Source organism: Cotesia typhae, unplaced genomic scaffold (assembly GCF_013202065.1).
Source record: "Cotesia typhae breed Kobodo isofemale line unplaced genomic scaffold, CoteBio_Ctyphae contig_83, whole genome shotgun sequence".
NCBI lineage: Eukaryota > Metazoa > Arthropoda > Insecta > Hymenoptera > Braconidae > Cotesia > Cotesia typhae.
Window position 1 is genome coordinate 1,154,439 of NW_027423769.1, and position 906,161 is coordinate 2,060,599.

Consider the following 906,161-nt stretch of genomic DNA (forward strand, 5'->3'; position numbering starts at 1 on the left):
TCCCCGGAGTCCGACTCTCCGAGGGCCCAGCCTGAGCGCCATCCATTACTGCTGCACCACTCCGCACAACAAGGCGGTTAGTGAGTGCAGCAGGCCAAATTCATTTGCCTAAGTAGACGCAGGGATCCCAAAATGATAGCCTTTTGCATCCGCACTGCTAGAGACACGGCTGCTGAACTGCAAGCCGGTATCTTCGCAAGTGAAGACACAAAAGACTGTTTTATCCCTCCAAGGACGCCGACAACCAAAACGACGAGCTTGACACGGTAACCTGGGTACAGTTTGCCAATTTCAAATAGGAGATCCTGATATATCTGATGTTTGTGCTCTTTTTTGGCCGAGATATTGTATTATTATTATTATTATTATTAAATCTGTCTAATTTTTCTGAATACTAATAATAATAATATTAATAACTAGCATTAATTTTTTTTTGTTAAATTAGACTGTACTTTTTTAACTACTGACGATTTTAAAGATATAAGCTCATCCTGGTGTTATACTCATCAAGAGCTTTCATTTGAATACCCACATGAATTTTTTATATATTTTTCATATATACATATATATAAATATATAAAATATATGAAAAATTGATGTGGATACTCAAATGAAAGGTCTCGATGAGAGTAACATCAAAATGAGCTTATGTCTTTAAAAATGTCAATAGTTGACAAAATACAAGGTCATTTTTTAATTATTGATATTTTTAAAGATATAAGCTCATTCTGGCATTATACTCATTGAGATCTTTCATTTGAGTACCCACATCAGTTTTTCATATATTTTATATATTTATATATATTACATATATGTATATATGAAAAATATATAAAAATGCATGTGGGTACTTAAATGAAAGCTCTTGATGAGTATAACACCAGGATGAGCTTATATCGTTAAAAATGTCAATAGTTCACAAGATATAGATTATTATTAAATTAATTTTAAGAATGAAAAGTTAAGTAAATATGATTAAAAATAATGAAAATAAAATGACATTGTAATATCTAAATGTCGAAAATATATAATGTAATAGATTTAAATGCACAGAACGATTAACACATAGTATGGAATAGACATAATGCTTATAACCGTGAAATTATACGCCACATGCATTGCACGACATGGTAACGGCAGTAGACTGGAGAAACTCAACAAGATAGAACAGTTCCAGGTTTCAGCCGCTGCAGTTTCCGCATATACGTCCAATATATAGATATTTACACAATGATAATACGCATTATCTCCAGTGGTGCAGTGTACCCGTGTACTCATACGCGGTTGCTGCGATTAACGACAGTCGGTTTCACGCACCCTTTCCCCTTCCCCTTCTCCTTTCCCTTAACATTCAACATCAATTGCTTTGGATGTTCAATTGTCCAAAATGATTTCTTATTATTATTAAAATTAATTAATTAAAAAAAAAAAAATTACATCACTCGACATTTAGGAATAAGCTATCTCTTTTTGATGTTATTGACATTCTTGGAGCCAAAGAAACGCGTATTAGGCCGAATAAAAAATTTAAGAAGAAGAAGAAGTCGAGATGGGGAATGAAAGTGGTAATACATATGTATGAGGTTACACTCGGATATTCAGTGTAGTAACATTTAGATCAGACTAGCTTCTAGCTGAGACAACCAGGTACCGAAACTTGCCGAAATTTCCCATTTTCCGTTTTCCGTTTTGCTTATTGACCAGAGCACTCTTAATCCTGGAGGCCAACATCAAAAGCCATAGACACGAGACGAGAGACACGAGACACGAGACTTCAGACATGAGACATCGGACATGATCAAAGCCGAGCTGAGGAGTAAGAATGAAGAAACCGGATCACGTAGGATCAGTTTGCCGAGGGCAGAACAGGACACACTCCAAGGGAAAGGCATCAAGAATCTATCTATCTCTTTAAGAATTTTCGTTGAAAACCGAAACGCTACCCTTGCTTTTATTCCTCTGACCGGGGTACTCTCTGAATACTGATAGACAGGCTGACCCATGTCCTTTGTCAAATCAGTAGTTACCTTTCTTTATCGACAGAACTGCACTCGTTTGCCGTTTCTAGGATTTGATAGATCAAAGGACTTTCACGTGCCAAGAATTTTTCATAAGAATTCATGGTAATTATTTTGAATTTGTAAGGGCCATTATAGAAATTGCTATAAATCCTATTAACACAAAAAAAGTGTTAAATATTTAACACTTTTATGTGTAATTTTACCATTTATTGTGTTAAATTAACAGAAAAAAGTATTAAATATTTAACATAAAAATTTTTAACACAATATTTTTTGACGCAAAATTTTTTACTGTGTATATAAAATTATATAAATATTTTTTTTTACTAATATGATTAAGCAATTAATGGGCAGTGACTAAAGCACTAAGGTTTCTCATAAAACCATAATTTTGTAAGCATTATGAGGCATGGAAAATGTAAAATAAAAAGGTAAATGAGACAAGAGTAAATCTAATAAGCCGACACGAAAGTAAGTATCCGAGTGAATTCGCTTGCCAAGAAATAATGACTCGGTATATTCTATTACTCGGATGTTGTAGCTGATCGATAAAGAATCCGATAATCCCGGCAAATCCTCGGGCATAGCAAGGATTTCCTTTATTCTTTTCAATCAATTTTTATTTCGCTTCATGCGTCAACATTTTTTTTAATTTATCCCTGACTGTTTCATTTTACAGGAATTAAAACAAACTGAATAAAAATGAACAAAATTTTAATGAGAATAATTATTCGACAAATTTAAATTTAAATTCGTATTATTTTTCCGCATCCCGACTAAGCATTTGCGATATTTAAAATATTTTCCAACTCTATATAGACAACTTGGAGTTCCAGTTGAGCTTTTCCTGGTATTCACGTCCACAGAGAAAAGCAGAGAGGCAGACCTCCAACTGCAGACTACGGCAAAGTCAAGGTATTTCGTATAAAACCTCGACGCTATTATTAACGGTTGGACTGGATGTAAAATGGTCAGAAAAGTTTTTTGAGTCTCTGGTGAGATCCACTACAGCTAGCTAGCTTATACTGCCCGAGCTTATGTACACACGGTGGATTGGAGCTACAACTGTTACACAAACTTTTCAGCAAAATCCCGAGTAGAGTAAAGTACACGCGGCATGTAAACTATAAAGGCGTGTTTTATAAATACGGAACGGCTAAATTTTTTATATGGCTTTCTCCAATCATGTGTGGTAATATAGAGAAATAATGAAAATAGACCCATAGTGTGTAAACATTTTTTTTAGAAAATTTTATAAGCTACAATTTTTGATTGTTATGAGTTTTCAAAAAAATCAATAGTTTAGGAGTTACGGCTATTTTTTATACTGATTAAATAATTAATTTTCATTTTTAACTATCTAATTTTCTTTTCAATATTCAACCCAGAATTTTTAATTTTAATATTTTTAAAAATATCCTTTTGGGTTATTTTCCTGAATACTTTGACTTTTGGCCACTTTTTAGGCCAAAATTCATGAATTAAAATTTTAACTTAGTATAACATAAAAAATACGAAAAATTTGAGAAACAAGTGCATTATAATTATTCACCCAGCCAATAAAAACTCCCTAAAAAGTTTACCTAATACTATAACCCCGTAATCAAGGGAATTTGTTGCGCAGCATAAAGCAGTGTAAACTCAGAGCCTCGTCAAGATAATTAAATGATTGTTAGCCGTCGGCCGAGACGTTGATTGGCTCCATTTGACTCGGAATTCTTCCCCGAATCCAGGGAATTATTCATTAAAAATATTTTCACGATTAACTCGCTTGTTCTGTAAAAAAAAAAAAAACGGGGGAAATATGAGCCGTGTAATCAGCCTTTCGATCAAGTTTTCAGCAAAATTAAAAAGTTTAAGCTCAACACACTAATTACGGCAGAAAGCCCGAGTAATGACATTATCAACCCGAGTGCTCATTAATTTAAATGGATGCTCTGAAAATAGTAAATAATTTGAGCTTTTAATTTTTTATTTTTTTCTCCAGATAATTAAATATTGAGGTTAAGTAGCAAGCGCCGAATAATGGTAGTGAGCAAGTAAAAATTAGTTGTTTATACGGGAGTCTATTACCGAGTGTCAGATCGGAAAAGGGGGCTAGAAGGATATAAGGGAGGGAGGGTAAAGTGTCTGACTAGATAGACATGCGCAAAGGGTCTTTAACCCTCATTTCTCAAGCCATGGGTCACCACCAGACTGTGGTTAACTGGAAAATTCCTTTGAGACTTGCATATCAAAGGCCGATGAAATTAAAACAGCATGCACTGCACCATTGGTGGAGCATCCACCAATAAAACATTGAGTGTGTTTCAGGTGTCTCGCGTATGCCACTTTTTTAATTATTTGTAATTTTAGTGTTTTATTTACAAGATTTTTAATAAATAACAATATTCAAATTTTTTATATTTACATATAAATTGAAAATCTAATGAAATTTGCATTATATAACTATGAATATTTTTATAATATTTTGTTTTATTCTATTTCTAGTTATTACATTATTTCTTTTCATTGAAAGCCAATTCCAAGAAAATTAAAATAAGTTCGGCCATATTATGTGATCAGATTTTTAAATTCTCACTGTCTAACAAGATCGGGTCAAATCTGAATAAGATCTTAGATCTGATCTGATGTGGTCAGATTTTTATAATCTGATTAGATCTGACGGTAAATAATCAGATATTTATATTATATCTGATCTTATGTGATCATATTTTATATCTGATTGATCATATCTGTTCAAGTTTTAAAATTATCATCATCTCTTCAGATCTCAACATATTTTTTCAAATTATGAAAAAAAAAAAATGTTTTTTTTAATTTTCCTTGACCAATAACTTTAAAATCGCCAAGATTAATATCCAGAAATGCAAACAACGATGAAATATAAAAAATAAGTCAAAAGGTTTTCTACTCAATCTGTAAGGGAAATTAACAATGTTCTCCTTGGGCTCTTATCTTGAGGATCACTCGTGACTAAAGTAGCCTTCTGGAGTTTTGGAGCGAGAAAGAATGTCTTATTTTAACGGTTAGATTCATCGTGTTAGTCTCACTTAACTTTACTCGACTCAACTCTACTTACTCGAAAGCTCTCGAGGTTTTAATCATTTTATAAAATCGAATTCTAAAGAGAACCTTCTTTGCGCGTTTGTTATCAAATTACCGGCGTGCCTTTGATCTTATTATTATTTTTTTTTTTTTTTTTATTAATATTAAGCGTCGATCAAACTATTATTAATTTTGTTAAGACAAACAAGAGTTTGTAAAAATATATATGCGTTGGTTTAAATGATTGAAGAACTAGATGGTCGAGGGTGAAGAAAGTTTACCGTACAATTGTGAAAAAGAAGCATTCGCTTTTGGTCTTTCCTATCGAAATTAAATCTGACGTCAAGATTTCCCCTTAGCTTTGAGAAAATATAAGAGGAAGAGAGGGTGAGATAACTTCTCTTTCTTATCCACTAAAAAATACTCTATTATATTTACACATTGATACACGGATAATAATTTAATAAAATCCATCGGATCCTATCTTAATAATTTATTTATTGTCATAAATCTGTCAAAGCAGAATTTATGCGATTAATTACTGATAGCGGACTAATTTAATAGTTGTCTGAGGTTATAAATTACAGTTTGGAGTTTTTACTGGAGATATGGCCACTGATATGTGGGACTCCGGCTAATTATCTAGAGGCAACCCTCGCTGAGGGTTATTCACGATTTTTGGGGTTCGATATCTGTCTAGACGGCTCAAAATAGTTACTAATCAATAATCAAGAGTATTGACGGGCGCAATTGATGAATAATGTTCACAAAGTAGAAAAAATTGCCTTTGATTAAAAAAAAAAAACGATATCATATCGAAAATTTCACTTTTTAAAAAAATTTTTTTATAAAAATTAATTTAATTTAGATCTACAAAATTCTTAAAAAAAAAAAAAAAAAAAAAAAAAAACTGGGATTCGAACCCTGACCTTTTATGTGTTAATCTAACCTTGTTTCCTCTGCGCCACTGTAAAAAATTGAGATAGCTCCTTTTTGAAAAATTTTTTTTTATAAAATTTCTAAAAAATCCCCTCTTTTTACATGTAAGAAAATAAATTTAAAATTCAATCGCCAAGTCTATTAAAAATTCAAATTCTTTAAAAATTTGTGGAGCCAAAAGCTTGCAATTAAAATAAGAGTCTTAAATCCTTCTTTTTAATCAATTAGCTTCTCTTATCAGTGTATCAATACCTAAAATAATTGTAAATAAAAAAATGCCTCGAAAAGCTAGGGGACATTTGTCAATCATTATTATAGCGGGATAAAGCTGGCCAATAGCCGACCAAGTATTGGCATATTAAAGTAAACCCATCAATAACCAAAGCCAATATTAACTTAAAATATGATTTGATAGCCGCCAGAAAATATAATCGATATTTAAATTCAAATGAAATATTATCTCCCCGATGGTGGCTTCCGTCCGCAATATTGAATTAAACACTAAAATAAATAAACTGATGCCAGGAGCTCCGGACATTTTAATATTTTTTTTCCATATAAAATTTGAATCATAAGTTTAATTGCTCGCTTGAGTATGTGTTGTTTGTGTTTATTGATTAATTTTGTTTTTTACAATTCAATTAACGGTGATCGATATATATATATATATATATATATATATATATATATATATATATATATATATATATATATATATATATATTTCGGTAGCAAGTAAATTTTATTTATGATTATGAAAATAAATTAGCGAGTGTGTGGGAACAATGAATTCAAATGTCATTGGATTCAAATGTAGTTTTGAAAGCTAATCAAAATTATCGTATTTATCGCGTGTCACACGGGTTGCATATTCCAGTTCCTGGAACATAACACGTCAGTTGGATTATTGAACTGACAATGGCAACATCTATATGTTGCTGTGCACGGGGCCAATTCACTTCAGGCGTATTTATGTATACGCAACGTTACTGTTTAATAGACTACTACCACTGGAACTGAAAATTATGGATGTCACGTAAGTTTGTGACATCATATCGAAACTTGCTTTTCTCTCAGTATTGACTGACACAATATCATACAAGACTCAACATCGTAATTATTGTCACTTTCGTAACTACATCAAGAGAATTTGACTTAATCAATTCATCAGAATTCAACACTCAATGTCACTTACAGAACTTTGGATACTTTGTCATGTCTTCCAACTGTTTTTGGGCTAATTTTTAAGTACAAAATTACCGAATTTGATAGATTGATTATTTTTGGGTTAAATATTACAATATTTACAATATGATAAAATTATAGATTACATTTTTTGGTAGAAAATTTAATGCTCTATCAAAAAAATTCTCATTAGTTTTTCCGTACCTTCAATATTTTAGTCAAAATTGAGGTTAAAGGTCAAAAGTCAATTATTGTCCAAATTTCAAAGATTATTTAAATATTTTAAATCTGGTAGAATTTAAATAAAATGATAACGATTCTTTTTTAAAAATTAAAAAGTTCAATATTGGAGATATAAAAAAATTTAATTTCCATACAGAATGTCCTTTTCAATTTCTCGAATCTTCAATCGTTTAGTCAAAATTTTAGATTAAAATTTAAAATTCAAAATAAGCAGAAGAAAAACGCAAAAGGCTTTATTTAAAAATATTAAAATTCAAAATATTAATTCTGGGTTAATTATTAAAAATATAAAAATATAATAAAGAACCTTTCTTGTAGGAAGATTAATGCTCCTTAAAAATTTTTTTTTCTCCAAAATTATAATTTAAATTATAATTTCCTTCAGTAAAATCAAATTAATTTCGACTGTAAAAAATCCTCCAGTTCTTGTACATCAAAACAAATCCCTAAAAAAAAAAAAAAATCTATAAATTTGATGCACTCAGACGACGTAATTAAAGCTCGCATTACAAAGCGACTAAAACAAAATAAATATGAATGTAGGCGTGTAATAATAATGCTTGACAGAAGCTAGGAGTAAAGGATAATAGACTTTGAGTTAGTGGGACGCTGGACTGGCAGTAAAGTTGACTACTTGCATCTGTGTGATGGACGGATCGAGAAAGCCTTTTTCCACTGACTCCTCCTGTATATATAGAAATATACATTTTATATTATCACTCCTATCTGAGCATACTTATGTATATCTATGTAGAGGGGTGTAGTTAAAGCAGTAGCTAGAATGTATGGATGTATGATTATACTTTACAACTTTCCGACAATTCAGGAGCTCGTACGTGACCTTTTAACGCATCGTCAACCATATTTCTCTTTTCGCTATAAAATCAACTTGCCTAGTCGACTAGTTAGTTTTACTTGCTCGTAAAACATATACATATATATATATATATATATATATATATATATATATATATATATATATATATATATACATTAAACATATAAAATTAAATGCATAATAACAAATGCCTGGAAATTTTATTTTAATCACTGGATGTGACGGCAAGACCAACTGAAAGTTAAATTCATTCATTTTAAGCTTTGATATTTTTTTTAGTTTTTATTAAAGAGAAGAAAAAAATTTCTAAACAAAATATGTTGACTTTAAATTAATCGTAAGGTTAAACAATCCTCGGAAAAGTTAAGTTAACTTATTGAAATAATATTCATAGATGTAATTAATCTTACGCATTTGGTCCCAACAATTAGGCGGCGAGTCATGCATTATCCCCTCCTTCAGCCGTTTTAATTAACGCGCAACAGTTTCTGGTCTTACACAAGCGGCGGCTCTCCCTTATTTTCGTACGAAACAAATTACGGAGAACAAGGAAAGGGACCCGAGTTTTCGCAACACCATCAGCTTCCACAATATTCCATTGTCACTCGGTCTTTTACTTTACCTTTATTTTACCCTCAAAAGCAGTAATTGCTTCGACCTTTTATTTATTTCAATTCAATTTACCCCCGTTTTATAGATTTTAATTATATCAGCTGCTAAGGTTTAATTATTATGCTATTATTTATTTATTATTAAAATTTTTAAACTTGGTCGGTGATGTGATTATTATAAAAGATTTTTTTTATACACAGTAAAAAATTTTATACTTTTTTGTATTGATTTAACATAATAAATGTTAAATTTATACATAAAAGTGTTAAATATTTAATACAAAAATTTTTGACCCAATGAAATTGACGCAAAAAATTTTTTACTGTGTAAAAACAAAAAAAAAAAAAAACATCAAAATACGTCAAAAAATTTTTCTGTTCGTCGTGTATGAAACTTTGAAAACACTGTCACTTGTAAAAAAATTAATTAATCGAGTTAAATTTTTTTTTTTTTAATTTTTTGTAAAGAATTTTTTTTTTTATAATTTTTTGTAATTTTTTGGAAGAATTGTAAGTCATAGAATGCGAATGACTGTTTTATATATTTTTTTCTATCACATTCTTTATTTTAATAATATTTCATAATTAAATGAGCATTATGAGCACTTTTGGATTTTCCAAACTTTTTTAAACATTTAAATTTAAAATTCTGGGTTAAATATTAAAAATTATAATAAAAAATGTTGTTTATCCCAAAAATGATGGATATTAAAAAGATGAAAAATATAAAAAAAATTTTAAATAACATTTTGAAGCTAATAAAAATTTTTCATTATTTTAGATACATACTCTCGAGTTAAAGTTTCTCGCCTTTATTGTCTCGAGTGTTGCGTACATATAAGTCAAGCTAACTGGGCGCAAACTATTTTCTTGAGTGGTAAAAACGAAACTTTTTTATTCATACATTGAAACAAAAGTTATAAGCCAGGCGCTGTAAAAAAGTTCTGATGATAGAGACTGGGAAACTTTGAATAAAGTTTCAAATGAAATTGTACGTATGTCATGAAGATAAAATGTAATTAAAAAATATAATGAGACCGTGTACATTTACATTTGTGTATCTGCATCCATTGTTTCAATTTATAACTTTTTTTCTTGGGTTAAACTTTTTATCCAACTTCCACTTCCACTTCCACCCATTACTTACATTTATTTTATTCCGCTAATTTTATTATAATTTATTTATCATATTTATAAACTTTTTTAAACTAACTTTTTTTTTTTTTTATTTAACATAATATTACTTTTGTTATTTATTATAATTATCAAATAAAATAAAACAAAATAAAATAAATTATTTTTCTTACATTTTGTCGATGCAATCTCCGTAGTTTTCTTCTTATTCTTTTTTCTGTAGCTCTTATCTCCTGGCAATGTTCATGCAACAAATGTTTTTTTCACGCACGACTTAACGAAACTCGAGAATTATTTGTTAAAAAAAAAATAAATAACTTTTATTTATTTTAAAATAAATTAATTTAATTTAATTCACCGTTAAAGGGTCAAATTTTATTGATTTTATTTTAAAGCAATATTCTGGACGATATAACCGAGTTACAAAAAAATTTATCAACTTTTTTTTATAGATCATTAAATTCCCTACAAAAAAGCTTTCTTATCACTTTTCCATATTTTGAAAATTTAACTCAAAACTTTAAATTTAAATATTTAAAAAAAAATCCTGTTGCATTTTTTTTCGACTTTTCAACTTTTGACCTTAAATTTTGACTAAAATATTAAAAATTCCGGTTAAATGCTGACCTTTTCTTGTAGAAAATTTAATTTCCTATAAAAAAAAAGTCCTGATAAAATTCTCTGATCCTTTAGCCAATTTTTAAATTCAAATGATTTAAAAATCAGCCGAATTATTTAAAAAAAAAATCGCCAAAAAAAAATTCTTCCTTTGGTTTTTTCTCTGTAACTTTTTTGTTTATCAAGATACTGCCTCAAGACCATGTATACACTTAAAGTGTATAAAAATCTGCACCGATTGCCGTCGAGAAGATCAAAATCGAAGGCCGCGTTCGGAAGATATCGTCGTTTGAAGATTATTAAAAAAAAGGTATTTTAAAATTTTTTAATTGAAAAATTTGAACTAAAAAATAATTTAGTAGATAATTTAAAGTATATGTATTTACGTTTGAAAAATGACTCTTTAATTTAGACAATAATTCACTAAAAAATGTAATTTATAAATCCGATAATTTTATGATCCGCGAAATTACGACGTCACATTGCGGATTTTATAATTCGATTATTTGCACGCCATTAAATGTGCCCTTAACTTTTTCAGGCTCATCCTTCAGTTGATCATCGCGTAAAAATGTTGAAATAAATCCTTGGGGTAAAAAATATTTTTTATAAAAAATAATAAATATAAAATATTAAAAAGTTTGATCTGAAATAAATAAATAAAATAAGTAAAGCAGCACATGTCAAATAAAGTTTATCGATCTCTCACTCAAACGTTATTTGTTGTTGTCATTTTAAAAAGTATACTTGGTTGAAAGTCTGGTTAACTGAAAAACCGTCAAATCAAAGTGAAATCCATCCTCGTAAGTGTAAAGCGAGAGAATAAAACTTTTAGTTTTAGTTATAATAAAAAAGCGCTAGATCTGAGAGAAGAAATAAATGAAAAAAAAAAAAATAAAAAAAAAAAAAATAAAACCGTGGCGGTCGATTCAATATTTCACTAAGAAAATCCATGAAAACAGATCGTCAAAAGTTTCCATCTTCACTCTTGGCGGCTGGTTACAGTCAACATTTCCCGTTTCTTTTATCCCTCCTCACTCATTTCTTCATTTTAAATTTTATTTTTCACATTTTACTCCACTCGGCTCCTTTTTGTCAGTCATTTTATTTACTTTCAGCGAACACACTTTGCTTTGAGCTTCTACTCTTCATACCCGAGCATAAAACCCTAGCCGACAATGTAATAATAATGTATAATAAGTACAAATAAAAATATTTTTTTAAACTTCTTTAAAGCTGCTTTTTATTTAATTATCATCAAACACTGATGGAAAAATTTTTTAATATTTTATATATTAAATTTATTAAATTTATAAAATATTTAAATTATGATTTTTATTAAGTTTTTTTAAGAAAAAAATTTAATTCTGAGTTAAATATTGAAGATATAGGAGAGGGTGGGGCAAGACGGCCCACCTCAAAAATTGACCAAAAATTTATTTTAAAAATATTTTTTTGATCATATTTTGGAGGTGGGCCATTTTGCCCCCCCCCCCCCAAAATTTTTTTTGGAACTTTCGAAAAATTCCGGTGAATTGAGTCAAAGTTGGACGAATATAAATCCACTTGATAGTAGAAAGCCAAAAAAAATAAAAACTGGCTTAGGTGGGCCGTCTTGCCCCACCCTCCCCTAAATAAATAAATAAAATAAATAAATATATAAAAATAAAAAAAAAATTAATCCTAATGTATCAAATTTCAGGACCTTTATCAAAAACTCAAGATCTCAAGCTGTCAGTGGGATGAAAATCCATCCGTGTCCCCGTGAACACCTCGGTGGTGTCGGGCCTAAAGTGTCAATATAAATACTTTTTTTTTTTTACCCGGTAGAACACAGTATAGACAAGGGAGGGCTGTACAATTTCTAAAATGTCTGGTACACACGCGAATTGTTAACGCTCGAACGCCCCTGATTGTATTAGAGCTCAGTGATGTGAGTGATCCTATCACGAATACACACCCACACCCATACCCTCCATAATCTATACACATCACAATACAATTGCCCGAAATTTTGTGGTGGTATATATATTTAGCGAACTAGTTTATGTCTGGACACCGAGAATGGAGCTCTGGACTTGCAACACCAACAATAGCACGCGTGTCATTTCATCTCTCTGTCTTTTGAGCCCATGCCCGTTGAAACCCCGCCGTTCTTGTTCCCGCTCGCGGACGGGGTAACCCAAATCTGTTTTCCACATCGCTGCTTTTATGAAAAGATATCTACCACTCATATCATATTAAGTGACGTGTTTGACGGACCAAATCGCAGAGATACGGATTTTAAATCTACGTCTATAGATATACCGATACACGGCGAATTTAAATTATCTGGGTATTAATAGACGCCGTGTTTGGCTCTGTTAAATTGTGTCATTGCCGCGGATTTTCGGTTTTGCTTGTGAGTTACGATGAATTTAGGGCTCGAGAGGTCATTCAAGCAATCCAAAATTATTTTATTAATTAATTTGAGAATTTAAAATTTTTTTTGGGTAAAAAAAAGATTCAAAATAGCGGAAAAAAAAATTTAGGAAATTTTTTTTAATTATTATTTAAATAAAAAATTTGAGATTTTATAAAACATTATTAACTAGTCGCTTTAAAAATGGCAATAACTCGGGAAATATTGATTTTTGGGAAAATTTAGAAGAATAAAAAATTGTAGCTTAGAAAATTTCCTACAAAAAATGTTACTATTCTATGGAGCTATCTTTAATATTTTAGGAGATATAATAATTACAACAGTACTCGCACAAATAAAAATAAAAATTCATCCACCATAAAAATGTCGATTAAATAGAATATTATTATTATTATTATCATCTGATTAAGCTGAAGAGGATATAAAATGCCGAACAATGATCTTACTTAGGCTTTATTTAATTCGTTCTTTCATATCTGTCTATCGGCAATTGGCTTTTATATTTACGCGATCCTCGAAAAGGAAAGATAAAAAATTGGCGCACAAGTGGGTGGAGGTCTGATTGAAAAGTAATAAACGGATCTATCTATCTATCAGCCCCTTCCCCTTCCCCTTCCCCTGTTTGATATTCTCGAGTTTTTCGACTTGTTATAGATTTGTTAGGAGCACACACACATACACAAAGATGTCGAGTTTGAGTAATAAAAATAGAAATAAGAATAAGATGAAGACTATCAATACAGTTACATTTAAGTCGACGTCATTGGTACTCTTCTATGCGGAAAATTGAACCGTCGTCTGATTTCCCAGCGCGCTATACACTATAAGCTATAAGCGGCAGCTCCCAAACCCAATAGAAATAACTTTAACTTTTCATAATATCAAAAAGTCTCCAGAGTAAACGGCAAGCGCTTGATTTCTATTGTATTCACGATTAAATTTACCTTATTTCAATTATTCGATCACTACCAATTGCATTTACCGATTTTACTTTTATATATATATTATATACTCGTCTTTTATCGCTTTAAATATTTATAACTATCTCTACCATCGATTTTAATTTTAATTTTAAAACTTTACAAGAAATTAAGAGAATAATTTTAGTTTTTTTTTTTTTTTTATTGGGTAAAATGGGTCATAAATGAATGTCGGGGAGGGTGGGGCAAAAAAAAAATTATATCTTCCAAAATATTGATTTAAAAAAAATTTTTATGAACTAAATTTATTCAAAATTTAATTTTCTACAATTTTCTTTCCAAAGTTTTTCTCAAAAATCAAAATTTCCCAAACTAACTCCACTTTTTCTAAACTACCATCCTTCAAAAATATACCATAAATTTTTGTGACAAATTTTGAAAGCAAAAAATTAAAAATTTACAATATTTTCAAGAATTTTATTTATTTGTTAACTTTTTTACGAGGAGCGTTTGAAAAATAGTTTACGGGGACAGATAAAAAAAAAAAAAGAAAGAAAGAAAGGTCGGTTCATAAATGAAGTTCCTGAGGGATCACGCGGTGGGACACGAGTAAATGTGTCAGCCCCCGTCGAGGAAGGAGGTCTAGTCTGGGCTGGTTGTAGTCGGTGGTCCTCGTCCTTTCGGGACACTTGCGGTGGTAGAACTTGCCCCATAAAACTGCCGCTCCCGGTAAGACAGAGTTTGCTCCAGTGGATACAGATAGCGGTAGGGAGCCAGTCTGTCTTCTACAATATGGAATATATATATATATATATATATATATATATATATATATATATATATATATATAATATATATATATATATATATATATATATATATATATATATATATATATATATATATATATATATATATATATATATTATGTATAAAAGAAGGACTAGACAAGGTTTCAGCCGAAGAAATGTCGACAACGCACTGGCATTTTGCACCCAAAGGGACAAACAGCGCGTTTCAAATTGCACGGAACTTCAAATATGAGTCGTATTTCAAATTTCACTGACTTCTTCCAGGTTATTTCGTCGATTTTTTTGTTATTTATTTCTAGGACGTATAAGTAGAGGTTACAAAGGGATAAGGAACAACTCTGGAGTTGTTAAATTGTAAAAAAAATCGAATATATTTTCAAATTAAAATGGAGAAATTTGATCAGTCTGAAGTTGAGTCAAGTTTTTTTTTTTTTTTTTTTTTTAAGAAATAAATAAATAAAATAAATATAGACAATAATAATAACTCTTGAGTGCAGAATTAATACTAAAAAATCAACTCTATTATCATCATTGTTTAATCCGTTATGATTTATCTCCTCCAAACAAGTCAACACTTGAATCTAAGGTTGAGATGACAGATAATCTTGTCCAACATATTATTATTATTATTATTATTATTATTATTATTATTATTATTATTATTATTATTATTATTATTATTATTATTATTATTATTATTATTATTATTATTATTATTATCCACTAAACTTTCTGGAAAATATCCAAAGTTCTTTAAGCATTCATCTCATTAAACGATTCATTCTTTCCACAATTTTTATCCTTCATTAAATCGTCCTCTTAAGTCTTTTACTCTTCCTCGTTCATTCTATTTACTTTATTTATTAAAAAAATCTTAATTATTTAGTGAGCCATTACTCTCACACCATTATAAAATTCAAATGACTTACAACTCATCACTGTCGATAATTGCAAAAGCAAATATTTGTCTTACTGATAAAAAGATTTTTTTCATAATTCAATAATATAAAATACTGATAATAAATCTTAATTACCGTTATTGACTATTGTTAATTGGTTTTCTAGGGACTCTGAAGTGAGTTTTCGAGGACAAATAATCCCGAGAGATAACATACGTCGGTATAAATAGTTCCCGGATCCAATTAGTGGCGTCAGTATAGTTTATAAAATAACTCGTTTCTTCTCAACTTCTCTTTTCTCATTTTAGTTTTTCTGTTTAAAGAAATAACAGTACAAAAGTATTACGCGGTAATAGTAAAAATGAAACTATGTATTTTTGGAGCTGTATGTCTTGCGCTGGTCGTCCTTGCCGCTTCTAATGATGTACATGTTGGTCAACGAAAACCAGGAGATGTTATTGTTGCTTCAAGACGACTTTTCAGAGTGAGTTTTTTTTTGGTTTTTTTTTGTTTTTTAAATACTAGCCGAGCCCCTTTGAATATTTCCCTAAATATCCTCATCCAATCACCGGTGGTAATTATTTTATTATATTATCGAAATAACAATGATATTAAGTACTACTCTTTAACACAATAATATATATTTAATTAATAAATATTTTCACATTATAATATCACCATTCTATTTGTTTTATCACTAATTCTGTTAAATATTATCTCAATTAAATAAATTAATGCATCAACTGAGTGGACAAGAGTTTCTGAACTCGTGTGTCAGCACACACACTCTGCTCGTTGCCTCAACCTCCTTACACCTAAAATTCCCATTTAATCTAACCAATTTAAAATCTGCGATGTCAGTTACCACAGACTGTCAATAGACGCCACTTCTATTCACTTTTAACACAATTAAATCTCATGTCAACAGATGGCGCTGCTAGTTATTTCTTATTAATTTTTTTTGAACAAACAGAATTTTTTTCACATTTTTCTTCAATAGAAATTAACACAAGCTTTAACATTGCTTCTATAATTCTTCAAACTTTGTAATAATTTTTTTTTATTTCATTAAAACTTGCCAACTTGTCGGCGCAATATTAACATAAATTTTTTTTGAAGAAGCAATTAAATAATATAAAAAAAAAACTTTTTGATATATAAAATAAATAAATTGTTTAAAAAAATGATTAGAATAATTACTAACCCATAAATCGCAATTATCGAGTTAAATCCCTAAAAGCCGGCGAACAGCCACGATTATCCTTCGAATGCTTTCAGCTGGGAGTCCCAGGGAAGCCAATGGTAGCACAGTCAGGATTCAACGCCGATGGTACAATCACCGCCATAAATGCTGTCAATGCGCCTGGATCCAATGCAAATGTAACGATCGTCAAAGGCGGACCCGGAGAGGACCGAGTTGTGGTGGCGGCAATTAGCGAGCCTGGAGCAGGTCTCGACGTTCAGCTGGACATTTACGCTCTCCTGGCCACACCATCTCCGCCACCGGCCTAAATTACCCTTCGGCCGCTGCGCTGTGGTCTTAGACCCACTTTAAGTCATTGGTCACCATGGTTACCATTTCTTCGGAATTTTATGTCGATCATAATCAATAAATACCACATTTAATTCCAACTCTGATACTGAAATCTTCATTTTATCCTCGACCTTATGCTCTAAGTTGGAAAAAATTCTTGAGAAAATACGCTTGTAAATTTTCATGAGAATTTCTGCAACAACATTGGCTACAAATTGCGGAAAAATATGTTTACACCCGCTTAAATTACCCGAGCACTTACGGTGCCTTTTAGCTAGAGATTACTTTTCACTTCTTATGTGCAAGCAGAAATGATCGTCCTTTACTTTTAATCCCAAGCTTGTCTGCGTAAAATCGGCTGAAATATTTTAAATTAATTCTCTCCTTTTTTTTTTATTATTTTTTTAATGCAACTAATAGCTGAAATTTAATTTTTTTTCTCCCTTTTTTCTCCAGGAATTTTATTAAGAAGCTTGAAAAAAAAAAAAAAATTTCCGGGTCAGGACTCGAACCCGCGACCAAAAATTTGAAAAATGTAATCAGCTATTTACAATCAGTAAAAATAAAATTATTATTGAATTATTTATATTTTAAAGAAAATTTCTTTGATCTGTTGATGAAAAATACTGAATTATCCAAAAGCGACGGTATTGTCTTATATCTATACAATATGAGACGCATGACAATGAAAGAGCTGGAATTCCAGTGTAGGGTGTAAATACGCATTGCATTCCTTCGGCGTTGGGCGTGAAAACTAAACGTGTTTGGGATATGAATGAGATGCGATGAACCGGAAACTCTGGAGCAGTTTTCAATATAATGTCATAAAAGCCATCTTCGACATCCCGAGAGCTGGTTGTCAAGCTCATGAGAGCTTTGCCGGCGGCCTTCAGGAAAAATAACGCTCTGAGATCAAAGACTATCGCCAGAATATTTTTAATATTAACCTCTTCGCTCTTTTCTTTTGTACAAACTACCACATATATTGCTGTCCATATTAGATTCTTCAAGTGAAGGATTTTTATTTAATTTTACTGAAAATTTCAGGTTTATTATTCTTATTAAATTAATTAAGAAAGAACGACTGTCTCATTTAAAAAAAAATTTTTTTAAATTATTTCAGATTTTCGGCAATAAATTAAATTAAATTTCAACTTTAACTAAATTAAAAATTTCTATTTAAATTATTGTCTTGCAGGCACTTGAGGTAGAAAATATTGTTGTGCAGACGTGGAGCAAACGTCAATACTGAATTCGGATATATATTTTTGAAAACAGACGTTTTAGCTTTGCCATTTTTTCAGCAGATCCAAAGATCAGATGTCGACGTCGTTTAATGCCAGATCGGTTGCATTCTATGGAGGCTGGATAGAAGGCACGTTACGTCTCCGCATGCCAGATATTGACTATTCCGTTTAAACTGTTCGTTCGCATTGAGAACTGGCTGAAAAAGGTTGAATCTCTTTCTTCTCGCCATTTCCTTTGTCGCTTTGTCTAAATGACAATGCGATCCTGCTTAAGTTGTTCAACTTGCTGATAGATAGACGCGCTTTTTTATCAATGCATAATATTTTTTTTTAAATAAAAATTTGAATTTTTTGTCGTAATAAAATTTTTCTAAAATTTGGCCAATTTTAATTTTTTAAAAATCATAATAATTTTGCCAAAAATAAAATTAAAAAAAAAAAAACATTTTTCCTTTTTATTTAATTAAGGGCTTTAATTTTGACCAATTTTTAATTTTAAAATTTTCTGACAAAATTTAAACATTATTTAAATAAAAGAAAAAAATTTTTTTAATTTTTAAATTATCTAAAAGCCGGATTAAAAATTTTTTCTACTTAACTGATCGTTAATAAAATAAAAAAAGATCCGATATAAATTCTTAATACACTTTATCCTCATTAAATAATCCTTTCCAATTAAATATTACAACTCTGGGCTTCTCATTAACAGAAACAGAAAAATTAAAGTCGATAGCAATAATTAAAATCGTTTGGATGAATAAGCGACTGCGACAAGAGAAAATCCCCGTCCGTCTGTAAAAATATTAAATAAACGTATTTTTAGTTTTTTTTTTTTTTTTGCGCTTTTTAATAACGCGCTGCACTGTACACTATATATATATATATATATATATATATATATATATATATATATATATATATATATATATATATATATATATATATATATATATATATATATGTAGCTGTATATAGAGTAGTCGAGACATTAAATACACATGTTTTACCATACCGGCAGTCTATAGCCGCGTTATTATTTTGTTTTACTAATGAAGATTTTTGAGCCGGAAAATTGTCACGTACAGGAGGAAGAAAAAGGAAAATTCATTTCCGCAGTCACGTGAAACGTTAATGTACTCCTCCTGTCTATTTATTCTTTTTTATCACTTTTTATGAATACAACAAACATCAAATTGCCAGTTATACCTTCCCAGCTATTTGTATTCATATTTTTATATATTTTGAAATTTTATACGCAGCAAGTTTGTTTGTGTAATGCAGAACAAATATACCTATTTGAATTAAATTTGCTGTAACAGTTGAATTGTTTTATTTTAATTAATTTTTCCGAAGCCAAAAAAACAAATATTTTCATTATTATAAAATAATAAAAAAATTTATTTATTTAAAAATTAAAGTTTGGTTTTTATTTTTATTCAAAAATCTTCAGATTTTTTTTAAAAATTTTTTTTACAATAATTTATTTGTGAGAAGAATTCTTAATATTTAATAAAAATTTTTTAAATTAATTTTCATTATTAAAAAAATGATTTATTTATTTATTAGAAAAAATTATTAGTGTAAAAATAATAAAATAATACACTTAAGAAAAATGGAGCGTAAAAATTGTACTTTTATTTGTTCGCGCACTCTTCAAGACCAAGAAGTGAAAGAAAATATTGATGCACCAATTTGCCGTCTTTTATTGCTCCCAAGTATCATCAAGAGATGAAGAATAAAGTTAATAATTTATTTTTTTTTTTTTCAAGGTAATTTTTTCTGAGTCCATTTAATTTAATTAAATGATTCAAATTATTTGACATTATTAATTTTCGCCAAAATTGGGTTCGCCATTTTGTCGGTAAAAGTCCTTCTTTTTGAAATACAATTTTTAAACAGTCAAAAAAATTTTTAACATTTTTTTTTTGGAAATTTTCTTAAATTAAAAATAAAATTGTTAAATTAAAAATTTTATTAAAATTTCTTATTTAAATAATTAATATTTAAAGTATAAATTATAAATTTAAACTTGTAATATATTTTCCTGAATACAAAATTATTAACATATTTTGTTGTATTCAAATGAATGAGTAATTTGTTTTGTGTATGTAGGGTAATTCATACGTAAATGTAAGCTTAAACTAATTATTATTAACTGTCTAGATAATATGTATATACAAATACAAATGTGAGTTTTGGAAAGCTATTTAGTAGTCAGCCGAGTAATAATCCCTATTGTTAGTCGAAATAATGGCCCTTTTAATTGCTACTTTCATTATTTACCGCAATATAATACCGTGAGCTAATAAATCAACAAAATAAATTTTTCAAGGATAAATTTTTGTAAACTTTGAAGTGTAATAGAAGCGGACTGCTCAATTTGGTTGTCGTGGAGATATTAATTACTTGGACTGAAGCAGTGTTGAACTCGGTAATGATCAGAGCCACTCAACGCGTTTCTCGACACTTCTGATCTCGGAAGATAATATCCGCATTAACTTAACTTATGTCATGCAAGCTAAAGTTTCCGTCATCGGAGTTTTACCTCAGGCGAGACTCAACCTGGTGACATGTAACTTAATTTAATTGCTCCCTCTGAGAGAATGGATAATTTATTTCAATATTGCGCCGACAAGTTGGCAAGTTTTAATGAAATAAAAAAAAATTATTACAAAGTTTGAAGAATTATAGAAGCAATGTTAAAGCTTGTGTTAATTTCTATTGAAGAAAAATGTGAAAAAAATTCTGTTTGTTCAAAAAAAATTAATAAGAAATAACTAGCAGCGCCATCTGTTGACATGAGATTTAATTGTGTTAAAAGTGAATAGAAGTGGCGTCTATTGACAGTCTGTGGTAACTGACATCGCAGATTTTAAATTGGTTAGATTAAATGGGAATTTTAGGTGTAAGGAGGTTGAGGCAACGAGCAGAGTGTGTGTGCTGACACACGAGTTCAGAAACTCTTGTCCACTCAGTTGATGCATTAATTTATTTAATTGAGATAATATTTAACAGAATTAGTGATAAAACAAATAGAATGGTGATATTATAATGTGAAAATATTTATTAATTAAATATATATTATTGTGTTAAAGAGTAGTACTTAATATCATTGTTATTTCGATAATATAATAAAATAATTACCACCGATGATTGGATGAGGATATTTAGGGAAATATTCAAAGGGGCTCGGCTAGTATTTAAAAAACAAAAAAAAAACAAAAAAAAACTCACTCTGAAAAGTCGTCTTGAAGCAACAATAACATCTCCTGGTTTTCGTTGACCAACATGTACATCATTAGAAGCGGCAAGGACGACCAGCGCAAGACATACAGCTCCAAAAATACATAGTTTCATTTTTACTATTACCGCGTAATACTTTTGTACTGTTATTTCTTTAAACAGAAAAACTAAAATGAGAAAAGAGAAGTTGAGAAGAAACGAGTTATTTTATAAACTATACTGACGCCACTAATTGGATCCGGGAACTATTTATACCGACGTATGTTATCTCTCGGGATTATTTGTCCTCGAAAACTCACTTCAGAGTCCCTAGAAAACCAATTAACAATAGTCCATAACGGCAATTAAGATTTGTTAATCCCATCAGCAAATTTTAGAGTTGGAGGAAGTTGAGGCAACGAGCAAAGAGTGTGTATCCCCATACGAGCACAGAAAATTTTATCTACTACACAAAAAACTATTTATTCATATAAATTGGCCTAAATAAATGTTATTATGGATAAATTTGATGAATAAAAAAAAATTGATAGATTTTTTTTTTAGCTTTTGCTATAAAAATAAGTTTAATAGCTATTTTTTGGACTATGGCTTCATCGGTAAGAAATTCCGAAGTTACTTACACAAATGTACGAAACTTTGGGATGGTTGGGGAAGACCTGAGGTGGGAGTGGGTGGGAGAGACTGCGAGAGGGGATGAAAATGTGTCGAGTGTATGGAAAAGAACTTCCTTATGTGGAGGTTTCCCGGGAGCGCTTTACTTTGCATATTCTAGAATGGGAAAACTTGGAGATACTTGCCCGAAGTTTTGTGTGACAGATAAAATTTTTTAAGCTGGATAGTTTTGTCGATACGGAAAAAAAGCGGACATAAATATTGTATACGTATTTATTTTTTATTATTATTTTTTTTTTTTTTTGATAACTTTTTGATAAATTAACACGGCAAATATTATTTTTCCCACCTTGTGTATCCTTTGAGCGATCTCGTGTTAACACCAAGCGTTAAGTGTGCAAGAATCGATCTTAACCTTGAATTTATGCCCGACAATGCGGTAATACAAGCCTTGCGTTTATTCATGTGCAGGCTGTTAGGAAGTGGGAGGGGAGAAAAAAAGAAGATTGTTAATACAAGAGAAGCACGGCTAGGCGTTTGTCGGCAGAAACAACCCGGGCGGAAACCCGTTGGAGGTTCCCTGTGATCAAGTGTAATCTCAGCGACTGCTTATTTACACCCCGAGGTACCAGGCGCTTCGCCACACACCACACCGCACACCTTTGCCAGCCCTCGGTTGAGTCTTACATAATTTCGAAAATTATTAAATTTTTTTTTCATTATTTAGAGGAAAATTCTAGTTATTTTCAAAAATTTTGAATTTTTGGAAATTTGAAAATTTTTTAGAGCTTTGATTATTTTTTTTGGGTCAAAATTTGGTCAGAAGTCATAAAAAATACATTGTGATTTTTGGAAAAATTGGATATTTATAAAACTGGGCTTATTTTAGAAACTTTTGATTATAAAGGAAATTTTTTGGGACAAAAGTCGTGGGGAATTTGATTTTGAACAATTTTGGTATCATTGTAAATTTTTTAAAAATCAATATTTTAGAAGATATAGTTATTTTTTGTCTAAATTATAATCTTAAATTTTTGGAAACTGTATATTCTTGAAAAAATGGCTGTAATTTTGAAAATTTTGATTTTGGAAGAAAATGTTTTAAATAAAAGTTGTAGAAAATTAAATTTTGAACAATTTTGGTATTCAAAAAATTTTCCTAAACTCAATATTTTAGAAAATGTACTTATTTTTTGTCAAAATCGCGATTTTAGATTTTTGGAAATTAAATATTTGAAAAAATGGTCGTAATTTTGAAAATAAAAATTTTAGAAAAAAAATTTTTCTACAAAAATTGTAGAGGATAGTCTTGTGACTAACTCAGCCTTCATTAAAAGTCTCCAACCCTTCTAGTCTCTTTATATTGCTAGTAAAAGTGCTTACTCCAAATCCTGAGGAAAAAACTGCAAAAAAAGGAGTTTATCGATCGATAATTCAGATCGTCGGACTGTAGCAACAACACGGCAAACTCGATCTCTTTCAGCGTCGAATGCGATGCATGATATCAGTCTTATGGAGAGTATAAAATGGAAAGTGGGTTTATATCGTGCAATACCCGGAATCAGGAATCAGGAATCCTCTCCAGAGCGCTGTCTCTATCCGGAGCCGTTTCGTTATCCGAATCTCTCGAATTTCCTATCAGCGATTCGTTTTTGATGCGCTGTCCACTTACCCCGATACGTGTACGTGTACAGAGTGAGTATAGTAACAAGTAACAAGTAAAGAGCCGAGAGCAAAGAGTATAAAGCAAACACGAGTGGCTTACGTGAGCACCGTTTTCATCTGCAACAGCTCCAAGGAGTTTACCTGCCTCCTGCTCTCCCCGTCGCAAAATACCATTTTGTGTATCGTGCAACTCTGCTGATCCAGGGATCCGAAGATGTGATACTTGTTCTCGCTTATCAAACCAGCCCTGAGGTCTGTTGTTCCTCCCAAACTGATACTTAACCTCCGTTCGCCTTTTAGAGCTATTCCCAATTTTAATATTCATTTATTTTGTCTAGACAAACTATTCACTTGATTTTTTAATAGTTTTAATTATTAATTAAGTGTTTGATTAATTTATCTAGTGATTAAATTGCTTGATAGAGCTTAATTAAATTTTTTTAATGGAAAATTTTCAAATTTTTAAGAAAATTTTAGAGATTAAGAGACTGTATTTATTAATTAATTATTTGAAGGTTAAATATTCAAAATATGAGAAAATTTTAAGAAACCTTTTTTGTAGAGCATTAAATTTTCTGTAAAAAAGGTTTCTTTTGATTTTCTTGTATCTCTAATAGTTTAAGCATAATTAAAATTTAATTGAGTAAAAAAAATAAATCCATATAATTGTAATAATTGTCAGTAAAAAAAAAAATAATTTAGTATTATAAATAAAAAAATGTTTCCCTTAGATAACTCGGAAGAGAATAAAAGTATACGAAAAAGATATAACAGAACGTAAGATTCGAAGCAAAGGCAAACGTTAGCAGCGGATTGAGGTGATTATGGTTTTCTTGCGGTTTTCTTTTGATATCCCTAGAGCCCGGAGAAGCAGGCCATCGGAAAGGAATCACCATGGGGTACTCAGACTCTGGAGTCTTTTCTTTGGCTATCTTCCTTCAGTTAAACTTTTATTATTATTTTTATTTTCACTGCTGTTATTATTATAAGTATTATTATTTTTGACTCAAACTTTATATTTTTTTATTTTTTATTTTTATTTTTACTTTTATTATTTGATGTTGGTTGTGTTCTTTTTGATGGCAAGATCGTTAACTCCAAGTGGGTAATCATACCCACCGGTTTCACGCCACAGTCGACCGGAGATCGGAGAACGGAAAGACTAAGATCGGACGGCTCGAATCCCAAAGCAAGCTTTATACTGGGTGAAAAGATTACGTAGCACGGTGGTGTGCAACACTAATTTATTTTTATAGATTCTCAAATGAGATTTCTTTCTGGCTACCACCAAAATTCCGACGGCCTCAACAAGCTACACCTTCTTTTTTACTTCAATAATAAAATAAATAAATATTTATAATATATTTTTTTTACTCCAGCAAACCAAAAAAAAAAAAAAAAAAAAATTAAAATACAACTCTAAAGCTAGTTTACATTTGACACCAAAAATTAACATATTGTTACATTATTCCTCAATTTTTTAACAAAAAAAATTATGATCTGATTATATATGATCAAATTTGATCATAATTGGAATATATATGACCATAGTTGATCAGATGTGATCAGATATGTGATCACAATTGGTCAGATATGATCATATCTGATCAAATCATATTTAGTTAGATTTATATCATAAATATGATCATATGTGATCTGATCATAAATGTGATCGTATATGATCTGATCATATGTAAATATACATGATCACGTATGACCATTTGTAATCATATGGGTCATATATGATCAGATATGACCATATGTGATCACATAAAATGGAAAAAAAAATTTTTTTTTTTTGAGTATGTAAATTTTAAATTAAAAATAAATGAAAATTGTAAGGCCACCCGGTATGTTAAAGTATCCAGCTCAGAACGATCGTGCATATGTATGTAAAATGGGTAGACACATATAATTATACCTCGGAGTTCTGCACCTCGAAGTGGCTGTCTTGTTAGCGGATCTCAAGAGTAGGTGCCCAAACACCTGCTTGATTGTTAATAATTTAACAACTCGTATCCGACATCGCGATTTCGAACCCTTCAATTTGTTTTTACCGTCCCCGGGTGAACAACACGAGCTAAGTAATATTTAATATTTTATAATTTCAGACGAATTTCACTCGAGAGTGCACAATAAACAATAACAACAACAACAACAACAATAAGAGATAGGAATTAATTTAATGGAAACTTTGAAAATGAATACAAGAATTTTCTAGGAAGATTCTCTTCGAATAGACAATTAGATGTCAGAAGTACATTAATTAATATGACGTGTGTGCTTGAGTTCATATTCTTAGACGAGGAGAAATTTAATATAATGGCGAACCTGAGCACAATATTCTCTTTATATCGACAGTCGGAATAGAAGTGCGCTAATTTCTCGGCTAAATCGGAATCAAAGGTAAATTTCTTAATGAATTTCTTAGTTGTATCGCAATTCCGTCCCTTCATGCCATCATTATCATGCATCTTATTGTCTCTTTTGTCTATCCAGCTATTAATTAATTCATTAACCCCTTTCACTCCCGTCCTCCACCTCAGTCGTCTTTTCTCAAGACGACAATTAACGGCGACGAGTGATTACGGGTTGAGCTTCAACATTCTGTAATTTCGCGACTAATTAATACGTCTGCTGTAATAAGAGTTAGACTATTCATCTTTTGTCGGTCTCGGTCTTTCAAGATCGATCGATTGTCATTCTCAATCTCTGAGATATTTTTATCAATCTAAAATTTTTATTATAATTGTTATTATCATTAATTAAAAATAAAAATTTTGAATTAAATGCTAAATTTTTAACTAGTCACCATAAAAATGGCTATAACTCATAAAATTTGCTATAAAAAACGTTTTTGTCATATGGGGCTATCTTCAATATTTTAGGAGATATAGGCTTTTAATAAAGCCTCTTTATTTAGTCGCGATAAAATATTTTATCTAAGACAAAAAAATTATTATTTTTATTTCTCCACGTGATAAAAAATAGCAAATTGATTCCCAATAATCCAATACTTGACCGATAAAGCGGTGGTCATTTTGCGTAACCGTAATTAATAATAAACATCGAGGCGCAAAATGTTCAACGCGAGCGTGTTGATATTAACTGAACGCCAATTAAGATTGAGTTTGCTGTGAAATATATATATATATATATATATATATATATATATATATATATATATATATATATATATATTGGTAAATTAGTAGTTCCCTTTAACTGACTTGGATCCTCAGTTATCGGTGGTATTGATACTCCAAAGTGCCCACAATCTGACAAGTTACCAGGTGATCGATGGCGGTAACCATTAGCGGTGATTCTTCTTCAATCCGTTATCACACTAGTCCATTTTCCAATTATACCCCGTTAAATGTTTATTTTCTTTTCAGTTTTACAATTAAAAATCAATTTTTTAATTTTAAGTTTAATGCTTTTTCAAAAAGATCCTTGTCAATTTTTTTATCTTCAATTAAAAAATATAATAGAAATAAATAATAAGAATATAATAATATAAATAATAAAAAAAAAAAAAAAAAAAAGAAACCTTTTGATATTTAAAAAAAAATAAAACTCAAAATTTTGTGTTAAATATTGAAGACAAAAAAATAAAAAAAAAAAATTTTTTTTTTTTTAAGAAATTGTCTTATCTATAAAAAAATTTCTTATCAATTTTCATATCTTAAATATTTTATTCAAAAATGAAATCACAAGTAACAGAAGATTAAAGATTAACTGTTGATTGGTAAACTTAGAATTTTCATAAAAGCATTTCTGTGAAATGAAATAAAACGTAAGATCTGGCAAAGCACTTTCAGAATATTGATAAATGATTTTTATTATCTTGGAGACGAAAATAAAATGAGAATTTGAATGTAAGGCGCGGGTGGGATTCGTTTGAATCAGCTAAAGTTGACGTGGAAAATGAATGCAAGGATCGAAAGCCCGCTTATGGGTTATGGAGTGAAAAAAATATTGAGACCGAGGGAAGGAAAATGAAAGAGCAAAAGGGAGCTTCACGGTTACGCGGGCTTGCGCAATAAGAGGGACTGAGGGAGTGGGTGGTGGGAGGAAGGGCAATGCAATTTTACGCTCTGTCGGAAATACCATGGGTTGTCTGTGTGATGAAAACACCTATTTTTATTTTATTTCGCTCTTTGCATTTGCTCTTCCCCCCACCGTCATCTCTCTTAATGCAAACACGTCATAAACAAGTTCACTGCGTACTTGACAACTACTAAATTTTTAAATAACCCATCAGCTTCATCACTTCCTCAGGAAATTTCTTATTTTTCTCCTCGGACTTTTTATTAACAATTCTGTTTTTGAAAAAACGTCTATTGCTTTCTTCGAAACGAGAGAATTGTTTTATTTTTAATGGAGAGGGTATATAAGTCAATTAGCTGGAGCGTACGAAAATAATAAAACAAGGAATAAATTTAGGATGAGTGTGTAGAGAAATTCAATGAATAAATGAACAATTTTCCTTTTTTTTTTTTTTTAAATAATCCTAAATTTATTTGATAAAAATTTAATATCAGATAATAGCTAGTATAATCCAGATTATAATGAGTATAATCTGGATTATAATGAGTATAATCCAGATATCACTCTGTATAATTTTGTCCCAAAAATTTTTTTCTAAACTCAAAAGTTTAATTTAAAAAAAAATTTTTTCCAAATAAAAAATTAAAAAATCGTAAAACGACTATCTTCTATTTTTCGTACCGTAAAAAAAAAAAAATTACACCAGCGATCATAAAAATAATTTATGTACTGGAAGTTGTACGTCCTGTTAACTTGAGTGTCACCCAATTTCCCACATGATCGGTAACGCGACAAAAAATTAATAATCCATCTTATCACAACTTTTCAGATCCAAGCCGCAGAGTGTGACTTATACAAATTTGAACAAGCCTCAAATTAGACTTCAAAATACGAAATAAACATAAATAAAATAAAAAATTGAGTTTCTGTTGAGCCTCAGTCCGAGGTAGAACCTTAAAATTATTTTTTGGAGTTAAATATTGAACAAGATAGCAGCTGAAGGGTTCGCCAGTTAATTAACGAAAAAGAAAACTTTGAAGTTTCAAATATCTAAATGTTATTTATCGCTGAATGTTCGGACTCTCTTTCATCAGCGCCAGGAAGGTAAATCGCTCCAAGGACGCTCTACAGCTCCAGCATCATCACTATATATAAATATACATAGCTGACATACGCGTTGGCTATTATATTATAATAGCTTTTTTAAATTTACGATTGACGTTTTATTATTATTGTGTGTTGTTATATGTTTTACCTCGCTGGCTCTAGGTCTAGGTCCTTCAAGGTGCTAACTTATCGATTTGGATTGTTAATAAATTATTAACTTCCTACGAACACGGCCCTTATTATTATTATTATTATTATTATTATTATTATTATTATTATTATTATTATTTATTTGTTGATTAAAAAAAATTTTTTTGACAAATTAGTAAAATATAAATTTTAGAAATTTTTCCGGGTCTCTAATTTCATTAGACAGAATACAAAATTGAAGTAATAAAAAATTTTAGTAAAAAAATAATTTAAATTCGCCATTAATGGTAAAGTTTAAAATAAAAATTGAAGAAAAAAGTATCCATTAAAAATAAGTTTGAATGAGGAGAAAACTTTTCTTATTTATTATTTACATGTAAAACCCACATGATATATATATGTGTGTATAAATTTTTTTACCGATGAAAAAGTGAAACTTGATGCGGTAAAGCACAGTTGAGTATAAATCAAAAAAGTGTCTCAATTTAAAGTTTTGACAAGACACAAGAGAGGATTGTAAAATGATTGTCTCTATCTTTGGAGGATCGACGAGGACTCCGGTGCCCTGAGGTGGTAGTTTTTGTTATCTCACCACATCCACAGCTGACGTATAACTATTTCGAGTGGTGGTTATCCTACAGGCTTCATAGCAGCCAAATGAATTTTTCTTCGTGATTTTATATATATCGACACGGCTCTTGTTATTTGTAACTTTTTCTGTCATTATATTTATTATTATTATTAAATTTTTATTCATCAGTAATAAATTTTTCTCGACTTTCCACGTCTTACTTTTTTATCGTGTAGATGCACAAATCACGCTCGATTGACTTTGAATTATCTCAGATATATATTATATTTTAGATTTATAATAATTTATTTAACATTTCTTGTTACGTCTATTCAAATGTAAATAATTAAATTCCTATAATAGAAAATATAACCAGATAAATTGAAAAATTATTATTATCATTTTAGAAATCTATTCAGGTTATAAATCGTAACAATTAATCAAATAATAAATTTTTTTTTAGGTTGGGTAAATATTTTTCTTCAACTGGAGCCTGAATCGTTTTAAAAAAAAAATATAAATTTAATGTTCTGTCTTAAAATAACACGCCCACTATAATTTATCTACTTAACTTAAAATAATAATAATAATAATAAAATTTAGAAATTTTTTTGGCCATTATTATTATTATTATTATTATTACTACTAGCAATCTTATAGTCACCATGTGACTTTCCTGACTTGTGAAATATAAATAAATAAAATTTTGCTTTATTAAATAATGACTCGTTAAATTGCACTGTACTTTCTTAAATATTGACTTTTTCAAAAATACAAGCTCATCCTGATGTTACACTTATCAAGAGCTTTTATTTGAGTAGCCACATGAATTTTTTTATATATTTTTCATATTTACATATATATAATATATATAAATATATAAAATATATGAAAAATTGATGTGGGTACTTAAATGAAAGGTCTCAATGAGTGTAATGTCGGGATGAGCTTATATCTTTAAAAATGTTAATAATTCACGAGATATAAGGTCATTTAACCATAAAAATCCATTTTATCATAAAAATACACTGGACGCAAAATTTTGCTTATTCTTTTAATAATATAGATTATTTTTCAAGCTAATGGATTGGCTCACAATTCATTTATTTTTTTTTAACGTGAAAAAACATGTCAGTATGGTTGATAATGGAATGATCTTCCCCTCTTTGTCTATCCAAGGTGTTTAAATGGAGAAAAAGCACTTAGCAGGGAATGTATCTCGTCTTTTTTGACATTTGACACTGCTCAAACTGACTGCCGTGAAGGGTTATTGGGGATGGTTATTTAGCCAGCTCCGGCGGCTGGCTGGCAAACAGAAAAAATGATAAATAAAATAAAAAAAAAAAAAGACAAAACTGGATGGCATGATATGATGCGATGGCTGTACCGGAGGCTATTGTCGAGGGTGCTGGAAGCTGTATACTAATGTCTGCTTCCTATCCAGAGTACACGTCGAAACAATCCGATATGTATTGTTATGGATATCATCCTATGATATTACTATACATTATTCATGTTGTCTGTGTTTCCAAATTATTAAGTATTTTACCTCTTTGCTCTTATTAGTGCTTCCATATTTATTCAATTTTTTCGTAGCTTCTATAATAAAAATCCAAATATTTTATTTTTCCTGATTTTTCGGAAATTTAAATTTTATTTTCTTTTTAATTAATTTAATTTAATTTAATTTATTAAACACTCCGTTTTGTTATCATTGACGATAATTATAACTTGCGTACGTGTATTTTCCAAGGCAAGGAAATATTTCCCGCATTGAGACACTGTACTAGCAATTATATGACACTTAATACATAAAACACGAAAGTTATTGTCATACATTGTTATCTAATTGGCGCGAAGTTAATTAGTTGATAAACAAACTGGTTTTTAAAAATATTCGATATGAAATTTTTATGAAAATACTGTCTTAGTTTATAGTAAAATGTTTTTAATAAGAGTGACGGACAATATTGCCCCCCAAGTAAATATCTATTAATTATTTATACTAAAATTATTCTTGATATTCATACAGTAGAATTTAAATTTTAAATTTCCCGCTCGAAAAAATTGAAAATTGTTCAAAAATTAAGAAGTTTTTAGTTAGGATCCAATTTTTGAAGTTTTTTTAATATAACTTCGAAAGTTATAATTTGATTGACTCAAAACCTTATATAGGCTTGTTCAGCATTAAAAACTGCGTCGATTGCCACCAAGAAATTTGAAATCGAACGACGCGTTTAAAAGTTATCGCTTTTTGAAACCATCCTTTATTGCATTTTCCGGATCAATTTTTAATTTTTTTGGCTCTAGTTTAAAAATTCCTTATTAGGGTAAAAATAATATAATATACCAATTTTTGTCCAGGTTCGTTGCCAAACTCCAAATGCCGCCTCCATATTTCCTTCTACTGTCGATAACACTGCTATTCACCTTATCGAGAGTAGAAAGCGTCTGCAACTCGGCCTGCTGTACAGAAATCCCGCAGAACTACAAGGGCGTGTTCAAAACAAGCAACCCATTTTTGTCATCTCTCCCGGATTCGCGTCGATTGAACACCCTGGCGCTGATCGGGACCCACGATTCGGCAGCCTACAATACGATAAACGCTGCAGAGGCCCAAGTTCTGACCATTTCCGAGCAGCTGGGCGCCGGGATTCGAGTCTTCGACATGCGGGTCAGGCCTCTCTTGAACAAGTTCACGATGCACCACGGGCCGATCTACTTGAGGAGGTCCTTCGACTCCATAGTGACCAACGTGACCAAGTTTTTCCAAAGGAACCCCAAGGAATTGATAATAATGTTCATGAAAGTTGAATATTTCGAGCTCTTATCGGATTTGAGCGAGTGCCAAATTCTGGAGAACTACAACACGCTATCCGGGGGACTTTTCGTCAACAAGTGGAAGTACAACGACACCCTGGGTCAGCACCGCGGGAAGATTTTGCTGGTCAAGGCCGACAATGGGTTTGATAATTGCACGAACAGATTGCCCTGCAAGGTCCAGAACAATTGGGACATTTCGGCGATTGGGACCAAGTATACTGCTATTGACAAGTGGCATGACATCAAGTCGCTCCAGGATGACCAGTTCGACCCCAATCAGCATCACAAGTGCTATATTAATTACTTGTCCGGGTTCTCGGACATCGTTCAAGGCCCCAAGGCCGTCGCTACTGGCGGGTATTTCTGGTGGGGAGAACTCGATCGAACTACTGGGACCAATAGGAAGATGTACGAGTATTTTAGGAATCCGGGGAACACTTTGGTTATCAATTTGACGGACTTTCCCGGGCAGGGATTGATCAGCAAGATGACTGATAGCAATAAGGAGGTGTAGTTTGCATAATAAAAAATTTTGTGTCATTGCGTCAAAAAACTTAGTGTTAAAAATTTTTGTGTTAATTATTTAACACTTTAATGTGTAAATTTAACATTTATTGTGTTAAATCAACCCAAAAAAGTGTAAAATATTTAACATAACAATTTTTAACACAAAATTTTTTACTGCGTGCAGAGTTTTGGGTTTAGGGAAAAATGTTTGAGATAAAAGTTGTAGAAAATTAAATTTTAAATGACTATTGAAAATGAAAATTTTCATAAGATTGATATTTTGGGAGATATTGATGGTTTTTGGAAAAGGTGCAGTGTGATATTTTTAGAAAAATTAAAAATTTTCTTCTCAATTAACAATAAATAATTTTTTATAATTTTTTCCCTCAGAAATTTTGAAAAATTACCACTTAAATATCCTTTCACTGAAATTTAAAAATTAAAAAAGTTAGTAAAAAATATCCTTGAGACCAGAAATTACTTTCTGTCGAGGAAACATAAGTGAGTACGAGAAATATATAAAGAAGAAATAAAAAAAATAACCCAAAGAAGAAGAAGAAGAAGAAGAAGAAGAAGAAGAAGGTGTACCCCCGCAGTGTTGAAAAACAAACGAGGTTGGTTAATGAGACTTGCCTGGTCTGGAACCGTAGATGTAGACGTTGTGTCCGGAGATAAATGTGTAATTTACGGCTCGAGTGTGTAAGAGTAGTTTAGAATACAAATTTAGAGATGAAGAATGATGGAGGAGAAATGGGATGAAAACGTATGTAGCGTGACGCTGGTTCGTTCCAGTGTATACAAACTGCTTTGCATAGGAATTCATTTTATGTGGTTTACACTCACCTTTAATATTCTGTGTAAGAGTACACTCTGGGCTCTGTACTAAAGATTCTATGGGCTGACGATAACGAGGAAAGGCTCGCGTGGGTGTCAACACACACTTGCTTTAAGGTTATCGACTACTTTTTACCCCTCTACTGGTCAGAGAATTTCACAATCATAAGCCCAGAAAAAGTTTAATTCTTAAACCTGACGTGACAACGCTCCATATAAAAAAAAACCGCAATAATTACAGAGCAAAATTATGATATTTTAGTATGTAATTAAAAAAAGACCCTTACAATGATTTCCTCTTGAAATAATTACAGAACCTCAATCAAACAGTAGCCGCGGTAATCCTCAGCTCCCCTCAGCGTAAATATTCCTCGCACAATACTCAACTCATTAATTAATTCTCATTCGACATTATTCCCAGCCACGACATTTAATAACAAAAACCCATATACTACACACTCACACATCAACTGGCAAACATAAGCGATACATTTTTCATCGACATACATATTCATGGCGTCATTATCGGTCATGATCCATGAGACTGTTAAACGGTTCCGTCGGGCGGTGATTACCGCTGCAGCCATGGTTCTGCTCTCGGATTATATATATGTAGCTAAAACCCCCCTTGCAGGTATATTATCATGTTAGCTTCTTCCAGCACCATTAACCATCTTACCCCGGTTGGCTGAGCGGCTTCTCACAACTTTTTATTGCTCCTTAATTTTTTTTTTTTTTTTTTTTTTTTTTTTTTTAGCCCTCGTAAATTAATACCTAACCCACCTGACGCAGAAACACACACACACACACACACACACTCACATGAACAGTGTGTATGTAAATTATGTATGGATCCTCATTACACACATGTCGATATAATGTAACGCGAGTCAATGACAAATTGCCTCGCACTCGCTAATGTCGGCGAATTTTGCCCCCGGCTGATAATCTTCGATAAGTTTGACTTGTTTTTTATTTTTTATTTTTTTTTAAGCACTGCCTACAGGCAATCAATTTTTACATTAGGCATGTATGTACAGGGAGAAAAAATAAATAATGGGAATAATAATAATAATAATAATAATAATGATGATGATGCTTTTTTTATTTAATAAATGTTTTAGGAGCTTGAATAAAAAATAACTATTTTTGTAGGAATTAAATAGTGAGTTCTACTTAAAAGACTGTATCTCATAAAATATTGAAAATAGCCCCATAAGATAGTAATGTATTTTGTAGGAAATTTTATAAGCTACAATTTTTTTATTCTTATGATTTTCCCTAAAAATCAATATTTTAGGAGTTATAGTCATTTTTTAAATAACTTAACAAAAATTTATAGTGACTAAATAATAATTTTTGTATTTTAAGTACAGAAACACGTTTTAATTTATTATATCTCCTAAAATATCGAAGATAGACCCATAAGATAAAAACATTTTTGTAGGAAATTTTCTAAGCTACAATTTTAGATTCTTATAATTTTTCCTAAAAATCATTATTTTAGGAGTTATCACCATTTTTGCACTATTAAAAAATCCAATTTATTTTTCTCCTAAAAAATTTAATCCAAAAATGATTAAAATAAAAAAAAAAGACTTACATGATCCACTAAATTCATGATTATGTTAACACAATTATAATAAAGCCTAGCAGAGTTAAGAAATAATTAAATCATAATCCTTTTGACGGATTAAGGAGTAATAAATTTAAAAATATTCTTTTAACATTAATACTGCATTAAATAGCAGACATCTGCACCGGTAATAAACTACCAAAAAAACTCTTACAAAAAATTCACAAAACATAAATTATGAATTGCAGCAAATCCTCTTGAACAAGGAGATAATCTCTCATAAATAGAGAAAGAAAATAGCGATGCGTTTTTCGACTTATTCACATGAATTTACATTTGCAGAATAAGAGCGATCATTTCTTTATTTATTCGCGGGTGAACAAAGCAACTGAAATTTGATGTTCCAGCGATTTGAATAGACCCAACGGTCTGTAAATTTCTATGCCGAGCTTGTATGCCCGTATTGCCTCGCAAGATTTTATTTCAGATGACACCGGTGACATTTGTAGACGCCCGTGGTTCAGGCTTTGTCTACTTGTGATTCCATCGTCTTTGGATTAACGTCAGCCTGCTTCGAATACAAGACAGAAGACAGAATAAATTTATATTGTATATATATTTGTTTCGTATTATGGACAATAAACATAATAATAATGGTAATAAAGAGGTAACATACCTTCTATTATACTCAAAAGGTTATGTAACTATATACATATAACTATATATTATATTATTTAACCCGAACAAAGCATCACTCGAAATTTTTTAGATAAAATCACCCTACATCTTTTAAATCACGGGTTCAATGAGTCGGAACTAGTTCTTTAAATTTTTTAAAAAAAATTTTATTGTTAATTTTAGTACAAAAATTACAATAAAATTTTTTATTTAACAAAAATTCATTGAGAAAATTATTTAGGAATTAAAGCCAAAGTCAATGAGTCGGAACTCATTTCATACACAAATAGAATGATTTCTTAGTATTTAAAAAAAAATTCTTAGTATTTAAAAAATCTTTAAATTTTAATTACTCATAATTGTTTTTTAATTATTAATTAATTTGTAAATTATTAATTATTCAGACCTGACGGCCGATACGAAATGGACTATGTTCAGCCAGACATTGACCTATTAAATTTTAATATAGCAACATGTTAGCAGGTCGTAAAAAATTTCTAGATTGATGAAAATAAATAAAAAAATATCGTTTGAATATTGATATTAATATCGTGATCAAACGGAGACACAGAAGACATAAAAGAGAAACGGAATGGTTATTTGGGTTGTTTCGTTTGGGATCCAATATAAGGTGATTTTCACAGGCAATAAATAACTTGAGCGTGACAGTATGTAGACAGAAAATGCGAGGAATGCGAGCTCCAGAGGGCCAAATGAAAAGAAAGTGATCTTTGCGCTCTAAGAAGTACTTTGGTATCGACAGCGGCCTCCACCCCCACCTTACATACTGTATACTACAGACTACATACTACATACTACATACTATATACGAGTGTAGTATATTTTCCAATAATTGCGAGCGTGGACATGGACAGACGCCAGCCATTTTCGCAGTCGGAAAGGAGCCTCAGTTAACGTCTCAGACGAGATTTAGCCTTTTTATTTATTGTCAATGAAAATATTTTTAAAAAATAAATATTAAAGCTTTTTTTAATTACTCACCAATAAATATTTATAAATAAAATATTTAAAGCGTCATTCGCTTTTATTGTCTTGTTAATTTATTTTTTTTTTTCCCCGGATCTTTTTTGTCGAGAGTTGATAATGACGAGAGAAAATGGTTATCTTTGAAAGAGCAGAGCGACCCCTTTGATCCATTGTTCTGAGGTTGGCCCTCGGGCACTTCGGAAAAACCGCTGGCACACTCTCATCTCTTCGAAACAGAAAAAAGGAAAAAATAAAAAACGAGAAAACGAGAAAGAGGAAAAAGATAGACATGGACAAGGAGACAATGGGACGATGGAACGAAAGAGCAAAGAAAAATTTAATCCTTGTCTACCGGCGATCTCAGTTTGTATTTCTGGTGCTACCGTGGCTGTTTCACGAGTGAGAGGAGACCAAAAATTGAAAACCAGACGGAAAGTAGATTCTAGATTCTAGATTCTAGATTGTGGATTCTACTTACAAGTATTCCTCTGGGTGTATGTATTATTTATTGTCAAGTAGGTCATACTTTATATTGCAGTCACTTTTATAGTGGCCCTTTGTATCTGTCTGCTGTCTTTGCAACTCTAATATCGCTAAAGGATATTAAGTTCTATGATTTTTTGTTTAGTCAATGTTAATAAATTTTATTTTTATTAAAGTATTTATATTTTTATTTTAATGAGATTCTTAATTGAAAACGTTTACTAAATTTTTCGGACATCGTTGAATTGATTTTTAGAGTTGTTGTAATTTTTAAAAACTCAAAAATTGTTGCCAAGTATCCGGTATCGACGGAAAATTCAATTTTCGGGATTATATTGTTTTGTTGGTAAGAACAATAAGGATACTGCGGGGTAATTAGAGCTCTGTAGATTATTTACGGTACGACTAGAGGTATAATAGTCAATATTATAGACAGCGGTGGTTCGTTAGTTATTAGCTGCGGTTCTAATGGACAGATCAAGTAATTAAATATTCTAAAGCGGAGGTTTCAGTTTCTGATTTCTCGGGAGATGGACGTCCGGCTTCAATCTATTAAAAATTATCATTATTATTAAAAGATTATTTTTTTCTTTAGTATTTTTTTAAAAAATCAACTATTATTTCACTCTAATTTTTGTGACAGTAAATTAATTTTATTTTAATTTATGTCATCAATTTTTCTAATGTAATTAAAATAACAAATAATATAATATAAAATTATATTAAGATAATAAAATATAAATGTGGCTTTATATGGCTTTATATGGCTTTATATGACTTTATATGGTTTTATATGACCTAATATGATCACATATGGCTTAATGTGACCTGATATAATTAAATATGATTTTTTGTGTGACCTGATAGTTTATATATGGCTTCATATGTTCTGATATGATCAGATATGGCACAATGTGGTCTTACATTGAATTTTCATGGTCATATATGATTTCATATGGCTCAATATGGTTTGATATGATCACATATAACTGTATATGGCCTGGTATGATCATATATGGATTAATATGGTCATATAAAACATATTTATAATAAAAAAATTTTTTAATCTGTATACAAGCTCGAATAAATGTTTTATTAATAAATTTCACCCTATTACCATTCGTTTATAATGAATCATATGTTAAAAAAAATTTCTCGGTAATTAAAAATACTTTTCAGTATAAGTTGTTAGAGAATTCAACTCGGAACTACATACTGAATTATTTTTTATTCACCTCGTATAATTAAATTTATTTGCAGATGAATGTAAATAAATGGATGGAAAAAATAGCGCATGCATGGGTATATGGATATATGTGTATATATAATAAGAAATAGTAAAAATAGAAAAGTAAAGTATATCATACTTAGCGAGTAACATTATATTCAGCATTTCTTTCATATTCTCTTTAGCTACCGTCAGTTCATTAAGCCGTTGTTGGAAAAAATTCTCATTTACACTTAATGTTTTACATATGACTCCATCCCACGTATGACTACTCCCAGCATTCAGCATAATGGCTACAGATGTATACGTGTATAATATACTGTATATTTATTTACCTCGCTCTCTTTCTCTGCAGTGACTGTGCTTTAACAAAGCTAAAAAACATTTTTATATTTTTGTCAGTGTTTCATTTTTTTTTTTTTTTTTTTATGAATCTGCCGTCTATTCCATTTGACACGAGCTTTTGGCCCTGCTACTCATACGCGTACGAGTACTCAGACAGCCAGGACTAAAACAGTAACGTCCTAAGCCAAAGTAAAATACTGAAGCTTAAACTTGTGCTTTGACGCTTTGATATTATATATACTTTTATTTTAAAAATTAAAAATCCATTCGTTTTATTATTATTACAATTTTTCTTTGATTTAATTACGGAATTATTGCTTAGTTACTTTTAAAATGGCTATAACTCATGAAATATTGATTTTTTTTTTAAATTATAAGATACCAAAATTGTAGCTTAGAAAATTTCCTACAAAAAATGTTACTATACTGTGGGTCTATCTTTAATATTTTAGGAGCAAAAAAAAATTTTATTAATTTATCGGAAACACTTAAAAGTTTATATTTAATTTATTGAAAATAATTTACAAAATAAAATTTATGGTTAGCGTTGATTCAAGTAATATTTTTCCCTCGATGAAGCACACTTTACGTCTTCAATGAAATAGCATTACTCGAGAAAAAGTAAAATACACTGAGATAAAATAAGCGAACTGAAGAAATAAAAAAAATATATATATCTATATATATATATATATATATATATATATATATATATATATATAAAATAACTATTTTCTGCTGGAAAACTATTTCACTGACTTAAATTACTAAATCTTGAATTTAAGCTTTAGCTCCAAATTTCTTTTCTGTAAAAAATCTTCTATCTTATGATTTTTATTAAAATTTTTTATTTAAAATTAATTAATATAAATTTTTTTAAATAAAATTTTCTGCTTAAAAAATTCCTAAAGAATGAGATTTTTTTGGTATTTAATTTTCTTGAAGGACGTAAGTAGTGTACAAAGACTGAATATCACCCCGTAGAGATAGAATAGAGAGTTCGAGCCCGGGGAGTAATAGCAACAGTAATAGTACCATGAAAAAGAGATAAAAAGATGATAATAAAAAAGGTGGCTTATTAGCTCGCGGCAACTTTCGCTCCCATCGTTCCCATCTTGTCTTCTTCCGTCTACTAATACTACTACTACTGCTGCTGCTGCTGCTGGTAGATCAAGAAGTGTGTTAGCTTCCTAGCATTATTATACAGCAACCTCCCGTGGGCACTTGGAAGTTTGAGAAACGCGGTCTCGATATCGCGGGCGCTGCTTATAGAACGCAGCCGCAGCCTAGGAACCCCAGACGGCAATCAACCCCCGGGGTATGTTTGATCAGTTAGTCATTGCTCTATAACTTCCTTCACTCATTCGATCGTTACCAATTTCCTTCTGCACTACCTTCACGCTTATTCAAATATCGCTCTATTTTTTGCTCCGTTTGTAGGCCAGAAAATTTCAGTTATTCCGACGGGTTTTATTATAAAAAAGTTGAAAAAAATATTATTTTTATTTTAAAAAAATATTTTAGGAGTTTTTTTTTATAAGAATTAATAGTGAGCAATTATATCTCCTAAAATATTGAAGATAGTGCCATAGTATAGTAACGTTTTTTGTAGGAAATTTTATGAGCTACAATTTTGGATTCTTATAATTTTTCCCAAAAATTAATATTTTAAGAGTTATAGCCACTTTTAGAGTAACTAAATTATAATTTAGTATTTTTAATCCAAAAATATTTTTTTCAAATAACAAAAATAATTCTCAAAGTGCCACAAAATCCATCACAAAGTCCCAGGAATGGATAAGAGCCCATCTATCAGGAGCATAAGAGTAATCCCGTGTCTATTCAATCACTGAAAATGCACTTCTTGTGCCGGTGATCTCCTCCGGGAAGATCCAGGTAAGGTAACGGCATAAGCAAGCTCCTCGGAACCAACGGGTGTCGTTTGTATCAATTTCCTCCGGTTATTCGCCCTAATTCAATATCCAGGAGCCACGATAGAAAAATCAGCCCCTGAATAATTAAATCCACTTTAGTGTAAATTGATGATGGATGCACGTAACACGCGGATGAAAGTGGGACTGAAAGGAAACTTTTGGATGAAACTTTAAAGCAAAATAAAACTCAGGGAGTAGGGAAAAATCCGAATCGTCGAACAAAACTAAACTTTTAACCGAGTTTTTATTTTATTTTGATTTTTTGGTTCCATTGAAAACGTAACTGGAGTCGGGTCTGTAACGATGAGTAACTTTTGAATTTAGAGCGTCGCGATGAAAACGTTTTTAGTAGCAAAAGCCCTGTCTATATCTGTCTACAAATTCCCTCGAGCACTCGAATAGGTCATGTATGAAATATTCAGGTAATCCCGTAACGACTCCAAAATAGATTTAAACGTGTTACTCGGCATCCTCAATTGACGTCTACATCCCCGGTAGTTTTCACAAAATATTTTTTGTTTAATAAGATTCAATGAATTTTTCATTCAATTTAAAGGAAATAATTTAATAATAAATTAATTAAAAAAAAAAAAAATACCGTTTATTAGTAACAGTAATAATTTTTTAAAGTTTGGAGCACTAAAATTTAGGGACAAGTCCTTAAAATTGAAATTCAATGCATCTTATTAATAATAAACACAATATAATTATTATTCGACATATTTTTATCAATCTAATATTATTTGTATAAATTAAGAAATTTTTAGATTTTTAAAAACTAATTGTAATTATTATTTGATCAATCTAATGTTATTATTGTGAATTTAAAGGACTTAGATTGTTAAATTACGGAAAATATTTTATTTAAAATTTAATCATTTAAAATTACGGTAATTTATTATAATCGCAGGACGGTAAGACGCCAATTTACCATTTATTATTAACAGCAATAATTTTTTAAAGTTTCGAAAACTAAAATTTTATGTAGCTTACTAAACACCATATAATTATTATTCGACATTTTTTTTATCAATATAATATTATTATTATAAATTTAGAAGGTTTTAAATTTTTAAAAAATTATATTCTAGTTTAATATCATTAAATGTCTTCATTTATTTGTTTTTTTCGGTTTTCAAAAACAGGCGGATTGTTTTAATAATTATACCTTATAAATATATCCATGTATAAATTAATGTTTCGTACAAACATATACGTATATATATACATAGAAGCGTGTATAAACGGAAAAGCAAGAGCAGAGAATCCGTGAGAGATTGCGGGTAAAGTACGTAACGACGATTAATCCCACGGAGCCGACAATTAATCGTGCAATCTCGCAGGTTGCTGTGTGTGCTGAGAAGGCGGAGGATCAATCCATCCTCTGGAGCGTACCGGCATACACAACACACCCAACAGATGCGAGCAAAGAACCCCGTGCCGTAACACAAGAGGGGTGGCTAACTTTATATGTATACATATATATCTTCCGTATATCATCCCCCAACCCCGGCAAATATGTACGGGAAACCTTCTGAGGGCTCAACTTTATATTTTATCCATCATCTCAGCTCAGCCTTATTATATTATATATACACTGTCTCACATTTCCGGGCTAATTGCATTTTAAATTCCCCTTTTTATTTTAACCTCATTATTATTTACCCGTAATTAGAGTCTTCATTACCGACATCACGCTACTTTTATGGCCATCGCTATTTTTTACAGCAACTGCTAATTAAGCTATCAAATTTTTTATTCAATATTTATTAGTGTTAAAGTTATTTTAAAAAAAATTAACAAAAAAAAAAATACTGAGTCCAGGATTTGAACCCCATTCTTTTTGCGTACAAGTTTAGTGGTCTTTGTGCTTAGCCACGCGAAAAAATCGAGGTAACTCCTATTTAAAAAATTTTCTTTTCCAAATTTTCTATAAAATCCCCTCTTTTTACTGGTAAGAAAATAAATCTAAAATTCAATTTGAAAGCCCCTTTAAAATGCGAGTAAAATTGTAGAGTCAGTAAAAAAAGAAAGTTTCCTCGGGGATTATCCGGCATTTATTAACATGAATAAGCTACGGATTTTGGGCGAGTATTTTCCCGGCAGTCAATAGGACTCGGAGTAATTCAAATCACGTGTCTCTGTTTTTAGTTTAACCGGTAAGCCCTCGGGAAAGAAATGAGTCCTTGTGGGCATTGGAAATAGAAACGTGTTCAGTGGTTTTAAAACGAGCATTCTCACCACACGTGCTCCTTCTATTTCTCTATCTCGGGGTGAATAGAACCGGTAGGATATTAAGTTACGTTAAATAGAATGAAATACCGATTCAGTCGGAGCACACACACACACACACACACACACACACACACACACACACACACACACACACACACACACACACACACACACACACACACACACACACACACACACACACACACACACACACACACACACACACACACACACACACACACACACACACACACACATACACACACACACACACACATGTGGATGGTTCTTTATGCTTTTAAGTTTCCAAATTGTGGAATATTACGAAGTAGAAGCAAGAGGCCAACAAAGGAACAGAGTGGTTACTCGGGCTGAAATTCTTAAGTGAGGCCCACAAATCTCCGGTCAATGACAGTTATGTACGGTCCAGCTATCAGGCGACTTACACCAAGTTGTCCGGTGACCGATCGAGGGAAAAAACAGATGCTGACAATAAAAAAAATGAATACAAACACTCACTCACGCACACAATATGGAAACTGCTGGAGGACGAGGACGAACGTTGTATCTGGTTTCTTGGGAGCTGGATGTGGAAAATTTATCGATCGGGGGTCATCCATCATGGCTCACTCTATTAAACCACCATGGCCTCCTATTATATCTGTGTACTACACACATCGAGGCACACTAGGCTGACCCCTTTTCCGCTAGCACTTTGCTTCTTCCTTTTTCCTCCCCCCCCCTCCACTCCCACGGCAGCCGATGGTATTCTCTTCCTGCGTGGTCTTTATTTCTGGACATGTATTATCAGTGTCGGGTATCAAAAGGACGTTTGATTTTTTTCGGAAAAACGAACGAATCGTTTTTGTAGGAAATATTCGGTTTTGGTGGTAGAGATGATAAAAAAGAAGAGATGACCAATTTGAGATCTAGGGAAAAAAATTATTATTTTTTACAAATAATTATTATCATTAAAAAAAATTTTTTTTTTTAAATTAAATTCTAAATCTTCAACTTCTCACTATAAAAATAGTCGTAACTCCTAAAATATTGATTTTTGAGAAAATTTATAAGAATCCAAAATTGTAGCTCAAAAAATTTCCTAAAAAAAAATATTACTATACTATGGGGCTATCTTTAATATTTTAGGAGATATAGTCTAGTCATTTAAAAAATTCCAATAACTATTAAAATATTTACTTAAGAGGAAAATTTTATTAATTTAAAAAAAAACACAACCCCTGGGGATCTCGGAAAAAGAAAAAAAGTTGCTAGAGGCAGTGCTAGAGATGAGCGAGCCTAGTAAGTATGCGGCAGAGAAATAATAATTTATCATAGAGTTTGAGTTTGATTATACCAGACAAATAACATCAAAGTCTGTAGCAGTAATCAAGCAAACACGCGGTTCAGTTATCAGCAGAGCCGTCCCTAGATGTCCAACGTAATTATGTCGTGAGTCTGTAATGTGCTCCGTGTGTATGCGGGTCGAGCTGGCTCCCGAGGGGTATGAGCTGCCACAACCTACTACACAATACGCTATATATTTATACATACATGTATACTGTGTGCACAGGCTCTGAATTTCACCGTTCTCTCTATACTCTCTTTACTCACGACTCCACTTGTCATCCTTCGCCCTTCCCCGAGCCCTCCTTCAGGTCCTATTCCTCTCGCCCGTCCGTTCTATTCTCTATCTTCAATATTCTATATCTCGAGCATCGTACGTCAGCCATCAGCGCACAGTCAGTCAGCACACACCAGATATCACAACGACAAAATGTTACGGGTATTGTGACCAAAGACAATTCGCCTATATTATTCATGTGTCTCTATCTATACACTGTACACTCCATAAACTCTCTGGTATATGCTCTATTCTCTTCAGTACTTCAATTCACTGACAAATCACTCAAATTTATCTAATGCTTGATTTTATTCGAGTATCGACATTTTTTAACATTCGGGATATTTATTTATATTTCTTTTTTATTTTGATAGTTTGTATAAAAAAATTTATTTGCATAGAAAATAATATAAAAAAAAACTGACGTCAAGATTCGAACCCCGTCCTTTTCGTATGAAAGTTTAGCGAACTTTGCGCTTAGCCAAGCCAAAAAATCGACGTAGCTCCTATTTAAAAATTTTCTTTTTAGAAAATTTCTCTAAAATCTCCTCTTTTTACTAGTGAGAAAATAAATTATAAATTAAATTGTTAAGATCTCTAAAAATTAATTTGAAACAAACTCTTAGGCTAACCAAATTAATTCCTTCCTTCAAATTCAAATTTTGTGGGAACAAAAGCCCGTAATTAAGATCTCAGATCATTAAAACGCAACAATAACAACGCATAATTGAAATTACAGCAGAGTAGCGGAGGCAAACTCTCCAATTATCCGTAGGATATTTTGATGTTTGAATTTAGCACGGAAACTTTGATAATTATAATATCCTTGAACTACTTGAAGGTAGAATGAAGGCATACATATGTGCACCGAATCCCAATATGTCTCTCTGCAGATGTATATATGTGCAATAATACATAACATAAGAGCTGGTGGTGCTGAGCATGTGGCATAACGTGTGGAGCGATTAGAAACGTGCGTTCAACACGGTTAAGCTATATTGCATAGTATAGAAGTGGTAAATCGGATTACCGGTCGTACATCATGTTCGAAACACGTTCTGGTATATTCTGTTTCACCGAAGCCACATGGCGTACAAGCCATATGTTTATATATATACATCTATGATGCTTATTTTCGACAACCATGCTGGCCAATGCACTCGCAAGTGCATGTGGAGCTTTTCGAAGCTTGCCTTAAATGCAGTCTCTCTTCTCGTTAACTCCGTGTGGTCCTAGCTCGTACAATTTCGACCAGACAATCGATGTGATTCCTCGAATTCCCAATGCGAAACGTGGAGTGGTTTAAATTGGGCCAATCCGACTGATGAATCTTTTGCGCATCAAATCAGAGTTTCCAGTAATCAAATAAATAAGTTTTTAAAATTTTTAAATAAACTTTTAAACAGAATAAATGCGTGAGCTATAAATTGGTAAGCTACTGTAATAATGGTGATAATAATGGAGCAACAAGCAGCAACCATGAATTTGTATTAAATTGGCGGGAAACTTTTTCCACTGGGCAAATAATAATAACTTGAAATATCAATTTAATAGCACTTTATATCCAGGGTAGCATACGCCCGCTTTTATATTATAGCAATATATTTTTTTACTCTTTTATTATTTCCTCCCCCGACGGTACTTTTCTATATATATATATATATATATATATATATATATATATATATATATATATATATATATATATATGTATGTGTATGTATATACGTTTATTTACATTAGATGGAGCAGAATGGACAGCTCTGAAAGGCCAATGGTTTTCCACTTTATTGCTTTCCCATTGTTCAAGTATTATTCAAAATTGTTATACTTTCGCGATATTGAATTCTCAATAACTTTTTTATTTACTCTATTAAGGAGTTTATTTGAGAATTTTATCCTTACTTATTAGGACCTAAGGTTAATTTTTACTTAATCGCTGGTACAACGTTAAGTTGACGAAAAAAAAAATAAGTTGTTGAGCTAAATCGAAAGATTTTTCGTATGAAAAAATTTTTTTTTTAGATTCTATTGAATTTTCCAGAGGCTTTGCGTTAAAATTTTTAATTGATTTTCTTACCGATGAAAAGAGTGTATTTTATAGAATTTTTCAAAAAAAAATTTTTTTAAAAAGAGCTACCGCAATTTTTTACAGTAGCGCGGAGCAAAAGTATTAAACTCTCACTCAGAAGGTCGGGGTTCGAATCCTGTCTGAATTTTTTTTTTTTTTTTTTAGTTTAAAGCTCTAACTACCATAAATAAATTTTGTCACACCCCAACAAAAACAAAACTCCTCCAAAATTCTTATCCAGTATAACACTAACCCCGATAAAAAAAAACTCTGTTATTTTCGAGCGGATAAGCATCTGCCGCGAATATTTAGCATATAGGTGTCGATAAAACAATGCTCGTTAGCCCGACGGTGACGAGCTTTGAATATTACCAGAAAGCACGAACGAACAAACAATTTGTCATTTGAGTCCAACTGGCGTTCAAAGCGTTTTTCCTCGGCATTCTCACCTCTCTCTGTTTTCCTCTCATTGGCTCTTTACTTCTGTTTCACTGGCATTTATTTTCTTTCTCTTCCTGGTGGCTCAAGAGTAGCTGATTTTTTGTGTGTCTGCATTCTGCATATTGCTCGACGAAACGGCTGCGGCATATTGCACAACACTGACGAGTATTTATTGCTCTTGTAGTCTCTGGTTGGAGAAAAAAGCACCAGCCAAATAAGAAATTTCACCCTATTAATTGATAATTTAATAATATTAATTAACCAATTAGGAATTTCCAACACAGTATGTAATATGTGGAAGAAAAAAAAAATGCTCTCATACTCAACTCATGGCAGCTATGGGGACGTCGAGTGCATCGCTAATAATCCCGTTGAGGTGGTCGCTATTGCATGCTACTACTCCAGCTATATATATATATATATATATATATATATATATATATATATATATATATATATATATATATATATATATGTACATATATGGGTTGTACCTAAACTGGGTTGTTGGTACAATAGGAGCATTGTGTAAGTGCAGACTGCAGCCTCATCAATTACGCGTTCAATTAGCTCAACTTGAGGTTTGAGAGCCAACAACCATACTCTTGATACACTCTGATACACATTACCTACCCCATTGTCTCATTCACTTTTTCGGCCATTCAGCTACCTGGACGAATAATGCAGTAAATGGATATTTAAACGGCTTCAGTCGACAATTGTAGGCTCTAAGTACACGGAAATTTAAAAGAAAAAAACATACGAGTCCATAAATTTATTATAATTGAATCCTCAAAAAGCTTCACCATTTAATTTTTTATTTATTTGTTCACAGGTAAGAAGAGGAGATTTTATATAAATTTTCTAAGAAAAAATTTTTTAAAAAAGAATTACCTCAAATTTTTGCAGTGGCGCGGAGTTAAAGGATTAATCTTTCACCCAGAAAGTCAGGGTTCGAATCCTGATGTCAGTTTTTTTTTTTTTTTTTTTTTTTTTAAGTTTACATCAACACAATGATCTTCATATAATTTTCGGTCTCCCTGAAAAAACTCTCTAACTTCCTTATTTACAAAAACCATCAGTATGCATTAACAAGTCTTAGAATGTTAATGTCAGGTCGGGTATAAGTCAGTGTTAGTAAAATTGTCATGCTGAAAAGTTTTATATTATTGGAAACTCTGTTAGGTTGGTATCGCCGCTTCTGGTGATACTGGTTGGTGGTTTCTCGGTAAACTTTCGCTGAGTTATCCGGCGGATAACTCCCAGGCCAATATAAAGAGCAACGAGTTTTGAATATCTTGAAAATTCACTATTAACTTACGATACTTTTTTGCATAACATTTATTACCCAGTGGTGTACTTTTTCTGATTATAAGTTTTTTTTTTCTTAATTAAAAATTTTACGTAAATAAAAATGAAATTAGCGTGCGTAATTTTTAAAGAGTGCAAAGTGCCCAAAAATAAGAACAAAAATTTATTAAAGGACAGTAAAAAAAAATGAGAAAAGTTGAATTAGTAGCTCGGTTGGAAGGAATCCAACTAAAATTTTTATAGAGATAGCATTATCGTGATTATATTAGAAAGGCTGGCATGGCTATACTGAATTGCTGTCTCGTACACTACCTACAAGAGTTATGAAAAGAATTTTAACAATGTAGATTATATAAATCGATATGATACTATGACGTGGAATATCATTTTGGTTGTCAGTTTTATACTTAACTGACAGCCCTAGGTATATAAACTCAAAAATAATAAAAAACAACTTTATAAAAACCTCTTTTTTATTATTTTTTTTATAACCGCTGGATAAACAAATCGATAATTTAATTATTTATTTACTCTTTTTTCCTTCGGTCTTTTACTCGCGAATGTCACATCAAATAAATTTTAAATCAACATTATTTTGTTTTTTAACTCAGTTATTATGACGTTTTTATGCCACGCTGTCGTAAGCACTCCTAATTTATGAGCTATAATTAAAAAACTTTGAAATTTTTGAACTTTCTCAAAAATTGAGTTTTTTGTTTCTTTAGAATTTTTTTAGAGGTACGACGACGCCGACTTCTTTTAAGTCAAGTCTTGGCGTTTCCAAAACACCTATCAAACTTCAATTTATGACAATTAGAACCTTTGCAATAGTCTTTTGAAATTTAAGCGCATTCATGATGACCACAATTTTTGGATATTTTTTTGTACTCAACTTAAAAATTCGCAGTTGCCGACATCTTTTTCAGGAGACTCTACCGTTTCCAAAACACCTATCAAACTTTAATTTACGACAATTAGAACCTATGTAATAAACTTTTGAAACATTGCATTAATTATAACAATGATTTGTGAATTTTTTGGGAACTCTTTAAAGTATAAAAACTTTCCTGCCACTCGATTAAAAGGTATCAAAACTGTTTTTGAACCATCTCCAATCCATACAATTTTTGAAAGCCACACGAGTAACCGACGACACACAATAACTTGATTACCAAAAAATCAATATCGCATTCCCTAGACATTATAACGTGTGGGTAAATGGTATGTATTTATTAAATGTATGTCAAAAGCAAACATTTGAGAGCACATTAAATAGTTTGTATGCACATTGTACGAATGTCAATTCAATACCACTGCAGTGCAGTGCGCAGACGGAGTGAATCGAGTACCAGGAATGTGTGTACAAACGGGAATGTTAACTTTTCAAAGTACAGGGTTAGTTCGAGGAACACCACTGGGGTCGAAGTCACTTCTCATACTCCTTGTTAATTCAATAATTAGGTCCGAGAGCTCAGCTGAAACTTCTCACTTATAAACATTGATTATTATTTTGGAAAATCAAAAATTGATAATTTATCATTCATCGAAAGAAGTATTTTGCATAATAGTGATTGTTATTGCGATTGGTAGAGGGTATTGTCGGTTTAATACGGCTACAATACTGTAATCCAAAACCTATTATATAACTTTACGAATATGAACTTCCGGTTTATTAGATTGTTTGAATGAAATTGTTGTGAATTCAATGGGTGTTGTGTCTGTGTGTAAGTTTCGGTTTGGTAACAATGTTTGTTTTGTTATAGCTAAAATCTAAATCATAACTCGATATTTTGAGTTTGAGTTTGAGTATGATTGCAAACTCTCATAAAACTATCATTATTAATTCAATTATTGTCTAGGGTGATATATACTTCAATTTTGAACACAAGATAACTGCTGTTGTATATTTTTTATTGACCAAAAATGGAAAAAACTTTTCGACTGTATTTTAATTTTTTTTCAAATAACTTTTTAAATAAATTTAGAAATTTATTGAAATTTTATAATGATAAAAAATGATAATGTTTCCACAAAAAGATCCCTTAATTTGAGAACACTAATCCCTTATATTAGCCACATAACCTTCTTACCCGTTTGTTTTAATTTCCCATTCCGTGTTGGTGTGTATCCAGTTAATTTATTCACTCCAACCAACGGAGTATTAGCAAAAAGATTAAAAGAGAATTTTAAAACTAGAGTACACTGGTCGAGCTCGAAAACAAACAAACAAACAAACAGGAACAAAACATCCCCAAAACAAAGAGTCGAAAGTCGCGGATATTTATGCGAACCGTTTTATCTGTTTGAGGTCGAGGTTCAGACGAGGGTTACTTGCTTATACTGAATACTTCCATCGAATAGACATGCATATACACATGTAAATATTCTGTTAAATCGAATGTAGACCCAGAGCCCTTCACTATCTTGCTCTTTTTTCAATTTTTACTCCCTTCCTACAATTGGAATTTCACTTGCTTACGATTTAAGCTGAACCCTCGCTTGCAATTAATCCCCTTTGCTCGATTAAACGGCCATTCTTTGTTTAATTAAAATTTGTTCCATCGGGCATCAAAGAAAAATAAGTGCGTAGGGTAAAACGGTAAATTATTTCTGGTCAAATATACTCAAAATTAATCACATATGACCAGATTTGACCATATATGACTATATGTGATCATATGTAACCAGATCTGACCATGTGAGATCAATTGTGACCACATATGATTAGATCTTACCATAAATAATTATTTATGTGACTACATGAGACCAGATCTGATCATATATGACCACATGTGATCAGACCTGACCGTATGTGATCACATATGACCAGATCTGATCATTGAAAAAATAACTGATTAAAAAAAAAATTTTTTACACCAAAAAAAAAAATAAATACAAAAAACTTACTTTATATATCAATTTTCATAGATTGCAGATTGTAACTTGGACATAGTTGATAGTTTTCGGACGGATGTAGCCGGGTAAAATTTTCATTGAAAAAGAAAAAATAAAAATAAAAAAGGGTAGTTTAACACCTGTACGGGTTTGTCCTCTCTTATTCCCGGATTGTTTTATTTGCTCGGGCTTTTACAACTCGGCTGTTTAACTTTAAAGTACTGCTGCCAAACTCGGTCTCTCGACCAGACTTCACTACGGGCTACAGTAAACTTTACCTCTTTTATTTCCTCCGTCACGTAACAATTATTTTTAAAAAAACTTATATTACTCTATTTCGTTTCATACCCTGTCATACACATTTAAATAAATTTTCATAAAGTATTAACTTTCCAGATTATTTAAAGTAACTGAGTTAAAAAAAAAAATAAAAATGTCCACATATTCTGCCACCAGGTTATACATTTATTATTAACCTGTAATATGTAATACAATATTTATAAATTATCCGAAGTATATCTGAGTAGCTTGAATAAAAAAAAAAGAAAAAATAGAACGAATCGTTTAAATTTATATAAAAAAAGAAAAATCAGAATGTAAGTAATTCATGTAACAATAACCAAAATCCATCAGTATAATATTGGCTCGATGATGTTCAATACTCCAGCAGATAAATAAAACGATCGGATACGAATAATTAACGAGACTAAAACAACAAAATCAACAGCCATAACTTAAAAAAATATATATTGAATCGGTTTAATTGAATAGAATGTTGCATGTAGCTCAAAATGGTGGCCACGGGATCGGATTCCCTTAGGAAAGCTCGGGTGATTGCCGAGTTCCGGCATGTGTATCGTGTCCCACTGCCTACGTCTCTGTCAGACAAACCCGTATTTTACATGTGCACACACACACACACACACACACACATACACACACACACACACACACAATTTCACATGTCGAAAATTGAATACACGTGTGCAGGTATTCATTAGCTGACAACAACTGATGGGCCTTTACTCACATACATAACAGTTACCCGGACAATGCCGTGTATGACATACTGGTTTTCGAAACAGTGATTCCAATTCCGGTTTTATATTTCCTCTGGTCCATATTGTTTAATAATCTACCCCACGGGACAAATCAATGATATTATTTTAGTTATTAAGTTAGCTAAATATTTGCCAATTAGTCCAGCGATCGTGTTCCATCGTTTAGTTTAATCAACAAATTTTTGAGGGCAAAAAAATTATATGACCATCTATGACCATTTTTTACTATATGTGATCAATTATCTGATCATTTGTGATCAACCTAACCATTTATGACCACAAATATCCAGTTATCTGAATATTTGTGATCAAATTTGACCATATATGATCATACGTGACCAGATATGACCATCTGTGATCATATATGATCAAATGTAACCACAACTGATCTCAGATGATCATTTATCTGACCATATATGACCAAATATGATCATATGTGACCAGATATGACCAATGACTTGACTAGATATATTTATACCCACTTTAATACTAAAGGATTTTCTCAATCCTAAAAAAATTATGAATCTATAATAAAAATTAAAAATTTCCTCTGTAATAAACCTTTCAATCATAAAGTAATAACTTGAAGCATAAAAAGCATATTGAAAATAAAAGCTCTGTTTGTATTACCATTATAAATACAAAACTATCTGAAATTTATGAATGTATACACAATAACGTAAGTAGCGAGAGTCTGGAGTCCTGGTCTAGCCTGTCGATACACTTTGTATTACTGCCCTTATCAGTGTGGTAGTAACACCCGTAACACACAGTAGTTTAAATTATACTATAGACTCCTCGTCCTGTATGTTACAGTATTTGTGTCCTATTCTCGCCAGTTACCAGTTACCAGTTACCAGTTTCTGCTTCTGTATTATATATACTTGTTATTGTAGCCGTACTCTACTTCGCTAGCAGAATCACCACCACCACCACCACCACCACCACCAGTAGTAGTTACAGCAGAATACCGATAGAGATGGAGAAGGAGATGGCAGTAGAAGTAGAAGTGGCAGTCCCTAAGGGAAGGGGAACCGGTACCAGTGATGTTGCGTCGTAGTCGCTCAGAGTAAAAATCCGTTGCGATCTCCCGTCAGTTGTGCGGAAGACTCCGGTCGTGACGGTCCACTTCGTGTTGCTCCGCCTCTACGAATTTAAACCCGCGACTTTATTTGTTTTATCCCAATTGGTGTAAGTGTGATTTTAAATTGTGCCAGGATTTTAAGTTTTGAGTAGCAGTGTTAGGCACCGCGATGATTCTTCCGCCTGCAAAAGTGTCAGTTAACCCTCAAAGATGATCCAGTGATATCAAAGTGAGTGAAAAGCAGTGAAAAAACCATAAATGCCGGCCAAGTTACTTCCAGGGCGTGTTTTAGCGACATAATTAAACTTTGAGCCTCGATTCAAGTTCTAAGATAGAAAAATTACCCCTAGTACGAACCTCGGACATCTGGATGAGGATTCTCAACAACCTGGACTGAATCAACCCGCTGGAGGTAAAAAGCCGGGAGATGTTAACTTCAGCGTCTCTTTTTAGGGCTCGGAGGTCGTCAGAATTTCTGCGGTCCGAATCAAAGCACCCGATAAAAAATGACCTGTGCTTGAAAGGCCGCATCTGGTAGGAAAGTCGAAACTCTGCCGGAAACCGAGCTAATTCCGGTCAGAAATGAGCTACCGCTGGCTGGCTCTTGACCACTTATTGGTTGCCTGGATTTGGATCTCATCGCTGTCATTGTCCTCGAGAAGCAGCGTCCTGGCGGTGACCAGCTCGCCGAGTTCCTTGAAGTACGATTTGCCAGCGCAGTGCACGATTCAGCAGGAGACCTGGTTGAGCTGCGTCCACACTCACTGGGGCAGCTCCCACTTGAACATTTCGAGGGTGCTAGGGGAGTACGTAACTGCCCTGACGATAATATGCGAGGAGCAAGCATCAATCAGGTCCAAGGACAATCCAGGAGCTGAGGTTGTTCTTCTTGAAGCGGCCAAGCTGGTGGAGGAGTACTCGCACCTATGGAGGTTGAAGGACTTGAAGGTGCTGGGCTGCCAGGTGAGGAGCTGGTCAGGGAAGGTCTTGGCAAGGTTCCATGACTTGCGGAACCTGACGGTCAGAGGAGCGAGCCAGGAATGCAAGAACCAGGATGTTTTTGAATTAGAAAAAGACGCCTTTGAGATCACCCGGCTGATCGAGAAGATGGACTTGTCTGGGAACAACATCTGGCAGCTTCCTGAGGGGGTCTTTTGCCCTTTGACGAGCTTGGTGACGCTGAACGTGTCTTGGAACATGTTGAAGGATGTGGCGGAGTTGGGTTTCAGTGATTACCGTGTCGGTGTTTCTAAGCGGGACGTTGATTCCGCTCCGGTGGTGACGCAAATGACATGTTCGTTGGACATCCAGAGCTTGGATGTGTCGAACAATCAGATCTCAGTCCTCCCGTCTCACGGGTTCTCCTCTCTGCAGAGGCTTAGGACGCTCAATGTGTCTGGAAATGTAATCAGAGTGGTTGATGACGCGGCTTTGAAGGGGCTGAGATCCCTTGAAGTATGCGATCTGTCTAGCAATCGGATTGTCGCCCTCCCGGCTGGAATGTTCGAAGACGCGACTAACACTCTGAAGGAGCTGAGACTCCAGAATAACTCGATTAGTGCATTGGCGCCGGGATTGCTGATCAACATGAGCCAGCTTGTCACTCTTGATTTGTCGAGGAACATGCTTACTAGCTCTTGGCTAGATGGTAATACCTTTGCCGGTCTGGTGAGGTTGGTGCTCTTGGACTTGTCGAGGAACAAGATCAACAAGATCGACCCAGAGCTGTTCAAAGACCTCTACACCCTTCAGATTCTCAACCTCCAGTTCAATGAAATAGAAATCATTCCGGCTGATATGTTTTCTCCGATGAGGAATCTGCACACGCTTGAGCTCTCTCATAACAGACTGACGTACCTGGACGCTTACTCGCTCAACGGACTGTACGTTTTGTCGTTGCTGTCATTGGATTCTAATGCTCTGGAAGGCATCCACCCTGACGCGCTTCGTAACTGCTCCAACATGCAGGATCTCAACCTGTCTGGCAATAACTTTGAGTACATTCCAATTGCGCTGAAGGATATGCGGCTGTTAAGAACTCTTGACCTGGGTGAGAACCAAATCAAAACACTCGACAAGCCCGGTTTCCGTGGAATGACCAGTTTGTACGGGCTCAGAATGATCGGGAATGAAATAGTTAATGTGACTCGTGGTGCTTTCGCAGAACTTCCTAAATTGCAGATTTTAAATCTCGCGAGAAACAAGATAGAGTACATTGAATACGGAGCGTTTGCAAGCAACGAGACCTTGCAGGCGATCAGACTAGACGCTAACTACCTCCAGGACATGACAGGTGTCTTTGCCAACACTCCTGGGCTACTCTGGTTGAACATGTCCGACAACCAGATCAACCACTTCGACTACGCGCTGCTTCCCGAGAAGCTCCAGTGGATGGACCTGCACAAGAACAAGATCCAGGACCTGGGTGTCGCTCCCAGCAACTTGCACCTCCAAACCCTAGACGTCTCCTTCAACGAGTTGACTCGCATCGATCCCAAATCCGTCCCAGATTCCATAGAGCTTCTGTTCGTCAACGATAACAAAATCCACACCGTCGAGCCCAAAACTTTCTACGACAAGGTAAATCTGACTCGCGTGGACCTCTACGCGAACCAGATCGTCAAGATGGACCTCTCTGCCCTGCAACTGAGCCAAATTCCAGAAACCCGCGCTCTTCCCGAGTTCTACATCGGAGGGAACCCATTTATCTGTGACTGCACGATCGAGTGGCTTCAAAGGATAAACTCGCTGTCACTCCGACAGCACCCACGTGTCATGGACCTTGAGCTGGTCTACTGCCGGCTTCCATATAATCGGCACCGTTCCTTTGTGTCGCTGCTGGAAGCCAAACCATCTCAGTTCCTGTGTACCTACAAAGCCCATTGTTTCGCCCTGTGCCACTGCTGTGACTTTGACGCCTGTGACTGCGAGATGACCTGTCCGAGTAACTGCACGTGCTACCACGACCAGTCCTGGTCAGCTAATGTCGTAGATTGCTCTAATTCCGACTACAGAACCTTGCCAGGGCGGCTGCCCATGGACGCGACCGAGGTCTACCTAGACGGGAACAACTTCAGCGAGCTTACCTCCCATTCCTTCATCGGCCGCAAGAACCTAGAGGTACTCTACGTCAACGACAGCAATATCATCACCATTCACAATCACACCTTCAGCGGGCTGAAGCGGCTGGTGGTCCTGCACCTGGAGAGCAACAGGATTGGCCGGCTGAACGGGCCGGAGCTGATCCCGCTGGAGAACCTGAAGGAGCTGTACCTCCAGAACAACCTGCTGACTTACATCGACAATGGAACCTTCAATGCTTTGACCCACTTGGAGGTTCTCAGGCTGGACAACAACAAGCTTAAGACCTTCGCGCTCTGGCAGCTGTCCTTGAACCCCTACTTGGTGGACATCAGCATTTCCAGCAACCCTTGGAGCTGCGAGTGCGGGTTCCTGGACCAGGTCCGCGACTGGATGACCAAGAACCAGGTCAAAATCTCGGACTGGAAGCGGGTCACTTGCGAATTGGGGATGCCCATCAACCTGGTGGTCAACGGGACGGTGGTTAACTGTGCTGCGCTGACTGGAACTACTTCCGCGATCGAAACCAGGCAGCTGGAGGCCTACCTGCCGCTCCTGCTGACCACTGCAGTGCTGTTCTTCGCGATGGTGGCTCTTATCTGCGGAGCGTTCAGGCACAGGAGGACGCTCAGGGCCTGGGCAGCCAGCAGGTGCGGACTCAGAGCCTGCTACAAGACCGCGGTCTTTGAGGACCGGGAGAAACCCTTCGACGCCTACATCTCCTATTCGGCGGTTGACGAAAATTTCGTGTCGAGGGTCCTGGTTCCGGGTCTGGAGTCCTCCTACAGGCTCTGTTTGCACTACAGGGACCTCGGCGCTGGAGCCAATGTTGCGGACGCTGTTGCGGAGGCTGCGGACTCGTCCAGAAGGACGATTCTAATTTTGTCCAGGAATTTCCTGCATGGAGAGTGGTCCAGGTTCGAGTTCAAGGCCGCGCTCAGGGACGCCCTCAGGGGCAAGGGCAGATCGGTTATATTGTTACTTGTTGGAGGCGTCTGCCCCAGGGACCTCGACGCTGATTTGAGGAAGAGGATTTCCTCGCACACGGTTCTCGTTTGGGGCGACAAGTTGTTCTGGCAGAAATTAAAGTTCGCCATGCCTGATGTCTCTCCGATTCCTGTCCTCGAGAGACCTCTGCCTTTGCCACCTCCTCCTCCACCGCCTTCGCAACATTTGTGGGCATAGGAACATAATTCTGGTGAGTTTTTTAAATACAAATAAGGAAAATTTTTATCTATGTTGTAACTTGGAAAAAATACCTATATCTTATAAAAAATCGCTCGTAAAAAAAATTTTAGACATCCAAATTGTTCAAAATTTAATTGTCTACAATTTTTGTTCCAAAAACTTTTCTCTAAAATCGAAAGTTTAAAAATTATGACCATTTTAGATGTCATATAATTTTTCCAAAAAATCATCAACATAGACAGAAAAAAAAATGAATTAAAAATTAAAAATAGATATTGAAATATTTATTCAAACGTAATTATTCACTTTAATATCACTGATTCATTTGCTCTAATAAAATTATCATTCTACAGAATTTAAATCCTCTATTACATAAATCATAAAAAATGAAGCTAGTTCGTAGAACTCAGCAATTATTTTCTATTTTTTCCATCCGCGACTTTATTTATTTTCGTCCCCGCTTGGGAAATGAATGTAAGAATTAATCAGTGAACTTTAACAGCGTTAATATAAATTACACTTACTCATAATTTTAATAATTCACCACTGAATAAGAAAAAAATGAATTAATTAAATGTAAAAGCGCGTAAATTAAAATTAAATAGTACCGTGATAATTAACGATCGCGATACACGTGTTTATAGGACAAAAAAGTTGGAATTAATTTTATCAGCGATGGAAAATGTAGTTTACGGTATCACCGAGGATGAACATAATGAAACTGTGCTAGTATCACGAACTATAGATATATAGATAGATAGATATATGTATAGAGAACAGGAAACTCTATAAATACGCGGATTATCCAATGAGCCATGCGCCATGAGCTATGACAAATTATCTGTCATTGGATTTATCAGTTTTAAAAAGTTTCAGTCCCAGTTCCAGTCACAGTAGCAATAATAATGACAAATAATAAAAATAACAGGGTGTAATAATAATAAAACTCCAGAGAACCGAATGAACGTTATTCATAGCGTAATTTTACTGCCGATTCTTCCTGCGATAAGTCCTTTATTTTTATGAGTTTATAAATATGTCCGAGAGCTGGCACTAAAATTATTTTTCCTTCAGCTATGTTATTATTATTATTATCATTAATATTATTATTAAAAATAGATAATTTTGCTTGAAAAGATTATTTTTAAATAATTTTTTAAATCTTTGAATTTTTAGAAGAAAATTTTGAGAATTGGGGGCATAGAAAAGAAGTTGATAAAATTTTTTTATTTTAATGAAAAAATTACCAATTACTCTTTGAAGTATGTAGATTCTTAGAATGTAGGCGAAGAATTAAAAAAATTAAGATTTTTGTTAGAAAAAATTATTTAAAAGTAGATTTTTTAAATCTTCGAAATTTTCTAGTGAAAAATTTTTAAAACTGGGGGTGTAGGAAAGAAGTTGATAAAATTTTTTTAATTCAATGAAAAAATTACCATTTACTCTTCAAAGTATCTAGTTTCAAAGAATCTAAACAAAGAATTAATCTGATGAATATTAACACCAAAATAAATAACAAAAAAAACCATAAATGCCCCAATAAATAATTCTAAACAACCCCGAGTCGCAAAAATAAAGAATTCAAACAATGGGAACAATAACAATCCATATGTAAATAGCTAAGTAAGGTAAAAATGTTAAAAAATGTATGAACAAAATAAAAACTCGAAAAAAAAAAGCTTGGGTTCTCTTGAACTGGGGCAAAAAGGTGAAATTCGACACACAATGAGTCTCTTCGGGGCCATTGTCCGTTGTAAATGTATTTTTTAGGTAATCCCCGAAAGAGAGAGCAGTAAAGAGAAAAAAGGGCGAAACTTGTGAAGAAGAGAGCCTGAAGAGGGCCAGGTACAATACAATACACCGGGTATAGTTTGCTATAGCTCCTACATACAGTATCCTCTATTCGTATTCGGGCTTATACTCCGGAGCGGGCGTATCGATGCAGCTTATCGGTGGCTCAGCCGTTAATGGAAGTGAAAGCGCACCTAAGGGCTGATCTTTCCTCACATATACAATAGCAAAAAAAAAAAATAACAATAATAGTAACAAAAGTGAAAATTTTTTAAATTTGCTCTTAAATAATTTTTTCTAGCCAAATTATTAATTTTTTTTATTCTTCGCTTGGATTTTAAGAAACTACATACTTTGAAGAGTAAGTGGTAATTTTTTCATTAAAATCAAAAAATTTTATCAATTACTTTTCTACGCCCCCAGTTGTAAAATTCTCTCGGCACAATTTTTACTTTTACTAAAAATAAATAAATAAATAAATAAATGAAATAAAAATCCTGAATCAACAAAATAAATAATAAATAAACGTAAATCCATAAATAAACTGTCAATTTTTCAGCTCAGGTGTTTTAGCATAATAAAAAAAATAATTGGATTAAAAAATGAATAAAAATCAATGAATTGACATTTGACATGTCCATTGAACTTCGGTAGAGCTTTTGTAGATGTAAAAGTCAACTAAAGGGCTTTGGGAGCGCGCTGGGGAGGGCGAGTCGATGAAAGTGGAAGAAACTAAATAAAATAAAAAAAAAAAAAAAAGATTTGCACACAAAGCCCCACGGAACATAAATACAAAATAAAAAAAAAAAAAAAAAAACGTACGGAATAAAAATAAAATCAGCGACTATTATCACATTTTTATTATTTTTTAGTTAAATAATTCGGAAAAATCGATCCTCGCTGCGGAGCTATGGATACAAGATCTTCTTTCGGGGGGAAGAATAAAGCCGTGGAACGTTAACGGAACACTGATTGCCCATAGAGGAATAGGAAGATAAAAGAGGCAAAAAAATATCTAAAATCAATGAGTGAATGTGACGAAGGTTAGACCGAGTGCTTTCATCTTGCCGTCTTTTGTCTTTTGTCTTTTACTTTTGTTCGCGAGTTTGCTTCTTCTTCTTTTATTTTAGATTTCCTTTTTTTTTTTTTTTTTTTTTTTTTTTTTTTTTTATTCTGTCGTTAGCTATTTTTGTTCTTTATTCTTTTATCGAGCTATCATTCGTTCAACGGTACCCTATTTAATTCTCGTCACGTTTTCTCTTGTGTGCTGATTGATAGATTGATTGCATTTCCAAATTCTCCGGATGCCGCTGCACCTACGTTTGATCATCTCAATTTTTTTTTTTTATATTCGGGTAAATCTATCGCTAATTATCCAATCAACGATCCGATTTATTGTTCAAACATTTAATAATTTCATGAGATACTTAAAATAAAAGAATTGATCGATTAAAAAGTCATTTATAATTAAAAAAAAAAAAAAACTGCTTTATAAAAACATAATTTATAAAAAAATGTATCCTTTTATATTATATTTAATAGAGAAAAGAGAAAAGATAAAACAGTAAGTTAACTGCGGACATCGAACGTTAAAACACAAATATATGGTATTAATTATGTCAAGATAATAAACTAAAAACGCCAGAGAGCATAATAACATTAAAATGATAATTAATTAGTAAAAAGAATAAAAAAAATGAACCGGAGAACCCGGCAGGACAAACTCCGCTAATTGGAAAGAAACTCATTAATCTAATTAATAGCAATTTAACGAATTAACTGTCCGCTTTAATATTTTCAGGGTTTTCCGATCAATACAAGACGTACAATGTTACATCAGCAATTGAAAATTATTCAGTAGAAATATTTTTTTTCAATTTTTTTGTAGAAAAAAAATCGAATTCTAGGTTTGTGATCACTGATCACTGATCACTGATCACTGATCAGATCTAATCAAGTATGATCAGATGTGACCAAGTAGATCTTGTTAGATCTTTAAATTATTTTTTTTACAAAAATATGATCATATATAATCAGATTTTACTTATATGATCACTGATCATTGATCAGATCTGACCAAATGTGACCAGATCTGAGCCAATATATTTCTTCAGATCTGATCATGTATAATAAGATCTGATCTGTGATCACTGGTCACTAATCAGATCTAACCATTTGTGATCAGCTGTGACCATGGAGATCTGGTCATATATGACCAGATCTGATCAGAATTTTTTTTCTCAGTTAAATTAAAATTTTTTAACAAAAATATGAGTAAAGATTTATGAGTCGTATTCTCACATATTATTTCTGAAATAAAAAAAAAATATTTCTAACGAAAAACATAACTTAGATTTAAAGCTGACAGATTTCCACGCCCGTGAATGTGAATAATCTCTAAAAAACCAGCTGCGACAACTCAAAGCCCTAGAGTTTCCTCACATCGCTTTCAGATAAATCTAAACTCTGAAATAACCGACACCTCTCCCTCTAAAAAAATATTTTAAAAACTCATTTATAGCAATCACATAACTCTTATTTCTTTTTTTTTTTTTTTTTTTTAATCTAAAGTGACATTCTAATGTCTACATTGGAGCCTTTTATTTGGCAGATAATTTGCGACAAAAGATGCGAAGTAAAATAAATTAAAGTACAAAGTGGTAATATAAGTAAAGTACTCGCTGGTTTTTTATTGAAAAACAACTCTAACATAATATAACAGCCGGACCATTATTCCAGCATCACAGGCCATTGTACTGAGGCGTGAGGCTGCAGATTGAGCATCTGCTGTTGTATGTTATATTATACATTATATATACTGAGTATGAGGCCTCTACTTATACTTAACTCTCTTTCTTTCTCTTTCTTCTTCTTCTTCTCATCTTCCTCCACAATATATAACTTTAACATGTGAGAAGTTCTTGCACTCACAGTTGGATAAAAAAAAAAGACCTGAGCAGGATCACAAGAGCCTTTACATCCTCAGAATTTATAATTTCAAAGTTAAATCCAATTATTTAGTAATTCATTGTGTTAATTATTTTAATAACAGGGGAACATTTTAAGACTCACGATTTATAAATTATGTATAAGTTTTTTTCTTGAGACATTATTTAAATGCCTTTGGGTTAAAAAATATATTATATAATAATTGGATGAAATATTTTGATAATAATAGTTTAAACAAAGATTAGAAATAGATATGGATGCACTTAATAGGAGGAGAATGATAGGAGTAGAAGGAGTTTAAATGAAAGCGTATTGATACAAACCGATGGGAGTGAGGGGGGAGGGGGTATTTTCTGGAGAACAGCGAGTAGATAATCCGATTTGTTCTTCAATTATCGAATCAGTCGAACTGTGGTATTTAATCGATTGCCTGAATCAATCTGCCGGCTGGAGGTAGAGACGGATGAATGTATGTGTATACCCAACACTACTCAGTTTAATATCGATTCTGAAGAGTAATTTTAGTGAGTCCTCCTCCTTCTCCTCTCGGTGCGCCGTATCTCTTCCATAGTTGTAACACGTGAATTAATTGAAACTTTGCTTTAACTTTCACAAACCGTAACGACTTTATTGAAGCTAAATTAACCGCACAACTATGTTTTCCTAATGAATGAATCAACTTCTATGAATCCCTTTCGGACAAATAATAACCACCGTTAATGCATTAGTATGATATTTTCTCCATTCAGTCGCTTTGAAAGAGAAAATTAAAAAAATTTTATTTTCTGTAAAAATGATCAGATCTGATCAGTGATCAGATCACATGTGATCAGATTTTATAAAAAATAATTTGATCTCATCAGATACAAACAATAGATAAATCTAACCATATCTGATGACACCTGATCACATTTGGTCAGATATGATCAGTGATCACTGATCATAAACGCTTAATTTAATTTTATCCGGTGATATTTTATCAGATAAGGACAAAGTATAAATCTAACCAGATTTGGTCACATCTGATCAGTGATCAGCAACTAAATATGACCAGATCTGATCAGATAGAGTCAGATCTAATCTTTTCTTCCTGAGAAACGGAAAAGAGGATGGTATTTTAATTAAAAACTTAATTAAAAATCTCATGAACCAATAAACAACTTCAATAAAGAGTAAAATTGAAATTCCCTTTTGTCTTAGCACAAAGTCCGCTCTTCAATATACAATACTCAATGTACTGAGACTTAACTACTCTGTAACGCATCAGTAATTTTCTCAATACAACATCAAGTCTCTGGTATTTCATTACCGACAAACTATTTTTATTTTATTTAACTTTTCTCCGTCCAGCTTTTTTTCAATTCCCGTTAATACTACCAGGCATTTTGTCGAGGTACATTCTTACTTACGGTCACTTTGTATTGGCAAAAGTCTTCACTATTTCTCAGTCAATAAAACAGCGTAATCGCGATCTGTATTCCCCGGGGAAGAAAAAATAAATGTATATATACAATACTAAAAGACGGACAAAGACGGAAATAAATGTAATGAAATAAAATAGATTAATCCGTTAGTGTTATACTCTATTCTTTATTATTATTCTTACTTTTTTTTTTTTGGTCTTTTGTTTCAGATGGGAATCCTAGCCGGAGGTATTATCGAACTTTATCCACGTATGGAGTCCCTGGATATCACCAAAAGAATAGTAAGTTTTATTTTAAGGTTTTTACAACTCTATTCTAAGCTAAGTTTTATATTAGTTTTATCGAAGCTTTCGGTGAATTCAATTCATATATATATATATATATATATATATATATATATATATATATATATATATATATATATATATATATATATATATATATATATATAGAGTGAAAAAGAGAAAGAGAAGAAAGAGCTCAAGACTATAACTTCCTAAATCCAATTCTTATCAACTTTTTTACCTCCATTTTACTCTGATAAAAGTTTTATCAAATCCGGTAATTAGTTTACCAATAGAATGCTCTTTGATAAGATTTTTTGTCCTCGAAGTAACCAAATAATTAAGAGATTACCTCGGGTATTTCCTTTTTCGAGAGTTTTGGTTGACAAAACTCGGCTAAAGTTGTGATTAATTTACTATTTTATAAATAAATATGAAAAATAACGACACTGTGCATTTGAAAAAAAATTTTACTCAATTGTTTGAGTCTTACGGTCTTAAAAATGAAGCATTATTTATTATCCGTGGAAAAAATTGAATGATATGGCATTATATGGCTATTTATGGCATGATCTGGTCATACATGATCATATATGGCATGATTTGTCCATATATCACATGACCTGATCTGATCATAAAATGTGATCTGGTCATATAAGGAATGACCTGATCATATATGGCCTAATCTGGTCATATATGGCTTAATCTGGTCATATATGGCCTAAAATGAGAAATTTTAATTTCAGACCATGTTTGGTGATATTTTCATGAGAATAATTATTAAATATTATTTGTGGAAAAATTTTTTAATAATTAAAAATTAATTTGGATGATTAATAATTTCTTAAATTAATTTATTTTTCAGAACCCCGGACTATCGAGACAATTCTATCAACTTATGATCAAGAAGAAATAATCACAATTGCGCTGGAGTATAATTAAAAATAAATATAATTTTTTTAAGACTAAATAAAATTACTTAAAAATTCGATCGAAAAAAGAAGACTCGTGATAGCTTTCGTAGGATAATAAAACTAAAACTAAAACTAAATAAATGGACATTATTAGTGCAAAAGTAACTAAGAAGTAAAAAAATAAAAAAAAAGGTAAAAGAAATAAAAGTACTTGTATATCTTATATCGCAACGAATTACGCATTTTTCTCTCGCTAATTGGTCGATCGTTGAATTTACATATTGATCACGTTTATTAAAGAAATTTATATTCAAAAAATAAAAAAAAAAAAAATAAATAAATAAATAAATCATTAAAATAAAATATGTAAGATGAAATTGTTCTTCGCTAATTATCTTTTATTGTTTTGGGCGACTGCTTTGTTAGCTCAAACGACAATTTATAAATGTAAATAATAATAAATATAAACAAATTTTGTATATTTGTAATATAGATAGGGATATGTATCATACAACAATAAAATTATTTATATATATTTTAATCATGAATAAAGAAAATGTCTTTTATTTATAAGATTACATTTTTTATTTATTTATTTACTTACCATCTATCCAAAAATTAAATAATATAGTATTATTATTTTAAGGAAATAATATTTTAGCAATTATTTAATTTATTAAATCTCTTTAAATATTTAAGATAACCCCATAGTATAGTAACATTTTTTTTAGGAAATTTTCTAAGCTACAACTTTGGATTCTTATAATTTTTCCCAAAAATCAATATTTTAGGAGTTATAGCCATTTTTGTGATAAGTGTTTAATAATTTTCTTTTTAATAAAAAAAATTATCTTTTTAAATAATAATAAAAAATAAATGTATTATTTTTTTAATAAAAAAAAAAAAATGATATTTAAATACTTGTCAATATATATTTTTGTCATCTCTGTTTAATGGTTGGCTTTTTATCGGATATTATGAAAAAAGGAAAACAAAAATAAAAAAACATGAAGAAAAGTATGAGCGCGCAGGTTCTCAATATCCTGGCTCGGAGCGGCAAATAAAGGACAACAATGGCTGGTACGTGAAACTTTATATGAAAATGTAAAGGAACAAAAATGAAACTGGTTTGTGTGCAATCTTGAATTGGACGTTGAGTAGCATGAGACCACGAAAGGATATGGGATATGGGATATAGAATATAGGATATAGGATATGGGATATGGGATAGTAACAGAGTAACAGAGTAACGCAGTTGCCCATCAGACCGGAGCATCTCTAGATAGATCCCAGGTGGGAAACACACCTTACATCTTCGTTGGTGTTCTGCTGATTCACTCTCCACCCTCATTGTTCCCGTCGTTTGCATCCACCGAGCTCTAGCTATAACTATAACTATAACTATAACTATAACTATAAGTACAAGGATCAGGATCAGGATAAGTATTACGAGTCCGGCTAGACCAAATGGAATAGAAGCCGCTTTTTATTTTTTTTTTATTAGACTTTAGTTTATTTTATTCCATTCGACGGACGAGCGAACAACAATGACAAGGTTAGACCAGCCAGCAGCTCAAAGAAGCCCTCGACAATAAAATAAACTTCACGACAGGTCAACAATGTCTCACAATACAATTTTTGTCGGTCAATAATCACCGTTATTTGATCGAAATTATTTTTAAGTGATTGAAAAAATTTTATTATTATTTAAAAGGAAAATTTTTTATTTAGTGACTAGTCACTCGAAAAATGGCTGTAACTCCTAAAATATTGATTTTTGGAAAAAATTATAAGAATTCAAAATTGTAGCTTAAAAAATTTCCTATCAAAAACGTTTTTATACTACCGGGCTATCTTCAATATTTTAGGAGATACAGTGTATTAAACAGTGTTAATTATTTTAATCACTACAAAAATGACTATAAATTTTAAAATACAGATTTTATTATTATTATTATTATTTAATAATAATAAAAAATCTATCCTGTCTCTCTTAAGTGGATTAAAAGAAGTAAAAGCCAAGAAGAAAAAAATAAAATTCAAATTTTATCCTCAAATCCAAAGACAGCACTCCAATTTTCAAGCAGCGACTTGGTACCAAATGGGAAAAATTTTATTAAAAATATCTAGGTGATTTCTACTGTCTTAAAATTCCACTCTCTGCTTTGCATGTGCATATATTTACTAAAAAAGCAACTGTCTAAACTGACAGATTATTTTTTAACTCTGTATCGTATAAAATGTATATAAGCCTTATTCCAATTTCACGGCAATCATTTTTTATTCTCAAGGGCTTAACGTTTTATCCGAAGAAAGATATCCGGTAGTATATTTTTTTTCGTTTATTGTTTCTAATCCTCAGCTGGTTTTCAAATTTATGATGAAATAGAATTTTCGGCGTTTATGTTTTGTTACTTTTTATGACGTGTATAATTTTATACGTCGGGGTAAAGTTGGTGCTCCCTTGGCACCCTAACCTTCTTCTGTTCGTAGTTCTTGAAAACGGGGACAAGAGTAACAGGGAGTCAAGAATAAGAGCCACCAGATTCAAAATTTATAACTCAGCTCGGGTTTATGCTTTCGTCCCAAGATCCCCGAAGTACACCTATCTCATCTTGTTTGCTTCCAACATTAAATCAAATGTCGCTCACTTTTTATTTTTACCCTCACTTCACCCTCTTTATTTTAAATGCTATTTATATTTATATTTACATTAGTTTTTATATTTTTTTGACAAATCTTTCCTTTCAATCTTTTAAGAACTCAATTTCATTTTAATAAAATTCTATATTTTTAATATAAAAAATGTAAAAATTTGTTTAAATCTAATTTTTAGATCTGATCATATGATCAGATCTTATAATCACATATGATCAGATCTTATGATAAAATATCACTAGATCTTATGACCGAAGATCATTAGATCTTATGACCATGTATAATTATCAAATTTTATGATCATATATATCAGATCTGATGATCAAATATTATGATCACATTTAGTCAGATCTTAAGATGGCATATTACCGGATATAATCATATATCTACACATGATTAGAAACCCTGACAAGATATGGTCACATTTGGTCAGATCTTCTGATCACACATGACTAAATTTTTTTTTTCAATCAATTTTTTTTTTTTTTTACTCAAAAAACTACACTGAAATTTAACTTTACTTACTCAAATCTAGCAAAAAATGATTGAATTAAAATTAGGCCACTATTTAGTACCCCATTGTCTCAAAGCGGACAATTACAGGAACAATAACCTCTTTTAAAAGCTCTGAAAAGCGAGATAATAATGTAATCTCACATCAATGTCAATTAAATGAAGACTAAGAGAGACCCAGCGACCCAACAAATGACAATTCACTATTAATTGAACAAAGTGAATCGTCTTACTCTAATCTAAATTCTCGAAACCTCCCATCCACCTGTTGCGGGCCAGCATCGATACAAACTTTGAATAAATTTCTCCCCGAGGCCTAAAAGTAATAATTGATTTTTAAAATTGTCACCAGTATCGTTATTATCACATTAGTGTTATAATCTTGACACTCGAGTTGAGGAAAGTGTGAAAGTTGTTAACCTGCTGGCATCTTTAGCCTCATTTTAGACTTCCTCTTACGTTAAATTTAACGGCGCTTTGTCGAGGACAATGAGAGCTTACATTTAGTCCCCTATTGTCGCGTCGATCCCTTCCTTCCTCTTGCTCCCTTATTTTCTCTTCTCCCTTAACTTTCCCTCTTCCGAGCTTTTACTCATCTCTCAATTCACCCCTTGTTTTTTCATCAACGCTATTAATATTCCTCCTTATAAATCATAAACTCTCCCCGTTAGATATTTAATATTTAGCAGTCGGTAATTAATAATACACCTAAATAATTTAATTTTAATTTATTTTTAACAAGAAATATTAAAATTAATAATAATAATTTTTTCTCAATAAATATTTTAAGAATTATAACTATTTTTAAATAAACTTCTTAAGTCACTATAACTCCTAAAATATTGAAGATAGACCCATCAAATAGTAACGTTTTTTGTCGGAAATTTTCTAAGCTACAACTTCTACAACTTATAATTTTTCCTAAAAATCAATATTTTAGGAGTTATAGCCATTTTTAGAGTAACTAGATAATAATTTAGTATTTTTAATTCAAAATTTTTTTTTTTAAATAAAAATATTAATAATTATATTGATGGGATATCAATGGAAAGCTCGATAGTCAGTTGAGCAGCTGACTATTTATACAAGATCGGTAAAAAAAAATAATTACGGTAATTAATAAACAAACGGCAGCTTTGTCGAGGGTTGAGGGTTGAGAGTTGAACGATGTGCGATGATGATGATGATGATGATGATGATTATTAACACTCGATTGAGCGTGAAAGTTTGAGGGTGAAATCGCGGTGAAACCGATCGGTTGGCTAGTTCAACCTTCAACGAACAGATTAAACACGATTATTTACAACTGTGTAACCCGGTTACGGCTAATTCGACTTCTGTCGGCTGAAGTTATTTACCTGAATTTTATTCCAAGATTAGGGAAGAATTTGCTCGGTAATATAGTACAGAAATGTAGAATGTAAAATTTTAAAAACGATTTAAAATTGAAAAATATTAAAAAGAACAGCGTGGTAAAAATTTAACAAGGCCACACGGTTGGTTTGCGATCTGACGAAAAATCATTCATGTGTGAAAAAAAAAAAAAAAAAAAATTCAATCGATGATTTGCTGGTGTGACTGAACAGCTACTCGGTTGAGGAAATTCAAGTTAATTTAAAAATTGGCGCTCATGAAAATATGGATAAAATCCGGCACAATTTTTTTTTTTATTGAGCTTTAAGATTGAGTTTAATGATTGCTATTTGATTTTATGATCTTGCTTAAGAAATATTTATTAAATAATGATTAAATAATAATATTAAATATTATTATTCATTATTTATTGTTCTTGTTTGTGTTACTATTACTAACATGTTTTATCTTTCTTTTAAAATGTCACGTAACAAAACAAATAAATCTGAAAAAATAAAAAACGGCCTGATGAATTACATAATATAAAATGATTAAAAGAATTTATTAAAAGGTGTTCCTTTATATATTTAACGATAGCGTACGATAATGAATTTAACAATCTGAAAACGGTAACTCGTTAGCGAAAATTAATTATCACTGGCACGGACATCTGGTTATCTTGCTATTGCACGCACATTGTGTGCACAAACGTGCATTACATCGTAAAGTAAGCCGTGCCCTGGTCGACCTATCACTACTACAACTACAAACTAAAACTACAACAACTGGTACTGCAATTGCATACAAGAAGAAGGGAGAAGCGACGAAGAAGGAAGAAGGGAGCAGAGGGTAGTTGGAGGATCGTGGATGCTAGATGGGTATAACACAACCATCAAGTCGTTTGTTACGTTGTCATGAGCGTGGAACTATACGTGATACCTCTACTCGATACTGCTGACAATCTGCGGCGTTTCGTTGTTCCGTCCTCTCACTAATTACCACTCGATAATTGTCTGATCATGGTTGAATATTTTATTTCTACGTTAACATCTGACCGCTGATTTAATACAAGCTGAAAACAAAAATAAATAAATAAATAAATAATGGAGGAGCATAAAAAATGGGCAGACGCGTCGATAATATTTAAGTACTTGGTTGACAATACATCACTGGGGTTAAGGGAGGGGGGGGGGGCATGTTGAACGTTCTCAACGACGCCGAGACGTCGTTTGTGGCGGACTGGTGGCTCCAATAAAGTTCCTGCTGACGCCGGTTCCCAGATAAACCGATTTATCGGCGAGATTCTCGAGGAGCTACCAGCATATCAGAGTGTACATATAAATATAAATATGTTGGGATGATACAATGGAAAAGTCACAAATTTCTACTGTCATGTTGGTTCTTTTTTTTTTTTTTTTTTTTTAAAGCAATACGCTTGAATTTCATTAATTTTAATGAAATTGAACTTTTAATGTTTTTGTGTGATTAAAATAAATTAAAAAAATTTTTTGACATAAAAATTGGCCATATATGTGCCATATATTGCCATATGATGCCATATATTGCCATATTGAGGCTATACCAGGTCATGTAAAATCTTTAGTAATAATTTATGAAAAATTTTAAACAATTAACTAAAAACAAAGGAGTAAATTAAGAAAAGCGGCCATAGAAATAAATGTGAAGCCAGAAAAAAATTACTTTAGAGCAAAAAAGAAGAAAAATAATTCCTCATTGTTCTGTCGTGTAATTAAAAAAGAAACACAATAAGTATAAAGGCAGCAGAACTGAAGTGAAGTTCGATCATAATTTAACGGGCAAGTCAAAGACCGATAGAGACGTGATACTTAAGACGTGAGCGATAAAAGGACCGTAAAAAATTAACAAAGGTATTTTAAGTAATAATTTATCGAGCTTGGAACCCCAAGCTCCAATAGAACAATTCAGAATCTGAGTAAAGACTCAAGACTACCGACTGGAATTGCGAGACGAGAGGCTAAGACAATAACTCCCTGGAGCTAGTGGATAAAATCTCAACTCTCAAGTATAATCGGCGGGTACACGGGTCTGAAAAATTTAAAGAGAGCAATGAGCAGTGACCTTTTTACTATTATGACAATTTTGGCGACGAAGACGAAGATAATATCGGAGTTTAAGGGGATGAATAAGATGCTGGTTTTCCTCCTCTTGAGAAGGAGGACTCTTATCTTGGTGAGTGAAGCATTATATCTAGTCGAGGGAAAATATAACAATTGGATTCGGTAAAAGCCCAGTTGGATAGAGAATCGACTGGGACGAGCAATTGTCTTAGCCTCGGTTGCTTTCTGAGAGCATTATTTACCTATTGACGTTTTCTGGCTTTTTGCTGTCTTCTTTGGTCCTTCTTACGATATTTTTATTGTTATGTACATTTTATAAGAGGGTTTTTACTGCGGAAAAATTGCGTAAGAGCATAGTTCGCATTTTTTATATTAAAAAAAAAATAATACATCTCAGAAATAAATAAATAAATAAAATTAACATAATAAAAAGTGCATAAATATAAAATAAAAATATGCAAAATTTAAAGCATGAGCTAAAACGTGACGTCGCAAATCAAATGATAATTTTTCTTGATTCCATAAAAAATAAACAGCACACACGATCTCGTACTTTATATTCTTGTTTTCCATATCCATATTATCCTAAAGCAACAACGTATATACTTTAAAATACAGTACATTAAATATACTCCCGCTTTTGCAGCAAGAAAAAAAAAAAAAGCGTATTTTATGATAAATATACATGAATATATGCTTCGATATCATAATACAATATATAATAGCTTTTCTATATAAATTATAACTATAAATATTTCGAATGAAAGCATAACGCATTACAAAAACATTTAAAGTTCAGGTTGGATAAATCTGGTGAGTGTTTTTGCGTTGAGATTTAATGAAAACTTGTTGCGATAAAAACAAATAAAATGTGGATACATAAATAAAGTTTTACGGGGAAATTTACTGAGAAGACTAAACTAGTGTAAAGTTAGAACCGTTAATTAATTAGCGCAATTTGAAGGATTTTGTACAACTTTAAACCGAGTGAATTAAACTTGCAATTAAGTAAACTACTATTAAATTTGTTGCTTCGTGATAAGCTCTGATACTCCTTATAATCTTTGTTCAGCATTGAAAATTATGTTTTTTCATTAATTTTCAATATATGATCATATATGGTCATATGTGACTTATATGGTTCATATGTGTCCATCCATACATATCACATAAAACCTCAGATCTTTGACACATGACTCCAACTACTTAAAATCCATTATCTAGGCTAAAATAATGACTATTCTAGCAAAAGCAATCTTCATAAAATCATAAAGAACACATTCTTATAACTGACATGCTCTCGGCTTGAGTATTTCATCTTTTGCCCCCTGGAGTTCAAGGTTCTCAGGTCTCAGCATATTATCATACCATTTGGTATGTTACATAGCGATCTTCCCATCCCTGAGGGCGTGCCGAGAAATCTCATCCACGTTTGTCCATTCCATTCCATTCAATTCCTCTTTTTTTTTCTTATTTTTATTCTATCTAAAACCAACAGCCAACAGGCAAAAGCTATCTTCTACTCTCTATACCCTTTTCCTAAAATAATTCTTCACTACCCGGAAAATAATCCGCAAAAAGCCCATAAAGATCTCGGGCCGTTACCCGTAAATAAATTTCATTTATTTACCACCACCTGAAACGGTGAATTAATAATGAATAATGAGATTAATTATTAAACTGAAATTCAAGATGACTTGTGTGTGAGGATCTATGTGAGTGAAGTTGAATAAATGTCTGGCCATAATTTAAGTAGCCGGAGTAATACGCGGTGATAAAGGTTTCGGGTGGTGAGTGATGATACCTCCAATCTCTATTACTCCTCCTAGGTTTACCTTCTATTCAGTAAAGAGAGACCAAAACTGACTAGAAATTCGAGTCTGAGGTTAGAGTCGGATAATATAATAGGAGTAGACGAAGAGAACTATTTCAAGAATATAAAGGACCAGGATACTGTTATGTACTGTTGTTATATACCTGGAGGACACAGAGCAGAGCCCACCATTGAGACCCGGTGTCCCTTATTCTCCACCCTTGTGTCGCTTTAATCCTCCATTTGGTTTCGATACATGCGTCATGAATTATTCAACCGCCAGGAACGATTGACGCATATTCACTCGCTTGCGATTCTAAATGTTTCACTCGATCCGCGCATATATACACACAGACATATGTATATCCATCGAGACTATCCACCCACATTAACAGTCAGTGCATCAATTTATATTACACAAATCGTAGTATCAACTAATGTTTTACTCTCATCAAATTACCAAAGGGATTATTCATTTCCTTTGGAGCCATAAGATCTCTGTGAAACTATCTCTTCGTATTCAAATTCATGAGGTTATAAATTTAAATTCAAATTTTTTATAAAAAAATTTTATTGTATAGTCATATATAATCAGATAATGCCATATATTGCCATAATATGATACCATATATGATCAGATCATGCTATTTATCATCCGGTCAAGCCATAAATGAGCAGATCATCTGCGATAATAATTAAATAAAACTAGATCATGCCGTCAAATGATCATATATGATCAGATCAGGCTATATGTGACCAGATCATGCCATATATAAGAATATTTTCTCAAGTTACATTTATTTATTATAAAATTGTATAAAATATCGTAAGCTTTTAGTAAATTTACGGTTAAAATTATAATGCAATTTGTTTATTGAATTACATTAATAAAAATAAAAATTGTAAAGAAAATACGAACGTTTATTCTGTTTATTTTAGTGAGTTTGGTGAGTACACACGTACTCTTATTTCTCACAGGATCGTATTGTTCGTGGTCTGCTGAAAGTTTATCTCGACCTCATAATGTCGGGTAAAATGTCCTGCAAAAAAAGAATTAAATAAAGTAAAGGGAGAATGAGTGCCCTCGAGCGGAAGAAGTGAGACGCCGAGGACACTTTCTACTCTCTAAAGCACCACACCGCGTCAACTTTTTGATCATCAATGTTCCAATAAAAGTGTATATAGCTAAAGCTCTTTGAAAAATTTTTTTTTTACTGCACACTACTGCACACTCGCGATATCTTATGTCTTTAATGGATTTTTTCCTCTATTTTTTTTTTTTTTTTTTTTTTTTTTCATTGAGGTGAAAAAAGTTTTAATAAAAATTCTCGTATACTTTCTAGTGGAGATTAGATAAAATAATAACAATCGTTATTGATATTTATAGACTTTTATGTGAAAAAGTAATAACAATAATGATAATCTAAGATTAGAAAAATAATATTTATTTTTTAATGGAATTAAACTTATGGAATTTTGTCAATATTATGTCACTATTATGCACCGAAAATTTTTTTCTATAATTAAATAAATTATAAAAAAAAAAAAATTTACGTATAAAATATTTTCCGAACTTTTAAATTCATAAAATTTCATCGTTTTTAAATCTAATGGAAAAATATGAATTCCAAATATATCTGTTAATGATCAAAGGCATTTACATCAATATCAGTTTAAATTCACACATTTTTCCGCTTTAAACATTTCAATTTATTGTAAAATACCGTTGATTATAATGGACACACGATGGAATTTGAAAGTAATAATAATAAAATCCCAAAAAAATCCCGAGCATTCGGAGCATCTGCGTTTGGCTCCACGCAGTCAATTATCCTGAGCTTCTCCATCGCTATTCTGTATAATTAATGCAAAATTTCGTGGGAAATATTGTTTTTAAGCCTAGAAAGTGACAATGCTTTTTACTTCTACGTGTGAGTTTTCAATAAAAATTCAAATTTAACATTTCCATTGTTTGTTATAGTTTTTTTTTCTTCCATTGAATTTATTTATTTATTTTTTTACAAATTTAATTAGTTGAAATTATAAAAAAAATCTGTAGAATTTTTTATCATTGTAAAAATTAAAAATAAAAGGCTATATTAACAATATATGATGACATGTGATCATACATGTATCATATACAGTCACATAATGTCATATAAAGCCATATTAAGCCATATAATGTCATAGAAACAATATAAAGTCACATACAGCCACATACATAGCCATATAAAATTTTATCAACCAATGTAAAGTCATATAAAGCCATATTAAATCATATATATAGCCACATAAAGTCATATACAGCTACTTAATATCATATGTAGCCACATAAAATCATAAAATGCAATATTATATCACTTTAAATAATTAAATTGTTTTTAACGATCAAACGCACCACTCTAGAGTAAAATTTGTATTTTTTTTTATGATCCTTGACCTAAAATACGTAACAAAGTGACAACAAAATCCAGAAAAACAAAAATACGAGCTTCCCTCGTCAGCGAAGAGAATATCGCAAGTGTGCTTTGTCACAACATTACACTTGGTATACGGATGACCTAGATACCCTCATGCAGACATAAATCCAGCTACCCTAATTCCATATTCTATATCTACATATAAAGAGGAGTAAAATCGCCAGCAACCGACGATTATACTCTTACATCATGCACACAAGTCTCCAACAGAGATAACTACGTGAGTTTGTCGACTTTCGTGAGTAGTTCAGTGGTAAAGTGCCGAGGATAGTGGGTGTCTACATTTTGGCATAACCGTTCACATTCTTGGTGCCAGAGCCACCAGAACTCATCCGATATTCCCAAGTGCCAACTTGATTATAATATCAACTCTCAGCATCTCTCACGTCACATAACCATCTTGCCTCCTTTCCTCGCTCCTTCCCTCTGTTGACGACGATACAGTCGACGAGTTCTCGAGAAACGAACATTCGTCCTCACTCCTGACACCCCGTTCACTGAATAATAAACTCAAACTCAACCTACCTCACTGGTAATAGTGTTACGGGATCTGTTAATCCGCACTCGATCCGGCTCAGGAGACTTTTCTCATTTCCGGCACAAGTTAACGAGCGAGAGCTTCGAGCTTTTGCTTCTAAATGTTATCAATAATATTCATCTATATTATATTGTCCTTTCATTTCTCAGATACAAAATCGAGGAATTAATATGACATTATGCGACAATGGACTAAAGTCTTAAGATTCTTTGTGTGCTATTGAGACAAAGGATTGATTTTGATTTGAAAAGTTTGGAATTTTTTTCAGTTTTTTTTTTTTTTTTTTAATTTCAGCAAAAATTTTTTAGAAAAATTGTATAATTTAAAACGGGCTTAGTTTTGGAATATGTTGGTTTTAGAAAAAAAATTTTGGAACAAAATTTGAAGAAAAAAAAATTTTTTTACTCTCAATATTTTAGAAAATGTATCAATTTATGTTCCAGTAAAAATCCAAATATAATTTCGATATAAAAAATTGTAAAAATAATTATAATTGCACTATTTATTTCTATGTTTTAATTAAATAACCATGATTTCCAAAAAAGTCTTCGACACCCTCTTGATTATATCATCAGTCTACATAGCTAATAAAATTCTGCAAAGTGTTTAATTTTTTCTCCCGAAAAAATGTTAAAAACTAATACTAATAAAACCCCCGATATTTCAAAGGATATCAATTTTTCCCGGCATCAAGAGAGAAGCCCATTAATCACATTATTTATGATCTATTATATACTTGTCACATGTAATACATATAAATTTATTATCCGAAAGGTTATAAGTATAAGCAAATAAAGTAGACACGAGTGATATATTTTATTATATAAATAGCCCAGTGTGGCGGGGAGATAGAGTAGCTTACAGCTATACAAGTTTATGGAAACGAGATCTTAATTTATCATCTGTCATTTCCTAGGGAGGAAACCGACCTAGACACAGATACTCGCTCGCTGAGTACAAATACAACCAAAGTTGCTTATATTACTTATACTACTCACTAGACACGATTATCCTCCATCTACTAAGGGATTATCCGGCATCGTTATGACTTGGACACCCCTCGATTCTCGATCCTCGATCCATCAATAACCTGCTTCTATTCCCATTCTTCCCATCCTTCCAAAATTACCATCCAATCATTGACTCCATAAATCACTCTAATTAAATAGTCAAAAAGGCAAAAAAGCCCTCAGACTTTAACTTTTTATATACTTATACCAAAGATTAATTATATTTACTAAATTGAGAAAAAACGAAGCAAAATATAATGAAAAATGGGATTTATATATAAATCTTGTAAAAAAAAAATTTTATTGAACTATAAATTAATAAAATTTTGCTTTATTAAATAATAATTTTTGTTAACTTGCACTGTACTTTCTTAAATATTGACTTTTTCAAAAATCCAAGCTCATCCTGATGTTACACTCATCAAGAGCTTTCATTTGAGTACCCACATCAGTTTTTCATATATTTATATATATTATATATATGTATATATGAAAAATATATCAAAAATGCATGTGGGTACTCAAATGAAAGCTCTTGATGAGCGTAACATCGGGATGAGCTTAAATCTTCAATCGATTGATTTTTATTAATTGATATTTTGAAATTAAAGCAAAAATTCAGGTTCTTATAATAATAATATACAAATATAAATTTTTATAAAAGTCATATTCATTTAGACACCCATAAATGGACCCAATCAAATGAAAGCTCTAGAAACATAAGCATTCAACGACCTAAAATTCTACTCCTCACATTCCACTACTTACTATAATGAAATTACCATAAAAAACAATCGAAATGCCCGTAAAATATTTAATAAAGTTAAAATATTTAAAAGTTTGCATTACAGAAAAATATTATACTGTAAAGTAATCCGAAATACTTTGAAGCCCGTATTTGGTATAAAACTCATACACTAAAAGTTTACTTTTCGACAAAACTTTCTTGACTGCATATCCCACATTTTTTATACATAAATATACTTAAGTTGAGCTGTGCTTGTATCCACACTCCTTTTCTGTGGTAAGCCGTCTAGTAATAAAAAAAATAAGAAAAATAAGAAGAAGAAGAAGAAAAAGAAGATTCCGGGTAAACTTTCCCCCGATCAACAAACTGGTAAGAGACGAGGGGGTAATTGAGTGTATCGTGATCTCCCGTCTAGTCACTCATGTTCTTAACCAGCTGCCAGATCAAAATGTGTTCTATACAGACGGATTAATCAGACCTGAGCTGACTCATCCATAGGGTGAGACACCTTTATCTCCCATCAGAAATGATTGTGATATTTTATTCCGACGGCTTTGTCATTTCGATAATCATTTTATAATTCCTACATTGTTATCCGATTATCTTCGATAAATCGTTTATCAAAATAATAATAATAATAATAATTTAAAATAATAATAATAATAATAAAAATTTATATTTACCCTTCACTACGAATTGTATTTGCACAAAACTTTAACAAACACAAATCTGTATTGTAGATTATTAGCCCTTGGATAATCTGCCCTAAATCCTGCCCAAGCACCAAATGATGACAATTATACTAATAATAACGCTAATTATTATTATTATCCATTTGTTTGCGTTACTATTAACGTTTATTTGAATTTGACCGTAGGTAATTCCCGAAAATTTGAATTTATTTCAGCGCAAATGTGACAATATGTTGAAACGCCGTTATGCCCATTTCCATTTTCACCCGCGGCAGCTTAATTAGGTGGCCATAAAAGCTCGCCAATATGGATTACCAGACTGGAGAAATAAGTTTCGAAATGCGTAATGCTATCATAATCAAAAAATACCATGATTTACAGATCAAATGTGATGTTAATGGAAAATTCGGTTAAATGTACGTAGATTAATTTTACACAAAATATTCGATACAAATGTTTTTAATACTATAATTATATTGTGATTTTTATTTTTTTTTTTATAGATTATAGATTATTTATGGCCCACAATCTTAAATAATTCGGTTTTGTTAATCCCACGTTTTAATTTAACAATCGGGACTTCCACTCGTTTTAGCAATTTTTAATTAATACAATATTTAATTCAAAATTTTTCTTTTAAAACAATAATAATAACAATTAAAATATAAAACTTTTTCATCCCGTTAAACCATTTTATCTATATTACTTTTTAATCTCTCGTCACAAGTATAATTCTCCATAATTATACTTTACAAACTTTATAAAACTTGTCTAAGAGAATATATATACACTTTTCGTGAATGAATTTATTAATAAAAGTGCGCGTATTTTTTTTTTTTTTTTTTTTCTTCACCTCGACCATTTTATTTTTTACCTCTATATATATTTTTTACAACTTATAAATTACTTTATAAATTAAATGGACTTTAAATAAAAGTACTATAAGCTCATACTTCTCGATCTAATTATCAAAGAGTCAATAATAACGCGCTTACCAAAACATAACCTTTTGTCCGCCATTTTTCCAATCAATCCTGGAAGCGACGCTAGCCAGGGTGCGCATGCGCGGTAAAAAATCAAATTTTCCATCAAAGTTAAGGCAATTTGGTCCTTGAGAGCAAGAATATGCCCTTTTGATTGCAGAAATCCTCTTAAAGTTTTCGAAATTTTATTAAGCTGACAAAGATGCAAACAAGGAGCCGGTAGTATATTGTCTGATTGTTTGTAGTCCATTAAAATAATAACCGGTTTCGACATAAATGCACCCGAAACTCGTCTTAATAATAACATAAACAGAAAGAAGAACAATAATAAATAGAGAAAACAAGCTTGGGCTTAATAAACTAAGAGTAAAGGAGTAAAGCTCTTGAGCGGTAGTTTGAGTGTTGGCATACATGACATACTCGATGAGTTTATGTTTGACGTTGCGTAGTACCTGTGTGTACGTGTTCTGTCAGTTATAAAGAGATATTCTGATGCAAATATTAGTGTTGTAGCTGGCTGGCTCTCTTGCTATTCCAACAAGTTAAGAACATTTCTGTCAGATTTGCTACGAATTTACGTTGAGTGTGTTTGTTTAACGTTACACCCCACTCTCGAGGACTCAGTACCAGTACACTATCGAGTGCTCATGAAACGTTAAGCTTACACTGAATTTGTTACTACCTGTATAAACAACTTAAATATACACTACACACTCTAACTTGCTATTCTCAAAGAGATACGATATGTTGCTTACATTAAATTAATATCCAGGTTTCTTTATTAATTATTTATAGTCCCAATTTTTGTGGAAATTATTTATGGTATAGTCAATCAATAAGTTCTTTAAAGAACATCAAAAAATTATTTTTATCATCAGATATGTCCATATAAAGTTTGATAAGGTCATATATGGCATGATCTTGCCATACATAGTCATTATATGGCATTATCTGATCACAAATTTTTATTATATGGCATAATATGGTCATACATGATTTTTATATGGCATGATATGGTCACATATCAAAAGCTGTTGCTTAAGAATTTTCGTACAAAGCTCCTGAAGCTTTTAAAAAGTTTTTCAAAAGCTCCAGGACTCTGATTTTCGTAAATAAGTGAACTCCCTCATGAAATAATGGAAATAAGTATTTATTAAACAACGAGCCGTCTCATTTGTCTTTCAATGAACTCTGGAACTTTTTCCTCGGCAATATATCATACCAGAGGGAGATGTAAGGTATTGACTTTTCCACTTCCTTTTTTTTTTTTTAACATAAAACTTTTAAAAATTGCTAAAAAAATAATAAATAAATGAATAAATAAATATTGATAAACTTGAGAGATTTATTGCTTGTGAATTCCGGATAGAAGATAACTCAATAAATTATTAAGTTTACCGGAAAGTAATTAACAGTCATACGTCATTATGAATAACTGGAATTTACAGATAAATAGTTAAGTAGCTTGATTCGGTTGATTGATTAAAATTCCTAGCATAACCCTAAAATCAATTACACTCCTACAATGCAGTTAATTAGAACAATCAGAGCAGAGAATTCTTGGATTTTCCGTCGACTTGAAAATTTCATATTACTCGAGGTTTAATTCAAATTAAAAAAATAATATTAATAAAAAAATTTTTTCCACAATTTAAACAAAAAATTTCCAACAGTTTGAAATTTTCTCAGTAAGAGGTCATTTTTTTTTTCGCTTCAATCGTATTTTCGAGCCATTCAATTTCCAGGGTTTTGACCTGGAGCCTTCCAAGCCTATGAATACGCTTCCACATTGGGTTAGTAGCTCTATATAAAAATATAAAATAACCACGATCCCTCTCTTTCAGCCCCGATATCTTATTATGTGAAATTCCAGTGGTATATTTGGTCCCTTTGTCATCTTATGATACCGATAAATAAATGTCTCTGGCCAGCATTTTTCAGGACTAGACCTTTTTAGCATTGACACACAAAACCGAAAAAAACCCGGTCAATTGAAAGCTCATTTCTAGCGCCCGATCCACCCACTAACCCACTCGTTTTCAAATATGCAAATTAAAGCACTTGTACACTGACGGAAGATTGAAATAATGATAAAAAATACTGAAGGTAAGGCGGGAAGAATAACAGAAGCATGAAGGGGCAAATAAAAAAAAAAAAAAATAGTGAATATTTTGCTACGTCAGAAAAATTTTTGCTTGGCTCAACGAGCTTCGCAAAAACAAACTCGACCTTCGTCTTACACTCGAGATGAGGATACTCCAGCTCACTTTAGATTTACATTGTCATGAATTTTAAATCAGGGTACGCCAATTGTCATAATAAAATTGGATTTACCGAAGGTGTAACGAATCATAATAATATTCACGTAAAAACATGTAGAGAATTTTATGTCATTATAAATTATAATTTATATCAATTTTTTTCATTAAAATTTTAACAATTTTTTTCTATATTACTGAGAGAATAAGCAAAAATTTTTTGTTGCATTCAAAAATGTTTTATTTCTAGATACATAGTCAAGAAATGACCTTATATCTCGTGAACTATTGACATTTTTAATGATATAAGCTCATCCTGACATTACACTCATCAAGACCTTTTATTTGAGTACCCATATCAATTTTTCATATATTTATATATATATTATATATATATATATATATATATATATATATATATATATATATATATATATCAAAAATGCATGTGGGTACTTAAATGAAAGCTCTTGATGAGTGTAACATCGGGATGAGCTTATATCTTTAAAAATGTCAATAATTAAAAAAGTACAGTGCAATTTAACAAAAGTTATTATTTAATAATTTTATAATTAATTAAATTTGAGTGTTTATGATTTTGAAATATTGGATTTGAATATTGAAATGATGGATGATAGATAATAAATAACTGGATGATTAGTTGGAGCGAAGACGCAATCGATGGCTAGGGAAGCCGAGAAATGGATTTAAAAGGCCTTTGTTGGATAAATTTCTTCATAAAAAAGGCTTTTCTTTATACTTATACATCCTGATAGCATAAAAGAAACAAGAAAAGAGGAAATTAATTTTGTATTATGCTCCCAACGTGCCTTCGGGCGGTTTCAGCGCACAAGATTCCAAAGCGACCCTTCTCTGGCACCGTCTCAAATATAGTAAAGCACTTGCGAAAAGGGAAGAAAAAAATTAAGTAGCAACAAAAAAACCCAAAATGAGAGCAGAAACTCGGGAAGAACTCTGAAGAAAGCGAAAGGGGGGTGAAAGGAAAAAGAAAATTAAAGCCAGACATTAAATGTTTGATAGACTCGAAATTAATTAACGAGTTATTGTTTTCAAGGTGATTAATATTTTTTAAGGGTTTGCTTTTTAATTATTAAATAACATCAATCTTTTTTTTTTATAAACAAAATTGAAATTAATTAGTTTAATTATTTTTTAAATACAAAAGTTTGGAAGTAAAAGTATTAAATTATAATCACGTCACTGAAAAAATGGCTGTAGCTTCTGATATTTTGATTTTTGGGAAAAATCACAAGAATCCAAAATTGTAGCTTAGAAAATTTCCTACAAAAAACGTTACTATTTTATGGGTCTATCTTCAATATTTTAGAAGATATAGTAACTTGAGTAGTGCTCATTAAAAAGTTATTATAAAATATATTAATTCTTAAAATATTTATTTAAGATAAAATTATTATTATTTTTTTTTTTTATATTTTGTGGGTAGAAACTAAAAAACATGAAAATACTCGGCATAACAGTTTATACGAATGCGAATATGCGTGAGCGTGAGTGCATGCCTAGTTGAAAAAACATTCCAAGATGTATTATGCATATAAAAAAATTGCTAAGTCTGTCGGAGAAGCTCGTAGGAGTTGGAACAGTTATGAAATATTCCTACCCTCCGGCAAAGGATTAATAATCCACGGTATCCTGTGTTCAAGTAATGAGGGCTCTAAGAATATGAATAGAAATTTTAATGAATTTTAAGGTTTTATAAAATGCATATATACATATATATATCTAAAAGTTCATCCATCTTTAGAATTTTTAAGTTTTTAAAGTTTTTACCATGCCAGTGTAAAACATAATAACCTACTTCACCCGTAAGTGTACACGCTAAGTATTATCCATTCATATTCGCATTTTTATGCACCGTTAGACATAATCACCACATCGCTAAAAATGTCTTTTTACAGTTTGTTAATTTAAAAAAAAAATTACATTTACAAAAATAAAATAAAATTACATAATATGAGTTAGCTTTATTATATATTATAACTAAAAAAAAAATAAATAAAATTTTGCTTTATTAAATAAAATTTTGTTAAATTGCACTGTACTTGCCTAATTATTGACATTTTTAAAGATATAAGCTCATCCTGATGTTACACTCATCAAGAGCTTTCATTTGAGTACCCACATGCATTTTCAGATATTTTTCATATATATATATATATATATAATATATATAAATATATTAAAAATTGATGTGGGTACTCAAATGAAAGGCCTCGATGAGTGTATCATCGGGATGAGCTTATATCTTTAAAAATGTCAATATTTCACAAAATACAAGGTCATTTCTTAATTATGTTTCTAGAGATTGAGTAAATTTAAAAATTTTGAAACGTTGTGGGTGGTATGAGAACTAAAAATACCGCCCTTAATTTTTTTAATCACCGGAAAAATATCATGTAATTCAGATTAAAAGCCAACTTCGGAGGAAATAGTGGAAGGGGCAGGTCTCTGAAAATATTTTTTTATCTTAGCAGCAGCGATTATTATTCTTAGGGTTAATTCTTAATATTAAGTATGGTAAATGTTTAACCTAAACTCTGTTGGAAGCAGATGGAGCGAAAAAATAACCCCAGTCAATCTTCTCTCGAGTGGTTATTTATCCGGCTAGGCCCCTAATTTGGATAACCAAGTAGACAGCTCCTCATTATGTAACTGCTGCTGTTGACACTGAGTTAATACGCCGGTGATTAATTGTTCTTGTATTATAGATTATAATTAATAATACTTTTAAATTAAATTAAATATTTATCAATATTATTAAATATTAATATACTATAAAATACATTTTATTCAATGATTGTTTACAAATTAAATAAAAAATATATATGAAAGTATGAATTTAAAAAAAATGAATGTAATTTTGAAAATTTTGCTTCTAGAAAAAAATTTTAGAGCAAAATTTGTAAAAAATTAAATTAAAAAAAATTTTCCTCCCAATAAAAAATATTTTCAAAAATATACTAATTTTTTCTTCAAATTACAGCACAAATAAAAATTCCAAACAAATAATTTAATAATTACAATTTTCTCCGTAAAAAAAGTAATTGAATTTTCCTCGATTTGGAATTTGTTTTTGTTTAATTTATTCAAAAAGTCCAGAAGCAAAAAAAGACGATTCGGTATTGTCCTTTGGGTAAATAAAAACAATAAAGTCTCGTATAATATTGTTTTGCATTTAAACGTGACAGCTTAAACATGCAGCATGGTATTTCAGTAACAAAGCATGCAACCCGTGTGTCGCAATCGCATATACAACATATAGAGCATATAGTCTGCATATATAGAGCAAGAACCGCCAAATGAAAGTGAATAGAAGGGGGGGGGGGCAGTGCAGAAGCCGGGACAAAATAGGACCGGGTGTGTGTTGCACTGCAGTGCAATCTGCAGCTGATATATACATATATGAAGATATATCTAAAGCACAATGATGGCAGTCTGCGTCCCAGCACTACACTAGTCGCCGTGTGTATATTCTTGTTCGCCGTGTGAATTTTTCGAGAATCCAATAGCGATAGAATAAGATTACCTTATATGTGGTACACCGATTCACCTTCTCTCTCTTTGCTTGTATAGATCTCTGGCACACGGCCATGTTCTCCATGTGGTATGGCAGCGGACTGCCACTCCAGCCCGCCGCTGTTGCCGCTGAGTTTCAGTCGCGATTCGAATGCATTGCGCTGCACAACGCAACTACAAATAAATATGTTCCTTTGTGGGCATTAAGGGCTTACAAATTATTCCGTGCCTTTTTTTGCAAATAATGGAGGGGGAAATTCTTTCAGTGGGGCGGAAAATTTTTGATAATTATTTCAAAAGAAAATTTTTTATGGAAATTAAGAATTATTAATTAATTTTTGTAAGAAGGGCTGTAACTCTTGAAATAATTAATTTGGGGAAAAATTATGGATCAAAAATTGTAGCTTAAAAAATTTTATATAAAAAATATTTTTTTACTGTAAAATATTTAAAATTTTTTTCTAAATTAATAATAATTAATTATTAAACTCACAAAAGCTGCACTCAAAGTAAACTTTTTGCTGATATTTAAAATTAAAGCATTGGACCTTTAATTAGATTATTAAATTGGATCTTTGATAAGATTATTATCATTACTTTCTTAATCGTTTTATTTATATTATAAAAATTAAAAAAAAAAAAAACTGATATTATGCGCTTCATATAGGTCGTTTAATAACGACGAACGACGATATACTGAGAATAATTCGAAAAGAAACTAAAAAAAAAATAAATAAATAAAATCTCTGGGTAAAGTTTACTTTTTAAATATAAATACAAACTTGTATTTATTAATTCATTTATATTAATATCATTTAGCTGCTCTAACACAAACAATATTATATTATATTATATATAGCAGCGAACAATGGCTGTGTAAATATTTTGAATTTTCTTATTTACCTAAATGATATTTTTTTTATCTATAAAAATTTTTTTAACTAAGAATTGTGTCAATAATTATTAAAATTTTACAGTTTATTTTGAAAAAAACCCGTGATTATTTGGATACGCATCAGACATCACACCTGGGAAATTCTGATAGTAACAAATAATCGATAATGACGTTAATTAGACAGGCATGTTGGTCCCAGCAGATCGACATGCGAGTAATTATGCTCTTGGATCATTGGATGCGCCTTAGTATATTAAATACTGCACCGAAGATAATCACGGGTTCTACCAAGAGCTCCCATTGTTTTCCAGGGATTTGACACTGTCGCTAATTAAAATGATGTCTTACCACCCTTATCTGGCAGCCAGACTCATTATTGTAGCTGGTATTCATTAAAGAGAGATACAATATTATCCTGAAAAAAGTAAAAAAATTCCAAGAGGAAGAAACGCTCGACTGTGTATTTGTATTTGTATTTGTGTCACTCTCTCGATGTCTCTGCTTTTGTGTTTACGTTTGCCAGAGTACACATGTGCCACACGAGTATTCATTTCATTTACTACGTTATTTTCCGGCTCTCCGTTTTTCTTTCCGCCTTTTTGCTGTATCGGTTGGAAAGACAGAAATTAAAGGAAGTTCATTAGTTCGAACAAAGAAAAAAAAAATAAATAATGAAGAATAATATTGTGAGACAAATGAATCTTTTAATTAAATTTTCTTACGAATTATTATTAATTGAAATTTATTTAAATAATTTTTCATTATTTATTTTTTAATTATTATCATAAAATTTTCTCGAAATATGAAACACTAAAAATAATCTATTTTAAATGATAAATCGAATAAAACAATTATAACCTCTTTTGTCTGTGATTGGTGCCCGGGTACAGTACAGCATTAAATTATTTGCAGAATGCTAAAAGGAGTCGAGCTAAAGCGACCGAACGGCGCACTGTTATTTATTATTTAATAAAACAGTTATGGAGATACAATAACAACGATAAATAATTAATAGACAGTAGCTGCACTAGCGCACACCGCTCCCGAATGACAAAGAAATATCTTTAAATTATTAAACGTAAAACCCGAGATAGCGCAACCAAAAATAATCCAACCACTATCGATTAATCGTGTCCCGGTTGATCAATTACTATATTAAAATTTATATTTATACTAACTCAATTATAATTAATATTTGTATTTGCCTTTAATTTATGATCCTGGGATGACTCTTGTGAAATCGAATGTTTTTCGAGCGATAAAAAATTTTCGGGAGCAACGATCTACTGAACTTTTATAAAAGTGGCAAAGCTACCTCGTAGATTCAAAGAATCTGGGATGTATTTTTCCCAGGATGAATTGAAATCAAGCCAATGAGTCGGAGGGAAAATAATTCACCGAATAATGTCTAAGAATACGCTGATTCGTTCTTTTTACGTACGATTTAGCTGATAAAGACTATTTATTTTTTCACAAAATTTAAATCTAATTTTTTTCACTTAGTCTATTAATTTATTTCAATTGCGATTTAATTTTCAGTTCATTTCCTCACCATTAAAAAGAGGGTATTTTTTTTTAATTTTCTAAAAAAAAATTTTTCAAAAAGGAGTTACCTCATTTTTTTGGCGTGGCGCAGAGGTAAGACATTAGTCTGGCACGCGGGAGATCAGGGTTCGAATCCAGTATCAAATTTTTTTTTTTTTTTGTTTTTTTAGAATTTCATATGTCTAAATGTACTAATTTTATTTTTATGCTCACATACTATAAATCAACACACACTTGATCTTCCATTGAACTTTTGTATGTAGACCTTTAGTATTTTTTTCAGTTGAGCATTTCTAAAAAAAATCTTGTCATTTATAAATTTATATCATAGAATCTCCGTGGAAAGAAAATTTCTAAGCTTTTTATGCAGTAGTCTCTTAGACAATTAAAAAAAGGGAGGACTTATAAAATACTGTAAGGATCTGAGACGACTAAAGGACGAGTTTTTCCAGTTGAATAAATTCGAAAGAAGCGGGACCGGTGTGGTACTTATGTTTCTCTTCCCCTGTATATTATACATTATATATATGGATGTGGATTATACAGACAAGGAAGGACAAGAACTAGAAGGAAAAAAAGAAGGGGTGTGGGCTCTTGAAAAGAATGATCCTTAGCTTTCCTCGGGGGATGTCCTTTTGACGGGCGTACCGTTGTCGACGCGACCCTTCACTAAGACTCTGTCTCTGTCTTTGTCGGCATTGCATTAATCTTCTTCTTTATCCTCAAATCGTTTTTTATTATTTTTTTTCGTAGCTTCATTTTCCTCCGACTTTTCTGGGCGCTTATATCTTACTATCTACTGTCTATCGGAGCAAGTAAGCGGCGTCTTATTGAAAACTCGCGTCTCCTTCATCTTCCGCGTGTTGCGACTTTTTGTCAGCAGTACGGGGGAGCGCAGCCAGGGGGCTCAAGCGTCACACGCTGGCTCTGGCCTCCTTCCGAGTCGACAGCGTTATCAATCACTAAATGTCGCACGTACCTGGTACCTTTACGCATCGGTTGACTCTACAACCTACACTCTGCACTGCTGGCCATCTATGGTAATAAACTGCGACGTCATACACAAACTATTCACGGTTCAATTAATTTCCGAGGTGTTTATTTTTATAGACTATTTTTAATTTACGATTGTTTTCAAAACTTTTTTTTTTTTTCTATAAACAAGCTCAGGTAATTACTCGGGTTATTATTATTCTATACTTTTTTTGTATTAAAATATATCTTCATAAATATTTAAATAAAAAAAAAAATATATAAATTTATATTTAAAAAAATTGCACAATTTTTCCATGCAAAATAAAATTTTTTTTTTTTTTTAATTATTTATCAAAAAATTTATTAAATAATAATTGCAGTATCATAAAAAATATCCCAAGAATTATTCATCTTTATAATTAAAAAAAAAAAATTAATTTTCTTTTATTTCTGTAGTAAATCATGTTCATATTTATTAATATATATTAACTAACAAAAAAGAAGCCTACAAAAAAAAAGAAACTCTTATAAAACCTTTTTTTAGACTTTCTGAGTGCAAAAAAAAAAATAGAACATTTTTAAAAGCGAATATGGGTGGGAGTAGTCGCGCAAGCGCAGTACCTAGCTACTAGAGTAGTGGGGACGAGTCTGAGCGCATTCAGTTTTCAGCTGGCGAGGCGGAAGGACCGCAAATAAATTTTTTTCTCCGTAATTTCGGCAATTTATCACCTAAAATTATCATTTTTTTTGCTCAGTAATTTTTTTATTTAATTCTCTATTATATTTTCTCTATTTAAATTTTTTTATCGATCAATTTATTAGTATAAAAATTAATAAAATAAAAAAATTGTTTTCCTGCAAAATGTTTCAAAAAAAAAAAAAAAAAGAATTTCCTGTTAATTTAATTTAAATTAATATTTATAATTAATTATTAACAATAAATTACTTTATATCTATATATAGCTTGCATAAATACAAATTGATAATAACATAACTGGGTGATATCATTAATATAGGTTGCATAATATCCATCAAATAATTTTAATTAAAATAATATTGAGCATCAAAATTTATCCACGGATTATTTTGCACTTTGTCAACAGATTGATAACTATTAATAATAATTAATATTTATTAATTTATATAAATCAATTGAGAGTATAATACAAATAATGAAATAGATTTAGGATTACTGAGCCTCGCCAGAGGCGTAAATTAATCTCTGTAAATAATAATTACACGGTAAAATCTAATATCGGTAAAATTTTTTTAAATTAAAAAATCAATTGAAATATTAGGTAAATTTTTATTAACCGGGAGGTTTACGGGAAATGGTTCGGATTGAATGTAGAAAATCTAGGACACAGTTGATAAAAAAAAAAAAAGTAACTCTTTAGTTGTAAATATTTATAAAAAAGTTCCATTCATTTGAAGCGAACAAATGGAGTCTGCAAATGCGAGTGTAAAAAATATTTCATTTCGCGTGGATTGTAAAATTTTTTCGAGATTGAATTTTTAGTTTGTGAAGATTTTTTTAAAAAAAAAAAAAAAAAAAAAAAAAGTAAATTAAAAAAATAAAGGGAGGTAAAGAGCATGAATGCAATGAAATTCACCTCTCAGTACTCTGTACTCCACGGGTTATGATGGTACCTTTGACATCAGTGAAGGCTCTCTTGTAAACCACCTTTTGCAGGTTGCTTTCATCGTTTTCTCTCACTTCATATTTTATATTTACCGAGTGTACAGCAAAGTACAAACTCTGCGTGATAGTAATAGTAAAGTAATAAGTTCATTCGCCCACTACGCAACTACGGCTATATTTTTTTATTTTTAAGTAATTATTTTTTTTTCTTCGAGCTTTTTTTTCAAGTAAATAGAAAAAATCTTAAATATGGTTTTTTTTTATCTTGAAATTATTTTTTACTAAAATTTGCTTCATTAAATTTATAATTAAACTCGTTTTTATTATTATTTTAAAAGATAATTTTTTAATTAAATTGCAAATCGTTATTTTGTCACTAAAAATGGCTGTAACTCCTGAAATATTGATTTTATCGAAAAATTATAAGAATCTAAAATTGTAGCTTAGGAAATTTCCTACAAAAAACGTTACTATCTTATAGGGCTATCTTCAATATTTTAGGAGATATATTAAATTAAATAGTGCTGAATATATAGTCACTTTAAAAATTATTATAACTCCTAAAATATTTATTGAACAGAAAATGATTATTTCGACTGATTGTAATAAAATTTTTCATACATGATGCATCCGTCATATAAATTCTAAAGAACCACAAAGTATATAAAATTCTTAAAATATTCATCGGTACAGTACAATCTAGAGGTATTTGCAACAGCAGCAAAGCAAAAGCTCTATTCACTATATTTGTATCCATCGGAGTACCCTATATATATTATATATTCTACAACGCGGGATTCAAACTCCAGCGCTGAATACCTAAGAAAAATGTCAAAGAAAAACACTCTCAGGAGGTTCATTATTCACCACGTATTTATTCAGATTCCGTGGTTTAAATTTTACTTACTATTAATTTCATCCAGTATTACAGCTGAGGAATACCAACTGAGCTTTTTCTATCATAGAAAGAGTTTCTTCATTTATTATTATTATTATTATTATTATTTTTTTTTTTTTTTTTTTTCGGTATCACATAATGTGGAAGCCTCGTAATTGAGTGTTGAGCAAAACATTGAATAAAGTTAGCCGAAGTTGGCGGGAAGCTAAGTCGATATCTGTTACTAAAGCTATTAACTTTAATCCGACGTCAGAGCTGAGCTCATACCGAGTAATAAACGAGATTAATCCTCTGTACTTGTACTCGAGGTCCCGTACCTCAAAACTGTCACATATATGAGCGCAAATTATACGTGTGTGTAGAAGTGCTTCAGTTACTTGTATGTAACTCGAGATTAATACTCGCGGTCTTCACTTTTTACTGTGCACAATAAAACAGAGCTTTGAAATTTTTTTGTCAATTTTAGAAAAAAAAAAAAAAATTTATTTTAAATTATATTTTTTTTTTAGCGAGTAAATAATGATTTTTTATTTTTCGCTAAACAAGTTGTTATATCTTCTGAAATATTGAAGATAGCCCTATAGTATAAAAACGTTTTTTGTAGGAAATTTGCTAAGCTACAATTTTTGTCTCTTATAATTTTTCCAAAAAATCAATATTTCAGCAGTTATAGCCATTTTTTAATTGACTATTTAAAAAATTTCAATTTAATCCAAAAATTTATTTTTTAAATAACAATAATTTTCTTTTGGAAGTGGATATAATTTATCCGGAGGATTCTGTAACGATTTTTCCTTCGAATAACCTTATCACAACCCATTGATCCTCGGCTGCCCCTCAACTACCTACCCCAAAACTTCTAAAATAATAACGCCGCAGGAAAAACAAACCTCGGAGGCTCAAAATAATTAATTTCTTGTTTCTATTGCTTTTTGCAAGAGTTTCTAATTGCCCGATGAGAATTATCGCTGCAGCGGACATATTTCTCGTAAAACAAATGGAGAATCCGGGGATGCATTTTGCGTTAAAGTTAAACGGGAGCCTTAAAAACAGAAGCTGTTTATAGTTACCGTCAAAGTTTGTAATTCTCATAATGCGACCCAGGAATTCAACTGATGCTTCTTCATCCCGGTACTTATCTTGCTCGGTAAGATCTAACATGTCTTACGTAATTCCCTCTAGGTGCTTTAAGTGTAGGTATAGAAGATTGAACGCGTGCAAGAGCTTAGTTAAGAGAAATGCCAAGATGCGGTCGGAGCCAAGTTAAACCTTAGTCCTACATTCAGCCGGAAGTTAGCGGGAGGGAATCCCACCAAAGCTAGTAGATGCTGGATGCAACTTAGCATAATTTCTGACCAGCGTTTATGCGAACTGTGCCCGATAACTCGAGGTTTAAGCGCAAATTCCAAACTACGCTTTCATTTCTCATAAGCCGGGGCTTGCTTACTTCTATCCTTCCTGGCGTAATTCGCATGACCGTCTTGGCTTACATTTATGACATGTACTCTGTAGCTTACATTTTCTTGCTAGACACACTATACTTACATATTCCGGCTTTTCATTGTCATTATTTTCATTAAAATTTTCTCTGAAATTGGATTTTAAGCAAATTGACGTTACACCTCCCCGCAAATTTCCGGGCATTGGTAAGAATGATGATAACTCTTAAGCTTTTGATTTTAGAGAAAAAGTTTTGAGATAAAAATTGTGGCAAATTGAATTTTCAACAATTTTGGTATCGTTAAAAATTTTCATAAAATCAATATTTCCGAAGATATTCTTACTAATTCACATTGAGCTTAAAACAATTTTCTTTTCTGCACAGTAAAAAATTTTCGGTGTGGCTTAAATTGCCATAACTTTTTCAAAAATTGACTTATCGGGACGTTCTTTTCTTTAAAATTTTTTTTATTAAATATTCTTTTTGGAAAAAAATAGAAAAAAATTATTCGAATCTATCTTCATCGTTAATTTTTAGATTTTTCGAAAAAACTCCGAATTTCTCGATGATAAACATTTTTAATTTCTTTTTTTTTTCTACTTTTCTATTTTTTTTACCCACAAACTTTAACACTCTTGAAACTGCCATCAACCCTCAACGATCCCAACTAGACTCGCAACTTTCCGAGTCTCAATATTAGTAAGCCAGCTGTCAAACACTGGGTAAATTTGTCACCGGGGAGGGAAACCGCGGCTCCGAAGTTGGTCAGAAAGTAGTCCTGCCCTAGCAAAAGTAACTCCCTCAGGTATTTCCCGACTCAGTTTTTCCACTCGAGTCTCTGTTTTCTCTTTACTTTGTTCTCGGGTTCGCCGTCCGGTGAAATATTAAAATAAACTGTGAAACTATGCTTCGGGAAAGCGTGTTAAGGGTCGAGTGCGCCTTAGTGGCTCACTGTAAATGTCCTGAGTGAAATAGGACGGAGTTGTGCTCGAGCACAAAGCATACGCCTGTACTTACTTTTACAGAGTCAGAAAGTCACTGTGCCATGCATTGCCGCGCCATGTAAAACACAGCAAAAAATATATTACTCGCCGGGTTATGACAGATGGTAAAAAATTCACTAAAAAAAATTATTAAGTCTGAGCTACCACTCGTTATATTTACAATGGAATTTTAAATAAACTCGCTGGATTCATGTCCGTAAATAATTCTAAAATAAATAAAAAAAAAATATATATATATATATATATATATTTATTCCATTTTTTACATCGTCGAACGCGGGTCAATTTCCGCATGAGTTAAACTTTCGCGCGACCTGCCTCCCGGAAAATTGACACTAATTTTAAATTCAACTTTTTTGCTAGAAAAAAATGTGACATGTGACATGTTATTTTTCTAAAGTAATTTTCGCGGAAAAATTTTTCATTTTATTGTAATAAAAAAAATTTATTAAAATTTTTCCGAGTTATTAAGAAATTTCTATGTTTTAATGAGTTAGTATCCGGGTTTTGCATTTCGGTGGAAGAAAAACTCAGAAGAGCTTTTAATTAATTGTTTGACATGCGCAATTGAAGCGGGTTCTTGAAATTTTTATTTCAAGTCCTTCTGATGCGTCGAGAATCCTTCGGTTGACGCTCAAGTTCCGGTACCATCGAATTTAACTCAATTAAGGCGTCATTTGGCTGCTGTGTCTGTAATTGCGATATTTTACGCTAGAAAGAATGGAAATTTTTCATGGAAAAAATTTTTAAATTTACATGTAAAAATATGTAAATTTAGAATGATATTTTTAAATGTAACATTGCAAGAAATGTAAATTTCATGTAGAATATTTTTTAATTTTACATTGAAGAATGTTGTAAACTTTACAAGGAAAAATTTTATAAATTCTTACCAAAATAATCGGTAAATTTTCCGCACCGGCGATTTTACCCGTAAAATTACTACACCCGTAACTTAACCGATAATCTTACCGAAACATAATTTAGCTCACAACACAAACGAAAGCTTTATAAACATAAATCACCTATCTCCTTGGCAACACTCCCGGAAATTACAGTTTCAAAATGACAACTTTTGCGAATAGCTCGAGGCAAGGTTGAGGGACTTTCCCCTCACAGCTCACCCGAGCGGTTTATTCCGTAGTTTCCTTTGTCCGGACTTTGTACTTTCAGTTGTCGTTTGTAGTAGTGCCGGTAGCTGTAAAGTCCGTGGCCCGAAACCGAACTATCAACACCACAACCAACCGCGGAGCCCGTTCTGTCGTACATCATTTCTCGTTAAGCTGGATGACGCTCAACTGCTCTTGGACACATTCCTGGAGAACTCTCTGCAAATCAAACACTCAAATAGGACACGGAGCCCAAACAAGGATGACACCACGCACAGCGGTCGCAGTTTAGACAAACTTCAACAATCCGCAATCTGAATCCGGACTCGGAGTTTCCATTACTTTCTCTGATAACAATTTAACATCCGTGATCACATTCTGGGTGAACAATTGTCTACCTTTGCCTTTCCTCACTCCCATTAAACTTGTAATTGCCCTTCGTTTAACAACATTGATCTAACGCAACACTATCAACATGATTAAATCTAAACACTCGAACCAGAAAGTTATTTTATTTCAAAACTACCTATAAAAGAAAAATATATTAGTGATAATAATCTTATTGATAAAATAAAAAACTCGTTAATTAATCTATAAAAAAAAAAAAAAAATTTAGATTAATAATAATAATCCACCCTTACAAAATACTCTATTAATTTTTCCCTTTGTGAGCATAAACAAACACTAATTAACATACTTTTTATATTTTTCTAGTTCTTTTCAATTTCACTGAAAGTCGAGCAGAAGGAAAAATTGGCGCTTAAGATCTACCAGACCTTCAAAGGAAACTGGAAGACCAAAGGCACCAGGACAAAGGAGATGCAAAGTAAAGGGACAGATGACACGTACTCAGCCTTGGAACTTTTTACCAAGTAATGAGATACATCCCCAAAAGCTCGGAGCTAAAACATTCTCAAATAAAAAAACAAACGTAATATGTCGTGTGATGATCCTTCACGAGGATCGTGATTCTGGCCTGAGGTCAGATAAAGGCAGATGAAGGGGTTTCATTAGCCGAGAAGGGTCGAAACTTTTTCGAGTTTATGGCTGGAAGCCCTACTGACTAATAAAGGACTTTACGAATGTTGGTGGCGAGGAAGAGCATTGACTGGAGAGATTCTAGACTAGAAATAAAGTAGTCGATGTCAAAGTTGCCATTTTGGGGATTCAGAGCTCGAATGTGGTCCTTAAGCTGGGAGTATCGCAGGGTGGCGATGTTAGCGCAATCTGCAGCCTGTGGGGCGACCGCAAATTGCGCGGCAAGGGGAAACTCTAGACTGGAACTGAACTGGGCGCCGTTTTCTCTTTCAGGTACATGTTAACTCCCAGAATGCTGGAAGAGGTTGCGGTCGAGACAGTGGCTTTTTGTATATATTGTGTTTCTCGGGTACTAAGCTGGAAACAGAAGCACCGCAATATCGAGATACGTGACCTTTTATTTTAAATAACTCCGTGAGATTCCCTTTTTAAATAACTTTCTTTTTGTAGAAATTATTAAAGAATTTGTAGAAAAATTTTTTTATGTAATAAAAATAAGCATATCAGGCCATATGAGGGTATATTTGGCTTGATAAGTTCATATATGACCAGTATGGTCTGATATGGCAATGTCAGATCATATATGTGCATATACGGCCATATAATGGCTTTTTATGAGTTGATATACCCATATATGATTTAATATAATAAAAAAAAAATTTTAATAGCAGCTTTTTTTAACAGAAACCAAAAATAAGAACAATTTCCAAAGCAAAACAATCAAAGAATATTGTATTGACATAAGGACAAACCAGTTGGATAATTGCACTCACACGGTCTTCGATTTTATCAGGCGTATCCGTTGCTAGGGTAACTACAGTCAACAAGGGTTTATTGACTCGCTCACGTTCCTTCAATTTAACTCTTGATATACCAATATATACAAGGCTCTCTAGCGTGTACAGGGTTCAGTACAGCGATAGCATCCCAACCTCACAAGCTTTCGTAGCCCGATCCTCCGAAGGATGAGCGTGTTGCCAAGATCAAGAACAGGCTCCAGTCAAGTGGAAGCCTATCAAAGGAAACGAACCGATGTCCTTGGTACCGCGACTGTTCCGCTTGGGTACAAGTTGCGTCAACAGACCGCTGGGGTGAAGTATCCACAATCTACCGTACAACGCCAGTCAGGGATCACCGATATATTAGCACCAATCCCACCTGATCCCTCGAGGTTTCATGCAAATGAGGCTCCAAATTTTCTGCTGCTTGGAGAGTCCTCCACTGCCGCTAAGATCGACATCAAGACAAAAAGTAAGTTCTTTTTTAATTTATTTGACCTTTGCTGATTATTTTCGTTAAAAAATATTTAAATATAGCTTTATCAGACAATTTTTTAACGGGTTCCTCTAACGGGATAGTTTATTGACAAAGGCATTACATACCACATGCATGATAAGCCTCGAATTACCTGCATGATACAATGTAACCATTCAATAACTCTTCAAAGTTAATCAAGAGCTTCACCCTTATATTAGACTCCAGTATTTAGGATTTAACCCAATTTCTAACCTATTATTCTGTAATAAGGTCTATCGAACGTAAGCGACATCAATACCCGCCGGGAAAGGCTCCGCAGTGTGATTTCGTCCGAGGAAGCCTCATTGGCCAAAGAGATCCTTAATCTGCCTCAAGCTAGCTGCACCAAAACTCGAGCTGAGGAAGCGGCGAGAAAAGACGAACATCTCCGGTTGCGAGAAGAGGAGGACCGACGCCATCTAGTGGCGGCCAAGAGGAAACAGCAGATCTTCGAAAGCAGCCATAATGTCAGGGACAGACTTTCCAGGGAATTCGCTCGCAAGGTAAAGCTTGATAATCTATCACAGATAAGGGATAAAAATTCAAGGGTTAAGGAGGAGAAGGAGTTGGACGATTTGTGGTATAATATAGTGGCCAGGGAGGGGGAAGCTCATAGGAGGATCGAAGAGGAGGAAAGAGCCAAGAAGAGGGATAAGCAAAAAGAAACTGGGATCGTTTTGTCTAAGCAGATGGCGGAGAAGACAATTTCTGAGGAGGAATTGAAGAGGAGAAGGGAAGAAGAGAGGGAGGAGTTGGAGCAGATGTGGGAAAAAGTGAGGGAAGAAGAGTTGAGGACTTTGGAGGGGGAAAGAGTAAAGAGGGAGAAGTTTAAGAAGGGTCTGGAGGAGCAATTAGCAAAAGTTAGGGAGGATTTGAAGGAGAAGGTCAAGCAGGAGCTTGCAATGGTGCAGAAGTTGAAGCTTTCGAGTGAAGTTCAGGCTCGGGAGGAGAAAAGGAGGATCCAGGAGGCCAAAGCGAGACTTCAGAGGGAAATTGAAGGGTTTATCAAGGGTCTGGAGGAGCTCAAGGCCGAGCAGAAAAAGAGGGAGGAAGAGGTTGATGAGATCATTGAGAAATCCGCGCGGGATATTGAGGCCAGGAGGGATTTAGCAAGGAAAAGGTATAGAGAGAGGCAAGAAAGGTTGAGGGAGGAAATTGTCAGGGCTAGGGATGATCAGCTCAAGGTTAAGAGGGAGTTGGAGGATCGGGAGAGAATGAAGGTTGAGGAAGAAAGGGAGCTTTGCAGGAAAGATTGGATGATGGCGAAGGCTGAAAGCTTGGAAGAGGGTCTAAAGAAGAGGGAAAATGCTAGGCGGTATCGGGAGGAACTCCAGGCTCAGTTGGACCAGCGGGAGGTGGAGAAGCTAAAAGAAGTCAGGGCGGAGGATCAGCTGAAGCAGAAGGTACAGAAGGAATGCGAGGAGAAAGAGAAGTTTGAAAAGGAGATTGAGCAACAGGATTATGTTTTGGTTAGAGCTTTTAGGACGAAGATAAAGGAAGATGGGGATGAGAGGAAATTTTTCTAGTTTGAAAGGGAATGTATGTTAATTTTTTATTTAAAATGTGTGTCAATTTTTTATTTAAAACTGGTAAAATTAGCGTCATAAAGCCAAGTGGATTCAAGAATAAGATTAAGCGCTGGTAGTTGATGAAGATCGATATCTACGGAGCTAAAATCCTGGAAGCATTGTTCTAAAGCTCCTCTATTGTCCATCCACGCATTGTGTTGCCTTATCCTGTCCTTTATCTCGCCGCTGTAGTGCACTCACACGTGGTCAGCACACGTGTTCCGCCCAGGTCTCTTAATCCTCTGGGATGCTAATTCCTAGAGAAGTTGAAGCTAATTACGCGACTGCAAATCTGTTTATTTTGCAAGTCTGTCAGCTTGCTAGGGTCTTTAGCTTTCGGTAATTCGACAATAACGTTCCAAGAGCTGTTAATTGACGATTAAGCAAGGTAGAACGATAAATCCTAACAGTTGTCGATAAATAATGAGCAATAGTGGCTACTGACGTTGGTTATTGACTGAGAAGCTGGTATTGGCTCGAGTTATGGATTACCAGAAGCTGGCAGGGCAATAATAGCCTTGTCTCTGTCTTTGACCTCTTCCATTGCTGGCAACCAGGCACTGTACGTGCCCATCTATTTTGGTGAAGATAGCTCCACACTGTCTAGTGTGGAGCTTAGTAATGATGATGATGATGATGGACTGGTTAATTGCTGGCTGTTAATATTTCAATTTCTATACGGGAAATAATTTTACTTAAAAATTACTGAATAAAATTTGAAAAAATGAATTTTTATTGAACAAAGTAAAGAAATTCTTGTTCTTGTTGGGCCATTCCTCAAAGAAGAACTCGTGAACAGACAACCATCCTCGGCGGGAGGGAGGCAACCAGGAGGACAGAAGAAGGCAACCAGAGACGAGAAGAAATATCGGACGAAAGTGAGAAGGATTTATAACGTTGGACGGGAAGCCAAGCAAGATATATGTACTTGCGATTTCTGTTCCGCTGCACAAGTTGTACATCACCGCAAAGGCTGCTTTACTTCGGTTGGCTTCACATATAACTCTGCTGGCCACCGTTATATACAGCACACCGCTGTACTCTGCACACAGAACATAGTCGCATTAGTTAATAGTAATAGTAAGCTTCAAAGAATCTCTGCTCGCCAACGGCCATACATGTAATCTCGTAGGATTCCTTTTTTCTACGCGGAAAATTAAAAAGTTTAAGAATTGGATGAAAAACATATTGCGCTGATATTTAAAATATAGCTTAATAATTAAAAGCTTGGAGATGTTGTAAATTTTTTTGGAAGAAAATTTTTAATTTTTAATTTTTAAAAATTGTCATATAAAAATTGACCATATATTGCCATATTAAAAAAAAATTTTCCAATTTTTTCTTTAAATAACTTTCTAGTACAACATTGAGCACTTATTCCTTAAAAAATTCTCATTACTTCTAAAAAATGAATCCAACAATACTAATCAAGCACTTGAAAAAATGAAATAACGAGCAATACCCGCCGTTAAATAATAAAAAATCCAATTGAGTTGATTGAAAAGTTGTAAAGGAAGGTTATGGGTTATGGTTCCACGTGACCCGTCTTGACATTTATCTTGACTTTTCCATCTCCCATCTAGAGCTCAAAGTATACATTACACTATTTTCTCTTATTACTGGCGTTATTTCAGCCACCCTTATTTCATCTCACCCTGGTATCTCTCCGGGCTCTCTGTATATGTATATATATATCTAAGTAAAAGGAGTACCGGAGCGATAAGAAATCGAAGGCTCCTGCCGAGTCACTGCTATCGTTACCGCACCATTACGGAAGACATTGAGCTTTTTTACAGCTCCTCTGTCCTCTACTGGAGGCAAGAAAAACCATCGGCAGTACACGACCAGACAGAATGTAGAATGTTGAGTCTAGTGTATACGTTACATAGAAAAAAAAAAAAAAAAAAAAAAAATGTTGGTGGAGTTCCAGAATGAAATCTCAATCATAGAATCTATTGTGTGAGCACAGCGTCTATCATACGCATCCATTCTTATCAGCAAAGACCTACTTACATTCCCGATATTTATATTTATATCCTTTTTTTCATTATTTGCTTTTATTATTTAAACTTTTATGTCGGGACCAAACTGGAATGTAATAACTCTTTGATACAAGGCTATTCAAATGTTCCCGCATTTTTTGTTATTTATGATAAGAGGATCAAAAATTTATCACTGGAGCATCTGACCTACTTTTCATTTTTATTTATATTTTATCCTATTTGTTGGCTTCCTTTTGCCTCCGGCCAGTGTAATTGCTGGAGCGGATGAGAAACTTCTCAGTATCGATATGATATAAGACAGAATTCGAAGTTGGGCGTGTGTTCAAAGAATTTTACGCTAGAGATGAATTCTTGAGGAAGAATGAGGAATTTTTTAGCGGAACTCCTTTTTGCTGTGACGGTTGCTCGGAAAAGCGGAATGGTAGGAAAATAACGATATCTTCCAAAATATTAATCGTAGGAAAATTTGTAAGTAAAATTCTTCAAAATTAATTTTTTTATAATTTTTATTGAAAAAATTTTTTTTCCAAAATTTCAATCATTTTTAAAATTTTCCAATTTTCCAAAAATGTCATGATAAAATTTTAATTCTTACCAAATCTTTTCAAAATTAATTTTTCTGCAATTTTTGTTTTAAAAAGTTTCTTTTAAATCCAAAAATTTGAGAATTAAACCCACCTTTAGTATTACATAATTTTTCCAAAAATACCAAAAATGACCTCTTTCTCGTCAAATTTTGAAATCAAATTTACAATTTTTTCTCCACTCTCTTATTTCTTTTCTTAAGAACAAAATCTTTACAATTATAATCCAAGATTACCATTAAAATTTCGCTCAAATTATTATTAATCAACTCAAACTCTTCCTAATTCAAAACTACCATCGCAAGTACCTTGGCTTAAATTTTTCTCAAAAATTTTCTCTCGCAGCACCGAAGTTTCTAATCCGATAACATAAATAAGTCAGACATTTAATATAATGCGTAACGTTAAAGTTACATGTTTAACCAAAGTCTGAGTAGGTGGCAAGACATACGGGATTTATAATGAAGAAACTTTAAAATTAATCGCTCCGAAAGTTAACGTCTCATCAGTTTATAAGCTCGAGCATCAATTCAGACTTTATTACGCTTCGTCAGCCGCCTCTTTCCCTCCTTCCGCTTTCTTCTTAACCACCCTCAAACTACACAAACACAAACATAAATTAAAACCGACTTATTGCGGTCGTAATTATTTCTCATAAAATAAATAAATAAATAATTAATATTTTTAACAGGACAGACATTAATAAAATGAAAATAAAAGAAACTGACTCAAATATTATTCCGCGGTAGTATTTAAATTTATTCCGCTGGAACCGTGCCACGGTAATTGCGGGAATATACGAGCTTGTAAATAAAGAAAATAAAAAAAAAAAAAACAATTGGAAGGTGGGGGTTGAAAAAAAGTAAATCTAAGTGGAGAAAGCGGTAGGAAGAATTGCCAAGGGTAATGCTCCTTGTTTTATTTTTAGGATCGACTTATTCTCTTGTTTGGTGTTTTTCTCACAGTTGGATGTTAGATGATGATTTATTCATCCATTGACGTAATAGTGGATCCAGACTCTAAAATAGTAAGTGCGAAAATTTAAACCCAGAGTTCTGTTGCGATCTTTGAATTCACAATGATCAACTCGTTAATGTTATCTTCTCGACTGGAAAAAAAGAGCCAGAGATAACTTCGATGCACAATTACATATTTATAGGCTTCTAGATAAATTATTTAGACGGTAGTTATTAGGCATCAATTAGACATATTATTATCATCGGAAATAATTTATTGTAAAAAAACAAAAAAAATTGGAAATTTGGAGAAAAAAGTCTTATATAGCAACAGGAGAGAGTGCGAGTACTGTGTAAGACAATTTTGATAACTCTAATAAATTAATTTAATGACTGCAGGCTTCCGGTCGATAAACTCTACTACTTAAAACTTCCTGCTTCAATATATGAGAATTTTTTAGAGAGTATAATAGAGTTTTGTGTAAAAAGTTGAATATGAAAATTGTTTTGCTGATTTTTAGGAGCGGAAAAATTAATAGTGATTTTATTTATAGACAAATGTATCAATATCAGGTGATATATGACCATAGAGGTCAATATATCTCACTAAATCAGATAAAGATGGCCATATCAAACGATATAATTCCAGATATGTATCTAGAATATCATAGGTATATACTTGACCATATCATGCCATATATGGTCATATAAAATCATATAAAAAAATTTTCATCAGATATTTAAAAATATGATAAAAATATCGAAATTTAATAAAAAATTTTAAGTGAAAAATACATTAAAAATATCAAAAATTAATATAAAAAATCTATTTTTAGATCCACCTTATTAAAAATTTCTATCTACATTTTCCTCAAAACAGTACTTCAATATACTTCTTCAAAACTAACATCAATTTATCGCAGTAAGTGGTTATTGATTAAGTCAATAACTATCCATTAAAAGATTATGAATAAAGCAATTAGTTAATTACATAACGGCGTATTGATTCGCTATCCACTGTTCCAGCTTCAATAATTAAATATTTAAATGCTGAGATTATTTTTAATTGGGCAATTACGTTAATTAATAGACCTGGATTTAAAAAAAAGTTTTTATTATTGTTAACCGACATTTTAGTGATTATTGACCATATAAATACATTCATCCACTAAATTAGTTTACATCACTAATATTATTTATTGAATAAACATATTTATCAAACAAATAAACAAATTAAAACCTCAAACAACAAAATAGCCTTCACTAAAAAGAAACAAACAAATAAATAAACATCGTGGATATTTAGTGATACGATAAGACACCCGATAACTCATGACACTATATAAAGATTAATAAAACGGAGTGATTCACTAGTTGGAGCATGTTCAAGCACAATAAGCAGTTACATCGAGTGTAGAAAGGAAGGAGTAGCATTACGTGACTTAACCATCCATTCTCATTCCGGTTCAGTCATTGCTGCCGCTAGAGTAACAGTCGCGTAACTATTTCTTCAATGATAACACAATAAATTAAAAAAAAAAATAAAGTCAACAATGAAAGTGAAGATATTCTCGGTGTTTTTATTTTTGATATTGATCAATGATGTTTTATCAAGGAACATTCTTCCGGAAAGTGAAAACATGCGCGAAAAGCGCGACTTGTTTACGATGTTCTGCGCGAACGACCCCGCGGAGAGGAATATCGACCAGGGTATAAACTTTCACTTGTTTACAACAGACTGGAACTCTTCGGAGCTGATCCTGATGAATGACACCCAGAATAATTTGAAGGACACCAAATTTAATCCAAAAATCCCGACAAAAATAATCGTCCATGGTTACAACGCGGACATGAATTTGTTCGCGTTGGTGGACATGAGGCACAACTACCTGAACAAAAGCCAAATTTTGGCCAATCAGGACCAGAAGTTCAACTATAATGTCATAGCAGTTGATTGGGAAAGACTTGCAGCAGGTTGCTACCCTGTCGTGGTAGAACACGCAAAGAAAGTTGGAGACAGATTAGCAGAACTGATCCACGAATTGATCCTAGCTGGAGGTGAAGATATCCACGCGATTGGATTCAGCTTAGGGGCCCATGTTCCAGCATTTGCAGCGAACTCGCTGAGAACCTGGAACTACAAGCTGCCCAGGATAACTGGCCTGGACCCGGCGATGCCGCTGTTCATGACTGTGGGGCTGGACGGCAAACTGGACGCTGGAGATGCTAAATTTGTGGATGTTTATCACACAGACGCGATGATCCAAGGAAAAGTGGAGCCCTGCGGACATGTAGATTTTTACATGAACGGAGGGATGAACCAGCCGGGCTGCAATCAAGCCAAGAGTTATCACAATTGCAACCATCTGAGAGCGGCGGAGTACTTTGCGGAGAGTATTACTTCCAAGGTCGGGTTCTGGGGATGGAAGTGCTCAAGTTTTGCGAGTTATTTCTTTGGGTACTGCACGCCTGTCTTTCCGTTGACGAAGGCGGGGGAGGATATCGATCAGGGGGTGAGAGGGTTGTTTGTTGTGAGGACTAATGCCGAGAGTCCGTATGCTAAGTTTGATATTATGTGAAGTTTGAGATTAGGGGTGTAATAGTTCTAATAAATAAAAATTTCTATGTGTGTTGAAATTATTTTTAATTGTTTAAGGAGTCACTTTTTTTTAGGAAAGTGATAATTTTCTGGAAAAAGTTGGAATCAGCGTTGGTTGAAAGGTGGTTAAAATTTCTTAAAAATGATATTTACGTAAAAGCTGTTAGCCGTAAGGTAGATACGAGCATAAAAGATCCGATAAGGCATAAAAAGGAATAAGCTTTCATGAAAGCCAACCAAACGCACATCTTTCTGTCTAATACTATTTATACGGACTTTATGCCTTAATCCGTCAAAAATATTTTTATCTTGGATCTCATATCTGGGATGTATAGTATAAGTCTTTATTTTTATAAATATTTCCCCGGATTATCGCTTTAAACTTTCCGGCTTTATCCAGCTCAAGTGAATCGACTGTCGTACGACCTCTTTCGTGTTATTAAGAAAGAAATTTCTGAGTATGATATAAATCATAAAAGAACAAGGTAACATCAAAAGCCACCGCGGTACTCTACCTCGGAAGAAGCCCATTTTCGGGACTAAACATACCACGCTCTTTCTTATCATTCCGACTTTCAACGCCCACCTAGTCTCGTTATTCCTCTATCTTTGTGTATTTATACTTATAAACCCCACTTTTAGTATAAATATGAAGATATCGCAAGCTTCTTTTGTCTTAAATTAAACTCTTTGTTTTAGCTATTTTATTTTATTTTATTTTGTGCAACAGATAAACAAGCGTCAATTTTTTTTTTTTAATTTCGCTCCTTTAGAGCAAAATTGAATCATATTAATTTAAATTAAGTAAATTTGCAGAGAAAAATTTATTAAAAAATTACCGTATTTTTTATTTTTATAATTTTAATTTAGTTTTAAAATTAAAATTCTAGATTTAATTTTAAAAATATGGAGAAATTTTTTATGTAAGAAATTCAATTTTAGTTATTCGATTTATTGATTGATTATTTAAATGATAGTGATATATTGTACCTAACAGTCATCATGCACTTTTTAATACAAAATTTTTGATTTTACGAGTCCGTAAAATTTTAAAAATAATTGTACTATTGTAACAATTAAAAAGTAAATTATTTTCCTACTTTCCCGATTATAATACACTACACTAATTTTATTATTAATTTATAATTAAAATTGCAATTAATTTATAATTAAAATTAAAATAAAATTCCTTTTTGTGCAGTTAAAAGGGCATTTGATTTTCTAATAAAATTCCCTGTTGTAAAAAGCTTGAGACGCGAAAGAGTGGGGGGTGGGGGTGGGGTAATATGACCTACATTGTAAAGTTTTTATTAAACGGGAGTTTAATTACAGGTTCAGCTGTCTACATTACTAACAAGCAGTCTACAGCGCCTGTTTAATTATAATAAAATAAATAAAATAAAATCAAATGAAAGGAAACATAGCAATAAGTGGAACATGATGGAGATCACTGTTATTACGCTTCCAACATCTGGGTCCATAAATATATAAATATACCATCCTTGTGTCAACAAAGTGAACAAAGTGACACACTCACACATTTGCAAGTATTATTGTAACTAAAACAGTATTCGCACATTCATAGCGGTGTACATATAAGTGTAATTCCAGTCATTAAATTCACGAGGAGCACCATCAGTGTACCATACAGTATGAACGGCAAAGCAGCCTCGTGCGTAATCATTGGAAGCACACACGCCAACTGTGTCAGGTGGAATAATATTCAAGCTTCGTTTGACTTTATAATTTTCAGTTTAACTTGTGACAGTTGTTGGTTTTACATTTTACATTTGTACTACTGTATATATTTTTTAAATATCAAATTAACTAGATTTTTTTAATTAACATTATTGTTTTTTATTTTTTATTTTTTATTTTTTTTTTTTTTTAGACTCGGGCTTATAGAGTTACCTTTTTGCGCTCCAGTAACCAGTGTTTGATAATTATTCGTGGTATTAATTAACTTCTATTTAATTAACGATTATGTTTCTTTGGAGCGAATATTAATATTGTTAGGATTTATCAACATTAATTAACGTTTTAGTTGCTGTTTATTCTGAAGAATTTTGATTAATAACAGTTGTTATCATTCTAGTGACCCTATTGTTGGCCACTGCTGGTGGGTTTTATACTTTGCCCGAGAAATAAAATGAAATAATTAGTTGAACGAAAAATTTTTAATTTGTTTATTAAATCATTGTAAAAATGACTATAACTCATAAAATATTAATTTTATTGAAAAATTATAAGAGACTAAAATTGTAGCTGAAGAAATTTCCTGTAAAAATTATTTTTATACTATAGGGGTATCTTCAATATTTTAGGAGATATATAGTAATTTAAGTAAGGCGCAAATAGTGTTAATAATTTTTACAAAGTAATTATTCTTAAAATTATTTTTGTGATGACAAAATAACCAAAAAAAAAAGAAAATCAATAATTTGAATCAAGAGAAAAATTATTAAACCAAGAAAATAATTTTGAAGAGTTTCAGTGTCTTGGATCAAGACAAAAAATTCTTGAATCAAGTAAAATTTACTTAAATTTTCTTAGTTTAAGAATTTTTATACTCAAACCAAAAAAATTAAATTCTCGGAAATTATTCACTTGATTCAAATTAATTTTTTTTCTGTGTAGTGCTCATTAATCTATCCACTGTAAAAATGACCTAAAATAATAATGAAAATTTTGTCAATCAAAAATAAATAGCAAGTAATAAAAAAATAAAAAGTATTCGGAAAAGAATAAGTAATAACAGCTCCCAATATCTGGAATTTATGCTGGGGTTTGTTCAGCTCTTCTATTTAACTTTATTACACTTTATTTAATTCGGACGCTAGTCACGTAGCCCATTAATAAACCCGCAACGCGGAGCCATTTATAAGGCAACTTCATAAAGTCGCGAGTCGGTCTTATCACAAAAATATTTTACGTTTCCATAGCCATCTCACTATTTTTTTTTATTATTTCTAGTACCATTTCTGCTACAACTTACTTAACCGTCTTCTTGTACCCAAAGTGCCCAGCAATCTCTCTCTCACTTTTCTCTTATTTTTCTTCCGGTACGTCCATTGGCCCAGTTACAATTTCATATTTATTTGCAAGACGTGCAAGGCTTCGATAACTTTTCCAATTGCGCTTGTTTCCACGATACTTATCTGCCCTTATTTATCATCCAAAAATATTATTGAAACCTCGTATCTGTTTTATTTCATTTATTTAACTAATTTTTATCAAACAAAAAATTCTGAAGAAAATTTCATTTATACCTCTCCCTCTCCCCTTTCCCTTTCCCTTTCCCTTCCCTTTATATATCTGTAGAATGTGATGAGTTGTCATGGAAACGGAAACCCCAAAAGGGACAGGGCATCAAATATCCTGTCAAAAGGTAACTGAGGTATGCGCCGGTGCTGCTGTAGGTGTCTTTGACAAATGGTATGTATATCACAACACGTGTTTGCTTTATGGTGAATTGTCGCTTCTCATATATTCCAATTTAATAAATTAAATCGTTAATTTACATTTATTGAGCAAATATTAACTCAAATTTAACATCAAAGAACAAATGTTTAATTAATTCAATCAAAAAAAAAAAATAAATTTAATCGTAAATTATTTAATTACAGAGTTAGATAGATTTATTATATTAATATATTGTGGTTCGGATGACACTTCATAGATGGCGCGTCCCTCTCACAAGTGCTCGGACTCTTTCCAATTATAAAATAACTAAATGCCTTTCTATATTTACGAAAAAATTAATTTAGGATTTTTTTTTAATAAAATTTTGAATAAAAAATAAAATTACATTCTATAAAAATAAATAACAATTATAATTACGACGAGTTAAGTCCGTAAAGATAAAAATGTCAATAAAATATTTTAAAAACGAAAAAAAAAAAAATACATTTGCGGTGAAAAAAATTTTTAAAAATTTTTTTTACTCCAACAAAAGTTAAATAAATTTTTTCAATTATTTTTAAAGAAAAATTTTTTCTGTATGTATATATAAATATATATATATATATATATATATATATATATATATATATATATATATATATATATATATATATATATATATATATAGCCTCCTTAATTTAATATTACCGCGGATATTATATTTCCAGTTAAATTTTTCGGTTCATTAAAAATTATTATTATTATTTTATCAATTTGTAATATTATAAGTTTTAAAACATCATTTATTACTTTGAATGATATTAAAAAATATTGAAAATATATTATATAAATTAAACTAATTATAATAATGAAATATTTTATATTTTCCTTGATACAAGAGTCAAAATATTAATTTAATTACAATGTAAATTGAAACATTTTTTTCAATCCGTTGAAATGATATTTTTTTATTGTATTATAAAATTAATAGCTTGATATTTAATTGGGAATACAGATTTTTAATTGTGAACAAAATATATTATTGTTATAAAAATATCAAAGGTAAAAAATTTTTACTCATAATTTTAATTTTTGACAACAGTAATAATAACTATTAAACTTAACGTCAAAAAAGAAATAGGATTATAAACTAGGAACAAAACGTCCATCGGAATAACGTTGTCGTTGAATATAAATGCGGTATCGTTGAGCGTAAAATTATCCCATTAATCAAGTGAAAGGTAATTAAAGCCTCGGCAGGGTAAGATAAGGGAGAAATGTGCAATTCGCATAATTGACATACCGTTTGGCTAATTGCCCGGTGAATAACTTTCCCGGTTGGTCACCCTCTAGCCGATTCACTCTTTATCTCCCTTTTTCTTCCGTAGTCTTATTCTTGATCTGTCTCGGCTTAAACTTTAAGCAAGTTTCATTCCCTATCGGTCGCATATTTAATTCTAATCATCCTTTTTGCGGGTTAATTATAATTGAACAATTTTAAGCATCAAATTGACAAAAAATTTTCCATAAAATTCTATAAAAAAATTTTTTTTATTTTTTCTATTTTCTTAATTTAAAAAAAAAAAAAAAATAATAATAATAATAATAATAATAATAATGATAACTTCAGCTATAAAATAACCTTTTTATTGACTTTATAGTAAATTTTTAGTAGAAGCTGATAATGACGAATAAACTACTAGAGAAAGTAAAGTATTGATAAAACATTATATTACTTTTTAACATCTTATTGAGTTTTCTTAGAGTTACTTTTTATACGCGAGCATATTTTTCTCTAAGTACAAGTATAAGTATAAGTAGATTTTATTATCTCGTTAGTTTCTTTGTCGATAAGAGTCTTTGATATTCTTAAGTCGCAACTTTCTCAGTATATTGTAATCTCGAAATAATGAAGAAAAATTTTTATCTCTAGATATTGTCCTAGTTTCTTTTCTCTTTTTTTTTTTTTTTTTTTTTTTTTTTTTATTTTTACATTTTAAAAGCTTCAAAGTAATTCTTGGTTTTATTATACAACTATTTTAAGCAGTAAAGATAAAAATGTATTACAGACTTAAAAGGGACATTATAAACTACATATAATTTTATAATACAGAAAGTAAATATTTCTTTTTAAATATTGAAGATATAAAGTTAAAAAAAAAAAAAAACTTTGGTCTTGTTATTCTATTTTGTTATCAAATTTTTAACGATTTAAACTACTGATAATATCGCTTATAAATAGAGACACTTAAGATTGAAAAACAACATTAATCGCCGCTAATCCGGTCAAGGTTGGTTGATTTGTTCGGGAGATATCGTTAACAAAAATAGTGTTTTTTTTTTTTTTTTTTTTTTTTTCCCCAAAAATTTAAGGTCTATTTTTCAAAAATAAAAATTCATATTTTTGCATAAATTTACGTATTTAATTTAACTGAGCTTTTGAATTTGAGTCCTTATAATTTTTATAATATTTATTATTTTTAATAAGACATAATTAAGAATGAAAAAAAAATTAATTAAGCTGCTCCATCGCTTGTTTTTTTTTATATTCTCGAGTTCTCCTTTTCTCATTAAATTGGGATCAATCTCAGGCTTCAAATACGGGGAGAGATTAATAGTAAATGTTTTAATGCCAATAAATCCTCCAGATTCGCCATTGCCGCGGTGATAGAGCACGAGTCCATCCAGAGCAACCCTAGGCAAGGGTCCAGACCTTTCTCTGTCAAAGTAGGGAATGGTGGACTGCCCGACGTCATCCCGCTCACTGGAGTGAGTTAGCGTAATCTCGGAATGATCCGGACTGTCAGGAACGTTGCCGTAGCTTCTAACCGGATCCTGTTTGTTCTTAACATCTAGCACAGTTCTTTCTCCACGATAAGATTGTTCAGATATTAAATCGTCATCAGTCCAAATTGAAAAAAAATTAGTGTTTCTCCTATCCGCTTCTCCCATATTAAGATAGTTCCTTTCTGGAATCAATTCTCCAGTTGTGTAATTGAACTTCGTCAGGCGGATTGCAAGAGCTATTCCATTTGGGTCCCTAGAGCTGATCTTCAACTTAGCTCCAGTCACAACATACCCGTCATGAGAAGTTTTTACATCATCGAGGTGTATTTTGCGTCGTCCATAGTCTATGAAAATGTAATCTTCTCCCTCTATCATTTCTTTTTTTTCACCGTCCTCCCATCTCACGAAGCCTCCTCGCCATGATGACGTTTCTGTAGTATAATCAAATTGTTCTAATCTGACCCATTTTTGAGAGCCCTCTTCTATGCGCCCTTCTTTGATCAACTTTCCTTGCTCGATTTGAAGGTGAATCAACTTGTCTTGCTTCTCAAAGGCTATTCCAGTGAGAACCCTAACAATTAAAAAACAACTTAGTCGTTAAATTCACATGTAAAACTTTTTAAATAATTTAATTGCTACAAAATTTCAAAAAAATTTTTAATATCTGTCAACTTCAGTGTTATTAATTTTCTATACATACCTTGAAATGTTTTTCATAATAACTTGAAGAAAAAATTATAAATTATTTGAAATTATGTAAATAATAAATCAATAGATATTTTATTAATATTTTAGAATTAATTATTAAGCAGTGGTCATCATCTAGACACTGTAACAATGACCATATCTTTTTAAATATTAATTAAAAATTTATTATTGTTTTTTGTATTATTATAAATGATGGGACTACGTCAAAAGTCAGTTTGGATGATAAAAAAAAAGTACAAGGCCATTAATTATCATCGAGGTAATGCGATCAAAAAGTTACCCAAGATTCGTATTTCCTAAATCTTTTTATAACGAGAAAAGATCGTGGAGAAAAGCGATCCCTTGACTGAGGCACGCAACGGCATATCGGAAAACAAAGAGAGACCGTAAAATGATGAGTTTTTGCGGGTCTGAGATTGTGCAGCGAGAAAAAGACACCGGAGGAGAATTTCAGTATTTGAGAACCCGTGAGTACACAGCGTGATAATTCTTAGTAGCCTACGGCCCCAGGAGAATCCATCTTGCTTTCAAGTTTCCCAGAAACTAATATTTATTAATGCCCGGTAATTAGCGCAGAATCCCTCTGAGTGGAGACTGTTGCAGGAAGTTAGCTGCTCTTACAGCTTTGCCCCTATTTATTACTTCAACAGTTCTTCTTGCTGTTATATGTGTATTGTATCTCTTCCTCGGCTTCTGCTTCTGCTTCTGGTTCTTTAACTCCGGCTTTGCCTCCCTCAGGTACTTACACTTCTTCCAGAAGTAAATATTAAAAGCATTAACACAATATATGCTTTCATTTCCTTTTATTAATTCTTATTATAAGATAATACTTCAACAGTTTAGTTATTTTCAAAGTTTTATATCCCGGAAACTATTGTTTGGACGTACAGCAGTGTCCGAAAGAAATTTTAGCTCAAGATCTAAACTTTATAAAAAAATTTTCATGATTTTTTTACCTCAATTTGTTCAAAAGTTATCAACTTTTAAAAATTAATAATGAATTTCCAAAAATTCATAAATTAAGATAGTCTTTTTTCAAAATTTTCTAGCTCGGAAACCATCAACTTGACATACATCATTACAAATATGAAATTGTAGCTTATAATCTAAGCTTTCTAATAAAATTTGAACTAAATTTTTATCTAAATTCGTTCAAAAGTTATGAATTTTTAAAGATCAACAAGTTTTAAAAATTTTAAACAAAAATTAAAATTTCCATTTTTTAAATTTTTTATCTCAATTATTATTATTATAATTTTATGACTATAAATTACAATGTATAATAATAATCATAAATTTAAAGCACGTACTTGTATTTGTCCTTTCTATTCCCTCAACAACCCCCGAATTTACTGGCGAGCGTAAGTTAGATTTTTTTTTGGAATTTATTTATTGCCCCGTCGGTATAATGCGCCCCATTGATACTTAGTTTTTATTTCCCTTCACTGCTGTACTATACTTCTATATTTTAACTTTTATTTCCATGGTAGCGATGGAGGGTTGAGGACTATAAGGTTGAGGGCGATTGTCATTGTGAATGCATTAGACCTAGACAGATAAATACAATGACGGAAAGATGTGCAGTAAGCCGCAGAAATATCAGAGTATCGAGGATCTTTAGAGTTTGTTACACTCTTTATAACTTAATCATTTTATTATTATTGCCATGAGAGGCAGGGGAGGGAAACAGTAGTCGGTATTGAATGGTATGTTTTTGGCTGAAGCTAAGCAATAAAGAGTCTTCGTCTGGTGGAACTTATTCACACGGCAAAGAAAGTAACTTGGCGTCCCTTCCTGTCTAGCCGTTTTAGTTTTATTCCCCAAGAGGAGAGAAATTCACCCGACGTTAAATCAACCATTACACATTTGATTACTGAGCATCAGTTATTACTTAAATTCATTGAGAATTTTTGTTTTTTTATCGGATTGTATAAATAATAATAATTATAAGAGAAATTTTACTTTAAACACGTGGTTTCAGACTTTTTAAGATTTTTTTGAAATTTTGACCAAAATTTCAAAAATAATAAAATTTATTAAGACTTTTTTTGTCAAAAATAAAATTTCCTACCAAAAAGGTCATTTGTGATTTTTTCGTATTCTCGATACACAGAAAAAACAAGATGACACTGGATATCATCCCAGATTATACTCAGTGATATCTAGATTATACTCACTATAATCTGGATTATACTCACTAAAATCTGGATTATACCAGCCCAGAATTTAATATTGAAAATTAAAATACTTAATTTCGGATTTTTTAAGATTTTTTAAAATTCTGACCAAAATATTAAAAATATGATAAAATTACCAATTACCTTTTTTTATCGAGCATGAAATTTCCTTAAAAAAAAAAACCGTCTCCTATGATTCTTACGTATTTTCAAATTTTCTATTAACCAAAATTTAAATTTTCAATGACAATAACAATGAATCAAAATTTATTCTAATCGAACAATGACCCATTAAATAATCAAACAATTTTGACCGTAATTAATATCAATATTAATAATTAAAATAATTATAAAATATTCAATAATGCAATACACCATGAATAATTAATTAGCTTAAATGAAATGAAAAAAAAAAAAAAATCCAATTAAATACACATTTATATTCATTCGTTAATATAATACACTTGAATTTTAAATGATACATATTCATTCATAACAATAATAATAATAATAATAATAACAATAATAATAATAATAATAATAATAATAATAATAATAATAATAATAATAATAAGGGAAACGCAGACCATAACATCAGGTCTGTAGGCGAACGACGTAGCCCGTGCAGTGGGCCAACTACCCACTGCATGGAAATAACTGAGTTACCACAAGATACCAACTCAGAAGTGCTCCCCACAACCGGTCCTGTTCGGATGAGGACCATTCATCAGGTGGGAGGAGCACGCCGGACCCGATGAATGATGACGACCCTGGCGCCTTAAGGACTTACTTTAAGTGGACGGAGGAACTGAGAGTCGATCTCTTGGTGTGCTACCAACGTAGCGAGCCGGGGGTGAGCGGCTATATGGCCCGGATGCACACTCTTTGGAGTGATATGCATCCGGAGCTAGCGCATTTTACGCCCAAACACCTGCGTAATTATGCCGCTCATCTTCGGCGAAATAGAAGATCGCTTGTGCCGGACAGAAGGCAGTCTAATAGACTTTCCTTTCCGGCGCAACTACACCAGGAGCGACGCCGTTCCTCCTTGGACAACAACAATCCCTTTGTAGGACGGCAAGTAAGTATATCTAAAAAGATAACTTACTCCCAACAACAGCTTGACGCGGTAAACGAAGATCTCCGTGCAAACATCCTGGAGGATTCCACCCTGCTCACTGTGAGCCAGGTTGTGTATGGTGCAGCAGTTTCGGCTTTTCCGAGAGAGAGACAATGTCTCTCGATCGAGGCAAGGTTGAAACAGCGCATCTCACAACTTGGCTTGAAAATTGACATGTCCCGGAATCAGGTCTCCCGAATTCAGTGTGTGATTGAGTACGACACAACTCAAACACCATACACGCCCCGAATTCGGCGCATTGCTGCTGAACTTCGGTGGCGTCATCACACACTGAACAAGAGTACTCTTCATGTCATCAAGGAAGTGTCTCTTAATAAATTGCGGGCTCTAGTGGCTGCTAAAAAGTCATTAGAGAAAAGGCTGAAGCGGTTGGTCGACAACTCGTTGTTTCGATCCAGCCCTTCACGGTTTCTGACACCAAAGACCGATGTTACCGGGAATTATCCAACACCTGAGCGGGTGGAAGCTTTTTGGACTGAGTTGTATGGAGATCAACCAAACGTGAGCGCCAACACTCCAGCTCTGCACGACTTCAAAGTATTCTGTCGGGAACACCGTCGACAGAATGCTGATGAAGAGAGCCCTGCAGTCAGTGTGGATGAAGTTCGTTCAGCTCTAAATGGCAGCAAAAATTGGGCTGCCCCGGGACCAGACGGCATTAATGTCTTTTGGTGGAAGAAGTTTACTTCTACCCACCTCCATCTGGCCCGCATATTTACATCATACATTAGAGCTGACGATCCGATTCCGGACTGGCTTGTAGAAGGGCGAACCGTACTGATACCTAAAAAGGTGACTTGTCTGACCCTAAGAATTTCAGGCCTATCACCTGCTTGAATGCGGTTTATAAAATTTTTACAAAAATTTTAAATAACCGTATCTTGCAGCAGATAGAGCCTGTATGGCAACAGATATATGAACAACGTGGCAGTAAAGAGGCCTGTCAGGTTGCAAGGAGAACCTGATAGTGGATCGATGCGTCATACAAGATGCGATCTACTATCAACGCAACCTGTCAATGGCTTGGATTGACTATCGCAAGGCATTTGACTCAACTCCACATGAGTTGATTTTATATCTACTCAAATGCCTGGGAGTCAATCCCGAAATAGTGGAATGCATTCGGCGTACAATGCAGCTCTGGCGAACGCGATTTCACATTGGAAGTGGAAACGCATTGCACGTAACCGGAGTTGTAGAGTACAAACGAGGGGTCTTCCAAGGCGATTCCTTGAGCCCTCTGCTGTTTTGCATTTCACTGCTGCCTATATCTGTTGCTCTCCGTAAAACTCATGGGTACTCTGTGGGGCCTCCGGGTGATCGAAACTATCCGATTACCCATCTGCTTTACATGGATGATCTGAAGCTGTATAGCGCTGATAAAGATCATCTACAAGCGGCCCTCAACATCGTAGCAGAGTACACACGAGATGTCGGAATGTCTTTTGGGTTGGACAAGTGTGCGGTCGTACATCTGGCGAGGGGTAAGTGCTCTGATACTGGTGATGATGTCGAATTAGTGGATGGGAGCGTCTTAAGCCAATTAGAGGCCGGGGAGTTGTATAGATATCTAGGAATGGAAGAGCACCGCATGCATGCGGTCTCTGAAGTCCGAACAACTCTCCGGAGCGAGTATGTTAGGAGACTCCGGAAAATTTGGTCCTCCGAACTTTCCGGCAAAAACAAAGTCTCAGCTACTAACATGCTCGCTGTCCCAGTCTTACTATACTCTTTCGGTGTCCTGAAATGGACCCGAAAGGATTTACGAGATCTCGACATCAAAACCCGTAAGATCATTAATATGAATCGGAGCATGCACCCCAATTCATCAGTCGCCAGATTATACCTCTCCCGGTCCATCGGTGGGAGAGGTTTGCAGAGTTTGGAGCGGCTTCACGACCGTTTGGTCCTGGGTTTAACTCACGAAGTTGTCAATTTCACTGCAGACGAGGATGACTTTCTTATGCAAATTGTACATAAACATGAAAATGCGCATAAGGGGTCATTCTTGTATAAGGCAGCAATATATGCGGCAAGAACCCTTGGTCTTGGAGAAATAAACGCTCTTATGGAACTCCGAAAGGAGGAATTTAAGAGCGTCATCAGGAACGCCGAGGAAAAACTACTCCTTGGCGAACTGATGGACAAGTCCATGCACAGCGTGTTCTTTAAACACGTGCGTGATCATGGCTTGTCCATCCAGCTGACGTTTTCCTTCTTAAAGTCAGCGGGCCTGATGTCCGAGACTGAAGGGTTCATATTTGCCTGCCAAGATGGTGTCATTAACACTCTTGAGTACCGTAGCAAGGTGCTCCAGGTGCAGCTTCCGGACACGTCCTGTAGGAGGTGTAGACAACATCCGGAGACGCTTATGCACCTTTTGTCGGCATGTCCAGTGCTGGCGAGAGGTGCATATATCCAGCGTCACAATGCTGCCCTGAGAGTACTGTACTACTATCTTCGTCATTGCTACGGTATTGACGTGACACCAGTGCTGCCTTATTTGCCAGGAGATATTCCCCAGGTTGTTGAGAATGACAGTTGCAAAATTTATTGGAACATGCCATTTGCAACAACCCGGCGGATAGATCACAACAAACCTGATATTGTGCTCTTCGACAAGGCCACTCATGACATTTATGTCATTGAGTTCTCGGCCCCGGCTGAATACAACATCTCAGCCAAAGAAGAGCACAAAAGACAAATATATCAGGATCTCCTGTTTGAAATTGGTAAACTTTACCCAGGTTACCGTGTCAAGCTTGTCGTCCTGATTGTTGGCGTCCTAGGAGGGATGAAGCAGTCTTTTGTATCCTCACTTGCCAAAGTTCCAGCTTGCTCATCAAAAGCTGAGTTCTTGGCAGTTAGGATGCAGAAGGCTGTTTTACTTGGTTCTCTCCGTCTCTTAAGGGAAATGACTTTGGCCTGCTGTGATCACTAACCGCCTTGTTGTGCGGAGTGGTCCAGCAGTAACGGACGGAACTCAGGCTGGGCCCTCGGAGAATCGGACTCCGGGGATAACCCCCCTGAGCATTTAATAACAAAATAATAATAATAATAATAATAATAATAATAATAATAATAATAATAATAATAACTGTGATCCACATTATGAAAAAGTTATCAGAGTAATTAAATTACGAACCATTAATTGAATCATTATTATTCATAAATATATTATTACATATTTTAATATCTTAATGAATATCTATTAATTAAATTTATCACATGTTTTATTTCATTTATAATTAATGATAATAATTAATTATACAAGAGCCCTTGTGCTTTCGGTAATTAAAAATAGACAAAAAATTGTAATTAGCTTCATTATTAATTACTTAGTTAAATTAGAAGGAGAATATAAATTTAGGCAGCGATGAGAATAATGACTTGGAGCGAAGTCTGGCGAGCAAAGGAAAGATCGAGGATCTGCGACGAAGAACGAGGATAAAGTTACCGACCAACCCGACTATGGGTAACGATCTATACGTCTCTGTAAACTGTAAGCCGATATTGCGAACAAAGAGAATAAATTGTTATTGCTTCAAGAAAATAAAAAATTGAAGAAAAAGTAGTTCAATAATAATGTTCAGTATTATTTTTTATATTAATATTATTATTATTATTATTATTTGCTCTAACTTACCTTACTCATGCTGGATTCATTTACCGAGTGATCGAGATTTATCATACTGGAAATCGATACCAGGTTCCGAGTGTTGATACAAGAGTTCTCACGATCGATATTTTATTATCTTATTATTTATAATTTCAGAATTTTTTGTTAGAAAATTCAAGAACAATTTCTGTAGGGTTTTTTTTTAATTTTAGTTGAATTAAAAAAAAAAAAAGAAAATTTTGTAATAAATTTTTGATTAAGAAATTTATTAATTGAATAAAAAAAAATTATAATTATCTATCTTAATAAAAATATATTTTTTGTTTTAATTATTTACATAATTATGACGGAAAAAAAATTTTTTTTGATATTTAAAATTATTTTTTTTTTATCAGAAAAAATTTCTAAGAAAAATAAAAATAATTAATTGTACACGGTAAGAACAAGATTACACTGGGTATCATCCTAGATTATACTGGGAAAAAAAAAATCCAGATAGTAATGAGTATAATCTAGATTATAATGAGTATAATCCAGATATCACTGAGTATAATCTGGGATGATATCCAGTGTCATCTCGTTCTTTTTGTGGTTAAGTAATAAATAATTAAATAATTATATAAAATTGTACAAAAAAGAATTATTTTATTGAAAAAAAATAAATGATTAAGATACTGAAATTTTTTAAAAATCCATACCATTTCTCATATAAATTTTAATTTACTCCTTAAAGCTCTTTTGTGACTTAAAAAAAAAAAAAAAAAAAAAAAAAAATTATTAATTACACCCGTTGGAAAAAATAGGCAGCCAACGGATGTTTGTTTAATAACATATTAAAATCTTTTCTTCTATCATATTACATATTCCCTGTTTAATTCCAATAGATCTAGAAAATTTAATTAAACATAATATAAAAGTTTTAATAAGCTCCATTTCGAGTTCCAAAGGCCGTCTGCAATGGGTTAAAAAAAAAAAAAATAAATAAAAACAATATAAATTCATAATTAAATATACGGAGTATAATTAAACGTTGTATATTTTAAATTTTATGCGGTCATAGAGCGATGAATAGAAAGCAAATAGAATAAAACTGCCCGGGGCTGACAAGGACCGACACATATACATAAATATATATAACATAATATGGCAATGCATGTAGTGTAGTACATACGCGTATTGTATCGCGCATAAATGTAGTCATGCATGCATGCATATCCTCAATGTGTTTGTAATTAAAAATTTTTTTTTCTCCACATTGTTCTCTGGGAAACAAAAATTATTAAACTGCACTTTTGTCTCTATTTAATTTTTTATTTTATTTTATTTATCGAGAGCTTTTATTTATTATTGATATCCGCTCGGATTTATTTTACAACCTGAATGGGTATTAATTACGCGGGTAATGTTTTATTAATTAAAACCATATTTTGATGTGTTCAACACGTTTTTCTGATTCCCCGGGGCTTACTTCCCCTTCCGAATGTAATGTTTTCGAAATATGAATATAATAATTTTTTTCTTTTTTTAAAAATAGGTGTTGAAGGTATAATTGGTTAATTTCTTTAAATAACCAGCTTCTGAAAATTTTAAGTCTTGAATCGGCAGTAAATTATCAGGAGATTGGCAAAAAAGCGAGCGATTTGAAGTTTCTGAGCCTCTTGGCTCTAAATTACTCGACTAACGACTCTAACGAGACATTAGACGGCACGGACACGTACCAACCGCGAAATACAGGGGAAAGCCAGCCTGAAGTGAGGGTGAAGGTGAGAAAGAGGGCGGACGACTGAATAAAATAACATCGGCCGGAATTAAAGCCGTAAAATTAATATTGTGCTACATTTTTTACTTTTTTATTTCAAAAGAAAAATTTTATATTAATAATTAATTTTTCTTGCAATTTATAGTCAACATTTCAATTTAGTAACAATAAATAATGATATCAATATCAATGTCATATCAAGTTAATGCTCGACTTGCCACAGACAAAAATTAGTGGTGTGAAGGATGCGATTAGGCGGCCTGATTTTCCAATAATGTAACCAGTGGCTCGAAATAATGCCGAATTATTTTTCGGTAAACTTTTTTAACCGTGAAAAATATTTCTCATTGTCCCTTTTTCCATTGTGTTTCATAACAATACCGCTATCGGGCATTCTGCTACCTACCAATCGGCGAATTACGTAACCTGGTATAGATCGGGATACCGGTAATCAATAATCCGCGTTTTGTACATTGAATTTGAAATTTTGAATATTCGGTATTGTTCTGGATAGGCTAGACGGGTTCACATTGGTTTAAATAAAACTTTGGGGAGGCCAGAGTATGAAAATTCTGAGTTTGTTCGATGAAGTAAAATGTAAAGATAAAGGCAGATTTTTGTTAGCGGAAAAATTATTTTTTTTTTTTTTTTTAGCGAAACAATTAAACTTTTTAATTCTTCGCCTGGATTTTAATAAACTACTCGACTTTGAAGAGTAATCAATAATTTTTTTATTTGAATTAAATTATTTTATATTAATTTCTTTTCTACGCCTCCATTTCTTCAAAAAATTTCTTCTTACACTATCAAAGATTAAAGAAATAAATTTTCAAATAATTTTTTTCATCTCAACTATCAATTTTTCCAATTCTTCGCCTAGATTCTAAGAATCTCCATACTTTGAAGAGTAATTGGTAATTTTTTTATTCCAATCAGATATTATTAACCCCTCCTTTTCTACGCCCTCATTCTAAAATTTTTCTAAAAACTCAAACAATCAAATCAACTTTGCTGAATAATCTCCAATGATACCAAAGCTCAAATCCAAAATCAATGGTAACTTCATTCCATTAGCTTGTTTCAATCCTAAACAAAATTAATCACTCTTATAATTCCGGTTACAATTTCCCACTATACCTGCCTCCAAGCTCTAAATAATGGAACCTCCACAGTACCAGTACACAAAATAATTAAACCTCCAAAACAATATCGAAACTATTAAATTTTCACACTCTACCCGGCATCACGCGTCACGTGGTCACAGGCCCGTAACCATAAATATACGTTAAATACGTTATTAGCCTGGAGCAGAGAGCGCGCGCATGCGCAAACTGTCTGCACTTAACTTAACCGAGATTTCATTAATTTTTTGAGCAAACAGATGCACGTGACCGGGAATATGCTCGTATGATCCATAATAAACACCCTTTCGCAAGTTTCCAAGTTCTCTCCGTGAATTCTGGTAAAATTTTTTTCTTTTTTCCACTTTGGAACAATCTAGAAAAACATTTGTTAGTTACAGTCCGTGAAATAGCAGATTGAAATCAATCAAGGCAAAATTTTCCGGTAGATAAACAAACATCCAGTTCAAAAGTGGCTTTTATTCCGTACTTTTAAGGGCGGCACTTTTTATTGATTCAATCAAACAGCGATTCACGGTTGGAAGCAAGCACACATAGCACATACCTACCCAGTAAATGAAATTAATTGTTTATGTTATTTTTTTTTTGTTTATTTATTTATTTATTTATTTGGAAGCAAACAAATTCAGCGCAAATAATTAAATCTAGTTTACCTTTAGTTTGTTGTCTTGATATATTTGTTGCTGTTATTTATCAATCATGTTACATTCAACCTGTTAAATCTACATGAAGCAAAGTTTGTTTCGAATTCTATAGAGCTTGCAACAAATTTAAAATAAAAGCGAACTTTGATGGGAAATGATGAAAAAGTTTTAATATAAATTAGGGAATGAAATGGAACAAAAGTTAACCTAAGAGCTTTCATGAAGATCTAATTGTTATGAAGCTGTGGTTGATGCACTTGGTGGTGTGTTCGCTGAAGATGTTGGCGTGTTCGGCGGTGCATAAGGGCTTCCGCAGAGCTGGTCCGCGATTCTTCCTCCCTCGCGCAATCCGCTCAGAAATGCGCCGTGGACTGTTGCTGGGTAGTTTCTGATTGTGTGCTCGCCTAAAAATTTTTTTTAAATGGTTTTAGGCATTTTTTGCAGTAGGAAAGAAGGAAGTTTTACAAACTTTTGTTATTTTTGGTTTATACTAACTTAGGAGGATAAAATAAACAATTTTGAAAAATATTTTTAATGTTCTTAATTTTTATTTAGGATAATCTTTGAAGCTCTATAACTTGGAACCTATAGGTTTTAGAGCTAAAACTTATAGAAACTTTTTTGTAGAGAATTTAACGCTCTACAAAAAGTTTCAGATAAATTTTTTTGGAAAAAAATTATTAATACCATAAAAATTGAGTTGAAACTCCAAAAAATAAATTCCTCTATTATTTAATTGGAAAAATACTTAATTAAAAAAATTGGAGTAATAATTTTAAAATGAGGATTAATTAATTATCAAATTGGAATAATTATTTAAAAATTGGTTCAATTAATAAAAAATCAGACTAATTAACCAATTTAATTAAAAAAAATAGGAAAAAAAAGCCAATTTTTGACTCTAACTCACTAATATCATACCATATCAAGCCCGGCACATTTTCCTAACTCTAAATAGTGACTTTTTGTCACGAGTACGTATTCTTCGGTAGTATAGTGGTCAGTATCCCCGCCTGTCACGCGGGAGACCGGGGTTCGATTCCCCGCCGGAGAGATTTATTTTTTAATTTTTTCTTTTTCAATATTTTTAAAATTCAAAATTTCGATAAAAAGTTATTCGGAAAAAAAAATTTTTTTTTTTCGAAGAAATTTAGTCGGGTAATTGAAGGAATTACTGCTGATTTCTTATGTTTTAATTACAGATAAACTGTATATGAGCTTATTAAATAAAAAAAAAAATGATTGATAGTAATTAAAACCTCAAAGAAAATATTTGCATAGTAGTTTTATAATTACAGTAATTATTTAATTTGTTATTAATTAATTAAAATTATAGAAATAAAAAATATATAAAGTTATATACCAGCAAAAAAGACCCGTGGAAGAGGTTGTGGCGCCCCAGAAGGTTGACTCTGTGGCGGAGGTGGCGCTACAGGCGCAGCAAGAAGATCATAGTCGCTTCCTGAACTGCCAACTGCGACGAAACTGTAAGATCCGCGAGCCCATGGGTCCGCGCGCCATCTTGTCACCACGCTTTCTCGTGGTTGAGGCACTACTTGGTTACCAAATATACCCTGTAGACATAATGATAAGAATTATGATAATAATAATTTATTTTAATATATGACTCTATAGACCGGTGTTTTTATTTAATAAAGAGTGCACGGTAAGAACAAGATTACACTGGATATCATCCTAGATTATACTGAGTATAAAATCCAGATGTTACTCTGTATAATCTGGATTATAATGAGTATAATTCAGATATAACTGAGTATAATCTGGGATGACATCCAGTGTCATCTTATTTTTTTCGTGTGATTGCTTGATTTTTTTTTGAAATTTTAACCAAACTATTGAAACTATGACAAAATTTATAAAAACCTTTTTTGTAAAGCATTAAATTTTCTACAAAAAAGATCTTTTATGACTTTTACGTATTTTTGATTCTTCACCCAGAATAATAATTTAAAAGAAATGAAACAATAATAACAACAACAATGTTAAAGTAAAAGTAACAAACAAGAACAAGCAACTGTTCAGTCATCCATTAGAGAAGTTTAACCGCATCGCAAACCAAATTCTCGTGCTCTGCAGACATTTCGCTGCTGTTAGACCCGGAATGGGAACCGAATAAGAAGCCAAGTAAATATAAACTAAGGGACTGGATCGTTTGTGCAGAGAACGTAAACATGTGCACGAAAAGGCAGAGCAGAAATAGAATATATTAGAGGCATATCTAATGTATGTGCGAGCGTTAGATACTCGGTCGGGTGAGCAGGCATCCAAGTGTGCTGGTATATTGGTTACATTAGCGTACACACTTACCTTCAGCACAGCAATGCAGCGACCGACAATAACGTCGTCGCTGACATTTTCCATAACGCAGGCGGCCTCGCCTGCTACCAGAGCCAGGAGAACGGGTGCCTTGTACAAGTTCCAGAACAGAAATAGCTCGCCGCGGGAGGCCGTTGTGCTCCCAACGTGCCCGAACAGATTCGCCGTTGGGTCCCAAAAAATTCGCTCGAAACATAACACCACCTAAGATTGGACAATTGAGAAATCATCAGTTTTGATAGTTCTTCACTTTTAGAATTTTTTTTTTTTTCTAATATAACAAAACTGAGGATAATTTTGGAACACAGTAATGCGAAGCACTGTGTATTAACTTTTGGAAATTTCAGCAGTAAAAAATTTATTTTAGCAGTAACAAGAATTTAAAATTTAAAAAAGATACAAATGATCTAACTTTTAATGGTTCTTTTAGAAATAACTTTTGAACGCGATAATTTATAAAATTTCTAAAAAATGCATTTGAAAGCTCATTAAATAAGCTTTTATTTCAATATCTATTTGTTTATTTTCTAAATTAACCTGTTTAACAGAACAGTGCATTAAACTCCGAAAATTTTTATTAACTCCAAAAAAACTTCAACTTCTCATTTTATCGAGCTTACCTTGTTTAAATTTCCAAATCCAAGTCTCTGAATAGCCTGGGTCTTCCAGTCAGGCAATGGCGGATCAAAAGTGACCGCAGAGGGAGGAGTAGAAGCCTTCAGGACCCCCAAGGGCAAGGTCACCAAAACTGCGTCGGCTTTGTGGACAGTGACGTTTGTGTGCGGACTTCGAGATGGCGCTGCCCAAACCTCGACGCCATTTTCATTGTACCTGACAATTCGTACGGCGGTGTTGAGACGGATATCAAGGCCCTCGGAAAGCGCAACCGGGACGCAGGAGTACCCGTTCCTCACTGCAATAAAAATAAAAATAAAAACGATAAATAATAAATAAATAAATTCCAATAACAATAATTATTTTTTGGAGCAAAGCGTCCAATAAAATTTTATAGGGCAGTAAAAAAAGTCGTAATAAAAAATGTTCCTTATGGTATCAATAGTTTTTTGTCGCTATAAAAAAGTTCAAGCGCCTCGTTCCTTTTTTGTTCATTTTTGCTGATAAAAGACGAAGAAGCTTATAAAGTTTAAGTTTCGCGGGAGTAAATGATGGTGAGCATTGAGATAATGCTCAGATGATGCACGTGAGACAACGGGGATTGGGGAGGTGTTACGACGGACATTCAAATTCCATAACCGTGAACGTACCATAAGAGGTATGTTCTAATAATGACGCTTATGTATCACTGCTCGTGGATTAATTACGGCGAGGCTTGTGCGTGGCTACCATCAAGGCACCAGTCATCTACTTTGGCTCACCAGCTCGTATACGTAGTCCATTTCGTTAATTAAAATTTATGCCGGCAATCTGTTAGCCCGGCGAAACCCTCGTAATTTAAATTTGCATTTTCGTTCATCGATCCCTTTATTACGGGGGCCAAGTACCAAGAATATTATCTTAAGATATCAATTTTATGGGGCCCTTGACTATCTCTAACTCGGTTTTTTTAGAAGTGATAAGGAAATAGTTTTTTGGATAATTTAGAAACAATTTATTTTAAGAATATTAAAAATAATAATTATTAATATTTTTAAAAATTAAAATGGAATGTGTAGTATGCTTCAAAAATTTTGGATGATACCAAAATTGTTCAAAATTAAATTTATTTTACATTTGTCCCAAAAATTTTTTTCCAAAATCAATAACTTTTCTAAAAATAATTATTCTACTTAACACATCATATTTCAAGTCAAAAGTTCATTTCAAAGCATACTTCTCCAACAGAAAATAGATTTATTGGATTAATTTATCAATTTTATCATTTCAAGTACTAATGACTTAAATAAATGAAACAGTATCCTATTTTCGTAAGTTTGTAACGTGAAATTTAGCGATACACCTTTTCAATTATTCAATTTGAATTTTATAATGTTTTGTCAGTTGACATATTTTTGTCGCCAAAAATACCGAGTTTAATTCGAATTAACTTTAGATAGATTTCAATAATTGAGTTAGATATTAACTATTTTCAGTAAAACAATTGGTTTATTCTGTTGCACTAATAAAATTACTTGTTTTTGATGGACTAATATTTCGTAAAAGTATTCAAGTCACTCTTAATTTTTTATGAAAAAAAAATCTATTGTTTCCGTTCATAATAGATTAAGATTAAAGGAAAAAAAAAAAAAAAAAAAAACGCGTAACGTATCTTCAGCACTATTTCAATCGGGAATCGATAAAAATAAGCCTTGGGGGTGTGAAAATTCCGGAGAAGGGGACCGGTATCACTTTTAAATGGCTTTCGCTTTCTATTACGTGTTAACCGAACCAGACCCGGAGACTTGTAGTTCAGTGATGATTATTTATAGACCGTGGAGTTCACTCGGCGCTGTCGATTATTTAAAAAGGTAGGTAAATAGATAGATAGATAGATAGATAGATAGATAGATAGATACACAGATATATAGATATATAGCAACGTTTATAGAGCTCGACGTGTGCTATAAGACATGAGAGCTAGTAAAAAAGAGTCAAGTATCGCGTGCGAATGCACGACTCTTGATCCAGGAACATGCTAGAGAAAGTGCAGATGCTTGCTGAGTATCACGATCAAATTTTTATGCATGCTCTCGACTTACTTTCTTTTTATTTTAAAATGAAGTTTGCGGTGAAAAGAGCAATAGTTGATCACATTTCCGAAAAGCAAATTCCCTTGTAGGTTACTGCAGGCATAAACATAAACAGAATCCTTAGAATTGTGGGTGACTTTGGTAGGGTGTCGTCTGTTTGATCTTACCTCTCGCCATACTATATTTTTACGGTGAGTCGAACAATTTGTATGCCACGGTGCTTTTCAATTTACATTTAAATTGGTTGCTTATGGCTATAGCTACAAGGCTCTGCAGCTCGACGGGAGTCGGGCTCGAACCTACGTCCTCTTGTTATATCGTGGAACAGTCAAATACTGAGCTCATCCGCACTCGCTACTAAAGATAATATGAAGGAGAAAGAGAGAAAGAGAGAGTTATCTTGCTGGCTGGATATAATGATAACACGAGGATAAAGATAAAATAATAATCAAACATGGATGAATCCCAGAGAACATGCAAAAAAAAAGCTACCAAAAGTTACAAAAAATTCGGTTTAATTTACAGGTTTACTACTGTTCAGATGTTCGTGGAAAAATTATATTTTTTAGGAGAATTTTATTGGGTTAAAACTGGCAATATGCTAATATATAATTTTTAGGGAGAAAAATGTAAATTTAGCATGTAAAAAAATGTAAATATACTGTTAGGAAATATTTAAATTTTAGGGTGGAAAATATTGTAAATTTGGCAGGGGAAAAATTTTTAATTTACATTAAAAAATTTTTACATATAATTTTTTTTATAGTTCGTCGACCTCTCACCAAAAATTTATGTCCACGGCCTATCCCTTTTATTCCTTGGTTCGATCAGTAACAGCGCTTTGGAGCGAGAATCGGGAATCAGAGCACGGGCCTTTTAAAAATTCCCGCATATGTGGATGTGGCTGAAGCAAAAAGGGTGGAATGGAGGAAACAGGGCGGAGGCTTAAACTGAATACTCTCTTGTCCTCAGGCTTTTTAATTCTCTTGTCCCGCCGGATTCGAAACCACCACCGACACTTTGTTCGTAAATTATTCCAGCAAATTGGATTTACCGCGGTACAATCCGCGAATTTTATATGGAATTGCTACATCAAAACTCCCTAGTACATGCTTTTATTTTATTAATTTAGGGGCTTTCGTTATTTCTGTTTTTCATTTGCTAATGTTTCACTTTTCATGAGTATTTTCAATCATAGGACTTGTTCCCCATAAAAAAAGAAAAAAAAAAAACTCCTCAATTTTTTCAAGAGAAATATTAAATTTTTAATCAGCTAAAAGCCAAAATTACTGCTTAGAGCAAAATCAATTTGAACTTGTACGTCAGTTAAATTTTATCAGGAGTTAGAGTGCTGACAGGCTAGAAGCGAAACGGGTGAATGGGCAGTCGTTATAGGAAAAGATTCCCACGTGGAAAGTCAATGACTGCTGTTAACTCCGTACATAAGGGCTCGACGTACATTTCCCAATTACCGGTCTGCAGACTTGCCGTTAAATTGCCGAGGCTATTGATAAAAAATCCTTCAACTGTTATTACGGACAACAATGCGTAGATAAAATGTTATTGGTGATTATTTATATTTTTTTGAGTCAATTTTTAAAACCGAAAAATTTTTAACTGTAATTTAATTAAAGGCAACTAACTAAACTCGAAAAAATAGCAACAAAGAGCTCGACTTGACAACAAACCCGGAGTAATTACATCGGAATTATTGGACGGACATTCACGGGGTTCCTCGGATACTCAGGATCGCCAGTTTAAATAAAACTTGTGGGCAGAATAATGGACAAATGTGTGCTGTGTTTTGTTTAAAAGTTTTAAGTTAAATATTTAACGTAACACACCCAAACTCCGAGCTGGGTACCTCTCATTAAACCTCTTTCTCCACGCCCATTATTCGATAACTCCTACGCACACTCTTTACCATAATCTTTACCGTAATTTTGTAAAAATTCAATTTACAACGACCTACGTGGATAAACCCTCTGGGAATCACTTATGTTATATAATTTACTTCCTTTTTATTTTCACAATTTTTATACCCGTAATTCCCGCTTATTTGTCGATTTGTTGATAAACTCTTTACTATTATTACATAAATAAATATGAAACTGATTATTTGAGCAAGATACCCGCTGAGATATCGTGCACGCTACGACAGTTTTTCCTATATTTGCATGGAGAAAATTTCTTGGTACGAGAATTTATTTTTTTTATAAAAAAAAATGGAGAAAATATTTTTTATAAATTTCATCTGTATTTTTTTGGAAACTCATTATTAATATTCTATGGCTCATAACTTTTGAACCAAGTGAGATAAACAATTGATCCAAATTTTATGTGAAAGCTTGAATCTTAAGCTACAATTTCACTTATGTATTGACCTATGCAAGGTTGATAGTTTCTAAGATATAAAATGTCAAACTACTAGACATTATTATTAATTAATCTGAAAATCCATTAACATTGATATTGTATTTGAATTCTAATCAGTAAATCCGAAAATTTAATTAAAACTAACATCTCTAACATTGTAATTTGTTAACAAAAACAAGATTCTATTTACAGAAGTTTATACAACAGAACAATGAAAACGACATCGTCTTTCAGAGTCCGCTTTACCAGTACAGCATTTCCAGCGTGGTTCGTTTCCTTTCTAAGGTAATCGTTCCAGGAGAAAAAGCCAAAGAAGGAGACAAGGGAGAAGAATGGGAGCGAAGAGGAAGACGCTCCTCGAAATGAATAAAACCAGGCGGGGTGGAAAGGGACAGTTGAATTGGGAATTTTCTTTCTTGCTTAGGGTCTCTATTGAAAGAAGCAGTGACGAGGAAATTCAATTTGCTAAGAGACACTGCGTCGGGCAAAGTTTGCCCGCCGACGGTGGTACAGCAACATGTCGAAGCTGCCTCCGTGAAATGTTATCATCCTTCCTCTTGCTCTTCTTATCGTGTATTCCCGACTGTGCTACTCTTCTTCAGCCCAACACAACTTCTGCTAGATATAATAGTACTACTTTTTCCATTCCTCCACGTTTTTCTCATTCACTCACGTCCAGTTCAGCACCCAACTCACGAACGACCCCATTCCTCAACTTTCCCTTGCAGTCGCTTCCTACTTCCCTTTCCATTCCTTCGTGATCATCCTTCGCTCCAAGTTACACCGATATTATATTGTCGATATCACTTTTTAGATTGAATAATTAGAGATAATGGAGCTACTTTTATCAATACTCATTCAATTTTTCTATAAGAGCTTGGAGGAAGTTTAGATCCGTGCAATAGTTCTATCGAATTTTATCGAATTTTTATTCAACATTTAAAAGAGTCAATTTTTGACATTATATATCTTAGAAACTATTGACCTTACATATGTCAATATATAAGTGAAATTGTAGGTTAAGAGTCAAGCTTTCAAATGAATTTTTAAACAAATTTTTATCTCAATTGGTTCAAAAGTTACATAATTTCAAAGAGTCCCAATAAATTTCCAAAAATTCGAAAAGTCAAATTGGAGAAAAGAATTTAATCATATAATTGAAAAATTGTCACCGTCGGATAATTTAAAACTTTCTCGTACTTCAAATAGCTCTTTAAAATGAATAAAAGCCCCCAAACTTTATAAACACAATATCGCTAAATGAAAAAAATTTGAATAACAAAATGATCCGCGTGAATAATAAAATTCGCGACATGCAACTTATTCAAATTTTTCCTGCGTAATTTCAGTAATTCTCGCTCCTAATTACAACAATTACACTTGTAATAAAATATGCAAACCAAAGAGAGCCGAAGTGAGTGAAAGTGTGAAGTAATAATGTAAGATACCTGACGCAAGACTAGCTCGCGGTTTGTGCCCGTTTCATCAGCTGAACAGTATCAGTACCGCAAAAAAAAAAAAAAAATGGGCAATTATTCAATAGCTAAACACTCAACTCTAGTCTGCGAATGATTTATATCCTCTATTTTTAATAAAATCCACTCATAAATATTTATGTGAATAAATAAATATATCTGGTCTGTATAATTTCAATAAATATTTTTCCAATTTGTCTACAAGCAATCAACCGATTTCTCACATCCATTTTATACTGTCACCAACAATCATAAAATAAATATCAACTTGGCCCCCAGGGTATACAGATAATTCAACACTGAATTGAGTTTAGACCAGCTATAACTAACTCCATTCCTTAGGCTCGAATTTTTATTTTAAAATAATTTTTTTTTTTTTATTTTATGCACTAAAAATTGTTTAAAATATTTATTATTACTTAAAAAAAAAATTCGTCGCTACAAGAATGGTTATTACTCCTGAAATATTGATTTTTGAGAAAAATCATAAGAGATCAAAATTGTAGCTCATAAAATTTCCTTTAAATAATGTTTTTATATTATATAGCTATCTTCAATATTTAAGAAGATATAGTAATTTTTTAAATGCTGATTTTAATTAAAAATATTTAAAGCTTATTAAATATTTTTATCAGTTTAAAAATTAAAAATTAAAATTTATTTTTTTTGTCGGTTGTTCAAAAATAAAAATAAAATTATTATTACTCGACATGTAATTTCCTGTTGACATTAAATTGACTATCAGAGAGGAGAATTTTGTCAATGACAGGACAATTGACTTTTGTGAGTTTTTTATTTAATTTCCAGAGGTTGGAACATGTCAAATAACAACAAAACAAAACGAGAAAAAAAAACTAAAGCAAATAAGAAGAATTTAATGGCGCTATTGAAGTGTGAAAAGAATATTAAAAGAAAAAGGATGATTTTTCTGGAGCCGGGCCGGGAATTAAATGATAAATGAATAAGTGAAATGAAACGTTAATGAGCAATAAATAGGATGATAATTTAATAGATTGAAGTGATAAAATACGGAGAGTGGCGTTGCTTAGCGGCGAGTGAAGTCGTAAACGGAAATAATTGAATAAACACCTTGAGTAATGTGTGCATCTGAGTATGATACACACGTGGGTACTGACTACAGACGTTACTTTGGTATTTGATTGGTACCGAGTATAACTTATATATATATATATAGATATGTAGGTACATGTCAGTGTAATAAAGCAAAAGCCCGGGATTAAAACAACCAACAAAATAACAACTAGCGGGCCCATAAAAAGAAGAATGTTAGTTGCCTTCTCGCCGATGGCATACAACGTACATTCATTTCCTTTTATATATGTTATATGTTATATGTTATGTGTATCCTTGTGATGTGTTGCCTCCAAACTACCAGGAGTACCATTGCTTTTTGGGATCAAATCCTCGGGGAATATTTTTTTTAACAATTTGTTAAAGAAAATATATATTTTATTCCACCCATTCATTTTTTATTTTTACCGAGTTGTTGGCCTATCATGATTTTTCTTAAAAATTAATATTTCAGAAGTTATGAATTTTTTTTTAGTAATAATAATTATTATTATTTCATTTTTGAGCATGTGAGCTCTTTTAAAGTTACTCATTTTTCTAAAGTTACAATATCTCCTAAAATATTAAAGATATCCCTATAGAACAAATACATTTTTGTTAGGAAATTTTGTAAGCTACAATTTTTGATTCTTATAATTTTTCCAAAAATCAATATTTCAGGAGTTACAGCCATTTTTGTAGACAATGCTTGGGAATTTAATTGAAAATTTTTCTTTTCAAATAACAATAATAATCTAAAATGTCGTCCCAAGTTTAAAGTACTGGCATATACATATAGCATTTGAGGTACTCAGAGAATATTAGAAACGTCAGCCGAAAATTCCCACCATTTAATTCCTCCTGATTCGCAGATGTATCTGAGCAGACGCACTTTGTTCTCTCGAATTTCCACGCACATGTTCCATGGGAGCGTGACATATGGGGGAGTTGAATTTTAGGAATGTTAAATTGCGTACCAAACAGTCTACAGTCTATAGTCATACATCTCTAACTAACTGGTAGCTGGCAACTGGGAAATGTACGAACAGAAGGATAATACAAGGGTGGTATTGGCAGCCAGCTTCCATGTTTCAATTTTATTCAAACTGAGAGAACGTCAAAGACAAAGGGATGCCTTTTTCGTTTAGTTTTCATCAGGTATATTCAATATAAGTTTACTCTACTGGTATTAATATTGTTGTAAAAAATATTAGAAGCCTAAATATGAGCTGCAATTATTATTTATTTATTTATTTATCATATATTTGCAGAAAATCGCCGAGAAACGCCCGTTGGCGGGTAAGTCAATAATTTCAGTATGTAATGAGGCAAACTGTTGTTCGCGGGCGGACAATAACGTCCATAATTCACTGTCGCTTCTTTACTTTACTTTGTCTCTTTCCGTAAGAGCCAGCACACTCTTGTGCGTCTGTTTTTTCGTACTTTGGCTCCTGTTTCTTTTTTTTTTATTTTTTTTTTCTCCAGAAAAACGGGTTCCCGAATTACTCCTTGATACTGCGCTGTGATAAAGGAAATTTATTTTCTGGAGGCCAAAAAAATTTATAATTATCAAGAGTTTTTTTGGTAAGGAATCTCGGGAAGTGGTATAAATATTTTCTTTTTTTTTTTTTTTTTTATGGAACTATTTGTTTTTTTAATTCTTCGCCTGGATTTTAAGAAACTACATACTTTGAAGTATACATGGTAATTATTTTAATTAAAAAAAAAATTTAATCAATTTATTTCCTACGTCTCCATTTTTTAAAAATTTGCCGCTAAAATTATAAAAAATTGATTTTTAATTAATTTTTTCTGACGAAACTATTTAATAATTTTATTCTTCGCCTGGATTCTAAGAATCTACATACTTTGAAGAATAATTGGTGAAAATTTCATTAAAATTCAATTATATTAACTAGTTTTTTTCTACGTCCCCATTTCTTAAGAATTTTTAATGAAAAATATCACAGATTAAAAAAATTACTAATTAAAGTAATTTTTGTTAAAATCACATAAAATAATAATGTGAACAGTATTTTTAAAATTAAAACTCGTGAATAGACGGTACAAGGTATGAAGTATATGTTAAAAATTAACATTAACGTAATAAGTGGGATAAAAAAAGGAGCGGAGTAAAGAATGAGTCATGAGCGAAGAATGAAAATGGGGAGTAAAAATCGCTGACAAGAATGGCAAATAGTAATGAAGGAATGGACCTCCCAGTAGGAGAGGTTCAACCAGCCAGGGGAGAGAATCAGAAAGCTGATTCCCTCGAAATAACAACTAACAACATATGTACAGTAGGTTTTAACAAGTTTAACACTGGAGACGGGCCTCATGATAATATTTTATCGTATGCAAACTTTTAAAAATAACAAACAGGAGTTCGAGGTGAGCAAAAAGCAAAAAGTTTTGCCAAGAGGATAAACTTTAAGGCAAACAGTATTTTCGATTCTTCATTATTGTATTTGGGCGGTAACAAAAGTTAAGGACACCCTGGACTTGAATTTACTGCTGGACTGGAGACTGGAGAAATTCAAACAGGCGATCGCCAAACACCAGAAACATTACTGCCAATTTTGGCGATAAAAATTTGACTAATTGGTGGAGGTTTTTCGGGCTCTGAAAGCCCAACCGCTGGGCGAGACCACTAAATCGCTCACAACCGTCTAACCTCCGAGCTGACGTCAGTAAATGCCATCACACACTATCGCTATATATGAAGCTCCCGGGATTTTTCAATAAAAATAAATTTTGTATTTTAAGTTATTTTTTTTTTTAATTCTTTTGTCCCGGATTAAAATTACTGTATCTTTGCGTCAAATTATCGGATCGAGTTGCCGTTTAATTTTTTTCGAAGCTTTAAGAATGCAGTTTGAGGCGTGGTTAATCAATTTCGTGAGATAAATTTTTTTTAATGTCTTTTTAGTGCCCCTAAAAAATGCGGAATTTTGAAAACTCGTAACTAGAACCGAATTAATGTTTGATTTGATATTTTATATCTTCAAAACTATCAGTTGGACTTACATCATTATATAAATGAATTTGTAGGTAAAAATTCAAGCTTTCAGATAAAATTTGGTCCAAATTTTTATCTTAATTGGTTCAAAAGTTATGAAACTTTAAAGATTAATAATAAATTTCCAAAAATTCATAATCACAAACTACGATAATTATTTCTCAAAATTTGATGTTTCAAAAAACTATTTCTACTTTTCTCTCATTTTAAATTTCAAATTCAATATTATCAATTAAACTTATCATAAGAATTTTTTTACACATTTTTTGATCGTTCTAAAAAAAATTTAATCCCCTCAAAGGTATAAATTTTCAAAATTCCACAACTCAGCTCCCAATCCTCGTATTTTCCCGACCAAAAATGCATTTTCAAGCTTAAAGAATCTACTTTACGGTTCAATTATTAAATTATTAAGAAAAAATTTTTCCGACCGCTTTTTATCTCGTCTTTCTTAAATATAAGAGCTCTTATTTACCTCCTCATTGAGCAAAGCCGGCCCTAATTACCCTGAATTGAAGTACATCGGTGGATAGAAGCCTTTTTTCCGGGCGGATGATCTCACTAGAGGCTGTCGAGGCCTAATGACGGATAAAGAGCACCACTTACTACCCTCAATCGGAATCTTGGTCCTCACCTCGGTCTATAAATCTCGAGACGGCTTTTTACTCCGCGAATTGTGAATTTATCGAGGATCTTAGCATAAGTCGGCAATCATCTCACCCCCTAAATTGTTATGTCACAGCTCATAAGTCCGATGTTTGAATTAATCAGCGTAATTAAAGGCGATTGACAACTCGGGCACGCGTGATTTATCTTTTGGTGGTTGAGAAAATAAATAAAAAAAAAAAAAAATATATTTATTTATTTTTGCAATAAATAAAAAATAAAAAGGATGATCCTCGTGGCAAACGAGCCATCATCCTGTCCCGTAAATCATTATCACTCGAAACGGTGAAATAGTATTTAATTTTTTGGACGTTCGATTCGTTTTATTGGTCCTGCGCAGCATGGGTCCCTGGATATGAGCACCGGCGTCAAGATTAATATCTCAGAGCTCGACCGCGCGGGTGTACTCAAGTCTCTCAAGCCTGGTATGCTCTCTGCTCTCCTTCCATGTTGTGTCTTATGTGGATGCGAGATAAGGAGGCAAGAGGAGAAAGAGATAACAGAGAGTACACGTCGAGACGAGGGTAACCTCTTAAGGTTCTTCGACCGTGAGGTGTGAAAAATGAGAATCGCTATATATATGTGGATTTATATATAGACATATGTATATATGGATATATCTATGCATGTGTGGGAGTGAGAGACTCGTTTTGTCTTACTCTCCTTCAAAACGGGTAAATATAGAATTTTTTTATGTTTGAATAAAATATAAGTGAACTTTGAGATTGAGAATTTTTTAAGTTAAATACAATTGAGATTTTTTTTTTAATTAAATTTTTTTTTTTTTTTTTTTTTTTTTTTTAATAATAATAATCATAGCCGTAAAAATTCTGATATGGCTAGGTATTATCAAATTCACAGTATAGGAACTACTTAAGAAGCTATATCTTCGAAAATACTGGAGATAGCCCTATAGTATAAAAATGTTTTTTGTAGGAAATTTTCTAAGCTACAAATTTGGATTCTTATAATTTTTTCCAAAAATCAATATTTCAGGAGTTATGACCATTTTTATGACTAGACAATGATTTTTTATTTTTCACTATTTTTGCACTAATTAATTTATTTAAAAAAAAAAAAAAAAAAAAAAAGTAAGTAAATTAAAAAAATTTAATGATTGTACGTGGTTATGTAAATTGAACAATTTGTAAATTTAATAGTGTTGTACTGACAAGTCAAGAAGGATATTTGTTGGGATTTATTCAGCTGTCAAATTGATTAATAAAAATAATTATCGCTTATAAATAAAACCACACTTAATGACAATAATAATTATTAGTTTTAAGTTAATATTATAATTATAATTATAATGAAAGTCCAGAATATAATAAAAATTATATTTTTGCTGACACTTCGACATGTTATTTATCCAAAACTTGTTTTTTTACTCGGACAAATTTATCTTTAAATAATTATTTTTTTTTTTTTCGGCAAATTTATAAAAAATTTTCAATTTTATATTGAAAATAAAAATAAATTTTTAAATAATAAAAATAAAAATTGATCCTAGACACACGAATAATTAACTATAAGATAATCGAATAGACTTAAGACTCAAAACGCGATTATCGATTATCTTGTAATCCTTCCAAATGGATTAATGACAAATTAAATATATCCCGATATCTCAATTAAATATACATTTATACATAATAAAATAATTTATCGAAAAAGACTTATGGCCGATCAAACTCGGTCCTTTTTTTTTATTAGTGTTTATTTTTTATTCTTTTTCTCCTGTCCGTCTTCTTCGAGTCTTTCATTCGGGAGTTTTATAAATTCCCTCTTTGTCTCACACAAAACAACTTGAACGTTAAGTTAAACTCGGTTGATCGATCAGAAAAGAAAGATAGCCGAGACGAGTAAACACGACTCGAAAGAAGACAGCCAACGACAAATTGACTAATCGGGTCAAGTCGCCGGAAAGGACGAGGGTTGAGGCCCATCTTCTTCAGAAGCCCAACCGCTCGCTAATATATAACACACATCCACATATTTTAATAAATTATCATTATTAGAACAAAGACCAAGAACTAAAGACTCTATTTTTGGAAATTTCTTTATTCTTTGTCGATTAAGACTCACCGTATCGATTGATTGGTGACCATCCAAGTGAAACAGAGGGTGTAAGTATAACCCAGGGTAAAAGAAGAACTTTCTACTCGCTTTATAAAAGTAAAATATTAAAAAAATAAGTATATATTATGCAAAGTGCCGCGTGTTGTTGTTATGTTTGAAAAGATTATTCGGAAGCAGGACATGTGTAGGGTTGTACTTTTGAATAGACAACGCGACATGTTGTGTGCGTTACAGTGTCGAGGGGGAGGAGGAGGAGGAGGACAAAGGTACGAAAATTTAAACAGTGTAGGTTTTAAACGCTTAACCTTATTCGAGCGGTAATCCTGTTACGAATGAATATTCATGAGACTAAGTAACTCTCATCACCGGGTAACGGGACAAGGGCTAATGTACTATAATGTGTCGACCTGTTTTTGTTTTTAGATGTCTTTTTAATTATTTTCATTTCAAGCTTGCGTTTCAGTTATAATTGATCATTCTGATCTGATGTGATCATGTCAAATCATATAAAGTGATATATAGTTAAATCAGATCATATAGGGCCTTATAAAAATTTTTTTTCCAACAGTGCAAATAAAATGTAATTTCTAAAACCGTCTAATAGACTTATAAAATAGCGTTAATTCGAGTGAGTTTGTTTTTGTCCCTCTAGAATTTTTTTTCACAACAAAAAAATATTTCCCCGAAAATAAAGACATCTTTAGCAATAAATCTCCTAATCGGCATAAAAAAGGTTGGTATGCCTCGGGAGCGAAAAATATAAGAGCATCTGGTATCTGGTAGAGAAGTAGAACCAGCGGTGGATTAATTTGAGGAACCCGTGTACGAAATTGTCACCGGAAAAAATAATTGGTCAGAACGGTCACTAGCCAATCATCAGCTGTCCGGGTGAAAATGTTCGGCATCTGAGGTACATCGGTGGTTTTGCCGTCGGCCTTTGGTGATGCACAGGTAGATGAATTGCGATGAGAACTGTCTTGCCTCGACATTCCATTAATGCCATCTCATTTTGCTAATTGCACGGTATGCCTGGGGGAGTATGAGCTTGTTGTTCGACAACCGAACTCCACCGTCCCATGCCACACCATACTATTCTATAGCATGGTTTCAGTATAAGTGAAAGAGTAGACTATTATATACTACATGCTATATACCTTACTACTACTTATGGTACTCTGAGAACGAGTCGGAATCGGAACATGAGTCTGTTACTCTACCGAACTTTCCACTTAATTAGCTACCGTACACCATCACCGTCTCTGCTATTATATAAAAGTATTTTATTATTATTATAATTATTTATTTTTTTTTTTTAATTAAAATTCTGGATAAAAAATTAAAAATATGCAAAAATTAAAAATAAAAATTTTTAATTTAGTATTATTATTATTTTTATCCATAAAAAAAAAGAAAAAGAATATTTTGGTTTTTTATCCACTGCTCATTCATTCGACAAGGCTCGCAGCTCGCAATTCCGATCAGCGGCACTCACAAAGAATTTTTAATTCTTCAACGACATCAAGTTATTTTTATTTTTGTTTTTTTATACGCTAAAAATGACAACAAATGCCAACTGCAGTCACGAAGAGCTTGTAGGACATTGTAAATTATTTTTTTCACCGCTTTCCAGAGAAAGTTCTACAATTAGTGATTGTTAGCTATATGTATATATTTTTTAATATCTCTATCGGATTGATTACTATTGTAAGTCGTAATTTGTTATTTGTTGGCTGTGAGTGTACTGCAGTAATTGATTTAAGCCCATTTCATTGCGCAAGAATGAGATTTGAATGAACAAATGGGGAATAAATGGAGATTAATTCCTGATGCACCTGCTACGATTTTATCCTCAGATGGGTAGGAAAGGTACGTGAGCCCAGGAGCCAGATGATGCGGAAAAATTTGGGATAGCGGCTAATGGATGAAATTAGATCGCTGGAGGTAAATTGCAAAGATCTGATCTTTGGGGTTTTTTGTTTTTCAAGGTGGAAATTTAATATAGGGACTACGAGGTGGTAGGAGTAAGAATGGATGAATAGAAAAAATATACTTGAGAGAGAGAGAAATTTTTTTTTGGGCGTAAAGTTATTGTTGGAAATTTTTAATTAAATGGAGGCGTAGGAAAGAAGTTGATTAAATTGTTCGATTCTAATGAAATTTTCACTGAATATTCTTTGAAGTATGTAGTTTCTTAGAATCCAGGCGAAGAAATAAAAAAATTAATTTTTTTGCTGGAAAAAATTATTTTAAAATTGATTTTTTGAATTTTTGATAGTTTCAAGAGAAAATTTGGGAGAAATGGAGGCGTAGGAAAGAATTTGATAAAATAGTGCGACTTTAATGAAAAAATTACCAAGTATACTTCAAAGTATGTAGTTTCTTAAAATCAATCAACAAAGTGACAAATCTAAAAATAAAAATCACAATTTATAGAAAACCTACGGAGACTTTTTATAAGAATGAATAAAAATAAAATTCCGAGTTCAAAGGCATCAGGAAGATATAAAATAATAAAAAAGTAAAGATTTATGTCGAGTATCTGGCATTTGAAATAAATCAAAACATCGTTATAAAAGCAACAGAATTTTCATCAATTATTAATAAGCCATCTGTGCAATATTGTCGTGATATTCTTCGGTTTCTCGGGGGATAAAAAAATCTTGTTAATTCCACGATCGAGATGTCATGTCACGGTGCGTATTTTTCAGTCCTTGAATAATGAGAATAAAAATGAGAATACATATATATGTGTATGAGAGAATATAAAAAGGGAAAAAAAAAATAATTTTCTATCTACACGAAGCAGCGCTGGCTCGTTGTGGGATTGCGTGTACGACAAGTAGCCGAGGTAAAGGAATAATAAGCAAAAGGAAGAAAATAATCACTGGGTAGGTTATATTGAGCACACCATCAAAAGACCATTCGCACTGCTTTTAAAATTTATACACCAGGGCTTGTAACAATATGGTGTGCAGTGTGTACTTTTCCTGAGTACGTATATTATAAACACCGAGGTGCATCAGGCCACACACGTACTTTTAGTTAATAAAACTAAATAATATCCCGGGATTTTTATCCAAGAAGACAGATGGCGACTCGGGCAGTTTTTGCTTCTGCGTCTGGAAGATTTTCTCGGATCAATTTTGTTACTGGATTTGTTTTTTTTTTTTTAATTTAAAATTAATTTTTTTATTTAATTCGGAAAAAATTGGGTTTAAAAAAATATAGAAATTTTAAGGAATTAAAATTTTTTAAAAAAGTTAAATTTTCTACGAAAAAGTTTTGTAGAATTTTTTAATTGAGGCATCGATTTAAAAAAAATAAATTTTAAGAATAAAATAAAAATATTATTAAAAAATTTAGGCAATAAAAAAAAAAGACGAATCTAAAATGTTATTTTTTAACGGAATTACAATTGGAATGTAAATATACGGAGTTTAAAGATGAAAAAATCTAAAGGGACCATAAATCTCTGGCTAACGAACCTTAAAAACGTGGAGAAGTATTCGGTAGCAGAGACAAATGATATTTAATAGTTAGGAAGCCTTGTATTCGGTGATTCGCGATAGTCAGGCTAACCGTCTCTAAGATTCTTTAGTTATTTTATTTAATATATTAAATACTTGTTGGTGTGGGGCCAAACTACTCAGCTAGCGTATGTACCATGCCCAGTACAGTGATAGGGAACGTATTTGCCTGCTATGCTCGATGCCTATCACTCAGACATTTAATTAATAACAACACCCAACGCAGCTGACATCCTCGCGGTATGAGTAATGACTTACGGTTTAACATCTGATTACCGATCGCTCCAAGTTCTGTGTAAATACAATACATATATGCTCGCCACATACCTCCGGTTATGTTTATGTTTAATTCATTTTCTAATCATCGCGAATCGATGTTATTTCAATTATTTATGACTCATTTTTCAGGAGCTATAAATATTTAAACATTCCTCGGATTAAAATTTTTATTGTTGGCAAGATGGAACCCAAATTAAATCTTCTATACAGAAAGAAAAATTTTAGACTGGAGAAAAAAATTCTATTCTTGATAGAAGTAATTTTTTTTTTAATTCAAATTATGATAAATACTCGATACAATAAATTTTTATATTTGATTGACATGTTAGTCAATAAAAATATTAATAAAAATTTACTATTGAGATATTTAATTTTTTGGAACAGAGAAAAATTTTCTCAAGATAAAAAAATTTACTTCTATCAAGAATTTAATTTTTTTGGAGTAAGAGGCTGAATTTTTTCAAAACAAAAAGATTTTATTGACTTAAATAAATTTTCTTGGATCAAGATACTTATTTCTTAAAGCAAGAGAATTAATTTTGTTGGAATAAGTGAAATTTCTTGTTAAAAAAAAATTTTTTTTTTCGTTTAAAAAAATAATCAAGAAGAAAAATATTTTCTTGGCTCAATTAAAAAATTTTTTTTTGTGTATATCTCCGTAAATAATGCTTCTATTTAAAAACTTTGGTGTAGAAAATTTAATTTTCTAGAGTTTTTGATTCTTTATCATTTTTCCTAACCCATTATTCATCAAGTTACAGCCTTAAGAATAAAAAAAACAACGTCAGAGTTAATTATCTGAAGAATTTTCCTCCCCACAAAAAACCGTGAATTTTTCTCACACCTAGTGACAAAAACATGTCCCGTTACCCGTTATATAAAAGTTAATTGATAATAAAATTTATAAACAAATGGTAGAAAAGAATGTCACCGTACGTGTTCCCGGTTAATTCTTGTTATTTTCAGGTTTTGTAAAAACTGACTCACTCACTCACTCACTGGTTTATCGCTTTACTTGATCTGTCTGGGTTTAATCTGCAACAGAAACAGAAACAGAAGCACACCCACCTCCACCATTTAACAGAGACGTGAGCACGTCCCTTAACTCCATACTCGCGGAACGTAAACGGTACTCTGTTCTGTTCTGTTCTCTGTTCTCTGTTCTCTGCACTCTGTACACATCTCAAATACCGTTTTCTCCAGCAGACTTCTAATCGTTTACTCTGGAACGTTTACCCCAGATATTTCCCACGGTTGATGATCTCTAAACGTCCGACATCCCCGCCGAGACTATTATTTACCGATGACCGTTCTATTCCAGTTAGAGGAAAAAATGTCCAAGAAAAACTCTTATTCTTAGCTTATAATTCCAGTAAATAGATAAATTTATCCGAGTTAAATGAAATATTTATTTACCGATGATGATAATAGTAATGATGATGATATGTGGGTGGAATAGAACTTTAAGTAGCAGTAACGTGACTTATATAACATGAACCGAACGCAGAATAATAATGCGTTCTGAATATCATACATATGTATTTCCACTTGTATCCGATTAATCACCGTAATATGTGTGTAATCGCATCGGACACTCTATTACGATTATTCATGCACCCAGATTCATGCCGCTAATCTAAAATTAATCAACCGCTTAATCATTATAGCCACTGGTATGCTCTATTTATCCGTTTGCTATTTTTAGTAGCCTTATGCATGGAAATGAGTAGATTTGAATTCGGAGAAATTATTTCTTGATTCAAGAACAAGATTGAATTTCTTGAATTAATTCAAATATCTCGAAGCAAAAATAAAATTTTTCAAGATAATAATTTTTTTTTTGTGTATGCACACCATGGTGTGCTTGGTCTACAAAGTAAGTTAATAAGAAAGAAATGTTATTTAATATTTACAGCAAGAAATAATTATTTCCATTCATAATAAAGATATGGAGTGCTTAAACATATGCACACCATGGTGTGCTTGTGTGTACGAAAAATATGCAGAGAAAAAAAATTTTTTAAAGCTTATTTCATAACAATAATTAAAATAATTGCTAACGAGCAATTTAAACCAAAAATCGTTGGGAGTAAAAAAAAAGTATAGCGGGGAAAAAAATTAATGAAAATTTTTTTTAGCAATATTTCAAATTTTATAAGCAGTAAACATTGTAAAGAAGATGAGTCGGAGTGAATGAGGGTTAAAAAAATAGTTTATGTTTATTTTGTTTCTTAAAAATAAAAGTAAGAAGAAAGGAGATAAAGAGAAAGCGAGAGGAAAAAAGTTTTGATTAAGCCGACGACTTGACCCGACATCTAATTTGCATCGACGGTAAATCACGCCCGAGAGTGTAGAGTATTTTTGTTATTATTATTTTTATATTCTTAGTCTTGTTCTCTTTTTATTATTTTAAATATTTTGTTTTATTTGTCTCTCTCGAGTCCATTCCTCGGCTCGGGTGGGTACAAGAGCTGAATAAAGTAACGCCACGCGAGTCATTCAGTCGCGGGTACAACCTCGGAAAACAACTCTCAGACTTTTATTTGAGACAAAGAGGAGCTTGGGTTAAAAATATTATGGATGAAGGTTTAACAAGTACGCCAACAGATACATACGTTGTCTATGAAATATTATAACTGTTGACAACGCAAATAACATAAGCCTTCAGCGATGTATCCTCCAGGATTCGCCGGAGAACCGGTGAGGACAAAGAGACTGGAAATCTTCTCAGTCAACCGGACCAATTTTCATCAGCCCCGGGCTTTGTTTTGTTTCGGAATTTTGCTTTAGAGATTGAAGATTAAATTTGTTATTTTTATTTTATCAACAAAAAATTGAACAATTTTTTCATTATTTATTACTATTATTAAAATATTTACCTTTATCCTATTTAATATTAAATTTTTTGAATTAGTTTAGAATTTCACCGATAGATGGCGTCTAGATAAAAAAATTCTCTCGCTAGTATAAATAACATTTATGAAAATAAGTATTAAAATTCTTTTCAATATTAATAAAGCTTTGCCGACAATCGACTAGTCTAGTTCAGGACGCCGCCGGCATAGCGCTCCAGTCTACTTCTGCCCCCTCCCCTCCGGCCGTCAAAGCATTTCAAATATCACAGAAATCTTCGGTTTTTTTTTTTCAAACTAGCTGACTTTTGCCAGACTGAACATTTGTAGGACATCTTATAATATATAATACGAGTTTGTGAGTATTTTCCGTGTAGCCTAGAGGCACGGAGGCTAGATATAAGGAGGACGATCGTAATGTATTACAAGCGTCCGAAAATTGGAGGACAGATCTTTCACCACTAGAATGCGCAAGTGTCTCTAATGTCAGGTTTTTAAATAAATGACGCGGAATGCAATGTACAATCACATTTATCAAAAGAAAACATTAAAATTTCATTTTTAGTTGCGAATTGGGATAATAATAATAGTAATAGTAATAGTAATAATAATAATAATAATAATAATAATAATAATAATAATAATAATAATAATAATAATAATAATAATAAAGTATTCAAATAGTTTAGGTAATTTTATTCTTAATTAATAAGCGTATATATGTTGAAAGTAGAATATTACTGAAGAGTTTAATAAGTTAAGCTAGTTTAGAAATTTTACGATGTTTCTTGGCCATCATCTTTCGTTCGTTAAGAGTTCGGTTGATAAGATTAGCTAAAAATTACCTCTCATAATTACAAAATTATTCAATATTTTAGCCGTAAGCTCCTTTTTGTGTTCATCACATCCTAGGATGGGGAGGCATTTAGCTTTTGCTATTTTCTCTAGCACTTGGTGCATAGTATTTATTTTAACAGTTTTAGTACCAACTACGGTTAAAACTATTTGTTCCAATTTTTAATTAGTCTGAATAAATTTTCACTGGGAAAAATTAATCCACCATTGCTCATTAATTATATGACCCGATCACGTTCAGAGGAATTCGCAGAGCGTAATGTTTCAATACATTCACAGCAAGAAGTCATTCGCTGAAATTTTCTCGCAACATATCCAGCAATATAAGCAACTATACCATCACTGGTGGAAACAACATCATAATCATGATGGTAATGCTGGTCATCACGAAAACTATTACTTCCTTCCCAATCATTTTCACTTTGTAAAAAGTTTTCATTTGAATCAATATTAATTTTATTTTGATTATGATGATTAATGTTGTTTTCAGTAGAAGAATCGTCAACCTCAGTTAAATTTTCGAACGGATAATGATTATCGTGATACAAATCATCATCGTCCTCTATATCATCCTCACTATCTTCGTCTAATAAACTTTCGAATGGTTTTCTAATAAATGACGGTATAGTATCATCATTATCGTCATCACTATCTTCGTCTAACAAGCTTTCAAAGGGTTTTTAGCCACAGAGGTATTTGGATGAGAAAATGTATTATTATTATCATCACTAGACGAATAATTATTACTAGAAATACCATTTTCAACAATAGCGTCAATTTCATTCAGCCAATTTTTTTAATGCATTAGCTGTAGCCAGAGAATCTTTGGACTGCATTAAAGATTGTAGTAATTCACCAGCTGTGACATTGGACCCTTTCGGCGGCGTGACTAATGAATATGAACACAATAATCGAAAAACTTGCCCGAAAAGGATTGTATCCGGATGATCGTTGCAACGACAAACACTCCGCATTATACCGAAGAACTTCTATAAATTAAATAAGATTCAAATATTAAAAAAAAAAAAAGAATATTTACTATAACAATTTTTAATTATTCATTTGATAAAAATCCAACGATTAATACATACTTCTAATTGATCTTGATTAAGCCGCGATGTCATCAAGTACTCAAAATTACATTCTTTTTGCAAAAATTCACTTAGCTCTAAAGTAGCCTGTAACGTAATTTTTAATCCAGTAAGAGTACTAGGAGTAATTGCGAAAAAAATTTATCATCAACTTCATTTTCATTTTTGATTTTTGTTTTTGCCTTTCTTCTTCTTTTTATAAAGTTCTCTTTCTTCATTAGCTTTGGCTTCCCAAATCTTCAGATAATCAATAAAATCACTTATTACCTAGCAAAAATAAATAGCATTACTTATTTATCCTCTATCTTATGGTAGTAGAAATTACTCTAGAAAAATGCATGTTTCAGAAAATAGGATACATAGTCCAAGAGAATATCAGCTATGATAAAGATTAGGAACTTCCGCAACTAATAAACTCAAATTCATTGAATTTGACTATCATTTGAAGTTTCGTTTAATAAGTTTCATATTGAAAATGTAAGTAAACTTGCGAGACTGGATTATGTGCAAACATTAGTAGGAATAATGTCATGATAAGATTGGAGTGTCTTAAATTATTTTTATAGTTATATACTTACATATATATACTTTATAAATATTTTCCAATATTGGTTATAATATGTGATCATGTACACATGGTATAATGATGGTTTTATGTTGACAATGGTTCTCCGTTTAGAACTATAATTTTCGCTTTATTATTGCGAAAAAATTGTATGAAGCTATCAAAAGACCTAATGTATATATTAAAAATTACCTTTTTCGGGGACAATTATCATTTAAACGTAAAGCATTCAAAGGAGTACGTGAACTCATGGCTTCAATTAAATCATTTACTCTTTTAATAAAAACCACTGTTGGATCGCAATCACTGAGCTCAGGAGTAGCGTTCTTATAAGTCGCCATTGCAACTTGTATATTTTTCGAAAAAAGCTAAAAACAAAAAGTTTTAATTTTTCTCATTAAAATTAGATAAGCAGTTGTTATGATTGAAAATTTATAAAAATTAATTTTTTATCAAAATAAGAATAAATACATCTTATTATTTATTTTAACTGAATCAGCTATTTATAATATGAATTGTTAGAAATTAAAGATAAATATTAGGCCAGTTACCTCGATGTTAATGATAATCTTAAATTCATTTTAACTTACTCTCGCAGCTTTATAATTATAATTACCTGATAAGCCAACGGGACATTCATCTTTTGATATCCTTCTGGATTTAAATGCTGGGGAGTTAGTTGATAAGCTATTTTTAGATTGGCTTTCAGATAAATTTCATGCAATAATAAAGCTTCCTAATGACTTTTTCTTACAAAACCATCTGGAGTCTAAAAAATAAATAACATTTTCATAAATAATTAAATACAATCATTGAAAAATTTGATAGTTGTAAAATTAAATAGGTCACTTATGAATATATTCATTCCAATGCTAACTAAATTGAAAATTCAATCGTGAATAACAGTACACTGGTGTTAAAAATCATATTATAAGAGAAGCTTACCCAAAAAAACAATCGTTTCATAATTTTGTTCCTGAAACATTTTATTAAGTGTGGAAAATCCGAAATAAACCAAAGTCTGCGGTCAAAATTGCATGGATGATCACAGCTACATTGTCCATCTTTGACACCGAAAAGTGTCCATGCTCCTCTGTTCCATTGAGCTGCATCAGAAGTAACGACATCAACATAAAACCCAGCATTCTCCAGTAATACGATGCATTCAATGAGTAATTTGTGAAGAATGGCACTCGTGACAGAATTTCTGCTCAGGAAGCTACCAACTACTTGCACCCAGTTACCCTGAAAAGGTTGGTACATGAAGACTAAGGCATGATCAGCCCGACTGTTGATTAAATTTTCCGGAGTATGTGCCCCCAAGTCTACAAGCAAAACCATCAAGCTGCATAGTTCTCCGATTTAGCTTCACGGCTTCACTTAAAGCTACTTCATCTATTAAAAGGGTACCTAGGAGAAAAAATAAAAAATTGTTAGAATGAAATAAATGTGAATCAGATGTAGTCTAACAATAATAGCCAGCTACTGTTAAAAGTTAATGAAGCTTTTAAAGAGTTATTTAAAAATATCAAATACGAATTACTTTTTCAGCTAAAAACTTATGCGCTCGGATTTGTTAATATAATCATACTCGATAGCTAAGTAGAGTTGTTAGATATAGTTAAAATGGTTGCGTTTTTAAGATTTGCATTTTTAAGATTTGCAGTTAGTAGTAAAGTGTGACAGGAATGGTGCATGGATACCCCGTTTTTCATGTGGTTCCATACGTGAACTTTTAATACGAAGAGTGTCGAATATGGCTTTAGGGAAACCAAAAGCGCTATCCAACTTCTGGATATATTTGTTAAGGGTGTCTTTGCAGGGAAGAGGGAGGATTTGACGTTCTCTGAGTCGTTCATATACCGCAGCATTTTTATACCAAGTAGCAAACATTCATAAACCCACTCAACCGTATATCTTCGTTGTTTGGCATTTTTAGCTTTTACTGCATTAAAACAAGCACGAATTGCTAGTTGTTGCACGGGAGGCAAAATAGAAATTTCCGCTCTTAGAGCTTCATCTTTAATTGCCATACAATTAAGTCGTTGCGTTTCTATAATTTTGATGAGTGATTCATTCTGTAAAGGGTTAAATAGTTAAATAGGCATTTACAGGTGATTTAATTTAAGTTCTCAGATTGTAGTTGATTAAATTTGTATTCACAAACTAAACCGTATTGACGAAATGATAATGTAATGTAACGAGCATTGTATCAAACTTTTAAGTTTATTGAAAAAAAAATAAAAGAATATTGATCTTAAACACTCACAACCTGTAAATAATCAAGTATACATGAAGAAACGATAAATAAGTAAATACCTACTTTACGTTTGAGGCGCTGAATTTGTTTAGTTTTCAGGCTCTCCTGGTACTTCAAGTCAGTGTACGAACTTTTAATGTCGGGTTTGACTTTGTACGATCGATTTTGCAATTTCCGTCTCAATTGCCGACAAGCAAAGCATCGAAAAAGATTCATTTGTTTCTTATATTGTTCGTCAGGCAATGACACACCAGAACACGCCGATGAACATCTATTATTAATGAGAAATGATACTAGTAAAGTTCATTTAACAAGTAATAAAAAACCTTAGAATTATCATTTTTAGGCAATTGTAGAGTATACTAATGTGCTCCGTACTTAAGATACACAATAATTATTAAGTTTGGTAATCGATTTTTTAAACATGGAAAATCGATAGCAAATTTTTTAAATTTATTAATAACAAAAAATTAATGTCCGTAGCCAAAAAATGGAAAAGTAATCCAGTCCCTTCACATAACTCACAGTTTTCCAATTCCTTCAAAAACTCCCAAAAATCAGATATTTGGGAAAAATTGGTATTGAATTCTACCGACTCTTGCGTTTTCAAGTTAAGTAACTAATCAAAAGTATAATGTTAACATTACCACAAAAAAAAAAACTGACGTTCGAACATTAGATTCTTATGAATTTTCAAAATTCTTGAAAGCTATTCTATCAAAATCTTCAAAAATACGCGAAAAAATCGAGAAAATAACTTTGAGAACTGATATATTTCTGTGTAATGTTCGCTTCGAAGAAATTTGAACATTCGTTAGCAACCAACGTTCGGAACTTTATGTTTATACTGTGAAAAAATAAATTACAAGATCTAAAAATTCTTACTGATATATTGAAGTCTTCACTTATTTTTATACGAAATTTTAAATTCATGGATACTTTATCTAAATGACATAAAACTATATTTTTGGATTAACTAAATCTGTTGTCCAACTCCAATTTTGTGGCAAAGCATTGAATTTCAACACGTTGATAATTGTTAATAAAGAACATTTCTCAAGACGTAATTCAGGAGTAGATAACTCACGTGGCTTGAAATGATTAAATAAACAAAAATTAATGATTATTTTTTTGTAATAATAGTTCTAAATTTATAGGAGACGATATAAGAGACATGTCTAAAGACTTAACTTTTTTAACATATTCATAATTCAGATTGTTTGACTTATTGAAATATCTTATAACATGATTCTTTAATTATTTCATTTACTTTTGTTTTAAAGAATTGAATAGAGAAAAGAACGTGAATATGAAAAAAAAATAATTAATAATTTCTTTTCGAAAGACTATTTGTTTTATAACAATATTTTTCAAATTTAACTCTCATACACTGCTATAATAAATTCGAGTAAACTTGATAATTTTTATAGTGAATGTTTCTTATTATTTATAATAGTATATTACACACCTACGGAAGAAAAGTAAGAAATGTCTCAGATCACATGTAATTGTCGGCCGAGGCGAAGCCGAGGTTGACAAATATGTGATCTGAGGCTTTTTTATTTACTTCCCGTAGAGTGTATACTATTTTTTTGCTCCACGAAGGCAGGGAGCTTCACTTTCTCAATATCTCAAGTACTTAAATAAATATTCTAACAAACAAGAGTAATTAGGCCTCCTAATTGTTTGTGCTTTTATCTTAAGTTGCAGAGTAATAATTCGAAATTTTAATTTTTCTTACCTGCATTTCGTTCTCACAATTATCATTTTCTTCAAAATTTTCAAATACGTCAATGCGTTTTGGTGACTCACAATTAATTATGTTTATGAGATCATTACTAATTATTGGTTCTTGGTTTTGTGGTGAGTTAGTTTTATGGTCATTTGTAATTAATAAATGGCATTGCATATACTGAGCTTCGTTATTTTCATTGTTGCAAGCTTTGTTTACACGGTTCGGATTCAACGTCGGAATAGCATCAGGCTTTAGCGAGTATCTTTTTCGAGGTAATTCTTCATAAATTCCAGTAGTCAATAATATTTTATCAGTTTTTAATATCTTGATCATTAAAATGTAATTCACAGACATAATCTTTTTTTGGGGTGAGATCTTGCTTTAATCCACAGTACCACAATTTTAACAAGTCTGGACACTTGAATAAACAAACAAAAAATTGACATGAAGTTATATTTGGAAATAATTTTGATAAGTTACTTTGAGTAAAACGTTAGCTCCAAAAAAATGGTAACGATGCAATTTTTTTAAAACTAATTCTAAGAAGAAAAAAATTACGTTATACCTTTTTACAATTTCTTTTTAATTTGATCAAAAATGATACTAAAATCTACTGATATAAAAATTTTTGGGACTCTTGTAACATAAATTATTTAAAAAAAATATTTTGAAAAAAGAGCACTTATAATTTCCTTTAATTTCTATAGGTAAAATTTTTTTTATAATCATTTAATTAATATAAATTTAATTAGTATAAAAATTATTTCTTACAAAAATACTAAGTTAGGTTATATTACCTGTGGCACAATAAATAAAGACGTGTTTCGACTATTTAATTTTAATTTTTTATTACGATCTTTTATCCGGCCACTCAAACACCCATCAACTATACATTTATTTACCATTTTAAACTATTATCACTTTGATTATTAATTAAAAAACTAATTAACTAACTGAATGTCAATTTGGTGTTATTAATAAACAATAACAAACGGACGCCATGATCCGGACATTAGCGAACGTAGTGACGCCCTAGCGGCTTCTTTTTGAAAATGATCTATCCTCAGTTTTCCGGACGCACTAACTGTACATTTACCTATGTCGATCGTCCTCCTTATATCTAGCCTCCGTGCCTAGAGGCTTGCGTTGTTACTGAAGTCAGCAAGACCGCGGTTGGGAGTGAGCGACAGAGATAAAGCCCAGATGAGAAGACTATGGAGGCTGAGGGGTGTATTAGCCGTTGTAACAGACCGCGGTACCACATATATGTATATATAAGTGTACTTGCGGACTAAGACCATTCACTTTGTCGAGTCGGAGTATTATACAGAAGATAGAGGATGCTCATATCTACGCGACGTAAATCTTTATACTCTCATATAACGAGGTGTCGTAAAACATGATCCCATTATGAGAATTATTTTTATTTTTTTTTTTTTTTGTATTTTAATATAATATTCTTGAATCCACTCCAGACTGAGTTATATTACAAATAAGTACGGGATACATCATTTAAATTATTTTTTTATTATTTCATTATTTTTTAGGGCTGATAAAAATTTTTTTTTGCTCCTTATTGAATATAATGAAGGTCCGGGGGGGTTGATCGCCTATTTGGGTTTTATCGCAATTTTAGGGACAATTTGATGGAATTTAGTATTTTTTCCAAAAGCAGGAAATTTCTCGAGGGAATACTAAGTGTGGCTTTAAGTAGAGTCCAAATATGGACCGAGTCCGCATTACTTGATCCCTGTAGTGAGGATTCGACCGAACGAGTACTAACTATCTGGCATTATCCTCTTCCGATGTAATACCTACTCTCGGGCTTCTCTATCTCTTTTATACACAACACGGGAAATAAATAAATTTTACCCCGATCCTTTGCAGTCGCTGCTTCTAGTTGTTACACCTATTAATTTCTGTCTTATTCTTTTAACCCTTTTGTACGGTGCGTAAGTTCCTTTCCCTTTCTCCTTCCCCTTCCTTGAGGTTTGTTTTGCTAACTTTTAATGCCTATATAAGTAGGATATAAATTTAACTTTCAATGTTGATATGGTCTTATTTATGCCACCTGTTTTTTTTTTTTTTTTTTTTTTATCTTTAATAATATTTTTCTCTTAGAAAAATTTAAAAGTTATGGTCATTTTTAAAGTAACTAAACAATAGGCACTATTTAAGGCTCCGTACTACCTAAAATATTGAAGATAGCCCCATAGTATAAAAACATTATTTGTAGGAAATTTTCTAAGCAATAATTTTAGATTCTTATAATTTTTTCCAAAAATCAATATTTCAGGAGTTATGACCATAATAGTGACTAGATAAAGATTTGGTATTAAATAAAAAAAAATTTTTCTTTTTAAATAATGCTAAAAATAATTTAAAAAACTTGAAGAATTATTAATAACCAAACAAATATACATTGCAATTATTCAAGATTAAAATAATCCACATAATTATTTATACCCTTACAACCAATAAATACTAGCGGATATGTAAACTAATTCATCCGTGGATTTATCGGAATTGGAAATAATATTCCGTTAGTCGTATTATACCGTGTATTAATAAAATAAAACTCCAGCGCACAGAATCGGAGAGTCTAAATAGATAAAACATTCTTATTATCTCTGTAGAGTAGAGCATTAGTAGTTGTAGCAGAAACTCACAGTTAGTAGGCTTGTAAATAAATAAATTATTGCGTAATAGATAATATTGTAAACACCTGTACGTGATTCATAGGTAATAGCTATTACGTACGTATGTACAGTATATTATATATGGAGATCAACATTATTGTTTACCATGACTATGACTATGACTAAAGTATGATTATGATTGTCGAGCGTATTATACACGTACCAACTACCACCATTACTACCGTGGGTGAATTCACTCGTGCAGATTAATGTTATGGATGGTTATGTGTAGCACCTGAAAAACGTCCACGCGTTCCCATGCGCCTCTGCTGTGTTTATTATTCTTATATTCTACAAGCATGTTTATTTTTCCCATATCATATTTGTACTTGCACTCATACCATTATCAGACACTGTAGTGCTGCTTTTTTTGTTTTTATTTTTATTTTTTCAACTGCCTTATTTTTCGCTCCAGGTACTGCTCAACTTTATAACTTTATAACTTTACATTATACCCTTGTTTTTCTTTCCTTTCCTTTTACTTTTAATATGTTTGTTTAATTCCATTTTCAAATCATACATTATAATTGTTATAAAGTCTCTTAAAAATATATAAAAATTGTGAGAGAAAGAAATATTTCTTAACAGTTTGTTGAACTAACAAAAATAATTTTTTTCATTTTATTTTTTAGTAGAAAAAAATTAATATTTAATTTTTTTTAATAAAAAAAAATTTTTTTTTTTTTTGAATAATTAATATTAAAAAAAATCATTTAAGTTTATTAAAAATAAGCAATTAATGACAATATTAATAATATTAATGCCCAAAATTTAATTATATCTCATAAATGTTTTCTTTACAAGCGAGAGAATTTTTAATTCCGTCGCCACCTATCGGCAAAATTCCAAAACAAATTAAAAAAATTTCTTTAGAGTTATTTAATATAATACAAAGCTGAAAAAAAAAAAGCGGTTATTGATTTATCGTATTATAAAAAACACATTCCTTGGGAGCAAAGCTCGGTACTGACTCCTTAACCTTAAGGCTCCTCTGGCAAAGCAACATCTCGATGATCTGTACTGCACAAGACTTTTTATCTCTTATTCTCGTAGCCTAAGGCCACGTAAATTCTCCGGAAAGGGCCACGAAATTTAACGTATAACGGTCGTCATACTACACTACGGTTTTATACCTCTGGTATTATTATTATTTTTGATTTATTTAGCGTTTTACGGTCCCGTATCTCAATCCCAGTTCGTTAGTCCACAATAAACCGGCAAAAACTCGATAGTCGAAACTCTAACGGACCTCCGAGCCCAACTAATATTTTATTCCAGTAAATAGCGCTAATATAATAATATAAGTGACAAACTAATCAATTGAGATAACTGCTGGAGATTAAGTGGCCGTAATAGTTATGTAATTTGATGTCTCTGTCTTAAATTTTCATTAGTCATCAAATTTTACCAACACTGGGTATTTTTTTTTTTTTTTTTTTTTTTATGTTTACTCCACTTCTATTCTGTTGAGGTCTTTTTATCCTCAAGAGAAGTTCCAGTCGTACCAAAAATAGATATCGACGACTGAGAGCTTGTTAAACGGACTCGCCGAGTCCACGGAGGTATAAACATTTCACGGAGATGTTTTATATGTAATATATAGTGCAAGAAATATATATATGATAATCATTTCTGGTGGAATTAATGTTTATGTATTGAGAACTCTATTAGAATAAAATATTCATTGTTTTTTTTGTAAGTAAGTTATTATAAGAACTTTTTTTTTTTTTTTAAATTATGGGTGGAGAAAAATTTTTTAGAAATGGGGGCGTAGGAAAGAAGTTGATAAAATTTTTTAATTTTAATGAAAAAATTACCAAATATACATCAAAGTATGTAGTTTCTTAAAATCCAGACGAAGAATTAAAAAAATAAATAGTTTAATTAAAAAAAAATAATCAAAAATTGATTTTTTTAATCTTTAGTATTTTTCTATAAAATTTTAAAGAATTGAAGGCGTAAGAAAGACGCTGAAAAAATTATTGAATTTAAATAAAAAAAATGACCAATTACTCTTTAAAGTATGCAGATACCAAGAATGCAAACAAAGAATAAAAAAAGTGAATAATTTCGGGAGAAAAAAAATAACAACAATAAATCTGAGCATTATGGAAATAGGGAATTATTTTTGGCACTACAGAGGTTTGGAGAAGGCGGGAGAATAAAGGCTCAACAGCGACCTTTTCGCCGGTTGGAACATAAATCAAATGATCATCAATATGCAAGGCACCGTGCCAGTCGTGTACCGTGTACTGGATATTGTATGTACATGTAAAAGAAATGGACGTTGTCGACATACCGAGACCGCGACCCTGACATTGACCGTGCGCTGGATGACCACTGGAGAACCAAGATGGAGAGCATCGAAGATATCTACACATATATATAGTGTCCAGTAGAGCGTACTGCGCCTTCACTTATGTTATATTGCTCCCGTGAAGTGCAAGGGCATGTATCGGTGTGGGCATAGTAGACATCGGGGCCTTAAGTGCCGAGGAATAAAATGAGAGTGGTTGTTAACGAGAAAATCCAACGAGACTTACTTTAAATAAAAATAACGCGTGTCATTTATGGAGTAGACAAACTGGGTCTTTACCATAATATTTAATGCCTCTAAAGATGTTTTTTTAATGTGCGGCAAGAGATGACAGTAATTGTGGGACATTTCTTAGTTCCTGATCTATTTACAATAATTTTAAAAAAATTAAATATTAAAAACAAAAATTTTTATACCAAAAAACAAATTTCTAAAATAATCATTGACATTATAACAAGCGTGAAAACACCCGTAAAAATCGATTTAAATAATTAAAATACCTCGAGACATATCCGACATATCAACAGCTTGAAATCTTATATCTCTTGATAATAATATTAATATTAATATTAATAATAATACAATCTAACGCGATAAAGATAAAAATCAGTAGCTTCAAAAGACTTAAAAAAAAAAAAAAAAACAATTAAAATCCTTCGAGACATCACAAGTCGAATTATTCGGGTTTAATCGGATTAAATTATTACACCAGGCATAATATTATTCTCAAAGTAAAGACTTAACTGCATGAGTAGGTGCTGTATCTCAATCTCAGTCTCAAGTCGCCAGTCTCAGATCTCAAGTCTCAAGTTGGCGAAAATTATCATTCTTATTCTTATCCCCCCCCCCTTTTTTTTTTCTCTCGCCGTTAATATAAACTCTCACTGTATTTAAATGAAGGTGTCTTTTGTCTTTTGACTTTTCTCCACTTGCAATAAGTACTTTTATACATTACTTTTGCTCTAAAAAATTTATAAAAAAAAAATCCAATGGTATTATCACCCAGAAAGGACTGCGCTTGGTTGTCATCGGCTTTGGGATCTAAACTTTTCCCAGGTTAAGACGTCATACGGAAAATTTTAATAAAAATGAAAAATCATTATTTAGTTACTCTTAAAACTGCTATAACTCCTAAAATATTAATTTTATCGAAAAATTATAAGAGACCAAAATTGTAGCTTATGAAATTTCCTACAAAAAACATTTGTATACCATGGGGCTATTTTTAATATTTTAGAAGATATAGCACTTAGCGCTCATTATTTAGTTCATATAAAATATAGCTAAGAATTCCTAAAATATTTATTATTATAAATTTAATAAAAAATAAAAAAATATAGAAGCTTGTTTACAAATTAGCATAAATAATTACCGGGAGTGGTAAAAAGAGCAAGTTGTTAATAACAATTATTATTAATTAACCCGACATAACGACAATTAAAAAAATGATAACTGTCGAGCGATTAAAAATAAATAAAAGTTGGGTGGTTGGTCTGTTGGTTTAAAAGTTTAAAGGATAGTCGATGATGAACGTGGACGTGGAAAATAGTTGGCGTTCATTCCGGGCGTTCCCGGTTCCCGGCGTAGTGGTCTGGGATGCCACCGTGACTGCACCAGTCAGCTCTTTACTTCTTTACTTATCGTGTACCCTCTTCTCTTTTCTTTCTTCTTTAGTTCTTTATATATATATATATATATATATATATATATATATATATATATATATATATATATATATATATATATATATAATGATACTACTGAAGAATAAGAAGAAGAAAAAGAGGAAGAAGAAAACGATTAAAAAACATTATCTACTGGAAGTAAAGACACGTCCGGGGTATATATTCTTCTACTTATATATATTTTCAGCACGGGCAAACTAATTGCTTGAAGAGTAAATAAGCTGCCTGTAGGTAATAACGAGACGAGGTCGGTAATAAGCCCACTTTCGTTGATTATAATTTTTATTTTTTTACTCCGTAACTTTTAACTATTTTTAAACCGTTTTTTTTTTTTTTTTTTTTTTTTTGTCAAAGAGTAAAGACCAGTAGATGAGAGATGCCGGCCTTGAGATAACTTTTGAATTTTCTCATGTATATAAATATTTATATCTCGCTTTATTATCAACTTTTAATTCATACTTTATACTGATTATAGTCGAAATAACATTTTTCATTTTAATTGAAAAAATATTTTATATTTAATATCCTCTTATCGTTATAATTACTTTTATAAATAATAAATTGATACATTTATTATACTCGATTTTTAATATTTATTAGAAGAAATTTTTTATTTTATAAATTTAGAGTTTCTATTCACTGATAGAAGGATTTGTTTATATTTATTAAGCTTTATTAACTGTTAATAAATTATTTTTTAAGATTATAGGATTTAATAGATTGTTTTATTGAATGTTAAAAAATATTTATTAAAATTAATAAAAATTTATTAAAGAAATAAATAAATCAAATAAATTAAATTATTAATAATTAATAAATCCTTCTATCAATCTTTAAGCTTGGAGACTTTAAAATTGCTGCGAATTTTGAATTTATAGATAAAAAGTTGAAAATATGGGAAAAATAGCTCAATAATTAACCGAAAAAATAAATAATACTTAAAAAATTTCTCAAGTTTAAATTCAAAAGCATTGCAATAAATTTCAAGACAAAACTATTGATTAAAAATAATTATTTAAAGGTTGAAAAAAATAAAAATAAAATATTAAATATGATTAGAGTTTAAATGGTTCGTTACGGCTGATACTTGAGAATTGATAGGAATCTGAGCAAAGCAAAAAGAATAAATTTTTCAACGACAGAACTAATATAAGAGAGGATACATATGATATAGCAATATACAATATAAGAGTGAATGATACAATAAAATAATAAATACATATTGAGACGGCAACTAGTAGCTGGGAAGTTGCTATTAAAAGGAGAGTAGTGTTTTATTTAAAATATGTTGTGTGCTCGAGAAATAGGCGGTCGATGTGGATGCTCACTACGTGTATATATATCATATGAAATCGTCTATATACTCCTTACTTTTCTTGCAGTTAAGTACACGTACACCCGGCGCATTATATCGAATCGCGATGAGAAATGAGAGAATCCGTTAAGATAAAATCGCGAGAGTGAGAGTGACCGAAGTATGTGCTGTGTGCAGTTCATATATTGCGTTGCACGCACGCATAACACACGCATCTGATACTATAAGAGTCCGTTTATCGAGTTAGTTTTTTGTGTCAGCCAGTTATTAGATTATGATTAAATGGTTGAGAAACTGTTCGGTTTCTGCACTGGTGCAGTTCGAACTCTAACAGAGGAAGAATCTTTTTTTTGGTTTTGGTTTTAGCAATCACTAACTTTAAATAAGGCGAGTTTAAGCCGAGGGTTAAGGATGGTTGCAATAAAATTAATGCTACTATTCGCTGCTTGAAAAGTTTTTAGAATGGGGACGTAGGAAAGAAGTTGATAAAATTATTTTATTTTAATGAAAAAATTACCAATTACTCTTCAAAGTATGTAGTTTCTTAAAATACTGGCGAAGAATTAAAAAAGTTGGTAGTTTTGTTGGAAAAAATTATTTAAAAATCAATTTTTTGTAACTATGACGATTTTGAGGGAAAATTATAAAAAAATAGGGGTGTAGGAAAAATATTGATAAAATTTTTTTATTTTAATTAAAAAATTACCAATTATTCTTCAAAGTATGTAGTTTCCTAAAATCTAAGCGAAGAAATAAAAAAATTAATAATTTCACTCCAAAAAAATAAAAAAAAAAATGACTCTAGATTCTTCAGATTTTCTTTCAACAAACTATTGACTTTTTAATCAAAATAAATAAACGAAGTAAGTATTTTATAATTCAACTGGACTGATAATCTTTATATATTAAAGCAATTAAATCCCACCAATCTAAAATATATAAAGTTACTGACCAGGAGATTATACTGAACTGATTGAGATTATTTATCCGGCTCCGGACTCCAGTCCGGAGATTCAATTAATTCGTTCATCAGTCAGCTAAAATATTTAATGCCGCGTAAACGGGATATTTGTCTCTCTCGTCAGCGTCTCCCGCGAATTATCCGTTAATCCCGCCACACATCTCAGGATTAATAACAACTACAATAACAATAATAAAATTCAGATTTATTTTTGCTCCTTACAAAACTACAGAGAGATAAACGGTCTCGGGTTCTGACAAGTTGATTCTCGATGTCACGATTCGGCTGCCTGTTGTACACTTTAATCTTTTATTGCTCCGTTAGTCTACATACCAGTGGACATATCATTTTTTTTTTTTTTATATTTTCATTTTATTAAATTGAAAAATTAGAAAATGTCAAAAATAAATGTAGAATTCTTGAATTTTTTACGTTATCTCGTAAATGGCTAGATTTATAAAAAAGGTCTAAATATGACTAATGGCTAATCCTCCCACCCTGTGAACAATTGTCAGACCCATAAGTAAGTCCAGCCATTTACAAAATAACGTCAAAAAATAAGACATCTAAATTTTCAAGGGTTAAAATTTTCAGGGAATTTTTTTCTGACAAAAATTGGAGTGAAAAGAAGCACCTTAATAAATGATATTAAACTAAAAAGTTTTAACTGAACGTTCGGCTTGAAACAAGGTCCTTAATTGCTGAAAACTACCTTTTTCTCGGGCTTGTTGGTTTCGCGTTAAAATGTAAACTCCGGGGTCTGGATTTCGGAAGAACAAGAGATGAGGAGTAGTCTTGGGTAGAAAATGCCGATCCCCGTATGCCACCGGGACAACTCTTGCTCTTACTACATCTTGAGAATAAAACAGCAAAGGAATAAAAATAATAAGAAGGAGAAAGAAAAGGCATAGGCATAAGTTGGTTCTCTTCCACCAGGTGAATAATGGATTCGGAACTTGTTTTATAAACTCATTACCGTGGCGACTGGAATGGTAGTTGGTTGCAAGATCTAAAATGTGTATCTCCTTCCCTCCGTTTTGGGACGACTGGACATTGGGCCTGACGTTTAAACAGACAGAGCCACAGCCACAAATTCAGTCCCCGGTACCTGGCCCCGGCAACCGTTCACGTGTATCTGGAGAAGATCCAAAACCAGAGATTCCCTTCCCGATGATTGTATCTCTCGTGGCCTCTTCACTGGACACTGTATGCTGTAAGCTGTTTACCGTCTTCTGCCGAAAAGTTCATTTGGAATGCAGCTGAATTTATTGCTCAGAGGATGTCTTAAATATCATTACACACACTTATCAGTTATCGGGGATATCGAATCGCCAGGGATTTAAGATATTAAAAAACTATCCAAGGATTCACAGGTTCCATCGCTGAGCCCGTAATTATTTATTCTCACGCGTTAATGATTGAAATTTCTGGTAAAATCAACTGATAGTGCGCAAGTTTTGGAATTTTGGGAAATTTTCTTAATTAGAAGAAGGCTGTTTTGTACTTGAGAAGTTGCTCGGGCAAATATGACCTTGTGATTATTCTCAAAATTTTTTAATTAGGAAATTTTTATTTTTTTTTAAGATTGGAGACTGAATTTTTGGTTTTAGGAAAATATTTTTGGGACAAAATTTGTTAAAAATTTAATTTTGATAAAAATGAAAATTTTTAGAAGATCAATAATATATAGATTTTTTTGGAAATAATGTGACATTAAAAAAAACGGCTCCAGTTTTGGAAATTTAAATTTTAAAGAAGAATATTTAAATAAAAATTGTAGAAAATTAAATTTGGAACAATTTTGATGTGACAATAAATTTTTATAAGCTCAATATTTATGAGTTATAGTTATTTTTGTGGATCCATAACTTATAAAGTTTCTAATGAGTTAATTATCATATAATCGATAATTGAAGAGTTACCTCCAATAATTACAACGACGATTGTAAATTAACGGGTTGTAATTTGTAATGTATGCAACTGAAAGTGACCCAGATCGGTCTGAAGAATCAAATTGGCGGACGAAATATCTGATGTAACGCCAGCGTAGCAGTCACGGAGGACTGTCAAAGACACTCGTTGTAGAGTTGTGTAGTTATATAATTATATAGTTATATAGTTATATAGTTATATAGTTAGCATAACATGACCTGGTGCGATGTCATAATCGGGCAAACAATGGGACATGCATCAGGCGGCACGACGGAGGACGCAGGACAAAGGGATGCATCAACCTGAAGGCAATGGCTGTTCACGTGACCGGACGGGACCCAAGTGACGGGAATTTAAAGGCCTTTTTTATTTTTTTTTTTTTTTAATAACATTCAACATAAACGTCTTTGGTACACGTTTTGTTTCAGTTTGTATTAATATTCTGAGAGTGCGACGCTTCGAAATTAACTCAACGTTTCCTGTGGCAGGATAGTTTCATTTTCTGCAAATATATTTTACAGCAGTGGTTCAAATTATTCAATTTTGAGGACAAAAAATGCGATTTTGGAGTAAAGCTTTTTTGCTATTAAAATTTTTTTTTAGCTTCATCTTACAACCCCAATAACTTGGAAACTATAGATTCTAGAGCAAAAGCTTATGAAGACTTTTTTGTAGAGAATTTAACGCTCTACAAAAAGTTTCTGGTGAACTTTTTTGAAAAAAAAATTTTTTATATCAAAAAATTGAGTTGAAATTCCAAAAAATTGATTCCTCTATTATTTAATTGGAAAATTAATTAATAAAAAAAATTGGAGTAATTATTTTTAAATGAGGATTAATTAATTATCAAATTGGAGTAATTAATTAAGAAATTGGTTCAATTAATAAAAAATCAGATTAATTAACCAATTTAATCAAAAAAATAGAAAAAAAAGCCGATTTTTGACTCTAACTCACTAATAATATGCCATATCAAGCCCGGCATATTTTCCTAACTCTAAATAGTGACTTTTTGTCATGAGTACGTATTCTCCGGTAGTATAGTGGTCAGTATCCCCGCCTGTCACGCGGGAGACCGGGGTTCGATTCCCCGGCCATTCCCGTGAGAGGGCACCAAGGTGACAACACGTATCCAGTAATCGCTCCGTGTTTTTACTTAATTTAAAGTGGCTATCCCCTAGCAAAATAAATATATCTGTGCTCAACAACGAGTGAAAATTGTGCTCGTTAACTCCAAAGAAAATTTTTAACAGTGCATAACAAACTCTATCCCAAAAGCTGAAAAATTCTCTCAGCTGCGGATACACAACGCATTTCGGGTGCAACCAACATGGCTGACCCCCCTCGGGGTGCCGACAGTGCACGCAATTTCATGATAGACTCTGGCAAGCATCAAACTGCCAGCAGAAGACAAACCATGAACTCCGAACAACTTGAAAAGTCATACAGGGCTTTAATGAAAGAATATAGCCCAAAATTTGTCAATGACGAGAAAAAAAAGGTACAAAAACCAAACACCAAGAGAAAAAATCGCAGTGGTAGTGAAAGTGAGCGCTCGACTACTAGCGACATCGCGGGAGAATTACCTGAAGATAAATGGATAACACCTAAGCGCCCAGCAAAATCTCGCTCAAACATACCAAACGCCGGTAACACAGAAACCGAAAATCAATTCAAAATGCTAAACACTGATAACGACGGATCACAGATGGAGACAGCAGACGTAAACAATACTAACCATAACCCCATTGTATCAAAAAACGGCAAAACTCCAAAACCACCGCCTATCTACGTAAACAATACTAACATCAAGGAACTGGTCACAATAATGACAAATAATATTGATGAGAAATGCTACAGACTAAAACAGATAGTGGAAACAAGTACTGTAACAGTATATGCAGACAATATGAATTCTTTCAACATAATAAAACAAACCCTGTTAACAGCCACAAAATCCTTTTACTCATATACTCCAAAATGGTTAAAACCTAAATCCATCGTCTTGAAAGGCATTCACGGCGGATATGATGAAACCGATGTTAAAAACAGCCTCGAGAAGCTACAATTAAATATAAAAATTCTCAAAGTCTCCAGGATCTCGTTTGTTGTTAACATCAATAATATCCGCACCACAAGATCACATTTTTTGGTCCAGATATCACATGACAGCCAACCCTCCGAGCTGTTCAACGTAAAAGGACTACTTCACCAAGCACCGAAATGGGAATTCCTCAGGAAAACGAATAAAATTTTTCAATGCAAAAATTGTCAACGATTGCATCACGCGAGTAGTAACTGCTCCCTCCCATTTCGATGTGTCAAATGTAGCGAGACACACACACCAGGAGAATGCAAAATAACCAAAGAGGACGACAAAAGTCTTCTAAAATGTGCAAACTGTGGCAGAAACGGGCACCCAGCCAATTACCAAGGATGCCCATATTATAAACATGCTATGGACATCATCAAGATAAGCAACACAAATAATAAAAGGTTAGTAATCAAGAAAATGAACTCAATCGCTGCAAAAATAAACCCCAATATTACATTCGCAGAAATTACCACTCAGAAAAACCAGCATCTGAGTCAAACAAGCCATTGGCCTCCGCTACATAATAGACCAGCTCCTCAAAACAACTATCATCACCCGCGAGCACAGCAACAGCACCTGAGTCAACAGCCCGACTAGAGCCAAACTCAAAAACATAGCCATGACAGACAAGTACCAACAACTCCAACTCACACAACGCCAGCCTGGGTTAATGAACTAAAACAAGAATTCATAAACCTATCTAATAGACTCACCCTGATTGAAAGTAAGATCGAAGGGAATGTAACAAGAATTAACTAATTATTTGAAATGATTGGAGACGAAATTATGTACGAATAATGGCAGACGCACAAAATAACCAACACAGAATAAATGAAAACTGCATCGATCTATTTAAAATCGCTGCAATTAACGTCAACTCCATAATCTCCTATCAACGCAGAGCGGACTTACAACACTTAATCGAGGACAACGACCTGGATATCACTCTAATCTCAGAAACAAAGCTGATACAAACACAAAATTCAGATGGACGGCTATAAGATCATTAGAACAGATAGAAACGTAAATGCCAAAGGTGGAGGCACCGCAATAGTTATAAAAGATAACATAAAATTTACACCAATTTCCACCCCAAGCTCAGCCAAAAATAAATTAATTGAATATACATTAGCTAAAATACAAATCAGTAACAACAAACAATTAATCATTGGCAGCCTTTATGCCACAAATAAATTTGATTCCAAAGCAGATTTCCTAGGGGAATTAAATGAGCTCTTTACCAAACTAAAGTTACACCAAAATAATGTATATTATGTACTAGCGGGGGACCTAAATGTACGAAGCACAGATTTCGGAGACCGGATGACAAACCCGAGAGGAAGATACTTCAACAAATGGGACGAAGATCACACCGTGCAATTCAAATCCAGAATTTACCCGCCTTTCGAACCAACTTTCCTGCCTGCACAAACTTACTTAGATATATGTATTGCTGACATTAGACTAGAATTTGTCAACCTCATCGACGACAAACTTACAACCATCAGTCATGATAGCGATCACAAAGCTATATTAATGGAAGTTAAACTACAAGAAAGTATCCAGCTGGAATTTGAGGAACCAAGGAATCCCACACCACTCTACAAAAAAACCAAATGGAGCAAATTTGGCAAAAGCCTCAACAGAACCTATCTCTCTGCAGTGCCTGACGACAGAAATTTATCCAAAGAGGAGATCGACTCCTTTCTGGAAACAATTAACGACGCCATAAAGTTATCCATAGGAAACACGGTTCCGAAAGCTTCGACAAGAATCAGATCCCAATACTATCTGACCAACAAAATCAAAAAACTCCAAAAATGGAAATCAAACACACTTACAACCCTGCACAGACTCCAGAGAACCAACAATGTCGCCCAAATAACGGCTGCAAAATTGCTACTAAAAAATATCAAAAGTGAGATTCAAAAAGAAATCACCAACAACATAGAAAGACACTGGGAAAAAACCCTCAACAAAGTAAATCATCGAGATCCGCAAAAATTCTTTCCAATTATTAACAAGGTATTTAGGCCGAAAGAAAGGACGGAAATCCCTAACTTACACTTGAGCGAGACTCAAAGAAACCTCACACTAAGATGCGGCATCAATACAATTAACACAGTAAACGGCGAAATCATCATCGAAGACAAACAAGAGAAAGTGAATATTTTCGGAGCCTACTACGAATCCATAAACACACCAAGACACTTAAACCGCAACACGAGACTCAGGGAAATAATTGACGCAAAAACAACCCAGTTCAAAACAGAATACAATGCATCCTACGCAGCGGAAACAACAATTATCAACTTTGATCCAGACAACAGAGCCTACGGACCACCGTCAGAAGTTGAGGGAGTAAAATACTTTACCTGCATTAATGAAATCACTAAAATCATGAAAAAATTGCCCAATAAAACATCTAGCGGGGTCGATGGAGTACCGGCAATCGTTCTCAAACACCTGACAGAACAAATAATTAGGGACTACACAATTATTTTTAATAATTGTTTAAACCTTAATTATTTCCCAAATGCGTGGAAAATCTCAAAAATCTTCCCGATTCTGAAAAAAGGAAAGCCCTCCAACCATCCATCAAGCTACAGGCCCATAAGTTTAGCACCAAACATTAGCAAAGTCTTTGAATCAATCATTAATAACTCAATAGTTAATTTTTGCAACGAAAATTCAATAATTCCTCAAAATCAGTTTGGCTTCAAATACCAGCACTCAACAACTCACGCAATAAATAAATTACTTTCTGACGTCAATATACACCTACACAACAAACTAATAGTCGGGGCTACACTTATAGATCTGGAAAAGGCATTCGACTCGGTCTGGCTCGAAGGCCTCATCTATATCCTTATTAAAAAGAATTTCCCTATCTCTCTTATAAAAACAATATGGAGCCTGCTCAAGGACAGAAAATTCACCACCTGGGACGGCAAGAACTTGTCAAGTATCACGTTCAAGATATTAGAAGGACTACAGCAAGGACTGGTCAACTCCCCAATCCTCTTTAATATCTTTACCAGCGATATAATTAACTCTTTCTACCTGAACCAAAACAACGGCACCTACTCCATCGCTTATGCTGATGACGCGATAATATACGTGGTTGGAGAACACGCAGACGAAGTTAAAGACAAACTAGAAGACCTTATCAACAAGATAAATAGAACTTTCGCCACATGGAATCTGAGGATGAATCCATCCAAGTGCGAAACCATCGTCTTCCGTGTTCCCGCCAGAACAGTGACCAAGGCCAAGAGGGTTAAAATCGAGAACTTCTCGATTACCACGTTCAACCCGGACACAAAAGCGCCAGTCACTATCCCAACAAAGGATAGTGTCAAGTACCTGGGCATTGAAATCGACTACCTGGCCCGATGTTCCAAACACATCACCCAGCAGGTCACAAAAGCCAAAAACTCGAGCAGAGCCCTGTACAGGCTCTTCCACAGCAGATACTTAAGCGCGCGAGCTAAAGTCATCTGCTACCTCCTGTTGATTAGACCTATCCTAACATACGGTGCTCCAGTTCTCTGGAACCTGGGTGCAGCTCAAATGGAAAAGTTGAGAAAACTGGAAAGAGCCTGCCTAAGGGTCGCTCTAAAAAGATATAAGTCCACCGAGTCCCAGTACACTCGAAATGTCAACAACTTGGACTTATACAACGAAGCGAAGATACCTAGGATTGATAACTTCTGGTTAAAACTCACCAGGGACTACTTCGCTAAGCTGAAGCTCATTGACAATGATATAATCAAACAGCTCAGTGTACTGAACTCGACCGAGGTCAAAGAAAACTCCCTGACTGGGTACCTACAACCACAAGCCTTCACAGTCATGGATGGAATAGGTGTGATCCAAGACCACTTCAATATGCCTGTTTTGTATCACAAAAGCAGGCATATGAGTGACAAAAGGATTCTTTGGACAGAGAATCAAAATAACGCCGGACTGAAATATTCGAGAGCAATTCCAGACGCCGATAAAAATAACTTTTATCGACTGGACAAAAAGTTTTGGTGGCTAGACCCGAACTCTCTCCAAATGAAGAGGCTCAAAAACAGACAACGTGACGTCAACAACCAGTGAGTCAAGGGGGCTCCCAACCTGGGTGTCTCGCATTTGTAAATAATGTACAGCCTGTAAATAATTTCTTAATTTTTTTTAACATTTAGTTAGTTTGTAAGTTTCTTCTTTTTCTTTTTCTTTTTTTTTAATACCAGATTGAGGATATGGTTTTTTTTTTTTCTCAAATTTTTCCATAAAGCAGCAAACAAAAAAATTCTTTTTTTTTTTTTGAAAGTGTGGAACCTCAGCTTCAGCTACTCCAAAACAAAAAGAGATCCAGATCTTAAAAATAAAACAAAACAAAAATGATGTAAAAAGTGCGCGTACCGCAACCTGCGGTCTTTTTCTTTATTTTTATATAACAATAATGTATGGCCTTTTTTTTTTTATGTTGTTTGGCCAATTACGAGCATGTACTTTTTTTTTTTTTTTTTTTTTATTTTTAATAAACAAACATTTAAACAAAAAAAAAAAAAAAAAAAGGTTCGATTCCCCGCCGGAGAGATTTATTTTTTATTTTTTTCTTTTTCAATATTTTTAAAATTCAAAATTTCGATAAAAAGTTATTCGGAAAAAAAAATTTTTTTTTTCCGAAGAAATTTAGTCGGGTAATTGAAGGAATTACTGCTGATTTCTTATGTTTTAAATACAGATAAACTGTATATGAGCTTATTAAATTAAAAAAAAAAATGATTGATAGTAATTAAAACCTCAAAGAAAATAACTGCGATGTAGTTTTATATGTACAACGATTATTCAATTTGATATTCATTAATAAAAATTAACTGGCTGTGCAGCCAGTTAACTTTAATTAATTTTTGAGCCAATGTCCTAGATTTATATAAAAAAAAATGATTGCTAGTGATTTTAAACCTTAATTGATATATTTTTCGGAAAATATCCGGCTCAATCCTTAAATTGATTTTCCAAAAAAATGATAACTGATGAAACTTGCCAAGGATTAATTGGAAAGTGATCCTGTTATAGAGCCGTATAATAATTTAGTGTCACTCTACACCAAATTTAATTAGCCCCGATGTGTATGAGATCCTGTGTAAGTATAAATTGGTTTTGATTTTAACGTATGAGTAACTTAAACAGAAAATTTATATTAACTCCTTGACAAAACAAGATATCGAGTGTCTTAAAAAGGTCTTAAAAATAAATTTGAACGTTATTTTGGTTGTGGAGAAAAGAAGCGCGACATAAGTACAAGGATGTAGACCAAGGATCACAAAAGGATCACAAGGAATTAATCGCTTGGGTCTGGATAAGTGGAAACTGCTCTGTCCTCTCGAGGCTGTTATAGTGTAAGAAAATAAATAAATAAGAACAAGGGGAGGAACGAACATATTCTTCGGTGTGGCGCGTGTTGACGGGGTTGCCACTCCCGTACATGATGATGTCGCGGTATTCAGCTCGTCACATCTGCTCAAACTCTCTGCTAAGGATATGTGTATGAATATATTTATATATATATATATATATATATATATATATATATATATATATATATATATATATATATATATATGTGTGTTTAATACGGGTAGTGTCATGTGTGCGGAGGATATATGTGTCTCGGTTTGGCTCGAACATCAGCCATTCCACACATCACACATGTGCAGCAGTCTTCAGTGGTACATACTTGCAGATGCATCTATAGACTGGAGATATAAGGCATACGAGGCGCCTAAATCACGTCCCAGAACACACCGCAGAACGTGTTCAACTTTAAGACCCAAACGTGTCGTATGTTAATTACTTAGGTTTTCACCACGGCTTGAATTAATCATTAAATAAAACTTGATAAATCAAAACGAAATATCTATAACTTGGACAAAAATAAAATATATCTTCTTAAATATTGGATTTATTGAAAAATTTTATCAGACAAAAATTGTTCTAAATATATTTTTATACAAATTTTATCTCGAGCAATTTTTTTTTTCAAAACTACATCCATTTTATTAAAATTTTATGTTTTTAAAAAAATAAAATTTTCAAAAATTCCAACTACGTAGAGCCTCTCAAATTCCTCCTGAAGTACAAAACAAAATTTCGCGTCCTCCTTTGACCAAAAATAAAAAAAAAAAAAATACGGCAAGAAACTTTGACCAGGACCTCTGAATAACTGCGAAGAAAACCCCTTAAATTAAAGTCGATCCGGCGAGCGTAGAGTTTCTTGAACCTTCTGATGGAGCAAAAAAGCTGACGGTGCGCATCTTGATCTCGAAGCTGCGTTTATCCACACAATCAAAGCCACAAACACAAGTCTCTTTGGTCATTTCATCCGTAGATGCTTTTATCAGCCCGGACAAAAAGCAGAACAACGTTAATGGGAATTAATCGGTTAGAGTTAATAACTGGCTTGTAAATTCCTTTCCTGAAATATAGATTTCCATTGAGTCCTTACAAGTCTAGCTGGTCGTAGAGATCTGGGATCCACCTGGATGACCAGCCAATTCCAATTGCAGATCCAGATGCGAATTCCCCCGAGCCGCAAGTTTGCTGCCAATTTTGTTCTTGAATCTTCAGTTCAGTCTCTTGCACAATCTACAATTCCGGCTTCAGGCCGAGAGATGACGTCGATAGCGAGCCAGCCGGTTCCGCAACGAATTGGTAACAGAAACTGGATTACCAGAATGGGTTAAAAAAGAGCAAGTGGAAACGTGACCATTAGCGAAGAAGAGACAAAAACGCTGGGTGGTTGCCAGGTAACTCACCTCTTCAGTTTCTTGCTCCTTCAACTGTCTTGTCATCAACTGGATGTCTGTCTGTCTGTATTGCTCGCCGAATATTTTCAATTATTGAATTATCGGAGACTTATCTGGTTAGTTTTGATGATCAATGATTGATAATTGATGATTGGTGATCTATCATCATAATTTTGAAGAATTTTTCATCAAAAGATGAAATGTTGGTAAGTGATGATCAATAATCCTATTTCTAAAGAATTGTTCATCAAGAGATCAAAGTGTAAGTTGTTGGTTGTTGGTATATAGTAGAAGATAGCTTGTTTCTTAGAGCCGCTGGAGTAAAAAGCTACGGAGGATCTGCTTCTGTTTGATCTAGCACTCCGCGGATATTAATTTAAATGCTTCGCGAGCGTTCCCACACTAAAAGTTAATCACTCCTTAAATCAACGTCGTTGGGAGAGCTAAAAAACGTTTTATTAACGCCGCGAGTAATTATTTATCAGTTACTTTGTTGTTCTAGCTTGGAAGTCTAGGATGAAGGGGTTGAAGAAACGCGATGGCTAGTAGTCGTGGGACTTTTTGGTTTTTCTAAAGAGTTCAAAATTCTACATAGATCTTATTAAAGCAGATCATAGTTGTACTTGGAAAAGATGCAAACTATCAGACTTTTGATGGTTATTTTTGAACACGATGACTTACATTATAATAATTTATGCCATGTAAAAAAAAATATTTCAATTCATCCGGCATGACTTTTGAAATTCATGAATTAATTATCCAAAAAAGTGACCATGAAATCATTTAAAAAGATTTAAATCAAAAAAAGAATGAATAAATTTAGTTCCAAGTTATCTCAGACAATATCCGTGATAAATAATTATCATTGTAATATATTTTTCCACGGAAAAAGCACAGTGTGATCTCAGAAGTTGAAACGATCTTAAAAATAAAGTGTAGTAGTTTGAAAAGGTTTCCTCGGAATCGTTGAATTTGGTTACTTATCTCCAAAGTTCTTAAAGTGATAGCGATATCTGGAATAGGATCAAAAGTGATATAAAATAAAATTCTGGCGAGAGTGATACGAGGTATCCAGCACCCTGTGCAATGGTTCTGCTGGAATAAGAGATATGGATATAAAAGAGAATTGAGTCTGAAATGAATATTGGAAAGCATTCAGCGATGCATCTAGTCGTGTCATTATCGTGTAGAAGATGGAATAGCAGGTACGCCGTCAAGTGTACTAAACTGAGTCTGAGTGAGTTAGAATATGTGTGCTCAAGTATGAGTGTGAGATCTCGCGTGATAGCACCGCCAGTAGGTAAAAAACAGAAAAACAACTGGAAGCATTTGGATATATCTCTCCGAGCGATCAGAATATAAAGTAAAAAACAATGAGAGTGAGGAAAGTTACTTTTTAAACGTATGTATGAAATAAACATACCGATACGATAAATAAACTTCTCGTGCACTGTCACCGGGGTTGTTTGCTCGCGGCCCACATTCCGGGAAATTAGGATCCTGGAAACCCTCAATCTAAAGGTTACCAAATACACACGTGCTTCTGATTATCAAGTATGGCTTCTTGATTTGAACAGAAAAATTTTGAGACTGAGAAATTTTTTTTTGGTTTAAGTTTAAGAAATCTTTTGGAGCTAATTAATTTTGCAGAATGATAAGTCATTTTTAAACTCTAAAGAGCAATAGTGGATAATTATAAAAAAAAAAGTTTGATCTAGAAATTTTTAATTGTTCCAAATCTAAAAATTAAAAAAAAAATCGTAAAAGATTGTAAAAATTCAAAAGTAAAGTAAGGCTTTAATTAGCGGGTCATAAAGAACAATTACACGAGCCCTAAATCTACGTGGGGATTTTTTTATCATGAGAAACTTTAATTCTCACGAAAGACTGGACACATAATCCTGAAAGTTGGACGCCGCGATGAGACAGATGGGCTCAGTGAGGAGGGGGAGGAGGATGAAGTTGGGAAAAAGGAAAAATTCAGCACACGTGCAGTAGCATGTACGCATTTGGTGTGTGTGACAGACCGCTTTATTGCCCGACTGTAAGCTCAGGATTGCAGTTTGCTGCACGGTGCAGGTACAACCGAGTGGAGCTCGCGAGCTTGTATCAAGCTGACCCTTGTCCGACCCTGTCCCACCGCGGCTACGCAAAAATGATAAATGCAATCTATGAACCGATCTATGCTCCGCAAACCACCGGCGTTACTTTACAGCCTACACTTTATTTCAGAGAACTACATCATTATCATTATTTTATAATAATAATAATAACAATTGTAAATAAATAATAAAAATGATGGTAAATTTTTTAATTGAATACGTTATCTTTAAAAATGTGTATAACTCCTGAAATATTGATTTTTGAGAAAAATCATAAGAGACCAAAATTGTAGCTTACAAAATTTGCTACAAAAAACGTTACTATTTTATAGGGCTATCTTCAATATTTAAAAAGATATATTAAAATATACAAACTTTCTTTACGCCAAAAAAAAAAAATATTCGAAAGTTCAAAATATCATTAGAAATTTACAACAATAATTATAGTTAAATGTTAGGTAAATAAAATAAACTAAAAAACGAAAGAATTTTCTGGCGAATGAATCATAGATTGGATCTGGTAACAAGTATAGTGTTGGCTATAAAAAACGAGCGGGCACGGCACGCGAACCCTCCGAGCGAACACACGTGGCCGTACTGGATATCTCTGAGGGCTCTCTCTCTCTCTCTCCAGTACGAGTTCGAGTACGGGTACAACTTACAGCGACCTGATATCCTCTTATACGATACTATCCTTACACATGCACAATATATACAATATAACTTGGATATAATGCTGGTAAGTCCTCTCACTTGCGCTCATTACCGATCCAAGAAGACGGAGGGCTTAAACTGCCTGGCTAAGACTCTCCGGTTTAGTTACTCGGTATTTTATGGAGAACATAGCCAGAAAAATTAATTTATTTGAATCTTGAATTAAGGAATTCTAAAATCATATTTTAAACCAAGAAAAATTTTTTAATTTGAAAGTTTTAATTTTTTTTGTTCAAAATATTTAAATTTTTAAAAATGATTTTTTTTTTTTTTTTTCCCCCCCCATTTTTAAGACTAAATATTTTTGATTCAAGGACGAATTTAAAAAAGAAAGAAAAAATAACAAACTGATAAAATAGTCGCCGGTAAAAGAGTAACTCTGCAATTCTTCGAGTCCGTATCTGGAGGACGCTGGAGGGAGGATGGAAGATGGAGGATGATGTTGGTCCATGCGAGTGTCGGGTCGTAGACCACAGAGTCAGCGCCGAGCAGCGGGCAGCAGGCAACCAACCGGTCAAGCAACTTTTTAACGAGCTGCGGTTTAGTGTGCATGAGAGAAGTTTTAACCGAGCAGAGATGAGGACGAGGATGAGAGCGGCCCCGAGATGAAGACGAACAACAAGGAGAACAAGAACAAGAGGAAGAGTTGGATTCAGGAAAACCGAGTACCAGCATCAGAGCTCTACCTCTGATGCTTAAACCCAGCCGAGCTCACCTTCACCTTGCTTTAGCTTCTTTGCTCCTTAACAATCCACGCAACCTGGATCATACATATATATCTATATATATCGAATCATAAAAATTGAGTGGAACAATTTTTGAATTTATTTTAATTTAAGAATTTTTTTAAACAATTAATTTAGTTATTTTTTGTTTTAGAGAAAAATTAAATTATTTTTTTTAAGGATACAAGTTATGAAAAATTGCCATTTTTGAAGGATAAATTTTGATTTTTTGTGAAATATATGAATTATAGTATGAAAATTAAATTAGCCGGTGTCTGAAAATTTTTAGAAATTTTTTATTGCAAAAAATTTGAAAAATTCCAAGTGCAAGTTTTTAAAAATATTTTTTTTTTATTTAACTTTCTATTGATTAATAGTTTAATTAATTAATAGTTTCTATTTGGTAACTAATTTCTCTTGATTTAAAAAATTAAAAAATTCCCAAATGTCTGCTAATGATAGTTTATACAACTGACATTTTAAAAAATTGTAAAAGAAAATAAACTAGCTCGATAAAATTATGTTTAAAAAAATTTTATTCATAATTTTTCAGTTTCTAAAAATGAAATTCTTTAATAAAAAATTATATTATTTAATTTATTATACTTTTCATTTTAATTAAATGACTTCTGACAATTTTTTACTAATAATTTAATTGTAATAAAAATCTAAAAAATTGTAAATTGTCGACCGATTTCAATATCGTTAAAAAAAATAAATAAAACAATTGATTTATGAATGCCTAATTGTATTAATTATCATTTAATGGGTCATTTTAATTAAATGAATGAATACGATATAAGATAAATAAAATAATGATAATAAAAGAGCGACTGCAGTAAAATCTCAATAAAATGTCTTAGGTTGTCCTTTTCGCTCTTGACAGCAACTTGCGGAAGAGTTGAGATACAACTACGAAACTTTATTGAGTTTTTATTCTCCATTTTCTCCATTATTACTGTTACTTGAGTAGTACCCTCACATATTGCGACGAATCTCGCGCACGCGCAATTAATTTGTCAAAATGGCTGCCCCCGTGGTAACCACATGGCGTATTTCATCATCCGAGTCATGTCCATGTGTTAACCTGTATTGAGTGTCTGAGTCACATTCCACGCGATAGTCGGTCTAATTGTTTTATTTATTTAATTAATTAGTGTTTGTATTGTGTATATAGTTTGATATTTAATATTTTAGTGTTTTTTAAACTTGTAAGTAAAGTTTAAGTTTTTATGATGAAATCTTACGAGATTTATTTTAAATTTAATTGGATGAAATTATTTATTGATTATTGATATATTTACTGAAATTAGCGGTCAGCTGTCAATTTTAAAAATTTTTTTAACAAATTAATTACAATAAAAAAATGCTTCTAAAAATTTTCACTTGTAATTTTTATTAATTTTTACATGTGAAACTTTTTAATTTAATTTTTTTTTAATAATTTAATTGCTATAAATATCTAAAAAAAAATTTTTTTATCTATTAACTTCAGTATTGTAAATTTTTACGTTTAAAAATTAAAAAAATTTTTAATAAATCACAATTTAAAACTCCATTTTTAAAAATTATATATAGAAATTTTTTGACAGATTGTTCTTTAATTATTACTCGGAAACAAATTAAAATAATAATTTATTTAAATAAAATTTTCAAATGTCAACTGATTTAAAATATTAAGTTTTTACTTTCACAAATATTTAATTAAAAAAAAAAAAAAAAAATATAACTTTAAATTCATGACACTGAAATTAGCAGACGTCTAATAATTTTTGATTTTTTTTTATTAATTAAATTACAACTAAAAAGATATTTTCAACAAATTACACTTATATTTTTTCAAGTTTTTTATATGTGAAATTTTTTTTTAAATTGAATTTTCAATAAAAAATTTCTAAAAATTTTGAAATGTCGGCTAACTTAATTTTTATTTAAATTCAATGTATTTTTTTTATTTTCAAAAAAATATTTTTTTAATTCTATTAAAATTTTATTCATAAAAAAAAAAAAATTATCGATATTTTCTTTTTAAAAAATTTTCATTGATCATTTCAGCAAAAAAATGTCGCCAAAATGTCCAAACTGCGGATGTACAGAGCTGGACACAGATCCATCGCGTGGAGACACAGTGTGCACCGGATGCGGGCTGGTAACAGAAGATCAGATGCTGGTGAACGAAGTGGAGTTCACCCAAACGGCCTCGGGTCAATCAGAAGCGGTGGGTCAGTTCCTGGGGTCAGACATGAGAGCTCCAAGAGTTGGCCAACTGCACGGGCAATCATCGCGAGAGCTGACCGTGTACAGAGCGCGAAAGGACATCGCGCATCTGTGCAAACAGCTGAGCATGTCGGATCATCAAGTGGAGCTAGCTACGAATTTCTACAAGCAAGTCCTACACCGGAACCTGACCCGGGGTCGGAAGCAGATCTTGACCTACGCAGGTTGCATTTACTTGACCTGCAGGATCGAGAAAACTCCGCATCTGCTGATCGACATCAGCGACATCACCCAGATCGACGTCTACGAGTTGGGCAGGACGTACCTGCAGTTCGTGAAGGCGCTGTACCTGGAGAACTCCGTAGACGGGGCGATCAGCATCGACTCCGACGACGGCGGCAATGAATGCATCAAGGCGGTGGATCCTTGCTTGTATGTGATGCGATTTGCCGAGAAACTCGAGTTCGGGACCGAGAAGATGAAGGTCGCGAAGACTGCGCTCAGGCTCGTCGCCAGGATGAAGAAGGACAATATTCACACCGGGAGAAGACCTTCAGGAATCTGCGGAGCTGCTCTGCTGATTGCGGCTCGCATGCACGATTTTAGTAGGACTGTTGGGGATATTATTAAAGTCGTCAAGATTCATGAGTCGACCTTGAGGAAGAGATTGCTGGAGTTTGGAGATACTTCGGCTAGTGCCTTGACTCTGGATGACTTTGAGTCCATTGATTTCGCGGAGGAAGAAGACCCTCCGGTGTTCAAAGCTCCCAGGAAGGCGGAAGAGTCCTTGAGGGAGGCTGATTTCATGGAAATCGGGGGAGAGTTCACGGATCTTCAGAAAGAAATTGATAAGTAAGTTCCAGGGTTTTGGTTATGTTTGATTTATATGTCCTTTTGGCTTTAGATCACATTATTTTCTAAGTCCTGAAGCTAAAAGGATGTACAAAAAAAAATTAACTTGAATCAAGAAAATAATTTTGAAAAATTTCGTCGAGTTAAAAAAAATTGGAATTAAGAAATTTTTCTTGATTTAAGTTCATTTTAATCGATTCAAGATAAGAAAAATCCTGAAAATTATTTTCTTGGTTCAAGAATTTTTCTCTTGATTCGAATTAATTTTTTTTTTTTTCAGTTTTAAACTTAAAATATGTTTGCAAAATTATTGGAAATAGTCAAAAAAATTTTCTACGCCCTTTTATCAATGTAAAAAAATTAAAATTCCATCAAATTTTTCGCTTTAAAAATATAAAATTTTTAAAAATATTATTCAATAAAAATTAATATTTTTTTTTACAAAATTAAAATTTTTATCACTAAAAAATTTCCTGACTACTAAAAAAAAAATTGAATCTGTTGAAAAAAACTTCAAATCTAACCATCAAAAAAATTTTTCCTTAGATACTTAACCGAACAACAGCAACGATCAAAAAAGCGCCCCTTGGGCATCATGCTGGGGGTCGATTACGAAGAAGACGCAGAAGTGGACCGCTTTATCGAAAGTACAACCCGTGAAATAGCGGAAAATTTCATGGAAGAACGAGGATTGGGCCCCGACATATCGGCGATGGGTCTCCCGAACAACTTCTACGAGCGCCGAGTGGTCAAAGAAGGAAGCAGGTTCGAAAAGTACAACAACGAGTCGGGAGAAATCGACCTGGAGGGGCTGGACGACGAAGAACTGGACGAGTACATCCTAAAGGACGCTGACGTGGTGAAGAAGACTGAACTGTGGACTGTTTGCAACGCCGAGTACCTGGAGCTCCAGAGGAAGAAAGAGGAGCAAAGGCTGAAGGACCAAGAAGAAGGAAAGCCGCCACCAAAGAAACGGAAGGCCCCCAGGAAGAAGGAGCCCGCTAATTCCGCGGGGGAGGCTCTGGAGAACCTTATCAAGGAGAAGAAATTGTCGAAGAAACTCAATTATGCCGTCATCGAGCAATTGAAGGGAGAGACTAGCATCAGCTATGGGGACAAGAAATCTATCGGGAATAATTATGGATCCACTGGATTTGCTGCAGCAGAAGAAGAAGAAGAGAATTATCAAGAAGAAGATTATCCAGAGGAAGAAGAAACTGAAGTTGAGCCTAGTCAAACGAATGGTGATCACGATCAAGAAGACCAAGTTCAAGAAAAAGAAGCCGAGGAGGAGAATGATTATAATTATGAAGGTGATGGCGATGATTATGATGACTATGATGATGAAGATGAAGATACGCCAGATTGGAAGAAAATGCTGAAGAAAATTGAAGGCGATGATGGCGATGATGCAGGTTATGATGATGAAGACTATGAAGAGTATTGATCCTAAGCTTAAGCTAGTTAGAATTGATTTTTAAGAAGGCTTGTTAATGTTTGTTGAGTTTTTGTTAATTTGGAGTCCATGTCGCAAATTAAGTTAATATTTATTTTCCTTGCTAAGCAGTGATTAATTTTTAGTTTGAAAATCGAGCTGTTGACGAACTATGTACTCTGGAGTATTTTTTTATTATGATAGTTTGTAAATGTTCTTGTTTGAAGGCGAATGCATTTGTTGTTATTTAGCTTGTTAAAAGTGAGCGAATAAAATGTTGATGAATAAAATATTTTTTGAATTTTTTATTGTGGCTAATTTTTATAGAATTAAAATTTTAAAAAAGCCTTTGAAAGTAAAGAAAACCAAATATTCAAAATTCTAAATCAAATATTAAATGATTATTATTAATATTATTAACTTGAATAATTAAAAAAAAAAAAAAAAAATAGGTGTTGAAAGGCGATAAATGAAAATAAAAATGTGGAGGGAATGAGACGGTTGCTGAAACGATTAAATGATACGGTGGGATTACAATTAGGAACGGCGAGAAGCGAGGAAATGTGTGTCGGTGATGATGGACGTTAATAACCGGCAGGATAACTTTTATCGACACCAGTACAAGTACGTAAGTCCTGGCTATGTTCCCTCGGTCCTCTGTCTCTACTTCTGCAGAGAGAGCTTGGCCCTGCAAGTCTCCAAGTCTGTTAATTCACATCCGCGGTCATCAATAAAAATTGTCAATCCTCTTAATCTGGGAATAAATCTTCCTCCAAGTATTCTTTAATATTAATAATTATAATTAATATTTTCCGCGACTAATTAAAAGAAAAAATTAAAAAATTCAAATTTGGTCAGAAATATTTGCTCGTGTCAAACAGCAATTGGTTATCATGCCTGGAACTATAACATACGAGGCAAAGTGATGCGTGTGAGACATACATGAGCTTGATAATTTGTTGGTAGAAAATTAGTTTGCGTGCATCCGGTTGGCTATTGCAAATCTTCCTTTTTATAATCTCTCTAAACTCCATAGCAGGTTATTTTTAGTTTTGTTTTTATCTCTTACTCTTTACATCGCGAGGAGTTCCGCGACTGAAGTACAAAGAAGAGCGGATAAAGATGAGCTTATATTAGCCGGGAAGTTGGATGCTAAATCACAATAGCTGTAATTCAGAAGTTCATTTTAATTTTCCGCGGCAGCCTCTACTCAGTCGCGCTTTTTTTTTTTTTTTTTTTTTTTTTAAATATAATTCGCGGGCGGGATTATTAGCGGTAATTGAGTGTTGTAAATTTATTTCCTCTTTAGGAACTGGAAAATTCAAGTTGTTTTATCTACCGGTCTGGTAATTATTGTTTGAATTTTTTTTGACATGATCTAGATTTTTTTTAGACGCCAAAGAAGTTGCAGAATCGTTTAAATTAATGCAGTAAAATTGAAAGTAATAATTATCTGATAGTTTAAAATTTTTTTTTTTTTTAATTATCAAAATTACGAGATCAGTTATCAAAGAATTCAAAAAATCATTATTTCAAAATCAAAAAAAAATTATAAATTAAATGTCAAAAATATAAAAAAATTACTAACACGTAATTAGTGTAATTGATTAATCTAGTATATTAATCTGTGATTAATCTGTGATTAATCTAGTATAATCTAGATTTTTTAGCTACTAAAAAATTTTAATTCTCTATAAAAAAAAAAAATTTCAACCAATGTTTCACTTCATAGCAGGATCTCAAATTTTCGATCATAAAAGTCATAATTTGGATAATAAATCAACAGAGAAGTCTCCAATAAATTAATGATCAACATGAAATGAACCAGTGAATAATTAAAAGGAAAAAAAAAAAGTAACTGGGACCGAAAAGCGACTTATAATTTATCTTATTAATTTGAAAGGCAATCAGATTGAGAAGTGTCGAGTTTGTCCCCCAGATGATGCGTTTTGAGATCTCATCGCTCAGGGTCTCGACTTATTCCCGGGCGTATCTTTTCCCTTTATTTTTTTTTTTTTTTTTATCACGATTTTATTTTTTGATCCTTTATTCTCAGGCGTCTTTTTGTTGGACGTTTTATCCGAAGCCTGAAGCTTGTTTTGTCTCGTCACCGTACAAGTAGACTGTATAAGTAGATGTTACAGTGACAAGATCTCTGATAAAAATCTCTAGATTCCTAATAGTTTATTTTTGTTCCATTTCACTTTTATTGTTTTTATTTATTTGTCACTTACACTTGGAAACAAACTTCAGGACGGAGAAGGTAGAGAGAATTTAAAAACCCGGTTTATCGTTCATCCAGGTGAAGGTCGGCCTTTTTACACTCGTTTTTTTTAATTTTTATTTTTTATTGTCTTTGAAATGTCGAGCGACTCTTTGTTGCTTTCAGATAAGTTATTTCTTGTAAATGTCAATATAGGTGTGAAGTTATCTATTTATTTTTAAAGAGGGTGTGGAGCCGCCATTTTAATTACTGTCAGTTTTTATATTATTTTTAGAAAATTTTATAAAAATTTATCGGCTGCGCAAATTATTATTAAATAATTTTTAATCTCAATAATTCTTCACTAAAAATTATTAATTTCCTACCGATTTTTGAATGATTGTTAAAATAATTGTAGATAAAAAATGGAGGAAGTTTCAAACAATATTTCTCTTGATGTGGAAAAATATTTGATATGTGATAGATAACTTTGATTTGATATGAAATGAGAATCCATCTTGTGAAACAAAACTATATATTCGCGTTTGGCGTTCTCTTGTTACGTATGCATTGAAATATTTTATTCGAACTATTTTTCCAGCGAGTCTTATCACCGATCAGATTAAACGATTCATTTCCCATTCAACACATCCGATAAGAACTCTACAGCTTTTATATTTTTATAACTTTTCCGATGACCTGATTGATGAGTCCAATATTCCGGTGATGAAAGTCGTAATCTATTTTTATTAATCCACTATTCGGATCGTACTGTCCACAGAGTTCGGAGAATCCGAGAATCTAGGTTATGCTGGAAGTATTAACCCGAAAAAAGTTGCACAAAAATTTCTTAAATAATTAAAATTTAAATGACAAAAAAAATTTAATTTTTCTGGTATGCAAAATTATGATATGAATTTGTATTTATATTGGCGAGTTAGTTGCGTGTATTATATTTTATATGTTATATGTTATATGTTATACGAGGCTTGCAGATGGACTAAAGTCCAAAAGTGAGGCCGTAAAAGAGCGAACGGCCGTCGTAAAACCCACAGAGTTATACGCTCTCAGCTCTGACTCATTTAATTTGTTTAAACGAACTTCATGAAAGCTTCTTGCCATCTCGGCAAAGTGATTTATTGACTGTTTTAATTTTTTCAAAGTGTTATAAACGGCTCCCGCTTTAGTTTTATTCCCTCACCGGGCCTCATTTTTATTTAATTAAACAATAACCTTTTTTTATGTCAACACATTCCTCATTATTTTTTTCATTTCTTCCCGCTCAATTCTGCTGGTACTTAAAATTTTTTCCCCCCGTAACTTTTGAGAATTTATTTTTAGTTAAACTGGTACCTTGTTATCCGAAAATCAGATTTTTTTTTAATTAAATCGTTGACTTTTTTATTCTTCGCCGAAATTTTAAGAAACTACATACTTTGAAGAGTAATGGGTAATTTTTTCATTAAAATCAAAAAATTTTATCAACTTCTTTTCTACGTCTCCAAAAAATTTTCTAAAAATCAAAATTTTTTTCCTTCATAAACTTTGACTCTAAATAACTTTATAACGGTTCAAATTTCGGAAAAATTGTAAGATACCTTTTTTGTAGAGAATTAAATTTCCTACAAAATTACACCTGAGTACTTTAATTATTCCTCTCTATTGACAAGCTATCCAAAAACAAAACAACATAACTCCAATTATCTTCAACAAAATTTGGCTTTTTAGTGAAAAATTCTAGTTTAACTTGAAAAAAAAAAAAATTACTATCGCGAAATTTTTCTCAGATTTTCAATCAAGTAGTTCGCCTCGATGAATATCATGATCGTTGCAGGTATCAGAGGGTAGAAAAGTGGGCAAACGAGTGGAAGAAGCCATGTGAAGCCTTCACACAGAATACAACCGCGAATTGGAAGTAATTTTAACATACATGTGTGTATATATTATATGTGTGTGCCTACGATACAAGTTTGAAGATAGGAGAGAGAACTAAGCGCGAGGCCAAGAGAAAGGGGGTAGGAGTATAATGAAAGGGTAACGGAGTACCGATAAATTCACCGGACCGCGGGATTTGTAAATTATACCCTTTCAATACTGATCCCTGTAAATAAATGAGCTTCGCCCCCACGCATGCCAGCGCACAGACACACAACACTCCGCAGTTTCTGTTTGTAGATGTGCGACACCGATTGCACTGATACCAACCGAGCTGAGCAGAAATGGTTGAGTAAAATGAAATAAAATAAAAAAATTGGGTGCCGAGGGAGAAAATTGTTGGAATTAAATGGATTAGGTTCAATGTGATATTTGGTTGGGCCATTGATTGCACTCTAATTGCTTTCGCTAACGATAATTGAATAAATACTTTGTACAAATAAAAAAATATTGGTTTATGGTACTGAGTAATCAGGAGTTGTTTTTTTTTTACTTTTGCTTTCTCGGGCGAGTGAATTTATTTGATAAAACTTATTGTTGATCAATTTTATTGGTTGAAGTTTTTTGATTACGGGGGATGTGTAATTTAGAGGACGAGAAAATTATTTCTTACCGTAAAACTCGAAATTGAAGAAGAATAATCAATTTGCTTACCTGCAACAAAAAAAAAAAAAAAAATTATTAATTAATTATGACTTTTTCATATTTTTAATATTTAATTTACAATTTTAGATTTTAATTTTAATACTAATTTGGTATTTTATAGAATTTAAGAAGATAAAAATCGGAGCCGAAGTTTACCCAACAAATATTTAGGTGCATACATCAAATGTATAATAATGAAGTCGACCGTAAAGTTTAGTTAGCTGGCGTAATGCATATGAATAAGCGGAGGCAGCTCGGGGCATGCAAACGTTTGTTGCCCGGCAGACGGGTGGGTAGTGGGTAGTCGCCTGAGACAAGACTGAGTCGTCTTCCTCTACTCTGTTATGTGTTATGTTCGGGGTACGGATGAGGTGGCAATACCTTTGTTAGTACAGGGTTAATAGCAACCAAGACCTCGGGCTCGCTGACGGTCTCGTTAACGATTACGATAACTCTCCATCTCCATCTCCATCTCGCTCCACTTTAGCTTATTTCGCAACCTCCTTCTCTTGGATTATTTTATCTTCTCACAACATTGCATCGTTTACATTACACGAGAAAAAATATTTTTATAAGATATGAAAGTATCTTTTTTTTAAATTATGAAAATAAGATTTTATAAAAGTTTTCATATAGTATATTCATAATATTAAATTAAGCTTCACATATGACCATATAATGTCACATATGACCATATAGTATCACATATGATCATATTATTATTATTATTATTATTATTATTATTATTATTATTATTATTATTATTATTATTATTATTATTATTATTGACTGCATTAAAAATTAAGTTTAATAATAATAATAATAATAATAATAATAATAATAATAATAATAATAATATTGTATTTTGAGATCATATATGGCCATATAAAGTCACATATGATCATATGTGATGTCAGATATGGTTGCATATATTAGGATGCGACTTCTGAATTAAAGTAGTGAATTGCGCTTCATATATTCCCACATATGGTATAAATGTTAAACAAGAAAAGAAGCGTATTTTCCGTATAATTATCTTTATGGGAAAAAATAATTAAAAATTTTTCATTTAAAAAATATCAGGATAAAATTAAAGGGTAGAGTAAGGAGGCAAAAGGAAAAGGAAAAGAAAAAGGAGTCTACTTAGCTACTCCGGCAATTATTAGTCTTGAGTCTTGTCTCGGTTTCTGGTCTGGTCGCTGGTTGCTAGTTGGTTGTTGCTTGTAGATGTAATACATCCATCCATCAAGTGACGAGAGCCTCTGTGATGGAATATCACGCGAGTGTCCACAAAGTTTAATGAACCACATCTACATCTACATCTACATCTACACCGTCCTCGCTATCAAGGATTATGTGCGTTATATTTTATCTTAAATGGTTGATATTTAATATTTAATATTTAACATTTAGCAGCTAGCGCGGATGTGCTGAATATGAATATAATAAGGACTACCAGCTATCTATACAACCATATAACTAGAGAGGAAGGGCATATTTATCGCTGACTTTTAATTTTATACTCAATTTTCACTCAATGCGGTTTATGCCTGCCCCTTTAGATCCTCAATCTCAATCTCAATTTCAATCTTATCTCATCTGCGGTAGATCAGACAAATGACGTTTTACAAATTATCTTGTTATGTTTAAAACCCACCGCTTCTCTCCACTGTCATTATCATTATCATTATCATTAAAGATTTTTGTTTTTTCGCTATTAGTGATTTTAATTAATTTATAAAGTTTGATAATTATCGAGTTTTATTTTGATATAAAAAACCAAATCTTCGCTAATAAATCAGGAGATTTTTTTTTTTTAATATATGTTTTTAGTTAATGATATTTTATCAATTGAAAAAATTAAATTTTTTATGGAAAAAAAAAAAATTTTTTTTTCAAAGATTTGATTTTTAAATTAAAAAAAATGTGATTTTTTGAATAATCGGGATTTTTTTGAAATTCTGACTAAAGTATTAAAGATATAATAAAATTAACAAAAACCTTTTTTACAGAAGATTGAATTTCCTACAAAAAATTTTTGTCTCTTATAATTTTTTCGTATTTTTTATATTTAACTCAGAATTTAAAAATTAAAAAGTTATTATTGTAAATTTTTTTACAACTTTACGTAAATAAATAAAACGTAATAATTGAGAGTAAAAACCGATTTAAAGTTAAAGAATTTTTTTATTTAAATCCATAAAAAAATGTTAACCCAAGCCCAGCGAAGCAGACGATTGACAGCTAGTAAACAATAAATAAAATAAATATTTAAACCGCAATATTTTACAATTTAGTTCCTCCTTGTTACCGGTAATTGTAGACACTGCTCGGTACTGAGTAACTGTCGCAGTTAAAATATCATAACTGATGCAATAAACTCCGGGGCACGGATAATTGAGTATCCCAACTTTGTAATGGAGACTTTATTCCATTAAAACCTTTAGTCTACAACCCTCTCCTCTCCTCTCCTCTTTTCTCTAGCATTTCGGCGTTTCGTTAAACTGATTGGCTCGCATTACTCCGACATGTCCGACATCCCGGTAATAATTAAATACAGATTTATTTAAAAATCCTTTTACCGTTTTAAACAATCTATAAAAGTTATCTTTTATAATAACAACAGTCTAACTTAATTATTTTTAATTAAAACTTTATCCTTTGTGCTCACTGTTCCCATCCCTATTCACTCGATAAATCTCCTTCTCTCGTTAAATTATATTTTCATTTGTACAACATGAAAAGCTTATTTTCGGTACTAACAGTCCAAGGCTTTGCTTTATTGCTAATTATTTATTATTACTGTTTTAATAAACGCGGGATTCAATCATTCCAATCCAGGGAGAAATTTAATTAACGAATTTAAATCACGTGGAATGGATTAGATAATAATTACGGGTTAAATATTGCAAGTTGAAAAAAATTGTGAGACTTTTTTTGATGGAAATTTAATTTTTTTAATTTTGATATTTTTATCAAAATTTCCAAAAATTTGTAATAAATCAGGAAACCATGTGTTTATAATAAAAAATTTGAATTCGGAGTTAAAAATTGAAAATTAAAAAAAAAATCATAAGATTTTTTTTTTGTGGGAAATTTAATTTTTAATATTTAATATTTTGGTCAAAATTTAAAAAAAATTTTAAACTCACTAAATCACGCATTATAAATTTAAATTTTGAGTTAAATATTAAAAATTTTTTCCAAGAAATTTAATTTTCTAAAAAAAAAATATTCCGAATAAACTACAAAAAAAATAAAAATAAAATACTTAAATACAAAATTAACAAACATGTCATCACATTATCGTAAAAGAAAGGTTAAAAACTGCAAATGAAGATGAATTAAACAAGAAAACGGCAACAGGTGAGCGTGAGAGAAACATAAAAGCTTCACTTTCATTCGAGTTATAATATAATATTATACTAGACACTTATTCTTATTACTATTACTATTCCTATTACCTGTATAATAATATATTATATGAAATGCAATATGTAATATGTGATATGTGATATTGCTGGATAGAGTTGATTCGAGGATGAGACACCGAAGCTCTGCTCGAACATTTATTATACCGAATACAAGCAAAGTTGGGTAAAGTTAAGTGTTAGAATTAACTGAGCAGAATATGGAGGAATTTAAGCGTACGAGTATGAGTAATAAACTATGCTTGGTAGTCGTAGTCATAGTCGTAGTAGTCATAGTAATAAAACTAGAGGCGCGATAGAACTCAAGAAAGAGAGAGCTAAATATTCTTGTATCTTATACTGGAGTGATGAAGTGAAAGACCAAATAAAAGACCCGATCACGACATTAAATGTTAAGGAAAAAATGGGAGACCTATCGTGACTGCGTTACCGCGGATTCGTGATTCCGTCTAAAACAATAAGCGATATAACTCAAGACCCGATTCCTGAATCTTTACGGGCGAAAGCACATTCTTTGGCTTTGGCTCTTATTATGTCTGTGTATGGAAAATTTATATTATATATTATGTATTATATTTCATGTGTGGGTTCAGGGGAAGAGAAGGGGGACAGGGGAGAAGGGGCTTGTATGTATTTATAGTGCATCATAACAGTGAGAGCGAGATATGGAAATCGGTCTCATTCTTCATCTGGCTAAAACTTTGTATATGTATTATACATATAATGGTGTTGCTAAATCTCGGGCTAGACGAGACTCTCACGTTTTCAAATAGCATCACCGTGTTTTAGTTCATATCGTGACTTTTATTTTTCAGGTTTTTTTTTTTCCGGTGCTTGAAATGTTATGAAATTTGGTTTAATTAGGTTGAGAAATTTTTGGAAGGAAAAGTTTGAACAATAATTTTAGAATAAAAAATTTTGGGAGGTAAAATTTATATGGGATTATATAATAAATATGACAAAATAAAAACGTTTTTTATAAATCGTTAAAAATAAAAAATTAATAATTATTCAAAAAATTAAAAAAAAAAACATGTAGTAAAATGGAGACCAGCAATCCACGATTAATCAAGTTAATTAACTGGCAATAAATAAAAATCTGAGTAAAATAAAATTGAAAAAAAAAAAAATAAGAAATGTAAACGTTTAAAAAGACAGTTATAAATAATGTAAATGGTAACTAATAAATAACAATAAAAAATGTAAAATAAAATAATTCCTTTCTCTTGCCTGGATGTGAAGCCAAGTGTAGTAGCATCAGTGATAACAAGAGTGCCTGAGAATAGTTTAGAAAAGGATCGCCTGGAATGAGATCCGACACGGTGGCTTAGATTTTATTTTAAATAACTAAACTAAACGCCCGGTCACTGATCCGCCGGCTATTTGTCTACGTGTAAACTCCTCACATGTGTATCGTATTAACCCACATTCCCTCACGCCCCGCCGGTTAATATAATATAGAATATAGAAACTGGAGCCGGTAAATAAAATAAAAACACATTTAGGAGCGAACAGTTAGAGTTTGAGTTTTAGTTAAAAGTTAAGAGTGACGAGGCACGCTTTTAGCCGGTAACCATCTTTGATTGATAACTCTCTCTGGTTAACTTAACTGGAATATCCTATAGCTTGCGTAATCCGGAATTCACTCAGTCATTGCCCGATAGATTGGTCTCAGTCTCTGGAAATAAAATGGAAATGGAGATCGGCTGATTATTGCCTCTTAACGTACTTCGATCAATCTTATTTCTGTTAAGTTCCTTCTGCTTCTTGTATTTATTATATTTTTTCTTCTTTGCCTTATTTATTTTTAAAAAATAACTAAAATTAAATTTTGGTCAAAAAAATTTTTTTCTTAATTTAAAAATTTTTTTGATCAATTAATTTTATTAATTTAAATTGAATTAATCGAATATTGTTACAATTATTAATTATTTTGTCGAGTTTTAGATTTTTGAAATAAAAATAAGTTTAACTATGGAAAGTTTAGTGTAATAAAAAAGATTATAAATTATCACATGTATCAACTCACATTAGAGTTTTTATTTGATTGATTGAAGATACTTTTTATTCAAATAAGATCAAGATAGCGCGATAACTATCTTAAAACCATTTACCTTTTTAATAGATTCTGGTTTAATTCAGATAGTTTTTAATAAAATAAATAAATTTGTTTTATTCGGATGGGTAGTGTACAGTTAACTGATGAATTATTGTAAACATTGTCGTATGACAATTACATGAAGAGATAATAATAATAATAATTACAAATAAAAACAGTATCTGAATTTATTTAATAAAAAATTATTACTACTGTTTTTTTTTTTTTTTTTTTTTTTTTGGAAATGGTTCTAATTTCTAAACTTTTGATTTTAGAGAAAAATGTTTGAAACAAACGTGATAGAAAAATTAATTTTGAACAATTTTGATCTCATGGATAATTTTCATAAGATCAATATTTAAGAAGATACAATTGATTCCGTACAAATTGTAATAAATGTCGCTTCGATTTAATAAATCAATAATTTATTTTATATTTTGAGGCTTTACTCATTCCAATCAAACTAATTGCAATCCCACTGCCTCAAAAATCAAACAATCCCCCCTTCCCAAGATAATCAATCTAAAATCTCCTTCTAAAAAAAACATTATTAATAAAAAAAAAAAAAGCTATTACTAGAAATTACACGGACAAACTGAAAATTTGTGAGCCACGCAAAGCCCCCGGGCATCACGCAACCATTTCCCCGTGAAATACCACTGAGGAGTGCTGGCGTCCTCCTCGGAGGATAATAATAACAAGAACAACAGCAGAAGTATTAAAACTCTTCCTCGTCGACAGCAGAAGAGCCAGGAGGAAAAGGACAGCCCGCAAAACACAAAACACCAGCCCGGATGGATCCAGCCGGTGGAATGCACCACCAGTATTGCCAACCAGGCTCATTTCATCCTTTAGGCGCCCTTTCCCCTTTCCTCTTGCCCATATTATCTCCGTCCTCTTCCTCCTTGTGTCACTGGCCAGCAAAACAGCAGGCAGCTTCTTTCTTTATCTTTATCTTTCTCGTTCTTCTCCGCTTTTTAAGTAACTTTGTTTTTATTGCGAGCAGTTACGGGCTGTCAACGGCAGCATCACCGGTTCCAGTTCAAGTTCCAGTTCCAGTTCCAGAAGCTAGATTCTCCATTACATTACATTAGTATAGCAGAGTACTTATGCCGGTGTCTGTCGCTATCGCGTGTTGCCATTATACAGTACATCAACTGGCTTCACCAGGCTGATATGAGGTTGATCCATAATTATGAGTGACTGTCGACTGTCGTGCAGTTGGATTTAATACGCGTACCTGCTGGTGTTTATTTAAGTATCCGCGAGCCTGCATTGCACGTTTACACTTTTACGCTTTGCTTATTGTATTTTATTATATATTATATTATATTATGGGGCTTGTCAACCGTGGAAGATATTCCGTATGAGATGTGAGTGTTCTAGACACACCGATCATTTGCCGTGACGGTTCGTAAGAAAACGATGGATCACGTGTTAAATTGCACGCTCTGGTGGCTTGGTATTTACAACGGATTGGGGAAGTAATTAATTTATTGGCTTTTTTTGGAGCTGATTTGGTAATAATTTTTTTGGAAGTCAGTCAATTATTTTTTTTTTTTTTTTTTTTTGAGGAATATATTTTATGAATTCTTCGCCTGGATTCTAAAAAGGTACAGACTCTAAAATATATCCAGTGAAAAAGTCCTCTTTAAAAAAATTTGCTGAAAATGAAAAAAAAAAAAAAAAACTATTTTTAAATCATTTTTTTTAACGAAATTATTAAACTTTTTAATTCTTCGCCTGGATTTTAAGAATCTACATACTTTGAAGAGTAGTTAGTAATTTTTTCATCAAAATCAAATAATTCTATCAACTTCTTTCCTACGCCCCCATTCTTAAAAATTTCTCTTCTAAAATTTTCTTAAAAATTTAATCAATAAGATAAGTCACCAAAATCCAAATTCTCGAATCAATATTTAATAAATCAATTTATCAATCAGAGTTAAAATTACCGAAAGAAGTTGATATCAACAATCAGCATAGCATCAACCTTCTCCTATATAATTCTATTCCTGATAAATGGTGCTCTAGAAGAGAATGACGTCTCAGACGATCATGATCCGAATTCTTTCAGTGGAATAAGACCCCAGCTGGCAATGACGGATTCTATAATGACGTCACCGAGGTATCGAATAAGTCTCGTGGAAATGGCTGAGACTTGACAATATAACGGGATTACCAGTGGCTTTTCTTCACGATGTAACTCAACTCACTTCGGCGTATCTGAGCACAGCTATTGAGAGTTGAGAATAGAACTACCAAAGAGACTATCATATCATATAGATAGAAACTGTAGAGGAGTTGTTTCTTCTCTCCTGCTATTCTTTATCCGCTTTTTGCTCTCTCTCCTCCAGAATCTCAGCCTCCATCTTTGTCTTTGTCCCGTGTTGATCCTCCTCATTTTGCGCTCTCTCAACGGTTACTGTCGCGGTTATACGTGAGCGCGAACAAAAGATTGATAAAGGGACACCTTGCCCGACTGTCACGTACTGTGCCCATTCATTCCAAAGCAAAGCGACGCTCGTTATTCACCCAAAAGCTCAAACTTTTATCTTCAAAAGCTCTGCCACAAATTAACTAGATTTGAATCACTCAGACCTATTGTTACTAATTTAATTGTATGCGAAATTAAATTGAGTTAATTCAAAAAAAAAAATTATCTTTAATTAAGAAAGCTGGCTGATTTTTTTTTTTTGGTTAAAAATTTTTTTTCATCATTAAACATAGTATCAATTTCAAATTATTACAATTACTTCATAAAGTAACTATATTTTCTAAAATATTGCTCGTAAAAAAATTTTTATGTGACCAAAATTGTTCAAAATTTATTTTCTTAAGACTTTTATCCAAAATTTGAAAATATATTTTTATATTTTCAAATAAAAAAATTCAGGAATTTTTTTTTCTGTATTTAGGACATAAAAAATTTTTTAAAAATTTCTCTACACAGGACTTGTAAAAAAATCAGGAAAAAATACAGCAAAGTTGCATTCTCGGTAAAAGTAATAATGTTGTTGATGAATTAGCAATAATTAGTAACACATAGGGTGTGAAAACGATTGCCGGTGCATTATGTGCCGGATCTCGGGGCTCCGTTAAGTGGTCTCCCATGGCGAGCCTACCCCCTGTCAAGAGCTCGGGACCTCATATATATACACTCGATCCTCGATCCTCGGTCGTGTACCGGTCCATGCCTGTAGGGGTTTAGTTTCGTTTCGTTAACCGCTTTCGAAATAGCGGTCTCTTATTTTTCACTCTCAAAAACTCAGCCACGCTAATTATACCTCCGTACATCTATATTGATTACCTCTTGCCTCTTTCTCTCTCTCACGGCTTTTTCATCGAAAATAAACTTGTGAATAAATTAGCCCGTTATAATCTTTTAAATAATTTAAACAGCGAGAGAGTTTGCTTTGGTTCTTTCTATTGTGGGTTATTTCAGCAAATGAGGTCCCGAGAGGTTCTACGGCTAGACATATCATTTAAAATGTCATACGCTCGTTTACCGTAATCGAGACAACAAAAGGAGTATACATGCTTTATTGTCCTTAGCAAAGATACGAGGCTTTAACAGTTTACTGATGTTGACTCTGTTATTCTACAAGTGATTTATTAACTCCGGGTTGTGGTTAATTATTAATATTAATTCCCTGTTATTAACTAAAGACTTCACTTCGATCACTAAAGGGAGAATAGACCAAGCTTAGAGAGGATTCCTGTACTTACAATGGAGAGTGGTGATCATTATGATGGAGATGGTAATGAGCATTTTTCAGAGAGTCACTTGACTTAATTATTTCACAAGTTTTTAATATCCACTTCAACTCTATCAAGTATGCTGATCATTAACTTTTGACGTTAAAAGCAAGTTTATAACGACTATATCTTTTGAATTATTGGTCCTACGAAAATTTTTAATGATACAAAAATTGCTCCCAATGCAATTATCTACAAATTTTGTTTGAAACATTTTTCTCAAAAATCAAAATTTTACAAGCTACAACCATTTTTTTAAATTCTAGTGTTTTAAAAAATGACACAGTATGATTTCTTAAAAAATAGATATATTTTCCAAAATATTGAATTTAAAAAATTTTTTAGACATCAAAATTGTTCAAAATTAAATTCTTTACAACTCAATATTTTCTAAAATCAAAATTAAAAAAACTAATCCCACTTTCACTAACATAAAATATTTTTTCAACCAATTTCTCGATTTTCCAAAATCCTCTAATCATAATCATAAAAAAAATTCCATAATTCCTTCTCTCTAGCCCTTGAGGACTGGCGACCGGTGGGACTACATAGAACGGCAAAGTGTACCGGTCTTGTTTTTATAGCCCCTATAAGCAATACCTGAGTATAAGTACAGCTAGCAGTGGAATGGAGTCTCCGTTCAGGGGCCAGGTGAACAAGGACAGCGGAGCTCGAACTCAGAGCAAGAGGCCGCTCGCTATCCCTCACCAATACATACCAAGCAGTAACGAGGAGAGAGGGACTACTCCTCCGAGCTGGCGGACCGGGCGGAGGAAAGGGGAACTTGTTTGATGATGCTCGCGGGCCCGAGTCACTTGCCGGGCATCTACCCAGCCAGTTCTCGAAGTACCGTGGGTCTGACTGGATCCGCGCTCGCCGGTCCGATACACCCGTGGAATACCTTATAATCCCACGAACTGTGTCACGTCCATCAGCTAAACTCGACGGACTATCAATATTGTTGTTTTAAAAAGCTTCCGCTGACCGGATTACAATCCGGAAGGTGTCTCTCCCATTTGGATTACCACCGCCGAACCTGGTGTTCTTTGTTGTGCTTAACCGGATAATCTCCAGGTGGATTGGCTCGGATTGGATATACAGTGATATGTGATGTGAGCATAAAAATGATAGAGACCCAGGTGCTGATTGTTTGATGACCAGTTAGTTCGTTAAAGTGTTTTAGAGTTAAGTTACAAGTGAAGTTCCAAGTGACTGCAAGAGGTCCAGAGTTGGTGAATGGTGATAACTAATCCGAGGATGATTCTCCACTCGGACTAACGTTGCTCCCAGATGGGTCTTGTGGCAGCCTTGGATGCCTAACGCCAGTCAGTGAAGAATCAGCGCAGCAAGATGCAGGGGAACCCTGCCTTCCTGGCGATCCTTCTGGGCACGATATTCGGATCACTGGGAGCCTCACTCAGCAAGGCGTTGAGGTACAAGGCCCCCGATGAGTGCAAATGGGTCGCAACCGGAGATGCCGAGGACGACGTGTCCCTGGTCTGCAGACTGAGGACCATCAACAGCGAGCTGGAGAACACTAACTTCAGCGTCATCCAGCCCCAACACACGATCAGACTGAGGCTAGAGTGTAGCGACGCGCTTTTCTACCAGAGTTCGCTGAGCGCGGGCAGCTTTCGGCCCTTGGTGGAGCTCAGAGAACTGGTGATCGAGTACTGCAAGATCGGTAACCTGTCCGACGACGCCTTCCGAGGGCTGAAGGAGCTCAGGAATCTCACCGTCAGGACCCACAATACTGACTGGTCCGCCATGGCGCTGGATGTCTCGCAGCGGGCCTTCACGGAGGAACTCTCCAAGTTGGAGAGGCTTGATTTGGGGGAGAACAACATGTGGAGTCTGCCTGAGGGCAGCCTGTGCTCGCTGAGCAGCCTGGAGGTCCTGAATCTGACCAGGAACCGCTTGAGGGAAGTCGCGAGCTTCCACTTCAACAATGTCGCTGGGAGGTGTGCTGGGAATCTTCGAGAGCTGGATTTGAGCAACAATAGCATTGAAAATTTGCCAACTGCTGCGTTTTCGGGGTTGACCAGATTGCAGACTTTGAATCTGCGAAGCAATGCGATTGGATTTATGGCAGATCGTGCATTTGAAGGTCTGACAAGTTTGACGGTTTTGAAGCTGTCGGATAACAGGCTGACCAGCTTGCCACCTGAATTGTTTAATGAAGCCAAGAATCTTAAAGAAGTTTACTTGAGGAATAATTCATTGAATGTCCTGCCACCTGGGCTGTTCAATGATCTGACCCAGCTGCTGGTGCTAGATCTTTCCAAGAACGAGCTGACTACTGAGTGGGTGAACGCGGCGACGTTCAGTGGACTGGTTCGGCTGGTGGTCCTTGATCTGTCGTCGAACCGCGTGTCAAGACTTGAGCCGACAGTGTTCCGGGATTTGTACAGTTTGCAGATTCTGAGGCTGCAAGAAAATCTGATAGAGACCTTGCAGGAGAACACCTTTTCAGCGCTGTACAATTTGCACACGTTGGTGCTCAGCGACAACCAGTTGACGGTAATTGATGCGACAACGCTCAGTGGGTTGTATGTGCTAAGTTTGCTGTCATTGGACAACAACCGTTTGACGGTTCTCCATCCCAGTTCGTTGAGAAACGCATCGTCACTCCAGGATTTGCATCTTAACGGTAATCGGCTGACATCTGTGCCGGATGCGCTGAAAGCGACGCCTCTGTTACGCACTCTTGATCTTGGCGAAAATCTAATCTCAGAGATACCAATCGGTACTTTCGACCACGTATCACAGCTCTACGGGCTGAGGCTCACGGAAAACCACATTGGGAACTTGACCAAAGGTATATTTGACAAAATAAAGGAGCTTAAGATCCTGAACTTGTCGAGGAACAGGATTCAGTACATAGAACCTGGGACTTTTGATAACAACACAAATCTTCAAGCGATCAGGCTGGACGGGAACCAACTGATCGCTATCGCCGGATTGTTCACTAACTTACCTAATCTAGTGTGGTTGAATGTCAGTGACAATAGACTTAAGTGGTTCGATTACGCGATGATACCGACTGGATTACAATGGCTTGATGTGCATTCCAATGACATTACTGAATTGGGAAATTACTTTGAAATAGAGACCCAGTTGCAGCTGAGCACTTTCGATGCCAGCCAGAACAAACTCACCGAAATAACGGGAAACGCGATACCCATGAGTGTTAAAGTGCTTTTCCTAAATGACAATTTGATAACCAAAGTTCAGAGTTACGCGTTTTTTAAAAAGCCTAATTTGACTCACGTTGATCTAAAAGGCAATCGTATCCAAAACTTGGAGACTTACGCGTTGAGAATCAGTGCTGTGCCTGCGGACAAACCGCTCCCGGAGTTTTATATCGGTGATAATCATTATCTGTGTGACTGCACAATGGAGTGGCTCCAGCGTGTTAACCGACAGAACCAATCGCGAATCTACCCAAACGTTATGGACCTTGAGAGTATTTACTGCAAATTACTGTACGACCGTGAGCGTGTTTATGTACCACTTGTTGAAGCTTCGCACTCCCAATTCCTCTGCAAGTATGACTCCCATTGTTTCGCCCTCTGTCATTGCTGTGATTTCGACGCGTGTGATTGTGAAATGACGTGTCCCCAAAACTGTACTTGCTACCACGACCAGTCCTGGTCAGCAAATGTCGTAGACTGTTCATCTGGCGGACACGCAAATCGTCTGCCTGAGCAGATTCCCATGGACGCAACGCGGCTCTACTTAGACGGCAATGATCTTAAAATAATATCCAGCCATGCGTTCATCGGCCGCAAGAAACTCAAAGTTCTTTATCTCAATTCGTCTAACATTGAGTTGGTGCAAAACAGGTCCTTCAACGGACTTCGTGATTTGGAGGACTTGCACCTGCAGAACAACAAGATCAAAGAACTCCGCGGGTACGAATTCGAGGGTTTAGATAATCTTCAATTTCTGTATCTGTTCGGGAACGAAATCTTCACAATCGCCAACAGGACCTTCTCGCACTTGAAGTCTTTGAAGGTTCTCGAGCTCCAGGACAATCGGCTGACCACTTTAGCGGTCTGGGGCCTGCTTGGATCCATAACAGTGAGCTTATCGAAGAACCCCTGGTCCTGCGAGTGCGACTATCTGGAGGTTTATCGCGAGTGGATTCTCGCCGGAAAGAACAGAGTGCCCGATTCTGATCAGCTCAGGTGCGTGTTTAATGTCACCGAGTTCGAGGTCTACGGCGACCAAGTGTTCAAAGACAACGAGTTCGGTTTTGCTGTTGTTGGCCAGCCGAACTCCACCAATTCCCTCAGTGCAAGTGCAAGTGCAAGTGCAAATGCTGGTGGTGCTCCAAGAGGCGGCGAAAGCCAACAGTGCACGGGAATGATGAACATTGAAAACGGGATCCAGAGTAATCTGACCAAGACAATTATTGAGCGGCAAGCCTTGGAGGACTACTTGCCGCTGCTGATCTCCACATTGGCGGCGTTCCTGATCGTCATGCTGCTCTGCATGCTGGTATTCATTTTCCGCCAGGAGTTCCGCGTCTGGTTCCACTCCAGGTTCGGGGTCAGGATCTTCTACCGGAACACTGAATTTGACCGCGATGATCGTGATAAACTTTTTGACGCGTTTGTGTCCTACAGTTCCAAGGACGAGGCATTTGTCGTCGAGGAACTGGCTCCTGTTCTGGAGATGGGAAATCCGTCCTACAAACTCTGCCTGCATTATCGGGATTTTCCAGTGGGGAGCTTCATTGCGGACACCATCGTTCAGGCTGTCGAGTCCTCCAGAAGAACGATAATTGTTCTATCGGAGAACTTCATCAAGTCTGAGTGGTGCAGATTTGACTTCAAGTCGGCTCATCATCAAGTTCTGAGGGATCGCAGGCGGAGGCTCATCTTGGTTCTTGTTGGAGACGTTCCTCAGCGCGATCTCGATCCGGATATTAGGTTATACTTGAAGACTAACACGTATCTTCAGTGGGGAGATAAGTTGTTCTGGGAAAAACTGAGATTCGCGCTTCCTGATGTCCCGAATAATCAGAGGACGAGTAATCAGAGAAGACAGCCCCCGCCCGTTCGCAGGCAGCACAATAATCAAACCAGTGGACCTAGGACTGCTGCAGTTCATATTTAATTGTTTGTTTTAGTGGAACGGATCTATTAATGTGTGAGTGTGTTTTTCTGGGGGGGGGGGTCCAAAGCGTCGGTCCACTGTGCAAATTATAGGTTATTTTATTTAAAATAGTGTAAATAGTGTGGGGACTTGGAATTGGTGAATTGTAAATAGTTAAACTATTTTTGGAATGCGTGGAAATGGTATGTGCCAATATTTGTAAAGTCAGTGAATGTAAATAAATTTTGTATTTTAATCAATCTTTCTTATATGATAGTTTTTTTATTATTTTATTATTATTATTGATATTATTATTATTTCTATTATTATTATTGATGTTGATTGATTGTGGGCATAATTACTTAGAGATTTACGATTGAGTCGTAGCTCATGATCAAAATATGGTGAAATATTGATTAATAAATTTAATTTAAAGTCACTGTGAATATTATTGATTTTAATTTTAATTAATTATTACTGGTGGAATTTTTTTAAATACACTGATAGAATTTGTTGGGAAATATTTTTAGGAATTCAAATTTTTATCAAAAAATTTTTTTTTTTTTTTTTTTTTTTTTTTTTAATCGAAAATTAACAAATATTTAAAAAGTAATTAAAAAAGTTTTGATTTTAGAAACTTTTAAAACAAAAATTGTAGAGAATTTTAAACAATTTTTGTTTTATTGTGAATTTTTGTAAAACCAATTTTAATAAATTAATTATAAATTTAAGAAATTGTGATTAAAAAATATCTTCCAGCTATTAAAAAAAAATATTAATTAATTATTAAAAAATTTTATTAAATAAATAATGATAATAAATGTCAGTAAATATTTTATTAATTAATGAAGCTAAAAAAAAATATTTAAAAATCCTTCTATCAGTGTATTAAAATATATAAGTACTTATTGAAAATATTTGTGAATACGTAGCTATTACAGCCGAATAATAAATGATTATTAATAAATCATTATTAAATATTTTAAATGACGGGTGCCGATTGGTATCTGTAGTGATATTTTATAACACATTTAACCGTTAATAATATTTTTTAAAATTACAAATATAAATATAAATTACGAGCTTGAAAAACTGTAAAGTAGGGTATATATTTTTTTATTTATTCGCTTGGAAATAAATTTAGGGAGATTTCGTTGGGAAAAAAAAAAAAAAATTGTGATATTTATTGACGTATTGGGGGGCTGTTATTTTGGATAAATTATTATTATTATATGCAATTGATACAATGTAATTAACGAGATCTCCGGGGCCGAAGTTCGTGCTGAGAAAGTCTGTAAAAATATTTAAAGCGCGGATTCGAAATGTGTGTATGCAAAATGTAATTAACTATGTAATAGAAATTGAATTTTTTTTTTTTTAATATATATAAATATAAATATATATATAAATATAAATAAATAAATAAATATATATATATATATATATATATATATATATATATATATATATATATATATATAAAGATAGATAGATATGAATTTATATAAAATGTGTATAAAATATTAATTAATAATAATCAAGCGACAATTGTTTTTTTTTCTGCAAATTTGTGTTGAAAGAAATATAAATTATGACTGAAAAATAAAGTTTTTTTTCTGTTTAAATGTTTAAAAAAATTTTTTTTTCAATTATTTAATACCTTTAATTATTTATAATTTAATTTAAAAATTTTTAAATTAATTTTATTTAAAATTAATATGAAAAAAAGAAGACGGAGGAAAAATTGAAGATTAATCAAGTAAGTAAAATAATTAAATTAATAATTGAGAAAATAAAATTTATAAAAATTGTCATTGATTAAATTGAATTTTAATCAAGAATTTGATACGGTAATTTTAAAAAGTTATTTGGGTAATTAAAGACAGAGAGTGAGTTTATTTGTCCATTTTCGCTGGGACGTTAAATCCAAGTGCGACTGTTTAACTTACTGCTTATTACTCCGAGGGAAGTGATTTTAGTTTATTTCGACTACAAATATCACTTTATTGCTTACTAAACTTTACGTGGAACTTTAACTAACTCTTTCGTAAATCAAATACAGTAATTAGGCTTTTGAGATTCCAAAAGTTTGATTATTTTTTATCTAAACTGTTCATTTCAGGAGTAGAAAAAATTTTTTTTTAATTTTAATTTATAATGCTGGATTTTTTGGTTTTAGAGAAAAATGTTTTAGACAAAAGTTTTAGAAAATTCAATTTTGAACAATTTTGGTTTCATTGAAGATTTTTTTAAAATTAATATTTTAGAAGATAGTCATTTTTTTGCTGTAAGTTACTGTTTGATTAAATATTTATGATTATTTAAATTTTTTTCCAAAATTAATTAAATTAATCCAAAAAAAATTTTCATTACTTTTTAATACACCCACTAAGCATCACTCTATGCTCAAATCATCAAAACTCCTTCCAAGACTTATATAATTGCTCTAAAAAATCTATAATAGAACAAATCAGAGAAACTTTCTCCAACAGATTCGCCATCACGATTATTGAATAACAACAACAATAACAATAATGACAACAAAAGTCATCATTGGCAATCGACAAGTTACCTAACAAATCGAATAGCTCTATTGACCGCAACATACACAAGTACAAGAAAAGAACAAGTGAACAAAAGTATAAATGTGTAAGTATTTTCAACATCGCCGTCGCCGTATTGGCTGTGATTCCCGTCGTGAGCAAGCTATAGTTATAGATGGCGAGGATAGAGGGCGAGCGCTCTCACAATAGCCCGCTTACTCGAGTGTCTACATTAACAGCGTTATTGACACAATAAAAGAATTAACAATATGATAAAAATAAAAATAACAAATGCCTCCACTTCTTCATGTTCACTCGTCTATTGTACAATTAAATTCATTTATATTTATATTTATATTATTAGACTGAATGGGTGCTTGTGTGTGTGTGTGTGTGTGTGTGTGTGTGTGTGTGTGTGTGTGTGTGTGTGTGTGTGTGTGTGTGTGTGTGTGAAGTAAATGGTAGCAGACTCCATTGTCGGCGATAACATTAAACTTTCGAATCTCAATCTACTTCTATATTAAGCCTACGATCTAAAAGTGAAGGAGCTTTCTTTCTTATTCTGTAGATTTTCTTGCTCCAATTTTGGGAAAGAAATTTTTGAGAAAGAAAATTACCGTAAATAAATTAGAGTAATTGTGGAACAGTCTTCAATTTATGATATAATTACAATTATTTACTAAATATTTGTAAGTAATAATAATTTTGTTTTTAATTATTTAATTCTGGGTTAAATTTTGAAAGTACGGAAAAATTGTAAGAAACCTTTCAAAAGAAATTTTATTCTCTATAAAAAAAGTTTTTATCAATTTTATTCTTATTTTATTTTTAGGATTTTGGTCAAAATTTGAAAAAAAAATCAAATTTTGATTCTCAAAAGTTTAGAAAATTTTTATTATTTAATTTAATAAAAAAAAAACCTTTTTCTAAGAAAATTTGATATTCTAATAATTATATTGGTATATTAAGAAATTATTGATAATTTAAGAAACTTTCTTTCCGTGTATTTAGCTAATTGCAATTTTAATTACAAAAGTGAAAACTGCCAAGTATTTAAAAGTTTGATTTTTTATTTTTTTATAAGACCGTAGATGTAGATGTCACTAGATTATCCAAGACTTGAACGGGATTTTGGATAAAGGATTTCTCCGTGATGTCTCTCTTGTTTTTAACGGTTGATCGATCCCTAATTCCCATCGAGCCTTTGGGGGATAAGTAAGTGGGATTACCGTCAACCAGGAAAGGTTCTCAAAAGATTAACTCTTCGCAAACGAGCTTGCAAGCTCCACGGGCTTAACGGGTGCACAAAAAATTACTAAAAACTCTGGATAAAAATACACTGATTCATTTTTTTGATTTTCGAAGTACTTTGCTGGTTTTAAGGGACTTCTACAAAAGTTTTTTTGAGAAAAATTCCAATCTTACAGTCAAAATTTTTGATATTTAGTTCAAAATTTTTCAACACGATTACTTAACCAGAGTGCAAAAATTAAAAAATAATATTAGCTTGTTCGAATAAAACAATAATTTTTGTAACGCAATTTGTAAATAAGATTTAATTGTTTAGCGAAATAAATAAAATCTAAAAGAAAGAAAGAAAGAAAGAAAGTAGGTGATTATTTACAATTAACGGTGGCGTTTTCACTGTTTATTTAAAACTAAAAAAGTGTAATAAAGAGAATTGTTTCTTTTTGTTTTTGGTGGACGGAGAATAACAAAATAATAATATAACAGGAGATAAAAAAATAGCAAACAAACGGATGTTAAGTTATGAGTAATGGATTCACGCGTTCTCCATGGGCGGTTATATATCTTTTACCGTTATATAAAAGTGGAAGATCCCGAATGCTTACCGGGCATCTCTTTCGCCAATGGATTTTTTCCTTTTTCCTACTCGCCGAGTCTCCACTTCGCATTTGCACTCTTTTTATACCTCACATTTTTCTTACATCTTTTTATCTTCCAGGCTATAAACATTTTTATAACTTATAACATATATATTAACGCTTACATATGTATAAATATCTAAATAAATTGGTATTGTGTTTCCAAATAAAAGTTACACCGTTAGCTTAATAACTTGATGAAAATCCTTTGGATTATTTCTAATAACGATAATTTTTAATTGTCCGATTTATTTCATTGCTTTTTAATACTCCAAAAGTCTGTTTAAATTTTTAAGATAAAATTTTGCTTGTTCTATTTACGAGAGTTTGAAAATTTTTTTAATATATTTTATTTTGTCGTCTTGGAAAAAATTAATAAAGTTAAAATTTGCAGGCTAACTGAAATTTAAATTCAAATTCTGCTTCAAGGATACGAGATAAGATAAAATTGATAAGGATTTTTTTGTGAGTCTTTTTTATAATTGATAAAAATATTTTAGGCAAAATTGAAAAAAAAAAAAAAAAAAATTATAAGAAATCAGAAAATTAAAATAATAAATTAAATATTGAAGATAAAAATAAAATCGAAAGTATTTTTAATAATTATACCAATTACAAACTTTCAAGTGATACGAAGGTTACCTTTTGGAAGTCACAATTAATAATAGTTATAAAACTATTATCAGCCTTTGTTAAGATAGCTGACTAATGACGTAACATTTAAAATATAATAAACAGAGCAGAACCTCTCTACTGGCAATAGCAGCAATCTGTGATCTATGACGTTAAATATTACTCCCTCATTTTATTTATTTATATTTTATTAGCAATGAGTGGTAACATTGAGCAGTAATGTGTAATGTCCACACCTATTTTAAAAATTAAAAACCACCTTATAGAATTTTTTTGCAATAGCTATTGCTATATTATAGTTATAGTTATATTGCCGCTGTCAAGCGCTGATTTAACGTCTCTTTGTATGTATCATGATCATGCATTAGGCGATCGCGACACTAACGAACTAGACATACTCGTTCGCACTCGATCGTTATCGGTTCTTAGATCGCGATAACAGCCACCTCACAATATAAAATATAAATATTATGAGACAATAATAAAATTATAGAAAAAATATTTTATTCGATTGCGAAATTAGCTGAAGATAATGTCAATTGCGTTATATTTTTTGAATTATAGATATGTGTATAGAAAAATTAAATTTATGGCAGTTTTAAATATCAGCTTAGTTTCTTTTCTTTGAGAAAAAAAAAAAAAAAAAAAAAAATTGGAGTGATGCAGATTTTTAAGACATTTGGCTATTAATTGGCGGATATTAAATATAAAGGTTACTGGGAGATATGTTTATTTATAAAAGCAGGGTATGAGTGGTAACAAATAGCTGTTCTAATGCTTAAATCATGACTGCTGCAAGAATTAATGTGGTATATATTTACGATTGAATGTTTCATTATCGGCACAAAATATCTAATGTAAATGTTATCGATTGACCGGGACAAACAAACGATGCGAGACCAATAAATTAAATTGTATACTATTTCATTATGGCTACATACTTGTAACAATTGTTTTATGCATTTATACTCCAAGAATTCATTTCGTACATTTAATACATTTTATACATTTGTTTGTTTACACTTTTATATACATGCTCCCAGAATACACCTTCTGGTTTATTTATTTACGCGGAAAATTTGTTTCGAAAGGTTGGGCTCGTATTTAGAAGGGTAATAGACCGAAAAATTAATTTTTTTGTGTGAAAAATTAAGCTAGAATTAATTGAGTGAAAATTCAGACTTGACAAACTTTGACTTGACGAATTAAAAAAAATTTTTTATAATTTTTCCAAATTTTCCATCTAAAATTTTCAAGTTTCTTTTTAATTTCTAGCTAAAATATTTGAAATGTGATAAAATTGATAAGTCTTTCTTGTAGAGAATTAAATTATCCAGAAAAAAGGTTTTTTGTGATTTTTTGAAATTTTTTATATTAACCCCATAAATTTTAATTGAAAATTAAACCACATGGTTTCTGTGTTGATTACTCATCGAGTTCCTTAATCTCGCTTCCGTCAAGTATTAAAAATGAAATATCCGGCACTTTAGGAAGAAAAAGGTGACATCAGGTAGTATTTGTGAGCTTTTAGTTGTCATCAATGACATACAAGAGTCAGACATTTGCAGAACACGTGGGCGTCGTTCGTGTAGGCTGTTTCATCTCTTGTATATCTTGGCTCTTTATAATCCTCCTGGTCCTGTCCGCTCTCAACAATAGAATAGCGAGATTTGTGGTCTCCACTCACCGTCTCTAAGTTCTGTACTGGGCCCATAACCTGCATCTTACTCATCGCTAATTTTTCCTCATTTTACATTTTAAATTTTAGCGCTGAAAAATTTCTCGGCGCGGTAAAATTATAAAAAATAAGAGAAAAAAAAATGGCCGGTGGAATTAAAGCTACGAATTTATATATAAATCGAGGTCTCACGTGTTGCATTATCTCAAGGCTCCACACAAGACAGTAACTGCAGCTACACGATTAAACTCAACTCACGGTTACGGTGGGAAAGTCCTTGCGTGCGCACTGACTATTTTCACCTAATTCAACAGCTGCAATCCAATTGCATTGTTTCATAAATTAAGAATGAACAGCAATAATAATAATAATGATAATAATAATGTGGAAGGGGGAAAATAAAAATTGTGGTGCTCATTGCTCAGGTGGTTTTGTTATGGAGATCCGTAGATCTCAACGGCTTGTTACGTCATTATCTTCCTTGCGATCATTAACACATGTTGTATGTTATATGTTATATATTATTGATTATTAACAAACTCACGATTCAGGAAATATTTAATATATTAATTATCATGCGTCACGAGATACTAATTGCATAGGAAACAATCCTTTGATAGTTAATTATAATTATCTGATAATTATAATTCTCAAAATCTTGTTAGTGATCTTTAAAGTTTCGTAATTTTTGAACGAATTGAGATAAAAATTCGATCCAAATTTTATTGGAAAGCTTAGATCCTAAGCTACAATTTTATTTTTATAATAGTTGAGGTCCGATTGATAGTTTCCAAGTTATAAAATTTTGAAAAATGACTGAGATAATTTTCAATTTTTGGAAACTTATTTTTAATATGGAAGAACTTTCATAACTTTTGAACCAATTGAGATAGAAAATCGATTCAAATTTTTTTAGAAAGAGGGAAATCTAATCTACAATTTCACTTATATAACAACCTATATCCGATTGATAGTTTCCAAGATATCTATCAAAAACTAGCTCACCCCCTATATAAAGAAAATCAGGGTAATAAACGACCCCAATTCAATAATTCAGATGATTTCCAATAACACAACTGACTAAAAAGGTAGATTAAGCTAACACATCCCAACCACACGGCAACATGCATAATGATATCTAACCAATTTTCATCTTATCCGATTTTTTTTGTCGGTTAACCAGACAATCTGACATTCAGTAGCATTAAAAATAGCCAGAAGCGAGTTTCTCAAATACCGACTGCGCCGACCGCAAAAGACCTACATTCATCGACGCACACAAACATATAAATACAAACATGAGTATGAATATAAATATATAACTTATGGTGAAAATTTTCTTTGTCCCAGTTCAATAAAGTTTATATCGATCATTACCGTATATCTCGATAAGTAATCACTGGATATAAATATATAAGCGTGTACATGCATGTAGGCGCCGATATTTCTTGATTGTAATTGCATCATCGATTATTATATCCAGGATCCAAGGTTTGATGCATGGTTCTGATGCTTGCTTTTGTACACTCGTCATACCGGCTACCAGCTCGACCCTGTACACTTAACTCAACTCTTTGTACTTGTACTTGGCTCTTGAGGACACTCGGCATCTGTATTGTAACTCAATACACACTGATGTAGCGTGTAGGATGGAACATATGGAGGTACAAATGTTTCCTTTTAAAATTGAAATTTTGAGCTAAATATCGGAGGTACGAAAAATTTATAAGAAACTTTTTTTGAGGAAGATTGAATTTTTTGTAGAAAAGTTTTTTTTTTTTTTTTTTTTTTTTCAATTTTTTCGAATTTTTGAAATTTTAGTCAAAATTTAAAAAATTGAAAAAAAAAAAGTTTTCACTTTAAAAATTAAATTTATGAGTTAAATATCATGCTACGGAAAAATCATAAGGACTTTTCTTGTAGGAAATTGAATTTTCTATAAAAAAAGTTCTTATTAACTTTCTGATATCTTGAGCCTTTGAGCCCTAAATTAAAAGTTTGGTAAATATCTCAACTTTTTTTGATGAAATTTTTTCAGAATGATTATTAAAAAAAAAGGAAACAACTCTTTGTACTTGTACTTGAGTCTTGAGGACACCAGGCAGCTGTATTGTAACTCAATACACACAGATGTAGCATGTAACATGTGCTAAATACATAGATATAGAGACGTAGCCTCGAGTCTCGAGTCTCTGGTCTCCAGTTGCCGTTTAACATCCTTTGGTTCTTTGGACATCCCACCAAAGGCTGCTCAAGGCTTATGCACGCACACATATATCCTCTGGAGACTATAGCCATAAGTCGAGTGTATAATCTTCCGGGTATTTCGACGGTCACCGTGTAGTTTATCTCGTTAAATTATACCAGAGCTATGATTTCGTTTCTTCATGAGCAAATTATTGCCGTGTGTTAGTTAAGTTAAGACACTAGCCGATACTCTACAAATAACTTATTATTTTTTCGTCCAGTGTGTATGAGCATGTGCTAGATTCGCCAACAGTAAACCAACACAGTTAACATAGAAACGGGTATTGAGATGTTGACCTGATATCCAGCCGATTTACGATATCACGACTTAAAACCCTATCCGCCAATTTGTGATAATAGCTCGACGTTTATGGACGGAAGAGTTTAAGATTTACTAGAAAGCTCCAGTTGTGAAGAAAAAAATTCTCCTGAGTTACGACTCAAGGTTGAGGTTGGGCGACAAAATGGCCGCCAGTCAAAATTAAATTTAAAAAAAAAGGGAGAAAATTTGATCGTAGTTTGTGATTTTGAATTTTTCGAAACTCATTATTAATCTTTAAAATTGAATAACTTTTGAACCAATTGAGATAAAAAATTGATCTAAATTTTTTTAGAAAGATCAAATCTCAAGCTACAATTTCATTTTTGTAATGGCTGAGCTCCAATCGATATTTTCCAAGATACAGAATTTTGAAAAATGACTAGTTTAAAAGTTGTGAATTTTTGGAAACTAATTATTGATCTTTAAAAGATCATAACTTTTGAACCAATTGAGATAGAAAATTGGTCCAAAATTTATTGAAAAGCTTAGATATCAAGCTACAATTTCATTTGTGTAATGATCTACATCCAACCAATAGTTCTTAAGATATAAAATTTCAAAATTCATATCTTCCGAAATTTGCAGAGTTATAAATTTCAAGAAGCTAGAAATAGAAATATTTTAGGCTCGAGGTGGGTTCGGATCTTGTTGGCGTTTTTAATTACAAGTCTGTTCGTTTGGTATGGATGAAGGAAGCGGGTTTTCTCCAGGTTAAATGGAAATGAGGACTGTTTACTTGGATATGCACGGAGTCATAAGGCTCGGTTTATTGCACTTTGTAATACCAAGGAATATATGTGGAAGAACTTCTCCGAATGTTGGTACAAAGCAGCAGCTGTTCCATATAGTTTAATGGCAGATGTTCCTGTGCGTCCGCGGGCTAATCGTACCTCTATATATATATAAATTCTACTAGTTTTTTATTTTCATTAAACTTTTGAGTCTTTTGCTTCCAAATTGGAGCAATTTAATCAATTTTTTTCAATGTCTAGTCTGCGAATCTGAAGGATTATAATTACTGCTTGTAGTTTTACTTTTAAAAGATTGAATGAAAAAAAAATTGACGTGTAAATGCAGAAATGAAAGACGGAGATTTCATTGGCAGTCGAAGGTGTTTTTATTTCCCTGAAAAGTTTGGTGAGAAAAAATAATCATTTTTTTTGCCAGAATTGCCGATAAAAAAATTGGGAAAGAAATATAAAAGTAGTTTCGCAGCAGACCGCCGTTAAAGAGTTACAATAAAGTAAACTCGATGGCCCTAAAAAGTTTCTGATTGAATCGAAGAAAATTCAGTAGTCTTTGATCGCTAAGTCATTCTACTTTTTTTTTTTTTTTATTTTTTCCCCACTTGGAAAATTTATTTATGGCACTCTACGGCTATTTGAATCCCTTCAATTGAGATATTATTTATAGCCTGTAACTTTAACAGAAAAACACTTTGCTCTTGTTATTATGAGCTATCAAATTTTTCGAGGGTTGTAAATTTTTGAAATAATCATTTGAGAACTCGTTAATAATAATAATTCTTTAAAAATTCATAACTTTTGAACGGATTGAGATAAAAATTTGATTCAAATTTTATTGGAAAGCTTAGACCTTAAGCTACAATTCTATTTATATGATGATATAGGTCCAATGAATAGTTTTTGAGATATCGAACTTAGAAGAATGACAATCGTAGTTCTGTCATGAAATGAATTAATTAATTTTGATAAAAGATGTTAAATAAAGAAAGCCTACATGAGCAGTGTAAATATAATATTAAAAGGAATATTATTGGGAGTTGGAGTAAAGAGTTAGTAGTATCTCCCGATCGGCAGCACGAATTTTCACCGTACCGGCGGTATACAGTATATGGTGTATAGTAGGCGGCTGGATAGAGGCATTGTTCCAAAATATACTGCTCGAGGTAGGTGGCGACGTATCGTAAACGCCCGTGGTCCCGGGGTGGCTGAAGAGAGATGAGGGAGTAGAAAGAGGAATAATGGTCAGCTCCTCTTTTTTTCTCAACTTTATCTTTTTGCTCGCGTTTTCTCTCGGGCCAAGTACGAGCGGGAGAGAATCCCATAAAGGTATCGAGAGCTAAGCGCACGAAGTCGAGTGTTCTCGGACACGACCTCTATGAATTCATCAATATATCAAGCATATGGAGTCGACGTTCTCGAGAGCTACCACTGCTCATATTTTTTTATCTTTTTTTCAATATGCGGAAATGTTTAATTCATACTCTTTTTTTTTTTTTTTATATATATTGTTTGGTTTGATGAACTTTTCTAGGATAGGTTTTGAGTTCAAAAAAATTAATAATTTTTTTTTTTTTTTTTCAGTTTTTGGGTTTAGTATTGAAAATTTTAAAAATATAAGAGACTTTTTTGCAGGAAATTTGATTTACTATAAAAAAAAGTCCTTGTCAATTTTTTAATATTTTTGATATTTTCAAAATTTTGAAAATTGAAAAAAAAATTTTTAGACAATCAAAAATCTACGTATTTAATTCTAAAATTGAAATTCTGAGTTAAATATTAAAAATTTAAAAAAAAAAAAAAAAAAAAAAAAAAACAAGATATCTTTTTTGTAGGAAATTAAATTTCCAATAAAAAAGGTTTTTGAAAATTTTCTCGTATCTTCAACCCTCTAGCCATAAATTCAAAATTTGCTCCAATATTTTTTGAACATAAAATATTAATTTTTTAATAAAATTATTTTTCTAATTATTTAATAAAAAAAAAAAAAAAGGATTAAAAGTTGAAATTACCTTGCTCGTTGTATCAACATTGCGGGAATAATCAGACATGTGGAATAGCCGGGAAATAACAGGTAATATATGTGCAATAAAACGGGCAATCAAGATGAGTAGTGAGCTGTTTACAATAGATCAATTTTCTGGAATAATTAAGCCCACCGATCCATGTCAAAGCATACAAACATAAATATAAATATAAATATAAATATCAATCATAGCAGTTCAGCGATTCCGGCTCGTAACGATCCGCGTGTCTATGATTGGTACACATAAACTCAAATTTCCTGAGAAACCCGAGTATGCATCGGTTCAGCCCCGTTAAAATAAAAATAAGAAGTATTAGCAAATAAAGTAACAAGAAGATAAAGAAGAAAGAGGAGAAGAATAAGGACGCTGGAGTCGCACGGGCAAGATAATAATAGACTTGCCAAGGAGAATCATTACCAACCGCTGGTCAGTTAAAAAAAGGCATGTACTTTACCCCGGAGCAGTTTATTTTTCTTAGGCATCTCTTCGGTAATGTCAAAAATTATTGCCGAGCCAATTGAGCTCGAAAGATCATTTTTTTACTCCGAGTTGAGGGTGGTCTCGAGGAATTCAAATTGATTTCATTTTTTTAACATTTTTTGAATATTTCCAACTTTGGAGATTCGTAACTTTTTAACGGAGCTACATACGGATTTCGTTGAAATTTTGTTTTAAAGGTTGGATCTTAAGCTAAAATTTCACTTTTGTGATGGTTGAGGTCCAATCAATAGTTTCCAAGATACACAACTTTGAAAACTTTCTAAACTAGTTTAGAAGTTATGAATTTTTGGAAACTAATTAATAATCTTCAAAGTTCTATAACTTTTGAACCAATTGAGATAGAAATTTGATCCAAATTTATTTAAAAAGATTGAAATCTACTCTAAAAATTTACTTTTGTAATGATCGAGATCCAATTAATATTTCCTGAGCTACAGCATCTATAAAAGTAGTTAAAGATCGTGAATATTTGGAACCTGATTATTCTCAAAGTTCGATAAAAAAAAAAAAAAAAAAAAAAATAAAGGAATGAATATTTGAATCCACCAAAGTTGTTATTTATGTACTGTAGCCATCCTATGAATCTAAAGTTTACTTGTCCCGTATAAGCACGTAGAGTGTTGGTAGTGTGAAGTACAATCGTATGTGTGTATGGCAGCGGCACATGTTTCTTGGCAACCGCTGCCAAGATTAAAAACAATTGTTTTGAATGGAATGCTGTTACGGTTCGCGTAGTCATCTCACACCCTTGGATGCATTTGGTCACGACAAAACGTGAACTTTTGTGCTCCCGTTTGTATAAATGTGTGTCGTCCTTTTCACGGCCTCATTCCAACACTCGATTCAGATGCTACCCAGTGTCTGGAGCTTTGCGAATACCGATCACTGTTCCAAGTATTCTGGTGATCTTTTTGTTCCCCGATTTAAAGTCAACTGAACTTGAACCAGGGCTTGGATACACGTGTTATAAGCCGTACATCTGTATGTCTTTATGTTTATATGCAGTATGTATGAACGCAAGCTTGAATTATCTTTTTTAAGGTGGTAGCATTGTCTCGCGAGGAAACGCATGCATATTTTGCACGTGCCAAGTCCGGGGGCGTGAGCAGTCTGATGCAAACACATAAAAGTAAGAGCACAAACTTTACCATACTTCTTCTCCTTTTTCTTTTTTTACTTTTTAAAAACTCACTCTACTTTAATGCAACACCGTGTTATGGTGTGATCGCTGCGGGGTTGCCGAAGATATGGACCTTTGTATTTAAGTTTCAACTCCAATACTATTCTATCCTGCTTTGCATAACCAACATACACTTTGACTCGAAACTAACGTGCTAAATCAACATTAACATTTAACACTTTTTCACGGCTTGTTAATCCAAAGATAAAAAATCGTTTTAATTCCATTTCTGGCTAGAGGGTCAGGGAAAAGTTGATGAAGACCTTTTTTTGTAGAGCATTAAATTTTCTATTAAAAAGGTTTCTTATCATTTTCTCAGATTTTTTATATTTAGCCTAGAATTTTAAATATCTGGATGATTAATAAATTAATTTTGTCAAAATTCTTTACAAAAAATTTTTTTGAAATTTTGATCAAAATATTGAAGATGTAATAAAATTAATAAAAACCTTTTTTGTAGAAAATTAAATTTCCAAAAAAAGGGATCCTAGAGTTTTGATATTTAACCCAAAATTTTGATTTAAAGGCATGACGTGTATTTTATAATTATTTTCACAATAAAAATTGTGATTAAAATTTTTAAATAATTATTTTTGCTTTGAAAAGCTTTGAATATTCTTAAACTGACGATCCACATAGTTGGACAAGGATGTTATCTTATCGTGGAAGGGTCTTACGGCGTCTAAGTCTTACATTAAAAGGATCGAGAGTTGAGAAGAGCGGAACAAGCCCGACGATTGGATCGCGGTGTTTGTTTCTCTTTTATACACAATACAATGCAAGAAAACATAACACTCAAACTGAGGTTGGTGTACGACCGGATAATACACGGTGCAGTATTCTGCTCGGCTGATGATGTCTGCAGTATATTATGTACTCGGCGATGTATGAGTGTGCTTGAGCCCATCGGCGTCTATGGCCGTTATTCGCAGGTGATACCCCGGGCTGATACTTTTTAGGGGGAATAATTTAACACGATGGTAACCTTACGAAAGGTGAGCGAGCCAGAGGATAAAATTAACGAAATTGTGAGCCAAGATTGCCAGTAATATTCCGAGAGCCAATTTAAATACGGAGAGTGAATATTTGCTTACTGCAAACTTCAATTGTTTTCTGGCTTTTTGATATAATAAAACCCTGAGTTATTTTTTTTTAAATTATAAAGCTGGGAAAAAATTATATTCCTCACCACATTCAATGTTGAATAAACAATTCGCTTACCTGCAACAGAAAAAATAAAAATTAATTAATAAAATTGGTCAAATAAATATTTGAATTTTTTTTTTCTACCTAAAAATTATAAAATAACAATAATTTAAAAAATTTTCTTGGAAATTTTTTAATTAAAGGCTAAATTTTTACCTAATTACTATAAAAACAGTCAAAACTCCTAAAATATCAATTTTATCGAAAAATCATAAGAGACCAAAATTGTAGCTTAGAAAATTTCCTACAAAAAATGTTACTATTCTATGAGACTATCTTTAATATTTTAGGAGATATAATGACTTATTATTTAGTCACTATAAAAATGGCCATAATTCTTAAAATGTTTATTTAAAAGGAAAATTTTAATATTATTATTATCATAAAAAATTTTGATAGTCAATAATACCCGCATTCTGTAGTCCAAGAACTTTTGACCGAAGTAAAATCGTAGAAATCGGCAATAAAATTCATCCGACAAAAAATTTAGAAGTAGGGTCTAAGTTTAAAAGATTGTCCAATAATTTATGTAGCATCTAATGAATTTAAATAGACGCCCAGCTTACATTATTTTTGGAGATCGGTGTGATCATTGGGGTCATTGACGACTGGATTCTTGACGACAGAATCGATAATTAAGTATCGTATTTATTCTGTTTGTTTTATCTATTGCTGGCCACTGTCAATACTTTATCCTATCCCTATCAAATTTCGCGTCGAAAAAATCTACTTTTTAGGATTTTTATTCTCTGTATCTTTAAAATTAATCATAAGTTAGTTAGCTAGTCCATTAGTATTGCGTCTAATTTAATTTGAAATTAATGTAATACAATAAATAGACATTACAAACATGAAGCTATTACCTGGGCAATGAAACGTTTATTTCATTAGGCAAAAATGACGTTGCACGCTCATCAATCTTAAATAATGTTGATGGAAGGTGAATACGCGGTAAAATAATTATTGTTATTATTGCTCTGCAATTTACAATTGAAAAATTTTAACGTATAGGATTTAATACAATTTTTTTTCTATTTGTTTCACAGGATTACAATGAATACCTTCTTTTGAATTCTCCTTGGCTAAATTTTTTTACCTGAACATTGCTAAATCCATTGTCGATTGTTTTTCTTCAGCCATGTGACACTCACATAGGATGTTTAAAAAATTTCGCAAGTCGACATTAAAAAAAAATAAAATAACAGTTACTAGAAAATTTATACCAACATAGATTGTTTTTTATTTTCATGTTTAGCATTATTTAAACGGGATAATTGTTTCATAAAAATAAAAAAAGTTTAAGTACTCATTAAAAAATTTCTTAACTCTTGACCTTTTTAAAGAAATAAGCTCATCCTGATGTTACACTCATCAAGAGCTTTCATTTGAGTACTCGCATGAATTTTTCATATATTTTCCATATATATACATATATAACATATATATAAATATATGAAATATATAAAAAATTGATGTGGGCATTCAAATGAAAGGTCTTGATGAGTGTAAAATCGGGATGAGCTTACATCTTTAAAAATGTCAATAGTTCACCAGATACAAGGTCATTTCTTAATTCTTAATTTAATATAAATTATTATTATTTTAAAATTTTTTAAAAAATTTTACACTCAAATTTTTAACAATAATTACAAAGAATTTTAAGAAAATGTCATTATTATTATTATTTTAATGTTTACATAATACTTCTTACGAAAGTATAAATAAAAGTGGTTTAATTAAAATACTTAATGTAACTTTTTATTCGATAACTTTCTCGCGTTCTTTATTAAATTTTTAAATTAAGTAATTAACTTATTTTTATTCATTCTTAACAACTTTTTAAGCATGTTATTGGATAAATAAATCTTAATCAGAAGATTGATAAAAAAAAAAAATAAAATAAAATAAAATAAACTTGAAACTTAATTTTTTTTTATTTTAATATAAATATTTAACCTTCAAGTAAATTTGAAAAAAAGAAAAGATAAATATTTACTCTCTTTGTAGTTCAAACAACAATTTAAAGTAGTGAAATTAATAAATGTTATTATTATTATTATTAAAAAAAGTGTTTGAGAATTAAAATTAAAATTTACAATCCTCTTATCTGCATTACAAGAGCAAACATTTAAAATAATAACCATATTGCATTTATATCAAATTACCGTGTTTACCAGTTAATCTGTAAGCTTGCCTTTGTTACCGTTCTTCCATTTTATATTTTTTGTCTCTGATTAAATAATACTGACTGCGAAGAGGAGGAGTGCTGGCATTAGTGTTACCCGCTGTTCGTCCGTCAATAACTGGGGGCTCGTTAGCCTGGTGCATTTCGAGGGGTAAGAATATTTAATTCCAATATTGTCCGAAAGGAATAAAATAGTAATATTTACCATCGTAGTAAATTTTTTTTTTTAATAAAATTATTTCTTGAGCTATGGGTCGGTTTTGGAGAAAGATGTTTGAGACCAAAGTTGTAGAGAAATTAGTTTTGAATAATTTTAGTATCATTAAAAATTTTCGTAAAATCAATATTTTAGAAGATATATTAATTTTTTGTAGAAATAGTGGACTCACTAATTGAACCATAAATGTATTGAAAAAAATTGGATTAAAAAATAAAACAGGTGCAATAATATAATAAATGTAGATAATTTTTGTTTTACAGGTTATTCCATTGTTGTAGATATTAGAGCTGTCGATACAAAAAAAAAAGCTAGGGATTAATAAATAATTTTCGGGGTAAAATTGAGTTCAATAGCTCACACAAAGCCGAATTGTTCGGAGTACAATAATTGAATGGGGCTTGTTAAACTCGGGTATTAAAGTGTGGGGCAAAAAAGAGGCTCAATAAATGGGCTGTACAGTGCCAGAGCCAGCAGTAGTGCCAAACCCGGCCAGTAAGTTCTTATTCATCCGAGTATGAGAACGATAAAAAGATGAAATGTGGCGGAGGATAAATGTTAAAAAACTGCTTTATGTATATATTTATGTTTATGTGTCTATATTTCTATGTATGAGAGTAAATAAGTAAAAATAAGAGATCTTCTCCAGTCTCTCTTCTCCAGGACGAGATTGCTAATGTCGAGGGCACTGGTTTTAGTCCCGAGCGGTATTATATTATATGTTATATGTGTTATAAGCCAGTACAAACTCAACAAACTGTACACGAACTCTGCTACGCGGGGACTTTGCGAATGGATACAATTTACTTCTTTTTACATCGTTACTGATTGGTCGGATCCCGCGATCGTCAGGCTCTCATACATGTCAGCCATTCAGCGTTTTTGTTCGATTTTTTTTTTTAAAGAAACATTTTTTCTGAGGAAAATTTTTTTAAGTGGGGGCGTAGGAAAAAAGTTATTAAGGTTGTTTAATTTCAATGAAAAAATTACCAATTACTCGTTAAACTATGTAGACTCTTAGAATCTAGGCGAAGAATTAAAAAAATTAATTATTTCGATAGAAAAAATTATTTTTTTAATTTTTGACCTTTTTGTAAGAAAATTTTTAAGAAATGGAGGCGTAGAAAAGAAATTACTCTTCAAAGTATGAAGTTTCTTAAAATCCAGACAAAGAATAAAAAATTAAAAAATTTCTTTGGAAAAAAATTCTTTATGAATAAAGAAAACTATCATTAAATAAAAAACAACTTAATCTTTTTAAAAAAACACGGGATTAAATTACAAAAAAAGATCTAATTTAATTTCCAGTGATATATCCTAAAAAAAGAATGTAAATAAAACAGAAGCCGCGAAAAAAGGACCATAGATAGCGTCAAGCCGGGAAATATAACCGCGTGGTTGTTCTCGAGCCGAAGTTTAGCCGTATTTTGTACTCGAGTGGATACTCTGTACTGAGTGTGTTGTGTTCAGCAATGTAAATGTGTGCTGTAGATGTATAGTACTGATGTACTGATGGTTCTGGTGGATCGAAGGTAGAAGGGGTGAGAAGGAGATGGAGTTTGATAGGAAAGAAATCGCGCTCGCACGCCGTCGTTAGCTTGTTAACTCGCACGCAATACCTCCTTGCTCAAATACCGGATACACTGTCTTCTGCGTTTCCCTCTTATGCGCTCATACTCTACCATCTACTCCAGTATAAAGTATTAAGCATAAACTCCGAGACTCAACAATATATACAGATATATCAATATATAAATATATATATTGTAAGTTTGCCGAGCACGAGAATCAAAGCAAATGCAATAATCTTAAAAAACTCCTCGCAAATATTGAAAGGACCTTTTATTTTATTTAGCACACAATTATGTATGACAGTAACTGAAAAAATATTTAATTATTCGGTAACTTGCTTTTTCAATTATATACACACGTAAATCTTTTGCAATTACTGGGTGCTTATTACATATTTCTGATGTGTGCTGAGAAGTATTCATACAAGTGCCATTGAACAGTCGCCAGTTGTATGAATGGAAAATTAATCTTATTACGCAACTGGGTAAAAAATTTATAACCACGTAATGGATACTTTAATGGTTTATTAATATTTAATAACGATGCTAGTTAGCTGTTTTATGAAATAACCATTTATATTTTCTTTCTATAGAAGTTTGATTGGTTAGAATAAAAATCGTTAACATTGCAGGCATGCTTTATGCATTTTTTTTGCGTGTTTTCACAATTGGAGAATTATACGTCGCACTGATCTTTTAAATATCTAGTTCAGTGTAAAATTTATACGGTTATTATTATTATAAATGATAATTTTTTCATTAAATTAAATTCTCTTCTATATTCTAATTTAGAAAAAAATTTTCTCATAAAATTTTTTAAAATAACTTTAAAAAAATTTTTTGAAATGAAACTATTGATTTTTTTAATTCTTCGCCTGGATTTTAAGACACTAGATACTTCAAAGTATTTTTAGTGAAAATTTGATTAAAATCAAATTGTTTTATCAATCTCTTTCCTTCGCCCTCAATCCTAAAAATTTTAGAAATTTACATTTTTTTATAATTCAAAGTAAAAATATAGATTATATAATAATTATTGATTAAAAAAAAAAAAAAAAAAAAGATTTTATTTAGAAAAATAATTTGACCTATCATCCATCGATTAATTAACTAAAAAAGAAAGCTGAAATTAACAATCCAACCCTATTTAAATCCCTACACCGGTTACCCGGGACCGACTCGAAGCTCCACTATTCAATTTTGCACCGAGAAATTGCAATTTATTATTTTTTAACCTCGGGATCGGAGATTAATCTTTTAATTTTCTTTATGAAAAACCAATGTTTGTATTTGATTTTAATTATGCAGTAAAAATAATTAAAAATTTTTAATTACAGGTGAAATTAATTAACCATTACTGTTGTTGCTGGTGTAATGTATAAAGGTCGGAGGGAATATGGGCAAATGGATTATGGATGAAGTGCGTGGCGAGATCCAATTTGGGGTACGATATGAACTATAATACTGGAAGTTATTATTATTATCATCATTATTTTTAAAAATTAAAATTTTGGGTAAAAATCAAAAATACGTAAAAATCATAAGAGACCTTTTTTGTAGAAAATCTAATTGTCTATCAAAAAAGTACTTGCAAATTTTTTTATATCCAATATTTTGGTCAAAATTTAAAAAAATTTCGATAAGTAGAGAAATCATGCATTAAAAATTCTAAATTAAATATTAAATTGTTATTATTGTTATTTGCATACAAATATACAATATATGAATAAGATGTATATGATGTAGCTGGTTCAGAATGATTGCGTGTGTATAAGTATGAGTATATTTAGCGGGCGAGGCTCAGCAGATATGTGTACAAGTGCAAGTACAAGTACAAGAGGGTCCACTGTTATTGGTACCAAGTGAGGAAGAAGGCATAATGCAAGAATTGCCGGTCGCCCCTGGTGCCTGGATCTCTCATACTCATACGATATGTATCGCTTATGAGTAATTGTTGAGTGCCGAGTGTTCGTAATATGAATGGGTTTCCGTTCACTTGCAAATGTAGTCATACATCACTGCGTTAATTACGACAATAAAATGTTTATTATACCAATGTCAACAAATTTTAGTACCCATACGCTTCGTTTTAACAACATATTTGCTCATGTAAGGGAATAATCACTCCGATATCCAAGATTATTTCTAGTTTAATGCCAGTCGGGTCTCTTACTTCCGTCAAGCTTTTGTTGCGTAACATCTCAAGGCTTTACAACTCGACCAATTTACCAAAACTAATTTAATCTTCAAGATCTTTAGATAAATTAAAAAAAAAAAAAAAATGACTCTAGGATTCGAACCCTAGACCTCCTGCGTGGTAGACTCACATTGATTCCTTCTCGCTACTGTAAAAAATTGAGGTAGCTCATTTTTGAGAAATTTTTTTCCAGAAAATTAAAGAAAAATCCCCTCATTTTACTGGTCAGAAAATAAATAAAAATTTCAATCGTAAAGCCCTTCAAAAATTCAATTGAAATAAATTTTTTAAGCCCAAAAAAATTATCTTTTCTTTTAGATTAAAATTTTATAGAAAAAAATACTCTGGAATAAATTATAAAAATTCTTTGAACGACTAAGATGAATTCCGAATTTTTGGCAGGAAGAAAAACTTACGAAATCGCGACTAGTTGACAATAAAAGAAGGTATTTATTTAAATGAAATAAAGCTCAATAAAAAGTAAATAACGACTGAAGAATAAAATACATAAATATGTTTAAAAAAAATAGGAATAAGAATTGAAACTAAATGAAGATTACTGTAGAGGGTACAGGGTACAGTCGGTTTGATTTAGCATTTTTATAGCGTGTACATAACACCGTGATGATGTTTACATTTTACGACACATCTCTCATGTTATCCTTACTTCTCGGTATCTAGAAGTGGGAAAAGACATTTCAACGCTCATGTAAGCCGTCTTAGTAGCTAAATGTGTGCCTCCGAAGCTGAATGGATGAGTGTGGGAGTGAATGCCATCACACATCGCTAGAGCAAGTATATATATGTTCTATTCTCTGATTTTCCTCCGAAGGATATAATAGCAAATGCACAATACTACTGTAACTATTGTATTTAACATTATAAGATGCAATGCAATGTTTATCTCCTCTCTAAAACAGTTACACCAGTACTTTAAATACAAAAGATATCCGTCAGTGACATGTTTGTTGCGTTTGAGAATGGGCCATTGTCCGAGTGCCCTTTAATAATCCCACCCGTTTGGCCTTCATCCAATCTAGGTTCTGTGTTCTATGCTCAGTATTCTGTGTGATGCAAACACTTTTATATTATATTATATTTTACTGTATTATGTTACATTACGTTACATTACATTGCATTACATACATTCAATGCATTTCTATTATATGGACGTAAATATAATATACGTCTTGCCCATTATTATAAACGTGCGAATGAAAATTATGCGTTATTTGCACGAGTAATTGTATAAGAAAATTTAAAACCTTGAGAAAGAGCCTTCGTTCTCTTTTTTTTTTTTTTTTATTTTAAATTTGGGTTAGTGAATTCATTTAGTTTGAATTGAAAATTGCGGAGAGATAAAAGTGTAATTTTTTTTCGAATTTTTTAATAAGAAGGAGATTATTTTTTTTTAGAAAGAACATTTGATATTTAAAATTGATTTAATTTTAGAGAAAAATAGTTGAAGAAAATTTAATTGTTAAACAATTTTGATACCAATTAAATAATTATAACGATAATAATTTTATTTAAAAAAATAACAAAATATAATGTCAGCCAAGCAACTTGGCGACATTTCGCAGGAGCATGATCACATGAGCGAATAAAAATATAATTGTGTAATGCGTATTACCATTTACCGATAATTTGCATATTTAAATCCCTTTGGATTAATAATAAGCTCTGACTAAGTAAGCCTATTGTCTTACGTGTGAGAGGACGTATGAGGTTATTTATGAGGACTACTGGCCTTATGTTATTTTGCCAAACTATCCATTAAATATATAGACACAGATAGAGTAAGAGGCCAGAAGTTTTGCTCAACGAAACAGAAAAGATACTCGCGAACGAGTTTATCGTGCACGAAACTCACGATACCTAGGAAGTTATTGTATCCATGTTTTATTTGTGCGAGTGTTATGTATATATATATATATATATATATATATATATATATATATATATATATATATATATATATATATATATATACCGGTTGCGGATTGAGGATAGAAGATGAGGATAAGGATGGAGGTAAGGCCTCCACTCGATATTACCAATAATTGTCGGCTGGAAAAGGTTATCTCATGAAAAGCCGCGCATGGCAAACTCAACGCTCTGCCATGACCGATAACTTATGAACCCTCGGTACTTGAATACTTTAGTTTTATGTGTATGTGTATCCGCTGGCTGACTGGCTAGCTGGCTGGGTTTAAGCTCTTATTCGTCTTATTCTGTCGAGGATACGAAGATCGAGTGCACCATCGATGAATGTAACCGGCACAATCATCTAGTTAAATGCTATATACATTCTCCAATGATTCTTCATGGCAATTATGGGATCTAATGTTTGTTTTTACCTTTTTTTAAAACCATATTTAATTTCTTTATTTATGGAGGAATTTATTCAAAGTGTCCTTAGAAGGTAATATCGAATTTATTTCAACTGAAAATTATTTTTAATCGTGAGAAATTTGAAAAAAATTTTTCACACCTTCTCACTTTAAAAAAATTACAGTCTAAGTGATTAATTTTCAAGTTAAGACTTAAATTAACTTAATCCTCGAAAAAACATCAATTAAATATAATTATAAGAATAATTATTCTACTACGAATTTTTGTATCAAAAGAAAAGAATTAGTAAATAATTAAATCGGATATTTATCACCAAAATCATTGAATTTCAGTAAATAAAATTAAGCGAGCATGATCATCACCAATCATAAATAATAACCGAGTCTAATCTCGATAAAAAGTCATTTAAAAACTTGTTTTCAGATTATAAATGTCGCTTTTAATAATTCCTTGGTAAATTATACAAATGTATTGATAATTAATAAACACCGGCGATAACTCTCGTTATTTATTAAACTATTTATATTATTTATTAATACTATTTTGTAATGACGAGTCAATAAACAATCTATAATTATTTTATTAATTATAGTTAATTTTTTGGAGAATTTTTAATTTGAAATTTTTGGGAAAGTTAATCTATAAAAATCGCTGTAACTTTGAAAATTTTTATTTTGGAGTAAAATTGTCGAGGCAAAAGTTGTCGAAAATTGAATTTAAAATTTTTTGAGTCATTGAAATTTTTTTTACGAGCAATATTTTAGAAAATATCCTTATTTTTTTATGAAAAAGACATAGAAGATAATTTTAATTATTTATTAGAGACGACTATCCGTTAAATTAATTAATAATATTTTGTTATTACGTCAATAAAAAATCTTAATAAATAAATCATACTTGTTTCATTTAATATTCATACTTCACTCATTGGCGAGGTTATTAACCGACACATTATATTAATTAAAACAAACAGACAAACCGGCAGCGATCTAAATGTCAAGTGCAATGTTGCCTGACGAATATAGTCAACAGTAAGACGTCTACTGGAATTAAATTCTCAGTAAAGTTCGGGCTTAACAATCATAATAATAATAACAATAATAACAATTGATATTGATAGTGGTATTGAGCAATTTGCTGTTACTTACAAAGTGTTAAGTACAAATTGTTCTATGGTGATACATTGTAAAAGTATTCTGGAGGATAATCACCGTGACCATTCCAGGACTTGAATTGGTACGACTACTTGAAGGAAGGAATGACCAGTGACAACTGTCAGGAGATTGAGTCAGCTCTTAAGTTGCCGTAACTAGTTGACCAGTTAAGTTACTTACGTCAATTTTTCTCCCATTTTATATTTTAGTTTGTTTCATTTATTTTATTTTATTTTTTTTTTTTTTTCGTCCGATTTAATTCTCCAAGCGTATTAAATTAAATCTACATTTATCAATATTATTATGCTCGTTATAATAGGATTAAGCGGAATTATGAGCTAAAAGGCATGCATAAAGTGAGTGAACCAAAAAGCTAGTTTGACCGAATGGCTTTTTGAAAGTTTAAACAGGAATTATTGTTATTATTATTTGAGTTAATTAATTACTCAGGAATATCATTCTAGTAGAGCAGATGCTTTAGACGTTAATTAATAATTTTCCTATCTTATTTAGGATGTTAAAAATAATCACGTATTTTTGTGAAATCTTCATAAAACTAAAAAATGTCCAACAAGCTTCTTAAAAGAGTCAAAAAAAATTTTTTTTATTTTAGAATTAATTATCATAATCATAACTCTCCGGTAGTGAGAAGATTCCGCGATCATGCGCCACCTGGCGGATAAATTTGGCACTAATTTTTAATCAAACCAATTATTGCTAATGATTTTTTGTTTATGGAATAAAAATTCACTAAACCCAAAATTCCTTGAGATTAAATGCCTGTTTTTAAAGATTGGGAGCAACGAAAACTCATATCAACGCCTGATATCTGGTATCTAGCCTATCTAGTCTCTATTATCTGGTATGCGGTATCCGGTGTAAAGTGTGTAACTAGTAATCTCATTATCGCATTGCGGAGTTTATTATGCAAGGTGTCGCTTCGACGAGCCAGTCATTTGAATTACACCATGGGAGTTTTATTAACACCTGGCTGGTTAGCACATGGCCAATGAGACTAATACGATGCAAAACATAGTCCGCAAGATGTTTTTTATTGTCTTATTTCTTTTATTTATTTTTCGATGCATTGTGTTTGTCGAATTGGCGTGCGTTAAATAAATAAATAAATGTTATTACTAGGGCAGGAAATCCCAGGTATTGGAGTATCTCTTTTAGGATCGCATTTATGCAATATAAATTGTTGAAACACCTGAATAACGGGATCAGGTTGCTCGCACGATTGTTCGGTTTTACTGTTTCAATAATCCTGAATTCTATTCCTCGGACTAAACTGTTTGTTCTATTCGTTAATTTGAATTTCTCTGGTCTAATGATTTAAGAAATGGCCACGTGTTCTTTAGCTTTCAAGAAATTGTTTCAGTTTTTTTTTTAACAAGGATTATTGTTCTACTAAAAATGAGTTTAATTTTAAAACTATTGATTTTAGATGAAAATGTTTGGGATAAAAGTTGTAGAAAGTAAAATGTAGAATAATTTAAGTATCAGTAAAAATTTTTGAAAATTCGATATTTCCAAAGATATAGTCATTTTTCGCTTAAATCAAAATACATATAACATTTTGATTTAATAATCTTACTTAATTTGCTCTCCTCTGAACTCTCTTATTTTTTGCCAAAAAAAAAAAAAAGTATCGAGTTCCCGAAGACTCTCATTAATTTTTTATTTCCTGTTTCTTAAAAATCATTTAATCACCAATCTCAAGTATTTTTTTCCCTTGAGTAAAATAATGATAGGTAATATATAGAAGGAAATTAAAAAAACCAATAGTAACGATAATGATAATGAAATAATGAAATAATGAAATAATAGTGGGTAAAAGCCGACTTGGGCTGATGATGATGATAATAAATGATTGGAAAAAATTGGCAAATACTCGAACGATGACAGTGAAGCTTAATGGTTAATATTGAGGAACGAGGACACCGAGTAGTCGGATGATAAACGATTGTAAAGGGATAAAAAGAAGCGAAGCCTCGTAGAACCGGGATGAGAAAGAAGGAAAATAACGGTACACCGAATGTTATTCGAGCGATTACGCGTGTACACTCTCTTTACTCTACACAGTTTATACACATTTAACATTTCATCTTTCTCTGCTTATACTTGATACAACTTAAATACTTTTGTAGTATTATGTGCCTACAAATATCTATATAAACCATATAAATATGTATATTTGTGTACGTACGCCTTCACTCTTTATATGACCAGGAAATAGCGATGAATGTACACATAATATAAAATCGAGTCAGTCAAGTGGCGTATTTAACTTAAACTCGATGGCTGTAATTGGCTAAATTGTCAGTCTGTAGTCAGTACGATGATGACGACTGAAAAGTTGAGATTATTTGTTCTGTAACAACCTTATATATTTATATTTATATATAAGAGAAAACGTTGACTAAAATAAACACGTATGGAATTATTTTATTCCCTATTGCTGCATCGGTAATTGTCGGGCGGGGATTTTTATTTGTTTTATGTATACATATTTTTAAAGCACACACACATGTCGCATAACCAGGGATTGTAAACAACGAGTTCCTTCCTCACTACAATTACTTTCGACGTTGAACACTCATTTCCTGGCATTATCTTTTATTTCAAACGGCCCGTCTCTCGGCTAATTATATCGAAATTGCCTAAGCTCGAAAATTTTTATTGTGTGGATACAAATCATCCGACGTTTAATTTTATTGCTTTTAATTATGTTATGAATGTTTATTTTTTTGCTAGTCATTTAAATTGTGGCTTTTAAATTGAGGAATTTCTATGGGAACGTTGGAAAGAAGCTGATGGGGTAAGGCGATTTGGAGGAAATTTTTTCCAAGGGTGCTTTGAAGTATGTAGTTTATGAGAATCCAGGCAAAGAATTTAAAAAATTAATATTTACACTGGAGAAAAATTATCGAAAAATTTTTGATATTTTTTTGAAGGAAATTTTTAAGAACTGGGGACGCAAAAAAAAAAAAATATAGAAAAAATTGGTTAATTCTAATGAAAAATTTAACAAGTATTCTTTAGAGTGTGTAGTTTGTTAGTATCCAGGCGAAGAATTGAAAAAATTAAAAATTGCACTAGAAAAAATGCACTAAAAAAGCTCCAAAAATGTAAATTCAAGAAAATTCTAAAGTTGAGCGGAAAGGTACATTTTTGATGTAAGCAGTCTTGAAACGGAAAAAGCTTGCTTGGGTGGACTGCTACTCGGGTTATAAGGATATACTTGAGTCACCGTCTTTTAAACCTGTTTCCGTCTCGGGGCCGCGAGACGAACGGCAAGAAATTCTTTACTTACGTGCGGCGTTGCGATGATGTATTCGGTGCCACTCGCGTCTCATGGAATCCTACCAACGTCTCTGATCGCGCGCCGATAAACTCTTATTCACTTATATTATAACTCGGTTATATTTATATTTCATGTGTATATATATGTATATATTTATATATATGTAATTTTATATTTTTTTCTATAACACTCACCTCTGTTCGCTGGAGCTTTAATCGCTCCGGGTCAGAGACCGAATTATCAAAAGGACGCTTTAATTAGTCTGCGTTGGTTGGTTTGTTGGAAATTAATTGTCTGCGTTTGTCAAAGCTTGTTTTCGCTTCTGCAATCCTTTGTGTCGGTGAATACTTTTTTTTTTTTTTTTTTTTTTTTTTTAGGACAAAAATTAATTCTGACAGAAATATTTTACAAATAATTGGTCAATTAGAAATTGAAAATTTCAGGAATATTTTTTAAATTTACATTGAAAAAAATGTCAAGTCAACATTAGGGAAATTAAAACTGTTAATTTTTTCTCTCAATCTACAATAATGAAAAAATTTAATTTAATTCAAGAAAAAAATTCTAGAATCAAAAAAAAATTATTTTTAAAAATTTAATATCTCAGAATTTCTCTGTTAGACTTTAATCATTAAAAAAAAAGCAAAGCTGTAGTTTAATTTTCAAATTTTTAAATAAAATTCAGATAAAATTTATATTTAAATTTTCTAAAAAGTTATGAAGCTCCAAAGCTTAATAATTTAATCTTAAAAATACCTTGGGAGTTATTGACATGCAAAATAGCATTTATATTGCAAATAGTAGGCAGAAAAAAGCATAATTTAAACATTAAAAGGCTTTCATGTATTGAAAAATTGATAACCTGGATGAAGAATAAATAGCAGGTTATTTTTCGTAAGCCCTTGGGTTTAACCTTTGTAAGAACGGAAAAAGATCTTAGGGTTTGTGTATTATATGTAAGTACATTGTGGCGGTATGCAATTTTCGAGCCACGTACCGGTAAATAAAGTTTATATTCGGAAAAATATCTTTGGGGTGAGACGGTAGAGCGCGGGGGCTATCTGAGGAATTATCTAAGGAAATGCCAATAAATAATAATAATAAAAAGTAGTGCTCCCTTGTGTGTGCCACTCTATCATTTCGGAATACATAAAGTTTGAGAATAAAATTTATTTAACGGGCAGAATAAACTCCAGCGACATTTCTATCTTGGAACTGGCAACGGCGAAGAAAAAAGAAGGAACATACCTATAGAATACCCTCCTGTACTACTAGTACGCTGGCTGTATACTAGAATAACTTTCCTCTCCTTTACTTCGCAAACGTTTCATTGCTTCCACACTCTAACGCCCACTTCCGGTAGTCGAGCGAAAAAATGTGTGTTAAAGTACCAAGTGAGAGCCGAGCTATAATGTATATAATGTATTATAGGAACGTTACTTCCGAGCATAAGGAGTTAACGCTTTTATAAAACGACTAAGTGCTTTTCCGCCTTTTTTTCCCCCTCGCCTAGTTTATTTTTTTTTTTGTTTTCCCAGTCTTGTTTCAATTAATTAATTAATTGGGAGACGGACGAAATTATGTGGGACTTGTAAACGATAAATAAATAAAATTTTGTTTTATTAAATAATGACTTTTGTTAAATTGCACTGTACTTTCTTAAATCTTGACGTTTTTAAAGATATAAGCTCATCTCGATGTTATAATCATCAAGAGCTTTCATTTGAATACCCACATGCATTTTTGATATATTTTTCATATATACATATATATAATATATATAAATATATGAAAAATTGATGTGGGTACTCAAATGAAAGCTCTTGATGAGTGTAATGTCGGGGTGAGCTCATTTTTTTTTTTTAATGTATATACCATCTGAAATAATTATTATCAATCTCCAAAACTGACTTTTTAAAGACCAGGCCCTAGAATTCTTAAAAAAATCTTAGAATTTCCCACAAGAAACTAACGAGCGTGGAATAAAAGAAGTTCTCGAAGAATCTCCAGCAAAAAGTAGGAAAGACAAAGGGCTATGATCCTTACAAAAGAAGTAAATAAAGTAAATAAAGAAGATATAACGACACGCGAGGTTTTGCAGCTAGGTATCCGGTGAAGATAGTTAGCCGTCCCCCACGAAGGGGCCCCATAAGTAGAGGACCCCCGTGATCTCTGGTGGAATCTCTCAGCGAAAGGGAAAGCCACCTTTGGAGGCTTTGGTGGTCGTTCCTCGGTTGGTGCTTCGGATTGCGAGATGAGATCCTCCCAAGGCGGGTGAGAAAGAGACGGAGCCCGGTTGAACACACTGCACGAGAGTACAACTTGCGCTACTAGATATAAGAGTACACCAAACAGTTCTCCAGTCTACAGCCAGGAGATTATCTCGATATCGAATACCACGAATTGCACTCTGCTCTCGCGCCCGGCGCAATATAACCACTGCCGCTCCATTAAATGCCCAAGTACGCGGCACTACTACCGTGTTAAGTCTTTACTTCCATTGCATTGCCTGCATTGCATTGTCTTTGCTTCCTTCCTTCCTTCCATATTCCAGACCAGACACCAGCCACACACGCTCTAGCTAGTACATGCCGGGCTAGACCGCTGCATCCCCAAGCTCCCGGAATAGACGCTCTGATCTACGGGTACTGCAAAAAGGACTCGGGATTAAGGACCTAAGCTTTATGCAACATTACCTCCCAATTCTGCTGGATCAACCTCGAGGGAATTCCGAGAGCATGTCTTCTACTGAGCTCCCGTTTGGGGTTCTAGGTGCTAGTCTTGGGTTATTTCATGCTGGTTCTTTAACCGAGGCTCTAAAGGATAACAATTTCTGATGTATATCAAGGAGAGAATAGTTATGAAGAAATTTTAAAAGTTTGGAAATTTTTTAATTTAAATTAGGTGTGTATTAAAACTTCCATAAATTCCAGGAAAATTTTTAATGATACCAAAATTGTTAAAAATTCATTTTTTTGAAACTTTTTTTCAGAAATTTTTCTCTAAAATTAAAATTAAAAAAATTACAACTATTTTTTATAAATTTTATACGTCTGAAAATGTCAGATTATAATTTTTACAAAAAATGGCTGTATCTTTTAAAATATTGCTCGTAAAAAAATTTCAGTGAAACAAAAATTCTTAAAAATTCAATTTTCTACAACTTTTATTCCAACAATTTTCTTCTAAAATTAATAGTTTCAAAATTAAACCCATTTTCAATAGAAATAAAATCTTTAAAAAAAAAAACTGAAACAATTTCTTAAAAGAGAATGTTACAAGACAATATTAAATTAATCTTCGACTTATCGAAATAATTATTCAAACCTCTATAATACGGCCCTAAAAAAATTCTTATTGTATCAAAATTACTCTTCTAAACCAAGATCCCGTTCGGCAATAATCGTTATCAAGGCTCACCGTAATTACATCATAATATAAAATCATAAAAGTTGCAGATCTATAAAAAAAAAACTCCACTCTACAATTTAAAGAAATAAACAAATCAAACAAACATTAAAGACCGTATTAATTCTATAAAATTACTCAGAAAGTGACCGATGATTAGGAAGATTCTGGGTTAATGCTCGATGCAAAAAATTAATAACAAGCCGTCAACATTAGCATTAAAGATTGAAGAGACTGTTAACCAATAATAAAAGTAAACTAATGTAAAATCTAAAAAGGGGCAGTAATAATTGATAGTAGTTAGTATTGAGGATTGACAGAGTGGAGTTGGATATTATCGACATAGGATGTCGACTGACGTAGACCTAGACGTGGATAATAACTTCCTGAAGGAGTAAATACCAAAGGAATTATTATAATTAGATGGCAAGTGTACTTATGATAGCATCGAGTAAATAATTATGATAATAACGAGGATAATGACCGGGGATAAAATATATTCATTCATTGGTGCTCGATGTTCTCCTATATCACGGATACCGTAATCCCTCGGAGTATGGAAAACATTCTGTACTGAAGGCACTGGGACTTAAGCTGCTCGGTGTGCGGTCCGCAGACAATAAGGAAGAGAGCCTGATCGGAATGTCTCGATTGACTTTGTATTTTCAGTCTATTACAGCTTCACTTTGCAATACTATCTTATTCTTCTTACTTCTTCTGAGACTTTACTTCGGCGCGGATGTCTATGACTCCAGGCCAAGTCCGACAGACTCTGCTTTCTGCAAAAACTGCCTTTATACTTGACTGCGTAGGGAAAATCGATTCTGCTCAGGGTCTACTGAAGTTTTTATGCGCTTCATTCTTTTTTCCTTCCTTTCTTCTTTATGTTATTTTTGGTCGCTTTGGAAAATTTTAATGTGAGCTGTAAGCTTTTTTAATACAACTCAGCGGAAAAAAATATCTACTTTGAAGAATCAAGAAGAAATAGAAATGTTTTCGAAACTTTTCTTTAGGGGCAAATTAGGCCATGATAAATCGTCGAAAATTTAAATTTCTGTTTCCGGACCTTTAAGTGGCCATAATTCCAAAAATAATGCCTTGAAATGAAATTTTAACCTTTTTAAATTGTTCCTCGGTAAATTTTCTACAAGATACATTGGAGTTTCATACGGAAAAAAAATTTTTTTTAGAAGATAATTGGATTTTAAAAAAATTTCAAAAATCGGAAATTTAAATTTCTGTTTCCGGACCTTTAAGTGGCCATAACTCCTAAAATAATGCCTTGAAATGTAATTTTAACCACTCTAAATTGTTCCTCGGGAAATTTCCTACAAGATACGTTGGAGTTTTATACGGAAAAAAAATTTTTTTTTTTTTTTTGAAGAAATTAAAGTTATCTGGCCTGAAACATAAAAGTGGCCATAACTCCTAAAATAATGATTTTAGGGGAAAATTAGGCCATTCTAGAAGAAGTTAATTTCATTTTTAAACTTTTGATTCTAGAGAAAAATTTCTTTAAACATAAAATCGCAATAATTTTTGATAAAATTGATTAAAAAATCAACAAAACAATTTCCCACTGCTATTTTCTCAATGTCTATACATGTATCGTACACATGTTATATGTTATAAATTTATCTGAGAGATATATCGGTGGGAAAAGGACTAGAGTGAACCAATATACACGTTTAAATGATTCACGTACCCATCCGAAGGTACACCTCACCCGTCTTATTGTATTATAATTGGGAGATCCAACCTAACGTTAACACACAACAGAAGACAATACACATACATATGTATATATGTATGTTACAGGTGATTTGCATGGTATCGAGTAAACCGTGACTCAAGGCAACGCCAGTGATAAAAAATCCACCAGCATTTGATATTTATTAAATATTTAATCTCACGGTTGCTCTAACAGCAACTGTATGTGCAATCGATTAGAATCCAGTGGATATGGATGTGGATGCTAATCGAGGCTCCACTCGGGTGTATAAGTGAGTATACCAGACACATATGTTGTACACCGAACACCGAGTATCGCCCGGTAACGATCGACGATTAACAAGACATTCCCGATTAGATATTAATTATAAATTCCTATAAATGTCACCGTCGTATAACATGTCACTTGTTACACCAGTCTCTCATTATTTAACCTACTGTTTACTGTTTACTACCCGATATTCTATCAGGTTGTGGGCCCGATTCGCTAATTATTTTTCCTTGTTAAATATAAATATAAATATAAATGATTAAAGTTATAGTGTTGTAACTGTATCAACATAAGCAGATTTATTTATAATAATAATAATAATAATAAACATGGTCTACTTTCCTCCATTTATTTGAATTTGAATATATAAAATGTATAAAATAATGCCCGTCGGCCCTAATTGGATCAGCTGCACGATCGACGATGATCATGAAATATCTTAGGTATAATAGCGAACAATAGCAGTCGATCCTGATGAGCCGAGACTACGTTGCGGGTAAAGTTAAGCCGAGCGGAATTGAGAATTGCGAATTGAGGATTGAGAATTGAGAATTGAGAATTGAGAATAGAATGACTGCCCTCAATGCATTAATATAAGTACTGCATCTCAAGATGCTTTCTGCATCAGCACCTACACTACCTAACTATTGTAATCGCTTCTAACTCTATTTCTTCTTCAATACAAAGAGATAAACAGGAATTTCTAAATTGATTCTGACCTACAAAATATACCAATTGATTGACTTTTGATCTCCCGAGATCTAAAATTTAAGAAGAATTACTTTAGACCAGCCAATTTAGTGGTATTGTTAAACGACGATACCTTTTGAACACGTAGGTCGATTTTTATTTGTTTGCCGGCAATCGACGCGATTTTTCAAGCTCAAAATGTGTATACAAGGTTTTGAGTCGATAGCTTCAAGGATTTAAAAGTTATCTCAAAAAAACTTAAAAACAATTTTGTTTATCAATTTTGAAAGGAGCAATTCATTAGAGAATAAAAAAAAAAACGGTAATCATGCAACCAATTAAAAAGTGAATTCAATTAAGAACTGTACCGGCGTATTTATGGCTGATATTAACATGACGAAATGGTAACTGGATATAATACAAATACAAAAGGGGGCTGAACGCCTACACTGGAGAAAACGAGGCAAAAATAGCTGCCGGTATTTATATTAGCATTACTGTAACGATTGGGAGTGACTATTTTTCAGTGTTTGCTCAATTAAAATGACAAGATAGAGCTGACAGGGGCTTTCAGAAGCCGTTTGTGATCAACCGAGTGTCTAATATAAATGTACCAGCACAATGAGTGAAAGGAGCACACGGCGAAGGTATGAGGTAGAAGGTGTTTGCTTCACTTTGGTACGTGTCTCTTGAAAATCTAAAATGTATACAACCATCCAGCATCAGTCTAGCACACCAACTTATCTTTGACTGTATGCCGTGTACAGACATCTGGGAGCATCATCGACAAGGTGTCACCACCACCTTGAAAGGAGCACACAGACGGATACAAGTACTTGCATACTGATTGGATTCAAATGAGACTTAACAATTTACTAGCTTCATTAATTCCGGCGCTGTCTATTCACATGCTAAAGTGCCCGTAAACTTTGTCAAATGAGTTTTAACTCATTTCATTGACGTGCAAACAAATTTCGTGATGAAATTTGAGAACATGCTTTCACTAATTATTCATTTATTTTTTACGGCCGACCCGCTCTTTGCCGGCCCTGGTCCTAGTTTTTTGTAAACGCCATGCTAAATTTATAATTTATATCCTGGTGATTTGAGATTTCTTTTAAGGATTAAAATACTTGAGGTTTTGTCCGGTGATGCTCGTGGTTTATTGAGAAACCGAGGAAGAAAATCGTTGGGCTCTTGATGGAGAAATTTTAAATGACAATTTCAAGTGTAAAAACTTGCTAATTTTCTTATTTTTCAGGCTCTTATTCATTTTTTATGCATTTAAAATTTAATTAGTAAAGTTTTATATTAAAATTGTTAAAAAATTTTAAAAAAAGCAAACAGTTGGCAGTTTTTCTCCCGACAATTCAACCGATTAGAGGGCATAGTCATAATCAATAGACGAGTCATAAGTTATAGACGAACAGAAACCATAACAAGCTTTTGAGATAGTAGAGGTTACGGCGGAGCTGGAGAACACTCATCTGTACGTACAGGAGCCGTCTCAGGTGGCACTTGTTCGCTGATGACGGTTTATAAATATATACGAAGAAAATAAAAAAGCGGATCAAAGAAACGGCATAATGATGATCCAGTTTGGCGATGCGTGTAGAGTCTGTCTGCTGATGCTTTTCCAATTATGGAAACACCGTGAAAGCCGATAAAGCCTCTAGTGATACTGCAGTACCATTTATATTTATTTTATCGGCTTTGTCTGTGTCTATATCTGTATCTGGCTCTAGTTTCTTCTCCACCGTACGTATATAAATATATAATACCATTCCTCCATCTTTCCGACTGTTACTCTTACTCTTATTTCCAGGAGCGTGTATCGGGAATTCTATTGGGCTGTAGCTTTACGTAAACATATGTGTTATCGACGGAGATGTGGATCCTGGCTCAGTTTACTCCAGCATTCACCATCCAGCTTACTCTAGTTGGATGAGAGCTGCTACAGAATCTTTGATATCCTCTGCTCCACCACCACTGATACTCGACGACACTTGCAGCTTCCAGTTCTATCCCGGAAAAGAGTCAAGTGGATTCTGGATTCTCAGTTGAGATTTTTCATTCTGGATAAATGCCTCAAATCCAAGTGAGACCCGGGAGGATACGCTTGTTGATTTCAAGCATACCCGATGGCTCTACGTATTTCCGAGGACTTTATTTCCTCCTGGCCTTCTTACATAATTTTGGATTTTTGATATTTTTTTTTAATCAGGTCGATAAGTTAGATACAAAAAAAAAATTTTTTAAAGACTTTTTTTAAGTCTTTGCACTTGTAGATATTTTATAAAAGCAAACAATTAAATTTTTGATAATTTTTTTTAGAAATAATTAATTTAATTTTAGTAAAATAAATTTGCAAGCTCGTTAAATATGCTAAAATTTTTTTAACTACTTGTTTTTCCAGAATAAAAATTATTTAGTTTTCTATCCATTTATTAAAATTTATCTCAATGAATTTACAAGTTCTTACTACCTCTCAAAAAAGCTACTTACATTTTTACCGAATAGTTTTCTTTTATTTTCTTTTTTTTTTGTAAAAATATATTTCCAGCAAGTTGCGTCATACCTTAAAAAAAACCTGATTATTTCGAATCCTCAACATTTGGAGTGAATCTTGTTCCTCTCTAAAAAACTTAACCTAAAAATAGAAATAAGATCCCTTTGAAATTGGCAAGGACGGGCTTGATGCGAAGCTCAGCTAAAAAAGAGTAAAAAATTCGCTGACTCGGACGGAGCCCCAATTAATGCCCGGTAATTAACGACATTCTTCAAAATTCCTAGCTAATGGGTTATTATTCTAGCGTATAATTTAAGCGTGGCGTCTTACAGGCTCGTTACTCGGTTACTCGAGTTGGCCCGCAGACGTAAAAGCTGCTTACACTTTCTTATTCTTGTCAGTGTGAGTATACAAGCGTACACATGTACAGAATCCGTAGACTGTAGAAGGAGCCTTGGAACCTCACTCTGCCTATAAGACAGCATCTGCCATTAAAACTACCACACAATCCGCTGATGCAGCGCAGTACAAACTAATCCAAACAGTTTTGCTCTTACCCGGGAAAGTTCAACCCGCCAATTAACCCCGCGAATCGTCCATTCCCCGATGAGAACACGACGTCCGACGTTACGTCGAGAAAGATTCTAAAACTCGAAGATATTCTCCGCTCATCCGTACTCGCATTACATTCTCCCTCATTTAAAACTTTATCCTTCTTTCTTCCTTATTCTTTTTCTTAAGAAGCTCTTCTAATATTTTTCCAACTCGAAAGTGGGCCACCGCAACATTTTAATCAAGAATTTAATGTATGGACAGTTGCGAAATGAAAAAAGACCGGGAGGAAGGAGAAACGGGAGCAGCTTTTTTCAGAGCAACCAAAAAGTTCCTAAGTTATTAAAACTAATGTTGTTGTGAAATTTTATCAGATGAAAAAGTAGGTCATTTTTGGGCTGGAAAAACAAATAGACTCCGAAATTGAACCTTCATTAATTAGTTTTCCGATGCTTTTTATAGAAATATGATAATTGATTGCATTCAAAAGTTATGAGAAAAAAAATCATCAAAAGTTTTATCGTTTGCATTTATAAAGAATCTTTCATAAACGTTCGATAGATTTTTGGAATTATACTCAATGTTAAAAATACGCGTATTAATTTTTTCTTTTTAACACAAGAGCAAACGAAAAAGAGAACGTTGAACTGATAAAAAATTAACATGTTTTAAAAGTAGAATTTTTGAACCAAACAAAAAAAATCTCAAATTAAATAAAATTAACTTGAACCAAGAACAATTTGTTAGTTAAAGAATTTTTCCAAGACTCAAGAACTTTTCTCTTAATTTTTTTTTTTATTGGTAAACAAAAAAAAAGAGTGAGTTCTTATCCTTAATCCCCTCCAAGTGGTGCATTCGCATCCTTAATCTCCAGCAAAATATATTTTTTAGTTAATTTGTGTTCGGAGGTTCCGATGCGGTGAAACGAGCAGAGAGTTTGGGAGGTCGTTCATTCTCCATACTTCCTCATCGATTGGGCGTGACGAGCAAACTTCACGGCCGTCGTCCTGTGGGTACTGCCAACTCTACTCTTCTGTCCTACACTCAATCCTTGGCTATTTTTTATTCACTCCCATCCTCTTTCCTCTTTTCTCTTTACTTTTCCCTCCCTGAGCCCCCCCCCTTTCGCCTGAACTCCCATTTAAATCTGAGCTGAGGGGAACAGACCAGCAAATGTTCCGTGAGATTATCAGTTGCATTTCACTCGACGATCTTCCTGTATACCATTCTCAAAGTTATCCTTCCTCTTCCACGTCTTGTTACTCTCCCTCTGAACTCTCTACGCTGTACTCTGCATTCTCTTGCTTCCATATTCCGCAAAACTTTTCCCCAGTTCCACTAAATGCTAAATTTTAAATATTAAACTCTTGCTTCTACATTTCCCCGGTCTATTTGTTTTCATTACTGTTTGTTAAATCTACCTCACTCTTTTTTTGGTATTTTTTAACTCTGCACTCCGCACTAGCGTTTAGGGGTTCAATATTTATTTTTAAAACAACAGATTTTATTTATTGTCAAGCATTTAACTGATTTTTTACCGGTAAATCATTTATTGCTTTTCAATTTATTGAAATAGGACGAAATAATTTTTTTCCGGATTGAAATTGAAAATAAAAATTATTAATATACTTTTTAAACAAGAAAAAAAAATTAAAAAAAAATTATTTAGTTTGAATTAATCCAAAAAAATTAGAGCCAAATTTTTTTTAACACTGGGCCAATAACCTGCTAAAAAATTTTAATTTCTTCACAAAATAATCTAATTATTTGGATCAATATCTCTAAACTAGTTTTTCATCCGTGTAAAAAATTTAATTACATTAAAATTATTCTCCCGACTTTCACCGTATTCATTATTATATAATATCCTTAAAAAAAAAAAAAAAAAAAAAAAAAAAATGAAACCCGAAACTGTAGCTGAAAATTTAAATAAAATCTCATCGGATAAATCCCTAAATTAATTTGTTGCCGAGAAATGATCCCCTTTAATCCGAACTTGATATACATTTTAATTAAAAAGATTCCATTTGATCATACGCATTAATTAATTATAGAGCATAAAATATTGATGCCCGGGTATAATTTGAGCATTGAGAATAAAACAGAAATAATTGACGATAGATATCTATATCTACATACATATATATCTATCCATCCGTTTTTATATTGTATTTTTTATCGTAGCTCGTTGTTCGATTTTATCTTTTTGGGGCATATTTTGCGAAAGGTGTTAGATTAAAAAGGTCGGGTGGTTCACATGGATATATGGGATTTGGTTGGTTCGAAACACCTGGCGTATATTCGAGTGCTATTGGGAATCTACAAGCCGCGGCGAGAAATGTGTTCCAATTACAGGATATCTAATGGGCACATGGTTACTGTGCCAGAAATATCCACTGAGTGAGTGAATGAGTAAAAAAACATTTTAAAATACATGTGTGTCATGTGTGGGTGAGGGTCCTCGGGGTCACTTCGGTGAGATACAACGTCAATAAAAAGCATCTCTGATCTAAAAACAAGCTGACGTTCGTTAAAACAGTCGATATTCTAATTCTGATAAATTTATTTTCGTTTTATTTCGAAGGATAAATGATTCAATTTTTTTTATTTTTTTTTTTTTAATAATTAAACAGTAAATACTAGAACAGTAAAACGCCAGTAAATTCCGAGTTTAGTCAAGTGGTTTCCGCTAAAAAATCCAATTTTCCCGGCCACCTATCAACCGGCAATAACTCCAGGCGTTACTGGGAAAAATAACAACCTCTGTCTATGAATTAAAAATATATATATATATATATATATATATATATATATATATATATATATATATATATATATATATATATATATTTGGGATTTTAAATGGAAGAAGATTTCTCGGTGATTTTAAAAAAATTTTTTAGTTTTTAAAATAAAATTCTATATTAAAAAAAAAAGCTCTAAGAATTTTGGAAAAATTTTAATTTAATAAAAAAAAGATCTAAAAATTGTCCAAGTTTTTAAATTTCCTTTTCAAGACTAAATATAATACTTAGAACTCAATTTAAAATTAACTGAATCAAAGTCCTGATAATCTAAAAAAGTGTAAAACGAAACACAACCCCCTAGCAGCCCCGATGGGCCCTTCAGCTTGTCCCTTTTACTCAAACCGTTTAGCCATGTTACTTTAAATTTAAAAAATAAAACAGGCGCAGTATGCTAGCAACTCGCGTACAGTTGTTTTTTAAATGCGTCGAGAGGATTGCGTCAAGGTTAAATCCAACAAACGCGAAGAAGTCGGCTCCTTTGTAGCAATGTCCAAGCTTCTGCATACATTCTCGCCCGATAAATATACCCTTTGGCAGTATAATCCAACCAACTCCATCCGAAGCAATCGGTGCGCTTGCGCTCCTCAATGTTCTTGTATTATATACACACTATATCCTCGACTATATCCACATAACACATTTTATAAAATAAAAATAACAGAATAATAAATAAAACAACTCGGGATTCCTTGAGGACCGGTAGCTTCTGAGAATAACTCGCCTTGGGTTCCTTTCCTTTCCTCTCTGCCCTTTCCCATCCCTCCCCCTCTCTTCCTTTTCTTTCCACCTCATTTTACTTTGTACTTTCAATTATTTTTATTGGTACTGTTACTTTACATATCCCGGGATATTTTTTCGCCCTCAAGAAATGTAACACCTCCCCACATTGAAGAAATACGACCCGAATTTCGCGATCAATGATTTCCATTATTTTTTCTTGAGTTTGAAATTTTGAACTTAAAAATTTGAGAATTACTTCAGAATATTAATAACTTGCTATTTTAAAAAATTATTAATTCTAGAAACAAGAAGATGGACATGAATTAATGAAAGTAATAATTTAATTACGACCAAGGATTGAACAAAAAACTAACTTATTATTACTGACGGACAAAGGCATAAAATTGCAGGGATTTTTGACACAAATAAAGTAATTAACTGAAAGGCAGAATGTATAATATAATAAAGCAATTAAATAAATAAAAGTCGATGAATAGGGATTTGCTTTATAGAATTTAAATAAACGGCGGACAATGGGATCCGAGAATAAAACGAATTATTTAGTCCTTTATGCCGAGTTTAAGCCTTTTATTTATAATATACGGATGAACCAGGTAATAACGACGATAATGATAATATTAATAATAAGAACAACAACGATAGCGATAATGATAATGATAATAGTGATGATGATGATGATGATGATGATGATGATGATGATGATAATAATAGGAATAGCATATAGAATACGAAAACAATAATGTTGCAAAAAGACGTGTCATGGGTTGAGTCGGGGATCGCTCGCGTGCATACTACCGATCTTGTCCGGTAAGCAAACATTGTCTGCATATTTTCTGGGAAGCCCACGGGGGTTGAAAGGACAAGTAATGCCTCCTTATAACCGAGTGCCGTATACCGTCTATTTAAAGTATGTATAAGGAGAAAATCGGAAAAATGTTGTACTTATTAAATATTATGTGGAAAATTTTTCTTACCGCACTATGTAATATGTAATTCTGGAATTTTATAAATTTGCTTACCTGAAACAGAAAGAATTTTCATTTATTATAAATTACAATATAAAAAAAGTTATGAAATTTAATTACATATTTAAAAAAAAAAAAGAAAGTATGACGAGATTTTGGAACAAATTTAATTTTTTTAATTTTGAACCTAAAAAAAAATTTATCAAAATTTTTTTTTCATGTCTTTGGCTAAATTATCTTAAAGTTGAGACTTTAAGCTTTAGAATCATGTACTAATTTTACTAATTGTTTAAAAATTCAACATACTTTTCAACATCCCCAATAAAAAATACCAGAAATTGCAAAAAAAATCCAATTTTTTACTTCTAAATTCAAAAAAAAATTATTCAAAATTTTTTTTTCATATCTTGGGTAGAATTACCTTAAAGTAGAGACTCTTAGCTTCAAAATCATGTATAATATGTAGGTATTTCTTAAAAATTTCACATACTTTTCAACGTCCCCAAGAAAAAAAACTACAAAATTTACAATTTTTTTTATCGACAATTTTAAAAATATTTTTTTTTTTTTTTTTTTTGAATAAATATAAAGACGAAAATTGTTTAAAAAAGGTAAAAATTGAACGGGTAACTAATGTAAAACATGGTACAGTTATCGAAAGAGGTATCAGCAATAAAAATATGGAATAAAGGTCGTAAATATTATTAACCAGGTAAGGGAACGGCAAAGCAGAAGCAAAAGGAAAAAGTGAGGCTGAAGAAAAGATAAATAAAATAAAGTTGGCTGAGATAATATAAAAATATAAAAGTAAGGGTTTAAAAAGAGTGAATTCCATTGTCCATAAGATTTTCCACGACGATCGGAGTTGGTTTAAGGATGAGAGGACTGTTGGAGTGAGTCTATACTCGTTGGATCGTTGGCTCGTTGCGTGGTGATATCGGCCTTGACGATCGCTAAGTATTCGTCCATAACCGGGTCTCGGAGTCAAAACGTGGGATCAGATAACGAGCTGGATCCAGTGTTTAATGTCGAGGGACGAGTCCAGGGTGCTCTGCTCGGCTTAAACCACCGACCGGTGAATATTCCAGGGATTCAGGAAGTTTTAGTTAAGGTAAACCTGGAATCAGTACAGAGGCTGAGACCAGATACCAGAGGCCTTAAATGCTCGAGTACGAGTACCAGTGGAGCCTCAGCAAACGAGTACGAGTAACTGAGCAGACAAGCTCACAAGAGTTGAGGGTAAACAGAAAAATGAACAGGAAAGTAAACAGCGTAAGAGTGAACGGTAATGTAAACACAAGTTTAACTTATGCAAATAAAGTTATTCAAGTGTATCATTAATCAATTGAGGTACGACATATGGACGCCTTTTTTATGGACCCCGAATCAACTCACTCGAGGGTTGCAACCTTTTTTTAATTTTTACTGTTGAAATGTAACTGTAATTTTTTTTTTTTGCATAAAATCAAAAACTTCTAAATTAAAACCACTTTATTGGTTGTCAAATCTTTTCAAAAATAAACTAGTTAACTATTAAAATATAAAATACTACTTATCACCCAAAAAAATTCTTTTTTGACGGTATTATTTACAATTCTATCAAAAAAAAGTCTAGTTCCTTAAATATCAACCATAACTATTTCCTTTTGATATAAAAATACCAATCTAATTACTCTATAATATTTCCTTCCAATAATTCCCGATCCGATTTAATTTCCTCGATAAAAACCCTCCCAATCATAGAAAACAAAAAACAGCGGATGTCGACAAAAACCTCGACTAGATCCAGCGAATTTCCACAAACCTCAACTAATTTGAATAAAATAACCACGGAAATATAATATACCTACTCTTGTTACAAAAAACAAATTCACGCATGAGAACACAAATTCATCGTTTCTCGTTTATTTATAAAAAATGAATTCACCTTTTATTTACTATCGCTAGAATAATAACAACAACAATGATAATGATAATCCACAAGAAGTGGAATAGAATCAGACAGTAGGAAACCGCAAGTAAGTTCGATAACCCTTCTGCTGGAGATATAAAATAAAATCCTTTTATTTCCCCTCATTCGAGTCATCGAACACGTGACCTCAGAACGTCACTGCACCGCAACTAATCTGTCGATAAACGTAAAAGTTTACGATTTTTATTTATTATTTAGTCCCTCTTTACTCTGTTGTATTGAGCATTAAAAGCCAGTACCTCCACTTGTATTACTCATAATACATACACATAACACCTTTAAGATCATTTCAGCTGGTGCCCCTCTTTTACACCGACCAATAAACTATTCCCGACTATTGTTTTATAAATCATAAAATTTAATAGCTTCTGCCGAGTATCATGTACCGCACGCCACACATGAGCATCAGCGTCCCCCCACTCTTCTGCCTATGACGTAGCGCTTATACTATTGCTCACAGCACTACCGGGTCTCTGGTCTCTGGTTACTTTTACTTTTATTGTTATTTTATATTTTATATGTTTTATTACAGCTCATTTGCTACGGGGTTACGGAGCCCGAGTACTGAAAGTAAAGAGGATTAGATATGTGAAGGTGCCGTTTAAATTTTTTATTTTTTACTACCAAGTACCATTTGATATTTGATGGACAATTAATTCTGATGGAATCTGGAATCTCAAGAATTGCTTTTATTTATTTATTTATTTTTATGTACTGAGATAATAATTTGGAAAAATAAATATTGGAAAGGTTCGGAAGAAAATATCGTATCGAGCAATTTATGACGCGTGGAAATGTTTGCTCAATTATATTTATGTTTATGTTTATGTTTATATAGGGTAATTGGATCGTGATGCTAGGGAAATACTTTATTCATTTTTTGAATTTTAATTTAATTCCCCCCGAGTAAATTTCATTTCGATTGGTAATGGTTTCGAGTAATTGAATTCGGATTTTTTATTTTATTGAGTGTTGAGCTGGTTATGATATTGTAAATAGGGAGGAGAATATTCAGTGCAGAAAATCGGAGAAATGTTTTTGTTTGATGGTTATATGATGGGTGTTAAAATATAGTTTGAAGTTGGGGGCGTTGAAAAGAAGTTGATACAATTTTTTGATTTAAATGAAAAAATTATCAACTACTCTTTGAAGAAAAAATTCTTTAAAAATCAGTTTTTTAAGATTTATATATCAAATATTGAGTTTATTTTCAGATCTACTTTTTAAATCAATAAAAAAAAAAAAATAATAATCAGTATTTAAAATAGATAATTTCCATTAAAAACTCGGAAAATAATAATTATAAATAATTTATCTGCAAGTTCAGTAAACTCACTCCAAGTATCGAGTTATCTTATTAATCTAATTAACTTTCTTCATAGCGATAATTTACAATAAATATTAAAATAATCCGAAGTGAGCAGTGAAAAGGAGAAACCTGGTTAGTTTTGCACGCCATTAGCATACCCGCAGCTATTTCCGACAAATAACAAACCAACGAACAGTCCTCCTGCTATCTCACGTGCATTTTAACGTCAAATATTCATCCGAAAATAAAAAATAAACCCTGTATCCATCGACACGTATTATTAACTCATTACCAGCCATCGCAAACTTACAAAGTTGAGAACTTGGTACCAGGGTTATTATTACCCGATAATTGACTCATAATTGGTTTAGTAGTTAGCGTCAGCGGCGAGGAAAAAATTCCTACAATACATACATCATATCACCAGTATTTACTGAACTAAAACATCCATAATAATAAGTATCTCCGAGGATAACTGTTTAAAAAATTTAAATATATTTAATTTAGCGAGTCAAGGGTTGTTGTTGGTATATGTGATAAATAATATATAATAGTGAATAAGTCAAAACGATGTTAAGCCAGAGGTAGACACGCCTAGATCACTTCCAGTTGAACGGTCTAGCGCTTCGGTAACGACTGAACTAATGCCTGGATAAGACAGGTTTTATCTAATCTTGTGAGAGAACCGCATACCGATTAAATTTACCTTTAAATGTATATAGGTATACCTGCACATATATATTTTTAAAATTCTGATTTAAAAAATTTCATAACTTCTGGAAAAAATAAATATATCTTCTAAAATATTGATCCTATAAAATTTTTTAATCATACCGAAATTATTTAAAATTCAATTTTCTAAAACTTTTGTTTCGATCTATTTTCTCCAAAATTAAAATTTTCAAAGCTACAGCAATTTTTTAAAATTACCTTTCTAAAGATTTAAAATTACAAGCTCTCCAAAAGATAAACTATAATTAATAAAATATTTATAGACTGCTTATTGACTAGTCAATAAAATAAATAGAATAAATTTTCGACAATTTTTGTCTCCAACATTTTTTTTTTCTAAAATTAAAAATTTTTAAATTAAATATAATTTTTAGAAAAATGATAAGCAACTGCTTGTTTACATAAAAAATTAAAAATAATAATGAGTCCTATTTTTCACTGTATCATTAACGATTTTATCAAAAACGAATCTAGTTACCATAAGTCTAATTATTGCTATTTCCTTTAGAGTACTTATATGTTTTAATAAATAAAAGGAAGTTATAATCTTAATACTCGACAAAATACTACCGAGGTAACATATAATAATTAAAAAAAGAAATAACAAAAATTTTTATACATACAGTCACATGTTAAACTTATTCTTTTAATTTAATCCAGTCCGCTTATGCAGTAGACTGCAGAGGTACATTAGAACCCGGGCACACACACACACACACACATAATACAAGTACGACTGGTATGCCATCGACTCAGTTGAACCTCAATTTCCATTGCTAATTTAATTGCGCCTAGTTCACAATTAGTTTCACCTCAACGTACATAATTTCAGTGGAGTTCACGTCTCACCTCTACCTCACTTTACTTTGCTCAACTTTTCTTATCTAATTTTATAAGGGAACTTACGAGGAAAGAATAAAATGGAAATTTTTTAACCAGATTCAAATTATTAATTTAACTGCTCGTTATTTATGTATTCATTGATTAGTATCTCCGATTATATTCAAATTACCGAGCCTTGTTGATTAATTGCTCTTAATTGTGTAATATTTTAATTATTATTATTATTATTTCAGTGTCTTCTCAGGAAGCGCTAATGGAAAAATTTTAATCGGATTTTGTTGTTCGTATGATGTCTTGTTTGCTGAGGTAATTGTCAGAGTAATTATTTAAATTTATGGAGAAAAATGCTTTTAATTTATTAAGTTATTATATTAAATATATTTTAATTTTTCTATAATTAGTTTGGGAATTTTTTATTTTTTAATGGAAAAAAACCGAGTTTTTTTACTTTTAAGCCCAAAAAAAAATTATTCAAAATTTTTTTTTCATGTCTTCGGCTAAATTATCTTAAAGTTTAGATTCTAAGCTTCAAAACCATGTATTAATTTTATAAATTACTTATTAATTCAACATACTTTTCAACGTCCCCAGTAAAAACCTCCAAAATTCATAAAATTAAATTCTCCAAACCCCACAAAAATTACACCAATCGTCCTTGTCCTAAAAAAACTCTATCCAATTTCCATAAAAGTAATCTGTTTCATCCAATAGTTCCCAATAATTCATATAACTTGATATTTTAACAGCAAGAGCTAGATAAAAATACAATACTAGATAAAAGAGAAGTATCTATAGAGTTGGAATGAATAATAAAGCCCAAAATATAAAATATAAAATATAAAAGTGACTCTTCACACCAAGTTATCTTTACCTTTATCTTTATGTTTCTCTACGACTGTTTCCATTTCAGTGCCCGCAGACTAGGTCACCAAATAAATAAGAGACAATAAATAAAACAAAAAGAGAAAAAACAAATTAAAAAGAATGACTCGGGGTTTCATTTGTAACAAACGAATCTAGAGTGTAAAAAAATAACTCAACTGGTTATTTATTACCGTATTATTGTATTATTTATTATTGATTAATGATATCTGAGTGTCAATTTGTACTTAACCGTGACAAAGCGAGTAGGTCGATATCCGCGACAAGCCAATTTATGAGTAGGGCCAAGTGAGAGAGAAAAATAATCCTCAATATTAAATAATTAAATAAATAAATGAATAGTAATAATAAATAAAATGAAAGGAGGGAAAATAAAATAAAAAAGAAAAAAAAATGAAATGGTGAGCTAACCCGAGAAATAATATTTCAACGATCGGTTGTGTGAGTATTACCTATGTGTAATATTTCTTCGGCAGAAGAAGGATAAGAAGGAGAGAAAATGATGTATACAATAATAAGAAATAAAGAATAAAAATAAAAATGTTTGGAGTGAAAAAGGATAAAGACAAGGGCGTCATAACGCTAAGATTGGTGGTATCGACTTGGCTGTTGCCGATTCAGGCTGCGATTGCTCACTACTCACTGCTCCCTACATAACACATCAGTAAGACACTACAACAAAGGACCGATGAGCTTTTGGGATGAGGTCGAGGAACGGCTAAATGTGTGGAGCGAGTACATAATGTCGCCGGCAATGTATCGCGTGTCAATACTTTTTCCTTTCGTTCTGTATGTAAATCCGAAAGCGAACCCCGTAGGGGCGCGAGTTGAGCCGGCGTGGAATCAATCAATGGCAGACGGCAGCTGATTAAAAATTGCGCAACACCATGAATTATTAATGCGACAATAAACGTGCAAATTCCGGCGAGGTGGTACCACCCTCTTGTTGTTTTCTCAACAAGACAACAATTATTTTTTTAGTTTTAGAACAAATATTGTTGTTAAATACTTGATACTTTTGGTATAAATTGTCAATTACTTTAATAAATTTTTTTTTCGCTTAAGAAATTATTTAAAATCATTAATTGAAACATTAAAAATTTTTTAAACTATTTTTTTTTTTTTTTTTATTCAATAATTGAGAAAATTAGTTGATAAATTTAAAAAAAATTAAAAATTTAAACCTTGAGAAATGTCGTACACTTTTTTAATACCCACTAAAGTAAAATGACTAGAAAAAAACTAGTACTATTATTCACCTGATGACACACTTTTATTTTCTTTCCAGAAATCTACGTAAAAAAATCCCAAATTATTTCCCTCTAAGAACTCTATTACATTTTTTCTTTTAATATATAATGACATTATATTATGATTATTTATTACGAGCCATTAAAATTAAAAGTCGGCAGTTAAACTCCAAAAATTGTTTAATTGAAAGATAAATCTAATAGAGACGTGGAATGTTTTTTTTAATTTTTTACGTTTATGTGCTTCTATTATAGTATTATATTAGAATATAATTCTAACGTTAAGTCCCCGAATGACGTCAACAGACAACTATTCGACTGTAAAAGATTTATTGGTGCAATAAATGGTTTATTAACTCGGAAATAAGTTAAATAGTTTTGAAAACTCATACGAACATTATGTCGTGTTACAAACATCAAAAGGGCGTAAAGAATTTATTTTTCTTCAATAAAATTTAAATTTTAAAATGGATTTATGTGTAAATATTTGAAAAAAAAAAAAAATTTTTTTTCTTTTGATTATAAAGAAAAAAATTTTTGAAGCCAAAAAAAACGAATAAAAAAAATTTTTTTTAATTTTTTAAAAGCCATAAAATTTGAGCTATGTGTTTTTATCATAAATAACGCGGTTTATTAAACAAATAATTTAATTTAATTAAATGAATACTTGGCAAAAATTCCTAGCAATATATAAGTTTCACAGGTTTGAGGTGTTGAAAATTTAATATAATAGAGGATCCAATTTTCTCCGGTCGCTAGTCGTGCAGACAGAAGGGTTAGTTACCCTTTTCCCTCCTTGCAAGGATACACATACGCAAATTCATGTAGAATGCAGAAGCTAAAGGCAAAGGCAAAGGCAAAGGCAAAAGTAGAGGTGCAGGTATATAATGTCACTGCGTCGTGCAACTTTGACCACAGCGCTAGAATACTGGAGGGTTCAAGACCCGTAATTAGCCTGGTCCGAGCATGCAAATTAACTCGGCGAGACTGTGTGTTATACCACCCGTGACCCGCGACTATTCTCTTTTAATTTCTCATTCCGGCTGCTCACATTACTCCACTTACTTCGTTATTTTTATTTTATTTTACACGTCATTATTCACCTTCTCGAGGCACCGAGGAAAGGAAATAGTCACCGGGAACATTTTCTATAGAATTGTGAATGAGATTGGGCGAAATAGAATTCATTTATTATCTTTATGGTATTAATTAATTTTTTTTTTCTGGAAATTTGTTGATTAAAAGATGATTATGAGTTTCGGAATTATTTTCAATTTTTAATTTAAACTCTCATAAAAAAATCATTGTTCCCATTTAATATAGTAATTATTATCCTTCTACATCAGAAATATCCCCATCCTTTTCTCCCAGTAAAAAAAAAAAAAAAAAATTGTTTTAATTTAATAAATAAATTTTTTAATTATAAAAATTAAAAATTTTCCAAAAATCTTAAAATAGTTGATTTTAATTTAATTTTTCAAAATGAAGATTTTTGTTGAAAATTTTTGAATTTTTTTCCAAAAAAAAAAAAATTCATAAAAATTGACTTTTCTCAATTTCTAGAATTTTTTTCCTTACAAATAAATCCTGTTTATCGATAATGGAGGAAAAAATAGTGACTGGCCTATCAAAGCGATTTGTCTTATCAGCCGGCCGATAATTCCCGCGAAAACGGCGATACCGGTAGCTTCCGAATCGGATATCACGTGGAAGGCTGACTTGGACTCGTTTAAGCAGCCAACGCAATTTCGTTTTATCTGGGTGTTGGTATTATCTCGCTCTCTCGCTTTCAAGCTCCGATAGATTTACCCTCTGTGTCCGTATATCGGACGGATATTATTTCTTGTTTCTCTGTTCTCAGTTTCTTTGGATCGATTCTTCGGGTATCTGCCCGTTTCTCCTCCCGTCTAATTAATTAACTTTTACGACTGGCAAGTGGTTGATGGAGATTGGGACCGTGCCGTTCGCGAATCTATATCTAACCAGCACATAAAGAACCATCCTCACAACCGGTCACTGTCTTTTATTTAAACTTACATACATATATATTTGTAAATGGGTTTTTTGTTACCGGGGCACTAAAAAATATAAATAAAATAAAGCAACCACCAGTTTATTTACTGTCCGACCAGTCCCAATTGTCTCTTGCCAGTATCTTTAATTCAGCTACCTTTCAACATCATTGCGCCTCGCTCTGCTCTGCTCCTTCTTCCCTTCTCCACCCGACAAATGTCTCGGCTCATCCCAACTACAAATATACAGCCAATAAAATGTTTCATGTCAAAACAATAATTACCTTTTTAAAGGAACCAAAATAAAAAATTTACTTATTAAATTAAAACAATTATTAGGTTGTTTTTTTTTTTTTTTTGGACGAGGAGAAAAAGATGGGGATATTTTCGATGTAGAAGGATAATAATTACTATATTTGATGGGAACAAGGATTTTTTTATGAGAGTTTAAATAAAAAATTGAAAATAATTATAAACTTATTAAATGAATATGTAGATAATTTAATTGCTACAAAAAAAGACTATATCTTCTGAAATATTGAGTTTACAAAAATTTTCAAAGATACCAAAGTTGTTCAAAATTTGTTTTCCAACACTTTTTGTTTCAAAAATTTTTCTCTAAAATCAAAAATTTTGAAACTAGAGCCATTTTTCGAAATTCTAAAAAAACACTACTTAAAAATGATTAATTTTGAACCTTGTAAAGAAAATTCTTTCTTAAAAAAAAAAAAAAAAAAAAAAAAAAACTCCCAGTCAATTTTAAGTCAACGAATTCGGGGAGTAAATATATATACTACAGTTTAAAAAAAATGAATTCCTTAGCCGGTTATTTATGCGCTATAACTTTTTTATTAACAAATATATTGTTCTAACAGCAGCATCGCATCAGCGTGAATAAAATAGCATGTCCTTAAACCGGGGTTTCATTTTTCCTCAATAAAATAGACATAACTAAAATCCCATATCCCGTACCCTTAACTCGGATGTCCATTATCGTTGGTTTGCTTGCACAAAGTCACACATATCAGCTTTACTCGGCACAGCATAGCGCTGGATGGGAGTTTAGCACAGGAATAGTATATAACCGGTCTGAATTTTACGACAGTTGCCGTTTCGATCGGACGTATAACACGGGAATGTAGTTACAACCTTACAGTAACATACGTATGTGCGGGCAAACGATTCGAAGATAAAGACTAGTGCGTAGGTGTCAGGACATCCACCATCCACCATCCAACATCCAGCATTTAACATATAACATTTAACATTGTATAGAACTCTACCTTGTACCTTGTACTTCAACTATAACCCGAAGTTATAGTAGAACGAGGAAATAATAATAGTAGTAATTCTCTTTTTTTGTTAATTTAACAAGTTACTTCATCGTTGACTCGAAAAATTGAGTTTTAAATCATTTTTTTCTGGCGAAACTATTTAATTTTTCAATTCTTCGCCTAGATTATAAGAATCTACATACTTTGAAGAGTAATTGGTAATTTTTTCATTTGAATTAAAAAATTTTATCAATTTCTTTTCAACGCCCCCATTTAAATAAAAATGTCAAAAATTGGAAAAACTGATTTTTAAATCATTTTTTCTGGCAAAATGATTGAATTTTTTAATTCTTCGTCTAGATTCTAAGAATCTGCATACCTTAAAGATTAATTGCTAATTTTTTTATTAAAATCAAAAAATTATATCAACTTTTTTTTTACGCCCTTAAAAATATTCCCCCAAAACAATTAAAATAATAAACTCCCGCATTATAAACCATAAACTCCTTCAAAATTTCAATTCCACTGAAACTCTCCGTAGCGTGAGCCGACTCATTAATTCCAAGTTAAAAAAATGAATGTTATTAGTATTTATTTATCCTTGAAGTAACTTGTTCCATCATCGCATATGGAACATTTAATCATCTAGGATATTCTCTGGCCTTTGTGCTTGTCGTTGTGTGTGTGTACTTATGGTTAGGAAAGATGGCAAATGAGTAAGATAGAAAGTATAATGTAGAGAGAAGATGTCGGTTATTATCCTGTCGTGATTCAAAAGAATTCACGCATACTCTTAGCAGCAAAGGTTTTGTATTTATATTATTATATTATAGCTTAAGAGTTTAAAACCTGAGACTGAGAATAATACAAGTTGCATGAGGACCTTGAATGCTCATCAGAGTTATGCACCGAGTACGAGCTGTACCGCTTATGTGTGTCCATACCTCCCGAGGGGAACAAAAGACCGCGTGCGAACACACCTCCCCCTAAGCTGAGGAGCTGTCTCCCCTTATTTTTCATTTATATCCCAGACCTCACTCTAAACTAAGTCTTCACTCTTTGCTTATGCTTAGTACTTGTACTTAGTACCAGTACATTTACAGTCTAGAGTCTAGAGTCTCGAGTCTAGTCGCGGATGATAATATACTTAGTAATATTTAAGTCTCAAGCTCGGGTACACGGATCAAGAATAAAAGTGGGAATAATAATAGTCAAGAGGAAGATAACAGGCCTTGGCGCCAGTACACTCTAAACTCCTCCCATACAGTACTATCCAGCAAAAGCTTAACACACTTCCTTTATCTTCTTAATGACATTTACGTCGCTAATTATCGCCTGGTAATGCTACACCGACTTTAAATACCCCGAGGATTAATGGGGAGGAGGAAAACGAAATCTGAGTATCTTAATACAACACTCGGGATTATTTTTCACTTATTGAGGGTTTAGGAGGTTGCTTTTATTAATTTAGACGAGACTATTCTGGAAAATTTATTCTTTTGTGGAAAGAAAGTTATTGCCGAGATTACGGGGCTTAGATCGGCTCAACTTGTCTTGAGTCGATAAAATTTTAAAGCCGATTATTTAAATTTAATTATTAATGTTTATGGAGGGTAGTTTCTTATTGTTTTTTTATTTTTTTTAACAGAGGCTTTGGATAATTATTTTTAAGTTTCATTCTTTAACAGATTATGGGCCCAGAATTTAATAAAATTGTGAATTATATTTTTATTAATTACCATAAAATTATTGTTTTTTAAATTTAAATGTAAGGTTTCTTGATTTTTTCGAAATTCTGGCTAAAATATTAAAAATTTAATTTTTTACCCAAAAATTGAAAATTTAATTATTAATAAGCAATTAAGAAAAAAAAATTTTTTTTTTTTATAAAAACTTGAAATATTTTAACCCAATAGTGAAAGTTTACAGAAAATATTCTTCTTTGATAAAGTACTTATCTTTCTAATCCAGAAAATAAATTTTAATTCTTAATCAGGTTATGGGCCCAGACTAAAAAAAATAAAAAATTAACCAAACTCGATAAAATAGTGTTTTCCTTGTAAATAAAAATATTAATCATCCTGCCAGAGTGAATTACATCCCCAATTACCAATTACAGAGCAATAAAAATGTGTCAACATTATTTTATATCCATAAAACTGTTTACTCTTACTCTTATTAAATTAACGGATGATGAATAAGAATATATTTCATTTATGACATCTCGGAGTATATAGTAGGCTCAGTTAATTGAAACGATCATTCAATCCAAGGTAACTCTGCTATCTCGTTTACACCAACATACTCACACACTACGTACATAAACGCATGTAATATTATCTTATATTAATATAATCGTAATGCATAAGTAATATCTCAATCGGCGCATGAGTTTTCATTAAAGCGTTAAGAATATACATACATCTATAAGTATCTTAACCGGGCATTAGCCGACAATAAACTTGCATATTATATTAATATAAGAATAATAAATAAAATAAAATAATTTAAGCCCGGCAATTGGCGCGTGGCCGTAATCTAAATATCATCAACGACCTAACTAATAAAACGAATCGAAAGTAACACCAATTATTATTATTACTGTTTTTTATCCAAGTCATTACTTCATTATCAATCCACTGGGTACATTAATATAAATATTATCAAAGGCGTTAGTTGTGAATAAAAATGAATTTGATTGAACGATAGAGAGGATGGAATTTATCTTTCCTGCATCCGTATCCGTGTTTTATTGTGTGGATGTGGATGCGGACGCTTGGTAGAAAAGATGGGATGTGAGATGTGTTATTTTACATTCGCAACGCATCGTTTGTAAACAAGTGCGTATTAATGCTTGCGTAAAACCTCGAAAGGAGTTGAGTGAGTCGAGTACTGTAATTGTTTTGGCTGATGCCAATCTTCTGGATAACGAGACAGACTGACGGGATCAAAAACAACCGATTTTTATTATTATATTATTAACATGTTATCTTGGGTATTAAATTTTTAATTTGGTTTTTTGTTTTAGATACAAGGGTTTGCTAATATTTAATTAGTTTTAATTTTTGATAAATTATTTTTTTTTTAATGTTAATAAATTATTCATTGCTAATAAATATTTATTTTCAATTAATAATACCAATATTGTTAAAAATTAATTTCTCTCCAATTTTTTATCAAATATTTTTGTCTTAGACCAAAATTTAGAGAACTATAGCAGTTTTTTAGTTATCCAAAATTCGAAAAAAAAAAAAAAAAAAAAAAAAAAATTTATTGCGTGAATAAATATTTTTTAACTGTCAAAAAAATTTAGTTGAGGACGCCGTCGTCCGCGGCGCTACTAGTAACTTCCCTGCTTTTCCTTCTCAGTACAATCAAGTCTATTAAAAACCAAACGAAAGAAGTGCTCTAATTAATAAAAAAAAAAAAACCGAAACATTTAAAAATTAATCAATCAATCAGCAAAATCTAATTAGCTTGATTGATTGAGCGGCCGAAAACCCGCGAATTAAACTCATTAAAACATAATTACTAAAAAAAAATCCTGACCGAGTCCAGAGTGTCTTATCAATTATTATAATTATGATCATTGTCCGAGACAATAACAGCGATTTGTCTGAAACAAAACAATAAATCGAGTGGACGGACTATTTTGTCATCTCTATCAGCAGAGCCGGGAACTTTCCCACCGTGAATTTTAAATAAAACCTTAGAGAATAAGAATCCCTGTACACTCGACTCCTTATGCCCGGAATGCAATCATCCAAGCTCTACAGCTCGTTGAGAGATACGAAAGTCCGGTTTGGTTGGTTGAGGTCGAGGAAGTCGAGGGAACTTCTGCCTTGATTCCTCCTCGCTCTTTCTCCTTGTTTCTCATTCTTGGTGAAGCCTCCTCCCGATCACTCGGTCTCGTTTCCTCCTCTCGTGAGGACGTAAGCTGTCCTCTCGCTCCTTCACTTTGTCTTTTGCCTTTCCACCTTCTCTTTTATTTACAAATTTTTTATTTAACTCCAGCAGTCATCGCACACCGAGCAGTCAAGAGGATTACCGCGGTATGAAGGGAGCTTCGTTTTCCAGATAGTTTATACACAATATACAATATACAATACATACAATATATACAATATACCTCCTATCCGCTTCCTTTCAAGCAATTTCGCGGTTAGACCCTAACCGTGCAACTGGTGACTTAAGTGATCGCGACAACGAGACAAGGAGACTCTAGACCGTGGACGGCTGCTTGTGATTACGCTCTACAGTAGAGAGTACACAGTACTAGTCCATCCTTGCATTACATCTTCTCTTACATCCTCCTCTTTCTTTCCTACCGGCCCGATGTCGCAGGTGCATTTTCATTCTCCGGCTTTCTGGTTGTACGATTGGATAAACTATTCAGAAGATGTTAAAGAGCTTTATAAGAATGATAATACTATCTACTGAGTCCAAGTTGTAATCAGTCCTGCTGGCTTATATCTAATTCGCGGTTTTTGTAACGACCCCCCGGATTATAGAAAATTTTTACAAAAATTGGTTTTTGGTCGATTGATGGAATTAAGTTCCAGAGAATTTTTTTTAAATTGAAAATTATTTGAAAAAGAATTTCTTACCACAGTAAGATGAAAATTGATGAAGATAGTAACTTACCAGTAACAGAAAAAATAAAAAATATTTTAAGAATTATGATCATTTTTCTAATAATTAGATAATGAAGATTACTTAAGCCTGTATCTTCTAAAATATTGAAGATAGCTCTATAGTATACAAACGTTTTTTGTAGGAAATTTTCTAAGCTACAACTTTGGATTCTTATAATTTTTTCATAAAACTAATATTTCAGGAGTTATGACCGTTTTTAGAGAGACTAGATAATCATTTGGTCTTTGATGACTCAAAAATTTTCTATCTAAATTAATTTACTCCCAAAAACAAAGATTATTACTATTATTTTTTTTTTGAACTCTGATGTAACTATCCAATATACAATTTACATCCAAAAAATATCAGCTTCAAAATTTCGAATCCTTAGAAGCGGTTTAATTTAAAATTTGAGTACAAGTATGAAATGATGTGAATCGTGCCAGAGGCGGTGCCTGTTCTGCTCCTGCAACGTCTCAAGCTCTTTGTTGGCTCAAGAAAATGCTAAATAAAGGAGGCACATGTTGGTATATACATATATACATGAAAGTGAAGGGTAAGGATAAAGAGTACGAGGGAATAGGATAAAATAATAATAAAAAAGGGCGATCGACGGCATGGTACCGCGGATAGGAGCCAAGACTCGATTATTCCGCGGTGTATACCAGGGGTAGGGGGCGAGGTCCACCTAACCGACGATGGGAGTCTACAAAGTCTTCGATACCTCGTAAATTACCTCCTGTCTTCACCCCCCGGCTCTCTATCTCACATCCTTCGCTATCGCTACACTAGCATGCACTGCTATGGGTCCTTAGTATCAGTTTTACTTCCTCTGCTCATCCTTTTCTTTTCTACTTCCTGTTTTATGTGTATTAATAATAATCGATAGAATATTTTAAATTTTTTCGCAGCAATTTGCTCAAAATTAATTAATTAATTAATAAATTAAATTAAATTAATCGTGATTAAAATTTATAAATTTGATTGGAAAAATTATGATTAATTAAACAATAATTGGTCTTTTACTTGAATTTTTTTTTTGACCAATGCTCGACCCAAAAACTTTCTTTAAATTTAAAACTAGTCGGTCGAGAGTCCTGGGCCAATTAATTCCTCTTGTTTTAATATTTAACTCTCGAAATTTATTATCCCGGAGGATAAATCAGACACCCTATTATTATCGGTACTTAAAGTAAAAATAAATGATAATAAATATTTATCTGGCGCCTAGTTAAAATTAACCCGAACAAACAAGCCTTTAAACGTCATAGAAATTTTAATTGACATCTAAACTTTTTATTAACAGACCAACAAAATTTTATTAGTTTACAAAGAAACCAACTATTAACTTTTACTGCTGACAAGATTGTAATCGTCTGTTTTATTATTGGTTTAAAACGTCAACTACGAAGAATTCATTCGACTAAAACCGTTCTAATCTCGACCAAAGAAATTTATTTTCTGGAACGAAATTTCTTGGACTTATTTATAGTTTTAGTGCTCTAATGCAGAAATTAACTTGATTCAAGAGATCAAATCTTAACAAACTAATTTCGAAGGTTTTAGTATCTTGGATCAAGTGAAAAAATTCTCGAATTAGAAAATCGTTCTTGGGTTAAGTATATTTCATTTGGTTTAAAGATTTTTCTACTTTATTTGAGACTAAATTTTACTTTAAAAAAAAAAAAAAAAAAAAAAAAAAAAACCGACTTTTGTTGCCTATTTTTCCTCCTATTAAATCAAATTCTTTCTTAACTTAGTTTAAAAAATTTCGGACATTTTTAGTAGCTCTGAAAAATCTTCTATTAAATATAAAAAGTTAAAAAAAAAAAAAAAAACTAAAAACAAAGAGCGCAAATAAACATGTAATTATATGTATGTTGAAAGTCGATCTTCGGTAGAATAAAAGCTGTAGCCTGTAGACGTTAAAACAAAGACAGGAGAGGAGAAGAGGTGACGGATAAAAGTATAAAAATTGAACGTCAGTTAAATGAACGCCGACGTAAAGCCTACCGCTCGATTTTACACACACTGAAGAAGAAACAAGAAAAATAAAAATAAGAAGAAGAAGAAAAAGAAGAAGAAGAGCTGTCTGTATGGAAATGCGATTATCAAATGGTAAATTAGAAGGACGTCGAGATGAACGGGACCGCGATAAAAAATAAAAAAGAGTATAAGGAGATTCGAGAGGGATAAAAATAAAGTTTAAAAAAGAAACGCTTTAAAAATCCCCTTAGAAATTCTTATTCTGGTTTATTTAACTTTCAACAAACTGATCATGAGTTTAACAATTTCTTACTCCGCCCGTACTCTGGACTATATGTACTCTGCAGGGAGGAATAAACGGTACTACCATAGTCTGAAGTCTGTAGTGAGAAAAAGTCCGTATCGAATCAGGAAAACATTCCCATACGCGCGATTAAAAGCGTACTTAATAATTTAAGTGGCCATCAACGAGATAAGATACAACAGCGTATATACCACCACCAGAATCGGTAACGTATCGTCCATTTTGCGAGTATCACGAATTCTACTTGCCAGATCGTGTACCCGATCAACCAAAGTGACGGCACTACACAGCCGCAAGGATCCTGTAATTCAAAGTGCTAAACAGTGTTGCCACTTTTGATTAACAAACTTTACTCTATTCTCTTTGCCCCTTTTTTTTTTTTTATTTATTGTTATTAGTCTCTGTTAATCATCGGGGAATCACTTGTTGCTATTACTCGAACTATATAATGCCAAGACTGAAACTAAACAGTTAGTTTGTTTCACCGAAAACAATCGATAAAGTTATTATGGCTGTTTGTTTCATGGTCAATATTTGTCAATTTGGAACTTTGATCCTTGTGATTGGAAATTTTTATTTTATGCTGCTGTTAAAGTTGAGAAACTGTATGAGTTGCGGTAACTTGTTGTGAACTTTTTGAACTGGAATTTATTGCCTTTAATTTGGAAAGTTATTATTGATCTTTGGAGTTTTGTTACTTTTAAAGTAGTTGAGATAAAAATTTGATTCAAATTTTGTTTGAAAGCTGAGATATTAAGCTACAATTTTGCTTTTATCATGATGAAAATCTAATGGATAGTTTTCGAGATACAAAATTTAAAAGAATAAGTATTCTAGTTTTCAATTATAGATTGTTTTCTAAAAACTTAAACAAGAATTAGCTTAAAACAAACAGGAATTAGTTATTATAGTTCCTATATATCACATCACTACGACCGCAATTTGAAAGTTATTAAAATACCATGGGGATAATTACAATTAAACGGAGTATGAAAAGCTAACTCGATCAAATATTTGAAATTCTAGTGACAAATTCCAGCGATGCAATCTCTTACGAATTCCTCTCTCCATATGAATATACATGGCTTGAATAGAATATAGAGCTCGGAGGCTGCTAGACGGCAGACTCACACATACTGAGCCGGGTCTATAATGAATAAAGATCAAATTAGAGTTGAGTAATAGAGAAATGAGAGCTCGATGTTCACTGATACGAATTGTAATGAAGCATTTGTAAGCTTCGAATCTACAACATAGAACATAACACACGGTATAACTAGATATATAAATATATAGATGGTACCCAAATCCGAAAACTGGCTCGATCAGTGTGCTCTCAAAATAGCGGAGCGTGGTTCAGTTGATTTCCAATACGAATGCGGGTTATTCGGGAATGATGACATACGCCGTAGATTGAGAGAAAATCGTGTGAGAAGTGATTGTGAATAACACGCCGCTAAACCGTACCAACTACAAATGATCAAAGAGAGGAAGCGAGAGACCGAAAACGAAGAGCGAGATAATCGATACGAACCAACGAACGAACGAACGAACGAACGAACAGAAGAGGCCTCATTGTTGGGCTTAATTTACCGTTAAATTGTTTACATCTCATTAATTCCGAGTTACCTGACGGCAGGTCTTGTTCACTGGTGCACGTCAGTCATGAGATTCAACCGTCAGTTCGATTTTGAATTCATCATATTATCGCAACGGTATCACGAGAAGAACCTTTTCTTTAATTTTTTTTTTTTTTTTTTAAATAAAAATAATAATAAATAATTTTTTAAAAGCAAAATCAACTTTGTTAAATTGCACTGTATCCTCGTAGCTATTGACATTTTTAAAAATATAAGCTCATCCCGATGTTTCACTCATCAAGAGCTTTCATTCGAGTACCCACATGTATTTTTGATATATACATATATATAATATATATAAATATATAAAAAATTGATGTAGGTACTCAAATGAAAGCTCTTGATGAGTGTAACATCGGGATGAGCTTATATCTTTAAAAATGTCGATAATTCACAAGATATCTGTTAAATTGCACTGTACTTTCTGAAATTTTGACATTTTTTAAATTATTATTATTTTAAATAAATTTTAAATAGCAGTAAAAAATTATTTTTTATTGAGGTGACCTCTAAAAATATAATTAAATTCACTAAAACTATTTATAGATAATTAATGGATATATTTTTTCAAAGAATTCATAGTTCCGTTACACATACTGACCCATTTCGCGGGTCTCAAAAAATAATGAACGATAGCTTAAAACTATATGAAGTGAATTATTTAAATCAATAGGGTTATAGACTGGCGCAGAGTAGAGAGGACAACCGAATAATGATGAATGATCAGTTGCAGACATCACACCACGTTAATTCACTGAATCGTCAATATATATATATATATTAGTCTACAATCTACATTCTGCGGTAAACCGACTGCGTATAGATCTAGTCTCTCAACTGGAATTATTAAGTGGAATCAAAGTTCACACGTTCAATATTGATTACAAATGATGTATAGCGATATCGATGTCGGCTCACTCAAAATGAGGCAACAAATCATTGCTATCCTTTCCGCTCACAAAACTCGCCCGTTACTAATGCGCTGATTTTGTAAAACCGTTTCTAAACACAAACTATTACAAATTATCTATGTATATTATCATCATTATCATTATTATACAATAATAACAATAATAATTTTCTCTTCAATCAATTTTTTAAGAGTTGTGGTAATTTTTTTAGTGACTAAATATTGAACACTATTTAAGTCACTGTATCTCCTAAAATATTGAAGATAGCTCTGTAGTATAAAAACGTTTTTTGTAGGAAATTTTCTAAGCTACAATTTAGGTCTCTTATGATTTTTTTTTAAAATGAGTATTTTAGGAGTTATAGCCATTTTTATAGTAACTAAACAATGTCTTGGCATTTAATTATTAAGTTTTCTCTTTAAATAATAAAAAAAAGTTAAACAAAATGCAAAATAACAATCAGTTGAGCAAACAATGCTATTAAATTTCCGTCACTTAACCCCTGGGACATTTAATAACTCCGAATGAGCTCAACAGCGATGATACATATAATAGACAGAACGAAATAAATACTCTTTTAAATTGTCGAGTTTATTGGATCAATGTACGGAGATTGTACAAAGCAAAGAGTAAGTCGGAGCAACTAAAAATAAAAATGACGGTTGTTAATACAAAGTAAAAAGTAAACTAGGAATATTGAATACTCGTGTTATCGTCCGTAGCTCTTATTATTTTTGTTTCATTACTTCTCATTCCGTCGTATAATCCCACGTGCATATCTATGCAACACAATACATTTATATGTATTTATATAGCATAGCATCGACGGGATGGCTATGGAAGGATAGATATAGAAGCTAACGTAGCTAATGCAGCTTTGAACGCCACCAAACCGGATAGAATGCGAGCATCTTTGACCGTAAATGTATCCATGCATGACTGCCGACTAAACTCGACTTCCTCGGTTGGCTCTTCCATTCCTATACCTTTGGATTTACCTATACCTATGCCTATACCGCAGTATATGTACAACTACAACTATCCAGTCTAATTGGTTCATTATCTAAACGCCGTTTGTCGAGTACTATTGTAAACCAAACCACTTTGCCGGGATTTGTCCTTAAATGGTTTACCTATAACTGCGAGAACTTGACAATACTACACACGACAGCGTTTAACTGAGTATCACCCAGAAACTTTCAGCAAAATCCCGAAGTTTCATCCTGATGGTTATTCTAAACAAAAGTTTCCTCAATTCTGAACAATACTCCATTATCAAACTCACGTTTCAACATTTTTAATTCAAAAATTTTTTTTGTGAAAATTAATTGTTTTTAAAAATATAAAGTTGGGATAATAAATATATTTTCAACTTCAGAGTGAGTTGCGCAATAAAAAAAAATTTTTGGATACAAAAAATGTATTATTTTTATGTAAAAATAAAATTTTTATCTAGTTACTCTAAAAATGGCTGTAACTCCTAAAATATTTGATTTATTGAAAAATTATAAGAGACCAAAATTGTAGCTTAGAAAATTTCCTACAAATAATGTTACTATACTATGGGGTTATCTTCAATATTTTAGGAGATATAGTCATTTAAAGAAGTGTGAATTTTCTTTTTCATTAGTTTTTAAAAAAAAATTTTTCATAATCATTTGGATTAATTTTATCTGATCCTTTGAGCAATAAAATAAAAAAAAAAAAATATGAAATGTATTTTAGGGATAAAGCAATAATTTAGTGTCTATTCCTCGGCGTGGTAATATAAGCGTCTCTTCTATTTTCAGTTATTCTTCTTTTGGTATGTAAGTGGTACATGTACTTAAAGAATACGAAGGATGTTTAAGTGAGTGTCAAGACTCACGAGTAGAAGATAACACCAAGAAGAAGTACCTCAATGGTATAAACGTGTCGGTTATAAATCAGTTACATTGTGGGGGCTTTAGAGTCTTTTGCAAAATGGAAAGGATGTACGAATGACCTTCTTAGCTAGGCCTGTCAGGAGGATTGAGTTTCATACTCTATCCTCTATCCTTTTAAATAAATCCCCATAATGCAAATCGGGGGTTTTATTACGCAATCTTCTCTATCAAAAATTTCAACTGTTTCCGCGAGATCCAAAATTTTTACTAAAAATTATTTTCTTATCATTTTTTCAAAATTTCCCGTGAAGAAAATTATTTCCCGAATTCTATGTCAAAAATTGATTTGAAATATTTTTTTGGGCTACTTTAACTCAATGACCCAAAATCGTGAGTTTAATCCGGTGAATTATATTTCTGGGTCGTGAATTGTTTATTTATTTATTGGCAGTCGGCGATTTAAATGTAAATTAAATATTGAAATGTTTAAAAAAAAATAAAATGAATATTATTTTATCGTATTTAAAATTAAGGATGGCATTGATTCGCGTTGAAGAAGCAGGAGGCGAGCTCGAAATTTTTTTTTACGATCTTGACCTCTGTCTTACCGCCGTAATATATTTTTCAAAGAGAATGCTTTTCTTTTTTCTTTTTTTTTTTGCAAACCGAACGGCCGAGGCATAAAATTAGTATTCGAAGGATTACAAATGCCCATATAAATATATAAATAAACATACATACATATTATCATACACACAGATGGATTTAAATTTATATTTAAAACATACAAACGGAATGTATAAAAATAAAAATGGGATGTTTGAGAATTCTTCGAGCCGTCTCATTTTGCAATCTGATTCACAAATTTTTCTCCAGCTCCATCTATTTTCATATCATATATTTTTTGCTCATTTCTTCAGCTTCTGCTGGTGCTGGTGCTGTCTTTTATTCCCTCTTACTCTGTACAAATGCTACTCAGAAAAACTCTCGGGCACTTTGAGCTGGCAGTAATATACAAGACTTGATTTTCCGGCCGGTAAATTCTTACCCAACATTTCGACCCGACTCGAGAAGAGAATCTGCAGAGGACAAACTGCTGAGTATAAACAATAGCATTTATTAGTCTTTCCATCGGACAAACATACTATATACAAATATAAAATCCTTGCAATCCATTTGCATACCGTTCTTTTCCTTACAAACGACTCTGCAAACTGCACAAGACGGCTCAGACAAAACTATTATTTTTTTTATTCCACTTTGAAGAAAATCTCTTTGCATTTTTCTTAATTTTTGGAGGGATGAAAAAATAATTTTATCTACCAAGAGATCAACTATTTAAATTTCCATTCTCTCTAAAAAAAAAAAACCACCCAACAATTCTTCTCTTATTTTTCCACTCATAACTCGTTATCGAGGTCTTTTCCAATCACTTGTACTGAATTAACCAAGTTTCATGTTACCCGTTCTCTTAACAACCGACAATTTGTATCGAATCCTTCCTTTAAATTCTCATAACCATAACATTGTTTACTTTAAGGTTATTTCCTTTCTAAATGCTCTGATTCGATAGCGCTCCGGTTACTTTATTATTTTGTCGCTCTTGTCTTCTCATTTTTATTATAATTAGATCCTGTTTATGAAAATCCTCAATCCCATATCAGCATTTGCTATTTATTCACAATAAATTAATCCGCTCAAGAAATTTTATTAATTTACTAAAAAAATTTTATGTAAAAAAAATAAAAAACTTGAAGTTTTATTGAAATAACTTCCAAACTATTGGAGCAATCTACATAAAACCTTATTTACACTTTTTGAGCTTAAAAAACTGCGTCGATTGCCGCCTATAAAATCAAAATCGAAGAACGCGTTTAAAAGATATAACTGGTTAAAAATACTCAAAAAGAGGCTGTTTTTTTTATTTTTAAATAATTCTAAAATTTTTGATTAAAAAAATTAATTGATAAATTTTGAGCTTGAAAATAGCGGAAATTTCAGAGGTCAGATTTTTTATCACCGAAAGACGTGAAAAAAGTGTTTGTAAAAAATGAGCTGACGTGACGGTCATGAGTACTGACGTCATATCAGGATTTAGCAGCAATGTACATATCTACATATATATACAAACATATGAATATGAATATGAAATATGAGATATGACACGTTGTCCTTTATACTTATAAGGCCATAATGTACGCCCAAGTGTCAGTCAAATGAGTAACGAACCCAGAACCCAGTCCCGGGTCCTCTATCTCCCGGCCGGGGAAACATCTCCTAACGAATTGACCATGCATCATACAATTTAGCAGAGGTGCAGCGTCATCCCAACGGAATATTTAGTCGATAATTTTCATAGTCACAGCCTAGAAGGACTGAGGATATAAATTCGCTTTATGAGGCGTGCAGAATTATTTATACTCAGATTCGTGTAATGTAATCTTTAATTCGCGAAAATTCTACTCCAAGTCGGATAACTTTTAATTCACAATATAGAAATAGATTGTACGACGGGGATGAAATTCGATGAGAATTAATCTGGTTTAATGACTTTTAAATGAATGAATGGGTGGTACTTTGAATGTGTAGTACAACTAAGAGTACTTTCTAACCGGTCCAATAGTAAAACTTTGTTTTCTCAACTTAATTTCAAAGGCTCTGTAATTTCACGGTTGGGTTGTCCTCTAGGACCTGAGCCTGGTACCCAGTTGCTAGTGGTGCTTTTCTTACGCTTGCTATTCTAAGGTAAGATTCAACTTGCACGTATCCTTTCCGGGCAGCTTCTCCAACAAGTTTACTTTTATTTTAATGTAAGTAGCTAAAACTTTTAACCAAAATGATAAAGATTATTTTTTACATTTAAATTTTCTGTAATGGCAATTAGTGCATCAAAAAAAAAATTGACAATAATTTTAAAACTTCGCCAGAGAATGTCAAAATTAATAGCCAATCAAATTCAGAATGAAAATTGACCATCACAAAATTTGATCAGTCTCTTCCTACTTTTTTTACGGACTCAGTAGTATATTTTCACCCAAAATAGAACAGAAGGGGTTGAAAGGGACATGATAAGTGGCCAGTGGAGGGAAAAAAAGCTGAATGGAAGCGGGTATCCGGGATCTAATTTGTAGGGCCTAATTTTGGTAACCAAAAGGAGAATAAAATGTCGAGAGGACACGGACGATAAGTGATGTTACGAGAACTGGATCTGGGTCCATCAACGGAACGCTAGTATACACACTCGAATGAGGTGGGACATGTACAGTTCGAAAAAGGAGCACAAAAAGCACCCAAAGAACACGAGCAAGATCAAGAGCAAGAAGAAGAAAAAGGAAATGCAGATGCAGAAAGAGAAAAGAGAATCGAGGCGGCTTCACACCGATCACCGGCTGACGTGACACGGCCAGCACATTCCTTCATGGGAGAATGCTAATCGTGGTCCAGTGGATGCTGGCTCGCTCCTCACTCTTGCTCTTGCAGGCGTACAATCTCTTCTCGTCTTTCTATTTCCTCTGGAGTTCGAGTTTAAGTCCAGGCTTATTCAAGTCCAGGTCTCTCTATCCTGATCGGTAAGGGCTTGCAATTCTCACACACGCTCCACGTCCTCGTTCATCCCCAGCTTTAGTTCTGCCAGTCGTTTTGGATTGTCTTTGCCTTTGCCGAGGTTTCAGATCCTCCAGAGTGAGAGTAAGAATAAGAAATAAGACGAAGAAGAAAAGTAAGGAGAAGTAAAGACTCGAGACCTCCTTCGTTTGAATGCATTTGCCAGTTTTGTCACACAAATAAGTCAGACAAAGAGGATCATTCTAATGAGATTGATTACTGTCTTTTCTGATTCTCGTTCAATATATCAGCGGCTGATTAATTTTATTTGAATTTCTTGCTGGTTTAAGAATACGGCGCAGGTTATGAGCCCAGACTCGGAACTTTTAATGAAATTTCGAAGGTAAAATATACAGTGTGTAGTGTTGTGGGCTTCAATTAATTTGGAAATAAATAACAAAGCTAACGAATTTATTCGCCGACAGTGCTGTTGTAGGCAGGACTCTTTTGGAGGTCTGCTCACGTTTCACCGTGAGTGAATGTATTGACAGATGTTCTTATCAGCGGACAAATTGACTAATCTCTTGAGAGGCATCCCTAAGTGTTTTAGTAGACTTTTTTGTTTTATTAGATAATTTCATGGAAATTTAACGATTACAATTCGATGAGGAAAATTTTACTTTTTTAATAGAAAAAATTATAAAAATTTTCAAATGTTGGCTAACTTAATTTTCATTAATTTATCCTAAAATATCTTCTGAATGGTATTAGTTAAAAAATTTCTTTAAAGTTCACCTGAAAGCTTATTAAATAAGCTTCAATTTTCACACCTCTGTTTTTGTCTAGCTTAATTATTAATAGCTTAAAAAAATCTAAATTAATTAATTAATTAATCAGCTATTTAATTGAAAAATATAATATATAACCCGATAGGATAAAAATACCTCCCCATCTCGGTCTACATCCGATAATACTTAATTTCTTAATACCCAGATATAGAATACGTCAGTTATGCCACGGATTACGGGGAATTACTCCGTTGAAATATTTAAGAGACGTTTTATAAGTGACAAATTTATAATATTATATTATATATCACGAAGCAGCAATAGGAGGAAAAGTTTACCTTTTTAAACTGGATATTATATTATATTTGTGACGGTAAGGCGGATAAAGAAGTCACTGGATTAATACTCGGGGTTAATTTATTAAAAGTTCATTTATCGCATCGCTGTCAAATATTATTTCGGTAAATTAATTCAATGATCGGATTTATAAATAAAATAAAATTATATTAAAATTAATAGACAGAAATTGAAATGTATTTTATCGAGATTTGGCGAAATGTCAAGACAGATAAATAAAACAAAATAAATGTGTTATTTATTTTGTTTCGACGTCCTATTATTTAAAAAGTTGACTGACAGAGCTATTTCGAAATTCAAGGATTCCTCGGAAAAGTTATAATCCTACTTGGGACGACGGCTAAAGGATTTGCCAAGTACGATGTCGTAAATTGGTTGGGAAGCTGCCGGGAAAATTTTTCGAAGAATCTTCACCGTCAAAAGGATCCAAGCTCTAACGATAAACTGTATAAACTCCTTTGGGCTTAGCTTCTGTAACTTTAAAAGTGTTAAACTCGAAAATTTTATTTAAAATTTACTTTTTTTTTTTTTTGGCTTGTAAATTTATAAATTATTGGTTGCTATAATATAAGTAGGATGCAGTTTATTTATTACTAAAATAATATTTCGAGTGAGATTATCCGATAAGGATCCCAACTGTCTAATTAAACGGACAAATAAATGCGCTCCTCCCACGCGTGAGACTCGGTAAATAAAAATAAATGGTTAAAAACAAGTAAATAAGACAAAAGTAAATTATTTGAGAGGTGAAAGTTTTAAGTAAAGAGAGGATCATTATTCCCGCCAACTTTTAAGATTTTATCGTTATTTTAAAATCAGACAACTTCCTAAAAATGCATCACCGTTTATACTCAATAAAGAAGATATAATTAAAGTTTATAAAAAAAATTTGAAATGTATTATTAACTTCAATTTTTTAAATTAAACTTGGATGTGAAAAATAACTTTTTTTGAGTTTTAATTAAATTTTTTTTTTTTTAGAATTTTTATTTTGCGAAAGTATTGAAGATAAAAGTTGAAGAAAGATTTTTCTGTAGAGAATTTAATTTTCTACAAAAAATTTTTAAGAAGTTTTATTGATATTTTGATAATTAAATCCATAATTTAAATATGAAACAATTTTGATTAAAATTCAGACTCAGATGTTAAGTATGGGTTAAATATGATTAATAATAATAGTGAAAATTATAATGTAAGGCGTAAGAGAGACTATAGTGTGTAACGAGAAGATTATTAACTGAGAAAAGAAAAAGCCCGTATAAAAGACGATTATTAGTAAGAACAAGATATTAGCTAATAAGCTCCTCGTCTTGAACCATTTCTTGTCTCAGTTGATCCCTTCCATCATAAGCCGAGTAGTTGATAAAAAGGACTCGGGCTAAAATGAGCCAAGAAAATGAGGATGGAAACGAATGGCAAGTAAAGAAGACGTACAAGGTGACAGAGATAAAAAGTCGGAGAGAAAAAGGGAGCAAGCGAGCGAGAATAAGAATAAGAAGCATCGTAGATGAATTCCACCAGGGGAATGAAAGTTACGACGATAATGAGATTGCCTTTCCTCAACGGCCGTTAATGAGTTGACGAACTTTTTTAATAAAAACTGCTTCGAGTGCGCAGGAAATATCGCGCAGTCAGGGGAAAAGTTTCAAACCCGAACCCGTCAAATAACAGAAAAAGTGAGAAAAGAAAGAGAGAAATTATTCTGTGATATAAATATATATTTTCTATAAATTGCGCGAGACATTTTATAACTTTTAAGTGGACATGAGTTTTTAAATAATAAAAATAAAATAATGAGTCGCGGAGATTTATTCAATAACGAGACATGTACACTCGATTCCGACGATAATCGATCTTTTAGAGAATCGTGATTTCATTTTCTCGCTAAAGACATTCTTTTGTCTTTCGTCTTAGCAAACTCACAGTTATATTTAGCATTAAATTTTAATTATACGCTATTTGATACATTTTTAATTTTTTTTACGGAAAAAAAATTTTTTTTTTAAATAATAATGAGAGTTTTGTAAAAAATTAATATTTAGGTAAAGGACATTTTTACCCTCGTAAAAAAAAAATAATGGTAAAGAAACTGTAAATAAATTTGAGCTATTGAATGTTAAATTCAAGACACGTCTACTTTTCAATTCGTCTTACTGAACTGTCGATACAGTCTGACAGGATGGTTGCTCCCTTGTCGCCTGTACAGTCAATTAATTTTTCTTTCTCTTGTATTATTACAAGTATGAGTTTGAGTATGAGTAAAGCTTCAGACAGATGAAATGAAAGTAAAGCAAATGGTTTATAGAAAAAATAAAGATAAATAACTGGATAAAAAGTTGATATGAGACCGAGGCTGAGGCTGGAGCTGGTATGAAATGGAATGGGAAGATTGATATCTGTGATTCGTCATTGTTATGTTTGTTGACTAGCTCAGATGGAATATTGATATCACCGGTATTGATTTTATCATTGTTCTATACTACTTCGGCAGCCATAGATTATTCATGTCACTGATATTTCAATAATTTTATTTTATAGGTCTGAAAGTCGGTGAGACACTCAGGCAACCGGCAACCACTTCACAGGGAATAGAGAAGTAAGTTTCTGGTTATTTCATCAGAACTTTTGGTACCAATCGTATTACGCGGTATATATAATAGTATGATAGTGAAATGTAATCAAAAAATACGATTTTGTTGTTTTGAATTTCGACTTGGTATTTTATCACTGATTGGTTTGATTGAAGGTTATAAATTATTGTAGTGAGAATTTTTTCTAAGGTTAAAATTCTCAGCTCATTAATTAATAGCATTGAAATTATCTCCAACATATATTACATGTAACAGCGATATTTCATTTTTTACGTTATTACAATATAAGATCGTAATAATTACCATAAAAATTAAATCTTATTGTACGTAATATAATGTACAATAACATTAAAAATAAACGGGATCATTATTACTAACATAAGTATAATGTGAAATATTACAATTTATTTTTTCATAGAATTGAAAATTTTGTTTAAAAATTCAACTACCTGATAATTGGATCCACTTGACCTATTTGATACTAACGATATCGCCGCCCTCTCCGAGTGCAGAGTCTAAAATTAACTCTTTTTTCCTCAGAAAAGTAAAGAACGAATTCATTCGAGAAAAATAACTCTAGAGCGGAATTTTTAAAATATATTGCCAATTAAAGTTCATGTAGTAAGCAGCGAAGTGGTGCATAAATAACCAAAAGTATTCCAAGCTATTACTCATGTGATATAAAAGTAGCAATTATTGACACTATAAGGAAAGAAGTTATAAGTTTTTTTTTACTAAATTAAAATTTAATATTGTTGAATTTTAATTTTCACATGAAAATTGTTTGAATTTATTATTTAAATCGTAGGTGATTAAATAAATCATAAAACAAGATAGAGCGCCAATAATTGGCGCTTTTACTTTATCGTAAAATAAATAAAAATTTTAATTCGTAATAAATATAAATAAATATATAAATAAAAATAAAAACAAATGTGTTAAAGCTCTCGGCTCGAATTCGCGTCTCATAAAGATAAAAATAAAAATAAAACTAATAAAAGTTTAGCAACTATTAGATACGTAACGCCTGACTGATGAGACAGCTCATATCCAGGAGCCGCTGGAATATGGATTAAATTCATGGGGAATTAAACGACGCGTGAGTTCCACTTATGGTGAGTTAGTGTCGAGTTGTCAATTTATCGCGTCCTCTTTCGCGGGTTTAGCTCTCATCTTTATCGTCACATCTTGTGTAGCTCCAAACTACACATGTATATATATTTATATATGTGTGAGTAGATTCTAGTGTCTATACGCTATATACTAGAGCGTGCTACTAAATCTGGCGTTCACATCGAATGTTCTATATCCGATATAATCTACAGCTGAGTGAACGCCGTCCAGTGTCCAAAACTGTCGATTAAAGTTCGATGTTCTTCTTTTCACACCAATTCCTATATCTGCTCGCTGTTCGCTGTATAATGCCGCGGGCTCGATAAATCGATTTGCTGCGCGCGACTGATTTATATCGAAATTGTAAGCCGTTGAGCTCTACACCCGATACCAGTAAAGGATTTTTTTTAATTTTATTTTCATCAGATATCAACCGACATAAAAATAATTTATAACTATAAAATGTTTTCGATAGAACACACATTGGGAAAAACATTCCGCTAGGCGGAGAAAATTTTTTAATAAAATATTTAATTGCCAGCAATTTTACTGCTGGATGGGAAGGGAATAGTAATATTCACCACTCTGTACATGGTAATGAAAAAAAAATGAAAAAAATTAATTGATGATGAGTTTAAAAAAGAGTTTTTATGGCAATAGTCTGGTGAAAATTTTTTATTTCATTTAGTTGGGGTTGATTTAATAATGAAGATAATTATTTTTTCAATTTTTTTTTTTTACGAAGATGTAATTGATTTGAGAAAAAATTAATTTGCTTATAAAAATTGAAAAGTATAGTGCAATTTAACAAAAGTCACTATCTATTTTTTTATGTAGACATTATTATAGAAATAATTAAAAAAAAATTAGAATTTAATTATTCGAGTATGTAAAATAATTAAAAAATGAATAAATAAATAATGAGGAATCATTAATAAGAATAAAGTAAGTAAATTAAATTTTAGACAGAACATTTTAATATGAATACTGAGATGCGCAAGTGAAGATTAACGAAATTCTCTTGTGATATGTACAAGAGAAATAGATAATACATATAAATCATCATGGTAATGTTAAGACTTAACTGCAAGGAGAATTAGATAGAGAGAGAGAATTGCTACCCCCTACTCTGAGCTGCCTACGTTTATAGCACGAGTGCATAAACTTGTCAAAGTTACACGGTTGAGAGCCGCGATGCGAGTTACACATGTGCACCAATGACATATGCAAATTGGACTTATATCTTACAGCAGGCGCTTATCAAATAAACATTCCTTGGATCGTAAGCGTTGAGAGAACGTTAGTCACGAATGATTGCGCCCATATGAAAGTTTATACATATAAATGTACCTACTACATACACATCTTATGAGTAACCAACAAAGTGTATGTGTGTTGTACGCGTGCATGCACTTTAACTTGTAACTTGGTGGCAGCTCGTTGGCTTTATCTTCATCTTAAACGATTCTTTGTCTTTTACAATTCACTCTTTAACCCACTCAAGGATTACTGTTGAATTTCAAATAAATAAATAATAATAGCAATTTATAAAATTTTTATCATTTAAAAAGAAAAAATTTAGATTCAATAACAATTTATTATTTTGTCACTCAAAAATGACTGTCACTCCTGAAATATTGATTTTATCAAAAAATTATAAGAGATCGAATTTGTAGCTCAGTAAATTTTCTACAAAAAATGTTTTTGTACTATGGTGCTATTTTCAATATTTTAGGAAATATTGAAACTTTAAGAATACTCATGTAGTCAAAAATAAAAAATTTTCATCCACTGACTAAAAATAATTTTTGAGTTTATAAAAATGATCATAACTCTTAAAATATTGATATTTGGAAAAAATTATAAGAATTCAAAATTGTAGCTTAGGGAATTTCCTACAAAAAACGTTTGTATACTATTAAGCTTTCTTTAATATTTTAGGAGATATAGTAGCTTGATTCTCTAGTCACTATAAAAATGACCATAATTTAAAAAGTATTTATTTACGAGAAAAATATTATTATTATCTTTAAATTATAGAGCGTTATTTTTCCCGGTGACCTACCAAACAAGATACGAATAAATCTTCTGATTTATTAAATCCCGATTTATAGATTATACACTCGAATAACAAACACTGTATTATATCCAAGAAATGAAACGAGAATTCCAAAATTATACTTGTCCATATAAATATAATTTTTCCATCTTTTTTATCGATGCAATAATAATAACTTAGTATATTATTATTATTAATAGTTATTGGATGAAAAATATTTGCATCCATGGCTGTCAACTTTTATTGTTACCTCAATTCTTTATTGTTAATAACACTTTTTAAAAATAATAAACGAAATAAATTAACGGTAATAAATTCTAAAAGCAACTTTTGCTACGAGACTTTGATCTTTTTGTTATTAATAATAACCGGAAAGTTTTCATTGATTATATTTTCAGTTGGAAAGTTCTCTCCAGCGTATTTGTATCACAGTTTTAAAGTAAAACATTGTTCCAGTCCCCGAAGTTTATTTTTGATTAAATCCCGCCTTGTTTTTCGAGAGCTAACTTTCCCGTTTATTAATTTATGTAATCATGTGTACTCGGGCAAGTAATACCCGTTAGCGTGCATTAATATTATATGTCAAATTACTTCAAACATTACCGCTCTAAATTGTTTTTGCATTCTCTGCAAGGTTTTGTGGCCAAACAGTTAATTAATTTATTATTTTTATTTTCAATTTATAATTTTCAAAGTTAAATAAAAATAGTAATAATAATGGCTGCAGGTTGCTAGTTTTTATTATCGCCCTAGCACATGAGAATCATTCAGACGATTTATAGTTTCGAGTCAAAGCAAAATTAATGCAAAGGATTGCAATAATTTTTTGGGAATGTACACTGAGTTGCAAACCTGGCCAATTATCCGACACACGGTGGGCGAGTCTCCTGTTCCGATCAACTCGCGAAATCGTGTTGCACGTCAGGTGACTTGATATATCGCCTGGCTCTCTCTCTCTCTCTCTCTCTCTTTCTTTCTTCATACTTTCGTTCTCTCTGATCCTCATGCTGGTAAGTGGTATTTACCGAAAGTTATACGCCATTTTATTCCCTAGAACCGAAATCTGAAACCGCAAGTTTAAAACCGACGTACGAGCACGAATCTGAATATGAATATGAATGCCAATTGCACAGTAGCAAATGGACATCAAAAATGATCATCGACCCCGGTATGTCATGTCTGTTAATAACAACAATAATGGTCATAAATAAAAAAAATATAAAAAAACATCTGCTTGATACTTTTTAGTTAGCGGTAACGGTCAACAATTCCACCTCGTAAACATGAGACCGTATAATTTTGAGGAGTCGCTGTTATGTTGTTGTAACTCGCCGGACGACCAAAAGTCTCAACTTGTTGGTGAATGCCTTCTTCTTCTTCTTCATTTTTGGCTTCTTCTATTTCTCCATCTTTAGTTTCTTCTTCTTCTTCTTCTTAATCTGCAGTCTCTTTCTCAGTTACAGTGGCGTGCGCATTGCCGAGTGCAAGAGAGTTTAAACCCAAATGTGGAGAAATAAAATGATGCATATAGATATAGGATCCTACGGATAAAGGAGCGCAAGAACGGGAGAAAAGTACTCGGGAGAGAGAAGAAATAGTTTAAGTTTAAAAGGAGAGATACGGTTAAGCGCTACCTTGCTAATTATCAACGCCGATAAGTCACGAAAACTCCAAAATAAATTAAATGATTAAAATCTCGGCTCATTAAGAATTTCATTCAAATGTTGAGCTTTTATCTTTATTATTTTTAAATTTTATCTCTGAGTTTTGTTGACCTTTTGGTTGAGAGGTAACATTGTTAATATTAGAATAATATATTGATAGAAAAATTCAATGAAAATTTATTAATAATTGAATCTTATTGGATATAAAAAAATTTTCTATGACTTTAGATAAATTTAATAAAATTAATATATGTTTAAGTTGAGTCAAAAATCATAAACAAGTTGCGAAAAGTCATTTAGAGAGCAGAAAAAAAAATTTTATTTCGAAGACGGAAATTTGAACAGCTAGTTTGTCGATTTTTTGTTTTTTTCGAAATCTCATTTCGGTTTTTTTAGTGAATCGGTTTTAGTTGTTGGGCTTGTCGGTGATGAGGGATTTTATAGAGCCGGTTCCCAGGCTCTAAAAACGTCGCGCGAAATCAGTGACGTCGTGAATATAACCCACACCCAAGTGAGGATGAGAAGGTCTTAACATTGCGGTGAGTATGCCTTGTACGATGATAAAAAATAGAGAAGAAAGAAATAAAGAGAAATGATGTTATGTTTATAAGGAAAAAAAAAAAAAAAAAAAAAAAAACGAATTAAAAGAGGTATATTTGTGAATACACGCAACATATTTTGTCGTTTACATCGACATCGATGATTCTGGCTTCGAAAGAACAGAACGACAATAAAAATAAATGTACGGCTGTGGATGGGGTGACTTTACAAGCGACAACTAAAACGTGCTCGCTGGATAATCTTATTATTGAAAACCTTAAGATGTGTATGTATATGGGTCCAGCCCAGTAATAATAATAAAAATAATAATAATATATGCTCTTTAGTCCATTTTTAAGATACACCAACTCCTTTGTACCCGATGTAAATGTTACAAATTACCGAGGCCTAAGGACGAGTGTATGGAAAAATTTACCGCTAACAAATGTACAATGTTGCTGGGAATTAGCATTTAGTGTGTGGATACATGTTCCGGTAATAAAGATTGAATTGGTGGAAAATTAATGGAAAAATAATACTTCTTTCGTGAAAAACGGTATTAAAATTGTTTACTAAAGCTTTAAAAAATTTTAGAGAGAGAGAGAGAGAGAGAGAGAGAGAGAGAGAGAGAGAGAGAGAGAGAGAGAGAGAGAGAGAGAGAGAGAGAGAGAGAGAGAGAGAGAGAGAGAGAGAACTTACTAGTGACGCCACGAACGACGGCGTCCTCAATTAATTCACCATTACCCGCTTAATTCAAGGAAATGACTTTTATTCAAACTAGTATTGATATTTATAGTTCCTTAGCGATAAAATAGTACAATGTAGCTGAGAAATTTGCATTTAATATCTACCTAGCCGTTAAGAAGCAAAATTTATGAGTAAGCAATCGGAACATTCTCTATTGATCTCTATTAATAATGGTTTTCGAAAGAACTTTATGTGCAAGATAGTGAGTGATGGAACTTAAGAGGGGAGAGAAGAAACGAGCAGTGCCTCTTATGGCGACATCCTCAACTAATCTTTAGCGAAAATTCCAGGCGAAATAACGTTTAATCAAAGAGATATCGAAATAAACGGCTTGTTATTTAGTAACGATAAAAATATAAATAATTTAGGATGATTAAGCGAAAGTATCTCTCCCGGGAGTATTGATCATGTAAGAAATATCGGTGGTAAATTTTTATCTGGCAAATGAAATGGAATAAAAAGAGAATTTTATCGAATAGTCATTTGCCACTTTAATTACGCGGAAGCTTGCGCGGCGCTTAATGAAATTTGTTGCGCGTGGACGTAGGAACGCGCAAGGGCGAGAATAAATTACGCTGGCACGCCAAGTGGGATAACCTGTATTTATACATAAACGCCGGACGAAGACAAACGTCCGATAGGTTACGTGCGGTAGTGAATTTATGTACTAGCTGGACAATAACAGAGACAAGAATTACGGTGCTTACTTTATGGAGGCTGAGTCATTATTATATTCCTCTCTAGATATACGTTTAGCATGGGAATACGATATATAACTAAATATATTTATGTTTATATTTATATTTACGTGTATGTAGGTGCCACATGCATCGAGATGTCTGTATGGTTATGTGCTACGTCTAGTGCCAACTAATCATCGTTACTCACCCGAAACAAAGAAAAAGTTCAAAACTTAATTAATCACGTTATTCTCATGAGCGTCATCAATTATTGATCGCTACCTAAACTTTCTCTTCAACTTCATTATCATCTGTACATAATTGATCAAAGGAAGCTCCCATTTGGTATAATCATTTTTTTCTCCTACATTTTTGAATTCTGATTTCTATGCTATGAATTATCAAGTCTACATTGTTCGGGGAATATTTTAATAAATATGCTAATTGAGATGAATATTTACTGAGTAAGATAAATTGATCATAAGTATATCAAGTATGTTGCAATACTCTTGAGTTTTGTGTGGGGTAAAATTTGAAATTTTTCGAAAATACGCTAATTGTTTTGAATAAACTACCGCAGTGAAAATTAATTTACAAACACACATTCTATATAAAATTAGGCTAATTCCAAAATATAATGCATAAGATTACTATTTCCTTTTCCTCATGTAACAAATCCACAGAGAAATAAAATAAAAAGATAAAAATGACCAAAGTTTTAATTAAATTCGGCAGTACAGCAGTCTGTAAAATGAGCCCGTTGTCTTACTGCCGAAGGTTTAAAATAAAACCCAAAGTTATAGATGAGACACGAATCGGGTTGCTCACAACACCGGCGTTTAATTATTCTCGTTTAAGTTCCCGGGCGAATAAAAGTCCTGCCAGTGAGATTAATTCAAACTTTTATCGACTGCAAAACACATCCCATTTCGAGGAAATTTAAAACCGTCATATCTCACATAACGTTATTTCGAGGGCTTTGAGCTTCCATTGAACCACCAGGATAGAGTCGGATGTCTGTCTCTTGTAAAGTAAAATCGCAAAAAGTAAGTAACAGTTGCGTTATTTGGTACCCGACGTTGATTCAGTCAACAGGGATGGATCTTGGATCGCGTACAGTACCCATTACATAGGATAGCATGGCATATAGCTCGGTGGTATCACATGTAGGATTTTTAGCTGGAGGCGCTCTTCTTCATCTTTCTGCGAGCGCGGTGTTGTAAGAGGATAAGGATGCGTACACCAAACGTATATCAAATCAAACATATCACGACTGGTTCGTTGGCCCCGCCTTCGGCAGCCCAAATGTGCTCTGTCATCAGCGTCGAGCCATGGGGGCCAACATCATCAGTATCTTGCATTATCCAACTCTTAGTATATGCTGAAGATATACACATACATGCTGGCATCGTTTCACTTCGCACGGCATTCTCCACACCAAATTTAAAATTTTTGCACAACTACCATACCGACGTACCGCTAAATCCTTATTCCTCATTCCTTATTCTATTGGTAACAATTCGGATTCGGATTCGGATTCAGGTGGGTAGTACTTCCAAGCTCGGCATTGCGCCACGTCCTTTACTTATACTCCGGTTTCCTCAATATGTAGCGCTTTCAATTCTCTACAAATCCTTGTCGGATAAATACATTCTGAATCTAAATTTACAATTCCACTAAAATTCTATTTTATCTCGACCTACTTACTACGAATAAACATACATTTAATCTTTTATCAGAAAATATATATATTCATTTTTAAAATGAAAAAGAAAATCATTTTTACATTAAAATTTAAATCCCCGACTATTCAGGTTCAGATAAGTCGGTAGTAATCGAATAATTATTAGAAAAGTATAAATATATTTACTGGAAATAAATACATTAATTGAAAAATAATTAATCAAATATGAAGAATTATTTTTGAACCTCGAATAAATTTTTTTTTTGGAAAAAATTCTATATTTATTTAGTAAAAAACTCTTCACAGTACTTTTATCGTAAGCTGAAGAAGCGTAGAAGAAATAGAGAACTTACTAGTCGCGCTAAAGTCGATGGCGTCCTCAACTAACTTTCAAATCGATTATTAAATAAAAAATTCATTCAATATGAATAAATATATCTGTTAAATTATTTAATGTTAAAAATTCATTAATAAAACTTGATAAATGTTAACAAATTTTCTATCATTGCACATTTATTAGACCAATTATTCTCTCCGTACAATAAATAATCACTGAAATCTACATTAAATTTATTTTTTAACTAAAAAAAGTACTTTTTTATGCTCGAGCGATAATTTTTCAGTTTGAAGATTAAAATACTTTGTAAAAACAAAATAATGAAAAAATAATTAAACGTAAATAATGATACGTCAGGAACACCGGAGGTGAACACGCCTTTTATTAATGTACATATAATAGTATGTATATTCGAAAACATTAGCTCGTAAAATAATATAATGCATCGTTATATAAACTCCGGCGAAGTAATAATGAGTATGGGGAAAAAATAAAAGTTTTTAAACTCTAAAATAAATAAATAAAATAGTTAAGATTTAATGAATAATTAGTGCAATTAAACGCGGCACGGATATTTGCGTAAATTAACTAAATAATTGCTGGGGGTGCACAGACGCTGTTGACAGAATTCGGAGTTACGTGATTTAAAGGGAATTAAATTGAAAATAGTTGATAAATAAATAATTAAAGTTTTAATAAAAATGGGGGGGGGGGTAAAATAATAAATATGAATTGCGAATAAATAAATACGGAACTGACGGAAAAAAATCAATATGATTATAATTATTATTTTTCTGCTAAATACCTAATGGTCTATCTACTTTTAAAAATTCCACACTTATCTTATATTAAACAAAGTAAAAATAGTGTCTGAAGTTTACAGACTTATTGAAAGGATTTTTACACCCACGTTACAGTACAGCCTAGCCGGTGGTTAACGAATAATAAATAACGGATTTTTCATTCACTGGTCGCTGATATGAAATCTGAATAATTCAATCGCCGGTCAATTCTCGTACGCATTGACCATTTTGGCATACCACTGCCAAAAATGGTTAACGAGCAAGCAAACCAGCCTCTCTGCATAGCAGCTATCGCTTTAAAGTGTTCTCGGCTGATCTAATCATTTTACATGCTACATACTTCGTATATACACAACCTACTTATGGGTATTGTATGAAATTATTTTATTATGTTCGAATCCTTCCTCATTTATTTATTTATTTATTTATTTATTAATTTCTCCGGTTGTTATTTAGCCTAATCATCTTTAATATGACAGATATTTACCGTGATTGATCAGATAAACATCTGGTCACAATAATACTCATTTAGTCGACCGCAACATTCTTTAAAAAATTATTATTGTTGATCAAAAGATCTTTTGAGAAAAAAACTTTGACAACTAAATAGTAGTAAAATCATTGACCATTTTTTTTTTTTTTATTTTTTTGAAATAACTTTTTCATTCTTAAAGCTATCGACGCAAAACCTTGTATACACTTTTTGGGCTTGGAAGATTAAAAATTAATAAATTTGTAAATTTTGGAGCATTTTGAGCTTGAAAATAGAGGAAGTTTCAGGAGGCTTGCAGGGTCAACCGTTTTCAGATATTTTGTGAAAAAAAAAAAAATTCAATAAATTTCAATGACAATTTTCCGTAAAACGAAAAATAAAATATTCCAACAGCATATAAATTATACCTGCATGACAATAAATACCTCAAATAAATTTATATTATCCGTGAAAAAAATGGATAAAAAAAAGCTAGCGTAACATATATTTAGATTTTTTTTTGAACTACAAAAAAATGAACTCGTTATCTGCGTAATGTTAACACGGTAATAAAAAAAAAGTCATGATCTCGTTAATGTCGGATTTTTTTCATACGATACTTTGGGGCACGTCTGGTACTGAATGATATACGTCGACAAGTATTATTTGCTACCAGCCATGCCATACCGATTCTTAACTCCCGCGGTCTCTTCTGGGCGCAATGCATCTTACCGCGAGCATCAAGAGCAAAGAGATCCGATGCAATCAGCGGAGAGGAGAGGAGAGAAAAGTTTGAGGGGCAGAGAAGTGCAGTAGCAGTAGGAGGAGAGGGAGGAGAGTACGGATGATTCACGCGATTTCGAGTTGACTGTTTTTGCGAGCACACCTGCACTGACAGTCTGTAAAATCTTTCACGCGATCGCGATCCCATGCCGCGTCACTCCACGTCGACTCCTTGCCACGGATGATTGAAGGCACCAACCTAATTCAATTTCCACCTGCTTTTTGTCTCATTTACGCTGTCCAATGAGACAGGTGTATGCTGACCTACTTATCAGGACCTTAACCTTTTTTTAGAAACATTTTTTAATTGAAAGTTAATCGCGCTTTAAATTGCATCACATCACATCACGTCAGATCAAATCATACTCTGCTGATTTCAGCGGGAAGCTTTCTCACGGTCAAGTTCTTTCGCGGATCTAATTTCTTGAGCTTAACTAATCGTTGAAAATTAGAAGCAGGATTTTATTCATACAAGCAGGAATGAAAATACCGACAATTAGAATTTTACACTGAAAAAAAAAATTAATTTGATTTAAGAGAAAAATTTTTTTGAAAAACTTTTTCTTGATTAACGTTAATTTTATTTGATTTAAAAATTTTTCAAGACAATTAAGCTCTTAAAAATAATTTTTTGGGTTGAAAAAAAAATTTTTTTTTTTTATTCAAGTTAATTTTTTTATCAATGTAATACATTAAAAAATTATATTTACAGCAAAATTTTTTGTAATAATAAAGTGAAGTTAAAATAAAATTTCAACGTCTCAACGATGGCTTAAAGAAGAATAAAACTGTCTGACCAGAACGATACTCAGCGGATTTGAAAAAAAATCAAACCAATTAGTTAAATACACGGTAGTCGTAACCTCATTGGCTATTCGAGTCATCCCCGGCGATATCTCAGTGCAGAGCCAGCGAAAACTATTTCAGGTTGTTTAAAAGAGATTTCTTAGGAGAAACCGGGATAGAAGCTGAGCAGAGAAACGCAAGTAGAGTAGAAGCGATGCAAAAAGAGCCGAGCCAGTTTACTTGGGTTAGCTAGAAGAGTTCTTTGGGTGAATATACTGAGTAGTCCCTTACAACCGCGTCTATCGTGTACGGTCATCTGAAATTCAAGTAACGCACACCTTGGTTCTCAGGGGGTCTTTGCTATCGGCTACTTTGCAAGCTAGCAAGCACGCACGTGCGAGTCGACTCCCTGAACCGCGGTCTCTCTCGGTCCTCCAGACATCTTGCCGAGCTCCGATATCTTTTATACTTTATACTTCCTTTCCTTTTCCTTTTCCTCGTACTTATTCGCTTTATTTTTACAATTTTTTTTTTTTTTTTTTTTTTTTCCGAGTCGGTATTGGGCTCCGTGATGTACCAATGCTCCGCAGTTAAGCCATACGAGAGCGAGATGAGATATTCATGGTGTCCTTAAATTTACGAACTCGTTGTAATAAAATTGCGTTGAGACTCGGTATGAGTATGAGCATTCAGATATAAGCACGCACGTACCTCAAAATATTTTTTAGTTTTTTTAATTCCACTTTAAATTTTGATTTATAAAATTTATATTTTAAATTTAAATATATATCTGCAAATTTATTATTTTTTTTAAAAATAAAATAAAAACAATTGGAATTTTTTAAAATCAAGTTCGATTTTCTTATCACAATTAAATCGCGAAAAGTTGTTCTTTTGAAAGCGTTTTACGCGAAAAAAAATAAAAAAAAAAAAAAAAGTAACTCTCGCGTTATCTTATAAATTTGTATTTTGTTTATTATTATTATTGTTATTATTTAAGAAAGATTCCGTTATTTAAAACCGGATGAATCTGAAACGAAATTCAGGAACGTCGATTATTATCCCGTCATATCCTCGTGCAGAGTTTGAGTCTGAGTTTGGTGAAGCTCTGGGTACAGTATCCTCTTCGCGTTTCTTAGGAATCTCTCACGGTTGGCTCAGCACGTTCGTATGTACGGTTTGGTACATACTCAACCCTCTTTTCTCTGTTCTCTTTCATCTTCTTTTTAAAAATTCTCCTTTTTTTTATCCCATATACTTCTCGCTCATTCACTACACACAGTTTTCTCGAACGATTCCTATCGCACATTACCTTCCCCTTCATAAATAAAAAATAACAACTAAAAAATTACAAAGCCGTAGCAGAGAATATCAAGCAAAATAAATTTAAAATATAATAAAATTATTATATCTGGGGAGAATAAAAAATGAACAACAAATTTTGAATTTAAATAATAACAATAATTATCATTATTATTTAAAGAAAAAATTTTTTGATTAAATAAACAAAATATTACATAGTCACTATAAAAGTGATCATAACTTTCGAAATATTGATTTTTGAAAAAAATCATAAGAATTCAAAATTGTAGCCAAAAAAATTTCCTACAAACAATGTCATTATACTATAAGGCTATCTTCGATATTTTAGGAGATGCAGTGCTCATTATCTAGTGACTATAAAAATTATCATGACTCTTTAAATATTTATTTAAGAGAAAAATATTATTATACAGCCAATAAAAAATAAACAAGCAAACAACTTTAAATTTAAAGTATGAAATATTAAATAACAATAATAAATAATCAGATTCAGCAATTTGTAGGCATTGTAACAAGTTTATTGATATAACTAGTGATAATAATTTTAAAAAAACCGAAAAAAAAAGGCCTAAAAAAGCCCAAAAAAAAAAATACAAACTGGAGATGACAGTACAACACCCAAAAGAACATCGAGGAATAAAGATTGGAGAGTTGCGAAAAAATTGTGGGTTGTTTTATATTCGCGGCTTGTTTATCGCACGAGCGTGAATTGTGTATATTTATTTGGCAGTCAGTACGTGGTGCGCTTCCGAAACAACCGCCATTACTTACATTGCACCACGCGGAGAAGAGAACTCTCGTTCTCTCTTTATGCTTTTGCTTTTATTTTTCATTTTTATTCCTACTTTTATTTTTTTCTCAAACTCTCTTATTCTCTTATTTACTTTTGCACTCTTATTGCCCTCTTGTCCCTTACACTCCATAACACAGCTCTAACTCGGCCATTTGCAAATTCCCACAGATCCAACATCCAACAAATTAAATAAAAAATACGTGACATCCCCCGGTATGTTATTAGAATATTACTTTTCTCATTTCTTTTCTCTTCAACTACACAAGTATTTGCATTGTACATAATGCTAATGTAAAAAAACTCGTTACTCTTTCTTCTTCCTCCTAAACGATACTAAATTCCTTTTTATTCCTCCGTAAAATTCAACATAAATCTCTTTTAAAAAAAAATTGACCCTACGGGCCTGAGACTTTCGCTATTTCAAGCTTGAAACTCTAAAATTTACCAATTGATTGACTTTTGATCTCCCGAGCTCAAAAATTTTAGAATTACTTCAAACCGGCCAATTTAGTAATATCTTTAAACGGCGATATCTTTTGAACGCGTGGGTCGATTTTGATTTGTTTGCCGGAAATCGACGCAGTTTTTCAAGCTCAACAAGTGTATACACAGTTTTGAGTCGATAGCTTCAATAATTTGAAAGTTATCTCAAAAAAACTTAAAAAAAAAATTTTTTTTATTGATTTTTATTTGTTTGAATAAAAAGATTGATTTCTAATTCTAATCAGATCTAAATCTCGATAAACCCTTTCAACGAGCGTGTCAAGCGTCTCAATCGGTTGATTCGCTCTGAAGATATCGTACGACAAAATTGAACTTAGACACGCGCACACATCCACACGATCGGACGTCCAGTCGGGAATAGTCAAAATAGATTCCTAGGAGCTCAAAACCCAGCGATCTAATGGAAACTCGAATTCTTAAAGTCCGGTGAAATCAATAGCTTGCTATTATTAACATAATCAAGTTCATTATTATTCCAACAAAAGTTTACAAATAAATTTTGGTCATTCCACAAACTAGTAACATTTGAAGTATGCAATTACAAACTTTTTCGAGTCGATTTAATTTTACAAACCCAAAAGAAGTTTCTTCGAAGATCAACGTAACCTACTTCGAAACTCAATAAAACTATCCAAAAGTGCTGTATTAAAATAGGAAGTTAATTTTAAAATAAATTAACCGTGAATAAAATTGACTTTTATAAATGAAATAATCCGATGGATACTCTTAACTCAACCGAGGATTTAAAAGCTTGATGACCTCTCTAGCTGTTATCAGCAATCACCCGAAATACCTTTTTCCAATCAAGTGACAACGTCGAGTTCGAGCCCGACAGCCGGAATTATGACAGATTGACCGTTTTTTATGGCAACATAAATATAAATATAAATCTTTCTCTGGGTGTATGCAGAAGGCTTGATAACATAAAATATAACCGAGAGCTTTTTATGCAGCAGCAGGTCTAGTCCTAAAACGCAAAAAGCGAGGGGCAGGACAGTTTGACAAGTTAAGTTCTGAAGGCTGTACACGTACGCACGTGCTTGTCATCCTGGATATACAGAAAGCCAACTCAGGAATAGAAGACGACAAGCAATATATAGCTCTCTAGCTGCATATATATGTATAGATATAACGAGACCGAAATCCTCGGCGAGCACATTCGATTGAGTCACGTAAAGTCCGACCACAATTTGGCTAGCATGCAGCTACACGCAACATAACGTTGCAAGAGTGACGTGAATGAACCTTCCTACGTGAAAATTTTCATCAATAATTCTATTTTCAGTGTCTCAACTCTTCAGTGAGACAATTCCCCGATGATTTACATGCACACACCCTAACACGAGAGAACAGAACCAGGGTAATAAAATGTTAAAGGATAAAAAAGCTCTGTTGTGTGTATATGTACCGAGTATTGACAGATGTAAGTTGAATTTATTTATGGATTTTATAAAATTCACGATGCATCTCATAAATCTCGATGAAATTTAGCGCATTGGAAGAGGGATTTATTCCGATTCAATAAAAAATTTTAATATTTCAGGGCTTGATAAATCCAGCTTGTTTATTGTTGATAGAAATGTTAGAAATATTTAATAAGCTTTATTAACTGGTGATTAATTTTTTTTTTTTAATTTTATCATTGATATGTATTTAATTTTGAGTAACTCATACAATTAAGAGGATAAGTAAATTCGGCGTATTAAAATTGTTTTTTAGTTTAATTTAATATTATTAACATTAGTGACTTTTTTAATTTAAATTCTAAAAATTGTAAATTTTTTTTAAATGCATTAATTAATTTTTTACCAATAATATTATTTTAAAAATTCAATTCAAAAGTACTCCAACTAAACATATGATTAAAAGATTGAAAAATCAAGTTCACGTTTCCTTATTCATAAATTCCTAATTCTCGACAGTCATATTGTGACAGCAGGTTGTTATTATTATAAATAAATAGTTTTATTTTGCATTTAAAATCAAGCTTTATTCCGCAGTAAAATAATAAGTGTCTACCTCCCTGGAAAAGTCAGTCGATTTGGATCTGACAATAAATTTAAAAATTTAACTATTAAAACAGTACTTGTACGCCTTAACATATTCTCAGGTCTTTACTGCAATAGTAACTCTGTACAATATAGTACACTAAATAATTGTACAATAATCGTGATTGTAATAGAGCCACCAGGAAGGATTACTTGCCGTAACTCCTCCACATCTTGACTTGAAGTACAAACCAATACAACCTCCTTATTACATATATATGTATATAGTTACCAAGTAAAGCACTTCTCATCAGGGATTACAGAACCAGTTATCGCTTACTTGGGAGCTCCTATCCAGAGAGTAGAGTTACGAATCAATTAATTTCGCGCTGTTCTCACCGTAATGAGCCACTCTGGCATTATTTGCATCATAAAATTGTTAAATTAATGTACCTAGCATAACTAATACTCCACTTCATACTTACAAATGGTGCTACTTTTTTGGCACAATTAACTTAACACCGAAACTCATTACATTTTTTTATAATATTATTATAAATATTATGGACTATATTTTATATAGAATATTATATACTGTCTAACGGAGTTTTAATAAATTTTCATCCCAATTGATTCACTCTGATTGCGGATGATGATTAAACACGCAACAATACTGATAAAGATTTTGTTAACTGGTCATAAAGTAATTTATAAAAAAAAAAATTATTGGCAAATAATTATTAACAGATAATAAATACTAGCAACCTTGCAATAAAATAGATTTTGTAAACTTGCAATAATAAATTAAACGAAAAAATTCTATTTTTATTACAATAAAAATTGTTTTCTGCTCGAGAATAAATTTTCATCCTCTTAAATATGTAAATTATAAATAAAAAGATTTAGAGTGGTAAAAATTGCATTTGAAGCTATTATTTTAGGAGTTATGGCCACATAAAGGTCCGGGAACAGAAATTTAAATTTTCGATTTTTGAAATTTTTCTAAAGTCCACATATCTCCTAAAAAAAAATTTTTTTCCGTATAAAACACAAATGTATCTTGTAGAAAATTTCCCGAGAAACAATTTAGAGTGGTTAAAATTGGATTTAAAGCTATTATTTTAGGAGTTATGGCCACTTAAATGTCCGGAAACAGAAATTTAAATTTTCGATTTTTGAAATTTATCTAAAGTCCACATATCTCCTAAAAAAAAATTTTTTTCCGTATAAAACACCAATGTATCTTGTAGAAAATTTCCCGAGAAACAATTTAGAGTGGTTAAAATTGAATTTAAAGCTATTATTTTAGGAGTTATAGCCACTTAAAGGTCCGGAAAAAGAAATTTAAATTTTCGATTTTTGAAATTTACCTAAAGTCCACATGTCCCCTAAAAAAAATTTTTTTTCCGTATAAAACACAAATGTATCTTATAGAAAATTTCCCGAGAAACAATTTAGAGTGGTTAAAATTGGATTTAAAGCTATTATTTTAGGAGTTATGGCCACATAAACATCCAGATACACAAATTTCAATTTTCGACGATTTGTCATGGCCTAATTTGCCCCTAAAGTCATTATTTTTGGAGTTATGGCCACTTTTATGTTTCGGGCCAGATAACTTTAATTTACTCGGACGATCGGGACTAATTATTCCAAAGAAGGGGAATAAAATAAATAGGCAATGAGTGGCGCTAAAAAATGAATTTATTTGCCCTGCGCGGAGTGTAGAGTTCCTCGTACTGTCTCGTCGTAGGTTATTAGCGATTCAAAAAAGAGCGGGGTTAAATTTCTTCGATCCGGTGGACGTTTAATAGACAGCGGTTTATAATAATTGTTTGGTCATCGGGACATAAAATCGGTAAAAAAGTAGGAGATTAAATTTAAATGCATCGGGAATGTTGAGGGATAATGAGAGTGTAATATATATAAATATATAAGTGAAGTAAACTTACTTATACAGGAATAGCTTGTTATGTGTAAGATAGGGGGGACAAGAAAAATTCATTGGAACGTGTCGATCGTCTTACTCGCTGGCACGTACCTTTTTCAGCAAGTTTGCTCTTTGGTTTTCTTGTTCTCGAAGGAGGATCAGAATTTGGAATTGAGAATCTTAGTAATATAGCCAAGTAAAAAATCGAGAATGAATATCGATTTTAATCCGAAAAACATCCGAGTAAGGAGTTTTAGAGTGTAATAAATTTTTAATTAGCTGAGACTAGTTTTGTTTGATAAATTATTAACGAATACTTTTTAAGTTTATAAATATAAATTATTTTTTTTTTTAATTAAATATTTTAATGTTTCTGACATTACCTTTTAAAGAGCAATTTTTTAGCAAATAAATTATTATTACGAGAATTCATCAAAAAATGCTTTTTGTAAAAATTAAAAAAAAATGTTGATTCAATTTTTATTGAATATTAAAATTTATTTATTGTATCAAACTATTAAAAAAATTTATGTTAATTTTAAAATTTTTAAATGAATTATTATTTTTTTTTTTTTTAATAATGTAAATAAATTTTTTTTTTTGAGTGAATTTCATTCCAAAAGGATTGAATGAATTAAAAATCACCCACTCTGAAAATTTTTTACAGCATAAGAAGTCAAGGGAACAAAATAAACCCTCGTAGGAATTTTATGGGATTTTAGCAAGTTTTAAGTTTTAAGCGAAAAGATAATAAAATCCTAAAGGAAATACATAAGGCATGAGAGTAGGTGCATGAGAAAAGACTGGAGTTGCCGTTCGAGATCGTTGGACTCAATAATACATTGATGAGAAACAAGTATTGTAAGAAAAGAGCCGTATAGATGTGCCGGAGAGAACACATCAACGATCATCATTCGAGTACCAGATACAGAGTAGTAAACATTATTTTTATTTTTATTTTCATTTTGTTTTTCTTGGTCTACCCCTGATGCCCTCTTCAGCTCAGCCTTATCCATTCTCAGCCGCGGCTCCTCCATTCTACACTCAAGTTAACTCAACTCGACTCAACTCTTTGAGATCCTGGCGGTCTTACTCTCTCGCTCTCTTGAAAGAATCTATCTCTCCATCTGACTGTCTTTGTTTATTTTTCATCTCTCTGGTCTCCTGTACCGTCACAAAAACTCACTATCCACAAATTGAAAGTACCGACTACTCTCAGAGGCATCTTTAGCCTCTTCCCCGGACCCTACCTATACCTGTACGCTGCAATCCAAGCACAGAGAACCTACAATAAAAACCGTAGAACCCGCAGATCTCAGAGAACCAGATGTATATATATATATATATATATATATATATATATATATATATATATATATATATATATATATATATATATTTATTTGTAATATAAAGAGAGAGAATTTAAGAAAAGTGTATTCCGCCGAGTTACTACTTACAACTTGCGTTCTCACGTTAATTCAGAAGCTAAACACTACAGATTCAGCTTTGGAAAATCTAATAGACTTGTTTTGATAAATTAATTCGCTTTTATTTAAATTTATTTATTTATTACCGGTAAGATTTTTTAATATTGAAATCTTAGTGGTTTGGATTGATTTAGGAGCTTTAAAGTTCACAATTTTTTTTTTTTTTATTAAGTCTAGTCAGACCTAGACTCTTGATTTTGTGTCAGAAAAAACGATTAATAAGAAAAAAAATTAGCACAGACATAAAGTGACCTAAAATTTCGATAAAAAAATTCATTTACATTAAAAAAAACCAAAAAATAAAAATGAAATGGAAATAAAATAATATTGTATTATACGGTAACTCGGTTTTTCAAAACAGAATTATTAACGGTGACTGAGAGATGAATCAAGTTGTGATAAGATTGAATTATAAATCAATATAAGATTGATAGATAATAAAAGTTGTGTTTTATTTAGATTTTTTGCTGGATCTCCAGAAGTTAGGTATAGAGTCGTACATTATTCAACGGTACTTTAATTAAATTCAGCTCTAAATTTCAAACAATAATATGAAAGAATAATACCCAAAGAATAAGAAAAGAAGCAACACAACTAATATATATCTATATATTTCTTGATGCGAAGTTTAATTGAAAAGTCTTGAAAAGTTTTTATTTGATTGGTCTTTGGATGGACTTGGAGCAGAATGGAATGTGAAACACGCGGTCCAAGATCACGATAAGGATCACTCGGTGGTCGCAAAGACACACAACATTTATATATAAAATAATATACACGTATGACTATATATGTGTGTGTTGTGGGTTTTATTCGTCATTTTTAGCCCATATGCACAGCACAACAAATACAGATAAAATAAAGGCGAGTTGCGTTTAAAATTCGTACAACATTCCATATCGGCGGCCATAGTACGTACACGGATAAAACCATACCATACCAGTTATCTTTTGCTCTTGCTCTTATACTGCCAACGTTTAAGTTTAAGTGTACTCTGTATCTTACCCGGTAGAAGTATTATATACACTACGTACACAAAAACTTAAATATTTCAAACTTAAATACCATGTCGCATTCTCTGACATCCTTTCTATCTGACTACGATTTGGCCAACAACCGCGACCTGTTTATCATTACCAACTGAATTTCAGAGCTTTTTTGGCAGCTGTCGCTACTATTCTATTCTATTCTTTTATTCACTATTACTTGTACTGGCTATTGTCCGCGGGGTGCCTTTCAATTGCGATAGACGTTGTGAAAACTGCTAAAAAACGCGAGAGGATTTAATGGGTGAAAAGAAAATCTATTTCTTAAAAATTTTAATTTTATCATTTACTGCCTTGTAAATAATATTTTTATTCAAATTATTAATAAACTCTTCCATAAGTGTAATTTTTATTTAAATAAATTTTCTACTTCCTAAAAAATGAAAATACTGAAGATCGTTATCAGAATAAAACAAAAGTCCCAGCGAGGGGTTAATGTGTCAGTGTGTAAAAAACCAAAAACCCAGGAGATAAATGTATGTAAATACTCCCGAGTGACATATATACAGTACCAAACGAGAAACTTGTAATAGTTTGATTACGTAAATAATGTATTTGGTTAGAGAGATATACAAATTACTAGTAGGTCGTAAAACGGATTCCTATTTAACTTTGATTTCTATTCATAAAATATAATTTATCTTATCTTGATGATACACCGACCCACGCACTCTCGTCTACCTCGTCTAGGTTTTGTCTCTTTACTCGTCATGTCTACCTTATATCACACGTATTTATACACACGTATAAGTAATAATATATAAACAACATTTTAACAGAACATGATAGAGTTGAGCATCGAATTTTAAAATTTAGTTACTTAACGACGGCATTAAAATAAAAAATTCCAATAGACTGTCTGATTAATCTAACCGAATTATGTTCCGTGAAAATTTATGCGGATTAATGATTACCACTTTTATTTTATACGCCGATTATTTTTCATCCAAGTAAATATATTTATCTTTTTTACTTTTTGCATATTTTATCATTTTACATTTTTTAGTTTCTCTTTTCTGGCACTATTTACTTTTTTATCACCACTGGATTATCTTTCTGGCACGTCGATCCTTTTTTTATGCTCTAATTTATTTTTTTTTACTCTCTATCTAGTTTGGCAAATTTTATGATTTTTAATCTCGAAAAATTTATTATGATTAGAATTTTTTTATTCCCAAACAACACACGTGAAAAAAATTACAGTTAATAAAAATAAAATTGAGTAATAAAATAAAATAAAATAATTTTATTAATTATATAGTAAAATAATAAAAAATTTCAAATTGTCTAAAAAAAAATGTAAAAATAGCAAAAAAAAATCTCCAACAAAACATAAACATATTGTCGCGTTAGAAAAAAAATCCCAGAAAGATAAATTTTGGATTGACTCTTTAAAAGCTACCGGTTTGATTAAAAAAGTACTAAAGCGTACGAGGTATCCCATATATTACAAAATATACCCAATAATTAAACTAAAAGAATTTTATTTTCTTTTAATGAGCAATTTTAGTTAATTAAAAATAACTTTAAAAAGTATCTCGGAGGATTTCTTGTCTAAAATAAATTAAAAATATTTTAAAATAAAATAATTACGTAAACTTGGCTTGTGTCGCCTAATACCAAGGTCCGTAGCCCACTAATATAAGTTTGTAGTAAAATAGAACCTCGACTCGCAAGTACCACCTAAGTCAACGCTAATAAAGATCAGTATCACATACCGATCACATACTCCGGGAATGTCATCGGCTGTTTAAAGTTAATGCCGCTCGGCATTAAAATTCTAAACTTTACCTCACCGATATTTCACAAACTGTTTCATTAAATAAACATTACTACACGAGTATCCATTAACAGACTCTGTACTTCCTATAAATAAATTATATAAATTATAATAAGATTATAATAAAATCTGTAAATCTGCTTTGCTAACATTTTATGTTATTCTAAGTACTTTTAAAGCTTCTCATTAAATTATTATTTCATTTTACATATTTAAATTTTAATATTTAAAGACATTTATTTTATAACACTCATTAAATAATTCATTATTCAGTGTTAAGTACTCATACTTTGTTTCGATTATTCAGTAAATCATTTTTTTTTTTTTATCAATTTTTACGATTTTAAATCCATTAAATTAAACATTTCATTTTGTGAATAAATTAATATATAAAGTGACCAAATCGGCTTTGCTTGACTATTTAATAGATCTCTAAGTACTCTACAAGCCAATTATTGAATTATTTAACAAAAATATTCACATGTATACGTTCAATTTACAGTTTTCCTTAATAAAAAAATTTTTTAATTAATAAAATAATTGCATCAATATTTTTTTTTTATTTCTACAAGATTTTTTTATGAATTCTCTCTGTAATGATTTATATGTTAAGAAATCCTAAAAATTAATATTTTCAAACTTAAGATAAATTTTTTTAAGTATTGTTTGATAATTTTTCAAATAAAAATCGATTCACCGTGTATTTACCTGAATAATAATAACACCCAAGAAAATAAATCCGCGATTGGATCTAAAGTAATAATCGCGAGTATTTCAATAATTAATCCACCGATCTGAGAAGGTGGATACCGAAGATAAAGGCGTACAGATCCTGAGCACTAGTATTAGTATAAGTATTGTAACAGCTCTGCAAGGGGAGGGGGGAGGGGCAGGCGTATTCCCTTTCTTGATTCTCGAACGGATAGAGTATATCTACACGGGATCTCCCCTATCGGTTTTTAATAAGCTTGATAAAGTCAACTTGGGCGCGGAAATTGTGGGAGAGAGAACCTCGGAGACATATTGCCTTTGGACGGTTGTACCGGTGCCGGTCGTCCTTAGGTTAACTGTACTGGTAGCTAACCAGCCAGTTCAAGAAGGAAACAGGAGGAAAATGAGGGAGAACAGGGTACGACAAAGAGGTTACATTAACTATCAGCTCTATCTATAGACGAGAGGGGGATGGAACGCGGGAATAATTCACGCGTTATCTACACCATCTTCCACCAGTGCAGTATCTTCTCCGGAACAGGAGAGAGTAACTACTATACATACCACGACCACGCGTATAGTACACAAGACTGTACAATTCTCTTTCCTTCATTCCACAGCACCCACCACTACTGTCTTAAGCTCGGCTGTTCAATATTTGTTGTTAGTTGTATTGCCCTGACGGTTCTCTATCTCTCGGTGTGCTAAGCTAGTTCATACTTACTAGCTGAACACCGATTACAACCCAGCAGTTACTACTACTGTATGCCGGGTCGCTGGCCTTCCTTTTATAATACGCTCCTCGATTAGCGGAACGCTTCCAATTTAATGACAACATTCTATTGGAAATTTATTTTCCCTCGACGACATTTATAAATAATAGTTATTGTTTGGCTCCAGGACCTACTTACCGGTTAGATGACTGCCTGTAAACTCGAAGTCGTCGTCCTGATCCCAGTGCTTTAAGCTCAGGTTCGAAAGCGATGTTGCGTTTGCAAACTCCAAGTTCGCGAAGTGCCAATCCAGAATTTGCCGATCCTTTGATGATAAATACACGTCACTAATTTGGAAAATAAATTTATTCAATTAATAGAAAAAGAAGAAAAATATTAAATAAAATAATTAAATAATAATAATAATTATTATTACCTAGGAGGCGAAGCCTCGAGCTCTTGTAATTTAGCTTCTATTTCCTTCTGCTGCTCAGCAAGTTGATCCCATTCCTTTTTAAAATTTAATGAATAAAAAATAATTAGCGCCTGCTGGTTAATTTTTCAGTACATTAGTAAATTGATAATTTACCTTGCAAGCGTAATGCAGGTCGCGCATTTTAGAGCGGAGCACAAACTCGTGGGTAATGTCATGCACTTGAGGCTTGCGCTCAGACATTTCTTTATGGTGTTTGTTCAGCTCAGCGAGTCTTTCTTTGATGGAAATCATCTGTAAATGTAAGTTTGAAGTGTTTGTGATTAATTTAATAGGCACTATTGTTGAGAATTGATTTTTAATTAACCAAATGGTTAATCGAGGTAATGAAAAAGGTACCCGTTGTTGATTAGCGAGGAGTCTGCCTTGCAGAGACAAAACCGAACGTAAATGAGATACTTGACGTTGTTTAACTCCTTGCTCTTGTAATCTAATTACCCACTCTAGAGCCTGTCCTAATGACACCGGCTTTGTATTACCAGGTTGTCCTGTAGTACTCGCACCGCCGATATAATTAAAGTCTAATTGGTGTGAGAGATATGATGTCGCTTCTAACAAACGGTTGAATTCTCTCTCTACCATTTCGTCTTTATCTTTTGGTACCTGTAATTATAATTAATATTTCATTATAATTTATTTTACTAATTACTTATTTCATTAATTATTAATTACATTTTAATAATAATAATAATAATAATAATAATAATATTAATAATTTTTATCAATATTTTATGAGTTAGTCATTTTTTTAGTGACTAGATAAAGAGAGCTACTTAAGTCTCTGTACCTCCTAAAATATTGAAGATAGCCCCATAGTATAAACACGTTTTTTCTAGGAAATTTAATAAGCTACAATTTTGGTTTCTTATCATTTTTTTATAAGATCAATATTTCTAGAGTTATAGCCATTTTTTAAGTGATTGTATGATAATTTACTATTAAATTAAAAAAATTTTTTTTAATTTATAACAATTACCGTTTGACCGTCACTCTCATATAAAGGACACTTTTGCCTTATTTTGTGCAATTCCATACTAAATTGCTTGCTGAGAGTGGTCATAGGATTACCACCCAGTCCGGTAACAACCATGGCTCCAAGATCAGCAATGTAAGACCCTTTACGGAATGTAGCTATCCTTCCTCCGACACGATCCTGTAAAATTTATAACGTTTATAAATATTTCAGAAATTTAAACAAATAAAAAAAATTATTAATTAATTCAAAGGCGAAAAAAAATTTTACCCTAGCCTCCAGGACAATAACTTCAATTCCAAACTGTTGCATCTGCTGCGCAGCAGCCAGTCCAGCGATTCCCGCACCAATGATCACGACCTTTCCAATCTTTTTCTCAGGAATCGGCTTCAACCTCTTAAAAACTCCAAAATTAATAAAACCATGTCTCTCCAGGAACGCATGGATGCGACGAGTCAGCACTGGATCACTGTTGTAAGGCGCTTCTATTGCTGGAAGAGCATTTTCGATCACCAACTGCTGCTTAGGATTCTCCAGCCATAGTTGAAGCTGAAAAAAATTTTCTCGTCAAAATTGAATTCATTAAATTTAATAAAATCAATTATTTTTATTTACCAAGCGATTTCTAATGTGCAAAAAGACTTTCTGAGTCTGCGGAGGTCCTGCAGAGACATCCGGAAAGCAAACAGCTTCTGTTGATGTCAGCTTGTCAAATGGTAGCCTGCTTTGAAATGCCGCGCCTTCCAATCCATTTAAAAGCTCTTTGACTATTTTTGTAAAACAAAAAATATTTATGAAAAATATATCAAAAATACATATGGGTACTCAACGTAAAAAATAAAATTTTACCATGAGGATCTTCGTGGTCACTGTCCTGTTCTTCCTCATCCTTGACGTCGACTTTCGGAGCAGGTTGAACCGGAGCAGCAGCTGGAGCTGGAACCGGCTCAGCAACTTTTGGAGCCTCGTTGAAGCTCTTCTTCTCCGGTGTCCCCATTCCCGTCTTGGATTTATCAGAAGTGTCTGATGCATTTTCGTCTTCAACTTGGTTGTATTTTTCCTCCATCTCTCTGTATTCAACCTAATAAACAAATCACATTGATGTAAACAACTCAGTATTTTTAGTAATTTACCAGTTTTTAATCACTGACAATACTCACTTTCGCTCGCTTGCGTCGGCTCATTGTCACTACAAGTGATTAGTCACTTAATTAACCGGATAATTATTTTATTTAAGGCTTTTTACGATTTGGAGCCAAGTTTGTCACTTAAAACTGATTTGTGTTTGTTTTGATCCGTCGATGCTGACCGGTCTGAGCGAGCTTGAGTCTGGAACTACGCACGTGTAAGATGGCCGACCCACTCACTCGTTTGCTGCGCAACTCTCGAAACTTCCTTCGGTGTTTTGGCGGGTGCTGCTACTGCGCATGCGCTGAATCCAATTTTCCTTCAAATTCCAGAAATACAAAAAATATATTTTTTTTTTTTTTATTTTTTATCAATAATTAATTCAAAAAAATAAAATTCATGTAATTAATTGCCGTTTTATAAAAAAAAAATAAAAATTCTAAGTTCATTTAATTAAATATTTGTTCAATTTTTTTTTTAAATAATTTTTTTTCAACTCAGTATTTTATATATTTATCAATTTTTAGCCCCTGACAATACTTACTTTCTTATTGTTCCGCTAATTTATTATTATTGTTAAGAAATTGTTGCTAAATTCATCGGCTAATTATTTTATTTAAGAATTTTAATAATTTAGAGCCTAATTGAAGATATATAACTGGCTTGTGACTTGAATTTGGGCTGATCCGTCGACGCCAACCGCTCCGAGCAAGCTTGTGCCTGTAACTACGCAGTTACAAGATGGCCGAACCACTTCCTTCATGACTACGCAACTTTCCGAGCTCCTGGCGTTTTGGCGGGAATTGTTACTGCGCATGCGCCAAATTCAAATTTTTTTTTATGACAAAGTTTTTTATTAAAGAAATGAATTTCTTCCGAAAAATTTCTTATTTAATTTCTTTAAATTTATAAATATTAAATAAGCATAAAAATAATTAAATTTCTGTCAATTTTAATTAAAATAAATCAAAATAAAATGTTCTAATTTAGTTTCATTGGCTCTAATGCTTAAATTGCAAGTCATCAATTGTTATAAAAATGTTGAAGCTTTTAAAAAGTTGTTATTAATTAATTTTACCATCAGAATTTAATTAAATATCATGAAAATAAAATTAAAATTAATTAATAAATTTAATAGTACTTACTTTCTGTCATTCCGACAAAATTTGCTGGAATAAATTACACGACAATTAATTTCCGAGTAGCATTTCACCTCAGCGCCATCTTGAGGCATAGTTTCAAACGAGATCACAATGAGTAGTCAGTTCAGCGAGCAGCAGAGAGCGCGAACGGGCGCCGCGAACGCCATGTTGGATTTAAAGTGCACCAACACACGGAAGTGAAGTGTTTTATATGTAAGTGTGAGTTAGAACTGGCAGCTAATATCGTAATGACTAGCGCATTTCCTCGTACTCGTAAAACATATACTGAGCGCGTAACTAAGCGCGAGTGTGTTAGTACTAGTACTCTCACAAGTGTTGTGTCAACGCAAAAAAAGTAAAATAAAAAAAAGAGTCATATCTCATCGCGTTGGTGGTTAGCTCTCAGTGTCACTGGGGCTAGTTACTATCTATTAAAATCAAATATTATTGTAAAAACATCGCCGAGTGTACAAAGTGCGTGTTTTATTTAAATAACTGTGCCTCTATTTAAATAAATACTTAAATTATTATTATATTAAAGTTTCTAAAAGTTTACTAGGATTTAATTTAATAGACAAGCCATGGGTAACGTCCACACTTGCGGTCCAAACGAAGCTCTCGTCGTCTCAGGTAATTTATTTATATATTTTGTATTTTTTTTTTTTTATAAATTATCTATCCTGTTATTTAATGTTTTTTTTTTTATTCTAGGTATTTATTTGCTATCAAGAGAATTTTTTCCATCCGGAGATTTTTATCAACAAATATAACCGGTTTATTTATTTACTCCAAAATTTTTCGCTAATTAATTTAGCCTTGGTTCTGCTCAAAGGTGTTTTTTAGTGAAAAATATCCTAGTTGACAGAAGTATTATTTTTTAATCTAATAATGGAGGTAATGTATTATTCAGAGTGTTTGACAAGGGCCATCAGGTGACATAAATATTAGTACTACACTATAGATCGTCTATACAAATGCCGGGATAGTAAATTCCGAGTGTATGATTCATACTTATCAATTGGTAGTTTTTATTGCTACGCATACTATTGACGTAGCTATATTTACTTAATTACTTGACTTTATTTTTTTTTTGTTCTATTCCACTTACCCAAGGATGGAAATAGAATTACGTAGTCCATCCTGTTTGTTTAATATTTAAATATACTTCATAGATTTTATCTAACTCGTTTTATCTTTATCAGAATGATATAAACAACTTTATTAATAATAATACGTCGCTTTAAATTTACTCTAAAAAATTGGAGGTAAATTTTTACTCTCATCTCTTTTATTGTAGCGGAGTAAATGTGAAATTTTATTTAAAAAATTCTCAACATTATTAACTCATCAATTTATATATATATATATATATATATATATATATATATATATATATATATATATATATATATATATTTATTTATTTATTTATTTACATAATTTCAACATATCAATACAAAAAATAAATAAAAAATAATTCATTATTTATTACAAAGATAATCTATATCTTATCGAAGCTTTAAAATATTAAATTTAATTTATTGAGCAAAAAAAAATGGATCCATTAATTCCACATTTGTTTGATCATATCAGCTGCCTTTTCTCCAATCATAAAAATCCCAGCGTTGACATGTCCAACGGGCATAGTAGGCATAATCGAAGCGTCGACAACCCTCAAGCCTTTAACCCCATAAACTCTCAACTGAGAATCGACAACAGCAGTTGGATCTCCAGGAGGGCCCATTTTGACAGTACCGACTTCGTGATTCATCATCGAAGGCAGATGCCTGATAGCGCAGCGGAAATAATCGTCACTCGCAAAATCAAACTCTCTGCAGCCGGGAATTTTAATGGCGTGTAAGCGACTGTTGTACTTCTGAAATTCATCAGTAGCTGCAATTTTAATCGCATGCTTCACGCCCTCGAGAATAATCTCAATATCCGCGGGGTGGGTGAAGAAATTCGGCTGAATGATCGGATCATCAAAAGGATTCTTAGAGCGAAGTGTAATTCTTCCGACACTGCGTGGCTGCTGCATGATGGGCCAGATGGACCAAGCGTCGCGGTTCTCAATAGGTTTGAACACCGCGTTGTACAACTCATCAGTGATGCCGTGGCCTTTTCTGACCGCGACTCCATTATCGGAGTGAATCGAGCCAGAGACAAACAGCAGCTCCAAATCCGGCCGCGAGTCCTGAGCGTACTTTGTGCGGATAAAAGCTATCGCCTCAGCTCCTCCGGGAATCGAGAGCGGACCACTCCGGTCAATCATGTACTGCAAAGCGTTCTGCGGCTTGATGATTGTCTTCTCTAGCAGAGTGACACTGGCATTCACCAAGAAAGTCAGTCCCAAGAAACCCACGTGCTCCAGCAAGTTGTATCCGACCATGGCGTCTTTTATCACGGGGATTCCCAACTCTTCCAAGTGATCTCTGGGACCTATTCCTGAGATCATCAGCAGCTTCGCTGAGTCGATAGTCCCTGCTGAGGATATCACTTCCTTGGTGGCGCGAATTTGTCTAGTCTTGCCGTCTTTTATGTACTCCACTCCGTAAGCTCGTCTGTCGGAGTCTATTAGGATTTTTGTTACACGTGCGAGAGTTACGATCTCTAAATTTGGTCTGCGAACTTTCAAGTAAGCCCGGGAAGCACTACAACGCGCTCCGCGATCCATGTTTACTTGGAGATACGAAAATCCTATTTGTTCCGGGCCGTTGTAGTCTATTATTTCCCAGCCTAATTTTTTTCCGGCTTTTAAAAACTCTGTTGACAGCGGCATGTGGTAGGGAATGTGTTCTACACATAAATAACCATCTTTGCCGTGATAAGATGCGTTGTATGGTTCTGAAATAAAAATTTATTGTTAAAAATTATTTTTTTATAAAAATGTAAAATTTTTTTTTAATTCATAAATTTTAAATAGCATTAAAAAAATTCTTCCAAATTATAAACATAAAATTAAAAAATTGATACAAAAACGGAGAAGTTCCACATCTCAACAATTACCAAATTTTTACTAAATTTAATTTAAAAAAAAGTGTATTGGTATGTTTAAAAAATAAAAAAGTATTACCTGGAACCTTAAATCGCTCGCTTTTGATAAAATAAGGCAGTACATCATCATAGGACCATCCATTATTACCAGCAGCCTTCCAAGTGTCGTAATCAACTCTATTACCTCTTGTATGAATCATGTAATTCAGTGTACTGGTGCCACCGAGGGATTTACCCCTCGGCCAAGTACAACGACGATCCTTCATACCCAAGCAAGCATTCTTCTGTGGCTCAACTCGATATCTCCAATTATAATCCGTCTGCTGAAAATTGCTCACGAGTATAGGAATTTGATTGAGAATCCCCTCCGGTTTTCCGGCTTCCAGCAGCAGAACCTTCCACTTGCGGTTCTCTGAAAGCCGATTTGCCAGAGTAGATCCTCCTGAACCCGCGCCTATTATTATAAAATCGTACTGCTCGACAGTCGGCAAAGATGTTGTAATAATGTCGAAGCTTTTCTGCAATCCGTAGCTCATCATCAGCTCGAGCAAGCTTTTACTGTTCGCGGATTTAATTACTGCGAGCAGTAAAATTGTGAGTGTCTTTATAACTTTAATATTCATTTTTGTAATTTTTTATCTTATTGATTTTAGTAATTTACGGCCCAGACTTAATTGGACCAATTAATTTTTAATGAAGCGCTTTTTTCCCCTTTGACGTCAGGGTATCTCTAAAAATAAATCCTCAAATGAATGGTAATAAAAAGGAATTTTTCTATAGACATGACCCAGCAATCATACACGTGTTGTCATGATCTGATAATATTCTTTTTCCTCCGTTGCGTGTCGATGCTGATTACGGTTTCTACGGAAGAATTGAAAGAATAATAAATAAAAGATAAAAAATATAGTAATTCTATTTCAGTGAAAATCGATTATTTTATCAGAAAAATATTTATATAAATGTTTTTAAAGTCATGCTTGAAAATAACAAGTGTAATTATTTTTAATGATGATTAAAATTTAGGATATATAAATTAAATAAATTAAATTTTTTTTTTAATTTAATCGAATAATTTTTTATCAGAATTTTTTTAACATTATCAAGAAAAAATTCTGTTTTTTATCTTCGAGTTTAATTTTATTGATTTAATCCGCGAATTTCTTTTTTATTTAAAAACTAATAATTATTTTTTTTCATTTAAAAAAAAAAAATAAAATTCGAAATTACGCTTAAAAGTAAAATATTTTATTAAGACTAATAAAATTTTATGATCCAATAACTTCTTTTACGACAAATGTCCCAATTGCTGACAAGGATGTCCCAATTACTGTACCCACTAAAATTCCGACAAATTGTTAAATAAATTCAAACTAAACCCTTCAAATCACAAGTAAAAATCCAAAAATAATATTTTTCTCAAATCAAGTAATTTTTTTCCTAAATTTTATTATATCTTTATTAAATTAAATCCTACAAGATAAATTATCTAACATACTTTCACTTTCGACTTTTAGTTTTTGTACTCACCGATTATGTAAATAATTAAGTAATGTATTTTGAATTGTTCGGGCTTGTTATATTAATAGTAAATAAAACTATAAAAATAAAAATCTAAATTTGAGTTTGCTCGGTACGGAGGCTGCGTTTAGACTATTGCAGATAGAAACTAAGAGACAACTATCAAAAGTGTGACACAGAGATCGGTATTGGGCCACTTTCAGATTCACCAAAGCGGGAGAAAGAAATGTGTACACTTTCTCATACCGCTCGCGTATACGTAACATTGCTTGAATATTCAAGCTGTTATCCAAACAAGCCATCCCTACCTTCTTATTATACGGATTTAATTATTATTAACATATAACATAATAATATAACCGATCTGCTGAGAAAATAGTAATAACTATTATTACATACCACAATTACACTATTCATTTTATTTATTAATTACATAAAGCAGTATTATATTACGCAGTGCGGTTTATTGCTTTTTTCATTCATTCAGGAAAGCTTCTCAATTAAACGCTGTAAATATTTGTTGGTAATTTTCTCGAGAGTTAAATAACTTGTTAATTATTGTTATTACACTTTATTTTACTTATTTATTAATAATAATTATTTTTTTTTACAGGTAAGATCCAGATCTTGGAGTTTTTTGTCGAAGATTAAAATGTCTAGTCAGTAAATATTGTCACAAACTTACTTTATAATACTTATTAATTTAAAATATTAATATTTATTAGAGAAATTATGGTAATTTTTATTTTAATTATTTTATCAGATTTTTCATAAACTCTTATATTATTAAATGCTAGATTTTTATTAATCAATAGTCTTAATCAATTCCTGATTTTTTATATAAAATATTGCAAGATTAAAAATTAAACGATAATTATGCCCAAATTTTTTTTTCGCGAATATTTTATCAATCTTATTATAAAATCAAATAATTTCCATAATAAAATAAAATACTTTTTTTTTATTTAATTAAAAAAAAAAAAAAAAAAAAAATCAAACATCTTGCAGTTAATTTTGAACAAAGTTTCTAATAAAAAGCGCATTAAATTAAAAAAAAAATAGACAATTTCACCGACTTTGGCATAATCACAACTAAAACTTATAATCTATAACGAAATGTAATTTTTAAAAATTTATATTTACAACTTCCTCGTCGTAAATGTAATCCATCACCATTTTATGGCACTTTCTTACAGTATACTTTATATATTTTTATTGATCTACAAATCAAATACTTATAAATTTCTTTTTACATTAAAAAAAACTTTTAAAAACTAACTTACAATAATAATTTACACTTTTGATTTGTCGTTTGAGGAGCTCGGACTCGACAAAAGTCTTTTCAATCCCCATAAGTTCCTCAACAAAACTTATAAAAAAAAATTAATCACCTACAAAACTAGCAATTACACTAAAAGTAGGATTTAATCACAGACAAACCCACAATAATACACAATACTGAAATAACGAGACATTTGATCATTTTAGAATTTTAAAAACAACAACAAAATTTGTGCAATTTTCTAAGAAATAATTTATCTATAAAATAAAATTCAAAAATCAAGTATCTCCAAATTTCAGTGTCTAAAAAACACAAAATCATCTTTGGGTAGCAAGCCAGTCATTCTTAATCATATCAGATCCTTTTTCCGCAATCATAATAACCGGCGCGTTAGTATTCCCACTGCTGATAGTCGGCATAATCGAGGCATCAATAACTCTCAAGTTATCAATCCCATGAACCCTCAACCTAGGATCGACAACAGCCCCGGGATCATCAGTCGGGCCCATCTTGGCCGTCCCAACCGGATGATAAATAGTCATAGTAATATGCCTGATATGACACTCCCAGTACTGATCGCTTGCAAACTTGAACTGCCTGCACCCAGGAATCTTGATCCTGTGAATTCTGGATCCAAACTGCTTAAAAATCTTGGCCTCGCTGATCCTAACCGCGAGTTTCGCGCCCTCTACCAACCTTAACATGTCCTCAGGCTCCGCGAAGTAATTAGAATTAATCAGTGGACTAGCAAAAGAATTGCTGTTCCTCAACCTGACAGTCCCTCTGGATTTAGGCCTTAAAAGCAGCGGCATTAGCGTCCAGGCGTCCTTATTAGTAATTGGCCTGAAAACCGTGTCGTAAACCTCATCAGTGAGACTCAGGACTTTCCTGACTTGAACTCCTGCGTCGGAGCTCAGCGAAGCGGGCGCCATGTGCAGCTGAATATCAGGATACAGCCCCGTTTCATTGGCATACTTAGTATTGATAAAAGCGTAGCCTTCAACGCCCCCCAAAGTAGTCATAGGACCTCTCCCGTTGATCACATAATTAGTAGTGATTTGCGCGGGTTGAAACCGGTCCTGGACGATAGACACCGGCTTGTCCACCAGGAAAGTAAGTCCCGCCATTCCTACATGATCCTGAAGATTATCTCCAACTGGCAAATCCTTCAAGACCGGAATTCCCATTTCTTGCAAATGGTACCTATGTCCCACGCCAGAAAGCATCAACAATTGTGGAGAATTAATCGCTCCGGCTGATAAAATGACCTCTTTTCTAGCTCTGATAACTTGCTTCTTGCCATCGCGATAGAATTCTACCCCCACAGCCCGCGAACTCAAAGGATCTATCAGTATTCTAGTGACGTGGGTGTTCATCGCGACGTGCAAATTCTTTCTTAATCTAACCGGTCGAAGGAAGGCCTTTGAGGTTGAGCATCTGCTGCCGCGTCTTATCGTCCCTTGAGCAATCATGAATCCTGTTTGATACTCTCCATTAATGTCCCGATTTTCATAGCCGAGTTCTGTCCCAGCCTGGACGAAAGCGACGACCAGTGGTGTTCTCCAAGGAGACTCTTGAACCGTCAAGTAACCGCCTGTTCCGTGATAAGGACTATTTCTCAAATAAGGATTGCGATTGTCTTCAGACTTCTTGAAGTAGTAGAGCGCTTGCTCGTAGCCCCATCCAGGGTTTCCCAAAGCCTCCCAGTGGTCGTAGTCGAACCTATTCCCTCTGACGTAGAGCATGTAGTTCAAGGTTGAAGATCCGCCCATTACTTTGCCCCTCGGCCAGTTGCATCGTCCGTTTTTCATGGCCATGCAAGAAGTCCCGCTGGGTTCGGTTTTGTACTTCCAGTCCAGCTTACTTAGTTGGAGATACGCTGCTAGGGACGGGACGTCTGTGATTTCGTTCTCGTCGGGTCCGGCTTCTAGCAGGAGGACCTTCCAATCTGGGATTTCAGTCAGCCGACTTGCTACCACAGCTCCTGCAGATCCTCCGCCGATTATTATAAAGTCGTATTGAGGATCCAGAGGATGCCGGTCGATGATTCGGTTCTCTGGGTCCAGTTGGTCGTACCGGTAGTAGGAAAGGCCGATTATCACCAAAGGGACCAACCAGAAACCGGTTCCCATCAAGCCCAGAGCGCTTTTTAGGGTTGAGGCTATTATTAGGGCGCTTAAAACCATTTTAGAGTGATTTTTGGCGGAGCTTTTTCATCACAGACCAGGTGTGGGTTGAAGACGGACGCATTTTATGTCACGATCTGAAAAATTACATGGAAATTTATTGAAAAAAATTTTTTTTAGTGTTATTTGTTGTTTTTGTTGTTGTTAGGTAACAGGTCGTTTAATCTTAATGTTGTTATATTAATACGGAAGGAAGAGATCGAGCTAAGGAGATCAAAATGGATGTTTGTTATTAAAACAGGATGTGCTCCCTGTTCGTTCAGAAAAAGTAGACGGTGATCTCATAACGGGGAAAAGGAGAAAGTGTTTCGGTGTGTCGCACACCTATCCTCTATAAACTAAATTCCCCTACCATTTTTTGTACGAAAGTCACGGTTACGTTATGATTTCTCAATCGATCATACTTAATCTTAACAAGTAATGTCATTAGTACTACTTCCGATTAATTATTTATTTTTAAATATCATCGATACCGATCAATTAAACTGTTTGTTGAGTAACTCGCGTTACAACTCAATAATTACTGTATTATGTATTTAATTTCCCTTTAGATTTCAAATTTATTATTTTTGTTTTTGTTTTTATTCTGATTGATTTAATGATTAAATATTAATGAACTTTAATAATAGTTATTAAATGATTTTTAAACGTCAGATGTTTGAATAAATTTTTATCAATAGTTAATAAATCATTTATTAAATAAGATTTATTAACTGTTAATTAAAGTTTTTTAATAGTTTGAAAATTGTTTATTTTAAATTAATTTGACCAAAATTGTTTAAAATTAATTTATGTACAACATTTTTTACAATTCTATAATATTTCCAAAAATATCACATTAAAAATTTAAAAAAAAAATAATGACAATTATTCTATATTATAATTACATAATGAATAAAAATAGAAGTTGTCTAGACATAGCGGAAAAACGAAAATCGATTGTACTAGAACTATAATAACTTTCTTATAAAAAAGTTATAAAAAGTAAATAAACACAAATATATTTCCTCAAACATTCAACCATATAAGCCGATAAGTCGTAGTAGTATTAGCTTTAATGGAAACTCCATAAGATCGTGCGGAAAAAAAAAAAAAAAAAAACAACTCGGATCCTTACAACACGCAAGCCCAACTAATGCGGAAGTCATCCTTAACATTTCCTATGTTGGCTCATTAGATCGTTTGCTTTCATCCGTTTAGCCAGCACAATTTTCCATCCATTCTTATTACCATAATTGCAATTAATAATTTTCTATTCACGTTAACGATAATCACCAATTCTAATACCAATAACAATTAATAATAAACGTATTGTTAATTACCTCTTACATTTCCAACAGTCCATTTATAAATATTCGTTCATTGTCACGTCAGCTAACAACTTAGCACCTGCATGAAAAAAGTATCCCATTAATAATTAATCAAGTAAAGTTTCTAAAATTACGCAATTGGTAGTTCAATATATTAATTTTTCTTTTAAACATTTAAATTTAAATAACTTACACAAAAAATTTCTGTTTTTAAATAACCCAAAGAAAATCATCAACGTCGGTAAATAAAAGCTATCACAATTCACAAAAAATTTTAAATGCCACCAATGACTAGTCAAAATTATGTATTGATTAAAATCACAATTGATTGAAAAGTAATAATTAAAAAGCACCACTAAAAAAAATCACTAGCTCTTGCTGAATGTCGCTGGCACATATGAGAGAAGGTGAAAAAGTTGTCTAGTAATCCTCGTAGCGTCTAAAGGGTATATGCCTTTGATTGTGGTTCTCAAAAGCAACAATAATAACCCCTACCTGGGCAACATTTGGCCGTTGCGTGGTGGAGCTGATTGCGTCCTTCTCCAAAGGCTCTTTACTCTTAACTTTGTCAGTGAAAGTGGTCTCTTTCTGCAGCACATAACACATAACAACTACCAACTAGCCAATACCGTACTGATTCGAGCATGATGATGATGATGATGATGATGATGATGATGATGGCGTTTGCTACCACTCTCTTTCTATCCTTGTACCTTGCCAATCCCGATTATGTGGTAATACTTGCCTTCCACTCCATACCACTGACTTCAACCTTGTGCTCATAGTCAGTAGTTAACAGTTGATAGTTAAAAACTTATCACGATCACAGGCGCTATCAGTTCTGTGGATCTGCTTTTAGCCTGAAGAACGATTAAAATATCGGAATTGATAAAGATGAATTATTATCTCGGTCTAAAGCATGCCTTGCATATTATATCGCATTAGACGATAGATTAATTGAAGAAAGCTGGCTTATTTCCCACGATACCCTTCTCCGTGGATTCGTTCATTCGTTTATATCAATATTATCTCGGATTATTAAGTTGTAACGCGCCCATACGACGTTTACTTCCTCATTACCCAAGAAAACAATTTAGATCCTCGGAAGGAAGGAACATTGGCGAAGCTTATAACTTAAAATACATGCACAGTGAATTAACTTTCACTGAGAAATCATGAAAATTAGGTGTAGTGGATCGGTTTATAAATATCATAAATTGGATTTACATTTTTAGTACGAAATAAAGTCTATTGCTAGTCCTACTTTCTAATGTTTTGGGATTAGAGTTTACAGTTTTTTACGAGGATTAAACGAAGGTGTTTTAGGAAAAATTTTTGAGGTCAAAAATAAGACAAATTGATTTTATAGTTCAAAAATTACCACAGTCTTGAATTTTTTGGAAAATAAGCACAAGACTTTTACATTACTGTTGAACACGATCGTTTATTAAATTTTTGAAAAGTGCATCTGAAAGATTATTAAGTAAGCTTCAATTACTATAGCGTCGTTTGTTCTAAGTCAGAAAATTACTATTTTTTTTTTTTTTTTGTATCTATTTAATGCAAATTTTCGGTAACTTTCATTGAAATTAAATTATTAGACTTTTGATGAATCTTTTTAAAATAATTAAAAAACGGAATGACTTATTAAATTTCTGTAAATTTTACCTGAAAGCTTATTAAATAAGCTTTAATTTTCACATCTATTTATTTTTTTTAACTATAAATTTTTTTTTTCCACCTACTTTATAAAATTTTAAATAATTTTTGTATAAATATATTTCATGAGTTGATTCTTTTTTAAATAACTTTTAAAGGGGCTAATTTATTTAATTTCGGTAAAATGCATCTGAAAGCTCATTAAACAAGCTTCAATTTTCGAACGTACTTGATTTTTTAGAGAAAAAAAGAGCTAAGTGACAAAAATTAGCAGATTTTAAAAAATAAAAAAATCTACCTCATTTCTTTAAATTGTCTCTTACTCAATTAATTTTTAATTATTTTCTTCAAAAGTAATTAACTTACAGTTGAATAGATACCATAAACAACATTTTTAGTACGAAATAAAATCTATTACCATTACTTTCTAATATTAAAGATTTAACTATTGATCAGTTTGGATATTCTTAATTAAAATCTAAAATTGAACTTTCTAAACGCTTTCGTGGCTTCAAAAATCACTTTGATTCACTTACAATGATTAATTATACTTTAATTCGTATAATTAATTGTAATTTCGTACAAACAAACACAATGTGAGGAGAAAAAAATGAAAACATCTGATTATAGTGTTAAAACATTTATATATTTATAAATAACTTGACTTTCTTCAAGAATTACACATATATCTCTATTTCCCAGAGAACATATTTATCATTTTTTATGATTTATGACATAAATCAATACTTATATTACACACATACTCTTACGCAACTGTACACCGCATACCGATTATTTGGTAACGACAATTAACAGCTATATATTATACATAGGTTATGCAACCAAATAAATATTATAGTTAATGATAATATCTTACAGTGAAAATATCATGCCCGTGCAAAAAAAAATTTTAATCTCCTTCAAAGTATCAATTTCATTTTTAAATTTATATTTTTAAGTTAATGTAACTTTATATAAGCATTTCATAAAAAAAAAAAACCATTTCAATTTTTTAATAAAAATTTTTTTTTGCATAATTGAACTTCTTAAAAAAATTTTTTCTCCTTAAAAATTACAAAATATAAATTTAAGAATCAAATTTATCTTAAAAAAAATTTTTTTGCACAATTATCAAAAATTCCAAACAGAAAAAAAATTAATTTGACCTAAAAAATTTTTTTACAAGTCTAAAAAATTTTCTAAGTATTTTTTTGCGTCAAAAAAATAATTTCTCTTGCTATTAATCATCTTCCACGCGACCGATAATTCTTCCCAACTCTCCAGTCTTCTTTGATCATATCGCTGACCTTTTCTCCGATCATAATAATAGGAGCATTAGGATTTCCACTGACAATCGTGGGCATAATAGAGGCATCCGCGACTCTGAGCCCTCTTACTCCATAAACCCTCAATCTAGAATCAACAACAGCAGTAGGGTCACTTTTAGGTCCCATTTTGCAGGTGCCCACTGGATGATAAATCGTAAAAGTGAAGTGTCTTATCGCGCACTCCCAGTACTCATAGGTGTCAAACTCAAAATGCTGACACCCGGGCATCGGAATAGTGAGAGGCCGGGATCCAAACCTCTGGAAAGCCGTAGTGTTGGAGACTTCCATAGCGATCCTAATAGCGTCAACCAGAACATCAATATCTTCTTTGTGTGCAAAATAATTGGGATTGATATCAGGATGGACGAATGGGTTCCTGCTCTTGAGTCGGATCCAGCCAGTGCTTTTGGGCCTGAGCAGCAAGGGAAGAATCGTCCAGGCTTCGGCTTTTTCCAGCGGCTTGTACATGACATTGTATACGCGATCTCTCAAGTTGCAGGCTTTCCTGATGTAATCTCCGTCGTCAGAGCTGGTAGAACTTGGCCCGAAGTGAAATTGAACGTCTGGCCAGTCGATGGACCGATCAGCGAACTTGGAATTGACGAAAGCAACGGCCTCGATCCCTGGATTGCTCATTGGTCCGCGTTCATTCAAAATGTACTCCATCGCGACGGAAAAAGACTGAAAGCGTGACTTTTTGAAAGTTATCGGCTCGTCGATCAAAAATGTCAGTCCGCCTATGCCAACGTGGTCCTGCAAATTATCTCCAACTCGGAGATCAGACAGAATGGGAACTCCCAGATCATCCAGGTGCTCTTTCGGTCCTATTCCTGACAGCATCAACAGCTGAGGAGAACCTATAGCGCCTGCCGAAAGAATAACTTCGCGACGTACATGCGCGAATTGCTTCCTGCCGTCTCGCAGAAATTCGACACCAGTGGCTCGCTTGTCTTTGTTGAACAATAGCTTGAGAACCTGAGCGTGCATCGCAATGTGCAAATTCTTGCGGTTCTTGACTGGTCGCAAGAACGCTTTCGCGGTTGAACATCTGCTTCCGCGCCTTATTGTTGCTTGGGTTAGCATGAATCCTGTTTGGTTCGCGCCGTTTATGTCTCGGAAAGTGTAACCCATTTCCTGGCCCGCTTGGATGAATGCTATTGACAATGGGGTTCTCCAAGCTGGTTCTTGGACTGTCAGCAGACCGCCTGTGCCGTGATAAGGTGTTTTTGCTAGATATGGATTACGATTGTCTTCTGATTTTATGAAGTAAGGAAGAACGTCGTCGTAGCTCCAACCTTTGTTTCCTTGGGCTTCCCAGCTGTCATAGTCGTGTCTAAAATAATTTTATTATTGTTTAAAAAAAAAAAAGAAAATTATTTAAGGAAATAACAAATTATTATCTAGTCAGTCTAAAAATGGCTATAACTCCGAAAATACTAATTTTATTGAAAAATTAATATTTTTCACCAATATTCGACACCAAAATTGTAGCTTAAAGAATTTCCTACAAAAAACGTTTTTATACTATGGGGCTATCTTTAATATTTTAGGAGATACAGTGACTTTATTAACTTGCCATGAAAAGTTTATCATTTCTGATGAATTATTCTTAAAAATAAATTCTATAAAAAAAGATTTACCGATTTCCACGAACATAAACCATTGCATTGAGGACACTGCTTCCTCCTAGAACTTTTCCGCGTGGCCAATTGCATTTATCGCCAATCATCGCTAGACAATACGCGGAGGTATTTGACACGGAGGTCTGGTACTTCCAGTCGAGTTCAGAAAGTTGAGTGTAGACAGCCAATGCAGGTACATCAGAAACTTCATTTTCATCTCCGCCAGCCTCCAGAAGAAGCACCGTCCAATTTGCAACCTCCGACAACCTCGAGGCAATCACAGCTCCAGCGCTTCCGCCTCCAACGACGATGAAATCATAGACTAGAAATAGCTAAATTATTCGGTAAATCAATAAATCGGCTTTAACATCCACTTGTGAGTTACAAATTACCTCTTTAGCATCCGTGGGGTGTGATTCTGGATCCGTGCTGTTGTATTGATAGTACGTCAATCCCAAAGCTATCAACGGAATCAATACAGTGCTCGTACCCACTATACCAACCAGTCCCATTGATGTGTTTTTTTTATATCACTTTGGGTAGTCATCGAACGAATAGAGTTTACGAAAATTCAATCACAAAAATCGCTAAAACAATCAGATAATTTTTTATTTATTTTTTTTTTTTTCATTTTGCTATTTTTAGACTGTCTTGTCGGATCTTAATAGAAATATTTTTTTTTGTCAAATTTGAAAATAAGTCAAATTTTTTTGACAGTTTAAAAAATAAAAAAATTCAAAATTTTTCGGAAAATTTACTCGTTCTTTTTTAAATCACCTTTGAACGCAATAACCTATCGAATTTCTGTAAAATTTATCTAAAAGATCATTAAATAATCTTTAATTTCCATATCGATTATTTTTTATTAACCAAAAATTTCCTATTTTTATAAAATTTTTAACAACTTTCAAAGAAATGCCAACTATCAAACTTTTACCGTTTCTTTTCTAAATAACTCTTAAACTCGATGACATCAAATTTTTTCAAGAATCATCTAACAGTGCATTAAATAACGTTCAATTATCATGTCTATTTTCTTCATAACCGAACAATTACCTAATTCTTTCACCTATTAGATAACATTCTAAAGAAATTTAATAAAAAAAAAAACAAACTTTTCACCGTTCATTTTTAAATAACGCAATGATAAAATTTATCCGAAAGTATATTAAATACGCTTTAATTTTTCTACGAATAATAACGCATTTTTTCACCAATTAAATGAAATTTTTCCCAGATTTCTAAGAAAATCCAACAATCAGAAATTTTGTATTAATTTCACTGATTCTATAACTTTTAAATTCTTCCTACCAAATAATCTTTCACTTTGATTGTTTACTCAAAAAACCACCGAATAACAGTTATTATTTGCAAAAACAAATGACAATATTTACCAACAAACAAACACACTTTAATTAAACAATTATCCTTGCCCGCGATGCGCTAGCACTGTCAATTGTGAAATCCATTCAAAACATTCAACGGTAAACAGTGAAAGTAGGTCAATTTACTTTTTTTTACTCGCTTCTATATATAATTTGCTTTATTTATTTATTTACCAAAGTCCTTTCATTTGAGCAATTAATCCCGTTAATGTAATCTAAAGTCGCACTTGAAGCCTTTGCGCTCCAAAAAAAAAAAAAAAAAAAAAAAATTAAAAAGGAAAAAAAACCAAATGAAAAAATTCACTCACCTGTCAGTTGTTTGCGCGGCTTTTTCCCAAATTTTTATGCTGTCACTCCCGGGTTTTCTCGGCGACAAAAAAACAACTTATTGATCAGCTGATTATTGATCAATATCGACCGCGTAAACTAGTAAAAAATAGTGTTAAAATAAGCGAACATAACATTAAACATGACTGTTGAGATTAACTTTGGTAAAAGTCGACTTTAACTCAATACCAAGACTCTGAGTGAATGTTCTCAGAGAAAACAACTTCCCTCTCTACTTTTACGCTTAAAACTTAGACCTTTCATTGCCAACGTGACAAGACGCACTGCTTTATAAGCTTATATATTTTAATTATAAATTATAAAAGTTTTTAATCGTAAATATTATCACGTTCATTTTCATTTTATTTTCTTCCTTATTTACGAGACTTAATCGCGTTTAAACATAATTCGCTTAATTAATCTTATTATTATTATCTCCTCGGATTAATTAAATTTAATTAAATTAAATTAAAAATTTTTAATACAAAATAATAAGAAAGTAATTAGAAAAAATTTTATTGGAATACAAGTGGAATTTTTGGGAACTTTCTCAATCATTTTTATTATTTAAGTTATTATTATTAATGGAGGTGTACGTGACGGTTAGGAGGTCTCACCTGCGATCGAGATGTTTGTCAACACTTACGCTAGTACAAATATTTATGTATGTTATATCGAGCCCCGGCAATTGGTAATCATATATAACATAATCGTGTAATTTCCTTGACCTTGATACCATAACTCGTTCACTGCTTTTCTTTTTTATCTTATTTGTCTTACTTGTTATGTTTGTACTTAATGCCGTGTTTTTAAATTTTGTAACGATTTCCTTTGTATACTTAAATTAAATTTAATTACTTTCTAACGAATAATTCCGTGTTTGTGTACATTAATATTATAATTTAAATTTTGTAACCCGAACATTCCGAGTACAAAAAAAAAATATTAATTATAATGATATTTTTTTCTGAAATTAATATTTTAGAAGTCGGTCATTTTCTGTGACTGAATAATTCGCTGTATCTCCTAAAATATTGAAGATAGCCCCATAGTATAGTAACATTTTTTGTAGGAAATTTCTTAAGCTAGAATTTTAGTCTCTTATGATTTTTTTCTAAAATCAATATTTCAAAAGTTATGGCTACTTTTACAATAACTAGATAATGATTTTTCATTCTCGACTATATCAGCACTTGTTTAAATTATTATATCTCCTAAAATATTGAAGATAGCTCCATAGAATACAAACGTTTTTTATAGGAAATTTCTTAAGCTACAATTTTGATCTCTTATGATTTTTCAAAAAAATCAATATTTAAAGAGTAGTAGCCGTTTTTAGTGTGACAAGATAATAATTTGGTATTCAATTAAAAAATTTTATTTTTAAATAATAATAATTATTATTTTATCTAATTTTTTTTTTTTTTTTTTTTTTTGTGTAGCAATAATAAAAATGGACAAGTGACTTTGATTTGAAATTTTGATTTATTTTGCGCAATGAATACATTTGTCACTCGAATACAACTCAGTAGTTTGAAAACATTTCTCTCGTCTACGTGACACACATTAAAATTTAAATTTAAAAAGAAAGCAAGTACGTAAGTCATCAACCGGACCGGATGACATTTACTTCCGAAAGAAACATCCTCTAGAAAGTGAATTGTTGTGATAGTTAATTTGCATAAATCAATACGATTCTCTATTACAAAACTTTTTATGTTTTAAAAAGTTACGTCCAATAAATTCGTCTTACTAAATTTCATATTCAATAATTAATAAAAATAATAAAAATTTTACAACCGAAAAAATAAAATACATCTTTCGGCTTTTGCACTATTCAAAATTAAATACGAGATCGTAAATTCCAATAGTTAAATTTTATTGATACAATAAAATGTTTAAAAATAATTACGACTTCTTTAAATAGGTAAAAACGTTTATTTACAATCAATTTTATTAAAAAAATATGTACAATTGTCATTAACTGCACGATAAAATTCACCCTTGAAACCAGAGAGCGTTCCTATTGAGAAAATTTTTCTGATTCGTGCTCGTAATAGTGTATGCAACACGGGCGAATTAGTTCCAGTAGATGAAATTTTTTTATTTATATATTTTTTGTACAGTATGCACTTTGTATTGAGCAATTGCGCTCCGCTCACTTAAACCAGTTACTTTTTACACTAATAGAAGAATTTATTAATTGTTAATAAATTCAATTATTTAGAAATAAATGATTAATTATGAGCAATTATTTTTTTTATAAGTCTTTATAAAAAATTTCTTAGAAAAATATTAAATTATTCATAAATATTCACAATTTAATTTTAGAAAAAAATGTTTCAAGCAAAAGTTGTAGAGAAGGAAATTTTAAAAAATTTTGATAAAAATGAAAATTTTCGTAAATTCAATATTTTCCATCAATTTCAATGTTATCTTTAACGACCGATTTATTATCTTATTCCATAAATAATTAACAAGCTATAAATAAATATTTATCAAATGATCTTCTACAAAAAAAAGACATTTATCAACAGCTGATAACTCTTATCAAACATCAACAAATCCTTCTATTAGTATATCTTTCAACTCACATATTAAAATTCAATTTAACCTATCTACAATCTATATACACATACTAAACCTCTGAATTGAACATATAAATTAATTTTTTTTTCCCAAAATTCCCAAACATTTAAATTACTTTCAATAAATACTTTAAAAAATTCTCCCGCCTTTTGTTTTCCACTCCGCACATTAGTTTCATTCGTAAAACTGCCATCATCTCATCCAAACTTGTTCAAAAATTATGCTAAATACCTCATGGCACTTGAAATAAATAATTTCCCTAAAACTTCCGCAAATTATCCCACAAAACTAGTATTATCCCTCTTCCACCTCTTCAGCCACTGCTGTTTGATCATATCCGCGCCTTTTTCCGCAATCATTATCACCGGAGCGTTGATATTCCCATTAGTGATGGTCGGCATAATTGACGCGTCGATAACTCGAAGTCCTTCTACGCCATAAACCCTCAATTGGGGATCTACAACCGCCATTGGGTCGCTCGGAGGGCCCATTTTGGCCGTGCAACTCATGTGATAAATAGTCATGGTGTATTGCCTGATATAACAGTTCCAGTACTCGTCAGTGTACAAAGGAATATGTTTGCAATTGGGCAAAGGTTTGTCATGGAGCCTGGCGCCAAATCGCTTCATGGAAACAGTATCTCCCAGCGCAATGGCTGCCTTGACACCTTCGCGCAAGACATCGACGTCTTCTTGCCTTGTCAGGTAGTTGTGATAAAACAACGGATACTCCAAAGGATTTTTGGACCTGAGCCTGATTTCGCCCCTGGATTTCGGCCGGAGCATCATCGGAAATACTCCGAAGACGTCTTTGTTGGTGACTTCGCCAAAGACTTCGTTGTAGAAAGCGTCTGATAACCCGTGGGCATTTTTAACTTGGGTTCCTCCGTCGGACATCACAGAGGCGGATGTCAGCATGAATTCAATATCTGGCCAGTCATCGGTTTGGTTCGCGTATTTCGTAGAAATGAAAGCTACAGCCTCCAACCCGACACTCGAAGTCAATGGACCGTCTTCGGTGATTGCGTAACGCAAGGCCGAGTTCAAATTAACCAGCCGGCCCATGACGATGCTGATTGGATAGTCTATTAGAAAAGCAATCCCACCCACTGCAATGTGATCTTGCAAATTCTGGCCGACTCCAGGTGAGTGGACCAGAGGATTGATGCCGACTTCCTGCAAATGTTCCGAGTCTCCGATCCCAGACAACATCAGCAATTGCGGCGTATTTATCGCGCCGGCTGACAATATAACTTCCTTCGTGGCGTAGATTACCTCTAACTTGTTGTTCCGGATTAGCTCCACTCCGTAAGCCCGTTTTGTTGCGGGATCTATGAGGACCTTGGTTACGTGGGTCCACAAGGACAAGTGGAAATTTGGACGCAGTCTTATAGGCCTTACGAAGGCCTTTGCAGTGCTGCAGCGCGTCCCTCGGCGCATTGTGAATTGCCAAAGCGCAAAACCTGTTTGTTGGGCGCCATTTACGTCCACGATGTCGTAGCCCATTTCTTCGCCGGCTTGCAGGAATGCCATTCCCAAGGGAGTGTTGTAGGGAGATTCTTGGACCGTTAGGTAACCTCCTAAAAATTAAGATTAATAATTATATTAACTAAATATGACCTGACAAAGAAATTGGACTTCAAAAAAATTTTTTTTTCTGATATTTTTAATTTTAAAACAAATCATGATTTTTTAGAATAAAAATATAACCCGGTGAATAAATTCAATAAACAAAACACGTATGTTCTTGCGATCATGCAAACAAAACTTTTCCCTTGCGAAATTCCTAACTTTTACCGTGTGTATACACAGTACATGTACAAACACAGTACAGGTATTAAATTGCTATGAATAAATAATATAATCATGAATCGCGAATCGTGAATAATGACTTCGACATGTAACCACATACCCGTACTATGGTGTCTTTTGTCCCGAGCCAAGTAGGGGTTTCGCTGATCCTCGGACTTTTTAAAGTACGGCAAAACGTCCTCGTAGCCCCATCCAGTGTTCCCGAAGCTCTCCCATTGGTCAAAGTCACGCCTGTTTCCGCGAATGTACAGCATCGTATTCAGAACACTCGAGCCTCCCAAGACCTGGATTAAAAAATCGGCAAAGTCAACAAAAATTGGGTAATTTTAGTGGAAAATAATATAAACCAGCTGTAACATAACATTTAATTGAATTGGTCATGTAGAAAGTGAGATAGCCAGTCTTGAGTTGCAACTATTTCATCATTGCACTTTAATTAAGCCCATTCGTAACCATCAATGAACTTTAATCTTCATTTTTTTGCGTCATTTATTTTTATACTAGAAATTTTATTTTGTTTTTTATTTAATTTTTAGACAATCGGAAATTTTAAAATTCAAAGTCCAAAATAATAAAACTTAAATTGGTAAGCGATAAAAATTCGCAATAAAAGTGAGAAATAAACTTGATGAACCGGTTTAAGACGGATCTTGTAATGGGCTACCAAATTGAAGTTTTCACTCTCTATCTTTGCATCAATCCACGTGGTTTACCAAAATTAAATAAAATAACATTAAATTGCATTTGCAGTATCTTTTTACATCTGATGAATATTCATTTAAACAATTTGTGATTTTATAGCCGATTAATTCTATTAGTCACCGCAGAATTAAAACCTCTATTTGTGCAAAATTTACGACCAAACTGAAATTAGAAAGCCTTGTGAAAAAAATTCAATAAAAATTACCTTTCCCCTGGTCCAGCAGCACCTTTGATCCACCATGGCCTGGCAAGCAGACCACTGGGGCTGGGTCCTGTACTTCCAGTCGACTTTGCTCTTGTGCAAATAGAGGGAGAGGATGGGAACATCAGTGATCTCTGTCTCGTGTCCGCCAGCTTCAATAAGCAGGACATTCCACTTAGGATTCTCAGTCAGCCTGTTCGCTATGACACTCCCCGCGCTCCCCCCGCCAACCACTATGAAGTCATACTTGGCTCTCAGGTTTTTCGTCACCTGGGGATGGTTCTCCGGGTCCATTAAGTCGTAATTGAAGTACGCCAAAGCGGCTATCAGCACCGGCAAAACACTAAGTTTACCGACCAAAAGTAGCCCAGCTGCCTTTATCGCTCCCACGACACTTGCTGCAATTACAGCCATTATGAGCCTACCCACTAATTTTTTTACAGATTAATTTTCTCAGAATACACTTGCCGGGCACTTGACGGGCGCTTTGATTTCATCATATATCGCCGGGACCCATAGGTTGTCGGCCTATAAGCATACCAAATATTTTAGTATGTTGCAATCCGTGACGTAAATTACTTGTCATTCTTAGTCACTAAGTTCCTAAATGTTTTCTGTTTCCGGTTAGGGGAACTAGATTTAGTTTTGAATTTTTTACAGGAGGTTACATTTTACAGAAATTTAATGAGCTATTACATTATTTTACATTTTTCTTCATGACGGAAATTTTTGTAGAAATATAATTTTCAATTTATATATTTATATTTATTAATAGTGCAGCTTGTACTCTCAATTTTTAATATAACTTATTGAAACTCAGCTAAAATGTTTTTTAGATAATTCTAGAGGGTAAAATAAAAAATAGACCAAATCGGTAGAGTAATTTAGAAATTTTAGCAATTTAAAAAATTTGATCATTTTTTTTTAAATAATTTTTGAACATAATGACTTATCGTATTTTCAATTTTCACATTTATTAATTTTTTAAGAAAAAAAATTGCTTATTTTTTTGACTATTTAATAAAAATTGATATAGATTTTATAGAAATGCAAAATATCATTCTAATTTTTTTTTTTTAAATTAACAAACCTGATTTTTTATAAAATGCATTTAAAAGCTCATCAAGTAATCTTCAATATATATATATATATATATATTTTTTGCCCGAAAATTGCCTATTTTATGTTTCTATAATTTCAGATTAATTCCAAAAATTAAACCATTTTTGATTGCTTATAAAATTCTTTCTCTTTCATCTTTCCAAATGATACTTGTAATTTACCATATTCGCAAATCGGTAATTCTGTAACTAGACCATGACTGTTATTAAAAATTTACATAATCCGACGCAACGCCGATTAATTTCAATTACAATTAATTTCACTGCGTTAGTTTAAACTTCAAGGTATCAATTTACTACCTAACATTAAAAAAAAATTTTTTTTTTAATTTTTGACACTATTTTCACGAAATAAAAAATTCTACAACAAATCAGTTAGCCATAAAAATGATTAACAATTGAAAATTAATAATTAAATAAAAAAAAGAATCGGTTACCTTTAGAAAAAATATTAAACTATTGGTAGAAGCACGTGGTGTTGAGATCGAGCGACTCACGACAGAGTAGAGAAAGCGAAAGACTGGATGTCTGAGAATTACGTTGGACGTATAAACCTTACGTGCTACATGCACCTCCTACCACCTGATAGCTTTTATTAACAGATATCCTAATGTAAGATACCGGCGCTATTTAGTGACTAGTGTGCAATGTTCTACGATTGGGATAGATCTGATTGGGCCAATCCCAGTCCCAGTATACAATCAAGAGCCTTTTTTTTATTAATTTATTCAAAAAGAGCTTGGTGCAGGGGCAGAAAAGAATTTTTTATCACACTTTTTCATCTCGACAATAACTAGATGTCAATCTATCGATTGAAATCGTTCAACGTATTATGTACAATAGGTGCAATCCCATTGGTGAAAGTTATATTATCGGACCTATAACCTTCGATCGTAATCCAGTCGTTAGATAACCACAAAAACAGAATAAATTTGATGAATCTAAAAAATTTTTATTTTCCAATTGATGATTTGGGAAAAAAATTCAACTTTTAAAAGACGTAAAAAGATAACAAATAATTTTATTAGTCAATAAAAAAAGTTTGTGAAAAACAACAAGGTGATTAAAGAGTAAAAAAATGTCGAAAGGTCAGACTTTAATGACTATTGATGAGAACAGAAAGTCATTTGGTTAGCCAATGAGACTTAATCATGTCGCCGGCTTTTTCAGCTATCATTATAACAGGTGCATTAGTGTTCCCCCGGACAATCTTAGGCATGATAGAAGCGTCTACAACACGCAAAGAAGCCACTCCGTAGACCCGTAATTGCGGGTCAACAACTGCTGATCTGTCACTCTTCAGCCCCATTTTGCACGTACCGACAGGATGAAAAATAGTTCCCGTGTACTGCATGATCACGCAAGCCCAGTACTGGCGCGTCCCAAAGGGTAAATTTTTGCAACCCGGCAGAGGTTCTTCTCTTAGTCGCCAGCCATTTTCAATGAAAGACTGCGTGTTGAACAGCTCCAATGACGTTTCTATCCCATCAATCAGTGCGTCTAAATCGGGATAGGCGGTGAAGAAATTCGGATAAATTTCCGGGTCTCCCCAAATGGGCTCGGTGAAGTTCAACCTGAGGAACCCACGGCTCCTCGGTGACAGCAAAATTGGCTTGGCGATCATGCCGTTGTAGTAAGAAATGGGAAAGGCAGCTGTTTCTCTAAATTGGATTGGATCTTTGTAGAACTCGTCGACGTTTATCGGTTCAAAGCTGTACTGAATGTCAGGTTTGGTGAAGGATTTTTCGAAGCGCGTTTGAATGAAGTTGTTTATGATTATCGGGCCCATTGTGGACAACCGGCCGCTTTTGGAGTGCTGGTAATACTCGGTGTCTTTTTTCATCTTGTCATAGTCTGCTGAAACACTTGTTTTGTTGCTCAATTCAAATGCAACGCCGTCGAAAGTCACGTGATCTTGGAGATTGTAACCCACGTAGGAGTGATAGATAACCGGGATTCCGAAGTATTTTAAATCTTGCTCTGGTCCGATTCCGGAGAGCATCAGAATTTTGGGAGAATTCAACGACCCGGCTGATAGAATCACTTCTTTGGAAGCAAACGCCATTTTGGTGAACCCAGTTCTGGTTGACAGATACTCAACACCAATTGCGACTCTTGTTTTTGGATCTATTACTACTCTAATCACGTGAGCTTGAGTTTCGATGACCAAATTTTTCCGTTTTCGTCTAATCGGACGGATGAAAGCCGCGTTTGTGCTCATTCGCATTCCATTGTCGCTCGTAGTCTGGAGTTCCATCAGTCCCAATTGCTTTTCAGCATTCGAATCGACTTCAGGATAACCCAGTTCTTTCCAAGCGTTGTACAGAATGTGGGAATTTATGTCCTGGTAAGAAAATTTCTCGACGTTTAGATATCCACCTGTTCCATGGTACTTTGGATTCTTTTTGACAATCTAGAGTAAAAAGAATAATAATTTTTAGTTTGAAATAAAAATCTTTTGGTTGGAATTTTTTTTTTTTTTTTTTTTTTTTTTTAAACAATGCTTACCTCCGGATCGTCATTATTTTCAGACTTTAAGAAATATGGTAATACGTTGTCGTAATCCCATCCGTAATTTCCGAGACTAGCCCAGTCGTCATAGTCACCACGATTTCCTCGTACGTAGAGCATGTAATTTATGGAGCTTGATCCGCCCATTACCTTGAAAATAAAATTTTTTATTTTTACACTTGAAAATTATTTTTTGTGAATATTTAAAAATATAAATTACCTTGCCACGTGCCCAAGCACAAACTTGACCTGTTCTTGACCGACAAGAAAATTTATCCGGTTGTGTTTGATACTGCCAATCAATATTAGTAGAAGCTAATATCGGCGCGAATGCTGGGACATCAGTAACTTCCGGTTCTTCAATTCCCGCTTCCAACAGTAAGATCTAAAAGTTTTAAATTTAACTTAAAAAACAGTGACACTGACATTGTTTTCTAAACTCATAAAAATAATTACAGTAAAAATATTATTTGTTGCAATTATTACTTTCGCACAAGTTTTTACTGTACTAAAAAAAATTAATTGAAATTCTATTTTATTAAATTAAAAAAAAAATTTTCATACTTTCCAGTTATAAATCTCAGACAGTCTATTTGCGAGAACGCAGCCCGCGGATCCAGCTCCGACAATAATAAAGTCATACTTTTTAGAAGATCCATTTATTTTCGGGTACTTTATTTTAGATATTTTAGCGCGTTTTTTAACGCAGATATATTCACGATTGAAGCCATTTTTTTCCCAGCTTTGAAAATTATTTGAACACAAACGGAAATCAATTTTTTCGGCACATCCTTCACAAATTCTTCTATTTAAATTAGAAGATTCAAATTGATTGTCTGAAAATCCGTATTTTGGAGTTACTACGTCCACTAAACTTTCAAAATTGTCCACACTAAACTTTTGCGAGTATCCAAAACTGGAATTAAAAATAAAATCGTCTCGAGACTGCCCAAAAAAATTGGCTATCAATGCAAGAAACATCATTGCTGGTGGCTGACATGTCGACAGTTTTGAATCCACTGCACAAAGCTCGGACAAATTTTTAGGTATCCACGACATTGTTATCGAATTTTGAAAACTGTAATAGTCACTGAAAACGAAAGCACTTAGGAATACACTTTTGACGCTCGACTAATCTAACAACTTGTCTACAGCCCTAGAAAAACTAAAGCGAAATATTATTTACTATTGTTTTTATACCGATCCAATTATCGTTACGGTGTGGTCTGCCGAGCGTACCTTTCGATTTACATAAGAATTATGAGCTAAAAAATTTATAACTTTTCTTTTATTTGTGTTTTGTGCTAACAATCGTACCCTTCCACGGAAGTATAATAATATTGTTATTAAATAGCGGTGCGTGACGTAAAAAAATACATGTGTATCGACACTTGATAGTAAAATCTCTCCAATAAAATTTTCTTTTATAAATGATACAGCTGGAATTACCTACAAGGCATAATTTGTTAAATTTACGGCAATAATCAATTTTGTATAATTTAGATGTCGTTTGTATCGAGTCGTATCTTATCTTATCGTTGAAAAAATCAGTTAATGATCAAACAAGTACCGAATAAAATTAACTTATATGCTAATTTTAGCGAGTACAAACTTTTAAAGTTAGTGGTATAAAAATCAAACATTTGACATCTGTCAGATACAATTGTAAAAACCAGAATTTAAAATATTTATTAATTTCATCCATAATTACTGCAATTCTAATTAAAAAAGCAAGAAATATTTTGAGAGATTTTATTGAACATAATTGTGAGAGTAAAAGTATCAAACTAAGAGACTGAATTAAAATTGATCTCAATTAAAAGTATCAATAATGATTGAGCCATAAATTTTTGATAATATCAGCTCCTTTCTCAGCGATCATTAACGTAGGTGCATCAGTATTGGCAGCAGGAACATTTGGCATAATCGAAGCGTCAATTACACGAAGTCTGTCAATTCCCAAAACTTTCAAGTTTGAATCTACGACAGATTTTGGATCGTTAGAAGGTCCCATCCGAGTCGTTCCAACTGAATGAAAGTAGGAATGTGCAGTGTGTCGAAGATTGCATTCCCAATATTCAGGACTGTCAAATTGAAAGTCACACCCAGGTATTACAGCCTCGCGTAATTTTACTCCAAGATCCTTAAAAGTCTTAGTTTTCAAAAGACTCTTGATAAAGTCCAAGGATTTTAACAAAGTTACTTTATCTCGATTGTCAGCGACAAAGATTAATTTTATGTACTTTTAAGCTGCTTGTATTAAAAAATGTGAATAAATTATTCTATTGAACAAACTTTTCGAAAGTCATCAAACTTCAGTATCTTACGAACGAATTATCCAATATGGACATAATTTGTGATATTTGATGCAATTTCGTCAGCAAAAAAAATTACTGAGTATCTTAAGACTTCAAAGAATCACGATTTGCTAAAAACTTGATTTTCAAAAGGGGATAAAATCAATTTTATTAACGGAAATTCGAAAAAAAAAAAAAAAAAAAAAAAAACAAACTTTACGTTATTAAAATAACTCTTTATTAATTTATCATACATTTACAATCTTTATTACCCTTGAACTACTTGCCCAATCCAATTAGCTTTGATCAAATCCGCCCCTCTTTCCGCAATCATATAAACCGCAGCATTGATATTCCCACTAGTAACATATGGCATAATTGACGCATCAATAACCCTCAAATTATTAACCCCCAGAACCCTCAATTTAGAATCAACGACAGATTTCGGATTCTCAGGTGTTCCCATCCTCACTGTTCCTACCGGATGATAGAACGGATGAGCGACATGCCTAAGATGGCATTCCCAGTAATCAGGAGTGTCAAATTCAAACTCCTTGCACCCAGGAATCGTACTGTTGACCAACTTCACCCCTAGATTCTTGAAAGCGGCAGTATTGGTCAAGTTTTTAACAAACTCTACATTTCTAAGCAACGTATCTTTGTCTCGATCATCCCCTAGATAATTCGGAAAAATTCTAACCCTGTCCTCTGGTGACTTGCTGCGGAGCTTTATTTCCCCAATACTTTTCGGGTTTAACACAATCGGACTTATCAAAATAACATCCTTAGATTTCACTACATCAATAAAATAGCTTCTAAGCTCATCAGTAAAATCGTAACTTTTCAGCAGTGTGTTGAACTTGTCAGTAGATCCTTTTGGGAATAAACTAGTGACCAATTGTATGTCCGGATAAATCACCTCAGGATTCTCCAGATTAACAAACCCGTGGACATCCGACCTCTCAATGGTAGCAAGTGTTCCGTCATTGTGAGCTAAATATTCATAAGCGTCATCCAGCGACTTGGCGAAAGTCTTATCAACCCGAGTCTTGTTAGTGAATTCCAGATAGATTCCCCACATCAAATGATCTTGAAGGTTCTTTCCAACTGGTAGATCCGCTAAGTACTCAATTCTAAATTCTTGGAGCTTGCTTTTGGGTCCGATTCCGGACAACATCAGCAATTGAGGAGACGCAACAGTCCCAGCAGAAGCAATGACTTCCTTCGAAGCCTTCAATTCGAGTGTTTTGTTGTTTCTAAGTGTAACACGGACTCCAGTTGCTCGGTACTCGTTGATCAAAACCTGATCAGCTCTTGTAGAAGTCATCACAAAGAGATTATTCCTGTCTTTCACCGGAGAAAGCCATCGAAGCCTTCGCTCCACTGACTCTTCGTCCGCTATCTATGGTTCCATAAACTCTGCCAAATCCTATGAACCGTTCAGTGTTGAACATGTCCAAAATCGGGATGTCTCTTTCCCTGGCTGCTTGAATCAACATCACTGGTATAGCTGACTCCGAGTAGTTATAGGATCTAATCCTCACTGGTCCATCACTTTCAAAGTACCTAGTTCCGTAGGCTTCAATTATTTCCCGAGGATAGCTTGTCAACTTTCTGAAGTACGGAAGGACATCTTCGTAGCTCCAGCCATCATTTCCTTCAGTTGCCCACGAATCGTAGTCTCCTTTGTTCCCGTAGATCTGTATCATCGAATTGATAACAGAACTTCCGCCTAGAGCAAAACCTCGAGGCCAAAGACACCGTTTGTTGACCATACCTAGACAACTAATATTGTTTGATTCTGTTGAGTAGGAATAGTCTTCTTTGGACCTTTGGAGATCCAAATAGTAAGCCGGAACGTAACTTTTTGCTGAAGGATAAGTTACGGCTTCTATGAGTAACACTTTCCAGTCAGGTTCTTCGGACAATCGGGCAGCTAGAGCTGATCCAGCTGATCCTGCTCCAATTATGATGAAATCAAACTCAGAATTTTCGTTTATTTCTGAGGATCGGTCCGGAGGATATGTGTCTATTCTTCCGAGACTGCATTCCGCGATCAAAAGTGTCTGGAGTAGTTGAGAAAATATTACTCGGGTTTAAAAATCGTTAATGCAAAAAATTAAGTACTTACAGTGTAGTTTAATCAGGGATTCTTTAATCCTTTCATTGATATTATTATTAATTAATGCCAATGATAAAAGTTTACAAACAATAAAAAAATTTCAAGGCAATCTCTTTATACTTGGAATAACAATTAACCTTTTGTCTCGACGGAATATCTGTCGTCAATGAACCCAATGACAAAATACTGAGGTTAATAACGAGGGCAATTCTTACGTAAGAATTATTAATTCATCAATGTTATCAAAATTAAAATTATATTTACATAAACCAAATATTTACTCTTAAAAACATTTATTTCACCGATCAAAATTATCTTAAAACATATCAATTCAGTTTACAATCGATTGGTGATAAAGCTTTAATTTAGATTCTGTTGAGCCAATAGTTCTTGATAAAATCAGCTCCCTTTTCCGCGATCATTATCGTAGGAGCATTGGTGTTTCCGCTGGTGACATCCGGCATGATCGAAGCATCTATTACTCGAAGACTCTCAACCCCTAGAACCTTCAATGTCGAATCAACCACAGACTTAGGAGTTATAGAAGATCCCATTCTCGCGGTCCCGACAGGATGATAGAGAGTGCTGGACATATGTCTAAGACTGCACTCCCAGTACTGTGAGCTATCAAAGACAAAATTTTCACATCCAGGAATAACAACCTGCCTCAATTTAGCACCCAACTTCTTGAAAGGTTCGGTGTCGACAAAGTCTTTTACAAAGTCAACAGCTTTGAGCATCAATCTTGCATCATCTTCATCAGTAAGGTAGTTGGAATAAATCGTAACTTGATCACTGGGTGACTTGCTGCGTAATTTAACCTGTCCAACACTTTTTGGCTTCAACAAAGTAGGACACATGAGGATAGTGCTGGTATTCTTTGATAAAGTGGTTAGATAATCGCTCAACTCTTGGTTCAAGCCCATGGCTTTCACCAAGTTGGCCATCAACAAAGAGTTGCTTTGCGGAATCAAAAAGTTATGGAACTGGATGTCCGGATAAGGTGAAGTAAAATTATCAAGATTAACAAAACCAAGAAGATCTATCCCGCCAATTCCAGCAAGCCCGCCTTTGCTGAACGCTAGATAGTTAAAGACATCATTTTGAAAATAAGCATTGTCCAGAGAACCATTTAAAAACTCCAATTGGATTCCCAGCCAAACAAGATGGTCCTGAAGATTTTTTCCAACTGGAAGATCTGCTTTGCATTTGATACCCAAAGCCTCCAGATCATCTTTAGGCCCGATTCCAGACAGCATGAGCAATTGCGGCGAAGCAATAGATCCAGCAGAAAGCACAACTTCTTTTCTGGTCCTCAAATCGACTGTTCTTCCGTCCTTTAACGTGACCTTAACTCCCGATGCGTGATTTCCTTCCATCAAAATTTGGTCCACCCTCGCAGAAGTCATCACGAATAAATTCTTCCTATCTTTAGCCGGCGAAAGAAAAGCTTTTGCTGCATTGTTACGACGTCCATCACTCAAAGTTCCATGCGCTCTGCCAAAGCCTATAAAATGATCTCCGTTGAGAACTTCTAAGGTCGGTATTCCCTTTTCTTTAGCCGCTTGTAAAAAAATATCCTGAATATTCGACTCGGTGTAATTGTAAGAACGTACACTCAGCGGGCCGTCACTTCCGTAATACCGGTCTCCATATTTCAAGATCACTTCATGCGGATAATTGACCGATTTCTTGAAATAGGGAAGGACGTCTTCGTAACCCCAACCTTGGTTGCCTTCCGCTGCCCACGAATCAAAGTCGTTATTATTTCCATAAATGTATAACATAGCATTTATTGTCGAACTCCCACCGAGAACTTTCCCTTTCGCCCACTTGCAACGCTTGTCAATCATTCCCAGGCAGAAATCGCTCTGTGGTTCGACGAGGTAATCATAGTCCTCTTCAGTTTTCTGCAGCCCCAAAAATACGCCTGGAATATCACTAGTCGCTGAAGGATACGTCCCAGCTTCTATAAGTAACACCTTCCAACTGGCTTCTTCGGACAATCTTGATGCCAAAACTGATCCAGCTGATCCGCCACCAACAATTATAAAATCAAATGGTTCTTCAAGAGTTTCCAAAATTTCGGCTGTTCGATCTCGAGGATAGTCCTCGATTCTTCCAAGCCCACACTGAGCTGCTAAAAGTGTCTGAATGAATTGAGTGAGTATTACTGGTGATGATCCACTGATTGGCGATGGGCAACTTTGAACCACACATGAATCCATTTTTTCTGAAAGAAATATTGGTTATTATAGAAATTTAGATAAATTCTTACAATTGAATCTTACACTTACCGAATTGGTCCGTCCCCAATCGCTCTCTGCAGTATTTTGCACTCGATTTTCAATTATCGACTTACTCCACCAAGAAAAACAGGATAACAACAACAAAGAGGTCAATGATTGACTCCGAACAAGAGATACCATAATCAGTTATTGAATAGCGTATCGTCACGCTTTTTGATTCAAAAAATAATTCAAGTGCAAGTTGGTTTAACATTAATGCTTGATATAAGTGACCTGATCATAAAAATCTATTTCTTATAAATAAATATTATTGTTCCGTCACATTTTCTATTAAATTATTCAGTAATATTATTTTAAAAGCGCTTGAAACTAGACTATTTATATTATGATAAAAAATTATTAAGCCAAAGATTTCTGATAAATTATAATATTGATTAGATTAATCCAAATGTCATTGACACTGTGAACATTTATTGTATTAAATTTTTATACAATTTTATTCTACGGATAAGTACTGTCTAACTAACACATATATCTCTCTACTCATAAATTACAAATTATAACAAATCACAATTCATCTTTAAAACCCCACTGGTGCTTGATCAAATCGGCTCCCTTTTCCGCGATCATCAAAGTAGCTGCATGTGGGTTACCACTAGTAATAACCGGCATGATGGACGCATCTGCAACGCGAAGTCCTTCAATTCCCAAAACTTTTAATGTCGAGTCCACAACAGATTTAGGATTGACAGGACTTCCCATTCTCACTGTTCCAACTGGATGATAAAGAGTCCCAGCAGTGTGTCTGATATTGCATTCCCAGTACTCTGGGCTGTCAAACTTGAAATCCTTGCAGCCAGGAATCCCAAAGTTCCTTAACTTGACACCCAGTCTCTTGAAGGTATCAGCATCCAGAAGACTTTTAATGAATTCAACCGCTTTTAGCATCGTCTTAGTATCTTCTTCATCAGTCAAGTAGTTGGCAAAAATCTTCACTTGATCCCCTGGAGATTTGCTACGAAGCGTTAGTTCTCCAACACTTTTCGAGTTCAACAACGTGGGAATTACATAAACTATATCAGAATCAAGAGAAGCTTTCTTAAGACCTTCAGTTAGACTCTCATCAACACTAAAGGCTGCTAACATCGCATCTACTTTAAACACATATCCCTTTGGAACATAAACGTGATGGAATTGAAGATCAGGATATGCAGACTCTGGATCTCCAACATTGACGAATCCGAGCAAGTCAACACCTCCAACATTTGAGAACTCACCTTTTCTATGAATAAGGTATTTGTAGGCTTCATCCAGCACATTGAACGGAGGTTTCGTTTGGGTTTGACCTAACCCATTTGGAAACTCCAGTTGGAGTCCTAACCAAGCTAAATGGTCCTGAAGATTTTTTCCAACTGGAAGATCTGCTTTGCACTTGATACCCAAAGCCTCCAGATCATCTTTAGGTCCGATTCCGGACAGCATGAGCAATTGCGGAGAAGCAATAGATCCCGCAGAAAGCACAATTTCTTTTCTGGTCCTCAAATCGACTGTTTTTCCGTCCTTCAACGTGACCTTGACTCCCGATGCGCGATTTCCTTCTATCAAAATTTGGTCCACCCTCGCAGAAGTCATCACGAATAAATTCTTCCTATCTTTAGCCGGTGAAAGAAAAGCTCGGGCCACATTTTGGCGACGTCCGTTTTCAACAGTTCCGTGAGCTTTCCCAAATCCGACAAATCGGTCCATGTTAAAAGCATCCAACACTGGAAGACCCTTTTCTGAAACAGCTTTCAAGTAAACATCTTGAAAAGTAGAATCAGTGTAGTTGAATCTCCGGACATCAATAGGTCCATCATTTCCAAAATACTTATCTCCAAACTTCTGGATATCTTCACGAGGATAATTTACTGATTTCTTAAGATACGGAAGGATAGCTTCGTATTCCCAGCCTTGGCTCTCGATAGCCCAAGAATCATAATCTCGATTGTTACCGTGGACATACAGCATAGCATTGATGGCAGAGCTTCCGCCCAAAACTTTTCCCTTCGTCCATTTACAGCGCTTGTCGATCATTCCTAGACAGAAATTGCTCTGAGGTTCTACTTGGTAAGCGTAATCTTCTTCTGAGCCTTGCAGAGCCAGAACCATGCCAGGAACATCACTCATCACTGAAGGATACGTCCCAACTTCTATCAACAGCACTTTCCAATCGGGTTTTTCAGATAGTCTCGCTGCTAGAACCGATCCAGCTGATCCTCCTCCAACAATTATAAAATCAAATGATTCTCCAAGAGTTTCTAAGATTTCGGATGTTCGATCCCGAGGATACTCTTCTGTTCCCCCAAGGCCACATTGGGACATCAAAAGAGTCTGAATCAATTGGATGAATAGTTGCGGCGATGAACCGCTTGCTGCCAATCCACATGTTTGAGTCAAACAGTCCATTTTATCTAAAAGATGATTTGGCTTAGAAAACTTGGATTGATTTAAAAATTTATGACTTACCTTATTAACCTGGACAATCCTTCAGTATTCACTGCCAAGCAAGGTATGAACTACCAGCTCTACAAACCATATTCTATGCACTTGAAACCGATCACTTACAATAACTATCAACTTCTAGAATTACATCACGCTATACTGATTTTTAAAATAACTATTTGCATAAGTCCTCACCTTTCTTATTATTGACCGCTCACCTTGTAAAGATATCTTGAATTACAGATTCATCTATTATTAGCTTAACCCATATATTTACATAATATTTATCCTCAACAATTCTATTCTAAGTTATCTAAACTCTAAATAAATTACGTTGTCTAAAAGTAAAAGTGTTTGACAAGAAAAGACTTTATTTGATCTAAATACATATCATAAACCTTCCCAAGTGTTGATAATCATATCAGCAGCCTTCTCAGCAGTCATGATGATACCAGCACTTGGATTTGAATTGGGAACATGAGGAAATATCGACGCGTCAGCAACTCTGATGTTAGGAATCCCGTGTAATCTTAATTGATTATCAACAACAGCATCAGAATCGCTTCTGGGTCCCATTTTGCAGGTTCCGGATTGATGATTCTCCGGGCCAGTCTCCATTCTTATGTAACACTCCCAATAGGCATCGGATCCGAACGGGTACTTAGCACACTCCGGCAGAACTGTATCATCGACTCTCAAGTCCCATTTCCTCATAGTCGGGGTTTTCGTAAGTTCAATCACCTTCTTAACGCCCTCGATTAACACTTTCAAGTCCTGCTCGTCGGTGAAGTAGTTTGGATAGATCACCGGCGAATCTAACGGATTCGCTGATCTAAGGGTCAAAAATCCTCGAGACTTGACAACTACCGTAGTAGGCCTTGCCAAAATTTCCCTTCTTCTCGGACAATCACCTAGGCTTCCGTCAAAGCATTCATGAACTTGCCCAGTTCTCGGACAAGAGGAACTAAAGCCATCAAAAAAGACCTGAATGTCGGGAACTCCTGGAGTGGTGAAGGAACTCTCAAGAAAAGCAGTCACCTGCGTCAGCCCAGTGCTTGTCAACGGCCCAGTCTGGTTGGCTAGATACTCGTTGATAGCATCAAGGGTGATGTCTTCGTAGTATGTATCATTGATGCTCATCTTCAGACCAACAGACACGTGATTATGGAGGTTCCGTCCTACTGGAAGATCATGGTACAACGGAATTCCCAATTTCTTCATATCATTTCTCGGGCCTATTCCCGAAGACAACAAGATTTGAGGCGAACCTACTGCTCCTGCAGTTAAGACAACCTCTTTGTCAGCCTTGATTCTCCTTTTTACTCCAAACTTATCAATCAATTCGACTCCCCAAGCGTTCTTGCTCCAAGGACTCTTGATGATCTTTGTCACATGCGCATTAGTAAGGACCTTCAAATTGGATTTATGAACAATAGGCCGTAAGTAGAACCTAGAAGTGGTTCCTCGCAGCCCTCGTTCAGTCATCATCGGAGCTACCATGAACCCAGTCTGCTTCTCGCCGTAGAGCCGAGTAGTCCTGTATCCCAACTCCGACGCAGCTTTCAGGATTTCATCGCCAAAAGGCGGCTTGTACGAGAAGTATTCAATCTTCAACGGACCTCCAACTTTAGTCCGCTTAAAAAGACTCCCAGAAGTCAACCCCGGAATTTCTGGATTTTCCGCTCTTTCAAAGTAATGCTGGACTTGTTGATAAGACCATCCTTCATTTCCAGCCTGGGCCCATCGATTGTAGACCTCAGGGTGGCCTCTTACGTACATCATTCCGTACAATCCGCCAGTTCCTGATACCATCTTGCCTCTCGGCCAGGTGCATCGTCCTCCGGATTTCAAACAAGCGGTCGGATGCGGCTGAGTCGGTTCAGTCGTGAAATTCCAGTCAAGCTGCGAATCTATCGCGCTGAAGGCGAACGCCGGAAAAGCTGTCATGGTAGGCTCTTCCGGACCGGCTTCTATCAGCAAAACTCGCCACCAGGGCTCTTGCTCAGCTAATCTTCTCGCTACGACTGGTCCAGCTACTCCGGCGCCCACGATTATGAAGTCATACCTGGAAAGAATAAATTTTCACTCAAAAAGACTGAAGAAGAAGAAATGTTTTACAGATTATAACATCACTTACACTTCATCATCCTTGATGGTATTAGTTCCAGTTCGTCGACACGGATCCGCAATATCACACGTTGATATCATCATAGTCTGAAGCATCATCATAAACGCTGTCATGTTCTGCCCACACGCTCTCGGAGAATAAGTTATGTCTTCAAATTGGCACTTATTGTTCGCGTCAAACATCTCACACGCGTAAGTCACATTCCACTCCGGGACGTACTCCACCTGTAAAAATATAAATAAAATTGATAGTGAGTAATCTAATCAGTTACTACTTACTACTTGGTAATTACTATGATTACAAATAGACGAAATAAATTATTACAGAGTAGTTTATCGTTAATGGCTCCATGCTGAACAACGACATCAATCAACTGGTAGCAGCACAACTGCTTAAATATACCGAAACTTGGGACTGTGGCCCACATTACACACCTTGGCACACATGATAACACCCGCATCAACAATTCCCATCGCTTAATTTTATTAAGATGAACCATTATTGAGGCTACTGTGCATTTATGCATTTATGCCTTTTTACAGGAGATGACAATTTAAACCAAAGCTAATATTTGATAAAAGAACGGTTTATTTACCCAGTGCAGTGGTGATGACATCGTTCCAGCTTTCAGAAGCGTCAGAAATATAATCCCTTTTTCCATTTTTTTTTTTTTTTTTTTTTTTTTTTTTTTTTTTTTTTTTATGTTTAAACTTGAAGGTAATTTTGTTATCCAAACACTGCTAAGTCGCAGACACATTTACATCGAGTTAAACTTCTGTAAACCTAAAGTAGAATGATGTTATTAGTTAACGGCTTGAAGATATTACTTAATTATGGAAATTATTACATTGAAAATTTTGAATTACAATTAAGAGAAAGTATTTTATAAAAGAAAAATTTTAAATATTAATTTCGATGGAAATGACTTACGCATGATGGTCTAAGCGAGGTTTCATGGGCAACTGAGTGCGTTGTCACAGGATGTGCCCGCTATCTTACACTCTGGCTTTTGATATAACCGCCGAAAAAAAAAAAACATGCATGGTTTTATATGTGATAGGGCACTTGTGAGATTTCAGCGAAAAACAAACCAAAGTACTGTTTAATATAAAGGAATTCAAGATTTTTATTTATTTTACACCCAATTGTGGTCGATAATTTTTTATTTTCATTATTAACAAAATAAATAAATTATTAGTATAAAAAAAAAAAAAAAAAAAAAAAAAAAAAAAAAAACAATTACTTTAATTTAAATTTCATTGTCAGTATTTTTATCTTAATTAATTATCAATTTGTCTAAATTATTATTACATCCATTATTTTATTAATAAATAAATTTATTTATAAACAAATTATTAAATATATAATATACAAAATTAAATAGTATTTTATAGAACTTTAAAATTACGTAGAATGAAAAGTTAACTTGAATCAAGAAAATTTGATTAAATTCTAAAATATCCTTGATTTAATTTTCTAATACAGTATAATTTTTTATTTTTAAACAATTATCATCGCATTAGACAAAGATTTTCTTAATAATCAATTAATCGGTTCCTTCAAAAATTTAAAAATGATTATATTCTAAAAATGAACTCACTTCTAACGAGATAATTTAGCGACCATGCGCCACCTGCTGGAAATTTTCAACACTATTTAAAAAAATTATTTATAAACACATTGGACCATATCAAAAATTTTTTTCACAGTAACTTTCATTAAAATAATTAAAAATTCTTTCAAACCAACCTAAACCTCCTATTCTACGTCCAACAAATCTAAGCCTACAAACAATAAAGTCAGTCTTGCCATCTGGAGGTCATTGAATCCCTCAAATCCTCCCAACTAACCAAACTAAGAAAATCACAAGCCATGTTTCCTTTTGCGCCAAAATTCCTTAATCATATCAGCGCCCTTTTCGCCAATCATAATCGCAGGAGCATTGGTGTTCCCACTGACGAGATTCGGCATGATAGAAGCATCAATAACCCTCAACCCAGTAACCCCATAGACCCTGAGCTGAGGATCAACGACAGCCTCACTGTCCCAACTGGGGCCCATCTTGCAAGTTCCCACCGGATGGTAAATAGTCGCGGAGTAGTGCCTTATCATGCACTCCCAGTACGGATCAGTGTAAAGCGGGACATGCTGGCAGCCGGGGAAAGGTCTTGGATTCAATTCGCTTCCATACTTTCTAAACGCGGCTGTCCTACTTAGCGCGACGCCAATTTTAACGCCCTCTACCAGCGTCGCAATGTCTTCCGGCTCCTTGAAGTAATTTGGATAGATCAGAGGATGATCGAAGGGGTTCTTGCTCCTCAACCTGATCAAGCCCTTGCTTTTGGGCCTGAGCAGCATTGGAATGACACTCCACACATCCCGATTGCTAATTTCCCCAAAAACTGCGTCGTAGAACCTCTGAGTGATCCCATGGACCTTCCTGATCTGTCTTCCGCCGTCGGAGTTCGTCGATCCTGATATAAAATGCAGCTCAATGTCCGGAAAGTCTTCCGTAGCGTTGACGTACTTGGTATTAACGAAAGCGAGCCCTTCTACGCCTCCTAAAACAGTCAGCGGTCCGTCGCCGAAGATGGCGTACCTCATCACTGAAGAGACACTGTGGAGCCGGTTTTCAACCATAGAAACCTCTTGATTCACAAGGAACGTCAGCCCTCCGAGTCCTACATGATCCTGGAGATTCTGTCCCACAGCTGCGTCGTGAATCACCGGGATTCCCAGTTGCTCCAAGTGGTCCCTAGGTCCCACGCCCGACAGCATCAACAACTGCGGAGAATTTACGGAGCCACCCGACAAAATGACCTCGTTCTTGGCCCGGATCCTGTACATCTTGCCCTCGCGCATCATTTCTATTCCATAGGCCCGCTTAGTCGTCGGGTCGATCAAGACCTTGGTTACGTGGGAGTTCAGGGCGACGTGCAGGTTCTGCCTCAGTCTCGCAGGTCTTAAGAAGGCCTTGGAGGTGGAACAGCGGCTCCCGTCCCGGATAGTCCCCTGCGCGATCATGAATCCCGTCTGACGGGCGCCATTTATGTCCCGAATCTCGTAGCCCATTTCCTGGCCCGCTTTCACAAAGGCAGTGGCCAATGGCGTCCTCCAGGGCGCTTCTTGCACCGTCAGGTACCCTCCGGTCGAGTGGTAGACTGTGTTGACTAAGTACGGGTTCTTGTTGTCCTCAGATTTCTTGAAGTAGTACAACACGTCCTTGGAACTCCAGCCAGGGTTCCCTTGCTGCTCCCAGATGTCGTAGTCCTTGCGGTTACCCCGCAAGTATAACATGTAGTTCAGGACGCTGCTGCCACCTAGGACTTTTCCGCGCGGCCAATTACAACGGCCCTGTTTCATTGCTGGAAGAAATTAAATTTTTAAAATGATTCAGTATTTAATTTTGATCACATTTTTTTTTTTTAATTATCTAAATTATGGAAATAATTTTTGAAATTAAGATTTATCTTCAAAATATAATTTTATTGATTGTAAAAATGATCAAATATCTCTCAATTTCAATATCATCCACAAAAAAACTGTTAAATATTAAACAAAAAATTTTTACCATGCAGAAAAAAGTTTAGCGACTTAGATATCGACTTTCTACGGAGAAAGTTCGTGAAAATTTATTTGTTTTATTGTAAAATAATAATTATTTACCAAGACACGCGTCGCCTTGAGGCTCTGTTTTGTATTTCCAATCGAGTTTGCTTAGCTGGAGATATCCAGCTAGCAATGGAACGTCGGAAATTTCCGTTTCGTCCCCTCCGGCTTCTAACAGTAGAACATTCCAGTTTTCTATCTCCGACAGGCGGCTAGCTACTACTGCGCCTGGTGGAAAAGTTTTTAATTAATTTTAGGTTCTGAGTTAAAACGGGCCAAAAATTTACTGGTCTAGTTTTGTAATATTCTATTAGAGTTTCTTGCCTGCGGATCCGGCGCCGACGACGATGAAGTCGTACGCAGGATGCAGTAATTCTGTCGGCATGTCAATTGGTTGAGACTCTTTGTCCATTACTTCTAGCTGGAAGTACGAGATGGCCATAGCGAGCGCGGGGAAAAACCAGCTTAGACCCCCGGTGGCGCCGCCGAGGTAACTCGCAATCGTTGACTCAACTCCCATTGTAAGCTTGAAATTATCGGGTTATAATCTCATCAAACCTAAACAAATAAATTATGACAAAAATAATTGACGAAGAAATTTTAAAAAATTAACAATGTAAATTTGTTTATTTAAAAAATTAAAAGCAGCTAAATTTAATGTCAAGATTTATTGAAAAAAAAAAAAAATTTTAAGTGTGAATTTAAAAAAAAAAATTTTTTTTTTTTAATTTTTTTATTAATCCAAATTTGATTTGATTATTTTAATTAACACTTTAATTTTTTTTTTAACACACAATTAAACTTACAATTTATTATTAAAATAAAAAGACTACTTATTGCCTTACAAAAGAGTGTTTTTATTAGTATAAAGTTAATCCAAGCGGATGTATCGACAAGTGACACCGGGAGTCGATTGTTCGGCATGTATATCTCCGAAGCTCGGTTAACTGTAATCCACCGATGCTTCCAGAATAACAATTGATTTAAACAACAACTTTCAATGGTTAAGTAATTTCAAATGTCGTCATTTAAATGCTTAATAATAATTTCTCCAGCAAATTATTTGTTAACTACTGCTATTCAATAGAGAAGAAATGACAATTGTTATCAAAAACATAATTACGTTGTTTATTGGTTATAGCTTTAACTTTTTTGTCTTCAGCAGAGGTGATAGGTAACCGCAAATATTTTTAAAAAACAATTTATTGTTAAATAATAATTTTATTATTAATAATAACTATTTTTTAGGTGACACAGTTTCAATAAAAAATTGCTGAGAAATTTTACACACTGTTTACAATATTACAATATATGTTATTAAACAGATATAGGTTACCTGATTAATCTTCATTATTTATTTTATGAAGAAATTAAGGGATATTTTCATTTAAAAAAAAATTAATTAATAAAAAAAATTATTACTATTTTTAGAAATTTATTCAATTAATAATTCTTCAAAAAAATTGTAAAAATAATTAAATATCTGTTAAGTGTTGTAAAAATTTTTTTTTATAATTAATTTGTTATAAAAATCTTAAAAATTATTTTTAATAAAAGAAGAAATTAATAAATTTCTAATTTTTTAGATTTAAATAACTAAATTGCCATAAAAAATTTTTTTCATTAAAAAAAAATTGTTTAATAATTTTTTTTTATTTAAAAAAAATTGTTTAAAAATTTTTTTATTAAAAAAAAATTGTTTAAAAATTTTCTTGTACAATTTTATTAATTATATAATAAAATTTATTTTATTGATTAAAATTAAATCATAAAATTATAAAAAAAAACTCACCAAAATTAGAATAAAAAATTTCAATGGTCTTAGAAAAATATCGAAATATTTTTAAAAAAACTCCAAGTAAACGACAATGACATTTGTAAGGTTGACATTGAAAACAAAGCAGTGGTCCAGCCGGCTGGATCATTTGAAATAACTGAAACCGAGTAGGAGAGTAGGAGATCAAGGTACGGCCTCCAAGAGTACATACCTGCTGTATAACGGGTCATTTGTACCCACCACTCGCTTCATTTCATTCTCTCTGTCCTTAAATAAAAAATAAGAGAGTTTAACAGCCACGTATTCAAAACAATCTTCATCGCCTGTAATTACATTAATTACCATCTAACACAATGACAACTAGAATTATTCCCATTGAAGAAATTAATAATAATATCTATTATATCAACAGATATCAATATTATCTTAATAAATAATAAATATAAGGATATCATAAATAATTGATGGGAGAGATAAATGTTTAAAGAATTGGCCTACATCCAATGTATATTTCTTATTCTTACCTGTTACTCATCACGTTCACTGATATGATGCTCGCCTAGGTTTACGTGCAAACTGTCACGTTCTTAGAGACTTTAATTTACAAACATTGTTATTTTATATTTAATATTCTTCAGCAAATATTGCTTTTTAAATTCAATAGTTTTGTTTGCTGATACATTAGCTATTATTCAATCAATGTTTCATGATAAATATTTTATTAAAACAAATTTACTTTTATGAAATTACAAATAATATTTTTTATTTATTTTTTATCCTTAAATTTATTGTTTGTGTAATTACTAATTTATTTATTTATTTAAATAAATAAAATTTATTATTTTTGTAATTGCTGCACTTAATTGTAATTTTCTAAAGAAGCAATAAACATCTTTCATACACATTAATAAAATTTTATTATTAAAAATAGAAACTTTAAAAATTTTTTCACAATTTATTGTAAATATAAAATTTTTTTTATACTTTTATATAAACTTTAAATTAATTATAATTTTTTTTTTTAATTTTCTTGAATTTATTATTTATGTTTAATTTTATGATTAAAAATTTTAATTTTAATTTTTTTTTTTATTTTAAAAATTAAAAAAAATTTTGTTCTTAATTTTAAAAATTTTTTAAATTAAAAAAAAAATTTTTTTTTAATTTTAATGATTAATTAAATAATTAATAAGTTTTTAAAAATATTATAATACTTAAAATAAATTATTTAATTTTATATATATTAATAATTAATAAAATCATAAATTTACAGGAGGATGTTGCGGATCTATGAAAAAACGAACGATCGTAGGCGGATACGCATTCTGCTGGTGGTTCGTCACGGATGTCCAACGTCTGTCTCTGGAAGTGATGACTCTAAATCCAGTGTGTGAGAGCGTTGAAACAGCCCAGGGTGTCCCACTGACCGTTACTGGGGTCGCCCAGTGCAAGATAATGAAGGCTGATGAATTACTGCACACTGCGAGCGAACAGTTTTTGGGGAAGAGCACTCATGAAATTAAGTGCACTATCTTGTCAACTTTGGAGGGACATCTTAGAGCTATTCTAGGTAAAAATTTGCTTTTTAAATTATTAATACAGTCATTAATTATAATACTATTTTTAAAAAATTAAATTTACTTACTAAATGTTGTGTGCAGGTACGCTGTCGGTCGAAGAAGTTTACAAAGATCGCGATCAATTCGCAGCACTGGTACGCGAAGTTGCTGCTCCGGATGTGGGACGCATGGGAATAGAGATATTGTCGTTTACTATCAAGGATGTTTACGATGATGTTCAATATTTAGCTTCTCTAGGTAAAGCTCAAACGGCTGCTGTTAAACGTGATGCTGATATTGGTGTTGCTGAGGCTAATCGTGATGCTGGAATTCGGGTAATTTTTTTAGTTTAATTTTTAATAAATATTATTATTTTTCTAATTATTATTAATTAAAAAATTAATTTAAAATCAAAAAAATAGGAAGCAGAATGTGAAAAAACCGCTATGGACATAAAATACAATACGGATTCTAAAATAGAAGACAACGCCCGTCTCTTCCAGCTACAAAAAGCGAATTTCGATCAAGAAGTCAATACAGCTGTAAGTTTATAGTATATTTACTAAAAAAAAAAAAGAAAAAAAATCTTTACGCAATTGAACTCCCCAAGAATAAACAATCAAGTGAAAGTTTATTTTTTTCCACAATGTCCTTTAAATTAAAAAAAAAAAATTAGACTATTAAATCCTTGAAAGACTTTACAATAATTTCCAGAAAGCCGAAGCTCAGCTTGCCTACGAACTTCAAGCGGCTAAAATAAAGCAAAAAATAAGGAACGAGGAAATCCAAATTGAAGTTGTCGAGAGACATAAGATGATAGAGGTTGAAGAGCAGGAGGTTCGTCGTAAGGAGCATGAACTTAAGAGTACTGTTCGTTTGCCTGCTGAAGCTGAGCATTATAAGATGACCACTGTCGCGGAAGGAAAAAGGTAATTTTCTACTACAAATTATTTTTTATTAAATTTTTTATTAAATTTTTTTTAATTTTTTTAATAAATTTTAATTTTTCAAATAAAATTTTTCTAATTAAATTAAAAAAATTTTTTAACTTTAGAACGCAAACTGTTGAAAATGCTAAAGCCGAAGCCGAGAAGATAAGATTGATAGGAGAGTCAGAGGCTAAAACATTAGACATTATTGGTACCGCAGAGGCCGAAAGAATGCGTTTGAAGGCCCAAGTCTACAAAAAATATAACGAGGCAGCTATATTGAATATTGCTCTGAACGCAATGCCTAAGGTAAAATTAATTTATTAAATTTATTAAAAGAAGAAATCAATATTAATTTTTATTTATTATTTTTTTTAGATTGCCGCTGAAATCGCTGCCCCGCTGGCGAGAATAGACGAAATCGTACTACTGGGAGGTAACGACGGCGTAACTAACGAACTGACCCGTCTGGTGGGTCAAGTACCACCGGCGGTGCAAGCACTCACTGGTGTTGACCTGTCTAAAGTTTTAGGAAAAATTCCGGGGGCTAAATAATTCGAATATTTAATTATTATTGATAATAATAATGAGAAAAAAACTAACTAACTAACTAATCCCTAAATCTACGTCGAAATTAACAAAAACTAAAATAACTAACACTATTATTTTATTACGTTGTTCATTCAAGCTTGTATAGCAGTTTCGTAAATTTTTTAATTGACCTCTACCTCATTAATTTTGACGTAGATATCTGGTTGTTTCACATCTTTATCACGCGCACATTATTATTTCTTACGATGGTCTTGTTTTGTTTTTATAAATATATATATATATATTTATTTATTTAGGCCTGATAATTATTTACACAGCAATAGAAAAGAGTGACCTGAAATCTTTTTATACACGTTTATTTTTAACATTACATTCCAGATTTTCGATCATAATTTTATTGTATTGCACTGCTCCCGGGTTAAAAAATTATGTATAATTATTTATAAAAAATGACCTTATATAATTATATATAATTCTATATAATTATACAAAAATTACAAACATAATTATAAAAAATAATATATAATTTTATATAGTTTTTTTTTTACCCGGGCTTTTATCTTAAAAATCAAATAATTAAATTTATAAGTAAATAATTAATTACGTTTTGACCATTGTGTTCAGCGTGTGTTGATAAAGTATAAAAATTAATGAAGTTGATATTTATTAAATAATAATGAACGCAGTCAAGCCAAGTTAAAAATAATTATCGTGTTTTTTTTTCTTTCTTCTTTTAAAGACTGATTCAAAATTAAAAATAATTTTTTTTCATACGATCATAAATTAAAAAAAAAAATTTTTTTTGGTATAAAAAATAATTAATTTCTTTTTTTTAATACAAATTTTTATAAATTGAAGAATTATGCTCATTTAAGGAAGAAATATTTAGTTAAAACTTTTGCCTGAAGAATTAAAAATGGCCGCCTGTTTAAAAATTCCCGGCATGAGAGTGGGGATGCGTAACAATGGCGGAATAAAAAAAAAAAAAAGTACAAATACAATCATTGGTTGTCTTCCTGAAAAAAATATAATTAGATTCGAGTAAAGAATGATCGTATAAATATAAATATTTATTATTTTTGTTTAGAATAATGCGATAATAATTTTTTTCCGGTAAAGACTGATTGCTTAGCTAATGTAATGATTAATTGCGTCGGAAGACAAAAACATTTAGTTGATATTTATTAAGATATAAATAAACTAATTGAATAAAATGAATTCTCTGAATCAAAGTATACACCAAACGTATTATTAGTTAATTAGTTAATTGATTATTATTTATAATTAATTTAACTAATAACAGATCTTACCATTAAATTTAAGTTTTATACTCAAACTGAACAAATAAAACGTAATTAGTAATTATAATTATAATTATAAATTAAATATTGACTAAAAGTCAAAAAAAAAAATGTCTAGCTTTGTTTATTAAAAAACAAAATATTTCCAATTGTTCGATTTATTAAAAACTATGACTTGCGTGGAAGTGAAGTAAAATAATAATAAGTAGAGTAAAAAATAAATTCTGTTTGAGCATATATAATAATAATAATTGTAAATACTTGATTATTTGCATAACTATTGATTATTATTTATTATTATTGATTTATAAAAAATGTGCCAGCAATTATATTATTTAACTTAGCGTTAATTGTGTTTTAAGAGTGATTTTAATCGATATTTATAGAAATTATTGCACCTACAATACCATGAGCACCGATTTATTTTCAAAAAGTGATGTTCCGAATGACGAAAGGAAACCAAAGAAGAAATAAAGAAATATTAATTGTACAATTTAAATTTATTGAATCTTTTACCAAGCTTGAATTTTTATATTATTAATTATGCAATCTTTTAAGATATAGCATTATAAATGCTAACTAAATTATATAATGATAATAATAATAATTGTAATTTAATAAAAAATTGCCCCTACGACAGAGTAATTGTAATTGGTCTTTTATAAATGGCAATATTTAAAAATAAAAAATTTAATATAATATATATTTTGGAAATCATCGTAGAAAAAGTAACATTTTTTCGATATCTATAGAGACTTGATTATATGTACTCTGTCGTATTATTTTTAATTATTAATTATAATTATTGTACTTTATTGATCTGAAAGTAATGAAATAGATGTGAAAATAACTGCATATTTTTAATAAATGGAACATCAAATATTATTTTTTTTTATTGTATCCTTAAACTAAAGTTATTAAAAAATAACAATAATTTTAAATTTATTTTGTTTTAATTAATTTTATACCAAAAATGGCTGTTTTTAAACAATTCTTAGATATTATGATACTAAATTTTAGATTTTCTTTTATTAATGAAATTAAAACCAACAAAAAAATTATATATTTAATTTTCTAAAATTTCTCCATGTCAATTTTATTATGACACTAAAATTTCCAGTTAAAAATTTTTTTTAAACTTTATAGCAATTAAATTATAAAAAAAAAAATTAAATTAAAAAATTACAAAAGTGAAAATTAATAAAAATTGTGAGTGAAAATTTTTAGAAGAATTTTTTTTATTGTAATTGATTTATTAAAACAATTAAAAAAAATTTTTTTTTTAAATTAATTATAGCAAAAAAAATTTATTGAAAAAATGGACTTGTAGAAATTTTAATAAATTAAAAATGCAATTTTTTAAAAATAATTTTTTAGAACAAATTTTTTTGTTAAAGAAAATTAAAAAATTGTCAAGTGACAGCTAAATTAAATGTCATAATTTTTTGACAATCATTTATTTATAAAAAAAAAATTATTAAACATCTGTTAAATTAATTTTAGTAATTTTAAAAAATTGACAGGTGTCTATAAATTTTAATAACCTAAAAAATTAATTTTAATTTACAACATTGTATTTAATTTTTTGCATGTATGTAATTTTGTAATTGTCACTTTATCCATAAATTGTTAATTAAACTATAAATTACCTGTCAACAACTTTTTCGTATTTTTTTCTCATTCACTTTTCTGTTTTCAGCCATTTTTGGCGCTGCCAGTCTCTTCTAAATAATTAAAATTTTTATTTGACAGCAGCGCCGCCTACCGGTGTGACGGAAAAAATGAAAAAAAAAACTGCTCAGCGCTCTCTAGTGAACAAACTATCGCCAACAATAAGTTAATAATAAAAATAATGACAGTATCAACTACAAGTCAAATCAATGTTAAATCAATTCTTTATATTTACTACATATATATTTACAAGATAAATATATATTATAATACATAGCATATAACTTATTATCTATCAATTGATAAGTATTTACATTGACCAATATACCTCAATTATATTTAAATAAAACTATTTTAGAGCTTATTGTTTGTTTGTACATACGCTGTATTATTGTTGAATTTGTTGTTTAAAATGCCACCTAGTCGGTTGGACTCTGTTTACCGAAGAATATTGTTGACTAAATTTTTCACTAAAGGTTGGGGCAATCCTAAAAGTTTGAGAAGGTAATCTTGTTTTTTTATTCATTTATTTCTACTCACCTTACAATGACTTTCTCAAAGACACTAACAATAATAATAATGACACTTAAGCTAGCAGACACTTGACAATTTTTTTATTTTTCTTAAAAAATAAAATTAAAATAAAGTTAGCCGATATTTAAAAATTTTTAGAATTTTTTTTTTTTTGAGAATTTATTTGTAAAAAAATTATTAAAAATTTTTACAATTCATTCTTTAAAATTTTATTAATAATTATTATTTATTTACAGGATTTTTGAATTTAGAAAAGTTGTTGCTAATCGAGAAGCTTGTTACAACCTTATACCTCGAGATTATCCAATTACAATAACCAAGGTAATAATTTTAAATTAATGATAATATTTAATTGAATTAATTTTTTTTTTCTCTAATTTATTTGACAAATAAATCGTAAAAATAAATAGATTTTATTTTTATTAAAATTTAACATAAATTTTTATGGACAATTGCAATAAATAAATAAATTTCAAGTTAAAAAAAAGTTGTAATAATTTATGTCTTATATTTGATTTTTTTATTAATGTCTCTAGGATGAAGAATGGTCTGATTGTCACATAATCGAAGGAAATTTCGAAACACCATTTGAACAGCATTTACCAAATATAATGCCCGAGGAAATTAAGACATCATACTTTCAACTAATATTACCTCTAAAGTGGACTTCTCAGAAAATAAAACCTGTGTGTTTGCATCTTGCAGGGACTGGAGACCACGTAATTTATTTCAACTAAATTAATCTGATAATAGATAGATAAATTTTTTGAATTTTTATAACTCAGTAGAAAATTAATTAATTTTACAGTACTTCTGGCGCAGACGGAATCTAATTGCTAAGCCACTGCTGAAAGAATCTGGGATCGGATCATTGTTGCTTGAAAATCCATTTTATGGCTTGAGAAAACCTAAAGATCAAATGTAAGGAAAAAAAAATCAGGTTTGTACTGCCTTAAAAATGACAGTTCATTTTATTTATTAAGGGGGATAGCCACTGTGACGCTGGAAAAAATAGGCAATTTTCGGGAATTTTTTTTACTAGGATAATAAAGGAATTTGGGGATCGGGTTTTTTTTGTTTTATAAAGTATATGTTGAGGATAATTCTCCTAAATTTTTATTCAAAAATATTTTGTTATCACAAAGTTATAAACATTTTTGTAGAGCACCAAAAAAATTTCCCCCTCCATTGCCGGTACTGTAACTCAAAAACGGATTATCTGAAACAAAAAAACCAAACGGCATTTTAATCTATAGGAATGTCGCTATCGTCGCACGTAGGGGATTTTGAAAATTTTGATTTGAGAAAAAATGGCGCCATATTGAAAATTTTTTCGTCTTTTTTCCTCATTTTTTGGACTCAAACAGCCTTAAAAAATCTTAAAAATTAAAATTTTCAAAATCCCCTACGTGCGACGATAGCCACTAAGTAGACGAATACGGGGAAACAAAAAAATTGAGAATCGGTTCATATTTACGAAAGTTACAGTACCGGAAAGTTTGAAAAAGTCGTTTTGAGAAAAACGCGAGTAAAGTTTTAAGAAGATTCTCGCAACTTTAAAATCTAGTCTTTCACAAAATATTCATACTCACATCAAACTATCAAGTCCTGGGCCATATGAGGGTTCTTCCTCCTTATCTTTAGTATTGACCTTGACTTTTTTATTTTTTTACTGGCCGTTTCCATGCGGCTTTCAGCAGCTTTAACCCGAGTAGCGTCGCGCTCAGCGCAGTATGAGTAGAGTGTTGGTCCTACTTTAACATCGAGATTCTCTAATATCTTCAGAGTTGCTAGAGCCCCATCATTGAATGTAATTGTTGAAATATATAAAGCTATTTCAACAATAAGGGAATAAGAAGAATTTGTTTTTGGGGCGAGCTGCCACACTAATGCATTGAAGCTTTCATTATTATTTTGTGTAAACCCACCGACACATCGTTCCAATAACTCTGGATTCGATAGATCTTCATAAATCGGTATTAAAGCTTCCGCAATATCTGCAGGAAGTGGTGGTTTTTCAACTAATGAGTCCAAAGTATTTGTTGCCACAGCTTTTTGAAATTGACACCACGAATTTGCACCTTCAGGACAAAGAAAATGCTGCGGATCTTCGGGTGATGAAAACTTGTGATAAAATGTTTGCCAAATAGCATTATACATCTCATCAACATCATTAGAATGACGTCTGATTGCTAAACCATAATACTTTGTAAATTCATTAATTGCTTTGTCCGTTAATCGACCTTTCCCACCTAAACTTTTCTGTGTATTTTCTTCTTTTCCTGTTTTTGTCTTCTTGTTAGTTCGTTGCTTCTTCAAAGCCCTTAGTCGACTGCCCATTCGTTTTTGCACGTGATTAATACATTCCTTTTTTTTTTATCTTCACCATGTCCCCATACGGTTTAGCATCACAAATATTTTTATACGTTTTAGTGTCACCATCACCTATATAGTTTACATACTTAACGTTATGTAATAACTCTGATCGCATAAACATCTCTTTTATTCCATCTACCTCCATTTGTCCAGAAGAATTTTCATGGTTTATTGGACAGTCTAGAGCATGGTCTTGCATAAATTGATCGTATTCAGCTGTTCCTTTTTTGAGCTCATTAGCGCACACATCTTACAATAACTGGATTTCATACTTACATCTACGATTTTGCCAGTGAAGTAACCAATTAGAGAAGATATACCAAATGAAGATTTAAACCCTCTTTTCTTCCAACTACCGTCACCGGAGACAGAAATTCCAGGAATGTCATTGGATTTTAAATGCTTGCAGGTTTCTTGGATTTCTTCTTTAGCAGCTTTTTTCAACACTAAATCACAACAGTTTCTAGCTGCATTTCTGATTTGTGTGACCAGACGATCGTAAAAGCTATGGAACATTGGTCGTGGTAAATCCATGAAAGCACAAAATCTTTCAGCTCCAGATAACCCAATACCAATTATCCGCATTGCAAAGATGAAACGGCGATTAATTTCATACGCATTCTTGATGAGTGGACATGAATTTATCAAAACTGGATCACATTTTTGCAATTCACAACTAGTTTAAAATCTAATCCTCGAATACTTGTCTCAGTAAAGTTTACATCACCACCACACTTTTTACACGATACACAGCCACTTAGTAAATTAAATATCGAAAAAAATTTATAATTTTGTAGCTAATACTCGAATCAATTGTACAATCAGATTTTTGTGATAATTTCCTCTTGGAAGCACTATCACGTCGTTGAGAGCCAGTATTTTTTCAGTTTCATATCTGTTGAGCGGTCGATTAAATTTTTTCCTGTCGTTTGGCAGTTTTCTTTCGTTTTTAATAACTTTACTTTGTTTACGATCCATTATTTAACAAATTTTTTTGTTAAATAAACAAAAAAAAATCAGAAGATTTAAAAAAATAAGTAAGTAAACAATAACGAGTACACTAAGAAACTCAATAAATTAAAGAACGAGTGTGTATTCATACAAAACAACTAAACTATGAGGTACAGTATCTCAACAATAAGAAAAAATATACGTTAAAAGTCAAATAATTGTAACGGTTGACAATCGTGAGGGAAAACAATCGCCAACCCGTACGAATCAAAGACGGAGCGAGCAGGCGACGTTTTCGTCGAAGCGCCGCGCGTAAAACGGTCAATCGACGCGCTCTTATAAAAATGACTATAACTCGAAAACTATTCGGAATTTTTCTATAAAATTTGAAATACATAATTTTGAATATATAAACTTCAGTTTAATGAAAAAAAAAAAAAAATTTTTTTTCCGAAATTTTACAGTGGCTATCCCCCTTAAATAATAAATCTATTTATTTTGAAGACGCTCCAACTTGCTAAACGTGTCGGATATTTTTATTATGGGAGGTTGTTTGATAATGGAGTGCATCGTTTTGCTGAATTGGTGCGAGCAAAATGGACTAGGACCCCTCGGCTTGACGGGACTGTCTATGGGCGGTCATGTAAGTTTATTAAAAATCATTTTGAATTCCAAAAGATTGAATTTAACCCAATTGCTAATTTCCTGATAAAAGATTTCAATTTTTATTTAAAGACTGACTCTTGAATAAATTTTTTTAATCGTAGATGGCTTCGCTAGCAGCTACAAATTGGCCAAAACCAATTTCACTAGTCCCCTGTTTGTCTTGGTCCACAGCTTCTCCAGTTTTTACCCAAGGAGTGATGGCTAATTCCATAAATTGGTCTCTTTTACAGTCGCAATATTTTTCTGATACTATGTATCAAAATGATTTGGCTAAAATGGTTAAAATAATTGATCAGGATGTAAGTAAATTAATCAACTTATGGATGAATTTATCAAGTATTGATTTATGAAGAAATTACCTTGTATCTTGTCAACTAATGACATTTTTAAAGATATAAGCTCATCTCGATGTTACACTCATCCAGAGCTTTCATTTGAGTACCCACATGCATTTTTGATATATTTTTCATATATATATATATATATGAAAAATTAATGTGGGTACTCAAATGAAAGCTCTGGATGAGTGTAACATTAAGATGAGCTTACATCTTTAAAAACATCAATAGTTAAGAAAATACAGTGCAATTTAACAAAAGTCATTATTTAATCAAAAAAAATTTTATTTTTTTTTTTTAGGATGCATTCTTAGCTGGTCAACATTTCGTACAACATTTTCCCGCAAGCGTAAGAAGAATGTGCGAGCTTACAGATGATCTTAAAAATAATTCGGATAAAAATCAAGACAATAATATAATAAAGCGCGCAAGTTTTGACGTGACAGACGAATCGGCGGCGGATGAAAAAGCAGCTGCTAAAATGTTTCCTCTGAACCTTATATCAAACCGATTCAAACCTTCAGAGCCTGAATCACTGGATGGTAAATGATTATTAAGTATAATTAATTTTGAATTATTAAAACTTTAATTTCCTAAGCTTTGCTCCCAGTTTTTTGATAAAATGTGCTAAATATAATATTTTATTTACACAGATATATGTATGCTGCCTGCCGAAAAAAATAATGGAACAGATAAACGTCGCGAACAGGAAGCGCTCCAATTTATGCGTGGAATAATGGACGAGTGTACCCATTTACGTAACTTCGAAGTACCTGTTGATACTAATTTAATAATAGCCGTCTGCGCTAAGGACGACGCTTATGTTCCGCGTGACAACTGCATGAGCTTGGAAAAAATTTGGCCTGGAGCTGAAGTCCGTTTTATTGACGCTGGCCATGTTAGCGCTTATTTGCTTCATCAGAAACAATTTAGGTAATTTATTGATTTATTAATTTATGTAATTATTAAAATATAAATGATTTCATTCATGTTAATTTATTTTAGATCAACAATAGTGGAATCCTTTGACAGATATTCAAGGAAATACTTGAAAAATAGTTGACAAAAAAATATTTTTAATGAATTTTTAAAAAATTTATCTATATATATATATATATATATATATATATATATATATATAAATGAATATGTATACAGAATTATTTTATTGTACAATTTAAAAATGTTAAGCATCATACTGCATGATTAATTTTATTTTTTAACAGTTTTAAGTAAATTTACAATATTAAAAATTCCTCTCTTGGAATAGAAAGTAAATTTATACAAATATTTATCAAGATACTAATTGTTCATCGACAATATACAATTATTTGGAGATCAAAAATATACTTTAATTAATTCTAGCAATTTTTTAGAAATTTTTTTTTTTTACATATAATTTTTATTTCTTAAAAAAATCAACGGAAATTAATTTAGTAGATATTTAATAATTTTTATAATGTTTTTAATAAATAAATTCTGGCAAAAAAAATTTTTGGTAGAAATTTTTAAAAATTAAAAATACAATTTAAAAAAAAAAATTTGTTGAATAAAATGAAAAAATGATCAAGTGACTATTAATTTTAATATCTTAAAATAAAAAATTTTAAAGACATTAAATTAGTAATGATTTAATAATTTTTTAATTTAATTTAACAAGTAAACTTTTTCAAAAAAATTGCATTTATAATTTTAAAAAATTTTTACAATTCAATATTTTGTTCTCATTCTTTTAAAAATTATTTAAAAAATTCTAAAAATTATTAAATATCTGCTAAATTAATTAAAATAAAATTAAAGAATGTCGGGTACCTTAATTTAGTTAGTGTGATAAATTTAAAAGCAAAGAAAAAAAAATAAAACGTTTGCTAAAATTTTAAATTCCCGCCAAAATGAACCGGGAAGAATAATAACGCCATCTGAAATTGACACGAGGGTGAAAAAGCATCAGTGACTACAAGATAAAACCGGAAATTTATCAAATCTGGTTTTCCTGGCTGGGCAGGCGAGAGGAGCGTTGACCACATGCGTTCGCGTTCGTGTTGTACCTTTTTTATCTCAAATAACTTCGGAAATGAGCATTGTTTACGTAATAGACGATTATGAGATTATTTCCGGCAAAAAGTAAGACGTGTAGTTGATTTAATTAGCCATGTAAATAGAACTGACGTATAAATCTTTTATTTTATCAAGAAAAATAAAAGGTATCGGAGTGCGTTCTGTGAATAACCAGTCTCACTGCCCACCAGTTACCTTAAACCGCACTCACACCAAACGTATGTATATATTTGTAACAATAATCACCTATTTATTTAGTAGCAAATCTATTTTTAATCTTCAAATAATAACAATAATAAAGACAGTGCGCTGAGTTTTTATTGATTTAATATTAAATACGCCGAGTCAGCGTCCACGTTTTGTAAACCTCGTGTTCATTTTTTTTTCTACTCTACCTACATATAATAGTTTAGTCTAATTACTCGTAATTATTATCCGTACCAACCATTAATAATTACTGTATAAATAAATAATTATTTTATTAATTGTCGGTGGATAAAAATTCGACCTGAAATATTTTATAAAAAATTTTATATTTTATGTGAACAAAAACGTTAGTACCTCCATTCTTAACATCTGCATACCTAAATTCACATACATACAATATATTAAATTATCCTCGCGGTGTCTTCAAGCAATAGTGTCGTCAAATGCCTACCGTCTACAGTCTACACCGCCAAACTAATATATAATATATATAATTACTCCCCGCAGTTGGAGTAACCATTGTAGAGTGCAGCACGTGTTTCTCCAATGTTCTGGTAATTTTTTTAACGCACGTTGCATATTTTAGCAAGTAATTGTAAACGTGTAAAATAAAATAATTGAAGAAAGAAGATATCATCAGCAGATTGTTAGGAGGTACAACAATTATTTATAAATAATATTAATAAAAATCAAGAGTTTGTCATCTTATAAAATCTCAGCTTATAATTTAACCATCAAGTTCCGGTAAAAATGGACAGAATAAAATATGTTTCATTATTAAAATAAAATAATGTGTGGTAATTGATCTTAATTAATAATATTTAAATAAAAAAAAAAAAAAAATATATATATATTTAATTTAATTATTTAATAAATATTACAACGTGTGATTAAGCCGATAAATATTCCAGTGAGTTCGTAGCGACGGATACCTCGTGTTTTTGTCTCTACGAGTAATCCAATATGGCGACCAAAGTGGCTAGCAGCAATCAGGGTAGCAACGACGCTCACGAGGGCCCCGGTGTTTCCTATGCCAGCGTGGTTAACCCAAAGAGTGCCGGCGAGTCGCTTCAGCAAACTGCAACTACTAAAGAGTGTAATAAAGAAAATATTGATCAATTACACTCAGCTGCTAAAGAACGTGTCCCTTTGCAGAGTCAGCAGCCCAATAATAATAATAATAATAATAATAATAATAATAATAATAATAATAATAATAATAATAATAATAATGTACAGCGAGGAGGAAGAAGTAGTCACAAAAATAATGAAAAGAGATTTAATTCGTATTACGGGTCGAAATATGAGCGAAGATATCAAGGACACGATGAACGAGAGGGTAAAGGAAGGTCCGAAAATTATAATCAAGATAAAAAAGACCTGAGCCAGCGCAATCGAGTCAATCAGTCGCAGGATAGATTGACCAGCGGTGATGGAGCCGATGGCGATTTTCAGACTGTTGCTCCTAAGTCCGCGAGAAGAAAGGAAAAATTCCAGGAGAAGTTTAGGGACCATCATCACTCGCAGAGGGAGAGACACAAACCTGAGCGGAGCAGCAATCCTAGAAACCGCAGCGCGGGAAGCAAAGACAGGGTTCACAAGGAGAAAGACCGCTCTGGGGACCATGCTGCGGTGAAAGACGCCAAGGAGGTTAAGGAGGACAAAGATGAGGTCGAGAATAATGACTCCCTCCCGGTTAAGTATATCGCTGCGCCGCTGCCCGCTGTTAATCCCTGGAACAAGAGCTCCGTACCTCCTCCGGCTGTTTCTAGTCCCGCTAATCCTATTAATCCACCAGTTAGTCTTCCGGTTCAGCCACTGCCCACTCCCGTTCAGGTTCAGGTTCAGAGAGAAAAGAGGGTCTTGCAGCCACAACAGCAGGGAAAAATTGGTAAAATTTAATTTTTTTTTATATATATATATATATATATATATATATATATATATATATATATATATATATATATATATATATATATATATATATATATATATATATATATATATATTTTAGATATTCGAAATTTTTTTATTGTTATTGGAATAAATTGTGTTGTGAAAAAAATGCTTTTAAAAATTTTTAATGATAATATTTTTGCATATGGAATTTTTTTATTTAATTTTTTTGATTGTAAAAAAAATAAATTTTGATTTTAAATTTAAAGAAGGCGCACAGTAGCCTATTGAATCCTGCCCTTGCTTGCCAAAGCATTGGACCGGGTTAGAGCCCGGCGTACATCAGTGAATTAATTTTAGATGGAAATTTAGTTAGCCAACGTCTGAAAATTTTTAGAATTTATTTTATTTAAAAAAATCATTAAAAAAAAAAAAAATTCAAAAACTTTATTATTAAATTTTTCGAGTTTTTACAATTAAATGTGAATTTATTTTTATAGAAAATGCAATTAGTCAGCCGACAATTGTCAAAGCGCCGAGAGACAGAAGAAAATTTAATCAGAAGGTATATAAAACATTAATTTTTTTGTTAGTTGAACGGCTCAAATAGAGAAGGCAATTGGGAAATTAAATTAAATCTTAATTGTCGTCTTTATTTGTTTTAGGCGAGTGATTTTACAGATATTGGCGATTGGCCATCGCTGGGAGCTCAAGGCGAAGTGAGTTTTGTTATCTGGCGTGTTATCTCTTATTATTTAAAACAGTCGAAGTTATATATATTTAAAAAAAAAAAAAAAAATTAATGCAAAATGCTAGGCGCTTGCAAATGAACTATTTGTTGGCTCAAAACTTTTTGCAACATTAAATACTAGCGCTGAATAAAATAATTGATTGCCAATATTTTTATTGTCGGATTAAATGCGTTAGCACAGTAAATGCATCTGAATCATTTCTAAATATTATATCTAAGTCATGATATTATGAAGAAGAATACTGATGAATTTTTATGTAGAAGAAGGCACCAGTACCGGTCTCCAAGCAGAATGGCCTGGTGAAGCCGCAGCCTTCGCAGCAGCAAGTTACCCAGCAACGGAGCGATTTTAAAGCACGTGGAGCTGTTAGTGAGGAAAAAGGAAAGGAAAATAAAATGGCTAATCATTATCAGGAAGATAGTGACGAACATTTTGACGCTGACAAAAATAGGAAGAAAGGTATAGTTTTTTTTTTTTTTTTTTTTTTTTTTTTTTTTTTTTTAAATTAAATTTTTTTTTTTTTTTTTTTTTGAAACACTTTTTATTGTGCACAATGCTGAGACCTACAAATCCAATTGTAGTTTGTGGGTTAAAAATTTGCTACATAAATTTTAATTGAAACGTTTAATTATTTGGACGATTTTTATTTTACTTCCCGGCTAAAAAAATTATTTATGACTATATAAAATTATATATAAATCGTATATAATTTTATATAATTATGTATATTAATGTTTTTAATTTTTGTATAATTTTATAGAATTATACATAAGTCTATATAATTATATAACATTTTTTTTACCCGGGTTAATAATTAAATTTGCACAATATTTGGTTTATCAAATTATAAATTTTATTATTTAGTATGTATATTTTCTTAAAAACTAGTGAATAAACACAAATGGGTGCCATTAGAAATTGATATTGCGAAAAACAGAGGAAAAAGAGAGCGTTCACCGAAACATCAAAGGGAAAACATTCATAGAGAAATCAATCATAGTCATAGGGAAAAAAATGGCGAATGTAAGTTTTTTTTTGTAAATTAACAGAGGATGCTCAATTGTCTAGTTACTGTACGCACGAATCACTGTTTTTTATTGTATGTACTTTTCTGGATAATCTAACAGATGCCTGAATTTTTTATAGTTCTATTGAGGTCCTGATTGAAAGGTGAACCCAAATATTTTAAATGAATGCAGTTCAAGGGAAGTAATTCTAAGGAATATATATTTATAAATGTAATTATTTTGCAGGATTATCAAAATCGTTTCGGGCATCCTCTGATTCAAGTTATTTATTATTCGAGATGCTGTTAGTACTTAATTAATTAATCTATCGATTGTTTCAGTTAATGAAGAAAGTCACAGAGAAAGAGATTACGAGAGGTCCAGTCACCACGGGTACAGAAGTGGACGCAGTGGCTCCAGAAGTTACCGAGGACGAGGCAGAGGTCGTCACAGTGGACGAGGAGGTTACAAACACAGAAGTGATATTGAATATCCGGAATATCCTGTAGAACGTACACAGGTAATTTTTTTTTAATTATTTTATTTATTTATTAATAAAAATTATTTAATTGATTTATTAATTTTATTTCTCAGCTGAACAAAGTTGCTCACGCCGATCCGTCATATATGATGCCTTATATGGGAACATTTTACTTCAATAACACGAATTACGTAAACTTAGATACTACTACTCTTAAAGAATATATTAGAAAACAAATGTAAGTCCAGATTTTTTTATTTTATCATTATTAATACAAGTATAAATATCAAGGCTTGATTATGATGATTCTCAGTTTTTTTGTCTTCTTTTCCCGGCATAGATATCATGCTGATAAACTTAGATCTGAGTTCAAGCTTTATTAAATGACTTTAATTAAAATTGAATACCAATTTTGTACAAGATTTTAATTTTTACTAATTTTCAAAATTTATACCTTGCAGAGAGTACTATTTTAGCGAAGAAAATCTTATGAGAGATTTCTTCATGCGCCGTAAAATGGATGAAGAGGGTTTCCTGCCAATCCATTTGATCGCGACTTTCAACAGAGTTCAGGCGCTCACTACAGATGTTACTTTGGTGATCGCGTCAATCGTCGAGTCGACTAAGCTCGAGATGATCGATTTCCTAAAGGTGAAATTAAAAAAAAAATTTTTATTAAGTATTTTTTAAATTGATAATTTATCAACGTGGAAAAAAAAAATTAATAATTATTTTTATTTAATAACTTAAAAGTAACTTTTAAAATAAATTTTATATTTGACTTGATAAAAATTTTTTTTTAATTTTAAATAAAAAATGTATCATATAAATTGTCGCACATTGTTTTAAAAAATTATTCTATTAATTATTAGAATAATTATCACAATAGTGCTAAAATAATACAGAGCTTCGCGAACATCATGAGAATAAAAAATTCTATGAATGATGTTTGGTAAAAACTCTCGTTACATTTTTTTTATATAAATTTATATTTTTATTTATTTATTTATTTATTTTTTTTTTTTTTTTTAATATAATAAAATAAAAATTTTAATAAATAAATTTTTATTTTTAGGTGCGAACTGTCAATAATCCACTAAGATGGCCGATTGCGTGGCATAAACAAGACTCAGACGAGTATCTAGAGTCAGACGGTCATCTTATGATTACACAACCAGATATATGTTCACTAATTACGCCTCTTGCGTCAGAATTTTGTCCAGTAGCCACACCTCTTTCTATAATCCCGACACCGCCAATGCCTCGTGTTATTCAGCCAGTAGCGAGACTGAGCGAGTCTGAAAGTATCTCATCGTCGTCTGGTGAAACTTTGAACCCCTGTGTGCCGGAATTTGTACCAATCATAGCAGTTGAGAGTAACAAAGTTATAGTTAACAATTTATCTGAGAGCGCACAAGCAGATTCTGCTGAGCCGGAGACCAACACTAACTTGCTGTTGAATGAAAGTGACACACAGACACCTCAGATCAACGGAGATGTTGAACTGTCGGACAATGACGTTTGGAAAGAAGTCAAGAGAAGAGTCAAGCAGCCGCCTAAAGACAAGCTCGCTGAGAAAAATGTTAAAGATCACAAGGAAGAAGAGCGGGAAGAGTTGGATTTTCAGTTTGATGAAGAATTAGACACTCCTCCGCCTACGGGTCGACATAATGCATTTTCTGAATTGTAAGATTTTTTTTATTATTATTTTTACTATTTTAGTAGAAAGATTTTTTAATAAAATATCAAATAATTGGATGGCAATTCTAAAAATGGCTGTAACTCTTGAAATATTGAGTTTATCAAAAAATTATAAGAGAACAAAATTGTAGCTTAGGAAATTTCCTAAAAAAAATGTTACTATAGTATGGGGCTATCTTCAATATTTTAGGAGATACAGCGACTTATTCACTTATATGGCTAACTTTAAAAATATTTATTTAAAAAAATATTATTTATTATTATTATTAATTAATTTTTTTTTTTTTTTTTTTTTTTTTTTAATTTTAAGGTCGGAAGATGATGAAGATTATGAACTCTCTGATCGAGACATAAATAAATTGCTGATTGTAACACAAACTGCAAATATACCATCTAGACTTCCAAAACACGACGGTCATGATCGTACCGGTGACTGGACGACGCGCGTCAAGATGAGTCAAGATTTAGAGCAAACTATTAACGACGGTTTGTATTATTATGAAGAAGATTTATGGACTGAAGATGGACAAAGAGTAAGAAGCCACGTTAGATAATAAATTTATTATTTTCATAAAATTTGATGGTTCAAAAAATAAAATCATATTTTTTTTTTTTTTTTTAGTACGGATCTTCGTCATCTATTGGGAGTTATAAGACAGTAAACCTGGTGAGTCAAGAAGCATTTGAAAAAATGGCACCGAAAGCTCCGCGCAAAGCCAACCCCGAAGTACCACCACCTCCACCTCCGCTATTTGCCTCAGACTCAGACGTGTCTCGGTCACTGCCTAATCAGTTGTTGAATTTAGATGACAAACGAGATCGCAGAGGCCGTAAAAACGAAAGATTCCGTGGGTCAAGTCGTGGTAGACGAGGTACTGCTCACAGATTTTACGCTGTCGTTAAAGATGAAACTCCTATTGATCCTAGAACTCCACGGAAACGTAAAACACGCCATAGTAATAATCCACCTGTTGAACATCATGTTGGATGGATTATGGATGTTAGAGAGCATCGACCTAGAACTTATTCGACTGGGTAATTTATTATTATTATTATTAAAAAAAATTTTTTTTTTAAATACAAAATTATGATCTAGTCTCTAAAAATAGCTACAACTCCTAAAATATTAATTTTATTGAAAAATCATAGGAGACAAAAATTGTAGCTTAGAAAATTTCCTACAAATAATGTTTTTATACTATGGGACTATCTTCAATATTTTAGGAGATATAGTATTATTTAAGTAATGCTTACATAAAAAAAAAAAAAAAAAAAAAGAAAAGAATGAAAATTTATAATTATTATTAATATTTAATTAATTTTTACAGAAGTAGTACCGGTACAAGTCCAAATGAAGGTTTTCTTGCTAGTAGTTGTGGAAGCCAACCTTCATCACTGCCAGCCTTCCAACATCCAAGTCATTCAATGCTCAAAGACAATGGTTTCACCCAACAAGTTTACCACAAATACCATTCACGGTGTTTAAAAGGTAAATTTAAAATAAAAATTAAGAATTATTGTCAGCTACTAATTATATTTATACATTTAAAATGATGATTCAATTTATTTTTGTCTTCTTTTCCCGACATAAGAATCGTGTTGAGAAATTTAGATCTGAAGTTTTTAATACTAACTATAAATTTATCTCCTTTAATTGAGAGCAAAAATTAATATATATATATATATATGTATTTTTTAATTAATAAATTTCAGAGCGATCAAAATTGGGAATTGGTCAGTCGCAAGAGATGAACACACTTTTCCGCTTCTGGTCATTCTTTTTGCGTGAAAATTTCAACCGTAAAATGTACGAAGAATTCAGAAGTATCGCCAAGGAAGACGCAGCCGAGGGCTATCGCTATGGGCTCGAATGCTTGTTCCGATTTTACAGCTATGGTCTGGAGAAAAAATTCCGACCACATCTTTACAAAGATTTCCAGACTGAAACTATGGCTGATTATGAAAATGGTTTGTAATTTAATATTATTAATTATAATAATGTCAATATTTAAAAAATGACATTGTATCTTGTCAATTGATGATATTTTTAAAGATATAAGCTCATCCTGACATTACACTCATCGAGAGCTTTCATTTGAGTACCCACATCAATTTTTCATATATATATATATATATATATATATATATATGTATATATGAAAAATATATCAAATATGCATGTGGGTACTCAAATGAAAGCTCTTGATGAGTGTAACATCAAAATGAGCTTATATCTTTAAAAATGTCAATAGTTAAGAAAGCACATAGGGATTTGCAGGGGTGCCTAGTATTAATAAAAAAAAATAAAAAAAAATTAAAAAAACAATAATTTTTTTTACAGGTCAATTATATGGATTAGAAAAATTTTGGGCATTTATGAAGTACTACAAGCACGCTAAAGAATTGTGCGTAGAGCCAAAATTACAAGAATATTTATCAAACTTTAAGAGCATCGAAGACTTCCGCGTCGTTGAAGTAGGCGCAGATTGATCTTAATCTAAAAGCTACTGACGTTTCAGAATCATTGTTTTTTTTTATGTCACCTTTTACTTGTTATTTACAACTATATATATATTTTTTTTTAATTACTTTTCTTGCTCTTTAATATCTTCAGCTACCGCGAAAAAAAATTGTAATTAAAAAAGGACGTAATTTAGTAATTAATAATGTAGATTTTTACAACTGGAAATATTTCTTGGATAGATTTTTTATAATTTGACAGTTTGAAATTGCTAATTGCTTTAAATTAATGGCCTCAAAAAGTGACATCACACACCATCGATAATTTTTAACAATATTATTTCTATTCTGTCAAGTGATTATTATTATTCTTACAAAAAGAAAATCGTAGAGTAAGTGGCTGTGCATATAAATGTTTTTAATAAATTTTAATTAATAAAACTCAATTAACTACACTTACACAGTTTTAAATCTTAAATACAGCATGAATGCTTGATAATTATCGACGATTGTATATTAAATAATAACAGATTTAAACAATTAAATTCAGATAAATAATGTCCACCTACAATGATAGATAAATACATTTATAGTTTATTTTATTACAAAGATAATTTGTTAATAATTTTGTTTGCAAACAACTAAATTGTTAATTTAAGCTCTTTATATTAACTAGATCGGTAATTTTTATTGTTTTAACGAGTATTTTTACTTAATTACTTCGATAAAATTTTTTTTGTTCTCTACCAAGTCTTCCAAATGATTATTTATCTTCAGATGGAGTTTAAAATGTCGATTGCCAGAATTTATATCAATATATCTTAGCTTGGAAAAATGTTACTAAAATTCAGACCATTCAATAACTGTGAATTTATTTTTAATTATTAATTTGTAGCTTGATTAGAAATTTAAGACGTTAATACATAAGAATTAAAATATAAGTTGATATACATTATAATTATTTTATCGTATATATTATTAAAGCGAATATAAATACAAATAATTATAAAATAATTTTTATTTGGTCGAAAAAAAAATTTATAGAGCTTGAATAATATTTTTAAAGCAATAGTTACTATTTAAATCTAACAATAGACTGATAATTATTTTTTTTTTCTCTTTCTCAATAAAATTCAATCTTTAAATTTTTTCTGCTTAAAGACTATTACAAAGTTTGAAAAGAAAATTTTTTTTTCGATTTTGTTGTAAATTTGTAGTTGATAAAAAAATGTTCAAAACAGTTTAAAGATTTTTTTGTATATTAAGTAAAATTATTATTTAATTATGCCACAAAAAATTATGTTTAAAATTCACACTTAGTGAAGAAAAAAAAAATATGTAATTAATGGTTGCTAATTTTTTTTTTTTTTTTTTTTTTTTTTTTTTTTTTTTTATATATCATTTTGATTTGCTCACACATACGTAATCATATTTTTAGAACTGTATAAATAATTAAAAATTAATATTAGTGTCAAAAGCTTCTGCCATATATTGCAGAAACGGCGTGTTGAAAATCTTTAAATTAAAGATAATTAATATGCGTACAATAATTATTGTTACCTATTATAATTTTTAGATTGTAGATTTTTAATAATAATTAGTTAAAATAAGAAATTGACGATAATTCGCACAATATTGATTGAAAATTTTAAAAATATGCACCATAATGATTTTGATCTTAAAAAAAAAAATAGTTGACTTAGAAATTAAAATTAGATTTTTATTTTTAAATGAAACACGAACACATTTAGTTTTCTATCACGGAATAGTGCCTTGAATTCAAGCAATTGCACTCAAATAATTTTTTTTTTTTTTTAACTGACTACACGGTAAGATCAAGATTACACTGTATATCATCCTAGATTATAATGAGTATAATCTGGGATGATATTCAGTGTCATCTTGTTTTTTTCGTTTAATTAAAGCAATAACTTTTCTGCGTAGCTTTTTAAAAATAAAAATGCCGTGTTTCCTGATAAAACTGATAAATTAAATGAAGATGATATTTATACTGATAAAAATAAAAATAACAATAATAAAGAAAGTTAAATTAAAGTAATAGCATAATATTAAACAAAGTTATTTATAAGGCGTTGATAGCTGACAAATGTCACGATGTAAATATTAAAATTAATTAAGTTGAAAAAGTAAAAAAAAAAAATTAAACAGGTTTAATTATACAAAAAATAAAAAAAAAAAAAAATAAATAAAAAGATACTAGAATGCTGAGTAAATAATATTGTATTGTATAAATAAAAGAAGATTAATTTGTGAAAATGCATTGTACGTATGGGTGAATTTTTTTCGATTCTTGTATATGTATACTTTGGAATATTATAACGTTTTGTGAATACATAAAATAAAAAAAAAATAAACGTAAACAAGCAAAAGCGAATAATTTATTTTTCTCAGGTTGTTTTGAAGTTTTATTGACTTATTCCCTGAGTTAGAGCTTTTTTGTGAGCAATAAATTCAGTAGCGAAAGGGAACAAGTTCAAATAAATATCTACGCAAATTATTAACTGTAACTGTGGTGTGCAATATCTTAAAAAGAAGAAGAAGAAGTTTTTAAGAAGGAAGAAATGGGGTGTATTGAGATATAGACCGTTAGAATATGTATATTGCTTTTACCGCTTTAGTATTTCTAATGTTTTATGATTATGACTGGCGTTTATATCGCCACATGGCCTACGTTGGTTCCGGTTTCCAAAATATTCCTTCCCAGTTATCTAGTAGATATATATTTACTTTTTAGTTGTTACTTTTTGCTTATACTTATGTAATTTACAGTGGAAAAATTTATTCCAATGTTTTTTTTTTTTTTATTTATGATACATTTTATTTTATTTACATTTATTTAAACTAAATTTATAGATAGGTTCGGTTTTTAATACGATTTATTTTTTTTTATTTATTCCTTGAGAAGTTAATAATGTAAATTTTCGGAGAAATTGGTATGAATTTAAAAACTAAAAAAAAATATTTTAAAAATAATTTTTGATAAAAAATTAATAATATAATTTTAATCAAAGAAGAAATAAAAAATAATAATTAGAAAATATTTGAAATTTTTGTAGCTCTTGAAGTTTATATAACTATTTTTATCAAGAAAAATAACTAGCGATTACGATCTTGTGTATTAACCTGGCTGTCTATTAAACTATTCATATCATTTCTTAGCATTAAATACTTCAAAAGTAAATTATCCTTCGGCTCTTGCTTATATTCAAACTTTGAAGTTGATTGCGTCAGATGTTTTTTGTCTGAAATGTCAATATACTTATTATGATTAATACATTAAATTTTATTTTCAAGTTTAAAAAATTACTGTGGTAAGAAATGAAGATCCAAGGGTTAGATTTTATTTCATTTAATAAACTATTAAGATCGTCGTTAAATCGAGTAGCTGGCCAGAATCCACGTCCGGGTCTTGGTCCTAACATAGTTGGGCGTTGACCTTTTCCTGAGTTGTCTTTTTTTGAAGAGTTGCCATCTGAAAAGTAGTCGATGATAATAAAACCGAAAAAAAATCTTTTTAATTATGAAAAAATTATTTTGTAAAAAATATTTAAAAAATTTTTGTTTTTAATTGATTTTACATGTAATAAAAATGATTTTGAAGCTTACCATCAGATTTGCGACGAAGACGTGTTTCTATAAAGTTATTAACCTCGTTTTTATTAAACAGCAAATATTTCTGAAGCAAATTATTTGAAGTTAATTTTGTCAGACGATTTTTATTTTGATTTCCTGAAATTAGACAAAATATTAAATAACTCTAAAGTTAGCCGATGTTTTTAATTTTTTGATTTACTTTTAATTATTAAATTAGAACTAAAAATTGCACGTATAATTTTTAAAATTTTTTACATGTGAAAATTTTTTTTTTTTATTTTTTAAAAATTATTTTTCAATAAAATAAATTATAAAAATTTAATATTATAATTAAGTATTGAAAAAGTGTCAAAAGAATAAAAACTTACCACGATAAAAAAAGAGCATTCCATGGTTAGAATCCTCAGCGTTAGTTAGTGTGTTAATTTGATTTTTAACCTGAATTGGTACAGACCTACCAGTCATCGGTCCGTGACGTGTTGGACACCTTCCTGTTTTCTCACACTCACTTACTCCAGAAAGAAGTTCACCTACAAAACACTCACAGATAAAACAATTTTTTTTTTTTTTCCAAAAAAAATTAGCTCGAGAAAATTTTTCTTGCTAAAATTAATTTATTAAGAAAATTAAAAAAATTATCAGACTAAATTTCAGTATTATTGATAAAAAAAAAAAAGGGAATAATTTTATTTTTTGTATTTTAGAACAACAATTTCAAAACATACCATCACAAAACACCTGATCAATCGTAATTATCCAAAACAGGACACTGAAACTGATAACTGCCTCAAAAAAAGAAGACATTGTTTTAGGTAGTGAATTTTTTGAATGAGTGGTACTTTGAAAGTATCTGGGACAAGTGATACTGGAACACCTTGGACATGTAAGTTTTATAGAAAACTCAAGGGTTGTGGTGAATTGTAAACACACGTGAACTCGAAAAATTATTAATGATCTTATTTTATTCATAGTGTAAATTCTGTCATCGATTTGTAATACTAATCTGTTTCTATTTTGTTCTTAGGGAAAAAATTTCAGAAGGGGTCTGAGCGTGAATGTAAAATACAAAGATTTTAAAGTTTGTGAGTGTAATCGCGGAAAATTAATGGTTTGTCGGTATTTTTTTCTCGACCTACATCGTCCTACATCGTTAATTTGTTGCTCCATTTGTATTAATTGAGAGAAACAAACCGTACTCCCTTTGTTTCACACAGAGAAAAAAATTTATTTTTAAAAATATGGACAATATAGCAACATGATGACAATAAAGTTAGCTCACATCTAAAAATTTTTAGAATTTTTTTCATTTAAAAAATTATTACAAGAAAAAATTCTTTTTAATCAGCTTTTAAATTAAATAAAATAATTGAAATCTGCAAAAATTTTAGCATAATGCGTAAAATAAAAAGAAAAAAATTTAAATATATTAATTTATTTATCTTTGGTTACACTAATACATTTATGATTACAGATAAAACAATAAATAGTGAAAGAGAGAAGAAATGAACGAAAGAAATTGTACAATAATTTAAAAGTTGCGTAGATTCTGAAGTAGTTGTCTCAACTGAGGCGAGTTTAAGGATAGCTGACGACCAAGACGTGGTGCGAACAAAGGCGGTAGAGGAAGTGACAATTGCCGGTTTTGATCAATATTCTGGCTGTCCATCAGGTGATACAGATCGTTGTCTTTGTCAAACGTTAAATATCTCTGGATCAAGGTGTCCTCTAGCTCTCGACCTAGTCTCGGAGTGAACTGGGTTGAGTGTCTTTTGTCTCCGGTTCCTGAAACAAGCCAAAATAAGTATACCCAAGTCAGCTGACAACTGTCAATTTTAAAAATTTTTATTGATTCAAATGAAATTCAAGTTAGCCGACATCTAAAAATTTTTAGAATTTTTTTTATTGAAATATTCTAAGTGCACGGAAAGAAGAAGAAGATGACACTGGGGATCATCCCAGATTATACTCAGTGATATATGGATTATACTCATTATAATCTAGATTATACTAGCTATTGTTTGGATTTTTTTTACTCAATATAATCTCGGATGATATCCAGTGTAATCCTGTTTTTACCGTGTGCAATTAAAAAAAAAATATTTTTTTGTTTTTATTTAATTATTGAAAAAAAATTAAAAACGTCGGCTAACTTTGGCATTATCTTATCTGCTTGGAAGTTAATAAAAAAATTTAACCATGATAAGAAGCAAAAGCCCAAGGATTAGCATTGATGACGTCTGTTATGGTGTTAATGTCATCGTTAACCTGGGACACAGCTCCAGATCTACGTCGACGGCCAAGTCTCGGTCCAAACCACAGTAACAAGCAATCCTTTTGTTCCGCGCATTGAGAACCTGATTCACCGTTTTTGACAAGGTTATTTCCTGAAAAACACACACTGTTAGTAAAACAAATTTTAATTTATATTTTCCCGAATTTAAGGCAATTATTTATCGACATACCGTCATCACAAGACACTTGATTAACGATAATTATCAATAAGAGAATCCCGGCACCAAAACCGATATTTAATCTGAGAGAAGACATCTTAGTCTCTCTAGTCACAACGCTTTCGGACAAGTGATACTGGATTGCCGGAGAATCCAGGTTTTATAGCAAGCTCCACGGGGGTGAGGTGATTTATAAAACACGTGCGAAATCCCAGAGGTTATTCACGCTCCTGCCTTACTGACAGTGTAAACTTTATCCTTGTGTTTGTTAAACCAATCCTTTTTCTTTTTCCGCCTCTCGCATTGTCCTTGTTTTGTTTCCTGGGGAAAAACCGGCGAGCCGTATAAAAAATTGGAAATACCACCCGCGTGCAATTTCTTGTCGAAGCTGGTGATTTGTCTCCATTTTATTGAGACTTACAATCCTCCATACTCAATGAATCCCCGAGGCCTTCTGGGTAAATCCAGCGACTAGAATAGCTCGGATATACTCCTACACTTTAAGGGAAATTTAAGAGATGTTTTAATAAATTATTAGTGGTATTCTATGGAAATATTAAAAATAATTACTCACTTATTTAATTAGCGGGTTCATTATTTAGTTCTAATTTAATAATTAAAAAAAATTAACAATGACGGCTAACTTTATTATTATTTTAATTTCTAGATGTGGAATTTTTTTATTAAAATTGTTTGTTATAAAAATAGAAAAAAATTGACAGATGTCAGTTAACTTCAGGATCGTAAAAATTAAATCAGCTGACATCTAAAAATTTTAATAAATTTTTTTATTGATAAAATTATTAAATAAGAATTCAAAAAATTTTGGTTATTTAATTTGTTGAAATTAATTTATAAAAAACGTAAAAAATTTTTTTTCAAAAATCAGCTGATTTAAAAATCATCAATAATTAGGTTTATTTAATTAATTATTGTTTTTCTTCTTACTTTTGATTATTAATTGAAGGTTATGTGTTTGAGCTTGGCGTTGTTATTTTATTTGTAAGGAGATTTACCTCATACTGTGTAATGGATGAACTCGGGGTGTATTCGCCCACCCAACTATCAGTTCCGAGTTAAAGTTGTCACTCTAAAGATTTAATTTCGGGGATCAAGTCTCTGTTGAATCCTTGATATGTCAATGAAATCCGTTCTACATATTTACATTTAAACTGACGTCATGACAATAACATTTCAGATTCATTTATTTATTATTTATTATTATTAAGTGCGAAAAGATAGCTGATTAATGCTCTCCACCAGTCAAATTAATTCAATAAATATTTACCGAGATAATAAGGTTTAAATATAGGTAAGCCATGTTTTCGCATTTTCAATGTTTATTTATTTATTAAGAATTAAATGAAAATTAATTTTTCAGATATTTTATCATTTTTCTAACTTTAGTATTATTAACAATTTTTAGGAAGAAATTTAATTTAATAAAATTAAATTTGTAAAAATTTTTGCAGAGAATCAACAAAAAATTAATTGCGGTTTGTAATTAATCAATTAGTTAATTACAAGGATGAGTTTATAATTTATAATGGTGATGAAGAAATGTTGAGCAAAAAATGAACTAAAAAGTATTGATATCAGTTTAAGAAATCTCAACGGGCTAATAATTTCAAACTAAAAGTGAATTTATATGCGTAAGCAAAGAAACGTCTTTGATATATTTATTGATGGCTTTTTTAGAGACCTAAAAGTTTCATAGAGGTTTAATGCTCGAATAAAAGTAAATAAGCCGTCATAATTTTTTTAAACCTTCTTTAAGTATCGTGTAAGTGTCGAGAAGATGCATCTGTGTTCAAGTAGTTCCCACGTATCTTTTTTTCCGAATAATTTACTAATATGTGCCTTTAAAAAAATTTTTTTATACATTAAATTGTGAATTTAAAAGCTACATAAAATTTTGTATTTCTTCTTTTAACTCAAGAAGAATTTAGAGGTTTTTTTTTTTTTTTTTTTTTTTTTTTTTTTTTTTTTTTTTAAATAATTAATGTATAATGTAAGATATTGACTCTCGATTGCCAAGTATAATGGTTATTTGAGTGGGAATAATGTACAAAGGGGTTTAAGATCAACCGATTAAGCTGTGAAAATTAAGGGTAGATAATGTCATTTCTTTTATACAACACCCCTAACAACGTCACCACCAGAACACTATTATATAACATTTTCCCGGAGGGTTTCACGCCATGTGTGGTGTGTAGTTCCAGTAAATCTTCTAATTGAATTACATTTGAAGCCTCTCTGTTTGTTTAATATCTATATACTCTTTATTACTCAATCACTATTGTGTAGATTGTGGTTCATTTTATTACCAAAAAGGTCATTATTTTATTTGTATTTATTTTTATTAAAATAAGCTTCTGGGGTTGAAGAAATATTAAAAAAAAAATTTTTTTTAAGACTATCAAAAATAAAATTTAAATAATTTTGTAATATATTTACTGTGTAAACTTATAACAATTGTAAAATGTATTAAAATTATAATTTTTAATGTTAATTATTATAATTTACACATAAAATATATAACATTTAAATTTTATTATAAAAAAAAAAAAAAAAAAAAAAAAAAAAGGGAAAATTTATAAATATTTTGTAATAGAAATTTTTATTGTAACAATTTTAAATATTTTATCAAAGTTTATTGTCGCGCGATGCATTTAAATATTAAATCACTCACTATTTACGTGCGTAGATATAAATTCAGACATTAGACACGCCCCGGGACCTCAGTAAGGTCATTCCAGCCTTACCAATAGTCATTATTCATAATTTACAATATAAACAAGAAAAGCTTTGAATAAAAATAAAAAAAACTACCCCTAAAAATGTATTTTACGCAAAGAAAGTTAAAATCCGCTCACCGAGCCGACGGGTTGATAAAATTTACGAATAATTCACGACTTTACTCCAGAATTAGATTTTTAAAACTAAATTTAGTCGGAATAGAAGAAACATTTAATCAATAACTTGAATTACGTACATATTATTTACTGTGAAAATAAAGTATTTAGATTTCAGAGCCGCTCTGAATTTTTTTTTTTTTTTGTGATATTACTTCATAAAAAAAGTGTTTTTCATGGGATACTTCCACTTATTACTGAAGTACCTGCTAACTCAAGAGAATTTTATATTATATTTCTTCTTTATAAAAAATTCTTTCGTTTTAAATTTCAAATGGGGATTAGTAAAGAAAATCAAGATAAATTAATAGTTTTTACATTTTATTTTATTTATAGAACTAGTGTATTACTTTTTACAATGACTTTTTATTCTACTGGTACCTAATTTGATAAAAAAATTAATTTAATTAACAAAAATTTTTGAAATAAAAAAATTATAATTTCTCAAGAAAATTAAAAAAATTTTGATTAAAATATTAAAATTGACAGAAAATTTAATTTTCTATAAAAAAAAAAAGTTTTTTTATAATTTTTCCTTTTTAATATTTTAAAATCTAATCCAAAATTTTGAAAATAATTTTCTTGATTCAAAAATTTTTTTTCTTAAATCAAATTAATTTTTTTTTATCACCGTAATTACTTTTGAAGTTTTTAAATACACTAAATTTTGGCATAATTAAAAAAAAATATATAACAAAATACAACTGCAAAATTATATATAATACTTGCTAGTAAATGCCAGCATAAATCTTCAATTCAATTAATCTTATAATTCGCAATATATAACAAAAAAGAAAAAGAAGAAAACGTACAATACATTATTTACAGACTTATAATTAAAAAAAAATTTCCTTTGATATTTATATACATACATATATGTAGACAAGTGTATTTAATTGTGTATATATGTGTACTTTTTTAAAAACTATGGATTAAACATATCCCTCTTAGAACTATAGATATTTTATTCTGAATGAAAAGATTCTATTGTAACTGACTGACTGTTAAAGACGCCGACGTCGTGGTTGATGAAGATTCTTGCTTCAATTCTTGTGCCCACATGTGCTGAGGCCATCCAGTTCTTCCTTTACACTTTGACGTTTCTTCATAAAAATTGCTTATATTTTGATACGAGTCATTCTGAAATTAAAAAAAGAAGAAAATTACGTTAGATAAATAATTAAATTTTTTAAAACTTTCTACATGTGAAATTTTTTATAACAATTAAATTAAAAAGTTCCACGTGTAAAAATTAATAATAACTACAAGTGAAAATTTTTAAAAGAATTTTTTTATTGTAATTGAATTATTAAAAAATTTTTTTAACAAATAACTTGTAATAAGTGAAAAAAAATACTTGAGAATATTTATAATTATTATTATTTTAGATGAAATAATATTTAATTTTTCGGGGTTGTTGAAAGATCATAAAATTTTGAAGTGTCTGGATCAAAATGAGGCGCCAGACGGAAAAACGAACTGAAAACTACTGTATGAAATGGTTCAATTATGAAGAGCCCGAAAGTAAATTTAAAATACTTAATTCAATGATTTATTTATTACTTATTAAAAAAAAATTTATCATAAATTCAAAAGAGAAAATAATTAGCAATAATGAAAATTTTTTGGAACTAATTTTTTGTTAAAAAAAATCAAAAAATTTTGAGATATTTACAAAGTTTACACGAAAAGAACAAGATGACACTGGATATCATCCCAGATTATACTCAGTGATATCTGTGGTGAAAAAAAAAAAAAAAAAAAAAAAAAATTTTTTCGGAAGATTATACTCATTATAATCTGGATTATACTCATTATAATCTGGATTATACTAGCTACTATCTGGATATTTTTTTTCACTCAGTATAATCTAGGATGATATTCAGTGTAATCTTGTTCTTACCGTGTAGTATTATAAAAAATAAAATTAATTTAAATATTTTTTTTTCTAGGACAAAATATTAAAAAAAAAAAAAAAAAAAAAAAAAAAAAAAAAAATACTTACCGAATTCTGCTGAAATTTACTTCTTTTTCCACTGGACAAAATTTCAGCGCGGAATGTTTGTGGCTCGTCTTCCTTATCACTCTCCAAAACAGCCATCAGGTATCCAATATAAGACGCCGCTAATCTAAGAGTTTTTATTTTAGACAACTTGGTGTCCGCCGGAACATTTGGGATGCAATCTCTCAGGTCAGCAAAGGCATTATTAATACTTTGAGTCCGTCGTCTTTCTTTTTTGTTCGCGGTGTTCCTCCTTTTAGGCCTGATGATCAAAGCCGAGGAGCTGTCGTGGGAGATTGAGTTCATGTGGTGGTGCAGGCTGAGCTGGAGGTGCTCGGAGGACCCCGAGCCGGGCATATTGTTGTTCTGGAGGTGAGTAACTGACATAGAGAAGTCGATATGTCGGTCCAGCTTCTGCTGGCTTGAATTCTGATGATTCTGTTGCTCCAGGTACTGCTGCTGAGAGTGGTGCATTGAAGAATACAATTGCTGAGGTATCGAGTGCGGATAGTGCTGGATTGGGGAGCCGTAAATTGAATCCGGACCTCCGAATTCTTCTATTGGCAGAGGAGGTGTTGATGCTGATCCACTTCCAGCGTCAGAACTGCCGCCGGATATTCCTGAGTCTCCTCCGCAGCAAAGTTGCTGTCGGTCTACGTCGGATAATCCCACGGAATCTTTTTAAAAATTAAAGAAAACAGTTTTTTTTGTCTGAAGGAATTTTTTAGAAGAATATTTGATAGAAAAATTAATTTTATTAAAAAAAAAAATTTTTAATCATGATTATTTTGAAGAATTTTCATTAGGCTTTAAAATTCTTGATAAATTTATTTATAATGATTATTATATACCAATTGAATTGTATTTGCATTACCTACAAGGTTTTTAAGCCAAACAGTTGATTAAATTATTATTTTTTTAGAAATTTAGAATTTTAAAAATTACATCCGCGCATTTAAAGATTGACAGAAAATAACTTACAAATAGCCTTTAAAACTTTCAATAAATTTTTTTTCTAATGATTATTATATACCAATTGAATCGTTTTTGCATCCACTAAAAGGTTCTCAAGCTAAATTTTTAATTAGTTAATTATTTTTATAGAAATTTAGAATTTTTAGCCACAAATTTGTACTCACGCGTGTTTAAAATCACTCAAAATAATAAACATGACAAAGCTTAGGTTTGTAGACTTTTATTATTTTAATTTTTGAGTTTATTAACGTATCATCTTCTTGGTTAGAAATTTTTTTATTTTAAACAAAATTAATTTTTTTATTTAAGTAGAAGTTTAAAAAAATTTGAAAATTTTTTTCAGTAATTTTAATAATTAACAAATTGTTTGTCATTAAACATTTTTTTTTATCAATTGCTTCTTTTAAAAATTAAAAAATTACAATTTAAGAAGAAATAATAGAAGAACTGTAATTACCATAAGGTCTTTGGCTAGCATAATGATAGGGTTGATGCCACTGTGGATAATAATCAGCATGACTTTCATATTCACCCAACATAATAATTTATTTAAAAAATATACTTCACAAAAACCAAAAAAAATCACTTTAATAAATTTTATCAGAAAATTTTCCAAAGAAGAAATTTTTATTAATCAACACATAGTCATCAAGCATCACTGTGAGTATTATTACTCACTAAATACAACTAAATATTAATTAGTTAAAAAATAAAATAAATAATTAATTTTGAGACAAACAGGCTCCTAGACGCGTGCGCGATGTTGGATGCCTCGAAACTAAAACTGATTCTCGATGCCTCAACAGGATGGATATTAGACCTCATACCAGCAAACATGAATATAAGAGAAGATCATAAGTATATTTTTGAGTTTTTCTGGCGTTATCTGGATCCAGTAGCAGTGGGCCGAGTTGCTGTTAAGGAGTTAGCTCCGCCCAGAGGCGGGGTTATCTTCACCCACGCAATCATAAAACATAGCTCCAACTTTTATTCAATTAGCAAATTGCTCTCAAGCTAGAGTGGAAAATGATTTAATGCTTCCCGCAAGTTACATTCGATGTAAAACTAATTATCGATATATAATATCATTTCTTCCGCTTGAGACCACATTTTTTTTTTTTTTTTTTTTTTTTTTTTTATTTAATTACAATTTTTAGCATTAATCTTTTTACAGAAAAATTATATAAATTCAGAATTAAAATTATATACATAATTTTAATTGTGACATTTTTATTATTTACTTAATAAAAATGTTAGAATTAAAATTATGTACATAATAATTAATATTTAACACTTTTATGTGTAAATTTAACATTTATTGTATTAAATTAACACAAAAAAATGTTAAACATTTAACATAAAAATTTTTAACACAATTTTTTGTTGCAAAATTTTTTTTTTGTAAAGAATTTAATTTCCTATAAAAAAGGTTTCACATTTTTTTCCCTATTTTTTATATTTACCTCAGACTTTCAAATTTTAACAAAGATTGTAAGTCTATAATGAAAATCTGGAAAATTAATATAAAAATTATTTTTTTTTAGAGTTAAACAGGCATAAAAAATAGTTAATTTAAAGATTTCCGGGCGCTAAAAATCTGGAAAAAAAAACATACATATATGTGATTTTGTGGGTAGTCCTGGCGCCGACCTCCCTCGAGGATGAACAAGAACTCACTGAAATCATAGAAAACCGCGCGACGTGACCGTAATAAAAAGTAACTTGAGAGCCGATATAATGTCCATGAAAATGGTAACATACTACTTTGTGCCCAAAAATTACCCGATGGTCTACCTACGGGCTAGATATTGAAAGATATGTCTCTATATATCTATGCAACTACCAAAATATGAATTTTTGTCTGTCAAATTTTTTTATATCGTCTAGACGATATAAATTTGAAAAATTCTTTGGAAAATTTTTTTTTTTCAAGCTTACATTTTTTTTTTTCAGTGATATGAAAAATAAACAGAGCATTTCTTCACGGTGTTTGGATTATAAATTATTGTTGTATATAATCAACTAGTTTTTATCAATACATACTTCTAAGTCTTCGGATTGTATACATAATTTTTATTAACGTAGTTATTATAAGCGATTTTTTTTTTATATCAAAATAATTAAAAAATTTTCCCACGTTAATATTTATTTCTTCTTTTACAATTATTTTTATTTAATTTGATAAAATTCATAATTATAATTTATTATAAATATATCTTGAGTTTAAAAAAATTCGAGATTTTATCTTCGAGTGTAAGTGAATAGATAATTTTTCTCAAGTGGTTATTAATAGTGGTTATTAATAACTCTAATTGATTTTAGCAAGAAAAAAAAATTTCTTATATTTTCGACCTTACTATTAAAAGTTATAAAAATTACGTGTAAATTTTTTTATATACAACAAATAAGTTTATAAATATGAGCGATAAAATATGACAAATTGTAAGTAATAATTGATTGTGATATATTTTACTTGATACTGTTGCGTTGACGCCTACCATGACGTCAGATATAAAAAAATAATTAGGAATTTATTTTAATTTTTTGTAGAAAAAAAATCTTAAAAATTTCAATGTGAAGAATATAAAAAGTTATAAATAAATTTTGAAGAGAAAACAAATCTAATATTCGCAATTTAAAAAAAAAAAAAAAAGTGTTGTAATAAGTACCACAAATAATCTTCCCGCATAGAGTCGATGAAAGTTATAAACAGTTTTAAAATGAATGAATTTTTCAATTCCACGTTTCGCGTAAACACTTTTTACGTTTCTTTTTTCCCTGTGTTCATAAAAACGCTTGGATCTCACTTTGTATAATTAATTATAGAATAATACGCTCCCCTATCCGAGGCTCTATTTGATTACATTAATCTTACAGCATAAGTGAACATTTATTTTTCTTAACTCGTTCGATAGTTAAGAAACTAAATACTGATTTTCTAAAAAAAAAATTTTCAATTTAATATACTTAAATCTTAATTTTTGTTCAATATTAACTGATTTAATTAATGAAAAAAAATTAAAAGAAGAAATAACAAATAAATAATTAAACAATAATTTTACCACCCAAGCACGCTCGTCTTCCGACGACCTGCCTAATAGCTTCTTTCCTGTCCTTCTGGTTGACAAACCAAAATAACATGTTAACATTAGGACCTCAAGTAGAGGAAGTATAATATAATAATCATAAAATAGCCGGAGTAATTATCAAATGACTATATCTCCGAGGATAGAGTTGTATGCAGTTTTGTCCGGTACTTAGCCGACCGCTAATTACCCTTATTAATCATCTTCAATAGTTATTATGTTGTTTCGACAAATTTGCCAAAATATTTCAACTGAGGTGCTCTGACGTCCGAAGAATAAACTCTGCTGCTACTCGGTAATGCAATAAACTATATTTAGGTAACGGTATGATATATAACTTCATTTGATATCGTTTTAAATACCACATGGCCCCCAGACAAGATACTCAACCTTCTTTAGAGTATTTTATGCTTCATATTCCTGTAATTATTGAAAATATATTAAATATCAATTTTTAGTTGAGTTTTTTAACTGTAGGTGGCTCAAATTTTCAAATATTTGCATCATTAGTACCTCAATAACATGGGCCGCCATTTTTAACAAAATTCTCATTTCGAAATTTATTTTCTTCTTATTGTTTAATTTTTAATTGAGATTCATTGTTAATAATTGTATTATTAATCTTTTTTATGGTATTAATGTTATTGCAATTTAATTTTTATAATTAGCGCTTTAATTTTAATGAAATTAGTCATTAAAATTGAGGCGCATTAATCTAACCTCATGAAATATTGTGGTACAAAATCAAATCATTAATTATTATTATTATTTATGTTTATTTTTAATTTTATTGTCAATATAAAATCTAAAATTGATAATAATAATAATTTAAAAAAAAAATTAACAATAATAATAATAATAATAATAATAATAATAATAATAATAATAATAATAATAATAATAATAATAGAAAGCGATACATTCTCTCCCCAGAGTAATAAACACAAAAGTGGGTAATACCTATTCTTTCTTGGTTTGGTAACCTACATATAAACTCCCCTATTGCAGACATCTGCAAACCTTAATTAGATATAAAAATTTATTGCGAGAAACCACTGCATCTTTATTAAGTAATTTAAAAAGCTCTTACTCATAATTAATATTTCTAAAATAAAAAATATTTTTATTATCCTCTAGGTCTCGTGGAGTCAACACAGACCTAATTGACTAGATAACAAAAATTGTTCCCTCGTATAAAAAACTAGTATCTCATTTGAGGAAGATAAATAACTAATACGTTATTTAATTTAACATAATTTAAATGACATGTTTTATTACTATCTCCCGAGATTAGATAAAGATTATTAGAACGTAAGGGTATGATCTTTGGGCACTTACAAGCGGCCGGATTAAAAGAAATTTATCTTAAAGCTTCTTCTTCTTCTTTTTCATTTGCAAGCGCTTTTCACTGCACTAGGCGCCTGTTATTCAATTTTAAGTTTTGAGATTACTTTTTTTTTATGTGTATTTTCATTCACTGAAGAAAAATACTCCCCTCTTGAGTGGGTAATTATCTTCTTCTATTTATAAACACTTGAAATCAATTCTTCTGAAGAAATAAAATATTATTATTAATTTTATATTATAAAAATAATTTAAAGTTCTATAATTTAATTTTTTTAGTTACAAAAATTAATATTTTAATTAATTAATAATTTTTTTTTATAATTATATGTGTTATAAATTGTTTAATTTTATTTTTTTTTAATTGAATTATTAATTTTAATTTTCTAAAAACTGAAATTTAATGTTGTAGTCTAAAAAAATTAATTATTAAAAATTAATAATGATTAAATCCTATTGAAGGGGTGGAAAAACATTTTAAATATCTCAAAAATATGAAGAACTAAAAAAAAAATTTTTAAATAAAAAATATAAATTTTAAAATTACCTAGAGAAATTCTTTTCCATAATTTTTTACGTATTTGCAATAGAACTTGAGATATTTGCAGTAAACAATTACAATTTTTAACTCAGCCGAATAAGATATTAAAAAATTTATAAAAAATAAAATTTTCAAAATTTTTCTTTTTTTTTAATCGTACCTAAAAAATGTAAAAGGTAATTTTAAAGATATGAAATTTTTAAAAAATTTTTTAAATTATTGTAAATTTCAATGATACCTACATAATTCTGAGTACTCACTATTTCATCCGTAGATACAGAAGAAATAGTGCTTATTGACTCATAAAAAAATATTAAATATTAAATAAAATATAATATTATATAAATAAATCATTCTTGACATAACTCAGACATATCACTGATCATATTTCCGGGTGTCTTATTTCTTCTCATCTTCCAAGCCTAAAACAATAGCATAGAATCAATAAATAACTTAAATAATAAATAATAACACATATCGCATAACACTAAATAAAAAAGCTTACGTGATAGCATTCACTCAAGTAAAATTCTCAGAACAGTTTTCAAAAATAATGTATAATTTATTAATCTATATTATTTAGAGAATAAGCAAAATTTTGTGGCTAATAATCATGATTAATTTAATGAAACACCAGTAAAATTTTATTTGTGTTTATATATGAGTAATCGTGTTACACATAGGTATTTTAAAAGTCAATATTAAAACTTTCAATTAACTTGGGTCGGATCACGCAAAGTTGTGATAAAAAAATTTAATTTGATTTGAGATAAAAAATAATTGAATTTTTTATTTAAAATTTCATTTTTTGACTCAAGTTAATTTTTTTGACAGTTTTTAAATTATTATTATTAGTATTTTTATTAATATAAAAGTATATTCTCTTTTATTTTATTAAAAGGAATTTCAATTTGGTTAAGGAATGTGATCCTGATACTTAAATGCTTGTATAAATTATTCCGACGAAAAGAAAATTAAAAAAAAAAAAGCTGACTGAATCAAAATTCTAAAAAATGCTTATATTAAATAATAAAAAAGTTAAATTCAAGTACTTTAAATATAATGCCTAGAAACTTTTTGTTTTTTTTTTTTTTTTTTTTTAGAATTAAAAATTTAATCCGTAGCCCAGCCGATTTCCTTGAACTTTTCGTAAACTTCTTCCATGACAACCTTAGGAGGCTTCATAGAGTTGAACTTGTAGAGCAATCCGCGTTCTTCATAGTATTTTATTATCGGCATGGTGTCTGTGATGAAGGTTTGATGTCGCTTCACCAGGGATTCAGCATTGTCGTCACTCCTTCCACTTCCTTTTAATCCTCTGTTTATGCAACGCTGTGTACAGACTTCTTGGCTGCATTCGAGATACAATACTGCCTTTACAATCGCCTTATCAGTCATGTTCTGTAATGTATATATGTTCAGGATAAGAATTATTTAAATCTATTATGACAAGCACTGATAAGTTGGTAATAAAATTAGTTGGAAAAGATTTATATCTTTGATAAGTTATTTCTATGAACGTACATAGTATTTTTAAAAGTTATACACAGGATTAATAATTTTAATAGATGTTTTTTAATTTCTAAAGATGTTAGCAGACATCTGACAATTTTTATATTTTTTTTAGCTGATAATTTTATGATAAAAAAAATTTTTTTTAATTCTACTGTAATAAAAGTCTAATAAAGTCTACTGTAATAAAATTATTATACTAAACTTTTTTTTTTTTTCATTAATAAGAACTAAAAAATATTTTTAAAAAATTGCACTTAGAATTTTTTAATTTTTTACAAATGAAATTTTTTTTTTATCATATTTTTATTAAATTTTTTAATATGAACTAAAAAATAACAAACCCTAGTCCAGCCTTCGAGGTTATCCTGATTGCGAGGAAAGCCATCAATAAGAAACCGCTTGTGTGGACTGGGAGAGTTCTGCATTTCACGATCCAGCAAGCTGCAGGTTATTTCAACCGGCACGATGGTTCCAGCGACAATATGACCCTTGATAAGTTCTCCAAACTCCGAGCCGGGCTTGTTCTGCTCTTCCCTGAGAAGATCCCCAGCTGATAAATGGACATAGTTTGTCTTTTTGACAATGTCCTTGCAAGTGGTACCTTTGCCTGCTCCGGGACCACCGAGCACAAAAATCACCTCCGGTTTCTGGATAGCGCTCATCGCAATGCGTCTCAGGCCTAGAATTTTATTGATAATCATTAATCATGTAATTTTTTTTAATTTTTTAATTGTTATCACTCTTAACTATCAACTACAATTGGTTTATTTTTTTTATTTTTAATTAAAACTCTCAAGCCTTCTCTTAATCAACTCACTAATTTTTTTATCACTCCTCAGGTATCAATTTATTTACGTTATAGCTTTCTGGGCTGATTGCTGGTGACTGATGATTAACCAACGGTCAGCAGGTCTCAATCTGACGACTGATGGATGATGGGAGTCAACTATCTGCTATAATACCATTGCCAAGTTGATACTGAACCGGTACAATAGACATTTAGACAATATGGCGAGATTTACTTACTTGGATTTTTTTTAAATTAATTCTACGCGGTAATTTTCAAAGACAACAATAATTATTATCAATTTATAAATTAATTCACTTAAAAATTTTTATTTTAAAAATTTTAGCTACAAAATTTATTTAAAATGGACGTTTTAATTTTTTGTAGAAAAATTTTTTTAATTATAATTATTTTGAGGTTTAAATTTGAGGTTAGGTTTCAATCATTTATTATTACAATTTTTTTATTCATTGCAATTGTTAAAATTTATTTTTTTTTTAATTGTTAATTTTTTTTTATTGTTAATAAAATTGACAGCTGACATTTTTTTAAAATGGCTGATTGTTAATAATAAATAAAAAGGGGTTAAAAAAAAAAATTGTAATAATTAATGTAATAAAGTTTGTTAAGTAATTAATTATATTGTTAGAAATAATAATGTGAAATAATTACACGTGGTTTGCCAGCCCATGGTGTAGGTGTTTTTTGTTTATAATAATGATAATAACAATTGACGGGAGTTCCTTTTTTAGATTGGTAAGAAAGTGTCAAATTAAGAGTGAAAAAGTGTGTTTCTTTTTTTTATTTTTATTTATTGGAAGTTTTAAAATTTATTGTATTTTTTTTTTTTTTTATTTATTAGAATTTATTACTCAGTCGTTTTTAATTGATTTATTTTTTTTTAAGACTTGAAGGAATTACCAGTTGTTGGTAAAATTAAAAAATAAAAAGTGCGGGAAAATTTGAATCATAAAATTAAAAAATTAAAAAATTGCGGGAAAATTTGAAAATTGAAAAGTGTGGGAAAATTTGAATGACAAAATTAAAATATTAAATTTAAAAGTGCATTTTAAAGAAAATTAATTTTTTTTTAATTTTATAAAATGAAAAAATAAAAATTCTTGGAAGAAAAAAAATATAAATAACCGTAATTGTGTATAATGAATTTTATTGTAGTAAAATTAGAGTAATAACAATCACATATCGTGTAATTTATCAACGAGATATAACACACATGTTATAAAAATAATAATAATCATTATAATATCAAATATATATATATATATATATATATATATATATATATATATATATATATATATATATATATATATATATATATATATAAATAAAATTATATATATATATAAATAATTTAAACGCATTGTATACATATTAATTAACTCATTAGTTATTGTCAATGAAAAATCAATTGAAAAATTCATCACAATGCTAAATATTGTGTTACTTAAAAATTATGTAACATTTAAAAGTATACATATATTCATATGTATATAGATATATATAAATTGTCGAGCGGCATTAATTTTATTTTACCTATCTTAAATTTTATAATTGCTATTATTAACTTCTCCATTTAATTAACTTTTTTTTTTTTTTTTTTTTTTTTTTTTTTTTTTTAAACATATATATTTATTATTTATATCTACTAAATATAATCTCTAAAAAAATTTCCAGTATAAATGAAATTAAATCACTTTTTATATCAAATTTATATAATTACTATTAGTAACTTATAAATAATTATAATTATTTATTACAAAAAATATTTTCAAATTTATAATTAATTGAAAGTAATAATAATAGTAATAATAATAATAATGATATTTTTAGTATTTTTTTCACTTTCTTTTCAATTGTAACTTGAAGTTCAATTTTTTTTTACAAATCTTTAATCGTAATTTTTTCTTTGATAATTTTAAACATAACATTATAATAATTCATGTTATATTTATAAAATAAACATATTTAATTGCTGAGAGAAAATAATTTTCTCTTTAATTATTTTTATTTTTTTTTTTTCTTCACTTCACATACTCTTATTTTTTTATTTTACTTTTTTAGGCACCAATGGTATTTATAACGGACCCTGTTTCTTTGGTACGAATGACCGATTTTTAGTACTTATAAATATTTCTAAATACTCAAAATATTTATCATTTGTTATCAACAAATTCAATTAAAATAAAATTGAAATTTATAAATTTAAAACTGTGTCCTTTGTCACTTTATGTTAAATAAGAAAATTATATTTATGATTCAAAACATAACAGATTTGTAAAATAGTTTTATTTTAATGACTTTAGAATATTTGCCAGTCATCGATGCTCAAATCGATTGATGGCGGTACGTATTTACTGTTTTTTTTTTTTTTTTTTTTTTTATTTATTTACTTTTTTACTTAATAAATATAATGATATATTTAATTGTTACGTTCGCTTATCACGATAGCACGAAAAAACTTTCATTTGTATTTTATACTTGAATTTTCTTTTATTTGGACGAAAATCTTCTTCAGTCTTCTTCCTTTTTTTCTGGTTTTAAATCCACCATTGCGTGTAATTCTTCTGGACTATATCTGTAAAATAAAAAAATGTATTTTTTATTTTACATTTAATTTTTTATTTAAATTTTGGTTCTACTCAAAAACATTAAAATAAAACTCACCCTAAAAGACTTTGTAAATCACATACAAAACGATAAACATATCGCTTCCCAGCAGTTTTATGAATAATATTTTTATCATAATAGTACCGAAGACCACGACTAAGTTTTTCGTAGTTCATCTTGGGTTTGTTCTTACGAATACCCCAGCGACGAGCCACTTCGTCTGGGTCCGTAAGTTTGAACTCCCAGCCATCTCCAGTCCATGATATGAAACCTTGGCACGATTTATCAGTTAGTAACTCTAATAAAAATTGCCACAGTTGAATTGGACCTGATCCGGTGAAGCAAGGTCCTCCACCTACCAAACAAAATAAATAAAATTAAAAATCTCCTAAGTAAAAAAAAAATTTGCTTCTAATTAATTGAAGCAACCATTTAAAAATAATTACCAGTGTATCCGGCTAACATTGCACTTTGTAACAATGGCTTCTGGTCAGAATTACTTCCAATATTAGCTGGATGATGAGGGTTTGAAGAATCACGGGGACCAATTCCTGATAGAAATGCTGGGTGATGAGAAAGATGCTCTCCAAGAGGACCAACTGACCATTGGTCATTTCCAACAGTACTTCCACTGCTGGAATTTGCGTTCCCGCTTCCTGGTACGGTTTGGAAAGGCGTTGTGTCATATTGGCCGTAATTTTCGTTGTATCCTTCATGATACCGTCCTAAAAATAATTTTATTTATTTAATTATTTATTGGTCTAATTAAAAAAAAAAAAAATTATTTAATAAATTAATATTACCTCTCGCATAATTTTTAAACGGAGGTGGTTGGTATTTAGGCTCTAGCTGAATCCCACCAGCACCATAGAATTCCGAGGGGTTGTCAAGATTGTAAGTGTGAGGATTTCCATGCTCCGTGGGTAAATTGTGGTACTCTGAAGGATCATCGTACCCGGAGTAGTGGGCAGGTGTCATGTAACTATCTGTTGGTGCGGTGTTGCTTACCCGCAGGTCATTCTCATTGTTACCGAGTTCGCTAGCACCACCGCCGCTTTGCAGGTGTTCAGGTATATGGTGATTCCCATAATTGGCTGCAAGAATAATTAACTTAATTAAAAATTTATTGATTACTGAAGCTACTTTTCATTGTAATTTTTTTTTTTTTTTTATGATACTAAAATTAGATGACATTTGATAAATTATTACAAAAAATTCCACTTTTAAATGTGTCAAAAATATGACACTAAATTTGATATTAAAAATTTTTTTATAATTTTTTTTTAGAACAAAAAAATATTTTTTAAAAATTACACTTACACTTTTTCAATTTTTTTTTTTTTTTTATTTTTTTCTTAATAAAAAAAAAAATCTAAAAATTTTTAAATGTCGGCTAACTTAATTTTCATAAATTATTAAAATAAGAAATTTAATTAAAAAATTCTACATGTAAAAATTAAAAAAAAATTATTATTGGAAATTTTTTAAATAATTTTTTTTATAGTAATTTAATTTATTATGAAAATTTATTTATTAAAAAAATCAAAAGTTTGTGAAGATTAAATTAAAAAAAAAAAAAATTAAATGTGATTTCATCTTTAAAACCTCACCAATAAAATAAAACAGGTAGTAAAATTACCTTCAGATTTAAGTTGGTTTAAATTCCTTAAATGAATATACGCGTTGCTCGCATTGTTATTGTTGTTATTATTGTTATTATTGTTGTTATTGTGATTGCCACTGGGAGTCGCCGGATGAGAATTTGAAGTTTGAGTGTTGTGGTTGTGAGGCGGCGATGAGTTTTCATCTCTTTGATTTTCTTCTTGACATACTGGACTACGTAAATGACTGTAACCACCTATAAAATAAAATAAAAAACACCCAATAAATAAATAAATAAATAATATATTAATTAAATATCATAAGAGAATATTGTAAGTGCGCGCATTAGTCACCACTCATCACATCATAATCACGTAAGTTAAGCTTCTTAGAGAAAGCAGAACAATACAATGCTTACAAAACAATGCAACAATCGGCTAATCTCATAAAGACCCCCAGAACCATTCAAGGTTGAAAACATCTTTTATTATTTTACAAGTAATATATTTATAATGTAAATGGGGACTACTGTTCCCCTTAACTATTAAAATAGATTAATATATATTAAATAATAATAGCGTAATAAAATAATTCAATAGGAAAAATTATGGTCCATAATTAAAATTTCATACTTGCTTAGAATTAGGAATAATTCAATTAAGATTAAGTTACTAACTTTACAAAAGTTTTTTCGGCGCTTAGTCTAAGTATTAAGCACACTATTCAACACTTATTTTTTTTTTTTATGTTAGTTTTCTCGACCATTGTTCGCCGCTAAACCAAGATTAAATTTTTGACAACCAGAAAAAGACCTTTTGTGGATTTATAGCCTCGGAGTTTCATTTTTTAACATCTGGTTTTTACGTTTTCGCTGGTTGACGAAAATTCAAGCACATTCCTTGGCTATTATCGTTTACAGTAGAAAATAATACAGTTGTAAACTTATGGCTGGCATAACTATTACATGTGTTACTTATCAAACCCTATCTGACCTTCGGAAGAATATTTCATTTTACGGAGTCGTAAATTCTTCGAGCCAAATGTTAATACATCTGGTTTGTTAGAAAATTGTCTGCTCTTCTTAGTCATAATTTAAGGACCTTCTTTTCTTCTCTTTTAGCTTGTTTTTTTATGATATATATTATTTTTACAGGCTTTGATTTTTTGGATAAAATTATGAAGAAATTTTTTAAGAATTTTACGGCGTAAGATGAGTGGAAAATAAACTCAAAATTTTTTGGCAAGTTAATTTTGATCAAAATTAGTGATGAAAAATTTTATGTGATAGTTGGCAGACATTTAGTCAATTTTAGATTTTTTTAAAAATAATTTAGTGACAGAAAATTATTTTTTTTTTTTTTTTTTAATTTGCCGCGCTTTTTTTTACAATTTTTGCATTGGTACTTTTTTTTAGTTTATTAAAATATTTTAAAAATTACCAAATGTTTTTTTTTACTGATTTTTTTAAAATAATTGAATTGTTATAAAAAAAATCTTTACTTAAAATTTAAATTTATAAACGTGGAATTTTTAAACTGAATTTTATTTATATTTAATGTGAATTTTTCTAAAATTTAAATAGTAATTTTGAATGAATTGTCGGCGACCCTTTTTCTGTATGACAAAAAAAAAAAAAAAAAAAAAAACAATCACGTAAAAAAACTAAAAGTAAGCAAGCTTAATTATAAATTGTAATCCAACCGGTAACAATACTTTTATCGTAATTATTATAATTTTTTCCTTCCCAAAAAATCCAGCAAAAAAATTTGATTACAAACAAAGTATTAGTATTCAAAAATGAGTATGTTGATTAAAATGATAAAAAATGGACATCTCATGAATAATGGATTGGCAAGACAAAAACCGTGACCGCAAGATTTGTTATTATTTTATATTAAATTAATGACCCGTGGGTTATAAATATTCCTCGAACAAAATAGTAATAGCCCATAAATTTTCATGGGTACAGCAGATAAGGGATCTGCCTTTTATTTATTAAAAATAAAAATACGGACGATATAGCACGTAAGTATCACATACATTAAAATTTTTCAGCATACAATGAAACTCTGATATAAATAAACAGGATCATTATCTTTTTAAATGCAAAGATGTCACCGCGGCAGTCCCAGACTCATTGTTTGCACAATTTAGACCGCGCAAGCTGCCGAGGGGCGTGATGAAAAACCGCGAGATAGCTCGCGGACGCTACGTGGGCGGCAACACATTCGCTGATTGGTTCGCACTAACTCCGCCTATTCTCCTTTTTTTTTTTTTTTTACTTCTTTTTCATCATTTATTTCCAGAGATAATGCATCGATTCAAGGTCAGCGCAAATTAATTCGTTGTTAAGACTAGATTCGCTGTTATTAACTTGATTCTATCAACGATTGCGTTACCACCAGTCCTGTGTGAGTTACTTCGCTTTATCTACTTTACTACTCACTACTCTACAGAACTCGACGTTAACTTGATACACTTTAGCGCATTACTTTACGTATTTTAATAATTAATATCTTTAAGCTTTTAATTCTACTTTTTGCTCTACTGTTTCAGGTGTTTCCGTAAATAATACTTTTCGAGGATAATTAATAATTAATTTTAAAAAAAATATTTAGTTTTAAAAATTTACTTCAAATTTAATGAAAAAATTCATTTATTTAATTGTAAATATAAAATTTAAAGAAAAAAATTTTTTTTTTCAAAAATAAAATCACTGAAAAAAAAATTCCCGACTAGAAATTAAATTTTCTTGGCTCAAGAAAATATTAAGGAAGATATAGAAAATTTCGTCAAAGTTTCTGGAGTTAAGAAAAATTTTTTCTTGTTCCAAAATAATTTTTATCTTTTATGCTAACATTAAAGTTAGCAGTCATTAGAGAATTTTTTAATTTTATTTAACACAAAAATGATTTTTAAAAAATTTGATTTTTAATTTTTTTAAATTTCTAAATGTCAACTTTTTTTTGCCATAATTTATTTGTTAAAAAAGTTTTTTAATTAGTAAATATCTGTTAAATTTATTTCCATTTTTCTTTCTTAAAATTTGGAGCAAGAAATTTATTTTTTCAATTTTAAAAATTAAATATTTACAAGCTTTGTATGAAGTTTATTTAGAAGCTTTAAAATTAAATTAAAAATGTCACTTTTTTTTTTATAGATATGTAAATTTTTAGTTTTTTATTGCAACAGTAACTGTAATTTGTAAATTATCCTTTTTTCCGTCTTTTTGATGAAAAAAAAATTTTTTTTCTTAAATTTTCAATCAAGAAACTTGTTATAATTAAGAATATAAAATTTTCAAAAGAAGACTGAATGATATTATGCTTTTGATCCTCAGATTTAAAATTTTTCAAGCTGCAAAATTGAGTTACAAAAAATTCTACAATTAAAATAAAAAATTCTCTTTAAAAAATTATTTTTTAATTAAGAACATTGATTCTGGATTATTTAATTTTTTTTTCATCTCAATTAGCAATTAATTTAAGTGAAGAAATGACTTAGGATGGATATTTTTATACACTGAAAAAAAAAAAAAAAAAAAAAAAAAAAAAAAAAATGAACTTGAATCAAGCGTAAAATTCTTGAATTGAGTAAAATGTACTTAAATTAAAGAAAGTTTCTTAGTTTAAGAATTTTTCAAAATTATTTACTTGATTCAAATTAAAAAATTTTTTTTTCTGTGCATAAATCACAAAAGAAGATATAAAATATGAAAGTTTTTATGGGAAAATAATGAATTTTGGTAATTATAAAAATGATGAAGGCTTGTAATTATCGTAGCTAGACGATAAAAAAAGATAAATGTACATATGTAAAGATAAATGGGATATTTTTTAAAAACCTTGAAAACAGTTGGTAGGTGCCCTTACACCTGCGTGGCTACCGTGGCTAAAACTCTTACCCTATTTCATGGACAGTGAGCGTGGGAGTCCCAGAAGTAATCGGGCCTCACGCCGGTTTTCAGCCCAATCATAATGATAATCATAACCATAATGGTTATGTATAATTCATAATTGGTATTTACCGCAAGGTAGATACAAGGTTTAATTTATTTTTGGGAGTAAAGGCAACAGGTTGGACGGTGGAAGGTTTAAAGCAGAAAGAAGGTGGCTAATGGAAATTTGTTTGAGTTCTAAGCTTAGGCCAGCACCGAATAAAACCGAGAATTCAACGAAATGTTGATTAAACGAATGTTGGGCCTTATATTAATATAATAAACTAGTAAAGTTTATGTATCAGCTGGAGAACAGGTGGAGTAGGCACGCGCCAAACCGAAACGGACGCGACACAGCTGCTCAAGACACAGACGGTCTTCTTACTGGTACTTGAGACTGTTCTGCTTCTGACATTAAAAATTTTAAAAAGAGGATTTTGTTTTTACTTTCGTTGTAAGCTCAACATGTAAATGGGCTTAATAAGAGTACTTGCCAGTTTTTATGGAAAAAAATAAATAAATAAATCGTTCGAGGAAAGCAAGCAATTGCTTTATGGCTTCACGGTTTTTTTTAAGTATTCAGATTCGAGTTAAGTAAATAAATTTATTTTATCTGCAGTAAATATAATATTTTGCTTTATTTGATGTTAAATTAATTTTGAGAAATTTTTTTTAATTGTTCTTTTTTATTTTCAGAATTTTAATGTTTAGTTTTTCATTTAAAAAACATTTGTATTTTTATTTATTTATTAAATTAAACTGCTGAATATTTATTTTTTTTTTTTTTAAATGAAATTTAGTAAAAAAAATCAATGATTAAAATTATAAATTAAAAAAATTTAATATTTATACTAAAAAAAAAAAAAAAAAAAAATTAATAAATTTTTTTCACAATAATTTAAAGAACAATTAATAAAAAAAATCATAATTATAAATTTATGAAAAAAAAAAAATAATTTTTTTAATTTTTTCTACTAATAAAATAAATTTATTAAATATAAAATTTGCCAACTTTAAAAATCATCTAAAAAATGCTAATTACTAAAAATTTCTTCTTCCAGATTTCAAGATAATTATACCTGGAGTATGAGTGGTAGCGTCTAAGCAAATAGGACCCATAACCCGAGTAATATGTTGATGATGGTGATGATTTTGATGGTGCGTAACAATCTCCGGTTCCTGATACGAAGGATAGTCCGCGTAAAAAGGCTCCTGGGCCGTGACAAGGGTGTCTAGCATTTGCAAAACCATTTCTGGGCCGGATGCTGTTTCGTTAACGGCAAAGGGATTAATTAACGTCTCGTTTGCCGGCGTCTGTCCCGATCGGGACCCCGACGATTCGAGGCTCACAACACCCGCCGTGACGTTGAACCAAATCCAAAATTATTTTTCTTCTTCTTAACATCAACTTTAAACATTCAACTGGTAACTTTATCGATAAAAAATTTTTTATTCCAAATTGAGATTCGAAATTTCAAAATTTCCCACTTTTTTCACCAAAATAACACATATCCAAATTGGAGCAACAAACACATGGAATCACTGGATTATTTTTAAAAAAATAATTATTTAATTATTTTATAAATTAATTATTAAAATAATTATTCTTATTAATTACTGGAAGTTTAAAAAATTATAAAAATATAAAACTTTCAATTCAACAATTAATTATTAAGTACGTCGTTAACTTTCAGTTTAAAATTTTCTAAAATATTAATTATTTAATATTTTAAAAATATAAATAATGAAGTACAATTTTTATTTAAAATTTAAATTGAAGTACGCAGTAAAAAAGCTTAAGAGTGTCTATTCGACGTGAGTGCGCGTGTCACTGCGATAGTGCTACGATCTGTTTCCGCTCTCAAGCCAGGGGCTTCCCTTCTTTCCTTCCCTTGTCCCCCACCCGTAATTTTCAGTGATGACGAATACCAAGGTGGTGGTGGTATTGAATTTTCGGTGATGGTAGATCCCAGTACATTTATAAATGTAATATAAATGTAAATTGTACAATATGAATACACACACTGATTCATAAAGTTGTGTGCTCGATTGTATTAATATAATAATGTTGCTTAAATTTTAGGATAGTGGGAGGCGAGGGATGGTGGACCCTGAAGGTGGAAAGGGACCACGATAAATAAATGGATGGGGGTGAACCGTGACAAACGATCTCTCAATGCTCTCCTAACCACCTGCTTCCTATATTTTGAATGCTCACTCTATTAAACTTGAATTGAGATGTACGGAGATATTTTTCTCCTATGGCTACAGTATGTATTAGCATTGTGTTTTCATACAACACACTAATTTTATTTTTATACGTGTATTGATATTATTTACGCATGTGTGACTGAAAGTCATGGGAGAGTTAATTTATGCTTAGTTTTATTTATTAGTCATTGTTGTTTATTTTGTGTCATTAATTTTTTTTTTTTTTTTTTTTTTTTTTTTTTTAGATTGCAAGATTTTTTTTATGTACTTTTAATTCAATTTTTGAGGTATTAAAAATTACAGAAGAAATTTTTTAATTTTGGCAGATCAATTATTTACTTTTTAATTATTTTAAAAATTAGAATTGTGAATTTTGTAAGAAGAAAGAGATTAATTTTTTTTTATAGGTTCAAACTATTTTTTTTTTCTTTTTATATTTCTTCATTGACATTTTAATATTTTAAATATTTATTAATTGTAAAGAAATTATTTTTTTAACATTAGATTTAATTTCTAAGGATGAATTATTTACTTTTTAATTGTTTAAAAAATTAGAATTGTGAATTTTGTAAGAAGAAAGAGATTAATTTTTTTTTACAGGTTCAAACTATTTTTTATATATATATATATATATATATATATATATATATATATATATATATATATATATATATATTTCTTCACTGATATTTTAAGACTTAGAAAAATTTATTAATTTTGAAGAAATTATTTTTTAACATTAGATGATTTAATAAATATTTATTTGGAGTTAAATATTTTTAAATTATTCACTTTTGGATAAAAATTGAGTCAAAAATTTATTAAAACATTTTTTATAATTCTTTTATTTGATTAAATAAAAAAAAATTAATAATTTTACTAATTAATTTATCTACCTACAGGTTATGGAGCCATGACACTACTATTAAATTTATTAAATTGTTAATTATTTAATAAGAATATTTCTAAAAATTTTGATACATAAAATAATTAATTGTTTTTCAGATTTTCTGAGCGAATAAAATTTTCTGGAATATTAATACCCCAAAATCTCAAAGTCAAGTTTGATTTGTAAAAATAAACATTACCTCGACTAAAGAATTATTTTTTATAATATATTCCAGCGACTAAATATTTGACTTAACAAAGAAAGTCGATACTTTACTAAAGCAAATAAAGTAAATAGTTGAATAATACAAAAAAAAAAGTATCCTTGAAACAAAATAATTATTTGGTAAAAAAATTTTCCATTAAATAAAAGGAGAAAAAAAATAAGAATCGTCCTCTTTAATTATGTCGGAGGTTTTAATAAGTAGCCAAAGATTAATACAAGGATTTCCGAACTCCCAAGATGACCATAAGTCAAAATTAGTGGAATAGATAATTATAGTAATCACTGGTCCGGATAAAAATGAATTATCTATCGCAATGATAAAAATAAATAATAATAAAAAAAAAAAAAAAAAAAAAAAAGGCTTCCTATTATATTTAGTTGTATTATATTTGGAATAGTTATAGGACAGAAGTGACGATAAGGAGGGGCGATACAAGAGTGTGGTAGAGGAGAGCAAGACCGGATGTCAGGGAGAAGTTCTCGACAGGGGAGTACTTGTACGGTGGCTCGCACGTGATACAGAGAGACCGGAAGCTACCTCCCTTCTCCTTCACCTTTCAGGCCTCGTGCCTCTTTCAGGCCCAGACCCGGTCTGCAGTAGACAGACGCCCCAGAGTTGGGACTTGGACACATACAATGAGCATGAGATAAAAAGGGACGATACTTATTCTTAAAATTATTATTTTTTAGGTCTTCTTATTCTTTTCTTCTCTTCCACCCCACGGCTACTTCATAATCCTCTTTCTCTTCGGACTCTATACTTCTTCATACCAGTCATGTATTTCTTCTTCTTTTTTATTTTTTATTATTTATTATGCTTTTTACTTTACTTAAATATCATATTTGGGCATTGCGATTATTTCGGGCATTATATTCACTTTTGTACCTGTTGGATTTTTCGTCATGAATTACACGGAAAAATACGGACATTCATCATATAGTCTTCTTTTTCTTCTTAAATAAATATGGGTTTATTATGTTTTGATACGTTCAGGGCAGTGAGATTAATACAGGTGAAATGAAAAATTTTTTAGTGATAAATAAAAGTAGTAGAAAAAATTATCAAGGTCTTAAAAAATTAAAAATATCAATAATAATAATAATAATAATAATAATAATAATAAATCATTGATATTTTAGCAAAATTTAAATCTTCAATATAAAAAAAAAAAATTTTTTTTTAATAATAAAAAATTGACCAAGTCTCTTTTTTTTTCTCAAGATTTCTGGATTGAAATTGATAAAAAATTTTTAAATTAAATAAAATTTACTTAAATTAAAATCAAGTTTTTAGTTCAAGATTTCTTCTTTTAAATAGAATTAATTTTTTTTGTTAGTGTATTTATCTAATTTTCATGAAATTTTGATTAATTTTTAAGAATAAAATACTAATTCAATCTTAAAAATGTCAATAGTTAAGAACTGACATTGTTATTTTGTCAAGTAATGATATTTTTAAAGATATAAGCTCATCTTGGAGTTACACTCATCGAGACCTTTCATTTGAGTACCCACATCAATTTTTCATATATTTTATATATTTACATATATGAATATATGAAAAATATATCAAAAATGTATGTGGGTACTCAAATGAAAGCTTTCGATTAGTAGAATATCGGGATGAGCTTAAATCTTTAAAAACGTCAATATTTAAGAAAGTACAGTGCAATTTAACATAATTTATTATTTAATAAAGCAAAATTTGATTTTTTTTATAGTTTATAATTTTTGGCAGTCACATAGTGTCATTATTTATTAAAGATTTACTTGATAAAAAATTATTATGATCATTATTATTACTAAATAAAAAAAAAAATTTTTTTTTTTTTTTTTTTTTTTTTTCAAAGATTTTTCTTCTTTCGCGCAGGTTGTATTCATTCATTCATCCTCGGCATTCATTCAAGAGCGTCGATAGCCTGCCATTCTGAAAAACCTCTTTGCCTCTCAAATCCCTCTCTATATAATCGACAGACCCAGTATACACATGGCGTAAGGTAAAGCAATAAGCAAAGTACTGGTATAACTAAAACTAAATGGTATACTCTATACTAAACCAATATAATACTGGTAGGCTCTCTCCTATCCACGCGATAACTACAAAGCAACATCTAATTGCTAAACCCGACACGCAATAGCGCTCTTAACAAATATATCGTAAGACGTCTTGATGTTGTGCGCTACATCTACACTACCATAAGTATTAAATAAAATCTACTGACAATCACACACGCTTATACATGCATATAAAAATACATATTCTTCCCGAGCGGGAGGGGTTCTACCTTACGATTCAACTTTAGAGCTCGTATTACAACCGGAAGTTGGTCCCAGTCTTGTGGGACCACCCTTAGATATTTTTAGTTCGGAATAGAGACAGCTTAAACGTAGTAAGGAGTAATATATATTATATATATGAGAGGAGACGTTTAAGATACAGCTTTATAATGTCCTCAAGTGCTCCTCCCTTAAAAAATACAGTCCCTCACTCCTTCAAATTGAAATGCCCCCTCGCTAACGTAAATTTCTTTAACTCATTGTTGCTCACTTCTTGCTTGCTCAAAGTAGGAGGAGATATATATAGTATATACAATAATGTACTCTATATTCGAGGATGAATAAAACTTTTAGTTATTGAGCTACTGGGGACTTTCTCCAACAGCTTTTTTGAGGGAGGATGCTGGCAGATGCACCAAAAAAACTTGTTTAATAATTATTATACTTTTTTATATTTGCGCATGGAAAATAATCTATTTTTTTATTTTATTACTTGAATTTTTTACGTCAAAAAAAATCACATTTGAAAAAAAAATTTTTTTCTTGGTAAAAAATTAGTTTTTATAAAAATTAATTTAAACTTTAGTTTAATATTTTTTAATTATTAAAATTTGAGCAGACATTGGAAAAATGCAAAATTAAGTTATTAAAAAAAAATTTTTTTTTGAAGAATTTTATCTTTATTAAAAAATTTTGAAAATTGATTTTTTAAAGGAAAAATTAGTTTTTTTTTTTTTAGTAAAAATTTTCTTGTTAATTAAAATTTAAATGATTTATAAATTAATAATGAAAAATATTAATGTGTAATTTTTTTTGACGTTGAAAAAAATAACCCCGAGTTATAAATAAAAAATAAATTAAAATACTAAATTTAAATCCGATTAAAATTCACATATCATACGCCAAATAATTCTGGACGGTTAACAATTGCTTCAAACTCGATACCATAAACGACCCTATGGCGTCACAGTAGCCATTTATGGGCTCAGTCTCAGCCCAAGTAAAATATCTACGTGATCATACATTTAAGGTAGTAAAAATATTTATACCCTCTTGTCTGTACTCCAATTTTCGATGAAAACAAATATCGTTGCATTGGATTGTTACGAATATAAAAAAATAATTATTATATCAGTACTCACTGTCATTGTGGTAGGGCCTTGGAATCGGCGGGGCGTTTATTGGGGACTGGATCGACGGTGGACCACTCCGTGGGATTGATGAGGTCGAGGTAATTGAACTTGCTGGACTCTTGAGTTCCGGTGGGTTTGTTGTGGTCACTGCTGTTGTTACCGAATTGTTGGCTCCTTGGTAACCCAAAAAATCCCCCAGGTCAGGCACGCATACGCTTTCGTACAAATTTGCCGGCATGTTCTCCAACGAGGCTTTTTCTACTTCATCTTCTGCAAAAAAAAAAAATTTTTTTTTGGTAAAAAAAATTTTCATTATTTATTTCACTTAATTGCCCTAGTATCTTGTGAACTATTGACATTTTTAAAGATATAAACTCACCCCGACATTACACTTATCGAGACCTTTCATTTGAGTACCCACATCAATTTTTCATATATTTTATATATTTATATATATGAATATATGAAAAATATATCAAAAATTGATGTGGGTACTCAAATGAAAGCTCTTGATGAGTGTAACATCGGGATGATGTTATATTTTTAATAACGACAATATTTAAGAAAGTACAGTGTAATTTAACAAAATTCATTACGAAATAAAGCAAAATTTTATTTATTTTAGTTATTACGAATTTTGAAACTCAATAACTACTTAATTAATAATTTTTGTTGTAATCAGTAAACCAATAGTTATTGTTTTAATTACAGAGTCATAAAGTATTAAATTAATAATAGACGAAGGAAAGCGAAACGACAAAAAGTTTCTCTAACAATTCATGAAGGCTATCGCGGACGGTTTTTTCTGCAATTCATATATATCTATACTCATCTATCTAATTTTTATTTTCGCATTATTTCTTAATATCCGTTCCCTTTGAAGAAATCAACGGCAATTGCCATATACCAACACGCGATTTTTCACCTTTATTATTTTATTATTATCATTTCTTCATTTTTGTTTGTTTAACAAATTTTTATCTTCTATTTCATTGTCATTAATCATTATAAACTTTAAAATTAACAATTAAAATAATTTAAACAATTTTTTATCATTGATATAAATTTAATGTCTAATAATTTAAAAAATTTTTTTATAAAGAAAATTACCAAAAAAATTGTCAATAATTTTCTTTATAAAATTGTTAGTATTATTTTAAAATTTGTAATAATAATAATAATAATAATAATAAAAATTAAAGAAATGCGATATCTTTTTCCAATCCATACAATGCAAAGGAAGTTAAAGATTTCCTTATTCCCATAAATAATTTGCAAGCTAGAATCTTACATTATACATTAGGACTTAAATTAATGAAACGAAATAAAATATTTATTAAGACCGATAGATGAGAGCGGGGGGGGGAGGCGCTGGATATAAAAAAAAAAAAAGTAAAATAATATGGGCTGCTTCTTTCATTGCAATCTGTTGGATTGATCGTTTCCGGCTCACGGTATCCAGGTGCTATCTCTTGACCTGATCGAGATTTATTATATTGCGTCGTATATATTTCGACTTTTATTTGTCTAATATTTATACATTTTAATGATGTCATTAATTTGTTGCCGTAAAGCGTAATTATAATTATATGTCATGTTATACATAATGTATAATATCATTTAAAAATTCCCTTATGTAATTAAAGACAAACAAAGAATTTTTTTTATTTCTTACTTAAAATTATTCATAAAAATTAAATAATTATAAAATTTTTTAAATAATTTTTTTTTTAACGAAGAAAAAATAAAAAAAATAAACATATAGTCTTCTTTTAATAAAGAAGAAATAAAAAAACAATTTAAAAAAAAAAAAATAATAATGATAATAAATAAAAGTAAGAATGATAAATAGTAAAATTTAATGAAATGTATATTTATCTAGTGTATTAATAATAAATTAACCTTTTTGGAGTAGTTCCAAATGTTCCCAAAGAATATCACCCATGAATGCTGGAGCACGTGCAATAAATGATTCTTTGCCCATTGCACATATTTGTTTACCGGTCATATGTTGCCAAGGTTGCATTGCTACACCTTCTAGCGAAAATTCTCTAATTGCCCAATGGAGCCAATGAGATACTGCCGTTTCTGACCATTCTCTTGGATCTGAAATTTCAAATAAAAAATTGTTATTAATATTTAAAGAAGAAACTTTAAAAAAATTTTAATGAGTCAAAAAAAAAAAGTTTTTTTTTAATCAAAATATTAAAATAAGTAAAATTAAAATTAAGACAATTAAGACAATCAAAAATTATTTTTTTTTTAATTTTTGTTTTTTACCAAAAATTATTATTAAAAATTCAAGATTTTTTTTTTTTAACATTTTTTAAGTATAAAAATACAAAATTGAGGAAAAAAAAAAATTATTTTTAATAACTAGAATTGTTATAAATGATAAAAATAAAATGAAAACAAATAATTGTTCAAGGAAATGAAACATGGATGAAAAGTATGACCTGTATGACAAAATTATAATACCAGTAAGATTTACAGGTTGTTTATTCAACAATAAAACCAGAAAAAAAAAAATAACAATGAAACGAAATAATCTAAAATCAGTTAACGCGAAATTCAATTGAATAAAGTAACGCCGTTGAATCGCAATAGTTGCGTACATCATCATCATCATACATGAACGTACAACATGAAAAAGCATAAACAAAAGAATTATCACCGTCACTGGCTGGATGAATGAAAAACCGGCGTCGATTCGTAGAAATGGAACGCACCGATCTAACAAAGTAAGCATGCGACGTTTTAAATCAAAAAAATTAAATTTTAAATATTTTATTTTATTTAATATGTTGTACTATATTAATATAGGTGTGTAAAAACAAAAATGAGTGTAAAAAAGGAATACACCTAACGGCGACGATCAAAGGAACCCGACATGTTTGAGGATCGATTGGATGTTTGACCAAGTAATTTCTTTACAGTATATTGTTAACAGACACTTTTATGCTCTCTTCTCTCGCTTCACTGCCACAAGCTACAACTAACACATACTCACAAATATCATCAAAGTCCAGAGATAACGAGAATTATTATATTCAACGAGTATGCTTAAGGATATCTAGACAGGTGAGTCTAAAATAGTTTGGAGTTTACATTCAGGTCCTTTTCTTTTTGCAATCCGCTAAAATTTCATTCATTTTCTATTCTTATTCATATATTTACAATATATAAATTGAGCAGCCGGATATATTATCATAAATTAGAATTAGAAGACATAGTTCTATGAATTATTGAAGTTTTTGATTATTTGAATAAGTAACTGATCAAAAATAATTAAAATTAATTTTTAATAAATCAATTTTATCGTCAAAATAAAATTTTGAAATCTTATGATGATTTTATCAAAGAAATATTATTATAAATTAGAATAAAAAGACCTAGTTCGAAAAAAAAAATTCCCCTGCAGAATAAAAGTGTAACTAGTGAATGACTGGTGAGTAATTTTTGAGATTTGGTCGGACGAAATGTCGATGGAGAAAAAAGAATATTTTAAAAATAAAAAATAGTTCGAGATTTGGGGAAGAGTCCACCTGTTGGTGATGATAAAAAGCGACAGACTACAGACTAACGCAATATGCTTGGGAATCATGAATGCTGATGACTCTTATGGGGAGCCGATGCCACACATCCGGTATGCGCATTGAGAACCACGCGGGTGTGACGTTACTTCCGGTCTACATGCCCTCGGCAACTCGGACTCTCCTGTGCTACCATCAACAGATCACCTCGTCTGACCTCCGTGAACTACCGAGTATACCAGCGAGCGTTCCACTTGGTCTACCTCTTCTTTTTACAGCAGCAACAACAACAACAACCCATGCCACCGTTTCTTCTCTTTTTATCTTTTTCTCTTTGCTCAGTTTTTTACTCGCACTCGACAATCCACAAAACCTCGATACTATATGCTGGGACTTTTGTTCTACCCTTAAACACTTGGCTGCCTATTCGTCTGTACCAATTGTCATCTAGACGTGAGTGAATATTGACAATTCTCTATGAACGTTTTTTTTTTTTATTTTTATTGTCAGCTTGGGATGAAAGGGTGAAGGGATTTATGGATTTTTTGGATATTCGAGACTCAAGAGGAAACTCTAGAAGACTTTAGATGTTAGATCGAAATGATTGCTGCTTTCTTTGATAGAGTGTTCATTTTTTAGTTTAGTTTCTTCCTACACGTGCGCGTAATCTTGTTACGGAAAAAATAAAGATCTTAAATTTTTTAGAAAATTATATTTTGTCATATAAATTTTTTTTTTTTTGATCAAATTGATCAATTTTTTTTTTAATTGTTGATTTTTTTATGTATTTAAAAAAAAAAAAATTACTGAAATCATCAAAAAAAAAAAAAATAAATAAATAAAATATAAATTTCATCCAAAAACATGACAAACAATTTTTTTTCCAAATTTTTTCCAAATTTTAAAGGCAAAAAGGCTATCAAAATTTTTATTTTTTCCTCCACGACATTTTTCATCTATTAAAAAAATTTTAAATATTGTAAATTATTGAAGAAAATCAAAGGTAGATTAATAATTTTTTTATAAAAAAATTTAAAAACAAAATAAATTATAAAAAGTGATAATTATGGATCGAGAACACTTTTTTTAATATTACAAATTATTAATACAATATTGCAAATAATAAAAATTAAATTCTGGAGTTATAAATTAGCTTTAAAAAAATTTTTAATAAATATAATTTCTTCCCAAAAAAGATTTATTAAAAATTAAAAAAAAAAATTTCAATGAATTAATAAATTGTTTCTAAATAAATTTAGAAATTAACTCTTTTCCAGTTAATGAATCAAAAGTACAAAGTATGAATGAAGACTATATAAAATTGCCGTAAAAGGAAGAAACAATTTTCAACAGAACAAAAAATGAAAAAGTGCAATAGAGTTTGTTGCTGGCATTTGTAAATAACTTTAAAAAAAAAAAAAAAAAAAATCTCGATTGAACAAACGAAAGAAATAGTCAGAGTGATGCTAATCTATTTCTTTGTTTCCCCCTGACCTATTTTTCATGCTCATTGGTGCATTGTGGCAAACAGTCTAAAGGAAAGGTGGAAACTCAAATGTGTGTTAGCACACATGTATTATGCTGTACACACATATATTTAATACATAATATTAATTTTATTATTTTATCCATGGTAACATGGATAACAGTTGGCGAATGTCTCGTGGAGATTACAATTCTCGTTTGCGGGAACTGAGAAGGGGCTGGATGATCGTTCCGTAACGACCAGTCAAGTCCGATTCACTCTTTTATCATATAAAGGGACATGTTATTTCGCAAAGTTACCAACAAACTTGAACACGCACTCTTTCATCAGCCCATTACTCCTTCAACGGATGTATTTTGCCTTTACCTCCAATTTTTACAGCTTTTCATTTCTTTCAGCGCTTGTAAAGTTTGTTGTATTGTTACTTTCGTTAAATTTTTACCCAAATTCAATTTTATTATCAACAATCAACAATCGCTTACCTTTGGTTATATTTAGACGAAGTTGTTCTTTTCCCCACGATGCAAATGAGGCTTTTAGGGCCTCGGTCATTTTTTTGTTTGTACCAGGTGTCAGAGGTGGTACTTGCGCCGGAATATCTGCAAAAAAAAAATATAAATTACATCATCAACATGAAAAATAACAATTTTCAAATAATTGAATGATTTGGAAGCATTCCAGATTTTATAAATACATTTCATTCTCAATACTTTCGATTAAATTCAATATTTCGCTTCTAGTGGGTAAAAATAGTTTTATTGCTATTTTACGGCCCGAAATTAAATGGTAAAAAATGCGTGAGTTGACCCTATGACTAACATTATACTGTTGTACTTTTATATACGATTTTAAATTAGTATATTATTTTCTGGATTTACATTTTTGGATCGGAAGAATTTTAAATATGCATTTTAGATTTTTTCGACAAAAAATTCTTGAATTAAACAAATTTTGCTTAAATCAAGAACAATTTCCCCGACTAATAATTTTTTTTTCTCTTTAAAATTATTTTATTGGTTCAATAATTTTTTTCTTGAATTAAATTATTTTTTTTTTCTGGGTATTGATAAAAAATTATAAAACTGTTCGTCATGTTTTTTTTTGTGTTGGCTTTAAATTAATAATCATAATTTTTTTTTAAACAAATCTTTTCGTCTAAATATCTTCTGTAAATAAATCGAATTTTTTATAACAAAAAAAAATATTTAAATTCATACATACAAAACAAGTTATCAATTATTGTTATAAAAGTACAGTAAAAAATGGAATCAGATTAATTAAAAACAACTTTGAAAAATTAAACTTATTAGAAGTGTTCCCAATAAAACAATGAATGAATAGTGATAGTTAATAAAGCGATTATATAAACTCCAAGTTCTTTATGAACGAACCATGACTCGTATCTGCAGGTAAGTAGAATTAAAAATAAAAAAAAAACAGTTAAGATAACGTCAAAGCGATTGTTACTAATTGCGCTCAAGTTTATGCTCGAAGAAAATTATGTATCACTTGTTGTGTATTACAATCAGACTTTTGGTCAGTTTACGCGAACTTGTGGCAATACAAATTTTTTAGTTCAATTTACTAATAATAATTTAGAACTTTAGAATAAAATACACGAATAAAAGCTTTTGTATCATTTTTTAGAATTAAATTTAGTAAAAAAATTATTTGTTGACATTTATGACCATATTAAGTCTTATATGACCATATTAGGTCATATATGGCCATATAATAATTTTTTAAAGATTAATTAATTTAAAAAAATTTTTTTTATTCAATTACTTAAATTCTAAAATTTAAATCTCTAATAGCGAGAAAATTTAGCGATTATGCGCCACCTGTCGGAATTTTTTTAGAACTAAATTCAGTAAAAAAATTATTTATGATGATATATGACTATATTAAGTCATATATGGCCATAAAAACGATTTTTGATGGAATAATTAATTAAAAAAAAAAAAAAAAAATATTGAAGAATATGTAATTAGTAAAATATTTAAAATGTCAATTTAAATAAAAAATTGTTCTCGGTAATAGAAAGTATTCAGTTGAACAATACGTCCACCTGTGGCTTTAAAAAGGGATACGGTAAGTTTATCTATTATTAAGATCGAGGAAAAAAAGGAACAAAAAGAGAAAGAATTGGAAGAACAAGGAGAAAGAGACGTTGGACAGGCATCGGTGGTTCCTACTTCAAAACAATTGGAATATTTATCGACGACCCCTTTACATTTATTTTTTCAGTCCATGCATGTACTGTACACCTACTGTCTTTGTATTTTTTTTAACCCTCTTGATGATGATTGTTTTTAAATACACACGTGGTCCCGTATGTGTTATTTACGTCGCGCTCGGTTTCCTCACGCGCAAATGTGGAAAAATTATATATCTATCGTGGGAATAAAAAGTAATTGTTGTTAATTTATAACAAAAAAATTGCCGACTTATTTTTAATAACTGTTTTTTGGTTTTTTTCAAGTGTCTTTATCCAAACAATTGTATTTTGATAGTTAATTTTTTGAAGAAAGACGTTCTTAATTATTGAAAAATAATAATTAGGGTTATAATTTAATATTAGGTAAGCCTATATAAAATTATCTGCTATTTTATATTTAACTATGGATCATAAATTTGAAATTGGTGCCATATGTTCAATGTATGCTTAAGAAAAAAGCAAGACCCGAAAATAATATATTAATTCTACGTCTTTTTCTTTATTATCCTATTCTATTTGATCGTTTATAATACGGATATATGAATTTAAAAAAAAATATAAATTTAAAAATGTTAAAAAATTTTTTTTAAATATTGGAGAAATTTTAGGAACATTTTTTTTTTTAATTTAGTTAATAATAATAACGTTAAAAAAAATATTGGATAATCCTAAAAGAATTAAATCATGTTTTTTCAATTTTTTTTTTTTTTTTTGCCGAACAAAAGAACAAAACCATCAAATTGTAACTAAAAAATTTCGAAGGGTAGTTCGAATGAAATAAACAATTCTTGTTATTGTATCTGTCTAATCCTCGTCAGATTGTTGATGTACACTTGAAGTGCCCGACTGCGAATTATGAAGGGGTCCTCCTCCCCCATTAATACCAAATCCAAGTGCAAACAAAAAAAACTGTGTTTAATATGTAGCCCGCAAAAATGATTGACGGTGAATTTATTGGATCCAGCTGATAATAAAGAGATTAATATTTTTATTTATACACTAAATAATAATAATGATAATATTTGAAGGCAATATCCAATTTAACGAGTGAATTAACAGGAATATAGTGGCGATAGAGTGTATAGTGTCGATTGTCGACGGTGTTAATAGCAATGTAGTGTAATATAATTTAAATGTAACACAGTAGCGTATTATATATGAGAAGGGAGTTTTGAGCAATTTCTCACACAGTAAAACTCTCGAAGCGTCAGGTGTCGTGGAGTAGGCAGGAGGGTGTATGTATAATGTATAATACACACAACAACGGCCCCAGAGCATGCCTAGTGTAGTAGATAGGTATCGTCGTAAAAACGAGGGACGCAACTGCCGTAGGTGCAGGTGCATCATGAAAGCAAATATTTTTTTTATGTTACAACCGTCAGAATTTCACCAATAATTTTTAATATTGTCTTTCGACTATATAATATAATATCATAATTCGGTTAAGTTAAACAATTAAGCCCGCTTGAGATTGCCATTGAATAAAATGCAAATGCGACCCTTGACCTCTCTGACACAATGACATTTGTCAGTGTTAGTTTGCATCTATTTGCATTTTTGTTAATTCATTATACTCTCACCGCAACATGGTTTGTTTTTAATGTTTATCGGATTTTTTTTTTTTTTTAATTAATTACTAAAAAAATATTTATTAAAATTCTCTCTGTATTTAATTTATTTTTTTTACTGTTCTATTTTTTTAAGATCCTTAAACAAATTATTTTATTCCTTGAATTTAAAATAATTTTTTGTATCTTTAAAGGGCTCTATTTTGAATTTATTTTCTTACCAATCAAAAGCGTGAATTTTATATAAATTTTCTAAAAAATAATTTTTTAAAAAAGAGCTACCTCAACTTTTTAGCGTGGCGCAGAGGTAATACAGTTATTTTAACACTCAGGGAGATCAAGGTTCGAATCCCAGAGTCGGATAATTTTTTTTTTTTTTTTTTTTTTTCATATTTTCAAGTTTTACAGATCTAAATATTTTTTTAACATAAATATAACAACAAAATAGTGATATTTTTTTTTTCAGTGTCCAAAAATTGGGCAATTAAAAATTTTTAAAACAAAAAAAAAACTGATAACAGAGAATTAAAAAATCCATGACACAAAGCTCTCGGTAAGATCAACATCCTGGACGGAGAAAATACACTCGAGTTTAAATTTAGTAATTTTAAGATCTGCAGCCGGCTCTCCCTGCTTACTTTACTCTCCAGTGTATTTATTATGCGCCAGGAGGGCGTACAACCAAAACAGTGACCTAGGGTTACGCGACCCTCGATATAATAGCAACAGTAAAATAAGCGGCTATTTTTCTAACCCATCAACAACAACCCCGACAGCGCTTCAACCGATATATCCACACCAACGAGTCTAACGAGGAACTGATGAAGCCTCACGCAACAGGTGGAGGTTTACGTAACTGTCAAGCTTTAATCCCGAACACGCGTTAATTCGTTATTGTCCTTAACAAAAAATTAAAAAATTATCATGATATTTTTCTTCTCCACAGAGCCTTATTCGGAGGAATTATTTAAAACGGGTGGTTGGTATTCGGGGAAAACACTGTTATTATTAATGTATTCATGTCTTTTAAGATCATTGGTGTCGCATTTGACCTCAGGGCTCAAACCACATGCTCGCCGTTGCCAGCTGGCGCAGTTGGGCTACTGCTGTTGGGCTTAAAACACTGATCAAGACTTTTTAAAAAGGGTCTTAAGCTGATGAGAAGTCTCTTAGCACGTGTCTCATGTCTGTTTCCATTTTTTAAATACGCTCACAACCTTTTTTTTTATTTTTCAACATTTTTATTCGCGGCCGGATGCTAAATTAATGCAGTTGAGGCTCTTTTTTAATCAAAATTCAAGAGTTTTAATTTTGAAAGCAATTTTTTTATAAAGAAAAATATTTTTTCTCAAATTTATTCATTTTTTATTATTATTGAAGAAATATTAAAATTTATAAATAAATTTTTTCATTTTTGGACAAGAATTCAGCATGAGATTCTTTTCATTTTTAGATTTTAGATATTATTAATTTTTAACAGTACAAATTTAAACAATTTAAAGAATATTAAATATTTCTTCATTTTAAATCACTTTTAATTAAGATTAAACAGTTAAATAATTTAAGAAACTGCCATTTAAAGATTTAAATATTCAGGATCTCTTTGTTCCGATTATAAAAAAGGAGCAAAAAAAATTTGATTAAAAAAAAAATCACTCAAGGTAGTTATTAACTTTTGTAGTTAAGTACATTAGCGGTAATACCGAATTAAATTAGCTTTTAAATAAATTTAAAAGCTTTTAACTTAATCAAGTATTGAAATAATAATAATAATAATAATAATAACAATATCAATAATTTTTTTGAGCTAAGATCCTAAAATAAAAATATTTTCGTCAAAATATCCAAAAAATCAAGAAATCCCTTGTTTAGATTTTTAAATTAAAATTTTTGGTTAAATATAAAAAAATCATAAGAAAGTTTTTTTTTATAGATAATTTAATTTTTTATAAAAAAGATTTATCAATTTTATTATAGTTTCAATATTTTAGTTAAAATTTTGAAAAAATCCTAACAAAGAAGAAAACTATATGTTTAAATTAAATAATAAAAAATTCTCAACTAAATATTAAATGATTATTATTATTATTAATAATTCAAAATGGCTGTTTTTATAGCCTAAATAATAATAATAATAACACTTTCTAATTATCTTTATAAAAAAGCGGGAATAAATAATACAGTTAATATATTTGATTTGCTGGTAACTCGTATAAAGTAATCGTAAAATGCGTGTTTCAGCGAGATACTCAGTCCGAGTGTGCTGTTGTGATAATGCCACGACTTCCTGAGCTACAATCCAAGAGATTGTGTTATTTGTTATATCTTGCATTATGGTGTCTGTAGTAACCACCACAGGGAATATAATAAATAAAATAACACCAACACATGTTAGTTTGTCCTTAGCAAGAGTAGAGGCGTGGTAAGAATACATATTTGTGGTCAGAATGATCCATCACTAGGCCGATAAAATCGCCGAGATAATGATACTGAACCAATTATCATTTTTCAGTTAGTTAGTCATAATTGTCATAGCTGGTAGCCTTTCTTGTTCTTTTCTATCAGTTTGTATCGGTTGTTACAGTTGGTGATAACAACCAGTGCATCATCAGCCATCAGCCAACTGAATAAACACGACTTCCGAGTATTGTACAAATGATAAATAAATGATGAATATATATTTAAATAAAATGGTGTCGAACTGCCACCGAGATTGGTAAACTCGATTCCCTGAGCTGTAAGAATGTCGACAATTGTTATGGAAGGCGTGTTCTACCTTAGCACGGGCCATACCACAACCGAGTATAAGTATGAGGACTTTGTTGATGCAGTGCCGGCAACCTCTTGGGAATCCTCTGACAGACCAAGCTAGTTTCATTTGATTACAAGTCACGTTTTGATTGTTGCCGTGTGTTCCATCTTGCCAGCAAACATTTTTATGATATTATATCTTGCTCTTACTTACAGATTATTATTTTATTGTTTTACCAAGCCAAAACACCGAAGAAAAAAATTAATTTCAATTTAAAAAAAAAAATTACTTTGGGGACTTTAATCATCTTGAATTACGTGAAAAAATTAACTTGGACAAAAAATAGTTATAGCGTCCAAAATACTGAACTTATAAAAATTTTCTGAGACAAATATTGATCAAAATTTAACTCTTTACAATTTTTTTCTAAAATCAAAACTTTAAAAACTATAATCTATTTTTTTAAAAATCCGCTTATGAAAATTTTAAATTGTAAATTTTATAAAAAAATAACTATATCTTGAAATATTGACCTTAAAAAAATTTTTTATGATACAAAAATTATTTAAAATTAAATTCTCTGCAACTTTTGTCCCATTTTTCTCTTAAATCATAAATTTACAAATTAAACCCATTTTTACAAATTTTGAAAAAAAAAAAAAAAAAAAAAAAAAAAATTGAATTTTAATTTTCTTCAATAATAAAAATTACTATTTTTCTTTCTCTACACATTTTCCACTTCTGACTACTATTATTAAGCTGATTAAGGATTAGATGTTCTAATAAGCAGAATAGGTTTTAAAATATATTACGGGGCATTTTTTAAGCTTCTTAGATATTGATTAAAAAAGAACCTATTTTTAATAGCTTCTGTATAGATTATTAGGGTTAAAAGTCCACCCCAATTGGACTACAGTAACATGATTCTTTTTTAAACACTAACGCTTCAGTCGAATTTAAATCTCTTTCTGATATATCTTCTATTTCTTCAACAAAAAAAAAATTTACAATTCAAAGAATTTTATTCATCAAAAATTTTTAAATTTATGACCTAACGTTAAAAAAAAAAAAAAAAAAATTCAACATTCAATATGAGTTTCATCTCAGAGGAAGTTTGAATTTGATTATAATTATAATGCAAATAAAAGCTGGAAAATTGTGTGATTAAAAATGAAGAGCAATTTCAGATAATGAGAAGAAATGAATGAAAACTAATAATACTAAAAAGTAGGTTAATAAAAATGGTTGTTTTTTTTTCTGTTGACATTAAAGCCATTTTAAAATGATAAGTTTAGCGACTTAAAATTGCGTATTGGCAATAATAGAGAACATGATTACAATGAATAGAGTATTGTTTTACGGTCGAATACATATACCTATAATTTGACCTATGTAAATATTAAAAATTGCACACGACCCGATTGAACCAATTGTTGTTATAGTTAAAGCTAATTTATCGAACCAGCGGTACTAAGATTTTAATGGAAATATACAATGTATTAATTACGTTTAAAAAAAAAGTTTCCGATCCAAAAAATTCATTTTGGAGAATTTTTATTGTCTTTTTTTTTCAAGTAAAATAATTTTTCTTGATTCAAGAATTTTTTTCTTCAGTCAAATTAATTTTTTTTTCAATATTTAATTATTTAAAATCTTATTTAAGTTGTGCAGAATCAAAATCAATATCAATATTTACAAAAATTATCTTTCGTAATTTTGAAAAAATTTTTTTTTCATTTAAAAAATGAATTTTATCTTTTTAATTAAACTTACGGCCTTTACACTGAAAAAAAAAATTAACTTGAATCAAGAGGAAAATTGTTGAACCAAGAAATTAATTTTGAAATAAGACGAAAAATTCTTGAATTAAGCAAAATTTACTGAAATTAATAAAAGTTTCTCTGTAAGGACTATTAAAAAAATTTATTCGTATACATTTTAAGCCAAGAAAATTTCTTCTTGCTCCAAAATGACTTCAGTCTTCGTTATAATTTTTTTGGTTCAAGAATTTTTTTTTTCTGTGTAGAGAATACTTAAAAGAACTCAAAAAGTATTCAAAAATTAAAGAATATTGTAGGAAAAGTGATTTTGCACAGTAAATCCTTAAAAAACACTTGTTCTAGGGCCGCTTAATTTGACAAATAAAAAAAAATATCAAAATTCTTATAATTGACACACATGCGGTGCACAAATAGTGAATTCCATGAGTTGATACTTAATTTTCACGGAATGGCAATAGTATATACTAAATACTATATAGTATATGTATATATAGATATAAATATGTATATTATAAGTTTTTCAGCGCTGCACGTGCATCGTTCTTGTTTCTTGTGCGCCCTAATTTTATCCAAACGTAAAAATAAAAGTCTAACCATGCACACGACGTTGACGAGCAGCTTGGGTTAATAAAATGCGACAAGCATTGAATCGCCCCCGGAAATCCATCTAATAATCGAATAAAGTTATATTTACCGCGTATTTTCATAACTACCCGCTCCTAGGAATATTGATCCCGATTTATATCATCAACATTGTGATTTAATTCTGTGAATTATTGTATTATTAAGAGATTTTCTAGAAATTTTACTTTTTAAACTGTCCTTTGGAAAATTTCAACTGTGCTTGCTGAGTTGGGTCCAAAAATACACTCCGTTCGAAATTATTATTTACGTATTTGTCTTTTGGGAGGCTTGTTGTAATGATATCGTCCAAAATTGTGAAAGAAAATTTAGTAGAGTTATCTTTTGGAAGGTTTTGGAGGTCAAATTCGAAAACAAACCGAATAGTGTTAGAAATAATGATAATAATTAGATAAATTCTTAATTATTTGGAAAATGCTAAATATTAGACAGACTTTTGATGATTCTTTTCTAAATAACTTTTAAATGCGATAACTTATTAAATTTCTGTAAAATGCATCTGAAAGGTCATTAAATAAGCTTCAATTTCCATATCTAATTAATTTTTTTTTATCAAAAATTTTTTAGTTTTCCGCCTATTTAATGTCACTCTTGAAAAATTTCATAAAATGATGTAAAATATCAGACTTTTGATGGATTTTTTCTAAATAACTTTTGAATGCGATGAGTTATCAAATTTCTACAAAATGCATCTGAAAGCCCATTAAATAAGCTTTAATTTCCATATCTAATTAAATTTTTAATTTCAAAATTTTCTATTTTTTAAACAAGGTTAAATTTCCAACTCCAATTTTTTCCCCAAAAATTTAAACAACTCTGCAATTATATTATTGCCAGTGTCTTAAATTTCTTCAAAATCTAAAAAAACTTCCACTTAAAACCACCTAAAAGATAAAAAAAAGTGAGTTATAAGTTTACCTCTTGGCCTATTGAAAGATTTCATGGCCTTGATTCCCATTCCGACGTGTTGCGTGTCGCCTCCGTAGTCGACGTACATCAGTTAACTATTTTTTGTATTTATTTAAATAAAAATCTAGCAACCGCTGACAACAAACTTATTTAAATCCCCCTAAACATTTAATTATTTCAATCAACGATTCACGTTACAAACGTCTCATAATAAACTACCGTCCATAATAACAATTCAACTAAACATGTGTCAGGAGCGTATTTATTTATTTATCCCATATTGCGTCGAAATTATTTCTTTGCAAGCTGTCAAAATATAAATAGTTCAAATTTAAACTATTCTTTTAAAAATTTTGATTTTAAATCATTTTAAAAATTATTTCTTCCCAATATTTCAATAACAATAATAATTATTAAAATTATAATCCGGAAGCATGTGTTAGCTATCAATTCATAAAATCCGTTCTATTTCCATTTCTTCTTTCCTCAGTACTGGTTTGCTTGCGTAATAGCTAAAGTCTAAATGACCAAACGACCAAAATACGAAATAACTCCTCGAGTGTCAAACAGCGCCCCCCAAACCCCCACCCCCACTCTGTAACACCATCTGTAGTGTAGCCGCACCACTAAAACTCTTTATTAGTGTTGTTTACATCGGATTTTTCACCCAAGAAGTATATAAAATGGAGGGGGGTGATTTTTTTTGGAGAGGGGGCACAAATAAACGCGTAATGTTGTATATTGGCACTTGTAACTTCACTCCAGTGATATATTGGCACTTGTAAACATTAAAACCAACCGGAAGTTGATTTTGCACTGACACAAGCTCGGAAGAAAAGAAGAAATCAAAATAAAAAATTGCGCTTAGTTTTCGCGGGAAATTGAAATTTTTTTAAAAAAATGTTTTTTTAAATTTGAATGAGATTTTTGAGAAAGCTGGCCGAAGGTCGGGTAGCGCGGCAGCGCGTGTGGTGAAGCGAACTAAAATACAAACTAAAGTGCTTGGTTGGACGTTAAAGTTAACCATCTCAGACTCTGAAAGAACCAGAGGAAAGGGGAGGGAGAGGAGAGACATACAGCTTATTGGGAAGGGAAGGGAGAGGAGAAATGTGTGTTTTAAAAGGACTGGAGGGGAAGAGATCTGAAGTAACGCTCAACTAAGGTTCTCCTACTTGTACCATATTATTATTGTTGTTATTATTGGATATATGTGTATATTCAGTGTCGGTTTTATGAATGAATACTCTCTCGACGATTCACGCACATGCGCAACACCGCACCTGTCTTTCTACTCTCCGGGCGTGTGTGTGTGTGTGAAGCACATTGGGTGTAGTTGTGTTGTTTGGTGTAATGTATGGTATACGCCAGGCGTACAGGACCGCTTAGCTCTTTGTGGCCATGCCGCGACCGACATCCGCTTCTATACTATTCGTACTTGCTCATATGTCGACGTAAGTGTGTGGATGCTTCTACTATAGCGAGGAGAGAACAAGTTCATTCATGACACTCAACAATCTTATGCTTTACCAATAAATCCGATACTTTTTGTGTTTCGAGGATTCCCTTTTTATTAATGAATTTTTCGAGTACGCTTTAGTTCATTCATCAAGTTCAAATTTATATTATATATATATCCAAAATAGAAGGATGGATGATTTATTTTAGAGAAGTAGATTTTAGAGTTTTTTTGGGAAGGTATCTTGGATCGATTTTGAAAAAATTTTATTCCATTATAGAAAATTTAATCGTAGAGAAAAAATGTATTTTTTGTTAATATTTCACAACAAACAAATATTTGATGGAAACACTCCCACGAAGAGAGTTTGAGTCACTACCTGAGGTTGAAATTTTTCAATAAAATATAAATTTATGCAAATTTAAAGTTATAAATCGACGTTGATTACTTTATATTTATTACTATAAAAAGTTTCTTACTCTTGATTCAGATAAAAATAATAACTAACAACCTTTCGGTCACTATTCGATTTGTGAACTATAAATAAATAATATTTCACAAGATAAAAAATTTTCGAATGCAGCTTAAATACTTATCATCTTAACATCATAAATTGACTATTAAAAAATTAAATATAATAATATTTTTGAGGGATTTTTAATCAAATTTGTCATTTTAAAAAATTGTTTAAATTTTTTATAAATATCAAAACAATTTTTATTAATTAAAGACAAACTTGCAGCTAATATTATTATTATTATTATTTTATAAAATAAAAGTATTAATGTTTTTATTACTTGATAAATTTAAATCTTTTACGCGGGAAAAAAAAAAGACAAAATAATAATAATAAAATAACAGAAATTAGTATTTTAACGATTATTATCTGGTAAATTTATAAAAAGGTAAACATTTGATTGATCTGGCCCTACTGGCCGGTAATTGATCGATCAATCGATCATGATAATTTACCGAATGAATAGCTTGTAATTAGCTGTCGTCTTAATGAACCGATATTAGCATACAAGCCTAACGGGATTTCCCGATATCCTTAACATATATCACATCGATATACTACTGTAATAAAAAAAAATAAATAATGAATTTATAAAATATTTATCTATGTTTGCCTATTGCATCCGACAGAACAGGTTGGTTGTGATAAAATAAAAATATTTACTTGCTATTAAATATAAAATATAAAATGAATATTTTTAAAAAAAGTTTCTTCTTTCTTCTTTCTACTTAGAGGAAGTTCAGTGCCACAACCGATTTTACGAGGTCACCGGAAGTTAAGAGTGACCGAGCAAGAATCGAAGAAGAAGTGATGTGTATAAATAAAAGAGGAAGTGGCGCCTACAGGTAAAATTATCTCGGTACAGGTTATTCTCACGCTGCCTGTTACGTATCTCTTAAAGTAAATTTTCGGTTGATTCTGCGGATGATAATTGCTCCGGGTTTTATTTAAATGTTTTATTTAAAAGGGTCATTATTGTAATAATAATTATAAATAAGTAATTACAAGATAAAGAAGTAGATCAAAGAGAAAAGAGTAAAGGACACTGAGAGAGTGATAGAAAGGACCGGAAGGACTGAGGAAGGGGAAGAAACACGTTCCGTAGTAAGTGTAGTAAGACCACCGGAAGCCCCGAGGATTCAGCTTGAGAGGGCTAACGGAAGTGGCTGAAGGATAGACCAACAAAACCAACAACAAAAATACCGCAAACTAAATTTATATGAGAAAATATACTCATTTTTACTTTTAGTTTATTTTATCACAACTTTTGTCGCCTCGGATTTGTTCAACTAGCAAGAAATTATGATTAGTCACTTCACTTACTGAATTTTATGGTTATTACAGATGGAAAATACGTTTTTTTAATGACAAAGTGAAATAATATCAATATTACGATCTAAGGGAATTTTTTTTGAAAAGTTATTGGATTTTTTATGACAATTTAATTTTTAAAAAAATTATAATAATCTTGACTAAAATTACTTTATTATCATTATCTATATTATTAAGAGAATAGTCAATTTATGATGATAAGTATTTAGGCTACATTTGAAAATGCTCTATCTCTAGATACATATAAAAAAAATTACCTTGTATCTTGTGAAATATTGACATTTTTAAAGATATAAGCTCATCCGGATGTTACACTCATCGAGACCTTTCATTTGAGTACCCACATCAATTTTTCATATATTTTATATATTTACATATATGTATATATAAAAAATATATAAAAATGCATGTGGGTACTCAAATGAAAGCTCTCGATGAGTGTAACATCCGGATGAGCTTATATCTTTAAAAACGCCAATATTTAAGTAAGTACAGTGCAATTTAACAAAATTTATTATTATTTGTTTTTAATAATTTTTCAGAAATTTTTTTAAATATCACTAATTTCATTAATAAATTTTAAAACTATTGAAGATAATAATTAATAACAATAACAATCTAAACCATCGATTTATTGGTTGGGTTAACCTATTTAACGATTAAAAATCGCGCGCAATTAGCAATAAAAATACGCAACAGCGATAAAATAATTAGACTGAAACTAAGCTAATGCAATGCAAAGAAAGTAAAAATGAGGTAATTATTTAATAGAATAAAAATAAAGTTATCCTAAAAAAAAAAAATAAATAAAAGTATGTAACTATTAGACTAGTAAACCATAGTGTCCTACTATCCTCGCGATAAGAGCTACTAATAAAGGGAGAATCTCTTGATTCCTGATATACTTAAGCTTGGCTCTCCTCTTTCTTCACTTACGATATTTATATATAATATTAAATAAAGTCCGGAAGCCATTCACAAGTTGCTTCGTACTCGAGTACATTATTGTCAGACAACTGCTCGCTTCCGGAGCCATCGCTATCGGTCTTCAGACGTGTTTGTAATATTTTACATCTTATTCAGCGAAGACAATGATAATGTTCTTAATTATAAATGAAAATTTTTCACCATTAATCAAAAATTTTGATTTTGAAATTTTTATTAATAATAATAAAAAATTTTTTTAACAAATATTTTATTAGAGGGCCACAGCGGAGTAGGTCAAAAATCTATGCTAATTGACCCATCTTTATTATTTATCGTAATTTTTTAAACTTGAGAAATCATAGCGTCGATCATGAAAGCATCTGCAACGGATTCATTATTACGTAACGGACTTTTGCCGTCGAAGAAAACGACGGTGAAGTTACCGAGGCATAAAGCTTGAAAAAGAGGTCTCTCCCCGGTTCTTTTTTACATTCTCTCTTCTTATCTATCGTTTTCTTCACTCTGCATGAACACATTACTTGCATTATTATTATATTACTTGGACATAGTTATCTAGTAGCTCATTGTCTTTGTTGACAATTGATCTATATTTATCAAAACATTATAAATAATTCAGTATTCATGACTTGGGACTGTATTTTTTATTTTTTTTTAATTAAATAATTATTTAAAATATATTTTTGTAATTTTTTTAATCAAATCTAAAATTATTATTGTTATTTTATGAAAAAAAAATTTTGAATTTTTTGCGCGGGAAATTTGAAAAAATAAAAATTATTAAATAAAAAATTATTTTTTTTTTTTTGAGTTTCATTAAAAAATTTAAGCTTTCCAACTAAACTAAAGCCTCAAAAATAAAAGTACTATTGTATATACTTTTCACTTTAATACTTTCAAGCAACAATTGTCCTGATTACATGACAAAGAGACGGAATAAAAGTATAAAATAAAAAAAAAGGTTAAGAGAAATAATTAAGAGAAAAAATATAAATTTGAAAAAGCCGGGTAACAATGAGACAAAGAATCAAGAAGACTTTTGTCAACTTTGATCATTTTGTGACCAACATATATAACATATGTCTGTATATGTCCATCTTTTCTTATTCTTCGGTGTTTCTCTTGCACGTAATATGAGTAACTACAAACGGTATTATATAGGTATGTACAGTATAGGATAACTTTGGAGGTAAAAACATTGATGCGGTGGAGGTGGGATCGAGGCTCGAGGGGAGTTCGCGAGTTCTGGCTGGGTGAACAAGCGTCCGGTCATTAACGGAGCTTATCTACATGAGCACACCTCGAACTAAACTAACCAACGTTGTTTTTTCTCTTATATTATAGACACTAACATACTTTTATGTGATGCATACGTATATATATATATATATATATATATATATATATATATATATATATATATATATATATATATATATATATATATATATATATATATACATATTCACTGTGTGATTTTATGGGGAGACAATTGTTAGAATATATTGTTACCTTGATTCTTGAAATTTTTTTGGTGAAAAAAAATTTTTTTCTTGAATTTAGTCAAATATTAAAATATTTATTTTAAATTATCATAACGCTTATAAAAAAAATTGTTTTAATATTTTAAATTCAGAAAAATTCAAAGAATATCAGTAATAATTTATCATTAATATTTTTAAGTCCAATTTAAAAATATAAAAAACAAAAAAAAAATTTTTATACAAAAAAATTGTCAAAATACATTTTTTAAAAATAATAATAATAATAATCTTGACTAAAAAAAATTTTTTTTTATTATTTAAAATGTCAAATAATAATTCTTTATAAAATTACTCAGAAAAAAAAGTTTATTTGAATCAAAAAAAAAAAATTCTTGAATCATGTAAAATTTATTTTAAACCAATAAAAATTTTTTCGGTTTAATAACAAGATTATTATTATTATTATTATTATTATTATTATTATATTAAAATTTGACAAAAAAAATTTTAATATTTTCTATTACTAAAAATTTTTACGCGGGAAGTTAAAAAAAAAAATAATAAAGATTATTAAACACTAAACCCTCCAAAAAAAAAAAAAAAAAAAAAAAAAAATGAAATTACATGTTCCTCCAAGTTTCATTAATAAATTTAATTCCATTATCATTACTTACAAAAACGGTGCAAGCATGACGAAGCAACCAATGAAAAAGGTAAAACTTACCTGAAACAAAATAACAAAAATCATGATTACATATTACATACAATCAAACAATTATTTAATTAAACTACAATCCTACCACTAATTAACTCCTAAAGAATGAATGAACATAAATATAAAACTTACAAAACTAAATATTCCATTCTAAAAACTATTGATATTATATTGACCGAACAAAAAATCGTAAAATCGCGACATGACAATTAGCAAAGACTATTGTGGAGTGTAAAAATAGCTAAAAATTAGAAGTAAAATTATAATAAGTTACGAGTTGTGACATGTTGAGTAAACAAAAGTGCTCCGTTAACTTATTCGGGAGGGGGAGCGGGTGCGGGTGGACAATAACAAGTTAAACAGAATAGAAGGACTCGCGGCTATATATATATATAAATATATATATATATATATATATATATATATATATATATATATATATATATATATATATATATATATTTATGTATGAATATGCGATTTGCGAGTAATAGAGAAGAGAGGAGAGGAGCAAAAGAGGTAAAGAGAGAAAGAGAAGTCAGGTGGGACTGAGTATGAGGGCGCCAAGAAGTGGAAGCACGGTTGGGTGCTCCCGCCGTAACGTCGACCAAGAATCAAGTAATGCGCCAAAGTGGGTGCGCCACATTGTCCAATAAAATTAACCAAGACTTTAAAAAATAAATAAATAAAAATCTCAACTTTACAATATGAAAAATTTGGGTTTTTATTTTAAAAACATTCAAGTTTTTTGAGTTAAATTAATTTTTTATTTGCTGAAATAAATTTTAGATGCAAAATTACTAATAATTTATTTCAAGTTTGTTTTTAAATATTAATTATTTTCCAAAAAATTTGATAAAGATTATTTTATTTTCAAGATAAAAAATAATAAATTATTAACATTGTTTAATTAAATAAAATTAATCACTTGAATGTTTTTGAAACTACCTTTTATAAAGGAATTTTACAAATTTTTCAATAAATAATTTATTATACAGAATTTATCAAAAAATTCAAATTGTAAAATTAAAAAAAAAAAATTGATGGAATTTTTGTTAAACATCAAAATTAATTTTTTTTTTATTAAACTATGAAAAAAGGTTGTATTAATTTTAAAAATGTATTTTTTGATTTTTTTAATGAATAAAAAATATTTTTTTATTTTTATTCAAAAAAAAAATTCACTCCGGAGGAATAAAATCAATAAAAAATCTCTGATTTCATTAAAACGCGTTGAATTAAAATTGAAATACGAATTCGATAATATTCCTGATCAAAGTGACAAATTTTTTGTTTCTCTCGCAACTTTGAGCTCGAATGTAGCAAAGTAACAAATAGCAAATTGCCGATTGCTCGATTGATGTTCTGAAGAACCGATGATTAAATCGGAGCAAACAAACCCTCTGTCTATGAGAAAGTTGTACGGGAAATAGAGCCAGAGGCATTAAACACGTAATTTAGACTAAAATTAACAAGCTTCCCTTGGGCTATCATTACAAGTGTGATACTGAAGCTGAAGAGCACCCTCATACTCGTTTTCTATTCAGTCACACCGATCTCCGCTTTCAGCTTATAACATCTGTCTTTTAATTTTCTCGATTCACACACTCTCTGTGTTAACTCTGCTTTTAATTGCTTATTATTTTTATTCGATATTTAGGTTTTAGAATTTTTAACGGGGGACGGAAAAATAGAGCTTAAATTAGATTTTAGGGGAAAAAATGAAAATAAAAAGAAAATGAGAACCGTCGTAATGTTTTTAATTCCCCTAGACGGGAATGCCAGACGTGAGATCTTGTATAAGTACGCTCCCACGATCCTTTGCATTGTGCGTGATACATATCTACGTCATATCATCCCTCTTTCTTTTTCATCAGCAACCAACCGTCCTTTTTTAACTTAATATTTTCTTTCCCTCTGGTGGACTCCGCCATTGTACGAAACAAAGAGACTAAACGGTTTAAACAATCCATCGGTTGGTTAATTTTTAGATAATAATTTAATCTATTTAATCTATTAAAAAAAAATTAATTTCATTCAAGATTTTTTAAAATAAAATTTTGCTTTATTAAATATTGACTTTTGTTAAATTGCACTATAATTTTTTAACTATTGACATTTTTAAAGATACAAGCTCATCCCGATGTTACATTTATCAAAAGCTTTCATTTGAGTACCCACATGCATTTTTTATATATTTTTCATATATACATATATATAAATATATAAAATATATGAAAAATTGATGTGGGTATTTAAATGAAAGCTCTCGATGAGTGTAATGTCGGGATGAGCTTATATCTTTAAAAATGTCTATATTTCACAGAATACAAGGTAATTTCTTAATTATATAAAAATTAAAAAATTTTCAAAGTATTAAATTTTGAAGTCTATATTTAAAAAAAAACTCATTGATTTATATTTTTACTTCAAAAACAATATTTTAAAGCAAAAGTAAAATTTTCAGTAGAATATATTTTTTAAATCAACAAATTTATTTTTATAAAAATCTAAAAACTTGTGTAATTCTGTTAAAATATTTTCCAACATCTAACGACACATGTAATCTAATTATTTCGAAATAAATAATAAATACTTGTTACTTAAATATATATATATATAAATAAATAAATATCAGTGTGGTATTATTTAAATCTAAATATATAGTTAATAAAGATAATATTTATAACGCAAGAGCAGATACTAAAATGATTCTCAGCAGACCGTCGAGGTCAAAGTGAACATACTTCAGTGTTACACCAGTGACGTCAGTGTGTCACGGCTCGCCGACCACGAATCGTTATTCGTTATTAGCATTACACATCGCGCAACGTACAGGTCTCATCTTTTTTTTTTTTTTTTTTTTTTTTTTATTTTAAATAATAATAATAATAAAAGATAATAAAAATTTTTTGATAAAAAATTACCAAAAATAGAATTATTTTTATAGATAATTTTTTAATGTTTATATAAAAATTAAGAACAATGGCCAGTAGCAGATTGCGGCAACAAATATCAGCAATGTGATGAGGATGTTAAATGTTAAATGTTGGGTTGGTGTTAGTGGCTAGGAGTCGTTCCGAGAGACCTTGCGTAGGTGTCAGCCAGGCGTGGTGAAGATTTGCCACAGGCGGGACATGCCTCAGGACAAACAAAGAGATCATTTTACTGGAGATAATTGTTAAGAGAAAAGAGAGAAAATAATTGCGGAAGGAGAATCTCAAGTGGATTGGATAGAACTAACTCCTCCCGCAGAATCTCTTTCCAATCTAATACAAGCTGGCGCTACCTTCACCTTCCCCACAGCTATTGCTAAGGTGATTTAGTTGCTCTTTATTTTTATTTTAAGTATTTTTTAATTGTAAAGTTAGCTCATTTTTTCCCAGAAAAAATTCAAAAAATTATCTTTGGAGCGCATCAGCCTGAAAAATTTCCTGAGAAAGTTATTTATTTTTTTTTTTTTTGTTTTTATCAAAAATATGGACGATGATTTTATGGAAAATATTTTTTTCCCCTCCGGGTGTAAAGCGTCAACTTTAGCCCCGCTGCGCTAAACAAAGTTTCCGCTTTACACCTTCGTCAGGGAAAAAAATAGTATACACTCCTCGGGAAGTAAATAAGAAAGCCTCAGATCACATGTTTGTTGACCTCGGCTTCGCCTCGGCCAACAATTACATGTGATCTGAGACATTTCTTACTTTACTTCCCTCGGTGTGTAATATACTATTATTAATTCAAGAGATAAAATTTTGAAGCAAAAAATTATTTAAAATTAAAAAAAAAAAATATTTTTTTGCATTAAATTAATTTTTTTTATCAGTGTTTGTATTTATATTTTATTTTATTTATTATTTATGTTAAAAAATATATTTTAAGCTATAAAAAAAAAAATTAAATTGAAATTAAGTGGAAATTTTAAATAGTTTAAAAAAATTAATTAATTTTATATTTTATCAATTTTAATTTTGATTTTAGTTATTTTGACCCGCCGCGGGCTCAAACACGGATCCACGCGTTGTTACAACAGTAAAATATCCTCCATAAAAATTTAATCCTTGCCAGCTCCTATTTTCATGCGAACTTACTAACCGAAATTTAGCTCCAGCTTCTGGGAGTTTTTAAAATTACAAATCGCGGAATTATCTTGCGGCCAGATCAGCCCCAAAGCTGTGAAAGTTATTTGCATAAGCGGAAGAGGAACGAATTTTAATTAAAAAATCAGAGCAATTATGATTATAAAAATTGTTATTTAAGAGACTTTTTAAAGAAATGAAAACATTAAGGAAGTAATTGCTGTTCTGATAAGATTATAGTTCTACAGACGGTCTTTACGAAGGTAGATTCGATTTTGTGAGGTATATTGGGCGAAAAAACTTTTAGAATGTTGTCCGAGAATGAAATTATGTAGGGTTGATGGACTTTTATTCGACTTCCGATCGCGAATCACGGAAGTCCCTTTTCTTCGCAAATTCAATAGAGATCAGGAGACGGAAAAATAATCAATTGTATCAACTTTTTGTTTTTATTTGTGTATAAAAATATTTTTTTTCTGAATTTTATCGAAGAAAATATTCAAGAAAATTTAAAACGAAGAAATTTTTATTAAATTATTAAATAATATTGTTTTTTTTATTTTTTCATGGCTAAAGTCAGTTTTTTTATAAGAATTTTTTTAATTAAAAAAATCTATTTTAAATAAAATTTCTTTGAAGAAAAAAATAGACCGTAATTTTTTTAAAGAATAAAAAACAAAACTGAAACAACTTTTAAAAATAACTCACTTAAAAATATTCTTATTAAATATCTTCCTCGCGTTAATTAGCGATAATATATATTTTTAATTAAAGCGATGACTTTACTTCCAGTAAATGAACATGATCAGTGAATATTATTTAAATTGAGCCTGCATAACTAAGATTTTTATCGTAATTAAACCGAGAAAATATCCTTTGATTTGATTGACAACTTAAAGAAAAAAAAAAATAAATAAATTGGAAAATAAGTTATTGGATTTTGTATGCACATTATGATACTGCAGTGAGTGACTAAATTTATATGTTTAAGAATATAATGCAAGATGAGTTACGGGAGAGAATAAACGTGCGATCTCGACACTTAAAGCAATACACCGTTAGTTACATGCCCCCGGGTAATATCAACTATAATTCGATTGTATATTTATATTTTTATCTTTAGTTATTCATTTTTTATTTTTTATTATTTTCAGGCTACTTGCATCCAGCCGCTCGCTGGATTGCTCCTTGGTACTTGCATTGGTACAGGGGGCCAGTTTCCCCCTTTCTATATGGTGAGTTTACAGACTACACCAACCGCGAACCTGTTTCTCGTAACAAGAAATAAGAAAACAAGTAAATGCACTTGATACCGATTATCAATATTTTAAGAAAGCCTCAAACAATGAATTTAAATCTCCTGCTAGCTTGGACAAGGTGGTTTTAACATTAAAATATATTATGTGAAAATTCAAGTTTGTCATTATTATTATTATTATTATTATTATTATTAGCAGTAAATAATAATTATTTTATTGTTAAGTTCCCGCGTAAAAAGTTAAAATTTTTAAATTAAAAACATCAAAATAAAAACAACTAGCAACCTTGCAGTTACTTTGTGACTTGTGAACTATAAATAAATAAAATTTTGCTTTATTAAATTGCACTGTACTTACTTAAATATTGACATTTTTAAAGATATAAGCTCATCCTGATATTACACTCAGTAAGAGCTTTTATTTGAGTACCCACATGCATTTTTATATATTTTTCATACATACATATATGTAATATATATAAATATATGAAAAATTGATGTGGGTACTCAAATGAAAGGTCTTGGTGAGTGTAACATCGGGATGAGCTTATATCTTTAAAAATGTCAATAGTTTACAAGATACTAGGTAATTTCTTAATTATGTATCTAGAGATAGAGCATTTTCAACCAAAATTTTATTTTAATACTTAAATAAAATTAAAAAAAAATTAATCTAAAATTTCTTCCTAAAAATCATGAAGTATACTCTATAAAAATAAAACTAACTTCAAAAAATATCATCCTATATTCTTCACCATAAATAAAAAAAAAGGAAAAAAAAAATAAATAAAAAAACTACCAACTAACTTTTTATTGTTTAGTTAGATACGACTGAGGTTTTATAGCGCACCTGTGCAACCGGCTGAAGGATACGCGCGACGTTCGCGTGGTGCCTCTTGGAGAAGGGAGGAAGAAAACGCGTCCAAGAGTGTACCAGTTTAAGTGGGGATACTGGCCACGCGATCGAGATTTATTTATAAGTTGAGCTTGCCGTTCCCGATATATTCTTCCTTCTCGGTCATTACATCCTCGGCATCATCTTCCTCATCCTTTATCTCTTTCTTCATCAGTGAGTCTTGATCTTGCTCTTATTTTATACTTGTTTCAGCATTTATTTTTCTCTTGGATCGGCGTTCACTCGCAAGAAAGAAGAAAAGAGGGTAACGCAACATCTGCTTAGTTCATTTCTTCAATCGCGTTCTACAGATTCTCTTACTACAACCAACCGTGTAGTATATAACTACACAAACATATAGATCCACCATCCATTTATTTCCGGTAACTTGTTTATTTATTATTTTTTATTATAAATATAAGTTGTCCGGTTTTTACGACTATAAATTATGGATTATTAATATCAACACATGCATTTAGATATTTATATTTATATTTTACCCAAGATAAATTTATTTATATATTTCTTCGGGAAGAATATAGCGGTTGAAAGCGACTTTCAACACCGAAGATTAATTCGCCTCCTGCGAGGCTTCTGATCGGTGATCGGTAAGAAGAAAGTACTTGAGATGTTAAATTTACAATAGCAAGTATCTATCGATTGTACTATCAATTAGTATCCCACGATATATCAACCAGCAGCAGCAGCAGCAGCAATGTATAGCAGTATAAAATAGCGTATTTTACGACTCTAAGCCGGATACCAATGACACGAGTGAGTTATACTGTGAATCCGCATCCGGATCCATTCACCGATCTCAGTCTATCTCTTCTATCACTTTGTTTTTCATTTTTTAATCTAGTCTACTCTCTTAATAGAGCCTCTCACATCCTCATCATCATCATCATCTTCTTTTCCTCCTGAGGTATCACTCGATAGCTCGATTTTTCGATTTAAAACTCCCTCTAGTATAGAAAAAATAATTAAAATGTGTAAGCTAAAAAGTTTAACCCGTCGTAGTTGATATACAAGTTTATCTTAACTTCCTCCCCAATGACCTTACACTTCTCCCTACAGCAAAACCAGTTCGGCTTGTATTGCTATGCCCCAAGTACGCACTAAAGTATTATACATCGTGGAATATACATACCTACGCATTACATGGTATGCTTTAAAGTTGAACGATGCCTAGAGCTCCCGAGTGGAATCAATTATTTATTTAGTCGTTTTGTTTTATCTTCACCGGTACTCGGTACTAATCAACGCAAAGGCTATGTTGAGAAAATATTTTTATACATGAAAAATAACTATCTCTGACTAGTTTTTTTTTTTTTTTTTTTTAATTAATATAAGCAAACTTTATTTAATTTTTTAAATGTTTAAACGTTTGTTTAGGTCACTGAAATATCACTTTTTATTGAGGCGTTGGCAATAAACAGTTGCGCAATATGAAAGTTCGAATGATATAAGAAGAACGGAAATATATTTGCCCGGTAATAATAAATAAATATATCGAAATTGTTAAAAGAGGCGAATTACCGTGAGAATTTACCGTAATTTATGTATGATTTTTTTTTTTTTCAAGTTGATTGCTGGTAGGTACCCTGAAGTGGGATGGCGAAGCGGTAACGGCATGAAACTTGTAACAAAAGATGCAGAGTTCGATTCCTGGGCAAGGTAAATTATGTTTTTTTTTTTTTTTTTTTTTTATAATTCAATTTAAAAGCACTTTTTTATCACTTGTTGAGTTATAAAATTTATTTAATTAATTAGTTAGGAGTTGAAATGAATTTTAACGCACTGAATCTTTCAGGATATTGATAAGGAAAGAAGTTATGAGAAATGTGACAGTTTAAAGAATAAATGAGTGGTGAGGTTGGAAAATTCCAGGACTTTGAAAATGATTTCTAAAGAAGCCATCTTTAGTTACACGGGATGTGAATAAACCACGTTAGATCAAGCTTATCAGCTGCATTCAGTAACAAGTTTTGATAAGACCGCAAAAAACGGAAGTGGTTGCTGATTTAGTAAGTATAATCAGCATCATTAAAAATTTTAACGATTATTCTTGTAAAAATAATTATATAATTTATTAAAAAAAATTTTTTAATGTTTTTGTTACTGTAATTGTAACTCCCTGGAGAAAGACTGGAGCAAATGATACGTAAATACTTGTGTAGCGCATGAAAGAACGCAACAAAGCAGAGCCGAGATAAAGAGCGTATAATGTATAAGAAAATATGTTGGTACATTTATAGATGTATGGAGTCTAAGTAAAGGGACTGCTGCTGCTGCTGCTGCTGCTGCTGCTGCTGCTGCTGCTGTTAAACTGGCCCTGAAGCCTCAAGCCTCAAGATCGACTCAACCGCGATATTACTTACTCGCAATTATGTCTCTTGCTGCTATTATACCTATCTTTAAATTTTTATCCGAACATGAATTACATCGTAATCACAAATACTCCGGTTTTTATTGCTAGAAAGTTATTTTTTAAGGATTTATTCTCAAACTTTTTATCGCCATTTTTCAAAAATTAATTACAACTTGTAATTATTCTTATAATCAAAAAAAAAAAACTAATAATAATAATAATAAATCCTTCGACTCTAACTATGGGTTTGATTTTTTCTTCTTTCGCTCTGAAGATTCAACGAGCATTTCCCAATAACGATCGTGTTTCCTGAGTACCGTATAGACCATAATTACATTTTAATTTCCAACAGCCTCCGGTAATCGCTACCAGTAGCATCCCTCTGTTATTTTATCTTTTTATTCCCTCTCGATCTTCTGCACTCTTATTTTTATCTTCTATTTTATAAGTGTAATCTTGCTACACCCATTTCGATCAATTATCTGTTAATAAAATTTTTTTGTTAAATTTATACTTTTCCCACAAATTAGTGTCATTAATTAAGAAAATATACTTACAATTTTTTAAAAATCATTTCTATTAAATTTTATTTTTATAGTGCACATTTTCTCAAAATTCTGCGAGCAAAATTTATCAAAAACTATTGAACAAAAAATTTAAGGCTAAAAATTTTTTGCCGCCATTTTATTAAAAATAGATATTTTAATGAAGATCTGCAGGAGCTAGAAAATTAATTATTAGTAAAAAAAAAGAACTTATAATTTAAATTCAATCTGTATCTCAATTTTCGAATCAATTTATCAAAAAGCCTCTTCAAAAAAAATTTCTTCATTCAGCTTTAACCTCTGGATTAAATTTTTGCAATTCGATAATCCACTTCAATAATAAAATTTCAATCTTCATTCCTTGGAACTTTAATAATCCGAAGTTGTTCGACTTTATTACAAAATCAATCCTTCAAAACTTCAACAACTCCTCCAGCTAACCTCAAACGAATCAATTAGCTTCAAAAAATTCCCCTGTAAACTTCTTAAAGCTCGGAAGAAAAATGAAGTACCGTGAAGTAATTTATAAAGTCTGACAATTGAAACAATAACTCTAAAATAGTATCGCATATAAAATAGCTTACCTCGAGCTATAATCAAAGATAAAGAGTAGAGGAGTAGGAGCGACAAGCTGGTGTAACTAGTTTTTCTGTATATAATCCACGAGGATGAATGAACCCAGCAATTTGTTGGGAGCGAGGACCCCAAGTTTCTTCTTATTATTCTTATTCTTCATCTTTATCTTTTTATTCATTTTCTCTCTCGAGTAGACTTCTCTGGTATAAATTCTCCTCGATTATCCTAGACCCATTATCTCAGTAATCTTACCAGCGATACAACTTGTTGCTCCCTATGTTTCTATGTTCCTGCCAATTCTTCTCCATAATCTATGATGTAGTGCAATAAAGAGTTTAAAATATCATCCAACAGCCAGTTTCATTTTGTATCTTCAGCTCCAGCCATTTTGTGATCTTAGATCTTTAGATCTGGTATCTGGAGCCAAAGTACTATTTTCTGGTTGGAAAGTTCCTCCAGAGATGGCGGTAGCGTTCAAAGATGCAGAAATCTTGAAGCTGTTTCACCATATGTACATACTTTTATGGACTTGAAGTTATTTTTCAAGTAAACTATTACGGAACTGTAATAATATTTATATATCCATTATTCGGACATCAAAGCTCGTTGACTTCCGACACATACACTGACGTAACTAGTGATAGTCGCTGTACCAGGCGCCAAACAAAGAATGAAACCCGGGGGATGTTATGAAGAAAGAGTAAAAGGTTTGAGATATAGATTGAGAGATGTAAGTATATGGATATAAATATAAATATATGTACGGCGAACAGGTATAAAATTAAAGAAGCGGTTAAATGGAATAAGACAGCCTGAAAAATAAAAAATATCGGTGTAGTGGGAGACAAGAGCTAAGGAGTTGTATTAGAGAAACGGCTGTATTAATGTAAGCTGGTTAATAAAAACAGATAGACGAGAGAGGGGAAAAGAGAACGCGTTCCCACGATCTCATGAATGAACTCGCGTGGCTACTTGCTCCAAGAGTGGGGTAAACTCCCCTCGACTAAAACTATACTAGATCCACTTTCCAAATTAAACTTTACTCAATTTATTTCCAAAATGGATTGATGAGCTATTAATAATAATACCCATAAAAAGTTCAAATTACACGGTTAAGTGTCCGACTGGAAATTATTTCGGCTTTTGATGTTGTAACTTTTTGATAGATTGTAAGTTTATTTTCAGGGTGAAGGTTTCAATTTAATCTTGGGATTATGGAAGAAGATGTTCTGTGGAAGAGAAAAAAATGTCGTCATGGTTGTTATATAAGGTACCTCATTTTTTTTTTTTTTTTTTTTTTTTTTTTTTTTTCTCAAGAATATGGATTAGGAGCAACACTTTACCCTTTTTTGATGTTCCTAATTTAAGGTAGGTGTAAAATCGTTGGAAGTTTTTAGAATTTTGTAATTTGTAATTTTTTTTTTTTTTTTTTTTTGCAGAATAATTTGGACTCTAAATTACCGAAGAAACTTCAGTTATTATAAAAAATACTTTTAACTTGAATTTAAAATAATTTTTTATCATAGTGGATATATTTTGTAGGTACTAGCAAAAATTTTTTCTAATAGAAATTTTTTTAGAGATATTTTGATTTTATTTAAAAAAATAAATATGAAAAATTTTTTTTAGAATTTTTTAAAATTTCTACAGATGAAAAAAAAATAATTTAATTGTTTAAAAAATAATTTTTAAGAATTTTTCAAGAAACAAAAAAATTCCATATGTAGAAATTGTAAAAAACTATAAATGTAATTTTTGAAAAATAATTTTCTATAATTATTTTATCAAATAAAATCCAAAAATGTTAAAGTCTCTGCTCATTTCGCGTTTTAAAATCCGATGAATTAAAACTGTCCAGATAATTTATTGCAAAAGGTAAAATCTACCTTTTATTCTTCTTTACTTTCTTCACGCAATCAGATAGATCCCGAACATGCAGTTTGATTGTGTGAAAACGTTAATCAAGTACTTTGTTAGCTAATGAAGAGAAACTAAATAAAAGATAAGGTGATTACAATGTCCGTAACGATCTCAATTAAGCGTATCTCAATCATAAAATAATAATTCATAATCACCATGTTGTAAATAAGTAAACTATCTTATCTTAGTGCCCGCGGCGAGCTGTATGAATGAATGAATGAAACAACGCTGAAATAGTGCGCGTGGCGCCTCTCTGACGTCACAACCTGTTGCTACCTGTTACTTCTATCAACCAACGGGTGGTCGAATAGAGACAAGAGACGTACACGAGATCTCCGATACAAGAGTCCATAAAATCCAACATTACGTCCGGCTTCAACGGTCAACCTCTAAATAACAAGTCTTATGTTACATACAAAGACACTGAGCTCCACCGTGGGAGAAGATCGCTAAAAACTCGTTTACGCTTTTGTAAATCAACGGTTTTTACCTTTTGCTCCGCATTCGCGCCGAAATTTCTTCTGAAGAAAATTCAAATCTTCATTTTTAAGGGCCGAGATTAGCAAAGTTATCCAATTTTTGAGGATAATTCGGATGAAAATATTATTTTGCATAATCCCACATTTGCAAAGTATATTGAGGTCATTGTATGTGGCAAGTATATAATTAATGTGAGGCTACAAAAGTTGTTTCTCAACTTCTCTTCTACTACTACTCTTACGCCTTTCATTATTATTGTTTATTATTATTATTATCATCACTTTTTTTTTAATTTTTTCAGTTTCGTTTGATTCCACTTTTTGCGACGCGCAAAACTTAAATAATATTAAAGTCCGCTGTCACTTCACAATTTTTTAAATTTATATAACAAACAAATTTGTTCCGAAAAATTATTTTTTAATTTTTTTAAATTTCTACAAGTAAATTTTTTTAATATTTTTTTTTGCCATAATTTATTTGTTAAAAAAAATTAAAACAATTGTAAAGTGACAGCTAAATTTAATGTCATAGAAAATTCTTAAAATTATCAAATATCAGCGCAATAATTTAAATAAAACTCAAAACTTTCTGCGTTACCGATCAAACTGCTGTTTTTGCCGCCAAAGCGCCGCTCCGCGGCAGAAAGAAGAAGCTCTTGGCGCGTTTTAACGGTAACAAGTAACTTATCCGCTCTCAATAAGACAGATCGCGTGAAAAAGTGCGCGTAAAAAATAACTAACGGCTTTTTTTGGACAATAGCTTAAAAGTCTGTTCAAATTTATATATTTATAAATTTAAATTTATATTATTATAATATAATAAATAATGAATAATAAAAAAGAAACGCCTTTAAATTTATAGCAAACAAGTGTTGGTCAAGTGATATTGATGTTGTTTCAATTTGTACAAGGGGTTTGTACACAAATTTGGCATTGTTAAGTGTGTGTGATGTGAAAATTTAAAAGAAGAACGTGAGAACTTTGGTTGAGCTTAGTTTACCAAACAAGTGCCATGCTGGAGAAAATGATTATGGTGAAAAAAATGGGAATCGAGGATTCTGGATACTGAGCCAGGCCCTCACGCACAGCTGTGGTTATACATATTTCACGCAATGTGCCGACCACCTTCTTACTATCTCTCTCTCTCTTATTTTCTCCGTCCATCTATTTTGTGTTTCTGTGTGTATGTATTTTTCTACCTCTCATCTTGGTATTGTGTGCCCATAAGAGCAAGTCTTCGGTTTCGGCTACACACACACTCCACTTATTCTTAATATTTTTTCAGCCCGTTTTTTCCCATGCTTTAAGGACTTTCGGGCGCCCATCTCCCACGGATCGGCTCAAAATAAAGGACCACTTAATTGCGCCCTCATCCAGATACGGGCTAATGATTGACCGATCATCATTTTCTATAAATATTTTCACACAATTAAATAAACTGGGCATCTGGGTTTGGAAAAATTATTAACTGAGGTTTAAATTTAATCAGTCGTGTAATTAAATGTCAATTTTAGGATCATGTTGAGTTTAACAGATAAAAATTAATTTATTTATGAAGATCAATTTAGAAGATATTTATCAAATTTAAAAATTTTTTTTAACAAATAAATTATGGCAAAAAAAAAAATTAGAATAAAAATTGACATTTTAAAAAATTAAAACAGTAATTTTTTTAAAATAATTTTTTAGAACAAATTTGTTAAAAAAAATTAATAAATTGTCAACTGACTGCTAACTTTAATGTCGTGAATTAATTTAGCAGATTTTTATCAAATTTTAAGAATTTTTATATTAAATAAATTATGGCAAAAAAAATTAACAAAAATCGCAGTGAAATTTTTTAAAAATAATTTTTTGGGACAAAATTTTTTGTTAAAAAAAATTAAAAAATTTTCGTGACTGCTAACTTTAATGTCTTGAGTTAATTTAACAAATATTTAATAATTTTTGTGACAAATAAATGATTGCAAAAAAAAATTAAAACTGCAATTTTTTTTAAATAATTTTTTGGAACAAAATTATTGGTTGAATAAAAATAAAAAACTGGTCAAATGACGGCCAAAACTTTAATGGTGAGTTGAACACAATTTTATAAAGTCAGTGAGTAAACTATTAATATAATAATAATGGTTAGTTTATATCACAGATGAGAATGACAATGAAGATGAGGGTTTATAAATCACCGGGTCAGTGTAATATTTTGAAGGAATAAATTTATGAGAATGAATGAGACGAGACGGGTAAGATTTAAAAATTAATAATGCATGTTAATAGTAATGTAATGATAATGACAAAACATAGTGTAATATATAATGTAAAGACAGTAGCGTGTGAGAGAAATATATCCCTTAGATACTTCACGCCAAGCACGTTCATCCGGTACCCGTTTGTCTGGAATAAATTGTATATACCTTATTCTATCTATACAGAGACATGACCAAGGGAATATTCTTAGAATGACAAAACCACCATCTTGTTCTTGTCTTTTCTTCTCTTGGTGTTGTTTTAACGACAGGGCGTGACCTGAACCATGACGAGAACATAATTAATTCCGAGTTGTATATAACATCAGCTTCCGATTTACAAAAAAAAAAAAAAAAAAAAACATTATATATTACACACTGTTTTATTATTATTTTTATTATTTTTTATCATGAATTTCTTCCTTGAATTTTTATAGATTATTTTTTTTGTGTCAACATCACTCGACGGATGCAATCACCAGAATCAATCTAATTAATTATTTATGGGCTGCATAAGAAGTTACAGGTTATGTGCCCGTAAATAATCCTCAGCTCGGCGAGACGAAAAAAATAAGAAGATAAATAAAACGGTTAAAATAATAAATAAAATAAAATAACAATTTTATTGTTCAGCTTGAGTGTCACTGAGAGACAATAGGATTAAATATTATTTCATTCGAGACTTTGATTATACTTTTCAATTCTCACTTACATATCAGTCACTGGATAATATTAATATTGTTATAAATTTTTTTTTTTAGAAATCAAGAAGAATTCTCGATATTTTTTTTTTTAATATAATGCATAAATTTGTTATTATTTTTTTTTTTCAGCTTGAATTATTCATTCAGAAGATACAGAACTGGAAAATTAATTTACTAGAAGGATGTATATTTCTACAGCAAGAAACGCGATAAAAATAGATCTCATCTTGGTTCTTTATGCTTCACCGTACATTCAACCCTTTGCTACAAGAAATCGCTCTGGTTATTTTTTTGAGGTTGTCATAAATAGAAAATATTTTAGTGTATCATTAGATAAAAAATTTTCTAATATAAAATTTAATGTAGATAATTCAATGAAAGTAATCTATATGATTAAGAGGATGAGAAAAAATTTGTGTCACATGATAAAATCGATTTTTTTAGTGAAATTTAGTGTCACTGAAGAATGTAACATCAGAATGAGCTTAGATTTTTAAAAATGTCAATAATTAAGAAATTACCTTGTATCTTGTAAAATATTGCCATTTTTAAAGATATAAGCTCACCCTGATATTACACCCATCAAGAGCTTTCATTTGAGTACCCACATCAATTTTTCATATATTTATATATATTTTATATATATATATATATATATATATATATATATATATATATATATATATATATATATATATATATATATATATATATATATATATATATATGAAAATGCATGTGGGTACTCAAATGAAAGCTCTTGATGAGTGTAACATCAGGGTGAGCTTATATCTTTAAAAATGTCATTATTTAAAAAAGTACAGTACAATTTAATAAAGCAAAATTTTATTTATTAGTAAATTTTTTTTTTAGATTTACAGCATAGTGTGTCATAGACCTTATACCCAAAGAACGGTGGCATGACTTTCACTATTTAACGATAAGCAATTGGATGCAATATTTACTAATCATATTATTAGTAATTTTATTTGATGATAAGTCCAAAGCTAAAAAAAAATTCTGGAGAAATAAATAAAGAAAATACGTGGGGAAAAAATGATAATACTGTCGTCTGTCACACTTATGTGACTGTAAAATGCGTTAGACAAGCTGATGGTATGACGAAAGAGAAGGGAAGACGGGGGCGTAGTGTGGAGGGAGATTAATGAGGATGCTGCTGATTATCCAATTCGTAAATTCTCGCTGTATTTTGATCATATACTACACTACATATTCAACTAAATAGTTATTGTAGTACATCACAAGTAACTAAATATCATCATTCAACTAAATTCATGCCCTAATCTGTCTTAATTTTTCTACTTTCAGCTACAACTCCCCTCAATTTCACGGTTGCTGTCTTTGTCAAAGGGCCCTTATGCAACAAAACATCTGGGCGATTTAATTGTTCTTCACTTTGAATCGGATGTTGCTCAAATTACTTCGATATATTTAAAAAAAATTTTAAAAACTCACCGATTGAACTGTCAGGATCAGAGAGGTCTGAAAGAGATGGGACCTTTCGCATCGATGTAAATCTCTCAGGTCCTCTGGGCATGATACTTTCATCCTCAACATCGGACGTTGACTCTTGTTTCATGTATTTGGCCATCATCATCATTACTTCACTAGTACTGAGACTTCCACATCCGAAGCTCACGTTAGACCCACGATTACGCTGAAAAAATAAATAACAATTAGTATTATTATTATTCACAAGTTATTAAAATTAAAATTATTATACATTACAGGATCAATTTAGTTTAGTAACTAATAATCGTTTTACCTGCGTATAAAAGAAATAATGAAACAAAAGTTCAATGTCTGTATTTTTATTGACTCACTACTAGATTTTTAATTAATTTTTTTTTTTTCTATTTCAAGAAATGAAAGTATTGGGTAATTAAAAATAATATTTTGTTAACTACCAATTACATCTTTCATTTTATTTTATTTTTATGTACTTACTAATTTTATTTAATAGATAAACTATAAGTATTTTGTTTTTCAATCAATTTAAAAAATTTTTTTTATGGTCAGAAACATTTAAAAAATTTTTTTTTACCAAACTAGTTTTTAAAAAAAATTATTAAGGCCTATTTGATTCGCAATTTTTAATCATAATTTATCTATATAATTTAATAAGCTAAAAAAGTGATAAAAATAGTCATTAATTTTTTTTAATCATCAACTTCTTGGTAAAATTGTAATTGAGCCTTTTTTTTTTTTTTGTCAATTATTGTTTAATTTTTTCTTATAAAATATTGATAATTTTTTTTTTTTTTTTTTTTAAGAATTATTGAATGCAGAAAAAAAATTATCTTGATATTTGTGATCTGGAGGACAAAGAACATAGTTAGTCTTCAGCTGAAAAAACTCTAAAAAAAAGGATACTTATTTAATTATGGGGCTGCAGAGTCAACAAAGAAGATTTTCAGAAGCTTCAACATGAAGAAATAATTTTTAAAATTTTTTCAAAGGCTTTCATTGTGATCATCTGGATCTGAAGAGACAATGACGAAAAAAAAAAAAAAAAAAAAAAAAAAAAAAATAAACAAACTTATAAAAATAGTTAAACAAAAACAATAACAACGGCATAGAAGAAAACGACAGTTGTGTAAAGAAAGACTCATGTGGCAAAAGCATGAATGAACCTGCCTCATGAGTTGATTTAAAACATTTACCAGAGTGGGGGATTGTTGAACGAACGGTTGGTGTACGAGAAAAGGAAAATGAAGGGAGACACCAGTAGGAGGGAGAGTAAACGGAAAGACCCGAAGAACTTCGGGAAGGGACGTTCGTTGAAGGAGAGATAGATGAAGAATAGTCACGGCTGATAATTGATACGAGAGAGATAGTGAACTACGACCGCTTGACCTTCATGCGGCCACGCAACTTAATGAACGCCTAGCCGGTTGAGTGACGCAATGATACCAGCGTCTGAGGGAGAGACTGAGATGGATGATAAATCAAATTAAAAGGAGACAGTAATACAATAAATGTATATATACTAGTTAAACTGCATCACCCAGCTGTAGTTGGCTGAGATACCAATAAAATTATATTTTTAAAAAATTCTCTATCGAGCCGGTTTAGAGACAACAACTCCATATGTCCAATTATTCAGGACAGAATCACTATTTCGTAATCTTGCGATCCAATTGAAGAATATTATGCAAATGCCTATCATTACATTTAAACACATTTGTTTGTTATCTCCTGTAGACTGTAGACTACAGACAAGATTTTTGTTGCAGTATTGTATGGTAATTATCATGATAATTATTATTGTAGAAGAATAAATATTTGCTGAGTACTTGGTGTTAATAACCTTATCTGTTTTAGGTTAATAACAATGGAGAGAATGCTCGAAGAAAATAGCTATTGTCATCAGGATCGGATTCATTGGATATGAATTGCTTATTGTGCTCTAAACTGGTGTTACTTTGATCCTAGTTTTCTCTACCTGACTAATAGTTTGTCCTTTTGGAAGAAATACCCGTAGAAAGGCATTTAAATTTGGGAATTTTTCTATTGTATGATTTTTAACGGCAAGTTTTCTTCACACTGGCTATTTATATTTTAGGCAGGAAAATGTAAGTTAGTGGGGAAAATTGAAGTAAATTTTTTACTCCTATTAATCGGAGTAAATTTGGAGTTTTTCAAGTAAAATAAATTTCAATATTAAACAATTTTTTTCGGGATTTAAAATTTTTAAATATTAATTAGATTTTTTTTTTTAAATTGGACTTTGGAGCATTGAAGCAAATTTTGATAAAAATTTTAATTTTTTTTTTTTTTTTTTTTTTTTTATTCAATAAAAAAATCAAAAACTCACTCCGTGGAATTTTTTTAAGGTAAATTTAAATAAAACCCGAATTTTTTTACTGTGAATTAGTTGGAAAAAATTAAAATAGAACAAATATTGATTCTTGTAACCCAAATTCTTATATATAAATTTTTTTAGGTGGATTAAAGCATAATATTTGGCACAAAAATAAAAAATGGAGTAAAGTGGTCACACTTTGGCTGCTAAACAACCTAAAATTGAAAGCAAAATAAAAATGATGATAAACCGAGGCCAATTGGTAAAGTGACTAACGTATGTTACTTTTGGTAGCACTCTGGCCAGGGTTTGACTTCCAACATATAATAATGTTAATGCTAATGATAATACTGATGCTTATACAAATACTAATTCCTATCTTAAAAATAAAATCTGGGCACGACCGAGGGAAGAGGTCGTTAATACCGCACTCGACTGTATCGACACGGACAATGCACACCGCTTTGTTCGATCCGAACAGAACCCCTCGAAATAAAATTTTTAACGGGTTGTAAAAGTATATTTAATTTAAAAAGCTTATAAACTTATAACTGTTTAACGTCCTGACTTTAAAATATGAGCTGAGCGTCAATAAAATTTAATTATATCTATTTTTTTATTATTATATTATCAATAATATAAATTGTTATTATTATTTCAATTCGACCAGTAGTCATTAAAATAGATTCAGTTGTCAAGTGAGATTATTGCTCTCTGGATATTTTCATTTTAAAATCCATAAAGTTTGTGTCATAACTAAGAGCGATTGAAAATTTAATAAACTTATCAATTAATTAAGCTACCGAGAGAGTTTCAATCGAGAAAATTACCCTTTTCTCTCTGCTTCTACTCGTACTCCATATTCATTCATAGTCTATAGTTAGATTTATCAATGACACTAGATAGAAAATTTACATTTTACAAGATTACTTATTAAAATTTATAATTCATAATGTATTATGTTACGTCAAATTAAAAAAAAACACTTGGATTGATTAATATTTAAAATATGACCTTTTATGATTTTTATTTTTCAGCTTACCTTCAACGCGCGGTGATCAATAGGGTAAATTTTTCGAGTTAAAAGACTTTCTTCATAAAAATCCTGTTCCTCTTCATCGTAGTCGTACAGTGAGTCGATGTCCATGTTACCTGAAAATAAAATTAATTATAGTTATTTATTTATACAAAAAATATTTCTTCAATGCTTTAATAATTACAATATTTAGACTAAAATTAGCAGATATATTTTTAATTTTTTTAACAAATAAATTATTTAATATTTTACAATTTTAATGTCATTAATTATCATCAATTTAGAAGACATAAAATATTTATTAAATTTTAAATAAATAAAGTAATAATTAAAAAAAATTATTTAATATCTTCTAGATTAACAGTAAAAATTAATAAAAAAATTATTGATTAAATTGCAATAACACAAAACCTATAAATTATTTTAATTAGAGGACAAACTAAAACTGTATATTATCTTGAATAATTATCGGTTATTTTTTATAAATCCACAGTATAAATGGATCCTTGGGCTGTGAAGCTAAAGCGGTTGCGAAGTCAAGATCGAGTTACTCTGACCGCTCAAACGACAGGTGGTGAGTGTAAAAATGGTTGGATGAAGATGACCAGACACTACCATCTCTGAGAGTCTCAACCGTAAATTCTCTCACGGTCTTATTCGAACAACGCAACGTTTGCTGTAGGGTGTAAGATCTGATACCCAAGTGCTACAGTGATGTTATTACAGATTTGATATGCTGTTACACGATCCCTTACATCAAAACCTATCAATTGTTTATTGATTTACTAATTTATTTATTTCTTCTCCAGGATTTTTCCACAAAAATCGGAATTAGGTTCAATAACTGATAGAAATGATAATGAAGATCAAGACGACAAAATTAAAGGTTAAGACCTCAATAGGATCACCGTTACAGCGAACCCCGAAGGTTGTTCACCAGCAAAAACTCACCGATGTCCATTTATGTTAAAGTGAACGCTTGCTGTCTATTTAACTTCCATTGCGTCCAAGATCTTCTAAGAAAGTTTATGTTGCTCCTTGCATCCAACCAGACGGCTAATATCTTATTCAATCGATTCTCTTTTTATTATTAAGAGTCGCGGGATAAATCCGGTATAATTGAACAAACCCTGTGAATCCCAATGTGGTAAAAGACCCCATTAGTGACACTTTCTTTGATTTTGGTACTTATTCAACTAATAAATCATTCATTTCAATATTTATTGGACTACCGGAAATTAAATATCAAGGGTCAGGATTTTTGCCTTTATTTAAAAATAATTCTGCCTAATTTTTCATATTACAGCGGAAATATTGGTCGTAAAAAAATTTTTTTTAAATAAAAGTTATTCAAAATTTAATTTAAAAAAAAATATCTCTTACAATTTTTTATTAAGACCAATAAATAAGCCGTAATTTTTAAATTAACATTTTCATAATTAGCAAAAATTTGAGTCATTTTTTTTTTTAATATTAATTTAATATTTCGGTCTAAAAAAATTTTTTTTTAATAAAAAATGTTCAAAATTTAATTTTATAAAAAAAAATGTCTCATAATTTTTCCTTAAGACCAATAAAAAAGCCGTTATTTCAAAATGAAGATTTTTATAATTAACCAAATTTTGTATTTAAGAATTACGGCCAAATAAAAAAAAAAAAATTATAAGATATTTCTTATAAAAAAAAAAAATTTTTTTCACAAATTACAAAACTAATATTTTCGGCAAAAATTTTGGGCGTAAAAATTATTATCTGCTTTAAAAATTATCACGAGAGATTATTTAATCAAAGAAGAATTTTCTTGTAATTAAGCAATAATAGAAAATGTACGCATGAAGAAAGAGATAAAAAATTATCCACATATTATAATTTAAATATTTACTCTGTTAGTGTTAATGTTGTAATTTATAGTGTGTTTATATCATTGAATGAAATCGATTGGAAATCAATGCAATGATTGTTGCGATTTAAAGTTCAAACGGTTTCTTTAAATTTATTGTTATTTTTAAAGAAAACACTTGGTTCTATTTATACCGTGTGTTCCAATCTTGTAAATTTAAAGCATCTGAATATATTTAACACTTACATTACGCTGAAGAAATTCATTGTTTGAATACTCTGGATTTGTTATTGAGTCGTTCAATATTTCTAATTTAACTGGTGTAATTAAATTAAAACGTTTATTCGTATTAATAATAATTGTGGGGTAAATATAATTTGTATAAGATATCAATTCAATGACATGACAATAAAATACAATACTGAATTGTGAGGAATAAAATAAGTTAACCCGAAAAATTAAAATGTTACTTCCCACCGCATTCTCGTCAGCACAATGTTATAATTTATAATAATAATGATGATGATGATATTCTCGGTGAAACTGAAGCCATACGACATTTTCAGGGAGTACAAAGTAAAAAATTTTTAAAATTGTCTCAAGAGCCCATAACAAAAGCCACCCGCATGCAGACATTCTATATGCAATTTAACCGAGAACCCAATACTACTACATCCGAAGACTCTCTACACCTAAAACAAGGCGGTCATCTGAGATTTTTTTTGTCGGGACCACCTTTGAAATTTTCTTTTAAACGTTACTTTTAAATAAATATTAAATACAGTTATTTTAGTTTAATATTTGCTTTTTTTTAAATAGAAATTTGTATTGAAATTTATTTTTGATAAAAGATTGAAATTTGAACTCAAAAGATAAAATATTTTATGAATTATAAAAAAAATTAAATTTTGTATTTTTTTTTTTTTTTATATAAAAATTTAAATATTTATTTTTTTTTAATAAGCAAAATGTATTTAAAAAAATTATCAATCAATTAAACTATAATTAAAAAATTCTACTCATAATTTTTTTAAATGTAGAATTTTTTTTATAATAAATTTATTTCTGGGGTCATATTTTTAGTTTAATAAAATTAGTTTCAATTCAGCATAAATATGGAGCAACGCAAAACTGAAGACTAAAATTTTAAAATAAAAACTTTGAACAAAAGCAAGCATTCACACATTAGCAAGAGATACGTAGAAACAAACTAGATCATTGAAAATTATATAGATTAATAAATGTATCAGATAAGATTGCAAGTAATATTTATACTTGCATAAATATAAAACTGCCCCGAATCTAGATCTAAATCACCAGACGAGATTTACAAAGTAAATAAAATGAAAATGCCGAAAAAGAAAAAAAGAAAACTGGTGGATAAGAAAAGTGAAGAAGAAAAAGTATTCTGTAAAAACTCTAAACTCGCCCCCACTATTATCTATTCTCAGTCCATCGTCCATCACATCTGAATCTCCGGTATGGGCTTTCAGATGCTTTGCTGGCACACTGTATTATATTATATATATATATATATGTAGTAATGCCTTCATATTAGTTTAGCTTTGAAGCGTTTACTTCTATACCAGAGTAGAGACCAGAGTGTATCAGACAACGCCATTGCCGTAAAAAAGAAAAAGAAAGAATTAACGCGACGTTGCCATACCAAAAGGTCCAGTACAGGGAACTTGAGACTTTTTAAAAGTTTCTTCCTTCTCTAAAACACTCAGCTGAATTATTTTTCATTTTTCAATAAATATACAATAAAACAATCCATAAATAAACACATCGACTGATAACAGGAAAATAAATTACCGCCAATTAAAAAAAGAAAGAAATGATTTTACGAGTTGTTTTTTTGATTATTAAATTATTATTGATACAAATGGCTTGGAGGTAATTGATTTATAGTTAATAAAATTATTTTAAGCGTTTTATTATGATTCACCGTCGACGGTAAGATTAGTCGACGTATTTAATGATGAATTGTTAACACGCGATTTTAAATCACGAATATCAATGGATATATTGTTCATCAATTTATTTTTTAACTTACTTATTTTTTAATCAACCAAACTCTTACCTCTGAAAATAAAAAAAAAATAATACAATTATAAGCAAAAATAAAAATAAAAATTATATAATATAATTAATATATTTACCGTATAATCAGAGAATTACCAATATGTATTACTTAGTGACTCACAATTATAATATGCGTAAAAAATAAATAAGAATCATGCTCGGTTGTTTTTATTTTTATCAATTGTCACTTTTTGCTGGTTGAGTTTTAATTAATTATTGCAATTCAAAAAATAATTTTATACTTTACAAGTATAAATATTTTTATAATAATAACAATGATAATAATAATGTAAATAAATAAATAGTTAACCTTTGTAATTAGTGTAAACGAACGATATCCAAATAATTGTAAAATCGTAGCTAGTTGTCCGAGAAGTATGCACTTAACAATTAATAAAACACAAGGTTTATTATCACATAGATACTTTTCACTCGCACAAATATATGTTTGGATAAAAATAAAAAAATTATAGTCAGTATTGTTATGTGTTAAGTATTAACAGTAACAGTTATACTAATACTAACAATAATGAATATTATATATAACAATGTTAATGTTTTTTATTTTCAGCACCGAGAACCGAGAGTGAAGATAAGAGCGTGGCAACGAGTCTCAGTGCTGGTGCTTGTGCTGGTGGGTTCATGAATGAAACTGAGAATGCCCGGGAGGGAGATGGAAGTTAAGCCTAGCCTTCACTAACTTTAACGAAATTTACCCCTGCCAATTCACTCGGTTATACGCGGAGTTTAAATGTGTGTGAGAGCACGAGTATGTGTCGCGCAAACTAAACTGAAAACATTTATCTCTCTTTCTTCATCTTCCCCCTCCACTTTCACAAATAATAATAAAATTAACCGACGTTTTTTAATTTTTTAATTTTTTATAAATTTATTTTTTTTTAATAAAAAAAAAATTTTTAAATGTCAGCTGATAATAATTAAGTTAGCCGCCGTTTTTAATTTTTTGATTATTTTTAATTTATTAAATTAGAACTAAAAAATATTTGTAAAAAATTGCACTGATAATTTTTCAAGTTTTTTACAAACGAAAACTTTTTTAATAATTTTTTCAATAAAAAAAACGATTCTTAAAATTTTTAAATGTCGGATAACTTAATTTTCATTGCCAGCTGATTTAATTTTCATCTTTGACGTGAGTGTATTTATTAATTCGCGTTAACTGTGACATTTTTAATTGTTTTTCACTCCCGGGATTTTTTTCTTACCTTTTTATTATTATTATTATTATTATTATTATTATTATTATTATTATTATTATTATTATTATTATTATTATTATTAAATTAATATAATTTTTTTTATTGACACATTTTTGTTTTTTTATTTTTGGTGTATTTATTAATCTTTGCTTTCTCGCGCGCGAACACTTATTTTGTTTCTTGACGGTTACGAGTTTACTCTTTGTCCCTCTAGTGTTCTTGCACACAATCACTCCTACACGTGACACTCACGTTCGTTGCAAGTTTGCAAGTTTGCAAGGAGGGTCTTGTAAGAACTGATTTTTCAAATGACATTTTATAACACTGAAATTGGCATTTTTTCAATAAAAACTTCCTAAAAATTTTGAAATGGCGGCTAACTTCATTTTTATTTTTTTTTTAATAAAATTCTTTTTTTAATTTTAAAAAATTGGTAAGAAATACTTTTAATATTTATTTTAAAAACATATTTTTAAAAACTTTTAATTTTAAAAAATTTTGTTTTAATTAAAAAAATTTTTAATTTTAATTTCAAACATAAAAATTTAAAATTTACCGCGCTAAATCCTCCAACAGAGGGCACATGTTTTCAACCAGAGTAGTACACGGTCGCCATATTTAAAATCGCAGCTGATCACAACTTATTGATCTCTAAAAAAAAGGTAATTGTATTTAATTTTACTTAAATTTTATAATTATCCCAATAAATCAATTTGCAATTAAATATTCAATAATAATAAACTTAACTTTTTATCATGCGCAGTTATAAAATGTAAAATTTTTATCATAAACTTTTAGTATTACATAAGATAAATAAATTTTATTGAATATTTTTCTGCACATGTAGAAAAAATATCAAAATGTATTTTAGTCAATTAATTAATTAATTTATTTATTTTAGAAGCAATCATGTTGACTCCAAAAGCGATCACAGTTTCGACAATCGTCCGAAGAAACATTGGAATGATGGCACCATGCATGAACAAAGTTTCTGACCCAATCCAGCAATTATTTTTGGACAAAATCCGTGAATACAAATCAAAAAGCTCGTAAGAATCATTGAATTTTTATTTTCAATAATAATTATTGATTATTAATTATTATCATGTATTTTAATGATAAATTATTCAATTTGTCAGAGTAAAAGTTTCATAGGTTATCTGTCTTTATTTCAGAGGTGGAAAATTAGTCGACCCAACTCCTGAAATCCAAAAGGAATTAAAAAGCGATTTGGAGCGACTCTCTACTCAATACGGAGGTGGTCCTGGAGTTGATATGACTCAATTCCCTAAATTTAAATTCGAAGGTAGTTTTAATGAGCTTAGAATTTTTTAGTTGCTCAAGCGAATTTTATTAACAAATTTATGACTTTAAATTTAGCAGACACTTGACAATTTAGTTTTATTTAACAAACAAATTTGTTCCGAAAAATTATTTTTAAACAATTGCATTTAAATTTTTTTTTTTTTTAAATTAAAATTAAAAATATTATAGTCAATATTTTTATAAAAATTCCCCATAAAAATTAAATTAGCTGACATTTGAAATTTTTATAATTTATTTTATTAAAAAAAAATTAAAAGAAAAAATTTCACATGTAAAAAATATTGAAAATTATGCGTGCAATTTTTTTGTAATAATTTTGATAATGAAACAAATTCTAAAAATTATCAGCTGTCTGCTAATTTTATTTTCATGGCTAATTTTAATATCAAAAAATTCGCTTGAATTTTAAAAAATCTAATAAGCTAAAATAAAAATTTTTATTTTTATTTTTTCAGATCCCAACGTCGAGTACAGCGTCACCCAAAAAAACTAATCTCTTGAAGTTTTCCACTAGTGAAACTCAAAATAATGTATCTATAAATAAATAAAGCTAGAAAGGAATAACAATAAAATTTGTTACACATAAAAGAACATTTTATAACTCTAAATGTTCATTTTTTAACCACAATTATTAAAATAATTAAAACGTGTGGTGGTACAAGATAGCCAGATAAAACAGCGACCTAGTATAACAACATATATTAAATAAATTAATGTATTATAAACTCTTATCTATTTTATAAATTAATGTGGTTGATTGGCTTAGATCAGAATTATCATAAACAGATAATTCCTCATCCATGGATCAGATATAAAACAACTTTAGTTATTTGCTGTTTTTAGTGACGTCAATGCTGTCGTAATTGTTTGTATTCGACGTAGGAGCCCCTTCCCAGAAAGCAGATTGCTTGATTGTTGGAATAGAAAACCAACATGCACAGAACAGAAGTACATATACTATACGCATGATTCATTTGCTGTCACATGACAGTTCACAGTTGTTTGGTGTACTTAGTGGTACTATAACGTTTACGTAAATTTAAAGAATTTATTCTAAACTACATTAATTTTGTCTGCTGTTAATTTTTCAATTAGCCTTGAATTTACTCATCAGTAATTGCGTTTCGCATTTAAATAATAAGTGTCGACAAATGGAGTTCAAAATATGGAGCTGTTTTTCAATGATTTTACTTATTTCATCATGTAAGATAATTATTATTATTTTTATCAATTATTATTGTTCTATTTTTGTAAAATTAATTTAAATTCATTCAAATTTTATTTTTTTATCTAGATAAATAATTATTTGCTAGCAGACTGAAGTTATGCCAAATTTAAAGAAAGTCAATCATTTTTCTAGAAAGTTTAAGACTTTTAACAAATTAATCGAGGCCACTGATTTAAAGAAATAAAATAATACTGAAAATTCTATAAAAAAAATTGATTTTTTTTTTTTTTTGTAGTGATTGAGATGCTTTGTTATTGAGTTTCAATGTCAAAAATATATGAATATTCAAAAACTACAGCCTTGTATCGGTTCACGGTACGGCCCTTGAGATTTCAAGGGCATACTTTTGATGCCGTTTTTATAAATTTTTTTTTTCTTTATTCTTGGAGAATTATAATTTTTTTCCTGGATTTCTTATCTAGCCTTGATGGGTGTATAAAGTATTTAAGAGAAAGTTTGTAGTTTAAAGTTGATTTGTCACAAAGCAGAGAATTTCCAAGACGCGTGCATAATATTAATTTAATTGTTTTGTTTTGTTTAGTTGCAAAAAAAAGTTTTGAAATTATTTTATCCACACGAGTTTACGTAAAAATTTTATGTAAAAGTTTTGTTGGATAATCTTTATATAAAGATTAAATTAGTAAATATTTGATAATTTTTTTTTAGCAAATAAATTATGGCAAAAAAAAAATTGACATGAAATTTTATAAAAAGTAAAAATTTTTTGAATCAAATTTATTTGTTAAATTAAATTAAAAAATAGTAAAATTACTGCTAAATTTAATTTAATAATTATATAAAAATTAATAAAGTAGATATTTGATAAATTTTTTAATAAATAATTATGGCAAAAAAAATTGTCTTGAAAAAATTAAAAAAATTATTTTTTGAAAAAAAATTTTTTATCAAATTAAATAAAAAAAAAAGTCGTGACTGCTGACTTTAATGTAGTAATCTTCACCAGTTAATTAACTAATGATAATTATTGATTTTTAGGTATTGACGCTGGGAAAATTAAAAGCTCAGGAAAAGTCCACAGCCGACCTAGTTCTGGAGGTTATCATCCATCTCATTCAGCCCCAGCACCAGGTTATTAATTAATTTAAAAGTCTGCAATGATCTATTTTCAAGATAAAAAATAATCATAAAAAATTAAGTACTTATAATTTAAAATTTATAATACTAATTTAAAATCAACAGGATGGAACGTTCCTCCTGCTCATACAGCAACTCACTACAACCCCAGTCAAAGTTACAACCCAAGCGGTGGATATCATCCACCACCTAACACAGGGTACCATCTACCACCCAACACTGGGTACCATCCTCCTCCCAACACCGGATACAACCACCCACCTGCTCAAGCTCCTCCTCAGACAATCATCGTAGAGTCCGAGAAACGAGGACTCGGGACTCTTGCCAAGGAAGCCGCTGTTGGAGCCGTAGTTGGAGTCGCAGTCAACGCCGCCGCTAACCGCTTCATTTCTGGAGGAATTTACGGCAACAATCATCCAGGATACGCCGCTGCGCCGCCACCAGCGGGAGCCCCTGCTGTTGCTCCTGGTGTCACGCACACTGAAATAGTTTACAACAATTACTACGGAAATGGAACTGGTCCAGCTCCTGGAGATCCTGGCCAGGCTCCACCTAACCCAGCAGTTCCTCAGCAAATTCCTGGTCAGTATCCTGCTCAGCCGCCTAGTAGTAATTACTATGGTCAGCCACAGAATTCTGTCACTTACCGAGCTAACAGTGCTGAAACAATGTCAATAAGCAAGTGCAGCCTTATTATTGTTACTATTTGCATGTTTGTCTTTGCTAAGGTTTTTTAAATTAAATTAAATTAAAATTTGCAGACACGTGACAATTGTTTTATTTTTTTTTTTTTAATAAACAAGATCTAAAAAATTATTATTTACAAATTTAATTGATATTTTTTAAAGCATCTAAAGATATAATTTATTTGTTGAAAAAATTATTAGATGTCTCTCAATTTCAGTATCATAAAATTAAAAATAATAAAGTTGACACATATTAAAAATTTTTTAATAATTTTACAGCAATAAAATTATTATAATTATTTGTTGGAAGAAATGAAAAATTGTCAATCTGCTGATTTAAGTATCAAATTTATGATTGTACATTGTACAGTCAACTGTATATTTATATTGATCAATAATGTATTATATAGTTTTTTTTTTTTAATCGCAAGTATTAATTATAAAAAATTAACGAACGAAATTACTTCCATCCACTAGTTTTAATATTTATGATTTGAAACAGCGCGAACAAATATTATTAATTTAACAATACTTATATTTTTTGATACGAATATTTTTTAGCTATGCTGCTATTTATAAGAGGTTATTGTAGACAATTTGTGTAGAGAGATTAGATTGTTGTGGCTATGATATACATAAAATTTGTCTTCAATTTTTAATCTGAACTTTTGACGCAATGAAGAAGAAATAATATATTTTTATGAACTTTTTGCTGTTTTTGTTCTAAAATATAAATCTTGTATTAAACTAATGTATGTTAAATTATAAAATGATTTTTTATAAAAAATTTTTTATAAAATGAAAATTAATAAAAATTATAAGTGAAAATTTTAGAAGGATTTTTTTATTGTAATAGATTCATTAAAATTTTTTTAATTGACAGCTGACAGCTAACTTCAGCCTAATACAATTTTTAAAAAATATTAAATTATTTTTAACTTATCTTCTTTATATAATAATAAAATTACTGCTGAAGAGATCGTAATTGCTGCGACATAAATTCCAACTCGCGTTTAAAAGCTTCGAATTCATCAGAATTAGAAGTAAACTGTCTCTCAAATCTTTCTCGAAGAATAAGAACTTGTCCTTTCCTCAAAGTGATTTCATAAATCGATTGAGGATTTAACAAAAATGACGCGGTAAGCTTCTTTTCAAATATCGGCGTCAAACTTTCGTCCAAATAAGCCATTTCACTTTTAATTCTCACATCCAGGGTCGGAATTTTATACTTATACTCCCGATTATTGCACACAATAATAAATCCATCCGTCTGATCAATAAAACTCGCGGAGAAGTAATCAAAATCGTCGCCATCTTGAATAACAAACTGAACGCCAATTTGAAATTCGTCACTCAGCGCCACCTGGTCGCTAATATGGCCGTCGGAAATTACAAAATTAAACGACCGGCAATTAAGAGTGTCGTTTAGAAGCGGGTGATTAATTTCGCGTTTCGGAAAAGAAGAAAAGAACTCCAAAACGTCATTTGGCTCCGGCATGTACAGCTGTTTGTGGAATATTACACCGATAATGTCAGTGAAGATGATCCATCGCTTGTCAGGTATAACTTCGTACTGAAAAATGACATGCGGAAATTCCTCCAAAAATCCAGAAGATATTTCTCCAGTGTTGTGCATGTCATCCCAGTAAATAATGGTATTTTTTTTTAGGTTATTATTTATCATCCTTCCTTTGTAGCCGTCAAATTTGTACTTCAATTTGTAGTCAATTAAATTGCACGAGTATTCATGGATTGGAGAAAATTTACGACAAGGTATGTTCAACAGCTGAGACAACTCTACGTAATTGTACATCGCATTGGTGTCCAGCAAGTGGTAAAATTTACACAAGTAAGTGCTAGACAATAAATCCCAGAATGTATTTTCCATTTTTGTAAACTCCTCGTAGTTTATTTTTGTGTAATCTCGGTCGTACTCTATTTCGGCGGAGAAGTAATACGCGCCGCCCTGAGGCTGGGATATTTTTTCTACGCAAACGCGGATATTGTTCTGCTTGTAAAGTGTGTAGCGGATTATCAGGTCCTGAATGGTACTGAATTTATCAGAAGCTTCTGCGATTGCTTCCTTGGCAGTCGTCCGGGTAAATGGAATGAACATAACCTTGGTAATGAAGTCGGTATTGTTGTCTTCTTTGTTGGTTGTTTTTTCTTCCTTGTTATTGTTGCATACAATTACTTTGAGCAGATTTAATCGGTGGATACATTGTTTTAGTTGGAATGTATTACCTGCCAGACGGTAACTTGGGTAGGCGTTGCTGTCTGAGTTGGGGAATATCGTGTCATTGTAGTGCAGGATCAGTGACTTGTCTTGGTGGTTTTTGGAGAAGCTATCTAGTATCAAGTCGAAGATTTTTTGAGATATTGGTAGACGCACACTTGTTTCATACTCGACAGTTTCCATTACTGGGTTATTATTTTGCTATTTTTTAAAAATAATTTTATTCATTATTATTTATTGTGACACTCAATTTAACAGACACATAAAATTTTTTTTTATTTTTATTATTATTAAATTATAATGGAAAAAAATTACATGAAGAAATTTTTAAAAATTATGAGTGAATTTTTAAAAATATTTTTTTATAATAATTAATGTGTTATAAAAATTCTAAAAATTTTTAAATGTCTGCTAATTAAATCATCATAATTAATAAAGTAATTTTTGATATTTTAATTATTTATAAGTATGAAAAAAAAAAAAAAAAAAAAGACTTACCAATATGAATGACAATTTTTTATAACTTATGACAATTTATCAAATACATCTGATGACAATAATAGTCTAACGCGACAATGTTCCAGTATATCTTTAATTTAAATGATATTGCGATAATTATACATTACACATTATACAGTTTAATCGTGCTATTAGTAAGTCATGACTAAAAAAATTTCATTGAGCTAAATAATGACAATAATAATTATTATTCGACTATTACAATATTTAATACTACAATTTATAAAGCAATTAGACATTGATTGTTTTGTATATATTGTATTGAGTAATAGACCATAAAAAAATAAATAACAATTAATTCTTATCAGTAATTTTTTGTAATTAAAATTCTAGTGAATCTGGGTAGATGATTATAAAATTCTTGATATTTTTTAAACTTATCATTTTATTGTTTATATTATCTTTAATAATTATGGCTCTATTTTTATCACACTTCTGTTAATTATCTTCCATTTTTTCATTCATTTTTTATAGAGCGTATTTACCACCTACGCAGAAACTCTTATCTGTATAAAAATAAATTATAACAATTATGTATGTATTTATAAATTATAAATTACTTGGAAAATTTGAAGAAGCTTTAATGAGAGAGAAAAAATTAAATGTTTTAGTAAATTTTTTTTTTTTTTTATTCAGTTCAATTTTAGTTACAAAAAAAAAGTATTAAAATTTATTGATATTAGTTAATAAATTTTAAATTTATATTTGCATATTATAATTGATTGAATAATTAATTTTAAAGTTTTAGATTTTGATAAAGTATATTTAACAATTTCTGATATAATGGATTAATTATTGACGTTTTAAATTGGAGAGGATATTTATAAAATATTCAATACTCATGTGAAATATAGTAAAAGATAATTCAATAATTTATAAATTGTTATATTTAAAGTTTCAATTATTTTATTTCTTAAATAAAATATAAAGCACTTTTTATAATTAGTATTTTTAGTAAATCCCAAAACCAGTAACAAAATATAAACATAAAAAAAAGTATAACAATAAATATTTTATGATGACTCTTTAGCAATAAATCTATCCAAAATAGCTTCGCTTGGATAGTCAGGAACCGAAAGTTTTCTGAATCCTTCGTCATCAACAAAACAAATTTCGTGTTCATCCTAAAAATTAATTAATAATATAAAATTATTGTTCAATAAACATATAATTTATTTTCTTGGGACTTACAGGATCAGCAAGAATAATAACTCGTACGGAAGCTTTTCCAGGAGTGTCCAGAGTAATTAAATCTGTCAAAATTTTATGGCCGTTTTCACGAATTTTTTTCTGTATCCCAGGTTGACTGTCATAAGGAACTGAAAATGCAATCCTACCATATGCTTTTCCATGATCTACTTTAGTTCCTATTAAATTAAATTTATTAGAAGCTTTAAAATTATTCTACGTTCTTAAGAATTTTTTTATCATATTCAAAATAAAAAAAAAAAATTACCAATATTCTTGAATTCCAATTTTGCTTGATTGTCATCATAGCCAAAAGTAACATTATTGTCATTTTGTTCATAAACTTTCATATTTAAAATATCTTTCCAGTAAGAAACAGTTCGCTGTAGGTTTGAACTAGACAATGTAACTTTCACAACAGGATCTATGATAATAATTTCATTAATTAATATTAAAATTAATTCAGCAGATATTTAATAATTTTTAGAACTTGTGTTAATAGATAAATTATGGAAAAAAAAAAAATAAGAAAAAAATTGACGGGTAGAAATTTAAAAAAATTAAAAATGGAATTTTTTGAAAATAATTTTTTAAAACAAATTAATTTTTTTTTAATTAATTTTACTATTTAAAAATAAAAAACTGACCTTGATCAGCAACTTGGGGTTCATTAATAATATAATATTTATAACCACCAGGAGCTTTAAGAACAGAAACTCCATTTTCTTGTTCAACAGGCCAATTATGTTTCATAGCTCGGTTAATTATGTCCTTTGACTTGATAGTAATTCCCTGGAAGTCATTTCCTAGCTCATAATTATTTATTCCGTAGTTATAAGTTAACTCGATGACAAAATGAGAATCTTCTGGACCATAACCGATCATGGTTTTACTCCAACGACTGTCGTAAGGTCTAAATACAAGAATTTATCAATTATTTATCTTATTTTTTTGACAGACAATGAAAAATTATTAGTTCTACTTGCTAAAATTATAATTAATAAAATTACCCATTGCAAGCAGCATCACAACCTTCAGAAAATTCCTCATGTCTCAGTACCTATAAAAAAAAAAAAAATAAATAAATTATTCTGCGTTGTAAATTTAATAATTAATAATTATAAAAATTCTTACCTTCATACCAAGAATTTCTCGGTAAAATTTGACAGTTAATTTTCTGTCTGGTATTTTGAAAACATAATGTAACGCCCGGGCTGCCATTTTCGATAACTTGCAGTGAAATATAAAATTTTTCCAAGAATTTGTCTAATATTGTGAAACAATTAATTACCAGGCGTTTCCAAGCTGTCACATGAGCTAATTAACTACCGCAATTAATTAATTAGATTTTTCTGGAATAAGTCAATCCCGGTGACTAGTGAGAGGTAAGAGAGCTTCCATTAACCTTGAAATTTTAAATTAAAATGATGACACTGAAGTCAGCTGACATTTAAAATTTTTTAATAATTTTATATCAATTAAATTATTATGAAAAAAAAAATTTCACATATGAAAATAAAATAAAAAATTGAAAGTGGAAATTTTTTAAAATATTATTTTATTGTAATTTTTTATTTTCCTCTTTCCTCTTCTAAAAAATTGATGGTCGGGTGTCGTATCGTTTTTCGGTCGTTGATTGGTCGACTAAAATAGTGGCGGGATTTTTTAAAAAATAAAAGCAAGCTTGTCACGTCATAATACTGAAGTTAGCGGTCAGCTGTCAATTTAAAAAATTTTTTTTATAATAATTTAATTGTTATAAAATTCTAAAAGAATTTTTAATATCTGTCAACCTCATTCTAATTAATAAATTACTATTCCGCTAAAGCGGTTGTTCTTTTTTTTAATTTTAATTTTAATTTTAAATTACTGAAATGAGAGTTACGACTATTAACTAACTTCACACTCTCATATATTTTTATTATAGAAATACATATATATGTATAATATAATCTCCATGATTGTGACACATGTGTCTAACCTATTTGTTTGAATATAAAATTTTACCGAACATCCACGATTGACAGTAAAAAAAATTTTAACAAAAATAATAACCAAAGATGACTGTAAAATTGTCTGCGAGCAAGCAATCGCCTCCACTGGGTGAGTATTTATTTTTAGTTGAAAGATTTTTTTACTAAGTCTATTTTTACACCACCGTGGGACGGAATTTCATCATTTTATTTATTTCTTGCAGGAGCGATAATAGCCGCTGAATTTGTTTCAAGCAAAAATAACAAGAACAAAGTCGACATCGAGTACCCGGAACCTTGGAAACCGTTGTCAAATGTTCAATTGTTGGTTAACGATCAAGTTGTCTGCGATGATGACTGCAATGTAGGACGTTATTTGGCCAGGACTATCGACGAGAGTTTATACGGTAATTTATTAATAATAGCCAAGATTTTTTGTTTTAATTTTAAAATAATAATTAATTTATTTTATTGAATTTTAATTAATTTAATAAAATTACTTAATTATTTTATTATCATTAGGAGGAGCTGGAATTTTAGAAAGAACTCAGGTAGACAGTTGGTTATCATACAGCAACGGTCCATTAAAGAATCCCAGCAACTTAGCAGCCTCAAAAGAGCTCTTGAACAAGAACTTGTCCAAGAATTGGTTGTTGACAGAGCAAGTAACTCTAGCAGATATCTACGTGTTTGCTGGCTTAGTAAACCTAAATTACACACCAGAATCTCAATATCCTGAGCTGCTACGTTGGTTCAAGAAAATTAGCTCTTTGAAGTACGTGTCAAAAGTCTTGAATACGTTCAACAAAGCTTCAGTTCTTCCAGCTGGAAAGCATAAGAAAGAGGAAGCAGCCCACAAGCCAACGATGACTGGCAGGAAGCAGGAAGGAAAGTTTGTTGAGCTACCGGGAGCTGAAGAGGGTAAAGTTATTGTACGTTTTCCTCCAGAAGCTAGTGGATATTTGCATATTGGTCATGCTAAAGCTGCTTTGTTGAATCAATATTACGCTGATACTTTCAAAGGTAAAAAAAAATTGTTAATTTATTTTAATGTTTTTAAATTAACAATAAAATTTGACTGTAGGTACTTTGATAATGCGATTCGATGACACAAACCCCGCCAAAGAGACCGTGGAGTTCGAGCAAGAAATACTCGAAGACTTAAAACTGTTGGAAATTAAACCGGATCGCTTCACCCACACCTCGGATTACTTCGAGCTGATGCTGAAGTACTGCGAGCAGCTGATTCGAGAGGGGAAAGCTTTTGTAGATGACACTTTAGCAGAGGCAATGAAAGAGCAGCGTGATAAGAAAGAGCCTTCCAAGAGTCGGAATAACCCGATAGAAAAAAACCTGCAGCTGTGGGAAGAAATGAAAAAAGGAACTGCTAAAGGTCAGACTTGTTGCGTCAGGGCTAAGATAGACTTTGCGTCGGCCAACGGGTGCATGAGAGACCCGACAATTTACCGATGCAAGCCTGAGTCACACCCCAGAACTTTAAACAAGTACAAAGTCTACCCTACGTATGACTTCGCCTGTCCAATAGTAGATTCTATCGAAGGTGTGACTCACACTCTAAGAACTACTGAGTACACCGACAGAGATCCTCAGTTCTTCTGGTTCATAGAAGCTCTGGGACTAAGGCGTCCTTACATTTGGGCGTACTCGAGGCTGAACATGACAAACACAGTCTTGTCAAAGCGTAAACTAACTTGGTTCGTCGACAGTGGCCTGGTTGACGGCTGGGACGACCCTAGACTGCCGACAGTAAGAGGAATCCTCAGACATGGGCTGACAGTCGAGGGGTTGAAGCAGTTTATCATATCCCAGGGTGGTTCCAGGTCTGTTGTCTTCATGGAGTGGGACAAAATTTGGGCGATTAATAAAAAAATAATTGACCCGATTGCCTTTCGCTTCACTGCTCTCCAGTCTGATGATCTGGTTCAGGTCAACGTCCTTGATGCGGTTAATGATCAGTTTCTTGAAGTCCAAAATCATCCCAAGTCTCCGGAGCTGGGCATGAAGAAGGTCCTCATTGGCAAGAAAATTTTTATTGAGAGGGTTGACGCTGATACTCTTAAATCTGGAGAAAAAGCCACTTTTATTTCCTGGGGAAATTTGATGATTGAAAATATCAAGAAGGCTGATGGTAAAATTACTGAAATTGACGCCAGGCTCAAGCTCGATGACAAGGACTATAAAAACACGGTCAAGCTTACCTGGCTGGCGGAAAAGGGTAACAAAGAAGATCATAAAAAGGAGGGTGATTTGGTTCCTTGTGTTGCCGTTTATTTTGAACATATTATTAGCAAAAATGTTTTGGGGAAGGATGATGATTTTAAGGACTTTATTGCTAAAAATACTAGAGTAAGTTATTTTATTTATTTATTAATTTATTAAGTTATTAAAAATAATATTATTTTTCATTTTAATATAATTAAAACCAAGATTTTAAATTACGGCTTTCTGATTGGTCCTAAAAAAAAAAAAAAAAATTATGAGACATTTTTTTATAAAATTAAATTTCGAGCAACTTTTATTTCAAAATATTTTTTTATAAAATTCAACAAAATTAATTCTTATTTTAAAATTAAGCCAAAAATCCTGCTATGATTATAATCTTTAAAAATATTACCAAATTTTTTTTTTTAGAAAGAAATAAAAATGTTGGGAGAGTCAGAATTAAAGAACGTGAAGCAGGGACAAATAATTCAGCTTCAAAGGAAAGGATTCTTCCGCTGTGACGTACCATATGGACCAATGAGTGACTTGACAAGCAGAAAAAGACCTCTGATTTTGTTCTACATCCCTGATGGACACACCAACAGTTCCCCTGTGGCGTCAGCACCTAAAGAAGTTAATACCAAAGAGAGCAATAAAAGTAAAGCGGTAAGTTGCTTGTTCATCAATTCTTTCTTACCAACAGAGTTATAACGGTACACAAAATAGTATATTACACACCGAGGGAAGTAAAGTAAGAAATGTCTCAGATCACATGTAATTGTTGGCCGAGGCGAAGCCGAGGTCAACAAACATGTGATCTGAGGCTTTCTTATTTACTTCCCGAGGAGTGTATACTATTTTTTTCCCTGACGAAGGTGTAAAGCGGAAACTTTGTTTAGCGCAGCGGGGCTAAAGTTGACGCTTTACACCCGGAGGGGAAAAAAAAATAAAATGCATTTACATTCACTAGTCACTTGATCAGACCACGTGGCTTTACTATTTTTTTGTTTTCCATCTGTGGAATAAAAGTAAAAAAAAAAAAAAATTATTTTTAATTATTTTTTTACTAATTTATTTAATTTTACAGAACGCAGCTAAGTCTTCAGCTGACGGAGCGTCGATATTGGCGGCGATTAAGTCCCAGGGAGATAAGATCAGGAGTTTGAAGTCTTTCAAGGCAGATAAGAAAGCAGTCGAGGAAGAAGTCAAAGCTCTGTTGGCTCTGAAAGCGGATTTCAAAAACGCGACGGGAGTTGAGTGGAAGGCTGACTTGAATCCGTCAGAATTTTTTGAGATTAAAAAGTCGAGTGAATCAGGTGAGTCGCTTAATCAGCAGATATTAGACCAGGGAAATAAAGTACGAGAGTTGAAAGCTGCAAAAGCCAACAAGGCAGCCATTGATGAGAGCGTTAAGCTTTTATTAAAATTAAAAGCGGACTACAAGGCAGCTATTGGTAAAGATTGGAAGTTAGAAGCTACTCCTAAAGAAACCAAGGAAGTTCAGAACAAATCTGGACCAGCTGATTCTTTGAATCAAAAAATTGTAGAGCAGGGAAACAAAGTTCGCGAGCTCAAGGCAGCCAAAGCTGACAAGGCGACTATTGACGAGAGCGTTAAAATTCTTCTGAGCTTGAAAGGTGAGTACAAAGCAGCTACTGGTAAAGATTGGAAGCCAGAGGCGACTCCTAAGGACACCAAGGAAGTTAAGAGTAACAAACCAGCGATAGGTGATGCCGATTCTTTGAATCAAAAAATTGTAGAGCAGGGAAACAAAGTTCGCGAGCTAAAATCAGCCAAAGCTGATAAGGCGACTATTGACGAGAGCGTTAAAATTTTGTTGAGCTTGAAAGCTGAGTACAAAGCAGCCACCGGCAAGGACTGGAAGCCAGAGGCGACTCCGAAGGTTACTAAGGAAGCTAAAGACGCGAAAAACAGCCAGAACATGCCTAAAAAACAAGACGGAGATTTGAGCCAGAAGATTGTTGATCAAGGCAACAAAGTTCGCGAACTTAAAGCTGCTAAAGCTGAAAAGGGGACTGTTGATGAGTATGTAAAGGTTCTGCTGAAGCTCAAGGAAGATTTCAAGGCAGCTTATGGAGACGAATGGAAGCCCTCGGCATCTGTAGAGGACAAGAAGAAGAAAGCTAAAGCTCCAGAAGCACCCAAAGCAAGCAAACAAGCTCCAAAAGCTTCCAAGGAAGCCGAAAGCACCAAAACTGGGACAAGGTTGGGCTTAGAGGCTAAGAAAGCTGAAATTTTGCCTGATTGGTATTCCCAGGTGATCACCAAGGGAGAGATGATCGAGTACTACGACGTGTCCGGCTGCTACATCCTCCGGCCGTGGAGTTACTCGATCTGGGAGAAGATAAAGGACTTCTTCGACGGTGAGATAAAGAAACTAGGTGTTCAAAATTGCTACTTTCCTATTTTTGTGAGCAAAGCCGTGCTGGAGCGCGAGAAGACTCACATCGCGGACTTTGCTCCAGAAGTTGCGTGGGTTACCAAGTCCGGAGACTCTGAGCTAGCTGAGCCAATTGCCATTCGTCCGACTTCGGAGACAGTGATGTATCCAGCCTACGCCAAATGGATCCAATCCTATCGTGATTTGCCGTTGAAGCTCAATCAGTGGAACAATGTCGTGCGATGGGAGTTCAAACATCCGCAGCCGTTCTTGAGAACCCGGGAGTTTCTTTGGCAGGAAGGTCACTCGGCGTTCTTGACCAAGCCTGAAGCTGACGAGGAAGTTTTGACGATTTTGGAATTGTATGCTAGGATTTATGAAGAGTATCTCGCGATTCCGGTGGTTCGCGGTCGTAAGACTGAAAAGGAGAAGTTTGCTGGTGGAGATTACACCACTACGGTTGAAGCTTTTGTGTCAGCTAGTGGACGAGCTATTCAAGGCGCTACGAGCCATCATTTGGGGCAGAATTTCTCCAAGATGTTTGATATTAAAGTTGAAGGCGCTGAGGAGGGAAGTGAAAAAACTTTTGTCTTCCAAAACTCCTGGGGATTGACCACCAGGACGATTGGAGTCATGGTGATGGTCCATGGCGATGACAAGGGACTTGTTCTTCCTCCTAAAGTTGCTTCTGTCCAGATTGTTGTCATTCCTTGCGGGATTACTGCCACGACAACTGCTGAAGAGCGCAAGACTCTGATGGCAGAGTGCGCCAAGCTTGAGAAGACACTTGCCGACGCTGGGCTGCTGGTCAAAGGAGACTACAGGGATAATTACAGTCCTGGGTGGAAGTTTAACCACTGGGAGCTCAAGGGAGTCCCTCTCAGAGTCGAGCTGGGCTTTAAAGATCTTGAAAAAAATCAGGTAACTTTTGTCAGGCGTGATACCCTGGAAAAATCTTTTGTCAAGCAGGACCTGGTCTGTAAGCATGCGAAAGAGTTGCTTGATACTGTCCAGAAGAGCATGTATGACAAGGCCAAGAAGGAGCTCGATGATCACCTGAAGCACTGCCAGAATTGGAATGAATTCTGTGCCCACTTGGATAAAAAGAACTTGATCCTTGCGCCTTTCTGTGGAAGAATTGAGTGCGAGGATGAGATTAAGAAGGACAGTGCTAGGGATGAAGCTGAGGAAGCTGGCGCTCCCCTCATGGGCGCTAAGGGACTCTGTATTCCCTTTGAACAACCCAAGGGACAGGATGTCAAGGTGTTGGGGTGCATTCATCCAAAATGTGCTAGCAAAGCCAAGTACTGGACGCTTTTTGGAAGAAGTTATTGAGTTAATTTTGTATTTTTGAAATTATCGATAAAGACTTACCTGTTTTTTAATTCATACTTGCATTTAGCTTTTTGTATTTGAGATAGTTCAAAAGTGAGAGGGAGATTTAATTATTCAGAGAGTTAATTGTTTGTAATTAGAAATAAAATAAAATTTCATATGAAATTATATTGAAGATGCTCATTATTTATTATTTTTGAAGTAATGAAAGGAATTTTTAATTTTTTAGATGAACTTTATAATTTTTAAATATTATTTTTGTAAGATTTGTAAAAATTTTTTTTTAATTGACAAAAAAAAAAAAAAATAGAAAATATGTTTTTAAAGATTTTTAAAAATATAAGCTCATCCCGACGTTACACTCATCAAGAGCTTTCGTTTGAGTACCCACATGCATATTTGATATATTTTTTATATATAAATATATGAAAAATTGATGTGAGTACTCAAATGAAAGCTCTCGATGAGTATAATATCAAAATGAGCTTATATCTTTAAAAATATCAATAGTTCACAAGATACAAGGTAATTTCTTAAATTAAAAAAATAAAAATTGGTAATGAAAAAATATTTATTTAACAACTTTGATGCTATCAATCAAATCGCTCAAAACAACCATCTGACATTTTTTCGCAATAGACTTCAAAACTTTTATACACTTAATCATTTCATCTTGCGTTACAGTATTTTTATATTCCCCCGAACAAGAGCAGTACTCTTTAACATTATCTCTCTGAACTTCACCACACTTCTTGCACTGCAAGTCCTGAAGAACAAAGCCCATGCTCTTCCTGCAAACAGTATCCACGAGAGTGAACTCAATCTCCGCATTATCGTAAGTAGTTTTGCAAAGTGGACAATTCCAAACATGAACCCCAGCCTCAATCGTGCGATAAATATCCTTACACAGATCAATATCCCTAGTATGATTACAGGCCTTGCAGATGATCTCCGGGAGGACGAAAGAAATACAAGGCTCCTTCCACTCAGCTTTGTCGCTGAAGTTCCCAACTTTAATCAGCCTCAGAAGATTCCTCTGCAATTCAAAGACCTCATCCTCGACTTCCTTGTCCAGAGACAACACCTTGCAGACAGCCTTTACCAACTCCAACGCCGGGTTGATCTTCATCAGCCCAGAACTCCCAAGATCCAGGTTGGGAAACTCGTCGCTGGTCAGAACCTTCTCCGGCATTTTTTTATGAATTTTCTGGACGATCTGGAACAGCTTCTGGGACATCTCTCCGTTTATCAGCTTCTTCGCGAACTCCCCGGCGTTCTCCAGCGAGCCTAGACCCAGCTGGCAGATAGTCTGGCTGAAATTATTCTTCCTCCTTTGACTGAGCCTCGGAGTGTTGGGGAACTCCATCTGGTTGATGAACTCGTAGACTGCGATGATGTATCCCGCGATGACAGCGCTGAAGCTGGCTTGACAAGAAGCTTCTTGGGGCAGAATCTCCATCAAGTTCCAGGTCATGATCACTTCTGGGGTATCGCTGTCTTCTTCATCATCAGAATCTTTGTCAGCTTCATCATCATCATCATCATCAGCATCATTTCTTCCCTGGCCGTCAACAGAATCATTAAGCTTGCCCTTAATGCCGGCAAAGTTCGCCAGGTCCAGCCAGACCAAGTACTCCCAGCAGTTCTCGTAAGTAATGTCAATAGAATGAAACAGTTCCTTGTTCTTAATAGTCTGCACCACGAACTCAATGTACCCCAGCGCGTCGGCAATAGTTCTTTTTTTGGTGCAAATAATAATTTTATTAAAATTAGCAAACACTATAATAGACCCAAGTCTCTTGAACTCTGCAATTAATTGAATGAACAATTTCTTCATGTAGGTATGCAGTGTCCTTCTTAATGCAGGGTCATACAGCAAAGCATTGGGAGTCCTGAGCCACCTATAAAAGTGAATAATCTGATAATCCGCGAAGACATTCTTCTGCAGAGTAACCGCTTTCAACCACCCACTGACCATGTTCCTCAAGACTTTGAAAGCCGCGCTACAAACCGCTGTCTCGTCGTAACTCGGAATCACAGCTTTGGGATCCCCCGAGACTATGTCTTGCAGCGACGCCTGCGGCGCGACATGGAAGCTAATAAAAGAACTAGTCCCATCCACATCATTGACCTTATTTGACTGCAGAAGAGTGTTGATAGCCAGACTTTCAACCTCCAGCTCAACGCAGACGCTGGAAAAAGTCCCGGATTTATTAGCAGCGCAACTTGAACTTTCCTCAAAATCAGTAAGCAGCCGGTTGTCATCATTCTCACTGCCTCCTAAATCAGGTCGTTCGTTCGGTGAGCACCAGAGCACGAAATTATGCTTCTGTAAATTTCTAGCGTAGAACAGGTCAGCGCCAAAGAGCGTCGCGTCTGCTGGAATGTTCCCCAGAGGAGCTGCGAAGAAGCGACACTGGTCTATCATCAGGCTCAGCCCGTGGTTGCTCTTCAAGAAATGCTTCGCCATAGTCCTAGCGCCGACTCTCTGCCAATCAAGAGTGCTGAAAAGGTGGTCTACATCTGGATTGTGAACTGCCACCAGCGGGAACTCGTTCAGCGCCGGCATTTCGCTGCAGAGGTTGGGAATCTCCATCGGAGATTGAACCAACAGCATCGTAGCTCCCTTCATTTCATTTTTGTAAGCTTTCAAGGCTGCTTGCAATTGCCTCTGGACTTGCTGGAGACTGGTTTCAATCCTGACTTCAAAGGTCATGTCTTCGGGGTACAATTCAATGTCAGGATTGTTTTTGATCAAATTTCTCTCGGTTTGGTATAAAGTGCTCATATTGGGCATCTGGTTGGTCCTAACAGAGTCGTAGACAAAAATATGTCCTCTTTTGCTGGGTCCAAGGAACAGACCCCACATAGACCTCTGCCGAGTCGTCGCCCAGTGATGGAACAAGTAGACATACTTAATAGCCGAGCGATCTCTCAAGTAAATCTCAGCTATTCCAGTCTTCATTTGAAGATGATGTAAGTTAAAAGTGTCCGAGCCGTCAGCCATGCTTCTAGCAGCCCTAGCATCCACGGTGCAAACACACCCCAGCTCCAGTATCGCTCTAAAAATCAAAGGCATCTGGGTCTCATAGATCCCTTCATTCTCCGGCTGGGTCACGTTCTCCATCAGACTCTGGCTGTGCTGCTGATACAGCCCTTCTGGAACAGTATACTGGTACAGGTGATAAACAGGCCTTGACCGAGGAAGAATCTTGGTGCACTTGCGCCAGAGGTCGTTGGCTCCAGGATCGCCGCGCTCTTTCCGAGAGTTAACATAAAAAATCCTCGGAACTGACAATCTAACATGATGCAACTCATTGTCTACAAGCGCCCAAACTCTAAATAGCCCCGGCTCGTTGGTCTCGACAATCTGGATTATCTGCCAAGGGTAGTCCAGCAGCTTGCGATGCGCTTTGCGGAAGAAACCCGAAATCGTGGAAGTGTTTGCGTTCCTTACAACTCCGCGAGCTGTTTCTTCAGCTTGACCGATCATCCTGATCTTCTTGCGCTGTCTGTCGCCTCGTTGCTTCTTCTGGTAGGCCCATTTCTTCCGATGGAACTCCAGCCACGCTTTGAACTCAGCGTAAGTTTTTCCTGGAGATGGAGGAGCGCCCAGGACTTCTCTCCAGCTTTTCTTCAGGTCTATCTCTTCGCTTTCGGAGCCCACGCGCTTTCTTTTCGCCTGAGGAAGCGGCCTAGCTCGTGAAGTACAGGCCATGTCTTCGATGTCGTTTATCTGGACAGTCCCACTGTCACCGCGTTCATTATCATCATCATCATCATCATCATCATCATCATCATCATTATCATTATCATTATTGTCATCCTGACCAACTTCTCTCACAGAAGCTTTAAAAATGTCCGTAATTTTCGTCTGTCTCTTGGTGTCATTTTTATCCAACAATTTTTTATGCAGCCAGTCTGGATGTCGAACCCGAGGAACTGGATTAGCAATCCCCTGCATTGCAGCAGGTATGGTAATAATTTTCTGAATGACACTGCCAAGCCTCTCGATGTAGTACCCCCAATCGAGGATCTCTCGGATATCAAACTCCTGCATCGACGGGTCTTTCAACCACTTGCGCAAGTAGTGCTTAGTAATACTGGGCTCAGACTGAAATATCGCCAAAGGAATGGCTCGTTCGGTAACCGGAGCTCCGTGGGGCTTCTTAGCAATGATATACCGACAAGCAAGTCCAGCGTCTTTCACCATCTGGTCACCCAGGAACTCGGACAGCCGCTTGGCGGTGGAGATAGACGTCGACTTTTGGGCGCCATAGTCTTCAAGCTTCTTCGACATAGATTTGTTCTCGCTGATCAACTCAAACAGCTCTGAGTCGGGAATATTCGCTCCCTTGCTGTACATTATATCCAGCCAGTAATCCGCAACCTCTGCGACCGCTTTGTAACACTCCTCCAGCGTGGCGCCCTTCAGGAAAGATTCAAAGACTGATGACTGAAAAATTTTAATCAATTGCAACTCACCACGGCGTTTCACTTCAAAGCCTTTCAACTCTGCCAGAGATCCATCAAAGTTGAACACTGCGTATCTTTTTTTGAGTCTCTTGCCTTCTTCTTTAGCAGCTGGCAGCACCATTGCTAAATATGGACCGTCAATTTCGAAGAAAATGGAATTCTCACTTCTGATTTTATAGTGACCAGTTTCTTTGTCTACTAAATCATGATAAACGTCGTTAGTAAACTGGTCCTTGACCATGAAGTTCAGCACCGCGTTGGGGTATGAAATAGTGAGCTTGGATTTTTTTTCATGTCGAGTTTTTACAATAAAATTATCCGGAAAAGAAGCTGGTAAGATACACCAAATTCCATCGGTGTCTAATTCCAGAGGACGTCCAATTTTTTCAACAATTTTCCTGGCTTCCATGATAATGTGGGCGCCAGTGTAGCAAACAATGCCACCCATCTCCATGCTGAACCACCTGGAGCCTCCTCTCATGACATAGCCATAAAAAGAATTCAAAATACACTTATGAGCCAACTGCAAAGAATCATAAAGAACTTCCCGATTTTTCGCCAATTTTATTTCCGCAGCATCATTTTTCTTGACCGCAGCTGCTACCTGTTGCTTCGCAACTTTATTCAAGCCTTTGTACTCATACCTGCGGTCCCTGAAGGCTCTCACAGTGTCTACATAAAAAGAATTCTCCTTCTGACAGACAGTCTGGGTGCGTTCTTCCATCTTAGTAATTTTGACCTTCTTGTAGACCTTTTTGCAGTACTGCTCCAGTCGTTTCTTCTCATAACAAGCACGATCCACCGGTGGGAGCTGATGAAAGGCGCGCTTGGGTCCTCCGGGAAAAGCCGGAGGGAATTTCTCAGTCTCCAGTTGCTGCTGGATGCGCTGATACTCGCTGAGACTGGCAGCTAGGTACTCTCCGCGCCACATCCACTTCATGTCGCGCTTGCACAGCGCTCCAGGACGATTGTAGTCGCAAGCAGCGCAGACAGTCTCGTCGACCATGGCCGAGGGTTGCAGCCGGTTCGTCAGGATAATATTGGGATACATCGCGCCGACATCCAGATGATAAATCACCGGCTTTTCCAACCTCAGCGGCTGGTTCTTCAAGTCCATCAATTTTTCCCTGATCGCGTCAGCAACTTCTTCAAAATTGTCCACCAGATCCAGCGGAACGTTCTCCTCCTCCTGGATCGCGTGCTTCAGAGTGTTGTCCACGCTGCTGATCAGCTCGTCGACCGCACTGGTGACTATCTTGAACCTGTAAGGAATATCCGCCCGGAAAATTCCAGACTCCAGGGCTTCTACGTGTCCGCCGACGTAAGTTTCTTGATTAAGCACATGTCCGTCAGTCGTCAGCTTGTTCAGCTCATTTTCTTTCTTGTTAGGAAAGATAATATTAGCTTTAAAAGCTTCCACCATCAGCAGCGACTCGCAGAGAGTTCCCGAGCCTTTTCTCAAGACTTCGTCGGGATTCATCGGAATAATTGTGCACAAAGCGAAGATAAACGGATGGACGTACTTCTGATACAAGTAATAAGTAGCAACTGCGTCAGACACCGAGTAGTTTGCCAAAGACTCTGGCTGCTCAACTGCCAGCTTGCACATCTCCTCCGGATCAACTTCTACTGGATTGTACCGCAACTTGGACTTGGTCACTGCCTTGAGACCCTGAGACCCGACGGGTAAGTAAGAATCTCGCTTCACCCAGGACAGACAGTCCATGTGGCTAACAGGCCTGCTGGCAAAATTACCCTCGCGGTTCTTAGCAAAACCTATCTGGTCTTTCATATTCAGCCCGTGGATCGCAGCTCTTGTCTCCACGAAAGGCCAGTCGAAGAAGTCACCGTTGTAGGACACGAATATGTGAGGCCGGATGTCGAGAATGTGTTGGAAGAATTTTTCAATTGTCGCCTTCTCGTTGGGCTCGTTGAAGACTTGGAACTTGCCCTCGAATTCCGGAAATGGAGTGTACTCAAAGTCCTCGATGTCCATGGAGATGATCTCGCGGTTGGTGATCAGGTACCCGGCGCCGTCTATCATGTAGGATATCATCATGATCTGGTCGAAATTCGCGTCGGGGAACTTCAGGGGGAGCTTCGTGGTCTCGATGTCGTACGCCAGGACTATCGGGTCGATAGTCTCGATTATGTCCGTTCTTCGAGTGATTATCGGAGGGTCTGTACCCCGAATCTTGATCGAGTACCAGCAACCGACGTAGATGTTCAAGTCTATGGAGACGCGGATGTGATGGGGGACATCGTGCTCGCGGATGTCCACGATGTTGTCCATGTGGTCGATTATCTTCTTCAGGCTCTGCTCATCCGCGTCGTCGTTGTCCTCCAGCAACTCGGAATAGCATGACTGGCTCTTTTCTCTGTTACGGCTCAGCTTCACTGCGTGACGGATCTGCTTCTTCACCTTGGTCATGTCTACAATGTTGGAGAAAGATAACTTTAAGTATTTTTGTTGGATACCTGCCAGATGATTCGGCAGATCCAGGTCTTCTTTACGGACTATCTCGATTTTGCTGACAATTCCACTGTACTTTTTCTGCAGGAATATTGAAAGCTCCTGCTCGGTGTCCTTGCGGCAAAGGATGTAAAAATACGGGTGGTACGGCATTGACACTTTGAACCGCGTACAGTCTTCCTCGAGGAAGTAGTAGTCCACGCCGCTGGTCAGTCTTTTGTCTTCTTCGACAATTTCGGTGACATGCATATTTACTAGGTAGCCCACGCGCTCGCGGTTGTCACTCACCCGGTGGAACCCATAGAGGTTGTCGATGTGAATGTTCTCGTTCGCTTGCCTCAAGCGACTGTCCGCTGTATTTTCTCGAGGACCCTCGGCTCCTGGTTCCCAGGTTTTCTTTTTTTCTGATTTTTCTGAACGATATTTGCCGGTATTTACTGACGCCATTTTGGGAGTTCTGAAAAATTTATTTTTTTAATTAAAATAAAAAATTTATTAAAAAATTGCGCTTGTAATTAATTTTCATCTTTAAACTTTCTTTTAAATTTCAGTAATTTCAATTATCAACAGGTGTATTGCACATGACCACCATGTGCAGCTTTTTATTAAAAATATATTGAAATACTTACTTTAATTAATTAGTGAAGAAAAAGTAACAACAAGGAACAAGTAACATCAATATTAAATAATATAAACAATAAATAATAAATATTTTTTTTTATAGCAGTATCAACTGTCAGCGACTGTTTCTCTCTGTTTACATTCTCCATTTTGGTTATGGATTATAGAGTTTACGCGCCAAAATTATCACTCAAACTTGTACTGCCATCTAGTGGATAATTACAAGAAATAAAATAAAAATCTAATTTTTAATTTTCAAAATAATTTTTTCAGAGTCACTAATTATTAGGTTGAAGAAAATTATTTATTATTTTATCACATTTGTGTTAAATTTCTTAAGTATTTTTTTACATCTATTTAAATACATGTATAAGCATTGATCTTTGGTACTTTTCTTATAAATTACGTTTTTTAAAATCTAATTTTTTTGTATTTTTAGACGATTAATTATCTTCTATTAAAATAATTTTTTAAATTTTATGACTAGAAAATTTTTAAGCGAAAATACTGTGCGTAAAAATATATATAGTTGTGAAAAAAAAGTGATATAAATAAATAATCTAAATATTGAATAATTGAATACAATTTGAACACTTTAGAGTTGATAAATTCGTACTATCATTTGTACTTTAATCTTTTTAAAGATTTATAAAATGATACTGAATTTTACAGACATTAAAAAAATTTCATAATAAGAAATTTTAATAAATTTTAAGTGTAAATTTAAAAAATTAATTTTTTTTATAATAATTTCAAGAATTATTATATGTCTGCTAGTTTCAGTATAATTTATTAAAAAACTTAATAAAATAAAATAATTGTTGCGATTATCATGTTACTGTTACATTGGCAAGAATTTCGTCTAATTATTGATGACATTTAAGTTAACAGTCATTTGACTATTTTTGAATTTTTTTTAACAAACAAATTTCTTCTATAAAATTGCATGTTATATTTTTTTTTTTTATTTTTACATGTCAATTTTCTTCTGCTCCAATTTATTTGTTAAAAAAATTATCAAATATCTGCTAAATTAATTTTCATTAATGATTGACTGATTTTGGGTGTTTTAATATTTTCGATAGAAGTGAAATATTAACAATTCGATGTAATTAAAGTATAAATGCTAATAATCCACGCGAAAAAATAATAATCAGTCTTTGAGGATATGCGTAAAAATATATCCTCTAAAAAAAGTGAGCAACTTTAACTTTCTTCCAAGGCATCAGGATCCTTGCCTTGTAACTGAGCAATCAACGCCTTGAGAGATTTAATCTTTAGATTGAGTTGTCTTCGTTGGTCCTGTAAGCTCTTAATCTGTTTAGACTTTCTAAAGTCTGTGGTTTTTATCAACTTGAGAACTCTCTCAGCTTTCGAAGGAGTTGATAAGTCTTCTAGCGTTATTTCTGAAATATAACGCGGTCGATAAAATATTCGTTGTTTCTTCGGGACCTCAATGTTGTCATCTAGATCTAGATAAATAATTTTAAGCAATAATTAAAATTAAAATTATAATATAATATGGGTATTGTTGAAGATATTACCTCCGATTTCATTGATCAGCTCGTCGATCAGCTCTTCGACAGATGACTGCAGCGTGATGTCAGGATCATTTCTCTTTTTGGCAGCTTTAGCAGCTTCATCGATTTCTTTTAACACTAAAGGGTTGGATAACAATTTTGTGGGCACCGCTCCTGATTTTAGGAATGATTTTTTTATTCCAGAAGAACAACTGATCATATCAGCTGCTGTAAAATGCATTGAGCAAATGCATATTCTTGAAACATCGTCTTCTGAAGTTAATCCGCAGATATCTAGCCATTTTTGTCGCATTATTTTATCTTTTGGAAACCTAAAATTTATTTTCACATTAAATTTTTATAAAATTCATAAATCACAGATAATTTTAATAAAAATTAATTTAGCTGATTTTTAATTAAATTTTAATAAAAATTTTTTTAACAAATAAAAAAATAATTGTTCTGAACAAATTTTTTTGTTAAATAAAATTAAAAAATGCTCAAGTAATTGCTAATATTTAATTTTATGTATTTTATAATACTGAAATCAGCTGATATCTAGCAATTTGATTTATTTTCATTAAAAATTAATTATAAAAAAAAAAATTTGTTTAGTAAAAATTTTTTATAATATTTTTGTTGTCATAAAAATGAAAAAAATTGACAGATGTTTTTTAATTTCAGTACAATTAATTTTTTTCTATTTTCTAAAGAATTAAAAAAATAAAAAATTAGCGAAATCTAAAATTTTAAGTATTGATTTTTAACTTCAAGCCAAAAATGAGTCAGCCTTGAATGCAAACATCTAAAAAGAATAAGACAAATAAATTATTCATGACTAGAATAAAAAAAAAAAAAAAAAATTACTTATGAAATGAAATCTTATCAGCTTTCGATGGTTTCCGATCACAAAGAAAACATAGTTTAACCATTTCCAAAATATTGAGCAAATAACTTTTTATGTATGATGTTTACTTGTCAGTTGTATGTCAGCATATTACCTATCAAATAAATAATTATCATATCACATAACCCCGAACGCATGCGCATTAAATAAATTCATCAATCGACAACTTACACTCGCAATAAATAATAAATGACATATCTTAGTCATCAATTACTCCTGAATTAACATTAAATTAAAATTAATTGATCTAATTATTAAACGGTTGTTATCTCAATGACAGTTCTCGGTATAAATGCGTTTTAAATAATCATACTGAAGTTAGCCGTCAGCTGTCACTTAAAAAAATTTTTTTAACAAATCAATTACAATAAAAAAAAAATTTCACTTGTTATTTTTATTAATTTTGACACGTGGAACTTTTTAATAAATTTTTTTTAATAATAATTTAATTGCTATAAAAATTTTTAATGTGTCATTTTAAATAATATTTAATATCTGTTATAGACACAAGATGGCAGCAGTTAAAATTTACAAGATGGAAGTTCTGTGCACAACATAAAAAAAAAGTATATGTATATAACCGAGATCGGTCAAAAGTAATTAACGAAAAATGTAATGCAATAAATAACGCTTATCAGATTATTAATATTAATTAATTAATTTAAAAATATTTATACTGATAATATTTATTTTAATTATTCAGTTGATAAATACATACATATATTATTGCATGTGTTCGGTGTATTTTATTACATTGCCATGCCGATTTGGTAACAAGTAATTAATAATTGTAATATAATGTGTGTGATAACTATTACAATAAGCTAATAATTATTATATTAGTATCTTTATACAATGAAGATTTTCGAAACAGAACAATCAATTTTAATTGCTCAGTATTTTATTCTTGTTATTAAATGGTAAAATGGTGAGTACTAACTATTTTATCTGTTATTAGTTTTTATTTTATTAACATTAACAATTGCCTGCTTCAAATGGGTGTGATAATTCCAGAGTGAGATGAGCTAATAATTTATTATTTTTTTTTAGGGTGCAAATATATCGCAGCTAGAGAGAAATATTGGAGCTGATCAATTTCCACCCAATGAACATTATTTTGGTCTTGTTAATGTAAATATTAGTTTTAATTAATCAGCTGTTTTTTTTTTTTTTTTATTTTTTTTATTTTCATTTATTTATTTTTATTAATTTTTTTTTCAGTTTGGAAATACGTGCTACAGTAACTCAGTTCTGCAGGCCTTGTATTTTTGCAGGCCATTTAGGGAAAAAGTATTAGAATATAAAGCAAGAAATAAACGAACCAAAGAAACATTATTGACATGTTTAGCAGATCTGTTTTACAGTATTGCGACTCAGAAAAAAAAAGTCGGTTCAATTGCGCCAAAAAAATTTATTGCTAGATTAAGAAAAGAAAAAGGTAATAAAATTTTTGATAATAAATTATACTAATTAATTAACATCGTAAATTTTTCAGAGGAGTTCGATAATTATATGCAGCAAGATGCTCATGAATTTTTAAATTTTCTTATCAACCATATTAATGAAATTATACTCGGTATGTATAATAAATTATTTTTATTTATTATTATTTATTTAAATTTATTGATTATTAATTAAAATCATGTTTATGATTCTTTAGCGGAAAGGAATCAAAGTAAAGCAGCTACTGGAAAAGGCGGAGCTGGTGATGCTGGAACACCGCCAGAACCAACATGGGTGCATGAGATATTCCAAGGTATCTTGACATCAGAAACTCGTTGCCTTAACTGTGAGACTGTATCAAGCAAGGATGAAGATTTTTTCGACTTACAAGTTGATGTTGATCAGAATACATCCATAACTTACTGCCTCAAGTGTTTTTCTAATACTGAAACTCTTTGTAGTGATAATAAATTCAAGTGTGATCATTGTAGTAGTTATCAAGAAGCCCAAGTATGTTTTTTTTTAATTACAATAATAATAATAATAAATTTTACATTATTATTATTATTATTAATAATTTTTACAGAAACGAATGAGGTTGAAAAAATTACCAATGATCCTTGCTCTTCATTTAAAGAGATTCAAGTATGTAGAGCAGTATAACCGGCACATTAAAGTATCCCACAGAGTTGTATTTCCATTGGAGTTAAGGTTATTTAATACTGTAAGTATTAACTTATTCAGCAGTTGAATAATAAACTTACCTTGGATTTAAAAAATAATTTATTTTGTTAACTCAACTATTTTATTTTATAAATAGAGCGACGATGCTGTTAATCCAGATCGTCTTTATGATTTGGTTGCTGTTGTGATACATTGTGGAAGTGGGCCTAATCGTGGACACTATATTTCTATTGTTAAGAGTCATGGTTTCTGGTTACTGTTTGATGATGACGCAGTTGATGTAAGCATAATTAATTTAATTATATACTTAAAAAAACTTGAACAGGATTTTTTTTAATTCTAAAATAAAATTTCAGAAAATCGATGCATCGAATATAGCAGATTTTTATGGACTGACATCCGACATCCACAAGACATCAGAAACTGGATACATTTTATTCTATCAATCACGGGACTGTAATTAATTTACTGTAAATAATTTATTCACGGTAAAGTATCAATTTTATTTAAGTAAAATTGATACCACTCGTACTACGTAATTAATGATATAGAAAAAAAAAAAAAATAAAGAACAGAATTAAAATATTTCTATCACTTTTAAAAAGACGATATTTGATAATGAAGGCTTCCCAATTGCTCCTATTTAAAATACTTGCGATTATATTTTAATTGTCCCCATACTAGTCTATTAAAATGTAAATTAATCAGAATTAAATCTTATTTTTTTTCTCCATGTAATTCAATTTAGTTTTTAAATATTATTTCAATAAAATATGTTAAATTCACCATCAGATTCTAATTAATTGTATAATAAAATAAAAAGTTGGAAAAGTATTGTTAAAACTTATTAATAAAATAAAATAAAATAAAATAAATAAAGCTTGCGTAATTTATATCAATTTAAGATCTTTATTAATAAAATTAAGCGATAAACTCATACGGGATTGGTGCCAAGAGGATGGGAGCTTCCCGTCCAGAGACAATGTGAGCCTTTGAAGGTTGAGCAGGCTGACGTTTCAACTCAACGATGATGTTCTTTTCTTTAGCCTCCTTCCTGAGGCGCTCGTTTTCCTTGACTCTCTTGAGGAAATCCTCCCGGCACTTGCTGTGGTTCAAGTGCTCGATTCTTACATTGATGCGCTTGGCGATGAAGCGTCCACGCACCCGCTTGTTGACGATCACTCCCATAGCATGAGGAGTCACGTTGAACACACGTCCAGTCTTGCCGTGGTAAGCCTTGTGTGGCATACCTTTTTGGACCGCACCGTTTCCTTTAATGTCAACAATGTCTCCGACTTTGTAGACTTTCATGTAAGTACTCAGTGGGATGGTTCCATGAGTTCTAAATTTACGAGAGAACAAGTCTCTCGTACCACGACGGTAACCCTTCGAGTTGGTCATTTTGCCTGATGGAAAATTAAGTGAGGTTAGAATGTCATCTTGATAAATAATCAACGCTTAAAAATTATTATTGATAAAAATTAATTATCCAAAAATTTTTTTTTAGTCTAAAATATTAATTTCATAATTGTTTTGAGTTTAATTATTTATTTTTTCTTTTTAAATAAAATTTGACACACGTGGCTGTTAGGATTTGTTAAATAATGTTTATTTGCAAAGGTTTTTTTGTTAGGTACTAAGTTTTATACGTCAAATTGAAGGAAAAATTTTTGGTTAATTGATTAATTATTAAATTTATGAAAAAAATAATTTATTAATATATTTATAAACGTAATTAATAAAAATGCGAACCTTATTCCTTAATCGACAAGTATAAAAAGGCTGCTTCGGTGATTGACGTCAGTGAGCTCTGGTGGTCAAGGTGGAAATGAAAGTTTCAGATGGCGCTTTAGTGGGAGTAATTTGAATTCTTATTAAATTTTTTAAAAAAAGCTGTCGACAAATTTTTTATTTTATTTAACAATTAAATTAACTAAAAATATTGAATTTTTTTTTTTAATTTCTAAATTTCACTTTGTTTTTCTTATTTTTTTTTTTGCCATATTTTATTTGTTAACAAAAATTCTAAAAATTATTAAATATCTGCTAAATTAATTTTCATAATTAAAAATAAGTTTAAAAAATTTTTAAATTAAAAGTCACGACTATTTTTTAATTTTATTAAAAAAATTTTTTTTTCAAAAAAATTACATTTTTAATCTTTTTAAATTTCTATAAATATTTTTTTTTGTCATGTTTGTTACAAAATTTTTTAAAATTATGAAACATGTACTAAATTAATTTTTATAAATTTTAAATACACTTTAAAAAACATTTAAAATTGTAAAAAAATTATAAATGATCTATTTATTGGTGAAAATATAATTAAATGTTTAAACAATTTTATAAATTGCCAAATAAATTTTAAGAATTAAATAATTAACTTAAAACAATAAATAATAAAAATAAAGTCATTTAATATTTTAAATATTACAACTCATATATAAGAAAATAATTATTTGCGTAAATATATTTAATTATCATTTCTTCGGTCTATTTGTACGCCTGCGATGGAATCTGTACATAATAATTATAATTAATAATGATATTAAAAAAAAATATCAATTGAACAGTACAGCTTCGAGATTTATTTACAGTGAAATGGACGTAAGTGTAATTAATTAGCAGAAATAGCCGGACCAAGCTGGCGCATAAGTTCATAACACTCTTGCAATTTTTTCCTATCTCCAATTCTCTCCAGAGTCTTAGCAGCTTCTGCCAGCATTCCGGCTCGTTCACCGGGAGATGCCAGCAAAAGCACGGGAAGATGACGACACGCGAGACAGAGCGCTGCCGCGTGTTCTCGTTCTCCGTTGCCGTTTTCGTGGGAACGATCCTTGCCACAAATAATTGAGGAGCGAGAATTGCGATGATGCAAACTGCGGTCAAGAAGCAATTGCGTTTTTACTGGAGTTGCTCCTGCCATTATTCGCGCCGTTGCTTCGTACAAAAATATCCTTGGTAATACGGACTGAAATAAAATTTTTATTTATTAAAAAATTTATTTAAATATTTATTAACAATTAATAATTACCGGAATATATTGACTTAGTTGTCTCAGACGAGCTAAATCACGTTGAAAAGCTGCGAGGAACGTGTTTACTGCTGTTTGACCTGTTTCTCCACCCAGTCCTTGCCATAAGACTGTTCTTAATTCCAATAAACAATCACAGAGCCATAATTGAACCAACTAAAAATATTAAAAAAATTTTTTAACATAAATTTTCATTTAAAAATATAATTAAATAAATAAATAAAATAAATTAAATAATTAAATAAATATTTCTTGATTGTTGGTAAGCTCTGTCACGAGTGTTGCACTGCAGAAGTATTGCACTATTAAAATTCATGCAATGCAACTACAATGCACACACGTAAGAGGTATTTTTTATCATCGAAATTTTCTTCTAAAATTTAAATTAAAAACAAGCATCCTCAAAAGTTATTTGAAGGAAATACAATAGTTAAATTTTTATGGAATCTCCTAAAAGATATTTATACCTGTACATTATGCGGTGATTGTTGTTTACAATGATAGTACACCATCGAGTGTTGTAAATATTCCCCAGCTTGATCAACAAGTCTAATAGATGACCTAGTTGAGCGTTTAGCTGCTTGAAGAACGCAAAGGACTGCATAAGGCAGTGGATTGCCGTTTGACGAAGCGTCATTTTCATTATAATTTTTTCCGTACGGAAATTTACTTTCTACAAGCGTCCAAGATGAATCTTCGTTGCCTAATCTCCAGTTAGCTGCAGCACAAAATACTGCACCCCACCACAGTCCAATTGGGTCTTCTCGATCTACAAAATTATTTAAAATAATTATTTATTTTTTTATAATTTAAAATTAAATTGTAAAAATAATTAATTAGAATTTTACCTTGGCCATTGGTGCTCTGAGTTGGAAATCCAATCTCAACATCAGCAGAGGCTACAATATTTTCAGCTAGCGCCAAAATAGTAGAAGCGTGAGAGTCTCCAGCGGTGCCAGTTAAGAGTCGAAGACACTGTCCAACAAGATATTCACGATAAGCACGTGCGGTAAATGACAGAGGGTCTGTCTTGATACTCTGAGAGGTAAATTCGCTGACTGGACAATCTCCGTACTGCCACTTGTGTGAGGTGAAAAATTTGGCACCTTCATTAGTCATGATCCACTTGAACTTGGAAGGCACCACGCAAGTAGCAAGAACAGCTCTGGCTTTGTTGAGGTAATATTTGTGAACCAGGGAGAACATTGACTGTTTGAAGCAGAGAGCAGCGTTGATGTAAACTTCTGCCAGAGAGACTTTAGGAATATACTCGCCAGCAGCCTCGGCGTAATTAACAGCTGACAACGCCAAGAACAGCGTTACATTGGTGGATCCTTCTGACAAACGGAGGCATAGAATTCTCTGGTAGACCATCGCTAGTTCCATGGTTGAGATTTCGGTCTGCTGACGCTCGGAGCTATGGGAGAGCCACTTACCAGCGTGAAGGATCCACTTTCCGATCCAGAGTCTGTAGAGAACTTGCCGGACTATTTGCCACAGAGTCGTCAGCCCGATTTCCATCCTAGAACTCGGTAGAGTCCTATTGAAGTAGCCGAGACACCTTCGTAGATCCGAGTGAGCTTTCTCGTTGTCATTTGTCGACATATTGAACTCTGCCTGGTGCCGCCAGCGGCGCAATTCTAAAAATGTTTTGCTCTCGGTTGGAATCACCGGATCTCCGTGGAGAAGAAGACGATAAAGCCCGCCGATTAGCAGCAAAGCATTGACCAACCACAAGATGATACTGTTCCATACGAAAGACGTAGGCTCAGTAGGATCCTCGTGAGTCAAAATTGTTCTACCGTCGAATTTCGACTCTGCCAAGTCGCTATTAAACCTTCCGACTTTGTTTATCGCGAATTGAAGAGGATTGAAGGCGATAAAGACGAGGAGGAAAGCGCAGAGTGTCAGACGAGTGTGGTCTCCAAGCCCGCTGACTGAGTGCTGAGGCTTGTGCTGGAAACTGTCTGGCTCTTCTTTGATGGACAATGGTGAAGCTGGGGAAAGAGGATCCGGCGCAGGAGACAAAGATGGCTCGCTGGAGTCTGACCGCGGGGGTGTCAGCTCTCCACAGGACAATAGATCCCGGAGATTTTGTCTCTGAGATGCCATTTTCATTGCCATGTTCTCGGCTTTCAGTTTAGCGTTTGAGTTTTGTAAAAATCTGAATAATAAATAGAGCAATAACTAAATAAATTAATTTTTTATGAAAATTAATTTACCAGATATTTGATCATTTATTTAAGTAATAAATTATGGCTGAAAAATTGAAAGAAAAAAATATGAGAAAAAAAAATCTGAAATAAATTTTAAAAAGTTTAAAATGGGATTTTTTTTTAAATAATTTTTTGAAAAAATTTTTTTTGTTAAATAAAATTGAAAATAAAATAATTTTAGGCAACAAGTGTTTAAAAAGTTAAAAGATGGTCAAATGACAGCGAACTTAAATATCATAAATTTTTTATGTTAATATGTTTATTGAAAACAAACCTGATGTAATCAATTGTTTTGCGTAAGATTGCTGATTTATTGAGTTTTGCGTCCACACCAACTGTTATATTTTTCAATTCAATTATCTTGTCATTTATTGACGTTCTGTAACGACGTTCTATGGCATTGTGCGCACTTCGTTTGACCTCACGTACTTTGGGGACCCCGACAGCTGGTGACGTATTCATGCGATTTATCTGGACTTTATCGGTGTCTAGAACTACCGGTATGCCTGTAAAAAAATTAGTAAGTAATATAATTGAATAGTTAAATAATTAAAATTAAATATTTAATAGAATTTATAAATTTACCAGTAGCCAGGACAGTTCCATTAGCAGCATTTACAAAAGTATGAATTTGATGAGGTACCGGGGTCGAAGTTATCGCCTGAGAGCCTCTTGGATAAACGACAGACTCAGACTTGATCAACTTAGCCGGTAGTAGCAATTGTCGCTGGTTAGTATTTACAGAAGCCAGAGTAACGACTGGAGATTTAAGAGTAAAATTAACGTTCTGAGGAAGCGTGTACGGAGAAGCAAAGACTGTGGATGCTGGAGATGCCGGGTGGGTCGCCAATTTCTTTGGTTGGTTGGGCAGCTGTCCGTCTGGAACGCTTGCGTGTCTCTTGTGTTGCTGGGGTTTTTGTTGGGGTTGCGGTTGAGGCTGCGGTGATTGCTGATGCGGAGATGTCTGCTGCTGAGGAACCTGAGCAGCATTAGGCACCATCACCATCACATTTGGCTCCGCCAACTTTCCTATTAAATTCGCATCCTTGAAGTCATTGTCGATGTTCATGTCCAGGAAGTTAAACTGGTCATTCTCCATCGCGATCGGGTCGCTGAGGTCTGATAGAAATGTCTCGTCGCCAAATAAGTGTTCATTTTTCATCAATTCGCTTTCGCAGTTTTTTAACAGATCTAGAAAATTAAATTTGATAATTAATAAATTATTATTTTAAAAAATTTTTTTTAAAATTCACTCGTAATTTTTTTTTTTTTTATAATTTAACTATTACAAAAATCTAAAATATTTTTGTCTGTTAAATCAAATATTAAATATTTTAATCCATTAATTTTTAATTTTTTTTAATTTCTAGATGTCAATTTTTTTCGCAATAATTTATTCGTTAAAAAAATTCTTAAAATTAACAAATTTTGACAGATATAAAAATAAATTGTCTATACTATTTAAAAATCAATTAGAAATTGATAAAAATTAATTTAGCATTTATTTAATAATAATTTTTAAACTTCTATAACAAATAAATTATAAAAAAAAAAATTGACATGTAGAAATTGAAAAAAATAAAAAATGCAATTTTTTAGGAAAAATTTTCTTGTCAAATAAAATAAAAAAATTATTAAGTGACTGCCAACTTAAATGTCATAAATATTGACACAAGGTTTATGCAATGTTTATTATTGTAAATAAAATTAACGACGTAAATATAAAACGATTAGATAATTTTTTGTTAAATAAAATCTAATGAAAGTCAATCAATATAATTTAATAAATAAAGACAGCTTGAATTAACGAACCTAAAAAAAAAAAAAAAAGAAAACACATGTTTAAAATGTTTGACATTTATAAATGATACCCACCATCAAAACCAGTGACATCGTTTAAATTGAAGGTATCACCGGCTGTAAAATTTGGAAATTCAGTGTCTTGAATTGAGGACCAGGTTCCTCCAGTGTCCCCCATTCTCAAAACCAGTCCAAACACTTGTTTTTTTTTTTTTTTTTTTTTTTTTTTTTTTTCAGGTTGAGTTTCAAAATAATAAAAATATTATTTTACAACGCTGGTAAATTTAATAAAATTGAAAGATTTCACGTAAACATACATACGTGCGAATTATCAAACGTTGTGGGTAATACTAACAATAAAAAAAAAAAATTACAAATGATCATCCGACTTATACGTCAGCCAATCATAGTAACCACGAGGATCAGACGATATTGCGTCACAACGTGGAAAAAGTACAAGTCGACAGCAGAGTTTTCAGCGCCCTCGGTTAATTTTATTCGAAATAATTAGCGCGGGAAAATTTAAAAATGAAGAAATTTTTAAGCGCTGCTTGTCACTGCGCAGAAGTTGGTGACGCTGTAGTACATTTCTGTGATGAAAACTCTGACCAATGGGAGACCGCCATGTTTCTATGAAGATGTCACTGTAATTTAAAAAGAAGATGATATTTATAAGTTAGTTTCCTCTCTGGACACTCCCTAATTGTCATAGATACTAATTCCCCGGTGATCAATGAACTTTTACAACAAGACACATGAATACATCTAGACCGACTAGACAGAAACAGACTACGTGTAAATAGATTAGATTATAATTATTTAAGTTAATTTAATAAATAAAATACGCGTGTTTTGTTACAAGTCTCCGGAAATTATGTTCAATTGTTCTGCATTTTAAATACAATCTATTTTATATTTTTAAAATCGGTAAGTTTTATTTATACTTTTATTGATATTTTTATCTTTTATAATTCTATTATCTTAACTTCATTTATTTACTTTTCATTGCATCACTTTTTTCATTTAATTTTCTTCATTTTACAATTAGATTTGAATTTTAATTTAAGTGGACATGACTTGACTTATATAAAACAAATGATTAATTGTTTTTTTTTTTTTTTTTTTTTTTTTTTTTCTGTCTCTTATTAGGTAACTAATGGCGAGAACGAGAGCTTTGATACTTGTCCTAATTATTAATCTTTTTTCCACCAAAATTTTCTGTGAGGAAAGCCATTCTCACGATCAAGATTTTAGTGATGAAGAAAATAAAGCTTTGTATACCAGCCCCGTTGTCTCAGGATTTGCTTATTTAGCCGAAAGTTTTGATGACAATGAGAGGTTTAAAACTGTTTGGATCCAGTCTCAAGCTAAAAAGGAGTCAGCTGATGAAGATATTGCTAAATATGATGGTAATTTTTTTTTTATTTATTATAATTAATTATGACATTAAATTTAGCGATCACATGACTACTTTTTAATTTTTTTTAACAAATAAATTAGTTCCAAAAAATTATTTTAAAAAATTGCATTTTTAATTTTTTAAAATTTCTACTTGTCAATTTTTTAAATAATTTTTTTTTTGTCATAATTTGTTACAAAAATTCTTAAAATTTCTAAATATCTAATAAATTAATTTTCATTAATGATACTGAACTTAGGAGACATCTAAAAATCATTTAACTAATTACAATAAAAAAATTAGACAAGTAATTTTTAAAAATAGAAAACAGAAAATTTTTTTAAATATTTTTTTTATAATAATTAATTTATTATAAATAATAAAAAAAAAAATTGTAAAATGTATTATTTGAGTATCATAGCTTTAGATTAATTTTTTTAAATAAAATAAATTTATTTTAAAGGCGTCTGGTCGTTGGAAGAGTCTCTGAGAAATCAACAAGACGGAGACTTAGGATTAGTTCTAAAAAGCAAAGCGAGACACGCTGCAATATCGGCTTTACTAAACAAACCATTTAAATTCGATGATAAGCCACTGATCGTTCAGTACGAGGTTAACTTCCAGGAAGGCCAAGAGTGCGGCGGAGCGTATCTTAAATTGCTGACTCAAGACCCAGCACATGCAGATCTAAAAAAGTTCCACGACAAAACTCCTTACACAATAATGTTCGGGCCAGACAAATGCGGCAACGACCACAAGCTTCACTTTATTTTCCGACATAAGAACCCAGTAAACGGAACAATTGAAGAGAAGCACTGCAAGAAACCTAAAGAAAGATTGGAAGAATACTTCAAGGACAAGATCCCCCATCTTTACACTCTGGTAATTCGCCCGGATAATTCTTTCATCATAAAAGTAGACAACAAAATTGTCAACGAAGGTTCTCTGCTTGACGACTTTACGCCGCCAGTGAATCCTCCGCTGGAGATCGAAGACCCCAATGACACCAGACCGGAAGACTGGGACGACAGGGAGAAGATTCCAGATCCCACGGCAGTTAAGCCCGAAGACTGGGACGAAGATGCCCCGGTTCAGATTGTTGATGAAGATGATGTTATCCCGGAGGGCTGGCTTGAAGATGAGAAGCCGACTATTCCCAATCCCGATGCTGTGAAACCCGAAGACTGGGACGTCGAAATGGACGGAGAGTGGGAGCCTCCAGAAATTCCAAACCCCAAGTGCGAAGGTGTTGCTGGTTGTGGTCCCTACAAGCAAAAAATGAAGAAGAATCCGAGGTACAAGGGTAAATGGCTCGCTCCGCTTATTGATAATCCTAATTACAAAGGTAAATGGAAACCAAGACTCATCCATAATCCGGATTATTTCAATGATGATCATCCTTTCCGGATGTCTCCAATTGTACGTACTTGTTTTAATTTCTTTTAATACAGTTTATCACGTTCGTTGTAAATAAATTAGTTATTCATTTTATTTATTTACTTTTCATAAGGATACTAATATAAATTATTTTTTTATTTATTTTCTTTAAAGTATACTTTGAAGTTTTATAATAATAAAAAATTTTAAAGATACTTATATTATTAAATATTAATAATTATCTATATTATTAAGAGAATAAAAAAAATTTTTTTAAATATAAGCTCACCCCGACATTATACTCATCAAGACCTTTCATTTGAGTATCCACATCAATTTTTCATATATTTATATATATTATGTATGTATATGTATATATGAAAAATATATTAAAAATGCATGTGGGTACTCAAATGAAAGCTCTTGATGAGTGCAACATCGGGATGAGTTTAAATCTTTAAAAACTTCAAAAGTGAATTTTTTTTTTTGTTAATTGTTATTAACAAAGACTTAAAAGCTGTAGAATAATAAAAATTAAAAAATTCAGTTCTAAAATAAAATTTTAACATATTAATTAATATTGCAGCACGCTATCGGGTTCGAACTCTGGTCAATGTCTCCAGACATCTATTTTGACAACCTGATCATCACCGACGACGAAGATGTAGCCAAGCAGTGGGCAGAAGATACCTTCGAGATTCACCGAAAAAAGATAGCTCAGGACAGCGTGAGTAATGGAAGCTCTAAAGCTTCCTCTTGAAACTAAATATAGCCTAACTACCATAGTTTATAAATGTTTAATCAGTTGATAAATTTTTTATTGACGAATTAATTGATTTATGGACTTTGGTGAAACGTTTTATAATGCGGGCGCGTAGGTGACAATATGGGGTCGTTTGATGCGGTCAATGAATCACAAGCCCGGCTGGTGGGCTGCCTATTTTATCTACTGTTCTATACCTATAACTATATACATCTGGTACCTCTACAAAAGGGCCAAGGAGGTATCAACAATGCTGTTGCTTATGAGCAATCGATTTCCTATGACATAATGCTGCGACCTTCCTCATTACCTTCATTAATTATTTATCTGAGCGCTAGATTATCTACTATCTAATATTTACTGCTCCCCAGCGATAGCGATAGATTATTCAACATTTTATTATTTAATATGTAGAGTATGCTTTTATTATATTATGTATTATTATTTTTTTTTTTGTATTTCTTAGTGGACTATTTGGCGACAATTTGTTAACTTCACAAGCGAGAACCCATGGATTTGGGCAGTGTATATTCTAGTTGCTGGTATACCTGTATTACTTATAGTTTATTGTTGCTGTTTCCAATCCCAGGTATTTAGGTCATTAGATTATTGCTAGATTTTTATTTAATCACAAGTAAATGGAAAAAAATTTTTGTATTAATTACAAACTTAGAACAAATTTTTTTTTCTGTAATTTAAACAATTTTTTGGTAATTATTTACAAGTGGGATCAACCTCAAAAAAAAAAAAATAATAAAAATTTCGATCACTTTTTTGCCTTCAAAAGTTGGAAAAAAATTTTAGCTCATTTTTTTTTTTTTTTTTTTTCCCAGTACATAAAAAAACAAACAATTAAAAAAAAATTTATTAATAAAATCAAATAGAAATTTCGTTCAAAAAAATAAAAATTAAAATGGTTGACCCCACTTGTAAATATTTACCAATTTTTTAAATAAAATTAGAAAAAATTTTTTTTGAGACTATTATTAATTTTTAATAATTTATTTAGGATAAAGATGACAGACTAGACGATAAAGAATCGCTTAATGCAATTGAAGAAGACTTGAATGAACAAGTAGATCCTGCCGAAGAAGATGTACAGCAAGAATCCGCAACTTTAGCGGACGCTGATGATCAAGATAATGCCAGTGAGACTGAAGAAGCCGACAACGAAAAGGTATATTTTATTACAACAATAAAAAAAATTTTTTTTTAATTTATTTTACAAGACTGGTATGTCTTATATAATTAATAAAATAATAAATGTCTATTTTATTTAAGGAGGAACACACTGGCGATGGCGACGGTCCTCGTCGGAGAAAAGCGAATAAAGAATAATAAAAAATTGAACGTAATTTAAAGAAATTTGTAAGCGTAAGAGATGTTAACTTAATTACCATCGAATTTTGTTATGTATATTCACATTCCACATTTCACGGATAATTGGATGAATAAATAACGAAAATTATTTAAAGGTCCAATTTCACCATTACTGAATAGTTTAATGATGATTTAAAAAAAAAAAAAAAAAAAAAAAAATTAGAACAATCAATTGTGCATTTAACTATAAAGTCGTTATTTGATAAATATCAAGATAAAAAGTAATTTTAATCGTGCGTTTGTTACTAATTATTCACAATTATGGTTTGTTTTTTTTTCTTAAATTTTTATTGTTTTATAAGTACGTAATGGGTATTAATGTGTTACTAATTTATTACGCAAGATTTCATTGTAATACCTGTAAAAAATTACATCATGCCCGAGGCCAAAGTATTTTATTATATGCATGATAATCAATGGCCCGACGGTCTTCATCTCATTTAACTTAACTCAATTACGATGTTTTTTTTTTCCAATCGTTTTCACGTCCAATGGAGAAGCTATTTGCCTTATTATATTAATAAAGTATGTTTTTATTTGTTCACTTATAGTTAATATTAAATACCGAGTACAATATTATATATTTAATTAAATATTATTATTACGATTTATTATAATTGAATTATTATGATACTGCAGATCTTTTTACTATTTAATGTATTTTGTCAGTTTATTAATTAAATTTCATTCAATTTGTGTTGTAATAATTGACTTATTTATAATTATACACAAGTTGGGATCAAAAAAAAAATTTAAGTAGAATATTGTTAATTAAAATAAAATTTACATTAAAGTTTATAAATATTTCGATGATAGGTATTAAGTAATTGGATTTGAATGTGAGAAATAAAATTTTATTGAACTGTGCTAATTATTTTAAAACATTCTCTTTTATTTTAAAATACTTTATCATAGATCTTTGGATAATTTTATTCTCTTTAAATATTATCAATTATTGTTAATATATTTTATCATGATTCGATCGATTAATTTCATAAAAAACGTACCTGTATTTTAAATATAGTACAGTATGTAACGATTAAAAAAAAAAATGTGATCAGTAATGGGCTTTGGAGATCGCCAGTGTCCATTTTCAGGAAGGTGTTGTCGGAGATTTTCGTGAGCAAGATTTACACGTGGGTACTGGGCGTTGAGATATATGACCAGATAATAATTTGGGCTCTTCTTCGATGCATCGTATACAAAATACGTCTCCGCAAGACCAACAATGATTCTAAAATATAATTAAATTATTTTATTTATTAATTATTAATTAATTAATTATTAATAATTAAATTTTAATAATTTAATAATTAAAATTAAATTATTAAAAATTTAATTTAGCCATGGAAAAATTTTTTAGATTTTTATCTATATTATTAAAAGAATAAGAAAAATTTTGACTTGCTACAAAAATTAAAAAAAATTTTTAAATGTCTAATTTCAGTTTCATAAATTAAAGTTAAGAATAATTTTTTCAAATTTAGAAGTTTTAAAAAAAAATTTAATCTACCTTTTTATTAAAAGCGTCAAAAGTTGAGCAGCAAGAGCACTCCTCAACTTTACTGCTAGTTTTCCACTCAAGCGCCACACTTTTGAGCTCACTTTCTATTTGATTCACTAAAGCATCATTATTAGCACCCCCACTGTCATTTTCATCTTTGTCAATTATTTTTTCCAAGTCCAGGTCTTTACTGAACTCATCGTCGTAATTGTAATTTGGCTGATTGTTTTGTTGACTCTTGGGCAATTGACTTAAATTATTGACTCTCTTAATTAGTAATTTAACATGATCCTCAAGGGAAGCCGTGTGATTGTGAAGGGCAAGCACATAATCTTGTCCAGTCTCTCGGGGATGAATCCCATTTTCAAATCGAAAATACAGACCTTTCCAAAGTCTAAAAAATAAATTTTATAAAATACAATTTAAAATTAAAATTATATTTTTAACATTAATTAACTCACTCAATATTTTGCGGTGATAGCTTTGGTTCTAATACTTTATTGCATTCATCTTTGTAATTATTACACGCGTACAGAGGATTTATATACTCGTTTATTTCAGCCGCTATATCTTCCCACAATGATTTCGTTCTTTCTGACAATCTAAAAACGATAAATTAATACGATCAATAATTTACTTGTTTTATGTTAATATTAAATTCTCAAACACGATTTATGTTAAGTAAATACCGTAGCAACTGTCTCTCTTTTTCGTTATTACCAATAAATGTACCATGCTGACAGCTGTGTACATGATCGTGGAGAATTAGTAAAAAGTATTCGTTAAATTGAAACATATAAGGAAATTGATGCAGTAATTGGTATGTCACGTCAATAAATTGAGTGAATATTGGAGCTAATTCTTTGGGATCAGATGTTATGTGGCCGCATCGATCACTGAATTTGTGTCCAAATGCTAGCCAGTCTTTTTCTATTAAAGCCTAGAAAAATTTCAAAATTAATACATACACATTAATAATTATAAATAAATTATTAAAGATACTGAAGTTAGCAGTTTGAAAATTATTGAAATTTTTATACCAAATAAATTATTGTAAAAAAAAATATTTTTAAAAATTGGCACAATTTTTTTTTTATTTCTAATTTTTAATGTGGAATTTTTTAATAAAATTCTAAAAAGTTGTTAGGTGTCTGCTAAATTTAGTATCATAAAAAATTCAATTGTTGATATCAATAATAATAAATTACTTGAAATCCTTGAATTGTTCTGTAAAACGGATCTAAAAGCAAGGCTGCTACTGAACAAACTTGAGCAGTACGATCCCAACCATCACTACAGTGAACAACAACGTTTATTCCGTTTATTATTGCTTTGGCGATAAACCAACTGGTCTCCAAAATTGATCTTATGTGTTTCAGCCAACCACTGCTTTCTAATCCATTAAGAAATGCGCTCATCGATGTCGTTTTTTGTACTGATATTAAATGATAAAAAACATTATTAAAAATTTTTTTTAAAACAATAAATAAATAAATTTTAATAAGAATATTTAAAACTTACAATCAATAAGTTTACTTAAACTCGCTCTCATAACATGAATATTTTCAATCCCAAAAAAACGGAATTTAATATTGTCATAAAAGTTTTCATTTTCATATCCTTTTCCTGCTGCTCTATTGGCCATTGCATTTATCTAATGATTAATAAAAAAAAATAAATTAAATATTGATAATTTATTATTATTAATTAGTGACTTACTCTGGGCCGGGTGTCAACGACATACATAAACTTAGCATTGGGATTTGTACAGAGAATATGATACAGCATTTGTTCATCCTCAGGACACCGTGCGTTGAATCCCGACAGCGGTTGACTACACCGACAAATTGCAGCCTGTTTTTAACAATTAATTAAATTAATTAAAAAATTGTAGGATATAAAATGAAATGTCTAACTAAGACCTTATTGGAATGAAGATAAGTGAGGACAGGTAGACGTCCTTTGCTTCGAAACTTGGCGCTTCCAACAAGAACATTATTTGTACAAGTAGAGGGAACATAAAGATATCTAGGATAAGTATCACAAAGTTCGTAGCTAGTATTCAAGTAAGTGAGTGTCCATTCAGAGTTGGGGAGTCCTTGTCGTTGGAATTCATTCTGAATGTCAAACAAACTCCAGCCGTCGAACTTGGGTGTCAAGTTTTTGCTTATTCGTGAATGGAAACAATATACATCATCTATTCGAGCTGAAATTTATATGAAAATTAATCATAGATTTTAATTAAAATTTTTAACAGCTGATTGATAATGACTAATTACCAAGATAATAAATAAGAATTAATTACTACTAAATAACACTAAAGTTTACTGACATTATTAATTTTTTTTTTTTGTAATTTTATCGCAATTAAATTATTGTAAAAAAATTCCACAATTGAAATTAAAAAAAAATAAAATAAAAAAATGTATTAATTTATACAAAAATATAAATTTTTTATAATAATTTTTTCTATAAAAAAAATTCTAAATATTTTTAGATGTCGACTAACTTAATTTTCATTTTTTTAAATAAGTTTTTTGGAATAAATTTAAGTTAAAAAATTTTTTTTAAATGGTAAAGTGGCTGGTAATTTAAAATTGACAGTTGTCAGCTGATTTTAGGATTACAATTATTATACCTGGAGAAGATAGTCTCATTAACGTTAAATAAATATCATGGCAGTCTCGTTCCTTAGTAATAATAAAGGTCATTGTCAAAAAATGTTTGCACTTAATATGCAGCGGAGATCCAGCAGTAGTCAATGGCTGTTTTTCAATACTAGCGATATGAGTGTTCAAGACCCATATCTGTTTCTTTTCATTTGGGTATGTGAAAATTAAATGTGTTGCTGTCAAATACAAAGTTCCTACCGAGTGTTTATTGCTGTACCTATCCAGCATTCTGACGTTCTCCACCTGGAATTCCAATAAATTAATAAACTAGTTATTAAATAAATGAATTAAAACAATATAAATAATTTACCTTTCCAATTTTAATCAACTCCATAGGATTCATGATTGTTAATTACAAAATATTGACATAGGTTATTAAATTAATACTCAGCTGTCAGCTTGACAAATATACGTAGCAATAATAATTATAATATCAATATATATCAACAATTGAGCCAATAATTGGCATTACCTCGTCACTTGATGATAAATTCATTATTTATTATTTATTTCTTCCCGATAACTCGTGAATTATTGTATTATATAGTTACAGTCAATTTACATTATTATTATATTTATTTTTATTTTTTAACACTGTAAAAAAAAAGTACATTCGACTTTTTCCAGTAGAGGGAGAATAAGAAGTTAAAAAAAAAAAAAAAAACGATACTAAAGTAACGACGCTAGCGACAATTGCAGTTGTGGCAGTTGCGCAAAACCACCATTTTTTGTTCGCGCATGCGGTGCCAAAATTTTTTTAATAAATTATTTTTTTAACTATTTAAATTAAATAATAATTGCGAAAAGTTATAAATATTAAAGTAAATCGGGTAATTAATTTAAATTAATTACAGGTTAAGTTTTTGCCGCCACACGTGTTATAAAAATAGTTAAAATTGGCGGCTAAAAAACAAGGGAGTTCAAAACGGTGACTTAAAAAAATTAACAGCCGTGTACCGAGTGCTCTCAAGTGCGCAGTCTTCAGCAGCAGCTTGAGCTAGCTAGCTGATTGATGTGTGGCGTTGATATAATATATTTTATAATTATACAACATAACAATCTAACAAAAATTCATTCGATGTAATCGTAACACTCGGTATCATTTTGCGCATCATCGTCATGTGGGTTATGTGTACGTGTATGATCGAGTAAAATTAGTACACAGCTGGTTTGTTAATTCAAAAAAATATATAAAGAAAGCTTTAATTAAAAGTGCTATTTATATTACGTATATTATATCTTTATCTAAATAGGTAATTATTTTCATTAATTTATTGTGTTAATATTTTATTTATTAATTAATTTTATAGATATATATTTATGGAAAAGCGGAATGAAAAAAAAAAAACAATTATTCGTACAAGCGATAACGATTACATGTATTGATAAAAGCAGGAAAAAAAAACAAATGTTGATCGCAAACTAACACTCAACTTAAGCTATATCGCGCGCGATTGGTTGTAGCCAGGAGCTCAGGTCGGTAGAGAGAAAAAATAAGTACGAGGGGATGAATACAATCGACGTAACGAGCTGTAACTCGTAGGCTCACTACGAGTCCGAATTTGTGTGGTTATTATTATCATTTTATATAAAAGTATTTATATTTATAGATTTATATTTTATAATTTTTAACTAAAAATTTACAAAATTTGTGTTTAAAAAATTTAATATTATAAATTATTAAATAATTAATTAATTGGAAATTTTAGTGGGCATCAAATGCGCGTCGCGATCAATAAAAAAAATCGCGGTCTCGTTCAAGTCAATCATATCTTCCTTATATTAAAATCGTACGAGAAGTGTTTTGTCTTTTCTGCATTTATGTATATATGGATATATATATATATATATATATATATATATATATATATATATATGTATGTAGAAGGTACATATATATAGATGTATATATCGATCATGGCGTATTTGTTGGAATAGTATTTTATCCAAGAATTGTAACGATCGTTCTATTCGTTATTAAAGTCTGCTCTTGAATTAGTGATAGTAAAATAAAAGTTTTAAAGCTGAAAGAAGATAATAATAATTATAATAATTTAAATATTAATTGTAATAATTATAATAATAATAATATAAGTAAAAAAATTAAATAAAAGACAAACGACTAAAGATTTAAGATTAGCTTCGTTCCTGGTGAGGTTGACAGTGATACGTTGAAGGACAGATTTAGTTCCTAGTTAATAACTGGTTAAATATTTAAAAAAAAAAAAAAAAAAAATAAGGTACTGAGTAAAGAGTTTTAATTAAAGGAAAAAAGAGAGAAGCAGAATGGCATCGACGACGATTGCCGTGCCAGCTGCGAGCGCCCCGGTTGTCGTGACGACGATGCATAAAGAAGAAGAAGATCTCCCCCTGGTCGAGTGGAACAGCGACGCTGCAGGCAGCGACGGAACTGTCGGGAACACCGGCGACGGGGAAGCTCTGGAGGAGAGCCCAAGGGCCAACGGAATCAACGGGAACGGCAGCGGTGGCGAGGATTGTGCTCTGTGCGAGGGCAAGCTGACGAGTCCCAGGCTGCTCTCGTGTCTCCACGTCTTCTGCGAGGCTTGTCTGGACAAGCTGCTCGAGGAGGACGAAAACAAGAGCTCTGGGATCAACTGTCCGATTTGTGGACAGCGGACGGCTGTAGGAGCTCGCGGAGCTGCCTCCTTACCCTGCGACTATGTTCTCACCAATATTTTGGACATGTCGGCGATTGAAAATATGACAGTTCTATGCACCTCTTGCAAGGCCAAAGAAAGTGCCGTGGCACGCTGCTCTGATTGTGCCAATTTCTTGTGTCCCAATTGTAACACTGCTCATCAATTTATGAGATGTTTCGAGAGCCACAAAGTTATCGCTTTTGAGGATCTCAAAAGATCTAATAAGACTGTTCCAATTCATAAACCTATTTTTTGTGATCTTCATCCTGCTGAGAATATCAAATTTTATTGTTACACGTGTCAAGTAAGTTTTTTTAAATAATTATTTACAAGTTAGGTCAATCTCATTTTTTAAATTTTATTTTTGGCCATAGAAAAAAAAATTTTTTTTTTTCTTATCAAATTGATAAATTTTTCATTTTTTTTATATATTTTTAAAAAAAAAATATGTCAAAAAAGATAAAATAGAAATTTTATCCAAAAAAATTTTTCAATGTTAATTTTTCACCTAATTATGACCCAAAATAGGATTGATCCCACTTGTAAATTATTACCAATTATTTTAATTAATTAAAAAAAAAAAATTTTTTTTTTTTTTTTTTTTTTAGTTTTTTATTTTAAAATAATAATAACAATATTTGATATTTGTTTGTTTCTTAGGAGCCTATTTGCAACGAGTGTCTACTGGTCGAGCACAAAACACCCGAACATCAGTACGAAAGACTCAGCGACGCGGAGAGTAGCCAGATAGAAGAGCTAGAAAATTTGATGTCTGAGAGTAAAAATAAAATAATTGAATGTGACAGTACTTCTTCACACCTTGAAAATTCTTTGAGTGAACTTCAGGCCCAGCATGATCAGGCCAAAGACCTTATTATTGAAACGTTTCAAAGTTACAAAGCTATTTTAGAAAAATGCCGCGATACTGCTTTGAATGATCTCGAGAAATTACATTCCGAGCGTGAGCTTGAAGTCATGGATACTTTCCACAAGTAAAAAAATTAATCAATTTTATTCTAGACTAAAAAAAAAATTACTTTATTATTTTTATTTGAAACAATTATTTTTTTTATTTATTTTAGCGTCGAGAAGAGCGCAGAAAAAATAGAAGACGCACGCCGCTTTACAGCAAGACTTCTCGAGCACGGAGACTCTACTGAAATTTTAGCTCTGAAGCGAACAGTAGCCACTCAGTTGATGAATTTAATAAACAACACACCCAAGTCAAACATTAAATATTCAATCGAGTTCCAAACAGACTTTGATCACTTTGAGAAAGTCGCTAAGGAGTCCTTTGGTAAATTTAAAACTGAGAGTACGCCTCCGAAACCTTCGCCGGAGATAATCACTTCAATGGCTACTGCTCAGCAGCAGCAACAGCAACAACAACAGCAGCAACAGCAGCAGCAGTTGGTCTCTATTCCCTGTCCTAATTCTATAAGCACCAACTCGTCGATATCTTTGCCCACTTCAATGCAATCTTCCTTCGAAGGTGATACTTCTTTCATCATTCCTCCACCCACATCAAGTCCTCAAAATGTACCGGCACCTCCACCAGCCGTTTCTCTTCTTCCAGGTCCTTCCATGCACGGATTTACAAGCATCCAAGAGTATAATCTTCAGCAGCTAGCAAGCTTGGCTGAAACAGTAGATCGGAATGATACGAGTGTGGTTGCACCGAGCGCGAATCCAAGTCCGATTCCGTCCTTTACGCTGGCCGATTTACTCGCCGGCGAGTTTCCTGTTAATTCCACCAGCCATGCAATCAATAACTTGCAGGCTTTGGCTAAGCTCGAAGCTCTCAGAAGTAATTCTATGGCTAATCAAGGTGACTATCCTTATCTATTAATTAAATTTTTTTTTTTTATTTTTAAGTATTAAAAAAACTGACAGGTTAATTGATTTTGTTTAAGATTTAGGAAATCCGACGCTCAACGGCGGGGGAGGTCTTGTTTTAGGTCGCGTTCAATCGCCAGTGATGAATGAATCACAGAGTCTTGGATCATTAAGCGCTAATACTCTTCTTAACAGCGGCTATCAGTCTCTATCTAACTCAACCTCGCCCATTTTGTCCCAAGGACCTGGTAAGTATCCTTAGCCTTGTGTTTTATAATTTGAATTTTAATTCATTGGTGTTGCTGTTAACTATGAGTGATGATTCTTACTCATCACTTAAATTAATAGACCAGCTGGTGAATTAATTTAAAGCTTTTCTCTTTGACGGAGTTTATAGAATATGTTGAACATAATATTATTTACACGATTTAATTTCAGATGACCTTAAAAGTGAATCGATGCACAACATGTCAGGGGTGGATAACAGTGTCACTGGTAGCGGCGCTGGGAGTTACAATAATCATCCACGAGCTACTAACTCAAAACAAACCCCAATGCAAATTCGATCCAAATTCGGTCAATTGGGTCCAAGCAAAGGACAATTCAATTCGCCGCATGGTTTTTGTCTTGGTACTGATGAAGATATTATTGTTGCTGATACAAATAATCACAGAATTCAGGTTATTATTATCATTAATTTAAAAAAAAAAAATTATGGTTGAATTCATCAAAATTTTATTTTTAAAATATTCTCTTAATAATATAGATTATTAATATTATTATTATTATTATTATTTTTTATTTTTTTTTTTTTATCTATAGATATTCGACAAAACGGGTCAATTTAAATCTCAGTTCGGTATCCCTGGCAAAGAAGAAGGACAACTGTGGTACCCAAGAAAAGTAGCAGTGATGCGTAATTGCGGTAAATTCGTAGTCTGCGATCGCGGTAATGAACGATCCAGAATGCAGATATTCACTAAGAACGGACATTTTATTAAAAAAATTGCTATTCGGTACATCGATATTGTGGCGGGTCTTGCTGTCACAAGTCAAGGGCACATAGTTGCTGTCGACAGTGTGTCACCTACTGTGTTCGTAATAAGCGATACGGGGAATCTTTTGAGCTGGTTTGACTGCAGTGATTACATGAGAGAACCTAGCGATATCGCTATAAGTGGTAATTTATTAAATCAATTTTTTTATATCAAGTATTGATTAACTTTTATAAATAAATTTATAAAAATGTTTATTTTTTTTAAAGGTAAAGAATTCTTCGTTTGCGATTTCAAAGGACACTGTGTAGTAGTATTCAACGAGGATGGCCAGTTCTTGCGTCGCATTGGCTGTGAGAATATAACAAATTTCCCGAATGGGATAGACATCAGCGACGCTGGAGATGTCCTCATTGGTGATTCCCATGGCAATCGTTTTCATGTCGCCGTATTTTCTCGAGACGGTTCTCTAATTTCCGAGTTTGAGTGCCCTTATGTAAAGGTAAGAGCAATAAATTTATAGTAAATATATTTTCTTAAATAAACAGTAAATTTATGACTGTAGTTAGCAGTCACTTTAACATTTATTAATTTTTTTAACAAATAAATTTGGACAAAAAAATTGGATTTTTAATTTTTTAAAATTTCTACATGTCAATTTTTTTTTTATAATTTTTTTTGCCATGTTTTATTTGTTAAAAAAAATTATTGAAATAATAATATATCTGCTGAATTAATTTTCATATAAATTCAGTATTTTATGAACTGTCGTCTCAGTCTGGGGAATGATTTACCGATTACAATTGAGATAGTTGGCAATAATTAAATTTCTACAATATTTAGAGAGCTAGAGTTAGTGGTAATTTAAATAGTATTTTAATGATAAAAAATAACTACAGGTATCAAGATGTTGCGGCCTTAAAATAACTTCCGAAGGTTACATAGTAACGTTGGCCAAAAATAATCACCACGTCCTCGTGTTAAACACACTCTACATATTATGAGGTGGAACAAAGCTACGTCCTCCTGTTAAACAGCCTCTATTTATTGTGAGGTGTGAGACCAGTAATAACAACAACAATAATAACAATAACAAGATCCAAGTCAACAATAACATCAACAGCAACAATAATAACATCGCAGCTTCCTCCAATTAGCAGTACTCCTATTGGGACTGCAGTACTCTCAACGAAAGGTAAACAACAGTAATGACCTGGGCTTATTGCCAGTTGATATTTGTCTGGCCTATCCAAGCAATAGTTTATTTTAAAAAATATGTGTGTTAAATATCATGAGAAATTCAATAATGCGGCTTTAATAGTTTTTAAAAATATGCGTCCCTATTTTTATGAAAGTAAACAACAGTAATGAGAATGAGATTACGGTTTAAATCATAAACGTTTAATCGTATGCTGACAAAATAGTTTTTAATAAAAGAAAAAAAAAAAAAATAAATAAATACATTAAATAAAGAGAAAAGAGAGAAGTAGGAGCGGAGGTGCGAGGTTTTAATAGATATACATTTTCGACCAAACACAGTATAAATAGGTTTATTTAGAGAATTGCATTTGGTTAACTGCCAAATAATAAAAATAAAAAAAAAGTAAAATAAATAAATACAGTGTACCGTAGGAGCATCTGGCTGTAAGCAAATCGCGAATAAATTATGCCTGGGTGCATTATTAACCGTATCTAGGAAGTATTATTAAGCGGTTTGCTTCTATTAGCTGAGAAAGCAATTTAACAATGGCCTTTTTGTCAAAAAATTGGTCGTTGAACATCATTTTTTGACATGTCAGTATTTTAAGAATTATAAATCACAAATCAAAGTAATCTAGTCCTACTTTCGAGCACTATTATTTACTTTTACAGACCACTGGGAGATAAAGTCAACTAACAGCTATTAAATTTCCTTATTATATTATATATACAGCTCATTTTACCTCTCAGTGGTCCATATATATATATATATATATTATATATATATTTTAAAAAATATTAATATATACTGTCTTATCAGTTGTGCTCAAATTTTTAACAAAATGCTCGAAATTACCCTCTCCTCGTGTAAATTAACCATTAAAGTTAACTTTTAAGGTTTAAAAAAATTAGCCATTTATTTCTCGATGATTATTTAATATAAAAATTATAAAATTAAAATTAAATAAATTTAAAGGACTTCCATTTAATGTTTGTTTTTCTGGTTACCGTTGGGACGTCGATGTATGATAGTAAAATTATTATTTATTTGTTAACCAACGCGGATTTTAATTAATAATCATCGATAAATAATATGTATTAATTAATATTTTAAGTAATACGAGATAAGAGTGATTGCTTTTTTTTGTGTGAAAGTTTTATTAAATTTTAAGCTTGCGAGATAATAATAATAATAATAATAATAATAATAATAATAATAATAATAATAATAATAATTAGAGTGATTGCTATTTAATTAAATAAGATACTTTATTATTAAAATATTTACTCAGGATTAAATATGATTTACATTTTAAAATGAAAATTATGTATTTATACATATTTCAGTATATTTATGTAATTTTTATTGTTAAGTGTGTAAATTAATCAGTTCGTGGTGCTAGACGGTTCATCTCGCGTAAAATTAATTCAAAAAATCAATAATAAAATTTAAAAAAATTAAAAAAAAAATGTTTGTCGGGTTTATTGATAATAAAATAAATAAATCACTATAATAAGTGTTCTTCGTATTTTTTACAAGGACCATAGTTGAATTGATTTATCGTAAAGAGATTCTTGAATGAATATATCATTTTAAATAGGGGACGATACTTTATCGTTAAATATACGGTTTGCTAAACATCTTCTATGTATATATGTACAATTAATAATTAATAATTATTTATGAGAATGTGAGTAAACATTAAAAAAAAAAATAAGAAACCGATTGCGTACTTTAATAATGAGAAAATGATACATATATAGAAATATAAATATTTTTTGGGGTTGTTTACATAATCAGCCTTACCAATTGGTTCGAGTCGTGAAAAAAAAAAAAAAAAAAAAATTTCTAAAATCCTAAAAATAATAAATAAATAAATAAAAAAAATTAAAAATCTAAAAAAGGCAGATTTAAATAGTCAGGCATATTATTATTGCCCATTTGTTGTGTAGTTGTCTTATATATTTATCGAAAAATGAAAATAACAAAAAAAAATAATAAAAATAAAACACTTGATATTTAATAGTACTAATTAAACTTTCTTGCCATACCAAATGTTAAGTAGCTGCATTCGTGTGTCGTGTATTTAAGCTTGAAGATTAAATAATATATTATATATTATATATATTTAATATTACCATATTTACAATTTTAAATAGCTGAGTTAAATGGGACAAGTAAAAAAAAAAAAAAAATATCAACGACATTAAAGATATTAAACTTTTTAATTAAAATATTTCAAATCGGTAATATATATTTTAAATTATTATAATAATAATATTTTAGACTTTTTATCATTTTAATATGATATATTATGTCTAAGCGATAGCGTTGTTAGGCGTTTTTAAAATCTTCTGGGCTTTAAAAATTTATTTAAATAATTATTTATTACAAGTATTTATAACGCGTAACTAATAAAGCCTATTACTCATTTAATGTTCATCATATTTGTAGAAATTTAATTTTTATATACACTACGGATGCGAAGAAACTTAAAATGAAAATAAAAAAAAAATAATAAAAATAAAATAACATAAAAAATAATAATTGATAAGTAATTAAAATATAAAACTTCTGAAAATGTTTAAGTAGTCGTGGTTAGCAAAGTTATAAAGAATAATGCCTGTGATAATAGTATCGTCAGGATAAGTTGTGTCCTTAAAGAGTCTCTGATGTTGTTGCTAGGTAAATATTAATTAGAATTTTGATGAAAATCTAAGTTAACGCTGATGTTATCTCGCTGTAAGAGATCATTATAACATTAATAGTCATTGAAAAAAAAAAAAAAAAAAAAAAAAAAAATTAAAATTAAATAAATAAATAAATTAAATTAAATTAAATAATTGATAATATAGGAAGAAAGACAAGGTGTGTTGTCCGATTTGCACAACGACACACGCAGCCCATCAACAGCCTCCAACGGTACGCTAAAAAATAATAAAATTAAAAGATCATTTTATTTGATATTACTTATAAAGAAAGCGTCAGAAGGAAGATGATTAATAAAAAAATAATAAAGAAGAAACTCATTGTTTAAACTAATGAGAAATGACCATTTAAAAAAAAAAAAAAACAAAATATAAATCGAGAGGGTCTTTTACCTCAAAAAATTATTATTATTATATTACGCTCACCTTATATATACTGGAATATTTTAGTATAGATTTACTCTATTTACATATTTTTATCTGTGGAAGACTACTTGGCTAATTTAGGCCACTGTTGAAATTCACCCCTTATTTGCCTTGATGTTTGAATTACAACAATAATATTTAAAAGAAAAAAAATAAATAAAAGAGGTAAATGAATAATTAATAAAAATTTTAAATATATAAGAATACAAAAAAAAAGGTAAAAACTAAAAAAAAAATTAAATATTAAAACGAAAAAAAAAATGTGAATTACTTGTTACGTAAATGGTAATTGTGATAGATTTTTTGATGATTTTTACAATCTCAAAAGTCTTATTATCCTAATTATATAGAATTATATCTCTTCACACTCTATGTAATAGATTTCTGCTTACTGTTAAAGTAATATACTTGAAAAAAAACGTTTTAAAGAAAATGTTTTAACGACAAAGTTATTATTAATATTAATATTATTATTATTAATATGAACAAGCAACAAACATAATGTCGGAATATATTTATTAAATAATTAAACACTTTGTCATCGATATTAATATCATAATCAGAGCTTCGAGAAAGACAAAACCAAGATCAAACAATTGCTTATAAGTTATTAATTATTGTAAGATTTATTACTTCATTTACCAACTCGCCATTGGTCATTTTCACTTGTGAAAGGACAAATTACAATAGAATTTTTTTTTTTTTTTTTTTACTACTATCATTATTATTATTATTATTATTATTATTATTATTATTATTATTATTATTCAAGAGCCATTTTACACTATTTTTTTATTTACATGTTTGAAACACACACACACACTATACAATCGTAAGTAGGAGCAATATTAAATAAAAAACACGAAAGCTGAAGAAATTATAGCTCACGATTCATAGTCTTCCTAGCAACACTGAGTTTTATTGACTATGCTATTAAAAAGAAATTTTAGGAAGTTTTTTAGTGATTCAATTTAACCACAAGATATATATTATATATTAAAAATAAAATAAAGAGGGAAATAAAATAAAATGTGAAAGAAGAAATAAAAGAACAAAGAGGAATTATTAATTATTCCCGTGGATAAAAAGCAACTATTGTCAATGTAAAAATAGCTGATTAAATTTATCGGCTTGTGCAATTGAATTAAAATCACTCATTTTATTTTTTTTAATGATATTGCTTCTTTGATTTATATTTATATATACAGATATTAATTAATAATTAATAAGAGACGAATTATTTAATTTAAGATTATTACATACTAAAAAAAAAAAAATGAATATATTTCATACAAAGCATTGATAGTTAATTCAAATCAGTATTTTATCTTAATCATTCAATGTATGTATACGTGAGTTTTCATTTCCAATTATTATTATTATTATATTTATAAATTTATGCATAAAGCATTGTGTTCCATTGGCTGTTTTGCTATACTATTTAAGAGTGCGTTTAAAATGTTAGAAAATTATTTCTTCATCTGCCAAATTAAATGCAAAAGTTAACTCTTATTAATTTATACATTTAAGTTAATTTATTTTAAATTTGCTATTTAAAAATCTTATTTAAAATAAATTACACGGTAAAAATAAGATTATACTGGATATTATCTTAGATTATACGGAGTGAAAAAAAATTTTTCAGATAGTAGCTGGTATAATCCAGATTATAATGAGTATAATCTAATATAATATCCAATGTCATCTTATTTTTTCCGTGTAGCTTGGATTTTTTTATTTTATGTTTTGCTTTTATTGAAATATTGTTCGTATTAATTAATGATAATTTTATAGTTAATCGTTACCAATTGATTTGTTACTAAAATTAAGGAAACTTATTATTATTATTATTTTTTGTTCATTTTATTTTTGTTCCTTTTAATACTCAATAATTAAGCTAGCTTTTATGACACAATATACAGTGTCTTTTTTATTATAAATAGTAATAAAAGTATAAACAAAAATAAAAAAAAAAATAAATAAAATAAAAGTATGAAAAAAAAAATATTAGTTATTAGAGAATGCGATATATATATTAATAAATATATATTTTGTGTGGTTTAAATTACATTCCATTTATAATTAATAAAAAAATATATATATTTATATTTGGTATTTCGAGGCAACTAATTTGCGGATTTATATTTCGTAAAAAAAAAAAAAAAAAAAAAAAAGTGTAATTTTTTATAATCATTAATCATTTTATTTTTTAGCTTATTAATTACTTTTATTTTTTATTTACAATCTTTAATATTTATATTTAAATAATTAAATTCTTTAGTGCCAAACAATTTATATACATATTATTATTATTACTTTTCATAAATATTAATATTTAAATTTATTTCTGTGCATTAATTTTTTAAATTTATAGACAAAAAAAAATGTTTAATAATTAATAATTGAATGAAAAGATAAATCTTGATTAGTCAGTTGAAGTACAAATATTTAATTGTATTGTGTGTTTTTTTTTAAATTAATTATAAGTATGACATTGTAAAATTATTTTTTCCGTTTTGTTCCATTCCTAGAGTGTTAATTATTATTTTTAATTTAATTATATTATATTAAATAAAATACTTAACAGGCTGATGATTATAAAGGGCAATTTAATAATTTAAAAAAGTCAAGCCCTTTTGGACTTTTAGTTTATAATTTTTTTTTTTTATTTTAATTATTTATTGTACGTTTATATTTTTCTTTTGTTTTACTGAGTTTAAGGTACTTTGGTTACATATCAAATTGACCACCGAAAATAAAATATAAAACAGTCGCATTCCAAGAGTGCTAACAGATTTAAAACAATAATTATAATTATAATTGTAATAATTTTTTTAATTTCTCGTGATCTCGGATTTATTGACACCAATGTTTATCATAAATAATTAATGTGTAATGTATATGTATGACAGTTATTTAAACTTTTAAAATAAGTGTTTTATTCTTGAGAAAAACTAATAATTATTATTACTATTATTAATTGTAATAAATATATTTAAAAAAAAAAAAAAAAAAAAAAAAAAAAGGATAAAATTTTTCGACGTATTATTTTGTTCGTAAGAATTAAAATTTATTTTAAAAAATACTATTGTATACTGTTATAAATTTTTCGCAAAATTAAGTGTTGCTATTGCGTACACTTTAATTAATTAATTAATTAAAAAAAAAAAAAATTTATTATCAATCTCAATAAATGGATAGTTTTTCTCTTTTATTAAAATTGAAATAAAAAAAAATCAATAAGCAAGTATTTATTTATGAAATTTATTTTTAAAAGTGTGAACGAACTGGATAAAAATTAATCGAGTGTTTTAAAAATAAAAAAAATTACTTCCGAGTGCATAATGAAAAAAAAAAAAAAATTAAAAAATATGAATCTTATTAAATAATTACTTCTGCATTAAATATAGTACAACACGAATTAAAATGAATAAAAAATTATAAAACTCTAATGCAATATTAAAAGAGTGTATACCAATATATTTTTTATATGCTAATCAGTGTTATCACTGTTAAAAATGCATTATTTAGACTTACATTATAATTCAGGTTTGCTGTTATCATATATCAATAAAAATCTTAGCTTATTTAAAGCCTATTTTTTCAAAGGTTGTACTATTTAAAATATTTAAAAGTGTATTAAAAAAAAAAAAAAAAAAAAATTAATGGCGATTATTGTCTACTCAAATAATGTGATTAATTTAAAACCACTTTCATTTTTTTTCCACCCTTTATTTTCTGTATTTATTACTCCAAAGTTCGAAGACTAGTCTTTAAAGCAAAGGTCTCATTTTTTTTTCTGTTTTTAAGCAAATTAACATTTTTTTCTACCTTGTACCTACAAAATTTAGTTGCGTTTTTTTTTTATATGACATATTAATATATATTTAAATTTATTGTATTTTATGTGTACACGTATTGTAAACTTTTACAACAAAATGGTTGAGAAGATATGAAATTTAAATATTTTATTCTATAAGGTATTCATTTTTTTTAAAAGAAGAAATATTGATGTAATGCGACATTTGCTACTTATATTGTCATTATTATTAATTTAATTAATTATTTCTTTATTATTATTATCATCATTATTGAAGAATGGATTATTATTGTCAAAGCGTATAGTTGAATCTTGTAAAACGCTAATTAAAAAACTAATTGTCTTAAAGTAAATTTATCAACGATATAATAATCATAAATATTAATGAAAAAGCAATAAAGCGTTTTACTTTAAAAGCTTTTTCATAAATAACTTACACAATATATTATTATATATATATTATATAGATAAAAAAAAATTTTACAAGACTCAGCTGATTTGAAAATATTTTAATATAGGATAGAAAAAAAAAATAAAATATAAACTATTAAGTGTTAGCCTTATAAGAAGTATTTTTAAATAAACATAAACAACTCTGTTAATTGTACATTGTTTGACCATATCAAACGGAATTTTTGCCGCCAATTTCGTCAATTCCACCCTATCCTATACTAAGATATTCTCAATTTAACTAATATCAGTTTTAAAATATGTAAAAAAATAAAAAATAAAAAAAAATGATAAAATTGTAATAAAAACAAAAAAAAAGTATGATATAGAAATATAACACTCTTGTGTGCGCATAGGCTGCAATGCAATAAATATATTATTATATTAAATTATATACATACAATATATATATTATTAAATTATTATATATATATATATATATACATTGTGATGCTCACAAAGCACATAACACAATTAACCAAAATTGTAAAACATTTCATGTGATTTTGGAAAGTGTTATACTTTTTATTTCCTGCCAATTGTTTATTTATAAAGTTATTCTTCGTTCTTTTTGAATAAATTAAATTAATAATTTAATTTTTGTGAATTATTCTTGCAATTAATTCCTAAATGTCAAAGTTTATCTTTATGCGGCTTCATTTCTTCTTTTATGACATTTAATTTAGCGGTCAGCTGTCAATTTTAAAAATTTTAATAACAAATCAATTATAATAAAAAAATGCTTATAAAAATTTTCATTAATTTTCACATGTGAAACTTTTTAATTAATTTATTTTAATAATAATTTAATTGCTACAAAATTCTAAAATAATTTTTAATATCTGTCAACTTCAGTGTCATTAAATTTAATATCATTCTTCTTTCTTCAGTAGTAACACAGCGCTGCCTGTCAGCTGTTTTAGGAAACTTTTCACCATACTGAAGTTAGCGGTCAGCTGTCAATTAAAAAATTTTTTTAACAAATTAATAAGAATAAAAAAACGCTTCTAAAAATTTTCACTTGTAATTTTTATTAATTTTTACATTTTAAACTTTTTAATGAAATTTTTAATAATAATAATAAAATTTTATAAAAAATATTTTAATACTTGCATTTAAAATTTCCCGCTTATTTACAAACCACAAAATAAGTCAAATGACATGTATAAAACTTCAAGCACGTGACGTCAACGTTATAGTAACCTCTCTTTTCATCCACTCGCTGTCTCTCTCAAAATTCAGTCCCATGATCACGACGCAACTCGAAAGACTAATTAAAAAAAAACACAAGCATTAACAATCGAGCATCTGAGCTGTCAAAAATAATCGCAAATTTCTTCCCAGGTAATTCACACATCTGTCCTCTAATACTTGCACTAATAGTTTACATTTATAAACACATAAATTTATTCTTACAACTAAAAACTCCCCCCTCCAGGCCAGCCAGCGAGGTGGCAGTAGCAGTCAGCAGACAGAGCAAGACATCAATTTCTGCGTTTGACGAGTTCTGTTGTACTTGATCCCAGCAATTAATATTTTGATTGTTTGAATAAGTGTAATTGCTGGTTTTTACAATGAATAAAAGCATTGGAAGTCGCCAAGCACACCAGGAACATGTCCTGGCGGTGTCCAGGGATTTTATTTCCCAACCGAGACTCAGTAAGTATTTATATTTTATTTATTTTGAGGAAAAAAAGATGAGACCTTCCTCAAGTGGGCGTAGTTGATCGATCTGCTGTCGGGTCAGCTGATTACTAGTAATTATCTGAATTTAGGATAATTATTGACAATTTATGTGTTATTAATTATGCTCTAAGTATTTTTAGAGGTAAATTTATTGTAAGTATACGCAAAATGTCAAAATTGTGAGTTAATTTATAGTTGGGTGAGTTTAGCAGTCATGTGACTGTTAATGACGATCTATCATGGTGGTAAAGATACATATTTTAAATTATATATATTAATATTATTCAAGTTCAAGAAATATAGCTTGATTAAAATTACATTTGTGATGTAATATTTATTTAATTTAATATTGGAGAGTCATTAAATTTTTTTTTATAAAATAATATTTTTAGAATGAAAAATAAAAATTTTAAAAACGGGCGTAGTCTTTTTTTGCATACAATATATATATATATATATATATATTTTTTTTTTTTTTTTAATTATTTTATATTATAAAAAATTTTTTTAATTTTTATTATTATTATTATTATTATTATTAATTATATGAATTATTTTCCAGCTTACAAAACAGTCTCGGGAGTAAACGGTCCTCTGGTAATCTTGGACGAAGTAAAGTTCCCGAAGTTCGCTGAAATTATTCAGCTGAGACTTGCTGATGGCTCAGTCCGTTCGGGAAAAGTCCTTGAGGTGTCTGGCTCCAAGGCTGTGGTCCAGGTATTTGAAGGAACATCTGGAATTGACGCTAAGAACACCGTCTGTGAGTTCACTGGCGATATTCTCAGAACTCCAGTATCTGAGGACATGCTGGGGCGTGTATTCAACGGATCTGGAAAGCCGATTGACAAGGGACCTCCAATTCTTGCGGAAGACTTCTTGGATATTGAAGGACAGCCGATTAATCCTTGGAGTCGTATTTATCCTGAGGAAATGATACAGACTGGTATTTCTGCTATTGATGTTATGAATTCAATCGCCAGAGGACAAAAGATTCCCATTTTCTCAGCTGCTGGTCTTCCTCATAATGAAGTAAATTATTTGATTAAATTTTTTAATCACTCACATACAAATAAAAATAATAATAACAATTTTTTAAATAATTTATAAGTCACTGAAATTAAATTTATTTTTATAATAACAAATAAAATTAAAAATATTTTTTTTTTTATAGATTGCTGCACAAATTTGTCGCCAAGCCGGTCTGGTAAAAACTCCGGGCAAGTCAGTATTAGATTCTCACGAAGATAACTTCGCCATTGTCTTCGCAGCTATGGGAGTAAACATGGAAACAGCTCGTTTCTTCAAGCAGGACTTCGAGGAGAACGGTTCTATGGAGAACGTGTGTCTGTTCTTGAATTTGGCCAACGATCCAACAATTGAACGTATTATTACACCACGTCTTGCTCTTACGGCGGCAGAATTCCTCGCCTACCAGTGTGAAAAACACGTACTGGTCATCCTGACCGACATGTCATCTTACGCAGAAGCTTTGCGTGAAGTATCTGCTGCTCGTGAAGAAGTACCCGGACGTCGTGGTTTCCCCGGTTACATGTACACCGATTTGGCCACCATTTACGAGCGTGCTGGTCGTGTAGAAGGTCGTAATGGATCTATTACCCAGATTCCTATTCTTACTATGCCTAACGATGATATTACTCACCCTATTCCCGATCTTACTGGGTATATTACCGAAGGACAGATTTATGTTGATCGTCAATTACATAACAGGCAAATTTATCCACCTGTAAACGTATTACCTTCACTTTCTCGTCTTATGAAGTCGGCTATTGGCGAGGGAATGACTCGTAAAGATCACTCTGATGTTTCTAACCAATTGGTAAGTTTTATTTATTTTTATTTATTATTATTATAAAAATAATTAAATAAAAATTTTTTTATTTCAGTATGCTTGTTATGCTATTGGTAAAGATGTCCAAGCTATGAAAGCTGTCGTAGGAGAGGAAGCTCTTACACCTGACGATCTTCTTTACCTTGAATTCCTCTCGAAGTTTGAAAAGAATTTCATTTCTCAAGGAAATTACGAAAACCGAACAGTCTTCGAGTCACTCGATATTGGCTGGCAGCTATTGCGTATCTTCCCGAAAGAAATGCTTAAACGTATTCCAGCGAGTACCCTCGCTGAGTTCTACCCTCGAGACTCACGTCATTAATTTAATTTAATAAAATAAAATAAATGTTAAATATATATCATTTAGATAATAATTAAAAATATATTAAAGATGATTCGTCGTGGTCTTATTAAAGTTTGCGTTATTATTTTTAAAATCGGAGGCTTTTAGAAATTAATATGAATCATCGGGCATGAATATATAATAATCCTGTACAGTTTTATAATCACAGGAAAGTGTTGGCAGACAATACGAGTAATCGGTATTTAAGTACATCATAAATATATTATTATTAAAAAATTTTAGTGAAAGCGATACACTGTATTAAATATTTAACGTTAAAATTCTAAAGGTTTATTCATGTAAATTGTAATATATATATTGTTCAGTATTATCATGAGGATAAAATAGCCATTATGTTCCTTTTAGTGCATCTTACATTCCAGCGTAAAAATTTATTAAACTTCCCGAAGTTCTAAATAATTATCAATGCCATTTATAATTTACAATCATTTAAAATTTAGCTGTGTAAAAAATATAAATTAAATTTTTATGGATTAATGCACAATTTTAAGAGAGCTATTGATCCTTGTATGATAATGCTTGCCTACAAAATAAATTGTAAGCTAAGAAAATAAGTAATTGATTTCTTCGTTATAAAAAGAAAGTTTTTTTTTTTTTTTTTTTTTTCCCCGAACTTAGAGCACTCTCTGATGCTTTGCATTGAGTCGTGTAATATAAATATGTATTGTGTATATTCAATTATGCATTATATCAAGTATTCAGATTGATAATAATGTAATCTGCAAAAATAATATATTGCTAAAATGTAAAAAAAAAAATTTTTTTCCATTTATTTATCCTGTGTCCTATTTTAACTGTAGCAGATTTATAAATAATAAAAAATTAAAATTAAAATGAAGTTAACCGACATCTAAAAATTTTGATAAATTTTTTTAATATTACCAAAAAATAAAAAAAAATTTTATCGGTAAAAATTCTAAAAAACTACACGTGCAATTTTTAAAAATTACAAGTGAAAATTTTAGAAACCTTTTTTTATTATAATTAGAAATTTGAATAGCGCGCCAAAATTTTAACCAATAATTAATCGTGGCCCTTTTTTGCGAGTTTCGACCTTTGACTAACTTCAAAACTTAATTTAGAGGATTGATGATTTGTTATAACAATTTTTAAAATTGACAGCTGACAGCTAACTTCAGCATTATCAATTAAATTATTATGAAAAAAAATTTTTAAAGCATTTTTTTTTATTGTAATTTATTTTTTATAAAGATTAAGTATCATAATTTTATTTATTAATTTTTAAACTTGATAAATTATTTAAAATTTTTAAAAAGTCAAATATTGACAGACTAAATTTAGAAAATTTTCAATATTGACATTGAAAGGTAAAAATTTTCCGACATTTTTTAAACAAATGAATTATAAAGAAACATTTTATTGCAATTAATAAAATAAAATTATTTTTTCCAGCCGACTAGACACATCAATAATAAAACAAATTTATCAGAGTGAGTAATTCTAGTTTACATTCAACATTAAACCGAGTGTTTTCATTTGGCAAGAGGTCGCTGTTGCAATAAAGAGCGAGCAAGAGAGTAAGCACATACATTAATTGAAGAGAGAATTTTATTTATTGAGCTAGATTCTGTGTCCGTGCCGTCAGTGTCCGAACGCCTCTCAATTGAGCAGTACACAATTATTACACACATTATACTAAATCAGAGTTAAAAATTACAAATTAAACTTTGTAAGTACACCAGAACATTCTTTTAAGGATTATTGATTTATCTTGCTTGATAAGATAATATTTGGTAGTGTACAGTTTAACAATTTTATTTTTAAACATAATTACTGTCTAGGTGTGCTGTCAACAAGTTACTTAATAATTCTTCTGTCTGGGAACTATAAAAATTACAATAATTCGCAATGGCTGCATTAAATCGACTTATTAAATTATCTGAAGGGTTTAAAGGTCTAGCGAGTGCACATGGGTATCGATTACAAGCTTCCAAGACTTTTTACACTTATGTCAACGAGCCGGCGATGCCCATTCCTGACAAGGAACCTTGCTGGGTCAAGTCCGCTGAGGAAGCCGTTGAACGGGCTGGTTTAGCATCTGGTTAGATTTATTTATTTATTCACGTTTAATTTAGCTGTTACTTCATAATTTTTTTATTTTTTTTAACAAGCAAAATTCTTCAAAAAAATTATTTTTAAAAAATTGCATTTTTAATTTATTAAAATTTCTAAATGTCAATTTTTTTTTTTTTTTGTGAAAATTAAGTTAGCCGACATTTAAAAATTTTAAGAATTTTTTTTTTATTAAAAAAATTATTACAAAAAAATAAAAAAAAAAATTATCTTTTGTAAAAAAACTTTAAAAATTGTAAGTGCAATTTTTTAAAAATATTTTTTTTGTTCTGATTTAATTATTAAAAAAAAATCAAACAATTAAAAACGTCAGATTTTTTTTTTGCCATAATTTACTTGTTAAAAAAATTATAAAATAACTGCTAAATTAATTTTTATATTTATTTATTGACACATTAAACCTAATTCATCAAACGAAAATACCTATTTATATCATTGGCTTGATAATATATTAATTATGTCGGGTATTGAACTAGTTTTTAACAGTTCTATTGCTTATTAATTGCATTTATTGTGTTGAAACGCTAGTTGTCTATTTTTACAACCTTTGACGTCAGATGACGGCTATACATTTCTATATTATAATAATTGGGTCAATGGTAAAATGCAAAAAAGCAAGATCTAAAGAAAACTCTTAAGAGCCTTGAGTATTTGTTTACATCAATATCAGTAACATGTCATAATCAAAATTGTAATTATATAATTTTGAAGATGAGGTTAATTTATTATTTTAATTGCTCGTTGTATTTTATTTATGAAAAAAAAAATAATCTGGTTAATTCAAATACTGACATTTAAAAACTCTGACCTTTATGGTCTCTGAGATTATATTATCCCAGTATTGATGTAAATAAACTCAATAAAATAATCATAAAAGATAATATAATTATTTGAATTTTTTTTTTTTTTTTTTTTTTTTTTTTTTTTTTTTTTTTTTTAGATCAAATTGTGTTTGTCCAAGGAGCAGCAGCAACTCCTGTGGAATTATTGCGAGGTCTTACCGAGTTTGGAGTTAAATCTAATGTTAAAAATGTACGATTGTGTCACATGCATTTGGAAGGAGCTGCTCCATTTGCAAAGACTGAAAATGCCAGTAAGTATTTTTATTTTTTTTTTTTTTTTTTTTTAATTAATTTTTTTAATTTGTGAAATTTAAAAATGTCAATAATTAAGAAATTACAGTGCAATTTAATTAAAGTCATTATTTAATAAAGCAAAATTTTATTTATTTATTTTTACAGAACACTTTAGATCCGTAAGCTTTTTTATCGGTGGTAATGTCCGAGGAGCTGTAAATGAAGGTACAGCTGATGCTATTCCAATTTTCCTCCATGAAATACCGAAGATATTTAATCAAGATTACATGAAACCTGACATCGCTCTTATTCACGTGACACCACCAGACAGTAAAGGATATTGTTCATTGGGAACTAGCGTTGACTGTGTTCGCGCAGCTCTTATTAAGTCGAAAAAAATTGTTGGTAAGTTTACGTAAGAAGTAAAATTTAAATAATCATAAATTACGATTTTTTTGGAGTAGGGATAATAATTTTAGAGGCGTAATTTCAATGGGAAATTAATGTTGATTTATTTTAATAGCTCAAGTTAATGAAAACATGCCGAGGACTTTTGGTGACGCAATTATTCATAAAAGTCACATCGACTTTGCTGTTGAGCACAATGGGCCTCTGCCAGCTCACCCTGTTAAGGCACCAACCGACAAAGAGCGGGCGATCGGCAAACATATTGCTGAGAATTTAGTAGCTGATGGAGCGACTCTTCAACTGGGTATTGGGAGTATTCCTGATGCAGTATTAGCTCAGTTGAAGAACCATAAGAACCTTGGTATTCATAGTGAAATGTTTAGCGATGGTGTTGTTGATCTAGTTAATATTGGATGTATTACAAATAACAAAAAGTCTATTCATCGCGGAAGGATTGTGGGATCTTTTTGTGTTGGATCACAAAAATTGTATGATTTTATGCACAACAATCCATTTATTGGTGTGTATTATGATTTTAATTTATAATTTTGACATTTAGAGATATTTTATTATTATTTAGAATTTTTAAATAAATAAATTGGAGTAAAAAAAATTTTTTTTCGTAGAAAGTTGCAAAAATTGTGAATTAAAATTTTTTTTAATAATTTTTTTTACAAATTATTTATGAGTTAAAAAAAAAATATATATAATGAAATATCTCCAAATTTAATTATCATTTGTAACACTTGTAATATTACTTGATAAAAAAAAAATTTATATATTATTAATAACATAAATAAATAATTTTACAGAGATGTTGGTTGTCGATTACGTAAACGACCCGAGAATAATAGCCAAGCAACCAAAAATGACTTGCATCAATTCGTGCATTGAAGTAGACTTAACTGGACAAATTTGTTCCGACAGTATCGGAACACGAATGTACTCTGGATTTGGAGGCCAAGTAGATTTCCTGACCGGCGCGGCGATGAGTGAGGACGGTTTGGGCCAGCCGATAGTTGCATTAAATTCAACAACCGCTGACGGAAAAACCAGCAAAATAACTCCGGTATTAAAATCAGGAGCTGGTGTAGTGACCAGCAGAGCCTTGGTCAGATACGTCGTGACAGAGCACGGAATCGCGAGTCTGTTTGGTAAGACTCTGAAGCAACGTGCTCACGCGCTTATTAACGTCGCTCATCCAGATCATCGCGAAGCTTTGGAGAAAGCAGCTTTTGAGCGGCTCAAAGGAATGCCCGAACCTTGAACTCGTTAGTCATCTTTATTTGTCGGTAATATCACTAAAGAGTATTCACAATCTAGAGATTAAGAAGAAATTAATTATGGCTTTAGATTGTGTATTCGAACACATATTTAGAGTTTATTTTTTTATTATTATTATTATTATTATTTCATGATAATATAGTGCATTTTTTTATCACGAGATTATGTGAGAGTTCATAGAACCATTTGTAACATAAAATTCTAATTGTAAAAATCTTCTAATTATTTTGAAATATGATTTAAAATAATTTTTATATTAAAAAATTAAAAATTAAAAATAGCCATTTTTATATATAGTATGCCATTTACTATTTAATAGTATAGCTAATTATAAAATTCTTTATTTACTTTCAATAAAAGTAATTCTTAATTGAAAAAAATAAAGTTTTTGCTTTATTTATTAATTTTTTTTTTTTTTTTAAATTAAAATAAAATTGCAACTGTCAATAACTGACTCTTTTACCTTATATGTTTTTTTTTTTTTTTTATTTTAAAAATTATTTACATTTTGATTTAACTTAATTTTGTTTACAATTTAAAAATTTTTAATTTATTAAAAAAATTTTTAATTTATTTAAAAAATTTAAAATTTATTTTACATTTTAAGCCCAACAAAATTATTTAACCAAAGTCAATATCTTTAGGAAGCGTCCCATCTTTTCTGCGCCTCTCAACATTTTCAAAAAATTCTGAAAAATCAACATAAGGTTGAATTTTAGCATTCCTATCCGGCCGAGTATTTACCGAAGAAGTCTCGGATGTCGACGTAGTATCATTTGTTGAAGGATTAAAATCTGAAACATTGCTGGTGCATAACTCGCCTTCCTCGACACTTGCAACAGCAGTCTGGACAATCGGGTTGAAGTGAACCGACTGGCCGCTCGGACTTTTTAAAGCATTTGGTAGAGGAAAATTAAAATTTCTCACCAGGAGTGTAATGTCCCCGCGCTTACCACTTTTAGAAGAATTTTGTGAGTTACTCATGTTCATATCATGGTGGATCCTGACCACTTTGTCTACGACTGCTTGAGCAACTCCAGTCAGAGTGGCCTGAATTCGGAACTGTTCGACTGCCATCAAAGCTAGTTCTTTATTGACCTGGTCAGTACCCGTAGCTTCTTCTAAAGACTTGTACAATCCGCGGGACATCAACAGAAGAAATCTGCACGAGTCATCCAGGTCAATACCACCATTGATTTCTGGCTCTGCTATTATTGGTTCTGACGTTGACGCTGCTAGCTCTTCAAATTCTTTATATCCTCCTTTGACTAAATAATTCCCTAGACACCTTGTGTTTTCTTGATTACCCAGGTGAGAACCTTTGAATGAACATTAATTGGTTAATTAATCATAGTAAATAAAATTATTTTTACTAAAAATAAATTACTATTTCTTCTAGAAAAAAATTATTACAATTTTTGAGCACATTTACATGTGGAATTTTTTATAATAAATTATTTTTGAAAAAAATCCTATAAATCATCAAATATCAGATAATTTTAGCACAGTTAAAAAAATACTTTTTTTTATGACACTAAAATTATAACTTTACCATTTTTGGATTTTATTAATTCTAAAAAAAAAAAACTAAAAAAATTATTTTTTAAAAATACGATTAATAATTTCAATATGTAAAATTTTTTTTTTTTTTAATAATTTCTTAGAGATAAAAATTCTAAAAATGGTCAATCGTCTAAACACCGATGTTACCTGACATTAGAAATTTTTTTATAATTTTATAGCAGTAAAAAAATTCCACGTGTAAAAATTAAATAAAATTATTAGTGGAAATTTTTTAAAGCCTTTTTTATAATGGAATTAATTTTTTTTTTAAAGTTAAAAAAATTTACAGCTGTCAGTTAACTCCAGTATCATCAATTTTAATATAATTTTTTTTTAATTAAAAAAAATACCTTGTCTAATAGATTTAGTATCAAGATTAAGTTGCGACAGCCTCAAAAGTTCATCTTCATTCCTTAAATCATGGTCAATACTCAACTGAACAACCCTCAGCACTTGATTACTGTCAGTTTTACAAAGCAGAGCCCGACTATCTCCAACATTAGCCACGAACAAATTATTCCGAAAGACCAGAGCGACAATTGCGCTTGTCCCAGCAGCCAGTTCGCGGTTTAACTTGTTCAGTTTGTTCACCAGATCCGGAAACTTCTGATAAGCTTCGTATGAATTAAGTTCTTCTGGGATGTCAAACTTCAAGCTGGTGCGCTCTGCCAGTAGATCTCCGATTGAATCAAAGTATCCTCGCTCCACTGAAATAAATGCCTGTCTAAAAAAAAAAACAATAATTAGTAATTAATAATTAATTTTTAAATCTAATTATTATTTAATTTACCTGAGAACTTCTTTGATTTCTTCATTAGTACTCTTGCCATTGAGCTGTCCCAGCAGTATCTCAGCGGCCATCCTCTGCAGAGCGAAATTAGCAGCCCTGGAGCCTTCATGCCCGTCAAATATTCCATAAACAAATGTTGACTCGTCGTATTTGCAATGAAAGCACCTGTCTTCAAACGGATGATCTTCTTGGCGATAACCATCTTCCCTGTAGATCTGGTTAGTGGAAAATCCTACTGCAGATTCTTTGCATACCGGCAATGCATCCGTCCAGTTGTCCTCTGAGTCTTCAAATTCCATCTGTATCATTTCTTTTACTGGCATTACCTTGATGACATTAAAGTTAGCTGTCACTATTGTAATTCTAAAAATTTTTTTAATAAATAAATTTGCTCCAAAAAATTATTTCTGAAAAATTACATTTTTAATTTTCTAAATGTCAATTTTTTTTTTACCATAATTTATTTGATAAAAAAATTTTTTAAATTAATTATTATCTGCTAAATTGATTCTCATATTACCTTTTAATAATTTATAACACTGAAGTTGACAGGTATACAAATTTTTTTAGATATTTATAGCAATTAAATTATTATAAAAAAATTAAATTCAAAAGTTTCACATGTTAAAATTAATAAAAATTACAAATAATATAAATTTCTACATGTCAATTTTTTTTCCTAATTTTTTTTGCCATAATTTATTTGTTACTTGTAATTTTAACTATGTAATGTTATTTGTTTGCGTTTGTTCTAGGTCTTGGAATTAAACAGTGGTGTCCTCTATATTATTCTATAGTAAGCTTTCTTGGGTAGGAAATATAGAAACTATAAACTTTTATCAATAATCTATATATCTTGTAAATTTTTTATGTACAATAAGATCCAAAAGACGCGAATGTACTTTATATTAGTTGTGCCGATTGTGGAGACCTTGTATATTTTTTCTGTCAAATAATCCAAACATTATTAGCAATTAATAACAATGGAATTAATTAATATAATCAATTTAGAAGGAGAAAAAATTTCTGAAAATTATGACAAATTTTGTGAAAAGGTATTACATATATTAGCAAATTTATTTTGTGATAATTTTTTTGACATTTAACTTAGCTGTCACTTGACAATTTTTTAATTTTCTTTAACAAAAAAATTATTTAAAAAAAAATTGCATTTTTAATTTATTAAAATTTCTACAAGTCCATTTTTTTAATTATTTTTTTTTTTTTGCTATAATTTATTTGTTAAAGAAAATTAAAACAATTGTGAAGTGACAGCTAAATTATGAAACTTGACTTAGCCGATAGTTGATAATTTAAAGATTTTTTGTAACAAATAAATTATGATAAAAAAAAATAACATTTAGAAATTTTAAAAAACTACAAATACAATTTAATTTTTTAGCACATAAAAACTGTAAAATTTGAAGATTTAGACCATGATTCAAGAGAAAAAATTTGGAATAATTTATTCACTCGGTTACAGAGTGATAAATATTCTGCCATTCATCTTAAATGTTTACAAGTTCTTAAAATATTGAGGTAATATTTGTAAAATACATAATATTAAATTTAATAGACATTTAACAAATTTAAAAATTTTTTATAACAATTAAATTATACTAAAAAAATTCCAAGTGCAAATTTTTTTATAACGATTAAGTTATTAAAACAATTAAAAAAATTGTCAGATTTCTGTATCATAAAATTACCGAGTTTAAAATTTTATGTTAATTATTTATTTTTAATTTACAGTCGTGATAAAAAAGACCTAGATATAATAATAACAGACGAAAGACTAAACATTATTCTTCTGAAAGCTGATCTAGCTGCTCCAATTCTTCCACCGTACACAGAGACCACACTCGAAGCAGTAAAACTACTCTGTAATTTAATATACAATTCCCCAAGTGTTCAAATTCAGATAACGAAAACAGATTGTCTGAAAAATCTAGTCACCCGAATAAGCAATTATGACCCAACTGTCACAAATAATATCATGCTATTTGATATGAGAATTTTATTTTTAATTACCGCGTTGAATATTCCCTCAAGAAATATTTGCAGAAATGAATATAACGGAGATAAATTATTGGTCGACTGTTTGAATAATTTATCCAACAGATTATCATCTTCCAAGGTAATTATTGTAAATTTATTGTAAATTATTAAATTAATAATTAATGAAGTATTTTAATTTTAGGAAGTAGTTGAAGTAATTTGCGAGCTCCTAAAAGCTCTGTACAACATATACATAGACGCGGAGGAAACAACAAAAGAACAATCGGAAACTAATAAAAGATTAGTTAAAATTTTGTACCGATTATTGACTTTAGAGGACGTGAAAAAGCTTGACAGCAAAGAATTGCAAAGTGGTATTGCAGATTTATTGGTCGTAATACCGTACACCAGTCATGGCTCTCTGGTACCTCGAATAAGTCCCGAGAATAAAAGCTCTGAAGTTTTTGAGGACTCGGACATGTCGGCAATCTGGGAGCTGGTGAAATATTTAAACGAGTGTTTAAATTCTCGAGAGAATCTTGTTAAAAATACTTTACCTGCCGTGTCGGCCTTGTTGAAGCTCGCAAAAAACAACAGATGCATACGCAAGTATGCTAGGCTTAAAGTTCTGCCGCCTTTGAAGGATGTGATGAAGCGTCCTGAGGAAGGGACAACTTTACGTGCTAAATTGTGTAAATTACTGACGTTTCCGATCATGGAATTACGAGTTGCTATCTCTGAATTTTTATTTGTTCTGTGTAAAAAAAATGGTAATTTATTTTTTTTAATTATAAAAAAATTTTCAGTCATTTTATTTTTTCATAAAATAAAATGAACAATTATTCTCAATCGTTTGATTTATAATTTCAGTTGGTCGCATGATTAAGTATACTGGCTTTGGCAATGCAGCTGGAATGCTTGCTAATAAAGGACTTTTAGGCGGGAATCAGCCTGAGACGAATTACTCGTCAGAGTCCGGAGAAAGCGACACTGAAGAGTATGCTAAGTATAAAGAAAACATTAATCCTGTGACTGGATGCTATGAGAATCCTAAACCTAGTCCTTTGGAAGGAATGACTGAGGAACAGAAAGAGTACGAGGCTATGAAACTTGTCAATCTTGTCAACAAGTTGTCTTGGTAATTCTAAATTATTTACTGTTTAAAATACTTGATATAATTTTTATTGATAATTTATTTTATGATTTTTAGTGATGGAATCATCAAACCATGTACGGTTGGTGAAGATGGCAAGCCAAAACCTATTGAGCATGTATTCGAGCTACAGAAAGGTTTAAATTTACCAAAAAATGACAGTGATGAAGATTAATAAATTTATAAATTTATTAGTATGAAAATTTTTTTTGTAATATTTTTTTTTTTAACTTATTTGTTCGCTATCGGAGTATTTATACTATATTATAAAATATTTATAATTAAATTAACAGTTAGGTCCAATTGAAAAAAAAATTTTAAGATTGATTCTGTAATTTATAAAAATTTATTATGAAAATTAAGTTAGCCGACATTGAAAAATTTTTATAAATTTTTTTATTAAAAAAATTAAGAAAACAAATTTTCATCTGTAATAAATTTGAAAAATAAGTGCAATTTTTAAAAAATATTTTGGAGTATTAATTAAATAATTAAAAAAAAAATTAAAAAAGTCGGTTTACTTTTGTATGATAAATTTATTTAATATAATAACAATAAAAATAACAAAAAAATTCCTTCAGTTGAGTAATATGACACTAAAATCAGCTGACAGTTAAAAATTTTTCAATTTTATTTAACAAAAAAATTATTTTAAAAAAATTGCATTTTTAATTTTATTAAATTTCTACAAGTTGATTTTTTTTATAATTTATTTATTAAAGAAAATTTTTAAAATTTAATGTCATGCTAAATTAATTTTAATGTAATTTAAAAATTACTTACAAAAAATTATATTGTTAATTTTAAATATTTCTTACTTGTAAAATTTATCTTATAAAGTTTATTGTGTCATAATAATTGTAATAAAAAGATAAAAATTCTCTTAAATTAGCCGTACTTAATTCGAACAATGGAAAACTGTCAAACAACTCTTGACCTTGAAACTTAATACATAAATACCTTCCCATTTCTCGAGACTAAAGTGGGGGGAGTTCTCCTGTTTCTTCTATTCTCCGTAAGATATAACTATGTAAGCGATCGTGAGTCTCACTAACAAAAAAAAAAACAGAATAATTTTTTACAAATATTTTTAACAAATTATTGAGGATAATTTTTAAAAGAATGTCATAAAAAGAGGCGTCATAAAAGAGGAAATAATCTCGATAAACTGTCCAAATAAAGTGAGTAAACATTTATTTAATTAAGTGAGGTTAACACATGTTTTTTTTTCAGTATCCAGCATTGAGAGTTTATTAGATAATATCCAATTAGCAGATAGAGATGTACATAGGTACTTATATTTATGTATATATATATAAGCATATATCACATTGTAAGTCAATTGAGATTATTCGTGCAAAAATTGAGTGTGTGAGTTCATTGGCTGTCACATATGCATTTAACCACGTGCTCGTGGTGGTAAACGTCGGACAATTGAGTCAATGCATTTAACTTTCGCCTTTTCTTGGTCTGCGCTGGGTATTTGGATCGTCAGTCCAGTTACAATAGGACTGAAACAAGAATAAGTCTCCTTCTTGTCAGTCCAATTAAATTACTTCGCTGAGCTCGTATCGTTGCGAAAATTTTAAAGATAATAATCTTCTTAAATTGATAAAAAAAAATTTTTTAATTAAATTTTCAAGTAATTGATTAATTTTTAAGTTAATGACAAGTGATAAAAATTATTTTTTTTTTTTTTTTTAAAGAAGAAATATTGAAAAATTGTAAATTCTGTTTAAAAAAATTTTTTTAATGACACTGAAGTTGTTATTAAAAATTTTTGTAGAATTTTATAGAAATTTAATATTAAAATTAAGTCAGCTGGTATTTAAAAATTTTTATAAATTTTTTATTTAAAAAATTTCAATTAAAAAATTAAAAAAAAAAACTTGAAAAATTTCAAGTGCAATTTTTTATAAATATATTTTTAGTTGTAATTTAATTAATAAATCCTAACTTCAGTGTCATAAATTAAATTACTATAAAAAAATATTAAAAAATTTTCACATGTAAAAATTAATAAAAATTACAAGTGAAAATTTTTAAAAGGATTTTTTTATTATAATTAATATGTTTAAAAAAATTTTTAAAATTGACAGCTGATCGTTAAACTTCAGTATGATTCTGTTTAGGGGAAAAAAATTATCAAAAAATATCTAATGAATAATTTTTAATAATGTGAAAAGTAACGGTATGTGTCAATGACCGTAAGTTAATACCAAGACGATGGGCTTAGTGCCAATGTCTGCACTGTTGAATCCGCATATTGTGTACCAGCAAGTAGAAAGTTCAAGTTGATAACAACTGTGCTATAATTTAAGTGGAGTGGATGATGATGATGAGTTTGGAAAATTTTAAATATATCATCAATAAATAATCTACATCGATTATTTTTATTTTGTTATAATTATAATTATTTTATGAAGCAGTGATTATTACATTGATACACAATACTCGATACTCAAGTTGTGTTTAGTTGGTTGATGCCAATCGTATCATTAAAATATGACAGTCTTTCTTCACTATTGATTTAGTTCAGTGATGTGTATCGTGTTTTTCTCTTCATACTCTTGACAAATTATTCAAAAATTTTTGTTTAAATATTTTTTCAATATTAAATTAAAATGATTCTGTAAATTTATTATTTTTAAATTAAATTAATACAATTGTTTATAAATGTTTTAAAAATAAATTAACTGAGAAATTTTATGAAAAATTTTAATAATGACTGGAATAATTGAAATATTCATTTTTTGTGGTATCCTCTACTACTTTTTCAACTATAGGTATTTATAATTTTTTAAAAATTTATTTTATAAATATTTTCATTGCAATAACAAGTACCAATCAATTGAATTTATAAATATGAAGGCTGTGGTTTTAAAAGTAATTTGATAACGTGGTCTATTGTGACCGAGTTATCAAGTACTTGTTAAATATTACTTGATTAACATTTAATATCATTTACATAATCATTAATCATAATCATCGACATTTATTTTTAAATCGTTTAAATAATATTATTTTTAATTTTTTGTATTTATTGTTACTTATTTGCCGGAATTTGAATCAAGAAATTTTTAATAAAATTGATAAGAATTTTTAATTAATTATTTTTTTTTGTTTCAGAGCAAGTAATATGCTGGATGTATTATCAACAAGGATTCAAGAAGTCTATGCCAAGTGGGACTCGAGAACAGATGTCATTCGTGATACTGAAGATAATGTTCAACGTCTTTCACTAGATGGTTTGTTAAAAATTGTTTATATATTTATTTATTATTTTTTAAATTATAAATTATAACAAAAATAATTTCTTATTTAATTATGCCTTATTAAAATTAATAATATTGCAAAATGTATTTTTTGACACAATTATTGACATTATCAAAGATATAAGCTCGTTCTGATGTTGTACTCATCAAGAGCTTTCATTTGAGTACCCACATCAATTTTTCATATATATATATATATATATATATATATATATATATATATATATATATATATATATATATATATATATATATATATATATATATATATATATATATATATATATATATATATATATATATATATATATATATATTATATATATGTATATATGAAAAATATATTAAAAATGCATGTGGGTACTCAAATGAAAGCTCTTGATGAGTGTAATATCAGGATGAGCTTATATCTTTAAAAAGATTATAAGTTGACTAAATACTTAGTAATTTCTTAATTATTAATGTTTTTTGAGATACAAGCTTATTCCGATATTACACACATCAAGAGCTTTCATTTGAGTATCCACATGCATTTTTGATATATTTTTCATATATACATATATGTAATATATATAAATATATAAAATATATGAAAAATTAATATGGGTACTCAAATGAAAGGTATTGATGAGTGTAACATCGGGATGAGCTTAGATTTTTAAAAACGTCAATATTTAAAAAAATACAGTGCAATTTAACAAAATTTATTATTTAATAAAGCAAAATTTTATTTATATAAAAAATATAAAAAAAAAATTTTTATTATTTATAATTATTTGAAGAAATTTTAACAGTAAATTTTTTTTTAGGACTAAGACGCGCAGGCCAGCAAAGTCAGAGAAGAAGAATTCAAAGCAGAGAACAAATAAGAAAATTAAGAGAAAATTCTCTGTTCAAAATAAAGGAAGCTGAGCTTTTTGTTCCTCCTGTACCAAAAATATCTTTATTTATTTATCAATGTTGTCAAACATGCACACCCACATCAAGAGTAAGCATAAATTGAATTTATAATTTTTTTGTTCCGTAAAACTAAGTTGGCGCGTTGCTAAAAATATATATATATATATATATATATATATATAATTTTGAGCGTGTCTTCAAGTGTCTGCATTAATGCAGTTTCTTCTTGACAGCACACTTGCACTTGTTGCGTAATTACACGCTGCGTACATACCAATAAGTCAAATATTATAAAATAAAATAAATAGCAGTATCACGATAAGTTAATTTATTTTTTAAAATTAATTAAAAATAATACTCAGAGTTCACAGATAAATTAATAAACAAACTTAAAAAAATGAAAACAATAGTCAAGTGTCAACGTTAGTTAGTTTTTTTTTTTTTAATTCTTTAAGCAACGCTGATGATTACACAATTGTTGTATTTTATTTATATCCTTTTACAATCGCTGATTATTTGTAATGTTAAATTTTTAATTAAATGAAAATATTTTAATTTAAATAATGAAAATTTTTACTCAAGAATTATTGTAATAATTTTTTAAATTAGATCAGTGCGATGCACAATGAACAAGATAATTTTTTTAAGCGATGGATAAAAATAATAATCATTCGCGAAAATTTAGAGAAAGTAAGTTTAAAAAACCAGCCATTGACTAAATAGTGTGCTAAAAAAAACAATAAAAATTACTGTAATTACTATTTTCAAACCGTGTCACGATTACGGTCAGAAACTTTCACAAATTCCTCACTTTATTATTTAAAGCATCAATAATTTTTATTTAAAAAAATTTTAATTATTATAATTAATAATTATTGTTATTTTTTCAGGGAACATTTTCCACCGAGGCTACAAAACAAAATCAATTATTGGGAAGAAATTTATTGCTCGTTGAACCGTGTGGAAATATATTTTCTAAAATTTTTTATCATTTTTCTTTTATAAGCAACGTCAAAAAGTATGACTATCCTCGAGTAACGCAAACAGTAAGTTCTTTTTCAATTGGAAAAATGAAGAGTCAAGAACTATTGACCTCATTGATAATCTCTCAAGTAATTTATTATTTATAATTAAATGCTTCCTGCATTTATAATTGTTGATGAATAATAATTTAGTAATATTTAAAAATACACTTTTTTAAAAATAATAATTAAATTAATACCACAATATTTATTCTTATCTTAGTTCGAAATATATTTATTATTTGTAATTAAAATCTTTTTATGGCAATTGGTCAAACTTAATATTTATTGCTAATCTTTTATTTAGTTTTACGGGTTTTATACAATTATCTACACTTTAAAAATTTATTATAAATATCCATAAATTTTTCCAAACAATGTTATAATTAATTTTTTAATTAATTTCAACTTGCAATTTTGCAGTTTAAAAATAAATAAAATTTTGTGGTATTAAATAATTATTTTTGTTAAATTGCATTGTACTTTCTTAACTATTGACATTTTTAGAGATATAAGCTCATTCTGATGTTACACTCATCGAGAGCTTTCATTTGAGTACCCACATCAATTTTTCATATATTTATATATATTTATATATACATATATACATATATACAAGATACAAGGTCAATTCTCAATTATGTATCTAGAGATATTTTTAAAACCTTTGCAATGACATTAAATTTCACTATAAAATCTTGAAAAAAAATTTTTCTTATTCTCTTAAAACAGATAAAAAATTTTTACTAAAAATTAAATAATTAATTCCAGGTTCTAAATGACGAAAGGCTAAAAGGCGCCATAAAACAAACAGCCCTAGAAACCTCGAAGGATGATCAAATCCCCGAAGAAGAAGCTTTTTCCCAAGCAGAATCCCGCGCTCGGGCAATATTATCCCGGATGGAGAGCACGATGAGCCACAACTTGCTGCGGCTGACCGGCTGGCTGCTCTTCAAGCTTCTTCCACTATTCATAAAATCAGTAATAGTCCAAGATTCCCAAATAGAAATGGTCCAGAAGGCGAATAACCGCGGAGTGCCTCTGATATTCCTTCCTCTGCACCGCAGCCACCTGGACTACATCATAATAAGCTTCGTCCTGCTCTGCAACAACGTGAGAAACTCTTTAATCGCCGCCGGAGACAACCTGAGAATCCCGATCTTCGGCAAGCTTCTAAACGGGTTGGGAGCGTTTTATATAAAGCGTCGTATAGATCCAGTCCAAGGTCGCAAAGACATGCTGTACCGCGCTACGCTTCATACATATGTAATGGAAAGTCTTCGAGCTGGGCACAATATTGAATTCTTTATCGAAGGCGGCAGAACAAGAACTGGAAAGCCTTGTATGCCTAAAGGGGGAATCCTCAGTATAATTATCGACGCGTATAAGGACGGGACTATCGAAGACGCTTTGATAGTTCCACTGTCTGTTAATTACGACCGACTTGTCGACGGGAATTTCGTTAGAGAGCAGCTGGGCCAGCCGAAGAAGCCGGAGACTTTTGGCTCTGCTATCAAGGCAATTTGGTCGACCCTCAGAGGAAGCTACGGGATAGTAAAGATGGACATCTGCGAGCCGTTTTCGCTCAGAGAGATGATCAAGTCGATTGACAACCAGCAGTCCAGGCTGCTGCTCAATCCTGCGGACAACAATCAGAAGAAATCTCTCAAAGTTACCATGTCTACGTCCTCGCTTTATGGAACAGACGTCGTTGATGACGAACACCGGTTGCTGGTCGACTGTCTAGCTAGACATGTTGTCTACGACTGCGCTCACTCCATGCCGATCATGTCGACCAATGTCGTTGCTTTTTTGCTTCTCAATAAATTTAGAGAAGGATGCACGCTGGACAAACTTGTTGAAGCCTTCGAAGCTATGAAGCAAGAGCTGGAGTGGCTACATAAAGACATCGCTTTTTCCGGAGAGACTATTGATGTCATCAACTATGCTCTAGGAATTTTAGGACCAGGATTGGTCAAGCAGGAACGCCAGGAAATAATCCAGAAGCTAGAAGGACAATCCACGGTACTAAAGAAAGAAGTCGTCATTTCTATTCAACCGGTGTCCATCCTCCCGAACGTGATCGAACTCGCGTATTACAGCAACTCGATGGTCGTTCATTATGTCATGGACAGTATTGTTATCTCGGCTCTGTACGCCACGTTGAGAGAGCAAATAAACGATCCTAGGGTAATTGCTGAGGATAAAATTTATGTTTTTCAACATGTCTTGGTGGAAAATGCGCTGAAGCTTTGTGATATTCTTAGGCAAGAGTTTATTTTTTCTAAGCCTTGTCAGAATTTGGAGTATTCTATTATCTCGACTATTCAAAATTTGTCCTATGCTGGGATTCTTATGCTCTGTGAAGAGAGTTATCTGGAGGAGGAATTGTGGAGCAGAAGGTATGCCAAGAATTTTGATGACAGTTCTGATGAAGAGTATGCGGTGCAAAATGCCGCCAAGAAGATTCAGTATAAACTGAATCTGGAGGCTGACTCTTCGGGGAGGATGGAGTTTCTTCATACTATTCTCAGGCCTATTATTGATACGTATACGTTCAGTGCCTTTGCTTTGAGAAAAGTTGTTGGCAGGTCGCTTGTTGAGAGGGATCTAGTTCAGGAAATTCTTAGTGAAATTAAAATTAATATTGACAGAGGCGTTATTAATTATGGTGAGTTTTTTTTCTAGGATTATTATTCTTTTTTTTTTTTTTTTAATTAATAAATTAATAAAATTTATTAAAAAAAAAATTAACTTGACTCAAGAACCAAGAATATCATTTTGAAAAAAATGATTTTCTTTAGTCAAAATAATAAATTCTTGAGACAAAAAAATTTTTTTAATACTCAATAAATTTATTTTTAAAATTAAAAAAAAAAAAAAAAAAAAAAAAAAAAATTTTTAATATTTAATAAAATTAATTTTTATTTCTAGGTGAAAGCTTGAGTGTGGAGCCAATAAAAAATTCATTAAAACTCTTTGAAAAGTGGCAAGTTCTTGAATGTCACCCTGAAGAAAATGCAAAAATCTATTACCTGCGAGACGGGTATGACAACGACGAGGCAGCTAACCAGATTTACGAGTCTGTTGAAGTTTTCAAATGGACGAAAAAAAATTAACCAACAACTCAGGACTTAAAAATAACATAAAAGACTTTATAAAGATAATAATTAATAATAATAGTAAGAATAAGTAAGTTTAATACCATGTAAATGTAAATATTTAATTAGGAGTTAATTAACTGATCAGTGTCTTCCTAATTGAAAAACTTGGAGCGATAAAACGAATTATCATTACGGATAATTTATTTATTACTAGTTTTTTACAATGTAAATTTCTATTAATACTTATTAAATTTACCAAGAGAAATTATTTTTTCATTATATTCGCGCCAATATTATTATTGTATTAGTTTAAAAAATTAATAATTTTATGGAATTTAAATTCCTGTATTAATTTTAAATAAAAGAAACGAATTTACTTATTAAATAAAATAAAAAAAAATTTAATACTTTATTGTGCTAACAATCGGATAGCTTCTTCGTAAACTCATGCATTTTTCACGGTCAATAAACAGCGCGTCCATTTTAGCCTTCAGATCATTTTCTAGCTCGGACCTAGATCTCAATAGTTGGTTCTGCTGAGCTTCGCACTCCAGCAATCTTTTATGCAAGCTATCAATCACTGACCTTATCGTATCAATTTCCTCGACAATTCTCAGCTGTGCTGCATCTCTGCATAATTCTGCATGAGGTCTATGAATTCTTGCTTCCAACCGCGTGTGCGCTACTTTCATAGTCATCGCTTTGTCTTCCACGGCTTTTTTTATCTGCTCAATATTTTTTTCCACTAAAAAAATTTCATTTTGAACCTATAAATATAAAATACAAAATAAATTATTTAACATTTAAGATTATTAATGTAAAAATTATTTACATTGTTTAAATGAACTAAAAGTTTATTTTTAGCTTCCAAAATTTCATGAATCCGTCTTGAAAAAGTATTATTCGTATAATCCCAAGCTTTCCAGGACTTTTGAGCAACTTCATTTATCACATTGTCAATTTCGTTTATAAGTTGGCCAGATTGAGCGCGAATAATCTGGGATTTTTTTATAAAAGCGTCTGATGCTTCTGACCAAGACTTACCATCAACATTTCTGAAATATAAAATTTATTTTAATAATTAAATTGAATTAAAATAATCTATATTAATTATTTTAACTTACATTGAATCGTATTCTTCAATACCGCCGTAATATTGCAGCCCTCTGCTGTAATTATTTAATTGATGACACATTGAATCGATACCCAGTGCTAATTTTTTATTATCAATATCCTTCTCGATTTCATATTGTATCGCTCGGCCGTTTGCTAACTATAATTATTTATTACACAATTTATTATTATCTTAAAAATTATTATTAATTTTTTTTTTTTTTTTCTTCTGGTTACTTGTTCTTTGCATTTGTCTGTAAAAACTTCCAATTTTTTACGGCAATTTCTTATTGTTTCTACTTCATTCAATAATGCTTTTTCTGGCTCATCATGAATTAGCTCAATGCCTAATTATCAACAAATAATTTAATTATTAATAAATAATCAAATAAAATTATTAATAATAATTTTTATAAAAAAGAAAAAATAATTTTAATAAAACCTCTTCTAGACTCTCGATGATACAAGCACTCTTGAGTAATACTCAAAGGAATTTCAACATCCTGAATAGCCCTTTGAAGAGTTCTCATACATTCTTGCATTTTTTTATTTCCTATTATTATCCTATCCAGTTCATTAACTAATTCTCGTTCCCAAAACTCGATTTCTTTCACTCTTTGGCCTAACATCCGAGAAGAATCTCTTTGGCCTTCGTCAACTCTTTCTTCAGCTTCTCTAAAATTTAAATTATATTTAAATAATAATTAATAATTTAATTATTTAATTATAATTTATTACTTTATTAATTGCATGGTAGTATTCTTAAGTTTGTCGGTATAATGACAGTTTGCAATAACTTCATTGGCAAGACGGATTTCTTTTTGGTTCCATTCATCGGGAGTGTATCTAGTGTATAGAGCAGCTCTTGCAGCGTGAGATGGATTTCTTTCAAAACCAGTAACAAGGTTTGAAAATTTTAATGGCTCGGTTGCCATGTTGATTGGTGTGTAACAAGGGTCTACTAATTGATTTGTAATTGACTGTGATGGTCTGAAAAAATTAGTCATTGATAAAAAAATTAATTTTAAATCTAAAAATAGAATTTATAATTATAATAATTGCACATACAAAGACATAATTTGAACATTTTCATATCCTAATGTCGGTCTCCATGGATGAGATTTAGGAGTTTTATAAATTTCTCCAATTTTTGACACTTGACAATTTTTTCCTCCAAAACTTTTAATTGCTCTCCATGGTTGAAGATGCTAAAAAATAAATTAACATTAGAAAATATCTGACATTTTTTTTTATAAAAAAAAATTTAACAACAAGTTATTTATTTATAAAATATAATTATTAATTATTTATTAAGAAAATGGAAAATAATTTAATTTTTACTCACTGAATACATGACAGTTTGCTCCATATTTATAAATTAAATAAATTTCTAAAAATTTAGTAAATCTTCATTAAAAAAAAAAAAAAAAAAATAAGGATACTGAAGTTAGCTGACAGCTGTCAGTTTTAAAAATTTTTTAATAAATTAATTACAATAAAAAAATACTTCTAAAAATTTTCACTTGTAATTTTTATTAATTTTCACATGTGCAATTTTTTAATTAATTTTTTTTTTATAATAATTTAATTGCTGTAAAATTAAAAAAACAATTTTAATATCTGTCAACTTCAGTGTAATAAATAAATATTAATCTAAAAAAATAAAAAATAAAATAAAATTCAAGTGAAGTGAAGTTGTCACTAAATAAAATTTAAAACACGGAAACAAGTCTAGTGGTCACGTGGCACATCATATGACTTCTGCGGGCTGGTCAGGCGCGTGAGCGCCCATGGCAGATAGTAAGTTGTGAATTAACTGCTCGATTGGTGATCTTAAAATTCTATACTCGGTCCAACTTCAGAAGAGCAGCCAGTGCTTGCACTAACCCAAACTAAAATAGAAACAAGTAAGAGTAAATAAATAAACGATGCTGAACTTACAGCTAAGTGTGATTAAATTGTTGGTGCTTGGTTTTACTGTCTCCACTGTTACGTCAAGTATCACCGATGTCCCAGTTTTAATTTGGGGAGGCGGCAGCACGACAAAATCAATCACCAAGTCCTTCAATTTATTTGACAAGACGTCGCAGAAAGATTTTAAGGACATAGTGACCAAAAAAGTTGGAGATTCTCAGCTTCCAATAATTGTTTTCTACCGGGACAGTTTCTGTCGTGAGGATGTTACGTTGCACGACACGGTAAGTGTCCAGCCTTTATTTACTGATAAACTGTCAATGCTTATTGACAAAAAAAAATTTTTTTTTTAGGACCAATGGAAGCAGCTTGAAAAATTCGGCTCGCTGGAATACGTTCCAGAAGTCGAGAGCCCGCTGGCTGTCCTTGAGGCTCTTCAGTTTTATAATCAAACTGTAGACGAGGACCTTAACTCTGTGTCTAATGGTCAGCTTGCTATTAACAGAGCCAATGACCTTGAATACGTTGCTGAAACTTTCAGGATGCTCAAGGAGTCCAGTCCTCATTTAATTGGAATACTCACTGGTAAATCTTGCCAAAGGTCTGACCGCATCAAAAGAGCTGCTTCTGCAGAACCTCTTGCTCAAAATGGAAGCGATCCGATATTTCATCAGTCAGAACGAGTCTTGTTTTATCTTGAAAATCCTCCAACTCTTCAGGTAATTTAAAAAAATTTTTCTTTTAATTTTAGGACATTTAAATTAGCAAAAAATTGATTGTTTATTTTTTTTTTAAATAAACTAGGTCTGAAAAATTATTTTAAAAAATTTGCATTTGTAATTTTTTAGAGCTTCTTAACAGGGAATTCTTAAATAAATTTTTTTTTTTTGCATAATTCATTTGTAAAAATATTTATAAAAATTATTAAATGTCTCTCCATTTCAGTATCATACATTTAGAACATTCAAATTATTATTTAAAAAATTGCATTTATAATTTTTAAGAGCTTCCAAAGATGAAATTTTATATTATATTAAAGTTAGCTGTCAGCTGTTAATTAAAAAAATTTTTATAATAAATCAATTACAAAAATAAAAATATTTTTAAAAAATTCCACTAATAATTTTAATTTTTGCATGTGGAAATTTTTTATCAATTTTTTTTTTGTAACAATTTCACTGCTAAAAAATTACTGTCTGTCAATTCAGTGTCATAATTTTAAAAATAAATTTTTTGTCATAATTTATTAGTTAAAAATTTTCAAAAAATTATCAGATGTATCTAAATTTTTTAATAATTAATAAAAATAAATTACAGATGAAAGGTTCAAGCTTCCTGAGCGTTGGCCAGCCAACAAAAGTAGAAGACGAAGGTAAGGACACTGCTGACTCTCCTGTGGTCATAAAAATGGACTTTGACGTCACTGGAAACGACACGACGTCATACAAAGCCAGCCTTGCCTTTGAAATAGTAAGCAGATCCTCTGGATACTACACCCTGCACCGAGTTAATGTCACCCGAGACAGCAAAGAGTACACATTGAACACCCGAGAAAATATCGTATGGCCCAACAATTTTTCTTACCACTGCGCGCAAGTTGTTCAGTTCTCCATGCCCAAGGTCAATGACACCGAGGAAATTAAATTGAACTTGTACAATTTACAAGTTCAATTATTCGCTAAAAAATTCGGCGACACTTATGACTGCGTCGGCTTCACGTCGATATCCATCTGGTCTGGGATCTTCGTCACTTCTATCCTGGCTCTCATCATGATCTGGGGCCTTGTCATGATGATGGACATCCGCACAATGGACAGATTCGATGACTCTAAGGGAAAAACAATTACAATATCTGCCCAAGAATAAAATAAAATAAATAATTAATTATAATTACATACTCGTATTGCATACTATCATGTAAATATGTCTGTAAGTCTTGTATATTTATGGCTCGTTGATTGTCTAGATTTTAAGAGCGAAGATGTCAGCTAACATTTTTTTCAATAGAACAATTCGTTTAAAATTTATTTTTCTTCTTCTCTTCTGTGACAATTGTTCAGTATTTATAATATAATTTTAACTTTATTTGTATAATATATACATAAATATTAATTAAAAGATGTTAATACGTAATTATTATTATTAATATATAATTTCATTCCGTTAGTGTGTTGGCGAGTTATTTTGACTAAATATCCAGTCTTGATTATTATTAAAATAATATCAACTTTTAAAATGTGTATGATAATTATAAATAAATATAAATATAAAAATATTCGATACACATTGTGGTAACTTAATAAGCACAATAATTGTCAAAATCTTTTTTAAAAAGATTCAGTTTACATGCAAGCCCGATGTTCGACTCCGTGCATTAGTATAAACGTCATCGAGTACGGAGGTAGAGTGATTACTTGTGAGTCCATTATTACAGGCTTGAAAGCTGGCAAACTTCCATCGGGATTTAGATTTAAAATTTCTCCGTTTAATCTTATGTCTCTGTAAAAATAAAAATTTAGTTTGTAAAAAAAAATAATTTTATTATTGATAATTGTTATTACTATTTTAAGTTTGCTTATAACTAACGCCAAAATTAAAAAATAAATGGTTCAAATTTTTGTTAAAAAAAAAAAAAAAAAAAAAAAAAAAAAAAAATTTAATTTTATAAAAAAATGTGCCACTAATCATAATTATAAAAAAATATTTTTAAAAAATTGGCACTTGTAATTATTAAAAATTTAAATATGTAGAATATTTTTGCTAGTTTTTTTTTTTTTTTTTTTTTTTTTCCATTATAATTTAATTGTCATAAAAATCTAAAAAAATTTTAATAGCCTATTTAATTAAGTTAAGTATCGTAAATAATTATTTAAAAAAAAATCAAACCTGGACTGCAGGGAGTCTGCAGTGAGAATATACAAGAACAGTTTCGACTTCCGAGAGTTGTTGCTCAAAAGTAACGACAGTCTAACGTAATCATTGTTCAAATTAACTCCGTAAACAGTAACAGCAGGAACGCGATAAATCAGAGCGCTTTCAAGAGTGCAGTGTGCGTACAACCGTACAGTACCAGAAGCAGAGGGTGTCTTGAGCTTAAGTACACGCTGAGAGACAAACTGCTTGTACATTACACTGACCCACCAGTCAGGATTAGGCTTGAGGTCCTCGCCAACCATGGCGTAGTTACCACCGAATAAAGATTGTCTAACTACTACATCCACGCCAGCAGCCGCACCGTAGCCGAGTTTGTCGAGCCACAGAAACCCGGCTACAAATCTGTTGGATAATTCCGGAGCTCCTCCACCCCAGGCGGTGCTTGTTTCTGCTTCATTAAAAAAAAAATAATTTTAGAAAAAATTATAAATATTATTTGGAGTAGAAAATTTTTACATACACATCCACATTCTAATTTTTTTATTGGACTGGGTGATAACATCTTGAACACGGTCAACTTGCATCGGCAGTCGATTGAAGACATTTGGATCCACAAAGTCCATTACTTTGGCTTCGTGGCCATTGAGATAGTACTGATGCCACGTGAGAAAGTCTACGGTACTTTTGGAATTATTAAGAAATTCAGTAGCGTATTTTTCACCTGCTCTGTTATCGTCTCCTATGTGATTGACTTCTGGTCCCACGAGAAAACTCATTTCGTAACCAAGGTGGTTCAATAGCTTTCGAAGACGGATGTAATCAGCGGCTAATTGTTTTGCTGGTATTGATACATTAAATACGTGTTGAAAAGAGTTTGGTTCTGTTAAATAAAAAATTATTTTATTGTAATAATATATTAATTAATTACTACTGAAATTTAATTATTAAAAAATTATTTTTGTTAAATTGTACTGTAATTTCTTAACTAGTGAGGCTTTTAAAGATATAAGCTCATCCCGATGTTATACTCATCAAGAGTTTTCATTTGAGTACCCACATGCATTTTCATATATTTTTCATATATTCATATATTTAATCTATATAAATATATAAAAAATTGATGTGGGTACTCAAATGAAAGGTCTCGATGAGTGTAACCTCGAGATGAGCTTATATCTTTTAAAATGTCAATAGTTTACTGGATACAAGGTCATTTTTTAATTGTGGATCTGGAGATAGAATATTTTCTAATGCAGCCTAAATATTTAAAAAATTTCTAAAAATTTTTAAGCATCATAATTATAAATGCAATTTTTTATCTATCTTCTTGGTATTCATTTAATTTTAAAATGAATCCAAAAAATTATTAATCGTCAATTAATAATTTAAATATCATTATAAAGTGTACCATTGCCAAGTTGCCAGTCCACTTCCATGGAGTGTCCTTTAGAAAAATTGATAATATCCCGAGCATTTGAGTCGTTCCAACTTCCATCAGGATTTCTGATCAGAGCGTTGAGGTCAAACATCATCCTCAGCTGTGACTTTTTAGTGAACTGATACACCGCGAGGTAATCGTCAGCAGCCAAAGTAAAGTTGCTTATGTCCTGACCATCGACAGGACTCGTCGCTTTTTCAGAGAGCACATTTTCGTCGAAAAAGAGACAATCTGCGGATGTTCCACCCACTCTCACGAACGCAGGACTCAAATAACGAGCTAAATTTATAAACTTATCTTTTTTGACCGGAAAAACAGTCATATCTCGAAGGTTCGACGAATCTAAGCCGAATGATAAGTAGCGCTCAGATGTTTTTTGCAATAACTTTGAGTCTGTATCGATAATTGCTACGAAATTTTTTGATAAATGGTGACTTCGGCCGACATTCCATAGTGATATTACAAAGAGGATTAAAAATATGCCGACGACAATTGATCCGATTATTGATTTTGCAGCTTCTGTAATTTTTTTTATTAATTAATAAATTACAGAAAAAATTAAAATTAATTTAGGAAATATTTAATAATTAAAAAAATTTTTTAAATTAATAAAAACAATAATCATTTTTTTATTTTTTTTTTTTTTTTTTTTTTTTCAAATAAATTTTTGTAAAAAATTTTGCTTGTAAGACCTAAAAAAAATATTTAAAAATATTTTAGTGCTAATTTTAATGAAATTTAATTTTTAAAAAATAATTAAATGTCTACTGATGATTTTAGGATATTTAAATTAATTTTTATGCTTGCAAATAATTTAATATTTAAACTTACGCTCATTTTCCTTCCGACCAAGAGTATGATACTCATTTTTATTCCAAATATTATTTTCAAAATACGACATTTTATATTACCTATAACTATTTAGCAATCGTGTAAATATTTTTCCAATATTTGCCGATAAAAAAAAAATCGCCGTATCAATACACCAGCAGTTTAACATTTATTCAATCATAATAAAATGCTATCATAAAAACAAATGATTAAGCCGCTTAAATATGTAAAAATACATATATACTAGTGGTGGAGAATTAGTTGACTGCAGCGCTCTGAAAAAAAAAAAAAAAAAAAAAAAATCAAATTAGAATTATTATTACAAACAAATTTTGATTAATTGTGAATTATAACTTAACCTGTCACTTAAAATAAATTATATTGACAACTAACAGCTGAATTTTTGTACGGTAAAATTTTTTTTACCCACCGTATTTTAAATAAAAGTAAAAAACTACTTTAATTTTTTTATTTTCATTTACAGAAATCCGTTTGTAATGATCTGAGACAATGAGAATAGAGAAGTAATATGTATGGAGGATAGATTTTTTTTCTGAACAAACATGAGAGACATCTTCAGCAGGTATTTGATAATTTTTAGAACTTTTGTTAACAAATAAATTATAGAAAAAAAAATTTACATTTAGAAATTTTAAAAAATTAAAATTGCAATTTTTAAAAAATAATTTTTTAGAATTAATTTAATTGTTAAAAAAAATTAAAACAATTGTAATGTGACAGCTAACTTTAATGTCATTAATTTTTTTTTTAAATAAATGAGCGCACAAAAAATTAAAAAAAATTAAAAATACAATTTTTTATAACAAATTTGTTTGTTAAAAAAAAACTAAAAAATTATGATGACATTAAAATTAGCTTTAGATTTTTTTTATAAATTAAATTAGAATAAAAAAAAATTTTTTTTAATCAACAGCTGACTGCCAACTTCAGTATTATAAAAAAAAAAACAGCGCCTCTGACGGATGAAAAAAGAACTAACTTTAAAAACAAAATCTTACCGACTGAAGCTGAAGTAAACCACAGGTCAACGGATGAGAGTGGAATGAATCACACAGGACAAGACAGAGCTGTATGTAATGGCTGATCAAAGGCAAGCTGTCAAAGCCTGCTGAATTTATTTGTGATATTAAAAATTAATTTTATTTAAAATTTTTAATAAGTCATATTATTTTTTTTAGATGTTCAGTTTGGATATGTGTTAAATAAACCTGCATTATGTAGATAAAAGTAGTTATCACTCGTTGCAGTGATAAATTTGGCTCTTCGAGTGCATTGTGATCAGTATTTATTAATATACATATAACATACATATATACACATACATAGCAATAGGAACATATAGACACAGTATATATACAGGGAGATTGAAGATAAAAAGGACGTGAATCATGTATTCCCATCATCATCATCACCATCATCATCACCACAGAAGACGAGCTAATAATTTCACATACGTGAGCTCCTGTGTTAAATATATGATTTTTATGCTCAACTTTATCTTCTGGGTAAATAATATTCTCTATTATTGACTTATTATATTCTTTTGTTTACTATGGATTATTTTAATGAGATTTTTTTCCACTTGACGACAGCTTTTTGGAGGATTGTTGATCGGAGTAGGAATCTATGCGTTCTACGACAAATTGCAAACTACTGGGACTATTAAAGTCGAAAATGTTTATGATATTGTTCTTAATATCTCACTTGTGATGGCTATTGCTGGCGGAGTTGTGTTTATTGTTAGTTTTGCTGGCTGTGTTGGTGCATTGAGAGAGAATACATGTCTTCTTAAATTTGTAAGTGTTTCATTTAAAATATAACACACCTGACAGCTACAATTTATTCATTTAAATGTCAGTAATGCATAAGTGATTTATAAATTTATAAATTAATAAATTAATAAATTACCTATCAGGTATCAGCTGTTTTTATTCTAAATTATCTTATGCATAAATTCCGGGTTAATCTAATTATTGTAGAAAATTTTTATTTTTAAATCTGGTTTTTTAAAACTGACTCAGTAATTGGATAAGGTATACCGATACAGTGCTATTAAATCTCCAGATTATAAATTAAAATCTACTTTAATAGAAACTTTAATTTTATTTAATAATTTTTTTTTTTATATTAATATTTTTCAGTACTCGTGGTGTCTACTAGCATTTTTCTTACTTGAAATGGGAATAGCGATAGTTGGTTTTGTATTTCCTCATACATTGCAAGCTGTTCTTGAAGAATCATTCACTGATAAAATTATTCAGACATACAGAGAGGATCCAGACTTGCAAAATTTAATTGATTTTGGTCAACAAGAAGTAAGTAAAATATTTTTAAAAAAATTGCATTTTTAATTTTTTTTATTAAAATTCTGCATGTGAATTTTTTTTTAGATAATTTATTTGTAAAAAAAATTATAAAATATGTGATAGATAAATTTTCATAAAAAACAAATAAACCTTGATAGTATTTATCAGTGTAAATAATTACTTAGCAAACATAATAAATACAGAAGCTGTTTAGCTCGTAAACTAATTTAATAACAATAACGAATGACTTATCAAAGATTAATGTTATTTGTAAAATAAAATAAACTAATCTAATCAACTGTTACAGTTTAAATGCTGCGGGCTGAGCCAGGAGGGATACTTGGACTGGCAGAAAAACGAGTACTTTAATTGCTCGAGTCCCGGGCGAGAAAGCTGTGGTGTGCCGTTTTCCTGTTGTATCAACACTACGGACATATCAAGCGGATTAGTAAATATAATGTGCGGCTATCAAATCCAGACGCTGCCATCCTCGGAGGCCAGCAAGAGAATATGGATAAGCGGATGCATTGAGATAGTTAGGACATGGGCTGAGCGCAATCTCTATACAATAGCGGGGATTGCTCTGGGCATCGCGTTAAGTCAATTGTTTGTGATTTATTTAGCTAAAACATTAGAAGGACAAATTGAGATGCAAAGAGCACGCTGGCGTTCTTGAGGTTGACCTCAGGCCACCTCTCGATACGATTTTGCCTCGAGGCATCAGGTGGCCGGTCGATCAAATCGTGGTCAAGAGCATTCTGAAAGCTGTGGAAGTACTAGGATGGGAATGCTTGTCTTACTTGCGGTAATACTTTACATAATGTGCATTTTATCACTTGTAAGACTCTCCCTCTACTTCAAAAATTATTTTTACAAGTATCTTGATTATGGTTAAGTAACTAAATTAATTATTATATATATATATATATATATATATATATATATATATATATATATATATATATATATATATATTTAAATTTAAAGTTAAAATTAAGTTTTTAGATTCATAGAATTTTGTCCTTTATTGATAATTTTATCTTCTATTTGCTCTTTAAATGAATACTTTATTGAAAAGGTTTATTGAACAAACTATTTTAATGTTTTTTAAAAAAAAAATATTATATTATATTATATTATATAGAAATTTATTGACAGTATTTATGAGAAAACACCACTGTGACAGTCGAAAAAAAAGGTGATTTTCGGGAATTTTTTTGACAAGGAAAATCAAGAAATTTAGAGATCAGATTTTTTTTATTTTATTAAAGATACATTAAAGATTATTACCCTAAATTTTTTTTTTTAATATTTAATTATTACAAAAGTTATTAACAATCTCGTAGAGCACTAGAAAAATTTTTTAAATTTTAATTTAAAAAAAATGGTGACTGAAAATTTTCTCATTATTTTTTAATAATAATTTTTTTAATAAAAATTTAGGGTAATAATCTTTACTGTACCCTTAATAAAATAAAAAAAACTCCGATCCCAAAATTTTATTTTTTTTCCTGTCAAAAAAATTCACCTTTTTTTTTTTTACCGTCACAGTGGTGTTCCCCCTTAAATTAAAGTCGCGATTATTTATCAATGTTTTTTATATTTTTGTCTATGCCGTTTAAATTTATTCTGCGTGTCTAACGTACAATTTAACTGCCATTATATTGAATAATTGCTTGTAAGTTTATTAAAATGAACAAAAAAAAAAATAATATTTAAAATTGTTCTTTCTGTTATTATTTAGAAAGGACTAAAATTATACAAATGTAAATGTAAATGTTTAAACAGACAATTTTATTAATTAATTAATTAACAATAACTATTATTAATTATTAATTATTAATTATTATACTCAATGAATTGATAATAATGTAAACGCCATCGTAATTGTATTTTGTCCGAGTGAATGTTTTATTATTGTAATCACGCACATTGCTGTTGTGAGGTTGAGACATTGAAGTAATTACTTTGGTTATATTAATTGCATTTAAAGTAAACATTGGATGGACTGTGAAAAATATTAAAATGATTATTTTAAAGTTTGAAGAATGCGCCGACCGAAATTGACCAATTTCTAAGATATAATATCAGATTTATTTTTGTTAAAGTAACTGAATAGGAATATTCGTCTCAGGAGGAATATAAGTAATACAATTTAAAGAACAAATTGTCGATTATAATTATAATAACACTAATAATAGTAACTATAATTATAATATTAATATTAATATTAATTATTATTATATGATACTGTCGTGCTCTAGTGCTTTATGCACAGTAGTACACTCAAGTATAAGTAAAACATGACTTGTACATAAATTTAAATTTATATCATTCGATATACTAGTTACTAAACGTATATATTAATATAAAAAAAAAATGAAAAAGAAAGAAAAGTAATTTTGCCAATGATCAAATCTACGAACAAAAATTTAACTTTAAGTTTTTTTATTAACTTTTTTTTTCTGAATCTATATCCAATGAAACTCTAGACTTTTAAATCTTTGGTAATTATTTACAAGTGGGGTCAAATTCATTTTGTAATTTTTTTTTGATTTATTATAAAAAATGTCGTGAAAAAAAAAAAAAAAAGAAAGAAAGAAATAAAAATTTTAATAGCTTCTTTGCCTTCAAAAGTTGGAAAAAAATTTTTTTTTAATGAACAATTAAAAAAAAAATTGAATATAAAAATTTTCTAAAAAATTTATAAATTTTTTAGAAAATTTGTTAAAATTGTCAAAATTGTGATAATTAATTTTTTTTTAAATGTTCATTTTTTTATGAATTAAAAAAAAATATACAAATAAAATCAAATAGAAATTTCGATCAAAAAAATTAAAATTAAAATGCTTGACTCCACTTGTAAATATTTACCAAATCTTTTTTTTTAAGATTTTTATTTAAATCGAATTTCTTTCCATTAAATCTCAAGAATATTTTAATTATATAGACTGACTTTTAAACGTCCAGTGCCAAAATCTCATTAAAATAATCTTCATTTCATTTTAAAAAAATAAAATTATTTCTTTTTTCTTTATATTTACCATTTTTGACAATAAATTTATTATTTAAAAATTTTTAAATAAAAGTAGACGTGAAAAATAATTGGCATATTTTTTAATACTCAGTGATATGTATGAAAATTAATGAATAAATAAATAAATAAAAATTACTATTAGATAAATCACGGATTAGTAACACATATAGTTAATAAATAGTTTTTATTACATGATCATATTGTTGTAAAGTGACTTTGTCACAACAGTAAATAAATAATCGTATACCTATACCTGAAGTAACTTTTATTTACCATCAATCATTATTATTATTATTTTTAATAAAATAGCTAATAAAAATAAAAGTTTAAATCCACCCACAAGTAAAGAAACCAATTACACATAGTACATAACTATTAAACGGTCAAACAAACGTCGAATCAACGCATTGGCTTTGTCTGAAGAATTCATCTCAGCCTTCAGCAATTATTTATCGCTATCACGGGCTCGTATTATCGTAACGGTAACTAAACCTTACAATATTTACTCTACAAATAATTATCTCGTTATAAATCTATCAGGATTATTAATTTTTATTTTTTCATACATTCACCGGATATAAAAAAATATTTATTGTAAGAGAGTACCGGTTAGTTTTATTTCTTCAAGCGAGTGACATAATTTGTTTATCAACAAAACATTATTTGTTTTATTATAACTTATAGCAATTTTATTTATAATTCAATTGATACACTACTTACTGTTAAATTAAATTATTTTATTACTTTTATTTATTTTTTAAGTACGAGCCAATTTCTCACTTTAATTTAAACATTTTTTTTTTTTTTTTTATTAAAGCTTTAAAAAGTTTTTCTTCATGTCAATTTTTTTGTATAAAAATTCTTGATTCCAAAATATCACCAAAATAAATATCACACAAATTTTAACAATTGTAATATTCAAAAATATTATAATTTTTACACAGTAAAAAATTTTGTGTTAAAATAAAATTAATAATTTTTTTCAAATTTATTTTTTTAAGATATTTTGTCCAGAGATATTTATTTTGAGGATATTTTGTCTGGGGATCAAGAATCATGGAACCAATTTTTTATGATTGTGAAAAATAGATGACATAAGTATATTAAAAAAAAAAAAAAAAAAAAAGTAATAATATATTCTAAAAACAGCTTGTATCAATTTAAAATACATTTATAAATATCTTATTAATTAAATAAATTATTAAAATACACGGACAGATTATTTAATCCCCATTCGAATTCCATTTGGACATGATTTACGTACTTACCTCGACAGAAACGAGGGATCTATACACGGAGTTTTCGATACCTGCATCGCCGGTACGGTGATTCGGTGAATGATTGATTGAGCTTGCGCCGTAGAATGTCCTAATCGTCTGTGATCGCCAGTGGTATCTCATTAAAAAAAACGCTCAGTATTTCTTTTTATTTAACCATTTTATCTTCATCTCCATCTTTATCTCGAAAATCGACGGCAGACACGTCGATTCCATCACCTGGACACAAATAATACAAATTAACTTATATTTTTACTATTACTGAGACTTTAATTATTGATTAGCTCAATTCACTGGTAAATTATCCTCCAATTATACCTGATTGATGAGAGACTTGAATTTATAATCGATAAGACTTGTCCAAATTTTAACACAGTAATTACGCCCATGGCTCACCAAATTACAGCGCCAATATAACCTAATATGTTTTTTACATTATTTATACTCTTACTTGTGAATTATAAATTGTGAACTATAAAAAAAAATTATTAATAGCAATAATTAAATAAAATGAAGTATATACCTGAATAAATAGGAAACTGGAGTCAGCTGACTTCTGTCATTTTTAAAATAAATAACCTACAAACAAAAAAAATTTTTTTTTTAAATCACAGCAATTACTTCCTGACATATTTACAAATGGAGTTTTTTTTTATAATACTGAAGTTAACTGACATTATAAATTTTTTTATAATTTTAAAGTAATTTAATTATTATGAAAATTTTATTAAAAAAATTCCACATGTAAAAAGTAAAATAAATTATCAATGGAAATTTTTTTATTGTTAAGTGACTTGTTAGAAAAATTTCTAAAATTGACAGTTGTCAGCTAACTTCAGTATCATTTTTTAATATAATACTGAAGTTAAATGACATTAAAAATTTTTTTATAATTTTATAACAATGAAATTATTATGAAAAAAATTTCACATGTGAAAATTAATAAAAATTACAAGTGAAAATTTTTATAAGAATTTTTTTATTGTAATTGATTTGTTGTAAAAATTAAAAAAATTGACAGTTGTCAGCTGACTTCAGCACCATGAATAAATAAATAAATAAATAAATAAATCCACAGTAATTTAGTGTTTGATATTAACCAAAAAAATACTATCACTGATTGCATACCCATCATACACTCTTAGAGTTAAACTGTCGATGAAATATATAAAAGTGGTTTGTTTAGACGTGGGCATAATACGCGGCTAAGCCTGTAATCATCGCGGGAATGGGAGGGCTCATATATATCACGTTTGAGTATAATAACAAAAATAAAAAAATAAGATCTATCTTCTATTTCTACACTTTACCCAGGATTGGTTCGCCATTTATTACAGTGTCTACTTTGTAAGTATATTCCAATATTTTTTCTATATTTTTCTTGACCAATGTATAAATAGGATGAAGATGATACGTAGGAGGAGTCGCCGAATGCCGACTAACTTTAGTTAATTTTAGGTTAACATTGGTTATATATTTTGTGCGGCTACTTTGTGGATTTCTTTTGGAGGTATTCAACAACTCATTAATAAACTACCATAAAATAATATAAATTAAACGTCTGACCTGATGGAATTCATTTGTTGGTGTGCTAATTTGGGAGATTATATACACAATATAAAAAACAATCGGATCTGAAAATGTATATAAAGGTTAGAATTACTGCGCTCTACACAGCAGTCGAAATTGCATGGATGTAAGGATGGATGTACTTGCCTATTATATGTACATTTGTATTTATAAGAAGAACAAGGCCTTATAGTAAATATAATTGAAGCATTGGATCTTTCCCTCGCGGATATGATTCCGTTGCCCGCGACCAACACTATTAATTTATTCCTCATGAAAAGTATAGCCTAAGTACGGTGAAAACGTGCTGGAAGGCATGAGATCCAAGAACCGATCGGTTCGCGCGATACTGATGCTTCAGCGGTTCAGCTCACCAGTCTGTAGATACATTAAACTTGCTGTTTGTAGTTTGTAGTATAACATAACCTGATTGCAGGGTGCCGTACAGTGGTGTTTGCTTTATAAATCGTGTTCACGGATCGAAGGCCGATCAACGCCAATGCTACAAATATAAAAGTCAATAAAAATAACACTGAGCTGTAAGTATACCAGCAATCGTTGAGGTTATATATGAAAAAATTATAAATAATAAAAACAAACCTTTATAATATGAAATAACATAACTACCATGATATCATCAAATTGAAATGCTCAATAAGATTGAAAATTAACCCTGTGGTAATAATTTCAGTCAGATTATTTTTAAAAATAAAAATAAAGGTATTATTATTTTATTAATTATATATTAATGATGCTAAAGCATGATATTAAAGTTAGCTGTCACTTTACAATTTTTCAATTTTTTTTAACAAATAAATTATAGCAAAAAAAAAATTATTAAAAAATTGAACTAGTAGAAATTTTAATAAATTAAGAATGCAATTTTAAAAAAAATATTTTTTTGTTCCAATTCTGTAAACTTCAATGTGATTGCTAATTTCAGTATCAAAATTATAATTATTTTAATTTACTCACATTTTTAATAAAATTTTTAGACTTCCTTACCCGTTAACTTTCGGTCAACCGAAAGATAATCACCGAAAGTACGTATAAATACTTAATAAAATATTTTAATATTGAAAATCTGGGAGGTACTGAGAATGCACAGCCCGAAGGAAATAAACCCGAAATTTATTTTTTTTTGAGCACATTATATTCCAAGATTGTGAATATAGCGAACCGATACTCTCTCGCTCGAACAATTCTTACAATTAGGTAATAACCTAGTGATTATGGGGCTCCTCGTCGAGTCGAGAGCATTATCGTCGACTCGTGTTGCGTTTATTTAGCCGGTGAGCCGCGTGTGTGCAGAGTAAACACGCCAGCACGCAAGATGATCAGGAAGATAATGATTATGATTACTTATGATGAGTCCTCAAGAGTTATGTGCCAGGTTTGTATTATCCATAATACATCACATATAATGTAATATAATATAATATATATAAATTTTTATTTATCCAGATTAATGGAGCGTCTGTTTAAATAGAAATATTATTTATTATTTGTCGATTAATGTAATAATAATAATAATAATAATAATAATAATAATAATAATAATAATAATAATAGGTGTACTTGCACCGGCAGACTAGATAAAGATGAAGATGAATTAATGGAGATACTGGTCCTGGTCTGGACTTGGCATTACGACCTACGGTGCACTAGGTTATTATAAAGAGTGTTACGCCTCCTTGTTTAACAAACTGCAGTTGTCGATGTAATGCCAGCACAGGGATTACTTGACCCTGATGTCGAGGACACGGTAGATTGGTTGGCTGGTCTTTACTCTTGCTCTTGGATTCCCATAAAGTGGTTTCCAGTTAACACTCTATTACATATGCTCACCTATCATCATGTACGTCATAATACATAATACTGGAGATTATTCTTCTTAAAGTAAGTTGCAGGGTGCTGGTTTACCATAAGCCTCGGCTTCTTTCCTGGAATACCTTCAGACATTTGTATAATCAAGTCTAACCCGTTGCATGCATCGATTACCATTTATTTATTTATTTTTTATTTTTTTCTTTTATAGGATAGAAGAAGTAAATCCGGAAGCCAGCTCTAATTAAATGGTATCAGGCATCTTGATCCTCCGACAAAATATTCCTGACAAAATATTAAAAAAAAAAAAAAAAAAATATCTTCGAGCGAAACTTTACAATTCTTATAATTTAACATCTTCATTTATTGTCAAAATTCCCAAGATTAAATTATTTAAAAATTGATAATTTTTTTTTTTAATTTATTATCTTGAATTGTTTTATTAAAAAATTTTGTCCAGGAATATTTATTTTGAGGATATTTTGTCGGAGGATCAAGAATCATGGAACCAAATTAAATAGACTCAGGTCTCAGGTTCAAGATTTACTTAACCATCTATTTCTTCCCCGGTAATGGTCGTCAATAAAATGACAAGGAGCCGAATAAAGTGTGAACAAGCCTGATAAATTTGGCTGGATTTAATTCGGGAGGATTTAATCTTGAGAATGGAGATCCAGGCTTATGGTGGGTTCATCACGCGTCATTAGGTGCCAGAGGGGTATACCTTGTATTTATCGAAAATTATTTAAGCTTCCCGAGAACACACGAGACGCTTAGCCGGATCGGCTGAGGATGAGGATGAGGATAAAAAAACAAAGTAAGGATGATGAGGAGACGAGAAGTGGGACTATAATAAAGCCGATACGAGCAACGGTAATGGACTATAATGAGGCACCCATAAGTATAGGTAATGATCCGTGCAGGATGGCCCCTCCGGTACTCCCGATACTCCATTTAGTCCATCATACGATGTGCTGGATCTCCCTTTCCCTATCTCTGCGCTCACTCACTCGCTCACTTATTTACTTATTTACTTATACACTTATTTACTTTGCTGCGTCCAGTGTTGTGTGTTGTCGGCCAACTCGTCAACTTGTCTTCTCTTTCGCTCTCCTCAAGAAACTCTCAAGAGCTGAAGCTGAGAGCACGAACCAGTTGCTCGAATCAATTTAATCGTATCTCGTTCCGAGAAAATCATAGGTGTCGGCTTGGTTATTTAGCTTTAAAATGGTAAAGACCACGCGATTAGTCCAGACTTGCAATTTTTCTATAAAAATATTTAATATATAATAATATAATATTTATTCTTTTAGTTTACTCAACAAAAATTATCTTGTTTCTATAATTGTTAAAAATAAATATATCTTTTTTTTATTTAGTTCTCCGACAGAATATCTTAAATAATTAAATTACCAAAATATTCAGCTTGTTTGTTTGAAAAAAAAAAAAAAATATTTAGTTTTCTATTTTTAGAATTAAATTAAAAAGATTTAATACTTATCTGATAAAAAAAAAAAAAACTAAATTTGATTCTGAGAGATGTTAGATTTAAAATTTATTTTTTCTTAAAAATTAAAATTTTGAATCAACACTTATGTGATTCTCTTATCTTTATCTCCGCAGATCAGATCTGAAACACAAAAAAATTAGACTCTGTAAACCAGGATTTAGATCGCCGTAGATTAGATCTAAATATACTATTGTGTTGACACTATAAAAACAATTCAATTAAATGAGCAATTTACAGTAATTTTTGTACTACCACGATCTCTATCAAGCGAATGAATAATTAATAAGTTTACAGTAATTTATTAACATTTATGAGTTCTACTATTAAACATCAATAGGATTTCTTCTCAGAATAAAAAATCTTGTTGCTATCATTTTATAAATAACAAGTAATAATTTCACTTTCGGAAATTTTTATTAAATATTATTTATTAATAATTTTATTTGTCAGTAAAAAAACGGATACGTGTTATTTATCAAATATTAATTCTTGTTCCATCTCCTATTGATATTTATAAAAAAAAAAATGATTACATTGATTGAAATGATAAAACATTAATAATTGTTTAATAATTAAACGGATTAAAAAATATCAAACAATGGATTTACCTTTTGATTATATTTCCGACGTTATATTGTAATTTAAATTGAACATATAATTAATATCCAGTTTAAAAGTGGGGATGACAACAATGCCGTAACGCGTGGTGCTTTAATTCGGCTATACAGCATTTCACTTGTGTTACACGGTCTTTCAGCTGAAAATGTGAATAAATTACTTTATTATTTATTTTTTATCAACAAATGCTGTTTAAACAGCCAATTATTCGCTACTGGCCGCGTTATATATTTTATCTTAACATTAAATCTCTATTATACATTTCGAAACGCTTTTATTAATCATTTATAATTCAAATAAATTTTACCTTTGATACATACCAATAACAATACACATAAAAAAAAAAATTTCTTCTTCAGCACAATGCCGGCCAATTTGCTCTAACGTTTTAATAACAATAATTTATTATTATTATTAATAATAATATAATTCTTACAGATGATATTCGATCAGAAGAACTCAAATAAATACAAGGGTTGATAATTTAAAGTATCAAAAAAATTTTTACAATGGCTCATCATATTCTTCCAAAATTTTCAATTGATAAATTCTCACGAAGATCATCATTTCCTGAGATTCCTAAAAAAGTAACAATAAAAAATCTTCGTTAGTAATTTCCATGACAATAATAAAATATTTTTTATTCCAAATAGGAGTCAATAGTCTATTGACAGATCTCACAGTACACATCGGAAGTATATATCTTTTCTTCTCTCCCATCAGAGATATCTCATACTCAAACCGGGAATGAAAAAGGCGAGTAGAGATGAAGCAAAGGTATACCGGGTAATAAGAAGATATAATAAAGGGAGAGTATAAAGAAGAGGACAAACTAAGAGAGAATAATATTACCGATAAGAGATGGGAATAAGTGAGGAAACGGGCGTGCTCAATGCTCGCGCATTGGTGCTTTATCAGGGTCTGTATGTTAACAGTCGCCATGTTTGAATCCCCTCCTGAGTATCACGTGTGTGATGCTGTACTGGACCCGGTGAAACTCAAGAGTATCCACATGCGTGATAATACACACACTTACATCGCTAATGTTTACCCTACTACTCCCAAGCAAGTGCGATTTCGAGCCTGCAAATGGCGATGATAAATCACCAGGTATGTTTAATTAAAAATCAGCCTTTTTTCACTTCATATCTATTAACATTAACATTATCATTATCGTTAATATCATCGCATCATATCATATCATATTCATAACAATTTATTTAGATCTATTTGCTAATGCCAGCTATACTCGCTATTAGCTTCAATAAAATATTATTTTATCACCAGTTATATTCTTCATTAATTTATATTCATAAATTGCAGGTTAATTATTTTTAAGTTAGCTTCTTTAAAATCCTCCGGCAGTTTCTCAACAAAATTGCTCTTATTTTTTTCTTCTTTTATTTCTTTTTCAAGCAAAGAGTTAAGTTAAGAGTTTTAGTTTGATGATTAGATAAGCCTCGCAGAGGAATTTTATGAGCAGTAACGAAGACATTAATTGTAAGATTATCGGTAATGTTGACTCAATCCTGGGAGATCGAACGTGAGCTGCAACCACAGGGATGATGTGTACTAAATATCCTGATCCCCAGATATGATATCGAGGAAAACAAGGTACATATTCCTTCCTATTAAAGGTAATTCTCAGATCTGTAATTGTATGTATGTGTGTTAAATGTTAAATTTCTTCCTCGATCTCTAGTTATTATAATTTCAGGCCATCAATATCCACCCACGGTGTATGACAAGAAACACTTGAGTTGATACGTATTAATTAAATGGCTCATTTTGATCGAGGATAAAAAAAAAAAGCGGTACCTTGTTTAACGCCCATCGTCAACTAAATGTCTCTCCCAACTGGTGGTCCAGCGGCTGGAGTCTGTTGGATTATATTCTTCCTGTCTTTCAGCCAATCGGCTGGCAACCATCCACGCCTACTGGTAACTCCCGAGCAAGCCACGCCTCCGAGGGCTGTTACTTTCCCACTTGGCTGCGGTGTTTGTAATCACAGTTTTACAGTAGGGGAACAAGTTACTTTTCGAGGTACCGATCTCCCCACTTATTGGCTCTCCAAGCGGCTCTGTTAAGCCGGTAATTTTCTCAAACACTAGCCAGCGTTCAAGCCAGAAGCATCTCCGTGATTTTGCGCTTAAATTAAATAGTTTAACTCTTGTCATTTATCATTCATTATTTATTATCATTTTCATAATCTATATAAATATTATAATTACCTGGAATTTAGATATTAGTGCCAGTTTGTTGTCAGTGCCTGTGTATTATTGATACTTTTATTTGGAAACTTTTAGAGCAAGGATTGTTCGCCAGGATTGTGAGTGTTCTGTGAAGAAATCTAAATATTTATAAATCGGAGTGATTAATTATTAATTATAAATATCCAGGATAATAATAATAATAATAATTATTATTATTATTATTATTATTATTATTATTAAAGAAGCTTTATATGTGAATAATTTGAATATCTGATTGAACTTCGGAGTCTGTGGATATGTCATAGTGCCACAAAAAAATAATTTCTTCGAATTCCAAGTGATTGATGATAATAATTAGTGATAAAAAATTTTTTACACTACCTTGGAGATGTCATTATTAAAAAGTGAAATATCGCGGCTTTGTCCGGTAAATAATTCGGTGTCTGATTAATATTCCTGATTGTAGATCCGTCGGAAGAAATCCTGCTAATACCTAGACAGTAAATAGTCTAAGTAAAAGAAACATTAAGCGTACGATGATGCCGCTTGCACCGACGCCAATAGTCCCGGTACCCTCTAAGCCGAAAATCGGGTTCAGCATCGACTCGATAGTGGGAGGAGGCGGAGGTCGGGAAAACAGATTGCACGAACGAGTGGAGATTGAGAGAGATGGAAGCCCGATGGAAGTTGTCGAAGGCTCCTCGTCGCCGAGACTGAGAAGAGTCACCAGGTCCCCGGGTGCCCACTCGGAAGGCTCTGACCGTCCGCTGTCCAGAAGTTCCTCTGTAGAATCCTACCCGTCGAGGCTGAACGGGCATCCGCATCCAAGGCACCACCATCATCACCATCTGCAAGGTCTGACTCACCTGAATTACAGCAGGACTCAGGCCAGGAGCCACAGTGGCGGCTCTACGCCCAACAACAGCCCGAGTCCTCCTCACAGGATTTCCCATGGAGACTCCCCGGTTGGAGCACATCCTCAGCCGCCTCCTGGTGTCGTCAGGCCTAGTCCGAACTACCTGGGACCTCCTCCTGGTGCAGCTACTGCTGCTGCCGTCGCTGCGGAGCAGATCAAGTCCTTGTATGGCCTCCAGTCCGGCCACGGTGGACCCCAAGGACAATCTGAGTATCATTCTCAGCAATTTGCGCTCGCTGCTAATTTAGCCGCGGCTCAGAACTTCCAGGCTTCGAATCTTGCGCTAGCGTTACAAGCGCATCACGGTGCTGCGCCTCATGGCTCGCCGCATGGACCTTATCCTCATGGAGCCGCTTCTGGAGGCCCTCATCCGCCGCCTCATCCTCATCAGCCTAGGGACAGCTACCCGCTTTTTCCCTGGTTGCTCTCCAGACATGGAAGGCTTTTTCCTCACAGGTTTCCTGCAGGTAATTTATATAATTAATTTTTTTTATGATTTTTTATTGATAGCAAAAATTAATTTGATACAAGAGAAGAAATTAAAAGGTTTTTTAGCTTAATTTAATAAAATTTTAAAAATATAAATAAATAAATTTTGCTTTATTAAATAATAAATTTTGTGAAAATTGCACTGTACTTTCTTAACTGTTGACGTTTTTAACAATATAAGCTCATCCTGATGTTACACTAATTAAGAGCTTTCATTTGAGTATCCACATCAATTTTTCATATATTTATATATATTACATATATGTATGTATGAAAAATATATAAAAATGCATGTGGGTACTCAAATGAAAGCTCTTGATGAGTGTAACATTGGGATGAACTTATATCTTTAAAAATGTCAATATTTCATTATTTAATTATTTATTAAAATTAAATAATCATTATTTTAATTATTTCAAAATTAAATTATTAGAAAATAATTTTCTTGATTCAAAATTTCTTCTCTTATATAACAAATTATTTTTTTTTATCAAAATACAAAAGTATATTATAAAACAAATAATAACTAAAAGTGTCGCTACAATTAAACGCTCCAAGTTTTATTTAAAGTTACGCAATGTTTCGTAATTGAGATTTTGTAACGACCGCTGACCCTATCGGCTTTCTTTGTTCACAAGTATTTTATTCCTCTTTCGCTATCACACGGTACAACATTGACCACCAAACGCTATCGATTAAATCATTAACCCGATTAATCCACGACACTTTTAAAGAATTACTAATTGCCAAATTAATTAGATTTTTATTTCTTTTTAATTCATCCGGAATCGGTTTTATTGCAATATTTGTTTTTTATATTATTAACATTGTAATTATAATTATATGTAATACGATGATAATACTTGACAAGTATATTTTTTTTATATTCACCAATTGTCAATAGTTTGTTATCATATTTGCTAATTGTCTAGTTATCATCATCGCCATTAAACAGGTATTAACGATCATTATTATACAACCGTCACTGTCACACGTGGCGATTATATTACTCGTTGTAATAGTTCAATAATTTTAATTGTTTGCTAATTTTATAAAAATTTATCGCTTATCAGACACTAAATAATTTTTTAAGTTATTTTACAATGTTAAAAATTATTTTGAGAAAAAAAAAAAATTTTACGTCATTGTGTGAAAAAAATTTTGTGTTAAAAATTTTTATATTAAATATTTAATACTTTTTTGTGTTCATTTAATACAATAAATGTTAAATTTACACATAAAAGTGTTAAATATTTAACAAAAAAATTTTTAACACAAAATTTTTTGACGCAAAATTTTTTGGAATTTATTTTGCCAAAATTTTAATTTATAATTTTGTAATAAATTAGAAATATAAAACTTAAATTACAATTATACATAAAAATGATAAAATTACAATTTTTAGTAGATTTCTTCACGTCTAAAAAAATTATTTAAATTCTAGATTGATTTAAAAATCAAATTATTAAAAAATTTTACAAATAATTTCGTAAAAAAAATTATTTTACTTAAATTTAAAACATAGTAAATCTAAAATTTTTTGTATTTACACTAATATAAGTACTAAGCCTCCTGAGAAAGGCTAATAAATCTACCTACTTGGTGTTCTGTTTCATTGACCCAGTATCTGGGTGAAACGTTTACTATTGAACTAGCTCATAATATTATTACATTAATTTATATGAGTAAATTAAAGATCATAAAGTTTAAATACATTTGCATTGGTTCGTGTTACTAAACTATTATAATAATAATAATAATAATAATAATAATAATAATAATAATAATAATAAATATAAATATAAATACAAATACAAGCAACAAGTATCGTTAGTGGCTGGAATAATCGTCTATTGTTAAACTTGGCAATTAAAATGTACTAATTTCATTTAATTATTGTTTTATCTTAAAAGCATATTTATTGAGTCGGAATCATAGCTTCCCCGGTTATCATTATTATTATTGTTATTATAACTATTATTATTATTATGATACGATAAACGATAACGAACCGAAGTAATCATTTATTTAAAAGTAATGTAAACAATTGTCATATAATAGTGTCGTAGTAAACCAATTACGTTAATAAACATTAACATTTCATCGAATTTATAGACTCCAGGTCATTAAGTCATAGTGTCACGATATCAGTTATTGATATCGGAATATAATTCTCCACGATTTGCAGCTATAGATCGGAAAAATACTCTTTAATTAATGGTATCAATAAAAAGTCATTTAAAATTTTATAATCTATCTTGATAATGAAAGAATAAATTAAATTAATAATTATTATTTTATATATAAATTATTACAAACATTTTTTTTTTATCCGACAATATCGCAAGATTAAAATAATTCAATTAAAATATTGGCAAAATAAAAAATTAGCTAAATTAACTTAAATCAAGTAAATAATTTTGAAAAACATTAGCTTTTTGATTTGAGTAGAAAAATTCTTAAATTAAGAAATATTTATTGGTTTAAGTAAATTTCACTTGATTCAAGAATTTTTCTTTTTGCACAGAGACAATAAAAATCTTCAAAATTATTTTCTTGGTTCAAAAAAGATTAAAATATTTTATAGCAACGTAGTCTGAACTTTTACAATATAAATTTATAGTTTGATAAATTTATAATTTAAAATTAAAAAAATAATTTTTTAAACTTACGGTTAGCGCAGTAAATAATTGAAAATGAAAAACGCATTGTATTTTGTATGACAAGACAATCTTTAGCTTCACAAAAGCGGGTTAATTGGCATTGTTAAAATGTCGTTTACCCTCGAGTACGCTCCACGGGATGTCTGATGTTCACGATAATACTCTTATAGCGTTTTTATATATATATATATATACTTTATATTTCTATTATAAAGTAGTTTCACACTTTTTTAATCCTCGATTTACTATATTGTTGGGATGACATCCCGCCTGCTGGCCTGTCTTTTTATTGTAGTCAGAAAAAACTTTTTTGTTAATGTGACTTTTCATGGGTTTTCTTGAATTCCGTATTCTCTTCAATAAAAAGTTCTTTTCTTATATCTGAAAAAAAAAAAAAAAAAAAAAAAAAAAATAAAATAAAATAAAATAAAATAAATAAATAAAAAAAGATCTACATTATCGACACTAGAAGTTTTAATGGACAGAACAAATATAAAAAGAATAAATGAAACTTATCAATTTACCGAACAAGGAAATTTAATTAACGATTTTCAATTAAGTTCCACTGCAAGGCATTCAATAGCTAATTTAAAAGGAATTTAGTTGATTAATTGCATATTTAGAATTTTATCAGCTTTACAAGCATGATCACCCGAGAAGATTGCTTCTAATGAATATTAAAAGTTAATAAGAAAATTTAAATACTTTTATTATTTTAATGGTGTTAGATAATTTATAATTATCTCGGCAATTGGCGTGAGTTATTAATCATCTTTCCAGTTTAAGAAGCCGATTGAATTTCGGTTCCGCGCCGCCTTGCGGAGGAACTATGTACTTTCTTCGACCAATAGAAACTCAGGACTTTACAACTCGTGCCTTCTAGCAATGTTCCATTGAAGTTATTATCGTAAACTGTAAATAAAATGGCTTAAAGTATAATTAATTTTTTTTAAATAAATAAAAAAATTTTTTTTTGATAAAATTTAAATGATAAGAAAGCAAAAGGTGTACAGTATAATGTCAATAAATAATAAAAATGTCAATTAACCACAAAATGGATTTCTCTGTGAAGTAAAAACAAAATTAATGAGAGACTAACGTTACCTCAATGTTTTTAAGTACATAAAACAACATTTCGCAATCGATCAACCAGAAATAAGTATATATATTAGCATTATACATGTGATAAAGCACTCACGCGATTTTCTACAACATTTAACGTCGTTGCAACTCGTGATCGCATTAAGAGTCTCAGCTCAGAACTCTGCGTCCAAGTAATAATAATACTAATGACTTGGACGCGAGGAATTTCTTAAAATGCATGTGTCCGATACGAGTGCAGTACAACGATTAATTAAAAAAGCATTAAGCCACTAAAAAATATTTATAAAACTCAACTAACAGTTGTTACCGTGTTAGGAAATACGTCAATCCTGTTAAGTATATCCCATAACTTCTCTTTTCAAAGTAAGATTATATTTATTTATTTATTTATACTTCACTTCAGAAGAGATCTAGATAATTTCATATGTTCCATCGTTTAGTATTATTTTTGAGTAATTCTAGGCTCCTTTGGGCGTACTCATAGTTTTTCATATAATTACTACCCGTCATTATTTTGTTTCTCCTTTCTTCTAATTGCTGTCTGCGATCGTTTCTAAAACTATTAAAATTTTTTCAAAATTACTATTATTTCCTTTTTTTTTCTTCACATATACTTACATGTAAAACTAAAAAAATATTCAATATGGCTCAGGTTGTATTTTAAAAATATTACAGACATTTGCTGCAAATTAGCAGTGACTTTTTTCATCTGAAATTTAACTCCATTATCATTAAAATTTAAATTGTATAATTTACAAAAATGAGTATTGTTACTTTTTTATTTGCTAGGTATGTGTATATTTATAAGTTAAGGTTTACTAAATTGGTCTTAAAAATTGAAATTGTTCTAGATATTTTTTTACAGTATCTCATTTTTTTTAATAAAAAATTGTAATGAAAATGAAGTTGGCCGACATTTGAAAATTTATAGAAATAATTTCCATTAAACAATTAAAAAAAAAATTTCACATGTAAAAAACTTGAAAAGTTATAAGTGCAATTTTTTTGTAATAATTTCATTAATAAAAAAAATTCTAAAATTTTTTAAATGTCGGCTAACTTTATTGTCATATTAAATTCTAGTGTTTATAAATTTCAGTATAATTTATTTTGAAGTTAGAATAAAATTCAGCGACAGCAATGACAAACTCAGCTACTGAATCTAACCTTTAATTTTTTTTGCTTAACTTCAACTTTCTTAAAGAATATTTGATTAAACTATCACTAAACGCATAAATTAACCAAACAATTAATCACATAATTAATAATATTCATATAAATTGCTTAATACTTAACCACATGTAATCTTTACAATATATATAATTGAAATTAAGCATACAAGTGAAATATTACCTGCATCAATGTTTCTTAACCATCAATAAATCTTCTATTTGACGTAAATTAATATCTGTGTGCTTCCAGCCAATTATAGTTTTTCTAGTGTACAACCTTAAAGAAACAAACACTTTAATAAGTAAAAAATTAAAATAATAAAAAAACTTGTCAATTCACTTTAATATAATTATCCCTCGTGATTTGAATAATAATAAAGAAGAATATATCAGCAATTACAATCAATGATTATCAATTAGTGACATAAAATTTTTTGCGTCAATATTATTTCTTCCTTGGACGACAATAATAATTCCTTTTTATTTATATATAATAAAATTTGTTATTTATAGTTTGTAAAAAAGTTGTCGGGCTGAAGTTGTGCGTATTTATCGTAATTCCTTTCCGTTATTACTCGCAGCGTGTATCTTGAACGACTTCCGGCGTCGCTGGCGCGTGTATCGGACGATCGACAGGCACCTTTCGAGGTAGAATACTCAATTAGGTAGTTACAATAATACTCCCGCGCTCGCGCTGCTACATGCACCTCTTTTCAACCTTATACCTAATATTTACACGCGCCCTCTACTAATTTTAATAATCACAATAATAACGACAGTAACTTCACAAATAATAATAATAATAATAATAATAATAATAATAACTATTGAAGATGATCACACACTACATAGATTGAGAAGTTCAAAATACATACAAAAAGTTTTTCTTCTTCCCTACGAAGTTGATATTTAAATTAAATATTTATATAAAAAAGTATTTATTATAAATTATATTATTTACAAGTCATCCATCAATTATCTTTTATGTTTTTTATTTACAATTGGCTATCAATTTCTTCATTAATATTTATTTTTAATGACAAGCTTGTCATAAAAATACTTTTATTAAGTATACATTGTAAGTAAATAATAATAATGAAAAATACTGAAGTTAACAGACGTTAGAAATTTTTTTTTAAGGTTATAATAAAATTTTTATCAAAAAAATTTTAAATGTGAAAATTAAAAATTTTTTTAAGTGATTTTTTTTTATTGAAATTAATTTTTTATATTAGTTAGCCGACATTTAAAAATTTTTTTTATTTAAAAAATAATTACAAAATAAATTTCACATGTCAAAAATTAAAAAAAATTTTTTTATTTCTAATTTTAAAATTAAAAACATTTTTTTTTTATTAAAAAAATTATTACAAAAAAATTTTTTTTTAAATTTAATTTGTAAATGAGTAAAAAAATTTTTAAATAGTAGCTAGTATAATCCAGATTATAATGAGTATAATCCATGTATTACTGAGTATAATCTGGGACGATATTCAGTGTCATCTTGTTCTTTCCGTGTAATTTAAGTATTATTAATTTTATTATCATAAATAAAAAAAAATGTCAGCTTACTTCAGTACAGTTAATATTAAAAATAATAAAAATATTTTTTTGTTTTTAATTACTAGGTCCAGACATACCAGGATTTCTCCTCCAGCCATTTAGAAAACCCAAGAGAATAAGAACGGCATTTAGTCCAAGTCAATTATTAAAACTCGAGCATGCTTTTGAAAAAAATCATTATGTTGTTGGAGCTGAGAGGAAACAACTTGCGCAAGCATTATCTTTGACCGAAACTCAGGTAACTAAAACTATTAATATGACTAAATTAAAACAGATTTATTAAATTAACGATCTTTAGAAAGTATAAGAAATTTTATAAATACCTCAAAAAAATTCTATCTTAATTAAGTTCCTGCAAGCGTTAATTACCGAGTATGTATTATATGTAATATGTAATCCATCCAGCTAATTAACTATTAAAATATATTACACCTCCAAGACGTTTTGTATAATTGCATTGCGCAATAAAGTAGAATGGTCTACTTAGCAAACAAAAGAAACTAATTGAAAGATAATATTTGAGTTGCAGAACAAGTGGACAATAGCTTAAGTAATTATTAGTTATATTTAATATATATAAGATTATTAGTCGGCACTATTTAGAATTGGATACGTTATAGTTGAATGAGTTTTATGCTGTATTAAATTATATTAGATTAGTACTCGATTAAATTAACTAATCTCACTTTTATCAGCACAAATATCAATTTAAATGAAATTGTTGTTAATATATTGTATATTAAATTGGTTTCTGTACAAACGGACATAATTAATTTGATTTAAAAGGCAAAACACAAAGCTCAACGACAACACAAACGATAAAGATTATTTTACGGACAGTTGGGTGATGAGGCAATTAATTAAAATGGAAATAATGATGAGGCAAAAAATATAAACTCGGAAAAAAGGTGATTACACGTATTATATAGTAATATGTGAGGCTGTGAATACCTTCGGTGTATAAATCATGTTGTACAAGTGTCGTCGTTTCACTGGCATGGGTTTATGTTCGTAGAATAGTCCTCCTCGTTACTTTATACTGTCGCAAACTATATACTTATAATCATAAACATGAAGCATTTTGTATGAAGCGTAAATCAACTACTTAATCGCTTCTATTTTTTTTTTTTTTTTTTTTTTTTTTTTTTTTAATAAATATTCTTATTACTTAGGTTTAGTTTGTTCGAGTTGTTTGACAATATTATCTTCGAGTTATTAACAAGTCGAACAGTACACTGAAAAAAAATTAAGATTTTAATTTTTGAACCAAGAAAAAAATTTTGAAGAATTTCATTGTCTTCTCTTGTTAAGAAAAACTATTTACAATAATTAAAAACATTTAAATAATTAATAGAACTTAAAAATATTACAATAATTAATATAAATATTCAATTTGCATGTATCAAATTATTTTTAATTGTTTTTCTTAACAAGGTTTGAATTAAGAAAAAAAATTTTAATTTAAAAATTTTTTGACGAAAATTAAATTCTTAAAAATTATTTACTTTTTGATTTGAATCTAAAAACAATAAAAATTTTAATTAAAATTTTTAAATAAAAAATTTACTTAGCAAAATTTCTAAAATTTCCATTTGTTAAAATAACAGAGTTTGCTTTATTATACAAATTAAATGACAATGTTGCCGCGAACAAGTTCCGCGCGTGCGCAAAAAGACATTAACTGTTTTCAAGATTAAGACATTAAATATGTAAAGAAGAGATATTGTTTTTACTTCTATTTTCTTCATTATAAACTAGTAGAACAAAGTTATGGTTTCCAGAAACTCGATAAAGATCAGCACGTGGATTTTTTTCCTGAAACTAGAAAAGATTTGTCGGTTATTGACGCATTAAACGGAACTGTGTAATATAAAGTATACCAGATGTCGGACATTAGATTCAGAATTAGTATTCACAAGTAACTAATTCAGAATTACGACTTTTTGTTGAGAGTGAATGTTAATATAAAAATAATAAAATAGTACGAATAAGTAGTTGTTAAAAATAAAAGTATATGTATGCGAAAAGGCGTGCAATTTATTTATAAATATATTTATTGGTGTTGCGACGAACATATAAGTTGGTAACTTGCGAATCATTACGTTGCCACGTACGGTAATGGAAAAGTTTGCATATTATGCAGGATGCGTACGAGTCTCTATGCATAATGAGGCGCATCGTTGCTCGACTGGGAATTAAGTTAACACTGCCATTAATCAGTGCTCTTACAAATTAGCTGGATTTTTTATTTTACACTCCAGAATTATCAGGTGGAGCAATGAGTTATTGATATTCCCAATTCGCTGGAATTTTTGATAATTAACAGCGCCTGAAACATTGATTTTAAAAATAAAAATTAATACGATTATTAAAAAGAAATAAAATAACCATTAGATATAATAGTAAAAGCTTCTATCTTTTTATTTGTTTTTAATTGAGATTTATTTAATGATACGTGTAATAAAATACGGGTTTCAATATAAAATTTCTATAATTAGATTTAGGATTATTTTTCAAGTGTCGTTATCCGAGAAACAGTTTTTTGAACTTAAAAAAAAAAAAAAAAAAAAAAAAAAACTTTAATTGATTTTTAATATCTAATTGCTTGTATTATTATGTTGATTAGTAATACGAGTTTTGTAAAAAGAAACGAGTTTGTTAACACTATTTTATTTGTCAGTGATAAAAGTAATTACTAATGAGGAAAAAAATAAAATAATTATTTATAATTTGTTTTTTCAATAGAATGGGATAATTGTGTCAATTAATATTTAGTTGCCTATCCATTTTCATAATACTTTTTTAAATTATCAAATTTAATAAATTAATTATAAAATATAAAACCAGAAATTATTAAAAAAAAAAAAAAAAAAAAAAAAAAAAAAACTAGAATCTAAAAAAATTTTCCAGAGCTAATTCTTAACAAATTGAAGTCCAGTTTTTTTTTACTAAAAAAAAATTTCCTATTAATTATAACTAGGAAATATTTTTCTTCATATTTTATTGTCAATTAATTATGACATATTTTTTTAGATTACAATTAAAATAATTAAAATTTTTCTCTACTACCCGTTTACATAAATCACGTTAATTTTCTTTGTCTGAGGTTGACAAAAAAAATTTATTAACGCTTGTTAACTTTAAGCAAACAATTTTTTGTCTTACCAAGATTTTTATTGATTCTTATAAACAAGTCACGTTAATTAACAATGAATATTAAATTAATATAAGGAATTATTTTAATTGTTAAACAGAATGCGCGAGTGAAGAAAATAAATTCTCTTCTAAACTAATGCAAATTTAGTCAGTGTGTATAATTAAATGAATAAAATACAACTCAAACAAACCTGCAAAAATAGATTGAATTTTTCTAATCCATTTTTCATTTCTATTGTCTAATATTGACATTTTTTCTGCATTAGAGTTTAGTTTTAAACTCACAAAATTCTAAAAACAATCAAAATTGTAATAACCGACAGGCGTATCTCAAAATTATACAGAAAAAAAGGTTAAGAAAATATTTTTCTTCATAATTATTTTCTTGAGCGAAAAAAAAATTTTTTTTTGACAAAATTTTTTACTGTGTATTTTTGAAAAGCTCAAAATTCTTGATTTAAAAAAATTTTTCTTGATTTGAGGGAATTTTATTTAATTCAAGAATTTTTTGTCTTTATCCTCTTCAAAATTCTATTCTTGGTTCAATAATTTTGTTCTCCACTCAAGAAATTTTTTTTTCTGTGTATAAAAACAAAATGACCGCTAATGAATAATTTTCAACCTGACATTTAAATAATCAAAAATCCATCAAAGCCCAAGTACTTATTACGCAGATGGTTGATGTGTACTTACTTAAAATTGCATTACTCTAAATTAGTATTTAAGCTGAAAACATTGACAAAAAGTTGATCTTCGTTTATCAAGTAGAATTCCTGAAACTATAAAGATTTTATAATGTCATTATCATGAAAGAACCTGTCTTATCATCTTAACACCGCTATAACAATTTTATAGCTTACATACTTATGTAGACAAATATATGTTTATACATACCCGTTTAATTTCCGTACAACTGTTATTGGTTTATTGTGCGTAAAGCCCCTTAAATTCGCCAGATAATTTAATTTTATTTCTCTTTACCACTTATCCTCGTTCTCGAATGTATCTCCGATGGATCTGACAGAATAAACATAATTTCCCGTGTTGATTATATATCACACACATAGGGTGCATCGATGTCGTCAATTTTATCCTAAGCAAACAGGCTCGAAGAACGCTCCAAGCGTAATGGCGTCACTCCTAGGGATTCTATATGTTACATATAATTCTCATCATACACATATATATCCATTTATATTTTTATATATATATATATATATATATATCCACTCACCTTGGCAATATCGTCGTTATTAAACGCGTCTAGAATCGAAAAATAATATCGACAGTTTATTTAACATCCAACACCATCTCCAAGAGATTAAAAAGGTTTTTAAGTGTAACTTACCACTGAATATAATTCTATCAAGAATCCAAGGGATTTATAACTTAATCCAACTAATTAAAGATATCTTATTCGTTGTATAAATTTCATTTCCCAAATAAAATTAATTATACGCTTTTTAATTAGCATATTCTTCACCTGAAAAAGAAAAAAATAAATTAATAAAAATAAAAAGAGGAAGAAGAAGAAGAAGAAGAATATAATTAAAAAAAAAAAAAAAAAAAAAAAAAAAAAAAAAAAAGATTATAGAGAAATAAAAATTAATGAGCAGATACGATGTCATGGCAGATGTTTATTGGAAATCGAGACACATCTCGATTTGGTCTCGCCCTTGTGAGAAAACGATATCTTGCGCTTGATGTTCACACTCGGTTTACCTATAAGGTCCTTGCCTGTCACTTAGCGCAGTCAAAGACATGCTTTCAATTACATGAAATGCCGCCTTCTTCTCATGCACTCATGCACTCATGGAACTGTTCGAGTTATTCACTAGTTTGTGGATGGACACAAACTGATACATATCTTCACCGTAATAAATAAATTTTAAAAAACCAACAGCGACTAGTTTTGAATATGGCCGTGGTATATTTCAGGTAGATTTGGTATCAGGCTTCTTCATTCTCCGACAAAATATCTCTCAGACTAAATATCACGCAAAGTCCATGACAATATGATTACATTTTTATGTGTAGAATTTTTAGTAATAATGATTTTATACAATATATAGTATCTGCAAAAAGAAGATAAATTTAAGAAATTAAAAAAAAAGAAAAAAAAATTTTTTTTTTAATTTTAAAGAAAAAATTATAAAAAAAATTTGAAAGAAAAGAAAAACATAATATGTCTGGAATTTTATTATTTTAGAATAATATTTTAAGTTTTTGTAAAGTCGTGCTACGAAAATTTGTTGAAATTTCATTAATAAGTGTTAAAATAAATTTAAAATAATTTTTTTCAAATTTAATGTTTTAAATTGTTTTACTAAAAAATTTAATTGTTTAAAATATTTTGTCGGAGGATCAAAAATCATGAAACCGGTAAATTCATATTATCCAGATATATCTTTGAGAGATTTGCCGTTGACGGGTAATATGAACTCTTCTTCCCTCCTCTATTTCTTCTTTTTTTTTTTTTTTTGAAGGGTGAAAACGCACATCACAGGATAAAGATTTTAGCCAATGAGTTTCACCGTTGGTGGTTACTATGGATACCAACGAGGGTTGATTACTAAATGGGGGTAACTCGATTAAGGCTACAAGGCTCCAGAGTGTTGCAATAAACGGTAGGGGAGCTGGATCCAGAGCTAGAGGAGCTGCTAACAGCCAACAGCAACGGCTAACAGCTCCACTGGGTGTATGTAATAGGGCGTCTTCTATTTGCCCTCTTAATCACCTAATAAGTGTCTTATATTTTGAGCATTATAGACGCCGAGTTCTTGAGAATTAAGTGGTGTTGATGCAGGTACTGGAGCGAATAATGTACAAATATTGGCGACATTTGCTGGACGTTAATCCGGGTCTTGTCAAAACCACCATCTCTAACTCGGAGAGTATGTTAGGCCAACACTTTGACGGCAAATACACTCGTGAAAGCTTGTGACAATGCTGATTTAACGCCTGGATACCCTGAATATCCAGCGCTGGCTTGTTTTCGCCCTCACGAGATCACACAACCATATCGTATTCCCCTTTTATTCCGAGACCGTTAGAGAGGTAGGTGATACAGAGTTGATTCGCGGACAATAGACTCCTCAGAACAGATGAGATCAACTCTATATCATTTATATGGGTCTCATCATCTGAATTAATCAAATTCTACAATAAAATATAAAATAAAATATAATAAATGAATAGATTAAAGGGTAAAATGGGGAGATGTTTACCTAATGTAGATTTGCTTTATGCTGAGCTTCAAGCCAACAGTTCTTCTCTCCTGATGTTATTTGTCTGTTTTCCTCCAGGGTGAAATTGATCTAAAAAATTTATATATATTTACTAGCAACTTTGCAGTCGCTATCTGACTGCCGTGACTTGTCAACTATAAATAAATAAAATTTTTTTTTATTACATAATGAATTCTGTTAAATTGCACTGTACTTTCTTAAATATTGACTTTTTCAAAAATCCAAGCTCATCCTGATGTTACACTCATCAAGAGCTTCCATTTGACTACCCACATGCATTTTTGATATATTTTTCATATATACATATATATAATATATATAAATATATAAATATATAAAATATATGAAAAATTGATGTGGGTACTCAAATGAAAGGTCTTAACCACAAAAACCCATTTAATAATATAAATTATTTTAATTAAAAATTTAAGATCTAAAATTCGAATAATTATTGTTTTTTGTTCCAGGTTAAAGTTTGGTTCCAAAACCGCAGGACGAAGCACAAACGCGTGCAGCAGGAGGAAGAAGCCAAAGCCCAGCAGCAATCCGGAGGCAACAACAACAGCAACGGAAACGGGAATAATATTAAAAACACTCACCATGTAAGCAAATGGCAGCAAGAGACCGGGGATTACCACCCAGAAGACGATGAAGATGATGATTCAGAGCTGATCGACCCAAAAGCCGAAGACTGTTCGAGTGGCTCTGAAGCGTAGCTAGACATCACTTGCCTCGACTGAGGCACAGAATCACTTACTCAAGTCTCTAGACATTCAAAGGTCCTATCAGAGCGGATTTAATCCCAATGTCGACTCCTTATTCTGGATTTCTGGTAGTCTGGCAGTCTGGAGTGAAATATTCCTAGAGGAAGTCGGTGTAATGGAGCTATTGTCTGTTGCAAGACGCCCAGAAAAGACAAGACACTAAATAACCGCTGCGTTCCGCCGGAAGCTTCAAAGAATCGTCGCGGAAGAGTAAATCCAGGGGATGATGCTTTTATTTTCATTGCCAACTATCTGCAGATGCCGTTGTTGTAATGCGCAATCAGCGACGGATATTAACGTGTATATATCTATATATTTAATGTATATTTATATACATACCTATATATGTGTGTGTTCCATTATTTTATTTAATTGGACTATTTGTTTGTCGATCAGATTATTTGTTAACAATTAAGTTCTGTTTGATTAGCCATCTGAGTAATGCCATACGTTTACGATTTGCGTACCTGTAAATAAGAAGAAATCAGTGATTGGAGCAATGAGTGCCAAACTTGATATTTTAATTATAAATATTTAAGTACTATTACATAAATAAGACACTAAGAATAGATATTACTATGAGTAACAATAATTATTAATATCACTTTTATTTTTATTTATTTTTTTTTTTTTTATTATTATTATTAAGGAAGAAAACCACTGTGACAATCGAAAAAAAGGGTGATTTTCGGGAATTTTTTTGACAGGGAAAAAAAAAATAATTTAGAGATCGGATTTTTTTTATTTTATTAAGGGTACATTAAAGAATATTACCCTAAATTTTTATTTAAAAATATTTAATTACTACAAAGTTATTAACAATCTCGTAAGAGCACTAGAAAAAATTTCCCACTCCACAATCGGTTCAATAATTCAAAAACAAATCATCAGAAAATAAAAACCCAAATTTTTTTTTATCAGTTTTTATCAGTAAGGATGTAGTTATCGTCGTACATGAGGAATTTTGAAAATTTTCATTTTTAAAAAAATTGCGACTGATTGAAAATTTTTTTACTCTTTTTTTTTTAACCCGGCAAAAAAAAATCTTTAAAATAAAAATTTAGTGCTCTACAATATTATTAATAACTTTGTAATAATTAAATATTTTTTAATAAATCTTTAATCTACCCTTAATAAAATAAAAAAAAAATAAAATAGAAAAATTCCTTTATTTTCCCTGTCAAAAAAATTCCCAAAAATCACCTCTGTTTTTTTTTCGATCGTCACAGTGGTGATCTTCCTTAATATTGATTATTATTATGGATGATTGATGATGATTAAGCCCAGTGTAATAAATAATTTTAAGGTATGTATCTGTGGACTAGATTTATTATCTGAATTTAACGAAAATAAGAAAGAGAGAAGCAGTATTTACTTGAATGATCTTAACCGATACAACTTTAAATTATTTAGATAAATATATTAGTGTATTAGCATACGCGTGAAAGTGTTGTATATAATAACTGTACATAATAAATTGTGATTCTCATCGACTAGATATATTATATATAAATAAATATAAATATAAATATATAATTTTAATTGTCAAAAGAATATTAAGTTGGTATTCCGTATATGATATAGCTGAATAAATTATATCATTAAACAATAACAGTCATTTTAATTATTAATTATTTACCTGGTCTATATATCATCTTTTAATACAGTTGAAATTGCAATTTATACTCAGAATTCAGATTTAGTGTGAGTATTTCTGTCAGTTTAATGTTCAATGCACCGGGGACGGGGACGGGTTGGACATGCAAAACCCGAATCATGGGTTACCAACATAACAGCTAATTATGTAAATTGCAATGTGCAAATTACTCTTCCGAGTTGGCGTATACTCAGGGCAGAATCCTTAAACGGAGCAAGCACACCTCGCTCGGGAATTTGTCGGCTTCCTCTTGAGAAGATACTTAACTATTCCCAGATAATCTTATTGATCTTTTAACAAATTTCAATTTGTTGTAATGGGTGGCGGCGAGTTTACCTAAAAATAATAACAAAATATCAGAATTTATTTTTGTTGGTTTTATAATTTATATTGTTAAATTGCACTTAATTTTTTTAACTATTGACATTTTTAAAGTTATAAGCCCACCCCGACATTATACTCATCATTTAAATATATAAAAAATGCATGTGGGTACTCAAATGAAAGCTCTTGATGAGTGTAACATCAGGATGAGCTTAAATCTTTAAAAACGTTAATATTTAATAAAATACAGTGCAATTTAACAAAAGCCAATATTTAAGATTTCTAGTTTATAATAATTAAAATAGGCATGAGGGGCAAACAAATCGTTTAATTCAGCTTCAACGATTGAGGTAATGACGACGATAAACTGTAACAGAGCACACAACGTTTTCTGTGGTCAACAAATTGGGCTTGACAGGCGAAATAGGGCTTGAGAAAGAGTGTAACCTGCAAGCTGGAAGAAAGATGAACAAAGATGGACTGAGATCACCCGCTGGAAGAATAAAGAAGGAAGATGTGTGAGAATAGAGAGAGGCGAGAGTTATATAAACAAGAAGAAAAGAAAGAATCTGCGTGGATACACGTACACGTGTATTATACCTGAGCTCGAAACTAGCTTTAAGATGCCACGCAGGTCTGCCCGGGGAGGAGACCCGCGTTCCAGGAACCAAGCGTGTAAAACACCAGTTAAACCATGCTTTCTAGTTGGAATGGAGAAGAAAACAATGCAGGACGGGCCCTAAAGTCCCCGACAAATGTTCCAGGTTCTGGATCGAGATCCAAAGCCTCCCTTCTTGTGTTAAGGATTCGGATATTCTTCTTTAATTTTTTTTTTTTTTTTCAATGGGCTTGTAGACGGCTTATCACTCTTCTCACCTTGAGAAATTCCTGATATTCTCACTCATAAAAATCACCTTGATAGATATCTGCTGGTGACTGGTATCTGAAAAGAACAACATTAATTAATACACTAATCACTTCTCATTTGCTTATTTCAGTTGTCGCTTGTTAGTCTAATCGATTACGAAAGGTTTATCGGTTAATATATTGCAGTATTTCTGGTTTTGTACACGTATAGTCTTCGGGAGAAGAGGAAGAAGAAAAATAAAAAATAAAAAAAAATAAGAAAGAAGAAATAAGAACAAGAAGAAGAAAAAACTGGTGTATTGTCGTCAAAAAGGTGATCAGGAAGAATAGGATACGGTGTTAAATTTAAACAACACACGATCCTAAGAGAATATTTGTATTTGGTAAGGATACTAATTTTACATGCGACCTCAATGCCGGGACCACCGATATTGCAATTGTTTTTTTTTTTTTTTTTTGTTTTAGTCAAGAGTTTTCAATAAAAATAAAATTCAGTGTTTTTACGCCTGTTCTTAATGAAGTTAAGTATCGAGAACGGGAAAAAATATTTGCTCGAGATTTTAAGTAAAAAATCCTTAAATTCAGTGTAACAACCGTGAGAACTCGAATGAAGGATATAATAAACATATAGAAAGTGTTTTTTGAATTTGGCGGCCCGGGCGCTGTCGTCTTGATCCGCAAAAAGCAGTCGGGATTTATCGCTCTATTTGTTCGAGGTTAGAAATTCTACGCCTTGAAGATATATGTTGACGTAAGTATGCGTAGAAACGGTTGAAGTTAGTTTTTTTTTTTTTTTTTTTAATTTCTTTACTTGGATTAATATGGAAATTAATTTAGCAAATTTTTAATTATTTAGAGAATTTTTTAATCATTAAATTAAAACAAAAAAATATTTTAAAAAATTACAATTTTTTACAAATGAAAATTTTTTTTAATAATTTCTTGAATCAAAAAAAAAATTCTAAAAATTTTTAGAAACCAGCTGACTTAATTTTCATAAAAAAATTGACATGTAAAAACTTAAAAAAATTGAAAATGCAATTTTTTTTAAAATAATTTTTTGGACGAAATTTAATTGTTAAAAAAAAATTAAAAAATGATCGTGACAAACTTTAACGTCATATAATTTATATGAAAATAAATTTAGCAAATATTTAATCATTTTTTTAACAAATAAATCAGAAGAAAAAATTTACATGAAGAAATTTAAAAAAATTAAAAATGCAATTTTGAAAAAAAAATTTTTTTTGAAGAAATTTGTTTGTTAAAAAAATTAAAAAATGATTATTTATGTCATTGAATTAATTTAATTAATAATTGGTGTTTAAAAGACAGGAAAAAAGAAGCAAAAAGTCGCTGACAGAGGGGAAATTAAAAAAATAAGAAGAGTGTAAAAAGGCAAGGGAAATAAAGGTTAAACTAGTCCTCGATGTGTGTGGGTCCGAGGTCCACAAGTATCGGGTTACCAATGAAATAGCGATACCATTTTGTTTACAATATTGTCGAAGGTGTGTGTCCATACTCGTTGCAAGTTAACGAACCGAGCGGAGAAGGTATAAGGTAAGAAGGTAAGAAGGTGAAAAAGGTAATAAGAGAATAAAAGAAAGGGGTGGATAAAAGCACTACACGGTCCATATGTCTGCGAGAAACTTACAATTGGTTGAGCACTTCCGCTGACAGGAATCCCCGAGTTAGATCTATAACTCTAGAGCGCTGAAGATATATAGACTATATTCTGGATTGCATGTACACTGGTGAGTGGTAAATGTAGATCTCAGGGGTTAATTCTTATTGCGAGCTGACATTAGAACTCGTAGAAATGCAAATATCCAATAGCGAGCAAGACGTTACTGAGAAACATGTGATTAGCCCCCTGCCGATGACCTAGAGGTTATGATGGGCTCGCGTGGCTGGCCCACATTAGAATCATCGCCAGTCTTTTCTCGGATTTACAATTCTATAAATTTCAACTGAATCAAGTTGTTCAATATGTCATTAGTCATTATTCATTATCAACCTGTTTATGCATTGATAATTGTCGTGTAAATTACACGCCTCATAAGCCAAGCGGATGAGGTTGTGCTCTACACTCACCTTGTAAAAATCAATTTCTATCTTCTATATTTAAGATAAAATTTTAATTCTAAATTTAGTAAATAATTTTTCATACCTCAATCTGCTGATGAATATTTATTAATTATAATATTTTCAGATGACATTTATCTCCAGGAATTAGAAATACAGCGGGGAACTTTGAAGAACAAATAACTGGAGATTTATTATGCAGACAGTTGTGAATGCGTCTGTTATTGCTTTATACTTCATGAAAGCGTACTTGTAAAACGGCAATTTAATAATCTGAACGCGTTTGCTCGACTCGACTGACATGAATGCGCATAATGTTATTAATGGTGGCGTACCATTTATCCTGTAGGATGAGCATGCATGCTCTTGAGTTGCTCGATATGTTACGAGTAAGGCATGTTCTCTTACTTAACTTGTCTTGGTAAGTTTCTTTAATAGCACACGCAAGGTACGATTGAAAAAGCGTATTCTGTGTGTATAAAGAAAATATTGAACGCGACGGATCATCACTACATTTTACTTACATATTAAATATAAAATGTAAAAAATCAAGACTTGAATCTTCAGCTAATTTTCATCATCAATTTAATATTGGAATGATAATTTGTTGAAAATAAACAAAACGGCAACAATAAATATAGAGGATCAACGATCTATGGAAAGAGTTTCAGATTAATAAAAAATAATAAGGGCACGAAAGAGCAATAGGGTGTAATCACCTTAATGAATAGTCGCTCTACGTAATTATGGTGAAGCTGCCACACAGGTTTCTGCAGCACACACACACACACACACACACACACATTCTGTCTTCTTAGGCTTAAATATTCCGTTTTGTTTTGTGTTTATTGAAATGTATACGCTATACATAATACCATTTCTGATAATTTACGTTTCGATTTATTGTCTCTGCACGAACTTCACGATTTCTTCTTTTTTTTACTCGATAAACTTTTATTTTTCAAGGTTTCAAGTTCATGGGTAGTAGGATGTTGTGATTTTTTATTTTATTTTTATCAAAAAAGATTATTAGATTTTATTTTTAACTTTGATTTATATTTTTATAATTTACATGTTTTGAATATATAATTTTGATAATTTAATATTTCTTCTTCTTTTCAATTTTAACCATTTATTTATTTCTTCTTTTTAATTTTAACATTTTACTATTTCTTCTTCTTCTTCTCATTATTTTGATAATTAAATATTTCTTCTTAATTTTGACTATTTTTTCAATTCTACAAATACTTGTTAATAATAAAACTTTATTCTTATTAATAACAAGCAATTAAAATGCAGATAATATCTTAAAGTTTGTCATCGATTTAACATGTAGTAAATATTGTGCTTAAAATTCCGAAGAAATAGACACATGTCTTAAAAGTAAACTACAAGTGACGTTTGTTAAATAAAAAAAGAAAGTAAAAATATCGGTGAGCCTGAAAAGTCCTAGAAATAAATACGTATATATATTACACACAGTTAAGGCGAGTCTTAGTCAGGTTATAGCTCGGTTGAGACTGAACAACGTGGCAATTATCAGCCATTCCTCGCAAATAGCCGATGGTTAGTGATAATTATCTACTGAGAACAACACACCATCTCGAGATCTATATACCGGGTGTGTTCAATCGATAATTCTATAATAGATAGAATGATATTGTTGTTTATAATTCCCAATGGTTTATTAAATACCGACGTAACTAAAGCCAAAGGATATTAATTTTAATTTGTATATTGCAGGTTTGAATTATTTGTGTATGGATTAACTGTTTAATAAAAATACTTAATCATCTTGGGAGAAGAAATATAAATTTGCGTTCAGATTTATTGAAACGAGTAATATGTAATAACCAATAATAAATACAATAAATAAAAGAAGAATATAAACATGGAGGTATAGAGTGTGTTAAGCACTGGCATTAGAGTAATAAGCGTGTAAAGAGAGAGAGAGAGAGAGAGAGAGAGAGAGAGAGAGAGAGAGAGAGAGAGAGAGAAGTAATACTACTGGAGTAGTTGAGGTTTAAGGTGTAAGTATGTATGTATGTTTATGTTTATATCTGGCTCCGGTAAAGTATGCACTTATTTTAGCGCTCGCAAATATACATACAACCGGATGCCGCTAGCTCAAGAGAATTAATGCCTGAAACGTTTTTAGGCCTCCGTATAACGATCTAGGATAGAGAAAACGTCTATATAGCTTCTGTTTCCTATACATTCTCTTTTGTTCGCCGTATTTAAGTTAACTATGGTTAACTAATAATTATACACACTCTGGCTATACGGTTTGTACTAAACTAAAATAAGTTAAGTACATCTAGATGTGTTGCTTTTAGATTTCGATTTAAAAGTTAGCTAGCTAGAGTAAAATTACGTTTGATCGGAATAGAATATTGGTCAAGAAAACAATCTGCTATACCGATTATATTGTTATGGCTAAAAATTATTAACTATGCGGATAAATTTTACCTTTTTATTTATTTAATAGAGAAGATAATTCTCAGATAATTTAACGACCTAAACCTTTAACCCACTAACTGTGGGCTTAAAAGTTACCAAGGGTCAGACTTTAAATTGAATACAATCAATTTAAAGTTGATTGTTATTTATTTTTTTATTTTTATTATCATTTTATCGCTTCCAGGATTAATTTATATTGAAGAAACACTGGGTGGGTGAGTAATTAACAATGACAAGACTTTGGGGTGAAGTTAAGTTGTAAATCTTCACAAGTCTTTAGTTTTAACGAAGAATGATGGATACTTCATGTTAAGTTAGAAGTTACGGTTCAATTTTATTTTACTAGCTTCTGATTTATTTTGATTTTTATTAAATATTTGTCATCTGCTTCTTAGCTTTTATTAATTAATTATTCAATTGACATTCATATCTGTGAAAAAAAATTAGTTAATAAATTAATCAAAAAAAAATATTTCTTCTTTGTCCCAGGCTTTCGTGACTTAAAAAAAAAAAAAAATCTTAAGTAATAACCCAAATTTGGGTGTTTGAAATAAATCTTGAATTCAATTACTTAAAAATAAAAAAGCGACACTTTAGCCAGTCAATTAGAGTAGTAGAGAAGATAAGATTTAACCAGTCGGCATTTATATAACCAGCAGTCCAATTTCAAAAATTACCCGGCCACTTAAAAGCATGACACAGCTTGTTGGTTTTTTATGTAGTAAAAAAAAAATTATTTTGCTACTAAGAATATTTTTTTTGATAATCAAAAAACTTGGTATTGTGAACTGACTTATATTTTGAGCTTAGTAAACTTGAACGAGCCCAATAGTGGTATTTTGATGATCAAAATCTTTTTTTTTTTTTTTTCAGTGTGCAAAAAATCTTAAAAAAAAGATTTAAATGATAAAAAAAGAAGCAGCATAACGCATAAAAATTAATTTAAACCTTCCTTTTTTTGACTCATTTGTATAAATATAAGAAATAAATAGTGTATCTGATGGACAGGATGAGGCACATGAGGCTCGAGGGCAGCCCCTTGCTAACTATGTCCGTCAGTGATAATGTTGATGAATCGGCTCGCTTACAGTCAACCGCGAACAAGGCGTACTCCGTGAGCGAGGCGTATACCGAGAGGGGCAAGAGGAGGAGCTCGATGGATCCCAGCCGAGGATCACGTGCTTCCATCCAACATGTATGTAAGTGATCTACCGTGTTATGTGTAAAGTAATGTATATGTATCAGGATCAGTATGTATATCAGAGTATCCTGCTTGCTCCAACGTGCATTATCACTTTAACCTCCAACATATCGGTTTCCTTTCCTTATTTCTTTGGTTAGTTACACTATACCCTAACCTACACTACAAAGTGTACTGTCTCTACCTGCAGCAAGCCCTCACACTTGTTTGTCTCGCTCCACTCGGTGAGCGATCACTTTTCTCTCCACCCACCGAGCCTGACAACATAATCATCAGGTTTAACTTGTACTAAACTATAGTTAGCCGCGCATTGCGGTTACAGGTTACATGCAGTACCTAAAATGTGTATGTTTGGGCTACTCTATTCCCATGATTTATCACTGGGTACAACTCATTCAGCTTTAAATCCTCGAGATTAAACTGCCCTGATGAATCCTCGTGTGCCTTTGGCTAAAAATCACTCAAATTATAAATTATAAATTATTATAATAATCCACTTATATACCTTAATCCTCTTTCTTTTGTAAATATACACATCTTTACTTTGTATAACTTTTAACTCTCAAGGGCTAGTTAGCTTAATGGCCGAGTCACGGCATCATTAACGGGTCAACGTGACAATCCTCATTAATCATCTTCACCGTTCTACTCTCTCTTTTGTGTATATATTTGCGTTTCTAAGCTTCTTGCTTCTTATTAGCTCTTCAGTCGGGCAGTTAGGGATCTTGGACTTAGGCTGAGTCAACATCAACAGTACAAGTCAATCTATTGAAACATCAAATCACGTTGTCATCCATCAGCATCCTATTTAGCCAAGTTTCAAAGCTTACTTTCAGATGTTAATATTTTATAAAACCAGTAGCTTATTTTTATTGTAATTCCTCATTTTTAGGATATAATTGACATCTTGCTTCCAATTTTTACATTTCCAAAGCTAGATGTCCAGCAAAGTGGTGAAAAAAAATTAGCAACAATAATCTGATGACGAGAAGGATGTTGTGGGGGATTAATAACGCTTGGACGAGTGAAAAGGATATAAAATTAGTTTAACAAATAGCCATTGTCAGTGGCGTGGTCCAAGTGGGGGCTCCTTGGAGCATCTATCACCTGGTTATCATGATTATACCACTTGAGAGAGATTCTTACCTTTCTTTTTATTCCGTCTTACGTCTTGTAATTTTTTTATTCTACCTCGATTCTCGCTTCTTCTCTTCATCTATTCCCACTACCACCTGGATAACTCCTTTTGCCTGAACCTCAGCCTCTCTGCCTTTGAATAAGATGTCTTGATCATCAGAGAGCGAGAGAGATGAATCCAGAGTCCAGAGTTAGAGCCAGCAATACATCGGATTCCCACTGTGAATCTTTTCGCCGGTCAAACTTTTAGATTCCTCCATATAAATTGATGATCATTTAGTGAATTAATTTAATCGACGTTAAATGTGTTATAAATTATAATAAGAAAAGCCTAAAATTCTTCTATTAGACACAACACAAAATCACTAAAAAGAAGAAGATGATGATGATGATGATGATGATGATGATGATGATAATAATAATAATAATAATAATAATAATATTAAATAAAATATTACAAAAATAATGTGTATAAGATCCAACCTGGGTTTCTTAGTAGGTAGATTACCAGTGAAGCTTCGCATAAATATACCACTCCCAAGATAAAGATCTAGTACGGACAAGACCATTTGTTGTCGTGTCCATCTCTCTTGGTGCTTCTTTTCCACTTCGCATCGGGCTCTACACATCTTTCTTACATAAACGCGATATATCTTTATACCTGTAATAAATAGCCTTTTAATTATCCGGTAAATATGATCTGTTTTTCTAACCTGTTAAAATAACCTCACTCCTTGTTGCTTGGTACACCACAACCAGCCAATCATTAAATTCTTCTTAAGTTTTACGATAATCGCTGGTCAATGTTCCGAGTTTAGTTTGAAGTTTGACGAGTGGATAATTTGTTGCCCCAGGGAAATTTGCTAACCAACTTGTGTATAACTTGTATTTTCGTCAGCTAAATATCTCAGAGTATTGTGTTTAAGTATTTTATCCTGAAAAAATATCAACCAACTGTTATATATACACTACTGAACTAATTTTACTGTAAACAACCGAGTATTTTATCTTACCTTTATTTAGTCATGACATTAGAAATTTTTTTATCATTTTTTAGCTATTCAATTCTGACATCTGATAATTTTTATAAATTTTTTAACTAATAAATTATAGAAAAAATTTATTTTAAAAATTCCATCTTTAGAAACTCAAAAAAAAAAAATTATAAATGCAATTTTTTAGAGTGAAGTTAGCTGACAGCTGTCAATTTTTTAAATTTTTATTAAATTAGACTGACCCGCCATCTGCAATGAAAATGAAGTTAGCCGATATTTCAAAATTTTTTATTAAAAAAATTTCAATTAAATAATTAAAAAAAAAATTTCACCTCTAAAAAACTTAAAAAACTATATAAGTGTAATTTTTTAGAAATATTTTTTTAGTTGTAATTTAATTAATAAAAAAAAATCAAAAATTTTCAGACGTCTGCTAACTTCAGTGTCATTCATCTAAAAATTTTATTTGACACAATTGAAACATTTATTCGTAGAATTATTTCGTTCTCTAAAATTTTTATTCCAAATATCAAAAGTAATTTGTTAACCAAACACGTTTATTTTTCCAGCTCTTTTCTCTGACTTTAGACCTGGATCTTTGTATTTTTTCATATTATTATAGTTTACATGCCTCAAAAACTCACTGTCAAGGAGATTCCTAGAAATACATATCTCGCTAGGGACATCTGGATGTTAAACCCAAAGTCGTCCCGTTTATTCACATCCTTCGAGTAACAGGATCATATCTATCTTTTAATTTTAATTTTAACATTAATTTCCATTAAATAATAATTATTTGGCAGAATGATTTCAATCGACAATGGAAACACTAACCTTGTTCCAAACCTAAAAAAAAATAATGCGATTATTAACAATACTGAAGTTAGCAGTCAGCTGTTAATTTAAAAAATTTTTTAAATAAATCAATTTCAATAAAAAATTTTGAAATGTCGGCTAACTTCATTTTCATCGAGATAAATGGTAAGTTTACATAGAAATAATAATTTAACAAATATTAAATAATTTAAAGAATATTTTTATTTTTACAAAGGTGTTGTCAATCGTATTTGCCAGCTTAGAGCCTGAAGGAGAGAAACTAGGGAGTACGGTCCTAACTCCTCAGAGAGAATAACTTAACTTGTAACTCTCTCGAGTCATTATTTTTAATAAACACAGTGTCAGAGAAGATAAATGCTTTTATGGTTTGGTTGTCTCGACGTGCATTGCCCATTGCCCATTGCCCATTGGTATACAATGAAAACGGATTATTTATATTTATTTATCAGTGTTATATTAGTTCCCTGTAGTCTCTCCAATATGTAATGTAAGTACACTATGTATCTTTGCGTCTCATTAAAACATTTATAATTATAATTATAATAGCAAAATTATAACCACTTTGGCCTAGAATTAAAACCTACAAATATACATGTAAGTATATTTGTATGCGAACGTAGACATAAATATAGCCATAACGTTATATATTATAAATATATATCTGGATCTTAGTCATAATTATCCAACAATTTAATAACTCTAACCGGAGCATTAAGAGTAACTTTTATGAATAAATAAATGTCGTGAGTGGTTAATACTATTTTATATTCTATACTTAATAAATAAAAACTCTTCGGTTAAAGTAGACTTGTTTTAAATTAAGCCAACCTGGAATCATAACTTAATGTGTTGTTTATTTAGCAATCTAAAAATACCATAAAGACATATAATAATAATCTTTTAAATAAATAGCCTCGCGCACCGGTGTTGACTTTTAACTTAGAGATACTTTTATTGGCTTGACGTTTACTACAGAGAAATTGGAGAAGACGATGAGTCCTCCCTTTAGTTCGATTACACGTTCTCTCCCCCACGTGTATTATCCTTACTCTCCACTCGTATGTCCATTCAGAATTTATGCGAAACGTTAAAGCGACGCCTCGTAGACGCCCACACATCCAACGATAGAATATAACGGTATTACACACACAACTAAACAAACAAACAAACAAATAACACATATGTATGTAGAATGTTTCTCTAAAGATCTTTATATTTTACAGCGAGCTGGATCAAGGCAATAACCAATAACACACCCAATGGCCAACTATCAACTATCAACTAGTAAATATCGATATAATTAAACCTGGTATTACACGGTTATATTTCACGGAGTGGTTTTATTTGATAGCTTCATCTATATTATTAAGAGAATAAAAAAAAAATTTGTCTCCAGGATAAGCATATGATAAATTTGATTTTTTTAGTGTCATTGGAAAGGTCTTGATTTAAATTTGTGCCTATATTAAATTCAAGCTTCTATTTATTTAAATGAAGATATCACTTGGTATGATATGAGTGGCGAGGCTGCTGACACACGTGGTTAATGAATTCGCCTAATAAATAAATTGGTTAACTTTTGGTCTTGCTGTTGCTGTTATTATTCTTTTGGGTTTAATATAAAACCAAGATGACGGTCAACAGAATCCCCGTGGGGCGCTGCAGTGAGCCTCCCACAGTTCTGACGGCTCTATCCTGATATCGTTAGATACCCAAACAAGCTACCCAAAAGCTTGTTTTTGGTACACCGAATACCACATCCTCAAAAGTATGTGGATATATAGTTATTTATTTGTGTAAGTATATGAGGCTCTAAACAGCTTCTGTAGAGGATAAGGATAACGTTAATACACACACCTCGTGTATCATCCCTTTGTTTTCTCACCCGGGCAATTATATTTAAAGGAGAACGCGACAATTCAAAGCTATATGTACTTCTTATCCTGATAAATGTCATCGACATGTCATCTCGTTAATTTACAGCACCAGACACCGTATATATGAAGAGAAGAAAAGAGGAAAGAAGAAAAAAAAAGCAAGACTAAAATAATATGGAACGTGTTTCTTTGGGTTCATTATAAAAAAATATGTGTGAGACATGAAAAGAGATCTGGATATTTATCATTTAAATAATTATGAGAGGCCCCAAAACTTGTTCAGGCACATTTTAAACTTGTTATATTTATTTATATATATTTTTTGTATGTGTAGTGTGTGGAGCAGGTATATACAAACAAGAAACTATAGACTGCGGACTACAAACTTGGTGAAGAAATGAAAGGTATTATTATACAACGTAAAGGTAGGAGAAGTATGGATAGAGGAGGGAGAAAACCAATATGAAATTATCCTGGCGCGAGCGAGCGCCAAATTGCCGGTAATAAACCAAGGCGATAAACAAATGAACCAGCGTAAGAGAAAAGAAGAAAAGAGAGAAGATAATAAGAGGCGCGAGTTAAATCGCGTTGAGCTGCTCGTTGAGGACGCTCACCAATGGGTTAGTGTTGTGAGCAAAGGGAAGAGAACAAAATAAGATAACAGGAGGGAAGAGATGGGAAATATCCTAAGGGTTGTATATTGCCGATGGATAATAAGAAAATATAACGCGATAAACAGGAACAAGAAGAAGAATAAACGATAATGGCGGAAATGACGATCAGCTAAAACAAACTAACGCTACTACTACTTTGCTTTTGTAAATTGATGCTTAAAAATAGACGTGAGAGCCAAAATATTTATAATTGTATGATTAGATCATTTTTGTTTCTTGCAGAATTAGAACAAGAATTTATTCTCTTTATTCAAATCAAAAATGATAAAATAAAAACGAATATATTATTAAATTAATAATTTATGTTATTACACTAAAAAAAAAAATTAACTTGAATCAAGACGAAAAATTCTTGAACCAAGAAAAATTTTTTAATTTAAGAATTTTTCAACTCAAACCAAAAAGAAGAAATTTTTCAAAATTGTTTACTTGACCCAAGTAAATTTTTTTTATTTTTCTGTACATAAATAATGAAAGATAGTTATATAGAGGCTGCGAAAGTGTAATGTTCTTTGTCATCAAGTTTATGAAGCTCATTAAGTAGCTGCTCACCAGGCGAAGGTGATAATGAGTTAATTAATTAAGTTGGTAATGCGTCTATCGACACGCGATGGGGAGGCAATAACTATAAGGTGTGTGTATATTGTGCATACATTGGTGCGAATGGTCACTGTTAAACTGTTTTGAGGCACTCAGGTGGAACCAAGATGGCCGACGCGGTCCCTAGTATTCAAATAGTGGGGATAATGACGCTCATCACTGACTATGTTTTGCGCTATACCAACATTGCAACCCACTTGAGTTAACAAGTTGAGTGGCCTTATACTCACTCTCTGGTGCACTTGATCTCTCTCGATTTCATTAGCCATCTTATCTTCACCTCCACCTTGGTAAGTCTGCAACTCGATGTTTATTATTTGTTATTTGGGTATTAAAATAAATTATTATTTTCTTCTTCTTCTTCAGATTCTTATTATAAGAGTTATTCCTTTGTTTTGTCTTACATCTCTTACATCAGCAAATAAAAGACAAAGATCCTCGAGGAATTTAATGTACATGTGCATACACTTTTCGGCAAAGGTGATTTAAAACACTGAGCACTGTACCACGCCTCCACCAACCCTCGCGCATATTCTTAAGTACGTGTATGTATCATTCGTGTCGAAAGATCCCCAAGGCAAACTCGAGGGGCGGACATTCTGCTTCCCTTTACACTGCGCTAGTCTATAAAAAAATAACTATCTTAAATTAACAAGTATTGGTATTTTTATATTTATATTCATCGATCTTTCGATGTGTATCGATTTAAGTTTAATGAAGATGCGAGTCTTGATCAAGCTCAATAAAAGTAATTTTCTTTGGAGTCCACAGGCTACACAGAAAAAAAAATTTATTTTAATCAAATAAATAATTTTGACGAAATTAATTTTTTTTTATTTGAGTAGAAAAATTCTTAAATTAAAAAATTTTTCTTGGTTTGAGTAAATTTTTTTTTTTTTTTTTTTTTTTTTGTAAATTGGTAACTATTCCAAGTTATATTTTCGCTAGTTATTTTACTAATTTAATATATTTTATTTACAGCGACATTAAAGAGCCGAGTTAAAGAAGCGAGTAAATAAAAAGGGTTGAAAACTCTCGAATGATCCAAGATGAGAAGGTTTTTTTTTTTGCGAATACGTGTAAAATACTGTACAGGTTGGTGAAAAAATCGCTGTAGTAAACTTAGTATCAGTGTGTAATATTGTTGAGGATTTACAATGGTGCGAGCGTGTGAGTTAACGAGGGTGTGATTCATGGAGCTCTGGCAGCAGCGATGAGGTTCCCTCCTGGGTTTAACGGTGCTCATGTACCCGAATGCGAAAACACAGCCCGTCAAATACTCACACCAATTTCAATGATGACCGTGTGATATGCCGATGATAAACTGGTATATGGTAGGTATTCATATTATATATTATGTATGTGTTTATGTATACGTATCCAAAGCCCTAATATTTTGAGAAATAAATTTAGTGTGAAAAATGACCGGCAATTTCGTCGATATATTATGTCGATCGATTTCTTATTTTGCAGGATAATTTTTAAAATGGTTGAGAGTCGCTGTCTGTAAAAAAGGGGTATCATTTAACTTTCCTGAGGGGAGAGTGATAGAACGGTATAAACCTTGTAAAGGATTCCCGAGAGACATTAATATTAAAAGCTAAGTACTTTTATACACACGGTGGGATTATATATACATAAAATCCTGTCACGAGACAGGATATAAGCAGACGATAAACGATTTAAAATGAAAAATCGTAAAATTTGGTAAGTTTAATAAAAATAAACAAGTTATTATACAAAAGATATATTATTAAAATGACTCAGCAGTCAAATTTTTCCATAATTGTATTTTAGTGACTACAAAAGAATTTTCTAGAGAGACAACCAAGATAACTAATTTAATTCACATCTGTAAGGGGTTATGGTCATCACGTCTTAGATTATAGATGAATCATATTGTACTGTTCAATGCAAAGTATGAAAAATGTCTTTCCAATGTCGGAAAATGTACAGAAGATTTAAAAAAAATAAAGCTGTAGTTTATTTTTAAATGGTTTATGTTTTCAGAGGGATTATCTGGATTTAGTGGTTTGAAATAACTTACTTAGCTGTATTGATGGTATTTAAATCAACAAGAGAATTCAGTAACCTTATGGTTATGAATTTAGGAACACCCATGATGTCCTTCACTGGCCGAAGAATATCTTCGGGAGGCTCTAAGGCAGTACTTCTCCACCCTCAAGCCTTAATTCCATTGACATATTCAGTTGTCCAGTACTTAGCGGCTCCCTCACTGAAGAGCGGTTAATTTTATGGACAAAGTTAACTGGATGATTTTAGATTTTCTTGACCAGTATCGGCCTTATGTACACAATTACAAACTTTGGGCTTTGGGATAAGCTTGTTTGTGGTATATCCTTACGGGGGTTATATCCCCTTCCCACGTGTCTGTTTCTGTTGAGGCTTGAGACCAGCATTAGCCAGACAAATGAAATAGATAATCTGTATGTATATAAATGCAAATTTATTTGCTGTAAGTACGATGTATGATGGACCTTTAAAAATGGGTGTTTTTATTCTGACGATTGTCATACTCACCTGCAGATTATCACTTCTCCACCCACTCGTCATCGTTTGAATTAATGATTTATTGGCATCTATTGTCCTTTGACACTAATAAGAATTATTTAAATTAAACAACTTACAAAGAGGTGGAATAGAAGGATTATCGATTTATCGAACTTGGTAGTAATTATTCTATTCGCTTATTTTTTTTTTTTTTTTTTTTTTTAATCAGTAGACGTGAGATTTAACGACTTAAAGCTCTATTGTTGACGGTATAGTACCAATTATTGACACTTCATTTTATTTTATTTCTTGTTTGTAGCAATAAATAATTTATACTGAATTTTTTTCAGAAGACAAGCAGTTTATCAAAAGATCTTTAAAATCTGAATAGATAAGAGCTTAAAATTTCCACGAGTAACTAACAATATTCAATAACTTATATTTAAAGAAATTTATTTGTTATTTTGTGTACATATAAATATAAAAATTGATTAACGGCATTTATATGGCAAGGCGAAAAAATTCGAGCGCCTAATCAGCTTATAGAAGCTATAATGACGAAGCGAGCCCACAGGGGGTCTGCTACAGGATCTGATAATGTGCTCCGGCTTATTTATTATGTACACCCCGAGCCGCAAATCAAACACTCCCGTCTCGGTCCTTATAGACTTATAATACTGATTTCATATGTTAATTCTCAACATTAAAAATATACTTACTTAAATATATTTATACATGATGACCTGATATATATATATATATATATATATATATATATATATATATCGGGATACAAGTTCGAATAATCAAACTTAAAAATATCTTGATGTCTTGATTCGGAATTATTTTTTAAACATCATCCGTCATCAGTCATCAGTCAACATATATTTAAGATTATCAATGTATATTCTACGGTATGGTTCCTTTTTTTTTTAATTTTTTATTTTTAATTTTTTATCATTACATACTTTCTCACGAAAATATTTTTCTAATGTGTTTGTAACCATAGATTTATTTGATGAAGAGACTGGTCAAGTTTCAGATAATATATATGTCCGGTGTGTAATTAAGGGCAAGACCATTTATTAAAGTCAATATATAATGATAAATATAAATTTAAAAAAGTAAAAGTTTTATTATATTATGTTTTCACGGATATTAAATGCCAGCTCTTAAAAAGACATAATCTGAAGAAAATGGTGGATGCATTTAAAACGTCACGCTGAGCGAGCTCGATCACACCTTAAAGCCCAGCAGGAGGTAAAGTTTATTAAATTATACGACGACGAGCATTCCACGAATTTGAATTTATTTGTTTTAAAGTTTTTATTTAAATGTGGATTTTATCTCGATTTTCAGGCTGAACCGTCGTCAGGTTTTTAACCGGTAATTGATGGATTATATGACGGTTAATGATGAGATCGAGTGGCATTGCAGGAACAAGATACCTTGGCCAATAGTCAAAGAGGATGGTTATATTAGGTGGTTAGTTGGTTAGGTTAAGGTGGTGATTTTAACCAAGAGACGGACGGGACGCAGTATGATGCCGATCCTATCTAAGTGGCTAATATAGTTGTCGTGAATATTTTAAGGCTCGGGGCTTACATTCCTTGGGTTCTCTCACAGAGGGTCGCCACAGGGCGTCCATTCGATCTGGCGAAAGCATCTGCTAATTCGGAATCATGGGAATTTGATTGGGTCCGTATATGTTCTTGCCGAATCGAGATTTCACCCCGAGCCACAGACTAAAGACAAATTTGTGGCACTAGTTCGTGAAAAATAAGTCCAAAACACCTACACCTACACCTGGTACCTTGACCAGCACTCTCCTTCGAGCCTTCGACGATATCAATTAATTCCGGAGACTCATTAAGAAAAAAAGCTTCAAGTTAACTTGTAATTAAGTATGAGTTCCTTGAAATCCCTCATTTTAATTATTACAAATAATTTTAAATTATTTCAAATTAGATTTCTTAATCAACGCCAATTTGGTCGTCATTTTTTCAACCAGTTTCCTTGGAACAGTTATCTTCAGCAGTATTCAAGTTCAAAGCCTGCTAATGCGCAGAACAAGCAGCGCGCATGCGCATATACTGTTCCACGCAACCCAACCTGAAATTTAGAGGCTAAAAAAGGCAATTCGTCGCACGAATAAGGGGAATAGAAAGCTGGAGGTTAATTATTTAATATGAGACTTGATATCTCTGGTTTGATCAATAAATCTCGGTAACGAGCCGCGAGATCTCATAACCTAGCATAAATAATGTGATAGCAATGTCGCGATAGTAATATAGTGTCGGTGGGTTAGAGAAGAGATGCGAAATTAATTTATTAATCTTAAAGAGCGATCGATCAACCTGATGGGACGAAGATGAAGCAATAACCGAAAGATTATTTCATTTGAGAATATATATAACATTTATGGGCGAAACGACTAAGAAGAACTCGAGAAGAGATCGGTGTTGTTGATATCATCGCGCGCCCAACATTATTCGCATTTCGCGAAACCTTTAGGACACGTGTTTGCCGACACAGGATCAAGAGTTTTATTGCTATTCGTAAAACATATATACTTTTGCTCGTTTATTTGATGATACTTTTTTAAAAATAAATATTAACTGAAGACCCGAGATTTCAAAACTGGATAATTGTTGTTTAAATTTGTCCTCTAAAAGGTTAAAGTATATTTTTATATTTATATTCAATGTGAAGAATATATTATATATCGCTTCTGTGTAATAAAATAATAATAAATTAATAATTACAGGGTATAAATATAATAATACGGAAATTAAAGATGCAACACGAGCCATAAGTCATAACCATTTCTCGTTGACGTCGTATGCATCGTGCCAACATATTGATGTTGTGCGACGCATACACTATCGGTTTATGTGCATGCTCGCTTACTACTCCCATATACCGGGCAAATAAGCATATAATAATAAATAAAAAAAAAAAAAAAAAAAAAAAAAGAAGAGGCTTTTACACTTGGAGATACAAGAGTGAGACAGACGAGGACGAGTTAAAAACCGGAAGTCTGGGTGCGAGACACACGCCGATTAATTAGGTAAATGTCGACGCGTTGAGGTTAACGAATTAAGATTTATTGAGAACTGAGATTGAGAGTTTCCTCTGGTGGTAATTAACAGATCTATTTTTTTCATCAGCCAGATTTCTACAAGCTGAAAAATAATTAGGCTCTACGTTTATATATATTATTATTACAAGTAGATTAAGACAAACCGGTAATTGACAGGGGGTCTTTCTTTACTTTCGCCTAACCGCGGTAATGAATAACGAATAATGAATGGGATCACTGGTAGAGAAATAAGCTCTGTACCGGTATTTGAATCTCGTTAACGCTCAACATTTATCAGCTATCTCAATAAACATTAACATTAATGCCGTTTGTGAATAAGATTATAGCGTTATTTATTGCGTTATTGATGAAATTAGAATTGGTTGATATTTTTCATTCTTCTTGGGTTACATTAATTTTTTTTTTTATTCTTAAAACATATAAATAGAATAATTAATATTAAATTGTTTTATAGATTAATTACTAACCTCAATTTTCAGTGTTGCTGTAAGAAGAAATAAATTGTATGACAATGTGGCTTATTATTTTATATTCCGTCAAATTGTGAGAAGAAAATATTTTTATGGTAAAAAAATTCATCGACTTAAAATTTTTTTTAATTTATAAACAAATAAATTATTAAAAGAATTCCGTTAACTGAATAAATCACGCTCGTACCAAATAAGATGTTTCTTCCTTAACGCCATCTATCGACAAGTACCTGAAATGTAAGTATAAATAAATTAATATTTTTAAATTAGCAGATATTTGACAATTTTTAATTTTTTGAATTAATAAAAATTATAAGTAAGAAAATATTTTTAAAAAATTGCATTTAGAATTTTAAAAATTTTCTATGTCAAATTTTTCAATAAAAAATTTTCTGATGTTGGTTAATTTAATTTTAATTCAAAAACTTTTTTCCAGGTTGAGGTTATGTTAGAACATCCCATGGAACAAATGTAACATTTACCATCCGAGCACATCCGGCAATAATAATTCTAGCTCGATAATTATTATCTCTCGTAAAACTTTTTTGATGGTTATTTGTGTATAAATATAAATATAAATATAAATATACATATACATAATATGTATTCCTACTCCACGATCACTCGTAAATGAATAATTCTTAAAGATCGTATCGTTAATTATATAGGTACACTCGCTCCTCGGTCGAGCAACAATGGTGTGATTGTCCCTTGCGATAGCCTTTCCTCTCCAACTTCTCGCCGTTCGTGTCGGGTGAGTACGTTTTCTGTCCCGAGTATACGTAGACACAAACACAGTAACAATCTTAACTCTCTTATTCACAATCGTTAATCGGTGATAGTACAATACAAGCGTAAAAGTGTAAAAGTGTGCAAGTGTGCAAGTACATCTAACCTAACAGCTAACCACACAACTTTTGTTTTTAGCACTATAACCATACCATACAGATACAAACGAGCAAATAAAGTGAGGACTGAAGAAGAGAGAAGAGGAATAAAAAATAAGAATAAGAATAAGAAGAAAATGAAGAGGTGTCGTGAGGGGACTACGTCAAACTTTTAAACCGACGCCTCCGCAATCAAATTACAGCTCAAGACACGGAATAACGTATGCATTATTTATGGACGATAATGCCGCGTGCCTGGGACAAGTTATGCCTATGTCCACTCTAAGTATTTTCACGAGCCCATGCCACATCACATATCTACCTTGTAAATTTTTTTAATTATTTAATAAGCTGCTGAGTGGTGAGCTTTTAAGCTATGTAATTATTTTATAGATATTTTTTCTGACGTAAGTCATTAGATTTTCATCTTATTAGCTATTCAGTCTAATACAACAATTGTTTCTAATATTGTTAGCCTGTATTTCATCCCAGATTATACTCAGTGATATATCTGTGGTGAAAAAAAAAGTTAGCCGACATCTAAAAATTTTTAGAATTTTTTTTATTGAAAAAATTATGACAAAAAAATTGAAAAAAAAAAATTTGCACGTGTAAAAAATCTCAAAAACTGCAGGTGCAATTTTTTAAAAATATTTTTTTGTTTTAATTTAATTATTTTTTTCTGACAATTAGATAATATGTAGTTATTATCACATCAGTAATTAATTATTATTAATTCAAAGAATTAATTTTTATTACAGAATTGAATAATACAAACACAAACAGAGATTATGTCCAATGGATAATCTGACAGGAATACATTCATCCAGCTTGCATTGTTAGATGTATTAAATTTTATTATTAGACACAAATTGTACATGACAGGAATACTAGCTGGTAGACCACCGTGTTGACATCACCGGTACTGAGTATTTTTCTTATTCTTTATATGTAATTTTTATGGTTATGCTGTAAGCGCTGAATAAGAATATCCTGGATTGGGTATTGGATGTTGATGTTGATGGTGGATGAGAATACTTGTTGACCATGCCAGAGTTAACTATGTTGAGGTTTGTTAAATAATCAAGATGCTAGCACGCTAGCGCATCAAAGCGGTGAATCCTCGTAATGCACACCGCGGACTCAATAAGCGAGTTAAAGCTTCACGAGAATTACTTACAAAGGTGATGTTCAGAATGCCTGCACGCTCCACTGCCGTCATAACCAATTCAAGAAAGACTAACCTCATAACCACTCGCTTATTCACTACCCTATTCTCGGGTAAATGTGTATTATTACGCTTCATTTGCGTTCATTTTTATTTACATTGTTTTTAACTTGCTGAAGAAGTTTTATTTGTTAAAATTTGGGATTATTAATTTATCAAATAGAATATGGTACGTCTAGAATTTTTTTTTTTTTTTTTTTTTTTTTTTTACATAAATGATGATAATCATCCTGTCCATCATTAATGATAATTAATTTTAAAAATTATCTCAGGTAATTATTTCTTCATCCTAAAATTTATGAATATATCATTCTAATAACTATAATTTATAATTTTTTACAGGTTATCAGTACATTAAATCAATGATAGAGTTGATTGAAGATAAGCATACTATCGAAAGCAAATCCAGCCTTTTTGAGGCGTGTAATATTTGTTTATATTCTTCATATAGTTATAAATAATTATTATTATTCGTTGTTAGTTCTCAAGAAGACTAGTGCTTAACTTGTATTTTATTGCAAACATAAAGTTATATTATATTAGTTAATATTACTAATTCCCGAGGTTCGTGTAATAGAAAAGAGCAACTAAACCCTGGGATCTTCTATTGGATTGGCAACATTGGTCACACCTCGACCGTATTTCACGTGGCGTCACATTTCAAGCGGTTTGTTTATAGTAGCTTTGTGATTACCGTGGAGAACCCCCTTGTCTTATATTAACAAAGCAGCAAAACGCTCAGTCACTCATACTCGCATGCTCACAAACACTCATCAGGTAAATAACAGCATATAGGACATAGTACATATTCTTGCGATGATCAATCGACTGTTTCCAGGTAGAAATCCTATAGCTCTGCCAGCCTGTCGATAGCCACTCATTCTTCGTTATTCTTCTTCGAGTTATTTCTTCTATATATACTGTACTGAGTAGCAGAGTGAGTCCATTGTCCCTGTGATTAATAAGCAATTCGTAAAACAAAGCAGTCACAGCCGGAGAATAGGTACTAAAAACGTACGCAACAGGACTGCGTACTTTATTTCTCTCATCACTTTAGTCAAGAGTTATTTCTGTAAATATAAAAGTGAATGTTAAGTTATATTATTTAAGATTTTTAATTTAAAAAATAATTTTTATGACATTTATTCTGATCGTATGACTTAATTACAGGCTGATTATTTAAATAATATAAATTATGTGTACTTACATTTCAGCTGGGTTTAAAACCTGAATGCAAGAAAATTATTACATGTCTAAGTACAATGTATTCATATGTAAACTTTGTAAGTATGATAATGATAATACTTACTTTTTAAAGCGAAATTGTTTCTCTGGAGGTTATATTGTATTGTATCGGCGAAACCAGCTCGAAACACCCACTCGGGTATAATCGGGTTGCGTGTGAAATAATAGTCCAACGACCGCTGTATCTCGATCCTATTATCTCGTAATTAATAGTCTATTAGTAAGCTCTGTTTTGTGCCACTTTCTTCTCGGGTATTTTATACATTATGATTAAGAAAAATTTGTCTGTAATTTTGGGTTATTTTAATATTATAAATATATTTTTTTTCAGCAAAATTTCTTCCAATATTGGATCTTATAGAAAAAAAATTTTCTGTGAAACTGGAGCTATAACGTCTGGGCCCATAATCTGTTGGAAATCTGGAAATATTGAAGAATATTCAACAGCTAAAATTTAAATCCTGAAAGAAGAAATGTTTGCATTATAAAAATTCTTTGACGGGCATCTCACCACTCGCCAGGTTTTCAATTCAATCATAAAATAAAATCTATATTTTTTTTTTAGAAACAACGTTATTTTTCTGAATATACCATAGAGGTTTATAACTCACTTCAAAGTCAAAGTTATTCCAAAGTAGATAGTTATTTCAAAGTTGATCGGCGTCTATATTATACTATTATATTATATTAGTAGTGGGCAGCGGAGCGTACAAGAGATCACAACGGGAAAATAAATATTTTGAGAGTGTATTGTATTGATATAGTTAGGGACAGATGTAGCGAGACTTAAAATTCATTTGTATTTTATAGATTTCTTGGTGACTTTTCGACCGTGTGTTATATATGAAAATAATTCCTCCTTTGCGGTTTTTATGAATTTCCTTGGAATCAATTGAAATGTCAGAGGCACATTATGGTGCTCACCGAGCTTGAAAAACGATTATACAGGCAATAGGTGTCTATATTGTCTGTTTATAACACGACTTTTACGAGTACATCATCATGACACTCTACTGTACTCTATGAAGAATAAATACTGATCATTCACCCAATCAATAGACACCACGTCGATTGCTTGACAAAGCGCACTGATATTCTTCCTTTATGTCCTTTATTAGACTTATATGTCCGATGATTGCCGGTGAATGATGTTGCAAATAGACGATCCTTGCACTTGAGAGAGCAGACACACCTGGAATAAATATTAAATCATAAAAAATTTTGCTCAAAAACTAACAATCAACGTGAGAATTTTAAATTATCATACCTGGTAGTTTTATTTGATGGTCCTATGTCTTCTCCAATGGTTAATTTCGACTGACACTTTTTTGCTTCAACAAAAGCTATCTCTGATGAATTTATTCAATTATAAAATTATTAAAATTTCAATTTCAACCAACAATGGTGAGTAATTTATATTTCTTCTTTAGTCAGTAATCATCACATTGTTTTACAAAAAGTTTTTCCTAAAATATTTCAGAGAAGCAATAAATTAGATAAAAAAAAAAAAAAAAAAAAAAAAAAAAAAAAGCGACTAATATATAAGGTTGCAGAATCGATAAATTTCGGATTCCAAGCCGGTCGCCCGCGAGAGATATATGTAAACAAGAGCCGCTCAACGTGATTCTCATGAGAGATCGATAGCTTCTTCATCCATGATTCGATTAAGAAGAAAAGCTTTTCGTGGAAGATTATCCACCAGTAAGTGAGTAACTAACTTGTTAGTATTTTTTTTCCGTATTTCATCCTCATCATCACCATTATCACATTACTGTTCTCTGTTAATATCTTTTTAGAATTCACAGAAGTTAAATTCCCACAGGAGGTGATATAAGCACAAGCATAAGAGGCTCCGATCATATATTGCTTATTTGGAGACTTCAACACAGCAAAAAATAATAATTCTCACTTAAGATGTGTCTGCAGTGTGACGACGCAACAACACTTGCCTCGTTTTCTCCTAACGACTTTTTACGGTCCTGCCACTCATAAACGTACCGGTAACTATGTATATGTATTTACGGACATGTATAACTGTCTGTAAATTATATAAAAAAGCTCTCGGATTTCACAATACATTATTATCCTGTGGATGCAGTACCTACCATCGATAGTAAATGCACCCAAACCGAAACTTATATGATTATTTTTTGTTAGGATTCTTCGGAAGATAATGTGAGACAAATAAAAGAAGCAGGCCAGTAAATCAGAGGACGTACCATTTACGGGTCTTTTTGGGAATGTTGAACAAACAATTGACGACTAATAAAGCGACGGGAGGCCCACGTGGGAAGGGCATGCATCCCGAGATAATATTCCATTGGGTTTAAATTTTTTAGGAGAATAACTATACCAACGGAATCGTAAACTCCAGCAGACATAATGGTTGGTGTCGTAAAACGGACTATTAAACACGTTAAAGTAAACCAATATAAGATGTTTTGTTGGTAATTTAGCAATTTCTCGCTGATAAAATGTCGATCGAAGTTTTAAAAACAAGTTTAATTATTGGCCGAGGCGTTATCATTATCTTGGTCTGGAAAACTGATGAGCATCAACAAAATTCTTAGTGAATATGCATATAACATACAACATACACCTATAAAATTTTAGCTGGATACGGCTGGACCCCTCCGGCATTTTAGGTGTCGGTTGAACGATATTGAACGATCGGTTAAAAACGTCAGGTTCATTAAATCCGAGACAAGATTGTCATAATTTATAATTTAATAACGGTGTAAGAGGGCTATTAAAAGGCGGACGGTTTCCGAAATGCCGGTATATTTATTGCGACCTGTTTTGCGGAGGCGGCAAGATTATTAACAAAGATGGGAGAATTATAACTACACCAAACTTTTGGATCAGTCAATGTAGGTACACTTCCAAGCAGAAAAGAAGAAATATATTTCTTCGGCAAAGATAAACTGAATTTGTGGCAAACGATGGATTGCTAGACAGTTTTGGTGAGTATATTTAATTGTTTTGTTATACATACCCGATAAGCTTGCGCCGGGTCCCATTAGTTGGATTATTAAATTTCTCGGTCGTTGAGGAGGCTCATGGTCGAGCCAGCAGGTTTTGCGTTTAGGCAGCCATTAGCTTGAGATTTACGACGAGCCGTAACTCATCGAACTCATTTGTTCCTCGACTACCCTATCCTCTTGCTTCTCTTTCTTCAGCTCTTCTTCTTGTTCTTGTTCTTGTTAAAGCCTTGGTCTTCACTTCTTAACTTCTCAGCTCCTTTTTCTCGAGCTTGAGGATTTTAAACCATTTATATACATACATATATATATATATATATATATACCGAGTTTGCCAACACCGTTGAAATTTTTATCCACAGGGCTTTAAACGTCCAAGAAGTGTCTTCTTTGCAAATACTCATTTTCTCAGTGCCGAAATCGCAACACATAAATAAAATTCTGATGGACTTTTATTTTACATATAGTTTTTTAAAATGTGTACAAGCTATTAAGCTTTGTATGTTAGTCTCTAAATTTTAAACTTATTTTACACTCGTTAAATTTTTGCAGAACTTGATTCTGGCTTGAGTCAACGATTAACGATAAGCTTTTAGGAGTGAAAGGTGTCGAGCAAAATAAAGAGGGCAGGTGCGTGTAAATAATCGTTAAGTTTGCCGTTTTTTTAACGCGCTATACTTATTTTTTCTCAAGTTTTTGTTATTGAATATTTTGGTAAGTATGTTTGTTATTTCTTCTTTTTTTTTTTTTTAAGTCGGAAATTTAAAAATGATTTTATATATGTGTATCACTGTAGACTGTTGTGTATGCTAATTTTTAAATTCTCGTAAACAGAATAACAATTTACGATCAAGATGGAAGTTAAGAGGAGGGTTCAGTGAGTGGCTTGTTTGACGGATAACACGTAATATCATGCCTGCGGCGAATCCGTGGGCGCCCAACAACAGTGTGGATGGGCATTATGAGTGCGAGAAAATATCACTGAGGGCATCGAGTCAATGGCATTGGACTATTATCCGGTATCTTCGTATCATATATGATATGATGCGTGTATCATATTGGATAAAAGCTTCAGAATAGAAGACTATAGAGGTAAGACCAACATTAAAAACAATAAACTTTAAATTAATACGTTTGATACAAAGCCTCAAATGTAATAAAGATTCCTCGAGTATGTTGTACACCACCGAGCACATAAATAATCATAATAATTGACGCGTGTGTTCTTGTAGGTAGATTACACGTACGTATTAAGTTTCACGATCTTTGGGTGGAATAAGCGATCGGAATTGATAAATATTTTGCGCAAATGACATTGTAAGAGAAAGTTGTAAGTGTATTATTGATTTTAATTTATTTTATTGGTTGTTTTTTAATCTATATTATTGAGAGAATAAGCAAAATTTTGTCGCGGGTGTATTAATATGATAAAATGTTGCTAGTTAATTTTTAAATATTTAATTTTACAGAGTAAAGATAACCGGATCCATTTTGACGATTGATTCAGAATTCAGTGACAATATGCCGTGTCATAGGTCCATTGAAACGGTTTTTTATTGGAACAGAGGGGGATGAAGGCACGAGTTTGTCAGATCCTTGATACCGAATATAAAAAAGAGGCTGGGAAGATATCGACGCGCCTCTGGTACCATATTCTCGTGGTACTTTATTGAGCAGAAAATTCAACTATAAAAACAACTTTGTTCCTCGCTAGGTTTCGTCCCTTTTATTGTCATGCGTGGACGCGGGCCAAATACTCGCGTGTGTATCTATGTATTTATATTACCAAACCGAGAGATTTATTGGATGGCTTTTTACATAGATAAAAATTGATGATATAAAATGAAAATTCATAGAACTAAAATTGATTTCATTGGAGTTTAAAATTAAATAATGCCATCAGCCATCAGCCATCAGTTTCACATATCATCGTTCTTTTTTATTATAAATATCTATATATATTTATGAAGGTCCTTTAAAGAAGTATAATGGCTGTAATATTGTACATTATTGAGAGAAATGGTTCGTGGAAAGGCATGAAAAAGTAAACTAAATGGTCAATCTAAAGTTATAACTCAAGTACTAGATTTATAGTTAATTTTCTCTTCATAATATACTACTTTCAGCGTAGACATCTCTCAAAGGAAATAAGAAAAGCGTTTTAGATATTGAACAGATTCCAAATGAATTATTCTTGGCGTGACGTCCCAATACACAACACAGTGAATCCACTTTTCCACCTCCTAAACGCACGCTCCATAAAATTAGATTCTAACGCAAATAAAATGTATGGCGTTTATTGAAAATTTGTTTGTATTGAAAATCCGAGACCAGGTGACTTTAACTTAAACTTATCCTACTCAACACTCCACACAAAAAAAAAATGTGTATCTGTGTCTAGGGAAAAGTACCGCCTTCTTTATTATTTATACATACATAATATATAATATATAACTTTATCGTTCTGGTCCTTTATTGTAAATATCATTTTATTACAGACCCAGCCAGACAATAAAAGAAGTGCGGTAAAAGCTGGGAAGGAGTCAACCTGCAAATATACGCGCGGTTGAGTCTATTGTGAGACATGAGTGTCCTTTTGTATGAAGGAAGAAGGCTTCTACCCCAGTACCAGCACAACAACCAACAACCAGGACTAGCATAGACTCTAATACATATTTTTCCACGTATGGATCCCAAGGAGTGTCGATTTCATCCTCTATTATACTTTTTTGTAAGTTTCTTTTAAAGCATCCCTTCTATTCTTAGTTGTTAATATTTAAAGTTAGGGCTCGGTATTGTCAGAGTCAATCTTAGCCTCGTTAAGAGCTTATTTTCGCACTTGTTCTTTTACAGATACACATATAGACCGGACTAGCATAGACTTTTAAATTCTTTTCAACATAATATGTGACATTTCAATATTAAATTCCTACATACTGTCCTTTTAATGCTTAAGCGCAATAATGGAGTACATTATCGATAATATTTTTCAGAGGCAGCGTTTTTAAAAAGCATCAATCATGATTCAGCTCAGACTAATATTAAAAAATATTTCTCAGAAGGTTTGTGAATAAAAACCGTGTATTATATTACATTTATAATATAATATATAATAATATATTATGTATGTATATACAGTGTTATTACTAAAATTTTTATTCATTTCAGATACCAGGGTATGCGGTGATAAATTGATGCAGTGTTACATCTTACATCTTTATTATTAAGATAAATAATAAAAGTTATTAAAAATAAATGACTGGAGATGAATTTTCAAGTGTCCAGTATTTATAAATGGTATAATTGCAAGTGACCGTTGACGCGAGTAATTATTATAAAATATTAGTTTTAACAGATGAGCCGTAAGAGAAATAGCTTTCACTTTTCTCTCCCTGCAGGGCTACTCGTATAACCGACCTTTTTTTTTTTTTTTTTATTTTTACAGGAAAGAAAAAGAAGGAGAAAGAAAGAAAACACAATATAAATATACAGAATACCAACTAATGATATTGAAATTGATGCGAGTTATGCACTGAGGTTCTCATTTCGGCATTGTATCAACCCTGAGTAGTTATAGTGTATCGTACAGTATTATTATATATGAAAGTGTATACCGAGGTACTTGTTGGGTCCAACTGGGGTCAGGTTACCTTGTTAGTTCTCGGCTGGTCCGATCGCCAAATGCCCCAGGGGCCTGCATCCTCCGCAGCCCACTACGACATGCCTATTGTATTGTCAAGAATGTTACCAGCAACAAAAAGGTATAAATTAAATTAAATTATTTTAAAAACAACAAAAAGTAATACACTTTTAATATTGAGCATTGGACTTTTTTTTTTTATTTATTTATTTATTTTTTTTTTTTTTTTCAAGATCAGGACCCTAAATAATAAAATTTTAACAATATAAAATTAAATTATTAAAAAGACTAAGTATTTTAAATTCGTGGCTCATTAAAGCTGTTGGTCCTGCTCTAAAGAACACAGTTACTGTTACTCTTACACTGACCAGGTGCCTATGACTAACCAGTTTAATTTGTAGCCACTAAATTCCCAGGTTTATGGCTTTTAAATTTACACCGTTTTCACGGTTAACAAAGTTTTTAATAATCATTAGCTTTATGTCTCATTTCATTTACTATTTTTGTTAATTATTGCAGGTTCATTTTTTTAACAATGCCAAGGCTTGTCAATTTTCTTGGTATATTAAAAAATCATTATATGACTGCTGTGACTTGTGAACTATAGAAAATTAAAATTTTGCTTTCCTGGACACAAAATTTTTCTCATTCTCTCAATAATATAAATAATAAAATAAGAAGAAAAATTATTAATGATTTTTGGTTTGAATTCCAAAAGAAGAATACTTTTAAAAATTTCGAAGATGCTGAAGATAAAAATAAAATAAATTATTGAATGAAAAATAGACTGATGATAGGATCGTTAATTACGCTGTTAAAGAGTGAATGACGTTTTTAATGGATGAATTATCATCATTAAGCAGTTACTTACATATATATTTATTATGAAGAAAATAAACTGCATTATATATGAATATATACATGATAAAGATTAAAAAATGGATATTCATATTAATATAAGGATAGAAAATAATAGTGAGAGGTATTTTAAAAGTGACACAGTGTAAGTAAAAGTCAGTTTTGAATTGATGCGGCCTACCGAAATCCCCGTGGCGCAATCATTCGTCATGCTTAAGTGTACTAATGCAAGCATAACGTATTAATAAACCAACCAAGCATCATAAATATATCCACAGGAGTATAACTCAGACAAACGTGTGCACGTTTATATCCAAATACTTATGTTAATGCGATAAATAAAAAAAAAAAAAAAAAGGTAAACGGTGATATGTCTTTTTACATCTGCCAATGCACTCCCAAGTATATCAGCGAAGAAGAGAGTGATCCCGCTGCGATTGTTGCTTCTCAATTTATTTGTCGAATTATCAAGATGATGCAAGACCAATTCACCAGTTTCAAGATAGGTAGTCCAAAATATACATGTATATATACACTTATAAAAGAACCAGAGGGAAAAAACACACGTACAGAAGTGATAATTTTGTGATTGAATATATTCAAGTGCTGGGCCCCATGCTGACTTAAACTCGTCCGAGGCGTTCGAAAGAACAGTAATTTCTCCATTATATATATACATATGTGAGTATATGTGTTTATGTACAAATATATACTTTCTTTGTTGCTCACTCGTCTTCACACACATACACGCAACGCTTTTATTCTTTCTCAATTGCTGCTGGTAAAACATACATACATTATAACACCATTAAAATACTCAACGCGAATAAGAAACGCGCGTGACTCAAGGGCCGCTATTTTTTAGCCTACTGACACATTCAAACAAAAAAAAAATTTACTTTGTTTTTTAAATCATTATTTGTATTAGAAAATTTAATTAAATAATGACTTTTGTTAAATTGTACAGTACTTTCTTAACTATTAACGGTTTTGAAGATATAAGCTCATCCTGATGTCACACTCATCAAGAGCTTTCATTTGAGTACCAACATGCATTTTTGATATATTTTTCATATATACATATATATATATATAAATATATAAATATATGAAATATTGATGTGGGTACTCAAATGAAAGGTCTCGATGAGTGTAATGTCAGGGTGAGCTTATATTTTTAAAAATGTCAATAGTTCACAAGATACAAGGTCATTTCTTAATTATGTATCTAGAGATAGAAAATTTTCGAATGCAGCCAAAACCTTTGTAATATTTTTTATATTTTTGCTAAACAAAAAATTACTATTAATTTTTTATTTTAAAAAATTGTCATTCAAAATAAAAAAAATAAAAATAATTGATTATTGAAAAGGATAAATGATTTATCGAAAAATATTAGAGTAAATTTATAATGTAGATATATAATAAAATTTTTTCAATATATCGAATCGTTAGTAATTGAAGGGTTTATTCAAGCTCTAAATCATTAGATTCCTTTTAGAATACAATATTTCATGTGTAATACCTACTGAGCATTCCTCATATCGTATAGGTGATAAGTATCTCTACGATATATCAACTGAGCAAACAGTTTATGCTCAGGCTGTCTGGGTGCCAGGACCAGTCAAGAGGAAAGGGGATAGAGAGCCAGCGTTCAGTGGGATGAGGCTGGCTGGAGCTGGAAGTAAGAACGAAGAAGTTTAACTTGGGCCCAGAGGCAGCTAGCCCAGGTAAAGGTATCCCAGCAAAAGCCAAGAGAGACATCCATCGCTGCCGCGGGGGGTCCCTGGAGTAATTGTCTGCCAAACACCGGCCGATCCCTGGACTCTCGACTCACCTCCAGGTTAACGCCAAACTAAATTCCGAGGAGGTTCTCATTCTCTCCAGGATCACCAGTGGTAAATAAATAAATAAATTATTTCTAGCTAATTTGGCTAATGTATAATCGAATTCAGCGCTGGAGCTGAAGAACAATTATTTGTGTTATGTATGCTTACCTTTTGTTTGATGAATAAGTCAGCATACGTTTCAGCAAAATATTGTTTGACAGCTCTTAATCAACGTCTTATTATTGGATTATTTATCCTTGTTAATTTATATATTTATTATACACACAGGAATTGGCATGAAGCCTAAAAGAAGAAAGAAGAAATAAGAAATAAGAAAGAAGAAATAAAAAAAGACCGTCATTGGTCCCAGAGCTTTTTTTATATTTTTCTTCTCTCCAGTTAAGACCAATCCAACATACCCTCACTTAGGTGAAATAATGTTTAGCCAGGATGATAAAAGAGATGCGGGAGAGACCCTGAAATTGAAATGAGAACCACAAGGCAAGATGTCGACGATGATCAGTCATGCGATTTAACGTGGACAAATAATATTGTAAGGTACTGCTAACACCAACGAATATTACCATAAGACACGCGTTTTCGATATATTACTTCTCTCTCTATCTCTCCTTTTTTTTTTTTTTTTTTTTTTATTTCATTTATTATTATACTTTTATACACTTTTTTATACACTTAGCTTCGTCGATGTGGAGAGCCAGGATATTTATGCGTTTGTGTATTCACGCATGTGAGCCGTATATTTTATATTATACCCATACCAGTTAACAAACAAACTCCTATACTGTTCATACAAACCGTAAACGAGCAGCTCACATCAGCTAAGAAAGAGAAAATTAAGAGAAGGATAATGTTTTGCCCACTGGCGCATAATTAAGCCGCTATTATAAGCCATAACCAATGCGTAAAAACTTATTACTCAAGATTTATGAAATCCGACGGTATTAATGAGGGTGATTTTTATGGTCGAATTCCAACGCTCTCCAATCCTTTGAATGACTACCGTAAATAAATATTAATTAATATGTAAGGATACTCTTGTCTCATTCCTGTCGTTTACTTGATTAGCTTCTTTGTTTTTTTTTTTTTAAGGTTTCATTTTTTTTGTCTGAGTTTATTTACAATTTTTTTTTAAAAAGAAGAAAAAGTTTTAAATCAAGTGAAATTTATTTAAATCAAAAAAATTTATTAGTTTAAAAATTTTTTTACTCAAATCAAGAAGCTAATATTCTTCAAAATTATTTACTTGATTCAAATAAATTTTTTTTCTGTGTAAATTTTAATTAAAAAAAAAATATAAAATAATTTTTTATACCTTATAATATTTCTTCTTCTTAAAACAGTAATTTTCTTAAAAATACTCCCATAAAAACTGTGTAAAATTTTTTGTTTTCCAGTGGGCATGGCGCGACCGTAAGTCAGATAAACAATAGCAAGATTAGCAATCGATGATATCCTTAACATGAGGATTTACCTTTAAAAAGGCTCTACAGCTAAGAAAAAATACCGAGGAATAAGAATAAGTAACAATGCGCATTGACGAAGGCTCAAAAGGAGATTAGCCGTTAATTGTTGTTAAGGAATTGGATTTGGCTCTTTTGAGGATCATCATAGTAAGCTTTAATATATTTTATATTTGTATTGGTTAAGCCAATCTGAGAAACAGCAAGAAACAAGGCTTCTTTCTCATCATCAGGAGTCTCGCATCAGGTTAACGTCGAATAGTTGTCGAAAAGTTATGTTAACGCATCGCTGGAACTTCACCGAACTATCACATCAAAGAGATCCCCGTTGAGCACGAATAAGAATAATAATAACACCGGCACTAAATCTACCCGGTTACAATAATTCAGCTATAAATTTACGGCTCGAATTCACATGTGAAATTCACCTAAATATCCAAAGTTACAAGAAAAGGAAAAATTGGATTTTCTGGAAAATTTACTTGTATCTAAATTCTAGCCTGGCTGTATTGGTTATAGGGGTCCAGGCGTGCGACGGGCTCTTCAAAGGAAGTTATTATACCTGCAGAATCAGTGACCAAAACGAATAAGCTTGACTTGTACAAGTTTTGAATAATGTAAATCCCGGACAATGTACAGTATCTAATGCCACAGATCTCGGGAAGAATATAATAATATTTTACACTGAAACAAAAATTATTTTGATAATCAAAATACCACGTATTGTGATTATCGAAATATAAGTCAGTAATCTATATTATTAAGAGAGTAAGAAAAATTTTGTGTCTTATTTAATAATTTAATTTATTTTAAGAAGATTATAGTTTTTGGGTTTAAAAAAAAATTTATCTATTTAAAATAAAATATTATGAATTAATTTGTTTGATTTTATTGTTTCAGATGATAATTTTATTTGTAATAATAAACAAGATAAAAATCAGCAGAGCAGATGACTGATATAATGATTATATTTACCTATCGTTGTTCAAGACGAAGAAACAATTTAATATACCCACTAAAAATCCTCACGTATATAATAATATAATAGGTGGGCTCGTGTCAAGCCCAAGATTAATTTGTGGGAATAATAATGATTGGCAATCGACATTTCGGCGATAGGTTATTGCGATAACAATGAGAGAAGCCGAGGAGAGACAGATTACCTCGGAATTGAATGTTTGAGAGAGAGAGAAAGGTCTTTTTACCGGTGGGTTGCTAGTCTATATACATATATATATGTTTACATATATATATATATATATATATATATATATATATATATATATATATATATATATATATATATATATATATATATATATATATACACTTACATATAGTAGTGAGTAGTGAGAGAACTTGAAAATCCCTCGTCACTGAATCTCGTCTCGGGACCGGGCCATATCCCAACTAAACGCCTATCGTCCGGACGATCTGGTAATTAATTTTAAACACATGATATAATTGGTCCCAACGAAAATTGGGCAGAGCGTCTCTTCATCGAGATGATTAGCCCGTTTAGCCGGTTCCGAGAGGGACTGATTGACACATTGATATCCGAGAAATTTTTTACAACCAAAATTATCATGTTTCCTTGGCATAAGATACTGTTCACTGTTTCTTCCTTGTACATTGTCTTCTTTCTGTCTTATTTATTATTCCTTTACATCTAATTATTGTCTTGTATATTTGGTCTTATTAATTTTATTTTTTATTTTATTATTTTAGGCGATTACCTGCCCGATTAGTCATAATGACAAGACATTGATTCCACAATGCCAAAATATTTAAGACGGACGGTTTGTAATACCAAGAACCTGTTCAATAATTAGTTTGCATTAAACTGATCCAGCTGGTGAGGGCCAGTAGAATTCAGAACCGGTTTAGAATAACTTTTCCACAGTTGTTACTGATGCAATGATCATATCATGCCGTTAATCGGGATTAAGAAATTTTACTGATCGTTAGTATATTGTAAAGATGAGACTAGACAGACTAGACGGCTGGCTGGTTGGTTGGTTGGTGTCTTGTATCTTATGCCTTGGCTTTATTTTGTCTCCAAAAAATTTTTCTTACTTTATTAATAATATAGATTAATTTCTTCGAAGTTATTTACTTGATTTAAGTTAATTTTTTTTTTCTGTGCAGGTAAATAATTAATTATATTAAAAATTTCATCTGGATTGACATCAATTATTGACGTATTTATATTGAATTACAGATTGAAAGGATACGAAGAAACAATTGCATCTGAAAAAATGTATGTATGGTATATTAAATGGAGGAAAACAAGCTGGATATGGATAATGGATGCGGAGATTATTCCCAGTGGAAGACACTAGAATAACGGATTAGATTAGCCTGACGGACGGTATGGTAAACATATATCCTCTGTTAAAGTATTCTGTCGGCATCAGCAGGGACACAAAGTTTGAGGTGAGCTGGAGAAGAGCTGGTTCGGAGCGACAGCCGAGTAACATCACTAAAGTGTCAGCCGGAATCAGAATTCACAAGATCGTTGCTTGTTAGTGGGCCTGGCCCCGGCAAAAACGAGTCGCGCGAGTGCGAATACGGATCGAAAAAGTCTACGCCCGGTTGAAACTGAATCAACGTAACCGAGCCGAGTGATAAAGCGAGACAAAAGAGGAAGACAACGGTTGAATCTGTGTGTATAACCACCCTGACACTAAAAGACGCTTGTTATAGTTTCTGGGAGAAGGACAAAGAACGGCAAAGCTTGGCTAAAAATTCTTCCTTTTTGATCCATCCACGAATTGCCGTTTGTTTTTTTCCTCGCTTTTCACTCTTCTTCTCTCTATCGGCTGACGATTTTGGACCGGCAGGTTTCATCGAATCTCGATCTTCCTCAGCCTTTCGGTTATTCGGCAAACCGCCGCTCTCGATACAAATTACATCAAGGAAGAACCAAACGACGATTCCTCTGTAATAAAAGCGAGACAAGAGTTGCACTGAGAGACTGATGTTATCATCAACCTTCGAACCGCCTTTTTTTACCGAGTAATACCCTTCATTTTTATTTTACTTCTTTTCTTCATCTCTCTGCTCCCAGTTAACTCTCCTATCGCCATTTTGGTACATTTTCAGATGAGACAAGTCCAGTTGCTGGAATTCTAACGACAATCTGCCCTCATTATATTTTAAATATACAGTCTAAACTCTGTACAGTGACACTTTAAAGGCTGTGTATTTAATGACGTTATTAAGTAGAGAAGAAGAAAAATAATTTTGCGTATGTTTATATTGTATGTTTATATGTAAAAATTTCTAGCGCCAAAAAAATTTTAAAGAAGACAAAAATTATTTTGGAGCAAGAAGAAATTTTCTTGGCTCGAGAAACTTCATTCAAGAAATTTTAAATCTTCCTTAATATTTTCTTGAGCCAAGAAAATTTCCACTCCAGTCAAGAATTTTTTTTTTCAGTGTAAATATTCCAAGAGTTAACAAGCTATGACAATAGCAATCAAATCATTGGTAAAAAAAATAATTTTATTGCCATTTTATAGTCTTCTACTGTCGTTACTTTGCCTAAAAATAGGTTATGCATTATGATATTATTAATTTCATAAAAAAAGACACCAGCATTGAAACAAATCTTATACTGTCTTTATGGTAATTCATTGCCCACTTAATAGGCTTTGATTTAATCTGAGTCCACACTCGGATACGCTAGATTGAACAAATATAATTAGATGTTTCCTCTTGATACAGATCTGACTATAGATAACCTATAAAAAGTAACAAATATCATAAATCGATATGGCTTTCATCAAGCATTATATTACAACCTCCCAATCAGTGAAACGCGTACATTCTACAGCAGGTAAGTGTTAGAGAGTAATATAACTTAAATATAATACATAATAATAAATAATAAATAATAAATGATATGAAAAAAGCCTTTATTCGTTTATTGTAGGCCTATTTCTCAGCGTCATCAGTTAAAGAGGAATCGAATGAAGGAAGAAATGTAAAACGGATGCTATTACTGAAATAGCTTGAACAAGCCTTATGCCGTATGCCTGTGAGGAGCGAGAAGAAGACAGGATCAGCCAGCAGAACCAGAGATCTTGTTGTTCCATGGAAATTCCAGGCTTTGCATATCAAGGCGCCGCCACCGTTTAGCTGCTATTACCTCGAGCGCGAGCTATTCCGACATAACTTTGTATGTATGTACATTTAGTTGGATCTCGTTCTCTGGAACCTCGATTCCGTTCCATGTTTTATTTAATATTATTTTTAATTTTATTTGCAATACTTTAGCTAATAATTATCTTGATCTGAATGCTGAAGTTGTTTAAAATCTTTAAGATTTAATTATCTCGTTTTCGGATAGAATGTAGGGCAAAACAGTGGAGACAAAGGTGACGGGACGGTATGAGAATAGGACAACAAATAAGATAGGCACGTCGATTTGTTGAGAATAAAAAGTTTGATCCTGGTGAGTCGGATGGAATGCTGAGCTCGTAACGCATTCAAATCGACGTTCTTCGTTTTGGCGTCACTACTGAGCCTGGATTGACGTTGAGGGATGACGCTTTTGCTTATATACCTCGGATTTACGTTTGTAAGAGTGAAAAGAAGAGCCAAAAGAGGTATAATCTGAGAGAGAAGACTATAAGCTGTCGTGAGAGAGCTCGTCTGCCCAGCAGAGAGGATCAGTTGTACAAAAATCAAGTTAGCGGAATAGGGATAGGGAGAAAAGATTGTGATGTAGTAAACGATGTTGCTCGAAGAAGAAGAAGAAGAAGAAGGAGGAGGAGGAATAACAAAAAGAAGAAATAAAAGAGGCGATCTTGAGAGAAATGAGACTGCTAAGACGGAATTTTTGCCGAGTCTGAGCATTTTTGGAAGGTTTTACGAATCGTTCCTTGCAAACGTGCTGAGAATGATGTTCGGGATCTTCGCGGCTACCGCGTTTTAAACGGGCCAAGAACGGAATAATAATAAAAGAGGAAGAAAACAATATAAGAGTCCAATGTTACGCGCAGAATTCGTCCAGGTGCTTGTACTAAATTCTTTTAAAACATTTTGACGAGCGTGTCAATTCAATTACTTTACTGGTATTTTTATTGTTATATTAATTCGGATTTTTTTTTTTTTTTTTTTTTTTTTAGTTATAACTCACCCTTGTTTTTGCCTAAATTATATCATTAATCAATCTGAGGGATTTTTGAAGATATGACGGGAGATAGGATGAAGAAAAATAAGGAAGAAAGAAGAAAGGGTGATCAAAGTTGAATTGGCTGATATAGGGAGCTTGATAAGAAAATAGTTAAGAAGAATATAATAATACTAAATACCTTTTAAGGCGCGATCGGGGAGAACAGAGGTAGAGGTTGAGGTAGAGGTAGAGGTATAAGTAGGAAACTTAGCAATGAGACGAAAGGAGCAGGACATCAGAAACCTGCGTCAGAGACCAAGATAGTGATGAAAGGGCACAACTTATGCATACCGTGTAAGTGACGCGCATGAATAATTCAGCCTAATAAAATAATGCAGACACGCCTCACAAGCACAGCTGAATAAAGGCAAACAGGCAAACTCCAAGTTTGCAAGACCCAAGACCCAAAAAATCAAGATATACCGAAGATATCATTTAACTCGTGCTTTCTTTTAACTACCTATCGAATAATATTTATGAGTAATTTATAAAAAGTTTATGCTCGAAAAAAATATATTAAATTCTTGACTCCTCGGTCCTGATAAATCTGCCGAATTTCATTTATCAAGATCTATGTATTCAACACTCGCTGATTTAATCAGTGAGACAATCATAATTCTTGTGAGCGTCCACCTAACCGTGCTATCGAGGTGAGTGTTGTTGTTCTTCATTTTCATTTTTTATTTCTTCTTTTATTTTTTATTTTTTATTCTTTTAGGTTTTCAGGTTTTATCTGAAGACCTGTGTTTTTGGTAAATAATACATCCTCCGTTAGTTATTTACCTAGAAAATAAAACCGGAAGTTATTGTTGGCTATCAGGAGATAAAATCCTATTTCAAGATATCCAGTGAAAAATACTAGTCAAACCATTCAACTATCCTGGGTCCATAAACGTTTTATTTATCCACCGATCGGCCCGCGAAATAGAATCGTCTATGTGTCTTGAAGTCTTCTTGGCTATCTGAGCTAGATCGATACCACGATTCACCGGATAGGATCGAGGAGCCATGAGCCACCACTGGGAGTAGTCGGAGCTTTCAATTCCCGGAGTCTGTTGAAGATAAAAAACACACCAACTGCACATTTAAAAACCAAGACAGAGTAAGCTGCTCTAAAGGTACTGAGTGAGAAAACCAGAGCGTTAAAAAAAGCACCGGTGAACAATACTCGCCGAGGGAGACATTCAATCGCTTGGACCAAACGTTTTCCAATCCAAGATGGCTTCAATCCGTGTCCTTCTCTTAATCGTCCTGCTCACCGACTTTACAACTTCGATCTGAATTTATTGATTCCTCGGGAATTCCCGTCCCCGAAATTATCTTGTTTATTGTTCCATCCTAATTTTTTCTCCTTTTACAATTTTATTTTTAAACCCTCGAGGAAATAAACCCCCTCATACCCTCAATTTAAAATCCTCAAAAATTTTTATTTTTTAATTTTCAATTCTACTTTTTATTTCTGGACATCAATTTTTTTTTAACATTTTAGTCATCGAGCTATTTATATTATAAAAGTTATTTTTTATTCCCGACCACATTATCGATTATCTAATTATCATATCGTGACATATTTAAACTAAATGAAATCTCCGAGATATATATTAGATAGGAATGCTTAACGTTTTATTATCAAAGACACAACCTTTTTTAATCTCGCTTTAAATTCACGTATCTATCATCCAATGTATCTGTCAACTAACCGAGCTACCTGATGATTAATATTTATTCCAAAGGTGAGTGTGTTCCTGAATAGTTAACCATTCAAGGAGCAAGAAATAAATACATACATATACGATGCATATTTCACAAATGATTTAATATTACAGATTCTTCAGACTTCTGATCTCAGTGACAAGAATTTATTGATTAATCAGCTGGCTCATTGGTATATCTCATGTCTATTGGGATCTTGATTATTCCTCGACCAAATCTTCAGATTTCTAATGACCTCATGAGGTAAGCTACAACAAAATAAATATAATATTTATCGGTGTAATTTTATTTAATTTAACAATAATAAAATTAATCGCTTGTTGACAGGTGCATTTTACATTCATTTACTGTATACATTACCAATAATTTAATGTATATATCAGGAATATTAAATGAGTGTATGTAATCTGGGTCGAACTTTGTTCTACTTAAATTTAACCCAAGTAGAAAATACACAAGGATCCAAGATTGATGAGCGGTAACTTTATTTATTTCTTCAATGGTAAGTTTTAAAAATTTAATATTTCTTCTTATATATGAGATACTTAAGACTATTACACTGGCTATTATTACACTGAAGTTGACAGACATTAAAAATTTTTTAATAAAAAAAATTAATTAAAAAAAATATAAAAATATTTGTTGTAATATGACAGATTGTTTACGTATTTCCAGAGTGGAATAAACGTTTTAATATTAATTTACGATGTTATTTACACTCGGCTATATAAGTAACATATGATGAGTGACAAGTATTTCGTTTGTGAAGATAAAGGCGTCAGTTTTACAATCACCTTCTGGTGGAAGTAGTCAACGCATTTTGCCAGGCTGTTAATAAAACTAAAAATAAAAGTCTATTCTTGTATCCACACACATATACTAATGTATATATATGTATGTGTACCCATATATATATATATATATATATATATATATATATATATATATATATATATATATGGGTACACATGAATAATACTTGGTAGAATTTTAACGAGACCGGACGAGAGTAAATTCTCGTACCTTTTGCTCCTGATACTTTTGCCCAGGGCGAGGATTCATGCAGAGTGTTGCTACTCTAACAAGAAAAGCTCTCGCACCACGTGCTCAAAGAAAAAAAAAATAAATAAAAAAAAAAATAGTCGATTTAAACCGATGGTATATCTGTGTGTACATAAAATTGAGAATCGTTCTCACCTCAAGTCACCCGAAGCTCATAATGAATTATGATCTATAGTCAAGAGTCATTATTAACGTTTTGGCTTGTATCACCTTATTAATTTTTTAAAAAAGTATTTTCATCGATACATATAAATATATATTATTGTAATTGTATTATTCAAAATAATTTAGAGTGTAGAATATAGATCTACACCTACTCGGTTGGGTATTTTGGTCATAATTCAACCACGTGTACCTTTAATTTAAATGCTAATTAAATACTTATTTCTTTTTTTTAAATCTCTTACTGGAGCAAACTAAACACTCATATGTCTGCTGATAATCGTCATGGGATCGTCGACAAATTGAAACGCCTGTCATATCCAAGGTGTTTATTAAGACCTCATATTAATCATACAGATAATTGGAGTGTAAATTAAATATATAATATAAACATGCTCACAGCTAAATATATTGTTATGGATTTATACTACAGTATAATATATAAAAATTATTATGTAAGTCTTGCTCAATTGTTAACGGGACCAGTTATTTAAAAAAAAAAATTTAAAGGTATGTAGACAGAAAGAACAAGATGACACTAGATAACATTCCAGATTATACTCAGTGACATCTGTAGTGAAAAAAAAAAATTTCAGATAGTAACTAGAATAATCCGGAATAATATACTAATGTACTCATTATAATCTGGATTATACTCATTATAATCTGAAATTTTTTTTTTACTCAGTATAATTTAGGATGATATCCAGTGTAATCTTGTTTTTACCGTATAATCGATTTGGCAATAACCTATGTTCATATTTTTAGGGTAAAACTATCGAAAAATATGAAAACGATACTCGAGAGATTATAGCAGAAAGCGTTTAAGTGGCTGGTGAAAAATGTCAGCCCCTTATTAAATCCATGCAGCAAATAGGAGTCTCTACAGTGTATACGGTCTGTAGGGGAAGAAAAGAATATGGGATTTTATTGAGCGTAAGACTTCTCTGATACGCTGCTGGTGAATTGGCTCCATATCATGTTCACCATCAAAACGTTAGTGTCAAATCGTTTTCGTGATTCTCACGATGAGATCCCGAGGAAACTCAACTTAACTAAACTATATCATATATGTAGCCCTCTCCAACATTTTACAGCGTATATTTCACGTGCCACCCAAAAAAGGGATTTTATGATTTTAAAGTCTTGAAGAAAATAGGAGAAAATAAGACCAAGAATAAGAAAAAGAAAGAGAGTAAGAAGGGGATGATGCTTTCATAAGTTATTGATTGGCGACAGTGCAAAGGGTGGAGTTGCTCCGTGATCACCATGGCTACGGAACCTGCGCTCTCTCGTAGAAACGGTTACCTTAATGCCCGGGAATTACGGCACGTGATTTCATTTCTAGTGCATGGAGGATCGTTTTAGCCGTAATGTAATTTCGCTTTCCACTCTGTCCCCAGTTAATTGTTCTTCTCTTGTAGCTTCTGCAAACGCTGCAGTTAATTCACCGGTAGTTCCTTACATCGACAACTTCCAAGTCGATTAATCAATTTTTTACTCCCTTTGTATTTGTATGATAGGTCGTGCTGGAGCTATAACATGAAAATATATTAACAATAGGATGACGATTTTTGTGAGAGGTTGATTTATGCAACTGTCTATACTGAACGCACGTACAAAGTGTACAAAGTAACGGGATCGCGTGGTCGCTGGGGGTTTGGACCTCCCTCATGGGGGCTGTACCACCCGAGTTGGCATTAGCTAACTGCGCCCTGATTCGCCAACACATTGATCTGGAAAACGGGCTAACTTTCCGGGCATTAGCCCAGCAAACTCCGCAATAGCAGGAATCACAGATTTACTTTTATTTCTCAAAGTTATTTTTGAGATGCTGTAAACAGTTTCTTTACCAGGAAATTATCATCATCAGCACAGCATCTTCTTCTCAGCAGACTCCAAGCTCCAAGCTCATTCTATTGTCAATGTGAATAGTTATTTTAACTTTAAATGTGGATAATAGAGCAGTTAAATGTTTTTGTAGTTTGAAAAAGGTCATTTGGAATAGAGCATAATTGAATTCCAAATATCTTTCTCAAAGTTTTAGTTTTACTGGACATATGCTATGACACTTTACGCCAGGTCCTTTTTTCCACGAAGTTATAAATGCCAATTGACTATGGTTACCGTGGGCGTGGTTCCTCAAATTATCCCTTTGTGATATTCTAGAAGCCGTGATGTGTATGGGTATTTAAAACATCCTATACTATACAGATTTTGTGATCGTCTCATTTTTTATCTGGGCACTATACTTGGTTAATGGGCTCATAATGACCTTAAATAGCTCCAGTTTCCACACTGAAAAAAAAAAAAAAATCTGTTCAAATTACATGCTCTATGGTCTGTTATATGTTACTAAATTTTATTTAACGTTTTAAAAAAATTAAAATTTGCCTTTTTTAATTTTTTTATAAAATTTATTAAATATTTATAAATAATTTTTAAACTATTAATAAATATATTTAAAAAATTTTTTTTATTAATATTTTGAAAATTATTCAGTAATTTAAATAATAATATGAAATATAATATAAATTCAAAGTTAATGGGACTGAAAGAAAGAGAAAATAGTGGTCTATTCAGAAGGAAAAGACCGTGAAAAATGTTTCGCGGACTGGTTCCCGCATTTACGATTTTCCTGATGCGTTACCCAAGTCGTTTGTCTACTCGTAAAAGCTTTACAAACGATTTTATGATGTTTTCAAGATATTATACACTTTAAAATGAATAAAAAACAAAGGATAAAGTTTAGTTATGTGTTTTAAGCTAAAGAAATAAAATAGTAGTAAAGAAAATTGGATCGGCTGAAAGAAGGAAACGATTTCAGTTTGCTCAAACGGGTGTCGCTCGGGTAGATCGATTCGGTAGCAAATTTATATATACACACTAACATATATAAGTCGTAAATTCATTAATAAATTATCCCCGAGCCAATTATAATTCTGTCGAATTGCTCAGGCGGTCTGAGGTCAATAAATCTCGAAGGAAACAACCCGAATGCGAGCGTCGGGTTGTCCCTTGCCGATTTTATTCGACTGATGCATTATAAACTCAAAAGTCACGTGTATATAGACCTTTCTCGCCTTCTTCTGTTTATGTTCCGGTGCTTCAATATAAAAATACTTATTGGTAAAATAATTATTTTTTATTTTTTAAATTATTCACTGAAACAAAAAATTTTAAAAACATTATTATTTATTTTTAATTTATTATTTTATTACAGGAAAATATTATCTGATTAAAGACGTGAGTAATTGAGTGATCGAGTTGATGACTTACCAAAGAAGATGCGGCGAGATTTTAATGATCGCTCGACAAGTAAGGGGCCAGAGTTGATCCAGTTAAATAAAAAGTTATCGCCGCAACTTTTTTTACAGCCAAAGACATCACCAGGAAAACGAATAAGATGCCGCGTAAACGAGAGACGAGATTCCTGACAAGTGTCATGGGTTGTGTTCAAGTGTTTCGTTATATCCACCTGCTGCTGATGAGATTGCTAAGAAATTAAGCCACGCGACTAAATCATCTATTTATTAAATTTTAGTCCAGCTTTCATTTGCAATCCATCCTAAAAAAATGGTAAGAGTATATAAGTTAGTATATTTTTATTTCAAGACACAGGTTCTGTTGGGCATCCGTTCGGAACCGAACCCCATTATTTTTTTTGCTCAAAATCAATTTGTACTCACAGACGATTAATTTCAGGACCTAACCAGGTGGTTAAAGCGCCTCCGGAATCGGTGATCGGTGGTGTTCCAACTGCAACGATCCTCAGTAAGTTAATAATCAACGTGTCGATTTGATTATCATTCTATTATTTGTTTTGTTTTAGATTACCTTTTCAAAGTTTCATATCATTCTCACCGATAGTCAATTTATTATGATAATCTCTAGATAGATAATTAAGAAATTACCATGTATCACGTGAACTATTGACATTTTTGAAGATATAAGCTCATCCTGGCATTACACTCATCGAGAGCTTTCATTTGAGTACCCACATCAATTTTTCATATATTTTATATATTTATATATATGTATATATGAAAAATATATAAAAAATGCATGTGGGTACTCAAATGAAAGCTCTTGACAATTGTAACATCGAGGTGAGCTTATATCTTTAAAAACTCCAATATTTAAGAAAGTACAGTACAATTTAACATATCGATGACCTGATGGCGTTGAGAATAATAAAGTTTCCACGGTTGCGTGGGTAAAATCTTAGGAATTCACAGCGAAAGCGGCGGAAGTCGTAACTCTGATGGAGAACAATTTTCGCTAAAGGAAACAAATAACCTAGCGATTCAAACTAAGAACCGATGATCGTAGATCGTTCTGAAAGTTAAAGGCTGAGCCTTTAAAATGTTAGTGAGGAAGAAAACAGGCATTAAAATAAAAGGGTGAAAACCAACAGAAGACCGGACGAAATGAGCCGTTTTGCTGGGCGGAGACGCGAATCCACAGACGGTTGAGCGCGCTAAGCAAACAGTAGTTTCGCTGATCGTTATTTTCCTTGGTGTTGAGAAGCGGCAATCGATGTTCCCGCGAGCATCAACGGTTAACAGAAATAGTTTCAAATATAAAAAGATTAATAAAAATAAACAACTGTTGAAGATCGGCATGTACACCGCGAGTAAAACGTGTACCGAGGAGCAGAGAATGGTCGGGCTCTATGATGACGAGCAGGTGAAAATTGCCGGTTTTGTTGGATCGTTCTGAGATGTATCGATGCCTCTTGAGTTTAGTTTTATCGACGCAAATTGGCTTGAAACTCCAAGCCTGTACCAACTCGTGTAAGATCACCATACCCTACAACGTACAATCGTTTCAAGGTTTTTATTTATGTATATTCTTATTTTAGATTCTGGCTCTACTGGCAACTGGAGATCCTTGGGCCAATCGTTCTCAATCGTTCTGGCTTTAATGACAAGCTCAACTCATAGTTTGAGTCAAAAGAACAAATTTATCATTAATTATGACGGAAAAGACTTGTCTCTTCAGTTTGGATACCTGAAACTAATTTCTAACCAGATCCAGATACTAGGAAGCCAACAGCTAACGGACAGTGATCAGTGATCAGTGATGATGATGATGATGATGATGATGATGATGATGATGATGATGTTGTAAAGCGTGAGAAAATTCTATCATCCATCTTTAGCAATTTTTCTAGCAGTAATATCTGTATACTGTTGAATGAAGCTCATAAAATATTTAATGAAGCGAAAAATGGTCACGATTAGTAAGTGATCCTATTTCACGATGGACAGAATGTCGTGCCTGGATATAATTCAAAAAGATAATAACCCGAGCTAGAGCTGCAGCCTAGAACTATGGATGGATGAGAGAAAATAAGGCTAGCTTCTCTCTTATTCTATCTCGGCTTCCTGGGATAAAAGGTATATCAGTATCGTGAAACGCTAGCGTGCGATAGAGCACACCATCTCACTGGAGAGTTAAGTAGAGGAGCATAGAATCGCACTAGGTAATTTTCCCCTGGATAGCTGAGCTGCTCTCGGTATCTCTCGTTTCCATCGGATCTTGACATTCAATTTGCGACTATATCGAGACCTCGGGTAGTATTATCCGTGAATTCAGTAGGCTTGGATTTCAGCCTCGATGATATTGCCCCTCGGCAACCACTTTAAGAAGAATTGGCTTAGGAGAAGCTCGCCTCCTTTGTATCATCAGTCCTCTTTGCCAATCATTTAACTTGCTTTTGTATTTTATCGTCTACTTACTACCGCAATATCATTATACACCCCAGTCATGCCCATTCATCTTCAATCTTCGTCAATTTACATTTCATTGTTATTGTTGGTAACTTTTAACATAAGATAGAAATTTTTACTTCTTCTAATTACATAAATTAAAAAAAAAAATTTACTTGAATCAAGAGAAAAATTTTTAAACCAAGAAAATAATTTTGAATTATTGTTTCATTGTCTTCTCTTTTTAAGAAAAATAATTTACAATAATTAAAAACATTAAAATTATTAATAAAATACTAAAATATTACAGTAATTAATTTAAATATACAATTTGACTAAAATAAAGAAGATAAAATCTATAAAAATTATTTACTTGATTCAAATAAATTTTTTTGTCTGTGTAAAAATAAGTAATCATCATCAATTACTTATTTATGATGTATATTATGTTTTAGGACAATAATGCAAAGTCAAAGGATGGGCAATTGCCCGTTATCCGATCGAACATGTGATGTATTGACGTGGTTGGAATAACAAGGGCGGGGATACCATGTCAAAGTCTCGATCTCGATATATTTCCACCCCTCAAAGCTCTGTATGTACTGTGTACTCCTCGCTATTGAAATTATGTGGACGGGGATGCTGAACGGGAACGGATGGAACCCGCTTTGTGTGGTGATGCTTCAACGAGCTTATGTATAGCTTAACACACATCTATATACACTTCTCCCCCAGTAGATTGTACATCATTCTCCAAACTGTATGTATAAAGTATAAAATATCATTCCCGGTAGTTAACTTAAATTGCATTAGGACCTCTTGATCCTCGTCCCGGGTGGGCGTATTGTTGTTCGGGGTTGCCATATTTATATCTTATATTCTTTTATCCCGATCTGGTCTATTTGTTTAATGGAACTTGTTATTCCAGCTCAATCGTCCTGAAACTTTAAATTTTATTCTATGATAGCTTCTAATTTATGGTTAAAGTGTTCAACAATTTCTGTACTTTTATTTTATGACATTTAATTTAATGACACTGAAGTTAGCAGACGTTTAAAAATTTTTGATTTTTTTTATTAATTAGTTTTTCAAATTTTTTTATATGTGAAAATTTTTTTTAAATTGTTTAATTGAAATTTTTTCAATAAAAAATTTTGAAATGTCGGTTAACTTCATTTTCATTTAATTAAACTGTCATTTGACAATTTTTTAATTTTTTTAAGAAAAAAATTAGTTCTAAAAAATTATTTTTAAAAAATTGCATTTTTTATTTATTAAAATTCCTACAAGTCCATTTTTTTAATAATTTTTTTTTTGCCATAATTTATTTATTAAAAAAAATTTTTAAAATTGTCAAGTGACAGCTAAATTAAATTTTTTATTTTAGGTTATTTTCACATTACAAAATAACCTCAAATAAATACAAATTACTATTTATAATTTAATTTATGTGTACAAACTTTAATTTTATTGGACTTACCGGTAATTTTGCAAGAGTAAATAATTGTAAATAGTTTAATTATATAGAGCAAGAGTTGCCTCGTTGAGAATGTAAGCATGGGTTATGATTCAGGAAATGGCAAATGGAGAATCATATAGCAAACGTCGGTATGGGAATTGGCGCAAGAGTAGCGTTTATTCATAACCTAAAAGGAGCGATAAAACTACTGTCTCTGACAGGACACAAGGATTCTTGGCTGGCAGTATGCATATTTTCTTACTCTCATACTCTCATTCCTGTTTTATACTACCCTTGTCCTGGAAAAATGACAGTTAATAAATCGTCAGGAGATAAATAAAAAATATCTAAACGCGTAAAGAATATTTTCATGACAATGAAGTTGACAGATATAAAATTTTTTGTAGATATTTATAGCAATTAAATTATTATAAAAAAAAAAATTAAATTAAAAAGTTTCACATGTGAGAATTAATAAAAATTACAAGTGAAAATTTTTAGGAGTATTTTTTTATTGTAATTGATTTGTTAAAAAAATTTTTTAAATTGACAGCTGTCAGCTAACTTCAGTATCATTTTAAGTTTTGTATAATTTTACTAAATTTATATTTTATAATTACTTTTTGTATTTTTTATAGGTTGTCTTCATTGTTTAAAATAAAAGAAGAGTTAATTAAATTCATCTGAAGAAATAGATAAATCTCTAGTCACTTTAATTAATAATTCGGTTTGTAAAAAAGTCAGCTAATTGACTATTGATTAATTATTGGTGAATGTTTATTACTTTCTGAACCAATTTGTCTTTTGTTCAAAAAAAAAAAAAAAATGTTTCGAATGTTCATTAGACACCTGATATTAATATTAAATGAACTGTAAATTATACAAAGTGAAAAAAATTTAATTAACGTACGTCAATTACGCTTACACACATTAATTAATATTATAAGAGAATATTTAAAAATAGTCGTTTAATTAAATTTTAAATACTGCGAGTTGAATTAATAAAATGAGTTAAGTTATTGATGTGAAAGGCCGTTTATCGTATTAATTACGCGGTTGGTTAGTTTTTATTTTTATTTGTTCGGTGTATTAATTATTTCTATGTTTCTTAATTTTGTAAATTTGATTATGATATATTGTGTGTCAAAATTATGTCAAGATTAGAGACGACGTTGAAAGAAAAATATATGTTGTATATTAATAATTTATTTACTTTCTGTTTCAGAATTTATTAACATTATAAAAGAGGTTGTAAAATAGGATTTGGAGCTAGAAAATATTAACAGAATAAATTTCCATAATCGGTATGTATGTAAATGATGAATTAAAAAAATAAAAAAATTTTATTTGAATTAATTCAGTTTAGCAAAATAATTATAAGATTAAGTTATAAATAGATGAAGAGATAATATTTAATAAACTAAATTTAAGTCTTTAATGTAATCCGACAAAAACATAAAATAACATGTGAAAACATTTAAAAAGATAGTGAAAGTTGTTAAATCTAACCGATCGGTTTTAGAGTAATAGGCGTGGCGGGCCGATCTTTCAAGAACGCACGCGACGATCAACTAAAAGGACTTAACACAACTTGTGTGGCTAACACGAGGACATAAACTTATCACAACAAGATAAGAGGTGTTGGACCAGAAGAACATAAAATGGATAATTTATATTCATTGTAAATGAAGAAAAAAAGATTGCCGCGAAAAATGTGTTTCGAATTAGCGTCCAGTTGTGAGTATAGTTAGCCAAGAAAAATTAAGATGGAAAAATTTATCTCGGAAGAGATAGAGCTCCGACATCTGACATCTGGTTAAGTAAGAACGCTTTAGCTTCACTGACAAAAAACATTGTAATTTTTTTTTTTTTTTTTTTTTTTTTTTTTTTTCAATCGCTTTTTAAATTTATTATTTTCTTTCGCACCTGGATAAAAGGAGTTTCAATAGTGCACACCCCTTGTAAAAATACATCTTTATACACACCACACACCGTGTTGTTTATACAGTAAACGTATCATTGTCGTCATGATCTAGACCCCTTAAATAAAATATTTGAGAATAAAATCATTCGACAAGAATAGAAAACATGTGTGGTAAAATTAATACAAACTTTAAGTTGTTTTAGCTTCTTTTATTAACACATTGGTTCTTTTGTTTGAAGATTATGTTTTCCTTATTATTTTTCCAATAATTTCATAATTGTTAGTAATAATAAAGTTAGCCGACAATTTTTATTTTTAGGTAGATTTTTTTAGAAATCTATCTAAAACTGATATTATAAATTTTTTTATAATTTTATAAGAATTAAATTATTATCAAAAAAAAAAATTTTTTTTTAAATTCAGCATGTGAAAATTAAAAAAAAATAACATTAAAGTTTGTCATAATTGATTTATTAAAAAAAAATCTAAAAATTATTATATATCTCCTAAATTAATTATCATAAAAAAAAATTATTAGTGAAACTTTTTAAAAAAATTTTTTTTTATATTGTAATTGATTTTTTAATCATAAATTAAATGTGTGTATTTTTTCCAGAAGAAAAAATAGTTTGCGCAGAAAGCAAATATAAATACAAAGCAAAAGTGTTAGACGTCAAATATTTAGCATCAGCAGCGAGCAAATAAAGGGGTTACATATAATAAAGTAAAGCATCCACTTAAATTAGAGGATGTAAAAATTAAGTAAAAGTAAGTATAAACAAATATATATTACATAAATATATCTTTCATTATCGTTAATCATTTACTAGAGCTTGTTTCAAAATATAATATTTTTTAAAAGCTTTTTACCTCGTGCACATCTGTAACATATAAATGACTATAAGATACTGGAGATAATCAAGGAATATATTGTGAGTATATGTATACAAACATTTTAAAATCCGTATGGATTCTAATGCATCCCTCTAACACTCAGGCATCTTTCGCGCTTTCACTGGAGATAGGTTTAAACAAGGGTCTGACAAGCTCGTTGCCGTTGTTATTTATCGGCGTCGCTCCTTACATCTTTCATACAGCGACGAGAGAGAAACTCAAGATGATGCTGACTGTATATTCTCTATATAGAGAATACATATGTATGGATCTGTGTACATACTCTACATTGGATGTTACACACTCAACAGTGGCGAGAAGAAAGATAAGAAGACGCCAATGATAATGATGATGAACGCTTATAACGCGCACGTGTTAAAAACTATACTTTTTTTTTAATGCTGTCTGCCATTACTTAAAGTGTAATCCAAGTATGTACATCTTATAAGGATTCGAGTACTTAATTTGCTTAGCCTTTTCTTATTCAATCTATTATAATAATCTTACACACACAGAAAATTCATTTCTTCTTCCATATATATGCGCTGCATTTCTTATTGCTTGATTTTTTTTTTTTAAATATTTAAAATTAATTAATAAAATTTTGCTTTATTAAATAATAAATTTTGTTAAATTGCACTGTAATTTCTTAACTATTGGCTTTTTTGAAGATATAAGCTCATCCCGACATTACACTCGTCAAGAGCTTTCATTTGAGTACCCACATGCATTTTCATATATTTTTAATATATATAAATATATGAAAAATTGATGTGGGTACTCATATGAAAGGTCTCAATGAGTCTAATGTCAGGATGAGCTTATATCTTCAAAAATGTCAATAGTTCACAAGATAAAAGGTAATTTCTTAATTATCTATCTAGAGATAGTAATAATAAAATTTTATATTGCCAATTCTAATCATCGATAATTTAAATGCCTCTAAATTTTATAAAATATTTTTTAATAATTATAAAATTAAACGATTAATTATAACAAAGAATTTTTTTTTTTCAGATTACAAATAAACATTTCTTTGTGTGGTAATAGAGAAGCATCATCAAAAAGGTCTTTGGTCGTTGGCTCGCGACCCTCAACTCAAAATGGCAGTTAACGCCACGAGGACAGATTTACCACGAAATATCCCTGGAGACTTGTCCCCGTGACTGAACGCACCCTGGGGTACGCGTACGCTCATACATGCGAATTGAGAAAATTTAGCTACCCTTCCGATTTACCAGCTCTGAGCGGTGTTTCACCTCATTATTTACAAACTCTCTGGTGTTAACACCTATGTTATGCACCAGCATCGCCACCCGAGTGAAAGATAGAAGACTTGTACAGTGTACATGTGGCCAGAGTTTAAAACACGCGTAAACGAGCATCCATCATCAGCGCCTCGTCCTCGTTATGCTTTTAATCGTTTCATCAACTTGTTGTTATCACGCGCCCGGGACGCCATTTTTACACCGGCAGACTCTGATACGTTGCTTCATACATACATACATATACATACACGGTTCGTATAATATATAAATATAACATATATCATATATATGTATATAGAGAGAAGAAGTCTATATATAACTGATATGATGCTGATACCGTAACTGCTATTGGGGATTGCGAATAAAAATTGAACAGACAATAGCAAATATTGAGGGTGGATATGTGCATTGTTTGCTTCAATCCGTTTCGAGATTTATGTATTTTTATTTTTCACGCTTTACGTATTGTTATTTTATATATTTTTCATTTTATATTATTTTACTTTTATCCATTTGTTTGTTATCAGGATTTTCCGATTTCGCAACGATAGCGATCATCAACGCGTTATACCAGGAGTATAAAAAAAAAATAAAAATAAATGAATTAATCAAGTAAAAAATTCGTCGACAAAAAACTATACAGATATGTTAACATTGTAAATTTATATATTTTTTATTTTTATAAATCTATTTCTTCGGATAAATATTTGTGATAAATATTTACAAGTCGGGTAAACCATTTTAATTTTCATTTTTTTTTTTAACGAAATTTCTATTTGATTTTATTTTACAAAAAAAAATTGAAAATGTTAATTTTTCACCTAGTTATGGCCCAAAATGGATTTGACCCCACTTGTAAAAAATTACCGAAATACTTTCTAATCAGAATAATTTTTTATTATAATTATAAGGCTTAAAAATGTATGTTTGTTACAGTGAAGCGAAAATTTATACAAGCAGTTACTAGGAAATGGACTCACGGACTGCGTAAACATGGAACTTGAGCGGTGGGTAGATAAGTATTCAAATTAGCTGCTATTGGATTAGATAACAAGGTGTAATCACTTAGTTGGAGTTGTGTATAAGCATAGATTTTTTTTATTTTCTTTTTAGGCTTTCGCTGGAAGAAGGTCGATAGTAAACATGTCTTACAAGGGTTGCATCAATTAAATGGTTTTTAAAAATAATTTAGGAGTCAATTCACTAGATAACCAACTAGTAGGTGTGTAGTTCCGTAATTTAATTACTTAGAGTCATAAAAGTGTTCAGATGACTTGTTATTTAACGAGGAGAGATTAAAGTATTTTTTTTTATAATTTATAAAAATCTCTAGTTCCAGAAATTTTATTTTTTTTTTTTTTTTAAGTTTTAGTTTTGAAGATATTTAGTGACATAATTAAATTTGTACATCAGTTCTTGCAATTTCTTTATTGTAATTACTAAAAAAATTATTTAAAAAAAATTGCATGTATTGTTTTTTAAAATTTCTAAATGTCAATTTTTTTTGCCATAATTTATTTGTTAAAAAAATTCTTTAAATTATCAACTATTATCTGCTAAGTTAATTTTCTTTATAAATTTATATCATTTTTGCATGTTTATTTACTATTTTATTTTTTTAGGTAAAAAATTTAGTTCCAGAAATCTAAATTCACAAATCACCTTCTTGAACTGTCTGAAAAAGATGTTAAAAATGTTTTCCCCTTTGGTGAAAAAAAAAAAAAAATAAATAAATTCATCAGTGACGACTAAATTTTATTTTTCCAAGTAACACTGTCTAATATTTCATTGAAATTTAAATGAGAAGAAAACATAGTGAAGAAATAAAAAGGTAAATAGTTAAAAATAAAAACGTTTGATTTTATCCAGTTAAATTATGTCTTTATTAGTTGAGCCAATGACTCTAACGGTTTTCCCCTGTGACGATCGAGCCGCAGGTGTCCTAAAGACTGAAAGAAAAAATCTGTAGACCCTGGTGTGAGACAGAGAAATGTCCGTGGGGAACAAAAGAAAAAAAAGGCTGTACGATACCGAGGAATTGTGTTCAAGATACTCATTATTCACCTCAAGCTCACTAAGATATCACGATCCAGAAAGGATCGTTTTTCATCGTTACCCTTGTTAATTTTTGTGGTCAGTATCAAGTGTTTCTAACAAGCCCATTTAATTATAAAATCTCGCCATACATTTAATTTTTTTTTTTTTTTTAGATTATTTTTTCCTGGTACCAAGGGTTAAGTGTCGGAATATATTTAAAAAAATTTGTCTTTAAAATTAGAATTAATGATTGATGAGAAAATATCTGTTTGCTGTTAATTGAAAAATTTAACAGTCCGTAATGACGATTCGCTAAGGTTGGCTTTAAAATAGATCCTTGGGCCTGAACTTGAACGTTTTGAAGAAGAATAGAAAGAATAATATAATATAACAGACAGGATAAATGGAGAGAAGAATAAATGGTGATCGGACAACGTACCCGCAATGTCTTCACATCGGGGGTGCACTCGAGTTTGAATACCCGTAGGTAATGTCTCAAATAACAGAAAAGCTATTGACTTTAGTGTATTTGTCGCCGTTCGAGGGTGCGGCACAATTTCAGGCTTCACAGGAGGTCCAGGGAACATTTTTCCTCCTCTTGGTCCATTGTGTGAGAATGAGATGAGATTGAGGAAAACGTTTATTTAGTGGCTCAGGCATTTGGCTCGTGACTCGCACGCGCTTTTATATTTTAACTTAAAATTATATTTAATTTACATAACAATAGTTAAATAGTTAAATAGTTACATAATTTTTTTAAACACATTTTTTTAGTAAATAATAATTAATAATTAAAATTATTGTAAATTTTAATTTTTAATTAATTTATTTATTTATTTAAGATCTATCGGCAATATATTAATTTTTATGTTTAATTATTAATATTTATTATGAGGAAAATTAATATTAAATATTAATTGTTTTTTCTTACAAATGAAAGATTCTCTAAAATGGAGTTAGACAATTTGCTAATAAGAACGTCGGGTACGGTAATAATTTTTTTTTTTATTTTAGAATTAAATGAATGAAGAAATCCTCTGAAAAAACTGACATAATTTTGCTTAAAATATTTTTTTCAGAGATTTGGTCCAGCACTAAAGAATCTGAAGCTACTATATACATCAGATGCTTTTATCAACCCGTTAAAAACTTTAAAGAAGAAATTCATGTAAATTTAATAACGTTTATATATATCTTCTTATGTAAAATATGGCAATGGTAATTTAGTAAAAACAATTAAATATTTATAATTTATGATTCGTAATTATAAAGTCAACTTTAAAATTTCAATATTACAATCGTTATCTGCAACAATATTAATCTCAATTTGTCAAAATTATCATACAATAGCCAGCATAAAGGGATCATAAAGCCGCGATATTCTTAAGTATAGAGATAACGATAACATCACCCCTTACTCTATTCCGTCTACCACAACATACCATTACAATTTATTTTCCTCCATATTTTTAACAGTTAAAAAAATTTCTTTCATATTAAACTTAAAAAAAAAAAAAATAATTTAAATTTAAAGTGGATAATTTTAGTTTAATATTCTTTGACATTAAATTACAAAAAGGTAAAATTTACAGATTAAATAGGATTGATATTATTCACATGATAACTGAGGTATTCACACCCTAATCGAAATGACGAGGACCATTAAATCGGGCCGCGCCTTAATAACCGGGAACAATGTTCCATGCGGTGATTTGTCATCTGGAAATTGAGTCGTATGGAATGGTAGACGGTGAGTGTAGCATAATAGTAATAGTAATAGTAATAGTAATAGTATATATATATATATATATATATATATATATATATATATATATATATATATATATATATATATATATATATATATATATATATATGTTACAGATATGGATATATGGAGGAGAGAAGAGAGACGATAGCAGCATCTGTAGGTCTCCTCTCTTCAGAGTCTCACCCCCTATTGTTCGTGGTAGTTTGGACCATCATGGCTGCTAATCATTAATATATGGCTGGCATAACCATTGTTGCGAATTAGGCAGCATTCAACAGTGCATTGTCAGGCTCCAAGGGGGTTGCGCTCTCTCTTTTAGCTGTTGTACAATCATTGTCGCGTGTTAGTTCGACCCTCCGGCCAACCAACTTCTAATAAACTCCAAATGCTTGGATTTAATCAACCGGAATCTCTTTATTATATTTATTCTTATAGCTTGTATATAAAATTTCTGGTAAATATTTTTATTTTATTTATTTCTTCTTGTAAAAGTCTCATTCAAGAATTGATTGTTTGATTACTTATTATTTAAATTGTTGTCGCTAATATTAAGTAAGAGTCACTATAAGCTATAAGGATAATTTTTTATTTAAAATTTTTTATACAATTGTATGAACTTACTGAAAAAATTTACTGTTAACTACACGGCTGCCCAATTTTAAAACACATTAACTGCAAAATTTTAATTCTAATAATTATTTCAACTATTTATTCCTAAAAATATTTATATTTAAATATTTTCTAGCCATAATTCAAATTTTCTATCAATTTGGCGCGCAAATTTTTTTTTAATGAAAAAAATTTTTTTAAATCAAAATTGTACAGTATATTATTAAATAGATAATTTTTTATTTGCTACCTGGTCATTATCGCGTTGGCATAATTAATAAATTTCTATCTATTTGTTAATAAAATTTTTCCTAAATAGAAAGTTTTATAATTTTGTAAGATTTAATAATTTAAATTAATTACTCATAAATAAGTATTAAAATTATAAGTTATAAAAATTGTTATTTAACAAATTTTTTAGTAGCCGTAAATTCAAATTAAAAAGTCATAAAATATTGAATGTATAATTTAGATTTATTAACATAATTAAAGATAATTTAATAATGTTAATTGTAAAAGGATAAAAAATTACCCGTTAAGTTATATTAATTATAAAAAATTAATTACTGTCAAGTAAGTTTCTATTTATATCTTCTTATGTCTCCAAAAAAATGTATTTTTCTATTTACATGGAACGGAAGCGATTAATCTGAAAGTTAAAATTTTGAAACTGACTGTATTTTTAAAATTTAATTATTTATTATTAGTTTTATTTATTTGCTTATTATTTTTATTGTTATTATTTTTTAAGGCACAGTAAAAAAATTTTATGTAATAAGTTCTAGAAAATTGTTGAAAAAAAAAAAACAATTATTTCTTAACAAAAAATTGTAAATTTGAATTTGTAATAAACACCGTCTAGTTATTCTTTTTTAATTAATGTCACAATTAATCATAATAATAATAATAACCATAAATGAACTCAAGAACTTAATGTATTTAATAAGCCATTAAAAATTAATAGCCGATGTAATTATGCAATAACATTACTCTACTGTTGTGTAATTAGTAATTACAATTATTTTTTACAACTTTTTTAACACTGTAGAATATACATACCGGATCCGCGTTAATTAAACTAATTATTCACAGCTAAATAATTCAAATAATTTTCTTGATTGCCTTATTTAAAATTTTAAATTTGCCGCGCTCGCGCCCTCTCGAGCCAGCTTCAGAAAACTCAAATCGATAATAGGGGGCAGCATTTGATGGTAGTGTTTTTTCGGAGCTGAAAATTAGAATAAATATTAAACTAAACTAACCTACAAAGTTGAAGGTAAGCATAAATATTTTTAATTTTTGTTATTTTAATTGTTGATAATATTTAACTAATTATTTATATTTTTTTAGAGTGAATAAAATACAAGAATAATTTTTATCTGTGTAATGTTATTCTTTGCAATGTTGGAAGATTAAACTGATGAATTTTGGTGAAATTACAAGGCGGTTTATTAAATAATTATCTATTGTTTATTTTATTTTGGTTGGTTTTTAAAATTGTGATTTTTGAACCACAAAATTAAAATATGACTTCAGTGCAAGAAAGTAAGTTTTTTTTTTTTTTTTTTTTTTTTTTTAATTGTATTATTGTTTATTTATAATATTGAAATCAGCTGATACCTGAACAATTTGAGGTTTTATTAAACAAATAATATTAATGACATTAAAGTTAGCAGTCATTAAAGAATTTTTTAATTTTATTTAACAAAAAAATTAGTTACAAAAAATTATTTAAAAAAAATTGCATTTTTAATTTTTAAAAATTTTTAAATGTCAATTTTTTTTTTTGCTGTAATTTATTTGTTAGAAAAAATTATTAAATTTATTTTCATATAATATTAATATTAAAAATTGATTAATATTAAGTTAGCCAACTTTTTTAATAGTTTTTTAAAAATTTCAATTTTTTTATGTTTTTGATATTTTATTTTATATTTTTCGAAATTTTCTTATAATTTATTTGTCAAGAAAAAATGATGAAATTTCTGCTGATTTTATATTTTAAAAACAGAATTTTAATTAAAAAAATTTAATATTTTTTTTCAATAGGACTAAAAACAAAACAACGAGAATCAAGAGACACATGGAGTACAAGAGAACAACTATGCCTAGCATCAAGTGTCTTAAAATCCGGGGACCAGAATTGGATAAGTGTCTCGAGATCACTAAAACCCTTCGCCGAGAAAGAAGCTCTGAGACCTCCAGATTGGTTTTCGCACAAAGCCTGCGCAAACCAGTACACCCGTCTCCTAGAAAACGTCGACACCCCTAAAAGAAAAAAACGTGAGAATGGAGAGACAATTGGAGAGTCAATTGTCAAGCGGCTGACCCAAGAAAGAACTGCAGAATTGGGTCAAATATTAGCCTTCCAGCGAGACGAGTACCAACAGCTAAAAGCAGAAGTTAATTTGCTGAAGTCTGGATCTATTAGCGATGACAAGCTCCAAAAGATGTGGCAGGCTATTGAGCAGGAGGAACGAGAGCAGGAACAAAAGGCCAAAGCTCACAGTGTGTGGTTGGCCAAGCGTCAGCAGAAACAGGATCTCATAAGTCAATCACCTACGACGCCATTGAAGAAAACTTTAGATTTAAATGAGATCCAAGAAGAATCTGTTAATGATGAAGAAGAAAAAAAGCGAGGGCCTTCTACTTTATTAACGAATCTTTTAAAAGCTCCCAGTCCGACGAAACAGATTCAGAATACGACTTCAACCGCTCAGGTTACGTCTCCAACGATCGCTAGTCTCCTGAATTCTAGCGCGAGCGTTCATATGGTGTCATCAGCATCCCAGAATGTCACAGCGCCGATTCATCATATTGTTACGTCAGTAATTCCTTCGGGGACGCCTGAAAGACCTTCTGCAGGGGCTCCGACGCTCTCCATGCTTCTGGCGCTGCCTGCTAATTTGCCGAAAGGCTCGCTGCCTACGTTACCGGCCACCAAAAGCGACACAGAGACTAGTGCTAGGTCTGCTACTCCTAAATCTGCGAATCAAGCTCCAACGATTCAGCTGTCGAACACAGAAGAGATAGCTAGTAGCGACAATGTGGGAGAGATTATCGAGCAGATTGATGACGTTATAGGTAAAGACAAACTCCCAGATGTTATTGATAAGGATGAAATCAATGAGATAATGGAGGATATTGAGGAACTGATTAAGGAAGAAATTACTAAGAGCCCTCAGACAGAGCCGACGCCGGTGGTCATTGAAACATTTCCTGGAGTAGAAAAAAATGAAGAACGCGCAGAGGCTAAGGTTGATAAACCTATTTCGTTGACTGACTCTCCGGAGAGCGAGATGGCGATCGAAGAAATAGATCACAGCACTTCGAATATTGCGGAGATTATTGGAACTGCTATTGACACTCCCAAGGTGGTGGGGGAGAAGGAGGAGAAAGAGGAGGAGGAGCCTGGGGAAAGTAAACCTGAGGAGGAACCGCAAAGTGAGGTTAAAGAAGAAGAAGAAGAAGAAGAAGAAGAAGAAGAAGATAAGCTTGTGGAGGAAGAAAGCAAGGACGAGGAAAAAATGGAGGTGGAAATCGAGGCCGAAAAAATTGAGGAGAAGGAAGAGAAGGTTGTTGAAGTTAAAGAATTGGAGGTTAAAGAAGAAATAGAGGAGGTTAAAGAAGAAGAAAAGGATGATAAAGTTGAGGAAAAGAAGGAGGATGAAGATAAAAAAAAGGAGAAAGGAGAGAGTGAGGAAATTTGTGAGAAGGAAGATAAGGATGAGGGTAAAGAAGAAATCAAGGAAGCTGAAGAAGGGCCTATAGAGTTGAAAGAAGAGGAAGAAGATAAAATTGAGGAGAAAGTTGTGGAGGATGATAAGGAGAAGAAGGAGGTTGAGGAAGAAAAGGAAGATTCTAAAGAAGAAATTGTAGTTGAAGAAGTTAAGAGTGAGGAGAAAATTGAAGAAGAAAAGTCTGAGGTTGAAGAAGTTAAAGAGGAAAATATTAGTGAGGCTGAAAAGGAAGAAGAAAAGGTTGAGGATAAAGAGGTGGATAAAGAAGTGGAGGATAAAGAGGTGGAAGAAATTAAAGAGGAAGAAAAAGAGGTGGATGTTAAAATTGAGAAAGAGGAAAAAGAGAAGGAAGAAAAAGAAGGAAAAGAGAAAGATGAGAAAGATGAGAAAGATGAGAAAGAAGAAGAAAAAATAGAAGGGTCGGAAATTGAGGAGAAGGTTGAAGATGAGGTTAAGGTTGAGAATGAGGAGGTGAAGGAAGAAGAGGCTGAGGAGAGTGTCGAAGAGGTGAAAGAGGTAAAGGAGGAAAAGGAGCTGATGCAGGAACAAAAAGAAGAGAAGGAAGAGGTGGTTGAAGATAAAGAAGAAGAAAAAGAAAAAGTTGAAAAAATTGAGGAGAAGAAAGTTGATGAGACTAAAGAGACGGAAGAGGTTGAGGTTAAGAAAGAAGAGTCTGTTACTTTGCCGGAGAATCCAGAAGTTGAAGAAGAGTCCTCGCTTATAAAACTCAGCGGCGGTCGCGCTATGAAGACTTACTCAAAGAAACAAAATGTTGCGATTGACAGAGATTCTGAGGGTGATAATATTGGCGAAGAAGCTGATTATAGGAATTGGAAGAAAGCTGTCTTATTGGTGTATCAGCGGTTCACGCAGCACAAGTATGCTTCCTTGTTTTCGAAGCCGATTACTGAAGAGCAGGCTCCTGGTTATCATTCTGTGATATTTCGGCCCATGGATCTGCTGACTATTAAGAAGAATATTGAGAATGGAACGATACGGTCGACGATGCACTTTCAGCGAGATGTCATGCTGATGTTCCAGAATGCGTTGATGTACAATAAACAGACAAACCATATTCACAAGATGGCTATGGAAATGCAAGAAGACTGTCTCCAAGAATTTCAGGTATGAAGCTATTTTTCATTAAAATTTTTGGATTTTTTTTTGGAATAATTTTTTCAATAAAAAAAAAATTCTAAAAATTTTTAGATGTCGGCCAACTTAATTTTCATTCTTCATTTCTTCTTCTTCTTCTTCTTCTTTTTTTTTTTTTTTTTTCCCCAATTTTTTTAATTTTTATATCAATTACAATAAAAAAAAATTTCTTCTAATAATTTTTAAAAATTTTTTAATTAAATTTTTTTCAGTGCTATAAAATTAAAAAAAAAAAATTTCTTGTATCAATTAACTTCAGTCTCTTCTTTTTTTATTTTTTTGAGTACTAATTATATTTTAAATTTTTTACAGATGCTAGTAGGAGTTACGAAAGACGTATCTTTTAGAAGAGAAACAAGAACAGCTGGAAGTAGTAACAGTGAATTCAACGAAATAAATATTTTAAAGAGAAAACGAAGCCATATTACTCCGAGTCCACTTGATTCTGAAAGCCCACGGCTGAAGAAACGCCGAAAATCTGAAAATGATTAATTAATAATCAGCAATAAAAATTAAGCATACATTTATCTATAATTTTTTACCTTTTAATTATTTTTTTTACTATAAATATTAAAATTATAAGTTAGAAGCTTATTTTCAATGGACTTATTGACTTTAGAAGTCATAAGTTATGAAAAAACTTACAATTATACCATTTAAGTTTGCGTACTTTTTAAAATAAATTAAGTACAACTGTAAAATATTTGTGATCAATAAATTCTACAAACTAGCGGATTAAAAATTGTATAAAACTATTTATATCTAAAAAATTTTATAATGAGATGTTGAATATTCCAATTGTCACTCAGGGATAATTACACGGTAAATTAATTACATATTTTTTGTACTTAGAAGTTGACACTCATCAGTCGTCGTTCAATTACCACTGCATTACATTATACAATATTTTGCCAGTAATGTTGAAAAATTTAAGGTATGCAACGATTAATTACATCTTCAATGAAACTCGATGAGCTATTAAAGTGAATTTTTTTTCAGCCGCTGACACAAACAAGCTTTAATTTTCCGAAGGTCTTACTATCTTAAAAAATTAAAAGAAAATGGATTCGATACAGCGAGTTTCACTCGAGGAAGAACTAAAAAAAAATCCAGAACTTAAAGAAGCAGATCTTCAAACTTTGCGAGAATGGTGCGAAAAACAGCCTCATCTGCCGAAAATGTTGGACAGCGAGCTTATTCTGTTCTTGCACAGTAATTATTACCGGATTGAACCGACTAAAACAACCATTGACATTTTTTACACGGTGAGGACTCATGTTCCTGAATATTTTTCCAACAGAGATCCGGTAGCAAACAAGGAACTCCATCATATGTTTGAAACTTCGTAAGTATTATAATTCACAAGTCCCGTAATGACTGCAAGGTTGCTAGTTTTATATTATAATTAATTGAAGTTAACTTTCAATGCTTATATTTAATTTAGAGCTTACATGCCGTTGCCCGGAGAAACACCAGAGGGCTTCAAAATAATCTACGGGCGCTTGATAAACTATGAGCCATCGGCTTACGTATGGAACGACGCTATGAAGTACTGGAACATGGCGATGGATCTTTGGATGTACACCGAAGGTACCATGAAGGGCCATATAATTGTCGTGGACTTGGCGGGCCTCGCTTTGGGCCACACAACTCGGCTCAGTCCCATGGGGTTCAAGAAATTTTTCTATTATCTTCAAGAAGGTCTTCCTGTTCGTCTAAAAGGGTTCCATTTTTTGAACTCTATCCCCGTCATGGACATCATTATGGGAATGATGAAGCCATTTTTTAAGAAAGAGCTCATGGATATTGTAAGTAAATTATTTTATTAATAATTATAATTAATAATAAGGTTGTAATTAATTTGCATTAAAAAAAAAAAAATTCCTTGAATTTGCAAAGTTATTATTAAATTATTAATAATAATTATACAAACATTTTTTTAAATCTTTTTAGCTTCATATTCACACCAATAATGAAACGGCAAAAAAATATCTTCCTTTTGATATTTTACCAAACGAATCCGGTGGAAGTGCTGGACCCTTCATGGAACTCCATAAAAAACATTTGAAAAGATTAGAAGATCATCGTGATTTCTTCCTTGAAGAAGAAAAGTGCCGTCGTATTGACGAATCATTGCGTCCAGGAAAAGCTAAAAGTGCTACTGATCTTTTTGGTGTTGAAGGAAGCTTTAAAAAACTTGATATTGATTAAAATTTCATGATAATTATTAATTATCAATTATCATTAGTTTTAAAATAATTAAAATTATTAATTACAAACTAATATTTAAATAAAATATTACATATCTTTATTTGTTGTTTTCTAGCATTCGATTTTTTTCCAACATGGCGTTTTTCATTGTTTCAGTTTTTTTGACAGTCTCAGCTTTCATTAAAATTAATAGGGGTTAGATAACTAAAAAAATTAAATTAAAGAAAAAAAAAATGGAAAAAGAAAATTATTGTGACAGCTTGTCCCAGAGTTCTGAAGAAGAAATAAATTATTGCAGTTTTAATTTACTCAGGTCACACTTGGGCTCTGCAAAATCAAAAGTTCCAACTGAAAGAGTAAGTTGGGCCAATTTAAAATCTAAAAATTTTGGTGAATAATTATTGTTTTATTTTTAAAGAAGACGATTTTGGTAGCAGACGATACTGACCAGCAATTTTGGGCGGAAGACGAACTAAGCAGCCAAGAATCTCGCGTGCAATTATCTAAGCGCAAGAGACGTCGCAGCCTAGCGCACAGAAATCGCACATACAGGAGCAGATCAAGGCCGAACAATTTATCCAGCTCGAGTGGAAGATCAGTGTCACGGAATTCTGCAAGGAAAAGAAAAAAATTAACGAAGAAATTGTTGGATGTGAAGAGTTTTTCTGGAGCGTCTCAGCCGTCCAGCAGCTCCAGGAGTGACAGAAGAAAAATGTCTTCTAAAATTAGAATCTTTAAAATGCGTAAAAAATAAGTAATTTTTTTTTTTTTTTTTTTTTCCCCTAATTTTATATAACTTAAAAAAATATTTAATTTCAGTGTCACTTTAGCAGATAATGCTGCGTAATGATGGATAAAATTATCCAGGCCATGATCGACTAATTACAACTCTTTACATAACGTTGATACTTATAAATATATTGTCTAGCTTTAACAATTTTTTATGACAGATAATTCCACTCAAAATTGTACTTTGATCGTTGGATAATATTTTAATAAAATAGTAATTTTTTTTTTTTTTTTGTTCATTATAAAAACTTAAATATAGTTTTGATATTTGGGCTAGCCTAAATTAATCATTATTTAATCAATGGGTGGTAAATAACCCACCAGTGGAATTTAAATAATATCATTTCGTACATTCGAATCATACAGATTAATTGTACATATGACCTTGCTAAGTCATACAACACCGTCACGCTAGAATCAAAGCTGTGCGTGCAAGTAACTTTTAATGTCAATAGAATTTTATTTCATTCAGTGTCTGAATTGCCAGCAGTTAAAATACAACCAGCTACTCACCTTAATCTCCAAGTAAATATATTGCTTTGTTAATAGTTGTATAAAATATATTTTTCAAGTGAAAATTTATTTTAATAAAAATTGTATTAATTAAAAAATTTTTTTTTAAATATTAATTTGTTCTAGGTTCTAGATAATCATGGCTCTGATTAAAATGGTACCTGTTGAAGAAGAAATGAAGCGAAATCCCGAATTGAAGGAAGCTGATCTCAAAATGTTGAAGGACTGGTACGAGAAGCAGCCTCACTTGCCAAAAATCTCCGACAATGAATTAATTTTGTTCTTGCACAGTAATTATTACCGTTTGGAACCAACTAAAACAACGATTGATACTTTTTACACAGTGCGGACTCACGTTCCGGAATTTTTCTTCAACAGAGATCCGTTGGGGAATAAAGACCTGAGAAATATGTTCCAAACAGCGTAAGTATTTTTTATAAAATATAATATATTCTTTTTCTTAATTTATTAAAAATAAACTCAATAAAATTAATAATATTAAATAGAGCTTACTTTCCACTGGAGGGAGAAACTCCAGAAGGTTACAAAATAATTTACGGACGACTGTTGAACTACGAGCCTTCTGCGTACGTTTACAATGACGCTATAAAGTACTGGAACATGTCAATGGACCTTTGGATGTACTCAGAAGGAACTATGAAGGGTCATATAATTCTTGTGGACTTGGCAGGTCTTGCTTTTGGTCATACTACTCGTCTCAGTCCAATGGGCTTGAAGAAATTTCTGTTCTACCTCCAAGAAGGGCTGCCTGTTCGTCTCAAGGGCTTGCATTTCACCAACTCCATTCCGGTGATGGAAATTATCTTGGGAATGATGAAGCCGTTCATGAAAAAAGAACTTATGGATATTGTAAATTTTTTAATTAATTAATTAACAATTTTTTAAAATTATTATTATTATTTTTAATTAATTAGTAACTAATTTTTTTAATTGATTAAATATAAATTTATTAATGTATAATTTTTAATTATACTTACATTTTTAATTTTTAGCTTCACATTCACACCACCAACGAAACTGTAAAGAAATTCCTGCCGCTTGATATCCTTCCGAATGAGTCAGGTGGCAAAGCTGGACCTCTTCGAGAGCTCCATGAGAAGAATATAAAAAGATTGGAAGTTCATCGTGATTTCTTCTTGGAAGAAGAATCTCGTGGCCGCGTCAACGAGTCTCTGAGACCTGGAAAGGGAAAAAATGCTACTGATCTTTTTGGAGTCGAAGGAAGTTTCAAAAAACTCGACATTGATTAATTTTTATCAATAATAAATAATAAATTATTCTATTAAATATGTACTTTGAAATATACTATTTTAAAAAATTATAAAAAAAAATTATTGGTTTATTTTTTATGTAATTTTTAATTATTAATCTGATAAATGAAAAAGATTTAAAAGATCATGAAATTTAATTTAGTCAAAAATAAAACATTGTTTTAATTACAAATAATATTTGCAATTAAAATAATACGTCAGGTAAACGGAAAAAAAAAAAAAAACGGCACATGTGTGAAGTCAATTACAAAAATTAATTTTGTTGATTCAGTGTTATTTCGTCAGTTTGTAATTAAATTATGTTTCAATTTATAAGTTATTTTTATCGCGTAAGTTAGAAGTAAAATTCATAAAAAAAAAAAAAAATCGATGACTTGCAACAGATTAATTTTTTAAAATTAAAAAAAAAAAAAAAAAAATTTTTTTTTAAAGTTACAAGACAACAAAGTAATTTTTGTTAATCAGAATCAGATAAGTGTTCAGTCATCGATCATTAATTAGAAAGGTACATTGAATTCTCTCAGTTAAATTAAATATCTCCGAGCCGAGTTATCTCCAATCACAACAAAGTAAGTAAGTAAATAATATCGGAAAATTTTTGATAACAAGTACAGTTGCACTTAATGCATTATGTTTTTTTCCAGAGAAAATAAGTCAGTCTGACAGTAAACATGACTGCGATACAGAGAGTGACTCTCGAAGAAGAACTGGACCGCAATCCGGAGTTGAAGAAATCGGACATTAAATTACTGAAAGAATGGTGCAAGAAGCAGCCGCATTTGCCTAAAATATTGGACAGTGATCTTGTCTTGTTCCTTTCTAGTAATTACTACGACTTGGAGCGAGCCAAGGCAACTATTGAGTCCTTCTACACCATCAGGACAAATGCCAAGGAATATTTTTCATCGAGAGATCCTCTGAAGAATCAAGAACTTCGTCAGAGCTTCCAAACAGTGTCAGTATTTTTTCTCATCTGAAATAATCAATAATTATCAATTAAAAATTAATAAATTTTTATTTAATAAAACAGAACTTTCATGCCTCTTGATGGTGAGACCCCGGAAGGCTATAAAATATTCTTCGGTCGGTTGATAAACTACGATCCTTCAAAATTCATGTGGACTTCCTCGATGAAGTATCTCCACATGTCGCTGGACTTATCGATGTTTACACAGGGCGCTGCAAAAGGTCACGTATTTATCTTTGACATGTCTAACGCTACTCTGGGTCACAGCACTCGCATGAGCGTTCTGGGCTGCAGAAAACTGATAAACTATCTCCAAGAGGGACTTCCCATTCGGTTGAAGGGGATTCATTTTATTAAATCTCTCACCATTGTCCAGATTGTGCTGGGAATAATCAAGCCATTCATGAAGAAAGAGATCACGCAAACTGTATGTATAAAAAAAAATTTTTTTTTAATATTTAATATTTAAGAAAATTATATTTAAGGTAAAAGACCCAATTATTGACCCTTGCAATTTTATTTTAATTAAAAAAAAAATCAAATTTAAAAAATTAATAAATGTAATTTTTTAATTATAAATTTTAAGATAATTGCTTTTTTTGAAAACATTTTATTTTTTTATATAGAATAAAATTGCAAGAATCAGACAACTAGGCCAATTTATGAAAAAAAAAAATTTTTTTAGATCAAGAACAATTTCTTAAACTAAAACCTAATTTAATGTATGGAGGACAAATCGTCGTAACTAAAAAGAGTTACTAAAAAGACCCGTCAATAGCTGGGTCTTTTACCTTAAATAAATATTTTTTTTTAATTCCTAAATGTAAATTTTTTTTATAAATTTTGATTGTCATAAATTGACTTGTAAAAAAAATTTAATTTTTAATTTTAATATTATTTTGAAGTTATAGACAATGTAAAATTGTTTTGTAGGTTCACGTTCACACCAACGATGAGACACTAGAAAAATTTGTGCCTGTGGACCTTTTGCCCAATGAATCTGGAGGAAAAGCTGGACCCTTGATGGAGATCCACCAAAAACATATAAAGTTTCTGGAAGATCACCGTGATTTCTTCTTGGAAGAAGAAATCAACTGTCGGGTTGATGAGTTTTTGCGTCCTCGTAGAAGCAGCGGTGCTATGAGTTTCTTCAGAAGAGGCTCATGAAGAAATAATAACAATTTTATTGAATTTATTGAACATGGGCTGTTGGATTTAGTAATAAATTAATTATTATGCAGATGCGTCAGATTATTACGTAATTATCTGGCAATGATCATGGCCAAGTTGTTTGTGATTCTTGATTTTAAGGTACCGTCACATTGGATGAAAAAATCCTAGAAAATTAAAATAGCTTGATTAGAACCATGCTCGTTAAATGTAATTGTAAATTAATGTAATAAATAATTGTTATAAAAAATAAAGTTACCTTTTAAATTGTTTTAATTTTGAATAGTTTAATAATTATTTAAAAAGCAATGGAAGTCATGTACCAATTGAGAAAGCTGCTTAAGCAATATGAACATTCTTACTTTCACTATTGAATATTTTATGTCAGTAAGATTAAAGACTTTGGAGCGTGACATTGTATTCCGAGTTTTATTTACAAAATGTCTTTTTTTATTGTTGTAACTTTGTTGCTTTCGATAAATTATTGTCTGGGTGATGTTTCTCATATTGTTTTAGAGTCAGAGTATCAAGATAAAACTACCATTCCGCCGCCTCCGGTTCCGTACAGTTTTAATTACAAAGCTGGAAGATACCCAGGACATGTTGATCGTTTTAGAGCTGAATCTGGTGATGGCGCTGGTGTAGTACACGGTAATAACTATTAAAATTAAAATTAAAATATTATTACTTAATGAATTATGTTAAAGTTAACAGTCAAAATTCTACATGTGAAAATTAATTTAGCTGACATTTGATAATTTTTTTAATCAATAAATTATGGCATAAAAAAAAAAAAAAAGAAAAAAAAATTGACATTTATAAAATTAAAAAAGTAAAAAATGCAATTTTTTAAAAATAATTTTTCGAAGCAAATTTATGTATTAAAAAAAAAAAATAAAAAATTATAATAGTCATTAAAATCAGTTGACATTAAAACATTTTTTAATTAATTAAATTAGAACTAAAAAAAAAATTGCACTTATAGTTTTTACAAATTTTTCTTTTTATTCCATTTCTAATAAGAAAAATGCAATTTTTTAAAAAAGAAGTGCAATTTTTTGTAAATATTTTTTTTATTGCTAATTTAATTAATGAAAAAAAAAAAAAATAATAAAAATAAAAATTTTTTGCTGTTAACTAATTTTAGTTTCACAAAATTGTCAGGTGTCAGCTGACTTTATTTTCATAATTTTTATGACTATAAAAAAAATGTCAAATGTCAGCTGATTTCACTATCATAATTAAATTAAAAATCATGAATTTTTTTATTAACTAAAATTAAATAAAATTTAGGTACTTACTCTTACATCGATCCTAAATTCAAAATAAGAACTGTTGATTATACTGCCGACAAAAATGGCTTCCACCCGATTCTTAAAAATTTCGAAGACGTCCAGGCGCAGCCGCAAGACTCAGAAGCTGTGAGGTTAGAAAAAGAAAAGCACCATCGTTTGTATGAAAAAATTGCCAACAGCAATGCAAATCCTGCTGCTTTAAATGACAATCTTCCTCGAGTAAGTTATAATTAATATTAATTAATTAATTAATATAATTTTTTATTTTAATTAAATTATTAAATTTATTTCAGGAGACTGTCAGCGTTGCTAGGGCTAAAAACCGACATTTTGAACTCTTCAACAAAATAGCTGCCGAGCATGAAGCTATCGCTCATCAACGTGAAGCAGAGCAACTGGCTTTCGAAGCAACTTCTGTTCCTAATAACGTCGAAGCGATTAATTATTACTGATTTATTTTATAACTCTAATTAGATTTAATTATTTAAATTTAGCTTGATATATGTCATAAATTTTATGACACTTAATTTGAAAGTAGCTTCAATGATTATGATCAATGATCATTAATTCAAAAGCAGAATAATAATTTTTAACAATTGATGAAAATTATTTAAATTTCTATTTTAATAAACTTGCTGACAATTTATGTTAATTTAACGATATAATTACAGGAAGTATATGATTATCAAGTATGAAATATTATCTATGATCTTTTTAATAAAATTTTATTTTACAATCTTCAAGATGATTATTAATTTTTATTTATTTTTTAAACAAAGCGCTAGTATATAAAAGTTGGTTTTTATCAGTCAGTCACTTAGAATTTATCTTTGAAGATTTTTTATTTTAAAGATGCGTTTTTTAAATGTTAATTTTTTTCTTTTTTTGGTCAGCATTCTGGTAAGTTTTTTTTTTTTTTTTTTTTTTTTTACTAAAAAATTTTTTATTCAAAAATTGAATAAATTTTTAAAATGAAAAATAAAAATAAATTTTCAATTTTTAATTTATCTGTATAAAAATTAATTATTAACATTTAATAAAAAAATTGTAATTTAGATAATTGCAAGCTCAGCGCACCTGGAAGCTGATCAACCTCCTCAAGAAGGCAAATGAGAACTAAAAAAAAATTCAATTAACAGAAATTGAATAAAAATGATCATATAAATTACCTTGTGTTTTTATTTATTATTTAACAATCTTTCAATTAGGCAGTCGCCTTTACATCAAAAATGATTTATAGACTTATATATATTTAGAAAAAGATATTAAAGCTCAACTTTTATGATACGTATTACTCAGTAAATATAAATAAAATTATTTAAAAAGATCAAATCTTCATTTGCATAAAAATAAACAATTAATTTTTGACATTTGTATACAAGTCACGATATCGGTATGCTAAAGTACGTACTATTTAAAAAAAATTAGCTAATTATTTACTTACAATAAATTAAACATTTTTTTTCAATGATTATTAAATTTTTAAGTTAAATTGTTGTAAAAAAAATTTAATTATATGAATTTTCCGATTACGTTTTTCTACACACTCACCTTAAAAAAAAAAAAAAAAAGATGAAAAATCCAAATTATACTCTAGCATACCCAAACACTTAATCCTAAAATTGCTCAAGTCTTTACACATATAATAATAATTATCATTAATTCGTTTTATACGGACAATTATACGCGTCCTATTGTATAATAAACTCTAATAGTAAATATAAAATCTTCACTTTTCCTAGCACTTAAATTTATTTTTTCAACAAATTTCTCATGTCTTTATTCTGTCTCTCAAGCATAATATCAGCCTTATCTGTTTTGGTCATAACGTTCTCGATCAAGTCGTTCTGAGAGTCAATTTCCTCGGACAGACCGATGGCCAAGCCCTTGAGTCTGGCCAGAGACCCGCTCATTTCATCGAGATTGCGCTCCAATATTTTGCTGACATTGGAGCTCTGAGATTTGTACTGACTCCCGTCATTGTCATCATCGAAGCTGTCGCTGCTCAGGAGTCCTCTTCGCTGCAGCGAGGGATGCTGCCCCGCTAAGCTTACTCTGGACTGCTCAATGGTGTTGCTCAGCACACTGCTGCCGGGTCCAGAGTACTCCGACTCGGAAAACTTGCCGCCGACAGTTGGCGTAGGAGAATCCACGGACTTGCCACTCAGGTAATTTTTTAAACTGCCAAAAACACTCTTTATACCTTGGATGTGCTTCTGGCTAAATCTCAGCGTGCTGTTTATGTCATCAAGTCTTTTTTCAGTTCTCTCGAGCTGCTCTCTCTGTCTAATTAATTCCTGAAATAAAAATTTTATATCAAAGGTCAAAGATCGATCAAAATTAATTTAAATCTATATTATAAAAAGAATAAGCAAAATTTTGACATTTAAATTTAATTTTATAAAAAAATAAAATTTTAAAATTTAATAAATTAAAAAAATTTTTTTTTTAATTAAATTTAGCCAAAAAAATTCAGAAAAAAAAATTGACAAGTGGAAATTATTAAAAATTAAAATTAAAATTTTTTTTAAATAATTTTTTGAAATGAATTTGTTGGTTGAAAATTTATCAAGTGACTGTTAACTTTAATATCATCAAAGATCATCAGACTTTTATCAATTATATCCAAGGTAAGAATTATTATAATTATAAATAAAACTAACCTCTGCAGTCGCTGCTCCAATCTGCTCGGAATCTCTCAACAATGTCATTGATCTTTCAGATGACTTTATCGTCCGTTCCTCGACGGCTTTTTTCCGCTCCAGGATTTGCTGATGCTGCTGCTCAAGGTTATTATCAAAATTAACAAACGGATTGTTTTTAGAGATGGACCTTGTAGGCGCGCTCTGTAAAAATGTTTCGTCGTCGATGTCATCTTCCAGAGAAAAAAATGGATTTTTAGAGTCGCTCAAATAATCGTGGGCCATTTTTTTTTTTTTTTTTTTTTTTTTTTTTTTTTTTTAAATAAACTAGTTAAATATAAATATAAACTATTGAAGCACAACTGGTGAAGGTGAAATAATTTAGTTTTTTGACACTAAACACTTGTCGCTGACACTGATGACAATAAACCTTTTTTTTTTTTACAGATTAGATTGGGAAAAACACCGCAGTGGCGCTCTGAGCGCCGTTGAAAGAAATAGATTGATATTGATATTGATATAATATGAATAATGTAATAAAGAAACATAATACCTGGAGACAGATTAAAGAAAATGATTCATGAAATTACTAATTTTTATGGAATAACCAGCTGATTGGTTTTAATTACCAAGGACAATTCATAATACTGAAGTTAGCAGTCAGCTGTTAATTAAAAAAATATTTTTAATAAATCAATTACAATAAAAAATGCTTTTAAAAATTTTCACTTGTAATTTTTATTAATTTTTACATGTGAAACTTTTTAATTTAATTTTTTTTTTTAATTATGAATCTAAAATTAGCCGACAGTGAAAAATTTACATTTTTTTTTTATTAATTGAATTAGCAATAAAAAAATATTTTTAAAAAATTGCAGGTATAGTTTTTCAAATTTTTACATGTGGAATTTTTTTGTAATAATTTTATTAATAAAAAAAATCCTGAAGAAGTCTAGATGCCGGCTAACTTAATTTTTATTTTTTAATTTATTAACATAAAAATTTAAAAATTTTTAGAATTTATTTATATTTTAAAAATGTCAAAATTGTTCTCAATATTGTAAAATATGACATTTAATTTTTATTAATTTATTTTTTGCAGGAAAAAGAAAACAAGCCAATAATTTGACGGATTTTTAATAAAAATTTAGTTATAATTAATTAATATTATGAAATTGACAATAAAAAAATTGATTAATATACTTAAAAAAAAAAAAATCAGTAAGTAATAAATAATAGAAAAAATATGTAAACTAAACTTAGGAACTAAAAAGTAGCGATTTTATTAATTGAACTCAATAAATTAGCCAATCTAATAACAAAAACGTTGTTTATATAAATTGGACCAGTTTAGAGATATATCTAGAGATAATTCAATGAACAATCAGCGATTATTGCTAAGGAGATAACGATTTAGAAAATGAGTAACGCTTTTCTCGCTGTGAAGAATTGAATTTCAGTCCAATATTAATGATTGATTTGTCTTTACAATAAATTATTTTAAAAATTGCAAAGTGAGAAGTAAATAAGCAATTTTCGGCGGATAAAATATTGTTTAAAATTTTTTTTTTCTATATAGCGCTGAACTTATTAATAAATTATCTTTCTGCAGTGTGATGTCATCGAACAAACATATTTTTTCATGTTTTCGTCTGGAATACTTTAATCCGCCGTTATTGAAGAGATAACACCTTGAACTTGAGCAGTGTTCTCTAAAAACTCAGAGAAATATAAGATAAAAAAATTAATTACTGTGGTATTAATTTTGTTACGGTAATGCTTAATTGATTTTTTTTACAAATATACATTTTGAATATTTTGTTGCTTCAAAAATGTATCTAGTTATCAATGAAGATATCAGCTATTAATATTTAAAGTTATATTAGCTCAGGGACACTGATTTAATACAAATTAAATATATTTGTCTAATTATTTAAGTGAAGACAAATTTTTTAAGAGTTTATTTATTTGCATAGTTGATGCGAGTGTTAGCTAACAATGAAGAAAAAAATGGTGATTATTTGTGGCCTAAGTATCACGTTATATGCACTGTGGATTTTTAATTTCAATTGTCTCAAAAATACAACCGTTGGAAGTAACCAAATTTCGGTAATCAATCTTATTAAGAAAAAAGTGAACAAAGAAATTTCCTGTTACTTTGATCCCTCGAAGATTCACTCTATTGAGGCTTTCAATGAAAATGGTATTTATTTTTATGAAACTAAAATTAGCCGATAGCGAAATATTTTTATTTTTATTTTTTTTATTTCTTCAATGAACGAAGAAATCACAGACGACAACAACATTTTTTTCATCGAGACTTCTTGCTCTGGCGACGCAGGAATAGAATTAGATGCAAGACAGTTTTGTTCAATTGAATCGGCAGCGAAGATGAATCCCAAAATGAAGATACATTTATTAATCCTGAGTTCTTCCGAATACTCACCAAAGACAAAAAAATTATTGAGCCACTTGAAAGACTATAAAAACATTTTTGTGAGAAGAATATTTATGGAAGACTATGTTAAGAACACACCTCTAACAGATTGGTGGCAAAAAGGCGAGCTGACAACAAGCAGATGGCCGAAACATCATATGTCTGATGTCCTCCGTTACTTGACACTCTGGAAGGTCCCTGGAATCTACATGGACCTCGATGTTGTCACGCTTTCGTAAATTATTTTAGTAATTACTTAATTTATGATAAGATTATTGATTTATGTTTTGTATCAGGTCCTTTGAAAAAATGAGAGATTTCGTCGGTGCTGAAGACTCGGACACCCTTGCTTCTTGCGTGATGAGCTTCGGAGGCTCCAAAATCGGCCGGGAAATTGCTGATGGTTGTATAAATGACTTGAAAAATAATTTTCGCGGTGACGTTTGGAGAAATAATGGACCTGATGTTATCACGAGAGTTTTAACTAAAGTTTGCGGGAAGGCCGTAAGTTTTTTTTTAAATTATGACAATGACATTAAATTATTTAGCTGTCACTTCACAGTTGTTTTAATTTTTTTAACAAATAAATTACGGCAAAAAAAAAATTACAAAAATTAAAAATGCAATTTTTTTAAAATAATTTTTTACAATTAGTAACTAATTTTTTTTAAAAAAAATACTTTTATTATTTTAATGTAGATCACTAATGAGACAGATGGTTGCAATGGCTTCACGATATTTTCGCAATGGGAATTCACGCCAATTTACTACGATAACTGGAAAAAATATTTTGAAGCTGAAAATAAAGATGAAACGTTAAAATTAATCAGGAAGTCTTCAGCCATTCATATTTGGAACAAAATGAGTCATTCGGGGCGGGTTAAAGTTGGAAGTCAAGTTCCTTATGGGATTATTGCTAGTCAATTTTGTCCTAAAATTTATAATAATTGCGGGCTTTGGTTTTAAATTTAACATAAGATAGAACCACCGGTTTTGGACACCTTGGTAGTAAATTTTTTGGTAGTAAAAGTAAGTTGAAGCATCTTCTGTGTCTATATTCAAGCCAACGTTGATTGCCAAAAGTCAGTCTTCTTTAGATTATTTTTTTTTTTTTTTTTTTTTTTCCAATGAAAATGATTATCAATAAATTAACCATTAAATAAAAATCTTATTTTAATTACTTTAAGCACAGTCAGACCTCGTTATAAAACTATCAATATCTTTCTCAAATTATTTTAATGCCTGGTTGATAAAAAAGAAAGCAAACAGTTTTATAAAAAAATCCAACTGTCCTCAAAGTAAAGTTAATTTATTAAATTAAATACAAATTATAAATATTTCAAGTAATCATTTTTATTTATATTTTCTTTGATTGTTAGTGTCTTAGTCGCGATGGTGTTTTTTCATTTTGGAAAATTGTCGAAATAATAAAATATTAGAAAAATTAACGTTGATCAATTTAGCGCTATATATCAATTGAATTATAAATATACAATATAATAATATTGACACATTATTTATTAATTACCAAAATAATAATAATAATAAATAAATAAATCAACAACTAAAACCCTTGAATATAAATGGTAAATAATAACAAATAGGAATGTAAACACATCAACAGATTTTTTTAGTAAAAATCTGAGTAGATTAATTAGAGTAATTGGCACTAAACTGAATTATAAATTGATCAACTAATTTTACACTTATATAAACAAGTTAAATTATCAATAATACATTAACGAATAATTATTATCAATAATTAAGAATAATAATAAAAGCGATGGGCAAAAAGCGATTAGGCGATTAAGCACCGAAATAATTAGATAAATCTTATTTTTATGCCGATCGTATATAAAATATGGCTCGTACTATCATATTATCATATCATACATCAGAGATCCGACCGTCTTGGTTGTTGTACACTGCAGCAAGTACTTAAGATAATTAATAATAATTACAGTAATCATTACCAATATTTATCTTCTCGTAACTTTACTCATTAATTTTTTTTTTATTAATTTTCTTAAGGCATAAAAAATTAATTTTATTTATTAAAACTCAGGTAATTTTTTTTAGATAAATTTATGACTATTTTTTGGTGTTAAACAACAATATAACTTAATAAATAGCCGAGATATGGCACCCAGGAGCCACAAGGGCGTATAATAAAAATTCCGTTTTTTTTTATCCAAGTCCAAAAAAATTTTTAGTTTGAAAAAAAAAAAAAAATTTTTTTTGCATTTATTACTCATTTTTGTATGAAACGTGTAAAAATGCAAAAAAAAAATTTTTTCTTCAAACTAAAAATTTTTTTGGACTTGGAAAAAAAAAAAAAACAGAATTTTTATTATTTGCTTTTATGGCATCCTACGATGTGTATCCGCTATTTTTTAAATTATATTGTTTTAAAATATGAAAGAATATAAATATATATAGAAAATAATCTGATAGTTTCAATAAATAAAATTAATTTTCATATCTTAAAAAAATTAATGAAATATCAGCAAGAAAAAACGTCAATCTAGACGTATTTCCCCCCTTAAAGTAACATCGATTATCCAGACCTCAGCTTTTTCTTCAGATTAATCATTAATCATAAACATGATTAATTATAATTATTATTATTATCATTATTTATTACAAAGCCTTGTACAAATTAGTGTCTTTAAATGATGCCCCTGCGTCTTTTATAAATTATATCGTTCATCATTTTATTAAATTTATTTGTGTATTTATGTCTTTACACACAATACGTCGATTATGTGTGAGTGCGTGTCTTGTATAATAGTACTTCGCATTTATGACGACTAAAAAAAAAAAAAAAAATACTATTTACTTTACTACAAAAACATAACATAACACGTATTAGGTACATCACAATGACATGAAAATATGATACTAAAGTTAGCCGATATTTTTAATTTTTTGATAATTAAATTGGGACAAAAAAAAATTTTTTTTTAATTGTACTTACAGTTATTAAAGTTTTTTACAAATAAAAATTTATTTTTATTTTTTTACAATCATTTTTTCAATGAAAAAAATTTTTTTAATTTTTAAATATCGTCTAACTTTAGTTTTATCACAATGACGCAGGCTCACTAGCCGAATTATAGACACACAATTGCTAAAATCTTGGCTCATTATCATCAAACTTACCTCCGGCTCAAAAGCGGATTTAAAAAAAAATTTACCTACTTGTATAATTAATTAATTAATTAATAATCACACTCATACATTACACCGAGATTCATTTTTAATTCTAAACATAAATTAGATTACAACTGACTAATACAATGACGAAACAATTACGTGTCTTTATTTAAATAATTTTTATTGATTAATAAACTCTAATCGCTACAAAAATTTAAAAAATTGTTGAGCCAAAATGAATATTAAAATACTTTTACACCATAATCCAGTGGCATATTACAAAAAAGTATGATGACTGATTTTTTTTTTTATGAAAATTAATTCGATTCATTTTTTAAATAAATTTTATACAATTTACTGACAATCACTTGAGCCTTAGTTTTTTATATCCATGTACTTTTGTGAACTGAAGTTGCGTGTAGTGATAAGACAACAAACACCACACATAAATATATTTTTTTTTTTTTTTAATTTTTAATGTTAATGAGAACGAAGTAATTTATTTCGTATAAAAAAGAATTTAAATTATAGTTTACCGAGTTAGGCCTGATTATTTAAACGGTAAAAAAATTAAATATGTTGACAAAATAATTTGGAGTTGGAAATAATAATTTCGACAAGATCGCTGTGAAATTTCTATGTCGTACAAATTGAAGGTAGTTTATGAAATTTTTTTTTATTGAAAAATAAATATATTAATAATTCACTAAAAAAATTTCAGATTAATTCACCTTACCGTTATTGAGTAATTAATTTTCAAAATTAATTAGTGAGTTATTAATATATTTATTTTTCAATAAAAAAAATTTCATAATTTTCTGTTCACGCAACAACTACCTCAAGGGGGAAAATACGTGTAGAATTCATGAAAATTAATTTAGCCGACATGTAAAAATTTTTAGAATTTTTTTTTTTTAGAAAAATAATTTAAAAAAAAATTAAAAAAATTTCACATAGAAATTAATAAAAAATCAGCATGAAAACGTCCTTCTGCACGTATTTCCCCCCTTAACAATCCCAACAATGAAATGTAGACATTGAAAAAAAAAAAAAAAAAAAAAAAAAAAAAAAAAAAAGTCGCCTCGCGGTGATAGTCTCTATCGCCGAAGGCTAAATAATAACCCAGCGAATAATTAAATTTAAGAAATAAAGACTGGGGCATTGAACATTACGCGCGCACTAATTTAAAATGAGTTGTTTTGATTATAAATATTCCCGAGGATCACATAAGATAACTGCGCCGCGATATTTATTTATCAATAAAATTATCATTACTCCATATGCATGTATGTGATTACTGATTACATTCCTTTGTACAAGCTGTGCGCGCGTTGTATGGATAAGATGATAAATGTATACTCTATAATTCATCAGTCAAAATTCCAATGACTCTAGTCTTTTTATACAAACAGCTTACAAATGTTCAACGCCGTGCATCACATTCAGGTCAATATTAAGCGTTGAATAATCTACAAATAAATATTCATTATTTTATTTACAAGATAAGAGAACTTAATAAAACACTAGTTTACAAGTGACAAATTCAGAGCTTTATTTAATTACTTTATTTAAAATCTTATCTGATTTACGGGCTAGAAATTATTAAATTTTTTTTTTTTTTTTTAATATATTAAATCACTAACAAATAAAGTTATAAATATGTAATTTTAATTTATGATTTTAAAACATTCGCTTCTGATTTTTATTTAAAAAGGTTTGTGAACTCTATACATTTTTTTTTTATCTTAATTGTATATTAATTATTATTCTGAAAAGTTTTATGTAAAAAATTATTATTTGTAAACTAGTGTAAGTGTAATTATAAAAATGAATACCTGCACATAAATGTGCTAGAGTTTGTCTTGGAATAGAAAGAGATTGTTCGTAGCTGCTACGGCAACTACATTTTCCGAAGGATGCCATGCAGTATGCAGAATTTTCTTGTTGAAATCTAGACAATCGACGCTTATTTCATCCTTTTTACGTTTTCCTCCCGTGCAAACCTGATTAATAAATAAATTTATCATCACAAAATTCATGAATTATTAATTAATAGGGCTATAAAATAGTTTGTTAGTTATAGGGGTATTCTGGTCCAGAAGCATAAATTTCAGGTAATTTTTTAAAGTGCCGTAAAAAAAGAAATCAATATTTTTACTATTAATTTTTTTATAAGTAATTTTTTAACATTATAAGAATACAAAAAAAAATTTTTAAAGTTGAAAATTAAAATAAATTTTAACACAGTAAATGCAAAATTTTTATACCGAATTTTTTTTTTAATTTAAAAATTTTTTTCTGTATTCTTGTGATGTTAATAAATAAATTTTTAAAAAATGGATAATAAATTATCTGAAATTCATGCTTCTAGACTAGAATACCCCTTTTAAAAAAAAAAATACCGACCTTGCGTGGTTTTAGAAGTGTTTTTGGCTTGGCAATATCACGTGCCGCTTCTAAAGTAAGGTCACGCTTAGATGTTCGATCAAAAACACGGAAGAAATTGTTGTAAGAGCCGGTCATTATAGCCGAGTCATTGCCGCTCCAGCAACATTCAAACTTATCAAAAATGCAATCATTTTCATAAAGAGAACATAACTTAGATCTCAAATATTCATGTACCTAAATAAAAAAAAAAAAAAAAAAAAAAAAAAAAAAAAAAAAATGTTAATTATAATTAATAATTTAAAATTTAAAAAAAAAAAAAAAAAAAGCAATAAGACTTACAGGATAACACTCAATAGGCTTAGTCTCCATGTGTAAGTCCCACACTTTGACACTGAGGTAGTCTCTACTGATCATATAACGGCCGGAATTGCTTAACTTGACATCACTTATACTAGAAATAATTTCGGAGAAGAAACTTCTATTTGTTGGGTCCTCGGGCTCCTCGAAGAGCTTGCTGTGACGATCGCAGAGAGCTGCGGATCTCATATCACACAACCTTATCGTGCCCTTACTGCTGCTGTAAACCAATAAATTACACTCAACAGGATGAAACTCTGCCGCGGTGATCACCTCCGTCAGCTCCTCCATATTCGCTGGCTTAATGTCTACAATATTAAAACTTTGATCAGTTATTTCCAGGTGCCACAGATTTATTCTGAGGTCGTCGGCACTTAGGTACGTTTCTTGATCGCTGTTTACACTTATACTGTTAATGTGGTAGGTGTGGGCGTTTGCGAATATTCTTCTCGGAGAGGCTTCGACCATCAGCTCCATTGGCTTTATGGTTGGTACTCGCAAGGCAGTGATGCACGCTGGATCACGTATTGCTCCGCTTTCCTCCTTGGTATTGTACCCCTCGACTCTCTTGTCGCGCTCGCTAACTTTCCATAATTTAATTGTCTTGTCATTTGTCGACAGCAAAAAATGCGCCGGGTTTTTTCGTTTTAACCATCTTATTTTATTTATTTTTTCTTCTATCTCCAATGATTTTAGATAATCAAACTCGGGCTCATGACTTTGAAATGTACTGTACACGTTGTATTCTCCTCGTCTTGGTATACTATTTTTACTCTGAAAATATTATTAGTTAAATATATTACAATGACAATTTATCTCGAATAATGGTCAATTGTTACAAAACTTTTAATATTATAACTAATATTTTTTTTTTCTAATAGTAAGACTTATTATTACGTAATAAAATATTTTTTTTAAAAAAAATTCTGACGAAATAATTCATAGGGATACTTAAAAAATTATTAAAAAATTCAGGTAATTATTTACAAGGATTCACCCTATTTTTGGTCATATTTAGGTGAAAAATTAATAGTGTTTAATTTTTTTTAATCTGCTTTTTTTATGTATTTAAAAAAAAAAAAAATACATCAATAAAATCAAATAAAAATTTTTTTCAAAAAATCAAAATTAAAATGTTGGACCCCACTTGTAAATAATTACCAAAATAATTAATATGTATACACAAAAAATTAATAAATATTCTGAGAAAAAAAAAATTTTTTTTTACAGGACATTTTAATAAAAATTTCAAGTCGTAAAACTTGGATAGCAATTACTCGTATAAAAATTTCGGATAATATAAAACAAATAATCTCATAAATTTTGAACTATAAATAAATAAATGAATAAAAATATTTACTATGGGATCTCGTTGGAAAATAACAACTCGTCCTCCCTTATCTCCTGTTGCCAGAAGATCCCCATCGTGATTAAATTCCACACATGAGATTATATCAGCTAAAAATAATCAATATTCAATATTAAATATTAATAACCATGACTATATATCAATAAATATTAATGAAGATATAAATATATTCTTACCATCAGTGACATCGTCCTCGAGTGTCCCCTTCACCTGGGAAAAGCACCACTGTATGTCACCATTGCCTGTAACAAAAATAATAAAATGAACCCTGTGCATTTTTTACCTCCTAAAAATTAAAGCATTTTTTAAAGAGATCCATATAAACAGCAAAGAAAAAAATGTGAGGCTAGGATGCCCAGGCATTTGAAAGCGTTTTAAAATTACAGCATTAAATTAGTGCGTCTTTAAATTATAAATTGTTTATTTTATAAATAAAATAAATAAAAATATCTAGATGTAAGTTATTTTTTAAATCTTTGAGAAATCTGATGGATTATATCCATAGAAGCCTACTTGAAGTTTCACCACAATCCATCGTGTTATTAGACAGTCGCCACCGTCGTCTTGGTTGTCGTTGTCGACGACGAACACATCTGCACCCGCGGTCGCGTGATGGCGGAGGGATGGAGAATTCCCTTTCGATAGTCTGGTAACGGCGGGGAATGAATTTTTACAACTTACTTAGTAAGTATAAGTTGACTAAGTACATAAAGAACGAAAAAAAAAAAAAAAATAAATAAAATAAAATAAAATAAAGGAGAGACTGAGACTCGCTTGAGACGGACTGAGTCAGAGAGAGGGCAGAGAAAGACGTCGAGAGCAAGATGGAGTATCTAACTTAAAGAGGGAGATACAATCACTGTACAACTAAAATTTTTTAGGTTAAAAAATTGACGCTTTGCTTCAATTCCAGGATAAAATTATTTCAAGAGCTCCAGAATTTTTTTTCATCAATTATTTAAATAAAATATCAACCAGGACTGCTTTTGGTAGACCTTTGGCGAAACAGTGCCAAGGATTTAAAACACACCAATTATTTAAAAGATGCGGGCCAGGTGGTTGCTGCTCTATTATCTTGCAACGGCAACGTGGGAGTATGAAAGAGAAAATAGTAAAGATTAAATAAAATAAAGAATTATTTTTTGTTTAAATCTATTAATTAATAACATGACGAGCCACCTTTACTTACCGGCCATTATTTATTTAACAACAAATTGTTTTTTTTAAACAAACAAAATATTATTTCTCTCTCTCTCTCGCTCTCTTTCTTTCTTACAAGCTCAGGAAAGGAGAGAGTGGGTGGAAATACGGACGACCTGCACCGGTCTCAGTTCGTCCTTTTTTTCAGTTTGGATTTTTTTTATTGCTATTATTTTTTTTTTTTTTTTTTTTTTTGAGTTTAAAAAAATTAAACTTTAAAATCCAATTTTATTTTATTTTTCAGCAAACGGGAGCTGCGTAATCACCAAGATAATATCTAAAAAAAAAAATCAGAAGGATTTATTTTATCTAATATTATTTTTCCGACACACGGAGGTGTATTGTCACTGAGTACAGCTTGTGTCACATATTCGCAACACGCATATTTATTTATTTATCTTTATGATTTAGATTTTTCAACAAGGCGCTATACTATTTAAAGTCACGCGTGTCCAACCACCATCACTACCCCACTTGCCACTCGGTTACCTTCCTGTCGTGGGCTCAGTGTCACTGTTTTATGCTTTATATACTATGTACTTCAACATGTACTATTACTGTCTACTATTTTAGTGGTTTATTTTATTTAATAAGACTGTTCCTTTGGCTCGACAAACACTAGCCAATTTATATTGTATTATCGAGGCTCGCTTCGACGGCACACTCGCTAATTTGATCTCGGACGATTAATATGACGTCAAGCGTCAGACCAATGGTAATTTGTATTCGAGAAACGTTTGTTACAGCAATCGAACGCCAGAGGTGGATTTTATGTGCGTCTTTTATTCTACCAATGTCTACACCCCGCCATATTTGTGGATCTACAGCCGGCTTACACGCTCTCTGTCGTTTTTGCTGAACTGATACTGCCGCTGCAAATGCAAGTGGTAACTAAAAATATTTTTTATAATTATTATTATTATTATTTGTCGTGATTTTTTTTATTTTAATTTTTTTTTAAGATTGATTTTTGACTTTTAGAGAAAAAGAATACTGTGAAGATGATTTTTTTTGCCACTGAGGGAGCTGTCAATCTGTTTAGTAAGAATTTATAGTTTGCGCGGGAATTTTTGAAGTATGTTTTTAAAAAACGTGGAAATTTTTAATTTTTTTTTTTTTCATTTATTTAATTATTATAAAAAAACATTTTTAAAAAATTGCATGTGTAATTTTTTAAATTTTCTACATGTGAAATTTTTTTTAAAATAATTTTTCAATAAAATAAATTATTAAAATTTTTAAATGTCAGCTAACTTTATTTTCATTTAATTTAATAATATTGAAGTTAGCCGACAGCTATCAATTTTAAAAATTCTTTTAAACAAATCAATTACAAAAAAAAAATTCTTTTAAAAATTTTTAGAATTTTTTTTTTAATGAAATTATTACAAAAAAATTAAAAGAAAAAATTCCACGCGTAAAAAATTTGAAAAACTATACGTGCAATTTTTAAAAAATATTTTTTGATTGCTAATTTAATTAATAAAAAAAAAAAAAAAAATAAATAAATAAATAAATAAATAAATAAATAAATTAAAAATGCCATTTTTTAAAATTAACTTTTTGGAACAAATTTGTTTGTTAAATAACATCTAAACAATAACTTCATAAAAGTAAAATAAGTGAGAGTTAAAATTACATAATTTAAAAAAAAAAAAAAAAAAAAGTAAGGAAGAGTCTCTTTAATCTACAATCTCTAATGTAATTTATATAACAGCTTTTATATAAGTATAAAACAACAATGCTCCTCAGTTTGCTCATTAATAATAAAATAATTGTAATAAAAAGGAATCATCTAAATATTTTAATTAAAAAAAAAATATTTTTTTTTTTTTTATCAATGTTAAATTAATTATCCGCTTATATCCAAACAATAGATTGACAAATAGAGCCGAGCGTTCACAGGCTGAAATAACAGTTTTTTAAATAATCACCCGATTAGTAAGTAGTTATTAAAACAACGCTAAAAATAAAAAATAATAAATAATAAAAATGATTTGCAGAAAAGAAATTAGTGGATTTCTTCAGAAGACTATAAGCCAGTCTAATGCTAATGAAGGTAAAAATCGTGATACGAAGTAGTCCCTACACTACATACTCACGATATCACTAAATTGAGACGGACGTCGTCGTAATTACCCAGGAGTTCATTGAGCTTGTCACGTAACTCTTCGAGGGAAAAAAAGAGCGGGCCACGGTCTCTCAGCTGATGGGGAGCGAATCGACGGCTCGATCGAGCAGATCTTGGAGAACTTGGTGAAGAAACAAACTCCTTAATCTCCATTGCAAAATTAAACCAATAAACTCACGAAAAATAAAGAAGAAATAATAAATTTGAATGGAAAATATCGTAAGTGAAGCTACGGCTTGAAAATAAATAAATATTTTATTTTATATATGACAGATCCTCTTCTTTAATCGCTCGACAATGGACTGAAGGCTGATATTGCTGCTCGAAAGATACAGAGTTGTTGGATTGCAGAGATAAATAATATAATATAAATGACAAAAGTCACTCGAGCATATTAGAAGATGCACGCTAATCAACTACTCTACTTCGTTATTGACAAGCCATCTGCACACATCTATATGTTGTAACTGATGCCATTTGCTTCACTTCTATACCATCGTTTAACAGTCTATAAAATCGGTCTTAAGTTTTTCTACCGATAATTTAATTATTTGCTAAAAAATCTATATATACTTATCATAATAAATTTACTATCGGTGAAAGTGATATTAAACCTTGAAAAGGCACAAATTCAAATCAAAACTTTTGCAATGACACTAAATTTCACTAAAAAAAAAAATTTTATCATATGGCTATCCAGGATACAAAATTCTGCTTTATTAAATACAATTACTTTTGTTAAATTGCACTGTACTTTCTTAAATATTGACGTTTTTAAAGATATATAAGCTCATCCCGATATTACACTCATCAAAAGCTTTCATTTGAGTACCCACATGCATTTTTGATATATTTTTCATATATACATATATATAATATATATAAATATATGAAAAATTGATGAGGGTACTCAAATAAAAGCTCTTGATGAGTGTAACATCGGGATGAGCTTATATCTTTAAAAATGACAATGTCTAAAAGAAAAAAAAAAATATTTCATATGAACTTGAATCCATCAGTAACTATCTATAAAGCAAGATTCAATAAATCACTGCCAAGAAGCTTTAATAATACAATAAATGAATCAATGAAATTAATTGTTTGATAAAATAACAAACTTGACAATAATTGTCAGAATTTGATGACTCAAATTGGAAAAAAAACGTTAGTATATAAGTAATAATTTGTTTACAGAATTTATCAATACTATGAATCCGGTGTGTCATTGCTCAAAGATTAATCGAGAAACAGATCAAGAGAAGAATAAAAAATCTATTATAATATATATTAAAAATATTTTTGTTTTATTTTCAGATTAATACTCACTTTTGTAAGGAGGACCGAAGATATGCACAGAATTTTTTTCATATCCATCAGAATCTATTTCAACTTCAGCACCGATACTTAAATTAAGTGGCATTATTTCCAGACACTCTTCCTCCATTTTATTATTGATTATTAATTATCAATTTTTATTTTTACTATTAATTTAATTATATCAATATTGATATGATAAATTAGCGAATAACTTAAAATAGTAAACTATAAGACTTAAAATTATAACACGCTGCTATACAGTGTCTAGCTAGTTGCTGAAACGCGATATTACTGACCAACTGTCCAAAAATTAAGAAAAATAATTTATTTCGTACATTATAATTCACGTGACCTCAGTAAACACTGAGGTGTTTAGGTACAAATACTTTAGTTTACTATTTTGTTTTGTCTGATAAGTTTTGTTTACCCACTAGAAGGTCACTCAGTACTGATATTTGTACTCAGCATTATATTATTGTTGTATATCAAAAAGACATTTGAAGATAAAATTATTTTTAGTAATTGAAATTTAAATTACTTTTATAAATATCAAAATTAAACATAATATTTATTTATTAATAAATAAATATTAATTGTTTTTTTTTTATTTTAAGTTTTGCCCAAAAAAAAAAATTTCTATTTATATTTTTAATTGAATAGTTTTAATAATAAAAATAAAATTAATTACTATCACCTGGTATTGGGTCATTAAGATACAGATAGATATTAAAACGAGCATTGGACAATTGTAGTGGCAACGGTAATACGAGTTGGTAATCTTGTGATTATGAATTCCTTCCATCTACTACCTAATACCCTCGTTCACGTGGAATTAAGCTCAAGGTCGATATTTTGTGTATAAAATCAACGGGTAGGAAGGATATCTCCGGCTCGCTATTAAATATTTTCCGTCCGCATTGCTATGTCAAGGAAATTATTCATGATATTTATCAAATTGATATTGATTTATTACTTTATTGTGTGTTTACCGTCCCGGCTTAAATAAATAAATAAATCAGGTATTTTTTATTCATATCGAGGCTAAAAATAAGTTTTTAAATTAATTGTAAGCTTGAAGTGTGAGAATTTTAAAATATACAATAACCTTTAAAAATTTTAAGCGATTGAGGGAAAAAAAAAAAAAAAAAAAAGCAGAAAAATAGCTTTAAAAAAAATTTTGTTTTGTAAAAAATTTTGTGAAAATTTTTTAAAATATAAATTATCATTTTTTTATACTTTTAAATTAAAAAAAAAAAATTCAAAATTAATGATACTAAAATAGAGAGACATTTTTTAGTTTTTAGAAATTTTTTAACTAATAAATTGTAGCAAAAAAAAATTATCTTTAGAAGCTCTAAAAAATTATGAATGAAATTTTTTTAAATAATTTTGTAGCTCTAGTTTATTATTAAATAAAAATAAAAAAATTAAGTGTCAATTTGAATTTCATAAAATGAAAATTAAGTTAGCTGACATCTAAAAATTTTTAGAATTTTTTTTGATGAAAAAATTTATCACAAAAAAATTTTTTTTAAATTTCATTTTTAAAAAAACTTTAAATGCAATTTTAAAGAAATTTTTTTTTGTACTATTTTAATAAATAAAAATAATAAAAAATGTCGGTTAAGTTTAGCATTATTGTTATAAAAAAATGATAAATTTTCACAAAATTTTTTCTTGCAAAAAAAAAAAATTATATTCTAATTCTAAAACTTACCAGCTCTTTTATTGACAGCAGTATTAATCATAGACCCGAGCTTAGTGAGGCTAGACTGCCTCATGATCCCTGAGGGACTCTTCATTTGTTTGGTCCCAAAAACCGGGGAAGATAAGCTCGAGGTCGAGGACAGGGTCCCAGTGCGACCTAAGATACCTAGGGAACTCCAGCAGTTGGCCCCGTGATGACTCGAGCTGCAGCAGGGGGTCCGCTGGTGCTGATGCGGCGGAGCCCCCCATAGACCTACCACACCCGCGTGACGCGTTGTGGAAGTTAGTTCAGGCTTTATAACCTAGCAGCCTCGCTATTGTCTCTAGATCTGGATAATAATCCTCTAGCTCCTCATTCACTGGGCTGAAAACAATAAAATTCACTTGTTAGTACTCATTTATCCTCGTTAACATTCACTTATCATTTATCACTATGACAATAAAAAATTCGAGGCTTTCATCCCGGCTACGGCGCACTGGTTAAATCCACCTTATTATCGCGAGTGCTAAAATAAAAGGCACATTACAATGATGATGATAGTAAACACTGAGAGACTTACAATACACTGTTCACAAGCTAGTGTTTTTTTTTTTTTTTATTTTAAAAAAGCGTTGAATTTTAGTGAGCCAGTAGGTCATCATGTACTAGATGAATCCATATACCCGCGAATCCAATTCTTTATGGCTTCAAAATACAAGTCTGTTATAGCGAATGGATCTTTGTAATTATAATTACTTAACTCGCTAATTAACGTTTATTATACGGATAATTGTTACAACTGCGTGTCTTTGAGTTATAAGTTGTTGTTTGTAATTAAATAATAACTGGTAACCTGTGGAATGATGCGGCTCTGATAATTTTATAATAGAATACAGTTTTTAAAGTTTTCATTGAATTAAAAATTATTTAATTTTAATTTTAATAAAAATAAAAACTAGTTTAACTGTACTTCCTTAAATATTGTTTTAAAGTTTTCAAAAATATAAGCTCATCCCGATGTTACACTCATCAAAAGCTTTCATTTGAGTACCCACATGCATTTTTGATATATTTTTCATATATACATATATATAATATATATAAATATATGAAAAATTTATGTGGGTACTCAAATGAAAGGTCTTGATGAGTGTAACATCGGGATGAGCTTATATCTTTAAAAATGTCAATAGTTTACGAGATACAAGGATATAATAATATGAATTATTTAATTTTATTAAAAATTAAAAATTTTTTTGATTCAACTAAAAAAACAAATATTTTATTTGAACTTGAATCTATTAATAACTATCCAGAAAGCAAGATTCAATAAATCATTGCCAAGAAAATGTCTGCGGTAAAATAAGTTTTAATAATACAATAAATGAATCAATGAAATTAATTGTTTGATAAAATAATAAACTTGACAATAATTGTCAGGATTTGATGACTCAAATTGGAAAAATAACGTTATTGTAAGTAATAATTTGTTTACAGAGTTTATCAATACTTGGAATCGGGTGTGACATTGCCCAAAGATTAATCGAGAAACAGATCTCGAGAATAATAAAAAATAAAAGAGAGTAAAAGAGATGTAATGAGACACGTGGTTGGTTTGTGGCACAACAAAACCAGTTGGATTCGGATCCAATAAAGACAATTAATGCAAACATTGTAAAGTGTTTGTACAAGACAGCATCATACAAACAAAAATGAATCTGCAAATATTACGCTCTAGATTAAATACGCTGCAAGGTGATTTTATAGCATACACAGTATGTTAATTCTTAAGCATCCATTGACATTTTTTTGCTCTCATTATAATCCCCAGAGACTAACACTGAAGACTATCATCATCATCATCATCATTACTTCTTTTAATTACTCCGATAAAAACGAACATATGCTGTCTTGGCCAAAAAACAACTTTTGCTTGATTTCTTTATCAAGGTCTCGCAAGTTAACGATCAACATATGTCTCATAGCTTACAGCGGTCATATGTTCCAACGTCTATGTGTATCAGTGTACATTAATATGCGTTTAGCTATTTGGGATAAAGTTTGTGCGTGTATTGTTCACGCATCACAACAATTGGGTCATGCGCGCGTGCCACGGCGAAGATTAGCGTCACGCATTTTTTACTTTTCATCGATTTATAAATTTATTACTACGTCTTGCAAACTATCGCTGGTTATATTGAACATTAGCTCAAGATTTTTGCCTTAATTTCAAAATAACAATTAAAAAAAAATAATTGAGTCAAATTTTTGAAATTATGGCGGGAAAATTGGCCGTAAAAAATTTTTTTTAAGTAAAAATTGTTCAAATTTTAATTTTATAAAAAAAATGTCTCATAATTTTTTTTTTTTAAACCAATAACAAAGTTACAATTTCAAAAATGAGATTTTTACAATTATAAAAAAATTAAATTATCTATTATAAATTTTAATTGGCTGTATAAAAAAATTATAAGAGAAATTTCTTGTAAAAAAATAAATTTTCAATTTTTTTTACAAGACTTAATATTTTCAGAAAAAATCTTGGGCCTAGTTAAACATCTGCAACCAAATCACGAAAACTCACTTGAATATTTTAATATTTAAAGGCGCTGATGTTTTTATTTTTATAGATTTTTTTTCTTTCCATACTGAAGAAAGAAGTTAAAAATCCTTAAAGTCAATTTTATCGTCTTCATTGGTATTTTTAAATTTATATTGTTTTCATAAGAAGGTACTAAAATTTAGCTTAAAACTAAATTCCTCAGACCTTGTAACGGTCAATTGTAATCGTCTACCCCAGGGCTATTGCTTTATATCACTATTTTTGTCACGTACTCTCCAAAAAAAAAAAAAAAAAAAAAAAAAAAAAAATAATGTCAACTTCTTTATACTATTTTTGGATTATAAACAGAAACGAAAAATTACACCGAGCAAAATCAAGATCCCTCCAATTAGATTTCTGCAAAAAAAAAAATAATTTTAATATCTAATATAATTTTATCGAAAAGTAAAACAATACAATGACAGAATAAAAAAGAAAATAAATACATATTTAATAGACTATCAAGTACTAATCTGACGATCAATTCAATAGGATATAGGGTCGATGAAATTTATTTGTCTGGCAGCATAAATCGAGTCATTAATTCGCTCTAGTTACCAATAAGATCAATCTTTTAAACAAAAGCCCCATCAATATATTTTGAATGCCTAAAAACATAAGCGATGATTATAATTACAATAATAATAAATTACTAGCAACCTTGCAGTCACTAGTATTTTCTTAAATATTGATGTTTTTAAAGATATAAGCTCATCCCAATGTTACACTCATCAAAAGCTTTCATTTGAATACCCACATGTATTTTTGATATATTTTTCATATATACATATATATAATATATATAAATATATGAAAAATTGATGTGGGTACTCAAATAAAAGGTCTCGATTAGTGTAATCTTGGAGTGAGCTTATATTTGTAAAAATGTCAATAATTCATGAGATATAAGGTAAATTCTTAATTATGTCAAATTGAACTACTTTCTTAACTATTGATATTTTTAAAAATCTAAGCTCATCTCGATGTTACACTCATCAAGAGCTTTCATTTGAATACCCACATGCATTTTTTATATATTTTTCATATATACATATATATAAATATATAAAATATATGAAAAATCGATGTGGGTACTCAAATGAAAGCTCTTGATAAGTGTAACATCAGGATGAGCTTATATCTTTAAAAATGTCAATAGTTCACAAGATACAAGGTAATTTCTTAATTAAGTATCTAGAAATATATTTTATCATAAGACTATTCTTGACGCAAAATTTTTCTTGTCCCCATAATAATATAAATAATAATACACATAAGAATAATACGTGATCAGACTATAGATATTTATAAAAAAATAAATTGCGTGTTTTGAACCCCAGACTCGGTAAAAAAACAATGCACACCAGGCAAATATTTAGTTATAAAGATTTATATTCAGATGTTTTGATACTGCGGTCAATAGAATCAGAGGTGACTCTCGTCAGGTGTATCGTTGATCAAAACTAACGGACAATACAGGTGTGTACCGTTTGCCTTGTATTTAAATAAGACAACCAAATAAAGTATGAGGTGAAGAAGCTATACTATATATTAAATAACAACCAGCAAGATTTAATAAAGCACGGCGGTGTCGAGTATCAAGCGGATAGGATACTTGTTACTTAAAACTTCCAATTATTAAGAATCAGCGGATTCTCGGTCACAGAGTAGTCTTTTAATCCATCCATAATATTTATACCTATATATATTCTTCTTTATTTTATTAAAACGCGAGATCAGCATGTTTGCACTATCTTGATAATTACCTCGTGGTTTTTCAGTAATAATAATCGATTTACGAGTAATGAGGACAGGAAGGAAAATCATTGAGCTGTGACAGGCTATTGTACGTCAAGAAGATCACTCCTTTATATTTAATATTATTTTATCTCCGTCTCTTTCTCTTTATCTAGCTTTTACTCACTTTTTTATTCCAGTGTGCATGGAGTATATTTATATTATATTTATTATATATTTTATATATATAAATACTTCCATCCAGTTTGTATGCTTGTATTTATCGGGAATACTATTATCGAACGAAATTGAGAGTAAGAAAGATGAAATATCGGTGAATAAAGAGAGAAAAATAATAATAATGTCATCGTACTGGCAGCATGCGAGAGCCAAGAGCATGTTTTCTCACACTAGCCGGCATTATTCCTCCTTTGATCAATTGTTTTGGTCTTCCAACTACGATTAAAACTTATCAACTAATCGTTAGTTTTATATTAATTTGTTTATTTATTTTTTGTGATCACAATGAAGTTAGCAGACTCCTAAAAATTTTTAGACATTCAATTTAGATGAAAATTAATTTAGCAGATATTTAATAATTATTTTTAACAAATAAATTATGAAAAAAAAAAATTGACATTTAGAAATTTTAAAAAATTAAAAATCCAATTTTTTTTAAATAATTTTTTTGTTAAAAAAAATTGTCAAGTGACAGCTAATTTTAATAAAATAAAAATTTTATTAATTAAATTACAATTAAAAAGATTTTTATAAAAAATTGCACTTGCAATTTTTGAAGTTTTTAACACGTGTAAAATTTTTTTTTTTTTTTTTATTTTTTTGTACTAATATTTTCAATAAAAAAAAAATTCTAAAAATTTTTAAATGTCGGCTAACTTCATTTTGATTTTGTGTGTTATAAATTAAATATATTAAAATCTAAATATAAATAATAAACTCACCATTTAAAAATAAACTTAAAGTTTAAGTATTAATCATGCCACTAATTTAAAAAGTCGGTATTAAAATTTCTTGAGATTTTTTTAAGATGAAGAAAAAAGTGACATTGAGCGATGACAGTTAATAAAGTTAATAAAAAAAATCACTCCACTTAAAATACATTATTTAAGACGGCACAGAGTACCGTACGTAAAAAAGGTGCTCAGGATCTCGCTGACAGTTGTAGTGGGATGGATAAATATTTAAAAAAAAAAAAAAAAAAAAACAAATAAAATAAAATATAAACTGCGTTTAGTTATGGGAATCAATGTCGGAGATTTTATAGTTTTACGGTGTAATTATTGTCTTAGGTGGATGTCCATGTTTAAAGGAATATTTAAAGGAGAGCCAGACGCAGCTATTTTCACTGGGTAGCACGACTGCACAATAAATATTAAAAAAAGCATGAGACAGTGTCACTGGCAACACACACAGCTGTGTCTGGAGCACAGCTAGAATTAAAACGCCAGACAAACGGCAAACGGCCAGCATACAACTTATGTACAGCCCAAAGGGGAGAAACGCTAAACCGAGCGCTGCCGAATATTCCCGAGCGCACCCCCGGTAAGAGAGCGCAACAGTTGCGAGTATGACTACGGGAATTTGTGTTTTATTGCGCTGATACTCACTAATACTGATGTAAAAGCTCTTCTGTGTACACCAACTATCAGGTGGACTGAAAAGTTAAGTCGGAATAAATTAAATAGAAAAGTAAGGAGAAATATTTAAAGATTTTTTTTATTACTTCAAAATTTGCTGTCATTTTACCTTTTTTTTTTTTTATTATTTTATTTAACAAACAAATTTGTTTAAAAAAATTTTTTTAATTCTTACATGTCAATAATAATAAAGTTAGCCGGCGTTTTTAATTTTTTAATAATTAAATTTGAACAAAAAAATAATTTAAAAAAATTGCATGTGTAATTTTTTCTTTTATTTTTTTAAAATAATTTTTCAATAAAAAAAAAATTCTAAAAAATTTTTAGATGTCGGCTAACTTAATTTTTATTACACGTGAAATTTTTTTTTATAAAAATAATTTAGCACATATTTAATTATTTTAAGAATTTTGTAACAAATAAATTATGGTAAAAAAAAAAAAAAAATGACAAAAAAGTCATCTAAAAATTTTTATAATTTTTTTTATTGAAAAAATTATTAAAAAAAAATTTAACTGACCAAGTATTGTTACGAAAAACTTAATAATTATTTAAAAATTTATATCAGGTAACAAAGTAATTACTTATCAATTCACAATCTTTATTTATCTGTTCCAGTAGTCCAGCGCCTTGTAATATGCGTCCTATTGCTTTTGGACCGATAGAACTTGGTGTTATATTCTTCGCACTTTTCCATATGTCCATCAGGAGCGAGTACATCGGTGTAGTAACTCTCCACCAAGCAAATTTCTCTGTACAGCACTTGAGGAGTTACTTCGATAATATTGACGCATTCGCGAAAGAGCCAGCGGAAATTAGCTGGGAACTCGCGTTCTAATAACCTGAAATGCTTGTGAATAGTTTCATGAAATCCAGAGATCCGTAAGAGCCAATACTGTTTGTAAGGAATAAATAAAGTCAGCAGTTCTTTCTCAGGCGATGAATCTTTCTGATTAGCGCCGGGACGTGAGTCAATACGTTCTGCTAAAATTGATACTTCGTCATCAGAAGACTCATCGTTAATAATAACTTCTTTATCTTTATCTGTTGCCGGATTATCATCAACTTCTTTACCAGAGTCGTCATTAATAATTATCTCATCGACACCGTCACTGAGCTCCACAGCTTCGGATTCAATACTTGGAACGTTTTTAACGTCAATTTCTATTTTATGTTCAACAGCTTCAAAATCAATGTTTATTTCACATTCATTTTGTTCATTTTCATCTAAAATCTCCATTGGAGCTTCATTTGTGTCTTTGCTTTCAATTGTTGCTCCAATTTCAGTATTGTCATCTAAAATTAAAATTGGAACTTCATTCAGATCTACGTTTTCAATTGTAGTTTCATTTTCTTTATTTTGATCATCATTAACAGCGATCACTACAGTGTCCGACGTTGTTGATTCCGGCTCGAGAATTTCAACAGCAGCCTCTGTGCTTTTTGGTGCTTCTTGAGTAGCATTAAGAGCTTCTATTTTTTGCTTATACCATCTTGAGTATGGCACAAGAGGATGTGGCCTGGGTCTATTATGTTTTACCGTCTCATACCACGGATTCCTGAATCTTTTCTTAGCATCCCAAGGATTTGGAATCGGATTAACTAAAGATTGTTTTTCAAATTTTGACAAAAGAATATTACCAAATTTATCTTCTTTCTCAGGAGGGTCATCAGAATCAGAATCAACCTCAGGAATTTTTAATTTTCCATTCGGAAGCAGTTGTCCGAATCTAAAATAATCATTGTCTTGATTAGTTTGATTGTTTTCGACCAATTCATCCTGGATAATTTCACTGTTTTCTTCTCTTGATTTATCAAGGATTATTTCAGGAGATTTTTCTTGAATAGTTTGATTACTTTCTTCAGTCATAGAGGCCTGAACAGTTTCGTTATTTTGTTCATACAATTCTTTCTCCAAAATTAATCTTTGCTCCTGGTATAATTTAATCATTTTGTTAAAAAGTCGCTGTTTTTTTGTTTCCAGGAGAATTTTGCCAGGACGCTTGCGATATAAATAGTCAGAAGGGTCGTCTGACATTTGAGAAATTGTCTTATTAGTTGGAGCTTCGACACGTGTCAAATCGTTGTGAATTTTTTTTAATCCTTGCATTAAAGTAATTTTAGGTGTAAGAGGTTCAAAAACTTGCATAACTTTTCTTACATAAGACGCTGAATTGTAGACGATATTGAGTTCGATGTCACACTGAGCTGCAAGTTCTTTGAGCCTGAAAAAAATTTTTATTTTTTAGATTGAAAATTTTTCACTATTCTTACTTTTTTTTTTTTTTTTAACCCGGCTAAAAAAATCTCTAAAATAAAAAAAAAAAAAAAATTGAGAATACTTACGACTCAGGATTTTTAATAAATCCAATTTTTGTATTAGGAAAATCCTGCAGAAGAATACTTGGCAAGGTGCGCTCAGTATCTTTTGTATCTTCAAGTAATTGCTGAAGATAAGAGTGCTGAGGCGTCAAAGATGGAGTAAAAATCTTGGACGGTTTAGGATCTGGTAAATTGTTAGCCATTTCATGGATACTATCAACCATGGAGTCTAATAAAGCTGCGGGGGTGTAATTATGTTTCATATCTCCGAGAATCGGCTGGTCTCTTTTATCTGCCAGTGATTGATGAAAGTTTACGCAAAGGTGGCTATTGCCTAGTGAAAATGGTTCATACTGCACTTTGCTCGGAAAGTGCTCATTTATCAGAGTGCGTCGTCGACACTCGATGTAACGCTGCCATTCGCGAAAACTGAAGAGTCTTGCGTCAAGTATTCTTCTCTCCTCAGCAACTCTGTAATTAATATTTTCTATATTTAGTCCAACTAACTTTATTTTGATTATGTAATCCTGAAATCAATAACTATTTTTATAGCATTACAGAGTCTATATTAAATTATACGTTTACAGCGATCGATACAATACTAATCAGTAAAATTTATTTATGTTGGTTGAAATTATCTATATTATAAAAATTTTTTAGCAAATACTTACTCATTTATTCTTTCAATAACTCGGCTCATTTCATTTTCGGTGACTCCGTCCAAACCGAACAGCATCTTCATAACAATGATAAGAATTGCCATGGCTTTGGCTTCGTAGTTAGGAAAGACATTGTACTTTTTATTGTCAAAATTAAGTCCCGGTGGCCACTTTGCCAAAATTCGTTCTGCATACTGAGCAACGCCGTCTGAAATAATATTAATAAACAGTCAATTAATAAAAAAAAACTTATTATAATATTATGATACGTACTGGGTAACTGTAATTCTGTACAGTATTTTTTAATTAATGTCAACAAATTAGGTACTGGAAACTTCCAGATCCGCAAAGATTTTTTCAATCGTTCGATGGGTCCTAACAAGCTCGAATGATGAAGCATCCGAAATGTGTTCATCTGAACCGCTTCTCTTTTTGTAAAGGTAACATCCGAGGGGATAAAATGGTCCAATTTATAGTAAGATAAATGTCCATCTCTAATGAATCTACGAAATAATAAATGCACGTTAAATTAATTTCATGTTATTAATTAATTAATATAGTAAATTAAATACCTCATTATATCAGATACATGAATATCTTCATTGTTAATTCTGAGAGCTAAATACAGAAGCGCCCATAATTTTATCGGCGTAATTGTATCGGGTCCATATTTGGATGTGAGAGACCGGGTAGTGGCTATGAATTTTTTTCTTAATTTTTTTCGCACTTTCTTAGCTTTTTCTGCGACTGATTTAATTTCTTCTCTCGCTAATGCGTTGAACTGTAATCTAAAAATAATAAATATTAATTATTGAATTTTTATTGGTAAGATATTAAAAAAAAAAAAATTGTAAAAATATTATATTAAATATTTTTAACCTTCCTTGTCCTTTAGGTCCTTTTTTAGATGAAGTATTAGATCCGTCCGAAAGCTCGCTGTCACTCAACTGGCTTACAATACTAGATTCAGCGTCTGTGATGCTCGAAACTTGAGACTTGTAGTCAGAATCAGCTAAAAGTCTCTAAAAAAATTTTTTTTAGTGAGAAAAAATTTAATTTATTATAAAATCGAACAATAAAGCAATATTAAATTGATAAAAACCTTTCGTCTAGCAATGTCTCGGACAGACGTTGACGTACTAGCGCTGCTACCACTGGTAACACTACCAGCATATTTTGATTTTTTTTTCTTCTTTTTTTCGAAAACTTTTTGATAAATAATTTCTGCATCTCTGAGAATTAAAAAATTAATTTTATTAGTTTGGATATTGGAAAAAATGTATGGGTAATAATTTTGCTACCTTTTATCGAATTTTTTGGAGAGTTTAGGACGAACTTCTTTATGTGTAGACACAAAAGCAACTTCAAGTTTCGCCAAATAAGTAGACCATAGTTGCGCAACTACCACTTTAAGGTTTTCCTTTGCTCCCACTTGAATTAATTCATTTGTCAAACCAATTAAAATGAAATTATACTTTTCCCAGGAAGTTAAACGTCTGTCCTCTGGAATAATAGAAATTTAATTATAAAATTATCCATCAAAGAGAAACTTTTAAATTATTTTTGTTAAAATGTCTTAAAATTTATCTAATGTCTAAATTTTATTGTTATAAATTTTAATAAAAGCATTTTTTATTTTACGATAATTTATTTGTTGAAAAAAGTTCTAAAAATGATAAAATATTTGTTAAATTAATTATGACATTAAATTTAGCTGTCACTTGATAATTTTTTTAATTTCTTAAACAAAAAAATTATTTTAAAAAAATTGGATTTTTAATTTATTAAAATTTCTACAAGTCAATTTTTTTAAGAATTTTTTTTACCATTAAAGAAAGTTAAAAAAAATTGTGAAGTAACAGCTAAAATTAATTTTCATTGTAAATTTTTAAATAACCTTCATCCAAAGCTTTCTTCGTCTGTTGAATCCTAGTTGAGGTCACGCGCGTCCTAGGGTCATGAGTAAACTCTACATCTTGTTCTTTTTTAGTCTAAAAATTAACATTAATTAATAAAAAAACAATAATCTCTTTTATAAATTATTAATAAGTACCTCATTTTGCATGTGACACTCATTGCAGTAATAAAATCCAGCTTCTGCGCGGAATTCAGTCCCTCCACAATTTTTGCATGCATCCATTATCAATTACAAACACTAATTATTGCAACAAAAAAAACAATACAGCAACAATAATTATCTTCCAATAATAATTCAGTTAAAAAACAATCGCACATGCAGTCCCGAGGTTAGTTTTCTAAAATTTAAAATAAGCGCGCAGCGCTGGGTGGCGAAACTGAGAACTAAAAAAAATGTCAGGTGGCGCCACTAGTGAATTCGGTTACTGTTGTCATTATTGTTTATATTTATATTTTTGTAACAAAAAAATTTAGAATAAGTTATAAATAATTAATAAAAATAATAATATTGTAAAGAATAAATATTTTTTTAAGGTTAAAATATTATTTGTTAATTTGTTTTTGATTAATAAAAAAAAAAAAAATTATAATTATTTTATTTTTAGGATCTGGTGGAATGATTTAGTTTATTTGACCCCCCGGAGGTTATATTTATTCAAACGTGTCATCAAAAATTAAATCAAAAATAAAAAATGTCAAGATTTTCAAGATTGCAAAAATTCGCAGCTGTTTTAGGAGTCGGTACAGTAAGTGGAGCCGCTGCTATTTATTATAATGGCTACATTTCTCCGAAGGAAAAATACGAAAGTACGTACAATAACTCGCCCAAGTTCCCAGGAGTTGGTGAGTTGACACCTTCTGTAAAATGGGACAGCAATTGGGATCGCAGAGACCCAAAAAGTTTGATAAAACCTAATAAATTAGAAACTATTTTTTCTGATGAAAATAAATACAACGCTGAAATCGAAGCACACAAGCCCCGAGCAGCAAGACACTTGCTGCTGATTCGCCACGGTCAGTATAACTTGAACGGATCAACGGACACCCAGAGAATCCTGACAGAGTTGGGAAGAAATCAGGCTGATTGTACTGGTAAGCGCTTGCAGCACCTGGCTCTGCCGTATTCTCTGATCGTCAGGTCGACGATGACCAGAGCGCAAGAGACTGCCAAGATCATAGAGACCAGCTTGCCCAACGTACCGGTCGTTGATGACAGTCTGCTGGTCGAGGGCTGTCCTATTCTTCCTGAGCCGCCGTTTGGAGGCTGGAGACCCGGGATCCAGTACTTCCAAGACGGACCCAGGATTGAAGCCGCCTTCAGGAAGTACTTTCATCGCGCCAGTCCTAAACAGGAGAAGGATTCCTATACCATAATTGTTTGCCATGCTAATGTTATTAGGTACCTTGTTTGCAGAGCTTTGCAGTTCCCTCCAGAAGCCTGGTCCAGGCTGTCGCTCAAGCATGCCAGCATCACGTGGATTTCTATTCAACCCAGTGGCCGAGTTATTTTGCGCGGCTATGGGGATGCTGGACATATGCCTTCCGAGTTTTTAACGACCAGTTAATGATATTTAAGTAAGCTGTCACTTGACAATTTTTTAATTTAAAAAAAAAAAAAAATTTGTTATAAAAAATTATTTGAAAAAAATTGCAATTTTAATTTATTAAAATTTCTACAAGTTCATTTTTTTAATAATTTTTTTTTTTACTGTGATTTATTTGTTAAAAAAAATTAAAACAATTGTCAAATGAGATCTAATATTTCAACCATTAATTAAAAATCTTGAACCTAAAAAAGGACACTTGCACTTAGATGTGATACTGAAATAAGTAAACATCTTGTCAATTTTTGATTTTATTGAAAAACTAAATTTTTTTTTTTTTAAATTCTGAAAACTGACAGATGTCTGTTACTGTCAGTATCTATTTGAGTACAAACATCTATGAAGATAAACTGCCAGTGGATTTACATAACTAATGTATTGTAATGGGTTGTATCTTGTATTATGTCAAGAGATGTCAATTCAAAGACGGTTTATTTTTTACATTTATACTGTAATTTTATAAATATTCAGGTGCTGTCGATTATTAACTGTGAATACATCTAATTTTAATTTTAAATTATATGTCTGGTGACGTTGAAACGGCAATAAAATAATTCAGTGAAGATGATACGAATTTTTTAATATTAAAAAGGTTTTTTAATATTGCAAGTAATTTAAAATTGATAGCCAAGGATGAGATTAAGTGGCTGTAAAATAATTAATACGGTTGAAGAGAATTACACAATGTCTAAGTTATTGAAAATTCAACTATGTTAATGAATATTATAGTCTTCTTGCAACGATCCAAATTTATATAATTTTTTAATGAAGTTACTATACTGACTGGGTGGGTGTTTATATTCGAGTAAATTTATTTTAGGATTAAATTAATAAGAAATTTTCGTAATAGCTTTCATTTATGTTAAATTTAGTCATGTAGCACGCTAGAGTGCACACGGAAATAATTTTATAAGTATAACAGAAAATTATGGTAGTTTTACTGTCTAATGTAAAGTTGTCTTTGATTTTAATATCATTAGAGAGGTCCTTTATCATTTTAATTTGATTAATTTATATAAATAAAAGAAGAAATGATAAAATTATTTTATTTTGAAAAGAAGATTAAATAATAGAGGAATAAAAGTTAGAGTACGACCACTTATTGGTACTGTCATCATTTTTCAAGTGTTTGGATTAAAAAGAGGCCAATCAATAAAAAAAATTTTCCATACTGTGATTGAACGTATATCATACTTATATAAAATATATATATATAGAAATTTTTTACATTGATTTTATTATTTTTTTATTAATGAGATTCATTAATAAAAAAATAATTTTTTTTTCAATTGTCCGTTTTTTATGTATTTAAAAAAAAAAAAAAATGTCAAAAAAATCAAAAAAAGATAAAATATAAATTTTATCCAAAAAAAAATACATAAAAAAATGAACAATTTAAAAAAAAAAAAAAAAGTTGATTATCACAATTTTGAAAAATTTTTTATAAAATTGTGATATTCAAATTTTTTTTTCAGTTGTTCGTTTTTTATGTACTTTTCAAAAAAATCAATTATTAAAAGAATTTTTTTACATTCTTAAAAAAAAAACATTGAGTTTGACAATTACTTCAAAAAAAATTTCTTAGTGAGGACAATATACTATAAAAGAAGAAATATACGATATAAACTATAACTTAATTGTTAAATCCTTAATCTTATGCTTTATTTTTTTTTTTTTTTTTTTTTCATCTAGACATTATGTTGAGATTCACATCATCACATAATAAAAGTACATAACAATACAATTATACAGCCAATAAACTATTACAATCTATGTGTCTCTATAAAATGCATGATGAAAATAATACTTCTTAATTTATATAATAATATATTTATGTATAATATATAACTATTGGATTACAATAATAATTTTAGGACACATACGCGAGAGAGATATGCAAAGGGAAGAAAATAATGGAGACAATCGGTTGGAATATCCAACGATTGTTTCCTTATGACGACTAGTTTTCTTATTTTATCATCTTTTAAATGTTGAGGACTCACATATGTGTATATTGTCTTTACAAGGTCCGTGTTACATTCGCTCAACTTAATTTTTACGTGAATTGTTTTTTTTTTTTTTTTTTTTTTTTTTTAAATGCAAAATTAGTTTTATAAACTTACTTACGTATCCTCATAATTTATTAATAATATTATTTTTAATTAGCTTATATAACTTGACGTAAAGATCAACAAATAAACATTTAATGTATTTAATATATGTAAATCTTCAATCAAAAAAATATTCAATCAAATTGATTAATAAAATTTATTAAAGTCCCTAAAATCGAACAATATAAAAACAATCTTAATTATTATTAAATACAATAGTATTTGTTAAAATTTATCATTATTCCATTCAACATTTAAAATCATCGGAATTATTTAATCATTAATCTCCAAGCTTAAAATATTTATACAGAAAATATAAAAAAAACCTATTTTTTCATTTATAAAAAGTATTAAAAAAAAAAAAAAAAAAAAAAAAAAAACAAGTATGTATTTACTGTAATTCGTTTTTGCCTTGGATTATTTTTAAAATTGATTATACTAAGTGAGTATTTACAATCGGGTAATTTTTTTTTTTTTTTAATTTTCATCCTCAATAAGGCAAAATTCTAAATTTACCTGTTTAATCTATTATTGCGTACGTTAATTAGGTTTTTTTACGTTATTAATACATCACGTTGTGTAGACGTTAATTTTAATCAATTAATGGTAATAATAATGACTGTAATGATAGAAATAAAATCATTAATTTTCTTGACAATGCGGCTTAATTTTTTCGTTGTCGAAATATTTATTTTGATTCTTTTCTTCATAATTAAGGGGGCACAATTAGTTCGAAATTTTCAAAAAATCGATTTTTTTTTTTTTTTTATATATTTTTAGATAAATAATTAATTTTCATTAATTTACAAGCATTTTTTTTATATTTTGATCGGTTATTGTATAAAAAAAAATTTTTTTCTTCAAAATAAAAATTTTTTTGGACTTGGAAAAAAATATTTAATTTTTTTCTTCAAAAATTTTACTGCATATTCTTAAAATATGCATAAATATATCCTTAAAATTTTAAAACAATTCATACAGTAGTTTTTTTTAATTTTCATTCCCAAAAATCGCCTTTTTAGGCTGTCACGCTGGTTGTGCCCCTTAAATAACTCGATAAAAAAAAAAATTGTACGGACGAGTAGCAATTTATACTTATTCGTTAACTTGTTTGTCATAACAAGAGTATCAACATTAATTTCTTCGTTGCTCAATTATTAATAAACTTACTGATAATTTAAACAAAAAAAAAAAATTAAATAATCACTAACTAATTATTGTGATTTGTGATTAATGATGAATGATTATTGATTAATAATCACTAATTACTTAAATTCATTCACCACGATGTAACGCTTTTAAAAATAAACACGATAATAATATAATAATGATAACAATTATCAATAAATTTAGTAGTCTATCTCGAAACATAAATCATTGACCTTTAGTGGCACGAATAGCGTTACAAATTTCGATCCAAGGATGACCGTACGTGCTACAAATTTCGCAAACATTGGATGTGCTGGAGGAGGGCTGCTGGCTAGCAACCTGCCCGGCAGTTGTTCTGTTTGGTGACGATGTACTTTCATCTCTTTTGGTTATTTTGCTTAATGTTGTTGCTATTGAGGTTATTGCTGAAGTTGTTGTTGTTGTTGTTGTTGCAGAGGGTGAAGACGACAAATGAAGAAAATCAATTGACGTTGGCAGCGAAGCGGGCTCACGTATTTTGCGCGGTGTAGGAAGCGTTGCTGAGTTGTACGATGAATTTATCGACGGCACGATAGAAGGCGATCGTCCAGGAGACGATGATTTTGGTGTGACAATCGTGCAGTTTGTTGGAGACAAAGAGAGGCGCAGACACCGCAAAAGGGTGAGTCAATCATTGACCAGGCCTTGATTCACGTTGATCAGTTGTTCTTTCAACACGCGAAATGATGGTCGTACTTCTGGACAGTGGGCCCAACATTTTCTCATTATCTGTGGAAGAAATTAAAAAATACTATTGTTATTTATTCTTTAGAGTTTGATATAAGTTAGATGACATTAAAGTTAGCAATCATTTGATTATTTTTTTTAACAAATAAATTTGTTCGAAACTATTTTTAAAAAATTGCACTTTTCATTTTTTTTTTTAATTTCTACGTCAATTTTTTTTTTTTTTTTTGACAATAATTTATTTGTTAAAAAAAATTATTAAATATCTGCTAAATTAATTTTCATACAAATTTTATAACATATAAGTTAGCAATCACTTAACAATTTTTTTTAACAAACAAATTTGCTCGAAATTATTTAAAAAAAATTGCATTTTTATTTTTTTTGAATTTTTGTGTCAATTTTTTTTTTGTAATAATTTATTTGTCACTAAAATTATCAAATGTCTGCTAAATTAATTTTCATCACTTTCTAAGCTAGATTAAATTTAATTAGACTACCTCGTAAACTTCTTTGACGCATGCTTTTGGTTTTTCAAGAATGAGACCACGTTGAACTCTATCTACAACTTCTGCGTTCTTCAAACGCCCGTAAGGCATTTTACCACAAGTGAAAACTTCCCACATAAGTACGCCGTAAGCCCATACATCTGATTTGGAACTAAACCGTGTATAATTAAGGACTTCTGGCGGTGCCCATTTTATTGGAAACTTAGTACCACCGCTGCTGGTATACTGGTCGTCCAAAACATACCTCGCTAAGCCAAAATCAGCAACTTTAACTACATTCTCCGATCCTACAAGACAATTGCGTGCTGCAAGATCCCTGTGGATGTAGTTGCGCCTTTCGAGATACGCCATTCCTCTGCAGACCTTAATCAAAAACAATAAAATTTATTCATTTATCAATTAATTATTTTAAATAATACTATTTAGTCTTACTTGTATACAAATGTCAAGAAGATATCCGACATTTGTCGATAAAGAGGCTTCATGACGACGGAGGTAGTTAAGAAGAGATCCATGACGCATGTACTCAGTAACAATATATATTGGTCTGTCTTTACTACAAACTCCATACAGTTGGACTAGATTTGTGTGTTGTAATTTTCTGTAATTTATTTACAGAATACTTAATTTATTAAAAAAAAATATTTCTTAATTAATTAATTATTATATTAGTAACTTAATATTTGATAAAATTATCAATTGAAGAAGATCATTGTCATTAGCATTAGAACGGCTTCTAAAGTGTTTGATAATTAGAAATTAATTTGCCAAACACCAAGTCAGCTTTATAATTATGCTAATTAAATTATTACCAGACTCGTGCGAATATCATGATCAAATAATTAATAGAAATTATCATTTATTACTATTGTTGAAAATAAAATTTTTATTTATTAAATAATGACTTTTTTAAAAATATAAGCTCATCCCGATGTTACACTCATCAAGAGCTTTCATTTGAGTACCCACATGCATTTTTTTATATATTTTTCATATATACATATATATATATAATAATATATAAAAATATATATATGAAAAATTGATGTGGGTACTCAAATGAAAGCTCTTGATGAGTGTAACATCGGGATGAGCTTATATCTTTAAAAATGTCAATAGTTCACGAGATACAAGGTAATTTTTTAATTATGTTAAATTGCACTGTACTTTCTTAACTATAGACATTTTGATAATAATAAAAAAAAAAAAAAAAACCATCTTTTAGAAATAAAATTTATGATGAAGATGATGATTATTAATTAGACAACTTACGTCATGACTTTAGCTTCCTCAATAAAATCATCTTCAGACATAGTACCCTCTTTCATCATTTTAACAGCTACGTCGATAGAACCACGCCATTTTCCACGTCGAACAACGCCAAATTGTCCTGAGCCGAGTTCTTCTAACAAATGAAGCTCCGTTGGATCAATTTCCCATTTATCTTCAAGAATAAAAAAATAAAAAATAATTAAGTTATTTATTTTATCAACAATTTGGCAGTATGTTATCATTATCACATTTGAGTAAGAATTAAATGAACTACCATGACTTAAACCAGCGGTAGGAGGAACAGGACGATCACAGGGGCTTGTTTTCAGGCGACTAGCTAGTCCACCGCTGTTGTGTCGGTGATAATTTACCAAGTCTGGAATGGAGCCGCAGCAGTGCTTTTCAGACAGGTAAAACTCGCCTCGGGTGTTCTGCTTTATGTGGTAATGTTTGACGTGAGGATGCGGTCTGCAAAGCATAAAAAATAAATTTATAGTGCGAAAATAAAAGGAAATTGTTTTGATGCTCGTTTATTCCTTCATTCAGGTGCTTTCCACCCAGCTGTCGTGAAACATGATGAACATTTAACTGCTCTACAATTTAACTGGAAATAAAAATAGCAATAAAACTATTGTCGGGTATTTTTTAAAATTCATTTTAAAATGTGACGAGAGATAGTATAAAAAAAAGTGTCACTGGTGTACTTACACTTTAGTGTAGAGCGAGAGAGTATACAAGCCCTTGGTAGATGAATTGCGAACGACGAAACAGCCCTCTTTGTCCTCTTGCTTGAGTAGAGACTCAGCTCGTTGTCTCGACATATCGCCCACGTACCATCTGGATACATCCCAACAGAAATTAATCTTTTCTATATCAGGGATTAATGTCTAATACTAAAACACTGACGTCCTCGTACACTTCCGTGCTTTACTCATCATTATTTTAAATCTACAGCCATTATAAGACTGCTCCGAGAGTTTAGAATACTATGATTGATTTTTAATGACAAATGGATGGATTTATTAAGAAGATATGGCTCAAGAGCTTAAATATAATTTATATTATTTTTCAAGAGTTATACGTACTTGAAATAAAAAAAAAAAATAAAATTTTTTTGTCAAGCTATTTTGTTAAAAATAAATATTTTGATATGAAAATTAATTTAACAAATATTTGATTATTTTTAGAATTTTTTTTAACAAATAAATTACGATAAAAAAAAAATTAAAAATTAAATTTTTTTTAATAATTTTTATATTAATAGAACGTTTTTAGATTTTTTAATTTCGTTGTAAACTGAAGATTTTTTCTCTGCTAGACACAATTTTTATAAGATCCTAAGATCTTCTACAGGAGCTAGAAAAATTATAATTTAAAAAAAAAAAAAAAAAAAAAATGTATTTTAATTTTCATATTAATCATTGGAAAAAACTTGTTCAGAAAAAATAACTTTTTATCTTTCTTCTCAGTCCGTATAACTTGACTATAACTCTCCTTGATATAATTAATAGTCTATTAAATAAATATTAAAATACAGTAATAAAAAAAAATTGATCTCCTGTCAATAACTGATACTTTAACTTTAACTCTGATTATTAAAACCAAAAAAAAAAAATAGCTTCTGTGAAGTGAATTGTTCTGGAACCCAGTCAGAGTAGCATTTATAAATTTTTGATGGAAAACGGGGTTTAAAATGACGTTTGATAGCTCTGGAGCTTTTAATCAATCACAATACAGAACAATATACAATTGGATCAATTACCCGATTGTATTGAAGAGCAATGGGATCTTTGTAATGGACAATTAATATAAACAAGGCTGGAAGCTGAAGCTAACAACGCGCTTGATAAGTACTTACTCGTATTTCTGAAGACCCAAGAGTTCTTTTTCTTTGACGTAATTACTCGGAATATACCCGATGGATCTGAAATATTTTAATTATTATTATTGTTAGGATTGTAATTAAAAAAAATAAATAAATATTTTTTGGAGTAAAAAATTGTGTTAATAAAAATAAAGCCTTACCCATTTTCATCCTTGACCTTCCACCAGTGCTCCTGTGAGTCATCCAGTACCTCGTACTCGGCGCCCTGAAAAATTAACACTCATCAAGCAAGGTTGCTTTTCACACTAGAGTTTACTTTACCCTAGTGGCTCTATTGTTTCGCACTCTATAGTATATATACACTATTATTTTTTTCTTCATGTCTCTCACGTCACTTTAACCATTTGCAGTGCAGTATGACCCGCATATAAAACTATCTTCCGGTACAGTACTGAGCACTTTATTTACCTTTTCCAATGACAAATCTCCTCCCTCGATTGCACGAAATGGATACAGTGCTACTACTACTTTTGTCCTCAGCATCAATTTTTCCTGAAAAAATTATTATTATTAGTATCATTATAATTTCATTAATCTTAAATTTTATGTCATTAAAGTTAGCAGTCGCTTGATCATTTTTTTTTAATTTTATTTAACAAAAAAATTTTTCTAGATTGGATTTTTAATTTTTACATGTCAATTTTTTTTGCCATCATTTATTTGTTAAAAAAAATTCTTGAAATTTTTTAAGACAGACATTAGAAGTTTTTATATAATTTTATAATAATAAAAAAAATTAATTTAACAGACGTTTGATAATTTTGAAGAAATCTAAAAATTTTTAGAATTTTTTTTACTGAAAAAATGATGACAAAAAAAATTATAAAAAAAAAAAAAAAAATCAATTATAAAAAACTTGAAAAAAAATCCGTGAAATTTTTAAAAAATTTTTTTTAGTTCTAAAAATTTTCACTGACAATTTTCTCTAATTTTTACATGTGGAATATTTTTTATAAAATTTTTTTCACGACAATTTAATTGTTAAAAAACTCTAAAAAAATTTCTAACGTCTGTCAATTTGACAAATAAAAATAAAAAACACTTTATTAGTAGAAATTTTTTTTTATTGTAATTGATTGTTATAAAAATAAAAAAAAATTGACAGTTGTCAGCTACTTCAGTATCATGAAATAAAAGTGTAACAAAGCAAAATAAAATTTTGTTACAGTGTATTGATTGAAGAAATAAATCCTCATTAATAAATAAAAAATGAATAAAATTTTTTATTATTTAATTAGAAGAAAAAAAAAAATTCATAACTTTTGAAAAGCTCTAAAAAATAAAATGTAAAAAACTTTTTATGGAATAATTAAAACTTTTTATAATTTAACCAAAAAATAAAAATGAATATCTTTTATTTTTCAGGTAAATATCAGTGACTTTGATATTCTAAGCGAACGAGATAATTAAAAGCAAGCACTTATATACGAGTATGGAAATTCCTGTTCAACTTGCCGGAAGGTAAACATATATTAATGTAAAAATAAATATAAATCTGAATATTGAAGAAGGTTAATATTTACCTTGGCTTTCGAGGAAGGCGTCCCAGGTGCTCCACCCGGCATTATCGGCGTCGATGGTGTACCTGCAACAATAAGTATAAATTACAATTAAAATTAAATACAATACAAATTTATTTATTTATTATTATGATATTTTCTATTCTAGTTGTCAAGACTAAAAAAACTTTTCCGAGCACTTCCTGACAGTACTCAACTCAGGGCAACATTGTGTCCGAGATAAAAGAATAGGAAGTAGAAGTGGTGAAAAAAGAAAAAAATACTCGAGCTGATGGCGAATGCGACGGAAAGACGCGCGCGTTTGAAAGGCGTTGTCATTGTCCCGTTGTAGCGGATCATCTACGGGGAATAAACAGCGTTATCGATAATAATAATCCTTACGGAAAAAAGAACCGGTAAGTATTTCTCAATAGGAAATAACATAATGAGATGATATTGATTTTTAATAAACTTATATCAATTTCTTTTTCGGGTTTTTATTTTTTAAATTAATAATTAGTAACTGCTTTCAATTTTTTACTTTCAGAAACACCTTACTAAAGTTAGCCGACGTTTTTAATTTTTTTCATTTATTAAATTAGGACAAAAAAATATTTTTTTTAAATTACACTCACAATCCTTCAAGTTTTTTTTATAAATTTATTTTTTTTTTAATAATTTTTTCAATAAAAAAAATCTCAATAAAGTTAGCCGACATTTAAAAATTTTCAGAATTTTTTTTATTGAAAAAATCATAAAAAAAATTTTTTTTTTTTTTATTTAATTTGCAAAAAATTAAAAAAATTGTTAAATTTTTTCTTATAATAATTTAATTATTGCCATAAAATTCTAAAAAATTTTTTAATGTCAAAAAATTTATGAAATTAAATTTTTTTTTTTTTTTTTTTTTTTAATTAATTGAATTAGCAATAAAAAAATATTTTTAAAAAATTCCACGTGTATTTTTTCAAATTTTCTAGATGTGGAATTTTTTTGTACTTATTTTATTAATAAAAAAAAATTCAGAAAATTGTCAGCTGTCCTAATTTTATTTTCATTAAAAATTTATGAAACTAAAATTAGCCGACAGCGAAAAATTTTAATTTTTTTTTAACTAATTGAATTAGTGATAAAAAAATTTTTTCTATTAATTATTTTATTAAAAAAAAAAAAAAAATTCTGAAAAAGTTTAGATTAAAAATTTATGTAATTTTATGATTGATAATTTTGCTACTAACACTTACAAAGTACACTGAACCAAACCGGATTTTTACATGCTAAGACATTTTAAAAATGACGGGGAAGATCACTATCAGGTTGATAAGGACACATGGTAAGTATAGTTACCAATCCTCAACCCAAAAAAGCCGGACTTTTACCCCATTTCTGAATAATTAAAATAATTATCACAGGACACATAAAGCCGGATAAAAAATCGAGCCGCGTGCAGGCGTATCCTCTGCAAAACTACCGGTGTCGTCAGGCGTTTTATAAAGTGCGGGTGGTGGCGCACGAGAGTGCAGAGCAGCGTCGGGACAGTACGTTGGTACTGGTATAGTCTCCACCCTGTCTAGACAAAATCAATGGCACCTCAACCACCCGCAGCTCTCTACACAGTACAGCATCAGCTTCTCTCTCGATTTTCTCTTCCTCTTCCTTTTCCTCTGTCTCTATCTCTATTTATGATTCGCCTTTGCACAACTTGTTTACTTGGAAGTTGCCACTGCTTCTGCTTCCCTTAGGCTTGCAGAGCATAGAGTATCGTCTCTCCGGACCACTAAACGCCTTTGAACCCTTAACCTACGTTGTACCTCGATCTACAACTTTACGCTCGTGTTTCTGCTCATGTTCATCGTGTCTTCCAATAGAGCTGATATCCACTTCCTATTCCGTGTCTCTTCGTTGCATGTTAACTTTAATTACTGTTACTATTACTTGTTTCATCTACTTATCAATCATTCAGCACACCTCTCGCTAATCAGATTATCGATTCATTTTTTTTTGTCATGTCTACAGTTATTCCAGATAATTTTGTTTGCTTGTTATTTTATTTAAATTGTTTGAACATCAAATAGTTAACATTTCATTGTATTAATCTCTTGCTTTTACAGGAAAAAAGTTTTTAAAGAATTAAATGTCAGGAGTTTTAAAAGCCGTTGAGATTTTTTTTAACAAAATTGGTTTAATTCTACTGGAAAAAATTAAACAAAAATTAGTAAAGTTATAAATTTATTTTTTTAAGTTTTCGTAAGCAATTTTTGTTCTAAAAATTTTTATTCTTTATATTAACTTCTAGAAGAAATATTTTTTTTTTTTTTTTTTTTTATTTCAGTAAAAAAATTAATGAGGAAGATCAAAATATCTTGAGTAATTATTTACAAATGGGGTCAAACCCAATTTTTATTTTATTTAAAATTTATAAGTTAAGAAAAAAAAAAATTTGAATATCACAATTTTTTAAAAAGTATAATTCAAATTATATACGGGATATTTTTAACCAGAAAAATTATTTGGTCAAATCGGAGATTATACTGAGTATAATATGAGAGAAGATATGCAATGTAAATTTGCACTGCTTGTTTTTATAGATTTATAGAAAAATAAAGATTTTGATAGCTTTTTTACCTTCAAAAGTTGAAAAAAATTTTGGCTCTCATATTTTTGGATAAAATTTCTATTTTATCTTTTTTTTTTTTTTATATTTTTGATGGATATTTTTTTGGAAAAAAAAACAACAATTAAAAAGAAAATTTGAATATCACAGTTTTTTAAAAAATTTTTCTTCAAACAAGAAACTCATCTTGACAAAAATTAAATTACAGTCTTTCTAAATAGTTTCTTAATTGAATAAAATTTTATTCTCTCTTGAATTGATCACCTGTTAAATTTTCACAACACCTAAACGAATAAGTTATAAGATATAATAAATGTTATCCAGCAATATAAATGCTATTATATCCATAAAAACAGAAATAGCAATTGGTTTGTTACAAGAGATAAGGAAAGCAATTGGTTGACTAGTTTGGTGGTTATATGTCTCTAGATTAGTTATCAGCAGTGACCATCAGGCCTCCAGTGTTAATATATACTATGTTCATAGGATTACGGATAATTAGTCGCAATAGGTGCAAAGATATACGATATATAGTCGAGAGGATAGGTTAAAACAAGATTTGAAGCATGAAGCTAAACCGCATCATACAACCCTGTTGTTTAATTCACTCACCAGCGTTATTATATTAGAACATCGATTTTCAAGCTGGGCATATCAATCTATCCTGCGCTAATTAAAACTGCCAACAACCTCTTTTACTTAATAAACGATTATTTCATTTCGTCACTCCCGTCATTAAAGCCAAGAGACAATTTGTCTTCTCAATACTTTTATACTTATTTTATTTATTTAGCTTTAATTCCACATTAACACAACTTCGGTCTTCCTTCAGGCATCCAAAAATTTTCTGGAGCCAAGAATTTTATTTTCTTTAACATTTACATTTTTTATATGTAATCTTTATATTAAATATTAATGCTTTATATCTTTAAATGTTTAGTTGTATTTATTTTTATTAATTATACATTTCCTGCAGATCATGATTTATGATCTGCAGGCATTTGATACAATTTAAATAAAATTTCTGGTCCACGAAGAATTAAATTCAGTTGTGAGGATGCTACCAGAGTATTGATTATAGTTATAAGCCGATTAACTGTAGTCGGAAAATTACTGAGTAATATAAGACGATTAACTTTTCTCTATATTTATAGAGCGAATCATAAAGTTCATTTTTCGCTATATTAAATGTTTTTGTTTTGTTTCTTCATAAAAACTTTAGATTATTATGACGAAGAAATATGGCCGGTTGTAAAAAATGTTTTTATTATTATAAAGACTGAAGGTACTTGATGATACGGTTAAATTTAGCTCATAAATAAGAGGAAAAAGTCGCATGTATAATTTTAAAGTCGAGTGAAAAGAATAAAAATAGCGATAAAGAGGAAATGTGAAGAAGAAGAAGAAGAAGAAGAAGAAGAAATGTTAAAATAGTTTTCAACAAAATTAAATCCATAAGAGTGAGGATCTTTAAAATGATGGCGATGGCTAGAATCGAAGTACTGTTCAAAGTTGCGGACGATAAAACTTTATTTGTTTGAAATTCAGCTCTTGTGTATTTTGTTACTGATAATAAGATAAATGTGTACCGGTAAGTAGTTTTTGTTTAAAAAATAACTTTTAAGAAGAAATAATAATTTTTTTTTTTTTTTTTTTTTTTTTAAAGATTTTAATAAATCCAAAGCATATTGACGCAACAGTTTGGAAATATTTAATATTTAAACCTGGTGATTTAATAATGACTGTGTCCTGTTCCCAGAGAATTCCCATGCGCTCAGCGAATTAATTTAACTGTACGTATGACAGTGTAGAAGCCGCACGAAAATCAAGTTTTCAGTGGACACTAAATCGATTGGTCTCACAAAGGCACGCTTCAGTGTATTTATCTTCAATAATTTGCTTGATAATTAATAATAATTATTGTCGGTGCTTTGCAAAAATTTAGCGAGTGCGAAAACTACTGGTTAACGACAATTATTAATTATTAATTATTAATTATTAATTGTAAATTAAAATGGAAAACTTGAAAATAATTTGTATTAACACAGTCGGAATAATTAATTAGATTAACAAGTAAACCAGAAATTAAATGTCAATATTGAATGTTTCTGCTGTGATTTAACTCGTAATTTGTTATTTAGTTTTCAACTATTGAACATGTTTAATTTTGCCTGAAGGCTGTCAAAACAGTGGGTGTTTTCAAACTTGACTCCTAAACGTCTGTTTAAAACTTTTCATTCTAACATACCTTCCCCTTCAAACAATTGCATTAATTAATTAATCACACATTCAAAGTTGATTTTTGTAAGATGGGACAGAAATTTTATTTATTTGTTTAATTTTAATGCCAGGACATTGTATAATTATTAATTTTTTGATTTTAGGTAATATTAGCTCTGGTATTTGTCAGTTTATGCGCAAAAAAATTTTTACATTCTGAGAAGTAGTACGCAATACTATTACACTGAAAAAAAAAACTGAGAAAAATTCTTGAACCAAGAAAATAATTTTTAAAAGTTTAATTTTCTTCAATCAAGATGAAAAATTTTTAAATTAAGTAAAATTTACTTAAACTAAGAAAAATTTTTTAGTTTAAGAATTTTTTCACTCAAATCACGAAGATTTAATTCTTCAAAATTAATTATAGTTTTTTTTTTTTTAGCGTTGCGTTTAAAATTTACCATTTTACTTTGTAAAAATTGACGTTGCTGTATTTTATACTTTTTACATATCATGCGATAATTTTTTAGGTACGAAATAATAAATATCAAAGTCAAAATTCTTAATTATTATACTTAAACATTTTTAATAATAATTTTTTAAATGATTTATGAAAGTAAAAAGTGGTTGAATAAAATATGTTGATTAAGATAATTAAAAACGTTATTTAACTTAACTGGGATGAAAATTTTAGATAATAAAATAAAGTTGATTATAAAACCACGTACTCGACGAAATATTTGAAAATTAAAATTTCAATTTATTTTAATACATAATTGCAATTAAATTCCGAGTTTTAGTATTTTTATTGAAAAAAATAAAAGTTTAAAAAAAAAAAAAAAAAAAACTCATTTAAATTTAATGGAATCAATTCGGAGGAATAATGTTATTTTCGTTAACATTAAATTCTAGATAATGTAAAATGATCAAAGAATTGTAAATAGCCTCGATCAAAGAGATAAAAAGTATTATTTTATATTGGATAAAAAATAAATTAGATTGTTACATTTTGACAGAATAACAACAAGCAAAAACTCGGTCTGTTATTTTTGTTTTACGGTATTGTCCATTTCCGTGTCTGCTGGAATTAATATATTATCATACAAATTAACTTCCTTGATACGCGAGTACTTTAAAATACTTCACCACAATCGCAATTAAATATTTTATTAAATTAACTTTGCATCCGCAGCTTTCCTACCGGCGGAAATAATAAAAAAACAAAGTTATAATCCGATTCTGAAAAGAAGAAAATTAGTTATTATAATTTACAATTTATAATTGATAAAATAAACAGCTAAATTTTATTTTAATATTTTTTTTTTTTTTTTTTTTTTTTTTTTTTTTTTTCTAGATGATGAACTGAATTTTATTTAAGAAGAAATATTTCAGAAGTTAGGCGCTCATTATCATTTGCATTACTTAATTAACAATGCAAGATTCCCGGTGCAGTTGTTAAGAAAAAGGAAATAAGAATAAAGAGGTCACCTTGGTACGGTGTTACGCGTACAAATACGTTTGAAAACTGTTCTTTGGGGCAAAGCATCGGCTTGATGTATTTCAGCGGTGCCGGAAGCCGTAATTACTTGCCTTCACTCCAGTCAAAGAACACTCGATGAAAAAGAGCTTGGACTACACAAAATACTGCTGCTACTACTACAGATCAAAGTAATTGAAGATATTAGACTTTCACGAACCTTTTTAGATATTTTTCTTCCAGGATTGTAAACCAAAATCTTCAAAATTAACCTTTATGCATGAAGAATCAATAAATATTCAAGTTCTGGGATTTTTTTTTTTATCATAAATTGTGATTATACTCAAATTAACAGAAATCTGTCAATTTTTTGGAGTTTTATAATAATTTTATTATTGTGAAAAAAATTTTCATATTTAAGAATTTATAAAATCACAAAAATGTCTTGTGACTTTTTTTTTTTATTACGACTTATATTTTTACCGTAATACCGCAATTAAGATTTACAATGAATAATTAAAATTTTTTTTTATCTAAAAATCTTAATTTTGAAATTTTGGCTTTATTATTGGTCCTAATAAAAAATTAAAAGACATTTTTTTATAAAATTAAATGTTGAATTTTTATTCCAAAAATTATAGTATAAAAAATTTATTATTATTAATTGTTATTTTTTTTTTTTTAATTAAGGGGAGAAATACGTGTAGAAGGCATAAAAATTAATTTAACCGACATTTAAAAATTTTTAAATATTTTTTTTTTAATTTATTTATTTGTTATAAAAATTTTAAAAAGTGTCTAATGTCTGGGCAATGAAGTTGAAAGACATTAAAAATTTTTTAGCGAAGAAATTATTATGAAAAAAATTTTTTTTAAATAATTTTTTCAATAAAAAAAATTTTTAAATGTCGTCTGACTTAATTTTCATTAAATTTTTTTGTTTCAGGAAGACATAAAACTGTAATTTGTCGAATTTTATAAAATTCTTTGATGCTATAACACAAACTCAAGTTTCTTTTTGAATGAAATCTTTGATAAAGTATCTAAAGATTTGGATACAATGGCACTAAAAAAAGATCTTGAAAGATTAATCAATCTTGTAAGTGTCATCGGGTGTTGCTGTTGAATTCCGATAGCCCCTCGCTCGGGGTTTGTTCTACAAATAGTTGACAAATGGTAAAGTTTACTAATAGCAAAGTAATACTATTCCAATATTCGAGAGTATGCTCAACCCAATAAATCGGTATTATAGTTAGTTTATATTTAAATTAAACTAAAAAAACTTTTAGATTAAATAATTTAAATGTTGAATTTGGAATAAACATAAAATCGAGTGAATTTCGAGTCGTATAAAGTCAAATAGAACTTGATAAATAGAATTCAGAGATACTTTTAATTCTAATAGAAGTATAAATTACTGACAGTGTATAACGATGCCAAAAGTTTTATAAATTAGAGTAAAACAAAACCGCTTTTGAATTAAGCTCGTTTCTTTCTTCAATTTAGCAATAAAAAAAAAAAAGTAAGACGTTTAATAATTATTATTGTTGTTAGTTTTTTTTTTTTTTATTATTATTATATTGCAATGTACTTTCTTAACTATTGAGGTTTTTAAAGATATAAGCTCATCCCGATGTTACACTCATCAAGAACTTTCATTTGAGTACCCACATGCATTTTTGATATATTTTTCATATATACATATATATAAATATATAAATATATGAAAAATTGATGTGGGTACTCAAATGAAAGCTCCTGATGAGTGTAACATCGGGATGAGCTTATATCTTTAAAAATGTCAATAGTTCACAAGATAGAAGGTAATTTCTTAATTATTTAGAAATTTAGAAATTTCACTAAAAAAACTAATTTTATCATAAGACAAAATTTTCGTTATTCTCTTAATAATTAATAATTATTGTGATTTATATAAATAGGGCGAAACAAAGTTTCTGGCGGATGGTGAATGCCAGATCGGAATTGTGCAAGCTGTGATGATCATAACAACACGTACGTGCTCGTTGGAGTATTGGAAATTGAAAGAGAACAAGGAGAGAATAAAAAAAAAACAAAGACAGAAGAAGAGAAAGAGGAAAACGTTATTTACACGGCATCCACCGGTTGGCAAAGTAATCGATCTGAAAACACAGTAAAACTCGATCACTTTATCATTATTGGGTCGCAATTTAGGTTTCAAAAGTGTATCACATTCGCTTGAAGAATAAAGTTGTCTATTGGTTATTTTTCGACTGTCCCTTTTTGGGTCGCTGTAATTAAATAAATATTAACCGAACTCCAATTAATTCATTTTCATTAAATTCGTTTGTTATCGAATTTCCTGTGTTCGGTACGGCTCGTTAGGCCTGATATGATCAATAGCAATAGCAAATTAGGTCCTTTTAATAATTGGCCAGTGGTGCGTTTAAACAAACATAGAAAATTTAAATTTACAAAGTACCTAAAATACCTAAATTGAACCTTGTATTATATTATATTATATTATATTATATTATATTATATTAACTAAAAGTGTTTTATTTTTCAGATGGTGATGGTGTGCCGTTATTCTCTAGAGGAGTGTATAGCTACTTTCTCTTCTTACAAGCATCTCGTTTTTGAATAATTCAACGGATATGGATATCGGTTCACTCCCCGAGATGAAAGAATGCCCAGGCTTCTTACCAGCATCCTCTTCGTCATACTGCTTTAAATTTATGGAATATAACTTATATCCAACACATGTAGCAATCCATTTTCAACTTACTCTACATTTATTTTATTTTATTATTTCATCGAACCGAACAATATATTGAATTGAATTGAATTTCAAGATTTTTAGCTTACAGATATATGTAACTCGGCATAATATTTCTTCATTTTTAAACTTGTGTTCTAGTCGTCGGCTCCAAGATATTGAATTCGCTTACCCAAGCGTAAGCTTAATTCAATTTTATTTTAATATTTTAGTACATTTATGTCATTCCCTTTTTTCATTAGCAATAAATCGCACTGCTGGAAGACATTCCGCGTGAATTTGAAAGCCTGAATATTAATACTTTTCTTTTCATTGTTTTTATTATTATTATTATTATTGTTGTAGGTATGTGCATTTTTAATCTACAGTAACAAGGACTGTTATTTAAAGGAGACCAAGTATCAGAGGCCAGCCGCTCTTTTTTATGATTCAGATTTTGTAATAGGCACAGTCTTTGGCGATGTGCCAATACCATCGATCCGAGTTTCAATGTGTATAGTCACTTGAAGACTCTTTCTGCTTCCATTATCTCTGCTTTCAATCTACTATCGCCTATGAGCCAGCAATACTGGGGGTGCAATCATCAAGACACCATTGTAATAGACATTTTATGCTATTAATGTTAGAACTTTTTCTCATGTTAACCTTGATGACACACCAAATCGTTTTATCGAGACAATTGTTATGTTGGCGTTTTTTTTTTTTTTTTTTTTTTTTTTTTTATAAATTTTACTTCTTGAATTGTAAGTCACATCTTAACTTATTCTTGGACATTTAATGTCCGTTGTTAAAATTTAGAACATTAATTAAGTCTATAAAATATTTTTAATAATAATTTTATCTTAAAACTAGTTGATGATTTAAATTAACGCTTTTGTAATTAGAGTTTAAATTTTTGCCGCCATTTTAAAATAAAGTTCAAATTTTTTTTTTTATAATTATGAATCTTACTTTTGGAATTATCGTGAAATTATTGATCCTAAAAAAAAAAAAAAAAACATAAGACACATTTTTTTTTATAAAATTTAATTTTGAAAAATTTTTACAGGACCAATATTTTTGACACAATTTAAAAAATTTAAACCATTTATTTTTAATTTCCGGCAAATATCTTGGCGCTATTTATAACGACATTGTTTTTACGAGATTAAGTTTTTCAGATCACTTTTTACATTATTGACAAAACTGAGCCATTGTGACATTTTTCAGATTATTAGATTCTTCAAAAAAAAGTAGACGCGCTGCCGGGAAATAATTTCTGGATAATATTTCAAGAATAAATAATCAAATTATAACAAAAAAATTGAAGAAATTATTTTTCAAAGTAACTTTTCGGGTTTAGTATTATCCATTCAACGATTTTTTTTATTGTAATAATAATCTAAAAAGCAATTTATTTTTTCCAGTATCCATACAGATGTCTAAAAAAAAAAACATCATACACGTTACGAGATTATTTCTGTAAAAATCATATGGAAATATGCGGACATCTCACAAGTATGCAAAAAACTTGGAAGCTTTTTAGATATACTTAGCAATAATTGAACAATTTTTTATGAAAAATTCTCTGTATGAATATCATTTTAGCTATTTGTTTTATTGCCCTTCACGAAATAGCAAAAGGTATAGTATGTCGAAAAAAATGAAATAAAATTAACGTTAACATAAAGCATACATATTTTGCATTTTATGAATGCAATATTTTCAGTTTGATAGCGTTTGAAAATAAAAAAAGGAAGAAAATACGTATATGTAAATAATCAATAATTCATCGGAGTGTTAAAATACTGCAGCGAGCATTCAGTTGATGAAAAAAAAAAAAAAAAAAAAAAAAAAAAACTACTTTGTACATCCGTAATTAATATTGAGTGATAAAAGCTATAAAATATAGATAACAGGTAATAAATAATTGGAATATATTAAAATAATTATTTTAAATAACTCAATCGGTCAGTACACGGAAAAAAGTAAACTGTAATAAATTATAGTCGATTTGTACACGGTAAAAACAATATTACACTGGATATCATCCTAAATTATAATGAATGAAATTTTTTTTTTTTAGATAATATCTAGTATAATTCAGATTATAATGAGTATAATCTGGATTATAATGAGTATAATCTGGATTATAATGAGTATAATCTGGATTATAATGAGTATAATCCAGATATCACGGAGTATAATCTGGGATGATATCCAGTATCATCTTGTTTTTTCCGTGTAATAAGTAATGATCAATTTTTGTATTTTAGAAATTATTAAAATAATGTATTTATAAAAATATATTAAATTTTGTACTAAAAATAGGATTATAAATTAAATTGTAAAGTATAAAAAAACAACTCATTACAATAAAATTCAACTCAAATTGAGAAATAAATGTCCGCGGATTAGTTTTTATTTATTTAATTAGCTAATTGTTAGTTTGTAATATTTTTTAACCGCGGAATAAATACACAAAATAAATATAAAAATTCTCTATTTACTTTGTTTTTTTTTTTTTTTTTTTTTTAATCGAATAAATTTTTAGATATTAATTGTATCCAATAAAGCGCTCGAGTTTGTCAAATAATTTTAGTAAAGTAAATATTTAAACTCGCGACTATTAATTATAAATTTCAATCAATATTGAGCTAAATAAATAAATAATAAAATTGAGGGAATAAAAATATATTTCATACATTAAGTAATATTATTTGTAAAAATATTATCCAAGAATTTTATTTGAAATTGGGACAGGTCAAAGCAATTACGATAATTTTTTATTTAAAGTTTAAATGTTAAAAGTTGTTATTTTTTAATATATTTTAGTTTAGTTTTTTTATTTTTTTTTATTTTCAACAAGTCTTTGAGGAGACTCTTTGGTGGTTTCGCCTACGAAAGTCGTGGAACTCGATGATATTGCAAAGTTAATGCTTGCGCAAGTTATTTTACGGCAGTACACCGTAGATATAGATGTATAATGTAGATGTACATTACAAGGCAGAAGGCAAAAAGAGAAATGATTACGAAGACGGTGTTTGTATGCGTTAAAACTTCACCTCTGCTTGTGTATTACTTGTAACATTTAAATCTGAATAATGAATAATAACCGATAAATATAAATATAAATAAAAATGTCCCAATAGATTTATTTTTATTAAATAATAAGTAATAACTCTATAAATTACACATCACACTTTTAAAATCTTTCAAGAAACTTTTTAAATTTTCTCGGCTGATGATTTATTGCCAAGTGAGATTCAAGTTCGTTAGTAGACCGAATAGCTGATAGAAGAAAAGGCTATAACTCGGTCATTGTACTCTCTATATAATATATTAAATTAAATTATATTAAAATTAAAAAAAAATTTTTTTTCATTAGATGATTTTTTTTTCTTAAGAAAATTTAAACTGAAAAGTTTGGAGATAACTTTTCAGTAAAAATTCTATTAGCCTACTAATTTAGATTTACAGTGTCAGATTATTACAATAATAATGACATTAAAGTTATCAAACACTTGAGAATTTTTCAATTTAATTTAACAAATTAAAAATTGCATTTTTTGTTTAAAAAAATTTTTTTTGTAATTTTTTTGCCTAAATTTATTTGTTATATTGCACTGTACTTTTTTAAATATTGACGTTTTTAAAAATATAAGCTCACCCCGACATTATACTCATAAAGACCTTTCATTTGAGTACCCACATGCATTTTCATATATTTTTCATATATACATATATGTAATATATATAAATATATGAAAAATTGATGTGGGTACTCAAATGAAAGGTCTTGATGAGTGTAACATCGGGATGAGCTTATATCTTTAAAAATGTCAATAGTTCACTAAATACAAGGTCATTCTCTTAATAATATAGATTAAAAATTTTTTTAATTCTGAAATTTTGGCTCAAAAATTAAACAAAAAATAAATTTACTTAGTGATGCCTAGAAAAAATTAGAAAATTATTAAATATATCCTAAATTAATTTTTATCACAAAGTATGAACGTATTGCATGAGTTAGAAGATAATTTAACCATAAAACAGCTAGCTTAAAAAAGTCAATTCCAAGAAGCTAATATATATGTAAAGATAAAAATCTTGCGTTTTAAAACATAGATCGCACATCAGCTGCACATTTTCTACTCGCGACGCTAAAACAGAACACGATAAACAAATTCAAAAGGTATTATGCTATAAAATATTTACGGAATAATCCAACAACTGCATTTAAACTGATCATGCGCTCTGCTATACAAATCTATTAAAATTGTTATTGCTCTGTAGAGTACTGACATAAAATGACCGAGCGGTTGAAAAATAAATATCATTTCATTGTCGGATAAATGACAGAAACAAGTGTCTGGTTAAATTATAAATATTATCTCCGCACTTTATCGATTAATGCCAGTACATGAAACAATTAACATTGCTGTTAAATCGATAAAGAGCTGACGCAAGTTTTAAATAAATAAACAAATATTAATATTAATTAAACATATTTTGTAATATTAATAATTTTAACTAGGTACCATTAAATAAAAAAATTTTTTGTTTAATTTTCGAGCTAGAATTTAGAATATAAAATTTATAAATTTGTAAATTATTTTTTGTAATGATTTTTTCGATGAAAAAAAAATTCTAAAAATTTTTAGATGTTGGCTAACTTAATTTTAATTGAAATTTTTGCTTCTAGAGTAGAATACCGTCTTGTAAATTAACGAGTGCACCGGTGAAAATTTATAAAAAAAGAAAACTCAAGGAAAAATGAATAAAAAAATGAAATCCCGTTACAATGAGACATAGCGCAATCGACTAGTATAGCTTCTTTCATTATTTTTTCCTTTCTATATTCATCGTCGCTTGAGTGCTCTTGACAGTTGTGGATTGAATGATAGATAAATGGTGAACGTGCTAGGACGGTGCAAAACATACCGGAAGTGACGTGGCCATGAACAGTACTGGTGGCTGAATGTACAGCATTTGTCGCAGCATTTGCAACCTGCTTTAGGGCACTTATAACCATCATATTTACAACAGAACAATTTAGTCACTGGCACTGTTAATCTAAAATAAAATAAAAAAAAAAAAAAAAAAAAAAAAAAAAAAAACAGACACCTCCGGAAGATTATGGTACAAGTACCGTGCGTAATCACTTCCTTGGGGACCGGAAAAATAATAACTAAAATTATTGACTAATAATTAGATCGAATTACGCAGACACTTGACAATTTTTTGATTTTTTTAAAAATAAATTAGACATAAAAAACTATTTATAATTTTTCAGAGCTTTTAAATATTAAATTTTTTTGTTAAAATAATTCTTAAAATTATCATAATACTGAAAGCAGTCAGCTATAAATTTAAAAAATTTTTTTAACAAAAAAATGCTTCTAAAAATTTTAACTTGTAATTTTTATTAATTTTCACTCTGAAAATTTTTAATAAATTTTTTTTTTTTTGAATAATTTAATTTCTATAAAATTTTAAAAATCTATCAACTTTCGTGTTATACTTTATCAGTCTATCATGACTATTAATAACAAGAAAATCAAGTTAGCTGGAATCTAAAAATTTCAAAAATTTTTTTTTATAGAAAAATAATTAAAAAAAAAATCAAAAAATGAAAAACATCGGCTAACTTAATAATTTATATTAACAACAATCACAAGTAGTATTAACCGATAAAAAATGAACCTGGCGCGCTCGCGAGCGTTACCTAGGAGAGACTAGTCGACCTCTCAGTGGATAGCAGACTTCTCCTCCTCCATAATATTCCACTACAATTCCAACAACAATTACAAGCAAAACGCGTTCTCTGTCTTTTACTTTCACATTTAATAGCTGACAGTATTTGTCTTTGTTCTTTACCCATGAGTTTCACCTTCTCTTGGTACATACTCTTTGATTTAAAGTCACACTTAAAATTATACCAAAACTTTTCACTCGGATAATGTCTTTATCATCGTATAAATATTTTACTTCAAGTTCAGTAATATAAGGATGAGTTATTGCATAAGTTTTATAAAAATTAAAATGGATAAAATAAATTTATAAATCCGCTGTCGCTGTTTTATAACGACAGTAAAAGTTTATTATAATGTCTAAGGTGCGTTTCACCTTGGAATAGTTGACGGAAGAGTCCAATACTCGGGAACGTGATTGTAATTTAAATTATTAAGAAAAATATATTAAATAAAATAAAACAATGATGATGATGATGATGAAGATGATGACTTAAGACAAAGGAAAACATTAAATTATAATGAATTTTAATCCTCAGGTGAAGAATCTTGTTATTATTTTGCTGGTTGGTGCGCCAGTAAATGTCAAAAGAACGATTATGCTGAGTTGAGGGCAAAGAGAAGGGAAAGGTAATATAAAATATAAGTAAAAGAAAGGCCCTCTTTGCCTCCTTCTCGAGTTATAACTGTTGTTCTTTGAGATCGAGCTAAAGAAGAGAAGCCTCTATGTACAACATCCAGGAGAGCTAAATCGTGACTGATTCTTTTTCAGTCTACTCTGCTGTATATTTTATTTCTTAAACTGGTATTGGTATAGGACTGGGTTCAGTTGTTCTAGCCGACAAGGGAGATACAACCAGATCCACTACACACAGCTCACAAAATAATGTATTCTATATAATATAGATGCCGAGAAATATATTACATATCTTAGTAACTCTCGATCAAGTTTCACCTTATAATATTTTATTTCTCGAATTTCTCGTTTGGTTATTTCTATACATTGTATTTTTAGCCTCAGGCTAAAAGCTTTTCACCATCATTGGATTCAATGGACTTATATGTATTCACCTTCTATTCACAGATTCTATTTCCTACATTTCTTATTTTGCTGACGTTATATATTTGCAAGGATCAACAATCAATTATTAATTATCTGATGGATAATCATTCGATTCTGTGAGTAATAGAAATATAAAAATTTACTTCATTTAATAGATTATTCTTAGGAATTTTTTTTTTTTTTTTTTTTTTTTTTTTTTTTTAGAAGAATCATCAAATTTTTTTAACTTTTAGTACACAGAAAGAACAAAATTACACTGCATACCCTTTCATATTATACTCAGTGTTATTTGTGGTGAAAAAAAATTTCAGATAATATCAAATATAATTATTTTTGTATTATACTCAGTAGAATTTTGGACTATATAATTTTTTACACAGAAAAAAAAAATTTCTTGAACCAAGGAAGTTATTTTGGAGCAAGAAGAAATTTTCTTGGCTTAAAAAAATTTAACAAAAATTTTTAAAAGTTTCTGTGTAGAAAATTATGTTATTCAACTTTTTTCTTTTTTGGAAAAAAACATAAAAAAAATGAACAGTTTAAAAAAAATTAATTATCACAATTTTTACAATTTAAAAAAAAATTTATAAATTAAAAAATATTTTTAAAATATGCATTAATGTACCCTTAAAATTTCAAAATAATTCATACAAGAGTTTTTTTATTCCTTTAATTTTCAAAAATCGCCTTTTTTTAGGCAAAAATTAGTTTAAAAAAATACAGCATTTAAAAATTTTGAAAATTTCATACTCTCACTACGTCTCTCCTTCAAATAACTTTTGAACGCGTCGAGATATTAAATTTCTGTAAAATGCATCTGAAAGCTGATAAATTAAGCTTCAATTTACATGTTTGCATTTTTTTTTTAAATCAAAAAATATCCACCTTAGGATCATATTTGGCCTTTTTATAGTTAAAATTTTGCAGGTTGTTGATATCATCTTAGTATAAAAAAGAAAATAAAATATTCAAAATATAATTGACTCAATTAAATTTGGTAAGTGGTAAAACACAAGAAAAGCTTGCTTGTATTTACCGGATAATTCGTAAATATAAAATAAATATATATCCAGTACTTGGAGTTGTTATTAAGTTGTGTGAAAACGGTAGATGCTGTACTACCATCAATCACGTATGAAAGCTTAACACTCTTGCGTTCAAAGACGCGAATACGTCCTCGGATTAAGGTCAAATACGCTCTTTGACGCGGCGTGCAACATCAGCACATGTGTTGATAATATCCACGTACATAGAAATGCCACCAAATAACATTGATTCGATGAGCTCACATGAATCTAAAAAAAATATTTTTTTCTCGAATCATACATCAGCATTTGTTGGATTTTAAAAACTTATATTGATGCTTTGTCGGTGTGAAATAACCTACGATCAATAACTAATGCATACAACCTGTCAGCGGAAAAATAGCTGGGAAAATTACAGATAAGACTGAAAAATTTATAGATATTATATATAAACCATTTTTTTTTTTTTTTTATCTATAAATTTTTCTTCAACTAATATTTCAATAAATATTTTTATAAAGAATTTAGTAGTTAATTATCTCCATTAAAATGTTTTGAAATAATTAGCAATGCATATTTAACAATCCGCTAATTTTATTTCAATTATCCGTATAAATGTATTCATGAATCCAGGGTGTCGATTAGAATTTAATAATCGATTCAGCTGGTACGCTGTATTTTATTCATTCGGTTTATTTTACAATTCCATTTTTTTTTTCTATCCCGAGAATTTAAACAGCTCGGTGAATTTTGCCAGTAAATTTTTTACCTCAGTAATTTAAGCCGTTCAGTATAGTAATATAATGACAATGTATGAATTTCGCAAGTGATCGTTGTCACTTTGTGTGCAGATGCTTAACTCTGGAAGTTGATGAGGTTTTAAATCCAAATTCCATACTCCCATCTCAATCTTTCTCAATGAGCGCTCTCGTTACTCTTAAGTGCAGTTTAGTTGTGTTGCATAGCAAGTAAAGCGGTGAAGCGCAAAACGTGGATAAGGTTTTAGAATCCGGATTTCAGTGGCATGCTACAGACTCTACACCCATCACAAGCCATCTCAGGCTGTACTGCTGAAGGTTTTACAATTATCTAGGCGCAGCATCATCACATCCAGTTTCAGTTGTCAGTGGACTCGCCCAGCTCATTATCTTCTCTTTGCAACAACAACTACCACGACGTCAACGTGAAACGAGTGAGACGAATGAGCGAGCATCATCACAACACAATAAACTATAACTTTACTTGCTGTTACTCCGCTACAACAAAGATTCTATTCCAACATCAACATTAATTGTAGTTTGCTGCTAATTATCATATTCGCTGTAATTCATTCTTTGTCTTTGTGAATTTGTTTGCGCCCGTAAAAGCCTCCACGAACAATCAAATCCAATTATTTCAGATCCAGATTATTGATTTGTTCTTTATTTTTAATATTACTTCTTTAAGTCATTAATTTATATTAATAAGAAATGATCTTGTATCTTGTGAACAATTGACATTTTTAAAGATATATATTTAAGACCTTTCATTGACCCACATCAATTTTTCATGTATTTTATATATTTTTATATTATATATATGTATATATGAAAAATATATAAAAAATGCATGTGGGTACTCAAATGAAAGCTCTCGATGAGTGTAACATCGGGATGAGCTTATATTTTTAATAATGTCAATATTTAAGAAAGTACAGTGCAACTTAACAAAATTTATTATTTAATAAAGCAAAATTTTATTTTTTTTTAGTTTACAACTCACGGCAGTCACTATGTGACTGCAAGGTTGCTAGTATTAATTATTATTACAGACAAAATTATAAACAACTTAGCAGTCGAGAAAAAGACTCGGTGTCAACATGCTCCCAGTTGCATAATAAATGTAGCAAACTGCCCGGAGGTGATCAAGACTTTCGTATAAATATATAAAAAAATGTATTTACCAGATCGCAAATTATTCTTCATGCTAAATATACCCTCAGGCTGTAGGTTTATCTTTCAGCAAAAAATGCTAATTCGAGGATAAAAAGAGCAATCGATTGTTTTGCTTAAAAAAAAAAAATTAAAAATAAGAAAAAAAAAAAAAAGAGATTTTATCTAAGGTTCTTGACACCATACAGGTTTTACGAGTTTCAATTCTCTGATTTAAGTTAAGAACTTGGCTAAAAAGGACAACGTTGATCACTGAGTTTTATCTTTGGATTTAATTATAACGTTAACTAAACAGACAAAAAGTGTTTATGTTTATTATGGAGCCGCTTTTGAAAGTAGCCATTTTTGAGACTAGTTTCAATAATTTGGAATAACTTCAGTTGTAACTAAATTGTGATTGTTACTAAATCTTAAATTTTCTCAATCCAAGAAAAATACATTGAATTCCAGTGGACTTGTATCCTTCCGCGTGAGCATTTTTAAAATCAATAGCTCATAAAATTATTAAATTATCCGAGTGTTTTATGAATTTGATAAAAAAAAAAAAAAAAAAAAAAAAAAAAAACACCCGATCTCAGTGTGATGTAATTCAATAAATTTTTTTCTATTGACATTGTTTGTGAGGGCTTTAACAAATTTCGATAGTAGTAGTACTCAAGCGATGCTCGTGGAAGCGATAAATTGCTCGGGTGGTAGAGCTGCTGGTGCTGCTGATTTCGAGCGATCTCGCTTACTTCGCCGTCTCGGGTACTCGATACCGATGATTTAGAATCTCAGTAAAATCAATGGAATAATAAAACCAAAAATATTGTGTAATACCTTGCTACTAATGACACTGAAGTTGACAGACACTAGAAATTTTTTTACAGTTTTATAGCAATGAAAAAAAATATAATTAAAAAATTCCACACGTGAAAATTGGAAAAAAAATTATTCAAAAAAATTTTTTGTATGAATTAAAAAAAAAAAATTAAATTAGCTGGCATTTAAAAATTTTTAGAATTTTTTTTCAATTGAAAAAAAATATTTCTTAGTTTCAATTTAATAAATAAATAAAAATAAATTTTAATTTAAAAAATTATTTAAAAAAATTGCATTTTAAAATTTTTTTTTTGCCATCATTTATTCATTAAAAATTTTTTTAAAATTATCAAATATTTTCTAAATTAATTTTTATAATTAATGAAGCAAAATAAAAAAATAAAAAATGTCGCATAATTTTAGTATTATTAATTATTATAATTAAAAACATAATATTAAAATTTTTTTTCAGGATTTTAGCAGAATCCTGTGATTGGTATGTCTTCAGCAAACGAATAATTTATCTTCCGAAGAATACGCAATAAAATGACCATAATAAAGCAGTGCAGCACGTAGTCAAACGTAAATTCAATTTTTTTACGTAAAGAATTATTTAAAAGGTGTAATTTCCAGGCGCGACTGAATATTTAACCAGCATTTCCACGGGTACGATTTTTTACATATTCCTCGGAGCTCTGGAGTTTATAATAATAATGGGTCGGAGCTGCACGGTATATTAAGTCGGCCAGGGAAACCACTCAAGTCTTGGTATAGAGCCGGAGGCACTAGAGATCGGCACACAACCAACCGTTGCAGCATCAAAGACCGAGGAGGTACGATGTTGGTCATCGAACGATAAACTAAGGCCACCGGAAACTCATGCTCTGTAACTATAAACGTTTACTTTGGCTTGTAAATTACATTAGTTACACATAACGATTGTTTACTTCTCCTTCCTCTCATCAGCGTGTTTATTTATAGCAAATCACTTCCAATAGCCTGAGTGTTATCAATTTGCATATTTTTTGACAGGTCTAAGTCGCTAAGCTCCTAATTTTTAAGAAAACTGAAAAAAAATTTCAAGTTTCAAGCGCTAGGCAGCGCTGCAGGGGTGGCGGTAACGTCAGACACTTCTTTATCATACAAGAAGGACTTTTAACTATAATTGATAATTAATTTTTTTAATTTTCATAAGTGCACAGAAAAAAAAATTTCTTGACTAAAAAATTCTATTTTTAGTGGAAGTAATTTTTTCTTAATTCAAATTATCATAAACACTTGATACAATAAATTTTAAGACACTGGTTGACAGATATAAAATTTTTTTTAGATATTTATAACAATTTAATTATTATAAAAAAATTAAATTAAACAGTTTGACATGGAAAAATTAATAAAAATTACAAGTGAAAATTTTTAGAAGAATTTTTTTATTGTAATTGATATATTAAAAAAATTTTTAAGATTAACAGCTGACTGCTAACTTGAGTATTTTATTTAATTGCTATAAAATTATAAAAAAAATTTATCATACTGAAATTATTTGATAACTATCAATTTTTTTAATTTTAATAATAAATCAATAATAATTAAATGTCAATTTTTTTTTTGCCATAATTTATTTATTAAAAAAATTTTTAAAATGATGAAATATCTGCTAAATTAATTTTAATTAAATTTTCATTGTTATAAAATACTAAAAAATTTTCTAATTTGTTAATTTTAGTGTCTTTAATAATTTAATTTTGACAGATGAATTGACAGAAAGTAAAATTAATACCAATTATGAAAAAATAAAAAAAATGATATTTTCTTTTAATTTAATAGATCTAGACGCTGGAAACAATTGAGATGGTAAGACGATACAATATTTATCCGGACATCTGATAGGAAATATATCTGGTGATTACCTGCTGCTAGACCCATGGCAAAGTTCCAGAAGGACCAGCGGCATCCGAAGAGCTTCATCATCTCTTGGTCCTCCGGGCGTCTCTCCTTCATTATCCAATGTAATTACCGTAGTCAATTAAAATGTGTTGATCGAATAAAACAGTGAGTACGGTTGGGTATCAGGTAGCTATTGGATAGCACATAACATACACAAACATCAATGTGGTTTAACTTTCACGTAACACGTATCACTTAGCCCGACATATAGATGTAAACATAATATAATCCACTCATCACAATATGATGAAATGAAATTTAAAATTAATGGTCAGAAGCAACTGAACCGTTCTATTTCCAGTCTATATCACCAGCAAACTAAAATTCCATGATATCCATCCCAAGTAAAGAGATAACAGATATACCCACAAGAGTTTCAACATAGAAATTGATCTGATCGTATTTGATCTCTCTTCTGACAGTGTAAGACTATTGGAGCCGACCTGCTGGCAAGCTGGAGTGAGAGAACCCAGACGGAGTTCTCTATACACCATCACAACTTGACACACATCGACCAACTGAGAAAGCCCGTTTAACATTGAAATTGCATCGTGGCTTTTACTTGACTTACAAGAGTCCTGCATGAAACATTCATGCTTCGATGAATTTACCATTACTACTGGCTTCCCGGTCTGTCCTTAGTGACTTTTTTATTTTATAAAACCACTATCAAATTCCTCGGTGCTTTTCTTCAGGTAACTATTTTATTGCTTTTTATCCTAGCTGTAATATCACCAGTATTATGATAAATAAATTTTAGCAGTTCAACTAGAAGACAACTAGAGACAAGTTCTGTTAACTTGTTGTTGAATAAACTTACCCAAACTGGATAAGTTTATTTTTTTTTTATAAAATAAAATAAAATAAAATAAAAATTCGACTATGAAAGTATAATGTCTACTTATTTTTTTTTTTTTTTTTTTTATCAATCACTGCTTGATGTTTTTGATACTTATACATTTCTTTCTCTTATTTTCAGTCCGCCTGTGGTCGCATTGTGTTGGATTGAAAAAATTCTTCCGAGTCAGAGCCAGAGTATGAATAAATCTACAATACGATGTTGGATGGTAGTCTCTCATCTATCTTCTGGTGGATAGCATTTTAGTGCACAAGCGATCTCAAAACCACAACCGAGAGACATATTTCACCGCACATAAATATGTGTAAACACACTTTCTTCTCTAGCTGGTATATAAGCGATTTTCTTCATATTGTTTCGTATTTTACTGGCATACCAGCCGCATACATATGTAGTTGTTTTTTATTTTATTCTTATTGTGCAAAACCGGTGTATCGGATATCTGAGAAACTTGGAATGTGTTGAGTGAAGGCAACTAGTGTTGAGTTGTACTGCAAACAGCATTGAGAGTCGCGGCTGTTGACAAATTCCTTAGACACTTCCGAACATCTATTCATATGCACACATAACTTATATATTAATAATACTTTCATATGAATATATGTATAACTGTAATATATATAAATTTATATGTACATAGTTTAGTTGTCCAACGGCACTTGCTCTCTTATTCACGTTCAGGATGCGGAATCAAAAGTTTATAACTAGACTCAAACTACGGGAGTTTTAAACAACTTGGAGCTTCAACACCAATGACAAAGAGTCGCTCAGATTCACGACAGATGCGCGTGTTATAATCCATGGTTACTATGATGTAATCAACTCAACAACCAAGTTCACTAGGTATGTTTTGTTCTATAAACATCTCTATCTATTTCCGACGGTATTTTATTAATTAACTTGTATAATTATTTCTAGATTGTTAATTGAAACCTACAAAATTTTAACAGATTTTTAAAAGTTTAAACTTTTATTATATAAATAAAATTAAAGGTAAGTTTTTAAAAAGGTAAACGTTTTAGCAAACAAGACCGGAGAAGACTAAGAGAGTTGCTTCAAGAGTTTTGGTGAGAGGAAACCAGTACGTTGAGTCTTGTGGAGAAACCTGTTACTAAACTCTTATACATTTAGCGTCAGTAACCAACATCAAGAATGCAACCAAGATCCTGGACACATTGGAGATTCAACCCAGCTAAATTAATGTCATGAGTAATGAGTTTACATTGTTGTGCTCGTCCGAAAGTAAAAGCATTGTGTTTCGTTGTTTGGAGCCGAGCTTAGTCATCCATGGATTAAATAACCAGCGAGATATAAACTCGCGGCTGAATAACTCCTGGATCTATGATAATGTAGTCTGCTGTAATATTACAGCGGATGGATTTAAAAATATTATTATTATAGAAATTTCTTGCTAGAGATTTTTAATCTTCAAATAAAAAGTTGGTTTGATAAGATGTGACGCGTTATTGCTAGGCAATGGTTGTTATGGGAGCGATGCCTAGCAATGGTTGCTATGGAGACGTTACCTAGAGGGAGTTTCTATTTTTAATTGCAATTATCTTTAATTAGACGTGGTAAATTGTCTCCAAATTTTAACAGTATGTGCATTATGCATTTAATTACTTATATTATAAATTTGGAAGTTTTTTTTTTAATTTTGCTCGCTTTTTAATGTTGCGCTTCGTGATGAAAACTGGAAAAATTACAATTTCAGATTGTAAGTATTACAGATTTTATAAGAATTACATTGTAAAATGTAATATTTACATTGAAAGCTTTGAAAATTAACATTTAAAATTTGAATTTAGAAAAATGTTATTTTAAACTGTAATTTTTCTAGTTTTGAATACGACGGGACACTTATTACTATTTATAATGTAATTTTTCAAGTTTTTTTTTTTTTTTTTTTTTTTTTAGACGACCTAACTGTCTTAATTTTACTGTATTAATTTTATTTGTTATTAACTTCACTGAAGTTTACTTTTTTTTTTTTTTTTTTGTTTTTTTACATATTTTGTCTATTCAATAATTATATATCGGTGTTAGTATACAATTTATATTTTAATCTGATTTTATAGCAAACATATTACGCTATTTTCTTAAAATTTTTCATTAATAGCTTGTTTGAATTTTTTTTTTTTTCAAATTTCTAACGCAAAGTATTTTTTATAAGCATTTTGTTGATAAAGTATGACCGTTGCTGTCCAAGTAAGAAGAAGTTAACAAAACGTAAATTAGACAGGTTGATATTAAGCGAAGAGCATTTGCAATCGTCTTAGGAAGAATACTGAAGCCTTTCTCAAACGACTAGCAGTTAAAGTCTTGGAGCAGGTTCTAGTCTCAACTTCTATATCTAGTTAGACAAAGAGAATAGCGGTCGTTCACGGGCATTTACGTTTCACTCACATCCCACGTAATACTCTTTCTTCGTGTCAAATAAATGCCAACTTGTTAAAATTTAATGGCAATCCTTTAAGCCAGATAAATATGCCTTGAGTGTATTTGGTGGGTTTATCTCAACTTGAATAGAGTTTCTAACTCACTGGTGATAAAAAGTCTTGTTAAACTTGTTAGGTATTTATTTAGTATTAGTTTTTATAAAAAAATTACCTGCAGTTTGTCTGGGGATAAAGTTTATTAAGAAAGAAAACAATGAACGAAGAAGAAATACGTCTTAGTTGCTGGATATTTTTATTGTTTACCGTAAAATGTTTTTATTTCCAACAAAGATAAGACAGTTTGTAATTTTTTTAAAGCTCGGAAAGATATATATATATATATATATATATAATGTAATGAGACAACTAAAAGACAAATATAGCTTTTAATTAATCTCTTTCGCTCTAGAAGTAAGCACGAATTTGTAAAATAGTAGTCTCTTAAGCTCGGTACTTAATTGACTTGTGAATATCTTAAATTCCGTAGCTTTAAACGAAAATTGTCTAATTACAAAAACAAACTCGGTGAGTATTAAGGTATTTTACAAAATAAATACCTTAATAATTAATTATAATTTATAATTATCATTAACATGGATTATATACTATAATAAAAGTTTCTTTAGCTTTTTTAGATTAAAAAAGAAGCGGAAGTTATATATTTTTTTTCTTCTTAAACGAAAAAAAAGCACGTATCGTATCGTGACGACGTCTCTTGCTCGTTTTGCCCGAGGGCAACTCAGTCTCAGTTTGAGGGATGAAATGTAAGGTAGAATAGGGCAAAAATAAAAAGAAAACTCCGAGAATGAGGTAGGTAACGAAGAGAAAACTTAGAATTCTGAAAGTTGAGTATATGCATCAAGTTTTAACGATGTCTAGCAGCTACCAGCCGAAGAGGTTCTTCCATATGGTCAAGAGGATACTTTGCAGATAGAAAATTAGTACTAACTATCTGTTAGTTTATTAAACATCCCTCGGTTGTAATTCAAAATGTTCCATCACAGTTACAACTACTTTAATAAACTTAAAGGTAATTAGTTAATTTTTTTTTCATCTATTCACCTCTTAATAGTCCGTAATGGAAATTTGAAGCGAACATTAGGCAATGGTAACCTCAAAATAGATTTTAATGTCTCTAATGTATTTCATCAAGGTAATTACACCACAATTGGGTCGGGTTGTATAAATCCGATTTCATCGTCTTGTTTTTTGATTTAGCACTCGCCCTCATCTTGGATTCTTTGTTCCAGGGAAAAAAATACTTCTCTAACGAGCTTTGTTTTGATATAAAAGGCAAAACAAGGTTTATTTTTTCCTCAAATAAACTGAAATTCTCTTTTTCAAAGGAAATTATTTCTTCTAATCACTTATTGATCCGTTTGTTTGGTAGATTTCGTTGAAATTTATCTATTGCATTGGTCCTTGTGTATGAATTTTGTTAGTTTATCTCTTATATAGTCAAGCAAGACTCAAAATTAGCATTGATTCAAAAGTTTATATATTTATGCAATATAACGCGGCTTGTGAACACGATAGCGTCTAGAATTCTCAATGAATTTAGATGAAATTTGGTACAAATATTCTTTGGGTAATTACCTTGAACCAGTTCGAAGATGAGCAAAATCGATCAATTATTTTAAAAATGGCGGCAATTTTAAATTTTCAAAATAGTGAAAATCACATTTTTGGTGACTTAATTATTGATGTATAACTTTTGATTTAAAAGAGATAGCTAATTTTTGAAAATTTCATGCGATAGCTCATGAAATTACCTTTAATTTTACGTATATAACATTGACACTTTAACCATTTTTAGTCATTTTATCAAAGTTAAAAGTGCAATTAAACCATTTTCAGGCAATGTCTAGTTATCAATGTTATTTTATCAAGAATTTAATTCTGTAAAATCTACCTTCCATTTCAGATGTGGCCAAATGGCGTTTTATCTTATATTACAGCCAATAAATGTATACGGCTTCATCGAACTAGATTTAATTTACATAAAATATAAATTTTCGGATGTGAATAGCCAAGAAGACTGAATGACGTCCGTAGATTATTCGTGAATAATCACTTGATAAAACAGAAGTTTACTGTTGGACGTCATTCGAAATCCCGGGTTGTCGGATCGATTCACGATGAACATTCTCGACTAAACCGGGAGCATTCACTGGTAGCAATACAATACAATACAACAACAACGGCCAACGATCTTCTTTTGTTACTTATACTTTATTCGGAATAGTCATGTCTTCTTTACTTGGAAAAATACTTTCTTTCAGCTTGCAGACAGACATATACACACAATCAAACGTCTTTTTAGCCCCTAGTTTTTTATTTCTAATAGGCTTTCCTGATAGCAGTCTCGAAGAAACTTTCTGATTGAATTTTAACTGAGATTACTTCCTCAAATCGATCAACAGCACACAGAAAAAAAATAAATATTTGTCAAAAAATAAATCAATTTATTTAAATAAATTTAAATAAATATAATAATTGTTTCACGCAATTAAATCGCTCAAATAAATTATATATTTACCAGAAATAAATATTTATTTGGCCAGATAAAGTATTTCTTCTTTTTCTGTGCAGTATCTTATTTACATTCCAAGCCATAGTTGTTTTCAAATAACAAAAAATAAAATTTATATTTAATTTAACGTGTTTATATTCCGCCTCGCTTTTCACTTATCCTCTCAATATTAAATCGCTGAAAATAATATCCAATCTAAAAATTATATTAAACCAATAATGCAGTATAGATGATATTCAAGATACATTATTTTATATTATTTAACCTGAAAATTCGTAAATTTAAATTACGTCAAGACAAGTTTAAAATTTTTTTTTTTTTGTTATAATATTCATCTATATATACTGGTGAATTTATTAACATAATCCGTCTCTTCAGTCGACCAGAGTCTCTTTGGATCCGCTCTTCACCCACTTCTTTCTGCTCATCTATTCGGTTGAATATTCGAATGCTTGAATAGCTGATGAGAACTTTTGAATCTCAACTTCCATCGTTTTTACCTACTAGCGTTTCTATCCTCTTCACTTTTCTCCTCTTTTTAGTTTTTAAAACTCTATCACTAGTAGTCTTCTTCTCCCTACTCCTTCTCTTCCGCCTTCATCTCCCTCTTGATCTTCTCTCTTTCGACAAACTCGTAACCACGGATGAAAACTCCGTCTACAACACTGGTTACTTTTACAAAGTAAACTTTTCATACTTATATCCTTACACTTTATCAATTCTCTATAAAATAGACAGAGGTTCAAGTAATTATAATTATAGTTTTTCAATAAATTATCTGATGAATTAAAAAAACTGAATGTATCAAAGAAGAAAAATTTGTAAATTTGTTAGAAATTTGTTATTTTATCCGTCTCATTTCTATTGATATTTTCTTGATTTGATAAATTTATAGGTAATTCTTTTTTTTTTTTTTATTTCTAAGCACATGTGTACTTTCTTAAATATTGAAGTTTTTAAAGATATAAGCTCATCCCGATGTTACTCTCATCAAGAGCTTTCATTTGAGTACCCACATCAATTTTTCATATATTTATATATTTTATATATATGTATATATGAAAAATTGATGTGGGTACTCAAATGAAAGGTCTCGATGAGTGTAACATCGGGATGAGCTTATATCTTAAAAAATGTCAATAGTTCATGAGATACAAGGTCATTTCTTAATTATATATCTAGAGGTAGAGCATTTTCGAATGCAGCCTAAATACTTTTTATAATAAATTGACTATCGGTGAGAATGATATTAAATTTAAATCAAAAAAATTTTCCTATTCTCTTGATAATAAAAATAAATCTTAAAATATAAAAACAATTGAAAAGAATTCCATTAATTGTGACAAACAGCCAAAGAATCTTATCCAGGCGCAGATTTAGACAATTATAATTGATTTATCATAAGAAATAAGAATAAAGGCATAAGCTCTGGAGATTCTATTCGTTTTACCATATGAATGCCTCTGAAATGGAGGCAATAAAAAAGTCAGTAAGATATAAGAGCCTAGGAGCTTTCGGGATAACGTCTCAAGCCTCACACTTGTGTATAAGATTCTTCAATCGATAATGTATAGAGTAAGAAGCGTAAGCTCAAGTTAGATCAGCATATTTTCGGGTCACTGGCCCTGAGTCGTGGAATTCATCACAAATTTAACCTGCCACGCTAATATAATACTCACATGACGCCTGGGGGATTTAAATTTCCCTTTTAAATATGTAGCAATCAAAAGCCAATAGTTTGTGCCTACTTGTCGTTTTATTATTTTTCATTTTCACCACTCTACTTGACGTTTGAAATAAAAAACAAAAAAAAATAAAAAATGTAACTCACGTGTTATCGAATTGTCAATCGTTGTTGAATGATAAATACGTACGTATATATTTGTATATATATAGTTAGATTTATATACATACGTCAATAGTTTTTTTACTAAAAAACAATCGATCACTAAAAATCAGGCAAAGTGATTTATCACATTGTAGCGACATTGCAGCTTTTCTGTGCCATTTTTCATGGGCTTTATAGTACTGCCCGCAATCTACTTGCACTCTCTGGCTTGTATCATTTCTCTGTTAGTTATTATTTTTCTCTACTTCACGTCTATTCGTTGCACCACTTTTTTTACGGATGTTTTATTCCAATTTATAACTCGGCTCTCAGTACCCGGATTATATTTCTGAATTCATTGGTCTAGAAACTAAATTTTCCTCAGTAAGGATTCACTGAAAAAATAAAAAGAAGAAATAATAATAATAATAATAATAATAGAATGAATCTTTTTTTTATTTATAAAAAAAAAATATCTAGACAAAATAATAAAACTTTTTACCAAGAACTTTATAAAGCATAACTCGAGCTTATCAAAACAATTCAAATGTTAAAGTTTTAATATCAGCTGGTTTTAGCAATAAAAGAAAATATTTTCATTTATCTGACACTTGTATGCTTTACTCCGGGAACTAAATAACCTGAGTGTAACTGTTTGTTTAACGGTGACTCTTTTACTTTTTCAGGACTTTTAAATCCGCTGTTTGGTATACATATAATGCAAACTGTATATTCCAAGGTATTAAATTATAAAAAGCATTGAGACGGCGATAATGTTTTAAATAAAAAAAAAAAAAAAAAAAAAAAAAAACTCAACATACAAGTATGAGTTAACACTTGCATAATTACTCAACCTCTCACAAGGCTGAATAAAATAAAGGCCGCCGATTCACTGCATTAGATTCTCAATATATAATAAAATAACGTGTTACTAATGCCAAAAGGGTGCATCTCAATGTTTATACCTTTTTGATTTTAAGGCAAAAAAATTTTGAAGCCAAAAGAGCGTATCATTTTTTTTTTTTAATCATAATTAATTATGATTTAAATTTAAAAAAAAAAAAAAAAAAAAATAATTTAGTTCAAGAAATCGCTTGATTTTTGTAAGGCGAGTATAAACGGAAAAAAAAATTTAGCTTGAATCAAGATGAAAATTCTTGAACCAAAAAAATAATTTTTAAGAGTTTTATTATTTAGAAATCAAGACGAAAAATTCTTGAATTTAGTAAAATTTATTTAAGCCCAGAAAAATTTCTTAGTTTAAGAATTTTTCTATTCAAATCAAGAAGATAAAGTTCTTCAAAATTATTTACATGATTCAAGCAAATTTTTTTTTTTTCCGCTTCGCTTATGAGGCGTGCAAAAATTTTTTGATTTACTTTTTTTACAGATTTGAATGTCATAAACATTTTTAAGTTGATTAGAGGAAAAAAAAATTTTTTTACACGCCCTTTTGACTCTGCAAAGCCAAAATTTTGGCATTAATGACCCGATAACTTCTTTCTTGCTTTTAGTTTAATTTCCAGCTTTAATGAAACATGTCTTGTGTTCTTAATTAAACTTATGCTTTATCAACTTTAATAATACTTGATCTTTGTCCTAAAAAATCCGACATGTTTCTCTTTCTCACTGTACCGTCAATTCTTGCAACGATCAGCAGATAAATTTGTTCTCAGTAGCCCATCGAGTCATTCTCCAGAGATTTAAGAAACGATAAGCGATAAGAATTTCCATTTAAATAGGACAACATCCGCATGATAATAGCAGTAGGTTCTTGAATTTAATTTCGTCGCATATACCCGCAGTTTTTGTAGAGTGTAGTGTCCAAATTACCAGCTTCTGTTATTAAATTTCTTCTTTATTAACCTAAGCTAAAATTTAAAACAACAATTGCCAGCACCTGGACACACTTTTAAAAGTTTAATTACTAAATTTAATAACAATTAGTTTTTACAGCACACACACCAACATTTAATTTTCTCACTTAACTTCCAACTGACACAAATCGATCCGCAGTTCACCAGTTGGACACCAACACACGGCATTCTTCCTTCTTCCCTTCTTTCTCTCATCCATTAACCGTATCTAGTTAAATGAATATTTAACGAAGTACGTTATCAGTTAATTAGAGCTCCATATACTCTCTGAATTTATGAGTGATGTATATATTTACAGTAGTATAAAATACAATACACAGAGAAGCACTCTTCGGGTCCAACATTTGTTTATTCACTCAAAATAATCACAATAAACAGATTTAGTCGAGCTTTGATAACACTTTGCACTTTTTTTCACCATCACTTTGCTAATTAAACTCCAAAAAAATTGAAGTAACGAGCGGACATAAAAACCGAACTGAAGTTAACAGATAATCTGTCATTTTTATGATACTAAAATTAGCTAACAGCTGTCAATTTTTTTAATTCTTATAAAAAATCAATTACAATAATAAAAATTAAGTTAGCCGACATCTAAAATTTTTTAGAATATTTTTTTATTAATAAAATTATTGCAAAAAAATTTTTTTTTTAAATTCCACATGTAAAAAATTTGAAAAACTATACGTGCAATTTTTTAAAAATATTTTTTTATTTCTAATTCAATTAATTAAAAAAAAAAAAAAAAAAAAAAAAAAAAAAATTCGCTATCGGCTAATTTTTGTAGTGTTATAGTAAAATTACTTTAAAAAAATCATTATATGACAACTGAATTAAGTATCATGATATCTAAATGATATTTCTTCTTTAAAAATTAAAAAGAAGAATATAATATTTAAATTAAAAAAGCAATTAAAGGTACATACCAACAATCGAACGTGCCTGGGACTGAATGATAGGATTATTGTTGGCTTCAGAAGCAGTTCCCGTAGTGGTGGTTATTGCGGTAGTTATTGTTGTTATAGGAGATGGTTGCTGTTGAGTCCGTCTCTCGTGATCACCTTCAAGTGCGTTCGTTATCGTGTTAATAGCCGATAAAGGACTTGAGGAATTTATTGTAGCGTTCGAAGAGGGTGGCTTTGGCGGTGACCACGAGCTGCAAGTGTCGCAACCCTCGGCCGAACGGGAGGACAGCCGACAGCAAGACCAGCGCTTGCCACTCCACAATCCCGTGTGATAACGACCTGACAGCCCTGGGTTTTCACTGCACACTGTAATTTTTAAATTAATTATTTATTATTTTTCAAAATTAAAAATAAGTTAGCCGACATCTAAAAATTTTTAGAATTTTTTTTTACAGAAAAAATGATTAAAATAAATTTAAAAAAAATTTTCAATTAATAAAAAAAAAAAAAATTGCGGGAAATTAAAAAAAAATATTTTTTAGTTCTAATTTAATGATTAAAAAAAATCAAAAAATTAAAAATGTCGACTAACTTTAGTGTTATTTTTTTCAAAAGTCACTCTCGCATCTCGCGATCATCCTAGTTGCAAGTTTGTAACTAAAAAGTGACAGTTTATAAATTAAAAAAAAAAAAAAAGTGATTTTATGACAAGCGTATGAACTTTAACTAGCATTTACGGCTCTTCTCTGTTTAAATATATTATAATATATAATATAATTTAAATGACTGAATAAAAAGAGATGTTTACAGAACTTTTGAAAAATGTTTTTAAATGAAGAAAACTTTTTTTTTTTTTTTTTTTTGCATTGTACGTGGATGAAAAAAATTAGTTTCATTAAAAAAGGTCATTTTTATTTAAAATATTTTCTGGAGTTGTTCCATTAAATCTCGACGGAGTGGCTCCCAAGGGTTGATAAAATAAAAAGTGAACTGAAAAATAAAAATTAAAAAAAAAAAAAAAGTACGATTATGGAATGATACCAAAGTTTAAAACACACTTAAGCTTTTAGGATCATTTATAACTGAGAGAATTTGAAAACTTTTGAGCGGACTAGATCAAAGCTAGATGAAACTACGTATACAATTTTAGTCACTTAAACTAAACCGAAAGCTTTGGTTGTTTTTTACCTTATTTCAGTTCAATAGGAAAAACAACCCGCGGCATGTTGGCTCGTTAAAGCCAAATAAACAACACAATAGGATAATTACAGTAACTAACTGAAGTCGGACCACAAAACTCTTGTCCTACGCCTATGCAAACAGTGAAAAATGAGTTTAAAAGAGGTTGGCTTGTTTTATTTTATTTATACAAATCCTCTTCTCTTCTCTTATTCTCGAGCTTTCATCCGGAAAATAAAAAACTTCCAGCATGCGTTCTCGTGAAAAACAGGCATATTTTTTCCAGAATGTGATAGAAGACACACTTTATATCACCGCTCTCATTCTTTCATTTTCTCGTTTTGTGTTACCTGTCGTTTACATCCACACATTTTTACATTACTCCTTTTTTTATACAATATATATATCTACGTATGATAAACATCGAGTTTTTTTTATTTTTCGTTGCCCAAGGATCTAGACTAACAATTCAACTCGGATTTATTCAATCTTCTTCCTCAAAATCCTGCTTTTATTCCACTAATTTAAATGTTATTTCTGTTTCAGTAATGTTTTTTCTTCAGTTCCAGTTACATTGTTTGAATATTCTTCACAATACTCAAGTTAGCTGACAGCTGTCAATTTTTTTTTTTATTTTTATAACAAATCAATTACAAAAAAAATCCTTCTAAAAATTTCTACTGATGATTTTTTTTAATTTTCACATTTAAAATTTTTTTGATAAAAATTAAAAAAAAATTTCTAATGTCAGTTTTTTTTTTTTTAACTCCATAAATATTTTTTTTTTTTTTTTCAATTTTCACATGTGGAATATTTTTATCGAATTTTTCTCGTCATAATTTCACTGCTATAAAATTAAAAAAAAATTTCTGTCTGTCAATTTTAGTGATATATTTTCTTGAAAAAAATTGTTCTGTAAAAATGACAGAACATGATAGATATATCATACTTTGATAGCATAAATGTTGGATTAAAACCCCAACTTAAACTTAATAGACCCAAAAATTTATTAGTTGAAAAACTTTATACGGATAATCTCGATTTAACTTTCAGTCAAGAAACTTGTCAGAATCTTTGAAATTTAAACTTTAAATTAAAATCTTTCAGATCCAACAAATCATTTTGGGCATTCATCTTCGTCTGTTCGACGTGTCCAGATCTTTAAAACCATCCGATTCATTGATTACCAGTAAAATAACCTAAAGCACAAAACGATTTATGAGGAAGAATAGCAAAAATCACAAAGGATCAGGTCCTAACTCTAAGTTGACAGAAACAATTACGTTAACATATAGGGGTTGACAGTTTCCACATGACCTTCTGTAACTCTCAATCTGTATCAACCACATCTTTTCCTCTCAGCGCTTTCCGATCACACAAGACCGCACAATCTCGATACCAGGAAAGTACCAGTCCTCATCATGATAGATATCTTCTTTTCTCAGAATCAACATCGGATTCTGTTTCATCCGCGAAAAATCCAACCAGGCATCTTATATATTCTTCATTTTTATTTGCTTGAAAATACGATCGATGAAACTTAGCTTCTCTTTTATTTTTCTTCAAAAAAAAAAATTTCTTATTGTTATCTTCATGTCGGTGTACTTGATCTATTTAAAATCCACGATCAATTTTATTCTTTTTTAAAGTAATTAAACTTTTCCGAGAAATGAAATTGAATCTTTGATCACTTGCTCAAAAGTTTGTGCGCTGGTGGGTTTAATTTATTAAAATATCGCCGAGAGTTTGCTATTGAATAAACTCCAGCCAGCTGCGTCGATTAATTCTTTTAAACTTTTATGTTTTATTCACTTCAACGGTACCATACTTACAACCATTCAATTATTTTTATTTTCCCTTTATATTCATGTTAAGTCCATATTTTTTTTTTTACATTATTCATTATTATTTTTATTATTTTATTTAATCTGCCGATATTCGCAGGTGAAAAACTCTTATCAGGTTTTCATGAAAATTAAATTAGCTAACATCTGAAAATGTTTAGAATTTATTCATAGAAAAAAATTAATTAAAAATAAAATTGACATGTTTTTTTTTTTTTTTTTTTTTTTTAATTTTTTAAAAAATAATTTAGCACATATTTGATCATTTTAAAAATTTTATATCAAATAAATTACGGCAAAAAAAATTGACTTGTAGAAATTAAAAAAAAATTATCAGTAGAAATTTTTGGCAGCATTTTTATTATTTGTTGTAAAAATTAAAAAAATTGACAGCTGTCAGCTAACTTTTCACTATCATCAATTTTTTAAAACTAATTTTTTGGAAAAAATTTTTTTGTTTAATAAAATTGAAAAATTGTCCTGCTAACTTTAATATCATAATTTTTATTGATTAAAAAAATCAAAAATTGTCAAATTTCTGGTAATATTACTGAAGATTTGGGTATCAATTACTTTGAATATTAATGATACTAAAATTGAGAGACATCTGATAATTTAAAAAATTTTTTTAACGAACAAATTATAGCAAGAAAATTTTTATTTAAAAATTTCATCTTTAGAAGCTCTGAAAAATTATAATTGAGATTTTTATAAATAATTTTCAATGCTTAGTTTATTTTCAAGAAAAATCAAAAAATTATCAAATTTTTTGTCTCTCCCTTGGAGTTCGAGTTATAGAGGTTCTACTGTAATATTATCAGCTTATCATTCGCATTACCTATAACATATCCAAATTTTCTATTAATTTTTTTACTCTCCGACATATTCTTCACGGAAATAGTCAGCAGCAGCTCGCTGTAACTCTAAAGTACACCGTTTTGTTTCCTCAATCTAATCCCAGTAGTCTAATTAACTTTATAATTACTTTTCTCATTTATTATGAAATATCCAGTCATCAACTTTACGGGAAATACATCTCACAGAGAATGACATAACCTCGGCTTTAACTTTCCTCAAAAGCTATGCTATGATTTAACGGTGATTACCGATTCTCTTTGATATATATTTAAGGAATAAATTAACCCAGAATCCATTTTTGGTTTTAAATCTTAATTGAGATTACCAAACGCAAACATTTAGCTAAACGTTGAAACTTTTTAAAAATTCAATATAAATCTGACGGAAGTAATAAAAAAAAAATAAAAAAATAAAAAAATAAAAAAAATTTTAAAGCGCTCGGCTATTTCCTTAATCCTTTTATCAAATTCGTTTTTTACTCTTAAAAATGTCATTACTAAATCACTTTTATTCCTCTAAATACAAATTAAATTCAAAGAAAAAATATTTTTTATTTCCGAATAAAATATTTTTATTCCTGAACACAAAAAAAGTGTTTGAAAATTAAGTTAGCCAGCGACTAAAAATTATTAGAATTTTTTTTATTGAAGGAATTATTGCGAAAAAATTTTTGATTGTAAAAAAAAAAACGAAAAACTATGAGAGCAACTTTTAAAAAATAGTTTTTAGTTCTAATTTAATTATTTAAAAAAAATTAAAAACGTCGCCTAACTTTAGTATTGCGAAAAGTGTTACATATTTCACGTAACCCTTTTTTCAACCAGAACAAACATCGCGTTTTAATTAAAAGTTTATTATATTATTCAAAACTTGGGAAAAATTCAATCGTATGTATTTTACATACATACGGGTCTACGTCCAAAGTTGACTGCGCTAAACAATCGTTATACACGATTGAATAGAATTCGAGAGTTAAATTATGTATGCTCGTCAACACTTTAATTGATTAATTTCACTATTTCCTCAGTATTTTATTTTTATCGATTTAAATAAAATCATTCTGATGAAAATTTCATTTTGCTTCATTGTTTGGTAATAAAACACATTGACGGTAATTCTATTTTGGTAAAATTCCCACGAATTGCTTTAAAGAATACAAATTATAAATATTAACAAGTTAATTTTGATAATCAAATCCAAGCGCTTATTTTTGGCCATAAAAAATAAAAAAATTGATTAATTTTTTCTTTTTTTTTTTTATATTAACATTTTAAATAAATAAAATTTTATTTTTATAATTTTTTGGATATTTAAAAAAAAAATAAAACACTAATTTATAAAATATACAATTTTTTTTAAATCACAAAATATTGGCCGAATAAAAAAATTAATTTTAATATGATTATTCAAACAACTCGCAGTGAATTTTAAACAAAAAGCACATTTTTGAATACTAAATTAAAAAATTTAACATAAAAAAAATTATTATTCAATTTTTACTTAAAAAATCCGCCGCAAAAATGAACAAAAGATTTAAAAATATCACTCTTTAAATTTTTTAACAGCCAAAAATAGATGAAGCGCCACTTTAGTTTAATTAAATGATATTTGTAGATTATTCCAAGTAAAAAAATAAACAATATTGATCTGTGTATTACTAATACAGAATATTGTGCAAAAATATGTGTAATATTGTGTAAAAATGCTTCACAAATTTTCGAACCACAAATTAAAGAATTTAGTAATCTGTAACCCAAACAAAATATTAGTTTTTAAAAATAATAAATGAAATCGCGATAGCTTGACATTCCGAGTGTAATTTCCCGTGACGTATTTCTATCTGTTAATTCAACGAACTGAACAAGCAAGCTCTTGTACCTTGTCAAACGAAATTCCATTATTTGAACTCAACAGGAAACGGGAGTGCATATAAAACATATATACACATAACGCCAAATACATGAAATACATACACCTAGAAGTATAATATAAATAAAAGAATTTAAAAAAAAAAAAAAAAAAAAAAAAGGAATGCTCAGTCATAGTATTCCTACAAAAGTATTAAAAAAAAATCTTCCGACACAATTTTCAGCTCTTTTTTTACTCATACAATATTCTGCATCACGATCTAGAATTTTTCGCCACCCCAATCTCCAACCTTCACCTACTTTTTATAACGCTCTCTGTTGACGAGCTTAAAGGAGTGGGAAAACCATAAGCCCTAGAATTTTTAAAGCTACCATTGTGCTTTAATTAATTAATATCATGAACGCATTATCGGGGTGGTGAGCTGAAAATAATAATTACCAGCACGTAATGCACGAATCCACTCAGCCCTATCTTGTTCCCGGGCCGCCAGCAGATACAGAGTATATTCCTGGCCAGCTTCACGATATCCGACTTGAAACGGAAGGCCTGGAGGTATTCCACCCCCGCCTCCGGATCCAGATTCACTCCCGGCAGCCACGTTGCTGCTGCTGCTTCCAGATCCTAGGATTGCAGTTTCTACCACGTGTACGCTCTCGATGGCGATTCTTCCTCGTTCTTTTCGTCGCTGAAAAATAAATAATAAATTATTTCATTAATTTTTATTTTCGTTCAAAAGAGCTTTCATTTGAGTACCCACATGCATTTTTTATATATTTTTTATATATATATAAATATATAAAATATATGAAAAATTGATGTGGGTACTTAAATGAAAGGTCTTGGATAAGTGTAACATCAGGATGAGCTTATATCATTAAAAATATCAACAGTTCACGAGATACAAAGTAATTTCTTAATTATGTATCAAGACTTTTCCAACGATACCAAATTTAACCATAAAAACCCATTTTATTACATAAATACTCTGGCCACAAAGTTTTGCTTATTTTCTTAATAATATAGATAATCCAACTAATGACTTAAAGTAAAATTAAATTACATTAATCGCTCACAAGATTTATGGTAATAATTTCCAACGGGAAAATAACTTTCAACAAGTTAAAATCCATCATTTGGCAAGCTTTTCACTTCAGACTTAAATTATCAAACTAAATTTAAATTATAAAATCTAAAAAAAAATCTGTCAATTTTAAAAATCCACTTTTTCCACGGATTTACAGACGTTTTCCTGTAAAATCGCGTTAAAACGGGTCACCCGGGTGATTCTCTGGTCATAACGGATACAGAGGCGGGCGCGACGGCGCGTATCCTGGCCACTGCACATCCTTCCTCCGACTAGCCTGATTCGAGGACCAAATGTGTATATTTAACATGCATACAGATCTATTTCTGTCCATTATATCTATCAACCATCAAATTCATGTGTTATCTACAATTTCCAGCTGTACAATGTATATCTTTTTAATTTCAAACTCTAATACCTTTCTTCTATTCCGTTTAGTACATTTTCGAAGCTTTTTTTATCTTTGATGGGCATCCCGGTGTTTCTTCATTTTTTTTTTTTTCTGTTTTTGCCACTCCACTTTGTCGCAGCAACGAAGGTTTTGAAGTTTCCGGTCAAAGTAAATTTGTCCGAGTGAAGAATAATAAAAGAAAAGAAGAAAAGGCATATTAATGACTTGTATTTCTATTTTACTACCTCTCGCTTACGCTGTCTCTGATGTCACTAAAAGTGTGATTGAATTCAGCTTTCTGTTCTGTTCCACAAATACTCTTTCAGAGGATGATACCTCCACTCAATTATTCTTGTCTTTTACTTTAACCCTGTTTTAAATTCAAATATACTCTTCAATATTTTAATTTACATTTTTTTATCCAAAATATTAAATTTCCTCCAGTGTTGGATCCTCGTGTGATTATTTCCTTCAGAACTGACGCGCTTCACTGTGGTGTTATCAAATAAAATTAAATCGATTTATTTGAATGATAAATTAGAATAATATTGCCTCTATTTCTTCATTTAAGAGAAGCATTACAAACACCAGTTCTTGGTTCTGTTTTTTGCTATTGTTATAATATTGAATTTACAATTATAGAAGCTGACAAATTTATTCAATTGTCTTCCTTTATTATTTACTATTGGAATAAAATATTGTGCAATTTTTTTTTTAATTTTCTTCTCTGTTAATAATAGTAATTTAAATAAAAATTAAAATTAAAATTAAAAAAAAAAAAAAAATTCGCTGAGTTTACCAAGTGCTAAGCTTTCTTTATTATACCGTAATTTTTTTATGAATATTCCTAGGTGTGAATGTAACCATATTTTATTTTTTTTCGCACAATGTTTACCATAAGCTTGTGGTTTAAAATATTCTGTCGAGGGTTGTAGTAATTTTTATTATTATACTTAACAAGTTATGTAACGGCGGTGATCTGAATAAATTTTAACAAATGTTACCATAGAAATCGGTGAAGAAAATTTACATTCTATCTCTATCGAATTGAAGATAACTATTACCATAATATTAGCATCGTATAAAAAGATAGTGTTTAAATTTTTGTAAATGATCATGTTCTACCGAATTATTTTTATTACAACACACGTAACTATCTTTTACGGTTTTATATTTTAATAAAATAAAATAAAAAGTGTCGAGTCGCTTGAATAAAAATTTATGTTAAAAAATTTTCTAAGCTCGTTTGAATTTAGATGAAAATTAATTTAGCAGATTTTTAATTATTTAAAAAAAATTTTTAACAAATAAATTGACTTATGGATCTTTCATAAACATGGCCAATAATTGCTAATAAATTAAATAAATAAAAAACAAATTTGTTGGTAAAAAAAAAAATTGTCAAGACTGCTAACTTAAATGTGTTTCATTTAAATTCATCAATTAGCGCATTGAAGCAATGGGAAAAAATGAAAAGTACAAGACAAAAAAATGATAGGAGTATAATTAAGTATTACCACGATGCTCATAGACTTTGGATGCAATATCGGACCACCGTTGATGTCCCAGACGAAATTTGTTATGAATAGAGGAACCAGGATCGCCTGTAGATCGATTGAGAATACGCGCCCGCGCGTCTGCGACACTTAATATTTTTTATTTTATCCAACGTTCGATGCTCGATCACTCAAACGTTTATCTCTGTTGAAGGGGCTTTACTTAGGTCGATCCTAAAGAAGTAAGTGACAGCGGAACGTCAGCCGAGGATCTCAGACCGGCGGAGGTAAGCTCGTGCCCTGGAGTGATTGTCATAAACACTTTTTCTTATTTATAACAATCTTATTTGTAGCGAAAAAGTTTTAAACAGAGCTTTTAATTACAAACGCGTTAGTGCCACAGCACAGACAAACTCGACGGCGGCTTCGGCTATCAACTGAGCCGCGGATCCAGAGACGTGTCAGGATATGTTCTGTGTAGGAGGTGGTTGGTGGCGAACGCTGATAAGGGGGAGGGTTGCGCTTGCGCCAACCCCACAAATATCTTAATTATATTGAGAATTGTTCCCCGACATTGGCTGTACTTGTTTCTTTCAGTTTATAGACGACGGTTTTCAGTAACTCTTAAGCATCCTCACAGCCACTGAGTTCGGCTGTATTGTCTTGGTTTAACTGGACAAAAGTATGTCGCCGCTCGAACATCACTATTCGCTGGTTGGAACTCGTGTTAATACCTTTTTGAATTAATCCTCTTTACTTGAAAATAAGAAGAGTTTAGTTGATGAGAATAAAATAATCGCTGCTGAGGAACGATTGAAAATTCTAGGCATTGAGTATTACGGCTTGTGTCTCGTTCAATTAAATCTTCTTCAAGCTCGATTAGATTAAATGGTACGAGTTTCTCAAACGAACTCCTAACTTTGGTAAGTAATCAACGCTGACTTGGAGATTTGTATATCAATCGTTGTTGTCGGAATTCTATTTGAATTTGTATAGCTTTGCCCACTTATTGAAATTATTGTTTACTTGATTGATATTCTGTTAAGTCTAAATCGGCGGTGTTTCATTTATTATTATCTATATACTGAAAATTTTTTATTAAAAATTTTGTACAAAAATTTTAATAAAAAATTTATTAAAATAAATTTTAAAATGATAAATAATTATTTTATTACCAGTAAACTGAGAAGAAAAAAATTATGAAAAATTACTTGAAACGAGAATAAATTTAATTGTCTTAATTATTTTAATTTAAATAAAATTAAATGTCTACTATAATAAAGACAAATATTGATTATTATTTTATGGAAAAATCAATTAATAAAAATTTCTAAATAATTCTTCAGCTAAGAAACCTTTCTGTGTACAATAATTTTTCTTTTTCTCAGTATACTTCCGCACCGAAGCTATTAGTAACAAAAATACGTATTTAATATTTAATATCTTAAAAAAAAAAAAAAAAAAAAAAAAAAATTTGATTAAAATTAAGATTAATTTAATAAAATCACAAAACTTACTTCACCATCGCTGTCATAATAAGCAAGATAATATCTTGTCAGCACGAACCATCTTTGTTTGTAATTGATTGGCGTGAATCTTTTTTTATTCTGGGACCTCTTAACCATGTAGCCCTGTTTCACGACTTCTCGCTTGGATTCCACCTTCCCGTCTTTCCCAACCATCCTGAAGGAAACGCGGCCTAAAAAATACATTCCAGAGGCATTACACATGCATCAAAAATAAAAAAAAAAATCCGGCGTGACAAAAAAAAAAATAATTGATGAATTGCAACAAAAAAAAATATTCTCGAAAAAAAAAAAAAAAAAAAAATAATGTATCAATAAATATTTATAAAAAATAAAAACTAAATGCATATTTATTACCTATAAAATTTTGATTTAACGACAAAATAGAATCCGGCATTTTATAAAAGAATTTCCCAATGTGATTATTTCACTGAACCGAACCTATTTATCAGCAATAAAAAGCAACAATAAATTGTTTATTAAATACATAAATTTTTTTCGCTCAACAATAGCTAATAAATGAAATGAAAAAGATGAATAATAGTCAAGACATATAGTTTGTGGTTATCCTGAGTTTTATCATCATTTCCGTAGACACGATAAACACGTTTTGATATATCACGCTTAAGAGTACGCGAATAACAATCCACTGAACAAATTTATTATCGACATTTATTTATTTTTTTATTTATATATAAATACATATTTTGACTTACCATACACTCTGTTTTATTTACAACCCTAAAATTGTAATAATTGTCAAAAACATGACCGGTTCATGAAGGTAATAACAAAAAAATCACGTGGAAATAAAGCGCGCGCCACGCCAATCTGTCAAATAAAATCCCTCGGATACTCAATGGACTAAAAACAAAATATATACCACTGCAATGACACTGAAGTTGGCAGACATTCAAAATTACTTTAAAACTCCACAATAATGCAATTATTACAAAAAAAAATTAATTAAAAAATTCCACATGTGAAAATTAATAAAAATTTGACAAGTGAAAATTTTCAGCATTATTTTTTTAATTGTAATTGATTTTTTATTAAAATTTTTAAAATTGACAGCTGACCGCTAACTTCAGCATTATACACTGCAATTACACTGAAGTTGGCAGACATTGAAAATTACTTTTAAATTTTATAATAATGCAATTATTATAAAAAAAATTAAATTAAAAAATTCCACATGTAAAAATTAATCCTCTAAATTAAAATACAAGAGTCTTGAAGTTAGTCAAAGGTCGAAACTCGCAAAAAAACGGACCGCGATTCATTATTGGTTAAAATTTAGGCGCGTTATTCAAATTTCTTGCAAAAATTACAAGTGAAAATTTTTAGGAGCATTTTTTTAATGACACTGAAGTTGGCAGACATTAAAAATTATTTTTAAATTATATAATAATGCAATTGTTGTAGAAAAAAAGTTTAATTTAAAAATTCCACATGTGAAAATTAATAAAAATTACAAGTGAAAATTTTTGAAAGCATTTTTTTATTAAAATTTTTAAAATTGACAGCTGACGGCTAACTTCAGCATTACACACTGCATTATTCAAAATAAATACTCAATAAATAATTAAATTACTTTCATTAAAAATATACGCACCACATCACTTAAATTATTTTCTTCCCAAGATTTCTTCTTCAAAAAATTTTAATTTATAAAATTCAACAGCTGTCAAAATTTACAAGTATTTTTTTTGACAGTCAGAACCAGTTATAACCTCACTAGAGTAGTCAATGCAAAGTCTTCTTAAAAATATACAAAACAAAATGGCGGCGAGTTTATTTTTGTGACAATTGGCGAAGTCAAAAATCAACTGACAGAATTCTCACAGAAAACTGTAATAAAAAAAATCCAAGTAAGTATTTAATTAATTTAAAAAATTTTAAATAATATATTAATGTATTTTTATTTTTCCTAGGTGGTTATCTTGCAACATATAACCTAGATAATGAGCTAACTTACTTAATCCTAAAATATTGATCGAGAAATAATTAAAAATAATTTATTTATTTCTCTCCAAGGAAGAGAAAAGTTAAGATGGCTAATTCAGACACTATCCAAGTAAGTTCCTTACCTTTACCGCCACTGCAGTACATAAACTTGTACACTGATGAAAATGTACGCCGAGGGAGAGCTCCCAGGCCTCCGCCACCTATCCTTGACAGCTACTCTATGTTTGGGAATGGCTTCACTGCAGACGATACTATTATCAGGCCTCTGGAGGCTCAGGGTATCAGGAGGCTTTACCCTCAGCACTTTGATCGGCGCCGCGAGTTGAAAAAACTAAACCACTCGCTTCTGGCCAACTTCCTGGACCTTATTGATCTTCTGGTGCAGTGTCCCGACAGCCCTAAAAGGGCAGAGAAGGTAAATACTCTGGATATTGAAGCTAACTGGTATAAATTTTTTATGACATTAAATTTAGCTGTCAGTTGACAATTTTTTAATTTTTTAACAAGCAAATTTGATTCAAAAAAATTGGATTTTTTATTTTTTTTAATTTCTACATGTCAATTTTTTTTTGCCATAATTTATTTGTTATAAAATTTTTAAAATTATTAAATATGTGCTACATTAATTTTCATCGAAATTATTACAAAAAAAAAAAAAACTAACTTTTTTATTATTAAAAAATTAAATTAGATTAAAATATTTTTATATAATAATAATAATGATAAATTATTGCAGGTTGAAGATTTAAGCCTACTTTTTATTCACATCCACCACCTACTCAATGAATTCCGACCGCACCAAGCCAGAGAAACTTTGAGGGTGATGATGGAGCTGCAGAAGCGCCAACGGATAGAAACAGCGCTAAGATTTCAGAAACATTTAGACAGAGTCCAGAAAATCCTCCAGCATGCGTTACAGACGTTACCTGATACGTCAGAATTAGATTGCAAACTGTCAATCAACACTGAGACCATGGAGTGCAGCGATAGTTTGAGTTCCGAGCAACAGAACGCTGATCCCTGCTGCACCAATGACAGGATAATGTGCAAAATGATCGACGATATGATGACGTCTAATATTTTTTAATTTAGCTGGGTAATTTTATTTAAATTTGTAAGTACCTTACGTAATTTTTTAAATCTGATGTATATATTGGACTTAAAAAGGTTTTTTTTTTTTTTTTTTTTTTTTTTTTTTTTTTTTTAATATATATATATATATAAGATATTAAAATAATAATTAAAAAAAAAAATAGAAGATATTTTTTGTTATATAACGTTTCATTTTATTGAGACATTTAAATTTAAAATTCATCAGCACACTATCAAGAACATAAAGGTACCGACAATTGAGGTAAGGTTTGAGGACAGGTCAACAGGTATACAAAACTCACCTTAAAAATCAGCTACTAGGAAAAAAATTTAATAAAATTACAAATTAAATCGTTACTGGAGACAATAACTGGACTGACAGCATCTGAAAAATAAAAACTGCTTATTAACGGCAAGCGTTCTTTGACATGGTCCTTCTAATGCTCTGGATCCTTGCTCTGAAATAAATAAAATAAATTATTTTTCAGCAGCCGGGTTGTTGCTCGTAAATCTGAAAAATATAAAATTTTATTAAAGATTAAAGAAACATTCAATTATTCAATTTTTAAAAAATATTATAAATTTGAAAATTAATCTGAGAAATTTAATTGAAAATTTAGAATGTTTCTTTAACCAGAACAAAGTATGACTTATAAAGACGACGTGGACTGCAGCTCATAAATTTCCTGTTAATACAGACAAACAAAATAAAATACAAGAAAACAGGAAGGAAAAGGAGCTGACAAAGGCTGAGAAAGATAGTCTGAAGGATATACAAATTTCTTTACACTTATATCGGATTCTTGAGAATCAAAATGCGCTCGTTAAGTCACTTTTAAATAATCACGATTAACAGTCTCGAATCACTTGCACATTAATATAAAATGTTAATAAATTAATCGTTTTTTGATGGATAATTAACAGCGTTATTAATCGGATGCTTGAAAAAATACGTAGTTGATTTATCAGTCTTGTTTTAAACTGCAGTTTTGTTTGATATTCATCTTCTTTCACTCAGTAGCTATTATTCTCAATATTGAATTTTGCTTGTACTCTCAAACTCCCCGAATCAAATAATATATAATTTTTTAAATTTCCGAATTATCGCTGTTATAATTTACTCTCACTTATTTGATTAATTTATTTATAAATTAGTAAGAATTTTTCCTCCATGTTCCGCGTCCTCGTGGTCGGAATCCTCGTCCACCTGATCTGTTTCCACGGAACCGTCCGCGATTGCCTGCAATTATAATTATAAATAAATAAAAATTATTATTTTAAAAATAATTAATAAATTAAATTGAAGTTTAACAATTTAACAAAAATCATTTAATTGAAAAAAATTAATATTTACCGTAATTAGATGAGATGTTCGAGCTATATTTACCGCTTGGTGGTGTGTAAATTTCTCTTTTGCCTCCTTTATGTTCTTCTTTGCTGCGTTTTGTCGGGCTTCCGTTTCCAAAAGTAATTGGAGTATGCCTTTTTTGAGCCGTAGCTACTTTTTCATTCTGAAATAAAAAATTAAAATTAAATCAACGACCAATAAAAATAATTATTCAATAAAACAATTATTTACCTTCTTGTCAACAGTAGGAGTTTTCCATGAAAGATGAATAACACTCTTGAAGCTGGGTGGTGAGTGGAACAAATCTTTAATCAGCGTATTGATATTATTGGTAGTCTTCAAAGCGACAACCTTTAATCGATTTTCCTCAGTCTTTAATTCCTCCTCAGTTTTACCGCCAATAGCTTCGCGCAATTTTTTAATGTAACCTTGAATCCCACGAGCGAAATACTGGAGCCTCAATTTGAACTCTTTAAGTTGCTCGGTATCCTTGAGCAAAAACTCGGATGTCTGTTTGCACAGTTTATGAAATGCATACATAAGACACTCCACGTGACTGAATTGAAGCTTGGGAACTTCTGAGATTTCAGAGTCCGGCGGCAATGGCATGTACGTCTAAAATTTAATGAATCAATAAGTAATTTATTAAACAAACAATTAATTTATAAAAACATATCTAAAGCTGTACAAGTAATTTTTACTTACGATAAGCGCGTTGTAAATTTGCTGAACTTTTTCATCTGGCTTCTCAATGGCTCCACAGAAAGCTACCAACTCAGCAAGTAGCTTAAGAATTTCTAATTGAGCGTCTCGGCCATCAGGAGCTGCGATAAAAGACAAGTGGGGAAGTACCTGCATGCAAATGTACGATACATACCTAGAAGAATCTGTTTGAGCCTGAAAAAATAAAATTAATTCATTAAAAAAAAACTCATTTAATTTAATTTCGTTAATACTTTTTATGTTTTATATTATAATTTTTTTTTTTATATTAATTTCTCTCAAAATTTTGTATTACCAATGTGTATAAAGCCAATTAGCGTCTAAGTATATAAATAAATAAATTTATAAAACCCAGCATTGTCTGTTAATTTTAGAGTTTAAACTTACATTGAAATGAGGAAGCGCGTGTTTAATACAATGTACAAGTTTATCCCATTGTTCTACGTTGTTATGCTTGAATGGAACTGAAAGCTCCGCTTGTTCAATTGTTATTTCAATCAACTCCTGCTGACCAGCCACTGTTGATCCTAATCTTGTCCATCCTAAAATATCCATTATGTTGTGGAACTCTTCAGCAGTTACATCCTTTTAATGTAAAATAAAATTCTTGTTTTTACGGTGCATTTATGATAAAAAATGCCTTTAGAAGTTGAAAAAAAATTTTGGCTCATATTTTTGGATAAAATTTCTATTTTATCTTTTTTTGATATATTTTTTTTTTTTTGAAGAAAAAAAAATTGATCAATTTAATAATAAAAAATTAAAAAAAAAAATTTAATAAATTAATTTTAGTAATAAAAAAAAAAAAAAAATTAGAATTGAGTTTTAAAATAATTACCCTTAATACTTTCTTGCACTCAGTAATTAATAAATCCTCAGATTCTTTATTAATGATATCATGACCCAATGATTTCAATTTGGTCGCTAAAAACTTGATACAACTTTCACGAGTCCCATCATCTCCATTAACTATTTGGCTGAAACATCCACTCAGAGTGGCTGTAATTAAAAAATAAATTAATATTTTATTTTTTATCAATAAATAATTTAATTTTACCTTTTGAGTCATTTTTCATCAAAGTCATAATACTATTACAAACAACAGCTAATTCTGTTGGATCTTGAGCTTGCAATAACTGAGCCAAAATATCAGCAATTCTTGGAGTATGCTCCTTGTTGTCTTTACATAATGCTGGGAGATCTTTAATAGCTTGTTTGCGAATCTGTTGAAAATAAAATATTATTAATCTCATGAATAATAATAATAATAATTAACTAATATAAATAAAATTTATTTCTTAAGTAAATAAATATTTACAGCCATGTCTTCATCTTCGCAAAGATCTAGTTGAGCATCAATAGCTTGATCAGCTAATTGTGGAAAGTGCTTGAAGAATCTAGCAATAAATTGCGACGCCAAACGCTTTTCTTTGGCTGTTCCTTTTACTGCTTTCAAAATTTCCAAATATTCTTTCTCGTGCTGACAAAAAATAATTTTTTTAATTATTATGACATTAAAATTAGAAAAATTTTTTTTTTAAAAATTGCATTTATAATTTTTTAAAATTTCTAAATGTCAATTTTTTTTTCTCATTTATTTTTGCCATAATTTATTTATTAAAAAATTTTTAAAATTAATAAATATCTGCTAAATTAATTCTCATTAAATTAATTAAGGTTATAAAAATTGGGGGTTAAAAATAATAAATTACATACCTCCGAAACTTTGTCTTTGGCGTCAGCTAATATTCCGTAATTTTTGTACAATTTTTCAATATCATCAGTACTCATTTTGATTGTTTATATAATAACCTCTGATTAAATTAAATAACAAAAAATAACTTTGCAAAACTTAACGTAATTAAAAATATACGTGATTTTATTATTATTAGTATATTATTAGAAAATCAAGGACCGGCAAACGCCCTGAAAAATCTTGAAACAAAAATGGTCGCAACACACGCGGTGATGTATAGGTTGAGTCTCAGCCACCAGGCTTCCTAACTAACTTTCACTTTTATAAATATTTTTTTTAATACAATTTACATTGATTTAATAATTTAATTGTTTACAGACGAACAAAAAATTAACCGCGAACACAAATACCGATTTTTATTGGAGTTCAAATTAAAAAATACGATGCGTTAATATGTTAATGGCAATAGTAACCGACGACAGACCGTAAGATAATAGATTATTTTAATTTTTTGGAAATGACCGCAAGGGGGCGGCGTGACGGTTCAAGCAGGTGCTGCCCTCTGGTGATAAATTTTTAACTTCATTGTTTATTCACTGACTTAACCAATAAGTTGGGTACCGGAATTATATTTTGTTAAGTAATTTAGTAATTTGTAAATAAATAAATAATTATTTTTTGACAAGATGTCAACAAGATGGTAATTAAACATTTTTGTTTGTTTATATAGTCTTTTGTTTTAATTGTTATTGAGTTAATATTTACTGGATAATTTTTAACACTAAAGTTAACCGTTTTTTTTATTTATTAAATTAAAACTAAAAAATGTTTTTAATAAATTAAAATGGTATTTTTTTTTAATTTTTTACAAATGAAAATTTTTTTTTTGTAACAATTTTGTCAGTAAATAAAAAATAAAAATTTTTAAATGTCAATTAACTCAATTTTCAATAATAATAAAGTTAACTGACATTTTTTATTTTTTGATTTTGCTTAATTTATTAAATTAGAATTAAAAAATATTTTTTTTTTTTTTTAATTGCACTGATAGTTTTTCAAATTTTTTACAAATGAAATTAAAAAAAAAATTTTTTTCAATAAAAAAAATTCTAAAAATTTCGAGATGTCTAAATTATTTATAAATTTAAACTGAAAAATGTTCAATTATTTCTAATTTTAATGATAATAAAAATAATTAATATATTATTGTGTAATAGGTATCCCATTTATCAAAAAGGGAATCCCCAGCTGCGGGTATTTCTTCCCAACTTCTGGATGAAACTAGTAAAACCTCAATTTGAAGAGGTAGTACCTAATCAAATTGAATTTCACGTTTCAATGGAAATGACGAAGCACGACGTAAAAAACTACCTCCAAAAAATTTACAACGTCCCAGCGCTTGATGTCAGAACCAGAATTAAGATGGGAAGATTCAGAAGATGTCCTGATGGTGGTTACATTGTCAAAGATGACGATATCAAAGTCGCCTATGCTATTATGGTAGCTAAATCCTCCAGATTTATAATTACGACTCTATAATTAATCAATTAATCTATTTATAAAATGTGTAATTTTATGTTAATGTAATTTCAGCCCAAAGATTTCAAGTTCGAATTTCCAGACATATTCAAAGTGGAAGAGAAGAAAAAGGAAGAAAAGATAGACAAACGAACTGTTGATGATATGAAAGACGGATACAAAGCCTTTCTCAAGAACAACAATAAGCCTGGGGTTCCTGGATGGTTCAGCATTTAACTTCGTAGACCTAAATATATATTTAATAAATAAATAAATAAATACTATCTGTTTTGAATATAAAAATAAACACTGTGTTTTTTTATCAACTATATTCTCTTACAATTAATCTTTGAAAAATATATCTAATACTTATAGTATGGAATTAAATTTTAATATACATAAAATATATTAAATAGATTTTTTTTTGTACTCATAACAGAAACATCACGTATAAAGGTATTTAATTTACTTCTGCTTCCTTTAATTTGTCTGCTTGGTAGCACGCTGGACATAAATCAAAGTCCATCATGAATAATACCTTTGACAAATGACAATATAAATTAATTATTTTACATAAATATTATTATATAATTTAATAATCATTGATAGTTAATTAAAATTGGTCTTTTTCAATTATAATTATTTTTAATAATATAAAAATAAAAATAAAATTTTTAAATGTCGGCTAACTTAATTTTCATAAAATAAAAATGTCTTCCTAATTTTTTAATATTATATATACTTAAAAAAAATGCTTACATGAGGATGTTGATAACATTTATTACGCACTCTGCCCTTGAAATAATATCCACAATTTTCACAAAATATTTGGCTCTTAGCACGATCACATATGCATTTTTTCTCGTTTGAGTTTTTGAAACTCCCAATCATTGGTTTCCTCATTGCAGTCTTCATGTTGATCATTTAAAAAATATTTCATCTATTATTTAAATGAAATTAAATAAACAAACACTTCTACACTGAATAGTGTATACTGTCACGAGTATCCGAAATAAATAACACAAAGGTTTTTGCGTCAAAACCAATCTATAAGCTTCTTCGTTTGATCCGCGTGCGTTGCAAGAAACCAAAGTACCGACCAATCAGCGACAACGGATTCATAGACAAGAGACAACAGATTTATTTACAAAAACACACGCATAAGTATCATTGTTATTATTATTATTATTGAATATTTATTTTTTAGATAAGAAAAAAATAATAATACTGAAGTTAGCAATCAGCTGTTAATTTTAAAAATTTTTTTAATGAATCAATTACAATAAAAAAATGCCTCTAAAAATTTTTATTAATTTTTACTTATTAATTGTTATAAATATCTAAAAAAAATTTTATATCTGCAAACTTCAGTGTCATAAAAAATAAACAAATTTAATTTTGAAAATTTTAATATTTTTATTTTAGGTATTACTGTCACTATGGATTCATCGATCAAACTGTTGGTAGTTATTAATAATAAACAGTAATTTTAAATTATGGCGAGCACTGCTGTCAGTTCAGATAATAAACGGGCCGGAAGTAATAATTTGGCAACTATTTATGGCAGGTAATTGAAATGCATGATAATTGATAATGCAATTATCTTCCTTTCACTTTTTAATATTCAATACAGTTATTGTTTTTAATTTAAATACCATTGCGCTAGTCGCTGCTTGTTCATGTTTTAATTAATTAATTTATTATTATTATTATTATTATTTAATAATTATGAGTGATTATTTTTTAAGAGTGCCGACAGTAGGGGCTGATAAAATGAAGGTGACATTTTGCACAGATATGGACAAGTCTGTCATTATTTATAATTTTGAAAAAAGAGGATGGACACAAGTCGGGCCTGAAGATGATTGGAATTTTTATTGGTATGAAATTTTAGTAATATTGATTAATATTTTTGCATTAAAATGTATCAATTTATTTTTTAGGGCAGTTACTCAATCCTGCAGAAGTATTTTCAGTGTCGAAACTGGATACCGGATGGGAGATAATCAGTATGATTAAAAAAAAAATTTTTTTTTAAAGCTTTCTTGGACGTAGAAATAACATTTTAATTTTATAAATTTGATATTAAAATTATTGAATATTTAACAATTATTTACAGAACTATCAATCATTTTCCAAATCATTACGAGTTGACCCGGAAAGATTTATTGGTAAAAAACATAAAAAGATACAGAAAAGATTTAGAAAGAGAAGGAAGCCCATTAGCAGAGCGAGGAGATGGTCCTGGAAAATATCTTCACCTAGATTTCATCCCAGTTACATTTGTACTTCCAGCAGATTATAATATGTTTGTCGAAGAGTACCGTAAGTCTCCCCAGAGCACCTGGATCATGAAACCCTGCGGAAAGTCTCAAGGTGCTGGTATTTTTTTAATAAACAAACTCAGTAAATTAAAAAAATGGTCGCGCGAAGCCAAGAATCCATTTAATCCTAACTTATCAAAAGAATCTTACGTAATATCTCGGTAAGAAATTAAATTAAATATCAAATAAAAAAAAAATTATAAATAAAATATATTATATTTCAGATATATCGACAATCCTCTGCTGATAGGCGGAAAGAAATTTGACCTTCGTCTATACGTACTGATAACGTCTTTTCGACCGCTTAAGGCCTACCTCTTCAAGCTTGGGTTCTGCAGATTTTGTACTGTCAAGTACGACACAAGTATCCAGGAGCTCGACAATATGTACGTACATCTTACAAATGTTTCAGTACAGAAACACGGTGTAAGTAATTTATTTTGTATCAATTCGGCAAATATTTGTCGAGCACTTTCTAGCTGCTAAAACTAAAATTTAACACTTCCAGGATGAATACAATAGTCTTCACGGCGGCAAGCTGAGTGTTCAAAATCTTCGCCTTTATTTAGAAAGTACGAGAGGTAAAGCTGTAACTGAAAAATTGTTCTCTAATATTTCCTGGTGTATTGTTCATTCATTGAAAGCCGTAGCGCCGGTTATGGCTAATGACAGGCATTGTTTTGAATGCTACGGGTATGACATTATTATTGACAATAAATTAAAGCCTTGGTTGATTGAGGTAATTTTAATTTTTAATTATTTTTTATTTATTAGTCAATTTATTGCAATTAACATTTTTTTTATATCAATTTAATATTAATTTTATTTATTGGTTTAATTTTTTATTTTTTAATAGATTTATTGCAAAATTTACTTTATTAAATAATGATTTTTGTTAAAATGCACTGTACTTTTTTAAAGATATAAGCTCATCCCGATGTTACACTCATCAAGAGCTTTCATTTGAGTACCCACATGCATTTTTGATATATTTTTCATAGATACATATATATAATATATATAAATATATTAAAAATTGATGTGGGTACTCAAATGAAAGGTCTCAATGAGTGTAACATCGAGATGAGCTTATATCTTTAAAAATGTCAATAGTTCACAAGTATTGGTTTAATTTTTTTTATTAATTATCAGATTTATTGCAATTAAATATTTTTTTTTTTAATCAATTTCTGATTGATTCAATTTTTTATTAGGTAAATGCTTCACCGTCCCTAACATCAACGACTATAAATGATAGAATTTTAAAGTTCAAGCTTATCGACAATATAATCTCAATTGTAGTCCCGCCAGACGGAGTGCCTGAGTAAGGACCAAAAGTGTTTGAATAATTAAACCGATAAAAGAGTACTCAATGAATTATTTATTTGGCTCTAGTGTCAGATGGAACAAGTGTCCCTCGCCTGAGGCAATGGGGAATTTCGAATTACTGCTGGATGAAGAGCTGTATGCTCTCGAAGAAAAGGAAGGTCCTTCTGGGAAGTACAGATATACATCTAACAAGTGGAAATAATTAATAAAAACAATCCACAACAATGTAACCGGTTTAAAATACATCAACAAAAAAATTTATTATTTACTTTGTTCTTCAAATAGTATTTTTGTACAAATATGATACATTACACAGGGTAATACCAAATATTGTCACCTATGTATATGATAAAAAGTGAAAAATTCTAGTAATTTATTTTATTATTATTTTTCGTTTTTTTTTTTTTTTTTTTTTCGTTTTTTTTTATATATATTTCATTCAGTCTTGGATGCTCAATGCAATCAGTGATTTGATCGAGATTATTACTACTTAAAGGCGATCTATATTGGCAGGGCCAAATGTTTAAACTTTTTAGTTTTATATCTTAATTATAGTCAAGTTATAGTACTTCAAAATCGCTTTAAATAATTTTTTATTACAAAATAATTGTAATGAAAAATAAAATATCTCGCTAAATATTTACAAGTGGGGTCAACCATTTTAATTTTCATTTTTTTGAACGAAATTTCTGTTTGATTTTATTGATATATTTTTTTCTTTTGAAAAATACATAAAAAATAAATTTGAAAAAAAAAAAAAAAAAAAAATTATTACAATTTTAACAAATTTTCAAATTTTTAAAAAAATTGATATTCAAATTTTTTTTTTTTTAATTTTTTATGTACTTTTCAAAAAAAAATATCAAAAAATTATAAAATATAAATTTTATTCAAAAATACGCGCCAAAATTTTTTTTCAATTTTTGAAGGCAAAAAATTTATCGAAATTTTTATTTTTTCCTTTCACGGCATTTTTTATCATTCATCCGTCGTAAAAACAAGCAGAATAAAAAAAAATTTTTAATTTTTGAAAATTAATGAATATTTTTTAAAAAAAATAAAAATTTTAAAATAAAATCCAGCGATTCCGAAATACTATTACTTAGAAATATAATACATGGTTTTATTTTTATTATGACGATTATGGCACACAATCGTAATTGAAACAATACAATAAAAACAAGATTATCTATATTGTATATAAAGTAACAATAAATATTTGAAAAATTTGTTATTTTAATTGGAAAACTTTCATGTGCGTTTGTACGTTATATACTTCGTTGTACAGTTAGAAAAATTTTACACTTATAAAACAGAGTTAATTCTTAAAAATAATTAATTGAATAGTAATCATTGATAATTATACAATAAAAATAAAAATATTTACTCGAAGCAGCCTTTGGTCAGATGCCACGTCAGGTAAAATAATAAAGAAGATAAAGTGTAAATTCTCTCTTACAATTAAAAAAAATTAAAACGACATACTTTGTATCACAATTAACGGAGTATAGATTATAAACAAGATTAATAAATCTTGGCTTTGATTTAGTAAACAAATAAGCTTACGTGTCTTAAACACGATTGATATTTAAATGTCACACAAATACTCCATTCTGTACACTGGTATTTTTTTGTTTATTAATATTATTAAAAAACGTTCTAGTTATTTTAACTTATGACTTATGAGTAAATTTAAATATTTACATGCATTTGTATTTACAGAGTACCATGGACAAATTTGCTTTTATTGGCAAACTTTTGGTCGCGAATTTATTTACTTTTTTTTTTTTTTTTTCAGGCACAGAGGCATTAACTTTGTACACGTGTAAAAAAAACAATTATAAAAGAAATATTTGCACTTTGTTACGCGGCTAAGTGTGATCAATGCCCTCGTGCACTTTTTAAAAATATTTAGCACCGTGGTGATCATTCGAATTCATTAAAAGATTTCTATCACTAGTACACAGAGAAAAAAAATTAATTTTAATCAAGTAAATAATTTTGAAGAACTTCAATTTGAGCAAAAAAAATCTTAAACTAAGGTAAAAGCCCCAATTATTGACAGGGGTCTAAATATTGACACTTTAAATTATTTTTAGATATATTTAATTATCTGTGATAAGAATAACTATTATATAAATTTTTATCAAATTCTAATTAATTAAAAAATTAAAAAAAAAAATAATGTCAGTTTAAAATATTAAATATTAATTATTAAAAAAAAAAAAAAAAAAATAAAGATCAATCAATTTTTTAATCTGTCAATAATTGAGCCGCTTTTACCTTAAAATATTTTTTTTGGCTTTAGAAAATTTTACTTGATTCAAGACAATGAAATTTTTCAAAATTATTTTCTCAAGAATTTTTCACTTGATTTAAATTAATTTTTTTTTTTTCGTGTGTAATAAAACCTCGAAAATTTTAATTTTTACACACTTAAATTTAAAAAAAAACGATCAACTTTACAAATTTATAGACTTACAGTCTTATTTTCTCAGAAATATCTCAATAAAAAAAATTCCTCAAAGCAAAACAACTTGAAAACTAAAGTGACAAATACAACACAAATAAAAGCGATAATAATAACATCACCAATAATTTATAGAGACCCAGAATAAATAAAATATGGCCTGAGAAATAGTATATACAAGAATTATATTATTGAATGAGAAATATCTGAAAAAATAAGACCGGTTACAAAATTTATAAACAACCTAGTGATGGTATCATCACACTTAATTTTAATTTTTTTAGTTGATATGAAGCTCTTTTAGTTAATTTGTTAATTTTTTTTTTCTTATCAAGTCTTACTTAGTAGCCTAGAGTACTACGAATGGAAGCACCAAATTATTTGCCAAACTCGGGCGACGGAGGGGGTGGAAGAGGGCTGAAATAAGTTGAAGACCTCGAACTAGGTGACGGAGGACAGCTAATACCAGCATCGCTGTGATACACCGATTTAGGTGTGGGTGGCGGCGGAAATGGCTCACTCTCATACCTATACCTTGATGGGTAATAGCAGTCAGATTCGTCGCAAACATCTGTGCTGCAAGGCGTTGGAGGTGGAGGCTGATTTATACTCCGATAGTGTCTGTAGGGACGATATCGAGACGCATTGCTGCTGGAGCACCTCGTCGAGTTTGCTGTCGTCGCTGGACTTGGTGGAGGATTTAATGTCTCTTGGGGATAAACTCCACCGGAACTTCCTCTAGTTGAGCTCGATGCACCTAAAAAATTTATAATTATTATTTAATAATTTATTATTGTTATTAGATTAATTTTAAAATTAATATTTATTTTAGATTAAAAAATTTCGTAATTTTTCTATCTTAAAAAAAAAAAAAAAAAAAAAATACAATGAAACATTTATTTAAGATTTTTATGTTTGATTGTATTTTATGAGAATAAAAAAAAAATTTCCATATGAAACTAGCAAAAATAAGTCATTAAATTATACTACTGTGACAATGAGGCCAGTTTTAAAAAATAAAATTATTTTAACATAAAATTTCCATATAACTCATGAATATTTTTCAATATATAAATATTTTTATTTTACGTTATCAAAACCAGTAAACTTTTCATTCCGGTATTAGATTTTTTACCTTAAAAAAATTTAAAGATACGTATAAAATAATAATTTTTTTTTTATAAACTATGACAAAAAAAAATTTTTGAATTTTATTAAAAATTTATAAATTTTTTTGAAAATTTGTTAAAATTGTGATTATCTACTTTTTTTTTCTAAATTGTTCATTTTTTCATTTATTTTTCAAATTATTTATCATAAATTCCGTAAAATAATAAAAAAAAATTTTTTCAATTATAATTTTTTCCAATTTCTAAATTTGAAATTTTTTTATAAAAATTAATTTCCCAAAAAAAATTACTAAAAAATTTTTTAATTTATCAAAAAACTCGAGCAATACCTGTTATGTGACTGCGATCGTAGCTGGATCCAATACTGCCAGCCAGGGTGGACATTCTAACAGTCTTAAGTCCATTCTTATGATCCTTCGCGCCATTTTTCTGAACCAACATGGGTTTCCCGGACCTCCCAGGTTTCGGCGAGAGCGGATCACCCGCAGAATCATGCAAAATATCTGGGAGTTCTTCATTGCTGGCCAATTTTTTGCGACAGTAATAAAACCCCAGCACAGCAATAGTAACCACCCCAGCGACCACCAGGATAACAATAATATAAGCGCTTTTCCCGGACTCGGCTCCAACTGACCCAATAATCCCACGTCTATTAGACGGCGAACATACAGCGGGTGATTCATCGCTGCCATCTGCACAATTATCCCAGCCATCACACATGGTATTCCCAGCAATGCAAACAGAAGTGAGCGTGCACCTAAATTGCCCCGGCTGACAGCAGTGAGCCTCGTCTCCGCCATCCTGACACTGAACAATGCCATCGCAGATCCAGGAGTTATCAATGCACTGTCCACTCTGGCACCTGAATTGATCTCTTGCACAGCTAGGACAGCCGAGTTCGTCGCTTCCATCAGCACAGTCAGTCTGTCCGTCGCACTTCCAGGTCACCGGGATGCAGTCATTAGTAATAGAAGATCCAGAATCAGCACAGGTGAAATGATCAGCTCTGCAAGCAGACGCAGCGCTGCAAACCCTCCTGTCCTCCGACAGCACCAAATACTGCGGACAAGAGCACTTGGCAGGCTTATCAATGCCAATACAAAAATGAGAACAGCCTCCATAATCCTGGAACGGACTGCAAACATGGTTCTCCATGATTTGATCCTCTGGAGTCCTTACAGTGATAAAATCAGTCACCATTCTGTTTAACACGGATTGTCTCTCCATCCCTGAGCTCGCATTGACCCGCTCTACAATTTGAGTATCTCTGTTGAACCAGTAGACAAACTCATTAAAGACTGCCAGGTAAGCAATAGCTCCCAGCTCGTCTATAGATATCAAAACTCTCCGGGAATTTCCACCAAGCTCAGCAGCTTCAATCTGATGCTCATGCGCCCAGAATATTAAATCTGAAATGGTGTCAACAGCCAAGCTAGTCGGCTGATTAAGGTCCGACGCAATAGTTATCCGGTCTTTGCCGTCCATCGCACTTTGTATGACTTTCATTTTCTCTCCCACGTCCGTCCAGAACAGCAATCTTTTTTCCGGGTGAACTGCAATGTTCCTGGGCTTCTCTCCCTCGCCTTTGACAACCACCCCGAGCGCAGATCCGTTGTCAAGCCTGGTGACGTTTATCGCGTCATTTGTTGTACAGGACCAAAAAAGCAGCCGCCCGAGGGGATCAATTGCTAGATCAAAAGGATGAAAGCCATTTCCTCCGGAGATTATCACTGACGCGTGGGTTTTATTTTCAAGAGTTTTACGGATTGACATTGAGCGGCCGTCTATCCAGTATATGTGCTGGGTGATTGGGTCCAGGTCGATGGACTTGATGTTCCTCAACCCTTGGATCTTCATGACTACATCTGGACAGTCATTGGCGTCCGGCAGGTATCTTCCCATGAGATTTCTCGTGCTGTAAATCATAAAGTTTCTCGGCGCAAGACAAGTTTTGTTGTCTGCCGCGAGATTGAAGTGGGTCGGACACGTGCATTTGTGAGAATGTGAAAAATTACCAGTTGGATCTGATAAAGCGATACAAATATGACTACAGCCGCCGTTATTCTGCTTGCAGCTATTCGAGCCAGCTTGTCGCGATTCATGGAAAGCGAGAATGCTGGTAACTGACTCGAGTTTATCGTGAATCTTTGTACGATTGGCGCCGGTTGTTTTATTTGCTCGCTCAATGTCACCGGTGTTCCAGTCAGTCCAGTAAATGTAGTTCAGATGCTGGGTAATGCTAAATGGATAAACGATGTCTTGTGTAATTACGGCCTTACGATTGGACGTTTTGAGATCGTAACTTATGATAGCGGGCGTAAAGAGGTCTGCCCAATAGAGTCGTCTCAACTCGTGATCGATTGTTAATCCGTGAGTACGTCCGATGCTTGACAAGATTACTTGACGTTCTGCACCATCTAAATTAGCTCGCTCGATGCTCCCGGACTTTCCCCACTCGCTCCAGTACATGTGTCCGTGCTGCGGGTCCAGAGCTAAGCAGCGAGGTTCGATCAGCTCTTGCCATACCAGCACTTTTCTGCTGTTGTCTTCTAAGCGGACTAATTCTATTCTCTGCGTGCTTGTATCGCTAAAATACAGGTTACGTGCTATCCAGTCGAACGCCAGACCTTCCGGAGACTCCAGGCCTAAGTCTATTATTTTCTCGGCTTCCGACCCGTTTATAAAGGCACGTGATATTGTTTTTAACTTAACATCTGCCCAGTAAATTCGGTTCTGTGATATGTCAAAATCTAAAGCGCTGAAACAAATTTAAATTGGTATTTATCATTATATAAATATATAAATAAGATTATTAGAAGGATATTTTAAGCGTTCTTTTAACTTTTGATAAATAAAATATTTTTAGCTTTTTTTTTTTAGTTTCAATATTATTTTTTTTTTTTTTTATAATTTACAAAAATTAAAAATTAAATTTAATGAAAAATTAAAAAATAGTTTTGAATTATTTTTTATAAGTTTTAAATAAATTGTTTAAAAAAAAATTTTTTTTAATATTTTTTCACTAAAAATTTATTTTTTTTTTTTTTTAAAAAAAAAAAAAAAAAAAAAAAAAAAAAAAAAGTCTTAAATTCTGGAAAAATTAAAATTCAAAATTTTTTTATTTAAAATAAATAAATCTATTAAAAATAAAATTTATCAAAACCTAAATCTCCCAAAAGTACCATTAAATAATCTTTCCACCTAAATTGACAACTTAAATAATCCCCCAAGCTATTAATTAATCCCTCGATAAAATAATCAACTCACCTGGCATCTTTGACGCCCGTAACAGGAATAATATTATCATTATTAGCATTCTCAATGCTAATCCTCCCAATGTTATCTTTCCGTGAGAATAAAAGAAAAGCATCAGGAATGACACAAGTTTTTTTATCCTTCTTCAACTCATACCCAATCTGACACGCACAAATATAATTATTCCCCGGTCTGTTCAAGCACAAATGGCTACACCCGCCATTGTTTTTCCCACAGGGATTAGACCCTTCAATTTTCCCCAACTGAATAGCCTTAACACCCATAATATCAGGCAGAGGTTCAATAATAATTTCCCTATCCACGCCAGTGAGTTTATTAGCTCTCTCGACACTTCTTTTTTGCCAATCAGTCCAGTATAAAAAATCCCCCAAAATAGTCAGTCCAAAAAGATGGGGCAAATCCTCAGTAATTATTTCCCTCCTATCAGTCCCGTCCATATTACAAACTTCAATCTTATCCGTCTTGGCGTCGCACCAGTAGACCTTCCTCCGATCAACATCCAGCGCCAGACCATTCGGCCAGGAAACTCCCTTGGTGATAAGCAGAGTTCTCTCAGTGCCATCAAGATTGCTGCGTTCAATTTTGGGTTTCTTGACACTCCAGTCGGTCCAAAACATCCACCCAAGTTGCGGAGCAACAGCAATAGCCCTGGGATTCATCAGGTCTTCATTAACCAACACCCTTCTGTTAGTACCATTTAACCTGGCGACTTGGATCCTGTCCTTGTCAGAATCAGTCCAGTACAAGTTCCTCGCAATCCAATCAATCGCAATTCCTTCCGGATTAATAATCTCCCTAGTCACCAAATCCTCTTGCCCTGTCCCATTTAAATACGCTCTTCTTATCGCATGAGCGCCTTGGTCCGTCCAGTAAAACATTTCATCAACCGGGTCAAAGTCCACCGCAATAGCCCACTTAAATCCCGTCACCGGAATAATAACGTCCGTGTAATCCGGAGAGTCTAAAGACAGCTTAGACATTTCTTTTTTCTGAACAATCAGCAGCATATTTTCCGGCCGGTCTGCACAGGTGTAATTATTTATCAACTTTATTCCCGTGGGACACCCGCAACTGTACCCCGGCGCTTTGCGGCTCAGTAGACACAAATGGGAGCAATTTCCGTTGTTGTGTCTGCAAGGATTATCAGCGTAAGGCTGCCTTTTGGGGTCCCACACTTCAATATCTCCGGGTATGTATTCACCGTGGAGCAATTCTCGGGGGTGAGATTGACTGCCAGAGGACCTGAGATCATGGGAGTGGATGCACCAGGTAGACCAGTCGGTCCAGTACAGTTTCTGGTCGAAGAAAGTTATTGCATAAGGATAATCCACGCCTTCTTTGATAATTATCCGCTTGTTCTCTCCGGAGTAATCTACAACAGCAATAAATTTTAGCCTACCGTCTGCCCAGTAGAGCAACTCGTTGTCGTAATCAGTAGTCAGAGCATTAGGCCAAAAAATTTCTTTATCAACGATAACTCTTCGGGAATCCGGGTCGCCGTCCATCGCCGCTCTTTCAATTTTAGGGGAATCCCCCCAGTCTGTCCAGAAAATAAAACTCCTCATAGGCACGACAATAATTGCCCTAGGTTCGAAAATTTCGGTCCAAAATAATACTTTGCGCTGCGGAGGGCCATCGATGTTAGTCACCTCGATGGTCTTCTTCAGCAGGTCGGTCCAGTAGAGCTTCCCCGTGTACCAGTCACAAGCAAGACCGTCAGGCTTCAGCAGTTTAGAGTTTATCACGGTAAATCTCTCACCTGGTACAGTTCCGTTGGTCTTCACGCACTGGATTATCTCAAGCTCACTGTCGGACCAGCAAACGAGACGTCTCTCCCAGAAGAAATCTAAAGCGGCTCCCTGAGTCAGATCCTTGACAAGCATTGCGACTTTATTGCCGCGTGACACATTTGCCACTCGTATGTCTTTCCGAGTCGCGAATAGCAGCAACGGGGAACCTGCAACAATAAAATAATTGTGGTTAATGGTTGATGTTTAATCACCGTCTGGATTATTTAAATATTATTTTCAATTAAGTCGAGGACTTGGTTTAAAGATGAGGAAGTATGTTTTAAAGATTTATAAATGACACTTGAGATCTTCAATGCCAAAGTTGAGTGACGCTTTTTTTTTTTTTTTTTTTTTTTTTTTTTTTTTTTTAACCTTCTTGTGATGCTTTGAAGCTTCACAACAACTCAACGGTGTTCCTGCGCCTCATTATGTACTTTAACGCATTATTATTCCTTTTGCAGCAATCAAGATGAGAGTCAAATTAAGAGCGAAAGTGAGAGAGACTCCAGTTAAGATTGTATTGAGCGTACAAAGCTAACTTTATGCTCCGAAATAATTATCAATTATTTTATATTGTACTAGCAACCTTGCAGTCACTGTGTGAAGTATAAAAAAATTAAATTTTGCTTTATTAAATAATGGCTATTGTTAAATTGCACTGTATTCTCTTAAATATTCATATTCTTAAAAATATAAGCTCATCCTGATATTACACTCATCAAGAGCTTTCATTTGAGTACCCACATGCATTTTTGATATATTTTTCATATATACATATATATAATATATATAAATATATAAAATATATGAAAAATTGATGTGGGTACTCAAATGAAAGGTCTCGATGAGTGTAACATCGGGATGAGCTTAAATCTTTAAAAATATCATCAGATGACAAGATATCCTAAAAAAAAAAATTTTTTTATTCTGTTAAAATTGTTTTTTGAATTTTGACATTAAAATAACATTTGTAGTTAATAAAAAAAGTTTCAAGTTAAATAAATAAAAAATGCATAAAATTTTATATCTCCACCAACTATTACACAATTAAAAGTATTTAAAAAAAAAATAGTAAAACTTGTCCTCTAGGTCTTTAATTTAAGGTAACTTGGTCTCCAAGGCCAAAAAATATATTAAATAAATAAGTAAGATAAAATCCAATCCATCAGATCAAATCTAAGAACGAGGGATACTAAAAATCCTCATACATTTCATTAATATACTTTTTTATATGGATTTTTTATTTTAATCTCCAACACCTATTCATATACATATATAAATTTTTATATATATCTTCAGTTATCGAATGACAATTCTAAGGAGAAACAAAAAATGTATACTCAGATTCCTATAGACCGTGAGGTTGATTATTGCGACGGGAAAAAATATAATGTCGGGGTACAGGTGACGAAGCGTGAGATTAAACGAGAAGTGGAATAGAGAAATATAAAAACTACATGTACTATAAATATAAAAAAAAAAAAAAAAAAAAAAAAATACATGTAAATCCGTCTGTACATAATATATAAAAATAGAAAAAAATTAAAAAGGCCCCTATATTTACGCGAGTGGGCACTCATAAGTCTCGTAATTCCGGAGTAATAGGAAAGCACGTTCTACCGAAAAAAAACTAAAAAAATAAATATCAAGAGGAAACTTTCGTAAAAATGTTTATCTTGAAGAGGTGAAGAGAAAAAAAATATGTAGACTATAAAAAAATTGTAACTCATTTATATATATATATAATGTATATAGCGACTACGCCAATGAGAAAAGTAACCACAACGGGCACGCGAGATCATTTCTCGTTGGCAGTCCGTGAACCCAAAGTCCTTGCTGGTTTGTATCCTGGAGTATAAGAGAAAAGAGGAGGAGAGAGAAGACGGCAGTTAGCACGCCCCTCTTGCTGCCACGACTGTGCCTTGTTAGCGGCCGTTAGTCTTCTCATATTTTCTCTCCAGCCTCATTCTCTCTTCTTTTATCACCGGTTATTACTCATCTCCTTTTCTCTCACATACTGAGCCAAGAAGATAGGGCCTCCGGAAGAGATTCTCTCTTATCCTTGACACTCTCAGACTCAAATGACACAAGACTTGACGATTGAATGAGTAATTAGTAATTAATAATAAAACATTTTCTTCAGTCTTGAATTTTAAAAATTCTTCAGGATTTATCTTGATCTAAAAATAAATTTAAAATTTAATAAATTTATAAATAAATGAAAGTACCATAAAATCCACATGTAGAGCATGTTTACGAACAAATAAAAAGGGAGATTTAGCGTCTAAAATTGACGTCTAGACGTGATTCAATTTTAAATTAATGGCTGTCGGGGATAATGATGAAGGAGTGAATGCAAAGCAGGTGGCGAAGGAAAGGAGAATAAGGTAGAGTGATGAACAGCACGAGAGAGGGCTGACCCCAGTAGTCTGTAGCTGTACCAGCACTACACCATCTACATCATCTTAGGGTAGACCTTACTCACAAACACCATCGTCCATACAATATCACACACGATTATTTCAATGAGAATAAGAGCAAGACCAAAAAAACCTCATACTTTATCGTTCATGTATGATTCAATTCAAATACGTCGACCAAAGCAAAGCAAAGCTAAGCTAAGCAAAGTAATATAAAGCTCCACTCCACTCCACTCCATTCCAATTGTTCCTGCTATTAAGCTTATAAATAATTCGCTCTTGGCTATTGCTCTTTGATAAATATTAGGAATTTTTTATCCGTTTCTGCTTGAGCAAGCTATGGAGAATTACCATACACAACGCTCGGTATTGTATCTCCTGGAGCGGAGATAAGAATAAAAATAAAAATAAAATAAAAAGATACTTTACTTTAATAAAAAAATATTTTATGATTTTTAAACAATCTGACCACGTGGACTTTAAATTGTAAAGCTTCTGCACTGATAGAAGGATTTATTAAATATTTATTAAATCCTATGTTAAAAATTAATTTATTAACTTGTAAATAAATTCTTCTATGAGTATGTCGCTTATTTATTTAAATTAAAATATAATCTAAAATTTGTAAATGATGAATCATTGAATAAAAAATCAGTAGATAAAGAATAAACTAAACTAAAAAAATACTTTGCATTTGGAGGGTTTGATTTTAGCGAGCGCATACACCTGAGAGCATTATTTATATTGTGGCTTGTTAGGAGGCTGGCAAGAAAGACGGAAGATGCCTTAGGGAAGAAAAAAAGCTAGGTAAGCCTCACAGAGAGAGATAGACAGAGCGGAATAATATGCAAGAGGAAGACAGATCTAGAAGGAGGGTCTACATTCCTGAGGTTCGGATCCCTCAGCCGTTCTGTTGTTGTTATGTAGTGATGTAGTGAAACGCTGTATGCAAGGATCCCTGTATAATATCCTCTGTCCTCTTCATTCTCATTTCTTCCTCTTATTTATGTTATTATTCCACATCTTTCTTCTTCTATTCTCCAGGTCTTTTTTTTTTTTTTTTTTTTTATCGAGATAGGAATGAATACATGTACCCCGTAGTAGTTTGGTAGACAAGACTCGGATTTCTAGTCTGAGCATTGTATTCTATTTCGTATATTCAACTATTTATATTTATATTTATATTTCCCATTTAACCTTGTGTGCTCAGTCTACATCTTACTAGCTTTCATTTTTGGTAGTGCTACCTATATATCGTCGAGTTCTTCGAGTCCTTTTTCTTGTCCGGCAACAACGCACGTTTGCTTCCAGCTTCCAGCGGAGCGTATGCACACCTCACCACACGTTTTTTTAGTTATTCTTCAGCATTACCTTTTATGCCAGTCCTTTTGATTGTAAGAACTCCCGAGGAGTCCTTTGGGCGGGGGTGCTAGCGAGGAAGTGATTAAAGTGATCCAGCTTTTTTCTTCCATTGTCAAACGATTTTATTTCCTCCTACTTCCAAGTTCACGCCAATAACGTTTCATTATTACCTTTATAGCTTTAATTTCAGAGCTACAAATTTTAAGCTTAGTTATTTATTTATTTACATATTTAATTATTTACTTATCTTCCAGGAGAGTGTTTGTCTGTCAAATATTAATAGAAGACACAAAGCATGGATTTTAATCTTCAATAGAAACTCTAACAGCCGTTGTGTAAACATAGAAGCTATAAAAACCAGAGAATCTACACGGACTAGTTTGCGTATAGTAGTCGGTCTATTGTACCAAATAAAAATATGTTATTAGTACTTGGATTCCTGAGTAATTATAATTAATTACCAATTAATTTTTTTATTTAAATTACCTGGGTGATGAGTTAGAAAATATTATAAGAAGAAATATATTTTTTTAATTAATTTTTTATAATACTGAAATCAAAAAACATTTGATCGTTTTTTTAATAAATTTGTAATAAAAAAATTTGATAACACTAAAGTTAGCCGACATTTTTGATTTTTTAATTTTTTTGTTTAAATTTATTTAATTGAAACAAAAAATTTTTCTTAAAAAATTGCACTTACAGATTTAAAAATTTTTTACAACTGCAATTTATTTTTTTGTAATAATTTTTTTCAATAACTTAATTTGTATAATTTTAGACAATTTCTACGCATAGAATTTAAAAAAAAATTTTTTTAATTTCAGTATTATAAAAAATAAAATACTCTGAGCAATAATAATAAAATAAAATAACTTACCAAAAGCAGAAGATACGAGAGTGCACAAGATGTAGGCAGCGAGGGCGCCCCTCAGTTTCCCCAGAGCCATTCTAAACCCGTAAGGCATTTACGTTTTTCACATACATTTCTATGACAGGCGTTTGCTTTTTATCCTCCTAGAGTAATAACTTATTTTGTCGTAATTTATTATAATTTTTTTCAATAGAAACAAACAAATATATATCAGCCGTCACGAGAACCTGGACAGTAAACAACACTCAGTCATTGAACAGCAACAACAACAATAAATTTGTTGCATTACTCCGGCGTGTGCTATTGACAAACAAAATAACAATTATCATCAAATAAAAACATTCACTTGTTGATCAAGAAATAAAACAGCGGGTTATTTTTTGTGTTAACAATTAATTAATGGCTAGTTAAAAAAATAAAATAAACAATCACGCTTCTCTGCACCGAGAAAGTGAAGCGTCAATTGCCCATTGCCATGCTCGGCACGAACTGAGTAAAGGGATACGATGATACTCGGACTCAGATGCTGGAGATTGCTTCTACATATACTTACATGTTAAAATATAGCATGATCCTGATGTATAATCAGAGCTGGGAGCAAGGCGACTTTTTACTACGCGCAACTTTCTTTTGACTGCATGAAGAAATGTAAATATTTACTTTTCTTCATTGTTTATCTTCATTTCTTCTTAACAATTATTTTCAGATAATTTTTTGTTGTTCTTTTCTCAAAAGCAAACTCATTTTTAAATTTAATTTCCCAGAAACTATCTTTAAGGCTGATTTTAATGAAAACAGTCGCGCATGCGCAGTTCGCATTAACCTGTCAGAAATTTAATTCAAAAATAGATCCTAACGCACTTTTGACTCATTTCTGTCAGATCTTTCATGAAAGAAGGCGAAAATTATTAGATTTCAACACTGTCAGCTGTTTAATTTATTTTGATAATTTATTTAAGAGGTTATTTTAATTTTATTAAGAATTTATCCGAAGATATTTGAAGTAAGTGTTTAATTTTTACTTTTAATTCTTTTTAATTTCTGATAGAATTTTTTCATTATTTGGAAGTTAGAAAAATCCAAAAAATTGACAGATGTCTTTTAATTTCGTTATCATAATTTTTTTTCTGATAAATTAATTTAGATTAATTTTTCAATAATTCAAAAATTAATTAATAAATTATTTTTTTTAGATTTAAAAGGTAAAATTTATAAAAATGCAATTTAAAATGACATATATCAGCTGTTCATCAAAGTATCTTGACAAAATCCTTCGTTTTGACACAAATTACATTTTAAAACTAAATGTCAGCACGTCAAAGGAGTTAATTGAAGAAAAAGGCGTCGATGTCAACACAGTAATTATCTACGGAACATCAACAGGAAGAGTAATAGTTCTTACCCTGCTAAGTATCGCTGTAATGAATAAAGAAGAAGAATTAGTCAATTATCTTTTAAGTAAAAATGCCAATGTAAATTTAGGAACCGACACGGTGGGACTGAGCTCTGTTTACAGAGCACTGACAAGTGGAAGTTGGAGGATATTCTGCAAATTGATTGCTCATGGAGCTGCTTTGGACCAAGACTTCAAATTATTGAAGTGTCCGCTGATGCACATAGCCGTTGAAATGGGAAGCTATCAAGCTGCGAAACACCTTATTGATGCAGGTGTTAATGTCAATGTTAAATATAAAAACGTGACCCCACTGGAAGCTGCTGTGTCGCTTGGCCATATGGATATTATCAAAATATTAATTAACAATGGAGCTGACGTAGATGCAAAAGGAAGAGGAGTAATTCTTGGAAAAGCTTTGACGAAGGCTATTCTTCGTGGACAGGAAAAACTTCGGGACTTTTACTTGAGCTGTGGAGCTCATATTAATTACCGATCAAGTAATGAAAGAGGAAAAGACTCCGTCTTGCATCGAGTTGTCCAGTCGGGAAACTTCGAGACGTTTAAATTTTTGCTAAACTTTAATGAGATAGATATCAATGCTACCACAGATGAAAATCATTCAGCGCTTCATGTTGCTCTGGCGCAAAATCACCCAGTTGATCCTCGGATTGTCTACAAGCTGCTGAGCGCAGGCATTGATGTTAATATTAAAAGCAGAAATAAAAAATTAGCGCTTTATTGCGTGAACAAGTGCAATAATTCTTTATATTTAACTCTCGGAAAACATATTGTTAAATTAATCGCTGCTGGGTTTTATGTTTGTCCCAGAAATTCTAGAGCAGTTAATAATGCTCCCTGGGATTTTTTGAGAGATAAATGTCAGCAAGAAGTTAAATTATTGAAAAGTATTAAGATTACAGATTTTGTTACTTATTATGATGTGTTAAAGATGTCATTACAGAAATTGGCTGTTTTTTTTAAGTACTTTAATGTCAGAGCGATTTTAAATTGTAATTTAATCAAGGTCTTTCCCCAGTATGGAGAGATGATTTATTACAGGCTTTTGAAAGTTTTACAAAGGATACAACTGCTGGAAAAGGACAATATTTTAGATTTTATTTTACCTGATACGATTAATCGTAAAATTTATTATTATTTAGAAAATCATGATTTGGTAAAATTACTTTTATAAAAAATTTTTTTTTCTTTTAATAATTTATTAATACATATATTTATTATTTATTTATGAGAATAAAAATAACTAGCAATATTGCAGCAAAGTTTTGCTTATTCTCTTAATAATATAAATAATTATTTGTAATATTAATGGTGTAAATAAGTCTTTTATTGTTTCATATTATAATGATACGTAAAATACATCGAAACATGTGAATTAGTTATTTTACTGTATACACTTATGTTCAAATAAAAAATTACATTTGTGAATAATAAGTATAATAACTAATAATAATATATTATAAAAAATTTACGTTGTAGTGAAATTAAATGAAAATTATTACTATAAAAAATCAGACATTTTTTTAGACAAGATTGTGTTTATAAATTTGTCTAAATGATCGAACATATAAAAGTTTAATTAAATCTATTTTCATTAAAAATACTTTAATTAAGCTGACAAATTTATTATAAAAAAAAAAAAAAAAAAGTAGTCAGCGTAAAAATAATATATTATCTATTTGAACATTTTTTATAGCTCTAATTTTTTTAGAATTAATTATTAACATATCGAGATATTTGTTTTACACTTTTGAACAGTATAGCATTTTTTAGCTCGTAATTTTATTAAATTTACCATTAATAATTTAATAAATAGTAAATAAAAAAAAAAAAATTACTCTTATTTTAATTTTGGCACAATTGCTTTATATATTACTGTAATACATTATTCAATTAATATTTTTGCCTACTCGAATGTCTTTTGATAATGTAATCATCCTGCTCTACATAATTTTATTTTATTTTTTTAATTTATATTAATCAATTACAATAAATTGAGCGCATTTTAATAGCTCGCGGATATTGTACAGTAATTATAAGTTTGTATTATGTACTTCAGAAACTCAAATGTTAGATATGTTACGTATGAGCATGCATAATAAATTTAAGTTTGGTAAATATTTACAAGTAGGGTCAAATATTTTAATTTTAATTTTTTTGAACGAAATTTTTTTTTTTTTAAATACATAAAAAAATAAAGAATTAAAAAAAATTGATTATCACAATTTTAATAAATTAAAAAAATTTTTTAATTTTCAAAAAAATTTATAAATTTTTTTTTAATTGTGAAATTAAACTATTTTTTTTTATTGTTCGTTTTTTTTTTTTTTTTTATGGACTTAAAAAAAAAAATAATAAAATATAAATTTTATTCAAAAATATGAGCGCCAAAATTTTTTCCAATTTTTTAAGGCAAAATCTTTATTTTTTTTCACGACATTTTTTATCATAAATCCGCCGTAAAAATAAGCAGAATAAAAAATAATTAAAATACATTAATTTTTCACCTACATATGACCAAAATTAAGTTTGACCCCACTTATAAATAATTACCTTAACTTTTATACATTGTATCTGTTATAAAATATCGTACATTATTTTATAAATAAAAAATTTTAATAATAATCATCCATCCAGGCGCGTTAAAAATTTAAAAAACAATTATTTTCCAAACATATACCTTCGGTATATCACTTTGGACCAGAGATCAGTAATTTAATTATAATTGTAATTAATGCAGTGTGTAAAAGTGACAAATTTTATATTCAAAAAATCATTTATTTAATCAAAAATTTATATATATTAATATTGTCTTATAAGACTCGTAAAATAGATACAAATAAAAATATTAATATTAATAATGAATAATAAGAAAAAGGATAAAATATAAAAGCAGTTATGGTCCTAAAACCAGTCTTTAATGTCACAATAATAATTAATATTAATAATAATAATTAAAAATTTAATATCAATATCTCTAATCCAATATATAAATATATATTTGGCATTGTTATATTTTTCTTAAATAATAATAGTATAACACTTTATAAAAAACATAAATTTATCGAACTTATTTTGGACTTATTCACTGAATAATGGTAATAGTAATTAAATATTACAATATTGATGATTGCATCACAGAGCTTTGAGAAAAAAATCAAATAAATAATTATTAATAAAAAAAAAAAAAAAAAAAAAAAAAAAAAGCCTAAAATTTTATATAAAAAATTAAACTATTGATATGCAAGCATTATTATCTAACAAATCAAATAAATTTTTTTTAATTAAATTAAACTGCAGTTCTTTGGTTCAAGCGAAAAATATTACAATAAAAATAAAAATAATTGTGTAATTAATACTACTGGAACAATACTTAATAATAGCGCTAATTTTTTTTTCGTTATTCATTCTAATATCATTTATAAATATTTGATAAAAAATCATTATTAATATTATTATTTACAATAATTAACAATACTGTGCTATATAAAAAACCGGTATTGTGTAAAAAAATTCATTTTTTAAATGTGTAATTATTTTCATAGATAATTGTAACTTTTTAGGTCACAGTGATTAAACTAAAAATTACCTTAGCATGATTTTACAGAATTACTTTAATGTATCTATTATAATTATTTTTTTTTTTTTTATGAAAATTAAGTTAGCCGACATTTAAAAATTTTTATAATTTTTTTAAATTGAAAAATTGTTATAAAAAAATAAAGAAAAATTTTCTTTTGTAAAAAAATTGAAAAATTATAAGTACAATTTTTAAAAAATATTTTATCAAAATTATTTTAGAATATATTTAATAATTTTTTTAACAAATATATTATGGCAAAAAAAATTAGAAAAAAAATTGACTTGTAAAAATTTTTAAAAATAAAAAATGCAATTTTTAAAAAAAAATTTTTTTAACAAAAAAATTTTTTTTTTAATTTAAAAATTAAAGAAAAAAAATTAAAAATGTCGGCTAACTTAAGTATTATTTTTTTTCTATTATAGAGAGCTGAAAAAAATTTATTGATTTTATTTACAGTAATTAAAAAAATTAAACTGAAAATTTAAAACCGAAAAATAAATGCAATTGGAATGATAAAGTCCATAAATGAATTTAAAATAATTATGTCTGTTTAACTCTCATAAATCAATTCTGATTTGGTAATAAATATAAATATTAAATAGCTTAGTCATGCAAACATAAAAAATTCAATACGCCGATAATAATTATTAATAATTAATATACTTTGCATGTACCGATCGACGGAAATATTATTGTTTGTTTGTTTTTTTTTCTAGTTTCTTTTTAGTGTATAAATTTACATTATAATTCCAACTAAATAATTTATTTTATTTTTTATTTGGAGGGAGTCAAAACAGGCTCGTATTCACAGTTATATGTTTTCCTTACCCTCAAAAATATGACAATAAAAAGTAAGTGAAAAAATAATTTCAGTTACTTTAATTGTCATTTTTTAACAAATCTTTATACAATACTAAAGTTAGCCGAAATTTTTAATTTAAAAATTTTTTTTTTATTCAAGAAATTGAAACAAAAAAATATTTTTAAAAAATTGCACTTACAGATTTTTAAATTTTTTACAAATGCAATTTTTTTTTTTATTTTTTTGTAACAATTTTTTCAATAAAAAAAAAAAATTCTAAAAATTTTTAGAAGTCGGCTAACTTAATTTTCTTAATTTTTATTTTTATTCCAACAAACTTATTTTAAAAATAAAATAAAAGCAGTTCAGTTTTATGAAAAACTGCTTTGATTTATTTTTCATATCCTCGGTTTGTAAGTCAGAGTAACGTGAAATCTATGTTCATCTTTTTCAGTGCAATCCTGTGGTCCGATAGAAATATCCGCTGTCTGATCGTTAATAAACTCACGTGAGTAAGGCGACTCGTCATTCAATAACTCATCGCTTTTATTTTTTGGTATTTTTTCAGCTGGCTCTTGCGACGCTCTTTTCATCTTCATGGTCTCCATAGATCGGGATTTACAAGGATCTATAGATCCACGATTTTTCGTCCCATTTTCTTTGTGACGTCGCGATGAACTTCGATGGAGGCGAGACTTTTCTCTAGAAGCTGTTCTTCGTAGGCTTGGACGTTTTACTGACTCAGCGCTAGCGCTCAGACCTGTAGCTGAATTGTCAAATTTTATGTAAGTATTTATCAGAGGCAAAAAAAAAATTTTTTTTATTTTAAAAATTTTATAATTAATAATAAATAGCGCAAAAATTTTTGCTGCAAAATTAAAATATTAATTTATAATTAATTATTTTAATTTTTGATATTACGGCAAAAATACTGGTCTTATGAAAAAATTTTAAACAAAAGTTATTCAAAATTCAATTTAAAAAAAATTTTTTTTTTTTAATTAAATTTTGAACAATTTTTATTTGTTTGAAAAATTTTTTTAAAGGACCAAAATTTTCGCCGTAATATCAAAAATTTGAACCACTTATTTCAAAATTGCAGCAAAAATTTTATTTAAAAAAAAAAAAAAAAAAAAAAATACTTACCAATATTATCAGAAGAAGATCGATTGGATCCTCTGAGGATGTGTATGGCTGTAGGATCACTATCAGTTCCTGCCAGTCTTTCACCAACAGGAGTCAAAAACCACTCTGACCTTGTGCGCATACGAGCTGTTTGCCTCTCGTGTACCTGAACAACCGAGAGAACGCCCGAATTATCGTAAGAATAACGGGTTAATTATTATTGAAAGCATTTGTAATTAATTGTCGAGTGCAGATGCGTCAATATGTATTTATTATGTACATATGGTAGTGAGTGTTAAAAATCTTCCATCCTTATTCATTACATTAATTTATTATTATTTAAAAAAATTTTTTTAATTGAACAAAAAAATTATCAACTAAAATAAATTAATAGATTCATGAAATTAATTAATTAACATAAGAAAACGCTATAAATAAATTTTTTGTCATGCAAGCAGTTACAAATTGATAAAATGCTTAAACATACAATACATTAGAGGTAAATTAATTAATTAATTAACTAATAATAAATTTAAAAAGTAAAATAAACAATAGTGGTATAATTAACACAGTATCTCGAGGGTAATAAGACAAATTATAAGTCTCTTTATCTAATATCGTGATAATAAGTATCAAATGTCTGTACTGGTTTTTACGAACATACGGCAGAATGCAGTGGTATTTAATGACTATCGATTATAAGTAACCTGTTATCAATCTCTCGTCAATAATATAAATTATCTGATAAAACGTCAGTCAACAATCAGTAGCAACCACTCGTGTTTTGTTTACAGTAATTGACTTCTTCACATGGCAGGGATCGTTTTATGTTCTTAGAAGTGTTATTGATCTAGTTGGCTGTTAAGCTTCTCCAATGCCTACCTGTGGCAAATAGCTGAGACTCTTGGTGCTCTCAGCGTATCGATTAACGGCCCTTAATTCGTCTAGAGTCATTGCCGCGTGACGGGATTGATGACTTGCGTTACTAGACGATCTACTTGACGCCTAAAATTATTTTATTTACATAAAAATCTAATTTTTACTTACTTAGAAAATAAACCAATGAATTTATTTATTTATAATATGTAGATTGGTACTAGAAATAAATTTAGCAGTCACTTGATTATTTTTTAAATTTTATTTAACAAAAAAATTATTTTTAAAAAAATGCATTTTTTATTTATTTTTTTTTTTTTTTTTTAATTTCTGTCCAATTTTTTTTTAGTCATAATTTATTTGTTAAAAAAATTTTTTAAATGATCAAATATCTGCTAAATTAATTTTTATAAATTTATAACATTAAAATTAGCAGTTGATTATTTTTTAATTTTGTTTAACAAAAAAATTGCATTTTTAATTTTTTTTTTTTTTTTTAGCAATAATTTATTTGTTAAAAAAATCATTTAAAACGCTCAAACATTTGCTAAATTAATTTTCATAATAAACTTACATGAAACAATCCATTCTCTTCTAAACTGACAGATAGTCGAGTATAACTCTCAAGCAAGGTATTCTCAGGAATCATTCCTAAGGATGAGGTAAGCTCTAGAGACTCTGGCACGTGGATCAAAGCTGGTGTCGATTGCGATTCTTCTTGATGCGACATAGCTGAAGGTTGAAAAAATAAATAATCAATTTCAGTATGCAAATCAATAATCAATACTCGGTTTAATAAATATTTACATTCCAAATTGAACTTGAGTCCCCATCGCTCGCATTCGTATTGCAGCCACGTTTTCTCAGCTTCGAGAGACAATTGTCCTTCGGAATTAATTAAGAATTTATTTAATTGCGACAAAGGAATTTTATTTATGCTTTGATTTCATTTTAATTATTTATTAGTTTACTTACTGGAGACTAAATTATCAGGCGGGTAACGGAAACTGAATATCCAGTCTTCTTCAACTTTTAATATTCGTCCGGTAATTCGAGCGTAAAACTCGTAATTTTCACGGCCGAACAGATTCGAAACTCCAAAATTATCAATCATAAATTTCATTACTCGAGTCGCCACCTAAATTAATAAATAATCATTAAAAAAAATATTTATTCATCTTAAAAAAAAAAAAAAATATCTCAAGATAATTGAAGCGTTTAAAATTTTTTAAAAGCTAACGTGCGTAAGCTTCATGCATCAATTAATTTTATTCACTTTCTTCACAGGTTAAAATTATAATTTTTAATTTATTTAATGATAACTCAGACATGTAATATAATTATGAATACATTAGACTTACTGATATCTCCGCCTGATAGTGTGAAAAGATAAATATATTGAATTAAATGAGAGAGATGATTAAATATCATGCAATTGTATTTTGTTATTATGTTCATTTAATAAATTTATCATTTTTTAAATTTCTCTTTATCTATTTCCGGGTGAACATTCGTTTAACTTTAATCAGTAATTTAAGCGTTGTATTATTTATAATCATTAATTAATTGCCGGATATTAGCATTGATATCTAACATAAAAAAATTTTTTTTTTTCACGGAAAAAAGTAAACTGTAATAAATAATAGTCGATTTATAATAAGTAATGATAATCTGAAAAAAATTACCATTTTAAACAGTAAAATCGTTTAAATGCTACAATTTATTAATATCATTTAAATGCCATAATTTATTATTTAAATGTCCGCTGTACTGTTTAAAATCATAAAAATTAACCGGAATCCGAATGAATTTTACAGTTTACTTTTTTCCGTTTTTAAGTTAGCATTTGTCTCAGCCAATTTAGTGTTGTGCCGTTAAAGAGTTAAATTTATAATTATTAATTAATAATTATAATTAAATAATTTTTATTATTGTAATTTATAACTTATAACAAACCTTAAATCTCAGTACATCCTCCATTTTAGCGGTTTTGCCATCGCTGACACAGCTCTGAAAGAAAGAAGGTGCGACAGATACACCCAATGCTTCGCTAGACATTCCTGTGCGAGCTCGATCGCTATTAACAGCTACTACCCTGAATGTTCCGAAAAGTAATACTAATAAGCGTTGCGTGTAAATGGGCAAAGATGTGATTAATCTGTAAGCAATAAAAAAATTGTCACGAAAAATGGCTTAATAATATAAATATAAATATAATAGAAAAAAAAAATTTAATCAATAAAATTACTTATAGATCTGGTCCCTCTGTTGTTCCATACTGTCAAGTTGAATAACCGTAAATAATTGTTGTTCTCCCTCTCGGCCAAACACACCACCAGGTATTTTTCTAAGAAACTTTTTTAACACACTGGCTATTGTATAAACACTGAAGTTATCCATGTTAACTAAACGTCCTGTTTGGAGGAAATGAATAAGTTTTTTCATATTACCCTGATGACCTGGCGCTCTGAACACATCTTTTCTCAACGGCGCTTCTTTGTTGAGCTTTAGAATAAGAACCTAAAACAGACAATAACATTTTATTCAGACATTATACTCTTGGATTATTTTAAAAATGTGATACTAAAATGACAGATCAAATCTTTTTTAAATCTTTCATTAATTTATTTATTTAATGAATAGATAGTAAAATAAATATTACCAATAATGGGCCAGGAATATCATTTTTGCAGACTTCATCAAGTGGAACACCAAATTTAACTCTAAAAAAATAAAAAATAATTAAAAAATTTTAAAATAAAAAATACTATGACATTAAAATTAGCTGTCACTTGACTAATTTTTTATTTTTATTTAACAATTAAATTATTTTTAAAATATTGCATTTTTAATTTTTTTAAATTTTTACATGTCAATTTTTTTTCTAATTTATTTGTTAAAAAAAATTTTTTAAATTATTAAATATCTTAAATTAATTTTTTAAAAATATGACATTAACATTAACTGTCACTTGACTAATTTTTAATTTTATTTAACAATTAAATTATTTTTAAAAAATTGCATTTTTAATTTTTAAATGTCAATTTATTTTTTGCTGTAATTTATTTGTTAAAAACATTTAAAATGATCAAATATCTGCTAAATTAATTTAATAAAAAAAAAAAAAAAAAAAAAATACTCACTTTTCGAGTCTTCTGGGGTACGGCGATACAGAGGAAGGATGACCACAGCTGGTGACAACATTACCAAGGGTAGCTGCCCTTCTATGCATTCTCTCAGTCCAACTACTCATCATTTTATAGTTTAATAACTGTTATTAATTTTTGGCTTTTAGCTCAAATTACTTAAAATACATATTTAATCAGTGCTGGATAAATATATCACTACGTTCGCATGTTTTCACTTAAAAAACAAAAATAATAGGCTTATCAAGAGATTTGGTAGAACGACAAGCGTATGTCACTCAAAGAAATGATGCTAAAACTCAACATGAGGAGCATAATTTTTAATTCACAAACATAAGACTAACCTAACACAAAAATATTTGTTGGTTAGTCTGAATAAAAATAATTTATTTACTTAGTAATATAATTTTATCCGTATCCATACTTGAAAAAGTTATCCTTTTATTTATCCAGTAGCTAGTTAAATACTTGAGCTCAAACTCTTTATAAAAGTTAACTAGCGTAGTGTAATGTCATGTAATGACTAGTTATGTACTAGTACGAGAAACTACTACTACAACTTGCGAAGCATTCATCAGGTCATGAACCAATACCAACCACACCTTAGACGACCACCACCACCAGCAAATTATGATTTTGTTTTATAAAAAATCAATATGGCTTTGGAGAGACACCACGACGCTCTACGAGCCCAGCGATTGAATCCATAACCCCCCGACAATTCTTTTTTTTTCTTCATAAATAAATAAATAAATAATTAAATAACAATTGTGATTGTTTGTTATTGTAATCACAGTGGTCACTTGATTAACGTCCAGAAAATAATACACAGAAACTGATACTTGTCAACATTCAACATATTTTAGCTTCAGCTGCAGCAACTTCCTTTCTCTCTTTCAATCCCGCGTCGAGCTAGAAAATTTTCAACCAATCAAAAGGTTATATTCAACAAATGACACATTTTTTTTTTTTTACCTTTTATAGGAAGGGAGAAGAATATATATATACAACTTACTTGATTTTTGTGAGTTAGGAATTTTTTTTTTCCTCTAGAATAGGGAATCCGTCTTCAACACTTCTAAAGTCACCAAAAATTTGAAATTTTGAATAATACTGAAGTCGGCAGGTCAGCTATCAATTTTAATAATTCTAAAAATTGTTTTAACAAATTAATTACAACAAAAAATGCTTCTAAAAATTTTCACTTGTAATTTTTATTAATTTTAACATGTGAAACTTTTTAATAAATTTTTATTTTAATAATTGTATTATTATAAAATTTTTAAATAATTTTTAATGTCTGCCAAATTCAGTGTCATAATTATAACACTAATAAAAAAAATTGCATTTTTAATTTATTAAAATTTCTAAAAGTCCATTTTGTTATAATCATTTTTTGTCATAATTTATTTATTAAAAAAATAATAAAAAAAAAAACTATGAAGTGGTAGTGTCATTTTTTTAATTGTAATTGATTTATTAAAAACATTTTTTAAATTAACAGCTGACAGCTAACTTCAGTATTATAAAAAAATGCAGAGTCATACCACTTGTCGGCGCAGTAGCGCTCCATTTTGTCAATAAAGTTTTTCTTCTCTCCTTTTAATTTAAAAAATAACTGAAATTACACTGTGCGCTAAGCGGTATATTTTTCTCGCTCCCGGACTAACTGTTGGTTGGTTCGTTTTTGCTGGCGCTGATCTGTGCTTTCGACAGGGAGATAAACAAGGACGTACCGAGAGCCTGTTGAAGTGTAAAGGAGAGGTAAATTTGCGAAGACCAACACACGGGACACACCGGCAGATTGTGGATAGTGCATACACCATACAGACTGTACAAGTAGACAGTACATACTGTACAAGTAAAGTATACAGCATCCTGAGCTGAGGATATAACAGTGTTGATTGCTTCGGAGCACTTGGCAACTTGAGTAGTCCAAGTTTTAGTTTACAATTGACACAGTGTACGTTAATTACTATTTATTGTTAAAAATAAAAATCGTTTGTTTTATTAAATTAGTTTAAATGTCATTTTAAGTGTTTCAGTGTTTTAAATAATTTTGAAAGCTGGGGTTATTTAAAGTAAACGATTATTTTTTACGTACAGTCGGGGTTGAACGAGCGACGCTTGAGGAAGGCGTCTAAGAAGCTGGGATATGTTACGGAGAAAGGGCTAAACTCTCCTGGTGATGCTTTATCAACCAAACAGTTGACCAGCTAGAAGCGTAATCGTATTTTTTATTTGATAAAAAATTAAACAAAAAAAAAAAAAAAAAAAAAAAAAAAAAAACAGCAAGGATAACAGAGCCGAAGGGCACACGTACACGCCCGGCTGTCATAAACGAGCTGTCCTACGTAGACGCCATGTTACGGAGCTGTGAGTCGATGGCGAGTCTTTCCCTGATTTTATTATCGTGTTATATTCTCAGGATTGTTGCTGGCAATGAGCTCAACGAAACCAGTAAATATTTTTTATTTTATCTACTATTTTATACTCCATTTTTTTGATGGTCTTTACTTTACAAGTAAAAGATACCGTGATTAGTCATACCGGTAAATTTATTATTAACACGTTAATCATCATGATGATTAGATGTTAAAAGTTTTATAAATTATAAACAAATATTGTTTGGTTATAATATTTACTGTATCTTGTTTCAATTGGATGTAATTATTAATTATAGCACATCACAACAAGATCACTGTTTTGTGTTTTATCGTCAATTATATTTTAATGTCTTGTTTGTTTTTTATTTACAGCCACTAAGATAACAGAAGTGGAGACACAAAATGTTAATGTTCCATTTGCTAGTATGGAAATAGAAGCATCACAACAATTGGATGGTATTGAAGCTGATAGTACACCTCATTTTATATGTAAACTTAGTGAACCTAGTCATATCTGGTGGACATTTAGTGATAAAAATGTCACGACGATTAATGAATCCGACTACCGGGCGAGGTTTGATTTGAAGAAAGCTAGTAGGAAGGATTCGGGTAATTATAGTTGCAGAGCCAAGACTTATGGTGGTGAATTTTTAGAAAAAACTGTTTCCATACGGGTCATAGGTAATTTTTATTTATTTTTTTTTTTTTTTATTTAATATATGACATAGAAATTCTTTAAATATAGTTCTATATAGCAGTACGATGTTCTAATTAGCAAATTTTTTATGACACTAAAGTTAACAGACATCTGAAAATTTTTTATTTTTTTTTATTAATTAAATTACAATTAAAAATTACAGTGAAAATTTATTTTTTTAAATTATTTAATTGAATTTTTTAAATTAACAGCTGACTGCTAATTTCAGTATTATAAAATCTTCCATTAGTAATAATGTAATTTGTTATTTATGATTAATTATGAAAGCAGACATTGAATCTTAATTAAGATCCCATCTTGTCCACATTCCTGATATACAAATAATTTATGATAAATTAAAAAAAAATGATGCCTACGCTGTTATATTTATTTAACTATATTGAAAGTGTATTTTAAAAATATTATAATAGTGCTACTAACTCAGGCTTAAATTTTCAGAACCTGGTAGAACTGAACCAACTCAAGACATTTGGGTGAATGCAACAGCGCCAGTAATCCTAAAATGTAACTTCCACGGTTTCCCTTTACGTAATTTCACTTGGATAAAAGGAAACAACTCGGAAAGCATAGAGGACCTGCGAGAGCAAACTCACGTGATAAAAGTTAACGAAACTTATTACGTTTCAATGTTAAATTTTACGCGAGTATACAGAAATGACAATGGAACGTACTCGTGTTTATCCCACGACTTTAATAACTTAATAGTAGGTCTGAGGAATCTTTTTGTTGTTGACGTTCCTCAGGTAAACATTGATTTTATAAAAGCAGTTGGTGCTGATAAAATATACCTTAATTGGACAGTTAACGACGGTAATAAGCCGATATTACATTACAATGTTAAGTTTAGAAAAAATGGTACAAGTGATATTGTTTATTATCGTGAAAGAATTGGAGGTATTCATAAAAGTTATGTACTTAAAGGTTTTGAAAAAGCGACGGCTTACCAAATAAGTATTGAGGCTACCAATGAAATCGGAGACTCCCAAGTTTATACCGATCAAAGATTAATAACAACCTTGAATGAAGATCCGGTATTTGTACCAACGGGTATTGTTAAAGGTATTACCGGGAGTTCTATAACACTGGGCTGGACTTTACCGCCTCCAGCGTTAAAAGAGCACGTGCATTACTACAATCTTATGATTATTCACGGTAATGAAAAAAAAGAAGCGGTGCATCATGCTCAATCCGAATTCAAAGAACACCCATTTATTGAACTTACTCCAGCGACTACCTATCAATTCAAAATAGCTGCCTGCAGTTATTATACCGAACAGTGTGGCAATTGGAGCGCTGAAATAAATGGCACTACCATGGACGGAGTTTGCAGCGCGCCTCAAAATTTTACCGTGACTTGTCACTTTGACAACATTAGCCGGTCAAGTTCTGTCTCAGTAACTTGGAGTCCGCCGGCGATTTTAAATGGAGTAATCACACGTTACCAATTGGACCTGTCGGGAATTTCCCACTACCGCAACGATCGATCGCAGAGCAAAACCGACCGCTGGGGTCCCGTAAGCCACAGCACCCGAGAAAACGACTACAACTGGGAATTTAGAAGCGTACCTGCTAATACTAATTACACCGTTCGTATTTACGGAGTGACTAGAGTTAGATCTCCCGGAAAAGAAGCTGTAGCAAATTGCAGCATGCCAGGAACTATACCAGATCGTGAAGACTTGAATGCAAGGAGTTGGAGAAAAATTGCCAATGATGGAAGACATTTATTTAAAATAAATCTTCCCAGAATATCGGAGCGCAACGGCCCAATTTGTTGTTATCGGATATTTTTAGTCAAACTAGCGCCTTACAAAACTTGGGCTGACCTTCCGCCTCCAGAGGAATTGGACGTTCATTCATATCATTACGCTCACTTGTCCCCGGCCGGTGGAGCTTATGTAGCTGAAATGTTTGACAGTGATCATTTAATCCCAGAAATTTTTCTCGGCGATGGACACACTAATTATAATGGAAGCTCTGCTTGCAATCACTGTATTGGGTTACGTCCCAAGCCCTCGCCGTCTTTAAGGCTCATTCCTGAAGTGCCAATACTTATTAATATAACTAGTTTGCCTACGACAACTACAACTGCTGCTACTACTACTAGTAGTACTTCTACGACAACTACTACTGAGATTCCTACAACGACTTCAACTGTGAGTACGACTACTGCAGCTGCTACAACTTCAACTCCAGTAATAACTACTACTACGACTACTGCTTCATATACTACTGTTGCTATTACTACTACTACTACTACTCTAAAAGTTGAAACATCAACGATACCTCAGGCTACGCTACTCCCTGATGCGGACTCTAATGTAAATACTATTACAAATCAATTAGAAAGTTTAACTACTATTGCTACTAGACGAAGGCGAGATAATTCTATTGGTGATAATATGCTCATTGAAAATACTTCGGATTCTGGTCAATTTCTTCCGATAGACGGGTTCCTCGACGAGCATTCTAATTATACGGCGTTCATTGAAGTGACAGGTACGTTACTGTTTTATAAATAGATTAATTTACTTATTGCGTTGTTGCTGAATCATCAGAGGCTTAGTAAGTGTTATCGAAGAAATTACGATGACAATTTTTATTTATCAGCTATTTTTGTGATTAATTAATGTGATTTTAGTGAAGAAATCTCATGAAGGTGACTTTAAATTATCTTTTTTTTTTTTTTTTTTTTTATAGATTTTTAACACTTTACGCTGATAATAATTCAATTGATAATTATGATACTGAAATTATCATCGAGACATCTGATAATTTTTTAAAAATTTTTTAATAAATAAATTATAACAAAAAAAAAAAAATTATTAAAAAAATTTCATTTTTAAAAGCTCTGAAAAATAATGAATGCAATTTTTTTTAAATAATTTTTTAGACCTAATTTATTTATTCTAAAAAAAATAAAAAATTTTTAAATGTTTACTAATTTCAATGTCATTAATAATTAGTCACTGGTCCTAATTTCTGAGATTTTTTTTTTTTACACAATTTTAATCACCAATTATCAATAAATAATAAACTTTTTATTTTAGTGTACGGAAACCAAGAAGGCCAAGTAATACCTGCATACAGTGGCTATTTGAACACATTATTCGGAGGACTGGAGCCTCGTGCAATGGTCAGTGAACAAGGAGGAACGCTTGGAGTGATACTCCAAGTATCAGTTGCCTTAATATTAATTGTGATAATTCTCCTGGTAGCACTGTGCGCTTTGCACAGGTACACAAAGCGCGCAGAGCAGAATGGCGAAGAGAACATCAATTTAAGGAACAGCATCAGGTGAGTAATCGTGAATCTCGAGCTTGTTATTGGAGAAAATAAATAAAAAAAGGCAGTTAACAATCGAACAACTGGTTTTCTAATGGATGCCCTTTTTTGGTAGGCATCTCTGCAGGAGCTTAAGAGGAAGACATCAACTTGTAGCAGCTAGTCCCCCGGACATGCCGCCGATACCTAAAAATGAGTTGCTTCAGGCTTACGTCGAGCGTCATCGAGATTCTGATTATGGATTTCAACACGAGTTTGAATTATTGCCAGACAGATTTACCGATCGCACTACCCGCGGGTCTGAAGCGCGTGAAAATCTCTACAAGAATCGGTATCCTGACATTAAATCTTACGACCAGACTCGAGTACGGTTGTCGCTTATTGACGGGATAATTGGCTCAGATTACATAAACGCGAACTTTGTGCTTGGCTACAAAGAGAGAAAGAAATTTATTTGCGCTCAAGGACCCATGGACAACACAGTTTGCGATTACTGGAGAATGATTTGGGAGCAGCATCTTGAATTGATATTAATGTTGACAAATCTTGAAGAATATTCCAAAACAAAGTGTGCTAAATATTGGCCAGACAAAGATGAGACTAAAAATTTTGGTGATATTACTGTCGAGCATGTGAGGCAAAGAACATTTTCTGACTACGTTGTTCGGGAATTAAAAATGACTAAAGTCGGAGAACGTGATTCTAGAACAATTGTTCAGTATCACTTCTTAGTTTGGAAGGACTTTATGGCTCCAGAGCATCCTCATGCAATCCTCAAGTTTATTAAGCGAATTAACGAAGCGTATTCTTTGGAGAAAGGACCTATTTTGGTGCACTGTAGCGCGGGTGTAGGCAGAACTGGTACCCTGGTAGCTCTGGACTCTTTACTCCAACAGCTTGCTGATGAGGGACAAGTTTCTATCTTCAATACTGTTTGTGATTTACGGCATCAACGTAATTTCTTGGTGCAATCTTTAAAGCAATATATATTTATTTATCGTTCTCTGATGGAAATGGCGACCTATGGAGACACCGAAGTTCCTCTAGGACAATTGAAAGCGACGGTAGAGAAATTGAGACAGCGGGAAAATGGCAAAGATAAAACTCGTTTGGAAGAAGAGTATGAAGTAAGTTTTTTTTTTTTTTTTTTTTTTTTTTTTTTTTTTTTTAAATTGTATAAAAATTATTGATAAAAAAATTTTTTTCAGGATCTTGTTACACAATCACAAAAAATAAGCGCTGTTTTAGAGGAGCGTAAATCATTTTCAGTCGGTAGCGGTGATGAGAATAGAATTAAAAATAGAAGCGAATTAGTTATCCCCTATGACCGCAACCGCGTTATATTGACTCCTATACCGGGTCGCGAGCACTCGACATACATTAACGCATCATTTATAGAAGGATATGATAATTTTGAATCATTTATCATTACACAAGATCCTCTTGAATCAACGATTGCTGACTTTTGGCGAATGATTTCGGAGCAGTGTATTTCGACAATTGTTATGTTGTCTGATGTAAGTTTTTTTATATTTATATTATTAAGAGGATAAAAAGGTTGCTAATTTTATTAAATTTTATTTTTAAAATTTTATTAAATTTAAATTACAGTTGAATGAAGGATCACGGAAATGTCCAAGATATTGGCCAGAAGATGAAGCTGTTTATGACCATATCAGAGTGTCTTATATTCAAAGTGAGAGTTGTCCATATTACACCCGTCGCGAGCTTTGTGTAGCAAATACAAAGACCGATGAAACAGCAGTAGTAACGCAATATCAGTACCACGGTTGGCCAACGGTTGAAGGTGAAGTGCCGGAAGTAACTCGTGGACTTATTGAGCTCGTTGATCAAACAAGCTCCACAGATGTTGAATCAAAAGTTCCTATTGTCGTCCATTGTAGCTTTGGCTCGGATAGAAGTTCGATGTTTGTTGCTCTCAGTATATTAGTACAACAGTTGAAAACAGAAAAACGTGTCGACGTTTTCACGACAACGAAAAAGCTCAGGTCACAGAGACATGGCATGATTAGTAGCTCCGTAAGTAACATACTGTTAATATTGTTAATATTATTGTTATTAGTATAAATTTATTTTAATGAGACTTGACTTAATGGTTTAATTTAAATTAATTGTTAAATTACAGGCGCAGTATGATTTCCTCCACAGAGCAATTATGAATTATGCAGACCTACATAATCTAACAGAAGACGAGTCTAATTCATAATAATCTCATTCTCATGGTGACATTTATTCATATTCCAAAAGACTGATCTCATCTTCTCGTTTTTGTAAGTCACCCTTGATTTGCAGTAAACCAGATTTTAATCATTATTTTATAAATAATAACTAAAGTCATATTAAATTAAAATGTATCATTGATGGAGCCAATTATCAAGCATCTAAAATTTTTCGTGCCTGAGAATCATTTGATTATATGCTGCGTTTCATTTTATTAATGATACATCAATTTATCAGTCTTTTTGGTAATTATTTATAAGTGAAGTCAATTATTTTCATTTTCATTTTTTTTAAAGAAATTTATTGATATATTTTTTTTTTAAATACAAAAAAAAAATAAACAATTCAAAAAAAAATTTTATTATCACAATTTAAAAAAATTTTTTGGAAAATTGTAATATAAAATTTGTAATAGAAATTTTATCCAAAAACATGAGAGTCAAAATTTTTGAAGGCAAAAAAGCTATCTGAATTTTTATTTTTTTCTTTCGCGACATTTTTTATGATAAATGCGCCGTCAAAACAAGTAGAATAAAAAAAAATTCAAAAATGTTAATTTTTCATTCAGATATGGCCGAAAATAAGTTTGACCCGACTTGTAAATAATTACCTTTTTTTTATACCCTAATTATTAATATCAGTCTTATTAAAAAAAAAAATTGCTTATTTATTACCCAGATTACGTATTCATAATTGTAAAGGGTATTAAATATTTACAGAATTAAAAAGTATCATCATAAATTTATTATTTCAGCTGTGCTGTTTTAATTAAACGAAAAAAAAATGTACGAAAGATAAATATGGATGTATGTTTGTATACGTGATTTTTTTAATGAGTGCAATTGTGCGTTTTCGTGATGAAAACTGTAATTAAAAGCTTAGGCATTATTTTGTTAGCTGAAATTTTCACAAACCTGGTTATAACAATGAGTTATAATTAATATAACAATAACTTATTATTTAAAGGTTCTGTCATTAAAAATCGTCACTTTTAATATTGCCATAAAACAAACACATTCATAATAATAAATTGTAAATAATATACATATTAAAAAATATACAATATAAATTTCGTGACTGTGTCAGATTTATACATGAATATTATTATATATAAATAATAAATAAATATAATGTGTACGATTACAGGAAAATAAGTATGCGTGCGTGCGTCGGATTATTCATGTATTAATATATATATAAATATTATTCTTTTTTAAAATTTTTTTATATGAAAAACTATTAAATATAAATAATAACTGGGAAAGACTGATTTTAAGTGTAATTTTACAAGTTCGAGTATAATTACACAGCCATTATTTAGAGTCTCCCTTTTGAGTCGCTTTAACGAGAGCTCATTAATTAAAAATAAAAATAAAAGCACAAATAATAAATTATTTTTGTTACACTAAATAATATTCTCATAAAATTTTTCTACGGCTGAATTTATATTTTAAAATTTATGTCATGTATTTTTTATTTAACATCTAATTGTTTTATATTTATAATTATGTAATATTTTTCTTTAATCATGCCGGTAATATATAATACAAATGTATGAAATTAAGGAAATGAAACGTTTTTAAAAATTAAATTAATTTGCTACTTTGTTAAATTAAAATAATTGTTTGCTTTTTAATTTGTTTATTGTTTTCTAGTCAATTAAATAACTCCAGCACGCGCGCTGCTGAAAAATAATTATATAAAATAGTAATGGTCTTTTTTAAAAGAGAGACAATCGTAATAGAATATCATTTTACTACTGAGCATCGATAATATTTTCCTCGCTTATAAATTATATTTCACGCTTTTCATTCCATTTATTTCGTCTGTTGCGCGTCTAAGCGATAATTAATTTTTTTTTTTAATATAATTTTTTAGTTTACGCTAAAATTATCCCATATATTAAGGGGGATAGCCACTGTGAAATTTAAAAAAAAAAAAAATGTTTTTTTTTTTTATAAAATCAAAAATTCTCTGTAAGGTCGTCTTAAATCTGTACAAAATAGATTATACTGAGTGAAAAATTTTTTAGATAGTAGATAGTATAATCCAGATTACAATGAGTATAATCCAGATTATAATGAGTATAATCTAGATTTTTCTAGCTTTTCCCAGTCAAAAAAATTCCCAAAAATCAACTATTTTTTTGATCCTCACAGTGACTATCCCCTTCAATATAAAAAGTTATGTCAACTACACAAGATATATACATATGTAAATGATATATATATATATATATATTATATATATTTGAGGTAAACAGTTGTATTTACTGTTAACCTTTTTTATACTAAAAATTTCTAATTTATTATTAATAATTAAAAATTAATTATTACTATTACAATTAAATTAAATTCAGTAGTTTTGTTCCTTACTTTTTTTTTTGTTCTATTATTTTTGACAATCAGGTGACTGTATAAAATAATTATTGAACTAATTACAAACATTTACGTTAAATTATAATTTATAATGCATGCCTGAATAATTACCTCGTTAAAATACAGCCTTTTATACAAATAAAATTATAGATCTGCTTTATGTGTTGCCATTAAAATGCTGACAATTAATTTTATAAATAAACATATATATATATATATATATATATATATATATATTAATAAATAATAGATATATTATACATATATTGTAAATGAAATTTTGTTTTAATAAATTATTTCGACTAAATATTGAGTTGGCTCTTTAATTATTTAAATAAAATAATTGTAATATTTAAATAATTAAAAATAAAAATCTGATTCTAAAGTGTAGGAAAAATAATAATTAATTAATTAATTAAAATCTAAAGGCTCTAAAACGAATGTACAATAATCAGTATTTAAGCTTGTGAATATTTTGTTAACCGCAAACTTATGAGCCCCAAGGAATAAATAAATTTTAAATAAAAATAACTAATTGATACATTTTTAATCGAGACTGTCTTACATTAAAAAATTTTTATTTAGCAGTATTAATATGATCAAGATGGCAAAATAAATAATAATCATAATAATAATAGTAATAATAAATAAACAGCTAGTTCACAAGTCAATTCTTCATTTATATGTACAATTTATAAAAAAAAAAAAGTAAATTTTTTTAAAATAAAATTCTTATAAAATGATGAATCTCTACCTCATCTTAGCGTTCAGTATAAATAATTTTGTATTTTTTAATATCAATAAAAATTATTTACAACATTTTTTATAAAATATATTTTAAGTACCTATCAAATGAAGAATTGTGTGGCATTATTTGCTAGTAATTAATTTATAAAAATGATATTAACACCGAGTGAAATAATTGTAAATTAAAAGAAAAAATTAACAAGATATAATTTTTTCTCCTGTAACGAAAAATTCATTGCGAAGAAATAGTAATTACTGACACATTGTTGTCGCGTCTAAGTGAACGAAGAGTTTTGTAAAGTAATGTTTTTAAAATAATTTGAAATAAATAAATAAATAAATATTAATTATAAGATAAATAAATCAGTCGTCGATTATTCTTATTATTTTTTATGGTAAATTAATGACACTTAAATTAACAGACATCTTTTAATTTTTTATTATTGAATAATGACTTTTAATAAAAAAAAAAAATTTTTTTCTTATTAATTTTTACCTTCATAAAATTAAAAATTAAAAAAAAAATTTTTTTTAAATAAATTGTAAGAAAAATTTTAAAAAATTATGATATCTGCTGATTTTAGTATCACGATAAATTAAGCTAAAATTTAACTAATAAATAAATAATAAGTATTTGTATGTCAAATGTATGAACCTCAATCAGTTAAACATACATGTTATTTATATTACAGTCCTATTACGCTGAATTTTTTTTCGCTTGACGCGTTGCACCGGTCTAGTTTTGATTCCCACCATAGCTTCTCCGAATGGTGTCTTCGGCCTCGTTGTTGTGAGCTCGTACTTATCAATAGCAGCGTTGACAGTTGTTGTGAGGTCCAGGAGCTCATCATGGACCACTCGAGACCTAAACTCTCCAAGTATTCTCGGCAGAGCAATCACTCCAAACATAAACACTAAGGCCATCCCGACGAAGCTGCTTATTGCCATAAACAAAGGGTTTATTATTATTTGTTTTTGGGATTCTTGAACTGACTGTTGTGGCGTTAAATTATTCTGAAAAAATTATACAATTTTTATTTTATAATTATCTCTTTAAAAAATAAAATTAGACTACATTTAAAAATTTTTATTGAATAAAATTATTTAAATAAAATTTTTAAAATTCTAAGTCCAATTTTTTTACAAATAATTATTATTGTAGCCCGCTAATTTTGGTATTTAAAAAATTAAATTAATATAAATAATATATAAAAAAATTTTTACAATTGTCTTATATCCATTATTACTTTGAAGAGTGTCCATGAATGATTTTAGCGGATAAAAATAATACGCAAATTGCTGTTGCTGCTGCTGACTACTGTCAGGAATATGAAGATGATTACCAACGACAGTAGGAATTTGTCCAGATTCTAACGAGTTTTTCAATCCCGGCAAATTTATCGCGTTACCGGATTGCAGTGCCTGATTGTACATCATCGCTAATTCGTTTTTAGTGAAACCAAGAGGTAATTCAGGCATGTTAGTTTGGTCTGAAACTACAACCGGCATAGGTAGTGGCATCTAAAAAAAAAAATTTCAAAAAGTAAATATTAAAAAAAAATTATAATTAAAGTAAGTTCAGACACCTGTCAAATTTTGAGATTTCTTTTAATTAATAAATTACATAACATTAAAGTTAGCTGTCACTTGACAATTTTTAAATTTTCTTTAACAAAAAAATTTGTTCTAAAAAATTGCACTTACAGTTTTTCAAGTTTTTTATAAGTGAAATTTATTAAAAAATATTTTTGCAATAATTTTTTCAATAAAAAAAAATTTTTTAATTTTTGAAATGTCGGCTAACTTAATTTTCAACAGCATCAGTTATTTGACCATTTTTTTAATTCTTTTTAAGAAACAAATTACTTCCAAAAAATTATTTTCAAAAAATTGCATATTTAATTTTCTTAAATTTATATATATAAAATTTTTTTTCAAATTTTTTATGCTCCAATTTATTTGTTAAAAAAATCATCATCTATTAATTGACTTCATAATTTTTTTTTATATATTCACTCAGTTCTATTTAAAAATATATATATATATATATATATATATATATATATATATATATATATATATATATATATATATATATATAAAGTACCAAAAAATTTTTTCAAAAATTACCTGAGGATAATATTGATTAACTTCAGGCTCGCTTTTCTTCGGCGGATATCCGGGCCTTATATCCTGTTGTACTTGCAAAATATTGGCAGTCCTTGAGTACCTTTTCCCGGCAAAAAAGGGGTAATTAGGATAGAGCGGGGTCTGTATCCCTTGAAGTTCATGCATGGCTTTGCGTAAGTATTCTTCACTAGTCTCGTACGCACAAACTGAAGACACCAGCACCAATTGTATCACCTGGACCCACCTGAACGTCATTGTGCACTTAATTTAAATAAAACTCACCAATATTGCCACTCAAAACTTACTTTTAAAAATTAAGATAAGTAATATTACAAAATAAATTTTTTTTATCATCATAAATTCTGCAAGTTATATTTCTTCCAGACTTCCAGTGGAAAAATTCCTAAGAATTAATACCGAAGACTGTATAAGGAAGCACACACGATGTGGATGAAAGGATTGCGCGCGTTAAACTGGTTACTAAAGTGGTTTACTGATTCTAGTTCCCCACTTCCTGGTTGGGAAGAAAAAAAAAAAGGCATCCCTGAATCGATGTGTTACACATGCCTCATTTCATTCCTAAAAAAATAAATGAAATGTTAATAAAATGTAATAAAATGTAATAATATAAAACCAGTACCGGTCTTTGAGGTCACCAAAGTATACGTTACCTTTATTATTATTTTTTAAATTATTCTAACAATTGCATTCTTGCAATTTAGCTGAATAAAAGTGAAGGGTTCTATGAAGCCATATAAATTATTTAATCCCAATTACAAAAATTAAATTGATAAAATAGATAAAAAGCTTGACCAGAATTTGGAAATTATTATAATTACAAGCAACTTATTTTTTCTTTATGCTAAATTTTGAACGGTGGCCTCAAAAACTCTGAAATTGATGGGACAAATATTTAAATTTAAGTCGTAAAAATCGTTTGGTTTATAAAAATTCACGAATTCCAGGCTCGGTGTTGGATCTAGAATCTGGAACTGCTATTTAGTAATGATAGCACTTGATCTGTCAATCATTTTATAAAAAAGAAGGCCATTTGTTCACTTTATAATATTGTGATTTGTATTTAATTTAGTGATAAATTATTGGTTTAAGATTCGCGGTTCGCTGGAGTATTACCTAGCATAGTTGACTGCTAAGACCGTTAGAATACTTAAATGATAGATCTATCTTCTATTGACTAATAATTATTTATGCACTGATGGCATAATATACCTTTTTTTATATTATTTTATTTTATTTCTAAATAATAAGTAAATAATTTATATTATTTATAAGCATCAGTTAGAATTTTTTGTATTTGGAAGGATAATTGATCAATTTTTTCGCTTGATAATTTCTTCAGTCCTTTGGTCTGAAAAAAAGAAACAATTTTATGTTCATTTATTTTTATTTTTAACTAGCAGTATATTTATGTGTATTTTAAGAATTGTTAAATTTTTTTTATACAAAAATTTATTATTCATACTTTTTATGATTCTTGAATTAATTAAAAGAAAAAAAAATAATTATTATTAGATATTCTGCACCAATAATAGAATAATTTATTACACTGAATTTGGCAGACATTAAAAATTATTTAAAAATTTTATAATATAATACAATTATTAAAATAAAAATTTATTAAAAAGTTTCACATGTTAAAATTAATAAAAATTTTTAGAAGCATTTTTTTATTGTAATTGATTTGTTAAAAAAATTTATATAATTGACAGCTGACGGCTAACTTCAGTATGATTTTTTTTGCCATAATTTATTTATTAAAAAAATTATCAAATAATTGCTAAATTAATTTTTATTGAATTTTTTTATTATAATTTTTTCATGATAATTTATTTGCTAAATAATAAAAAAATTTTCTAATGTCTATCAACTTCAGTGTCATTATAAAATGTCAATACATCTAAGAATGATGAAATAAAGACAACAAATAATGTCATGTCAGCACTAACAATTTAAAAAATGGCGCATAAAAATGGGGTTCGTTTTCATTACTCACAACTCATGTGACAGCAAGGTAGAAAAAACGCGCAAGTAATATAAACTTGTGTATGTTCTTCTTAAAAGCCGGATGCTCACGTGTATTACCAAAAATATATACAATATAAACAGTGTAATTAAAACTATACACCTCAAAAATGGTGAGTACCAACACTTTTTATTACCGAACATCAATAACATACTTAATTAATATAATAAAATTCTTAAAATACGGATTAATATAATTACACAAAAATCCTAACCTACTTAAATATTTAGCAGCTGTTACCCTGTTATATTAATAATATTTACGACACAAAAATATTTAAATCTTTTTATTTCCAGGCTAATGAACGAAAGGGAACCTTCAAAGTAGAATACCTCCAAAAAATAGAAAAAGAAGTCCAAGCCAAGTGGAAAGCGAGCAAAGCGTACGAGGAAGATGCTCCTAAAAAAGCTAAGTCCAAAGATGAAAAATTCTTGGCTACTTTTCCGTTCCCTTATATGAACGGCCGGCTACATCTGGGTCACACGTTCTCTCTATCAAAATGCGAGGTAATTGTCTAATAAATTAAAAGTTAATGTCCCGAAGATGATTAGTTTCAGTAGACTCTACTTACTTACATCTCCAATTATAAATAATAAAAAATCTATATTAATAAGAGAATAAGGAAAATTTTGTTTCCAGGATAGTCATTTGAGTGAAATTTAATGTCATTGCAAATGTCTTGACTTGAATTTATGTCTTTTTAAGATTTTATATCATTCTCATCGATAGTCAATTTATTGTGATAAGTATTTAGACTGCATTCGAAAATGCTCTATCTCTAGATACATAATTAAGAAATTACCTTGTATCTTGTAAACTGTTGACATTTTTAAAGATATAAGCTCATCCCGATGTTACACTCATCGAGACCTTTCATTTGAGTACCCACATCAATTTTTCATATATTTATATATATATTATATATATGTATATATGAAAAATATATCAAAAATTGATGTGGGTACTCAAATGAAAGCTCTTGATGAGTATAACATCAGGATGAGCTTATATTTTTAAAAACTTCAATATTTAAGAAACTACAGTGTGATTTAACAAAAGTCATTATTTAATAAAGCAAAATAGTGACTGGAAAGTTGCTAATAATAATAAAATAAATTAAAGTTCGCAGTGAGATACAACCGGCTGCTGGGAAAGAAAGTCCTTTTCCCATTTGGCTTCCACTGCACCGGAATGCCAATAAAAGCCTGCGCTGACAAGCTGATGCGGGAGATGCAGGTATTCGGGTATCCCCCGAACTTCCCGGACCAGGAGGAAGAAGTCGCTGCAGTAGAAGACGCAGCTGACGCGATTATCAAGGACAAAAGCAAGGGAAAAAAGAGCAAAGCTGTCGCTAAAGCCGGGACCGCTAAATACCAGTGGCAAATAATGCGCAGTCTTGGAATCGAAGACGAAGAAATAAAAAAATTCGCCGACGCGTCTTACTGGCTGGACTATTTTCCCCCTCGAGCAGTCAGCGACTTGAAGTCAATTGGTCTGCACGTCGACTGGAGGCGAACTTTCATCACAACTGACGCAAATCCTTTCTTTGATTCCTTTGTCAGGTGGCAGTTCCAGCACCTGAAGGCCAAGAACAAGGTCAAGTACGGAAAGCGGTACACTATTTTCTCCCCTAAAGACAATCAGCCCTGCATGGACCACGATAGGTCCTCCGGAGAAGGAGTCGGGCCTCAGGAGTACACTCTGGTGAAGATGAAGGTGCTAGAGCCCTTAGAGAAGCTTAAAAATTTTAAAAACAAAATTTATTTAGTAGCCGCGACTCTGAGACCCGAAACAATGTACGGACAAACTAATTGTTGGATCCATCCTGATATTAAATACATTGCTTACACCCTGGCCAACGGCGAGGTCTTTATCTCGACTAAAAGAGCTGCGAGGAACATGGCTTACCAAGGATTTATGAAAGTAGAAGGAGAAATTCCTGTTATTGCCGAGCTGGTTGGTCAAGAATTAATGGGACTGGCTTTGAGCAGTCCCTTGACCAGCCATAAGGTCATCTACACCCTCCCCATGCTGACGATTAAAGAAGACAAGGGTACTGGAGTGGTTACTTCAGTTCCTAGTGACTCTCCGGACGACTACGCGGCGCTGGTTGACTTGAAGAAGAAGCAGGCCTTGAGGAAAAAGTACGGGATTAAAGATGAAATGGTTCTGCCTTACGAGCCGATTTCAGTTCTTGAAATTCCCGAGTTTGGTAATTTAGCTGCTGTTACTCTGTATGACCAATTAAAAATCCAGTCGCAGAATGACAAAGAGAAGCTTCAGCAGGCCAAAGAGATGGTTTATTTAAAAGGATTTTACGAAGGCGTGCTATTGGTTGGTGAGTATAAAGGTAAAAAAATTCAGGATGTGAAAAAGCTTATCCAAAAGAAGATGATTGATGAGAAATCAGCTGTCGTGTACTACGAACCGGAAAAAGTGATTATTTCAAGGTCAAATGACGAGTGTGTGGTCGCGTTATGCGACCAGTGGTACCTGGACTACGGAGAAGACTCCTGGAAAAAAGACGCTTTAAAAGCGCTGGATAATATCGAGACTTTTCACGAAGAAGTCAGGAAAAATTTCCTGGCTTGTCTGGATTGGCTGCACGAGTACGCTTGCTCGAGGACTTACGGGCTGGGAACTAAATTACCTTGGGATGAAAATTGGCTGATAGAGTCGCTGTCTGACTCTACGATCTACAATGCTTATTATACAGTAGCCCACTTGCTGCAGGGAGGAACCTTCAAAGGCGACAAGCCTAATGTTCTTGGGATAAAAGCAGAGCAAATGACTCCAGAAGTTTGGGATTATATTTTCTTTAAGAACGCAAAGTTACCTAAGACGGGAATCAAGAAGGAGGCACTGGAGCACATGCGTAGGGAGTTCCAGTACTGGTACCCGGTAGACTTGCGAGTTTCCGGGAAAGATTTGATCCAGAATCACCTTACGTTTTACATTTACAACCACGTGGCAATCTGGGCTGACCAGCAGGAGAACTGGCCACGTGGAATCCGGGCGAATGGTCACTTGATGCTGAACTCCGCGAAGATGTCCAAGTCTGAGGGGAATTTCCTGACTCTGACTGAAGCTGTGGAGAAATTTTCTGCTGATGGAATGCGACTGTGTCTTGCAGATTCTGGGGACTCTGTTGAAGATGCTAATTTTGTTGAGTCTATGGCTGATGCTGGGATTCTCAGACTTTACACTTTTATTGAGTGGGTGAAAGAAGTCATGGAGACCGAGAACACTTTCAGGAAAGGTAAGCCGACAACTTTTAATGACAAAGTTTTTCAGAGCGAGATGAATTTAAAAATTATGGAGACTAAGGAAAATTACGCGAAGATGCTGTACAAGGAAGCTTTAAGGACTGGATTCTTTGAGCTGCAGACTGCGAGAGACAAGTACATTCAACTCAGTGCGCTGGAAGGAGTCAATTGGGGTTTAATTATCGACTATATTGATTTACAGACCATCTTGCTGGCTTCGATTTGTCCGCACGTCTGCGAACATGTCAGGAGTATTATTCACAAAGAAAGTGTACTAAAAGCACGCTGGCCAGAAGTTGGGCATATTGATAATATTTTGATCAAGTCCTCGCAGTACCTGATGGACGCGGCGCATTCGTTTAGGATCTTGCTGAAGAATCATACAGCTGTTAAAAAATCTGGGAAAGGTAAAACGGAGAGCATTCAGGTTGAAAAACCAGACCGGGGAATTATTTGGGTTGCTAAAACTTTTCCTCCGTGGCAGAGCACGGTTTTGACGACGATGAAAGAGCTTTATTGCAAGAACAATAATTCTCTGCCGGATAATAAAATAATTAGTGTGGAGCTGGGGAAGAAGAATGAACTTAAGAAGTATATGAAGCGGGTGATGCCGTTTGTGCAAGCTACCAGGGAAAAGATGCAAAATGTAGGCCTCGCTGCGCTCAACTTGACTCTGGAGTTTGATGAAGTTAGTGTTCTTAAGGGAAGTAAGGAGTACTTGAAGAACACTCTTGATTTGGAAGATATTGAGGTTCAGTATACTGATAATGCGCCGGAGAAAACTAAGGAGGAATGCTGTCCAGGAGCGCCTTATATTAGCTTCTTTGCGACTCCAGGAGTTGGAGTTAAAGCTATCAATCCTCAGAAGTGTAGTGGGCTTTTTACGATGAATGTTAAAGTTTGTGAGGGGAATACTGCTGGAGATATTGCGGCTAAAATAGCAAAGGAAAATAAACGTATTAAAGGTAATTTTATTTTACACTTATTTTTTATAAGTAATTGAATTGCGGCTTTAAGAAAAAATTATTAGACATTTTTTTTTATAAAATTAAATTTTGAAAAATTTTCATCTAAAAAATTATATAAAAAAAATTTTTCACGAATAATTATTAATTGTTATTGTCAAATTAAAACAAAAATTCTGGCCTTACTTATTAATAAATAAATAAATAAATAAAATTTCTAGATGCATCATCGGTGCTTCTCTACCGGTACGAAGACCCAGTCCTAGGACCTAGAACAATCCCGCACCTGGAGAATATTCTCAATGGAAAAGTACTGATACCATCAGACGCAATATTCAACGTCAACCTCGAAACTAAAACAATAAAAGTTAATAGTAAATCAAGCAAGGAGAGCTATTCGCTAGGAGATGAAATTTTGTACTTTATCAAGTAGAGCTGTTAAAATAACTTAAATTTATTTAATTATTAAATACCATCTTGATAATTTTATTTTATTAAATTATTTAAGAATGAAAAAATTACATATAAATTTTATCAGCAAGATAACAAGTTCAAAGTATGCAAAAATATAAACTTTATCAAAATATGACCGTGAAAAAAATATTCAAACGGATGTTTCTCTCTCTTGGGACTTCCAAAAGTCAACTTGACTTCTAATTTTAGCGACATCAGCAGCGGTGGTTCTGCAGCAGCCTCCAATGTACTGGACTCCGAGTTCAAGCCACTCGTGAGTGTACTTCTTGATGTCACAAGATTTTCCGTCATTTTTCTTCCAACCTTCTCCAGGAGTAAAAACTTCTCCACTGTTTGGGTAAGCAATTAAAGGCACTGGTTTTCCTTGACAATCTTTGTTGATCTTGGACAAGTAAGCCGAGACGTGATGAGGCGACAAGCAATTAACACCGACAGCAATAAGCTGATCTGGCAAAGCGTTTTTGTAACAGTTCAGAGCAGTTTCTTTGAAGTTACTTCCGTCGACCAGGGTGGACCCATCAGTGGAGCACGAGAAAGACAGCCAGGCTCTGGTGGTTGGAAATTCTTTCAGTAATTCAACTAAAGCTTCAGCTTCCTCGGCGCAAGGAATTGTTTCAATTGCCAGAAGATCAACGCCGCCTTTTATCAGTGTCTCCATTCTGGGTCGGTGCCAATCTTTCAAAAATTCCTTGGACACTTTCTTACCGTAAGACCCGGTGTACTCTGAGCAGTCATGAAGAACGGCTCCGTAGGGCCCGCAAGACCCGGCGATCAACGGGTTGTCGTTTACCGCGTTCTCGTTGTCTTTTATTTCTTCTTTGTAGATTTTTACAGCCTGCTTCGCGAGGTCTACGGCTTTTAAAATTATGTCTAGGCTGTCCGCTTCAGTGACTCCTAGGTACTTACAGAATCCGTCCATCGATGCCTGGTAGGTGTTTGTCTCGATTATGTCACTCCCTGCGCGCAGAAAATCCAAATGTGTGTCACAGACCGCGTCAGGATTTGTCACCAAAAAACGTGCCGTCCACAGTGGATCTCCATCTGGGTTCTTGTTTACATGAGTGAATATTTGAGATGAATAGCTTCCGTCTAACACTTTTACCTTCATGTTTTTTTTTTTTTTTTTTTGTTAATTATTTATTTTCTGTAAATAAAATAATTCAAGGCACAGGTGCGGCGGAGATTAGAAATTAAGGTTAGAAATTTTATTCAATACTCTGGAACTGGACACTATCCGGCGAACTGCGTAATATTTAATAATGCACGTGCATATATACGTTATTGTGATTGTTGAAAAATAAAAATAATAAAAAAAAAAAAAAAAAAAAAAAAGAAAGACAACGCTACCTATTGGAAGTTATTTTAAGATGTTCGAATTAAAATCGTTAACTGTCAACCGAGTGTCATGGATAAATATTATAATGATAAATTTATGAAGCATTAATCTTCATAATTATTTTTTCATATATTTTTCTGAATTGATTTTTTTTTATGAAAATTTTTATTGATCAGATTTTTATTTAGTTTTATAAATATTTTATTAATTTGCAATTAATGTTCACAAAAATAAATCTGTATTAAAAGTGATAGTGAAGTTAGCTGACGACTGTCAATTTTTTGGTAAATTAATTATTTTTAAACAATGCTAAAAATTTACACTTGTAATTTTTATGACACTAAAATTTACAGCTGTTAGAAATTTTTTTCTCATAATTTATTTGTTAAAAAAAATTCTTAAATCTTGATAAAATTTTGATAAAATTTCTAATATTTGCCAAAGCTTTAGTGTCATCAATAAAAGCATAATAAGGTACTTTAAATAATTTATAATCCTAAAATCAGACATCTAAAAATAATTAATTTCATAAAATAAATATTTTTTAATTATCCACGTGGAATAAAAAATATTTTATAATTAATTTATAAAAACTACTAGATGTCAATAAAAGTCAGTATCATACTCAACAACCCAAATAAATTAAAAAGATAAAAATAATAATTAAAACAATTTTTATTAACAGTTATTCACAACAAGGAATAAATTTTTTCTTCTGCCATTTCCTGACTTCAATAATAATCTTGGCAACATCATCAGCGTAACTTCTACAGCAGCCTCCAACATATCTGACTCCCAGATTGAGCCATTCATCAATGAAAGTTTCCAGGGGTGGTTCATTTCCGTTCTTCTTCCAGCCTTCAGAAACAGTGTAAGTTTCCCCACTATTAGGATAAACAATCAGCGGGATGAATTTGTTACCCTTATTATTTTGAATTCCTTTTATCAGAAGCGTGACAGCGGTAGGAGCAAGACAGTTAATTCCCACAGCAACTAGCTGTCCGGGAACTGCGTTATTAAAACAGGAAGAAGCAACAGTTCTGAAGTCACTGCCATCAACGATAGATTTTCCGTCATTTTTACACGAAAAAGACAACCAGGCCTTGATGTCCGGGAACTCCTTGATGAGCTCCACCAGCGCTTCAGCTTCTATTTGGCAAGGAATAGTCTCCAGAGCGATGAAGTCAACTCCGGCGTCAATGAGGGTCTGGATGCGAGGTCTGTGCCATTTTTTTAAAAATTCTTTTGATATATTAGAAGCATATTCACCTGTGTACTCCGACCCGTCATGCAAGGAAGCTCCGTAAGGCCCGCAAGACCCGGCAATCTTCGGTTTTTTGTTAGAAACTTCCTTGTCCTTCGTCTCCAGCAGATAAACTTGGAGCGCCTGCTTCGCCAGGTCCACTGCTTTAGCAATCAAGTCGAAGCTCTCGACTTTTGTCAGCCCCAGGTGCTGAATAAATCCGTCGATTGACGCCTGGTAGGTGTTGGTGATTATTATATCCGCTCCCGAGCGCAGAAAATCTAGATGTGTCTGATAGACAGCTGTAGGATTCGTTGCTAGGAATCTAGCAGTCCACAGAGGATGCCCGTCGACTTTCTCGCCTACATGCACCGAAAGCTGGGTCGAAAACCCACCGTCTAAAATTACTACCGACATTGTGAGTATTCCACCGCTTCAATCACCACTACTTTACAGAACACACCAGAGTAATTCTGATATTTTATTTAACTCCCAGTTGAGTTTAATAAAAAAGAGATTCCAAAGGTCAGAATTAATGCCACTTTAACTGACGGATATAATACAGTTGAGTTTATCAGTTTATCCGTACCCGTGTAATTTATAATACAATATTTATCTATCCGAGACATTTTATTTTTTTAATAAACAATAACATTTAAATGGTAAGACGTCAAAATAATTATTTATGATTGGATTTAGGGTAAATATTTACAAGTGGGGTCAACTATTTTAATTTTTATTTTTGTTAACGAAGTTTATATTTGATTTTATTTATGTATTTTTTTTTATGAAAAATACATAAAAAAAAAAAAAAAAAAATAGTTGGTTACAATTCTAACAAATTTTGAAAAAATTAAAAAATGTTAATTTTTTACCTAGTTATGACCCAAAATGGGGTTGACCCGACTTTTAAATAATTACCTGATTTAATTTACAATAATTTGTTGTTGTTAGATTATTTATATTTGACCAGACTTTTTAATTGATAATGATAATAATGTTTACAAAAAATTATGTGATTATTTATCATATTATTTTTATTTATAAATTTATCTCACTGTTTATTAATCTCTCATTTAAATTGCTTGATAAATCTTCTTTTAATAAAATTTATGTGTCTGTAAATATTACAATTATAAATTTTCTACGTTTTACTCGATTATTATAATTTATATTTATAGTATACATTAATCATTTGTCAATTTTTTTAAAAGCAATTCGGACAAAACGTAGATTTATAAAATACTTGTGATTAAATTTTTTTTTTTTTTTTTAAAAGTAATTTACACATTCAATTAGACACAAAAAAAATTGATAATATAATATGTACAATTAGTATAGATATACATGATTAAAATATAAATAATGTTATCACAAATTTACTTCAAGCCAATTAAATATTGGAAATTTTTCAATTATTTCTTCAGTGCTTTTATCATTAAAGTTAATTTTTTTTTAATAATTAATTAATTAATCAATGTAAAAATATATTAAAAACTATTAAAGTGTAAAAAGAGTTAGCTTAGGTCCTCCTTTGGTTAATAAATATTCTGGCGATAGAAATATTTATCAAAAATTATCAATAAATATTTCGAACCATTTATAAAAAATCACTAGACTTATTGTGATAATTTTGAATAGATAAATTACTTAAATACAATTAGTAATTAATTTTTTTTTAGACTGTGTGTAAAAAATTTAATGCAGTATTAAAATTAATTAATTTAATCCTAATTATTAATTATCGAATGCTACCAAGAGGAAACCACTCAATAGTTTCGTTAGTAAGCTCGAAATGACCGAGAGGCAAGCGAATACCACCAAGAAATTCATTTTCTTGAAGAGTATCATGATTCCAGATAGTTGCTTCGAGTGTTCGCTCTTTGACAACATCAAGCGGCATTCTGTACTCCAGCATTTCCATAAATGATGGATGACAATTTTTCTTGACTACTTTTGTCTTTCGTTTGGTCGCTTTTGTCGGGTCTGGCTTCAGGTATACTTTTACATAAGTGTTGGGCTCTTGAGCGTTAGCAACCTTTGGCAAGCCTCTGGCGTGATGAATCATTACTGATAATGTACCACGACTGTAGTGCAAGGATAATTTTATTTGTCCGCATTTAATGTTGTCTCTGACTCTCTTCTCGGCCCACCAATTTCCAACTGAAATTATTTTTAGGTAAAAAAATAAATTAAAATAATTAATGAATTATTTTTTTTTTTTAATTGTTACCTTTTACTTTACGAAGATGAATATCAGCATTTTGTTGATCTCGAAGAAGCGGGTGAAAAAATGTATAAACAAGGTCACTTTGTGATATTTCAGGTGCCATTTTAAATAGGCTAAGTAAAAATTTTTCGATATCTGCTCGTCGTTTATCTGCTACTTGTTTGATATTTGATCTGCCTACGCTCATACCATTCGGTAAACTGAAAGTAAATAAATAAAAAATTATTACACAAAATAAAATAAACTAAGTTTATATCTGAGATTATGCGAACATTAATTAGAGCAAAAAAAAAAAATTTTTATTCCACGTGTTGAAGCATTTTTTAGATATAAATAATCTCAAGCGTACGGACAAATTAGATAGAGCGTTATAAACTGATAATTCCACGATGAATCACCTATAATTAAGGTCTATTTAAGATAAGACAAGATAACTAACGCAAATCAAACAATAAAATTCCCTGGGACAATTATCAGTGTTAAATATTAGTTGTAATAAACGAGAGTATTAAGTTTAACAATATGGGTTTGAAATGGTTTCGTGCGAGAATGAAAATCCAGCAGAAAAATTCATCTGTAGAAGTTCCGGGACTCTATCGGCAATTCGATAGTGATTTGCAGTTTGACAGTGAGCCAGTGAGATCTGAAGATAAAAACCGGCCGAGTACATCGGAACCGAGAGCTTTAATTCAGCCAAAAAATTTTCCAGTTTCTTCTGTGGCGACAAATCTTTCACCGCCTCAAAATCCATTGGCGAAATTATTCAATTCTGAAGATGATAATAATAATAATAATAATAATAATAATAATAATAATAATGGTATAAATTCCAGAGAAAATTTTTTACCGAAAATAGAGATGAATTTTCCTGAAACGACTAAAAATAAAATGAAGAAGAAGAAAAAAGAACGGGCTCCAGTACCCGATGCGTCAATTGGTGAAAATAAAACCACAAGATTTATAGTAGCTCAGAGAAAAAAAGAGTACAAAGAAAGTGAAACAGAAATATAATATAAAAATAAATTACCTAGCTACTTTGGCAAGAGGAAAATGGATGCATAGTTTCTGATAAAATTCACAGAACTCTTTGTACGAACGGAATAAGTAAGTCGGGTCTGGCTGACCCTTTCTCTGAATTCTCAAAATATACATGTAATATTTCTCCGGGTCGTAGCGTTTTTGATATCCATGAACTTGAACACTTGTAAGTTGTCCTTCTTGCTGCATTCTGTAGGAAAAAAAAAAAAAAAATTAATAATTAATAGTAATGATAACAAACATACACTTTGATGAAAATTTTTTTACTGTGTATTGATAATTTTTAGTGGTTTAATTTCTTACGTGTATGTACGCGGGATAAATGACAAGAGTTCACCATCGTTGTGATCGCCGGTGAACCTCAACTGTGCCAAATTGTGAAGGAAAAAATTGAACTGAGTGAACCAATTTTTAAGCGAGCTTTCAATCATCCTCGCGAAAGTCGCAGCAGCTTCAGGATTTGTTTGTCCTGGCAGAAGAGCTTTTTGTACATAACTCACAGCATCCATTGTCACTCCGGGAATCCCAGAAGATGTCATCTGAGGATTTGTGTATTCGTTCATTTTTAATTTATTAAACGTTTCTTTTATATCAATGTCACTTAATTTTTTATTCATTTGTTCATTATTCCGCGCTATTTCTTGTAATAAACTTTCCATTATTTAAAACTAAAATTACACTTAATTTTCAATTAAAAAAATTTTTTTATAATTTAAAAGAAGTTTGTTTGTAATTTGTTTCTCTACAAGCTGAGAATAACTGAGATACTACGAACGATTTCCTCTCAGAAGTTAATTAACATAATGTAGTGAAGTTAGTGAAGCGATAATAGAGCACCTCTGATAACAAAACAGGATGAGCTCTTCCGTTGTGGTTTTTATATGTTTTCATAATATTTACTTCAGTAGAACTTATAGAGTAAGCGTAATCGATATGTTATAATTTTATAAATATAAACAACTTTAAGAGATGGATAATTACTAAATTGTCTGTGAAAAAAATTATTTACCAGTCCAAATAAATGTAGAATAAGATTTCCATGTTTCCGAACGATGTTAAAGGCTTGACAGCACAAATCTACGAAATTATGAAATTTAGCTGATGGTTTATCGCCTCCATTTATCACATACGCCATATCTGAAGTCAATACGAACGGCGTTCGATCTCTAGATTTAAAATAAAATATATAAATTAATAATAATACAAAAATTAAATTTAAAAATTAAGTTAATCGACATTTAAAAATTTTTTTTTACCAAAAGAAAAAATTAAAATTGATTTTAATTGATTAAATTAATAAAATATTAAAATTAATTAAAATAATTCCTGAAAAAAAATAAAATTACCTTTTAAAGTTACCAAACATTTGCGCGTCGCCTAAAAACTTTCCAAAGTCAATATGAAATAAATGACCAGAGGTCTTGAGCATAATATTGTCATTGTGTCTGTCGCAAATCCCCAGAATATAAGTAGCGACACTGTAACCCGCGCAGGAGCGGGTAAAATTTTCCACCGCTCTCTCGTACTCCAATTCCGAAGGATTATGTTTGGCAAGCCACTCGGCAATAGGTCTGTCCTTAAAAGACCCGGTGAGACCAAACTCAACCTGAATTTTTCTCAAAGTTTCAGCGTTGGTCACCATCTCAATCATTCCACGCTTGTTTCCCGTAGGTACACAAGCGAATGTCACCATTTTCAAATCCAAACCCTCTTTGAGCCATAATTTGTCCATTATTCTTACCATTTGAATCGTCAACATATCTTGCTGCAAATCATCTCCTACTTTGAATATCGCCGGACTAATGACGTTGTCGCAGCTTATGAAGCTTATCTTCAATGGTAATGTAAATGATGGAAAATATGAACAAGTTTGGATATTTATTCCAAATACTTGTCTGCTGGGTGACAAAGGTAAGCAAGTACCCTCATCTTCAGCCAATTGACCATGTATATTTTGCAATCCCAACTTTAATGATTCCATTCTTAATGATTCTTTAGTTGTTTTTATATTTTCAGCAATTTCATTAAGATTTTTGACTAATAATTGCTGAGTAAGAAAACTATTTCTCAAAGCTTCGCCAATTACTGCCAGCAGCGCGCGAAGCATTAATTGTAGTCTTCTTTGGTACCGAGTAAAACTTATACTTCGGTCATCTTCTTGTGATGATTCACCAGAATTCTGTAAAAAAAATTTATTTATTTATTTATTTAATTATTGATGCAAAATATTTTTTTTTTAATTATTCCTTTATAAATAATAAATTTTTTTTTTTTTTTTAAGAATTTTAATAAAATAAAACTTACCTGAGGACTCTGCCCAGGAAGAGATTGAGTCAAAAGCCAATAAATATGATGAGCAACACGTGGTGACAGTAGCGCCCTTTCCAACAAAAATCTCGTAAGAGGAGAAGCTTCATAAGTTTCATGCTTCAACGCCTGAAGCAGCTGCGGAAGATAATCAACCAGCTCATCATTACTGAGCTCTCGGATCCACCCAACAGCCATCTCTCTAACTTTAATATCCGGAAAGCAAGGCAGTAGCAGCTGAAGCGCTTGAACAGGTGGCAGCGGGCTCCAAACTCTCAATGAAGCGTGAAGATCTGGAAGACAAGCCCAGTCCCAGCTATGAGCAGCCAGCAAAACTTTTGGCAGCGCTTCCGGAATTTCATGCAGGTAGTGTCGTTTTTCCCAGAGGATTTCCCTCTCATCAATCGGCGGTCTTGAGAAAGTGTCCTGCTGACAAATGTCTATCAGCAGTTCTTTAGTATTTTGATCCAGTAAATTAATATCCAGCGATTCTACATCATGATCTCTCAGCTCGGTGGGAAATAGCACTCTGCCTCCGTAATCAGGGAGCTCTAGTCCAATTATCGGATTGGTTTCTCCGTAAGGATGGATCCCAGGAGCTGGAGCAGGTCCAAGCCGCTTATCAGCAGCCGCTGGCCAGAGCGACAGGAAGAAATTACCCTGACTCATCACCCCGTCGTAGTCGAAAAATTGTATTGCACCCCATCCTAATTCTTCTTTATGCATCGAGCCCTCGGCCGACGAATTAGCGTCATGCTCAGTTGGCTGCAGAGTTCTTCCATAAATCACCAAAACTAGTCTCGCTTCGCGAGGCACTTGGCAGACACTGATCCCGCGAAACTCCAGCCAAGTATTGAAAAGAATTCTAGAATAAAAATTAACATTAAGCGTCATCGGCTCCGAGAGCACCGGATTACCAACAGGCCTGGTTCCATGAAAAATCTGAGCGGCTATAATGTAATCATCGTGCTTCCACGAGTTGGGAATTCTGTGTAAAGCTCCTACTCTCACCAGCACAGTGTCCAGCACCTCCGAAGACACCAGACTATTTGACAAATATTCACCGCGTAATTTAAGCTGAAAATCTACCCGAAACGCATGGCAGTAAGTCTCAACAAGATCTTGAATAGCGTCGCGTATTTTATGACAGTGCGACCCCAGAAGCTCGGGAAATTTTGTCCTTAAAGTAACCACCGAGTAATCACCATCTTCGTGCAAAATTTCAGGCTTTTTGCACTCGATATTAGTCGTGTGCATTTGAGGCAAAAATTGACAACAAGCGTTGACAAAATTATCCACTGCTTCTGTTATTTCGTAAGTCTCAATATTGCCCATCAACGCGCAGACTGCTTTGACAGACTGGACGACTCCTCGTGGTTGTAATTGTGGTAAAAGACTAGAACTATGATTAGGCGCAGCTAGTTGAATAGCTGCTGTTTCAACACGTTCCATTTCCTTCTCGACTGTCTCCAATAAAATAATCAGCGTGTCGTAAGAAATAGGCTCCAAAGGTTCGTTGGGAAGAATATCTTCTAATTTTAAATCTTGATCTCTGTTGTCGTCTTGCAGCGACCGAGCGATGGATCTTTTTATTTGTGCTCGGGTTATTATTGCCAATTCAATGTCCTTTTCAAGCTTAATGCACTGATGAATGTACTCGTACTGCGCTAAGGTTGTATTGGGAGCTAAATATTCAGCCAGACCCCAGACTCTTAAACAGTATTTTTCTACATTGACAAGATTGTCTTCTAACGAGCAAGCTACGTTGAGAATAACGTGCTCGACGCTGCAACTTACGTTGCAAGTAAAATTAATGGACGGTGCTGGGTTTTCTGGATTGCTGACGTCTGACAATTGAGGATGGACTACCAGCTTTATACTGGTCCCGTCTAGATAAAGATTCTCCATCATGGGGCTTATCACGTGTCCGATATTTGTATTTGGATCGTTAAAAGGAAACTCGCTCCTCACGGCTTTGATCATCAGGTGGAACGCCTTCAGATCGCAGTCTTGCAAAGAAGCGCGAGCTTTTACAACAGTCACATTTTCGTAGAGGCGAGTCTGACGCTTTCGCCGGCGATCTAGGGACGTACGACGTTTTTCAATCGTATTCCAGGCAGAGGAATTTCTTGGAGGCAGTGGCGGCGCTGCCGGGGACACTGCTGGGGAAGTTGGGGTCTTTTCTACCGCTGCGTACACCGGATCGGAGCTTATGCTTTCATTTGTGCTGTACATGTAGTCAAACGGGTCGAATGGGTCGTAAACAGATCCGTCGATCTGGCTCGATTCATTCTTCGGCGGGGTTAATTCTTTTATTGCTTCAGTCTTTATCAGCAGAGGATCAAAGGCCTCTAGGACGCTTACTCGTACATTTGTCTTGTCTTCTGAACCTTCAAATGCACTCAGATCTATCAGGTTATTATTTGGCTTTTTTTCTATTACTTTTAATACTTGCAGCTGGCCATCTTCTATAGGAAAAATTGGCTTCGTTGAACCTGGGCCGGTGATTGGTGGGCGGTAGTTCATAGGCAATGGTGGGATCTAAAAATATAATAATTTTTATTAAAAATATTTTAGTATAAATATTGAGAAATTTTATTTTTGATGATACTCAAATTAAAAGACGTTTAGAAATTTTTTAATTAAATAAAAAATGTTTCATTATTAGTTTTGGTAATTTTTTACATGTAAAAATTTCTTTTTTGTATTTTTGGATAATAATTTTTTTAATTTTTAAATGTCAGCTGATTTATGACACCTGAAAATTCTTGAAATTTTTTTTTATAAAAAATTAATTATTATAAAAAAATTCGCAATAAAAATCTAAAAAAATATCCAAAGATGTCTGTTAAAATTAGTATCATAATTTTTTAGGTAAATAATTTAAATTAGTGAGTTTGATGAAGCCAAACCTAAATAATTATAATCTACAATGAAATAAAAATAACAAACATTCACTCAACAATTGATGATTTAATATGAACATATTTATATTAATGGTGAGTGCTATTATTAAAACCTTGATATTAAATATACCTGAGCGAAGAAATAATTACTAAAAGTAAAAAAATTCCAAGCCAGCTGGAATACAAGATAAAATATAATAAAATAAAGATACTATTTATATTTAATATAAAATGTTCACCTGTGGAATACCGTCACCGACGCTCTCGGCTTGCGTTATCATCGGGCTGATTCCCGGAGTGCCAGGTGTGCAGGGCGTAGTGGAAGCGCGAGGTCCGGGAGAAGGCGAGTGATAGCGAAAGTCGTGGGTCTGGTACGCCGCCGCTGAGCTATTGCTTCTCGAAACTCTTGTTGTTCTTTTGAGAAGTGACGGGTGTGTATCCCACTTGGGCTCGATAGAAGGCTGCGATATCGCTGGGACAGCTAACGAAGTTGTGCTGCTACAATAGTCATCCAAACTAGCCTCCGATTTAACGGGACTGGTAAAATTAATTAGGTCGGTTGTGTTGGAGGATGCTGGGCCTACTGTTGTTGTTGAATTACGCCGACTAGGTATCGGCGGTGGAGCTATTATGGGGGAATTTTTCGACTGCGTACCTCCAGGCCTTGGTCTACTTCTTAATTGTAATCTGTATTGATATTTTCAATTAATTAATTATAATAAAATATTTTATTTGTTATCATTATCATTAATCAATAATTATTATCAATAGCATGTATTTTATATTATTAAGAGAATAAGAAAAATTTTGTCTCCAGTTGCTAATTTTAAAACTCAAACTTGAAATGATTTATTTTACAAATTTTTTTTTTTTTTTTTATTAACAGGAAGTTATTAAACCAATTAAAGTCTTGATAAACTCTTGACATTTCTTACTTTTAGTTTATAAAAAATAATACATAAAAAAAAAAAAAATAAAAATACTCCGTGTCGAAAATAAAGGAAATAATTCAACGAATGAAATAAAATATTTATCTCAGTGTACTTAAATTTAATTATTTAATTAAAAAGCTTACTTGTCCATAGAAGAAGTCGAACTATCTACTTCAGAAACATTACTGCTATTAGAATGACTACATTGTTGCGCAGTGAATGTATTTTGTAAAAAATTATTAGAGCACTCTAATTGTTTTTGGAGTTTAAATTTCTCCAAGGCCAAACTCTCCAAGCTGAGAGCTTGTGCTCTTTCCAAGTCTTCCTGAAACTGCTTATCATAATCCATGACAGCTCCCCGTTGAATACTCTCGTTCTTAGCGTGGTTTGACATCTAAAAAAAAAATAAAAATAAAAATAAAAAAAAAAATAATAACTCCAACACCAAAAATAGTATAAAAATAAAAATAAAAAACTCAAGACTTTTTATTATACAAACCATTTTCTCCAAGGAACAAAAATAACTGAACGATGACGCCACGACTGCAATTTGCGAATTTTATCAAGCGTAATGTGCATTTACAACCAAAGGATCCCAAGATCTTAGATTGTATATATTAAAATATGACTATGACTAAATAATGAGCCAATGTTAATGGAGTAAACACGACTGTCCATTTTAAAGCGCCTAGCAGCTTTTATTTATTATTGTAAACAGTCACTTACCCTGTCATTATTGCTACCGAATAAATTCAGTGTTGACTAACATTGCATTTCATTAGTATTGTAATTATAATATGGGTATAAAATTAATGAATCAACACCGTTACTTCCGAGGCTTCTGAACTAGCAACCGTGTCATCGCGGTGACATCCTCAATGGATATGCGTTATATATGTGTACTGCAGAAATTAAAATATACGTATACACACATGTTTTAAATTGTATGTTCAAGTTAAATGTAAATATGTGTTAAAATGGTTAATAAGAACTCTACTCAATTCTACTGAGAGTGCTGTAAACTAACCAATTTAATTTATAACACTGAAGTTAGCCGTCAGCTGTTAAAAAAAAATTTTTTTAATAAATCAATCACAATAAAAAAATACTTCCAAAAATTTTCACTTGTAATTTTTATTAATTTTCACGTGTAAAACTTTTTAATTAATTTTTTTTTAATAATTGCATTATAAAATTTTAAAATAATTTTTAATGTCTGCCAACTTCAGTGTCATTTTAATTTAGAACACTCTGAAGTTGCCTTCGAATAAATTAGACTAGATGGCGGCACCTCCTGATTTCTGTAATTGGAAATAACACTGAAGTTAACAGATATTAAAAATTTTTTTGGAATTTTGTGGCAATTAAATTATTAAAAAAAAATTAATTTAAAAGTTTCACATGTGAAAATTAATAAAAATTACAAGTGACAATTTTTAAAAGTATTTTTTTATTGTAATTAATTTGTTAAAAAAATTTTTAAAATTGACAGCTGACTGTTAACTTCAGTATTATACTTGGAAAATGGTTATAAGAGAAAGACAAAACCTATAAATAATAAATAGATGTCAAATACTTGCATAAGTGTCATTAATAAAATAAATAACAGCTGATAGTTATAATCTATGTCAATTAATTAATTGTTGGTTTATATTTTACTTTGTTTTTTAATTTTCTCACAATATATATTTTTTATTTTTATTATAATTCAGTCGAATATGGCGGTGAGTTTTTTTATTTACAAACAATTTAATTATTTTTAAATATTCTTCATTTTTTTAAATTAATATTTTTTAATATTATTTTTGATATTTTTTTTTTTTTTTTTTTAATACAGCAAAGACCAGATGACCATCGACGGAAATGGAACAGAGAGGAGTACGAGCGGTTGGCGCTCCAACGTCTCCAGGAGGAGATCGCCGAGGAAGAACTGGGTATTCCAAAGCAACCCGCGGTGAAAAGAGAACTGCTGAAACAGCGAGATTATAAAATTGATTTGGAGTCGAAGCTTGGGAAGAGTGTGGTCATTAATAAAAATACACCTTCTTCACAAACTGGAGGGTAATTAATTATTTTTAATAATTTTAATTGCTTACTAATGTCTTTTTTTTTTTTTTTTTTTTTTTTTTTTTTTTTAGATATTATTGCAATGTTTGTGATTGTGTGGTAAAAGATTCAATAAATTTCTTGGATCACATAAATGGAACTAAACGTAAGTTGAGTAATAATAAAAATTAATTTAGTAGATATTTAATAATTTTTTTAACAAATAAATTATGGCAAAAAATCTACTTGTAGAAATTTAAAAAAATTAAAAATGCAATTTTTTAAAATAAATTTATTTGTTAAAAAAATTTTTTAAATGGTCAAGACTGCTTACTTTAATGTTATTGAGTAATATTAGAAAAGTAGACAATTAATTATCAGCTGTCATTAGTTAATAAAATTATTTATTTTTATTTAAGGGAAAATATTTGAAAATTTTCTTTTCTTATTTTAAATAATACGATTTTTTTATCGCTTAAATTTGATGTCACCTGATTTTTTATGAGTTTTGTAACATAAGCTACAAAATTTCGATTTTTAATTTAGAAAGTAGTCATTTAATTAGTTAATTCTAATTTACTCAACTTTTCCTTTTTTCTATTAATAAAATTTAATTAAAATTTTATTTAATTTTAATTTCTATCAACACATTAATTTAAAAATAATAATCTGATGTAATAACACTAATTGCCTGTAATTTTTAATTTACAATCTAATTATATTTATTTTAAATAGATCAAAGAAATTTGGGAATGTCGATGAAAGTCGAACGATCGACATTAGAACAAGTAAAAGCTCGCTTCAATGCAAATAAAAAAAAATTGGAAGAAAAGAAGAAAGATTATGACCTGGAGCAACGAGTCAAGGAATTAAAAGAAGAGGTACTTATAATTTTTAAATAATTTATTATTCACTACTTAGGTGACAGACAAAAATTTTCAACTAAATTTAGGTCACTTGTGTAACTGAAAATTGTCTACTGTAATTATAAATACTACTGTAGATAGCAATCAAATAAATTACATAATTACTCTTTATTAAATTGAATAATTGTTACAGGAAGAAAAAATAAAAGAGTATAGAAAGGAGAAAAGAAAAGACAAGAAACGGAAAATTGAAGAAGCCAATGATGAAGAAATCGGTAGCGGTGGTGATGAAATGGCAGCAATTATGGGATTTTCAGGCTTTGGATCAAAGAAAAAAAAATAATTTATTTATTTAAAAGAAGTTACATACATTTTAAATTTTACGACAAATTTATGTTTAACATTACACTCAAAATAACTATCACAAAAAATAGATGATATTATTCATCTGTTTTTAGTTATACACGTATTAATCACCAGTTTTAATTATCTAGGATTAAGTAGTTATTTTTTTAATGACTTAATAAATTAAGTTTACAAAGTACTAGATTTGTTTTATATAATAAAATAACAAAGTATTTAAAATTTTGAAATAATTATTAAATAAATAAAATTCATTTTTAATGAATAATAACATGACTTATTATTTTTTTCAATAAAACATTTACCGCTTTAAATAACTCTTGCGTACTCTATACGCTTAATCACGTTAAATAAAAAAAGAAAACTGTCTAAAAAACAGAGTAATAAAAAAAATAAATACTTTCAATCATGTCTGGCTTAAACGCTATCAAGGAAGTTAATAACCCCCCGAACCTGTTCTTTAATCTCCTTCATCGATACAGTCTTCAATTTTTTGCGTAAGTCAGTACTTGCAGGAACAATACGACTCGGAGGGACTTTCTTCCAGCCTTCGTTAAGCTCATCGCAGCAATTAGAAAGCAATTTGACAGGAGATGAATCAGAACTGTCGCTAAATTCATTTTCGCCAAACGATTTTAGAAATATTGGTGTTGGCAACAAACTAAATTGCGAACTTTGTGACGGCGGAGTGAAAATTTCAACCGCAGGTTTATTCCTTAAATTCAAAGGATCATCTTTAAAATCAGACCGCTCTACAGGACCTGCCTGAGAATTAATTGGTGATTCTAAAAAAGGAGTAAGTAGCTGAGTATCACTTTTAGCGTAGTCGTGATCAAGACTAGCAAAAAATCGGTTCAAATTTGGTGTAGGAAAAGATTCAATGCTTGAGCATTGACTAAACCCTCTCGAAGGAATTTCTGGATCACTTTCATTGAAGCTAAGTCTCTCGAAGGATCGACGAACTGAATTAAATTCAGACAGAGAAACAGGCTCGCGATATTTTTGGCCAGCTGGCAAAAAATAATCCTGCGAAGTTATTGACTGGGATGGAGGAGAGACTTCTATGTCAATTATTGAGTCTCTTTGGCTTTGAGAATTCATTGGAGTAGGTACATAGTCTTTTATAGTTGGCGAAGGGGTGCTTAAATCATACGTCAAATTTCCTTGGCTTTGAGAAGACATCTGAGTCGGTATATATTTTGTCAAAGCTGTCAAAGCTGGTGAAGAAATATTAATGTCATCAATTTTTGAAATTTCTTGAATTTGAATAATTTCTAGGCTTGATTTATCTTGTAAAATTTCTTCTTTTTGACTCTCATGCTTGTCATCACATTCACCTAACCCAGCAAAAGGATATTTATTGAGTTTCTCCACCAATTCTCTTCTTATTGATGATTGTGACCATTTTTCTTCCGGTTGCGGAGAGATTTCACAGCAAGGGGAAGAAACTTGCTCATTACATTCACCTAACCCAGCAAAAGGATATTTGTTGAGTTTCTCCACCAATTCTCTTCTTACTGATGATTGTGACCACCTTCCTTCCGATCGTGGAGAAGATTTAGAGCAAGGGGAAGCAACGGAATCATATTCACCTAATCCCGAAAAAGGATATTTAATTTTTTTGCCAACTTGGGAGATTGAATCCAAATATTTTCCAGTGCCTGATTTCATTGGAGTTAATTTGCGTTTTTTAGTAGGCGTTTGCTGATCACTGTCGTTGATTTCTATCCATGAGTATGTTTCAGGGTCGAAAATCTTCCGCTTCTTGGGCGTAGGTGGACAAGAATTCTCCTTCGTGTCAGAATAATAAGGATTGCACAATCCGTATAATCGGAGAGTTTTCTTCGGAGTTGAAGGGATTGTCATTGGGCTTGTCATTTTTGAAAATTTTTTGTCAGTCGAATTGGTCAGAAGGTAATTTTCTATCTTCGATGGAGGGGAAGATGACTTTAATTTTTTGACAAGAGGATTTAGTTTTTTGACAACTTTAAACGGTGCTGGAATGCGGGATTTTTTTTCTCGGGTCTTCAACAGCTCTTCGGCCAGCGCACCTGTGACTTTTTTCTCGCCAGTCCTATTAAATGAGAAAAATAATTCAGTTTAAAATTAATATCAATTACTCAAATAGAAAGTTTATCTACTTGTACTAATTAACGAGACATTAATCCGGATTTTTATTAATTATAATTAGAAATAATCTGTTTGATTAAATTGTAAATTTTTACCTGACATCTGATAATTTTTAGAATTTTTTTTTTTTAATAAATAAATTATAGCAAAGTAAACTTATTTAAAAAATTCAATTTTAAGAAGCTCTTAAAAATTATAAACATAGTTTTTTTAATTTTTAACATGTCAAACTTTTATTTTAATTTTTTTCAATTAATTTTTTAATAAGAAAAATCGTAAAAATTGTCAGATTTCTGCTAATTTTATTTTAATTAATTTTAGTATCATAATTTCAATGTAATATATTTACCTTACAATATTTCCCATAAAACAAGGAATTCCAAATTTAACCAGAGCTTTTCCATTGAGTTGTTTCTCCGTCAGAAAAGGGTATCTCACTTTCAGCAGCGCAATTTCCCTTTGAATGATATTGTGCCAATTATCACCTGCTGGAACTTTGACAATAGCCTTATTAATCCACTTGTCAACGACGTCAAAGCACTTACTCTCGCATTTAGCATAATTATTAAATTTTAATTTCGGTTTTACGTCATCAGCGTCTTCAGAATAGCAGACATCATCATGCTCGACTTTAATAGCCATTAATTTTTTATTAAAATCCAAATCACAATCCATCATTAATTAGTATTGTCTGTTATTAGCTTTTTTTACTAATAATTCATGCAAATGTTATAAACATTCCTTAAGTTTTATATAATTTCGGTAGCTCTTACTTACGTCGTTGTTTTTCCGTCCCTTTGCCTCTTAGTTACGCCGTTAATAACCGTTAAAACACTTGCTGCCAAAAAATAATTGAAGGTTTTGAATTTGCGGCCATCTAGCGGCAGCCGGAAAAACTAATTATGTTGCCAAAAAAAATAATGCGTACATTTATTGTTAAAAAATAATTCTAAAATAACTGTTTTAATAAAAAAATTTATTGAAGTTAAATAAAAAAATAAATAATAATTTAATTAATTAGTTAAAAGAAAATAAAAATAAAAATACAAAGAAGAAATAAATTTTTTAACAAAGTGATAAAGTTTTTTTAATTGACATTTTTAAAACTAAAATAATTAAACTTTCAATAAAAATAAATATTTAAAAAATCTAGAACGCAATTTTATTTATAAATTTATAAATTCTATAACTTACGTTCGTATTTGTAATAAAAGATTTCAAAGTAGATAAATTCTAACCAACTGGCATGACTATCTTCACCAAGATCATGTAATGAGTGTAAAGTTATAAAGAATCATACTTCTGAAGAAGATATTACATGATTATGTATCCGTGAAATTATACTTTATTTATTTCTTCATTCTATTTATTTTTTCCAGAAGCAAAGGGCCAGTTTATTGTAATGTTAAAGAAGACTATAAATAAATAAATTTATTTGTCTGGAAATTAGAGCCTGGATTTCGTGAGGAATAATTTAGAGAGGGAACAAGGGTCCCCGCCGAGGTGTAAATCCCCACCTCAGAACTTTTTCCAGTATTTGAGAAAAGAAGCTGGTGCGAAGAGATCCCGGAGTTATTTCATTCTCAGACTTGCGCGTCGACGCGTTGCTTCGAATCTTGAGTAAAATATTTTATTTAAAATTTATTTTGTTTATTTAAATTAGTTTTAAAACTAACAATTACTTCCTTGAATAATTTTCAGGTGAATAATCAACAAAATAAAATAATCTTGAAAAATTTTGATCATTTGACTTTTAGTCTAAAGTATCAACAAAGTGAAAGTGATTATGAAGAAAGTATAATTTAATTAAATTGAAATTAAAACTAATGATCATTAATTTGTTATCGATTTTAAAATAATTGATAATTAATAATTAAATTGACAAACCGTAAATATTAAAATAATTAATAATGTGAGTGTTTTTAAATTGGTGGGTGATGTGGAGCAAAATAGTTATTAAGAATCATGACTAATCATGATTTGGGCTTCAACAGAAAGAGACGTTAATAAAAAACTAATCCCTCGGTTGGTTGATCCATTTTTTTCTAGTTCAACTTCTCCAGGTGAGGATAAAAAAACAAGTGAACATATAAATATAAGTAACATAAGTGATGAGACACGTGCGAGGTAGTAAATGCCAGTGAACGGGAAGCTGACATACCAGTTTCCATAGTTTTTTTTATTACACCCTTAGAACATCATACGCAGTGCATCAAAGTTTTAAAGCAGCTCAAGAATGCCGCGGACTTCAAGATCTCTCCAGCCGATTGAAGAGTCTAACTCTGCAAAATTCAGTACGTGGTTTATTTTTATCAAAAGCTAATTCAAATTTTTTTATGACACTGAAATTGAGAGATATCTGATAATTTTAAAAATTTTTTTTAACTAACAAATTATCAAAAAATTGTCAAGTGTCTGCTAACTTCAGCCTTATATTTTTTCACACAGATTACTTTTTAAAAAAATAAATATACATTGTTTATTTTTTTTTTATTTTACTTTATAAAAGCAATTATTTAATTATGACATTTAAATTAGCTGTCACGACAATTTTTTAATTTTATTTAATTAAAAAATTTGCTCCAAAAAATTATGAAAATTAATTTAGCACATTTTGAATAATTTAAAAAATTTTATAGCAAAAAAAAATTAAAAAAAAAAAAAAAAAAATTGACATGTAGAAATTTAAAAAAATAAAAAACGCAATTTTTTAAAAATAATTTTTGGAGCAAAATTTTCTTGATAAATAAAATAAAAAAATTGTTAAATAACTGCTAACTTTAATGTTATTATAAAATTGTATTTTTAATTTTTAGATCTCAATTTTTTTTGCCATAATTTATTTGTTATAAAATTTTTTAAATTATTAAATATGTGCTTAATTAATTTTCATGCAATTATCTCATTACAAAATAAAATACCGAGAATCTCCGTGTTTTATATCTTGCGCTAATTATTATAGTAATATACATATTATTTCAGTTTACTTTCTCTTTTTGTTTTCACGGAAGTATTTTTTATTTATCACAATAATCTTAGCTCTATTATTATAGAACTATCAATTTATAAAATTTTTTATTAATACTCAAAAGAATTCTATTTTGTTAACTCATGCGAATCATATTGATTCATATTACTTAGATCCACCAACAATTGCTCCATAAACTCTGTTATTATTTTTAAATCTTCATAAAACCAATCTGAAAGTGAACAAAATATTGAATAATATTAAATTAAATAGAAGAAAGTTATTCAAAAAAATTAATATAAATAATTTAAACAAAACGCAAGCATACAGCAATTATTCTAAAAAGTATTTACCGTTAAGTAAGTGAAATAAAATATATATTTTCTATGCAAATAAAATTAGAAATTTTGTAACTTTAAGAGTTTACTTTGTCTTTGCTGAGTGTTGAAGAATTTAAGGATAAATAATAAAATTGGTATTGGTCCAAACGTCCATAGCCAGGGAAAACGATGCCGTGTTCCGTTAATACTCAAGACTTTCTCAATTGACTGTGGATCATCTTCGTAGCACGAGAATGTTCTAGCCATTTATTTAACTACGCGTGTTAAGTCTGAGATCTTGATCTCTATTCGTATTAAAATATAATCAATCGAAGACAAGGAATAAATAATTATTAGCGGTAAAATTTTTGCCACAAATTCAAAATTGCAATTCATAATTAATTTTTTGATATTACCGGGAAAATATCGGTCCTATAAAAATTTTTTTGAACAAAAATTATTCAAAATTTAATTTTATAAAAAAAATGTTCCTTATGTTTTTTTTTTTTTTTTTTTTTATATTTTTATAATTAGCAAAAAAATTGAATCATTGATCATGAATCTTAATTGAGAAATTACGATAAAAAAATTTTTCAAACTTTAATTTTATGAAAACAATGTCTGTTATAATTTTTTTTTAGGATCTTTTTTAGTGTGAACTATAAATAAATAAAATATTGCTTTTTTAAATAATAAATTTTGTTAAATTGTACTGTACTTTCTTAAATATTGGCATTTTTTAAAATATAAACCTCATTTTGATGTTATACACTCATCAAGAGCTTTCATTTGAGTACCCACATGCATTTTTGATATATTTTTCATATATATATATATATATATATATATATATATATATATATATATATAATATATATAAATATATGAAAAATTGATGTGGGTACTCAAATGAAAGGTCTTGATGAGTTTAATGTCGGAATGAGCTTATATTTTTAAAAATGTCAATAGTTCACAAGATACAAGGTCAAGCTTCAATATAAATAATAAATAATAAATAATTATTTCTTCCTTAAAACTGTACCTCGTTGATAACTACCCTCTATTATATGACTTTTCATTACCACATATCATGATATCGAGGCGTGTCGCTTAAATGTCCTTCAATATATAATTTACTAGCCTACTTTGTAGAGATTTATTAAAAATGATCAGTATCTTTACTTTCAGTTAGCAATTTAATGAAGTTTGTCGTACGATAGCCAGGCATTGAGCGGGTTTATTAATGAAAAATCTATCACAGAAAATACCCGTCAGCAAACTATTTTTTCCCATCGTTAAATACGATGAATAATAAATCCTAAAGAAAATGATTTTTTTTCATTAATTATACATTTCACACCAGCTGTTCAATAAATTACATTAATGACCGGTTATATATAATTTCCAATCCACTTTCTTGAAAAATCAACTCAAGTATTGCACTCTGACTCTGATATTAAATTATTCCAACTGTAATTATTAATAAAAATAATTTTTATTGCTTTCTGGAAACCGGTGACCTAAAAACAATTTTAATATCAATTATAATTACCCTTTTATATTTGTAAAAAATTAATTTTAAAGCCAATAATTGTTTATTGAAAGAAGCTAATGATAAAAAATTAAATAATAATGGATATCATGATAAAAATTACGCGTCTTCAACTATAATTTAATATCATTATTAATTTTAATTAAAATAATCAACATATTGAGGTAAATTATATCCCGTATGAATGGCTATCATGATCCCAGCGGATCCTCGCAGTCCAGCTGTTGCAATTTTTCAGCTCAATCCGCAATTAATAACGTAAATTAGCTTGTAAGCATTTAATTTTTAAATTCTCTCTTATGACACTAATGTCCCACTTGAATCGCTTGTAAATAAATACGAGATTTGCTTCATCAGAGCCCAGATGCTCGTCATCTGCTCTTTGAATACGTTCTGCGACAATAGATTCTTCAGCATGATTAATCGTTAATTATTATTATCATCACTACCAAAAAAGTCATTCGTCATTCATCTTATATCCCAGATCATTGTGATATCTTCATGTAGAATTAATTCTATACAATTATAATGATTAGAAGCGCCAAGATTTTAGCTGCGAATTTTTTCAAATAATTTTCAAGCCGTAAAAGATAGCTTCAACCTATCAAATTTATGTTAAAATTGATCTAATTATCTTCAATTTGAGCTATTATTCGCCGTCTTTTGATACTTTTTTCATTTTATTTCGTAGTTGAGAAAATAAAAAAAAAAATAATTTTAAGCTTTATCGTCAAAAAATTTTCATATTTTTAAAATATTGTTTTTGTCAATATTTTAACAAAAAATTAAACTATCCATGTCGGGTGTGGCCAAATGACACTTTTTGGAATTACAGCTAAAATATTAATTTTTTGAAAAAGTTATAAGAAACATTTTTTTTTTTTTTTTTTTTACAAAATTAAATTTCAAACAACTTTTTCATAGAGTTGGGTAAAACAATTACCCATTTTTTTTTACACCTTTACTGGCAAGATCCTTAAAAAATTTTAGTGTTTGAATAGGCCTCGAATGTTAATTGTTTGGAAAGTTTTGTTTACGCACACGGGTCACGATCGAGCTAGATCCATTTGATCGGCTACCACTACTCTCGGTTCCTCGTATTGTTTCCGGAATATTGAGACCAGTTTCTCTAGTGATTGCCCAACAAGGCAAGACTTCTGATCGCGGAAATATTTCTTCTTTTTGAAAAAAATTTCTTCAATTAAATCAGTCTTCTATAATAATAATAATTAATAAATCATAAAGAGTCTCTTAAAATAGCAAAAGAATTGAGTACTCACGTAACAAAAAATTCCGACTGTAAAGTTGACTAGTACGTGACTTCCTTTGGCACAATTTAGCCAAAGTTAACGTCTTGGACAATGGTAGCGGAGTTAGCGGGCATTCCGGTAGTTGTCAGCGGTAAGGACAAGTCATCATCTGAATTGACCGAGTCTTCTGAATCAGAAGCGAGTGAAGAAAAAACTAACCGGCCAAGATGGATTAGAACAGCTACGCGTGATCCTGTTTACACAGTTCTTGATCATCGAAATCCTGTTTGTAAAAATAATAGCAGTAAGTGCTTGGAAATAGCGATAAGTGCTGTAATTGTGAAAAGTGAGGAAGCAATTGAAGACCCAGAGCCGCTGTACAGTGTTGTTAACAAGCCGTCAAAGATTGACGCTAATTTAGTCAAAGAAGAAAAGGTAAGAGAAGAAATACTGAGCAAGCAGCTAGAGCTTCACAAGTGGCTGGAGTCAGCTGGCCAAGAAATATTGATGGAGGAAAAACCGGACCCTTGGGCAGCTCCGGGGATCTCTGTCCCTCGAGGCGTAATCGGAGTCGTCGGGCCTTATGGCAGGGCTTACATTAATCCCAATGAAAAGCGCGAGTTTATGCTGGAAGAAGAGCATGAAGAAGTTGAGGATATTTCAATGCGCGAAGACATTTCTACTGCCGTTGACTCCATTGACGGGAGGTACAAGTCTGAAGATGATAAAGACAGTCATATTGTGAAGAAAGAGATCTATCGCAGACCCAAGTGGCGCGTTATCACCGAGATTAACGAAGAAGAAATCATTAAAGAAATTATTATGGATAAAGAAACTCTTGATCGCGATCAAGAAATCGATGATATCTACGGTGATAAACTGCCGAAATATATTCTTAAAGACAATTATGATAACGGTAAGAATTGCAATGGAATCTGGAATAAAAATATTTATTTATAGTAATTTTAAATTGTACTATTTTAAACTCTACACGTATTACGGTATTTAGTGATACTGTAATCGAAGAAGATATGTAAGTACCGGTAGAAAAATCGCGGCGTGCATAAACAAAACTTTAACACCACTCAATCATTTTTTTTTTTTTTTTTTTTACATTGTTTGCTGATGTTAATATTCCTAGGAGAGTTTTTACTATGAATATTTATCGCAGCCTGGAATGTAAGTTATTTACATTTGAGAAGAAAACAGAATTATAAACCATGACCTTCTTCAATTTTTTTGGGTAAAAAGTGGTCGTAAAAATTTTATTTAGCTTTTCTGTTATTAAAATCCGAACAAAAATAGTTTCACTGTAAAAAATCGCGCCTACGTTTACAAGAGTATTGAAAAAAACATTTTTTACAAAAAAATATGAAATAAAAAAAAATCCTAGTAACTGATATGATTTTCGGAAGTTAAAAAAAAAATTTGTTTTAAATTTAAAAATTAAAAGAAACAATTTTGAAATGTATTTTTAAATACGCTCCAAAAAAAATTTTAAGTACACAATAACATGGCTTTGACTTGCATTAGAGAAGAAATCAACTCGTAATTTCATACCATGACCTTCTTAAATATTTCAGCGATTTTTTTTTTTTGTATAAAAAATTATCATAAGAATTTAATTTATCTTCTCTGTTATTAAAATAAATTTCTTCTTCATGAAAATGAAATAAAGACTAAATAATAACACAGAATGAAGTAAATTAAATTTTAGATCAAACTATTAAACATTTGAGCCCTTTAGGATTATTTACAAACACTTTTTATCAATTTTAATTAGTTTCTTTTTTAAAAGGACGATAAAAAGAATTTAAACATCAAATTAAATTTGAAATTAGGGAAAGTCCGGTTCTATTTATAAACTTTTATCGGAAGATAATAAAAAGAGAGACAGCGGTTGACCTAAATCGCTTTAAATCTCGGGTTGTGCGGTAAACAAGTACTTTCTTCTTCTTATCACTGTTTAAATTAAAGTTATCCTGATTGAATAATAAATCGATGAAGAATATTCCACAAAATCGATTAGATCCGAATCTTGGCAAATAAATAATTGAATTATTCACCCGAGTCCTGATTTTCTATAAATATTATTCCGTTACGACATCTGCCGTTACGTATTAAGCGATTCAGTGTTGTTAGACAGAAGCCCGGATGATGATAATGGTCCAATCATGACTTAGGTCGATTTTAAACGCTTCTGCAATTACAGTTAGAATCCAATCTGCTCTGCAATTGGCACGTGTTCCTTTCACAATCAGTTCTGCTCCTGAAATTTATATTTTAGTTTCATTTAAATATTCATATGGTAATTTATATTGGGTTTTTATTTAAATAAGTTAGTACTAGTTTCTTAATGGACTCCTCGTTTCCTGATAAGCCGGTTATGTTGGTGGTTTATGGAAGAAATAGTTAAGACTGTTGAAAATCTGGAGACTTTGATGCTCCTCAGTCTGCTTTTTGACACGAAAATAAACGCATCGTAGTTTTTTATTAAAAAATTTGTGTGATTTTTTTCTATTTCTTAAAAAAATTAAAAATATTAGTGAGTGTTTTACAATTAAAATAATTTCTATTTCGTCTTTATTTTTTTTAAATAATAAATTTTATTATAAATAAATAACTTGAATTAAAAAAACTTTAATATTTCTTCAGAAGAAATATTTAAACCAGCCTGAGCATTAATCAATTATTTTTAATATAAAATTTTTTTTTATCTATGTTGAATTTTTATTGATTTTGATTTATCGACGCTAAATTAACACACTTAATATTTCCTGGTTGAATAAAATTATTTGACAGTTTAAAAATTGCTTACTTTTAAATTATGACTGAAGAAAGATCCCACTCATTAATTTACAAATAACTAAACATTAAAAAAAAACCTGAAAGAAAAATTATTCATTGCTTTTAAAATTTTTTTACAATTTCTTCTTTTTTATTTTAATTTTTAATCCATCATTTTAATTTTAATCATTTTATTTTAAACATATCTCGCTATTTTTAACTTTCAATAATTATAATTGATAAAGATTCTTCATTATTTTTAAATTAAAAATATTCTAAACTGTTTTTTACAGCTCATTTATATTTCTTCTTCAGTATTACACCCTAAAATAAAAAATAAAAAATAATAAAGAATTGTTAATATCAATAAAATAACACACTTAATATTTTCAAGTATAAAAAAATAATTTGAAAGTTTAAAAATGACTTACTTTTAAATGATAACTAACAAGATAAAGATCCTCAACAACTTAAAATAAAAATAAATTATTAAAAAGTAATAAATAATAAAAATATTTTTAGCAAAATAAAAATTTATTTCTTCCTTGAATATTTTTACTTTCATTAAATAAAAATTTCTCGGAAATAAATCTAAATACTTATCTCAGCACATATTATCATTAGTCAGTTTAAATGGAGCCATGTAACGCATTACATCCAATAACGTCGGATATGTTAAGTTAAACATGCTTTCTTTCCTCAATTTGAATGTACGGCAGATTGCATGTTAATTATTATTATTTTATTAGCATAATTAATTATTCTGTGACGTTGCGTTAAATTTCTCGCATACAGCAGCGCACTTTGATTGATTATTCCTTGATCTTGAGTTGAAATTCTTCAGTCAAATACTTTCTTAGTTTCGCATATCAATCATTGTCTTGCTCTGCAATTCTTATACATTTAATACTATTTTTTTTTATAATATTTATACTCGTATGTTTCCAAGAGAAAAATAGCTTCCGCATGACAGCACTCGTGTAATGTACACTCATACCTATACTTATTATATTCAGTGCATCAATTTAACGGATTCACGAGCACGTACTCCACTCTGTGTATTGTTATTATTTTACTTTATACATTTATAATGTCTAATGAGTTTTTAAATACTTGCTCTTCATATTTATAATATTCAATGAAGAAAACAATAAATATTAATAATCAAAACGAATATTTAATAACTAATTACTGCTTATTAGTATCAGTATTCAAATAATTATATTCTTCTTTTAAAACTGTCGATAACTAGTTTCTAGTTATAACTAGAAAATTTAAATAAACGAAATAATAAGAATGCAAATTGCTGATATTTTTATTAAATAATGTGTGATAAATGCTGGAGGTATTCAAATGTAATATTGATAAAATAAATGCAATTATCGAGACGAATCGTTCATGGATGTGTGAATTGAGATTGAAGAAAGTTGTTTAACGATACAATTCTTTTACTTTGACTTGATAGTTGTTAAGTAGTAAATAATAATAGGAACGTTGATTTTACTTCATGGATCAGATCGTTGTTTCTTTTTAATTTTATAATATACGCCTTCAAGCTTTTGCTTTCGTTATATTGTCTGCTATCATTTTTATTATTCATTTTATTTATAAATTCAATTTTTATTACTTTTATTTTTAAACTTGGATATTCATTTTTTATCATTTCTTCTTTTTCATTATTATTTTTATTTTTATATTTATTTTGTCATTACCGATTTTCAATATTGATAAACTTATTTTTACAGCTCATTCTTATTTCTTCTTCAGTATTATACCTTAAAATAAAAAATAAAAATAATTAATAATTGTTAACAGCAAACAATGAACCGCATGACCGTGATAGCTTGAATGAAACTGGAAGCACAACAGGTGGCACAACAGAGGGCAATCCAGGAAACAATCGCAGTGAAAAAGCTGGCCCTAGTGAACCAGCAGATACTAATCAAAGTGCTAAACCAATTTCCACAACGGCACCACCTCGATCTCTTGTTTCTAGGATTCTCGCGCGCGCGAGATCTCCTGATGATCTTCTAGACCAACCAGAGCCTTAGTAAGTTCTTAAATATAAATAAAATTATTTAGCCGATATCTGAAAAATTTTATTAAAAAAAATATTACAAAAAATTTCACATGTAAAATATTTAAAAAATTATATGTGCAATTTTTTTTTTTAATTATCTTTATAATTTTTTGTAATTATTTAAATGAAAAAAAATATTGAATCTAGCAGACATTAATTAATTTTTAGAATAATATAATAAACAGAAAATTTAATAATTAAAAAAAAATATTAATTTTTTTAACTTGTTAAAATTTTAAATTATTAATTTTTTTAAATTGTTTATTTTTTTAAATCAATAATTTTCAATTAATTGTTTATTTTATTCAATTATAAAAAATTAATTTTAATTAATATCTGCTATATTTAAAATCATAACAAAAATATTAAATCTAAATTATATTTCTTCCAGCTCTCAACTATGGATTGTCCTATCAAACGTTTACGGAGAGCTGATAATAGTCCTGATGATGGCACTGTGCCTAGCAGAAGTAATGGATACTCCTGTTCAACTGTTAAGCCTCCAGGTAAACCTCGTAATTTTCAGCACAGAGTTAACTCAGAAGAATCAAGACACACATGTCCTGACGAACTCGTGCTCGGTATCTAATCACTCGATCGCAACGTAAGATTTCTAATTCGCTTGTACTTGCGAAGTGAAATCGCAGTACGATAAAGGCGCTTGTCTTATATCTACTCACTGTTTGTATTATCAAAACCTGATACTGTTCTATTCTTTTGTATTATTGTATTATTGTATTATTGTATTATAGGTTTGTTTATTGTTATAAAAAACAAGCTATTCCACTAGAGTAAATAGTAAGGATTATTATTTTTATTTTTACAATTGTTAAACCGGAAGTTTGCTCCTTGATTATCTTTAGAAGTTTATATCTTCAGATTATCAAACTATCACTATCAGTTTCCGGTTAACGATGTATTATTAATATCCTTTTATTTTTTTTGAGTAATTGAGAGAAAGTGTGCAACTTTGTTCGATCTAACATTCACTTATCACCGGATTATTTTTCAAGTTCAATATTTATTATTAATTATAAAAAAAAAATTTATTTAATTTTTTTATTTATTAAATTAGAACTAAAAAATATTTTTTTTTTAAATTGCAATCATTGTTTTTTAAATTTTTTATAAAGGAAAATTTTTTTTTTTAATTTTTTCAATCAAAAAAATTTTTTTTCTAATAAATTATAGTAAAAAAAAAATTTATTTTTAAAATTCTATCTTTAGAAGCTCTAAAAAATCATAAATGCAATTTTTTAAAAATATATTTTATTAATTAAAAAAATTAAAAAATAGTCTGCTAGTTTTAGTATCATAAAAATGACAATTTTTAATAATTTTCTTATTAAAAAAAGTATTTGATTTATTTAAAATTTTTTTTTTTTTTTAGAGAATTGTCCACATACTTGAAATTTTCTGAAATAACCTTGTGGTCAGTAAAATAATTAAAAATTACAAGATTCATTTAAAATTACTGATGTGAGTTCTAATTTAAGTTTTGCAAAAGAGAAGAAAGTAAATCACAATTCACAACGTGTAATTACACTTATTGTTTGACCTAGACCTCGATGGTTAACCAACATCAAGAATGCTACGTCTTGATAAATTCCATGAATCAGTTTTTAGGATAATTTCTTTCAAGACTAAAAAATAAAAATAAAACTAATTTTAAATTGACGACACTAAATTCATTCTCAAATCTACTTCCATTTCTTCTGTCAAATAGTCTTTTTTTAATTTTTATAACAAATCAATTATAATAAAAAAAAAAAAAAAAATAATTAAAAAAATTCAATATTTTGTTTCAGAGTGTGTTCCTGATGTACCTTTATGTCGGAAGTATAATCGTAATAATAAGTATTTACCTGTGGGTGCTGGTAGACAGCTGTGGAAGTCTATCAGGTAGCAGAGATGACATCGAGCTCGGCGGGACCTCGCTCACAAGATTTGGTTCCCTAAAAAAAGCTCACATTTCACGGTCTCGCACCGCTCCAACAAGTTTCTACATCCGTGTCGGAGCTTTACGTAAGACCCCCAAAAAAAAAAAAAAAAAAAAAAAAAAATTATTCTTATTTTTAAATAATTTTCATAACTAACTTGTTACTTAATTACAATTCTCCAGTATTCGGTCTGGCGACGCTGGTCTTCAATGGGTTGGAAATGGCGATGCATTCATTGATGCAAGGAGCTGAGTGTCTTAATGACATAGTTTTCGTCCACCCAGCTCTCCACGGGATGTTTACTTTTTTACAGATGCACTTTCTTTTTGTTAACTCACAGGTACGCTTACGTTTTAAAAAAAGTAGTTATTACATAATAAATTAGTTATTACATAATTATTTATTTTTGCACTAGGTGTTGGTGGAGCGCTTTGGATTAGCAGCGAGATTCGGTTTCATTCACTTAGCCGCTACGAATATCGCTGTTTGGGCACGTCTCGTTATTTGGGATTCTGCGTTAGAGTGGACGTACTTTGTTCACTTAGCACAGAGAGGACAGGATCAGTCTTCTCTCAGTCTAAAAGGTTTTTCTGGATCACTTACTAGGCATACACGTGATATTTTTGGTAAGTTTTATTAAATTTGTTTTTAAAATTTAGCTTTGAATTATTTCATGATCCTTGGTCCTCGGATTACAGTTCATCAATTTAAATTTTACAATATTAATTTAAAAAAAAAATATTCTTTCAGGACATTCTTCAGAATATGTCGTTGGAAAATACCAACCAATATCAGATGAAAAAATTGCACAGGTAGTTACTCTTCAAGAGTGCTTAAATACCAACACATTAGGCCAATTATGGACATCAAGCATGTCATTTCTTTACCCTTTTATTGTACAATTTAGGTAAGTTAATCATTATTATTATTATTATTATTATTATTATTATGAAAAAAAAAAAAAAAAAAATATTTCATTAAATTAAAAAATTACCTGGTATCTTGTGAGTTATTGACATTTTGAAAGATATAAGCTCACTCCGACATTACACTCATCAAGACCTGTAATTTAAGCACCCACATCAATTTTTCATATATTTATATATATTATATATATATCATATATATGTATATATGAAAAATATATCAAAAATGCATGTGGGTACTCAAATGAAAGCTCTTGATGAGTGTAACGTCGGAATGAGCTTATATCTTTAAAAATGTCATTATTTAATAAAGCAAAATTTTATTTATTCATAGTTGATAAAAAAAAAAAAATTATAATTGAAATTTTAATTTTACATTTCAGTTTAATAGCAGCAGCGGTGACGTTCGTGATGGGTCAAAACGTAGGAAGAAATCGTTTTTCCCACAAGCAAAAATTTCACAGCGTGAAAGACTTGACAGGTCAGACGCGGGTAGGCTGCGACGGAGCAAGTAAAGGTCTCTTTCTGGGGATCCTGAGTATGACAGCGGGAATAGTAGTGATTTTAATCTTCCTAGTAGTAAGAGAAGACGAAAACTTCCCACCTGCGACGCTGTCGTGGCTGACCAGCGGAACGCTGATAGGAATTTTGTCTCTGAGCGGAGTGATGACAGCCAGTGGTCTAGTTCAAGTAAGACAAATGTCGATAGTCTCGCGAGCACCTGCCTCGCTGGACAACATTCTGTCAAACATCGCAATCTTCGGTGTACAACTCTATTCCATATTTACCGCGGTGGTCTGCGCCTGCTTCTTGGCAACCGTCGACGGCGAGCACGAGACAGACAGTCGCGGCCGACATATCATGCTGCTAACAGCGTCAGTGCTTCAGCTGGTCCAGTGTTTTGCTCAGAGCACGCTGATAGCCGAGGCGTCAAAGAGATCTTGCATCACCCGGTACCAAATGATGACCAAGCCCGCCCGTCAAGTCATCACCTTTTTGCTGTTCAGCAACGCAGTTCTCTGGGCCTTTGACACGGTAGTCACTCAGAACTGGGTCTCGCAAGAGATCCAGCTCAGGTTCTTCGGCGTTCTGGCCTGGGGAATTATTTCTAGGACTTGTGTACCCTTGCTGGTATTCTACAGATTCCACAGCTGTGTTTTATTATTGGAGATCTGGAATAAATGCTACAGAACTCCCAGAGGAGAGTTGCCACTCAACTGACGGCACGTCTCATCGCAACGTTCTAGGTATCCTAGTCGTTTCTTAATTATTGACATTTTTTAAGATTTAAGCTCATCCTAATGTTACACTCATCAAGAGCTTTCATTTGAGTACCCACATGCATTTTTATATATTTTTCATATTTACATATATATAATATATATAAATATATGAAAAATTGATGTGGGTACTCAAATGAAAGGTCTCGATGAGCATAACATCAAGATGAGCTTATATCGTTAAAAATATCATCAGTAGACGAAATACAGCGTCATTTCTTAGTTATTAACATTTTTTAAAACCAATATTTTGGCCAATATTCTATAATTAATTTTTAACCAAGACAATATAAAATAATTTTTTAAATTCCAGACCTCAGTCAAGCAAACACCGCTCTAACAAAAAAAGGAAGCAAGTAAAACTGGAATGTCCGACCCACCGAATGCCCAGTGGCCTAGCTTGCAATCCAAACCCCCTTTTCATCGACGACTCAATCCACTACATCTACCCGTACATCGACAGTGGCAGCTGGCTGTACTTGGAAACAAATCCCGCGGTTTACCCGTCCAGCTCCAGGGAATCTCACCACTATCGGCATCACCATCACCATCTTCCTCGGCACCGTCGTATCGCCAGCGACCCTGGAAGACTGATTTATCTCCAAGACATTAATCGCAGTCACTGTCTGCATCACCGTCGCGGCTTAAGTTTCAGCGGTGATTTTATTCTTGAAGATATTATTGATGAAGAAAGTAATTTTCCCGAAGATACTGAACCGAAGACACCGACCTTCAGAAAAGTGCCATGGCATCCTAATTTGCACATGCTCAAAACTAGACAAACCTAGTTGACCTATTATTATTATTATTATTATTTTAAATATCAATGGCACAATTTATTTTTATTAATTATTTTAATTATTTTAATTATGTCCTTCTTAAATGTGCAATATTAAATTTAAGTTTTGTGTACAGAATTTATTAATCATGGCTCTATTATTGTTATGTATTATTATTATTATTATTAAATATAACTCAGCATTACTTGCGCTAAATATTAAAACTCACTTAAATAACCGAGTAACTATTAGCGTAAGTAACGGTAAGTTACAGCCATTTTTGGGTCATAAGATGTGGGTTACAGATTTTTAAAATAATTATTAAATTTATTGTTAATCTATTGTCGTTGTTAATTAACGATAGCTTTGTAATAAATTTACTTTGTTTTGAAACTGTCCGGCAAGCTAGAAAGTTAATAAAAATAATTATTTATAATACACATAAATCAATCATTTGTTCTTCTTCTCTTAAACAGCAATAGTATACAGTAGACTGTGTCAGAAAAAAAAAATTAATTTTTTTTTTTTTTTTTTTTTTGAATAAATGCATCTAAAAATTTTATTTAATAGAAATTAATCAAATTAATTAATAATGAGCTTATAACGTTAAAAATATAATCAGTGGACAAAATGCAATGTAATTTCTAAATTATTGAAATTTTTTAAAAAATTAATCAAATAATTCTTTGAAAAAAAAAAAAAAAAAAAAAAAAAAAAAAAAATCTCATAAAATTTGAGCTGGCGTACGGAAGAAGTCCTCTTTCCCATTTAAAATACATAATTTTTTTTTTTTTTTTTTTTCATTTTAAATGCAAATAGTCGAAAAAAATTTTTTATCAAATTTTCGTTTACTTTAGAAACGAAGGCAGAAATTTACAGGGCGTCTTTTTTTTTCTGACAGTCTAGTATACAGCCATCAATTTGTACCTCACACTCCACACTCCACCATACTAGAAACATAAAACCAGAAATTTATTACAGAATTTTTTTATTTTTATTCTATTTATGAATGTTTATACATGAATAAATAAACCCGCTGAAAATGAATTTTTTTTTTTCATAGTTCTTATACTTTAAAAAAAAATCTCTATTCACACTGTTAAAGAAAAAAAAAACACTTACATGTAATTATCGCGTAAGCGATTGTGATGATTACGAAAAATTCTAAGTTATAAATGCAAATGTGTAAAAAATAAGAAAGTTATTGCGTAATTGGTTTGATGCTTTACAAATCTGTAAATCTGAACAGTGTATTTAATATTTTTTTATTTTTAAATTTCTCGATGTTGGTGTTTATGATAAGAGAAGTTAATTCAATTATTGACCATTAATTAAATTAGTCAAGACCAACGTCGTCATCAGGAGCAGGAGGGTTGGGTTTACCTGGACAGGATCCTCCAGGCATACCACCTTCACCCATCATTCCCGGAAACCCACCGGGCATTCCAGCGCCTCCACCAAATTTGGAAGCTACCTTGTTGATAAGATTCATCACCTTCGGGTTCTTTTGGTACTTGAGGATGTTGGATGGATTTGTCGAGATCTCCATGAACGCTGCAGATACCTCAGGATCCTTTAAATTGAAAATTTTTATTTTTGTTATTAATTATTCATAAAAAAAATTTTATTTAATTATATTTAATTTAAATATAAATAAAAATTCAAACCTGGAATGCTTGTAAGACTTCAGGATCTTTTAGATAGCTGTAGAAGTCGTTCATTGACGCCTTAGCTCCGTCATCAGTTTGTGATGGACGAGAGTTAGCTTCACGAGCCTTGGCCTCCTCTCGTGCTTTCTTCAAGGTCTCTTGACGTTTCTTCTCAGCTTTCTCGAGAGCTTTACGTTCTTTCTTTCTCTTGTGTTCTTCAATTTTTCGAGCCTGGAAAATATTTCATAAATTATTAATAAATAATTTATTTTTGTTAAAAAAAAAATTTTTTTTTTGTTAAATTTAAAAAATAAAATAAAATAAAATAAATTTTTATTTTTATTTTATTTATTTATTAAATATTTAGGTTGCATTAAAAAATGCTCTATTTCTAGATACATAATTAAGAAATGACCTTGTATTTTGTAAACTATCAACATTTTTTAAAATATAAGCTCATTCCGACATTACACTCATCGAGACCTTTCATTTGAATACCCACATCAATTTTTCATATACTTATATATATTATATATATATATCACATATATGTATATATGAAAAATATATCAATAATGCATGTGGGTACTCAAATGAAAGCTTCTGATGAGTGTAATACCGGGATGAGCTTATATCTTTAAAATCCCCAATAATTTAAAAAGTACAGTGCAATTTAACAAAATTAATTATTTAATAAAACAAAATTTTAATTTTTTATAATTCACAATCACGGCAGTCACCTAATGACTGCAAGGTTGCTAGTTTAAATAATTATTTTCATAGCGACAATAATTCATAAATATTAAAATAAATTTTTTAAAATATGACGGTCAACGACTGAAATACATAACTCTGATGTCATCAGCATCTAAAACGTTACTTTTAGATGATGTTATTGCCAAAAATTATCCCTGATAAAATTTAAATAATTATTAATATAAAAAAAAAAAAAAATACTTTATAAATTTGTAAGCTTATTTTTAAATTACTAAAAAAAATCTATTGAAAGATTAGAAAAAAAAGAGGCCTGTTGATCGATAAGCGAAGAAATGAGTCACCGCTTGAAATCTGGCTCGCTGAAGATATATATCGAAAAGCCTAAGTGGACAATTTAAACGATCAGGGGTCGATGTAAAATAGTGTAAGTAAAATGTATAAGATATTTCTATATATCGAAGGGTTTCAACGACAAGCGGGAGGCCAGAGGGGTTAAATTTGCTTGGGTCCATATACGGCGACACGGCCCGGACACGTCTAAATATAAAGACGCTCGCGTCGCGATGCTCCGCTGTCCGAACCACAGAAACATTTTACTATACGGGAAACCTTGTCACCAGTAAGACATTCAAATATTTGTATGCATTATAATTTTGCAATGGATCTCCTCGTTTCACCTTTTCTTCTTCATTTTCTTCTTCGTTTTACAAATACAAATTTGATAAAATTCTGTAATTAATTTTTTTATATAAAATTAATATTAATGTTAATAAAAATAAAAAAAAAAGTAAAGTCTCACTTCATAATTTTTTCTTTCGTTACACAAATAAAAATTTTATAAAATTCTGTGATGAATTTTTTTTAAATAAAATTTATCTTCTAATATTAATATTAATAAAAATAAAAATATTAATTTTCCCTGACGTAAAAATATAATAACAAATTCTGGCTTTGTTTGCTGGCTGACGTTGAATTCAGTTAAAAAATCTTGACATTAAATATTCAAGCTAAGCAATGTAATCAGATTCACACATATTTGTCAATTTAATTTAACCTGCCAAATTTTGCGAGTACTCTTTACGTTAAATCTCTGACGAGTGTCACGCTAGTGACTAGGTTGTAAAGCAATTTCCTCCGAGATCTTCTCAAGATGTTGTCCATGTCAAAAACGACCTTGCCCTCTTATATTAAAAATTATATCCACTCTATTTCTGTAAAATCGACCTTAAACATCTTCCATAGTAAAATCCACCCTATATAATTTAAAAAAATAAAGAAAATTAGTAAACAAACACTTGAATTAGTAAATATAAATAAACTAATGCTAGATGATTGACAGGTACCGGCTGATAAATTGAAGAAGCAACTGGGTTAGATATTTATAAACGAATAAATATTTTTAAAAACTCTATCAGATTCTCAGAAGAAATATTAATCGATTAATTTTTTCAAAAAATTATTTCTTCTTTATCTTGATTATTTAATAAAATAGAGACAGATGAATTAATCAGGAGTTTTTAATCCACGTCAACTTGAATGAAATGTTGAGGAGAGAATTGACAGTGCTTGGGAGAGAGAAGATGCATGTTTGAAGAGTGAGGAAAGATCTCGAGGAGGCAAGCCAGCTAGCACAGCAGATTTAGTCCGGCAAGAAGACGCACGGGCTGGTGGTAAATTTTGTGAAGACGAGGGTTTTAGAATCGACGTGGGACAGTTTATTGTGAGTGCACAGTTGCTGAACACCACCACTCAAAACTGGGTAGTAATAATAATAATAATAATAATAATAATAATAATAATAATAATAATAATAATAATAATAATAATAATAATAATCTTTATAATTATTGTAATAATAAAAATTTGTTCTCGTTGATCCAGGTGTGACTCGGTGTAATTATCAGTAGTGGCTAGTGAAACGACGTGATGACGGGCTCGGCACGTCTGAGACCCGTTGTCGTGGTGGGCCTCATACTTGCCCTTCTAGCTGTCGCCTTACGGGGTAAGTTTATATTTATTTATTCTATTTCTTCTTTTTAATACCCTGGGACAAATTAATATTTTTTAATTATTTCATTATTTAAAAATTTTATTAATATTTTTTTAGTTATTTAAAAATTAAATTTTTTATAAATAATTAAAAAAAAAAAAAAAAAAATATCTTTATAATTAATGGCAATTATTTTTGGGCATTTAATCTTAAAATATGTTTTGCGATATTTTTTTATTAATCGTTCTTGGCAATATGCAATTTTCAGTGTCCAAAGTATTTATAGGGTACGTGATATTTGTACACTAGTTACATAAAGTCGAGGAAAGGTCATCTGTTTTATTAAATTGATGATCATTTTTATCCCTTCTGTAATTATCTTCATTTAAAATTAATAAACATTTCTTCTCAACAAAATTACTGGCTTGTCCATCTGAAGACTTATAAATATATCTTGATAATTTTTTTTATAATATTTAATTATTTATTAATTGAAAATTAAATACGAGCAAAGTTTGTAGAATTGAATCCATTGATCCGAAGAAATGACATTAACCAATAAATAAAATTATAAATATTACCAGTACTCTAAAAACATGACACAGTTATGTCGACGTTAGAAACGATGTCGTTAACTGACGTAGAAATGACGAAGGTCAATGTTATGTAAGGTTTACATTTACTCGTGGTTCATTGAATTTTTATTTCAATTTAAATTTAAATATTGCTTATTTTTATAATTTATTTTGTTTCTTCCTTAGTTGCTTTGATGCATTGATTAATTTCGAATTTAAAATAAATTATTTTCAAAAAATAAATTATAAATACCGAGTACTGGGGCAAATACCTAAAAGGTAGCAACAAAAAGTAAATTGTACTCAAAATCTATACAAATAATTTCTTCTTAGTAGTAGTATGCGTTCGAGAGCCCGTGAGTACCGCCTACCAAGTCTAAACTTAGACATTGGGCCACAATTGCCGCAAGCTGTGTTTCAATTCACGATTCGTATCTTCATTAATTATAATCATAATAGTGATAACTAATGATGTTATAAACTTTTCTTCACAGCTTTTATTTCTTCTTTCTTGTATTTTTTAAATCGCTGATTTTAATCGAGCCACATAACGGCCCTGGCCTAGAACTTGGATCGCAAGTTCGTAGGACAAAGTTTAAGTCTATGACACCCGAAGAATTTTTATCTGGTATGTGTTCTCTAACACAGAAGGTTCTTGTAGGTCAATTCTTCTTAAAGCAACACTTGCAATTAATATAAGATATTTTAATAAAAGAGTAACGATTAAAATTAAAATAAATAAAATTTTGGTTAAAATAAATTAAATAAATAAATAAATCCTGATTTAAATTAATTTAATAATAGATTAGAGCAATAACATGTAATTAATTATCTTGATTGCAGAAGTGCAAGGTGATGATCAGCTGGATGTATCTGAAGTTCAGTGCCGACCTTTTATCGAAAAAGCTTTGAAAGATCTTGGAACAGGTAAAGTTCAAGTGTTTTTGATTTTTAGTTTTTATTTTGAGATTTTAAAGGATTGTTTTGATTTTTTTATTGTAGGTAATGTCGATGAAGGCAGTAGAGAAGATGATGGACAAGGTAGTGATCATGGAGGAAGTAATGAACAAGAAAGTGATGGCCAGAGTGGAGAGCAAACTGATGGTCTAAGTGGAGAACAAATTGAAGCAACTGATGGCCAAAGTGAAGAAGAAAAAGCTGAAGCGACTGATGGTCAAAGTGGAGAAGAAACAGCTGATGATAAAAGTGGAGAAGAAATAGCTGATGGTCAAAGTGAAGAAGAAATAACTGATGGTCAAAGTGAAGAAGAAATAACTGATGGTCAAAGTGAAGAAGAAAAAGCTGATGGCCAGAGTGGAGAGACTCAAGAAGTTCAAGATCAAGCTGATGAACCTGTAAGTTATTTTATAAAATTGAAGTGTTATAAATTTATAATAAATCATTTTTAAGGACCAGAAAGAAGGAAGTGAAGAAAGTACGACAGAAATACCTGAATCTGGTGAACAAAGTGAAGATAATAAGGAGTCAGTAGAACAAAGTACTGAAAAATCAGAAGAAGATGATAAAGAAGCTGATAAAGCAGATGAAAGTCAGGAAAATACTGAAACAGGTAATGTTATAAATAGTATTTTTGCTTAGCGAAAAAAGTTTCACTGAGTAAACAAATTCCGCCTTTAAGTTATAAATAACATTGTTTTTTTTAAGTAAAATTGAGATGAGAAATAATTTTTGTGTTTTTAGAAATTACCGAAAAAAATGTTGAAATCGAGAAGGACGAAACCGCGGAAAAGTCTGACGAGGTTGTAGAACCGGTTGACGAAATCGATTCAAAAGAAACTGACCAAGAAAATACAGAGGATAATAAATCCGAGGAAACTGGTGATGCTGAAAAGAGTGAAGAAGCAGACGAGCAAGATAAAACTGAGGAAATTGTTGCAGAGTCTGGAGAAACTAAGGAAGAAGTTGACGCCACTGGAGAAGCTAAGAGTGGAGAAGCTAGCGCAGAAGATACTAAAGAGAATCAATCTGTAGAGGAGGTCGTCGAGTCTGAAGAAGCTAAAGTTTCTGAAGGTGAGAAAAGCGATGAGAATACAGTTGAGGGAAGCGAAGAAAATAAAGAAAGTGAAGAAACCGAGGTGGTGTCACGCGAGAAACGGGATCTAGGAGAAGAAAGCGCTGAAGGCGAGCAAGAAAAGTCAGAGGAAGACGCTGCTCAAGGCTCTACTGAAGATGGTATTGAATATTTACTGTTATTTACTGTGAAATCTACTACCATTTCGGCTGCCGAATGGCCTTTTTTAAAAATTTGTTTTAGAAAACTGTTTATTTTAGGTGAAGAACCATCTCCTGAAGAAGACTTGATCCAAGAAATAGAGATCCCTGAAAATCTGAGGTCTCGTGATCACATTAACCAGATCTTGAGACTGGACCAAGAAAATGAAGAAAAAGAAGCGGCTATTGCTAAAGCCGCTGATGTTGTTCTCAAAGAGTTGAAGCGGTTGTATGACACAGCTATTCAGCCGTTGGAAACTCTGTACAAGTACCGAGATCTCAGTAATCGTCACTTTGGAGATCCAGAGATATTCTCAAAGCCATTGATTCTCTTTATGGGCCCTTGGAGTGGTGGAAAATCTTCTATTATTAATTATCTCCTTGATAATGAGTACAAGACCACCGCACTCAGAACTGGTACGTATTTTATCAATAAAAATAATTTAAAAAATTAAAATCCTTATGTGGTATATCTTGCATGGTATCAAGTATATTATAGTAGTTAGCCACTAACAGTCTTGAGTGTTAAGTAACATGTAGATAGTCTTTTAGGCGGTTTGCAAGAGTGCTCTGAATAGTCTTGCGAATCGCCAACTAAAACTGATCCAGGAGCGGAGCCATCACCGGCGTACTTTAACATTGTCATGCACGGAGAGGAAGAAGAAGTGTTGGATGGAACTCAGTTGGCTGCCGACTGGACCTTCTCTGGCCTCCAGAAGTTCGGGCAAGGACTTCTGGACCGCTTGAGAGGCTTGAAGCTCAACAATAAATTATTAGAAAAGGTTATAAGCCACTTTACAGCTTAGTTGAGTAATAAGTTTAATTATGAGGCAATTAGTAATTGATTATCAATGATGTGACATTTCAGGTGAACATCGTTGAGATTCCAGGAATTTTGGAGATCAGAAAGCAAGTACAAAGACTCTTTCCGTTCAACGATGCTTGCCAGTGGTTCATTGACAGAGCAGATATCATTTTCTTAGTCTACGATCCGTCTAAATTGGACGTTGGGCCAGAAACTGAGGCCATTTTGGACCAACTTAAAGGACGAGAGTACCAAGTAAGTATCAATTTTTACACAAAATTTTTTTCACTTAAAAAATCACATCAGATAGATGCGTGGTCATATTTATATATCATTTAATAATTTTATCCAATAGACAAGAATTGTTCTCAACAAAGCTGACCAAGTGAAGCCAGAAGAACTGATGAGGGTCCAAGGCGCTCTGATATGGAACATCTCTCCTCTTATGTCAAGCGCAGAGCCGCCTATCATGTACTCGACGTCTCTTTGGTCGATGCCTTACGAAGTTGGTGCTCCAACTCGTCTTCTCTACGCCCAAGAACGCGCATTCTTGAGGGATTTGCGATCGGCTATCGACAAGAGAGTCGAGCACAAAATCGCCAGCGCGAGAAGATTTGCCGTAAGTATAAAAAATATTTTTACCTAATAAATGAAGCAAAAATAATAATAATAATAATAATAATAATAATAATAATTTTTAGGTGAGAGTTCGCAACCACGCAAAGATGGTGGACTGCTACTTAACGACCTACTACAACCACAAGACCTTCTTCGGTAGCAAAAAAGACATAAGCGACAGAATAATCGAAAACCCTCAGGAGTATCACATCTACGAAGGACTGAGCACGCTGACAAACATCTCCCGATATGACTTGCCAGATCCAGACGTGTACCGCGACTTCTTCCGGCTGAACCAGCTGTACGACTTCCCGCTGCTGAGCTCGACGTGCACGTACTTCCGCGGGTGTCCCATTAACAGGCTCGACGTCGCAATTGCCTACGACCTGCCCGAGTTAGTCGGAAAATACAAGAAGGCTGTTGAAGCAGCGGTACACCAAGACGACAAGCCACCAGCAAGTTGAAGGAGTTTCTAAGTGCGATTATTCGCAAGCTAAATTCGAGCTCGACCCTCGAACTCTTAACCAAGCCCTAATTAACAAACAAATAAAAAAAAAATGAAAGAGTTTAAGTTAAATAAATCCTTTTCATCAGGATCTGACACTTAATAACAAACGTCGATAGCCACGTAACGTACTGCTGGCAGTTTAACGTGGAGATTGTTAACGCAGAGGGTATTTATTTACTAACGGGTACCTCAGTGCTTTCAGTGTCTCCTTGTTCCGTTTTATTTTATTTTAAATAAAACATTTAAAAGTAAACAACGCACTGTCCAATCTAATGTCTTTTTATCGATAGTTGTTATTGTTATTTATAAATTTATAAATTATCTCACTATCGATAACAAGCTCATTTGATTTTGTTTAATTATATTTATGTTATTATTTAATTATTAATACTATGTTAATTATAATTATAGTAATAATTATTATTATTTTAGTTAGATAAGAAATACTGTGTTCGTATGATGGAAGATAATTATTAATGAATGACACGTTTGTTAACGATCTATGGACGATCACAATTTATAGTTAAAAATATTGTTTGTGATGATAATTGATCAATAATCAACGTTTTGAGTTTCCTTTTCTTTTGCTATACTCATGCATTTTTTTCGTAGCACTACTCTCTACCTAGCTCGTATTTATTGCACAAGTTTTTTCTCCATATCTCATATATATCTTCGATTATTTATGATCCATTTGTCATTTGTCCGATAATACTGTACTATTATTTTGATCAAAAGAATACAAATAATAATAATAATAATACTTAACATTTACTTAAACATAGTCTACTTTTTGTGTTAAGCAGAAATTAGCAACCTTGCAGTCACTATGTGACTGTCGAGACTTGAGAACTGTAAATAAATAAAAAAAAAGTAATATAAAAAAGAAGAAACAGTGGTACTCACGTTTGGAGTAACTTCACGTAGCCACTCGTCAGCTTCCTCGTCAAAGTCAAATTTACAGGCCAATCTCAAGTCAGTAGCGGCCTCCTCGAAGTTTCCAAGAAGCTGGTTCGCGCGACCGCGGAATTTGTGAGCTGATGCGCTGTCGGGGTTCAGATCTAGAGCACGGTCGCAATCACGGATGCAAGCGTTTGGTTTCTTCATCTCCAGGAAAACTTGTCCACGCTTAGCGTACAGCAGAGCTGCGTGGGGATTCAGAGTTATCGCTTCGGTGTAGAGTTTTATGGCTTTCTCGTAATTTTTTTCAGAGAAGACTGAAACAGCTTCGGAGCGCTTTGACTGAGCTTCAGCGATTTCTTCCTCAGTTGGCTCGACGGTCGGATTTCCCATTTTTTGTGGTGGATCATTGTCGGGTTCTGTTTAAAAATTTAGTGTCAAATTATGATACTTATTTGTAAAAAACTTGAAAAACCATAAGTACAATTTTTTAAAAATAATTTTTAATTCTAATTTAATAATTAAAAAAAATCACAAAATTTTTTAATTAAATTTTTCTTGTTATAATTTTTTATGACAATAAATTAGCTGACATATGATATTTTTTTTTTTTTTTTTAATTAACTAGGTTTCAAAAATTGCATTTATAATTCTTTAATTATATTAAATTTTTTAAATAAATTTTTCTTGCTATAATTTAATTATTATAAAAATTCTAAAAATCATCAGATGTTTCTCAATTTAATTATCATAAATTTTTATAATAATAATAATTTAATTATTATAAAATTCTTAAAAAATTTCTAACGTAAGTAAACTGCAGTGTCATTCATTTAAAATTGAATAAATTATCTAATGAAATAAATTTTAAATTTTAATTACCAAGAACATCGGTCATATCAAGTTCCAATTCACTCTCGGCATCAGATTCAGACTCCATTTGTTCAGGTTCGTCATTTGACGGCTGCATTGGTACTTCCATGCTTGGTGGATCACCAGCAGCTTGCATCGGGACTTTTCCGCCGAAATGTTCGATGAATTTTTTGACAAATGCTAAATCGGGTAAATGAAGCATCTGAGGGTTCGCTGTGCACAACTCTACGAAGCGTTGTAATGGAGCCAGATGCTCCTTGTTAAATGGCAGAGACATGCTGAAATTATTGAAAAAAAAATTAATAATAAATTATTACTTTAAAAGTTTTCTTGGTAATAACCTTGTAAGTTAAAAAGTTTTATTTAAATTAATAATCAGCCGATAAAAAATTTATGGTTATGACGAAGCCGAATTGGGTTTACTTGATTTGTTTTATTTAATTAAAAATTTTTTTAAATACTTACTTAGATTGAATTATTTACTTAGTCAATTATCAAACACTTAATCAAAATTAAGCTGAGTAATTACATCGATAGTCTGAGAACAATACACTTGTTTTCAGTTTGTAAGACAGAGGAAAACAAATGACAAATGACCAGCAAAATATATGTCGGTGAAAATGGGGATCGAGCTTCTAGAGTGCCACGCCAACTAGTGAGTATGATGAAAATTAATGGAGCGCATATTTAATAATTTTAAGAAATTTGAAAATATAATAAATGCAATTTTAAAAAAAAATTTTTTCAACGATTTAGAATGGCCTAATTTGCCCCTAAAGTCATTATTTTAGGAGTTATGGCCACTTTTATGTTTCGGGACAAAAAACTTTAATTTCTCTTAAAAAAAAAATTTTTTTTCACATAAAACACAACTGTTTCTTGTAGGAAATTTCCCGAGGAACAATTTAAAGTGGTTAGAATTGCATTTAAAGTCATTATTTTAGGAGTTATGACCACCTTTATGATTCCATAACATAAATTATAATTTTCGACGATTTAGAATTTTCCGTGAACACTGTCATAAAAATTAATGAAATAAGAAATGAAAACATAAAATATAAATTTTTACTATTATTATATTTCAAAGAGTACATATTAACTTATTGCTAATTATATTTAAAATTTTTTATTACGATTATTCGTTTATTTCCGTTGTATAATAAATAAAGGCAGTAGTTTATAATTTTCAGCCGGATTAAAATTGCACAAATTTTTTTTTAATAATTATAATCGAAATATTTAAAATTGATGAGGAACGGATGTTTTTTTTTTTTTTTGAAACTTTTAATAGAATAATTCTTGATTTAATAATAGTTATGTTATTAGTACTAAAATTAACAATGACAATAATTAAAAATGTCTTCAAAGTGTTAATTTGAAGTCTTAACTACCATTTGTCATGGTTAACAAAAACTTATTACTTTTTTATATTTAATTTAGTAGTAAATATTTGTACAGCAGTAATTTTAAACAGTTTTGCATGCATTTACAGTAATTACAAAATTTTTCTAAAGTCAATTGTTGTAAAAAAATTAAATTAAACTATTTCAATTGTTACATGCTGCACAAATATTATTTTTTACATTTTATTTGTCCATATTTATATTGATATTAAATTCTAAAATAATTAATAAAAAAAAATTATGTAATATATCACGTTATTACTGCTAAAAGGGCAAATAAAAAAATTTTATTCACTCCACTTACAGATCTAAATGTTATAAACATTTTTAGATTAATTGGAGTTTTAAAAAAAATTTTTTTTTACGCTCTTTTGACACTAGTAGTAGCGAGATATCAGCGGAACCGGAATATTACGTGCAAAAAGAAATATAACACACCAGCATTTGATGCTAGTAAATAAACATGACAAAAAAGACTAAAATTGGACATTTGAACAATCACACAATTCAGTCATATAATAATTAAAATTTAATTTACATAGAATAAGTACTCCGAACACCCGACGACATTTTACAATTTGTTTTCTTCACGCTATAAATTAATTACATAAAAAATCTGCAATTTACTATAATACAATACATTAATAATTAAAAGTAATTCATTATTATCCAACCTTTTTAAAAATTGAGATTTGTTATTAAATTGCCCATTCATTTAGTTTTATTTTATTTTAATAAAAGTCTTTTTGTTGCTGTTAATTTAAATGGCGATGGCGACGACGATAAAAATAATATTGTTGTCTCATGAGTAAAAAATGACCAATTTTTATATTTTATATATAATACGTCAGACATTGCGTTTGAAGATGCTGAGAATTCTCCAGACAACAATATTTTCATCCATAGGATGAACTAGCTCGTTTTTATTTATTTATATTTTAAAGAATTATTACTAAATATTGTGCGTTTAGCACGCGCTAACTTCGACAGCTTGAGTCATTACTTTTTTTTTTTTTTTTTTTTTAATCCATTAATCTGATAATTGTTAGTCCATTATTTTATTCTCACGTGTTTTTATGTAAGCTCAGCTGATAACTTCTATTGTTACAATTTGTTTGTTGCTTGGGCACGATTTAAAAATTTTTTTTTCTTGTTTTTTATTTACCAACTTTCACAAATCGGAACGCAAACACATCTTCACTTTTTAACCACATATCTAAAAATAAAAAAAAAATAAAATGAATGCACAATTTCAACAAATACTTGAAAAGTTTTTTTTTCAACCAACAATTCAATTAAACTTACAATTGTATCACAATAATGGATTGGATCAGTTTTTGTACGTCACTCGAACGCTAGAAAAATTATTTTATTACTTATTGTGTATTAATTATCGTGTTGTTTAATTATAATATATAATATATTATATATTATAATTATTTTACTACATAATATATCATAATATATAATTATACATACGAGAAGGAGATCTAGTATCAGACTGATTATTTGAAGCGGTTGTATTGTTCAATGAAGACCCACCTGGATTAGCATCTGAGCCATTACAATTAAGAAAATCCCAAATAAGTATCGTGTCATCGTGTGAAGATGATACGATTTGGAATTCATCAAATTGTAAACGGAACACACGTCCCGTATGCTCCTGTTGAATAAAAAAAAAAAAAAAAAAAAAAAAGTCATTTAATATGGTGTTACTAATGCCAAAAGGGCGCATCTCAACATCTACGTCCTTTTGGCTCTGCAGATAAAATTAAAAAAATATTTAAAAAAAATTTCATTTTTAGTTTTTCAAATTTCTTATATAAGAAATTAATATTAATTTTTAAGCATTTAATTACATAAATATATTGAAAAAAAATTTACCACTAATGTACGTAAACAGAGAGTACTAGCAACAGCACGTGGATCGAGAGCGGCGACGAGATCCCATACTTTAATTTTTCTAGAAAATAAAAAAAAAAAATGTATCAAGATAATTAAAAATTATTGAAACAAGAATAATAACATAAAAAATGAAATATTACCCGTCATAAGCTCCACTAACAATGTGTTTCCTGTCAAATCTAATACACCGTACTAATTCTTCGTGTCCTTCAAGTACACGTAAACATGCTCCGCACTCAACATCCCACAATCTGATAGTGTTATCGCTGCTACCACTAACCACTAAGCGATCTCTATATTGTAAACACGCAATTCCACGTTTATGTCCATTCAACGTTCGCACAAATTCACAACTCGAGGTATTCCATACTTTAATTGTCCTATCACCACTTGCAGACACTATGTACTTTTCATCGAAATCTACAACATTAACAGCAGCACGATGACCAACCAGTACCCTGCGTAATGCTATTTCTGTTTGTGATGTCATGTCCCAAACGGCAATTGATCGATCCTGTAAATTAAAAGTAACCAATAATTATTTATTTGAATTAAAAAAATTAAACCAACAGTATACACTGAAAAAAAAAAAAAAAAAAAAAAATTAACTTGAATTTAAGGGGTTTAAAAATTTTTCTACTCAAATCAATAAAATGAAATCCTTAAAAATTATCTACTTGATTAAAGTTAATTTTTTTTTGTATATAAAAAATAAAAAACAAAAAATTACACTGACCTTTGAGCAGGTAACCATCATACCATTATTAAATCTTAAATGCAATACAGCCTCACAGTGATGAATTAAAGTGTTAACCATTTCACCAGTATTTGCGTCCCAAACTCTCACAGTGCTGTCGGAAGAACCAGATATAATAGCTTTGTCGTCGTATTGTAAACAGAGAACAGATCCAGTGTGCCCCGTTAAAACTTTAATACACTGTAAATTATTTCTGTCCCATATCTTGATGGTATTATCACGCAAACCCGATACGATTTTTTGATCATCATATTGTAAACAATATACGCCTTTAGAATTTTCACTACGACAATTTATTTTTTGTAATTTATGTCTTCCCATTCTCCAATTATTGTCAATACTCTCGATGTCTTTGACTATATTAGGAAACAGATTTCGATAAAATGCGTGATCTCTATAGCTTTCGCCAGGCCTTGGTTTAAACAAGTGTTGAATCCTATTAAAATAAAAATTCATTTTAATTATATTACTCGTGATAAATTATTTTATAAAAAGTTATTTATAATTATAATACACTTACCAGCCTCGTCTTTCAGCTAATCCACGCCAAACAGAATCAGTTCTTACTTTACGCTCGATAAGTTTTTTCCATAGCATTCCTTCGCTTATTACTCGGTACCATTCTTTACAGACAAGTTCTGCGGCATACAGTGATTCAGCATCCAAATATGATAGAATACTTTCAGCTACATGATCTAAACCTTTTTCTGTAATCAAATTATTTATATTATTAAGAGAATAAGAAAAAAAATTTTTTTTTCTGGATAAAAACATTTAATAAACCAAAATTTTAATTATTTTACTTGATCCTGTTAATTTACAGATAAAAATAAACTTACTCGGTAAAAGTGAAATGAAATCTCTCTGAAGCATTGGTTTGAGAAAAGAGTTAATATGCCCATGCTGATAATGACACATTCGTGCCAATAATTGTTCAACGAAATGAACTTGCTCTGGTTCACTCCATCGTTCAAAATATTTCATGCACATTTCCTTCTCTTGTGTATACTGAGTTGTCAGACTCATCGTCTGTGACGAAGGCTCTTTCTTACGGCTTGGATCGTATAATATCGTCATCGGATACTGAAACACCAAAAAATTAAATTAATATCTCAAAAAAAATTTCAAATTATCATTATTAAATAAATGCTAATTACACGCTTAGTCATAACTCATTAGAGGCTAAAAAATAAAAAATTTTTTATTCTAGATCGAATAAAAATAATTTTTTTTTTTTTTTTAAAAACAATCTCGTGATAAAATTAAGTCGCTATTGGAGGATATAATACAACAATGAGTAGAGTAGCGTACATCAGAGAGAGAGAGAGTCGGTAATACCTACGACACGTTGCGGTTCTTGACCTCATGAAGCAAGTTCTTAGCTCTTTCTTATACTTTTAAACTCCAGACGTTAAGACGTTCCAAGTACTTACTTACTGTACCATTTATCATTGACCTACTCAATTAATAAAGCTTCATTGTTATTCATAAGCTTGAATGTTTAAATTTTATGCTTTAATTTAATAAAATTAAATGAAATGAAGAAAATATAAACAAAGCATGGGATATCATTGTTAATTTCAATATTTGCCCTACTTAGGAGTATCAAGCGTGAGCTAAAGCTGTGCCATTACATTCAGGAGGGGCAAACAATACAATCAAGCTCAACTCTTGCAGCTCTTTAACTCGATTCTGCTGTGCTATCGGGAAAGTCCCAGTACAAATGTAACTGTATAAACTTAACTAAATACATAAACGTATGGGCAGGCGCGCTTTGATAGAGGGATACTCTTCGCAAGAGCATTGATTATTATGTAGGAAAATCTGCCACTATTACAGCTTGTGAATTGTTTTAAGAACATACGGTTCAATAATTTCGATTCACTCATTCACGCAAACTCAACACTTTCTTACTTTTCTATTTAAACAGAAGCTTACTAAAATTACTCCAAATACAATTACTTTTTATGTTTACAAAATATTGCGCAAGAAGTTCAATTTATTACATTTAATATTATTTGATAGAAAAACAATTTTTTTATCTTTTAAATTTCTATTTTTACAAAAATTTTTTAAATTTCATTTTTACATTAAAATTAACTTGGCAGATATTTAAAAATTATTGGAAAATAAAAATGAGAAAAAAAATTAAAATTTAGAAAATAAAAATGTGCAAATTTTTTAAAATAATTTTTTTATAGCAAATTTTTTTTGTTAAATAAAATAAAATAATTAACCGCTAACTTTAATGTCATTTTTACATAAAAATTAAATTAAAAATGATTTTTAAAAAATTTCATTTTTTAATTTTATAAATTAAATTTTTTTTCTCACTTTTATTTTGCAATAATTTTTAACAAAAATTTTTAAATATCTACCAAGTTAATTTTCATGTATTATAAATTTTGTATTTTAATAATTAATACTTATTACGAAAAAAAATAATTTATTGCTTTTAAATTTATTTATATATTATTGAAACATTTAGTTTAATTTATTCAGCATGATGTAAATAATAAAATTTATAAAAACACTAGCCCACTTTAAATTCCTATTTTAGTTTTCTAAAATTTAATTTAATAACAATAACAATAAAAATTACAAGTGAAAATTTTTAGAAGCATTTTTTTACTCTGATTAATTAAAAAAAAATTTTTTTTAAATTAACAGCTGACCGCTAACTTCAGTATTAATAATAAATGAATAAATATAAACTAGATGAATAAAATAAATCACTAAAAGTATGTTGCAATCGATAAATTAAATAAGCAATAAAATCAATAGCAATTATAATAAAAACATATATAAGTAATTAATGACATAAATATTGATTATGCGTAACCTCAATTATTAAAATAAAAATTAAAAATAAATAAAATAAAAATAGATTGAAATAAAAAACAGACAATAGAAACAAATTTAATACAAAAGAAACCGTTAAGAGAAAGGAAATGGATAAGATAGAGAAAGGAGACTGACAAAAATTGAGACGAAAAAAATATTAGTCATACAAACGTAAATAACTAAAAAAAAATAAAATTTTTACTGTAGATAAAAAAATTAATAATTAAATAAAAAAAATAAATATTGTACCTGATTGTTTGTATTTGTTTCATCAAGGATTTTATCCGTCTCCATGTTGATCATTTTCCAACACGGGGTCTTTGCACCCTTGCCTGAACGGCCTATGCGCCCCAAAAATTAATTAAAAATTAATTGTTTGGTAAATTTAACTAACTCAATAATTTAACGTCAAAATATAAAAAATACACACTTAAATAATAACAAACAAATAAGTATAATGTGAGATGAGTCGAGTGTTGAGTGTATTTAGTTAGTACGATGAACGACGCTGGAGCATCGCCATGAACAGGAAGTCTCAATGTAGAAATTCAACAACACTAATCAATTACTAAATAACTATGTTACCATTTGTCACACTTTGATGAATATCTATTCGTATGTTTTAATTTTATACGGTATCTATACAATTTTAACAAATAAATATATTATCTTAATTTACTTAATCTATATATGTGTGTGTATACATATATGTGTGCATGTATATATATGGGCTAGTACACCAAGCGTATTTATTGGTGATAACCGTCATAACTGACAAACCAACTAATCATTTCAAAAAACATTGCTGCGCTCTTCTTTCTCTCTCTGTTTTCTTATGATTCTTGACGTACTGTAATTGTAAAAAAGGTTAATAGATATTTTACAACAACTAGAGGGCGTTTGATGTTTCGGCTGTTGGCGGGATTATTTAAAAAAGTTTTGGTAATTATAATACTAAAGTTAGCAGTCAGCTGTTAATTTAAAAAATTTTTTAATAAATTAATTGCAATAAAAAAAATGCTCTTATATTTATGTTTTACATTAAAAAATCTTTATTCTTAATTTAAATAATAAATTAATTTACTTAAAAATTTATGCTTAATTTAACATACATATAAATGCTTTTTAATACGTTGATTTATCTTTTTTTTTTTTTTTTTTCTCTTGATTAAGTACACATTTTCATTTCTTTATATCCATTTTATCTCGTCTTCACGTGCTGCTTTAATGCTTTTTATATCACCTTCTTTAATTAATTCTGCGTAAGGTTTGTGACACAACTGTGAATCTAGAGGTGGGTAATAATGACGATAACACATGTATGAAATAAAGATACCAATTGTCGATCCAACAACAACATCTGTTCACATAAAAGAAAAGTTATTTTTATTTTCATTTCGAATTTATATTGGATAAGTAATTATATTATTCTTACCTTGCCAATGATGATGATAATCACAAGTACGACTTAAAGCAATGCACAATGCGAATCCTAAAGGTATTAAAAAACTACATAACTTCCAGGAATGTCCTTTGCCAGATAAACTGAATGTTTTTAATTTTCCAGCTAAATAAAATGCTACGAATCCAAAACTTGTAAATGCAACTGAAATAAATTTTAGTTAAGAATATTAAATAATAATTAGAATTTTAATTGAAGCACTGAAATTTAAAGACATTTGATTATTTTTAGAATTTTTTTACAAACAAATTATAACAAAAATAGTTATGATACTGAAATTAACTGACAGCTGTCAATTTTTTAATTTCTTATTTTTAAATTATTTTTCATAATAATTTCATTGCTATAAAATTATAAAAATATTTAATGTCTGTCAACTTCAGTATCATAAATAGTTCAATTAAAAATTTTATTTTTAGAAGCACTAAAAAATTACAATTTTTTTTTATTTTTAATAATTTTCTAGGCCTTTTTTTTTTTTTTTCAAGAAAAAAAAATTATCAAGTGTCTGTTAATTTTAGTGTAATTTTTAATTACATGATGAGTGGCCACTGGGAAATGATTTTTTTCCATCACGAATTTCATGAGAATCGCCTGTGCAATTAAATTCTGCATTTGCTATACCATCTGGAAAACATCTCCAAAAATAATCTGGACGTGGTCTGCCTTAAAAAGATAATTTTTTTTTTTTTTTTTAATTAAAAAATGTATTATCATTTGATTAAATTTATTTTATAAATTGATAAAAATAAAATAAAAATTTTTTTATGCCTTGACTTACCTACGATTATTTTAATAATATTCGTTAACACTCCATTTAAGCCAAGTGCTAGTGTCACTGCCAATAATGCTTGAGCATAATCAATTTTGTCTCTATGAATAAGAAATGATACTGAAATGACTACCATGGGAACAATGAATACTGCTGGCTGAAAAAAAAAAAAATTAATATTCAACAATAATATAATGACTAATTAATTAAATAAACTTACCCATAAAATAGTTACTGGTACATAAGACACAGTTTTAGGATTTTTATAAAGCCAGACTTCATCATCATGAATTTTTCGATTAAACGGTTCTGTTCTTTCCAACGTCCTAAAAAATAAATATTATCAATCAAACCACTAAAATAAATCAAAATTAATTTACCAGATATTTAATAATTTTTTAAATTGACTTAAATATCATCCAAAATAATTAAAAAAAATTTAAAACACTGCGGTGGATCAATAATGATAAATTTGTAAATAAAGGAAAAAAAAAAACAAATAAATAAAATAAAACTTACACAATTAATAATGCCAGAAAAGCACGTAAAAAAATATCAAACCAAAAATTAATCGACCGATCAATATTCCTCATTGTAGTCATTATTGCTAAGTGACAAGTTTGATGTAAAGCTCAACATTATTTTATAGTTATATACACGTGTACATTTGTCTTTCGGCCATTTTCAATAATAAGGAGTGTATATATTTATATATACATATATACTGATTCAATATTGAACAAATGTTGGTGCAGTATATTTATTCGATTGGATTTTTTTTGACATTCCATTTATTTTCATGAACAGTAATATAATACTAAAGTTAGCGGTCAGCTGTTGATTTAAAAAAATTTTTTAACACATTAATTACAATAAAAAAATGCTTCTAAAAATTTTTACTAGTAATTTTTATTAATTTTTACATGTAAAACTTGTCAATTAATTTTTTTCAATAATTTAATTGCTATAAGCTTCCAAAAAAATTTTTAATATCTGTCAACTTCAGTGTTATGCAGTAATTGATTTTGAGCGTTAGAATTTTGTCTTAGCGCCATCTAACAATTTAATTCAGAGATAGATTTATGAATCTCTCCCCACTCTACACGCAGGTTAAGAAAAAAGCAAGCATCAAGCCAAAGCCAATCCAATCATCATTATTTCTACAACTATCAATGAGAGTGAGTGAGTGAGAAATTAAAATACTACAGCCACAACGTAATTCGTACAAAGAAAAATTATTAACGTGCTTACAAAGTTGTTAAATGTCAAAAATTTTGATGTTTTTAAATTAAGCATACTTGGCTTTATGTCAAAAATGTTTGATAATTTTTATTACGCTTCTAGAAGAATTAATACAGAATTTAAATGTCCAGCAGTAACATGGGCATGATGAGGTAACGTGTATAAATTGATGTAATAGTTTATTATTACTTGGATAAATATTTAAATTATTCATGATTGTGTAGAGTTTGAAGTAATTTACGAGGATCTAAATAAAGGACAATGTCATCATCCTCACCTTGTGGATCCAACCATCCTGGTCTTGCTACGGATTTTTCTGATGATAATTTAAATAAATTGACGTCATTTTTACATAAATTGGCTGGATATACGGATGAAGAAGTCAGTGCAATTTTAAAGGAACATTGTTATGCTAGACCTTGGAACTGGAGACCGGAGAATGTTTATGTCAAGCCAACAATTAGGATATTTTTTAATAAGCCTCCACTAACTCGGTAAATTTATTATAAAGTTATTAAATTTCTAATAAAAAAAATTATTTAATATCTTCTAAATTTATTTTCATTTAAATTAATTTAATTTTTAGGAGAAAGCTGCATAAACGTAGTATAATAAACGTAGAAAATTGTGATGAACCAGACCAATTATCAGTACCAAGTGACTTGACAAATCCACGAAACTCAATCGAAGAAGCGCTAAGATTAATCAACTTTACCCGATCAGAAGACAGCAATGATGACTGGGAAGAAAAAATAGAAAAAACATTATGGTCACCAGTGCAAAGAAGAATATTTTCCCGAATATTTATGATAATAAACTCTGAACGGTTGCACAGACTAACAAAAGTGAACAATAAAATGGAGCTAGTATACCGGCGAACATCAACCGACTCATCAGCTAAAAAATTTCGCGAGGTAATGGCTACTATTAGCTGGGACTACAGAATACTTCAATGGTTGCACGGCTTACTAGTTGATAATTTATCTCGTGAAGCACTTATAATTTATTTAGACATACTTCAAACATTAAGAGCTAAAGTTCCTCAGCTAGTGGACAGAATGACTGCTCCAATAGCAAATGCTATTGTTAAACCAGGATCTATACCTTTAGAGACACTTAATGCACTTATAAAACGAACTTGGGATCCAGTGGCTACTTGTTTAAATAATATCAGACCTAAAAAGCTTCCAGGTAATCCAATTTTAGTTGTAGTGCCATCTGGAATTGGCAGTTGCATTTCACCACGTCAACACAAGTGGATTACACAGTTGGGAATGCTTGGAACGCTTGTTACTGTTCATTCACATTTAGGATTGTCAGCTAATAAAATGACTATGATGACGTGCCTTGAGCAACTTGTACAAGCCACAAGAGCAAAGATTCAAGATGTGAGAAGTGATTTTCCAGGAAATCCTGTAATTTTAGTTGGTTTTAAATCTGGAGCTGCTTTAGCATCTCAAGTTGCGCTTATGGAACATGTTACAGCTGTTATATGTCTCGGTTTTCCTTTTGCAACTGCAGAAGGTAAAAGAGGCTCACCTGAAGACACTCTAATGGATATAAGATGCCCTATTATGTTTGTAATTGGTCAAAATGCAACGCTTGTAAGACCTGATGATCTAGAAAATGTACGAGAAAAATTGCTCGTTGAAAGTTGCTTAGTTGTTGTAGGTACTGCGGATGACAGCTTGAGAATATCGAGCAATAAAAAAATTTCTGAAGGAATTTCTCAGGCTATGGTTGATCGTTGCATCATGGACGAAATTACTGATTTCATTGGCGGTATTCTGGTTCAACCTCATCCATTGCCACTACGCCCAGCTGGATTACTAAATCCAGATAAAAATAAAAGAGAAGCCCGTAAACGAAAAAATTCAACCAGCAGCTCTGTTGACAGTGAATCGAGCTTTCCAAATTTACAGAAAAAAATTCGTTCAGGTACGCCGGGTAGCCAGTTTAATTCAAACAGGAGTCAAGGCTCTTTTGATAAGTCTTCGGTTTTAAATATGCAATCCACTCTTGTTACAGCGGGCAATTCGAATAATGCTAACTCACATAATTCTGTTCCAAGGCGAAAACCCAAAATTGTCAATAATCAGAAATTAGGCTCGTCTGATCAAATAATATCTCGTCAACCAATTCCTGTAAGTCATTTTTATTATTTTATTAAGATTTAATAAAAAATAATATATCATATATATAAAATATATAAAATATAAAAATGTCAATAGTTTACAAGATAAAAGGTAATTTTTTAGTTAATAATATAGATTATTTATTTTTATAGATATCCTCAAATTCGAACGGAATCACACTGAATATTGGATCTATGGCTAGTTTAAGTCCCATAGGTCCAATAAGATTACCCGCTGGACCGTCAAATCAATTGAGCAATCCAATTCAATCTAATTCTAATTCTAATTCAAAAACTCCTGTTTCATTTTCTAAAGTACCAAAAATGATACAATCAAATAATACATCAAACGTTACGGGAAAATTAAAAACAATTACACCAACGAATAAAACGTTCAATAAATCCATCTCTACTAATAATTATAAGACGATAGAAAAATCTGGAGAGACAAAACTCGTTACGGTATTAACATCTAATGGGAACCAAGTTAGAGTCGCAGCACCTTCAGGTATTCCTATAAAATAGCTTAACCGTCCATTGCTATATAATAGTTAATCAACTGATTTATTAACAACTTAATTATTTATTTTCAAGGTGTTCAAAATAAATCTTCTGGAACAGGAGGATCTCTGACTGCATTACTACAAAATCGAAAAAATAATGACAATTTAATTGAGGAAAAAATTTCTAATCAAACAATACCAATCAGTTACTGTGAATCCAGTAGTACAACTATTAGTACTGCATCTACGACAAAAGGTAGAATATCAATATCTAAAAGTATAAAATCATCGTGATTTTAAATTTGAATTAATTGTTTAAAATAACTCATCTCAGATAAATTACCAAAAAATTAAGTTAAATTATAAAAAAATACATGTATATATATTATCAGTGATAATCGGAAAAAATAGACCCGGAAAAAATTTTTAAATTTTTTTCGTCTATTTTTTTCAGGATTCATTATCAGTATTTTTTTACAAAAATGAACTCAACTTTATCTTTTTAATTTTTTTCACACTTATAATTAAATTATAAGTAACTTTTTTTTATTTTTTTAAAATGATCTACCATTAGTGATTAAAAAATATGTAAATTAAACACATTTTTGATAAATTAATTTTTGTGTTTTAAATAAACATTTTTTTTTTTTTTGTATTTTAGATTAATTTGATTTTTATCCTTTAATCCTTAAATCCATTACTCCTGTAATTTATTTAGTTTGCATTAAAGTTGATTTCATTTCATTAACGATGTGGATAATTTCAGTATCATTAATACAAATATAAAATATATTAATGAATTTTTATAGTGACGGAGTGTACGAGTTCAGGTGGAAATATTAATTTAAATAATGCAATCAACATCACGAGAGTTAACGAAATTACTCCAGTGACTGAAAGTACAAATTCAATAACAATACTGCCGTGGTCGAATAAAATAAAAAATTCACTGAAAAATGATGAAAAACTGCCGAAAATAACGCCTATAAATAATAAAAATCAATGGGAAAAAACCCAACAACCATTGATTAAAAATAATCCATCATTAGAGGTTGACGATGATGATCTCGGAAATATTTTAGACATACCAATAATATTTGCTAAAGATGATGATAATTTAAATGCTATTGAAAAAGCACCACCTATTTATTTGCCTCTCACAACTATTAATGATTCAATTCAACAAAAATCAGTCAATAAAATAAACCCGACAAAGGTTGTTTTATTGAGTAATAAAGAAGGTAAAGTTTATCAACGTCCTACAAATAAAATAACGCCCACAAAAAAAATTGATCAGAATTCAAATCAATCAGACAGTCTCGTTAATCGTGTTGTCTTTCAAAGACGCATGCAAAATTCATCGATGTCTTCTAATCAATCTTCGTCTTCTGGAAGCAATCAACAACCTGTTAAATATACTAAAATAATATTATCAAAACGACAAAATTCTGGAACTTCAACAAAATATACTGATCAAGTGGTATTAACTAAAAATACTACGCATAAGCGTCAGTCTTCCCAATTAATTGTCGGCGATCAAAGTCATTCATCATACACATCAACACCTATTAAAATTATATCTAAATTAGCTGATAAAATTAATAATGATAATCATAATCATAATATTGTAGATAGTGACGAAAAACACAATGTACAAACTAAAACTAAGGACTGTAAATTGTTTGATGAGTCAGACATTTGATAATCTAGCGGAGTTATTTTTTAGTATAAATATAATTTATATTGTCTCATTTTATTTGATTTCACATTATGTTATTTTTCATCTCCGCAATATTTATAATTATTAATTATTATTAGTTAATACTATTTTTAATAATAACTGTTCATGATATATAGTACTGGTCGAAAATAATAATTCGATGTAATTATCACACTTTTTACTACCTAAAATTGTTATATAGATTAATAATTGCTGTTAATAAATTATTTGTCTAAAAATTAGTCGTACTTACCAATTTTTAGATGTTATTTATCAATTTGAATTGATTGTTCTCCGTTTTTAGATGTAAATAATGTATAAATTTTTTTACTAAGCTCAGGTCCAAGTTTTCTTGATGCTGCAGTTGAAGTTATTGATCTTTTAATCTACAAACAATCAATTAATTAAAAATGACCTTTTAATTGAGTACCCACATCAATTTTTCATATATTTTCTATATTTATATATTTCACTCATCCGAATGGGTTGGCTACCACGTGGTAGTATTTTCTACTAAGGTTTTTTTTTAAAAAAGAAAAAGTGCCAGATCTTGCGCTCAACCAATTGTCGTGCTCATGTTAATTTAACTTAACGCAATTGTTTAAAAATAACTACAATTCTGTAATATTGTCTACAATAGTAGCCTTAGTAGCCAAACTACCACGTGGGTACTTAAATGAAAGCTCTTGATGAGTATAACATCGGAATGAGCTTATATCTATAAATAAATAAAACTAAAAATTTAGTTGCATATTTACCGGAATATCTTTCAAAAGATTTTCTCCATCCTCACGTGAACAATTTAAATAAGCCTGTAATAAATTTAAATACATTAAAATACAGTAATAAATTTTTATTTTTAATAAATTCAATTACTTCAATTAATTGTTGAGGACTCGGATAGACTGAAGAAATGGCATCAGCAACAGCTAAGCTCGAGTTATTAAAAATACAGAGTTGCTTCAACCAGAGTTTTTTTAATCCATATCCTTCTTTATCAACTTGAATAGTATTCTTGTTGTCTCCAGAAACAAAAAAATCCAATTGATCGTTCAATTTAGCGTCCATCTCCAATTTATACGGAATTTCCGCAATTGATTTTGTGTATTGATAAATTAACAAACTCATATCAGCAGCTTCATCAATGAGTCTACTATTGCACTTAGCTTGCAATTGAATTTGAATTAAATTAATATCAAATATTTTTCTGGATACTTTAGGAATATTTTCAATAGACTCGTACAATTTACTATTGGCCTTTTTTTTGCCTTTACTTTCATGATACTCAAAATATTTTTCTACTCCGTAAATTACTAAAGTTGAATTAATCTCAGCTGAAGAATTACAGAGAGAAGTGACAGATGACACAAATAATTTATCATTTATCAGCTGTATAACTTTGTCCCACTTCCAAATAATTAATAAATATTTTTGATTAACTTCAATTGTTGTTGTGTTAATTTTATTGTCATTATCTAGTGAATAATTTTCAACAGTTCTTGTCCAAGAAATACTATTTGGTACAGATGAAAATTTAGTGGAATATTTAACAGCTGATGCATCCAAAATTGACAGAGTTTCATTATAAAAATCAAATTTACAAATTTCATGGTGAAAATTAACTGTAATAAATTTTAAACATTCACCTGGTTCAATATTTTTAATGCGCTTTTTTTCTAACTTCAATTTTAATTTAGCTTTAGCCGCTTCCTTTTTTTCTCTAACCTTATCTTCATTAACAGCTGTAGTTTTTTTATTTATAGTTTTTGCTTTAGTGGTGGCATTTTCAGCTGATGACAATAATACATTTTTATTATTTTTTTTCATTGAAGATTTTTGTTTATTTTTATTATAATTATCACAATCATTGTAGTCAGAAGATAAATCACAGTTGTAATTATTTTTATTATTTAATTTTCCAAAACCTGTATACTCTTCGTCTATATCGGATAAATCCATCATTTTAATATTTGTTATTGATAAATTTACAACAATACTATTTTTAATTTAATAATGTCTTCACTTTAACACTTTTTAACGACAAAAGTATAAGCACACGTCTGTTCGCGGTTCATACTGTAAATATTTACACTACCTACGCGTGTTAATAATCATAATGTCGAAGTTAGCCGTCAGCTGTCAATTTTAAAAATTTTAATAACAAAATTACAATAAAAAAATGTTTCTAAAAATTTTCACTTGTAATTTTTATTAATTTTCACATGTGAAATTTTTTTTATAATAATTACACTGTTATAAAATTTTAAAATAATTTTTAATGTCTGCCAACTTCAGTGTCATTAATAATCGATATATAGTTTCGATTTCGATTGTGTAAATCGATACTTCTTAACCGTCAAATTTGTGCTAAGTAGACTACTGAAATTAGCAGTCAGCTGTTAATTTAAAAAATTTTTTTAACAAATCAATTACAATAAAAAAATGCTTCTAAAAATTTTCACTTGTAATTTTTATTAATTTTCACATGTGAAACTTTTTAATCAATTTTTTTTTTTTTTAATAATTGCATTATTATAAAATTTTAAAATAATTTTTAATGTCTGCCAATTTCAGTGTCATGTGCTTAGTTTAAAAATAGTAACGGAAAAATCTACAGGCTTAGAGTGATGTTAATATATTTAGTTTAAAAAAAAAATGACCACACTGGATATCAAAATAAAAGGTAATTGTCAAATCTATTTAAAAAATAATATCAAAATAATTTTTGGATTCATACATATTTATTTTTATGTACAGTAAATGAATACAGCCATAATTAATATTTATTTTTACAAAGCCCGTGAAAAAATACAGCAGAGCAATATTTGTATACAATATTGTTAGAAAATGTGAGTAATTATGTATTTTTTATTCATTCATTTATATTTAATTTAAGTATGTATAATATTGAAGTGTTTGGACGAAATACTTTTGACAACAAGCGATTTCCACGTATAAGTACATTTTTTCGAGCACATAAAAGGTATTACGCTCTACAACTATTTACATTTTTTTTTTATTTAACAGTAAAAATATAACTTACGTAACTTGTACGTCAACTATAATTATTAGAAATACAATAAGTTTTATCGTAGAAAAAAAAAAATGTAATTTAAAGTACAAACTTTTATAGTCTTTCAATAGATTAGAATACATTGATAGTCTCGGGTTCCTTTTTTAACGTAAAACTTAGAGTATTTTTTATCACTTAATATTAATGAGGGAAAAAAAAAAAAAAAAAAAAAAAAAACCCAATTGATGTCGGCGACATAAAATAAAAATAAAATTGGATAAGCATTAAAGGCAAGATAGTTTATGTCACACATAATGATCGGCAGTGCATTGGTACCTCGCATTGGCACATATCACAATAAATAACATTATTTGTTTCGATTAAAATAATTAACAAAGTTGTATTTACGACTTACTATGAAGGATTGATTCTTAAATTCTATCTAACTATTTTGTTCCCGTCTGATGAGATCGTGCTGGAGGATCGTCAAGGGACACTTTTATACACGTGCCGAAACTAGGAAGACGACGGATCTTTTGCCTCAGAACACGATCGTGTTGGAAAAAATAATAACGATTTAAAAAATATTAAATAATAATCACAGGTAACACTGAATATTTTTTTATGTTATTATTTTACTTGATCATTCGTCACTACTGACAATAGTGAAATCATTATATATTTAATTAAGTTGATGGTACTTCACTTTTCATTCTATTTTTGGTAATTATTTACAAGTGGGGGTCAACTATTAATTTTAATTTTTAATTTTTTTTTTTAAATATTTATTTGATTTTATCGATATATATTTTTTTTTTTTGAAAAATATTAAAAAAAATGAACAATTAAAAAGAAAAAAGTTAATTATCACAATTTTAACAAATAAAAAAAAAAAAATTTATAAATTTTTTATAAAATTGTGATATTCAACTTTTTTTTTTTTTAATTGTTCCTTTTTTTTATGTACTTCGCAAAAAAAATATATCAAAAAAAGATAAAATATAAATTTTATCCAAAAACATGAGAGCCAAAATTTTTTCCAACTTTTGAAGGCAAAAAAGCTATCGTATTTTTATTTTTTTCTCTCACGACATTTTTTATCATAATTGACCCCACTTGTAAATAATTACCCTATTTTTTTCAACAAAAATAATGAAATGAGAAATAATACGTATATATTGCTTATTAATGAGCAAAAAACGATGAATGAAATAAATATTAATTAACAGGAATTCACTTCACGAAAGACTAGTAATTATACTATTCGTTATAGGACTTTCTTCCGTTTCATTTCCTTATCCTCATGGCTTAAAAAATTATTATTATTATTATTAGTATTATTATTATGATACGTAACCTTATGTATATTTATAAATAGATCCTTGCTATATTATTTATTATACACCTTCAATAAAATTTTTTTTCATCCACAGTTGGATGATCGGTGACAAGTGTCACGCATCAGAAAATAAAAATTCACTTTCTGATAATAATACCTCAAGGTCAGAGGGAACAGTATGAAGATCTGAGTTGGCAGCGTGGGAAGACTCGATTGGTCGACCAGTGACATTAACTCCCTTAGACGTTGATGATTGTTGGCCTTTCCTGAGTTTATCTTTTTTATTTGACGTTCGAACAAGAACTGCTGTTCTGGGACGAGAACTTCTTATATTTTTACGATTACTGGATATTTGTTGAACTTTATCGGTTTTTTTAAATTTGACACTGAATTTAAATGGAGGTTTATAAACAATTTGTAATCGAACACGTTCACTTGTTGGATCTTTAGCTCTTGCAGAATTGCTGATACGTTGAGTCTTAGCATCTGCTGTCCTTTTAGAATTTAAAGGTCGTGTTCTCGAAATAGCAGCAGCAGCAGTGGTCCGTCCCATTGGGGTTACTGCCGGAGAACCGGCAAGGCCTACTGGTGTTGATTTGCTCTTTGTTAAAGCTGCAATATTGGCTTGTTCTATTCGACCATGTGACGCAAGAAGCCAAGATCTAACTTTACTTTTGGGGTCTGAATTATCACTGGAAGTAACTTCATTATCCTCGTCAGCTTGTGCCATTGAATAATCAATTACTTCTTTCTTTTTACGTTTTTTCTTCAATCCAACATCTTTGGAAGACACTTTAGTTGGAGTCTCTTCTGGTATGGGAGCTACTTGCTGATCAGCAATGGAAGGTAGCGCTGTTGATACTTCAATACACTTACGGTTTGGTTCTTCAACAACAATTGGCACAACACGTTTCTTCTTTTTCTTCTTTTTTTTAGCCAACTCCGTTGGCTGTTTACTTCTTCTTCTCATCATGGTTGTGATCTTTAATTAAATAAATTTAATTTCTGCAAAATGAAGGCGAAACTTTGTTATTATTTAAGGGGCACAACTGGTGTGAAATTTTTTAAAAATCGATTTTTTTTTTTCATATTTCGATAGGTTATATCTGTGAAAATAACATACTAAAATTTTGAATTTATTAAAAATCGCCTTTGTTTTAGGCTGTCACACTAGTTGTGCCCTTTAATTTATATAAATTTGTGTACCTTTGCAGTCTTATTATTACTACTATTATTTGTCGGATTGTTGGTCAACAAATCCTTCTGTTTGCTTTGCCGTCGTTTCTCTCTCACTTTCTGATTTAATGGAAGTTTCGCCCTGACAGCCGGTGGGTGGACTGTCACCCCCTCCGCACCCTCCGGTGGTAATCTCACTGTTTCGGTTGTTGAACTGTGGATTATCGTAACCGACTTGAGTTTCGGGTTCGATCGTTTCCCGAGGAACCGTATCGTTGCTACCTGTATTTTATAAAATAACAGTTAAACCATTTTAATTATTTCTGACTAATAATTATTCATTACTAAAACTTTTAATTTAAATAAATTACAGCAGTAAATACTACTATATTGGGTAAATACACATATACCAAGGAATCAAAGCATCGAGCAGTTACTTTAATTCGATGAAAAATAAATAACTTACACTTTTCTTCCGTACTTTGATCCTTAGACTTTTTTTTATAATGTCTCTAATAGACAAAATATTAACAAGAGCAAATGAAGAAATAAATGATAAATTATAAACAAAAATTATCATCTAACAAAATAAACTTTACAATAATAAAATAAATTAGAAAATTTTTTTTATACTTACGAGTAAAGATATCGCTGCTAAAATAATGAGAGCAACTGCATACCAGTGGTCAATAACCCATCTTCTGAATGTAGCTAGACTTTCATCAGATAACAATAGTTTTCTTAACGTCGCCAACGGTCCACTTGGATCAACTTCTCGACATTTTTGAAATACATCGCAATATCCATTGTAATCATTGCACGGCGTACCTGGCTTTGAAAACATGTCAGGAATGTCATACGGAGGTGAGTTCCAATCGAATGACGATCTAGGATAAATAAAATAAATTATAAGTCTTAATAAAATTTCATTCAATATAATTTTAAAATGAAAAATTTTTTTTTATAAACTTACAAGCAAGGTTGATTACCACCAGGAAGACGACAACAAAGCTCACAGGCTTTAGTCGGTGAGTCGTTTGGACCAGGAATGCATTGACAAGATTCTAGGCCATAAGCTAGGCAAATACTACCGGTACACTCCTAAAAAAAAAAATTATTTAATAAGCCGTGAAATCCATTTAACCCCTTAATATAATTTCTTGGACTTACTCCCATAAAGCACACCAGTTCGCGGTTACAGATTGTTTTATTTGGCTTATTGATTGACGGAGGACAGTGTGGTGACCGACCATCGCAAAAACTCGCGTCTCTACAACCATTATCTTCACGACACTTGTCTGAGAACTTTAATTTACAGTCTGTTGTACAACAAGGACCTTGACTAGGGCTGCAAATAGATCTAGGCGTTAATGTACAGGGTTTTTCTTCTGCCGGCGGGTAACGACGTTGAGGAAAACAACAGGAATCACGACAGTCCTCTTCCCATCCACAATCACACTCTTCTCCGTTTTCAACGACTCCGTTCCCACAAAGTGACGCTTGAGGTTCTGTAATTAATTTTTAAATCAATATTATATATAATAATAAAACTTCATAAAACAAAAAATTAATAGCAATTAAAATTTTTACCTGTGAAACAACCTTTAGGTGAACGTGCTTTAGTATTTAAAACAGGATTTATGGCATTTAAACTGCACGGACTAAAACGATTGTTATTACGCTTGTCACCACTGGTTGCACGAGCAAACATTATAAAATTTCCATCCTCACCACCTGGTGTACACTGCTCTGGATCGTGCTGTAAATAACCGTATCAAATTTAAAGTTTTGTTTTTTTATTTAATTTAGTTTTTATTTGTTGTTTTACATAAGTAATCTTGTTAATTGTTTCACTTACCGGTGACCCAAAATTATGGCCAATTTCATGTGCCAGAGTAACATGAGAAACAGCTGGTGGTACGTGTTTCCCGTAATTCAGTAAAGTTACGATTCCAGTGTTCAGAGATTTCATACTTCCTCTATAGTGCTGTAAAAAAAAAAAAAAGTAATTTATTAAATTAAAAATAAAAACTTTATGACATAAACGCAAATTAAAATAACCCAACATATTAAATCTGACAGATCAATAAAATTATTAAATGAACCCCATCATGAAAATTAAATTACAAAAATCAATTCTAGAAACATGGAAATATTATTATTATTATGTGTAAATATAAATTTTACATTTTTTTTTTCTGTATTTAAATATTTTATGAATAATACATAATTGACTGAATATTTAACATCACTTAATTTATTATGAAATAGTAGACTGGGCGGAATTTTAAAATAATAAAAAAGTTTAAGTTATATATAATATAAATGGTATACGCATCATAAATTTAAAGATAAAATAATCTATTGATGTATATAGTAAATGGAAAAAAATGTTTTGGTCTTTTCATAACGACTTTTCGATCAATATTTAATATCCTGTATACGTCATCTTTAAAAAGCTTGAATTCTGTCTGTACCTATTTCCAGGTGGTTAAGAGAGTGAATATATATACAGATATAAGCGCGCGCATGTATCGTACTTTATACGAAGTAAAAACAATAAATTTGCATTTAAATAAAATTTTTATTTTTAAATTAAACTAAATTTTAAAATAGATAAAAAAAAATATGAGCATTAAAATAATATAAGAAAATTAAACGAGATAATATTCTTACTCCGTTCTTTTCGCAAACGCCGCCGGCATTTTTTAAATCGCCTGTCCATGCAAGTCCGAGTGTCCCCATCTCAAAGTCCCGGTACGTGAACATGTAGGCCAAACAAAATGCGTCATAATCTTCCTCTAAAATAATAAAAAAATATGAGAATAAAAATATGTATATATAACGGTGAATTTTATTAGTTTAGGCGGAAATACGGGTTGAAAGACGTTTTCATGCTGATTTCATTTTTATTAATTTTTTTAAGATATGAAAATTAATGTTATTTCTCCGCTATTTGTTAAGTTATATTGTTGTTTAATACGAAAAATACTCATAAATAAATAATATTAATTTTTTATATCTTAAAAAAATTAATGAAAACGTCTGTCTATACGTATTTTCCCCCTTAACGAATGACGCATCACGTCGTAGCATATTTACCTGAAAAAAGTTCTAGAAATTTTTCAACTCCGTAACTATTTGGGAATCGATAATGCTGATCCTTCATCGCATCTGCATTGTGAACTTTAACTCGTTTTATCATAAAACTTATATTATCAGGTCTCCCATCTTGATTGAAGTCTGTATGTTTGTAAATAGAGTTAACTCGCTGCACGTGCCTTGTCATTACTTCAATGCAAGCTTCCTCGGTACCGTATCGGGCAAAAAATTGATGATCAGCTTGCAGATATAGCATACATGTTGTTTTACGGGGATCAACAGTGGCTCGTTTATGTAAATGTCTCGTAAATCTATCTCTGTTGATCCTAAAATGAAAAATAATATTTACATACTCAATAAATAAAAACTTATTTTCCCCAAATTATGTAAAGTACCCAATATTCAATAAAATAATTATTTTTAAAAATAATTTTACCCATCAATAAATTGTATATTGGAACCTCCTTTATTAACATGCCTTCGATTAAGTTGCCGTAAATAATATCCACCATTATCACGAATTTCATGGTCCTGAAGTTGCTCAAAATAAGGCTCAAATGATTCATTTTTTTTATTCTCACTTAGATGAATAGAATTATTTTTATTTAATTTTCCTTCATGCAATTCTTTGCTGGCACAGCGGCTAGGTTGAGGTGGAGCCACGATATCTGATGCTCGATACGCTATGGTATGATAAGTAGGTGACGTATTTTCTTCACTCTCAGAATTTTCTGTTTTTGTTAAATATCTGCTTGTTGGTTCAAAGTAATAGTCTTCAGAAGTTGTAGAAACGGATCCATCAAACAAACCGTCTTCTGTCAAAATTCCTTCCACAATAGCATTGTCGTCCTCTGTGAAAAATGAAAAAAACGTGTGTGTTAATGCTAGAGATAGTTAAAATACGCTTGCAATAGATTCATTTATCTTTTCACCAACAAAATGAAACTTGGAATATAAAACTAGAAGCAACTCTGTTTATAAGAAAATAAATGGATATAAAAGTTAGAGTAATGATAAAAAAGTATTCAAGACGGTTACAAGGATTTACAGCACCGATAACAGAGTACATAGTTTTTCATTTTACATTAATCAGAAAGCCGACATAATATATGTTTCACCTTGACAATAAATCAAAATATTACTTACCAGCAACGGTGCCAGTATATGAGTGAGAAGAATCAAAAGCGATTGGTCCATTTGTTCCTTCAAAAACTGCATCTTTTGCAAATACAGTGTCGGGAACAAGTCTCATTGTCCATTCTCTGTTAAAAAAAAAAAAACATAAATATAGGTATACGATATATTATTCAACGAATCGATAGTATAAAATTGAATAGTACAAGGACGTTGAGAAACCATAAAATTTCGTAGCTACGTGTTATAATAATAGATTAATTATTACGTATTAAATTAAATTAAACTAGCAACCTTGTAGTCACTATGTGACTTGTGAACTATAAATAAATAAAATTTTGCTTCATTAAATAATGACTTTTTTAAAGATATAAGCTCATCCCGATGTTACACTCATCAAGCGCTTTCATTTGTTACCTGTCGAATGTCCGAAGATGAAGAACGATTGGTTGAACCTTGCTGGCTTCGGATACATCTCGTCGGACCCGGTTTCGATGTTTTCGTAAAATAGCCGTGTCATATGAGACTGGTTCATAGTAACCAATGTAAGACCGCTTAGTAATTCCTGAAATATTTTTAATGATATAGACATAGTCAGTATAATTTTATATTAATATGATAACAAAGAAAAATAAACGGATATACTCGGTCCCTTACCTGCGTGCGGCGGAAGAGGATGAAGAGGAGACGCGTCAACGAGCACAAGCGAGAGGATAGCAAGGACCCATTGGATTGTCGCGGTTGGCATCACGATCAGTTCCCGGGGCCCGTTGAACTTCCCCAGGAGCGTATCACGTATCAGTCTCCACACAATTCCAACTAACGCTATCTCTCTGGTTTAGCTACCATCTCTCTGCCCACACAATCCATCAGTTCCATTCTGCTCCACTCTGTTGACAAAGAAATAAATTTTGTTAATATTTATCTTTGCTTAAAATTATCTTCACTCTAATGCAGTACGCTTCTGTGACTAATAACACCAGTTTATTCATTGTAACGGTAATATACAAAGACAGTGTTCACTTGCGGAAAAATCGGGGAAGCGTAATAACAAAAAATGAAAATAAAATAATACTAACAATAACCATAATAAATTATTATTAACTCCATGGGGACAGTACAGCTTGCTAAGATTTGTTTGTTCGATTTCCACATTGTCTTGTCGCTCTGTCTCGTGACAACGTCTGTTACGTTGAATCCTATACGATTATTTAATTGATAAGTAAGCACGCGCTGCTCACTGAAGAGAAACAAAATTAAGTACCGCGTGCTGTAAGCTAAACAATCTTAACATCGTAATATTATTAAGTAAGTAGTCGATTGCACAAATAAACTTTCAGTTCAACAATAATTATCGAATTTATGCTACTGCTCAGGATAATCTCTGTAAATATGATGATGATGTTCTTGCTGATGATGATGAGCAATACTGATGTAGGTCGAGGGTAAATTAAGGTCATGTGAATTTTTTTTCACAATAAATATGAAATATTAATCCTCGCTATTGATTGTTCTGAGTAAGAGAAAAACAAAGACTCGAAAGTAGGATCATTGTATTTCGGAGCTCTGAAGTTTAATAGTGTAGCAGTTTGAGATGAATCATCAATCTTTAAAGGTAGATCTGGCATCACTGGCCCGTAACTAGCATTCTCCTGGAGTGTATTATCGTGTAGATAAAATGAGTGACTTTAAAGGTATACCTGGTCTCCTCCAACGTTACCTTACACGTATAAAATATTATAAAAAAAAAAAATTAATAAAAGAATATTATTGTCATAGAATAATACTGAAGTTAGCTGTCAGCTGTCAATTTTAAAAATTTTTTTACAATAAAAAAATTCTTTTTAGACATTTAAAAATTTTTAGAATTTTTTTTATTGAAAAAATGATTAAAAAAAAATGTTGACTTGTAAAAAACTTTAAAAACTGTAAGCGCAATTTTACAAAAATGTTTTTATGTTTTAATTTAGTTATTAAAAAAATTGAAAATTAAAGTAGCAGATATTTAATAAATTTTAGAATTTTTTAAAGAAATAAATTAGTGCAAAAAAAATTGACATGTAGAAATTTCAAAAAATTAAAAATGCAATTTTTTTTTAATTATTTTTAGAAGAAATTTTTTTGTTAAATAAAATTAAAACATTTTCAAGTAACTGCTAACTTTAATGTCATGTCATATAATAAAAAATAATAGTTTACACCCACACACCTGTTTTAAAAAATTCCGAGGCGTTTGATCCTGAATCCAGGGACTACGTGATTGTCTACCGGTTCTCTCGATACGATGCAACTTTAATACTCAATGCAATCTGTTGTATACTCAGCTTATCATCGCTTAGAGGTAAACAATGAGTATTTAATGAGTAAACAATTAATTTAACTAATTATCACCAGCATGTGCTATGTATATATTGATTATATTGATATAATCTAAACAATGGAAATAAAAAATAAATACAAATGTAAATAAAAAAAAATTTTAACAGAATGACACGAACAAGAAGGCTGTTCGCGTAGCACTGATGGTCGTCCGGTTGTTGGACAGTGAACGAACGAGGACCCCGAGGACAACGACTCCCTACCACGCCAACGCACTCACTTTCCACCGAATCTACAATGTATTTTCTATTCTCTTTTCTCACCTGTGTCTTTCTCTCTCGCTGTCAAGTCTCTGTACACTATCCTTCTTTTTTGAGCTAGCTCTTTCTTTGTTGGACTGTTCAACGATCGAACCAACACTACTTCACACACCACCCGATCACCCCATTTGATTTGCCGTCTACGTCTATCCTCGTGTAATGCATGCGTGATTATATTCCATGTCTTTATTCTTTTTACTAGCTCTCCTTCCCTCAATTTTCTGTATTTGAATGTGTCAGTATGTTTTTATTTATGCGCATGCGCGTTTCTTTGCGCGGCGCGAATTGTTGTTGTAATGTGCTGCCACCTGGCGGGAAATTTTTAAGTATTTCTGTTGAACAATGCTGAAGTTAGCCGTCAGCTGTCAATTTTAAAAATTTTAATAACAAATCAATTACAATAAAATTAAAAAGTGCTTCTAAAAATTTTCACTTGTAATTTTTATTAATTTTCACATGTGGAATTGTTTAATTAAACTTTTTTTATAATAATTGCATTATTATAAAATTTTTAAGTAATTTTTAATGTCTGCCAACTTCAGTGTCATTTCTGTTGATGCCCGTTTGTGCCTGTCGAATCGATTACTTTTTGTTTATGTTGCTTCAGTGTATTGTAATTGTATAATTGTATAAAAGTACGGTAACTTTTAGCAGATATTTATTTTATTTAGTGTTTGATTGGAAAATTTTTAACGAGTGTCAACAATGTCTAACGAAGAAGCTGTTTCTGGAATTGAACAATTAAAAATTGCGGATAATGAACTTATAGTTGCCAATGCTGATAATGTTGGAGATACTACTTATAGTGCAACTTGGATTTTAAGAAGATTGTTGACTTTATCCAAGGCATGGACTGATTATTAATAATAAAGATAGTACTGAAGTTAGCGGTCAGCTGTTAATTTTAAAAATTTTTTAGAAGCATTTTTTTATTGTAATTGATTTGTTAAAAAAATTTTTTTAATTGACAGCTGACGGCTTACTTCAGTATCATATGATTTTTTATAATTTAACTTTGCTATATTGAAATTTATTTTTAGATTAATGAAGATCTATGGTCAACAGATCTAGAAACAGACCTTTGTTATCTCTGGGACATGACAACAGAGAAAGATGTTGTTGACTTTTTATGTCAAAACAATTTTTTATCTGTTTCTGAATTTGTAATTGATAATGCACCAGAGCCAAGATGCAGGGTAAATATTTATCAAAAGTCTGACAATTTGTTTTTGTTACGGATTGTTTATACTTTATTACATATTTTAAAGAAAATTCATTTGGATTTAATAATTCTGAAATTTATAGAATTATTTTAAATTTTTACAACCAGTCAATTAGTTAAATTTTTTTTTTTACAGGAAATAATAGTAGGTATCTTAGGAAATTTGTGTTCACAGCCAACAGCGTTCACTCGTATTACTAATACACCCACATTAGTAAATAAATTATTAAACTTGATGTCTTTTGACGATACTGAAACACTAATTCAACTTTTGAGAGTACTTCAAGCTGGATCTCGTGATATGCAGATTACTATTACATCACCTTGGCGAGAATACTTGCTATACAGTAAACCTTTGGCGGATGCACTAACATTTATTTTCAATAGTTCAACAAATAGTAAGTATTATAAATGAAATTATAAGTGAAATAATTTTATGTAATTCATGATGTTAATTAAATACTATCATTGTTTTGTAGGTCAATTATTGAGAGAATCTTTGGCTTTAATGCAATCAATTGCTACGAATACTATATTTCTCAATGAAATATTCGAAATAAATCCTCTGTTGGTAGGCTTAGTAGAAACTTTTGACCAGTTAATGCCGTCAGAGCAAGAAGAAGTAGAAGATGATGACAATGAATCACACGATCAAGTTGTCATTGAACGTTGGCTTGAAATTATTACGAAAATTGTTGAACGTCAATCAACGACTCGTATAAACAACTATAAAGATATTATTCGTGTTGTGATTAAGATACTGGGAAAATTAGAAGAAAACATGATTCCAATGGATGAAAACAAAGCTTCTTCAATTTATGATTGTGTAGTAATAGCTAATTGGTTAAAAAAACATCGTTATCACATTGATATTAATTTTTTATGTCCACTTACTAAGATTATGATTAAACTTGATGATGGTAAATTTATTTATTTATTTTTATAATATAAAATATTTTTTTTTATTTCAAGCAAAGACTATTAATTTAGTTTTTATCATTACAGAAATATCGAGACAACAAGATGACGACAAAGAAATCATGATTGATCTTCTGAAGCACTTACATAGATACTGGCTTGGTGTTTATGGTGCCAGTGATGAGTTGATTACCGACGAATATTTGGCAACATGTCCATCTGAAGTATCGAGATACTTGATGAATTATATTTTTAATGGAACTAGACATTACAATAAGTTTTAATAACATTTTATTTAATACTTGAGTCTTTACGATTTTAATTTTTTTTTAACTTAATTTTTATTTTTTCGGTTTTTAATATTCTTCTATTTTTTTTTATCTTTATGTAAGCAATAGTATTAATAAAATTCAACCATTATTTTATAAGTAATAGTTTTTATTGTATGAATAAATTGAGATAAATAATTCATTGAAGAATATCAACATAACGTTTAATTTTTATAACGTTTATATTTATTACATTCCGATAAATAAAGACTTTTTAAAGAATTTTTGTGTTTTAAAAAAAATATTAAAAAATTAATTAATTAATAGAAATATTTAAATATATATTTATTTACATATCTAAGCTAGGCAATAAAATCATTTAATTTTCCCGCGATTAAAGCTAAACTAATAATATATTATAGGTGTCTACTAATCAGTGATCATATGTTTTCTCTTTCGATAAAACAAATCCCTACTATAAAAAAAAAATAAATAAAATAAACCAACGACATTGAGACAAAAGTAAAGCGCGTATAAGACATTTTTGTACGACATATTTTTCCAAGGAGATTGACTTATATTATTATGAAAAGATAATATTTCAATTTCAGGATAATATTATTAATCATTTTACAAATAAAAATCAATCATGCCTACAGATTTGAGTCTTGACGACGTGAGTATACAACGTTACTCTCTAATTTTTTTTTTTTACTTTTAAGAAATATGACATTTCTTATTTTTTTTTATAATTTATTAATTTTGTTTAAATTTCAGATCTCCATTTTAAAAAAAGATAACGTGAAAATCCGTGACTTTGACAATGTTATTAATAAGATTAAAAAAATCCGAGCAGATGGACCGAACAAGCTACAAGTATGTAATAAATAGTGTGTTTGATCAAAATTGATATTTTTCATAATAATGATAATGACATATTTATTTTAGGTTGTTACAGATTTTGACAGAACTATTACAAAACAGCATGTTGATGGTAGACAAGTTTTGAGTAGTTTTGGTAAGTCATAAAAATTTATTTCGTCATATATTCATAGTGAAATGATCCCACGTACTGCATATAGTCTATATTATTAAGAAAATAATTTAAAAATTATTTTAACAAATTAATTACAATAAAAAAATGCTTCTAAAAATTTTCACTTGTAATTTTTATTAATTTTTATATGTGAAACTTTTTAATAATTTAATTGCTATAAAATTATAAAAAAATTTATAACTTTAAAGTTAGCAGTCACCTGATTATTTTTTTAATTTTTTTTTTAACAAATTTTCAAAAAATAATTTTTGAAAAATTGCATTTTTAATTTTTTAAAATTTCTACATGGCAATTTTTTTTTAATTATTTTTTGCCATAATTTATTTGTTAAAAAAAATTCTTAAAATTATCTAATATATACTAAATTAATTTTTAATATTTGTCAACTTATAAATTTTTTTTTTTAGGAATATTTTTTAAAAGCAGCCAAATATCAAATAATTTAAAAGCAGAAGAACAACGATTGTTCCACAAGTACCGTCCAATTGAACTCGATCATGACCTAGATATGCACAAAAAAATAGAGGCAATGGAGTCATGGATGAAAGAAAGTGACGAAATCCTCAGAGGGGTTGATTTTGATGCCTATGAAATTGAAGAGGTGGTAAAAGTCCATGGTACTGACGTCAGAGATCGAACGAAAGAATTAATTGACAGATTGAATGCTGCTGCTGTACCAGTGCTTGTTTTCAGTGCTGGTCTTGGTGATGTAGTTGAAGCTGTTTTGAAGCACCATGACGTCTTCCTAGATAATGTTAAAGTTATATCAAATTTTTTGAAATACAAGGACGGCAAAATAAATGGGTTTAAAAATGATAAGTTAATTCATGTGTTCAACAAAAATGAGCATGTCATTGATAAAGATTACTATAATACACTAAAATCAAGAAGTAACATTGTACTCATGGGAGACATGACTGGCGATGCGACGATGGCCGATGGTTCAAGTTGCGAGACAATTTTAAAAATTGGTTTTCTTTATGAACATGCAAGTTTAGAATTTAATACAAATTTATTTTTATGAAAGTAAATTTAACAGACATTAAATAATTTATTTTTTATTTTCGCAGGCTGAAACAGCGCTTCCGTCTTATTTGGATGTATTTGATATTGTACTAATTGATGATCAATCCATGGATGTTATTATTGATATTCTCAGACCAATTCTTTGAAAATTTTACTTATATTTATTATAAAAAAAAAAAATTAAACAGCCTCATTAAATTTATAACTTCTTTTGATAAAAATGTGAATTAATTAAAAACAAAAAAATTTATTGAAGCTAATATTGTTAATTGGAATGAATAAATACTTTTTTCTTTAACATCGAATTTATAATTTTACAATTCCATGAAAATTGAGTTATCTGGCACCTAAAAATTTAAATAATTTTTTCTATTGAAAAATTTTTTCACAAAATTTATCACGAAAAATTATTTTAAAAAAATTGCATTTTTAATTTCTAAAATTTCTAAATATTCATTTTTTTTTAACACTGAAATTGACAGACATTAAAAATTTTTTTATTGTAATTAATGTTTTAAAAAAATTTTTTTAATTAACAGCTGACCGCTAGCTTCAGTGTTATATAATTTTACAATTTCCCGGTTCTGTTTACTGTAAAGTTGTCGAGAGTCGATAGTAAATATTCGTTTTATCGATACCAGATTCGATATCACACCTACAATCATAATCGTTTATTTACGCGGGCCAGGCTAAAGACGTCTTACCTTGAATTTGAAGATGTAAACAAAATATATATATATATATATATATATATATATATATATATTTTTTTTTTTTTTTGTTCACAGTGGATGTGCTTACAATGATTAATATTTTATAACATGTATAATTATAAATAATTATTTATTAGTCAAGATGAAATAATAACATTTATAAATAAGTGATAATAATAATAATAAAATAATAAAATTGAAATTTTTTGGCCTCTTGACTCGGATAAGCAAAAACCGGCATTTTCGGTATCTGTTGTCATCATGAATAACAATAAATTACTCAGCTCAGACAATATATTTACGGACGATGGTAAGCATTATGAAATAACAATAATTCATTTTATTCTTATGTTATCAAATGTCAACATATTTAATTTATTTAATGTACTCAAATTTCAACAATATTTATACTAAATTTATGAATGATAAATTGTCACATTTTATTTATACATAAGTAAAAAAATTTAACAATCAATTGGTATTAATTTAATTTAATTATTGTATTGCTCCAGATATACGTAAAGTTGTTATGAATAGTTTAGCTTCTTCTCCTACTGTTTCATCAAGTTCATCGTCATTTTCTACATCAGCTTACAAACCTTCAGATGCTTCAATTCATTCCTGTATTTCATATCTTCGTTTTAAAATTCCTTCAAATTTGCCGTAAGTATATTTATCAACTACAAATGAAAAATTGATTTTTTTAATGACGCTGAAAATTAAGTTAACCAACATCTGAAAAATTTTTAGAATTTCTTTTTTTATTGAAAAATTATTTAAAAAAAAAAAAAAAATTTTTTTAAAGCAATTTTTTAAAAATATATTTTTGTTTTAATTTAATTATTGAAAAAAAAATCAAAATATTAAAAACGTCGGCTAATTTTATTATTATAATTTAGTATATTTTTATAATTATTGTTATTCTACAGAAATGATTATGTCTTGGATAAATTTATGAACTTAATGAAAGAGTATGCACCAAATGAGCGAATTAATTGGAGAAGTTTTCGACAAGCCGCCGATACGTGGATTACATCCGTCAAATCAAAATGTCCAAATGAATATGACTTTGAAATAAATGTCAATAAGTATGTAGTGAATATAGATTACATTTTACACGGTCAATGTCAATATAAAATTTTTTTTTAAATTATTTAAGTTATAAATGAGCAGTTGCTGTAGTGTTTCATATTGTTATTATCAGCAGTATTGTTTGCATCAAGGTGATTGTTAGACGATCATTATTTTTGTATAGTCATGACGCTGCTTAGCGCGATAAGCTCTTTGAGTCAATTTTACATGCTATTATAATAGTACACTTGAACAATTGTACCAACTTAGTGTTATACTTAAGGAGACAATACATTTGTTTTTCTAGAATATTCAAGCGATGTAGTTTAATATAATTTTTTTTTTGTTTTGTTTTTATGTATTGTTTAAAAAAAATAATATGTATCATTACATATCGGAATGGACCAGTGGAGAAACTGCAGATAGTCCAGATGAAGGGATTACCAATGATGATGATGATGATGATGATGATGATGATGATGATGATCCAGATGTCTTCCAAAGAGATTTCAATGATAGCGGGAAATCTACAGAACTTGTTGAATGTTCTATTTTAAATAATTCAAGTAGTAAAATAACAACAGAGTAAGTAGACCCTTTTAATTAGTAAAAATTTATTTTTTATGATAATTATGAATATTTTGATAATTACCTACAATTTTTTTGAAAATTTGATAAAATTGTGATAGTCAAATTCTTTTTTTTAAATTGTTCATTTTTTTATGTATTTTTCAAAAAAAAAAAATATATATATATATATATAAATAAAATGAAATAGAAATTTCGTTAAAAAAAATTAAAATTAAAATAGTTGGCCCCACTTGTAAATATTTACCAAATAATTTAATAAATTCTAATAATTTGATTAGGTGTAATAAACTTGATAAGTCAGTTAAATTGATATACGAAGCAGATATAGAAAATACTGAAAGTGAGCTTCTACGTAAACGGATTTATCAGTTTGAAAAAGACAATGCATGGTTGCGTGAAGAATTAATGAAATCTGAAGAGTCAGCAAATAATTATAAACAATTATTTTATTCATTTCGTCAAAAGTATGATCGTCGTAATGAAGAATATAGATTATTAGAACGTGAAAATGATGAAAAAAATGAGATAATTGATAATATGAAAAAAGATCAAAAACATTTTCAAGTTGTGCAAGAAAAATGGGAAAGGGAACGGAAGACTCTGATTAAAAAGATTGAAACTGATAAACAAAATACTGAGACTTATAGAATTAAGTATGATAAAGCTGAAAATGATAAGAAAAAATTTTCAAAACAATTAAATGTGTATCGTCGTTCATTGGATGAAAAAGAAGATTTTTGTAATGTTCTCCAAAAAGAATTAAATCAATTGAAACAAACTCTTAAAAATCTGGAAGATTATTATGAAAAAATATTCAGTGAGTTAAAAGAACAAAATGAAGACTTGAAGAGGAAAAATTTCAAGTTAGAGTTAAAGTCAAATGATGGTAAACCGAGTAGCGAACAGGTAATTAATTTTTTACTTTGGTCTTCTTTCAGGCACCCGAAAATTTTCTTGAGCCAAAAATTTTGTTCTCCAGTCGATAAATTTTTCTGTGTGAATTTATTTTTAAATTTTGTATAAATAATGGAATCGTTTAATATTTTAGCTGCATTTAATACCATCGGCAATTAATTTAGATATTTCTTTTGACCATTCGCCAGATATTAAATTTAATAATCCGTCTTCAGATTCACTGTACGACGAATTAAAAGCTTCAGTAAGTTATTAAAAAAGAAGTTGTACTTATTAATTGATTAAAATTTACTAAAAATTAATTATAAATTTTTACAGGGATTTTTGCCGGATGTTTCTTATGAAAATTCAAAAATCCGAGAACTTGAAGAGGAATTAGATTGGCAAGATGAAAAAGTTCGCAGTGCGGTAGATCAAGTCGAGTATTTAATAAAATATGTGATCGAAAAAACAAATATAAATAATAGTCGAAAATCTAACTTGGAAGCAAAATATATTTTAATTTTGCTAGACAAAATTTCACAATTATCAGAGATTGTAAGTATTAAAATTTTTAGTTTAGTGAATATTGACAACTAAACTATTATATCATCATCATCATGATCAACGTCAGAGATAGAATTATTTGTTATGGAAATATTTTTGACCTGTGACAATAAATAAATTTTTAGGTAACAGATGCATTTCAAAAACGATTCACACATGATGTAAGTTGCCAAGTTTCAGAAGACCCATGGGTGGATAAAAATTTACAAGATCTTAAAATTTTAACATACAAAAATTTCATAAAGCCGTAAGTAATTAATTAATAGATTAAATTTAGTCTTGGAAAAAATTTTAAAAGCTTTAGTGTTAGCTTAGCTTGAATATTTCGTCATAGAAACAAGCAAATACTGCTTTGAGGAAAACATAAATTTTCCACTTTAATTTTCCAAGATACAACAAAGATCAAAGAATATTATCATAAAAATAGAAACGTCGCAGGTTGCGCCGATCATTTTCATTTGTAAAACTAACGCACATAAATTATACGACGTAAAAATAACCATGGTGACCTTCGAAATCTCGGGTTAACTTAAGAATTATGTTGGTTGACCTGATTGCACGAGTTTTTATATTCAATTTTTTTCTTTTCTCAATTTTATTTTAACATTCCATGGCCTCCCACAGTCTCTTTGAAACTATATTTAAAGGACATAAAAAACAATAATGACTAAAAAATTGAAAGAAACTTTTCGAAATTCCACTCGTATTTATCATCATTAATTATCACCTATTATTAAGAGAATATCATTAAAAATATCAATAATTAAGAAATGACATTGCATCTTGTCATATAATGATATTTTTAAAGATATAAGCTCACCTCGACATTACACTCGTCGAGACTTTTCGTTTGAGTACCCACATCAATTTTTCATATATTTTATATATATATATGTATATATATATATATATATATATATATATATATATATATATATATATATATATATATATATATATATATATATATATATATATATATATATATATATATATATATATATATGTAGATATAAAAAATATATCAAAAATGCAAGTGGGTACTCAAATGAAAGCTCTTGATGAGAGCTTTCAATATTTAAGAAAATAAAGTGCAATTTAACAAAAGTCATTATTTAATAAAGCAAAATTTTATTTATTTATAGTTCACAAGTCACAGCAGTCACATAGTGACTGCAAGGTTGCTACTATATATATATATATATATATATATTTTATTTAATATTTTTCAAGACATATTCGACAATATAATGCAATTGTAACTCTCAGATTGGGTAAATCGAATGATTTATTAGAAGAGTTGAGCGAGTTAAACTGGTTATCCTCGCTCGTGACCTCTATTAGTCTATTTGAAACATAAACTTCCTCAAATCGGATTAAATCGAGTTCAATATAAACCAGAGCACTAAAGTTCTGATCAAGTAGCAATGGTTTTTCAGTATTAAAATTAATAGACATTCAATTAGATTCAATTCTCAATAGACGAGAATAGTTTAAACTCCCTCGCTCTTCAAATTAGCATGCATTTCCCTGAATCCCCTCTTTCCACTTTCATATATACATCTTTATCGTTCTCCTTCTCTGACAATCTCTTCTTTTAGAAAATATTATCATACCGTACTCAATGTTCTCGGTAAACCGTGATCGTTAGCTATCGGGCCGCATGTCTATCCGATTTGTTAGCAATAAATAACATTTTTTACTTAAAATAAAAAAAGAAAACAAATATTACAAACTGTCTGAAAAATTTAATCGTATCATTATGAGTGTACTGAAAGCTGTAATTTTATTTCTTCATCAACTACTACTTTGTTAACGTGATTACACGGTGATTTATCCTAATTAGTGCTCACAGTTTCATAACTCCGTATATTGAACAATTCTCCAATTACTTTACTCGACAATAAAGTATCTTTAATTTTTTTCTTCTTGTAAATTAAATTAAATTATAAAATTTAATTTTTAGTTTTTTTTTTGATAATACTAAAAAATAATCGTATAGTTTTTTACGAATGTATGAATATGAATAACTAGCAACCTTGCAGTGACTGCCATGACTTGTAAAATATAAATAATTAAAATTTTGCTTTATTAAATAATTACTTTTGTTAAATTGCACTGAACTTTCTAAAATATTGAAGTTTTTAAAGATATGAGCTCATCCCGATGTTACACTCATCAAGAGCTTTCATTTGAGTACCCACATGCCTTTTTGATATATTTTTCATATATACATATATATAATATATTTAAATATATTATATATATGAAAAATTGATGTGGGTACTCAAATGAAAGGTCTCAATGAGTGTAATGTCGGGATGAGCTTATATCTTTAAAAATATCATTATATGACAAGTTGCAATGTCATATTAATCTAATGTTTTAATAATATAAATATTTAAAATACAAATAAATAATGCTTGATGTAAAATCAATGTAGCACCAATTTTTACATTATAATTATTAAAAAGTGAACGCTGCAGTTGTCTAAATAGATTTATGAAGCGCTAAACCTGGAAATTGCAATGCCAGAGCTACTAATGGAGCTCACATTCCTCGACACTGATTGTTTATACAATTAAAAACCAAGGTCTCCTTGTCATTACAAGCGACGACAACTCGATCAATGGTTTTATTACCTTCTATATAACGACAGAACTGTATCTATATCTTGATTATTGTCGTCATTATTATTTTAATGTCAAGCAGATTTATATCAGAATTACTTGTGATGACCGCGAGTTAGGAAGTTCTGACCAAAAAATTTTAGAAAGTGACTCTTTTAATTTATTAAATTGTTTTTTTTTTTTTTTTTTTTTTTTTTTAAGGAGTAATTCATCGAATTTAAACACTAAAGAGAATCTGTTGTCAACGTTATCTTCTAATAGTGTTGATACAAAAATAAATCCATATTCCGCAGTCAATTGTGATAACAATAAAAAGAAGAATACTTTCAACAACAAACTGCTTATAAATGAGACACGTATTGTGAAAAAACCATCGCAGATTTTAACAACAAAACACCACTTGTTACCAAATAAAAATACTGAATGGAGTCCGATTATCTGTAACTCGCCAATAATGAGTGAAAAAAACGCACCAAGAAGAAAAATTTCCGTATTCGCGCGAACAAGTGATCTGGATAAAATATTGGAATCACAATCATCTAATGATAATTTTACAAGTAGCACTCCTGTTCCTGATCCGATTCCAGAACTTAATACTTATCGCACAGCTCAAGAATCTAGTAGCGATTCATCGGGTAATTTATCTCAACTACAAGCTTCGTTAGAAGAAAATTCAACAAATGATTGCGGTGAATCCACTTCAGTAGCAAATAATCAAATTGAATTTAATATTGCGCCGGCAAAATTCAATTTTTCACCTGCAAAAATTACAAAGCAATCTTTGGCGTCTAGTGAAAATTTGGCAACGACTGATAATAATACAAGTCAATTTAATCTACTTGGCATAGATAAAAAATTAATAGAGAGTTCAACGCCGATTTCTAATGATGATCAGTACAACAGTTCAGATAAAGGTAAAATCACTTGTATTAATTTTAAAAAAAATTTTTTAGTTATTTTTACAAGTGGGGTCCATTTTAATTTTCATTTTTTTTTAAGGAAATTTTATTGATATATTTTTTTTTGAAATATAAAAAAATGAACAATTAAAAAACAAATATTTTTTTACTTTTCAAAAAAAAATATATCAAAAACATTTTTTAATTTTTATTTGATATTTTTTTTTTGCATTTTTTGAAAAATTTATTAAAATTAAAAAAAATTTTAAATGTTAATTTTTCACCTAAATTTTTCACCCCGCTTGTAAATAATTACCAAAAATAAAAAAAAAAAAAAAAAAAAAAAAAGAATATAATGTATATTAATTATTGAAAATGAATTAATTTATGAATATTTATCATAACAGAGAATAAATCAGTGCGGAAAGAATTGAAGAACGTCACGTGGACGATTGAATCGGGTAGTAATTCTGGATCACCGAAGCAGTTTTATAATAATCGTAATAAGTGCGACATTCATGCAGTAACTGAAAAGGCCGCCAGCGAATTAGCTGCAGTCACGCTTGCAATGTCGAGTGGTGAGGATAGCTCGGATTCATCAGACAGTGATTCGGCTATTACTTGTGATAATAAAGATAATGAGAATGATAATGATAATGATAATAGTTCTGCGACTAACATTAAAAATGCTCAATATACACGTGACTCATTGGATGTTAATCAATCGTCGCACGTGAATGAATCCTTTCAAGTACTTTCAAATCCAGTCAAAATTAATTTATCAAATGGAGCGAAAAGAATTAATGACAAAACATTTACATATAAACCAACTGCTAAGCGCGAGGTAAATATTTAATTTTTATGTTTTGATTATTATATCATCATTATTATTAAATTTTATTACTTTATATTAAAGTGATGAGATTAATTGACGTTGATTAATTTGTACTTGAAATCATTTAAGTAAATTTTGCACATTCATTAAAGTGTGATTGCAATCTACATTGTGATTAATTAAACGATAAAAAAAAAAAAAATTTTATATTTGTAATTCAAAGAATTAAGATCACATATGTCAGAAGTAAAATTTCACTTTACTTTTATGCAATCTAAAAATAATTATAAAATGTTATAAATAAATATGTTTAATGATCGTTGATTATGTATTTTATTTCTATTTATTTCAGATACTGCCAGTTATGAAAAGATCGAGGTCAGAGAGTGAAAACCTTGGATGTGGTCACGAAAGTAATCTCTATATTTGCGATGTTGAAAAACCTAAATTAAATGTCAATTATCAGGAATTTAAACTAACTGTTTTTCCAAGTCTCACGGATTTTCGTTTGCAAGAATCAGGAATTGCTCATTTATCCGATACGGATGACTTAGAGTAAGAATATAATGTCATGATTTTACTTACTCATTAGTTCATTTGTGTATAATTTATCCGAGTATATTTATACAATTTTTTTTTTTTTTTATAGAGAAAAAGATTTAGTTGAAGGCGAATTAGAGGTAATTGAGTAGGAAATAAAAACACATTTGGTAATTATTTACAAGTCGGGTAAAACATATTTTGGGCCAGAATTAGGTGAAAAATTGTTCATTTAAAAAAAAAAAAAATATCAATAAAATCAAACAGAAACTTTGTTCAAAAAAATTAAATTAAAATCGTTGACCCCACTTGTAAATATTTACTACACATTTTTATTATATCTCTCAATAATTAATTACAATTTTATTTTTTGAATGTTTAAAAATTTTAGCGAAAATACGTAGCATTTTCCCTTGGACTCTGTACTGATAGATTAACACTTTCACGTAGAAAAACATTATCTCAACGTCGACGTGATCAAACGGAAAGGAATTTTACTAATGAAGTAACAAGGATGCAACAAAGTATTGAGGCAAGTATAAACCATTATTTTAAATTTCAAAAAAAAATTAAAAACAAAAAATCTAAACTAAAAATTTACATTGTAAAAATATATATGTACTTGTATAAAATATATAAAAGGCAAAAAAAAAAATGGACAACGTATTAAACTCATCAGGAACTCGCGCCATTGTGCTTTGACAGTGAGACAATTGATAGGATAGAACGTGCAAGGAATCAAATAGAAATAATAGCACAGTGTGCACGGAAAGTGTCTTGTGCTGCTGAAACACTTGGAGCTATTCAACAGGAATACAGAATTTCTCGGGCTATCCATCTTGCGGATAGGTATTTGAGGCTGCTGCGTAGTCGATGTGAAAAACTTGACCGTGATTTAACAGAATCTAAGTGAGAGTCTAAATTTATAAACTCGTGCAAATTCCTGTTGCTTCTTCCCCTCTACTGGCTTATAATTTATTTAATTTATTTAATTTATTGTCAAAAAAAATTTTTTTCAATGTCTATTCTTCTTATAGGCGAATCTTAGCAGAAAATAATATTATTGTTGACGAGAGTAATGGGGAAAACGGTGAAGAATTTACTGTAATTCGTTACCGTGGATTACCAACTTCTAATCGTACAATGGTGCGATAATAGATCAATCAAATATTTTTCTCTACAGCTCATAACCGCTTTTACCTTTTAACATTCGGTAAATATTTACAAGCGGGGTCTATTTTAATTTTCAATTTTTTTAATGAAATTTATATTTAATTTTATTGATATTTTTTTTTGTTTTAAATACATAAAAAAATGAACAATTTGAAAACAAACGTTAATTATTACAATTTTAAAAAATTTATAAATTTAAAAAAAAATTGTGATATTCAAATTTTTTTTTTAATTGTTCGTTTTTTTATGTACTTAAAAAAAAAAAAAAAAAAAAAAATATCAAAAACATCGAAAAAAGATAAAATATAAATTTTATCCAAAAACATGAGAGCCAAAATTTTTTTTTTTAACTTTCACGACATTTTTTATCATAAATTCGCCGTAAAAACAAGCAGAATAAAAAAAATTTTTAAATGTTAATTTTTCACTTAGTTATGGCCTAAAATAGGATTGACCCCACTTGTAAATAATTACCACATTTTCTATTTTTTTTTCTTATATTTATAAATAGCATTTGATATCGTGTATATTAATCTAACTATATTTTTTAGCCGGACGACAATGCTTATTACATTCAACCACTTCCGAATCCAAACGCAAATGATCCACCTCCGACGTCGGTAATTTCAAGTACAATAGAATCAACTCCCACGTTAACGTCATCAACAAGATCTTTAAATAAAATTGGTTGGTATTAAATGTTTCACTTAGAATTATCATTAAAAAAAAAAAAAAAAAAAAAAAAAAAAAAAATATAATGAGCAGAACAACACGTGTAGTGCAACTGGCTGCAAACCACTTGCATTTTACTGCTAGTACTCAGTCGCTTTTAGTTCATTGACAAATAAAGTACTTAGTCCATTAAATTTAAAATAAATAATTAAATCAAATGGCAATGAAATGCAAAAACAAAGCGGAAAATGTTCGTGTTTTTATTTAAGAATTACGCATGGTCTTGTTATTGGTTTGGGCTCGCGTTTGATTAATGAAGTGATTGATATGATTGTTCGGATAAAGCAGGCGATCTCGAAATGTTGTTATACACCGGAACACGAAATTTCGGTCCATTCAGGTTAGATTGATTAAAATTAGTATGGCATGTTATTAAAATGACTAAAATGTCTATTTTTAAATGAAACTTTACGAAATTTACCTCATGCAGAGAGACCACCGGACTGCCTAACGCGTACTAAGTCTACAGTAATAGCTCAGAGTTTAGTAGTGTCTTTCTAATCAATCGAATCACATTTAGTTTAGTTTTTATTGAATTTACAAATATTTATACATTATTTTTATTTAAAAATGGCATTAGTTAGTGGTTCAAAACGTTCTATATCACTAAATACATCTGTACGAAAACAAGCAAGTCTATCAGAATGTTTAACGTCGGCAGCGCTCACACAGGCTCGTCTCAATCTTTCAAGTCAGTAAAAAATTCACAATCAAAATCTCAATATTTTATTTTTTATTTAAAAAAAAAAATAAATTACATCTAGCAACCCTGCAGTCAGTCAGCAGAATAAAATCTTGCTTTATTAAATAATGAATTTTTCTAAATTGTACTGACAAAAAATTTTTCTTATTCTCTTAATAATATAAGATATCAATAGACTGATTTTTTCATCATGATGATATTAATTTAATTGCAGAACGATCACCAGAAAAAAAATCAGCAACTTTACCACACTCTGGCAGTAATACATCTCTATCAGCGGAAATGAGAGCTACTAGACCGTTACCACCACCTCCGTTTGGACAATCTTACATGGAATCATCGTGGTTTCATAATGTTACACGCGAACAAGCTATTGCTCTTATCAAAGAACGTAAGAATAATTTTATATTTACATCAACTATTAAGGTCATCATCTACCTGATAATAATTTAAATTTAATTTATTAATAGGCGCTCGTAATGGATATTTTTTACTAAGACCATCGACGTCAGATCTCAATAATCCTTTAGTTCTTGTGCTTTGGTTTAAAGACAGAGTTTATAATGTTCCTGTGAGAAAAAGAACTGATAGCAGGTAATTTAAATTATAAAATTTGGTAAAAGACCCAGTTATTGACACTTGCAATTTTATTTTAATTAAAAAAAAAAATCAACTCTGGTAAATTAATAAATATAATTTTTGAGTTAAAAATTTTAAGATAATTTGTTTTTTGAGATTATTAATATTTTTAATTAGAATAAAATTGCAAGTGTCATTTTTTTTTTTTTTTTTTAAATAAATGAGATAATTTTTTTTTTTTTACAGATATGCATTAGGATCATTAAAAGCTGACGAACAAACTTTTGCAACTGTCGAAGAAATTATTAAATTTTATTCGAAAGAAGAATTAGTTTTATACTCCGGTGGAATACAGATGGGTCGTACGAGATTAACTGATACGCCTTCTAAATAATAATATACCATCAGTGCATTTTAAATAAATTTTAATAAAGTTAGATTTAAGAGTGATATAAATTTAATATGATGAAGAATAATGAGTCTGTTTTTTATGACTGATTTTTGTATGAATTTTATAAATTACGGTTTGTAATATTACTTAATAACTATTTTTATGGATTTAAAATATGTATAATTTATATATTAACATATCATAAGTGCACTTAAATATTTATCGATAATTTATCACACCACAAGTGCAATTAATAATTAAATATTTAAAAGAAATGTGCATTTATTTCTGAAAAGAAAAAAAAACGATAGTCTATTCTCTCTAATATTTTTATGTTAAAAATGTGATCAAAATAAAATATAAATTGTATTAATTAAATATTTTTTTTTTTTTTTTTTTTAATTATTCCTTTCACTTATTTTTTTTTGATAATTAATCTTGCTTACTTAACATTTTTATCAAGAGATTAAACAATATGATATCGTCTTTAAAGGAAGCTCAAAGTTTAAGGAATTTTTTTATTTAATAATCTTTATTATTATTTTGTAATTTTTATTAATTTTTTAATTAATTAAAACTCTAAAAAAAATTTTAATATCAGTGTTATAATTTAATTTATTTAAATTGAATAAAAAATTATTTAAAAATTCAAATTTAAAAAAAACGCGCGCCAATTATACCAACACTGAAAAAGCGCTCCAATGATACCAAAGCTAAAAAATAAACATTCGCTAATTTTATTTGACAAACACAGTTGTAGACTTGATTGAATAATGACAGAAGTGTGATAGAGACAGATCATACGTAATAAAATAGACATTTATATTTCTAAAAAGAATTTAATAGAACCTAGCATTCACACACACGTTTTTCTTACATAGCTTATTGTGTTAAGTTTGTTGATAAGTGAGAGTCAATTTAAAGGTTTATTCAAGTTGTCATTTGAAATAATTCTATTTCAAGACTTTGTCAACACTGCAAGATTTATTGTTGTTTAGTAAATCAATTAATCCTAATTGTTCTTTTTTTATTTTATTATGAATTAGTTTAAATAATAAAAAAGGTTCATAGTTATCTATTATTTCAGAGCTTATTAAAAATGAGTCACCCATTATTATCCTCGTGGTTGATTTAAGAATAACAACAAACATTCGCAAGTGATGAAGTGATTTCGAAATCACATTAAAACGTCAATAAACACTATAATTACTTACGTATTTTTAAAATATGGAAGATGAACAGACAAATGGTAGAGAAGCTAACAAAATTTGTGGTGTTTGTGGAGACCGAGCTTTGGGATATAATTTTAATGCTGTGTCATGTGAAAGCTGCAAAGCTTTTTTCAGGAGAAATGCCCTAAAAAACAAGGTGAAATTATTTATACAGAAGTTAGCCGACTTTTTTAATTTTTTTATTTATTTTATTTATTAAATTAGAACTAAAAAATATTTTTTAAAAATTACACGTGTAGTTCTTGAAATTTTTTACAAATTAAATTTTTTGTTGTAATTATTTCAATAAAAAAAATTATTATAAATTTTAGATGTCGGCTAACTTAATTTTTATGACAAGCTACTATAAATTTAAAATATTAAAAATTTTTTTTAATAATTTAATTAGTATTTCATAGTTTTTCTAGTTATTTATAGTTTTTCAAATTTTTTTGCAGAATTTATTTTTTTAAAAAAATTATTTATAAAAAATTGCATTTTTAATTTTTGGTTTTTTTTTTAATATTAAATTAGAACTAAAAAATATTTTTTTTTTAATTACACTTATATTTTTAAAAAATTTTTTTTTGTGATAATTTTTTCCAAAAATAAAATTCTAAAAATTCTTAATTTTTATTAACATTCATATTTTTACTTTTTTTACTCAAAATTTAATTTGACCTCAAAAGTAATAATTTTATTAAGCGACAAACAAATTGATAATGATAACGATAGACATTAATTTAAAGATAACCAATGAAATAAGTGTTGAAATAATTGTTTTGTAGGATTTTAGGTGTCCATTTTCTGAAAACTGTAATGTCACACCGGTAACGCGGCGATTCTGTCAAAAATGCCGGCTGGACAAGTGCTTCAGTATCGGCATGAGAAAGGAGTATATAATGACAGAAGAAGACAAGGTCCTTAAACGACAGAAAGTGGAGCAGAATCGTGCGAAAAAAAGGTCGTTTGACGAGTTACGAGGTCCTAAAATGAAGCGAGAAGTTATTGAAGATGCTAACTTTGATGACACTTCGATGTCAGTTGCTTCAGTAGCTTCAACAGTGTCAGAGACTTACTTTTGGGAGTCTGATAAAAAGTACACTGATTTAGACGGGAACAGAGAGCGTACTATTGAGAGTATGAGCCCAATCACTGCTGCAAGTGTACCTAGTCCTTCAAGCCCTCCAGAGAATCGAGATATTATCGGTTCCAAAACACTGGAGATGCTTAAAGATTCAACGCAGCCAAGTCAGTCATTTCAGAAATGCAATACTCATTTATCTACAAAAAATCCTTGCAGTTCAGAGAAACTTATTACGTGTAATGAGTCACTAAATAATAATAATAATAATAATAATAATAATAATAATAATAAGGAGTATTCTTACCTTGATTCTTGTGGAATTACCGGCAGGTTGGATGATGATAGTTTGATCGAAGATAAAAATACCGAGTTGGTATTATCTAGAGACAGGCCGGAAAGTAGTTCATCTGTGATTGAAGATTGTACAAAAAATGGACAGACAAAATCATCAATTTTTGTTGATAAATTTACGATAAAATCAGAATTTTTTATTAAAATTCTTCAGGATAATCCTCAGTTGGTTGCTAAATTATTACAAGACAAAAGTACTGTTACTAAAATGATGTCAGAGCCGCAAGTAGCTATTATGTTAGCAAATGATTCTCAGGTATCGAGGCTTTTAGAGCTTGATAATGAATCTAGTAAATCAAATAATTTAACGATTACTAGTAGAGGCTCTAATAATATTATTTGTAATTTATTGGATTCAGAGCAGCAAAATGTTGATAATCCAATATTGACTAATTTAATTACAAGCCATAAATCTAGTGAAAGTGATAATAAAGTTGATGAATTTAATGGTGGAAATGACTGGAGTAGAGAGACCGATGATGTAACTAGAGATGTCGTTCAAGATGTTCAAAGAATTCCTATAGCGGCTAATTCAATAGAATCAATACTCTGTGAGGCTATTAAATTAGAATTTTCAGCTTATTCTGCTTTAAGAGGAAATCAAAATAGTCGAGAATTAAATGATGCTGAACGGGCTAAATTAAATGAGTTAATTGTCGCTAATAAAGCACTGCTTGCGCCTTTAGATGATGATATTACCAATTTGATTGGTGAAGAATGTCGATTCAAGGTTTGTTTTTTATTTTTTTTTATTTTTAATACAATTAATTTATATTATTAAGAAATATACATAATTAAGAAATTACCTTGTATCTTGAAAACTATTGACATTTTTAAAAATATAAGCTCATCCCGATGTTACACTCATCAAGACCTTTCATTTGAGTACCCACATGCATTTTCATATATTTTTCATATATACATATATATATATATATATATATATATATATATATATATATATATATATATATATATATAAATATATGAAAAATTGATGTGGGTATTCAAATGAAAGCTCTTGATGAGTATAACATCGGGATGAGCTTATATTTTTAAAAATTTCAATATTTAAGAAAGTACAGTGCAATTTAACAAAAGTAATTATTTATTTATTTAGAGTTGAAAAGTTTTAAATATTATTTTTATTTTAACAGGGCACTGCCGAATATTCTGATCCGATGCTTTTAGATGTTATAAATTTGACAGCGGTGGCTATTAGAAGATTAATAAAAATGGCTAAAAAAATAAATGCTTTCAAAAATATGTGTCAAGAAGATCAACTGGCTCTTTTAAAAGGCGGTTGCACTGAAATGATGATCTTGCGGTCAGCATTGAATTATGATTCTGATAAAAATATGTGGAAAATACCTCATAGTCAAGAAAAAATGTCAAAAATAAAAGTTGAAGTACTGAAAGAAGCTAAAGGTAATCTTTATTCTGAACATGCAAGATTTGTTGGAACTTTTGATCCTCGTTGGCGTGATGAAAATATTATTTTAATACTAAGTGCCATTGCTTTATTTACACCAGATAGACCACGTGTTGTTCACAGCGACGTAATTAAATTAGAACAGGTGATACTATTTATTTTATTAATCATTTTAACTTTAATAATTGAAGAGCTGATTTTCAAAAGTTTTTTTTCTCGATTAATCAAAAATGAAAAGATACCCTTTTGAAATTCAACTCCTAAATTTAGGGTGTATATTAATCTACTTGATTTTATCATTTACAGAATTCTTATTATTATTTATTAAGAAGGTATTTAGAAAGTATATATCCAGGATGTGAAGCAAAATCGACGTTTTTAAAGCTTATACAAAAAATATCCGAGCTTCATAGACTTAATAATGAAGTTGTTGATGTCTATTTAAATGTAAACCCTTCAAGTGTTGAGCCACTATTAATTGAAATATTTGATTTAAATCACTAGCGTACTGCTGAGCAATTGTATAATGTATTATTATAGTTAAAAAAAAAAAAAAAAAAAAATCAAATTTTTTAAGTATTTAGCTTATTAATTGTTATCATTAATAATAGTTTATGTATGTATTATTTCATGTTGTATTCCAAGTTGTGCAAATATCTATTTTATACTGTTAAATAATCAAAGAGAATGTATTGTAGATAAAAATAATTTTTATTTTATCATTATTGTTACTGATATTACTGTTTTAACTAAACGGTAAAAACAAGATTACACTGGATATCATCCTAGATTATACTGAGTCAAAAAAAAAAAAAATCCAGATTATACTCAGTATAATCTGGATTATAATGAGCATAATCCAGATATCACTGAGTATAATCTGGGATGATGTCCAGTGTCATCTTGTTTTTTTCCGTGTACTCAATGTAAAATATTAATTTTATTTTACATAAAATGTAAAAAAACAATTTTTTTTTTTTTTTTTTTTTTTTACAAAAACTCGGGAGTAAAAAATAGTGAAATATTTTAGTTATGTATTGAATTATTTTTACTCAAAAAAATAATTGTGATACCGTGTACAAAAATACATATATTTTTTAAATATATCAACGATAATTTTTTTTTTTTTTTTTTTTTTTTTTTAATTTACTTCTTTGTATCCTGTTGTATTACCTTGAGTACAAGGTAATCGAGGAGTGAAAACATTGAAGATCAATTTGGCCTTTCACTACCACTCGTAACGCCTGTTAAAATTATAACAATAAGTGAAAATAATTTTTTTATTAATATAATTAATATTACTGACTGTTAGTATCCCAAAGAAGTCCAAGTTTCCATAGAGCCAGAAAAATAAGCATTGGTAATATGAAGAAAAATAAAATTGTAAATAGAGAAAATGCAATTATGTATCCAGTTAAATTAAAGATTTTAACTAGAGTCCATGTGAAACAATACCAAATCCATCCCAAGATGGTAGTTACTCCCATTTTTGCAAATTAAAAAAATTTATAAAATCATTTTTATTAGACTGTCAAATTTTATGATCACTTTATTTGTTCCCATATTCACGTAATATATAATTATGTCATCGCGTTTGTTGATAGGTAGAACATTGACTTTGACTTTCAAAGATCTTTCCTTATAAACAATTACTTATAGTAAAATTTAGTTTAGTTAAAAAATTTTTTGACTCAAATCAAGATGAAATTTTTCAAAATTATTTACTTGATTCAAGTAAATTTTTTTCTATCCATAATGTAATATTGCTATCTATAAAATAATTATTGCCGTAAATTGATTCAATATCTTAATCTTAGCTTAATTGCACTTATTGGTTTACGTACTATACTAAATAGTTTTATAAAATAAATTTTATGATACAGTTACATTGATAGCCTCGTAAATATTGTCAATAGTCTCAACAGGCGTTCCTTTCGTCGGTTCAGTGCCTCGCTTAAAATGAAAAAAAGCCTCGGAATTTTTATCATGTGTTTTAACAAGACTTTCACAAGATATTTTTTCTCCCGCAACGTAACAAGCACCAATCGCCGAAGGCGCACCAATCGTAATAAAGTCAATTCATCAACCAACTGTCCTTCTTGAATCTCTTTTATAAAACCTTTTTCCATAAAATTCCACGACTTCCAAACTGAACCAACGCAGATGACCTTTATGCCTCCAGGGGCTAACTTTACATCCTGGTAAAAAAATAAATAAATTTAGATTTAAATCATAAATAATTTTTAATGAATACATTTTTAGTGAATAATTTTTAAATAAATTTTAAAAAAAAAAAAAAAAAAAAAAAACCTACATTGTGAGCTTTGGCGACCAGCGTATTGACATATCGTGCAAGATATTGTCCAGTTAAAGTAAATAAAGTTTCACACAGTGGATCTTTTTTTTCGCATCCCGCAACAATTTCTTTTGTAAACATTGCGAATTTACTTTTATCAAAATTAGAATATAAATGTGGAAGCATTTCGTTGATACTATTTACATGAAAAAATGTTTTCATAGCCGCCCAAATGAATGCTGTAGAGTGGGGAGCTTTATGCAAGCCATCCATGTCATCAAACACATATTTACAAGCTTTGTGAGCGATCCAGAAAGCTACAATAATTTATTAATTTATTAAATAAATAAATAAATAAATATATAATAATAATTATATTTTTAATTAAAATTACCTCCGCCTTCATCACCGATCATATGACCCCAGCCTCCGCATCCATGCGTACTGTTGTCTGAATTAATTAGCAAACTATTGCTTCCTGTTCCCGCAATAAGAACTATGCCTCCGCAATCAGAACCAGTTTTCAAGCTTCCCATCGTGTCTGATCCAATAATGTAGTCTTTACTGGCATACGGATATTCTTTTGTCAAGGTTTCTATTAATTTGCAATTTGTTTCTTCCTCCTCGCAGCCACTCAAACACAGACCCTAGAATATTCACCTCCGTAAATTTGTTTCAATTACAAATACAGTTTCATCAAACAAAATTAAGAACATACGACACAATCTAATAGACGTGATTCGGGGATGTTTAAAGTTTCTTTCGCTCGGAGGATCATGTTGTTTATTCTCGTAGCAGTTTCTTTCATACCCAAACCCTAAAATAATTATTACATTAATTATTTATATTATTAAGAGAATAAAAAAAATTTTTTAAATCAAAACTTTTTTTAATTAAATAAAAAAAATTATCACAAATTTCAAATTCCAAAAAATTTTTATCAAAATTAATTTCAAATTAAAAAAAAAATTTTTTTTATCATTTTTATGCATTTAAAATAAAAATATGTTGTTTTCCGAAAAAAAAATTTTTTTTTACGCCCTTTTGGCCCCAAAAAAATTTTTTTTCGTCATTTCTACGCATTTCAAGTAAAAATACATTTTTTCCGGAAAAAAAATTTTTTTATTTATAGTTCACAAGTCAACAGTGACTGCAAGGTTGCTCGTTAAAAATTAAGCAGTGCAACATGTTCATTACCCAATGATTTGTACCGGGACCTTTGATATGTGTAAGTTGATTTCCATTGCCGTCCATTATTATCAGAGATGAATGTGTACCGCCTCTGAAATAATACTTTCATTATTTAAATTGACCTAATTTATTGTACGAGTTTTCTCAGTGATAATTTAAAGTCAAAAAAAATTAGATGGAATCATTCCATAAGTATATAAATATTAAAATGTAATTAAATATTAAGTATGCAGATTATTTAAAATTAAATCAATTTTACAAAAATATAAGGAAGTTATTTATCTTATCAATAGATTATCTATTTATCAAGATAGCAAATAAGATTTTTTTTTCTTCAAATTCATGGCTAACTGATAACAGTGTGAAATTTTTTTTATAAATATTTTTGTCATTTGTCTTTGAAAAAAAAAAAAAAAAAAAAATCTACCCTTCAATTCCACCAATAATTATTTCATCACGACTGGAAGCTGATTCTTCAGGCATTTTACAACAAAAATTATTACTTTTATTGTCCTTATCCTTCATTTTATGCACTAACGTTTATATTTAACATAAATATTTTCATAAATTTGCTTATTAAAAGCAAAACTTGATGTAAATAAAATTACTTTATCCCAATCACGTACACCAGCTTATTTTATCACTTTTTAACAATCTAAAATTGAAGAACAATTGTTCATATGTCAAACAATGTGATATTATTTATAACTGACGTTATAAGTTATTAAAAAAGCAATAAAAATAATTTATTAATACCGCGCCGTAAAAATAAAGATTAATTTTATTGTTGTTATATAAAATAACAAAGCGTTTAAAAATTTTTTAAACTTTAAATGACCCAGTCAGAAGAGATTTAAATTCTTGACAGCTGTCACTGGTGTCAGATGTTGTCCGGTAGATATTTTCCTGATTTCTGCTGAGATATATCACATTTAACTCCCGTCTGGTTGCTAGGAAAATAAAAGAAAGCAAAAAAAAAAAAAAAAAATGAAAGTCTTAAAGTTAGTCAAAGGTCGAAACTCGCAAAAAAACGGTCCACGATTTATTATTGGTTAAAATTTAGGCGCGCTTTTTAAATTTCTAGTGTTTGAATAATGTACATTTGAATAAAACCACTCAGTCGATAAATTCTTAAATTTAATTACTAGTCACAGATGTCGCTACTTTTTATCGCTACTATTGCTTGCGTTACACTTTATCTATTTTTATTATCTATTAATATAATTAAATAAAACTCTATTTAACAATTAAATAAATTAAAAAATTGTTTTGGTAAAAATTTTAATTTGTTTGTTGGATAAAATTCTTTGTGAGTAACAGCACAAGCAGGTTTAAGTTTGCTCTTCCTATAGTTTTTTGCCTTTAAGCTTTAGGCAGCTACTATGGCGTCCCTTAGACAGCGACCATGTCGCATGTAGTTTCATTGACGGTCCCTTTATTTTTTCACGTTGTCGACGACGCGATTTTCGCAGATTTTAGGTATGTACTTCATATTCTCCGTTTACAAATGAAAAGACGTTGGCGATTGTCAATAATTAAAAACTATACTATTTTAGATTTCCCTTAATAATCCAAAAATTCAAGCCAACTTTTTTTATTTGTTAAATAAATACATTAATTAGAAGATAATTATTGTAAAAAGGTCATTCAATCTGGCAACTAGCCATTAAGGAACGATTATGACCTCAATGGAAACAAAACTAATAATTTCATCAAGAATACTTTTTTTTCTTCGATAATAATAATAAATTTATTAAATTAATGATTTAAGATATTCGTGCAATTATTTATTTATTATTATTATTATTATTATTATTTTTTTTTTTTTTTTCAGAAAAATCACTCAACTAATGTAATTGTCAATATTTTAAAAAATGATGATGCCCACAATGCCTCCTGATGCCCATAAAATTTCATTAAAAATTATTGAAGCTATTAGACAACACCCGGTACTTTATATATCTGACGTTAAAGGTACTGCAATAAAGTTACAGGAATTTCGTCAAAAAGTATGGAAAAGAATTTCTGATGAATTAGGGTTAGATGGTAATTATATTTATTTTTTTACTAAATTTATACAACAAATCCAATTATACCTAATGAAAATAAAGTTAGCAGACATTTAAAATTTTTTAGAATTTTTTTTTACTGAAAAAATTATTACAAAAAAATAAAAAAAAATTTGCACGTGTAATAAACTGCAAAAGCAATTTTTAAAGAATATTTTTTTGTTTTAATTTAATTATTAAAAAAGAATAAAAAAATTTAGAACAAATTTAGACAGTAATAAATTTTTTTTTTAAATTGCACCTGTAGTTTTTCAAATTTTTTAGTGTGGAATTTTTTTGATAAATTTTTTTCATTATAATTTAACTTTTATCAAAATAGAAAAAATTGTTAAGTATTTATTTTTTTATTTTATAAATATATTTCGATAATTAAATAATTTTTTTTTACAGCTAGTTGGGTTAGACTTCGATGGAAGAATTTACGTGATACTTACTGTCGTATATTAAAATTCAAAAATAAAGCTGAAAAAGGCGTTAGAAGAAAAAAATGGATTTTTGAAGATCATTTAAGTTTTTTAAAATTTCCGTAAGTATTAATTAATAAAAATTAAGTTAAAAATTGTTATTATTGTTAATTCCCATTTTTCTTTTTAACATAATTATAAATATTAATAAATTCTTTATTTGTATATTTAGGTATGAACCAGATTACGTACCACAGTGCGTAGAATTAAGTGATGAATATATTGAAGAAATAAATCGCGGAGGAGTTGGTACAGAAAGTCTTTTAGAACAATTAGAAGATCGTAATGATGAAGACTACAGTGAGTACTTAGAAGTACTGGAAGAAACAAACGCGGACCCAATCGCTATACTGCCTCATAACACTATTGAAATAATAGATAACAGTCAACAGCATTTAACTACAGATATGATAAACAGTTATGACAACCAGAATGTTTCCAACGGGGTTAACATTTACACACAGATTCAATCCAAATATCGTAAAATACGCCCTAAAAGAATGAAACTAAATGATTATGAAGAAACCAGAGAATCTATTGATCTAAGTGATAATAACTATGGCATACTCAGCCCTAATTTTAAAATTGAACAATTAAAATTACCTAAAGTTCATAATAATAATAATAGTAGTAGTAGTAGTAATGATAATAACAATGTTAATGTAAATCCTATTATTATAAATCCAACACCCAACACTACAAAAGTTCAGGAAAAAAAAGAAGAAAATGTTACAGAGGCTAAAAGCGAGCCAGTACAAGCACAATCGGTAGAAACAACGAGTACCGAATTATTTTTTAACAGCATGGCACAAACTGTTAAATTATTACCACCCAAAGCACAAGCTGAAGTTAAAATGGCTGTTTGTAAAATAGTTACTGAAGCTGAGTTACGGTGTTCGAAAAAAAAACTATCTGCTAATACCCAACAATTTATTACGCCTCCAGGTATGATTCCAAAATTAGTATTAATTCCTTGCAGTATGATTGATAATCAAGAAAATAAATGAAAAAAAAATTAATGTATCAAATAATACGTATAAAAGTTTTTAAAACGTAAATTAAATGTAATTATTCAGTTATTCTTGTTTAATTTTATATTTGTAATGTCATTAATATGTATTGTGTTTAATGTTACTACTCATCTTGATGATTACACTCATCAAGAGCTTTCATTTGAGTACTCACATCCATTTTTTACATATCTTTCATATACACATATATATAAGTTACTTCCGTAAATAAATTACACATTACATATATTTAAATTATATATATATATATATATATATATATATATATATATATATATATATATATATATATATATATATATATATATATATATATATATATATATATATATATATATATATATATATATATATATATATATATATATATATATATATATATATATATATATATATATATATATATATATATATATATATATATATATATATATATATATATATATATATATATATATATATATATATATATATATATATATATATATATATATATATATATATATATATATATATATATATATATATATATATATATATATATATATATATATATATATATATATATATATATATATATATATATATATATATATATATATATATATATATATATATATATATATATATATATATATATATATATATATATATATATATATATATATATATATATATATATATATATATATATATATATATATATATATATATATATATATATATATATATATATATATATATATATATATATATTAATACAAGTAAGAGATATTTACATTTACAATATTAAAACAACGTTTACTAGGTATTTGTTTAAATTTATATTTAAAACAATTGAAATTCATTTGGCAACTATGTTTTAATCTTTGTATAAATCAGAAAGCTTAATTATCTATTTTTTTTTTTTAATATTAAAAGTCAGCTCCTACGTGGAAGACAAAGTAGAGCAGTTGAGATTCTATAACAAACATTAAACCTACTAACTAAATTACAAATCACTACAATTATTATTTAATTAACAATCAAATATTTGTTTTATTAATTTTCGATGTCTCAAGAGATATTTTAAAGAAAAAAATATTTTTTTTTTCAAAGATAAAGATTCGTTGACTGATGTACATAAATTAATTCTTGATAAATTATTTTTTAGATAATTAAACATTTTTTTATAATATTTAAAATCTATTTTATGTAAATTTTATTTACAAAAAATTAGTCTAATAATTTTATGCATGCTGGTAATCTCGTCATTCAATTTTTTGTCAAGTTCATGATCATATAATTTTTATTTATTTATTTATTTATTTATTTTTTTTTTTTTTTTTTTTTTTTTTGTATATTTACATACTTTTTTTTTTGGATGATAAATACTCTATATGTATAATAAGATTACTTATTCACAGCCTTATATTGAAATAATGTGTATGTATATATATTTTTATATATATATATTTTGTTTTACTAAAACTTTTAGTACCGTATCATGACGATAAGCCTATGTTCTATTTGTCCAAGACTTTAGAGTATTATATTTTATATAAAATAAAATTAGTGATTGCAAAATATAAAATATAAAAAGTGGAGAATAAAATATGTATATATAATCCCTAAAAGAGATATTTGTTTAAACAACTCAGATAATTTCAAGACTAGACATTTTCAATAAAATAAAATTAATAAAAACAAAAATATTTAAGATGAGAGAGCTATTCCAAGCCGTGCTAATACCATTTCTTTTCTTAGTCTCGTGATTTCCCAAAAAATGTCATTAACTGTAATCAAACAATTTTATTTAATTTATTTAGCAACAATTTAATAAACCTAAAAATGTATTTTTTAGTTAGAAATAATTACCTGCACTTTTTACCAATCCCCGTTCGATATATCTCAAGTAATTTAAAAAATCACATACTGCTATTATCTGTAAAATAATTAAAAAAAAATTATTATTTTTAAAAAACAAATTTAGATTTTTTTTAATACTTACTCGATTTCGACAAATTTGGGAGATAGAATAATGAACATCTTGATCGCCTAATCGCATTCGATAAAGGCATTGTCTTGGTACTTCTAAGAGAGCGCATTTTCTAGAAAAATAAAATGACAATTTAAAAAAAAAAAATTCTAAATTTTTATCAAAAAAAAATTACTCAAGTCATAATTTGTCGGTAAAAATTTTTCAGTCAAAAATATTGCATTACTGATGGCATAAGGGTGTATCTCGAAAAAAAATACTTTTAAAAAGGCATATAAGGGCGTATAAAAAAATTTTTAATTTGAAAAAAATTTTGGCTCATATTTTTGGATAAAATTTCTATTTTATTTTTTTTTGTTTTTAATATATAAATTTTTTTGAAAATTTGTTAAAATTGTGAAAATCCAATTTTTTTTTTTTTAATTGTATGTACTTTTCGAAAAAATAAAATATATCTCAATAAAATCAAATAGAAATTTCGTTCAAAAAAATTTAAATTAAAACCGTAAATATTTACCAAAAAGTCATACAACCGCCTTCAAGTTTCTAAAGTAATTTTAATAGACAAAGTTAAATAATAGATACCTTGGAAAAGAAAGTTTACTTTTATCACTGATAGCCTCAATGAAAATAATACCGTCTAAAACAGCCTGGCGAACTTTGCTTCCAAGTTCTTGATTGGGAAAGCTAAGACAAAGTTCAATATCTTCGCGAAAAACTCTAGCAATAAAGACATCACTTTTGTCAATACAGGGATTTTCCTTCCACCTTAAAAACTCAGAGTGTAAAATAGGATCTATTTCAACTCCAAAATCTTTACATTCTTTGTCTTTGTCCTTATCGCGGTCGCGATCACGATCTCTCTCGCGGAATTCTTTGTTAATGTCGCGATGATCAATGACGTCTTTTTCAGACGCGTGGATTTCAATGGGAAGAGATGTTTTTGTTCCTTAACCGGAGACTCAGGTGGAGAATTTTCTCTGCCATACTTAAGATTAAAATGCGACGGTGATCGGCGATGTTTTTTAGTGAACAGTCCTAGTTGTAAGTCGTCTGAGCCACTTGATGATTTAGAGCGTATATCAATTTGCGGATGTAAGTGAGGATTTGGTTGTGCCGGCGTTGACGTCAGTACTAAAGTCTTCAATGCCGATACCTCAGCTGCTAGGACTTCATTCTTCATACGACTTTCTTCTAGAAGTCGTTCTGCTGTTGCTTGACGAGTATTTGCTTCTCGTACCATGTTATGCGCTTCCTGTAATTAGACATACATGAAATTCCTCGATAAAGATAAATAATTATCTTCCCAAAAAAAGTAATCTATATTATTAATTTAAGAGAATGAAAAAAATTTTATATCCAGGATGTGGGTACTCAAATAAAAGCTCTTGATGAGTGTTACATCGTGATTAGCTTATATGTTTAAAAACGTCAATATTTAAGAAAGTACAGTGACTGCAAGGTCGCTTATTAGTAATATACTAATAAAAAATATTACTTGAAAAAGATTGGCTGTGAGCTCTTCAAGTTCAGTCTCGACATCTTGTCTGAAGCGTAACAATCGCGTGACTTCTTCGTCTTTGAGCTTGAGTTCTTCATGTGCCCTCTTAAGCTCCTCTTGTAATTTAATAATTGCGTGTTCTTTTACTTCTGCGACAGCTTTCTCCCACTGAAGAGTCGTTGGAGACGGAGGATCATCGACCGTCTTCATCAATTCACCATCTTTCTTTCTACATTCCTCTGAAGGTTGCTGAGAAATTATTTAAGAATTAGTAACTAATAATTACGTTAAATTTCATAAATACAAATAATGACTTATATTAAATTTTAGAATTAAAATTATGTACATAATAAAAATGTTATGATTAAAATTATGTACATAACAATAATTGAAATCCCTGAAATGGTAAAATGGCGTGCCATAGATGTCTGTTTTCATAAAAAAAAAAAAAATAATGATATTTTATAAATTCACCTCAGTTTTAGTTTCAGGTATTTCCGGGACAGAAACATTACAGTTGGTTTTATTATCCATTCTCAAGTCCAAAGGCCTTGTGTGTTGTGGGAATTTTATCAATTCAGTCTCACTTATACTCTGTTTTACGGTATTTATTTTTTCTAATGTCCTTAAAATATTATTTTTATCATTAACAGAACTGTTGCACACTTGTAAATTCTTATTGTTGCTACAAACTGGAGACATTTTGAATGAGCTGCTTTAAAAAAAATTAAACACAATGAAATTAAAGTTTCAATAGAATTAAAAAAAATTTCACATGTACACGGGTTAGAGCAAGATGAAACTGGATATCATTCCAGATTACACTCATTATAATCTTGTTCTTCCCTTCTACATGTGAAATGTTTTTTTTAAAAAAAAATTTTCAAACGTCGGCTTATTTAATTTTCATAAAAAAAAAAAAAAAAAATATATATATATATATATACCTGTCTGGACTAAGTTGGCCATCATCATCGTCAAATAAACTGGTAGGTTCGTTGTCATTGTCATTGTCATTAGCCTTTGAAGAGTAACCAAAGAGATCGGTAGCTGCGCGAGCTAAATCTGATTTAAGAATTGGATGAGGAGGGTGGAGTGATGTACCAGCACAATCAGCTTCATCACCATAAAACTCGTCTTCATCAGTGGTATATTCTTCGTCACCCGTTGTACCAGTACTACCAGCACGTCGATGCTTAGTTGTCAAAGGACGATAAGCGTACTCGATACTGCCTGTTACGGAATCACTCGAGTCTATTGAATTTGGCTGATGCTGCTCGATTGCTTTCATTTTGGTGTCTATTTTAATACCTAATTAAATCAATGAATATAATTAGTAATTATATAAATATAAATATAAATGTAAATAAATAGTCATCAATTATCCTTGATAAATTATTATCTTAATCATACTCTTTACCTATTTTTTTATCTCTGTAAATATTCCTTGAAATGTAAACTTGCTAATTCTTATAATCGTAATCGTTAATAATTTTCACAGCCTTCTCTTTACGTAATCCTAATGTATGTACAATCATTTATGATGTTCTGGTGATTGTGTCATTTTATTGGTGATGGAATTTTTCTTGTTTATTATTATAAATATAACGGAAGTCTCAGTCTATTATGCTTTATCATGAGAAACATGCAATGTTGTTTCTATTATTATAATTTATTACTATTTCAAATCGTTATTTACTATTATATATTTATTTTTATTCTCTTATTTTTAATTCTCGGCAATTTAGACAGAATTATTACCAACAGACATTTCTTTTGCCAAAAGTTATTTAAATAAATAAATCAAGTTTAATAAAGTGGAAAAATTTTTTTTTATTTTATAAATTTATGGAATAAATATTCTTTGTTATTGCTATAATAAAAAAAATTATTATCAAAATTTTTATCATTTTATAAATATTGTATTGTGTAACATTTGTTTGTCTGTATAATTAAGAGAGTAAGAAAAATTTTTTATGTGATAAAATGTGTTTTTTTTTTTTTTTTTAATTAAATTAAGTATCATTGGAAAGATCTAAACCTTAATTAATGTCTTTTAAATGTTTCATATTTTTTTTAGCAATAATTAATTTATTATGATAAGTTTTTCAAGTAGTTATAAATAAATTTAAATTTCTCGATGAAAAACATTTGTTTATTTATTTAATTTGTTTTGTAAATGTTAATTTATATAATTAAGAGAGTGAGAAAAATTTTGCAAAGTTAAAAATTTTTTTAATAAATTAATTACAATAAATAAATCCTCCTAAAAATTTTTAATTAATTTTTTTTTTATTAATTTAATTGCTATAAAATTTGAATAAGATTTTTATTTTTAAAAATTGCATTTATTATTTTTCAGAGCTTCTAGAGATGGAATTTTTTTTAAATAAATTTTTTTTGCTCTAATTTAATTGTTAAAAAAATTTTTTAAATTATCAGATGTCTCAAATTTCATGTCAAAAACGCTCAAACTATAAATATTGTGATTAAAAATTTAAAAAAATTATTTAATTAAAATTTTTTTTATTAATAATTCGTAAATCTGTAGGTTGCTAATTTATTTATCAAAGAAACTTGATAAATTTGCTTGAGAATATTTTAAAAAATATTCTTTAACAATTTTTATTTATTTTTACTCCAAATAAATTATAAAAAAAAAAAAAATATTATCTCTTAAAATTTATTTTTATAGATCTGGAATTTTTTTATAAAAATTTCTTTTTTATAATTTAGTTGATATAAAAATTTAATATAAATCCATTAAAGTTTATCAACTTACAATATATTAGCTCCATTAAAAAAAAAAGTCAACGGTATATTCTTCTTAAAATAAAATTTGTATTTTTTTTTTATTTCTTATTTTTCACCGTAAGTTATAAAAATTTGAATTGAACAGTTCATAATAAAAAACAACCTGTTGATAATACAAAAAAAAATTACACCGACATTCAGTGAAGCGGACGAAGATACTGTTAGTACAACAATAAAGTGCTTTAATAAGTTATCTACCAATTAAAAATTTTTAACAAGTAATAAAAAATAATAAAAAAGAGTCTACTGATATGAACATTTTTATTAAATACGAAAATTAAATTATTTTAATAGATAAATTTTGTTTTTTCAACCTAACAAGATTAAGTCAGTAGTGAATAGTATTCTCTGTTGAATAAAATGAAAATTTAACTTTAGAATAATATTAAGTCACTCTCCAATACAAATAAGTTCAGTTAAAAGTCAAATCTCGTCGGTCGATAGTCTCAATTACTTGGGTAGTTTATAAAACTATTCGGGTGGTCTTATCTATACAGAGAAATTCTCCAGTGAGGCTTCAGAAATAGTGCATCTTTGTTCTGGTATTAAATATCATAATTTTTTCTAAAAATAATTACTAAACTAGTCTTACACAATTAATTTAGTACTTTGTAACAAAATAAATAAGAAATAATTTTTTATCTAAATTTTTGATAAAAAGAAAATTTATAAAAAAAATATATTTGATAAATTTGAAATTAGCAGACATTGACAATTTTTATACATAATTAAGAAATTATCTTGTATCTTGTGAACTATGGACATTTTTAAAGATATAAGCTCATCCCGGTGTTACACTCATCGAGACCTTTCATTTAAGTACCCACATCAATTTTTCATATATTTTATATATTTATATATATTATATATGAAAAATGCATGTGGGTACTCAAATAAAAGCTCTTGATAAATGTAACTTTGGGATGAGCTTATATCTTCAAAATGGTCAATATTTAAGAAAATACAGCGTATAGTTTAACAAAAGTCATTATTTAATAAAGTTAAATTTTATTTTTATTTATAGCTTACATAGTGACTGCAAGGCAGCTTTCTTTTTATAATTTAATTGTTGTAAAAATCTATTAAATTTTTATATGTCTCTTAAATTCAGTGTGACAATATTTTTTTAATAATATAATTATTATAAAATTCTAAAAAATTTAACGCTCTTTAATTAAAGTATCTAAAAAATAAAAATAAATTAAAAAAAAATATTCTCTGACTATCATGTAATTAAAAAGTACTTTAATATCATTGTAATTGATAAAAAATTTATTTGAGTAAAATTTTATGAAGTAAAAAATAAAAGAACGTTAATAAAACAAAAATAAAGAAGATATTTATTGTGTCATGTCGAAATCGCAATCACACCACGTATTCGTGCGGAGGCGTTGAGTGGTACAGAGTTGGACAGTGTAACTTGACGAATAGAGTAATGCAACACAGTAACGCAAATAACATCGTCATGCCCTGAGCTTGTATGCATACATACATCTACATGCATCTTCGTCTATTACACATAAATAAAATATATGATATTAAAAATAACACACATAAAGATATGTGATAGGTATGTGATTGCAATACTGTATTACTATTACTATTACTAATCCTACAATAAAATTACTAAACATACTTCTTCTCACACACACATTTAAATTTAATACCGTGTGTGTTGATGCCAGTCACCCGTCAGCGCACACGCGTTCTCTCGACCCTGATTACCACGAATATCAGTTGAATTGTTTAAGTGTGTGTGTGTGTGTGTGTGTGTGTGTGTGTGTGTGTGTGTGTGTGTGTGTGTGTGTGTGTGTGTGTGTGTGTGTGTGTGTGTGTGTGTGTGTGTGTGTGTGTGTGTGTGTGTGTGTGTGTGTGTGTGTGTGTGTGTGAAAAGAGTTTACGGGCTTGTATTATATGTGAAGATAATATTTAATGTATCTCGTGGATATAATATATATATGTGGCTCTACTCGATATTAAATGGTATTGTCGATTATATACACACACAGGCTACATTAATACACTCAATAACTTTGAGTAGTTTAACGTTTAATTTCTCGAGTAGTCGCTTAATATAAATTATTTTATAATCCGTTATAGAGCGAGTTATAAGAAACCCATCAGAGTATTTTTAGTAAAAAAAAACTAAAAAGTTCAAAGTACTGCTAACTATTTCTTCTTTTATTTTATTAAACAATAAATCAATTAATTATTTTATACTTTATCAGTCACATTTATTTTAAGATTAATTTACTGTAAAATGTTAGGAATATTTATATTTTATTTTTTTTCTTAAGTACAGCTTTTATAAAAAAACTTTAATAATTTGCTTCATAAAATGTTAGTAATATTTATTGTTATTAATCTAAAATCCATTAATTTAAAAGTTTGTAATATACACAATAACATTGAGTAGTTTTACGTTTAATTTCTTGAGTAGTCGCTTAATATAAATTATTTTATAATCCGTTATGAGAAACCCATAAAAATATTTTTAATAAAAAACAAAAATAGAAAGTTCAAAGTGCTACAAACTATTTCTTGTTATGTTTAATAAATTTTTATTATAAATCTTTAAAAAAAAAAAAAAATTCTAAAAATTATCCGTGCAATTTAAAAAAAATTTTTTTTGGTTCTAATTTAATTAATAAAAAAAAAAAAAAAAAATTGTTGTAATCTTTTATTTTATTAACAATAAATTTAATAAATACGACATTAAAGTTAGCAGTCACTTGAAAATTTTTAAATTTTATTTAACAAACAAATTATTTTTAAAAAATTGCATTTTTTATTATTTTTTTTTTTTTTTTTTTAATTTTTACAAGTCAATTTTTTTTTATGAAAATAAAGTTGGCTGACATTTAAAAATTTTCATACTTTTTTTTTTATTAAAAAATTTTTTTAAAAAATTCACTTGTAAAAAAATTTTTTTTAGTTTAAATTTAATAAATTAATCAAAATTAAAAATATCGACTAATTTAATTGTTATTTTTTTGTGAAAATTAAGTTAGCCAACATTTTTTATTAAAAAAATTAAAAGAAAAATTTTAATTGCAATTTTTTAAAAATATTTTTTTCTTGCTAATTAAATTAATAAAAAAAAATCTAAATTTTTCACTGTCGGCTTATTATTCTTTTGCCATAATTTATGTGTTAAAAAAATTATAAAAAATAAGCTAAATTAATTGTTAATTTAAATACAATTAATTAGAAAGTTTATAAAATTTTTTACGCACTGCTTATCGAATCTCAAATTGCAGTGTCAAGTTAAATGAATGGTTAGCGATAACGCTCTTTAGTTCATGATAATTGATAATATTTGTGTGCAAATTTATAAATATAGATGACATTTTGAAATATGAATAAGGTCAAGTACAATCAACCCATTGAATTAAAAAAAAAAAAAAAAAAAAAAAAAAAAAAAAAAAGTAGTTAATGATATTACTTAAAATAATAATAAAAAAAAAAGTAGATATTTATTTTAATAGTTGCTTCAATAATTCTTCTTAAAATAAAGAAGTACCTACTTCCACTTTCACGTTTCACTTGCCACTAATTACATATTATTAATTAATAATTTTAATGATGATTAATTACAGCAATATTAAATAAAAAATAATTAACCTTCACTTGATAGTAAATTTCTTTTAAATAAAAAATAATAACAACTGTTTGTGTTGTTAATAAAAAAAAATTAAAATATGTTAAAGAACGAATGTTTAATACTTGGTAGCTCGATGTAGACTGACTGGGATCAAAGAGAAGGCTACTTGACTGAAGCCTCTCTCTTTCTTTTTCTCACAAACTTATATTCACATTATTTCTCTATCAGACTTTCAATCTTGCTTTCGTGTACTTTTTTCTTCACTAAAAAGTTTTTTAAATATTTTGCAATTGTTTGCATACATAAATATATATTATTAATATTTTACTCGACTTAAATTATTATTTAAAAGCTCGTTTACTTCTAAATTTACATTCGGTCATATTTAATTTTATTTTAAGACGTAGGCAGAAGAAATTTTATTTTAAGTGGCCTCCAAGTGATATTAATTATAGCTCTATTTGAAAATTTAATACATTATGTCATTAATTCAGTGCTACATGATTTAATTGGTAGTTTAATAAAAGAATATTTAAAAAATCATCTCTGGCATTTGTAACAATTACAAAGGTCAATTTAATAACACGATAAATTGATCTACTTGTTGTAACGTCTAAAAAAAAAAAAAAAAAATTATGAAAATTTTCCAATATTTGATAACCTCTAGTGTATCAGAAAAATATTATCATTATCAGTTATTTTAATATGAAGATTATTTATTAATTAAACTTTCTAATTATTTATTTTATTTTATAAAATTATCAGTTTGGAAAGGAGAAATCTTTCATTTTTTTCATAGGCATCGATAGTTATCTAAACTAAATTACCAGCTTCCACGCAGGGACATCCTGGAATAAACTGAATAAAATCCAGTGTGAAAGTTATATAAAGATTTTAGCGCATTAAATATCAAACGAGTAATAAATATTATGAAATTTAACAAACAAAATATGTATTTAATATTTTTTTACGAAATATTTCTTGTTGCGTTTTAAAATAACTTCGTTGCGAGAACTAATTATTATAGCTTAAGTTACAACTTTATTAATACACTGATAGAAGGATTTATTTAACTATTAATAATTTAATTTATTAAATTTTAGTAAATATTTTTTGACATTCAATAAATATTTATTTGGGAGAAAAATCCAGTTAACAAATATTTATTAACCATTAATAAATCTATGTTATTGAGAGAATAAGCAAAATTTTGTGCCCAGTGTATTTATATGATAAAATGGGTTTTTATCTTGTCAACTACTGAAATTTTTAAAGATATAAGCTCATCTCGGTGTTACACTCATCAAGAGCTTTCATTTGAGTACCCACATCAATTTTTCATATATTTTATATATATTATATATGTATATATGAAAAATATATCAAAAATGCATGTGGGTACTCAAATGAAAGCTCTTGATGAGTATAACATCAGGATGAGCTTATATCTTCAAAAATGTCGATAATTAAGAAATGACGATGTATTTTGTCTACTGATGATATTTTTAAGGATATAAGCTCATCCTGATGTTACACTCATAAAGAGCTTTCATTTGAGAACCCACATGCATTTTTATATATTTTTGATATATACATATATATAATATATATATAAATATATGAAAAATTGATGTGGGTACTTAAATGAAAGCTTTTGATGAGTGTAACACCGAGATGAGCTTATATCTTTAAAAACGTCAATATTTAAGAAAATACTTAATAAATTACTTATTAACTGTTAATTAATATTTATTAAATCCTATGATGTTAAAAAATAATGAAGCTTATTAAATACAAAAAAATCCTTCTATTAGTGTAGTTTAATTTAAAACTTCATGAAAATTTTAAAACACTTCAATGCTCCGGGCTAAGATTTAAATTTAATTAAAATATTAAATCCTGAAAATTTTTTTATGCTCGAAAATACTCAACTCTAAAATTTGATGAATGTTAAAAATATTTCAGAAGATTTAACAAACTCTGACTGATATACCTCAAAAGTTTGATTAAAGCCAACAATTTATAATTTACTGGGTTATAAGTTGTGTAAAAAAAAAAAAAAAAAAAAAAAAAAAAAAAAAAAAAATCCGCAGCATCGATGAAAAAATAATAAAGTAACAAAATAGTTGATGTGGGAAGGAAGTTCATAGTATATTAGCTATCAGGACAAAATGATCGCCGTGGGTTCATATCACGGGGTCCCACACGAGAGAACTCGTTGTACCGGTTTTATGGATTCTCCGACCGGTTATTGTGGCAAAAGAACCTATAGCTAATATAATATATTGTTTTTATTTTTAAATAAGCTAAATTATTAACAAATAAATCTATTAATCTCAGCTGATAGTACGATAAAGAGGATAAAAAAAAAAAAAAAAAAAAAGAGTTTACCATTTACCATTTAATTTACTCCAATTAAAAAATTGCATTATAATTCAAATGCAGAAAAGTAATTAGATGCTTTGAGAACAGTTCTCATCACCCGAGTGCTTTTAACTCGCGATTTAACGCAACAGAATGGCGGGTGGGAATAAAGTATAATGTATAAGATCCACAATTAGTACACGCACAAGTGGAATGACAGAATAACGGAACATCAGACCCCTTCCAACTTTCATAACATATCAATGATCTAAATCATATATACCTTTAATATGTACACATATCTATGAATATTTAGATGGATTTTATTTTTTACACCTAAAAATCAAATAAAAAAATTTTTAAAACATTTTTTAAATAATAACATTAATAATAATAATGATACGTACGAATAAATAATGAAAATGTTCACAAGTGAAAGTTATCTATTATACTCTATTTGCTTTGTATGATTCGTCGCCTATTATGTGACATCAAGTGAACTTTACATAAAAGCTCTTTGTCACTTACACATTCCATTCATTTTTAATTTTTACAGTGACTAACAAAAACATGTGTACGTACAATTTGTAATAACAAAAAATTTTTTTTTAATTTAAATATTCTCTTGGAATAAAATAATAATTTTTATAACTCCAAAATTTCTAGTTTTTTTTTTTTTTTTTTAAATAATTTAACTAAAAATATTGTCATAGATATTTGATAATTTTAAGAGTTTTTATGGCACTAAAGTTTAGCAGTCACTTGACAATTTTTTTGATTTATTTAACAAACAAAATTTTTCCCAAAAATGATATTTTAAAAATTGCATTTTTTTATTTTTCAAAATTTTTACATATTAATTTTTTTTTGCCATAATTTATTTATCAAAACTATTATTAAAATTATCAAAAATCTGCTAAATTAATGACATTCAAATTAGCTGTCACGTGACAATTTTTTAATTTTATTTAACAAACAAATTATTTTTAAAAAATTGCATTTTTAATTTTTTAAAATTTCTAAAGGTTTTTTTTTTTTATTTATTTTTTTTTTTTTGCTATCATTTATTTGTGATAGAATTTTAAAAATGATTAAATATGTGCTACATTAATTTTCATTAAAAATTCTCAAAAATTAGATGACATTAAAATTTCTACAAGTCCCATTTATTTAATTTTTTTTTTTTTTGCTATAGTAATTTTTAAAAATTTCTAAATGTCAATTTTTTTTTCATTTATTTTTGCCATAATTTATTTGTTAAAAAATTCTAAAAATTACTAAATAGCTGCTAAATTTAATGTGATAAAATTAGCTGTCTGCTGAATAATTCACCCTGATAAAAAATAAAAGGTGTGAAGAAATCAGAAGAATATTAATATATAATTTTCTTATTGACATTCAATAAGTTTATTAAAAAAAAATCAACATACTGCTCTACTTTCACTGTGATTAAAAAAAAAAAAAATAAAAACTAAATTTGTTGAATGAAATGAAGAAAATAACAGTGCCACGGTAGTTAAATTAAATTAAAAATTAGTATCAAAATAACTTAACGTAGAAGGAATAAAATCGATGAACTAGATTCATTAATAATAAAAATTTTCTTACCTTAAAAATATTAAAAATCCAGATTTAGCTTAAAATTGAATAAGCTAATTAAATAAAAAATTAACAGCAAAATACCCGATAGTATTTTAATTAAACATGATAACAAAACACAAAGGCCATTTGTTGTTTTAGTAGCAATGTTCTGTCACTCCCTACTCCCTTGATATTTACTTTAAACTTTGCCGGTGACATCCGCGACAATCTCGAGTAGTTGGAGACAGGACGGGACTTGAGATTGAGACTGTGGTGGTGGTGGTAGTAGTAGTGTTTGTGTTTGTGTTTGTGTTAAGATGTGTGGAATATTAAACTCGCGATGTAATGAAGAATGTAAGCATTTAGAATAACCCAGAGTAGTCCAATTCACCAACGAAGGTGAACGAAGGCTGATTGAAGGTTGTGAAATGGCAATACCACACAATACAAGTGAAGAGCATGGTGAGGAGCACTGTATATATCTCAGCGATACTCTTGGGTGCTCTGGTACTGGTTGGTACTCTGCTTTGGTAGATAAAAAGGCTGCATCAGCATCATCATCCAAACTCGATTGTAACGCACGATACGGAGAATGTTTGAAGCTATGCATGAAGCTCACTGCGCTCTCAGAGAGATCAACAGGAAGCCAGAGAAAATTACTGTTGTACTCCATCGGTAATTACAGCTGTTGAGAGTGCTCGTCTGGGTTTTTGTAAAAATAAACCACAATATTGCTTTATTGCTTGCACAATGTGTGTTACTAACACACTTTAAATAATGTAAGGGTACTTTTTAAACTTTTTAAACATCAAAGCACTGAACTGACAATAATAAACATAATATTGTCAGGAAACACGTGACATCGAGTACACACGTGTTAATAAATTATTTTCTCTCGTATTTTTTGCCGTGGCAAAGAAATTCCTCTTCATTCTTCGTTGAAACCTCAATTGCTATGGATTACAATAAGCTCCAATAAAATAAAAAAAAAAAAAAAAAATCAAGTGTATTATATTTTTTAATGTGATAGTGACAATAGCAGACATCCGACAATTTTTTGTTTTTATAAACTATTTTTTACAAGAAAAAAAAAATAACACCAAAGTTTTTAATTTTTTAATTATTAAATTAAAACTAAAAAATTTTTTTTTTAAATTCCACACAGCTTATCAAGTTTTTTACAAATAAAAATTTTTTTAACAATAAAAAAAAATTCTGAAAATTATTAAATGTCGGCTCCAAAAAATTATTTTAAAAAAATTGCATTTTCTATTTTTTTAAATTTTTGCATGTCAATTTTTTTTTTACTATCATTTATTTGTTATAAAATTTTAAAAATTATTAAATATGTTTTTAATATTTTTAAAAAGAAGAAAAATTTTACAATTAAGAATTTTAAAAAACTATCAATGTAATTTTTTTTAATATTTAATTAATTTTTTAATAATTAATTAACCTCATTCAAAAACAATAAATCGATGGATTTTTATTACCTTCGGATTTTTTTCAATTACCACTAAAATTATTATCATTTTTCAGACCTTGATCGCTGAATTTCTTCACAAGATCAATGACATGATCATATACAAGTGATTTAGCATCAATAGCCCACAAAAAATCCATATGGGTAAATTTTGGATGATCTACAATGTGTACATCGATTATATTTGGTAACAAATCAAAAAGCGCTTCCACATCCTAAAAAAATTTTTCATGATTATGATTAAAGTTGTATTTGTATGTATCTACAAAATGTACTGTCGAAAATATTTACCGTAGGGTTTGAATACCAATCAGCCTCTGAATAAATCAAAGCAGTTGGAGAGGTAACTTTCGATAAATCATAGTCAGTTGGTTTAGACGAATTGTAAATTTTAACATTTTCTTCTTCACCGTAATCGTATTTTGCAAAGACATTAAATTCAACATCTTGAGAAAAATGTATTAAATTTTTAAATGATGTTCCAGCTGGATAATTACTCAAAATTGGATTTAAAAGAGTCTAAAATTTTTAAAAAATTATCAATTATAATTTAACTTATTAAAAATCTAGATGTTTAAAATTGCAACTAAAATTTACGCTATTGAATTGGTGATCCTCAAACCCAATGAATAAATAATAAAAATTTTGACAAAAATAGTTTTGAATTTTAAATAATTTGCAACCAAAAGTATAAATGATTTTAAATGCCAGTGTTTGGACTCCAAAGCTATTTAAAACGCCTAAATTTCGAAAAAACTAATAAAAAAATTTATAAATTTTTATCAAATTTATCAAAAAAATGTTTGATTTAAAAATAAATACTCATACATTAGCAATTTTAGCTAGTATTGGCCCAATATTTTTTATACGCCACTCTACATGTCCGAGAAATGCAATTGGCGCAAGAGAAATTAATCCTTTGACTTTTTCGATCATGTCTGGACGTTCAGACTCCATTATAAAACTTTGCATAGTACCTTGCGAGTGTCCGATAATTATTATTTTATCATTTACCATTGTCGTTATATAATCGATCATAGCTGGTAAATCATAAATACCCATTTCATTGCTTGTAACTGAAGAAAAAAAAAAAAATAGCTTATTGTTAAAATAATAATAATAAATGTTACCTGAGTAAAAAAATTTCAGATAGTAGCAATTATAATCCAGATTATAATGAGTATAATCTAGATTATAATGAGTATAATACAGATTATAATGAGTATAATCCAGAAATTATCCAGTATAATCTTGATTATACTAGCTACTATCTGAAATTTTTTTTTTTTTTTTTTTTTTTTTTCCACCATAGATATCACTGAGTATAATCTGGGATGATATCCAGTGTCATCTTATTCTTTCCGTCTGGCTGATGAATAAAAAAATAATAATAATAATAATAATAATAATAATAAATTTTACCTAAAATCCCAAAATTCAAAATCATCAACAGTTAAATTTACATGTGACATTGAATAAGTATTCCCTCGAGAATTTGCTAGCCAGATGTCATATCCTTCATCGGCTAATAAATATGCTACACAAAAATAATCAATTATACTGAGAAAAAAATTTTTTTTTCAAACTAATGAGCATTTTTGTAATAAAAAAGAAATTAGGTGAAAATTTTATTTTTTAAATGAAGAAATAAAAAATTTTTTCAAAATAATTTTTTTTGACTTGGAAAAAAAAAATTTTAGATTGAACATTTGCAAATTTTTATTCAAAATTTTTTTTTCCTCAAATCTAGAAAACTTTTTTTGGTATAATTATGCAGTAGTGGAGCTCAATTTATTTTTAAGTGTAAAAAATAAAAATATTAATTAAATAAATTACCCAATGATTTTTCTTTTCCTAAAACAACCCACAAAGCTGAAGTACAAAGCAAACCATGTATTAACAATACCGGAGTAGAATTTAATTTTCCAGGAATCCTGTGTAAATTCAAAATAAACCCGTCTTCTGTGGTTACATTATGGGTCTCTCCGTAATATCCATCGCGTTCTAATAATTTTGTCTGTCAAATAAACAAAATTATACTTTAAATTAGTAACTGTTGTTATAATTAGTAAAATGAAATTACTGTAGGCCATGACTCGAAAACATCATTTGTTGAAAAGCCAAGAAGAGAAAGAAAAATTACACCACTTGAAAGAACATGCATCATTTTTAAAATAAACTTATTACAACAATGTTTTTTAGCAGTACTATCATATCATAAAAACTAAACGTTTTGCAGTAGCATCGATTATTCATAATTATTACAGTGCGATAACAATTTTAATTCATTTGTGTGTTAATTGCTAGTTTGGCTATTGCGATATTATCGGTGATAATTAAAACAATTATTTGCAAACAGGTTTATTATTGTACGTAAGGTGTTTGTAAAAATGTAAAAATATCGAAATTTTAAACTTGCAACTGTAAGCAAGTTTATCTTTATAATTAAGTCGTTGAGTATTTAAAAAAATAATAAATTATCATATTTATTCATCAGATCTATTATGTCGTTGTAAAGTAATTGCCTTGCATCGATTCCCCATAAAAAGTCTAGGTGATTAAATTTTGGAAAATTAATTCTGTGTAAACCGTATGTCCTTGGCAATTTTGAATAAAGATTTTGAACATCCTAAAATAAATATTATAATTATTAAAATGAAATTAAAATTTTTATTTTTTATTTTTTATTAATTGAATTGGTAATAAAAAAATTTTTTTTTTAAATTGCACGTGTAGTTTTTCAAATTTTTTACATGTGCAATTTTTTCTTTTAATTTTTTTTTTTTTTTTTAATAATTTTATTAATAAAAAAAGTTAAAAAAAATTTTTAGATATTGGCTAACTTAATTTTCATATTGTTAAATTAATAATTTAATTAAATGACAATACCTCTGGAGCAGCTAGCCAATCATTATCAGCGTAAAAAAATACAACGGGGACTTGAATTTTAGCCAAATTATATTCCGGTGGAAAAGTTGAATTATAAAGTTCAAAATTTTTTTTTGCTCCATAATCATATTGTTGAAATCGTCCGGATACTATTTCTTGAGCGTAATGAACCATAGTTTTTGTTGACGCGCCTGCTGGTGTATGACTCAATATAACTGGTAACCAGGTCTAAAATATTATTTCAATAATAAATAAAAAGTAAAAAATTTTTTTCATAAAATTTTCTAATTCCTAAAACTAAAAGAGAGAATAATTAAAGACATACTTGATTAAATTGTGCGTCGTCGAATCCACTAATTGCAAATATTGAATTTTTACAAATTTCTTTTTCAATGGTGACCAATTCACAGCCATACTTGGCTAGATATTTTATGAAAATATTTTGAGGAAGAAATTCATCAACTCCTAAAAAATGCGCCACTAACTGAAAAAAAAAAAAAAAATTTATTATATTATTTTTGTACTTAATAAAATTTTTAAGTATATTTTAAAGAATAAAAAAAAATCTCTATTTACTTTAATATCATTTGCGAATGGAGCTACAATTCTCACGGGGCTTTTTAAATGACTCATAAATCCAATAGGAGCCAAACTGATCATAACTTTTATTTTCTCTGCTATTTCAGGCCGCTCAGATGCCATCACGTATCCCATTGTTGTCCCCATTGAATGCCCAATGTAAACTAAAGACATGTTTGTTTTTTCTACGATATAAGAAACTGCAGCCGGTACGTCATAAATTCCCATTTCATGAAAACTTAAAAATAAATAGCATTAATGTTGATGTCACCAATAAAAATTTTTCATACTAAATTAATTACCTGAAATTCCAAAATTGCGAATCTTGTGGTGATAAATTTATATGAGCGCGTGAATATGTATTACCGCGTATATTTCCTAGCCAGACATCATATCCAGCGTCTGACAATAAATATGCTATAATAATATTAATTATTTTATTGTTATATATTTATTACCATAAATAATAAAGCCATTATTATTTAATATTTCCTAGTCATGCATTTAATTTTTTAATAATTAAAATGCATAATTAAAAATTTATTTTTAAAATTAAATTTTTGAGGGAAGAAAAAAAAAAAAAAAAAAACACCTTTCTAAAAATTTCAGGATCTTTTAAGATCAGTACAAGGTATTTAACAAAAAAAATTTTAACTGCGAACTTTATTTTTAACGATTTTCAAAAATTAAAAATTTGGCATTTTTCAAAATATTTTTTTTTACTTAAATTTATTTATCAAAAAATTTTTAAAAATTATCAGATATATCTAAATTTATAATAAGAAAATTAACCGACAATATTTTTACAAATAAAAATTTTTTTAATTTTTTTGTAATAATTTTTCAATTAAAAAAAAAAAAATTCTAAAAATTTTTAGATGACGGCTAACTTAATTTTCATCTAAATTTCAGTATCATTAATATAAATACCTAATGAATTTCCTTTGCCAGGAATGATCCAGTCCGCAGAACTACCGAGTAACCCATGTTGCAAGAATATCGGTTTTGCACCAGGTTTGCCGGGAATACGATGGAGTGACAATAAATATCCATCATCAGTTGTGATTACATGAACTTCTGCAGGATATCCAGCTCTTTTTATCATATCTTCCTAAAAAGATAAATTTAATTTAAAATTATCACAAACATTAAATTAAATTTAATTTAAAAAAAAAAGCGCGAATTTTTTTTATTTAAATTAAAAAAATATTTTAAAAAACTTACCGCAGGTAAATCAACGTCTGGATTATAATCAATAACATTATCATTCAATGTTAATGGTACATCGGCAAATGAGTTTGGAAAAAATGTAATTACATCGATTACTGATAATGCCAATGTAAAATTTGTAATTATTGATAGCATTATTAATTGTATTAAGTAATTGTCGCAGTACATAATTTTATAATGTATACTTTTGCTAGAATAAAATAAATAAATAAATTTAATTAAGTACTAGCTCAGATGAATGATGCCATGAGAATAAAATATAAAATGCAACTTACTTGACTAACTTATCAAATACTTACAATAAATATATAAATATATAATTTATAAGCGTGTAATAATGCAGTGTGGCCAGATCGTGCGATTTTTTTACCCCCACTTTGTACCGCTTTCAATGTAGTCAGATGAGAGTGTCCTACAAAGTGGGGGTAAGAAAAGAGCACGTTCTGGCCACACTGGTGTAATGTATTATATGGTTCATTTATTACTTATGTCATAATTATAAATATATTTTATGAGTTGCATAGAATCAAAATTCAAAATTTTTAAGTGACAAAACAAAATAAATATCATAACAACAATAACAATAATAATAATAATAATAATAATAATAATAATAATAATAATAATAATAATAATAATAATAATAATAATAATACTCTATCAGTTATTTTTGTTTACATTTGTCATGTGTTAATAGAATATGAAATTATTATTTCATCACCATTTTTTATGGAATTTGTAAGTTTATATTAGTCATTGCACAGATTTATTTAATTATAGGTTAGGTTTTTAAAAATATTTTTATTTTTCTAATTTATTTATTTTTAATTTTTTAATTTATTAAATTAGAACTAAAAATATTTTTAAAAAATTGCACTCATAGTTTTTCAAGTTTTTCACAATTGAAATTTTTTTTAATAAAAAAAAAGTTCTAAAAATTTTTATAATTTATTTTATTAATAAAATTTTAAAATTATACCTGTAATTTTTTTTTTTAGTTCTAATTTAATTAATTAAAAATTATTGAACGTTGGTTAATTATTATTTTTTTATTTCAGAAGAATGAAGAAAAAAATTTCCAACTATGGAATTTAACGAGACTGCTCTGAACCCATTTTTTCTTCTACTGAAAGTGAGTATTTTTGTGTATTAAATTGTTATTTCGTTGCTAATTTAATGATTGTGTTCTAGAAAAAATTTAAAGCTAAATATGAATTAACATTGGCCAACCACTGGATAATTTGCATTCCATCAGATGAATCTTTAAAAAATTTATCAATCACTGAAGACTTAATAGGTATTCAATGCTGCATGAGTTTGTGACAGCAATATTAATTACATATTAAAATATTTTTAAGTATGTAGACTATAGAAAACAATTTTTAATTTATAAACACTGTGTTGAGTTAATGATTACTTGAAAATTTGTTTCAGAAATTAGTATAAAAAATGACAAGTCATAAAAATATTTATAAATATTTTAATAATTTAAAAAAAACTTACAAAGCTCGAAAAAATAATTTTCTAGGTCAATAAAAATTGTCAAGTGTCTGATAATTTTTATACTCTAAATAATTTATAAATCTAATTAATCACTATTAAAAAAAAAAAAAAATAAAATTTGATAATTCCAGACGAACACATTTTAAAACCAATACCAGAATTACCAGATCATTATGTTTCCACTGACGTCGAAGAGTCAAGAATCTATAAATTTGATAGCGATGTCATACATTTGATGGTAAAAAACGAAGATTCAATAATTTTATCTCCCGTTCCACATAAAGTTCAAATTATAAGCACCGAAAAAGGTTCTGATGATGAAGAAGAGTACACTGTGGTTTTTGTAAATAGATTGTTGCATGAAAAATATACCAACACTACTGTGTCACATGATGCAACTCAACTTAAATTAAATAATTCAATTACGTCTTACAAAGAGTGAGTATCTAACAGCGAGCTGTTAACAAAATAAACTATTTAAATTAAATTAAATAGAATATTTATTTAAAATATTAAAAAAAAAAAAAAAAAATAAAACAAATAATAATTTCAGGGCTTTGGATTTTCTTTATGAAATATCAAGTATCTGTAGTTATCAATTACCACACTTAAAGGATGACATTGATTGTATAGATATTGACAAGTATGACTCAGCGAGTGAATTAGGAGATGTAATTCAAGGTTGGATAAAACGTCACTGGGTAAACATAATGAATCTTTTCAAACTGGACATCCAGAGCGATGGACGTTTTCAAAAGTTGCTCAGTTTGTCACTGGAATTATTTATCATGCATCATCTTCATGATGGGATATACTCGTTATTAAGCAACGCACTGGAGCAGGATGATTTTTATATTAAAGATAAAATAACAAAGTTAATAAATGCTGGAGTTACACCTGATCAACTTGGAGTTTCTGAAGCATTTGCCATTTCTATGCCATCGGCAATCGTTGAATTGGCAACTCTAGATGCTCGTCGAGCGCCCTTTGAAAAATTATTCTGCCTAAAGAGCACTTTGGATCTCATAACCGCAGAAGTTAAGGGCGCATTAGCGGACATTGAATCTCAGATAGAGTCCAATGATTTTGCTGAAGATAACAAGTCTGTAAAAATTATTTCAAATCAAGATTTAACATCGTTACTTGTCTATGTGATAGTTAAATCACAACCAACTAGGCTGATAACAGACTTACATTACATAGAAAATTTTTTGTGGGCAACTTCACCATTGGACGGTCTTGATCATACAATATTTAGTTATAAAAATGCCTTGCATAGTCTTCATGATATAAATCCTGATGATTTGCCACCAAGGAGTAGCAAAGTCAGAAATGAACTGCCAATGAGTCAAGTTCTGAATGTTGTGTCTACCTATCAAGATTTATCAGACAGTACACCATTAGATAGGCAGGTTCGCGAATTGGCTACCATGATTGAAAAATGTACTCGAACGTCCGATAATTAAATATTTTCTTAACTATTGACATTTTTAAAGAGATAAGCTCATCCCGATGTTACACTCATCGAGATCTTTCATTCAAGTACCCACATCAATTTTTCATATATTTTATATATTTATATATATATACATATATATGTATATATGAAAAATATATATAAAAAATGCATGTGGGTACTCAAATGAAAGCTCTTTATGAGCATAACATCGGGATGAGTTTATATCTTTAAAAATGTCAATAGTTCAGAAGATTCAAGGTCATTGCTTTATTATTCACATTTTTTAAGATAAAACAAATTGTTTAATAAAAAAAAGAAATTTTTTAATTCATATTTTCATAAATATTACTGACAATAAATTGTTTGGTTAAAAATTAATTATCGTATCAAAATATTTTAACAACTATCAATAAAAATATTTTTATGTACATTTTTAGAAAAATATGATACTTGTTTTGTACAACACATCATTGATACTAATCAGTATTGTCGTATAATAAGATATTTATGTAAATACAGTCTTCTTTGAGGAACAATCATTTATAAAATTATTCAATTATTACTTATTACTGTTTTTTTTTCTTTTTTTTCTTTTTTTCATATTAATAAATATTAATTATTTTTTCTAAAATACTTATCAATTTTTTACAGTATTTGGATCACTGCTTAAAAAATTAATTCTCAGGATGATGGGAATCAAATAAAAGATGCCCATCCCTATCTTTAATACGAATTCGTCCGTTGGCATATCGAGTTTCTTGCGTTCCATCATTATAAACAAATTTAACTGTTCCATCTGGATATTCACGTCGCTAAAAAAAAAAAAATCATACAGTTAATTTTTTATTAAAAATATTTTATTTATTTAATGATACCTTGTGGTCAGCAGTGTGTATTTCACGTTGTCCATTTGGGAGTGAAAGTATTTTATCGCCATTTGGAAATGTTTCAGCAATAGTGCCATCAGGTAATGCCCATTTAGTAATACCATCCGGTTGCATCAGCCGAATTGAACCATCCGGAAACGAGACTTCGATTATACCATCCTTAGTTCTCCTCTCTTGCTGACCGCTTGAATTTAATTGATTTAAATTAATAAATTATCATAATAAATTAATTATTGTTAATTAAAAGCATATGAAACATTAAAAAGGCACAAATTCAGGTGAGGAGACGAAATTTTTCTTGTTCTCTCAATTGTAGACTGTTACAATCATCAAGAGCTTTCATTTAAGTACCCACATCAATTTTTCATATATTTTTCATGTATATTACATATATAATATATATATATATATATATATATATATATATATATATATATATATATATATATATATATATAAAATATATGAAAAATTGATGTGGGTACTTAAATGAAAGGTCTCGATGAGTGTAACATCAGAATGAGCTTATATCGTTAAAAATATCATCAATGGACAAAATACAACGTCATTGTTTTATTATTCACATTTTTTGAGATATAAGCTCATCCTGATGTTAGATTCATCAAGAGCTTTCATTCGAGTACCCACATGCATTTTTGATATATTTTTCATATATACATATATATATATATATATATATATATATATATATATATATATATATATATATATATATATATATATATATATATATATATATATATATATATATATATATATATATATATATATATATATATAATATATGAAATATATGAAAAATTGATGTGGGTACTCAAATGAAAGGTCTCGATGAGTGTAACTCCAGGATGAGCTTATATATTCAAAAATGTCAATAGTTTACGAGATACAAGGTCATTTTTTAATTATGTATCTAGAGATAGAGCATATTCTAATGCAGCCTAAATAAAAATAAATCAGCTATAAAAATTTTGCTTATTGATTTAGATAAAATTTTTCTCTAAGAAAAAAAAAAAAAAAAACAAATACTCACTCAGGGAACTCCATAATTTCAAAACCATCAGGAAAAGTAGTCTGCCAAGTTTTAGTAGCAGCATAGAAATACCTAACACAACCATCAGGAAGTGTTTCCCTTACATCTCCATTATAATAGATCATCTTGGAGGTATTGCTATCAGGAAAAACCTTCTTAACATTTCCATTGGGATACCAGTACTCCAAATGACCATCTGGATGAAGAACTTCCCGGACACTTTGCTTTGTAGGGACAGAAATTTTTTCCTTCGTCGTTAAATCAGACAAACGGCTAACTTGAATCGAATCCGGACAGGGCGTAGCATTGTCGGTTGGTCTAGGCAGGGGGATTTTTTCCACGCGAGGTGAAATATCTGACTCGTTGTCATCAACAAACTTAGTTTGATTGATCCGTCTGTCTGCGACATAATTCGGCGTTTGTTTCGCTTGTATACAAAGTCCACCATTGACTTCTGGACTTCTCGTAGAAGATTCGTGGGAATATTTCGGTGAATAGCTAACTGGGACTCTGCTTTCAACGCACAATTCCTGTTGAACTTGTCTGGATTCCTGGACATCAGTTCCTTTAGAAGCAGGCTGTGAATACTGGGTTGTCGTTGGATTTATCACTTCACGGACAAACTGCTGGTAAGATCCATGAGGCAATTGCAGATCTTCACCAATCAATCTTGGAATCCGTTTATTGATCTCATTTTTTTCAACAGTGCTTTTTAACTCTACACTGGTCTGTGTAGCTTGATTAGAATGTCCAGAAAAATTATCTTGAACAATTTTACTTTTTCTGTAAGTTGGTGTCAATATTTTTGGCTTTTCCGGAATTTTAACAAAATTATCAGGAATATTTTCAATGTCCTCGTCGTAATATTCACCAGCAGCTTCTTTTATTAAATTTTTATAAAGCTCACGTTTCTTCTCCACATCTTCAGCTGCTGCAGTCGTTTCAATCAAATTTCTATTAAAATTAAAATTAGAATTTAAAATTTTATCCGGTGAATATTTAACACCTACCGCTTCAGGCTCCAGCTCATGTTCTTTTTTCCTTAAATTATTTTCCACCTGATCATCAAAATTAATTTTTTTCACCTCCGTTTTATTCGACTGTCCAGAAGAATTTTTCGCTTGCAATACAACAGAAGGTTTTTTTAATCTGCTTTGTCGGTTTTCTTGAAACTTAGAAATTTCTTGCTTAAATTTTCCATTCTCCATCTGCAAAACCCGAATCTGGCTGCGTTGTCTAGCTTGCTCAGTCAGCCACAAATTTTCTTTATCACTAAAATTATCCTTAAGCTCAGCCAGCTGATCCTTGAGCCTGTCGATTTCCTGGCGGTCCTGTTTTGCCTGAATACTTTTTTCTCTGGCGTCTCTGAGTCTATTTTCAAGAGCAGCTTTCTCACGAGCCATACGTCTTTTTTCTTCTTGAAGATTATTTTCAGCCTCCATTTGTTCTCTTCTTAAATTATCCTCCTTCTCCTTTAATTCTTTCTCCCAATCACGTCGCTCTTGGTTTAATTTCTGACGCTGCTCAGACAAAGCTGCATTTTCTTTCCTAAAAATTTCTATCTCTCGTTCTAATTCCAACAGCCGATTTTTTAAAAGCTCTGACTTTAAAATTAGGTCATTTTTTTCTTCATCTAATTTATTAAATTCTTCTTCATTTAATTTATTAAATTCTTCATTATTTTCATTACAATTTCTTAAAACATCTACAGAATTTTTAATTTCCGTAATAGTATCATCTTTACCATCCACAGTGCTTTCTGTTTCATTAAAAATAGATTGCTCATCATCTGTACTCTCGTAAACTCCATCTCTATCTCTGTTATTCATCCCATTAATCTGCTGCTGAATTTTCTCAAAATTTCTCGTCAAAATTTCAAGCTCCGACGACTCAACACTAGAATCATCAGTCCAATTTTTATCATCAACAAACGAGTCCCTTGAAATAGTCGAAGTGTCAGTTAACCCGATCATTTTATACTCATTGTACTCCGAAAATCTAACATGCATGCTCCCATCATCATCGCCATTATTTTCAACTTGTCTCAAATTTTTATCCTCAGTCAAGGGTACGAACCTTTGACAATCCTCGTAATTTTTTTCCGACTCTGTATCAGTTTCTGTCGCAGTCTCTACCATTTTTTCTCCATCAAAATTCCCATCCAATCGCCCAAGGTGGTGCCTTCTTTCCGTAAAATTAGTCTTAGGAGTGCTAGAAATATTATTATCAATAGAACTTTCATTAACAAAAGGCCCAGAATTCCATTTAGGTTTATCAACAGCTGATTGAAGCCTGTTAGACTTCAAAGAGTGCACCAATTCATCAATTTCATCATCAATAATTTTACTTTTACGTGCTTGCGATCCCGATTTCCTCATCACCAAATTCTTGCGTATGCTTTTTAATTTAAGCGGAGTAGATTGCTGTAAAAAAGCAACAACTGCGCTGGATGTTGAACAGAAGCTTGAATTTTCAGCTTTTTCTTCCAACAATTCAAACATTTTAGTTTCTAACTTTGAGGAATCAAGATCTGATCCAATAAATTCATCATTGCTAATTTTTTTCGTAACTGAAATTGATTTCAGAGCTGTATTTTTACCAGAAATAATTGAAGGCTTTGTCAAAGGTGAAATTGATCTTTGTATTTTATTTTTCGGCAACGGGAGATTTTTTAAATTAAGTTTCTGCTGTGCAACTTTAGGAAGGGGATAATTGCGCCGTGAAATTCCGCTATTTTTATTAATTTTAGTAATTTTTTCTTTCGGCCTTTGATTAATTTCTCTATTAACAGCAGGCGACTTGCTTTTAACAACAGGCGGGAGAAATTTAGCACGAGATTTGGAAATTTTTTCTGTATTCGGAGTTTTGTTCATTCTAAAACGAGCCAATCCTTCGCCTTTTCGTAAAAAAGGCTGCTTTTTAATATTACTCCGAAGAATTATTCCAGAATTGTCCCCCAGAGCGTCAGAGTCTTTTAATTTTTCTTCTAACAAAGTTTTAAAATCTTTTTTAGGCGAAGGCACTGGCATGTCATCAATACGCACGCCTCCGGTAGAAAATCTCTTTGCAAAAGGCGTAACATGTTTTTCTGCTTCTGCTGACATGTCAAAATTATCTTTTTCTGTCTGATAGCCTTGCCTTTGCCCAGAAAGTTCGTCAGATGATTCAGTTGAATTTATAACAGCTGGTTGTTTTATTTCTGTTATTTGAAAGGATTTGTATTGAGAAGACTCGTCAAGAGCGTCTGACTTGTCGCCAGTCTCTGGGAGAGACTCTAAGTGCTCCTGTATTTTTGTCAGAGACAGCTCGTCCATCAGAGTCACGTCGATGTCGTCCATTGACAAGCCCAGAGCTTCGTACATACGCTTCTGCTCGATGCTCAAGAGATATCGCTGTTCTTGCTGCTGCTTTAATAAACGGTCGTGTTGGTTTATTTGCCACTTACGTAATTCCTGAAGCCGCTCGGCAATTGACGCCTCCAGTGACATTTCTTAACCTCAATTTTTAATCAAGTATTTTACGTTCGGTAATTGTGACTGAAAAATATTAAATACAATTAATAATTATTATAAAATAATTTCAAATTAATTTTATTGTTTTATTTTATTTAATATTGTTATTTTAGAAATTGTCAACACTTATTTATTATTAAATTTAATTATTACATACCAGCTGATGTCAATCTTCGATAAACAATTACTTTTGATTATTTTTAAATAAACACGTGAAATTTAATTTTAAAAAATTTAACAATGACATTATTAATTAATTAATTATTGTTTATATTACTTTTGGCGACAAAATGTACTGTGTTGGTAGAGACAAAAGAAAACGTGCTTTGCTTGGAGTGAATATAAACAAAGAACACAACAAGCCCTCTGGCGGGAAAAATTAAAATTTTTTAAAAAGGAGCAATAATTAATTTTACTATTTCAATTGTTGGTAAGAAAATTTTTACCAATTGAGTTTATTTGAAAAATTTTAATTAAAATTAAGTGAAATAATTTGAAAAAATTTACTTTTTTACATGAAAAAAATAAAATTATACTGCATAACCTCCCATATTATACTCAGTGATGACACTGAAGTTAGCAGACGTGTAAAAATCTTTGATTTTTTCTTTTAATTAAATTAAAACTGAAAAAATTTTTTTTTTAAATTCCACTTGTAGTTTTTCAAGTTTTTTACATGTGAAATTTTTTTTTTTTTTTCAACTGTTTAATTTAAATTTCTTTAATAAAAAATTTATAAAAATTTTGAAATGTCTAAATAAAGCTAACTTTATTTTTATTACTTATTCCGAAAAAATATCCCGCGTAATTTAAATTATACTCAGTAGAATCTTGGATTATATAATTTTTTTGAAAATTGTGATATTCAAATTTTTTCTTTTTTAATTTAGAAATTTATAAATTTTTTTGAAAATTTTTTTAATTTGTGAAAATTTTGATAATCAATTTTTTTTTACCAAAAATTTTTCAACCCCAAATTATTGGACAAATTGTGCTTAATTGCTCCTTAAATATTTTTTATCCATTGCATTGCATTTTTGAAAAATGCATAAAAAAAAAATTAATTATCACAATTTTAACAAACTTTTTAAAAAGGAAAAAATTTTAATAGCACAATTTAAAAAAAAATTGTACATTGTAAAAAATTTTGCGTCATTGCGTCAAAAAATTTTTGCGTTAAATATTTAACACAGTAAAAAAAAATTGTGGACTTAAAAATGTTCTTGGGAAGACTCAGCTTAAATTAAATTATTAATTTAATCTTATTTTTGAAAAATGCAATTCTTTTAATAGAATTTTTATCTTTCCGCTATAAAAATCTCAGTTAAATTAAGTGTCTTATGTAAAGTATCTTATTTTTTATTAGTTGTTGGTTTTCTTTATGTTTCTTATGTCTTAATATTTCTCCTATACATTATATTTTATGAGGAAATTAAAACACATATAGATGTTACAGTATCAACCGCCAAGCTATTAGACTTTGAATTTAAAAATTAATGATCTGGGAAAGAAGAAATATATTTAAAATAATAGTTTTTGATGTTATAAAAAGTAAAAAAATATTAAAATTTTCGTTCTTTTGTAATAAAAATCAATCAAGTGAATTTTAATAATTTTTAATATCAACAATTAAAGCCTATGAATTTTTTAAAATTAATCTTAAAAGCCTATATATATAGTCGATTAGTCAATACACCCAATTTTTTCATAATACACTATTTACCTAAAAATTGAGTTTTGTTTTTATACATGATACGATTAAATGTCGTAGCTCTTTAAATTGTTACATAATAATTTATTTACTTTAGACGTAGATAAAAAAAAACAGTGAGATTTTTTCGCACTAAAATAAAAATTAAGAAACGATAATCCACCTAATCAAGATTATTTTTATGGTTTGTAAACAGGAATCTTAATTTTATTAATGTTTATATTAATTATCAAAATCTCTACTTCAAACTTGATGGAAAAATTTTTTAACGCTCTACAATTAAATTATTTACATAAACTGAGATTTTTATTCTTTAAAATTTTCAATAAAATAATTTAAAAGGTGAAAAAAAAATTTTTTTAAACTCTTTTTAGTTTACTAAAAAACAACCGAAAAAAAGAGTAAAAAATTGAACTTTTTTTTTTGAGGTGTGCCAATATGATTTTTTGATTGTTTTTTTCCCAGAGGGTCTCGGCAGATTCATTTTTACGGTGGCTATTTTGAAAAAAAAAAAATTTTTTTCTATTATATATATATATAATAACCCTAAAAAATTTCAAAATGATTCATTAATTTTTTCCCAATTAAAAAAATCCTGAGAAAAAGGCAAAAATTAAGGTGTTTACTTGTATAAATTAACGACTTAATAACCCTTTGGGAAAGTTTCAAATTTTAGGAAAAATTTGACTTTTAAAAACTCATTAAGTATTTTCTTTACGTAAATATGGATGAACAGACTTTCAAAAAGTCTTATTCAGAATTGTGAAGAGTTTTCAACAGTCGTTTATGAGGATTATTTCGACAAGGGTATTTTTACATTTATCCAATTATCATTTCATTAAAGTGTTTTGTATTTTTTTAAAATGCAAATTTCATAATTAAATGAAATGTCCTCTTAGATTTTCCCAAAAAAATTTTTTTTAAGCTAAAAAAATCAAAATTTCCTTCACAGTAATTTTATTTTTGAAAAATAATTACTGTAAATAAGAAAAATTTTAATTTCTTCAGCTAAGATTTTCAATAAATAAATTTCATCTTAAAAAATTGATTATTTATTTAAAAATAAATTTTTTTTTCTCAATTTAAAATCTGTTTAAATCGGCACAAAAATATTTACTAAACGATTCTCGGGTAAATTTTTCACATAAAAAAATGAAAATTTCCCATCGTTAAATTATTTGATGGGAACTTGACACATTGGTGATGAAATACGTTTTCATGATACCGGTAGTTCTTATTTTTATTTCCAAGAAATACCAAGATGGTCGATCCTCTTTCTCATCGTTTAATATATAAATTTTTTATTTGAAAGACCAAAAAAAAAAATATATATATATTTTAATGTCTGATGTAGTAAGCTTGCTCGAGTATAATGATCCCTCAGATTCCTCACTCAAGCTGAATCATAAAATAGTGGTTAGACCGGTGCAACATCAAACTCCTCCATCAAAAGAACAGCCGTTACAAAAAATATAAAAAGGATAAAAAAGAACAAATATAAAATGACCGCTGCTGCATATTCAAAGGCGGAGTTTACAAAGTTACCTCATCCAATCAGTGTGATCGCTTGATCGTTAAAAAGATCCTGCTCATTCTTTAACACACATATTATTATTTACATCTATATACTACATAAGTTGGGATCCGTCATTTTGCAGGAATAATTTTTTTTTTTTCAATTTCAATATTCACTGTTTAAAATTTTCAGTGGGCGCTCATAAAAAATCCCTCAATACAACTTGATTAGAATTCAGAAAAGGTTATTAAATTTTATAACATTTACTATTCAAAGTCCAGAAGAAAAATTGTATATTTTCCATTCATTGTCATATCTTTTCTTCATGGATATATTTTCGGTCTGATTGATCATCCGGTTTTTGATTTGTAGCAGAGCAGAATTTTTTAGTTTTTTTTTTTAATGTATATTTTTTACTAGCTGTCGATTGTGTGTTTCACTGGGCTTGAGCTAAAATTTCTTTATGAGTACACTGGAAAAAAAAAAAAAAAAAAAAATTGACTGGAGTGTAAATTTTCTTGGCTCAAAAAAATATCAAGGAAGATTTAAAATTTCTTGAATTAAATCAAAGTTTCTTGAGACAAAAAAATTTTTTCTTGCTCCAAAATAACTTTTGTTTTTCTTAAAATTTTCTTGGCGCAAGAAATTTATTTTTTGTGTGTAGAATGATATATATTTTAACTTTACATCTGCATTTCCCTTCAACTACATTTATAAAGATTTTTGTAAACCTGATTTTTTTTTTTGCAAGGATAAACAGTTGTTTATCCTTTTTGTTGAAATTATTTATAAGTTGATTTTAAAAAAGGAAATGATTTTTAGTTTTTTATACTGACATCTCTGTAATCTTAAACAAGATTTTATTGAGCTTGATAATTATAAAATTAGGCAGTCAACAATATAATTATTTATTTATTTATTCAAATTTAAATGCCAAAGCTAAAAGCCAATTTATAATTAATAAATTTTATCTATTAATTTATTGGAGTGGGCTTTTTTTTTTAATTAATTTAAAAAAAAAATTCAAGTGTCAATAATGAGGTTTTTTACCTTAATTGTTTTTAACAGTGTAGATAATTTTTTGAACAGAAATTTTCTTTATTATATTTTTGAAAATAATTATGCTGATGAAAATCACATTTTAAAAATGATCATGAAGAATAACTATAAATAAAGAAAAATTAAAGATCTAATCTAAAACTCCCTAAAAACTCCCGAAAGTACTAAAAAAAAAAAAAAAAAAACTTTTGCACGACTCATGATGCGAAGCTGTATATCTATATATATCCATGTAAAATTAACATGGATGGTGATATATCTATATCTATAGATGGTATGTCTATTTTTTATTCCACCAGGGGCGCCTGTGCATCACTTTCCTAGTACAGCTGTTATTTTAAAAATTTTTTTTTTTTTATTTTGCACTACTCATGTATTTTTTTTTTTTTTAATATTTCATAATTAAATGAGCATTATGAGTCGTGCACTTTTGGATTTTCCAAACTTTTTTTATTTTCTTTTAAATAGACTAAAAAAAAAAAAAAAAAAAAAAAAAAATAAAAACATTTTTTAACAATATACCTACAGGTATATGATCCGCAATTAAAAGAATAAAAATATGATTTGCGATGAAACTGTCAAAGAAATGTGTCGGAAAAAAAAAAAAAAAAAAAAAACATTAAAAGCACCCCCATTTTTTAAAGTTGGTAAAAAAAATTCAAATTTTTAAATATTTCTAAACTTCAAAAATATATCAATGGGATTACACGATGTTATTATCGACAAAGAATTTACGGCGACAACAAAATTCATAATTTCTTAAGGTTAGAGAAGATTTGTCTATTATAAAACATTCACAAATACAATAGAAAAATGTGTGTTCATAAATTACGTAGCTGGGTAGTGCTGGCAAAAACTTCCTAGCTAAGAAATGAGTAACCATTTTTAAGTGTACTGCGGTAATGTCAAAAGTGTCTGTTAAAAAAAAAAAAAAAAAAAAAAGATTGAATGGAAAAAAAAAAGCAGCAATAAAATATTACAGTAAAATTAGGGCCGTGTTTTATAACGGTCCACCATCCCTTTTCCATAACTTTTTTTTTTTCCCCTGACATGCCGGCAAACACACGTTTCTCCGGGATGCAAAAATGACTAAACGTTTGGAGTATTTTTGAAACCACATTATAACAACAATAATAATATTAATTTTATGACTTGAGTAATGACAAACGACGTTAGACCATTTTTATCCCAATGCTACCATCATTTGAAGTGCAATAATTGATTTCAAAATGTACTAGAAGTACTGGAGGACTTGAACAAGAAGAAAAGAGACAGCAATATTTTTCATGTTGTTTTTTTTTCTTCTTCAAGGCGCAAAAATTTCTTTTTCGCAGGTAAAGTTTTAAAGGTTCATTCACGACCTTGAACGGGCCATCTGTAGTATTGAGTAGGCCTTACATTTACATTACATTGGGATGATACTGGAGGCAAAACTATGTGGGTCAAAGGTATGCCTAAGGTCTTGCATCTCAAAAAAAAGAAAAAGACAGAAAATCATAAGGTAAAATAAAATACAACTATCTGTCTATCTATTTTTACTTTATCCCTCATTTTTCGGGTACCGACCATTTTACGGCGGGATTAACAAGAATTCAAAAGAACACACAACGCTGAAGAAAATTTTGAAAAAAGATATATATACATTTTGCAGTATAGAATAAGACACAATAAGTATTTTAGACCCTGTCATATATGTAATAAAGACAATATTTCGTACATTAATAAATTATGACCGTGAAGTACCATTATGGTTTTAATCCTTAGATATATGGATATATTACCGATGACTGGAATATGTTTTCGCTAAATTAACGCTGCAACATTACGCTTGAAGTAAAAAAATAAAAAAATTAGAAAAGTTGAAAAAAGATGAAAAAAAAAAAAAAAAGTAGGAGGTAGTAATAACATTTTAGGAAGATTATCTCGTTAAAGTGCTTTAAGTAAACTGAATACACTGTATAAATACATAAGTACACCTTGTAAAAGGGTTATTTTGCCTCACTGGTCACTGGTATTTGAATATAGCTTCATTTATTATTATTGCACGTCTATTTAGAAGATTAACTGGGATGAAAATTGTCATTATAGCTATACTGGATAACCCATTGTCAGGTGTAATGTTTTTATAGGTATAATTGACTTGCCTCAGTTTAACACTTTCACAGATTTGTCGTGTCGTAAACTTCAATATTTATGTAATTCTTAACGTCAGCGCACTTATTATAAGCCTTTGTGAATGTTTTTTTTTTTTTTTTTTTTTTTTTTTGGAACATCAGAAGCTTCAATTTTTTCAATTTTTTTAGTGTGTTGTATTGTGCTAAGTGACCAAATCCTGATATTATGCTCATCGAGACCTTCCATTTAAATACCCACACGATTTTTTTCATATATTTTATATTTATAATATTTGTCATATTTGTGAAATATATAAAATATATAAAAAAAATCCATGTGGGTACTTAAATGAAAGGTCTCAATGAGTGTAATATCGAGATGAGCTTATATCTTGAAAAATATAATTAGATGACAAAAATACTGATATATAAAAATTTTCAAACTTTTACTAGACCACGTGAGTTAACTTGAAATTTGTTAGTTAATTCATATATATGAGCTTTTAACAAATGATATGCAAAATTATGAGCGCATACATATTACCCCGACGTGTCATTACAGAAATAGAGTTTCTTGTTACACATGAATAATGATTATAACTGTTGAATTATGATGCGCAAACTTGCATAATAACTACGTTCAATATAGAATTTATAACAACTAGCTAAAGTAATGTTTAATTAAATTACCAAATAACAAAATTATCATTTTTTCAAAATTAAATTAAAATATCATGAAAATTTTAATTTTAAAATTTTGTGTAATTTTTTCTGCCCGTGAAATTAAAATAGCAAAATAATGTGGTCGTGTATTTCGATTTGTATATCGAGTGCACATACTATACGATCTTTTATAGTCCCAATAAAAAACTCAAAAAAAAGGTTTTTAACACGAGTACCAGTCCGATCATTAAAGTCCGCGGCCTAGAGGATAAAGAAATCAAAATCCTCGGCAATTAATATATTATTCGTGGTTATTTTATGTAAATGAGCTAACGCTGAATCTTCATCTTCATCCAATTATCATAATGCTCAATTTTTATATTTTATTTCTATTCAGTTTTATTATTTACGATTTTATATACACATGTAAGTATAAATATATATATATATATATATATAAATGTTTTTTTATATATACATACATATAATAGAGCTAAGTCACGGCACGTTTGATCTATGTCGTATTATAAAAACTTAAGATCATGATAAGATGTTCTGTTAAATGTTAAAATATCTCTAACGCAATATATTTTTATTATCACTTTGTTTATAGGAAGAAAAGTTAATTGTGACCTAATTTTTTTTTTTTGCTTTTTTTGTTTTGATTGTTTAGACGTTTTGAGTAAATATTAATTTAGTATCAAGTCGTTAAATAAATCTGTATAATAATAATAGTGATAAAAATTATGAAC

The 906,161-nt window shown here is 30.3% G+C and overlaps 94 protein-coding genes, 22 long non-coding RNA genes, 1 other non-coding gene and 1 pseudogene across 201 annotated transcripts; 58 read left to right on the forward strand and 60 right to left on the reverse strand.

Moving 5' to 3' along the window:
• Positions 1-15,936: 15,936 nt before the first annotated feature.
• LOC141533203 (putative salivary secreted peptide) lies at positions 15,937-17,322 on the forward strand. The gene is made up of 2 exons (XM_074251936.1): positions 15,937-16,174; positions 16,969-17,322. The coding sequence occupies exons 1-2, from the start codon at positions 16,052-16,054 to the stop codon at positions 17,200-17,202; spliced, it is 357 nt and encodes a 118-aa protein (XP_074108037.1). The 5' UTR covers positions 15,937-16,051; the 3' UTR covers positions 17,203-17,322.
• A 13,464-nt stretch (positions 17,323-30,786) lies between these two features.
• Positions 30,787-31,579, reverse strand: LOC141533280 (uncharacterized). Its single transcript, XR_012480235.1, has 3 exons — positions 31,419-31,579; positions 31,257-31,358; positions 30,787-31,174 (listed from the first exon to the last, which is right to left on the reverse strand). It is a non-coding gene; the product is annotated as an uncharacterized LOC141533280 (long non-coding RNA).
• Positions 31,580-31,820: 241 nt separating this feature from the next.
• LOC141533180 (1-phosphatidylinositol phosphodiesterase-like) lies at positions 31,821-33,577 on the forward strand. Its single transcript, XM_074251905.1, has 2 exons — positions 31,821-31,850; positions 32,234-33,577. The coding sequence occupies exon 2, from the start codon at positions 32,253-32,255 to the stop codon at positions 33,204-33,206; it is 954 nt and encodes a 317-aa protein (XP_074108006.1). The 5' UTR covers positions 31,821-31,850; positions 32,234-32,252; the 3' UTR covers positions 33,207-33,577.
• Positions 33,578-54,019: 20,442 nt separating this feature from the next.
• Positions 54,020-65,962, forward strand: Toll-6 (Toll-like receptor 6). The gene is made up of 3 exons (XM_074251959.1): positions 54,020-58,265; positions 64,629-64,700; positions 65,569-65,962. Exon 1 carries the CDS (start codon positions 54,569-54,571, stop codon positions 58,250-58,252), a length of 3,684 nt encoding a protein of 1,227 aa, XP_074108060.1. The 5' UTR covers positions 54,020-54,568; the 3' UTR covers positions 58,253-58,265; positions 64,629-64,700; positions 65,569-65,962.
• Positions 65,963-104,656: 38,694 nt separating this feature from the next.
• On the forward strand, positions 104,657-105,908 carry LOC141533219 (phospholipase A1 member A-like). Its single transcript, XM_074251964.1, has one exon. It carries the CDS (start codon positions 104,825-104,827, stop codon positions 105,848-105,850), a length of 1,026 nt encoding a protein of 341 aa, XP_074108065.1. The 5' UTR covers positions 104,657-104,824; the 3' UTR covers positions 105,851-105,908.
• A 5,732-nt stretch (positions 105,909-111,640) lies between these two features.
• On the reverse strand, positions 111,641-112,776 carry LOC141533396 (uncharacterized). The gene is made up of 3 exons (XM_074252269.1): positions 112,760-112,776; positions 111,875-112,630; positions 111,641-111,647 (listed from the first exon to the last, which is right to left on the reverse strand). Exons 1-3 carry the CDS (start codon positions 112,774-112,776, stop codon positions 111,641-111,643), a joined length of 780 nt encoding a protein of 259 aa, XP_074108370.1.
• Positions 112,777-122,245: 9,469 nt separating this feature from the next.
• On the reverse strand, positions 122,246-296,880 carry Su(var)3-3 (lysine-specific histone demethylase Su(var)3-3). The gene is made up of 14 exons (XM_074251962.1): positions 296,754-296,880; positions 296,242-296,528; positions 295,931-296,162; positions 295,697-295,848; positions 295,352-295,630; positions 295,085-295,261; positions 294,448-294,711; positions 294,205-294,342; positions 294,052-294,125; positions 293,814-293,962; positions 126,207-126,499; positions 125,578-125,790; positions 124,613-124,823; positions 122,246-123,653 (listed from the first exon to the last, which is right to left on the reverse strand). Exons 2-14 carry the CDS (start codon positions 296,263-296,265, stop codon positions 123,484-123,486), a joined length of 2,376 nt encoding a protein of 791 aa, XP_074108063.1. The 5' UTR covers positions 296,266-296,528; positions 296,754-296,880; the 3' UTR covers positions 122,246-123,483.
• Positions 124,232-124,303, forward strand: Trnad-guc (transfer RNA aspartic acid (anticodon GUC)). Its single transcript has one exon. It is a non-coding gene; the product is annotated as a tRNA-Asp (tRNA).
• LOC141533220 (uncharacterized) lies at positions 147,746-153,271 on the reverse strand. Of its 16 annotated transcripts, XM_074251968.1 has the most exons (7): positions 152,921-153,271; positions 152,130-152,541; positions 151,274-151,479; positions 150,914-151,007; positions 150,452-150,659; positions 150,039-150,206; positions 149,247-149,538 (listed from the first exon to the last, which is right to left on the reverse strand). In XM_074251968.1, exons 5-7 carry the CDS (start codon positions 150,602-150,604, stop codon positions 149,527-149,529), a joined length of 333 nt encoding a protein of 110 aa, XP_074108069.1. In that variant the 5' UTR covers positions 150,605-150,659; positions 150,914-151,007; positions 151,274-151,479; positions 152,130-152,541; positions 152,921-153,271; the 3' UTR covers positions 149,247-149,526. The 16 variants fall into 16 exon arrangements, 6 of the variants coding, with proteins under 6 accessions (XP_074108069.1, XP_074108068.1, XP_074108066.1 ...); XR_012480200.1 differs by lacking the exons at positions 150,039-150,206; positions 150,914-151,007; positions 151,274-151,479 and adding exons at positions 147,746-148,496; positions 148,745-148,897 and having other exon boundaries at positions 149,074-149,538; positions 152,921-153,263; XR_012480197.1 differs by lacking the exon at positions 150,914-151,007 and having other exon boundaries at positions 152,921-153,269.
• LOC141533218 (transcription factor IIIB 90 kDa subunit-like) lies at positions 176,531-180,265 on the forward strand. The gene is made up of 3 exons (XM_074251963.1): positions 176,531-176,682; positions 177,527-178,540; positions 179,087-180,265. Exons 2-3 carry the CDS (start codon positions 177,534-177,536, stop codon positions 179,985-179,987), a joined length of 1,908 nt encoding a protein of 635 aa, XP_074108064.1. The 5' UTR covers positions 176,531-176,682; positions 177,527-177,533; the 3' UTR covers positions 179,988-180,265.
• On the forward strand, positions 194,921-199,660 carry Tollo (Toll-like receptor Tollo). The gene has a single exon (XM_074251958.1). The coding sequence runs from the start codon at positions 195,397-195,399 to the stop codon at positions 199,168-199,170; it is 3,774 nt and encodes a 1,257-aa protein (XP_074108059.1). The 5' UTR covers positions 194,921-195,396; the 3' UTR covers positions 199,171-199,660.
• Positions 296,881-297,589: 709 nt separating the features above from the next.
• Flo2 (flotillin-2) lies at positions 297,590-343,016 on the forward strand. Its single transcript, XM_074251798.1, has 7 exons — positions 297,590-297,981; positions 339,838-340,134; positions 340,226-340,458; positions 340,546-340,665; positions 340,838-341,052; positions 341,178-341,361; positions 341,431-343,016. The coding sequence occupies exons 1-7, from the start codon at positions 297,933-297,935 to the stop codon at positions 341,605-341,607; spliced, it is 1,275 nt and encodes a 424-aa protein (XP_074107899.1). The 5' UTR covers positions 297,590-297,932; the 3' UTR covers positions 341,608-343,016.
• On the reverse strand, positions 298,893-305,334 carry LOC141533126 (uncharacterized; annotated as a pseudogene).
• Positions 308,928-320,062, reverse strand: LOC141533387 (uncharacterized). The gene is made up of 7 exons (XM_074252260.1): positions 319,828-320,062; positions 318,273-318,797; positions 317,466-317,649; positions 315,832-317,133; positions 311,646-311,782; positions 311,272-311,585; positions 308,928-310,964 (listed from the first exon to the last, which is right to left on the reverse strand). The coding sequence occupies exons 2-7, from the start codon at positions 318,681-318,683 to the stop codon at positions 309,548-309,550; spliced, it is 3,765 nt and encodes a 1,254-aa protein (XP_074108361.1). The 5' UTR covers positions 318,684-318,797; positions 319,828-320,062; the 3' UTR covers positions 308,928-309,547.
• On the reverse strand, positions 320,443-323,284 carry LOC141533102 (glucose dehydrogenase [FAD, quinone]). Its single transcript, XM_074251795.1, has 4 exons — positions 322,466-323,284; positions 322,122-322,286; positions 321,899-322,051; positions 320,443-321,803 (listed from the first exon to the last, which is right to left on the reverse strand). The coding sequence occupies exons 1-4, from the start codon at positions 322,958-322,960 to the stop codon at positions 320,514-320,516; spliced, it is 2,103 nt and encodes a 700-aa protein (XP_074107896.1). The 5' UTR covers positions 322,961-323,284; the 3' UTR covers positions 320,443-320,513.
• LOC141533388 (glucose dehydrogenase [FAD, quinone]-like) lies at positions 324,390-326,294 on the reverse strand (the record flags this gene model as incomplete). Its single annotated transcript, XM_074252261.1, has 2 exons — positions 324,390-325,509; positions 325,553-326,294. Coding segments are annotated over 2 exons (1,785 nt in total), but the record flags the coding sequence as incomplete, so codon positions are not given.
• Positions 326,597-328,732, reverse strand: LOC141533104 (glucose dehydrogenase [FAD, quinone]-like). Its single transcript, XM_074251797.1, has one exon. It carries the CDS (start codon positions 328,546-328,548, stop codon positions 326,686-326,688), a length of 1,863 nt encoding a protein of 620 aa, XP_074107898.1. The 5' UTR covers positions 328,549-328,732; the 3' UTR covers positions 326,597-326,685.
• Positions 329,021-331,151, reverse strand: LOC141533103 (glucose dehydrogenase [FAD, quinone]-like). The gene is made up of 2 exons (XM_074251796.1): positions 331,075-331,151; positions 329,021-331,019 (listed from the first exon to the last, which is right to left on the reverse strand). Exon 2 carries the CDS (start codon positions 331,012-331,014, stop codon positions 329,137-329,139), a length of 1,878 nt encoding a protein of 625 aa, XP_074107897.1. The 5' UTR covers positions 331,015-331,019; positions 331,075-331,151; the 3' UTR covers positions 329,021-329,136.
• On the reverse strand, positions 331,396-334,309 carry LOC141533101 (glucose dehydrogenase [FAD, quinone]). The gene is made up of 4 exons (XM_074251794.1): positions 334,109-334,309; positions 333,774-333,961; positions 333,188-333,402; positions 331,396-333,115 (listed from the first exon to the last, which is right to left on the reverse strand). Exons 2-4 carry the CDS (start codon positions 333,933-333,935, stop codon positions 331,441-331,443), a joined length of 2,052 nt encoding a protein of 683 aa, XP_074107895.1. The 5' UTR covers positions 333,936-333,961; positions 334,109-334,309; the 3' UTR covers positions 331,396-331,440.
• LOC141533107 (glucose dehydrogenase [FAD, quinone]) lies at positions 335,036-337,440 on the reverse strand. Its single transcript, XM_074251799.1, has 3 exons — positions 337,112-337,440; positions 336,845-337,015; positions 335,036-336,543 (listed from the first exon to the last, which is right to left on the reverse strand). Exons 1-3 carry the CDS (start codon positions 337,305-337,307, stop codon positions 335,042-335,044), a joined length of 1,869 nt encoding a protein of 622 aa, XP_074107900.1. The 5' UTR covers positions 337,308-337,440; the 3' UTR covers positions 335,036-335,041.
• Positions 343,017-344,821: 1,805 nt separating the features above from the next.
• Positions 344,822-350,752, forward strand: LOC141533122 (protein ABHD18). The gene is made up of 9 exons (XM_074251822.1): positions 344,822-345,080; positions 345,347-345,431; positions 345,647-345,829; positions 345,919-346,031; positions 348,942-349,080; positions 349,205-349,402; positions 349,743-349,983; positions 350,095-350,374; positions 350,447-350,752. The coding sequence occupies exons 1-9, from the start codon at positions 344,989-344,991 to the stop codon at positions 350,502-350,504; spliced, it is 1,389 nt and encodes a 462-aa protein (XP_074107923.1). The 5' UTR covers positions 344,822-344,988; the 3' UTR covers positions 350,505-350,752.
• Positions 346,204-346,773, reverse strand: LOC141533123 (uncharacterized). Its single transcript, XR_012480186.1, has 2 exons — positions 346,703-346,773; positions 346,204-346,329 (listed from the first exon to the last, which is right to left on the reverse strand). It is a non-coding gene; the product is annotated as an uncharacterized LOC141533123 (long non-coding RNA).
• Positions 350,753-351,426: 674 nt separating the features above from the next.
• Positions 351,427-360,458, forward strand: Larp (La related protein). 6 transcript variants are annotated; one of them, XM_074251805.1, is made up of 15 exons: positions 351,427-352,503; positions 352,618-353,597; positions 354,103-354,167; positions 354,268-354,321; positions 354,615-354,813; positions 355,243-355,377; positions 355,703-355,881; positions 355,956-356,080; positions 356,304-356,493; positions 356,918-357,528; positions 357,854-358,076; positions 358,166-358,578; positions 358,872-359,032; positions 359,257-359,511; positions 359,885-360,458. In XM_074251805.1, the coding sequence occupies exons 2-15, from the start codon at positions 352,670-352,672 to the stop codon at positions 360,031-360,033; spliced, it is 3,687 nt and encodes a 1,228-aa protein (XP_074107906.1). In that variant the 5' UTR covers positions 351,427-352,503; positions 352,618-352,669; the 3' UTR covers positions 360,034-360,458. The 6 variants fall into 6 exon arrangements, with proteins under 6 accessions (XP_074107906.1, XP_074107907.1, XP_074107905.1 ...); XM_074251806.1 differs by having other exon boundaries at positions 351,427-352,360; XM_074251804.1 differs by having other exon boundaries at positions 351,427-351,717; positions 352,214-353,597.
• LOC141533113 (uncharacterized) lies at positions 356,082-356,949 on the reverse strand. The gene is made up of 3 exons (XR_012480184.1): positions 356,812-356,949; positions 356,297-356,487; positions 356,082-356,216 (listed from the first exon to the last, which is right to left on the reverse strand). It is a non-coding gene; the product is annotated as an uncharacterized LOC141533113 (long non-coding RNA).
• LOC141533112 (uncharacterized) lies at positions 360,118-364,496 on the reverse strand. Its single transcript, XM_074251810.1, has 5 exons — positions 364,344-364,496; positions 363,987-364,148; positions 363,631-363,753; positions 363,332-363,496; positions 360,118-363,266 (listed from the first exon to the last, which is right to left on the reverse strand). The coding sequence occupies exons 1-5, from the start codon at positions 364,420-364,422 to the stop codon at positions 363,121-363,123; spliced, it is 675 nt and encodes a 224-aa protein (XP_074107911.1). The 5' UTR covers positions 364,423-364,496; the 3' UTR covers positions 360,118-363,120.
• Positions 364,497-365,034: 538 nt separating this feature from the next.
• Positions 365,035-366,557, reverse strand: Pban (pheromone biosynthesis-activating neuropeptide). 2 transcript variants are annotated; one of them, XM_074252007.1, is made up of 4 exons: positions 366,490-366,551; positions 366,081-366,389; positions 365,814-366,002; positions 365,035-365,400 (listed from the first exon to the last, which is right to left on the reverse strand). In XM_074252007.1, exons 2-4 carry the CDS (start codon positions 366,163-366,165, stop codon positions 365,147-365,149), a joined length of 528 nt encoding a protein of 175 aa, XP_074108108.1. In that variant the 5' UTR covers positions 366,166-366,389; positions 366,490-366,551; the 3' UTR covers positions 365,035-365,146. The 2 variants fall into 2 exon arrangements, with proteins under 2 accessions (XP_074108108.1, XP_074108107.1); XM_074252006.1 differs by having other exon boundaries at positions 366,081-366,557.
• A 2,996-nt stretch (positions 366,558-369,553) lies between these two features.
• On the reverse strand, positions 369,554-372,954 carry Hand (heart- and neural crest derivatives-expressed protein). The gene is made up of 3 exons (XM_074251901.1): positions 372,418-372,954; positions 370,989-371,662; positions 369,554-370,123 (listed from the first exon to the last, which is right to left on the reverse strand). Exons 1-3 carry the CDS (start codon positions 372,497-372,499, stop codon positions 369,968-369,970), a joined length of 912 nt encoding a protein of 303 aa, XP_074108002.1. The 5' UTR covers positions 372,500-372,954; the 3' UTR covers positions 369,554-369,967.
• A 4,617-nt stretch (positions 372,955-377,571) lies between these two features.
• Dak1 (cytidine/uridine monophosphate kinase Dak1) lies at positions 377,572-380,053 on the reverse strand. Of its 3 annotated transcripts, none has more exons than XM_074251792.1 (3): positions 379,906-380,053; positions 378,788-379,125; positions 377,572-378,332 (listed from the first exon to the last, which is right to left on the reverse strand). In XM_074251792.1, exons 1-3 carry the CDS (start codon positions 379,922-379,924, stop codon positions 378,045-378,047), a joined length of 645 nt encoding a protein of 214 aa, XP_074107893.1. In that variant the 5' UTR covers positions 379,925-380,053; the 3' UTR covers positions 377,572-378,044. The 3 variants fall into 3 exon arrangements, with proteins under 3 accessions (XP_074107893.1, XP_074107894.1, XP_074107892.1); XM_074251793.1 differs by lacking the exon at positions 379,906-380,053 and adding an exon at positions 379,264-379,417; XM_074251791.1 differs by lacking the exon at positions 379,906-380,053 and having other exon boundaries at positions 378,788-379,147.
• Positions 380,054-381,607: 1,554 nt separating this feature from the next.
• Positions 381,608-440,034, reverse strand: Pnt (ETS transcription factor pointed). Of its 4 annotated transcripts, none has more exons than XM_074251746.1 (12): positions 439,638-440,034; positions 439,299-439,327; positions 435,409-435,518; positions 432,017-432,218; positions 399,640-399,756; positions 396,041-396,244; positions 394,148-394,408; positions 383,504-383,722; positions 382,668-382,958; positions 382,311-382,589; positions 381,922-382,219; positions 381,608-381,832 (listed from the first exon to the last, which is right to left on the reverse strand). In XM_074251746.1, the coding sequence occupies exons 3-12, from the start codon at positions 435,511-435,513 to the stop codon at positions 381,769-381,771; spliced, it is 2,040 nt and encodes a 679-aa protein (XP_074107847.1). In that variant the 5' UTR covers positions 435,514-435,518; positions 439,299-439,327; positions 439,638-440,034; the 3' UTR covers positions 381,608-381,768. The 4 variants fall into 4 exon arrangements, with proteins under 4 accessions (XP_074107847.1, XP_074107845.1, XP_074107846.1 ...); XM_074251744.1 differs by having other exon boundaries at positions 439,405-440,034; XM_074251745.1 differs by lacking the exon at positions 439,299-439,327.
• On the forward strand, positions 410,220-424,534 carry LOC141533074 (uncharacterized). Of its 15 annotated transcripts, none has more exons than XM_074251752.1 (9): positions 410,510-410,867; positions 418,458-418,793; positions 420,541-420,625; positions 420,704-420,784; positions 421,916-422,085; positions 423,098-423,195; positions 423,288-423,379; positions 423,516-423,729; positions 423,961-424,493. In XM_074251752.1, exons 3-5 carry the CDS (start codon positions 420,547-420,549, stop codon positions 421,969-421,971), a joined length of 216 nt encoding a protein of 71 aa, XP_074107853.1. In that variant the 5' UTR covers positions 410,510-410,867; positions 418,458-418,793; positions 420,541-420,546; the 3' UTR covers positions 421,972-422,085; positions 423,098-423,195; positions 423,288-423,379; positions 423,516-423,729; positions 423,961-424,493. The 15 variants fall into 15 exon arrangements, 6 of the variants coding, with proteins under 6 accessions (XP_074107851.1, XP_074107852.1, XP_074107853.1 ...); XM_074251753.1 differs by lacking the exon at positions 410,510-410,867 and adding an exon at positions 416,695-417,451; XR_012480174.1 differs by lacking the exons at positions 410,510-410,867; positions 420,541-420,625 and adding an exon at positions 410,464-410,478 and having other exon boundaries at positions 421,629-422,085; positions 423,961-424,485.
• LOC141533323 (uncharacterized) lies at positions 433,427-435,027 on the forward strand. Its single transcript, XR_012480242.1, has 3 exons — positions 433,427-433,806; positions 433,886-434,136; positions 434,508-435,027. It is a non-coding gene; the product is annotated as an uncharacterized LOC141533323 (long non-coding RNA).
• Positions 440,035-441,123: 1,089 nt separating the features above from the next.
• LOC141533075 (ATP synthase-coupling factor 6, mitochondrial) lies at positions 441,124-442,464 on the forward strand. Its single transcript, XM_074251757.1, has 4 exons — positions 441,124-441,209; positions 441,449-441,596; positions 441,723-441,853; positions 442,329-442,464. Exons 2-4 carry the CDS (start codon positions 441,457-441,459, stop codon positions 442,364-442,366), a joined length of 309 nt encoding a protein of 102 aa, XP_074107858.1. The 5' UTR covers positions 441,124-441,209; positions 441,449-441,456; the 3' UTR covers positions 442,367-442,464.
• A 140-nt stretch (positions 442,465-442,604) lies between these two features.
• Positions 442,605-445,718, forward strand: LOC141533072 (uncharacterized). The gene is made up of 3 exons (XM_074251749.1): positions 442,605-443,076; positions 444,098-444,190; positions 444,302-445,718. The coding sequence occupies exons 1-3, from the start codon at positions 443,025-443,027 to the stop codon at positions 444,931-444,933; spliced, it is 777 nt and encodes a 258-aa protein (XP_074107850.1). The 5' UTR covers positions 442,605-443,024; the 3' UTR covers positions 444,934-445,718.
• A 78-nt stretch (positions 445,719-445,796) lies between these two features.
• LOC141533071 (uncharacterized) lies at positions 445,797-448,128 on the reverse strand. The gene is made up of 2 exons (XM_074251748.1): positions 447,617-448,128; positions 445,797-447,319 (listed from the first exon to the last, which is right to left on the reverse strand). The coding sequence occupies exon 2, from the start codon at positions 447,299-447,301 to the stop codon at positions 445,847-445,849; it is 1,455 nt and encodes a 484-aa protein (XP_074107849.1). The 5' UTR covers positions 447,302-447,319; positions 447,617-448,128; the 3' UTR covers positions 445,797-445,846.
• A 397-nt stretch (positions 448,129-448,525) lies between these two features.
• Positions 448,526-450,394, reverse strand: LOC141533134 (glyoxalase domain-containing protein 4). Its single transcript, XM_074251835.1, has 6 exons — positions 449,960-450,394; positions 449,836-449,885; positions 449,473-449,738; positions 449,094-449,249; positions 448,829-449,004; positions 448,526-448,761 (listed from the first exon to the last, which is right to left on the reverse strand). Exons 1-6 carry the CDS (start codon positions 450,044-450,046, stop codon positions 448,651-448,653), a joined length of 846 nt encoding a protein of 281 aa, XP_074107936.1. The 5' UTR covers positions 450,047-450,394; the 3' UTR covers positions 448,526-448,650.
• Positions 450,395-450,788: 394 nt separating this feature from the next.
• On the forward strand, positions 450,789-456,927 carry Gluprors (Glutamyl-prolyl-tRNA synthetase). The gene is made up of 6 exons (XM_074252062.1): positions 450,789-450,928; positions 451,023-451,205; positions 451,321-451,821; positions 451,883-453,165; positions 453,451-453,687; positions 454,109-456,927. The coding sequence occupies exons 1-6, from the start codon at positions 450,886-450,888 to the stop codon at positions 456,755-456,757; spliced, it is 4,896 nt and encodes a 1,631-aa protein (XP_074108163.1). The 5' UTR covers positions 450,789-450,885; the 3' UTR covers positions 456,758-456,927.
• A 383-nt stretch (positions 456,928-457,310) lies between these two features.
• Positions 457,311-464,452, reverse strand: Dnapol-epsilon255 (DNA polymerase epsilon catalytic subunit 1). Its single transcript, XM_074252061.1, has 2 exons — positions 464,336-464,452; positions 457,311-464,163 (listed from the first exon to the last, which is right to left on the reverse strand). Exon 2 carries the CDS (start codon positions 464,151-464,153, stop codon positions 457,329-457,331), a length of 6,825 nt encoding a protein of 2,274 aa, XP_074108162.1. The 5' UTR covers positions 464,154-464,163; positions 464,336-464,452; the 3' UTR covers positions 457,311-457,328.
• A 579-nt stretch (positions 464,453-465,031) lies between these two features.
• LOC141533285 (uncharacterized) lies at positions 465,032-467,194 on the reverse strand. Of its 2 annotated transcripts, XM_074252065.1 has the most exons (4): positions 466,926-467,194; positions 466,715-466,848; positions 465,872-466,179; positions 465,034-465,799 (listed from the first exon to the last, which is right to left on the reverse strand). In XM_074252065.1, exons 2-4 carry the CDS (start codon positions 466,777-466,779, stop codon positions 465,534-465,536), a joined length of 639 nt encoding a protein of 212 aa, XP_074108166.1. In that variant the 5' UTR covers positions 466,780-466,848; positions 466,926-467,194; the 3' UTR covers positions 465,034-465,533. The 2 variants fall into 2 exon arrangements, with proteins under 2 accessions (XP_074108167.1, XP_074108166.1); XM_074252066.1 differs by lacking the exon at positions 466,715-466,848 and having other exon boundaries at positions 465,032-465,799.
• Positions 467,195-467,359: 165 nt separating this feature from the next.
• On the forward strand, positions 467,360-469,453 carry Usp12-46 (Ubiquitin-specific protease 12/46). Its single transcript, XM_074252063.1, has 8 exons — positions 467,360-467,682; positions 467,805-467,885; positions 467,976-468,192; positions 468,250-468,330; positions 468,415-468,707; positions 468,784-468,921; positions 469,018-469,161; positions 469,238-469,453. Exons 1-8 carry the CDS (start codon positions 467,680-467,682, stop codon positions 469,343-469,345), a joined length of 1,065 nt encoding a protein of 354 aa, XP_074108164.1. The 5' UTR covers positions 467,360-467,679; the 3' UTR covers positions 469,346-469,453.
• Positions 469,454-469,767: 314 nt separating this feature from the next.
• Rpl21 (ribosomal protein L21) lies at positions 469,768-470,755 on the reverse strand. Its single transcript, XM_074252067.1, has 2 exons — positions 470,634-470,755; positions 469,768-470,287 (listed from the first exon to the last, which is right to left on the reverse strand). The coding sequence occupies exon 2, from the start codon at positions 470,280-470,282 to the stop codon at positions 469,803-469,805; it is 480 nt and encodes a 159-aa protein (XP_074108168.1). The 5' UTR covers positions 470,283-470,287; positions 470,634-470,755; the 3' UTR covers positions 469,768-469,802.
• A 523-nt stretch (positions 470,756-471,278) lies between these two features.
• On the reverse strand, positions 471,279-476,286 carry LOC141533222 (sterol regulatory element-binding protein 1-like). Of its 2 annotated transcripts, XM_074251973.1 has the most exons (8): positions 476,007-476,286; positions 474,717-475,322; positions 474,406-474,637; positions 472,764-474,079; positions 472,383-472,684; positions 471,916-472,071; positions 471,477-471,852; positions 471,279-471,398 (listed from the first exon to the last, which is right to left on the reverse strand). In XM_074251973.1, exons 1-7 carry the CDS (start codon positions 476,107-476,109, stop codon positions 471,499-471,501), a joined length of 3,069 nt encoding a protein of 1,022 aa, XP_074108074.1. In that variant the 5' UTR covers positions 476,110-476,286; the 3' UTR covers positions 471,279-471,398; positions 471,477-471,498. The 2 variants fall into 2 exon arrangements, with proteins under 2 accessions (XP_074108074.1, XP_074108073.1); XM_074251972.1 differs by having other exon boundaries at positions 471,279-471,852; positions 476,007-476,285.
• A 372-nt stretch (positions 476,287-476,658) lies between these two features.
• LOC141533296 (calnexin) lies at positions 476,659-480,938 on the forward strand. Its single transcript, XM_074252090.1, has 7 exons — positions 476,659-476,858; positions 477,081-477,340; positions 477,794-478,749; positions 479,294-479,434; positions 479,937-480,059; positions 480,480-480,647; positions 480,752-480,938. Exons 2-7 carry the CDS (start codon positions 477,088-477,090, stop codon positions 480,806-480,808), a joined length of 1,698 nt encoding a protein of 565 aa, XP_074108191.1. The 5' UTR covers positions 476,659-476,858; positions 477,081-477,087; the 3' UTR covers positions 480,809-480,938.
• A 177-nt stretch (positions 480,939-481,115) lies between these two features.
• Mtmr6 (Myotubularin related protein 6) lies at positions 481,116-485,511 on the reverse strand. The gene is made up of 10 exons (XM_074252089.1): positions 485,337-485,511; positions 484,993-485,269; positions 484,277-484,560; positions 484,074-484,208; positions 483,876-484,008; positions 483,563-483,789; positions 483,044-483,294; positions 482,816-482,956; positions 482,364-482,748; positions 481,116-482,084 (listed from the first exon to the last, which is right to left on the reverse strand). Exons 1-10 carry the CDS (start codon positions 485,367-485,369, stop codon positions 481,944-481,946), a joined length of 2,007 nt encoding a protein of 668 aa, XP_074108190.1. The 5' UTR covers positions 485,370-485,511; the 3' UTR covers positions 481,116-481,943.
• Positions 485,512-485,713: 202 nt separating this feature from the next.
• On the forward strand, positions 485,714-493,572 carry LOC141533294 (B-box type zinc finger protein ncl-1). Its single transcript, XM_074252088.1, has 9 exons — positions 485,714-486,279; positions 487,294-487,990; positions 488,347-488,678; positions 488,769-489,514; positions 489,600-489,770; positions 489,961-490,202; positions 490,345-490,702; positions 490,787-491,019; positions 491,417-493,572. Exons 2-9 carry the CDS (start codon positions 487,313-487,315, stop codon positions 491,519-491,521), a joined length of 2,865 nt encoding a protein of 954 aa, XP_074108189.1. The 5' UTR covers positions 485,714-486,279; positions 487,294-487,312; the 3' UTR covers positions 491,522-493,572.
• Positions 493,573-498,995: 5,423 nt separating this feature from the next.
• On the reverse strand, positions 498,996-500,376 carry LOC141533298 (uncharacterized). The gene is made up of 2 exons (XR_012480237.1): positions 500,236-500,376; positions 498,996-500,078 (listed from the first exon to the last, which is right to left on the reverse strand). It is a non-coding gene; the product is annotated as an uncharacterized LOC141533298 (long non-coding RNA).
• On the forward strand, positions 500,331-503,052 carry Vha55 (V-type proton ATPase subunit Vha55). Its single transcript, XM_074252092.1, has 5 exons — positions 500,331-500,466; positions 500,561-500,781; positions 501,371-501,837; positions 501,980-502,645; positions 502,713-503,052. The coding sequence occupies exons 2-5, from the start codon at positions 500,697-500,699 to the stop codon at positions 502,977-502,979; spliced, it is 1,485 nt and encodes a 494-aa protein (XP_074108193.1). The 5' UTR covers positions 500,331-500,466; positions 500,561-500,696; the 3' UTR covers positions 502,980-503,052.
• Positions 503,053-504,553: 1,501 nt separating this feature from the next.
• On the forward strand, positions 504,554-508,210 carry LOC141533270 (succinyl-CoA:acetate/propanoyl-CoA:succinate CoA transferase-like). The gene is made up of 6 exons (XM_074252053.1): positions 504,554-504,711; positions 504,824-505,083; positions 506,056-506,208; positions 506,357-506,596; positions 506,715-507,119; positions 507,412-508,210. The coding sequence occupies exons 2-6, from the start codon at positions 504,891-504,893 to the stop codon at positions 507,864-507,866; spliced, it is 1,446 nt and encodes a 481-aa protein (XP_074108154.1). The 5' UTR covers positions 504,554-504,711; positions 504,824-504,890; the 3' UTR covers positions 507,867-508,210.
• Positions 508,211-508,349: 139 nt separating this feature from the next.
• Positions 508,350-510,953, reverse strand: LOC141533271 (TGF-beta-activated kinase 1 and MAP3K7-binding protein 1). 2 transcript variants are annotated; one of them, XM_074252055.1, is made up of 4 exons: positions 510,757-510,953; positions 510,237-510,562; positions 509,797-510,170; positions 508,350-509,202 (listed from the first exon to the last, which is right to left on the reverse strand). In XM_074252055.1, the coding sequence occupies exons 2-4, from the start codon at positions 510,557-510,559 to the stop codon at positions 508,505-508,507; spliced, it is 1,395 nt and encodes a 464-aa protein (XP_074108156.1). In that variant the 5' UTR covers positions 510,560-510,562; positions 510,757-510,953; the 3' UTR covers positions 508,350-508,504. The 2 variants fall into 2 exon arrangements, with proteins under 2 accessions (XP_074108156.1, XP_074108155.1); XM_074252054.1 differs by having other exon boundaries at positions 510,237-510,599.
• Positions 510,954-511,114: 161 nt separating this feature from the next.
• Positions 511,115-514,091, forward strand: Ric8a (ric8 guanine nucleotide exchange factor A). Its single transcript, XM_074252051.1, has 6 exons — positions 511,115-511,291; positions 511,639-511,775; positions 511,989-512,373; positions 512,437-513,004; positions 513,105-513,372; positions 513,445-514,091. The coding sequence occupies exons 1-6, from the start codon at positions 511,220-511,222 to the stop codon at positions 513,560-513,562; spliced, it is 1,548 nt and encodes a 515-aa protein (XP_074108152.1). The 5' UTR covers positions 511,115-511,219; the 3' UTR covers positions 513,563-514,091.
• A 316-nt stretch (positions 514,092-514,407) lies between these two features.
• On the forward strand, positions 514,408-521,758 carry Mino (glycerol-3-phosphate acyltransferase mino). Of its 3 annotated transcripts, none has more exons than XM_074252046.1 (6): positions 514,408-514,568; positions 516,517-516,635; positions 517,472-517,650; positions 518,453-518,608; positions 519,356-521,255; positions 521,519-521,758. In XM_074252046.1, exons 2-6 carry the CDS (start codon positions 516,527-516,529, stop codon positions 521,701-521,703), a joined length of 2,529 nt encoding a protein of 842 aa, XP_074108147.1. In that variant the 5' UTR covers positions 514,408-514,568; positions 516,517-516,526; the 3' UTR covers positions 521,704-521,758. The 3 variants fall into 3 exon arrangements, with proteins under 3 accessions (XP_074108147.1, XP_074108148.1, XP_074108146.1); XM_074252047.1 differs by lacking the exon at positions 514,408-514,568 and adding an exon at positions 514,660-514,678; XM_074252045.1 differs by lacking the exon at positions 514,408-514,568 and adding an exon at positions 515,520-516,173.
• Positions 521,759-521,895: 137 nt separating this feature from the next.
• LOC141533269 (tektin-3) lies at positions 521,896-524,430 on the reverse strand. The gene is made up of 8 exons (XM_074252052.1): positions 524,147-524,430; positions 523,870-524,009; positions 523,540-523,791; positions 523,244-523,476; positions 523,039-523,148; positions 522,813-522,961; positions 522,521-522,743; positions 521,896-522,455 (listed from the first exon to the last, which is right to left on the reverse strand). Exons 1-8 carry the CDS (start codon positions 524,168-524,170, stop codon positions 522,090-522,092), a joined length of 1,497 nt encoding a protein of 498 aa, XP_074108153.1. The 5' UTR covers positions 524,171-524,430; the 3' UTR covers positions 521,896-522,089.
• A 156-nt stretch (positions 524,431-524,586) lies between these two features.
• Positions 524,587-526,836, forward strand: LOC141533273 (V-type proton ATPase subunit S1). The gene is made up of 3 exons (XM_074252058.1): positions 524,587-524,999; positions 525,069-525,434; positions 526,033-526,836. The coding sequence occupies exons 1-3, from the start codon at positions 524,730-524,732 to the stop codon at positions 526,579-526,581; spliced, it is 1,185 nt and encodes a 394-aa protein (XP_074108159.1). The 5' UTR covers positions 524,587-524,729; the 3' UTR covers positions 526,582-526,836.
• A 221-nt stretch (positions 526,837-527,057) lies between these two features.
• LOC141533267 (heparanase) lies at positions 527,058-530,384 on the reverse strand. 2 transcript variants are annotated; one of them, XM_074252050.1, is made up of 6 exons: positions 530,289-530,384; positions 529,859-530,133; positions 528,998-529,546; positions 528,110-528,469; positions 527,602-528,040; positions 527,058-527,214 (listed from the first exon to the last, which is right to left on the reverse strand). In XM_074252050.1, the coding sequence occupies exons 2-6, from the start codon at positions 529,926-529,928 to the stop codon at positions 527,058-527,060; spliced, it is 1,575 nt and encodes a 524-aa protein (XP_074108151.1). In that variant the 5' UTR covers positions 529,929-530,133; positions 530,289-530,384. The 2 variants fall into 2 exon arrangements, with proteins under 2 accessions (XP_074108151.1, XP_074108150.1); XM_074252049.1 differs by having other exon boundaries at positions 530,218-530,350.
• A 429-nt stretch (positions 530,385-530,813) lies between these two features.
• Positions 530,814-534,581, forward strand: LOC141533274 (tetraspanin-33). Its single transcript, XM_074252059.1, has 5 exons — positions 530,814-530,948; positions 531,058-531,384; positions 531,472-531,675; positions 532,021-532,194; positions 532,493-534,581. Exons 2-5 carry the CDS (start codon positions 531,268-531,270, stop codon positions 532,859-532,861), a joined length of 864 nt encoding a protein of 287 aa, XP_074108160.1. The 5' UTR covers positions 530,814-530,948; positions 531,058-531,267; the 3' UTR covers positions 532,862-534,581.
• A 6,905-nt stretch (positions 534,582-541,486) lies between these two features.
• Positions 541,487-544,751, reverse strand: LOC141533276 (uncharacterized). 3 transcript variants are annotated; one of them, XR_012480228.1, is made up of 5 exons: positions 544,618-544,751; positions 544,255-544,361; positions 543,842-544,171; positions 542,014-543,673; positions 541,487-541,525 (listed from the first exon to the last, which is right to left on the reverse strand). It is a non-coding gene; the product is annotated as an uncharacterized LOC141533276 (long non-coding RNA). The 3 variants fall into 3 exon arrangements; XR_012480229.1 differs by having other exon boundaries at positions 544,255-544,373; positions 544,618-544,749; XR_012480227.1 differs by lacking the exon at positions 544,618-544,751 and having other exon boundaries at positions 542,014-542,162; positions 542,344-543,673; positions 544,255-544,363.
• Positions 544,752-544,771: 20 nt separating this feature from the next.
• LOC141533272 (uncharacterized) lies at positions 544,772-560,923 on the forward strand. Its single transcript, XM_074252057.1, has 3 exons — positions 544,772-545,619; positions 552,209-552,381; positions 559,015-560,923. Exons 1-3 carry the CDS (start codon positions 544,773-544,775, stop codon positions 559,261-559,263), a joined length of 1,269 nt encoding a protein of 422 aa, XP_074108158.1. The 5' UTR covers position 544,772; the 3' UTR covers positions 559,264-560,923.
• Positions 545,477-553,155, reverse strand: LOC141533275 (uncharacterized). Of its 3 annotated transcripts, XR_012480225.1 has the most exons (9): positions 553,095-553,155; positions 552,467-552,622; positions 552,221-552,391; positions 550,762-550,857; positions 550,027-550,117; positions 549,707-549,967; positions 549,010-549,216; positions 548,314-548,685; positions 545,477-545,613 (listed from the first exon to the last, which is right to left on the reverse strand). It is a non-coding gene; the product is annotated as an uncharacterized LOC141533275 (long non-coding RNA). The 3 variants fall into 3 exon arrangements; XR_012480226.1 differs by lacking the exon at positions 552,467-552,622; XR_012480224.1 differs by lacking the exon at positions 553,095-553,155 and having other exon boundaries at positions 552,467-553,083.
• LOC141533278 (uncharacterized) lies at positions 553,763-556,774 on the reverse strand. 3 transcript variants are annotated; one of them, XR_012480233.1, is made up of 6 exons: positions 556,648-556,774; positions 556,534-556,562; positions 556,194-556,448; positions 555,993-556,078; positions 554,258-554,472; positions 553,763-553,964 (listed from the first exon to the last, which is right to left on the reverse strand). It is a non-coding gene; the product is annotated as an uncharacterized LOC141533278 (long non-coding RNA). The 3 variants fall into 3 exon arrangements; XR_012480232.1 differs by lacking the exon at positions 553,763-553,964 and having other exon boundaries at positions 553,986-554,472; positions 556,194-556,439; XR_012480231.1 differs by lacking the exon at positions 553,763-553,964 and having other exon boundaries at positions 553,986-554,472.
• Positions 557,517-559,280, reverse strand: LOC141533279 (uncharacterized). Its single transcript, XR_012480234.1, has 3 exons — positions 559,147-559,280; positions 558,527-558,616; positions 557,517-558,458 (listed from the first exon to the last, which is right to left on the reverse strand). It is a non-coding gene; the product is annotated as an uncharacterized LOC141533279 (long non-coding RNA).
• LOC141533277 (uncharacterized) lies at positions 559,652-564,804 on the reverse strand. The gene is made up of 4 exons (XR_012480230.1): positions 563,814-564,804; positions 562,169-562,235; positions 560,951-561,304; positions 559,652-559,778 (listed from the first exon to the last, which is right to left on the reverse strand). It is a non-coding gene; the product is annotated as an uncharacterized LOC141533277 (long non-coding RNA).
• Positions 564,805-570,483: 5,679 nt separating this feature from the next.
• On the forward strand, positions 570,484-573,787 carry LOC141533262 (uncharacterized). 2 transcript variants are annotated; one of them, XR_012480220.1, is made up of 4 exons: positions 570,484-571,018; positions 571,089-571,361; positions 572,098-572,158; positions 572,302-573,787. It is a non-coding gene; the product is annotated as an uncharacterized LOC141533262 (long non-coding RNA). The 2 variants fall into 2 exon arrangements; XR_012480219.1 differs by having other exon boundaries at positions 572,098-573,787.
• A 1,252-nt stretch (positions 573,788-575,039) lies between these two features.
• Positions 575,040-576,705, forward strand: LOC141533263 (uncharacterized). Its single transcript, XR_012480221.1, has 3 exons — positions 575,040-575,359; positions 575,499-576,501; positions 576,573-576,705. It is a non-coding gene; the product is annotated as an uncharacterized LOC141533263 (long non-coding RNA).
• Positions 575,624-580,728, reverse strand: LOC141533261 (uncharacterized). The gene is made up of 4 exons (XR_012480218.1): positions 580,592-580,728; positions 580,107-580,339; positions 576,567-576,641; positions 575,624-576,470 (listed from the first exon to the last, which is right to left on the reverse strand). It is a non-coding gene; the product is annotated as an uncharacterized LOC141533261 (long non-coding RNA).
• LOC141533259 (uncharacterized) lies at positions 577,339-582,351 on the forward strand. 2 transcript variants are annotated; one of them, XR_012480215.1, is made up of 4 exons: positions 577,339-577,450; positions 577,546-580,346; positions 580,546-581,357; positions 581,758-582,351. It is a non-coding gene; the product is annotated as an uncharacterized LOC141533259 (long non-coding RNA). The 2 variants fall into 2 exon arrangements; XR_012480216.1 differs by having other exon boundaries at positions 577,350-579,211; positions 579,304-580,346.
• A 221-nt stretch (positions 582,352-582,572) lies between these two features.
• LOC141533260 (uncharacterized) lies at positions 582,573-586,472 on the forward strand. Its single transcript, XR_012480217.1, has 8 exons — positions 582,573-583,001; positions 583,063-583,238; positions 583,439-583,507; positions 583,801-584,873; positions 584,950-585,174; positions 585,266-585,469; positions 585,627-585,854; positions 585,926-586,472. It is a non-coding gene; the product is annotated as an uncharacterized LOC141533260 (long non-coding RNA).
• A 1,228-nt stretch (positions 586,473-587,700) lies between these two features.
• LOC141533265 (uncharacterized) lies at positions 587,701-588,761 on the forward strand. The gene is made up of 3 exons (XR_012480223.1): positions 587,701-587,780; positions 587,920-588,494; positions 588,577-588,761. It is a non-coding gene; the product is annotated as an uncharacterized LOC141533265 (long non-coding RNA).
• Positions 588,762-588,970: 209 nt separating this feature from the next.
• LOC141533264 (uncharacterized) lies at positions 588,971-590,826 on the forward strand. The gene is made up of 5 exons (XR_012480222.1): positions 588,971-589,181; positions 589,444-589,512; positions 589,619-589,812; positions 589,896-590,211; positions 590,610-590,826. It is a non-coding gene; the product is annotated as an uncharacterized LOC141533264 (long non-coding RNA).
• A 12,273-nt stretch (positions 590,827-603,099) lies between these two features.
• On the reverse strand, positions 603,100-606,146 carry LOC141533253 (uncharacterized). 2 transcript variants are annotated; one of them, XR_012480214.1, is made up of 4 exons: positions 606,067-606,146; positions 605,657-605,945; positions 603,998-604,675; positions 603,100-603,912 (listed from the first exon to the last, which is right to left on the reverse strand). It is a non-coding gene; the product is annotated as an uncharacterized LOC141533253 (long non-coding RNA). The 2 variants fall into 2 exon arrangements; XR_012480213.1 differs by having other exon boundaries at positions 603,100-604,675.
• A 13,165-nt stretch (positions 606,147-619,311) lies between these two features.
• Brd8 (Bromodomain containing 8) lies at positions 619,312-623,690 on the forward strand. The gene is made up of 4 exons (XM_074252254.1): positions 619,312-619,329; positions 619,404-619,598; positions 620,103-622,918; positions 623,261-623,690. The coding sequence occupies exons 2-4, from the start codon at positions 619,580-619,582 to the stop codon at positions 623,438-623,440; spliced, it is 3,015 nt and encodes a 1,004-aa protein (XP_074108355.1). The 5' UTR covers positions 619,312-619,329; positions 619,404-619,579; the 3' UTR covers positions 623,441-623,690.
• A 59-nt stretch (positions 623,691-623,749) lies between these two features.
• LOC141533397 (uncharacterized) lies at positions 623,750-627,861 on the forward strand. The gene is made up of 10 exons (XM_074252271.1): positions 623,750-623,882; positions 623,948-624,293; positions 624,393-624,756; positions 624,902-625,158; positions 625,419-625,515; positions 625,578-625,902; positions 626,421-626,473; positions 626,595-626,884; positions 626,968-627,331; positions 627,475-627,861. The coding sequence occupies exons 2-10, from the start codon at positions 624,010-624,012 to the stop codon at positions 627,730-627,732; spliced, it is 2,292 nt and encodes a 763-aa protein (XP_074108372.1). The 5' UTR covers positions 623,750-623,882; positions 623,948-624,009; the 3' UTR covers positions 627,733-627,861.
• Positions 627,862-627,982: 121 nt separating this feature from the next.
• Positions 627,983-629,898, forward strand: LOC141533382 (alpha-tocopherol transfer protein-like). The gene is made up of 4 exons (XM_074252255.1): positions 627,983-628,326; positions 628,398-628,708; positions 628,784-629,147; positions 629,654-629,898. The coding sequence occupies exons 2-4, from the start codon at positions 628,425-628,427 to the stop codon at positions 629,885-629,887; spliced, it is 882 nt and encodes a 293-aa protein (XP_074108356.1). The 5' UTR covers positions 627,983-628,326; positions 628,398-628,424; the 3' UTR covers positions 629,888-629,898.
• A 363-nt stretch (positions 629,899-630,261) lies between these two features.
• On the forward strand, positions 630,262-632,926 carry LOC141533384 (uncharacterized). Its single transcript, XM_074252257.1, has 3 exons — positions 630,262-630,541; positions 631,184-631,404; positions 631,479-632,926. Exons 1-3 carry the CDS (start codon positions 630,331-630,333, stop codon positions 631,635-631,637), a joined length of 591 nt encoding a protein of 196 aa, XP_074108358.1. The 5' UTR covers positions 630,262-630,330; the 3' UTR covers positions 631,638-632,926.
• A 10-nt stretch (positions 632,927-632,936) lies between these two features.
• Snap29 (Synaptosomal-associated protein 29kDa) lies at positions 632,937-634,256 on the reverse strand. The gene is made up of 2 exons (XM_074252256.1): positions 633,849-634,256; positions 632,937-633,482 (listed from the first exon to the last, which is right to left on the reverse strand). The coding sequence occupies exons 1-2, from the start codon at positions 634,110-634,112 to the stop codon at positions 632,937-632,939; spliced, it is 810 nt and encodes a 269-aa protein (XP_074108357.1). The 5' UTR covers positions 634,113-634,256.
• Positions 634,257-635,250: 994 nt separating this feature from the next.
• Positions 635,251-639,950, forward strand: LOC141533097 (lactosylceramide 4-alpha-galactosyltransferase-like). The gene is made up of 5 exons (XM_074251790.1): positions 635,251-635,600; positions 635,804-636,030; positions 636,112-636,499; positions 636,561-636,768; positions 636,964-639,950. The coding sequence occupies exons 2-5, from the start codon at positions 635,826-635,828 to the stop codon at positions 637,228-637,230; spliced, it is 1,068 nt and encodes a 355-aa protein (XP_074107891.1). The 5' UTR covers positions 635,251-635,600; positions 635,804-635,825; the 3' UTR covers positions 637,231-639,950.
• On the reverse strand, positions 639,585-655,377 carry Tws (protein phosphatase 2 regulatory subunit tws). 4 transcript variants are annotated; one of them, XM_074251787.1, is made up of 8 exons: positions 655,171-655,377; positions 649,900-650,253; positions 643,711-643,776; positions 643,526-643,623; positions 642,148-642,939; positions 641,827-642,042; positions 641,256-641,423; positions 639,585-640,889 (listed from the first exon to the last, which is right to left on the reverse strand). In XM_074251787.1, the coding sequence occupies exons 2-7, from the start codon at positions 649,982-649,984 to the stop codon at positions 641,271-641,273; spliced, it is 1,410 nt and encodes a 469-aa protein (XP_074107888.1). In that variant the 5' UTR covers positions 649,985-650,253; positions 655,171-655,377; the 3' UTR covers positions 639,585-640,889; positions 641,256-641,270. The 4 variants fall into 4 exon arrangements, with proteins under 4 accessions (XP_074107888.1, XP_074107887.1, XP_074107890.1 ...); XM_074251786.1 differs by lacking the exons at positions 649,900-650,253; positions 655,171-655,377 and adding an exon at positions 648,192-648,518; XM_074251789.1 differs by lacking the exons at positions 649,900-650,253; positions 655,171-655,377 and adding an exon at positions 644,724-644,875.
• Positions 645,487-648,320, forward strand: LOC141533098 (uncharacterized). Its single transcript, XR_012480182.1, has 4 exons — positions 645,487-645,621; positions 646,612-646,675; positions 646,738-647,084; positions 648,180-648,320. It is a non-coding gene; the product is annotated as an uncharacterized LOC141533098 (long non-coding RNA).
• A 952-nt stretch (positions 655,378-656,329) lies between the features above and the next one.
• On the reverse strand, positions 656,330-661,085 carry Taf1b (TATA box-binding protein-associated factor RNA polymerase I subunit B). The gene is made up of 10 exons (XM_074252035.1): positions 660,901-661,085; positions 660,745-660,838; positions 660,149-660,350; positions 659,950-660,079; positions 659,727-659,869; positions 659,420-659,635; positions 659,121-659,350; positions 658,860-659,055; positions 658,213-658,659; positions 656,330-658,091 (listed from the first exon to the last, which is right to left on the reverse strand). The coding sequence occupies exons 1-10, from the start codon at positions 660,985-660,987 to the stop codon at positions 656,468-656,470; spliced, it is 3,369 nt and encodes a 1,122-aa protein (XP_074108136.1). The 5' UTR covers positions 660,988-661,085; the 3' UTR covers positions 656,330-656,467.
• Positions 661,086-661,184: 99 nt separating this feature from the next.
• On the forward strand, positions 661,185-662,931 carry LOC141533340 (serine/threonine-protein phosphatase PGAM5, mitochondrial-like). The gene is made up of 2 exons (XM_074252169.1): positions 661,185-661,298; positions 661,370-662,931. Exon 2 carries the CDS (start codon positions 661,457-661,459, stop codon positions 662,327-662,329), a length of 873 nt encoding a protein of 290 aa, XP_074108270.1. The 5' UTR covers positions 661,185-661,298; positions 661,370-661,456; the 3' UTR covers positions 662,330-662,931.
• A 1,502-nt stretch (positions 662,932-664,433) lies between these two features.
• On the reverse strand, positions 664,434-714,599 carry Btk29a (tyrosine-protein kinase Btk29A). 6 transcript variants are annotated; one of them, XM_074252160.1, is made up of 15 exons: positions 714,491-714,580; positions 714,132-714,215; positions 713,766-713,947; positions 709,716-709,962; positions 703,549-703,893; positions 671,544-671,605; positions 670,429-670,512; positions 670,161-670,225; positions 669,994-670,059; positions 668,844-668,972; positions 668,410-668,603; positions 668,136-668,307; positions 667,296-667,464; positions 666,855-667,226; positions 664,434-666,396 (listed from the first exon to the last, which is right to left on the reverse strand). In XM_074252160.1, exons 2-15 carry the CDS (start codon positions 714,169-714,171, stop codon positions 666,295-666,297), a joined length of 2,229 nt encoding a protein of 742 aa, XP_074108261.1. In that variant the 5' UTR covers positions 714,172-714,215; positions 714,491-714,580; the 3' UTR covers positions 664,434-666,294. The 6 variants fall into 6 exon arrangements, with proteins under 6 accessions (XP_074108261.1, XP_074108262.1, XP_074108263.1 ...); XM_074252161.1 differs by lacking the exon at positions 714,132-714,215 and having other exon boundaries at positions 714,491-714,599; XM_074252162.1 differs by lacking the exons at positions 713,766-713,947; positions 714,132-714,215; positions 714,491-714,580 and adding an exon at positions 712,270-712,593.
• On the forward strand, positions 693,568-695,628 carry LOC141533343 (uncharacterized). 2 transcript variants are annotated; one of them, XR_012480248.1, is made up of 4 exons: positions 693,593-693,782; positions 694,067-694,275; positions 694,587-694,789; positions 694,865-695,625. It is a non-coding gene; the product is annotated as an uncharacterized LOC141533343 (long non-coding RNA). The 2 variants fall into 2 exon arrangements; XR_012480247.1 differs by having other exon boundaries at positions 693,568-693,782; positions 694,067-694,789; positions 694,865-695,628.
• On the forward strand, positions 695,934-701,516 carry LOC141533344 (uncharacterized). Of its 2 annotated transcripts, none has more exons than XR_012480249.1 (3): positions 695,934-697,194; positions 697,264-697,414; positions 701,432-701,516. It is a non-coding gene; the product is annotated as an uncharacterized LOC141533344 (long non-coding RNA). The 2 variants fall into 2 exon arrangements; XR_012480250.1 differs by having other exon boundaries at positions 697,267-697,414.
• Positions 714,600-715,399: 800 nt separating the features above from the next.
• On the forward strand, positions 715,400-717,845 carry Med7 (mediator complex subunit 7). The gene is made up of 3 exons (XM_074252170.1): positions 715,400-715,645; positions 715,709-716,157; positions 716,479-717,845. Exons 2-3 carry the CDS (start codon positions 715,828-715,830, stop codon positions 716,827-716,829), a joined length of 681 nt encoding a protein of 226 aa, XP_074108271.1. The 5' UTR covers positions 715,400-715,645; positions 715,709-715,827; the 3' UTR covers positions 716,830-717,845.
• Positions 717,005-721,044, reverse strand: Cass (apoptosis inhibitor cassowary). Its single transcript, XM_074252167.1, has 9 exons — positions 720,622-721,044; positions 720,224-720,385; positions 719,963-720,128; positions 719,744-719,904; positions 719,293-719,490; positions 718,888-719,079; positions 718,414-718,797; positions 718,189-718,345; positions 717,005-718,074 (listed from the first exon to the last, which is right to left on the reverse strand). Exons 1-9 carry the CDS (start codon positions 720,694-720,696, stop codon positions 717,986-717,988), a joined length of 1,584 nt encoding a protein of 527 aa, XP_074108268.1. The 5' UTR covers positions 720,697-721,044; the 3' UTR covers positions 717,005-717,985.
• Positions 721,045-721,145: 101 nt separating this feature from the next.
• Mrpl23 (mitochondrial ribosomal protein L23) lies at positions 721,146-722,426 on the forward strand. The gene is made up of 3 exons (XM_074252171.1): positions 721,146-721,301; positions 721,819-722,101; positions 722,195-722,426. Exons 1-3 carry the CDS (start codon positions 721,288-721,290, stop codon positions 722,354-722,356), a joined length of 459 nt encoding a protein of 152 aa, XP_074108272.1. The 5' UTR covers positions 721,146-721,287; the 3' UTR covers positions 722,357-722,426.
• Positions 722,427-723,182: 756 nt separating this feature from the next.
• Ttll1b (Tubulin tyrosine ligase-like 1B) lies at positions 723,183-727,564 on the forward strand. Its single transcript, XM_074252168.1, has 9 exons — positions 723,183-723,283; positions 723,545-723,686; positions 723,868-723,999; positions 724,063-724,128; positions 724,239-724,604; positions 724,668-724,869; positions 724,952-725,182; positions 725,658-725,767; positions 725,839-727,564. The coding sequence occupies exons 2-9, from the start codon at positions 723,616-723,618 to the stop codon at positions 725,972-725,974; spliced, it is 1,314 nt and encodes a 437-aa protein (XP_074108269.1). The 5' UTR covers positions 723,183-723,283; positions 723,545-723,615; the 3' UTR covers positions 725,975-727,564.
• A 480-nt stretch (positions 727,565-728,044) lies between these two features.
• Positions 728,045-739,299, reverse strand: Arr (low-density lipoprotein receptor-related protein 6). Its single transcript, XM_074251953.1, has 4 exons — positions 739,101-739,299; positions 732,640-734,605; positions 729,702-732,130; positions 728,045-728,999 (listed from the first exon to the last, which is right to left on the reverse strand). Exons 1-4 carry the CDS (start codon positions 739,186-739,188, stop codon positions 728,620-728,622), a joined length of 4,863 nt encoding a protein of 1,620 aa, XP_074108054.1. The 5' UTR covers positions 739,189-739,299; the 3' UTR covers positions 728,045-728,619.
• A 313-nt stretch (positions 739,300-739,612) lies between these two features.
• On the forward strand, positions 739,613-741,868 carry LOC141533212 (uncharacterized). 2 transcript variants are annotated; one of them, XM_074251955.1, is made up of 3 exons: positions 739,613-739,742; positions 739,859-740,097; positions 740,288-741,868. In XM_074251955.1, the coding sequence occupies exon 3, from the start codon at positions 740,312-740,314 to the stop codon at positions 741,680-741,682; it is 1,371 nt and encodes a 456-aa protein (XP_074108056.1). In that variant the 5' UTR covers positions 739,613-739,742; positions 739,859-740,097; positions 740,288-740,311; the 3' UTR covers positions 741,683-741,868. The 2 variants fall into 2 exon arrangements, with proteins under 2 accessions (XP_074108056.1, XP_074108055.1); XM_074251954.1 differs by having other exon boundaries at positions 739,655-740,097.
• Positions 741,869-744,494: 2,626 nt separating this feature from the next.
• Positions 744,495-750,945, reverse strand: LOC141533115 (uncharacterized). The gene is made up of 10 exons (XM_074251815.1): positions 750,038-750,945; positions 749,557-749,617; positions 749,143-749,414; positions 748,851-749,052; positions 747,870-748,032; positions 747,702-747,779; positions 747,469-747,626; positions 746,901-747,023; positions 746,040-746,184; positions 744,495-745,659 (listed from the first exon to the last, which is right to left on the reverse strand). The coding sequence occupies exons 1-10, from the start codon at positions 750,148-750,150 to the stop codon at positions 745,292-745,294; spliced, it is 1,683 nt and encodes a 560-aa protein (XP_074107916.1). The 5' UTR covers positions 750,151-750,945; the 3' UTR covers positions 744,495-745,291.
• Positions 750,946-751,630: 685 nt separating this feature from the next.
• Ptp69d (Protein tyrosine phosphatase 69D) lies at positions 751,631-759,701 on the forward strand. Of its 3 annotated transcripts, none has more exons than XM_074251811.1 (9): positions 751,631-752,003; positions 752,078-752,500; positions 752,800-753,108; positions 753,584-755,644; positions 756,196-756,442; positions 756,546-757,557; positions 757,639-757,947; positions 758,042-758,470; positions 758,577-759,701. In XM_074251811.1, the coding sequence occupies exons 2-9, from the start codon at positions 752,404-752,406 to the stop codon at positions 758,655-758,657; spliced, it is 4,545 nt and encodes a 1,514-aa protein (XP_074107912.1). In that variant the 5' UTR covers positions 751,631-752,003; positions 752,078-752,403; the 3' UTR covers positions 758,658-759,701. The 3 variants fall into 3 exon arrangements, with proteins under 3 accessions (XP_074107912.1, XP_074107913.1, XP_074107914.1); XM_074251812.1 differs by having other exon boundaries at positions 752,147-752,500; XM_074251813.1 differs by having other exon boundaries at positions 751,631-752,500; positions 756,558-757,557.
• A 2,695-nt stretch (positions 759,702-762,396) lies between these two features.
• On the reverse strand, positions 762,397-764,299 carry LOC141533329 (uncharacterized). The gene is made up of 4 exons (XM_074252150.1): positions 764,260-764,299; positions 763,927-764,170; positions 763,021-763,317; positions 762,397-762,810 (listed from the first exon to the last, which is right to left on the reverse strand). The coding sequence occupies exons 2-4, from the start codon at positions 764,089-764,091 to the stop codon at positions 762,478-762,480; spliced, it is 795 nt and encodes a 264-aa protein (XP_074108251.1). The 5' UTR covers positions 764,092-764,170; positions 764,260-764,299; the 3' UTR covers positions 762,397-762,477.
• Positions 764,300-766,064: 1,765 nt separating this feature from the next.
• Leurs (Leucyl-tRNA synthetase) lies at positions 766,065-770,648 on the forward strand. Its single transcript, XM_074252143.1, has 4 exons — positions 766,065-766,082; positions 766,267-766,476; positions 767,093-770,201; positions 770,423-770,648. Exons 1-4 carry the CDS (start codon positions 766,080-766,082, stop codon positions 770,632-770,634), a joined length of 3,534 nt encoding a protein of 1,177 aa, XP_074108244.1. The 5' UTR covers positions 766,065-766,079; the 3' UTR covers positions 770,635-770,648.
• On the reverse strand, positions 770,638-771,948 carry LOC141533327 (betaine-homocysteine S-methyltransferase). The gene has a single exon (XM_074252147.1). The coding sequence runs from the start codon at positions 771,781-771,783 to the stop codon at positions 770,806-770,808; it is 978 nt and encodes a 325-aa protein (XP_074108248.1). The 5' UTR covers positions 771,784-771,948; the 3' UTR covers positions 770,638-770,805.
• A 720-nt stretch (positions 771,949-772,668) lies between these two features.
• LOC141533328 (betaine-homocysteine S-methyltransferase-like) lies at positions 772,669-774,812 on the reverse strand. The gene has a single exon (XM_074252149.1). The coding sequence runs from the start codon at positions 773,669-773,671 to the stop codon at positions 772,697-772,699; it is 975 nt and encodes a 324-aa protein (XP_074108250.1). The 5' UTR covers positions 773,672-774,812; the 3' UTR covers positions 772,669-772,696.
• A 139-nt stretch (positions 774,813-774,951) lies between these two features.
• On the reverse strand, positions 774,952-783,693 carry Pi3k68d (phosphatidylinositol-4-phosphate 3-kinase catalytic subunit Pi3K68D). Of its 3 annotated transcripts, none has more exons than XM_074252141.1 (11): positions 783,394-783,693; positions 783,167-783,210; positions 782,811-783,061; positions 781,975-782,422; positions 778,827-781,370; positions 777,869-778,701; positions 777,532-777,688; positions 776,826-777,061; positions 776,512-776,712; positions 775,488-775,684; positions 774,952-775,417 (listed from the first exon to the last, which is right to left on the reverse strand). In XM_074252141.1, the coding sequence occupies exons 2-11, from the start codon at positions 783,167-783,169 to the stop codon at positions 774,996-774,998; spliced, it is 5,292 nt and encodes a 1,763-aa protein (XP_074108242.1). In that variant the 5' UTR covers positions 783,170-783,210; positions 783,394-783,693; the 3' UTR covers positions 774,952-774,995. The 3 variants fall into 3 exon arrangements, with proteins under 3 accessions (XP_074108242.1, XP_074108241.1, XP_074108243.1); XM_074252140.1 differs by having other exon boundaries at positions 783,167-783,301; XM_074252142.1 differs by lacking the exon at positions 783,167-783,210 and having other exon boundaries at positions 783,394-783,692.
• Positions 775,696-776,505, forward strand: LOC141533331 (uncharacterized). The gene has a single exon (XM_074252152.1). It carries the CDS (start codon positions 776,007-776,009, stop codon positions 776,493-776,495), a length of 489 nt encoding a protein of 162 aa, XP_074108253.1. The 5' UTR covers positions 775,696-776,006; the 3' UTR covers positions 776,496-776,505.
• Positions 783,694-784,006: 313 nt separating the features above from the next.
• On the forward strand, positions 784,007-786,123 carry LOC141533330 (zinc finger matrin-type protein 2). Its single transcript, XM_074252151.1, has 5 exons — positions 784,007-784,391; positions 784,505-784,728; positions 784,806-784,879; positions 785,449-785,594; positions 785,773-786,123. The coding sequence occupies exons 1-5, from the start codon at positions 784,386-784,388 to the stop codon at positions 785,920-785,922; spliced, it is 600 nt and encodes a 199-aa protein (XP_074108252.1). The 5' UTR covers positions 784,007-784,385; the 3' UTR covers positions 785,923-786,123.
• Positions 786,124-786,314: 191 nt separating this feature from the next.
• On the reverse strand, positions 786,315-788,963 carry LOC141533326 (uncharacterized). Of its 2 annotated transcripts, XM_074252146.1 has the most exons (3): positions 788,850-788,963; positions 788,422-788,566; positions 786,315-788,016 (listed from the first exon to the last, which is right to left on the reverse strand). In XM_074252146.1, the coding sequence occupies exons 2-3, from the start codon at positions 788,436-788,438 to the stop codon at positions 786,360-786,362; spliced, it is 1,674 nt and encodes a 557-aa protein (XP_074108247.1). In that variant the 5' UTR covers positions 788,439-788,566; positions 788,850-788,963; the 3' UTR covers positions 786,315-786,359. The 2 variants fall into 2 exon arrangements, with proteins under 2 accessions (XP_074108247.1, XP_074108246.1); XM_074252145.1 differs by having other exon boundaries at positions 788,422-788,880.
• Positions 788,964-789,915: 952 nt separating this feature from the next.
• On the forward strand, positions 789,916-803,628 carry LOC141533152 (proton channel OtopLc). 2 transcript variants are annotated; one of them, XM_074251857.1, is made up of 9 exons: positions 789,916-790,366; positions 798,765-798,999; positions 799,421-799,535; positions 800,838-801,054; positions 801,152-801,309; positions 801,385-801,595; positions 801,720-801,876; positions 802,279-803,142; positions 803,489-803,628. In XM_074251857.1, the coding sequence occupies exons 1-8, from the start codon at positions 790,309-790,311 to the stop codon at positions 803,114-803,116; spliced, it is 1,989 nt and encodes a 662-aa protein (XP_074107958.1). In that variant the 5' UTR covers positions 789,916-790,308; the 3' UTR covers positions 803,117-803,142; positions 803,489-803,628. The 2 variants fall into 2 exon arrangements, with proteins under 2 accessions (XP_074107958.1, XP_074107959.1); XM_074251858.1 differs by lacking the exon at positions 789,916-790,366 and adding an exon at positions 797,918-798,007.
• LOC141533153 (uncharacterized) lies at positions 794,356-796,674 on the reverse strand. The gene is made up of 3 exons (XR_012480190.1): positions 796,509-796,674; positions 796,229-796,431; positions 794,356-794,445 (listed from the first exon to the last, which is right to left on the reverse strand). It is a non-coding gene; the product is annotated as an uncharacterized LOC141533153 (long non-coding RNA).
• A 1,618-nt stretch (positions 803,629-805,246) lies between the features above and the next one.
• LOC141533109 (putative protein FAM10A4) lies at positions 805,247-815,445 on the reverse strand. The gene is made up of 5 exons (XM_074251802.1): positions 815,287-815,445; positions 814,831-815,099; positions 813,955-814,367; positions 805,622-805,834; positions 805,247-805,527 (listed from the first exon to the last, which is right to left on the reverse strand). The coding sequence occupies exons 2-5, from the start codon at positions 815,096-815,098 to the stop codon at positions 805,291-805,293; spliced, it is 1,131 nt and encodes a 376-aa protein (XP_074107903.1). The 5' UTR covers position 815,099; positions 815,287-815,445; the 3' UTR covers positions 805,247-805,290.
• LOC141533108 (uncharacterized) lies at positions 807,933-813,828 on the forward strand. Its single transcript, XM_074251800.1, has 11 exons — positions 807,933-808,079; positions 808,202-808,322; positions 809,729-809,812; positions 809,888-810,240; positions 810,296-810,455; positions 810,587-811,078; positions 811,178-811,534; positions 811,727-811,899; positions 811,986-812,177; positions 812,278-812,541; positions 812,624-813,828. Exons 2-11 carry the CDS (start codon positions 808,247-808,249, stop codon positions 813,002-813,004), a joined length of 2,532 nt encoding a protein of 843 aa, XP_074107901.1. The 5' UTR covers positions 807,933-808,079; positions 808,202-808,246; the 3' UTR covers positions 813,005-813,828.
• A 1,782-nt stretch (positions 815,446-817,227) lies between the features above and the next one.
• On the reverse strand, positions 817,228-822,492 carry Slmb (beta-transducin repeat containing E3 ubiquitin protein ligase slmb). Of its 3 annotated transcripts, none has more exons than XM_074252123.1 (10): positions 822,316-822,492; positions 821,980-822,071; positions 819,726-819,969; positions 819,407-819,593; positions 818,866-819,322; positions 818,270-818,643; positions 818,109-818,187; positions 817,704-817,887; positions 817,530-817,579; positions 817,228-817,440 (listed from the first exon to the last, which is right to left on the reverse strand). In XM_074252123.1, the coding sequence occupies exons 2-9, from the start codon at positions 822,031-822,033 to the stop codon at positions 817,569-817,571; spliced, it is 1,590 nt and encodes a 529-aa protein (XP_074108224.1). In that variant the 5' UTR covers positions 822,034-822,071; positions 822,316-822,492; the 3' UTR covers positions 817,228-817,440; positions 817,530-817,568. The 3 variants fall into 3 exon arrangements, with proteins under 3 accessions (XP_074108224.1, XP_074108223.1, XP_074108222.1); XM_074252122.1 differs by having other exon boundaries at positions 822,161-822,492; XM_074252121.1 differs by having other exon boundaries at positions 821,980-822,491.
• A 261-nt stretch (positions 822,493-822,753) lies between these two features.
• On the reverse strand, positions 822,754-825,624 carry LOC141533316 (phospholipid phosphatase 5). 2 transcript variants are annotated; one of them, XM_074252130.1, is made up of 6 exons: positions 825,484-825,624; positions 824,185-824,290; positions 823,974-824,121; positions 823,730-823,858; positions 823,166-823,336; positions 822,754-823,090 (listed from the first exon to the last, which is right to left on the reverse strand). In XM_074252130.1, exons 1-6 carry the CDS (start codon positions 825,498-825,500, stop codon positions 822,921-822,923), a joined length of 741 nt encoding a protein of 246 aa, XP_074108231.1. In that variant the 5' UTR covers positions 825,501-825,624; the 3' UTR covers positions 822,754-822,920. The 2 variants fall into 2 exon arrangements, with proteins under 2 accessions (XP_074108231.1, XP_074108230.1); XM_074252129.1 differs by lacking the exon at positions 825,484-825,624 and adding an exon at positions 824,484-824,782.
• Positions 824,941-829,599, forward strand: Rcd1 (Reduction in Cnn dots 1). Of its 2 annotated transcripts, XM_074252120.1 has the most exons (7): positions 824,944-825,358; positions 825,431-825,700; positions 825,793-827,144; positions 827,235-827,350; positions 827,494-827,848; positions 827,935-828,099; positions 828,653-829,599. In XM_074252120.1, exons 2-7 carry the CDS (start codon positions 825,468-825,470, stop codon positions 829,543-829,545), a joined length of 3,114 nt encoding a protein of 1,037 aa, XP_074108221.1. In that variant the 5' UTR covers positions 824,944-825,358; positions 825,431-825,467; the 3' UTR covers positions 829,546-829,599. The 2 variants fall into 2 exon arrangements, with proteins under 2 accessions (XP_074108220.1, XP_074108221.1); XM_074252119.1 differs by having other exon boundaries at positions 824,941-825,358; positions 825,793-827,350.
• Positions 829,600-829,609: 10 nt separating this feature from the next.
• On the reverse strand, positions 829,610-831,771 carry Mms4 (Methyl methanesulfonate sensitivity 4). Its single transcript, XM_074252125.1, has 4 exons — positions 830,440-831,771; positions 830,322-830,375; positions 829,817-829,949; positions 829,610-829,748 (listed from the first exon to the last, which is right to left on the reverse strand). The coding sequence occupies exons 1-3, from the start codon at positions 831,523-831,525 to the stop codon at positions 829,830-829,832; spliced, it is 1,260 nt and encodes a 419-aa protein (XP_074108226.1). The 5' UTR covers positions 831,526-831,771; the 3' UTR covers positions 829,610-829,748; positions 829,817-829,829.
• Positions 831,772-832,271: 500 nt separating this feature from the next.
• On the forward strand, positions 832,272-844,626 carry LOC141533314 (uncharacterized). 2 transcript variants are annotated; one of them, XM_074252127.1, is made up of 6 exons: positions 832,272-833,180; positions 842,638-842,812; positions 843,007-843,162; positions 843,325-843,586; positions 843,668-844,108; positions 844,194-844,626. In XM_074252127.1, the coding sequence occupies exons 2-6, from the start codon at positions 842,672-842,674 to the stop codon at positions 844,388-844,390; spliced, it is 1,197 nt and encodes a 398-aa protein (XP_074108228.1). In that variant the 5' UTR covers positions 832,272-833,180; positions 842,638-842,671; the 3' UTR covers positions 844,391-844,626. The 2 variants fall into 2 exon arrangements, with proteins under 2 accessions (XP_074108228.1, XP_074108227.1); XM_074252126.1 differs by lacking the exon at positions 832,272-833,180 and adding an exon at positions 841,814-841,945.
• LOC141533310 (disintegrin and metalloproteinase domain-containing protein 10) lies at positions 832,861-841,756 on the reverse strand. Of its 2 annotated transcripts, none has more exons than XM_074252117.1 (14): positions 841,537-841,756; positions 839,985-840,217; positions 839,745-839,892; positions 839,340-839,455; positions 838,630-839,044; positions 838,194-838,519; positions 837,768-837,892; positions 836,950-837,078; positions 836,682-836,850; positions 836,262-836,599; positions 836,065-836,192; positions 835,729-835,978; positions 835,122-835,373; positions 832,861-834,897 (listed from the first exon to the last, which is right to left on the reverse strand). In XM_074252117.1, the coding sequence occupies exons 2-14, from the start codon at positions 840,073-840,075 to the stop codon at positions 834,031-834,033; spliced, it is 3,354 nt and encodes a 1,117-aa protein (XP_074108218.1). In that variant the 5' UTR covers positions 840,076-840,217; positions 841,537-841,756; the 3' UTR covers positions 832,861-834,030. The 2 variants fall into 2 exon arrangements, with proteins under 2 accessions (XP_074108218.1, XP_074108219.1); XM_074252118.1 differs by lacking the exon at positions 841,537-841,756 and adding an exon at positions 840,407-840,692.
• A 242-nt stretch (positions 844,627-844,868) lies between the features above and the next one.
• Cn-iiib (cytosolic 5'-nucleotidase IIIB) lies at positions 844,869-846,756 on the forward strand. Its single transcript, XM_074252128.1, has 5 exons — positions 844,869-845,051; positions 845,153-845,251; positions 845,324-845,393; positions 845,840-846,420; positions 846,503-846,756. Exons 1-5 carry the CDS (start codon positions 845,025-845,027, stop codon positions 846,602-846,604), a joined length of 879 nt encoding a protein of 292 aa, XP_074108229.1. The 5' UTR covers positions 844,869-845,024; the 3' UTR covers positions 846,605-846,756.
• Positions 846,757-847,157: 401 nt separating this feature from the next.
• On the forward strand, positions 847,158-856,386 carry LOC141533213 (uncharacterized). Of its 2 annotated transcripts, XM_074251956.1 has the most exons (16): positions 847,158-847,177; positions 847,247-847,481; positions 847,684-847,834; positions 848,101-848,259; positions 848,651-848,827; positions 849,112-849,739; positions 849,882-849,992; positions 850,067-850,285; positions 850,420-850,541; positions 853,126-853,838; positions 854,231-854,667; positions 855,011-855,213; positions 855,308-855,338; positions 855,590-855,730; positions 855,878-856,107; positions 856,236-856,386. In XM_074251956.1, exons 2-16 carry the CDS (start codon positions 847,433-847,435, stop codon positions 856,351-856,353), a joined length of 3,489 nt encoding a protein of 1,162 aa, XP_074108057.1. In that variant the 5' UTR covers positions 847,158-847,177; positions 847,247-847,432; the 3' UTR covers positions 856,354-856,386. The 2 variants fall into 2 exon arrangements, with proteins under 2 accessions (XP_074108057.1, XP_074108058.1); XM_074251957.1 differs by lacking the exon at positions 856,236-856,386 and having other exon boundaries at positions 855,841-856,052.
• A 508-nt stretch (positions 856,387-856,894) lies between these two features.
• Positions 856,895-859,110, forward strand: LOC141533176 (lymphocyte cytosolic protein 2). Its single transcript, XM_074251900.1, has 4 exons — positions 856,895-857,058; positions 858,021-858,197; positions 858,277-858,400; positions 858,632-859,110. Exons 2-4 carry the CDS (start codon positions 858,089-858,091, stop codon positions 858,777-858,779), a joined length of 381 nt encoding a protein of 126 aa, XP_074108001.1. The 5' UTR covers positions 856,895-857,058; positions 858,021-858,088; the 3' UTR covers positions 858,780-859,110.
• Positions 859,111-859,565: 455 nt separating this feature from the next.
• Hr96 (Nuclear hormone receptor HR96) lies at positions 859,566-863,592 on the forward strand. Of its 3 annotated transcripts, none has more exons than XM_074251848.1 (5): positions 859,566-859,773; positions 859,848-860,144; positions 860,776-862,155; positions 862,583-863,002; positions 863,164-863,592. In XM_074251848.1, the coding sequence occupies exons 2-5, from the start codon at positions 860,004-860,006 to the stop codon at positions 863,359-863,361; spliced, it is 2,139 nt and encodes a 712-aa protein (XP_074107949.1). In that variant the 5' UTR covers positions 859,566-859,773; positions 859,848-860,003; the 3' UTR covers positions 863,362-863,592. The 3 variants fall into 3 exon arrangements, with proteins under 3 accessions (XP_074107949.1, XP_074107948.1, XP_074107950.1); XM_074251847.1 differs by having other exon boundaries at positions 859,864-860,144; XM_074251849.1 differs by having other exon boundaries at positions 859,566-859,768; positions 859,864-860,144.
• Positions 863,593-864,374: 782 nt separating this feature from the next.
• Positions 864,375-867,273, reverse strand: Nagk (N-acetylglucosamine kinase). Its single transcript, XM_074251850.1, is given in 8 exon segments — positions 864,375-864,917; positions 864,920-865,055; positions 865,172-865,470; positions 865,548-865,800; positions 865,872-865,970; positions 866,351-866,435; positions 866,772-866,999; positions 867,101-867,273. Coding segments are annotated over 7 exon segments (1,158 nt in total). The 5' UTR covers positions 866,870-866,999; positions 867,101-867,273; the 3' UTR covers positions 864,375-864,729.
• A 265-nt stretch (positions 867,274-867,538) lies between these two features.
• On the forward strand, positions 867,539-869,940 carry LOC141533148 (uncharacterized). Its single transcript, XM_074251851.1, has 4 exons — positions 867,539-867,823; positions 868,179-868,390; positions 868,804-868,939; positions 869,050-869,940. Exons 2-4 carry the CDS (start codon positions 868,219-868,221, stop codon positions 869,882-869,884), a joined length of 1,143 nt encoding a protein of 380 aa, XP_074107952.1. The 5' UTR covers positions 867,539-867,823; positions 868,179-868,218; the 3' UTR covers positions 869,885-869,940.
• A 768-nt stretch (positions 869,941-870,708) lies between these two features.
• On the reverse strand, positions 870,709-883,914 carry LOC141533318 (guanine nucleotide exchange factor for Rab-3A). Its single transcript, XM_074252132.1, is given in 9 exon segments — positions 870,709-871,683; positions 871,766-871,832; positions 871,899-871,998; positions 872,472-872,817; positions 872,820-873,141; positions 873,385-873,636; positions 873,862-874,102; positions 874,335-874,698; positions 883,778-883,914. Coding segments are annotated over 8 exon segments (1,752 nt in total). The 5' UTR covers positions 874,679-874,698; positions 883,778-883,914; the 3' UTR covers positions 870,709-871,603.
• A 1,423-nt stretch (positions 883,915-885,337) lies between these two features.
• On the reverse strand, positions 885,338-886,492 carry LOC141533322 (lipase lipl-1-like). Its single transcript, XM_074252139.1, has 3 exons — positions 886,062-886,492; positions 885,831-885,989; positions 885,338-885,752 (listed from the first exon to the last, which is right to left on the reverse strand). Exons 1-3 carry the CDS (start codon positions 886,293-886,295, stop codon positions 885,474-885,476), a joined length of 672 nt encoding a protein of 223 aa, XP_074108240.1. The 5' UTR covers positions 886,296-886,492; the 3' UTR covers positions 885,338-885,473.
• An 889-nt stretch (positions 886,493-887,381) lies between these two features.
• LOC141533321 (lipase 3-like) lies at positions 887,382-891,621 on the reverse strand. Of its 2 annotated transcripts, none has more exons than XM_074252136.1 (8): positions 891,599-891,621; positions 889,926-890,121; positions 889,632-889,812; positions 889,004-889,118; positions 888,699-888,939; positions 888,448-888,606; positions 888,123-888,350; positions 887,382-887,862 (listed from the first exon to the last, which is right to left on the reverse strand). In XM_074252136.1, exons 1-8 carry the CDS (start codon positions 891,604-891,606, stop codon positions 887,695-887,697), a joined length of 1,296 nt encoding a protein of 431 aa, XP_074108237.1. In that variant the 5' UTR covers positions 891,607-891,621; the 3' UTR covers positions 887,382-887,694. The 2 variants fall into 2 exon arrangements, with proteins under 2 accessions (XP_074108237.1, XP_074108239.1); XM_074252138.1 differs by lacking the exon at positions 891,599-891,621 and adding an exon at positions 890,207-890,225.
• On the forward strand, positions 890,345-892,900 carry LOC141533320 (uncharacterized). 3 transcript variants are annotated; one of them, XM_074252135.1, is made up of 5 exons: positions 890,345-890,356; positions 890,993-891,063; positions 891,123-891,228; positions 891,566-891,872; positions 891,988-892,900. In XM_074252135.1, exons 2-5 carry the CDS (start codon positions 891,016-891,018, stop codon positions 892,898-892,900), a joined length of 1,374 nt encoding a protein of 457 aa, XP_074108236.1. In that variant the 5' UTR covers positions 890,345-890,356; positions 890,993-891,015. The 3 variants fall into 3 exon arrangements, with proteins under 3 accessions (XP_074108236.1, XP_074108234.1, XP_074108235.1); XM_074252133.1 differs by lacking the exon at positions 890,345-890,356 and adding an exon at positions 890,387-890,669 and having other exon boundaries at positions 890,990-891,063; XM_074252134.1 differs by lacking the exon at positions 890,345-890,356 and adding an exon at positions 890,387-890,669.
• Positions 892,901-893,552: 652 nt separating this feature from the next.
• Sas-4 (spindle assembly abnormal 4) lies at positions 893,553-898,681 on the reverse strand. Its single transcript, XM_074252131.1, has 4 exons — positions 898,504-898,681; positions 894,835-898,370; positions 893,769-893,964; positions 893,553-893,705 (listed from the first exon to the last, which is right to left on the reverse strand). The coding sequence occupies exons 2-4, from the start codon at positions 898,320-898,322 to the stop codon at positions 893,568-893,570; spliced, it is 3,822 nt and encodes a 1,273-aa protein (XP_074108232.1). The 5' UTR covers positions 898,323-898,370; positions 898,504-898,681; the 3' UTR covers positions 893,553-893,567.
• Between the last annotated feature and the right edge of the window lie 7,480 nt (positions 898,682-906,161).

Bases quoted from the DNA above. Each gene is read 5' to 3' on its own strand.
- LOC141533310 (XM_074252117.1), bottom strand. From the start codon at position 840,075: ATGCCAACCGCGACAATCCAATGGGTCCTTGCTATCCTCTCGCTTGTG. The intron at 839,893-839,984 runs GTAAGGGACCGA...AAAATATTTCAG, and splicing joins TCCTCTTCCGCCGCACGCAG to GAATTACTAAGCGGTCTTAC. The intron at 836,600-836,681 runs GTAAAAATTTTA...AATTAATTACAG, and splicing joins ACCTAAAGGTTGTTTCACAG to AACCTCAAGCGTCACTTTGT.
- LOC141533115 (XM_074251815.1), bottom strand. From the start codon at position 750,150: ATGATGAGTAGTTGGACTGAGAGAATGCATAGAAGGGCAGCTACCCTT. The intron at 747,627-747,701 runs GTAAATATTTAT...TTCAACCTTCAG, and splicing joins ACTCAAGTTCAATTTGGAAT to CTATGTCGCATCAAGAAGAA. The intron at 747,024-747,468 runs GTAAGTTTATTA...AAATAATTTTAG, and splicing joins AAGAGAATGGATTGTTTCAT to GCGTCAAGTAGATCGTCTAG.
- Pnt (XM_074251745.1), bottom strand. From the start codon at position 435,513: ATGGACATCGACTCACTGTACGACTACGATGAAGAGGAACAGGATTTT. The intron at 394,409-396,040 runs GTTAATTTATTA...TTTTTTTTGCAG, and splicing joins TTTGGAACTACTCCAAAAAG to AAGATGAAGTAGAAAAAGCC. The intron at 382,590-382,667 runs GTAATATTAATT...AATTATTTTTAG, and splicing joins GTTTAAAAATTATGCGAGAG to GACGGTATCATGAAGGATAC.
- Toll-6 (XM_074251959.1), top strand. From the start codon at position 54,569: ATGAGCTACCGCTGGCTGGCTCTTGACCACTTATTGGTTGCCTGGATT.
- LOC141533212 (XM_074251955.1), top strand. From the start codon at position 740,312: ATGCAATTTAAAATGACATATATCAGCTGTTCATCAAAGTATCTTGAC.
- LOC141533320 (XM_074252135.1), top strand. From the start codon at position 891,016: ATGGAATTTAACGAGACTGCTCTGAACCCATTTTTTCTTCTACTGAAA. The intron at 891,229-891,565 runs GTATTCAATGCT...TGATAATTCCAG, and splicing joins AATCACTGAAGACTTAATAG to ACGAACACATTTTAAAACCA. The intron at 891,873-891,987 runs GTGAGTATCTAA...TAATAATTTCAG, and splicing joins TCAATTACGTCTTACAAAGA to GGCTTTGGATTTTCTTTATG.
- LOC141533267 (XM_074252050.1), bottom strand. From the start codon at position 529,928: ATGTCGTATTTTGAAAATAATATTTGGAATAAAAATGAGTATCATACT. The intron at 529,547-529,858 runs GTAAGTTTAAAT...AAAAAATTACAG, and splicing joins TGGTCGGAAGGAAAATGAGC to AAGCTGCAAAATCAATAATC. The intron at 527,215-527,601 runs GTTTGATTTTTT...TTATTTTTACAG, and splicing joins GCAGACTCCCTGCAGTCCAG to AGACATAAGATTAAACGGAG.
- LOC141533327 (XM_074252147.1), bottom strand. From the start codon at position 771,783: ATGAAGGTAAAAGTGTTAGACGGAAGCTATTCATCTCAAATATTCACT.
- LOC141533176 (XM_074251900.1), top strand. From the start codon at position 858,089: ATGAGAGCTACTAGACCGTTACCACCACCTCCGTTTGGACAATCTTAC. The intron at 858,198-858,276 runs GTAAGAATAATT...ATTTATTAATAG, and splicing joins TATTGCTCTTATCAAAGAAC to GCGCTCGTAATGGATATTTT. The intron at 858,401-858,631 runs GTAATTTAAATT...TTTTTTTTACAG, and splicing joins AGAAAAAGAACTGATAGCAG to ATATGCATTAGGATCATTAA.
- Leurs (XM_074252143.1), top strand. The intron at 766,477-767,092 runs GTAATTGTCTAA...AATAAATTAAAG, and splicing joins TCTCTCTATCAAAATGCGAG to TTCGCAGTGAGATACAACCG. The intron at 770,202-770,422 runs GTAATTTTATTT...TAAAATTTCTAG, and splicing joins GGAAAATAAACGTATTAAAG to ATGCATCATCGGTGCTTCTC.
- LOC141533285 (XM_074252065.1), bottom strand. From the start codon at position 466,779: ATGGTTAAACTATGTTTTCTTTGTGATCGGAAACCATCGAAAGCTGAT. The intron at 466,180-466,714 runs GTAATTTTTTTT...AATAAATTTTAG, and splicing joins GATAAGATTTCATTTCATAA to GTTTCCAAAAGATAAAATAA. The intron at 465,800-465,871 runs GTAATATCTTCA...TTATTTATCTAG, and splicing joins GCTGATCAATGAAATCGGAG to ATCTAGATGACAACATTGAG.
- LOC141533102 (XM_074251795.1), bottom strand. From the start codon at position 322,960: ATGTCGTGGATACCTAAAAATTTGTCCGAGCTTTGTGCAGTGGATTCA. The intron at 322,052-322,121 runs GTAATTTATATT...TTTATTTTCAAG, and splicing joins GTGCTTGGGCACGTGGCAAG to GTAATGGGCGGATCAAGCTC. The intron at 321,804-321,898 runs GTAAGCATTGTT...TTTTTACTCTAG, and splicing joins AAAATAATGACGATCCGGAG to ATTGTCAAAAAGAATCCAAA.
- LOC141533074 (XM_074251750.1), top strand. From the start codon at position 410,236: ATGTGTATATTCAGTGTCGGTTTTATGAATGAATACTCTCTCGACGAT. The intron at 410,479-420,703 runs GTAAGTGTGTGG...TATTATTTTCAG, and splicing joins GTACTTGCTCATATGTCGAC to GCTACTTGCATCCAGCCGCT. The intron at 420,785-421,915 runs GTGAGTTTACAG...TACTTGTTTCAG, and splicing joins AGTTTCCCCCTTTCTATATG to CATTTATTTTTCTCTTGGAT.
- LOC141533322 (XM_074252139.1), bottom strand. From the start codon at position 886,295: ATGGGTATTTATGATTTACCAGCTATGATCGATTATATAACGACAATG. The intron at 885,990-886,061 runs GTATGAGTATTT...TTTTTTTATTAG, and splicing joins TACTAGCTAAAATTGCTAAT to TTTTTTCGAAATTTAGGCGT. The intron at 885,753-885,830 runs GTAAATTTTAGT...TAAAAATTTTAG, and splicing joins AGGATCACCAATTCAATAGC to ACTCTTTTAAATCCAATTTT.
- LOC141533101 (XM_074251794.1), bottom strand. From the start codon at position 333,935: ATGTGTCTGCGACTTAGCAGTGTTTGGATAACAAAATTACCTTCAAGT. The intron at 333,403-333,773 runs GTAAATAAACCG...ATATTTTTACAG, and splicing joins TGTCATCACCACTGCACTGG to GTGGAGTACGTCCCGGAGTG. The intron at 333,116-333,187 runs GTAAGTGATGTT...TATTCTTTCCAG, and splicing joins ACCATCAAGGATGATGAAGT to GTATGACTTCATAATCGTGG.
- Pi3k68d (XM_074252141.1), bottom strand. The intron at 777,689-777,868 runs GTAATTTTATTT...TTTTAAATCTAG, and splicing joins ATGTTTGGTAACTTTAAAAG to AGATCGAACGCCGTTCGTAT. The intron at 775,685-776,511 runs GTAATTTATTTT...ATTTACTTTCAG, and splicing joins CCTCTTGCCAAAGTAGCTAG to TTTACCGAATGGTATGAGCG.
- LOC141533314 (XM_074252127.1), top strand. From the start codon at position 842,672: ATGTCTAACGAAGAAGCTGTTTCTGGAATTGAACAATTAAAAATTGCG. The intron at 843,163-843,324 runs GTAAATATTTAT...TTTTTTTTACAG, and splicing joins CACCAGAGCCAAGATGCAGG to GAAATAATAGTAGGTATCTT. The intron at 843,587-843,667 runs GTAAGTATTATA...ATTGTTTTGTAG, and splicing joins TTTCAATAGTTCAACAAATA to GTCAATTATTGAGAGAATCT.
- Slmb (XM_074252123.1), bottom strand. From the start codon at position 822,033: ATGATCAACATGGAGACGGATAAAATCCTTGATGAAACAAATACAAAC. The intron at 819,323-819,406 runs GTAAGTGTATTA...TTATTTTAATAG, and splicing joins TTAGCTGAAAGACGAGGCTG to GATTCAACACTTGTTTAAAC. The intron at 818,644-818,865 runs GTCAGTGTAATT...TTTAATTTACAG, and splicing joins TGATGGTTACCTGCTCAAAG to GATCGATCAATTGCCGTTTG.
- LOC141533340 (XM_074252169.1), top strand. From the start codon at position 661,457: ATGTCAAGATTTTCAAGATTGCAAAAATTCGCAGCTGTTTTAGGAGTC.
- LOC141533270 (XM_074252053.1), top strand. From the start codon at position 504,891: ATGGCTGCATTAAATCGACTTATTAAATTATCTGAAGGGTTTAAAGGT. The intron at 505,084-506,055 runs GTTAGATTTATT...TTTTTTTTTTAG, and splicing joins ACGGGCTGGTTTAGCATCTG to ATCAAATTGTGTTTGTCCAA. The intron at 506,209-506,356 runs GTAAGTATTTTT...TTATTTTTACAG, and splicing joins TGCAAAGACTGAAAATGCCA to AACACTTTAGATCCGTAAGC.
- LOC141533316 (XM_074252129.1), bottom strand. From the start codon at position 824,566: ATGACTACAATGAGGAATATTGATCGGTCGATTAATTTTTGGTTTGAT. The intron at 823,859-823,973 runs GTAAGTCAAGGC...TATCTTTTTAAG, and splicing joins TATTATTAAAATAATCGTAG to GCAGACCACGTCCAGATTAT. The intron at 823,337-823,729 runs GTAATTAAAAAT...AATTTATTTCAG, and splicing joins TCCCAGTGGCCACTCATCAT to TTGCATTTACAAGTTTTGGA.
- Dak1 (XM_074251791.1), bottom strand. From the start codon at position 379,147: ATGATTATCAATAAAATTCTAGGCCTGAGACGCATTGCGATGAGCGCT. The intron at 378,333-378,787 runs GTTTGTTATTTT...TATACATTACAG, and splicing joins ACCTCGAAGGCTGGACTAGG to AACATGACTGATAAGGCGAT.
- Arr (XM_074251953.1), bottom strand. From the start codon at position 739,188: ATGCCTTACGGGTTTAGAATGGCTCTGGGGAAACTGAGGGGCGCCCTC. The intron at 734,606-739,100 runs GTAAGTTATTTT...TTATTGTTGCAG, and splicing joins TCTCGTATCTTCTGCTTTTG to GTTCCCCGTTGCTGCTATTC. The intron at 732,131-732,639 runs GTGAGTTGATTA...AATTTGTTTCAG, and splicing joins ACGGGCGTCAAAGATGCCAG to CGCTTTAGATTTTGACATAT.
- Mino (XM_074252045.1), top strand. From the start codon at position 516,112: ATGACTGGAATAATTGAAATATTCATTTTTTGTGGTATCCTCTACTAC. The intron at 516,636-517,471 runs GTTTGTTAAAAA...ATTTTTTTTTAG, and splicing joins TCAACGTCTTTCACTAGATG to GACTAAGACGCGCAGGCCAG. The intron at 517,651-518,452 runs GTAAGCATAAAT...TTATTTTTTCAG, and splicing joins CATGCACACCCACATCAAGA to GGAACATTTTCCACCGAGGC.
- Mms4 (XM_074252125.1), bottom strand. From the start codon at position 831,525: ATGATGGATTTATCCGATATAGACGAAGAGTATACAGGTTTTGGAAAA. The intron at 830,376-830,439 runs GTAATTGAATTT...AATTTATTACAG, and splicing joins GTCCTCAACAATTAATTGAA to GCTTATTTAAATTGTTCACG. The intron at 829,950-830,321 runs GTAAATATGCAA...GATTGTTTGTAG, and splicing joins ATCTTTTGAAAGATATTCCG to ATTAAAAGATCAATAACTTC.
- Mtmr6 (XM_074252089.1), bottom strand. From the start codon at position 485,369: ATGAATCCTATGGAGTTGATTAAAATTGGAAAG. The intron at 485,270-485,336 runs GTAAATTATTTA...TTGGAATTCCAG, and splicing joins AGTTGATTAAAATTGGAAAG to GTGGAGAACGTCAGAATGCT. The intron at 483,790-483,875 runs GTAAGTTTTAAA...ATTTAATATCAG, and splicing joins TTTAAGTAAACTTATTGATT to TACAAAAAACGACATCGATG.
- Mrpl23 (XM_074252171.1), top strand. The intron at 722,102-722,194 runs GTAGCTAAATCC...ATGTAATTTCAG, and splicing joins AAGTCGCCTATGCTATTATG to CCCAAAGATTTCAAGTTCGA.
- Snap29 (XM_074252256.1), bottom strand. From the start codon at position 634,112: ATGGCCCACGATTATTTGAGCGACTCTAAAAATCCATTTTTTTCTCTG. The intron at 633,483-633,848 runs GTTAGTTTTATT...TTTTTATTTCAG, and splicing joins TTGGAGCAGCGACTGCAGAG to GAATTAATTAGACAGAGAGA.
- LOC141533384 (XM_074252257.1), top strand. From the start codon at position 630,331: ATGTCTTTTTTTATTGTTGTAACTTTGTTGCTTTCGATAAATTATTGT. The intron at 630,542-631,183 runs GTAATAACTATT...AATAAAATTTAG, and splicing joins TGGCGCTGGTGTAGTACACG to GTACTTACTCTTACATCGAT. The intron at 631,405-631,478 runs GTAAGTTATAAT...AATTTATTTCAG, and splicing joins TAAATGACAATCTTCCTCGA to GAGACTGTCAGCGTTGCTAG.
- Tollo (XM_074251958.1), top strand. From the start codon at position 195,397: ATGCAGGGGAACCCTGCCTTCCTGGCGATCCTTCTGGGCACGATATTC.
- LOC141533382 (XM_074252255.1), top strand. From the start codon at position 628,425: ATGACTGCGATACAGAGAGTGACTCTCGAAGAAGAACTGGACCGCAAT. The intron at 628,709-628,783 runs GTCAGTATTTTT...TTAATAAAACAG, and splicing joins CGTCAGAGCTTCCAAACAGT to AACTTTCATGCCTCTTGATG. The intron at 629,148-629,653 runs GTATGTATAAAA...ATTGTTTTGTAG, and splicing joins AGAAAGAGATCACGCAAACT to GTTCACGTTCACACCAACGA.
- LOC141533122 (XM_074251822.1), top strand. From the start codon at position 344,989: ATGCCACCTAGTCGGTTGGACTCTGTTTACCGAAGAATATTGTTGACT. The intron at 346,032-348,941 runs GTAAGGAAAAAA...TTTATTTTGAAG, and splicing joins AGAAAACCTAAAGATCAAAT to ACGCTCCAACTTGCTAAACG. The intron at 349,403-349,742 runs GTAAGTAAATTA...TTTTTTTTTTAG, and splicing joins TTAAAATAATTGATCAGGAT to GATGCATTCTTAGCTGGTCA.
- LOC141533387 (XM_074252260.1), bottom strand. From the start codon at position 318,683: ATGGCTGTAATTGCAGCAAGTGTCGTGGGAGCGATAAAGGCAGCTGGG. The intron at 317,650-318,272 runs GTAATTTTTATT...TTTTTAATCCAG, and splicing joins GCTGCTGGACCAGGGGAAAG to GTCTTGGGAGGCTCGAGTGT. The intron at 317,134-317,465 runs GTATGTGGTTAC...CTTAATTTTTAG, and splicing joins CAAAAGACACCATAGTACGG to GAGGTTACCTAACGGTCCAA.
- LOC141533103 (XM_074251796.1), bottom strand. From the start codon at position 331,014: ATGGACTGTTTGACTCAAACATGTGGATTGGCAGCAAGCGGTTCATCG.
- LOC141533213 (XM_074251956.1), top strand. From the start codon at position 847,433: ATGAATAACAATAAATTACTCAGCTCAGACAATATATTTACGGACGAT. The intron at 847,835-848,100 runs GTAAGTATATTT...GTTATTCTACAG, and splicing joins AAAATTCCTTCAAATTTGCC to AAATGATTATGTCTTGGATA. The intron at 855,339-855,589 runs GTAATTGAGTAG...TAAAAATTTTAG, and splicing joins TAGTTGAAGGCGAATTAGAG to CGAAAATACGTAGCATTTTC.
- Larp (XM_074251805.1), top strand. From the start codon at position 352,670: ATGGCGACCAAAGTGGCTAGCAGCAATCAGGGTAGCAACGACGCTCAC. The intron at 354,322-354,614 runs GTGAGTTTTGTT...ATTTTTATGTAG, and splicing joins CGCTGGGAGCTCAAGGCGAA to AAGAAGGCACCAGTACCGGT. The intron at 356,494-356,917 runs GTGAAATTAAAA...TTTTATTTTTAG, and splicing joins AGATGATCGATTTCCTAAAG to GTGCGAACTGTCAATAATCC.
- Taf1b (XM_074252035.1), bottom strand. From the start codon at position 660,987: ATGGATGCATGCAAAAATTGTGGAGGGACTGAATTCCGCGCAGAAGCT. The intron at 659,870-659,949 runs GTTTTTATCAAT...AAATTTTTTTAG, and splicing joins GAGACATTGCTAGACGAAAG to AGACTTTTAGCTGATTCTGA. The intron at 658,092-658,212 runs GTAAGTATTCTC...AATTTTTTTCAG, and splicing joins TTTATTAAAAATCCTGAGTC to GCTCAAAGAACTTGCAGCTC.
- LOC141533397 (XM_074252271.1), top strand. From the start codon at position 624,010: ATGGATTCGATACAGCGAGTTTCACTCGAGGAAGAACTAAAAAAAAAT. The intron at 624,294-624,392 runs GTAAGTATTATA...TATTTAATTTAG, and splicing joins CATCATATGTTTGAAACTTC to AGCTTACATGCCGTTGCCCG. The intron at 624,757-624,901 runs GTAAGTAAATTA...AAATCTTTTTAG, and splicing joins AGAAAGAGCTCATGGATATT to CTTCATATTCACACCAATAA.
- LOC141533072 (XM_074251749.1), top strand. From the start codon at position 443,025: ATGGAGTTCAAAATATGGAGCTGTTTTTCAATGATTTTACTTATTTCA. The intron at 443,077-444,097 runs GTAAGATAATTA...ATTGATTTTTAG, and splicing joins GATTTTACTTATTTCATCAT to GTATTGACGCTGGGAAAATT. The intron at 444,191-444,301 runs GTTATTAATTAA...TAAAATCAACAG, and splicing joins TCATTCAGCCCCAGCACCAG to GATGGAACGTTCCTCCTGCT.
- Flo2 (XM_074251798.1), top strand. From the start codon at position 297,933: ATGGGTAACGTCCACACTTGCGGTCCAAACGAAGCTCTCGTCGTCTCA. The intron at 340,135-340,225 runs GTAAAAATTTGC...TGTTGTGTGCAG, and splicing joins ACATCTTAGAGCTATTCTAG to GTACGCTGTCGGTCGAAGAA. The intron at 341,053-341,177 runs GTAATTTTCTAC...TTTTAACTTTAG, and splicing joins ACTGTCGCGGAAGGAAAAAG to AACGCAAACTGTTGAAAATG.
- LOC141533220 (XM_074251965.1), bottom strand. From the start codon at position 152,155: ATGATAATTGTGAGAACGAAATGCAG. The intron at 150,660-152,129 runs GTAAGAAAAATT...CATTAATAATAG, and splicing joins ATTGTGAGAACGAAATGCAG to ATGTTCATCGGCGTGTTCTG. The intron at 150,207-150,451 runs GTAGGTATTTAC...AACCCTTTACAG, and splicing joins TTCAGCGCCTCAAACGTAAA to AATGAATCACTCATCAAAAT.
- LOC141533331 (XM_074252152.1), top strand. From the start codon at position 776,007: ATGGGTTTGAAATGGTTTCGTGCGAGAATGAAAATCCAGCAGAAAAAT.
- Ric8a (XM_074252051.1), top strand. From the start codon at position 511,220: ATGGAATTAATTAATATAATCAATTTAGAAGGAGAAAAAATTTCTGAA. The intron at 511,776-511,988 runs GTAATATTTGTA...TTTAATTTACAG, and splicing joins CAAGTTCTTAAAATATTGAG to TCGTGATAAAAAAGACCTAG. The intron at 513,005-513,104 runs GTAATTTATTTT...TTATAATTTCAG, and splicing joins TGTTCTGTGTAAAAAAAATG to TTGGTCGCATGATTAAGTAT.
- LOC141533112 (XM_074251810.1), bottom strand. From the start codon at position 364,422: ATGTCTTCTTTTTTTGAGGCAGTTATCAGTTTCAGTGTCCTGTTTTGG. The intron at 364,149-364,343 runs GTATGTTTTGAA...AGTGTTTTGTAG, and splicing joins TGATCAGGTGTTTTGTGATG to GTGAACTTCTTTCTGGAGTA. The intron at 363,267-363,331 runs GTAATTTTTTAA...TTGACATTTCAG, and splicing joins GATCTTCATTTCTTACCACA to ACAAAAAACATCTGACGCAA.
- Sas-4 (XM_074252131.1), bottom strand. From the start codon at position 898,322: ATGTCACTGGAGGCGTCAATTGCCGAGCGGCTTCAGGAATTACGTAAG. The intron at 893,965-894,834 runs GTGAGTATTTGT...ATTAAATTCAAG, and splicing joins GAAATTATGGAGTTCCCTGA to CGGTCAGCAAGAGAGGAGAA. The intron at 893,706-893,768 runs GTATCATTAAAT...TTTTTTTTTTAG, and splicing joins TACACACTGCTGACCACAAG to CGACGTGAATATCCAGATGG.
- LOC141533071 (XM_074251748.1), bottom strand. From the start codon at position 447,301: ATGGAAACTGTCGAGTATGAAACAAGTGTGCGTCTACCAATATCTCAA.
- LOC141533326 (XM_074252145.1), bottom strand. From the start codon at position 788,750: ATGATGGATTGTGATTTGGATTTTAATAAAAAATTAATGGCTATTAAA. The intron at 788,017-788,421 runs GTAAATATATTA...CTCATTTAATAG, and splicing joins TTTATGGGAAATATTGTAAG to GACTGGCGAGAAAAAAGTCA.
- Usp12-46 (XM_074252063.1), top strand. The intron at 467,886-467,975 runs GTAAATATTAGT...TTTTTTTTTCAG, and splicing joins ATTATTTTGGTCTTGTTAAT to TTTGGAAATACGTGCTACAG. The intron at 468,922-469,017 runs GTAAGTATTAAC...TTTTATAAATAG, and splicing joins AGTTAAGGTTATTTAATACT to AGCGACGATGCTGTTAATCC.
- LOC141533148 (XM_074251851.1), top strand. From the start codon at position 868,219: ATGATGATGCCCACAATGCCTCCTGATGCCCATAAAATTTCATTAAAA. The intron at 868,391-868,803 runs GTAATTATATTT...TTTTTTTTACAG, and splicing joins TGATGAATTAGGGTTAGATG to CTAGTTGGGTTAGACTTCGA. The intron at 868,940-869,049 runs GTAAGTATTAAT...TTGTATATTTAG, and splicing joins TTAAGTTTTTTAAAATTTCC to GTATGAACCAGATTACGTAC.
- Hr96 (XM_074251848.1), top strand. From the start codon at position 860,004: ATGGAAGATGAACAGACAAATGGTAGAGAAGCTAACAAAATTTGTGGT. The intron at 862,156-862,582 runs GTTTGTTTTTTA...TTATTTTAACAG, and splicing joins GTGAAGAATGTCGATTCAAG to GGCACTGCCGAATATTCTGA. The intron at 863,003-863,163 runs GTGATACTATTT...TATCATTTACAG, and splicing joins ACGTAATTAAATTAGAACAG to AATTCTTATTATTATTTATT.
- LOC141533075 (XM_074251757.1), top strand. From the start codon at position 441,457: ATGTTGACTCCAAAAGCGATCACAGTTTCGACAATCGTCCGAAGAAAC. The intron at 441,597-441,722 runs GTAAGAATCATT...TCTTTATTTCAG, and splicing joins GAATACAAATCAAAAAGCTC to AGGTGGAAAATTAGTCGACC. The intron at 441,854-442,328 runs GTAGTTTTAATG...TTATTTTTTCAG, and splicing joins CCCTAAATTTAAATTCGAAG to ATCCCAACGTCGAGTACAGC.
- Dnapol-epsilon255 (XM_074252061.1), bottom strand. From the start codon at position 464,153: ATGGCGTCAGTAAATACCGGCAAATATCGTTCAGAAAAATCAGAAAAA.
- LOC141533152 (XM_074251857.1), top strand. From the start codon at position 790,309: ATGCCGCGGACTTCAAGATCTCTCCAGCCGATTGAAGAGTCTAACTCT. The intron at 799,000-799,420 runs GTAAGTTCTTAA...TATTTCTTCCAG, and splicing joins CTAGACCAACCAGAGCCTTA to CTCTCAACTATGGATTGTCC. The intron at 801,310-801,384 runs GTACGCTTACGT...TTTTTGCACTAG, and splicing joins TTCTTTTTGTTAACTCACAG to GTGTTGGTGGAGCGCTTTGG.
- LOC141533296 (XM_074252090.1), top strand. From the start codon at position 477,088: ATGGCGAGAACGAGAGCTTTGATACTTGTCCTAATTATTAATCTTTTT. The intron at 477,341-477,793 runs GTAATTTTTTTT...TTTATTTTAAAG, and splicing joins AGATATTGCTAAATATGATG to GCGTCTGGTCGTTGGAAGAG. The intron at 480,648-480,751 runs GTATATTTTATT...ATTTTATTTAAG, and splicing joins AAGAAGCCGACAACGAAAAG to GAGGAACACACTGGCGATGG.
- LOC141533294 (XM_074252088.1), top strand. From the start codon at position 487,313: ATGGCATCGACGACGATTGCCGTGCCAGCTGCGAGCGCCCCGGTTGTC. The intron at 489,515-489,599 runs GTGACTATCCTT...ATTTTGTTTAAG, and splicing joins TAATTCTATGGCTAATCAAG to ATTTAGGAAATCCGACGCTC. The intron at 490,203-490,344 runs GTTATTATTATC...TTTTATCTATAG, and splicing joins CAAATAATCACAGAATTCAG to ATATTCGACAAAACGGGTCA.
- LOC141533180 (XM_074251905.1), top strand. From the start codon at position 32,253: ATGCCGCCTCCATATTTCCTTCTACTGTCGATAACACTGCTATTCACC.
- LOC141533109 (XM_074251802.1), bottom strand. From the start codon at position 815,098: ATGTCTCTGCCATTTAACAAGGAGCATCTGGCTCCATTACAACGCTTC. The intron at 814,368-814,830 runs GTAATTAAAATT...ATTTTTAAACAG, and splicing joins TGATATGACCGATGTTCTTG to AACCCGACAATGATCCACCA. The intron at 805,528-805,621 runs GTTTGAATTTTT...TTCAATTTAAAG, and splicing joins AAGTCTTACAAGCATTCCAG to GATCCTGAGGTATCTGCAGC.
- LOC141533222 (XM_074251973.1), bottom strand. From the start codon at position 476,109: ATGGGGGACACTGGAGGAACCTGGTCCTCAATTCAAGACACTGAATTT. The intron at 472,685-472,763 runs GTAAAATTCTAA...ATAATTTTGTAG, and splicing joins TCAGAGCACCAATGGCCAAG to ATCGAGAAGACCCAATTGGA. The intron at 471,853-471,915 runs GTAATTATTAAT...ATTTTATTTCAG, and splicing joins AACTAAGTCAATATATTCCG to TCCGTATTACCAAGGATATT.
- LOC141533328 (XM_074252149.1), bottom strand. From the start codon at position 773,671: ATGTCGGTAGTAATTTTAGACGGTGGGTTTTCGACCCAGCTTTCGGTG.
- Cn-iiib (XM_074252128.1), top strand. From the start codon at position 845,025: ATGCCTACAGATTTGAGTCTTGACGAC. The intron at 845,052-845,152 runs GTGAGTATACAA...TTTAAATTTCAG, and splicing joins CAGATTTGAGTCTTGACGAC to ATCTCCATTTTAAAAAAAGA. The intron at 845,252-845,323 runs GTATGTAATAAA...TATTTATTTTAG, and splicing joins ATGGACCGAACAAGCTACAA to GTTGTTACAGATTTTGACAG.
- Med7 (XM_074252170.1), top strand. From the start codon at position 715,828: ATGGCTAATTCAGACACTATCCAAGTAAGTTCCTTACCTTTACCGCCA. The intron at 716,158-716,478 runs GTAAATACTCTG...AAATTATTGCAG, and splicing joins GCCCTAAAAGGGCAGAGAAG to GTTGAAGATTTAAGCCTACT.
- Rpl21 (XM_074252067.1), bottom strand. From the start codon at position 470,282: ATGACCAACTCGAAGGGTTACCGTCGTGGTACGAGAGACTTGTTCTCT.
- LOC141533108 (XM_074251800.1), top strand. From the start codon at position 808,247: ATGACGGGCTCGGCACGTCTGAGACCCGTTGTCGTGGTGGGCCTCATA. The intron at 809,813-809,887 runs GTAAAGTTCAAG...TTTTTATTGTAG, and splicing joins TTTGAAAGATCTTGGAACAG to GTAATGTCGATGAAGGCAGT. The intron at 811,535-811,726 runs GTACGTATTTTA...AAACTGATCCAG, and splicing joins GACCACCGCACTCAGAACTG to GAGCGGAGCCATCACCGGCG.
- LOC141533107 (XM_074251799.1), bottom strand. From the start codon at position 337,307: ATGGGAGTTGAGTCAACGATTGCGAGTTACCTCGGCGGCGCCACCGGG. The intron at 337,016-337,111 runs GCAAGAAACTCT...CTTTTCCACCAG, and splicing joins CGTCGGCGCCGGATCCGCAG to GCGCAGTAGTAGCTAGCCGC. The intron at 336,544-336,844 runs GTAAATAATTAT...AATTTCTTCCAG, and splicing joins TCAAGGCGACGCGTGTCTTG to CAATGAAACAGGGCCGTTGT.
- Rcd1 (XM_074252119.1), top strand. From the start codon at position 825,468: ATGTCATCATCCTCACCTTGTGGATCCAACCATCCTGGTCTTGCTACG. The intron at 827,351-827,493 runs GTAAGTCATTTT...TTATTTTTATAG, and splicing joins TATCTCGTCAACCAATTCCT to ATATCCTCAAATTCGAACGG. The intron at 827,849-827,934 runs GTATTCCTATAA...TTTATTTTCAAG, and splicing joins TAGAGTCGCAGCACCTTCAG to GTGTTCAAAATAAATCTTCT.
- LOC141533219 (XM_074251964.1), top strand. From the start codon at position 104,825: ATGAAAGTGAAGATATTCTCGGTGTTTTTATTTTTGATATTGATCAAT.
- LOC141533269 (XM_074252052.1), bottom strand. From the start codon at position 524,170: ATGGAGCAAACTGTCATGTATTCA. The intron at 523,792-523,869 runs GTATGTGCAATT...TAATTTTTTCAG, and splicing joins AATGTTCAAATTATGTCTTT to ACCATCACAGTCAATTACAA. The intron at 523,477-523,539 runs GTAATAAATTAT...TTTAAATTTTAG, and splicing joins ACTACCATGCAATTAATAAA to AGAAGCTGAAGAAAGAGTTG.
- LOC141533104 (XM_074251797.1), bottom strand. From the start codon at position 328,548: ATGGATTCATGTGTGGTTCAAAGTTGCCCATCGCCAATCAGTGGATCA.
- LOC141533330 (XM_074252151.1), top strand. The intron at 784,729-784,805 runs GTAATTAATTAT...TTTTTTTTTTAG, and splicing joins CCTTCTTCACAAACTGGAGG to ATATTATTGCAATGTTTGTG. The intron at 784,880-785,448 runs GTAAGTTGAGTA...TATTTTAAATAG, and splicing joins TCACATAAATGGAACTAAAC to ATCAAAGAAATTTGGGAATG.
- Cass (XM_074252167.1), bottom strand. From the start codon at position 720,696: ATGAGTACTGATGATATTGAAAAATTGTACAAAAATTACGGAATATTA. The intron at 720,386-720,621 runs GTATGTAATTTA...ATTTTTTGTCAG, and splicing joins CCAAAGACAAAGTTTCGGAG to CACGAGAAAGAATATTTGGA. The intron at 718,346-718,413 runs GTAAATAATTGT...TTTTTATTTCAG, and splicing joins CTCCTACTGTTGACAAGAAG to AATGAAAAAGTAGCTACGGC.
- LOC141533329 (XM_074252150.1), bottom strand. From the start codon at position 764,091: ATGCATGAACTTCAAGGGATACAGACCCCGCTCTATCCTAATTACCCC. The intron at 763,318-763,926 runs GTAATTTTTGAA...TTTTTTTTTTAG, and splicing joins TTAATCAATATTATCCTCAG to ATGCCACTACCTATGCCGGT. The intron at 762,811-763,020 runs GTAAAAATTTTT...TAATTTTTTCAG, and splicing joins ATAATGGATATAAGACAATT to AATAATTTAACGCCACAACA.
- LOC141533203 (XM_074251936.1), top strand. From the start codon at position 16,052: ATGAAACTATGTATTTTTGGAGCTGTATGTCTTGCGCTGGTCGTCCTT. The intron at 16,175-16,968 runs GTGAGTTTTTTT...GAATGCTTTCAG, and splicing joins CTTCAAGACGACTTTTCAGA to CTGGGAGTCCCAGGGAAGCC.
- LOC141533273 (XM_074252058.1), top strand. From the start codon at position 524,730: ATGCTGAACTTACAGCTAAGTGTGATTAAATTGTTGGTGCTTGGTTTT. The intron at 525,000-525,068 runs GTAAGTGTCCAG...TTTTTTTTTTAG, and splicing joins ATGTTACGTTGCACGACACG to GACCAATGGAAGCAGCTTGA. The intron at 525,435-526,032 runs GTAATTTAAAAA...AATAAATTACAG, and splicing joins AAAATCCTCCAACTCTTCAG to ATGAAAGGTTCAAGCTTCCT.
- LOC141533321 (XM_074252136.1), bottom strand. The intron at 889,813-889,925 runs GTAAGTTTTTTA...TTATCTTTTTAG, and splicing joins CAGACGTTGATTTACCTGCG to GAAGATATGATAAAAAGAGC. The intron at 889,119-889,631 runs GTATTTATATTA...ATATTATTATAG, and splicing joins TGGCAAAGGAAATTCATTAG to CATATTTATTGTCAGACGCT.
- LOC141533134 (XM_074251835.1), bottom strand. From the start codon at position 450,046: ATGGCAGCCCGGGCGTTACATTATGTTTTCAAAATACCAGACAGAAAA. The intron at 449,739-449,835 runs GTAATTTTATTA...TCTTGTATTTAG, and splicing joins TGTGATGCTGCTTGCAATGG to ACCTTACGACAGTCGTTGGA. The intron at 448,762-448,828 runs GTAAGTCCCAAG...ATTAATTTTTAG, and splicing joins TTATTATTCTTGCTGATCCT to GATGAACACGAAATTTGTTT.
- LOC141533097 (XM_074251790.1), top strand. From the start codon at position 635,826: ATGAAGAAAAAAATGGTGATTATTTGTGGCCTAAGTATCACGTTATAT. The intron at 636,500-636,560 runs GTAAATTATTTT...GTTTTGTATCAG, and splicing joins CTCGATGTTGTCACGCTTTC to GTCCTTTGAAAAAATGAGAG. The intron at 636,769-636,963 runs GTAAGTTTTTTT...ATTTTAATGTAG, and splicing joins CTAAAGTTTGCGGGAAGGCC to ATCACTAATGAGACAGATGG.
- Ttll1b (XM_074252168.1), top strand. From the start codon at position 723,616: ATGGCGAGCACTGCTGTCAGTTCAGATAATAAACGGGCCGGAAGTAAT. The intron at 724,000-724,062 runs GTATGAAATTTT...TTTATTTTTTAG, and splicing joins GATGATTGGAATTTTTATTG to GGCAGTTACTCAATCCTGCA. The intron at 724,129-724,238 runs GTATGATTAAAA...AATTATTTACAG, and splicing joins TACCGGATGGGAGATAATCA to AACTATCAATCATTTTCCAA.
- Pban (XM_074252006.1), bottom strand. From the start codon at position 366,165: ATGTCTTCTCTCAGATTAAATATCGGTTTTGGTGCCGGGATTCTCTTA. The intron at 366,003-366,080 runs GTATGTCGATAA...TGTGTTTTTCAG, and splicing joins TCAAGTGTCTTGTGATGACG to GAAATAACCTTGTCAAAAAC. The intron at 365,401-365,813 runs GTTAAATTTTTT...GGCTTGTTTCAG, and splicing joins GGCTTTTGCTTCTTATCATG to GAACCGGAGACAAAAGACAC.
- Btk29a (XM_074252160.1), bottom strand. From the start codon at position 714,171: ATGCCGGATTCTATTTTGTCGTTAAATCAAAATTTTATAG. The intron at 713,948-714,131 runs GTAATAAATATG...TGTATTTTTTAG, and splicing joins GTTAAATCAAAATTTTATAG to GCCGCGTTTCCTTCAGGATG. The intron at 668,973-669,993 runs GTAAGTACTTAT...GGATGTATCCAG, and splicing joins TTGGGTCTTCAGAAATACGA to ATGGTACGTGGGCGATATGT.
- LOC141533271 (XM_074252055.1), bottom strand. From the start codon at position 510,559: ATGCCAGTAAAAGAAATGATACAGATGGAATTTGAAGACTCAGAGGAC. The intron at 510,171-510,236 runs GTAAATTAAATA...TTTTTTTTTTAG, and splicing joins GAAATCAAAGAAGTTCTCAG to ACAGGCATTTATTTCAGTGG. The intron at 509,203-509,796 runs GTATTTTTTTTA...GTTCATTCAAAG, and splicing joins TACTAAATCTATTAGACAAG to GTTCTCACCTGGGTAATCAA.
- LOC141533272 (XM_074252057.1), top strand. From the start codon at position 544,773: ATGATGCCGCTTGCACCGACGCCAATAGTCCCGGTACCCTCTAAGCCG. The intron at 545,620-552,208 runs GTAATTTATATA...TTTAATTACTAG, and splicing joins TCCTCACAGGTTTCCTGCAG to GTCCAGACATACCAGGATTT. The intron at 552,382-559,014 runs GTAACTAAAACT...TTTTTGTTCCAG, and splicing joins TATCTTTGACCGAAACTCAG to GTTAAAGTTTGGTTCCAAAA.
- Brd8 (XM_074252254.1), top strand. The intron at 622,919-623,260 runs GTATGAAGCTAT...AATTTTTTACAG, and splicing joins ACTGTCTCCAAGAATTTCAG to ATGCTAGTAGGAGTTACGAA.
- LOC141533218 (XM_074251963.1), top strand. From the start codon at position 177,534: ATGTCGCCAAAATGTCCAAACTGCGGATGTACAGAGCTGGACACAGAT. The intron at 178,541-179,086 runs GTAAGTTCCAGG...ATTTTTCCTTAG, and splicing joins CTTCAGAAAGAAATTGATAA to ATACTTAACCGAACAACAGC.
- Vha55 (XM_074252092.1), top strand. From the start codon at position 500,697: ATGAATAAAAGCATTGGAAGTCGCCAAGCACACCAGGAACATGTCCTG. The intron at 500,782-501,370 runs GTAAGTATTTAT...ATTATTTTCCAG, and splicing joins TATTTCCCAACCGAGACTCA to CTTACAAAACAGTCTCGGGA. The intron at 502,646-502,712 runs GTAAGTTTTATT...TTTTTATTTCAG, and splicing joins CTGATGTTTCTAACCAATTG to TATGCTTGTTATGCTATTGG.
- Hand (XM_074251901.1), bottom strand. From the start codon at position 372,499: ATGTTGGGTGAATATGAAAGTCATGCTGATTATTATCCACAGTGGCAT. The intron at 371,663-372,417 runs GTAATTACAGTT...ATTTTTAAAAAG, and splicing joins TGCTAGCCAAAGACCTTATG to ATTCCGTGGGATTATCCGAC. The intron at 370,124-370,988 runs GTAAGTATTTTT...TTTTAATTTCAG, and splicing joins GTAAATTTCAGCAGAATTCG to AATGACTCGTATCAAAATAT.
- Gluprors (XM_074252062.1), top strand. From the start codon at position 450,886: ATGACTGTAAAATTGTCTGCGAGCAAGCAATCGCCTCCACTGG. The intron at 450,929-451,022 runs GTGAGTATTTAT...TATTTCTTGCAG, and splicing joins CAAGCAATCGCCTCCACTGG to GAGCGATAATAGCCGCTGAA. The intron at 453,166-453,450 runs GTAAGTTATTTT...TTTTTTTTTTAG, and splicing joins TTATTGCTAAAAATACTAGA to AAAGAAATAAAAATGTTGGG.
- LOC141533274 (XM_074252059.1), top strand. From the start codon at position 531,268: ATGTATTCCCATCATCATCATCACCATCATCATCACCACAGAAGACGA. The intron at 531,385-531,471 runs GTAAATAATATT...ACTTGACGACAG, and splicing joins TGCTCAACTTTATCTTCTGG to CTTTTTGGAGGATTGTTGAT. The intron at 531,676-532,020 runs GTAAGTGTTTCA...AATATTTTTCAG, and splicing joins ATACATGTCTTCTTAAATTT to TACTCGTGGTGTCTACTAGC.
- Ptp69d (XM_074251811.1), top strand. From the start codon at position 752,404: ATGTTACGGAGCTGTGAGTCGATGGCGAGTCTTTCCCTGATTTTATTA. The intron at 755,645-756,195 runs GTACGTTACTGT...TTTTTATTTTAG, and splicing joins GGCGTTCATTGAAGTGACAG to TGTACGGAAACCAAGAAGGC. The intron at 757,948-758,041 runs GTAAGTTTTTTT...TTTAAATTACAG, and splicing joins CAATTGTTATGTTGTCTGAT to TTGAATGAAGGATCACGGAA.
- Tws (XM_074251786.1), bottom strand. From the start codon at position 648,309: ATGGAGGAAGAGTGTCTGGAAATAATGCCACTTAATTTAAGTATCGGT. The intron at 643,777-648,191 runs GTGAGTATTAAT...TTTTTGTTACAG, and splicing joins CTTCGGTCCTCCTTACAAAA to GCAATGGTGACATACAGTGG. The intron at 643,624-643,710 runs GTAAGAATATAT...GATTATTTTTAG, and splicing joins CGAGGACGATGTCACTGATG to CTGATATAATCTCATGTGTG.